Source organism: Mobula hypostoma, chromosome 17, assembly GCF_963921235.1.
Source record: "Mobula hypostoma chromosome 17, sMobHyp1.1, whole genome shotgun sequence".
Classification (NCBI taxonomy): domain Eukaryota; kingdom Metazoa; phylum Chordata; class Chondrichthyes; order Myliobatiformes; family Myliobatidae; genus Mobula; species Mobula hypostoma.
In genome coordinates, this window is record NC_086113.1 from 55,666,079 (window position 1) to 56,699,924 (window position 1,033,846).

The 1,033,846-nt window shown below is 41.9% G+C and overlaps 3 protein-coding genes, 1 long non-coding RNA gene and 3 other non-coding genes across 7 annotated transcripts; 3 read left to right on the plus strand and 4 right to left on the minus strand.

Moving 5' to 3' along the window:
• The first annotated feature begins 46,560 nt into the window (after window positions 1–46,560).
• LOC134358046 (protein Jumonji-like) lies at window positions 46,561–422,174 on the plus strand. The gene is made up of 18 exons (XM_063069931.1): window positions 46,561–47,063; window positions 214,195–214,345; window positions 254,261–254,411; window positions 315,648–315,817; window positions 341,802–341,981; window positions 346,577–346,812; window positions 361,396–362,416; window positions 372,659–373,146; window positions 385,493–385,585; window positions 397,285–397,403; window positions 397,545–397,615; window positions 398,247–398,361; window positions 402,090–402,195; window positions 405,789–405,971; window positions 406,771–406,901; window positions 409,817–410,000; window positions 413,579–413,686; window positions 420,213–422,174. Exons 1-18 carry the CDS (start codon window positions 47,019–47,021, stop codon window positions 420,387–420,389), a joined length of 3,729 nt encoding a protein of 1,242 aa, XP_062926001.1. The 5' UTR covers window positions 46,561–47,018; the 3' UTR covers window positions 420,390–422,174.
• Window positions 422,175–423,821: 1,647 nt separating this feature from the next.
• LOC134358047 (dysbindin-like) lies at window positions 423,822–683,763 on the minus strand. The gene is made up of 10 exons (XM_063069932.1): window positions 683,613–683,763; window positions 682,615–682,665; window positions 679,934–679,984; window positions 605,165–605,225; window positions 594,168–594,300; window positions 549,856–549,988; window positions 542,932–542,954; window positions 459,018–459,173; window positions 429,259–429,402; window positions 423,822–424,475 (listed from the first exon to the last, which is right to left on the minus strand). Exons 1-10 carry the CDS (start codon window positions 683,666–683,668, stop codon window positions 424,243–424,245), a joined length of 1,041 nt encoding a protein of 346 aa, XP_062926002.1. The 5' UTR covers window positions 683,669–683,763; the 3' UTR covers window positions 423,822–424,242.
• A 132,934-nt stretch (window positions 683,764–816,697) lies between these two features.
• Window positions 816,698–816,780, minus strand: trnal-uaa (transfer RNA leucine (anticodon UAA)). The gene has a single exon. It is a non-coding gene; the product is annotated as a tRNA-Leu (tRNA).
• A 65-nt stretch (window positions 816,781–816,845) lies between these two features.
• Window positions 816,846–816,928, minus strand: trnal-uaa (transfer RNA leucine (anticodon UAA)). Its single transcript has one exon. It is a non-coding gene; the product is annotated as a tRNA-Leu (tRNA).
• A 1,260-nt stretch (window positions 816,929–818,188) lies between these two features.
• Window positions 818,189–818,271, plus strand: trnal-uaa (transfer RNA leucine (anticodon UAA)). The gene has a single exon. It is a non-coding gene; the product is annotated as a tRNA-Leu (tRNA).
• Window positions 818,272–962,715: 144,444 nt separating this feature from the next.
• On the minus strand, window positions 962,716–981,188 carry LOC134357746 (uncharacterized). Its single transcript, XR_010020719.1, has 4 exons — window positions 981,121–981,188; window positions 977,338–977,412; window positions 965,589–965,986; window positions 962,716–964,933 (listed from the first exon to the last, which is right to left on the minus strand). It is a non-coding gene; the product is annotated as an uncharacterized LOC134357746 (long non-coding RNA).
• Window positions 981,189–996,453: 15,265 nt separating this feature from the next.
• LOC134357747 (E3 ubiquitin-protein ligase MYLIP-like) lies at window positions 996,454–1,013,217 on the plus strand. Its single transcript, XM_063069375.1, has 7 exons — window positions 996,454–996,826; window positions 997,230–997,420; window positions 1,002,452–1,002,637; window positions 1,003,316–1,003,513; window positions 1,004,735–1,004,896; window positions 1,005,229–1,005,649; window positions 1,012,088–1,013,217. Exons 1-7 carry the CDS (start codon window positions 996,740–996,742, stop codon window positions 1,012,175–1,012,177), a joined length of 1,335 nt encoding a protein of 444 aa, XP_062925445.1. The 5' UTR covers window positions 996,454–996,739; the 3' UTR covers window positions 1,012,178–1,013,217.
• The last annotated feature ends 20,629 nt before the right edge of the window (window positions 1,013,218–1,033,846 follow it).

Genomic DNA, 1,033,846 nt, shown 5'->3' on the forward strand with positions numbered 1-1,033,846 from the left:
TTCCAATGTAACACATCTTCTCTCAAATTTCAGTCTCTTAGACTCCAATGCTTTGTTCTTCTTGATGGGCTTGTTAATCTGTGTTGCTGTTTCTAGTGATTTTTGCATCTGAAGCCCTTTTAGGTTCATAAAATCTACTTTTGTAGCCCCTTATTCCTTTCTCCACTCTACCACCTCATGCTCAGTACCGATATGTTCAATAGCACATCCCTCCAGCTAGCTTATTCAAGTTGACGATATTAACTACATCTGACAATATGGTGGCATTCACAAACTTTGAAATTATTCCTCCAATTCCCGAGACTAAATGGTTTAGCAAATGACAAAAGACATTGGAGCAAGCCAGCAATATTTCCTGTCGGACACAATTTCACACTTTTTGTCAGTGTCAGTAACCACTGTTAATTTCCTACTCTCTGTTTCCTGTTTTGTTGTCAGACTGTTAGTATTCTGTTGCATGTCCCCTGACTCCATATGTTCTGCCCTCAGTCATGAATTTTCTCCACAATGCCTTATATCAGGGCTCTGACAAACATTTCAGGCTAACTACTTCATCTTTAGTCTACTCATTATGTGAATTGCAGACTGGATTGTTTATAATTAACAGATACTGAAATAAGACTGTTTTGAACTGAATGTGTTTAGTGGAGCACCGAAGGATTTTATCTACACAATTAAATAGATATATTGGACCTCCGTTTAATTTCTCATCCTAGTATCAATACAGCTGTTGTAGGTATTGATAGTGGAATGAGATGTTAAACCAATGTTCCTCAGTATTATTAATTTGGAGTCTTTGCTGTACAAACTTTTGGTTAAAAGGACCAACTGGACTGCATTGATATGAAAGACAGGACCAGATTCAGATTGCTAGAATGTGCTAAATTATCTAAGCTCAAAAGGTGTACTGTGACATTGTTGCTACTGTATGTTTAAAACCTTTCCCAACACGGTAATGGAGTCATAAAGTCTTACAGCACAGAAATAGGCACTCCTGTCCAATTCTTCCATTCTGGCCAAGGGCCCCAACTAATCTAGTCCCATGTGCTTTTGCTTAGACAATATGCATCTAAACCTTTCCTGTACAGGTGCATAAACCTTGCTATCCCTCTCCCTCCCCTTTTCCTCTATTGCCACTCTTGCCTTTTGCCTCTTCTCACCTGCCCATCTCTTCCCCCTGGGTCTCCTCATCTTTCCCTTTTTCCTATGATCCACTCTCTTCTCTTATCAAATTCCTTCTTATCCAGCCCTTGACCTTTCCCACCCACCTGACTTCACCTATCACCTTCCAGCCAGCCTCTTTCCCCTCCCCCCACTTTTTATTCTGGCATCTTCCCTTTTCCTTCTCAGTCCTGAAGAAGGGTCTCGGCATGAAATGTCAACTGTGTATTCATTCCCATAGATGCAGCCTGACCTGCTGAGTTCCTCCAGAATTTTGTGTGAGCTGCTTTGCTGTCCATAAACCTGTTGTGGCTTTGCAAGCATAAAAAGCCATGTGTACGAGTTAAGTACAGTCAATTGCTTCCTGCCAATCACCCTCAGATTCTGTTATTTGCAGCTGGCTCAAAATGGTATTACACCAACTTTAATTTCTTAAACTCAGTTGGCAATAGCCATGACAAAAATAAATTTCTTACCATGCTTGGCGATCGTACTTTGTTCTATTAATGAAAGAACAGCTGTATCTACTTCCAATTAAACCAATTAGGGCCAAAATAAAAATTCAGGCCTAAATCTTAAAAATGTTACACTACTATATTATGCTTAAGATCTTATTTGTCCATCGTCCATGGTTCTTCATGCTGCATCTCTTGAAGCTGACTTCTGATAGCTGTGATTGCCTCCACACTAGGTTTGCTTCTCCCAGTGCCAAGATCACATCAGGGAGCCTTGGCAGTAGTTTTCCCAGCTTGCACAATTGTGCTTCAGTGAACACAGAATCATAAGAAACAGCTTATGCCTTTGTATCTCCATGTGAGACTATCAAAATAGCAGTCCCTGCTTAACCCAAAGAGCTTGTATTGTACAAGCTGAACTATCAGTGTTTATGGGTGAATTTTCCACATCTTCATTCTCACAGTTAAGTCCAGAGTGTTTCTGCTGAGCAGGGAAACAGGCATTTGCAGGGCTATGGAGAGAGATCTATGGAATGGGACAAATAGTGTTGCTCTTCGAGGATCCAGCATTGATTTAAGTGAAAAAACTACAGAAATTATTTATGAGGATGCTGCCAGGATTAGAGGGACAAAGTTATTCAGAGAGGTTGAGAAGGCTTGGACTTTATTCAGTGGAACATAATAGAATGAAGGGTGATTTTACAGAGGTGTATAAAATCATGACGGTCATGGGATGAATGTACTTAGTCTTTTTACCTCAGGTAGTGAGATCAATACTAGAGACTATACGTACAGTATATTGTGAGAAGGGAGCTATCTAATAGGAACCTGAAGGGAAACTTTTTCACCCTTAGGATGGTTGGTTTATGGAATGAGCTGCCCAAGGGAGTGTTTGAGACTTGTACATCAACAACATTTAAAAGACATGTGGACAGATACATGGATAGGGAAGATTTAGTGAGATATAGGTTAAACATGGGCAAATGAGATTGAGTTGAATGGGACGGCATGGACCATCTGGGCTGAAAGGCCTGTTTTTATGCTATGTGATTCTCTGACTCAAAGGGCTGAGTTACCAAGTAGTCCTGTTGTATACTGTAAGAATTCTTTTATTCCATGCATGAAGGGCAGTCAATCTCTGGCTTTTCAAATAATTAATCCATGGTTATACTAGCATGCCAACTCTTGCAGATTGTTTTACCTCCGATCCTGGTGCCTGAAGCTGATCTCAGCGCCTAGCTCTACAAAAGTCTTTCCATTTGAGTGACATGGCCAAATGCAGACCCTAAAACCCCTTTGACATACACACAGAAATCGCTTTCACCCTCATAGGGCAGAAAATTTATTCACCAGAAAATAATTGTCATGGAGTCATAGAGTTACACAACAGGAAAACAATTTGTCCATGTCAACCATCTTGTCTGCTTGCTCTCATCCCATTTTGCTACACTTAGCCCATATCACACTAAACGTGCCTGTCCACTTGCCTGTTCTTCTGGGAGTTCATCCTGTAAATCTACCTTCCTCTATGTGGAAAAGTTGCCCCTTTTAAATCTTTCCCCTAGTTTCCTGCACGGCTACAGTAACCAACCATTTGACACTTTGGGATGGCCAAGGTGACAGTGGAATGTGCTCCATAGATGCAACTTCCTCCTCTCTACGTTCTGCACTGGAGGTGCTCCAGAGCAAGAGATTGATCCAACATGTTCCTAAGTCTGTGGCATTGTTCTAGATCCCCAAAATGAATTGTTTGAATGTTTAGGAATAGATTGCCAGTGTAGAAACATATCGAATGTCCCTACCCTAGAGGGAATTTAGAGCAATATTCCCTGCACCTTAAATGGTGGGTCTGCAGGTCCTAAGGAAGTATTCCCCTTTAGAGTTCTGCTCTTTCTCTCCCCTTGTCTTTTATCTACTACAGAATGCACCACCTACTCAGTAAATGTGATCCCACCACAGATGAAAAATCCAACTTGCTCACCCCAGGTTCTCTTGACCAATAACTCTCCCTCAACCAACATAGCTAAAACAGGTTATCTTACTATTATCACGTAATTGTTTGCTGGGCCTTTCTATTTGCAAATTGGTTCCCATCTTTCCCACCCTAAAGCTGGGAAATGCAAGATTTTGTAGTTTGATAAGAAGAATAAGAAAAGGCAATATAAACAAGGGGGCACAGTTCTCACAAGGGTAAAAGCACAGGAACAGCTGGGGATAGGCAAGCAGACTGGTCTCGGAGCCGTAGAATCATACAATGCAAAAACACACCCTTCGGCCCATCACGCCATGACAACCTTTTTGCCCATCTACACTAATCACAGTCACTCTTCTACTTCCTTAGGAGCCTGCAGAGATTTGGCATGACACTTAAAACTTTGACAAACTTCTAAGATGTGTAGTCGAGAGTGTATTGACTGGCTACACCATGGCCTGGTACAGAAACACCAATACCTTTGAAAGGAAAATCCTACAAAGGTAGTGGATTCAGCTCAGTATATCACAGGCAAAGCCATTCCAACCACTGAGCACATCTACATGAAATGCTTTCATAGGAAAGCAGCATCCATCATCAGAGATCCCCACCACCCAGACCGAGCTCTTTTCTTGCTGTTAGTCCTGACGAAGGGTCTCGGCCTGAAACGTCGACTGCACCTCTTCCTACAGATGCTGCCTGGCCTGCTGCGTTCACCAGAAACTTTGATGTGTGTTGCTTGAATTTCCAGCATCTGCAGAATTCCTGTTGTTCGAGCTCTTTTCTTGCTGCTAGCATCAGATGGAAGGTACAAGAGCCTCAGGACTCGCACCACCAAGCTCAAGAACAGTTATTACCCCACAACCATCAGACTCTTGAACAAAGGGGATAATTACACTCACTTCCCCATCCATTGAGATGTTCCAACAACCAATAATCTCATTTTAAAGACTCTATCTTGTTATCTCATGTTCTCGTTATTTATTACTGTTTATTTATATTTGCATTGCACAGTTTGTTGTCTTCTGCATTCCAGACAATCTTTCATTGATCCTGTTGTAGCTACTATTCTATAGATTTGCTGAGTATGCCTGCAGGAAAATGAATCTCAGGGTTGTATATGGTGACATATATGTACTTTTACAATAAAATTTACTTTGAACTAATCCCATTTTCTCTCATTAGAACTATTTCCTTCCTTGCCTTGATTATTTAAGTCTGTTTAACTACCTCTTAAACCTAGTAATTGCATCTGATTCCATCACCTCCTCTGCCAGTACATTCCAGATATCAGCCACGGTCTGTTATCCTGCCCATAAAATCTACCCCTCAGATCCTCTTTTAAAACCTCCTTCTTCTCACCTTAAACATGTGCTATTTTGTTTTTGATACCCGTATGAGGGGAGAAGATTCTGATTATTTACCCCATCTATGCCTGTCAGAATTTTATATACAAATGTACTCCTATCAGATTTTCCCCAGCCTCTTTCGCTCCAGAGGAGATTCACCCCATAATTAAAGTCTTTCAATTCAGGCTGCATCTGGTGAATCTCATCCACACTGTCTCCAGCATCACAGCATCCTTCCTATAGCGTGCCCATCAGAAGTGCACACAATGCTCCAAGTGTGGTTCTAATCATTGCAGGATGAAAAAGTGGGTTAAAAGCATATGGGATCCTGAATTGTGTTAATGGAGCCATAGAGAACATGAGAAAGGAAGTTGTAATGAGAGTCTATTAAATGTTAATTCAGCCACAACTGGTGTTTTGTTCCAATTCTCATGGCCACACACTAGGAAAGATGCGATGGTTTTGCATAGCACGCAGAAGAAATTTGCTAAACTATTAATAGAGATGAGGAACTTCAGTTGTATGGGTAAACCAGAAAAGTAGGAGTTGTTCTTCTTAGAACAGCGAAGGCTGCAAGGGGATCTGATCGAGGTAGTTGAATACTGATGTTTTTGCACTAGATAGATATCAAGAATTAGGCTCATAGAATGAAGCTGATTGGTCAAAAAGCAAAACTAAGATGTGAAAAATATTTTATGCAGCAAGTGGTTAAAATACAAGGGTAATAATAGAAACAGATTCAAAGTTTGTAAGGGAGCTGGAAGTGTTTGAAAAGAATAAAGAGACAAGGTTAGGGGTTGTGGGGCAGTTAGATTGTCCTTGCTTAGATTCAATGGGCTGAATGGCTTCTACCCATGCTGTATCCATGAATCTTTTATTCTCACGGTTCGCCATAGCCTTCACTCTGTCCATACCATTCGAGTCACGGGCTCTACCCTCATCACTGAAGAGTGCACAGGGTCAGCCAATAAGCAGCACCAGATACATCTGTAAACAAGGTGCTAACCTGAAGAAGCTGCAACACACGCCCATGTATCTGTTCAAAGACCAGTGACACGGACATGGGACATCCGTGGTCGGATGTCGGATGTCGGATGTCAGATGTCTGATTGGCAAAGTGTTTACAAAGTTCCCCCCCTCACCCCACCCCAGGTGAGCAAGTTGTTTGTGGATTCCAAAGTCAGAGTTCCATACAGGCAGGAGGAACAAGTTCTGATGCCCCCCTGGGTTTATGAATTGGTGAGACTGGAATTCAAAGCCTAGTGTTCGGGGTCCCATCATTGGCGAGTCTGGAGTTCAAAGCTGAGTGCTCAGTGATCAGCTTGACCTAGGGTCTGTGCAGAGGACTGAGGCCTGAGAGTCAAATCGGAAGTCTGGAAGTCATAGTCCATTGGCCAAGTCTGCGAATCTCTGCGAGTCTGCTGGGAAGATCAAAGCCTGATGTCTGCAAGTCCAAATCCATGTCCACTGGAGGCTGCAAGCTGCAGGCCTGTCCTGGGAGGAGAGGACTGTGTAAGTGCATGGTGGGTTTTTTGCTGTGGTTGTTTTGTTGCTTGTTGTCTTCTGTGTTGTTCTGCCAGGCATTGTGAGCATGCAATGTTGGTACTGGAATGTGTGGTAACACACCCTCAGGTGTGTTGGTTGTTAATGGAAATGATGCATGTGACTGCATATATCAATGTCCACGTGACAAGTAAACTTGAAACTTGATCTTGAATCTCAATCTGTTCAACAGCAAAGAACAGCATTCCTTACACAGAGATTAGCAATTATGCAACCCAGAGGTGAGATCAAGATTCATCAGTCCTACTGTTGTGACTGTGATTGAAGTCATTGGGAGACACTGAAGCTGGTGATATAGAAGTCTTTTTGCATCACAACAAGCAGGCATCATTCTGGAGACACCCTCAATAAAGGCTCACAAGCCCAAAAGCACGTCACATTTTTATATCCTTATGACCAAAGGTAACAGCAGATGATTCAATACAACTTTCATAGTACAATGGCATTGTTCACTTCAATACTTTGGGTTGACAATGACTCCTTTGAATTAATTATCAAAAATGTGAGACACCTCTGAGTGTTCAAACACACCTGTTGGGACAAACTAATGATACAGATATTCTAAAAACCAGAAAACAGAGAGCCAGATGCCTAGATTGCACAAATATCCCAAACTATTGATTGCTTATACACGTGACCATGCTAAGTGACAACAGCAGTCTGTCTGCCAGCTTGAACTCAAATCACAGCGGTGCAAATAACATAGCCATGCTGTCTGGTTCAATGCAAGCCAATTAATACAACCCCATTGTCTTAACATTTGGCTCTTGCATATGTGAATGTCTCACGGTCACCATTTTGGAAATCACATCTTTTAGTTTGTGGGCAATCTGTGCTCCATGGTCAGTGCAAATGCATGTTTTTAACTTAAATTTACTGCTTGCAATTTACAATCCACATTAAGAAATGAGGACTGGTTCTTGTTTAAATTAATATCTGCTATGTTCACATAACTCCAGAATACTCCTTTACATACCCTCCTCTTGGCCCCTGGATAGAAATCTGTCCCAGGAAGGTTAAACTTTAAAGAGGATCTAATTAAGAAGGGCAGCTAAATTGCCTTTCTCTTCAAATCCCTTCCCCAATTAATAACCTACCGTGTCCCTAAGGGCATCTACATCTACACTAACATGCTTAATCAGATATTTACAAGTCTAAGCAGAGATGGCAATAAAACAGTCTAGAAATTTTATCACATTCTCTTCTTGGATATATTTGTCTTGTCAATTGCTACAATCTTTAAAATGCAGCTTTCTCATCTGTGTGCTCAATCCCTCCTTCCCTGCTGGCCCACTGCAGTTTACAGTCCTCCTAATAAACCTCTTGTGGGTGACTCCATGGGTGAAATCCGTGGGTGACTACTACTGGCAATGGAGGCCGCCACCTGTCATTTGTCTGACCTGAATGCTTCCCTCACTCACTCTGTGACCCAGTCAACAATAGTATCAATCAGAGGGACTGCTGTCTGTCTTTGTGGAGGAACCCCCCCCCCACCCCCAATACCTTCCTTCCACTTCAGGACACTGTCTCCAGTCATGGCCCAATAAGCCACAGTTGTAATATATCATCTCCTTTACCCTTCTACATCTATTCTGGCATTCCATTGCTAAGTGCCCTGGTTCCTGGCACATAAAGCCTATCCTGTGTCTTCACAGTAGCTACATCCACTACAGCCAATTTACGATTTCTCTTTCCCCTCCTCCGGTCTATTTCACCAGCCCATGAACCCAAATCTTAAACTTCTTGGTGGGCTGAGCTCAGCATTTCTGGTAAAACTGGATCATCCCTCCCTGGATTGTCCAACCCTGAGTACTGCTCATACATTCAATATTTATACTCTGTATGATCCATGGCAGGTTCATCTTCTCTCTGAGCAACTGATATTATCATTCCCTATTCACTCTCACCTCCCCAGCAATTGCTGTATAACCTCCCCCTTAAAGAATTATATCTCTCCTGATTACTAGCATTCCTGCTAGTTGCCCGTGTACCATCCCGCACTCCCTGGGCCATACTGTCCCATGTATTCCTTAGGCAATTTGCTTTTACCAACACATGTATATCTTTTGGGTGCACCCGGTGAATTTCAATAATTTCTTCAAGCTTGTGCCAGAACTCTGAATTCTCACAAGCAACTTCAAGTGAGGGCCACTCTGACAAAATGCCTTGCTTCACCCCAGGAATGAAGGGTCTGTGAATGGTGGTAATCAGGGTCAACGGCTGGCTGGAATCATTAAGATTTTCAACCTGTTGTCATCTGACTGGAATAGGTGTCATCTCAACAGATATACCTGGGTGTAGCTTCTTCCTCAAATATTTCCACACTAATTCCCACTCTAAGCAAAATATAAGAGATGGAGAAAAATTAAACAGGACATATTTAAAACCATGGAGTATGTACTCGGCAAATTTTCCACCAATGTTCTAGTGAGCTCAGGAAGCTTGCTGCATTCCCTCCCATATAAAAATCTGTTAAAAGATTTCAAACTCATTTACATAAAAACACTCACATACAAGTATGCTATAGAACATAGAATAGTACAGCACAGTACAGGCCTTTCGGCCCACAATGTTGTGCTGACCCTCAAACCCTGCCTCCCATATAAGCCCCACAATAAATTCCTCCATATACCTGTCGAGTAGTCTCTTAAACTTCACTAGTGAATCTGCCTCCACCACTGACTCAGGCAGTGCATTCCACGCACCAACCACTCTCTGAGTAAAAAAACCTTCCTCTAATATCCCCCTTCAACTTCCCACCCCTTACCTTAAAGCCATGTCCTCTTGTATTGAGCAGTGGTGCCCTGGGGAAGAGGCACTGGCTATCCACTCTATCTATTCCTTTTAATATCTTGTATACCTCTATCATGTCTCCTCTCATCCTCCTTCTCTCCAGAGAGTAAAGCCCTAGCTCCCTTAATCTCTGATCATAATGCATACTCTCTAAACCAGGCAGCATTCTGGTAAATCTCCTCTGTACCCTTTCCAATGCTTCCACATCCTTCCTATAGTGAGGTGACCAGAACTGAACACAGTACTCCAAGTGTGGCCTAACTAGAGTTTTATAGAGCTGCATCATTACATCGCGACTCTTAAACTCTATCCCTCGGCTTATGAAACAGTTCCACTGAATGAATATGCATGCATCCCTCTGGCGTCCAGAATGGTCAGGAACCACCTTTTTGTCTCACCAAACTACCAAAACTATCTGGTCCCTTACACACACACACACACACACACACACACACACACACACACACACACACACACACCCCATACGATTATATCTACCACCTCAGTTCTCCTCCCGTGGTCATTGATACTTAGTAATCTAGTGGTCATTGACCTGAACAAGTCTAACGTGAGTGCTGCTCTTAAAAACACTCAACCCCTAGACTGCTTAAGATTGCTGGCCACACAGTGAGTCACAATTGTATGCTAGGCAAGCCCCCAAATTTTGTGACTGTGATTGAAGTCACTGGAGTGAACTGAAGCTGGTGATGAAGAAGTCATTATTCAGCGCAACAAGTAGGCATTCTCATAAAGAACTCTCGGTAAATGCTCACAAACCCAAAAATATACCACTTTTTTATACCCTTAAGATCAAAGGCAACAGCAGGTGATTCAATGCAATTTCAATAGTATTTTTTACTTCGATATTTTGACAATGCTTCTTTTGAATTACATACCTACAGTAGGAGACACCTCTGAATGTTTAAATACATCTGCTGGGACAAAGTGATGACACAGATATTCCAAAACTTCTTAAGACAGAGAGCCAGACACCAAGAGTACACAAATATCCCATACTATGAATTGCCTAAACTGGTGACTATGTTTGATATGCTAAGTGACAGCATCAGTCTATGTTCCAGCTTGAACCGAAGTTACAATGGCGTAAACAACTTGGCCATGTTGCCTGCATTGATGCAGGCCAATTAGTGTAACCCCATTGTCTTAATGTTCAGCTGTTGCGTATGTGAATGTCTCATGGTAGCCATTGTGCGAACCATATCTCTTAGTTTGAGGGCAGCCTGTGCTCCATGGACAGTGCAAAGGTGTGCTTTTAACTTCAATTTACAATTTACAGCTCCTTGAAATTTACAACTCACATGAAGAACTGAGGACTGGTTCTTGTTTGAATAAATATCTGTTATATTTACATAAGTCCAGAAAACACCCCAACACTACCACATCTTGTCATGAGTAGTGATAGACAATTAAACAGCCATCACGTGGAAGAGTCTCCAAGCATGATGGCAATGGCCAGGATATAATGCTGATGACAAGGCTGAAGAATCTACAACCACAGTCAGCCAGAGGGACAGGTGACTTAATCTTCTCCCAGAGATCCCCACTATCACAGAAGGTAATTTTCAATCATTTGGGTCCATTCTATAGTATGTGAAATGAAACACTGGCTGAGAACACTGAATACAACAACAGTTGTTGGACTTGACACTATCCCAGCTATAGTTCTGAAGACTTGTGCTCCAAGCTGTTCCAGTACTTACAGTCTTGGCCTCGCCCCAAGAGTGTGGAAAATTGCCCAAGGTTTGTTCTGTTCACAAAAAGCAGGACAAATCCAATCTGACCAATAACAGACAGTGCCTGGGTTACGACAGGGTTCTGATCTTGATAACTGTTCGTAACCAAAACTGTTCAAACTGTAATTCAGAAATAAACAGAAACAGTCTGTGGGAGAGGATCGCAGAAACAACTGTGAAGGGAGATCTCGCAGGTGTGGGAAAAGCGGCCGCCAGGCCACTGTGATTGAGTGAGTAAATCTGCTCAACAGGCCCGGCTCTGCTCAGTTCCACTTGGCTCCACAAAGCCCCTGTCTGTTGCAGCTCAGTGGAAAGGGTGTGGGGAGGGAAGGCATGCTGAAAAGGCATTCTCAGTCGGAGATGCCTGCAGTGTCACAGCAGCTGGCAAATCCATTCCCATTCATCTGCTCTCCCAGATGTTCGCTTCGCTCTAATGTACAGGAAGCTTCAGGTGTTCATAACCTGAGGGGGACAGATACGACCTAACAGTTTACTCCCAATCATTAGCAAAGTAATGGAAGCTACGGTCAAGAGTGTAATCAGGCACTCACCAATAATCTGCCCAGCAATACCAGCCTGATGCTTGTCAGGAATACCCAGCTCCAAATCTCATCACAGACTTAGTTCAAATATGAACCAGAGCAGAGGGGAATGCAACTGGCTCGACTTTCAAGGCAAAATTGGACCAAGTGTGTAAAGGGTTAATCTCCATGAAACTGGTGTCAGAGCAGTCATAAAGGAAGTTAACTGCAGTTGGAGATATCAATTATCCCAGCCTTAGGACCACTGCTGAACTTCTTCAAGGCAACACACTATCCTCATCTGTTTAAATAAAGATCCTCTCCCTCTTAATGTCAGAAGTGAGGGTGTTCCCTTATCTTGCAGAAGGTTAATTTCTCAGGAAATGAAACAGCCTATATCCACATGCAGCTAGACCTAGACAAACTTCAGGCATGGGTTCATAAGTGTCTGGAAGCATCTGTGCAAGAAGAGTAGAAAACAATGACCACTTCCAACGAGAGAGAGCCTGAGCATCTATTCTTGAGATTCAATGTTACTTCCATTGTCAAGACTCCCAATATCTGGGACCACCATTTACTAAAATCTCAATGGGCCCAATGAGATAATAATGTTAGCAGGTCAGAGACCGCATATCCTATAGCAAGTATCTCACTTCCTGACAATGCAAAGCATTCTCTTCGATTACAAAACCTAAGTTAAGAATCTGATAGTATACACTCCACTTGCTTGGATGAGAGCAACTCCAACAATTCTCAAACTGCTCAATAGCATCCAGAATTAAGCCAAGCTGCTTGATTGGCATCTTATTCACCACTCTAGACATTTGCTGTCCTCTCCCCTGCTTCACAATGACTGCTGTATATCTTCTACAAAATGCATTGGGGTTATCCAACATCATCTCCCAGAACTGCAGTCTCTACCACCAAGTGGGAATGTTGTGCAGAGGAACGTTGTTCATCATAAGTGTCGTTTTCTAAAATGTTCACTCTTGTTTCTTTCTTCACAACTGCTGAGTACTTCCAATGTTTTCTGGTTCTATTTTATATCAGAGAATCTGGAGTTCTTTTGCTTGGAGCAGTGAAGTTTGAAAGGAGATTTGAGAGGGATGTACAAAAACATTAATAGTCAAAGCTAGAGATAAACTATTTCTCTTTTTTTTACTGTCTTTCTTTTCTACTGATATCTTGTTTTTGCACAGTTGTTCTTTCTCTCACTCACTTCGCTGTCTTGAATAATTTATGTGTAATTTATCTCATGTTATAGTACATGACTGTGCCAGTGGCTGGTTGCACATTATCACTGTAGTGCAGTGATGGCAGTTGCTCTGAGGGAATCTTTCATCGCCAGTTCATATTGGTCTTTGAAAGTAGCAAATGCACTTCCTTTGGTACTTTGAGGTTATGAATGTGTTAACTACAACACAATTGCATCATACCTAAGAGTATTACTAATAGTAGGCTTATTTGCATTTCAAAAGATATGTAAAGGGCAGAATTTTACATCACACTAGCATAGCAGTATTACGACAGCTGCAAACAGGGGAAGAGTCGAGGCAATGCATAAAATGACCTGTGGCAAACAAAAACAATTGCACTTGTTTTGAGCTTATTTAGAATATAAACCTGCTCCAGCTAATGGCTTCATGACTCCAAGGGGGTTGCAATGGAAACAATTCACCCGGTGAATCTGAAACTTCTTTTCATTTCTCTGAGGCAGTTCCTGAGCATTGAGACTGAGTTCTGCAGGTCTGTATGACAGAAAGGCTACAGGTAACACAGCCTTCCGGACATTCCTATCATCTGTCATGATAGCAAGCAGAAGGGTCTGACCCTGGGGATGACTGGCTCCATCCATTCCCCTGGCATGAAGAAAACTCCCAGAATCAGATTCAGAGCAACTCACACAAAATGCTGGAGGAACTCAGCAGGCCAGGCAGCATCTGTGGAAAAAGAGTATAGTCGATGTTTCAGGCCAAAACCCTTCAGCAGAATCAGAATAAGAATCAAGTTTAATATCACCAGCATATGTTGTGAAATTTATTAACTTTGCAGCAGTACAATGTAATACATAATAATAGAGAACAAACTGTGAATTACAGTAAGTATATCCACATTAAAAAGTTAAATTAAATAAGTAGTGCAAAACAAAATAGAAATAAAAAGTAGTGAGGTTGTGTTCATGGGTTCAAAGCCCATACAGAAATCAGACGGCAGAGGAGAAGAGCTGTTCCTGAATTGCTGTATGTGTGCCTTCTTCCTGATGGTAGCAATGAGAGGGGGGCATGACCTGGGTGATAGGGATCCTTAATTTGGTCCTTTTTGAGGCATCAGTCCCTGTAAATGTCCTGGATACTAGGGAGCCTACTGCCCGTGATGGAGCTACCTGATTTTACAACTGTCTGCAGCTTACCTTGATCCTGCGCAGTAGCCTCCCTGTACCAGACTATGATGCAGCCAGTTAGACTGCTCTCCACGGTAATCTGCAGAAATTTGTGAGAAGCGACATTGTACTTGGCTCTGTGAGTCAAGCAAAGTTGTACTTGGCTCTGTGATTTCCAGCCTTTGCAGATATTCTCTTGGTTGCAGGACTGGGAGGGCCTGCCCCAGCTGGAAGTATATAACACTATGCTTCCTACTATCAGCAAGTCGAATTCCATGAGGTGGGGCATCATTACCCACATCAACAAGCAGAAGGGGAAAAAGGAGAACTGGAGACCCATTTCACTGTTGAATGTGGACTATAAGATTTTGTCCAATGCCTTTGCCAGCCAAATCTGGACTGGTGATCCAACCAGAACAAACCTTTGCTGTACCCAGCAGGAAAATCTCTTACAGCCTGTGCTGCTTAGGGGTACTATTGCCTACATGCAAGTCAGAGGGAATCATATCTGATCCCATTTCAGATATCTGTGGTGCAGTTCAAATCAGTGGGTGGGAGACAAATGGGTTTCCCCTTAAGTCTGGTCAAGCAGGGTTCCCCACTCTCCCCTCTTTTGTTTGTGTACTGCATAGAACTCTTTGCTAAACCCATCAGGAAGGACAACAGCATACGAGGGTGACAGTGGAGGCACCTGGGTCAAAACTGCCCTCCTTGTGGTCTTTGTCACTGTCTTCTGCTCGGATTCAAAGTCAGCTTGCCGACTGATCAGCTCCAGTCTGAATTGGCACGAAGGGCCAGAGTCAGTTGCAGGAGGAGGGAGGCCATGCTCTTCAGCAACTAGCTCAACCGATCTATCAGAGCATCAGGCCAGCCTACCACCACCAGTTTCAGGAACTGTTATTACTCTACAACTCCTGAACCAGCATGGATAACTTCATTCACCAATATGCTGAACCGATTTTTCGACCTACAGACTCTCTTTCAAGTTTCTATAACCAGAGAGAAGGTTCTTGGGAAACTGAAAAAGTCTGAAGGTGGGTAAGTCAACTGGACCAGATGGTGTACACCCAAGAGTTCCGAAAGAGGTGGCTGAAGAGATTGTGGAGGCATTAGTAATGATCTTTCAAGAATCACTAGATTCTGGAATGGTTCTGGAAGACTGGCAAATTGAAAATGTCAATTGAGAAGAGAAAGAGGCAGAAGAAAGGAAATCATAGGCCAGATAGCTTGTCCTCAGTGGTTGGGAAGATGTTGTGTTCAATTATTGAGAACGATGTCTCAGGATACTTGGAGGCACATGATAAAATAGGCCATAGTCAGCATGATTTCCTCAAGGGAAAATCTTGCCTGACAAATCTATTGGAATTTTTTGAAGAAATAACAAGCAGGATAGACAAGGAAGAATTGGTTGATGTTGTGTACTTGGATTTTCAGAAGGCCTTTGACAAGGTGCCACACATGAAGATGCTGAACAAGCTACGAGCCCATGGTATTACAGGAAAGGTTCTAGCAAGGATAAAGCTGTGGCTGATTAGCAGGAGGCAAAGAGTGGGAATAAAGGAGCCTTTTGTGGCTGGCTGCTGGTGACTGGTGATGTTCCACAGGGTTTGTGTTGGGACCGATTCATTTTAAATTATACAGTGTATGTCAATAATTTGGATGATGGAATTGATGGCTTTATTGCAAAGTTTGCAGATGATATAAAGATAGGTCGAGGGGCAGGTAATTTTGAGGAAGTAGAAAGGCTACAGAAGGACTTAGATTAGGAGAATGGGCAAAGAAATGGCAGATGGAATACAGTGTCGGGGAAGTGTATGGTTATGCACTTTGGTAGAAGAAATGAAAGGGTTGACTATTTTCTCAAATACAAAAAACTAAGACGCAATGGGACATGGGAGTCCTTGTGCAGGATTCCTCAAAGGTTAATTTTCAGGTTGAATCTGTGTTGCAGAAAGCAAATACAATGTTAGGACTAGAATATAAAAGCAAGGATATAATGTTGAAACTGGTGAAGCCTCACTTGGAGTATTATGAGCAGTTTTACGCCCCTTACCTTAGAAAGGATGTGCTGAAACTGGAGAGAGTTCAAAGGGGGTTCACAGAAATGATACCAGGATTGAATGACTTGTCATATGAAGAACATTTGATGGCTCTGGGCCTGTATTCACTGGATTTCAGAAGAATGAGGGGTGACCTCATTGACACCTATAGAAAGGTGAAAGGCCGTGATAGAGTGGATGTGGAGAGGATGTTTCCTATGGTGGGACAGTCTAAGACCAGAGGATACAGCCTCAGAATGGAGGGACGTCCTTTTAGAATGGAGATGAGGAGGAATTTCTTTAGCCAGAGACTTGTGAATCTGTGGAAATCTTTGCCACAGGCAGCTGTGGAGGCCAAGTCTTTATGTATATTTAAGGCAGAGGTTGATATATACTTGATTGGTCAGGGCATGAAGGGATACAGGGAGAAGGCAGGAGATTGGGCAGAGAGGAAAATTGGATCAGCCATGATGAGATGGCAGAGCAGACTCGATGGGTCAAATGGCCTAATAATGCTCCTATATCTTGTGGTCCTATGGTCTCTTTACAATGCATGTTCTTGATATTATTTTTATTTCAATAATCTGTCCTGTTTTGCACATTAGTGTTTGTTGGTTTATGAGTAGTTTTTCGTAAAATTCTGTTGTATTTTTTCCGTAAATGTCTGCAAAATTGGATCACATGTAGTATATGATAATATATGTGTACTTTGATGATAAATTTACTTTGAATTTTGAAGTGCTGGGGATCTGGTAAGAGGGACAGTAGCAATAAATAAGAATTGGCTGAAGCATATTTGGAAGCTCAAACATAAGTTGGGTCAGTGGAAATGGTGCCTTCTGATAATATCTGGAAAAACTTGGTTATCAGGCACAATGTGCTCTCTGGGCTAGTGTATATGGCAACAGTGTGGTTCATTTCCACTCTCTGCCTCAGTAACCACCCACTTATTTTCCAGTTTATCTGGGGGTCCAAAATGGAACAAGTCTGTCAGGTTATGTTGCACATCCCCAGATAATGGAGGGAAAAGGGTGACAACCTTTGGGTGGGGGTGTATCAGATTGTACATTGATCCAAAATGCACAAGCACCAAGTGTCACTATATGCTGATGCTCTACCTGTCCCTGGTGCTGTGGAGGATGGTTTAGCCCATGGCCACGCAATGTTGCTGTCAGCTGGATATTGCTGCACTATGTGTCTCTTATGGAAGGGTACTTCCAGTTAAACACCTTTAACCACAAGTCCATCGCGCAGAATGGTCTTGTAGTGAAGATACAAGACAGGGTGGTTCCCTGGACAGACTGGTTAAACCATTTTGCAGAATGCCTTGTTGCTAGATCTTAGCAACAAGCACCAAGGCCTCGCTTAGCTGACTGCGAAAGGTGCCCAAGCAACATTTCATGTCCAATGCACACTGCCCTCAAGACTGCTGCAGTGGGGACGAGGCAGTCACCCACTTCTTTGCAGAGCATGAATTTGCAAAGAGGGTCAGGAGATGGATGGAGGAGTCTATGTCCTGGTTAATCCCCAGCAGTTGTGTTAAAGATGACTCTGTTATGCAGGCTGTTCCCAGAGACACATACCAAGAGAGACATCAGATGCTGCTAGAAGGTCATTGACTCCCAAAGATGCCCTTCAGTTCCTCTGAAACTTGTTGGCCTATCAGTCCTGTGAGATGTCTGTAAAGGAACTCTGCAGACTGGTTCAGTCCAGGTGGCAGGAGTACATGCTGAGGGTCGCACCGAGCCTTACTGCAGATAATGCTAAGTCCCTGTAGGGAAGGACCATAGTAGAGCTCCCTTCAGCTACTGCATGTGGAGAAGAGCTGGGTGGGGAAGCCCATCAAACACGGAAAGGGACATCACCTCAGAGAATCACACAAGTGGTATTAGAAACCATAGAACCATAGAAACTACAGCACAGAAACAGGCCTTTTGGCCCTTCTTGGCTGTGCCGAACCATTTTCTGCCTAGTCCCACTGACCTGCACACGGACCATATCCCTCCATACACCTCACATGCATGTATCTGTCCAATTTATTCTTAAATGTTAAAAAGAACCCGCATTTACCACCTCGTCTGGCAGCTCATTCCATATTCCCACCACTCTCTGTGTGAAGAAGCCTCCCCTAATGTTCCCTTTAAACTTCTCCCCCCTCACCCTTAACCTATGTCCACTGGTTTTTTTCTCTCCTTGCCTCAGTGGAAAAAGCCTGCTTGCATTCACTCTATCTATACCCATCATAATTTTATATACCTCTATCAAATCTCCCCTCATTCTTCTACGCTCCAGGGAATAAAGTCCTAACCTATTGAACCTTTCTCTGTAACTGAGTTTCTCAAGTCCCGGCAACATCCTTGTAAACCTTCTCTGCACTCTTTCAACCTTATTAATATCCTTCCTGTAATTTGGTGACCAAAACTGAACACAATACTCCAGATTTGGCCTCACCAGTGCCTTATACAACCTTTCAAGGTAATCCAAGGTTTATTTGTTTATCTTTCAGAGGGACAGAGGGAGAAAAAGGAGAGTGAGAGAAAGAATGTGTGTATAAAAATAAATAACGGATGGGGTACGAGGGGGAGGTGGGGCATTGGCGGAAGTTAGAGAATTCAGTGTTCATGCCATCAGGTTGGAGGCTACCCAGAGGGAATATAAGGTGTTGTTCCTCCAACCTGAGTGTGGCTTCATCTTTACAGTAGAGGAGGCCGTGGATAGACATGTCAGAATGGGAATGGGATGTGGAATTAAAATGTGTATCTTAATTTTAATTTTAATTCCACATCCCATTCCCATTCTGACATGTCTATCCACGGCTTCCTCTACTGTAAAGATGAAGCCACACTCAGGTTGGAGGAACAACACCTTATATTCCGTCTGGGTAGCCTCCAACCTGATGGCATGAACACTGACTTCTCTAACTTCCGCCAATGCCCCACCTCCCCCTCGTACCCCATCCGTTATTTATTTTTATACACACATTCTTTCTCTCACTCTCCTTTTTCTCCCTCTGTCCCTCTGAATATACCCCTTGCCCATCCTCTGGGTTCCCCCCTGCCCCGTCTTTCTTTCCGGACCTCCTGTCCCATGATCCTCTCGTATCCCTTTTGCCAATCACCTGTCCAGCTCTGGGCTCCATCCCTCCCCCTCCTGTCTTCTCCTATCATTTTGCATCTCCCCCTCCCCCTCCCACTTTCAAATCTCTTACTAACTCTTCCTTCAGTTAGTCCTGACGAAGGGTCTCGGCCTGAAACATCGACTGTACCTCTTCCTAGAGATGCTGCCCGGCCTGCTACATTTCAGGATGTATATCGTATACATTTCTCTGACATTAAATTTGACCTTTGAACCTTTGAACATCTTTGCTGTCCTGGAAAGGAAAACTTCACCCTTCTTCCACCATGTTGAGCCTTTACCACCCCATGAGCCGCTGCATTCAACACATTGTTCTCCGCTACCTTCAATGGGATTCTGACATCAAATAGATCCGTACTCCCCCCACACCCACCACCACTGTCCGTGACTTCCTTGTCCATTCGTCTCTCCCCACTAATCTCCCTGGTGGCACGTACCTCGGAAAATTACCAAAATGCTGGACCTACCCATTCACCTGTTCCCTTACCTCCAGTCAGGGCCGCAAACAGTCCTCCCAGGTGGAGCAACATTTCACCTGCAAACCTGTTGGGATCGTCTATTGTATCTGTTGCTCCCCATGCGGCCTCCTCTACATGGATGAAACTCAACATATATTGGGGGACCACTTCGTCAAGCATCTCCCGCTCCATCCACCAAAAGTAGAATTTCCTGGTGGCCAACCATTCTAATTCCTATCCTCATATACTGTCTGCGTAGCCTCCAACCTGATTCAATGAACATTGATTTCTCCTTCCAAGTAAAAAAAAAATTCCTTCCACCTTCCCTCTTCTTCCATTCCACACTCTGGCCTTTACTGAACCTCTTCTCCTCTCCTGCCCCCGGTGCCATTCTTTCTCCCCTTTCTCCCACTTCCTCGCTCCTCTCTTACCAGATTCCTTCTCCTCCAGCCCTTTACCTCACCTGTCCACCTGGCTTCACCTGTCATCATCTAGCTTGTCCTCCTTTTCCTTTCCCCTCCCCCTCACCATATATTTTCCAGCATCTTCTCCCTTCTTGAAGAAGGATCTTGACCTGAAATGTTGACTGTTCCTTCATTTCCATAGTTGCTGCCTGATCTGCTGCTCTGGATTTCCAGCAAACTGCCGAATCTGTTGTATTTATTACAGGCAAAACCAGCCACTTTTCATTCAACACTTCAATAGTTCAATAGTTCCATTTAATATCAGAGAAATGTATGCAATATACATCCTGAAATTCTTGTTCTTCACAGACATTCACAAAAACAGAAGAGTGCCCCAAAGAATGAGTGACAGTAAAAATGTTAGAACCCCCAAAGCCCCCCACTGTCCCTCCCACACACAAGCAGGAACAAAGCAACGACCCTCCCCCTCTCCCACTCACTTCTACAGAGAAGCATCAGCAACCTCCGTCCACTATACACGCAATAGTAAAGCCGCCAAGAAAGACCATGATCTGCAATACAACAAAAACTAATTGTTCACCCGACAGTAAAGGGACAGATAGATGTCACACAGCAAGAGGGGAGACCAACAAGAACAAACAACTTGCTGATTTACGATGTCAAAGTCTGCCGTGTTGCTTTTTCTTCCCCAAGTTCTCCGACTTGAGAATCAGCAACAGGCTCTCCCCTGCCGACAAGAGAAAGAAAGAGAGAGAGAGAGAGCGATCCGTGTACAGAGTCCCTTGATAGTTGAGCTGCTGTTCCCAATATTCTGTGTTCTCCTGCGACGCCTCAGTTGGTTGCACCAGCATAGAATCGATTCATCCCCGGGGCCGCAAAGCCTCAACCCTGAAGGCATGCTCACCCTCTAGGCGGCATCCTTAGGATACGAAAAAACGGCTGGTCAGTGAGTCCTGGGAGTGGGTCCCGCTACTGCAAGGAATGAGTGTGGCTCTAGGTCAGGGTTTTCAATGGAACCCCATCCACCCTGAAAAGGAAGAAGAGAGACACTAAAGGTAGAAATTAAGTTGCTTCGTCGATGAAGTCGCTATCCAGCACCCACGGAGCTCCACCCCATCCTCCTTCACTGCCAGGCCTGGCTCATAACCCCAGCCGTGAGTGTAACATGGTGTGTGCTAATATACCACATTCCCACTTAAACTGTTGTCGGCAGAGGAGACAGCAGACCAAGTACAGGCAAAAGGGATGAGTACAGGTCAATATTTAAAATAAATACTGTATAGAAAGTGCAGGAGACACTCTATGTCCAGGGTAGGGCAGGCTGCATCTGTAGGGAGAGAAATGGAGCTACTATTTCAGATCAAAGACCTTTCATCATCAGAAATGTTTGTTCTGACAAAGGATCCAAGTTTGCAGATGATACAAAGACAGGTGGAGGAGCAGATACACTGTTGAGGAAGCAGGGAGTCTGCAGAAGGACCTAGACTGATTGTGAGAATGGGCAAAGACGTGGCAGATAGAATATTGTGTAGGGAAGTGTATGGTCATGTACTATGGTAGAAGGAATAAAGGCACAGACTGTTTTCTAAACAGGGAGGATATTCAAAATAGGAGGTGCAAAGGGACTTGGGAGTCCTTGTGCAGGATTCCCTAAAGATTAACTTGTAGATTGAGTTGGTGGTGAGGAAGGCAAATGCAATGTAAGCATTCATGTCAAGGGGATTAGAATATAAAAGCAAGGGTGTAATGCTAAGGCTTTATAAGGCATTGGACAGACCGCACTTGGAGTATTGTGAGCAGTTTTGGGCCCCTTACCTAAGAAACGATGTGCTGGCATTGGACAGGGTCCAGAGGAGGCTCACAAGAATTCCAGGAATGAAAGGGTTAATATATGAGGAGTGTTTGATGGCTCTGGGCCTGCACTCACTGGAATTTAGAAGAATGACAGGGGACTAACATCCTTGTGGGAAGGTTTGCTAGTGCTGCTCCAGGGGATTTAAACTAGATTTGCAGGGAGAGGGGAACCAGAGTATTAGAGCAGATAGTGACGTGGAGGAGGATAAAGGTCATGTGAGAACTGCAAGTATAGCCAGATCTAACATTTAAAGAGGAAAGAGAAGCAGAATAAAGGAATCAGAGAGGACAGGAAAATTTTATTTAAATGGAGTAAAGCCAGATCTAACAGATAAAGAGGAAAGAGAAGCAGAATAAAGGGTGTCAAACACAGTAAGGTAGAAAGCTAAAGTGCGTGTACTTCAATGCAAGAAGCATCAGGAACAAAGGTGATGAACTGAGAGCTTGGATACATACATGGAATTATGATGTAGTGGCCATTACAGAGACTTGATTGGCACCAGGGCAGGAATGGATTCTCAATATTCCTGGGTTTCAGTGCTTTAAAAGGGATAGAGAGGGGGAAAAAGGGGAGGAGGGGTGGCATTACTGGTCAGGGATACTATTACAGCTACAGAAAGGGTGGGTAATGTAGCAGGATCCTCTTTTGAGTCAGTATGGGTAGAAGTCAGGAATAGGAAGGGAGCAGTTACTCATTGGGAGTATTTTATAGGCCCCCTGGTAGCAGCAGAGATACAAAGGAGCAGATTGGGAGGCAGATTTTGGAAAGGTGCAAAAATAACAGGGCTGTCATCATGGGAGACTTTAACTTCCCTAATATTGATTGGCACCTGATTAGTTCCAATGGTTAGACAAGGCAGAGTTTGTTAAGTGTTCCCTGTTACAGTATGTTGGCAGGCCAACTGGGGGAAGGCCATACTAGATCTAGTATTAGGTAACGAACCATGTCAGGTCACAGATCTCTCAGTGGGTGAGCATGTGGGGGACAGTGACCACCGCTCCCTGGCCTTTAGCATTATCATGGAAAAGGATAGAATCAGAGAGGACAGGAAATTTTTTAATTGGGGAAGGGCAAATTATGAGGCTATAAGGTTAGAACTTGCGGGTGTGAATTGGGATGATGTTTTTGCAGGGAAGTATACTATGGACATGTGGTCAATGTTTAGGGATCTCTTGCAGGATGTTAGGGATAAATTTGTCCCGGTGAGGAAGATAAAGAATGGTAGGGTGAAGGAACCATTGGTGACAAGTGAGGTGGAAAATCTAGTCAGGTAGAAGAAGGCAGCATACATGAGGTTTAGGAAGCAAGGATCAGATGGGTCTGTAGAGGAATACAGGGTAGCAAGAAAGGAGCTTAATATTAGGAAGATTAGAAGGTTAGTTAGGAAGATTCAGTCACTAGGTATACATGGAGAGATAGTAAATTGGATTAGACATTGGCTCAATGGAAGAAACCAGAGAGTGGTAGTGGAGGATTGTTTCTCTGAGTGGAGGCCTGTGACTAGTGGTGTGCCACAGGGATCACTGCTGGGTCCATTGTTATTTGTCATCTATATCAATGATCTGGATGATAATGTGGTAAATTGGATCAGCAAATTTGCTGATGATACAAAGATTGGAAGTGTAGTGGACAGTGAGGAAGACTTTCAAAGCTTGCAGAGGGATTTGGACCAGCCTGGAAAAATGGGCTGCAAAATGGCAGATGGAGTTCAATACAGACAAGTGTGAGGTATTGCGCTTTGGAAGGACAAACCAAGGTAGAACATACAAGGTAAATAGTAGGGCACTGAGGAGTGCAGTAGAACAGAAGGATCTGGGAATACAGATACAGGGTCTTTAGAGTTGTAAAGAGAGCTTTTGGTACATTGGCCTTTATAAATCAAAGTATTGAGTATAAGAGTTGGAATGTTAGGGTGAGGTTGTATAAGGCATTGGTGAGGCCAAATTTGGATTATTGTGTGCAGTTTTGGTCACCAAATTACAGGAAGGATATTAATAAGGTTGAAAGAGTGCAGAGAAGGTTTACATGGATGTTGCCGGGACTTGAGAAACTGAGTTACAGAGAAAGGTTGAATAGTTTAGGACTTTATTCCCTGGAGCGTTGAAGGATGAGGGGAGATTTGATAGAGGTATATAAAATTACGATAGGTATTGATAGAGTGAGTGCAAGCAGGCTTTTTCCACTGAGGCTAGGGGGAAAAAAAACCAGAGGACATGGGTTAAGGGTGAGGGGGGAAAAGTTTAAAAGGAACATTAGGCGGGGCTTTTACACACAGTGAGTGGTGGGAGTGTGGAATGAGCTGCCAGATGAAGTGGTAAATGCGGGCTCACTTTTAACATTTAAGAAAAACTTGGACAGGTACATGGATGAGAGGTGTACAGAGGGATATGGTCCAGGTGCAGGTCAGTGGGACTAGGCAGAAAAATGGTTCGGCACAACCAAGAAGGGCCAAAAGGCTTGTTTCTGTGCTGTAATGTTTTATGAGAGCAAGAAGGGGGCATGAGAAGGCCTTGGCAAGTAGGGTAAAGGAAAACCCCAAGGCATTAATTATGTGAAGAACAAAAGGATGACAGGAGTGAAGGTAGGACCGATTAGAGATAAAGGTGGGAAGATGTGCCTGGAGGCTGTGGAAGTGAACAAGGTCCTCACTGAATACTTCTCTTCGGTATTCAACAATGACAGGGAACTTGATGATGGTGAGGACAATATGAATGAGATTGATGTTCTGGAGCACGTTGATATTAAGGGAGAGGAGGTGTTGGAGTTGTTAAAATACATTAGGACGGATAAATCCCCAGGGCCTGACGGGATATTCCCCAGGCTGCTCCACGAGGCGAAGGAAGAGATTGCTGAGCCTCTGGCTAGGATCTTTATGTCCTCATTGTCCACGGAGATGGTACCGGAGGATTGGAGGGAGGCGAATGTTGTCCCCTTGTTCAAAAAAGGTAGTAGGGATAGTCCGGGTAATTATAGACCAGTGAGCCTTACATCTGTGGTGGGAAAGCTGTTGGAAAAGATTCTTAGAGATAGGATCTTTGGGCATTTAGAGAATCATGGTCTGATCAGGGACAGTCAGCATGGCTTTGTGAAGGGCAGATCATGTCTAACAAGCCTGATAGAATTCTTTGAGGAGGTGACCAGGCATATAGATGAAGGTAGTGCAGTGAATGTGATCTACATGGATTTTAGTAAGGCATTTGACAAGGTTCCACACGGTAGGCTTATTCAGAAAGTCAGAATACATGGGATCCAGGGAAGTCTGGCCAGGTGGATTCAGAATTGGCTTGCCTGCAGAAAGCAGAGGGTGGTGGTGGAGGGAGTACATTCAGATTGGAGGGTTGTGATTAGTGGTGTCCCACAAGGATCGGTTCTGGGACCTCTACTTTTCGTGATTTTTATTAACGACCTGGATGTGGGGGTAGAAGGGTGGGTTGGCAAGTTTGCAGACGACACAAAGGTTGGTGGTGTCGTGGATAGTGTAGAGGATTGTCGAAGATTGCAGAGAGACATTGATAGGATGCAGAAGTGGGCTCAGAAGTGGCAGATGGAGTTCAACCCAGAGAAATGTGAGGTGGTACACTTTGGAAGGACAAACTCCAAGGCAGAGTACAAAGTAAATGGTAGGATACTTGGAAGTGTGGAGGAGCAGAGGGATCTGGGGGTACATGTCCACAGATCCCTGAAAGTTGCCTCACAGGTAGATAGAGTAGTTAAGAAAGCTTATGGGGTGTTAGCTTTCATAAGTCGAGGGATAGAGTTTGAGTCACGGGGTATTGATGCAGCTCTACAAAACTCTGGTTAGGCTACACTTGGAGTACTGTGTCCAGTTCTGTTTGCCTCACTGTAGCAAGGATGTGGAAGCTTTGGAAAGGGTACAGAGGAGATTTACCAGGATGCTGCCTGATTTAGAGAGTATGCATTATGATCAGAGATTAAGGGAGCTAGGGCTTTACTCTCTGGAGAGAAGGAGGATGAGAGGAGACATGATCGAGGTATACAAGATATTAAGAGGAATAGATAGAGTAGATAGCCAGCACCTCTTCCCCAGGGCACCACTGCTCAATACAAGAGGACATGGCTTTAAGGTAAGGGGTGGGAAGTTCAAGGGGGATATTAAAGGAAGGTTTTTTACTCAGAGAGTGGTTGGTGCGTGGAATGCACTGCCCGAGTCAGTGGTGGAGGCAGATACACTAGTGAAATTTAAGAGACTACTAGACAGGTATATGGAGGAATTTAAGGTGGGGGGTTATATGAGAGGCAGGATTTAAGGGTCGGCACAACATTGTTGGCCGGAGGGCCTGTACTGTGCTGTACTATTCTATGTTCTACGGATCTCATTAAAATCTATCAATGTTAAAAGGCCTAGATAGAGTGGATGTGAAGAGGATGTTTCCTATAGTGGAAGAGTCTAGGACCAGAGAGCACAACCTCAGAAAAAAAGAGATGTCCATTTAGAACAGAGATGAAAAGGAATATATTTTGCCAGAGGCTGGTGAATCTGTTGAATTCTTTGCTACGTTATGGCTGTGGCGGCCAGCTCATGGAGTATATTTAAAGTGGAACTTAATAGGTTCTTGGTTAGTCAGGGCTTCAAAGGTTATGGGCAGAAGACAAGAGAATGGGGTTGAGAGGGATAATACATCAGACATGATGGAATGGCAGAGCAGACTCAATGAGCCAAGTGCCCTAATTCCACTCCTATGCCTTATGGTCTTATAGTCTACATTCCAATCCCAGGCCTGACTGTGGCCTTCTCAGTCTTCAATCCAGGAGTGTAGCTTTAGCACTCTTCTTCTTCGGTTGTCCATCGAAATCTGATGACGACGTTCACTCCTTTAATGGTGAGATCTTTGATGACTATACAGTCCTATCCTGGACCCACAATCTCTATTGCAGGTGGGACATGTATATGTGGTAGTGGTGGCAACCATGGCTGCATTTCTCCTGGTTCTCTTCTGCTGTCTTCTGGTTGTTCTTTCCACCTCCAGAATACGAACCCCATCCCTACACAGCTGTCGCCAAGTGGTACGGTCAGCAGCAACCTCCTCCAGGTCCTCGGGTCTGATCTTGCTCTTCCTTGAAGCATTCTTCATCTGATCCTTATAGCGCTTCTTCCGCCCTCCAGCTGAGCGTCAACCGTGATGTAGCTGACCGTATAACACTCTGCACACTAAAATCCAAATACAGGATGTTTTATCTTTCTCTCAAAGATTTGCTGTCCAGATAGTGGAAGAAAAAAAAACTGGAGTACTCCCCGTGACACCAGATGAATATTCTGCTTTTCCATGAATTGGAGACACGGAAAACTACATATTCTGGGATCTGGAACAATGCATGAGATGCTGGAGGAACTCAATGGGTTAGGCATTTATGGATGAAAACGAACAGTCCACACTTCAGATCTTGACACAGTTTACTGACTGCCCACTCTCCTGTGTATTGCTATTTGCTTGACTTATTGCTTCTTCATTGTTTAAACCCTTCTAAGAAAGTAGATGGTTTTCATTTCCACAATCCAGCTGAAACAGGAAACTGACAATACTACAGAATTGTCACGTGCAGCACATTTGTGTCTAGCCTAGATTGTATACTCAGCTCCATTGAACCCACAACCTTCTGAACTGGAAGTGGGAAGTACATCATTAACTGTCGGTATCATTGAATGCATAGTTAACCTATATTAAATGTGCAAGTATATATAATGGCCACTTACCCGAATGGGTGAACGTGTGTGTGGTATCCAAGAAATGGAAGCTGGCAAAGGTTACCATCTAAAAAAAATCTCAAGATTTTAATTAGCACTGAGGCACCCTTTTTCTTTAGGTTGTGGGGGAGGGTTGGTCCTCATAGTTTGGATTCCAGAAGCAGAAATGGAAGTCTCTCAGAATGGGGAATCTTTATATAAGTGTAGAACAGTTAGAAATGGAAAGAACCTGCCTCGAACTTCCACATCATTTCCATGGCAAATACATGCAAAACCATAGTAGAAGCTTCTGAAGTACTTTGTATTGGACACTGAAAACTGTGACTAACGCAGCAAGGGTGAGCAATATATTCATTTCAGAAACATTCCTTACCATTATTATGTAAGTATAAAGGTGAATTACTGAAGGGCATACAAATCAACATCGAAAATCTTGGAATTATTTATATGTTATTATAGTAACAGGAGAAGCCATATGGGAATAATAACAAACGTTATAAGCCTGAGCTATTTTTGTTGAAAAATAATCAAACAAGACAAGCCCCTACTTATTCACTCTAGTGTTAGCTTGCTAAGAGGCCCCAATTCAAGTATGCCAGAGTCCTAGGCAATCTCTTGTTTAAAATGTGTAATCTCTGGATTATAATTACCATTTATTATTGACTGCAATGCCTTTGAAAGTTGCTGCTGACTTCCTCGAGGAACGAGAATGGCATTTAAACTGCAGTGGACTTGTAGAGGTACTTGTTGAGTACTGATGAAAAGATACAAGCTCCAACTACCCCCTCAGCTAAGAATGTTGAAATCAGTTCACTAAATATTCTGGAATACAGAGCCTATGTCAGGTCAATGTTGATTCTGAAACTAAGAAATCCAGCTGTCCCGCTGGTATTCTTTAGGGAAAGAAACCTTCTGCTTTTATCCAGACAGGTTTGTGTGTGACTCCAGACCCAAAGGAGTATCACTAGCCTTTGTTTTTTTAATATTTCAAAAATAAACTTTATTCACAATGGAAAATAGACACAGAAATAAAAGAAGTGTAAAGCTCTTTACATTCTTATTATCATTTGGTCAAACGTTCAGTAATGTTAACACTTTTTTAACCATAGTGCCACAGCCACTCATGAAACCTCCTGAGGCAATACCTCCTTTCCATTGTTTGAGGGGTTCCCCACCTGACTCAGCCCCTCCATTTCAGGTAGCAGAAGGACCCTAGACTGGAGGACTGTTACAAAGGAAGCACAGCCTGAAATTACAGGAGCTGAGACGATGGAGAAACACACAAATGGACAGTCAATGTTTTGGGCTTTTAATTGTTCTCTGAAATTACTGAATCTTTTCAAATTGAAGTGAGTATTTAAACTCTATCATTTCTCCTCCCGGTGAGGTGGATGTGAAGACCCTTCTTCTGACCTCAAATTATGTCTGATGTCCATCTTGGAACCGGTGCCCAAGTGACACGTACCTTTGGAAGAGTTGTCTTTACTTTCCTTCAGTAGCACAGGTGTATCAATTCCTCTTAAGAGTTTGTTCTCATATTGGCTTCCCCCTGTCAGGATGTGGAGAGGAGGCTTGACCCAAATGCAGAGCAGTAGAGATGATTTAGCAGTGTGCAATCTTTTTAATTATGAACTGCAAAATAACAAGCCATGAGGGGCCACAAAACAAGAGAAATGGAGACATAACACAACAAGGTAACAGAAGGCCAGGAGCAACTGGCTGAGGCTGACTGGTCTGACTGGTGAACAAGGACTGTGGGTGAGATCTGGGTTTAAATAGGCTGAAGGTGACGAGTTGGAAACGAGTGTCAGGTGACTCCTGGTAGCTGGTGGAGATCGGGAAGTGTCTATCTATGCAGGCCAGACAGGACCACCCACAGCCCCCTTCCCCCCACAATCTGGATGACACTGGTGGAACTCCTCAACGAGTGATGGATCCAAGATAAAACCTAACAGTACCCAAGACCTCTTCTCCAGGCTGTACGCTTCCCAGTCGACCAGGTACTACATACCCTATCCAGACAATATGAATCCTTCAACTGGCGAACCATACACACTGGGCCACCTTCCATCATCCTAGATGCAGGCTCAGGTGGGTTGAGGGGTCTGTGGACAATGGGCTTGAGGCAGGACGTATGGAAGATAGGTATGATCCTCAGGAATGGTGGCAGTTGGAGATGGTAAGTGACTGGATTGATACGATGGGTAACCTTGAAGGAACTGATGAACTGGGGCAAGTGCTTGCGGAAGACAGTACGCAAGGCCAGGTCTCGGGCGGACAGCCATACTCGGTTCCCAGGCTGGAGTAGTCTGGGTGGGTGCCCACGGCAGTTAGCCAGAAGGCAGTAGGCACAGTTAGCAGCTAGGATGGTACTCCATGCTCTCTTCCAAGCATTCCAGCGGTAGTGAACCTGGGCCCTAGCAGATGGGACTCCACCATTGGCTCCACTACAGAGAACAATGGGGAACAATGGAGTTCAACTACATGTTGGCGAACCAGGTCTGCTGTCTCAGCAGCGGACAGAATTTCAGAGAGGCAATAGACTGGGTCACCTTGGAGGACCAGTTCACCACTGTCATGATCCCTATGGCTCCACTGGAAGGTGGCAAACCCGCGATGAAAACCAATGCGATGTGGGACCATGAGTGTTCAGAGACTGGTAGGGTCACAGGAGCCCAGAGGGCCGCTGGACTGGAATGGGCACATTGAGAGCAGGCAGTGACGAACTATCATTCATCTGTGATCTTTGTGCATGCCACCGGAACTGCGTCACCAAAACTCCAGGGTCCACTGCTGGACTGGATGGCCGTAGAGCAGCGAGTAGTGGGAGCACTGGAGTGTCAGGTGTCTCGGCAGGAGCAGGCTTGCCCTGTAGGGCCTGGTGGATCAGTTCCTCAAAATCCCAGACGACTGGGGCAAGGGTGGCATGATGGGTTGAGGATTGATCTCCATTTCAGCTGGGTCGAATGTTGTGACAGGGTGTCCACCTTAGTGTTGGTTCTTGGAGCCGGGTTGGTAAGAGGTGGTGGAATTGAATTGCTCAAAGAAGGGGGCCCAGTGAGTCTAATGTGGGTTGTGTTAAAAGCTCTGCTGAATGGATATGAGGTTGTGGTGGTCAGTCCAGAACAGAAAGGGCTCGGCATTTTCCTTCAGCCAATGTCCCCATTCCTCCAAGGCCCATTTAATGGTGAGTATCTCCTTGTCTGCTACTGCATAATGGTGCTGAGTGGAGTTGAACATGTATGAGAAGGCAGCACAAGGTTATGTCTTCCTGTCCTGTCCTTGCTGGGAGAGGATGGCCCCAGTACACATGTCAGATGCATCCACTTCTACCACAAAAGGTCTGGAGGGGTTTGGATGATGGAGAATGTGGACAGTGGCGAAGCGTCTCTTGATCTCCTCGAAAATGTGGTCCACAGCAGCAGACTAGGTGGGTAATTAGGTGAGAGAGGCGAGAGGGGCGGCAATTTGGCTGTGGTTCCTGATGAAATAACAGTAGAAGTTGGAGAAGCCCAAGAAATGCTGTAACTGTTTGAGGGAGCGCAGTCAGTGCCATTCATCAAGAGTATTCACGTTCTCTGGATTCACGGTTATGCCTTGGGGTGAAAGGACGTAACCCAGGAAAGAAATTAGTGGAGTGTGGAAATGGAATTTCTCCAACTTGAAGTACAGTTGATCTTTGAGGAGGTGCTGAAGGACTGAATGGATGTGACAGATGTGGTTCTGGAGGTCGTTGGAAAAGATGAGGATGTCATTGAGATGGACAATCACATTCCTGTGTAGTACATCTTGGAGGATCTCATGAAGATTTTGAAAATGGTTGGAAAGGCATTACCAAATACTCATAGTGGCCAGTGGGTGTTACAAATGCCGTCTTCCACTCACCCCTCTGACAGATACGGATCAGGTTGTACACGCTCTGTAGATCCAGTTTAGTGAAGATCTGGGACCTCCAGAGAGTTTCCAATATGTTATTCATCAAGGGGAGAGGGTAGTAGTCCTTAATAGTAGTTGATATAGGGAAGGAGACCCCCATCTTTCACTTTGACAAAGAAGAATCCTGCACTGCTGGGGTCTGGGATGGCCGAATGAAGCCGTGCTGTAGCACCTCAGCGAGGTAGTCATTCATGGTTTGGGTTCCAGGAAGGGAGAGAGAGAGAGAGAGAGAGAGAACAGACAACCTCGGGGAGGGGTGGTGCCTGGGAGGAGGTTGATTGCACAGCCGTGTGGTCACTGAGATAGCAAGGTGCTGGGTTCCCTTTTACTAAGGGTGATGGCTAAGTTGTGGTATTCCTATGGGAGTTTGGCGAGGTTGTGGGTTCCTTCCATCTCCACAGATTTGCAAGGTGAAGTCACTGGGGTTGCAGGCGAGTTTCCAGCTCAGCAGTGAACCAGGTGACTAGGTGGTGAGGGTCATGAGTGGAGAGCCAAGGGTAGCCCAAGACGAGAGGAGTGTTGGGTGAGTCAACAAGGAGGAATAGGACGGACTCATGGTGCCAATGCACACGTACACAGGCCATGGGCAGGCTCTGACCATCCCACACCCCAAGGGGCATCTATCAATGACCGTGATGCAGAAGGGGTGATAGGTAGGCGTAGTGGGGAGTCTAAGTTGCACACACAGAGTTCGGTCCAGAGAGTTCCTGCTGCACCAGGATCCACCAGATCCTCTTGTGCACGTAGAGCCATCAGAGTGTGGAGGAGGGCGGAGAGACTGAGTTGGGCTATGGTGCTGGAACTAGGGAGTGGGGGGGGCTCATCTAATAGAAGGGCCCTCATCTCCACCTGGTGGTGCCCGGACACAGTGGGTGAGTGGTGGGATGCTTGGTATCCGGTCACGAATGCATCAAGCACACAAGTTGTTTCTCCACTGATGCTCACGTGCTCCCTAACTGCCTGGGCTCTGGAGGCTTTGCTGATGGGGGTCCTGCAGCCTGAAATGGTTCTGGGAACAGAACTGGGGTTCTGGCTGGTGATCAGGAAGGTTGTTCCACAAGATACTTGTCAACACAGAGGGCTGGTCTGATGAGGCTTTTGAAGTCGGTGGGCATCTCCCAGGATGACAGCTTGTTTTTCACACACACACACACACACACACACACACACACACACACGAGTCCGTGATGGTAATGGGCCAACAGTGCTTCCACGTTCCTTCCATACTTCGCTGCGAGAGTCCTGAATTCCACAGTGTAATCCCATACAGAGCACGAACCTTGGCACAGGCGAAGTTTCCAATCAACACTCACAACACGCTGGAAGAACTCAGCAGGTCAGGCAGCATCCGTGGAAACGATCAGTCAACGTTTCGAGCCGGAACCCTTTGTCAGGACTGCAGAGGGAAGGGGCAGAGGTCCTATAAAGAAGGTAGGGGGAGGGTGGGAAGGAGAAGGCAGGTAGGTTCCAGGTGAAAAACCAGTAAGGGGAAAGATAAAGGGGTGGGGGAGGGGAAGCAGGGAGGTGATAGGCAGGAAAGGTGAAGGAATAGGGGAAAACACAATGGGTAGTAGAAGGAGGCAGAACCATGAGGGAGGTAATAGGCAGCTAGGGGAGGGGGCAGAGTGAAATAGAGATGGGGGAGGGAATTACCAGAAGTTGGAGAATTCTATTTTCATACCAAGGGGCTGGAGAGTACCTAGACAGTATATAAGGTGTTGTTCCTCCAACCTGAGTTTAGCCTCTTCATGGCAGTAGAGGAGGCCATGTATGGACATATCCGAATGGGAATGTGAAGCAGAGTTGAAGTGGGTGGCAACCGGGAGATCCAATCCACTGCCTCCCTTTCACTTCTTGGATGGTCAAAAACCCAGCACACCTCAGTGGAGCATTCCTCATACTTACTGCAGATGGTGGTTTATTGTCCCAGTTAGTGGTGGCCCAGGTCAGAGCCCACTCAATCAACAGAGAGATGACATGGCAATCTAGGCCCTGTCTGCAGAACACAGAGATGGTCACAGCTTGTACTGCAAGACGCACGGGGACAGGAAGTTGCAACGTCAGGCTGGGGATCCTTTGAAGCTTTCGGGCATTGGAACACGGGGCTCTGAGGGAGGAGGCTGACTGGTGCAGGGCTGCGATAATGAGACAGACTTAGTTGGGAGTGGCAAGCAGATGGTCAATGGTTTCCTGCTGTTTCGGATTCAGGGACATGTCAGTGGATGACTTCCTCTAGGCAAGCAAACTCTGCTGAGGCTGTCGCTGGTTCATGTCATCCTGTCAGGAAATGTAGAGGAGGCTGGACCCAAACACAAAGCAGCAGAGACAATTTAGCAGTGAGCAATCACTTTGATAACAAACTGCCAAATAACCATCTACAAGGTGCCACAGAACAAGAAAGAACAGGTACTTAACATAGCAAGGCAACAAGGAAACAGAAAGCCAGGAGCAACTAGCTGAAGCTGACTGGTTCAATGGGTGATCAAGGACTGTGGATGAGAGCTGGGTTTAAATAGGCTGCAGGCGATGAGTTGGAAACGAGTGGCAGGTGATATCTGTTAGTTAGATGAAGACTGGGTTACCAGGTGTAACTCCCTCATCATCACCATTGAAAGTAGCTACAATGAGGTGCTGTGTCAAGAAGGCAACATCTATCATCAAATACCTCCCACCACTCAGGCCGTGCATTTACACAGAACATAGAACATCAAATACCTCCCACCACTCAGGTTGTGCATCTTACACAGAACATAGAACATCAAATACCTCCCACCATTCAGATTGTGCATCTACACAGAACATAGAACATCAAATACCTCCCACCACTCAGGCCGTGCATTTACACAGAACATCGAACATCAAATACCTCCTACCACTCAGGCCATGTATCTTACACAGAACATCGAACATCAAATACCTCCCACCACTCAGGCCATGTATCTTACACAGAACATAGAACATGAAATAATACAGCTCTGTATATACTCTTCAGCCCATGATGTTGTGCCAACCTACAGTATATAAACCTATTCCATGGTCAATCTAACCCTTCCCACCTATAGAGTCCCTACCTCTCAGTTTTTCTTGCATCCATGTGCCTATTTAAGAATCTTTTAAATGCCCCTGTGGTATTAGCCTCTACCAGCACCCCCAGCAATGCATTCCAGGCACCTACAGGTCTCTGTGTAAAAAATCTATCTCTGACCACTCCCCTAAACTTTCCTCCACTCACCTTAAACAGATGTCCTCTGGTATCTTCTCATCTGGTAGGAGGTACAAGAACCTGAAGTCCCAAACCAGCAGGTTCAAGAACAGTTATTTCCCTTCAACCATTTACTTCTTGAACTGGTAATTTCTCCCCCTGCCCCCTTCTCCCCTTTTTCCATTCCCCATTCAGAATCAGAATCAGGTTTATTATCACTGACATGTGTCATGAAATTTGTTAACTTAGCAACAACAGTTCAATGCAATACATAATATAGAAGAAGAAAAAAATAATAATAAATGAATAAATTACAGTATATGTATATTGAATAAATTTTAAAACTTGTGCAAAAACAGAAATAATATATATTTTAAAAAGTGAGGTAGTGTTCAAGGGTTCAATGTCCATTTAGGAATCAGATGCCAGAGGGGAAGAAGCTGTTCCTGAATCACTGAGTGTGTGCCTTCAGGCTTCTGTATCTCCTACCCGATGGTAACAGTGAGAAAAGGGCATGCCCTGGGTGCTGGAGGTCCTTAATAATGGACGCTGCCTTTCTGAGACACTGCTCCCTAAAGATGTCCTGGCTACTTTGTAGGCTAGTAGCCAAGATGGAGCTGACTAGATTTACAACCCTCTGGAGCTTCTTTTAGTCCTGTGCAGTAGCCACCACCCCCCCCGCCATACTAGACAGTGATGCAGCCTGTCAGAATGCTCTCCAAGGCACATCTATAGAAGTTTTTGAGTGTATTTGTTGTCATACCAAATCTCTTCAAACTAATGAAGTATAGTCTCTGTCTTCCCCTCTCACCCCTTCCCGTCTCCTCACCTCCCTTGAGGCCCCTCCTCCTTTTTTTTCCATGGTCCACTGTCCTCTCCTGTCCAATTCCTTTTTCTTTTGCCCTTTATCTTATCCACCTGTCACCTCCCAGCCTCTTACTTCATCACCTCTCCCCCACTTACCCTCCTTCCCCCTCACCCAGTTTCACCTATCATCTGCCAAATTCTACCCCTTCCCCTGCCCCATCTGATTATTCCGGCTTCCTTCTTGAGACTCATTGAAACATCGACTATGTATACTGTCTGACATGCTGAGTTCCTCCAGCACTTTGTGTGCATTACTCAGCACTTCCAGCATCTGCAGAACTCTTTGTGTTTAGCGAAGGCAAGACTTAGTTTTTTGCTTTATCTTGCTACATGTGAAAATAATAAACCAATTCCAATTTCAATTCCATAAGGGAATTCAAGCTGCTCTCATCCCCCACCTTCACCCTATGGACATGCTAATTTGTTTCACTGAGGTATTTATCTGGGATCTTTGTACAAACAATCGAATCTGCATCTACTACTGCCCCTGGCTGCACATTCTAGATCCTGACCACTCCCTGTGACAAATAACTTTTCTAGTTTCTGAGAGCATGTCCTCTCCCTTACTAGAATGGGTTAAAAGATAGACCCAAAAGATTCAGTAGATTGGAAATGCATAGTAATATATGCAAAATACATAGCAGGGCAGGTGGCATCTATGGAAAGGTATAAGCAGTCAACGTTTCAGTCAGGCCGAGGCCCTTCATCAGGTTAAAAGATGGAGGTTGCAAATCCCATGAATAGTTTTGTCTGCTCAGCCACCTGGCCTTCATTGGAAAAGCAATGTTAAAGTGACACATCTTGGCAAAACACATGAACACATTCTTATGTATGTTACCACTCGTGCTGAGATTTATACTTATTTATAGAGATACAGTGCGAAATAGTCCCTCTGGCCCTTTGAGCCACGCTGCCCAACAACCCTAGCCTAATCACAGGACAACTGACGATGACCAATTAACCCACCAACCAGTACATCTTTGGACTGTGGGAGGAAACCAGAGCACCTGGAGGAAACCCATGCGGTCACAGGGAGAACAAATAAACTCCTTATAGGCAGTGGTGGGAATTGAACCTGGGTCGCTGGTACTGTAAAGTATTGTGTTAACCACTACACTACCGTGTTCTCTGTTTACTCTGTAGCTACCTTACTCTATGCATTTATTTATATTGTCATTTTAAAACCAGCTTCTCTCCCCACCCCACGTGTAGGATTCTTTTTCTTTAAAGACTTTCAAATACATCCAACAGGATGTAAACCGGAGACGCAGAGGACTACAGGTACTGGAACACCAAATGCTCTGTTGAAGGAGCCAAGAGAATTGAGCAGTATCTGTGGATTTGTCAATGTTTCTTGTCAAAACCCCGCATCAGAATCAAGTTTATTATCACTATTGTATATAACGTAAAAATTGTTGCTTTGTGGCAGCAATACTGTGCAGAGACAGAAAATTACTATAAATTACACAATAAACATAGAAACACAGAAAATCGGTGCAGGAGTAGGCCATTTGGTCCTTTGAGCCTGCACCGCCATTCAGTACGATCATGGCTCATCATCCAACTCTGAACCCTGTACCTGCCTTCTCTCCATACCCCCTGATCCCTCTAGCCACAAGGGCCTTATCTAACTCCCTCTTAAATATAGCCAATGAACTGACCTCAACTGTTTCCTGTGGCAGAGAATTCCATAGATTCACCACTCCCTGTGTGAAGAAGTTTTTCCTCATCTCAGTCCTAAAAGGCTTCCCCTTTATCCTCAAACTGTGACCCCTTGTTCTGGATAAATAGAATAGGTAGTTAAAAAATGAATAATGTGATAGTGTTTATCAAGTCTACTTTCAGTCACTTGAACTGAAACAAATGTGTTAATACCTAGGAAAAATTCGCATTTGATGTGGTACATCTTAGATGCATAAAAATATATTTTAAATCCTCTTCACCTTTGTCACCTATAATTTTTTTTCCAATGAGACCAGAGGTTATATATTCACGTTAACTCAGTCAAACACTGAAGTTACAATCAATCTTCTGGAGGAACTGAGTGGGTTGAGCAAAATCTGAGAGGAAAGGAATTGTCGAACTTTCTGGTCAAAACCTTTCATCAGAACTTAATTCCTTTCCCTCATCCCCGCAGATGCTGCTGAATCCATTGAATTCCTTCAACAGATTGTGGTTTGCTTCAGGTTCCAGCATCTACAGTCTTTTGTGTCTTAAACCTGAATTCAACATTTTGTTATTCCTGACTTCACAATGGAAAATCTAAATGATTTTTAAACCTGCGAAAGGACTTATGCAGGGTTTGACCTGAAACATCGACATGATGACACTGGATTTTGACCCAAACATTAACAATTTCTTTCTACCCACACTCCAAGTGCATTACAAGAGGTTCAGGTATGATCTCCAGAAAGCCATCTCATGGGCAAAGTGGCAATTCCAGACCAAATTTGAATCAACAGTTGTGGCAGGTCTTGAATACTATTGCCTCCTTTAAAGTTAAATCAAGAAAATTAAGAGACAGCAGGGCTTCGCTTCCAAAGAGTTTGATGTCTTTTATTGTCCCTTTGACCATCAGAACATGAAGGAGACATCACAAACTCCCATATTCCCCAGTGATCCTATGACGCCAGTCTCTGAAGCCAACGTGTGAGCAGCTTTCAGGAGGGTGAACCCACACAAAGCATTTGGCCCAGGTGGGTTACCTGGCCAAGTACTTAAGACCCGCGCTGATCAATTGGCTAGTGTGTTCACGGAGATCTTTAAACTCTTACTTAGGCAGTGCATTGTATCAATTATACCGGTGCCCAAGAAGAGGATGGTGGCTTGCCTCAGTGACTATCGCCCAGCGGCACTTACATCCACAGTAATGAAGTGTTTTGAGAGGTTGGTGATGAAACATATGAACTCCTGCCCGAGAAGTGACTTGGATCCACTCCAATTTCGCTACTGGAGCAATAGGTGTCTTCTTATTGGCTCTTCACTCAACTCTAGAACATCTGGACAGCCAAGATACATACAGATGGATGCTCTTTATTGACTACAGCTCAGCACTCAATACCATCACAGCCGTCCCCCCCCCCCCCAAAACTAATCAATAAGGTCCAAGAGCTTGGCCTCAATACATCTTTGTGAAATTGGATCCTGGATTTCCTCACTTGCAAACCCCAGTCAATTTGGATTGGCAACAACATCTCCTCCACAATCTCCATCAACACAGGTGCACCACAAGGCTGTGTGCACCCCTACTCTACTCACTTTACATTTATGTCTGTGAAGCTAAGTACAGCTCTAATGCCATATTCAATTTGCTTATGACACCACCGTGGTGGGCTGAATCAAAGGTGGTGATGAATCAGCATTTTGGAGGGAGATTGAAAATTCAGCTGAGTGTTGTCACAACAACAACCTCTTACTCAATGTCAGCAAGGCCAAGGAGCTGATCATTGACTTCAGGGGAAGGAAACCAGAGGTTCATGAGCCAGTCCTCATTGGAGGATCAGAGGTGGAGAGGGTCAGTAACTTTAAATTCCCAGGTGTTACTATTTTGGAGGACCTGTCCTGGATCCAGCACATAGGTGCAATTATGAAGAAAGCACAGCAGCACCTCTACTTCCTTAGGAGCTTGCAGAGATTTGACATGACATCTAAAACTTCGACAAGCTTCTATAGGTGTGCTTTAGAGAGTATGTTCACTGCTTGCATCATGGCCTGGCATGGAAACACCACTGCCCTTGAAAGGAAAATCCTGCAAAAAAAAGTGGATATAGCCAGTAGCCAGTCCATCACAAGCAAAGCCCTGCCCATCATTGAGCACATCTACATGAAACGCTGTTGCAGGAAAGCAGCATCCATCATCAGGGACCACCACCACCCAGGCCATCTCACCGCTGCTAGCAGGAAGAAGGTACAAGCTCCTCAGGACTCAGAACAACAGGTTCAGGAACAGATACTACCCCTCAACGATCAGGCCCTTGAATCAAAGGGGAGAACTTCACTCAACTTCACATGACCCATCATTGAAATGTTCCCACAACCTTTGGACTCACTTTCAAGGACTCCTCATCTCGTTCTCGATATCTATCGCTTGTTTATTTATTACTATTGTTTTTCCTTTTGTATTTGCACAGTTTGTTGTCTTCTGCGCTCTGGTTGAATGCCCTATATGGGCGATCTTTCATTGATTCTGTTATTCTATGGATTTATTGAGTATGCCCACAAGAAAATGAATCTCAGGGTTGTATATGGTGACAGATATGTACTTTGATAATAAACTTTACTTTTAACTTTGAACTTTGTTTATTTTAGATAACTGTTAAACTGAAGATGCTTCTCCATTTTGAACCGGACAGATGGATACTTCTGTCACAGCCAGTGAATATCCCTTAGGATAACAAAGGTTACCTGATCATCATTACAATTTGGTTTATGGAATCATGTTTTTCACAAGTTTCTTGCATTATGGTTTTGCTCCAGAAAGTACTTCATAACCCTGAAGTGATTTGGGATATGGGAGGTTTTTCTTCTTTCCCTGTTAGGACACCAGAAAGACCTTTGTAAAATGTGGCCTTGGCCAGAACTTAGTAGGTTATACCTGACAACAATCTGAGCTAATAGAGTTTTCACACCCATTCCCTCACGTAATTTAAAGAAAAACATGCATTCTCAAAGAAGCCTTTGAACATAGGAAAGAGTAAGCTGAAAAATTTCAAACTTTCACCGATTCAGAAGATATGAAACCTTACAGTAGTGCACGGAAAGAGTGATGGAAGATAAAAACCCATACCGCTGTGCTGTCATAAATAGACTAGGTAATTAGCAGCAAAACTATCTGGTTTCTATTTCCACATTACAAGATTTCATTGAAATCACAATAAATGCAAATTTTTCTGAGACGTCAAATACCGATATCATCACATCAAACACTTCTTTCACTATTTTACTCCAAATGGGGCACTTTAAATTGAATTGTATTTGTTAGGAATCCTGTAAAGACATTGACCCCTTTTTATACAAAGCGACCAGTTCTTGAGACCAAACAGTATTGGCATTTACAACTACTGGAAAGAAAATCTGGACTCTGTAGTCAACTGCTATATTGAAAACTTTGAATTTTTGCCAATTTGACATGTACAGGCATGACCATCTGCTAATAGTCCTCAATTCATCTGCAAATAAATGCTAACTAGTCCTGAGAGGACTTCAAATTCTCTGTGAATTGACACAGTGTATGAAGTTAACAGTCTTTAAGCTCATGGAAAATGGACAAAATTCACAGTGTACAGTTTTATGTTCTGCATTATGAAACCATGGTTCCGATGAGTTAGCAAATCCCAATTCCTTCAATTGACTTTAGCTCTCTAGATTAGGGAAGGTAAAATTAGCCAAAGTTCCTGCTACTGTTCACTCTTCAGCAACCCCTGCTGTAAAACGATTTAAATGGGCGAAAGACGGGGAAAGGACTGAGTTAGTCATGATGCCCTCTATAAATGAATATCCAATGTCTTTGTATTTGCTTAGAGGAATACAAAAAAATAAAAATGTTGCAAGAGCAAACAAATTATAATAATCTCAAATTTTGAATGTGAACAGGATTGGAGTAAATGTTGCTGAGTTTGACTGAAAAATTAACACTTCAAAGTTTTAAATGTAATGTTTTAATGTAATGACCTGTGGTATTGTATTGATAGGTTAGAAATTAAAGTACCGAAGCTAGGTAATAAAAATAAACTGAAGTGTCAAGTAAGTATTACTTAAGTGTTCCTGTAACTCCAGAACAATTTCTTGGAGTTGGATTCATTGTGAACCATTGGATGTTAGCAACAGAGTTTATTCTGTGTGAATATTGTCCATAATATCACTGCTTATAGCATGATAACTTTCTAAAATGAAATTAGAAACAATAATTCACTGAAGCAAATCATTCAGGTAATCATTTTACATCCTGTCAAACTGCACAAATAATACATTTGTTGTTTTTCACATTTTTGCAATGGAAACAGCAATGTACATCCACCACTATTTGGGGAATCTCACTGTTGTTTATTTTGGTTCACTGTTGAATCAGAGGATCGATGTATGACAACAATGTTTTGAGGGTTAGCCAGTGCACATTTTCTTCTGGACACGGGCAGGTAGCTAGGATCAGGTAATATTTTATTATCACTATTTGTGATCCTTAATGCCATAGAGACAATTTTATTGGTAATATACTGCTTATGCTTTAATATCCCACCCATACATTGCACCATTTCCCAGAGAGTGAATAAGCAAACTGTGCTACGTTTTCTTCAGGTTTATTCATCTTCTAGGATGGCTGCTCCCATTCTTGAGGTTAGACGTTAACATTTACTCTGTATATCCCAATGTATGTTCAACTAAGAAGGTTCAGGCTCTATTACAGTGTTTGTGTTTTAGAATTGCTCTGTAATATTAGTGAGGACAGACTGAGGCAGAATACAATGGGCCTCTCAAGCACTGGATCTAAAATCAGAGAATGTTATGAATTCCTAATATTCTGTAAATCAGCAACTACTGTATCATGTTTCTCACTTCTAAAAAAACCTGTCAATCAGCTCTTCTTCACATTTTAGCTAAGTTCAATAGTGTTCAATTTACTTGTGTTGTTGCAAGTTATTTGATGCGAAAAAATAGCCTTTTCTGCCATACACATGTTGACAGGCCTGCTATATGCTTCTAAGCATCTGAGGCTGTTTTTTTAAAGCAGTTCACACAAAATGCTGGAGGAACTCAGTGGGTCTGGCAACATCTAAGGAAATTAATAAACAGTTGACGTTTGGGGCCGAGACCCTCCCTCAGGATTGAAAAGGAGGGGGGACGTTGCCAGAATAAAAAGATGGGAGGAGGGAAAGAGGATAGCTAGAAGGTGATAGGTGAAGCCAGGTGGGTGGAAAAGGTGAAGGGCTGGAGAAGAAGGAATCTGATAGGAGAGGAGAGTGGACCATAGGAGAAAGGGAAGGTGGAGAGGACCCGGGGGAAAGTGATAGGCTGGTGAGAAGAAGTATAAGGCCAGAGTGGCGCATATAAGAAGGGGGAGGGGGAGGGAATTTTTTACTAGAAGGGGAAATTGATTGTCATCCCATCAGGTTGGAGGCGATCCAGACGGAATATAAGGTGTTGCTCCTCCACCCTGAGGGTGGCCTCATCTTGGCACCAGAGGAGACCATGGAGAAACATGTCAGAACGGGAAAGGAAATCGGAATTAAAATGTTTGACCAACAGGAAGTTCTGCTTTTGGAGGATGGTGCAGAGCTGCTCGACAAAACAGTCCCCAAATTTATGACAGGTCTCAATAGACAACCCCAGCAGATTCACAGGTGAAGTGTTGCCTCGCCTGCAAGAACTGTTTGGGGCTTTGAGCAGAGGTGAGGAAGGAGGTGAATGGGCACTTGCTGGGATAAGTGTCGGGAGATTTCTTCCAACTTAAAAAGAATCAATATTGCATTGCCATTTTCTACATACTCATACACAACTTATATTTCAGTTACAACTCGTAGCTCATTGATAGCACTCTTTTATGCCAAAAAGTATACTTTATTCATAAAATTATGAATCATAATACAGAACATTCATATTGCAGTACACAGTGCAAGACATATTGTTCCATTTGCTGCCAAGATTTACACTATATTATCATGATGTCAAGTTATTTTTATACATATTCCAAGGGTTTTTTACCAAGAGGTGACAGAGCCTTAAACTAAGGGGTGACCTGAAAGAAGCTTATAAAATTATGAGGGACATAGATAAGGTAGAGTCAGAATCCTTTACCCAGGATATTAAGTACTTAAGGACATGTATTTAAGGTCGGGGCGGGGGGGGGGGGGTTGGTTCTGAAGGAGATGTGGATGCAAGCTTTTTACACAGAGAGTGTTGTGCCCCTGGAACGGACTTGTGGAATAGTGGTGGAAGCATATTCAATGTGGTGTTTTAGAGGCTGTTAGATAGACACATGGGATATGGATCGTACACAGGCAGAAGGGATTTAGTTTAATCTGATATCCTGTGGCCAGCGCCTGTTCCTGCGTCGTACTGTTGTACATTCTCCGATCAGAGCCGATCAATCAGAGCCTTGATTCCTCTCCTGTGCCAGTTCCCCGTAATCCTCAATCTTTCAAATCTCCACCTACGCCTGACCGCCTGGCCTCCACCACCTCTCTCAGAAGCAGAGAAACCCGGAGATTCACTACCCTCTAAGACATGGGACCCCTACCATTAACCCGGGGTTGGTGGGGGGGGAGGTCTGTGCACCCAGGGGTTGGGAACCCCTGCTCCAAGAGATAGTACACTTGCTTCCAATTCAGAAGGTGATGTGTGTAAAAAATTGCATAGTACAGAAACAGGCCCTTCCACCCTTCATATTGATACTAACCCCTACATTAGAACAGTAGTCTTGTCTTCCTTGCCTATTTAAATGACTGTATATCAGCCTCTGTTGCATTTGATTCCATCACCCTGTCTGGTGGTGAGCTCCAAACATCAATTACTGTGTGCTAAGGTAAAACTTCTCCTCAAAGCCCCCTTTAAAATTCCTTCCCCCCAGCTTGAACACACTGCCCATTCATGACAATTCCTTCCTCTCACTGAACCAAGCTCTAGCCTGCCCACGGGATTGTGTCACAGGAGAGCAGGAAGTCCAATATAGATCCTGTAATCGGCACTACCAAAGAGGAGGATAGTACTGTGGCCACGATCAGCAATGAGCAAGGCCAGCCTAGTTTATTAAAATATGCACCAAGCACAAGTACAATGAAAAGCTTTCTTGAAGCACCATCACGCAAGTTCAGACAACACACAGAACATGATACAAGACAGTGAAGAGAAAAAACAATCGTGCAAATCAGTGCAAAGAGACCCAATCAGAAGCAAGTCCATGTTGGTGCGAGGTAGTCCGTGGTGTTCTGCTGCGGAGAGAGGGTCATGGTTGTGCAGGTCAGTTCAAGACGCCACTGGTTGCAGGAAAATTGCAGTTGCTGAAGCTGGTGTTGTGGGACTTCAGGTGAGGAGAAGTTGGAGAGGGGAGATAGGGAGGCAACAGAAGGGGGCAGATTGGTGCAGGGGGAGATGAGAAGGAAGGATCAGGGAGAGATAGAGAAGGAGTGGGGGAAGACGCGGAAGCAGTGGGGGGGGGAGATCGGGAGGTAGCGGGAGGGGAAAGATGAGGCAATGGGAAAGGGGAGCACGGGAGGGGAGAAATGAGAAGGCAGCAGGAGGGGAAGATGAGGAGAGAGTGGGAGGGGGGAAATGAGAAGGCAGCGGGAGGGGAAGATTGGGAGTTCGGAAGGCAGTTGGGGGGTGGGGGGAGAGATGGAGTGCCGGAATGAAGGAGAGATGGGAAGGAGTGGAGAGAGATGTGGAGGTGGTGAGAAGGAGGTGATGATGGGGAAGCAGTTGGAGGGGGAGATTGGGAGGGAGCGGGAGGGGGAAGATGGGAAGGGGAGATGAGGCAGCGATAGGGAGGATATCAGAAGGGGAGATGGGGAAGCATAGGGGGGAGATCAGGAGGGGGTAGGAGGGGAAGCAGTGGGAAGGGGAACATGAGGAAGCAGCTGGAGGGGGAGAACAGGAAGCAGAGAAGGGGAGATGAGGAGGTTGTGGGAGGGGGAGATGAGAAGTTTGTGGGGGGGAGATTGGGAGGTAGCGGGAGGGGGAGAGGAGGAGGCAGCGGGAGGGGGAGAGGAGGAGGCAGCGGGAGGGGGAGATCGGGAGGCAGCAGGAAGGGGAGGAGGAGGTTGCGGGAGGGGAGATGAGGAGGTTGTGGGAGGGGGACATGAGGAGGTTGCGGGAGGGGGAGATCGGGAGGTTGTGGGAGGGGGAGATGAGGAGGTTGCGGGAGGGGGAGAGGAGGAGGCAGCGGGAGGGGGAGAGGAGGAGGCAGCGGGCGGGGGGATATCCGAAGGGGGAGATGAGGAAGCAGCGGGAGGGGGAGATTGTGGGAGGGGGAGATGAGGAAGCAGCGGGAGGGGGAGATTGTGGGGTGGGAGATGAGGAAGCAGCGGGAGGGGGAGATTGTGGGAGGGGGAGATGAGGAGGTTGTGGGAGGGGGAGATGAGGAGGTTGCAGGAGGGGGAGATAAGGAGGTTGTGGGAGGGGGAGATGAGGAGGTTGCAGGAGGGGGAGATGAGGAGGCAGCGGGAAGGAGGAGATTAGGAGGCAGTGATGGGGGGATATCCGAAGAGGGAGATGAGGAGGCAGCGGGAAGGAGGAGATCGGGAGGCAGCGGGAAGAGGAGGAGGAGGTTGTGGGAGGGGGAGATGAGGAGGTTATGGGAGGGGGAGATCGCGAGGCAGCGGGAAGGGGGGCGATCGGGAGGCAGCGGTAAGGGGAGGAGGAGGTTGTGGGAGGGGGAGGTCGGGAGGCAGCGGGAAGGTGGGAGGAGGAGCAGGCAGCGGGAGGGGGAGATGAGGAGGCAGCGGGAAGGAGGAGATTAGGAGGCAGCGATAAGGGGGATATCCGAAGGGGGAGATGAGGAAGCAGCGAGAGGGGGAGAGGAGGAGGTTGTGGGAGGGGGAGATCGGGAGGCAGCGGAAAGGGGAGGAGGAGGTTGTGGGAGGGGGAGAGGAGGAGGTTGTGGGAGGGGGAGATCGGGAGGCAGCGGTAAGGGGAGGAGGAGGTTGTGGGAGGGGGAGAGGAGGAGGTTGTGGGAGGGGGAGATCGGGAGGCAGCAGGAAGGGGGAGATCGGGAGGTAGCGGGAAGGGGGGAGGTGGAGGAGGCAGCGGGAGGGGAGGTGGAGGAGCAGCAAGAGATAGAGATGGGAAGGAGCGGGGAGACTGTGGTGGTGGCGGGAGGGGGGAGACGGGCGCTGGAGAAATAGCAATCGAGGGGACCTGGAGAGGCAGCAACCGAAAGGAGGTGAGTGCCAGGCTGCGGTTCGCCAGCTTTCCGGCAGAGGCTGTACTGAGTGTGCGTGGCCGGGAGCGTCCTAACGTAGCCATTTAAAGTTAAAGGGATATGATTGGTGGGAGTGCGAGTATGAGCCGGAGTTGTGTGTGTGTTTGAGACTCTGTCTGTCTCTGCACAGAACGTGACTACATTATTTTATTTCCCTTCTCTCTTTTTTCTCCCCCTTCCTCCCATGTTTTTCCCCTTTCTCTTCTGATTCAAGATGTAACTTCACCGCACGCAGCGTTTATTTTTTTGTTCAATAACTTCGTCTTTTAGGGTTGCCCGGGAGCAGTAACTGTACCTGTTATCGACGAGCTTTTCTTCTTTTTTGCTGAAAAAAAAACGATGAGTGTTTTATTGAAGTGAATTATTTATTTTTTTCTCTCTCTCCCTTCCAACTTCGGATTTAATCAAAAGACGAGCAGGCACGGCAAGCACGGAGAGCGAGCTTTGTAAATATAGTCCAGCCAGGGTTTATCCACATCGACGAGATTGATTCATGTGGAATTTTCTCCTCTTCGCAAAGAAAATTGGAACAACAGGATGACCAGAGAACGACCCAAGAGAAATATAATTCACAAAAGATTAGTAAGTAGCTTTAGAAGTTCTTTTTAAAGATCTTTTATTTTAATACTATAGGATGAAGCTAGGCTGTAACATTTCTCCTTTTTTAACAAGGTTTTTTTGTTTGTTATGGTTTGGGCTGTTAATACTGCAAGGTATGCCCCCATTGTATGCTTCTCTCTCGTTTTATTTTCGTGAATGCAGACACAATGATTTTTTTTCATGGATTATCTTTTAGCGTTGGTGATTGCTGCTTGCAGAGGGGCTGGTTTTAGTGGCAGCCTGGCCGATCAGACCTAATTATTTAATGGTGTTCAGCCGGCCTGTTGTATTGCAAAGCTGCTTGTACGGGAGGGGAAGGGAATTGATCACGTCCCTGAACGAGTACTTGCACGGAACGCCGTTTGCTTCGGCAGCTCATCCAGCGAACGGCAAGCTCTTCCTCTGCAGGATTTTTCCCCCTTGCTTTGCTCCCCATTTTGGATCTTCCTGCCGCCGCTGCCTATTGGTTCTGCTTACATTAATGGCAACCTGCATCGTCTTGTTGTTGAACTCTTATGTCCAAGCAGGTTTCTTTCTCCCCTATCTCCCAACAGCTGGACCACGTTCTTGATCGTTTCTTTTACTGCCCGGTTCTTGTAACCCCCTCCCCTTCAATTTATTTAGGCTTTTTTGTGTAAGTTGCCAGCGAGGACAATTTTCAGCTTAGTTTTTTTTGTGTCTTTTGGTTTGCCACATGGTCACGCTGTAATCTGGTTGCAATGTTTGCATTCTCGCCTCCCCCCCCACCACCTTTTTTCAAAGAAAGGGTTACTGTCTGCAGTTGGTGAACGTGAATTATTCAGGGCCTTGTAAGTAAAGAGGAGATTGCAGATGTTTGAAGCGATTTGGACTGTTAAAGCGTCAAGGTTTCTCGTGAATGCTCCAGGTTTTTTCTTCCCTCTGGGTCCGTAGCGATCTCCTGACTCGATAGAAGGCAGTTTTTAAATGAGGAAGGTGACACGTTCGCTACTGAGCACACACAACTCGGTTCCGTGCAACCGTGCTGACTTCGATCGGATCCCCACACTGTTCCTTTTGCCCACCCCGCAAACAAAAACACTGATCGGCCTGTGTCTCCGCTCCCGAATCCTCAACGTGGGAGAGGTTTTATTGTGTATCTGATAACTTGTCAAATAGCTAGCTGATCGGATGGCACGCATTCGTGGGCCACACGGAAACGACTCGCGAAAAGAAAACACAAACTGGGTGTATTTTAAATAACATCTGACGCATTGCGGGGTTTGCTAAAGTTTTATATGTCTACAGCCTACATGGTCTTTGCACCCTCCCTTCCCCTTGCTTGTTACAAAAGGGGGAGGGGTGGAAAGTTTTGAATATTGTCTGAATACGTATGGCCGGTCTCTTTGCTAAAGCAACAAACTTGAGTGCCGCTGTCCTTCGTGTATTGGTGTGGCTGGTAACCCTCGCCGCCCACTCCCCACCCCACCCCACCCCACCCCACCCCCATGCCAGCTTGCACCCGGGATGGCCGCGGGTGCAGCGGCTGCAACAGGTCGGCACGAGGGAACCCATCGAACGTTGTGTCGGCCGCGACGTCACAGCGGTCCGGAACCTTGGGACACGAGGAGGAGAACCGGCCTCCGTGGCGTCACAATGGAGGGGGGCGGAGCCGGCGCGCGCGGAAGCAGCGGCACCCCCCCCGCCTCCCAACAACAATCACGTGACCGATTGCATTTTTAATTCACAAAAAGAATGTTACTGCACTTTTCGGCGGCAGCCCATTCCCGTCTGCAAACATTGCAAGCACGTACCGAGTTTGTAACCAGCTGGGGCTTCAGTGTGCCCTGTCCCTCGAATCTGCTATGCATAACAGATGTCAATCATTAATATTTATTGTGGAAATAAATGCTCAGGGATCTGTGCTTCCTGGACGTTTAGTCCCTCCATTTCTGGGTTAAATGCAGAGAGATTAATGACTGCTCCCAATTTGTAGTTTGCTGTGTTGCTTTTTTAAAAAAAAGTCGTGACTTCGGGGTGAAGCTCTCCATCCGGTGATCGCTGCATTTCCTTTTTTGGATAATTGCATGCGGTACTTTAATTGGGCAAAGGATATCTCGTAATGAAGCAGTACGATTGAGCTTGTAGATGGAATAACTGTGTTTGGGATCTTGCAACAGCAGTAGGTATTAACAATTCCAGCTCAGTCTTCCGGCTGCCACCTGATGCGTGTCCCTAAGATCCTCCTCTTCGACCATGCTTTTGCCTCCCGCTGACCTTGCTGCTGCCTCTCTTCCGCCAACCACCATTTCTGTTCACTTGCGCTTTTATCCGCGTGTAAATGAATGCTATAAAAGTGTAAATCATTATAAGTTTATATCCATGTGCTCTACTGTGATAGGATGTCGTAAATCTGTATAGGGAGACTGAGTGATCGAGCGAAAACCTGGCAAAAGGTGTTTAATGTTCGGGGGGGGGTGTGAGATCGAGCACTTTGTAAGAGGAATCAAAATGCACTTTATTATCTAAATGGAGAGAGAGTGTATGAATCACAAAACGCCAGGTAGATCCAACGAACTGTTAGGAAAAAATGAGAAGGACATTTTTTAAAATTGTGAAGTGGTTGGTATTCCCAGCATAAGGAGGTTTTATTCCTATTGTATGGGTATCGGTGAGGCCGCACCTGGAATAATACGCAGTTTTAGTCCCCTTGCATGAAAGAAAGGGTATTGGGGGCATGTAAAGGAGATTCACCAGGATAAATCCTGGGGTGACAGGGTTGCTCAGTCAGGAGAGGTTGGATAGTATGGAGCGTGTTTCTCCTTGGGGTTTTAAAAAATGATGTATTTAAATCTGAAATTTAATTTTGAGGGAACTGGAGGTGTAGATGCTTTCTACGGGAGAGTCACAAGCAAGCCCTAAAAGAAGTGGCTGCTGATTTAAAACTGAGGTGCGTAGAGAGTGGTGAATCTCCGGAATTCTCTGCCCCTGAGGATGTTGGGGGCCAGATCGTTAGGTATGTGTAAGATGGAGACAGATAAGTATTTGAAAGATGGGAGGAATTGAGGGTTATGGGGAAGTGGCTCAGAAGAGGAGTTGAGACCAGTATAGGTCGGCCAGGATCGTATTGAATGGCAGGGCTGAGGGGGCCAGCTCCTGCTGAGTTTTTCTTGAAGCAGGGTTTGCCCTGACATGCTGAAAATTAAATGACATGAGGAAAGTCTGACTTGCCCGCATGTTTTTTAATACTGCTGCAACTTTAGATGCACAGCATAACTTGGCAATCTGCCCCTTAAGGTCCATTCTGCTGTGCATTTGCTACACAGGAAACTTCCCCCTTTCAAACTTGATCCAACTTAATTCTCTTTCCTTTCTCGCTCGTGCTGCTCTGGTTAAACACATCCCCACTATTCAACTGAGCCACTTCGAAAAACAATTCCAGACTTAATTTACTTTCTGGACCAAGAATTTTATGAATTAACCTCTGCATTTATTCACAACTTAGTTCTGATACTATGCTATCTAAAAGTAACTACCAAAGCACATGAGCTCTCAGTGACTAATTCTAAGAGTGTGTGAGAGTGTGTTTTGGTTAGAGACGTGTTTCCCCGTTCAGATATAAAAGAACCCAAGACACTTTCAAAAATCAGGAGATCGGTGGAACATGTTTAGCATTCCTCCTTTAATTAATACCATTAAAACAGTATCTGGCCATACATTTTGCTTTACAGTGATTGGCTACCCAGTTCACATTTTTGTAATTATTGATTTTGGGGGCTTTGTGCAAGGCCAGCCTTTGTCCATCCCGGAAGGCACTGAATCTTGGTGGCTTGCTTGTGTGGTTTAGAAATGTGTGTCACGGGAAGGAAAGGTGAGTGACTGAAGGTTGTAATCAGACTGCTTACTGCACCAGCCAGACCATACACTAAATATCTCCCATGACCAAGGAGGAAAGATCATTGGTTTATTATTCTCACATGTACTAAGATATAATGGAAAAACTTTCCTTTGCCATCCAAACAAATTATTCCGTCCATTTAGCACAAAAGGGGAACCAGTGATGGATTTAGTTGGAGAAAGTGCAGTGCAGGAAGACAGAGTGCGAGGTTATGATGAGGTAGGTCGAGTGATCAAAGATTTCATCTTTATCGTAGAAGAGGTTCTTGTAACAGCACATAGAAGCTGTCCTTGAGATTGTTTTCCAGCTTTTGTATTTTCTCCCCACCAGGAAGCGGGGAGAAGTGAGAATGGGTGGGGTGGCCTGCTTTCCTGAGGAAGTGCAGACAGTCCATGGATGGGAGGCTGGATGTGGTTCTGGGAAAAGCCACGAGACTGATTCTTAGGGTCTGGATTATGTGGAAGGTTGGAGGGACTTGGGATACTTCATAAGGAAAACAAATGTTACGTAAAGAAATGATACACTGACTCACAAGAGTTTAGTTTAGTTTGGGGAAAGGGAGGGATAAGTTTACTTGGAAACAGCATTAAACTTGCATTAGGACAAGGGGCCAATGTTAAAAATGATACCAATTTAGGACTGCTATGTTTTCTCTTAATGTACATTGAAAAGCAGAAAACACCAGGTATCAAACAACTTTGTTCTAGCATTTAGCTACTCTGGATAGATAGGTGAATAGCCTAATTTATAGCTATTTAATGGTTGGGGAACATTATTTTCTTCTAAATAACATTGGTATTGTTCTTTTAAAACATTCGATCACGATCTTTATGCTGATTTAGCTCTGACTTGCCTTCTCTGTTTTGTTATTTTCTCTTGTATTACTTGCAATGTCCTGTTCTGCTAATGTTGGTCTTGATCTGTATTTGGGCCTATGTGAGGTATGTGTGCAAAATTGTCTAGGACTGAATCTTACACGTGGGCTGCCATGAGCTTGTACAGCATCAGCAGGCTATCTCAATATTGCAACTGCTTTCTTTGGCACTGCAGTCTGAAGGGACTGTGTGGTTTAAACTAAGAACTGTGTTCTCAGGACACGTGTGTTCTATTAGTTGGTCATGCCAATGGTTCCAGATGCATTCAGAACACATTACTAAACTGTTGACAGAAATCAAGCGGGGATTTATGAAGTGTATATTGCACCTGATGAGCCTAACTTGTCCTTTTAAAATGGTATAGCAAGCACAATGTCTCTTGTTTGAATATCACTTATATAAAATTCCATAAACAGATAGCTAATGTTGATCCTTGTGGGACCCAAGTCAAGTTATTGACCTGCTAGGAAATTGGCTGAGGAACAGAAAAAATAAGCAGGTAGTCTGTCACAGGATGTTTCCATAAAGATGTGTATGGTGACCACAACGATGCATTCACTGTATGACTAAAGTAGTGGAAGGAACATTGAAAAATTTCCATGATATAACGATGGATAATTCTTAAGAACAGTGTAGAAATGAGCATTAAATTACAAAGCAATTGAGCAAAACTGGTAAATTTTATTTCCGTAGTCATCCTCTGAAACTAAAGTGACCTAATCAATTTCTAAATGGTGAAAAGCAAGAAGGTAGTGAAGGTTAAAAAGACTGGGGGTTCTTGTATGTATTATTAAGATACCATGAGAGTACTGAAAATAGTCAAAGTTTAGTATAGTGCTGGCCTTTGAAGTGGAGGATAAAGGATTCAAGTTGTCTTCCATCTGCTTATTACCATAGCTGGAGTGTTGAGCTTACTTCTGGGGTTCAAATCTTAAATATGATTTGTTCCTTTACACTTGTATACAGGAAATAACATTAAACAATCTTCAATCTTGAATCATGAAAGAGCATTTACATTGATTTGCCAGAATGGGGTTAAATGAGGAGGAGAGCTTATGCAAAGTAAAATTGTATTTCCCGGAATTTAAAATGCCAAGAAGCAATTTAACTGAAGCTTTCAAGATGTTAAAGGGGGCAGACTGAGCAGGTAGAGTAGAAACAGTTTTTCTTCAGAGAATATATGACCAGGAGGTACAGTCCAAAGATCAGTATCTAACCTTTTAACTGAGAAGTCAGGAAGTGCTTCAACATGAGAAGAGTGCTGTGCATTTGGAACTCCTGATGCTAAATCGTGTTAACTAAATTTCTGATAAGATGATGAGGTGTAAATGCAGGTTTGTGATGTCTCGAACCACAATCTCATTGCATAGAGGAACAGCCTTGCGGCTAATTAGTCTCTCTCCTGCTCCTAGGTATGGTAGCATGGTGTCAGGTTGCTTTCTCTTGTCGTGTTTGGAAGAGATGGTGTAAAGTGGGGACAAGCATTATTAATGACCAAATATGCAAGTTGCACAGAATGTATGGGAAAGAGTTTTAGAAACCAGAATAGATTTAAAGATTGAAAGATGATAGGACTTTGAATGCAAGCCCATACACAGCAGCTTGGCAGCAGCTTCTTCTCACCCCTCCATCTGATTTCTGAACAACCTCATTCTATTTTGTAGTTTATACTAATTTTAATTATTGTATCCGGCGAAGCTACAAGTTTCACCTCATATAAGACTGTAATAAACCTGATTCTGAAAATGAAAAGCTTTTGCAATCTTTCTCTGTGCAGTGTTGAGGAAGGTAGTACAAATAAATCTTGGCCCTTTAGAGGCTGAGAAAGTGGTATTGATAATAGAGTAAGGAAAGAACAAAAATTTCATACAATTTTATAAGTGGTTCAAGAAATATACCGAAAGTTGTGGGTAACAGAGGGAAAACAAACTGGGAGATTTTAAAGCAATCAACATCACCGGAGGAAAAAGTACAAGGCAAACCCAGGGAATAAGCATGGAGGAAATTCCCTAGATTGAATGCTGGGCCTGTAGGCTTCAGAAATAGTAATATAATCAGTAATTAATCTGAAAAGGGTTCAGCATATTGGAACAGCAAATATGCTCCCTATTCCAGAAGAGAGACTGAGAAAAAGGAAACCAACAGGTGTAGATTTTTTTTGGGGGGGGGGGATTCCCAGAAGATATTCAGGTGCCACAGAAGATTATGTTATGCAGTAATGAAGCACGAGCTAATGGCTAAAGTTAGGGAAAAATAGGTATTTTCCAGGTTGGTAAACTGTGACTAATGTGGTGTCTTGAAGGCCTCAAATATTTGACATCAACATTAATGATTTAGCTGAAGGGGCAGATTACAATTAATCAAAGTTTACCTAGCACAGCGATAGATGTTGGAGGAAGGTACAGAGCAGGCCAGAAATTTGTTCACACAATCCCAAACGGTTGGGGGGCGGGGGGGGAAGACTATGTTTATGGTGTTGAAAATCAGATTAACCCGAAGTAGAACTATCGGGTACATTGGGGACTGGAGCAGAGTGGTGAATCTTCTGAAATTCTCCACCCTGTAGGGTTAGAGTGGCTGGTATACCAGAGGTATTTAAAGTGGAGTTAGATAAATTTTGAAAGGTCAGGGAATTGTAGTGATCTGGCACAGGGGTTGAGGGCTGGGAGAGATTGAATGCTAGGGCAGATTTCAGGGGCCTAGTGGCTAAGTCTTGATCACATTTTCTATGTTCTGTCGTATTTTGTTTTAGAGAAAGTTTTGCTCTCCTTAGCATATTTTTTCCAACATTATGTTCTCTCAGGCAATGTTCTCAATAATACTGTAGCATATATAATTCACCTACACTGAAATTTTCAACCTAGCTGGTCAGAGAAATGACTGTCTTTGTTAGCAGAGCAGCCAGGTTTTGGTGGTTGTATTTCCCCAAACCCATGCTACTTAAAGGAACATCACTTCAGGTGTGTTCTTGTCCTTATCTCAAATAGAGCTTCTGTGTATATGGTGTTCAAGGTTTTGGTCAATATGAGCTTCTGAACCTCAGGTCTCAGGCTATTCCTGCTTATCTTTGCCACATCCGGTTGTTAACTGCCTCGGGATGATCCTTCAGACTCCTTACTTGAGGTGAGGAGTCATCATCGTCCTTCCTGCTGCCTTTCGAACAGGCAGAGGGTGCAGTGGTATATGCCTGCATTGTAGGATTTCCCAAAAGTACAGGGCACTCGAATGCTGGCATTACATCCTTAACAAATTCCTTGGCAACCTCTGTCGGGGTTATGTCTATATGGTTTCTGTACAAAGAATTTAGCTCACGAGGTTTCTATTTTTCTCTAGCCTGTCTGTATTCCTCTGATCTTCCAAGAGCACTCTCCACCCCAATCTTTGTAGCATCCATTCATTCAGTATCAGCACTATACTGTGGCTGGGTGAGTGTTGATCATGTGCTAAGAGCTTTGGTAGCAGTCTGTAGGGGGTACATTTGCCATGCTTTGTGCAGACAGCTGTGTCCTGCTACTCAACAATGGAATTTAATATATCTTGGTTTCAACACAGTATTGCCTAGGGAAACCTGACAGCATTCAGCCGCCTTGATTTCCAGAAACAGCTTTAAGATAACTGCACCCTTATTACAATGCCCGTAAAGTGGCATGTTGCAGTCTCCAGACCTCAGTGTCTGCAGAGACATGAACAAATGTAGTGGCAAATGAAGGGGAGTCAGGTATAAATGGGGAAGCTAAAGCTATCCAATTGGAAGGAGGAAGAGAAAAATGTGATATTGGTCATTGGAATTCAAAGAAATCTGGATGCACTGTGTGCTAAGATCCACTGTGCAGGCAAAATTCCCGCTGCTGCCTTGTAAGGAGTTTGTACATTCTCCCTGTGACCGTGTGGGTTTCCTCCAGGTGCTCTGGTTTCCTCCCACAGTTCACAGACCTACTAGTTGGTAGGTGTATCGGTTATTGTAAACTGTCCTGTGATTAGGCTAGCATTAAATCTGAGGATTGCTGGGCAGCGCGGCTCAAAGGGCTAGAAGGGTCTATTCTGCACTGTATCTCAATAAATAAATATATTGTGGCCTCTATGGAAAGGAAGTCTCACAAAGACTGTTGGCACTGCACATGACATTCTGCACGTTGTTTAGCTTTGCTGAGGATGTTCAGTAAAACCCTAATAATCTTGCGTGTTTGGGACTTTAGTCTGGCAGTTTTCCTGGACTGTTGGTTGTTATTCAATATTAATACCCCAATGCACTTTTAATATAACTTTTTTTTAAAAAAATGCTACACGGTAGTGTAATGAATTTTTCAGTGTTTCTGTTTCAGAGGTAACTGCAAGCTGGGGTCCCAGTGAGTCTCGGGCAGTGTGGAAACATTTATCAAGATTATTGATAGTCAGACAGTGAATTGCCTTTGGAGCCTGTACAACTTGAAAGTTCTTTAGATTAATTCCTGGGTTGACAGAGTCATCTTGTGGGGAAGGATTGAACAGGAATGGGCCTGTAGCCTCTGGCATTGAAGACTGAGAAGTGATGTCTTTGAAACACAATTCTGAGGGAGTTTGAGAAGGTAGATGATACAAGGATGTTCACTTTGGAAGGCATGATCTTAGAATCCAAAAGTAAGGTGAGGAATTTATTTCTGGGGATTTTTTGCATCTTGAGAATTCTCTGGATCCTGAATTATTAATAAATATTAGGACAATGTGGGAATCCAGTTTTAAGATGAGATTTAAAGCCAAGATTAGATCGCCTTTGAATGTTAAGAGGAGACTATAATGATCATCTGGCAGATGGTAGTGTAGCGGTTAGCGTGTTGCGATAATTTATAGCTTGGGGCGTTGGACTTCAGAGTTCAATTCCAGTGCCCTCTGTAAGGAGTTTGTGTACTCTTCCCCAAAACCACATGGGTTTCCTCCCGTGCTCCCGTTCCGTTTTCTCCCACATTCCAAAGACTTGCCCTCTCAGTTGGCTAATTGGTCATTGCAAATTGTCCCGTGATTAGGCTAGGATTCAATAGGTGGGTTGCTGGGTGGCATGGCTCATTGGGCCGGAGGGGCCAGTTCCACACTGTATCTATAAATCTTAAAAAAAAGTAACACCTCCTGTTCTTGTGTATTTGCTGCAGTTGCACACTATGTTGTTCTGACATTTGCATCCAAGATGCTCATGAATAATTTTTAGTTGGAGACGTGCGTTAGGAAAGGAGCCTGGCATTGAATGGAAGAGATTTGCTGGGGGAGTGGAAGAGGAAAGTATTCTTTGTAGATAATCCAAGATTACTTCAAAGCGAGATAGGAAATTAGGAGCAGAGGATATAAATGGAAATTAGCAAGTAGCAACTTTAAGCATGCCAGCCAGCATTTCTCTGAATAAAGAGAAACATGCTTTAAATTATGTACCCATAGAGCAAAATGATGAAACCTTCATAGTATAATAAAGGATACTTGTGATTGTAGAAAATAACTTGTTTTTATTTTGAAGCAAATATTTTTGCTTTTATAAAAAAAATTAGCTAGCTATACACATCATCAGGTACCAAAAGAGGTTCCCAGCTGTAGCTCTGATTATAAACAGAGCAGCTTTGATTTCTTATTAGTAATCAGAAGGCCAATAAGAATAACACTTGTTATTACATCGACCTAAAGTTTGCAGCCACCATTTTGAAATTAAGGTCAATTTTTGAACTCAACAGTTACAATGAAAATACGCAACACACATCAAAGTTGCTGGTGAACGCAGCAGGCCAAGCAGCATCTATAGGAAGAGGCGCAGTCGACGTTTCAGGCCGAGACCCTTCGTCAGGACTAACTGAAGGAAAATATGCAACTGATTTTCACTGGGTTTAAATATCCTCCCTTTTCTTCAGATCACACACTCGCTGGGATATGGTTATACTTTGCATTTGTGACTCATCAGTCTATAATATGTTTTGGCACTCTACCTGTATTGGGTGTGGTACATTACTGTAGCCCTTGGTCACCTAAAGTGGACGATAATGCTGTTATTTTGCTCATCAAGTGGGGGAGCTTGCCCACAGATAGAGAACCAGCAGTAACATACACTTGGCCTGTATGTTGAACTGATTGTGACAATATTTCAGAATTTATGTGGAAAACCTTTGAAAAGAATTAACCATTTGTTCCTTTCTACCATTTATGCACACACATGCAGTTTTACAAGAATACAAGTTCAAAGTGAGATTTTTGGTGTTATAGTCGTGAAGTACAGTGCCAATATGCGATGGATATAATAGTTGAGCAGTGGTGTAATAATTTCATTGCTGTCGGAATGTAATGACTAGGTAAATCTTAAAATGTTTTTATACAGTACTTTGCCTACCCAATCAGCTGCATCTGCTTAGTTGCTATAACATCCTATTCAGAACAAAGAAAGGCATGTCAGCATGGAACATATGGTTCTAAAGAGCTTGGCATATAATGTTTGTACTGTAACAGTTGTGTGTTTTGGAATTTACTTTGTACTACCTTCGGCTTCCTTTCACCATCAAAAATTAAGGAAAACTAGTCACAACTACACTGTAACAAGATTTCATTGGTTAAGTTACTAAGCATATTAGAAAATACTGAGGCTGTAAATAAATTTACATAAATTTTGTAAGATTGAGAGATTTCTTTCATTATTATTATCTGGAATCCTCGTGCAAGTTTCTAGGGGAGGGTCAAGGTGTGAACTGAACTTGAGTAATTGGAGGCCTGCCAAGATGTGAGTGCCCAATTACAGTCTAATCTTGTTAGTTTTTTAGGTTTTTGCAACCTCTAGAAAAGTTAAGAAATTATTTCTCATAATTTTATTTTCTTATTTGGTGGGCACTGTGGGCTTTGGTTGGAGGAAGATTATTGTATTTTGCCTTGCAACTTTTTCCAAAATCTGATGCTAGGCACCCAGTCTTGGTTTGTGGATCTCAGTCGTCTTGCCAAAATGAATGTGGAACCCAAATTAATTATTAAATAGAAAATGCAATTTCATATGTATATTAATCAACCCCATCATAGAAACAGTGCAGGAGCCACAATCCAGGCCTGGGAGCGTAGAGGTAAAAGTAATGGGTGGATGAATTATAGTAGAATTGAGATTTTTTTGCCACAGGGTTGTGAGAGTTGGGATCTTGTGGCCAAAGTGGGTGATAGCAGTAGAAATTGTTATGTATTTAAGATTTAGGTAATATTGAGTAATCTTTTTATATGTATTTTTATATGTGTATATATGTATTTTTTAATTACAGGTTGTATGTTTAAAAAAAACATTAATTGCATGTGTTATTACACAACCATGTGATTCGTGCGTGACTCACAAAGATTCAAGTTACACCTGCCCTCCTGGACTCTGTACCATTCTTTGAATTAGTTTAATGTTTTGAAGTCGCAAAACATAACAGAAACCCTAATCATGTTTAAATGGTGCTTCAAGAACTATGAATTGAGCGGAAGGTGGAATTAAGTTTGGTACGTTTTATTTTGGCTGGCAAATGCAAAATAAACCAGAAGGCATTCTGTGTTTGAAAATTTGTTGTGGTTCCTCAATGTGAAGGTGCCCATGAATTTTTCTCAAAATAGCCACTTTGTTAGGTTAGGATTTCATCCACGTTTTACTTTTTAAAGTAAGTGCTGGAAGACCCAAGACACCATTCGGTTATTCAGTTTTGGATTTGCACCTACGCATTGCAGTCTGAAATCCCTGAAACTCGACATTCATTCTGATGGGTGAGGGTTCTTTCTGTTGCTGTTCCTGCTACCAGGTGGTGGGTGTCGTGCTCCAGCTCGACTTGCTTCAGTGCTGTTTGAGTGGACAAAAATAAAGCAGCAAGTCCCACACAATTGCAGTTTGAGAAGGAACAATAAAATTTTTGCGGATCTACTTCACACTTTGTAATCTCTGATCAAAATGGTTTATTCCAATAGCGATTTGGACTGCTTTTCTCATAAGCTGATGACCCGGTCCCTCTTTGCAAGCCAGATGTGCTAGTTTGGCTAGAGCACTCTGTTCTGACAATCCTGGTATTAACCCTAGGCATTGATGTGCTGAAGGTATTCAATTCTCTTTTGATTTATTTTTGGTATCAAAATGAGGTTTTTGGTGGCTTTGTTGAGGTGAAGTGAAGGTGTAACTTGTACCTGCCTCCTGAGCAACGGTGTTTGCAACTGTGCCTGTGGCTGAATTATTCAGTCCCACTACTTCTGTACTAGGGACTCGAGTACAGTCGGCCCTCCTTATCCGTGAGTGATTGGTTCCGGGACCCCTCGCGGATACCAAAAAAAACGCGGATTCTCAAGTCCCTTGCTCAACCTGTCTCAATGAGGTGGATCTTAGGACCCAGCGGAACCCCAGACCTTATTTAACCTGTTTAAGTGCGGTGGACATTAGAACCCGGCAACGGAGCTCTGAATCCGCAGTGTTTCTGTTCATGAAAATAATCAAGATCACGATTGAGAATAAAGTTGAAATAATAAAGCGATCGGAAAGAGGTGAAATGCAATCGGTCATTGGAAAAGCATTAGACTACAGTCGGTCAACGATCGGAACAATTTTAAAGGATAAAGTGAGAAAGTCCCTGCCCTGATGAAAGCTACAATTATTACTAAGCAATGCAGTGGTTTAATTATTGGGTTTTGGGGTTTTGGGTTTTTGATCCTCCACATCAATCTGGCACGGTTGGAGAACATGCTCAGGAGCGATCTGTCACTGGATCGAACTCGGGAACTTCTGTTCCCGAGCCCGGCGCTGAAACATACGGTTCTGAAGTGTTTCATATGCATAGAAAGGTAAAATATATACTATATACTAAGACAAACGTTTGACTAACTGATGCTAAATAATACCGGATGTACCTGTTCTGACTTGCTTAGTAAGAGAACTTCCGTTTTTTTTCCCCGATCCACGATAACCTACGCACATCCTCCCGTATACTTTAAATCATCTCTAGATTATTTATAAATACCTAATACAATGTAAATGCTATGTAAAATAGTTGTTATATGGCATTGTTTAGGGAATAATGGCAAGAAAATAAAAAGTCTGTATGTGCTCGAACAACAAGTGCTGGAAGAGCACTTCCGGGTTTTCTCGATTCGCGGTTGGTTGAATTCGCGCATGCGGAACTCGCGGATAAGGAGGGCCAACTGTAATTCATTGTCGATTTCTGGAGGTAGCCTTGATATTTGGTATTGTGTTGGGTTACCAAATGTAAGTAGTGTTAGAACAGGTACTGCAGTAGGGATTGGTTGTTTCTCCCAGCTAAGAAGGAATACTGTATTCCTGTTTCCAAGTGTCTTGGAGTTGCTCTGTCCCTGTTGTAAGTGATTATGAAAGCAAAGTAACTCTTGTAAATGTACAGCAGGTGGAGCAGCATCTGTGGAGGAAGAAGCAGTTGATAATGAATTTGCATCCCTCAACTTTTCCTAATTCTAAAGAACTGAGTTTTAAATAAGCACAAATTCAGGAGGGGAAAAGGAGCGGTCAGGAGGCACGATGTCTGATAGGCTGGATACAGAAGCAACTAATGTCTCCTGTTTATTATGGACTTTACCTTTTGCTCTTTCCTGTCAAATTGTGACTGAAGTGTGTATGTGTGTGTATGTATGTGTGTATGTGTGTGTGTGTGTGTGTATATATATATATATATATATATATATATATATATATACACACACACATACACATACACAGACACACACACACACACCCTCAGTGTTGTTGAGCACCACCCACTGCAATGTAATGTTCATATCGATGTTTGTAACTATCTTTCAAACTCTGGCATGTCTGGACAGTTGCCAGTGGCTGTGTGAAATGCTCCAGAGGCAGCGTGGCCCACTGCACAAAACCTGAACTGCTACTGAAGTGAAAATGGTTGTTTCTAGCAGATATGTAAGTTATAAAAATCAAAACTGCAGATGATGCAAATCTGAAATAAAGGAACAAAAAATGCTGGAAATGTACAGTGATTTAGAAAGCATTTGTGGAAAAAGACACACAGTTAGCATGTCATTTGTCAGAAACTTGTGATAATAGCCCTTTCTATATCTGGTTCAAATAGGCACCCAGTAAGTAAGCAATAAGACTGGCCTTTCAGGGTTTTATGTGGCATGTGGTCACACCCCAATGTGCTTGTGAATATATAATTGAAAGTTTTAAAGAATTTGGAGTTGGCCATTGTGGAGAAATGTATTGTGAAGCTGCATTTCTAAAGCATCCTTCAGTGAAGTATAATATCCTGAGGACTTGGGTAGAGATACAACTTTTTAAATCTTTCAAGTTTAATAGATGGGAAGTTCGCAATTACACGTCTTCATGTCAGCACAAGTGTGCTTTCAGAAGTGTCTGAATAGCTATTAGAATAGGAATTCTGTTTTTGTTCTATTCTTTCTCGTTCCGTATCCTGGGATGTAGAGACTATAGCTATCCCACCTGAGATCCATTAGTGTGACACACCTTGGACTAGCGTACCCTAATACCATTTTTATTCCCAACTTGAGCCACTTGTATTGTAACGTTTTCATTTCATTAATATTTTCTGATGAATGACATAATGGTTTTGATGTGTTCACTCTAAGCTGCAGGTGAAAGTAGAAGAGTGATTTAAACTGTCTGAACTTGCACAGGCTGAATGAACATCTTGATTTTATTGTCTCTTTTGTTTTTTTTTGGGGGGAGGGCAAGAAACAGGATGTACAGCAGTAGTGGAAAAAAAATACATTCCACCTCAAAAGAACCGAGACTCTGTCACGATCTGAACAGTAACTTGGGTAATTGATTAGACTGGCAAAAGAAGGGGATGTTCACTAACCATGATAGAAACAGCAGCTGGCATTCACTTCCAAACTGCAAAGCAAGGGCTCCGTTACATTGGGCAAAACCCACTCACTATCTGCTGGCCCACAGTTCAAAGATTCAAAATACATTTATTATCAAAGAATGTGTGAATTGTACAACCTTGAGATCTGTTTGCTTACAGGTAGCCACAAAACAAAAGACCAACACCTGATGCGCAACAGTAAGGAAAAATAACACAAATCATGCAAATGATTGCAGTGAGCATCAACATTTCAAACCAAATGAGTCCTCAGATCTGAACCCCGGGTCAGCCTGGAGTAGGCCCAAAGCCTCACTATCAATTTAGTGGGCATAGAGCATTGCATCCAGAGTAGTCTTCATAGCCTCAGCACCATGGAGGGAGGTGTGACCATTGCAGAGCAAACGAAATATGCTCTTGCCTAGGATCCCGACACCCTGTCTTTTCAGTCTATCTGGGCCAGTGTTTAAATTGATCATACCTCACATTGTACTCACGAACCACCTCATTGAAAGACTCCAGTGCCCTGGAGAGAGGAGTAAACATCAAGAGGAGAGAGAGAGAGAGAGAGAGCTAAGTCAGCTCTCGCCTCCGATCTACGCCGGCGATTGTTCCTCACAGAAGAACCAGGCCACTGAGAGGGGTTCCAGGCCCAGATTTTGCAGCTGAGCCCAAAGTCGCTCTAAAGCTGTTCAAATCAGCTCAGTGCCCTGAGCGATCCAGCCTTGCACCCGGGCCAGTTGTAAAGGCATTGGAACTCCTCTGCCCCGGTACCGACTTGTCCTGTCTGAATGGTTCACTCCATCTGCAACACACCAGCCCAGTTTATTCCCCCTGAGCTCACCTCACCATTGCTTTACCCCTCACCGTTAGCAGCAATAATTTAACACAGAAAAGGTGTTTTTAGTCGAATTTCTTGCCATTTGAACTACCAGTGAACTGTCACATGTGTTTGATAGCACCATCTTAACCAAAAGTTAGGCGTGGTGCTGGCACAGGTTACTAATACTAGCCTCTGAAACATCAGACAATTTCCTACTGTTCAGTAGAGCGTGGACATGATGGCTAAACTACTTTCTCAATTCAGAATTTTTTTTAGACTACTGTGGGTGATCTTTTTTTTAAATCAGCAATTTGATGAGTTGGTGAGCACTTGTTTTAGATTATTTGTTGCCTCTCGGAAATAAAAAAAATCAGGGGGAAAGAAAAACTGCTGATCATGTGCAGGATCTGAGCCCAAGTTCTTTTGAGCTAAATGTATTTTTTTTTTCCCTTGTTTCTTGTGCACCCCCCTCCACTGGGGGGGGGGGTGTAGCTGTCTGGGTGCTGGAATTTGTCAGAGCTTTGCCACGAGGCCATAATTCTGACTGTGAGATGGACCTACTATGAACAAACTATAGGTCACCAAATTTATTCTGGATCTTACACAAGTAAGTGTTTTAGTGTTTGAGTAGACATGCTTTGAAATGCAGTAGTTTTTGAAAAGGCTGTGAAATCCAGCTGGAAAAACTACTAAGATTAGAAGTCTTGGTTGTGAGTTCTAGTTTTTGTAAATTTGAGGTGCACAGCTCAAAAATAAGGTGAAGATTAGAAACTCTGAAAACAGTTGCCTTATTTGGCTGCTTGTGCTAAGGTCAATAGTGTTTGTTAAAATAACTGGTGCACTGCATTTGTAGCATTGTGTCTCGCCCTTTAAAAGTGCCAATGTACTGTTGAATCTTTTTACAGTTGTGTTTTGGGATGAACAGCAGTAAGGTTAGTTGGTGGCAATGCACAGGTGCAAGTTAGTTGAGTTGCCACTCACAGGTCCTGCAACCCAAGTTCGGTCCTGACTGCTGGTGCTGATGGAGGAACTGGCGCGTTCTCCTTGTGACTGCTCAAGGAGAGACTCCTGTTTCCAATCACATTGCAAACATGTGCAGGTGGATAGGTTAATTCTCCTCAGTGAGGGTGAGTGATAGAATGAGGGGACCTGGGGAAGAATGATCAGCATGGACCCACTTCAATGTTGCAGCTCTCCTCATCTCTAGACGTACTGATTTGCTGAATAATTATGTAGCATTAGAACATAGAATAGTACAGCACAGTACAGGCCCTTCGGCCCACAATGTTGTGCCGACCCTCAAACCCTGCCTCCCATATAAGCCCCCACTTTAAATTCCTCCATATACCTGTCTAGTAGTCTCTTAAACTTCACAAGTGTTTCTGCCTCCACCACTGACTCAGCCAGTGCATTCCACGCACCAACCACTCTCTGAGTAAAAAACCTTCCTCTAATATCCCCCTTGAACTTCCCACCCCTTACCTTCAAGCCATGTCCTCTTGTATTGAGCAGTGGTGCCCTGGGGAAGAGGCGCTGGCTATCCACTCTATCTATTCCTCTTATTATCTTGTACACCTCTATCATGACTCCTCTCATCCTCCTTCTGTCCAAAGAGTAAAGCCCTAGCATTATTAATTGTGAAGTTGGTAATTTTGTATTTTAAGATGATTTATCTGCTGAAGAACTGCTTCTTGCTGGGGTTGGTTCCATGTGCACACGAGGGCTATGGACATCAAAATAACAGATGCCATGAATTTTAGTTGGAGAATTCCATGTGCACAGTTACTAACTATCCTGTACCCTCATCGTGTCCCTTTCCAGCCTGTGGTGCCTACTGACAGTAATCAGTGTTGCCCTGGCATCTAAACCTGGGTTCTTTTGAGAAGGTAACAGGAGCAGGATCAACTTTCTGTCTTCCAGTTTCCTGCCCCAACACCCATCTTCCCCCTGCCCAAAATTACCTCTCACTGGAGGTTGGCAAGGTATTTGAATTTGAGAAGTTTGATTGGCTGGGTTGCAAGATTCTAAGGTGTAGACTTTGCCACGTAATCAGCCCTGGAAACTGAGAAAGGTGAACTTTAACACAAGTATAAATTGCTTCAGCCTGGGAATTGGCAAGCAGAGCTTCTTCTCTGCTGCAGGGTTCCTCAAAATTTTAGTACTCTAATTTCCTCACAGGTCTTAATATTACAGTGTTTGTACTGCAGTTATAAATATCATAATTTAAGTAAACAATCTATTGCACCTGGCTTTTGAAAGTAGAATGAATTTCAAAGTGTATTGCAGAATTAACTACTGAAGGAGGATGAATCTTTTGCCATCATTCGCTGTTGCTGCTCTGTCAGATGTTCCATTTAATCTGTGTTGTACAGTTGCTCACTTGCTGCTGAAATGTGTTCTATCAGCAACTTGCACATTATCCTCATGGAATCTGTTGCTGGTCTCCTCTTTACCGCACTTCGAAGCAGTGTGTCATCTGCAAAGTCTGAACTTTTATCTAGTGCAGCAATTTTTTTAAAGTCACAGTTCATAAACCACAAAGCAGCAAAGTACCCAGTACTGACATTTTTTGATGCTCTAACCTCTATCATCCCTCCAAGACCAAGGAACAGCTATTCACTGCAACTCTTTACCCAGAGCTAAACTCTTATCCACCCTGCCAATTATTCTGTGGGCTTTAGCTTTCCTAATCAACCCTTTATGCAAGATCATCAAATAACTTCCTGAAAACACAGAAGACAAAAAAAAAACTGCATTCCCTTCATTAAACTGTGGGAAGGTCTGTCTCATTATGTGCCTATAGTTTACGGGTTAACAACCTGGGGGTCCAAGGTCACCTTGTTAATGTTATTGGTCCATGGTGTTTGGGGGTGGGGGGGAGGTTTGGGAACCCCTGGTAGAGTTTAATGCATGAGTCCCTTTTTATCTTAATATTGTTATTGTACATCCAGACTTTTTTTGGGGGGGCTCTGTTTGGTTTAATTTAATGTTGATATCACGGTTCTTCATCCACACCTGTTCTTGTCTTGAGGATTATATGGCCTGGACCAAATTCCCATTTTTAGCCCCAGGTCACAGAAAGAGTTGCCCCTGGTCACATACAGAGTTGGGGGGAGGAAGAAATTAGAGCAGTATTCCTAGCTGATTATTCCTTTCTTAACCAGCGAGGGTGTCACCCCAATGAAATTGCAAATCCTGTTCAAGGTACTTGATTTTCACCTCCCTCCACACACACACAGACAGACACACACACACACACACACACACACACACACACACACACCCAACATTGATATGAAGATGTATCTTGGGAAGAGCTGTGCTGGAGGTGATTTTAGTTCTTTCTGTTTTCTTTTGCACATGAGGGAATTGGGTAGGCATCCACATGTGGTTGTGTAGGCCACGCATGTGCCAGATTTGATTTATATCCTGTAAAGACACATTTTGCCTCTGCCAATGTTGGCACACCTAGGGAATGAAAACTGGCTAGACATCCCACTGGGAATTAACATTCATAGCCCCTGCCAAGAATGGGAGCAGGCAGGGCTCTCTGATGCCATCAGAATTGCCGTATTGGATATCTGAGGTTTAGGATGCCTCCTTTGCCACAATACGCTATGCACTGCTCATTTGCCTTGTAGGTTTTTAATGGTCAGTAGCAGCTTTTGCTGTAAACAAATTACATGGTGTAGAACTGATTTTCAAGAGGAAAGATGATTGTATGTAGAATAAAATGCTTCTGTATTTTCATGCCTTTCACTCATGAAAATGAGGGATTTGTTGCTTTAATTTGGCAAATCCATGTACAAGTATAATAGTCCTTTTTTGAAATGCCTTGCCACACTTTTCCTTGATGGTGATGGGTCTAATTTGCAGTTTTTTTGATAAAGAAATCTGGCATGTCCCTGTTGACCCTTACCAGCTCTGTATAGAAAAGATTCTATCAGGATGCACTGCAGCTTGGTAAAGCACCTGCTCTGCTTGTGAAAACAAGCTTGGCGATTCAGATTTATTTATTGCGTGTCCTTTGCGTTAACAATCAGCGCACTCAGTGATGTGGTGGGGGCAGCCTGCAAGTGTAGCTGCACGTTCCGGCGCCAGCGGACAAAGAACATCGTGTGTATGCTGCAGACCACGCAAACAGCGGCTGTGGCAGCAACAGCAAAACAAGCCTCTTGCCCACCCGTCCCACCCACCCATGCACCGTCACACCTCCACAGCCCCAGGACAGGCCACTTCCAGGCCTATGTGCATTATCAGACTCTAAGACATCAGGCCTCCAATGTTGGATTTCACTTCAGAACTAGCCAATCATGGGCTTGACCCTTGGGCTTAGACCTCACAACTCGCTGACCTTAGGGCCTAGACTTCTCTTCTCGCGGAACCTCTGACCTCGGTGATCTGAGGAGCCACTGGCCCTCGTGACACCTGGCTGTTCCTGGGACTCGCTGCCCATAGGTTCCTCTGACACAGGACTGGTCTGTGCCCTGGGGTATACTGGTCTCCTCAGCACCTGCCAACATGACTGAGGATCACTGATGTTCAACCACAGAGCGATTTGTCCTGTACTCTGTCTTGCCCAGACACTTCATCTTCTTCCCCTGACTTAACACCCTCTAACCCCTTCCCTAAACCCTAACTGGCCCGTAACCCTTTGCAACCATTCCCAAAGCCATCCCTAAGAATGTAAATCCAAATGACTAAGTCTGAGCCATGACATCAGACTCAGCATGATCTTGACTGGAACGCAAGCTCAGTGTATCGCGAAATCCAGCCTCCTGTCCACGAACTCTGTCTGCACCTCTAATTTGCCAAGTTGCTAGCTCAGTGCTCAAACCAGCACGGATCGAAAGCAAGCAGGTAGCCGGCCAGATTCGAAGACCGAGGATGGTGCCCCTACACCACTGGCCAGCCACATTACACTGTTGTAATCAATTAATCTGTATGAACAGTATGCAAGACAAGTTTTCACTGTTCTTTTTGGTACATGTGACAATAATAAACTGATTTACCAATTGCTTGAAGTGTTCCAAGCAATTCTGAATAGTTAAAATGTGTTTTGAATAGTTAAGATTATGCATCATTGATAATTTTTTTTTAATGCTTTTAAAGCTCCAACAATAAAAGTGTTGGGTCCTGAACTGAAGTCAGTAGATTTTTTAAAATAAGATACTGTAAATATACTTTTTCTCCCCTTGTTTTATGCTTAGTATGCATTGGAAAAATAATTTCCTGGCTTTTCCATTCCATTTGAGCGCCGTGTGATTATGCCTTTTAAACTGCCACGATACACTAGTAGCAATATTGTATAATTCGAAGCCAAGTTATATTTTCATTTCCAACTAAGTGACTTCATATTAATTACATGACAGTCTTCAGTCGGGAGAACAGAAATGGGTTATTTCCTGCCAATCACTGCCTTGGGGAGGTAGTGACAGTGACTAGGATTGATTGACTTTTAATATATCCATTGTGTATGCATAACTCTCCTCCACTTGTATTTGGATGGAAAATTCATAGTTCTTATCAGGAGAGATTGCTGTCAGTTTGGTTGAGAGTTCTATTTGTGGTGCTCAGTTTTGAAGCATCCCTTGTTTAATGAGTGACAGCTGTTGGTGGAGCCACCGTGATTTGTCTACCGTGGAGATGTAGTGTAAATGCCCATTGTTCGTGCATTGGAGGGCTTCCTCCTCGTAGTTCTTTGTACAGAAATCGACTGCTCTATTAATCAATCCAAGCAACATAGACAGTGAAGCAAGAATTAAAGTTGCATTGAGTTGATTTAGGACAGCAGTGATGGTTCTACGTGCAATCAAAGTAGTTGCTAAGATACCTGCACTTTATCTTAGGCTGAGGTTAAATTGGGCTTGGCCAGAGGTTCTGGGCAGTGCAGCTCAAAGGGCCAAGAGGACCTATTCTGTGCCTTATCTTGGGCTAAGGTTATGATAGGCTAAAGAAGTTGCTGCAGCTACTACCAGGGCAGCAATGTCACTGGCCACCAAGATTTAGCAAATCCCAAGACTGACACTGCAAAAACATCAGCCTCAGTGCCTGGCATTTGTGACGTTATTTGTGATATTTTTTTCCATATACTCCTATGTTTGGTACAGTGGTGCTAATGCATGGAATTTCAAAGTTTAAGTGGCCTGAACATTTGAAATATAATCTATGGTGACAAGGTCATCAGTGTGACATCATGACTATCGTGACGAGCTCCTTGCTGAGTGCCTCTTCCTGACTATTGTTTATTTGGATCTTACATTATAAAATATCGCAATTGTTTGGTGTGACATTTTAACTCCCTTTCTTTTTAATAGTGCTTCTAATGGCTGCTAAACCGAAGTATTTCCCTTCAAACTGGATCTCTGTTAATCAGGTGTGTAATTGGTGCGGGACGCCACGGCAGGGTAGCGGTTAGCGCGACACTATTTCAGCTCGGGGTGGGGGGAGGTCAGAGTTCAGAGTTTAATGCTGGCGCCATCTTTAACGAGTCTCTGTACCTCCTCCCCGTGGTTTCCCCCAGCACTCCGAAGATGTGCCAGTTAGGTTAATTGTAAGTTGTCCTGTCGTTAAGTTGGGGTTAATTGGAGGTTGCTGGGGCAGTGTGGCTTGAATCACTAAATAAATTTTTTTTAAATGCTATTTGTATCCCTTTCCTTTGAGCGGTGGCGTGACATGAAATGAAAAGGCTGTGTTATAAGGACTTGTTGGTGCTTGACAAGTTAAACTTAATTGTATTTTGTAGCTGAACCATAAATAACCACCAAAGTTACTGAATTTGGACTTTGTGTTACAAAAGCATATACCAGTGCCATAGTAGAACTTGAAAGCCATTAATACTACCAAAATTTTTGTAAAATCAGTAACTGCCTTTTGTAGCACAATTAAGTGTTTTGGCGGCTAAATTTGCCCAAATTTACAATCAGGGTAGTGCAAGGATATGGTCTTGGTATTTGCAGGCTTCATTCCCATAAATTCAAGTATCTTAACAAATACCCCAGAGGGGTGTAACTGCACATTCAGTCAATGTGGATGTGGTGTATGTAGTAATGGATTTTATTGGGTTGTAAAAATGTTGAAAGCAGACTTGGGTTTTAAATGTCATTTTGTTAAACTGGGTGTGACAATAAAACCAGAGTAACATGGATGATGTTGTTGTTTTGTGCAGAGCAGTCTTCTATTTAGACTCCAGTGGGTTTCAGGGCTTAATTCATTGCTCTATGGTGGGATAACTACAGCTGCTGAGAGCCCTTTACAAATGCAAAAAAGCTGTCACTGGTTGTTTCATCAGGCATACAACTGATGAGGCCAGCCCAGGAATCCAAAGCGCTGAGTAAATAGAAAAGACATTGGAAATATTTTATAGCTGCAAACCAAAAGTACTGTTTTGTGTATGAAGCAAGCATTCAGAACCCTTCTCTGCCTCTGCTGCAAAGTAGTTAAAGTGACACCACCTGGCTCCAATTCTTAGAGTCATCTGACTGGAGGATGTCGAGCTTGTGTCACGTGCACCAGTATTAGTCGTGGTCTTTTCTTTAGCCTATACTGCATGGCAGTGCATTTATGCCTGCTGTTTTGAGGTGACCAGAAGAGGAAAAATGATAGATGTTCAGAAATCCTTCAGGGACGATCACTTTTACTCCTAAATCCTTTTGCTTGTGAAATTTTGATCCTCGTCTCTGTGTGAATCAATTTTGAGTTTCATTGTGACTAGCAGATGTAGCCTGCAGCTCAAAATGTGCTTCGTGGGGTCACTGCTGTGGCAAGTTGATGAGGCCGTGGCCACTGACAGTCATCAGTTAAATGGGTGTGAAAAATGCATCACATGTTGCACCTCTCTGTTGTGCCCCTTCAAGAGTGGCTAGGATCCATCTTGGCTTCATCTGAGGGAGGGATCTGTGAATCCAAAAGCAGTATCTCAAAACAAGTTTTAATTTTTACCTAATTAACCAGGAGGACATTTTGGTATGTCAAGCATCAGTATAGAGCCAAATGACTGTCCTCTACTGCTTTTGTTTAATTTACTCAGGCACTTATTGGCCTGTTGCTGTTTTGCTCGGCTTGCACCAGCTCATCTTCAGCCTGGTTGTCAGGCTCGCTCTTTATGTTTTAAATCGTGCTATTTTGGTGAGAAGATTGTTGTGGGCACCCACTCTTTTGTGATCTATATCGCAGAAGTGAAAAATGTAAAAGCTGTCAGGATAATCTACAGGGAACTGTTCAGAAAGTCCTATTTATCTAATATTGATGCCATTCTAATATTAGTCAATATCTTTCTGTACATCTGTCAATTTTCCACCTCATTGTTTCTTCCCTCTATTTTTTAATTGGCTGTATTTTATTAAACCAGAGCAATTATAGTGTAACTAATTAGCCTTATAATTTTTCTCTGCTTGTGTTTAAAAATAATCTAAATTAAAATGTATTGTCTTGCATTATATTCCAAGAATAAACATCCGACGCTGTTGCTTTGTCGTCTTCGCACCCGATTGTGCATGGAGACAGAAATACCACAAATTAGCTCATCTCACTTTCTACTTTCTCCATCTATGGTCACAATTCACAAATCCGGGTGGTCCGGTTTCCTCTCTGTCCAAAGATGTACCAGTTGGTAGCTTAATTAGCCATTGTAAATTGTCCTGCAATTATGCTAGGATTAAATCGAGGGGATTCTTGGGCTGTGTGGCTTGAAAGGCCTAAAGGGCCTATTCTACATGGCATCTCAATAAATGAATAAATATTTTGCCGAGCAGAGGCTCTAAGTCCCAAGCTTAAAGCAGGAAAGCAGACCCGTTAACCCACCAGGGCCACACCAACCCTCTGATGCTAATGTTATTCTGCTCTCTCCACAACCCCATCACCTCCCTTCAGACGCTACTACTCCCCACTGTGCTAGGGGTAATTTTAGTGGCCAGTTAGCTTACTCACCACCACGTACATCATTGGGATTTGGGAGGAGGACTGAGAAACCTGTGGATCGCAGGGGAAATATGCAAACTCCAGATTGACGGAGCCTGAGGTCAAGATTGAAGCTGAGTTGTTGGACCCATGAGGCAGCAGCTCCACTGGCTGCACCATGTGCTGTCTTGTTCTAAACACTAAAGAATAAAAAAGCAGTAAAGAACAAACAGGTCTTCCACCAAAAGAGCCTATCTGGTCAAAAATAAAGATTTCATTAGCCTTGCAGTTTTAACAATTTTGATCTGCATTAGCTTTGCTTTGGAATCCGTTGAAACTCCGGCCTGTATAATCAAGCTTTCTTTCTAGTTGATAAAATGTATCTGACTGGTTTGTTGCTAGCTCGGTTGCCTCCAAAGGAAGTCATGCGGGGGGGCGGGGGGGGGGCGCGCGGTGGAGAACATGCTAAACACAAAATAATCTGCAGATGCTGGGGTCAAAGCAACACTCACAACATGCTGGAGGAACTCAGCAGGTCGGGCAGCATCCATGGAAATGATCAGTCGACGTTTTGGGCCGGAACCCTTCGTCAGGACTGTAGAGGGAAGGGGCAGAGGCCCTATAAAGAAGGTGGGGGGAGGGTGGGAAGGAGAAGGCTGGTAGGTTCCAGGTGAAAAACCAGTAAGGGGAAAGATAAAGGGGTGGGGGAGGGGAAGCAGGGAGGTGATAAGCAGGAAAGGTGAAGAAAGAATAGGGGAAAATACAATGGGTAGGAGGAGGTGGAACCATGAGGGAGGTGATAGGCAGCTGAGTGAAATAGGGATAAAGGAAGGGAGGGGGAGGGAATTACCGGAAGTTGGAGAATTCTATGTTCATACCAAGGGGCTGGAGAATACCTAGACGGTATATGAGGTGTTGCTCCTCCAACCTGAGTTTAGCCTCATCATAGCAGTAGAGGAGGCCATGTATGGACATATCCGAATGGGAGTGGGAAGCAGAGTTGAAGTGTGTGGCTACTGGGAGATCCTGTCTGTTTTAGCGGATGGAGCGGAGGTGCTCGATGAAGCAGTCCCCCAATCTGGGTTGGGTTTCACCGATGTAGAGGAGGCTGCACCAGGAATACTGGATGTGGAGGACATGCTGGCATTTCAGTTTGCCAGCAAAGGAGTGCCATGTCATTGGATGTGCCAGTCTTCAGCTATCAAACTCGGTCTCTAGTCACTTTTACTGGCACACAGCATCCCGAACTTTCCACAAGTGACTGTTGGTGAGATCTTGTCAAAGTAACATTGAAGAGTACAGAGAAAATTTACAAGGATGTTGCCGGCTCTGGAGGACCTGAGTTATAAGGAAAGATTGAAAAGGTTAGGACTTTATTCCTTGAAACATAAAAGATTGAGAGGGGATTTGATATAGATGTACAAAATTATGAGTGGTATGGATCGGGTAAATGCAGGCATTTCCACTGAGGATGGGTGGGCCTACAACCAGAGGTCATGGGTTAAGGGTGAAAGGTGAAAAGTTTAAGGGGACCATGGGGGGGGGCGGGAAACTTCTTCACTCAGAGGTTCCTGACAATGTGGAATGAGCTGTCAGCACAAGTACAAGCTTGATTTTAATGTTTTGGACGGCAGGGGTTTGAAGAGCTATGGTCCTAGTGCAGAATGAGGGGTGTAGGCAGTTTACATGGTTGGCACAGACTAGATGGGCTGAAGGGCCTGTTTCTGTACTGTGCTCTTCTATGACTCTATGTTGGAGAACAATGGAATTTATCACAGAGATGCCTTGCAAAACTTGGTTGTTGATAGTGGGAGGAGAAACTCACTAAATCTTCATCCTGAAGTTCTACATCACCAAGCACTTGTCTCACTGTAGTGTCCCAACGTGAGAATGAGCAGATAAGTGGCTGGAGGAGGAGGAACTGGGGTGCATCCATGCTTGAGAAACTCAATACTGGGGGGAAAAAAACTCCCAGTAGTATGGGCTGTCTGTTCATTGGCTACCTTTATAGTATTAATGTTTTGAAGTGAGAACCCTGCAATTCATTTCCACAGAGTACAGGGCCAAGATCTGAAGTGATGCAACCACTTCTGGTACAACTTGGGATCAGCTTTGAAAGAAGTATGCAAGTCGACGCAGAAAGACTAAATTTCTTTTTGTATGTCTTTAGCTGTTTTCATTGAAAATGATGTTAACCCTTACTTTGCTGCTACAGAGTTTTTCCTACTCACCTGTGAGGAGTAAGTAAAAGTGTTTAATTCCGCAGCATCTTTCCTCACTGACTAAAGTTGTGGAGGAACGCAGTGATTATTTGTCTGACTAATTTCTGTATGGCTGTAGTCTGGTTTCAAAGTATGTTGAATTGTACAGCAGTTCCCTTTCGAGGATCTGATCAAGCTACAGACTCCAAGGCCATGAGGTCATGCAGAAGAGTGTGCGAGAATATAGTTATTTTAAAATGTTGAGAAATTGTCTCCTGAGGAAATGGACAACTAAAGGTCGGGATAAAGCTGCTTCAGGCAAATTAAGGCCTTGTGTAATCATTCCCTCGGTTAAATGGAATTGAAAACAACAACTGAGGCTGTATGAGATATTTCTCCTCTAGGGCTGAGGGAGTTTAGGGATAGTGGAGCAGAGACCATCAGTCTCATCTTGGCCAGGTCTGCACTTGGCCTGAATGTCTGGATGTGGCTAGGGACATAGTGGTTAGCACAGTGCTTTACAGTACAGGTGACCAGGGTTCAACTCCCACCACTGCTTGTACATTCTCCCAATGACCCCTGTGGGTTTTCTCCGTGATTAGGCTCAGATTAAATTGGCAGATGGCTCGAAGGGCCTATTCTGCGCTGTATCTTAATAGATTCTGGCTTCCAATGTTTTCATCAGTTCTTGCTCTAAGTACTTGGTTGAGAGGAGTGGGAGTTGGGACTAAGTGCAGAAGAGAGTACTGATTAGGTACCATTTGTATGTTCAGGTAGGCATTTGCCTTTTGGAGTTCAGACTACAGCTTCTTTCATTCAGGAGGAAGTTGAGGAAGGAGGCATGTATGAGAGCGTAAAAATAGGCTTTGGGGCAATAAACAGGAGAATGAATAGATATGTTTATAAGATTGTAAAGCATGGGTGAGATAGATGGACAAAATCCTTTAACCATGATAGATATAATTGAAGTGGAAGATGGGAGATTGAAAAGGAATCATAGGGGGCCGGCTGGTGGCGTAACGACATCGGCGCCGGACCCGGGAGTGGAGGTTCCCGGGTTCAAAACTAGTCGGGTCTGCTCCCAAGTACTCTTTCCATCCGTGCTGGGTTGAGTATCGAGATCGCAACTTGACCTCGTAAAATAAAGGGAAAATACTGAGAAAGTATCTGTGTGAGGAATGGCGCGCCACACAGTCTCTCTCGCTCCGCGCCTTGTAAAAGCCATGAAAAAGACATCATCGTGGACACATGCACGGACACGCAGACGCACACACAGAGACTCGCACGCACACGGGCACACGCCAAAAAAAAGAAAAGGAATCACAGGGGTAGTTTTTTTACAGAGTTTGCTAGAGGTGGTGAGGTGGTGGTGGAATTGAAGGTGATTAGGTTTTTAAGAGGCACTTAGATACTTAAATGGGTAAGACATGGAACAATACAGGCAAATGGGATTAGTGTAAATGGGCAGACTGGTTGGCCTGGATGTGGTGGGTTTGCCTGCTATTTTAATTTAATGACTAATTTGGCATTCATCGGTTGATGAGCCCAGAATTTAATCTGTACAAGTAGGGACTGCAACAATCATGATTTGCAGCCAACACACCGTTGTAAATTCTGCCTTCTGTGCATAGACGTTGAATAATCTGTAGAAACAAAATCTTACCCTGAAAAGATGATCCTTGTGTATCTTTAAATGCATTGTGACGTCCTTTATTCGGTGGCCAATGATGTAAAAGCAAGCAACACAACCGGTTCGTGGTTTTACAAGCTCCTTCCCTGGCATCACAATTCCCAGACACATTTTCCAAGTGAAGGAAGTCCTTATTATACTTGGAACTTGAATATTTTCACTTTTTTGTTTAAACCAGAGGTTCCCAGCCTTTTTTACACCAGGGACCCCTGCCGTTAACTGAGGGCTTCGCAGACCCCAGGTTGGGGACCCCTGGTTTAAAATATTTGTGTGTTATTTATGTGGGTCAAAAGTAGTTTCTTTAAAAGAGGACTTTAAGATGCGTTAACCTTTGTTCTCTAACCTCAGCTAAGTCAAAATAACAAGCAAGTCAGGAGTTGGCTGGCTGATTGGAAATATTTAAAGTGAAGGTAAATAAATTTTTGACTGATTGAGGGATTGAGAGTAATGAGAACTGGCATGGATAAGGAGTTGAGAATGCTAATCTGGTTTATTATCACTGATGTGTCGTGAAATTTATTGTTTTGTGGCAGCAGTACAGCCCATTTCATAAAATGTACTATAAATTATAACAAGTATATATTTAAAAATAAGTAGTGCAAAAGAACAAAAACTAGTGAGGTAGTGTACATGGATTCATTGTCTTATTGAATGGCAGGACAGACTTGGAGGGTTTAGTGGCCTCCTAGTGTGTACTCCTATTTGTGTTCTTATGATGTGATATCTATGTAGAGATTCCACCACCTCCATAACCTGATTATTAAGAGACATACACAAGCAAGACCCTTCTATCTTTTAGTCATGGTAATAAACATTAGGCTTAATTCTTTTAAACCGGTAGTAGATTTTTGTTATTCATGGCTGATGCTTTATTCAAACATGTGTGGGTGTTGAAGCTACTATGCAGCTTGCAAAAGAATGGATTTAACACCAAAGGAAATCCGTCAATCACAAATGTCCCACTGGTTTTTGTTCATGAAAACTGTTAGCTGCTTGGTTGAATACTGGAGATTGTTAACAAAACTTTGTGGCTTTGAATAAAATTCCTCTGACTAAACATAAGCAGGAGTTGATTTTTTTTATCTGTATGTGTGTATATACATGTGATTTTTGTTTGCCCTATTGTTTGTCTTATTAAATGATGCCTTCATCCATCCATCCATCCCGCATACCATGTGCTTGGATTGGTCTATCCTCTGTATGAACGTCCTAAAAGTCAAATAACTTCTGCAAAGCTACCATTATTATTAGTATGTTGAACTATTTTCAGGTAGTGTGTTTGGGGAAAATTTGAAACTCACATTGAGGAGATAAAATAAAAACAGAAAAAACTGCAGAAGTGTCCCACTCAGTTTCCAAACATTGAATTCCTAAGTTTGTAATCAGAATCAGGTTTAATATCACTGGCACTTGTTGTTCTGTGGCAGCAGTACAATGCAATACATTATATCAAGAAAACTATACACTACAAATGCAAACACAAGGAAATCTGCAGATGCTGGAAATTCAAGCAACACACAAAAAATGCTGGTGAACGCAGCAGGTCAGGCAGCATCTATAGGAAGAGGTACAGTCGACGTGCCAAGACCTTTCGTCAGGTCCTGACAAAGGGTCTCAGCCCGAAACGTCGACAGTACCTCTTCCTATAGATGCTGCCTGACCTGCTGCGTTCACCAGCATTTTTTGTGTGTGTATATAAGATATATTAGAGGGTTTTAATAGTTAGGGTGCTGAAGACTTTTGCACAGTACAGTATTCGTCAATGTTGAAGGGAGAGGAGGTGTGTTTGTAAATCTGGGTGAGCAGAGGATATTTGGAACGGTGAGGATGGAACACCATGGGAGGGGTATGGGATAGATGGAGGAGTACTGGGGGCAGCATGTGTTGTGGGTGCAGACACACCCAGAACTAGACACCAGGCAAGGCAGTTTGATTCCCAACAATTGGTTCATTTATCATTACAGAATGTCCCTCTGGTGCTTCTCACTCCCTTCCCCTTTTCCCAAGTGTGATTCCCCTCTCCTTGCACCCTTCCCACTGTCAGTCCACAATAGAGACCCGTATCAGAATTAGGTTTATTATCACTCACGCTTGTCAAGATTTTTTTTTTGGCTTTGTGGCAGCAATACAGTGCAAAACATAAAATGACTACGGTGTTTGTGAAATATATATGCATCTGAGACTTTTGCACAGTACTGTATGTAACACATTAATGCAGAAAGAACATGAAAGAGGAAAAAAAATAGTGAGGTAGTGTACATGGGTTCATTGTCCATTCAGAAATCTGGTGGTGGGGCGGAAGCTGTTCCTGAAATATCTGTTACTATCACATTTCACCCCACTCTCTCCTGCCTCCAGCCTTTGATTTGCTCTTCTGTTCCAAGGAAACTTGCACTCTGACTAGGTCTGATATTACCATACCGATTTGAGTTCAATAAATGGCCTTTTCCCCCATTTTCCATTTTCATTTCAGATTTCCAGCATCTGAGTTGGGCTTGATTTACCAGAGTTAAAAGTAGCCACTTCTGACCTTAAGGTTTCACTACCATACAGGAACTGCATAGCTTAGCAGAAAATGTCCCCGCTACAGAAACGTACTTTCTGTCATTTCAGATCATTCTGCTTTTCCATCTCTTCCGATTCTTTTGCTTGGAACCCCTTCTTCCATTCTGTTTTATTCTTTTTATCATGAAATCCTCTCCTTTGTCCTTACCTACCATTCTTCTGTGCATCTTAAAAAAAATCTGTTGATCTGTAATTTTTCCCAGTGCAGCCAAAAGGTCATTGATCAGAAAGCGTTCAGTGTTTGTGTACTAATGTTGCCTGGTATGGACATTTTTGATGTGATTTTATTGTCATTTAATAATAATGATAATTCATTTATAGAACACCTTTCATACAGGCAATGTAGTTTAATGTGCTTTACAATGGATTAAGTACGAACATGAAAATAAAATACAAAAAAAGATGTTAGTTTAAAGCAGGTTTAAATAAAAGTATTTTGAGCTGTTGTTTAAAAATCTCAAGTGAGTGTTCGTCCCTTATAGTTTTAGGTTTTCGGAGTTTCAGAGCGTAGTTCAAAAAAGCTGACCTGGCAATTATCTTGTGAGGGAGATTGTTTAAATTTAAGAGTCTGGCGGAAGGAGGTCTGGAAGCTCGAGCATGATTATAAGATGATTATGAGATGTGGTCTGGTCCCAGACTGTTAAAAGCTTTAAAAACAAGTAAGAGAACTTTAAAAATCAATTCTAGAAGATGCAGGAAGCCAATGTGGAATAGCTAGGATGGGAGTGAAATGTTCCCTCATCCTGGTTTTGATTAAAAGTCTAACAGCGGTGTTCTGAATGAGTTGAACCTTGTCAGTAGTTTGCTTTGGAAGGCCATGAAAAAGTGCATTGCCGTATCTAGTCTATTTGATATAAAGGCATGAATCAGATTTTCAGTGTCGTTATGTGACAGAAATGAGCATACCTTTGCAATATTTGTGTAGAAATGTTGGCCTGGTCATTTTTTGTTATGTGGGCTTTAAAATTCAAATCTCAGTCGAAGATGGCTTGTTAATTCTGATTTTACAAGGGAAGCCAAGTTCCCAGGTTTATCAAGAAGCGTATCTTTTCTGACTTTGGGGCCAGCTAGATGTATTTCAGTTTTATCTTTATTTAGTTTTAGGAAATTATTGCTCGTCCATTTGTTTATTGCGGCCAGACCAGAAGTCAGAGAAGATGGTGTTTTCATCATCAGGCTCAGCTGAGATGTACCATTGTGTGTCATCTGCATAACTGTCATATGCTCTCTAAGGATGTCTACTCAGAGGGGAGCATATATAAGGAGGAGAGTAGGGGACCAAGACAGCTTCCCTGAGCAACACCAAAAGGTAGATCTTGTCTCTCAGAAAGTTGGTCTCCAAGACAGACACAAGAATTTCTCTAGGGTATATGAACAAAACCTTTTGAGGGTAGTACCAGAGAGGCCAGCCGCAGTTCTCAAGGTGATCTAGGAGAATGCTGTAGTCAGTTTGTGTACAGTCATGACATGTTCTGGCAGTGGTGGTAAAGGAAGGAGAGTTGATCAGGGCAGGAGGAGGACCTGTTCTCCACGATTTATCCTGTGCATTTAGAATTTTAGGTTTCCACCCACTCCACTCCCCTCCCCCCCCTTCCCCGCCATTCTCTTGTGTCACAGCTTCCACATTACTCTGAAATCTTGACCTAGATTCTGTGCCCGTGCCTGTACTGGGGGTTTGTAACCACAGCTCTCTGACTCTAGAGCAATGTTTTTCCGTGTCGAGGAAAGCAGCAGGCGATGCGGGTTAGCCGGGTGTTAGGTTGACGGAGGTTTAATATGGTTTATTGCCAGAGCTTTGGTTTGTTTTCTTGTGTGTCCAGTTGAGTAGCTTCTCTGGTATGGTGCACCTAAAAATTCAAGCAATAACTTGGTGCCTTTTCTTGTAATCTGGACTCTCATCCTGTGTCCCTGCTTAAATTGGTCTCATGTTGGAAGCAGTTTGAGTAGGGAGATAGGATGAGAAAGTGATCAGTACCGGTGGTGGACTAGAATGAATTGGACACCGTTAAATGTAGCAGCGGGAAAATAGTTTTACTATTGGCACGTGAACTTGGGATGATAAACATCACATGTCATCACATTTTGCATGATACGTACTCAACATTTTAGGAATAGCTTCTTCCCCTCTGCCATCAGAGTACTGAATGGACCATCAAAATCGGGTTTATTATAACCGGCATATGTTGTCTTTGCAGTAGCAGCACAATGTAATACATAATAGAAAAAATGAATTACTGTAAGTGGGATATATAAAATGTATGTGTGTGTATATAAAATATTAAAAAAGTACTGCAGTGCAGAAAAAAAGTAGTGAGGTAGTGTTCATGAGGTACATTCAGAAATCGGACAGCAGAGGGGAAGTAGCTGTTCCTGAATCATTGTGTGTTTGCCTTCAGGCTTCGGTACCTCCTTCCTGATTGTAGCAATGAGAAAAAGGTATGCCTTGGGTGATGAGGGCCACCTTCCTGAGACACCACTCCTTGAAGGTGTCTTGAACACTACGGAGGCTGGTGCTCATGACGGAGCTGGCTAATTTTACAACTGTAGCTTCTTTCCGTCCTGTGAAGTAGCTCCCCCCACCCCCGACAATGATGGAAGCACGGTCTCCACGGTACATCTGTAGAAGTTTACTGAGGAATGCTGCTCCTGGGGTCTAATGCAAAAGCAAAGTATTCTAAATTCTAGAAATGTGCACAAAGAAGAAAATGCAGGGAAATACTCTGTGGTTGGGCAGATTTATCAACCTGAAATGTAACATTTTTTTTCCAGTGATGTTATCTGATATCTTGAGTACAATTTCTAAATTTAACCCATTCTTAATTCAGTGCTGAAAAAAAGGTTGCGAGAAACCCCTCTTCCTTTTCCTCCTCTTAAACAGCCACTTGAACTTTTGTTAATTACAAGTTTTTTTTAAAAAAATGGCTCAACTGAAATGTTTTCCTGTGTTTTATTAACTGGCTAGTAAAGCTGGCATTGTCTTGTGAGAGATTCTGTGAGAGGATTACTTGTTTAATCTTGTCCACTATTCCTTTTCATATTACTGAAACAAAAGTAGAGTATTTTTTATGTAATAAGTTGTCTCCACTATTATTTCAATTCAAAAAGTATTTTTGAATGAAAGTAATTGCAAGTTTGACACCAAAGGTGGCATTGAGAAGGTTGCTTTTTTTTGCTTTGGTTTTAATTGAAATAATTTGCACGTGAAAAGATTCTCACCAACTGTGGAGTCAACTGGCTGATTTACATTTCAAAGTTACGGCTATCTTCTGTTTGAAGGATAACAATTAAAAGTATTTCATTTGCATGCTCATTTAGAAGAGTTGGTTGCATTGTTACCACAAGGAAGTTAACAATGGGTTTTGGTTGTGTAGGTTTAACTTTCTAGCATCCAAAATTATGGAACCATAGTAGGAAAAAAGGCAGTCCTTTCCTTTTGGATTATGTAATCGTGAAGAAAGGGTTTGGCCTGTAGTATCAACAATTACTTTTTTTCCATAGATACTGTCTGACCTGCTGAGTTCCTCCAGCTCTGGGCGTGTGTGTGTTGCTTAATCAGACTTTCTTTTGGATAACGTAAATTTGTTATTTGATGGATGAATCTTAAATCAGAATCCATAATTTGCTAACACCAGTGAATTGAGATGAATGCCTGTTAATGGGAATGGGGTTGAATGTTTCCACACTAGAGTTCGTGCTTTTAAAGATTTGCAAAAGTTAAATGACATTGAAAGATGCGGCAGACACAGCAAATGTGAAATAAAATAAAACACTGTAAACTCTCAGAACCGGCAGCATTGATGGTGAGAAACAGTTGCTCTTTCCAGAGATGCTGCCTGATTTGCTGAGTACTCTTAACATTTGCACTGATGTTTGTACAGACATTCTGAACCTTGTTTTAGTTACAGTAAAATGCACTGAGTGCAGTAGCACTGCTGCCTCGACTTGGGTTGAAGCCTGGCCTCGGGGTTTTGTCTTTGTGGAGCTTACATGTTCCCTGTACCTCTGTAGGTTTACTCCAGCCTGTTCCAGTTTTCTTTCCGATGTGGATAGGTAACATAATTGCCTGAGTATATTGTCTACCAGTGAACACGTGTGGGGGGTAAATTCATAAGGATGTACAGTAGGAAAACGAAATGGGATTAGTGTAGGATTCTCTTAGATGGGTGCTCAATGGGCTGAAGGGCCTGTTTCTGTCAGCCATTCCAAATGAATCTGACAGAATTATCTAAATTGCATGAAGATCTTGTTTTTTTCAGAATAACAAAGAAAGGGATGCCTTTGGAATAGATGACTTTTTCCCATTGGATTTTTTTTTCTCTATTATGTTACTCTGTCAGCCATAGCTCACTGATTGCTCTTTGAACCTCTTAGTTGGGAAGCAGGGTGGGGAGGGGGTGGTTTCTCACTGAGGTATGCAAACACTAGATTCAACCTAACACCCTGATAGAGGATAGAGTGCCAGCGCTGTCTTTCATGCGAAATATGTGGTGTGAAACCCAAGCCCTGCTAACCCTCTCGCTTGGCAGATTACATCCTATTTTCTTTAGAAAACTGTGGTTCCCACAATTGGCTGTTAATATTCTTTGCATCAAAACATTTTGAAAATAATTGGCTTTAAGCTGCTGAGGTCATGGAAAGTACTCTGAATACTTTCTTTTGATTTTGATGTTTGTTGTTTACATAAAAGACATGCTTTTTTGAATATAGACAATTGGGTTTATACAAGGCAAGTTCCTGTAAGGGTAAGAAGCAAAGATGGTACAATTAGGAATCCTTGAGTAATAAAAGAAATTGAGCAATTGATCAAGAAAAAAGATGATGGAAGTTTGAAGAGAGCTGTTAGAAGGACAAAAAATGGTGGTATAAAATGACACTGGGCACCCGAATTTTAAACATATTAAAATTAAGAGGATAGCCAGGGAACGAATGAGAAGCTCCTCAGATCAAAAGGGAAGTTGTATGTGGAGTTGGGCAAGTATATGTGGTGTCCTGAATGAATACTTCCTGTTTGAATTTCACCAGGGAGAAGGGATGGGGTAGGATGGAGATTATTTAGGGGAAGTGTTCACTGATAATTTGGAGCAAGTGAATCTGGAAAGAGGAAGTGTTAGACAGAGATGCATCACATGTTAAAGTGGACTGCTTGATGAAATCAATCCCAGTGTGTTAAGAGAAGTGAGAGATTCTTGAATTATCTTTTGGCATGTGTTTGGTGCCAGTAAGACTGGAGGGTAGCTAATGTCCTTCCTGTGAAGGACCGTAGGGGTGAGCCAGGCAACTCTGGGCCTGTGGGCTTTGCAGCACTGCAAGGGAAACTATTTAAATATTTCTTTGCAGTAGGATTTAAGATCAGTTGGAAAAACAGGCAAGTCAACATAGCTTTGTGTTTGGGAAGTCTTGTCTCACATATCTGAGTTTTATTTGAGGTTACTTATAAAATTAAGTGCATGGTAGTAGATGTGGACTTCAGTAAGTCCTTTGAGCAGGTCTCACATGGGAGGCTGGTCCTGAAAGAGATTTATCAGGGTGTTGGGAATGGACGACTTTAGCGCGTGAATAGGTTGGGATTATTATCGACAGAGTGCAAGTGTTTGAGGGGTGACCTAATAGGTGTTTATAAAATCACAGTACAGGTGATAATAGGTAGCCCCCCCGGGGGAGGGGGGGTAGAGTCTAAAACTAGAGGTTGTATATTGGATTTAAAAGCATTTGGACAATTTCACAAATGGGAAAGAAATGGAGGTATCAGAGCCGAATGCAGGAAAATGGGATTAGCCTTGATGAGTATCTTGGTCAGCAGGGATGAGTTGGATAAAAGGCGTGACTGACTTTATTACAGTGGATTTCTGTTGATTGGGACACCTCATGGCCAGTACATTTTGGCCCAATTGCAGCCTTCCCAATTAGGTGAAGTTTCATGGAAATAGTTTTAAAAGGTCATAAAGAAGACAAACTACTGTTTCACCAAGTAACAAATTGTGTAGTTAAATAAAATACAGAACAAATTAGAACACTACACCCCAACCATCAAGATTCTTGAACAAAAGAGGGTAACTGCACTCATATATTGAGATGTTCCCACAACCAATGATCTCACTTTAAGGGCTCCTTGTTATTTTATGCTCTCGTTATTTATTGCTATTTATTTATATTTGCACTTGCACAAATTTGTTGTCGTCTTGTACTCTACTTGATCTTTCATTGATTCTGTTATAGTTATTCATAGATTTGCTGAGTGTGCCTGCAGTAAAAAGAATCTCGGTTATATGTGGTGATGTGTATGTACTCATAATAAAATTTACTTTGAACTACCAAGACTACTACAAATATAAAACTATTGGTTCCTAATAGTTATCGACGGAAAAATTTGTCTAGTGTACACCAATGTGTTCTTTTGACTGTACATTTTTTAAAAATCAATGCAGACACCTAGTGCAGATAATGGACAGCCTTCATAAAATTCTTTTGACAATCACATCCTCCAAGTCTTCATTTTCATTGGGATATTCAAGATGATGGTCAATACTTTTGAATTCTTTGTCGTTCCTAACTTGACGAAGTATTGGAATTGTTTCATTTTTATTCCCAGTTGTTTCTGGAATCCCGTCTTGCCGAAGGGTTTCTGCCCAAAATGTCGACAAAACTCTTTTCCCTAGATGCTGTCTGGCCTGCTGAGTTCCTCCAGCATTTTGCGTATGTTGCCTGGAATCTCCAAGCCTGAATGCTTGAGCAGCTTAGTACTGAATTATCTTACTGCTCATTTCTCACCAACTCTCAGTGACAAAAATCACTGAGTTTTGAACACAATAAACACACACAACTGACACTATTTAAGAACTGTTTGCTCTAAGCAGAGTGTAGTGTCTAATGGCCACACATGCACGTGACTGGCGCTGTTCGGCAACAGGCTTCTGTTCCAGTTAAGCAGCATAGTGTCCCAAATAAACGAAGGGAATCCTAGCTATTTTCTCAAATTATTTTTTGTACTTTAAAAGTCATCCTACATAAGCGGCTACCCGATTACTGATGGGCCGATTAACTGGAATCCACTGTACTGTTTAAATTAATTTGCTCTCTCCCTCTGCAGAATTAGGTATAACGTTGAAAGTCCTCGATGAAACTAATCTTTTAATTATCAGGCTGTAATAATCTGGATCACCTGGGGGAGAGTCGCAAACACAGATTACAAAAGTAGTCATCCCACTGAAGACTTGATGGCTGCAAGATAACATTGTTTGTAACTGCAGTTACATTAGTTCTGATGTTCATTAGAGTCATCACATTAGTTTTGGGTCTCTTTGTTTTTGTCTGTTTTTTCATTGCATAAACCTTTACATTCAGGACTTTAATGCCTGAAATTAGCATACTGGCAGTCCCTCTCAAAGGGTAAACTTGAGGTGAGCTTTCTTGGGTGCCAGTGGGGTGGTGGGGGATGGCAGGGAGTCATCTATCAATACTGCTGTACAGGACATTGCTGCTGCTGTTCTCTGAGGTAATGTGAGATCATGTTACCACATGGGAGTCTGGCACTGCCCTGTATAATTAACAGCACAGGCCTACTTTTAGTGCTTGGTACTGGAAGTGGGAAGGCTAACATTACACTGATCAGACTCTTAACTTTCTTACAATAGTTAACCCATGCCATACAAGTACTGTTTGCTTCTCAGCTACACTCACTTTGTACCCTGTCCAACCTCTCTGCCTATAGCTTCCCAAGTCTAAAGCTTGAATCCTTGGTGTAAGATCTTGTGGAGGAAGATTTTTATGTTTAAATTTGTCTAGTTTTAATATTCACAAGCAAAATAAATCAAAATCTTGATTAAACACAGCAAAGTTTGTTACTTTTATAATTTACTTATTTTTTATATGAACACTAATATATATAAAATCCTAGCCTAATCACAAGACAATTTACTATGACCAATTAAGCTACCAACCAGTAACTCTTTGGACTGTGGGAGGAAACCAGAGCACCTGGAGGAAACCCATGGACAGAACATACAAACTCCTTACAGGCAGCAGTGGGAATTGAACCCAGGTCGCTGGTACTGTAAAAGAGTTGTGTTACAACAATGTTATAAATTAATGAAGTAGAAGGAGGGTACTTGAGAAGAAGTGGACGATCATAACGTGGTGTAGAGTAGTAGACTGAGCTGGTGCAGGCATGTAATGGGAATTTAGTGCAACACAATCATAAGTTTTAATCTGCATTACAAATCGCCATACTGGGATGTGTGGCATCTTCAGTATTACTAATGGAATGAGCACTTCCTCCTCTTAACCCGGTGTTTCTGCTTTATGTTTGACAGATGTTTCAAACTATTTTTTTAACAATATAACTGTCCAGTGCATGTAGCTTTTGTATTGCTAATGCCATCAGCATTACAAACCTGAAATTAAAGTGGTGTTTCATCTACAGAAAATATCAAATGACTGAAATTCCTGATACCGCAAAATAAAGGCAGCTTGCATTTATGCAAAGCCTTTCACAATACTGTCGAGAAAGCCCGGTACTTTTAGGGTTGGCCAATTACTGTGTCTGGTGATAGAGGAAAGACAAATGCTAAGTAAGGGGGAAAATTTTGCTTTGGTCAAGTTTGCATGCTTTTTCTCACAGATGGTGCATACTGCGTTACTCCCCTGTAAACTGTAGTGCTGGATGTGTTGCAGATCTTCCTTGGACTTCAGCAGTTCAGAATGGAGTGCAGTCCATTCATGCAATGTTTGGAAATTGCTTTGGTGTGCCATCAGAAACATGTCACTTGTTGAATGCTAAATCACAATACAGATTTGATTAAGGGTTATATGTGCTAATAAGCCGTACCTTGTTCAATGTTGCATCTTTTACTTCCCGTGCCCAAGCCCAAAACTTGAATCCTTGGAGTAAAACCTAATGGAAGAAGATTTTTATGTTTAAGGTTATCCAGTTTAACATTCATAAGCAAAGCAATGGATCAAAATCTTGATAAACTAGAAAAAAGTTTGTTATTTTCATCAATCACCAAGTTTACGCTGCACCTTCCGTTTTCTCTCTCCTACCTCCTGGGAGAAGGTATACGAGTCCGAAAATCTAGATATCCAAACTTGCAGCTTCTCTCTATTGCTGTCTAGACTGCTGAACCAATCACCTTCTTCATGGTGGTGCTGCCATGTTCTTGTACTCCAAATTCTACCTCAGTCATGATGAAATAATGGAGCAGACTCGATGGGCTGAATGGCCTAAACCTGCCCTATAATGTCTTTATGATCTCTCTTGGTTATTCTGCCATTTCTTACTTTAGTCTTGTTTGTACTCAGATTGTACTACAATCTGTGCACCGTTCTGCTCTTTTACACTCTCAGCTGTGCGTATTGTATTTGTATACTGTTTACACTGAGCTTCACACAAACAAGGAATTTCATTGTACCTTGGTGTCTATAACAATAAACAAAGTGTTTAGTTTAGTGTTCCTGTGAAATGCCTAGAGATGATTTGCTCAAAATAGAAGTCGCTGATATAAATGTTGGGCACAGAATCGTTGAAAAAAGAGTATTGTCATGAAAGTTCTGCCATCCTCCATAAATTAAATCTGTTGCCTTGCTTGTTATTTCTTTGCTGAAGACAGTTGCATTTTTGAAAACTGAGATTCTAGAAAACCTAACCTAATATTTTTTTGAGGAGGGGTATTGTGGGTAGAAATAAAACAACAAAAGCTGTGAGATTGTTTTGAAAACCAGGCTGGATTGCTGGTGTCCTCTTTGGAAAACAGATTGCTGCCCATGGCCTAATCCGTGGTTAACTTGCTGCCCTCTGGTGTGGTCAGGTCTTTGATCTGATAAAAACAATGGTTGGCAGTTGGATGGTTTACAAGTGTGATCTTGCCAGCATCTTGCACATACTGAGAAAAAGTAAAATAAATCCTTTCTGCTGCTTCAGGAAATGACAATTGACTAAGTGCTGACAACTGTCTTGACCTAGTAGTGCTTTTTATATATAGATTCTCTTCTGGGTTTGGCTGGCATCTTACTCTGCTGACAGAAAATCTTTCACTGGATGAAGTACATATCTTTATGGTGGAAAAATAATTCCGCTGCATCAATATGCTGCTGCCCTTTTTTTTTAAAAAAAAGGTTATGTGGCTCTGCAAATGTGTGAAAATGTGGATGGCTGCTGTAACAAGTACCTGAAATATGATTACTTTCAAATCTGCTTTATCCTAACTCGTAAAACATGCTTTAAGCATATTCTATCACTGAAACCTTTGGGTGCCTAATTGTGCAGATGATGCAAAGTGACTTTGTACAGTTAAGATTGTTCATTTCAGAACCACCTCCGGAAATGGAATTTTTTTTTCCCATTGTATTGTCTTAATAAAGATTCTGGAAGGTGGGTTGAAAATTCTCACTAAGAGTGGAAATTGCTTTCCTGGAACATACTCGAAATGTGAAATTTCAGAGTTGATCCTGAAGCCAGGTGTTGTGCTCCCATTTTTTTTTTGGAGTGTTACTTTGCTGTGCAGTTTCTCCAACCTGTTGTCATGTTGGTTGTTAGGAGCTTTCTGAGTTGCTTTGCTCAATCTGACTTATGGGGCGGAGTATGTTAGGTGTGTGTATGTGTATGTATGTATATGTATATGTGTATATGTATTTGGTAAAAAATAGTTTATCTTGTGCTTTTTATTTTGACTGTTTTTGGTAGTCATGAGCAAGTGGAAAGCATCTTAAAAATTCCTTGATTTTGAGAATTTATAGCCCTAGAGAAGGACTGGGGGCTTTGCCAAATGATCCTCCCCAACTGTTCTAGAGGGAGGCGCATGTTTTAATGTGACTATTCTTGTTCCCATGCTCTTGCCGGCCAGAGGTAGCCTGGGAACTACATCCCCTCCCGGTCTGTAGGGTATTTTTTTCGCTCACTTTATCTCCAACAGAGAGCTTTTGGCACACTCTCCCTTTCGACTAGTGACTGGGACTTCATGATGCAGTAAGGAACTTTCTGCTCAAAGTCTCGCTCCCAGACTGTCCCCGAAACAGTTTCAATGGGAAGATTGGGACAGCAGCAAATGTGTGCATGTACCTATCCTGACTGCATATGCAGCGATTCATATCTAGTGTGGCAACTTTCAGCCTGTACCTGGGACTGTTTTCATGTGGACACCTGTTTTTGCTGGGGCAAGCTGGAACCATTCATTTTGCACAGTGTGTAGATGCGCTCTTTGCTAAATTTGTTTCCCTCCCCATCCCCCAACCCCTTCTATCAAGGTCCCCAAAGCCCTTTGCAGATGACTGATTTTGTTACAAGTATAATAATTCAGAAAATGAGCTGAAAGTCTTATCAAAGGAACTTGAGAAAGTGAAATGTTATTCAGATGAAATCCTGGGAATGGACTGGTTTTGCTGGTCGTAAAGCTGCAATGGAGCCAGCGGATTGTTATAAAAACCCATTTGGTTCATTAACGTCCTATAGAGAAAGGGAAGTGCTGTCCCAGCTCTGCCTGTCTGTGATTCCAGCCCTCATTTTGGTTAACTCTTAATTGTCCACATCGGATGGGCAATTCGATACGGGTAATTAGTCCAGATTTTTTCAGCAACACCACATTCTGAAGAATTGGAAACAATTTGAGGGGTTACAGGAGGGCAGAAAGATAAACCTGATGATCGCATGCCTGTTAATTTTCTTTTGAGAATGCCCCACAAATATTTAAATAAATAACACTGCTTTAATAAACAGGTGAATTTGTCAAAGCAAAATATGCTTGACTAGGTTAACTTGGGAGGGTGAACGTGTAGATTTCTTGGCTGTTTGTGTGTGTGTATATACACAGGCCTCCTAAATTGGGGCCTTGCACGTGGACCTGCTTCCAAAGGGCCTTTTGATTGGCTCCTGCCCAACTCCTGTTTGAGCAATATTGGGTGCTGATAACATGAAGGAGAAAGTTCTGGTATGAATTCAAAACCGGCGAAGGGAGTGAAAGCAGACTAGTGTGTTGGACTGGATTGTAGTGTACAGTGAGATTTGGGACTGTGTGAAGTGGGAACACAAGTTAAATGCTTATTGGTTGTAAACACGAGGAGCCTCTACATCGAGGGTTCCCAACCTGGGGTTCACAGACACCTTGCTTAACGGTATTGGTCTATAGTGTTTTTTTTAAAAAAAAGGTTGGGAACCCTCCCCCCCCCCCACCCCCAACTCTACACCAATGTTTGAAGATAACATGAAAGTTTATAAAACAGTTGAACCTTATATAAATGGAAGGAAAATTTTTTTAAAAAAGTCAGGAAGTTATGCTGAAGCTGTAGAAACACCTGTTCAAACCAACCACTAGAGTAATGGTTCAGATGGGTGGGAAGCCTTGCCTGTAAGAGGGAAGGTATTAATTACCAGGGATTGCAAAATGATGGAAAGGCTGGGTTGTTCTCAATGGAAAATCTGGTGTTTAAGGTTGAGTGGTTTGTGTATATATGTATAATATATCTATCTATCTTGTTCAGGTCATAATATAAGAGAAACTTGGACCCATGTAGGCTCTGGTCAGTTCCAGTTCTCCCTCTCCTTCCATGTAGCCCTGCTGCTCCTTTATCCTCCCATCAGCAACCGCTGACCACTGTCGATTCTGTCTGTTACTTTCCTACTCCAAGGGCGATCCTATGGCAATCTGTTAACGTACTAGTGCTCTGCTGTCTTCCTCCCTCCCATTCATGAGAGAGTAATCAAGGAGACGAGGCTGATTTGCTAAACAGAGGTAACATGAAAGCTCTTTGGGGTGTTTTTGGGAATTTGTGTATTCTGGAAATACTGTAGTGCTTGATCAGCCAGCGAGTGCAGGTTTAGCTTCAGGAGGGAATTGAGTAAGTATGGGGAAAGTGGATTTGTGTTAACTGTGGATATTGTAATATCTGTGGATCAAAAGCTTCCCCTTGAAGCATTTTTCAAAGGAGATTTATTCAGTGATCACAGCAGTATATTCATCATTATTCCACTATTCTTACAGTGAACAACTTCAAATTACGACAGTCAGCCTCATCAGTGACGCAAACTCGTGGCGTTGATTTATTACTGTCATGTGTATGGAGATGACTTTAAATTCCTTGGTGTTAATCATTTCAGAGGATCTGGGTCCAACGTGTATAGAAAGTGCCATTACAAAGCAGGCATGGCAGCACCTCTACTTTCTTACCAGTTTCCGACAATTCAGCATGGAATCAAATCTCTTTGGATGTGTGGTGCAGAGTATACTGTCTGGTTGCAGCACAGCCTGGTACAGAAACACCAGTGCCCTTGAACGAAAAGTACTGGATACGGCCCAGCCCATCATGGGTAAAGTTACCCGCCATTGAGCGCCTCTACAAGGAGCACTGTCACAGAAAAGCAGCAGCCTTCTCATCAGTGTCCCCCCCCCCCCCCCGCAATCCAGGCCAATCCAATTTACAGATTGAATTTCTTAATTTCTGCCACAGTATATACCCTTTACCCTTGGATCCTAATGATAGATGGCTTTGTTGTGAAATGAGGTGGTAAACTGTTTATTTTACTAACTTGTCTCCTGGGATTGATACTAGGGGTTGAGGTAGATACCATTCTTGGTTGGCAAAGCAGTAGTATATGGTCCTGTGCAATCGTAAGTTCTCATCACTAATAGTCCCTGATAAGTTAGGGAAACTAATGGACTTGTATTTGAGTGTTTTTTTTTCACTCCAGGAGCAAAATTTAATTAGTTCTTGAGAGCTTGTTTGCAGACAGGAGATCGGATAATGTACACTGAATGCCTGTTGTAAGCTTTAATAGGTTGGCTTTGAGACCTGCTGAGTACAGCTGAGGTTGAGCAGGGCATGTATTGTTGGAAGTGGTACGAGTTGTTACAGTATTTCACTTTGTTTGAGATTTACTGCTGCTCTCAAAGATGAGTGTGAAAATATCACTCTGCAGTTCCATTGCACCAGCCACCATCGTGCTTTTACTAATAAGACCTGATTGCCAGCTTCAGAGAAACATTAGATAACCTGCTCAATAGAGACTTTGAGGTTAGATCTATGGCATTATGAGTTAGACTGTACTCTTGGGCGCTGACGATACGAACTGTGATGATTAGTCTTTGTTGCAGTATGCTCAGTTAGGATAAGTGGTAAGTGCTGAGTGCATGGAGATTTGCAATTGGTCTATCTACTCCATTGTGGTCACAGAGTCTATTGAAACATCTGTGATTCTGCTCCATCAAAATCTTGATGAAGTACCAGTGTAGGAAAAGCTGATTGGAAGGTTAGTTACAGACTATCAGCCTTTCCTTACATTATTTCTTGGGCTCCATTTTTGAATAAGCTATTGGGCCAAGCTTTCTTCTTTGCACCATACTGGATGTCAGTGTTTTGTATAAGTGCATGAATAATATTTGAATGTATTTGTTTTTCTTGCAAATGTGCCTCTGAATCTTCTGTAAGTAAGCTTTTCATTACATCTTTGCAAATGTATACTTGTGGATATGACAATAAATTTGACTTTGTTGGCACATAACCTGGTTGGGCCGTATGACATGGGCACATTTGCTTGTTTGCCTCCTCATAGCCTGCCTGCCTTTATTGTCAAACTTCCATGGGGCAAATAGAACACCTTATTGCCTGCCCTCTCCCTTCCCCACCCCAAGCACAGATACTCCTGTATACCTCTTGTTTTGAAACAGAGACCGAACTTTGGGCCCCGCCAAATTTTCTGGTGTTTTATCCCAGAGTTGCTACCACACCCCAAATAATGGATGCATCTTCTTTTCAGAGTTGTTTGAAGCTAAGTGTAATTTTTTAAAAAAAAAGTTTAAAGGCATGTAGCCCCAACTCCCTGCTGCATTCCTAATCTATTTCGATCCTGTAAGTACCATGGCAGGAACTGTTAAATTAACCACATGTTGCATTTGGCTCAAGGATGTATCTCCTTGATATTTAAAGAGCATTTTTTGGACTGTACTTAGGTGGGGTGGGTGGTAGGGAGATTCATACAAGACAGCATCAATGCTTACTGGAGAAATAAGGAGAGTTAGTTTTTTAGAAACCATTTGTTGGTAATTATTTTAATTATTTTTGAGGGGAGTGCACTTGTAACTGCTTTGGAATAAAGTTCCAATGTCCTTGGTTACATATAATACAAAAAAATTGTTCCACTCCTACCCACATATCTGTCCAGTTCTGTCTCATGTGAACTCACCTTTTAAAGCTATCTGATTAATTGGTGATGACAATGCCATTGAAAAGCTGATTTTCAATGGCAAATCCTGGATGAGCTGCTGTGGATTAAACATCTGCCAGCCTTTGAAAAGCATGTATTGCTCCCCAAAGGTGTGGCTCCACTGAACACTTGAAGCAGTGTAATAGAACACAATGATTTTACATTTTAAGTACAAGAGCTCTAAACTCAAGGCACTGATTCATGTTGAGAATTTCTGTATCAATTCCACTTCTCCCATTGCTTTATTTTCTACTTTCTTCTTCCTCCTGGGGTGAAACCCTTTTTCAAGTGACTGTTCTTTGCAGCACGTAGACTTGGGCTGGTGGTAGCGATCACTACAGCAGGACTAGCTAGCTCTTTTCTCTCCAGTTCCCATTCTAATGTCCTTTCCAGAATTGTTATACGATGTTGGTTAAGAAAGAACTGGCATATTATATCCCAGACAAAATGTCCATCTGACTAGATCCATAAATAACTTGTATTAAAATTCCAGCAACACACACAAAAAATGCTGGTGAACGCAGCAGGCCAAGCAGCATCTATAGGAAGGGGTGCAGTTGACATTTTGGGCCGAGACCCTTCGTCAGGAATCCCAGTAAGCTTGATGCAAGGTTATATAACATTATTATATCTTGCCGTATAGAGTGCCAATTGCTCTACTTATTGCTAAAGGTCACAGTCAGTTAGCTGAAAACTACATTTAAAGCTGCTTGTGATGGAAGACAAGGTACAGAATAAAATATCAGACGTACATGTTCACTCGTTAACCACCTTTTTCCAGACAAGTTTGTAATAGCCACAACATACACAGGTGGTCCATCAACAATGGAATTTTTTTATTATGTGTGCCTTTATAATAACAAAACCCAAGGACCTGTACTGTAGTGCTAGCTCTCAAAAATTTAAACTAAGTCATTAAAGGGTTTTCTTGGCAGATGGTCATAATCTTGATTTAAGAGGAAGAAATTAAGGGATCTCTTAAAATCAGAGAGGAATATATCAGGGAAAAGGAATTCCAGAATTTAGGGTCTTGGGAGCTGAAGGCCCCAAGCTCTGGAGGACAGATTAAAATTTAGGTGAGATCCTGATAACAAAGTATAAAAATCTTGAATAGTTACAGTGCCAGGAAGAAATTAAATATATGGAGAAGACATGGCCATGAAAAGATCTGCAAACCAGTGAAAGAATTTTCTTTTTTTATTATTAATTTTTTATTGCAACACCAACAAATTACATTCAATACAACCAATTGCCAATTACATTTTGACTGTTTAACCCAGCCATCCCCCACCCTTCATCACCATCCCCCCTCCACCCCTCTCCCCTCCACCAACCAACTGAATAGTAGTACACACACAGACAAAGCATTCCTATTTTAACAAAAGATCTTTTAAGTTGGATATCAAATTTGTCCACATTAAGATTGTGTTTGGTTGTGCATCATTTACTCTTGCTGATGAAAGTTCCAGGTAAGAAATGTTCAAAAAGCTCCGAAGCCAGTGAGTATTCGAAATATCATGGGGAGGTTTCCAACGCTGGACTACTATCTTCTTAGCTGCAGTTAGGCCTGCCAGCCAGATTTTGCGTGTTTTTTCCGTAAGGGAAAGGTGGGAGTCATCATTTAGAAGATGTACAGCGGGGTCCATTGGTAATTGTACCCCTGTTAGTTCTGTAAGAGTACTGATAACCTTCCCCCACAAACCAGAAACCCCTGGACATTCCCATACAACATGTATAAAAGAGCCAATGGTTCCGTGGGGAAAGAATTTTCAAACTGAGAGAGGTTAACTAGGAATGAGTGTTGCTCAGCAGAAGTGTGGTGATGTTGGGTGTAATTTCCTTTGTTTAAGATGTTTGGAAGTGTCCAGGTTCGTGGAGAATAGAATAAAGGCAGGGAAATGAAGAAAATGTTGGCCAACTGGTTAAGGATTTAAAAAAAAACAACCAAGAGAGGAAACTTTTGGTGAAGTTATGAAGCTAGGGCTTTACTCTTTGGAGAGAAGGAGGATGAGAGGAGACATGATAGAGGTGTACAAGATAATAAGAGGAATAGATAGAGTGGATAGCCAGCGCCTCTTCCCCAGGACACCAATGCTCAATACAAGAGGACATGGCTTTAAGGTAAGGGGTGGGAAGTTCTAGGGGGATATTAAAGGAAGGTTTTTTACTCAGAGAGTGGTTGGTGCGTGGAATGCACTGCCTGAGTCAGTGGTGGAGGCAGATACACTAGTGAAGTTTAAGAGACTACTAGACAGGTATATGGAGGAATCTAAGGTGGGGGCTTATATGGGAGGCAGGGTTTGAGGGTCGGCACAACATTGTGGGCCAAAGGGCCTGTACTGTGCTGTACTATTCTAAATAGTTGGGCTTGGTGATGATACAGATATGTACTTGACTTTTCCTCAGGATCAGATGTGAAGTCTGGTTGAGTCTTGACTTGGTGCAAGGTAGAGTGTGTGAGCGGTGCAGGAAGTTGGTGATTGAGCTTATCTTTTTCGGTATTCATTACTCGGTGTCAGGCAAACAGCTTGGAGACAGTGGTGATGTAGATTTATTGTTGATATCGACTTGTGTATTGTTAGGTAGCACCTATGGACATTTTACCAGGATGTTGCTGCAAAGTAGTTTTGAGTAATTGGGAGTGAAAGATCTTTGGAGAGCTTAATTTAAACAAAATTTTGAAAAAGGATGATGGGGGAGGGGAAGCCAATATATCTAGTTCTCTGACTACATTTGGAGAGTGTAAAATGGTCCAGAATGAGTCAGCTGGGCCAAGGCATTGGGGTGTTGGACAAGAATAGTGTCATCCATCACGTAAGATAAAGAAGTTCCAAGAATTATGTTCTTGTTGTAAGTATGTAAAACTTCGTTAGTGATAGTTTTAGTAGTGACTTGGAGCCATATTGCTACCGTGGAAAAGGGTTAGGGTTTGGAAGGACTGTTTGGAAGAACTGGAAAATAGTTCACTTTGATTTCTGATGTAGTATCAACCATTGTCTTGTCAATTAACTGATCTTTGAGCTTTTCAAGAATAGTCTTGATTTTTGAAGGCACTGCCACCGTAGTCTCATCCAGCCTGTCCAGTAAATAAGCCTGTGTGTAATTTGCTGTATTAGGAGAAGGTTTAACATAGCACACCTGCCAGAATGAACCTGTCCACAGACGGTCATCGGAGTACAGAGAATAGAAAAAGGCAAGCCCATGCTATCATTCGTCTCAAAGGCACAAATGATTTAGCAATAATTGATGCTCAGATGTGGATTGTCCTCTTCTCTGTACCGCATGACTAGACTGCTTTGCCACGGGAGAGCCCAGTATAACTGTGTAACACACAGTGGTAAAGGGAAGAGGCCACCCATCTGAACATTTTTATGTTGCCTACGAAGGCTTATTTAACCATGAGACCGTATAGGCAACCATTCCTGACTCATTTTTTTCCACTTGCACATTTCTTGTGAATGCTGACAATGGGCAGTGCTGAAAATGTGGCTTTTCGCTTTCTCTGCACTTACTCTTCCTACACCAGGTTTAATTGAAGCCTCCCCTTATCAAATTTTCCTGGCAAGTTCAGCTAGCTTGTCAAGTGTGTATATCAGCTAACACAGTTTATAAAAATATAGCATGCATTTCCACACCCACATATTTGCTGTTTTGAGATACAGTGTAGGGAATATCTTGAATATTTGCTTTTTTGGTCATTGGGTATATTTCCAAGTCGATTGTTGCTCCACTTTGACATCATCGTCATTAAGGCATTCTTTTTATGGATAGTTCTGGATGGAATCTTGCATCTCTGGTTTGAAGCAGCCTCCTTTCCTCTAGTGTTATGTATCAGAACAGGTCTCTATTGCATGATTCATCATCTGATTAGAAAATTGGACACATGCTTATCAAAGATTTGGTGGAACGATCCTATTGGGTGTGGATTTTTACTGCATTTTGGATTTTCTATATGGCTGTAAAATATTTGCACTAGGTCTGGAACAATGTGATTGTATCTTTCCAACATTGGAAGTTCTCTGACCCACCACATCTGTGCTTAAAGTTGTTTAATTGTTAAACAATCATCTGATTGAGGAAACATTGTTAGCATCATACAGCATAGAAAGAGGTCCTTCTGCCCACCATATTCATGCTGATCCATTAAGTACATCCTTATTTATCTATGGCCTTTGGTACAGGCGATTTATGTGTTATCTGGGCACTATGTTGTAAGAGTCTTTTTTTTTGCCTCTACTGCTCTTAGGCAATTCATTGCAGAACCCAGCCATCCTCTGAGTAAAATAAGTTCTTCCTCAGATCAACCCTGAATCTTTTAACTCCTAATTTGTGCCCTCTACTTTTGAGTATCTCTGCCATGGGAAAGTTTAACCCTTAGTAGAAACTTCGATAATCCAGCATGCCTGGGACTCTTGGTGCTGTGACTGGTAGGTTTTCCAGACTGTTGGATAATATCCTAATAATGTCCCAACAGACTTTTTATAAGAAGTGACACAATATTATCTCACATTTCTCAATGAACCAGTAAATTTCAAGAGGGAGTGAGAAATAAGAGCTCTTTGAGTCAGGGGAATCACAGGAAATATTCCCCAGTGAGCAAGATGCTGAACTATCAGGATTTCACGGTTACATGGAAGATTATCAGAGCTTTGTAGTGTCAACTTTATCCTAAAGTCACTTTACAAATTTGCATATATTCTGAAATGAGTGAAGCTGGCACTTGGACTGCTTCTGTTCCTTTTTTAAAAAAATGTTTCTTCAAACCAGAATGATTTTTCTTGGACCTACATTGGCACCCTGCCAAAACTGCTAAATTTACCTTTGCAATGACAATGTGTAACCTGTAGTAAATGATTTATGCAGTTACTGGAAAGGATCTGCACTGGAAATGGTAAGCATTCAGATGGTACAGTTTAGTCCTAAATATTGGCCAGGGACCTTTCAGAATACAGGCTACTCCCAGATTTGTTTTAGCTCGCATTACTATAATGAGACCAGTTTGTTTCTAATTTAATTCAATGACACACTCATTTTCCTCAGAAGATGGTTTTTAAGCATTTTCCATTTAAAAGAAACATGCTCTGTGTACTTGTGGCAAAGTATGTATGTGTTGCAAAGGATAACTTATGTCTTTATGCTGTCACATTATTGCAACAACTGTATGACTGCATGCTGCTTCCAGGTTGGGTGAGGCCTACACTGTTGGCACAGGCAGACAAGTTCCTCTACCTGAGAGAATAAATCCAGCTACTTTCCTGCACAGAAGTTGCTTGACCTTCTAAGTCTTTTCAGTATAGGTCTTCTCACAGGAAACCAATGATTGAGCAGGTTCGTAGCCGGGTATAGATTATCAGTGCATTGTCTAGTGGAAACCTGAAATTAGAGTGCATCTTCTGTGTGTGTGTGTGTGTGTGTGTGTGTGTGTGTGTGTCTGTCTGTCTGTCTCTCTACATTAATTTGGAAATGTTATGAACTGAGTGGGCAGAACTGCAGATATGCACAGCTGGCTGGGACTAGTGTCCATGTGTGGCTGCCATAAGAACTTGTAGCAGAGATGTTTTTGCTGGAGTTACTTTACAGTTGCCCTTGGTGAACCAGAGTTGTTTACTTTAGCCCAGAAGCAGAAGGCTGTGCAAAGGCTGCTTTAAGAATTGCTGGTGTTAGCCCTTGCCTTCTTTCTATGCTTAACCCTGTTTAAAAAAATTGCAGTTTTAAAGTGGAGATGATTTATTACTTTCTGCCTGTCCCTCTAAGTGATAGTAGTGCAGCAGTACTTCAGTGGAGCATGTTTCAATAGGACAGCTCTGGTTTCACCCGATGGCCTCATGGCCTTCCTCTTCTCACAGCTCAGTAAGGTGGAGATCAGTCTTATTGCTGTGTACTTGCACATGTTCTAAAGGGCATTTCTGTTTGTTTATTTATTGAGATACAGCAGGGAATAAATAGACCCTTGTGGCCCTTGGAGCCACGCTGCCCAGGACCCCCTGATTTAACCCTAGCCTAATCACAGGGCAATTTACAAGACCAGTTTACCATACCAACCAGTAAGTCTTTGGACTGTGGAAGGAAACGAGCACCCGTAAGAATCCCACGCAATCATGGGAAGAACGTACAAACTCCTTTCAGGCAGCAGCATGAATTGAACCCCGTTGCTGGTACTATAAAGCATTGTGCTAACCACTATGCTACCGTACTGCCATATTATTTGTCATTTATATACACATACATTTTGATCAATGCAGCTGAATCTGTTACTTGTGTGAAACTTGATAATCTATGCAAATAGGATGAGCTGAGAACAAGTTGAGTTGAAAGGCCTTTGAGCTTGTAGCTATATCACTCTCAGCAATGCAGAAGGGTTGGATAAGGGAGAGATGGAATTCAGGTGATAAGAATTCCATCTTTCTATTGTGATTCTATATAGGATGCTGCTTGGTAATGAAACATGCTGGTGATGGGTTCACTGGAAAGTGTCTCCTGAGTCCTATCTTAGCCTAAAGTGTCGACTTCTTCCTTTCCGTAGATGCTGCCCAGTCTGCTGAGTTCCTCCAGCATTTTGTATGGGTTACTCTGCATTTCCAGCTTCCGCAGAATCTCTTGTGTCTTGATTATCTGATATCAGGAAATTGTAAGATTGGTCGTCTCTCAATGAATTAAGTCTGTGTTGCAAAGACTCCTGTCTGGAGAAATAAGCCTTTTAGCCCATTGCTTGACTTGGCTCCTGGCTTTCCCATCGGTACGCAGAGTGCAGACATTAAAGTTCAAAGTAATATTTATTACCAGAGTATGTACGTCACCACGTACAACCTTGAGATTCTTTCTCCTTTGGGCATTCTCAGCAATAGTAACTGTAAACAGGATCAGTGAAAGAGCAAGAGCACAGGAGACAACAAACTGTGCAAATGTAACTAAATATATAGCAATAAATAACTAGCATTGAATAACAAGATGGTCTTTAAAGTGAAATCACCCGACGCAGACTGGGAGACCGCTTTGCTGAACATCTACGCTCTGTCCGCCAGAGAAAGCAGGATCTCCCAGTGGCCACACATTTTAATTCCACATCCCATTCCCATTCTGACATGTCTATCCACAGCCTCCTCTACTGTAAAGATGAAGCCACACTCAGGTTGGAGGAACAACACCTTATATTCCGTCTGGGTAGCCTCCAACCTGATGGCATGAACATTGACTTCTCTAACTTACGCTAGGCCCCACCTCCCCCTCGTACCCCAGCTGTTACTCATTTTTATGCACACATTCTTTCTCTCACTCTCCTTTTTCTCCCTCTGTCCCTCTGAATATACCTCTTGCCCATCCTCTGGGTCACCCCCCCCGTCTTTCTTCCCGGACCTCCTGTCCCATGATCCTCTCGTATCCCCTTTTGCCTATCACCTGTCCAGCTCTCGGCTCTATCCCTCCCCCTCCTGTCTTCTCCTATCATTTTGCATCTCCCCCTCCCCCTCCAGCTTTCAAATCCCTTACTCACTCTTCCTTCAGTTAGTCCTGACGAAGGGTCTCGGCCTGAAACGTCGACTGCGCCTCTTCCTATAGATGCTGCTTGGCCTGCTGCGTTCACCAGCAACTTTGATGTGTGTTGCTTGAATTTCCAGCATCTGCAGAATTCCTGTTGTTTGCCTTTAAAGTGAGATAATTGGTTGTGGGAGCATCTCAATAGAATGAGTGTAGTTATTTACTTGTGTTCAAGAGCCTGATGGTTGAGGGGTATTAACTGTTCTTGAAACTGGTGGTGCAAGTCCTGAGGCACCGGTACCTTCTACCTGATGGCAACAGTGAGAAAAGGGCATGGCCTGGGTGGTGAGGATCTCTGTTGGATGCTGCTTTTCTACAACAGCATTTCATGTAGATGTGCTCAAATAGTGGGAATGGGTGTTGTGGGGGGAGGGGTGGAGTTAGAACTACTGTTGGACCTGAGAGTTTGCCTGTCCTTAAATTCTGCTTCCTGACCCCAGTCTATATATATATATCTCTGCCTGTACGTAGGGGCAACCAGAAACTTGCTGCAGTTCAACTTCCGTGCTTTCTTGCATCACCTTCCCATCCCCACGGCTGTTAACTGACCAGGCATGATGGAGCAAATACTTCCACATGTCATCTGCAACCTTTTGACTATAAAACATTCCCTAGGTGCAGCGGTGGAGTTGGTCTTGCTTTCTGAATGGAATTCAAGCACATAAAGAACAACTTTCCATCTAATAGTCTTATGCTCAACTTCAATTACTGCCAGCACCACCTCAGAGCGATGTGTACGTTGTTCCCTAATGTAACCTCCTCAGAAAAATGGTTGTTGAAAAGCTGGCACATAGCAGAATAGGATTTTCATCTGTTACATTGAAGCTACAAGTTAAAAGGGCTCCACATAAATTTTGTTCAGAGCTGCTTTTTTCCTTGTGATACAAAATAGTTTTCCTCCTGGATACTGTAAATGAGTATTGATGTACTAAGTCAGTTTGGTTACCCTTGTGCAAGGCAAAGATTTAGTGATACACTCCAACAGATTGTGTCTTTATGTGGGGCACACAAAATAATATATCCATTGTTCTTGCTGTTTCTCTATCTCTGGGTAACCTATAGGTTTATTTGAATCAGAAACTTTGTCCATGTACATTAGGATGCTTTGAAGCTTATCGGTCTTAATGTGTCTGAGACAGTTTCAAATTCAGCTCTGCAATATATAGGTTTTGCAGTAGTTGAATTCTCAACTTTGTCCTGAAATTGCAGCTTTCGGACAGATTTGCAAACTACATTCTACATAAGCAAAATAGAGGAAACAAATAAGCCCTGGTTGTCTGGTAGATACTGGAACAGTGTAGTGTGGAGCTCTCCATCCTGACTCTGTAATTACAACATTCACCCTATTCTGTATGCAAAATTATTTTTTTGTTTCCCAGGTTAGCAGCGTGTTGCTTGTGAAAAGTGGTGACTCAAATTGCATCAGGGATTTATGACGCAGAAGGCAGGGCCAATGCCTTTTGCATTCACGCCCAATTGCTTTTGCTCAGGAGTTATCACGTCAGAGCCTGGAGGTTATTGGAAGGCACTTCAGAGAATTTTAAACTTGTGAGAAAAGGAACTGCTGGCTGTTATTTTTAGAAGACTAGTTTTAGTTTGACTGAAGTAAGCTGGATTATTGGACACAGCCTTTCTGCAAGTAGAAACTCTTAAAATGTGCAACAATTAATTGGCATTCAACAGTCTTAATTTAGCAACCTGGACCATAAGACAGAGGAGCAGTAACCAATGAGTTGTGTGTGGCCTCTTAAATGTATGGGCAGTCCAGACAGCAGTTCTGATGACATGATCGATTTCTTTGCTGTTGGAATTTATTTATTCATACCTGTGTGTTGGCCCTGTGTAATGTAGATGCAGAAGTTCTCCTTATTTAAAAAAAATCCTACTAGAAATCAGTATACAGTGGGCTTAAAAGAGTAACCTTTGACGTCAAGCCAGTGTGAGAGAGGTGAAAACATTTTCTGCACTCGCCTTTTGTTTTAAAAAAAAAGTTGTTTCCTCCTTGCCCCTCCTCTGGAGTTGTGGTATTCACGATGTATGAGTGTGGTTTTTGACAAAGTAAAACTGCTGACAGATGAAGCCTAGATGGCACTGGGAAAACATTTCCTGTAATCTTTAGGGCATCGTACTTTCTTTTGTGAATGGATTTGTTGCGTCAGTAACATGTGCTTCTGTTTTTTCACTTTTTTTTGCATTGTTGCAGTTTTTCTGTTCTACATTTCTCTCTTTTGGCAACTGTGACTCATTCAGATTTTTGTAAAGTGTAGTTGGTAATTTCATAGAATGGATCTAAAGGATGCTGTGTGGTTTCCCCGGACGACCCATTACGTGCTGTGTTGTTGTAATGAGTTGATGCTCTTTTTGATATGAGATTGGATTTTGGCAATGGTCACGCTAGAGATTGCTGGTGGAAATCTGTTCCTTTTCAGTTCCCACTCGTAATTGCTGATTGACGCCATTAAAAATGACCTAAGGAAACTGCAAACAGAGATTTTCCCCAGACTGCATTCCATGTACTGCACTGGAGCAAGTGATCTATTAATTTTGTTTTGCTGCCCTCAGCCCTGTTTTCTTTTAAGGAGAGACTTTTTAAACTGAGTGGGAGAACTAAGTATGCAATGTGAGTCAGGAGTCATGGTGTTCTATAGCCCAGCCAGTCCTTTCAGTCTAACTTGTCCGTGCTGACAAGTTGAGTGAGTCCCATACCTCGTATCAATCTGAACCTTGCCCATCAATACAAACCTTAATTTTGTTGACTGACCTTCTCCTTTCTTTTAAAAATTCGTTGCATACTGAGGCCATGCTTCCCCCCAACCCCCCCCCACCCCAGCCCCCATCCCATCCTTTTTCGTCAGTGGGTACATCCTACACCTTCTCCTCCCAACTGGCAGCAGCCTCCACTCCAACTGCATCCTGATTTCCCTCTGCTAGTGGGCTTGACTCCAAAAGCCAGCGTACATACCTGGTTTATTTGTGTTGGGGTTGTAAATTGTCAAACTGCTTTTGCTGAGTAAGTGCTGCTTGATTTTCCTTTGGAAGTGAATAGAACATGACCGGAACAGTGGATGGCACGGTAGTGTAGTGGTTAGCGCATGCTTTACAGTACCAGTGACCCAGGTACAATTCCCACCGGAGTCTGCACAGGTTCCTCCCACAGTCCAAAGACATTCTGGTTGGTAGATTAATTGGATTTGTAAATTGTTCCTTGATTAGGCTAGGGTTGAATTGGCGGGGTGGCGTGGCTCGAAGAGCCTATTCTGCGCTGTATCCCAATAAATTAATAAATTTACTCTGTGATTAAAGCAGTCAGGTGTGGGCAACATGTCTCCTTTTCCATTTGTTCTGGTCTCTGAGGGTGACAAGCTTATTTGGATTTTGATTTGGAATAGAAGTGCACTCAAAGTACACGCTAACGGCAGGATCGTTGTTTCTCACCGAAAGCAGAATAGAGACCCCGTATGACAGGATCTCTCAATGTGGAAAGCTTCAAAATAAAGGACAACTTTCATGGCCTTCTGAAGGCAGTGCTGGAAATCGAAAGGTTTTGGTGTGGAAAATTGAGCAAAACAGTGTTGTTGTACCATCTTATAGGAGGCACTACTTGATTCTGAAAGGGCATGTTAAGGTAGGCACAGAGAAGATTGCTGAAGCTAAAGTGCCCTGCCAGGAATAGGACTGTTAAGTAGAGTTTGTAACAGCTTTTAGCTTGACAATAGATGAGTAATTGATTTGAAAAGGCTATGTGGGGGGGGGGGGATGTTCACTGCTTTAGGTGGCTCTTTGAAAACCTCTACAGAAGTAATAGGACATTGCTGGAAGATGTGATTCCACTGGCTTGAGGTATTGCTTCATCTATCAAGGAGCTAGTGCTATTGTAGTATCACACAGGCTTTGGGGGCTGCTTCTTGAAAGTGCTCTTCAGGTGAAATATCCCAACAGCTGAGTCTACTAATGCTTAGTGTTTGTCAGCTTCTTAACAACCCTTTTGGACCTGGTAAATACAGATGCTACCTGATAGATGGTGTAGGGCCCAGACCTGTGAAACTGTAGGGCCACCTGAACTGCAGAGGTGCTATTGCTAATAGAGCACACTTCAATGGATCTTCAGCACATTGAGCCGAGTTAATTTCAGAAGCACTATTCCACACAGGAGCAGTCCAGTTACTGGCTTCACTCCCAGCATCAAGTACTTCCATCCACTAGACAAGCCCAGATGCAGTATTCCAGTCCCCTGCTTAATGCAAACCAGTTTTGTGCTCCATTCCACAATGACTGTCTGCTTTAAAAACTAGAAGGAACTTGTTTAATGTACCTTGCTTTCTCAACAGATAGAATGCTTAGTAATCACAGCACGGTGGCAAATCTGTACAAAGCGCAGTACCAATCGGAAGGGTGAACTTGGCGCTGATATATAAACCGTACCCCATCGTCTTTTAATTCTACTTGGCAAATGCAGCTTTGGTTTGACAGCTCATTTGAGAAATACTATCTGGAACATTGCAGGACTTCTATGACTGCTTAGAGCTGTCACTAGTTGAGGGCAACCTGACCCCTTGACCTCTGACTCCGAGGCAGTTTGTGTCAGTAATTTTGAGTCAGAACTGTGTGACTTTGACTCCTGCAACCCTCTGCAGGCTGGGTAAGATCTGTAAAACAACCAGCAAGCAACTGAAGTGGCCTATGCTAGTTGAGAGCTGTTTTTTTTTCTGATGATTGTTGCAAGGTAAAATTATCACTGGCTGATTTGCATACAGTTCATGGAAGTGAGGTCCTTCGTCTAGAGGAGTTTGTTTGTTGTGTTTCCATTTTACCGTACTGTTGAAGAAATGTACTACTTTCCATTTCTTATCAGTTCAGATAAAAGCTGACCCTGACGTGCATTACAGATTCATTTCAGTAGTGCTGCAGTGTAGGTTTGGTATGTGAATGCAAGTCGCTCCTTCCCAGAAGGCATGCTGTGTAATGGATGACCACAGCTTTCTTCATGCGTGCTTGTCACTTCAGTGTGCTGTTGAGTTTTCCCTCTGGTTGGTGAAAGGGAGGAAGAAATTAAATTCTGCTTGAGACTTGATTTTTATCGGTACCTCAGGATTTCCCTCTCCAGACATGATTAGTTTCAGACAACGCACTGTCTCCATTGAAAAATGTTGACATTTAACTTTTTTTTATTCCATGAAAGATCAAAAGAAAGGGAAATTGTGATGGTGTTCAGGGAGGCGAGTGGGAGAACTTAAATGGCTGAGCCTAGAAATGAGCAGTACAATTCTCATATAACCCACACGGTGCTTAGCACTTCAAAGTCTGCCGCAGAAAGGGCTTTTGCCCAAGTGAGGGGTGCAAAGCACAAGTAACTTAAGCTGAGCATTACTCTTCCTCCTCCCCAGCACCAAATTGTCTCACTTTACTGTGCAAGCCAAACCCCCTCTTCTGTTTCACTAAGCCATGACGATGTCTTGAAGCATTTTTTTAAAAGTAGGGAAAAGAAGAGCTTTTGAAATGCTCCTGAGGCTTCCACTTGAGCGCAAAAATGGTTCAATATCTATCTTCTCTCGAATTACCTCGTCTATGAGGAAGTGCTGGATGCAAGGGACGCTACAATCCTTGGTTAATTGCTCCTTGCAAAGGATGGATATCAGATTTTTCTTGCTTGGTTGCTTTTTTTCCTTCTAGTCAATGATTACCTTCCCTCCACTATCAAGCTGTTTGTGTATGTTGTTGCAGGTGCTAGTTAGTACTGAGTGTAGGAAGTTCAGTGAAGTTTTCACTGGTGTCCTGATCAGTGTTCCTTCATTAATAAGGAAGTCTAGATTATGTGGTTCTATTTGAAATTACATAAATTACCTCAAACAGCTGGGGGGGGGGTCAAGAGAATATTTAAATTAGTGGCTGTCTTCTACCTTGTTGCTATATTGTTCTCCTGAGCCTAAGTTGGTCAGTGATGAGAGTGCTCTCTTCAACAGCCATCTCTCTTAGGGGCTGCTTGGTGATCCATAGCAGGAACTGGAGCATCGTTCCTGCTGGTGACTTTTCTTTATTTCACTGCGGTGTCCCTGCCCTGCCGTAACTGTGAACAAAGTCAACAGAGAGACACCGCTGGTAGATATGAAAGTTTGGGACACAAGCAGGAGGGAGGGAGACTCTCCAACCCAACAGTGAAGCACATTTTTATATGTTAAAGAATAAAGGTAACAGGACAACTCTTACAGTTACAATGCCCTCAATGCTGCATATAATTTTCCAAATTCCTGGGTCTTCCCACCAAAATGAGCGCTAATTACTGTGGTGTCTCAGTCATATTCATGCTACTTGGTGGGGGGGGGGTTGATTGCATTCATGCATACACAGACATCTTGAGTCAATTTGGGTGTTTCCTGGTCTGCAGTTTGCCCTAAAATGCAGCTTTAGGAAAACCATTGAACTTAGAAGGCAGCTCAGAACAATCCATATTGAGATCTGCAGATCGGTTGCTGAAGGTTAATATTTGCTAGGTACCCTAACTCCAGAACAGTCCCCTCAGGTACTACTTGATCAGTTCTCCCAGAATGAAACAGTGCAATGATTAAGGAGAACCCAACTGTCCCCAGCCAAGTCTGTTGAACGATTGCTGCATTTTACTTTTGCAGGTCTGCTTTAGTCTTTAGCTTGTTGTAGAGAGGGCCTCCTTTTGAAAATGCAACTGTAGTACAACCTACAGTGGAATAGCTGCTTTGGGTAGTCTTAACGTCATAAGAGAGTACCTATAGAAAGAGAAAAATGCCATGGTACCCAGCAAATGGAATGGAACAGAATGAACATCCACTATGATGCTATGACTACTATCTTTTGCCTGGAGCTGCATGGATTTGGTTAATGTATAGTTGGTCTGATATTCCAGGTAACAGATGCCTGTGCCTTTTATTGGGCTCCCTGCCATGCAGTGAATTTCAGCGAGGCAGGAAGTCTTGCAGCTTTTGCCCACCCACCCCTTCCTGCCCACTGAAGGAGGGGCGGGAAGAAGATGTAGCATTTTAAACACTTTGTAAGAGAACAGACTTCTCCTCTTCCCTATCAGAGGTGCAATAAAGGAAGCCTTCAGCTGTGGAAAACAAGAAATAAAAAGCGGTCTGGTGCAGAGATGTGAGGCAAGGCCTGCATCTCAAGCCTGCCACACAAGAAAAATCTGGCCCTTAAGTTTTATAGGAAAGATAAAGGAGTGCAGGAGCCATGAGTTAGTGTAGAAATACACTGCCTTATTATACAGGGTGGCTTAAAGACTTCTATAAAGTAGTTATGATTCAAGATCGTTCACTCTTGTTTTTGAACGTCCTGTGATGACTGATAGCTGTAATCTTTGTTTTCGTAAACGAGAGGTCCTCGTTATTGAAAGAAAATTGTTGTGTGCATGCAGTTGGCCTTAATGGGGGAAATCCAATGAAAGGGCTTTTACTAACGGATGTAACCCCGTCTTTCCATCTTGACCTCCACTGTGTGCAGACAGCAGTTAACCTGTCTCCGTTTGTATATCCAGTATCATACAGACATTAAAGTGACAGCGGTGTCCAATTTCAGAACAACAGATCTTTATAGGTGCTTCTCACTGTTTACGACTTTCTCATTCTCATTTTTCTAGATGCAGTAATTCCATAACTTTCTCCCCATCTTTAGAGCCAGAGAGAGATTTCCAGGCAGGCATTTTTAAACAAATTAAATGTGCTTTATGCCTTTTTTTGATAAGGATGGGAGTGGAGCAATTTTGAAACAAATGGTGGTTCTTTTCCCCACAGCTGACCACACTGCAATATTGACAGCAATTAAGCTTTGTCTCCAGGGGTTTGTGTGTTGGAAGCTCAGTACTCTGCTGGCAGCAGATTCAGACAGTTTTTTTTACACAGGTCTGTGAATCAGCTGCCAGGGACAAGGCAGTAAAGCTTGGCTGCTTAAATGCTGGGAGCAGGTTTATGAGAGCCAATCCTAGCTTCCTGGATTAGAACTATGAAAATGCTTGTATTTTTATACAGGAAGTAGGTGTTCCCTCATTTCAGTAAGAAGAGGATGGTAAGCCAGGACCTCTGAACTTCAGGATTTACTTTCAATTTCAGGATTTTTGAGGGACGATGGTGTGATGCTTGAGGATCAGCTTACTACTTAATTTTCTGTGATGAGTTGCGAACCTTGTGCGTTGATAATCCTGATCGCTTTCGGGATGGTAGCCCAGTCTGTGAATACTGACTGCTTGGGTAAGGATGCAAGGACCTATAAGAAAGTTTAAGGGTGGGGGTGCGCCTGAGTGAAGAGACAGATGATGGAAGGAGGCATTTTTGAAATGTCTGTTAGAGGGGACTGTTAGTTGAAGGTTAGTAATTTGTCTGTAGCCTGGATCTTTGTGTGGAAGTATTAGAAGTCCTTTGTGGAGCAGTTTTTCCACACGATTGCTGTTAAGTGTGGGATTCACACCTCAATGAGGGAGTCCTGAATTTAGTGGCTACTTGATTTTTTGTCAATGTCGTTCTGAAGATAGGCTGAGTACAGTGTTGTGTCCAAGTTTGTAACTCCCCTGCATTATTCCAGAGGATGCTACAGGGAACTTGCACTAGGTTAGACTTGGCACAGGAGCAGCAAGTGCATTCATTGTTATGGAGTGGAATGACTGAGAAACCGAGGTAAATAGTTTTTAGATTTAATTCACTTTTTTGATCTTAATCATTCTTGAATCCTTTTCAAGAATCACATCCAGAAGCATTTGCAGTCATTTGCACACGCAAGGCCCTGATTTTTGAGCAGGCCTCATTTAGGATGTAGTTAGCTTCAGAGTGCAAGTTCAAGATGGCAATGCCAACTCACATCTGCCAACTAGACCCACAGCAGAATATTCAGTATAGTTGAGTTTTATTTGATGTATTCCAATTTATTTGTAACCATTTTGGTTGGAGAAAGTAGCAATTTAAGTTTTGCTTTGGGAAAATGGTCTTTATTTCTGGAATAGGATGATGCTATTTATATTCCATCTCCTTTCCCCATTCTAATAGGCAAGAAAGCAAGAAGCCGGTCTATTTATTTATTTTAATTTAAAGACAACAGCAAAAGTACAGGACAGGCCAGAAATGTCTGCTGAGGATAACATGCACAAAAAGTTGGTGGAACTTGGCCAGAAACATCGACTGTTTATTCTTCTCCATAGATGCTGCCTGACCTGGAGTTCCTCCAGCATTTTGTGGATTTTCAGTTTCTGCAGAATCTCTTGCCTGTGACTTCCTGCTAAGGATCTATACAGTTGTCCCCTTCGATAGACAAGCCCAGCATGATGATGCTAGGGATGGACTTGCAGCAGGAATTCCAGTTTTCCTTCCAGCAAACACCCCTGCTACCAGCGTGTTGCCGGCAGCTCTGGAGGTGCTTCACGTAGCTGGAACTCTTCCAGTGATACATTTTGCCCAGAAACACAATTCTGCCATCCAGGGTTTACCCTGGGAAACAGGAACAGATGGACAACCTAAACCTGGGGAAACGTTTGTTGAATGACTGCCTCTGCAGACATGTTAATCACCCCCCCCAACCCCCACCCCCACCACCAACCATCTTCACAAATTCTGAAGTCTAAATTAATATAAATTACGTAATTGCTTGGTGAACTCCAAATCTAGGTGTGTCTTTCACTATATGAAAGTTTTGATCTTTAAAAAGATCATGAGCAAATAATTTTGAGGCGTGCTGGCACAATTCAAATATCCCTTGAGTTCACGGCTGTAAGTATTAGGATTTGCACTCCTAGTCACCTCATACTTTAATTGGTGTTTGCTTTAGTTGTAAAATTTGGGTCAGCCAGTCAGGCTGTTTGTTATACCTCTGGAACATTGTGGTGGAGCTCCTTGAAAGTAAAAAATCTTGAGTTTATTGTCATATGCACAAGTAGAATGAAAAAAAAAATTTCTTGTGATCTATTGGCTGAAACCCGTCATTCCACAGCATCTCAAGTTCCTGTTATTCCAGTTGCTGTACCTGATCGTAATGCAACCAGTTGGGCTACTTTCCCTTCTTAACCCTTTACTGTTGGACATCACTTTGTAGGGCTTGGGTTTTGATTGAAGGAAATGTGCATTCTAGCTATAATTTGACTTTGATTTACTCCCAGCCTGGTTTTCCTGAAGCTGTCATCGCACATTCCTGCTTTGGATTGAAGGAATGACCAGTCTGGATTAGGTTTTCCACACCAAGCTGGGCATTGCACGCTTCAATTGCATTTGTCTTTTAAGTCCTTTTACAAGAAGTAATATTTTTGAGTGAATACAATATTTTTTTTTCAGGAGACCAGTTTACCCTTGAAGGTTAAGCTGCCATAATTTTTACATTGCAAGCTGCTGCGAGTGAGATGTGATAATTTTGTAGAGAAGGAAACCAGGCATTTGGGACCAGAGTGAGCCAAGATCTCCCTCACCAGGCAGGTTGAAGCATGGTGACATAAACATTGGCAGGGCTACAGGGGAAGTGTAAATTAGAGAGGCTGTTTTAGATAATCGGGTACAGAAAGGAAAAAGATGAATGGAGTACGATTGAATAGATGGAAGGGGAAATGATGCTTTCTTATTTTATCTTGTGTTCTCCAACAGAGATTAGACATTGAAAGGATGTATCTGTGAGGATGTAATTTTATTTTTAGTGCCAGTGAAGTTGCTGATGATCGAGGATATACACCATTTCAATCTAATGTGCAATGGCAGCAATTTCATGACATTAATGCAAGGTGAGCCCAAGGTGGAGTTTCCATAAAGTTAGTGTGGTTGCATCTTGGGCAGTAACTTCAGCATTTTTATTTCATTGTGCAGCAGCTGTTGGAACTTGCCCATAGGCATCTCCAGTCTCAGTAAAATCTGGGCAACTATCTCAATTATTGTTGGTCTGAGACTCATCACAATTGTTCTTCCACAAATTCGGGTTTACCGGGTACTTTTAATAATGATGACATGGACTCGAGTTTTATGATATTGGAAGGCCCAGGCCAGTCATAATGTGGTTGCAGTGTTTTAAGTGCATAGACTTCTAAAGGATTTGGTTTAAAACCTCTAGTCCTGAAACATTCCTGCATATCAAGCAGCTTCAGTAAGGGGTAATGCTTTGCCAATCCCCTGCATTAGGACTGGTGCAGGATTTCAACCCAACATCGACAATTCTTTTTACTTCCCACAGATGCCGCTCGACCTGCTGAGTTTCCCCAGTGGATTGTTTTTCATGTTCTAGTAACTGCACTCTTTTGTGTCCATGTTATTTCTGCTTTCCCAACCAATGCCTCCCAGATGGGCAGCCTATGGAAGACTATAGTGATAAGTGTTAGAGGTATATTGTAGCTGAATTCTTTTTAGCGAGTTAGAATAGTGCAGACTGGAAATAGGCTATTGGGTCCATTGCATCCATGCCAACCATGGTACCCATCAGGCTAGTTCCATTGCCCATGTTAATATCACTCTATAGAGCAGGAAACCAGGCATTTGTCATATCACCCCCACACCCTTCCTATCCATACGTGCTTTTGCATGTTATTGTACCTGCCTCAACATCATCTGGCAGCTCATTTCATAAGCACACCACCCCGTGTGAGGAAGCTGACCTCCTGCCCCAAATCCCTTTTAAATCTTTCACCTCCTCATGTTATGATTTTATACACCTTCATAAGTTCACCTATGTATTCCAAGGAATAAAGTCTCAGCTTGCATAACACGGGCCCTCAAGTCCTGGCAGCATCCATGTAAATCTTTTCTGCACTCTTTCCAGTTTTAAATACTGTTTTCCTAAATAACAAAATGCTAAGTTAATAAAGGAACTATAATGCTCCAGAATGTGAATCTGATAGCAGTTTGCTCTGCAGCTCATTAGGAATTGTTTTCTTGAAGTTAACTGCCCTATTTTCCTTTCAGTGTAATTTAAGATTAAGCTTCATTGGATCATACTGATATTCTTCAGTCTGTGGCTGAATTGTTATTAAAGGCACACCACCTAGGGCAGTTTGAAGAGTGAAACCTCTGCTTGGAATTGTTCAGTCTTTCCCTGAGAGAGCTCCTGTGGGTCTTCTCCAGAAGCTTCATGGTTTTGATCCCAACTTTTGCATCAACTTCCTTCCCTCTCAGCGTCAGTGGGTGGTTGCAAACTCGTGGGGCAGGTTCATTTCTTCTGCAGCTGTCCGTGTCTTGGCGACCTTGGTCCCAAAGGTCACCACTTGGGCAAGTTGACACAGCTCAGCTGAGAACCAGAGTAAGAGTTATTATCACTGCCTTTTATGAAATAAAATTTGTTGTTGTTTTGCAGCAGTGTAATGCAAAGATTACACTAGTGTCATCTGTGAACTTTATAAATAGCCATTTGAGTTGTGCTTAATCATACAGTCCTGGCTATAGACAGAGTAGAGCAATGGGCCGAGCTAGGTATGCATTCTTGAGGTGTTCCTGTGTTGGTTGTAAGCAAGGAAATGTTATCACGAGCTGGTATTGATTGTGGTCTCCTGATGATGAAGAAGACAAGGATCCAATTGTAGGGGAAGGTACAGAGGCCTAGATTTAGATGTATGGTGATTAATGCTGAGGAGTTTATCGAGGAGTGGGACTATTCAGGATGGATGATGGATTACAGAGTTGGAGTGCAGTGAACAATGCACTTTTACAGTAGACAGTCTTGGAGTACAGTGTCTGATACATACGAGATGAGAACAGGAAGCATAACAGGAAAATCTGATAGTCCACTATCTGCTTATTTGGAAATTTCAATTGTTTGATGTCCAGCTCACCAGATACCACCTTTTGACAATCTGAGACCTGTTTCCTGTGCTTGCTTTAAACTTGCTGGGGCCCTGTTTGCTGCACTTCCTTTATGTTTACTGAGTTAATTGGAAATGTTATTGTATTATAATGTAACATAAAAAATCAAATGATGAAGACACATAGTCCTCTTTTATTGTCATTTAGTAATGCATGCATTAAGAAATGGTACATTATTTCCTCCGGTGTGATATCACAAAACACAGGACAAACCAAGACTGAAAAAACTGACAAAACCACATAATTATAACATGTAGTTACAAACAGTGTAACAGTACCGTAACTTGATGAAGAAGTCTGTGAGCACAGTAAAGTTCAAAGTTTCTCAAATGTCCCACACCTCACGCAGACGGGAGAAGGAAGAAAAACTCTCCCTGCCACGCTGACCACAATCCGACTCTGAGTTATCCGAAAACTTAGAACTCTGATCAGCTCTCCGACACTGAGTACTGAGCACCATCTCTGTCCGAACAATTCGACCTCCTTCTCGGTCGCCAAAAGCAGGCAAGGCCGGGGATTTTGAGGCCTACCCTCCGAAAGATTCACGACCATGCAGTAACGACAGCAGCAAACGGGTGTTTCAGAAATTTCTCCAGGTGTTCCTCTGTGCTTTCACGTCCATTCGCCATCAAATCAGAATTGTCCACGGCCCCTATTTAATGGATACAACATCATTTTCACCGGAGAGCTGCGCAAGCACGGCGCGCTGCCATCTTCTCCTCCCGCCAGAAAGGCATGTTGGAGTATTAATAGTAATGGTACCCAATCTAGTATTGCCACTGTCCTGAATATGCTGGGTTAACGGTTTTACTGTTGTGAACTTCTAGGTCTTGGGTTGACAGGTTGCATTGTAAAAATTGGTGGTTTTGTTTTTCTTTCGTGCTGTTTCTCAATGAGGCTTGGAAGTGCAGTTGCAAAGTTCAGCTATAGTTTGAAGGTGTTCATCTTTAGAGCAATGTGTTGCTATGTTAGGTGATCTAGAACATGTACAGTTATTACGTGGGAGCATTAAGGGAAAAAGACATCTGTCTAAAATTGCTAACAGGAGTTGAGATTGTCCCACACCATTCTTCATGAATGATGAATTTTTTTTCGACGAATGACATGAAGTTAATTGGGCCGAAATTTTTGGTGAGAGAGCTAATCCAGTTTGGTCTTGTGCACCTCTTGCCCAGCTTGAAACTGAAATAATTTTAAGGTGCAGGGCTGGGTAGTTTCCAGAGACGAGCTGACACAAAGAACCTAGTCTCTTTAACGCCCGATTGAATTGACTTTGCATTACAAAACACACAAAAATTGCATAATAAATTAAAAATTGCATCATAAATTTCAGACCAAATTTTCATGACATTTGTAATAAATAACTTTATAGTTATTTGTTAAGTCAACTGAACAGAATTTAATGTACCCTTGTATTGGTCACATTTTTGTTGGACCATTATGCATGTGTTGAACTCCGTAGTTATTCATGAATGAACTACATGGTAAGCATTCCTTTCTGCTGGTAAATTGTGTTTACTGCCCCGAGCTTGCCCTTTTAACCATTGACATTGCCATTCCAGGTGAGAATTTTAACTGGATGAAGGGAGGCAAATGCTGGGTCCAAGTTGGCAGTTCTCCATCTAAGGCCCTGCCCTCTTGGCCTCAGGTGTAGTAACATCGTGTACAGTTGGAGGGGCATCAGGTAGTGACTGATCTTGGTAATAAGTACCGGCTAGTTAGTAGTGTCAGTACTCTTTGACGCACTGCACTGAAGAGAGGTCTTTCCGCATCTTAAATTTAAAATTCTCTCTCATTCCTGCTCCCGTTTGCCTTTTTACTCTCCTTTATTTTAAAACCTTGTCAAATTATATCACTCTTCAAGTGATCTTTATTTGATCCCCCAAGCTCCTTCCTGACTTGGCATCTGTTTTGTCTGCGTCTTTCTATCAAACCTGGTACTTATTTTTAAACCACTAAAGATGCTTACTTCCTGTTGGTGGCATACATAGAGTACACATTTGAAATTCCCAGTGGTTGTATCTCTTCTGCACTGTAGTTGAGCTGAAAATCGCTTAAAGCTGATTAAGGGCAATTTTAATCGCCATAGTTCCAACAACATTTAAAGTTGCGTGCAATTTGAATAGTTGGTTTCCTTGGCCTATTTATAACATGAAGCCATCCCAAACTCAGCTTCTGAGGCAGTTTGTACTTGATCTGAGAAACCAAAGCGAGTGCCAGAAGAGATGGTCATGGTGAATATAAAAGAACATCTCCAAACTTTTTCCCTGACTGGACTGTAGATAAACTTTTGCAAAACAGCAGTGAGAACTGGATCCCTTCATTATTGGCATATATTTGATAACCCTTCTGTGCTGCCCATCTCACACAACATTTGTCATTTCAAATAAGCAAGGAACCAGGTAACGGTGTCCACTCACGGACGTAATCAGTTACCATTTACATGTAAACCTCTTAATCAGAATGTTTTAGGACAATCAAGTGCAAAAAGCTCAGATAAATATTGGAGATAGTCCTACTGATTTAGAAATGGCAGGTGGTTAGATGCTCGCGGGCAGTTTTCTTGACTTTTTCTCCATGGTTGTTGTCGCTATTTCATAATTTTGTGTGTGCAGTTTAACCAAATGTAGAAGTGAAACCAGTCCAAAAAGGCGTGGCAGGGAAAGCTGGAGGACACTGGCTTGGAATAACTGAGCCAAACAGCTTCTTTCTGCTGGTAACATCCGGTTCTGTGGGGAAGCAGAGCTTTTTCCAATACTATAGTGTCAAAGAAAAGACTTCCCAATGTCCAGGAAGCACATTTTGATCCCAAAGCTCCTGTTCCTTTATAGACAGGAGTGAAGAGCAGTTTAGAAGTAACAGGAATCAAAAATTCTTTGGTAAACATTCTCCAGCTTGGTTCAGTGATGCTCCTTTTCTGAAGATGGGATTGTTGGCTGAAACCCAATTCTAACTTCTGTGCAGTGCTGCATTGTGAAAGGTGGTGACTGTCAGATGAGATGTCTAACCACAACTTCATCTGCCCTTTTACACAATGTCCGTTATATTTCCTTATCAGTTTTATTTTAAACTTCCTCACAAATCTACCTCATTGGTTTATCTGTTGTGAACTGTAGTTCACAAATCTGTGTTGGCCTTTCCTCTTTATCCCAGATCTTCCCAGTAAGTATTAATATATCCCATGTTGCGGCTTCAGGAAGCTTATCCATATGGATGTTTGGAGGTGCACATGGGACTGGAGGCATCAGTAATCAAAATAACCAACGTGAATGCTATCCTAGTGGCAATTACTATGTCAGTGGTTTTATTGGGATGATAGGTGGCTGATCACACCCTCTGCTCCATTGCATTTGGGATGGTGCCAGAGACAAAGCAGGCCAACTTGTTGGTCTTGCCATTATAGCAAGAAGTGATGTTATTGGACCTAACTCTTTCATTGTCAATCAGCATTTCAGAACTGGCTATATGAAGAACCAATATAGCCTGTGTCCCAGTTCTGTGGCTGATGGATCTATAATTATTTTATTAAGACAGTAAGATGTAGAAGCAGAATTCGGCCATTTGGCCTATCGAGTTTACTCTGCCATTTCATCATGGCTGATCCGATTTTCCTCTCAGCCCCAATCTTCTGCCTTCTCCCCATATCCCCTCATGCCTTGACCAATCAAGAATATTATCAACCTCTGCCTTAAATATTCGTAAAGACTTTGGCTTCACAGCTACCTTGGCAACTAATTCCACAGATTCACCACTTTCTGGCTAAGGAAATTTATCCTCATCTCTTTTCTAAAAGGCAGCCCCTCTAATCTGAGGCTGTGTCCTCTGGTCCTAGACTCTTCCACCACAGGAAACATCCCTTCCACGTGCACTCTGTCAAGACCTTTCACCATTCGGTAGGTTTCAATTAGGTCACCCTTCATTCTTCTGAGTTCAAGTGAATGTAGGCCCTAAGCCATCAAACACTCTTCATGTGACGAGCCATTAAGATGAGTTGTCGGCCCTGGGACTGGGGTATATCATTGCAGGTCACTGATTGTTCAAGAATCTAGGCCCAGTTTTTTTTAAAAAAAGCTGCAAGTCACTATTGGATTCCCGGTGATTTCTTTTTAAAAGATTAGCTTTATTTGTCACATGTACATCAAAACATAGTGAAATGTGTAGTTTCTGTCAGATTAAATCGGCAAGGACCAGTTTTTGTCAATTTTGAAGTAGTTTGTGTAAGTGTGGCACACATTCCAAGTGTAGCATTCTACCTTTATCCCATTTTGAAGTTACAGTAAAATTCCCGTTTTTTGTTTTTAAAAGAAATGCAGGTTTCATCATTTGCTGTTTAACTTCTGGCACTCTGTTATGTCAGTGTGTTAGCCCACATTTGGTTTCAGTTTTGACAGTGTTTTCAGATGAATCTTAAGTGTCCTAAGAATTAGATGGATAGATCAGAGGGCAAGAAGTCAAAGTCTGTATCATCTCTTGTTTAATTTGCTGGATATATTTTTATTATTTGCAGGTGCAAAGTGCTTTTTATTTCTCCCTCTCATCTGAGCAAATTTTGTTTTGCGAGCAGTGAGGCGATTTAGGAAATGCTGAAGAAATTTGAAGCATTTGGCTGGATGCCAAGGAACTTGTAATGGGTTTCCCTCAGTCTTGGGCTAAAGAATGTGGTTAGTTTTGATTGTGGCAGTGAGTAAGCAGAATGGTTTAATTCCAGTCATTGGCAAAGCACCTCGTACTGCCCTAATTGATTAGAATTTTAACCCCATTCCTGAACAGTCTTGAGATCAATACAGCTTTTTCCAATGTATGCCAGTTTGGCATGGGCCAGATTTTACTGAATCAGTCCTTTTGTATAACAAATCAGCCCTTATTTCCCTCTACTGTGGCTGATTTTTGAGCGAGATCCAATGAGTAGCTTAATTTGTGTCTTTTGATCTGTTTGAAACTTTTTGATGGCATATTAGGCAATAGATAATTACTGGCCTATTTCCTTTCTGAGCAGTAGGAAGAACATGCATATTAATTTGATAGTTAACAGCCTCTGGTATGGGTGATTAGTTTTAGAATTTCTAGGTGTGGTATTGGAAGTGCTTTGTAAACTCCGTGTGCAGTTAGAACTTCACAATTCTCTACTTTCTTCTGAAGCTCTCCTGTATGTGTACATTTTGTTTTGTGAAATAATCCTCGCTAAATGCGCTTAAAGTAATCCTTTATGGTTTAATCCTTAAATCTGCAGCACAGATTCTTTATACATGAGACTGCAGATGCTGCAGCTGGGAACAATAAGCAATATGCTGGAAGAACTCAGTGGGTCGTGCAGTATCTGTGGTACTTGAGAAAATGACATTTTCGAGTGAAACCCTGCGTGACCTCCTGAGTTCTTCCAGCAGTCTGTTCATTGCTCCTTGTGCATGATATGTAATCTAGTTTAAAGAGGATGGAAAGTCATTTTGAATAAAGGAATAGTTACTTCCGAATATCTGGTTCTTGTTGCTTTTTATGCTCATTCGTTGGGAACATGGTGTCTTATTTCTGTTGCTGTGAACGTCTGCCTTAATTAGGATTTCAGCAGGTTATGAAGTGAGACTGTTGGCTTATATAAAACTAGTGAAGTGTGTACAGTGGTGTCGTGCAATATGAGGTCCCTGGAATTTAATCTGGCCTCCCTGTTTGGACAGGAAATTAAAACGGAGAGACCAAAATTGGACATGATGATTACTGAGACACGGAACTAAGAACAGAGAGGAGAAAGATGCTCTTTAGTAAATTAATGTGCCGGAGGTGGAAAAACCATTAATAGATCAAAGTGAAATTATACTTTTTTTAAAAAAATTATGCATTTATGACTCATTTTCTGGAACTCAAAAAAGGTTTGGGAATTTCATCCTGCTTCCCTTGTCTAGTTGAGAGTTGACCACATGCAGGAACACTTTTGTCAGTACTAGAGGGAATGACACTGCTATGGGTAGTCAGCCAAGCTGACGAGACACTCGTGAGTAACTAGGTTATGAGTCTTGGCGAATCTGCTGAGTGGGTGTATAGAATTGCTGGAGTGAGTGAGAAGACTTCTTTGTCCCGGCTGCCAGATGGCATATCGCGTATGAAATGAACTATAGTATGAGTCCTGAGTGTTATACGTGGGAGGAATTTTCCTGATGAGAAAGAAACATTCGCACTTCTGTGGTAGCTTTTGGGTCTTGTTCAGGATGACCGACAAAATGTAGACACTGTGATGTAGGCAATGAGGCAGGCAGTTTACTTGCAGCAAGCGAAATTCAGCAGAAGTGTGATCACAACAAGATTGTCCGTTTAATAAAGTTCATTGAGGGATAATTATTGGCCAGACCATTGTTGGGAAATCGAAAGCCCTTAAAACACATCCCTAGTATCCTGTGAGCCATGAAACCCATGGTTTTGCTAACCCATACAAATTGAAGTTTCAGCCCATCCAGTAAAATTTAAAACTCTCTCTCACAGTAGCATGATGGATCTTGAGTTGTTAACACTGGTGTGCACATTGGAATATTTTATCTCTGACAGAGATGTGGTTGAGGGTGACCTAACACTGACTTAAAAAATGAAGTGGCTTGGTGGCAAAGGTACAGAGAATATGTTTCTGCTTGTTTTTGTGAGTCATAATTTAAGATTTCCTCACAAGTTAGTCATTAAATCCAGAAGTGAATTCAAGAGGAGCTACCGAGACAGTGGGTGGAACAAGAAGCACGTAACGTGAGAAAAAGGAGAAAGGGCTGGGCATCTCTAACCCCTTGTGCTCTTTGTTCAATAAGACCATGACTTTTTTTTGGTCCTGGCTGTACTTTCTTGCTCATTTCTGTAACCATTCACTCACAGAAAATCTGCAAATTTTGCACAGCCTTCAATATGTTCATTGTTTCTGTCCACAACTCCCTGGTTTAGAAAATTACAGATTCCCAGCCTCTTAAGATGTGTCAATTTAATTAAATTTAATCTCTTGTTCTTCTGAAGCCAACGCAGGCTCAGCCTACTCGTCATTTCTTCAGAAGACAAACCATTAATTCCAGGAATCAGCATTGTAAACCTCCTCTGATCTGCCTCCAAAGTTTACTTTCCATAAATGAGAAGATGGTCCTATAAGCAGACAGTATTCCAAGTATGGTTTCAACATTGGCCTGAGCAGTTGTAGCAACACTTCGTACTTTTATGTTCTTATCCATGTTATGATAAAGGCAAAATTTACATTGCCTTCCAGTGTGCTGACTCTTGTTTCATTTGTAAATCCTTCCATATATGTCACAGCCTTCTATTGGTGCTGTCTGTCTGCTTAAGTTCTCCTCTGCTTTTCCTTCCAAAATAATGACCTCCCATTTCTTCATGTTATTCTCCATCTGCTGATTTTTTTTGCCCACTCACTGAGAATGTACAACAGCCAAGCACAGGAATGGGCATTTCAGTCCCCAGTGTCTGTGCTGAGTACAGTTCCAAGTTAAGCCTAATCCCTTCTATGTAGTCCATATCCCTCCATAGTTGTATGTCTGACTCTAAGCCTTTATATTGCACCATCGTATCTGTTTCCAACATTATCCTGACAGCTTGTTCCAGCCACTTGCTCTTGCCTCACACATCTTTAAACCTCTCCCACACGTCCCATTTAAAATGTGGGCATCCGCTAGTATTTGTCATCTCCATCCTTCGGAAAAAATTCTGTATGTCTATCTGTGCCTCTCATAACTTTGTAAACTTCCATCCTAGTCTCTGCTCCGGGGGGAAAAAAAAAATCCAAGTTTGTCCAACCTCTCTTTTTAGCTCATACTTTAATCAGATCAGCATCCTAGTAAATCTCTTCGGCACCCTTCCTGTAGTTGTTAGCCCTTGGCTCCCAGTGGAACTCCTTCTGGAGTTCATCAGTGTTTCTGTAATCCAGTGTGTCCCCATAAGGGGATTGGTCTATACAGCTTCACCAGAGCCTTATTGGCCGGCCTTGTCAGTTTCTACTTCTCACGACAGGGATGTAGGGTTGGACTTTGAGAGGCCCTTCCTGTAATGGGGCAACTGGTATTCCCCAGGACTGGCTAACCGATGTTTGATCCAGCCAATGCATGACCTCTTGTCTTTTGTACTCAGCACCTTGACCAGGGAAGGTTAAGCAAGCCATATGTCTTTACCATTTTGTCTGCTTGTGTGGAGACTTTCAGGAAGCTATTGTCCTCTGTCCTCATAACTTCTTGTCCCATCTAATTTGTATCAGCACCAAATTAGGCCACAATACAATTGGTTCCTTCATCTAAGTTGTTAAAATAAACTATAAATCGTTGAACCCCAACACTGATTCCTGTGATACCCCACTAGTTAACGTCTCCTCACTTGTAAATGACTCATTTATACTAACTACTGTTATAGGGAGAAATAACAGAGAATGGCAGGAATAATACAATTATAGTTTTTCTTTTAAGTACAAAAAGAATAGGAATTGAATGTGAGTCTAAGCTGATGCTTTCTAGTTCTTGGTATTTATTCAACAACACAGCAATGACAGAAAATGACCCTTCCCAGATCTCAGCTCACAAATCAGTCACTGGGGAGAATTTGGTCTCCAGTTCTCCAAACCCTAAGGGTTAGACTGCTGTAGCTGGAAGGCTGCTTATGATGAACTCTTGAGGAACTCTGGTTTAAATGACAGTTTAATGTGTTTGTGAGAGAAGCTGAATTTGTTCCTGATTTGAAGAGTTGATTTCCACAGTTTTGAGTTTTTTCATTAGTTTTTGATTTTGCAGCTCAGTTTGAAAGATGAGGTTTGAAATCTGTGGGCTGCTCTCCTTTTAAGAAAGGGGAAAACTACTGAACATAACTGAGCCCTCAAAGGAAGAGTGGAATCCTTACCCAGTATCGGGGTTTCTTGAAGGACCCACACTTTAAACTTAAAGGTCTGATATCAATATCCACAGTAAGGTTTTCTGTGTGTTTAGTAATGTGTGCTGATTACTAAGCTGGACAAGTTTCCCTCCTTCAATAGGTCTCCCATCTTGAAGAGCCTGATTCTTCAGTAACTGGTCACTACACTCTGTCATTGAGGTTGTCTTTAAATGTGATACTTGTGTGTGAAAGGGCCATTGGAGAAATACTGGACCAAAATGCTACATTTTTAAGGCTTTTTTTAAAAAAAACTCCCAGCACGCTTACATTTTCCTCAATTTAAACTAAACTCCAGATTCTGTTTCTGTTTAAGAAAAAAATCTTTATTGCAATTTTTCATATTCAAACAACATGTTCCCTATCCTGGTGTGAAACTTAAGAGCAAGAACATCTGATTTCAATGTACCAGGGATCCTAAATATTAACAAAACACAAGTTTGACAGCTACGCCGCCTCCAACCGGGTCCTATGTTTTCTAAATGCACAGTATCGGAAGAACTAAATGTGTGTTTTTTTTAAAAAGCACATGACACTCACCGGAAGTATTTATTTATTGAGATGCAGTGCGGAATAGGCCTTTCAAGCCACGCTGCCCAGCAATCCTAACAGGACAATTTACAATAACCAGTTAACCTACCACCCATATATCAGTGGACTGTGGAAGGAAACTGGAGCACCTGGAGAAAACCCAGGAGATCACGGGGAGATTGTACCAACTCCTTACAGGCGGTGACAGGAATTGAACTGGGGTCACCTGTCCTGCTACCATGCTTCCCCTCGACTCCCAGGGGAATGTGTGTATATATACATATATGTAGTTGGTAGGCCTCTGATTTCTGATGATAAAATAGAGCACTGTAAAGGCAATTGACCTGTCCTCAGAAAAAATATTGTGACATACTAATGAGAAAGCATGTGTTTAAGTTGAGAATGAGTTGGGCAGGGCACAGATGCCAGGAATGTGGTGGTGAAGGCAGAAGCGATGGGTGTATAAGACTCTGTTATGCAGGGAATATGCATAGAATGGAAGGATATGAATTGTGGGCAGATCGATGGGATTAGATGTCATTGGATTAATTAGTTCAGCACAACATTGTGGGCTGAAGGGCCTGTTCCTATATTGTACTTCTCAATGTACAGCAAAGTGGCTGTGATGTCTTTAGTGGCCTGTACTAAACTGTTAAGTGAAATGGTCTGCTTAAAAGAAGATGTGACTGCTGCCCCTTGATCAATTTTCAAAAGGAGTGACATATGGCTGTTAAACATTTGTCATTCAAGCAGTTGACGAATGTGTGTGTGTGTGTGTTGTCTACCCAGAAGCTGTGCTACTGAAACAGTGAATAATGGGAGCTGCAGCCTCCCACAGTCAACTGAGTGGGTCTGAACCCCTCTGCATTGCTACTCCTGCTGTGGTGGGCTCCACTAATTTTGGCCACAGGCTTTAGTCTACATGTGCTGGTTCTGGCTGGCCTGCAGTTGATGTTAATACCTCTGCTCTGGTTGGCGGTCCAGGGCAGGTCATTCACCCTGGGACTAGAATTTGTTGGGGCAGCGTGTCACTGCTCCTCCAAAATCAGGTGGTCATTGTATGAATATAATTAATTCATGACAGTTGGGGGAGGAAAAGGATGTGTGGTTGGACATGGAATCATACAACACAGATGCAAACTCTCTCAGCCCACCATGTCCATGCTGATGGTGATGTCTGTCTATGCTCATCCCATTTGCCTGGGTTAGCCTCATGGTATTAAGCCTTTTCTATCAAAAACCTACCTAAATGCATTTTAACTGTTGTAATTTTATGTGACTACAGCCTCATGACATCTTGTTCACATAACCGAGCCTGGTTGCCCTCCAGTATGACGTCCTTTGGTACTGCGTTCATCCCTAATTCGGCCACATGTTCTCAATTCTTTTGCAACAGGCTGGAGTTGGAAAGTATCATGCATTATGTTTCCTACTCACCCTGTTGAGATGTTTGCACTGGTGGGAGAGTTTCATAAGATGGGTGTGCTCATCTCCCAGCAATTTCTTCCCACAGAGGGCAGTGACTCTGGAATTCTCTTTCTCCAGAGAGTTGTGGAGACTCTAAGAGGAAATCAATACATTTGTAAAATATTAACAATTGAAGGCTGTGGGGAACAGGCACAGCAAAGAAAGGAGCTGGGGTGGATAGGCCAAGATTACATTAAATGGGAGGGCTGAATGGCCTACTCCCACTCCTATTTTCTTGTGTTTCTTGCCCTTTTTGCCATCCCTGATCACCTCCTGAGAGGATTGTGAATATTACCCATATTGCAGCTGGTGAATAGCTGGCTTATTGAGGTTTCGTCCTTAAAAAGGACACTGCAGGTGGTCGGTTAACTCTATTGGGTGTCCAATTTTCTGCTATTGAGAAGAGCTGACTGTCTGTCCCATTGCTGTTCTTCAATCATTGGAAAGTACGTATACCAGCCACTGTGGCCGCTAATCTGTGCTCTGATGCATGTATGTATTTGTGCAAACGCTTTGAATTTGCTGACCCCTCACTCCGTTGTAATGAGTGGACGGTACAAATGCAGCTGGCTGTTTTGCATCATCAAGGACTAGCTTTGGGGGAGTATAATGGTGCTGTCTGCCAAATTCAGCTTGTGCAGAACAGTGTTAGGAATTTCTTGAGGAATAATGTGGCATTAATCTGAAATTAATGTTTATTTCAGTTTGGCTGTCTCTCTCCACCCCCCCAGTCATCTCAGAAACGAGACTGTAGCTTGAGTCTGGTCAGAACACTGTAATTTCATTTATGTGTGCAGGTAAGGTCACAGACTGAGAAGTGGAAAGCAACAGAGTTCATACAACTGGAAATTATTTCATGTTGCCTCACTCTATTCTTTCCCTCTTTCATATATAACTGCAGGTGTTTTGAGGCATTCTTTGTCCCACAGATTACTATTATTGGGAGTTTGAGTGTTTATATAGTTGTTGAATATCTTTTGAGCTAACCTGCAGTTCAGGGAGGAATCTGTACATTGCAATCTTTTTTTGCTATTTTTTTCTGCATTTCAAATATTTAAATGTTCCAGATGTTTAGCTTCATATTCAAGCTAATTCTGATTTTTGAGAATATCCTTGTGCTGAAATAATTATTACCAAATTAAACTCAGACATAGAGTTTCACAATACAGAAATGAGCCCTTTGGCTCAACTTGTCTGTGTTCACCAACGTGCCCATTTGCTTTGGTTTTGCCCATATCCCTCTAAATCTTTTTCCTATCAATATATCTGCTCAAATGTCTTTTCAACATTATAATCGTACTCTCCTTTACCATTTCCTGCAGCAAGTTCATCATATCCCTCCAACCTCTGTTGAAAATCGTGCTGTTCAGATCCCCATAAAATGTCTTCCACTCTCACCTTTAAACCTATAACCTCAAGTTTCAGACAACCTAACCTTGGTCAGGGGTGGGGGGTGGGGGGGGGGGAGAGAGACTGTGACTATCCACCTTCTCTATGCTTTATGGTTTTATAAATCTCTCCAAGTTTAACCCTCTGCCTCCTGCTCTCCAGAGAAAACAGACGTAGCCTATCCATCTTCCTATAACGCAGATCTCCCAACCCTGGCAGCTTCCTTGTGAAGTGATGTACATTAATAAGAAAATAGTAACTTATTGTATGGGGGGGGGGGAAGAACCATGGCTTTAAATATGTTCCACTTCTAGAAATGGAGATGAATCTATTTTTTTGTAAACAAAAAGCTTTATTCTAATGCACCTAATTTAGTGGATAAAGTAACTGTGTGTGTGCATGCACTATTGACTGTTCCTTGCAGCATCATTTAATGCTCAGAACCAATGGCCTTTGTGAAAGCACCTTATTGATGGGTGAATGATGAAGCCAGGAACATTAACTTCTGAAAAGAACCTCTGGATCCTACTAAGTGTGAGACTTATTTTCTTTGTTCCTTCACATGTTGTACGAATGGCAGTGCTCCACAAAGTGAAGAAGCAGAGCTTTCCAATGGGTTTGGAAATTGTGGATGAGCCATGAGCATAGGAAAGGAACTTTGTTCCAACTTGCAATTTCTCCCTTTTTTTTGGTATCAGGTACATTGGATCCAAATTTGTAAGGGCTTCAGCTTTTGACAACTTTATTCTTTGCAGAGAACACTTTGATTTGACCAAAGGAAAATGTTATTTTTTTCCCTGTTGTTTGCATGAGTCTTCCATTCCAAATTGGCTGCCAGGTTGGCTAGAAGCTAAAATGGTGGTTTATAAATGTCATATTTGGTTTAAAAGAAAACACTAAAGGAACCTCATGGGTCAATCCACATCTGGAGGGGTAAATTAATTGTTTATGATTCGGGTCAAGACCCTGCCAGAAATTTCAACAATTAATTTTGCTCCAGATTTCAGTCTCTTGTCATTTTTGGCAAGATATCCCCATCTGCCTGTAGAAAATGGAATTCTGTTTTGAAAATGCAAAACTTGTACTGTAAGACATTTTAAAGTTGAAAAATAGCTGAATGCTAGACATGTGGATGGCGATGTTGGAGTAGGCAAACTTAGTTGAGGTAGGCGCAAAGTAGTGGTGAACAATGCTACTTGTCTACTTACCCAGCTCCACTGTAAACATAGTCATCTACTCACACTTGACCCGCAGCTGCAGGTTTGTACCTGAAACCATGTTCTTCTAAATATGTACTTAAACTACTGTAGATAGGAGACATGGGTTTCTTTTTTTTTTGAGACATGGGTTTCTAACTGTACACTGTTCGTTAATGACCCTGTGGGGCACAGGAATTGCTACTGAAAATGCAGACGTTATACCACCTCCATCCCCACTGAAGAAATGCCTTGAGAGATGGATGGGCACCAAGTCTGTCAACTGAAAGAATCAATTTCTGTTGATGTCCCTGACATTTCAGAATGAGTAAAAGATGTACAAAGACTACTCAATTATGCTTTCAACAACATAACGGTTCTTTAAATAAAGTCCAAAGTAGTAAATAAAGAACATAAACGTATTTAGAATATTTTAGAAAATAATCCTTCCAATATTGTAACTAGCTTAAAATGAAACTTGGAATTGGAATGGGATGAGTGTGGATATAGTTGATAGTCTGAGGGACCTGTTTCTGTGTTGTATACGCTAACTACCTGTAACTGTTGAAAATAATTGTTCCTTTCCATTGAAAGAAATGGAGTTACTGAGCCTATACCGCATCCATCTGCCATGTGCGGATTCCCCTGTACTTTCACTGGTGAAACTGTAGGAACTTGGGGTTCTGCTCCAGGGTCTGGGGAGTTCCACATCAGAATGTTGGGTGATTGATGTCAGCTGGGATATCTCGAAGGTTTTCCAGAAATTAACTCTGCAGTCTGATTCACAAATGACACTAAAGGAGGGAAGGAATAATGGATTGCAACCAGACTACTGAAGGCAAGATGAAACAGTTAAAAATTGGAAAAGCACAAGATGAGAAAATTGTAATGGAAGTTTAAGTATCTGTAGTTGTCTACAACAAAAGGATTAAGATTCCAAGCACTTCGGTTGAAAGGCAAAAATGCTAGGAATTGACTTGGTGAGTGTTAGTAACTTTTAAAATTTAAGTTATGGTTGTGTATAACTAAATGGAGAATAAGCTGTCATCTGGTCTCTGCACGCATAGTATTTGAAGAACTGAAAGTTGTGCTTTAACGCTCTGGGTAACTGAGCTTTTTCCATTCTATTATGCAAATTACAGTAGGTGAGGGTCTCCAAATTGTGAAATTGCACAGTTTTACAGGGGTGCACATACAATGATCAATAATCATAAGAATAAGATGATCGCCCATGATGCCAACTGTATGAAAGATCTTTGACTAACTAGCACTGTCTCATTTTGATGAGCCAGACTTGAAGATGGATGTTTCTGGAGAAGACATCATGGTAAGAGGAAAACATAGAAGCTGTTATGTTTTAGCTGAAGTGGAGATGGGGGGGGGGTGCGGAGAGGGAGACGGAAAGAGCGATGCAGATGAAATAGTAACTAGCTTGTGCCAAGTATTCTGTTCAGTCACCATATGCGCCTCTTTGATCACGGATTGCATCCACTACCCTGTTCATTACAAACATTGCTTTCAAGTAATCAGGGAAGAAGCTGTCTAATTGGTGTTCAGTTTGAAACAGTAAATGCTTTGAACAATGAACAGGTCAGGCAGCGTCTGTGCTAAGTCAAAGAATTAACATTTCAGGTTAACTGGAATAATGAAGAAACTAGACTAGTTAGATTCGAGCTGATGAGCGTTTGATGGGGATAGATAGGACAAAGGGACTCTCTCCAATAACACTCACTATGATTCCTTTCCAGCTCTTAGGGAATTTGACTCCTTGTTTCTTAAATTTTTGAGAGTAGTCTTGTGAGGGATAGTTTAGTTTTTTAAATCTGTGAACCTTGGCTAATGGGCATCAGGGCCTGTTGCAAGCTAGAAGGGATGCAACAGTCAAAGAAGTGTTTCTGTTTCACTCCTGGTGTACTTTTCTCTTTCCTCACTGATCCAGTCCCTAAATGTATCCACTCTCCCATCCTTAACTAATGTTGATATTTCCTTTTTTTTTCCTTAACTAGCCAGGAAGGAGGAGTGCTTTTTGACTCGGCAACCCCTCCCCTTTTGCAAACCCAGACCTTGGAGAAGATTTGTTGCACCCCATTCAATATAACTAAGGCAGTAAATACCACACAACCCTGTGAAATTATTTGATATTAGAAGTGGCAGATGGATTATATGTAGATATCAGACTCTGTCTGCTTCCTTAATTCTGGTGATGAAAACCTCTCCAGCTGTTTTACTCTTGTTGCTCTGCTTTATTCAGTTGTTCCAACATCTGTTGGTTCAATGTTGCTGGCTGTGTTGGTTGAACAGTTGCACAGAAGAGAAGACTTCAGACACCAAGGAGCTACTGCACTTCAACTGCAACCTCAGCAGCATAACGATTTTTAAGAAATTACCCTTCACCTTGTACTCTGCTTGCTCTCCTGCTGTTCTCTTCACTAAAAAGGAAGTGGCAACTGTTTACAATCTTTGCGGTGTGCGCGTGTGTGTGTTACTTGCCAAATACAGTAGTTAGGTAACCCAAATGTGATTTATTTCTAAGTGAGCAGCTGAACTTTATATTTTGCATTGACTTGCTGTTTGTACAAGTGTGTTGAGGTGGTGGGGTGGGGTCTTGGAGAGTGACTCCAAATATGTTTTTACACTGAATGCTTTTCAAATTCATGACCCTGAGAATTTCGGCCTTTATTCCATTGTGAGCAGTCTTCCAGATGTGTATTGTTCCTTCAGCAATTACAAGTGTGGATCACCCGTGGGGAAAGTACACGTTTATGAAATGTTGATTATAACAATGAGTCAAGTTTCCAAAGCAACTTACAAAGTAAAATAGAACACAGAACCATGCTACAAATTCACATTTCTGAAGTCTGCCTGCCCAAAGGGCTAAATTCATATTGCAGTGGTGGCAGATAGAATACAGAATCACATATAGTCTACCATTCAGGAGCTCCTTTGGCCCATTGTGTCTATGCAGGACAATAGAGAGCTAGACAACCTCATCACACCTTCCAGCACCAGGTTACAGATCTACAAACACATATCCAAGCACACTTTAAATGTGATGGAAGTTTTGGTTTTAGGAATGAGTTCCAGACCTCTACCAGATGTGTACTTTCAGTCACTTCAGTTCTGGGTTCTCAGTTATTATACTGGAAAAAGCTTCCTTTGTGATTCATTTTAACTTGGTGACTCCTTTTGTCATCTTTTCTGTTTCTAATCTTTCTGCTTTTTTGTTTCTGAAAACCTCTCAATCTTTCAGGTTAGTACACAATGTTTGCGTTCTTGGGTTTCTTGACCTTCGGGCTGGTGGTTGGGCAATTCCTGTCTCCTTGGATTTGTTTTTGTGTTTTAGCTCCTACACCCTTGAAATTAAAAACATTATTATTAGAGAACAAAGAGCTATTGCATTGTGTAGGATTGCTTCTCTTAGTAAATCAGTCCTAACCCATGCAAAAGAAAGTTCAAAGTGAATTTTGTTGATATTCATCTTGTTATAACCTACCCCTTTTTTCTGGGAAATTCAAAGATAGATTAGTCCACTTGCTGTGTATTCCAATCCAGTTGGGATTAAGTGTGGCCAAAAATAATTTTGTTACAAGTACCTTTGTTTTAAGAAAATGGGTTTTATTTGCTTTGAAAGTTTTGATTCCGTATTTTGCATCTGCACATGTAGCAAAGCAGCACAGTGACGTCATGCAAAAATGGCCCTTTGAAGATGTCTTTTGCAATTACCACTTTTTCTTAGTAAACTTCCAAAATTTGTGTCAGTGATGTGTCTTGTCAAACTTTCTTTGGTAAATTCAACTTCCTTGTCTCACAGGTTTTTACATTCCCGGATCTAAGAGTCAAGATGGTTGGGTATAGTCAATGCTGACAACCTATGATGGCAGCACTGAAGTGGCTTTGTTTGGCTGTGAGGGCTGCTGGTCTCAGGTGTACAAGCAGGACAAGTACATGATCTAGACTGGTGCTTCAGTGCTTTTCCTTCCACAAGATGCTGCCTGACCTGCTGAGTAACTGCAGTGCTTTCTGGGTTGCTCCTTATGTCCTTGTCTTTTGGCTTCGTATTTAGTGTGAGCTGCTGACTGTTTAAATCCCTCTTGTTTGGTGGGGGGGGGGCAGGTGGGGGATAAAGATTCTATCGACCTCTTACAGTTTTATGTATCCCTGTTAGGGGGTGCACCTCAGTGTCCCTCATTCTGTGGAAAGCAATCCAATCTGTCCTTGAGTAAAGCCCTGCAATCTAGGCAATAATCCTGTGAATCTGTTTTTTCTCCAGCACAACCCTATCCTTGTGTTGATATCCAGAGCTGCACACTATCTATGTACAGTCTCACCAGTGCTGTGTAAAGTTGTAACACAAGTCAAACTGTTACATTCCACACTCTAACTTAACAAGGCAAGCATGCTATAAACCTACCTTTGTTGCCACTTTCAGGGAACTAGGGATTTGAACCCCAGGGTGGTTTGCATCTAAATCTCTATGAATTTGCAAAGAATTCTGCCCAAGGTACAAACTGTGTGGTTTAGACTGTCTATAGTTCTGCGAAATGTGAATGCTGATGGGATTTGGGTTTTAAAAAAACTCTGAAGACCAAATAGCTATGCTGACTGTATAATAAGTTTACTTAATAAGTTGTTGAAAGAAGGGGTTTTACCCACAGTATTATCTGTATGAATAGGTGCTTTGTGATTTGAAAGGGTTGTTGTAGAAGGGCCTTTAAGCCATGTGTAATTTGGCTCTAGTGTGTTTGGCTTGCTATCTGTTCCATCAGTTATCAGGCTCCTATTGTTTAATCTGTGATAGAATGGAAATGATTTGCATCTTTGCCAATGACCCATAGATGTCAACCTTTTGAGCCCAACTTCCATGCACGGATTTGTAAAACCCCAAGGAATGATTCCAATCCTCAAGTTTCTCAAACGCTCCATGTGCCTCTGCTTCTGCAGTAAGTTTGTCATTACACCCGTGCGTGTGACAATAAACTCGATTCTTGACTTTGAATTCAAAAGCACATTTTGGAATGCAGTAATGCAAACTCCTGGCATGCAGATTTGTGAAAAGGGGGGGAAAAAAGTACACAACTTCATCAAAGGAAACATGTCACCATATGCAACCATGAGATTCATTTTCTTGTGAGCACTCACAGTAAATACAAAGAAAAACAATAGAATCAATGAAAAGCCACATGTAAAAAAAGGGCAAACAGCCAGTGTGCAAAGGTGTGCAAAAATCTGCAAATACAAATAGTTTTTTAAAAAAAGTATCTAAATAAGCAACAAATATCAAGCACGTGAGATGAAGAGCTGTTGAAAGTGAGTCCATAGGTTGTGGGAACAGTTCAGTGAAGTTCTCACTTTTGGTTTAAGACTCTGATGGTTAAAGGGGTCATAACTGTTCCTGAACCTGGTGGTGTCGGTCGTGAGGCTCTTGTACCTCCTTCCTGATGGCAGCATCAAGAAGACAGCATGACCTGGATGTTGGGGGTCTTTGAGGGATGCTGCTTTTCTGTGACAGTGCTCCTTTAGATGTGTTCAATGATGGGGAGGGCTTTACCCATGATGGACTGGACCATTTCCACTACTTTGGAGAAGTTGGACGAAAAGATGGGCTAGTGACTCGCCTGAAATATGGGATACCTGATGATGCAACTCTCTTGGGTCAGGTATTGAGTGCCGGTATAGTTGTCAGTTTTAGGATTATTTTACCAAATTAAGACAATTCACATTCAGAAGTACTGGCTAGGAAGAGTTAACAACATAGCAAGATCTTGGGGAGTTGACCATAGAGCTTGTAATTGAGCTTGCAACTGGTCTCTTGGGAAAGGAGCAGGAAATGGTAGGTGTGATGGGTTGAGATAAGTAGATCAAGGCTAATTAATGTATAATCCTTGACTCCAAGGGCACAGAAAATTATTTGAACTCTGGACTTACAAGGAAATTCATTGCGGTAATGGAAGTAATTAATCTGTGATCGCCCCATTTCATAGTTTGCACCCTGTGAAAATAGATTTGGCTTTGGCATGTTCTATGATCAGCTCGTCTACTTGCTGGATAAACCTGCTGAGTAGGCTTCATACCCAGTTGTTGGGTAATGTGTTATCTCACCAAGGACTTTGTGTTTACCTGTTTGTTGGCTCAATCTGGCTATTTGGGTTTAAAGGCGTGCCTCTGAATCATTGCAGGGTGGAGGGGGAGTAATGAAATTCTTTAATTAGGGCAGTTTCTGATGGTTGAGTCACTGAATTTGAATTAATAGCTGAATAAAGAGTGTTCTTTCAGTTTCTTGACCTCGGGCAATGCATGCAAGGTCATTTTTGCTGGCCACCCTTGGGAAGTGTTGGTTTAACTCTTTGCTCGAGTAGCCATTATTTCGTCCGGTATGCTGTGACACTAAAGTGTCTAAAGATTTCACTGCCACTCAGTGAAGGAAGGAAGGTCACCTTTCTTGGATCCTGATGCCCAGCTATGGCTGTGCTGGAGGAGTTGGTGTTTTCTTTTCAAATTCTGATTTCATATAGGGATTTCATCAGTTAGGACACAACCAACTTCAGAGTGCTACAGTGCCCAGGATCATGGCAACAAAATTGAGTACTGCAGGCAATATTGTTGAGTTCAGTCCAAGACGGCAATCAATTAAATTCATAATTCTCCCTTAATTTAGTGAGCATCAACATGTGAGACAACAAGTGAGACCAAAACAAAGGATGGAAGGGTGAGGCAGGTGCCTGCTAACTTGCTTCAGTGATGTAGGTTTTGAGGGATTATTAAGAGGGTAGAGAGATGGGCAGTAAGATTGAGGTGGTAAACATTCTCCATAAGCTGAATGTGAAGAGCAAATCCAAATTCTCTCACAAACATTTAGGAACATAAACTTCCATATATTTAGGAAAATTATCTCCTTTCAGTTCCTAATATAAACTCTGCTCAATTTTCCCCTTCTTGGACATTCATGGCTTTGTAAGGATTGACAATTCTCGTGCATTTCATCCAAGTAACCAATTCTTAATGCATGACCTGAGACTTCCACCTGCAAGCTGGTGAACCACAGTGGCATTAAAACTGCAGCAACCTACTCACTGCGAATCCACACATTTTCATCAAGAGCATAAGAAGTTGGAGCAGGGGAGGACCTTTCATCCTCATTTCTGCTCTGCCATTTAGCAAGATCCCAGACAACTTTTACCTCAGCAACCCCTTCCTGCACTCATCGATCTCTCATTTTTGAGTACACTCGGTGACCAAGGCTCTAGACAGATTCAGGTTAGTTTATTGTCTGGTAGACCAAGGTGCAATGAAATTCCTTGCTCGTGTGAACACAGTAAACAGTGTATGTAGTGATAATAAATACCACACTGAATACAGAGAGAGCAAAACGGCAGAATACTGCCAAGGTTGTAGTGCAAAGAGAAATGGTAAAGTGACAGTAACAAAATAACCGAGAGAGTTAGTACTAAGAGCTTGAAAAATTGGCCGCAACACCAGGAAGAGGGTAATGACCAACCTTTGGTATTCAAACTGCTAACCCTGGTTTTCAACACCTCAGCTAGGGGAAGAAACATCCATACTCTTGTCAAGCCCTGAAGTAATGTGGTATGTTTTAATGAAATTGCTGCCTATTTAAAAATAAATGATGGGACATTTAACTTCATGCTGTGGCAGTGCAGGTGATAGATTTCCAGCTTTTATAAAGACCTCCACGAAGTATGATTGGTGCTCACAATAACATTTTAAATGCAATAACATTTTAAATGCTGTGTGCCAACAAGCAGCCAGGGAAGCAGAGTTTGTAATAACTTTACTGATGGTTGTAACATCTTGGGTGGTCCATAGTCGGCTGCGTGGACCAGTCGGGTTGGTAGCTCAATATCTGTGCCCATGATCCCAACAGACACTGAGGCCCTTTGTGTTGGGCTCTGGGGAAGAAGGTATCCCACAGCTGACAGCTTCCTCTCATCCTGAACTCTCTGGAATTTGAATGATTGTTTGAGGATCAAGTACGCACCCTACTATTTTTATTGTGCAACAATTTTAGTTTAGGGACTTGTTAATCTAAGACAGCAGCCCAATACCTTCTCAGGATTAAAGAACCAAGTCAGTGAAGGCCACTGTTGTTTGATTATCAGTATCAAACCAACTTCTTGTAGGGAAATCTGTTATGAATGGGACTTTGTTACTGAAGAAGGAACAATGCAAAACGTCCTCCATAAAACTGTTTCGATTTACACTGAGATGTGCCAATATCATCTTTCATTTGGAATAGTGGGGAGGTAATGGGTGTCAAATGGTGGGTGCCGTCGTAACATAGCAGTTAGCATGATGTTATTACAACTGGGGGTGTCAGAGTTCAGAGTACAATTCTGGCATCATCTGTAAGGATTCTGTATGGCGTGGAATGTGTGGGTATTCTCCGGGTGCTCTGGTTTCCTCCCACAGTCCAGAAGCGTACCCATTAGTAGGTTAATTGGGCATTGTAAATTGTCCGGTAATTAGTCCAGGGTTAAATCCTGACGAAAGGTCTCGGCCTGAAACGTCGACTGTACCTCCTCCTAAAGATGCTGCCTGGCCTGCTGCATTCACCAGCAACTTTGACGTGTGTTGCTTGAATTTCCAGCATCTGCAGAATTCCTCTTGTTTGCGTTTTTAAATCGGGGTTTGCCGGGTGGCATGGCTGGATGGGCCTATTCTGCACTGTATCTCAATCAATAAATTTTGATTGAATACCAAAGACAAGTCTATTTACTATTTTATGTGTGTTTCATTGGTATACATCTTTCCATTGACTCGTGTCAGTGTGTTTGTGTGTTCTTGTGTGCGTTTGTGTGTGTGTGTGTGCGTGTCCGTGTGTGTCCTTTTTGTGCCTCTATTTTTGTTTGGCGCCATCTGTGCAATAGCTTGTGCCAGTCCCTGGAATTATAAGAACTCCTTCAAAACTTCAGTTGCTTCGTGAGCTCTTGTATTTCTTTTAAAACGGCAATTGGCCAGACAGAGCTGCAGTGTTTTAATGAAAGCAGTTGTATATAAAAGGCACCATTCAGAGCCTTTTTTCCCTTTTCTGTAGGAGCATAAGGAGTGGAACAGCCACAAAGGGCACACATTGCATGGAGTGGATGGGCCTGAGAGGTCGTTCAATGCAGTTGTGTGTGTCAAGCTTTGGTGATTTCTTCGAAACTAAGGAGAATGAGGCCAGCCTGTGTAGTGCATCTCAGTCACATTTTGTTGGCTGCTATTGTCCTCTTGAAGGCTGTCCTTTTATTTGTTGTTGCATCTCTTTTCACCATTTTAAAAAATCAGTAAGAGATTATAAACAGCAGTGTTTGAACGAGTACAATGTTTCTGAAACAGCAGACCTCTCTGACTGGTTGGCTGAAGAGGACATTTGTGTAGGCTGTGTTTAGGGAGGAACTGGGTGTGGGGGGTGGTGGAAGGCAGCAAGAAATGGTGAGGACACACAAAAAGGGGAGAGAGCATCAGCAAAACTGAATCCCGGTAGGTATATGTCTTAAATCGATCAAGCGTAATATTTATTTTTTAATGTAGCTCCAATGATGCTAGAATGCCAAGTGTTGGCTTTGGTGTGTCTGTGCTTGCATCTCAATATCCCAACAGTGATGGCATTGGAAGTGGGCAGGATGGAAAAGGACAAGACAAGTTTGTAGCACCTCCCTGCATTCTCGTGCCTTCGGTGTGGGGAAAGTCCCGTGACGCTTGAGGGGAAGATGATGGGTACCTCCTGGGCCTTTAGGCTGAGGTTGTTAGGAGGTGCAGGTGTTTTTTTTAAGAGGGAATGTACAAAGGAGAGCTGAATTTTCTGCAACAAATAACATACAGCTAAAACGGTGCATCAATCTCTGCTTGTCTTGTTCAAGTGCCGCTGAATTACCTCCATTTCATTACAAAAATAATTTTTAACCAAAATGTATTTTAACTTCCAGTGGTTTGTGCTTCTGAGCTGCTGGTGTATTTTCAGCCTCCTTGCAGGGTGATTTTATGTAACTGGGTTTTCGTGAGGCAAAGTCTGCCAGTGGAAAGTACTGTGTTTTCTGTGTAAACTTGCTCTCTTCACTCCTGCTCTCTTGCACACTGAAGGCCAGTGTTCTGCAGACTCTGCCACTGCGTGGAGTTGAGACTGTACTGTCTTAAAAGTGCTTGCTATTCAAATGTCTGCCAGATTTGTAATTTGAAATAGATCTTCACCATATAGTACTCTGTATGCATAGCATAACGATAAATGGATAATGATGGAAACATTTTAATACTAAGTGTTTGACAGATTTTTTTTTCTTAAAGCTTGCTAGCACTGAAGTTTAATCACAATTTTATGAACTGTTTTCATTATGTGAGAGGCATTTCCAACCACTCAACTGCTTCCAATGATTTTCAAGCCTGAAGTTAGCATTTCCACCGTGCTATGATTATGATGGGAATGAGTAGTTTTATTTTGACCCAGGCTTATCAAATGGTATTGTGAATCAGCTTTTTGTTCTTTATTCTGTCAGGGAAGCTCAGCAATTGGAAAGCTGTGCTTCTGAAATGCAGTTGTGGTGTTGATGTTTTTGTTTTTCACTATTCTCATTGTCCACCTGCTCTTTTCCAGTTTACATGAAGGAAGAAGCTGTTAGTAGTACAGAAAATCTTTAAAGTGCATCACTCGGATTTTCCATTGATTTTGAATCCTCGTCAGTTTTTACATGGTATTTAAGTATTTATTTATGTTTTACAGCAAGACTTGAATGTGGCCTGAAGTTTTATTTCAGTCTCTGGCCGTGCATTGTGCTTTAATTTTGAGGCAGCTGCCTTGTTGACGGGAAGAGTTGCGATCCAAATTCCCTGTGGCACCTTTGGCATTCTGCTCCCAGAATGAGAGGGAGTATCATTAAAATAGAAAACAAGGGAGGAGATATTTTTAAGCCATCTAATTTTAGCTTCTCACTTAATCTATCACATGTAAGGAATGGACTGAGTCATTGTTTGGTTTGTGCAGTACTATTTATTGCCTTGATTTAGCATTGTGAATTTTCTTTAAGATTTCCAAGGTTCCCTCTGAAATCCATAGCTGTTAAATGTGCTCTGTGATTGCGGGGTATCAATGATGAGCTGGGATGCGATAGGTCTGGCCACCCGTGCTTCAAATTTCTTCAGTCTTATTCATTGCTATTCCTTTCCGTGCCTTGTGGCCCATTGGGTGGCAAACTTGCTATTTCGTTAGCTTCTTGTTCGTTTTGTTTGAGGCAGAGTTGCTAGCTCTACGCTCAACCCGGCACGGATGGAAAGCGTGTAAGGAGCCAGCAGGTTCAAACCTGGGACCGCTCGCCTCAGAGTCCGGTGCTGATGCTACTACACCACCGGCCAGCTTCAGTCTTATTAGAGTGCCTCTTAAAACCTACATCTGTAGGCAGGTAGACACACGAGACTGGACAATGGAACCAAGTCTACTGCAGGAAATTTAATGGATTGAGCAATAAAGGAAACAAAGTTTTGGGCTAAAACTCTGAAATGTTGACATCTGCTCAACTTAGTTCCTTCAGCAGGTATGGTCTTGATCTGAAGACAAACTGCAAATGCAAATATAAAGAAATAGCAATAAATAACCATAAGCATGAAATAACAAGATAAAGTGAGATCATTGGTTGAGGGAACATCTCAGTAGATGATTGTAGTTACCTTCTTTTGGTCAAGAGCTAAAAGGGTAGGGGGTAGTAACTGTTCCTGAACCTGGTGGTGCTAGTCCTGAGGCACCTGTACCTCAGGTAGCAGTGAGAAAAGAGCATGGCCTTGATGGTGGGAATCTCTGATAGATGCTGCTTTCATACAACAGTGTTTTCATGTAGATGTGCTCAATGGTTAAGAGGGCTTTACCCACGACGTATTGGGCTGAATACCTTTTGTAGGATTTTCCGTTCAAAGGTAGTGGTGTTCCCATACCAGGGAGTAATGCAGCCAGTCAATACACAGTGCACAGAGGGCTTCGGTGAAACTATTCTAATAATTTCTAATAATTTCCTGTGGTGAAAAGAGCAGGAAAAAGATGGGTAGGAATGTCTTTACCTCTGTTAGTGGTGTTTCTGTTAAAGAGAGAGAGCACGGAAGTGAATGCCAGATATTGCCTGTGGGAATATCCACCCAACTCTTTTTGTCTTTGTGTAATTTTGGTGAATTGTTTTTCTTTAAATACTGATACTGATTGAGGATTGCTTCACACTGCAATAGTTTGTAGTGACTTGTAACCATAACCAGGGTTATAATAAAATAACCACGGGCTGTTATTTTTCTTATAAATGTATTCTTAATTACATCTTCACTTCCCCTGAACATAGTGATAGGTCCAGTGGTATCTGCACAGTGGCTGATATTGTGATGTGTGGGCAAAAGCAGCAGCATCCTTGGATCTTCTCTCCCTGCCATCACATCTCTTGCAAAAGGTAGTTAATTCTTGAGAAAGACGAGCTCTGAGCCAAGCTACACACATCAAAGTTGCTGGTGAACGCAGCAGGCCAGGCAGCATCTCTAGGAAGAGGTACAGTCGACATTTCGGGCCGAGACCCTTCGTCAGGACTAACTGAAGGAAGAGCTAGTAAGAGATTTGAGAGGGGAGGGGAAGATCCAAAATGATAGGAGAAGACAGGAGGGGGAGGGATGGAGCCAAGAGCTGGACAGGTGATTGGCAAAAGGGATAAGAGAGGATATTGGGACAGGAGGTCCAGGGAGAAGGAAAAGGGGGAGGGGAGAAAACCCAGAGGATGGGCAAGGGGTATAGTCAGAAGGACAGAGGGAGAAAAAGGAGAGAGAGAGAGAGAGAGAGAAAGAATGTGTGTGTATATAAATAAATAACAGATGGGGTACGAGGGGGAGGTGGGGCATTAGCGGAAGTTGGAGAAGTCAATGTTCATGCCATCAGGTTAGAGGCTACCCAGACGGAATATAAGGTGTTCCTCCAACCTGAGCGTGGCTTCATCTTTACAGTAGAGGAGTCTGTGGATAGACATATCAGAATGGGAATGGGATGTGGAATTTGTGTGGCCACTGGGAGATCCTGCTTTCTCTGGCGGACAGAGTGTAGGTGTTCAGCAAAACGATCTCCCAGTCTGCGTCGGGTCTCACCAATATATAGAAGGCCACATCGGGAGCACCGGACGCAGTATATCACCCCAGCCGACTCACAGGTGAAGTGTTGCCTCACCTGGAAGGACTGTCTGGGACCCTGAATGGTGGTAAGAGAGGAAGTGTAAGGGCATGTGTAGCACTTGAGTTATTTATTTATTTATATGTACACACATCCTCTCCCTCTCCCCCTCCCTCTCCCCCGGGTTTTTTTCCCCCTGTCCCCCTTTTCCTTCTCCCTGGGCCTCCTGTCCCATGATCCTCTCATATCCCTTTTGCCAATCACCTGTCCAGCTCTCGGCTCCATCCCTCCCCCTCCTGTCTTCTCCTATCATTTCGGATCTCCCCCTCCCCCTCCCACTTTCAAATCCCTTACTAGTTCTTCCTTCAGTTGGTCCTGATGAAGGTTCTCTGCCCGATAAGTCGACTGTACCTCTTCCTAGAGATGCTGCCTGGCTTGCTGCGTTCACCAGCAACTTTTGTTGTGTGTAGCTTGAATTTCCAGCATCTGCAGAATTCCTCGTGTTTGTGTTTTTAAACTCTGAGCCAAGGTCAGTTTTTGTAACTCCCAGTTTCACGTTTGCATTCTAATAACTTGTCTGCGATACAACATGTGGATGCCGTCATGTTGTCAGACAGTGTTCTGCAAGAAAGGAGCAAAGTTGTGCTGATTGTGGTTGGAGATCTGCCTAGCTCTGGATACAGTACACTTAAAGTGCATCAGAGACACTGCACAGAAATGACAAGGGGGGTGTGAATCATTTGTGGCAGCTTTGGAAAAGTGAAGATCTGGAAGTGATTCTTAAATGCCTCCACTAATTGAAATGATTCTGCATTCTACAGGGGCAGTCAGCTGTATCATTCAAATGCCAGGGCATTACTTGACCCTCAGATAGCACCAGTGCAGGTGATAAGTGGATCTTTGCCACCTTGTTTGCAGGGGCTTTCTGTACTGCTGTATTTCCTAGGTTAATGCACGGGTGCCACTGTACTAAGTGTTCAAAAATGCGGCTTTGTCTTCCAGATCTTTCACTGTACAGTGGTAAAGAAGTAGGCAAAGCTTTCAACACATATTTGGTCGAGTTTACATGTATCACAAATTATGACAATATATTTTCCATCAGTTATTAAGAGCAGAGCAACTTTCACTTAAAGTCCCTTCCTTGAACTTCACATTTCATGACACCTTTACTATCTGTCTATCTCTTTTTTTTTAAGTGCAGTCAGTGACTAAGTGTCCATCACTCTCTCTCAAGCAGACAAATTCTAACAACTTGCTACCCTCTGGGCAAAGAAATTTCTTCGCACCTTGCCTTGAGTAGTTGACCGTTTGAGACCATGACCCCTGATTATAAAGCCAATCCCTGTCAGGCCCTGTAAGAATTATGTGCATTTCAATGAGCTCATCTAGATGCTGTCTACTAAATTCAAGAATAAGCCAATAGCTTAATCCTTCCTTGTAGAGCAAATTTGGCCCTGTCCCAGAAATCAATCTGGTGAACTTTTGGTGCACTCCCAAAGGCTCCTTTGTCTGGTGGGGAGATAAGACCTGTACAAAATATTCCAAGTGCAGTTTAACCATGGCCCTAAATATTGAATTTAACTGTTGTCATATGGGATTATAGCATTGGTTTAAGGCTCCTTGAAGTGTACAAATTCTTCCCCCGAGTACTTTTGAAATTGACATAAATTTGAAATCAGTTCTAAAAATGCAGCCTATTCCCTCATAGCTTGGTCTGCAAATGATTTCAGCAAATGCTAAATCAACTCTTTAAACTTTTTTTTCTTAGCAAGCTGTAGGCTTTTCAACTGGAGCTGAGTACAGAGGTAACCTGCCCATATCCTGCATATACGCAACATAATTAAGACTGAGGAAGAGTAAAGGTTAAATTTTGTTACTTATTTGTTGAGATGCAGTGTAGAATGGGCCTTTATGTTCTGAATTGATGATATCTGGGTGATATGGTGGTGATATCTGGGTGATCTGACCATTCCTGTACCACTGAACTGAGAAACAAAACTGCAAGGAAAGATGTAAATAATTGTACCCCACAAGCAAAGTCTACACACCTTGATGTGCTTTGGGGAGTGATCAAGTTGCCCATACTGAATTAATGATGTTTCCCAACTGGAATTATGTTTTGTGTAGAATAACTAATCCAAGGACAGAGGACATCAGCCTCTCAGACATGAAGATGTTGAACGCAGCAACTTTTATGTGTGTTGCTTGAATTTCCAGCATCTGCCCAATTCCTGTTGTTTATGAAGATGTTGTCCTGGTTTTGGTTGTGTACTAGGAGTTTCGGATAGATTGCAAAGCTCAAGTAATAAGCAGGTGATAGGACTGCCCTAGCCTGGATGGTCCGGAACTGAGACTGGTGTCCCAATGAGTGTGCCCAATCCTGTGCTAAAATAGCAATCTCTGCACTAACAGCTGTTCGTGTGAAGAGACTGTCAACCCAGAATGACGTTTGCTGGCCAAAGTTGCAAATTGGTCAATTGCCAGTCATTTACACATTATTAAATTTGCAGCTCCAGTTAGCGTTTGAGTGAATGGCAGGAAAAACTATTTTCAGTGCTGTTTTGCTTTCCCCTATCCTCTTCCCCCACCCCACTTTTCTTCACCCTTCCCCACTCCCAAGTATAGCTCAGAGTTTGCGTTGATTCCATGTGAAGATATTCCACAGGTTGATTTATTAGTGAACACTGTCTTTATGGTTCTTGAACGTGGAGTCTCACTCAATAGAATCATCCCTTCTACTCCTTGGTCATATGTTATTTTTTTAAGCTGTTGTGAAGAATTCCTTTATTTCCATGATTACACACATACATGCTTTTTCCACTGAGAGGAGCCAGGTACTGGTATTTTTCTGTAAACTGAAACCAAAGTAAATTCTTTGCTGTCCTTGCATGATAAAAAAAAATAAAGATTAGCTTTGTCACACGTACATTGTTTGTTGTTTTGCGGCAATGGCCAACACATTTCGTGGATCGTGCAAGTGTCACCGCGCACCCAGCACCGAAACAGCATGCTTACAACTCACTAACACCAACCCTAACTGTATGTATTTGGAGTGTGGAGCACTCAGGAAACCATGAGGCTACAGGTACAAACTCCTTACAGACAATGGCAGGAATTGAACTCTGATCGGTGATCACTGGTGCTATAAGGCATTGCTCTCTCTGAAGTAGGAATACTGATGCTTACGTTGCCTAAAATTCCCTCACCTCCAACGTGAATCTCAAGTGGCCCCATTAAATGACCAACAAAATATTTGGGAATCTTACACACACAACAACTTCTCATAAATTATCAATGACTGAGCTCCTGTATTATTAAATCAAAAGTCTGATATACATTTTTCATTTCTATACACACAGCATGTCTGTTTTTCCTCTCTCAACCTTTAGCAAATGGTATTTCTTTCCAGTCCTGTGTGTGTGCTTTTTGGTGCCATTCATTATAACACTGTGGAGGTACGGTTACCATCGTGAGTGATTTTTTTTGTGTGTTTTCTGACCTCTAGCCCGAAAATGGAACAAGATGAGCTTCAGATATGGATTTGCCACGTTTTGATGCTGTTCTACTTTGGGTGTGGCATGTTTACATTTTTGCACCAGCTCTGGATACTGTGTTGCGCTGGTGAAGCTTGCCCTCATATCCACCATTGTCTTATCACTTAATTGACATGCTTTCGATAAATCTCTTCCAGGAATTACAAGCCAACGGACCAGTTTTATTGAATTTGCTTTGCTGAAGTCTGTTGATGGATATTTTGCTAATGTACAGATAAATTTGTTTGCAAGTAGACCATAAATGTCTCCACCAACTCCCATTCAGATCTTTTGGGAAATTATTTGTGTGGTGATTGAAACACAGAAAACCTATAGCACAATACAGGCCCTTCTTCCCATAAAGCTGTACCGAACGTGTCTTTACCTAGGGTTACCCATAGCCCTCTATTTTTCTAAGCTCCATATACCTATCCAGGAGTCTCTTAAAAGACCCTATTGTTTCCATCTCCATCACCGTTGCTGGCAGCCCATTCCATGCACTAATGTGAAATATTGTTCATTCTGTTTAGAGTCTTTTATGAGACCTTGAATTGGGTTATATGTAAACATGAAGAAGCAATTCTTTAAAGCTCGGTTCCCAATGGACATTGAACAGGGAGTGGAGAGAGCAAAGTGAATGTGGTCTGTGACAGGGGAGACACTGGGTGAACAGGTAGGATTTATTGCCAGGTATGAGCAGGTGATGGTTGCTCTTTGTAGCTGGTGTGTTTGGAAGTGATCTGGTTATCTGAAGCAGAGAAGGAGTTGATTCACAAAGGCTGTAGCATGCCTCATACTCCTAATTCTACCTTTCTTATTCTGGTATGATCACTGTAATGGTTACTTATTTTAGACTGCACCATTCTGCTATTTTGCCCCTGTCATAGTTTCATTTATTTACTGGTTGCAATACAGCATGGAATATGCCCTTCTGACCCTTCGAGCCACACCACCCAGCAACGCCCGATTTTACCTTGAACCCTAACCCAGGACTGTTTCCAATGACAAATTAACCTACCTAGCAGTAGGCCTCTGGACTGTGGGAGGAAACCGGAGCACCCAGAGGAAACTCATGTAGTCACAGGGAGCACATACAAACTGCTTATAGGCAGTGGTGAGAATTGTATTTATTGTTGAATTCCTTTTATTACCATGTATACTGTTTACTCTAAGGAATTTCATGCATCCTGGTGTATCAGACAATCTGATCTGAGATGAGTTTGTTGAAACAGTGTAAGAGGCTAAAGGAAGAGAAGGCAGAATTGGGTGTAGGATGGGGATTAAAGTGACATTCAGTTGAAAGTTTAGAGTCACCACTGCAGACTGAATTGGAACGGTTCTGTGCTACATCACCCAAATTGTTTTTGGTTTCTCCTGTGCAGACGGTGGCATGTTCTGGGCCTCAAGTGCAAGGGAATCAGTACTTGACCTGAAAGTACTCTTCAGGCCCCTGAATGGTAAATGAGCTGAGGTAATGGGGCATATGTAAATGCTGGGACAGTGCTTAGTGGAGATGGAAGAACAATCTAGTGAGTCATGGAGGGTACTGTTTCTTTGGAATGGAGAAAGTTGAGGGCTAGTTGTTGGTGACAGTAGAAAGCGTAGAGGATGTGGTAATTGGTGAGGTTGAAAGTGAAGACGAAGTAGAAAGTGATCCTTTGGCTAGAAAGAGAGAAAGCTAGAGCAGATGTGCAGGAAATAGAATGGTCAAGAGCCCTGTCAACTGTAGTGGAGAAGCCATGGCAGTGGATATCTTTTTCCACTACCGCCATCCATCAGTGTTCCAGTAACAAGATGTTCCACACCAACTAGCTCAGAGTTGGAGCTTAATGAATTGGAAGGATGAAGGGGTGCCTGTGCATTTTGTATTCTACTTTAGTGCAATCTTTTAGAAGTAAGGTTCTGTGCTGTAGATCCTGACCCTGGGTGAACATGCTCCAGTATGTAGAGACGAGCGAAATGTTTAAAACAGAATATGTCTCAACTCTCTGCCAACTATGTTGTCAAAAGTATATTTTAGAACTCCTTGCGTTCTTGCCACCAAAGCCATCATCCTTGATTCCTGAGGGGTGTTATTGCTGAGACCCTCTTTGCCTTTTCCAGGTGCTCTACATTGGAGATAGAGAGGGAAGGTTTTTATTTAAATGTATAGATTGTGAGAGAGCAAGCCCCAAGCTTGTGTGGTATTTTGCACTCTGAACAGAAACCAATCCCTAGGGAGGACTGTTAGAGGTAGAGTGTGGATTGGAATTTATCTGACATAATACAATTGTTCAGTGCCAGCAGGGTAGAAAACAAAGAATCTTGGCCCACTGTTGTCGTGTTGTAATGCTTGAAAGCTGTGGGCAACATTTCAAATACAGTGGATTCCAGTTAATGGGGACAAACATTTTGGCTCAATTAAGTGGCCCCTGCCGCCCGCCCCCCCCCCCCCCAAATTTGGCAGGTTTCATGGAAACAGTCAAAAAAGGAAAACTACTGTTTAACTGAGTAACAAATTATATATTTAAATGAAATGCAGAACAAATTAGAACACTGCCAATGCTACTGCAGTACTGTAAAACTGTATTGGTTCCTAGTAGTTAAGAAAGGAGGAGTTCATTCAATGTTTTGGGTGTGAAGGGAAGGGCAGCACCTCTGCTGGCAGGGCTTGCTGTGTCTGTTCTGGGTGGGGCAGTTCACTCGCCTTTCGGGCCCCACTGGACACTCAGCTGTCGCATGTGACTCCAAGTAGCTGTTTGCCTGTGACAGTGCCCACACCCCGGTACACTGCTTCAACAAGCGGGCTAAACCAACTGAGGGTAGCTGGTGGACATGAAAGGGGACATGCTTGCCCTAACATGTGAAGTCGACTCCGGCGGATGAGATCACCAGTGTGATCAAACGGCCAAGAAGGCAAGTTCCGCAACACTTTGTGGAGAGCGTAGGGCCATGATAAGGTACTATGGTTACCCACCACAACCAAGGAAGACCCCATTATGTGACAGCTTCTTGTACCACTGGACCTGGACTTCCAAGATTGAGAAAACTGTCCCGGAGCAATGATTTTTCTGCTTTTAAAAACACTTTCTCATAGCTTTCGCTGTCATCCTCTGATACTACAGACAGTCAACACGCTGTTGTGTTCTCTTGACTGTAAATGAACAAAATTAGCCAGGCACCCAGTGCAGTTAATGGACTGCCTTCATACAATGCTTTTCACGATTGCATTCTATAAAACTTCACTTTCATTGTAACATTCATGATTCTTCATTGTTCCCAACTTGAAGTAGTGAAATCGGTTTATTTTCATGCCCAGCCATTTCTGGGATCTCCAAGCCTCAATGCTTATAAAAGCTGTGACCAAAACAATTCTAAAATCATAAATAAGGGAGCTTACTGTATCAAATGCTGCAACTAGATTTCTTCTATGAGGAAATTAGGAACTTTTGAGAAATTCAGGGCCTGATGAATTGTCTTGACCCAAAACGTTGACCATTCCTCTGCCACCACTGATGCTGCCTGACCTGTTGTTCCTCCAGAATTTCTTATTATTTTCTCAAAATTCCAGCATCTGCAATATTTCTGTCTCCTAGCTTGTAGTTCACTATTGGAAAACCATTGAAAAGTTATGCCTTTTATTATTGATCATGATAAGAGGAATGCATCTGTAGTTGTTTACCTCCCATTCTACTTCTGGCCTTGATGTCTTTCAATTCTTTTCTTTACGCCTCCTCACTGACATCTTAAGCACACTTGTGGAACCTCGTTTGTCACCATGTATTTCCAAATCTGTTTAGTCGTCACCTTTTGTTGTGCTCTGGGTATAGACAAACTTAAACAACCCTCTTGAATGCTTCTCTCTTGCATGGCCCATGGTTAAATGGTTAAACTTGTATGGTTGCATGGTTAAACTCTGGCTGTAGGGATCATGAAATAGATACCACAGCATGAAGAATGGCATGGGCTGAGGTTGGGACAAGCCCGCATTCTTCATCGTTCAAACAGAATCTAAACTGGTCATTCACCTGCCCTCAATATTGTATTATATTGGGTAAGAGAGAGTTTTGAGGGTCCATCAGAGTGGTCAGCCCCTTAGAGGTGCATTTGAATAATAGAATGAAGCAATTTCCTCATCCTAGTTCAGTGAGCCATTGAGTGTGGTTATTGCAGGAAGTTGCATGAAAAAGGTCCGGGTGAGGCTGACTGTATCTACAGCCCATTCATAGTTAGGCAAGTTTGCAGATTGTATACACATATACAGTACAATACCTTGCTCAAACTATTCTCACTATGAGGATAAAGCTACCCCTGTTTGCTTCCTCTTCCCAAACAGAACTTGATTTTGAAGGTAGTTCGAAGTTGGAGACTTTGAAGCCTCTTTATTAGTAACTACACACAGCATTTTGTGGTCTGTCTTGCGTAGTAGGGCACGTTAAGTAAGCTTTTGAATTTACTGATGATTCTATAGCAAATATGGTGAACCCTGTTGTACATGATATTGTTCAGTGCTCCAGTTAGTGCCTTTTATACTGTAGACATAGTACATTCACCTGTGAAGGCCTGGAAATGCCACTTTTTAAATGCCACTTTTTTAAAAAACTAATAAAGATTTACCAAATCTAATTGTGGGTTGCCTGGTACCCTTTTAATCCTTGCTTTGAACCACAAAGGCAATCTGATTCTCTGTCAGAATTGGACAGGAGCTGGCTTCCATGTCTAAACACCTTTCTGGTCAGCATTCGTTGAAATTCATACAGCATAACAATGTAATTGCTCAAATAAGTGAAAACAATTATTCAAAATATTTCTCACTGAAATGTATGTGTATATGTTTATATAATATAGATTCATAGTTTAATTTTATTGTCAAAGTATGCATGTACAATACAACACTGGTATTTGCCTTCTCCAGATAGATGTATATGTAAAATGTATATGCAGATATATAATACTTCATTAATTGGTATCATGCAGTGTAGATGACAGGAATCTTAATAGACTAACTTTGTTGTAATGTTTAATGGTTTTCCCTCTGTTGATAGAGTAGAAAGCTCACTTGCATTATTTCCTGCAGAGCTGTACCTCTGCTGCTGCTGCTTGTCATCTGAGCCCTTCGATTATGTTACATCCTGTTAACGGCACTCAATACAGGTGGTGAGGCTCTTTTGTCAGATATTCTTTCAAAGGAACAGTGATGGTTGATGCCGAGGGGGTGGGTTGGAATAGTGGAAGAGAATTTTAAAGGGCCATGTAGGAATCTTATTAATAACAAAAATCAGATAGCAAATAGCAAGATTTAATTTTCCTTTTACCTTGGAGCGTAGGGGATGAGCAAAAATAAAAGAGGGAATGAAATTCTCATATTTCACAACAAAATAGCAAAGAGGGCTACGTTTCTCTTGCGTGCTCTCTCTCTCTTTCTCTGTCTCTCTCTTCTCTCTCCTGCTTTGCCAGGCCTGTGGTTTTGGAGCAGTGCCAAACTACAGGAGTGCAGCTGTAAGTTCTGCCTGACCCAGTTTCTCCGGCACCACATGGTACAGGGAAGGACATGATAATTCCCTTCTGTTTTTTTATGAACTTGTGCCACCATGAAAATCCAATTTATTTATTTTTAAAATTATTATTGTTTCTCTGTTGGGGGGGGGTTGCATTGTCATCATCTACAAATACCAGTGGAACCCCATTTATTAAACAACAACCAAAATATGTTTTGGAGTTAACTGCTTTGTCAGTTGGCAAAATTTGAATTGTCTCTTTTAAAACCTGCTTTCCTATGATACTGTTTCCATGTATTTTTATGGTTGGTTTGGATTTATCCACAAGCAGCATTGATTCAGAAGTGTTTATTATTAACCCATGATGCAGTTGAATCTTCCTGAAAGTGCTCCATCTGACAGATGTTTGGGTTGTCGGTACTGTGACCGTCATGTGATTAAAATGCTTTTCAGGCGAATATGAAAGAATTACTTCTGTGTACATTCCCTTCTGTGATGCTCCAAAAAATAATTTTTAAAAATTGCTTTACGCAAGGGCTGGGTAGTTTGCCAGTAGCCTTTGCTGGGAAACAGTTTCTGAATAGATAACATTTAGCGGTGCTGTGGGCTAGCTGATAGAGCTGCTGTCTCACTGTCCTAGCATCCCAGGTGCAATTCTGACCTCCAGAGCTTTCTGGGTGGAGTCTGCACGTCCTCCCTTCGACGTCAGTGTCCACCATCCCAAGGAGATGTGGATCTGTAAATTAATTAGCCTCGTGTGTGGGTTAGTGATAAAATCTGGGGAATTGATAGGAATGTAAATCAATTTTTTATTGTCACGTGTACCAGGGTTCAGTGGAAAAACTTGTCTTGCAGGCTGTTCATACAGATCAGTTGTTTAGAACTACATTGTAGTAGTACAAAAACTAAACAATAACAATACAAAAGAAAGTGTTCCATTTACAGAGGAAAAGCAGTGCAGCTAGTCAGAGTCATAACAGGGTACGTTGTGTGATCAAGAGTCCATCTTGGCATAGAGGGATCCATTCAGTAGTGTAAAAGTAGCAGGATAGAAGCTGTCCTTAAGCCGGGTGCTGCATGTTTTTAGGCCTTTATGCTTCAGAGGAAGAGGGAGAAGACTAGAGAATGTCCAGGGTGGGTGGGATCTTTGACTACCTGGGTACCTTACCAAGGCAGCCCGAAGTATAAACAGAATCAAGGAGAGGATGCTGTTTCCAGCATTTGCCATACCATGCCATTATGCACCTAGATGGGGGACACAAAAATTGGTGAGGGGCAAAAGGGACTTGCTAAAAAGTTCCTGAGAAAGGAGGGATGATCTTGGCTGAGGCCGCTACAAATTAATAATGATGTTCATTCTGAGGAACTCAAACCTCAGAATGCAGCATCCTGGATGTACAAACTGTAAAAAGAAGCGTGTATCCTGGCCCTCTTCCTGAAGTCTATAACCAGATCTTTTGTTTTGTTGATGTTGAGGGAAAGGTTGTTGTCATTGCACCATGTAACTAGGCTCTTCATCTCCTTCCTGTACTCTAACTTATTGTTAATTAAGACAGGGGTTCCAAATCTATTTTGTGCTGTGGACCCCTACCATTATCCAAGGGGTACATGGACCCCAGGTTGGAAGCCCTTGATTTAAGCAGAGGCCTGCTACACTGGTATCATTTGCACACAGGGTTGATATAAATGGGGAAAATTTATATTCAGCATGTAATTGATGGGATGGAGAGCCTGTAGCTGGATGATCACCAAGTGGCACTCACATCTACTGTGATAAAGAGCTTTTGAGAGGTTGGTCATGGCTAGAATCAACTCCTACCGAAGCAAGGACCTGGACCCACTAAAATGTGCTTATTTCCACAATAGGTCTACAGCAGATGCAATCTCACTGGCTTTCCACTCAGCCCTGGATCACCTGGACAATAGCAATACTTTATCAGGCTGCTGTTTATTGAGTACAGTTCAGTGTTCAACACAATCATACCCCCAGTTCCAATCAGTAAGGTCCAAAACCTGGGCCTCTGTACCTCCCTCTGCAACTTTATCCTTGACTTTCTCACTGGGAGGCTACAGGTGGTGCTGTGTGAAATAACATTTCCTCACTGATGTAGCTCAAATGAATACGTAGCCCACTGCTCTGCTCTCTACAATCGTGACTATGTGGCTAGGCACAGCTCAAATGCCATCTATAAATTTGTCAATGACGTAAGTATTGTTGGAAGAATTTCAGTTGGTGATGAGGTAGATCAGCTGTAGGGCCTGCTTCTGTGTTGTATTACCCTGTAACTCTTAAAACAATTGAATGGAACTTCATTAGATGGTTGGATAGACGGAAAGCTTCCAGCGTTTTCTGCTTTAATCTTCATGGGCTTTATCCCCACAAGACATCAGAACAGTGGCATTTGGCAGTGTTACTTGAGTCCTGCTAGATTTGCTCACCACAACTGCTTATCCTCCCCACACCAACTTCAATGCCTTTAGAAGAGGTGTACCTCACACCAGCCGAAGGTGATGATAGTGGAGATGGAGCATAGAGCTGGCTGGTATGTCCTAGCAGAAAGCCCCATCCTCCTGTGTGTCATTTCCACTTCTCATCTATTGTAGAACTGTCACTGCTGTTTATCCAGCATAGTTTACCTCTGGATTTTGGCAAAGTTGACTCTACTCTGGCTTCTACTCTGTGTATTTGAACAGCTGACTGAGGAGAACATTGCTGTCTTCTGCATGCCAGTAGACTTCAAGAATGTTGTTTCTGAAACTAATTTGGGAGCTGAGAGCCCAGCCATTAAATCTATGTGGGACTCGCTTTGCTGATTAAGAGTTTTTGTGCTCTGCAGCTGGAATAAAGAAACTTTCCTTAAATAACGAGTAACTGACTTTCAGCATTATTTTCTGTTAATGTGGCATCATATTGAGCAATTGATTGAACTTTGTTTGGACTTCACAGACAGTTCTGACTGCTGGGATATCATGATCAATGTAAATTGAGTTGCTCAGGTTTTTTTTAAAGAAGTTGAAGGTTTGGTCAAAAGTTACAGCAAAGTTCAAAGTAAATTTATTATCAAAGTACATTATATGCCATCATATCCAACCCTGTTAACATATTCTGGGCAAAGGTACACCAGCCACTTAATTAGGTTCAGGAGTACACCCTGGTGTGGCCTTCTGTTGTAGCACATCTCCAAGGTTTGACAAATTGTATGTTGAGAGATGTTCTACTGTTGTAATGCATGTTTATTTGAGTTACTCTCGCCTTCCTGTCAGCGTGAACCAATCTGGCTATTCTCTCTCATTAACAAAGCATTTACACCCACAGAACTGCATGCCTTTCATTGGATGATGTTTGGTTTGAGAGGTGTATAAAATGATGAGGGGAATAGATCAAGTGAATCCATACGGTTTTTTAGAGTAGAGAAGACAAGAACTAGAGGATGCGGATTTAAGGTGCGAGGAGAGAGGTTTTAATAGAACCTGAGGGGCAACACTTTCACTCAGAGGGTGGTCTGCCAGAGAAAGTGGCTGAGGGAGGTACATTACCTGCTGATGATATCCATCTGTCTCGAAGGGCAATGGGTATGTGCTCACTGGAGTGAACTCTCCAGGGCAGAAGGTATGGAAATCCAGCATGAACCAGTTGGGTCAGAATGCCTGTTTACATTCTGTCCTGTCCCCACAGTATATTCTGAACATATTCTGTACTATTTCTCTCCACCGCCCCCCCCCCCCATGGTGTACTTTGAGCGTCTTCTATCCTGTCCCCACAATATATTCTGTACTGACCCCCCCCCCCCCACAGTGTACTCGGACATATTCTGTCCTGTCCCCACAGTTTATTCTGAACATATTCTGTACTGTTCTTCCCCCTCCCCAAATGGTGTACTCTGACATATTCTGTCCTGTCCCAACGGTATGTTCTGTACTGAATCCCCTCTTCCCCCCCCCCACAGTGTACTCTGAGCATATTCTGTACTATCCCCACAGTTTATTCTGAACATACAGTTGGCCCTCCTTATCCGTGAGTTCTGCATGCGTGAATTCAACCAACCGCGAATCGAGAAAACCCGGAAGTGCTCTTCCAGCACTTGTTGTTCGAACATGTACAGACTTCTTTTCTTGTCACTATTTCGTAAACAATGCCGTATAACAACTATTTTACATAGCATTTACATGTATTAGGTATTATAAGTGATCTAGAGATGATTTAAAGTATACGGGAGGATGTGTGTAGATTATCATATACGTCGGAACAAGTACATCCGGTATTACGCAGCGTCAGTTAGTCAAATGTTTGTCTTAGTATATAGTATATATTTTACTTTTCTATGCATATAAAACACTTAAGAAACATATGTTACAGTGCCGGGCTCAGGAACGGAAAAATTCCTGAGTTCGATTCAGTGACAGATCACTCCCGAGCACGCTCTCCATCCCGGCATGGGTTGATGTGGAGAATTAAAACCCCAAAACCCAATAATTAAACCATTGTGTTGCTTAGTAAGAATTGTAGCTTTCATCAGGGCAGGGCCTTTCTCACTTTATCCTTTAAAATTGTTCCAATTGTTGACCAACTGTAGCCTAACGCTTTTCCAATGACCGATTGCGTTTCACCTCTTTCCGATCGCCTTATTATTTCCACTTTATTTTAAATCGTGATTGTGATTATTTTCGTGAACAGAAACACTGCGGATTCAGAGCTCTGGCACCGGGTCCTAATGTCCACTGCACTGAGACAGGTTAAATAAGGTCTAGGGTTCTGCTGGGTCCACCGCATTTAGACAGGTTGAATAAGGGACTTGAGCATCTGTGTTTTTTGGTATCCGCAAGAGTCCCGGAACCAATCCCTCACGGATAAGGAGGGCTGACTGTATTCTGTACTGTTTTCCCCCCCTCCCCACAGTGTACTCTGAACGTATTCTGTCCTGTCCCCACAATTCATTCTGAACATATTCTGTACTGTCCCCCACTCCCCCGCCCCCCCCCCCACCACGGTGTACTCTGTATTCTATTTTTACAGACTGTCTTCGATGGCAATTATTGACATGCTGGTTTCAGTCCCAGTGGCTGCAATGACGCAACAGTGGGGCTACCAGAAACTTGATCCATGAGATAAAAGGGAAAGGAATAAAAGATTTAGCAAAGCAACTTGTAACTGCTCCCACCAAATCCTTGGGCTAGTTCAAAGTGCCTTGCAGCTGAAGGATGTCTCAAGTGCTAGCAGTATAAATTGGACGAAGAAGCTCTTGATGTGTGCAGTGAGTTCTTGTGAACAGCAAATCAGTGACCTTGAAATTACAGATGTTCCTTGATTTACAAAAGGGCTGTGTTCCCGGAGAACACTTCATTAAATGAAATTTCATAAATTGTAACGCCTGGGCAAAGTGCCTAATGGTTGCTTTGGTACAGTGTGTTCCTGTGAATGGATTGGTAGCATTGTAAGTTACAATTGGGGGGGGGGGGAGGGAAATAGATATGTTAATTGAAAACACCCATCTCAAGTGTCCATGGTATTCTAGTGAAAGTTTGAAGATCCAAGTATCTGTAAATAAATAATTTGCTTTAGTGTTAGTTGTACTGTAAACGATGGTAGAATGCTGCCTTCCCCAACTGAATGGAACCTATTTGGCCTGTTTAATTCAGTTGAATGGACAGGTGGATTAATCCCTGAAGCACTCTTCTTCATTCTTGCAGCAAGTAAGGTGGGAAAAGTACATAACATTGTTCATCAGATTTTTCAAATGTTGCTTTATTTTTTAAATGTTATTTACAGAAGTACTGAAATGCCTTGTACTAGAGGACATGAAGTTAAGGAGAGGGAGGAAGTTAGAGCATGCATTTAAAATTCAAATGAGATGTGCAGGGCAAGTATGTTTGTGAGTGGTGTGCTGGCAGAGGCAGCCATGATGGAGGCATTTCAGGTACACATTGAATATGCAGAGAATGTTGGGATGTTGGACCATGTGCAGGCAGAAGGAATTGGGTGTCATTAGCAATGTTTTATGAGTCGAAGAGCCTGTATCTTTGTTCTGTCATATTTTCTGTTAGTGTGATTTGTGTGTCTATGTCTGTGATGAGAGAGAGAGGGAGAGAGACAGACAGACTCAAAGCCACTGTTTGTTTTCAGCATGGTGATCACCTGTTCAACAGTGCACTGCACCAGAGCTGATCCAACACAAGCAGTGTAGTTGCTGGGGTCAACTAAGTCAGCATGGACCCCAAATCATAAATGTGATTTATGGGTATTTAAAACTCCAGATAATTGTGTAATGCCCACAAGTGGGCAGACTTTCAAAAATGGAAAATCAATTGATGGGAAACAAAGGAAAGGAGCCTGGCCTGGTGGATGCAGACTCATTGAACATGACCAGAGCTGCTTATTGCACTCAATTATGTCTTGAAATTCAGTACAAGCAGGATAAGGCTACCATATTCTAATTTCATAAAAATTGCCTGTTATGCCCTATTCTCTGGAGCAGCTGTCGGGATCCTTTGTTGCCATTCCTTTAGCCGAGTTAATTTTGCATTGGTTAGCAGGCAAGAAGGATGTCATGGAACGATGCATTGATCTCGGAAAAGTGAGACTTGCATTCTGTCCTTGTTCTGCTATGCCATTGTTTTTCCTTCAGAAGCCACACTTTCAAATTTGCTCTTTGTACCCTGACACCCCAGCAAGTCCTTTTATATATTTAAAAAAAAGAAAGACCTGAAGTATAGATTATCCTCCGTGCTGATTTCCGCACCCCCCCCCCCCAACTCCAGCCGCCTTTCATTCCCCTTGTGGTTACTTTTAAACTTGTAGCCTCTGTCCCCTGTGTTTTGAAAGAAATGAATTTGGTCATTGACTGTGTGTAAAATGAAGCAACTGGGAACCTTTCCAGGTTCATGGTTTACACTTTTTGTGGAATCATTATAAAAGCAGAGCCAACATAACTCTAACAAAATGGGGTGTTTTCCTTTGGAAAGCCATCTGGCAGTCTCCTGTTTAAACTGCACTGATGTGCATCTCCTTTGTTGTACATACTGTAGGTGCTTTTGTTTGCCGAAACACTGCAGCTAATCCTGGTTATCCAATACTGACGGCATGTAATAGCACTTTCCTCCTTCCTAAGGAAGTATACATGAGATGGAAGGCTGTTCAAGTTTCATTGTGATGAAATGGATCGACCGTTATTTGAGCGATAAGTGCAAAGTTTTGATAATAACTTTATAATGGAGCTTTAATAACATTCTAGGTTTCAGATGTAAGAAGATTTGGTGTTCAATTAGGTTGAGCATAAAGAAGGTATTACAGAATGCCTGGCATCATTCGTCACAGAAAATGAGTCCTGACTGACAACTCTTTTAAGTAAAGCATTTGACCCATGGAAAGGATGACAGCTTCCTATAGCGGCATTGCTTTAAAGGCCACCTGCTCTCAAAATTACTCTTACTTCCTTTACTTAAGTGTGCCGCTAATCCTTCTGATCGCATTGGATGTTCCTTTCCTTAACCTTTTGAGACCGAGCCTCCAACGCTGCACGGATTGGCTTGTTGAATAGGCCTAGCAATTTAAAGTCACAAATTTTTCTGCCATTGTTGAGTCACACACTAAAAATCCTGAACAGTTAATTTTTGCAATTATTTGGGTAAAAAGAGCAGTTGTGAAAGGACAAAGGAGTGGGGTTTTGTTGAGTCTAGAAGGAAAGAATGTGGGAGGCGTATGGAAGATAACTTTGCAAAAGCCCACTGTTAGTTTGACTGCTCAGCAGGTGCACAGTTGTTGAGGTTACCCTTTAGCTCTAGTACTGGATTTCTGGATGTTAAAAAATTCTGCATTACTATGCAATGCATTGAATATTTATAATGCTGTAAATGCAGGGTAGGTTACCATACATAATGGCAACCAGAAACTGGATAAAGGCCTTCATCCCCTGACAACAAACGGGTTCTGTTTTTACAGAAGTCATTATGTACAGAAGTTTTAAAAAAAATACACAAAATTCAATCATTATGGTAACTAACCATACTTCCACAGTGAATGGCATCAAAAGCTGATGAGACTGATGAGATAGAACAATTACTAGAGTGAGGAAGGGGAAGAAACTAATTCTGCTTTTTGTAGGAATGAACGAACGTTTATGTATGTTTAATACTTTTGAATTTAATGCTATTATGGGAGCTCATTCATATGCAAAGGTTGTCCACAAACTGCATTTCTTAACCTGGGGATGAACTGTACTGGGTTATTTTAAAAACTAAAGATGAAATTCATTTGGGGGGGGGGGTTGATTAGTTTTGCTTGGGTGTTTTATAAAATTTCGTCAATTCATGTGTACAAGTTTATTAACTCAGAAGGGAGATAAATTACCTCAGTTTTACTCCTTATTTAAGGAATATTTTTTAATCTGGCCCAGGAGCAAGAACAAGTCATACTGAGGTCTAAGCGTCACCTCATGGTAAAACATTAACTATGTAATTATAAGAACCTTAACCAACTCTGCAGCCTTTACCGCCCCCATGCTCTCTTCTCTCTGCCTTAAACCTCTTGACAAGCAAACTTTGCACAATGGAGAAAGAACATAGATAGTACTTTTTTCAGGGCTGTAGCAGCAATCTGTTCAGGGTTTGCATGTTTTCTTGTGACCTGGAGTAAAATCTTCACCTCAGTGATGTAGAGAATACCTACCAGTGGTGTCTGTCAGACTGAATGTTAAAGCAGGTTAGTTTACTTGGTTGTAAAATTTTAAGTGAGCAGAGGAATTCTGCCAATTTCTATTATACCTTTTCTTTGATTGCTGTCATTCAGTGTCAGCTTTAGAAATGTGGCTTGTTTGCAAGTTTCACTGGGTGATTTAAGAGATATTGCTATGGGTGGAAGTCACATGGAGATGAATGGCAGGTTTCTTTCCCAATGGGCAGTTTGGGTGAACCAAGTGTTTTCTCCCCTCCCCCCAGCAGCATTCATCATAACAAAAAGGTACTTTCAGAAATACAATGGTGGGATTTGAACATGTGTCACTGGGTTGGTAATCTGGGCCTCTGTGCCATCGTTTTACCCTAGCCACATCTCTCATTTGTTATTTGCCAAAACCTTATCAAGCACCCTTTGCTGATTTGCCTTCTGAGTCTTAAAAGTGACATTCTGGAATTTAGTGAGAGGTTCCAAATAGCATATTCTGTAATGTGTGGCTGTAACTCAATAATATATAGTAAGTATTTAAACAACTTAAGATGAAAGTTTCAATTTATTTTCAACCTCGCTTCCTATTTGTGTTAAACTCTGAACAACTTTTGTGGTTGGGGTCTGTTCTGATTGCCACTTTCTGAAAAAGGCTGGAAATGCTGACCCATAGTGAAGCAAGTTACTTCGCTTCAGCGTGTTCACTGGAGACAAAAGCTGCTTTTGTATCAAGCTCCAACTTGCCGTACTTCTGGAGCACAGCCCTCCTGCAGAATGTCCAGAAAAATGGTAGGTGGGGGTGGTGGAGGAAGTCCTTTATCCATGGTCCTGGTTTCCGTTATCCATGGCCGCTATTGACTTCAGTGACCCTCCCCAGTGCTTGCACATTTACTAAATACCTCCTTCCTTTTCACAAACAAGAGAAAAATCTGCAGATGCTGGAAATCCAAGCAACAAACACAAAATGCTGGAGGAATTCATCAGGCCAGTCAGCATCGATGGAAAAGAGTAAGCAGTCGAGACCCTTTGGCGGGGTTTAGTCCTGTGTGTTGCCTCCTTCCTTGCAGTTGTTTTGCACTTTAATTAGCTTGCCCACAGTGATCAATCAAGTATGTGAAATTGCTGTCGTGAGAGGTGCCATATGAATGTTTTCCCCTTTCCTCCTTCCCCCTCAATCCTTCTTCCACTGTGGTCTTTCTATTTTCTCCATTCTTCCCCTTCTCAAGTAGCAGAATGAATGGATGAGATTCTGCTTTGAGCCCTCCATCTTGCCTTGATCTTCTGAAAGCTACAGAAATCAGTGGTTGGGGATGAGGGTGCTATTTTAGTTCCTTTTCGTTAAGTCAGTTGCTCAGAGGAACTGTAGGTTCCACCAGTGAACTCTGTGAATCTTCCTTCTGTGGTTGAACAATCCAGGGCTGGAAGGGAGGAAACTGCATGATCAACCAGTTTCAATTGACCGCTGACCACTCTCTGGAGTTGGGGCTGATGATTACCAATGTTAAATGTTGATGAACCCTGTGAGAACTTCAGCCAGCTGTAGTCAGCAATGCTGATCTTTGAAGTTTTTGGCTTGTGCTAGGATTGCAGTTAGTTTCTGGACTGAAAGGTTTGTATGAATACTGCCACACATGTATTTACTTCTTTCATTGTAGTAAACTCTATCCTTGTCAGATGCCAAATATAGAGTGGCAGACAATTCTTTCTTCTACAATTAAGCAGTAATAATTATGGTGATTTGGGAGAGATTTTTCAGGAAGTTGATAGGACAGATTTTTGGAGAGAGTCCAAAATGACCTGTATGATGCTTTTTAATTATGACTAATACACTGTAAGTTTAGGCTTGACCATATCAATCTGCTGAGAACTGGAGTGTAATTACTGTGGGGCCAGAATGGTTTAAACAGATATGATAGTGCTGAACTGATTAACTACAGCTTTTTCCCTACCACAGATCAGCCTTGGAGGGCTGCAACTTGCTGCATGTCTGGAATGAGGAAACTCGTGATTTTTTTTTTGTTAATTTGCATTTGTTTAGCAAGCTATTAACTCTTTCTGAATTTTAAGGAATTTCTTTTGGCAGTGTATTCATTTAGCAAAGTGATCTATAGCAATGCACACGAGGCCCATGAGGTGCCAAACCAACTGGCCCGCTGATCCATTACTTTGTGTTGTATTGGTCAAAGGAAAGGAATGTTCCTTTGGGTAAGGATGGTGCTTGTATTCCAGTGGAATTATGCGGAATCTGATTGGAGCTATTACTATGGATGTTGCTGGTTCAGATCTTATGGGAATTTTACTCCATGTGTAGCACCTAATCTAGTTGACATACCCAATGGCATCCATATTTATTTTTTTTGCGAACATTGGTTGCATTGAAGGAATATGGTAGTGGATTATGAGCAAGTAATTCCCAGTTTGTACCTTAATTCTTTCTGTGACTACCTGTTCTCTGTTTTGGAAGGCATTGAGGGGATTGTCATTGTCCTGCAGCATGAAAAAGGTCATTCAGGCCACTGAAACTATGCTGACTTTCTAGCACCAATTTATGGTAAACCTGTACTATCCCATTTTACTCCCCCCACATTTCCATCAACTTCCCCAGACTCTGTCACCCACCTATACACTTGGAGTAATTCATAGTGGAGGAAACCCTTGAGGATCAAATCTGGAACCGTGAGGTAACAGCCCTCAGAGCTGCACTGCTGTGCTAGCCTGTTGATGAGCTTTCCTCCTCTTTATCCCCACTCTGATTTGTCTTGGGTTTTCATTTCATCTCCCTGCCTCTTCCAATGTGATTCTGGCAGGTTGGAGTTGTGTATAATTGGGCAATGTATCACCCAACTGCACTGATTATGGAATCCTTGAATTTATGCACTTCTGTTAACAAATTTGTTCATTTTGCAATCTGATCTCAGTTATGCAATATCATTGGCAACAATATTTTTTTAAAGAGGCTTTTTTTTACTCTCTAAACTCTACCGTGCAGTAGGGCAGTCAGCAATTAATATTTTCTCAATTTTGTGCTATCATTGTAATTCTTCATTAAAGTTTTACATGTTACCTTATTGTGCTTGGTATTCACTACTCTCTGCTCCTAGTAATTAATACAATTCAATGTTCCAATGGTGTCATGGGATAGGAAGGAGAAACAGGTGAATGCATAATGCATTCTTTGCATTGAACAATTCGTTTGTGATGTACACAGATACTGGAATGGTTCTTCACCCTATTGTCTCTCTCTTTTACACTAAAATGATCCCAACTGGACCATGCTGAGAGTGCAGTTGGGCCAAGTTATAACTAGTAGATTTCAAGTGCACATTGTCAGAAATTCAGGATCGCAGTATTGCTGGCTACTAACTTAGCTCTACAAGAAACACACACAAAATGCTATAGGAACTCAGCAAGCCAGGCAGCATCTATGGAAAAGAGTACAGTTGATGTTTCGGGCCGAGCTCTGGCCAGGGTTTACAGATATGAAAATTGGACTTCCTGTTGGACTAAATACTGGAAAGGGTACGGAAGAGTCTTACAAGACTGTTGCCGAGACTCAAGGGACTGAGTTATAAGGAGAGGTTAAGCAAGTTAGGACTTTATATACTGGAACACAATAAAATGAGTGATCTTGTAGTGGTGTAATCATGAAGGGTATAGATAGGGGAATCAAGAACTGGAGGGTATAGGTTTAAGGTAAGAAGGGAGAGAATTAATGAGAATCCAAGGAGCAACTTGTTCATCAAGTGTGTGGTTGATGTATGGAATAAGCTATCAGTGGAAGTGGATGAGGCAGGTGTATTAAATACACTTATTAAACAGTACTTCGACAGATACATCACATGTGGGTCAAATACAGACAAATGGGACTAGCTGAAGAAGACAACTTGGTTAGCTGGATAAGTTGGGCCGATGAGCCTGTTTCAGTACTCAGTTTCTGATACCTATGATTTTACGACTAAAGCTTCTTTAGAAACACACCCTTTTGAATTAATAGTGAAACCCTAGAGGCAAGTAAGGATTACAGCAGTAAAGAAGAGGATTACGCTGGACAACAAATTTTTTTCAAAAGTGTTGCTTCCTTAGAATTTTTTTTGGTTTAGTTAGACCGCTTAAACACAAATACAATTTCAGCTATTTGTATCATGTAGGAATTTGGAGAAACAAGAAATTAACTTTCATTGCGTATATGCATTTAATTGCGTAATTGTACTGGCGCTTTGCAATTCTTCAAATAAGCTAAAAATATTTTGATTTTCTTCGTTGTGTACTCTGTGTCTGAGGCTTCTCACTTAAATGTCCACAATTATCAGCCAGCATGAATGGATTCCAGTTGCCCTGATACTGCCATCATGTAATGATGGATTTTAAAAATATTTAGCTAGCTTGACCTTGGCTAAATAACGCTGCTGGAAGCATTGAGCAGGTTGGACGGTGTCTTTTGGAAGATCAATTACTGTTTGAGGTTGATAACTTTGTGATTCTGATACAAGGTCATTCCCAAATGGTACTTTCAAATGATCCTCTTTCTGTTGACGTTAATTGTAGATCTTTTGACTCCCATGTTGGCTTTCCACAAGGGTTGAAGTTTACATTGCTTAGTTGGATTGTCTTGGTATTCCAATCAAGCTATGAGCCTTAAATCCCAATATATAAAAAAATTAAAGGTAAATAGTTATAAAAGGTGCAACATGGTTGACCTGTGCATACAATGATAAAGTCACTGATATTTTTGGAGTTCAAAAATAAACTACTGGAGGAACTCATTTGGCCATGCAGCTTCTGAGGAGGTAAAGGATTGGATTGAGACTCTTCATCAGCCAAGGTCTCACCCTTGATGCCGTTTGACCCACTGAGATCCAGCATTTAATATTTTTGTTCCAGATTCCAGTATCTGCAGTGTTTTGGTTTTCTCTTGGAGAGTTGCCTGGTAGGTGTGTTCTATTAATTTAGCAAGTGCCTTTAGAGAAATCAAGTTTGTGTCTTCTATCTAGGCTTGTAGTGGTGTATACTTCTCAATTTGGTGTATACACCATGTATCTCAAGTTGTACCATTGCATTTATCAGCTTTTACTGACCTGCTTTATATGGCGAAGCTAGTATAAAAGGAGAGCTTCGCGGGCATTCGGACATTCCAGAGGTTCAATCAGCATTGGGAGCAGAGCACTGTGAATTAGGGGCCAACGGTGCCGCCATTGTAGGGAGTAGACCAGCGGTGAGAGTAGGAGCGTCAGGCTTTGACTCGACTTCAATGGAGGAGAGGCTGAGGCCAAAGAAACAGGTTAGAGGATTTGGTCTTGGTTGCCCAGTGTACAGTGCAGGCAGGATGTCAGATAAGGTAGTGGATTGCTCTTCCTGTAGGATGTGGGAATTCATGGAACCTGATAGTCTCCCTGATGATTACACCTGTGGGAAGTGCAACCAACTCCAGCTTATGAAAGACTGTATTAAGGAGTTGGAGTTGGATGAATTTAGGAACATCTGGGAGGCAGAGCATTTGATAAGTAGGACTTTTGAGCAGCTGGTTACATCCAGAGTGCAGAACTCTGAGTAGATGAGTGAATGCCGAGAGAGGCAAAGGGAGAAAGAAGTCAGTGCAGGGTCCCCATGTGGCCATTTCCGCTCAGAAACAGGTATACCCCTTTGGATACTAGGGGATGACCTATCTGGGTTACGGCAGCAGCAGAATAGCACTGTGGTTGGCTCTGAACCTCAGAAGTGTAGGGTGAAGTCGGGTAGAGCAATGGTCATAGAGGACAGCTAAGAGCTTCTGCAGCCGCAAAGGAGACTCCAGGGTGGTAAATGCGGGCTCACTCTGAAGTTTTAAGAATAGATTGGATAGATCCATGGATGGGAGAGGTCTAGAGGGTTATGGACTGGGTGCAGGTCAATGGGACTAGCAGAGTAAAGTTTTGACACTAGAAGGGCCGAAGGGCCTGTTTTGTGTGCTGTAGTGTTCTATGGTTCTATAGTGTGTTATCTCCCAGGTGCTAGGGTTCGGGGTGTCTCTGAGCGGTTGCAGAATATTCTTGAAGGGGAGGGTGAACAGCTGGAGGTCGTGGTACATGTTGGTACCAATGACATAGGCAGGAGAGGAGTAGACATTCTGTGCAGTAAGTTTAGGGAGTTAGGAAGGGGGCTAAAGAGCAGGCCCTCTAAGGTGGTAATCTCTGGATTACTCCCAGTGCCACAAGCTAGTAAACGTGGTCAGAACAGGAAGATAGTGCAGATGATTGAGTGACTGAGGAGATGGTGCAAGGGGTAGGGTTTCAAGTTCTTGAATCATTGGAACCTATTTCTGGCGAAGGGGTGTCCTGGTACAAGTGGGACGGGATTCTCATTCTGACCTGAACTGGAGGGGAACCAATATCCTGGGAGGGAGGTTTGCTAATGCATTTGGGGAGGGTTTAAACTAGATTTTGGGGGGGGGGTGGGAACCGAAGTGAAGAGGCAAGGATGAGGCGGTTGGCGCACAAGTAGTAACGACTTGTAGGGAGTTTGAGGAAGGATAGAGCAAAGATGCACTCAACCAGATGATTTGAGATGTGTCTATGTTAATTGAAGGAGTATCATGAGAAAGGTGGATGAATTTGGAGCTTGGAACTATGATGTTGTGGCCATTACAGAGATTTGGACGACTCAGGGGCAGGAATGGCTGCTGAGTGTGCTGGGCTTTAGATGTTCCAAAAAGGACACAGGTATGCAAGAGGTGGAGGGGGGGGGCGGTGGGTGGCACTGCTAATGAGGAATAGTATCACTGCTGCAGAAAAGGAGGAAGTCAGGAGGGATTGTCTACTTTCTTTCTTTCTTTTTAAATCTTTTTATTGAGTAAGTATACAAAAAAGGTAAGCCATATAAACATTAATACAATGTTAAAGTATAATAAAATTCCAAAAGATAACAATACCAAAAAGAAAATACTACAATGTAATTTAAGCATAAGAAACCAAGATAACATAATAGTTTACTAAATTTTATATATATCAATGGAAAAAAAGAAAACCCCCCCCCCAAAAAAAACCCCCACCGTGCAACTAACTAAAAGCAAGGCAAAGCAATGGGCTAACTTGAAACCAAACAGAGTTAAACTTAAAATCACGTCCTCAATCCCGACCTCCATTAAAACAGTGAAAAAAAAACAAGAAGGGTAAATATTACATTAAATGAAAATATCGAATAAAAGGTCCCCAAATCTGTTCAAATTTAAATGAAGAATCATAAAGGTTACTTCTAATTTTCTCCAAATTCAAACATAAAATCGTCTGAGAAAACCAAAAAAAGGTAGTTGGGGCATTAAGCTCTTTCCAATGTTGTAAAATACATCTTTTCGCCATTAAAGTAAGAAATGCAATCATTCTACGGGCTGAAGGGGAAAGATTACTAGAAATTTTAGGTAGTCCAAAGATAGCAGTAATAGGGTGAGGAGAGATATCTATATTTAATACCTTAGAAATAATATTGAAAATATCTCTCCAAAAAGTTTCCAAAGTAGGGCAAGACCAAAACATATGAGTTAAAGAGGCTATCTGCCCCGAACATCTATCACAGAAAGGATTAATATGCGAGTAAAAACGCGCTAACTTATCTTTGGACATATGTGCTCTATGAACCACTTTAAATTGAATTAGGGAATGTTTAGCACAAATAGAGGAAGTATTAACTAATTGTAAAATCTGCCCCCAATCATCCACAGAAATGGTAAGCCCCAATTCCTGTTCCCAATCTACCCTAATCTTATCAAATGGAGCTTTCCTAAGTTTCATAATAATATTATAAATCATAGCCGATGCACCTTTCTGACATGGATTAAGGTTAATTATCGAATCTAAAATATATATAGGAGGGATCATTGGAAAGGAAGAAAGTATAGTACTTAGGAAATTTCTAACTTGTAAATATCTAAAAAAAATGTATTCTTGATAAGTTATATTTATTAGATAATTGTTCAAAAGACATAAGGGAACCATCTAAAAATAAATCCAAAAACCGTAAAATACCCTTAGTCTTCCAAGTTTGAAAAGCGCGATCCGTAAAAGAGGGAGGAAAAAATATGTTACCTAAAATAGGAATCGCTAACCCGAATTGATTAAGATCAAAAAATTTTCTGAATTGAAACCAAATGCGCAAAGCATATTTAACTATCGGGTTAGAGACCTGCTTAAGGCGTTTCGAATCAAAAGGAAGAGAGGGATTGTCTACTGAATCATAGTCATTGTGGGTGGAAGTCAGAACAGGAAGGGGCAATAACACAACTGGGTGTTTTTTTGTAATGGATCTTCCCCCCCCCCCCCTTGCCAATAGTAACAGAGTCATCGAGGAGCAGATAGGCAGATTCTGGAACAGTGCAATAATTATTAATAGAGTTGTTGGGATGGGTGATTTTAACTTTCCTAATATTGACTGGCATCCCCTTAGAGCAAGAGGTTTAGATGGGATGGAATTTGTGAACAGAAAATAATCTGCAGATGCTGGGGTCAAAGCAACACTCACAACACGCTGGAGGAACTCAGCAGGTCGGGCAGCATCCATGGAAAAGATCAGTTGATGTTTTGGGCCGGAACCCTTCGTCAGGAATTTGTAAGGTGTGTTCAGGAAGGTTTCCTGACACAATATCTAGATAAGCCAACTAGAGGAGATGATGTACTTGATCTGGTATTGGGAAATGAACCTGGTCAGGTGTCAGATCCCTCAGCGGGAGAGCATTTTGGAGGTAGTGATCACAACTCTATCTCCTTTACCATAGTGTTGGAGAGAGATAAGAGCAGACAATTTGGGAAAACATTTAATTGGGGTAGGGGGAAATATGATGCTATCAGGCAGAAACTTAGGAGCAGATGTTCTCAGGGAAATGCATGGCAGAAATGTGGCAAATGTTCAGGGAACTTTTGTATGGTGTTCTGTGTAGATATGTTGCATTGAAGCAGGGAAAGGAGGGTAGGGTAAAAGAACCATGGTGTACAAATAATGTAGAAAATCTAGTTAAGAAAATAATTTGCAAAAGGTTCAAGAAACTAGATACTGTTAGAACTATAGAAAATTACAAGGGTGTCAGGGAGGAGCTCAAGAATGAAATTAGGAGAGCTAGAAGAGGCCATGAGAAGGACTTGGTAAGCAGGATTAAGGAAAACCCCAAGGCATTCTACAAGTACGTGAAGAGCAAGAGGATAAGACGTGAGAGAATAGAACCAATCAAGTGTGACAGTGGAAAAGTGTGTATGGAACCGGAAGAGGTAGCAGAGGTACTTAATGAAGTGTTCTGCAGGGATCTGTTGTGGGACCCCTTCTCTTTGTGATTTTTGAAAAATAAGTGACCTGGATGAGGAAGTAGAAGGGTGGGTTAGTAAGTTTGCTGATGACACAAAAGTTGGGAGTGTTGTGGATAGTCTGGAGCGTTGTCAGAGGTTACAGTGGGATATTGATAGGATGCAGAACTGGGCTGAGAAGTGGCAGATGGAGGACAACCCGGTTAAATGTGAAGAGGTTCATTTCGGTAGATTAAATTTGAAGACCTAATATAATATTAATGGTAAGACTCTTGGCAGTGTGGAGGATCAATGAGATCTTGGGGTCTATGTCCTTAGGACGCTCAAAGCTGTTGCGCAGGTTGACTGTGTTGGCCTTCATTAGCTGTGGGATTGAGTTCAAGAGCCATGAGGTACTGTTACAGCTATATAAGACCTTGATTAAACCTCACTTGGAGTACTGTGTTCAGTTCTGGTCGCCTCATTACAGGAAGGATGTGGGTACCATAGAGAGAGTACAGGGTAGATTTACAAGGATGTTGCTTGGATTGGAGAGCATACCTAATGAAAATAGGTTGATTGAACTTGGCCTTTTCTCCTTGGAACAACCGAGGATGAGAGATGACCTGATAGAGGTGTATAAGATGATGTGAGGCATTGATCATGTGGATAGTCAGAGGCTTTTTCCCAGGGCTGAACTGGCTAACACAAGGGGGCATAGTTTTAAGGAGCTTGGAAGTATGTACAAAGGGGGATGTCAGAGGCAAGTTTTTCATACAGAGAGAGGTGGGTGCGTGGAATGCACTGCAAACGAGGGTGGTAGAGGTGGATAGATACAGTCAGGTCTTTATGATTATGAAGACACATAGTCCTGTTTTATTGTCATTTAGTAATGTATTAAGAAATGATACTTTATTTCCTCCGGTGTGATATCACAAAACACAGGACAAACCAAGACTGAAAAAAAAACTGACAAAACCACGTAATTATAACATATAGTTACAAACAGTGTAACAATACCATAACTTGATGAAGAAGTCCGTGAGCACAGTAAAGTTCAAAGTTTCTCAAATGTCCCACATCTCACGCAGACGGGAGAAGGAAGAAAAAAATCTCCCTGCCATGCCGACCACAATCCGACTCTGAGTCACCGAAAACTTCAAGCTCTGATCAGCTCTCCGACACCGAGTACTGAGCGCCATCTCTGTCCGAACGATTCGACCTCCTTCTCGGTCGCCAAAAGCAGGCAAGGGCTACCCTCCTTTTGAGACCTACCCTCTGAAAGATTCCCGACCACACAGTAACGACAGCAGCGAATGGGCGTTTCAGAAATTTCTCCAGATGTTCCTCTGTGCTTTCACATCCATTCTCCATCAAATCAGAATTGTCCACTGCCCCTATTTAACAGATACGATATCATTTTTCACCGGAGAGCTGCGCGCACACAGGCGCGCTGCCATCTTCTCCCGCCAGAGAGGAGACTCTTGACAGGTACATGGAGCTTAGAAAAAATTAAGGGGCTGTGCGGTGGGGAAATTCTAGACAGCTTATAGAGTAGGTTACATGGTCGGCACAACATTGTGGACAGGACGGCCTGTAATGCAATGTAGATTTCTATGTTTCTGTGTATTGGGAACAAAGATGGTTTCAATTCAGCCTAAGTCAATGGGGAAGAATATGATTTTCTGTCTATCTGTTTCTGGGGGTGGAAGTCATTTGAACCACAAGGGTGAGTAACACTGAGGATTTGAAGTGCTTTCCCAGGACCCCGTGGTAGGCAATGTTGGCTGTGCAGGTGGAGAATGCTGGGATTAAATGGTTATGTTTGGGACGTCAAGTATAACCAGTGGGACGATTCTGGAAATATTGTTCAGAGCAGCAAGTTCACGACTGAATGTAGTGTTCCTAATTTTTTTGACAACATGAAACCAGGTGAGAAGGGAGAAAAGAGGCTTGTGGGAAGTTAGCCTCATTGAATGAGTTGGCAAATGTATGGCTCCAGTTACAATGTGGTGAAACACAAGGATATCCATTTCAGCAGGGCAGGCAAAGGCAGTATTATTTCAATGGTCAAAGATTGGGAAATATTGATGTCCAAAGGGGTCTTGGTGTCCTTGAACAGTAGTTTAGATGCTGAAATAGTACATTATCCTACATTGCTGCACAATATATGTTGAGATTACACCTGGAATATTGTGTGCAGTTTTGGCTCCCTTACCCAATAAAGGATAAATCTGTCTTGGAGGAAGTACAGTGAAGGTTGATTGGATTTATTCTTAGTACATCAGGACTGTCATGGAGGAGAGATCACATTGATGCGGTCTGTATTGTTCAGGAGAGTGAGAGGAGTAATAAATGAAACAATCAAAATTCTCAAGAGGTTGGCATGAGGATGATTTCCCTGGCTTGGGTGTCTGGAATTGGTGGGGGGGGGGGGCGTCATTATCTCAGATGGTAAGAGATTTAGAACTGAGATGAGGAGAAATTTCTTCACTCCAAATGACGTTAGAAAGATGCAAGTAGATTTCCTAATGACTGCAGAGGTCATTTTAGCCTAGTGAGACACGGAACAATGCCATTTCCCACTGATTTTTCCTAAAAAGCTATTCTCCACATGTTCCCATCAGCTCCACCCTTTGCCCTCAACAACCATTGATTCTGCTGCTTACATACAGCAGATGGCAAACTTGCAGTGGTCAATCAGCCTGCTTTGGGATCTGCGAGTTAAGGCTGATTTATACTTGTGCGTGCTAGCTTATACGCTGTAGCCTACACAAGTGGGCTACGCCATTGTGAGCATTTATACTTGTGTGTTGTGTCTGCGTCGCTCTGCAATTCACCGCCAAAATGCTAGTTGGCGGTAGGGTTTCTATGCCACTGTGTTGGGTTTCTTCCTGTTGAAACTCAACATGAAAAAAACTCAAACTTCAAACAATGGCGACTGAAACTGAAGGAGGGTGAATTTTCTGTGCTTGTCTGGCCATTGAGAGACATGGACGAGGAAATGCATTTCAAATATTTTCAGGTGTTGGCAGGTAGATTTGAGGATTTGGTTCATCGTCTCCAACCATTTATTTCGCATCAGTGTACACACAGTATACTCAGAGACTGGCAATCACCATTCAAGTTTTAGTTTCAGGTGGAAGTCAACAGGCTGTAGCAGCTAGCTACAAACTAGCGTCAAGCACAGGGTTCTCCATAATTTCGGAGGCCTGTAAAGCTTTATGGAAAGCATTGCAGCCAGAGTTCCTTCCCTACCCTTCAGTCGCCCAATGGGAAGCTAATGCAGCGTAGGAGGAAAAGCGATGCTGCCAAGCTGACCAATAACAGTTGTTAAGGTCTGAGTCACTGCAACGCGTAGTCACATTTTGGGAGAGGTGCACATTAGGCTACGGCATAGGGTTTGGCGTAGAGTACAGCGTAGGGTATGCCGCTACAGCATACATTTGATGCAGAAGTATAAGTCAGCCTTTAGCTGGAAACAGCCAGAGGAAACATACATGGTCACTAGGGTAATGTGCAACTCCATGCAGACAGCGCCCAAAGTCAGGATTGAACCCAGATTGCTAGAGTTGAGACCCTGGCACTCTATTATCTGAGTCACTGTGTGTGTGTGTTTTTTTTGCATGTCTTTAAGGAATATGGAAAGACCATGGGAATAATGCATCAGTCAGTCATACTGTATGGTAAAACTGGCCCACTTTGTCTGCATGCCCATACTTTGCCCCTTGAACCAAACTGATTTCTTGGAACAGAGTTGAGGGGTGTGTGTGTGTGTATATAATATATATAATAATTCCTTGTTTGCATCTGGTAGGAATAATTAATCGTCCAGGAACCCAAAATGTTACATTCTTGGCAGACCCTCTGTGCAGCTCGTCATGTTTAGAGTAAAAATGTGTGTGTTGGAAATACTGAGCAAGTGAAGAAAACTTCCTTATATGCTCAGACTTGTGAAGTCTTCCTCTTTGCTTTTCTTTAAATCCTCGTTCTCTTTGAAAAATGTTGGCTGTTTTCACGTTTAGCCTGACTGTTTCAGAATACTGATGGGAAAGTTCAAACACCACCCTCCTCACTTCCCTCCCAGTCTCTAAAGGTGCAAGGTACTCAACAGAGTTGGAAGGGTTCTTGGGGAAAATTGACTTTAAATGAAGTTAAATAAATTGACTTTAAATAAAGTTCTTTTCCATCAGAAATATACTGAAGCAGCAGGAACCAATTCACATGCTTCTCCTGGTCTTTCCTGCCGTTGAGGGCCAAGCTTGTGTGTTACGTGATGGAGCAGCCTAGCTGCCTGAAAAGAGCTTGGTGTGAGTGATACATTAGTATAGCTGTAACTTGAGCCTAGTAACTAGTAACTTCTGTTCAGGGCTGCATGTCTGATCTCTGGGGAATAGGTGACTTTTCTGCTGTGTCTTTTACAGTGGCAGTTCCTGTTAATCCGACCAAATTTTCCATGTGAGTGGCATCCGAGCAGACTCTTGATCTCTAGAAGCTGCCTTGATCACGGGCATTGTGCCTTTTGCTATGATTGTTCTTTGTTTTCATATTGAAAATGACCAAGTTGATGGCACGAAGCAATAGGAGAATCCTCTACTGCTATCTGATTTTCAGTCACTGCTGCTATTGTCCCCACCACCACCTCCAGAGAACTTTACCTGAAGAGATCTCGTTCTGCCTGGCATCATTTGAAAGCAGCAGGGACAAACTTTGCTTCCGGGGGTGGGGGCTTACCCAGCCCTCTCTCCACCCACCTAAAATGGAACTGATAATGGTCAGAAGATTCAGCCTAACTTAGAAACTTTCTACATTAACTCTTTGCAATGCTGGCACCAACTTTATTCACCATCCTTGCTCTCATCAATATAGTTACACTCTCCAGAGGAAACGTCTTCCAGAATCTGAAACTGTTCATTTTTTTCAGTGAAATTATTAGGATAGCCATACAGCTGTGTAGCAGAAGATAGTAATTACACATAATTAAGGCTGATGAGTTTATTTTTGGTATAGAATGTCTTCAGCTAAAGTAATGGTACCTTCTGTGTGCCTGGTAGTATTGTATGTTACTGAAATGTCAGCGGTTGGAAGGTAAGTTGGACCTCCAACAGATCAGGGTTGTAGATAGCTCAAGGAATTACAGGGTAGAGGTTGTAAAGCAATTATCTTGCCAAAATACTATTGGGCAATGCCTTAGCTGATGCACACAGGGGAAATGTACTAATGTTCTTCAGGCTGCGATTGCCAATAGTGCAAAATGTTTTAGAGTACTTGCTACAAGCAAGGTTTGCTTCCATGTGCCAGAAGGAAATGAGCCTACTCCACATCTGGTGTTAAACGCTGGCTTGCTTTTAAAACTGCAGAAATCAATTTGCTCCGAAGGCTAGTATTGCAATGTCTGATTCCTTTTTTTGGTGTGTTTTTACCCATTTTAAATGTGGCCCGTTTTGTTTTTGTGCTCACAGATGAAGCACTCCACCTCAGAGAACACAAGTCATTCTTGCTGAACTCTCTATTTTGTCACTAAAATGGTAAAAGGTTGCTAGTGCTTTATGGTATTGGGTCCCCTCATTATCAGTTTGATCTTGTTTAAGGTGCACTGGGTCATTATGTTTCTACCTTCGAAAATGCCTGTTCCTGACTACTGTGGCAAGTGCTGGAAGGAGACATTCTGTTTTCACCTTACAAATCCCATAAATTGGTTCTAATGTACTTGTCAGGAGTATTTCATTGTTCTGTAAATATTTATGTTGTACCATGTGCAGTCCACTTGCAAATGTGCTGAAAATTTACTGCTCAAAAATGGGAATAGATTGCCTGATTAAAATAAAAGACCTTTGTTCATTACACCATTCCATGTGGCACAACATGTAGTGTTTATGGTTGGTTCATTGAGAAAGAGAACCTATAAACTGACCTCTGCTTTGCTGTAGCCTGTTTCTTGTATTGCTGCCGAAGACAGCTTTATGGAGAGTGGTCGCTGTGCTTGCTGATATTTGACACTGGGACAAGTCACGTGATCCAAGCCTGCGCTTAGTGGACAAGTGTAGAGAGAGCCTGGTTGTTAGTAAACCAGCTTGCTGCGCGCATTCAAAGTCTTCCTGCAAGCCCCCATAATCTGGAAATAAAAGGCTTATTAGCAACAGGGGCAATGTACAAATTTGGGCAGAAGTGAGAATGGCGGCTTTTGTTCACTGTGTTTCCCAAAAGGACAAAGTAACAAGCTCTCTGTTGACATCAGTGACAAAGGCAATGTGCAGTCACTAAAACGACTGATAGCTGAGTATTTCACAATGGTGTTGCTTCTTTGCTGTTTAAGCTTGCCTGCATTTGGTGATGGGAGTGCATATCATGCAAAGTTAGTTAACCCCTGAGTTTCTTTTTCATCCTTGGCATATTTCCCAGCTCTGACTCGTTTGATGATATTTCTGCTGCAGCCAATAGACATCCCCTGCTGCCAGATATCCTCATGACACTCGCTTGCTGTCATGATAATCAGATGATCCCCTGGGTAAGATATTCCATACCCAGGTTGCAGAGAGCAATCTGAGAACCTGTGGAAATGTCAGACAATTAGTAGTTTATCTGTCTTTCTCTGTTGCTGCTGTTCTGTCAGAAATGGCAGTCTGGGGCTTTGTGCATTGAAGCCAACCAAAAGTCATCGTTGTAAATGCCACCTTCTCTCTGGATCAGCACAGCGATAGACACTTGGCACGAAAGTTAAATTGACTGCTCTGCCGTAGTTGAGGAAATGCTGCAGTATATTTGTGTGCATATACTGCCCCTCACTTTAAACATTAAAACTCTGGCAGTTTGCTGTCTGATGGGTCAGCATGTGGGTCACCTAGTTCTAGTTCTCATGCTTCCTTTTAACTCTCTGGGGACACTAGTTCCCTTTTAAATTCAGGGCAAAATTTTCTATATCACTGTGAATTCACTTTTGGATGTTACAAAGTATGTGGGAGTACTAAAGAGGATGGACAGCATCCTATAACCTGGAAAATCTGCCATTCTGGCATCAAACTGAACACGCTGGCTTATCAAAGTTCTACCGTTGTTGATGTCATTCTCTTCTGGGGTCTGGGAAGTGAGAATGTAATCGAATCGTTAACATATACTGTAGTTCAAGTTTTGAAAAAGTTTGTGCACCTGCTTCACCAGAGCCTAATTAGTGGGCTTGTTTTGACCAGGTTACAGTTAATACTAATGTAAGCAGCCAAATGGAGCAATTTTAAAGCAGAGTTACTACGGGCTTTTGAAATGTCAGCCTTTCTTTGCATTCGGCCTTCTGAAACTTCACTTGCCATTGACCCCACCTGTCGAGGTGCAACAGAGGGATAGGTTTAGGTTTATTACACCGTGTTTGCTTTTGTACTCCATTAACAATAGGAAATAGTGATACAGGGTCTTGAGATTATAAACTACATTGTGACTGAGGCAGACCCTGTACTGCTGACTTTCAGGATCAAGATGAAAACTTCTCAACATAAATTTGTAGTGTATCCTTTTGTATGTCATTATGGAGAGGTGATATTTGAATAGAGAGAATTTGATGTTAAGGTTGGCACTGAGAATTGATTTCTATGTTTTAAAGCTACTGAGTCTATAGTTTTTAAAAAGTGTCCACCTAGATTTTTGCCACTGTATATGCAAACTGAACAGAAGTTTTTGGACATTCTGCCATTGGATCCTTGCTAGGCTGAGTACGAGAAATTCTGATAATAGGCTTGGGAATTAAATTTGGGGTTTTCTTGGCTTATACTTAGGAATTCACTTTTCATCTCCAAGTCACTGAGGGGCTCTTGATCTCTGAATAACACGACTTAAATCTTTTATGAGTTTCTAACAATGTACTTAGTTTTCTTGAAAGCTGGCAAGGAAAAGATTGCAATTTCTCATACATACAATATAAAAGCAGAGGAGGGCTATTTGGTCACTGGGCTCTGTTGTGCCTTTCAGTGAGATTCTGGGTAATCCTGTACCTTGAATCCAGTTTCCACATTCCCATGGCATTCAGAAATCTGCAAACCTTGGTCTTGAATATATTCACAAACAAGAGAAAGTGTGCAGGTGCTGGAAATCCACGCCACACAGGCACACACACATGCACACTCACGCGCACACAGACAGGCTCACGCATGCAGGCAGTCACACAGAGACAGGCTTACACCACACAGGTGCGCAGAGAGACACACACACACACACACACCCCCTACACATGCGCACGCACACACACACACACACCCTACACACACACACACCCTACACACACACACACACCCTACACACACACACACACCCTACACACACACACACACACACACACCCTACACACACCCTACACACACTCTTCAGCAGGCCAGGCAGCATCTATGGGGGGGAGAAAAAGTAGTTGAAGGGTCTCGGCCCAAAACGTCAACTGTACCTTTTTCCATAGATGCTGCCTGGCCTGCTGAGTTTCCTCCAGCATTTTGTGTGTGTTTCTTGAGTATACTCCATATCTGCTCATCCCCCTTCATGGTTTATAAACTTTAGATTGAAGAAATTTCTCTCAGAAATTGGCCAGCCTCTCTTCTCAGGCTTACGGATGGCGTGCTTTTACTGGGGTAGCTGATGTGGGACTCACAGATTCTGCCACAGGTAGATTAGGAGGTCAGGTGGTTTGGGGTATTAGGTTAGTGGGTAAGTAGTGTAGGTGGATGGTGGTAGAACTGCGTGGGGGAGGGAATTGATGGCATGTGAAAGAAGAGGTTCCAAGGAAACAAGTGGTGGAACAGGATTGATGGGAATGTTCTGGGAGCTAATATGGTTACTGGAGTGAATATCCCTGTGTGTTAAAAGGAAATGCAGGAAACACTGTTGTAATTTCCTAATTGGCTCCAGAAGCGCTATAGTAGTGGTTCCCAAACTTATGAATGCCGCCCCCTTGGCTCCCAGACCACATCCCCAACGCCCCCCTCCTTCCCTTTCCGGACATTACATTTAAAAATTCTGTAAAGAATTTTAATTTATGATGCACAGTGAAAGAAAATAGGAACTGCAAATTCAAATCAGTGACAAATAATTACAAAAAATTATTCAAATCTATTTAAAGCTACAACAGAAATTATTTTATTTAATTACAGCAAAACAAATTTCATCAATAATTTGAGTGTACATTAGCTTTTTCAAAGTGAAAGGTGAAAGTGTCATTTGAGAGTCATCTGACTTCCGTTTGCAATAGCAACTATTCAAACTGCTCATCATTGTCAATGCAACACTCCCGAAGTAGTCGTGAATTAAGAACAAGGGACTTGGTTTTTATTTACTGCTGTGTTAACAGTGTTTAATGATTTGGGCTGTCGATCACTTAGGTTTTTCGTGACAAGATATAGTCTGTGAATTACACAGTGAATGGTAAATTTGTTACGTACAGCTTTTTTCAAGGAAGTTATAACCCCGCGGTGGCATCCTGTCATTGATGGTAGCCTATCTGTTGCACAAGCAAGAATGTTGGTGAGCAGAATGTCATTCTCTTTAAACAATTGCTCAACATCCCAACATATTGATTCCACCTTAGTATCTGTTTCCATTCCCCTTGCAAATAACATTTCTTGAACTATGCTTTTATCTTTTTTAAAGTGAACGTAACTAAGAAGCAATGAAAAATTGTCTGGCAAAGTTGACTCATCCAACCGCAGAGCAAGTATCTGTGGTCCTAACTATGTTGCACAATGTGTCGTCCACATTCTCAGACACTTCATTTATTCATCTTTGGACAGAGTTGTTGCTGAGCAGAATCACTTCAATTATTTGGTTTGGTGACTTAAGTGCAAAACCATATTCAGAACCTCCCTTTCTGCAGGCAGAATCAGTTCTTCAAATATATGGGGCTTTCTAGATTTAACAATGAGCATTGAAATTGAAGCTCTTTGCTTCAGAGCCCATAACTTTTACCCTCTGCAATCCCCCGTCCCTCTCCGATGAGTCCTTTAATGACAAAAAAAACCTTTAATATGTGACTACTTCCTTCCCCATGTTTACTCTTTTACCTTATCTGCCCCCCGTGACCTTGCCTTGGTCCATAACTTCACCAACTTCACTGGTTACAGTAACACCAACCAATCCTGTTTCTGTTGCTGTGCGAAACCTCAGCAACTGGATTCGTTGCTTACTCTGTGACACCTCTTGTATGGTTGCTGTGGTTCGATTTAGCCCAAGCTCTCCCAAAAAACAATTGGTTCAATTTCTTAAATTAAGCCTGTAATCCCGCAGCTGCTCTTCCTTGCTGCTCTTTATCATGTAGAATGGAAATCTGCAAATCAGTATTTAAATACACGTGGTTTTTCTCTTCTCTAAGAAGAATGTGTGAAGATGTACAATTCCCCATGTTTTTCAACTACATCTGGCTGCAGGACCGAGAGATTGATGTATCGATGGTTGTGCGTCCCTTCACATCTTAATGATCCACGCCCTCCTGCCCAAGTAACCTGCTATGATGTGAGAAGATGAATCAGTGGAGATTTGAGGGCTCCCTGAATATTTGGCATTTGAAAACACTGGACTCTGGGCTACAGTTCTACACAGATGTGAATGAATTCAAAGTGAAAAGGTTCAGCTGTTGGAAGCAGTTGAGACATTTAAACACCCACAAGTTACCCTCTGAAAATCAATTACAGATTTTCATCCCTTTCTCTGCGAATGACAGCTCTGCAGTTTTTTTTGGGAGTTTCTAGGAAAAACTGCACGGTCATTGGTAGCTTATGGATCTATTGGAGATTTGTACGTTGGAGGCAGGGAAAGGTAGGGGGGGGGCGACACCAAAATTAAGCAAGTCTAAAGTGTTTCAGTATTTCAAAATATAGCTGCAGAGTGAATGCTCTTAAGTTGCATAACTTCGCCTTTTGGTTATGATGTACAGTATCTACAGTGCAGGTTATGGGTGTTTGGCTTGGAGCCACATGGATCGAACGAGCCTGTGTATTGTTGCCCTTGAGGCCCAGACAATTTGGTCACATGTAGAATTTATGTTCCTTCTTGGCTGGTTTAGCCTGTTTCGAGCTTCATAGGCTGAAAAATCTGGAAACGACCGTTTGTAATGTTCCTGCTTTTTGTTTGAGTAAACATTAAATCACAACCCCAAAATGTGTTTGTGTTGCAACTTGAAATGAATTCTGTTGCAGGAAACATGTCCCTCTGTGGATTACAGAGATTGCTTGGTCCCACGTCAAATCCAGTGTTTTATTGATGATGTCAGAGTCTCATTTAAACTAGTAGCTTTCATTGTTTCGGGAAGTTAGGACATTAAAAAGATCACTCCCTACTTGTACATAGTTTTCTTCTTTTGCTTGTTCTTTCTTTCCTCTTTTCTATAAGACGATAAATATTATGTGGAGATTTGTGGCAAATATGGCTACATGATATATATGTACAGTATCTGAAATGCATCTTATGGATATGTTTGATGATTAAAAAATAAATTACAAAAAAAAACTCTATGGATTAGCCTTGCTGGTCTTCTCCCTCGGTCCCTCTCATATTAGTGAATCTTGAAGTGTAGTAGTATATTTTAATCCTTTGGATTATCACGAGTCTAATGAGGGTATAATTTACGGCAAACTACAGTACATCTTCCACTTTGGTGTTTTGGCTGGGTAGTCATGCATTGTCTTAACTAGGCTGAGTAGGTGGGGGACCCGGTTCAAGGTCAGGAGGCAGTGAGGGGGTATGGAGACTACAGCAAACTAATATCAGTTACTTTAAAAGTTCCATTTCTGTTTTGAGACATACAGGCAGTGCAAAGTCTGATTTTTGCTGTTCACTTGATCAGATTCTTTGTTCTAAGCTAACGTTATCTAGCCACATATTTTAATTGCCATTCCTTTTTTTTTGCAGCTTGCTGTAGTTCATTTGTCATTAGTTGTTTGTGTACTTTTCACTTTAACTCCTCAACGAGGACTTCAACCTACCTTTTTCTCTGTAACACCATGTGGTAGAAAGGTTTATTTCCAACCTGCCAGTTGCCTCTTGACAGAGTCTGTTTTTATAGGTGACCTTTTAAGCAGAGTTTCGTGTCGGAGTTGGGGTTTTTATTCCAAGAAACCTAGCCTATGGTTTTGGTGGAAGGCTGCTGAGCAAAGTTCAGTTTAGTTTTTATTGCGAAGTTCAGTTTACTGTTTTTATTGCTAAGTTAAAATGTTGAAGGATGTGTGATGTAATGTTCCCCATGGAAAATTCCATTTGCCCTTAAGGCTACTGTATTTTTCTAGTACCACCAGCACCAGTCAGCTTAATGGCTGTCGTAAAAAAAAATATTGTGCAGAAAGTGTTAATTTCTTGTAGGCATATGGTCCATTGATTCGGGTAATCTTCTACCATTTTTCCTGGTTACCACACTCTCCTTTTATGTTGTGTGAAAGTTAAGTTTCTCAATGATAGAGAAAGGGAAGCTGTTAAATTATAGAAACATAGAAAGCCTACAGCACAATACAGGCCCTTCGGCCCACAATGCTGTGCTGAATATGTACTTACTTTAGAAATTACCTAGGGTTACCCATAGTCCTCTATTTTTTCTAAGCTCCATCTACCTGTCCAGGAGTCTCTTAAAAGATCCTATCGTATCCACCTCCACCACTGTTGCTGGTAGCCCATTCCATGCACTCACCACTCTCTGCGTTTAATGAAAAAAAACTAAAACCCTGACATCTCCTCTGTACCTACTTCGAAGCACCTTAAAACTGTGCCCTGTCATGTTAGCCATTTCAGCCCTGGGGAAAAAGCCTCTGACTATCCACATGATCTAAACCTCTCATCATCTTATACAGCTCTAACAGGTCACCTCTCACCCTCCATCGCTCCAAGGAGAAAAGGCCAAGTTTGCTCATTCTCATAAATTCTCATAAGACATGCTCCCCAATCCAGGCAACATCCTTGTAAATCTCATCTGCACCCTTTCTATAGTTTCCACATCCTTCCTGTAGTGAGGTGACCAGAACATAATGCCTTTTTAACCACACAGTCAACCTGTGCTACAGCTTTGAGTGTCCTATGGACTCGGACCCCAAGATCCCTCTGATCCTCCAGACTGCGAAGAGTCTTACCATTAATACTATATTCTGCCATCATATTTGATCTCCATCTGCCACTTCTCAGCCCAGTTTTGCATCCTATTGATGTCCTGCTGTAACTTCTGACAGTCCTTCACACTATCCACAATACCCCCAACCTTTGTGTCATCAGCAAATTTACTAATCCATCCCTCCACTTCCTCATCCAAGTCATTTTTGAAAATCATAAAGAGAAAGGGTCCCAGAACAGATCCCTGAGACACACCACTGGTCACCGACCTCCATGTTGAATATGACCCATCTACAACCCTCTTTGCCTTCTGTGGGCAAGCCAGTTCTGGATCCACAAATCAATGTCCCCTTGGATCCCATGCCTCCTTACTTTCTCGATAAGCCTTACATGGGGTACCTTATCTAATGCCTTGCTGAATGTGCCATAGTATTTATGGGCAGTTAAAACTTTTTGAATCGGTAGTAATCTTGTACTTATGGTCCTCTTGTGTCATTGGTAATTATATTCTTCCAATAGGAGGTTCCTTATCAGTTCCCATCTTAACCCCTCCTCATTTCTTTGTATCTCAGCAACTTAATTCTCTCTCTCACACCCATCAACTGCTCTTTGCCTTGGAGTATTTTACGTCAGCCATTTAACCTGCCAACAGTGAGCTGTGGGAACACCTGAGCAAAACATGCACGGTTCCACAGGGAGAACATGCGGACTCCACAGGGACAGTACCAGAGGCCAGAATTGAACCTGAGTCACTGGAACCATGAGACAGCAGAATGAGCGGTCTGCCTGCTTGGTGGACGCTGTGTCATCACTAAGAACAATGTGACGACCATCGCAATGATTTAGTAATGCTGATTGATCAATGAAAGTTCCCTTTTGAAGACAATGAGATAACTTGTGTCCAGTTAGATTAGTGGTTCCCAAAGTGGGTGATACTACCTTTCCTATCCTAGGAGAGGTGGAAGTTTTTAAGTGGGTAATGGAGTGTGCACAGTTGCTTGGTGGGGGGGGGTGGGTGCAACAGCTGAGGGATTACAGACTTAATTTAAGAAACTATTTATAAGCATTTGATCCTCAGTGCCCCATAATGAATTACAATCACATAATCACCTTGTCCCTTGCAAACCCATCATTCTCTTCAACTTTGCTTGAAGCGTTATGTAGTTTTTGAAAAACAATATGACACCTGTGTATTTGGCACATCATGGGAAATCTGGACTGAAGAAATTGTGTTAATTCCGAGCTCAGCCTGCACATTATTCTCATTCACTACTGGCTAGTATGATTCCCGTACTCTAATCACACAATGACGCAATTCAACGGAGTGAAGTTCAGAATCTGCCCTTTTGAATGGTCTTGATCACATTTCTCTAGCCCATGGCCCGACTGAGATATTGTTGCCCCGCTTTAATTAAGTTCAAGCAGAGAGTCAGGTTTTGCCTGTGATATGATGATGTCATTACTTTCCCCTTTATTGAGTTGCAGCTCTTGAGGTTGGACTTCAAAAGTAGGCAATTGACTGTGGCCGTTAATCCATAATGAAAGTGACCGAAGGAGACCAAATGAAAAGGAATTGTAGACGCTATAGTGTGGAGTACAGGTTTCCCCCGCTGTCCAAAGGTAGAGCGTTCCTATGAAACCATTCGTAAGCCGAAATGGCATAAAGTGAAGAAGCAATTACATAGAAACATAGAAAATAGGTGCATGAGTAGGCCATTCGGCCCTTCGAGCCTGCACCGCCATTTATTATGATCATGGCGGATCATCCAACTCAGAACCCTGCCCCAGCCTTCCCTCCATACCCCCTGACCCCCGTAGCCACAAGGGCCATATCTAACTCCCTCTTAAATATAGCCAATGAACTGGCCTCAACAGTTTCCTGTGGCAGAGAATTCCACAGATTCACCACTCTCTGTGTGAAGAAGTTTTTCCTAATCTCGGTCCTAAAAGGCTTCCCCTCTATCCTCAAACTGTGACCCCTCGTTCTGGACTTCCCCAACATCGGGAACAGTCTTCCTGCATCTAGCCTGTCCAATCCCTTTAGGATCTTATACGTTTCAATCAGATCCCCCCTCAATCTTCTAAATTCCAACGAGTACAAGCCCAGTTCATCCAGTCTTTCTTCATGTGAAAGTCCTGCCATCCCAGGAATCAATCTGGTGAACCTTCTTTGTACTCCCTCTATGGCAAAGATGTCTTTCCTCAGATTAGGGGACCAAAACTGCACACAATACTCCAGGTGTGGTCTCACCAAGGCCTTGTACAACTGCAGTAGTACCTCCCTGCTCCTGTACTCGAATCCTCTTGCTATAAATGCCAGCATACCATTCACCTTTTTCACCGCCTGCTGTACCTGCATGCCCACTTTCAATGACTGGTGTATAATGACACCCAGGTCTCGTTGCACCTCCCCTTTTCCTAATCGGCCACCATTCAGATAATAATCTGTTTTCCTATTTTTGCCACCAAAGTGGATAACTTCACATTTATCCACATTAAATTGCATCTGCCATGAATTTGCCCACCCACCTAACCTATCCAAGTCACCCTGCATCCTCTTAGCATCCTCCTCACAGCTAACACTACCACCCAGCTTCATGTCATCCGCAAACTTGGAGATGCTGCATTTAATTCCCTCATCCAAGTCATTAATATATATTGTAAACAACTGGGGTCCCAGCACTGAGCCTTGCGGTACCTCACTAGTCACTGCCTGCCATTCTGAAAAGGTCCCGTTTATTCCCACTCTTTGCTTCCTGTCTGCTAACCAATTCTCCACCCACACCAATACCTTACCCCCAATACCGTGTGCTTTAAGTTTGCACACTAATCTCTTATGTGGGACCTTGTCAAAAGCCTTTTGAAAATCCAAATATACCACATCCACTGGTTCTCCCCTATCCACTCTACTAGTTACATCCTCAAAAAATTCTGAGATTCGTCAGACATGATTTTCCTTTCACAAATCCATGCTGACTTTGTCCGATCATTTCACCGCTTTCCAAATGTGCTGTTATCACATCCTTGATAACTGACTCCAGCAGTTTCCCCACCACTGACGTTAGGCTAACCGGTCTATAATTCCCCAGTTTCTCTCTCCCTCCTTTTTTAAAAAGTGGGATTACATTAGCCACCCTCCAATCCTCAGGAACTAGTCCAGAATCTAACGAGTTTTGAAAAATTATCACTAATGCATCCACTATTTCTTGGGCTACTTCCTTAAGCACTCTAGGATGCAGACCATCTGGCCCTGGGGATTTATCTGCCTTCAATCCCTTCAATTTACCTAACACCACTTCCCTACTAACATGTATTTCGCTCAGTTCCTCCATCTCACTGGACACTCTGTCCCTTACTATTTCTGAAAGATTATTTATGTCCTCCTTAGTGAAGACAGAACCAAAGTAATTATTCAATTGGTCTGCCATGTCCTTGCTCCCCATAATCAATTCACCTGTTTCTGTCTGCAGGGGACCTACATTTGTCTTTACCAGTCTTTTCCTTTTTACATATCTATAAAAGCTTTTACAGTCTGTTTTTATGTTCCCTGCCAGTTTTCTCTCATAATCTTTTTTCCCCTTCCTAATTAAGCCCTTTGTCCTCCTCTGCTGAACTCTGAATTTCTCCCAGTCCTCAGGTGAGCCACTTTCTCTGGCTAATTTGTATGCTTCTTCTTTACCATTAATTTATACGGGAAAAATTTTTGAGCGTTCCCAGACCCAAAGAATAACCTACCAAATCATAACCAAATAGCACATAAAATCTAAAATAACACTAACATACGACGGGGATTGCTAAGTTTGTGGCTTAAGGTAGAAGGAGCCAATTTTAGAAAACCTGGCACATTTATTTTTCAACATAGTCCCCTCTTACATGTACACACTTAGTCCAGCGGTCGTGGAGCATACGGATCCCTTCTTTGTAGAAGTGGTCCACAGCAGGGGTGATTGATAAGTTCGTGGCCTACGGTAGAAGGTGATGAGTTATTAACTTCAAACTTTCTGCATTATCACTCAGAGTTGAACTGCATGTGCATGTAACGAGAGCATCTTGGACCTCCAGGTGGTCAACAGTAGGGGTGATTGATAAGTTTGTGGCCTTGTGTAGAAGGAGATAAGTTATACAGCTCGTTACATGCACAGGCAGTTCAACTCTGAGTGAAAATGCAGAAAGTTTGAAGTTAAAAACTCATCTCCTTCAAAAACTCATCTCCTTCTACTGTAGGCCACAAACTTATCAATCACCCCTTGCTGTGGACCACTTCTGGAGGTCTAAGACGTCGACTTCTACAAAGAAGGGATCCGTATGCTCCACGACCACTGGACTAAGTGTGTAAATGTAGGAAAAATAAATGTGCTAGGTTTTCTAAAATTGACTCCTTCTCCCTTAGGCCACGAACTTATAAATCACCCCTCGTATAGTAAAAGCAGGAATGATATAAATATACAGCCTATATAAAGTAGAAATAATGTATGTACAGAGTAGTTTCACTTAACAGAATCGGGAAGATTTAGCCAAAACTGATTTGTAGAAAAAAATCGGCACGTACATGCATGCGTACACACCTGCCCGCCCAAGGCTTCACGGTCATGGTAGTCTCTCTCAGGATAAACACAAGTTTAAAGCGGGCGTCTTTTTTCGTAAGAGAAAATCCTCTTTTGGTTAGTGAAAACAGGTACTAATGTAGGTCTTTCGTAAAAACGAAGTGGCATAAAATGAACGTTTGTAAAGCAGGACACCTGTATCTGAAATATGGAGCTATACCAGCTGTATCTATTGTGAAAAAGTTTTTCAAGTGAGGCAATGAAACTGTCCAGGCTCCTTGAACATTTGCAGAGAATGCACTCTAATAAAGAAAACAAGAACTTGGCTTATTTTCAGTTGCTTTGTGAAAACTTCCTGAAACGGAAAGCACTTCAAAACACGTTTGGCAGCACTTCACAACAAAACAGTGATATGGTTTGCATGCTTCAAACATTTTATTCCACTAAAATTGTTGATAAGTTTTTACTGTAATTAAATAAATATTTTTATTTGTAGCTTTAAATAGATTTGAATAATTTTCCAATTATTTGTCGCTGCTTTGAATTTGCACTTCCTATTTTCTTTTATTGTGCATTGTAAATCACTATTCTTTAATGTTTTAATGTATATGGCTAGAAAAGGAGAGCGGGTGCTGGGGATGTGGTCTGGGAGCCAAGGGGATGGTAACCTAAAAAGGAGGGAACCACTGAATGAGGTGGTCCTTGCTTAATATCTGACATCACATGGTTCCCTGCTCGGCTACATTTTTGTGCTCTGATCCTGCAGTGTGCGACTGAACTCCACAGTCTTTTGAATTCTGAGGTGAAAGTGCTATTGAAAGAGTGGAAAGTATTTTTAACCTCTTCTGACATTGGACTGTGGACTTTCTGGTGTAGAGGCACAGGATTTTGATGCCCTTTCTTACCACCTGTCTCTCTATAATAATCCAGTCTCAAGATAGGCATGTTATCCTCACTGATGGATGGAAGCCTGCTCACTGCTAGGGTTCTGGCTTCTGTGTTTGTGCTGGAATGGGTTGTGTACTTGCCTATTTAACCATCAGGGGGAGCAGATCTGTTTGCTTCTGAGCTACTTGGCTGAGGGAAAGCCTTTTAAATAAAGGGATGGAACAGACCTAAAACCTGAAAATGTACAAGTTATAGTAGGTTATCTCAGTCTTGATCTGGTTAATATTTTGGCCTTATGACCCCTAGTGGGATGAACCATTATAGAAGCTGATGGCCCTGCAAAGTATGTTCAGCATTGTTCAATTACTGAAACCAGGTTGGGTTTTGCTAGGGTCTGATTGCAGTATGTTCCTTAAACTATCTCCACTTGATAGTATATCAACATTTCAGCTCTGAGGATTGTGCATTAGGCAACAATGACATATTTTCTGGCCTTTGCCTCCACTAACCTACACACACTTGTGATATTTTTCAACTAAGCACTCAGTTGTGACTGGCATTCAGCACAATCACTAACTGTGTTTAGATACAAAGTAACAACTTCTCCCATAAATAGGCCTTTATGTCCATACCCTTGAATTGCAGCAGGGCTGAAAGTTTTCATCTGCTGTTGCTAATCCTTTGCCGGACAGTGTTAAACTACTTGGCAGAATTAGCCTTTTGGTGGCTGTGTTTATGTTTGAATGGTTGGCCAAACTCGATACAAAGGAACCTCCTGATGATCACCACTACCTCTTCCCTCAAGAGCACTGAGCTATCCTCTCTTTCTCCCCACCCCCCACACAAATTTGAAATTAAAGAAAAGAAATGCAAGCTGCCCTATGTTTAGGAAGACAAAGTGACAATTTTGTAGATTGGCGATTCTTGAGAGGGTCGTGCTTTTGGAAATGCTAATAGCATTAAAGGCAGACAAGTCACCAGGCCCACTCCCAGGAGTTTCAAAAGGAAGCAGTTGCGGAGATAATGGAGTCATTGATTGAAGTTGAAATTCTAGGAACATGAGGGAATTTAGCACTAAATGTGACTCCATTCAAGAAGGGAGACAAAATGTGGACAATCATGGGCCTGATATCTGCTCGCAAAAGCAGGAGTTTATAATCAAGGAAGAAATATAGTCATTTAGGGAAGTTTGATATAATAAATCAAGTTTAATGAAAGGTAAATTGTGTTTGACAAATTTGCTGGTATTCTTGGAGAATATAATAACTGGAGTTAATAGAGGGAAACCAGTAGGTGTAGCATGTTTGTATCTTCAGAAAGCATTTCAAAGTACATTTATTATCAAAGTATGTATACGTTATACAACCTTGAGATTTGTCTCCTTACAGGCAGCCACAAAACAAAGAAATCCAATAGGGCCCACTTAAAAAAAAAACACAAGACCATCAAGCTCCCAATGTGCAGGAAAAAAAAACAAATTGTGCAAGCAATAAAAACTAAGCAAATAATGTTCAGAACTGATGTTCATGCAAGTGAGTCCACAGCCATAAAGCCAGGCACAGCTGATCCAGGAGCTTGTCAGTTACAAGGTGTATGAGATAAGAATTCAGAGGCGTGATTTCATGCATTGAAGGCTGGTGTTATATCGATGATAAGAGAATAAGCAACTTTTTCCAGACTATAAGGATCTAAATAATAAGTGCCCCAAAGATCAGATTTTGGGTTGCAATTATTTATGAAATAATGGAGGAGGGATCACTGCATGAAAATATATGGGAGAATGTATTCCCATGAGGATACTTTAGCTATCTACAGGATTGAGTGAGCGGGCAAACTGACTTTAATATGGATAAGAGGGAGGCTGAGTCTAACGTCAGACAATTATCAAAGTGGAGACATTGCAGGCGAGTGAAGTACTGGGGGAGTTCGTGGGTTTTTGTGCATGTAGGCAGGGCGCACGGCAAATTGACATATTTACCTTAATTGCAAGAGAGTTTGATTTGAGAAAAGTGAAGTATTACTACAATTGTACAGGGAAATAGTAAAACTCCACCTGGAGAACTGTGTATAGTTTAGGTAACGATTAGAAAAGGTATCTTGGAATGGGGGGGCAGTTCAAAAGTTATTCATCTGGCTAATTATTAGAATGAGAGGGTTGTGCTATCATGAGCATCTGAAGAAATTAGATCCATTTAAAGGAATAAATGGTGATCTTATTGAAACATCTAAGATCCTGAGGGGGCATGATAAAGGTAGATGTTTCCACTAGTGGAAGCTCCTTGAAAGCTGGGACATAACTGCAAGTTTAAGTGCAAGTAATGTAGGAATTTCTTTCAGAGGGCAGTGAATCTCTGGGGTTTCTGGAGGTTGGACTATTGAGAGGAAAGATCAGGAATGGAGGGCTATGTGGAGCTGGTGTAGAAGATGTGAGGCCTGGGACAGATCAACCATAATCACTTGAAGGACAGCGTAGGCATAAAGGAGTGGCCTACTCCTGCTCCTTTCTCATGCAAGTATGACCTGTTCACAAAAACATGGGATGCATCCAATCTTGCAAATTGTTGCCCCATCATTAAATGACATTTTGACAGGTACATGGATAGGAAAAATGTAGAGCAGGGGTTCCCAACCTGGAGTCCATGGCTCCCTTGCTTAATGGTATTGGTCCATGGCATAAAAAATGTTGGGGACCCTGGGTGTACAGAGATAATGGGCCATATTCAGGCAAATCAAATAATTTGTCTGGCATGGACAATTTGGGCTAAAGAACATGTTTCTGTTCTGTAAACTGTGTGATTCGTTTGACTTCCAGTCCAAACAAAGTGATGGAAAAGTATTCTCAACATTGTGACTCATAAATACTAGGCCTGGCAGAATTCAATATTTATTTTAGCTGCTAATATTTATTAATGTTTGTTTTAATTTTGTTGATTTGAGTTGTGCAAAATTAGTGGTTTGATAGAAGACAATTTATCAATGATGTCATAGTATTAAAACATAATATAAATCAGCGGAAAAAAATGTAAAATAAATGTGCGTTAATCAATAATGGAGATCTTGCCTGCTCTAAATCGCTATTTATTTGGCATTTAAGACCATAAGACATAGGAGCAGAAATTGGCTATTCAGCCCATCGTCTTCTCCACTATTCTGGGAATGCTGATTTATTATCCCCTCCATTCTCTGCCTTTCTTCCTGTAATCCTTGACACCCTTACTAATCAAGTACCTTATAACCTCTGCTTTAAATATACCCAGTGCTTCCACAGCTGCCTGTGGCAATAAATTCCAGAGGCTCACCGTGCTCTGGCTACGGAAATCCCTCCTCATCTCTGTTCTGAAGGGGCGTCCTCATCTACCGAGGCTGCGCCCTCTGGTTCTAGACTCTCCCACTAATACGAATCATCCTCTCCACATTCCCTCTTATTATTTTTTTATTCTCCTTTTAATATTTGATAAGTTTGAATGAGATCTTAAACTCCAGTGAGTACAGTCCCAGAGGGATCAAATGCTCCTCATACAGTAACCCTTCATTTCAGAAATCGTTCTTGTGTACATCCTCTAGATCCTCACCAATGCCAGCACATCCTTTGTTCAAGAAGTGGTACAAAACTGTTCATAATACTTCCAAGTATTGTCTGTCTAATGCCTTATAGAGCCTCACCATTGCATCCTTTTATATTCTACTCCTCTCGAAATGAATGTCAACATTGGATTTGCCCTCCTTACCACTGACTCAACCTGCAAGTTAACCTTTAGGGAATTCTGCACTAGGACTCCAAGTCCCTTTGCACCTCCTGATTTCTGAATTTGCTCCCTGTTCATAAAATAGTCTATGTCGAAGTTTCTTCTACCAAAGTTCATGTCCATGCACTTCCACATGCTGTTTTCCATCTGTCACTTCTCTGCCCATTCCCCTAATCTACAAGTGTAAGGGGGAAAGAAATGAAAAATGCAGTGATGACCTCTTCTGCATGTCTGGTCCCCTCCTGTGGAGGGGTTGCCTGGTTGATGTATTAACAATCCAATGATGAAAATAGATCTTTGTGTGAAGTGAATAAGTATAGGACTAAACAAGCCACTTGATTGACAACCTAACCTTATTAGTTTGCCTTCTCAAGACTGGGTCCCTTTTGAAACCTCTCGCAAGTTGAACTCCTACAACAAGGAAATGGGCCCTTCAGTCCACCAAGGCTGCACTGACTATCAAGCACCTACTTACACACATCCCATTATGTTTATGTATTTAGAGATGCTGCGTGGAACATGCCCTTCCGGCCCAAAAAGCCACATGACCCAGCAACCCACGTATTTAACCCCAGCCTAATCACAGGACAATTTACAATGACTAACTCGCCTACTAAATGGTACGTCTTTGGACCGTGAGAGGAAACTGGAGTTCAATGAAGAAACCCACGTGCTCATGGGAAGAACGTATAGATTAGTTACAGGCGGTGTCAGAATTGAGCAGCGAACTTTGACACCCCGAGCTGTAATGGTGTCGCGCTAACTACAAAGCTGCTGTGGCATCCTTTTGTTCTCCCCTCAGTTTCCTCTCAATTGTACACCATGGGTCAATAAGAATCAGAATTGAGTTTATTAATCTGACGTGTGATGAAATCTGTTTGCTGCGGTACAGTGCAATACATATAATCTCTTATTGTAATTGATAGGTCTTTTTAAGTAGTACAGAAATACTGAGGTAGTGTTCATGAGTTCATTGACCATTCAGAAATCTGATGGTGGAGGAGAAGAAGCTGTTCCTAAAACATTGAGTGTGTGTCTTCAGGCTCCTGTACCTCCTCTCTGGTAGCAATGAGAAGAGTAGCAAGAGAGCCTTAATGCTGGATGCACCTTTTTTTTTGAGGCATCACCCTTTTGAAGATGTTCCGATGGGAGCACAGTGCGCAAGATGGAACTGGCTGAGTTTACAATCCTCTGCAGCTTTTTCTGATCCTGTGTTGTGGCCCTTCCATACCAGACAGCAATACAACCAATTGGAATGCTCTCTGTGGTACATCCGTAGAAATTTGCTAGAGTCTTTGGAGATATCTGTTCTCCTCAGAGTCCTGATGAAATATGATCAACCTCTCAAAACACTTCATCACAGTTAATGTGAGTGCAACTGGATGGCAGATTGCTATCTGGCAAGTCTTGGGATGTGAGAAGAAACAAGCACCTGAGGAAACCCATGTGGATAATGTACAAATCTCACAAAGACAGCAGTGGAGCTCAAGATCGAACCCAGGCCACTGGAAAGGTGAAGCAATGGTTCTACTTGCTATGAAGCTTTATTGGTTAGTGGTGTATATCTGTGGAAAAATGGGAAATTCAGGGAAAAAGAAAGCAATGTTTTGACGGTGTTAATTATTCCCAGGTGAAGTGGGGATAACTGAAAGAATTGATTGAATGGCCTATGATTGAATGGTGGAGCAGGCTTGATGGACCGAATGGCCTACTTTTGCTCCTATACCTTATGGTCTTATTCAGATTGACAACCTTCTGCAGGTCAGTGACAATCTTTAAAGGTCAGAATGTGTGCTCTGTGTAGAGCTGAACTGGACTAGGGGGAGCTTGACTAGGATGGCAACAATCATTTGTGTTTGCATAACACTATGTACCAAATGATTATTTGGGAAAAGACGAGGAATAAATGTGATATGGCCTTTGAATGCGAGGAATGATTGGAAGAAAACTGGCTCATAGCTATTCCATGGGACAGTAACAGCACACATTCTGTCAGGATGTGGAAAATCTGAAATAAAAACAGAAAATGTCCGAATCTCTCAGTAGATCAGGCAGCATCTGTGGAAACGGAAACAGAGTTCTGAGACCTGCTATCATTGTAAATGGAGGAACTCAGCAGATCAGGCAGCATCTATGGAAAGGAGATCTGCTGAGTTCCCCCAGCATTTTGTTTGTGTTGCTTTAGATTTCCAGTATCTACAGGTTTTCTCATGTTTATCATAGTGAATGGTGTGGTTTTGGACAAAGAAATGAATTAGAACAGTAATCTTTGGAATGATGGATTAGATTTGGTGCATTAAATGTTCACTACTTCCACAAAGTTGATAGTACACTATTCATGTTGATGCACCTTTGCAGAGCAGAACCATGCTGCACTGTTGCATCCCTCATTCTTTTTTGGTGGGAGAAAATAGCTCTTTGTTTGAGGAAGGCCCCCGTGGCAGTCTTCAAAAGACAAGACTTCTTCAGATTTCCTCATGTTTTGCGTTCTTATTTATGATCTTGTTCAAAATTTCTGGCTTGGCCAACACAGCCAAAAACCAGATTAACATCTCACTTCTATTGTTGTGATCTGGGTGTGTATGGAACAGTTGCTGCACTTTCCCACATAATAATGGCTATGCCTTTAGAGAAATGAACTGTCTGGCTTTGAAATACTGCTACACAAGTAGAAGTACCTATGTGGCATAGGACCCCTTGAGCCTACTTCATCTTTCAGCATATTCATAGACAATCCTGTTCCTCAAACAAACTTTCCTGCACAATTCCCATAATCCCAATATCCTTTTGTCTTAATGCATTGCAGTGAAGTGAATCTCTTCCTTTCCCCTTCAGAACTGAAATGGATGTCAAGAAAAAAATAACGTTGCTTTGGAAAAAAAATTCTTGTGGAAAATATTGTAGCTGATGTTGTTCTCCTGAGGCCTGGTCAAGCGGTCAAGAGGCAGAGGGTTAAACAACACCAGGGCACTGGGAGTATTTAAATTTGGTTAATGTCTTTTTCCAAGGGTTGAAATGTTTAATACCAGAGAGCTTGAATTTAAAATGAGAGGAGGTTAATTTCAAAGGAGTTGTGAGGGGCAAGTTTTTTTTTTACAGAGTAGTGGATGCCTGGAATATGCTGTCTGGGGTGGTGGTAGAGGCAGAAACATGACACCTTTAAGAGACGTTTAGATAGACACATTAATCTGAGGAAAATGGAGGGATATGGATATTGTGTAGACAGAAGTGATTAGTAATTAAATAGCCAAACTAAACTAATTCGACTGGTTTGGCACAACATTGTGGGCTGAAAGGCTGTACTCTTCTATGTTCTAATTAATGCTGGATTTTTAAAACAAGAGCATTAGTGTTGTGACTTTGGAAACAACAGAATATCATTATAAGGCACAATAAAACAGTCAGTTCTGTAGTGATTAGGTTCAATAATGGCCTTCAGAGAATGTAGTTGGGTGACTTGCCTAATTTGGACATGTGTAACTAGAACCAGGGAAAATAGTCACAAAATTGTACAGCATGGGGAAAAGGCCCTGCATACCTTTGTGTTCATGCCAACCAAGATGTGTATTCAAATTAATCCCATTTTCCACCCCTTTTTAAACTATTGTCAGCCATATACCTGACCACATATTAATGTATCACTTCCTCTGGCAGCTGGTCCCACATATCCACAATGCAAATGGTCATTGGTTCACCAACCTCAAATGCTACGCTGTTGCGTCAAAACCATTTGAGATTTCTATTGTTACATCCCTTGACCCACGTGCCAGGTGTAGAATTGTGAGTAGGAGGATACCTGTAAACCATCAGTATGCTCATCAGCCTGCCCCACTTTGCTAGGAAGGTACCAGGAAAGGCAGATAAGGAAAGGTTACTTCAACTGGGAAAATAAAATGGAGCCTTAAAAGGAAGCCAGGATTACTGACTGAATATGTACAAATGACCATAACCAGACACAATGAAAAGATAATCGCATGTTATAGTATGGTCCAAGAGCACAGCCTTGGCGAAATAAAGGGGCATTTCTTTAGAACTGAGATGAGGAGGAATTTCTTCAGTCAGAAGGTAGGTGAATCTGTGGAATTTGTTGCCACAGAGGAGGGTGGAGGCCAAATTATTGGATGTATTTAAGGCAGAGATTGATAAGTTCTTGATGGGTTAAGGGGATTAAGGGTTATGTGAAGAAGGTAGAAGAATAAGGTTGGGGGAGAAAGAACAAGCTGTGATTGAATGGCAGAGCAGACTTGGACTGAATGGCCTAATCATATATTTTATGGCCTTGGTGATTTCCCCAGTAATTTCATGTGTCTTTATTTTTCCACCATCTGTTTTCCTAATGCAACCCATTTCTGCTTTTCCTTGGATGTGAGTAGGCCATGTGCTGGCAGCCCTGTAGTTCTATCTTGAGTGAAACTCACGGATTGTCTTCTGTATGTCACTGCAGATGAGATTCTTGCTTTAGTGATATGGCATTTCAAATTCATCTAATAACATCTTAAATGGAGTTTAAAATATGATGTACAGTAATCCCATTATCTTTATAAGGCAGTGTGATTCTGATTATTGTCACAGAATCTGCAGAATACCAGTTAACAACATACACCCTCTGTGCTCTGCTTTATGAAGGAATATTTGAGTTGTATAGTTTTGTAACTTGGCAAAGTTCAACAGGAAGCAAGATGTCAAAATCTCATGACAATCAATGCATTACTTCTGAAGTGTAGTTGTTGTTACATAGGTCAACATTGTAGGACGTATTTGCTTGTGTTAATTGGGGGAAGAATGTTACTTTGGATAATGGTGGAATGTTGTCCTCTGTACACTGCTTGAGATTTTCTAAACAAGGCCCGCAATATTGGGACAGCAGTGCTCATTTATTATTAGACACAACTCATTAAGTTTGTTTTAACTTTGCCATTAAAATTAATGCAGTGTATTTGGGTTCTTCTACCAGGGCAATGACTTGTTTGTTTTCCTTCTCCACATAGTGTCACTTAGCTTCCCTGTGCTGAAGTAATCAGTGTTTCTTAGCTGAGGAATTAAAAGGTTTTCTTGCCTTTATTGCTCAGCTGTAATGATGCTATTTGCTGCAGCTTAGGATCTGTGGGGAAAATTATCCCAACTTCGTGCAACTATAATTTGAGCACCAGTGACATTTTCAACCCAAGTTTACTGGGTCCTTCAAAATTCAGGAGAGCTCAGTTCAGCTCAAGTTCTATAGTTGTGTTCATTAAATGATCTCTAATTCCATCTCTTCAGTCATATGAAGATGACCCTTAAAGGGCAGCATTATTGATGAACCGCTGTTTCGTTTGATAATGCTCTGTTTCCACTGACTTGTAAATTAAACTTGGGCTCAATATTTTAGGCAGAATGCTTATTGTAGTAGTCATTGAAATACTTACCAGTTGGAGATGTCATATCTGAAGAAAGGCATTAAACCAGTGTTCTATTTCCTGTTGGGAATCCATGACATGAGGAAGATTATTAGGCATCCTGCCCAATTCTTTCTGGTCTCTCGTGTGACTTAAAATCCAAGTGATGGATTTCAACACTTTGTAAAACCAAACTGTGTACAGATGCCATGTTTAGCTGCCTATTCATCATTACACGCGACTGTTTCATGCGAACTTTTATTGCTTCATTTGGAAAGGGCATATTTATATTTCATTACGTTTATTAGATCGCAAAGTATCATTTTCCTGATCTTGAGTCAGGACAGCAGCTTATATCTAAATCACCCAGCTACTAGTCAAAGCTTTGGGCTGCAACTTCTCTTATTGTCATTATTCCTTTAGTAACTATATAATATTTCTTAAACCCATGGCATATTTTATCTAAGAGATTGCAGACCAATACTTAAACAAATTTCTTTCATTTTTACCAATAATTTCTTTGGTTTTCTGCATGTCTGACTTGTCACAGGATTCCCACTTCTTTGGTTTCCGGTGTTTAAAAAGTTTCTCTCACTCTCTCACTCTCTCACTCTCTCACTCTCTCACTCTCTCACTCTCACCCAGCAGGTCAGGCAGTATCTACGGAGATTTAATAAATAGTCCACATTTCAGGCTGAGATGGTTCATTGGGACTTGATGAAGGGTCTCGCCACAAAATGTCAAAAATTCAAAGTAGATTCATGAATGTATCTTCACTGTCCAGATGTTCCAGGTTTTAATGAAATTGTCTGCTGGTGACCTTTATGATGGAAGGCAAATTGGAGCGGATCCATGTTGCTTGTTAGGCAGGAGTTGACGTGTTTCATCACCAACCTCTCAAAACGTTTCATCACAGTGGATGTAAGTGCTACTGGATGATGGTCACTGAGGCAGGTTACCATGTTCTCCTTGGGTACCAGCATAATTAAAGCCTGCTTGAAGTAGGTGCGTACCTCCAGACTGACAAAGAGAGATTAAAGATATCAGTAAATATTCCAGCCAGTTGATTAGCACTGGTCTTCAATACTTGGACAGGTACACTGTCTGGGCCAGATGCTATATGTGGTTTCACCCTCCTGAAGGATGCTCTCATATCAGCCTCAGGGACTGAAATCATAGAGTCATTGGGGGGCTATGGGGATTTGTGAAGGTGCCTCCGTGTTCTGTCCCTCAAAGTGAGCATAAAAGGCATTGAGCTCATCTGGGAGTGAAACCTTGTGGCTTGGTTTCACCTTGCGGGAGGTGATAACATTCAAGTCCTGACACAGCTGTTGAGCATCCTTCTGTGATTTATGTTTAGTCCGGAATTGCTACTTCCCATGTGACATTGCTTTCTGGAGGTTGCACTTGAATCTCTCATACTTGGATGGCAGACCTGAAAGCCACTGATCTGGCCCCCAGCGGATTACAGAACTCATGGTTCATCCAGGGCTTCTGGTTGGGAAAACAATGATTTTCTGGGGAGACACTTGTCCGCGAGTGTCTTTAAAAAGTCCGTGACAACAGTGATGTATTTGTTCAGATCCTCTGAGTCCTGAGTTGACGGTAAACGGTATGTCAACTGTTTATTCCTCACCATCGGCGTTGCCTGACTGCTGAGTTTGTCCAGCATTTTATGTGTTAACAATATGCACAAATGCTGGAGGAACTCAGCAGGCCAGGGAGCATCTGGAAAAGAGGAAACAGTTGAAGTTTCGGGCCAAGACCCTCCTTCAGGACTTGAAAGTGTATTTCTCTGGATTCCCAACGTGTGCACAATCTCTTGTCTAAAAATTTCAGGTTTCTTATGTGGACTATGCTGTTGCATCTGCCAGTCAAGAAAGGGGTTGGAAGAATAGGATTCTCTCGCTTTGGTTTTGTTAAAAGACGTTTTCATAATTCATTTGTCTTTTGCAGACTTTGTATTTTGGTATGCATCGAGAGAGATGTTACATGTATGGAGATTACAACAGTCAAATTTTAACACTACACTTACGGAGGCATTAACTGGCATCCCCAGGTGATGAGTTGGTCAAAACTCCACGTTACATCATGTAATGTGCTCCCTAGTTCTACTGATTCCTAGCAAATGATTGTTAAATAATCCATGGGTTACTACTGTTAATCATCTTTGTACCGTTCCTTTGTGTTTTATGAGATTGTGAAGGAATCGGACACTCTCCCCCTTGTGTCAGAAGGCAGCATTTATTTATATTGCATGACATTTCAAAATATTTTTGAAGCAGGGAAGGCTTTCACATTTTTCTGCCTGACAGAGGATTTGCTAGTTTTATTTTTGGAATATGAAATGCAGTGCATACTTGTGTTAATGGATAGTTATTTGTTGCTTACTGGTTAATTGATAAATACCAGATCAAGTCCCTATGTAGATCAGTTTATAGGAAGGCGACATTGTGGCTCCAGTTTGCGGCTGGACTGCTTGACGTTCCCATTGACTGTCTTTGTCCTTGTGTCTTTATTTTTCAAGTGACTCAAATTTGCATTAGAGTGATAGGCATCTCAAGAATGGCAGATGTAAAATAGATTCGTTAGAGCATTGTGTGGTTCAGTCACCTGATGATGTATTTATCTGGCACTTAAGTACTGTTGTTATGTTGACTGTGTTAAAAATCGATTTTGTTTTTGTTTGCTTAATGTTAGCTTTGTTAGTTTCCCATGTCGTTTGCTACAAGGTCCCTCTGCTGGCTCGAGTGAGAAGCTAACTTTGTGCACATCACATCAATCCCATAACAACCCCTGGGCAGTAATTGGGGAGCTTTAGAAGTGAATGAGGTGAAAGTCAGCCTGGTTGATGCTTGTCCAGTGACTCCCACTAGATGCACATAAATTGGCAGATGTGGTCTCCGACTCTGATAGCAATTGGCGTAGCCGTCACCATTTAGAGCATGGACTATTCCCTCCTTGCCACATTGTGAATAAGATTATATGCTTCAAGAGCTGTGCTCTGGTGTCGTACCAGAAGAGGAAGAGAGACAGACATTTGTAAATTTGGTGCTTAGTATGGGGCACAGATGCAGTTCTTACTGAGTGTTACTGAACTTTGTGTGTGTGTGTGTGTGTGTGTGTGTGTGTGTGTGTGAGAGAGAGAGAGAGAGACTAACCAACATTCTTGTGCAATGTCAGTACCACATTTCATTCCATCAAATTCAAAATAAATTTATTATCAAAGTACATTTGTGTTGCCATATATTGAGATTCATTTTCTTGCAGATGTTTATGGAGTAAAAAGAAATACAATAGAATTTAACATAAAACTACATGAAGACTGTCAAACAACCATTGTGCAAAAGAAGACTACTCTGCAAATAAAAATAGTACTGAGATCATGAGTTGTAAAGAGTCCATGAAAGTGAGTCTGTAAGTTATACATAGAATCAGTTCAGAGTGAGTGAAGTTATCTTCACTGGTTCAGGAGCCTGACTCGTGTCTCATGTCTGACTCAGAGCAAAACAGCAACAAATCTGAAATGAAGAGGTGCAGACCAGATGAATCAATAGTGGGGAAAGTAGGCAGATGATTTTGTACGTTATCTGATGGATAGAACATTACCCCTGTTTAAAAAGAAACCGCATATCCTCCAGATCTCTGCACGCAACTGTGAGATCTACTATTATACTTCAATTTCACATTCGACTTCTGTGGCAGATCAGTAAGCTGCCTGTGGTAGATCAGTAAGCTGCATGCAGGTTTCTGGAAAATGATGACCAAGCACGTGATGTAACCAAGCATGTGATGGTATTTTGCCTTAGCAATAAAAGGTGCTATATAAATGGAAAGCAAGCCCTCTCTGGCTTTCCATGATCTAATCAGCCGGTAGCTCTGGTTTATTATGCTGACATGGTTGGCAAGAAGAATTTTTTGACTTTGCCAGGGTCAAGCACAATGCCTATTTACAAGTGAAAACTGGATATTCATGTTTGGTTTTACAGCTGCCTGGCTCCCAGCTAATCCATACCACATTTTTGTGTGTATGTGCCCCAGTGTCCCTTCAGATGTGGCCTCTCTGAGACTTTGTATGAATTAAGCATTCTATTGATTTTTTTTTACATTCTATTCCTTGTTATAAAATCCAGTATTTCATTAGTAGTTTTGTAATTTGCGTAGCCTATCTGATAAATCAATACTTGTTGATTCTTATTTACATATACACACACACACACACATACACATACACATACACATACACACACACACACACACACACACACACACACACACACACACACACACACACACACACACCTGAGGTGTCCAATATTCATTCATGCTGTACAATAAATCTGGTCACTCAATAAAGTTCTGTGTTGTGATGGGTCATGCTAGAGCACCGTATCTCTCAAGTTTGCTCTGCAAAGTCTAATTTCCATTCCCATTAATATGCCTTCTGGAATTGCTGATCCAAACTATTCTCAGTGTTTGGATTTAAGATTTACTTCCTGTGAAGTAAGGGAATTGAACAGGTCACGGAAATGCATCACACAAGAGGAGTTGGAGCCCTGCTGTCTTCAAAGACCCGGTTGTTTTAAAAGGGAGGACTGATCATGTGACTCTTTAGTGTTAAATTACTGCCTTGTGATGAAAGATGTTTGGATTCTGTGTCTGGCAAAGCTCTAAGTCAGCAAACATTGTAAGGGAATCATTCAACAGAGCTGAGTGGAATGTGCAGCATAAGATCTGATCTTTTAGCCCAGTTGATGCTGAGCTTGTGCTGCCTCCTATTCTGCTTCACCTGAGCCCATCCGGATAACTCCTCACCTTTGTCGCCTTCCTTCACGTGCTTGGCAACCTTTCCTCGTGATAAAGTTCCTGTCAGTACTCCTTGCAGTAGTTCAGTTCACAGTAAATTTATTATCAAAGTACATTTATGTCACCATATACAACCCTGAAACTAACTTTCTTGCAGGCATACTCAATAAATCCATAATAGAACAATAACCATAATATAATTAATGAAAGAATGCACCAACCTGGGTGTTCCACCAGTGTGTAAAAGGCAATAAACTGCAAATACAAAAAGAAAGCAATAAGTATCAAGAACATGAGATGAAGGGTCCTTGAAAGTAAGTCCGTAGGTTGTGGGAACAGTTCAGTGATGAGGAGAATCACTTTGGTTCAAGAGCCTGTTGAGGGGTAGTGACTGTTCCTGAACCTGATAGTGTGAGTCCAGAGGCTCCTGTACCTTTTTCCTGATGGCAGCACCAAGAAGAGAGCATGTCCTGGGTTGGGGGAGGGGGTCGCTGATGATGGATGTTGCTTTCCTGAAACAGTGTTTCATGTAGATGTGTTCAGTGCTTGGACGCCTTTATCCATGGTGGACTGAGTTGTATCCACAAACAAGAGAAAATCTGCAGATGCTGGAAATCCAAGTAAGACAAAATGTTGGAGGAACTCAGCAGGCCAGGCAGCATCTATGGAAAAGAATATAATTGACATTTTGGGCCAAGACCCTTCTACCTGTAAGGAGTTTGTATGTTCTCCCTGTGATCCTGTGGGTTTCCTCTGGGTGCTCTGGTTTCCTCCAACAGTCCAAAGATGTACAGGTTGGTAGGTTAATTAGTCATTGTAAGGAAGGGTCTCAGCCCAAAATGATAACTATACTCTTTTTCATAGATGCTGCTTGGCCTCCTGAGTTCCTCCAGCATTTTGTGCGTGTTAGTGGGTGTTACCCGCTGCCTTTTGTAGGATTTTTCCGTTCAAGGGCATTGGTGTTTCCACACCAAGCTGTCAATGCAGACTCTCCATTACACATCTATAGATGTTTGTCACAGTTTTAGATGTCATGGCAAGTCTTCACAAACTCCCAAGGAAGTAAAGGTGCTGCCATGCTTTATTCATAATTCCAGGACAGGTCCTCCAAAATAATAATACCTAGGAATTTAATGTTGCTGACCCTATCTACCTCTGATCTTCCGATGAGGGCTGGCTCATGGACTTCTGGTTTCCTTTGCCTGACATTGAGCACCACTTAGCCAGATTTTCAATCTCCCTCCTATGTGCTGATCCGTCAGCATCTATGATTTGAGCTGTGACAGTGATGTTGCCAGAAACTTGTATATGGCATTGGAGCTGTCATAGGTGTAAAGCAAGTAGAGCAGGAGGCTAGACACACAGCCTTGTGCACCTGTGCTGATGGAGATCATGGAAGAGATGTTATTGCCATTTGGAACTGACTGGGGCCTGCCAGTGAGGAAATCAAGGATTCAACTGCACAAGGGGTTTTGAGGCTAAGGTCTTGAAGCTGATTGAGAGCATGATAGTATTGAATGCCAAGATGTAGTCAATAAAGAGCATCCTGATGTATGCATCTTTATGTCCAGATGTTCCAGAGTTGAGTGAAGAGCCAGTGAGGTGGCATCTGCTGTGGACCTGTTGCTCCAACTGGCAAATTGAAGTGGATTTAAATGGCTTCTCAGGCAAGAGTTGATATGTTTCATCAACAACCTCTCCAAGCATAGTGGATGTAAATGCCACTGGACGATGGTCATTGGGGCAGGTTACCACTTTTGATTTGGGCACCAGTATAATTGAAGCCTACTTGAAGCAGGTGCGTACTGCAGAAGGCTGAAGTGAGAGGTTGAAGATCTCAGTGAACACTCCAGCCTGTTGATCAGCACAGGTCCTCGGTACTTGGCCATATGCCCATTTGGGCCAGATGCTTATTGTGGGTTCACCCTCTGAAGGCTGCTTGCACGTCAGCCTCAGTGACTGAAATCACAGAATTATCGCGGGCTGTGGGAGTTCATGATGGTTTCTTCGTATTTTGATGATCAAAGCGAGCATAGATGGCACTGTGTTCATCTGGACGCCCAACTCTATTGTCGCCTGTGTCGCTTGATTTAACCTTTAGAATTCAAGCTGTTGAGCATCCTTCACTGATTCAAGTTTGGTCCAGAATTGCCACCTCACTCGTGAGATGGCTTTCTGGAGATTGTATCTGGACCTCTTGTAACTTTCCTGGTCACCAGACTTGAATCCCTCTGATCTGCCATAAGCGGATTGTAGATCTCATGGTTCATTCAGGGCTTCTGGTTGGGGAAGACACTGAATGATTTTGTGTGGAGACACTTGTCTACAATTGTTTTAATAAAGTCCATGACATCCATGGTTTATTCATTCTGATGCACAGATGAGTCCTTGAAACAATCCTGTTGCCATTCCTCTGCCTCTGGCAACCACCACTAGTACAAGTCCTTGACTAGTAAGGATGGTGGGATACATGAAGCTCAATTTGCAATGAAACAAGTTCACTGTTACTGAAACAACAATGTGTAAAAAGAGATCATTGTGTTGTAAATGACTCGTTACAAATGACTTTAGTTAAATGCTCGTTTTTTGTGAAGTTGGGAAATTCCTAACTTGAAAGTTGTGGTAATTTTGAAATCAGATTCTTTTCTTGAAAGTCATTTCAATAACTATGTACCAGTTTTGATCAGAAATCTTTCCAAGCCCACTTACAATGTTTATCGTGTCTATCTCCTGTAATGTCACATATTAGGGCTGCATTTTGAGTGAGATATTGAGGAAATCTGCTGGACTCTTTCATCAATTACGTGGTAGCTCTCTGAATTTTCCATTATGTTCCTGTTCACATATTTATGTAGAAAGTGAGAGCAGTAGAACCCAAGAAATGGGAGCTTTGTGGTCCCTTGAGCCTGCTCTGTTTTTGAATCAGATTATGGCTAATCTGAATTTGGTTTCAACTCCACTTTGCTGCCTGTTTTCTATGGTCTTCAACTTGCTTGGAGTTTAGGAGTCTGTTTACCTGAGAATCATCTCCATCTTAAATGAATGACCTCTTATTCCAAAACCATGCCCACTAGTTCTATAATTTTTCCCACAAAGGGAAATAACATCTCAGCATCAAACTTCTGTAGAACCCTCTCAGCCTCACTTCACCAGACGGGTAAACTTTCCAAAGTGGTAAAACCAGGATGGAGAAATGTGACAAGTTTTCTCTTTAAAAGAAAACTGAAGTTTGGCTGACGAAGGGTCTGTGCCTGATCTTTCAGTAAAAGGGCTTGTGCTGATCACTGAGCCTGTATTGTTATGTCTATTGATTTATCTGGCCTAATTATTTTTCCCCTTAATGACCAGCTTTCTTACCTCAATATTGAAGCTTTGTTTCTAAAGTCTTCCTAGCAATTTTCTTACTGACTTGGCATCTTGCAGTGTCCCAATATAGGGCAATATAAGCACAATGTCTAAATATGCTTCTGCCTTTAGGACAACAGAATATTCATGATCTTCAGATGACTAGCCTTTACAGTTTGTTTCAGAGCTGGCTAATTCAGTTGAAAGATCATTTGCCTGTAAATTTAACTCGCTCACTAACTCTCTACTAGCTGCCTGACCTGTTTTCCAAAATTCTCTTATGTTAAATATCCAGTTACAACATTTTCCTCCCTTTCTTTGTTTGTACAGTTGCTCGATTAGCTACAAAATCATCACCCTCTCCTACCTACACCACCATCACTTCTCATCTCCAGCCTATCTCAGTCTGGATCTTCCCTGCCTCAGACTTCCCTTACTTTGCCTCTTCTCTGCAACTTAAACAGAGTTCAGTCCTTATTGTAACTTCAATGACAGCTCATCAGCCTGAAATGTTAGCTTTGCTCCTTTCTACATGGATGCTGCCTGGCGTACTGAGTATTTCCAATATTTGTTTTTATTACATATTTCCACAATTTGCAAATTTTTGCTTTTTATTTTCTATAGCTACCACCTTGACATGGCTCCTGTATGTATGGCCCTATGTATTTGGGTCAGGTGCCTTCATTCAGACCTGTTTTTAATCCCCCTTAACACTTATATTTAAGGTTGTAATGCCAGGACTTTTCACCTGTTCTTCAAAGTAACACCTTGGTTCTCAAGTTCCACACCCTGATGGAATGTTGAGACATATTTCAAATAAAGCGTTCAGAATGCAAGTCAACACAATTTGAACGTGTGGATTAATTAAACAATGTTGCAGCCAAGACGGTCTTTAAAACGTCACAACATTCTGGTTCAACGGAGTTTAAATAATGAGTCCTTTACCCTAAAACTGAATCAAGGAGAGTTTCTGATCCTCTGAATGGCTAAGCAACAAGATATCATACAGCTGTTGAGCATTTCTGGAGAGGGAAAACAGTTATTTTTTTGTTTTTAGGAAAAAAAGCTACTTGGTTTGTACTTTAAAAGGATATATTTGCATATAGATGAGCACACTGAAGCCTTCAGATTTTTTCCAAGAGGAAAGGTATTATCGGGAGGATGTCGTGTGACCTGCAGTGAAACAAACTGGAAGAATTGTATATTAATTAAACTCTGCTCACACATACCCTTGTTCCTTCCTGGCCACTGATGGATTTCAGCTGTGTATTGTGTGAGCAGTGATTGATAGCTGGCCCTGACTCCTAATTTGCTGATCAGCTAAATGAGGATCTGATTTAGATTTTTCTCTTAATGACATTAAGGATGAAGAGACTGAGGAAGTGACACCAAATGATCCTTTGCAGCTGAAGATCTTAACCATGAGTACACAGTGCGAATCCAGCACAATAATCATTTCCAGTAAAGAATCGGGATATTTTTGGATCCAGTTTCGAGTTGTAAAGTCTAAAGTAAATCGTGCTTTGTAGCATTGTTTAAAAAGTTGTAAAGAGGGAGCAGTATGATTTAAAAGGGGTGGTTGAGGCTGATCTGTACAATAAAAGTTTAATTTGTATACCTAGATTACACAATCGGTTAATGAGGCTTTTGGATTCTTAAATTGCAGTGGTATTTTTGTTATCATTCTGCCAGAGTGGAGGATTGGGGCATTCCTAGAATTCCACTGCATGCTAATATTTGTAATCTCATTGTTTAAAAATAAGGAATCAAGTTATATCTGTCCATTCTGTTAGACCTCTTTCAGTGCCCTGACCAGTACAGCATGTACTGATTCTGAATCAAGATTTGAGGGAGCAAGGGCAATGTGTTTAAATTTGGGGGCTGCAACAAGGAAATTATTTCAAAGTTCAAAGTACATTTTATTTATTATCGAAGTCTGAATGTAGTATACAACCCTGAAATTTGTCTTCCCCACAGTCACGAAACAAAGAACAACCATGGAACCAACCTGCCCAAAGAAAATCATCACACACCCCCACCCTGCACAAAATACCAGTATGTAATAAAACAGGGAGAACTAAGCTATGTGAAAATTAGCACCAAATTGTGCGTCACTTTCTAGCAGTGAACATGATTTAACCTGTTCCTCTTGCCCAACCATAAACCTGCATTTTTGAAATTTTCAAAATGCTGTGTTGATTAGATCTTAATTGGATATTTTAAGCATGTAATCTGACATTTGAAATTTCTCTCATTTGCACTCTGAAATTCACCAGCTGTGATCATAATTTAAATTAGTGGTATGGATAATCTGAAATCGCTTATCAGGTTTCTAATCCAGTCGATGAACCTTTTGGAGCTGGAATATTAGTTTTGTCCAGACTAACAACAGTGCTGTGGTGGATGGCAATGAATTCAACACTCAGCTTTGCAGTCTGGTGTCTCTGATGAGGTTAAATGAGACCAGGCCTTTAAGTTGGGTACTGGAGGGGAAAGAAACCTCTGAATATTGCATTGCAATTAAGGCACCGATGGCTTTAAGGAGGCAGCTGAGTTTTATTAAAATTCATGCAATCAGTAAAGACAAGCCACCTGTTTTCTAGTGTGGAACATGAAAGGCAGAAACAAGACGACACACTGTATGAAGGAAATTCCCACTTAGTAAGTGCATGACAAGTTGCTCATTCTATGTCTCAGGGTAGGAGAAGCTCAGCAAGTCTTGTGTGGTTTTGTGCAACGTAGTTGTTTTGGTGTCACGATCCCCTACTACACTTTTCACCACATCAGCTACACAATCATGTTCTGTTTCTGAAATCTCCCACTCTGCCTTCTGACATTTTCACAACCACTCAAGCCACAGTTCAGTTTTTTTTTCTCCCTATTCCTAGCTTGCTTCTCCTTGTGGATTGTGCGAGGGGAAACTCCTATAATCTTATGATTGTTCGGAAATTCTAATGGTTCAGCATCAGGTGGTGTTGGGAATGTGGGTAGACTACGGTTGAAGCCATAGGGTCCGGAGCGATGGTCTATCTCGGCTTGTTTTGAGTTGACGCAATGCACCAAGTTCCCTTTTAAACTCATTGGCTTCACTGAAAAGTTTGTTATATGATTGTCAAGTACATAGGGGAATGGGGAAAGAATTTATAAAATAATTGTGTTTGGGTATTAATAGGGGCAGTGTGCAAAAGTATGGAAGACCTGCTCGTTTGACCGATAGTAGTGGAAGAATGTTGACTTATAAATTACTAAGAAAAACACATATAGGCGTGAAAGTGCTGGAGTATAACTGTTGACCACACAGCAGATACAAACTTCTCTTCCGTCCCAGGTAACACCAGGCATGCGCAAATATGAAGCCACACTGATGCATAAGTACTGATCTGAGAGCACAAACTACAGAGCACTTTCCACCAGTGAACTGTCCATTCTCCAACTGCCCTTCACCACAGCTTAGTAAAATCCAACAACGGAAGGGTGTGGATCTGATTTGTCGACTGTCTGTTTCCCTCTGCTTGTTTAACAGTTACAATCTTTTAAAAGCAAGTTGTAAGGTATCTATTTCAATAGCAATCTTACACTATTACATCTTGTGACTTTTACCTCTGAGTTGCAATGGTATTTTCAGAACAGAACAAGCAGGAGTAGGTCATTTGGCCTCCTGCTCTGCACTCACTTTCCCTGTGCTGATCCATCTATAAAGTCAACTTCACTTTCCCTGCCTACTCCTCCCCTGCTTATCAAAAATACATCTACGCCTGCCTTAGAAGTATTTCAAATGTTCTGTTTCCACCCACTTTTGAGGATAAGATTTCCAAGGGGAATAACTTTTGTTTTTTTTTGCCTACTCTGCTTTAATTGATACATTTCTTGTATTTAAACTGTGGCCCCTTGGTTCTAGATTCTTCCACATGAACAAGCAACCCCTCTGTCAGTCCCTCTCCAGACTGCGAGGTTTGCAGTGATGCTTCAATAGTGACTGTGCCTAGGACTCCTCCAATCAAAGCTACTGCTTTTACATCTGGAGTGACTATCAATCTGCTTTGTAACTCATCCATTTTGTATCTCTGCAAGTCAAACTGCTGTTAATGAGCCAAGTTGTTTATGGCGCTTTTGAAACAAAAATATTTGAAGTGTATTTATGATCTGATTGAAGATGCAATAATGAATTTACACAGCAAGCTCCCACAGTCAGCAGCAGGATGATGGTTGGCAAGGGTATCCACTACGATAGTAATCGATGTGTCTGACCCAGAGCCAGATTGGATTTTAACATCACGTTCAGAGGACGGCACATCCCACAGCTTTGGAAGTCCTGCACCATCGCCAATAGTTTTTGTATTCAAACTTTCAGAAAGGCTCCGGTGGAAAAATTCTCTAACCTGGGAGAATTTTTTTGTTGACACTGGTGATGGGAAGTTGAGAATTTGATGGAGAATAGAAGCTGAAACAACAGGAGAGACCTGCTTTGCTTCTACAGTGTTCTAAGTTTCCTCCCCATCAATGAACACATTTGGAGATGGGAGTAGTTCTTCAATGGTCTCCCACAGCCACACGAGTGAGAGCACAGAAACCAGCCCGTTGCCCGACTGAGTTGGTGCTGATCATCAAGCGACCATTTTTAAACTCTAATCTCCCCTAAGCTTTTTTATTCTCCCACACATTCCCATCAACTGCCCCCTATATCATACCATTTATCTACAAACTGGGGCTATTTAAAGTTCATCTAGCTATGGCATACATACTGTATAGCCATAACCTTGGATTATGGGAGGAAACTGCAGCACCCAAAGCAATCCCATGTGGGCACAAGGAGAATGTGGAAGTCCCACACAAACAGCAACTGAAGTCAAGGATGAACTTGGGTCACTGGAGCTGTGAGGTAGTGGCTCCAACATTGTAAACTTTGATTTTATGTAGGAACCATGACAGCAGTGCAATAACAATACAATGATCTCTTGTAGGTTTTGTGTGAGATCATTATTGACTAGGGCAGGGATAGCCAACCTAAGGCGCATGTGCCAATAGTGGCGCATTGGATGATTAGAAGTGATGCATTGTGCCCCAGTGATGGTGATTTAAAAAAAAAAGTAAGCCTACTTATGCAAAAATTATTAACCAAAAACCGATTTGTAGAAAAAAAATCTATAAACAGGAATTCAAGTAGCTTAGAGCTAGAAATGGGTTTTACTGAGCATAAATCTAAAACTTAGCAATTATTTTTAGCAATTTTGTTATTTCATTCACATCATTTGGCGAATGTTACCTTCTTTCATATTAATCTGTTTTCAATTTTTTAAAAAATGTTCAATGAGTCAAACTAGAAAAGAAGGACTTTTGTTCTGCAGTTGTTCCATAACTGTTTAATACACGTTTGATAATTGTTTGATCCTGAGCCGCCAGGCGTCTGCACCAGCGGTGTGTCGCAGGTTTTTGCCAGCCAGTTTACAATTGACACTCGTGCGCTACGGAGTTGTGCTTTGTTCGTCCTTTGTGAATATTTGCAGTTTTGTACTTTTTTGAAAATTAAGCCTTGTTTTTACATTCAGTTACCCATCACAGTGCAAAAGAAAATGAGCAAAAGAAAAGCAGAAAGTGATAGTAAGCGTGAATTCAGTGAACAGTGGGAAAATTAGTTCTTATTTATAGCGGGTCCGTCAGGAAAACCGTTGTGCATTGTTTGTGTGAACATTTTCAGCCATGAAATTGATTAAAAACAAAACAAGGTCGAGATTGACTGATTCAAATTTGAAGAACTCTCTGCTGTTCTCAGTAACTAATTTAACTCCAAACATTATAAGCTTAGCGAAATCAAAACAGACTCAAAAGTCTCATTAAGGTAAGTAATGTTTACCTTGTTTTTATATTAAATCAATATATCATGTAAAAGTGCTAAATATGTCTATATTAACATTTTTACAAGAAATAAATGGGGTACAAGAGTTGTATGGCGCATCTGAACTCGTGCGTGAAAAAATTGACGCATGGAATGTAAAAGGTTGGCCACCCCGGACTAGGGTCAACGGGCTTGGTCTTCCAAATGATGCCAGCAATACTTTATGCCCACCTAGACAGGACAGCTATAAATATTGAACTTCTTTGGAAGCCATTTTAAATGTATTAGCAACAAATGTCATCAAATCCGATGCTAGAGCATTATATCCTGAATGTAACCCAATGCATTGTCTTGTGCTGGAGCATCAAGTGCAGCTCGGTCAAAATAACAGGTATCCTGGTCTCAAAAGTCATCTCAAAAACTGTTGGGTCTGTCAATATCCAGAGCAGTTGAGGCAGCTGATCACGGCATCCAAGGAGGAGTTGCTTTGTTGTACTTTGTGGACTAATGTACAATCTCTAGATTGTTCTTGCCTTTGTTGAAAATTATTCAGTGTTTCATGTGTGGTCTTCAGGGTTATAAATTCAACAAGCAAAATAGCTTTTTTTTACATAGAGTAACAGCACCTACCACCCTTCAGACAATGTGTAATAGTTGTACACTTTGTTTTGGTTTGAGCCTTTTTGTCAAACATGGTAGAACTCATTAAGTAACTGTCTTCTTGTGCGTTGTAAAGATGCTGATTTTAAATGGAAAGTTTCTGACTGCTGTCAAGTGTAGTCAAGCTTTATTGCTTCTTGACTAGAATGTGTTGTGTTTTTATAAATCTTTTATTTAAAAAAGAACATCTGTGTCTTTTTATGAGTACACTTCCTGCTGTTGCACTTACCCTTGTGTCCTGAGCCAGCTTTAGTTCCACTCAGCTGGAATTTTTAAAAAGATGTCTGGGATCGCCCAAGATTATCAAGGCAAAAGTCTATATGATAACCCAAGTTGCTACGAGGCAATGACTGTTTTGAAATGGTTGCTGAGTAGCAAGGTTGCTGATTTGGGATGGGGAGACAAGAACATTTTTGACTGGTGGTGCTGCATCTGTGGAAATGCTGATTCAAGCAACCCAAGTTTTGCTAATGCATTGACAGTGGGTGTGCACTGTATAGCCTTCCCACTTGGCAGCTGTACAGCATGTGAGGAATTCAAGGGCAAGAAACCATAACTAATGACTGTAAAGCCCATGTGACCACAGCATAAGCAGTGCGTTATCGCTGGAGTGCAGAAGTGTTTGGCAGAGTCCACTGTTGATGTTGATGTGCCTTTGTTTTTTAATGTTCCATGCAAAGTTTTGGCTGGGGATAACTGCACAATCCTCATCGACACAAATATTTATTTTGATCAGGTAGTGTCAAAAGCTGTGCTGTGATTAAGTGCCAGAATACAGATATTACCCACTGACATTCCTTTTTTAAATTGCATCCCACTCAGGATTTATAAAACCAAGTTGATGTGCCAACTTACTGTTTCACTTTGCGACTATATTAGATTCATTAGTTACATTCTCCTGGTCTCCTGATCTCTTGCCTCTTCATCCAGTACTACAAACTCTCATGGTTTGGTGCACTTTTCCTCACTTTGCATGAATGTTTGGTGCTGCTAGAAGGGGAAATCACATCAAAAATTACCTCCTATATCTTTCAGTTTCTTTACAAACTTTTCTGCTTTCTTCTGAAGCTGATTTTTGTGAAGGCAGCTCTCTATGTGACAGCGACCCTTGGTGCTTTCCCATTCTAGCTGTTCACTAGTCATTGTGTGATATAAGATTGGTCAATTACTTAAAAGGAAGTAGCGCAGACATCTCAATTCTAATGGAAGAAAATCTGGTTTATTGTTATTTGCAGAGGTATGTGCAAATGCGACAGAAAATCTTTTTATAGCAGTATCATGGGCAGATAGCAGCATTCATTCACAAGAAAGAAAACTGTTTTATCAGTCAGGGTACTTTCAACAGTGGACCTATTGAAGTTTGTTGGAGTGTTCATTGTTCCTAAGGAAGCACCTAGGAACAAGTAATTGGAATCTCTGCTCTGTGCGGTTTCACACACCAGGCAGTGTAGAATCATTGGTTACTGGGACAGAAGTCAGTTCACAACAGCCTCTCTTTGCTCAATCTCAGTTCTTCTGTTGGCTGTTAAATATGGAATTATTAAAAATTAGCCATTTATTAACCATGTGTAGGAATTGAACAAATATGAGCCTTGTAGATTAGAGTTTGCATTCTGTGCTCCTCATCTGGGTTAGAGTGCTGTACTCACTGCCATTTGTTCATAGTGTATTGTTTACTTGTTAAATATAGCAGTGGTCCCCAACCACTGGGCCGCGGACCGGTATCGGGCCTCAAAGCAAGTGCTACCGGGCTGCGAGGAAACGATATGATTTGGCGATAGGAGTCAGCTGCACCTTTCCTCATTCCTGGACTTATTTCCTGGCATAATTTACATGTTACTATTTAATTATTTATGGTTTTATTACTATTTAATTATTTATGGTCCAACTGTAATGAAAACCAATTTCCCCCTGGATCAATAAAGTATGACTATGACATTCCCTGTCACGCCCACTGTTGAGCTTGAATGCATGCAAGGTCATTACCCGAGCATCATCCATGTCCGCGCAGGAAGGAGATCAACTCCTCGAGCTTGCAAATGACGGCGGGCTGAAAAATATGTTTGACATAACATCTCTGACGGCATTCTGGATCAAAGTCAAGGCTAAATATCCTGAGATAGCCACGAAAGCACTGAAAACGTTGCTTCCATTTCCAACATATCTCTGCAATGAATGCAACAAAAAGTAAATTGCGGAATAGACTGGACGTAAGGACCCCCTTCGAGTTTCAAAACTTGAAATGGTGATGGGTCTCCCATCACCCCTCGATAGGACTGTCTTGTTGCAGGGAAACAAGCCCAGGGCTCCCACTGATTCGGCGATATTGGTGTGTTGCAATGATTTTATATGTTCATACGGGGAAAATATGTGCTGTGTGTTTAATATTCAAACGTTACTTAAAATGTTACCATGCTATTGACTTATATAATCATATAACAATTACAGCACGGAAACAGGCCATCTCGGCCCTTCTAGTCCGTGCCAAACACTACTCTCACCTGGTCCAACCGACCTGCACTCAGCCCATAACCCTCCATTCCTTTCCTGTCTATATACCTATCCAATTTTTCTTTAAATGATGATATCGAACCTGCCTCTACCACTTCTACTGGAAGTTCATTCAACACTTACTTCAGACTCTCCTGATATGCGCTGTGTGTTTAATATTAACTTCGTTAGATAAACCCTTTTAGAAACGAAATGGAGTGTATTAGCCACTTACCACCTATATTGCGTTTGTGATTAACACCCCCACCCCGGAAAAGAATCGCTAAAAACGATTTGTAGAAAAAAATCGACACGTACACACATGCGCAAATTACGCATGCGCACTGGTGCCCGTGCAAGGCTTCATGGTCATTGTAGTCCTTCTCGGGGTAAACCCAATGTATTGGACTGCTACTCTTGTTTGTTGGCAACCCTACCACCAACCCCCACCCCTGGTCGGCCGGTCCGCAAGAATATCATCAATATGAAACCAGTCCGCAGTGCGAGAAAGATTGGGGACCGCTAAAATATAGGACTGGTAAGAAGGGCTCTGCTCCAAATAATTCCATGGCTGAAGGAACTAAAATATGTTTGCAGTATTCTCTCTTTTTGAGAAATCAGGCGGCATATGAGGAGAGAAAGAGCTGATACTTCAGATTGATAACCAACCCTTCACCAAAATTGGATAATATTGGGCATTTTTGTTTTCATTTCAAGTTTGCAGCATGTGTAGTTTTTAATTTTAAAATTGCTTTTTAGCTAAAAAGCTTTAATCCTGGTCAAGAATGTTGGTAGTTTTGAGTTGCACATATTGTAGCTGCATTTCATTGTTGACTTTGCGTGAATTAATTTTTATTAACGGATTTAATGGATTAAAGGAACTTGAATTGAGATCTGTCTCTCTTTGCTCTCTCTTTCTCTCATGCAAGCCAAAGCAATCCAGTAACTGCTGGAGTGATACAATGGGGAACATTTGTCTTGTCTAGAATTATAAAAGGTTGCAATGAACTAATCTAAGGAATTTCAATTTGCACACTCCAAGAGTCCAAAAATGTTCTGATGACAGGAGGAGCAGCCCATTTTATCAAATCTGCAATAGAATTTATGCCACAAACTGCTTGGTGTAATTTCACTTTCCTTGTTCCGCATGTCTTTGAATCTATTTCACTAAAATTCTTTCGAGCAGGAATTAGACTCATGGATTCTGCCTTACTAATGATTTATTGCAGAGAATTTAATTTGCTAACCATTTACTGTTTATAAAGATTATTTTGTCCACTCTCAGTTTTGTGGTTTATATTAAACTTGCATCATCAGTTGGCGACTGGTGAAAATAGTGATCACTCTGCTACATGTACTCCACTGTATTTGAAGATCTTTATGCACTCATCTACCATCATTGTAGAGAAACACAGTCTCTGCACTTTAGTACACTTGTAATCCTTCATCCCTGGTTAAACTGTTGTGCTACAGCCTTTTCTATTTCTCATAGAAGAGACTGTGATATTTGAGACGTTTAACCATAAAGTTATATTAGTGACATATTAGAAAATACTTTAGATATGTGTCTGCACTTCTTGACCACAAGATTTGAAAGACAAATTGATTTGAGCAGTGTGCAGCTGTAAAATATTAACATTGAAACCAGTTCTGTGTTGACCTTGTGTTTGTAGGACTACGATGATGGAATACCGTGGTCAGAAGAGAGAGTCGTCCGAAAGGTCCTCTATTTGTCGTTGAAGGAATTCAAAAACTCGCAGAAGCGACAATATGGTGACCTCAATGGGAGCAGCAATGGGAAAGCACACGGGAAAGATTTGACTGGTAGGTCACTAGTGATGTTGGTGGGTTAAGTTGCTCTCAGTTCTGCAATTGCAATGAAATAGCAATAAAATTCCTTGAGTTCTATGCAGCTATGCAAATGGATTTTGATTTGGGTGAACCAGATTTGACAATTTGTGTGTAACAGCACTAAGACTGGTTTAAAAAGTGGCCTTTTGCAGATCTTTTACATAATTCCTGAGATAGAGTAGCTTATGAATACGATTTTCTGAATTCCATGGTTCATTAAAAATGGAGCTGGAATTGCTTACCCTCTACAACATGGGCCATGGGCTCCAGTGGGTAATCCCATTAATCCCTTTCTCCGTGTGGCTCTGCAACTTGGTCTTACACACATGCCTATCAGCTGCCCTTTGATGCTTTTGCCACTTGCCTATGCTGAGGGGTAATTTACCACAGCCATTTAACCTAGCAGAACATGTTTAGAATCATAGAAGGTGCTCTCAAAAGAAGCGCATGTATTCTCCATGAGAATGTTTAAATTGTGCTCAGACAGCATCCTAGGTCAGGATTGAACTCAGGACTTTGGGAGTCCTAATTCAAGTGTACTATGCAGCCCTTCTGCTTTGAATTAGATGGGTTTCATTCATCTCCGATAAATCAGCCTCAGATAGTATACCCTTCTATATTCCAAATCTGGGATTGTAGTGGTAATGAGTTCTGGTGTAGGGTGTGAAAACAAGAATGATTGTTGTCGAATTGGCACACTGCTGCCATTCCAAAACATTTGGATAGGGTTTCGTATCTAAAATGGAAATGATAGAAGCGTTGTGAGTCATTATATCTTTCTCACTTCCTTTCTGATTCTTCCCAAGAAAATCTGCAGCATCAGACTTTCCCAGCTCAAATGCTTTGGTAGCTTGAGGCTGCTCTTCAGTGATATTTCTTCTCTTTTATCTTGCTAACTGTACCAATTTATATAGAAACATAGAAACATAGAAAATAGGTGCAGGAGTAGGCCATTCGGCCCTTCGAGCCTGCACCGCCATTTATTATGATCATGGCTGATCATCCAACTCAGAACCCAGCCTTCCCTCCATACCCCCTGACCCCTGTAGCCACAAGGGCCATATCTAACTTCCTCTTAAACACAGCCAATGAACCGGCCTCAACAGTTTGCTGTGGCAGAGAATTCCACAGATTCACCACTCTCTGTGTGAAGAAGTTTTTCCTAATCTCGGTCCTAAAAGGCTTCCCCTCTATCCTCAAACTGTGACCCCTCGTTCTGGACCTCCCCAACATCGGGAACAATCTTCCCGCATCTAGCCTGTCCAATCCCTTTAGGATCTTATACGTTTCAATCAGATCCCCCCTCAATCTTCTAAATTCCAACGAGTACAAGCCCAGTTCATCCAGTCTTTCTTCATATGAAAGACCTGCCATCCCAGGAATCAATCTGGTGAACCTTCTTTATACTCCCTCTATGGCAAAGATGTCTTTCCTCAGATTAGGGGACCAAAACTGCACACAATACTCCAGGTGTGGTCTCACCAAGGCCTTGTACAACTGCAGTAGTACCTCCCTGCTCCTGTACTCGAATCCTCTCGCTATAAATGCCAGCATACCGTTCGCCTTTTTCACCGCCTGCTGTACCTGCATGCCCACTTTCAATGACTGGTGTATAATGACACCCAGGTCTCGTTGCACCTCCCCTTTTCCTAATCGGCCACCATTCAGATAATAATCTGTTTTCCTATTTTTGCCACCAAAGTGGATAACTTCACATTTATTCACATTAAATTGCATCTGCCATGAGTTTGCCCACTCACCCAACCTATCCAAGTCACCCTGCATCCTCTTAGCATCCTCCTCACTGCTAACACTGCCACCCAGCTTCGTGTCATCCGCAAACTTGGAGATGCTGCATTTAATTCCCTCATCCAAGTCATTAATATATATTGTAAACAACTGGGGTCCCAGCACTGAGCCTTGCGGTACCCCACTAGTCACCGCCTGCCATTCTGAAAAGGTCCCGTTTATTCCCACTCTTTGCTTCCTGTCTGCTAACCAATTCTCCACCCACACCAATACCTTACCCCCAATACCGTGTGCTTTAAGTTTGCACACTAATCTCCTGTGTGGGACCTTGTCAAAAGCCTTTTGAAAATCCAAATATACCACATCCACTGGTTCTCCCCTATCCACTCTACTAGTTACATCCTCAAAAAATTCTATGAGATTCGTCAGACATGATTTTCCTTTCACAAATCCATGCTGACTTTGTCCGATCATTTCACCGCTTTCCAAATGTGCTGTTATCACATCCTTGATAACTGACTCCAGCAGTTTCCCCACCACCGACGTTAGGCTAACCGGCCTATAATTCCCCGGTTTCTCTCTCCCTCCTTTTTTAAAAAGTGGGGTTACATTAGCCACCCTCCAATCCTCAGGAACTAGTCCAGAATCTAACGAGTTTTGAAAAATTATCACTAATGCATCCACTATTTCTTGGGCTACTTCCTTAAGCACTCTGGGATGCAGACCATCTGGCCCTGGGGATTTATCTGCCTTCAATCCCTTCAATTTACCTAACACCACTTCCCTACTAACATGTATTTCACTCAGTTCCTCCATCTCACTGGACTCTCTGTCCCTTACTATTTCTGGAAGATTATTTATGTCCTCCTTAGTGAAGACAGAACCAAAGTAATTATTCAATTGGTCTGCCATGTCCTTGCTCCCCATAATCAATTCACCTGTTTCTGTCTGCAGGGGACCTACATTTGTCTTTATCAGTCTTTTCCTTTTTACATATCTATAAAAGCTTTTACAGTCCGTTTTTATGTTCTCTGCCAGTTTTCTCTCATAATCTTTTTTCCCCTTCCTAATTAAGCCCTTTGTCCTCCTCTGCTGAACTCTGAATTTCTCCCAGTCCTCAGGTGAGCCACTTTCTCTGGCTAATTTGTATGCTACTTCTTTGGAATTGATACTATCCCTAATTTCTCTTGTCAGCCACGGGTGCACTACCTTCCTTGATTTATTCTTTTGCCAAACTGGGATGAACAATTGTTGTAGTTCATCCATGCAACCTTTAAATGCCTGCCATTGCATATCCACCGTCAATCCTTTAAGTGTCATTTGCCAGTCTATCTTAGCTAATTCACGACTCATACCTTCAAAGTTACCCCTCTTTAAGTTCAGAACCTTTGTTTCTGAATTAACTATGTCACTCTCCATGTTAATGAAGAATTCCACCATATTATGGTCACTCTTACCCAAGGGGCCTCTCACGACAAGATCGCTAATTAACCCTTCCTCATTGCTCAAAACCCAGTCCAGAATAGCCTGCTCTCTAGTCGGTTCCTCGACATGTTGGTTCAAAAAACCATCCCGCATACATTCCAAGAAATCCTCTTCCTCAGCACCTTTACCAATTTGGTTCACCCAGTCTACATGTAGATTGAAGTCACCCATTATAACTGCTGTTCCTTTATTGCACACATTTCTAATTTCCTGTTTAATACCATCTCCGACCTCACTACTACTGTTAGGTGGCCTGTACACAACTCCCACCAGCGTCTTCTGCCCCTTAGTGTTACGCAGCTCTACCCATATCGATTCCACATCTTCCCGGCTTATGTCCTTCCTTTCTACTGTGTTAATCTCTTTTTTAACCAGCAACGCCACCCCACCTCCCCTCCCCTTCCTTCATGTCTATCCCTCCTGAATATATGTAAATAAGTTTAATTGGATAGCAATTCTCTATAAAGTTCAAGTATCTAGGTTACTAAATGAAGGTTCGTTGTCAACACAAAAATGTGTTTAGTTGGGAAGGAAGTCTTCAGTTTTTCTATATCAGCTACATCTTTGTCCGTTGAGTGGAACCTGGTTAAGATAATTGATTAAAGCAAAATAAAGCAAGAGGTATGATAAGAGATGGTGGTTTGGGTTTTCCTGTGGACAATGCACCTACAAAATTATTTTATGTAACATACATCAAAGTTGCTGGTGAACGCAGCAGGCCAGGCAGCATCTATAGGAAGAGGCGCAGTCGACGTTTCAGGCCGAGACCCTTCGTCAGGACTAACTGAAGGAAGAGTGAGTAAGGGATTTGAAAGCTGGAGGGGGAGGGGGAGATGCAAATCCCTTACTCACTCTTCCTTCAGTTAGTCCTGACGAAGGGTCTCGGCCTGAAACGTCGACTGCGCCTCTTCCTATAGATGCTGCCTGGCCTGCTGCGTTCACCAGCAACTTTGATGTATGTTGCTTGAATTTCCAGCATCTGCAGAATTCCTGTTGTTTGCGTTTAAATTATTTTATGTATTTAGTTCATAGGAAATTTTGGAACTTGGAGGTTTTGGATTATATTTCTACAAAATCTTTGAAACATTTGATGTATTTCTGTAATTTGCTTTGCAATCTGAACTGGGTATTTGTGGCTTCGATGACTTGTACTTCCATTTCTTCAAAAGGAGCTTTCGCTCAGTTTACTTTTTGCAGAGAAGTACCACAGATGCTGGAAATCTGCAATAAAAAAGTTGGAAGTATTTGGCAGAGCAAACAATAGCTGTGACAAAAGAAACATGGTCATCCCTTTTATCTCATTACTCTTTGAGAATTAATCTATGGAGTTATTTCATTATGGCGGCCATGGTGGTTATGATTGGAATTCCATTAGGACATCATACTTTTACATAATATTGCCAAGGTTAATAATGTGCTAAACCTTACCATGTTAATGGGTCATGATAACTGCTTAATAGATTTAATACTCCACTGATATTATTGACCTCCTTTGTTTTGAAAACTTGCTGCAGGAAGATGTTGTAAAGATATTTCCCTTCAATGATCCTTTTTATGTTTGCTGTGATATCTTCTCTGAGAATGTTTGTCTTGCTGCTGACTGCTTCCAGCACTTTTTGTTTTGGTCCTTGTTTCCAAGATTTGCAGTATTTTTCTTTTGGATTAATGATTTTGGATTGGTAACACTTACAAGTACTGACTCCACCCAAATCTGACACACACAAATATTTGGTAAGTAACTAAAGAAGAATTTATACAATACTGCAGGACATTTTGGAAAATTACAAAAGGAATTTACTGTGGTTGGTGAAAGTTTAAAATAAAAAGCACAGGTCAGATGTGGAGTGCAAAATAAAGTTCATGTATGAAGTTGATGGCCATGAATTTTCGTGTGTGAATGTGATGTGATGCACTTTAAAAGCAATACAAACAAATCAAAGAATTCAGTTGTGTTTGGATTGCAAAACAACAAAAGTCAGCAACTTCACTGGAACTGCTTTTGACTTACTAGATTTTGTCCAGAGGGAATAGAGTCAAAAAGTTGCAATGGTTTCTTCAACTTCCATTAGATTTAGGTAATTATTTCCTGTCATGTATAGCTATAATGTTTCACACCATAAAAGTGGATGTAAACAATGAAGTGGGGGGGGGGATTCTTTTATAAGTCAACAGGACTTAATAGATTGTACGACTGGACAAAGTTATGTTCTTCAGAAGACTCTGAGATGATCTGAGAGGACTTACAAATTATGAATGGGTTGGACAAGATGGAGAGGAGGCTTACATGTGTGAAGAAAACCTAAAACATGGTGACATCAATTCAAATCCTGAAGCAAGGCACTCCAAAGGGAAACTTGGATCATTGTGTTGGAGAAGGCTGAGATGTGGCAGCTGTAATGGGAGAAGGCCAATGGCAGTATGGCTCAGTGACTTTTCCAAGCTAAATTGAAGTCTTTGGAAAATTCACTTGACTTCAGTGCTTTTGTTTCTGCTTTAGGTAGGGCGCTATCTAACTTGAATGCAAACTCAATAGACTTGTGGATTTTTACCAATTTGAATTGACTGGTTTATTGTCATATACACCAGCGTGCAATTGAATTCCTCGTGTGAAAGTCAAAGAATAAACAGCAATCATGTTAGTTATAAATACAACAATAAATGCAATCGACAATGGTGCAGAAGGAAATGCGAAATGAAAATGTATAATTTCCTCAATCCTGCACTTCCTGACATGGATTTAAGTATATAGTTCCACTGTTTCCAAGTGACATCATTTTGATTATGTAAGGTGGAGTATTTCTAATTCTTTTGGTACGATCTTGGCATTTGGAGGCTGAAGCGGAGAGAAGCCAAGTCCAATTACTTGCAGTCCCCTTGCTGCCTCTCAGCAGGGTATCCTCTGCTCTATGGACCTATGTGATGACTGGTTGCTCTTGTCTCCAAAGGATATTGACATCCTGCACCATTATACTGTTGCGGTTGAGTGATGGCAAGAGATAAACTTCAAAACTGCATTCCGCCTTCGTTTTCAGTATCTTTGTCTGATAGCAAAGGCTGACATTGGCTTCCAGAGATAGCTGGTATATTTGCATGAACAAATTTGAAGGGAATGTTCATCTACACGTGACTTTCTCCCTGGGTTATAGCACAACAGAATTGTTTTCCTTCGCAGAACTGAAACTGTAATTATTGTCCTACTTTGAGTGTTTCAGCCATTTATCATCTGCAGATGCGTTTGGGGGAAAGGATCAGCAGTGTGTGGACATGTTGAACAATTCAGATTTTAAAAGAAAAATCAGCAGTCTGATATCTAGCCATACAGCAGAACACAAATAGTATTTGTCTTTGCCTATGCAGTTGCCCCCTCTCTTATACTTGTTTGCTTCTTTAATTGAGATGCAATACGGAGTAGGGCCTTCGCCCTTCGTTCCGCACCATGCAAATTGTTCTGCTGCTCTGCCCTCCCACTCCCTCCTACCCCACCATCTTCCTCCTACACCCTTCCTCTGACTCAATGGCACACTAAAAATTTGGTGTAGCCTGGCATCCTGTGTGCATCAGTATGGTGTAAATCATTCCACCAAACTTTTAAAGGCACCTTATTTCTTCAGAATAAAAACTCCACTTTAAAGTCTTTACATTGTTTGCTCTGGAGCACCAGAGACTGAGAACCTCTCCAGACCTCGCAGAAGTTTGTAAAATGAAGAGGCATAAATTTATGTACTAAGGTACATTTATTATCACAGACTGTATAAATTATGCAACCTTGAGATTCATCTGCTCTCAGGCACCCTCAAAACAAGAAACCTGAAAGAACCCAACTAACCCCAATGCTCAGAGAAAGAGGAAAAAAACCACAAATTACACAAAGCAATAGAAGTGAGCAATAGCATTCCGAAGCAAATTGAGCCCCTCGATCTGAATCCCCGGAGTAGGCCCAAACCTCGGTCTCAGTTCATCATATCAGTGGGGCAAATCACTGCGAAGCACTTCTGGGGCCATCTTACAGCCTCGGTGTCACTAAGAGATGGAGTGAACATTGCAGGGGAGCCAGCAAAATCGACCCACTTGCGAATATCTTTTTCCCAGGATCAAAATGTCTCGTACATACAGACAATAAAGGGTGTGGATTTAAGGTGAGAGAGAATAAATTCAAAGGAGACGTGTGCTGCAGGCCCCCCCCCCCCACTCCATACGGAATGGTAGGTATCTGGAATGCTTGGGGTAGTGGTGGAGGAATTTAAGAGGCTTTTGGATAGGTAGATTAATTTACAGGGATTGAAGGGATATGTTACGTGTGCAGGCAGAAGGGATTAGGTGACATTATCTTAATTAATTCAGCCAACAAAATTGTCACAGGGTCTGTTCCTGTACTGTACCGTTCTGTTATTTAAACTGGACTCTATGCCCGTTTTGTTGAGCTGTAATGTTGTATTTACTTTTTACTCTGAATTTCTATTTGTGGAGACTGAATACTGAGGCCAATTGGCAAAAGAGTCTAAAATGAGCTATTGATACCAGCAATTTGGCCCCAAGACCAGTTGATAACTTGAGTTGTGGTCCAGTTAGGCATCCCTCATTGTAAACCCTGGAGTTCACGTTTAGCTTGGATTAAAGATTAGCCATGAATCTGAAAGTATAAAGGAGATAAAAGTGCCCTTGATTCATCCTTTAGGAGCTGGTAGATCTGTGTATATTCAGCTGTTACGTTGCTATGTTGGGTACGTCACAGAACAAAGCCAAATCCATTTGGTTAATGGAGTGTAATCTCTTCTGTGCCAAGAAACTGAGGTGCAGTTGTATTTTTTAATCATAAACTCTCTTCGTTCACAATCTTGTACGCATTTAATCCTAGCAACACACAAAAAGCTGGAGGAACTCAGCAGGCCAGGCAGCATGTTGAGTACAGTTGACGTTTTGGGGGTAAGACCCTTCATTAGGACTGGGAAAAAAGATAAGTCAGAGTAAGAAGGTGGGAGGAAGGATCACAAGAACTAAAGAGCTGGGAGGTTGATTGCTGAAAGATTGATTGTTGATAAAGAGATACTGGGCTGGAGAAGGGAGAATCTGATAGGAGAGGACAGAAGGCCATGGAAGAAAGAAAAGGGGGAGGAGCTGCAGAGGGAGGTGATGGGCAAGTAAGGAGATGAGGTGAGAGGGAGAAATGGGAATAGTGAAGTTGGGGGGGGGGGTGGGGGAGAGAACCATTACCAGAAGCTCGAGAAATCAAAGTTTACGCCATCAGATTGGAGGCTACCCAGGTGGAATATAAGGTGCTACTCTTCCAACTGACAGTAGAGGAGGCCATGGACTGATAGGTTGGAATGGGAATGGGAAATGGAATGGAAATGATTGGCCACTGGAAGATCCCACTTTTCCTGGCAAGTCCTGTTCTTGATGCTATGAGCCACTCGGAGAAGAGGACAGTCAAGTGCACATATCAACTGAAATAGAATGGAGTTACATAGGTTTCGTGATTGTGTGCATTGGGGGGGAGGGAGTCAGTTTACCTACGTGCTTGGGGGTGGGGGTGGAGGGCAGATATTGTCGCAGCCTAGGGGGTGAGGATGGAACTGGAAGAAATGTGTTGGTGCTTTAAAAACAAAATTCCTTGTTTTCCTCAGCTGTCGAGGTAATATTTTCAGCAAAGATGTTAGTTTCATGTACTTCAAATGATTTCTATGACTGTCCAATCTTAGTGGGAGAAGAGGTTGTATCTTGATACATTATTTATTCTTTGATTGAGATACAGTGCAGAGTCGGCCTTAGTAACCTCTGATTTAACCCAAACCTATTTATGGGACAGTTTTCAATGATCAGTTGACCTACCAAATGGTATGTCTTTGGAATGTGGGAGGAAACCCACATGGTCACAGGGAGAACATACAAACTCCGAGTCCCTTAAACTAGCATGGTTCTATGCCTTTTGTTAGCGGAATGAATGGGTATTCAGTCCTCGTCGTCTGGATAATTTGTCCATTTTGGATTTCGTTATCGTACTGAGGGAGAAATTGGGAGTCCAGTAGATGAGTTTTTTTTTAATCTCATGGGAGAATTTGATGCCCGTTTGCGGAATAATTCTTGTTGTGACTAAGTTGAGCCTTAGTGGCATTAACCTATTTGTAGAACCAAATGAATAAACTTGCAGATTAGAAAGGAATAAATGTGAATAAAATTTGAAGTTATTTGGATTCATTTCAATATTATTTCATAATCATCCATGTATTTGATTTTTATTGTTTTATAACCTTTTCATGTAAGTCTGTAATTTGAAGAACAAGATTGTTTTGTGTATTAAATCCAGTTAATAGTTTAACATGTAAGCATCAGAAGATTATTATTTTCTAGTGGATTGCTCTTGATGTGATTTATCGCTTGTTACATGTCTTCTCACCTCCCGTGGTGCTGGAATCTCAGCTGTATCTTATTCCATTATGCCTCAGACTTGCATACTGAATGAGTTTTGGCAGCTCTTGGTCGGGCATCGGAGAGGGTCTTTCAGTTTGGTGCCCCCGCAGAAAATTATGAAGGCTGACATCTTGCAATTGGGTCCACACAGCTTTTTCATTTGAACTAGACATGGTAGTGATAATCTGAAGATGGGTTTTGTATCTCTCCCCTAATGTGGAGGTAGTCTTTCAATAAACTTTCCTAGTGCAGTATTTGTGAGTGTCCAAACTTTTGTTGTTACCTTGTGCGAGAAGCATCTGCTACTCCACAGTGATTGACTGACTTGTAAACGAAGGTCGATGAAGCGGTATTCTCACTATAGGGATCCTGGGGGGAGTTCTTGACAGGGTGGAGAGGATATTTCCTTTTGTGTCAGAACCTGCAGCTGGGAGTCATTGTTTAAAAATAAGGGGCCGCCCTTGGAAGGCTGTGAGTCTTTGGAGCTCCAATTTTTAAAAGGGCAGTGGACAGAGCCTTGGAAAAGTTTAAGGCAGAATTAGACTTCATAAGCGAGAGAGAGGAAAAGTTACCATGTGTAGAAAGAATCTGCTGTTACAGATACAATCAGGTCAGTAATGATCTAATTATAACAAAGCAGGCCAAGAGTGAGATTAGTCGTGATCTTAAATACTGGAGCAGATGAAGGGACCAACTGGCCCACTACATCTAATTCATATGTTTGCTTCATTTTTCCCTTTGGCTGTGGAAAAGACATAAACCCCTTTATTCATTTAAGAAGCTGTCACTGTTAATGGCCACTGTTTCGTAAGTTTTCAGTGTAACAACACTACCTACTGGCTGAGGCTCCAAAATGAAAAGTCACCCGTTTGCCACCCTCATGGGAGGTAGAAAATCCTCTTGGGTGATGAGGTTGAAATATGCTGAACCTCATGTGGGTGATTTGGTGAGAACACCCAACTGCTGGAAAATAAAAGATTCATTCACTATCATGAGCCCCTTTCACTTTGAGCTTCCTGGGAGCTCTTGAAAACTGCACACTGCAGGAGAAGGTCACTTGGCCATGGTGCCTATGCCAGCTGCATGTCCTGCCCACTCTTGTTCTTGCATTTGTTCACTTGTTCTCAAGATTCTTGTTGTATTACTGGGTTTCTTTCTGCGTACTATAATTGTAGATTTATACTTGGGCCTCAGTGCAAATAAATGTAAGCGTAGTACATCTTGCTGATGCTACAGTATATCAATCTGCCACTAACCCTCTCCTTGCCTTAAGTCACCTATTGCCTAGCAGCTCCTGCCTTGCCTCCATCTCCCATTTACATCCTCAGGCCTGACGCAGGGTCTCAACATGAAAAACTGTCCCTTTGCCCCTCACAGATGTTGCCTGACCTGCTGAGTTACTCTAGCATTTTATTATTTATTCATTTGTAATTTAACCCCCAGAGACCTGGAGATCTGCAGGCTAGGTTCCCAGAATTCCTTACTGGTTTGCTGTAGGTGCTGCTGAGCTGTGTGTGCTCAAGTTTTCCGTTCTGTAAAAACTAATTTCCTTTGTTTTAATTAATTTGACCACTGCAGGTTTTTTTTGACCCGTGCTTTTTGGCATACGGGCTATGTCGGATACTTTGACCTGTCATTTGAAGCTATTGAAATCCTCTGTCCCAATCTATGTTACTGAGCGCACTACATTATCCGCAGTTTTAGTTGCATGGTTTACAGTTGTGATGTCCAAATCATTAATAATGTAATGAATAGTTTGAAGCCCTGCAGCGATCATGTTGAGATACCCGCAGATGCTTTCCAATTTGAATAAATACACATTTTCCCCTACCTGAATTGGAACCAACCAGGGCAATTTCCTTACACATCTGCAAGATTTTAAGTGAAGCCTTGAAAATTCCTGAATTGAGAAAAGTTTGGGAGATTACGGGTAAAATAAAATAATTTATTTATTGAGATATAGTACGGAGTAGACCTTTCCGGCCCTTTGAGCTGCACCGCCCAGCAATTCCCCAATTTTAATCTTAGACTAATCACTGGACAATTTACAATGAATAAACTAACACACCAGCTTTGGACTGTGGAAGGAAACCTGTGCAGTCACAGGGAGAGCGTACAAACTCCTCACAGACACGGGGAGAGCGTACAAACTCCTCACAGACGCGGGGAGAGAGTACAAGCTCCTCACAGATGCGGGGAGAGCGTACAAACTCCTCACAGACACGGGGAGAGCGTACAAACTCCTCACAGACACGGGGAGAGAGTACAAACTCCTCACAGACACGGGGAGAGCGTACAAACTCTTTACAGACAGCAGTGAGAATTGAACCTAGATCGCCTGTGCTATAAACCATTGTGCTAACCACTATGCTACTAGGTTACTGTTGCTGCCCCTCTACCTGTAATTTTGCACCACCTTTTAAAATCTAGGACTGGAAGCAATTTGATTCTGGGGATTTAATTCTGAGAAATTAGATTTATTTTGAATCTTAATTAAATGAATCATTAGGTGCTGGAAATATCTAGCACATCAGACTCCCCCCAATGAATAACAGTACTTGAATATCAGTAAAACTTGATTTTTCACATCATTCTGATGTAGGTGCTAATGATTCAATTGGTTGTGCACAGAAAGGTAGGCTGCGGGGTTAAAAATGGAACTAACTGCAAGCATTTGCTTTCTGTCATGTGAAATTAGGCTTCATCTGCCTTCTCAATAAAAGCGGACTTTGGATAGAAGGGGACTTTGGGCAGTAATACTTTGCTGGGCTTTATTTATCCGTCCATTATTAAAACCAGTCGTGCCATGTGACTGTTAGGGGGTGGTACCAGAGACCTGGTTCTCGTTATTAAAACCAATCGGAATGTGTGAAAGTCAAAGGGTGGTACCAGAGACCTGGGTGGCCTGCAGATAACGAACACTGAGCTGAACTGGATATGTCTGGACTCTTTTGATTTTGTTTTATATTCTGTGGTTTTTGCTCTTTTTGTTTGTTGATGCCATTTGTGCAATTTGATTTTTGCTGGTGGGGAGGGGGAGGGGGGTAGGTGGTGATGTTTATTCTTTGAACGGGTTCCATGGTTTTCTTTCTTTGGTGGCTGCCTGCTGGAAAGACGAATCTCCTATTGTAAACTGCATACATACTTTGATAACAAATGTACTTTGAATTTGTTTTTTTCAAAAGCTTGGAGCCCAATGTTCTACTCCAGGTTATAACATAACATTCCAGAAGTAGATTAGATGAGAATTTCTTTGGGGTGTCCTGAAGTCATTAAAAGCACTATACATGTCCCAAGGTATTTGATATGCAAAAACATTTTTTTTAAAGAAAACTGGTGGTTAGGCATTATTTTACTGATCCACTTCTCAGAAAAGTGGGAAGTACACAGCAAGCTTTATTGCCTGAAATGCCATTGCACTGGGTGGCTAGTTTGGCCTTTTCTGAAAACCATGCACAAGTCATCCGCAGTGGCCGGTTTTGAATTGCTTATAGTTTCAACACTTCATATCAGCAGATAACATTGAGGGAGGCCAATCAGCCCACCAATTCTATGCCAGCTCACAACAACCCCATTAATCCCCCTTTATTACCACCTCATCTCTCAAACCCATTATTACCCCCGAATCTCCCACTGACTATCTCCACGAGAGACTCTTTATAATGGATAATCACCATGACAGAAGCATAATTGGCTGGACAGGACAAAAATAGAAGATTTCCTTCCCTGAACCAGATGGGCTTTTGTTGTTAATCTAGTTTTTATCTTCCTCATTACTCATGACTAGTATTTTTTTAAAAAGCTATCTGAATAAGAACGGAATATTAATTCTGTAGTTGCCACAGTTGAACTTTGCCTTATGGACTGTTAGTTCTGGATTACTTCAGTAAGTTAAGAGCCACAGTACCCCTCTACCCACGTTGATGCATGTTACTGGTGCAGAACTTCTACTGGAAACGGGTAGAGTGGCTGGCAATATTAACAAAGACAACCCTAATGCATCTGTTTTTCTTTCTTTTGACTAAATAAAACTATGTAGTCATAACTTCAGCTGTGTGGGGGTGTCAAAGGTTGGTCATGGAAAAGAGGTTTTGTTGTCAGTCTTACATCATTGGGCGATGGGTCATGGCCACGTGTGCCTTTCTCATTCCATTTGTGGTGTCTGCTGTCTCACCAGCTTGTCTAGTGGAGGACGATGTCGAGTACAAGTAAGGCACTTTGGAAGGGGAAGTGGGCAGATGAGTCAACTAATCACTCACTAAGTGGTTTCTTGTAGGCAGTGGCAGAGACACTCGAGTGAATCCTCTGCCTTCCCGTCTCCAAGGAAATGAAAACGGTAACTTCCAGAAATAAATATCTGGGGAAATAATAGTTACTGAGCAATTTAATTGGTTGAATCTTAGAGAGTGTGTGTGTGTGTGTATCTTTGCATCCTTGCTTCACATGTGGAGTTAATAATTTGGGAATCTTTTTATGCAGATGTATCCTGTTGAGACGATCATTAATTAGACCACAGTGGTCTAATTGCACACTGTACAGAGTGTACTGGGGCGGGGGTGTGGGAAAGAGTCAACCCCATTTGAAGGAAGCATAGAGAATGTACAACAAAAGATTAACTGAAAAGATACCAGGTTAGAGTTGCGAAGAAAACTTGAAAGTTGGCAAGTTAATTTTGTTGGAACAGGGTGTTTATAAAGAGCCAGTAGAGGGTTTCCAGATGATTAAATATTTTATTAAATGTTTAAACATTTTCCTTGTGCATCAGGAGCACTGTGAAGGTCACATTGAATTTGCCCCTTGGGGCATGGCAAGGCAGTATGAAACTGTAGCCAGATTAGGTGTGGGTGTCAGATTTCTTCATTAAAGGGCATTTGTGAGTGAGTTGGGTTTTTACCTAAATTCCGCTGCTTTGATAGTTATTTCATAAATTGCAAGTTTTACATTTGACTGTGAGTGGATTTAAACTACTTGGGGAATTAGTTGGCAGTTGTTGATTGAGGGAGAATGTTTTTTTCTTCTATAATTACATTACAATAACTAAGGTCTACTTTTAATGCCAAGCATTTGTCACAGGGGTCTTGAAAGGGAGGCTGGAATTGGCTTTTAAAGGGAGGTAGAGTGAATGGATGCTGATCTATCCTGAATGAGAAATCCTGATCATTCAACATGTTTTTCTGCAGTGTGAGCTGGTGTTCAGAGTGCAGGCCAGGTGTGCAGCCAGAGTTTTGGGTTTCTGATTGGAGCCTGTTTTGGAGTGCTTATGTACATTTCCTCTTCCCTGTGAATTCACTGGGTTCATTAGAAAATTAATATACTACTACATTATATATGTATCTACTCAAAAATGAATGTGATAGGGTATTAATAAGTGTAGCATCCAGTAGTTAGGAAAATCTGCTACTCCACCACTATCATACTCCTGAGAGTTCTTGAATATTGGATCTTTACTGTATTTGGAAAGGATACAGAAAAAAGGTAGGATTGGGAGTCATACCTTGTTTGTGCATTGGAACTTGGGCTGGACTGAATTGCCTCAGCCTGAGGTGTGTGAGGGGGTGGGGGAGAACAGGACTAGAATCACAGAGCAATAGAGCACAAATACAGGCCTTCAGCCTAGCCCGTCCACTGTACAGTCAGCTGGTTCCAATTCCCTACTTTTGGCCCACATCCCTCCAGGTAGGGACCCTCCATGTACCTATCTAAGTACATCGTACATGACACTACTGCACTTGCCTCAACCACTTCCTCTGGCAGCTGATTGCATACACCACCATCTGTGTGGAAAAGGTTGCTCTTGGGTCTCTCTTTAAAATCTTTTCCTTCAGTTGAAATCTACATCTCATAGTTTGGACTCCCTACACTGAGGTGAAGATTTATTGTCCTCCTTATCTCTGTCTCTCATCATTTTAAGCACATGTATAAGCTCACCCCCTAATTCCTCTACGTTCCAAGGAATAACGACTAGGCCTGGCTTGTCTACTCCTGGTATCGCAGGCCTTCTTTTGAACCATTGAATACTTTTAAGGCAGAGATTCGCTCAGTTTTTACTAGAAGGGAATTGAAGGGTATGGGGGGGAGGGTAGTAATAAAATGAAGGTTGGATCAGCAATTTTCTTATTGAATTGCCGAGAAGGACAGATCAGCCTACTTATGCTGCCTGTGGGTGGTATTCTTATCTAATGTCTGAAACATTGATCTCAAGTTTATTATCCAGAGTTCCCAATTTCCTGTGCAATTTTGGGTCAGCAGAAAACACCCAGTCTGAATTCATGCTGGTACCTGAGATGCACCACCTTTGGGAAGTAAAGTGGTGTGAAATGGCATAGGATGCTAAAACCTTGGGGAGGTTTTAGGCCTTGGACACACGAACCGGGCCTTGATAATGGTTTGGAGGCTTTCTTAGTCACAGGGCCTATCTCTTAGCCTCTTAGCAGCCTGGTCAAATTGCATTCATTAAGTTGGATGTATTCTTCAGAATCAGATTCATTTATTTATTACATGTACATCAAAACATGCAGTGAAATGCAGTATTTGTGTTAACAGCCAACACAGCCTAACTATGTGCTGGGTGTAACCTGTAAGTGTCACTGCACATTCTGGCACCAACATAACATGCTCGCGATGCTCGGCAAAATAAAACACAACATAACAGGCAACAAAACTTGAACAGCCTCTGGGCCTCTAAGCTCTGACTTCCCCAGTGAATTTCAGACTCCTAGATCTAGGGCTTTGGCCATTAGGCTTCTACTTCTTTAACTAACCCCAACCCATCTACTTGACCTTCCCCTGCCTCACTCCCTTCCCTGTCCTCCAACCTCTGATTAGCTCCCAAACACCTGCTCTGTAATAGAGTACAGATCCTGAAGAACTGGACTCGATGGGTCAACCATGCTCTATAATCTGCACATTCCTCAATTCCAGGTGATTCTGAGGGAATCCTGTGCATCTGACTCCTTGAATTTACCTCTGCCTGGGAGTTTCTGAGGGTAAATCAGACATTACCACCAGGTGTGGCTTTTGCCTGGATGGCAGACTGGTAGTCAAGCAGTGTTTGGGGCTGAAGATTCTGAATGAAATCTCTGAAGATGGTGCATGTTTGCTTTGATTCTCGCTGTGTTAAAGCAGTTCTGCAATGTGCGTTTTGTGTCCCCTAACCCCAGAGTTCCACTGTTTGCTTCATATTTTTTTTTAAATTTTTATTGAAGGAATGACACAATACAGAATATATAATGGATTACATTTTCCTCCATTTTGCTTTAATATCGTACCCCCAAAACAAACCTCACCCCACTCGCCCTCCCTGAACATATCATGGCAGCTAATATATTTACAAAACAACAATTCACAAATACAAGTACGGACATTTCACAACCATACCCCCACACTACTTCAAGCCGACGGCTCACACACATCTGCAACATGTCAGATGATCCAAAATACACTCATAGTTACAATTCATCAACCACTCTGTGAGGTAAATTATAGGCGTGTTAAGTGGGAGGCAACTTCCCAAGTGCAATCAAATGCCCTCATCTAGTAGGTAATTCCTTAAGGCTCCCAAAATATGATAAGAAAGGTCCCCATTTCGGATAGAACTTTTTCACAGACGCCCTCAAAGTGAATTTAATCTTTTCTAATTTCAGAAAAAACATTACATCTTCTAACCAAGCAGCAGCAGTTGGGGGAGTGGCAGATTTCCAAACCAGCAAAATTCTCCTACGGGCCAATAGCGATGTAAATGCAATGATATCCGACTGGCTTGCATTTAAACCCAAATCACCATCTGCCACACCAAATACAGCTATAAGCGGGCAAGGTCTCGGTGTCACCCCCAAAACCTCACTGATAATTTTAAAAACCAGTGCCCAATAGTCATCAAGCCGAGGGCATGACCAAAATGCATGTACTAAACCAGCCGGAGAGAAGGAACACCTGTCAAAGCCAGCATCTGTCCCAGGGTATATGTCTGCAAGTCTGGCTTTACTTAAATGTACCTTGTGTAAAACTTTAAATTGTATGAGCCCCAGTCTAGCACATGATGATGAGAAATGAACCCTATTCAATATTTTTGCTTCATATTTATTGACCGAACTCTATGTATCCATCCTTGTGAAATGAAGGAAAGAAAAGAAGATTGCTCAGGCTGCAGGATCTTCAGTGAAGCATCAAGACCAAATGTAGGTTTGGTTGCTGAGGTGGGGTTTTGAAGATTGGTTCTAGAACCAATGGTTGCAAGGAAATTCTGGGGTCAGGTGGTGTGGGACTTAAGGCTTCTGTACCTTCTGCCTGACAGTAGCATCTAGAAGAGGGAACGACCTGAATGGTTCCTCCTTGACAGATGCTGCTGCAGTGCGCTCTGTCTGCTGGGGAGGGTTGTGCCCTGGCGGACCAGGTTGAATCCACTATTCCCCGTACCCTTCTACTCTGTTGTCCCAGACCGAGAAAATGAAAAGTCCACCAAATGAATCAGTGCGGGTCTGCAGATCGACCAATGGGCATTAGTGAACCTTTTTTTAACAATTAGATTTTGTGGTTGAAATGTGGTGTCTGGATCAGGCATCCACAGATCAGGCTATTAGTTTAGTAATCTGTTGTGCACTGTGTTCAGTGATATCCCAGTGACCAGAGAAGAGTACTCCTTTTAAAAAAAATCTGTTTAAATCCCGTGTATTTTGGATTTTTTCAATAAGCCAACCACAGAGCACATATATAAATTATACAGAAATCAATTTTGACGACTTATTTAGACCTTGTGTAATATTTTCTGGGTATTTCATGGCTAATTTCTGATCTAAGCTGGAATCAGTGCAAATGGTTTTGGCTTGATTGCCTCAGTGAAGTCTGCACTGTCACCAGGCTGAACGATTGAAAGCAATGTGGGCGTTATCACCATCATTAAGTGCTATGTCATATGATGTGGTCTATGACCGTGATTGTTCTTGGCAAATTCTGCAGAAATGGTTTGCCATTGCCACCTTCTGGGGAGTGTCTTTACCAGGCAGTGTCACCCCAGCCATTATCAATACTCTTCAGAGATTGGCTGCCTGGTGTCAGTGGTGGCATAAGCAGGACTCATGATATACATCAGCTACTTACTTGACCGTCCGCCACCCACTCACGTAGCTTCACCTCACCCTGATCAGGAGGATAAGCAGGTGCCACATCTTGCCCACGGTGACCTGCAGGCTGACAGAGGGAGGGAGCATTTTACAGCTCCTTTGGTAGAGATGTATCTCCACCCTGCTACCCCATCATGGGTATATCTGGTCAAAATTAGGGCCTACCAGCTTTGGAAAATGGGGTTGATGAGCAGCCTGCAAATCTGGGCTGGGTTTTAAAACTGCTTGCATGTATCAGGAAGGTGGTCATCTTTTGCATAGTGACGCAGGCTGTGTAGTGGGTTTGACAGCATACACAATGTCTAATGGTCGTCAACTGAGGCTGTCTGCTACCCTAAGGCTGTCAAGAATTCGCTGTGAATTAAGGATTGTTCCAAGGAATTGCTTTGACCTCTCCAGGAGAAAGATCTTTCTTTTTAAAAAGAGAGAAAGCAATATTTATTTAGGATTGTGCAGCAGAGAAACAGGTCCTCACCACATTTCGTGCCCATTTATGCTGACCCGACTCAAACCCCATTTTTATTCCCTCCACGTTCCTATAAACTCCCCTAAGATCTTAGCACTCATTGAAACACTAGGCTGGACTAAAAGTGTCCAACTAATCTGCCTGCCTTCATTTCTTTGAGGTGTGGGAGGAAACTGCAACACCCAGAGATAACTGAAGCGTTCATGAGGAGAACCTGAGCACCCGAGGTCATGATGCTGCTAATGTGCAACCTTGAAAAAAGGTCAACTTAAAAACCTATTGGCAGCAGCAGGTTGGTGGGGGCGATACAGGAGGAGGGCACTTGTGTTGAGTGACCCCCAGGAACTGGACATTAGAACTGGCTGTGGCAAATGTCTGTGGAAGCTGCTTCACTTGCCCCTCTGGGATATTTCTCTCAGTAATCTGAGAGCGATTCCGGATTCCAGCAGAACTGATCTGCTGGTGCTGGTTTGGAGAGACACTTCCTGAAATGCCTGCTGAAGTCCCTGAGTGCAAAACTGCTTCACTACGTCACAGAAAGAACGACCACTCAGTCCAACGTATCCTTGCTGGCTAATTGCAAGAGACAGAATTAATTAATATGGCATTGCAGGGATATGTTTGGTCCATTGACTTCATGCTTCTCCCAGCAAAACAATTGCATCCGTCTCCTATTCCCTCTTTATTTCCATCTATAGACAATTATTTTCTATCTATCATGTATTGTTCCAGTATGCACCTACCCTTTGGGGTTTAGATGCCCAGTTCTCTGGAGTATAACTGATATGGCTCCTTTAGAAATTCTGGCCCATTCTGCAAATTAGCGACCATGTTTTAGTGTGAAGATTTGGAAACTTAAAAAGTACCTGAACTCTGGTTTGGTGCTCAGTTGTCAGCTCAACTTTAGTTCAGCCTGTGGCCATGTTTAGGATTTCTGTCTCATTTGGATTCTTGTCTAGTCTTGTCAAGTTCTCATCTAGCATCTAGTCAAGAACCTTGGTTCTTGTTTTGGTCTCGAAATTAGTTCTAGTCTCGGATACTCCAGCACTTGTGTCCTTACCATCGTCGCCTAGGGCTCTTGTCACATATATCTGTCTGCTCCCCCTCTCAATCTTGTTTACCTGCACTGTAGGATAATTTACAGTGCCTTGAATGCTTTGTTGGGAGGTGGGAAGAAACCAGAGTACCCAGGGGAAGCCACACAGTCACAGGGAGAATTGTGCATACTCAAAGTATTGAAGGTGTAAAGGCTAAACTGGGTCCTTGGGGCTATAAGGCAAAATTAATCTCTGTTGCTACAGATGAAATTAAGCACACTTCCAATTCCTTTTCAGATGCTCATCATTGAACCTGCGTCTAACCCTCTTTCAGGTGTTAACAGAGGAAAAAAAGAAGTTGCCCCTTTTTGTCATTTATTTAAAACCTACCTTCTCTAGTTGGCAGTTGTTGAAGTTTCTCCTAATTTACACTCGTTAATTCTCCCCCTCCCCAGCTTTTCCTTCCGAGGAGGTGTCCTGGTTTCTTCAGTGTCAACTGAACTTCATAATTTCAGGTAGCATTTGAAGACTGTGTTACTCACTTGCTCTCCCCCTCCCCCTTTGAAGTTCTTCCTATTAGAATTGCATTTCCAAAACAGCAAGACATTTTGGAAATCTCCAGAGTAGTCCTTCATGGTGAAATGATTCTCTCCAACCCCCCCCCCCGCCCCCGCAACTATCAGTCGGTGTTCATTCAGTAAATGTGGTGGTGTGTTTTTGGTGTAAAGAGGATGTGGTGAGCTGGCTATCTTTAGCCTTGGCTCTAAGTTGCATTTTAAAATCTGAGTCTCAAACATGTTTCCATATTTTGGATGAATTTGTAATTTATTTGCCATTCAGCTTTAAAGAGCAAGTTGAAACTTTTCTTTTTACTTCTGTCATGTCAATTGCTGTCAGAGGTTAATTTTATTTATAATTATTTTTTGAGAATTTTATTTTCAAAGTATGCTATTTGTATTTTTAATTTTCTGTGCATTGGTCATTTTCAGAATATAAGAGCTTGTATGGTTGTGGCTTGTGCGTATTTCTTTATGTTGAAGCACTTTGTGCAGGAAGACCCTTTTTGGCCTGTTGACCCTACATAGGGAAGTCTAGCTGATACCACTCCTGATTTTTCTCCCCCCACCACCCTCCCCCAAACTCTACAAATCTCTCTCTTTCAGATATTTATCCTGCTCCATGTAAGTGTTGTAGTTGAATCAACCTCCACTGCTATCTGCCAGCATATTTCAAAAGCTGATCACATGAACTTCAAAATAACATTGTTTCACAAGGCTTCCCTGCCCCCCCCAGTTGTCTTCATTCTCTATCTCCTTGTCTTTGACCCCTTTGCCAATGAAAATGTTTTCAATCTATTCTGTTTACACCCTTCATAACATTAACTGACTCCATCAGATCCCTGTGCTATCTCCTCTGCTCCGAGGAGAACAGCCCAGCTTCTTCAGTATGGATATTGAGAAGATGGTTCCTATGATGGGAGAGTCTAAAACCAGAGGACACAGCCTTAAAAAGGAGATGAGGAATTTCTTTAACCAGAGAGTGGTGAATCTGTGAAATTTGTTTCCACAGATGGCTGTGGAGGCCAAGTCATTTAAGGCAGAAGTTGCTAGATTCTTGATTAGCCAGGCATGAAGGGATAAGGGGAGAAGGCAAGAGATTAGAGCTGAGAGGGGAAATGGATCAGCTATGATGAAATGGCAGAGCAGACTTGATGGGCCAAGTGGCCTCATTCTACTCCAATCTTATGGTCTATTATGTAGCCCCATCAAAGGTCTTTGGAAGCCTTATACACAGAATGTGAATTACTCCTTTTAATCTGCATCAGATGCTAATGATGCCTTTGGCTGCTGGATTGTATGTGTGAAATGTTTTGTGCTCCTAAATACTGTACTTTTATTCTCTAGCAGCTTGTTAAAAACCACCATATACTGATCATTTTAATGGTAGAGCGAACGTGCTCCATGGCTTTCTCTAGGCTCTGTGTCCTTTGAAATAAAACTGGAAATACTGAAAAATCTGAGGTTGTTTTGGGGGACAGGGAATCAGAAATTAATTTTTTGGGTCAAATTCCCTTCATGAGAATTGAATAAGTAAAATTCTTCAACCAGATTCTTTTTACCTGGACTGCCGAGTGTTTCCAGCATCTGGTGTTTTCTTGATTTCCATTTCCTTTGGCTCTCTGACTCTCCCTTCAACTCCTGTCACCCCGTTTCTTCATCCAATCCATCAGAAGGTACTAGGGCATCTTAAAGGAGATAGACTGGAATCTCCTCAAACCAGCTGTATCAGGCATCACAGAATACGTCTCGAACAAAGTTCAAAGCCCATTTCTTTGAATTTCTCTGCCAGCATGCAATGATAATGGCATTACCCTTTGACACTCTCTACTTAAATCCCCTCCCACCAACCTACATCCTGAATTTTAAAAGCAATCTGTAATGGCATTGCATTTAGAAACATTGAAACACAGAAAACCTACAGCATAATTCAGACCCTTCAGCCCAAAATGCTGTGCCGAACATGTCCTTACTTGAGAAATTACCTAGGGTTACCCATAGCCCTCTATTTTTCTGAGCTCCATATACCTATCCAGGAGTCTCTTAAAGACCCTTTCGTATCCGCCTCCACAACCATTGCCGACAGCCCATTCCACGCTCTCACCACTCTCTGCGTTTTTAAAAAAAAACTTACCCCTGACATCTCCTCTGTACCTACTTTCAAGCACCTTAAAACTGTGCCCTCTCGTGCTTGCCATTTCAGCCCTGGGAAAAAGCCTCTGACTATCCATTTGATCAGTTTCAGTTGCCACCTGTCCTACCTATAGAGCCATGATATCTAATACAGGTTTACCCCACTATCCGAAGGTAGAGCGTTCCTATGAAACGGTTTGTAAGCTGGAATGTCGTAAAGTGAATAAGCGATTACCATTTATTAATATGGGAAAAATTTTTGAGTGTTTCCAGACCCATAATATAACCTACAAAATCATGCCAAATAACACATAAAACCTAAAATAACAGTAACATATAGTAAAAGCAGTAATGATATGATAAATACACAGCCTATATAAAGTAGAAATACTTTTCCACAATCATTGTCCAGTGCAGCGAAAATCTCGCGGAAGCGCTCGGCAGAAACACTCTCTCCGGTAACTTCTAAACTATGAAGCTGCCAAATCATACCAAATAACTCATAAAAATACACAGCCTATATAAAGTAGAAATAATGTATGTGCAGTGTAGTTTCACTTATTCCAGTAAATTGTAGTTTCATCACAGTTAAACACTTATACGAATAACCACCTGATGCAATCGGCAATCGCCTCTGATCTGGGCCGACATTTACGTGCCGGGCAGCATCTAATTAATGAAACAACATACATCAAAGTTGCTGGTGAACGCAGCAGGCCAGGCAGCATCTATAGGAAGAGGCGCAGTCGACGTTTCAGGCCAAGACCCTTCGTCAGGACTAACTGAAGGAAGAGTGAGTAAGGGATTTGAAAGCTGGAGGGGGAGGGGGAGATGCAAAATGATAGGAGAAGACAGGAGGGGGAGGGATGGAGCCGAGAGCTGGACAGGTGATAGGCAGAAGGGGATACGAGAGGATCATGGGACAGGAGGTCCGGGAAGAAAGACGGGGGGGGGGTGACCCAGAGGATGGGCAAGAGGTATATTCAGAGGGACAGAGGGAGAAAAAGGAGAGTGAGAGAAAGAATGTGTGCATTAAAAAGAGTAACAGATGGGGTACGAGGGGGAGGTGGGGCCTAGCGGAAGTTAGAGAAGTCAATGTTCATGCCATCAGGTTGGAGGCTACCCAGACGGAATATAAGGTGTTGTTCCTCCAACCTGAGTGTGGCTTCATCTTTACAGTAGAGGAGGCCGTGGATAGACATGTCAGAATGGGAATGGGATGTGGAATTAAAATGTGTGGCCACTGGGAGATCCTGCTTTCTCTGGCGGACAGAGCGTAGATGTTCAGAAAAGCGGTCTCCCAGTCTGCGTCGGGTCTCACCAATATATAAAAGGCCACATCGGGAGCACCGGACGCAGTATATCACCCCAGTCGACTCACAGGTGAAGTGATGCCTCACCTGGAAGGACTGTTTGGGGCCCTGAATGGTGGTAAGGGAGGAAGTGTAAGGGCATGTGTAGCACTTGTTCCGCTTACACGGATAAGTGCCAGCAGGGAGATCAGTGGGGAGGGATGGGGGGGACGAATGGACAAGGGAGTTGTGTAGGGAGCGATCCCTGCGGAATGCAGAGAGAGGCGGGGAGGGAAAGATATGCTTAGTGGTGGGATCCCGTTGGAGGTGGCGGAAGTTACGGAGAATAATATGTTGGACCCGGAGGCTGGTGGGGTGGTAGGTGAGGACCAGGGGAACCCTATTCCTAGTGGGGTGGTGGGAGGATGGAGTGAGAGCAGATGTACGTGAAATGGGGGAGATGAGTTTAAGAGCAGAGTTGATAGTGGAGGAAGGGAAGCCCCTTTCTTTAAAAAATGAAGACATCTCCCTCGTCCTAGAATGAAAAGCCTCATCCTGAGAGCAGATGCGGCGGAGACGGAGGAATTGCGAGAAGGGGATGGCGTTTTTGCAAGAGACAGGGTGAGAAGAGGAATAGTCCAGATAGTTGTGAGAGTCAGTAGGCTTATAGTAGACATCAGTGGATAAGCTGTCTCCAGAGACAGAGACAGAAAGATCTAGAAAGGGGAGGGAGGTGTCAGAAATGGACCAGGTAAACTTGAGGGCAGGGTGAAAGTTGGAGGCAAAGTTAATAAAGTCAACGAGTTCTGCATGCGTGCAGGAAGCAGCGCCAATGCAGTCGTCGATGTAGCGAAGGAGAAGTGGGGGACAGATACCAGAATAGGCACGGAACATAGATTGTTCCACAAACCCAACAAAAAGGCAGGCATAGCTAGGACCCATACGGGTGCCCATAGCTACACCTTTAGTTTGGAGGAAATGGGAGGAGCAAAAGGAGAAATTATTAAGAGTAAGGACTAATTCTGCTAGACGGAGCAGAGTGGTGGTAGAGGGGAACTGATTAGGTCTGGAATCCAAAAAGAAGCGTAGAGCTTTGAGACCTTCCTGATGGGGGATGGAAGTATATAGGGACTGGACATCCAAGGTGAAAATAAAGCGGTGGGGGCCAGGGAACTTAAAATCATCGAAAAGTTTAAGAGCATGAGAAGTGTCACGAACATAGGTCGGAAGGGATTGAACAAGGGGTGATAAAACAGTGTCGAGGTATGCAGAAACGAGTTCGGTGGGGCAGGAGCAAGCTGAGACAATAGGTCGGCCAGGACAGGCAGGTTTGTGGATCTTGGGTAGGAGGTAGAAACGGGAAGTGCGGGGTGTGGGAACTATAAGGTTGGTAGCAGTGGATGGGAGATCCCCTGAGCGGATAAAGTCGTTGATAGTGTGGGAGACAATGGCCTGGTGCTCCTTAGTGGGGTCACGATCGAGGGGTAAATAAGAGGAGGTATCCGCGAGTTGTCGCTGTGCCTCGGCAAGGTAGAGGTCAGTACGCCAGACTACAACAGCACCCCCCTTATCAGCGGGTTTAATAATAATGTTAGGATTAGTGCGGAGGGAGTGGAGAGCAGAGCGTTCCGAAGGAGTGAGGTTGGAATGGGGACAAGGTGCGGTGAAGTCGAGACGGTTGATGTCCCGTCGGCAGTTGGCAATAAAGAGATCCAGAGCAGGCAGAAGACCAGAGCGGGGTGTCCATGAAGAAGAGGAGGGATGAAGACGGGAGAAGGGGTCATCGGTGGGGGTGGAAGAGTCCTTGCCGAAGAAGTAGGCTCGGAGACGGAGACGGCGGAAGAAAAGTTCCGCATCGTGGCGAACACGGAACTCGCTGAGGTGTGGGCGAAGGGGGACAAATGTGAGGCCCTTACTGAGAACAGAGCGTTCTGCCTCCGACAGTTGAAGGTCGGAGGGGATGGTAAAGACCCGGCACGGATGAGAGCTGGGATCAGAGGGGGGAGGGGGGAGGCTGGGTGTGTCATTGGAGAGGGGAGGGTTGGGGTGAGAGGAAGATGGAGCCTCTGAGGGCCCAGGAGTTGACGGTGGGATCTGAGGAAGACGGGGCTGCGGAGTGGTGGTGGGGGAAGGGGAGACGGGAGTCACAACAGCAGCACATAAAGAACCTACCACCCCACCAGCCTCCGGGTCCAACATATTATTCTCCGTAACTTCCGCCACCTCCAACGGGATCCCACCACTAAGCATATCTTTCCCTCCCCGCCTCTCTCTGCATTCCGCAGGGATCGCTCCCTACACAACTCCCTTGTCCATTCGTCCCCCCCATCCCTCCCCACTGATCTCCCTGCTGGCACTTATCCGTGTAAGCGGAACAAGTGCTACACATGCCCTTACACTTCCTCCCTTACCACCATTCAGGGCCCCAAACAGTCCTTCCAGGTGAGGCATCACTTCACCTGTGAGTCGACTGGGGTGATATACTGCGTCCGGTGCTCCCGATGTGGCCTTTTATATATTGGTGAGACCCGACGCAGACTGGGAGACCGCTTTTCTGAACATCTACGCTCTGTCCGCCAGAGAAAGCAGGATCTCCCAGTGGCCACACATTTTAATTCCACATCCCATTCCCATTCTGACATGTCTATCCACGGCCTCCTCTACTGTAAAGATGAAGCCACACTCAGGTTGGAGGAACAACACCTTATATTCCGTCTGGGTAGCCTCCAACCTGATGGCATGAACATTGACTTCTCTAACTTCCGCTAGGCCCCACCTCCCCCTCGTACCCCATCTGTTACTCTTTTTAATGCACACATTCTTTCTCTCACTCTCCTTTTTCTCCCTCTGTCCCTCTGAATATACCTCTTGCCCATCCTCTGGGTCACCCCCCCCCCGTCTTTCTTCCCGGACCTCCTGTCCCATGATCCTCTCGTATCCCCTTCTGCCTATCACCTGTCCAGCTCTCGGCTCCATCCCTCCCCCTCCTGTCTTCTCCTATCATTTTGCATCTCCCCCTCCCCCTCCAGCTTTCAAATCCCTTACTCACTCTTCCTTCAGTTAGTCCTGACGAAGGGTCTCGGCCTGAAACGTCGACTGCGCCTCTTCCTATAGATGCTGCCTGGCCTGCTGCGTTCACCAGCAACTTTGATGTATGTTGCTTGAATTTCCAGCATCTGCAGAATTCCTGTTGTTTGCATCTAATTAATGAGCTTGTTTATTTCGGCTTTTTTCTTAAAGATGTGCTGGGTGCGTTGCGACTACCGCTGCATTCTTCAGGGCAATGTATCAGTCCGCGGCCCGGAGGTTGGGGACCACTGCTTAAACTATGAAGCTGCCCTCACCTCAGAAACCGATCAAACCACCCATGACTACCTTTAAGTTCCACTTTCGCAACACTTTCATCACCATCGTCCAGTACTTTGCGTTTCAGCTTATTAAAAAGACTGATTTCTCCTTAAGTATAAGAAAACTTAACGGAACACCATGCTTTGTACACCCATCAATCCACTCAAGCAATAGACTTTCCGTTTTATCCATTTTTGGATGCCGACTAAGAGAGACCACTTTGCTACGAGCAGATCCAACAGTAACATTGGCAGCTTTCAAAATTCTTTCTCTGAGTATAAAAAGTGCGAACGGCGGACGCAGGCAAGTTCAACATGCGGACAATGTCCTTACTTCGTTCACCACGATCGAAACGCTTAATTATGTCCAGTTTTACGCTTATGAGCTATTTTAGGCTTTTTCAATACCTTAGAACTCACCTTGCTAACAAAAACAAAATAAATCAAGATAAAGCACGTGTTTAAGCAATGCTGGCTAGAATGCAGTTCCGGGGGTGGAGCTTGGTTGTTCGGGTGCATTTTTTTGTTAACAGTGAAAACACCTTCTGTTAGCGAAAACAGGTAACTAATGTGGGTCTTTCGTAACAGCGAGGTGTCATAAAGCGAATGTTCAGGAAACGGGGGCCACCTGTACTTTGCCCTCCATCTACCTGAATAACTCAAAGTTCAAAGTAAAAATTTATTGTTAGAATACATATGTGTCACAGCATACAACCCTGAGATTCTTTTTCCTGCGGGTATACTTAGCAAATCTATCGGACAACAAACTGTGCAAATGCAAATATAAGTAAATAGCAATAAATAATGAGTATGAACTAACTATATAACAGAGTCCTTCAATGAGTGTAGCTATCCCCTTTTGTTCAAGAGCCTGATGATTGAGGGGTAGTAACTGTTCTTGAACCTGGTGGTGCGAGTCCTGAGGTATTTGTACCTTCTATCTGATGGCAGCAGCGATAAAAGAGCATGGCCTGGGTGGTGAGGGTCTTTGATAATGGATGCTGCTTTTCTACGGCAACGTTTCATGTAGATGTGCTCAATGGTTGGGAGGGCTTTACCTGTGATGTACTGGACTGAATTCTCTACCTTTTGTAGGATTTGAGGTCACCTACCTCAAAAGCATTGGTGTCCTCATACCAGGTCATAATGCAGCCAGTCAGCACACTTTCCACCACACATCTACAGAAGTTTGCCAAGGTTTACCTCAATGAGACGTTTGCCAAGGTTTACCTCACTGAGACGTGGCTAAGGGATGCATGTCTCTGGGAGCTGAACGTCCAAGGATACACGGTGTATCGGAAGGATAGGAAGGTAGGCAGAGGGGGAGGCCTGACTTTATTGGTAAGAGATGATATTAAATCATTAGAGAGAGGTGATATAGGATTTAGAAGGTGCAGTATCTTTATGGGTTGAGCTAAGAAATCGCAGGGGTAAAAGGACCCTGATGGCAGTTATTTATAGGCCTCCAAACAGCTGCAGTGAAGTGGACTACAAATTACAACAGGAAATGGAAAAGACTTGTTAGAAGGGCAGTGTTATGATAATTGTAGGGGATTTAACATGTGAGTGGATTGGGAAAATCAGGTCGGCACTGGATCTCAAGAGAGAGAATTTGTAGAATGTCTGCGAGATGGCTTTTTAGAACAGCTTGTTGTTGAGCCCACTAGGGGATCGGCTGTACTGGATTGGGTATTGTGTAATGGAGAGATTGAGGTGAAAGAACCCTTAGGAGGCAGTGATCATAACATGATTGAGTTCACTGTGAAATTTGAAAAAGAGAAGTCGAAATCTCATGTATCGGTATTTCAGTGGAGTAAAGGACATTATAATGGCATGAGAGAGGAACTGGCCAAAGTTGACTGGAAAGGGACACCGGCGGGAAAGGCGGCAGAGCAGCAGTGGCTGGAGTTTATGCGAGAAGTGAAGACAGGTATATTCCAAAAAAGAAGAAATTTTTGAATGGAAAAAGGATGCAACCGTGACTGACAAGAGAAGTCAAAGCCAAAGTTAAAGCAAAGGAGAGGGCATACAAGGAAGCAAAAATTAGTAGGAAGACAGAGGATTGGGAAGTTTTTAAAACCTTACAAAAGGAAACTAAGAAGGTCATTAAGAGGGAAAGGATTAACTATGAAAGGAAGCTAGCAAATAATATCAAAGAGGATACTAAAAGCTTTTTCAAGTATATAAAGAGTAAAAGACAGGTGAGAGTAGATATTGGACCGATAGAAAATGATGCTGGAGAAATTGTAGTGGGAGATAAGGAGATGGCAGAGGAACTGAATGAGTATTTTGCATCAGTCCTCACTGAGGAAGACATCAGCAGAATACCGGACACTCAAGGGTGGCAGGGAAGAGAAGTGTGCGCAGTCACAATTACGACAGAAAAAGTACTCAGGAAGCTGAATAGTCTAAAGGTAGATAAATCTCCCAGACCAGATGGAATGCACCCGTGTGTTCTGAAGGAAGTAGCTGTGGGGATTGCGGAGGCATTAGCGATGATCTTTCAAAAGTCGATAGATTCTGGCATAGTTCTGGAGGACTGGAAGATTGCAAGTGTCACTCCGTTATTTAAGAAGGGGGCAAGGAAGCAAAAAGGAAATTATAGACCTGTTAGCTTGACATTGGTGGTTGGGAAGTTGTTGGAGTCGATTGTCAAGGATGAGGTTACAGAGTACCTGGAGGCATATGACAAGATAGGCAGAACTCAGCATGGATTCCTTAAAGGAAAATCCTGCCTGACAAACCTATTACAATTTTTTGAGGAAATTACCAGTGGGCTAGACAGGGGAGATGCAGTGGATGTTGTATATTTGGATTTTCAGAAGGCCTTTGACAAGGTGCCACACATGAGGCTACTTAACAAGGTAAGAGCCCATGGAATTATGGAAAAGTTACATACGTGAATAGAGCATTGGCTGATTGGCAGGAAACAGAGAGTGGGAAGAAAGGGATCCTATTCTGGTTGGTTGCCGGTTACCAGTGGTGTTCCACAGGGGTCTGTGTTGGGGCCACTTCTTTTTACATTGTACATCAACGATTTGGATTATGGAATAGATGGCTTTGTGGCTAAATTTGCTGACGATACGAAGATAGGTGGAGGGGCCGGTAGTGCTTAGGAAATGGAGAGTCTGCAGAGAGACTTGGATAGATTGGAAGAATGGGCAAAGAAGTGGCAAATGAAATACAATGTTGGAAAGTGTATGGTTATGCACTTTGGCAGAAGAAATAAACGGGCAGACTATTATTTAAATGGGGGAAAGAATTCAAAGTTCTGAGATGCAACGGGACTTGGGAGTCCTCGTACAGGTTACCCTTAAGGTTAACCTCCAGGCTGAGTCTGTAGTGAAGAAAGCGAATGCAATGTTGGCATTCATTTCTAGAGGAATAGAGTATAGGAGCAGGGATGTGATGTTGAGGCTCTATAAGGTGCTGGTGAGACCTCACTTGGAGTACTGTGGGCCGTTTTGGTCTTCTTATTTAAGAAAGGATGTGCTGACGTTGGAGAGGATACAGAGAAGATTCACTAGAATAATTCCTGAAATGAGAGGGTTAACATATGAGGAATGTTTGTCCGCTCTTGGACTGTATTCCTTGGAGTTTAGAAGAATGAGAGGAGACCTCATAGAAACATTTTGAATGTTGAAAGACATGGACAGAGTGAATGTGGAAAAGTTGTTTCTCATGATGGGGGAGTCTAGTACAAGAGGGCATGACTTAAAGGATTGAAGGGCGCCCATTTAGAACAGAAACGCAAAGAAATTTTTTTAGCCAGAGGGTGGTGAATCTATGGAATTTGTTGCCACGGGCAGCAGTAGAGGCCAAGTCATTGGGTGTATTTAAGGCAGAGATTGATAGGTATCTGAGTAGCCAGGGCATCAAAGGTTATGGTGAGAAGGCGGAGGAGTGGGATTAAATGGGAGAATGGATCAGTTCATGGTAAAATGGTGGAGCAGACTCGATGGGCCGAATGGCTGACTTCTGCTCCTTTGTCTTATAGCCTTTACGATGACATGCCGAATCTCTGCAGACTCCTGGGGAAGTAGAGGTGCTGTCATGCTTTCTTTGCAAGTATATTTATATGATGGGTCCAGGACCGGTCCTCTGAGATAGTGACACCCAGGAATTTAAAGTTACTGACCCTCTCCACCTCTAATCCTCTGATGATTACCGGCTCATGGGCCTTTGGTTTCTCGCTCCTGAAGACCACAATCAGTTCCTTGGTCTTATTGACATTGAGTGTGAGGTTGTTGTTATTACACCACTCAAGCAAGTTTACAATCTCCCTCCTGCATGCTGATTCATCACCACCCACAACAGTGGTGTCATCTCCAAACTTGTATATGGTGTTGGTGCTCTATTTAGCTAAGTAGTCATAGGTGTAAAGCAAGTAGAGCAGGGGACTAAGCACACATCCCTGCGCTGCACCTGTGGTGATGGAGATTGTGAGGGAGATGCTTTTGCCCACCTCAGCTGACTAGGGTCTGCAAGTGAGGAAATCCAGGATCCACTTACACAAGGAGGTGCCATAAGGGGAATAGAGTAGGTGTGCCATAAGTTCAAATTGCTGCCTTTTAATAACCTGTAATTTGTAAGAAATTGCCCTTTTAAGATGGCTGCAATATTAATTCTGATCGGAAGCTAGTTCATGTGTTAAATTGGTGCAATTTTGGAATAAAAATGCATCTGAAAACGTGTTGGCATGGTCTGATGTTGGGGGCAGGCATGTTTGCACACAGCCTTCCTCTTTAGAGACCAGTAGTAAACAGTGGCGAGAAGAAAATGCAGATTGTTCAAGGCATATCTCTTTTCCACCCCCACCAGACCCATTATACTTATGTGCTGGTATCCACAGAGCTGAACTTGGAATGTGGTTTTCAACATGTCCTGTGTTGTATGTCACAGTTAGTTTGAGGAAAATTCACTTTCTTTTGTGTTTATAATTTTTAAAAAATCTGATGCTTGCCCAAAGTATGTAGATGAACACGAGAAGGTCTGCAGATGCTGTAAATCCAAATCAATGCAAATAAGACACTGGAGGAACTCTGCAGGTCAGGCAGCATCTATGGAAAAGATTAATCAGTGGACGTTTCAGAAGAGACCCTTCTTCAGGACTGAGAAGGAAAGGGAAAGATGCCAAAATAAAAAGGTGGTGAGAGGGGCAAGAGGCCAGCTGGAAGGTAGATGAAGTCATACTGTTGTGTTTCTGTGAGGCTGAGGTTGTCAGTGCAGGGACAAAAAAGATTACCCTTGAGCAAATGGAAAGATGCAGAAGACCACAGGAGTTGCCTGACATGCTGAGTACTTCTAACATTTTGTATTTTTACTTCAGCCTGAAAGAACATTGCCTGCATCTGAAGTTTGGGTAGAGCTATGTCATCAGGAAGGTATAATGAAAATGGGTTGGGAAACTCATTTAACTTTGATCCTCCTCCTAAACACAACAGAAACCATATTGAAGGTTTTTGTTTTGCCATCAGATGGTTCTGCTGTGTGGAATATCACCATTCCTTGCAACATTGTCGATTGTTGGGCATCTTGGATGTTTATTTTTGGATAAGTCACACTTTTTGTTAGAATGGAAATGTTAGTTGATATTTTTCAAGAATATAGCATTTGAATATAACCATTCAGTACCCTCTTTTATCTGCCCAACTTTCTTTGCTGTGGTTTTGAGGATTTAACTGCTAATGAGGAAACTTGTTATTGTAAAATTAATTACTGTTTCTACGTAACAATATGTAAATGTTTGTGGATATTTTGATCTTAACGTTCACAAATGGCTATGTTTAAAGATGAGCATTCTTTTCCAGTTAGCATGTGGCACAGCGCCATCTAAACTTGGGAGGTCCTCTGTTTGAAGTCTGCCCTGTGAAGCATACGTTGTTGCTACTGATCTGAGGCTCCTCAACCATGACAAATGAATAATCAGCCCTACAACCGGGTACTGGAAGACCACTTCCTTGCTAAGTATCTACTTTTGCCTTTTTGTGGAGGAGCTGCTGTTGTTTGATCCTACCCTTTGGCACCATATCTGAATCCTGAGATGCATGGATGCATGGAGATGCATGCACTGTTCATTAAAAAAAAATGCTACTTCACCAGAACCACCTTCTCATTTGGAACAACTTCCTCCCATCATTTTTAACATCAACTCATAAAGTCATCTAATTCTGAAGTGACGAAACTTAAAGGTGTGGAGAAAGAATCATACTTGAGGCATTTACACAGGCAGTCCCATAAATTAGAAAATACAGAAGAGTTCCTTGGTATGGTAACAATACCTGTGCTGTATTGTAAAGAATGGCACCAGAAGAACATAACGCTGATTTTTTAAAAAACAATTACTAAAAGTGGAGAGTAATCCAGCAGGCCAGACAGCATCTATGGAAAGGAGTAAACAGTTGATGTTTTGGACTGAGACCCTTCATCAGGATTGGAAAGGAAGGGGAGAAGTCAGAGTAAGAAGGTGGGGGGAGGGGGAGGAAGAAGTACAAGGTGGTAGGTGATAGGTGGAACTAGGGGAGAGGTGAAGTGAGGAGCTGGGAAGTTGATTGCTGAAAGAGATGAGAGCAGCATATCATATGTATCTAAGAGTGGGAGTTGTCACCTATAACACGAAATTGCTGAGTTGTGGACCACAGTCCAGCACACCATGGAAATCAGTGTCCCCTCCGTAGTCTGTCTATACCACTTGGTGCCTCGATAAAGCAGCTAACGGAATCAAAGTCTCCACCCACCGCAGACATTCTCTCTTCCCCGCCAGAAGGTAGAAAAGCCTGAAAGCACGTGCCACCGGGCTCAGGAACACCTTCTGTCACACTGTTAAATGACTTGGGCCACAATGAGATGGACTCTTGACCTTCCAATCTACCTCATTATGTCCTTGAAACTTATCGTCTGGCTGCCTGCTCTGCACTTCCTCTGTAACTGTAACACTTCATTCTACATTCTGTAGTTGCTTTCCCTTGTACTACTTCAATGCTCCTCTTCTTCTTGGTCCCTTAGCTCCCCAAGGAGCACAGGACATCGATGACCTGTCTCCATCGTCCGACGTCAATGGTATGGTTTGGAGTTCAGCAATATTTCTGTAAGCCATTGTATCCACCATACAGGGGATTGGTTTACACAGCTTCATCAGAGCCCTGTTGGCTGGTCTTGTCCATTTCCACCTCTCACGAGGGGGACATAGGGTTGGACTTTGAGAGGCTCTTCAATGCTCTATTGTAGTATTGTTTTGTGTGGCCTGGGAGGGACAGACATGAGTCTGTCCATTTGGGAGCTGGGGTTATGAAATGACATGCAATACAGTGTCTTCACTACCTAAATACAGGTGACAATAATAAACTAATTTTCTAATTTTATTTTGCTTTTGCGGCTTTAATCTGGTGGGATGAATGAAACACAATGGGAAATCTGCTCTTTGCATCAGTCTAACTTTTTGCTAACTGGGCAAAATCCACTTCTTCCCTCTGAATGGGGTCGAATCTTAAGGACAGCTCTGTTGCTGTTGTGCCTGTTACACTTGGAAACAATTGGTTAAATTTGTGGATTATTGGAAAACTGGAGAGTGGAAATACTTTGAGGAATGGAATGTAAAATTGCAGGGTAAGGATTGTCACTTGAGGATAGCTGAACCCAGTTGGAATGATGGAGCAACAGGGATTGAAACCTGCTTCGATTTGTGCCGCTGAAAAAAAAATTCCCTGGTAAACTGAGGCAGTGCAGTGGTCATGTGACTCTGTTGGGCAGAGCCATAGCAGATGTTTGTTGACATGTAAAGATGTACTTCTCAAAAGGCTTGCCTGGTGAGCTGTTGTACTAACTGGCAATAAAATTCTTTCTGTTTAAGCTGTAGTTCAGTTTTAATCTGATGTGTGTTTCCTCAGACTTCTGAAGCGGCTACAGCTATTTCAATTGAATTGTCACCCATTTTGAGTGGAAAGAGTCTGGGGATTTTTTTTTTCAAAAGAAAAGGGGAAAATTCGAGCATCTTATCGTACTGGTACTTTGGATTCCTGAAGCCGGCGAGTTACTGAGCTCACCTTTGGTCATGTGATACAGCATTCAACGGCAGTGAGGATCCGGGCTGATGGAAGTGCAAATCAGCAGGGGGTTCATCTTGAATTCTGCTTTAGCAGCTCACCAAACCGGCTGGAGAATGCCATTGGCAGAGGCTGTGACGATGTCGACCATCCACCATCTGTCCTCTACCACAGTCCAAGGTGCACGATTCGGGAGAAAACGTAGATTGTTTTATCAAGGATGCCGAGAAGGGCTGTATACTCTTGAGCCGTCACTGTTGATGTGTTTTATGATCCTTGCAACGTTTGCTTGGCTAGGTCTGATCAGGCAGGCCTCACAGTAGACGTGACTCCTGTGATAATTTAGTAAATAATGGCCTCAATGCTTTATGCAGTATTCTCTTCGGATATATTGTGTAGCTGATGAATGCTGCTGGCGATTCTGCATTTAACTCATTCTTAACTTGCAGATGAACAGGCGCTCTGTCTTCATTGACATTCATCGCCAGGGAAATATTATGCAGTGCTGTTTTTTTTCATGTGCGTAGCATTGTGTTGTATTGACTTTGTCTCACAGATTTTAATGTTGTGTACTGCTGTTCCTGTCCACAGCAAAGGGACATATGCTTCTTGACAGCAAACGGCATCTGGGCATCTGTTAATTGTGTTAATAATCTGTTAATAAGTTCATTGTGTTTGGGTCTGACCACTGCATCTTGGGGCTGTTTGATTTCTACATCTGTGGGCCATATCAGATTTCGAGCCATTTTATAACCTCGGCTGTTTAGATCTGTGATGACGACTTTTTTTTGGTAATTCTGACTAAGGTTAAGGTTGCCTCATTGTTGAAATATTCAGTTTATTTTGTGATGTGCAATACAGTTGTGTGGGGTACAGAAGGTACATTTGGTAAGCATCTAGTAGGGCTTTGCAAGTTCGGTCAGATTGCTGTGTGAACGGCAATGTCTCCAGTGTCTGGGGCTCGTATGAAAGGTAAAGCAATTTAATGATGTTAATTTAACACATTGCTTTGCAAAGTCATATTATTGTTTACTTTTTAATTTGAACATCTTGGGTTATTAATGTGTAAATTATCATCATAAGAAATCAATGTTTTTATGTATTGTGCTTGTTTTCTGGAAAAAGCTTGTTTAATGATTTTTTTTGTTCCTCTTGTTGGTTTTGTAGTGGTGTTTTATGATAATTTATGTACAACAGACAGACTTCTCAGAGGGCCGCAAACCAAGATGTCAGCTGTCCATTTCCCCCCTCAGATGCTCCCACATCTCGAGTTACTCCTGCACCTACGTGCTGATGACTTTCTGGGCCTCTTCCCCTGCTTTACAATCCACCACCACTCACCCAACTTTACCCTCCCTATCAGACTATGTCTTATTGGGTGGCTGGCTTCATTTAACCTAATTTGCTTGTTTATCGATGTGTCTTGAGAAGCAGCTTTGTTGAGTACAGGCCTCCATGTTGTAGCCTAGGACTGGTTTCACAAAGGACAGAAAGTAATCACATTCTGTTCTTTGCCTTTTCAAATTGTTATAAGACCTGTACATCCAGGCTTCGTCGTTGGCAGCTACCTAGCGGCTGATCTCCTGTCTTTTGCAGGCAACAATGACCATGCCCCTGCGCGTGTGTGTGTATGTGAGAGAGAGAGACCCTGGGGACCGCATCACATAGTTTACCCTCCCATGGGCCAGACTACTGGAACTGTTAGTGTGAAGCTAAAAGTCTGACTGCTAGCCGATAGCTTGCAGGGGAAATAAGGAAAGATGTTGGGTTCTCTTTTCATTGGCTTTAATCTTTACAAATTCATGGGAGGTGATGAGAAAAATATCAGAGTAGATATGAATTTTCTGTAGTGATATTATGTCTGCCACAGTACATTATATTTGAATTGTAAAGTACGCAGTAGTTTATAAAAACACAGGGCAGCAGTAGCACAGTTGGGAGAGCCGCTGCCAACTGCACCGGCAACCCAGGTTCAATCCTGAGACTGACATTGTCTGTATGGAGTTTGTGTGTTCTCCTTGTGGCTGTGTGGGTTTCCCCTGGGACTTCTTCTGGTTTCCTCCCACATCCCAGAGTCTTGCAGGCTGTTGGGTTAATTGTTCCACTACAAATTGCCCCTCGCGTGCAGGTGAGTGGTAGAGTCTGAGGGGAGTATGGAGACAATAAGGTGGAACTATTGTAAATGGGTGGTTAATAATTGATGTGAGCTTGGTAGGCCGAAGGGCCTGTCTTGTGCTTTATGATTCACTGGCTCTATGAGTCTCTGGTCCCTTTGTTAGGTAATATTGCTCATGCTATTGTTAGATGCCTTGTGTTTATACTGGGGCAGCTGTAGGGAAGCCAATGATCAGCTTGTTATGTCGTGTGTTCAGGGATATTGCTGTGTCCTTGTAGCTCGTTGCCATATCAATGCTTGTGGATTCGAATCCTGCATCGGGTCTCAAACATTAGCTTTAACCTGATATTTTGATGTTAAACTGCAAAGAAAGCTGAATTGTCTGAGATGCTGTTATTATCATTTTTGTTGGTTCAAAAAAAACCAAGTCAGTTTGTAACTCTGGTCATTTTTTTGTAAAAGATTGAAACCAGTGGTAGGATGATTTTGATGCATTTTACGGCTTTATCCTTTTTAATTCTTCTGTGGTTCATTCAGCTTCTTGCTCTCTGCCTCCCATTTTGTGAAGCACAGCAGTTGTTTAGTTTCACGTTGATGCCCCTTGGACATTCAGCCCGCTATGAAAGCTGTGGAGAGTAACAATAACACACACTTCCTTTTAGTTTCTGTAACCTGGATCTCCTTTCTTGGTAGAATTTGGCCAACAACTTCAGCACATTCCAAATTTACAGAAGCATTTTCAGTGATCCTATATGCAAAGGGCAGGGCAAAGCCTGGTAGTTTAGACTTTCCATCTTGTTTGTCATCTGTATCAACAATCTGGATGGTAACAGGTCTGCGTGGGTTGTTTGGGATGAGGAGCCTGTTTCTGTGCTGAAATGCTCTGAGACCACCCGTGCTGTCATTTTAATAAAGATAGTGTACCATTACAATTAACATCAAGGAGTTGAAATGAGAATGTCAATCCATAGTTTGTTTGTATTAAAGTGAGGCAGAGTGGAAAATTAGCCTGAGATTGAGAGCCAAGTTGATTTTTTGATGTGCCAGTCAGTGAGAGACCTGATCATTTTGTTTGGTGTTATCAGTGTCTCTCCATGCAGAGCAGCTTGTTACTGCATGAAAGTTGAAAATATTGCAGGCACTGGATGCTCTCAGGGCAGCGTCTGTGAAAAGAGAAGCAGATATTTAATGTTTAAAGGTGTGGGTTCTTTGTCAGAACTGGGAAAATGAGAAAACAAGTTAGTTTTATGTCACAGACAGAGGGGGATGGATGGGCAATAGGAATATCTTTGGTTAGGGCGAGGCCAGGGTTGCATTGGATACAAGTTGTGTAGTTTCCCTGGTCAAATGGCTCACTGAGGTGATGACACAGACAAAATTCATGCCTTGTGTGTTGAAAGGATTGCCCCACGTTCAGTGTCTTATGATTCATTTTCCGAAGGTAGCAAACCATTTAATATGATTAAATATCTTCAAAAAAGCAAATATTCAGATGACTTTCTGTCTTAGTATTTTTTTCAGTAAATTGAAACGTTTCGATTGGTTGTGGAAAAACTGCAGAGACATAATAAAATGCTTTTCTTTATAATGGGAAATGTGACTCTTGCATTGCTTGCACTATGGGGAGATGTAAGATTGTAATGAATTCAGTTCCTGTTTTTAACAGGCAGTATGTAAACTACAAGGACAACATAGATGAAGACGTTGAGGAACAGTTCCAAGCAGAGCTCATCTTTCACCAAGTTTAATACTTTTTAAACCACCCAGTTCTTTCCTGATCTTGTTTTTCCTTGGCAAATTCAACTCACAGTCACATTTTGGTTGACAGCTCCAGAAAAGTTTTGAGGTGAATGGGCTGTCTTCCTGCTACGTTTACTTGTTGTGTCGTAGTTCAGAATGAGTAGACCAGGCCTATACCAAACTAAAAATACACAAACCAGGAATGTTGCATTTTCTAGCCCTCTCTTTGATAACCTTGTATATCTAGTATGTAAACAAGTGGGTGAACTAACTTCAAAGTCAACTTGAGTCTTCATGAAATTGCCAAAGTGCAAATTGGTATGATATGCATGTTTATTTAAAGCATAGTTTTGTTTACAGCATTGTTTACTGATACCACAGTATTCTGACCACGCAGGTTCTCTCGGCAACGGTTCCTCAAACAGACCAATATCGTCACCTGAGGCGGGAGTTGGAACTGGGAAAGAGGACGGGTCAAATACATCACAGAAAGGAGATGGAAATGATACCAGCTCATCGGAGAATGAAGAGGGGCCAGTTAGAAAGAGGTTAGTTTTGAAATATCTTAACAAAGATTATTATTTTGTCAAATGTGGTTGTAATGGATCACTTCTCTTGAAACTGGTTTGTAAGTCAGTTTTAATCTTCATTCTGTTGTGCTTGTGTTTCTTTTGACTGTTTCAAAGTTATTTGGCCTGCAAGTTTCACCACACGATGCATCATTAGTAAATAAATTCTAAATCTTCATGACAGTGGATTGAAATTAATTTTAAATGGATCCTTGATTTTGACTCTAGCCATGGCCTCGTGATTCTTTGGGAAAATGGCAAAACAACAAATTTTGTGATGTATGCCAGTGATATTAAACCTGATTCTGAAATGTCATTCTGACCTATGGGGCAAGAGCTCAAACATTCTTGTGTAAGGCAGTAGAGCCAAGACTACAGGGGAAAAAGTAAATCAGAATGAACTTATGTCCTGATGGAAATCTGTAGCATTTTTATTTTTAAAGTTTGGCAAAATGTGACTTGGTTCCATGGCAGGTATCAAAACAGATATGTATAGAATACAAGTAAACCTGGATGGATAGTTGTATTTTATGTAACAGTGGAACAAAGAACTGTAAACATCCCTATCTATCATGTGATAGCTTAGCAGTTTGTTAACTGGTTACTATCACTGGGATATGAAATCAGATTTTGGTCAAACTGATGTGCGTTTGTGTGTTTTGTTGATTGTGTTCTGCTTATCCATTCTGCCACCACTTTTCCAGCTAGTTGTTTTAACTTTAGTTGGGCGCCGTCTTCTCTGTTCCAGGAATTGTTAATTTTGAGTAACATGAAATCTCACACAATAAAAATTTTACTTGTGGCTCAGGTTTGGTAAAATACCATTTCACCTTGGCTCCTTGATACTGTGCCCCATATCTTGTACCTGGCGGTAACCACTGTAATTTCAGTATAGCACAATAATATTAAGCAGTATGTGGCAAAATATAAGGATCTGTGCACAATGATGTTTTGGAAGCTATACCATTTTGTCCACAAATAACCAAATAATTCAGTTAAAATTAGAATGAAAAGTGTCAGGTCTCGGCCTGAAACGTCGACTGTACCTCTTCCTAGAGATGCTGCCTGGCCTGCTGCATTCATCAGCAACTTTGATGTGTGTTGCTTGAATTTCCAGCATCTACAGTATTCCTGTTGTTTGAATGAAAAATGTTGTTTGGTTTTCCTTTGATATCATAGTATTCTTTACAGCTGTTGGTCAGAACTAAAACTGGACAATGATTTTCTCCCTTTTGCTTCCCTCCCTTCTAAGAGAAAGGTAACATTTGCAATTTTTCAGTTCTCTGGAATCATTCCAGAATCTAGTGATTCTTGAAAGGTCATTACTAATGCCTCCACAATCTCTTCTGTCAACTCTTTCAAGAACCCTGGGGTGTAGTCCATCTGGTCCCGGTGACTTGCCTACCTTCAGACCTTTTAGTTTCCCAAGCATCCCTCTTTAGTAATAGCAACAACACCCATTTCTGCCCCCTGACACTTCTGCATTTCTGCCAAACTACTTATTCAGTTCATCCATCGTTTCTTTGTCCCCCAATGCTACCTCTCCAGTGGTCTGATATCCACTCTTGTGTCTCTTTTTATATATTGAGAAAAAACTTTTTGTATTTTTTTTATATTATTGGCTAGCTTATCTTTATATTTCATTCTTTCTTTCTTCATGGTTTATTTAGTTGCCTTTTGTTTTTTAAAAGCTTCCCAAATCTATTGCCTCTCCATTAGTGTTTGCTATATTATATGCCTGCTCTTTAGCTTTTATGCTGTCTTTGTCTTACCTTGTCAGGCACGGTTGCCTCATCCTCCCTTTAGAATATATTTTCATCTTTGAAATGTTTGTTTTTGCACCTTCTAAATTTCCCCCAGTAACACCAGTCACTGCTGTTCTTCTGTCATCCCTGCCAGTGTCTCCTACCAATCACCTTTGGCTAGCTCCTCTCTCATGCATCTGTTATACTAATACATCCGATTTTAGCTTCTCAAACTGCAGGGTGAATTCTGTTGTATTATGATCACTGCCTCCTAATGGTCCCTTTACCTTAGTCTCCCTAATCAAATCTGGGTCATTATATAACATCCAATCCAGAATTGCCATCCCCCTAGTGGGCTCAACCACAAGCTACTCTTAAAAAGCCATCTTGTAGGCATTCTGCAAATTCCTTTTCTTGGGATCCATAGAAACCATAGAAACTACAGCACAGAAACAGGCCTTTTGGCCCTTCTTGGCTGTGCCGAACCATTTTCTGCCTAGTCCCACTGACCTGCACACGGACCATATCCCTCCATACACCTCCCATCCATGTATCTATCCAATTTATTCTTAAATGTTAAAAAAGAACCTGCATTTACCACCTCGTCTGGCAGCTCATTCCATACTCCCACCACTCTGTGTAAAGAAGCCCCCCCTAATGTTCCCTTTAAACTTTTCCCCCCTCACCCTAAACCCATGTCCTCTGATTTTTTTTTCTCCCCTTGCCTCAGTGGAAAAAGCCTGCTTGCATTCACTCTATCTATATCCATCATAATTTTATATACCTCTATCAAATCTCCCCTCATTCTTCTACGCTCCAGGGAATAAAGTCCCAACCTATTCAACCTTTCTCTGTAACTGAGTTTCTCAAGTCCCGGCAACATCCTTGTAAACCTTCTGTGCACTCTTTCAACCTTATTTATATCCTTCCTGTAATTTGGTGACCAAAACTGAACACAGTACTCCAGATTCGGCCTCACCAATGCCTTATACAACCTCATCATAACATTCCAGCTCTTATATTCAATACTTTGATTAATAAAGGCCAATGTACCTCTCTTTACGACCCTATCTACCTGTGACGCCACTTTTAGGGAATTTTGTATCTGTATTCCCAGATCCCTCTGTTCCACTGCATTCCTCAGTGCCTTACCATTAACCTTGTATGTTCTACGTTGGTTTGTCCTTCCAATGTGCAATACCTCACACTTGTCAGTATTAAACTCACTCTGCCATTTTTTAGCCCATTTTTCCAGCTGGTCCAAATCCCTCTGCAGGCTCTGAAAACCTTCCTCACTGTCTACTACACCTCCAATCTTTGTATCATCAGCAAACTTGCTGATCCAATTTACCACATTATCATCCAGATCATTGATATAGATGACAAATAACAATGGACCCAGCACTGATCCCTATGGCACACCACTAGTCACAGACCTCCGCTCAGAGAAGCAATTCTCTACCACCACTCTCTGGTTTCTTCCATCGAGCCAATGTCTAATCCAATTTACCACCTCTCCATGTATACCTAGCGACTGAATTTTCCTAACTAACCTCCAGTACCAACTTAATTTTTCCAATCTATCTGCAAATTGAAATCCCCATGATTATTGCAACTTCGCTCTTTTCATATGATTATGAAGACACGTAGTCCTCTTTTATTGTCATTTAGTAATGCATGCATTAAGAAATGATACATTATTTCCTCCGGTGTGATACCACAAAACAGAGGACAAACCAAGACTGAAAAAACTGACAAAAGTCCACATAATTATAACATATAGTTACAACAGTGTAACAATACCATAACTTGATGAAGAAGTCCGTGAGCACAGTAAAGTTCAAAGTTTCTCAAATGTCCCACATCTCACTCTCCCTGCCATGCCGACCACAATCTGACTCTGAGTCACCGAAAACTTCGAGCTCTGATCAGCTCTCCGACACTGAGTACTGAGTGCCATCTCTGTCCAAACGATTCAACCTCCTTCTCGGTCGCCAACAGCAGGCAAGGCCGGGGATTTTGAGGCCTACCCTCCGAAAGACTCACGACCACACAGTAACGACAGCAGCAAATGGGCGTTACAGAAATTTCTCCAGATGTTCCTCTGTGCTTTCACATCCATTCTCCATTAACCTTTTCTATCTCCCATTGTAATTTGTATCATCCTGGCTATTGTTTGTGGGCCTGTATATCCCCATCAGGGTCTTTTTTCCCCCTTAGTTTCTTGCCTTCACCCACAGGATTCCACATCTTCCAATCCTATGTCATCTCTTTCTAGGGATTTGATTTCATTTTTTTTAACCAACAGATCCACCTCAACCCCCTCTGCCAATCTATCTGTCCTTGATACATCATAATCTTTGGATGTTAAGCTGCAAACACTTTTTCTTTCAGCCATGAATCAGAGATGCCTACAATTTCATACCTGCCAATCTCTATTAGTGTTACAAGATCATCTACTTTATTCTGTATACTGTATGCATTCAAATATACATCATCAGTCCTGTGTTTATCACTCTCTGATTTTGCCCCCATGTTATACTTCAACTTGTCCCACTGACTGCAATTTTGACTAATCATCTGCCTGTCCTTCCTCGCAGTCTCACTACACACTGCTTCTGATTTGTAGACCACCTGCCCCATCCTCAGCCCTGTTTCCCCAGTTCCCATCCCCTCGCCAATGCCTGGGCCTGTTAAGAAAAGCACCTCACTGTTTCAGAGTAACTCTCAATGGAGGAGCTTAAGGAAATGTACTGATGGGTACAGGGAAATTTCTGGAGATACAAGAGAAACATGAAAACATCTGGAGAAATTAATGATATTTCTGTAGCAAAACGTGCAGAATGCAAGAGGAACTCAGCAGGTCAGGCAGCATCTTGGAGGGAAATGAAGAATCAACACTGTGGGCTGAGACCCTTCATCAGGACGTGTCTGAATGAAATTTCAGTTGGTTTGTTTTAGTCTTGTCGTGGGTAAGGAAAGAAAGCTTCACCGTTCTTCTGATTGTCCTCCTTTAAAGTTTGCATTGTTAATTAGAATGGTTTGGAGAGCAGTAGCTGTTCTAATATAGCTTTAAATTGGACTGTGATGTTTTGTGGCAGGAGTGTTACTTGCCGCCTCCTAGCCCATGAAGAATGTCTGATTCTTGCTGCATGTAACCACAAGTGCTTCATAATCTGAGAAGCTAGAAGTAGAATGGAGTATTGCTCATAATTTACTTGGGGATCAGAGACAAAGGATGCGTTGTGCCCTGAGGCTACAGGTTGTATGGAGAACAATCCTTTGCTCTGGTGGTGTTGGTATGGCTAGTTTGATTGAGTTTTCGACGAAGAGGATTCTGTCATGTTCACTCCCAACAATTACCATCATGGACAGGTAGGTCAGGATAGGCAGTGAGGTGAAATGGGTCTATCCTTCAGGTTTGTTTGCTCACTAGGGCAGCAGACTAGATGCTGGAAGAACTCTGCTGGTCAGGCAGCATCTATGGAGGTATGATGGAAATGGACTCTTCCTGACCTGTTAAATTCCTCCAGCATCTTGTGTGTTGCACCAGATTCCAGCATCTGCAGTCTCTTGTGTCTCCTGTTGCAGACCCTGTATGGCAGCAATCTCCTTGAGAACTCCTGGTCACTCTTAATGCTGGATATTAAAGGCCCTTATCCACAGTACATTCTTGCCCTAATTATGCAGTGCTGCTCATCCTGGAGGAGAATTGAGGTGGTAAGCATTTGGAGGTTTGTTTGCCTAGGCTTAGTCTAATTTCATGAGACTTGATGAGTCCTGGAGCCAATGTTAAAGAATCCCATGATCACATGCTCTCAAAATGCCATTCCCTCTGGGTGGGCCTACAGAGAAAACCTGAAATATTGTTTCTGTGTTTCACTGTATCTTTGACTCTTGTGTTTGACAAGCTTTCCCAGTGTAGACAGCAGTCCCAGATACTTGCACAGAGAATTTTGGCAAGATAGTTAGTACCATGTCCAAATTCAGGGTTAAATCAAACATTTGAGTTAACACCAAATGTAATACCTGCCCTAAAGCAAACGTCAATTTGCTAGTGGAACCCAACATAAACCTGGGAAGTATTTTTTGTTCCAAGACCCTGAATTCTCCCATCAACTTCTGATTAATGTGTTGTTTCCCAATGAATCTTAAACACACTGTAAGAGAAATTTCTCTTCACTCACAAAGGGGAATTTCTCGTCCAGTGTTTTTAGTCCACCCTCTTCCAGATAAGAAGGTCAGGATCCACTGCTAACAATGTTTTTTTCCCCCCAGCTTTATTACAAGCTTGATTCAGCCATTTGGGAACCCACCTTTATAAAAAGGCTTAAGCTGCTGTATAAAAGTGCTTGAAAGATGAGGCGTTCTTGGCCATGGAAGTTATTTGTGCTGAGGAAATTTGTGTAGGCCACTCCTTATTTATGTATAGATTTTCTTTGTAGTATTTTATTTTCCTGAAAGAAAATGAATCTCAAGGTCATATATGTTGACAAATACATACTTTGATAAATTTACTTTGACTTTTGAGGAATTCTTTGCTCTTCTTGCCCATTGACCTAAAATAAATCAATGCAAATATAACTTCTCTCACCAGGTTACACTTTGGTTTTTAAACAATACAGTCGGTCCTCCTTATCCGCAAAGGATTGGTTCCAGGACCCCTCGCGGATACCAAAAATTGCGGATGCTCAAGTCCTTTATTCAACCTGTTTCAATGTGGTGGACTTTAGGACCCATTGGAACCCCAGACCTTATTTAACCTGTCTCAGTGCAGTGGACAGTGCAGCGGCGGTGGAGCTCTGAATCCACAGTGTTTCTGTTCACGAAAATAATCACGATCACGATTGAAAATAAAGTGGAAATAATAAAGTGACCAGAAAGAGGTGAAACGCCATCAGGCATTGGAAAGGCCTTAGGCTACAGTCGGTCAACTATTCTAAAGGATAAAATGAGAAAGGCCCTGCCCCGATGAAAGCTACAATTATTACTAAGCAACGCAGTGGTTTAATTATTGGGTTTTGGGGTTTTGGGTTTTTGATCCTCTACATCAACCCGACAGGGATGGAGAACGTGCTCGGGAGCGGTCTGTTACTGGATCGAACTTGGGAACTTCCGTTCCCAAGCCCGGCGCTGAAACATATGTTTCTTAAGTGTTTTATATGCATAGAAGGTAGAATATATACTATATACTAAGAGAAACATTTGACTTAACTGACACTAAGTAATACCGGATGTACCTGTTCTGACTTACTTAGTAAGAGAACTTCGGTTTTTTTTCTATCCCGATCCACGATAACCTACGCACATCTTCCCGTATACTTTAAATCATCTCTAGATTACTTATAATACCTAATACAATGTAAATGCTATGTAAAATAGTTGTTATACGGCATTGTTTAGGGAATAATGACAAGAAAAGAAAGTCTGTACATGCTCGAACAGCAAGTGCTGGAAGAGCACTAACAGGTTTTCTCGATTTGCAGTTGGTTGAATTCGCGCATGCTGAACTCGCGGATAAGGAGGGCTGACTGTATTCTAGTGTTAGGAATTGTCAAGCAACAAATATTACCAATTTATTTCTGTCAGCAATGTTAGTTCTCGGGGGTCACTTCTTCAAAATCAAGTTTTTGAGCGTTTTCTAAACTGCATATAAAACCTTCAAGCTGCTTCTGCAAAAAATTCCCACACTTTTGAGTCAAGGCACCTTACCACAATGAAATCAAAATGATTGGTTGAACACCTTCCCTTAATTTCACTTTTCATTTCTTATGTTTGCTTATGTTTGTATATCTGGTCTGGTCTAATTTACATTCAAGATAGTGTCAACCTGTTGACTCTTGGCAAGCTCCTCTCAGCAGATCTATTCCTTCATAGTTCTTCATTTTCCAGGCGTTGATCTATATTCAATAGATCAGAAGTGTATTTGTCCCATTCACATTGAAGGAGACTTCTACTGGTGTCCCTTAATGATGTTTATAAATTATTATAAATCCATGTTTATCCCCTTGAGTTTAAAATTTGAGTAGTGATTTAATGAAATTATTTAAAATGAATGAGGGATTTGCTCGGATGAATACAGGTGACTGTAAAGGGATGCAAAGGAAGGAAGTGCAATCTTTAAATTTGTGTTAGAATGTTTTGGAGTGAAGTAGGGAAGTAATTTTACATGCGCTGGCTGATACTTTCCCCATTTCCCCATAATCCTTTCCCCAGCTTCTATTGGAACAAACTGAATGATAGACTGGTAGTTTTGTTTCATTGGATTGTCAAGACAAACCAAGTGCATCAATGTAAAGTTCCAATAAGTCCCATCAATTGTTTTTTTTTGAATGCAAGAGAAATTGTATTGATGTGAAGACTGCACAACTGGAGTTCATGCCTTATCAGTGGAACAGATCTTCACCAGATTTTCACTCCTATTTCACCAAGTTCTTAACTTCTAACTGAATGACAGAATAGGCAAGTGTGCTGAATGGACTAGTGTACCTGTGCTACTCAAGAGAAAACTGTGAACAATGCAGTATAACAACAGGAATTCTGCAGATGCTGGAAATTCAAGCAACATACATCAAAGTTGCTGGTGAACGCAGCAGGCCAGGCAGCATCTATAGGAAGAGGCGCAGTCGACGTTTCAGGCCGAGACCCTTCGTCAGGACTAGTCCTGACGAAGGGTCTCGGCCTGAAACGTCGACTGCGCCTCTTCCTATAGATGCTGCCTAACAATGCAGTATGTAGACTGTGGTCCTATCTGATGTTGTGTGTTGCTGGGATTTGCAACTGAGCTGTACGTATCCACTGTGTGAAATAAGATGACATACAGAGTAGTTGCCAGTTAATCAAAGCTCTGGGCCATTCTGGACATGGCCTGCTGCAGTTCTTTTGGCCATGCTACCTCCCGTCTATGGTATTTTGAATCTGGCGGGAAAGCTGACCATCTCTAAAAGTAACAAATACAGTGTACTGTAACCTTTTAATCAGAACATGGCATGGTAGGTGAGGACTGAAAGCCTGCCATTGTTGTTTGTTGTTGCTCAACAGCTGATTCAGGTATTCTGCTGATGCTGCTCTTGTTACCCTGCACACATTATATTTTCATTATGTTCTATGTCATAATTTTTACTGTTAAAGTACATATGTGTGATGAACAAGTGTAAGACAAAGACTGCCTACTGGTAGCACATAAATTCAGAGTCGGGAATAATGGCAATCCTGAGTTATCTTATTATATATTCCCAAATCCAAAAAAATCCAAAATTCTTCCAGCCCAAAACATTTCGGATAAGGGGCATTCAACTTTTCTAGTCTATTGTATGTTACTCTTTTTAATGCCTAACCACACTTTCTTTTTTAATATTTTACACAATTTTCCAGTAAACTCTTGAGTTTTAAGGTGCAGAAAATACTAAAAATCACTAGACCGCAACTGTGGGTCTGGCTGAGCATTTGGCCTACCCTCAGGACTCTGTTCTAGCTGCATACGTAACTTGCATCTGGATAGATCATTACTCACATGAGCCACGCCACTCAGTAAACCCCCTGATTTAAACCTAGTGTAATCACAGGGCAGTTTACAATAATTAATTCCCCTACCAACCAGTAGGTCTTTGGAATGTGGGAGGAAACCGGAATACCCAGAGGAAACTCGGATGGTCACGGGAGAACATACAAATTCGTTGCAGACAGCGGCAGGAATTGAACCCTGGTCACTGGTGCTATAAAATGTTGTGCTAACCACTACCCTACCATGCTGCCCCTTAATGAGTGAGTAAGATGCATATTATCAGTTGTTGGTTTATTGGATGTTTACTTAAGGCAGACTTGCCAGTAGGATTTTGATAATGTTTAATGTACGAATGTGACAACTGCTATGTATTTGTTTGCTTTGCGGCAAAGAATTATTTAAGATTTATTCTAAATTTGTGCAGTGGAAGAGTGGGGAAAGGCATTGTGAACTAATTTCCTGTAATAGCATAACAGGGGACTCTGAAAATGACAAGCTCAAAATAAATTTATTATCAAAGTACATGCACGTCACCATCTACAACCCTGAGATTGATATCAGTTGTAGGAGTTTCAAAAGATAAAGAAATAGTTGCTTATAAATCACATTATGATGATTTGCGAAATTGGTTTATAGTCAGTACAATTTCTTTTGAATTTGCACTTGAAATTTAGCAGTCAGTGTTGCATTTTACAGAATCACAAATAACAATGAGGTTGGTATGCTCTTAATTTGTTGGTGTTTGCTGGGGTAAAGTTAGCAAAGGTACTGTGAAACTTCTGTGGATGGTAGTGTGGCATTTGAATTCAATTAATTGAAGTTTAATTGTCATACATCTGTACATGAATAGCCGTGAATACAGTCAAACAAGACAGTGTTACTCTGCGGCCAAGGTGGAAAACACAGTACCAACAGTCACACATAGCATTTACAAGATAGCAGGCACATAAAGATATCGGTAGGGTATAGCCACACAAACAAAAAAGTTGGGAGCATTTCTATTTGTGCCGATTTCAGGTTTGAAAAACCCACACTTCTCTCACATTATCTTAAAACTTGGAAGAGCGTATCTGTGAATGGTGTCTTGCTGAGTGGAACACCAGTTAGGGAAAGTTGTTGAAACGTTTAATGAGTGAATGCTGGGAAAGTATAACATGTCGACAGCATGGAATAGGCGACATCAGAGTTCCTCAGTTTGCCAGTGAATTTCAGACATAAAGGAAAGGAAATTAAAGTCTGAGTGGACTTTTCCAAAGGTGGCATTGGAAATGCATAAGCCAGATGACCATCATGAGACAGAAAATGACCGTACATTTATAAATCAGGTTTTGTATTCCCTGAAGTTCTTAACTACACCATGGATAATTATTTTGTTTACTGTAGAGTTGTCCTAAAAGCAGTATTGTTATATCATTAACGTTAATGTTTTGTAACTCCAAAACATGAAACTCATTAAAAGGAAGACACAGGAGTCTGAAATGTGAGTTGACTTTGTTTTTACTTCGAGTGAGGCTCGAATGTATCACATAGATAAATGCAATTCATGTATTTTTACATATAACCTGTAAGAATGTTTAATCAAACAACATATTTAAAATTTTACTCAAATATTACTGAAATATTAAACACACGACAATGCATTTGAAAGCTAAATGTTGCCCTGGGATGCAGGATAACTAGTCTACTTTTCTTTAATAGCATCCGTCCATACAGGGAGTTGGGGCTCTTGCTAGGCATTGCCCCTAACTATGTGACTGTTTTTCCCAAAGCACAGCTGAAGTTCTGAAGTATGGTTTGAATCAAGAACTTTAAGAACAAACAAAATAATATTTTTTTCCTGGCAGGGAAGTTGTTGCAAATGGTCTATCTGAGGAGCTATAACAATCTTTCTTCCTTCTCAACAGTACAAGTAACCAATATAATGTATTTACTAAAGTCTAAACAATCCTAAGTATTCTGGTTCAAAAAGATTAAGGAGTTTTAGATAACAGAGCCAAGCAACGCATACAAAATGCTAAAGAAACTCAGAAGGCCAGGCAGCATCTATGGAAAAGAGTACAGTCGACGTTTTGGGCCGAAACTCTTCGGCAGAACTGGAGAGAAAAGGCTGAGGAGTAGAATTAAAAGGTGGGGGGAGGGGAGAGAGAAACACAAGATGATAGATGAAACTTGAAGGGGGAGGGATGAAGTAAAGAGCTGGGAAGTTGATTGGTGTAAGAGACAGAAGACCATGGAAGAAAGAAAAGGGGGTGTGGGAAGTGTACCGGGGGAGATAATGAGTAGGTAAGGAGATGGGTGAGAGAGGGAAAAGGGGATGGGAAATAGTGAAGGAGAAGTGGGGTGGGGGGGGGACATTACGGAAGTTCGAGAAATAGATGTTCATGCCATCAGGTTGGAGGCTACCCAAAAGGAATATAAGGTGTTGTTCCTCCAACCTAAGTGCGGCCTCATCACGACAGTGGAGGCGGCCATGGATAGATGTATAGGAATGGGAAGTGGAATTAAAATGTATGACCACTGGGAGATCTCGCTTTTTCTGGCGGACAGAGCGTAGGTGCTTGGTCTCCTAATCTACGTCGTGTCTTACTGATATGCAGGAGGCCACACCAGGAGCACCGGACACAGTATATGACACCAACAGACTTGCAGGTGAAGTGTCGCCTCACCTGGAAGGACTGTTTGGGGCCCTGAATGGTAGTGAGGGAGGAGGTGTAGGGGCAGGTGTAGCACTTGTTCCACTTGCAAGGATAAGTGCCATGAGGGAGATCAGTGGGGAGGGACGAATGGATAAGGGAGTCACGTAGGGAGCGATCCCTGTGGAAAGCAGAAGGCTTTCCAGCTCTTTACTTCATCCCTCCCCATTTCAGGTTTCACTTTATCACCTTGTGTGTCTCTGTCCCCTCCCCCCACCTTTTAAATCTACTCAGTTTTTTTTTCCAGTCCTGCTGAAGAATTTTGGCCTGAAATGTCAACTGTACTTTTTTTCATAGATGCTACCTGGCCTCCTGAGTTCCTCCAGCATTTTGTGTGTGTTGCTTGGATTTCCAGTATCTGCAGATTTTCTCTTGTTTGTGATTGGGTAATAGAACCAAATAGGCTTTACTTTTCAGTGGGAAAATTACTTTAAGAGCCTAAGGAGCAATATGTAATAAATAGCTGAAGGTCAAAGGTACCTTAAAGGAACTTAGTGTAGTTTACTTGATACTGTTATATCTCTAGGTTTTGGATTCCAATTCAGTCCAGATAGGGTAGTGATCTTGGACAGGAGTATGTTTGGTGAATTGGAATGGAGAAGGCCTTTCGTAGCAATGAAGGAAAGGGCTTTACCTATGGTAATACTGATCTAGGGCACTGCTTTGCTCTGTGTTCGGCAGCGCACTACAGGGCTCCAAATCCGTCAGTAGCATGCATGGCCTTCATAAGCAGAATGAAACCTCCGATGAATGAGGGGATCTGGAAGTTAATACATGGGTTTGGGAACTGTTGGCATTTCTGCATAGTTGGAATGAATGGTGCTGCATTAAAGAGAAGTGTACACCTAAAGAATCAGTGATTGGGTGCCATCCTTGTCGTGGTCCCACAGCATAGACAGAAGAGGATTATCCTTGAAAGGCATCAATGTGGAATGGCAAATGTTGAAGCTGCTGTCTGGGGAAGGTGTGTGAAGTCACTATTGTGCTATGTCAAATTTCACTATACATCAGATTCGAGAATGGCCTCTTGTGCTGGCCATTTTTTCCCAAATTATTACACGGGCAAGATGCAACCTAAAAATGTGCATCATCCATTTCTCAGAGAAAGATTTTTTTTCTGCCCAGTCCTCCCCACTAATAAATTGAAAAGGGAAAGAAACATTTGCATGGCACAAGATAGGTGTTTTGCAGCTAATGAAACTGTTTAGATGGAGTGGGGAAGGAAAATAGAGAATCCACCTTTGTGCATCGAAGCCTATAAACAGAAATAAGGTTATAATCCATTTACCAGTTAGTCATAGTTAATTGAAAAATGTGCAGTGTCCAAAGCACAAGAGGAGTTACCCACTTTTATTTAAAAGGATATTAGAAGTCTCGGAACCTGATTTCTCTCTCGTATGCTCATCACCCTGCTTCATTCTTTTTGCCATATTAGGATGTAGAAGAAAACTGGAAGACCAAAGGGAAACGTTGGATAGGCAGTGCTTGAGGTTTTGATCAAGCCCAGGTTCTGGGAGCTCTGAGGCTATGGTACTAACTGCTTTTCAAAAGTGTTAGAGAGATGAAACCTCAGACTTTGCAGTGTTCTTTGCTGTTCTACTGAGTGCATTTGTTGAATGTGTTAGGCATTGATTATGAAGCAACTATTTGTGATAGTCTGGGTGGAGCTCTTAATTGGATGATTTGTTTATTTGGGTTGAAGAGTTGTGCTTTGTATGTATCTGGGCTAGTACACTGCTGTGTACTAGTGTAAGGGCAATTTGTTTCAACAAGTTTTTTTCCCATCTTGAGTAACCTTTTTTTTTGTTCTTGCTATCCTTTGGGTATGAGTTACTGACAAGTAAAGGGATATACTTGGGGGCTGTGTAGCTAGTTGAGAAATGAAGATGGTTTTGTCATATTTGCACCTTCCTGTGAATTATTCTACCAGCAAGCACTTAGTTTCCACAGATTTACAGTACTCAGCAATTTTGAACTCTTGGTATACTTGGAAGTTAATATCAAATTGACAGTACTTTTTGATTGCCGGTCAGTTAATCATAGTTAAAAATTTTTATATTCTAACACATTTTCATTTCGGTCAGGTAGTGGTCACCGACCTTTTTAAGCCCAAGATCCCTTACCTCGGTCTTAGGGAAAGGCAAGATCGAACTACTAAATCGTTTAGAGAAAAAAAACAGCTCAGATTGTACTTCCAACTTGAGGCCTTTTATTTGAGCTAATTGTATTTGAATTACATAAAATGCTTTTGTCAAACTTTCAAATTAATTCAACCAAGAAAACACTGTGTTTAGCCAAAAGGTGACTTACACAAAATGATGCTTCAATAGCAGCCTTGTTTTGAGCAGCATGTTTTGTGAAAAACGATTGCTGGGCCTTCAACCCCGATTTCAGCTCCTCAACTTTCCTGGCACGGATTGTGCTCTTTGGGGGTAGGTGTCTAAATTTCTGGTGCTTGGTGTTGTGGTGCTGCTCCAGATTCCCTCTTTTCGTCAGTGCTTGTGTTTGATGGCACAACATACATACACACTTGTCTTTCACCAAGGTAAATAGAAATTCCTCTTCTCATTCTGGATGGAATTTGTATGTTTTTGCCTTCTTTCATGGAGCCTCCACAATGCTAGCTAGCTATCATGCAGGATATCACCAGCGAGTGCCGTAAATTGGTCACTTTGATGCAGCACAAGCTATGCTGAAATAAATACAACAGCTAAATCGAGAGAGAGAGAGAGAGAGACTAACTTTTGTTTCAAATGTTTTTATTGTGAAGCAAAATCAGCTTAACCACAACCGACAATGTCCTGAAGGACAATGCTTTTTTCTTTCTTATAACAACATAATGAAAATCAAATGACTGTATGTATAGTAAACAAGCAAAAAGCAAAGGAAACCCTACCATCCCGTCTCCTTTCCCCTTCCCAGCCCTCCCCTCCCCTCACCCCTCCCATATGTGCTGTTTAGGTCCTCCCCCCCCCCCCCCGACACTTCAGCTGTCAGTCTCTTCTAAATACCACTGTAATAGTTGCCAGATTTTTTCAAATTCCTTGAGTCTGTCCTTGATAATGTATCTTATCCTTTCTAGATGCAGAGTATCCATTAATGCAGCCAGCCATTGTCTGAGTGATGGAGTTTCCTCCTTTTTCCAAAACATTAGTATGAGTTTCTTTCCATTAAGTATGCCGTAGGTCAGGAGTTATTGCTGGGTAGCCTGGAATTTACTTGACCTCACAGAAGTTACAAAAATTACTAAAATGGGGTCTGGTATTTTCTGAACCTTTAGCACCTTTGATAGGACCTCAAATATTTGCTTCCAGTACTATTGTATCCTGGGACATAAAGCATAACTATGCAACAAATTTGCCTCCGAGGAGTTGGATTTCTCACACACTGGGGACATCTCTGGGAATATTTTCTGAATCCTTACTTTTGGTAACGTAGTCTATGTAGGATTTTAAATTGTATTAAACAATGCCTGGCATTGATGGAACAGGAGTTAACACACTCCAAAGCCTCATTCCATATAACCCCCTCTATCTCTGTACCCAACTCCTTTTCCCATTCTTTTTTAATATTATCCATTGTTGTATGACACTTTTTTTGTATAGCATCATACAGATAGGCGATGATGTGTTCTGTCCCTAAACATGATCTCAAATGATTATCTAATTTCAGGTTCTGCCGTCTCAAAACCAGAAAGATGTGATCTTATATAGTGTCTTAGCTGGAGATGCCTGAAAAAAATGACTCTTGCAATCCGAATTTGAGAGGCGCTAACTTTTCAGTAAAAACTAAAATTAATGCTAATTACTAGCACACTATCTGAAATGCTAAACATGAATTCACACTATCACAGGCAAAAAATTCGAAAGAAAGAAAGAGCAGTACAACTGATCAAATTTTTGCATAACTGACGTAATATAAATAGCAGCATAATAGCGTCAAAACCGATTAAAGTTGATCAAATTTTAGTTAAGTCATGAATGCATAAGTGAGTCATTTTTACCCACACGTGTTTTCTTTCGCCATTGGACATTTGCCCGTTTGTTCGTTTATGTTTAAGATAATCGAAGCTCTCCCACGCTCCATGGAAATTTGACAGACAGCGGCAATAGTCACATGATGTCAGTACACATGTGACACATGATGCTGGGCAGTGGAAAAAGAGAAACACAATAACCAGGGAAAGCAACTAAGTGTGGGTTAAAAACGACTCACATATGCGCTCTAGGGGTAAAATTTTCTTTCGCATCAAAAGGTTTATCAGGCATAATGTATTTTTGTATTTATTTTTCATTTTTTTTTCGGGATCTGCTGGGGAAGTCTCAAAGATCGACTGGTTGGTGACCACTACTGTAGAGATTAATTAATATCACTTGGAAGTTCTTTGCAGATTATATAAATGTCTGCAGTTGACAGTTTCTTCATCATATAAGACCTGGTGGCTGAATTGAGATTGGAGTTGCCTACAGCTTTTGCTGAGCAAAGTATCCAAAGGTCACCCCATTATTGTTAGTAAGTGGGAAGACAATCTGCACATCCTTTTTTTATTATCTGTGTATCTTTCTGCAAACGCGTGCTGATTTGAAGATGTTCCAGTTAGGTTTGCTGATGGATATTGTGTTTTGACTACAAATGCATGGGATGTTTGAAGTGTAATTAGAAATGGTTGCACTCCAGGTATGTGAGGTTCTTTCCTGCTATTACCATGAGTAGGATGGTGTGATGTGCATAAGAAGTCGATTCATATGTAAGGAATCTGCACTGCACAAGGTGCAACACTGAAGAAAATACTGCAGTTCTATTGAATCAGCAGCATTAACCTCAACTGCAAAATGCAATTGTTTTTGTCCCCTATATTTGTGGCAGATCGTGGATGAGCGCAGATGATTATAAGATGAGTCACAGTGCATAATATCCCTTTACATTTGTTACTTGATCAGCTATTTAAGCAAACCACATAGAGAATAGAAAACATGGATGGGTGGGTTCTCTGCTTGATGTGGCTATTAAATTTTCTGGCTTTATTTTTTAAAGCCTTTTCCCGTTTATTTCTGTGGTTTTTAGATTAAAGGCATTGCCATTAACACTAAATGTACTGAAACACTGAGCCAAGAACAGGTGCAAAGTCCTTTTGAAGCACATAAAATACTTTCCATTTCAACCTATCAGTGCTGCCATTTTGGTTATGAAATCCTGATTTTTGATTGCCTCTGGTTGTGACTTACTTTATTAGGAGGGTCTGATGGAAGACCTTGCTAATTATTTAGACTGGGTGCCAAAATTGTGATGGTAAATATGTGGGGAACACACACAGAATGCTAGAGGAACTCAGCAGGTCAGGCAGCATCTATGGGAAAGAGTTAACAGTCGACGCTTCAGGCCAAGACTGTCGCTGCCTGAAAGCTCTTTCCCATAGATGCTGCATGACCTGCCGAGTTCCTCCAGCAATTTTTTTTGTGCTTTGATTGGATTTCCAGCATATGCAGATTTTCTCTTGTTTGATGCTGAATGTGTCTTTCACAAATCACTGCTTTAATATTTTCCATTTGCCATGCAACATGTTGAAAACAATTCCAAAAAAAAATTAAGAGATTCTTTGCCTGGTTTTATGCATGGGTTGTCTTGACTTTGGAACCATTCATGGGCAATTTTCCATTGATATTTATCGCTTAAACTTTGAATTTGATTCACAATATGTATACATTTAGACAAGTCCTTGAATGCCTAAGAATATTTGCTACAACAGACTTTTCCCTTGAGCTGCTGGAAGTAAAGGTGGCATGGTAGTGTAGTGGTTACACAACGCTTTACAGTGCAGGTGACCTGGGTTTGATTCCTGCCACTGCCTGTAAGAAGTTTATATGTTCTCACTGTGACTGCGTGCCTTTCCGCTGGGCGCTCCGGTTTTCTCCCACATTCCAGTCACTACTGGTTGATAGGTTAATTGGTCATTGTAAATTGTCCCGTGATTGGGCTAGGGTTAAATTGGGGGCTTGCTGGGCAGCTTGCATCAACAGGCCTATTCCGCGCTGTATCCTAATAAACAAACATTTGATCTGTATGGATTGAGGATAGCAACTCCCCATCCAACCCCTTTTCGGAACTTCAATTATAATAATATGCTCTTTTTGAATTTACATATGCTTGCATTAATAATGGAAAAAACGCATTTTAGTAAAGAACCAACATACATCAAAGTTGCTGGTGAACGCAGCAGGCCAAGCAGCATCTATAGGAAGAGGCGCAGTTGACGTTTCAGGCCGAGACCCTTCGTCTGACGAAGGGTCTCGGCCTGAAACGTCGACTGCGCCTCTTCCTATAGATGCTGCTTGGCCTGCTGCGTTCACCAGCAACTTTGATGTATGTTGCTTGAATTTCCAGCATCTGCAGAATTCCTGTTGTTTTAGTAAAGAACCATTTATTTATGGTTCACTGCTTCAAGCAAAATTTAGTGAAGTATGAAGAAGATGTAAAATGTTAATTCTACTAAGACCACTTTTACTAAATGGACCATCTCCTACATGGCCCTGCTCCCCTCCTTACATGGTGCAGTCTGCATCCCTCCACAATCCCCCAATCACTTCGGATTCCTATCTCACCTTGACCACTACTTTTGATATTTTCCATTTCCTGTCATTACTCTCAGGCCTGATTAAGAGATTTAACTCAAAATGACAACAATTCCCCACGCACACATGCACACTAAGTTCTCCTAGTAGATTGTTTGGTTCTCTAGATTTCAACATCTGTGATCTCTTCTGACTCTGGCGTACATGTTCCAACAGATACCAGTCATTCCCAATTCCACCAGTAATCAGCCGAAATTTTGCTAAACTGCTATGATGGGACTTGAACCCCCCGCCCCCACTAACTCCACCCCAGCTTCTGGTTTGTCAACACCTTTGTGCCTGAGAGTAGGTTGTCATAACCACTTCCACGTCTAACCAAGCTGACACACGAATGATATAATGTGCTCAGTGGGTCATGCAAGAGGATAGTGTGGTGCAGGAAGAGATGAATATGCAAGATAAGAACCGAGCCTTCAACTTTGTTTTTAAATGTGTGCCAAAAACTTGCCCATGCGGATTTCCTCTGATTTAACTGCATCAGTCCCATTCTCTGTAGCCCTGCTACACGTTCTGTCTCACAGGCCCATCAGCTTCCATGGACTCTTTGTCCTGTACCTGTCATGGGGTACTCTGCGCAACCAAACACTGGCAGGTGTTTGGAAGAAAATCTGAGCACATGGCAAAATTACTGAGAGAGCTTGCCAATTCCTGGTAGACAGCACCTGAGGTCAGATTCAAACCTGGATGACTGGAGCTGACTACCTTTCTATTTGGGCGCATCAGTCTCCCTAGAATCCCTGTTCAGAAGTGCAGGAAATTAGAAATTCCACGCAAACAGAACCAGAGTTGGAGTTGAGAATCTGCTCCACCACTGTGTTGTGTGACATCAGGTAACTGGTTTCGTAACTTCTGTAGCCGATAATTTAAACTGGCGGTTTTTTTAGTGTCACTGGTGGATGCTATTCACTTCACCGGGTATTAGCTGCCAGCAGAGTAATCTTGTTACTCCATTCCCCTTCCTTATTTTTCCAGAATTGGACTTAATATCACTGGCACATGTTGTGAAATTTGTTGGCTTTGCAGCAGCAATACAATGCAATACAACTTTGCACATGTGGAGACTGCAATTTTTCCCCATTATTCTAACAAAAATGTTCAAACTGTGTCAGACTTCATGGGGATCGTGAGTGAACAGCCCTTTATAAGTCCAGCCACAAACTGCAATTGGATTGAAGTCTGGACTCTGACTTTTTTTAAGCCGTTCCTGTGTAGCTTTAGCTTTATGCTTGGGGTCACTGGCTTAGTGGAAAACAAATCGTCTCCCAAGTCATAGTTCTCTTGCAGATAGCATCAGGCTTTCCTCCAGGATTTCCTTGTATTTTGCTGCATTCATTTTACCCTCTACCTTCACAAGCCTTCCAGGGCCTGCTGCAGTGAAGCATCCCCACAGCATGATGTAGCCACCACCATGCTTCACGGTAGGGATGGTGTGTTTTTGATGATGTGCAGTGTTTGGCCTACGGCAAACAGTGTTTAGTCTGATGGCTGAAAAGCTCAATTTTGGTTTCATCAGACCATGGAACCTTCTTCCAGCTGACTTCAGAGACTCCCTCATGCCTTCTGGCAAACTCCAGCTGAGATTTCATGTGGGTTTTTTTCAACATTGGCTTTCTCTTTGCCACTCTCCCATAAAGCAGTGACTGGTGAAGCACCCAGGCAACAGTTATTGTATGTGCAGTCTCTCCCATCTCAGCCATTGAAGCTTGTAACTCCTCCAGATTTGTCATAGGTCTCTTGGTGACCTCCCTCATAAGTAACCTTCTGGCATGGTCGCTTAGTTTTTGAGGACTGCCTGCTCTAGGCAGATTTACAGCTGTGCCATATTCTTCCCATTTCTTGATGGTTGACGTAACTATACTACTCCAAGGGATATTCAGTGAATTGGAAATTTTCTTGAATCCATGTCCCGACCTGTGGTTTTCAATAACCTTTTCATGAAATTGCTTTAGAGTGTTCTTTTGTCTTTGTTGGTTTAGTTTTTGCCAGGGTACTGACTCATCAAGAGTTGGACCTTCCAGATAAAGGTGTATTTTTACTACAATCAATTAAAACACCTTGACTGCACACAGGTCTCCAAAAACAGATCTCCATTTAACTAAATATGTGACTTCTGAAACCAGTTGGCTGCACCTTTTATGTTGATTATGTTTATGTTAATTATTTTATGTTGAATATTTCTAATTAATTTAGATCACTTTGCAGAGAGCTGTTTTCACTTTGACACAAAAGAGTGTATTTCTGTTGGTCAGTGTGGGGGGGAGAAAGCCAAATTAAATCAACTATGATTCAATGTTGTAAAACAATAAAACATGAAAGCTTCCAACTTTTTATAAGCGTGTGTGTGTGTGCGCGCGCGTGCATGTGTATAATAAAATAGTTAAATAAGTAATGCAAAAACAGAAATAAAAACAAGTAGTGAGGTAGGGTTCAATGTCCATTCAGAATTCTGATGGCATAGGGGAAGATGCTGTTCTTGAATCACCAAGTATGTGCCTTCAGGCTCCTGTATCGTTTTTTTGATGGTAGCAATGAGAAGAGGGCATATCTTGGGTGATGGGGGTTCTTAATGATGGGCGCTGCCTTTTTAAGGCACCAGTCCTTGAAGGTGTCCTGGGTATGATGGAGGCTAATGTCCGTGATGGAGCTGACTTGAGTTTACAACTCACTACAGCTTATTTTGATCCTGTTCAGTAGCCTCCCCATATCAGACAATGATGCAGCCAGTTAGAATTCTCTCCATACTACATCTGTAGAAATTTGTGTGTGTTTTTGTTGACATACCAAATCTCCTCAAACTCCTAATGAAATATGGCTGCTGTCGTGTCTTCTTTGTAGCTGCATCAGTCAGTTTTGTCCAGGTTAGATGCTCAGAGATATTTAACACCCAGGAACCCTCAACTAACTTCTCTCTCCCACAAACTCATCAACTTCCCGTTCATTCTTTTAATCACTCGGCTACACTCAAGGTAATTTACAGTGCCAATTAGCCCAACAATAGGGCTTTGGGATGTGGGAGAAAACTAGAGTGCCTAGAAGAAACTCACATGGTCATAGAGAGAATATGCAAACTATATAGACAACAACCTGGGAAGTGTTGTACTTGTACTACACCGCTGTGACACCCACATTTGAAGAATTAAAGTGGAATGAACCTGGAGTCAGTTTATAACTCTGAATTCCTACTGCATTTTTAGCCAGCATAATTCTGAAGCGAAAGCACTTCACTGAAAGCACTTGACCACCATCTGATATTTTAGTGAGACTCTTAATCAGATGTGAATTGAAGTCCTGATAGTTTAATACTGCCTTTGAGGGTTGGGAGATGGTTGGCTACTGGTTAGCCCAATCAGTTCCCCACGCGCGCCCCCCCCCCCAACCCCAGCTATATTTCACTGAGATCCGTCTCCGTGCTTGATTTGGCCTTGAAGGGTGAATGCAAATAAACACAGCTGGAGATGCAGTCAATTATGCCCCACCTTTAACCCTTACCTGCCGTATTTGCTTCATATTGGAATGCTGCTGCGCTCATATGACTGCATCCATGGGAGACCGACTGGTTGAAATCAAACCTGGTCCCTTTAAGATCTTCAAGTGTATTTTTCGTTGGTAAAGATCTGTGTTGCTTGGACTTGGCCATATGTTGGAGCGGTAAAAGTGGTTGGCTGAAATGACGATGAGCCTCGGTGTACAATGCCTGAGAGTACACTGTATACCCCAGTTGTACCCATGTGTCAGAACCAGGTGTATTGTCATGGACATGTGCCAGGAAATTATGTTGTTTTGTGTCAGCAATGCAGTGCAAGATCTGAAAATAAATTACTATAATTTGCAACAATAAATAGCACAAAAGACAGATAATGAGGTAGTGTTCATGGGTTCATGGACCATTCAGAATCCTGAGTGATGGGGGTCCTTAATAATAAAGAGGAGGAGAAGATGACGGCGCGACGGCAGCGCGCGCGGCCTCTCCGGTGATGAATATCTGTTATCTGTCAAGTAGGGGACCATGCACAATTCTGATTTGATGGAGACAGACGTGAGAGTATGGAGGAACATCTGAAAAACTTCTGAAATGCCCGCTTCACTGCTGCTGTGTGATAACCGGAATCTCCGGAGAAGGCCCCGAAATCCTTGGCTTTGCTTGTTTCGGCGGCTGGGGCTAGGTCGAAGGCGCTTGGCAGAGGATGGAGCTCAGGAGGCTGTATCGGAGGAGCTGGTCAGAGGTTTGAAGTTTTTGGATGGATGAATTCAGTGTCGGCTGTGGTTGGCTGCTTCCAAGACATCGGCAAGTTGACGGTGCCTGGAGATTTATGGCAGGGAGTTTCTCCCTCTTGCCGCCTGCTATCGGGGACTCGGGAGTCGGTCGACTCGGGGACTTTTGAGACTTTTTTTTTACTGTGCCCATGGTTTGTTCTTCATTAAATTTGCACTGCTGTAACTAATGTTGTAATTATGTGGTTCTGTCAGTGTTAATCTTTGGTTTGTCCTGTTTTCTGTGATATCACTCCGGAGAAACATTGCATCATTTCTTAATGCATGTATCCATTAAATGCCACCTTTTTGAGGCATTGACTTTTGAAGGTGTTCTTTGATACTTGGGAGGCTAGTGCCGATAATGGAGCTGACTGAGTTTACAACTTTCTGCAGTTTTGTCCAATCCTGTGCAGTGGTACCTACATACCAGACAGGGATGCATCCAGTTAGAAATGTTCTCCATGGTACATCTGTAGAAATTTGTTGAGTCTTTGGTGACGTAGCAGAGCTCCCCAAACTCCTAATGAAAAATTGCTGCTTTGTGCCTTCTTTCTAATTGTATTAACTGGATCCAGGATAGATATTCAGAGATGTTGACACTCAGGAACTCGAAACTTTTCACACTTTCCATTGCTGCTCTCTCAGTGAGGACTGTTGTGTGTTCCCTTAACTTCTCCTTCCTAAAGTCCACAATCAATTCCTTGGACTTACTGATGATGAGTTCAAGGTTTTGGTTGCAACACCACTCAACCAGCTGAGTTATCTCACTCCTATATGCCTTCTCATCACCAGCTGAAACTTTGTCAACAATAGTTGTGTCATAGGCAAACTTATAGAAGGCATTTGAGCTGTGCCTGGCCACACAGGCATGAGTGTAGGGAGAGTAAAGCAATGAGTTAAGTGCACATCCTTGAAATGCACCAGTGTTGATAGTCAGCGAGGAGATGTTATTTCAGATTTGCACAGAATGCAGTCTCCTGGTGAAGAAGTCAAGGATCCAGATGCAGAGGGAGGTACAGAGGCCAAGGTTTTGGAGCTTATTGGTTAGAACTGTGAGGGTATGATTGTGTTGAACACTGAGCTACAGTCAATAAACAGTAGCCTGATGTAGGTATGGCTATTGTCCAAGTGATCCAAGGCCAAGTGGAGAGCTAGTGATACTGTAGACTTACTTTGGCACTAGGGAAATTGCAGTGGGTCCAGGTTCTTGCTTAGGTGGGAGTGGATTCTGGCCATGACCAACCTCACATCTACTGTGATAAAGTGCTTTGAGTGCAATTGGGCAATAATCGTTGAGGCAGTTCACCCTGCATTTCTTGGGCACTGGGATGATTGTTGCCTTTTATGTAGCAGATGGGAACCTCTGACTGCAGCAATGAGGGATTGAAGATGTCTTTAGACATACCCGCCAATTGGTTAGTACAGGTTTTCATTGCCCTACCAAGTATGCCATCAGGTCCTGAGGCCTTGCGAAGGCGAACCCTCTTAAAAGATGTGCAGACATCAGCCTCCTCCCAGATGGTAGGAATGAGAAGAGGATGTGTCCTGGATGGTGAGGGTTTTTAATGATGACTTTGAGGCACCACCTCTTGAAGATGTCCTTGATAGTGTCCAGTGACTATTACCCAGTTGCACTCACATCTACTGTGATAAAATGTGTTGAGGTCTGTCATGGCCAGTCCCCCGCTGTGCCTGTAATGGAATTGGCCGAGTCTACAATCTCTGTAGCCTCCTGCAATCCTCAGCCTGGTACAGAGCCTCCAATGCAAATTTGCAAAAATATTTGGTGACATACTAAATTTCTTCAAACCCCAAACAAAGTGGAGCCGCTGTTGGATATTTGTGATTGTACCCACGTGTTGGGCCCAGGATAGAGACTCTGAGATGGTGACATCCAGGATTTTGAAAATTGTTCACCATTTCCACCACTGAATCCTCAATGAGGACTGGTGTGTCTTCTTCAACTACCCCTTCATGAAGTCCACAATCAATTCCTTGGTCTTGCTGACATTGAATGTGAGCTTATTGTTACGACACCATTCAACCAGCCAATCTATCTCACTCCTGTACATATCTCTGTTATAAGCTGTGATTTTTGCCAACAATGGCAGTCTCATTGGCATTTGAGCTGTGCCAAGTCCCACAGTCGTGAGTGTAGAGTAGAACAGAGCAGAGAGCCTAACAGGCATCCTCGAAGTGCTCCTGCGTTGATTGTCAGCAAAGGTGAAATGTTGTCACTGATTGAGGTTTCTTGATGAGAAAATCAAGGATTCATTTGCAGAGGGAGGTGCAGAGACCCAGGTTTTGAAACTTACTGATTAGTAGTGAGGGAGGGATTGGTGAATGCTGAGCTGTAATCAATAATCAGCAGCCTGACACATATTTTGCTGTTCTCTGGGTAGTTCCAGGTTGCTAATATATTGTAAGTCCTTTCAAAAAATGCTGTATTTCTTTTGCAGCCTATTTAGTGATAGCTTTTGATATTGAAATTGCAATATGTGTGCAAAGGTCACATTAGGCTGAGCACTACTGACCACATTGCTTGTCGTGCATTCACATGAGTAGGTTGCATTTTGATCGAGTTGTTTGCAGAAAGGTGTGGGAGAGATTGGTCATACCTGAAGATGAGTGAGCTTTAAGGCAATTAGTGGACATCCCTTTGGAGGATGGATGTGTTCCATGATTGAGGTATCTTTGACCAGGGGGCACTATGAGAAGGAGGTAGAAGCCACTTTGCACTGAGAAGAGGAGAAATTACATCACAATGAGGCTAGTGACCCCCCCCCCCAGAACTGTATAACTTGGAACAAGCTTGAAAGGCTGCATGGCCCGCTCCTGCCCATGTTTCTTCTGTTATTAATTTGTTAATAATTCATCTAAGCTTCTTCAATCATTATGGAACTTGGCTCTCCAGTGTTTTCTCTTACGAACATTAGAAAATTGGAGCAAGTGTAGGTCACCTGGCCCCTCAAACCTGCCCTACTGTTCAATGTCACCATGGTTTAATCACCACATCTCCTCTTTAGTGCCTCGTCCATTGTCTTCACCTCCCAGATCTTTCAAAAAGTTGTCTACTTTCAACATAGCTATTCCTCAGCATCGAACCCCTTTGCATGATCGAGTTTACTTTTTGACCACTTGGGGTTTGAATTTGGAGACTTCCCAAGTACGGTTAGATGGAGCGGCGCATGGTGCAGCAGGCAATGCTGCTGACATGGGGCTCTAGAGCCTGGAGCTTACACACTCTTCTGTACCACATTCCCAGTGGCGTGTGTAGTGGTGGTGAAGTAGCCACAATAATTGTCCCTAATGGGAATGAGTGGAAGGGTCTTGAGAACAATAGGATAATTGTTTGGGTGGACGATGGCATGGACTCGATGGGCCAAGAGAGTTGTTGTTTATGACTTCAAGTATGTTGAATGATAGATATTGATAAACCTACTTTCTAGAAAAGGGAAATCTTGAGCAGGAGTGTGATCGAGTTGGCCATTCAGCAGCGAAATAAGGTACTTCACATTGCAATACTTCAGAAACCTAAGCTTCCAGCTTTGAAATGGAAAGAGGTTGTAAGTAAATGGATCATAGGAACACCAGAGAAATTCATGCAGAAAGCATTCACAGGAACGTGGCCTGGGCGGTAGGGCTTGAGTGATAAGGAGAGCTCGGATAGGTTGTGGCAGTCTTCCCTGAAGTGAAAGAGACAGAGGGATGACCTTATAGAGGTTAATAAATTTCAGGGTCTTGGAAATTGGTGATAGGGGATAGATTTAAAGGGAATCTGAGGGGCAGATTTTTCCACACAGAGTGTGGGTGGGTATATGGAACGAGCTACTGGAGGGTAGTGGTAGAATTGGATAAAATTGCAGCATTTGAACAAGTACATGGATAGGAAAGGTTTAGAGCAGTGGTCCCCAACCTCTAGGCTGTGGACCGATACCGATCGTGAGGCATGCAGGGGTACAGCGGTAGCCGGGATGCACCCAGCACACCTTTAAGAAAAAAGCCGAAATAAACAGCTAATTAATTAGGTACCGCCCGGCAAGTAAATGTTGACCCGGATCAGAGGTGATTGTGCCAGGAGAGTTTGGCACCAAAAAAGTACAGCTCTCCAGACACACAACCCCCGGCAGCTAACCCACTACTCCCGATGTTCCGTGTTCTCCTGCGACGCTTCAGACAGGGGCACCAGTCTAGAATCAGTCCATCCCCAGAGCCACAAAATTCCAGAACCCTGAAGGCGTGCTTGTCTTCCAGGCCACGTCCTTGGGATATCAAAAAGGGGCCGGTTGTGAGGCCCTGAGAGCAGGTCCCATTCCCACAAAGAATCAAAGTCACACTGTAACTCCAGGTCAGGGTCTTCGAAAGAACCTTGAAAAAGAAAAAAAAGAGATATCAGAGATAGAAATAGAGCTGTTTCCAAAGATGCAAGCAAAGGAGTTGCTGTATAATGCCATCTTAACTTCAGCCCACCTCCAGTCCTTTGCTCTGCATCCACATAGAAGGGATGGGTTCCCATAATATTCTGATGGTCCTGTTTGCTGATAGTCCAGATTTGTATGAACTATGCCCTCCACTATGAGTTTGCATCTTCCAATTATTTTCCAGTACAGGCAGTCCCAGAGTTATGAACGTCCGACTTACGAACAACTCATACTTATGATCAGCCCGCCATAAAGCCTATTATATTAAAAATTCATCACTGACTGCCATTTTAAGTCAGATCGTATTGCCATTAACACTGTGTTGAGTGTGAACACTGTGTTGAGTGTGTAACTTGGTATTTGGCTTAAATTTTTCTTAGCAAGATTCAGCCTGACCGCCCCCCCCGCCCTTTTTCCAGTCAGCACCACCCCCACTTGTCCCATTTAACCTGTCTCAGTGCAGGTGGACTTTAGGACACGGGAGAGCTCAGGACCCACCACCCGCAGCTGCTGCTGAATCCGTGGTGTATCCGCTGTTGACGGAAAACGATCACGATTGAAAATAAAGTGGAAATAATAAAGCAATCGGAAAGAGGTGAAATGCTGTTGGTCACTGGAAAAGAGTTAGGCTACAGTCAGTCAACGATCAGAATAATTTTAAAGGATAAAATGAGGATAATGGAGCATATGAAAGTCCCTGCCCCGATGAAAGCTACAATTATTACTAAGCAATGCAGTGGTTTAATTATTGAAATCATACATTTCTTAAGTGTTTTATATGCATAGAAAGGTAAAACATGCCATATACTAAGACAAACGTTTGACTAACTGACACTAAATAATACCGGATGTACCTGTTCCGACTTATGTACAAATCCGACTTAAAGACGGACTCGAGAACGGAACTCGTTCGTAACCCGGAGACTGCCTGTACTTCGATGACTGCATCCAGCACTTGAACAGAAAGTGATAGTTTTGTTACTTTTGTTGCCAATTTCCATCCTGGTTTTACTTTCTCAGAGACATCATCTTCCTGGCCTTCCCTCAACTTAAGCTTCTTTTGACTCCTTCCAAGTTCTGATGAAGGGTCTTTGATCTGAAATGTTAACTTTATTCTCTTCTCACAGTTGTGGTCTGATCTGCTGACTACTTCCAACATTTTCTGTTTTTACATTAGATCCAGCCTCTGTTTACTAGTAACAGGGCCTTAAAATAATTGTAGTGAATTAATACTTGAAATACCATTGCTGCTCTTGGGGAGAACTGCCTGATCTCATCTTTCCACAAAGCTAAGGCCATCGTTCCCTCGTATAATTCTCGAGGAGCCTTCTACACCGCACCCTTAACAGCAAACCTGAAAGTTTTACCGCCTAGAATCTGACATGATACTACAGCTGAAGTATAACTAGTGATTTGTGAATACTTAGCATTACTTCCTTGCTTCTGTACTCTGCCTCTATTTATAAAAGCAAGCATCCTGTGCTTTTTTTTTTGTGTCTCAAAACATTTATCAACTTATCCTGTTCTTTCAAGACTTTGTTTTATGTGTGTTTTCAAAAGGAACCTCAGTCACCTCCCCTGATCATCCTGCTGGGAGATCTTTTGTAATCACTCATTTTTGTTCTGTTTCCTGTAGTGTGAGTTCATTTGGCATTCTTTCTGCTTACAGATGTAAACACTGCCTTTTTCTAGTGTAAACACCATTTACAAAATGTCAGTGCCCTTCTTCCTACTTCCCTGAAACCTTGCTGCTGCTGTTGCCCGTATCTGTGTGTATATTGCCCTCAACCTTGACATCTGTACCCCTTAGCTCTAAAATACCTACCTCAAGCCTTTCTTTCTCTATCCACCTACCAACTCATTATCTCTCATCTGCTGTAATAGCTCTTTGTGCAAATTTTACTTGGTAATGCACCTGTGAAGTACACAGAGTTTTAAAAGTCGCTGCTGTCCCAACATATGGAGGTCATTATCATTAGATGCGCATCTTTCACATTACTGCCCTGTAAAATGATACATTATTTCCTCAGCACTTTCATCTAATGTCATTAATTTGATCCCCACACTGATGGCCACCCCTACAGTATCCTACCTCCGAGCAGATCCAGACCCATTGAGCACAACTCTAGGTATTTTCACTTGAGAAAAAGTTGTGTTGTGGTGAATCGGTAATATAAATGCCTCTGCAGGAGAATTACTGTGCTTGATGGATTCCAGGTGAGTCACTAGCTTATAAAAATAATGTCATTATAATGTTCTACATAGGTGGTGCTTTATCTGAAGTCCCCGAGCTTGTGGAATGAGTTTCTCTTCCCCTGCTACAGGCTCTCTTGTGGCACACACTCAGTGAATCAGCAGCTTCTTCCCCTCTGCTATCCAATTGCTGAATGGACTTCGGACCCATGAGCACCACCTCGTTACTTTTTTATTTCTGTTTTTGCATTACTTGTTTAATTTAACTTTTTGAGATTTTTTTATATATATATATTTGTATATATATGTTTTTATAATTCAGTTCTTTAAAATGTATATTGCAAAGTTAACATTAAGCCCAATTCTGAGTTTCTCTTCCCCTGCTATAGGCTATTTTGTTGTTTGCTGCAAGTTTGAGACAAAAGTTGCCAACTTCTCTGGAGGAATAGGTTTGATTAGTTAGAATTGGAGTATAAATCATCTTTCAGCTGTCCAGCCTGCATTTCTTTCCATAGTTTCACAGGAGCTGGATGGTAATTCACTGTTAGGTCTTCAGGCCATTTGGCAATATGAGTGTATATGCTTCTTTTGTCAGTGATAGAGAGATGGCAAACAAGAGGACCCAAAGCTCTGCTGCAATCTCTATATTCAGCACATTGTGTTTACCCTGGTTTATTTGTCGAGAAATCTTTAGCACTGACCCACCCAAATCTATTGTTTCACAACAAACCACAGTGCACCTCTATCAGCATTATACAATATGCTAGCATTTATTATCATAGTTCATTACCTAATTGAAAATACCTACAAGTTTGTTCCATGTGTTGCATTTGTAGGCATTTCCAGATAAAGCAATTATTTTTGAAATACAGCTATTGTGCATGCTATCAACCATAAGTTCCATAAATAGCCATATGATAAGGATCTGTTTAACCTGTCGGGGTGGGGGGGGGGGTAGATTTGTTGTCCATGTTACACAGAACACCCTGTACTCCACGTTTCCATCCCTATGACCTATCAGATGGACTCTCCCTGTTAATGTGTTGTTTGAAAGATGGCACTTGTGGATGTGGAGTTTGAACTCTGAATCGTTTAATTCAAATACACATCCTAATACACAAGTAAAAATGCTTGCCTGCACTTGTAACTCTTTTATTCTCTTCCCTCATGTAAGGCAGCAAGCAATGCTTAATCGAGAGCTCAGAGGCAGCAGTAAATCAGCAGCAGCATTTTGTATGACTCTACTTGTTATAAGTTGCACTCTTAACAATTTTTAACGATCTTGTAGTGGAAAAGATATTTCTGTAAATATGGCCTTTAGTGAGGCTAAACCTTTGTGTCCTGAGCAATATGTACGGCATAATGATTAACCGTTAATTATGGCATAGAGCCCAGAGGTCTTACCACATTTCGCTCAATTTCAGTACCATTGAGCATTGAATAGTCTTGCTCTAGAGAATTTGTCTCCTTTGTTAAGCATTCAGGCTCAACAAAGGAGATAAATATCTGACAATAAGAGCCTTTTGCTGATTGGCGATCTGTGTGCTTTTTTAACAGTTGAAGTAAAAGTTGAGGTAAAAGAAAATTAAATACAGGTCCTCTATTTTTGAATGCACGATTTATGTACAATTCATGCACATGACCCAGTATTTGGGAGACAGGATTGGCCATCCTCTGCCATGTGGGATTTGGGCTTGAGGTCTTTTTTCTGACTTGCGAACTGTTCATGTTATGAGCAATTCAGCAAGCTGGCTTCTGCCATAACCAGGGGACACCCTGTAGTCTTCATGATGTTGTATGTTCCATTGTTGGATCATGAAGTGTGCTTGATCTCCACTGTGTCTAACTGCAAGGCAAACATCCTGCAGTAGTTTGGAGCATGGCAAGTGTTGTTGACAGAAGATTACCTGATCCTAACATCTAGTTGTTACAGGCAATAAAATGATTGACCTGTTGATGGGTGTATATGTAATTTTTAATATGAAGCTTGCTTTTGCTTTCTGGTTGTTGGCTTTATGTCAGTTAATGCTGAAGGCCGTCTGACTGACTGTGAGTGATGTAACCAGTGTCACTGTACAGCATCCCTCTGTTAATCTGTGTCGTGACAAAGGTGGAATATTTGTGGAAGGTGTTGGAAGTGGCAGCCTGAGAATGGACAGAAAACCTGGAATTGCAGGGTATTTGAAGACATTGTCCAGTGAAATGGCAGAGCTACCCAAATGGTCTTCAGTGTTTTTTTTGCCTGGCAACTGGCCAGACTGAGTGGTAATTGGGAAGAAGGCATGGGTATGGTGGGGGTCTTGATGTCCAATAAGTTTTAGTATCATACTGAACAAAAACAGCTAACTGAATCTGTGTCAAACATACAACACCTATTTACAGGGATTTTGTACCAATTCCATTTATTGCCTTCATTTTTAAAGCAGAGAACAGTACAGCACAGCACAGGAACAGAGCTAATGGCATCTAAACCCTCTTTCTGCGCCTGGTCCATACCACCCATTCTCAGCACAGAGAGCCTCTTAAATACCTCTATTACATCTGTTTTCACCACCACCCTGGCCACACATTCCAGACACCCACAACTCTCTTTTTTCAGCAGATGCGCCATCCATCTTTGATTTCCCCCTCACCTTAAATGCACACACCGTGGTGTTAGATATTTTTGACCCTGATAAATAGATACCTATATATCTGTCTATGCCTTTCATAATTTTTAAAAACTTTTCTAAAGCCTCCCATCAGCCTCTGCCACTTCAGAGAAAATAATCCTAGTTTGTTTGCCCTCTCCTTTTTGCATGTGGCATCTAATCCAGGCTGCACCTTGGTGAACCTCTCCATAGTCTCCACATCCATACATAAAGGGGGAACTAGAGATAAATGCAACACTCCCGATTTAGCCCTATCAGAGTTCATAAAGTTGCAACTCAACTTTCTGAGTCTTTAACTTAGTGTCTTAGCTAATGAAGGCAAGCATGCCATATCCCTTCTGTACCACCTGTGTGGCCACTTTTAGGGAGTTATAGACTTTGACCCCAAGATTCTGCTGTACACTGATGCCGTTAAGGAGCTGCCATTAATTGGGTACTTTCCTGAGGCTCTTCTCAACATTCTGCCGCTCATCTGCACGGGAGAGTTAATTCACCAACTTGCATGTCTTCAAGAGTGTACGAAAGGAAACCCACTTGGTCACAGTGAATGTGGAAACTCCTCAGTGGGACCAGAGGTCAGAATTAAACGTGCATCCCTAGAGTCGTAGGCAGCTGCTCCAGTTGGGGGCGGCTTGGACAGAGATTAGATCACTGCACCCAAGTTTTGCAGGAGGGGATTTACAGATCTATGTTGCTGTAACTAGTGTGCATTTAAATCCTGGATCCAGTGACTTCTGCTGCTGATCTCTTGAACCATGAGCAGCCCAGCATGCAGAATATAAATAGCACCCGACATTTAAGGATATAATCTTCCTACAAATATCATAACTAGATGACCTGTCCCTCTAGCAATTTTGCCCTGTCGCTGATGAAGGGTCTCAGCCGGAAACGTCATCTGTTTACTCTTTTCCATAGATACTTTCTGGCCTGCTGAGTTCCTCCAGCATTTTGTGTGTGTTCTTCCTGCAACATCTCTTGTGTTTTTGCTCTGTCATTGTTGGACTATGTTCCCAGGATCAAGGCTGCAAGTGTATCCCTGCATTACGTGGAAGACGCATGTTACTGACAGTACTGTTGTGCTGGAAACTTGGCATGGGTCCCTGCTCTTCGCTCTTGTTCCCTCAGCAATGATTTGCCGGTGGCTCTGTGTGGAGAGGTTAGTATTGAACAGGCTGGGGAAGGTACTCTGGCTGGTCCGTGGTGAGGTCCAGGGTGAAGGGCAGCACCCTTGATGGAATTACTGTAGGCCAGTGCTCTGTGTGTTGAGTGTAAGTCTGAGGGAGGGTGGTAATCTGGATACCAGTGTAACATTTGAGACAAGTAAATCCTGACCCCTAAGTCAGGATGGACGCAGACTGTAACTCTTCGATATCTATCAACCTCTTCCGCCATTCAATCGTATAGCTGGGCAACAGCACAGCTCCATTTTGGCATTGTCTGTGACGTCCTTGCCTAACGAAACAACATTTATAATGTATTCAGTATGTGACCTGTCAAAACTGGCCTGGATTCCTAAAGCATTTTGAGATTGCATATAATTCATGGAATTAAAAAAAATACGTGTAATATAATAATTCTATTTCTTAACTAGAAATGCTCCTCTGTCAAGGCCAGCACTGATTGCACTGAGTAGTAGTGTCAACTTGTACTTTTGGTTACTGAAGTTCCTTCCACTGCAATGAACTTTGGAAATGGTACAGTATAAATCTGGTGGTACTTTTGGCACTATCAACCACGGATGGATTTCCAGTCATTTTGATCGAGTGTTCTGAACCGGGTTTAGTATCACCAGCATATGTTGAATGACTAATTCAAAATTAGTTACGACTGAAAATGAGCTTTCACAAATCAGTAGAAGTGTTGAGATTCCCTAAGTGAAGTTCATTTAAAAAAAAGTTCCCAAATGCTTTTCTTTATGGATTTTATCTCTCCTGGTCCTTTCATTTACACCTTTAGTCTATTTTCTTTTGTGCTATTTTTGAAGTGCCATATACAGTTCTTGCATTGCATTAGACATCTGTACTCCTGCCACGTTGTATACAATGGCAGCAGTTTAAAGGACTTCAAAAATTCAAAGACTTGTCATTTTTTTTGTGGGGGGGGGCAACTTGCATTTATATAGTGCTATGTCACCTTTTCAAGCAGCTTTGCAATTAGTGGATGGTCACTTTCAACACACACGGTCAAGCTGTGAGCATTAGGTCCCCATAATCAGCAAATGAATGAAATAGATCATCTCTTTGTTGGCTGGGGGGGGGGGTTGTATATTGACCAGAATCTTGAGTTAGATTGTTCCCTTTGAATTCACTGAATCAAAATCCAGATTAAGGACTTTGATCCAAGCTGATAATTTAATTTGGAATAACAGTTCCTAATAGTTATTGACAGAAATGAATACAATATATGCTGCCACATTCTTTTGATTTGACTATAAATGAACAAAACCAGCACAATAGTGAAGTATTGGACTGCCTTCATCATCTTCCTGCATGAAGTAGTGTTTTAATCCAACAATAAATTTATCCTCTCAACCTGTGTAGTCACTAGTTTAGATTCAGATGTGTCATCTTCATTACTTTCCTTACCTTCATACTTCCTGTCTTGGTGTTTTGATACAATGCTTTTGACGATTGCCTCCTCCAAATCTTCATTTTCATTGTAACGTTCAAGATGATAGTTGATACCTTCAATTCTATGTAGTTCCTAATTTGTTCAAGTAGTGACATCGTTTCATTTTCACTCCTGGCTGTTTCTGACATATCCAAATCTGAATGCCTGGAATCAGAATTGCACAAAATCAGTAGGTTGAGCTGTAATCTTCAGTTTTTCGGCTAGTGTCAAAAATTTTCATGGCATCTTGTCAAGGGTGTGAAATATTTAAAGTCAAAATAAAACACAAAATTATCACTTTTTTTTTGAATCAGCGTCCGTCAGCCCAAATGAATAATAAAACACAAGCACATGCATGTAACGCTGTCTTAAGCATGGTGTTGTGTCTAATGGCCACACAAGTGCATGTGGCTGATGCTAGTTAGAAACTGTTCGGTAATGGTTCCCTGTTCCAATTAAGTGGCATAGTGTCCCAAATCATACCAACAATAAGAGAAAGACAACTCAGACTCCTAGGACACATCCTGCAGAAAGATGAACCTAGAAAAACTCATACTCTCTGGAAAGATTGAGGGGAGCAAACCTAGAGGAAGACCTTGGCTTACGTACACCGAAAGCCTAGCCAGATGGCTACACATCAAGGAAATGGAAGTCATCCAAAGAACAAGGGATAGATCTATATGGAAAACCATGGTCACCAACGTCCGCTTTGGATGTGTTACCTAGACAGACAGACAGTGTCCCAAATAAATGGCTGCCCTGATTAACCAGAATGTGCTGTATATTCTAAGTTGCTGCCATTGTAAATGTTTACTATCATCTCAATATCTGAGCTTGAAGGGCTAATTGGATTTTTGGAATTGTTCACACAGAAACTTTTTTTTTGGGAGGCAAAAATAACGGCTATACTGAAAACAGCCTTGAATGACAAAAGCATCAATTGAAAATGGGTTCTAATGCAGGATTCTACCTGAAATATCGACATTTTCTCTTCCCTTCTCCACCCCCCTCCCAAACCAACAGATGCTGCTCAACCAGCTGCGTTTCTCCAGATGTTGATCTGGTTGCACCAGATTCTGGCATCTGTAGAGAGGTGTGTCTTGTCCCAGATTTATTTTCTTTTTGTACCTGGGTCTCCTTCACAGAACAGGACTATTGATGAAGCAGGAATTGCTCACCATTCTGTTTTTTTGTTGATTAAGCTACTTTTGTGTCCCAGTTAGGCCAGGCCGCAAGACTTGATCCTGACACGCAGTGTCTCCTGCTGCTGAAGGCAGAGTGCCTTGTGCATCCGAGAAATGATAATGCTTGGAAATGGCGATTGTGCCATCTAAAATTATGCACTTTAATGTCAGTGGTGATGAAACTGCATTGCCTCCAGGCTTGATAAAGGCTATCCACAGATGTGAGTGTCTCCTTTCCAATGTCATTCGTTGGCTGATGTCAGCTTGAAGTGGGGGGTGGGGTGGGACTTGTCAGGGCTTGTTTTCCAGCAATTGTGACATCAGACATCTTGAAGAACCGCGAGAAAGAAACCTAGAAGTAAGCTGATTTTTGGAAAGTGCTACAGCGCATGAAATACTGCTCCGTAGGAATGAGGTGGATGCTAAAGTATCTTATTAAAATGTTTGTAGCACTTTGAAATGATTGAGGGCAGAGGAAATATGGCACTTTACATTAAAAGTGTAATAATCTTAGCATCTTTATACCAAGGACTATATTTGATTGTTCTTGAGGTGATTGCTGAAGTATACTTCCTGAGAAAAAAGAAGTTGGGGAGCGGTAGGAGAGCAGGGATTTGCTATGCAGCTTCTGAATATTTTGTATTTCATTTTGCACATGGCATATTGGTTAGCACACCACTTTCCAGTACCAGCAACCCAGATTCAGTTCCCACTGCTGCCTGTAAGGAGTTTGTACTTTCTCCCCGTGACTGCGCGAGTTTCCTCCGGGCGCTCCGGTTTCCTCCCACAGTCCAAAGATTGGTAGGTTAATCGGCCATTGTAAATTGTCCCATGATGAGGCTAGGATTAAATCAGGGGATTGCTGGGTGGTATGGCTTGAAGAGCCTATTTTGCACTGTTTTGTCAATAAATCAATCAATCAATCAAAAGTAGTTCCAGTGTCATGTTTTTCTTTACCGTAATTGCAAGCCTTTAGTACATACAGTATTACTCTCAATGTATGTTTTGGTGCCAGTAAGTCTGAGCCCAATTTAAATATTATCAGTATCATTAGATGAAATCTCAAGTTAGGCGCAATTTGTGGAAAGGCAAGAAAAGTCAAATCAGTTAAGTGAAGCAGGATTGTTACCATTCGAGATGGCGGAAGAATTGTTGTGCAGTTTGAATTCATGATCATATCAAAGTTTAAGCAGATGGTCGATTTGTTTGAAAGTATTTTGTCTATTTTGTTGAGCTAAATGCACACAGATTAAAAATTGAACCAATATCAGTAAGCTACTTAGAGCTCATTAACTGTACTTATGAGTTGAAACACTAAAATGGAACAGCTGCTCTCTGTGGTGGGAGCAGGTGAAACGTCTTGAAAATCCGCACATGTTGCTTTCTTGAACATGAGGAAATCTGCAGATACTGAAAATCCAAAGTAACACACACAAAATGCTGGAGGAACTCAGCAGGCCAGGTAGCATCTATGGAAAAGAATAAACAGTTGACGTTTCGGGTCAAGACACTTCTTCAGTACTTCTCCAGTCCGTTTTCATAGATGCTGCCTGACCTGCTGAGTTCCTCCAGCATTGTGTGTGTGTTGATAAAGACCATATCAGTTCCTTTTTGCCCTACTGCTAGGAAGGAAAGTTGTTTTCTACACCTCTGTCTAAATAACCATGGCCCATGATGATCCCCCGCAGTGGTTAGATCATAACCCATTGAGTGCCTCTATCAGCCTGATGTGATCGCTGAGTCTGCATTCTAAGAATTAGCATGCCCTGTGACGAAGGGTGCACCAGTGAGCTGTGCTGTCTATACACTTTATAATGAGCTCCAAATCTCAGCATGACTGATGAACTGTATCAACGTTCCACACGTATCCAGATCTGATCCATTCTGCCTTGTGGCAGATACAGATTTGATTTTAAGTGAAACTTTGTGGAAAATGGGGATATTGCTGACAAGAAAAAATCTGCAGATGCCGGAAATCCAAGCAATGCGCGCGTGTACACGCACACACAGACACACACACACAGGAGGAACTCAGCAGACTGGGCAGCATCTATGGAAAAACGGTAAACAGTTGATGTTTCGGGCCAAGAGTCTTCATCAGAACTGGAGAAAAAAGATGAGAAATCGGAGTAAAAAGGGTGGGGGTGGGGGGGGCAAGAAACTGCAAAATAGTAAATAGGTGATAGAGGAAACCGGGAGGGATATTGCTAATATTTTTGAAGATACAAGAGACTGCTAGAATCTGCTTGAGGAATTCATTGAGTCCGGAAGCAGATGTGGGAGGGTACGGAATTGCTGATGTTTCAGGTTGAGACCCTCTATCAAGCCGTACTAAAATTTTGTCTTTGGAATTTTGGCTGCAAGCACAATCTCAGCCTTTGAGTGGGTCTATTTCAACCAATACTTGAGGTCTTGAGTAACTGGGGATTATTTTGTGCCTCAGTGTAGGGGTGCATGGTCTGTAAGTAAGTGTTGCAATGCTGTGGCATTACGATTGTGAATGAGCAGATGCTGCCCCCTTCCTCTCCTATGGCATAATTTAGCCAGTATGGATCTGTTTGATTAGTGTGCCAGTAGAAACATGGAATTAAATGTTTTGGCAATACCAGTGGGGTGTTTAAGCTGCTGATGTTTTGTTTGTCCTTATCTTTGGGTGGAGGTAAAGCCTTTAGATCTGGCTACATATTCATCCTGTTAATTAAATGGTATTTGCTTGCAGTCTACAGTACATTAGTCAATGTACCCACTAATCCAACCCCACTGTACAAATGTGGGGGCTTCCCAGAGAGAGCACATTCATAGTCATCAGGTTGATTTATCTTAACCATTACGAAAGAAGGCACAAAAAGAACCATTTTACTATTTTTAAATATAAGCCATGAAAATTGTTTGAAAAAAACAGAAATGAGCACTTTCAAAGCCGCCTGGGATTCTTATCCTAGGTTGAACACAGCAGCGTCCTGTGTATCAAGTCTCCTGGAGTTTGACATTCCAAGCTGCAAGGCTGTTGCTAAGGTATTTGTAAATGCCTTCAAACATGCTCAGCATGAGGTGATTTTGTAAAGCTGATTAATTACTGAATTAACTGAACCAAGCGACGCCCTCAAGTTTTCAATCACCAGTTTTGTATTTGATGGTGTCAGTAAGCATTCCATCCTATAATCAATTGAATTTCATCTCCTGTCAATGGAGTACTAGTGAAGACTTATCTGTGCTGCATTAGATAAGTGTTGTATAGTGGGAGGAAGTACCTTAGCCAAATGGTAAATCTGCTTTGCTCTTTTCTCATTCACAGGGCAATGAAACATGAATCAGCTGATGCCCAAACAGGGAAAGGGGGCGGGGGTCTAGTCTGGTGAGGAATTACTGGAATACATTTGGTGTTTGAATCTACAAGAATCTGTTTTCACCTTGGCTGCACAGCTGAGGCCTTGTTCTGGATGTGCACAGCCATTTTACTTTACTCTGCTTCGGACTGCACATTTTGCCATTGCACCAGGAGAAATTCAGTCCCGTATTTGTACAGGTTTTCATTGAATTTGGGAGTTGGTATTAATCATGGATTGTGTGTTCTATTGTGCTTGGAAGTGCCGAATAAAAAGCTGCAAAGAATTCTGGAAGCACTTTTCAGACTTAACAATATCAATGGCTAGGACGAAAGGATAGTTTAGGTTTTAATGTTTTATGTCCATGTAGGATTTTAGCCTGAAATGGCAATTCCTTCCCCAACCACTCCCCTCTTCTCCCCACTCCCCCCACCCTCATAATGGTGCTGCCTGACCCACTGAGTTCCTTCAATGGGCTGTCTGTTACTTAAAGGTTTTGGGCCCAAGCCTTTCCTTAGAACTGAAATAATAACTTTTTATCTCTTCAGGAGTCCTGCTTGTCTTACTGAGTATTTCTAGAATTCTTGCTTTTATTTTACATTTCCTGCATAGGCTGCGTTTTGCCTGGTTTTAGGTGATTCATTTCTTGCAGATGGTCGTTGCTGACTCCCACATTCGTGTCTCTTCCTGTTGCTAAAAACACAAAGTTGCTTTTTGAATTGTTTGTTACAGCTAGTTTATTCAGCAGAAATGATGAAAGGCCCGGAGAAGTAGTGGTGGGTGTTTTAGTTGACCTGGTTTTTGAGCTGGTTATAGCCTTTGTTCTTGGCTGCTGTTCAGCATTTGCCAATATGTACATGTGTCCAGATAGCCTTTGGATGATGGTAGATTTAGGTTTGGCTATAAACATTTCTTTGAGCATTAAACTCTGCAATTTCAGATAAACTGCTCCCTATCTGTTCCTTTTCTCTCACCTCTTGACCAACTCAATTCTTCCTATACACAGCTTCCACCCTCCATTTATTTCCCCTCCTCCAGCTATCCCATCTGAGTACCACTCACTCCTTCCACTGGTTCCCCTGCCCCTAATGTTCCCATCAGCCCACTCCCTTATTTGATTCCATGGCCAACTTTTCCTTACCGTCTGTTTGCATCATCTGCAGCCCCCTGCTCCCTCTACCTATCACCTCCAGCTTCTGTCACAGTTTCCACTCCTCCTGCATTGCCTATTGTTTTTCCCCCCGCCCATATCGAGCTATCTACCACTTGCCAGCTCTTGCTCCATCCTTTCCACCATTTTATTCTGGCTGTCTCTCTCCGTTATGCCACTGCAGATGAAGGGCTGGATCAAAACTGTTGACTGCCCACAGATGCTGCCTGACGCACTGAGTTCCTCCAGCATCTTGTGTGTTGCTCTAGATTCCAGCAACTGCAGTCTCTCGTCTCCACTTGGCTTCAACTCAATGGCAGAGGGCTGGAGGTATCTGGCCCAGGGGTCCAAAGTTTATTATAAAGTGACCCTAAATGCAGCTTACTGACCAAAAAAAGTCCCATACATGTTAATCCCATTTCATTCTTCTGACTTTCCCATTAAACCCTGCTCACCTGAGTTTATATGAATCTGCCTCAAAAATGGGTCAAATGATTGAATTCAACCATCTTACTAATCTGCACATCTTTGGGCTGTGAGAGGAAACCAGAGCACCTGAGGGAAGAGTGTGCAAATGCCTCACGGTCAACAGCTGTGGTCAAGATTGAATCCAGGTACGTGAAGCTGTGAGATAGCAGTGCTATTATGAAATGTAGTCACTCATGTAAAGTAGGAAATTACAGCAAATTGTCCACAGCAAATTCTTGCAAGTGACAGTGTGGTAAAGATCAGATAATGTGTTTGTTGTAATATTAAATAAGATGATAAATGTTTCTTGTGTTCGAGCTGATAGTAAAATTTATTGCTTGAAAATTAAACTGATCACCACAGAGAATGTTATGCCAGGGTTTTTTTCTTCAGGGAGCGGCAGAGGATGAGAGGTGACCTGATAGAGGTGTAGATGATGAGAGACATTAGTCGTGTGGATAGTCAGAGGCTTTTTCCCACGGCTGAAATGGCTATCATGAGAAGGCACAGTTTTAAGGTGCTTGGAAGTAGGTATAGAGGAGACGTTGGGTAAGTTTTTTATGCAGAGAGTGGTGAGTACGTGGAATGGGCTGTCGATGACGTTGGTGGAGGTGGACACGATAGGGTCTTTTAAGAGACTCCTGGATAGGTACATGGAGCTTAGAAAAATAAGAGGGCTATGGGTAACCCTAGGTAATTTCTAAAGTAAGGACATGTTTGGCACAGCATCGTGGGCCAAAGGGCCTGTATTGTGCTGTGGGTTTTCTATGTTCATAAGCACTTGCAGGTAGATTTGGTAACTTGGCTACGTGCTTGCTACTCCATGAAGTGTAAAGTTCAGATTACTACCTGTACATTGTTATCTCAGTGCCTGATAGTGAAAGTAACTGAGCAATTTAGCTACTTCTTATAATTCACTGACTAGGTCTTCTGACGGAATTGAAATTGAGCCAATTTAAAAAAATAATACACACACAGACACATCGTGAATGAACTGTCAATCCTTCCATTTCTGGTTTAAGCATCTGTACCGGTAAAACCAAAGGTAGGTGCTTCCTGGTCACTGATTGTAAAGCAAAAATTTGCGGATGCAGGAAATCCAAGTTAAAAGCAGAAAATATTAGTGGTCCATAGGCCAACAGAGAATTTGAGGCAGTGTACCTGGCCATGACCTGTCAACCAGAACTGGTTGGTGACAATCTAGTATGTTTATTGCTCCAATGTGATTATAATGCACGGCAGTATAGTGATTAACACTACGCCCTACAGTATTAGTGACCCGGGTTCAATTCCCACTGCTGCTTGTAAGGAGTCTGTATGTTCTCCCCGTGACCATGTGGGTTTCTTCTGGGTGTTCTGATTTCCTCTGACAGTCCAAAGACGTACTGGTTTTTAGGTTAATTAGTCCAGCAATCAGGCTAGGGTTAAATGGGTGAGTTGCAGTGCGGAGTGGTTCAGAGGACTGGAAGAGCCTACTCTGTGCTGAATCTCAATTAAATAAATACTGGCATCTGATGTGAGGGAGAAAAAGGGGGTTATGCCTTGTGTTGTTTTGAGGTAGATTCAAGCTTTGGCTACAGCAGTGCATAAAGTAAAAAATATCCAGAGAAATGTGTTTTGGAATTTAAACTATGAAAATTAGCACTTCCTCCACTTTCACCAGGGTACAACAGGTAACATTGTTTATTACCTTCAAGTTGTCTTTTGACCTACCGATACAAGTAAAAGGCCTGCTGAAGACTGTAGCTCAACACTTTCATTGTGTGAAGTGCTAGTGCTTTAATTTCTTTCTTTTTTTTAATTTTATTTTTATTTGGATAAGGAATTCACAATTATCATGTACTTTTTTCACACATATAACCTTTTCCATTTTTTTATATGTATAAAACTACAATTATTTATACATTCTTAAGTACACATTGAGATGATATAAAAGGAAAATAAACATTTAAATAGATAATTATGTACTGTGGTAAATCTAACCTATTAGGTTAAGTAATGAAGTTAGTTGTTAAGAAAAATGGTAATAATAGTTTCCATACAACCCTTCTGGACCATTTCCACTGGTCCAAAATGTTGCATACAAGCCTATATACCAACCATTGTAGGTGTTTATATCCCAATTTGTTCGTACGTGTTCCTGCCCGCAGACATAATTATCCAATCCCTATGTACTTATTTACTTAATTTTTTCTTTTTTTTTTTGTCCCTTTCCCAAATCTTTCCCTTTACTTGTGTTAATTCTCTATTTTCCAAAAAAAAACAACAAACATTTAGACTAGGGGTGCTTACGTTAGCAATATTACTGTGTTGATGAGAAGAGCAATGTAAATCATTAGGAGAGTCATCTAAAGTCTGCTCGCATTGGGGTTATATATTCAATCCATTTATTCCATGTTTCTTTTTGAGTTCTCAGGGAGTAAGTCAACTTTTCCATTTTAAATATTTCCAAGATAATTTCGTACCAATCTTCTAATGTAGGTGGTATTGGATTTAGCCATTTTCTAGTGATTGATTTCTTACTTGCCGCTAAGAGGGCCTGCAGCAACTTTATATCTTCCTTCTGTTCAAGGAACAATACATGCCCCAAATAGAGCGTCTCAAAGTTCAGAGGTATCTGGGACCTAAGTACCTTAACTAATGTTCTATGAATACCTTCCCAAAATAGACTTAATTTAGGGCAATCCCAGAAAATATGAAAATGATTTGCCTCCTTGGAGCCGCACCTTCTCCAACACATCACATTTGTATCTTTATATTTTTCCTGATATGGGGTCTTGAAGTATCTTATAATGTTTTTCCAACAATGTTCTCTCCAAGTCAAAGAATTAGTCGAGGACCATTGAAAGCTGCAGATTTTCCCCCAAGCCTCCTCTGAAAGTACCAACCCCGCTTCTTTCTCCCACTTCTCTTTAATATGCAGTGTATTTACATTTTTAGCATGGGAGAGTGCATTATATAGGCGAGAAACTGATTTACTAGGTATTGAACTGCAAGCCGAATTCAGAATCTTGAAAAATTCTAATTCTACTATTGATAGGTCTGTATATCTACAACTCTGGTTAACATAGTTTCGTATTTGAAGGTACCTAAAAAAGTCATTATGTTCTAGGCCATGTTTGTCCTGCAGGATTTGGAAACTTTGTAATACTCTTTTATCTATAAATGAGAGGTAGGTTGTAAGACCTTTTTTTATCCATAGCTCAAATCTTTTATCTCCTCTGTTGGGAAGGAATTCGGTATCATGTGCACACCATCTAAAGAGTTTTAGCATGTTATTAATTCCACATGAATTAACCACCTTCTGCCATACTTTTAATGTAAGATTTATCCAAGCATTATTAAATTTTTCCAACTGAGCCATCAATCCTTTGTCAGCTATTGAGGCCTGAAGAGGAAAACTGTCAACTAATCCAAATTCTATTTCCTTCCATCTAGCCTTATATTCCCTATTACACCAATATAACAGAGGGGTTATCTGTGAGGTATAAAAATAATTTCTCAGGCAAGGAAGAACCATACCTCCTCTTTCCTTCCCTAACTGTAAGGTGTTATATTGAATTCTAAGTTTCCTTCCTTGCCAAATGAAGCGGGAAATCCACTTGTCCCATTCCCTGAATTGATTATCATCCACCTCCACTGGTAAAGTACGGAAAAGATATAATAACCGAGGAAGAATATTCATTTTTATAGTATTTATCCTTGAATTTAAACTTAAAAAGGGGATAAGATTCCATCTATGCATATCTGCTTTTATCTCTGAGATTAATGGCCCATAATTTACCTGTGACAGTGTTGAAAGATCCTTCGGCAGGGTTATTCCTAAATATTTTAATGATTTAGCTTCCCACTTAAGATCGTATGTATCCTGCAATTTTTTGGATGGTGTATAATTTAGGGACATAACCTGCGTTTTCTTTACATTTATTTTATAAGCTGATATTTTCCCAAAGTCATCCAACAGTGTAAACAATCCTATAAATGATTTTTCTGGTTCACTCAGATAGACCAAAACATCATCTGCGAGTAACGCCACTTTCTGTTCAATCCCTGCCACCTTGATACCTTTTACGATTTCGCTCTGTTTTATTAGTTGGGCAAGTGGTTCAATATATAGCGCAAAAAGGAGAGGAGAAATTGGGCATCCCTGTCTAGTGCCTCTCTCTAAAATGAAGGAGTCAGAGAGGTCCCCATTTATCTTAATTCGGGCTGTAGGGCTGTCATATAGAGTCTGAATTACTTTAATAAACCTTTCTTGAAAGCCGAATCTTCCTAACACTCTGTATAGGAATGCCCAACTAACCGAATCAAAAGCTTTCTCAGCGTCCAATCCTACTACCATTGTCTCTGTCTCGTTCTTATTAACCTGTTCTAATATGTGCAGAGTTCTCCTTATGTTGTCCTGTGTTTGTCTTTGTTGAATAAATCCAGTCTGGTCTAAATGGATTAGGCCAGGTAAAAGCTTTTCCAATCTGCGCGCTAATATAGATGTAAATAGTTTGTAATCTAAATTAAGAACACTAATTGGCCGATAATTGCCACATTCTAGTTTATCTTTACCCTCTTTAGGAATAACTGAAATAATCGCTTCTCTCCAGGAAGGTGGAGTTTCTCCTCTCTGCAAGATCCAATTAAAGGTGTTAAGTAGTAATGGGGCTAACTGTGTCTTCAGGGACTTGTACCACTCTGAGGTAAACCCGTCAGAACCCGGGGACTTTCCAGCCTTTAACCTGGAGATGGCCACGTTCAGTTCTTTGACAGTTACTGGTTCTAATAAACTTTCATTTTGTAAATCTGTAAGTTTAGGTAGATCTAAAAAATTCAATACACTGTCTATATAGGGCTCATTGAGGGCCGGGGTTGGGAGTACAGCTCTCGATAATATGTTTCAAAACTCTCTTGAATTTTCCCTATTGTACTCTCCACAAGCTTTGTCTTTGGATTCTTTATTTTATGAATTGTATTGTCTGCTTGTTGTTTTCGTAATTTATATGCTAATAATCTAGCTGATTTACCTCCTACTTCATAATTCTTTTGTCTCAGGTAAAGAAAATTTCTTTGAGTTTTCAACGTATAAATATCATCAATTTCACTTTGCAATTTCCTAATTTCCTGTTTTCGATTTGAATTACTTTTGTTGCTATCTACAACTTGAAGTCGTTTTAATTTTCCTTGAAGGTCTGCTAATTTTTGTGCATTGATTTTTTTCATGTGAGTAGTAATGGAAATAATTTTCCCTCTCAGTACAGCTTTCAATGTATCCCATAAAATCACTGGTGATGTTTCTCCCGTGTCATTAAGGTCTAGATATTCTTTGATTTCTCCCCTTAATCTCTCCATTACTTTCGGGTTATTGAGTATATGTGAGTTTAGCCTCCATAGTGTTTTCCTCATTTTCCTTTCCAGGATTAGAGACATAGAGACTGGGCTATGATCCGACAGATCAATTGTTGCAATATTACAGTTTTTTATCCTGAGTCTATCTGTATTAAAGATAAAGAAATAGTCTATCCTTGAATAGGCTGAATGAGGGAAAGAGTAATATGTATAATCTTTACTAGTAGGGTGTAATTCCCTCCAGACATCTATAATTCCCAACTCCTCCATCAATGAATTCACTTTCTGAGTCAGAGGTTTATTCTGAGTAACTATTCTTGAAGAATCTAATATAGGATTTAATCTAATATTAAAATCCCCTCCACAAATTACTACCCCTCGAGAACTGACCATTAGGTCAAAAATGTGTCTATAAAATGACCATTCACTACCTGGAGGAGCATAAACATTCAGCAATGTTATTTCTGTACCTTCTATCTTCCTGTGATTTTTACAAACCGTCCTTCTTTGTCTCTAGTCTCTGAAATATGTTCATAATTAAGAGTACTTGATATTAAAGTAGCTACCCCTCTTTTGTGACTCAATTTATATGATGAATAAAATACATGCTTAAAGCCCATTCTTTTTAATTTTCCATGTTCAGATTGGCTCATATGTGTTTCCTGGAGGAAAGCTATTTGTGCCCTCTCTTTTTTCAATTTAGACATAATCTTATTTCTTTTAATTGGATTCAAAACCCCATTAACATTATAGGAAATTATTTTTACCAATTCAGTTTGCATTTTTCTCTAGTAGAAAAAAAGCACTCTCCTTTTCTAACCAAACAGTAAGCAATCCCTTCTCAACAGTAAACCAAGACATATAACCACACCCTAGACATTTCTGAACGTATAACATTTGAAAATTTTTCCCGACTTCCCACAGTGAGGCCTGAGCACCGACCCACCTCAGTTCAGAGGGATAACCTCTATCTTCACCCTGTGTTAGAGGGCCCTCAGCAATTTGAATAATCATAGAGAATTTTCTCCTATTTATGTCTCGACCATATTGCTATCATTCAAGTTATTCCGCCTAGTTTATTTTCAGTTACCAGTTTTCATTTTACTTTTAAGTCCGATTTACTCTTTTCAGTCATTTCTCTTAATTAATCTGTATTCTCTGTACATTCGCGTCTGAATATTTGCAGCTTTTCCTTGTAGTTTGACACTCTAGTTCGAGTGGAGCGTCCTCGCCCCACTAACTGCCACGACTTCTGCCGAATCCTCTCCAGTAGCGACTCCGGTTGGGTGATAACTTTAATAGGTAGTCCCCGGTCCGCCAGGTCCGACGTTGCCTCCTCCACCGTAGCGTAAGTTTTTGTCCCTTCGTCGTAAAAGACTCTCAGCCGAGCTGGATACAGGGTCTGGAATCTGATGTTGTTTTCCTTCAGGACTCTCCGTGTTTCCGTATATTCCTTCCGTCTGGCAAGAATCCCCGGTGCGTAGTCGTGGTCTAAACTGATTTTACAGTTGTTCCACATGAAACCTTTCTTTTGCCATGCTCTTTTAAGCACCTCTTCCTTCGTTCTGTAACTGAGAAATCTGATCAGAATCGATCTGGGCTGGGCGCCTGCCGGGGGCTGTGGTGCCAACGCGCGGTGAGCCCTTTCTATCTGTAGGTCTTTTGCGGCCGGTATATCAAGGTTCTCTCTAAGCAGCTTCTCCACGAAGGGAATCATCAATCCGGGTTTACCTTCGGTTCCTTCGGGAACTCAGTAGATCCTCACATTTTCCCTTCTCGAGCGGCCGCCTTGATCTATTAGTTTCCACTGGAGTTGGTCTTGTAGCTTCAGCATTTCTGCTATCACTTCCTCGGCGTTTTGTAGCTTCTCTTCAATTCCAACAGTCCTCGCTTCGGCTTCATCTATCCGCGAGTTAGTTTTTACTATTTCTCCTTTAATATCTTCCAGCTGTTTGCTGTTATCTTGTCGGAACTCGCGAATCTCTCCGAGAATCAAAGACAGAGTCACCGATTCCCCCTCATTATCTCCGTCCTGGTTTGCCGTGGGGGAGCTAGGCCCGTCGCCTTGCTGCGTCTCTTTATGTTTATCAGCCTTCGAAGTGGACTTTTTATTCTTGTTCTTAGACATCATCCTTGCCCCTTTTATTAATATAGTTATGCAATATTAAGTATTTGTCTAAATTCGATTTTGGGGCAGTTTACCTTCTTTTTTGTCGAGAGACCTTTTCCTTACGCCGCCATTCCCTTGATGACCCGCGACTGCAGAATCGCTAGTGCTTTAATTTCAAAAAAATTGATGATCATCAGTGATGAAGGAATGTCTATGCCTATATCCTGCACAGAAGCTTCAGGACCAATGACTTTATTTCTTCCAGTACCAAGCAACATTTTGGCAATTGGGTCCTTCATAAAGCCCGTCTTTTTATTTGGAAGAATGTAACTGTTACGGAAAGGTAATCTGGCCAACTCAGGACTTTTGTGTTGGAGTGGCTTATTTTCCAACCAAACTGTTGGATGTCCTTCCAACCAATACTGTAACACACTTCAATTCATTTTTTCTTACAGAGTTACATAGCACAAAAACAGACCTTTTGGCCCTACTCATAGATGCTGACCAAGCTAGCTAATGAGTTGGTGCTGTTTGGCCTGTGCCCCTCTAAGCTGTAATTGTAGCTGCCTTAGACATTGCATTATTATATAATAAATTTCCCAGTAAACCTGGTAAGTTCAAAAGCAGAGAGTAAAGCAGATGCTGATTCATGGGATTTCTAAGCTTTTTTTGGACATGGCACCAAACTTTTTTTCTTATTGTACCAGATCTAGAATGTTCCAGTTTCTAGCATAGTCTGTGTGGAAGGTTTTTCTGATTCCATTTTAAGGATAAGACAGTTCGTTTTTCAGAAGCAAGGAGCAGTTGCTATGTTATTGTGACTTTTACATTTAGACTAGATGGAGCTTGTGTGGCACAACCATGCAACACACCCAAACCTCCTCCCTTCTTTCATCATCTGAATTCCCCACACCCCAGTCTCATAAATTAAGTTTTAATGGGATGTGGGTGTTGCAGAGTATGGCTAGAATTTGTTCCTTCCCCGAATTGCTAGGAAAGATGGTGGTAAGCCAGCTTCCTGAGCAGCTTCTGAGATTCCAGTTTGGTCATGCTAATCGTTGTTTGTGGAGAAAGTTCTAGAAATTTGACCCATTGTCGATGAAGAGATGGTGTTGGGTTTTCAGGTTGGGGTGTTTGGTGACTTACCAAATAAAGATTTATGAAGATTAGCTTTATTTGTCACATGTTCAGTGAAATGATGTTGTTTGCATCGATGACCGAGGATATTCTGGGGACAGCCTGAAAGTTTCACCATGCCTCCCGTGCCAGCAGAGCGTGCTCACAGTTTACTAATCTGTACGTCTTTAGAATGTGGGAGGGAATCGGATGTAGTTACTGAGAGAGCGTGCAAGCTCCTTAAAGGCAGCAGTGAGAGTTGAACTCCTATTTGGTGCCGCTGTAAAAGTGTTACGCTAACCACAATGCTATGGTGGTGTGTCACCAGGATTGTGGTGTTTACACCTGATGCCTTTGTTCTTCCATTTGATAGAAGTTACAAGTTTGGGAGTAACCTGGATGAGAAACTGCTGTGCACGTGGTGCACACTGCAGGCCTGGTGGAGAAGGTGGGGCTAGTGTGCCAGCCAAGTGGGCTGCCTTGTCCTGGATGGTGCTGAACTATCAGAGTGTTACTGTCAAATGGAGAGTCTCCCATCACATGCCTGACTTGTTAGAGGAGCAGGTGGAGTTGCATCCTCAGCTCTGGTGCCCCAGGCTCAATCTGGCACTGTCTGTATGGAGTTTACTTTACTTTACTTTATTGTCGCCAAACAGTTGATATTAGATATCACAGCGATATTTGCGTGGATTCCCCCCCCAGTCCTCTGATTTCCTCTTATGCAGACTGGTAGATTAATTGGCCAATTGTAGATGACCTTTTGTGTGGGTGAATGGTAGAATCTAGAGCACATTAAAATGGATTATTGTAGCGTTGGTCAAAATGAGTAATGGGATGGTGCGTACTCAATGAGCTGAAAAGCATCTTGCTGTGTGACTCTGACTGAAAATGCTGAAAAGTGGATTTGGAAATAGCTGAGTAGGTGATTGAATCTAGTGGGTGTGTGGAGTGAAGGTGATGGGGACGTGGGGAGAGTGGGTTACAGTGTAGGTAACTTGAAAAATGGAAATGTTCTGGGATCTGGAATAATGTGTGTGCCACCAAGTCCTCTGGTTTGTTGTATGTTCAATAGATCTGTTTATATCATATATCATATCTAAGAATCTTGTGAATCCGAAGTAACACGCCCTACATCTGCTGTTAAGTTTGACTAATATTTCAGTGGACAGATATAGCATGTGGCGTGATTCTGAGTCATGTAGACTGCTTTTATTACAGCATTTAATTGTTCTCTCTTGGGGTAATAGTTGGGCTGCCACTGTTTATGATGTCCAGGGCTGCTGTGGGATAATTTACCCAGCCATCTCCTGTTTTCCTCACCAGTCACCACTCGCAGACTTCTGCTGTATATTGCGGATTTCAGATCAGGGTTAACTTGTTATGTTGAAAGACCAAGTAAGACATGGAGATGCAAGTTCACTTAGAAAACGTAATGCTGAACCTCAAATCACTGTTCAGTGTTAAAGGGAGAGATCCTTAACTGAGTCCGAGCAATACACGCAAGATGCTGGAGGTACTCAGCAAGCCAAGCGGCATCTATGGAAAAGAGTATAGTTGATATTTCAGACCAAGACCCTACAGTGTTCTGCTTAAGGGTCTCGGCCTGAAACATCTTCCATAGATGCTGCCTGGCCTGCTGAGTTCTTCCAGCATTTTGTGTGTGTTACTCGGATTTCCAGCATCTGCAGATTTTCTCTTTGTCTTAACTGAGTCCATTTGTCTTTCCCTTGAAGTTGAGCTGTACGGTCATTTTGCAGGTGGTTTTGATGTCTTATGAGAGTTGCAGGCTTTAGTAAGGTTTTGCAACGAATCTTGTGCATATGAATGGAATTGTGGTTAACAGACTGGAGGAGAGTCACAAGTTGTTTGGTCTGGGGTCAAAGGGCCTTCCATTCAATATTAATTGCTGCAGGAACACATCTGTTGGTGAGCAATAGGTTGATCATGATGAAGGATGAGGTTGGGAAGATGGCTTATCCTAGCTTAACCTCAGTTTAGGGAATGGGCAGGTCTGTCCCTGAGCCATTGCTGGCAGTTAATTCATCAGTGAGAACCTTGATGGATTTGGTGGAGCAGCCATATCAAGCCAGGTCTTCCACAAAGCTTTGGAATGTTATGACATCAGAAGCCATTGTTTTGCTGATGAAAGATGTGCACTGCTGTTGTATGGTGCTCTGAATCTGCATGAGGTCCAACAATGTGATCAATGGCACATCTTTGGGGGATTTGGTGAGGGATTCTCTTCACAATGTTGAGGCATTGACTTTATTTATTTATTTTTTGAGATACAATGTGGAATAGGCCCTTCTGGGCCTTCAAGCCACACCTCCCAGCAATCCCCCAATTTAATCCTAGCCTAATCACAGGACAATTTACAATGGCCAATTAACCTAAAAAAAATAGCACGACTTTGGACTGTGGAAGGAAACTGGAGCACCTGGAGGAAACCCATGCAGTCACGGGGAGAATGTACAAATACCTTACAGGCAGCAGTGGGAATTGAACCCAAGTTGTCTGTTCTGTAAAGTATTGTGCTAACCATTATACTACAGTGACTTGTTAATGGCTTTTGCTGTAAATGACTTGCAGTTCGGGACTGTCCCTTCAGAGATGTGAAATTGGGAACATCACAGCACTAATATAAATGTTCTCACTGTTGTCGCTGGTGTTGAGGTAATGAGTCTTTGGTACCTTTGATGTTCTGAACATTATATCTGCATGGTTAATTCTTAACCAGTAAAGCTGTTTATTTGTCATAGTCAGTGCTCTTGTAGCAGATCAGCTTCAGGACCGTTGGATGTTATTCCCTATTATTACTCCTAATTTACTTTGGATGTTACACATTAGAATAATACTTGTTCCGATTAACCCAGGAAATGTAAAGGCAATGTGTGAACTGGGGCCCAGTTGGGTTGGAGAGATGTGAGGGAGCTAGGGGGTGTGGAACAACAATGCTGGGCCACATCAGGCGAGTCAGGTGGCAAATCAGTCGCATTTCCAAAGAGCCATGGAGCACTACAGCACAGAAACAGGCCCTTTGGCCCATCTAGGCCATGCCAAACTTATTATTCAACCTAGTCCCATTGACCTGCATCTGAATCATAATCCTCCATATCCCTTCCATCCATGTACCTATTCAAATTTGCTTTAAAAGTTGCAATCAAACTTGTATCCACCGCTTTCACTGGCAGCTGGCATTCCACACTTTTAGATTAGATTAGATTATGAGGACACGCAGTCCTCTTTTATTGTCATGCATGCATTAAGAAATGATACAATGTTCCTCCAGAATGATATCACAGAAACACAAGACAAACCAAGACTTTAAAAAAAACTGACAAAAACCACATAATTATAACATATAGTTACAACAGTGTAAAGCAATACCGTAATTTGATAAAGAACAGACCATGGGCTTGGTAAAAAAGAAGTTTCAAAATCTCTCGAAAGTCCATCATCTCACGCAGATGGTAGAAGGAAGAGAAACTCTCTTCCTGCCATGAACTTCCAGCGCTGTAAACTTGCCGATGCTGCACCCATCCACAGCCAACTCTTGAGTCCATCCGAAAACTTGGAGCCTCCGACACCGAGCGCCATCTCTGCCGAGCGCTTCGACCCCGGCCCTGGCAATAGGCAAAGCCGTGGATTTGGGGCCTTCCGCTCCAGAGATTCTCGATCGCGCAGTAACAACGGCAGCGAAGCAGGCATTTCAGAAATTTCTCCAGATGTTCCTCCGTGCTTCTCACATCTGTCTCCATCAAATCAAGATTGTGCACGGCCCCTACTTAAAAATATGATATCACTTGCACTACCTTTTGAGTGAAGAAGTTCTCCATCAGGTTCCCCTTAAATATTTCACCTTTCATCCTTAACGTATGACCTCAAATTCTTGTCCCAGCCAACCACAGTGGGAACAGCCTATCTATAACCCTCATAATTTTGTGTACCTCTATCAAATCTCCCCTCGCTCTCCTATACTCCAGAGAATAAAGTCCCAACCTATTCAACCTTGCCCTATAACTGTGGTCCTCAAATAATGGGAAGCAGCAACAAAATGGGTAATTTGACCTTTGAAGCCTGCCCAGATAGTGAATTATCAGTGTGTTTAATACTCAGCACAATCTGTCCCAGAGATTCAGTGCCAGTCAATGGATAAACATAATCACCATGAACTGGGAAGGGCAGCTCCTTGTCTGCTCGCAGCAACTCTCAGAGGCAGGGACCTGAATTCAAGAGGCACGTCTTGCCTCTGTAACTGAAAACAATGCATGAAAAGAAAAGCAGGATATAATAACCTATACTGGTACATGGAGACTCTCAGATCAGTGGCCACCTTGAGATCCATTGCTGTTCTGTGGTAGAGGTAGTTGAATTAGGGAACCAGAGTAGCAAAAATTAATTATTCAATACATTTGAAAGGTATTGAACATTCTTCAGCAAAAGGCATAATTTTATATTTTTGCCTGTTTCTAAAGCATTAAACTGATGATCACATTTCCTTAAATTTTAACTACGTTTGCTAGCTTCCCTTGGCTTTAATAACTGAGATAAATTATTCAATTCTGTCAGTCCAGCTGGAATGTAAATAATTGTGTTGAAAACAAAGCCACATTAAAAAAAAAATCGGAGCCAAGAGCAAGCAATGAGCTACTCAAGGTGGCTGTGAAACTGCTTCTAGGTAATGGTTTTAACCTTCAGAAGGTAGAGGGTGTGAATTCAGCATTTGCTGTGGTTTTGCTTCTCTGGATGCTCTCTAGCAAGATTTGATATGTTTGAAGATGAACACTGACATTTTCTAATGTCAGTCCTTAATGTTGGCTTTGCCAGCTTTCAGACTGAGAACAAATCATCTGGCAGGTTTAAAATTACTTGTTCCTTTGTAAGAAAATGAGTCAAAATATGTTATAAAGTTCTTTTTTTCTTAAGAGTCATACTGCATGGAATCAGGCCAATCAGACCAATTTGCCCATGCTGACCCAGATTTCTATTTTGTCTAGTCCCATTCTTGAGCATTTTCCTATCTATGTACCTACCTCTCCATGTGTCCTTTAAATGCTGTCATTGTATCCGACTCAGTTATTTCCTCTAGCAGCTTATTCCATAGAGAGACCACCTTCTAGGTAAAGTAGTTGTCCCTCTTACTGCCCATTACGCAATGGTATTTAGGGCAGCAATGAAGGTTCTCTATATCTGATGGTGTTCAAGGCTTCTTTCATCATGCCGGTAGCTTGGTTTTCACTACTGTCAGTCATGCAAGTTCCGGGTGGAGACTCAGGAGTACAGTTGCACACTAGCAGTCCTAGCCGCGATACTTCTATACCTCCTTCCTGATCGTAGGTCAAAGAGATTGGGATGGGTGGTGGGGATCCTCAACAATGCTTTGGGCCCTTCATATACAACACTCCCGGTATATGTCAGAAATTGGGGGAGAGGGACCCTAGTCATCCCTTTGGAAGTTTTTACTATTCTCTGTGGCGCCTTATGGTCTGATGCCTTGCAACTTCCAAGCCACACAGTGATGTAGCCAGACATGGCAGGATGGTGCTCCTGTAGAATGGGGGGATAGTGGTGCTGGGACCCTTGCACGCCTCAGTCTCCTCAAGGCATGCACTGCAGCCACTATGCTGGTAGCAGAGCAGGAAGTTGTTTCAGAAGTGGGGGGAGTGCTGGTTAAGTAGGTTGCTTTGCCTTGGACAGGATTGATCTCTGAACATAGCTTGAGCAGAACCTGGCAGGAGTACTACCAACACCTCAGATTCCCAAAATATCCTGGCGTTTTCATTTTTCCTTTGGCTATGACTTGTCGGGAATAGTTGATCAGTGTAATTTTTGACCCCTAAAACAGAGAGCGATTGCAAGTGCAGTCAGAATGCTTGTCATGGTGCCCAGCCAGTGCTATTCTTTTATGGATGGGTTGTGAACTGGTATTGAATTTTGTTCTTCTGCATGCCATGATGAAATCCATGGGGAAGGGTTACTGTATTGCTACCCCATGCTAAGTTATTAACTGACTTAGTACTGAGCCCCGGAGAGTAGCATATAGCTTGCATTAAAAAAGGAAAATGTCCTGGTTTGTATTTTCCACATCCTGCTATTAAATTGATTGTCACTTTGTTAATATACATCATGCTAAGTGAATGGAAGTAATTTTGGTTCATCATTCATTTATAAATGACAATGAAACCAGTGGTTTATAATCATTACCAGGATTACAGAAATTCAGGTTGGTGACTGGGGCTATTATATTTTCTACATCCATTAGTTGCTCTGCTGAGGCCCGGTGGAGGTTTAAGGAACTCTCTTGTATTGTGAAGCATTTACTGTTGTTTAAAATGTCCTATACTTGGGGTAGATGAGCACAGTTCAGCATTTTCCTAATTTAGAACTCTTTCTCTCCAAGGAGAATGTGAAAGTAAGTTATTTTTAGTAATTTGAAGATGCAATTTGTGATTTTAAAAAATAACTGCTTAGTCTCCTACTATTTAAAGTTGGTGACAGACTATTGTAAATGGGGTTGCTGGAGTTTCCTACAACAATAAGTGCAGTAGTTAATTTGGTTAAAAGTTGCTTGTGTTCAATCTTTATTTCCTCTTCCTCTTCCCCCCTCCTCCACCCCCACTTCTGCCATGTCCAACTGAGGTGTGCTGGAATACAATTAACATGAGCTTTGTGAGCGTTCGGTATCTCTCACAAGAAGCTGTTCATGTATATGCCACTGACTATTTATCTATGCATACTATCACAGCTAAGCCTCATCCTGTCATCATTTGCTTTCCTACAGTCTTAATTTCCATTTGGGAGTTTCACATCTACCTGCTTGTCTTTGACTGGCCTAGCACAGGGCAGCCATCTTTGATTGAGGTGCTTGTGTGGTGATTTATGCCCTATCCATGGGAAATCCATTCATCCGACAACTTGGTTTGCACAGATCATTTGTGAAGCATAATCTTTTATACTTCAGTGGAAAAGAGTCTAAATTTAGTTTTGTAAAAATAATCCATCGCAGCTGGTTACAGCCATTCGATTCTTCTTGTGTTATTGAGCTGAGGTGACTGTCCAGCACATCAAATGTGTGAATGGATTAGAGGCACTTTCAAATTATACAAATCTACAAACAGAGTTGTCTGCCAGAATTTGTTTCTAAAACTCATACAATTTCAACCCAGTTCGCTGGAGGCCAAACAAATGGAATCTTTGCACCGTCACTTTCAGATAGGTTGGGAGTTCACAGGGAAATGAAAACAGGCGAAGGCTCACCTGGTCATCAAACCAGCTCTGCCATTCAACATAATCATGGCTAATCTGCCTTAAGCCTCGATTCCTCATCTGTGCCAGTTCATTACAGCCTTCACTTTTCACAATTATTTCAAAAAATTACTTAACTCCATTTAACAACTTGCTAAACCTTTTCCTGGGTCTTTCTAAGGATGATATTTTTGAACTGTGCAAAAACTAATTTGGAATGACTCAGAATTTTTGCTGGCGATGTAGAGCCAGAGCTGCAAACAATAATAAAATACTTGGTAGCTCTTGGCACCTGTGTGCACTCCTTGGTCCATGAAATTATCATTTTAATTCTCTGAGAATGATTAACATTTTATTCCTAGTCCCAATTCCTGGACAGAATTCAACCTCGATGCAAGTCTGCTACTTCGCGTACCCGCCAATGAATCTGTCATATGATATTTCTATAATCACTTGGCGATTTCCATGTTGTTTGACTCCGAATTCTATTCCTGCCAAAAGATTATGGCTGTGACTTGGCTAAGATCCCTTACAGATGAAATGAGCAGAGGAAAATAATTGAACTTAAAATGCCAGCATGTAAAGACATATGGCCCCGAGTCAGTATTAAGTATTGTCATTTTGATTTTCATCATCGTTCTCATTGATACTAATTTTACCAATAAAATTAATTATTTCTTAAAGATGGGATTCTTCCTCCCCCCCTTTTTTTTTTGCAAACTTGTCTTACTAAAGGAAAAACTCCATTATTATTTGAAGAAATATTGGAATTTGAAATTTAATTTGTTTATATGCTTGGTATAATACATTAGTCAGTAACTCTATGAAGTGGCTTTAGATCCATTCAGATGAGATGGGTGTAATTGGCCTTTATAGTCTTGCATCTGATTTAAGCAGTCACTAGTGGTGGTGTGACTTGATATCACAGAACCCCCTTTAATTGGCTCTTGGTGCATGTTTGAGCGAGGGGCACTTCATACTACTGACTGTACCAGCAGTCCCCATAACATATGACTGTCTGAAAGTTTAACTGTAGCTAATTTTCCTGCTCTTGGCTCAATAAAGGATTATATTTAATCCTTTATTGAACCACCGTGGTCCTGGAGGAACGTTGTTTCATTTTTACTCTGTACTGTACAAGCAGTTTATGGTCGAAATGACAATAAAAAGTGACTTGACTTGAAATCTGCAAGCAATTTTTCAGGATTTTAAATTGAAATGTGCATGGGGTAAAGTTTGAATATGATGAAACTGGAATTCATAAAGCTGACTGATAATATCAGAAGATTATGTAACATCTCAGTGTTGGGTATTGTAACGTGAACAAAGTCACCGGAGAGATGGAAGCTGGTAGATATAAAATCTTTTATTCAATCCACACACTCACAACTAAGCTGACAGCCTTTTGGAGTTACTCGCGAGAGAGAGGCTCTGTGTGTGTGTGTGTGAGAGACACACTCTCTGACCCAACATTATAGCACATTTTTATATGCTAAACAGCGAAGGTAACAGAACGGTTTCAATGCCTTTATAACACTTCTTTAGAGTTGCATATAGTTTTCAATTTCCTGGATCTTCCCGCCAATACATCCGAAATGAATGTAAATTACTGTTGTATTTGTGCAATGGTGTGTTGATTGCATTCATGCACATGCAAACATATATCAGTTAAGGGGCTATTTCCTGGTCTGCAATTTGCTATCGTCTTGAGTATATTCATGCAATTTACTGGTCTGAGCTGCATTTTAAATTTAAACTACACTCTATATTCAGAACTGAAGGTTGGTTGCTGAAGTTGATGTTTGCTATATACCCTAACTCCAAAATACGCCTTAACTTTGGGGATAATAAATTTCTGTGGGTTCAGAATAGGTTAGGAGGTCAGAAATCAGTGAAGAGGACTAAATTAGTGTTTCTCAGTGGCTAGACTGTTTAATAACTGGTTACCACAGGGATTGGTATATCCCAAAGTCTTTCCCTTGTCTATGGGCCACAGACTGGGGGGGTTCCCTACCTGTATGAATGAGTGCAGCTCCAGCACTGCTTAACATTATCCATGACAAACCAATTGATTGGTATGCCACTTACCGTCCTAGACTTTAATTTGCTCTGCTGCCAGCACACTATCGTTCCTCCATGTATCATTCATGAAGTACACTGCAGTTACTAGCTCAGACAAGATGAGATGCAACATCTTGTGATGCTGTAGCCCATGCACTTCAAGGTTCGATGTGCATTCAGTGATGCCCTTTTGCACATCAATATTATAAAGCGTGTTTATTTGAGTCACTGTCACTTCCCTGTCAGCTTGAATCAGTTTGGCCATTCTCCACTGACCTTTCTCATTAACAAGGTGTTTTCACCCACAGAGCTGCCACTCAATGTTGTTTTGTTTCCAGCACCATTCTCTGTAAACTCTCAAAACTGCTGTGCGTGAAAAACCCAGGAGATCAGTATTTCCTGAGATACACCCCATCTGGCACAAACAATCATTCCAGGGTCAAAGTCACTTGGATCACATTCCTTCCCCATTTTGATGTTTGGTCTAAACAGCTGAACCTCTTGACTGTGTCGGCATGCTTTTATTGCTGTCACATAATTGGATGATTGGATATTTGTATTAACGAGCAGCTGTATCAGTATCTAATAAAGTGGCCACTGAGTGTATATTCCCAATCCTCTATTCCTTGGCTTCAGTTCTAGAGTGGGAGTACCTTCACCAGAAGGACCACAGTGGCTCACCATCCCCTTCTTCAGAAATATTAGTGGTGAATCACTGCTAGCCTTGTTAGTGATTGACAGATCTTGGAAAAAAATTTGCAAATGCTTTTAACCGTTCTCAATTTTTATCCATACTTTTGAGGAAAAGATCAGTGTAACATAAGTGGGAGGAAAAAGTGGTGCATGAAAGTCTATGAAGGGTAAAAATAGCACATTGGCTCAAAGACGCAGGTAGAATATAGTCTATGAAAATGATGAATGCCTGAGGAGGAATAAGCAAATAGTTATGCTAAAGAATTAGTGAATGAGAGGCTGTGATATGTAGAGACTAAATCTGCAGCACTTAAGGCGAATAGAATGTTGGCCTCCTTCTGCAAGGAGATTGGAGTACAGTGGGCTTTTGGTGAGGAGATACTTAGAGGATTGGAGGATGTCTGGTTGAGGACATACTTGCCTTGGAGAGAGATCCACTTGATAGATTCCTGGGATGAGAGCTTCCCCAGTGAGGAGTGATTGAATGTGACTGGAATTCAGGAAAATGTAAATGTAAGATACAAGGATTTGAGAGGGTTTGATGCTGTAAGATAAATTTCCTCGTAACATAAAACTGCAAGCACAGGAACAGGCTCCTCGGCCTATGATGCCTGCGCTGAATACGATGCTGAAGTAAAGTGGATTTCTTCTGCTCATGTAAAATTCGCATCCCTCAGTCTCCACAGATTCACGCATCTCTATCGCAGCCTCTTAAATGCCACTGTGGTATCTGTGTCCTCAGCTTGGACCATCCAGAAATAGAAGCCAATATCTCGGAATAAGGGGCGTAGAATGAGATTTCTTTATTCAGGAGGTTGCGGTTGTTGGGTCATTGGTTACATTGAAATCCAAAATCAGTAGAAGTTTGGGCATTAAAGAATCAAGGGACAGGATTAGCCTGACTTTGTAGAATGGGAGCAGGGTGAAAGGGCAATGTGGTTTTCCCCTATTTTGCTCTTACGAATTTTTGAGTATCTGGTCTTAATTATACCCGTACATGTGTACTTCGACTTTATTGAAATCCTGTTGGTAAAATGGTTTGGTTAATCAGAAGCTGGATGCCAATTGTTTTTGATCTTAGGTCCTTAGGTTCCGAAAGGTGGTTGTAGAGGTCAAACCAAAGTAAAACGATGGCTGCTGCCAGCCACCCTGCGGATTTGTTATACTTGTAGGACGCACACTGACTCCTGTAATGAGTGCTCCAAAAGTTATTTGATCCTTACAAATGCACAATCTTGAAGTGATGAAACTTATTATATCCAAGTATAAGCTAAGCATTATTGAGCCGTCAGCAAATGATAACGACCAGCACCGGTTCCGAGCTTCTAAACTGCAACAAAAATGAACAAGAGTATGTAACTTGTTCACTTTGCCTTTACCCCACTTCTGCTCATGTGACTAGCTGCCATGATATACATGCGACGCAACACAATGCATATAGAGAACAGATGCCTGGCTCCTACAGTGGTTGTGCATTTATCTGAATTCTGAGTGTTCTTAAAATATTTGAACTAAAAATAGTGCAAGAGGCTGATGCAGTTATTAGTCACCTCGACTGTGGCATGTCAGCTGACGGAATGGTGTTTTGCATGGCCTGGGGTTACAATGTTAATAATGTACTATGGCTGCTATGCATTAGTTATATTAAGTGATAAAGCACTTCTGTTGCATATATTAAGATGTGACTAAATTGAGATGCCACTTCTGATAAAGAAGGGCCCGGGAAAAGGATGTTCCAAAATCACTTGTCACCTACTCTTTAGAATACTTCATGTACGGTCCATGTTTTTGAGGAGAGTATTTTTTTTATTGTCTTTTGTTCCAGGCCAAGGCTGCAAGCACAGAGGAAGTTTGCCCAGTCGCAGCCCAACTCCCCCAGCACAACCCCAGTCAAGATGGTGGATCCAGTCTTGCCACCTCCTGTAACTCAGATCATCGATCTCTCAAAAAGAAAGCCCAAAACAGAAGATTTCTTAACTTTTCTTTGCCTTAGAGGTAGGTGTTGCAATAACTTCACATTGATCACTATGTGATCAATTATTCACTGCAATGTTTGTTTTACTTTACATTTCAGCATCTCTGAATGCTCATCACAATATTAGTGGCTACATTCTAAGTAATACCTTCATATGTTGACTCAGAAACAGCTGTATTATTTGGTTACCAAGTGGAAATTGGGCCATTGATATTCCACCTGTGTTATTACTTGTATAAAATTATTAATGAGCAGAAATACAGTGTGGCTTTCAGGAGAAAGTTTGTCACAGGATATGCACATAATTTCACGTGATTCCTGAAATCCAAGAGTTCAACAGACCGGCTGGAAGTTGCTTGAAGATGAGCACAGACAGGCTGTGCATTGCAGTTGTGTTGTTTATGATTATGGCTTTAAATTGGAATTGGCGCTCTTGGCCTCTTCTCTTCAGCCCTAGGAGCAAGCATACCAGATAAAGGTATTATCCCCACAAGCTTAAAGCCCTTTAATAACCTGATGGTCTTTTCTGGAGCAGCTCACTCACCTTTGGTCCCCACTGGACACTCAGCTCTCACCTGTGGCTCCAAGTAGCTGATTGCGTGCAACAACAGCCACACCCCAGTACACCGCCTTAACAGGTGGGCCAAACCAGATGAGGGTGGCCGATGGGCCTCATACCCAGTGAGATAGGAACATGTTTGTCCTGGCACGTGAATTCAGCTCCAGCGGACTGGGTGGACAAGATCTGCAGTGAGATCCAACGGCCAAGAACGTGGTTCTTCAACGCTCCATGGAGAGTGAAGGGCATGACAAGGCACAGAAGTCGTCATGGTCATCCTCTGCAACCAAGGGAGGCCCCTGTTTGTGATGCTTGTTTGTTCCACTGGACCTGGACTTCTGTGGTCCAGAAGGTGGAACTAGCCCAGTGCAGTGGCTTTTCTATTTTAAAAACTCTCTCACACAGGTATCCCATCATCGACGGACACAACGGACGTCCACAACTACTAGGCAGCTCTTCAAACTGGAATTGGATATCATCCTTCAACCAACCACCTGGCTCCATGTTTATACAGATGCACTGCCCTTACTAATAGATATGCCCATTGACAACAATGTTGCCCTACAGGCAACTGTCTGGGCTTCTAGCAGCAGTTGCTTGTGCATCTAACGTGGTTAAAGTTCAAAGTAAAATTTATGATCAGAGTACACGTCACCACATACAACTCTGAGATGCTTTTTCTTATGGGCATACTTTGCAAATCTATAGAACAGTAACTGTAAACAGGATCAATGAAAGGTCAAGTAGAGCATGGAAGATGACAAACTATGCAAATGCAAACATAAATAAATAGCAATAAATAACGAGAGCATGAAATAACAAGGTAAAGATTCCTGAGAGTGAGATCATTGGTTGTGGGAACACCAGGAATAGAACGAGTGTAGTTCTCCTCTTGTGTTCCAGAGTCTGATGGTTGAGGGGCAGTAACTGTTCTTGAACCTGATAGTGCAAGTCCTTGTACCTTCTACCTGGTGGCAGCAGTGAGAGAAGTGAGTGGCCTGGGTGGTGAGGATCTTTGGATACTTTTCTGCAACAGCATTTCATGTAGACGTGCTCAATGGTTGGGAGGGCTTTACCTGTGTTCTACTGGGCTGAATGCACTACCTTCTGTAGGATTTTCTACTCAAAGGCATTGGTGTGCCCATACCAGGCCATAATGCAGCCAGCCAGCACACTTTCCACCACACATCTATAGAATTTTGTCAAGATTTTTGATGACGTGCCAAATCTCTGCAAACTCAGAAGGACATAGAGGCACTGTCGTGCTTCACGTTTATGCGTCCAGGACTCAGAAAACTGGATTTGCTTACAGAGTGGATGACAAAGTTTGAGATAAAGTTTGTGGCATCTTCTCCCAATAAAACAGGAAAAGGCACTGGAAACCAGCTGTGGTTGATAGTTATATACAAACTATATGTACAAAGTCAATCTGTCTTTTACAGTCTGGAAGCCAAGGGCTGTCACTGAAAAGTACGTGCCCAGTCAACCCACCCTGTCTGGGGCCAACAGTGACACGCTTTGCAGTTCAGAGGCAATCAGAGGTATGAAAAAGAGGAGAGGGTCTGATCATAAGGCTGTCAGTGGGAGAATAAAGGCCTCAGGCATTGGAGAAGATGCATGCCGAAAGCAGGGAAAGCATGGAAACTGGGAATATAATGGTAGTAGTGAGGCTGCAGATTTAGTCAGCTAGAATGGCCCTGGAAGCCAGTGCTGAACATGAGCAAATAGCTTTGAAAATATTTTAATGTTTACCTGCTGTTTGTCGTCCATCATTTACTCATTCCCCACTCTTCCACCTCCCCCCCCCAAAAAAAAACGGTCTTGGTTTAAATGGTTGAAATTGAATGTATTCCCACACAACCTGCTTTACTTACCACCTTTCATCAGTGCAGTGCTCCTTCTGGGTGATATTTATGTTTATAGTGGCTGTTGGACAGAAATCTTGTGGGGGAATTGAAATTCCACTCCACCTAGTTACATACCCACTAAAGGCTGCCTGTAATGGAAACTTGGTCGAGGAATGTGTTTTAAAATATCAAACTAACCTTGAAGTGAAAAGGAATTTAAACTGCTCATATGGTTTCGACCAGTGGTCTTGTTTTACAAGCTTTCATCTAGAGTTGCTCATTGCATGATTGAATTGCTGTCTCGTTGGAGCTGTTCTCTAGTTTCCCTCTAGTTGTTCATAGTTTGCTCATGGGATGAGTGCACAGTGTTGGGCGAAGGGGGAGAGAGCTCCACTCAGCACCACATTGTCGACCCAGAATTGGGAGGAGTTGGTGTTGCAAACTGAGTTGATAGCCTCCCAGTAATGAACACATCAAAGGGACGAAAGAAAGGAACACTTGCGCTGCAGACTTCTGTAAAGTAGTACATCATGTTCAGAATAATGAGGAACTTTTCTTTGATGTAGTTCTCCCACATTTACAAGTTGTCCTAGGGATTTTATGACCAAATCATGGTGTTGTAACAAGATTTTATGATACCAACAGTTGCTGTGGAGAGCCAACAATCATTGACCTTTTAAGCAAAATGATTGGAACTGGCGGCCATTTATTACCGAGCACCTTTTTAAGGATTCTGACCCTGTGTTGGCATCAATTATGGTGGACATATCTCGCAGGCCAGGGGTGACTCAAAGACTTTGTTTATTGTTAAAGAACGTGATCCACCCCACCCCCAACAGTCAGCGAGTGTCAGTTATGTTACTGGAGGAGGAGGGGAAAGGGAAATTGGATATCTAGGCTGTGCTGTTTCCAGTGGGTTTTGTTTGTTTTGTGTAGTGGAGGGTGGGAGTGTAGTACAGTTTTAACAACTTCAACATGCTAAACGCCGCTGGCCAAAAACTAACTTTGTACCTCTTCCTGCTCATGTCCTCTTTCATCCCCCACGTACCTTGCAGCAATACTTGGTGGTGGATTAGAGGTTTTCTTTGACAGCCTGCACTTAGTGTGCTGGTTGCAAGCTTCTCCGCACTCCTGAGCACCCTACCTCAGCAAACTACTCCTGGAGGGGAAGCACGTGAATCTACTGTACGTCCTACATTTTCCAGTTCGCAGTTGCTTTTTTTGAGTAATACCTTAATTGAACAAAATAAATAACATGCCAGAATGAATAAATGCCTCTGGTTTGTTTCTGGTTGTGCTTTGCTTTGCTGATCTGTCATTTATATTAATTTCTTGCAGTAGAGCTCAGAAATAACCCAGAACTTGGTAGTATTTGAAAATTGATTCCTTCTGTAACTTAACAGGCTCTCTTTCACTGAGAAACATAATGATACTGCAGGAAAAAAATGACAATTCATTTACTTATTGGGCATCAGATATATAACAGGCCGTGCTTGTTAACAATTTCTACATGGGAAGAAACGTTTTGAAACCTTTCTGGATGATATCATTTCTAACATTCATCATACTTGTGTAGTTCTGGCAAAGGTTTTGATAACTGTAAATTGTGTAATCTCTTAGACTGCAGTTGTGAAGTACTGATGTTTGCTTTAAATATTTAGATTTGGATTTACTTATCACTTGTATGCTGAAGCAGACTGTGAAATGTGTCATTTTTGTTTGCAACTAGCACATCCAAGGATGTGCTGGGGGCCACACATTCCAGTGCCAACTTATCATGCCCACAATGTTCAACAGAACAACACAGACAGCAACAGTAAAGCAAGCACCTTTCACACCCTCCCACCCACTCACACACAGATGGGCCTGTAACCCTGGGCTAGGCCACTTCAAGTCCTTGGGCCCAGCTTTAGTCATTCTATTAATTGGTATTGTAATCTATTGCTAATAACCTCTGGTAACTGGATGTTCAGCTGGGTGTCCATTCAGTCTGGTGCACAAGCAGTCACGTGCATGTCTCCAATGAATTGGGTTGCTTTGTACTATGATCTTGATGTCTGAGAATGGGAACAGGAAGGCTAGAACTTTAAAGAAGATACTGGAAGTGATGATGTCGGGAAATATTGCTGAGCTGAAACCTATAACTCACAAACTGATCCCAATATTCTATCTGCCTTGGGCTACGGGGTGTAATGGAATATTGCATCCCATAGCCCATGGGCCAGCATGGTAGTGTAGTGGTTAGCACAATTCTTTAGAGTACCAATGTCCTGGGTTTGATTCCTGCCACTGTCTGTAAGGAGTTTGTACGTTCTCCCATGACCATGTGGGTTTCCTCCAGGTGCTCCAGTTTCCTCCCACAGTCTAAAGACCGACCATTTGGTAGGTTAATTGGTCATTGTAAATTGTCCTGTCATGAAGGACAATTAAATCAAGGATTGCTGGGTGACGCGGCTTGAAGGGATGAAGTTTCTATTCCGCACTGTATCTCAATAAATAAAAATATGTCTGCTAGGGAAACTTATTGGGGAAATGATGTCATTAAAGATCCTGAGATACTTTTGAAGAATGAAGTATATTGAACAGACAAATGAAAGAGAAAATTAGATTACCCCGCTGCAGAGTTAAGTTTTTACTCAAACCTCAGCTCTCCATCCTTTAACCACTTCACAGTAGGTGGGTAAAGTGAATTGTTTGATAACTACTTAGTACTGTGGTCAATGACAGGGCTCCTCTCGATGGATGATTAACATAGGCTTCTCTGCTTGAAGTATAAATCAGCCACCCCCCAAACCCATTGCCGCAGTCAACTTCAAGCCCTCTGTATTCACTAACTTATGATATTTTTACCCTGTAAATGTCCATGTGGCTATGTCAGTTACCAATTTGAGAGCAAGGGTGCTAGTTAGAGGGAACAGTTAACAAAGTTGTGGGTACAGATTTCTGTGTCCTATTGACTGACGGAATGTTGGATGTGGTGAAGAAAATTTGTAAAGCCTGGATGTTGAAGTAATTTAGCTCATTTTTCCTCAAGCAAAGGAAAAGCAAAATTGGAGAAAAGGATGCCAGATACAACTTGAGTTAAGGGACAAGTTAGACTATCATATAATAATAAACTTCCATCCTGGACTCCTGGAGCTGAATGTGCTGCCTCTGAATTTCATTAAAATGCATATAAAATAACGTGCAATTTTTTGAGTTTCAATTGGGATTACTTCTCAGAACCTTTATTTCAAAGTATATGCCGCCTTTCTGCCTTAAAAACTTTAGATGTATTAGAGATATAGATTTGCAAAGGTAGAATGAGTAGTTCAGCAAGGTGCAGAAAACACCCTCTGGAACAATGAGGGGGGAGACCAGCAGCTCTCTGTTTCAGTGTTACAAAGTGTAGATGTTTGTGGTATGCATTGTCTCCAGCAGTATTACCTACCAGTAGGATGTCACATCAGATCATCCTGATCGATTACTAAAGAAAATAAGTGCAAAGTAACCTTACTCCACAATTGCCTCTACACTGTGCATATACAGTAACGTGAAAATAATTCACTTCATGCCTGATATTTTCTTTCATCAGCACCCCTGGTGCAGCAGATAATGCTAATGCCTTATCGCTCCAGTGATTGACCCAATCCTGACATAGGGCGCGGTCCGTGTGGGCTTTGCACGTTCTTCCTGAGACAGGGTGGTTATTCCAGTTTCCTCCTCAATCTCAAAGATTTGCTCGTTGGCCATTGTAAGGTACTCCTGGTGTGAAAGTGATTGGCAGCATTCAGGTAAAGTTGAACAAGGGGAATAAAGAATACGATTATATAGGATTAGCACATCTTGGTGGTTGACAGTTGGTGTGGCCTGAAGGACCTGTTTTCATGTTGTATATTACTTTGTAACTGTGTAATTTCTTGCTTCTTGGAGGCTGTAATTTCTTGGGAAGGGTTGTGGTTAACAGTGCAACCACATGGTGTTGTCTCCTGAGCCACAAGACTTCAGTGCAAGTGCTGTTCCAGGAGTTAAACACACACAATCCATTCAAGCATATGGAGAGATGGACTCTGTCACACTTGTTGCTTTAGAGATAAAATGTTAAGCTGGAGCCCCATTTACTTTGAAGAATCATTGCTCCTGATAACTGGCTTCAAGACCATCACAACCAAAGTTGATTAAATAGACATTAGAAAGTATTGAAATTATAGAGGGATACAATTAAAAAAAAACAGGCCCTTCGACCCATTATGTTCACAGCAACTACCACCTATTTACCTGATCCTACAGTAATCTCATTTTTTATTCTCCCCATACTATTATCATCTCCCCTCAGCTTCTGCCATTTAATTCAGTTTTACAGCGGTCGATTGATCTTCCAGTCTATGAGTCTTTGGGATGTGGTGGGGGTGGGGGGGGGGGTGGAAGCTGGATTACCCAGTGGTAACCCACTTTGTCACAGAGAATACATATAGCTGTAGAGACCAGGAATGAATTCCGGGGTCAGGGCAGATCCCCATTAACCGTGCCACCATGCTGAGTTTGATGGCACTTTGAAAATGTTCTACATTCTTCTCCTCCCACACTACTCAGTTGGATTTCTGAAAGAGTCTATCAGTTGCACAGGGTTTTGGGGATTCTGTAGCAAAAAAAATAATGCTGGATCCAATTTCCTACATTTTCATTTTTTTTTCTTTTGATTTACTGGGCCTTTAAATGCCACATTATCTGCAATTTCAACAACTGGACTAGAACATCTCAGCTTTAGGAGTTCATTTAATTAGAATGTTACCTAGTGATATATTTTGATTTTACAGTGATAATCTAGCTGTCGTTGTTCAGATCTTAAAGTAGGTTTCTAGCATATCAAACGAGTTTTCACTGAGATAGTGACAGGAAATGAATGTTGGTTCCCAAGACAGGAGAGACATTATTAATCAGTTTCAATACAGCTTGTTTGCTTATTAAAGGTGATTTATTAAACTTCATTTCCCTGTAACTGAAATGATTTGCCAAATCTACTGAAGTAGTAATTGAAAATGTGCAAGTCGACTTCAACAGGTTTATTGAAGTAATTTTGAGCTACTTGTATGTCAAACAATGTTCCCACTTTGTCAAATTTGCTACATACCTGCTGATCTTCAAATGTTTCCGAGCCTCATTCTTTCCTGTCTCTGTAGCTCCTCTAGCCAAAGTCCTCTGGATATCTCTGATCCTTCAACTGTTCTGTTGGGCATGTCACACTACCTTGGCGCTTATAGTACATGGCACAGATACAGAAGTTTGGTAAATGGTAACTGCCCCCATTAAATCATTTGGTCTCTCCTATCAGAGGTATTTCCTTTGCTCTATCCATCCCTTCCCCACATTCCCTCCTACTGGAAATTAACTTATTTAATTATCCATTCTAGTTCTGGACCCAGGAACATTAACTCATCCTCCTTCCACAGATGCTGCCTAATTTCTGTTGTGTATTTAATATTTCAGTAATACTTGAGGAATCTTGCAAATATATTGTTTGATTAACTATTCTTTGTTGTTTAAGTAATTCATTGCGGATCATACGTAAAAGTATGTGAATGGCATACGTCATTTTGCCGTCATGTCCTATTTGCTGCCTCACTAAAAATAAAGCCAAAGGACAAACATTATCCCTAGTCCTGTATTTTTCTTTCAAATAATTTTGTTTTGAAATTACAAAGCAAAACAGTGGCAACGAGTAAGTTTTAAAACGAACCAGAGATGACTAGCTGGTTGAAGTGCAGCACTTTTTCTTTTATTCACAAGGAGACAGAGAATTTTTTAAAAAATCTGAAAATGGATGAAATTCACGGGTTTGTAAACCATGAGTACTGGGTGATGATAGTAATAAATTTAAAAAAGCAGAAACAACTGGCTGTATTGGAAAGGTCGATACGTTTGATGGCATAAAAGATAACTGGGTGATTTATATTGAATGAATTGAGCAGTATTTTGAAGCAAATGAAATAGCCAATTAAAATTGAGTGCTGGTGTTACAGAGAGCAATAGGTGAAACAGCATGCAGGTTGCTTAGAACTTCAGCTGCTCCAACTAATCTGGCCAAAATGAATTTTTTTAATATTATGAAAGTAATGCAGGAACATTTAGAAACAACCATTGTTGATTGCAGAATGCTTTGGGTTTCATGAGCGGAATCAAAAGGAAGGGGAGTTCATTTCAGCATATGTGGCTGAATTGATGAAATCAATCATTGCCAGTTCAGTACTGGGCTTAGTGATGCACTGAGAGATTGTTTAGTTTATGAAATCGTACAAGAAAGCATTCAAAACGGCTCCTAACTGAAGCACAACTCGCATTTAAAACCTGCAGTTCAAATCTCTGTATCAATAGAAACGGCAGCCAGAGATGCAATTGAGTTGTAGTCAGGAATGAAAGTGTGCATGAACAAATTTGTAACGTCTAAACAGAAACTGGCCTGGCCAAACAAATTGTGTTACATTTGTGGCAGGGACTCGCATTCATCAGACCAATGCAGGTTTAAAGGCGAAACTTGCAGATACAAAGAGCATGTTTGGCAGACAAAAATAAATAGACTGTACAGGGAAGAGTAAAAAATAAAAAGCAAATAGGACATGGTGGCAAAATGACGTATGCCATTCACATACTTTTGCGTATAACCCGCAATGAATTATATAAACAACAAAGAATAGTTAGTCAAACATTCATCAATTTCAAGTAGAGCACTAATCTGCCTGCTATTGATGAAAAATCTGATAGTGGTGAGAGTGACACAGGACTGAGTAGCCTTGAGATTTACAGTGTGAAAACTAACACGTGACAAGCAATATGGCTTATGCCAGAAATGAATGGAGAATTAATTAAAATGGATTGGACAAGGGCTCGCTATTTTAGTCATTCCACAAAATGAGTTTGAACTCATTCAAAAATTGAATTCAAAGATACTGAACTGAAGCCTGCAGATATCCAACTAAGAACTTGTGCTGGAGAAAAGATAACTCCTACAGGAATGACATTTGTAACAATGAAATACAATAATCACAAAGTTACATTGGGCTTGTATGTGGTCAAAACAGGATGACCAGCATTGTGGGGCTGTTATTAGCTTAGACAACTACAACTTGATTGGAGACCTATTGGCCATTTGCATGTCACATTCCTTGTTGCAATGTTCCCTCTAATTTTTAGTAGTCAGTGTGCGCAAAAATCTTGTGTTGTGCAAATTTTTTTCCTGTAACAAAAGTATATGCGCTCTGAATGCACACATGGGACAGTTTATGTAGGTTTACAAAATATTTGACATAAAACTGCACAGAATAACAACAAAATAACATACATATTTAAGTCACCCACACAAAAAATGCTGGTGAACACAGCAGGCCAGGCAGCATCTGTAGGAAGAGGTACGGTCGACGTTTCGGGCCAAGACCCTTTGTCAGGACTAACTGAAAGAAGAGATAGTAAGAGATTTGAAAGTGGGAGGGGGAGATCCGAAATGATAGGAGAAGACAGGAGTGGGAGGGATGGAGCTAAGAGCTTTAAAGTTGATTGGCAAAAGGGATACGAGGCTGGAGAAGGGAGAGGATCATGGGACGGGAGGCCTAGGGAGAAAGAAAGGGGGAGGGGGGAGCCCAGAGGATGGGCAAGGAGTTATAGTGAGAGGGACAGAGGGAGAAAAAAGAGAGGGGAAAAAAAGGGAAAGAAAAAAATCATGGTAATAATAAATAAATAAGGGATGGGGTACAAAGGGGAGGAGGGGCATTAATGGAAGTTAGAGAAGTCAATGTTCATGCCATCAGGTTGGAGATATTTTATTTTTATCATATTTAAGTTGCTCTTACTTTTTTTCTCTCTCCTATTTTTGGCATTTACCCATTCTTTGTAAACTCTATTTCATCTAATAGAACTTCCATCCCACTCTTCCTTCAGTTAGTCCTGATGAAGGGTCTCGGCCTGAAACGTCGACTGCACCTCTTCCTAGAGATGCTGCCTGGCCTGCTGCGTTCACCAGCAACTTTGATGTGTGTTCCATCCCATTGATAGCTTTTGATTCTCATTAATATATCCAAATGACATTCACCTAAACAGTTTCTCAGCTTGTTTTTGAGTTGATTCATTAGGCTAAAACCTCACTCACAGTCTGCACTAGACGATGTCCATCAACCTCGCTCACTGTTGCAAAACTGTTCATTTTGAAGTATAAATGCTACCATTTCAGCAAAGTTTGAAAGCAGTTTGGATTTAATTTTTTCTTGCATGGAAAATTTGAAATCATTAAACTGTTTAACTATCACAATATTTTCAGCTAGAAATTCATGATATTTTAGACATAAAACATTAACTTGTTCATTGTCAAATGTGAAGTCACAATCTGCAATTGTGGAGAAATCAAAAGCTGACCATTCTTGTACCTCAACTTTGATCTCTTCTGGGTTTGATCGTTTTCGCTCTTGTTCATCTGCACTCAACCGTAACATGCGTAGCATTCCTGTAACGGGTAATGACGGATTCTGTTGCCTGAGCTTTTGTACACTGTCCAAATGCGATTTACTTGCCAAATGACGCTTCAAAAAGTCAAGCTTCCAAATATCATCCCACTTCTTTCCACTAAAAAATTCTCCAGCAACTTTTGCATCACAGCAATACAAACAGATAACTCCAGTTTCCGAATCATACATAAATATTTCTTGTAGCTGAACGTTCATGACCTCATGAGCTTTCGGTGTAACAGCTTCTACTATTTTGTTAAAGCCATTCAAATTTAACTAAATTTGTAGTTCTTTTGCGCTTCACGCCCTTCGCTTCTTTTGAATTGGACATAGTGAATCAATATTTTTTCCAATAAAAGCTTAGTAAGCTATCTACCATCTACAGGATTTGAAACAGATCTTTGTAAACTTTACAATATGAACACTGTCCGCCATACATGGCTGCCGCCGTGATGCAGCTGTACAAACTGGAACAGGCGGTATTTGAAAAACTGACTAATTAGTTAACAGAAACAGTTAGCTAAAAGATTTATTTTCAATAAGTATAATTATTAACTACTACATTATTTTAGGTAACTATCCTTTTGTGCGCACATTAATTTCCTTTGTGCGCTGGTTGAAAAACGTGTGCGCACGCACACACGCACAGCTTAAAGGGAACCATGCCCTGCTGTAGTGTTTGAAAGTGAATTAAGAAAGGTACTGGATGATGCGACAGCAGTGTTCAAGGATGGCATTAGTAATCAAACATATTAAGGGGAAAAACAGTGTTAAAGGAAAATACCACACCTAAGTCTTACAAAGCCCGTCCGGTTCCTTATACCAGTGGTCCGCGACCACCGGGCCGCGGACCGGTATTGGGCCGCAAAGCATGTGCAACTGGGCCGCGAGGAAATAATATGAGTCAGCTGCACCTTTCCTCATTCCCTGTCATGCACTGCTGAACTTGAATATAGGGTTGCCAACTGCCCTGTATTTTCCGGTATATTGGGCTAAATTGGTTTGTCCTATACGGGACAGCCCTTGTCCCGTATTTCCCTGGCTAAGGTAGAGCGTGCCTGTGAAACCTTTCGTGCCGAAATGGCGTAAAGCAAAGAAGCAATTGCCATTAATTTATATGGAAAGAAGTTTTGAGCATTCCCAGACCCAAAAAATAACCTACCAAATCATACCAAATAACACATAAAACCTAAAATAATTATAACATAGAGTAAAAGCATTAATGATATGATAAATACACAGACTATATAAAGTAGAAATAATGTATGTACAGTGTAGTTGGGAAGATTAAGCCAAAACCAATTTGTGGGGGAAAAATCGGCAAGTATGCGCATGCGCATGTCACATATGCAAGCGTCACGCATGCGCATACAGACGCCCGCGCAAGACTTCATGGTCATGGTAGTCTTTCTCGGGGTAAACACAAGTGTCTCGTCAACGCACACAGAAAGTGCTGGTGAACGCAGTAGGCCAGGCAGCATCTATAGGAAGAGGTACAGTCGATGTTTCAGGCCGAGACCCTTCGTCAGGATTTGACTGCTACTGTTGTCCCTTATTTTGGAGCGAGAAAATTGGAATCCTAACTGTAAAAGACATGTCGAGGTGAGTTTAACCCTACTTGAACACCGCACCCCCCCCCCCCCCCCCCCCCCCCCGGTTAGCTGGTCTGCAAGAGTATTGTCAATATTAAACTGGTCCGTGGTGCAAAAAAGGTTGGGAACCCCTGCCTTATACCATCTGTGATTAAGTAGCCAGTGAGCAAATTGCATGGATGCTGAAGAAATTCTTTCCAAGGTTGAGTGGATGGAGACCATGGGCAATGCCAGTGGTCCCAGTAGCCAAAGATGGGTCTGCCAGAATCTGTGGTGACTTTAAGGTCACTATCAAACCAGTACTGAAACTATATCAATACCCTCTGCCCAGGATAGAGGATATCTTTACAAACCTTTCTGGAGTGAAACACTATAGCAACGTGGACTTGGCTGAGACCTATCTACAGATGGAGATAAAAGAAGAAACACCCACATAGGGCTTTCTTGCTATAAATAGACTTATTTTTAAAGTAGCATCTGCACCTGCACTCTGGCAGAAAGCGATGGACTAGGTGCTGTAAGACTGCCAGGCAGTCCGTGTTACCTGGATGACATCATTGCTACTGGTGAGGAGGACAAGGAACATCTCCAAAATCTCAAGACAGTGTTAAAAAGATTAGAAGATTATGGGCTCAGAGCACGATACAAAAAGTGTGAATTCTTTAAACTAAGCATTACTTACTGTGGTCACATCATTGATGCACAAGGACTACATGCTGTCAAAATTCATGCAGTGATGGATGCCCCATGGCCAAATGGCTGGTATTAGGATATGTCAATTACTGTAACAGTTTCCTGCTACAGTAATTTGGCTACTGTGCTTCACACCCCTTGAAATTATTACTACAGATTGGGAAGAAGTGGCAATGGGCAAAGTTCGAGGTGGCTTTCCGAAAGGCAAAGGAAATGGTGACAGCACACACTGTACTAACATGTTATGATCCATGTTATGAAGCTTGCCTGTTTTGCCTCACCTTGCATTATGAGTGATGGAAGTGAACACCCCATAGCTTCTGTCACACATTTCCTTATCACTGCAGAGAAAATTAAGCACAGATTGACAGAGAGGCCTCAAGTCTGGTTTGGGGTGTAAATCTTTTTCACCCAGTACAGGGGAGAGGTTACCCTCATTACTGATCACCAACCACTAGTATCCATTTTCAATCCACAGAAGGGTGTTCCACTACCAGCAGCAGCATGAATGCGGAGGTGATCAAAAGTGTGTACTTGGAAAAATTAAGGACCACACTGGACTGCACTCCTACACAATGGAGATTGCCTCTGATGTCATCTGGAGATGACACATTCATTAGTTGAGGAGAGTGAATTGTTGGATAAGAAAGGTGGTTGGAGCTGTCAGAACCACTTCCTGAGGTCCCAGAGTCAACCCCTACAACCACCATGGAGGAGGCCCCAGAACCTGAGATTGTTTTCACAGCCACAAGTCTCACCTGCCACGCAGAGTGAAGAACCCTCCCAACCCCCAGTCAGGAAAGATGGTATCCCACAGCAGTCAAATCTTTAGGCCTGAATGGGACAATTTGAAACTTAGTATGCTGTGGATGTCTATATAGTAGTTGTATTTTATAGTATACTGTATATGTATATAAGCTGAGATGCATTATAATGAGTTGGAGTTTATAGCTAAGCAGGGAGGAGTGTTGTACATTTCAGTAATATTTGAGTGATACTGTAAATGTATTGTTTGATTAAGTATTCTTTGTTTACATAATTCATTATGGGTTATGTGAATGACACACATCATGGTGACATGGTAGTGTAATGGTAGCACAATACTTGACAGTACGGTGACCCGGGTCCAATCCCTGCAGCTGCCTGTAAAAAGTTTGTACGTTCTCCCCGTGACCGTCTGGGTTCCTCTGGATGCTGCGGTTTCCTCCCATCATCCAAAGATGTACAGCTGCAAGAAATAGTTTATGAACACTTTGCATTTAACTGGTTTTCTGTATTAATTATTCATTAAATGTGGTCTGATCTTCTAAGTCACAATAATAGACTAACACAATCTGCCTAAACTGCCTATACTTGTACTACTTCTCATCAATACTAAGTACACTATTTAAACAATCACAATCTAGGTTTAAAAAAAATGTGAACCTCTGATGCAATGCCTTTTACAAAAGTTATTTGGAGTCAGGTGTTCCATTCAATGTGAGGAGATTGGGGTTGTGGGTTGTAGAGGTGCCCTGCCCTATAAAAAAGACACACAAAGTCAGGTTACATTTGCAATTTTCCAGCCCTCCAGAACCATGGCAGAATCTATTGATTCTTGAAAGATCGTTCCTCAATCATCTCTTCAGGTGACTTACCGATCTTGAGATCTTTCAGTTTCCCCAGCACGTCTCCCCAATCATAACAACTGCAGTCACTTCTGCCCCTTACAGTCTCAAACTTCTGGCATACTACTAGTGCCATCCACGGGGAAGACTGATGCAGAATACTTCAGTTCATCTGCCATTTCCTTGTCCCCTGTTATTGTCTCTGCAGCGTCATTTTCCAGTGGTCCAATATCTACTCTTGCCTCCGATTTACTTTTTAGATATCTGTAAAATAATTTTATCATTTGTGATATTATTCACCTTTCATCTTTTCCCCTTTGTTTTTTTAGTTGCCTTCTGTTGGTTTAAAAAAAATCCCCAATCTTCTAATTTACCACTAATTTTTGCTGTATTATATGCCCTCTCTTTGCTTTTATGTTGGCTTTGACTTCCCTTGTTAGCAACAGTTGCATCCTCTTGGCTTTAGGATACTGCTTCTTTGGGATGTGTCTATCCTGTGCTTTTCAGATTGCTTACAGAAACTCCAGCCATTGCTGCTCTGCTGTCATCACTACTGGTGTCCCTTTCCAATTAACTTTGGCCAGCTCCTTTTTCATGCCTCTACTTTACTTCACTGTGATGCTGATATTTCTGAATTTAGCTTCTCCCTCTCAAATTGCAGGATGAATTCCATCATATTTTGATCATTGTTTTGTAAGGGTTCCTTTACCTTAAGCTCCCTAATCATATCCAGTTTACTATGCAGCATCCAATCCAGAATTGCTGATCCCTTAGTGGGCTCATCCACAAGCTGCTCCAAAAAGCCATCTCGGGATCATTCACAATTTCTCTGTCTCGGGATCCAGCACCAACTTGATTTTCCCAATCTATCTGCCTATTGAAATTCTCCATGACTAACGTAACATTGCCTTTTTGACGTGGTTTTTCTATCTCCTGTTGTAATTTGTAGACCACACCCCGTCGACTGTTCAGAGGCTCCCACCAGAGTCTTTTTACCCTTGCAGTTTCTTAACTCCACCTACAAGGATTCTACATCTTCTGATCCAATGTTATCTCTTTCTCAGAGTTTGATTTAATTTTTTTTTTACCCAGGTTCAGGTTGAGGACAACTTGTCAGAATCTGAAAAGAAAAGACAAGTTATAAAGAGAATGAGGCAAGGGAGGCTAGGTTAAAGGGAGTACCTCTGACAGAGTGTGGCTAGTTTTTGTGTTGGTAATGCATTTGTGAAGCCTTCTGATTGATTATATTAATAAGGGAAATCCGATCAGAAATGAAGGAACATTTTACAGCTGGGAAAATGCAAAATGCAAAACTTCATCTACTTGGAGATCTCATCTTTGTAAATTCCTCGTGTGCTATCATGATTGAACTACTGTTGGTCCCCTGAATTGACATTAGTGGTGAAACTGAGAAATGTGCATTGGTGTGAACTGCTGTAATTCTGGGGCTACTACTGGTCTGCAGTAACTTGGAGGTGCAGTTTTGAATCTTCCTGTTTGGCAGTCATGGTGTTACATAACACACAATGGAGCCTGCCATTAGTAGCTACTATTAGTAGTACAATGGTAGCTACTGATACTAGTACAAGTCTGGGTAGATTCTCTGAAGCTGGTTTATTAACAAAAACACAAAAGCCCATGTCGATCTTGAAATTGTTAGTAATTCCCAGACCTGCTCACTGTTGCAATCTTCTCCAACAAAATCTGCGCAAGTCATGAGAAATGCATGATTTCATGAAATGTTCTCACTTGCCTTTTTAAAAAGTTTCCAAGTTATTCTAATTAATAGCTTAATCTCTGGCCCCAAAAGGTCAGCTTTCCATTGGTGCATTGTCATTCCAGCACAAAAACTGTTGGAAATTTCACTTTCATTTTAACTCTAAGACTAGGATTACAATTAGGCCATTTGGCCCTAATTTGCCATTCATTCCTGACCCCTTTTTTCCAACTCTATTTTTCTGCTTTCTCCCCTTAATCCCATAATTGAAAATTTCAGTCTCTTCCTTAAATGTACCCAGTGATTTGCCTCCATGGCCCTCTCAGTTTTTACAGTGATGTTCTTTTATTCTGAGACTGTGCTCTTGGATCTTGGGCCCTCCTACTAATGAAACATCCTCTCCACACAATCCAGTCCTTTCCGTATTCAGAGGTTTCAATGAGATTCCGCCCCACCGCACCCATCTCTTCATCCTTCTGGTCTCCGTCACATAGGCGTAGAGATAGGCCCAAAGACTTCTGGTAGTCTGGTACATTAAGTAACACTCCCTTTTTCTTGGTTATAGCGCTCTATCATACAGGAGCTATTGTTCTGGAGATTTTGCCACACTGGATCTTCTGGAGGGCTTCTGAGCTCCCCATATTCTTTCTCACAATTCCCCTCTCCACCACCAATCTCTGACCACCCACACTAAGCCATGTATGGACACTTGATGTTAGCTGTTGAAACGGGAAGATCTGAGTGCCAAAACCCCTGTCATCAGATGTCCCAAGTCTACAGTAGCTGTCTGCACAACTCCTCCTCTTCAAATAATAGACTTCCTTCTCTCTGTGACCCAGTGATCACACCCTTATCCCCAGAGGCCTGGCAACTTCTGTACGTTAGTGGAGCCACCGCGAGAAATCCCAAGTGTTCCCAGCTGTGTTTATGGAGCAGTAAAGTTTCCTGCATGTTTACACAACAAATCATCCTCCATAATATGAGGAGTTACGTTTGTCCTTTAGTGCTTTTCCCATGACACTTGTAAATCATCTTCTCCCTTCCCCTCCATCTCTGTCCAAAATGTGCTGGAGATATTGAAGCAACACACATCAAAGTAGCTGGTGAACGCAGCAGGCCAGGCAGCATCTCTAGGAAGAGGTGCAGTCGACGTTTCAGGCCGAGACTCTTCCAGCATCTGCAGAATTCCTGTTGTTTCTGAAGATATTGAAGTTTTGTTTGTTTTGCCCCTGTATAGTCTTCCCCATCTGAAAGTGCTATAACTTCCACTTCTATTTTTGTCCTGGATGGCAGTGATGTAATAATTCTATGCTCTACATCGCTCCGGTTTTGATATTTTCTGCCCTGAGTCTCCCTGAGTCACTATGTGAGTTTGGATTGGTTGCTACAGTGGAAGGAGAACAAATTAAATCCCAAACACATGATAATTTGTTTAAAAAAAAATGCTACTTTACGGGATGGATAGGTAATGCAGAAATTGATCCTAAAATAATTTACTCTTATACCAACCCCATTCCCTTGTGGATATAAATGGCCTTTGAATCTCAGGATCTTACTCTGTAGAACAACCTATGAAGTCAGTGAGATCTCAGAGCTCCTCTAATTCTGACCTTTCTGCACATCCTGGCTTTTCAGTGCATGGCTGCTGTTTACTATTGACGGAGTCCAAAGTGCTGGTAACCCTCCCTTCAACAGTCTTTCTCTATCCCTCTTCTCCCCTCACGTCCTAACAATTATCACTTTACATAAGCTTTCAGATAACTATACCAATATGTACTGAATGTGATGCAAGTCTTGTTGAATAAGTTGGGTTGTTCTACTTTATTAAAGATGCCATAAAATTGCTGTTAAAGTCTTAGTTTTAAAATCTCAGACATTTTAGCATAAAGATTACCTGACAACAAGACTTGCGCAGATCCAGTCCTCCTCATTGTAATGTATTTAATGTTTCAGTAGATCCTGAGTACTGTTGTAAATATATTGTTTGATTAAGCATTCTTGTTCACTTAAATAATTCATTCTGGGTTGTATGTGAAAAAAAAAGTGAATTTTATCCGTCATGATGCTATCATGTGATACATGCATGCCTTTCTTAAAAGCAAAGTTAGACTCACATTTTTGATGCTCATGCCTTTTTTAAATTAATTTAATGTTGTCAAGTCAGAAGACATAACAGTTATGTCTTTGTGTGTTCCTCAGAAACATTAATGTTTTCATGCTTCCAAGACAAATTAACGATTTAGTCCAATAGAACATAAAATCTACAGCACATTACAGGCCCTTCAGCCCACAATGTTGTGCCGAACATGTATTCTAGAAGCTGCCTAAAATCTCCCTACTACGTAGTCCTCTATTTTCCTAAGCTCCAGGTACCTAATAGTCTCTTAAAAGACCCTATTGTATCTGCCTCTACCACCTTCGCTAGCAGTGCATTGCACGCACCCACCAGTGCAGTGCATTTCTGTGTGGAAAAAGTTACCTCTGACATCCCCCTTGTACCTACTTCCAAGCACCTTTAAATTATGCCTCTCATGTTAGTCATTTCAGCCCTGGGAAAAAGCTTGTGGCTATCCAGGCAATCAGTACCTCTCATCATCTTACACCTCTATCAGGTCACCTCTCATCTTCCGTCATTCCAAGGAGAAAAGGCCAAGTTTACTCAACCTCTTCTAAGACATGCTCCAATCCAGGCAACATGCCTGTAAATCTCCTCTGCACTCTCTCTATATCATCCACATCCTTCCTGTAATGAGGTGTCCAGAACTGAACAGTCCAAGAACTAAAAAAAAAATTAACATTTATTTGTAATTTCCCATATCTCTGAAGATTTGATTCTTTCCACATCTAGTGATTCATTATTTGCTGAATCTTCAGTTTTGGCATCATAATCAAATGTGAGCATTTAACTTTTTGTCTAATTTTTTAAATACACAGTTCAGTAACTCAACACATGCTCCTCTGCTCATTAGCTTAATACCAGTACAAGCAACTTCTATATCTTGTGGCCTTTTCTTTTCGTACTTTCACCATGCCTGCGTTGTTTTTGTTTAAGGCAATATTCTGTGACTCCAAACCTTAGCCTGCATCATCAATGCAATGCTCATTCCCCAAGTGAAAGTGTACTCTGTTGCTATGATACTAGCCTACTTACATGCATTTTGTTTGGTGGTTGAATTGTTTGTAGTTTAACCGAATTAAAACCCATCCTAAAAACATAATGGATTAATGTTTTTTTTTGCAGCAAACATACACTTTCACTCACTTTCTGCACCTGGATTGTACAATGCTCATATAGACCAGTAAATCTGTAAAGATTGCTGTCATTGTGATAAAGAAGGTTGCCAAAGGATACAGCAGAGGATATATGTCAGTTGTAGATATGGGCAGAGAAATGGCAGATTTGAATCTGGGCAAGTGTGGGGTTTTAAAGAGAGTTTAGCTTTATTTGTTGCATGTACATCAGAACATAGAGTCAAATCAAATCAATGAGGATTATGCAAGGATGGCTGCACTTCTAGCATGTACATCACTCACTAACCCAAGCGTACCTGTTTGGAATGTGGGAGGAAACTGGAGTGCCGGGGAAACCCACGAGGTCACCGGGCGAACTTACAGACAACCCCTGATTAGTGACTGCTGGTGCTGCAATAATATTGCGCTAACCCCTACGCTACTGTGCCACAATTTGGGAGATGATAGCAGGATCCTTAACCATATCGATGTACTGAGGGATACTACTACTATGTCCGGAGTGGGGCCGGAGTGGGGCACGATAACGGACTCTCCACTTCTCCCTCTCCCTCATCAGTGTGTTCAGTTCATCTACATTAGCCGCACCGCTGTCTTCTAGGAGTGTGTTGACCTTAGACTTGGGAGGGCGCCCAGGGTTCATCCTCCCATGCTTGGGGTCATGTACTGAGGCATCTTGGTGTCCAAATGCACAGAACATAGAATAGTACAGCACAGTACAGGCCCTTTGGCCCACAATGTTGTTCCGAACCTCAAACCCTGCCTCCCATATAAGCCCCCACCTTAAATTCCTCCATATACCTGTCTAGTAGTCTCTTAAACTTCACTAGTGAATCTGCCTCCACCACTGACTCAGGCAGTGCATTCCACGCACCAACCACTCTCTGAGTAAAAAACCTTCCTCTAATATCCCCCTTGAACTTCCCACCCCTTACCTTAAAGCCATGTCCTCTTCTATTGAGCAGCGGTGCCCTGGGGAAGAGGAGCTGGCTATCAACTCTATCTATTCCTCTTATTATTTTGTACACCTCTATCATGTCTCCTCTCATCCTCCTTCTCTCCAAAGAGCAAAGCCCTAGCTCCCTTAATCTCTGATCATAATGCATACTCTCTAAACCAGGCAGCATCCTGGTAAATCTCCTCTGTACCCTTTCCAATGCTTCCACATCCTTCCTATAGTGAGGCGACCAGAACTGAACACAGTACTCCAAGTGTGGCCTAACCAGAGTTTTATAGAGCTCCATCATTACCTCGTGACTCTTAAACTCTATCCCTCGACTTATGAAAGCTAACACCCCATAAGCTTTCTTAACTACCCTTTCCACCTGTGAGGCAACTTTCAGGGATCTGTGGACATGTACCCCTAGATCCCTCTGCTCCTCCACGCTGCCAAGTATCCTGCCATTTACTTTGTACTCTGCCTTGGAGTTTGTCCCTCCAAAATGTACCACCTCACACTTCTCCGGGTTGAATTCCATCTGCCACTTCTCAGCCCACTTCTGCATCCTATCAATGTCTCTCTGCAATCTTTGACAATCCTCTACACTATCTACAACACCACCAACCTTTCTGTCGTTTGCAGACTTGCCAACCCACCCTTCTACCCCAACATCTAGGTCGTTAATAAAAATTACAAAAAGTAGAGGTCCCAGAACAGATCCTTGTGGGACACCACTAGTCACAATCCTCCAATCTGAATGTGCTCCCTCCACCACGACTCTCTGCCTTCTGCAGGCAAGCCAATTCTGAATCCACCTGGACAGACTTCCATGGATCCCGTGCCTTCTGACTTTCTGAATAAGCCTACTGTGTGGAACCTTGTCAAATGCCATACTAAAATCCATATAGATCACATCCACAGCACTACCCTCATCTATATGCCTGGTCACCTCCTGAAAGAACTCTATCAGACTTGTTAGACACGATCTGCCCTTCACAAAGCCATGCTGACTGTCCCTGATCAGACCATGATTCTCTAAATGCCCAGAGATCCTATCTCTAAGAATCTTTTCCAACAGCTTTCCCGCCACAGACGTAAGGCTTACTGGTCTATAATTATCTGGACTATCCCTACTACCTTTTTTGAACAAGGGGACAACATTTGCCTCCCTCCAATCCTCCGGTACCATTCCGGTGGACAACGAGGACATAAAGATCCTAGCCAGAGGCTCAGCAATCTCTTCCTTCGCCTCGTGGAGCAGCCTGGGGAATATTCCATCAGGCCCCAGGGACTTATCCGTCCTAATGTATTTTAACAACTCCAACACCTCCTCTCTCTTAATATCAACATGCTCCAGAACATCAACCTCACTCATATTGTCCTCACCAAGTTCCCTCTCATTGGTGAATACCGAAGAGAAGTATTCCCTGAGAACCTTGCTCACTTCCGCAGCCTCCAGGCACATCTTCCCACCTTTATCTCTAATTGGTCCTACCTTCACTGCTGTCATCCTTTTGTTCTTCACATAATTAAACCTTGGGGTTTTCCTTTACCCTACTCACCAAGGCCTTCTCATGTCCCCTTCTTGCTCTTCTCCGCCCCTTCTTAAGCTCCTTTCTTGCTTCCCTATATTCCTCAATAGACCCATCTGATCCTTGCTTCCTAAACCTCATGTGTGCTGCCTTCTTCCACCTGTCTAGATTTTCCACCTCACTTGTCACCCATGGTTCCTTCACTCTACCATTCTTTATCTTCCTCACTGGGACAAATTTATCCCTAACATCCCGCAAGAGATCTCTAAACATCGACCACATGTCCATAGTACACTTCCCTGCAAAAACATCATCCCAATTCACACCCGCAAGTTCTAGCCTTATAGCCTCATAATTTCCCCTTCCCCAATTAAAAATATTCCTGTCCTCTCTGATTCTATCCTTTTCCATGATAATGCTAAAGGCCAGAGAGCAGTGGTCACTGTTCCCCAGGTGCTCACCCACTGAGAGATCTGTGACCTGACCCAGTTCATTACCTAGTACTAGATCTAATATGGCATTCCCCCTAGTCGGCCTGTCCACATACTGTGACAGGAATTCATCCTGGACACACTTAACAAACTCTGCCCCATCTAAACCCTTGGAACTAATCAGGTGCCAATCAATATTAGGGAAGTTAAAGTCACCCATGATAACAACCCTGTTATTTTTGCACCTTTCCAAAATCTGCCTCCCAATCTGCTCCTCTGTATCTCTGCTGCTACCAGGGGGCCTATAGAATACCCCCAATAGAGTAACTGCTCCCTTCCTGTTCCTGACTGCTACCCATACTGACTCAGGAGAGGATCTTGCTACATTACCCACCCTTTCTGTAGCTGTAATAGTATCCCTGACCAGTAATGCCACCCCTCCTCCCCCTTTTCCACCCTCTCTATCCCTTTTAAAGCACTGAAATCCAGGAATATTGAGAATCCATTCCTGCCCTGGTGCCGGCCAAGTCTCTGTAATGGCCACTACATCATAATTCCAAGTATGTATCCAAACTCTCAGTTCATCACCTTTGTTCCTGATGCTTCTTGCATTGAGGTACACACACTTCAGCCCTTCTACCTTACTGTCTTTACACCCGTTTATTCTGCTTCTCTTTCCTCAAAGCCTCTCTATATGTTAGATCTGGCTTTACTCCATGCACTTCTTTCACTGCTGTATCGCTGTCGGTCCCATCCCCCTTGCAAATTAGTTTAAACCCTCTTGAACCATGCTAGCAAACCTACCTGCAAGGATATTGCTCCCCCTCGAATTCAGGTGCAACCCATCCAATCTGTACAGGTCCCACCTTCCCCAGAAGAGATCCCAATGATCCAAAAATCTAAAACCCTGCTACCTGCACCAACTCCTCAGCCACGCATTCAACTGCCATCTCCTCCAATTCTTACCATCACTGTCACGTAGCACTGGCAGCAATCCTGAGAACGCCACCCTTGAGGTCCTGTTCTTCAGCCTTCTGCCTAGTTCCCGAAACTCACACTTCAGGACCTCATCCATCTTCCTGCCTATGTCATTGGTCCCAACATGTATCAGGACTTCTGGTTGCTTTCCCTCTCATACCAGGATGTTGTGCACCCGGTCAGAGACATCCCGGACCCTGGCACCCAGGAGGTAACAAACCATGCCCTTCTCACGTCCTCAAAATCTCCTGTCTGCTCCCCTGACTATAGAGTCTCCAATGACGACAGCTGTCCTCTTCACCGTCCCACCCTTCTGCACCACCGGGTCAGACTCAGTGCCGGAGGCCCTGCCACCGTGGCTCACACCTGGTCGGTCTTCCCCGTCAACAGTATCCAGGTCGGTAAACTTATTATTCAGGGAAATGGCTACAGGGGTGCTCTGCACTACCTGTCTGCTCACCTAGGTGCCTGAAAGTGGCCGCACAAGTTGATAGCGCTATAAGGAAGAAATATGGCATGTTTGCTTTTATTAGTTGAGGCACTGAGTTCAAGAGCCAGGGAGTTATCTTGTAGCCTTATAAAATGGAAGTTGGGTCGCATATGAAGTACAGTATTCACTTTGGAGTACCCCTTTGCAGGAAGTATGCGGAGGCAGTGAAAAGGCTGCAGAAGAGACTGACCAGGGTGTTGCCTGGATTAGAGGGCAGGTGATATTAAGAGGAGGTTGAATAACCTTGGGGTCATTTTCTTGGAGTGTCAGAGGTTGAGGGGAGACCTAATAGAGGTTTATAAGGACTACGAGAGACATCGATAGACATAACCATATAACAATTACAGCACGGAAACAGGCCATCTGGGCCCTTCTAGTCCGTGCTGAACTCTTACTCTCACCTAGTCCCACTGACCTGCACTCACCCCATAACCCTCCATTTCTTTCCTGTCCATATAGTTGTCCAATTTTACTTTAAATGACAACATTGAACCTGCCTCAACCACTTCTGCTGGAAGCTCGTTCCACACAGCTACCACTTTCTGAGTAAAGAAGTTCCCCCTCATGTTACCCTTAAACTTTTGCCCTTTAACTCTCAACTCATGTCCTCTTGTTTGAATCTCCCCCACTCTCAATGGAAAAAGCCTATCCACGTCAACTCTATCTATCCTCCTCATAATTTTAAATACCTCTATCAAGTGTCCCCTCAACCTTCTACACTCCAAAGAATAAAGACCCAACTTGTTCAACCTTTCTCTGTAACTTAGACAGTTGGTATCTTTTTCCTAAAATTTAAGTTTCTAATTCTAGGAGGCATGCAATTAAAGTGGGAGGGAGTAAGTTCAAAGGATATGTTCAGGGCAGGGATTTTTTGCACAGAGTGGAAGGTGCTTGGAATACAATGTCATGGGTGCTGATGGAACCAGCTACAGCAGAGACCAATGAAGAAACACTCAGATAGGCATGTGGATATGCAGTAAATGGAAGGATATGGTCCATGTGCAAGCAGAAGGGATTTATGTAATGAAACTTAATTAGTTTGGCACAACGTTGTGGGCTGAGGGGCTTTTTCTTGGGCTATACCTTTCTATGTCCTAGGTTCCATACATGGTCAATCCGTTTTGTTAATGGGATATATTTTTCAGTAGCTTGATGGTGTTGGCCTTGTGCATAGAAGTCAATTGTGAAGGTATAATGATGTTGAATTTGGGATTGTTATTATTACCCATTGACTTGATTGAGACTAAAAATTGATCCATCTTTTTCTTTGTTTTTTTTATTGAATATACTATGAAATGAATTAAGAAGTACAGGCTCTCCCCAGGTTATGGCAGGGTCCTGTTCCTGTGAGCCGTTCGTAACCTGAACAAGTTGCAAGTTGGAAATGCGGCTGTGAAGTGAGCTCCCACACGACAGAAGATGTCGGCAGCCCTGCAGCAGCCAGCAAATGCATCCTGTCAGCCTCCCAAATGCTCATCAGTACGTACGAGCTGTACGAAAGTCGGGTGTTTGTAAGCAGGGGAGGACCTGCAAAAGCTTAAAAAAAATTGAATCCTTACATCAGTTAAAACTTGCTGACTTTTCTGCTTCGTGATAACCATAATAACTTTGCAGTATTTTAACTCAAAGGTTAAAAATCCGACCTAGGGAGAAAAATGGATTGTAGGCATAATTACATTTGCTGATATATCTTTGCTTCCCATCTGAATCATTTCTTGTGCTTGGTGTCCAGTGTTATCCATAGTATTTTATTGATTTTTCTCTGCAATTCCCACACTTTGGTGTGTTCAGCTGCAAATGGTTAATGCAATGCCAAAGTTGCTGTCATTCTTCATTTGCCATTTAATGTGAACTGAACATGGCAAGGAAAGTAAAAGTTACTTTGTTTTGTATACATTTAGGCTCCCCTGCTCTGCCGAACAACATGATGTATTTTGGAAGTTCCCAGGATGACATTGATGAAGTAGAAGAGGACGATGAGTGTGAAGATGTCAAAACACCTACAAACAATGCTTCATCTTCATGCCAGTCAACACCTCGAAAGGGAAAAGTGCAGGGTAAACAAGTCCTCAATGGTCATGGTAGGTTCACTTATAACTTACTGGAACTAGTAACTTCGTAATGCATGTAACTCTGGTTGGAAGGATGACTGCCACTATAATCAGTTGATGCTAAGGAGCCTTCAAAGGTTGTTAAGTTTTGACTTATTTTGCCTAGGATAATCTTTGCACAGGACGAGTCAGGCTTTGATATTTTATTGTGGACAGTTTGGGAAATGAGTGTCGATTTGTGCCGAGTTTGGCTATTTAGAATAATGCTTGGGCACTCATGGAGTGACTCTATACCTTAGTCTTTCTGAAGTTAGAACTTGCGTTTTTTAAGTTCGTGTTTGTGTTTTTAAGTTGCTAATCAGTGTTCTTAGAATTAGAATCAATAAAGTAAATATCCAAAAAAGTGATCATAAAGTTTTAGTGGTAAGTCAGTTTAAACATTTTGTTTCTTTTCAAATTAAAAAACAATCCCTTTTCTGACTCTTGTGCCCATACAAAAGTTCTCTTCACTGTCAGGCTGGTGGAAGAAATCCCGAGTGGTTAGCAACTGGTTGGCATCTTCATTGTTCGGTCCGACTTCCCTCAATTTTGGTTCCATGGTCTTGTCTGGATCTCAGGCTCAACATTGCAAACCATCTTCAATTGCAGTGAGCTCTCCCCGTAGAGTGATGGCCGTGATCTGGGTCACTTAGGACAGGATGCACCACACGACCACACATCCTCGATGCAGAGCTTCTGCTGGATTCTCTCGTCTTGGTTTTTGTTTCGATCTTTTGATAATGAAGCAACCACACTTTGATTGGGAAGCACAAAATTACTTTTTCTTGTTGCCTGAGGTCTGTATGCAGTGGCATTGAGTGTGTAAGGAGTGCACAGTAAGGATTGACAGCACAGGTACGGACGGGCCCTTTGATGGGCTCGTCGTGAGATGTGCGAAATTTCAATAATACAGGAGAGGCCCTGAAAGCAAATGGTTCGAAACTCCTTTGCTCAGCTAAATGCAGTGGCTTTGATTCTTTTAGAAATGAAACATTTATCCTGCAAAGAGATTATAATGTTTGTACAAATATTATTTATGCAGACCTAAATGTTTATTGAATGCCCTGAGCTCCAGATTTTGTTTGGGTAGCCATGATGTCAGACTGAATGTCCTTTATGTAACCTTCCTTAATCTTTGATCTTCTGTCTGTCTGTCTGTCTCTTTCTCTCTGCTTTCGTCTGCACCACCTACTTGGGCAGCTCCAACATTACCTTCTTGAAGCCACATCACAGTAACAGAAAGGAATTCCTAATTCTAGTGGTCTACCTGTGCCTGTGCTCCTCTAAGTTATTGATGCCTGCTTTTATGTTGAAGTAAATGCCATTTACCAAAGCTGTATCCCCTTGTCACTTACTTTCTGCTTTTCATTCATTTACCTTCCAAACTCATTGTCTGCAGTTTTATTTGAGAAATATGCTCAATATTATTGGTGAGCCTGGGCTGCCGTGTTTGTAACTTGTTGCATTATCTGGTTCTTGCTGGCATTCACGCTTTGCCTAAGGTTCTGCATTCATTAGTTCCCTGCTTCCATTGCCAACTTTGCCTCTGTCCCCCTTTTCAACACCCCTCTAATGGCTGCCAAACCTGTGTTAGTTACGTAAGTACACTACTGCAAGCAAGTTTAATTTTCACTTGCCATGAAGGTCCCAGTCCTCTTGGATTAAATTCCTTCTCACCAGCCCCTCCTTCCTGCATCTTTTATGTCGTACATTGTGTATAAGCTCACTGCTTCATCTCTTGAGGCTCATTTATACTTGTGCCTACTAGCTTGCACCGTTGTCTACGCCATTGTGAGCATTTATACTTGTGCGTGTGTGTGCTCTGCAATTCACCACCAAAACGCTAGTTGGCGGTAGGGTTTCTATGCCACTGTATTGAATTTCTTCGTGTTGAAACTTTACACGAAGAAACTCAAACTTCAAACAATGGCGACTGAAACTGAAGGAGTGTGAATTTTCTGTGCTTGTCTGGCCACTGAGAGACATGGACGAGGAAATGCATTTCAAATATTTTCAGATGTCGGCAAGTAGATTTGACAATTTGGTTCATTGTCTCCAACCATTTAATTCGCATCAATGTACGCACAGTATACTCAGATACTGGCAATCACCATTCGAGTTTTAGCTTCAGGTGGAAGTCAACAGGCTGTAGAAGCTAGCTACAAACTGGCGTCAAGCACAGGGTCCTCCATAATTTCGGAGGTCTGTAAAGCTTTATGGAAAGCATTGCAGCCAGAGTTCCTTCCCTACCCTTCAGTCGCCCAATGGGAAGCTATTGCAGCGTAGGAGGAAATGCGATGCTACCAAGTGGACCGATCACAGTTGTTGCAGTCTGTTTTGCCGTGAGGCGTAGTTACATTTTTGGGGAGATGGGTGTCAGGCTACAGCGTAGGGTACAGCGTAGAGTTTTTTCTTATGAAAGCACATTTTCCAATTGTGATCTAGTTTTAATCTCACGCTATCCTCAGGGTGACTGGCCTGTAGTTGGTGAGTTGGTCCTCTGCCCTTCATTTTGTACTGTGTTTTAACATCTTCTGAAAGCACCTGTCAGTTTGGGTGCTGGGCTGGGTCTGTAAGCCAACTGGCTCATAGGAACGGTGGATCTCTTTGCTAAACAGCTGTCATGTAGAGAACTGTGTGACCATCGTCAGGAAACCCTGTGCCCAGACTGCGATATGACTGTGGTTCAATTATCTCTTGATTTCTTTGACTCTCCCCAACTTTAAAATGACAGTGTTGGTTAACAGTAGTAGGCAAAATCCTGAATAGCAAAGGCCAGGTTGTTAGCCATTTAACCAGCTGACACTAAACCAGCTAGCATCTACCTCATACTCAATCAGCTAGCAACCAGCTGGCACTTCCTGAACTCACATCAGGACAATATCTGATTAATGACCACTTGTCAAAATCTAGGTTTCTTAAGGTTGTCGTAGTGGGGTTAAACCCCCTCTACCTATTAAATGCTCCCAATGGCCAGCATCTCAAACAGCCTCTGGCAACCAAGTCTAGCTCCTGGCCTTTATGTGTGGCTTAGCTACCAAGCCCAGGGGAACAGTTTCTACTGACGGGAGAAGGGGCAAATTCAGGTTATTGGCACCTTAAAATCAGTTGCTTTGAGCAATGAAGCTCTTTTCACTTTCTGCCTGTTACGCCACTGCTTTTAGGGCAGCAATGAAGGTCCCCCATATCCGGCAGTGTTCAAGGCTTCCTTTATTGTGTCACTAGCCTCCTGCTGGTCTTCACCACTGTCAGTCATGCAGATTCTCAGTGGAGACTCAGGAGTACTGTTGCACTCAGTTGTAGAAGGATTCTTCATTGCTGTTTCTGCAACAACTTTGTTTTGCCGGTCAGGGTTGTTAGCCCTGAGATGAACCCCCAAACCTGGAGGACCAGTGGACCACTCTTATTCTGTCCTCTACCCTTTGACCTGTTTGGCATGGCTGATCCTACCAAGGGTCAAAGCATAGAGCCCTGACTCCAGCTAACTTAGCTCTCTGGGTCATTGAGCCTCCAAACCATGACAATGTTGTGGTCCTCTTGGAGGAGCAGCTCATCTCAGAGAAGGAAAACTCTGATCTCAAACCCCTGTTGCCTTGCAGCTATACCCACTGATGGGGAAGGCTTCAGGAGTAAACGCCAAGGAAAAATACTGAGTTGAAGTCCCTGAGGCCGTCCTACGATGAGTTCAACGCCGACTGGCAACTCCTGCAACACTGCAGATGCCAAACTGTATCGGTTTCTGCTGTTCCTTTAGGTTATTCAGCTGCGTGGAGAGGGAGAGCTTGCTAAATGAGCAACAGCTTGCTCTCCATATTGCCTTGGCTTGTGTATCACTTAGACAACTGGGTACAGTATCTATGGTCGACCCTGACCAGCGGAGGACCTCAAAGTGAAACCTAAAATATGCCAGCTGTCATTATTTACTGTGCGTGCGAATGCAACTTAGATCAAATGGCTTTGTGTTTGGAGGCAGGTTTTTGTAATGTGACACCACACCCAGTTTCTCTAATTATGCACAATTAAGTGTGTGAAGTTTCTTCCATGCAACTTAAAGTGCAGTCAAATTTAATATTATCATGCTGCTGTAATAAACTGCCTCTAATATGGAAACCAAACTAAGTTGCTTTGGAAAGAACTGAAAAATTAAATATATTACGAGAAGCAGAGGAGGCCACTATAGATGTCATAATGAGAGAACTGAACATGGTGTCAGTGAGTGGGACTGAGGTAGCTTTAAATTGTGCTAATGTTGGTGGGATAGAAAAGGAGGGGGACACAAAAGGCCAGTCAGAGGGCTGATGGTTGTGGGAGACAGTGCAGTGCTGGAAAAGTGACTCTGAATTCTCCAAATTATTTTAGGTACCACTTGGTAAAAGCCAAATATAAAAAGCAGCTGTAGTATTTTGGTTGGATGGATTAATTGTTTTTTCACAAATGGTTGATTCATACGTGGCGAAGTGATGGCCAGTTTGTGTTCTCTGAAGCTTGTAGAGCATCACCGAGAGGATGTCTCTGGTTTATAACATGTGCCCGGATGGCTGATTGATTCCTCACTTCTCTGTGTGTGTGTTCTTTCTCCTCCCCAGTTTTGAATGGTTCAGGCAAGCTTTTGAGAGAGAAGGAATCTGTCCAGAAACACAAAGGAAAAGAGGCCACCCCAGGGAAGGAGAAGAACGGTGACCAAAAGGTTGAGTGCAAGAAGGAGCCGTGTCTGGCTGGTGCTGCTGCTAATTCTTCTTCGCAACTGGGCAGTTCAGTTAAAGGTCCTGCTGCTACCAGCTCAGCTATTACAAAACCGTCTCAGGAGCACCAAACACAACAGGTATTTAACCATCCATGGTAGTTAAATAGTCAGGCATTGATATTGGTGATAAATAGTAATTCATTTCACATTCAAAACTTACAAGTATACGCATCTTAAGTCCCTTAGAGACACAAGAGATTGTAGATGTTGGAAAATGGAGCAAGAAACAAGCTACTAGAAGCAACAACAAGCTACTTTAGTTAAATGAGTTGGGCAACATCTGTGGAAGCAAGGCATTGATTAATGTGTTGGGTTGAGACCCTGCGTCAGGGGTGGGTGCTAATGTAAAGAAGTGAGAGGGAGGTGGGAAGGAGGAATGGGCATGCGATGGCGGGAGGCAGGAATGGGCAGGCGATGGCCTGAGGGAGGAATGGGCAGGCGATGGCGGGAGGCAGGAATGGGCAGGCAATGGCGGGAGGCAGGAATGGGCAGGTGATGGCCTGAAGGGGGAATGGGCAGGTGATGGCGGGAGGCAGGAATGGGCAGGCGATGGCGGGAGGCAGGAATGGGCAGGCGATGGCGGGAAGGAGGAATGGTCATGCGATGGCGGGAGGCAGGAGAAGAAAGGTTTGACGGACAGATGGATCCAGTTTGGGCAGGGGGAAACTCAGTGGTGGATTTGGGAATTCTTGCATAAGGGAGAAATAAGGGGAGCAGAATAAAATGGTTGAGGAAAAGATGGGAATGTGGTAAATGGAAACGTCACAAGTTGCAATTGCTGGAATCTGATGTGGAACCAGATAAGGGAGGGTTGAAGAGTAGATAGAACCAGATAAGGGAAGGAATTTGAAAATAAGTGATTGGGGTGGGGAGAAGATCGAAAGAGAAAGGAGCAGGGGGCAGGGGGAATTAATTGAAATTCAAAAATTCTGCATTAATCTTAAGTACCCTGTTAATTTTGATAAGAAATGGGCAGATGTTCCCAGAGGTTTTCCTTTGTTCTGTAGGTAAGGTGGCATTGTTAAGCTTCATTTTTGTAGATTTAAAAAAATTGTTCCCAGTGGAAATTGTATCTGTTACAGGTCTCTGCTCACCATGCTAACAGCCAGATGGTGTTTTATGTGGGAATGGCACTTTCTGAGATGTTAAGCTAAAAGCACTTGGTATGAGTAAAAATTGGATGTGTATGAGGGTGTGTTTACAAATGGGGCAGTTTTATTGCCAGTAATCTTACTGCCATTTGATGACAGTCTTACCTCGGTGTGGATTGAATGGAATTGGCTTGCTCTGTGTCCTCTGAGAGACTGGTGCCGGAAGGGTTTTGGGACAGCATTCCTGCAGGTCAGCCTCTGTCTGAGATCAGACAGAGAACAGCATGTTCTCTGTAACTGGCCAAAATGGGTGATTGAGACAAATTTGACTCATTTTGTCCCCTACTGATGGGAAAACTGTTTGTCTCCCTTGGGAATATATTGCCTGAGTCAGTAAAATTGTGACTGGGAAGCTTGGAACGTCAGTGCTTCTGAATTGTAGCCAATCTTTCCTTTGGAAACACACTTCCTGCTCTGTAATATTTTCCCTTTTCTCCAGTAATGAGTGACCATTATAAATATTTGTACCTGACAGCTTGTTCGTTAATCTATAGACCAGCTTTCACGTAACTCCATTTGACTAATCGATCTCTTTGACTAAATTTTGTTCGGATAACCTTGCATAATGAATGTTTTCTATGGGATGTCTGTGTCTCAGCTTGCCTTCCTGTCTTTCAGTACAGTAATGTGATTTGGGATATCAGTTTCTGTCTCTTGTAGTGTCCATTGTCTCTCCCTGTTCAAACCAAATATTCCTCACTATTATAGAAGGATTAATTATTCTCAAAATCATTCTGTGTGGAACTTTTTCTGGGTCATAGTATATATAATTAGCCATGGAGCGCTCCCTGTACTTCAGTGAAAAGTTTATGCTTTCCGCAACTGGCTGCCAGTGAATGAATATGTAATAAATCCATTTGATTCTTCCCTGTTTTCCAAACTGAGCAGGATTCCCTGACTTAACTCATTCTGTGAGTGAGCAAAGTTCCAGCAGTACCTGAAGGAACAAGAGCATAGCAGTACAGAGCAGCCAGCTGTCAGTAAATCATGCAGAACTCAAGTTTACGTGTGCTTAATAGTCATAGAGTGGTACCGTACAGAAACGTGCCTTCGGTACAACACATCCAAGGTGCCTATGTAAGCTTGTCCCATTTTCCCACTTTTAACCTGTAACCTGTATCCTGTATCCCTATACATGTGCCTGTGTAGATTTTTTCTGCCCATGTACCACTCTGTCTGAAGTTCAAAGTAGTACACTTATCAACAGGTATGTGTACTTCATACAACCTTCAAAGAAATGCAATAGAATCCATTAAAAGCAAAAGAGGACTGTCAAACACCCTGTGTGCAGAGAGCGAGAGAGGGGGTTTAAAAAAACAAATAGTGCAAACAGTAAAAGCAAGGGCAACAGCATTCAGAACTGAAGTTCACCAAGCCAGGCATCACTGCAGCTGATCCAGAAGTCCACTAGTTGCAGGCCACAGCCTCAGTCCAGCTCAGAGATGAGTAAGCACAGCAGAGCAGTGAACTGAATTAGACTGTCCCTTGCCTCCGACCCTGACTAAATCAGGCCCAGTGCTTAAATCATCCAAACCTTGGGTTGTTCCTTGCTCTTTGCCACTTTGATACACCCGCAGAATTGGGCACTGCTGCCTCAATTCACCCAGTACCCGGCCTTTCCAATAAGGCTCGGCTGTTAAATCAATCAAACCTCAGATCTTTCCTCGACTTCGTCTTGCCTCGACTCTGTCACATCGAATTGCCCACAAGTCCACTCCAGCATCTCTGACACGGGCATGCTACAATCGTACCAGACACCAGCCCACACCGCAAAAAAATGCCCAGTCACACAGGTGATTCAGCTTAACTCTGATAAGGGAGCCATAGGCCACTGTTTGCAACAATTGTTTACTGGAAAAAGTGTGAAATAGGAAAGTATTTAGTTGCATTCTTTGTTTCAGTGGCACCAGCAAGTAGTCGCTAAACTTCAGCGCTGTGTTAAACCAGATGCTGTTCCAGTTTCCTGCTAAATCTTTCCCCTTTCTCCTAATGTCTCTGCCCTCTAGTTTGTAATTCCTCAGCTCCAGGAAATGACTCCATGCATTCACCTTAGCCATGTTCCTTGTAACTTTATACAAGATCATCTCTCGGTTTCCTATGCTCTAAGGAAAAAAAATCTGAACCTGTCCAAATCCCTATAATCCAATTCAAAGTGCAAAGTAAATTTATTTTCAAAGTACATATATGTCACCTTGTGCAACCCTGAGATAAATTTTCTTGTGGCCATACACAATAAATTCAATAACTGTAATAGAATCAATGAAAGACCACACCAACAGGGTGGACAACCAGTGTGCAAAAGACAGCAAACTCTGCAGATACAAAAAGGAAGAAAAAATAATAGTAGTACATAAACAAGCAATAAATACAGAGATCATGAGATGAAGAAACATAGAAACATAGAAAATAGGTGCAGGAGCAGGCCATTCGGCCCTTTGAGCCTGCACCGCCATTCAGTATGATCATGGCTGATCATCCAACTCAGAACCCTGTACCAGCCTTCCCTCCATACCCCCTGATCCCTTTAGCCACAAGGGCCATATCTAACTCCCTCTTAAATATAGCCAATGAACTGGCCTCAACTGTTTCCTGTGGCAGAGAATTCCACAGATTCACCACTCAGGTGGTGAGAGTCCTGAGGCTCCTGTGCCTTTTTTCCTTGAGTCCTGAGAACATCTTTGTAAATGATGTTGTGGTTGGCATAACATTGTGGGCCAAAGGGCCTGTGCCGTGCTGTTATGTTCTATGTTCTTTCCAGCTGAATGGTATCATTCATGTAAGTAATGTGACTAAAGCTGAACACCTACCGTAGCCTCAGTAACGTCTTGCAGTGTACGATCCCAATTTATATACTCAGTACCCTGACTGATATAGGCCAGTGTGCCAAAAGCCTCTTTTGCCACCCGATACGTTTGACTCCAATTTCAGGGAAATACTTGATCATACTAAGATGATGCCTTCTTTATGGTTGTAAGCTCCTAAATTCCCACAGCACTTTTGGGACCCCCTGAAGTTAGCGGGGGTGGTGGGATGTGTTAGAATAGAAAATTTGCCAAAAGCAACATTTGCCCTTTGTACTTGGAGTTTCCTGCAAATAATTGAAGCATCAGAATTCATTGGAAGCATATTTTCTACTGGTGTATCAGCCATAAAAAGGTGCAGTTGCAGCAGGAGCAGTAGCTCGGGTGTCCAAGACTTTTGCAGAGTACTGTATTTGTTACCGTGGAGCAGAGAGCAAGTTTGTAAATCTGGCGGGAGCAAAGGATGTCAGGAATGGCGAGCGTGGAGTGCTGCGGGAGGGGTGGGTGGACTGCTGCGGGAGGGGTGTGCAACAGTTTGCAGAGATGGAGTGCCAGGGTGGGGGTATCCACTCCCAGCTCTGAGACACCAGACAAGGTCAATTGATTCCAAACAATTGGTTTATTGATCATTACAGAATGTCTCCCTTCTGCTTCCCACTTCCTTCCCTTTCTTTCGCTTTTCCCATCCATGATTCCCTCTCCCTGCCTCCTTCCCACTCTCAGTCCATAGTAGAGACCCGTATGTCAGATTTATCGTCACTCTCGTGTCTTTATTTTTACAGCAGCAGCATTACCGTGCAATATATAAAATTACTATGGTACTGTGCAAATGTGCTTTTGCACAGTACTGTAGCTCGAATTGCTAGGAATGTGTAAGTATCCCAGTACTCTAATAAAATACGATAGGGAAAAGTTCCACTGACATGATTCTGTTCATAACTTTTACCAAACGTTCCTTTTTTTAGCAGCGATTGATAGTTCATAATGAAAGGGCTATTAGTGGGACAGTAGCCATTTGTTTCATGAACTTCAGTTGCTATGGGAATAGGTTTAAAAAAAAATTAATGGTGGTCCAACTTGTATGTCCTCCCCGTGGAATATGTGGGAATTTTTTTAGACGCTCCGGTTTCCTCCCACAGTCCAAAGACATACCAGTGAGTAGATTAATTGTTCAATGTAAATTGTCTCGCGATTAGGTTAGGGTTAACTCTGGGGTTGTTGGCTGGTGCAAGGGCCTACCCTGTGCTCTAACTCGCAATGAAAAATAAATAAGTTGTAACTGGGAGAAGGTGGTCCAGTCTGTACTGCTGAACTCAATGCTGTGTAATTATATGGCTCTGTTGTGACGTAAGCACCATGTCACAGATCTTGTCACGTGTACAGAGACTACCCTTCTCCTTTCTCTTCCGCCTTTCTGCATCATATATTCTTACCAATTTTGTATTGACTCTTCTACTTTTGTGTTACCCCAAATACCATTATAGGGGGTATTCCCCAAAGACTGTACAAAGGGTAATAATATGCTTTCAAATTAGGTTGGTAATGTGTTTGCAAGTTATTTCTTCAGGTGGAGTGAGATGAATTGGCTTCATTGAATCAAGATGTAAACGGAATCACCTTGGGAAGTTTTGAGGATCATGTGCTGATGGTGGCTGCAAAAGCTTCACTCGAGTGCTGTGCCTCGTCCTTGTTGGGTGGGATGTTTTCAGAGCTGTTTGGTGTGCAGCATTATTCACTGAGGTAACAGGATGTCAGAACAGCATTGCTGTGTTCTATTCATAGTAACGTGGCATGGGCATGATCTCATAGCCTTGCCAGGGTAGCACCCATTATTCGGTGAGCCTGGTACTGTTCTGTGCTCTCAGTAAATTAGACTTGATGCCCTTGTTGGTGATGGGCCTCTGCATACTTCGAGTTTATGTGGCAGATTAGACCTCTCTATGAGGGAACACATTGTCTCTGCCCATAACAGGAATTTTCTCCCTCCGAAAGTTCCTCCAAGCACATTGTCAGATTAAACAAAGTAATCTTGGCATTGTTTTCCCCAGCCAGTTGTCCTGTGTGTTTGGATCTAATTACATGCCTCTGGCTTTGGGCGGGGCACTTTCGTGCAACTTGGATGAGGCAGTTCCCCCTTCCGATGTGGCTGGGCAGAATCCACTTCCTCATTTCTGCTTCTTTCCATACCATTCCCCTTCCCCATTTCCTTTAATACTTGAGGATATAGATAACTTGTGTAGCATCATCAACTGGTGTAAACTGCTACCTGAAGTCCGCTTTGCATAAATTTATCATGCTTTTTAATCATTTATAGTCACAGCAAGAAAAGAGACCCTATGCAGAATATAGAACAGGACAGTGTAGTACAGGCCTGTCAGCCTACGATATGGTGCTGACCTATATTAACATACTCCACAATCAATCTACCCCTTCCCTCCTACACAACCCACAACTCCCCATTGCTCTTCCCTCCGAGTGCCCATATAAAAGTCTCTTTAATGTCCCTGTTGTGTCCGCTTCTGCCACCACCCCTAGCAGTCCGTTCCAGACATTCGCCATTTTCTCTATAAAAATAAAAACCTACCTCTGACATCTCCTCTAAACTTTCCTCCACTCGCCGCTGGCACAGGATCCTCTGGTGCTAGCAATAGATTGTAGGACCTCTTGTATCAGGCGGCAGAGCAGCAGTGGCTGGAGTTTATGCGAGAAATGAGGAATGTGCAAGACAGGTATATTCCAAAAAAGAAGAAATTTTCGAGTGGAAAAAGGATGCAACCGTGGTTGACAAGAGAAGTCAAAGCCAAAGTTAAAGCTAATGAGAGGGCATACAAGGAAACAAAAATTAGTGGGAAGACAGAGGATTAGGAAGTCTTTAAAACCTTACAAAAGGAAACCAAGAAGGTCATTAAGAGAGAAAAGATTAACTATGAAAGGAAACTAGCAAATAATATCAAAGAGGATACTAAAAGCTTTTTCAAGTATATAAAGAGTAAAAGACAGGTGAGAGTAGATATAGGACCGATAGAAAATGATACTGGAGAAATTGTAATGGGAGATGAGGAGATGGCAGAGGAACTGAACAAGTATTTTGCATCAGTCTTCACTGAGGAAGACAGCAGGATACCGAACACTCAAGGGTGGCAGGGAAGAAAAGTGTGCGCAATCACAATTACGACAGAGAAAGTACTCAGGAAGCTGAATAGGCTAAAGGTCAATAAATCTCCTGGACCAGATGGAATGCACCCTCGTGTTCTGAAGGAAGTAGCTGTGGAGATTGCGGAGGCATTAGCGATGAAGGGGGCAAGAAAGCAAAAAGGAAATGTATAGACCTGTTAGCTTGACGTCAGTGGTTGGGAAGTTGTTGGAGTCGATTGTCAAGGATGAGGTTACAGAGTACCTGGAGGCATATGACAAGATAGGCAGAACTCAGCATGGATTCCTTAAAGGAAAATCCTGCCTGACAAACCTATTACAATTTTTTGAGGAAATTACCAGTGGGCTAGACAGGGGAGATGCAGTGGATGTTGTATATTTGGATTTTCAGAAGGCCTTTGACAAGGTGCCACACATGAGGCTGCTTAACAAGATAAGAGCCCATGGAATTACAGGAAAGTTACATACGTGGATAGAGCGTTGGCTGATTGGCAGGAAACAGAGAGTGGGAATAAAGGGATCCTATTCTGGTTAGCTGCCGGTTACCAGTGGTGTTCCACAGGGATCAGTGTTGGGGCCGCTTCTTTTTACATTGTATATCAACGATTTGGATTATGGAATAGATGGCTTTGTGGCTAAGTTTGCTGACGATACAAAGATAGGTGGAGGGGCCGGTAGTGCTGAGGAAACGGAGAATCTGCAGAGAGACTTGGATAGATTGGACAGAGAAGTGGCAAATGAAGTACAATGTTGGAAAGTGTATGGTTATGCACTTTGGCAGAAAAAATAAATGGGCAGACTATTATTTAAATGGGGAAAGAATTCAAAGTTCTGAGATGCAACGGGACTTGGAAGTCCTCGTACAGGATTCCCTTAAAGTTAACCTCCAGGTTGAGTTGGTAGTGAAGAAGGCGAATGCAATGTTGGCATTCATTTCTAGAGGAATAGAGTATAGGAGCAGGGATGTGATGTTGAGGCTCTATAAGGCGCTGGTGAGACCTCACTTGGAGTACTGTGGGCAGTTTTGGTCGTCTTATTTAAGAAAGGATGTGCTGACGTTGGAGAGGGTACAGAGAAGATTCACTAGAATGATTCCGGGAATGAGAGGGTTAACATATGAGGAACGTTTGTCCGCTCTTGGACTGTATTCCTTGGAGTTTAGAAGAATGAGGGGAGACCTCATAGAAACATTTCAAATGTTAAAAGGCATGGACAGAGTGGATGTGGCAAAGTTGTTTCCCATGATGGGGAGTCTAGTACGAGAGGGCATGACTTCAGGATTGAAGGGTGCCCTTTCAGAACAGAAATGCGAAAAAATTTTTTTAGTCAGAGGGTGATGAATCTATGGAATTTGTTGCCACGGGCAGCAGTGGAGGCCAAGTCATTGGGTGTATTTAAGGCAGAGATTGATAGGTATCTGAGTAGCCAGGGCATCAAAGGTTATGGTGAGAAGGCGGGGCAGTGGGACTAAATAGGATAAAATGGATCAGCTCATGATAAAATGGCGGAGCAGACTCGATGGGCCGAATGGCCTACTTCTGCTCCTTTGTCTTATGGTCTTATGGACTGTCCTGGAACTCTGTTGAGTGAGGTCGCTGTTGTAATCTCAGCTGACAACAGGGAGTTTGCACATATCAAGATCCTTTGAATTTTGGTCTTACACTACCTTCCTAATCTGTTGCAATGAATTTGGTAGATAGTTACTTATTGACCCAGAGTGGGAGGGGCTCCCGTTTGTTGGGTCATCTTCCACAACCAGGAAGAAGATGGGCAATCAGTTTAGCACCATATCTCAAGTACGATATGTCTAGCAGGAAGTTATTACTCAGTAATGCATGTTGGATAAATAGTTTTCCCATTATCCAGGCTTCAGTGAAGATGGTCATCAATGTTAGACATCTTCAGTGCAGCAGGATTAACAAGGCTCACCTACTCCCCACTTCACCTGAAAGATAAAGAAGCCACCTGTGTTTTCTGGAAATCTTTCTCAAGGGCTGCCGTGCAGATACAAAGTGAGCTCTGTCACGTGGCAATGAAACAGGGATTGGTTGGTGTATTTAATTGTCCAGTAAATGCTGCTTGTGCTGTTGTGAGGCTGGCTGCCTGTTGAAGAATGCCAGTGCATTTTCTATATTCATTCTTCTGGTTCATAGTATGTTCTGTTTGAAGTGACACGATAATTTTTGTTGATTTGCCTGGCAGACAGTGAGACATCCTGATCAAAGGCTAGGATGAAAAGCAGTTTTCATGACTTTGTTTTAAGCTTCAGAATGGCACTGCATTACAGTAGGCCCCACATTAAGACTGAACCCATTTGGTTCACTCAGCAGTTGGCATCAATACAAGATGCTGCAAAGTTAAAAGATTACTTCCCACCACCTGGCTTCACCTATTGTTTTCCAGCTTACCTCCTCCCCCCACCCTTTTATTCTGGCATCTTCCCCCCTTGCTTCTCAGTCCTGAAGAAGGGTCTCAGCCCGAAACATCGACTAACTATTCATTTCCATAGATGCTGCCTGACCTGCTGAGTTCTTCCAGCATTTAGTGTGTGTTGCTTGCATACTTTCTCATGTTTACGATTTGCTTCTTATTTTCTGTAGCTTCCTATTTTTGGAAAGGCTTTAAATTTGTACAAATTAACATCTAACTGCTGCTTACTGTGTTGTTCTTTGCCAACTTGCAACACTCATAACATTAATAAAAGAGTTATAATTAAAACAGTTTCCGGGCAAATTCTTCTAGAATCTGCAGTGTCTCAATGTCATTGGGATCTACGGACATTGAAGGCTCATTCCCGGTTTAGTACTGAGCCATGTAAACCTCATTCCCGGTTTAGTACTGAGCCATGTAAAGTGGGGAACTGCTGTATATCTGGAATATTTCTGTAGGCCTTGGGGAATAAAGTTGGCAGGGCTGGGGTACCTGAAATCAATGCACTGAAACATGTCCTGGGTTTTCAATTATTCCTTGTCCAGTTTTGCACTTTGCTTTTGACAAGGAAGTTGAACTATTGGTTCCCTTGAGGCACTAAATTTAGGAAAGCAGGGCAAGGAATATTTGTTTTTGAAGCACATGACCAGGAATGATTTATTCTGGGCATGTGATCTGTTGGATGACAATACATTAACACAAGAAATCTCTTATCAAAATAATATAACTCTTAAGGTTAATGTTCAATAAGTTGTTTTCATGAAGAGCTATAATTAAAATCACTTTCAGGTGGAATTTTCAAGACACTTATGGTTGGTTTGTTGGTTAAGTATTTTGATAATCAGTAGATCCTCTGACACAGAGGCTCTTTGGTTCCCTCTGGTGGCACAGTTTTCTTTGCAAAAGTAATTTTTGACAAGATGATATGACCAGATTTCCAGGATCCATTCTGAGCTGCATCATAGAAACATAGAAACATAGAAACATAGAAAATAGGTGCAGGAGTAGGCCATTCGGCCCTTCAAGCCTGCACCGCCATTTATTATGATCATGGCTGATCATCCAACTCAGAACCCAGCCTTCCCTCCATACCCCCTGACCCCTGTAGCCACAAGGGCCATATCTAACTCCCTCTTAAACATAGCCAATGAACTGGCCTCAACTGTTTGCTGTGGCAGAGAATTCCACAGATTCACCACTCTCTGTGTGAAGAAGTTTTTCCTAATCTCGGTCCTAAAAGGCTTCCCCTCTATCCTCAAACTGTGACCCCTCGTTCTGGACCTCCCCAACATCGGGAACAATCTTCCCGCATCTAGCCTGTCCAATCCCTTTAGGATCTTATACGTTTCAATCAGATCCCCCCTCAATCTTCTAAATTCCAACAAGTACAAGCCCAGTTCATCCAGTCTTTCATCATATGAAAGACCTGCCATCCCAGGAATCAATCTGGTGAACCTTCTTTGTACTCCCTCTATGGCAAAGATGTCTTTCCTCAGATTAGGAGACCAAAACTGCACACAATACTCCAGGTGTGGTCTCACCAAGGCCTTGTACAACTGCAGTAGTACCTCCCTGCTCCTGTACTCGAATCCTCTCGCTATAAATGCCAGCATACCGTTCGCCTTTTTCACCGCCTGCTGTACCTGCATGCCCACTTTCAATGACTGGTGTATAATGACACCCAGGTCTCGTTGCACCTCCCCTTTTCCTAATCGGCCACCATTCAGATAATAATCTGTTTTCCTACTTTTGCCACCAAAGTGGATAACTTCACATTTATCCACATTAAATTGCATCTGCCATGAGTTTGCCCACTCACCCAACCTATCCAAGTCACCCTGCATCCTCTTAGCATCCTCCTCACTGCTAACACTGCCACCCAGCTTCGTGTCATCCGCAAACTTGGAGATGCTGCATTTAATTCCCTCATCCAAGTCATTAATATATATTGTAAACAACTGGGGTCCCAGCACTGAGCCTTGCGGTACCCCACTAGTCACCGCCTGCCATTCTGAAAAGGTCCCGTTTATTCCCACTCTTTGCTTCCTGTCTGCTAACCAATTCTCCACCCACACCAATACCTTACCCCCAATACTTTGACCGAATTTCTAGTGGTCATGTGTTGAAACCCATAACTAGTCTCTGGAATGGTTGCCTGCAAGATGGGTGATAGGATAGACTGTGTACAACAGTGGCTTGTGCCATTTTGACCCCTCAGGCATCTGCCATTAGTTTGAATCTTGACTGGACCTCTAAGGAGAGTGTAGCCAAATAGGTGACAGTTTCTGTAGCAGATTGCACCCCATCTCCAAGGACCTGAGTTTGATCCCGAACTCTTGTGCTGTCAATGTGGAGTTTTCATGTGTGCTACTGTTTTCCTCTGCAGGCTCGAGTTTCTTCTCCATCCCAGAGATGTGCTGGTGGTTTGATTGGCCATTATAAATTGCCTTCAGTGTAGGTGGATGGGACACAGTTGAGTTGATGTAGTATGAGGGAGGATAGGTTATCAGGAAGATGGGAGGAGAGAAGAGCTGGCTCCCTCCTGTGTGGTGTAGGGGAGTGAACCTGTTCTCATCATTATTCTGGTAGGCTGTAACATTAGCAATGCTACCATATAAGCTGGTTCATATTTGTTTTATTAATAATTCAAAGTCTCAGACTATTGCACATGCCAACGATAGCTCTGTTAGGTTATAGTTTCCTCCTTTCTCCTGCCTTAGTGACACACTTCTGATCCAGTGCTGTCTGACTGCTCCATTCACATTAGAACACTGAACAGTACAGGCCCTTTGGCGAACAATGTTGTGCTGACCTTTTAACCTACTCTGATAATCAATCTAATGCTCCCCTCCTACATCGCCTTCCACTTTTTCTTTCATCCATATTTAGAGAGCAACATTCTAAAGTTTGCCCCAGTTTGATCAAGCTGTTTAACTTTGATAACCATTGTCATCTTTTGAGAGTTCTGGAGTTTTTGTCCAGTTTTAAGCTCCCCACATTATTACATTGCTTTTGCTTGTAAGGTTAAGATATGTTCGTATTTTTCCAATACATCAGCCTTCTCTTCACTCTCCAACTGAATGGCGTCTGTGTAAGCAGGAATAAAATGTCTTGCTGAATTTAGACAGCTGTTCGCTTGTTTTGGGCTCTCATTTAAAAATAATTCTTGCTAGTTCCTCCTTTGTTACCTTTCTCATTTCTGATAGTACATAATCTGCTTGCTGGGGGATGTTTGCTCCACCAACCACAGTCTGCTGTTGGATAGTGTTCAGATACCCAACCTTAAATCTCTGTAGTAGTCAGGACCAGAAATTTGGACCATCTCCATCAGCCTTCCCACTTCCAGCCCAAACAAGGGTCAGGAGAAGAATCTTCACAATCATTGCCCCTGCAGAGAAAGTCACCCTGAACAACCTGTAGTTATACCAGGTCTATGACACAGCTTCCCTCTGGATCTGTTTCAAGCAACTATATTTGCTGCCGTGCAGAAGCTTGTCAAGTTGTTTGGATTTCCGGTGGTTTCCTGTTTTGTAATTTTTTTTCTATGATAAATGGTGGCTAATAATTGTAAGCTAGTTGCTCTTTTCTGCCCCCTCTATTTGGGAAAATGGAAGGGCGGGGTTCATAGAGTAAGTCACAGTATTTTCTAGTGCGCAAATGGCCCCTTGGCCCACCATCACCATGTTGACTATACTAATCTGCTTTAACTCTCTTCCTTCCCCCCCCCCACTCAACCCCTACAGAAGAGTATGTACAGTTTTCACTTATGCTATCGATAAGAGGTATAGGAACTACTGTGCTCTTGGAGAGTGTTGTGACATGAACAAAGTCACCGGAGAGGCACTGAAGCTAGTAAATATAGAAGTGTTTTATTCAGCAACAGGCATCATATTGAGACACTCTTGTTAGAAGAGCCCTCCTGACCCATTTTTATATGACATTTTTATATGCTGAAGATCAAAGATAACAGCAGGACAGTTCTATAGCTTTAATGTATCTACAATGCTTCCTTTGAAATACATATAGTTTTCACACAGCTCTTTCTTCGCAGCCACACACCAGACACCCAAAATGAATGTTAATCCCCACTGACTCTAGGCTGCATTCGTGCATATGCAGCATCTGACATCTAAGCGGAATTGACCCCAACCTGCAACTCTAGGGAACCCATTGTTCTGAGCTGTGTTTTTAAATCCAATCTGAAATCCACATTCAAATCTGAAGGTAGGTTGCTGGTAAAATTGATATTTGCTATATAGCCTAACCCCAGAATATGCTCTAACTGGAAGGAGGGGAGCTACAGCTGAGCAATCCTGTTTGGGTAGAAACAATAAGAATATAGAATAAGACCATAAAGTTTATTGGTATATTACTGTCATGAATACCGAGATACAACAAAAAACTTTTCGTTATGTGCCATCAGTCAGATCATTACATGCCTAAGTCCAACTGGATTGTAAAAAGGAACTATATTGTGTTACAGTTCCAGAAAAAGTGGTGTAGGTGAAGTGCAAAGAACATGGTGAGCTAGGTTGGAAGTTGAAAGGTTAATCTTTCAGTGCTTGGGAATTCTGTTCAGGGGTCTGATGATAGCAGGATAGAAGCTGACCCCTCGAACCTGGTAGTTTGTGTTTCAAGTTTCTGCTCGATGGGAGGAAAGACCAGTGTGGGAAGGTTCCTTGATTATCTTGGCTGCTTTTCTGAGGCAGTAATTGGGGAAATGGTCATTCGCATGGCTGGCTGGTGGGAGTGATACGTTTAATCATGGAGAAGATGGAACAAAAAATACACCCTTTTTCAGTTTGATTGTGCAAATAACAGAAAAAGGAAGTATTTCTATTTTTGCCTCACTTCTGGTAAGTATTAACTTGGCTTATTTGGTTACATTCTATCTTTGACTTTCAAAAGGTTTAGATTCATCTCCGAGATATGTATAGGTAGCCTCAGCTTTCCTCCCTGGTTCAGTTCAGTGTGTGAATTGGTGCAGTGTTTGCTCACATAACTGAGCATCCTTTGTCACATACTGTGGATGTATTGTTAAGATTGGGGTGAAGGTTGGTTGCTGTGAGCCGGGATCCCATGTCATTAACAGTTAACCAGTGGCTTTTTTTTTGTCCTATTGGCAGGTTTCGAGAGGGATGAACGGAATTGCTCAGACTCTATCCACAGGCGCGAGTGCATCCTGTGCCAAAAAGAATAGGGAGGTTAGACCTTCACCGTCCAAGACTGTGAAGTACACTGCAACGGTGACAAAGGGAAACGTTACATACACCAAAGCCAAGAGAGAACTGGTCAAGGAAACCAAACCGAACCATGTTAAATCCAGTGTAGCTGTTAACCATACAATCTCAGGGAAAACTGAAAGCAGCAATGCAAAATCAAGAAAACAGGTGCTATCTAATGGGACATCCCATTCAAATGGTGCTGGCCTTAGCTGTGTCAAACTAAATGGAAAGATGAATGGGAAAGCTTCCACTAAAGGTGAAGTCAGAGAGGTAAAGGAAGGACTGCGGACCTCCAAGAGGAGGCATGAGGAGCTGAAGCAGATAATAAAACCACAATCACCTTCAAAGAGAGTGAAAGCTGCTCCGTGTACTGCAGGAGCCGAAGATAATAAAGCAAATACAAAAGTAAAAGCTCTACCTAATGGACGAATAAAGTGTGAAACACCAGTGAAGAACAGTGAAAGACAGAGGCTTAGGAAGGCTTCCTTAGGTAAGAACACTCCAAGCAAACAAGCACAGAGCAAATTGGAAAGTGCCTCCAGCGAAAATAGTTCTACCTCAGCTACAGAGTCCTCTCACAAGACGCAAGACTCTTCAGTAAAACAAGAGAAAGGCAACAAAGTTGGCATGGCACTGGTTGGAGAAATTCCCATTCTCAGGCCAACCCAAAAAGAGTTTCAAGACCCGTTAGCTTATATGGAAGCTGTCAGAACTCAGACAGAGAAGTATGGTATGTGCCGGGTAATCCCTCCCTCAGACTGGAGGCCTGAGTGCAAATTGAATGATGAAATGCGGTTTGTGACTCAGATTCAGCATGTGCATAAACTGGGTAGACGGTGGGGACCCAATGTACAACGACTAGCCTGTATCAAGAAACACCTCAGATCTCAGGGCATTACAATAGATGAGCCCCCACTTATAGGTAAGACATATACTGAAACACTTCCTTTGTAAAAATGTACAATGTGAGAGTGATTTATGTACTGTATTATAAAGGCTGTCCACGATATTAGGAAGACACAAGGCACTGTAGATGCTGGAATTGTGATCAATGAGCAACCTGTGCTGGAGGAACTCAATACTTTGAGCAGCATCTGTGAGAAGAAAGGAACTGTCAGAACCCTGCATTGGGACCTGAAGTGTCAACAGTTCCTTTCCTGCCGTGGATGTTCTTCAACCTCCTGAGTTCTTCCACCAGGTTGATTGTTGCTCTATTGGGAGGATTCTCTTTTTATGCTGCTTATAGAGCCCACTGCAAAAGCTTATCGTTTAGCTAAATTACTTTTAACCTGATGTGGGACTGGAAAACACCTACAGAGTGCCTTGCGAAGAGCGTAATCTTCCTCATTGTAATCAAATCTTCATTGGGAAGAGCTCTAGGATTTAATGTTGTTTTAAATTCCCCATAAATGGAAACATCATCTGTGACAACTCGATGCTTCAAATACTTGGCTGTGGTTATCACATTATCAATCTCTTTGAGCAGCGATGGTGTGTTGGCGGCTCTTTAGTCATTTGGCACATTTCCATTTCTAAGGCTGTCTGCTGTTTTCTTTCTGACATCATTCAGTACAGTTGTAGGGTGCATGCCATCAGGGTGCCAGTTCCAGCAGTCTTTCTAAATTTATCCACTTTGTGTTCTTCCTCAAGTGCACTCATTTGGACTACCACACCCTCCTGTGAAACCAAGGCAAATTATTGGATGGGATTGTGTTGTTGACCAACCTGCAGTTCTGTTAGAGCTGTTGAGTAAGGAGGAATGTACAAACCAGTGGCTTCTGTGTTAATGCCTCTGACCTTGTGCTTCCTCTTAGCACTTGGTATTGATTCCAGGGGTACCACCTTAAAATGATGGACAGGCTCTTCTGCCTTGCCTCAGCAGCACCATTGATGCCTCTTATTCCCACAGGCTCATAGTCTTCACTAAAGGGACATTCAGCTAAGTCTTTCTGTTTTATTTTGTTGTATCTTAATGGTTTTACTCAAGTTTAAACACACATTAAACTACTGTTAATATCTCTTAATTCATTTTAATTTTGAATGATTCAATTTTTAAAATCTCTGATTATCAGTGACATTGAAACAGAGTGGAATAGGCCTTTGACAGCTTGCAGATGCTGCTGGGATGGGTGTTACCCTTGTATGTGATATCTAACAAGCAGGTCACCACTCATAGCCTGCTGCCCCATTCCCAGATCAGCTACAGAACTGAGGCATCAGGGTTGTCAGGACCCACAATGAGCTGGTGTAGGGGCAGGGTGAGAGGTACTGGGGGCACAATCCTGTCCAAGAATTTAATGCCACCGAGGACTTCCTTTCTTTCCCCTCCAAGATAAATGGTGGTAGTTTCCCTGGTGCCATTTCCTCACAAACACCCTACTGTTGATGTCAGCATAAATCATTTACACTCGGTGGTGTTCATGGTCTTCTGCTGCTGTAGTCCATCCACTTCAAGGTTTGACTTATGCATTCAGAGACGCTGTTCTGCCCACCACTGTTGTAACGTGTGGTTATTTGAGTTGATGTAAACTTCCTGTCAGCTTGAACCAGTCTGGCCATTCCCCTCTTACCTCTCGCATTAACAAGGTGTTTTCACCCACAGAACTGCTACTCAATGGATGTTTTTTGTTTATCCCACCATTCTCCGTAAATTCTAGAGACTGTTGTGCATGAAAATCCCAGGAGATCAGCAGTTTCTGAGATACTCAAACCATCCCAACTGGCACCAACAATCATTCCACAGTCAAAGTCACTTAGGTCACATTTCTCTGAATAACAACTGAACCTCTTGACCATGTCTGCATGCTCTTATCCTTTGAGTTGCTGCCACATGATTGTCTGATTAGATAATTACATTAACATGCAGGTGTACAGAAGCACCTAATAAAGTGGCTACTAAGTGTATGTTCATATTGAAAGGTAGGTTGAGTAGACATGAGGACTTTGCTTCTTGTGTACTTAACCTACTTGATCAAGTGATTAACAGTCTATTCAGATATTGCTTCCTCGTATATTAGTATCAAATTCTGTTTGGAAGTTCTACTCATGTCTTGACAATGCTATGTAAATAAAAGCCATTCTTCCTAGTACCTGTGCCCGAGATCTGTTCTTGTACTGATTCAGTTTGTTCTCTACCTGTCTTTCTTCACTTTTCCTTTCAGCCTTTCGAACTGTATTTCGATGTGTGTTTGGAGACGCGAGAGATCGCGGATGTGGGAATCTGCAGCCGCAGACAAACTGCTGGGGAACTGAGTGGGTTGAGCAGCATGTGGGATGGGGGTGGGGGGAGCAGGAGCTGTTGAGGTTTTGTGTCAAATCCTGATGCAGGGTTCTGACCTGAGACATCAACAATTCCTCCCACTGCGCACCCCCCCCCCACCCCCCAGATGCTGCTCAGCCTGCTGCGTTCTACCAGCGGTTTGTTTGTTGCTACACTCTGTGTTTTGTAGGTTTGGCTTGGACCCAATTGTTATCATCCTGGGGTTATTATTTGCTTCTAATCCTTTCATTTATTTCTCTATTTGTCCCAGAGTTTCTGGTTTCTGCTCCAGTTGCTTTTGGGGAGGGTGCTCGGTCTAAAGGCTACGCCAGTTTGTTTTCATTAATGTGATTCCCACTGAATCAGCTGTTTTTCAAGTGAAAAGCTTTTTATCTTCCACACATTCCCATCCTCACCCCCAAGCACATTCAACTTGCATCCGGTTATCATATTAACAGCTCACATAAAATTCACTTCTCCGAGGTAGATCCAATGCTGCCTCTTCCTTGGATATTGAGTCATACCTAATTGTTGAGTCTCTCTTTCTCTCCATCCCATCACTAACACCATCACAAGCCAGGGTGAAATGTGTCAGATGTAAACCCACTATTTTATTTTGAAGTGGGTTGAGAGAAAATGATATTTCTATGACCCCACTTTTCCCCACTCCCCACCATCCAAGTAACTTGGCAATCTTCAAAACATTTGGCCAAGGCATTTGCACTGGGGAGTCACAAGTGTGCATCCTTTCTTGGCAACTCATATAGCCATTAACTCATCTGCTCTCTGCTGGCTCAGTTGGTTACATGGAACAGAGAACATCTAACACAGGAACTGGGTTTGAAAAGTCGATGCCTTTCATATGAATGAGACTTGCAGGGTGTTTATGACCACCATTAAGCTCTTCGATGGAAAAATAAAATCCTTTCCAGCCAATCTCATTCGGCAGTTACATTAGTCCTAATACCGAGGGCTTCTGTCTCCATTGGCTACATGAGCAGAGAATTACTGAGTGTAGGAGCAAACTGAAAGATAACATGAAGTTGGTGTTTAAACTAACGGGTGATTTATTAAAAACTGTGTGCACCAGGAAACCAGTCAAAGCTGATCTACCTGAGTGTATATTTGTACAGCTTTAAGATTATCAGTAGAACAGCATCTTGATGACAGAGTGGTGGCTGCGGCAAGATTAATTAACAGACTAGGCCCTGATTACAGAATAAGATGATTATCCACATGTCTAACAGTAAATCCAATTTCCTATTGCAACAGTGGGTGCATGCTATAACATAATTAGTGAAGTTCCTGAAACTTGTGGGGGTGTCATTATTACTGTACTTTTTTTCTACTTTGCTCTACTTGTCACCATGTCTCTACTTTTATCTGCTGTTCCCTGTTACCACATTAGCACAATCCACATCCTATTTACTAGTTATTATTCCTCTCCATTCTTTCCCCCACAACACAGAGCACATAGGATGAAATACTTGTTCCTCAGATCTCAATTCATTCTAATAATCACCTTTTTAAAAATAATAATGCCTCCTTGTACTGGCTTTGCTACTTGAAAATATGTTCTTCCTATCTTCTGTAAGATGTCTTTGTATTTTAAGTCTCCTGCCAACTGCTTTGGTCCCAAGGAACTCTAGTTTAGTCGGTCCCTAGTCATTCTCTAGTCCAGGAGCATCCTTGTGGTTTGGCGATCAGAACACTCCAGCTGTACTTTGTGGTTTGAGAATTGGCCTCCCTGCTCCCTGCCCTGGACAACTGAGGATGTCACACCGTCTTCGAGCACACAGGGATCCTTTTTTACCTCTACACCAGTTAGTGTGTACTCCTTCATCTCGTTTGCCTTCATTAAACACACTACCTCCAAAACTCACTTATTGACCTGACTCCTCCACTGCCACCTGTCAGTATGCCAAACATCCATGTTTCATTGGAATGGTCAGTATCCTCAAGATGAGAGATGCATCAATGCTGTTACTAAAGCTGGGTATTTATTTACACATTCTGTATCCGTATAGCCATTGTACTTTGCTATTGTGGTTCAGGAAAACTTAAGGTTTTGGATGTATGTAAACAATTCTCTAACAAAACAGCATCCAAGTCATTGTTTTTTTTGGTAGAACCACCAAGGAGTGTCCAAAATACGAACTCATCTACAGATTTAAGCTTGGTTATTGAAGGAGATCATGGTCAATTGCAATCTGTGTCAAAATAAGTCCTCCGGTGATCAAATGCAAAATCATTCAACTGTGCCTAATACACATTTTTGTTCCCAGCAAAAAGAGATGAGAGAAGACTTGTTAACATTGTGTTCTTTAATAGCCTTCAGCAGTAGGATGTACCGGAGAATGTCCTTGGAGATTATTTCAACTCCAGAAATTTTCCAACATCTAGTGCTATGCTGATGTCAAAAGGTTTTAAGCATTTTACAGACAATGTCTAGATTTGCAGAGACAAAGCACAGAAGCGTGTTTGAAGGGTTGATTAGAGCCCATAAGTAGCAATGTAAAGCTGAATACAAGTGTGTTCTTGATCTAAGTAAAAGAACTCTATAAGTTGCACCCAAATTTGCAGTCTAAAAAGTTCAAAGTAAAATTTATTATGAGAGTACATGCATGTTACCACATATGACCGTGAGATTCTTTTTCTTGCGGGCATACTTAACTAGTCTATAGAACAGTAACTAAGCAAGATCAATGAACAACGAACTGTGGGAATGCAAATATAAATAAATAGCAATAAATAATGAAAGCATGAGATAACAAGATAGAGTCATTAATGTGAGGCCATTGGTTGTGGAAACATCAGAAATAGAATGGGTATGGTTATCCCCTTTTGTTCAAGATCCTGATGAACGAAGGGTAGTAACTGTTCTTGAACCTGGTGGTGCAAGTCCTGAGGCAATTAACGATTAATGGCCCACCCTCCTTGGGCATTCTATCTTATCCTTACTTTCACTGTGCAGAAAATGCAAAAGCCTGAAAGCACGTATCATCAGGCTCAAGGACACATTCTGTCCCACTGTTATAAGCCTATTAAATGATTCCCTAGTACGATAAGATGGACTCTTGACCTCACAATCTGCCTTGTTATGACCTTGCATTTTATTGTATACCTGCACTGCACTTTCTTTGTAACTTCACGAGGGATGATTGATAAGTTCGTGGCCTAAGGTAGAAGGAGATGAGTTATTAACTTCAAACTTTCTGCATAATCACTGAAAGAGTTGAACTGCATGTGCATGTAGTGGGAGCTGTATAACTCATCTCCTTCTACCTTAGGCCACAAACCTATCAATCACCCCTATTGTGGGTTCTGGAGGTCCAAGATCTGTATGCTCCACGACCGCTGGGCTAAGCATGTAAATGTTGGAGGGGACTATGTTGAAAAATAAATGTGCTAGGTTTTCTAATATCGACTATTTCTACCTTAGGCCACAAATTTATCAATCACCCCTCGTATTTTGTATTCTGTTATTGTTTCACCTTGTTCTACCTTAGTGCACTATGCACAACAAGCTTTTCACTGTATCTCAGAGCATGTGACAATAATATTCCAATTCCACTGGCAGATATGTTTAATCAGTAGGAATCTGTTAAACAGAAAGGGGGGAGAAACTGAAAAGGATGCAAAGAATCTCGGCACAGTAAGTTATTTGGAAGAGAAGAGGTACTGTTATGTAATCTTTTTCAATTTAGTACTTAATCGGGGGAGCCTAGATAGGGTGAATCTACAGTCTGCTTCCTTGGGTAGAGGAGTCTAAAACTAGAGAGTATAGGTTTAAGTTGAGAGGGGAAAGATTTAACAGGGAACCTGAGGGGCAAAAAATGGTAGAGGCAGGTACAATTACTGCATTAATAGGACACTTAAATAAAAACCTGATGGCATGAACATTGACTTCTCTAACTTCTGTTAATGCCCCTCCTCCCCTTCTTACCCCATTCCTTATTTATTTATTACTTTTTTATTATTTTTTCCCCTCTTTCTTTCTCTCTTTTTTCTCCCTCTGTCCCTCTCACTACATCTTCCTCTGGTGCTCCCCTCCCTCTTTCTTTCTCCCTAGGCCTCCCGTCCCATGATCCTCTCCCTTCTCCAGCCTTGTATCCCTTTTGCCAATCAACTTTCTAGCTGTTAGCTACATCCCTCTCCCTCCTGTCTTCTCCTATCATTTCGGATCCCCCCCTCCCCCTCCCACTTTCAAATCTCTTACTAGCTCCTCTTTCAGTTAGTCCTGATGAAGGGTCTCAGCCCGAAACGTCGACTGTGCTTCTTCCTATAGATGCTGTCTGGCCTGCTGCGTTCCACCAGCATGTTATGTGTGTTGCTTGTATCAATAAGTGAATTTGACTAAGGAGGAAGAATGAGTTGAGAAGGAATCAGGAGCCACTTCTTAGGTTGACTGTAATTCAGTGATAGTTCAATAGCAATTTGCTTTTGATGCAAGACCAACAACTCTGTATTGGAAGTCTGCTTTTTACTTTGTCTTTAAATGGAGAGTGGAATTGTTTAGCCCTTGCTTATGTTCATATATGGGGGGATTTTTTTGAGAAAGAGATTTTAATAATGAAAGTAATATACAAGCAACTAGGTCCCACAGGACTCTCCAGTACAGAGGTTCTGAGATCAGTCTGACCTGTTGATGTGTCACTTTTGTGAAGCTGTATTAAATAACTTCCTGCAGCTCCTGCCACCTATCCAGCACTTAATGATACAATGCATATGGTACCTCTCCCACTATTTTCAGATGTCATTTATTCACCACGTTCTATGAGTTACCAAAACTTCAAACTCCACTCTGCTACTGTTACTGTTTTACAATGGATCAGATTTATTTACTGTGTTTAATTTCAAAGGTTGTAAACTCAAAGAGAAGCAAGGTTTTTGTAGTCATTGCTCACATTTCAGGGGCAGAAGTTCAGTTCCTGATGACTCTTTCCAATACTGAGTGCTTGGACCTTTTTGAGCTAGGTTCGGGTCGGGTTGAAACTGTTAAATTGAATTAGTATTCTTGGGGGATGGGAGTTTTAACACAGTGTCATTTGGCTCAGTCCCCTTAACGGTGGCCAGGGAGAATCAATGAGAGTCCTTCATGGTTGCCAATGATTGTTTCCTGGGAAATCTACTCACTGGGGTCCAACGATGGATATTGAAGTCAGTCCAGGATTGGTCATATATTTCTGAGTGGGCTTTTAGTTGTCAGCTAACGGCAGACTGTTCAGTACAGCATGTCTATGCCAGCTGGGGACGAGCCCAACGAGCAGAGATTCACTTTCTTGCTCTTGGTCCGTAACCTCATAGAAATGGTACTTGATGTTTGTTAAAGCACAACCTGGCCAAGCAGTAGGTTTTCTGTTACTGTGTCCTTTCTGCTCCTCCACATTCACCAATCCTCCACTCTTACCTCACTGCACACTTGAGGCTGAAATTTGTGGGCAGTCATCTTATGGCTCAAATTTTTAAAAAAGTTTCCTCAACTTTCCTCTGAGCTTTTCCACTCAGTCCTTGAGAGGTGGTCAGGATGGATTTGCTGTCATGGAGTCTTCTACCATATGGAAATTTGGTCATGTCACATTTCCAACTTGTTACAAACAGTTCACATGAATGGAACCATGCTGTGGCCTGGGGAATACTTGTAATAAACCTGTGATCATTGATTATTGGTCTCATTGTATGAAAAAGATTATACTTATCTGCCTTGTCTAGTTCCCTGAAGGTTTTATTATCTCAGTTAAATCTCTCTCTCATTTTCTAATGTGATACAAATGTTTGGGCTCTGGTTTGATACCACAAATTACCCAGAGTGTTTGATCACTCACTTACTTGCCTATCACCCGTAGTGCGGCATATGCCACCGACAGCAGCTAGACAGAGTCTTCTGTCCCGGGCCAGTCTCTCAAGTTGTCCCCAGGTGTAGCCTTCTTGGTTCTGCCAGGAATGAGGTCTTTGAGGCTTCTGTTGGCATTTGTGTAGCATGGATTTTTTTCCGGGATGGGTTTGCTTACCCTATGCTCAGCCCTGCTTCTTTCACAGCTGGGCTTGGGGCCATCCATGGGGAAGTTAGTTTGATCACATGGGAACATTATCTACCTGTCTGGTGGAAGCACAGTGTTGAAGGGATGTACAATCTGCCTTCTAATCCCTTCCGTAGATTGATTACTGGCCCATTGTTACCATAGCTGGCTTCTAGTACAGTTTGTGCTTTTAGTAATGCATGGGCAAACACTTTATTAGCTACGATGCTGTACTTGCACAGAGTGATTTGTATTGTTGTGTTATCCCAACCCCTTCAGAGAGCTGTGTTGCTTTGTCTTTGCAAAGTATTGAGTTCAGGTAGGGAACCCATGGTAAGAACAAGTGGGATGAACATTTCTTTTACCAGTCAGAGTCAAGTCCAGTTCCAGTATCGGTCATCCCTGAGCTATAAATGCCTAACTTACTGGCAAACGTACATAGGAATGAGCTCCCATAATGTTACCAAATTCACATGTTAGTTTTTACGAACGATGGAACTAATGTCTTGCTCTCGCTCTCTGCGCTCTCCACCTTTAATAACTGTTCTTTGTCTTTGTGTTTCACTGCCACTCGTTACAATTCAGTGGAGTATCGTTCCTATGTTGAGTGATTTCTGTGTATTTTCAAACTTGTCAGCAAAATTGACTTATAGGCGTCTGTAAAACAGAACTTGTTTGTTACTCAGGGACAGCCAGCCTGTATTTCAGTAAAAGAACTGCAGAGAAAATTCCAAGTTCTAATGAGAAACAATATGTGCAGCTTTAACTTGTGATATGATTGTTTTAAGTCTTTGCAGATGTTAAAAGAGAATGAAGCACTTGTTTAACTGTGTGGAGGGAAGGTACTATTTAGCCAGTGTTCGGCTGGTTTTTGCTTCTTGCTCTGAAATGCAGTGTTAGTGCATTTGGCTCTGCAGAATCTTACTTTGCATCACTTGTGCTTCATGGAGTTATACAGTGTGAAGGCAGCCACTTTGGGCCACTGAGTACATCCCAACCGTCAAGCAGACACTTACACTATTCTCATTTTTATTCTGCCGGCATTCTCATCTACTTCTGCTTGATCTGATCACTTACCTTTTTTGCATTGGGGAAAGTTTACAGTAGTCATTTAACCAACCAGCTTTGGGATGTAGGAGGTGACTGAACGTCTGATCAGAGTGGTCATAGGAGAACATGCAAACTCCTCACGGACGGCAACTGGAGGTCAGGATTGAATCCTGGTCACTGGAGTTGAGGCAGTAGCTTCACTAACTGTGCTGTGCTGTACTATTGCTAACTTTGCAGTGCAGCTACCGAGAAACATAACAGTTACTGCCTCTAGATCTCTCTCCCCTCCATCTGGAATTGGAGTTCTTCTGACAGTGATGCAGGAAACCTGCCATCTATGTGACCAGGAGATTTTAGTGCAGTGTTTCTCAGCACCATTCTCAATTTTAAATTGAGGAATATGTCTTAAATGGGAGTGAAGTGGGAGAGAGGAATTTTTATCTTTTTTTCTAGTATGTTGTTTCTACCATTAACAATAAAAAGGTAAGTTACCTATTCCTTTGGGTGTTACTGTTGATTAAACATTATTGATATTTCTATATAATCAAATGAGATGACAGTACTTGGAAAATAATAATTCCCAAATAGCAGGGAAGGTATATTTAAAAGTTTTTTTTTGAAGCATAACTGGTGCTATTAAGACAAAAGAATCTGGGTGGGTCCTCTGTGATTTAATACTAAATTATCAGAATGATATTGATTTAAATAGTGAGTGATATTCATTGTGTAATATTTAATTGATAGAGCAATGACCTCTTTTTGAAAGTGCGGTTCTGAATGTAGCTACAGTGGTATTGGCTGAAGCTTGGGATATTGATCTGTTTCTCTGTCGTAGGAGGATGCGAGTTGGACTTGGCTCGGTTTTACCAGCTGATCAACGAAATGGGTGGCATGCAGCAAGTGACTGACCTCAAGAAGTGGAATAAATTGGCAGACATGCTGCGAATCCCCAAAACTGCACAAGACAGGCTGGCCAAGCTGCAAGAGGCTTACTGCCAGTTCCTACTCTCGTATGACTCTCTCTCACAGGACGAGCACAAGAGGCTAGAGAGGGAGGTGTTGAAGGAAAAAGAGAACCTGGAGAAGAGGAAAGGACCCCTGGAAGCACATTCAGATAACACATACAAGTCTCAGTCTCTGCCCAGGTTTGAGCCAAAAAACGGGCTGGTAAATGGTGTGGTGCATAAAAACGGCTTCCGGAAGAAGCTAAAAGATTTAACAGACTCTGATTTGAAAACAGGCAGGCGGCGACTGTTTCCTCAGGAAAAGGAGAGTGAAGAGGATGATGAAATTCTCAGTGACTTGTACAAGTGTATATACAAGGTGTGTGCATTCACATAATCTACATCCAAATAGATTTGCTTTATAATAGTGACAACACACTCTTGATATTTATAAGCTGAAGATGTACAATGAATTATGCCTGCTCATTATGTAGCTATCACAAGAATCTGTTTGCTCACTTTATCAGCAGAACCCTTTGATACACCAATAAGTAGCTAAAGGTGAAGTCCTTGATTGTTCAACTAAAGAGGTTTGGCTTCAGGTTGGTACAAAAAATTGCATTGCTACACATACAGAACAGTGTCAGGTTATGACTCTAAAGCTAATAATTTATATTTGGCTCAGGAACATTTTCAAGATAATTTGCTTAATGCTGCCTGATTTACTCGAAGCACTTAGGGCTGTTGATACATTCATAATGAGCATTTGAAAGGGAAATGGTTCTTGGGTATTCATGAGTTCTGAACAGCCTAAATGGTCTTTAGGCTTGTGGTAAACGTACTTCAATCCTTTTGTGGTTGGTATCATATAATCCAGTTCTGACAACACCCTGTAAATTTTGAAGGATGAAAAATTAATTTGAAAAACAGATGCAAGTGAAATGAAGTCTTAGTCTTAGTTAGCTTTGGTGTTGAGTTCTAACATTACATTTCCAGAAATGCCTTAAGGCAAGGAAATAGACATTAAACAGGAGGATATCAGACACTGTGGTACAGAGGGAGTGTATATCCATAGTTCCTTAAAGGTGGCTGTAAAAGCATGTGGAGTCCTTCCCTTTTTCTAGCTGAGACACAATGCAAAAGCAGGAGTTCTGTTTGAGTTGTATTACCGAGATTAGGGCACAAGTTCTGCATACATTATGGGTCTTTGCATTAGAGCAGAGATGTGTGTGCATGAGAGAGGGTGCCAAGGCGATTTAAAGTAGTATTGCCATCACTGGAAAATTGTAGCTCTGAGGAAAGATTGGATAAGGTAAGGCAATTTCCATTGGAACACAGGAGGCTCACAGATGCCACAAATGAATAAAATAATCAGGGGTCACAATGAGCAGGGAAGACATCTACCTTATCAGGGGTGTCAAAAACCAGGGGCTTAGAGTGCAAGTAATTTGCAGAAGGAATAAAAGGTAGAGCAGCAAATAACTTTTCATCAGAAGATGGTGAGGCTCCCGAGCTCACTGCCTGAGAGGGTGGCAGAGCAGAATCCTGACTGGCGTGGTTGTAGACCTCATCTCGGGAGCGGAGGGTAGGTTGGGCTGAAGTTTTATGACCATCAAAGGTACGATGGGCTGAGCAGTCTCCTGTGTGGTGAACTATTTATGGTTCTGCTGTTTTAAATGCAAACAACAGTTGTACCGGCTTATTAAAAGCCTAGTTCTTCCCAACCTTCCTCCTTTCTACGTCCTCTCTCCTTCCCATCTCTCCCAGCGTACTGGTTATTGCTCACTCCTGTAAAGGGTTACCATGGTGGCTGTTTAAAGAAAGATGTGTTGTGTTTCACACTGTTTCATGTAAAACAAATCTCCCCCCCTCCCCCTACATTTTGTGAGCCAATGTGCAGAGATGTCATGTTGCTGGGCTCCAGGTGATCCAGTATCCTAATGATATCTACGCCTGTTTGCTGATCTAAAAGTCATCTGCAAAGTGTAATTTTAGCCCTGTCCCAGAAATATTTTGTTGGCTGGGTCAGTCTTGATGCTCACAGCTGGATCAGGAAGGCAAATTAACCCAGGCATTAAGTGATCGGAAGTTCTCCGCTTTCTGTGTCTGCACCAGGTGATCATCTGCACGACTGGAAATGTTGTTCGACCTCCCTTTTTATTGATGCCACATACCACTCTTGTTGGCAGAGTTTCACAGTCTAATGATCCATTTTCAGAATTTATTGACTAATTCACTGGTATTTGATGTCGGGAGATTGAACTGCCTTGCACCATCACATTCTTTAAATTAAGAGAATCATAAAAGTAACCTACAGTACGAGCAAAGGTAATCATTCAGTCTAGTAATTTTACTTGCTGAGTAACCTCCTCTCCTCCTCTGACCTCGTCCAGTCATTCTATTTTTTTTAAAAAAGCTTCTGAATACATCACGTGATTGGTTTCACATTTAGAATTACCACGACTTCTCCAACCTTAAGCCACTCTAGGCTGTTCCCTTGTTTCTCTGCGGGTGTCCTCTCATGCAAGCAAGGAGCACTAATCTCTGTAGTTCTTGTGGATGCGTTTGCAGGTCTATCACCATTCCATGCTTTTGATCTTGGTTCAGGCGGCCTGAACACTACTATCTTTGTGCAGGGTTCCCTAAAAGTTAATTTGCAGGCTGGGTCTATGGTGAGGAAGGAAAATGCAATGTTGGCATTCATTTCAAGAGAACTAGAATATCAAAGTAAGGATGTTATGTTGAGATGTTATGAAACACTGGTTAGGTCTCACTTGGAGTACTGTGAGCAGTTTTGGACCCCTTATCTTAGAAAGGATGTGCTGACATTGGAGAGGGTTCAAAGGAAATTCATGAAACTGATTCTAGGTTTGAACAGCTTGTCAAGTGAAGAGTGTTTGATGGCTCTGGGCCTGTAATCACTGGAATTCAGAAGAGTGAGAGGTGACCTCACTGAAATCTATTTGAATGGTGAAAGGCCTTAATAGAGTGGTTGTGGAAAAGATATTTCATATGGTGGGATAGCTTAAGACCAGAGGACACAGCCTCAGAATAAAGGTACCACCTTTTAGAATGGAGATGAAGAATTTCTTTAGCCAGAGAGTGGAGAATCTGTGGAATTCTTTGCCACTGGCAGTTGTGGAGGCCAGAATTCTTGATTGGGCAGGAGATGAAGCAGGGGAGGCAGGAGATTGGGGCTGAGAGGAGAAAATGGATCAGCCGTGATGAAATGGCGGGCCGGCTGGTAGTGTAGTGGCATCAGTGCCGGACTCAGGAGCGAAGGCTTCCAAGTTCGAATCCAGCTGGCTCCTTTGCACGCTTTCCATCTGTGCTGGGTTGAGCATCGAGCTAGCAACTTGGCTTCGTTAAAAAAAAACGTCATGTCAGCGTCCTGATGACACCACTCAGAGTTGAGGGCTTTCTTCTTCTTCTTCTTCTATGATGAAATGGCAGAGAAGACTCGATGGGCCAGGTGGCCTAATTCTGCTCCTATGTCTTATGGTCTTAAGGTCTTATCTACTTCAATAAATCCAGCCTAATAAACAATTCTTAATTATGTACTTACTGCCTGCTACGCAGCTGATGTTTAGGACAGTAATGAAAGTCTGCCATCTCTGTCTGTATATAAGGATTCTTCATTGAGAGAACTTAATTTGCTAAGTAACCTGCACTGACATCATCTCATTTTTAAAATAAGAAAACATTGTTGCTGAACAGTTTGGTATTAAAAGTTTAGCGCGTCAATAGGCCTGCACTCATGCAGAGACCAAACAGGGTGAGGACAGCAGATTATTTGAAGGATCTTTATAAATTAGATTGATTTTTACAAAAATCCACTATGTTCAGTGTTGATAACCAAAGCTATCCATGTTACCTTAGTTGAATTTAAATTTCCCAGATATTTTGAAGGATTCCAATCACAGAAGGCCTTAAGTTAGGTGCCACGTAAGAGATTAATAAAGAAGGCCAGATTGCTCACTATTGGGGGTGATTTACTGTGGGATTGAGGACTAGTTAGAGGACGGTAAACAGCATATGACTAAATGCTGCTTGTTCTGGTTGGGAGACTGACTAATAGGGTGCCACACAGGTCAACACTGAGATCAGAGTAAAGGTCATTTGAAAGAAAATGGCTGACCCAGTCAGTACAAATGAGCTATATCAGCAGTTTAATAAAAGCTGCACTAGTAAGCAATGTTAATCCTGCTAGGAAGTGTCTGTGATGTGTAAAGTAAACCAGGACCCTGTTGACTAGTGAAGCAGCTGTAGGGAGTGGGAGGGGAAAAGGTACATGAATGACTACATCTTGTTCTATTTCCTGTCCCTTTTTCTCTGGATCAATGGTCCAGAACACTGGTTATTCATCTAGTAAGTGCACAACTTCACTCCACTGCCATGAAATAATCTTCTGTTGGCTTTTAACTAAACTAATGACATTTTTCCACTCATTGTTTATACTTAAATGATGAGCAACCTAGTCCAAATTTGTTGTTATATTAAGAACTTGTTGAAAAGAAACATCGTAAAGTAACATATAGATTTGTTTAAAAAATATTTCAATGCAAAAAGGTTTTCAATGCAACTTTTCAAATGTTAAAAAAGCACTCTTATACCATTGTTTTCTGGAGATCATGATGGTAGAACTTCCACCTTGCTACTGAACATACTGCCTTTCACTGGTCACCTTTCTGCCCACACAGCCCATCCCTCCCCTCCACAGTGTTCACTGCTCCCGTTTCTGAATGCTTAGTTGCTGTTTTCTCAACCCTTACCAACTGGTTTTAATTAAATTTTAGAAGGACCTACTTCATTCTTAAGGCAACATGCCACTCTGCTTTCAAGACCAAGAATCTTGGCTTTAATGCCATGTCAGACCTTTGTGTATAGAACATCAGCTTTCTTCCCAGTCTTGGTTGGATTTTCATTCCTCAGATTGAAAAACACCTCCCCAGATGGAGATATCAGATGGGTCCGAATTGGAGATGCCTTTAATGCCTCCTGGTAGTATTCTTTGGTATGCACCTTCAAAAGCAGTCCTTCCACTGGCATGCTTACCATTTGGTTTCACTTTACAACTGTACCTTTGGTAAAGAAGAGAGAAAATTGGCAAACAAGAGCCCTCATTTTATATTGAATTTTGTCTTTCATATTTTAGAAAAAGTTCCTTTGCTATTCTATGACAATTTTGAGAATAACCTTTTGAGAAAAAGTGCATGTTCCCAGTTGATAGTTGAATCACACAGAGTCAGATATGACTCATGGAACATTCATTTTTTAAATCTAAATTTTCAGCAAGATAGAACTTAGTTCTTTTATTCACAGTTCAGTTTCTGTAAACATGTGTACTCTAAAGTTGAGTTTTCACTCTCAAGCATTCTACAGCACATTAAGTTAAGAAGAGGAAGCACTTGTTAGTCCAATACAACATTGGCCATGTTGGACAGTCCTGGCAATTGTTATGTTTTGTAACTTCAAAACATTAAAGTAATTCAAAGGAAGACACAAGAATTCGAAATGTGAGTCTAACTTTAAGCGAGGTGTGCACGTCTCACATGACAGTGTGATGACGTATGCAATTCACATATCTCTACATATTACCATATCTTGTTACGTTTTTTCTCTCCAAAACATTAAATTAATCGAAAGAGAACCAAGGGATCCCAAAAGATGGGTGTCTTAGTTTCGTTTTCACTTTAAGTAAGGCATGTACTTATAGAAACATAGAAACATAGAAAATAGGTGCAGGAGTAGGCCATTCGGCCCTTCGAGCCTGCACCGCCATTTATTATGATCATGGCTGATCATCCAACTCAGAACCCCACCCCAGCCTTCCCTCCATACCCCCTGACCCCTGTAGCCACAAGGGCCATATCTAACTCCCTCTTAAATATAGCCAATGAACTGGCCTCAACTGTTTCCTGTGGCAGAGAATTCCACAGATTCACCACTCTCTGTGTGAAGAAGTTTTTCCTAATCTCGGTCCTAAAAGGCTTCCCCTCTATCCTCAAACTGTGGCCCCTCTTTCTGGACTTCCCCAACATCAGGAACAATCTTCCTGCATCTAGCCTGTCCAATCCCTTTAGGATTTTATACGTTTCAATCAGATCCCCCCTCAATCTTCTAAATTCCAATGAGTACAAGCCCAGTTCATCCAGTCTTTCTTCATATGAAAGTCCTGCCAACCCAGGAATCAATCTGGTGAACCTTCTTTGTACTCCCTCTATGGCAAGGATGTCTTTCCTCAGATTAGGGGACCAAAACTGCACACAATACTCCAGGTGTGGTCTCACCAAGGCCTTGTACAACTGCAGTAGTACCTCCCTGCTCCTGTACTCGAATCCTCTCGCTATAAATGCCAGCATACCATTCGCCTTTTTCACCGCCTGCTGTACCTGCATGCCTACTTTCAATGACTGGTGTATAATGACACCCAGGTCTCGTTGCACCTCCCCTTTTCCTAATCGGCCACCATTTAGATAATAATCTGTTTTCCTATTTTTGCCACCAAAGTGGATAACTTCACATTTATCCACATTAAATTGCATCTGCCATGAATTTGCCCACTCACCCAACCTATCCATGTCACCCTGCATCCTCTTAGCATCCTCCTCACAGCTAACACTGCCACCCAGCTTCGTGTCATCCGCAAACTTGGAGATGCTGCATTTAATTCCCTCATCCAAGTCATTAATATATATTGTAAACAACTGGGGTCCCAGCACTGAGCCTTGCGGTACCCCACTAGTCACTGCCTGCCATTCTGAAAAGGTCCCACTCTTTGCTTCCTGTCTGCTAACCAATTCTCCACCCACACCATGATGTGGTGCCATTATGATGTATGCCATTCACGTACTTGTACATATAACCTGTAATGAATTAGTTTAAAAAAAGAATGCTTAATCAAACAATATATTTATAATATTACTCCTGTTACTGGAAATATTAAATACACAACACTCCTCCCTGCTTAGGCATAAACGCCAACTCAATATAGAATGCATCTCGACTATATGCACAATACAACTACTATACAGACATCCACAGCATAATAAATTTTAAATTGTCCCATTCAGGCCTAAAGGATTCCTTTCTCTTGTGAGATAACATCTTTCCTGACATCTTCCTTTGCCTGGCAGGTGAGACTTGTTCTATGAAACAATCTCAGGTTCTGGTGCCTCCTCCTTGGTAGTTGTAAGAATTGACTCTGAAATTGCAGGACGTAGTTCTGACAGCACTGGACACCTTTTATTTCTCCTTCCTTTTTTGTCTTCTAGTTTGTGCATCTTGATCTTGGGGAGGTCATTTAGTTCACTGGACTATTCCTCTTATTAATCCTTCTATTCCTCCCTTTACGATCTGATCTCTCCTCTTGATTTGCAAATCCACATCATCTGACAAATCTTTTGTTTTCTTATCTCCTTTCTTTTTAACCTTCCATTCACTCAGCTGGGCTTTGGTCTTTGCATCTACTTTCACAAGCAGCTTTTTGTCACCCAGTTGAAGTTCATACAATGACCTTAATTCATGCAGAATAGATTCTGGTTCTTTATACAGACAAAAAAAAACAAGTGCTTGCAACTTTCCTGAAGCTCCTTGAACGCTCTTTGAGCTTAAAATCAAGCCACATTTAGCAAGTAACTGCCAGATTAATGTATCAGAAGCTTTTTCAGATATTTGCCTACAAAAACTGTTGTAATCAGACCACTGCTTTTGTCACTTTCATGATTCCTCTGAGCAACATGGTCCTTCCTTCGTCCAATATGATCTCTAGCCAGAGGCATGGAGCTTGGCATCGACACCTGTTTACCCTCTGTTGAGTAACGGTTCATGGTGTTTGGCATGGAGAAAGTGGCATCATCCAGTACAATTCTTAATTTGCTTTTGGTTGCCTTCATTGCAGAGATTGTGGCATGCAAATTGCGCCAGTGTCCAATTTCATTTAAATTAATTTGCGGTTCACTTCTGGTGTTAGTTATATTGTTTGGCTATTGCTAGTTTGCACATTTTAAAGCTCAAGGCTACGCAGTCCTCTCATCATTATCAGATTTTTCATCAACAGCATGCAGATTAGTGCTCTTTTTAAAAATTCAACTTGACTTTAGCTTTTTCTCTGCTCTGTGCAGTCTATTTATTTTTTGTCTGCCCAACATGCTCTTTGTATGTGTCCTATTTTATTGCATTTTCTGCAAGTTTCGCCTTTAAACCTGCATTGGCCTGGTGAATGTGAGCCCCTGCCACAAAGTTAACGCAATTTTTTCAGCCAGGCAATTTTCTGTTTAGACATTGCAATCTTGTTCATGCTCACTTTCATTCTTGACTGCAACTCAATTGTGTCTGTGGTTTCCATTGAAACATCAATTTCAATTGCTCTTATAAACGTGAATTTTGAGTTAGAAGTCATTTTTGAATGCTATCTTGTAAGATTCCACAAACTAAATGTTCTCTCAGTGTATCATTAAGCCAATCATTGAACTGATGATACTCAGACAATCTCTTCACTTCAGCCACGTACGCTAAAATGGACTCCCCTTCCTTTTGATTCCGCTTATGAAACCTAAAGCATTCTTCAGTCAATAATAGCTAAGTGTTCCTGCATTACTTTGACAATGTAAGCAAAGCTAATTGCTCCTGGTTTGGTTGGAGCAGTCAAACTTTGAAGTAAACTGTATGCCTTTAATGCATTCAGCAGAATTGGTACTTGTTTCTCATTGGCTATTCCATTTGCATAAAAAGATTGTTCAATTAGCTCACAATGCATGAGCCAGTTATCTCTTGTGGAATCAAATGCAGCAGCATTCTAATGTAGCCAATCATTTCTGCTCTTTTTTTAATGATTAGTATCACCTGGTAGTCATTCTTCATGAACTAGTGAATTCTTCTGTTTTCTGCCCATTTTAACTCAACAGTCTCTGCACGTGGGTGGGCTGCATTTATTTACTTGCCATTTCTCACTGCATTTAAAAAAAATTTGAACATCTTGCTGTGCCAGTAGCTGTCTTGGGTTCATTTTAAAAATACCTACTTGCCACTGTTATATTTTTTATTTTCAAAACATTAAACTAATTCAAAGGAAGATACAGGAGTTCATAGTCTTAAAGTTGTGTTTACTTGAAATAAGGCATGCACGTATGACATGGTAGCGTGATGATGTATGTAATTCACGTATTTTTATAATTAGTTATATAAATGCACGTATGACATGGTAGCGTGATGATGTATGTAATTCACATATTTTTATAATTAGTTATATAAATGAATGCTTAATCAAGCAATATATTTACAAGATTACTCAATTATTACTGAAATATTAAATACACAATAAAATTTACCCAGCAACTGACATTAAATACTACTGTCTGTTGAAGCTCATCATTGGAGTTTCTTCATAATGTCATTATGTTAAGGATGAATTGTATTTGCCTAACATGTTAATATATCCTTAATGTCTTCAAAATAATTTCAAATGTTAGGGAAAAAATTTTTTAAGTGTTTACTTTGTGATTTATCCAGTTTATTTGTGCTGCTGTTTCTCATTCTGATAAAATAGTCAATTTTATGATTGGTTAACCACAAAGAAATGAAGTCTATTGGCATCAGACTTGTGGTTAAGTAGGGCTGTGCTTGCATTAATTAACATTGGCTGTGTATGTGCTTCTAATAGTCTTTACTATTATTCCACAGTAGAATGAATAACTGCCCTCTGTTCTGACTTCAGTATGTCTACTGTTGTAATGTTAACTGACGATACTAATTGATATGTCCATGTACAAACACTTACAATTAAGAGCAGGTGACTACTTCCCCACTGCAGTGGTAAACCCTCTTGCACTGAGTCAAAGAATAGAGGCTCCCAGCCACAGCACTTGAGATACGAATTCAAGATCTAGCATTATCATCCAATGTAATGCAGAGGACGTACAGAATCAGAGGTGCAGCCTTTTGAATGAGAGAGTAAAAGAGAGCTCTTGTAACATTTGTGATAGGGAACAAAATTACCGTGCACCAATCATAAACGCAGGGCTGATTTTCACATCCTGTTGCACAGTATCTATACCCCAACCAGTAAACCTTTTAAAATAAATGTCATATATCATCATTGCATTAGTCCGATCTTACTGTGTCCACATGGCTGTTCTGAAGAGATGAACACAACTGGATTTGAGACTTGTAGAACTTTTAGAAGATTGCTATATGAAACTTAAGATGCGTTTTCTGGTCAAGTATTTGTTACGAGTTTTTATTTAGAGATGCAGGCCCTTCCAGCCCAATGAGCCTGCGCCACCCACTTACACCCTTGTCACCTATTAATCCATAAATCTTTGGAATGTGGGAGGAAACCAGAGCACCAAGAGGAAAGCCACACAGTCACGGGGAGGGTGTGCTAACTCTTTACGGGCAGCTGTGGGAATTGATAGATAGATAGATATACTTTATTAATCCCGAGGGAAATTTGGTTTCGTTACAGCCGCACCAACCAAGAATAGAGCGTAAATATAGCAATACAAAAAACCCCAACAATCAAACAACAAAATGCAAACTATGCCAGATGGAAAATAAGTCCAGGACCAGTCTATTGGCTCAGGGTGTCTGACCCTCCACGGAAGGAGCTGCACGTTTGATGGCCAAAGGCAGGAACAACCTCCCGTGCTGCCAAGTGTTGTATCACGGTGGAATGTGGCCGAAGTCCAACAGTAAAAAGTTCAATATCCAGTCTGCAAACGCGTTCCTCGATCGTAATATACCCCGGATTGCACCATCTATTGTTAACCAGATCAGTAAGCATGGAACTCCTTTACGCTTACCGCTCTCAAGTGCACTTCTGGTCAGCCGGAACGGTATTACCCACCGAAATCCTCTTCTCCAAAAGTCTCTGTTGTCTCGACCCGGTCCTCTTTTCTCGGCTTTGTGATCCCCCTCTGTGTGTTTTCCTCCGGATTTCAGCAGGGGTGTCTGCCGCTCTGTTAGCTGAGCCAGCCAGTATTTGCTGGTCTGTGGAATACACAATGTGACCTTGCTTCTGTCCCGTGTGTCGGGATGTAACCGTTTCCAGCGCTAAAGAAAACCCAAATAAAACTCTCTCTACCAGCGTGTTAGAGAGGGTGCAGCTTCGACGTGTTACCGTGAGAAAAAAAATACAAAAAATAACCTAAATTAAAAAGTAAGAAGAAGAAAGTAAAAGAATAGATCGGAACGGCTGTACCAGGCTGCATGCACAACCGGTGCATGCGCACTTATACTTTGTGAACCCCAATCGCTGTAAAATGGTGCATTAACCGCAACCTACTGTGTACCACCCTTTATGTTAAAGTAATTCTTCATTCTGGGGAGGAAAGTGGATTTAATTCGGAGTTAATACAGTAACTTTACTCTCGTGTTACAGCAATGATGTAATTGCTTGTGAATTAAATGCAATATAGTACTTTTTTTTAAACGCAAACAACAGGAATTCTGCAGATGCTGGAAATTCAAGCAACATACATCAAAGTTTCTGGTGAACGCAGCAGGCCAAGCAACATCTATAGGAAGAGGCGCAGTCGACGTTTCAGGCCGAGACCCTTCGTCAGGAGTCCTGACGAAGGGTCTCGGCCTGAAACGTCGACTGCGCCTCTTCCTATAGATGCTGCTTGGTCTGCTGCGTTCACCAGCAACTTTGATGTATGTTGCAATATAGTACTGTAAGGTTTGTTCGTGAACTCTAACAATTGATTTGCTGTGGGAAGGATTAAGCAACTCTTGATGGACATTACCGTTATGGGTTAGGGTAGAAATCCAGGCAACCAATATCGTGACATCGGGAAATTTTCCTCTGCTGTCTTTGTGTGGCACTTGAACCTTATTATCAGGTCTTGGGAGCCATCACTTTACTGATGCCTTTCCTAAAGTAGACACTCGCCATTCGTCTCACTGCCAAACCTGAGGGACCAGCATAGTCCCTGAATCTGGGAAAACTCTACTCTTGTTAAGTGTCATTGGATCCTTATGTGAGAAATGCAGGAGTGCTTGAAATGGATAAACAGACAGTTCCCAGCTTACAACACAATTGACTTCCTAAACTGTTTCAACTCAAACTGAAATGAGTAGCAACGAGATCGTAGAGACAGCGATGGAGCGAGTGCGGGCAGGGGAAGAGCGGCTGCCAGCTGGCCTCGCTGACTCAGTGAGGTAGTCACCTCAGAGCCTCAACCAGCCCGATTGTTATAGCTCTGCTGTGGTTGGGGGTGGAGAAGGCAGATGGAACTCCCGTGTTTCCACCTGGCAGGTAGAAGTCCCGCAGACCAGACCAGCATTAACTGGCAAATCCATCCTCATCCTTTCCGCTGTTCTCCCAGATATTCATTTGTATTCATGGTGTGTCTGTAAATCAGGCATTTGTTACCTGGGGAGAACCTGTAATATCTGGTCCACCTGATACCACAGGCAGTGCTTCATCATTGGAACCAGTGGAGAGTGCCTCCAACAGTGTCACCCACCCCCAGGTTGACATGATAGAAGTACATCCTGATTTTGAGTGTGGTGTGATGAGGCACTCAGGGTGTCATTGCCATGTGGAAGGGGCACCCATGTCAGGGAGGACTGGAAACTTGCCCATCTGGGTGATGGAGAGTGATTGATTAGAATGTGCTTGGCCTCCTGCCTAGGTCTAAGGTGTCCCGGGAGACCACATTGTTGGACAGGAATGGTTACACTATCTTGGACTCTAAATTGAGTTTTCTTTTTGTGCACAGGGGCGATCGGTATCGTTGACTACATTTTATCGGACAGCTAGAAACACGATGAACATGTGCTTTAATAAGGAGCCAACGGCAGCTGAAGTGGAGGTAGGACCCTGTGGCAGTTTTACCTTTGCTTCAACGCTTGGTTAGCTTTTATCACAGAGAGGCAGTTATTGTGTACATTTTTCCCAGCAACAGTGTTGTTCTGCTTGTTATACCTGTTCTGTGATAAAATTTTAATGTGTGTTTTAGAATTGATTTGGGTGTGTGTATTCTTAGGGTTGGATAGAATCATTCACCCACTTCCACTTCCAAGAGACCACAGACAACCATGTAGTTCCCCAAGCCAGCTCTGCAGTTCACTGAGATCAGGATTGTGACTGTCCCTGTTACTCAATCATACCTCCCTGCTTCAATCTCACACCCCTGAATCCTGTAGTATCCCAGAATTCATTGATCACAGTCTCAAATCTATCTCAATTATAGAAAATTAGTAGCTCTCTTAGGTAAGGTGTTCCATACATTCATAATGTCTTTGCGCAAAGAAATTTTCTATCACAAACCTCAGTGACTGCCCACATACCCTAGTCCTAGACTCTCTACCCTGAGGAAGTAACCTTTCAATATCTGACAATCTTCCTCAGAGTCTTGTATCTTTCAATGAGATTACATTCTCTCTACCCTCCAGTCAGTATAGTTCTGTTTCATTCTACCAATCCTTGCAGACTAACCTTGTCATTGGACCATTAGTAAGTCAGCATTACCTAGGTTCAAAATCTCTTGAGGGTATTTCAACCAAAACTGCACATAACGTGCCAAGTGTGCTCTCATCCAAAATTAATACTATTGCAGAAAAACGACCTCGTTTTCATAGTACAATCCACATGTTGCAGAAGACCAGTGCATCGTTTGACTTTCCACCTGTTCGTTGTAACTTTTCCTGCCATGTTCTTCTTCCTCTCTCCACTTCCCATCAAAGTGGATAACCTTTAATCTTCCTGCATATTTCACCGTGTGCCACCTGAGTGCCTTTTCTACCTTTAACCCTGCTCTCAATCCCTGTAAAATTGGACACGTGGTACTTTTCACACCATTTTAATTATCTTTTGACGTCAGTGCAGGTTGTAGAAAGATTATGAGTAACTGCAGGCATGGTGGCAACCCACTGGTAAAATCCTGCCACCTTGAAAATGATAGTTTATTCCCATTCTGTTTTCTGATTGACCTGTTCTTTATCCACATCAATGTATCTCCAACTGAAAGCAACCTTATTCTGTATGACTATCATTTGTATTGCAACTCCATTTACTTGTTCCTTTACCTGGCCTGCTAGCTATCTCCATTAAAAAATACTGAACTTGGGAACACAATTTCTGCTTCTTAGAACCATGCCGACTGTACTTATGATTCCTGAGGTCCTGAACCACATTCTTAATCAGCATTTTTCTGACTAAAGTCAGACTAAGTTCCTTTGTTCTCTCCCTCTTTTCCTTGAACAGCAGTGTTATATTTAGTATCTGCTGGAATATTTCCAGGATGTAGCAGATATTGCAAGTCTATTAAGACCATAAGATGTAGGAGCAGAATCAGGCCATTTGGCCCATTGAGTCTGGTCTACCATTCTATCATGGCTGATTTGTTTTCCCTCTCAGCCCCAATCTCCTCCTGCATTCTCTCCATATCCCTTCGTGCCCTGACTAATCAAGAGTCTGTCAACCTCTGCCCTAAATATTCCCAATGACTTGACCTCCACAGTCGTCTGTGGCAACAAATTCGATAGATTCACCTTCAATGTACCTACTGTAACATATGACCTATTATTAACACAGAAATAAGTAGGAATAGGCTGTTTGACCCTTAGAGTCTGCTTTGCCAATCAGTACACGAGTGGCTGATCTTCATCTCAATACCTCATTCATACCCCTTAAATGTCTCTTGCATCTACAAGAAAATCCATCTGTTTTCAGTGCATTAATTTTTCCATGGCACTGCATCCCAGAGGTTCATCATTCTCTGAGTGAAGAAATGACTGTCTGTTAGTTTCGAATCACTTGTCATGTTACCTTGTAAGGCATTCGTCAGAGCACTTGGACTATTGTGAGAAGTTTTGGACCTTTATCTAAGAAAGGTTAAGCTGGCATTGGAGAAGGTTCAGAGGAGGTTTGTGCTTGTACCCAGTGGAATTTAGAAGAATGAGGAGAAATTCCTTTGAAACCTATCGAGTATTGAAAGGCCTAGATAGAGAGGGTTTCTTATGGTTGTTATAGCTGGGGGTGGTATTGGGGATAAGCTCCCACTGCCTATTATATGCTTCCAATGGTAGAACAATCGCTTTGGGCAAAAAGGGCTTGTCAACCATGTTTGGCAGCTCACCTAGGAGAAGAAAAACTCTGATCTCAAAGCTCCGCTGTCTTGCGGCTATACCCTCTCAAGGGAAAGGCTTCAGGAGTAAACCCTGAGGGAAAAATCCAGAGGTAGTCCTACATTGAGTTCAATGCTGCCTGGCAAGTCCTGCAATGCTGCTGGTACCAAATCATATCGGTCTCTGGCGTTTCTTTGGTTTCATCAGCTGTGTGGAGATGGGGACCCTGCCACATATCGTACAGCCTTGGTTTGTGTATCAAATAGGCAATAGACAGCTGGGATGCGACATCAGTGGTTAATCCCAACCAATGGAGGGCCTCAAGATAGAGTGAATATGGAGAGGGTGGGGAGCCAGAGAGCACTGCCTCAGAGTTATGTCCCTTTAGAGTAGAGATGAGCAATTTCTTAAGCCAGAGGGTGATAGATCTGTGGAATAAACGGCCACAGATATCTGTGGAGGCCAAGTATATTTAAAATGGAGGTTGATAAGTTCTTGATTAGTACGGGCATCAAAGATTACAGGGAGAAGGCAGGAGAATGGGGTTGAGAGGAATAATAATTTGGCATTGATAAAATGACAGAGCAGAATCGATGGGCCAGATGACTAACTTGAGACTATGACCCCTTTCCCTAGATCACTCAGCAAGGGGAAATGTACTCCCTATATCCAATCTATTTAGCCCTGTCAGAATTATGTTTCAATGAGATCCTCTCAACCCAATGTTCATGTTGCAGTACTAACAATAGAATAGTTGCTTTGAGTCTGATTATCTTTAATTAAAAGTATGGATTTCAGTGAGTGGACGCTACTTGTCATTGGTCCATCGTTGTATGTTGAGCCTGCTTTGTCTGAAGTTGAGCCGCGAAGTCCCATATTGTGAACAGTGTACTCAGGTGGGTTCACAAACATGACTCCTCACAACCCTACTGGAAACCATTGGCCACCAGCCCTGCCGTCTCTCAAAGCTGTTGAAGACATTCAGAAATTATTGGAAAATAACTTGATCGATCCCTTTAGTTATTCCAGACACTTAATTGGATGAATGCCAAGAGAAGCTGCTGTCAAAGCTTCGAGCCAGTAGAGGTTTCTTACTGTTTGTGCACTCACCTTGTTCTGCATACGGACAACAATATCCAAATGCTTGCATTTAAATCCAGCCAATTCCATTGAGTTAGGGATGAAATAGCCAAAAAAGTGAATTTGGAAATTAAAAGGCTTGTCGGTGCAAAGTCACATTTTCATAAAAAAAATACTTGGACCATTTTCTTTATTCAACCTCATTATTTTGTCTGTTCTGCCTCCAAGAGGACTGCACTTACTACTTTCTAGGTAACAGCAGTTAAAGTATTATTTTCTGTTTCCTGGTAATTTGCAATCACATACCACCTTTCCCCAAGTTAAAATTTTATTTGTTTCTAAAGCACTTCCAGTCTCTCGTTTAAGCTCTTCGTACAGTGTTTTAATCAAATGCCATACAAAAAAATGAATAGGTTACTCTTCCTCCCGGAGTGCTTGTTTCTTATTAGAATATGTAATTGCTGAGAATTATGAAATATTTAAAAAATGTTAGCATTGTTATCTTTGCCTTGTAATTTATTCCCCAGTCTGCTTTAATCAATGGACCCCAAATATTTGTAATTGGCTTGACCTTTTTTGACAGAACAGTGTTCCTCCGTAAAGCTCTGCCAAGTAATTCCTGTGTTCTTCTGCCATTAAACCTTATTTAGGGCTCAAGTTGATTGGCAAGCAATTTTGAATTAGGAAACCAGAGATAGAATACTTGCTACTCCAGGCCAAAGCCAGGTGGAGTGTGAATCTAATGTTTGCGTCCAAACTGGTTCATGATATTCTTAGTGGTTTGGAAGGTGAATGTATTCTTGATTTGGCTTTTCACCCAAAGCCCTGTAAATGAAGCTGGCAGGATGAATTCAGAAACCTAGCCAGGTCGAAGGCATGTAGTATCTGCACTAATCATATCAGGAATGCTTCTGAATTCAGTTCTGGTTGCCATCTTATCCTGGGTGGGATATTTGACTTGACTTACTGCCTGTTAGGCCGCTGGCATTTAGGGCAGCAATGAAGGTCTTCGATCTCTGGCGACGTTCAGGACTTCCTTTGTTGTGTCTCTGTTGTCACTACTGTCAGTCACGCAAGTCCCAGGTGGAGACTCAGGGATACTGCCACACTCAGATGTCGAATGGTTTTTCATTGCTGTTTCCGTAACAGTTTTGTTTGACCAGTCAGGTTTGTTAGCCCTGAGCTAAACCCCTGAACCTGAAGGACCGGTGGACCACTCTTAGTCTGTCCTCTACCCCTTGACCTGTTTGGCATTGGTGACCCTACCAAGAGTCAAAGCATAAAACCCTGATTCCAGCCAATGTAGCTCTCCAAACCACGACATGGTTGTGGTTCTCTTGAAGGATTCTGGGTGGGATAACGTAAACTAAGTTGATTCCAAGTATTGGAGAAGCTCTGAAGATGCAGAAAGCTGACATTTGAAAGTAGTTTATTAGAAAATGCTCTGTGGAGTTCATGTTTCTGTGTCTATGACGTTGGCTGCCATTTAGTGGAAGAATAGGAAATTATATTCAGATTCAAGAATTACAGAGCCAGTGATAAATGGTGGGGTACTTCAGCTTTTCAAGCATATTTTGTGGTGATAACATAAATGACATAAAGGAGAACAAATTTATTTAGTGTGTCAGAGAATTTTTTTCCTAGGCCGGTGGGGTAAGAAGCATTGCTGGATTTGATTATGGTGACTGAGAAAGGTGAAGTGGGGTAGAATTTTGGGAAGTAGTGATTTATGGCAGAGATGAAACGAAGAGAAGAACACGATGCCACCTGAAGTAAGAGCAGCTGAATGGGAAGAGGGATGGTTACAATGGGCAGAGAATGGACCTGGTAAAAGTAAATTAAAATACATGGGCAGCTAATAAATCTGAGCTGAGGGCTTGGAGAAGGGTAAATTTATTAACTGCAGTGAGAACATGAAGATGAAAGAGCAGAATAGTGACGTGGTTGAGCAGATTGTATTAGGGAGAGTTCAGGTTTAATGAAGTCTTTCAGCATAAAGGATCCAAGCAGGGGAATAATTGTAAAAGGTCAAGACAAGATGTACTGGTAATAAACTTCCTCCCAATTCCCAAAAATGCGCTGGTTTGAGAGTTAATTGGCCACAAAATGTTCTCTACTGTGAAGGTGAGTGATAGAATCTGGGAAGTGTTGATGGCAATGTTTGGAGAATAAGCTTGGACGGGTTTAAATGGGTGTTTGATGATCGCATAGACTTGGCATGTTGTAGGATGTGAATCTATACACTGAAAATTGGTTGAGATGGGGGATATATCCTCAGTGATAGAAGATGAAATGAGCAATGAAATGCTGGAAACAATCCCTGGCCCGGAGAACAAAATATGGGTACAGGTAAGAAATTGTTTAAAGAAAGGAACGTATTACAAAACAGAAAACTCAGCTGCTGAAGGTGGGTTTGTGAAAAGAGGAACAGTTAACACTGCAGGTTGAAGCCCCTTTGTCATTTATTCTGAGGACACTCTTTGTGTTGAGATGTTAGTAATTTTTTGCTCTACAGATGCTGCAGCATTTTCCAGAATTTTCTGTTTTCTAAATTTCAATTTCCCAGCATCTGTAGTTCCTTTTGATTTTTGGAAAATAATTTGTCTTTCTAATAGTTCCTGGATTGAACAGAATATTAATCAACAGAAGATAATAAGTTTGGAACAGATGATAAAATAATCATGGGAGGTTTGTGCTATGCAGTTAAACAAGACACAAGCCATCTTAGGGAATGAAACCAGCTCAACTAGTATCCCTCAATGAGACATCTTGTGAAAAGTTGATAGTAATTTAGAATTTCACTCTGGATTTGACAGTGAGCATTGTTGAACAGAAGTTGGCTGGTGGTGTAGTGGCATCTGCACCGGATTTTCAGGCGAGTGGTCAAGGGTTCGAATCTGGCTGGCTCCTTGCATGTTTTCCATCCGTGCTGGGCTGAGCATCGAGGTGGTAACTCAGCCTCATAAAAAAACAGACAGAATGCTAAGGAAACGGTGAAGTTGCCGCCCAATGTACCACGAGGCGTGGAGAGGCACAACAACAATTATTGTTGAACAGAGATGAGATGTGACCTTAGGGTGCATTGTGAAATCAGAATCAAATGCCAAAGGCGTTGAGCAATGGCACGCACTTAACAAAGGGTCTGAAACAGCTTAAAAAATCTGAGAAATAGAAACTCCAAAGCGAAGGTGTTCCACCAGAGTCTAACCTTAGAATTGAAGCAGAGTGTTATTTAAAAAAAAATGATTATTGCAAGAACTTTCTTTAAAAAAATCAGAGTGGGTAAAAAAAAATTATAAAAATAGAATAAAGAACATGAAACCAGTGAGAAATATTAAAAACAGCTTTGGAAGAATTTGCTCAATATAAAAAGGACAGGAGAATGAAAAGTAGACAGATCATTTGGACACCAAGGCAGGTGAATTTGTAACTAAAGGAAATGACTGAGACACCAGACAGTGAGGGATATACTGAGCATTAGAGGAATGACACCAAGCATGGCTCTAATTAGAGGAAAGAACATAAAATAATTTACGTCAATAAAATAAAAACTGCCAAAGCACCTGATGGGTTTTAAAGTGTGCAAGCTTCAACTGGGGTTTCGAAAGTGCTGGACATGTGTTTCATCTGACAAAGTTCCCCAGAACATTTTTTCCCCCAAATGAATTGAACAGTTGGAAATGCAATGTTGCTGTTTAGGGATTGAGTGAAAACACGAAATGATGAATTGCCACAGGCCAATTAGCCTGACATCACTTGTCGGGAAAATGCCAGAGTCCATTATAAAGGGAAGTGCTAACAGGTCTCTTAAAAAGCATAAAACATTTAGACAGAGGCATAATGGTTTTGTGAATGGGGTATTGTGTTTGACAAGTATGTTCAATGTTTGAGATATGTTTAAGATATTGATAAAGGCTAACCCATGCTGATATATGAATTAATTCCTCTGTCAGGTGTGAAAGGATAATGAGTACTGGCTGGTGATGTCCATATCCCAAATATTAAAACAATTTTTGAAAAAATCCAGGTCTTGGCCGTATATCCCAGGCAGTGATCTTGGAGGAAACAGATAAATTTTCTCTGAGCATCTCTTACTGAAGATATTTGTGAAAGCTTCAGTCTTGTTTTTAGGCACTCAAAGCCAGTTTTCACACTCATTGGAGCTGCTGCCTCCTGTTGGTTGTTTGAATTGCTTGATAATATTTGCAAATAGATGAGGCAGGAGTGCAGAATGCAGAGTGAGTCAGAGGACAAGAGATCACTTGCCTCTGTGTGCTGTGGGCTGTCTAGCAGGTATGTAACCCTGTTGCAGCCTAGGCCTAGGCACAGCCAGTCAATGACTTTCTACTCCTGGCAGCTTATATTGGTCGTGTTGAGGCACTGAGAGCAAACTGGAGCAGGTACATATATGACCAAAATTCATAACCGCATAATAATCGGGGATATTTTAAAGTAGATTAATTAATCACACAATCAAATTTCAAATGCAGCCTGCTGTAACCAGTTGTAATCAGTTGTAACCATAGAAATAATGAAGTAAAGGAAATTAAAATCTTGGCTTTATGACAAAGATAGGTGACTTGTGGTTGTGATAGAGCTGATGGGCCAGATATGAAATCCGTCCAACTCTTTAGCATAGCAAATTATAGGATGGTCTTGGACTTTAGAGTAGGACAAACGTTTAGGTGTGCTGGCTCCTGGCCTTTGGTGCATTTGGTATTTCCAAGACTGCATTAGCTGACACAGACAGTGTGGTTGTCTGGCATTCTGTACAGCTACTCAAAATCCACTTTGTTAAGACCAAAACCCGGTGGGAAAGTTCTTTACACCCTTGTCAACCTTGCAAAGTCCACCGCAGAACTTTCAGGGACCGGGTGCTTAATAGTGTGCTGTCCAGCAGACTAGGCAAGCAACAGTGTGAGAGAACTGCCTCACTGACATAGAAGTGCCTTTTACCTATATCCTTAAATGTCAACTCTTTAAATCATTTCAGGTTGCAGTGGTTCGAGCTGTAGCCTCACAGCCCCAACAACCAGAGTTCAATCCTTAATTTTGGTGTTTTTTGGGTCGAGTCTGAATGCTCCACATGAGTTTCCCCTGGGTACTCTCGGTTCCTCCCTCCTACCAGATATATGAGTGGCAGGAGATTAAAGTTAAGGGAGTGAGTGAGGCAATGAGGATATGAGAGAATTGGCAGGATCATATAGATGTTCAGTGCTAAAAGAATGGGCTGAATGACTGATCCTGTGATCTTCCTAATTAGTCACACTGCACAGAATCCCACTTTGCTCCTCTATTACGATCCAGAGCTTTAGTATGTTCTTTTCAGATGTGCCCTGTGCTGCTGCTGTTTACAGTGCCCATTGAGCCAGAATTGTTCCTGGGCTCAACAGCAAGCTGAGTCGTACTTCAGACCAAGGGTGTAGCTATGGGCACTGGCATGGGCCCCAGCTACGCCTGCCTCTTCGTTGGTTATGTGGAAAAGTCTGTGCTCCAAACCTATACTGGTACTGCTCCCCAAATTTTCCTTCGCTACATTAACGACTACATTGGTGCTGCTTCCTGCACCCATGCTGAGCTCGTCAATTTCATCGACTTTGCTTCTAACTTCCACCCAGCCTTCAAATTCACTTGGTCCATCTTGGACACTTCTCTCCCTTTCTCGATCTCTTGGTCTCCATCTCTGGAGACAGACTGTCCACTGACATCTTCTATAAGCCCACTGACTCTCATAACTACCTCGACTATACCTCTTCCCACTCTGCCACATGCAAAAATGCCATTCCCTATTCCCAGTTCCTCCATCTCTGCCACATCGTTCCAGGACATCTCAAATGTCCTCTTTCTTTAAGGATCGTAGTTTCCCTTCTGCCGTCATCAATGATGCCCTCACCCGCATCTCCTCCATTTCGCGCACTTCGACCCTCACCCCATCTTCCCGTCACCACAGCAGAGTTCCCCTTGTCCTCACCTACCACTCCACCAGCCTCCAGATCCAGCACATTGTCCTCTGCAACTTCTGCCACCTTCAACAGATCCCACCACCAAGCACATCTTTCCCTCTCTACCCCTCTCCGCTTTCTGCAGGGATCGTTCTCTCCGCAACTCCCTGGTCCACACGTCCCTCCCCACAGATCTCCCACCCAGCCCTTATCCCTGCAAGCATAAGTGCTACACCTGTCCCTACACCTCCTCTCACCACTATTCAGGGCCCCAGTCCTTCCCTGTGAGGCAACATTTCACTTGTGAGTCAGGGAGAACCAGTGGATGTAGTGTACCTGGACTTTCAGAAAGCCTTTGATGAAGTCCCCCATAGGAGATTAGTGGGCAAAATTAGGGCACATGGTATTGGGGGCAGAGTACTGACATGGATTGAAAATTGGCTGGCTGAAAGAAAACAAAGAGTAGCGATTAACGGGTCCCTTTCAGAATGGCAGGCGGTGACCAGTGGGGTACCGCAGGGTTCAGTGCTGGGACTGCAGCTGTTTACAATTTATATTAATGATTTAGATGAGGGAATTAAAAGTAACATTAGCAAATTTGCCGATGACACAAAGCTGGGTGGCAGTGTGAAATGTGAGGAGGATGTTATGAGAATTCAGGGTGACTTGGACAGGCTGGGTGAGTGGGCAGATGCATGGCAGATGCAGTTTAATGTGGATAAATGTGAGGTTATCCACTTTGGTAAGAACGGGAAGGCAGATTATTATCTAAATGGAGTCAAGTTAGGAAAGGTGAAGCACAACGAGATCTAGGTGTTCTTGTACATCAGTCACTGAAAGCAAGTATGCAAGTACAGCAGGCAGTGAAGAAAGCTAATGGCATGTTGGCCTTCATAACAAGGGGAATTGAGTATAAGAGCAAAGAGGTCCTTCTGCAGCTGTACAGGGCCCTGGCGAGACCACAGCTGGAGTACTGTGTGCAGTTTTGGTCTCCAAATTTGAGGAAGGACATTCTTGCTATTGAGGGAGTGCAGCATAGGTTCACAAGGTTAATTCCCGGGATGGCGGGACTGTCATATGTTGAAAGATTGGAGCAACTGGGCTTGTATACTCTGGAATTTAGAAGGCTGAGAGGGGATCTTATTGAAACATATAAGATTATTAAGAGATTGGACATGCTGCAGGCAGGAAGCATGTTCCCGCTGATGGGTGAGTCCAGAACCAGAGACCACAGTTTTAAGAATTAGGGGTAGGCCATTTAGAACGGAGTTGAGGAAAAACTTTTTCACCCAGAGAGTGGTGGATATATGGAACGCTCTGCCCCAGAAGGCTGGGGAGGCCAAGTCTCTGGATGCTTTCAAAAAAGGGATAGAGCTCTTAAAGATAGTGGAATCAAAGGTCATGGGGATAAGGCAAGAACTGGATACTGATAGTGGATGATCAGCCATGATCACAGTGAATGGCGGTGCTGGCTCGAAGGGCTGAATGGCCTACTCCTGCACCTATTGTCTATTGAGTCTGTTGGGGTCATCTATTGCATCCGGTGCTCCCGGTGCGGCGGCCTCTACATCGGTGAAACCCGACGCAGATTGAAAGACAGGATCTCCCAGTAGCCACCCACTTCAACTCTGCTTCACATTCCCATTCGGATATGTCCATACATGGCCTCCTCTACTGCCATGATGAGGCCAAACTCAGGTTGAAGGAGCAACTCCTCATATACCGTCTGGGTAGTCTCTAGTTCCTGGGCATGAACATTGAATTCAACAACTTACGGTAATTCTCTCCCTCTCCCTTTCCCCATCCCAGTTTCACTCCTCCAGCTGCCTATCGCCTCCCTCTTGGTTCTGCCTCCTTCTACTACCCATTGTGTTTTCCCCTATTCCTTCTTCACCCTTCCTGCCCCTCCCTGCTTCCCCTCCCCCACCCCTTTATCTTTCCCCTTACTCGTTTTTCACCTGGCACCTACCTGCCTTCTCCTTCCCACCCTCCCCCCACCTTCTTTATAGGGCACCTGCCCTCCCCCTCTTCGGTCTTGATGAAGGGTCTCGGCCCGAAACATTGACTGTTCGTTTCCATGGATGCTGCCCGACCTGCTGATTTCCTCCAGTGTGTTGTGCGTCTTGCTTTGACCCCAGCATCTGCAGAGTATTTTGTGTTAAACTGAGATGTAGGTCATGAGATTTTGTAGGAACTGAATTCTGCAGCTGGTTCACCAAGCATCATAGATGAGCTGCCTTAAATTGGTAGGGAAGGTTTGCCCTTTTCGTAAGGGGGTACGCCACAAGAATTTGTTAACTGACTGAGTATATGGCAGAGCGTAACGTTGCAGCTGCAGGCCATGGTTCTGAAGCACGCTTTTAACTTCCTCTGAAGACGGCAGTGCATTAATCTGCCCTTTCTTTTCCTCCTCATCACAGCAAGAATACTGGAGGGCGGTAGAGCAGAAAGACTCCCATGTAGCAGTGCACTCTGGGAAAGTGGACACAAAAGCACACGGGAGCGGATTCCCAGTCGCCAAATCCGAACCTTTTTCAAGGTAACACTTCCTGTATGAATGGCTGAAAAGACAGGATGGCCACATCCAGCCCCGTCTGTCTGCCGTTAACATGCCACGGAATCTTTTGTGGGGATGTTTTGTAAGGGTTTTTATTCACCAGGTTTTCCTTTCTGTCGTTAGGCATGGATGGAACCTTACAGTCCTTCCGAATAATTCAGGGTCCATCCTGCGACATTTTGGTGCTTTGTCAGGTAAGGAATTTGCTGTAGAATATTTGATTGGGAAAGGCGGCTTCTTGTTTCGTAATTACGTAATGGCTGGAGAGCTAATATTCATAAAAGTTTGCAGATGGTGAGGGTGGAGAATATTCCTGTAAAAATCCTCAGCAGGGTTTAGATTGGATGTCAGCAAGTATTGTTTTGTGTAGGAAATCATAATGTAGGCTTTGTTGAAGTAAGGGAGTCATCACTGTCCTTGAAAAGGAAATTAGACTATTTCTGTTCCCATATATAAAAGAAGAGTGTACTGCTTATCAGTTTGGATTGTGTTGGACCATGGCAGCTGTTGTTTCCTATGTCTGGATTGCCTTTGGAAACAAGGTGGGAATTTCCCAGGAATTGTTTCCTGAGTGAGGCACAGATACCTTTCACCATCTTATCCCAGGAGATGGTTACCACGTTTAGGAGGATGCCCTGTGATGCTTCTATGATCCAAAGAATCTCCCTTGCATTTCTGATGTCTCAGCCCTTTTACAGAATTTGTCAGGCTAAAATATATTGGATGAACCAGCTACTGTGGGTACTGGTTCACATGAATTTCTGATGAAAATCTTAAATCACAATGTTTAAACTTTTATTTTGCTTTCTTTTCTCTTCTGTTTAGGAGTGACAATTCCTTGGCTAAACATTGGCATGGTTTTCACTACCTCATGCTGGTCACGAGACCAAAACCACCTTCCATATATTGACTACTTACACACTGGTGCTGATTGCATTTGGTAAGTACCTATCCAGGGAGGGAGGAGGATTTGCTAATGCTACCTAAATCCAAAAAAAAAAGACTTTGGATCAAATTCTGGCTCTGGATTTAAAAAAAAAGTGAATTGGTGTCCTAACTTTTTTCTGTCACCCAACACACACACACACACACACACACACACACACACACACACACACACACACACACACACACACACACACACACACACACACACACACACACACACACACACACACACACACACACACACACGTACACACACACACACACACACACACACACACACACACACACACACACACACACGTCATCCTGGTTGAGTTGCTCAGTGCCACAATGCTGGGTACCATTTCAGGATAGAACTTTTTTTTGGGGCCATTTACGGAGTCATGATTTGCATTTTCATTCATAGAACTGAATCCCGAAATAAATTCATTGTCCCAAATGGTGCATGTCTTTTTGTTTTTGTTAAGAACTTGATCCCCTCTGAGGTAAATTCATCTTTTCTGTTTGTACTGGATTTCTGAAAGAAGAATCCCAGTTAGTTGTAAAATTTGGATTCTGACTGAATCCTCGTTATAAATAGAGCTTCTATGACAGGTCCTCATCAGTCATCTAGTGTCACGAGTACTTTATTGTTAAGATAATAGTTTTTTTTAATTCTTCCACCAGATTGAACTGAAGACCTGCTTCACTGACACAGAAGTGAGTTAAACCTTTTGTCCATATCCTTAAATGACCTTTAAAATTGCTTTAACCAAATGACCTGTTAGTCAGATGGACAGAACTAAGCATATCTGTGTCAGACAGGCAGTGTATTCAGAATAGCTAATACTGAATGAAACTGGCATTGGTTTAAATCACCTCCCCAAAAATCCCTTCCCGGTTTCAGTATCTGCACTTTTTTTTTATAATTGTTTTTTTTGGCAATCATGTGGCTCATTGGAGTTGACACCATTTTGTCTTAGTTCAGTGCATCTTGGGATGCATGTGGGTGGACAGAGGCTTCCTGGTCAGACCTGACACCATAATCAAAGGGTCCAATAAGCTCAGTGCTGTGGAGGTTTGCGGATTTGAGTCTAGCGAGATGCAAAACAGCAACCCAGGTATATTTATAAATCCTTGCCAAAAACAAAATGAATTATATATTTAAGTTGAGATGCCCCCATAATTGCTATTGAAATCATGAATAGTTTTGGCAACTTGAGAGCTGAATGTCAATACTCAGCTTTTTAATAGAAGTATTATTGATCACGTGTTTGGCATAAACCACTCTCAGAGAAGCTGAACCCTGTGATCATCTCCAAGTGGTATGAGCTCACCATTAAATACAATTGTAGACCTACAGCAAGCACTGGTCTTAGCCTCTGTTTGCTCTGTAATTCCCAACAATCGATGGGGAATAGTGCTTTTTAGTGAACTCCACCTGCTGATTAGTATCTGGAAGATTATCTGCTGCTTTTGAGAAATAGGACTTGAATGCGTCCAATGCTTTTGTAATTAGTCAACCTGGGCATTAAAAAGACATGCATGTCTGATAATGGGATAGAGAAATTTTCACCTGGTTTTTGGAGCGTCTTTCTCCCCAGACCTCCTGTCCCATGAACCTCTCGTATCCCCTTTTCCAATCACCTGTCCAGCTCTTGGCTCCATCCCTCCCCCTCCTGTCTTCTCCTATCATTTTGGATTCCCCCTCCCCCTCCAACTTTCAAATCTCTTACTAACTCTTCCTTCAGTTAGTCCTGACGAAGAGTCTCGGCCTGAAATGTCGACTGTACCTCTTCGTAGAAATGCTGCCTGGCCTGCTGCGTTCACCAGCAACTTTGATGTGTGTTGCACCAACTATAAGTGCTTATTTTCTTTACAGTGTGGTGCAGGGAGTGGGCAATACTCTAAGATGCAGACCCATAAAAGTTTTAAAAGTATGCTTGACATTGTCCAACTTTTCTGGATGACCATGAGCTGTCGCTAGCTCTGATCTCATTCTGTAGGAATGTTAGTTTGAAATAGTATTTCTTTAATTATAAATATATGTATAAATATTTAAATACTTATTCCTTCTAAACAAAGTAGAAAATATGCTGTGTGGAGGGAACACTTATTGTTTCAGGGACAAACATCATGTCATCCCATATGACGTGGCAATATTTGTAATTTCTCATGATCAGCTAGACCTTGCAGTTCATAATTAATTTGTAATAACAAACTATTAATTTAGCAGCAATGACCCTTCTTTTCAGTGTATTGGTTGATAAATTTAGAACAATTACTCCTTTACTAGCTGACGTATCAAATTTTTAGTCTATATTGAACATTTATGTAAAATTAAAGGCAGATTTGATGTGTTCATTAGTAAAAGTCATATTTTACACCATGTACTGAACAGCCAGTGAGCATTTTTGTTTGAACTGCAATGAATTTATTTTGAAATAAAAAGAAAATGCAATAAAAGCTTTCTTAGTACTTGGCAATAAGTTACTTTTTAAAATTTGAACACAGATTTATATCTAGCATGCAATCAAACATTTCTCCATGGACATTTAGCGAGGTTCTTAGGAAACAAAAAGGACTGCAGATTGTGGAATCTGCAGCAACAGTTGGCTGGAAAAAATCAGCAGGTCAAGCAGCATCTGTGGGAGGAAAGGAATTGAATTTTGGGTCAGAATCCTGCATCAGGATATTGATGTACATCATTTTTGAAACGCGGTTTCAACCCAAAATGTCGACAGTCCCTTTCCCCATCACAAATGCTACTCAACATATGAGTTCTTCCAGCAGATTGTTTAATGTTTGCAAGTTTCTTCGAAGATAGAAGTGAGGGGCAGAAGAAGGCTGCTGTAATGCAGCTGAATTGGAAGCTGCTCTTGGTTAAATATGGTTATACTTGACTTTGTTTTATCATTTCCTTCCTCCTCACAACCCCAACCCCCACCTTGCACCAACCAACTCCAACTTCTTTTTTTATTCTGGAGTGTGACACATTATCACTTCCTTTAAGTAACATAGCACGGTTCAGGGCTTGAATGCGGGAAGCTCGTGGTCTGTGTGACTCTAATCAATTTTGAGCAAAAATGGAAATTCTTCAGCTGCACTCCCTGATGTATGAATAGGGAAGACGACTTCAGGTTGAAATTAAGCAAAGAAAAATTTTCTTATACCACGTCTTGAAGGTGGTGTGGAGCTTTGTAAATGTGGTCTAGAGTTTTCCCAAAGAGGCGCTTTTTTTTAAGATTAAGAGAATTTTTAAATTAGGGAAAGAATGGTGAGTATTTTCTTGTGGAAGGTGAAGTCTTTTGAATTTTCTCTTCGCATGTTTTTGTGCGATTATAAAATAGCCACTTGATAGAATAGGCTGAGAAAATCAGAAACATTCTTTCACTTCGAACAAAAAAAAACTGTGTGTGTGTGTATTGGGGTGACAGGGGTGCTGATAAAATGAGGCCAAAATTGTCATGATTCTTCAAGTCGAGACGCTTTGGGAGATTATGGGATATTTGTTGTTGCTTAGTGTTTCTGTAAACTTTCCACCGGTTTTAATAGAATCAGTGGAACTGTTGCTGTGCTGCTGTGTGTGGGGGCGGGGGGTGGTGGGGAGAGAAAATGTGATCTGTGCACCATCACAAACTGCAGCCAGGTCTACGTAAGACCATAGAGCCCTTGTGCATTTGTGACCTGGTGTCTGCAAGTTTTGGATCGTGGCATTTTCAGCTATCTTCCTTTCCTCAGGTATTGTATTCCTGCTGAGGAGAAGACCAAACTTGATGAAGTGGTGCACAGCCTGCTACAAGCTAATGGCACATCAGGGCTTGACATGCTTGAAAGTAATATAATGGTAAGAGAAGATCTATTTGTGTATTTGTGGCAAGCAACTGCAACCATTTTACCTAATACAGGCCGGAAGGTGGAGGTTGTTGTTCTACTATTCTTTGATGGCAAGGGAAGGGAGGAGATCAAAATGACTTTTTGTCTCTTTCTGGACAGAAGGAATGTGTAATATCTGGTTGGCTTCAGTTAAGTTGCAGCCAATAGAAGTGGAGGACGAAAACAGTAAAACAGCCAAAAGATAGGTTCCCATTTCTTTCTGAACTAATCAGAGAGGGCATATTAGATATTAAAAAATATCCATCAGTTGCTAATACCTGGGCATTCATTGATACATCGAGATAGTGATACAGTACAAAAACATGCCCCTCGGTCCACTGTGTCCTGCACTGACCATCAAGTACCCATTTGCACTGATGTTACAGCAATCTCTGTTTTGTACCTCCCCCCATTTCCTCACTCTCTACCCCCTCAACTCCACATGCAGTAGGCAGCAATTTACAGCAGCTTGTTAGCCTGTCACTGCACGTCTTTGTGATGTGGGAGTATGCTGCAGAAACACATGGTCGCAGAGCAATATCTGTACTCCACACAGACAGCACCGGGCTGAATCAAGTTTGCGGGAGCTGGGAGGCATCGGTGCTACTCACTGCATTAGTGTGTCCCTCCTGATGATGACCAAGGAGGCAAGTTGCCCTGGCTGGGAGCGGATTTGAGCAATTAAAGTAACAATTTAAAATAAGGTGCATGAGTATCGAGGTGATAAATGCTTCTTCTTCTATGCAGTTAAGATTGCAATTCAGAAGTAGTGTCTGGGAATGTGCTGTTTGTTTAACAACAGAGATAGTGTTTGTTCTCAGAGATTGTGATTTGTAGAATTTAGTGTGGTTGGAGCAAAGATTAGAGTCTGAAGTATGTAATTAACCCACTGAATATGCATGGTATCTCTTTCCTATGTTATCTCTTGAACCCTGACTTCCATCAGAGTTGCTTCTGTCGTCTCCCCTGATGATTAAGGAATGGTATCATTCATACCTTAACTTTCAATCCTGCTTTGCTCTGCACAGTGCTGGAGGGACTCGGCAGGTCAGGCAGCATCTCTGGAGGGGAATAAACAGTCGGCGTTTCAGGCCAAGACGCTTCATCGGGATTCATTTGTTTAGGAATTGCTGTCCACAGTGATTTCATCAATAAGGCTAAATCAGCTGCTTGCTTTGGATTTGGAAAATGTAGATGTTGGAATTCTGAAATAACAACTTAAGTGCTGGAAATGCTGAGCCAAACAGCAGCAGCATTGGAGCAGCTCTGAACTTTTCAATTCAGCATTCCTTCATCAGAATGATTTTGACCAGCACTTCTGGTGGAGTATCATTCTCTAAACATTACCTCTGCTTCTCTCTCAACAGATGCTGCTTGGTTTGCTGAGCATTCCAGCACTTTGTGTTATTTCTGTTTCCTTTAACACATTGTGGTGGAAGAATTCTGGTGCATAGTTGTTCCTATACCTTTGTTAATTTTTGCTGAGGAAGATTCATCTCATTGTGAGATGAATCTTTCAGTTGAGACATTTAAGCTTAATCTTCCTCTCCTTGTTGGACAAATTCCATGACATTGGACAAGTTTCCTGCTGGAAAAGATTCCATGATACTGTTTTAAGGAAAATCTGGGAAATCATTCGGTTTCTTTAAGCACATTAATCCAGCCACCAAGGCCCGTGCAGTGAATTGCTTTGCAAATTATCTTTTTCTCAGTTTCTGATTTTGGCTTGGGCGAATTGACCAACATATTTGCACATGTAGCAGCAGTGATGGCACTTATAAAGCAATTTGTGGCCAAAGGGCATTTTGGCATCGTGTGATGAGTTCTGTGAACTCTGTTCATGCTATTTTTCATTTTGTTATCTGCTGTTGGTGTCATCAGAATTTGCCCCATTAATCTCATACCTCTTGCAAACTGAGCTGGGTGTCCTTGATGATGAACAATAATTTAGATAGGGTTGTAAATGCAGCATTTTCTATATACCAGAATGCTGGTGACTTAGTCCAGCTCCAAAGCAGTTCTTTAGATCTTAAGAACCACCTTGAACAATCCTCATTATTGTAGGATGTCATTTGATAAGTCGTGTTCGTACCTTTCTGAAGCAATGGTGACTGCACTGATTCCATTTAATGCTGTCTGGTTGGCCCTTAAATAGGGAAATGTGACCAAGCTTATGAAAAAGTCCACCATGATATAGCAGCGATATCATTTGTCCTTGGGTCAAGTAGGCTGCCATTGTGTTAGGTACAGTAGTCAGTGCTTGGCTTGGAAATCAATCTAGTTTCAGCAAAATAAAGTTAATGGAAGTACAAGTTTCCAGAATCATAGGTGTTGATGATTTATGACATACCTATAGTATCACCTGGTCAAGAAATGTGACACTGCACCAGATTTGGTCCTTTTTTCACTGCTTCCAGCCACTAGTAAAATGTCTGTACAAGAGCTAGTTTCCCTGTTAGATCACCAAATCAAAAGGCTGGATTCAAGATCCTCAGGTTTGATTTTGGCTGACAATTCAGTACAGTGCTGAGGGAGTACATCACTTAGAGAGATTCACCAGATCCTGAAATCCAGAGCAACATGCAGAAAATACCAGAGGAACTCAGCAGGTCAGGCAACATCTATGGAGAGGAATAAATAGCTGGCATATTTCATCAGTACTTTATCGTCATTTATAGAGTCTGTCTTACTGCTGAGGAAACAAATTAAGAATTGACTGTTTTTAAAGATCTTAAAGTCGGTCATTCCGTCCTCCATCCTTCACAGGTGAACTATCCCATTGGTGATTATATAGTAACAACTACGCATCAAGTCAGTGAATGGGATTTTAAAGATCTGAATTGTGCATTTTGTCCACCCTCCATAATACATTACTGAAATGCATTCCAGTGTCTGATAAGCTGTTTGTGCCCCGAATTTGTATGTCTGTAGATGCAGTTTAATCGAGTGTTAGAATCACAAACACATTTCAGGCTCGACAGAAGCACATGTGCATTAGTTTGATCCCTGTTGGCTGATACATTACATACAGGTGAGTGACTCTGTTTAGAATAGATGTGACTGTGTGACTTTGTGTAAAGCAGTGTGAGTACTCCTCTGTGACAAGGTAGAGATGCGTCTCTTCTAAAGGAGTTGTAAGGTGCCTCTTCACTCCGCTAGCCTACAGCTCACCCTTGGGCGAGGCGTAGCATCTGCTTAGTCCCTTGATCAGGGTCACGTGAAGCCATAGGAGCAGGTGGTGGATGGTCCTATGAGCATCTGGTGTATATATCACAAGTCCTGGTTATGTGACCACTGATGTCAGGCAGTCAATCTCTCAAGAGTATTGATAACGGACGGGGTCACTTGTCTTGTAAAGACACTGCCCAGAAGGCGGCAATAGCAAACTACTTCTGTAGGAAAAACTAGCCAAAACAATCATAGTTAAAGATCATGATCACCCATGTCATATGACATGGCACGTAATGATGATGGTGATTTCTTTGTAGTGGGACAAACGACCTACTGACCAACTGCCTGCTTTAGAATGCTTTGATCCTAACTGTCCAATGTTTGCTTTGCTAGATTTCTCCAGAGGTCCTGTGTAGAGAGGGAATCAAAGTGTGTCGGACCGTACAGCAGAGTGGCCAGTTTGTTGTGTGCTCTCCAGGGTCCTTTGTCTCTAAAGTGTGCTGTGGATACAGTGTTTCCGAAGCTGTGCATTTCGCAACGATGCACTGGTTAAAAACAGGCTATGAAGCTGCTAAGGTAATGAGCCCAATTTCCTGTAACCTCGTTGTCCCATGTAAAATAACCTGCTGTTGGTGTATGAGGAATGGTTGGGGGAGAGTGACTGACACCTGAGAGGGGACAGGGCAAGGGCAACACCTCCCGTTGCAGGCAGGGATATGGGGTTAAGAGTCAGGTGGGAGGAGAGAGGATGACCCTGGCCGGGTTTGTAGTATTGGCCCTAGCTCTGGTGATGGGGTGAAGAGCTGGGTAGGTACAGCCCTGCCTTGGTGGTGGCAGGGAAGAAGTCTTGTCCCAACGGGGATATGTTGGACCAGCTCTGGTCCTAGTTTGGTGGAACCAGGGGTTCCCAACCTTTTTTATGCCGTGGAACCTTGCCAGTAACCGAGATGGCCATGGATCTGAGGTTGGGAACCCCTGCGTGCGACAGTGACAGGGTGATGTGTTAGTGCGAGTAGGAGATAAACCGAGGCCTTCAGTTGCCTCTTCAGTTTCCTGTCTCGCTGACGTTTAACCATTTAATTGGAAACTATCTTTTAGGGGTGACCTGAAGAGAAAACGCCTGAAAAATGTGCTCATGCTTCTGATTAATTCATTATTTATATTATTATGATTAATAATAAATTCATTATTCAATTAAGAAAATTATCAGATTGAATTTTTTAACATCAGAGCCCACACTTTGTTTTTCTTTCCCCTCTATTGCCAAGTTCAAGGTTGAAGTCACCCTGTTCTGCACATGACTGTGTTCTGTATCTAGGTTTAGCTGTGTTTTTTTCTCCTACTTAAAACACTTGTTTTTGTTGTGCCTGGACAGGACTTGAAACGTCGCTACATTGCTAATGCTTTCTCGATGGAGAAACTACTTTACCTTATAGCAACAGCGGAGTCAAAACGGGAAAGTGGGTCAACACTAAGCCACATCTCTTCACTTTTGCAAGAACTCAGGTACATCTTGAGTGTTTAGCTGGAATCTTTAAGAGGCGGGTGACGTAATCTTCCTTTCGCCGACAGTGGTTCTTCCCCCGATGGATTTTCCGATGGTTTTTCCCCCGAAGCTGATGGTTACGAGGGGCACATCAGGGTGGGGGTCTAACTTTGATTGCTCTTCACTTTAATATTTCTATTACATCCAGGGAGACAGCTTATACTGTTGGCAGGGTTAGTTACCTTACAAGTTGAGAGAGATGAGACCAATGTGCTCCGTGTCATTATTGGAAGGCGGGCCAACTGGGTTGAAAACTACCTTAATAAAAGTCAAGGATGTTCAGTGCACTTGGGCTCTTCAGATACTGAGGTAAAGCTCAATTGCATTTGTATGCAGGGAGGAAAAGTCAGTGTGGTTGTAGTAATATGTTTGCTGATAGGTATGCAGTGAATGGAGAGAAATGATCTCTCTGCTGTGTGAGTTATGTGACAGCAAGTTTAGATGGACATCTTGTTTGGCATGGACGAGCTGGAGAACTTGCCTCCTAGTCTAGTTTTGAATGTTGGTGGACTATAAATGGCTATCTGGAGGAATCGTCTCTGTTAAACATCCCCAAAGACAAGGAGGCCCAGCACAAGTGCTAAAGGAAAACTGAAGTACCTGAAAGTGCTGAATAGGTGATTTAACTCGACTTCTGTGATTCCAAACATTGCGGAGGTAAAACTGCAGCAAATTCGAGTCACTCCACTGAGTAAACAGATCTGACACTGGATGTAGTGAGGGCTATGAGGCCATCTGTAGTGTTGAAGCCCAGTGCTTCAGAATTAGCTGCACTTCTGGCCAAGCTGTTTCATTACAGCTCCAGCACCTGCTTGGAAATTTGCCCAAGTATCCTGTGAACTTAAAGTGACCCTGACACACTGAGAGCATGCCCACAATCCTATCTATGCTAACACTACTCCAATTACATTTTATTCTCCTCTTAGTTCTCTTCAGCTTTCCCTAGGTTGTAGCACTCAAGTCTACACTTGGCTCAATTTGCAGTGGCCAGTTGTGGCTTTGGAATGAAACTGGAGAACCCAGGGAAGTGCCGCACGACCAGAGGGAGAACATGCAGGATGTGAAGAGAAGTGCCCAGGGTCAGGATTGTGAGACATCAACTCTATTAGCTGCATCAGTGTTCCAGGCTGTTCTTGGGAAGTACTCCCAAGCAGTCTACGTTTAATTATCAGTAAAGTGATGGAAGCTGTTTTCGACAGTATTACCAAGCATCTCGTATTCATACATAACCTACTTGCCAATGTCTGGTTTGGATTCTGTGAGGACTGTTAGACTCCAGATCTCACCATGACCTTGCTCCAAACATAGGCCAAAGAGCTGTCTTCTGGATGTGAGGTGAAAGTGACTTCCCTTGACATTAAAGCAGTATATGACTGACATCCAGGAGTCCAGGTATACCTGAAGTCACTGGGGCATCAGAGGGAAAACACTCCAGTGGCTTTAGTTATACCTCATAAAGGACGATGGTTGAATTTGCTGGAGGTCAATCAGCTCAGTCCCAGGACATTACTGCAGGAGTTTCTGGGGGGTGGGGGTGTCTCCTATCTTCAACTGTTGCTTTTTGTGTCTGTTGTAAACTTGCGTCTGCATGTACAGTGATAACTATAAACTTATTTATCCCTCTGTTGATGCTGTAAGTCCCCCTACTGGTGAGTAGTTTTACTTGCAGCAGGCCATATTTATACAATAGGAAATGGTGTTGTATTTTGTAAATTTACGTTAAAAGTCTTAATATGTGTAATTACCTTAGGGTACAATTACTGTATTGTGTGAAATTTCCAATAAGGAAAACTACAGATACTTTGACAGCTTATTGGAGTATGGTGCGTTTGGCCAGCTTTATTGCAGTACTTCAGGCTCACAGTCTTTCGAAAAGCAGGGATGGTGCTGGCTTTTTCACAGGAAAGCAGCCTGCAGAATTAAATTCTCCTTCATTCCTGATCTGAACTGATCCCATATTAGTCCATCAGCAAAAGAAATAATAAGCTGGAATTGCAAACCTTTAAAAGTTTTTGAGGAAAGCTGAGAGGGTCAGGCCATTCTTCAAAAGCCAGAGCAGCAATGTGTTGGAAGAGGTTCACCAGGAAGCTGCCTGGATTAGAGGGCATGAGCTATCAGGAGAGACTGGACAGACTTGGGTTGTTTTCTCTGGAGCATTGGAGACTGAGAGAGAACTGATAAAAATTTATAAAAGTATGAAAGTCATAGATAGTCTTTTTCCCACGGTGGAAATGTCAAATGCTAAGGGGTCTCTGGTATTTGGGAAATACAAGAGATGGGTGGGGCTGGTTGTTTTTACACAGAGTGGATGGTGCCTGGACCAGGCTGCCAAGAGCAGAGGTATGAACAGATATAGTAGTGGTAATAAGAGGCATTTAGAGGGACACGTGGTATGGATCATGCGCAGGTAGTTGGAACTAATTTAACAAACACTGTAGAGCAAAAGGACGTTTCCTGTTCTGTGCTGTGAGAGAGATCTGTAGTGGGTGGTTGCTGGGGAGTGTAGGAAAACAGTTAAGCACGTTCGGGGGGTACTGAGCTTTAGCACCATGTTTCTTTTTACATCTGGAACCTGAAGTTGATTGTGGCCAAGCCTGACTGGATAAAAGTTCAGTCAGCTGCAAGATTCTTGCATGAAGAGCTTGAAAATCAATTAACCACAAAAACTAAATGAGAGCAAGGCTTTGTATTTTGAGTTTTCCTTTTTGTGAACTGTTAAATCTCCAATTTTTAAAATTTCAAATCCACAAAGTTTGCCTACTTTGTTGCCAATTTGACCCCCCCCCCAAGTTTCTGCAAAGAAATGGTGTGCCTTCACAATGACGATGTGAACTCTGAATTGTTCTGAGCAGTGTTGCATCCGATGTTTCCTCAGGGATACAGAGTCGAGACAGCGACAGCAGCTGCTTGACGCGGGTTTGCATTCCTCAGCTCGTTACGGTAGCCATGACAGCCATTTGACTTCGATGGAAATGAAGAAGAAATCACGGAAGTGGTTGGCATCTGAAACTTCAGAGAGGAGGTGCCAAGTCTGCCAGCAGTTGTGTTACCTGTCCATGGTGAGTCAAAGCTGCAGAGAGATGTTAAATAAACGAGCACAGTTGTGCACTAATCACTAACCAACAAGAACCTTTGCTTAGTGCCATCTTCCTGTTGATGAGCCTCCCACGCCAATCCCAAACTGTGTATCAGACTGGTGAGGCTGAATGCTGGCTCTGTCATAGACACAAGATGGAATAGGATAACTTGCAGCTAATCCCAAACCCCTTTATAACCAATAGTTCTCCTGGATTGCTGAGTGAATCTTCCTCTCTGAACCAGCATGTTCAGATTCAACTCCACTCTACCCCAGAGTTATAGAGTGGCAGATGTGTCCCAACAGTGACAGGTCTGTCCACAGTAGTACCATATGCCACTGTTTTAGTGATAGACCTGTCCCATGTTATACAGTGACAAACTTGTACCCCAGTGTTACAGTAACAAACCCGTCCTCACCAGTTCTGTACCCCAGTGTGATGTAGTGATAGACCTGTCCTACCAGTCTGTACCCCAGTGTGATATAGTGATAGACCTGACCTACCAGTCTGTACCCCAGTGTGATAGAGTGATAGACCTGACCTACCAGTCTGTACCCCAGTGTGATAGAGTGATAGACCTGACCTACCAATCTGTACCCCAGTGTGATAGTGATAGACCTGTACTATACCCCTGTGTCTAAATGACCAACCTGCATCCAGTGTTTTACAGTGACAGATCTCTCACTACCAGACTTGCACCCCATGTTACATGGAGCCCGAGAGTTGTATAATGACAGTGCTGTCACCACTCGTATCGGAGCCCCTTTCTGAAGAAATGGGTGTGCATTCAATCTCCAGAGACGGTAGCAGAAGGTGACTGCTACCTCCAGTGTGTAGTCAATACACATACCCACAAGATCATACGCCACTGCTTTGATGATGTGGGGAGTCTAGATGAGCCAATGGCCAGTGTCAGTAGCGAGACAGGACAGGAGGGAGCTATGAACAGTGAGTACCTCTGGGTACTCACTTGACCTCACACCCCTTGATCTGAATATGGTGCATCTGACTACAGGGAAGTTGAACAGCAGTTAGAGGTTAAGCAAGTATTGCATTCCTAGGGAATGGTCAGAATTCCTGTTATTTCAGGTAAGTGCAAAAGCTTCCATTTTATAATTCAACAAGAGAGAGACATATAATTCCACAGGAGCTGTGTGTATTCCAGAGATTCGGCCAAGTTTCCTACCCTAATCCAAGCCCCTTGCTGTCATTGTCCATATATCAATGATTCACTTCAATCAAAACATATTCATTACAGACTGGACTGGAATACCCTGGAATGAGAAATGTGTTCCACAGATGTGAGCTCTTGGCTAGGAGTGGACTGGCCTTGTTTCTCAGTTAGTGACTATGACAATCTAGTGGATAGCTGCCATTTTCCCAGGCCAGGGGAGAGAGAATCCAGGCATATTTTCCTGTTCCTGATTATTGATATGTTTCCTTTGCAATCAGTGCCGATGCAGGCATTTAATCACTGCCAGCATTCGGGATTTGGGCTCCTATTCCTACTGCAGGTTACCTGCTCAGGTTGGGTCGTAGCGCACCGCAATGGTACAAGAGTAATTAGACCAGAGTGAAAAACCTAGGACCCTCCTAAAGGCTGGTGTCCATCACAAGTGGAAAATAAGTTTAACTGTGATTGTGATCATTACAGAGGGACAGAGTGTTGTCATGGGAGATGAAGTTTAAATAGGAACTTTTTTTGTAGATTGAGTTTTGATTGCTCTTATTAGTTTGACAGCTATTTATTGCTTTCATTTGTCTGTTTCTTGACAAGTACTTCTCAGTCCATCTGCCTTGGATACAAGACTTGGACTGAGGATTTCCAGAAATATAGAACCAGAAAGGTTCTGGACGGTGAGGAAGTTCACCAGATCAGATCTACTGGCTCAGCGTCCATTAGAGCAGTCAGAATCATTTAATTATGTTAATTATTCAAGGAGGTAGTTGAGATTTAAACAAAACATTTCTAAGAATCTTCTGTGCCTGTCTACTGATAACTGTCAGACCCTGTGTTTGGGTGGTAACAGACTTGGATCAATGGTAGTCTTGTCTCCGACTCAGAAGGTTATGGGTTCAAGCTGCACTCCAGAGACTTGTATGTGATATAGGCCAACAAGGGGGAGACACTGGTTAGCATAATGCTTTACAGTACAGGTGACCTGGGTTCAATTCCCGTCCCTGCCTGTAAGCAGTTTGTACGTTCCCCTGTGAGCACATGGGTTTCTTCTGAGGGCTCCAGTTTTGTCCCCCGGATGTTAGGTTAATTGGTCATTCTGATGAGCCTAGGATTAAGTTGGAGGACTGCTGGGCGGTGTGGCTGGAAGGATCTATTCTACACTGCAGTACAGAGGAAACCATATATCTTAAGGTGAAATGCCTCAAGGATAGACACAAAAGATCTCTGCATTTGTAATGAAGAGCAAGTGTTTGCTCACCAGGTGCCTGGTCATCTATTTCATTGCTACCTGTGGGAGCTTACTGTGTATAAATTGGCTGCAACAGTGGCGGCACTCCAAATGTGTTTCCATGGCTGTGGGGCACACTGGGTGATGAAAAATGTAGTGAGGAGGCCCGTCTGTTGAGGGGAGGGATGACCGGATGGTGAGGTAATGAAGGGCTTGGATTTGGAGATGCAGTACATTCATGTAGCTACCTGGGGAAAGGCAAGCTCTCTCCTGGAGCATAAATAATGAAAACCATTTATAAGAGAGCTTAACAGATGTTTTTAAGATGTTATGAGCAGTCTCCGCTGATGAGAGATTGATAGCCACAACAGAGCTTTTAGCAAATTTCCCATCTTCACCAGTACTAAATCTTAAAGCAGGGAGCTTACGGCTTTTTTAATGTTTAAAAATATACAAATTAAAGATAAAAAAAAACTTACATGAAATGTTTAATGTGTTACTATGCAATTTGAGAAAGGGTAATTTGATGGGATGTAATAGATTGTGCACATTTAAATGGAAAGGTTCAGGAAAGGAAATGGGGACATCTGAATTGACACAATTTGTGAATTGTGGACTCTAATTCACTTATGGTTTGTTTTCTAGTTTTTCCAGTTGCTCCTTTTTTTAATGCTAGTTTGAGTGATTTTGAATTGAGAGGCTTGGATTTTGAATATACCTTTTGATTTTGTGTTTTATATTATATGTTTTTCATTCGTTATTTTGTTGCCATTTGTGTGATATCTCTTTTTGTGTGTGGGGGCAGGGTTGAACAGGTTCCATGGTTTTCTTTGTTTCGTGACTGTAGGGAAGACTAATCTCAGAGTTGTATACTGAATATGTACTTTGAACTTTGAAATGCTGAAGTAATCTGTAGGAGATTAAACAAATTATTTGGTTTGACAGTAATATCTTTATTAAAGCAAACATTGATTTGCTATGGGGAAGGATGGGAATAAATTTGAAACCAAATGCACACAAGCAGTAAATGCATTTATGTCTGCAAGTCACTTGGGTGTCACACTGGAAATGCAGCTCTCCCTTAGAACTTAAATTTTAAGTTGCTGTGTGGCCAGTTACTGTACTGAACTAAGCTATTTTATATCTACTCAGGTCGTGCAAGAAAATGAAAACGTTGTCTTCTGTCTAGAATGTGCTCTTCGCCATGTAGAGAAGCAGAAATCCTGTCGGGGATTGAAAATGATGTATCGCTATGATGAGGTTTGTAGCTGGTGATATCTCCACTTTCTAGACACTTAACTGAATTTGGACCTTCCTCAGAGCATTATGGTGGCACATTAACAAAGAATTGTTAAAAGCAGATTTGATATTGTAAAGATTTGGAGATGTCCAATATTAGCACCACCTAGTTACAAATCAAATCTGGACCTTCCTCTGTTTTGGAAACATTAACCAAGATTCACTGTGTGTGTGTGTGTGTGTGTGTGTGTGTGTATATATGTTGATAATGCAAGAATGCTGCAGGTGTACTGTACTGTGTCAGGCTCTGAGCTGCTACTCTTCCACCATCTTTATTTTTTTTACAAAAGCTTGGAAAAACATAAAGCAAGTGTATTAAATAGGTGGCACTTTGTAGTCATTCAGAAGATATGCTTGGTTGTGCTTAATAAAGCATTGTAGTATAGGAGAAAACTTCCATTAGAACCAGCCCATGAATGGAAGTAGGGTGTAGGATTCACAGAACATAGAATACGGAACATTCCAGTATGGGAACAGGCCATTCGGCCCACAGCGTCTGTGCTGAACATGATGGTCTGCCTGTACATGATCCATAACCCTCCATTCCCTGCATAGTAACGTTCCTACCTCGTAAACTCTACTATTGTATCTGTTTTCAGTACCACCTTTGCAGGAAAAACACGTTTGAGCCTCACGTCTCCTTGACGCCTTTCACCTTAAATGCATATTCTTCAGTATTTAACATTTTTACCCTGGGATAAACATTATCGCTATTTACCCCAGTGGTTCACAAACTCTTTTGGGTTACTGCCCCCCTTATCTCCCAGATCACATCCCCAGCTCTCTCCTCTCTCCCCCCCGCCCCCCCCCCCCCATTTTCCGGCCATTACGTAAAAACTGTAAAGGATTTTGAATTACAATGCACAGTGAAAGAAAATAAGATCTGTAAATTCAGAGCAAAATCAGTTCTTCCTCCATTCTTCCTGTTAATTTCTCACTACAGTGTTCAGGAAAGGATTTTTTTTGCTCATTCTGGAATTTAGATTGAGAGGAGATCCTGAAATCTCTCTGAATTTTGGCTAAGGGGTGCTCAGCCTGTATGTACTTAAGATTTGCAGAGATAATTAGTGAACCAAATGTATTTCGATAGCTGGAGACACTTACCTGATGAAGGGTCATCCATATCTTGTTTGTCTTTGTGACACAGAGTGGCCCTATCCTATCTCCCAGTAAATTTTCCTGTACCTATTCTTCCTGTATTCTCATCAATTCCCTGCATTCTGAGAAATTCATCTACTTCCTGGGGACAAATGACAGTGGCCAACTAACCCATTTTTGGGATATGGAAGGAAACCATTTCGTATGGTTGAACTCCATACAGTAACGGGGAGAATGTGTGCTCTGCGCAAACAGCAGCTACAGTTGGGGATGAACTAAGTCACTGGAGCTCAGAGGTACCATTGTGCCACTGGTGACTTGAAATGTTAGAGAACATAGAAAACCTACAGCACAATACAGGCCCTTCAGCCCACAATGCTGAGCCAAACATGTACTTACTTCAGAAATTACCTAAGGTTACCTGTAGCACACTATTTTTTTAAGCTTCATGTACCTATCCAGGAGTCTCTTAAAACAGCGGTCCCCAACCACCGGGCCGCAAAGCATGTGCTACCGGGCCGCGAGGAAACGATATGATTTGGCGATATGAATCAGCTGCACCTTTCCTCATTCCCTGTCACGGCCACTGTTGATCTTGAATGCATGTGAGGTCATTACCCGCACGTCATCCATATCAGCGCAGGAAGGAGATCAACTCCTCGAGCTTGCAAATGACAGCGGGCTGAAAAGTGTTTGACATAACATCTCTGCCGGTATTCTGGATCAAAGTCAAGGCTAAATATCCTGAGATAGCCACAAAAGCACTGAAAACGGTGCTTCCATTTCCAACATATCTCTGCAATGAATGCAACAAAAACTAAATTGTGGAATAGACTGGACATAAGGAACCCCCTTCTAGTATCGCTGTCTCCCATCACCCTTCGATGGGACCGTGTTGTTGCAGGAAAACAAGCCCAGGGCTCCCACTGATTCAGCGATATTGGTGTGTTACAATGATTTTATATGTTCATACGAGGAAGATATGTGCTGTGTGTTTAATATCCAAACGTTACTTAAAATGGTACGATGCTATTGACTTACTTATATAACCATATAACAATTACAGCACGGAAACAGGCCATCTCGGCCCTTCTAGTCTGTGCCAAACACTATTCTCACCTAGTCCCACCGACCTGCACTCAGCCCATAACCCTCCATTCCTTTCCTGTCCATGTACCTATCCAATTTTTCTTTAAATGATAATATTGAACCTGCCTCTACCACTTCTACTGGAAGTTCGTTCAACACTTACTTCAAGCTCCCCTGTCCTCCCCTGATAATTGATTTATCGCTACATTCGTGCAAGGAAATATGCGCTGTGTGTTTAATATTAAATTCGTTACCTATATGCCTGTCGTGATTAACACCCCCCCCCCCCACCACCGAACAGAATCGGCAAAAAGTATTTGCAGAAAAAAAATCGGCAGGTAAACGCAGGGGCGGGTCATGCATGTGCACTGGTGCCCGCGCAAGGCTTCATGGTCATTGTAGTCTTTCTCTGGGTAAACACAACGTATTTGACTGCTACTCTTGTCCACTGGCAACCCTACCCCGCCCCCCCCCCCCCCCCCCCCCCCCGGGGTCAGCCAGTCCGCAAGAATATTGTCAATATTAAACCGGTCTGCAGTGCTAAAAAGGTTGGGGGCCCCTGTCTTAAAAGACCCTATTGTATCCGCCTCCACCACCGTCACTGGCAGTCTATTCCATGCACTCACCACTCTCTGCGTTTTTAAAAAAAAGCTCACCCCTGACATCTCCTCTGTACCTACTTCCAAGCACCTTAAAACTGTGCCCTCTCGTGTTAGCCCTGGGAAGAAAGCCTCTGACTATCCACATGATCAATAACTCTCATCATCTTGTACACCTCTAACAGGTCACCTGTCATTCTCTGCCACTCCAAGGAGAAAAGGCAGAGTTCTCTCAACCCATTTTCATAAGGCATGCTCCCCAATCTAGGCAACACCCCTGTAAATCTCCTCTGCACCCTTTCTATAGTTTCCACATCCTTCCTGTAGTGAGGTGACCAGAACTGAGCACAGTACTCCAAGTGGGGTCTGACAAGGGTCCTGTATAGCTGTAACATTACCTCTCGACTCTTAAACTCAATCCCACGGTTGATGAAGGCCAATGCACCTTATGCCTTCTTAACCACACAGTCAACCTGCGCGGCAGCTTTGAGTGTCCTATGGACTCGGGCCCTAAGATCCCTCTGATCCTCCACACTGCCAAGAGTCTTACCATTAATACTATATTCTGCCATCATATTTGACATACCAAAATGAACCACCTCACATTTATCTGGGTTCAAAACTCCATCTGCCACTTCTCAGCCCAGTATTGCATCCTATCGACGTCCCGGTGTAACTTCTGACAGCCCTCCACACTATCCACAACATCCCCAAACTTTGTGTCAGCAAATCTACTAACCCATCCTTCCACTTCCTCATCCAGGTCATTTATAAAAATCATGAAGAGAATGGGTCCCAGAACAGATCCCTGAGGCACACCACTGGTCATCGACCTCTATGCAGAATATAACCCGTCTACAATTACTCTTGCCTTCTGTGGGCAAGCCAATTCTGGATCCACAAAGCAATATCCCCTTGGATCCCATGCCTCCTTACTTTCTTAATAAGCCTTGTATGGGGTACCTTATCAAATGCGTTGCTGAAATCCATATACACTACATCTACTGCTCTACCTTCATCAATGTGTTTAGTCACATCCTCAAGAAATTCAATCAGGCTCGTAAGGCACGACCTGCCTTTGACAAACCCATTCTGACTATTCCTAATCATATTACGAGGGGTGATTGATAAGTTCATGGTCTAAGGTAGAAGGAGTCAATTTTAGAAAATCTAGCACATTTATTTTTCAACATAGTCCCCTCCTACACATAGACACTTAGTCCAGCGGTCGTGGAGCATACGGATCCCTTCTTTGTAGAAGTGGTCCAGTTCATGGCCTAAGGTAGAAGGAGATGGTTCCAAGTTCCTGCCCGATAGCCTCATATTTCCCCTTACTCCAATTAAACATTCCCCTAACTTGTCTGTTCCTATTCCTCTCCAATGCTATGGTAAAGGAGATAGAATTGTGATCACTATCTCCAAAATTCTCTCCCACTGAGAGACCTGACACCTGACCAGGTTCATTTCCCAATACCAGATCAAGTACAGCCTCTCCTCTTGTAGGCTTACCTGCATATTGTGTCAAGAAACCTTCCTGATCACACCTAACAAACTACACCCCATCTAAACCCCTCACTCTAGGAAGGTGCCAATCAATATTTGGGAAATTAAAATCTCCCACGACAACCCTGCTATTATTACATCTTTCCAGAATCTGTCTCCCTATCTGCTCCTTGATGTCAGTGTTACTCTTGGGTGGTCTGTGAAAACCACCCAGTAGAGTTATTGACCCCTTCCTGTTCGTAATTTCCACACAGAGACTTGGTAGACAATCCCTCCATGTCTTCCTCCTTTTCTGCAGCTGTGACACTATCTCTGATCGACAGTGCCACACCCCCACTTCTTTTGCCTCCCTCCAAGTCCTTTCTGAAACATCTAAAGCCTGGCATTCGAAGTAACCATTCCTGCCCCTGAACTATCCAAGTCTCTGTAATGGCCACAACATCATAGCTCCAAGTGCTGATCCACGCTGTAAGCTTATCTGCTTTGTTCATGTTACTCCTTGCATTGAAATAGACACATGTCAAACTATCAGTCTGAGTGTATCCCTTCTGTATCACTTGCCTATCCTCCCTCTTGCACTGTTTACAAGCTTCCTCTATTTGTGAGCTACCGCCCCTTCCACCGTCTCTTCATTTTGGTTCCCACCCTCCAGCAATTCTAGTTTAAACTCTCCCCAGTAGCCTAAGCAAACCTCCCTGCCAGGATATTGGTCTCCCTCAGATTCAAGTGCAACCTGTCCTTTTTCTACGGGTTGCTCCTGCCCCAAAAGAGGTCCCAATGATCCAAAAATCTGAAACCCTGCCCCCTGCTCCAGTCCCTCAGCCACGCATTTATCTTCCACCTCACTCTATTCCAATACTCACTGTCGCGTGGCACAGGCAGTAATCCTGAGATTACTACCTTTTGAGGTCCTGCCTCTCAACTTCCTTTCTCACTTCCTGTAGTCTGTTTTCAGGACCTCCTCCCGTTTCCTACCTATGTCATTGGTACCAATATGTACCATAACCTCTGGCTGATCACCTTTCCACTTCAGGATATCGTGGACGCGATCAGAAACATCCCAGACTCCGGAACCTGGGAGGCAAGCTACTATTCGTGTTTCTTTCCTGCGTCCACAGAATCGCCTGTCTGACCCCCTAACCATGGAGTCCCCTATTACTGCTGCCGCCTTCCTTTCCCTAACCTTCTGAGCCACAGGCCAGAATCTGTTGCTTCCCCCAGGTAGGCTGTCTGTCTCTCCCCCCCCACCCCCAACAGTACTCAAACAGGAGTAATTATTGTTAAGGGGGACAGCCAAATGTTAACCATTTCTCTTTCTGCAAATGCTGCCTTACCTGAGCATTTGCTGAATTTCTGATTTTCAATTACACTCTTGATATTTAGAAACAGATGAATTTCAATTCATTGTCTGGTAGAGGTTAGATTTTTAAATGCTGCATGAACGGCTGCCTGGCTTTGTGGCCTTATCCTCGTAGTGTTCTATCTGCCTACAGTGTGTTATTAACTGTACTTGAGGATTTTTTCTGTGAAATGTGTATTCTGTAATATCTTAAAAGTTCGAGCCTTTTCTTGTTGCTTTTATTTTGTAGCAGAGAGTTGTGTCAGGTGTGTTCTTTAAAATCAAGCATAAAGTCAAAATACCTTAAAAGATTTGGACAAATTGTATTTGGTTGTCTTTATTATTGCCATAACATTTTTCATGTTCAGTATGCATGTTCTTCAGAACCTGAGGCTGCACATTATAAAGTTATCTCTCTGGAAAGTAATCTGCCTTAGCTTTAAAGCTCTCACTACATAAGTGAACCACTTTTATTTCAAGGCCTAAAATGATCGCCTCTGGAGTATTTCCAGTGATGTTTTTGTAGTAAAATGTATCTTACCATCCAAACAGAATCTCCATGGAGATTATTGAGACCTTCGGCTCATACATTGTCCATCCTTGATTGCTAAATGATGTAAAAACCTTAAACTGGCAAATGAAGGGGATCATCCTCGACTGTCCTAGAATGTCCTCTCCATCTCTAAAATAAGTTGTTTTAGGGAAGCTAGAATAACAGTTAGTCCTGAATCAGGAGCAGATTTAAATCTAATCGACCCTCTTGAATAAATTAGTTAAACAACTTTTGTTTTAATAAAAGCTGTCTTTGCAAACGAATCAGTTTTCATGTTTTTTTTTCTCTATTGGTTCAATGCTACAGGATCAAATAAACAACTTAGTCGATCAAATCTGTGGAAAAGCAGCAGCCAAGAGCAGCAACAACAATATCAGTACCAGCAAGCCTGCACTGAAAAGAGGACCTCGAAAACGAGCGACCATTGATGTGCCAGCAACTAGACTTTCATCCTTGTCCAGAAGTGCTACAAGTTCCCCCTGAAGTTGCCAAGTCTTGTACTCAGTTGTTATTTTTTTGTACTATAATTTGTGAGTACTTGCTAGAAGAATGCAAGCTGTCTTTGCACTAGCTCTAAAGATGACTTCTGTTTTGTTTTTAGGAAAAAAAAATAGCAGTTTGTTTTAGCATTAAAGTGTTGGCTTATTTCTTTTAGGAACACCAGACGCTGCGGTTGGCAGTATTCCTTGGAATGCAGTAGTAGTGTTTTCATTCACTGTTTTTAAAACCAAGTCAAAGGGCTAAACAGCAATCCCACGTTTGCATTTGCCCCTCTGGCTGAAGCAAACCTCTTGCATTTGATTTTCGTTACTGTGAACAGTTGGGATGTTTTAAACCTGTTTGAACTAGGTTGAAGTTGAGTGCTGTGTTTTATCTTGCAACTTCAGTCATGCCAGCAGCTTTTTTGGAGGAAGGAAGGAGATAAAACTTGAAAGAAACTGCTTCAGTTTGGCTACGTTTTTTTTTGTTTTTGGTTGTAGAAGTTGAAAAATTTGCTTTTCTATTTAGAAGATTATACTATTGTTTTAGAGTCATGGCAGCTGATACTTGATCTGGTTTACAAAGAATGAAAATGGTGATTTTGAAAAGTGAAGTAAAGGTGATATTTTTCTCCTTACCAGCACATCACTATGCATCTGTAATAATAAGGCTGCCTGGCTAGAGGAAACTGTGCCTGACTTTCATTAGCAAATTCGTAAGTTTTTTGGTGCTGTCAATCATTTTATCAGAAAACCCTACAATAGTGTCCTTTATCAAATTATTGAAGCGGGTCTCCCCGCTTCATCTTTGTAGATGTGCAATCTTTGTAACATTCCATGTTAATTCCACTTTCATCTCTTGTGTTCCTTCTCCATTCTTCATTTTCAACACAGAATCAGCATTAATAGTTCAGTTCATTGGTGAGACAGTCACAATGGAGAGCCACTAGAGGATGTGCATATTTCTTTGTGAAATGTGAAAATGCATTTCCTTCATTTCTATTTTACTTTCCATATTTGTAAAAAAAAAAGATAAAAAAGAAAACATAAACAAACTTGTACATATGCCTGTAAATTGTTTTAAATACTTGAGCCTTTTGTGGGGTGGGTGGGAGGGAAGAAGCAAGAGATGAAGAAAAGCCTTATGTTTCAGTTTCTTCATCGGTTTTGGATGCTTACAGGGTTTCTTGTAACATTTAAGTGCTGCTTACATCACTGAACAAATAATGGTGTAGCTGTTGCCCCTTTCAGTGTATTTTATTAAAACAAAAGGGAAACATTGTCCATTATGATTAGTTTTCATTGCTGAAAATGCAACATTATTTGTAGCTACCCATGTTGCACTGAGAGCTTGCCAGTGGTGACTGTCAAGAACTCATTTTATTTTCCCAGTTGTTAGTTGGTTGTTGTTGCTGCAGAGGACTGAACTGGTTTGGAGTATTTAACAACATTACTGATTTCAAGTGTTTTTCAAATGTGGTTGTCCAGTTTTTATGGCCTTACTATGTATTTTGTTTCTTCTTTCAGAGCAGACATATTTGACTATTGCTTACTGATTGACATTTAATTTATTAGTGCTGCTCTGCACCTATACTTTGTGCGGAAAGAGTTCACATTGTAATTGCGAATTTTTTTTACTTTTCAGGTTTATTAAAAGTTTAATAAAACTTTTGAGCAGTCCTGGTAAAGTTGAGTTATTAATTCTCCACTAAATGCTATTGTTCTTGGAGGGGAAATGTGCATTTAATAACAAAGACCCAGTTAAAGTTCTGAAGTAGCCTAGTTCTGCAGATTTTTATTCTTGAAAACCAGGCAATTTCTCATTGTGTACTGTGCCTTGAAGTATTCAGCCCCTAATCCTTTGTTCACGTACATGATATTACAACCAGTGATTTTGATCAATTTAACTTTGAGAATTTTTATTTGGGAATCACATGCTCCTTTTTTCACAGTAGAGTCCAAAAATGGGGAAAATTGTAAAGCATGAAAAATAATTCAAAAACTGAAATGTCAGTTCAAAAGTATTCATTGCTCTTTGCTTAGTTGAACTGCCTCTTTCAGCTATTACAGCTCGTCATCTTTTTGGATAAGTTTTGGATAATAGCTTTGCACAATGTGATGGATCAAGATTTGCCCATTCCCCTTGCTAAATTGTTCAAGCTGTGGCAGTTTAGTTGGGGAGTGGTGGTGAACAGCAATCTTGAGGTTTTGCCAGAGATGTTCAATCAGTTGAAGGTCAGGACTATGGCTGGGCCACTCAAGGATATCAATTTTCTTCATTTGAAGATATTCCATGGTTGCTGTGGCATTGTGCTTTGGGTTGTTGTCCTGCTAAAAGATGAACTTCCTTCCCCAGTTCAAGTTTTCTGGCAGAGGCTAGCAGGTTTTTATCCAGGATCTCTCTGTATTTAGCAACATTCATCTTCCCATTAATTCTTGACCAGATTTCCAGTCCCTGCTGCTGAAAAGCATCCGCATAGCATAGCATGACGCCATCACTGCTACACTTTACAGTAGGGATATGTTAGCTGGCTGATGTACAGAATTAAATTAATGCCACATGTACCGCTTAGTGTTGAGGCCAGAAAGTTGCAATTCAGTCTCGAATGACCACAAGACCTTCTTCCACATCTTTACAGTATCTTCTAAGTGGTGCTTTGCAAAGTCTTTATGGACATGCCTTTTTTTTTTAGCCAGGGCTTCTTCCTTGCCACTTTTCCATAAATACCCTTTTTTGTGCAAGACCTTAGAGTGACTTGGCTTTACAGTAGCCTCTCTTACAACTGCCATTCTTCTCTGGCGACTAAGTTTAGAGGGACGTCCTGGCGTAAGTGGTGTGGCTGTGGTTTCATATTCTTTTTTCACTTCTTACAGAGAGGAGGTATTTATTTTTATGAATTCATTGAAAATTGGTAATTCTCCAATTTTCTACATAACAAATTGTGTGAGTTAGTACTGCACTTGATGAAAGTTAGCACAGTAATTACAAATGGGATGGATTCTTTAGAAGCCTCACAATTTTGGTTTTAAATTTTTAGTAAATTGCTGACAGGTTTTGGAATTTTTCTTCTTATTTGATATGATGCAATGTTTTGTAGATTAGATCAAAAATCCTATTTCCATATATTTTACTTTTAGAAAATGAGACAATAAAATGTGAAAATAGTTGTGGGCGCTGAATACTTTTTCAAGGCATTCTCTAAATCAGACACTGCTTTCAGTAGCTCCTGGTACTTCACTTCCCCCTTTTTCCAGAATTGCTAACTAGATTGTTGCTGAGAAAATCAAAAATCCCAAACTATCTCAACACTGAGAAGCATAGCTTCCAACTACCCATGTAGTGTTCTCTCCTGGAAGCATCTTTCAAACTTTGTCTTGTCTATTCAAATCAAAAATTGAATAACAGCAAAGCAGTATTGTAAAACTCTTTTTATTCACTGAATGTTAAAGTGCACAACATTTTTAGTCAGAATTCTAACAATTAGTTCTAAACTATTTAGTAGGGGGGTGGAACACTCAAGCAGGCAACTAGTATTATCTCTTGTACAATATGTACATTGAGAATGCATAACTGAAATATGTTGAACAGGAATAGGGGAGAAATCATTAGTCAAGCCTTAGAAAATGAGCTTTGTACTTGAAGAAAACAGGTAATCAGTTATAACTGGATATAGTATGTATATATGTATAATTACCCATGTTAATCTTCAAGGGCACTGGGTAATAGGAATTTGCTTATTCAAATTAGAAAAGGTAAAACGTTCTGAATTAGCTTTGTTAAATCTTTCTCACAGTAGATTCGTCATTCTGTATTATTCAGTTAATTTTCGACAACCCATGTGAAATAGTCTCTAATGTTACTGAGAGTCACTGTCAGAGTTCTCTTTTGGATTTGAGTTGATTGCAACCAGACAGGTATCTATTTGAACTTCCTCTTCATCAGACTGGACGAGAGGTGTGTTATTTTCACTTGCACTGTGGCTGGCAGAATCAGCAGAGGTGGAAGAGAGAGAGGATAATTTTAACCGTAGCTCAGCTTGGCTTGGCACTTGCAGCGTTATTTCACTTTGATATGGCTCAGACTCGGACCCTGTAAAAATACAATTTCACCAAGAGTGATGGCCTGTTGCTCAGCTGAAGGAAAACTGTTCCCACTGTTGGTGCTTTCAGGGAAAGGGTGGGTTAAGCAATATCGCCTCAGCAAACTACCCAAACATTTTACACCAATAGTGCAGAATTCTACAAATATATTTTAACATTTCAAAAGTTAACATCACTAAATTACACTTGTGGATTAATTGTATCTTGTATATTTTAAAATGGAAACCTAACAGGTGATCAGGACTATGGCTCATTTCACAAACAAACATTTACCAACTGGTAGATAGCTCATCAATTTTAGATTACATTACATACTCTTCCAAAACCACAAACTAAGATGATGTTAGTTTTCAGAAGTGAATAGCTGTTCAGTGTGGTAATATAAAATGACCATGCAAGAACAATGTAGCTTTTTACTACATTGAAGTTATATTGTTCAATACTCAATTATGTATACTGATGTCAATTTCAAAATGTTTCTAAAACAGGATAGAACTTCCTGGGCACTGAAGCACCCGTTATTTGCAATAGATATCCCGGACTCCATTGTCAACGCTGAATTAATTAATTAGGTGTAACGCCACCCAAAAAAAAGGAGAAAAGATAACTTAAAGTTTTATAGTCAGTGGACTGCAAAAGGCCAGCTTTTTAATCAAGCAATAGGTCGCAAAGTATCCATTCACATTATTCAGGTTGCCTTGGTTTAGGTAGAATCACAAAACAAATGCCTCATCTGGTGAGATACATTATTCTGTGTTATGTATTGTATAAATAATAAAAACCTAACTTGTATTTAAACGTTAGGGAAGTTTGTGTCTGACCTTGTTACCTTGTTAATGGCATATATACCTGTAATGTAGGAACAGCTGTGGAGACATACCTGTAAAGATAGAAAACTAAACAGAAGGCATAAGTTGAAAGTAATGTTACTATTTAGAGGTAAGCACTGAAGAGTGAGACCAGCAGTGTACAGGATGATACTAAACAAAATGAGATGAAGATTTTGAATGACCATCATCCCCAAATGTTCAGATTTCGAGGTCTGATAGCTGGGGCCATTGCTTAGCTTATGTTTATGGGCAAGATTTACTGCTGGAAATCTGAGAGGCCTCACTAACCAGATTGAAGTAGTTGCTGGAGAAGTGCAGACTTATTAGTTAGGGAAGTTACAAATGTAGATGGCTTACCTTTAATGACAGTAACTCGTAGGCCAACATATGTTAACAAAGGAAAAAGCCAGCAGGAAACAAGAACAATGGCCATGATCAAGTACACCAAAGGACTCCGTGGTGTAGGGTAAACGGCATCCTGAGCCATTTAAGGATAGAGGGCCAATGATGAAATCATTCAAAAGATAAACAAGATTGTTTGCAGAGGACTAGGGCCTTGAGGTAAATGGGCAAAGATGTAGAGGAAAGAAGGGATTAAAGACTGATAGGGCATTGATAGGAAATAGAAGATTGAGACAGAACATAGCCAAAGCAGGACAATGTCAGAGTAGGAATTGATTTAAACTTCAATATAAACAGATCAATTCATATCTGAAAGGTAGTGAGCTTCTAGCACCTATTTACTGTCTGAGAATTAACCTTCTTAAATGTAACATTAAAACTAATCTGGCTCTTTGCATAACTCATGACAAAAGTTTTATATTTTAGGAAAAAAACTAGTAAGTTGACCTCACTGCAGTCTACTTCAGAGCAGTGCAAACTATTCAAACATGTAGGAGGACAAGATTCACACTGTCAAAGTAGCCATAGATAACTAACAGAGATTTTCCTGAAGTACTCTGGGATACCTTGAAACAGTGAAGAGTGCTAGAGAAAAAGCTTTTCCTTTTTTTATGGAAATCCTTCTCAACCCCAAAGCCTATAGTATAGCCTTCCAGCTAGCAGAGGACCAACCAATAGGATCCTAGAGATGCTGCCTGACCTGCTGCGTTCACCAGCAACTTTTATGTGTGTTGCTCCCATCACTAGTGTGGTGGCACTGGACCTTACTACCACATGGTGGCAGACCTGCACCATTACAAGGGGTTGAGAGGCCAGAACCATTTTTGTGCCAGTTCAAAAAGGATCTTATGCAAGTTGCATCTTCCTCTCTTCTCTCCATAACTCCCTGGTCTGCTCATCTTCCCCTTGCAAACTGTGAAAGATGCAGCGCTCATCCCTTTCTGTTCCCTCAACACCATCCAGAGACCTAAACAGTACCTCCAGGTGAGGCAGAGATTCATCTTCCCCAGCTTAGTCCTGGTCTAATGCATTTGGTGCTCACAAAAGTGGTGGCCTCATTGTTGATAAGACTAAGCATAGACTAGTCAAGCATTTTGCAGATCAGAGGGACACTTCACAATGGCCAGTGTGAGTTTCCAGTTACACATTATTGACCTGTTTGTCTTCAGTCTTTTTCACTGCTACGGTGAGGCCATAAGCAAACAAAAGAATGACACTTAGGTAGCCTATAACCCACACCCATACTCTTAACCACTCCACCCAGGTTCTCACGCTCTCTATCCCTCCCCCAACTCCCGTTACCAAATCAGGATGGGTTAACACTTTATAGAACACAATTAGACCACAATGGTAATCCCAAACTTCTAGTTACCTGTCACTTCAATTTTTATCCCAACCCCACTCTACCGATGCCCAATGTAAGCTTGAGGAACAGCATCTCATCATCTTTCCAAGCACATTGAAGCCTCAGATAACCAATAGAGTACTGAATTAAAACAAGTTCAGTTCTCTCTCTAAGAGCTGCAGAAACTTGATAATTAAGGTTTTCAAGAAAAAGATCAATAGATTTTTAGATATTAAGGAAATCAAGTGTAGGGAAGTAATGCTAAGGCAAAAGATTCATAAAAATCTTAACAGCAGGGCATAAAAGTAACTACTTCTGAACACAAATCTCAACTTCAAAGGGTTTATATTTTGTGTGCATTTGATATTAAAAAGCAAAATATATACTTCAAACATCTAAAGAGTAAGTGAATGTAATTAAAGCTAATGAACTAGTTGCAATAAAATTTCTATACATCTACAAAGGCAGACTTGTAAGACTATTGTGTAGTTTGAATGTTTTCCACTGCAATTAATAATTAAGCTATTTCATGCACCAATGCTGAGCTCGTCAATTTTCTGAACTTTGAATCTAAAGTCCATTGTGCCTTTAAACTCACTTGGTCCATTTCAAACACCTCTTCCCTTTCTTGATTTATCTGTCTCCATCTTTAGCTGTCTACTGCTATTTTTATAAACCTACTGTCTCACAGCTATCGTGATTATACTTCTTCCCATCCACTGAGGCCCTCCATTGTTCGGGGTCCACCATCCCAGCTATCAACGTGATAGTGAGTCAGGACAGTCTGATATGAGCAGCAAGCTGCTGCCCACATAGCAGGCTTTACCTCTCCACTCAGCTGAGAAATCCAAACGAAACTGCCAGTCAGCATTGAACTCAACGTGGGACTGCCTTAGGGAATCCTGCTATGGATTTCCCCATGAGTGGGTATAGCTACAAGGCAGCAGAGATTTGAGATCAAGTTCTCCTCTTCCTAGATTGCTGTCAACCATGGCTGATGAACCCCAACTACCTGAAGCAACTGGTTTAAGATGCCAGTAACCCACCTTTGCCCTTTCTCCTGTCAGTTTTGCCAGGCTTAGTAGCTAAGCCATATGTGAAGGCCAGGAGCTGGACTTGGTTCTGAGAGGCTATTTGAGATGCGTGTTCCTCCTCCATTCTTAACACAGAATCAGCATTAATAGTTCAGTTCATTGGTGAGACTACCACCCCTGGCTATAACAACCTTAAGAAACTTCCCCACTTTGTCACTTGTAAAAATGCCATTCCCTTTTCTTAATTCCTCTTTCTCTGCTGTATCTGTTCCTTTGATGAGGCTTCTCTTTCCAGAATATTAGAGGTGTCCACCTTCTTCAAAGAATGGGGTGTCCCTCTACCATTGATACTGCCCTCAACCACACCTCCTCCATCTTCTTTCCACCTTAACAGGGTTGGAGTTCCTCTTGTCCTTGCCATCTCATGAAACCCTGCATTCAGCACATCATTCTCTGCAACTTCTCCCATCTTCAATGAGCTTCTGCCACCCTACCTCACCCGACACCCCACTTTCCGCAGGGATCACTCTCTCCGTAATTTCCTGGTTCACTTGTCCCTCCCCACTGATCTCCCTCCTGGCATTTATCCCTGCAAGTGGAAGAAAAGCTACACCTGCCCATTCAACTACTTTCTCACCACCATTCAGGGTCACCTATTGTATCTGGTGCTCCATAGACATAGACGGGGAGACCACATACTCGTAACCTTTGCTCTGTCCGCAGCAAGCAGGATTTCCCCATGGTCAACCAATTTAGTTCCACTGCCCATTCCCATTCTGACATGTTGCTCCATAACACGGCGAGCCCACTTGGGTTGTATATGGATAGCCACCAACCTGATGGCCCGCTTCTCATTGCTAATATCAAGGAGCCTGAAGACATGCACAGCGTTTCAACAGCTTCTTCCCTCTCCTCTCTTTTTATAATACATATATATTGTAATTTATCATTTTTATTATGTATTGCAATGTACTGCTCCCACAAAATAACAAAATAACAAATTTTGTGATGTTAGACCTGATTCTTGGTCTTGGGTCTTGGCCTGAAATGTCAACTCTTGATTCCTTTCTATAGTTGCTGCCTGATCTGCTGAGTCCCTCCAGCATTTTGTGTGTGCTACTCTGCATTTCAAGCATTTGCAAAATCTTTTGTGTTTATTACCTAATACTGGTGAACTTTGATTATTGTCTTCTCCACTTGAGTTGAGGAATACATCCAGTGCTTCCTGATCAGATACATCCATTAAGTCCATCTGCTCCAGCATGTCCACATTAACCTCCATTGAGGACATGCTTCCAATGGGCTCTGGGTAAACAACAAACAGAAACCTCATTAAAATAAACACCAAAATTTAATCCAATGTGTGGTATTACAGGATTGAAATGATCACTTATTTAGTTCCAGTTATGAATTGTCATGGACAATACACTTGAAGGTAACTTTGCAGCTTATCATTTATGGCAGAATATTTCAAATTTTGCATTGTGCCACAACAGGTAAATGGGCAACAATTCAAATCTCTCAGAAATATTCCAACATCCTAACCTAGCAGGATGCACATTACTGAGTGGATAGTTTTATAGCTGTAGTTCTCCATAATGAATTAGTAATGTGAATTCATTATATAGGGAGGTGAGGAGGTAACGTTTAATTCTTCTATCATAAGTGTTAGATTCTGGAAAAGAATGTCTTAGAAAAAGACAATTTTAGTGAAATGTTCTTAAGCACAATGTAGCTCTGGTAACAATAAAATAAATAAGTTTCAGAGGTGTTTAGATTTCAGTTCATTTTGGGATCCGTACATACTCTGTCTCACAGTATCGTCACATTTCTGAGTAGTACAGGATTGAAGTAAGGTCAACTGCTAGGAATATTATCCTTGGGGCGTCTTGCTTTTAGTGTGTGTCTGTGAAACCGGTGCTCTCATACTTCTGGTTAAGTAATATCTTGAAGCTATTTAGCAGCAAGCTATTTAACTTCAAATAAAACTATTTTTAGATATGACAAACTACATTTAGCAGGTTAAGTGTAAAAATGTCTCATTGTAGAAGCATCAATTAAAGAAAGAATGTTGTTGAGAGATCATAAACCCTTAGGACAATATTCCAATTATTGGTGCCAAAAAGAACTAAGGAAATCAACAGCTCTTTTCATGGGATGATTTTCTATAATGCCTGTTGCCAGAACTGTAACACAGCCAGAAACAAATCCAAGTGGATATAAATTTCCCTCTTCTACAATTTTATGCACACTTGGATATCTCAGAAGAAGGGAAGGTACAGGCATTCTATTACCTAAAGGCACCTCACTAAAAGCAAGTAGTAACATTATTTTGCTTACAATTTTTTAAGCTCCAAAAGTTGTGCCTTTCTTAATTGGCGGGGGGGGGGGTGGGTGTTGGAGAAGAAACTTTGTTTTTGAAATGACTACCCAAGGCTTCTGAATGGTTTCTTAGAGGCAGTTTAAAAAACAATGAAACAATTCTCTTTACATCTAATACAGCGCATCCAGATTAAAGATATACTGTGTGATGGAAAAGTTTATTCAACTCACTACTATTTTAAGATAACACTTCTAAATAAAAACCATGCATAAAAGAATAATTAAAGTGACAAATTAGAATGCTGAATTCTTTGTCAGGACTACTAAAGAAAATCCAGAGGCTCCTGTGTCCGGATGGTGAGTTTGGTTAAGATGGTTTAGGTGGGAAAACACCCAAGTTTGTAACCTAATCTCATATTGCAATAAAACGTTCTAGGATACTAGAAGAACCACATTTGCACCGGGTGAGTTGAGCTGCAGCTCCTTAGGGACAGCGTTAGGGAACTGGAGATGCAGCTCGATGACCTTCGTCTGGTCAGGGAGAGTGAGGAGGTGATAGAGAGCAGCTATAGGCAGGTAGTCACTCCGGGGCCTGGGGAGACAGATAGGTTTTAACAGTCAGGAGAGGGAAGGGCAAGAGGCAGATGCTAGAAAGTACCCCAGTGGCTGTCCCCCTTAACAAGAAGTACTCCTGTTTGAGTACTGTTGGGGCAGATGGTCTACCTGGGGGAAGCAACAGTGGCCATGCCTCTGGCACAGATTCTGGCCCTGTGGCTCAGAAGGGTAGGGAAAGGAAGAAGATGGCATCAGTGATAGGGGACTCTATAGTTAGGGGGTTAGACAGGTGATTCTGTTTTTCGCAGGAAAGAAACGAGGATGGTAGTTTGCCTCCCAGGTGCCAGGGTCCGGGATGTTTCTGATCGTGTCCACGATATCTTGAAGCGGGAAGGATTGTGGTACATATTGGTACCAACGATATAGATAGGAAAAGGGAGAAGATCCTGAAAACAAACTATAGGGAGTTAGGACGGAGAAACAGAACCTCAAAGGTAGTAATCTCGGGATTACTGCCTGTGCCACATGACAGTGAGTACAGGAATAGAATGAGGTGGAGAATAAATGTGTGGCTGAGGGATTGGAGCAGGGGGCAGGGATTCAGATTTCTGGGTCATTGGGACCTCTTTTGGGGCAAGTGTGCCCTGTATGAAAAGGATGGGTTGCATTTGAATCCCAGGGGGACCAATACTTTGGTGGGGAAGTGCCAGGCTTTGGATGTTTCAGGAAGGACAGGCAGGGAGGCAAAAGGGGGGGGGGTGTGGCACTGTTGATCAAGGATGGTGTCACGGCTACAGAAAAGGTGGACGTCATGGAAGGATTGTCTACGGAGTCTCTGTGGGTGGAAGTTAGGAATAGGAAGGGGTCAATAACTCTACCGGGTGTTTTTTATACACCACCCAATAGTAATAGTAATAGTAACAGCGACATCGAGGTGCAGATAGGGAGACAGATTCTGAAAAGGAGTAATAATAAGAGTTGTTGTGGTGGGAGATTTTAATTTCCCCAATATTGACTGGCATCTCCCTAGACTGAGGGGTTTAGATGGGGTGGAGTTTGTTAGGTGTGCTTCTTGACGCAATATGCGGGTAAGCCTACAAGAGGAGAGGCTGTACTTGATCTGCTATTGGGAAATGAATCTGGTCAGGTGTTAGGTCTCTCAGTGGGAGAGTGTTTTGGCGATAGTGATCACCATTCTATATCCTTTACCATAGCATTGGGGAGGGATAGGAACAGACAAGTTAGGGAAACATTTAATTGGAGTAAGGGGAAATATGAGGCTATCAGGCAGGAACTTGGAAGCATAAATTGGAAACAGATGTTCTCAGGGAAATGTAGAGGAGAAATGTGGCAAATGTTCAGGGGATATTTGTGTGGAGTTCTGCATATATACGTTCCAATGAGACGAAAAGGATGGTAGGGTACAGGAACCGTAGTGTACAAAAGGCTGTTGAAAATCTAGTCAAGAAGAAAAGAGCTTATGAAAGGTTCAAAAAACTAGGTAATGATAGAGATCTAGAAAACTAAAAGGGCTAGCAGGAAGGAGCTTAAGAATGAAATTAGGAGAGCCAGAAGGAGCCATGAGAAGGCCTTGGTGGACAGGATTAAGGACAACCCCAAGGCATGCTATAAGTATGTGAAGAGCAAGGGGATAAGACGTGAAAGAATAGGACCAATCAAGTGTGACAGTGGAAAAGTGTGTATGGAACCGGAGGAGATAGCAGAGGTACTTAATGAATACTTTGCTTCAGTATTCACTATGGAAAAGGATCTTGGCGATTGTAGAGATGACTTACAGCGGACTGAAAAGCTTGAGCAAGTAGATATTAAGGAAGAGGATGTGCTGGAGCTTTTGGAAAGCATCAAGTTGGATGAGTCACTAGGACTGGACGAGATGTACCCCAGGCTACTGTGGGAATTGAGGGAGGAGATTGCTGAGCCTCTGGCAATGATTTTTGCATCATCAAAGAGGACGGGAGAGGTTCCGGAGGATTGGACGGTTGCAGATGTTGTTCCCTTATTCAAGAAAGGGAGTAGAGATAGCCCAGGAAATTATAGGCCAGTGAGTCTTACTTCAGTGGTTAGTATGTTGATGGAGAAGATCCTGAGAGGCAGGATTTATGAACATCCAGAGAGGCCTAATATGATTACGAATAGTCAGCATGGCTTTGTCAAAGGCAGGTCGTGCCTTACGAGCCTGATTGAATTTTTTGAGGATGAGACTAAACACATCGATGAAGGAAGAGCAGTAGATGTAGTGTATATAGATTTCAACAAGGCATCTGATACAGTACCCCATGCAAGGCTTATTGAGAAAGTAAAGAGGCATGGGATCCAAGGGGATCCAGAACTGGCTTGCCCACAGAAGGCAAAGAGTGGTTGTAGATGGGTCATATTCTGCATGGAGGTCGGTGACCAGCAGTGTGCCTCAGGGATCTGTTCTGGGACCTCTACTCTTCGTGATTTTTATGAATGACCTGGATGAGGAAGTGGAGGGATGGGTTAGTAAATTTGCTGACCACACAAAGGTTGGGGGTGTTGTGGATAGTGTGGAGGACTGTCAGAGGTTACAGTGGGACATTGATAGGATGCAAAACTAGGCTGAGAAGTGGCAGATGGAGTTCAACCCAGATAAGTGTAAGGTGGTTCATTTTGGTAGGTCAAATTGGAGTACTGTGCTCAATTCTGGTCACCTCACTACAGGAAGGATGTGGAAACTATAGAAAGGGTGCAGAGGAGATTTACAAGGATGTTGCCTGGATTGGGGAGCATGCCTTATGAGAATAGATTGCGTGAACTCAACCTTTTCTCCTTGGACTGACGGAGGATAAGAGGTGACCTGATAGAGGTGTACAAAATAATGAGAGGCACTGATCGTGTGGATAGTCGGAGACTTTTTCCCAGGGCTGAAATGGCTAGCATGATAGGGCATAGTTTTAAAGTGCTTGGAAGTAGGTACAGAGGAGATGTCAGGGGTGAGTTTTTTTTAACGCAGAGAGTGGTGAAATGAGCTGCCAGTGGCGATGGTGGAGGCGGAAACGATAGGGTCTTTTAAGAGACTCCTGGATAGGTACATGGACCTTAGAAAAATAGAGGGCTATGGGTAAGCCTAGGTAGTTCTAAGGTAAGGACATGTTCAGCACAGCTTTGTGGGCTGAAGGGCTGTAGTGTGCTGTAGGTTTTCTACATTTCTACTAAATAAAAACACGTTCGTCCTTAACTTCAATTCTACTTTGTCTTAAATATATATCCATGACTTTACTTTTGCCGAGAGCTGGTGCATTTCCCTGTAATTAAAAATGACTTATTCTTCTGTTAATAATATAATAAATGTCTTGAAAACGAGCTCAATTTTACTTTCTGCATTAGAACGTGTTTATTCTCGTGGACCACCTGCAAGCATTTCAAAAATTCAAATGCTTTCATCTGCAGGACCAGAGTGCCAGGTTATTTTTTTAAAATGGATTTAAATGAAGAAAAATTAAGGAGACATTGAAACAAAAAATGGAGAATGAACACAATTGGCTGAATAAATTATCAAAACCATAAATTAATATCAAATTAATTAACAAAATACAAACAAAGATTTGTCTGCAATAACAGGTAATAGTTAATATTGGTATTACCAATGAATTTGGTGAAGGAAAATACAATTTCAGTAGAATGTTCTCCTCCAGCCCCAAAGTCCCACCATTATACAGACAGCTTACTGAGGGAACGTGATGTCTCCCTTGGATAAGCAGGATGCTTGCAGGATGTTTGGCACTGATTAGAAGGGCCGAGATGGCCTGTTTCTGTGCTGTAATTGTTATATATTAATTGTTATAAGAGAAAAAAAAACAAGTAAAAATAATGACCAGAAAGCTGGCCAGTTGGGTGTAAATGACAAGTAGAATATTTTCTTTTGACAGGGATTGAGATGAGTGGTGAGATACATGAAGATGTGGTAGAAGATGGCCTTAACATTGATTTAGATCAATGATAGCAAGGTTAAGATACCACAAATGTAACTGTAGTATTTAAATTGAGGGAGTGGTTAGGGAGAAGAGGGCACAAATGACCATGGATGGCAATGTATACAAAATCCTACCATCTCTTGCCCCACCTTTTAATTCTAGTTACCTCCCCTCTATCCTACAGTCTAGATAAAGGGTTTTGACCCAAAACATCAATTATATTTCCTTCCATAGTTGCAGCTTGACTCGCAGAGCTCCTCCATATTTTTCCGTATTGCTCCAGATTCCAGCAATCCCTAGCGTCTCCACGGATAACTGCTTGACAGGTGCCAAGATAGATAACAATTGAAATCAGCAAATAAAAATCTTACTTCATGCAGGAGATGGGACAGAAATGTCAGTGGGTGGTGCTGTGAAGGAGATTAGTGTGGTGTAGATGGTAGAGGACTTTAACAAAGCTCAGAAGGAAGAGATGATGTTAAGGTGAATGGGGGAGGAGACAGCAAAGATCATGGTTTGGTAATGAGCTTCAAGAGAAATGGGAGTTAAGGAGCTAGGCTCAGGGGCGCCTGAGAGGAGCAATGAGTCACTATTTCAGTTTATGCTCCAATGCAATCTATAATAATGCCGTCTGCAAAGCCAATATTTGCTTGAAGATTTGCAATAGCTACCCCATAAAGCAGATTGATGAAAGGCATTTGAAGTTGATGCATTCTTCCTTGTAATTCAACCTGATGGATTTTTAAAAATTCAATCTGAAATCTAAAGCGAAACCTTAAAAATATAAGACTGTTTGCAGTCTGTATCCTAACTGCCTCTGTACATCATAATGGAAAATTACGCATAAAAAATTAACTCTTGCTCTGGTGTTTGTTCTCCTGGGGAAATTACTGATGTTTCAGAAATTTTCTAATCTCTGGAGAATTAATTTTCATAAAAGCCCAGGAGTAAAGAGAATTTTTTCCCTTCTGCATCTAATGTTCTATGATGCAAAGCTCATTTAGCATTCATTAGTTATGTGAGGAAATTACACAAGACTTTTGAATGTATTTCACTATTAGAATGCATATACAGAAGCAATAATGCATCTGAGAAGAAAACATCAAGTCATTAAGTCCATTCCTTTTACAAATCCTGATAAAATAAATAAGATATTATACTCGGTATACAAAACCAATATCGATAAAGCAAAATTATAGAACAGGTATCCATCCATCCAAACTGTCCTTTTAAAACTTAATGTCCTTTACCTTAATAGTCTTATTATAATTTGATCCTGAATCCAAATGCTATGTTGTTGATAACAAAATAAAATAACTGGGCACAGATCACATGGACACTTAACGACTCAAGTATTCCTTTTAATTTACTTGTGCACAAGAAGAACAGCATGGCCCATCACCCTTACTGTTCTGAAGTCTGAACAGAAAACTGCTATTTTTAAACAGAATTGGCTTATTAGTTAGAGATTTTAACCATTTGGTAAATTATATATGCTTGAATTCCTTTCTTGCAAGATCAATGGAGATTCACAATAGAGGTGTTAAAAGTCAATTGAAACTTCAATCTAATAACCAATGATATTCTGAAGTTAGTAAAGCAATTGTCCCTTAGTTATTGGGTATATTTCATACCCTTCCATTATTCCCATCTCATCTGTGTCTGGCACCCCCAATTAAAGGGAAACTATGTTTTAGGAAGACTTTTCAAAAAAAAAGTCTTACTGCAGAGACCTAAATCATCTTGTTTGAGTATACACTGCTGCAGTCACCCTGCATATCTCGTCTCTAGTTAGGAGAGGTGTCACTTGAATTACCCCCAGGCTATTCTTGCCTGGCCATTGTCTTCAACTTCTGCCTTACTGCAACTTCAACACTCCCTCCTCTTTGTCCTGTAGAGGACAACATAAATCTTAATGTATTTCAATACAGCAGTCTCTCTGAAACTCCATGATAGTTTCATCAGGGACATATGTACAACACTCCTGGCTGATAATCACACAAGTATTACTTCTCTCAGACAACAGAAAGTCTAGTGCTAGTTGATTTTGAAGAGCTATGGTGTGGATTGCTACCATTTCAACAGTAATGTCATTGATGGCTTCATGTAACGCTAAGGTTGCATCCTAAGCGAACTTCTCCAGCAGTGCTGAGGTCATATTAATGCTTTCACGAGCTATTCTGGCAGGTACCCAGAACATGAACACTGCAATCCAGAGCAACATACATCAAAGTTGCTGGTGAACGCAGCAGGCCAGGCAGCATCTCTAGGAAGAGGTACAGTCGATGTTTCGGGCCGAGTCCCTTCGTCAGGACTAACTGAAGGAAGAGCTAGTAAGAGATTTGAAGGTGGGAGGGGGAGGGATGGAGCCAAGAGCTGGACAGGTGATTGGCAAAAGGGATATGAGAGGATCATTGGACAGCAGACCTAGGGAGAAAGAAAAGGGGGGGGGAACCCAGAGGATGGGCAAGGGGTAAGTGAAAGGGACGGAGGGAGAAAAAGGAGAGAGAGAGAAAGAATGTGTATATAAATAAGTAACGGATGGGGTACAAGGGGGAGGTGGGGCATTAGCGGAAGTTTGAGAAGTCAATGTTCATGCCATCAGGTTGGAGGCTACCCAGATGGAATATACGGTGTTGTTCCTCCAACCTGAGTGTGGCTTCATCTTTACAGCAGAGGAGGCTGTGGATAGACACATCAGAATGGGAATGGGACGTGGAATTAAACTGCAATCCAGAAACACTCAGTCCACTCAACACACTGGACCATTATTACACCACCATCAATAAAGAATGCCTACCGTGCTATTCCACACCCTCACTTCAGAAAATCTGATCACCTGCCTGTACTTCTACTCCCTGAGTATAGGCAAGGACTGAAGACTGTAGCATCAGTAGCGAGGACCAAGAAGGTATGGATAAGGGAAGCACAGGAGCGTTTACAGGACTGCTTTGAATCGGTGGTCTGGACTGTATTCAGGGATTCATCTTCGAATCTGGATGAGTATGCTGCAGTTGTTACTGTTTCATTAAAACATGTATGGATGAGTGTGTGCCCACAAAGACTTGCTGTACATTTCCAAACCAAAAGCTGTGGATGAACCAGGAGGTACGTTGTCTACTGAAGGCTAGATCAAGGCTAGCGACCCAGTTCTGTACCAGAAAACAGGGCATTTCTTGTAGAAGGCTATTTCAAGGGTGAAGAGACAATTTTGAATGAGGTTGGAGGCGACATCAGATGTACAACAACTCTGGCAGGGTTTGCAAGACATTACTTCCTAGAAAGCAAAACCTAATAGCATGAATGGCAGTGATGATTCACCACCAGATGAACTCAATTCCTCCTATGCCCGCTTTGAAAGGGAGAAAATAACTATAGCTGTGAAGATCTCTGTTGCTCCAGGTGACCCTGTGATCTCTGTCTCCGAGGCTGATGTTAGACTGTCTTTAAAGAGGGTGAACCCTCGCAAGGCAGAAGGCCCTGATGGAGTACTTAGTAAAGCTCTGAAAATTTGTGCCAACCAATTGGCAGGAGCATTCAAGGACATTTTCAAACTCTCACTGCTATGGGCAGAAGTTCCCATGCTTCAAAAAGGCAACAATACCAGTGCCTGAGAAGAATAATGTGAGCTGCCTTAATGACTATTGTTCAGTAGCATTCACATCTAGAGTGATGAAATGCTTTGAGAAGTTGGTCATGACTAGACTGAACTCCTGCCTGAGCAAGGACCTGGACCCAGTGCAACTTGCCTATCACCACAATAGGTCAATGGTAGAAGCAATCTCAATGGCACTTCACTCGGCCTTAAACCACCTGGACAAACAAACACCCATGTCAAGAAGCTGTTCATCGACTATAGCTCAGCGCTTAACAGCATCATTCTCACAGTCCTGATCAATAAGCTACAGAACCTGGCTCTCTGTACCTCCCTCTGCAATTGGATCCTCCATTTCCTAACTGGAAGATCACAATCATATTATGATCACTGCTTCCTAAGGGCTCCTTTACATTAAGCTCCTAAATAAGATCTGGGTTATTACACAACACCCAATCTAAGATAGCCTTTCCCCAAGAAGGTTCAAGCCATCACAAAGGCATTCAACAAATTCCCTCTCTTGTGATCTGACACCAATCCGATTTTCCTAATCCCCTTGCATATTGAAATCCCCCATTACAATTGTGTCATTACCCTTATTACTTGCCTTTTCCAGCTCCCTTTGCAATCTCAACCCCAAATCTTGACTACTATTTGGAGGCTCATATATGATTCCCATAATGTTTTTTTTAACCCTTGCATTTTCTTAACTCCACCCATAAAGATTCAACATTCGTTGACCCTACGTCACCTCTTTTTAAAGATGTAATTCCATTTCTTACCAATAGAGCCACACCACCACCTATGCCTTCCTGCTTGTCCTTTCGATACAAAGTATATCCTTTAATGTTAAGCTCCCAACTATGGTCTTTATCAATGTTCTTCTAGCCGTGTGTTCCCTGCGGCTCTTGGAATAGATGTTCCCAGCAAGGCTCCAGGCAGTTCTTTCAGTGGAAGCTCTCACCAACTGGCAGATATCGCAGTCTGCAGCCAACATGATTTTCTTAGCTTAAAGTATCTGTTGATGGAAACCCTTATAAGCTTATGCTAGTGCTGGACAATAATGCAACATGCTTCTACTCATAGTATGGATGTCTGTTTGTTTAAGTAAAAACAGACTGGCGAGCACATAGTTCACATGCAGGTCGCCCTGTTATGCAGTTTGGAGCACAGTGCATTGTCATGAGGGCCAGTGACAGTGCCTTTAGCCTCTTGAGGTTGGCTTTGTTGCTCAGTTTAGTTAACCTGCATTTCAGGCCCTGTAAGACTAGGGTGGTAAGGGCAAATGAAATGATGCTTAAAGTACAAAGTTTTCATTAACTCATATCATTTTACCCATAAAGTGAGGACCATTATCATTTCAGATTTTCTCAGAAATCCCAAACCTAGGAATAAGTTCTCATAACTATCAACAGTTACAGCACAATTTATCTGAGTTGGATGAGCTTTAACCCATAGAGATAACAAAAAATATGCATAATCACAACCCATATATTTAGGTAACTGGATAACGTCCATTTAGAGATGCACAAATGAATTCCAGGGGGAAGAAGGCCCACTAGCGACAGGTACCAACAGTGTCTTTCCGGATTATGACTCCGTCAAATCAGACAGTTGCTGCTACTTTTCTTGCTATGGTCGAGAATCTTTCACTTTCAATTATACCCATCATCCTTTAGAGTTTTGCACAGTGTGCTTTCGTCCATAAAGTGCTTTTAGCTACCGACATATCTCACTGTAACTGTACTAGTTCATCAAAAGAATTTGTGAAGTATATAGGCAGCCTGATCACACTGGAGTGCTGATGTGGTCATAAGGATCTGCAGTTGCTGTTTTAACAAAGGAGTCAGCTTGTTTATTCCCTGTAGTTATTTCATCATTCTCATTAGTACGAGCTATGTAGTTTATAACAGCACTTGCAGTAAGTAATTGAAAAGCAGGAAAAGGTTTATCGTTAGTTCCCCATGTTTTATCAAGAGTTCCAACGAGGTGAGAAACCCACGTAGTTTCCGTAATTGTCCACTGTCATGTGGGGTAGTTTCCGTAATTGTCCACTGTCATGTGGCATAACGAGATTCAGTGCACAGGCTGCAAGGATGCAAGCTTTTGTTAAGACAAAAAGGTTCAGCTACTTGTGCAAAACAGGAGGGAGAGTAGCTGTACCGCCTCAGCTGTTACATGACATGCACACACTGCATATCCACTGAAATTTTCCACTCATTTTCTTTTCAGTATCAGATCGAGAGGAAAAGCCATCAAAGAAAAAAATTATATGTGGGCTTATATCAGGTAGCATTTTACAGTGGGCAATACCCCTACCATGTCCACCATCCCATTTCCACATTTGTTGGATCAAGGAAAAGTAAAACCCAGTCAAAATGTATTTCACATTCAGAAAAGTATTATCTAAACAACTACACTGCTGAAAAAATTTCTAGTCATAAGTGGGCCACATGAGCCCATGTGAATAGAGCAGGTTATGTTAAAAACTGAAGTTTACAGCGAAATTTTAAGCAGAAGTTAATCTGGCAATGATTAGCCAACATTTGGTTACTGTCAATTTGGTAAAACAAAGCTAAAAGTTGAAATAACATTCAAATGTTAGGACTGGCAGACCACAGTACGTGTGCTTGCAACACTGTGTGTCCGACAGAGTGATCAGCAGCACTGGGGCTCCACAGGGGACTGACTTGTCTCCCTTTCTCTTCACCATTTACACCTCGGACTTCAACTACTGCACAGAGTCTTGTCATCTTCAGAAGTTTTCGGATGACTCTGCCATAGTTGGATGCATTAGCAAGGGAGATGAGGTTGAGTACTGGGCTACGGTAGGAAACTTTGTCACATGGTGTGAGCAGAATTATCTGCAGCTTAATGTGAAAAAGACTAAGGAGCTGGTGGTAGACCTGAGGAGAGCTAAGGTACTGGTGACCCCTGTTTCCATCCGGGGGTCAGTGTGGACATGGTGGAGGATTACAAATACCTGGGGATACGAATTGACAATAAACTGGACTGGTCTAAGAACACTGAGGCTGTCTACAAGAAGGGTCAGAGCCGCCTCTATTTCCTGAGGGGACTGAGGTCCTTTAACATCTGCCGGACGATGCTGAGGATGTTCTACGGGTCTGTGGTGGCCAGTGCTATCATGTTTGCTGTTGTGTGCTGGGGCAGCAGGCTGAGGGTAGCAGACACTAACAGAATCAACAAACTCATTCGTAAGGCCAGTGATGTTGTGGGGATGGAACTGGACTCTCTGATGGTGGTGTCTGAAAAGAGGATGCTGTCTAAGTTGCATGCCATTTTGGTCAATGTCTCCCATCTACTACATAATGTACTGGGTGGGCACAGGAGTACATTCAGCCGGAGACTCATTCCTCCGAGATGCAGCACAGAGCGTCATAGGAAGTCATTCCTGCCTGTGGCCATCAAACTTTATAACTCCTCCCTTGGAGGGTCAGACACCCTGAGCCAATAGGCTGGTCCTGGACTTATTTCATAATTTACTGGCATAATTTACATATTACTATTTAACTATTTATGGTTCTATTACTATTTATTATTTATGGTGCAACTGTAACGAAAACTAATTTCCCCCAGGATCAATATACTATGACTATAAATTGTATAGGACAGCTATTGCAATACTTTAGCAATGTACAATATTGCCCAGAGGCTAGAGTGGAGCAGCTGTGAAGTCTCACACACACATATTGTCCTCAATTCCCCTTAACAACTTTAACCCCTTGATGCTATAAAACACACACAATTTTACTGAACTCTTCTCATCTCACTCAGGTAACAGTATATGATTTCCTTTAATCTAGCTTGTAATTTACTTACAATAACATTTATTAAAACCGGCACTCCCACTTCTAATGTTAATCTGAAATACTTTTGAAAACATTTACTCACCTGTTCTACATATACATTACTACCTTGTCTTTTGTCTGACACTTTTTTTATGCCAATCAAGGGAAACATCTTCTTAGGCCCTCTACTAGGTCAGTTCAAGATCTGCATGTATGTGCTTACGTATACACACACACACAGAGGGCGAAATAGGCCCTTCTGTTCCTTTGAGCCGCACCACTCAGCAGTCCCCTGATTTAATCCTAGCCTAATTAGGGGACAATTTATTTTTCAATTTATTCTAATCTAAAGCAAAATCAAAACCCCGTAACAAAACAAAAAAAAAAACAGCTGTTTGGTTAAAAGAAAAGAAAAAAAACCTTTGACATATAGTCGTAAATTCAAATCTCTAATAGCCATCATCATTGCTGAACAAGTCGAAAATTGTGAAAGTAGTTCCAAAAAGGTGCCCATTATGTGAAAAAATCTTGTCTAGGTATAGAAATAGAACACCTAATCTTCTCTTTCTTTCTTTCTTTCTTTCTTTCTTTTTAAATCTTTTTATTGAGTAAGTATACAAAAAAGGTAAGCCATATAAACATTAATACAATGTTAAAGTATAATAAAATTCCAAAAGATAACAATACCAAAAAGAAAATACTACAAACAATGTAATTTAAGCATAAGAAACCAAGATAACATAATAGTATACTAGATTTTATATATATCAATGGAAAAAAAGAAAAAAAAAACCCCCAAAAAAAAACCCACCGTGCAACTAACTAAAAGCAAAGCAAAGCAATGGGCTAACTTGAAACCAAACAGAGTTAAACTTAAAATCACGTCCTCAATCCCGACCTCCATTAAAACAGTGAAGAGAAAACAAGAAGGGTAAATATTACATTAAATGAAAATATCGAATAAAAGGTCCCCAAATCTGTTCAAATTTAAATGAAGAATCATAAAGGTTACTTCTAATTTTCTCCAGATTCAAACATAAAATCGTCTGAGAAAACCAAAAAAAGGTAGTTGGAGCATTAAGCTCTTTCCAATGTTGTAAAATACATCTTTTCGCCATTAAAGTAAGAAATGCAATCATTCTACGGGCTGAAGGGGAAAGATTACTAGAAATTTTAGGTAGTCCAAAGATAGCAGTAATAGGGTGAGGAGAGATATCTATATTTAATACCTTAGAAATAATATTGAAAATATCTCTCCAAAAAGTTTCCAAAGTAGGGCAAGACCAAAACATATGAGTTAAAGAGGCTATCTGCCCCGAACATCTATCACAGAAAGGATTAATATGCGAGTAAAAACGCGCTAACTTATCTTTGGACATATGTGCTCTATGAACCACTTTAAATTGAATTAGGGAATGTTTAGCACAAATAGAGGAAGTATTAACTAATTGTAAAATCTGCCCCCAATCATCCACAGAAATGGTAAGCCCCAATTCCTGTTCCCAATCTACCCTAATCTTATCAAATGGAGCTTTCCTAAGTTTCATAATAATATTATAAATCATAGCCGATGCACCTTTCTGACATGGATTAAGGTTAATTATCGAATCTAAAATATATATAGGAGGAAGCATTGGAAAGGAAGTAAGTATAGTACTTAGGAAATTTCTAACTTGTAAATATCTAAAAAAATGTATTCTTGATAAGTTATATTTATTAGATAATTGTTCAAAAGACATAAGGGAACCATCTAAAAATAAATCCAAAAACCGTAAAATACCCTTAGTCTTCCAAGTTTGAAAAGCGCGATCCGTAAAAGAGGGAGGAAAAAATATGTTACCTAAAATAGGAATCGCTAACCCGAATTGATTAAGATCAAAAAATTTTCTGAATTGAAACCAAATGCGCAAAGCATATTTAACTATCGGGTTAGAGACCTGCTTAAGACGTTTCGAATCAAAAGGAAGAGAGGAACCTAAAATAGAACCAAGTGTATAACCCTGAACAGATTGTAATTCCAATGCTACCCATTTAGGAATAAATAGTATGTCCCGGTCAAGTAACCAAAATTTCATATGTCGAATATTAATAGCCCAATAATAAAATCTAAAGTTAGGTAATGCTAAACCTCCATCTCTCTTAGCTTTCTGTAAATGTATTTTACCCAGTCTCGGATTCTTGTTCTGCCAAATAAATGAAGAAATTTTAGAGTCAACTTTATCAAAAAAAGATTTAGGAACGAAAATTGGTAATGCCTGAAACACATATAAAAATTTTGGCAAAAAAAACATCTTAACTGCATTAATACGACCAATCAAAGTTAAATATAAGGGAAACCATTTAGATGAAAGTTGAGTAATATGGTCTATTAATGGTAAAAAGTTAGTCTTAAATAAATCTTTATGTTTACAAGTAATTTTAATCCCAAGATATGAAAAGTAATTATTAATCAATTTAAATGGAAATTTATAATATAAGGGAAGATGTTTATTAATCGGAAAAAGTTCACTCTTACTAAGATTTAATTTATAACCTGAGAAAAGACCAAATTGTGCTAATAACTCTAAAACAGCAGGAATGGATCTCTCAGGATTAGAAATATATAAAAGTAAATCATCAGCATAGAGTGATAATTTATGGGACTTTAATCCCCGAGTTATCCCAGTAATATTTAAAGATTCTCGAATAGCAATTGCAAGAGGTTCTAATGCAATATCAAATAATAGGGGACTAAGAGGACAGCCTTGTCGAGTACCACGAAAGAGAGGAAAAAAAGGTGAGTTTAAGGAGTTAGTACGAACCGAGGCTACAGGGGAGTAATATAACAGTTTAATCCAGGATATAAATTTCAAGCTAAAATTAAACATTTCAAGCACCTTAAATAAATAAGGCCATTCTACTCTATCAAAAGCTTTCTCGGCATCTAAAGAAATAACACACTCAGGAACATTTTGTGAGGGAGTATAAACGATATTTAACAATGTACGAATATTATAAAAAGAGTAACGACCTTTAATAAAACCCGTTTGGTCTTCCGAAATAATAGAAGGAAGTACTTTTTCTAGTCTATTTGCTAATAACTTAGAAAAAACTTTAGAATCAACATTTAATAAAGATATTGGTCTATAAGATGCACATTGAGCAGGGTCTTTATCCTTCTTTAGTATTAAAGAAATTGATGCTCTATTAAAAGATTCCGGAAGTTTACCAAGTTTCAAAGAAGCCTCAAAAACCTTATAGAGCCAAGGAATCAATAAAGAAGCAAAACATTTATAAAATTCAACGGTAAACCCATCAGGGCCAGGAGCTTTCCCCAGATTCATAGAAAAAATAACATTCTTAATCTCATCCATTGTAATGGAAGTATCTAATAAAGAAGACATATCCTGTGAAATCAGAGGGAAGTCTAACTTATCTAAAAAATCATTCATATATTTAGAATCTCGAGGAGACTCTGATTGGTATAAAGAAGAATAAAAATCACAAAAGGTTTGATTAATCCCCACATGATCCAATATCAATCGATCATTTTGGTTATAAATCTGATTGATTTGAGATTTAACATAATTAGATTTCAATTGATTAGCCAGCAGCTTGCCAATTTTATCACTGTGAACATAAAAATCACTTCTTGTTTTCTTTAATTGGTTTACAATCGAGGACGAGAGTAGTAAACTGTGTTCCATTTGAAGTTCAGTTCTTTGTTTGTATAGCTCCTCAGAAGGAGCCATAACATATTTCTTATCAATTTCTTTAATCTTGTCCACAATTACCATCTCCTCCTGCTTCTGTTTCTTCCTCAAAGCAACGGAATACGAAATAATCTGACCCCGAATATAGGCTTTAAAAGTGTCCCAAAGAGTGTTAACCGAAATATCTTCTGTATGGTTAATTGTAAAAAAAAGCTCAATCTGTTCATTCATAAAATTAACAAAGTCCGAGTCCTGAAGCAACAGCGAATTAAAACGCCATTGTCTATTGTTTGGTATATTGGCCATAATTTTAATAGAAAGCTTAAGTGGAGCATGATCCGAAATGGTTATAGAATCATAATCACATTTAATCACTGAAGGAATGAGACGAGAATCAATGAAAAAATAATCAATTCTTGAATAGGAATGATGAACATGTGAAAAGAAGGAAAAATCTTTTTCCTGAGGATGCAGAAAACGCCAAATGTCCGTCGACCCAGAATCAGAAAGGAAAAAATTAATCAAATTTGCAGATTTATTAGGTAAAGTCCGTAAAGGAGCCGAACGGTCCAAAGCTGGAGATAAACAGGTATTAAGATCTCCGCCCCAAATCAATGAAAACTCGTTCAAATTCGGAAACTGATCAAACAATGATTTATAAAATTCCGGACAATCCATATTAGGAGCATAAACATTAACCAAAACTACTTTTTTATTAAATAATAAACCACTAACCAATAAAAATCTACCATTCGGATCAGAGATAATATCCTGTTGTATAAAAGTAACTGAGGAGTCTATAAAAATAGAGACGCCTCGAATCTTAGCATTGGAGTTCGAATGAAATTGTTGTCCCTTCCAAAATTTGAAAAAACGTAGTCTTTAAATCTCTAGATTTAAACATGACATAACATCAATCAACCAATGGGCACGATTAGGCAGAGTGGCATCTTTCCATTTAAGCAACAAAGTTTTAACTTCTACACAACGGAATCTGGATCAGAAGCATATTTTTGATCTAAATGTTTCAGCTGATTGGCTAAATCAGTTCTCTCCTTATTAGCTTTTTCCTTAATACTTGCTGTATAGGAAATAATTTGGCCTCTAATATAAGCCTTGAAAGTATCCTAAATAATAAGGCTAGAAGTGCCATCTAGCATATTCTCTTCAAAGAAAAAAGTAATTTGACTCACTAAAAATTGTAAAAAAAAAAGCCTTATCCGATAGTAAAATTGGATTAAAATGCCAAAATCTGTCTGATCGAGAAATCCCTGGAAGATTTAAAGATAGGGGCATGATCTGAAATAGCAATTTCTTTATAATCACAGGATCGAACAAAGGGTATCAAATGACTATCGACAAAAAAAAAAATCAATCCTGGAATAGGTATGATGAACATGAGAAAAAAAAGAATATTCTCTACTTGTTGGGTGTAAAAATCACCAAACATCAATAATGTCACATTTCATTAGAAAAGACTGGATATAGGAGGCAGATCTACTAATATTCAATTGTTTCGAAGATAAACAGTCTAAAACAGGGTCAAAACAGCAATTAAAATCACCTCCCAAAATTAAAGAGTACAAATTTAAGTCTGGTAAAAAAGAAAAAAAAAGTTCAGAAAAGCATCTATATTCGGAGCATAGGGATTAGTAAAAAACATTAGTTTGTTATCTAATTTCCCTGAGATTATAATGAACTGCCCATTGGGGTCAGACATTACATCATGTTGAACAAAAGCAACTGAATTGTCAATCAAAATTGAAGTACCTCTGGCCTTGGCTTGAAAGGAAGAATGAAAACTAGACCAGTCCAATGTTTGAACAAACACCCACAGCTAGATCTGTGAACATGTGCCTCTTGTAAAAAAAAATAATTGAGGCATTCAATTTCTTAATATAGGTAAAAATCTTATTGTGTTTCACAGGGTGGTTTAAACCTTTCACATTTAGACTAAGAAAATTAATATTGTACACCATGTAACTATGTTTAAAACAGAGGTTAAACATATAAACCATTGGAATATACCAAAAATCTAAACCTTAAAATTCAAAATACTTAACCAAGCAATAGATGAGGCAGGGATAACCAAACAGCTGATAAAAAGAAAAAAAAAAAGCCCACTCCCGTCCACCCCCCTCCCAAAGGAAAAAATCACCCAAGAGAGGGCGAAATCCCACCCCCGACATCCTACTGGCAGAGCTCCAAGAGAAGAAAAGATTAGTACAGAATGAATTCCAACCTAGATTAAATAACATTCAAAAGGACTAAAAAAAATCAAAACATAATTTTTGCAAGCAAAAATTACAAAGAAAACTTACTGAAGTTAAATCTATTAATTTCCTAAACAGAAAAAAATTTAAAAAATGAGAAGAAAAAGAAGAATTATTTATGAAAATATATCAAAAAAAAGAATTGTTCAAAGAAAGAAGTAATAAACAAATAAACTGCACAATTGCAACGAATTGATCAAACTGAGGGGACAAGGTTATATGAAGCAGAAATAAACATTTAAACTTCTGGAGTTGATAGACTAAATATTATTCAGAAGAGCTAAAGAAGCGTTCAAAACATCATGTTGAAAAAAATTTAACTCAGCGAAGAAAATACGATAAGAACAGAAACTAATTACAAGAGTATACGAGAATAGAAGAGAGAATTATTCAAAAAAAAGACGTACTAAACCATTAGATTGCAAACTTCCGACAACAAAGAATCAGTCAAGCTAAGGAAGCGTAATTTATATGATACAGTATTAAACAATTAGTCTTCTGGGCTTGATTTGGCCTGAAGAAAATCGTGCACTTCCTCAATCGAAAGAAACCACTTAGGAGATCCATTTTCCAAAATGATCCTGAGGCGAGCAGGGTAATTTAGTGAAGGTTTATAGCCTTTGTTATATAACTCCGCCATGACCTTTTTATACTTAAAACGTTCATTTAGTCCCTCAGGCAAATAATCTTCCACCAGCCTTATCTTATAATCTTCAAAGTTAATCATACCTAACCGATGAGATTGTCGAAGCATGGAAATCCTAGTTTGGAAGTCATGAAAAGCAATTATCACAGGTCAAGGTTTTTGTTGAGAAGCAGGTCTAAACAGTGGGACTCGGTGTGCCCAATCTATTCTTGGTGGAGTATCTAAAACATCAGAAAACAAATGAGCCAACAGATTTGCAAAAAAATTCTGTAAGGTTGCTTGCCTTCGACCAACTCAGGAAGACCCAAAATTCGTATATTGTCCCTTCTTTTGATCTATTCTCCAAAGCGACAATCTTTTGTCTTAAAGATTCAATGATTTTCGATCGTTTATCTCCGAACTTTTCCAATTCGTCCGTCTTAGGCTATGTCCACACTACGCTGGATAATTTTGAAAACAAAGCTTTTTCTCTTCGTTTTTACCTTCTGTCCACACTGAAATGGCATTTTCATCCTCTGAAAACGGAGAATTTCAGAAACAGTCTCCAGAGTAAATAAATCTGAAAACGCCTAATCTGTTGCAGTGTGTACAGGGTAACTGGAGTTTTTTAAAACCGTTGTCATGATGTGCCGGAACAGATGGCGGCAGAGCCGCAATTCATTGTTTTCTTTTTATTAGTCTTATTATTATTATTACTACTTTATTGTCGCCAAACAATTGATACCACAGTGTACAATCATCACAGAGATATTTGATACTGCACTTCGCAGAACCTAACAATTTCAGAACAGACGGCAACGAGACTGAAGCCAGAAGAGTTAGAAATGTACTCACCGAACACTTTGACCCATAGCTTACTGAATAAATAAGTATACTCACTTTGCCCTGTTTTCTGTCCTTGCTTCTATAAAGGTGGTTTACCTATTTATGAAAGTACTTCTCTGACAATAGATGTGCAACAGCCTAATGTAACATTATATGGAAATACAAGATAACACTGATGCAGACATGTTTTATACATTTAACAAGGTGCTTTATCAATGCAACAGAGTCAGTTTTTCAATGTTCGTCGTCAGCCGGGTCATACTGTCCATGAACTCCCTGTTGGTTGCCTCTATACGCTCCAGTATTTTTTTTTAGTTTTAAGTCCTCCTGCGCGAGAGCCAATAGCAATTCCTTTTAAGTTTTTCTACTCTGTAACTGGACAAACACGCACCAAGTATACCGTTTCCTCTTCACTTGTTTTGTGTGTGTCCTGCGCATGCCCAGTAGGAGGAGATTTGCTCAAATATCCGTCTAATGTGGACAGAGATAGTTTGAAAAACGCTTAGTGTGGACACCTGTCGTTTTTACTCGAAACCGGCGTTTTCAACATTATCCGGCGTAGTGTAGTATCCAGTCTGGTTAAAGCATCTTCATGTTCTTGAATCTGAGTAGTATGTTCCTGTAAAGTTTTTTGATAAGTCTGCAGCAGAATCTCCATTCGTTTAAGCTCTGTGGTAACTTTTAGAGCAGAATTATCTGCAGCTTAATGTGAAAAAGACTAAGGAGCTGGTGGTAGACCTGAGGAGAGCTAAGGTACCGGTGACCCCTGTTTCCATCCGGGGGTCAGTGTGGACATGGTGGAGGATTACAAACATCTGGGGATACGAATTGACAATAAACTGGACTGGTCAAAGAACACTGAGGCTGTCTACAAGAAGGGCCAGAGCCGCCTCTGTTTCCTGAGGAGACTGAGGTCCTTTAACATCTGCCGGACGATGCTGAGGATGTTCTACGAGTCTGTGGTGGCCAGTGCTATCATGTTTGCTGTTGTGTGCTGGGGCAGCAGGCTGAGGGTGGCAGACACCAACAGAATCAACAAACTCATTCATAAGGCCAGTGATGTTGTGGGGATGGAACTAGACTCTCTCACGGTGGTGTCTAAAAAGAGGATGCTGTCTAAGTTGCAAGCCATCTTGGTCAATGTTTCCCATCCACTACACACCATGCTGTCCCAATCAACATTTTGATCAACCCCTGTGACTCCCTTCTCCCATATTGCTATTAGGAACCAATGCCTGTGGCAGGGCACCGGCTGATGCCAGCCTCACTGAGTAATCAAGAGGCACCAATTGGTGTTGGTGTTGAAACCGTGCCTGGGGAAGGCAGGGGTACAGCATCTAGTTCATCCTCAGACCCTGGTGCTGATTGTTTCTTTTCAAACACTGAGGTAGCTTTATACTTTATTTGTGTGTTCTGCGTTTTTCCTTCTTTAATGTTTGCTCAGTTTCTCTGCTTTTTTTGTAAAAGGATTCATCAATCCGTTTCTGCATTTCACATCTACATTCAACAATGACAGGCCTTCCCAAAATTTTCTTTCCCTAACAAAATATCTGCAGACACTCACTTAGTCCGTTCCACCCAGACAATATTAAGTCTTTTTGGTACAAACATGTGTGGTACTGGAGTCCTTTAGAGGTCCAGGACAGGGGACTTCCACACTATCTTTCATGCATACACAATCAGGGCACACACATGCATGCAGACACATACAGATTTCTTTTTTTTTAAGCAACACACCTACTGAATTTTCCAGTACTTTGTGTGGAACCCAAGCCGGACCATGGCAAACATTTTCTTTTAAAGATTCAGCTCTCCTACGTTTTAACTATGGTGTTGGCTTACCTCGACTACTCCACATCCCAGCAGCAGACTCTATCTCTTGCTCAAGCAGCCTAGAATTTAGAACTGATCGGCTGCCGGGGTTGAATTCCTTTCTCCCGTTTAATGAAGTCAAGGGTAAGCATCTCCAAGTAACTGTCGTCGCCAATAATAAAATAAAATAACTGGGCCCAGAACGCATGCACTCTTATGACTCACACATAATTTATTTTATTTATGTATAGGGAGAACTGCATGGCCCCTGTCACCTCACCGCTCTGAACTCAGAACAGAAAACTACTATTTTTATACAGAATTGGCTTATTGGTTACAGATATTGACCACTTGGTAAATTGTATACGTTTGATATCCTTACTTACAAGATCAATTGCCATTCACGATACAAATGTTAAAATTCAATCTACAAACAAATGATATTCTGAAGTTAGTAAAGCAATTGACAGTTGTTGGGCGTATTTCACATCCTTCTGTTATTTCTATTGCATCTGCCTCCAGCACCCCTTAATGTGTAAAGAGATGTTGTTTTAGGATGACCTTTCAAGAAAGTCTCACTAGTGAGGCTTTGTCTGGTTTGAGTATACACTGCCGCAGTCACTACCACGTATCTCATCTGTAGTAAGTAGAGGTGTCTCTGGTGGTCTCACTTGACTTCAACTGCTCCAGCTGCAACCATCAATCTGCTCCCAAATGAGATATTTATTCAAGGTTATATTAATATAACCTTTATATTTACTGGTAACCTTCGTTTACACTCCCCACTAACTCAGGAAAGAAGCCAACATAATCAAGGACCCTTCCCATTTTCTCTTCTCCTCTCTCTATCATAGGGGTCCCCAACCTTTTTTGCACCACGGACTGGTTTAATATTGACGATATTAAAATCAAACAAGGATTGAAAGACTCTTAGCTGGTTACAGAAAGAGTTTACAGGCTGTGATACTTGTCAAAGGGGGTGTTTCTACTGACCATGCAGGGTGCCCAAACTTTTGATTCGGGCTCTTTTACTTTTTGTTATTTTGAAACTGTAAAAGATGGAAATTAAAAAGTAATCCAGCTTAAAATATTAAAGAAATGTGTCATCATTAACTTCATGCCTTTTGGAAATCAGGTCATCTTTTACTCGCCTAGCTATGCACAGTAACAGAAATTTTGATCAAGGGTGCCTAAACTTTTGCATGCCACTGTATGTAATGTCTGCTGTTTAAATCCATCATCCACACCTTATTTTCCACTGGATTATTCCAACAAATATGTCGTCCTTCATCCTTCTACCTTCCTTAATTGATAGGTGAACTAAAATTCTGCTGCCTACATTGTATTTCCACCATTAATTTCTGTCTTTCTCATTCTATGTTGGGTTCATATTAAACAAGATTTTCAAATCCTCAACAAGCTGCACATCTTTTCAAGCCCTTTAAGCTTCAGAGATATCAGCAATCTTCCTGTCTTGGCCTTACTTGTCATTTTATTTAATCACTCCGCAGCTAATAACTATGCTGTCAGCTTTAGCATTTTTTGTAGTATCTCACTGATTAGCTCAATGTCAAGTTTTATTTGATAATCCTTTTGTGAGGTAACTTGGGATGTTTGTTGTGTTAAGTGTGATCTTCAGATTATTGGTGGTTAACTTTCTGCTCACCTTGGTATAGTTACTCTACCACAAACACAGCTAGTTAGGGTAAGACTGTAGAACAGTGAGAACCTCTGTTTGTGACATCCCACTAAGCTTTTGTACTTGCTGACACTTCTGGAATGTTTTTGACCTTGTCCTTTTCCTGCAACTTCCTATTAGCAAAGTGTAAGTTGAATTAAGGGTAAAATAGAATTCAGTTTGCCCAAACACATTGGTTCAGCATGTTTGCATCCTTACCACAAATTTAACCTTGCTTTAGAAACTTTCAAAGACAGCCTGAAAAGTCAGCAGCAGAAGCTGCAGAGCATTCAGTTAGTAAATGTGCAAACAGATAGCATCTTCTCTTTTGTACTTTCCATCGCCCACCTCCCCGCCACAATTTCCAATTTTAACAACTTCCAATAATAACTAGCAACTTCCAGGTATTCTATGTTTCAATTGTGATAAAAGATGTAACTGTGAAGGAAGATCATCCAAGAGAAATGGAGGCAAAGAATGGACCCATAGACAACATGAGAGAGGTGCTGGAAGAGCCATAATTTTGAAAGAGATTTTTGCATGAAGGGTAACATTTTCTCATCATCATTTGCTCTGAATGGCAATATAATTTGATCTTAATATTGGTTTATTATTAACGTATGTGAAAAGCTACTTTGAAAAACTTGGGCTTCGCATGCCATCCAGATAGATCATGCTATACAAAATTACAGTGAAGTACTGAAAAGAAAACAATGTAGAATGTGGTGTTGCAGTTACAGAGACAAATAAACTGCGAAGGCTGCAAAGACATAAATACTATGATAAAGAGATAAATTAACTATTTGTCACATGTACACTGAAACATCGAAAATAGAGTGACAAATTAAATCAATGAGAAAGGTGCTGGGCAACTCACAAGTGTCTCCATGCTCTGGCATCAATAAAGCATGCCCACAACTTTGTAATCATTTTCTATGATGGTTTGTACTCAAAAGCTCTTGTAACTTCTACCTGATAGAGCAGTGGTCCCCAACCACTGGGCCGCAAAGCATGTGCTACTGGTCCATGAGGAAACGATACGAGTCAGCTGCAACTTTCCTCATTCCCTGTCATGCACTGTTGAACTTGAACATAGGATTGCCAACTGTCCCGTATTTGCCAGAACATCCCGTATATTGGGCTAAATTGGTTTGTCCCATATTTCCCCCGCTAAGGTAGAGCGTTCCTATGAAACCTTTCGTGCCGAAATGGCGTGAAGCAAAGAAGCAATCACCATTAATTTATATGAGAAAAATTTTTGAGCGTTTCCAGACCCAAAAAATAACCTAACAAGTCATACCAAATAACACATAAAACCGAAAATAAATAACACGAACATATAGTAAAAGCAGGAATGATATGATAAATACACAGCCTACATAAAGTAGAAATAATGCATGTACAGTGTAGTCGGGAAGATGAAGGCAAAACCGATTTGTGGGGGAAAAAAATCGGCACGTACACGCATGCGCACACAGGTGCCCGTGCAAGGCTTCATGGTGATGGTAGTCTTTCCTGGGGTAAGGTGTCCCAGGATTTGACTGCTACCTTTGTACCTTATTTGGGAGTGAGAAAGTTGGCAATCCTAACTGTAAAAGACATGTCCAGCTGAGTTTAATCCTACTTGAACACCTCCCCCCCACCCCGGTCGACACGGTTTTATCCCCGCTTGTTCAATCCCTTCCTACCTATGTTCGTGACACTTCTCATGCTCTTAAACTTTTCGATAATTTTAAGTTCCCTGGCCCCCACCGTTTTATTTTCACCATGGATGTCCAGTCCCTATATACTTCCATCCCCCATCAGGAAGGTCTCAAAGCTCTCTGCTTCTTTTTGGATTCCAGACCTAATCAGTTCCCCTCTACCACCACTCTGTTCCGTCTAGCGGAATTAGTCCTTACTCTTAATAATTTCTCCTTTGGCTCCTCCCTCCAAACTAAAGGTGTAGCTATGGGCACCCGTATGGGTCCTAGCTATGCCTGCCTTTTTTTGGCTTTGTGGAACAATCTATGTTCCGTACCTATTCTGGTATCTGCCCCCCACTTTTCCTTCGCTATATCCACGACTGCATTGGTGCTGCTTCCTGCACGCATGCTGAGCTCGTTGACTTTATTAACTTTGCCTCCAACTTTCACCCTGCCCTCAAGTTGACCTGGTCCATTTCCGACACCTCCCTCCCCTTTCTAGATCTTTCTGTCTCTATCTCTGGAGACAGCTTATCCACTGATGTCTACTATAAGCCTACTGACTCTCACAGCTATCTGGACTATTCCTCTTCTCACCCTTTCTCTTGCAAAAATGCCATCCCCTTCTCGCAATACCTCTGTCTCCGCCGCATCTGCTCTCAGGATGAGGCTTTTCATTCCAGGACGAGGGAGATGTCCTCCTTTTCTAAAGAAAGGGGCTTCCCTTTCTCCACCATCAACTCTGCTCTCAAACGCATCTCCCCCATTTCACGCACATCTGCTCTCACTCCATCCTCCCGCCACCCCACTAGGAATAGGGTTCCCCTAGTCCTCACCTACCACCCCAACAGCCTCTGGGTCCAACATATTATTCTCCGTAACTTCCGCCACCTCCAACGGGATCCCACCACTAAGCACATCTTTCCCTCCCCCCCCCCGCTTTCCACAGGGATCGCTCCCTACGCAACTCCCTTGTCCATTCGTCCCCCCCATCCCTCCCCACTGATCTCCCTCCTGGCACTTATCCTTGTAAGCGGAACAAGTGCTACACATGCCCTTACACTTCCTCCCTTACCACTATTCAGGGCCCCAAACAGTCCTTCCAGGTGAGGCATCACTTCACCTGTGAGTCGGCTGGGGTGATATACTGCGTCCGGTGCTCCCGATGTGGCCTTCTATATATTGGCGAGACCCGACGCAGACTGGGAGATCGCTTTGCTGAACACCTACATTCTGTCCGCCAGAGAAAGCAGGATCTCCTAGAGGCCACACATTTTAATTCCACATCCCATTCCCATTCTGACATGTCTATCCATGGCCTCCTCTACTGTAAAGATGAAGCCACACTCAGGTTGGTGGAACAACACTTTATATTCCGTCTGGGTAGCCTCCAACCTGATGGCATGAACATTGACTTCTCTAACTTCCGCTAATGCCCCACCTCCCCCTTGTACCCCATCCGTTATTTATTTTTATACACACCTTCTTTCTCTCACTCTCCTTTTTCTCCCTCTGTCCCTCTCACTATACCCCTTGCCCATCCTCTGGGTTCCCCTCCACCTTGTCTTTCTCCCTGGACCTCCTGTCCCATGATCCTCTCATATTCCCTTTGCCAATCACCTGTCCAGCTCTTGGCTCCATCCCTCCCCCTCCCGTCTTCTCTTATCATTTTGGATCTCCCCCTCCCCCTCCCACTTTCAAATCTCTTACTAGCTCTTCCTTCAGTTAGTCCTGACGAAGGGTGTCAGCCTGAAACGTCGACTGTACCTCCTCCTAGAGATGCTGCCTGGCCTGCTGCATTCACCAGCAACTTTGATGTGTGTTGCTTGAATTTCCAGCATCTGCAGAATTCCTGTTGTTTATCTTTAACTTTATGACTTTTGGAGATTAGTTCATCTTCTACTCACTTAACTATTCACAGTAATAGAAATTTTGACCGGGGTGCCCAAACTTCTGCATGCCATTGTAGATGGAAACAGGCAATCGCAAATGGCACAGATGTGTTGGTTAGAAGTAATCTTGGAATGATTTAACTGAAAGGCAGATTGTCCTTATTTTTATTCTGAATATTGTTTAGATTAATAATTTTATTAATGTGCCATTTCACCTATGTACAAAATATTCTAATAACTTAGCCACAAATTAAAGAAAAAGTCTTGTCATGCAGCCCAGTGACAGATCTTTCAGAAAGGGAGCAATGTCCATTCTTCCAGGGTAACAACCTGCACCTGGCCTAACCCACTAAGTGATAGGACTTACTAAAAAAAAAACAAGCCACTAAGAGAAAAGCAAGACCTTCAAAGTACATTTATTATCAAAGTATGTATACTATATATAACCTTGAGATTAGTCTCATTACAGGCAGCCATAAAACAAAGAAACCCAATAGATTCCATTTTTAAAAAAACGTCAAACAGTCAACTTGCAGGAAAAAAAAACGCGCAAGCAATAAAAGTAAGCAAATAGCATTCAGAACTGAAGTTCACAAAAGTAAGTCCACAACCACGAAGCCAGACTTCACTTCTGTCGATTCAGCCTATTAGTCGCAGGCCACAGCCTTAGTTCAGTGCAGAGACAAATAAATCTCACGAAGCAGCAAGATGAACTGGCCTGTCCATCACCTCCCGCTCTGACAAACTGACCTTTTCAATCTGGCCCGGCATTTAATCATCCAAACTTTGGGTCTTTTGTCACTCTCGGACCGCGGCCCTGTCTCTTCAATATGCTCTTGGGCCCGGTCCTTAACTCAGCCTGTAGCTGACCTTTCCAATTCGGCCTGGCAGTTAAATCGATCAAACTTCGGGTCTTTCCCTGCTCTCGGGCCCAGGCCTGGGCCCCACCATCTCGACTCTGCTCACCTCACCTTGGTACTGCCACATCGAATCACGGCCAAGTCCTCTCCAGCAATGGCCAACCATTGGCTCATTCCTCACTCTTGGGCCTTGGGCCTAGTCACTCGATTTGACCTGCCCACACCACGCCACAACCATCCTGCACCTTCAAGACTTCAATTCACACCACAAAAATACCAAGTTGTATAGGTGGTTCAACAGCTCAACTCCGAAAGGGGAGTTACAGGCTATTGCTTGTAATGATCGTATCCAAGGAAAAGTGTGATTAAATACTGTAATTTTTTTGTTTTGTTTGCAACCTGCATGTCATTGCTGGGCTTCACTAGCATCATTTTAAACCTTCCAGTAAACATAACAAAAAACAAGTATTACTTTGCAAATATGAACTTTGTACTGTCTACAAAAGATCACGTATGAAATGCAGGAGGTTTCAAATCTTCAAATTTTACCATCTCATTATTGCTATATCAGTTCTTTCCTTGCCAATCCGAAACAAGAACCCTCAAAGGTATTTGAAATAAAATTGAATTTACATAATTCTTTCCCTAACTAACAAAAGTGTGTGTAATTACTTCAGGGACAATTTACAACCTTGCCCAAGCCTCAACACATACCTGATTGTTTAAGCTTTCCCCTATGGATTGATTAAAAGAAAAGGAATCATCCAAGGAATCATTATGGAATCAAAGTATGCTACAGATGTGATGTTTCATACAGTAATAGTATAATACCCAGATGGTGATTATTCCATTGTCAATAAGGCCTGGAATGTTATCAATAATATACAGACCTAATTATATGCACAGTTTGCATGTAACAGTGTTCCATTTACTGGATTATTTAAAGAAACCAACTATACTTTTAATTGAAGTTGCTGTAGTTCCTACCTTGTGTTCTATTGCCTCTATCCTAAAATAGTTTGTTTTCTGAGGAAAATCAACTTTATTTATTGATCTAAAGACTGTTGTGGCCCAAGCTTACATCTTGTCCAACACCAAATCAAAGGCTGAAGTCAGGTTAGTAAATGCAATGTAGATGAAAATACAATATAGATATTGGTTAAACATGCATTGATACATATTCAAAGTACTAATAAGCACAGAAACTTTTGAAGTTATATTATTAGTTACACACCTAATAGTATAACTACTTGCTTTATCATAAAATAAGTTATTCCACAAAACAGCTATCTGTGATTGCAAAGTAATAGAAAATCTTGCCTCTCCTCTGTGCTATCTGCAAATATCCTGTAGACAGGTACTGCTCCAGGTCCTGCTGAAAGGCCTCTTCAAAAAACTTCTGCCGCTCCTTCAATTTCTGCTGCTGTGTGTTCTCCATATCTTGCACTTTCTGAGCATATTCTTCATCCAGCTTACCTGGAACACAGAACTTGAGCCATGAGAAAATAAATATGAAATGCATATATTGCAAAAAATGCATGAAGCAGGAAATTCAATCTTATTCCTCTTGCAAAAAATATAATTATTTTAAAGATTGGTAAAGCAGCTTCCATCTTGCTTTTAAAGTTTATGCTGGCAGATCAAGTCACCCCAACAACTTTATTTTGCATTAAGTTCAGAAGCAGAGGAGCACTCTGAACCAAAGCAGTTCATCTTGTGAGCACAGAGAACGGATGGCTCTGTTTGAATGCAATGCCCCAACACTTTGTTTAATTTACTAATCCTACATAGGAGGAAAATGATTGTTTCATCCTTTGTAAAGGATTTCATCATTTTAATTTTGCTTTTGTAAGTTTTGATGTCAATATAACAAGTGAAATTTGAGTATATTGTCATATGCACAGGTGCTATGAAAAACACTTGCAGCAGCATCACAGGCACATAAGCATCATATAAGCAGCATTCATAAACAAATTTTTACAAGAAAACAAAAACAAAATAAAACAGTAAATTTTAGTGCAAAGTGATCAGAATAGTCATAAGTATTGCTAAACTGTAGTGGTGATGTGCAGATTGGTTCAGGAACTGAATGACTGAAAGGAAGTAGCTGTTCTTGAACGTGGTGGTGTGAGACTTCAGGCTTCTGTACCTCTTGCTTGATGGTAACTGCGAGAAGACACAAAGGCCTGGATGATGGATGTTGCCTTTATTGGGCAGTGCCTCCTATAGATACCACTGATAATGGGCAGGGATCTGCCTGTGATCTATACTCTCTGCAGCTTCTTACGTTCCTGTGCATTTGAATTGCTGTACCAGACCATAACCAAAATGGGAGTGCTCCTCTGCAGAATACCAGTGATCTCGGTGGATGTGTGTTGAGTCAGCAGGGATGCCACAAAGACCACATATGCCCACGGTCAACGACCAGCAATCGACAGGCTCTGCAGATGAGGACAGATAACATCCATAGATCGGCAAGTCCCAGGATCAGAAGTCCTTGGGTTGGAGCATCATGTGCGTCTGGAGTTCAAAGTCCCATGATCAGCAAGTCCTGGGGTCAATACCGAAGGTCAGAGCCCAAAAGTACAAGACTGAAGCTGGCAAGCCTGGAAGTCAAAGCCTGATGTTGTTAAATCCAGAAGTCAGTCCTCCTACGTCAGGGCCAGGGATGACCTCCGCATGTCAGCAAATCCCATGGTTGGAGGCCTACGCAAGTTGGAACTTAAGGAGCAGGGATCAAAGTACCATTATCAGCGAGTACTGGGGTCAATACCAAAGGTCGAGGAATGAAGTCAATAAGTCCGGACATCGAGGCCCTAGGTTATCAGGTTTGAAAGTTGGAGGAATGAAGTCTGTAAGTCTGGGCCAGGCACTAGAGATTGGAGGCACGAAGCCGACCAGCCTGGGAAAGAAGCCTGCCTATATGTGTGAGTGGGTGGATAGGAGGGAGAAAGGACATTTATTTTGCTGTTGTGTTGCTGCTTTTGTTTACGTTGCTCTGGTGAACATCACCGGCATGCTAAGTCGATACCGGAATATGTGGCTACACTTGAGGACTGCCCCCAGCACATCCTTAGTTTGTACTGGTTGTTAACACAAATAACTCACTTCACCATACGTTTTGATATGCATGTGATAAATGGATCTGAATCTGAGGTGAGATGAACACTACAATCAGTTTGCCAGCACAGAACTACTACAGAGGATACAACAATAGGTAATTCACTGCGGATGTTCCAGGTCAGGGGAGCAGGAACAGAACAAGGTTACCACATCTGTGCACCACAATGAATTATCATAAAGCAGACACCACCATCTGGTTCATGTGGTGGATCGCAAATCCCTAGGGCTGGAGCACTGTATCAGGGAAGTTGGGAGTGAGCCATGTCTGTGAAACAGAATACACTGAAGTCCCGCGTGACCCTCTGACAGAGCAATTTTGCTCCGAGGTTTTCTATTTTGCTTTCTAATGACTGCATACTAGCCTGGAGAATGGAGAGGGTGGGGCTTAGCATACCTTGCAGCCATGATTTTCGAAACAATGGTGTTTCCAACACCTGTCTTTATCTTGTTGGAGGTATGTTCTGCAGGTTTGTCTAGGATTCTTAATACTGCCAATTCATTTAAAGTGTCTTAAAAGTACATGCCCATCTGCAGTTTTCAGATTTACAAAGTCAAATCCCAAATATGAAACTATATTGCAGCATGCAAATTGTCACATCTCTACCATCATCTGCACGGAAGTGATCAGTATTACCAGCTGCAATTACTAATCAGATTTTGCAAATAAAATGTCAAGTGAACAAACAGTTATTTTCAGTCCTGTGCAATTGTGGACAATAATTAGCCAATTTATAATTGTGTATGTTTCTGCAATTATAAACATGACAAAATCTGCAGATGCTGGAAATCCAAAGCAACACACACAAAATGCTGCAGGAACTCAGCAGGCCATCGGCATCTATGGAAAAGAGTAAACAGTTGACATTTCAGGTCAAGATCCTTCATCAGGACTGGAAAGGAAGGGGAAAAGCCAGACTAAGAAGGTGGGGAGAGGGAAGGAAGAAGTACAAGGTAGCAGGTGATAGGTGAAACCGGGAAAGAGGGAGGGGTGAAGTGAGAGCTAGGAAGTTGATTGGTGAAACAGATAAAGGTCTGGAGAAGGGGAAATCTAATAGGAGAGGACAGAAGACCATGGAAGGAAGGGAAGGGGGAGGACCAGCAGAGAGATGCGATAGGCAGATAAGGAGATAAGGTGAAAGAGAGAAACAGGAATGGGGAATGGCAAAGGACAGGAGGGGGGAAAATACTAGCCATTCCAGAAATTAATGTTCATGCCATCAGTTTGGATGCTACCCGGATGGAATATAGGGTGTTGCTCCTCCAATCTGAGTGTGGTCTCATCCTGGCACTAGAGGAGGCCATGGACTGACATGTCAAAATGGGAATGGGAAGTGGAATTGAAATGGGTGGCCACTGGGAAATTCTGCTTTTTAGAATGGACGGAGCAAAGATACTTGACAAAGTGGTCTCCCAATCTATGTCGGGTCTCACTGGTACACAGGAGGCCAACTGGGAGTACCAGATACAATACATGACCCCCAACAGACTCACTGGTGAATCATCTGGAAGGACTGTTTGGGGCCCTGAGAGGAAGAGTTGTAGGGGCAGGTGTGGCACTTGTTTCATTGCAAGTATAAGCACCAGGAGGGATATCAGTGGGGAGGGTCAAGTGAACAAAGGAGTTGCATAGGGAGCAACCCCTGCAGAAAGTGGAAATTGGGGGTGGGGGGTGAGGATGTGCTTGGTGGCAGGAACCTGTTAGAGATGGCGGAAGTTACTAAGAATTATGTGCTGGATGTAGAGGCAGGTAGGTGAGGACAAGAGGAACCCTATCCCTGGTGGGGTGGCAGGAGGATGGGGTGAGGGTAGACGTGTGCAAAATGAGGAAATGTGGCTGACAGCAGTGTTGATGGTGGAGAAAGGGAAGCCCCTTTCTTTGAAGGAGGGAGAAATCTCAGTTGTTCTGGAATGAAAAGCCTCATCCTGAGAGCAGATGCAGCAGAGACAGGATCTGAGAAAAGGGGGTGGCATTTTTACAATTGACAGGGTGGGAAGAGGTATAGTCCAGATAGCTATAAGTAGTCAGTGGGTTTATAAAAGTTATCAGTAGATAGACTGTCTCTAGATATGGAGAAAGAGAGATCGATAAAGGGGAGAGAGGTGTCAGAAAGGGATCAAGTAAATTTGAGGGCAGGGTGGAGGTTGGAGGCAAAGTTGATGAAATTGAGGAGCTCAGCATGCAGCACCAATGAAGTCATCCATGTAGCACAGGAAGAGTTGGGGAGCAATGTTGGTTCATTGGCTATATTTAAGAGGGAGTTAGATATGGCCCTTGTGGCGAAAGGGATCAGGGGTATGGAGGGAAGACTGGTACAGGGTTCTGGTTGGATGATCAGCCATGATCATACTGAATGGCAGTGCAGGCTCAAAGGGCCGAATGGCCTACTCCTGCACCTATTTTCTATGTTTTCTATGAAGGCTTGGAACATGGACTGTTCTATGTAGCCAACGAAAAGGCAGGCACAGCAGGGGCCCATGCGAGTGCCCATAGCTACATCTTGGGTCTGAAAGAAGTGGGAGCAGCCAAAGGAGAAATTGTTGAGGGTGAGGACCAGTTCCACCAGACGGTGATGAGTGGTGAAGGAGGGGAAGTGATTGGGTCTGTTATCCAGGAAGAAGCAGACAGCTTTAAGGCCCTCCTGAGGGGGGACAGAAGTGTACAGGGACTGGACATCAATGGTGAAAATGAGACAACTGAAGCCAGGGAACTTAAAGTTATTGGAAAGATTGAGAGTGGGTTCTCCAATTATGTTGATTTTTGTGCTTTATACACGTTACACTGAGTAAATTTTACTGTATTTCTATCTTGTAGTTGCATCTTTTCACTGCTGCTCCTTTGACACATATGATTTCATCATGTTATTTCTTGCCAATTCTATTACTTTCTCCACTTTGTCCCTGTCCATCTTATATTTCTGAATTCCTTTGTATTATAACTCAGTTATTTTTTATAAGACTAGGCAATAGGCTTTGTCAATAAACAGTAATTCGGATTATACACTGCTATAATAATAAAATGCCCTAAAGTGGATCACTCTATTGAGTGGAAAAAAAAACACACACACATTATTTAAGGGTAAAGCTGACAGTCAGAGAAGTTTTAAAGATCAATAAAAAGGAATAGAAATATAAAAGGTTTAATGTTGGAATTCAACAAAGTAGATGTAGACGGATGAAGGCACAATTGGCTGGATTAGATTAAAGTCAGCACCGTACAAGCAATCAAAATTGATTGAACACAGCTCTCTCTCTCTGACTTGTGGACTCGAGAAGGGGGAGGAGATTAGCAAAGTGACAACAATAATTAAAAATTTAAGACTATTTACTGGACCAGGAGCCAATACAAATCAGCAGAAATGGGTGACATCTGGTTGGGATCTTTTCCAAATTATGATATAATCGGCAGCATTTATAGAAGATCAAAGATAGGAATCAGACAGGGAGGAAATGCTCAAGGAGAAGGATTTCAACAGCAGATTCAAAAGGGGGAGGGATAGGGAGAGAGAAAGGCAAAGTAAAGACACATTCTTAGCAATGAAATCAAGTACAACACCATGATTGCAACAAAGTGTAATTTAGTTTCAGAATTGATGGTTAGGAACAGGAATGTAACAGGAACCGAAGATGATGACAATCCTTTCATAATTCTACCTTTGAATAACTCCAATCAGATTTTCAGCATTACTGGAGTACTGAAAATGCTCTTAAAGCTGCAAAAAAACAGCCTCAATCTTAAACGTCAGCAACATGAAACCCCACTTCTGCTAAATTTTAATCCCAATACTGCACTGCATAGATGGACATTTGAAAAAATCTGACTGGAAAGTGTACACTCCCTCAGATTTCCTGGCACTTCAAATGCGAAATGTGTATGCTGAACCTGGCACAAATACAGCGATCCCATTGAAAGCACCTTGGAGAGAACAGCAAGTAATTTCCTTTGTATCCCTTGTGATTGTAACCTTGATAAAAAAAATCCCTCCTTTTATTCCTGAACACACAATCCATTGCCCATCTCTCCTCATAATCTATGTCAATGGGACTGCTCTTGTATTGTTTTTCATTATCTAATTCGTATCATCTGCAATAGATTCTCCTCTCATTTGTCAAGAGATGTCCAAAGATTTGACTTTGAATGCAAATTACCTTCAACTGCATGCTCCCCTTTGGTGATGTCATCTGAAAATATGTAGTATTTCAAAGTTCAAAGTAATTTTTAATAATCAAAGTACACATACGTCACCACATACAACCCCAAGATTCATTTTCTTGTGGACATACTCAATAAACTATAGAATAACCATAACAGAATCAACGAACAACCACCTAACTAAAGCACTCAGCTGTAGAAGAAAACAAACTGCAAATACAAAAAGATAATAATAATAAATAAATCTATCAATCAGCAATGAATATTGAGAACATGGGATGAAGAGTCCTTGAAAGTTAGTCTACTGGTTATAGGAACATTCCAATAATGGGGAAAGTGAAGTTGAGTGAAGTTATCCCCTTTGGTTCAAGAGCCTGATGGTTGAGGGGTAGTAATTGTTCCTGAACCTGGTGGTGTGAGCCCTGAGGCTCCTGTACCATCTTCCTGATGACAGCAGTGAGAAGAGAGCCTGAGTGGTGGGAGTCCCTTATGATGGATGCAGCTTTCCTGCAAAAGTGTTTCATGTAGATGTGCTCAATGGTTGGGAATGCTTTACCCGTGATTGTCTGAGCCATATCCACTACTCTTTGTAGGCTTTTTCATTCAAGGGCATTGGCGGTCTCATACCAGTCTGTGATACAACCAGCTAATATACTCCCCACTACACATCTATAGAAGTGTGTCAAAGTTTTAGATGTCATACTGAAGTATTTCACTTGTATGCTGACCCTCCCCCATCACATCACCACTCCCCTTGACTCCTCCATTGTTTCTGATCCATCTAATAACAAGTAGTGGATGACTAGAAAATAGTCCCAATTAGATCAAGAAAATTGCTTTTTGTTCTCATCACAAACCCACTTCCTTGTCACCATAAAATGATCATTTGCTACCTTAGTATCAAATGTGACTGAAATTAATTTCTGACTATATAGCTTCACCATTAGCAGGAGCTCCTATTTTCAATGCTATAAATCTCCTCTACTGTTCCTGCTTTTTTGCCTATACCTCCATCAATTGACTATTCATACGCTCTGCTGGCATGTCTCCCATTTTCCATTCTTCATACAGTTGTGCCCATGTAAAATTTGCACAAAGCAACACACACAAAATGCTGGAGGAACTCAGCAGGCCAGGCAACATCTACGGAAAAGAGTACAGTCAACATTTTGGGCCGAGTCCTTTCATCCTGATCCTCCGGCATTCTGTGTGTGTTGCTTTGGATTAACAGAATCTGCAGATTTTCTTATCGTTGTGCTAAAACTTGCACCAAACTCTTTCTATTCATGGTTGAGAGATTCTTTGTCTGGGCAATATCCCAGTTTTAAATCACATATTCACATTGCTCTCTACTTGGCTCAATTGACAAACTAATATAACTAGCTGTGATTAACTTCAAGAGCCATAAGATAATGATGCAGCTCCTTAAAACTCAGGTTAGACCAGAGTATTGTGTTCAGTTCTGGTCACCTCATTATACCAAGGATGTGGAAGCTTTAAGAGGATGCAGATGAGGTTTATCAGGACGCTACCTGGATTACAGAACATGTCTCATGAGGATAGGTTGAGCAATCTAGGGCTTTTCTCATTGGAGTGATGGAGGATGAGAGGCAATTTGATAGAGGTGTGGAGGGAAGTTTAGGGGAGATGGCAGAGATAGGTTTTTCTTTTTTTTACACAGAATGCTGGGTGTCTGGAATGCACTGCCTAGTATGGCGGTAGAGGCAGATGATACAAAAGGAACATTTAAAAAAGACTCTTAGATGTGGATGTAAGAAAAATGGGGGGGGGGTGTTAGATTGATAATGCAGTAGATTTACAGTGCCTATAAAAAGTATTCACCCTGCCCCTTGGAAGATTTCATGTTTTATTGTTTTACAACATTGAATCACAGTGGATTTAATTTGGCTTTTTTGACACTGATCAACAGAAAAGACACTTTCATGTCAAAGTGAGAACAAATTTCTACAAATTGGTCTAAATGTATTACAATTACTAAACACAAAATAATTGAGTGCATAACTACTCACCCCTTCAAGTCAGTATTTAGTAGATGCACCCTTGGTAGCAATTACCGCCTTGAGTCTGTGTGGATAGGTTGTTAGCAGCTTTACACTTCTGGACACTGCAATTTTTCCCCATTCTTCTTAGCAAAACTGCTCAAGCTCTGTCAGATTGCACGGGGATTGTGAGTGCACAGCCCTTTTCAAGTCCAGCCATAAATTCTCAATTGGATTGAAGTCTGGACTCTGACTTCACCATTCCAGGACATGAACTTTGTTGATTTTAAGCCATTCCTGTGTAGCACTGGCTTTATGCTTGGGGTCATTGTCTTCTAGACTCCCAAGTCGCAGTTCTCTTGCAGACTGCATCAGGTTTTCCTCAAGGATCTCCCTGTATTTTGCTGCATTCATTTTACCTTCTACCTTCACAAGCCTTCCAGGGCCTGGTGTGTGGTACTTGGCTTACACTAAGCATAGCATTTAGTCTAATGGTGAAAAAGCTCAATTTTGGTTTCATCAGGCCATAGAACCTTCTTCCAGCTGATTTCAGAGTCTCGTACATGCCTTCTGGCAAACTCTAGCTGAGATTTCATGTGAGTATTTTTCAACAGTGGCTTAATCTTTGCCACTCTCCCAAAAGCAGTAACTGGTGAAGTACCCAGGCGACAGTTGTATGCACAGACTCTCCCATTTCAGCCACTGAAGCTTGTAACTCCTCCAGAGTTGTCATAGGTCTCCTGGTGGCCTCCCTCATTAGTCCCTTCTTGAACGGTCATTCAGTGTTTGAGGACAGCCTGCTCTGGGCAGATTTACAGCTGTGACATATTCTTTCGATTTCTTGTTGATTGACTTAACTGTACTCCAAGGGATATTCAGTAAGTTGGAAACTTTCTTGTATCCATCTCCTGACTTGTGTTTTTCAATAACCATTTTGCAGAGTTGCTTGGAGTGTTCTTTGGTCTTCGTGTAGTTTTTGCCAGGATACTGACTCACTAGCAATTGGACCTTCCAGATACAGATGTATTTTTACTACAAACAATTGAAACACCTCCACTGCACGTGGTGATCTCCAATTAAATAATTACGTGACTTCTAAAACCAATTGGCTGCACCAGTGTATCATATTAAAGGGGATGAATACTTATGCAAGCAATAATTTTGTGTTTTAATTTAGATCGCTTTGTGGAGATCTGTTTTCACTTTGAGATGAAAGTGTCTTTTTCTGTTATTAGTGTCAAAAAACCTGAATTAAATCCACTGTGATTCAATGTTGTAAAAAAATCCATAAAAACTTCTGGGGGGGGGGTGAATTCTTTTTATAGGCACTGTATATTGGTCAGCACAACAGCTCTGTTCTATGTTCCCAAACTCTAAATCCTTCACTATTGTCCTTCTTTTTCAGTTTTATTTCTTCCCAAAAGTAAAGTTTCCCTTACCATACTACTGAGCATCAGACTATTTTAAATCCTAATCCTAATCAAAAGTAAACTGCTACATATGGTGATAATCAACACACATCAAAGTTGCTGGTGAACACAGCAGACCAGGCAGCATCTCTAGGAAGAGGTACAGTCGCCATTTCAGGCCGAGACCCTTCGTCAGGACTAGGTATATGGTGATAATACCTAGTTTCACATCACAAACATGATACAGGTCCACAATCCCTTATCTGAAATCCTTGGGGCCAGTTGCATTTTGAAATTCAGAATTTTTTGGATTTCAGACCCCCCCTCCCCCCCCCACCGATACCAAAAAACACCTATGCTCAAGACCCTTATTTAACCTATTTCAGTGCAGTAGACTTTAGGACCCAGTGGCGCACCAAACCTACGCACATCCTCCCGTATACTTTAAATCATCTCTAGATTACTTATAATACCTAATACAGTAAAATGTAAATGCTATGTAAATAGTTGTCATTCTGTACTGTTTAGGGAATAATGACAAGAAAAAATTTTATTTCTAACAAAAACATTCAATAAAACATAAAAATATACAGCTTCAAACGAACTGAATCAAACACATGGTAAATGACTTATTGGAATAAATGTAGAACGTCACAGTCACTATAAAACTTCAGTAACTTGTCTTTCTATTTATTTAAATCATATACAGTGGTAGTTCCGACACTGTTTTCTTCAGTAAGACGCCGCACAGACAGACCACGATCAAGCTTCTGCAATAACTCCGCTTTCTGCGTTATTGTTCATGATAGATGATTCCTTCTCTTTTTCTCATTGTTACCCATAGGGGTATCTGCAGCTCTTTTTGACATTTTCACAGTGAAATTAAACACAAAGTCAACAGTGAACATAAAATATCAGTGAACAGCAAATGCACGTGTAACCAGTACGAGCGCTGAGCCACAACTGACGTCTGGCAGCCTCTGCTAGTGCTGCCACGTCACACCTGAGTGACGTCAGCTGTTGGCGAAAAAAACTTCGGTTTTCAGAGCTTTTTGGATTTCAGAATTTCAGATAAGGGATGTGCACCTGTAGTAGAAAACCAAACTGCTGAATAGGACAAAAAAGTCAACAATGGCAAACATGAACTGTCATATCTCACCCAAAGATAAAGATTTGATTAACAAATACAACCTTCTACATAAAAGGTTAGATTGCCTCAAACCATCCCAGATTCCATGACAAAATTATTACATAAGACACATGGTTAGAATAATCTGTTTATTTAAATATAAAAAGTAGTCCTAGAAATCTATGAAGCCTCCAGATCATTATTTTCTAAGCATACCATTGGCCAGAAAGAGCTACAATCTATAAATCAGTGAACAGTAATAAGGCAAGGGTGGTGGAACAGACAAAGCAGGTCTTTGTTCTTGCTATGTGATGACAGGAATGGAGACAGTTAATTTGTGAGACTATCTTCACAGCTGCCATTTTGTGAACTGGTGAATTGATTCTTGCTTTGGGATAACTTAAATCTCTGCAGTTAAACATGGGCACAAGGAGTTTCTGCTAATGATCTGCTAAACCAGAGGCCATTCTCAGATAAAAAGCTGCTTATTATGTAAAACGGCTGGTTTGCAGAAGGGACAGCTTGTGATCTGGTCATTTGTGTCCAGTGTTTGGGTGATCTGGTTAGACTGGTTTGAACCAGTCTGAGGTTACGTCCACACTACGCTGGATAATTTTGAAAACAAAGCTTTTTCTCTTCGTTTTGACCCTCCGTCCACATTGAAACGGCGTTTTCATCCCCTGAAAACGGAGCTTTAAAGACACTGTCCAGAGTGTGTAAATTTGAAAAGGATTGTTGTGCATTGTAGTGGGGATGGGGTAAACGGAGATATTTTAAAATGCTGTTATGACAACACAACAACAAGGCTTTTTCTGCTTCTGCTTCGTACTGCGCAAGCACTGCCGTATGGCTGTTATAACGCGCAGTCGGTGTGAACGGCGTGAGAGTTAAATTGTAAAGTGAGCTTTTTTGACTACTTAAAAACGCTGTCACGACGTTCCGGAACAGATGTCGGCAGCGTGGTATTTCATTGTTTTCTTGAACGCAACCCCGTACACAAACTAACAATTTCAGAACAGATGGCAATGAGACCGAAGCCAGAAGAGTTAGAAATGTACTCACCAAAGACTTTGACCCATAGCTTACTGAATAAGTATATTCACTTTGCCCTGTTTTCTGTCCTTGCTTGTATGAAGGTGGTTTACCTATTTATGCGAGTACTTCTCTGACAATAGATGTGTAACAGCCTAATGTAACGTTGTATGGAAATACAAGATAACACTGATGCAGACATGTTTTATACATTTAACAAGGTGCTTTATTAATGCAACCGAGTTAGTCAGTTTTCCAATGTTCGTTGTTAGCCGGATCATACTGTCCGTGAACTCCCTGACGGTTGCCTCCATACAGTCCAGTATTTGTTGTTTTTTAGTTTTAAATCCTCCTGCGCGAGAGCCAACAGCAATTCCTTTAAAGGTTTTCTAGTCTGTAACTGGACAAATGCGCACCAAGCATACTGTTTCCTCTTCGCTTGTTTTCTGTGTGTCCTGCACATGCCCAGTAGGAGGAGATTCGCCCAAATGTACGTTCTAATGTGGACGGAGGTATTTTGAAAAACGCTTGCTTTTTCAAAATTATCTGGTCTAGTGTGGACGTAGCCTGAGTTGGACAGAACAAAATAAATCACCTTAAGACACAAAGCTGAAGGAAGAGCCACAAAGCAATACTGCTTGCAGCCCTTGGCTAAATCCAATCACACGGTAGACTTATTCAGAAAGTCAGAAGGCATGGGTCCAGGGAAGTTTGACCAGGTGGATTCAGAATTGGCTTGCCTGCAGAAGGCAGAGGGTTGTGGTGGAGGAAGTATATTCAGATTGGAGGGTTGTGACTAGTAGTGTCCCACAAGGATCGGTTCTGGGACCTCGAGTTTTCATGATTTTTATTAATGACCTGGATGTGGGGGTAGAAGGGTGGGTTGGCAAGTTTGCAGACGACACAAAGGTTGGTGGTGTTATAGATAGTGTAGAGGATTGTCGAAGATTGCAGAGAGACATTGATAGGATGCAGAAGTGGGCTGAGAAGTGGCAGATGGAGTTCAACCTAGCGAAGTGAGAGGTGGTACACTTTGGAAGGACAAACTCCAAGGCAGAGTACAAAGTAAATGGCAGGATACTTGGAAGTGTGGAGGAGCAGAGGGATGTCCACAGATCCCTGAAAGTTGCCTCATAGGTAGACAGGGTAGTTAAGAAAGCTTATGGGGTGTTAGCTTTCATTAGCCAAGGGACAGAGTTTAAGAGTCGTGAGGTAATGATGCAGCTCTATAAAACTCTGGTTAAGCCACACTTGGAGTACTGTGTCCAGTTCTGGTCACCTCACTATAGGAAGGATGTGGAAGCATTGGAAAGGGTACAGAGGAGATTTACCAGGATGCTGCCTGGTTTAGAGAGTTTATGCATTATGATCAGAGATTAAGGGAGCTAGGGCTTTACTCTTTGGAAAGAAGGAGGATGAGAGGAGCCATGCTAGAGGTATACAAGATACTAAGAGGAATAGATAGAGTGGATAGCCAGCACCTCTTCCCCAGAGCACCACTGCTCAATACAAGAGGACATGGCTTTAAGGTAAGGGGTGGGAAGTTCAAGGGGGATATTAAGAGGAAGGTTTTTTACTCAGAGAGTGGTTGGTGCATGGAATGCACTGCCTGAGTCAGTGGTGGAGGCAGATACACTAGTGAAATTTAAGAGACTACTAGACAAGTATATGGAGGAATTTAAGGTGGGGGGTTTTATGGGAGGCAGGGTTTGAGGATCGGCACAACATTGTGGGCTGAAGGGCCTGTACTGTGCTGTACTATTCTATGTCTATGTCTAGAAGCTAACACAGGTCAGTCAGATGATCTCGAGCCAACGAAATTAACACAACAGAGATTGATCTGATAAGCAAAGGAATAAGAATGAAGAATTTAGGGAGCACAGGCAATGACAACTCTCCGGAAACCAAACATCGTGGATGTGGAGAACCCCATATCACATCGGGGGCCGGGAGGAAGACGTGGAATTTTTCTTCTTTGACTAGTCATGGAGAGTCAGAGAAACTCAGTAGGCGTGCACACAGGTATTCAGTTGTGTAGTTCAAGTGCTTGTGAACTAAGCCAATAAAGGTATTTGTCAGTAAATAAAGATTCTCTCTGTGCCTAACTGATCATTATTACTAAGGGGCAATCCTTGTAACAATACTAATGAATCCTCATCAGTAAACTAGTCATTAAATTTTTGTGTTTCATACAACATGACAAACCCAATAATGGCAGCTTTTATAATGAAGGAAACATGAACTTCAAGGATATAATTATTTTGCATTTCACATTACAGTACTGATGTGTACATCATATGTGCAATTAAAGAAAATTACAAACTGGAAATCAACTGATCAACAGATTTCAAAAGGAAAAATAATTTCTCACACTCCTATATTGTACGTTTGTACTTAATGAATATCTTTTCAAAAATGCTGTAATTTAAAAAAGAGAAAAGGCATGCTACCTTACACTAGTACTTCAATTAACCTTCTTGTTTGATAATTGAAATATGGATTCTTTCCCTTTTTCCATTCAAGTTGCTTTCTACTCTGTTATCCTTGCATTTGTACTTCTCTAATTAAAATTGTTTCTCAACATACAGCTTCAGAAGCAGTCTGTTGAAACTCCATTAGTTCCATCCACTTAAGCACACTTAAAAAATAAACTTACTGATTTAATCAACGATATTTATGAGACTGGAATAATACCAGAAGAGATGAAAAAAAAAATCAGTATTTATCACTCTTCCTAAGAAACCTGGAGCAATAGAATGTGAATTACATAAGACCATAAGTTTAATGAGTCATATCACCAAGGTACTTCTAAGAATTTTGATGACAAGAGCTAAACGTAAGATACAAGATGAAATAGGTAAAGAACAATGTGGTTTTGTGAAAGACAAAGGTACAAGAAACATAATATTGATGTTAAGGATACTATCAGAACGAGTTATTCAAGTGCAAAAACATTTGTTTGTTTGTTTTATTGACTACACAAAAGCATTTGATAAAGTGAAGCACAATAAGTTATTTGAAATATTACAGGAACCTCTAGATCTAGATTCAAAAGACCTCTGTACTGAAATCAGAAATCTGTACTGGGAACAAACTGCCACTGTAACAATAGATGGAGAAGTGAGTCAGTTTACGAAAATCAAGAGAGGCGTTAGACAAGGGTGTGTTTCTCCCTTGATTTATTTAATGTGTGCAGTGAAACAATATTACAAAAAATGAGACAACTTGGGAATCAAAGTTGACGGTGAAAACATCAATAATTTCAGATATGCGGATGACACTGTGTTAATTGCAAGTACGGAGGAACAATACAAAACTTAATTGATATAGTTGTTGAAGAAAGTGCAAAAATAGGTCTATCTACCAATTGCAAAAAGACAGAATGTATGGTGATAACCAAGAAGAAGGACAATCCTATCTGCAGGCTGAGAATAAACGGGGAAGACATAAAACAAGGAAGCTGGATGACATCAGATGGCAGGTGCGACATGGACATCAAAAGAAGAATAGGGTTGGCAAAAGACACATTTACGAGAATGAAGAGTATACTGACCAATACTAAACTAGGCATGACAACCCACCTCAGAGTACTGAATGTTATGTTTATCCAGTTATGTTATAGGGTTCAGAATGTTGGACAATATCTAGTATCATGAGTAAATGAATTGAAGCAGCAGAGATGTGGTTTTTGAGGAGGATGCAAAGAATAACATGGACGAACCGAATATCTAACAAGGATGTCATGAACAGAACAAACACAAAAAGAGAAATAATGTATGAGATCATGAAAAGGCAATGTAACTTCATTGGACATGTGACTAGCAAAGAGGAGTTAGAATGCACAGTAATTATGGGAAAGATTGAAGGAAAGAAAGCAAGAGGAAGACAAAGACAAATGATGATGGAGACAGCAGCCAGAGAACTGGAAATGAATACCAATGAATTGATCTACTTGACCTGAAACAGGAGTGAGTGGGCCATGGCAGTCAAAGCTCAAACTGGGCACGGCACCTGATAATGATGATAAGCACACTATCATAATAAACGTCACAGTAGTTATAGCTGGTTTGGTAATCCCTACAGACTTAACTCCTATACTTATTAAGCCTTTAGCTAAAGATCTGTTGATTCTCTATTGCAGCACACATTTTAATACTCTGCTTATGACAATGTGCTTGTACTGAAAAACATATTATTTTATTAAATACATTTGATCTAACATTAATAAGAAAGCTGTTCCGGATTTGATTTCAAATGAGCCTAGTTCTTTATAGCTCAGTCTCAGTTGTATGATCCATAAACCAATATTCAGAGGTGCCATTTTACTTACTAACTTGGGCTTAGCTAAAGCATCACAGGCTCCAACCTGCTTATCAATTTATAAGGAGCACACTCTTAATTCTTTTTCAACTTCAACTGACAGCACTGCATGTTGAAACTTTTTTTTCTGAGATTGATACTGGAAACTTCTTCAATATAACTTTGGTTCTGGAACAGTAACTGTAAATGTCATATAAAAGGTTACAAATACAAAACATTTGTATTATTGAAACATAACTAACCGCAGCATGAATTAAGCAGCACAAGTGTAAAATTAAAGTAGTAGTATCTTTGATGGCATTATGAACATTATCATAGGAAGCAGCTACCGTCATTTGATTCCTCACAACGGAGCCCACCTACTGATCCTACATTGAGGCTACTTTGCATGCACTGGATTCAACTTTCCTTTGTTGATGACATGGCAACCACAAAACAAATCACACTGGTAAAGAACATAATCTCAGCTCTAAACTAGAAATTTAATGAAAGACCCAAAAGTTAACTTAAAATGAATTAGTAGAACGTCTATGTAAATTCAAGTACTATTAGTAACCTTTAGAACATTAACAATTTAGGTATACATATTGGTTAGATTAGGAACATGGTTGTCAATTTTAAAATGATGTTCTGTGCTCAAAGGAATTAGCTCATAATTACTGAAGGGATTTCACTGATGTTGTAAATACATAGCTCCTTTACCCTCATCACAACTCAACCTCTTGCCCATTTTTATTTCAGATGCCTAAGATCTGAAGCTTTCAATTTTAGTGATGGAAGCAGAAGACAACAACGGAGACTTCATGCTACAGCCACAGTCAAACAGTCAACATTTCATTGGCCGGGGGAAGCATTGTGTTTGGTGAGATATTGGGCACTTGTAGCACAGGTGTGTTTATCTGGAAAATAGATAACATAACCTACAGAAGCAGTCAGATGTTTAAGGATGAAGAAACATTAGGTAGCTGATAGATATGCATGAATTGCCAATCAGACAGGAAAATCCAACAGAAAGCCAATGTAGGATGTGCCCTCTTCTTGCTACTACCATTGGGCAGGAGGTGCACAAGTCTTGGGTTCCACACCAGGGTTCAGAAACAGTTATTATCTACCTGTATCAGGATCATGAACCGATGTGGATAACTTCACTTACCACTAGTTTGAACTGATTCTACAACATACAGATTCACTGTCAAGGACTCATTACAACTCAATCTCAGTCAACACACGTGTGTTGCTTGAAATTCCAGCATCTGCAGATTTCTTCCTGTTCATAATCTCAGTATTATTTTTACTTGCACAGTTTGTCTTCTTTTGCGCAATAGTTATTTGTTAGTCTTTATGTACAGTTCTCATAAAATTCTATTGTATTTCTTTCTTTGTTCAGGTGTAGTTTTTCAATGATTCTATTGTATTTCTCTATTCCACTGTGCATGCATGCAAGAAAATGAACCTCAAGGTAGTATAAGGCAACATATACATTGATAATAAATTTACATAGAAACACAGAAAACCTATAGCAGAATACAAGTCCTTTGGCCCACTAAGCTGTGCCGATCATGTCCTTACCTGAGAAATTACCTAGGGTTACCCATAGCCCTCTATTTTTCTAAGCTCCATGTACCTGTCCAGGAGTCTCTTAAAAGACCCTATCTTATCCGCCTCCACCACCATCGCTGGCAGCTCATTCCACACACTCACCACTCTCTGCGTAAAAAAATTTACCCCTGATATCTCCTCTGTACCTACTTCTAAGCATCTTAAAATTGTGCCCTCTCGTGCTAGCCATTTCAGTCCTGGGAAAAAGCCCCTGACTATCCACACGATCAATGCCTCTCATCATCTTATACACCTCTATAAGGTCACCTCTCATCCGCCGTTGCTCCAAGGAAAAAAGACAGAGTTCACTCAACTTATTCTCATAAGGCATGCTCCCCAATCCAGGCAACATCCTTGTAAATCTCCTCTGCACCCTTTCTATGGCTTCCACATCCTTCCTATAGCAAAGTGACCAGAACTGAGCATAGTACTCCAAGTGGAGTCTGACCTGGGTCCTACATAGCTGCAACATTACGTCTCAGCTGCTAAACTCAATCCCATGATTGATGAAGGCCAATGCACCATATTCCTTCTTAACCACAGAATCAACCTGCGCTGCTGCTTTGAGTGTCCTATGGATTTGGACACCAAGACACTCTGATCCTCCACACTGCCAAGAGTCTTACCATTAATGCTATATTCTGTCATCATATTTGACCTACCAAAACGAACCACCTCACTCTTACCTGGGTTGAACTCCATCTGCCACTTCTCAGCCCATTTTTGCATCCTATCATTTTGCATCCTACCTCTGACAGCCCTCCACACTATCCACAACACTTCCAACCTTTGTGTCATCAGCAAATTCACTAACCCATCCCTTCACTTCCTCATCCAGGTCATTTATAAAAATTACGAAGAGTAGGGGTCCCAGAACAATCCCTGAAGCACACCACTGATGACCGATCTCCATGCAGAATATGACCCATCTACAACAACTCTTTGCCTTCTGTGGGCAAGTCAGTTCTGGATCCACAAAGCAATTTCCCCTCGGATCTCATGCCTCCTTACTTTCTCAATAAGCCTTGCATGGGGTACCTTTTCAAATGCTTTGCTGAAATCCGTATACACTACATCTACTGCTCTACCATCATCAATGTGTTTAGTAACATCCTCAAAAAATTCAATCAGGCTCGTAAGGCATGACCTGCCTTTCACAAAGCCATGCTGACTATTCTTAATCATATTATACTTCTCCAAACGTTCAAAAATCCTGCATCTCAGGATCTTCTCCATCAACTTACCAACCACTGAAGTAAGACTCACTGGTCTATAATTTCCAGGGCTATCTCTACTCCCCTTCTTGAATAAAGGAACAACATCCACAACCCTCCAGTCCTCCGGAGCCTCTCCCATCCCCATTGATGATTCAAAGATCATCGCCAGAGGCTCAGCAATCTCCTCCCTCACCTCCCACAGTAGCCTGGGGTACATCTCGACTGGTCCCGGTGATTTATCCAACTTACTTTGAACTTCGTAATATTACAGAGCTGTCCAGCACCAACCTGCCACATGGCTTTGCACTGATTTGATATTACATCTTTTTGATTACAGAACTGATACTTATGTACGGGGTCTTTCTTTTGTTACATTTAAAATGGTGATTTTGTTATGTTAATCTGGGGAATGCGGCTTTGTTGTGTTTTAACGCTGCAGAGAGTTTGCACTAACAGTTTGTTTACTTTAAATGAGATAACAAGGTACTATTAGCCAATGGGTGGTTATGTATCGTTTTGTTTTCGGATGCCATGCTGTATGATATGACTGTGGACTGGGTTTTGGCGGGGAGTCGGGAGGAGAGACGAGGAGGACGGCGGACATGCGGAGAGGCTCCGGTCGATCACTCAGGGTGGTCCCGAGCCGTGAGTCGAAGGAATTCGGGTGGTCGTCTGACGTCGAATTGAGCTCCATCGGTAGTGCGCGAAGAACTTGGACTTTGATAAGTGTTGGCGCCTTTTTTTTCCATTACTTTCCTCTCTGTATCAAATGCATATTAATGTCATAGAATTAGTAATATCTATAAAGTGTATTTGTTTAAATTTACTGGGTGTGCTGGCTGATGATTGATGTTTGTGATTGATTCGGGCGGCGACTGACCCTGAGGGGAGTGTTGAAGCAGGTGCTGGGCGGGATTTCCCCTAGACATACACGAGCCAGTATAACGGAACATTACACTTATTTCCATTTATACATCCATGGAATCCACCGTAATGCAGCACTGGATGAGCAATCATATTTTCTATTACTACCCATCACATCTTATCAATGCATTAATGACACAAATTCACATCAGGCCAGCATCCCATTATCTAATGTTTTTGCACATCCAAAACTCAGCGGCCTTTATTTCATTTTCAAGTCTTGTTCATTCATTACCCTGGAGTTTACTAACCTACACTGGCTTTCATTGTAAAAATACCTTGATTTTAAAACTATCAGCCATGTTTATGAACATCTCCACAACCTTACAGATCTGCTACATCTCTGGTCTCTTTCAGTTCTGGGCTTCTACGCATTGAAGTGGAAGGTGGAAGGGGGAGTGGAATGGTGGGAAAGTGAAAGTGGCTCAGAGGAGGGTGGCAGGGGTTTCACAATGGAATAATCAGAGAAAGAAACAGGTCAGTCCTCACCGAGCAGTGGAAAAGATGAGCAGTTCAAATTCCTGAGAGTTAACATCTCAGAGAATCTATCCTGGGCTCAACGTACTGATGCAAGCTCAAAGAAAGCACAGCAGTGGCTATATTTCATTAGTAATTTGAGAGTTGGTATGTCACCAAAGACATCAGATTTCTACAGATGTACTGTGGAGAGAATTCTGACCGGTTGCATCACTGCCTGGTATATAGGGTCCAAAGCACAGAGCTGAAAGAGACTGAAGAGGGTTGGAGACTCACCCAGCTCCATTACAGGCACAAACTTTCCCACGATTGAGGACATCTTCAAAAGGTACTGCTTCAGAAGGCGGCATCCATTCTTCGAGACCCTCATCATCCAGGACATGCCTTCTTCTCATCATTACAATCAGGAAGGAGCTAAAGATGTACACTCAATGTTTTCAAAGTAGCTTCTCTCCCTTTGGCATCAGATTTCTGAATGGCCCATAAACCCACAAACACCTCACTATTCCTCTTTCACACTGTTTCTTTTTTGTTACAGCTAATAGAAATCTTTATGTCTGCCACTGCTGCCATGAAACCAACAAATTTCACGATATATTTCAGTGATGATAAATCTGATTCTAATTCAATATCTTACTTTAAAATTTAATTGTTAATAAAATAATACTGTATTATTTCTTATATTCATGCAGATTTATTTTACGCACTTAGGCAGCTTTGACCAAATTCTTGGAACCAAAGTTTTACATTGAGACCAATAGAAGGCATTTTCTTGATTTACTCTACACATTTTTCCAGAATGCAACTCCTTAGTAAATACAAGGATATCTGAATTTTAAATCCAATACATTCCCTTCAAAATTGCATAATCATACAGATGGTGTGGTGAGGTGTTTCCCTTCATCACCCCTCACCTGAAGACATCCCTTTCTCATCAGACTTCTGAGACTGTGACTCCTAGTTCCAGACTCCTTAACCAAGAAAAACATCTTCCCTGCATTAGATTGACAGGCTCTGTAATGAGAACTCTCAGTCGTCTAAATTCCAAAGAAAACAGACCTAGTTTACTCAAATGCTGCCTGCTGCGTTCACCAGCAACTTTGATGTGTGTTGCTAGTTTACTCAATCTGTTTTGCACTCTATCTAACCTTTAATCTGCCCTTTTAAGGTAACCAAAACTATACACAATACTCCATGTGCAATTTCATCAAGGTCCATATAATTGTGGTATGTCTTTACACTAGCACAAATTTTACAATAAAAGCATCATTTGCCTTGTTAATCATTTCATGCATCTCAATTTGGCTTTCAGTGAGACAAACCTAGATCTCCGCTTTGAACATCAACCTTACCCCAACAGTTATAGATGTACATTCATCCTTATTGGCCCACACTCTTGTATTATTTTCCTTAAACTTTTTTTTAAACCTCAGGCTCTCCTTAAAGATGTTACACAAAATGTACTTTGAATCACAGTCATCTGGTCAAATGCGACTTTCACTGGCTCGCTATCAACAGTTGGCCGATTATACTCTTCCAAAACTCCTTGAAATGATACATACTATAATCATACACAAATATAAAGGTGATATATGTCTTTGCCTATTCAGAAAATGAGCTTATTTTCCCAGTTGTTATACCTATAGTAACGTCACTTTTGTCAGTATATTTTTAATATTTCTGCCACAAAAATTCAAAATCAAGTTATTCATCTTTATTTACTAAGTACCTGTAGCAGTTTTGTTATTTAACATAGTCATAGTCATACTTTATTGATCCCGGGGGAAACTGGTTTTCGTTACAGTTGCACCATAAATAATAGTAATAGAACCATAAATAGTTAAATAGTAATATGTAAATTATGCCAGTAAATTATAAAATAAGTCCAGGACCGGCCTATTGGCTCAGGGTGTCTGACCCTCCAAGGGAGGAGTTGTGAAGTTTGATGGTCACAGGCAGGAATGACTTCCTATGACGCTCTGTGTTGCATCTGGTGGAATGAGTCTCTGGCTGAATGTACTCCTGTGTCCACCCAGTACATTATGTGGTGGATGGGAGACATTGACCAAGATGGCATGAAACTTGGACAACATCCTCTTTTCAGACACCACCGTCAGAGAGTCCAGTTCCATCCCCACAACATCACTGGCCTTACGAATGAGTTTGTTGATTCTGTTGGTGTATGCTACCCTCAGCCTGCTGCCCCAGCACACAACAGCAAACATGATAGCACTGGCCACCACAGACTCGTAGACCATCCTCAGCATCGTCCGGCAAATGTTAAAGGACCTCAGTCTCCTCAGGAAATAGAGACGGCTCTGACCCTTCTTGTAGACAGCCTCAGTGTTCTTTGACCAGTCCAGTTTATTGTCAACTCGTATCCCTAGGTATTTGTAATCCTCCACCGTGTCCACATTGACCCCCTGGATGGAAACAGGGGTCACCGGTACCTTAGCTCTCCTCAGGTCTACCAAATGTTCCCTTGTATTTGACTTTTGTCATTAAGAATCTAAACAATTTCAGGAATGTGTTTGTAAAAGATTTATATGTAAGATATGAAGTTAAAAACCAGAACAAAAAGGTACATGTATATGATTTCTGTCATTTAATTCAACACAATCTCACATAATTCAACTTTGCTGATGTTATTTCAGAATAAACTCAAATATTCCAATAAATCAATTTAATTGTTAATGTGCGACAAATACTAAAACCTGAACAAAAAAAGAAAGAATTCTAAAGCTTAAACAACTCTACCCAAGAACTTTCTTCAACCAAAATAAATAAAGAGAAGGTACTATTGGAAAATTATAAGGGTTTTGTTGATTGTTTTTTGGCAAAGGACCAGTTGAATGTAATTGAGACTGATCAATAATGAAAAAAAAACTCAATAATGACTTAAAAATGACCTTTTCCATCTACCAATTAGAGTCAAGGTAAATACATTCAATTTACAATTCCTACATATATATTCAACTTTTTGTTGATTAAGCATTTCAGAGTGTGGATACACTGGCTGTGAATTTGCTGAAAACAACATTATTGGTGACAATTACCATAAGTAAGATCACAGATCATCCAGATCTTACAGTGTAATGCCAAAATTTGCTGTGCAACTCACTGCTACTGGATAATTGCCAATCTAAGCAATCAATCTAATGGACAGTCCAGATAATTTTCATCATCTTTTATCCTATTGTAAAGGCAATACAAACACCATTATGGGATTTGCAAATAGGGAATTTTGCAGTTCAGAGAAACAAATATAAACTTGTAGTCGTGATCATACAAGAGTTTATAGCTGTTTTCTGATAAACAATAACCTCATGACATGATGTTGATCAATGCCTCCACCCACTAAATCCACCCCATCACCACTACTTTATCTAATTTCCTGCCAGCTACATTATGAACAGACACTCCTGTGCCTAGCATCACTTTATGGATATACAATCAATCTATGCATATAAGCTATCTTATGTACTTAAATTTATTGTGTTCTTTATCTTATTGTGTATTTTTGTGCTGCATTGGATCTGGAGTTACAATTATTTTGTTGTGTACTGGAAATCTCAAATAATATGGAAATACTAGATCCAATCAATTAAATAATAGTGCAGAATGCTCAAAAAAGGAGAAAGGACTATTTCTGCAGCACTTCCAATATCCTGAAGATCACTCAGGACAAAATATATCAATGAGTAATAATCACTGCCATTTTGAAGGCAACAATGCTAGTTATTTTGTTTTGCTGATGTCTGAAAAAAAGCAATCTTTTTGGAAGAAAAATGTTCATAAGACATAAGAGCAGAATTAGGCTATTTGGCCCATCTCATCTGCTCTGTTGTTCTATCATGGCTGATTTATCATCTATCTCAATCCCATTCTCCTTCCTTCTCCTCATAACCTCCAATCAAGAACCTATCAACCTCCACTTTAAATGCACTCAATGACTTGGCCTCCACAGCATCTGTTGCAATAATTTCCACAGGTCACTACTCTCTGGCTAAAGAAATTCCTCTCATCTCTGTTCTAAATACATGTCACTCTATGCTGAGGCTGTGCCCTATAGTCCTAGTCTCTCCCATTATAGGAACCATCCTCTCTACATCCTCTATTTAGGCCTTTCAATATTCTTTGCCAGGGTTTCTCAACCGGGCTTGTGCAGAACCTTAGGGTTTGTGAGATGTCACTAGGGGTTCTGCAAGAGATCGTGATTAAAGAAAAACATCGTTTTTTGAACTCAGTGCAGTGTGATGCTAGCACTCACAGAGCTGGGCGGTGACCGAGCAGCCCCATAAGCAATCTCGTTAGAAGTCTCTCAGCCCAGTAGGACCGTGTTTATTTGCTCAAGTCCATTCTCAGTTCTTGACGTGAGGCAGGGGATGCCATTGACAATTGCTGAGCACTGTATTGCACGGAGGGGAGGACAGTAGGCTGATGAGGAGTGTGAAGTGTGTTTTCCAGGAATTGAATGGACTCGCCCAACTTGGGCTGTGACATCAGCCTTTCCCTCCCAAATTATCTCCCTCAACTTCCTCTTACTGACTGACATATGGGAGTGAACAAACTGCCAGTGTAGTAAATAATTGGAAGGAAATTTTTAATCTAAAGGTTGGTTCAGTTTGGTAAATTTTGAAGAGGAGGTGTGAGATGGAAGAGGAGGATTCTAGGCCTAGGCCTACAGACAATTCTGATAAGGTTAATGATGACTCAATCTTCTGAGTCATTTCATTGCACTAGTGCAACACTGGTCACAAAAAGTCCACCTTTACAATGAAAGCTACTTACCAATGAGTTTTACATGGACTGGTGATTCAAGCTGTCCTATTCCATTGTACCTAGTCTGTGGCAAGCAACTTACAAACATAGCAAAGGCTCCAGCAAAATTGAAAAGACACTTAACTACAAATCACAGCCATATGACATGTAAAAGTGCTGATTATTTTAAATGACTATCGAAATCTCAAAACAGATTAAAGCTTTTGAAAATAAAGCCAGTCAGTAAAAGGATTCAGGAAGTAAGTTATTTAAGACCAGTTCACTGGAGAATGCTTAAAAAACTGTGTGGAAACTGAACAAAGAGCACACCAATCTCCTGCTACTTACAGAAATTTAGTGGCTTAGCAGAGGAAGAGCTCTCAACAGGGTGTTTGAACTGAAATGTGAATTGCAGGAGATAGAAGGTAGTAGTGCTTGCAAGAAGATAGTAGGCCAGATTTTGCTGAGTGCTTTGAAGATGAAGAATGGCTGCAGAAACTAGGCTACTTAGCAGACATTTTTCATCATATGAACCAGTTGAACAAGTCTCTCCAAGGCCCTTGAGAAAATGTTTTGACTTTAAGTGACAAAATTCTGGATTTAAAAGGAAACTGAACTTTTGGAAAAATCATGTTGCAAAAGAAAATCTTGAACTGTTTCCACTGCTACTTGAGCTTGAGAGTGAAGAAGGATATCAGAAATTCATGAGTCTTATTGAAAACCATTTGGAAGAACTGCAGAACAAAACTGTACAGTATTTTCCTCCCTTTCAACACAAGTGACCGGGTGAAGTTCCTTTTCTCTGAATCTTCTACTCAGCCTGAGAACTTAACTTTGAGAGAAGAGGAAGAATTTTGTGAGCTGTACTCTGATCATGCACTCAAGACGAGATTTACTGACCTGCCCCTGAACAAGTTCTGGATTTCTGTGGTATTTCTGCCATTCATAGGAAAGTAGTGAGCATTTTGCTGCAGTTTTCAACTTCTTACATGTGTGAGCAAGCTTTTTATTGTTTAACAAGCATCAAGAGCAAGGATAGAAATCATCTCATTTGAATTGAAGATGAAATCTGTGTATACTTAACCCAAGTTCAACCCAAAATTGAGAAATTTATTATGTTTGTCTTATGAGTTTTTAAAATTTATGAAAGGGAAAGAAAGATTAATTTCAAGAAAAGTTAGCTAAGCTTAACTATCTGTTTTTTTTTCCAATAAAGGTTGGATAAAAATTCATTTTCCACTCAAAAAAGCATTGACAATTATTATATCATGCTAATATACCTTGAGCTGTAGATATAATAATTTTATTCAGTGGTTCCCTGAGACATGAAAATTATTTCAAGGGTTCCTCCAGGGCAAAAAAGTTTCCATCAGATACCCCCTCAGTCCTCCAAAATCCAGTGAGTACAGGTCCAGAGCCATCAAATGCTCATCTTAACCCTTTCATTCTTGGAATCATTCATGTGAACCTCCTCTGGACCCTCTCCAATGCTAGCAAATCTTTTCTTAGATAAGAGGCCCAAAACTGCTCTCAATACTTCAAGTGTGGTCTCACCAATGCCTTTTAAAGCCTTAGTGTGACATCCTTGCTTTTATACGCTAGCTCTCTCAAAATGAATGCTAGTATTGCATTTACCTTCCTTACCACCAACTGAACCTGCAAGTTAACTTTTAGGGAACCCTGCAAAAGGACACCTAAGTCCCTTTACACCTCTGATTTTCAACTCTGATACTTGTCTACTCCAGACAGTTATTAAATTTAGAAAGACCGATGGTGTTGACAAAAGACATCAACTACCCTCCCCAGCAGCACCAGAAAGAAAAGAAACAAAACTCCCCCCAACCCACAGCAAAAAAACAGCGACAATAACAATCCCTGAACCTGCGCCTACATAAAAGTCCCGAATCCTTCATTCGCAGAAAGAAAAACAGTACAATAACTGTCCCTGACCCTGTCACTCGCAGAAAAGAACAGCAACAGTGGCACCAAACCAACAACTCCACCCCCCCGACACACAAAAAATTAACAGATCATCCACCTGCCAATCGGCCACAAAAAAGAAAACACCAAAAAACTGAAAGAAGCCAATACAGTCCAATAATCCCATAAATCTCAAGAGTATCAGAAACCTTTTCATCTGCATATGAGGAGAGCAGCTACATGAACTCAGTCCTTCCATAAAGAATAATTACTGACCAGGGCCCAAACTCCACTGATCTGGGACCAATCGCGCTGATCGGAAGCTTGAACGGGGCATGACTGCGCAAGTGCGTGAAGGTCGGCCTGTGAGACAGCGGAAGACTTTAAAAAGCGAGCAGATTAACGGAGCGGGCGACAGAGTAGGAAGGCTTTGGCTTGAGAAGCTTCGGCGAGAAGAGGCTGAGGACGAGCTTGATCCCAGTGAGGTAAGGCTGGGTAAGTTCCTTTAATTAATCTAATTAACTTAGAAGTAGGTAATGGAGGGCAGCAGTTAGGGCAGTCGAGTGCTCCGTTTGCGGTATGTGGGAAGTCAGGGCGGGCACAATTGTCCCTGATGACTACACCTGTGAAAGGTGCATCCAGCTGCAGCTCCCTCCCAACAAACCGAGTTAGGGAACTGGGGCTGGAGCTGGATGAACTTCAGATCATTCGTGAGGTAGAGGCAGAAATAGAGAGGAGTTACAGGGAGATAGTCACCCCTAAAAGTCAGGAGACAGGTAGAAGGGTGACTGTCAGGAGAGGGAAGGGGAATAGACAAAATGAGCAGAGCACCCCTGTGGCCGTTCCCATCAATAATAAGTATAACGTTTTGGATACCGTTGGTGGGGACGACCTACCAGGGACTGCGTCTCTGGCACCGAGACTGGACCCTCAGTTCAGAAGGGAAGGAGGGAAAAGAGGAGAGCAGTAGTGATAGGGGATTCGATAGTTAGGGAGACAGATAAGAGGTTCTGTGGAAGAGATCGAGAATCCCGGATGGTCTGTTGCCTCCCTGGTGCCAGGGTCCGCGATAGCTCAAATCGAGTTCTCAGTATTCTCAAGAGGGAGGGTGAGCAGTCAGATGTCGTGATCCATGTAGGGACCATTGACGTAGATAGGAAGAAGGAGGAGGTCCTGCAAAGAGAATTTAGGGAGTTAGGTGCATAGTTGAAGGACAGGACCTCCAGGGTTGCAATCTCAGGATTGCTACCAATGCCACATGCTAGTGAGGCTAGAAATAGGAAGATAATGCAGCTAAATACGTGGCTAAGGAGTTGGTGCAGGAGGGAGGGCTTCATGTTCTGGACAATTGAGCCTTGTTCCAGGGAAGATGGGACCTGTTCCAACAGGATGGGTTGCACCTGAACTGGAGGGGGACTAACATCCTTGTGGGAAGGTTTGCAAGTGCTGCTCCGGGGAGTTTAAACTAGATTTACAGGGGGAGGGGAAGCAGGGTGTTAGAGCAGATAGTGAGGTGGAGGAGGATAAAGGTCATGCGAGAACTGCAAGTATAGTGCATGGAATAAAGCTAGATCTAACATATAAAGAGGCTTTGAAGAAAGAGAAACAGAATAAAGGATGTAAAGGAAGTAAGGTAGAAGGGCTAAAGTGCATGTACTTCAATGCAGGAAGCATCAGGAACAAAGGTGATGAACTGAGAACTTGAATACATACAGGGAATTATGATGTAGTGGCCATTACAGAGACTTGGCTGGCACCAGGGCAGGAATGGATTCTCAATATTCCTGGGTTTCAGTGCTTTAAAAGGGATAGAGAGGGGGAAAAAGGGGAGGAGGGGTAGTGTTACTTGTCAGGGATACTATTACAGCTACAGAAAGGGTGAGTAATGTAGCAAGATCCTCTTTTGAGTCAGTATGGGTAGCAGTCAGGAACAGGAAGGGAGCAGTTACTCTATTGGGAGTATTCTATAGACCCCTGGTAGCTGCAGAGATACTGAGGAGCAGATTGGGAGCCAGATTTTGGAAAGGTGCAAAAATAACAGGGTTGTTATCATGGGTAACTTTAACTCCCCTAATATTGATTGGCACCTGATTAGTTCCAAGGGCTTAGACGGGGCAGAGTTTGTTAAGTGTGTTCAGGACGGATTCCTGTCACAGTATGTTGGCAGGCCAACTAGGGGGAATGCCATACTAGATCTAGTATTAGGTAATGAAACAGGTCAGGTCACAAATCTTTCAGTGGGTGAGCATCTGGGGGACAGAGACCACCGCTCCCTGGCCTTTAACATTATCATGGAAAAGGATAGAATAAGACAGGACAGGAAAATTTTTAATTGGGGAAGGGGAAATTATGAGGCTATAAGGCTAGAACTTGCGGGTGAGAATTGGGATGATGTTTTTGCAGGAAAACGTACTATGGACATGTGGTCGATGTTTACAGATCTCTTGCAGGATGTTAGGGATAAATTTGTCCTGGTGAGGAAGATAAAGAATGATAGGGTGAAGGAACCATGGGTGACAAGTGCGGTGGAGAATTTAGTCAGGTGGAAGAAGGCAGCATACATGAGGTTTAGGAAACAAGGATAAGATGGGTCTATTGAGGAATATAGGAGAGCAAGAAAGGAGCTTAAGAAGGGGCTGAGGAGAGCAAGAAGGGGGCATGAGAAAGCCTTGGCGGGTAGGGTAAAGGAAAACCCCAAGGCATTCTTCAATTATGTGAAGAACAAAAGGATGACAGGAGTGAAGATAGGACCGATTATAGATAAAGGTAGGAAGATGTGCATGGAGGCTGTGGAAGTGAGAAAGATCCTCAATGAATACTTCTCTTTGGTATTCACCAATGAGAGGGAACTTGATGACGGTGAGGACAATATGAGTGAGGTTGATGTTCTGGAGCATGTTGATATCAAGGGAGAGGAGGTGTTGGAGTTGTTAAAATACATCAGGACGGATAAACCCCCGGGGCCTGATGGAATATTCCCCAGGCTGCTCCATGAGGCGAGGGAAGAGATTGCTGAGCCTCTGGCTAGGATCTTTATGTCCTCGTTGTCTACGGGAATGGTACCAGAGGATTGGAGGGAGGCGAATGTTGTCCCCTTGTTCAAAAAGGGTAGTAGGGATAGTCCGGGTAATTACAGACCAGTAAGCCGTTGGAAAAGATTCTTAGAGATAGGATCTCTGGGTGTTTAGAGAATCATGGTCTGATCAGGGACAGTCAGCATGGCTTTGTGAAGGGCAGATCGTGTCTAACAAGCCTGGTAGAGTTCTTTGAGGAGGTGACCAGGCATATAGATGAAGGTAGTGCAGTGGATGTGATCTACATGGATTTTAGTAAGGCATTTGACAAGGTTCCACACAGTAGGCTTATTCAGAAAGTCAGAAGGCATGGGATCCAAGCAAGTTTGGCCAGGTAGATTCAGAATTGGCTTGCCTGCAGAAGGCAGAGTCGTGGTGGAGGGAGTACATTCGGATTGGAGGGTTGTGACTAGTGGTGTCCCACAAGGATTGGTTCTGGAACCTCTACTTTTTGTGATTTTTATTAATGACCTGGATGTGGGGGTGGAAGGGTGGCTTGCCAAGTTTGCAGATGACACAAAGGTTGGTGGTGTTGTGGATAGTGTAGAGGATTGTCAAAGATTGAAGAGAGATATTGATAGGATGCAGAAGTGGGCTGAGAAGCGGCAGATGGAGTTCAACCCAGAGAAGTGTGAGGTGGTACACTTTGGAAGGACAAACTCCAAGGCAGAGTACAAAGTAAATGGTAGGATACTTGGAAGTGTGGAGGAGCAGAGGGATCTGGGGGTACATGTCCACAGATCCCTGAAAGTTGCCTCACAGGTAGATAAGGTAGTTAAGAAAGCTTATGAAGTGTTAGCTTTCATAAGTCGATGGATAGAGTTTAAGAGTCGCAGGATAATGATGCAGCTCTATAAAACTCTGGTTAGGCCACACTTGGAGTACTGTGTTCAGTTCTGGTCGCCTCACTATAGGAAGGATGTGGAAGCATTGGAAAGGGTACAGAGGAGATTTACCAGGATGCTGCCTGGTTTAGAGAGTATGCATTATGATCAGAGATTAAAGGAGCTAGGCCTTTACTCTCCTGAGAGAAGGAGGATGGGAGGAGACATGATAGAGGTATACAAGATATTAAGAGGAATAGATAGAGTGAACAGCCAGCGCCTCTTCCCCAGAGCACCAGTGCTCAATACAAGAGGACATGGCTTTAAGGTAAGGGGTGGGAAGTTCAAGGGGGATATTAGAGGAAGGTTTTTTTTACTCAGAGTGTGCTTGGTGCACTGCCTGAGTCAGTGGTGGAGGCAGATACACTAGTGAAATTTAAGAGACTACTAGACAGGTATATGGAGGAATTTAAGGTGGGGGGTTATATGGGAGGCAGGGTTTAAGGGTTGGCACAACATTGTGGGCCAAAGGGCCTGTACTGTGCTGTACTGTTCTATGTTCTTCCCTTGTCAGCCATGGTCACTTTATCCTTCCTTTAGATATTTCTTCAGTCTTGCGATGTATCTATCCTGCGCTTTCCAAATTGCCCCCAGAAGCTCTAGCCACTTCTGTTCTGCTGTCATGCCTGCTAGTATCCCCATCCAATTAACTTTGGCCAACTCCTCCCTCATGCATCTATAATTCCCTTTACTCCACTGTAATACTGATACATCTGACTTTATCTTTTCCCTCTCAAACTGCAAGGTAACTTCTATAATATTATGATCACTGTCTCCTAAGGATTCCTTTACTTTAAGCTCGCTAATCATATCTGGTCCATTACACAATACCCAATCCAGAATGGCCTTTCCCCCAGTGGGCTCAACCACAAGCTGCTCTAAAAAGCCATCTTGTAGGCATTCTGCAAACTCCCTTTCTTGGGATCCAGCACCAACCTGATTTTCCCAATCTACCTGCATATTGAAATCCCCCTTGACTATTGTAATGTCTCCTTTTTTACATGTCACATCCCACATCCTGTCTACTATTCATAGGTCTGTATATAACTTATATCAGGGTCTTCATACCTTTGCAGTTTCTTAACTCTACCCACAAGGATTCTGCATCTTATGATCCCATGTCACCACTTTCCGAGGATTTGATTTCATTTTTTACCAACAGGGCCACACCAACCCCTCTGCCTGCCTTCCTGTCTTTTCAATATACACCCTATCCTCGTTATATGCATCTTCAGACTATGCGGATTCACAGTTATGCGAGGAACCTATTTCTACCAAAAATTCACAGTTATGTGAGGAGCACTGCCTTCCTGCCAATACAAGTCACGTGCGCACGCTTCATGATCTCACTGTTGGGACGAGAAGCACTGCCTTCCCGCCAATACAAGTCACGTGCGCACACCTCACAGTCTCACTGTTGGGATGAGAAGCACCGCTTTCCCGCCAATACAAGTCAGGTGCCTGCGCCTCACAATTTCACTCCCGCCACTCCCGCATTGGTTTTGGCAAGGTGTGGACACGCAATCTTAAACCTTTGTTGGTTTTACCTATGGTGCAGTGATTTTGTGCTTGATATATTTAACTATGCCTCCTAAGCGTCCGATGGCATGTCTTGGGCCATCAGCCGAGCGGCAGAGAACCGCTTTAACACTTGAAAAAAAGTTGGAAATTATAAACAGCGCGGCATCAGCTGAAGGTAACACAGCTCTGGGATGCTACTGCTGGGAGCAAAATCTTGCCTTTAAAGTTCTTTTGTTGCTTGACAATGCGCCAGCCCATCCTAAATAATTGGACAGCATTCATCCTAACAGTGCATTTCCCGCTGCCTAATACAACATCGCTGATTCAACCACTCGACCGGTGTGATCCACATTCAAGGTGCACGTATTTTTTTTATGGCGAACTATCTCTCAGATGCTGCAAGCAACAGACGATTTTGAAAATCCCAGGAGTTTACCCAACGGTGAGGGAATGGTGGAAGTCGGAACACTTGGCACAAATGGCGATGAACATGGACCCAAGTTTAGAACGGAGTCAGCATTTCAGTCGTTCCCTGTCGTCAACCCTTCTTCCCTACAAGCAAATTTATGCTGAAAAACAAAATGCTGCCAAGCAAACGACCCTCACCACTTTATGCAAATCCCTGTAATCTTCTGCTGCCGGCAGTTCTAAGAGTTCTATGAGTCTTCCTTCACCCCTTGCTGTGCTTGATATTATCCTGACGACCATAACCATCCACCTTATCAGTGTAAAGCTGCCCGACACCACAACAACCACTCATCTCCCGGAGTGAACACACCTGCCACTGTTGGTGAGTACTGTACACCAGAGGATGTTAACTTTCTATGATTTATTACATTGAATATTACCTTAAATTGATTAAATATAATACAATTGTTGTCTTGTAGCACTGCTTTTGTGTCATATTGGTATAAAACTGTGAATAAGTTACAGATAAAACATATTTAGGAAGTTCTCTGGAACGCATCCCTATTTTCTCCATTTAAATAATTATTCATATTATGCGTCAACTTCGAGGAACGTATCCCTCGCATATAACGAGGATAGGGTGTAATGTATATACTTGCTTGTTATGCTCCCAACCATCTTCTCTCAGCCATGACTCAGTGATACCCATAACGTTTTACTTAGCAACCTCTAACTATGCTACAAGATCACCTACTGTATACTGTGTGCATTCAAGTATAACACCTTTAATCATGTATTCATCACCCTTTTTGATTTTGCCCTGTTACATTGCAACTCATCCTACTCCCCGATCGTTTTGACATCATTTGACATCACTTTATTTTCAAAACGTTTCACTACTCTAAACCTCATAACAAATATTTCATACAAATCATAATCTAAATAGTTAGAAAATGAAGAAACTGAGTTCAACATTCAGTTCTTGAGTTATATAATAGCATGCACTATGAATCCTAAAGAATGACAATTCTTGGTTTACTACAGTATTTCCGATAGTTACTTAGTGTAATAGGATTACCAGTGAAATATGATCAGCTCTTCAGCACCCAGAATTGTTACACCCAGGGTGCTCTCTAACAAGCTCTAAATTATTCTTGTGTTTCCTTATTTTGGACCAGCAGTACATTCAAAATTCATAAATAAATGTTTGATGTAGGTATAATATTTGAATATATTACAATAGATATATTCTCAGATCCACAAGGAACGGGGTTATAACTATATATCCTATTTTTTATTTCTAAAAAAGAGCTCAATCTCATTAAGCTGAGCAAGATCTATCGTGCCTTGAAAAAGTATTCAGCCCCCACAACTATTTTCATATTTTATGGTCTAAATTTAAAATATACTTAAGTAGAATTTTTGAGCTAATCTACAAAACATTGTGTATCATGTCAACTCAAAAGAAAAATTCCAAAACCTGTCAAGATTTTACTAAAAATTAAAAACCAAAATTGATTCTGAAAAAGTATTTGATCCCTTTGCAATTATTACGCTAACTTTTCTCAGGTGCAATACTCAGCCAATTTGTTGACAAAGAAAATTGGGGAATCACCTACTTTCAAAGAATTCATGAGAATAAGTAACCCTCTCTCTGTAAGGTTCAACAGTAAGGTAGATTTTCAACAGATCAAACGAAAATGAAGAAAAAACATTAAAGACTAGTCAGGGAAATTATGATAGAGTAGCACAAATCTGGGGAAGGGTATAAGACCATCTCAAAGGCACTCAACATACCTCAGAGCTCAGCACAGTTCATCATGAAAAAATGGAAAAAATATGAAACTACAGCCGCACTGCCTAGGTCAGGCCACCCCTCTAAACTTAGTCACTGGAGAAGATTGGCACTTGTAAAAGAAGCTACTTTGAAGCCAACAGTCACTCTGAGTGAGTTGCAGAAGTCAGTGGCTGCAATTGGAGATGAAGTTCATGGCCTTTCAATTTCTAAGACCTTGCACAAAAAGGGTATTTATGGAAAAGTGGCAAGGAAGAAGCCCTAGCCAAGAAAAAACACATCCTGCCTCGTAAAAACCTTGCAAAGCATCACTTAGAAGATACTGCAAAGACGTAGAACGAGGTCTTGTGGTTGGATGAGGCTAAAGTGGAACCTTTTGGCCTCAACATAAAGTGGTACATGTGTCACAAATCTAATGCTGCATATCAGCCAGGTAACACCATCCCTACTGTACAGCGTCAGAATATGGGGATGCGTTTCAGCAACAGGTACTGGAAATCTGGTCAGGATTGATGGGAAGATGAATGCTGCTAAATACGGAGATCTTGGATAAAAACCTACTAGCCTCTATCAGAAAGCTTAAAATGAGGAGGAAGTTCATCTTTCAAGAGGACAAAGCATAATGCCAGAGCAACCATGGAGTGACTTCAAATGAAGAAAGTTGATGTCTTGAGTGGCCCAGTCAAAGTCTTGACCTTACCCTGATCAAGTATCTCTGGCAAGACCTCAAGATTGCTGTCCACCACCGCTCCCCAGCTAACCTGGCACAGCTTGAGCAATTTTGCAAGGAGGAATGGGCAAATCTTGCTCCATCACGCTGTGCAAAGCTAATAGAGACTTATCCAAAAAGATTACTGGCTATAATAGGTGCAAGAGGCGGTTCAACTAAGTACTGAGCAAAGGGGGATGAATACTTTTGAACTGCAGCCATTTCAGTTTTTTTTTAAATATGTAGTTTTTCATGCCTTTTAATTGTCCCTGTTTTTTGGGCTCTACTGTAAATAAAAAGCATGTGATTCACAAATAAAAATTCTCAGTTAAATTGATCAAAATGCCTGTTTTATACTCATTTATGTGAACCAAGGGTTGGACACTGAATACTTTTACAAGGCACTGTAAATTCAGTTAAAGGCTAAAGTGACATAATTTACTATAGACACAATAATTCAAAACTAAAAATGTTGGTTGCTTCAATGGGATATCAGAAGCATGAGAAATTTCTGAGCTAACTGGAAATATATAAAAATATGCTTCTGGGGTTGAGTATGGTGTGAGTCAGTGTGTGTGAGTGTGGCTCTCGATTGTTATTGAAAATCTACCCGTTTATCTTTGCCGTATGCTCGAGATAACTGAATATTTACCATTGTGAACAACGCGGGACATAGCTGGACATTGAAATGGCAAGTAGAATGTACCTTCGAAGTAAAACTGGCGAAAAAGATAGCGAAGCCTCGAGCAAGAAGGCGGATGTTACAGTAATAGCGCCGTTGCACGCTGCTGGACCTGGACCCCGACCTGCGCTACCCGATGACTTGGAGAGGCTGCGTTTGGTACTTATTACTGACATGACGCAAGTGGTGCACTCTGCCCTAAAAAGAGAACTTGAAGATGCTTTATCACCAGTGAATGCTACCATGGAACAAATTATGTCTTCTTACGAGTCACACGACGAACACACTCGTGAGGTCGAAGACGGCCTGAATGATTACAGTGACCGACTGGTGAGCGCCGAAGCTGCCATTGCAGAACTTGGGCATTGAACATTCAAAAAGTATTATTTTGGCTCCACCAGCCAGCTATAATCTGGTGCCTGCTTGATTTGAGTCGCGGTCTTGCTACTCCTCGTCTCTCCCAGCTTTGGTGTATTCTTCCTTACCATTGAAATCCTCTCAATTCACATCTAACCCGGTCGTGCTCTCCACCCTCAAAATTTTTAATCAATTACGCTGCCACTATAAGTTCATATCAGCTTCAGTTTTGGGCCTCATTCATAAAAACCATTTATTTCCTCCCTCCACATTCGATTCAGCTTTCAGACAATGGGGTTTGAACGGTCTTATGCGCATTAAGGATTTGTATACTGATAACATATTTGATAGTTTTGATAACCTGCGCGGCAAGTATAATCCACATAATCATTTTTTTAAATACCTGCAGATTTGCCACTTTGTCAAGGAAAAATTTCCCTCTTTTCCTGATCTACCACCTGCTATATTATGGGAAAAACTCACTCTTAGCTTTAACAATAAAGGACTGATCTCTGAACTATACTCTCAGATGATGTCTTCGGGAAGTTCAAGACCTAAACAAAACGAAGAGCAGGTGCGAGGATGACCTCGGTATGGATCTGGCTGAGGAATATTGGGCAAAGGTATTGAATAGGGTTCATTTCTCATCATCATGTGCTAGACTGGGGCTCATACAATTTAAAGTTTTACACAGGGTACATTTAAGTAAAGCCAGACTTGCAGACATATACCCCAGGACAGACACTGGCTGTTACAGGTGTTCCTTCTCTCCGGCTGGTTTAGTACATGCATTTTGGTCATGCCCTCAGGTTGATGACTATTGGGCACTGATTTTTTAAATTATCCGTGAGGTTTTGGGGGTGACACCGAGACCTTGCCTGCTTATAGCTGTATTTGGTGTGGCAGATGATGATTTGGGTTTAAATGCAAGCCAGTCGGATATCATTGCATTTACATCGCTATTGGCCCGTAGGAGAACTTTGCTGGTTTGGAAATCTGCCACTCCCCCAACGGCTGCTGCTTGGTTAGAAGATGTAATTTTTTTCTGAAATTAGAAAAGATTAAATTCACTTTGAGGGGGTCTGTTAAAAAGTTCTATTCGAAATGGGGACCTTTCTTATCATATTTTGGGAGTCTTAAGGAATTACCTACTAGTTGAGGGCATTTGATTGTACTTGGAAAGTTGCCTCCCATTTAACACGCCTATAATTTACTTCACAGGGTGGTTGATGAATTGTAAATATGAGTGTACTTTGGATCATCTGACATGTTGCAGATGTGTGTGAGCAGTCGTCTTGAAGTAGTGTGGGGGTATGGTTGTGAAATGTCCGTACTTGTATTTGTGAATTGTTGTGCTGGAAATATATTAGCTGCCATGATATGTTCGGGGAGGGTGGGTGGGGTGAGGTTTGTTTGGGGGTACGATATAAAAGCAAAATGGGGGAAAATGTCATCCATTATATATTCTGCATTGTGTCATTCCTTCAATAAAAATAAAATTAACAAAAAAATATATTGACAACATTAACGTAATTTTATATAAATGTAAATGTTGATGTCCCATTCTTCCGAAATAAAACTAGATAACCAAATGAAAACACAAATCATTCTCAACATCAGTGAAATATACACCCTCTTCTACATCCTTACATACAATCAAATGATATTTCCAATATCTATGGACAAAAGACAATGTGCACTCATTCAAATGCAAAGCGGATTTATCATTTTGCCAATGAAAAGTGATAGCACTTAGCTTTCCGGGATGAAGTGTAACATTTGTCTACAGTGTAGCCGTTCCTTAATTTGAAAATTTAACCTAGTCGGGCATAAAAACAGATAATGCCAGAAGCACTCAGATTAGGCAGCATAAATTAACAGAGTTACAGTCATAGGTTAACTATTTTTAAAATCAAAACTATGAAAAATTAGAAAACAAATATACTCTCACTTACAGATCAGGAAAAGAGACAAGGAGTATGAAGGGAGTGACTGTGATTGGGTGGAAACCCAGAGGTTAGTCCGGGTGATGTCTGGAGAGATGTGAATAAAGGGTGAAGAATGAGGAGAGAGGAAAAGAAGAAAAATGTGTTGAATTTGTGAGATACAGTAGTTGCTGGAAATCTGACATGAAAGAGAGTGCTCAAAATATCTAGTACATTAAACAACATCTGTAGATAGAACACCAAGTTAACATTGCAGGTCAATGACAGTTGTTAGAATTCACCCTTTTCAAACTGGAAAAGGCTGTACGTCTAAAACTGTAATGCATCTGGTCGGAAGATGAGATTCTCTTCCTTGAGCTAAAACTGGGCTTCACTGGAATAATGGAAAAAGGCTGAAGGAAGGAAAGTATGAGTTGCATTGGGATGAGGAATTAAAGTGATGGGCAACTGGAAACTCAGCATCACCTTTGAGGAATGAAACAGTCACTCAATATGTGTTTGATACCTCCATTACAGAGGAAACAATGCCGAGCACCAAAAGTAGTACACTAAATTGGAAGCCATACAAATGTTTGGGTCCCAGGATAGTGGAAACTTCACAGATAAAAGGGCAGAGGTTGCATACAGGTGACATGTGAAGAGAATATGTCTTGGTTGGAATGGAAAGATCAACCAGGGAGTTATAGAGGGAACAGTCTGGTATTATTTTGAAGTTATGAAATTATGGCTAGGTTTGCTTGGTATTAAGGAGGATGCCTGCAATTTTTGAAGAACAATTACATCAGCTGCAATAGTTCTGTCAGATATTTGATGGCCCAAAATTTAATGGTTTCTTCAAAGATCTTCACTTTTTAAGATCGGAAGCAGCATGGAGAACAACCAGGTAGGTACTGTTCATAACACACAAATGCCATGCATGGACCAGCTCCAAAAGGATACTCAACCACTTTCCCATGATAAAATAAAAACATCACTATCATTAAGCAACACACACAAGATACTGGAGGAATTGAGCAGGTCAGTCAGCATCTATGGAACTGAACAGACAGTCAACGTTTTGGGTCAGGACAGGAAAGGAAGGAGAAATACGCTGGAATAAAAAGGTGGGACAAGGAGGAGGAGGATAGAGCTAAAAGGAGGAGGAGGATAGAGCTAAAAGATGATAGGTAAAGCCAAATGGCAGGAAAGATAAAGTACTGGAGAGGAAGGAATCTGATAGGAGATGAAGGAATCTGATAGGAGAGGAGTGGACCATAGGAGAAAGGGAAGGAGGAAGGGACCTGGTGGAGGCAATAAGAGGTAAGAGGGCAGACTAGGGAATAAAGAAGAGAGGAGGGGTGGGTGATTTTTTTTACCGAAAGGAGAAATTGATATTCATGCCATCAGGCTGGCGGCTACCCAGACAAATTGTTGCTCTTCCACCAAGGGTGGCCTCATCTTGGCACAAGAGAAAGCCATGGAAATGAATAAATACTCTGGTTCTCTGCCTGCTCTAGACACCCTGCTCTGGTTCAATGCCCCTTCTGGGCACCCTGCTCTGGTTCACTGCCAGCTCTGGACACCATATTCTGGATCTTTTCATCAAATTGCTAATAAGACAGCAACCGTCTCAAGTTCAGCTCTCCTCTCTCTTCCTCACTCCTTACCCCCTTTGAATATATTGCCCTCCACTGTCTCCGTACCAACCCGAACTTTACCATCAAAGCTGCATACAAAGGGGGTGCTGTTGTAATGTGACAGACTGACCTCTACCTTGCTGAGGCCAGGCAGCACCTCCTCATACCTACCCCTTGAAGAGGATCCCACTCCGGACCATCAGAAAACTGTCTTTGACATCATTATTGACCTCATCAACTCTGGAGAACTCCCATTCACTATCACCAAACTCATATTCCCTTACACTGCACTGCTCAATTCTACCTCTTACCCAAGATCTACAAACCTGACTGTCCAAGTAGGCTTATTGTTCCGCCTGGTCCTGCCCCACTGCACTCAAGTCCTCATACCTCAACTCCAGTCTATCCCCCTTGGTTCTGTCCCTTGCCACCTATATCTGTGGCACTTCTCATGTTCTCAATCTCCTGTGTAACTTTCACTTCCCTGGCTCTGACCACCTCATTTTCACCATGATGTCCAGTCCCTATACACTTTTATCCTCCATCAAGAAGGCCTTAAAACTCTCTTGTTTCTTTCTCAATAAAAGAACCAACAAGTTCCTTTCTACCACCACCTGCCTCCACATGATAGAACTGTTCCTCAATCTCAATAATTTCTCCTTTGGTTCCTTCCACTTTCTCTAGACTTGAGGAGTAACCATGTTCACCCACATGGGCCCCAGCAATGCTTGCCTCCATGTTCCAAGCTTTTCCCGCTAATGCTCCCCAACCCTTCCTCCGCCACATTGATGAACGTATTGGTGCTGCTTCATGCATCTATGTTCAGCTCATCAATTTCATCAACTTCCACTGTGCCCTTAAATTCCCTCGGTAAATTTCTGATACCTCCCTCCCCTTTCTCAATTTCTCTGTCTCCAACTCTGGAGATAAACTGTCGACTGACATCTTTTTATTAACCTGCCAATTCCTATGGTTGTCTTGACTATATCTCTTTTTCATCCTGTCTCCTGTAAAAATGCTATTCCCATTTCTCAGTTCATTTGTCTCTGCTATATCTGTTCTCACGATGCAGTTTTCCTTTCCAGGACATCAGCGATATCCTCCTTCTTCAAAGAACAGGGTTTCCATTCTTCCACCAGTGATGTTGCCCTTATGTGCATCTCCTCCATTTCCCGAATATCCACACTCACCCCATCTTCCTGGCACCTTAGCAGTGATAGGGTTATTTTTGTCCTTACCTACCACCCTGTGAGCCTCCACATCCAACAAATCATTCTCTGCAACTTTCACGGTCTTCAGCAGGACCCTACCAACAAACACATCTTTACTTCACCCCCAGCTCTCCACTTTCGACCGGGATTGCTCCCTCTATGATTCCCTTGTCCAGTCATCTCTCCCCACTAATCTCTCTCCCGGCACTTATTCCTGCAGACATCCAAAGTGCAACATCTGCCCATTCATCTCCTTCCTCACCTCCATTCAGGGCCCCAAATAGTCCCTCCAGGTGAGGTTGTCTATTGTCTTTGGTGCTCCTGCTGCCGTCTCCGCTACATTGGTGAGACCTATCATAAATTGGGGGCCACTTCGCCAAGCACCCCCACTCCATCTGCCAAAAGTGGAACTTCCTGGTGATCAAACATTTTAATTCCCATTCCCACGTCAGTACATGGCCTTCTCTTCTTGTATCACAATGAGAGTCTCGGTAGCCTCCAACCTGATGGCGTAAATATCGATTTCTCCTACTGGTAAAAAAAACATTTCACTCCCCTTCCACTCTTTTTCTATTCCCTAATCTGGCCTCTGATACCTCTTCTCACCTGCCTTTCACCTCCCCACGGGACCCCTTGCATTCCCATTCTCCCATGGTCCACTCTCCTCTTCCATCAGATTCCTGCCTCTCCAGCCTTTTATCTTTCCTACCCACCTGGCTTCAACTATCACCTTCTAGCTATTCCCCCTCCTCTCCCACCATCTTTTTATTCTGGCATCTTCCCCTTCCTTTCCAGTCCAGAAGAAGGGTCTCGGCCTGAAACCATTCATTTCCATAAATGCTGCCCGACCTGCTGAATTCCTCCACAATTTTGTGTGCATTGCTTTGGATTTCCAGCACCTGCAGAATTTCTCATGTTTAGTACTAGCATCAAATCCGCTATTACTCTAGCCTAGTAATTACTACCGAACATAAATTAGATGGATCACATAATACCATAGTACAAGACCAGGTCAGAGAGATGACATTTTGCAGTGAATCACTCATCGTTAGACAGCCCAAACTTTTTCATCATCTGCAATGAATAAGTGTGATGGAATAGTCTCCATTTAGTAAAATAATCAAGGCACTCAATACCACCCTGCCGCTTCTTTAAGACTTACTACTGCCAACCCAATACGCCGTGGTATCAACTATTTATAAAACTCAATGGAGTAACACACAACTCAGATCCAAAATTTTCTATGAGGATATTCCAGCATGTGTATAGAAACACAGAAGTTCTTTTCCAAGTGACAAGCAGCTCACTTATAAATATAACCCTGCCTCTATTATCACCAAATAAGTTCCTTGAACTCCTTTGCTAACGGTACTGAATTGTATGAAACTAGACAACAGAAAAAGTTCATGGCAGCAATTTATCCTCACCTTTTCAAAAGCAACTAGATATAGGCTATAAATGCTGGTAAACTCAGTGACACCCATAACCAGGAATATATTTCAATATGTAGATAAATTGCAATGATATCATTTGAAACCAATTCAAAATCAATACTATTAAACATAAAAAGACTGGTTGACAGAGTTACAGCATACAATCATTTCAACCCTGTAAAATGAATCTGAAACACAGTCTGACAGTTGAAATGAAAATTCTGCAAAGAGCGAAGGATGTCAACAAAATTGGTTTCAGAATTCCTTAGTCACAGGTGAGGTGCCAGAGGATTGGAGGATAGCTACAGTAATGTTCTTCTGTTATTTAAGAAAGGTTCTAAGAATAAGCCAAGACATTATCGGCCAATGAGCCTGACATCTGTAGTAGGTACGTTTTTGGAAGGCATTCTAAGGGACCAGATATATAAATGTTTAAATAGACAGGGACTGATTGGGGATAGTCAACATGGCTTTTATGTGATAGGTCAGTCTAAACAATCTTACAGATTTTTTTTGAGGAAATTACCTGGAAAATTGACGAAGGCAAGGCAATGGATGTTGTTTACATGGACTTTAGCAAATCCTCCGACATGGGAGGTTGGTCAAGAAAGTTCAGTCACTTGGTATTCAAGATGAGGTGGTAAATTAGATTAGACATAGACTTTATGGGAGAAGCCCGAGTGGTAGTAGATAGTTGATTTGCTGACTAGAACGCTGTGACTAGTGGAGTGCTGCAGGGATTGGTGCTGGGTCTGTTGCTGTCATCTATATCAATGATCTGGATGATAATGTGCTAATCTGGAACAGCAATCTGCAGGCACCAAGATCGGTTTGTAATGGATAGTGATGAAGACTGTCAAAGCTTGCAGCAGGATCTGAACCAGCTGGACAAATAACCTAAAAAATTGCAGATGGCACTTAATGCAAACAAGTGTGAAGTGTTACCCCTTTTTTTTTGTAATATAATTTCTATTGAATTTTCAAAAAGAATACATGAAAAAAAGAATCTACCCTCCCCCCCCCATATATAATCCTACCTAAAAAGAAAGAAAAAGAAAAAAAAAGAAAAGAACCGCCTGGTTATTGGAAGGATTCCACATGCTCCATGGGATTCAAAATGAATTTGGTATAATTATTCGTTACTTTCCCCAAGTGACCAAAGTCTTTATCGGAGCACTTAAATATGCCATCCTATCTTTTGTAAATAAGGGCGCCAAATATTCAAAAATGTTACATATTTATCTCTTAAATTATAAGTAAAATTTTCAAGTGGAATAGAACTAGCTATTTCATTATTCCAACGATCCATACTTAAATACGAATCAGATTTCCAAGTAACTGCTATGGTCTTCTTAGCTATTGCCAATGCAATTTTTATAAATTCTTTCTGATATTTATTCAATTTAAGTTTCGGTTTTATCCCTTCAATATCACCTAATAAAAATAATACAGGGTTATGTGGAAGTTGAATTGCAGTAATTTGTTCCAATAAGATTCTTAAATTTATCCAAAAGGGTGAATTTTAAAACAAGACCAAGTAGAATGTAAAAAAGTACCAATTTCTTGATTACACCGAAAACATTTATCAGATAGATTTGAATTTAATCTATTTATTTTTTGCGGTGTAATATATAATTGATGTAAAAAATTATATTGTACTAATCTAAGTCGAACATTTATTTTATTTGTCATACTGTCAAGACAAAGTCTTGACCAATTTGTTTCATCAATAATAATATTCAGATCTGTTTCCCATTTTTGCTTTGACTTATGGGTTCCTTGTTTAATTGTCTGTTCTTGAATCAAATTATACATACAAGAAATAAATTTTTTAATTTTCCCTTTTTGAATTAAAATTTCAATTTCATTAGGTTTTGGCAAAAACATTGTTTGACCCAGCTTACCTTTTAAGTAAGCTCTTAATTGAAAGTAACAAAAGAAAGTATTATTAGATATTTTATATTTATCCTTTAATTGTTCAAATGACATCAATATACCTCGTTCAAAACAATCTCCTATAAATTTAATCCCTTTTTGGTACCAATTATATAAAAGTTGATTGTCCATTGTAAAAGGAATAAGTCTGTTTTGGAACAAAGGTCTCCTTGCTAATAGAGATTTCTGTCTTTCATTATCAACATTTATCTTATTCCATAGATCAATCAAATGTGTTAATATAGGAGATTCTTTCTTTTCCCGTATCAATTTAGATTCCCATTTATATATAAAATCTTCAGGTCTATTTTCTCCTATCTTGTCTAGTTCTATTTTAATCCATGCTGGTTTTCGATTATCGAAGAAAGATGCAATAAATCTAAGTTGATTTGCTTTATAATAGTTCTTAAAGTTTGGAAGTTGTAACCCTCCTAACCCAAATTTACATGTCAATTTTTCCAATGATATTCTTGACATTTTACCTTTCCAAAGAAATTTTCTCACACATTTATTTAACTCTTGAAAAAATTTCTGTGGCAATTGTATTGGTAATGTTTGAAACAAATACTGTAATCTAGGAAATATATTCATCTTTACAACATTGACTCTACCTACTAATGTTATTGGTAATATCATCCATTTGTCAAGATCTTCTTGAATTTTTTTCAATAGTGGTAAATAATTAAATTTATATAAATTCTTTAGATCATTATCAAGTACCTAAATATTTTATACCATTTACCGGCCATCTAAATTGGGTTACTAATCGACATTGACTATAGTCTCCTTTAGTAAGAGGTAAAATTTCACTTTTATCCCAATTTATTTTGTAACCTGATACCTTCCCATATTCATCCAATCTAGAAGATAATTTATGTAACGAATGTTGTGGATTTGTTAAATAGATCAAAACGTCATCGGCAAAAAGATTAATTTTATATTCCTCCTGATTAACTCTAAAACCCATAATATCTGGATCAATTCTAATTAGTTCTGCTAATGGCTCTATCGCCAATACAAATAAAGCAGGTGATAGTGGACAACCTTGTCTAGTTTACCTTTTTAACTGGAATGGTGTTGAAATTTGAGAGTTTGTCACCACTTTAGCTTTAGGGTTAGAATTTAAAGTTTTAATCCAATTTATAAGAGATGCTCCTAACCCATATTTTTCTAGTACTTTAAATAAAAAAATCCCATTCTAATCTATCAAATGCTTTTTCTGCATCCAAAGCTACTACTATACTCTTCTCATCCCTTTTTTGTGTCAAATGAATTATACTGAGTAGCCGAGTTACATTATCTGCCAATTGTCTATTTTTAATAAATCCTGTTTGATCCATATGTATTAATTTTGGTAAATATTTAGATAATCTACTCAATAAAATTTTTGCTATTATTTTATAATCCGTATTCAATAAAGAAATAGGCCTATATGATGCTGGTTTCATAGGATCTCTCTTTTTTTGGCAATACTATTACAATCGCTGTTGAAAAAGATTCTGGAAGTTTATGTATTTTTTCTGCTTGACGTATTAATTCCATAAAAAGAGGAAATAATAAATCTTTAAATTTTTTATAAAATTCAGGTGGAAAATCATCTTCTCCTGGAGATTTATTACTTTGGAGTGATCCTAAAGCTTCTTCAACCAACATACATCAAAGTTGCTGGTGAACGCAGCAGGCCAAGCAGCATCTATAGGAAGAGGTGCAGTCGACGTTTCAGGCCGAGACCCTTCATCAGGACTAAAGCTTCTTCAACTTCTTTTAATGTAAGAGGCATATCTAATCCCTTCTGTTCTTCCAAATTCAATTTTGGAAGAGAAATTTGTGATAAAAACCTTTCTATCTCATTAACATCATTTTGGGATTCTGATTGATATAATTCAGAATAGAAATTTTTTAAAGTTTCATTTATTTCAAGAGGTTTATAAGATATTTTATTTGCCCTTATTCTAATTACATTTATTGTTTTGGAAGCTAGTTCTGTTTTCAACTGCCAGGCAAGAATTTTATGTGCTCTCTCACCTAACTCATAATACCTTTGTTTAGTTCTTATAATTGCTTTTTCCGTTCTATATGTCTGAAGCGTATTATATTGTAACTTCTTATTGACAAGTTGTTTTCGTTTTTCTTCTGACATATATCTTTGAGATTCTTTTTCTATTTTTGTAATCTCTTTTTCCAATTGATCTAGTTCTGCCATATATTCTTTCTTAATTTTAGACGTATAACTTATTATCTGGCCCCTAAGATATGCTTTCATCGCATCCCATAATATAAATTTATCATCCACTGAATGAAAATTTGTATCCAAAAAAAATTGAATCTGCTTTTTCATAAAATCACAAAAATTTTGACGTTTTAATAATGTTGAATTAAATCTCCATCTATAAGCCACTTCTTCCTTATCAGCCATTGTTATTGTCATTAATAAAGGGGAATGATCTGATAATATTCTTGCTTTATATTCCATATTTTTCACTCTGTGTTGAATATGCATTGATAATAGAAACAAATCTATCCTTGAGAAAGTTTTATGTCTATAGGAGTAGAACGAATAGTCTCTTTCTTTAGGATTGATTCTTCTCCATATATCAATCAGATTTAAATCCTTCATCAATGATAAAGTTAAATTTACTACCTTCGATTTTATAACAGCCTTGGTTGATCTATCTAAGACTGGGTCTAAGCAAAAATTTAAGTCTCCTCGAATTAATATTTTTTCATGCGCATCCGCCAAATTCAGAAAAGCTTCTTGTATGAATTTTGCATCATTTTCATTTGGTGCATAAATATTCATAAAAGTCCATAGTTCAGAAAAAAGTTGACAATGTATAATCACACATCTCCCCACAGAATCAATTATTACATTTTGTATTCTAATTGGTAACATTTTATTGATCAAAATTGCTACTCCCCTCGCTTTTGAACTAAATGAAGCCGCAACAACACTACCCACCCAATCTCTCTTTAGTTTCTGATGTTCTGTTTCCGTTAGGTGCATTTCCTGTAAAAATGCTAAATCTATCTTCATTTTTTTAATATGTGTTAAGATTCTTTTTCTTTTCACTGGTCCATTAAGCCCGTTAACATTAAAACTCAAAAAATCTCAATAAATTAGTCAATATTCTTCACAAAGTTACTCCAATCTAAAACATTATTTATCTTCTCAACTTTCATAGCTCCTTGGGGAATCTCTTTAAACTTCACCATGTTGCTATGTGTCTCCCTCCCAACCTTCCAGGCAGAAAGAAAAAAGAAGAAAGAAAAAGTACAAAAAAAGAAAAAACAAAATACCCCCCCACTAATGTTGTGAATGAAAGGATACACAACATTACCCCCCTCCATTTTGCGGGTCGTGGCAAAAGCAACGCTTGCACACATGACTAGCGTAGCAATCGATCAGTGCTTCTTCCAGCCCCCCCGCAACAAAAAAAACATTATATATATATATATATATATAGACAAAATTAGTATTACTATTCCCAACTAATATTCCTCCAGTATTAACCTTTCTTACCCTCCTCGTATAATTAATAATATATTTATACATTCATCCAGCTTCAAAAATCCATCAAGTCCATTCTTTAACCCAATCTTCATCTTCAATCTATCTCGCTCTCCTGGGTTTGTTCTTGTGTCTGGTGAGTTTTCTGAGAATCTCGCACAAACTGCTCTGCTTTCTGATAATCATCAAAAAATCTTTTTTCTCCACCAGACAAAAAAATCTTCAAAGTTGCAGGATAACGCAGTGTAAATTGATAACCATGTTCCCATAGGGTTTTTTCCACTGGATTAAATTTCTTCCTTCTCTTCAAAAGTTCGTAACTTATATCAGGATAGAAAAAAACTTTGTTCCCTCCAATTATCAATGGCCCTTTTCTATCTTTGGCAGCTCGAGCAGCTGCCTGTAGAATCCTTTCCTTGTCTTGAAATCTTAAGAATTTTATTAAAATCGATCGTGGATATTGGTCATCTTTTGGTTTTGGTCTTAAAGCTCTATGTGCCCGCTCAATATCAATTGATCGAACCTCCTCTTCCATTTGCAAAACATCCGGGATCCATCTTTGAAAAAATTCTATTGGTTTATCTCCCTCCATACTTCTTTAAGACCAACAATTTTAATATTATTACGTTTACTAAAATTTTCCAACATGTCCACTTTCTCCAAGAGTCGGTTTCTTTCCGAATTCCAGACAAGCAAATTATTTTCTGTTTTTTCCACTCTATCATGCATATGCCCCATTGCTCTTTCCATCTTCTGAAGCTTCTTATCCATTTTGTCCTGTCTTGCCATAACTTTATCATAGCACATCTTCGTATCTCTAAGTTCTTCTCTTACTTTTCTTAATTCAGCCGTTAATTGCAATATAGCCTCTCTCATGTCTCTATCATCTCCTTTACTTCCAATCGCTTCCAATTCTTCCTCCTCTTCTTCATCTGTGTTCTCTGCAGAATCCGATTCTGACTCTGAGTCATTTTCAATTGCAGTGGCTGTTGGTTCTTGTAGTTTGTGTTGTGTCGGTTTGCGCATGCGCATTACCGGTGTCTTCTTCGAAGAAGCCGTTGCCACCGCCATTGCTCCCTGTTCTACCGAAGGAGATCCAACCTGAGTCCGAGGCTCCATCGTTGCAGTAGGCCCTTTTTTCTTCCCATCTCGCGGCTGCTTCGTAACAGCAGACTTCTTTTGTTGCGGTTTAGGAGGCATATCGTAAAGTAATCTTACAAAGTTTATAAATAGTTTTCAGAAAATATTTACTAACTTTGTTTTGTTTAAACGGTACTTTATTGACTTGTTGCGGGAAAGCTGGATTTACACGTCTCAATCCCACGTCATCACGTGATGCCCCCCGGTGTTACACCTTTTGAAGGACCAAGCAAGGTGAGTGGTAGTGCACCGAGGAGTGTGCCGGAACAGAGGGATCTGGGAATACAGATCCATAATTCCTTAAGAGTGCTGTCACAGGTAGATAAGGTTGGAAAGAAAGCTTTTTGCACTTGGCTTTTATAACTCAAAGTACTGAGTACAGGAGTTTGGATGTAATGTTGAAGTTGCGTAAGACATTGGCGAGACCAAATTTAGGATATTATGTGCAGTTTTCGTCACCTACCTAAGAATAAGATTGAAAAAGTGCAGTGAAGATTTACAAGGATGTTGCCAGGACTTTAGGAGCTGAGTTATAAGGAAAGGTTGAATAGGTTTGGACTTTATTCCCTGGAACATGAATTCCAAATTTTTTTAATGCCATGGACCAATACTATTAAGCAAGGGGTCCATGGACCCATGTTGGGAACCCCTGCCTTACAGCTTAGAAGAATGAGGGGAGATTTGACAGAGGTATACAAAATTATCAGGGGTATAGCTAGAACAAAAGCAAGCAGGCCTTTTCCACTGAGGGTTGGGTAAGACTAGAACTAGCAGTCATAGGTTAAGGGTGAAAGCTAAAATGCTTAAGGGGAACATGAGGGTGGTGAGAGTGTGGAATGAGCTGCCAGTGGAAGTTGTGGATGCATATCTGATTTCAACATTTAACAGAAATTTGGATAGGTACATGGATAGGAAGGGTATGGAGGGGTATGGTCTGGTTGAAGAGATCAGGCAACTTAATAGTTTGGTGAGTACCAGATGGGCCGAAGTGTTGTAGTGTTCTATGACTCCACAAATTCTAATGCATGACAGTGTATATCCATGACCAAAATATGATTATATTAACCTGGTGTCTTTCAAAAAGCTTGAAAAAACCGTTTACGAGGTACTGGAATAGCAAGCAAGAGGATATATTTTATGAAAACAGAAATAGATCATTTGATCTATCAAGCCTGTCCTTACATTTTATAAAATCTTACTTGACCATGATTAAACCCACTGCTCTGTATCCTTCTTAAACTAATCAGTTGTCCTCTTAATCCATACACCCAATGAAAACTATGCAGGTTATCAAGAAATGGCAGTCCATTTCTGATTAGACATCACATATAAACAGACAGACCAGAACTAATTACTAGTTATGCCCTATCACTTTATTAGTCACTATGATCAACATAATGGCCTTTATCATTTTTGTAAGTTTAACCAACGACCAACTGCCAGTTTGCAATTGAAAAATTGACTGCATGTATAAAAGTGTCTGTAAGCGTGGGGGTATTGAGGGAAAGACAGTAATGCATAATGGTCTCCCTAAATCTCCTTATTTCCAAAAATGACAGGCTAAAAACTTGATTTCACAGAGCTTCATTTAAATTGCAGTAATGAGTCCCAAAATTCCCTGAGACCTTGTAAGTTCTGGGCCTCATTTATAATGAGAAGGCATTAAAAAAACACAAAATTATTACTCAGCGATTGTCTAACTTTCTAACCGCATTAGCTTGGAGGCTGAGTCACATCATTGATTAATATGGTGCATGGCAAAAGCTTCATCAATTTAGAATATTTCAAAGATTCAAAGCATATTTATTAGCAAAGAATACATAAATTATACACCTTGAAATTTGTCTGCTTTCAGGCAGCCACAAAGCAAGAAACCCGAACAATCCAATAAAAAGACCAAAATCTACTACGCAGAAAAAGAGAGAAAAAAAAGAACACATGCAAACAATAGAAGCAAGCCAAGAGCATCCCAAACCAGACTGAGTTCCAGATTCGCTCCTGGAGCAGCCAGAGTAGGCCCGAGCCAAGCCTTAGTCTTAGTCCCCAGTTCAACACACTAGCAGGGCAGAAAGCAGTTCAACACAGCAGCTGGGTCAGTTCACAGCCTCGGTGTTGCAGAGAGAGGAAGCGAAATCAACCCAACCCTCGGGCCTCCAGCTGTCTGGGCCGATGTTTAAGTTGTCCAATCATCGAGTAGTGCCACATTCTAGGATCCGAATCCAGGTGCCCTGATATGCTTGGGCTGCCCAGCCCGAAACCATTGTCAATCTCACCAAATCAGCTTTGCGTTTGGAGTGATCCAACCTCGCACTCAGGTTAGGCGGACAAGCATCGAAATTCTTCCGTATCAACTCCTCTCCAAATTGCTAACTTCATCTCCAACAGCGATACCAACTCTGTCTCCATCTGCGGCTCAACTATGTTGAGCCTCGCCATACCCCAGCATGGCTCATCCCCTGAACTAGCCTTGCCTCCACCTGCCTCTTCAATGTGCGTAGCAATAGTTCACCCCAATTTGCTTCAGAAAGATGTTACAGATAACATTTTTAGTCGAAAAAATTATTTAATATGAAATTTAGGGGTAAGAACAATTCAAACAGCTGTTGATTTTATCTAGTACTCTTCAGCTAATCACAGAGATTTTTTGTGTTTATATTTGAAGAAAGTATGCATATGCTAATTAAGAAAGGTGTGTCTGTTTATGGTGATTCCTACATTACTGTTGTCCTCAAATAATAGTGAGAATTCATGCAATAATGAGTTTCTAAACTACTTCTCATAAGCTAAGGGAATTGATCTTGAGTTCTACTGATCAGTGGCCAATAATCAGCGATTCCTAAATTAATGGGAGCTTTCTCAAGAGTTGAGTTTCACAGTCAAAAGAAATGACATATTAAGGTAGCACTATTGCCAAATGGCAATAAAAATTGCTAATAAGTTTCATAAAACAATTCATATTTAATGCATTTTAAAAGAAAGCACACATGGGGCTACGTAGTCACTATTACTGATGTAACATGTTGAAGTATTTGTCAAAGGCCCATGAGGAAAACAATGCTCAGAACTGTGGCTTTCAAAGTTAATAACGTTGACAAAGTAACTATAAATTCATCACTAATTCAATCAGCTGATGAAAAGTGGACTCTTGCACAGAGTAAAGCATTTAGATCAAGGGAGGAATACATAATTATCCTACAGCAATTGTGCTACTAAATTCACAAGGGATCTCTACGTTCAATCCTTATTATGACTGTCATGGCAAGCCACTCCACTGCCATTGGTATTAATATGTACTCAATTACATAGAACAGCAGCTACTGAACCTAAGCTAGCACTTAAGTGTCCTAGAGCACTACAGCTCAGAAACAGCCCTTCAGCCCATCTAGACTATGCGGACTGCTTTTCTGCCTAGCCCTATCTACCTCCAACCCAGATCATAACCTCTTAAAAAATCTCTTTTTACCATCCAAACTTCTCTTAAATGTTGCAATGGAACCTGCTGACAACTCATTCCACACTCACACTACCCTAGTGTGAGTACCCTAGATACTCACACTACGAAGAAGATTCCCCCTACCCCCAACTCCCCTTAAACACTTCAGCTTTTACCCTAAACCTATGGTCTCTGGTTCAGGTGACATCCAACCTGAGAAGAAAAGGCTGACATGCATTCACCCTATCAATAACCCTCATAATTTTGTACATCTCTGTAAAATCTTCCCTTATTCTCTTGTGCTCCAGTGAATAAAATCGTAACCTTTTCTCTATAACTCAGATCCTCAAGTGCTTGGAAATTTTCTCTGCATCCTTTCAATCCCATTAATATCTTTCCTTTAGGCAGATGACCAGACTGCACACGGTATTCCAAGTTTGGCTTCAGCATTATCTTATGCAATTTCACCATAACATCCAAACTCCCATACTCATTGCACTGATTTATGAAGACGAATGCGCCAACAACTCTCTTTACAACCCTATCTACCTGTGATACCACTTTCGAGGAATTCTGGATTTTACTCCTAGGATGCTTTGTTCTACTACACACCCTAGTGCCCTACCATTTACTGTGTAAGTTTTACCCTGGTTTGCCTTTCCAAAGTACAATACCTCCCACTAGTTTGCAATCTGCCATTTTCATCCCATTTCCCTCGCCAGTCCAAATCATGCTGCAAGCTTTGAGAGCCTTCATCACTGTCCACTACGCCCTCAATCTTGGTGTCATCCCCAAACTTGTTGATCCAGTCTACCACATTATCATTTAAATCATTAATATAGATGATAAACAATAATGGACTCAACAGCAATCCCTGTAGCACATCACTAAACATAGGCCTCCAGTCAGAGAGACAACCAACTACTACCACTCTCTTGACTTCTTAAAGGGAACAACATTCTGCCTACAAATGGTGTTGGAAGCAACTGCTGCAGGGAATGACAAGTTACAGAACTAAGCTAGCTTCTTGATTCTAAGATGTGGTTCTGGAAGCACCAGTGGATAAGATAAAGAAAAGCAACACAGATCAAAGTTGCTGGTGAATGCAGCAGGCCAGGCAGCATCTGTAGGAAGAGGTGCAGTCGACGTTTCAGGCTGAGACCCTTCGTCAGGACTAACTGAAGGAAGAGTGAGTAAGGGATTTGAAAGTTGGAGGGGGAGGGGGAGATCCAAAAGATAAAGAAAAGTTGTCTTTCTTCTATCCCCACTCCCTCCCCCCCCCCAGAGCATTAGGAAAGTTTCAGAGCATAAATTCAAGTGTTAGCAATAAGCTATAGGGGACAGCAAAGCCTAACTATAGTTCTCAGCCCAAGAAGAAAACAAGTGAAAAGGAAGATAATACCTAAATGTTTAATGCAACACTCACAGCTACTAGTTCAGATACTGACACAGTGTGATTTAATTGTCATATTAGACGAAGGATCATGGGGAAAGAACAGACTACTTAACTCATGCTGACACAACTGTATTTCTATATTATATTGACTATCCTGTTGTACATACTATTTATTATAAATTACACATTGCACATTTTGATGGAGGCATAACGTAAAGATTTTTACTCCTCATGCATATGAAGGATGTAAGTAATAAAGCCAATTCAATTCAACACCCCTATGAGCAAAAAACTATTGCCCAGGTGTTAGTTTCTCAGAGAAGGGGATCACATCAAATCTCTGCTGCAAAAGAATCAGAAAAGAATTATGATGGCTGGTTATAGAAGGATGCTGTGTGAAAATACTTGGTAGCTGCAGAAAGCTTGATTGTGTAAAGGAAGAGCATGAAGTCATCTAGCTCCTACCTTACAAGGTTTCTCATAGATTCAGATACACCTTTTCTTCAACAAAGCAGCAATGGCAGCATCATTTCAACACTTAAGGGCTCAACTGTCATTCACGCCTCAGATGGACAAGAACTCAGATCCTGTTGCAGGTCAATAATCCTTCCAATCCAATATTGCAACCTGTGATGGCTGTGAGCATCAATGCTAAACAGTGATAACCATGTCATCAGTCTGACAATCAGTGCTCAACTGATGAATAAGATTGTTACTGTTATCAGGGAATCATGAATCTGTTGTCCTCCCTGACTACATCAACAACTGCCCTACTTCCTCATCACAGTTTGCCAGTAAATAGCTTTAAGAAGACAAACTCTTTGAAGATGGGTTTTCATTGCAGTCCACAGGAAAAAACAGCTGCAATATTCCATCAGGTACAGATGACACAGAGTCTGCCTAATTCTTAAGAGCTATTAGCATTCACGAGTTGGAAAAACTTTTAGTCCATTCTTATTGCTCTGCCGTTTTTCCATTCATTTAAGATAATAGAGTTCTATGGTAGCTACATCACAATGAGCTAAATGTTTGCAAAGAAGAGGAAGAATTTCATTTGGAGACAGAAATGGGTAAGCAACAGCTATAGAGAAAACCTCTGATCCATAAATGAGTTAATTCACCAAGACTGACATGTTTCAAATGTGGAAAATTTGATCTTAATATTTGATATGTGCAAAGATTGAAGGCTTACATACCAATTTTACTTTGCTTATATAGTGTTTCTGGCTCCATTCCTGCATAACCTGATCTACTGCCAAAATGTATAGCCACTTGTTTATTAAGTCTGGATCGATGCACTAATGGCTGGTTTCTGCTATCAAGCTCATTCAAAACCCTGTTACCTTTTCCAGAACTTTGTTCAAGATTTCTTGCTGACCTACAATCCCTGGATTTTCATGTCATCATCAGTGGTTTCAAGCTCTCTACTGACTTAACACTCTGTTCTAGTTCTCTATTCCTCCCATGTCCACAAGCCTACCAGATCTTCTAGTCCCTCTGATTCTAGCCTCTAACATTCCCCTCTACAAGCAGTATTTTCAGTTGCTTTTGGTCATAAACTCTAATATGCTTTACACAAGGCCTTCCACTTAATGAATGACTATCTTTTTTTAAGAAGATGCTTAATATCTACCTCCTTGATAGGATTTAGTTCACCTTCTCTGTGGTCCATGGTCAAATTTTAATAGATTTTTCGCTGGATCAACTAAGAATCTATGTTAATGTCCACATTAAGTGTCTTGGGCATACCATTACATATGTACAATAAACTCCATACATGCAGATTAATACATAGGTAAAACAGTTTTTATTGTGCATCAATGTAAAACTAGCAAAATAACTAATTCCAATTTGAATTTTCTGTCAACAAGATGCAAAGCAATACAAAGTCCCAAGCACTCTCTGAGCAACTAATATGAAAACAGATTAGAAAGTTGTCAAGAGTTTGTGGGATCATCTAGTCATACTTATAAAAGAATCCAGTTAATGGGAAAAAGATAACACTGCTCCAACATCAAGGCACAACTATTAACATGAAGTTCTTGCCTGCAGACTGTGCATTGTAACAACCAGAATTTAACTTGATTCATTCCAGCTGCAGCTTTTGCTCTACATCTGTAAGAGTCAGATTTGTTACATTTTTATTTAAAATCTGCTCTTGACAAAGCTGACATGCTACTAAATAGGCAATCATAAATTGTCTCAGAATTGATTTCATGTTGAAAAGGATTACATGTTATCATTTCCTTACATTGATGTATCTAACTACATCTAACCTTCTCAAACACGTGCATTTAATATCTGAATGAAAAGTGAAATTTCAGTTCTTGTTCATTCATTTGTTAAACATAACTGAGTCCAAAATGTCAATGTTCCATAGTTGCTGAAGTAGCAAGAGCAAATTCTAAGTTAGTTTATTAAAGACTATTTTATTCATTAATTTTATTCTTTGCTCCAGGTTACTAATTAATCTACAATACTGACTTCAAATTAGTTCCTCCAAAAAAAAGGTACACAGATTATGTGATAGTTCCAAAGGACTCACAGTAGCAGAGGGGTCTGGGTATATCTGTACATTAATCTTTAATAGCAGCCCTATTAATAAAGTTATCTTGTGTAGGACTTCATACATCCAGGCACTAGGTTTGTCGTACTTTATTCATCCAAGATTGCTAACTGCACAAAACTAGGCAAAGTAAACTGCAAGCAGCATACAAGTCCCTTAAATCATTGTTGGTTATATTATTCAAACATTTCAATCTCAAATCCATTTCAACCCTACCTAATAACATCATATATCAGGTGCTCACCTTCTTTCAGCACACATTATATGTATATTTCATTTATTTATCTCTGCATTGTACTCTGGATTATACTTCATCATCGATTGTTGCTTGCTGCCACGGAGCTGGGGGTGACTTTGGGGTTCTTAAGTTTAACTGTTGTTCATTCTTTGGGGCATTTCTCTGCTTTTGTGGATGTTTGGAAGAAAAAGCATTCCAGGATGTATATTGTATACATTTCTCTGACATTAAATTGAACCTTTATCATTTTCCTCACTATGGCATGATGACCAAGTTAAAAGTAGTTTGCAATTTAATTTAAACTTTTTTTTTATAAAACAACTTGGATTTTGCTCTTGTTATTTCAGCAACAACTGAACATTGACATTTTGGAGTCAATTATGTTAATAAATGAATAAATGAAAAAAGGAAGATTAGCTTTTAATAATCTTAAATTGTCATAAGGCCAATTTTGATGGCATTAGACAGGAACTTGCAAATGTTGACTGGGAGAGGCTAAAAACAGATAAAAGGATGCCCAGCAAGTGGGAGGCTTTATTTATCAATAAATACTTCAATTAAATAAGTAGTGCAAAAACAAGAATAAAAAATTTGTGAGGTAGTGTTCATGGGTTCAATGTCCATTCAGAGATCAGATGGCAGAGGGGAAGAAGGGGAAGAAGCTGTTCCTGAATTGCTGAATGTGTGCTTTCAGGTTTCTGTACCTCCTTCCTGAGAAGGTCCTTATAATAACGCCAGTTTTTTGAGGCATCACTCCTTGAAGATGTCTTGGAAACTACGGAATCAGCCCATTATGGAGCTGATTAATTTTACAACTCTCTGCAGCTTACTTTGATCCTGTACAATAGCCATCCCCCCTCCATACCAAACGGTGACACAGCCAGTTAAAATGCTCACCACGGTACATCTGTAGAAATTTGTGCGTGTTTTAGGTGACATGCCAAATCTCCTCAAACTTCTAATGACATACAGTTGCTTGTCTTGCCTTCTTTATAGCTGCATCAATATGTTGGGATCAGGTTAGGTTCTCAGAGATATTGACACTCAGGATTTTGAAATTACTCACTCTCTCCATTTCTGATCCCTCCATGAGGACTGGTGTGTGTTCCTTCGTCTTACCCTTTCTGAAGTCCACAATGAGCTCTTTGGTCTTATGCCATTGAGTGTAAAGTTGTTGCTGTGACACCACTCCACTAGTTGGCATATCTCACTCCTGTTTGCCCTCTTGTCACCATCTGAGATTTTACCAATGATGGTTGTATCATCAGCAAATTTATAGATGGTATTTGAGCTGTTCCTAGCCACACAGTCATGGGTCAGTCATGGGTCAGACAGTAGAATAGTGGGCTAAGCCCACATCCTAGAGGTGCACCAGTGTTGACTGTCAGCGAGCTGAAGATGTTATTTATAATCCGCACAGATTGTGGTCTTCCAGTTAGGAAGTCGAGGATCCATTTGCAGAGGGAGGTACAGAGGCCCAGGTTCTGTAGCTTTTCAATCAGGACTATAGGAATGACGGTGCTCACTTGTTGATAGCCACAAATGAAGAGCCAGAAGACTAGAGAATGTTAATGTGTCTTTATTTAAGAAAGGTTGCAAGCACAAGACAAGGAACCACAGGCATGTGAACCTTATATTAGTGGTGGTTAGGTCACTGGAAGAGATTCTCACAGATAAGATTTATTTGCATTTGGAAATGCAAAGACTGATCCAAGATAGTCAGCACAGCTTTGTGCGTGGGAAATAATACCTCACAAGTTTGAGTCTTTTCAGGAGGTGAACAAAAGGATTGATAAGCGCAGGGCAGTAGCCATTGTCTATGTTGACTTTAGCAAAACCTTTGACAAGTCTTTATATAGTAGGCTACTCCGGAAGATTAGAAAACATAAGATCCATGCTGAGCTAGCCAACTAGATACAAAACTGGCTTGATTGTAGGAGGCAGAGTGTGATAGGGGAGGATTGATTTTCCAAGCTGGAGGTCTGTAACTACTGGTATGCCACAAGGAACCTGTGATGGGTACCTTGTTGTTTGTTATAAATTTGCATATAAAACCCTGGATGAGAACGTAGGCGGCATAGTTAGCAAGTCTGCAAATGACACCAAAAAGGCTAGAATAATGGGCAATTAAGAAACTAAGTTTACAACAGGACCTAGATCAACTGGAGAAGTGGGCAAAAGAAGAACAGATGGAACTTAATTCAGACAGTACAAAGTGATTCATTTTAGAAAGTTAAGAGTCCACTTCATATAGTGAATGGCAAGGCCCTGGACTGTGTTATAAGACTATAAGATACAGGAGCAGAAGTAGGCCATTCGGCTCATCAGGTCTGCTCTGCCATTCAATCATGGCTGATCCAATTCTTCCAGTCATCCTAACTCCCCTGCCTTCACCCCATACCCTTTAATGCCCTGGCTAATCAACAACCTATCTATCTCTGCCTTAAATGCAACCAGTGACTTTGCCTCCACAGCCACTCAAGGCAACAAATTCCACAGATTTACCAGCCTCTGACTGAAGAAATTTCTCCGTATCTCTATTCTAAATGGATGTCCTTCAATCCTGAAGTTGTGCCCTCTTGTCCTAGACTCCCCTACCATGGGAAATAACTGCCATATCTAATCTGTTCAGACCTTTTAACATTTGGAATGTTTGAGAACCCCCCCCCCCATTCTCCTGAACTCCAGGGAATACAGCCCAAAAGCTGCCAGACATTCCTCATACGGTAACCCTTTCATTCCTGGAATCATTCTCGTGAATCTCCTCTGAACCATCTCCAATGTCGGTATATCCTTTCTAAAATAAGGAGCCCAAAACTGCACACAATACTCCAAATGTGGTCTCACGAGTGCCTTATAGAGACTCAACATCACATCCCTGCTCTTATATTCTATACCTCTAGAAATGAATGCCAACATTGCATTTGCCTTCTTCACCACCAACTCAATCTGGAGGTTAACCTTTAGGGTATCCTGCACAAGGACTCCCAAGTCCCTTTACATCTCTGCGTTTTGAATTCTCTCTCCATCTAAATAAGAGCCTTCCTGTTTATTTCTTCCACCAAAGTGCATGACCATATACTTTCCAACATTGTATTTCATTTGCCACTTATTTGCTCATTCCTCTAAACTATCTGAGTCTCTCTGCAGGCTGTCTGTTTCCTCAACACTACCCGCTCCTCTACCTATCTTTGTATCATCGGCAGATTTAGCCACAAATCCATTAATTCCATAGACCAAATCATTGACATACATTGTTAAAAGCAAAAACACCGACCCCTGTGGAATTCCACTAGTAACGGGTAGCCATCCAGAATAGGATCCTTTTATTTCTGCTTTCTGCTGATCAACCAATGCGCAACCCATGCTAGTAACTTCCCTGTAATTCCATGGGCTCTTATCTTGCTAAGCAGCCTCCTGTGTGGCACCTTGTCAAAGGCCTTCTGAAAATCCAAGAACACCACATCCACTGCATCTCCTTTGTCTACCCTACTTGTAATTTCCTCAAAAAATTGCAGTAGGTTAGTCAGGAAGGATTTTCCTTTCAGGAAACCACGCTGGCTTTGGCCCATCTTGTCATGTGCCTCCAGGTATTCCGTAATCTCATCCCTAACTATTGATTCCAACAACTTTCCAACCACTGATATCAGGCTAACAGGTTTATAGTCTCCTTTCTGCTTCCTCCGTGTTATTGAACAGAAAGTCTAGGGGGTACAAGTGGTGCTAGAAAATTTGTGAACCCTGTAGAATTTTCTCTACTTCTGCATAAATATGACCTAAAATATGATCAGATCTTCATGCAAGTCCTGAAACTAGATAAAGAGAACTCAATTAAATAAATAACATGAAAACATTATACTTGTTCATTTATTTATTTATTGAGAAAAATGATCCAATATAACATGTACTTGTTGGAAAGAAGTATGTGAATCCTTGCTTTCAATAACTGGTGTGAATTCCTTGTAAAGCAATAACTTCAACCAAACGTTTCCGGTTAACTATTGACCAGTCCAGCACATCGGCTTGGAGGAAGCTTGACATTAGTAACAGGAAAGTAATAGAATCCATCACTTACTCATAGAGTTATACAGCATGGAAAACAGCACTTTGGCCCAAATTATCTGTGCTAACCAAGATGCTTTTTTAAGGTAAGGCCATTTGCCTGTGCTTGGTTCTTAGCCCTTTACAGGTGTCCCCCGCTTTTCGAACGTTCGCTTTACGAAACCTCACTGTTACGAAAAACCTACATTAATACCCTGTTTTCGCTAACAGAAGGTGTTTTCACTGTTACGAAAAAAGCAGAGCGCGATTTAAAAAAATCAGCGTGCACCCCGAGCAGCCGCTCTCTCCCGGATTCGGAACGGCATTCTCGCCGGCATTGCTTAAACACGTGCCTGTGAGCAGCCGTTAGCAAGATGAGTTCTATAGTATTGGAAAAGCCTGAAAGAGCTTGTAAGGGTGTTACACTTAGCGTAAAACTAGACATAATTAAGCGTTTCGATCATGGTGAACCAAGTAAGGACAAAGTAAGTTTGGCTTGTGGAAGCTGACGAAGATGATGTTGAAGAGGTTTTGGCATCCCATGACCAAGAACTGATAGATGAAGAGCTGATGCAATTGGAAGAGGAAAGGATAACAATCGAAACCGAATGAATAATGATAAAGTACGACTTTAATTTTGAAAGGGTACGTCGGTTTAAGGAATATTTGCAGGATGGTTTAGGAGTCAGGATATCATACATTTGTGAGACCGCACTTGGAATATGGCTTCTAGTTCCATGTTCTTGGTTTTCGACACTACTAGGAAGGATGTGATTAAGCTGGAGATAGTGCAGAAAAATTCACAAACATGTTGCCTGCACTGAAGGGCTTGAGTAATGAGGAGAAATTGGATGGAAAGTTCTGTGTTTCCTGGGGCAAAGATGGCTGAGGGGTTATCTTATAGAGGTTAATAAACTGGGGGATATAGATAGGGAGGATACTCAGTCTTTTTCCTAGGATCGAGAGTCGAAAACTAGAGGGCACAGGTTTGTGAGGAAATATTTAAAAGGGATCCAAAAGGGCAAACTTTTTCCACATTAAGGCTGGTGGGTATATAGAAGGAGTTGTCAGAGAAGGTGGAAAAGCAATTACAATGCTAAAAAACATACGGACATGTACATGGACAGTAAAGTTATACAGGTTTCCCCCGCCATCCAAAGGTACAGCATTCCTATGAAACAGTTTGTAAGCCGGAATGTCATAAAGCGAAGAAGGAATGACCATTTATTTGCATGGGAAAATTTTGTGAGCGTTCGCAGACCCAAAAATAACCTACCAAATCATGCCAAACAACACATAAAACCTAAACTAGCAGTAACATGTAGTAAAAGCAGGAATGATATGATATATATACAGCTTATAAAAAGTAGAAATACTTTTCCACAATCATTGCCTGAACTGTTCTCCGTAGCGAAAATCTCACGCAAGTGCCGTCAGCAAAAACACGGCGCAAGCGCTCTCCAATAACCTTTAAGCTATGAAGCTGCCAAATCATACCAAATAACACGTAAAAATACACAGCTGATATAAAGTAGAAATATGTACAGTGTAGTATCACTTACTGGGATTGGGAAAGCGCGGAGCACACTGATGGTGGTGTGTTAGACTGAGTCGTTGGAGTTTGGGTGGTGCAGTGGCCCCCACCCTCCGGGCAGTGACCGATAGCGATTTGTGAAGCATGCAGTGGTAGCCGGGAGGCACACAGTACATTTTTAAGAAAAAAGCCGAAATAAACATGCTAATTAATTAGGTGCCATCCGGCACGTAAATGTCGGCCCAGATCAGTGCCAATTGCCGATTGCATCGTCTCTGATCTGGGCCGACAATTACGTGTTGGGCAGCACCTAATTAATCAGCATGTTTATTTCGGCTTTTTTCTTAAAGATGTGCTGTGTGTCTCCTGGCTACGGCTGCATTCTCCGCGAATCGGTATCTGTCCGCGGCCTGGGGGTTGGGGTGGTGGGACATTGGGGTATCATCTCGTCGTCTGTTTCCATTAGAGCAGGCAGCTCATCTTCTCCTATGACTGCCCGCCTCGACGTTGAAGGTCGAGGTTCGTCGTCTGCTGTGGCTGATGTGGAAGGTTTGCTTGACTGCTGAGCCTCGCGCATTTTTCTATCATACAGTTCTTTGTAAGCACTCAAACCATCCTGCAAATATTCCTTAAACCGACGTACCCTTTCAAAATTAAAGTCGTACTTTATCATTATTCATTCGGTTTCGATTGTTATCCTTTCCTCTTCCAATTGCATCAGCTCTTCATCTATCAGTTCTTGGTCATGGGATGCCAAAACCTCTTCAACATCATCTTCGTCAGCTTCCACAAGCCAAACTTACTTTGTCCTTACTTGGTTCACCATGATCGAAACGCTTAATTATGTCTAGTTTTACGCTAAGTGTAACACCCTTACAAGCTCTTTCAGGCTTTTCCAATACTATAGAACTCATCTTGCTAACGGCTGCTCATAGGCACGTGTTTAAGCAATGCCGGCGAGAATGCCGTTCCGAATCCGGGAGAGAGCGGCTGCTCGGGGTGCACGCTGATTTTTTTAAATCGCGCTCTGCTTTTTTCGTAACAGTGAAAACACCTTCTGTTAGCGAAAACAGGGTATTAATGTAGGTTTTTCGTAACAGTGAGATTTCGTAAAGCGAACGTTCGAAAAGCGGGGTACACCTATAAAGGGCTAAGAACCAAGCACAGGCAAATGGCCTTACCTTAAAAAAGCATCTTGGTTAGCACGGATAATTTGGGCCAAAGTGCTGTTTTCCATGCTGTATAACTCTATGAGTAAGTGATGGATTCTATTACTTTCCTGTTACTAATGTCAAGCTTGCCTTCTCTCTTTTCCAAAGTTCAAAGTAAATTATCAAAGTACCATAGTACCTTGAGATTCAGTTTCTTACAAGCATTCACAATAGAATCAATGAAAACTTATAAAACAATGTGCAAAAATAAGAGAAATTGTGCAAAATATAAATGATGCTGAGAAAATGAATTGTGGAGTACTTGAAAGTGAGTCCACAGGTTGTGGAATGAGTTGAGCTATCCACACTGGTTCAGGAGTCTGATAGTTGATGGGTAATAACTCTACCCTTCCAGTTTTTAAATCAACCCTTTCCAGTCTTTATCAGCAGCATAATATTTGTTACCATCTAACACACTGAATGTTCTCAAATTTAAGTGCTGCTGGAAGACAGAAACAATACATCTACCAGGGTAGCTCAGGGGTGTAGCTACTATGCACAATTTCAACAACCCAGGAGATCAACTTCTGGTACCCTGTAGAGTTTGAATATTCTGCCTGTGATTGCATGGGTTTCCTCCCACATCTCAAAGATATACTGGGAGGTTAATTGGTTACAGTAAAAACTGTTCCTTGTGTGGGTAGGTGGTAGGATAATCAGAGAATTGACAGGCAAGTGCAAAGGTATAGGTTACTGGTAAATATGTGTGGGAATAGTACTGCTAGCAAGGCTAACACTCAGTATCGACTCAACTGGCTCTATAGCCTTTTTTTATCCTGTGAGAAAAATGGGGAAAACTGCTTCTCTTGCTGTTTTGCCTGAAAGGATATGCGTCATCAAGTCCAAGAAAAGAACACAGGCTATGTGACATAGTTTCAAAGGTCTCACAATAACAGAGGGGTCTGGGTATATATGTACATTAATCTTTAATAGCAGCCCTGTTAAAAAGCTATCATGTGCAAGGCGTCATAAATCCATGCACAAGGTTTGTTGTACTTTATGCTTCAATTCAATTGTCATTTAATCATACACAAATACTCTTGAATACAGCCAAACGACAGAGCATTACTATGGGGTCAAGGTGCAAAGACACATTACCAACAGTCACACATAAGATCACAATCACGTACGAACAGTCACATCCTCCGACGGCTGAAAAGCCAGTGACCCCGCAGCTTGAGGCTTGAGTCCATTGAGGGCAGCTTTAAAACTCTGCAGTCTGTTGAGCGAAACTCAAGGAGGGCAGCTCTGACTCCATTCTGGACAACACGCCACACCGTCCGCAGTGAAGCCCAACGGCTTCGCTGTCTCCCAAACAAGTGCCACCAGCTACAACCCAGGACTAGGCTCCCTCCATCCGCCCTGCTCACATCTAATAAATCAGTGAATCGAACTTGCGATGTACCAGATTGATAATGTCCAAAGGAGTCTTGCAATCACAAGAAAAGTGACCATGATGGCCACTTGCGATTTGACTGTAAGCCTCCATTGACCCAGGCAGCAGCATGTTGCGCAGTTCCTTCATTTTCTTCACCAGCGAGCAACTCCCTGATGGTGTATACCTGCAGTCCTTTGAGTTCTTAACGTACAGTAGGATCTTGAAATCATTAGACGTACGCCTACATCTATGTTAAGTAGAACAATAGCACCTTTTGTTTACCCCGAAGAAGTAGCTGCAACCAGTCACACCGCCATCTTACTGGAATAACTTTAAAATCTAAACATTTAAATTTTTAAACATTTGTTGAACTAAAAAGGCATCTTACATTCATACTGGGGCATCACACTAGAAAGAATATGTTGGTCCTAGAAATTAGCAGATGAGCAGACAGCAGTTCCAGAGACAAGGGATTTCAGCCACAAAATTGGGTGAAAGGACCGGCAGTGATTTTTCACTTTGAAAAAGATTGAGAAATGTGCAAGATAACCTGTTGTACTGATCCTATTTGTGGATGGTTGCAAAACCAGGGAAGATTAAAAGGGAACAGATGGCAAGGCAGAAGGGGAAGTTGGTGGAATAGGAGGAAAAAAGTAAAAACAGCAGACAGTAGTTATCATCCAGAATTTATTGACTACAAGGGTAGTGTGAACAGCTAATTAGAGTTTTCAAAGAACTAGCTAGACGCTTGAGGTAAAATAAATTGTGAGGTTACAAAGATGTAGCCAGGCAAGATGCATAAAGAGATGGGATGCATCTTTTAGGCTGATTGGTCTCCTTTTGTGCAATTATGATTCTATGAATATAGTCCATAAATCTATCATCTGCAGTTATGACTACAAGTTGGTATGTTCAGTCTACAGAAATAAAAACACATTTTTTAAAAATAACTATTTACTTCCATTATTTTTCTGTTGGTTTCCTAATTTATACTTTGTTGAACCTGTAACCAGTTTAATTCCGTCAGCTGTGTGGGAAAACAATTTCAATTAATAAATATATTCTTTGTTATAAAGGAACAGAATTCCACTCTCTCCCTCCAAAGCATACTGTATTTCAGGAAGCTTTTGTGATTTATAAACTTTCACTTAATGAAATGTTTGCCAGGAACACATTCTTCTCGCTTTACCTTACCCTTTACAATCATATAGCCTAACATTTTTCATTTTGCCCAATTTTTCTCATAGACAGATATGTTGGAATTATATCCAAGTGTTTTACACAATGGAGTTTGTCAAAACCAGCATTTACTTTTGTATTACTAAACTGTGCTGCATCTACATTTTATTCCTTACCATCTCAGCACCCATATCCAAATTTACAGCCCAACTCTGAAATCCTTGAACAATGCCATCAGACTCTTCCTGCCAACTATATACTATCTCTTCCCCAACACCAGCTTATTATTTATTTCTGTATCTTTCAGCTGTCTTGTCATCAGAAGCACAGAGTTCCTCCCTTAACATTTTCATCAAACCACAACAATCCCTTTAAAAATCTCTTTTGCAACCATATTTGCTGTTTCTGAATTCCTTTATGTTCTCACTTCCAAAAACTACCTAGGATAGCTAAGAACTTGAACAGCACGTAAAAAATTTGTGGAGGTAGAGGATATGAAAGGTCTAGATCCAGTTGATGAAGATGTAAACAATAAAATTAATTTCATTTAGTGTTCTCTTTTATCTCTAGTTGGTAGAAATTAGAATTAATTAAACTGAACTCTAAACTGAGCAAATTCCACAGGTTTTCTGAGAAATCTGATATCATGCTATTTCGGAGGCTTTCTTTGATGTCAGGCTATTTTTATTTATTCATTTATGGAATATGGATACAGCAAGTTCTGCAATTATTATCCATCCTTAGCTGATCCTGAACTGAGGATGCTTTTAAGAGTCAAAAGCTTTAATAGTAAAGGTCATTACTGAACTGGACACGCTTCTTACAACAACCAGGTGGTCATTAATGTAGTTTTGTTTTTCATGTCTAATTAATGGAATTTAAATTCCATAGCTGCCATACTGGAGCTCAAATGTGCACACGTTTGTATGTCTTTGGATGAATGTTCTAGAATAGAAGCTCCTTTCACTGTACCACTTAGCTTAATGTTTTCATTTGGAGATATAGTCCCCAGACACAATTGGCCTTGACCAACTACTGTGGTCAATACTCAGTTGTACCATTAAATTCCACATGATCCAATTCCACCTATACCTTAACCTTTAAGCATAAAGTATTACATTGGGCTTAACAATTTTTCTCTTTGGGCCCTCCTTCATATTTTTCTTGTACTTTATCTGGTCTGTCTATGCATTTAATCTCCCTTGAGATTTGTGTTGGGTTAGCATTCCCTAAAACCCTGACCCACATATGTTCAATACTAACTCTACTATTACTTTCACAAGATTTTAAAATGCATTGTTCAATCCATCTCGACCAGAGAACTTATCTTCTATAGGTTAAATATTAATATGACTCACTTTTTCCCATTTTGAATTAGGTCAAGCAGTACAGAAGTTTATAACCCAGAGGTATTGTATTACAAACTGAAAATATATTATAAAAAGTGAACCAGGTCGCCTCATTAGTCCATGATTATTATTAAAACCAAACCACAAGAAGGGAGTACTTCCTATAGCAGGAAGCTGAATCTGGGTGTCTTACAGCAGAATATATCAACCTAATAAAAAAATTACAGAGCAGCAGAGTCAACAATCTCTCTTCACTTCAACACCAAGTTGCTTCTCAAATACTATCACCTAAACTACAATTTTATAGAAATTGGTGATCTCATAACATTGGAACTATGACACAATTTTTTTGCTCCAAGCCATTCATGTCAAGTAACAACACACTAATTCCCTGTGTACCAAATTTCTCTCTTAGAAATCTCTCTCTTAGATACAACTCTGGGCGTCATGGGAGGTTGTTCCTGCCTGTGGCCATCGAACTTTGCAGCTCCTCCCATGGAAGGTCAGACACCCTGAGCCAATAGGCTGGTCCTGGACTTATTTCCATCTGGCATAGTTTGCATATTGTCATTTGATTGTTCGTGGTTTTTGTATTTCTATATTTATGCTCTATTCTTGGTTGGTGCAGCTGTAACGAAACTCAATTTCCCTCGGGATCAATTATGTCTATGTCTATGTCTATGTCTATGTCTCTTTTCTAGCTACCAAATCTACAAAGGAAGGAAGTCAGAGAGACAGACAGATAAAAATAGTGAAGTCATGGTAGCAGTAGAATGACAGGAGGAACGTGCGGAGGGATCAGTGCATGCAATTTAGGTAGGTTCTTCCACCTTTGTTTATACTACAGCTTTTACAATATTTAAAGTATTTATTGATCTACTGTAGCATTGCTTATAGGAATAAGACTTATGTTGGCTGTTAGTAGAGTAAAGTTAGAAGGCAGGAATCACTGGGGTATATCTACAGAGATTATTATAGCAATACATACCACAGGTTTCCCCTGCCATTCGAAGGTAGAGCGTTCCTATGAAATGGTTCATAAGCCGAAATGTTGTAATGCGAAGAAGCAATTACAATTTATTTATATAGTAAAATTTTGTGAGTGTTCGCAGACCCAAAAATAACCTACCAAATCATGCCAAATAACACATAAAACCTAAAATAACAGTAACATATAGTAAAAGCAGGAATAATATGATAAATACACAGCCTATATAAAGTAGAAATACTTTTCCACAATCATTGCCGGCACTGTTCGCCGAAGCGAAAATCTCATGCAAGCGCTCTCGGCAGAAAATCTCACGCAAGCGCTGTTGGCAAAAACACAGCGCAAACGCTCTCCAGTAACCTTTAAGCTATGAAGCTGCCAAATCATACCAAGTAACACGTAAAAATATATAGCCTATATAAAGTAGAAATAATGTATGTACAGTGTAGTATCACTTAATGGAATTAGTTCAGCACCGAGCACACTGATGATGGTCTGTTAGGCTGAGTCGTGGCAGGTTGGGTGGTGCCGTGGCCCCCACCCTCCAGGCCGCTGACCGATGCATTGCCGCGAAGCATGCAGGAGTCCAGTGGTAGCCGGGAGGCACACAGCACATCTTTAAGAATAAAGCCGAAATAAACATGCTAATTAATTAGGTGCCGCCCAACACGTAATTGTCGGCCCAGATCAGTGCCGATTGCGTCGTCTCTGATCTGGGCCAACAATTACGTGTGGGGTGGCACCTAATTAATTAGCATGTTTATTTTGGCTTTTTTCTTAAAGATGTGCTGTGTGCCTCCCGGCTACCGCTGCATTCTCTGCGAATTCGTATCTGTCCATGGCTCGGGGGTTGGGGTGGTGGGACACTGGAGTGTCGTCTGTTTCCATTAGAGCAGGCAGCTCATCTTCTCCTATGACTGCCCACCTTGATGTCGAAGGTCGAGGTTCGTCATCTGCTGTGCCTGATGTGGAAGGCTTGTGTGACTGCTGAGCCTCGCACATTTTTCTATCATACAGTTCTTTGTAAGGACTCAAACTATCTTGCAAATACTCCCTAAACCTACGTACCCTTTCAAAATTAAAGTCATACTTTATCACTGCAGCGAAAATCTCGCGCAGTTGCTTCACTTTCATTTCGCTACTGCATTCGGTTTTGATTGTTATCCTTTCCTCTTCCAATTGCATCAGCTCTTCATCTATCAGTTCTTGGTCATGGGATGCCAAAACCTCTTCAACATCATCTTCCTCAGCTTCCACAAGCCAAACTCACATTGTCCTTATTTTGTTTACCACGATCAAAATGCTTCATTATGTCTAGTTTTACGCTAAGTGTAACACCCTTACGAGATCTTTCAGGCTTTTCCAATACCTTAGAACTCATCTTGCAAACGACTGCTCACAGGCACATGTTTAAGCAATACCGTTCCTAATCTGGGGGAGAGTGGCTGCTCGGGGCGCATGCTGCCTTTTATTGCGCGCTGATTTTTTCGCGCACTGATTTTTTTCGTAACAGTGAAAATGCCTTCTGTTAGTGAAAACAGGGTACAAATGTAGGTCTTTCATAACAGTGAGGTTTCGTAAAGCAAACGTTCGAAAAGCGGGGGACACCTGTATATTATACTTCCAATGTTTGAATTAAAAAATGAGTTGACTGGAAGGCAAGCACTTCTCTGCAGTACAAACTGACAAACCAAAAAATTAGGCTTGGTTGATAATTGGAAATGAACAATCCTAGTGAATCCTATCCACTGGCCCAGCCATAGTTAGATGGTATCTTAAGTTAACGTGGGTACGAGATAAAAACTCATCTTTTAACTTACACATGATGACTCAAAATATATACAGCTCACCTTACCATAAAGAAGAAATGGAAGAAAACAAAGTGGGGGAACATGTGAACCTCTACACACGAGTTAAAATTTAGAGGAAAATGTTAGAACAACCAATTCAGAAATTAGGACAACGAATTCTACTTGATTTAGCTGAAAAGAAAATTTACATTAATCAAGCAACACACATCAAAGTTGCTGGTGAACGCAGCAGGCCAGGCAGCATCTGTAGGAAGAGGTGCAGTCGACGTTTCAGGCTGAGACCCTCCCTCAGGACTAACTGAAGGAAGAGTGAGTAAGGGATTTGAAAGTTGGAGGGGGAGGGGGAGATCCAAAATGATAGAAGACAGGAGGGGGAGGGATAGAGCCAAGAGCTGGACAGGTGATAGGCAAAAGGGGATACGAGAGGATCATGGGACAGGAGGTCCGGGAAGAAAGACAAGGAGGCGAGGGGGGGGCCCAGAGGATGGGCGAGAGGTATATTCAGAGGGACAGAGGGAGAAAAAGGAGAGTGAGAGAAAGAATGTGTGCATAAAAATAATGGGGTACGAGGGGGAGGTGGGGCCTTAGCGGAAGTTAGAGAAGTCGATGTTCATGCCATCAGGTTGGAGGCTACCCAGATGGAATATAAGGTGTTGTTCCTCCAACCTGAGTGTGGCTTCATCTTTACAGTAGAGGAGGCCGTGGATAGACATGTCAGAATGGGAATGGGATGTGGAATTAAAATGCGTGGCCACTGGGAGATCCTGCTTTCTCTGGCGGACAGAGCGTAGATATTCAGCAAAGCGGTCTCCCAGTCTGCGTCGGGTCTCGCCAATATATAAAAGGCCACATCGGGAGCACCAGACGCAGTATATCACCCCAGTGTTGCCTCACCTGGAAGGACTGTTTGGGGCCCTGAATGGTGGTAAGGGAGGAAGTGTAAGGGCATGTGTAGCACTTGTTTTCCGCTTACACGGATTACTTATCCGTAACATACACACACAAAATGCTGGATAAACTCAGCATCTATGAGAGGATTAAACAGTCAATATTTTGGACTAAGGCCTTTCATCAGAACTGGAAAGGAAGGGGCAGGAGCCAGAATAAGAAGATGGGGGAGGGGGCAGAGGACTACGAGATGGCAGATGATATGTGAACCAGTTGGTTGAACCACATGGTCCACCATGTCCACACTGACCAGTTGGGGGTCAGTGTGGATATGGTGGAGGATTACAAATACCTGGGGATACAAATTGACAATAAACTGGACTGGTCAAAGAACACTGAGGCTGTCTATAAGAAGGGTCAGCGCCGTCTCTATTTCCTGAGGAGACTGAGGTCCTTTAACATCTGCCGGACGATGCTGAGGATGTTCTACGAGTCTGTGGTGGCCAGTGCTATCATGTTTGCTGTTGTGTGCTGGGGCAGCAGGCTGAGGGTAGCAGACACCAACAGAATCAACAGACTCATTCGTAAGGCCAGTGATGTTGTGGGGATGGAACTGGACTCTGTCACGGTGGTGTCTGAAAAGGGGATGCTGTCCAAGTTGCATGCCATCTTGGTCAATGTCTCCCATCCACTACATAATGTACTGGGTGGGCACAGGAGTACATTCAGCCAGAGACTCATTCCACCGAGATGCAGCACAGAGTGTCATAAGAAGTCATTCCTGCCTGTGGCCATCAAACTTTACAACTCCTCCCTTGGAGGGTCAGACACCCTGAGCCAATAGGCTGCTCTTGGACTTATTTCATAATTTACTGGCATAATTTACATACTACTATTTATGGTGCAATTGTAACGAAAACCAATTTCCCCCGGGATCAATGAAGTGTGACTATGACTATGACTATGAGTAGGGGAGGGGGGAATCTGGGAAGTGATAGATGGAACAGACAAGGTCTAAAAAGGGAATCTGATAGAGAAGACAGTAATTGTCCTCTTTTCAGAGAGGATGTGATTATATGCAACAACTTAGTAAGTTGATATAGTTACTCTATACTTTAGTACTGAATCAAACTGCAATCACTGTCAGGCCCAATTAAGGTTACAAGCCCAAACCTCACTAATTTAAACTTGCGTAATATACATGCTTACCCTCAGGTTAATGCTGTTCCTTACCATGCAATTAATTTTACAAATAGCTTGTGCCAGAAATAAAAGTACTAATCAAAGATTTTTCAACCATTCAAATTGGCAGGTCTTACTCCTGCTTTTACCATTGGCAAAAAGCACAAACTGAAAATACTGTGCATCACATGGGTATGATTATTTTCTCATCAACATAAAGATAAGCACAATGTCTCTTCTCTTAAGCAGTATTAGATAACAAGTGAAATAGAAACAGCTTTGTTCGAGTCACAAGACAACAGCCTTTAGAATGGGGAGAACAGAAGTACCAATTGCCAAGAGCAGAACAGACACTCAGCAAAACAACTTAAAGAACCAAATGTTGCAAAGTGTGTACAAAAGTATGCAAAGGACAACTAAAGTACATAATATGTGAATGGAAAGACTCTGAACTTAACAATGAGATACAGAGATGCCGCATATGGATGCCTTAAAACCATCATACTGAAATAGCTAGAGAAACTTTCCTGCAAGAGAAATAGATTTGGTAATGCTCATAAACTTAATAAGCAGATATATAGTAATACCTAAAACCAGAGTTAATTACCAGTGATTCTCAGGTAAAAGCTGTGCACAACATTTTGCCTCTGAATTAACTGAAGCAGCTGAGCAGGAATGGGAATCATTCAGACTTGAGAAAGAATATTGATTTTACTTTGCTTTTTAAAAGTACTTAAATTCCCATACTCCAATTTTTTTATATCACTACAGAAAATGACACACATCTTAAGCACACATCTTAGAATTATTCATTAAGCTATAACACTGATTGTCCAAATTTAGGTTCCTAAACACTTACTAAAAGTTTATCTGATGTTTCAATAGATAACTGAAATATGCACATATACATGGTGCAAATTGTGGCAGCATATTACGTGGAAAGTACTAAAAAATTTGAGAATAACAAATGCACATTGAATGATAGCACTAGTTTCTCAATTTTTTTATAGTGCTAACTTAATTCAAACAAAATAAGCAAAGTAATACATCATTCATAATGATACAATACTCAAATCTCAACACTGATATACATTCGTATCCTTAAAAAAATGCTGGATTTTTCCGCCACAGAATTAATAGTTCTAAGACTAAACAAAATAGTTCCTCTCTTGATGTCTCTGCATCCAAAAGGACTGTCAGAGCAAATATGCTGTTGTATTTACTATGCTAATTTACAAAACATGATTATTTTGTGCACAGCAAGCAATGCATAATAAGACAGTCTATTTTAGTGATGGTGTTGAAAATTATTCCTCAACCTCTCTTCAACATGGTGCTACTGCATATTTAGCATCTAACCAAGGCAGCAGAAAGGACCTTTTCAGAGTACACTAAAATGCCATACAAGAAACAAATGGAAGAAAAAAATGTAGAGATAGTCATAAATTTTACACATGACTGATTTCTAGATCTTTTTCTCAAATGGGCTCACATCTTTGGTGTGTGACTTAGGGAGTTTATGAATTCAAACCTTACTATTTAAAATGAGCCAAGACTGATACAACAAAAATAAATATCCACAAATAAATTACTTTAAGATTCAGAGACATCCAACAAACTGTTCTAAAGATGCTGCTTCTCCTGCTGCTGCAGGTTATATAATTCACATTAAAAGATAGACAATTCATTTTAGCATCGAATTCAAAATTAATTTTCAGCAGCTTTTCCAATACCCTGCAGTTCTTCCCCCTGATGTTTCTACCTCTTTCTCTAAACAAAAGCTTTAGCAAACAAAATACTGTCACTGAAATTTGTACTTACTGAATAAATGCCACTCATTACGGAAATTTCCTAAATGTTATTCTAAATAAATCTATCTGTACTGGCAGCATTACCAAGGATTCATGGCAGACTAGAATTGAAACAGCTTTCATAATATAACACATAGTTGCATGCAAATATTTTCTTTCATAAGTAACACAAAAGAAAATGCACAAATGCAGAAGAGACATTATTTGTTCCGATCTTGCTTTGTATTGTACAAATAGCACAAATGTAGCATACTGAATGACCAGTTTCTCCCATGCTCCTGATCTAATAAACCATAAAACAGTCTTCTGACAGACCAAGGTTTAACATCCAGAGCGAAATTTGACATAACTGAGTGATCTAACGTACAGGAGTTCCTTTCACCGGTCTCTGCAGATCCTGGAGCTGACATTACTGCAGGAAGCAATGTAAACAGAAGCACTGCATTGGATGAATCGCAACCTCAGTTAACAAGCTGCTTTGACAATCTGCATCTTCCAAATAAAAAAAAAGGACCAAACAGAGCGAGACTGTGGCTGTCAGACGCAGCACAAACACTGAACTGTCAGTTCTCCACAGCTCAAGCACTAGAACATCCAAAGTCTGAACGTGATTTGCAGGATACACAGTAGTGGCTGGCATACACTCTGGAATATACCACAAGTATTTTAAAGGGTAGGGAATTACGACAATGTCATCATGCAATCAATCATTAAAGAAACTAAATCCACAATTTAACTGACCACATAAATCAAGAATCCAGGCTATAAAATACAAGAGCATAAAATGTTCACAAATTAATCTACAATTTTGTTCATAGTTCAACTGAAATCAATGATTACACCTCGTCAATACAGATTTCTTGTGCTCCAGTGGAAATGCTTATAGGCTGATTTGAAGTCAACAAAATCCTGCCTACTTTTGTTGCAATGCATCTAACTCAAAGTTAATATAAAATATATTTTTAGTTTTAGTCCTTCAAGTTAATTCAGCAGCTCATTATAAGAGACAAATGTCAAAGGTGAACAATGGCAATTATTAAATCTTCCTTTTACCTAAAATGTTAATATAAGAAGCTGTATTGAATGTGGCTCCCTCTATTGCATGCTCCACTTCCTTATTTCTAAATTATGCTGCGTGACAAGGTGGTAACGCTGCTGCCACAAAGCTCAAACAACCCAGGTTCAATTCTGCCTGGAAAAACTGGAGCCGGAGGTTTTTGCAGACCCAGGCAATGTTAGTTAGTTTGGTCCAACATTCCATGGCATCATGAGCATCTTGAACCCACATCTACATATTTGTTTTGTCCCATTAAAAAAAATTGTAAAGCTAGTTGCTTAATTGGACTTTCCAACTTCACTTCCAAAGGTATGGCTCAAATTTTTACATTTTATCCCCTGTTCTGGTCCGCCAACTAAATGAAAGATGACAGTTCAGCACAATGTCCACCATAGTTACATCTCATTTATCAATTGTAATGCAGAAAAAATAGTGTATGGAAAACTTTTCAACTATGAGCTAGATTAATTATTTTTAAGCAGTAAAGGGTGAGTGATGTTATAAACGTACAAACACTGAAGGAAGCCACTCAGCCTTTTGAACCTATACTGGATTTTTAAAAAATGAAAGATAGCAAACAAACTTAATTTCCTCTGTGACAAAATAATGTATTTTAACATTGACTGAGGGAAAATTATTGTTCAGGACACTAAATACCTTTGGCATCTTTCTCTGGAAAAAGTGAACCCATATCTCCAAAAGAAAGCAAACTAGGCCACAATCAAATCAAAAGATGCATGAAATGAAATGATCTCAGACAAGGGCTCCTTCCACACTGTACCACTTCCAAGTTTTATAAGCAGTAAGGGTTAAGTCTTTACATGCAGGATTATGACTGCATGTCATAACTTCTGGTTCATTTCTTAAAAAAATATTTTTACTATGAAACTACATGAACATTAGTTATTCAGAGACAGAGAGATTAATTCTCATTATACTTATTTTCGTTATTGATCACACCTTTCTGATACATATACATTTTACTGTCAAATAACAGAACCTGAATTGCCAATACTAATAAAGGAAAGTATAAAAACAAAATTACAGAAGATACTGGAGATAGCAGATCAGGAAGGATAGGTGGTGAGAAAACTAATTAACATCCTGATCCAAAATGTTAATTTCCTTTCCTTTGTGCAGATGTTATCTAACCTGGCTACTATCTCCAGCATCTCTTTTCACTTCTGCTCCCACAGTTAGCTTTTCATATATAGCAACTTGTTTGTTTACATCAGCTCTTTTAACGCCATTTCAACTTTCACTTTAATATTACGATGCTAACAATATAAACTAGCACTGTCAAAAGCAGCAAAATGTAATTATTTGAATTGATGGTGTTCTTTTAATTAATGTAACTTTTGAATTTCTCCCTCAAAGTTTATTCAATTACATCATTTAGTGCAGGTAAATCAACATTAGAATTTCACGACCCACTCATGGAACCTTGCAAGGAAGAACAATGTTGAAGTAGAATTAAAAAATACTCTTTTAAAATGTACTAAAATTGCACATAGCTCTGGATTAAATGAAGTACCACAGCAAAGTGCTCACAAAAGAACAAACCATTCATCTCAATTCACAAACTGAATACCTCCAATTTTCTAAAATGTAAGATACATGCAAATTAAAGGGAAATGTTTTCTTGGTCATGAAGGCTACAGTGGCATATGCACATCTTGCTCAGTTCCTGAAACAGTGCTCCATTGTTTACAATATAATCAAATTTTGGGAGTTTAATGTGCATAGGCTGCTAATCTATAAATTTATCACGTGTAACAAATTCATCTCTACCTTATTGTCTAATAAAGACTTAAAAGTGTAATTTAACATGAAAATAAATCTGTACAAAAGAAGGTAAAACAAATAAATAATAGTAAAAAATAAAATCTTTTAGATTTTGCAGCACTGCAAGACTGAGGCAAACATATAGGGAAAATGTGAATACACTTTAATGTCATCCTTTTAGTTGAAATATTGCAAAAACTATCTTACAATATATATTCTTTTCTTTTATAGTGAGATAAGGTGGGGGTGGTGTGGGAGAAGATCCGAGTGATTAAAATACCCTCATCAATTTTCCAGCAGTGGAAGGGCAAGCAGATACAGCTTTTGAAATTCATTGGCATTTCTTAGCTGTACAAGCCAGCTCTGGTTCTCTTGAGAGTATAATTTTGTTGTTAAAATGGATAGATTAGAAGCCCCACAATTCACATGTAACAAAGCTAGAAAGAATTAAATTGTTTCTCATTAGTTTCTATTTAGATGACAATCAAATTTGGCTAAAATATATTTATGTTCTGCATTAAATCAAAGTTTTATGAATCAATAAAGCATCTTCAAACTGAACATTAGCTGTGTTTCCTTCTACCTGCTGAGTGATGGAACCCACTGTCAGGGGAAGTGGTGGGAGTAGATACAACAGCAACATTTAAGAGGCATTTTAACAAGCATGTGAACAGGCAGGAAATATAAGAACCACATGCGGGCAAACGGAATTAGTTTTAGATGGGCATCATGGTCCGCACTGGCATCGTGGGGTGAAGGGTCCATCCTTGGGCTGCCTTGTTCTATTTTCTACTCCAGAGCAGAAAGTTAGCAGGAATGCTTGTTGAAAAGTAACTCTTTAAGAACCCACAGTAAGTTGCTTGTCCTTAACTTTAATGAAAGTACAGCGAAAGATGAAAAGACAGTAAAACTACAAATCATAAAATGTATGATAAAAGCTATCTATTTTCTCTTGGGGATCTCTTCAACTTGTATTAATATATTTCTGCTGCTAGAATTTTGAACCAGTGCAAAAATATATCTAAGAGAGGTGGGTTCAAATGCTAAAATAATCATATCATTCCTATGATTAAGCCTTGTCTGGACTACTCTGTTCAGACCTTTGTACGCACAGCTTTATTACAATGTTGAATGCTTCTAACAACTTCTTTTTTCATTTCGAATTCCCAGCTTCTGTTGAAGTTTGCTTTTCATTTGTTAAAAGATGCTCAGATAAATGAGAAGAGACAAGATAAACTTCTATTCATATGAATACATGAGGTGAATGGTTGATCTGACCGAGGTGCTAAAGACAATTGTAGTATTTGATAGAATAGATATGTACCACCCCCTCCTGGTGGAAATCTGAACAAGGATAGAACTTTGAAATTAAAACTACACCACTCTGTGATATTAAGATATGCTCTTAATTTTCTCTATTATAAAAACAGAAGGCATGGAAATATTCAGTCCATCAGTACAAATAAATTTAATTTCTGTGGATTTCTACCCTAACAGTCCTTCTCCACTTGTTTTCACTCCCATTCCCAATCCATTACTCTGCAGCTCTAGATATTTCTTGCTTTGAAGATCATTAACCTGCTTTTTGACCTGCTGCATTCAGCATTATTTTAATTCAAATGGCAACATTTGGAGTTTTTTTAATTTCTCTCCAATTAAACAGAAAACCATCTGCATCTGAGGACTGTTAGCAATTGAAAATTAATAAATAGCATCATCTGCCAAGACAATATCTGACAAAATGACTAAATACACCAAAGGTGAAATGGGCAAATAAAAGATGATAATGAATTTCAAATATTTAAAAGTGTATTAAAGATATATCAATTAAGTAGATCTGATTAATTAGACCAGGGGTCCCCAACCTTTTTTTGCACCGCGGACCAGTTTAACATTGGCAATATTCTTACGGACTGGCCTGACAAATCTGTTGGAATTTTTTGAGGAAATAACAGGCAGGATAAACACAGGAGAGTCAGTGGATATTGTTTACTTGGATTTTCAGAAGGTCTGTGACAACATGCCACACATGAGGCTGATTAACAAGGAACAGCCCATGGTATTATAGGAAAAATAATAGCATGGGTAGAAGATTAGCTAACTGGCATGAGGCAAAGAGAATGCACAAAGAAGTGGCAGATGGAATATAGTGAAAGGAAATGTATAATCATGCACACTGTGGTAGAAGAAATAAAGGTGTAGCTTATTTCTAAGCAGGGAGAAAAGTAAAAAAATCAGGGTGAAAAGGGACTGGGCAATCCTTGTACAGGATTCCCGAAAGATTAACTTGCAGCTGAGTCAGTGATAAGGAAAGCAAATGTAATGTTAGCATTCATTTTGAAAGGATTAAAATATAAGAGCATAGATGTAATACTGAAGCTTTAGAAGGCATTAATCAGACAGCACTCAAGAGTATTGTGAGCGATTTTTGGCCACTTCTTGAAGAAATGCTGGCAATGAAGCTTCAGAAGAGGTTCATGAGAATGATTCCAGTAATGAAAGGATTAATGTATGAGGAACACATGATGGATCTGAGCCTGTACCCTCTGGAGCTTAGAAGAATGAGGAAGATTTCATTTAAACCTATCGAATATTGAAAGACCAAGATAGAGTGAATCTGCAGAGGATGTTTCCTATAGTATTTGAGTCTAGGACCAGAGGGCACAGCTTCAGAATAGAGGAACGTCTATCTACTAGAGAAATGCGGAGGAATTTCTTTAGCCACAGGGTAGTGAATCTGTGGAATTCATTGCTACAGACAGCTGTGGACTCCAGGTCATTGAGTAGTTTTAAAGCAGAGGCTGATAGTTTCTTAGTCAGGGCATCAAATGTTACAAGGAGAAGGCAGGAGAATGGGGTTGAGAAAGATAATAAATTAGCCATTATGGAATGACTGGGCAAACCCAATAAGCTAAATGGCCTAATTCTGCTCCTACGGTCTTACTTGTTCCTTTTAATTTCAGTTCTACAGTTTCTAGGTTTTCTGCAGAACTAACCCGACAGGGGATTTATGCCACATCTTACACTCTACAGACCTCATCATCCAAAGAGGTCTAGATCTGATATTCTCAGCCCTTTCATTGTGGAAACCCATACCTCCTACCACAGGATGTCCCACCCCCTGCATTCTCCCATAGTCCTGCCAGTTCTCTCTTTTTGATGCTATATGACTCTGTGATTTTTTTAATGAGACTAGATAATGTAGAGAATGTTTATACCGTGCTGTAAATGGTCCTTATTAAGCAAAGGCAAGATGCAGTTTGTGTGAAGCAAATTCTAGAGAATGACACTGTGATGTAGATCTTTTAAAAATTCTTTGAATTTTATGATGAAGTTGCATTGTTAACGGTTCATCATTCTTTTCTGGTATGGTTATTACTCCCAACCCCAAACAAATTCACAAAAAGTTATTCAAGATACACTTTGGTTCAGATTCAAGTAGTATGGACTTGAGTTTGTTGTAACAGTTCAGTGAATTATTGAGGAGTTGCAGACAGTACAAAAGTTTCTCACGACAATCAAAAAGCAGGGGCTTCTCCAGGAATTCAAAAGAATAGGTCTCCTCTAGCCAACTCTGCCATCACCAGATCAAACAATCAGATACCTCAACTGCAATCTAGTAAAATGGACAACAGCCCAAGAAACTTTGACACCCAGCAATTTTTTTCCCAGTACCGTGGATTGCAGATAATTAAGTCATCAGTTCATTGGAATGTTGTGGTGGCACCACTCAGCTAGATTTTCAACAACAACCTCTCACTCAATGTCAGCAAGACCAACTAAGTTCAGGAGAAGGAGATCAGAGGTCCATGAGCTAGTTGTCATCAAGAGATCAGCAATTGAGAGGGTCAGCAACTTTACATTCCTCAATGTTATCATTTCAGAGGATGTATCCTGGGCCCAGCAAGCAAGTGCCATTACATGGAAAGCACAGAAGCACCTCTACTCACTTAGAAGTTTGCAAAGATTCAACATCACATCTAAAACTTTGACAAACTTCATAGCAGAGAGTATTAAATGAATGCATCACAGCCTGGCATGGAAACACTAATTTGAATGTAAAATCCTTAAAAAGCAGTGGATATGGCCCAATCCATCATGCATAAGCTCCTCCCCACCACCCAGGTCATGTTCTCTTCTCACTGTTGCCATCAGGAAGGAGTTACAGGAGCCTCAGGACACACATCACCAGGTTCAGGAACAATTATTACCCCTCAGCCATTAGGCTCTTGAACCAGAGGAGTAACCTCACTTGACTCATCACTGAACTGCTCCCACAAACTATGCACTCACTTTCCAAGATTCTACTTCTCATGTTTTTGATATTTATTGCTTTATTATTATTTATTTCTTTTGTATTTGCAGTTTGTTCTCTTTTGCACATTGGCTGTTTGTCCTGTTGAGTACAGTCTTGATTCTATTGAGTTTTTTGGATTTACTATGTATGCCCACAAGAAAACATATCTCAGGGTTGTATATGGTGACATATGTGTATTTTCGTAATAAAAATATTTTGAACTTTGAAATGCCAGAAATGGCCGGGGGTGAAAATGAAACGATTTCACTACTTCAAGCAACACACACACAATGCTGGAGGAACTCAGTAGGCCAAGTAACATCTATGGAGAAGAGTACGGTTGATGTTTCAGGCCAAGATCCTTTACTCTTTTCCATAGATGCTGCCTGGCCTGCTGAGTTCCTCCAGCATTCTGTGTGTGTTGCTTGGATTTCCAGCATCTGCAGATTTTCTCTTGTTTGTGATTTCACTACTTTAACAAGTTAGGAATTATGAAGAATTTGAAGGTATCAACAAATATCTTGAATCTTACTTTTGGCCCCCACCGAACACTTAGCTCTCACCTATTGCTTCAGTTAGCTGTTTTCATGCAACAGCAGCCAAATCCTGGTACATTGCTTCGACAGTCGAGCTAATCCAAGTGAGAAGAGCCAGCAGATTTCATATCCTGGTGAGAAAGGGACATGCCTGTCCAAGCATGCAAAGTCAGCTTCGACGGACTGGGCAGATGAAATCTACAGTGAGATCCAATTGCTATGAAGGCAGTCCTGCAATGCTACGTGAAGAGCATGACGAAGCACATAAGAAGTCATGGTCATGCACTGCGACTGGGGAAGATGCCAGTTGTGATGTCTACTCATTCCAATGGACCTGGACTTCTGAGGTCAAAAAAGTGGAACTGCCCCAGATAGTGTTCTAATTTGCTCTGTATTTCATATAAATACATACATTGTAACTTAGTTAAACAGTAATTTGCCTTTTTTTTAATACATTTTTAAGTATTTTAACAAATTTTGGTTAATAGCAGTAGCCGCTTAATTTGGCCAAAATGTACTGGTCCCGATGTATCCTGACTAACCAGAATCCACTGTATTTATTTTCATTATTTAGTTACTTAAGAAAAAACTTTTAACCATGGAATGGGATGCAAAGTTTCAAAATAAAAAGGCAAATCTCAAGTCACTGCATTTTTTTAATGTTCACTCCCAGCACATCTATCAGTGAGGATAAGGCACCATATAAATGATATGTTCTTTAGAAAGTGGTGGTATACCACCATAATTAAAGGACAGAATTAAGGCTTTTCTTCCATGATTATAGACTATTACTAAAATAGTACAGTATTACAGGAATCAATGTTGAGTTCTCAGCTGTTCATATGCTACGTAAGTAACTTAGATGTATTACGTGGCCCTTTCATCTAAGTCTGATGATGTCAGATAAGAAAATGTGCTACAAGAAGAGTGCCTGCATAAAGAACAAACACCTTCTGGGAATGGGCTAGGTGGTTTTTGACTATAATGTGGGAAAACATGAGTTTTTGTGGTTTAGTAGGAAGAATAGAAAATGAGAATGTTTTCTGCCTCCCCAAATGGTGACAAACTAGTAAAGATCTGAAAAGAGAGAGAAGTGGGTTAGAAGACATGAAGTTACCTTTGAGTGGGCGAAGCGGTCCCGACCCTCCAAGCAGATCATTGTCTTTGTCAGAGCTGGGGAGCAGCCAATACCTGCCAAAAGAACATCTGCAGGCATTTTGACCTCTGCAAGGGACTGGCAGCTGTTGGTGGACCTCGAAGGGCAGTTGAAGTTCCCCAACCATATCGCAGCCACCACCCTGTGACCAGACATTGTCCTAGTGTCTGAGTCGACTAAGCAAGTGGTGCTGCTGGAGCTGACAGTCCCATGGGAAGATAGCTTGGAAGAGGCCTTTGAAAGGAAGCTCTCTAAGTACGCAGGACTGGTCAGCAACTGTCAGCAGGCTAGATGGAGAGCGAGGTGTCTCCCAGTGGAAGTTGGTTGTAGGGGATTCGTAGCCTGTTCTTTAGTTAGAGCCTTCAGCATTTTGGGCATCGAGGGAGAGAGGAAGAGGAGAGCCATCCACAGTACCACCGATGTGGTAGAGAGGGCCTCAAGATGGCTGTAGCCCAAAAGAGGGGAGCCATGGAGTCATAAGTAGCTAGCCATCTGGACACAAGCTGGGGTCTGATCAGCCCCGGCTGGGTCACCTGGAGGAGGTTGTATGATGTTGAAAGACCCGAAACACCCAATGATTCCAGGAACATCACTGAAGATGTGTCCAGAAGCATCAATAGATGTATGTACACAGAAGTCCAACAAAGAACTAGGAAGCCAAATGGTACAGCACTGAATTTAGGTGAAATTTGTAGCTCAGCTACACTTGCAAAAATAAAATGAAGCCATTCTTTTGAAGAAACTTTTGACCAATGATTCTTCTACAGTGACGCTGAATGATTAAAAAATAGGTGGTTAAAAGCAAGCCTCTATATTCCCAACAGCCAATTCCAATATGGAAAGTACACAAAAGGTATTACAGATTACAACTGCTCAGACTTTTTTTTCAAACTGACAAGATTCCGAAGGCCATTCATCCAAAGTCCAAGATTTAAAAATCTTTTCTAACATGATTGTTTCCAGTGCTCTTTAAAAATTTGTTAAACAGTAGTCTGGCTTAATAGTCACCTTCTGACACTAAGACCACATTTAATTTGATGTGCTAAAAAGCTGTGAAAATAGATTTCCAACCATCAAGACAAACTACAAAAAAAAGATGAGATATAAAGAAAGCCTACCTTTCAAAGCTTCAATCGTTTTCCTATCAACAAAAAAAATATGTTAATCTGTCATTTAGAACAACTGTAATGTAGAATTCAATTATGAAAAAATAACAGTATTTTAACAACCTCACTAATCACAAAAACATGTTTAGTCTTACATTTTTTAGATTATAACCTAAAGTTGATACATTTACCCAGTGGAGAAAAGACATTTGCTATTTTGACAGAAATGAATAAATTAAAATTAAAGATTTTCTTTTCATTTAACAGTGAAGTGTGGACAGTTGATAGGCAGCTACATGTGTCAAGATGGGCTTTATTGTAAAAACGCTTAAACATGACAAGGCTTCAGTCTTCCATCTCTTCCAACAAACAAACAACCCTTAAATGCAGTCAAGTCTTTAATTCTCAGTACGAGTTTTTACTTTGCTTGAACTTGTATCATTCCCACTACTTCTCCCAAGATGCGCCTCACATTATCTATTACAGACCATAGCAAAACTGCCAAGCCTCATTAACACTAGCTGTCAGAATTATGTGCAATCACAAGGTTCTCAACAGCCACGATAATTGTAGACAGAATTATTTCACAAAGCTGTATGATTCAGTTAAAACTAAACATTACTTTTCTAATTTACCACCCAAACTGTAATTTTGCTTTAAGACCTGAGAAGGGATAAACAGTTCATGATTGTATTGCCGTTGTGTTTATACTAAGGGACATAGTTTGCCTAGTATTGAATATAAACAATCTGCAGGTTATGACAGGATTCCACTTTTGAGAACCATTCATAACTCAAACTCTTCATAAGTGAAAAATGAACAAAAGCAATGTGTGGGGGAGGATCATAGAAACAACTGTAACAGGACAATTAGCAGGCACAGGAACAGCAGCCGCCAGCTAGCCATATGAGTGAGTTAGTCTGCTCAGACCTCTGCTAGGCTCAGATGGTGGGTGGTGGTGGGGAGAATCAGAATTAGATTTATTATTGTCGTGTCGTGAAACTTGTTGTTTTATAGCAGCAGTACAGTGCAATACATAAAAATTACTATAAATTACAGTAAAGAACATATAAAAAAATCAATTGTAAAAAAAAAGAGCAAAATAGTGAGATAATATTTATGCGTTCATAGACTATTCATAAATCTGATGGCAGGGAATAAGAAGCGGTTCCTAAAACGTTGAGTGTACATCTTCAGGCTTATGCACCTCTCCTCCGATGGTAGTAATAAGACGAGGCCATGTCCTGGGTAGTGAGGGACCTTCCAATTTTGTGGAATAGGACTTGCATACCAGACAGTGATGCAATCTGTCAGAATGCTTTCTATGATACAATGTCAAACAAGCTCTAGATGATCTAAGCAATGGGATCAAAACACACGAAACCGCACACCCTGATGCCTTCACCATCAATTTGGGGGATTTTAACCAGACCAGCTTGAAAAGTCACAAAATAATTATTACCATTTGTAGTACCAGAGGAAACAACACACTGGACCACTGTTACACCATCAAGAATGCCTACCGTGCTATTCCATGGAAAATCTGATCACCTGGCTGTACTTCTATTCTGAGTATAAGCAGAGACTGAAGACTGCAGCACCAGTAGTGAGGACCAAGATGGATTGGACAAGGGAAGCTCAGAAGCGCTTACAGGACTGCTTTGAATCGGTGGACTGGGCTGTATTCAGGGATTCATCTTCTAATCTGAATGAGTACATCGCAGTTGCTACTGACTTTATTAAAACCTGTGAGGATGAGTGCATCCCTAGGAAAATTTGCAGTACATTCTTCCCAAACCAAAAGCTGTGGACGAACCAGGAGGTTCATCATCTGCTCTGAGGGCTAGATCTGTGGCATTTAAGTCTGGTGACCCAGGTCCATACAAGAAAACCAGGTATGACTTGCGGAGGTCTATTCGAGAGCATAGAAACAATTCTGAGCAAGGTTAGAAGTGATATTGGATACACATCTACTCTGGCAGGTTTTGCAGGACATTACTTCCTACAGAGTGAAACCCAATAGCATGAATGACAGCAATGCTTCACTACCAGATGAGCTCAATGCCTTCTATGCCTGCTTTGAAAGGAAGAATAGCTGTGAAGATCCCTGCTGTACTCAGTGACCCTGTGATCTCTGTCTTGGAGGCTGATATCAAGCTTCCTATTAGGAGGATGAACCATTGCAAGGCAGCAGGTCCCGATGGAGTACCTGGGAAGGCTCTGAAAACTTGTGCCAAACAACTGGCGAAGTTTTCAAGGATATTTTAAACTTTTCACTGCTACAGTTAAAAGTTCCCACCTGCTTCAAAAAGGCGACAATTATAGCAGTGCTGAATAAGAGAAGTGTGACTATTGTCCAGTAGCACTCACATCTACGGCGATGAAATGCTTTAAGAGGTTGGTCATGGCTAGAATCAACTCCTGCCTTGGCAAGGACCTGAGCCCACTGCAATTAGCCTATCGCCACAATAGCTCTGTGGCAGACACAATCTCAATGGCTCTTCACACAGCCTTAGATCACCTGTATAGTACAATCACCTATTTCAGGATACTGTTCGTTGACTGTAGCTCAGCATTTAACATCATCATTCTCATAGTCCTGATCAATAAACTACAGAACCTGGGTCTCTGTACCTCCCTCTGCAATTGGATCCTCAATTTCCTAACCAGAAGACCACAATCTGGGCAGATTGGTGATAATGTCGCCTCCTCCCTGATGAGCAACACTGGTGCACCTCAGGGGTGTGGGCTTAGCCCACTGCTCTACTCCCTCTATACCCATGACTGTGTGACTAGGTATAGCTTAAATGCCACCTATAAATTTGTTGATGATACAACTGTTATTGGTAGAATCTAAGATGGAGATGAGAGGGCATTCAAGAGTGAGATTTACCAGCTAGTTGAGAGGTGTTGCAGCAACATCCTTGCACCTAATGACAGTAAGTGCGAAAGAGCTTATTGTGGACTTCAGGAAGGGTAAGGTGAGGGAACACACACCAATTCTCAGAGGGATCAGGAGTGGACAGAGTGAACAATTTCAAGTTCCTGGGTGTCGAAGTCTCTAAGGATCTAATCTGGTCATATCAATGCAACTATAAAGAAGGCAAGACAGCTGCTATATTTCATTAGGAATTTGAAGATATTTGGCTTGTCACCTAAAATACTCGAAAACTTCCATCAATGTACCATAGAGAACACTCTGACAGGATACATCACTGTCTGGAATTGGGGTGGGCTACTGCACAGGACCGAAAGAAGCTGCAGAAAGTTATAAAATTAGTCAGCTCCATCTTGAGCACTAGACTCTGTAGTATCCAAAGCATCTTCGAAGACATGAGGTTGCTTTGGCAGTCAAGGTGAAGGATAATCCAAAGAGCTTCTACAGGTATATTAAGAGCAAAAGGATAGTAAGTCCTCTTGAAGATCAGAGTGGTCGGCTATGTATGGAACCAAAAGAAATGGGGGAGATCTTAAATGGGTTTTTTGCATCTGTATTTACTAAGGAAACCGGCATGGAGTCTATGGAAAGAAGGCAAACAAGTAGTGAGGTCATAAAACCTATACAGATTGAAGAGGAGGAGGTGCTTGCTACCTTGAGGCAAGTCAGAGTAGATAAATCCCCAGGACCTGGCAGGGTATTCCCTCGGACTTTGAAGAAGACTAGTGTTGAAATTGCAGGGGCCCTGGTAGATATATTTAAAATGTCAGTATCTACGGTGAGGTGCCAGAGGATTGGAGGATAGCTCATGTTGTTCCGTTGTTTAAAAAAGGCTCTAAAAGTAATCCTGGAAATTACAGGCTGTTAAGTTTGACATCGGTAGTAGATAAATTATTGGAAGGAGTACTAAGAGATAGGATCTACAAGTATTTGGACAGACAGTAACTTGTTAGGGAGAGTCCACATGGTTTTGTGTGTGGTAGGTCATGTTTAACCAATATATGAGAGTTTTTCGAGGCGGTTACCAGGAAAGTGGATGAAGGGAAGGCAGTGGATGTTGTCTACATGGACTTCAGTAAGGCCTTTGACAAGGTCCCGCATGGGAGGGTAGTTAGGAAGATTCAGTTGCTAGGCATACATGGAGAGGTAGCAAATTGGATTGGACATTAGCTCAATGGAAGAAGCCAGAGAGTGGTAGTGGAGGATTGCTTCTCTGAGTGGAGGCCTCTCACTAGTGGTGTGCCACAGGGATCAGTGCTGGGTCCATTGTTATTTGTCATCTATATCAATGATCTGGATGATAATGTGGTAACTGGATCAGCAAATTTGCTCATGATACAAAGATTGGAGGTGTAGTGGACAGTGAGGAAGGTTTTCAAAGCTTGCAGAGGGATTTGGACCAGCTGGAAAAATGGGCTAAAAAATGGCAGATGGCGTTTAATACAGACAAGTGTGAGGTATTGCACTTTGGAAGGACAAACCAAGGTAGAACATACAAGGTAAATGGTAGGGCACTGAGGAGCGCAGTAGAACAGAGGGATCTGGGAATACAGATACAAAATTCCCTAAAAGTTGCGTCACAGGTAGATAGGGTCGTAAAGAGAGCTATTGGTACATTGGCCTTTATGAATCAAAGTATTGAGTATAAGAGTTGGAAATTTATGGTGAGGTTGTATAAGGCATTGGTGAGGCCGAATTTGGAGTATTGTGTGCAGTTTTGGTCACCAAATTACAGAAAGGATATTAATAAGGTTGAAAGAGTGCAGAGAAGGTTTACAAGGATGTTGCCAGGATTTGAGAAACTGAGTTACAGGGAAAGGTTGAATAGGTTGGGACTTTATTCCCTGGACCGTAGAAGAATGAGGGGAGATTTGATAGAGGTATATAAAATTATGATGGGCATAGATAGAGTGAATGCAAGCAGACTTTTTCCACTGAGGCTAGGGGAGAAAAAAACCAGAGGACATGGGTTAAGGGTAAAGGGGAAAAGTTTAAAGGGAATATTGGGGGGGCCTTCTTCACACAGAGAGTGGTGGGAGTGTGGAATGAGCTGCCAGATGAAGTGGTAAATGCGGGCTCACTTTTAACATTCAAGAAAAACTTGGACAGGTACATGGATGAGAGGTGGAGGGATATGGTCCAGGGGCAGGTCAGTGGGACTAGGTAGAAAAATGGTTCAGCACAGCCAAGAAGGGCCAAAAGGCCTGTTTCTGTGCTGTAATGTTCTACGGTTCTATGAGTGGTGCCTCAGAAAGGCAGAGTCCATTATTAAGAACTCCCATCACCCAGAACATGCCCTCTTCTCATTGTTACCACCAGGAAGGAGGCACAGAAGCCTGAAAGCACACACTCAGTGATTCAGTAACTGCACTTCCCCTCTGCCATATGATTCCTAAATGGACAGTGAACCCAAGAACACTACCTCACTTTTTTATATATGTTATTTCTGTTTTGCACTATTTTTAACCTAACTACTTAATATACACTTACTGTAATTTATTTAATTTTTTTCTTTCTATACTACCATGTATTGCATTGTACCACTGCTGTTAAGGTAGTAAATTTCACGCCACCTGCTGGTGACAATAAACTGATCCTGATTCTGTAGAAATTTGAGACATACCAAACCTCCTCAAACTCCTAATGAAACATAGCTGCTAGAATCAGTATGTTGGAACCATAAGAAAGAACAAGTTGCCACTCAATATACTTTATTCACATAGCAGTGCTATATTTACTATGACTTAGGAGGGAGCCTTTTTCCCCCTGGGCCTACACTGGCTTTCAGAAGAGTAATTTCCTCACTTCAATACACTTTTTCCTTATTTTCTACTTCCCTTGTAACTTATTCTCTCATTTGACCATCAAACACCTTTATTTATTTGCAACCTACTTATACTAAAGAGATAATTCTTACTGCAGATGGTTAATTGAACTTCAAATCTTTGCAAGATGGAGAAAACTAGAGCATTATATGGCAGAAATCCATGTAATCACAGGGGGAATATACATACTCCACAACAGCTGCACCAATTAGGATTGAACCTGGAATGAGAGGCCAATTGTAGAGATTTGACAACATGGCATCTAACAAGAAAGAGCCAATCTCAAATTGACCAGAGAAGACCATTTGAAATAACAATATAACCCAGCTCAAGAGATGAACGCAACAGTCTTCATTATGACAACAAAGGGACTGATTAAGGGAAGAACTAAAGTAATAAATATGACCAATAGCTTGTTTTGAAAGTGTTGGGATGGGGATATGTCTCTACCAAAAGAGGTACAAGGTCACCCTTTCGTCCGTCAGCTTGCAGGTCACCCTTGGGCATTATGTAACACAGTGTCACATGAAGCCTTCGGAGCAAATGATGGATGGTCGTATGAGTAGCTGTTGCATATCTCAAGTCCTGTTTATGCAACCATTGATGCCAGGCAGACAATCTTCTGAAGAGTACTGATAATAGCCAGGGGTCACCCATCTTGTAAAGACACTGACCAGAAGAAGGTAATGGCAAATGATTTCTGCAGAAAAAATTGCCAAAAACAATCATGGTCAAGACCATGATCGCGCACATCATACATAATGAAGATTGTTCTGATTCATAAATATTATGCTTTTTTGAATCCAAAGAATAAAATGTAAAGACCAGGGAACTTTTCTTTTGTTCTGTTCCAAAAGACAAACTCAATAAATGTTAAAATATTACAGTGTTTGTTAAAGCAATGCATGAAATATAGCAAAGAACAAGGCAGAGTTGAGAAACAAAAGTAAATTGGCAAATAAGGGAAGAGCTGCAGATGATTGAAATATGCAGTGCTAGAAATACTCCAGATCAGACAGTATTTGTAAAGTGAGGAGCAGTAAACGTTTCAAGTTAATTACCTTTCATGAAACATCTATTTTTGTTTATCTCCTTACCAATGTTAACTATTCTTGTTGCCCTAGTGTACTGTATAACAAACAGCAGAATAGTGAAGTAATTGTCAATGCTTACCTCTTTTGCTTCTTGTAGTTCTCCAGCTGCAGAGTTTGTAATTGCTTATAACGCTCAATATCACATTGTTCACAGATATCTTCCAAATACAACAAGTGTCCTTCCAGATCTTCAAACTCTTCTTCTAACTGAGCTGCAAGAGATGAAAAGCATGCAAATAGCTAAGACAATGCTTTCACTTTAAAACTAATTTAATTTTAAAAATAAAAAATAAAAATACTCAAAGATTAAAATTCCTTTGAATTACATATAGTTTTCAAACACTCTCTTCTTTGCACCCACACTCCAGACACCCAAAATGAATGTAAATCTCCACAGATTCTAGGCCACATTCATGCATATGCAAGCATCTGAGGTCTAACTGCTTTGAGCTGTGTTTTAAATCCAATCTGCAACCCACATTCAAATCTGAAGATTGGATGCTGGTGAAATTAATATCTGTTATATACCCAACTCCAGAATGCACCCTATCAATGGAATCAGATCAGAGACAAGGTGAGTGAAGTTATCCATGCTGGTTCAGGAGCCCGATGGTTGAAAAGTAATAACAATTCCTGAATCTGGTGGTGTAGGACCTAAAGCTCTTGTACCTCCTTCCTGATGGCAACCGTGAGAAGAGAGCATGGCCTGGATGGTGGGGGTCCTTGAAGATGAATGCTGCTTTCTTGTGGCAGCACTCTTGTAAATGTGCTCGATAGAGGGCTGTGCCTGTGACAGACTAGACTGCATTCACCACTTCTGTAGGCTCTTCCATTCGTGGACATTGGTATTTCCATACCAGGCTCTAATGCAACCAGTCAGGATACTCTCTATGGTGCAACTATAGAAGTTTGTCAAAATATTAGATGACATGTCGAATCTGTGCAAACTTCTAAGAAAGTAGAGCCACTGTTATGTCTACTTTGAGATGGCATTTGCGTGCCGGTCCCAGGACAGATCCTCTGATAGGATAATGCCAAGGAATTTAAAGTTACAGTGCCTCTGCACCTCCAATCCTCAAATGAGAACTGTCTCATGGACCTCTGGTTTCTTCCCCTTGTATGCAACAATCAGCTCTTTGATTTTGGTGACATTCAGTAAGTTGTTGTGGCACCATTCGACCAGATTTTCAATCTTCTCTACTGTATATGTTGATTCATCTCCACCTTTGATTTAGTTAACAACAGTGGTGTCATCAACCAACTAAAATATTGCTTTGGTGCTTAATCACAAGTATAAAGTAAGTTGAGCAGGGGGCTAAGCACTTAGCCTTTGGGTGCACCTTTGTTGATGGTGACTGTGGAGGAGATTTTATTGCCAAATCATACTGACTGGGGTCTGCAAATGAGGATATCGAGGATCCAGTCGTGCAAAGATATATCAAGACCTAGTTCTTGGAAATTACTGATTAGTTGACGGGATAATAGTGTTAAATGCTGAGTTGTAGTCAATGAAGAGAATCCTGATGTATGCACCTTCGTTGTCCAGATGTTCCACAGCTGAGTGAAGAGCTAATGAAATAGCATTTGCTGTTGACCTGTTGTCATGGTAGGCTAATTGCAGTGGATCCAAGTCTCTCCTCAGAAAGGAGTTGATAAGCTTCATGGCCAGCCTCTCAGAACACTTTATCACAGTGAAAGTAAGTGCTACTAGATAATAGTCATTGGGGAAGGTTTCCACATTCTTCTTGGGGACTGAAGCCTGCTTAAAGCAGGTGGGTACCTCAGAATACCAAAGATGTCTGTAAATGCTCTACCCAGTTGATTTGCACAGGTCTTTAGTATTCGGCCAGGTACATCACCTGGGCTAGGTGCTTTCTGTGGATTCAAACTCCTGAAGGATGCTCCCACATTGGCCTCAGAAACTGAAATCACAGAGTTGTCGAGGGCTGTGGGAGTTCATGAAAGTGCCTCCATGTTCTGTCTATCAAAACAAGTATAAAAGGCATTGAGCTTATCTGAGAGTGAAACCTTGTCGTCATTTATGTTGCTTGGTTTTGCTTTATAGGAGGTAATGGCACATCCTAGCCCCACCACAGCTGCCGTGCATCCTTCTGTGATCCAACCTTGGTCTGGAATTGCCACTTCACATCTAAGATGGCTTTCCGGAGGACATACCTGGATCTCTTGTATTTTCCTGGTTCACTGAACCCTCAGCAGAATACAGATCACTTGGTTTAGCCAGTGCTTCTGGTTATCTCATAACCCACTATTTACACAGCACAAATTGAATACTATCTACTTGCTTGAATGTATTGCTCCAAAATCACTCAAGGAATTCCACAAGAAGTATCAATTAAGAATATTACAGACACATTAATTCAAACCAACTTTCCAATTCATATCATATTTGACTTCTAATCACATATCTGGTATCTAATTAATATCACTACAAAAGAAGTCTCTGCATTCGTGAACCGAATAGTCAAACAGTGATAAATTACAAGTTACCAGCACCAATGCTCACAGCACATTTGTTCCATTATTGACGATTTGAGCATATCATTAGAGAGCAAGATGAAAGAGCCAAGATTAGCAGGAAAGCACAGGCTAGTTGGCTAGCTAAGTTATGAGAAACACACACAAAATGCTGGTGGAACACAGCAGGCCAGACAGCATCTATAGGAAGAAGTACAGTCGACGTTTCGGGCTGAGACCCTTCGTTAGGACTAACTGAAAAAAGAGATAGTAAGAGATTTGAAAGTGGGAGGAGGAGGGGGAGATCCGAAATGATAGGAGAAGACAGGAGGGGGAGGGATGAAGCTAAGAGCTGGAAAGTTGATTGGCAAAAGGGATACAAGGCTGGAGAAGGGAAAGGATCATGGGATGGGCGGGCCTAGGGAGAAAGAAAGTGGGAGGGGAGCACCAGAGGAAGATGGAGAGCAGGCAAGGAGTTATTGTGAGAGGGACAGAGAGAGAGAGAGAAAGGGGAAAAATAATAAATAAGTAAATAAATAAATAAGGGATGGGGTAAGAAGGAGAGGAGGGGCATTAACGGAAGTTAGAGAAGTCAATGTTCATGCCATCAGGTTGGAGGCTACCCAGACGGAATATAAGGTGTTGTTCCTCCAACCTGAGTGTGGCTTATCTTGACAGTAGAGGAGGCCATGGATAGACATATCAGAATGGGAATGGGAAGTGGAATTAAAATGTGTAGCCACTCAGAGATCCTGCTTTCTCTGGCCGACAGATCGTAGGTGTTCAGCGAAACGGTCTCCCAGTCTGCGTCGGGTCTTGCCAATATATAGAAGGCCACACCGGGAGCACCGGACGCAGTATATCACCCCAGCCGACTCACAGGTGAAGTGTCGCCTCACCTGGAAGGACTGTCTGGGGCCCTGAATGGTGGTGAGGGAGGAAGTGTAAGGGCATGTGTAGTACTTGTTCTGCTTACAAGGATAAGTGCCGGGAGGGAGATCGGTGGGAAGGGATGGGGGGGACGAATGGACAAGGGAGTTGTGTAGGGAGTGATTCCTGTGGAAAGAAGAAAGGGGGGGGGGTGAAGATATGCTTGGTGGTGAGATCCCGTTGGAGGTGGCGGAAGTTATGGAGAATTATATGTTGATCCCGGAGGCTGGTGGGGGTGGTAGGTGAAGACAAGGAGAACCCTATCCCTAGTGGGGTGGCGGGAGGATGGGGTGAGAGCAGATGTGCATGAAATGGGAGAGATGCATTTGAGAGCAAAGTTGATGGTGGAGGAAGGGAAGCCCATTTCTTTAAAAAAGGAAGACATCTCCTTCATCCTGAAATGAAAAGCCTCATCTTGAGAGCAGATGCGGCGGAGACAGTGGAATTGCGAGAAGGGGATGGCATTTTTGCAAGAGACAGGGTGGGAAGAGGAATAGTCCAGGTAGCTGTGAGAGTCCATAGGCTTATAGTAGACATCAATAGATAAACTGTCTCCAGAGATAGATAAAACTTGTTAAGAGATTAGTAAAGAAAATGCTTTGCTTCTGCCAAGAACCGCACTGTTCCACCCAAGAACGCAAAGTTTGAGGAGGTAAAACGCCAACTGAGAAAGCAGATTCAGGCTAAGTAAAGCAATTTAAAATCAGATGTGCAACCTAAAATAGATGGTTGGTTATCTCAGACCCAAACATCAATGTAACAGTTACTCTGTGCATTGTGGTAGACCTAACCTTCTTCAGTTGTCTCAGCAGTAACCCTTCTTCTTCACTTTGAAAAATAGGGATACTCAGAAGATAAAGCAGTGCATGCCTACACACAGTCAGCCCCATACAACATACAGGTCTGGGCTGGTAAATGACAATACCCAAATCACAACAGTATCAGGCAGCAAAAATGTTCACCAGAGGACGTCAAACCACTCACTGATAACATTCAAACACATTACCATCACCTAGTTGTCCAACATAAACAACTCACGGGTTCATGTTGATAATCAAGATTAACACTGGAAGTACAAGAGTACAGTTGCAAGAAAAGGTTTACCAACCGTTTGCAATTACCTGGTTTTCTGCATTAGTTATGCATAAAGTGAGGTCTGATTTTTATTTAAGTCACAATAACAGACAACACAATCAGCCTAAACTACTAACAAACAATTGTACTTCCTCATGTCTTTATTGAACTCAGTTGTTCACAGTTCAGACTGGAAAAAGTATGTGAACTCTTGTATTTAATAACTGGTAGAACCTTCTTTAGCAGAATAACCTCCACCAAACATTTCCTGTAGCTGCTGAAAAGACTGGCATAATGGCGAGTAGGAATTTTAGACCATTCCTCCATACAAAACTGTTTATTAGTTCATCAATATTTCTAGGATACTTTGCACGAACAGCCATCTTCAGGTCATGCCACAACATCTCAACTGGGTTAAGGTCTGGCCTCTGACTTGGCCATTCCAAAACACAAATTTTCTTCTTTTTAAACCTTTCTGTTGTTCACTTACTCTTGTGTTTCGGATCATTGTTTAATTGTATCATCCAATTTCTTTTAAGCTTTAGGTGACGGACCGCTACCCTGACACTCTCTTGTAAAACGCCTTGATACAATGTAAATACATTGTTCCCTCAACAATTGCAAGCTGTCCAGGCCCTGAGGCAGCAAAGCAGCCACAAACTATGATACTCTTTCCAGTATGCTTCAAAGTTGGAATGAGATTTTGGTGGGGTGTACAGTGTCCTTTTCCCTCCAAACATAGAAATGTGCATTTCTGCCAAAAAGTTCAACTTTTGTCTCATCTGTCCACAGAACATGGTCCCAGAAGAACTGTTCAACATTGGGGTGATCTTTTGCAAACTTGAGACGTACAGCAAGGTTTTTTTGGAGAGCAATGGCTTCGTCCATGGTGTCCTTCCACGAACACAATTTTTCTTTGGGGTTTTTTCAGATAGTGGACACATGAACAGAGACTTTAGCAAGTTCTAGCGAGTTCTGCAGGTCTTTTGCTGTTATTCTTAGGTTCTTTTTCACCTCCTTCAGCATTGCACGCTGTGATCTTTGCAGGACGCCCATTCCTAGCAAGAGTAGCAACAGTACTGAATTTCCTCTATTTGTCAACAATTTCTCTTACTGTAGACTGAAGAACACCCAAGTCTCCAGAAATGCTTTTGTAGCCTTTTCTAGCTTCATATATCACTACAATTCTTCTTCTCAGGTCCTCTGAAAGTTGTGTTGATGGAGGCATGCACATAAACAGATCTTTCTTGAGAAGAGCAGATTTCTGTCAGTAACCTTTGTTTGTCTCCTTTACAGGGCAGAGCACCTCTACAACCCACACCTCCAATATCATCTCATTGATTGGAACACCTGACTCCTAATAGCTTTTGTAAGAGGCAATACCCCAGAGGTGCACAAACTTTGTCGAACCTCTTTTGTGATTATTTAAACGGTGTACTCAGAATTGACGAGAAGTAGTACAATTGTTTATATGTTATTAGTTTAGGCAGATTGTGTTTGTCAATTATTGTGACTTAGATGAAGATCAGACCACAGTTTATGAGTAATAAATGCAGATAACTGCAAAGGGTTCAAACTTTTTCTTGCAACTGTACGTTAGAAGCTCTGTATCCTGCACAGTGACTCGCTACCTGCTGCTCCAAACCTCTCCACCATTTACAAAGCACACATCGAGCAAAACAGAATACTATGTACTTGTCTGAATGCATTGCTCCAAAGCACTCTTACAGCCACATTTATTCAATCCAACTTTCCATCTCATTATTATATTTGACCAGAAATGGGTTACTGACCACATATCTAAACTACTTTCAAGATTGGTTGCTTTGTTTTCCCCTAATAAGATGGCAGGTGTCTTGGTAAGATGGTGGCACGTTCGGTAGCAACGACATCTACAGGGTCAACAAAAGATGCTACTGTTCTATTTAAATGTATTTTTAATGATCACAAAATTCTGTTAATACATCAAGAACTTAAAAGTAGTGCAGGTCTACACCATCAGCCAGTTGCTCACTGGTGGTGCTGCCCAAGTTATGGAGGCTTAAAGTTCAATAGTGAGTGGCCATCTTGGTTGCTTTTCTTGTGATCGCCAGACCATTTTGACAATGTCAATCTGGTATGCCACAAGTTTGATTCACTGATTTATTGGCTGAGAGCAGGGGCAGATAGCGAGGAAACTGCATGGCCTCAGTCATTGAGGACTAGGCCTCGAGCCATGGTGTCACCTATTTACAGCCGCCAGGAGACAGGCATCAAAGCTGATGCACTCCACCGGGAGGGACGTGATGCACTGTCCAGGACGGTCGGTCCTGCCCTCCCAGTATTCATTCAACAGAAGACAAGCTCTGTTGTGGTCTACTGCAGATTTCAGCAACACTCAATGGACTCAGGACCTCAAGCCACGAGTTGCCTGTTTACAACCACCAGGAAAATGGCATCCACGGGGGGGGGGGGGGTCGGCAGAAGAAAGCTCTATTGCAATCAACTGAAGATTTCAATGAACTGAAAGGTCTGGACTATATACATATATATTTTGTGCGGCTGTATTTCACTGATATTCTGTACGTATTTGTTATCTTGTATATGTGAGGACTAGGCATCAAAGCCAGTGTACTCCAGCGAGGACGGTGTGGTGCAGTGTCCAGGCTGGAGTTTGTGCTGATCCCTCTGTGTTCACTTGGCAAAAGACAAGCTCTATCGTGGATGGCTGTACATTAATGGTGCGAGTTTTGGACACTTTTATTGTGGTGATTGTGATACGATCTGTGCTTGCTATCTTGTGTATGCTTTGTGCTGTGTGTGACTGTTGGTACTGTGTTTTGTACCTTGATCCCAGATTAACGCTGTTTCATTTCGTTGTAATCATGAGCATTCATGTATGGTTGAGTCACAATTAAACTTGAATTGAATTCCATCCTACCATTTATCATTTCTCCAACTCATACCTGGTTTTGATTATTTCAATGCCTTTGTGCGCAAGCAGCCACCCACCATTCTGTATAATAATGTTGCTTAATTACAACATTAATATTGACTAATCTGCATTTGCTCTCATACGCACAATAATCATTTTAAAATTCCACCTCTGTCTCCTCAAAAACGACCTCTTTCATCAATCTTTTTATAATAACTGAGCTTTAATCTCCTTTCCTATCTGACAGTAAGATTACGATATGCCGTCAAGTTCCTTTGGAATATAAGGCACTAGGGAAGTGCAAATTTATGTTGTGATGTAAAATTACAATATAATGCCTAGTTCCTTTGGATTTGCTGGAGAAGTGGAAATTCATGTTGCGATTCACACTATTTTGTACTCATTTAAAAAGTATGTGCAAGGATATCAAAACACTAGACCTTCTGACCTTCAGGTATGCCCAAAGTGATTAGCAAACAGGTCTAAAGGAGTGAATGGCCAATTTCTTGCCCTACGATTCTTCTTTAATTACCTGCATTCATCCAATATTTTGTGATCAATAAAGCTGCATGGCAGGAGTGTTTAAACACTTAAGTAGTTTGTTTTGGAATATGCAATGATACCTGGGGACCAAAGATAATTTCTGAAGTTCAAAGTAAATTTTATTATTAAGGTATGTATATGTCATCATATATTACTCTGAGATTCATTTTCTTACAGATATTCACAGTAGAACAAAGAAAACCAATAGCATCAACTAATTCTGAGAATAATCTTATCATAATCTTTTAAATTTCTATATGCTTGCAACTAGCTGAATCTAGCAGTGTTTGTCTTGCTTTCAATATTAGCACCTGATTTTAAGTAGCACAGCAACTGTGAAAGGAATGTGAAAGAGAGGGGGAGCTTTTGCTGAAAGTATCTTAATACATCCAATATTCTGGTGTAAACCAATTAGATATCCAATATTTGAATCAAATTAGCTGGAAATGACTCCATATTCCTGGTTCTCTTCCAGGGATTTGATTTATATCTCACCATTATTAAAGACCTCCAGCACCCAGGGCATGCTTTTTTCTCACTGTTAGCATCAGGTAGGAGATACAGAAGCCTGAAGGCACACACTCAGTGGTTCAGGAACGATCCGATTCCTGAATGGACTCTGAAGCTTTGGACACTATCCCATTTTTTTAATATACAGTATTTCTGTTTTGCACATTTTTAAATAACCTATTCAATATACATAATTGATTTACTTGTTTATTTATTATTATGCTTTATTTTATTTATTATTACTTTTTCTCTCTCTGCTAGATTATGTATTGCATTGAACTGTTGCTGCTAAGTTAACAAATTTCACGTCACATGCCGGTGATAATAAACCTGATTCTGATTCTGCCTCAGTTGAGGAGTCAATATAATCAAAGATGGTACACAACCTGGGCATTCTCTCTTCTACCCCTCCTATCAGACAGAAGATACAAAAGACTGAAAGCACATATCACCAGGCTCAATGACAGCTTCTATCTCGCTATCATTAGACTACTTAATGGTTCCCTAACATGATAAGATAGACCCTTGACCTCGCAATCTACTCCTTATAAACTTGCACCTTTTCTGTATGTTTTGATGTATGTGTGACAAATAAAGCTAATCTTTAATTAAGAGACTTGAGAGACTCTTAGAAAGGCACATGGATAAAATAAAATGGAGGGTTATGTGGAAGGAAAGCGTTAGATTGATCTTAGATTGGTGAGAAGGTTGGCACAATATCATGGACTGTAGGTCTGTACTGTTTTGTATGTTCTATATTTTCCATTCATTCTGGGAAATGTTACTAATTCAAAGCTTATGCTTCTGGCAAGGGTAGGTGTTGTAATTTGCTGTTAAAATATACGTTTTATGAATTTTTGTGCCATTGCTTTCTCTGTCATTAGTCAGTCATATCACAGGTGACATTTTCTCAAGCCCATGAAAAGCAAGATAGAGAACATAATAGGATTCTTCATGCATAAGTTGTGTCAGCCCTGAAGACGTCCTCTGCATTGTTAATAAGATCCTATTAAAGGAATGTCTGAGCTGACACTCATAAGGATGCTGCAGCTGTGTGAACAGGTGCAATCCTCCTGAAGCCGAATGTGTCAAGTCACCATCATCTCCTCAAACCATACTATCAGACAAAGAATTCACATTTCACTGTTGATTTTTCACTATAGTTAGAATTGCAAATCTAGAGCAGAAGTCCAATCTGGTTCTATTGTTATTCTAAACGAGACTTCCAAGTCCATACATCGCTACTGCTTCTATCAGAGTATTAACCTATAGTAGTATCAAGCATGAAATGTTTAGAGTATTTATTGAGTGCTTGTGCAATTTAACCTAGCTTATCTTGGTGTATATATTGAACATGACTCCTCTTTGCTATCTAAGCATTTAAACTTCTGGAAAAGAGATCAGGATGTGTTTAATTATGCTGGTGAATTGTTCTCTAACTAAATAGGACAGTTAAGCTTCTAGATATGCAATATAAACAGATCTCTGTGGGCCTACAAATTAAACTGCATCGCCAATAATGCCTCACATAATAAATTGGTTGCAAGTGGTATCATTTTATTTGCACATTGATGACCTGGGTATTGTAATTGCTGAAAATGTCACAAATCAGTTACATCATTAGGTATAGATTGAAGTATTTATCCTTGTTCAAGTGTGCCATATTTCTTTCCATAACTGTTTCCTATTCCTTTTACATTCTAAGTTGATTTCAGCTCTCTGCACAAACGTTTATATGCAGTATCCACTTGTTCTAAAAAAAAGGAATTTGTTGAATGAAATTTCATTCAAATCTAAAGATATTAATCTGATTCAAAATCAGGTTAAATTGCTGTATATAAAAGAAAAACAATAAAATTCAGCAATAAAGCAGTTTTGAATTAGCATAGTTTGTAAATCTAAAAATCAGGAGACCATGTATTGCTTTAAGGTAGATATAATGGCCACAAAGTAGTATGCAAATTCTTCACTTCAAAAAGACTCTTGTGCCAAAGGGGAACAAACCTTACAGTGTCTGAAATGCACCCATGCAGAGACTCACAAGAACTATGCGCATACTGAAAAGACCAACATACAGTAATGTTCGAGAATAGGAACAGGAACCTCCAACTGCTTTGATTACAAGCAGTGAATGACTTTTAAAAAGCTGTCAAGCATTTATGGCCAACAAATTATATACAATTTAACTACAAATTTCTCACGTAGTATATAATGCAGCTTTGTGCTGACAATTCATTTTTTTCCATAAAACAGTCTCAATAAAATGAATGAAATCACATGGAGCGTTTACATTCAAAGAAATTTTAGACATGTCCTCTCAAACTCCATCACAGAATTATGAACACCAATAAAGTACATAAAATTGTTATTTCATTTGAGTCACATAAGATGCAAATTTTACAGAGCTTTCCATTTTGCCATGAAAAATGTAAAATTTCAATGATCTAAGGTCCTCTCTAAAAGGGATAAAAGATAAAAGAATGTGCTCTCCAATTCATAATTCAAATATCCAAAACAGGAAGCTTTTGAGTTTTTGAATACCCCTCAAATTTTGTTTTCAACAACTTGGCACGTTTGCTTCTGAGCCAGAAAATTATGATCAAATTCTATTTTAGATTTAAGCACATAAAACTACCGTGAAACAGCAGGCTGATTAACGGAACGTTAGTGTGAAAAAGTGCCTTCTTTTACATAAGATTACAAAACAAATCCCTGTCTGTTATCAGTGGAACTAAAGATTTAACTACACTACTAAAATAGAGTTTCATTATTTAATTGGACATTATCCCTTCACTCAACAAAATCAAAAGCAGAGGAACTGATTATTTAACTAATTAACAAAAACAGTAAGTGCTGGAAGAACTCGGGTAGCATGAGAACATTGACCTGAACATCTCCAGATGCTATGTGACCACCTGAGTTCTAGTGTTTTCTGGTTTTGTTTCAGATATTAACATATATATTTTTGTTTGCTCCAATTATTTTACATTAGCTATTAATGGGAATGTAAGCAAATCTGGTTATCACACTTACTTACAGTGCCAATAAAAAGTATTCACCCCTGCCCTTGCAAGTTTTCATGTTTTATTGTTTTACAACATTGAATCAGTGGATTTAATGTGGCTTTTTTTTTATAACGATCAACAGAAAAAGACTCTTCTGTCAAAGTGAAAACAGGTCTCTACAAAGTGATCCAAGTTAATTACAAATATAAAATACAAGATAATTGATTGCTTAAGTATTCACCCCTTTAATATGACATGCCAAATCATCACTGGTGCAGCCACTGGTTTTAGAAGTTACAGAATTAGTTAAATAGAGATCTGTTTTTGGAGATCTCTGTGCAGTCAAAGGGGTTTCAATTGACTGTAGTAAAAGTACACCTGTATCTGGAAGGTCCAACTGCTGGCAAATCAATCTCCTGGCAAAAACTACACCACAAAGACAAAAGAACACTCCAAGCCACTCTGTGAAAAGGTTATTGAAAAACACAAGTCAGGAGATGGATACAAGAAAATTTTCAAGTCACTGACTATCCCAGCTAAGTCAATCATCAAGAAATGAAAACAATATGGCACAGCTGTAAATCTGCTTAGAGCAGGCTATCCTCACAAACTGAGTGACACTGTAAGAAAGTGACTACTGAGGGAAGCCACCAAGAGACCTATGACAACTCTGGAGGAGATACAAGCTTCAAATGCTGAGATGGGAGAGACTGCACATACAACAACTATTGCCTGGCTGCTTTACCAGTTACAGCTTTATGGGAGAGTAGCAAAGAGAAAGCCACTGTTGAAAACAACTCACATGAAGTCTCAGCGAGAGTTTGCCAGAAGGCATAAGGAAGACTCTGAAGTCAGCTGGAAGAAGGTTCTATGGTCTGATGAAACCAAAATTGAGTTTTTTGGCCCTCAGACTAAACGCTATGTTTGGCATAAGCCAAACACCACACATCATCAAAAATACACCATCACTTGTGTGAAGCATGGTGGTGGCAGCAGCATCATGCTGTGGGGGTACTTCACTGCAGCAGATCCTGGAAGACTTCTGAAGGTAGAGCGTAAAATTAATGCAGCAAAATACAGGGAAATCCTGGAGGAAAACCTGATGCAGTCTGCAAGAGAACTGCCACTTGGGAGAAGATTTGTTTTCCAGCAAGGTAATGACCCCAAGCATTAAGCCAAAGGAATATAGGAATGGCTTAAAAACAAAGTTAATGACTTGGAGTAGCCAAGTCAAAGCCTCAAGAATTTGTGGCTAGATTTGAAAAGGGCTGTTCAATCACAATCCATGCAATCTGACAGAGCTTGAGCAGTTTTGTAAAGGAGAATGGGGAAAAATTGCATGTAGAGATGTGCAAAGCTGTTAAAGACCTATCCACATAGACTCAAGGCTGTAATTGCTGTGAAAGGTGCAGCTACTAAATACTGACTTGAAGACGTAATTATGCAATTATATTGTGTTTAATAATTTTAATAAATTTATATCAATTTGTAGAATTAGTTTTCTCTTTGAAATGAAAGAGTTCTTTCTGTTGTCAGTTTCAAGAAAAACAAATTAAATCTACCGTGATTCAGTGTTGTAAAACAATAAAAGATGAAACCTTCCAAGGGCGGGGGTAAATGAACACTTTTTATAGGCACTGTATATGACAGAGACTGAATATTTTAAGTCAGGCAACCACTATAAATGTGAGTTAAGAATGTTAAAGGCATGATTAAAGTATTTTCTTCTTCTTAAGCAGTCTGTCAGGATCAAAGATGACCTCTTTCTGATTTTCTTGACTGTGAGGTCTCATATGAGGCAGATATGGGAATCACAAGCCCTGCAACAGATGGCCCAGGCGATGGTCAACGGGTGGATGGATGATTGGCTTGTGTGGAGATTATGTGCTCCTTGCACTGCTCATACAAGACTTTTGTGTGCTTCTGATGTATTTATCTATGTTTGTCTATATCCCCTGCAATGTTTCTTATCCCCTTTAATAGTCATAGGTAATTAAATTCCAGGAAACAGAGAAGATGTTGCTTTTTCTGCTTACTTGGCAACCTCTTTCCATGACAGAATTAAAATATAGTAGCTGTCCTGGAGTGTGGTGTCAGGAAGGCAGATAAAGAGGTCTGATCAGCATAGCAAGTCAATTGCCAATGCTGAAGCCCTAATTACACCAGCAGACCAAGTGTAACTAGGCTCTCAGTGCCAGCAGATTGGCTTGGAAAGAGGAAATATTAGTTGGGTTACTTGTCCTTCCAGGGGATTTGGTGGGCTTTGGAGAGAGAGTGCTACAGATAATCCAGGCCTCAATTGCACAGAAGTCAAGGATTACCAAGGCTCACCAAGGAGCGAGAGTTTAGTGCCAAGACTGAGATTGTGAACTACAATCTTTTGTTCAATTAACTGACAGTTTAAATTGGCATCATTGTACAGGCATTGTAGGTTAAGGAGCATGTCCTGGTGCTGCATTGCTCTACTTTCTGTGACACAATGAAATATTACCAATATTTTCCTTCAACAAGAGCTGGCTAAGTTTAAGAAAAGTAGCAGTAATGCCCCAGATGGCGAGGATCCTTAGTGATGGAACCCAACTTACTGATGATGTCTTTGATAGTGGGGAGGGTTGAGGGAATTTTGGTTTTAGTAGACGAGAATTAAGATGTTTTAGGACATTTAAAAAGAAACACATAGCAGGTCACTGCATTGAAGCATCTACATTGTTATACCATTAAATGGTGGGAGATGGTTTCATAGTTTTCTTTTTCCAACAATGTATTGAAGGGACAAGGGCAGAGACCAAGCACTTCACCACTGAAATCACCTTCATTTGTGTTCATTCCCAAGCAAAGGGAGTTGAACAATTTGGAATTGTCAGGATTCAAGGATGACTACATCAATTGTATTACAAATCTACCACAGGAAATACTGAACTATTTTGATAACAAGCATTGATAAAATTTCCACCGAGGAATACAAATGTAAGAAAAAAAATATAGGACTGCGTTTGAATCAGCCTGCTTTGCAGATTCATTCTTTGTGTTTCCCCCAAGTCTATATTAATCCTGCATGGGTGCACCCAGACCCAAGATGGGGGCCCGACAAGAACAAGGCTATGCACTTGCCACTAGCTGAAATCTGAAGGTTTATTTCAGAGCGATCAGCCAAAGTAACTTACTTCATCGCTAAAAGTTCACAGATTGATTTTAAGTATTTTCTTCAGCAGGTCATTCAAAAAGATAAATGTTTCCCAATTCCACTTATTTTCTCAGATGGCAACAAGGAGGCATACGTTAGTAAGATAGGTCAGTTGGTTGAGAAGCATTGCAACAATGGCCTTCTACTCAACATCAGCAAGACTGTGAATTCAAGAAGGAGAAGTCAGGAGAACATATGCAAACCCTCATTAAGGGGTCAGCAGTAGAAAGGATGAGCAGCTTCCAGTTCCTTGGCGTCAGCATTTCAGAAGATGTATTCTGGAACCAACATACTGATGCAACCATGAGGGTTGCACACCAGCGGCTGTACTTCATTAGGACTTTGAGGTTTGGAATGTTTAAAGACTCCAGCATTTTTCTTCAAATGTACCATAGAGAACATTCTGACTGGTTGCATCACTTCCTGGTATGGAGACTCTAATGCACAGTAAACAGCTCTATTTCTATCTTTAATATCTATTTTTTTTTCCTTTTCAGGGTTCTTTTCAAGACCCTGACCTGGAGATACACACTGACTTCAGCTCTTTGCGGAAATGGGACCCACTCTCAGGGCCTCATGACCAGCTGCTTTTTGATATGTCAAGGACACGGCTCGAAGCCGAGTGTGCCTTCAGGATGCCGGATTTTAGTGGCTCTGGAGGCAGGCAGATTCAAGGTTGGTGTCGCTGCTTGATGTGTTGTGGGAGTACACGGATGATCGAAAGTAGCGAACTGGCTGCTGGCTGTGTGCCCAGAGACCCCAGTTCTTTGGGCAGAGCTTGGAAAAAGTGACTTTTAACACCATAAATCAATGAATTGTTTTGTTATGTCTCCCATCTCACTGTGAAATGGGGACACCTCTTTTTCCCTTATTAGGGAAGGAGAGAGAGACTCTGTGGTATGTCGAATTACAGGTGAACGAGTAGTCTTTGGGGTACTGCAAGTCTGTGTCTTTATTGATGCTTTGCTGCATACTTGAGTGCTTGGTGGAGGAGCCAATGCTTTTTGGCTCGTAGTGGGGGGGGCTGTTGGTTTGCTGCTGCTTATGGTGGGAGCTAAGGGAGCTTTGGGGTTCTAACATTTAACAGCCATTCATTCTTTGGGGCACTCCTCTGCTTTTGTGGATGTTTACAAAGAAGAATTTCAGGATGCATATTGTATACATTTCTCTGACGTTAAATGTACCTGTTGAAACCTATTGAGTATTGAAAAAGGCTGCAATGTTGTAGATTTAGCCAGCTCCACCGCAGACACAATCTTCCCCGGCACACACGAAGAAGACCTCCGCCATGAAGGGCACTCGCATCCAGGACATGACCTCTTCTCATTTCTACCATCAGGGAGGAGGTATAGTACTGTGCAAAAGTCTTAGGCACCCTAGATTTTTTTAATATAAATTTTGTTTCAGTTTTTTTTGTCTTCTGTATCAGTGTGACAGTAGAAAAAAGCTAATTTTAGATTTCCAAACATTCAGGATCAGGTTTATTATCACCAGTATGTGACATGCAATTTGTTAACTTAGCAGCAGTAGTTCAATGCAATACATGATATAGAAGAAAAACAATAAAATAATAAGTAAATTACAGTACAGGTTTCCCCTGCCATCTGAAGGTAGAGCATTCCTATGAAATGGTTCGTAAGCCGGAATGTTGTAAAGTGAAGAAGCAATTACCATTTATTTATGTGGGAAAAATTTGTGAGCGTTCGCAGACCCAAAAAATAACCTACCAAATCATACCAAATAATACATAAAACCTACAGTAACAGTAACATATAGTAAAAACAGGAATGATATGATAAATACACACCCTATATAAAGTAGAAATACTTTTCTACAATCATTGCCGCACTATTCTCGGTAGCGAAAATCTCGCGGAAGTGCTCTCGGCAGAAACACTCTCTCCAGTAACCTTTAAGCTATGAAGCTGCCAAATCATACCAAATAAAGTATAAAAATACATAGTCTACATAAAGTAGAAATAATGTACGTACAGTGCAGTATCACTTACCGGAATTGGGAAGACAGCGAGCACACCGATGATGGTGTGTTAGGCTGAGTCGTCGGAGTTTGGGGTGGTGCAGTGGACCCCAACCTCCAGACCGTTGACCGATACCAATCTGCGGAGAATGCAGTGGTAGACGGGACGCACCCAGCACATCTTTAAGAAAAAAGCCAAAATAAACAAGCTAAAAAAAAAAGGTGCCGCCCAGCACATAAATGTCGGCCCAGATGGCTAATTAATTAGCTTGTTTATTTCGGCTTTTTTCTTAAAGATGTGCTGGGTGCGTCACGGCTACCGCTGCATTCTCCGCGGCAATGTATCGGTCGGCGGCCCGGGGGTTGGGGTGGTGGGACACTAGGGTGTCATCTCATCGTCGTCTGTTTCCATCAGGGCAGGCAGGTCATCTTCTTCTATGTCTGTCTGCCTCGATGTCGAAGGTCGAGGTTCGTCGTCTGTTGTGGCTGATGTGGAAGGCTTGAAAATGGACAGTATGATTGACTGCTTATCCTTGGGCATTTTTCTATCACCTCATGCAGTTGCTTCACCTTCAGTTCCTAGACGGATTCACTTTCGGTCCGTTCGCTACTGCATTCAGTTTCGATTGTTATCCTTTCCTCTTTCAATTGCATCAGCTCTTCAGTTATCAGTTCTTGGTCATGGGATGCCAAAACCTCTTCAACATCATCTTCGTCAACTTCCACAAGCCAAACTCACTTTGTCCTTACTTCGTTCACCACGATCAAAACACTTAATTATGTCTAGTTTTACGCTAAGTGTAACACCTTTAACGAGCTCTTTTAGGCTTTTCTGATATCTTAGAACTCATCTTACTAACGGCTACTCACAGGCACGTGTTTAAGAAATGCCGGCTAGAATGCAGTTCCGGGGGAGGAGCTTGGCTGCTTGGGGCGCGCGCTGCCTTTTTTTGTAAGTGAAAACACCTTCTGTTAGCGAAAATAGGTAACTAATGTAGGTCTTTCGTAACAGCGAGGTTTCGTAAAGCGAACGTTCGAAAAGCAGGGGACACCTGTATACATATATTGAATAGAATATATGTATATTGAAAATTGTGCAAAAACAGAAATATATATTAAAAAAGTGAGGTAGTGACCAAGGGTAAAATGTCCATTTAGGAATCGGATGGCAGAGGGGGAGGAAGATGTTCCTAAATCGCTGAGCGTGTGCCTTCAGGGTTCTGTACCTCCTACCTGATGGTAACAGTGGGAAAAGGGCATGCCTTAGGTACTGGATGTCCTTAATAATGGACGCTGCCTTTCTGAGTCACCACTCCTTGAAGATGTCATGGGTACTTTGTAGGCTCGTAAACAAGATGGAGCTGACTAAATTTACAACCTTCTGCAGCTTCTTTCCGTCCTGAGCAGTAGCCCCCACACCCCCATACCAGACAATGATACAACCTGTCAGAATGCTCTCCATGGTACAACTATAGAAGTTCTTGAGTGCATTTGTTGACATACCAAATCTCTTCAGACTCCTAAAGAAGTATAGTCATTTTCCAAAAAAATTAAATGTTACAGAGAAAGTTTTTTATTTCATTAAATTCACATATTAAGTCATAGACCACTTTTCAAACAAAAACTTGATTACTTTGTATGTATATAGCGCAGTGCATGATTAAACAAAAATAACAAACAGATCAATGACATAATGAGTTGAATGAATTAAATGGGCTTAGGTGGTAACGAGGCAAGGTAGGTTTAACTGTGTTAATTGTGGAAAGGAGGTAGTATGAGTGTGAGGCCGGTTTTCTGTGCTCAGTGTCAGATGTGGAGGGTCCTGGAGTCTCCCAGCCTCCTGGACGGCCATATCTGCACCCGGTGTGTCAAGCTGCAGCTCCTGCAGGACCAGGTTAGGGAGCTGGAGATGCAGCTCGACAACCTTCGCCTGGTCAGGGAGAGCGAGGAATTGACAGAAAGGAGTTACAGGCAGGTGGTCACACTAGGGCCAAGGGAGACAGACAAGGAGGGTCACAGTCAGGAGGGGGAAGGGGAAGAGTCAGGTACGAGAGAGTGCCCCAGTGGCTGTACCCCTTGACAATAAGTACTCCTGTTTGAATACTGCGGGGGTGGGGGGGTGGGGGGAGAGACAGCCTACCTGAGGGAAGCAGCAGTGGCCGTGCCTTTGGCACAGAGTCTGGCCCTGTAGCTCAGAAGGGTAGGGAAGGGAAGAGGAAGGCAGTAATGGTAGGGGACTCTATAGTTAGGGGGTCAGACAGGCGATTCTGTGGATGCAGGAAAGAAACTCGGATGGTGGTTTGCCTCCCAGGTGCCAGGGTCTGGGATGTTTTGGATTGCGTCCAAGATATCCTGTGGTGGGAAAGAGAACAACCAGAGGTCATGGTACTTATTGGTACCAATTACATAGGTAGGAAAAGGGAAGCGGTCCTGAAAAAAGACTACAGGGAGTTAGGAAGGAAGTTGAGAAACAGGACCGCAAAGATAGTAATCTCGGGATTATTGCCTGTGTCACGCGACTGTGAATATAGGAATAGGATGAGGTGGAGGATAAATGTGTGGCTGAGGGACTGGAGCAGGGGGCAGGGATTCAGACTTCTGGATCATTGGGACCTCTTTTGGGGCAGGTGTGACCTGTACAAAAAGGATGGGTTGCACTTGAATCCCAAGGGGACCAATATCCTGGTGGGGAGGTTTGCTAAGGCTACCGGGGAGAGTTTAAACTGGAATTGTTGGCGGGTAGGAACCAAACTGAAGAGACTGGGGAAGAGGAGGTTGGCTCACAAATAGAGAAAGCTTGAAGACAGTGTGAGAGGGAGGATAGGCAGGTGATGGAGAAGGATGCTCTCAGACCGAAGGTTTGAGATGTATCTATTTTAGTGCAAGGAGTAATATGAACAAAGCGGATGAGCTCAGAGCGTGGATCAGTACCTGGAAACATGATGTGGTGGCCCTTACAGAGACTTGGATGGCTCAGGGACAGGAATGGTTACTTCAAGTGCTGGGTTTTAGATGTTTCAGAAAGGACAGGGAGGGAGGCAAAAGAGGTGGGGACGTGGCACTGTTGATCAGAGATAGTGTCACAGCTGCAGAAAAGGTGGACACCGTGGAGGGATTGTCTATGGAGTCTCTGTGGGTGGAGGTTTGGAACAGGAAGGGGTCAATAACTTTACTGGGTTTTTTTTATAGGCCACCCAATAGTAACAGGGATATCGAGGAGCAGATAGGGAAACAGATCCTGGAAAGGTATAATAATAACAGAGTTGTCGTAATGGGAGATAGTAATTTCCCAAATATCGATTGGCAGCTCCCTAGAGCAAGGGGTTTAGATGGGTTGGAGTTTGTTAGGTGTGCTCAGGAAAGTTTCCTGACACAATATGTAGATAAGCCTACAAGAGGAGAGGCTGTACTTGATTTGGTATTGCACAGCCTATGTGCAAAAGACTAAGGAGCTGGTGGTAGACCTGAGGAGAGCTAAGGTACCGGTGACCCCTGTTTCCATCCAGGGGGTCAGTGTGGACATGGTGGAGGATTACAAACACCTGGGGATACGAATTGACAATAAATTGAACTGGCCAAAGAACACTGAGGCTGTCTACAAGAAGGGTCAGAGCTGCCTCTATTTCCTGAGGAGACTGAGGTCCTTTAACATCTGCCAGACGATGCTGAGGATGTTCTACGAGTCTGTGGTGGCCAGTGCTATCATGTTTGCTGTTGTGTGCTGGGGCAGCAGGCTGAGGGTAGCAGACACCAACAGAATCAACAAACTCATCCGTAAGGCCAATGATGTTGTGAGGATGGAACTGGACTCTCTCACGGCGGTGTCTGAAAAGAGGATGCTGTCTAAGTTGCATGCCATCTTGGTCAATGTCTCCCATCCACTACATAATGTACTGGGTGGGCACAGGAGTACATTCAGCCAGAGACTCATTCCACCGACATGCAACACAGAGCGTCATAGGAAGTCATGGCTTGTGGCCATCAAACTTTACAACTCCTCCCTTGGAGGGTCAGACACCCTGAGCCAATAGGCTGGTCCTGGACTTACTTCATAATTTACTGGCATAATTTACATATTACTATTTAACTATTTATGGTTCCATTACTATTTATTCTTTATGGTGCAACTGTAACGAAAAACCAATTTACCCCGGGATCAATAAAGTATGACTATGACTATGACTATGAAATGAACCTGGTCAGGTGTCAGATCTCTCAGTGGGTGAGCATTTTGGAGATAGTGATCATAATTCTGGTCCCCTTTACAATAGCACTGGGGAGAGAGATAGAAACTGACAAGTTAAAAAAGCGTTTAATTGGAGTAAGGGGAATTATGAGGCTATCAGGCTGGAAATTGGAAGCTTAAATTGGAAACAGATATTCTCAGGGAAAAGTACAGAAGAAATGTGGCAAATATTCAGGGGATATTTGTGTGGAGTTCTGTATAGGTACGTTCCAATGAGACAGCGAAGTTATGGTAGGGTACAGGAACCGTGGTGTACAAAGGCTGTAATAAATCTAGTCAAGAAGAAAGGAAAAGCTTACAAAAGGTTCAGAGAGCTAGGTACTGTTGGAGATCTAGAAGATTATAAGGCTAATAGGAAGGAACTCAAGAAGGAAATTAGTAGAGCCAGGAGGGGCCATGAGAAGGCCTTGGCAGGCAGGATTAAGGAAAACCCCAAGGCATTCTGCAAGTATATGAAGAGCAAGAAGATAAGGCGTGAAAGAATAGGACCTATCAAGTGTGACAGTGGGGAAGTGTGTATGGAACTGGAGGAAATAGCAGAGGTACTTAATGAATACTTCGGTATTCACTATGGAAAAGGACCTTGGTGATTGTAGTGATGACTTTCAGCAGACTGAAAAGCTTGAGCATATAGATTTTAAATAAGAGGATGTGCTGGAGCTTTTGGAAAGCATCAAGTTGGATAAGTCGCCGGGACCGGATGAGATGTACCCCAGGCTACTGTGGGAGGCGAGGGAAGAGATTGCTGAGCCTCTGATGATGATCTTTGCATCTTTGTGTTGCTTGAAATAATTAAGAACAGTGCTTTCTCAAAATAGAGGAGTGATATCTGTACAAGGAGAATGATGCAGCATCATAAGTTATTAGTCTGGACTACTGTTTCAGCAACACATGTTCAAATCCCATGGGCACATCAGAGCTATGCTGATACTCTTTTACAACATCTATAAATATATACTTTCAATTATTGGATGCTGCCTGGTTTAGGGAGTATGCATTATGATCAGAGATTAAGGGAGCTAGGGCTTTACTCTTTGGAGAGATGGAGGATGAGAGGAGACATGATAGAGGTGTACAAGATAATAAGAGGAATAGATAGAGTGTACAGCCAGCGCCTCTTCCCCAGGGCACCACTGCTCAATACAAGAGGACATGGCTTTAAGGTAAGGGGTGGGAAGTTCAAGGGGGATATTAGAGGAAGGTTTTTCACTCAGAGAGTGGTTGGTGCGTGGAGTGCACTGCCTGAGTCAGTGGTGGAGGCAGATACACTCGTGAAGTTTAAGAGACTACTCGACAGGTATATGGAGGAATTTAAGGTGGGGACTTATATGGGAGGCAGGATTTGAGGGTCGGCACAACATTGTGGGCCGAAGGGCCTGTATTGTGCTGTACTATTCTATGTTCTATTGATCAGAAGTGAAACCACAATTTATGTTTTTCTTCCCTTTCTTGGAAACACTGAACTGTTTGCAGAGCTCCATGTTGAAGGTCTCGAGGACTCTACAAAGATAAACACATCTTCTCAAGCAGAGGACAGCAGTGTCCAGTGCATCTAGACTGATCTGATAGCAATTGTGATGAGACACTCACTTTATTGCCCAAAAAACACAACTGAATTGGTGAGAATAACCAGGAAATCAAAGAGCTAACTACAAACACAGGCCATTTTTGGATTGTAAGCTCCATTACATTTCAAGCCAAAAGAAACATTTCTGCAGACAAATTAAGGTTCAAAAGAAAATCCATAAGCTTAGACTGAAAGTAGAAAGAGTGCAGGCTTTCCAGCAAATCATTGGTAACCAATTATGTGTGGATTCTTCAACAATCGAAGCTATCCACAGAGTAAACATCTGAATACTCACCCAACTGAGAGCAAAGAATAACCTATCAAGGACAGTTCAGGCAACATTTGCTGTTAGAAACCTTTTTAAAATCTTGACATGAAGGTCCTTTTTACTCCATTCCATGGCAAATTATTTGATCCACACTTGCTGCCACTGAAAAGGCCAGATACCATCAGGAAAGAAAGTTCTGGGAGTGGACAGTGTGGTGGAAATGAGATTGTTACCAATTCACAACATCATCTAAATCCCAGAAGAGAATGATATCCCAGACAATACCTGTGATGCCATAATCATGAAGATCTTCAGGAAAGAAGACACATCTCAGTTGTCACAAGTACAGCGGCTCCCTCTGCTGTCACTCATAAAGAAAGTGGTCACCAAGGTCCACAATTGCCCCCTCTCAATGTTGAGAAGCAGGTCCCCAAATTGCAGTAGATTCCATCCACTGAGAAGCATGTGTGGCCTTTCTGACTTCATGAAAGCCTTTGATGACAGGGCCTGAGGGGGTCTTTCTCACCTTTCAATGCCTTCAGAAATTCTTTTGAAGAAAATAATCCCACAAAGCTCATGATTTAATGGACACCACTAATCTCTACATGCTTAGAGACATGGAATGCCTATAGGAGGCACACAAAACACCATTTCTATATCAGCAAAATCCTCCAAATCTTCTAGGTGATTAAAAAAACCAATGTCACATGGGATGGCATTGAGAACATTGAATCTAAGTTGCAGAAAGAACACTATGCCTACTATACTACCTGCCCACCTGCCCCATCAAGCACAGGCGGGACAGATTTGGTGAGTCCCACGTTGGCCTCATGAGTCATCTCAAAAACCACAGAACTTAAGTGGATGCAAGTCTTCTCCAAACCTATGATAACAAGTACGTTTTGAAACAGTAATAAGACTCAGATTTTATTCCTTTTCCTCAAGTCAAGAAAACTAAGTCAATTCCAGAATTGGGTACTGAGATTAGCCCTTGTTCTTGAGCATTAATGCATTATTTAACTGCATATGAAGTCATGGGATATTGAATTATGAAATAGGATTATAAATTCAGAAAGCCTTAGATATAATGTAAAAGAACACTTTAGTGGCTATCTACCCTATTCATTAATTATATAAATTTCATCAAAACTTTTTCCAAGGAAGCTAATTATAACTGAGTAAAGGCTAAGCTACCTCATGGTGGGAAACATTCATGCCATGCAATCAAAAGAAATGGGTTCAGTAAGCAGCTCGGCTAGCACAATTTTCCACAGTAGGGAGTTTTGGATTTCAGTCAGGTCATTAAATGTTGGGAGGGAAATATCACCCACTTCAAAAGTGCTGCGGTGCATACTTGGTGATTAATTAAGCACAACATAGGAAGAAGCCTGTGGAGATGTCAACCTTATCTTCTTTGGCCATAACTACTAAATTAATGGTGCAATAACAAAGAGGGCTGATCATGCTTCTATATTTAGAGGACTTAACAAATCAATAACCGGGTAAATAATACATCTAGGTCTCGAGTAACTCCCTTGGTAACATTTAAACCAACTGCTAAGCTTGTATATTGTTTAAGTTGGTAGACTAAAAAGAGCAGCAGATTTGACTATACATATTTAAAATAAGGAGAACAGTAACATTGTGATTACGTTACAAGATTACTGAGCTAAAGGTCACCATTAATGATCCCGTGATATGAGTTGGAGTTTCACCTCAGCAGCCTGGGAAAGTAAATAAACTCAATAAATAAACCTGCAATTAGCAAAAGTAAACATATGATTCACACCATTTTTAAAATAAAAGGAAATCATGGTCTGGCCAGAATCTGACACCAGGACCACAACAACCTGTGTAAATATCTTCATATCTGGCCGAGGAAACCACTCAATTCAATGACAACAAAGATGAGCCAATAAATGTTGGCTTTGCCCTGCAGCCAACATCACATGAATGAATGTTAAAAGGACAGTATATTATATAATACAGTATAAGGACAGTATAGAAAGCACAGTATATTAGTTTTGATCTTATTAACAACGTTTGGTCATTAGTTCAGTCATCAGTTCATTTGGACCAGAATTACAATTGAACTATTTACCTAACCCACGCAACATACATCAAAGTTGCTGGTGAACGCAGCAGGCCAAGCAGCATCTATAGGAAGAGGCGCAGTCGACGTTTCAGGCCGAGACCCTTCGTCAGGACTAACTGAAGGAAGAGTGAGTAAGGGATTTGAAAGCTGGAGGGGGAGGGGGAGATGCAAAATGATAGGAGAAGACAGGAGGGGGAGGGATAGAGCCGAGAGCTGGACAGGTGATAGGCAAAAGGGGATACGAGAGGATCATGGGACAGGAGGTCCGGGAAGAAAGACAAGTGGGGGGGGTGACCCAGAGGATGGGCAAGAGGTATATTCAGAGGGACAGAGGGAGAAAAAGGAGAGTGAGAGAAAGAATGTGTGCATAAAAATGAGTAACAGATGGGGTACGAGGGGGAGGTGGGGCCTTAGCGGAAGTTAGAGAAGTCAATGTTCATGCCATCAGGTTGGAGGCTACCCAGACGGAATATAAGGTGTTGTTCCTCCAACCTGAGTGTGGCTTCATCTTTACAGTAGAGGAGGCCGTGGATAGACATGTCAGAATGGGAATGGGATGTGGAATTAAAATATGTGGCCACTGGGAGATCCTGCTTTCTCTGGCGGACAGAGCGTAGATGTTCAGCAAAGCGGTCTCCCAGTCTGCGTCGGGTCTCACCAATATATAAAAGGCCACATCGGGAGCACCGGACGCAGTATATCACCCCAGTCGACTCACGGGTGAAGTGATGCCTCACCTGGAAGGACTGTTTGGGGCCCTGAATGGTGGTAAGGGAGGAAGTGTAAGGGCATGTGTAGCACTTGTTCCGCTTACATGGATAAGTACCAGGAGGGAGATCAGTGGGGAGGGATGGGGGGACGAATGGACAAGGGAGTTGTGTAGGGAGCGATCCTTGCGGAATGCAGGGGGGGGGGAGGGAAAGATATGCTTAGTGGTGGGATCCCGTTGGAGGTGGCGGAAGTTACGGAGAATAATATGTTGGACCCGGAGGCTGGTGGGGTGGTAGGTGAGGACCAGGGGAACCCTATTCCTAGTGGGGTGGTGGGAGGATGGAGTGAGAGCAGATGTACGTGAAATGGGGGAGATGCATTTACGAGCAGAGTTGATAGTGGAGGAAGGGAAGCCCCTTTCTTTAAAAAATGAAGACATCTCCCTCGTCCTAGAATGAAATGGTGAGGCATCACTTCACCTGTGAGTCGACTGGGGTGATATACTGCGTCCGGTGCTCCCGATGTGGCCTTTTATATATTGGTGAGACCCGACGCAGACTGGGAGACCGCTTTGCTGAACATCTACGCTCTGTCCGCCAGAGAAAGCAGGATCTCCCAGTGGCCACACATTTTAATTCCACATCCCATTCCCATTCTGACATGTCTATCCACGGCCTCCTCTACTGTAAAGATGAAGCCACACTCAGGTTGGAGGAACAACACCTTATATTCCGTCTGGGTAGCCTCCAACCTGATGGCATGAACATTGACTTCTCTAACTTCCGCTAAGGCCCCACCTCCCCCTCGTACCCCATCTGTTACTCATTTTTATGCACACATTCTTTCTCTCACTCTCCTTTTTCTCCCTCTGTCCCTCTGAATATACCTCTTGCCCATCCTCTGGGTCACCCCCCCCCCACTTGTCTTTCTTCCCGGACCTCCTGTCCCATGATCCTCTCGTATCCCCTTTTGCCTATCACCTGTCCAGCTCTCGGCTCCATCCCTCCCCCTCCTGTCTTCTCCTATCATTTTGCATCTCCCCCTCCCCCTCCAGCTTTCAAATCCCTTACTCACTCTTCCTTCAGTTAGTCCTGACGAAGGGTCTCGGCCTGAAACGTCGACTGCGCCTCTTCCTATAGATGCTGCTTGGCCTGCTGCGTTCACCAGCAACTTTGATGTATGTTGCTTGAATTTCCAGCATCTGCAGAATTCCTGTTGTTTGTATTTACCTAACCCAATATTTTGGAATTAAATATCTTACATTTAACTGCTTAAGTTCATAGAAACACAGAAAACCTACAACACAATACAGGCCCATCAGCCCACGATGCTGTGCCGAACATGTACTACTTTAGAAATTACCTAGGGGTTACCCATAGCCCTCTGTTTTTCTAAGCTCCATGTATGTTCAAGTTCAGTTTAGTGTCATTCACCTGTACACACATATACCGCCAAACAAAACAATGTTCCTCTGGACCAAGGTGGACAACACATTTAATTCTCACACACACACAAAACACGAAGTAATATTCCCACAAATAAATTAACAAATAAGATGCATTTGCGACACAAACAGTAAGCAGCATAACGCTACTGGCACTTCAGAAGTGATGAGACATGGGTGGTGGCAGGGTGTTCAGTGGTCATATGGCTAGGGGAAGAGGCTATTTCCCATCCTAACGATTCTTATCTTAATGGACAGATGGGAGGGATCATTGACAATGCTAAGGGCTCTGCATATGCAGCACCCCTGATAAATATTTCTAACCTGTGGAAGGGAGACTGCAATGATCATCTCAGCAGTCCTCACAATCCTCTGCAGGGAGTTGTGATCAGATGCCTTGCAATTCCCATACCAGACAGTGAAGCAGCTGGTCAGGACACTCTTGATGGTGCTCCTGTAAAAACGGACTAGAACGAGGTTTAGGGGAAGGGTCACTGGCCTCAACCTCCTCAGGAAGCGGAGAAGCTACTCTGCATTCTTGACCAAATAAGTGGTGTTGATGGACCAGGTGATATCATCCATTATGTACACTCATAGAAACTTGGTGCTCCTGACTCTTTCCACAGAGGTGTGAGGAGTGGTCAGCCTGAACCTTCCTAAGGTCCACAATAATATCTTTGATCTTGTCCATATTGAGACTCAATGTTAGCTTCTTTCCCAATCTGAACTACGGTCAGCAAATATCAGTTGTTCAAAGTTCAAAATTCAAAGCAAGTTTATTATCAAAGTACATATATAATCACCATATACAACTTTGACATTGATTTTCTTGTGGGTATACACAGTAAATCCAAGAAATAAATAGAATCAATGAAAGACATACAAACAACTAAATGTGCAAAAGTCAATACATTTAAAATATAAAATAATAATAAAAAATAAATGGTTGGAATTTAACTGAAGTCCACAGATTAATTCAAAGTTGTCAGATACTTTAATAGCAACCATGCCTTTCAAAGTATATGAACAACCATAATTTGCCTTGATTAATTGGAACAGAAGGTAGGAAATAAAAGGCAGTTGTTGCTAGGAGCTGGGAAACACAGCTAGAATAGAATTATTGCTGCAGGTACAAAGTAAGCATTCCCATGTTCAGGTTACATTGTAAATCAAACGACCACTGTTTGTCAGAAACCCAAAGATTTATGAACTGACAAAATTTAGTTAGATTATAACCGCTAAGAAAAAGTACAGAGAATAACCTCTGACAAATGATGTTATTTATATATGCTTAAACATCATTCAAGAGTGACTACATTACAATTTAAACATTACATTCCAGCTATAAATATACATTCACACTGAAAAGATATTTTGCTTACAAAAGCATTGAAACCTTACACAACTTATTGCCCCATTCTCTAAAGGGATTTATATTTGGAATTCTGATCATTAGCTATCCAGAATTCTCCTAAAAGCCAAAATAATTACAAGCATTTGACCTCCACAAGTAAACACAGGCAAACAAATTAAAAAAGATTACTATCTAAGCTGAAAGTTTGTTCAAAACTGCTTTGATTTTCACAAGACATTTTATGCTTAAGTACCTATGCAAACGTATTTACATTTCACTAAAGGCTTCCTTCATGATCCAGGGAACAATTTTAAAATTACCATTGAAATTCTTTACTTGATATTTAAGAACATCAGACTGAATGAGGTTTATTACAGGAAGTAAACAATTTTTAATCATTGCATTTAGCCTCCCACCTGTGACTAACCAAATATTAAATAGTTGAAAAGGATATCAGCATCTAAAAGTCTTATGAGTCTTTGCATCCCCAAAGCTTGCAAACAGCAATTAGTGGAAATTGAGCAAGGTAATTAATTCTATAGATCTTGTCAGCTTCAAATGCAAATCCACATCTTGTACCATACTTTGCTTTTAAATTGACAGAAAACATTGCAGTAACTCCATCAACATGGTATGAATGAAGACACCATTAATGCTGAGCCACAGCAAGCATGGAATAAAATATGGGGGTCAAGATGCATATATAGAGCTTTAGAAAGTGATCTTCACAGCTTTGGACTTAAGCAACTTAAAACATGACCAGAAATGGCAAGCCAATAAAAATCTGTGGTATACAAGAAAAGGAGCATAGGAGGAATTTTAGAACAACAATTAATAATTTTTAAATTGTGGCAAGGAATAAGAGCGTAGATAATTGTTTCAGCAGATGAGTTCATGCAATGTGGTTCGGCAGGTGAAACAGATGTGTTAGATTTGTGGTTGACCTACAGATGCAGGGTGCATGCTATTTAACTCTGTCTTGAAGAGATACCAAGGAGGGGATCAGTTGCACAAGAATGGAGTTTGCAATAAGCACCACAAACAATAGCAATAGTCTTTCCAAATGGAAATTTTGTGCCCACCTTCTTTTATTTGATATCAGACAAGTAGCATGACAAATCAGAGATAGCGCAAGCAAGAGTCAAAAGAAGTGAAGAGATAGAGAAAATTGTCATTGTGAAATATATGGAATCTGGCACTGTAAACAGTGGCTGAGGGATTGGAGCAGGGGGCAGGGATTCAAGTTTTTGGATCATTGGGACCTCTTTTGGCGCAGGTGTGACCTGTACAAAAAGGACGGGTTACACTTAAATCCTCGGGGGACCAATATCCTGGCAGGGAGATTAGCGGGGGCTACTGAGGTGACTTTAAACTAGAATGGTTGGGGGGTGGGAATCAAATTAAAGCGGCTAGGTGTGAGGAGGTTAGTTCACAACAGAGGGATGGGAACCAGTGCAGAGAGACAGAGGGGTGTAAAGTGAGCGTAGAAGCAAAAAGTACAAAGGGGAAAAGTAAAAGTGGCAGGCCGACAAATCCAGGGCAAGCATTAAAAAGGGCTAAGAGAGTTGTAAAAGAGTGCCTGAAGGCTTTATGTGTCAATGCAAGGAGCATTCGTAATAAGGTGGATGAATTGAAAGTGCAGATTGTTATTAATGATTATGATATAGTTGGGATCACAGAGACATGGCTCCAGGGTGACCAGGGATGGGAGCTCAACGTTCAGGGATATTCAATATTCAGGAGGGATAGACACGAAGGAAGGGGAGGTGGGGTGGCGTTGCTGGTTAAAAAAGAGATTAACGCAATAGAAAGGAAGGACATAAGCCGGGAAGATGTGGAATCGATATGGGTAGAGCTGCGTAACACTAAGGGGCAGAAGACGCTGGTGGGAGTTGTGTACAGGCCACCTAACAGTAGTAGTGAGGTCGGAGATGGTATTAAACAGGAAATTAGAAATGTGTGCAATAAAGGAACAGCAGTTATAATGGGTGACTTCAATCTACATGTAGACTGGGTGAACCAAATTGGTAAAGGTGCTGAGGAAGAGGATTTCTTGGAATGTATGCGGGATGGTTTTTTGAACCAACATGTCGAGGAACCGACTAGAGAGCAGGCTATTCTGGACTGGGTTTTGAGCAATGAGGAAGGGTTAATTAGCGATCTTGTCGTGAGAGGCCCCTTGGGTAAGAGTGACCATAATATGGTGGAATTCTTCATTAACATGGAGAGTGACGTAGTTAATTCAGAAACAAAGGTTCTGAACTTAAAGAGGGGTAACTTTGAAGGTATGAGACATGAATTAGCTAAGATAGACTGGCAAATGACACTTCAAGGATTGACGGTGGATATGCAATGGCAGGCATTTAAAGGTTGCATGGATGAACTACAACAATTGTTCATCCCAGTTTGGCAAAAGAATAAATCAAGGAAGGTAGTGCACCCGTGGCTGACAAGAGAAATTAGGGATAGTATCAATTCCAAAGAAGTAGCATACAAATTAGCCAGAGAAAGTGGCTCACCTGAGGACTGGGAGAAATTCAGAGTTCAGCAGAGGAGGACAAAGGGCTTAATTAGGAAGGGGAAAAAAGATTATGAGAGAAAACTGGCAGAGAACATAAAAACGGACTGTAAAAGCTTTTATAGATATGTAAAAAGGAAAAGACTGATAAAGACAAATGTAGGTCCCCTGCAAACAGAAACAGGTGAATTGATTATGGGGAGCAAGGACATGGCAGACCAATTGAATAATTACTTTGGTTCTGTCTTCACTAAGGAGGACATAAATAATCTTCCAGAAATAGTAAGGGACAGAGGGTCCAGTGAGATGGAGGAACTGAGCGAAATACATGTTAGTAGGGAAGTGGTGTTAGGTAAATTGAAGGGATTGAAGGCAGATAAATCCCCAGGGCCAGATGGTCTGCATCCCAGAGTGCTTAAGGAAGTGGCCCAAGAAATAGTGGATGCATTAGTGATAATTTTTCAAAACTCGTTAGATTCTGGACTAGTTCCTGAGGATTGGAGGGTGGCTAATGTAACCCCACTTTTTAAAAAAGGAGGGAGAGAGAAACCGGGGAATTATAGGCCGGTTAGCCTAACGTCGGTGGTGGGGAAACTGCTGGAGTCAGTTATCAAGGATGTGATAACAGCACATTTGGAAAGCGGTGAAATGATCGGACAAAGTCAGCATGGATTTGTGAAAGGAAAATCATGTCTGACGAATCTCATAGAATTTTTTGAGGATGTAACTAGTAGAGTGGATAGGGGAGAACCAGTGGATGTGGTATATTTGGATTTTCAAAAGGCTTTTGACAAGGTCCCACATAGGAGATTAGTGTGCAAACTTAAAGCACACGGTATTGGGGGTAAGGTATTGGTGTGGGTGGAGAATTGGTTAGCAGACAGGAAGCAAAGAGTGGGAATAAACGGGACCTTTTCAGAATGGCAGGCGGTGACTAGTGGGGTACCGCAAGGCTCAGTGCTGGGACCCCAGTTGTTTACAATATATATTAATGACTTGGATGAGGGAATTAAATGCAGCATCTCCAAGTTTGCGGATGACACGAAGCTGGGTGGCAGTGTTAGCAGTGAGGAGGATGCTAAGAGGATGCAGGGTGACTTGGATAGGTTGGGTGAGTGGGCAAACTCATGGCAGATGCAATTTAATGTGGATAAATGTGAAGTTATCCACTTTGGTGGCAAAAATAGGAAAACAGATTATTATCTGAATGGTGGCCGATTAGGAAAAGGGGAGGTGCAACGAGACCTGGGTGTCATTATACACCAGTCATTGAAAGTGGGCATGCAGGTACAGCAGGCGGTGAAAAAGGCGAACGGTATGCTGGCATTTATAGCGAGAGGATTCGAGTACAGGAGCAGGGAGGTACTACTGCAGTTGTACAAGGCCTTGGTGAGACCACACCTGGAGTATTGTGTGCAGTTTTGGTCCCCTAATCTGAGGAAAGACATCTTTGCCATAGAGGGAGTACAAAGAAGGTTCACCAGATTGATTCCTGGGATGGCAGGTCTTTCATATGAAGAAAGACTGGATGAACTGGGCTTGTACTCGTTGGAATTTAGAAGATTGAGGGGGGATCTGATTGAAACGTATAAGATCCTAAAGGGATTGGACAGGCTAGATGCAGGAAGATTGTTCCCGATGTTGGGGAGGTCTAGAACGAGGGGTCACAGTTTGAGGATAGAGGGGAAGCCTTTTAGGACCGAGGTTAGGAAAAACTTCTTCACACAGAGAGTGGTGAATCTGTGGAATTCTCTGCCACAGCAAACTGTTGAGGCCAGTTTATTAGCTATGTTTAAAAGGAAGTTAGATATGGCCCTTGTGGCTACAGGGGTCAGGGGGTATGGAGGGAAGGCTGGGTTCTGAGTTGGATGATCAGCCATGATCATAATAAATGGCGGTGCAGGCTCGAAGGGCCGAATGGCCTACTCCTGCACCTATTTTCTATGTTTCTATGTTTCTATTATGGGAATGGTAGCATATACTTAATAAATAATGGCATAAGCATAGATTCTATGGCAAGTGGATGATTTTCAGGGTAATTGTCGGCCCAGATCAGTGCCGATTGCCCATTGCGTTGTTTCTGATCTGGGCCGCCAATTACGTGTGGGGTGGCACCTAATTAATTAGCATGTTTATTTCCGCTTTTATCTTAAAGATGTGCTGGGTGCGTCCCAGCTACTGCTGCATTCTCCGTGAATCGGTATCTGTCCGTGGTCCAGGGGTTGGGGTGGTGGGACACTGGGGTGTCATCTCGTCGTCTGTTTCCATTAGAGCAGGCAGCTCATCTTCTCCTATGACTGCCCGCCTCGATGTCGAAGGTCGAGGTTCGTCGTCTGCTGTGGCTGATGTGGAAGGCTTGCCTGACTGCTGAGCCTCGCACATTTTTCTATCATACAATTCTTTGTAAGGATTCAAACCATCTTGCAAATATCCCTTAAACCTACGTACCCTCCCAAAATTAAAGTCGTACTTTATCATTGCAGCGAAAATCTCACGTAGTTGCTTCACGTTCATTTCCCTACTGCATTCAGTTTCGATTGTTATCCTTTCCTCTTCCAATTGCATCAGCTCTTCATCTATCAGTTCTTGGTAATGGGATGCCAAAACCTCTTCAACATCATCTTCGTCAGCTTCCACAAGCCAAACTCACTTTGTCCTTACTTTGTTCACCACGATCAAAACGCTTAATTATGTCTTGTCATCTTCAGAAGTTTTCTGATGACTCTGCCATAGTTGGATGCATCAGCAAGGGAGATGAGGCTGAGTACAGGGCTATGTTAGCAAACTTTGTCACATGGTGTGAGCAGAATTATCTGCAGCTTAATGTGAAAAAGACTAAGGAGCTGGTGGTAGACCTGAGGAGAGCTAAGGTACCGGCGACCCCTGTTTCCATCCAGGGCGTCAGTGTGGACATGGTGGAGGATTACAAATACCTGGGGATACGAATTGACAATAAACTGGACTGGTCAAAGAACACTGAGGCTGTCTACAAGAAGGGTCAGAGCCGCCCCTATTTCCTGAGGAGACTGAGGTCCTTTAACATCTGCCGATGATACTGAGGATGTTCTATGAGTCTGTGGTGGCCAGTGCGATCATGTTTGCTGTTGTGTGCTGGGGCAGCAGGCTGAGGGTAGCAGATACCAACAAAATCAACAAACTCATTCATAAGGCCAGTGATGTTGTGGAGATGGAACTGGACTCTCTGACGGTGGTATCTGAAAAGAGGATGCTGTCCAAGTTGCGTGCCATCTTGGACAATGTCTCCCATCCACTACATAATGTACTGGTTGGGCACATGAGTACATTCAGCCAGAGACTCATTCCACCGAGATGCAACACAGAGCATCATAGGGGTCATTCCTGCCTGCGGCCATCAAACTTTACAACTCCTCCCTTGGAGGGTCAGACACCCTGAGCCAATAGGCTGGTCCTGGACTTATTTCCTGGTATAATTTACATATTACTAGTTAACTATTTACTATTTAATTATTTATGGTGCAACTGTAACGAAAACCAATTTCCCCTGGGATCAGTAAAGTATGACTATGACTATGGCTACTATTTATGTCTAGTTTTACGCTAAGTGTAACACCCTTACGAGCTCTTTCAGGCCTTTCCGATATCACAGAACTCATCTTGCAAACGGCTGCTCACAGGCACGTGTTAAAGCAATGCCGGCGAGAATGCCATTCCGAATCTGGGGGAGAGCGGCTGCTTGGGGCGCGCGCTGCCTTTTATCACGCGCTGATTTTTTTTCGTAACAGTGAAAACACCTTCTGTTAGGGAAAACAGGGTACTAATGTAGGTCTTTCGTAACAGTGAGGTTTTGTAAAGCCAACGTTCGAAAAGCGGGGGACACCTGTGTAACTGTTGTTGTGCCTTCTTTTTAAATCGCATCAATATATTGTGTCCAGGATGAATCCTCAGAGACGCTGATACCTGGGAACTTGAAACTGCTCATCCTTTTCACTGCTGATCCATCGATGAGGACTGACTGGTGTTTGTTCCCTCGACTTCTGCTTCCTGAAGTCTACAATCAATTTTGTCGTCTTACTGACATTTAGTGCAAGGTCGTTGGTGCGACACCATTCAACCAGCTAATCATCTCATTCCTGTAGGCCTCCTCGTCACCATCTGCAAGTCTATCATCAATAGTTATGTCTTCAGCAAATATATAGATGGCATTTGAGCTATGCCTAGCCATACAGTTGTGGGTGTAGAGAGAGAGTAGCACAGTTGGCTAAGTACACATACTAGAGGTGCGCCAGTGCTAATTGCTAGCAAGGAGGAGATTGTTATTTCTGATTTGCACAGACTGTGGTATCCCGGTGAGAAAATCAAAAGGACTTACAATTGTCTGATCAGGTACAGATAACACGTTCCCTTCCATAAACTCCAATGACCAGATGTGTTACAATGACAATCCAATGGTTTCGGTCACCATTAATTCCAAAATTGCTCCAAACTAAACTTTTCAAATGCCATGATAAGATGTGTGTCTCTGAAGACAGCATTAAACTGTCTCCCACCTGAAATCCTAGCTCTGTTTCTCTTCCCACAAATGCAGCCATATCTGCTAATTCCAGCATTTAGTGTTTTTTCAGTTTTTAAACATCTGCAGTCTTTATTATTTCTAGCTTTAAACTTAGTGAGGCATAGTTCATGGCAAATCCCCTTCTTCGAGGTGTTTTTTTGTTACAGTTCAATTTAAGGCAAGCATCAACATCAATAAAACTGATCATCTAATCATCACTATTAGTGCATCATTTCTTCCATTGTAAATTGGCTGCCACAATTTAGAGGTGCTGAAAGAAGCTACACAAGCAAAATTTTATGAAATGATCACAATGGCATTCAAATGACCCAGAGTTCCTAAAAATGTAGTTCATTCAAAAGCCAGCAACAGAAATACACACAGAAAATAGTTCTTCAAAATTTCCCCCTATCACTTATTTCTATACTCTTTGCTCATGAAAAAGTGAAAACCTCAATTCCAAGAAGCAGCTTTTTAATCAACTCCAGCTAGTTGCTAGATTTAGTGCTTCATATGTGTCAGCAGCACCCTCTAGTGGGAATTAAAAATAAAGCTCAAATACATCAATTTTATTGAGCAGGCATCTGGTGCAAAGAAAAACAAATTTAATACCAATAAATGACTCTTTTTGAATTCTGAGGTCAACGTTTGCCAAAGAAAAGGAAATCGTAGCTTAAGTTTTAGTCATATAAAACATTTCAATTTGGGAAACAGTGAAAAGCACTCATGAAATTCAGAAACAGAAACTTCTACAAATATTTAGCACGTGTCATATGGTTAGAGAGCACAAGCTAATATTTCAGATTAGAGGTCTGTTTCAACTTTTATTTAAGATTTTCAGCATACAGAGTATCTTAATTTTGTACTGACGAAATAAGGCTCATTCATTCAGAAGTTACAAGACAAACTTTTAATTTTGCAGTGTGAAAATATTTCTGCACTTTGTAAAACACTTTCCTCATTAAACTACAAACACAAGAAAGTCTGCAGATGCTGGAAATCCAAAGCAACACACATAAAATGCTGGAGGAACTCAGCAAGTCAGGCAGCATCTATGGAAATTCAAGTACATTTATTATCAAAGAATATAAATTATACAACTTTGAGACTTGTTTACTTACAGGTAGCCACAAAGAAAGAAACTCAAAAGAACACAATTTAAAAAAATGAAAATCAAAGACCAACACCCGATACAGAAGAGAAAGGGGAACAAATGAATAAATAGTCAGTGTTTCAGGCCAAGACCCTTCTTTAGGGCTGAAAAGCAAGGGGGAAGACGTCAGACTGAAAAGGTGGAGGGAGGGGAAGGAGGCTATTCATTTCCATTGATGCTGCCTGGCCTACCGAGTTCCTCCAACATTTTGTCTGTGTTGCTTCTTCACTAAACTACTTGCCAGATCATAGGATTGTGGTTGTTTAAAACTTCTGTTTTCTTGCTATAATCTATTGCTAGAAATTCCCCCAACAACGTAATGATGATGTTAATGTGCCTGCTTTCCCATATTTTCTGTTAGTTACTGACACATGGGACTTGTACAAAAACAAATTCCCAAATGAATAACCAGTGCAGCCAATGATCCAGTCCCCATTTCTAACTTTGCAACTAAGAATTTTTCTTATCATTGCAAATGAAATCTCTGACAATGACTTCATGACCTACAGTTATCTTTTAATGCATTATCTAGTAATTTCACCAAATTAGTAGGCATGACAAACAAATCATGGTGAAGTATAAAAAAATGCAATCCTATGTAGATGAGGATGAAAAATATTTTGAGAACCTAAATTTATTTGTGTAATAATAAGGAACACTATAGTTGCCAATTAATAGACAGTGATCTAATAAAATGTACAAAAAAGTTAAGATTTTAAGCATTTGCTCAATGCATTATTCCTCCATACAATACTTTATGAACGACAGGATTGCCAGTACCATTCTCTGCCTAACTCCATTTCAGAGGGAAATCAATACCTTCAGAAGGGTATTTAACGTGGATTGTTGTAACACAATGTCTTTTTGGGGAGGAGCTAAAAACAAAAAAGAATCTGTATATACTTGATGCAAAAGATACCGGAGTTGAGAATACACCTTGAATTTCATGCTTCCAATTTACTGTAAGATCAAGTGTATATAGATAAAAGCAATGCAGCATATTGAATTTTGAGTTATATAATGAAGAGCCTAGAGTTCATCCAGAAAAATAATTTAATTAATTTGTGTAAAACATCAGTTGGATTCTAGTATTGAATTCCGTATTGAATATGTTTGGCAGAATGATGCCAAGGCCACTGGAAATACTGAAAATCAAAAAAACTGCAAATAGTGTAAATTTGAAATAAAGGCAGCTTTTGTGGACAGAGAAACAGCATTAACATTTCAGATTTATGACTTTTCATCAGAATGACATGAAGCATTATCTGTTTCTCCTTCGACAGATACTGTAAATACTGGAAAAGAATTAAATTATGAAAAGCTTTAAAAGAGTGAAGACCATTTACTCTGATAGGGAAATTAATGGCAGGGGCTCAATAATTTAAAGTTGTTTTATTTGATCCTTTGCCATGGCTAGTTCTCATCCTCACATGCTACCTCTCAATAAAAGCAACCAAATAGATTGCAACTGCACACCAACAATATCACTTTACCTCACCTCTGCCTCTCTCAAACTTCCACCTGTTGATGCCCCTTAAGTGTCACAAACAATAGTACACAGAAACAGGAAAATTGATTATCTGAACATTGGGAAAGGAAGAAGAAAGATTTGCACTTAAATTTCAGGAACACGCCTTAGCACATTCCATATGGTATAGTCAAGTATATTTTAAGTGCAGTTAATATACTGTAAACTGAAGAAATACAAAAGTAAATCTGCAGACATCACCAAGTGATGTAATAATGACAAAATAATCTGTATAACTATTGTGCATGAAGAAATAAATACTGTTTAGGATACAGAAAGTAATTTCCTTTATCCTGCATCAAAATAATGTCTTTGTATCTTTCACATTCACCTCAGAACAAATAAGGCCTTGATTCAGCATAACAAAAATACTAAACACCAATGATATAGCACGTAAAATACTATCTCATATTGTTTGTGATCAGGACTCAAGTGGTCTTAAAACTGTTCTAAGTATTTAACAGTATTATGACTGTCACATTCCACCACCATTAACATCCTGGAGTTCAAGACTGAACAGAAGTGTAACTGGATTGGTCACATGTATTCTGTGATAACCCACCTTCCCAAAGTCTTCTCACTATCTGCAAACCATACGTCGGCAATCTGATGTAACTTTCTAAATTGTCTGAATAAGTGGAGCTCCAATGAAAAATTTAAGAATATCCAAGAGAAATCTGCCCACCTGACTTATTCTATCTGTCGCCCTAAGCATTTGCTCCCTTCTAATAATCTGTAGAATCCACAAGTCACATTGTAGAAAATCATATCTTTAATAGCATTCTACCAAGCAACAACCTTTATCAGGAGGGAAAACAACAGGAGCAGACGTATGGGCTTGCAATGTATAGAAGTACTTCTCTAAGTTAACATAATCACTAGTCCTTCATTATTAGATCAAAATGCTACAGAACAGCATACAGTACACACAGTAAACAATATAATCTCTCAAAGACGGCACTAGTCGAGAAAGTGGCTCAAAACCAGTTATTCCAAGGCCATTTAGGGATATGTATTAAATACTGACTTTATCAGCAACAGTAAGATTTCTATGAAAGTAAATAGAAAACTATCTATTGAATACATATTTTCATAATTGAACTAACTAAACCTAGAAGATATTCACTACTCACACCCCCTTTACATTAGTGGCACAGCAGTGAAAACTGCGAGCAGTTTCAAATACATGGGAGTATACTTCACACATAACCATCTCATGGCCCCAGAACGTATCCTACATAGTCAAGAAAGCTCACTAACTGCCCTACTTCATGAAGAGGCTCAAGAGAGTTGCACTTTGCACATCCATGCTCACGTTATTCTAGATATGCAGTAGAGAGCATCCTAACAAGCTGCATCATGGCTTTGTAGGAAAACTGCACTGCGGCAGATGGGAAAGCTCCACAACAGGTTGTCAGAACTGCCTAATGCATCACAGGCACCAGCCTACCCACCATCAAGGACATTCAGTATGAAAGGTGTCAGAAGAGCACCAGTAACATCATGAAGGATCCCATACTCCCTGCTCATGGACTGTTTGTCCCACTCCATCAGGGAGAAAGCTATGAGCATCCACATCAGTCCTGACGAAGGGTCTCGGCCTGAAACGTCGACTGCACCTCTTCCTAGAGATGCTGCCTGGCCTGCTGCGTTCACCAGCAACTTTTATGTGTTTTGCTTGAATTTCCAGCATCTGCAGAATTCCTGTTGTTAGCATCCACATCAGGCCCACCAGACTCAAAAACAGTTTCTTTCCCCAAGCAGTAAGGCTGATCAACACCTCCACCCATTAACTCCACTACTACTTTATTATTTCTTATCAATCACCTTATGTGCAGCCTCGCATCACTCTATAGACATATAAGTTATATAAATGATCAATGTAAATAAGCTATCTTATGTATTTATATTTATGGTGTGTATTTATTATCATTATCATTGTGTTCTTTATCTTTTGTGTTTTTTGTACTGCATTGGATCCAAAGTAACAAATATTTTATTCTCCTTACATGAAATGACATTAAACAATCTTGATCGCTTTCTAATTTTACATGAAACAAGGATATATTCAGTATTGATGTTTCACATCAAACTTTTTTTAATAATATCACAGATTCAAGACATCTAATCGAAGAGGAAGTGTTAACAGTCAAATGCTTTATAGAAAGTCATTTCATCAAGATCATACAGCTAAACCATATTTACAACAGGAAAATAAAGGTAGTGTTAACTCATCACTGCAGAACTGTGAATCAGAAACCTTAAAGTAAAGGCATCCGTTAGTTTTGCGAGACCATGGATCTGCACCTGGAAAATCTTCACTCTCCAGGGCGCAGGCCTGGGCAAGGTTGTATGGAAGACCAGCAGTTGCCCATGCTGCAACTCTCCCCTCTCCACGACACCAATGTTGTCCAAGGGAAGGGCATTAGGACCCATACAGCTTGGCACCAGTGTTGTCGCAGAGCACTGTGTGATTAAGTGCCTTGCTCAAGGACACAACATGTTGCCTCGGTTGGGGCTCAAACTCACGACCTTCAGGTCGCTACTCCAATGCCTTAACCACTTGGCCATGTGCCCACATCAGAAACCTTACCATTCACTTAAATTACAAGATACAACAAAGCACTGGAACTTCTAAACAATTCAAATTACAAAACTGCTGATATTAAATATAAATAGGTATAAAACTGATTTCTACAAAGTTTACAAATATCTATAAAGCCTGAAATAAAAGAAAAATTATCTTTTCCTCCTATCCAAGAACCCCAGGGGAAAAAAACGCAAAACTCATTGCCGTCATACACAGCTACCCAGATATTACAAGGTGCCCTAAATATGTTTCCAGATATTTGTTGGTGTTTCAATATAAAAAGTAGAATTTCGATTACCATAATTAACATCCTCCATTAACTTCATTTTACAGTAATCTATATTCCCTACTCTCAGATGTATGTATAAAAATGCATGAAGAGTTCCAATTTTGGGTACTATTTTTGCACTAATACATACTATAGATATGAAGAGGTATCTCTGGCCAAAGCTTCCACATTCTATTCACTCAATAATCAGACAAGATATCAGTGTAACCCTGAGCCTCAATGTAACAGCATTCTTCACTATAACAAAGTTTACCAGTAATGAAAGTATTTAGAAATACTTTTTGAAACAAACTGCAACTGCCCTTTTTTAAAAAAACTAGAAATCATGACATTTTAGCCTGCAATGTTTGTAGTTTAAAACTCCAAATTATGTTTGCAGGATCACGTTACTTACACATCTGCAAAAAGAGTTTGCAACTAAACACTCCAGAATGTATTACCAATAAAAAAAAACACACAAGAACTAGGCACTATGAGCATTAATCGTTCATTCGTTATATGCCACACCATATGCTGTGGCCAGTCATGGACTTTCCATGACCATGATTGTTCTTGGCAAATTTTTCTACTGAAGTGGTTTGCCATTGCCTTCTTCTAGGCAGTGTCTTTGCATGCTGAGTGACTCCCCCACCCCCACCCTCTAGCATCACAGAGTCATAGAAAAGTACAGCACAGAAACAGGCCCTCTGACACAGCTAGTCCATGTCAAACCATTTAAACTCCCATCGACCTGCACCGGGACCATAACCCTCTATACCCCTACCATCCACTTACCTAATCAAATTTCCCTGAAGTGTTGAAATCAAGCTCGCATGCACCACTTGTGCTGGCAAATCATTCCGTACTATCACGACCCGCTGAGTGAAGAAGTTTCTCTCATGTTCCCCTTAAACTTTTCACCTTTCACCCTTAACCCATGACTTCTGGTTGTAGTCCCACCCGATCTCAGTGGAAAAACCCTGCTTGTATTCACCCTATTTATACCCCTCTTAATTTTGTATACCTTTATCAAATCTCCTCTCAATCTCCTAGGTTCCAAGGAATAAGGTCCTAATCTATTTAATCTTTCCTTGTAACTCACGTCCTCTAGACCTGGTACCATCTTTGTAAATTTTCTCTGTTATACACACAAAACGCTGGTCTCAGCCTGAAACACCAACTGTACTTTTTTCCATGGATGCTGCCTGGCCTGCTGAGTTCCTCCAGCATCTGCAAACGTCCTCTTCTTTGAAAATTTCTCTGTATTCTTTCAACCTTATTTACATTTTTCCTGTAGGTATGTGACCAAAACAGCACACAATACTCCAAATTAGGCCTCTTCAATTTCTTAAACTTCAATGTAACATCCCATCTCCTGTATTCAATACACTGATTTATGAAGGCCAACGTGCCAAAAGCTTTCTTTATGACCCTATCTACCTATGACACCACTTTCAATAAATTATGGGCCTGCATTCCCAAATCCCTTTGTTCTATCACACTTCTCATTGCCCTACCATTCACTGTGTAGGACCTATCCTGGTTGGTCCTACCGAAGTGCAGTACCTCACACTTGTCTGCATTAAATTCTATCTGCCATTTTTCAGCCCATTTCCCAGCTGGTTCAGATACTGCTGCAAACCATGATGGCCTTCCTCATTGCCCACTACAACCCCAATCTTGGTGTCATCTGCAAATCTGCTGATCCCTTAACCACATTATCATTCAGATCGTTGATATAGTGATATAGATGACAAACAAAGGGCACAGCACTGATCCTTGTGGCACTCCACTAGTCACAGGCCCCAGTTAGAGATGCAACCATCTACTATACCCTCTGGCTTCTCCTACAAAGCCAATCTCTAATCAAATTTACTACCTCATCTTGAATGCCGAGCAACTGAACCTTCTTGACCAATGTCCCATGCAATACCTTCTCAAATGCCTTACTAAAGTCCATGTGGACAACATCCACTGCCTTGCCTTCATCAACCTTCCTGGTAACTTCATGGAAAAGCTCTAAGAATGGTTAGACATAACCTACCACACAAAGCAATTCTGACTATTCTTAATTAGTCCGTGTCTATCCAAATACTTACATATACTGGAAGGTTGAACAAGTTAGGTCTTTATTCTTTGGAATGTAGAAGGTTGAGGGGGGACTTGATAGAGGTATTTAAAATTATGAGAGGGATAGATAGAGTTGACGTGGATAGGCTTTTTCCATTGAGAGTGGGGGAGATTCAAACAAGAGGACATGAGTTGAGAGTTATAGGGCAACAGTTTAGGGGTAACATGAGGGGGAACTTCTTTACTCAGAGAGTGGTGGCTGTGTGGAACGAGCTTCCCGCAGAAGTGGTTGAGGCAGGTTCGATGTTGTCGTTTAAAGTTAAACTGGACAGCTATATGGACAGGAAAGGAATGGAGGGTTATGGGCTGAGTGCAGGTTGGTGGGACAAGTGAGAGTAAGAGTTCGGCACGGACTAGAAGGGCCGAGATGGCCTGTTTCCGTGCTGTAATTGTTATATGGTTATACACTCGGTCCCTCAAAATACCCGCCAATAACTTTCCCACTACTAATGTCAGGCTCACCAGCCTATTATTTTTACAGCCTTTCTTGAACAGTGGAACAACATTAATTACCCTCCAATCCTCTGGTATCTCATCTGTCCCTAAGGATGATTTAAATATCTCTGTTGGGGTTTCGTCAATTTTTGAACTAGCCTCGCGCAAGATGCTAGTCAGACCCTAGGGATTTATCCATCTTAGTCTGCCCCAGAACAGCAAAAAACCCCTCCTCTGTAATATGTATAGGGTCTATGAAAGTGATTCTACTTTGCCTCACTTCTATAGACTCTGTGTCCATTTCCTGAGTAAATACAGAGCAAAAAATTTATTTAAGAATTCCCCATCTTTTTTGGCTCCACACATGGATTACCATTCCAATCTTCCAGAGGACCAATTTTGTTCTTTGCAATTCTTTCAACATTTCTGTAGAATCCCTTAGGATTCTCCTTCACCTGATCTGCTAGGGCAACCTCATGCCTTCTTTTAGCCTTCCTAATTTCTTTAAATGTTCCCTTGCATTTCTTATACTCCATAAGCACCCCATTTGTTCCTACCTGCCTATACCTGCTATGCACCTCCTTTTTTGCTTAACTAGGGCCTCAATATCTCTTGAAAACCAAGGTTCCATACTCCTGTCATCTTTACCATTTATACTGACAGGCACATACAATACTCTTCTGCTAGGCATCGGGGGTCACACAACCAGGACTAGTGATATGCATCAGCTGTTCATACAGCCATTCACTACCTGTTTCCACGGCTCCATGAAACCTTGATTTTTAAGGTGGGGTGGGGTGGGGGAGGCTACACCTTGCCCAAGAAGACTTGCAGGCCAGTGGAGTGAACGAGCGCCTCACACCTCCTTCGGTAGAGATGTATCTCCAGCCTGCCACCCAATGACCATTAATAGGATCTAAATTAAAGAAAAAACTTACCAAGTTTGGTTGTCAGGGCATCCAGGCCTGCTAATAATGCTGGGATTTCTTGGAGTTGTTCCTGCAGTTCCATTAAGTGATTCTTTTTCTTTTCCCAGTATGCAGATAGGACCACCACTTTGCCATCTACTACCTAAAAGTTAAGCCAGATGGAAATGCAATTGAAAAACTACAATTTAATTATGGGCTAACTGGAAAGGGAACTAAATATTTTTAACCTTAATTTCCCACGTGCTGTCACACCTAACATTTTTTAATTGAAGTAATGAGATAATTCTATGTTTTTCAGCACAGTAATCAATTGAATTGTCTGCAGTAGATTTCTGTAGGTAATAATAATGCCATATAATCTTCAACTGTTTATTTCCCTTATTTTACATCAATAAAATTATCAGAATGAAAAAAGTTTAGCTATCACTAGTTTTTAAACAGCCCTCCAGAAATGCATATCTGAATCAGAGATAAGATCATACACAAATTCTTAAAAAACATTAAATGAGGAAAGGAGACACATGACACTGCAGATGCTGGAATGTGCAGTAATAAACAATTTGCTGGAGGAACTCAGTGGATCATTTAACATCTGTTAAATGAAAAGTGATGTACTGTTGGAGAATCTCAACTCATCATAGTTTGCAAGTGAGGCACAAGAGCCTACACCATGTTAATTGTTCCTTTACGTAAAGTTTAAGTAAAGAGAAAGCCACTCCTCAAATATTAGGAGGAAATAACAAAAAATGTCTCTAACCACATATAAAACATCTTGACTATAATAGACACAGTGATGGAGATCAGAGTACAAGGAACCTGCTTGTGCCAATACAGGTTTCCCCCGCCATCCGAAGGTAGAGCATTCCTATGAAACGGTTCGTAAGCCGAAATGTCATAAAACGAAGAAGCAATTACCATTTATTTATATGGGAAAATTTTGTGAGCGCTCGCAGACCCAAAAATAACCTACCAAATCATGCCAAATAACACATAAAACCTAAAATAACAGTAACATATAGTAAAAGCAGGAATGATGTGATAAATACACAGCCTATATAAAGTAGAAATACTTTTCCATAATCATTACTGCACTGTTCTCCGTAGCGAAAATCTCACGCAAGCACTGTTGGCAAAAACACGGCGCAAGCGGTCTCCAGGAACCTTTAAGCTATGAAGCTGCCAAATCATACCAAATAACACCTAAAAATACACAGCCTATATAAAGTAGAAATAATGTATGTACAGTGTAGTATCACTTACCGGAATCGGGACAGCGCCGAGCACACTGATGATGGTGTGTTAGACTGAGTCGTCGCAGGTTGAGGTCATGTAGTGGCCCCCACCCTCCAGGCCGCCGACCGATACCAAACCGCGAAGCATGCAGGGGTGCAGAGGTAGCCGGGAGGCACACAGCACATCTTTAAGAAAAAAGCCGAAACAAACATGCTAATTAATTAGGTGCCGCCCAGCACGTAATTGTCGGCCCAGGTCACTGCCGATTTCCGATTGCGTCATCTCTGATCTGGGCCGACAATTACGTGTTGGGCGGCACCTAATTAATTAGCATGTTTATTTCGACTTTTTTCTTAAAGATGTGCTGTGTGCCTCCCAGCTACCGCTGCATTCTCTGTGAATCGATATCTGTCCGTGGCCTGGGGGTTGGGGTGGTGGGACACTGGGATGTCATCTTGTCATCGTCTGTTTCCAAAAGGTAATCTTTTATCTCTGCCCGCCTCGATGTCGAAGGTCGAGGTTCGCCGTCTGCTGTGGCTGATGTGGAAGGCTTGCTTGACTGCTGAGCCTCGCGCATTTTTCTATCACACAGTTCTTTGTAAGGACTCAAACCATCTTGCAAATATCCCCTAAACCTACATACCCTTTCAAAATTAAAGTCGTACTTTATCATTGCAGCGAAAATCTCATGCAGTTGCTTCACGTTCAGATCGCTACTGCATTCGGCTTTGATTGTTATCCTTTTTTCTTTCAATTGCATCAGCTCTTCATCTATCAGTTCTTGGTCATGGGATGCCAAAACCTCTTCAACATCATCTTCATCAACTTCTACAAGCCAAACTCACTTTGTCCTTCCTTCGTTCACCGCGATTGAAATGCTTAATTATGTCTAGTTTTACGCTATGCATAACACCCTTACAAGCTCTTTTAGGCTTTTCCGATACCTTAGAACTCATCTTGCAAACAGCTGCTCACAGGCATGTGTTTAAGCAATGCCAGCGAGAATGCAGGGGAGAGCGGCTGCTCGGGGCGCACGCTGCCTTTTATCGCACACTGATTTTTTATCGCGCACTGCTTTTTTTTCGTAGAAGTGAAAACACCTTCTGAAAGCAAAAACAGGGTACTAATGTAGGTCTTTTGTAACAGCGAGGTTTCGTAAAGCAAACGTTTGAAAAGCGGGGGACACCTTTATTTGAAATTTAAAAATTGATGAATAAAGCACTGAGTAAAATAGTTATTCTCAAGTCCTAAGCACCAATTTCTTATGTGTTCTGTGATTGAAAAGTAAAATAAATACTCAACTAAAATGAGAACAGTAGAAAGTTTATGACAAGATCAGGCCATTCAGCCTAACAAAGCTTGCCAAGTTCCTATATACACAGCGCGCTGAAATAATTATCGAGTTTACTATCCACTTTACTTATAACCTTAATGATTTTGAATTCTTCTATCATGTCTCCTCTCATTCTACATCTGCTTTTTTTTATATATAATTTTTATTGAGTTTTCAAGTGATACATGAGAAAAAAAATATCTACCCTCCCCCTCCCCTTAACTCTCCCCCCCCGATATATACTCCTACCTAAAAAGAAAAAAAAGGAAAAAAAAAGAATCGCCTGAATATTGGAAGGTTTGCACATGCTCCATGGGATAAAAATAAATGTAATATATATTTGTTACTTTCCCCCAAGGAACCCAGATCTTCATCATCGGAGCTATAAATAAGGGCTCCAAATATTCAAAACTGTTACATATTTATCTCTTAAAATCTAAAACATTATTTAGCTTCTCAACTCTCATAGTTCCCTGGGGAATCTCTTTGAACTTCACCATGTTGCTATGTGTTGCCCTCCCAATCATCCAGGCAAAAAGGAAAAAAAAGATAGATAAGATACAAAAAAAGAAAAAACAAAATACCCCCCCCATTAATGTCGTGAATGAAAAGATATACAACACTACCCCCCTCCATTGTGCAGGTCGTGGCTATTGCCACGCTTGCACACATGAATAACGTAGCGATTGGACAGTGTTTCTTCCAGCTCCCCCGTAACAAAAAATTATACGTATATAGAAAAAAATTAATGTTATTATTCACAGCTAATACTCCTCAAATTTTAACCTTTCTTCCCCTCCCTCATATAATTAATAATATATTTATATATTCATCCGCCTAAAAATTCAACAGGCCTAATCCTTGATCCAGTCTTCATCATCAATCCATCTCGCTCCCTTAAGTTTGTTCTTGTATCTGGTGAATATTCAAAGAATCTCGCACAAACTCCTCCGCTTTCCGGTAATCATCAAAAAATCTTTTTTCTCCACCAGGCAAGAAAATCTTCAAGGTTGCAGGATAACGCAATATAAATTGATAACCGTGATCCCATAGGGCTTTTTTCACTGGATTAAACTTCTTCCTTCTTTTCAAAAATTCATAACTTATGTCAGGGTAGAAAAAAATTTTCTTCCCTTCTATCATCAATGGCCCTTTTCTCTTCTTGGCAGCTTGAGCAGCCACCCGTAGAGTCCTTTCTTTGTCCTGAAATCTTAAGAAATTGATTAAAATTGATCGTGGATATTGGTCATCTTGTGGTTTTGGTCTCAGAGCTCTATGTACCCGCTCAATTTCAATTGATCGGTCTTCCTCTTTTATTTGCAAGGTTTTCGGGATCTATCTTTGAAAAAATTCTATTGGATTATCTCCCTCTACACCTTCTTTGAGACCAACAATTTTAATGTTATTACGTCTACCAAAATTTTCCAACATGTCCACTTTCTCCAAGAGTCGATTTCTTTCCGTGTTCCAGACAAGCACATTATTTTCTGTTTGTTCCACTCTATCGTTAATATGTTCGATTGTTCTTTCGATCTTCTGAAGTTTCTTATCCATTTTATCCTGTCTTTTCATAGCTTTATCATAGCACATCTTCACGTCTCTAAGCTCTGTTCTTAATTTTCTTAATTTAGCCGTTAAATGCAATAAAGCCACTCTTATGTCTCCATCGTCTCCTTTACTTCCAATCTCTTCCAGTTCTTCCTCCTCTTCTTCATCTGTATTCTCTGCGATATCCAATTCTGACTCTGAGTCACTTTCAGTTGCAGTGGCCGTCGGTTCTTGTAGTTTAAATTGTGTCGATTTGCGCATGTGCAATTCCGGCATCTTCTTCCGAGAGACTGCTACCGGCGTCATTGCTCCCCGTTCTTCTACGCCAGAGATAAAATGCGTCTCCTCTGGAGGAGATCCAACCTGAATCCGAGGCTCCATCGCTGCAGTAGGCCCTTTTTTCTTCCCATCTCGCGGCAACTTCACAACAACAGACTTCTTCTGTTGCGGTTTGCGAGGCATATCGTAGAGTAGTCTTACGAAGTTTATAAGTAATTTTCGGAAAGTATTTATTAACTTTACTTTGTTTAAACGGTACTTTGCTGAATTTTTACGGGAGAGCTGGATTTACACGTTTCAATCCTATGTCATCACGTGACGCTCCCCTCATTCTACATCTACTTATGCTAAAAAGATTTCATTCTTTCAAGCTTTCTTCTTAGCTCATACCCTGCAGCCCTGAAATGAGTCACGCTGCCTTTCTCTGAACTCTCTCCACTGCCTTCACATTTCTCATAAAATATGGAGACCAAAATTGCACACAGTACTCAAGATGTGTCCTCACAAGCGCATTATATACAACTTAAGGAGAACGTCTTTCGACTTGAACTCCACCAAGCACATTATATAGCCCAAAATTAGATTAGCCTTCCTAATCATTTCTGTGCATTGTCTAGATGATGAGTCAATCAGGACATCCAAATCCTTCTCATACAGTGCACTTTCTAACTCAAGACTCTCCATTGTATATTTAACATTTCTACTTCCTGTATGTAATATTTTACATTTACTTACATTAAATTTTATTTGCCCACATCTGGATTTTGTTCAGATCTAACTGTATTGATTCTGTTGTCAATTATCAGCCGTCCCCCTAACTTTGTGTCATCTGCAAACTTTACTAGTTTGTTTGTTATGTGCTTATCCAAATCATTAACCTAAATTAAAAACAGTGGCGGCCCCAAAGCTGATCCCTGCGGAACCCCACTTTTAACATCTTCCAGATGTGAAAATGATCCTCTCACCATAATTCGTTTTCTGTTTTTGAGCAAATTTTGCACCCATTTGCACACCTTACCCTGAATCCCTATCTCCTGCAATTTGATTATTAACCTCTTGTGGGGTACCCTGTCAAAAGTCTTCTGAAAAGTCCAAGTAAATGACATCAACCGCTCTATTGTTATCATAAATTTTAGTTGCCTCTTCATAGAACTCTATCGTATTAGTAAAACCTGATTTCCCCTTTCTGAACCCATGCTGGCCTTCTGCTAACATGCCTGTTCCTGTCAGCTGCTTTTCCATCTCATTCTTTATTAATGTTTCCATTATCTTACTACGATACACGTTAAGCTTACTGGTCTATAGTTACCAGAGTCGGTGCAGTCACTCTTCTTGTATACCGGAACAATGTTAGCTCATTTCCAGTCCTTTGGGATTTCACCAGTCTTCATTGACTTTTGAAAAATACATGTTAGGGGCTTGTATATATAACCACAGAGCTCTTTAAGTACCTTTGGATACATGTTGTCTGGCCCTGAAGATCAACTTTCAGCCTCTTCAGCTGAAGCAGGACCTCACTTTCTAAGATCTCTAAGTTACTTAAAACAACCTTATTTTTCTCTACACTTAATGACATATTCCTAACATCTTCACAGGTGAATACTTCAGCAAAATATGAGTTAAGGGTACCCACTATGTCCTTCTCTGCATAATTTATCACCCCTCTATTATTCCCAATACACTTAACTTCCTCCTTGACTTTTCTTTGACTACTAAAGTATCGAAAAAAATCTCTTGGGGTCATTCTTAGCATTATCAGCAATATCCTTCTCAACCTGTCTTTTGGCGATCTGAATTTCCCTCTTGACTATAGTTCTCATATTTTCATATGCCCTAAGGTTCACATCATTACTATTTTTTGAGTATTCCTTATATAGCTGTCTTTCCTTCAATAATGTTGTATGTATACCACTATTGATCCATGTAGTTGATCTATTGTTTTTGTTGTTTCTCCTGACCTTGGTTATGAACATTTCCTGCATTGTTTGTATTACTTCTTTAAATCTACCCCATTGTTCCTCAGCTGACTCAACGTCAAGCAGTTCCTTCCAGTTTACCTTCTGAAGTCTTTGACGCATCTGCACAAACTCTGCCTTTCTGAAATTCAATTTAATGACTTAGTTTTTGGGGTGAGTATATCACTAAAAATCTTTGAGACAACAATACAGTACAAGCAAAATTATTAAGGGTATAAAACAACCACTAGATGGAGTAGTCACTTTATTAATTATCTCAATACAACAAATCAGAACTTGAAATCACATGCGCAGGGGAAGGGAAAGTGACAGCATTTGAAAATCAAAAAACAGCAGACACTGGAAATCTAAAATAAAAAACAGAAAATCTACAGTACAGGTGTCCCCCGCTTTTCGAACGTTCGCTTTACGAAACCTCACTGTTACGAAAGACCTACATTAGTACCCTGTTTTTGCTAACAGAAGGTGTTTTCACTGTTACAAAAAAAACAGCGCACGATAAAAGGCAGCACGCGACCCGAGCAGCCGCTCTCCCCCGGATTCAGAACAGCATTCTTGCCGGCATTGCTTAAACACATGCCTGTGAGCAGCCATTTGCAAGATGAGTTCTATGGTATCGGAAAAGCCTGAAAGAGCTCGTAAGGGTGTTACACTTAGCGTAAAACTAGACATAATTAAGTGTCTTGATCGTGGTGAACGAAGTAAGGACTAAGTGAATTTGGCTTGTGAAAGCTGACGAAGATGATGTTGAAGAGGTTTTGGCATCTCATGACTAAGAACTGATAGATGAAGAGCTGATGCAATTGGAAGAGGTAAGGATAATAATCGAAACCCAATGAGTAATGATAAAGTACGACTAGTTTTGAAAGGGTACATCAGTTTAGGGGATATTTGCAGGATGGTTTGAGTGCTTACAAAGAACTGTATGATAGAAAAATGCGCAAGGCTCAGCAGTCAAACAAGCGCTCCACATCAGCCACAGCAGACGATGAACCTCAACCTTTGACATCGAGGCGGGCAGTCATAGGAGAAGATGAGCTGCCTGCTCTAATGGAAACAGATGACGAGATGACACCCCAGTGTCCCACCACCCCAACACCCAGGCCGTGGACAGATACCGATTCGCGGAGAATGCAGCAGTAGCCAGGAGACACACAGCACATCTTTAAGAAAAAAGCCGAAATAAACATGCTAATTAATTAGGTGCCGCCCGACACATAATTATCGGCCCAGATCAGAGGCGATGCAATCGGCAATGATCTGGGCTGACAATTACGTGCTGGGTGGCATCTAATTAATTAGTATGTTTATTTCGGCTTTTTTCTTAAAGATGTGCTGTGTGCCTCCCGGCTACCACTGCATGCTTCGTGGATCGGTATCGGTTCGCTGCCCGGAGGGTGGGGGCCACTGCACCACCCAAACTCCGACGACTCAGTCTAACACACCATCATCAGTGTGCTCCGCACTTTCCCAATTCCGGTAAGTAATACTACACTGTATACATATTATTTCTACTTTATATCAGCTGTGTATTTTTACGTGTTATTTGGTATGATTTGGCAGCTTCATAGCTTAAAGGTTACTAGAGAGTGCTTGCGCCATGTTTTTGCCAACAGCGCTTGCGTGAGATTTTTGCTACAGAGAACAGTTCAGGCAATGATTGTGGAAAAGTATTTCTACTTTATATAAGCTGTTTATTTATCATATCATTCCCGCTTTTACTATATGTTACTGTTATTTTAGGTTTTATGTGTTATTTGGCATGATTTGGTAGGTTATTTTTGGGTCTGCGAACGCTCACAAAATTTTCCCATATAAATTAATGGTAACTGCTTCTTCGCTTTACGACATTCCGGCTTACGAACCATTTCATAGGAACGCTCTACCTTTGGATGGCGGGGGAAACCTGTATTGTACTTTTTGAAAAACTTCCAAGAATTGCATTGCAATTAAATGTGGCTTTTATAACCGAAAGCAAAGTCAATTTATAAAGCTTAGCAATTCTTAATTTAAAAAAAATGAAGGATGTTTTTCTGCACAGTGTAATTTTTTACTTGAGATTACTTGGTTAAAATGAATAGAACATACTTACTGAGTATATTTTATAACCTTTGGTCCTCCCAAAGCACTCAATTTATAGCATAATCCCTGCCATAAATTGGGGAATATAATGGGTACTTGTAAGTTTCCTCTGAAATACTTTGTCAAAATATATGGTTGTCAGTTTTCCATATTATTTGAGATATAAATATTGGCTGTGTCCAGAGATTTCAAGAGATGTCTAGATTCAACAACTCATATTTTAAAAATAACAGTTACTACCCCTTAATGATCAGGCCCTTGTACAAAAGGGGATAGCAACACTCATTTAAGGACTCTTACCTTGTTATTTCATGCTCGTTATTTATTGCTATTTTTCTATTACCTGAATTTGCACAGTTTACAGAGCCAGTTCACAGTTACTGTTCTAAGTATACCTGCAGAAAAAGAATCTTAGGGTTGTAAGCAGTGATATGTATGTACTGTGATAACAAATTTTACTTTAAACTTAATTTTTAAATCTCCTCCATATTCTTCCTGTTCAATAATCTATACAGCACTTTGGTCAACGTGGGTTGTTTTTAAATGTGCTATATAAATGAATTTGACTTGATTTGACAATAATAGATACTAAATTTTTAATTAAAATGTTACGCTTTAGAAACACAGAAAACCTACAGCACAATACAGGCCCTTTGGCCCACTAAGCTACGCCGAACATGTCCTTACCTTAGAAATTACCTAGGGTTACCCATAGCCCTCTATTTTTCTGAACTCCATGTACCTGTCCTGGAGTCTCTTAAGAGACCCTATCGTACCTGTCTCTACCACTGTCGCTGGCAGCCCACGTGGTTACTAGAAAGACTAAATGAACCATAGGTGTGCTATTGCCTCGTTTAAATTTATAAATTCTTTGCTTTTTTGTTTATAAAATCCAGAAGAATATTGGAAGTTTTGCTCTGTAATACTTGCAACCACATTTTACTATGTATTTTCAATTTTCTACTTTTGTTCCTAAAATTTATTACCATGTATTTCTTTACATCACTGCAGCTAAATCTCAGACATCCCCTGACACATTCTTCCTTATTAAGCTCTCTATATTGGCATGACTACAATTCAGTATAACATTCCCTAAGTTTAAGTTTAATATTGAAATTGCAGCTTCATTATCAACCTTATCTTAACACCTGATTCATGCACAAGTTTACAGACTATAATTACACTTTTAGTATTGGGGGTAGAACTTTGGCTGAAAAGTTTACAACTAAAATGAATCCCAACTACAACAGCTTAAATTTAATTAATTATTTTAATAGTACTGTTGATTGCACAGTAATATTTATTAAAGTTTAAGTAACTATCATCCAAACATAACATTCTTAACTGACCTAATTAGAATTATTAATCATGCAATAAAAATGGAATTTTGAATTATTCGACTTTAATCACACTGTCAAACAATTACTTTTGACTGATCCAATGTTATAACCTTTATGAACACAATTTAAAATTCAGTGTTCAAATCCTTATGGGATTGCCCTTACCTTTGTTACCTCCTCCATTCTGACAACTCTCCAATTATTGCAATTCCAATATAATGCAATCTTTCTGTGTAACACCAAAATGCTGTTAATTCTGGGTCAAGACATTAAGACCCCTTATCTACACATGAAAATGCCATTTAGTCTAGCAATCAAGGAATGGGGAGATCACTCAGAGATTATGTGCTTTATCAGTTGCCAATTAAATGCAGTCAAACAGATGTTTCCCTTATTTTCAACGAGGATTAGACTATATTTCCCATGAGATGTCCTAACAGAATGAAATTCTTCCAACATTGGTGGTTCCTTGAAGGGATCAAGAATGAGATCATTGCTTCAAACTATCAAAACATTATCTCCACACCTCAGCCAAAATTGGTTCTGGTGCTATTAGCCTTCTTCAATAAGAGGTTACAAGATGTTAATCTTGTCCTCAAGAGCTGAGGGGACATAATCTTATTTGGCAATGCAATATTCCTGCTTCTGTTAATGTGATTAAGGAAATGGAAAAGCACTCCTGACAAAATGGGATCTGATAACAACTAGAGTAGCCAATATCTGAAATGAATTGTCAGAGGTGGTGGTGAAAGAAGAAATTTTTAAGATGCATCTGGACAGGTAGTGAATGGACAGGACAGTGGGATATGGAATTAATGCAATCAAGTGGATGAGTATAGATAGTCATGATGGTCAACATACACATGGAAGCCCAAAGAAACTGTCTTGATGCTGTACAACACTATGACTACCATGCATTGCAATGATGCTGCAAAGAAAATTGCATTCACTTAACCAAAGCAATCAATAGCTTGCTTGTAAAATTATTATTTTGTAGTTGGTTGCTCAGTGAGGCAGCAATAACAAGTATAGAGCTACATAATTCTCAGATAAAAGGAATCACAGATAGTCATATACTACTGTAAAGTCTCTTGATGAAATTAGAAACATTGGATCCCAGAATTATTGCTTATGAGATATTCAATAGTTGGGGAAATTTATCCGATCTTTTAGCAGGGGATAAATGCATTGTTAATGAATAGTTGGATATCATACCTCTCCAGCTTTAGCACAGTCCTCAGCTCGTTTATGAAGGGCTGCCCACGTATTCTCATACCTTTGAAAAAGAAATAAAAAATGAAGATGTGCCTGCATTGTTTGAAATGTCAGCTACTTTCATCTTTATCTCCAGTATGCTCAAGTTAATTTTCAATCAAATACAAACTTTAAAAACACTGTTCTTTTAAAATCAGTAAAAGAAGAACAGCAATATAAAGTGTTTTAGAAAGACTTTATAGTTAATGTTGAAAGATATGAGCTTGAAAATTGAAAATAAAGTTCGAATAATTAAGACACAGAAAACTCAACAAGAACTGGGAAAAAGGTACCAAGGGAAAACAGTGGAGATAAATGATATTACCTCAAAAAATTCTAAATAGCAGAGCAAATAACAAAGCTGCCCTTGAAACTCTAGTAAGTTATTTGCTATTACTGCTACTGAATGAGGTCCAGTGTGAATGGCAGCTCAACAAGAGAACATCCAGAGATAATATGGAATCATATTAATCTACCGCACCACAACTGCTTCATCAATTTTGTTTTCATGGTCAAGGGTAACTCACTTCCAGACCAGCTCATGGATTCCAAGGGGTCTGAGGATTTCTAAGCAGGATCTGCAAGACCTACCACAGGTTGGGCAGATGGTGCTGATGAGACCAGGCCGATTCTTTGGGGACACTGTTGTGCCTCAGTTGTCAAGACTTGAAGAACTCACATTTCCCCTTAAGCAGCTAATTCATTTTGAGGGGTCATGGGCCACAGAATCCTACAAAGTAGTAAGGATGTTATGTTTTTTCCTTCTAACGGGTCCTAAGGGATGACATTGAAACATTTTTAGGTCCTCTGGAAAATCTCTTGCATCATAGAGCTCACGGCAGATTGCTCACTTCAGCTCTATGGTATTAAGTACTGTACAAAGACAATGCAGTCCACCGACCATAAAATTAAAAAGAATGATAGTGAACACAGGACTGAAAGCGTTATATTTGAATGCACACGGTTTGCAAAATAAGGTAGATGACCTTGTAGCACAGTTAGAAACTGAGAGGTATGACAGTGAGGGCCATACAGAGCTGTGGCTGAAAGAAGATCACATCTGGGAGTTTAATATCCAAGCATACACATCGTATAGAAAGGATAAGCGGGTGGGCAGAGGGGATTGAGTGGCTTATTGTTAAAAATAAAATCTGATCAGGATCAGAAGATACAGAATCCTTGTTAAGAAACTTCATGGATAAAAAAAATCGTGATGGTAAACTATTATTACCATTTTTCTTAACAACTAATTTCATTACTTAGCCTAATAGGTTAGATTTACCACAGTACATAATTATCTATTTAAATGTTTATTTTGCTTTTATATCATCTCAATGTGTACTTAAGAATGTATAAATAATTGTAGTTTTATACATATAAAAAAATGAAAAAGGTTATATGTGTGAAAAAAGTACATGATAATTGTGAACTCCTTATCCAAATAAAAATAAAATTAAAAAAAAAATCGTGATGGGAAAGACATACACACCTGGGATGTGGGGTGCAAATTACAAGAAGAAAGAGAAAAGGCATATAAAAAGGACAATGTTACAATGATCGGGGGGGGGGGGGTGGCAGAGATTTCAATGAAAGATTGGGAAAATCATGTGTGTGCTCGATCCCAAGAGAAGGCATTAGTAGAATGTCAACTAGATGGCTTTTTAGAACAACTTCCGGTCGAGCCCACTAGGGGAAAGGCAATTCAAGATTTGGTGCTGTGTAATGAACCAGATTTGTTTAAGGAGGATAAAAGAAACTTTAGGAGTAAGAGATGGAGAGTTTCTTAAATGCATCTATTTTAATGCTAGGAACATTGTAAGAAAGGTGGATGAGTTTAGAGCATGGATTGATACCTGGAAATATGATGTTGTAGCTATTAGTGAAACATGGTTGCAGGAGGGGTGTGATTGGCAACTAAATATTCCCGGATTTGGTTGCTTCAGATGTGATCGAATCGGAGGGGCAAGAGGGGGAGGTGTTGCATTACTTGTAAGAGAAAATACTACAGCGATGCTTTGACAGGATAGATTAGAGGACTCGTCTAGGGAGGCTATTTGAATGGAATTGAGGAATGGGAAAGGTGTAGCAATGCTTATAGGGGTATATTATAGACCATCTAATAGGGAGCGAGAATTGGAGGAGCAAATTTGTAAGGAGGTAGCAGATATTTGTAGTAAGCACAGGGTTGTGATTGTGGGAGATTTTAATTTTCCACACATTGACTGGGAAGCACATTCTGTAAAAGGGCTGGACGGTTTGGAGTTTGTAAAATGTGTGCAAGATAGTTTTTTGCAGCAATACATAGAGGTACCAACTAGAGAAGGGGCAGTGTTGGATCTCCTGTTAGGGAATGAGATAGGTCAGGTGACAGAGGAGCACTTCGGGTCCAGTAATCACAATACCATTAGTTTCAATATAATTATGGAGAGGGATAGGACTGGACCCACGGTTGAGATTTTTGACTGGAGAAAGGCTAACTTTGAGGAGATGCAAAAGGATTTAGGAGTGGATTGGGACAATTTGTTTTATGGGAAGGATGTAATAGAGAAATGGAGGTCATTTAAAGGTGAAATTTTGAGGGTACAGAATCTTAATGTTCCTGTTAAGTTGAAAGGAAAGGTTGAAAGTTTGAGAGAGCCATGGTTTTCAAAGGATACTGGAAACCTGGTACGAAAAAAGAGAGAGATCTGCAATAAATACAGGCAGTTTGGAATAAATGAGATGCTCGGAGAAAATAAAGAATGTAAAAAGAATCTTAAGAAAGAAATTAGAAAAGCTAAAAGAAGATATGAGGTTGCTTGGGCAAGTAAGGTGAAGATAAATCCAAAGGGTTTCTACAGTTATATTAATAGCAAAAGGATAGTGAGGGATAAAATTGGTCCCTTAGAGAATCAGAGTGGACGGCTATGTGCAGAGCCAAAAGAGATGGGGGAGATTTTGAACAATTTCTTTTCTTCGGTATTCACTAAGGAGAAGGATATTGAATTGTGTAAGGTAATGGAAACAAGTAGGTTAGTTACGGAAAGTATGATGATTAAAGAAGAGGAAGTACTGGCGCTTTTAAGGAATATAAAAGTGGATAAGTCTCCGGGTCCTGACAGGATATTCCCTAGGACATTGAGGGAAGTTAGTGTGGAAATAACAGGGGCTCTGACAGAAATATTTCAAATGTCATTAGAAACAGGGATGGTGCCGGAGGATTGGCATATTGCTCATGTTGTTCCATTGTTTAAAAAGGGTTCTAAGAGTAAACCTAACAACTATCGGCCTGTGAGTTTGATGTCAGTGGTGGGTAAACTGATGGAAAGTATTCTTAGAGATTGTATACATAATTATCTGGATGAACAGGGTCTGATTAGGAACAGTCAACATGGATTTGTGCGTGGAAGGTCATGTGTGACAAATCTTATTGAATTTTTTGAAGAGGTTACTAGGAAAGTTGACCAGGGTAAAGCAGTGGATGTTGTCTATATGGACTTCATTAAGGCCTTTTGCAAGGTTCCACACGGAAGGTTAATTAGGAAGGTTCAATTGTTAGGTATTAATATTGAAGTAGTAAAATGGATTCAGCAGTGGCTGGATGGGAGATGCCAGAGGGCAGTGGTGAATAACTGTTTGTCAGATTGGAGGCCGGTGTCTAGTAGTGGGGCTCAGGGATCTGTACTGGGTCCAATGTCATTTGTCATATATATTAATGATCTGGATGATGGGGTGGTAAATTGGATTAGTAAGTATGCAGATGATACCAAGATAGGTGGAGTTGTAGATAACGAAGTAGGTTTTCAAAGCATGCAGAGAGATTTAGGCCAGTTAGAAGGGTGGGCTGAAAGATGGCAGATGGAGTTTAATGCTGATAAGTGTGAGGTGCTACATTTTGGTAAGACTCATCAAAGTAGGACATACATGGTAAATGGTAGGGCATTGAAGAATGCAATAGAACAGAGGGATCTAGGAATAATGGTGCATAGTTCCCTGAAGGTGGAATCTCATATGGATAGGGTGGTGAAGAAAGCTTTTGGTATGCTGGCCTTTATAAATCAGAGTATTGAGTATAGCAGTTGGGATGTTATGTTGAAATTGTACAAGGCATTGGTAAGGCCAAATTTGGAGTATTGTGCACAGTTCTGGTCACTGAATTATAGGAAAGATGTCAACAAAATTGAGAGAGTACAGAGAAGATTTACTAGAATGTTATCTGGGTTTCATCTCCTAAGTTACAGAGAAAGGTTGAACAAGTTGGGTCTTTATTCTTTGGAGCGTAGAAGTTTGAGGGGGGACTTGACAGAGGTATTTAAAATTATGAGGGAGATAGATAGAGTTGACATGGATAGGTTTTTTCCATTGAGAGTGGGGGAGATTCAAACAAGAGGACATGAGTTGAGAGTTAAAGGGCAAAAATTTAGGGGTAACATGAGGGGGAACTTCTTTACTCAGAGAGTGGTAGCTGTGTGGAACAAGCTTCCAGCAGAAGTGGTTGAGACAGGTTCGATGTTGTCATTTAAAGTTAAGTTGGATAGGTATATGGACAGGAAGGGAATGGAGGGTTATAGGCTGAGTGCAGGTCAGTGGGACTAGGTGAGAGTAAGCGTTCGTCACGGACTAGAAGGGCCAAAATGGCCTGTTTCCATGCTGTAATTGTTACATGGTTATAGGAGGCAGGAATCCATAGAACATAGGAGCTGAATTAAGCCATTTGCCCATCAAGTCTGCTCTGTCAATTCATCATGGCTGATCCAATTTTCCTCAGTCCCTATCTCCTGCCTTCTCCCCATAATCCCTTCATGCCCTGACGAAGCAAGGATCCATCAACCACTGCCTTAAATATAAATAAAAACTTGGCCTCCACAGCTGCCTGTGGTTAAGAATCCAACAGATTCACTGCTCTCTGGCTAAAGAAATTCCTTCACACCTCCATTCTAAGAGCATGCCCCTCTATTCTGAGGCTGTGTCCTCTGGTCTTAGACTCTCCCACCATAGAAAACATCCTCTCCACATTCATTTTATCAAGGCCTTTCACCATTCAATAGGTTTCAATTAGGTCACCCCTCATTCTTCTGAATTCCAGTGAATACAGGCCCAGAGGCATCAAGCGCTCTTCATACGACAAGCTGTTCAATCCTGGAATCATATTTATGAAACACATATCAAAGTTGCTGGTGAACGCAGCAGGCCAGGCAGCATCTCTAGGAAGAGGTACAGTCGACGTTTCGGGCCAAGACCCTTCGTAAGGGTCTCGGCCCGAAACGTCGACTGTACCTCTTCCTAGAGATGCTACCTGGCCTGCTGCATTCACCAGCAACTTTGATGTGTGTTGCTTGAATTTCCAGCATCTGCAGAATTCCTCATGTTATCATATTTATGAACCTGCTTTGAACCATCTCCAGTTTCAGCACATCCTTTTTAAAATAAGGGACTCAAAACTGCTCACAATAATCCAAGTGAGGCCTCACCAGTGCTTTTATAAAGTCTCAACATTTACATCCTTGCTTTTTTATTCTAGTTCTCTTGAAATAAATGCTAACATTGCATTTGCCTTCCTCACCACAGCCTCAACCTGCAAATCAACCTTTAGGGAATCCTGCACAAAGACTGCCAAGTCCCTTGCACTTCAGTGTTTTTTTCGTATTTTCTCTCCACTCAGATAATAGTCAACCCTTTCATTTCTTCTACCGAAGTGCATGACCATACATTTCCTGAGAAAGTATTCCATCTGCTATTTCTTTGTCCATGTTCTTAATCTGTCTGCTCATGGGCTCATAGCTTGTTAAGCAGCCTCATGTATAGCACCTTGTCAAAGGCCTTCTAGAAAATCCAAGTATACAACATCAACCGATTCTCCTGTCCACCCTGCTTTCTACAAAGAATTCCAGCAGATTTGTCAGGCAAGATTTTCCCTTGAAGAAACCATACTGACTATGGCCTAGTTTACCATGTGCCTCCAAGTACCCTGAAACCTAATCCTTAATATCGACTCCATCATCTTCCTAAACACTGAGGTTAGACTAAATGGTCTACAGTTTCCTTTCTTCTGCCTCTCTTCCTTCCTGAAAAGTGGAGCAACATTTGTAATTTTCCAGTCTTCTGGAACAATTCCAGAATCTAGTGATTCTTGAAAGATCATTACTAATGCCTCCACAATCTCTTCACCCACCTCCTTCAGAACCCTGGGCATGCACCATCTGATCCAGGTGACTTGTCTATCTTCAGACCTTTCAGTTTCCCAAGAACCATCTCTCTAGTAATTACGACAATAAATAATAGGTGCAGGAGTAGGCCATTCTCCCCTTCAAGCCAGCACCGCCATTCACTGCGATCATGGCTGATCATACACAATCAGTATCCAGTTCCTGCCTTATCCCCATAACCTTTGATTCCGCTATCTGTAAGAGCTCTATCCATCTCTTTCTTGAAAGCATCCAGAGACTTGGCCTCCACAGCCTTCTGGGGCAGAGCATTCCATATATCCACTACTCTCTGGGTGAAAAAGTTTCTTCTCAACTCCGTTCTAAGTGGTCTCTGGTTCTGGACTCACCCATCAACAGGAACATGCTTCCTGCCTCCAGCGTGTCCAATCCCTTAATAATCTTATATGTTTCAATCAGATCCCCTCTCAGCCTTCTAAATTCCAGTGTATACAAGCCTAGTCGCTCCAATCTTTCAACATATGACAGTCCTGCCATCCCGGGAATTAACCTTGTGAACCTACGCTGCACTCCTTCAATAGCAAGAATGTCCTTCCTCAAATTTGGAGACCAAAACTGCACACAGTACTCCAGGTGTGGTCTCATCAGGGCTCTGTACAGCTGCAGAAGGACCTCTTTGCTCCTATACTCAATTCCCATTGTTATAAAGGCCAGCATGCCATTAGCTTTCTTCACTGCCTGCTGTATCTGCATGCTTGCTTTCAGTTCTTGGACTGATGTACAAGAACACCTAGATCTCATTGTACTTCCCCTTTTCCTAACTTGACTCCATTTAGATAATAACCTGCCTTCCTGTTCTTACCACCAAAGTGGATAACCTCATATTTATCCACATTAAACTGCATCTGCCATGCATCCGCCCACTCACCCAGCCTGTCCAAGTCATCCTGCATTCTCATAACATCCTCCTCACATTTCACACTGCCACCCAGCTTTGTGTCATCGGCAAATTTGGTAATGTTACTGTTAATCCCTTCATCTAAATCATTAATGTATATTGTAAACAGCTGCGGTCCCAGCACTGAACCCTGTGATACCCCACTGGTCACCACCTGCCATTCCGAAAGGGACCCGTTAATCGCTACTCTTCGTTTCCTGTCGGCCAGCCAATTTTCAATCCACGTCAGTATTCTGCCCCCAATACCATGTGCCCTAATTTTGCCCACTAATCTCCTATGTGGGACTTTATCAAAGGCTTTCTGAAAGTCCAGGTACACTACATCCACTGGCTCTCCCTTGTCCATTTTCATAGTTACATCCTCAAAAAATTCCACAAGATTAGTCAAGCACGATTTCCCCTTCATAAATCCATGCTGACTCGGACCTATCCTGTTACTGCTATCCAGATGTGTCGTAATTTCATCTTTTATAATTGACTCCAGCATCTTTCCCACCACCGACGTTAGGCTAACTGGTCTTTAATTCCCTATTTTCTCTCTTCCTCCCTTCTTGAAGAGAGGGACAACATTAGCCACCCTCCAATCCACAGGAACTGATCCTGAATCTATAGAACATTGGAAAATGATTACCAATGCATCCACGATTTCTAAAGCCACCTCCTTAAGTACCCTGGGATGCAGACCATCAGGTCCCGGGGACTTATCAGCCTTCAGACCCAACAGTCTATCCAACACCATTTCCTGCCTAATATAAATTTCCTTCAGTTCACCCATTACCCTAGGTCCTTTGGCCACTATTATATCTGGAAGATTGTTTGTGTCTTCCCTAGTGAAGACAGATCTGAAGTACCTCTTCAACTCGTCTGCCATTTCCTTGTTCCCCATAATAAATTCACCCGTTTCTGTCTTCAAGGGATCAATTTTGGTCTTAAACTATTTTTTTCCTTTTCACATACCTAAAGAAGCTTTTACTATTCTCCTTCAAATTCTTGGCTAGTTTACCTTCGTACCTCATTTTTTCTCCACGTATTGCCTTCTTAGTTATCTTCTGTTGTTCTTTAAAAGTTTCCCAATCCTCCGGCTTCCCACTCATCTTTGCTATGTTATATTTCTTCTCTTATTTTTACACTGTCCTTTACTTCCCTTGTCAGCCATGGCCTCCCCTTACTCCCCTTAGGATCTTTCTTCCTCTTTGGAATGAACTGATCCTACACCTTCTGCATTACTCCCAGAAATACCTGCCATTGTTGTTCCACTGTCATCCCTGCTAGGGTATTGTTCCATTGAACTTTGGCCAGCTCTTCCCTCATAGCTCCATAGTTCCTTTTGTTCAACTGCAATACCGACACTTCCAATTTTCCCTTCTTCCTCTCAATATGTAGATTAAAACTTATCATATTATGGTCTCTACCTCCTAATAGCTCCCTTACCTCGAGGTCCCTGATCAAATCCGGTTCACTGCACAACACTAAATCTAGAATTGCGTTCTCTCTGGTAGGCTCCAGTACAAGCTGTTCTAAGAATCCCTCTCGGAGGGACTCCCTTTCTTGGGGTCCAGTACCAACCTGATTCTTCCAGTCTACCTGCATGTTGAAATCCCCCATAACAACTGTAGCATTACCTTTGCGACATGAGAATTTTAACTCTTGATTCAACTTACACCCTACATCCAGACTACTGTTTGGGGGCCTGTAGATAACTACCATTAGGGTCTTTCTACCCTTAGAATTTCTCAGTTCTATCCATACTGACTCTACGTCTCCTGATTCTATGCCCCCCCCTCACAAGGGACTGAATTTCATTCCTCTCCAACAGAGCCATCCCACCCCCTCTGCCCATCAGTCTGTCCTTTCGATAGAACGTATAAATTGAGTATTCATTTCCCAGGCCCTGTCCACTTGAAGCCATGTCTCTGTTATTCCCACAAAATCATACTTACCAATTTCCAACTGTGCCTCAAGCCCATCCACTTTATTTCTTATACTCCGTGCATTCATATATAATACTTTTAATTCATTACTCCCCTCACCTTTCTTATCAATTCCTATTTCACTTGGTCATACTGTACGATCCCTTCTTGAGCTTTCTGCTCCGTTGATTGTTGTCTTTCTTAACTTTTCTTATTTTCACTTTCCCTTTAATTCCATCCTTATGTTTCCAGTTCATCCTCTCCCCCCCACTACTTAGGTTAAACACACCCATGTTGCAGTGGCAAACCTGCCTGCCAGAATGCTGGCCCCCCGCCTATTAAGGTGCAACCCGTCCCTTTTGTGCAATTCATCCTTACCCCAAAACATCCCCCAGTGGTCCAAGAATGTAAATCCTTGCTTCCTGCACCATTTCCTCAGCCACACATTCAGATCCATTATCTGCCTGTTCCTGCCCTCTCCAGCACGAGGAACTGGAAGCAAACCGGAGATAACCACCCTGGAAGTCCTGCATTTCAGCCTTCCTCCAAGTTCTCTGAAGTCACGCTGTAGAATGTCTTTCCTCTTCTTCCCCATGTCATTTGTGCCGACATGCACCACCACTTCCGGATGTTCAGCTTCGCCCTTGAGGATTCCTTGCAATCATTCCGTGACGTCCTGGATCCTGGCACCAGGGAGGCAACACACCATCCTTAAATCTCATCTGTTTCCGCAGAAACCCCTTTCTGTACCTCTCGCTATAGAGTTCCCTACTACCACGTCTCTGCCTGACGTCTGTCTCCTCGGCTTTGCTTCAGAGCCAACTTTCGACTCGCGGACCTGACTGTCTCTCAGGCTGGCAGTGTCTTCTGTCCCAACAGCTTCCAAGAGGGTGAACCTGTTTACGAGAAGTACATCCCCCGGGGTCTCCTGTTCTTCAAGCATCCTCTCCTTCCTCATCGCCACCCCTCCTTCTCTCTTCCAGTATCCTCGGTCTAACGACCTCACTGTAGGTCCTGTCCAGAAAACTCTCATTTTCCCGGATGAACCTGAGGTCATCCAGTTGCTTCTCCAGTGCTGCAACATGGTCCTTCAGAAGCTGAATCTGGACACATTTTCCACAGTTGTAGGAGCCAGAGGCACCATCAGTGTCCCTGACCTTCCACATCATGCAAGCAGCACACTGAATCAGCCTAGCGGTCATCTCTTCACCACTTCTCCTCTTCTCCAACTGTGGTGCAGTCTCCTCTCTCAGCCTCCTCACCGAAGACACTCGAGCCAGATTCGCACTTTTCTCACAAGGCACTTCCCTCGACAAGGCTACTCCCTTAGAGCAAACCTTGCTTATATTAGCTGATAATTTGAGTAATTAGTTTCACCTGTCGCACCTCCGCCGACCTTGAAGGTCTAGTAATGGTAACTTCACGCACTTCACGACTTCTGACACCTGGAACTTCCACCATACTGCAGTGGAGATTGATGCAAAATACTTATTCAGTTAATCTGCCATTTCCTTGTCCCCCATTACTACTTCTCCAGTATCATTTTCCAGTGGATTGATATCCACTCTTTCCTCTCTTTTACACTTTATATATCTGAAGAAGCTTTTGGTATCCTCTTTAATTTTATTGGCTAGTTTACTTTTGTATTCCATCTTTACCTTCTTAGTATCTTTTTTAGTTGCCTTCTGTTGGCTTTTAATTTTTGTTCTATTATATGTCATCTCTTTGGCTATTATGTTGGCTACGATTTCCCTAGCCAGCCACGGTTGTGTCATCTTGCCTTTAGAATACGTCTTCCTCTTTGGGATGTACATATCTTGTGCCTTCCAAATTGTTTCCAGAAATTCCATCCTTGCCAGTATTCTTTTCCAATCAATTCTGGCCAGCTCCTCTCTCATGCTTCTGCAGTTCCCTTTACTCCATTATAATACTGACACATCTGACTTAGCTTCTTCTCCTCAAATTTCAGGGTGATTTTGATCATATTATGGTCTCTTGCTCCTAAAGGTTCTTTTACCTTAAACTCTCTAATCAATTCTGGTTCATTGCTCAACACTCAATCCAGAATAGTTGATTCCCCTAGTGGGCTCCACCACGAGCTGCTCTAAAAAGCCATCTCACAGGCAGTCTAGAAGTTTCCCCTCCTGGAATCGAGCACCAACCTGATTTTTCCAATCTACCTACATATTGAAATCCCCCATGACTATTGCAACATTCAACTTCTGCCATGCATTTTCTATCTCCCATTGTAATTTATAGACCACATCCTTACTACTGTTTGGATGATCAGCCATGATCATACTGAATGGCAGTGCAGGCTCGAAGGGCCGAATGGCCTACTCTTGCACTTATTTTCTATGTTTTCTATGTAACTCCCATCGGGGTCTTTACCCTTGCAGTTCCTTAGCTCTTTCCACAATGATTCAACACCTTCTGACCCTAAGTCACCTCTTCCTAATGATTTGATTTCATTTTTTTTTACCAACAGAGCACCTTCTGCCTTCCTGCCAGTCCTTTTGATACCATGTGTATTCTTGGACATTAAGTTCCTAGCTATAATCAGGATTGAAGAATGTCCATTTAGAACAGAGATGCGGAGAAATTACTTTAGTCAGAAGGTGGTAAATCTGTGGAATTTGTTGCCACGAGCGGCTGTGGAGGCCACATCATTGGGTGCATTTAAGGCAGAGGTAGTTAGCTTCTTAATTAGCCAGGGCATCAAAGGGGTGGGGAAAAGGCAGGGGAGTGGGGATGACTGGAAGAATTGGATCAGCACATGATTGAATGGCAGAGCAGACTCGATGGGCCGAATAGCCTACTTCTGCTCCTATACCTTATGGTCTCATAATCTCCTTTCAGCCTTGAATCAGTGACAGCCACAGCGCCATATCTGCCAATCTGCAACTGAGCTACAAGTTCATCTATCTTATTCCGTACACTGCGTACATTCAAACATAACACCTTCAGTACTAAATTCACCCTTTTCAATTCTGTCCGCCTTCTACCTTGCAACTCATCCTGTTGACTACAGTTTTGCCCTATCAACAGTCTCTCATCACTACACATTGCTTCTGTTTGTCAGCCAGCAGCTACCTCATCTTCAGCACTATCATCTGTCTTTCCTACAATACTTCTTGCATTGAAATATACACAGCTTAGGACAATAGTCACACCATGCTCAAACTTTTGATTCCTAACTTTGTCTGAGGTCTTACCAACATCTGCCTCCACAATCAGTCCACCAACCCAAAGAACTCCTCCACCTCCCTTGGACATAATTGCTTAGACAATTTAGAACGGAGTTGAGGAAAAACTTTTTCACACAGAGGGTTGTGGATCTGTGGAATACTCTACCTCAGAAGGCAGTGGAGGCCAATTCTCTGGATTCTTTCAAAAAAGAGTTAGATAGACCTCTTAAAGATAGCGGAGTGAAGGAATATGGGGAGAAGGCAGGAAAAGGGTACTGATTGTGGATGATCAGCCATGATCACAGTGAATGGTGGTGCTGGCTCAAAGGGCTGAATGGCCTAGAAACCATAGAAACTACAGCACAGAAACAGGCCTTTTGGCCCTTCTTGGCTGTGCCGAACCATTTTCTGCCTAGTCCCACTGACCTGCACACGGACCATATCCCTCCATACACCTCCCATCCATGTATCTGTCCAATTTATTCTTAAATGTTAAAAAAGAACCCACATTTACCACCTCGTCTGGCAGCTCATTCCATACTCCCACCACTCTCTGTGTGAAGAAGCCCCCACTAATGTTCCCTTTAAACTTCTCCCCCCTCACCCTAAACCCATGTCCTCTGGTTTTTTTCTCCCCTTGCCTCAGTGGAAAAAGCCTGCTTGCATTCACTCTATCTATACCCATCATAATTTTATGTACCTCTATCAAATCTCCCCTCATTCTTCTACGCTCCAGGGAATAAAGTCCTAACCTATTCAACCTTTCTCTGTAACTGAGTTTCTCAAGTCCTGGCAACATCCTTGTAAACCTTCTCTGCACTCTTTCAACCTTATTTATATCCTTCCTGTAATTTGGTGACCAAAGCTGAACACAACGGCCTCACCAATGCCTTATACAACCTCATCGTAACATTCCAGCTCTTATACTCAATACTTTGATTAATAAAGGCCAATGTGCCAAAAGCTCTCTTTACGACCCTATCTACCTGTGACGCCACTTTTAGGGAATTTTGTATCTGTATTCCCAGATCCCTCTGTTCCACTGCACTCCTCAGTGCCTTACCATTAACCCTGTATGTTCTACCTTGGTTTGTCCTTCCAACGTGCAATACCTCACACTTGTCAGTATTAAGCTCCATCTGCCATTTTTTAGTCCATTTTTCCAGCTGGTCCAAGTCCCTCTGCAGGCTCTGAAAACCTTCCTCACTGTCTACTACACCTCCAATCTTTGTATCATCAGCAAACTTGCTGATGCAATTTACCACATTATCATCCAGATCATTGACATAGATGACAAATAACAATGGACCCAGCACTGATCCCTGTGGCACACCACTAGTCACAGGCCTCCACTCAGAGAAACAATTCTCTACCACCACTTTCTGGCTTCTTCCATCGAGCCAATGTCTAATCCAATTTACCACCTCTCCATGTATACCTAGCGACTGAATTTTCCTAACTAACCTCCCATGCGGGACCTTGTCAAAGGCCTTACTGAAGTTCATGTAGACAATATCCACTGCCTTCCCTTCATCCACTTTCCTGATAACCTCCTCGAAAAACTCCCAATAGATTGGTCAAACATGACCTACCACGCACAAAGCCATGTTGACTCTCCCTAATAAGTCCCAGTCTATCCAAATGCTTGTAGATTCTGTCTCTTAGTACTCCCTCCAATAACTTACCTACTACCGACGTTAAACTTACTGGCCTATAATTTCCCAGATTACTTTTCAATCCTTTTTTAAACAATGGAACAACATGAGCCACTCTCCAATCCTCCGGCACCTCACCTGTAGACAGCGACATTTTAAATATTTCAGCCAGGGCCTACTCCTGCACCTATTGTCTATTGCTTAGTCCTCATCACTGGTGATGTGGTCTTTAGTCTCTGTTTTATGCCAGGAGTTGAAGTTGAAGTCCAGCCAAGTGATCAGACATTCCAAACTACAAGCGTGGGGCAATCGTTCTTGATGGTGGTATAACAGTGGCCAGGTATGTTGGGTCCTCTTGATATTTTGGTTATAGTTGTTCAGAGACTACTTCAAGCTGACCTGGTTGAAAACCCCTACCATGACAGTGAAGGCATTAGGGTGTACTGTTTCATGACTGTTGATCACGGTGCTCAGCTCTTCTCGTATCTGCTTGATGTTAGCCAGAGGTGGAATGTACTCTGCTACCAGGATGATGGCAGAAAACTCCTTTGACAGATTAAGTGGATGACACGTGATTGCTAGATGCTCCATGTCAGGTGAGGACTGTGATAGAACTGCCACGTCTGTGCCCCACAATGAATTAATCATAAAATATACTCCACCTCCTCTACTTTTAAAAGTCTCAGTTGGCCAAATTTGGCTAAATTTTATCAACTTATACTGGACATAGAATAGCAGCAGCTTGCATCTTGAAGTATTTAATGACAGCATTTGCAAATGGTTGGTAATCACTGGACCTGTAAAGTCATTGCACTAACTGCTACATTGCCCATGATATGGTAAATTTTTTATCTCTTTCTTTCCAGAAGTATCCTCTAGTTTTAGACACAGCTATTCTGGGTAAAATAAAATCTGTCCTTCTACCCTATCTACTCAATTTTATGCACCTCAAGTTACATTCAGCAAAAACAAAATTACTTTTTGCGCTGTAAAAAAATCCACTGCAATCCAACTTGAATGACAAAAGTACATACTCAATTTCGTATCTGGAAATGAATTGCTCACAATACTGGTATCGGTTTTCCTGTTATTAAGTGAAAATAAGAGAAAAAAAGAATCACTGATGGAAATCTGACAAGAAAAAGCTGGGAATTCTCAGTAAGTCAGGTCACATCTGTGGAATGAGAAAGAGTCACTGCTTCAGGTAATAAAAGAACTGCCGATCTGAAATGCTGACTGTTTCTTCACACAGATGCAACAAGGCCTGCTGAGTATTTCCAGCAATCTTTTATTTTTCCTACAGTTACTTTGGTATGTAGATTGCTGTTGAAAACTCCACAATTAACCAAATCTCAAATTTCCCTTAATATAGTGTTTTTCCTCCTATTAAAGAAGGGCAAACATCATGATTAATCTACCAGCATGCATACCTATTCACACTGCTCAAGGTTATAAACTCGTGGTGTCTGTCTACCCACTGGAGCTGTGTTCTGCTACAAGCATGAATAAACATCTTTGGTAATCAGCTACAAGTCATACATTTGATGCCACCAGGACTACTGGTCTTACAACAAAAACACTGGGAAAAAAAATTAGAGTATGGATTTTGCTGCTGATGTTTTTGGTAAATTAACCAATTTAAATTAACCATTACCAATCAACGGAATTTTCAGTGAACTGCAAGGTTTGCCTAGAAATGTAACTGGTTAATCATACCTTTAGCACTGTGGGTATGCATCAGCTTTATAGCAACTTGAATCTCTTGTGGAAAAAAAAATCTGATCAAAACAAATTTGAAATCTGTGATTTAGTCCAAAGACTGCAGATTGGTTCAATTTCACAGTTCATTTACACCACCTCCTTCATCTAAGGTATTACATTCAACATGAACCACTTCATTTATTTTCTAGTTATTACTCATATGACCTATTTTCTTCTACTCTGAAACACTGCTCTTGGAACAAAAGAAAATACACTACCATAAACTAACTGGCTGCTAATAATCCATTTTATTACATCATTTACACTTTACATCATTGTAATGTTAGCCCACAGATCATTCATCAGAAAATGCTTCCATTGAAGCCTTTCATACATTAAAGATGAATAGGATAGGTAAATACACAAAATTCTGGAGGAACTCAGATTGGGCAGCATCAATGGAAAGGAATCAATTGTCGATATTTTTGGCCAAGATGCTTCATTGGGACTGGAAAGGAAGGAGGAAGAAGCCAGAATAATTACTGACACCTCTCTCTACTCTCTTGATCTCTCTGTCTCCAACTATGGAGACAGAATATCTTTTTCATAAACCTATTGGTTTTCACAACTATATTGGTTATATCATCTTCCATCCTGTCACTTGTAAAGGCTATTCCCTTTTCTCAGGTCATCTCCCTCCACTGCATCTGTTCTCAAGATGAGGATTTCCATTCTAGAATATCTGAGATCTCCTCCTCCTTCAAAGAATGGAGGTTCACTTCCACTACCATTGATGCTGCCCTCACCCGCATATCCCACCTATCAGTGCTCACCCCATCTTCCTACCTGGTACTTATCTCTGCAAGGAGGACAAGTGCTACACCTTCTCCCTCACCACTGTTCATGGCCTCAAACAGTTTTTCTCGATGAGCTGACACCTCACCTGCGAGTATGTCAAGGTCATCTACTGTATCCAGTGCTCCCAGGTGCAACCTCCTTTACATTGGCGAGACCCAAAGTACGTAGATTGGGAAACTGCTTCATCAAGTACTTTCACTCTGAATGTTGAAAGCCTGCCTTTTGTGCAGACAAAGTATCAAAGTACAATACATCTCAGTACTACCCTGAAATTCTTTTTCTTGCAGGCAATTCACAGTAAATACAAAGAAACATATCAGAATCAACAAAAAAACATACACAGGATGGACAAATAATCAAGGTGCAAAAGACAAACTGTGCAAATGTAAAAAGAGATAAAACCAAATAAATTAATAAATCCAAAGGTTTAAGATGAAGAGTCCTTGAAAGTAAGTCCACAAATTGTGGGAACAGTTCGGTGTTGGGGTGAGTGAAGCTGAGTGAAGTTATCTCCTCTGGTTCAAGAACCTGATGGTTGAAGGGTTATAACTGTTCCTGAACCTGGTTCCTGATGGTAGCAACGAGAAGAGACCATGACCTCAATGGATGGATGCTACTTTCCTGTGACAGTGCTCCTTGTAGGCAAGGATGCCTTTACCCATGATGGGCTGGGCTTTATCCTTTACTTTATGTGGGACTTCCCAGTGGCAACTGATTTCAGCGTAAACTGGTGATGTTATGTATAGCGAAGAGAGTGTAATCTTAGGATTGAAGGGTAATGATCAGATGGTAAACTGGCAAAGCAAAGTAAAATGCAATTTAATCCTGATAAATGTGAAGTAATTGATTTGGGAGGTCAAACAAGAATCAGATTTAATATCACCAGCATATGTCGTGAAATTTGTTAACTTTCCAGCAACAGTACAATGAAATAAATTTAGAGAAAAACAATTACTGTAAATATATTTTTAAAAATGGTTCATGTTCAGTTAGGAATCGTATGGCAGAGGGGAAGAAGCTGTTCCTGAATTGCTGAGCGTTTGCCTTCAGACTTCTGTACCTCCTACCTGACGGTAACAATGACAAGAAGGCAAGCCCTGGGTGGTGAGTCTATTAGTGATGGACCCCACCTTCCTAAAGCACCGCTCCTTGAAGATGTCTTGGATACTACAGAGGCCAGTACCCATGATGGAGCTAACTAATTTTATAATTTTCTGCAACTTACTTCAATCTGTTATGAAAGCCCCCCCATACCAGACGATGATGCAGCCAATCAGCATGCTCTACCTAAAAGAAGTTTGTAGAAGTTTGAGTGTTTTAGTTGACACACTAAAATGTAAATGAGGTGGTCGAGGAATATAAAGAATGTAAAAAGAATCTTAAGAAAGAGATTAGAAAAGCTAAAGAAGATATGAGGTTGCTTTGGCAAATAAAGTGAAAATAAATAAATCCAAATAAATCCAGAGGGTTTCTACAGTTATATTAGTAGCAAAAGGATAGTGAGGGATAAAATTGATCCCATACAGAATCAGAGTGGACAGCTATGTGCAGAGCCAAAAGAGATGGGGGAGATTTTGAACAATTTCTTTTCTTCGGTATTCACTAAGGAGAAGGATATTGAATTGTGTAAGGTAAGGGAAACAAGTAGGGTAGTTATGGAAACTATGATGATTAAAGAAAAGGAAGTACTGGCGCTTTTAAGGAATATAAAAGTGGATAAGTCTCCAGGTCCTGACAGGATACTCCCTAGGACCTTGAGGGAAGTTGGTGTAGAAATAGCAGGGGCTCTGACAGAAATATTTCAAATGTCATTAGAAACGAGGATAGTGCCGGAGGATTGGCATATTGCTCATGTGGTTCCATCGTTTAAAAAGGGTTCTAAGAGTAAACCTAGCAATTATCGGCCTGTAAGTTTGACGTCAGTGGTGGGTAAGTTAATGCAAAGTATTCTAGAGATGGTATATAAAATTATCTGGATAGACAGGGTCTGATTAGGAACAGTCAACATAGATTCGTACGTGGAAGGTCATGTTTGACAAATCTTATTGAATTTTTTGAAGAGGTTACTAGGAAAATTGACAAGGGTAAGGCAGTGGATATTGTCTATATGGACTTCAGTAAGGCCTTTGACAAGGTTCCACACTGAAGGTTAGTTAGGAAGGTTCAATCGTTAGGTATTAATACTGAAGTAGTAAAATGGATTCAACAGTGTCTGGACGGGAGATGCCAGAGAGTAGTTGTGGATAACTGTTTGTCAGGTTGGAGGCCGGTGACTAGTGGTGTGCCTCAGGGATCTGTACTGGGTCCAATGTTGTTTTTCATATACATTAATGATCTGGATGATGGGGTGGTAAATTGGATTAGTAAGTATGCAGATGATACTAAGATACGTGGCGTTGTGGATAATGAAGTAGGTTTTCAAAGCTTGCAGAGAGATTTGGGCCAGTTAGAAGAGTGGGCTGAAAGATGGCAGATGGAGTTTAATGCTGATAAGTGTGAGGTGCTACATTTTGGTAGGACTAATCAAAATAGGACATACATGGTAAATGGTAGGGCATTGAGGAATGCAGTAGAACAGAGGGATCTAGGAATAATGGTGCATAGTTCCCTGAAGGTAGAATCTCATGTGGATAGGGTGGTGAAGAAAACCTTTGGTATGCTGGCCTTTTTAAATCAGAGCACTGAGTATAGGAGTTGGGATGTAATGTTAAAATTGTACAAGGCATTGGTGAGGCCAAATTTGGAGTATTGTGTACAGTTCTGGTCACCAAATTATAGGAAAGATGTCAACAAAATAGAGAGAGTACAGAGAAGATTTACTAGAATGTTACCTGGGTTTCAGCACCTAAGTTACAAAGGAAGGTTGAACAAGTTGGGTCTTTATTCTTTGGAGCGTAGACGGTTGAGGGGGGACTTGACAGAGGTATTTAAAATTATGAGGGGGATAGACAGAGTTAACGTGGATAGGCTTTTTCCATTGAGAGCAGGGGAGATTCAAACAAGAAGACATGAATTGAGAGTTAAAGGGCAAAAGTTTAGGGATAACACGAGGGGGAACTTCTTTACTCAGAGAGTGGTAGCTGTGTGGAACGAGCTTCCAGAAGAAGTGGTAGAGGGAGGTTCAATTTTGTCATTTAAAAAAAAATTGAATAGGTATATGGACAGTAAAGGAATGGAGGGTTATGGGCTGAGTGCAGGTCGGTGGGACTAGGTGAGAGTAAGCATTCGGTACGGACTAGAAGGGCCGAGATGGCCTGTTTCCCTGCTGTAATTGTTATATGGTTATAGACCAAATCTCCTCAGACTCCTAATGAAATATAGCTGCTGTCTTGTCTTCTTTATAGCTGCATTAAGTTGCATCCAGGTTAGGTCCTCAGAGATAGTGACAACCAGGAACTTGAACTTGCTCACTCTCTCCACTTCTGATCCCTCTATGAGGATTGGTTTGCGTTCCCTCGCCTTAACCTTCAGCTTAACAATCAGCTCTTTGGTCTTGCTGATGTTGAGTGCAAGGTTTTGCTGTGACACCACTCAACTAGCTGATGATCTCGCTCCTGTACACCCTTTTGTCACCATCTGAAATTCTGTCAACAATAGTTGTATCATCAGCAAATTTATAGATGGTATTTGAGCGATGCCTAGCCACATAGTCATGGGTGTAGATAGAGTAGAGCAGTGGGCTAAGCACACATCCCTGTAGTGCACCAGTGTTGATTGTCAGCCAGGTAGCAATGTTATTTCCAATCCACAGATCATGGTCTACTGGTTAGGAAGTCAAGGATCCAGTTGCACAGGAAGGTAAAGAGGCCTAGCTTCTGTCACTTTTCAATCAGGACTGTAGGAATGATAGTGTTAATGCTGAGCTACAGTCAATAAACAGCATCCTGATATAGGTATTTCCATTGTCAAGGTGATCCAAGGCTGCATGGAGAGCCATTAAGACCGCATCTGCTGTAGACCTACTGTGGCAATAGGCAAATTGCACTTTGCTGACTGGACGATCAGTGACCACAGAAAGAATTAAGGAAACTTTTAAAAGAGGTGAGGGGATAGAGCCAAAATAGGATCTTTTTAAAAATAAGCACGGCAAGTGAAAATGATCTGTAATGTAGGCTGCGATTCAACAGACAGGTGGGTTGGTTTTAAACTACTCCAAAGAGCAGAAGTGACAATACTTAAGTGAAAACAATAAATACTTAGCATACCTATTAAGTAGTTTAAACGTATGTAGAATTAGATATCTGAGACTAAATGATCACCTAAAATATTTTATTCAAAAGGCAAGGTAGAAGAGGAACATGGCAGTAAAAATTTTTGCAAAAACTATTGGGGAGAAGTTCAAAATACAGGAACATGCAGAAACACAAAATACAGAAGGAACACACAAAAAAAAGCATAAGCTCAGGGGCAAAACTCAAGAACAGGAAATCCTTCTTGTGGTTTGATAATTAGAGACAATCACAAAAAACAAATGCTGAAAACCAAGGATCATCTGATTGGCTTTCTATCATTCTGATGGCTTCACAGTGAAACAACACGTGACAAATAATTTTAACCAATGTATAGCAGCTCCAAACATTGCACACAAAACATTTTTATGAAAATGCTGAAATAGCTGAGAAGTAACGTAAGCCAAAATAAGCAAGGTAGAAGGGCTGGATCCAGATTCACAGGAGATACAGTGGCATGCAGAAGTTTGGGCACCCCGGTCAAAATTTCTGTTACTGTGAATAGCTAAGCGAGTAAAAGATGAACTGATTTCCAAAAGGCATAAAGTTAAAGATGACAAATTTCTTTAATATTTTAAGCAAAAAACTTTTTTTTTATTTCCATCTTTTACAGTTTCAAAATGACAAAAAAAGAAAAAGGGCCCAAAGCAAAAGTTTGGGCACCCTGCATGGCAGAACTTAGTAACACCCCCTTTGGCAAGTACCACAGCTTGTAAGTGCTTCTTGTAGCCAGCTAATAGTCAATTAAAAAATTCAATTGAAACTGTAAAACTCTAAGTTTGAAACTGAAACTGTTTGAAACTGTACAGTCCTCACCTCCCACTGCATCTATAGTGTCTCTCTTTAGCATGTTAGATGAGTCCTCCAACATGAAGACCAACATAGTCATTCAAAGCCTCGGCCATTTCCTCATTACCCAATATCAATACCCGCTTCTTGTCCTCCAAGGGACCTACATTCACTTTCGCCACCCTTTTCCACTTTATATAATTATGAAAACTTTTACTATCTATTTTTATATTTTGTGCTAGATTATTTTCATAATCTAGCTTCCCTTTCTTTATTGCTCATTTAGTGGTACTTTGTTGCTTTTTAAGGTTTTCCCAATCTTCCAGTTTCCCACTACTCTTGGTGATTTTGTATGCACATGCTTTTAGTTTGATGTCTTCTTTTACTTCCTTTGTTTTCCAAGGCTGGCTCTCCCCAACCTTACTGTCCTTACTTTTATGTGAAATATACTTTTGTTGAGCACCATGAAAAATCTCTTTGAAAGTCTTCCACTGTTCCTCAACCATCCCACCATATAACCTGTGTACCCAGTCTACACTAGCCAAATCCTCCCTCACCCCATTATAGTCTCCATTGTTTAGGCATAATACACTAGTTTTAGATTGGGTGGAGCTTAGGAGACGATGGTGCCTAAAGGCGACTCCTTTGCATGCACCTTCGGAAACAGCTTTATTTCTATCTTTAATATCTCCATTTTCTCATTTTTCCCTTTTAGGGTTCTTTTGAAGAACCTGAGTTGGAGTTATATGCTGACTTTGGTTCTTTGCGGGAATGGGACCTGCTCTCAGGGTCTCACGACTGGCCGCTTATTGATATACCAAGGACACGGCCTAGAAGACTAGCACGCATTCAGGGTTCTGGGATTTTGTGGCTCTGGAGGCTGGCGTACTCAAGGGCAGTGCCTCTGCAGGAAGTCGGTGTGCCGTGGGAGACGGAAGATTGAAAGCAGCAAGCTGGCTGCTAGCTGTGTGTCCAGAGACCCAAATTCTTTGGGCACAGAGCTCGGAAATAACGATGCAACGGACTCTCTCCTCTAGCTGTGAAACGGAGACACCTCTTTTTCCCCGGGGGGAGAGGGGGGAGAATGTCAAATTACCAGGTGAACGAGTAGTCTTTGGGGTACTGCAAGTCTGTGTCTTTACTGATGCTTGCTGCACGCTAGAGTGCTCGGTGGGGGGGGGGGGCGGCACACCGATGATGTTTTTTGCTGGTGGGGGAGGGGGTGATCGTTGCCTTGCTGGCTGCTACTTACGTGTGGGGGGGGGATTTGGGGTTCCAACATTTAACTGTCATTCATTCTTTGGAGCACTCCTCTGTTTTCGTAGATGGTTGCGAAGAAAAAGAATTTCAGGATGTATATGGTATACATTTCTCTGACATTAAATATACCTTTGAAACCTTGCAACTATTGCATCCTCCATCTGTATGAGAAACTCAATCATACTGTGATTACTCTCTCCTAGTGGTTCCCAAACTACAAGATCACTAATTTTACCTGTCTCATTGCACAGGACCAGATATAAGATAGCACGTTCCCTTGTAGGTTCAGTAACATGATGTTCAAGAAAGCCATCACAGATGCATTCAATTCCTCCTCAAGGCTGCCTCGACCAACTCGATTCACCCAATCTATGTGCAAGTTAAAGTCCCCACATGATAACTGCTGTTTAATTCTTACATGCCTCAAATATTTCTCTGTTTGTTGCCTGTGCCACTGTAATGTTATTATTCAGTGGCCAAAAGACAACTCCCACCAGTGATTTATTTCCCTTTACTATTCCTAATCTCTACCTTGATGGATTCAACATTCTGCTCCTTAGATAGTCTCTCACTATTGCCCTGATCTCATCTTTAATTAAAAGTGCTACCCCACCTCCCTTACTTTCCTGCCTATCCTTCCGTATTACCCGATATCCTTGGATATTTAATTCCCAATCCCCTTCACCCTGCAATGTCTCTGTAATGACCACTAAATCATACCTCTTTGTACTGATTTGAGCCACAGAGTTACTGACCTTGTTTCGAATACTATGGGCATTCAAATAAAGTGCCCTTACACTCACTGTGCTTTTAAAATTATGTAACCTTTACTCTTTTGCACTTGACTTTTCTTCACTCCACTCTTACTTTTCTCTTTATCTTTTATTTTTTGTTCTTCTTTATTCACACTTTTCTTTTTTTACTTTATCCATACCTCTCCATTATGCTGAACCCACACCCCCACTATTTAGTTTAAAGCCCTATCCACAGCACTAGTTATGTGATTTGCTAGGATCCAGGTCCCATCATGGTTCAGGTGGAGCCGTCCCACTGGTACAGCTCCCTCCTTCCCCAATACTGATTTCAATGTCCAATGAATTCAAACCCACTTCCTCCACACCAATCCTTGAGCCACGCATTTAACCCTCTAATCTTCTTGGCCCTATGCCAACAGTGGGGTTCACAGGAAAATCTAATAAATAGATATAGATAGATACTTTATTGTTTCCAAAGGAAATTACAGAGTCACAGTAGCATTACAAGTGCACAGATACACAAAAATTAGAAGAGAAGTAAGAAAGAATAAAAAATAAGTTACCTCAAACAGTCTAACAGGAGGGGGGGTCATTACTTCCTCGGCTATAGGTTGACTCATTATAGAGCCGAATGGCCAAGGGTAAGAATGACCTCATGTTACACTCTTTGGAGCAGCACAGTTGTCTTAGTCTATTACTAAAACTGTTCCTCTGTTCAGCCAAGGTGACATTCAGAAGGTGAGAAACATTGTCCAGAATTGCCTGGATTTTACATAGGGTCCTTAATTCTACCACAGCCTCCAGTGTGTCCAGATTGACTCCTATAACAGAGCCAGCCTTTCTAATCAGCTTATTGAGCCTGTTGGCTTCACCCATATTGATGCCATTGCCCCAGCATACCACTGCACAGAAGATTGTATTGGCAACAGTAGACTGGTAGAACACGTGAAAGAGAGGCCTGCATACTCCAAAGGAGCTCAGTCTCCTCAGTAAGTAGAGATGACTCTGGCCCTTCTTGTACTCAGCCTCTGTGTTTGTTGGTGCTCCACTCAAAACTGTCATCCAGGTGCACCTGAGGAACTGGGGATATTAAAAAATCATTTTGAACCTATGTAACCTCTGGCTAAAAAAACAATTGGGACTGAATAGAAATTTTTGAACTGAAGTAAACTCTGTCTTCAGCAGTTAGCTAAGACAGGCTCATTACCGGTTCTCATCGGCTTGCAGAGAGACATTAAGAGTTTGATAACATTGTACATTGTACCCTCGTTTGAGTAGGGGGAGGAGGGCTCACCGATAAGGACGGGAATGAACATCCATCTGTAATAAAGTCAGGGCCTAGCAAAGGGAATAACTGATAAGGACTGAACAGCACATCCATCTGTAATTAAGCCTTGATCTAGCAGACTCTGTAACTAAGTTTCGCACCAACAGACTTGGTGGGCATACCAGTTCAAATAACATCTTGCAACAGTATTGTATGGGGCTTAATATGTATAGATATATGGCTATAACGTGAGGGAGCAGGCCCACTTGTCTGATGGTGGCAGTACTTACGTGCCTTCCCTTTGACAACTGGGTCTCAAACTCCTGCAGGAGGGTGCACAATAAACTGTGGTAACTATAAGAAGCTGGTCTCCCAAGTTTTATTCAGATTTGACTTTAACATTTGGCGACACGAACAGGATCCCAATAGAGGGAGTGCCAAGCAGACGGGCTGAGTAAGTGGCTGAATAAGAAATTGGGGAACAAAATGTAGCCACTGGGGGGGTGGGGAGAAGGGGAGAGACCTGGGATATTACCTCATGTGAACAAGCAGTAAATTTGATATGGAAGAAGAACCACGGAAAGAAGTGGAAATTGTTGATAAAGGAATGTAAAGTGGAACAGTACGTTATTAGCAAGTTGGAGGAATAATGCGTGTGACAAAGGGATAAAGATATGTACTGCAGAAGGAACGCCAAAAGTTGGGAGACGCTAAAGGCGGTGTGTGAATGGGTGGATGGGCACCAAAAGTGAGAGCAGGAAAAACGTAAGCAAACCAAGGCTGACCTAGATAGGAGAGAAGGGAAGGAACATCAGACTAGAGTTTGAACAAATAGGGAACAAGGGATCCCGAACCCATGTCTGGCATACCAACCCTGTTTGAGGACAGTGACCGCGATGAGGATTGGGCACCCATTGTACACCCCCCCCCCACCTTACCAGGGGCCAGGTGCACCCAGAGCTCCCGAACCCCAATCCTCCCAGTATTCAGATATGGTGGCCGCTTGGGTAAAACAGCGGCGGCAGGGAAGGGGAGGTCCCTATACCCTGAGATCCATAAAGGGAGTATCGAGGATTGTTCTGAGATGTGGAGGGAAGAATCCAATAAAACCCCAGAGTTAACGGTTCCACCAAGACAATTGCCCACCCAAATGCTGCCCAGTCCATGAGCAGCAGAGGAGGGACAGCCCTCAGTGATTTCTGTGTATGCACCCTGGAAGCCTCAAGAAATGATAATGATCATGAATCAGGCCCCAGATAGAAAAGAAAAACTAGCACAGTTTGCTCAGTATGTCCGCAGTACTATACAAATGTATAATGCAACCCCGCAAGAGTTATTCGGTCTCTGCTGCATGATTCTCTCAGCTGATGAGGAGTCGAAATGGAAGGCAGAATTAAGGTACCAAATCTATCAGCAGTTACAGGCGGGAGTCCATAATGAGAATGAACAGACAGACCAAATTATTCAAGCCTTAGAGAGGGCTCTCCAGCAACCTGTGAACATTACTAAAGTACTTGAGTACAAACCTAAGCCTGAGGAATCGGGACCAGACTATCGGGAGCGATTTGTGGCCTGCTGACTGAAATCAAATGCAACGAGCTTTGACATAGTATTGGGACCCAGCTTCCTAATTCCGATCAACCCCGAAGGAAGACTTACCTGTGGGCCAACTCCGATACTGGAAGGAGTCTGAGGTGAAGATATTAGAGGAAGGTTTTTTACTTAGAGAGTGGTTGGTGCGTGGAATACCCTGCCTAAGTCAGGTACACTAGTGAATTTTAAGAGAGTACTAGACAGGAATATGGACACATGCGTGATTTTCTCCATTGGTCAATTAACAGAGTGACCCAAGCAAACACTCTTTTCTTGTTACAAAACAAGCATCTAATAGTGACTACCTATCCTTTCAGCTCAAAAATCGATGAGTTTTTCTCTAGTCTGCATTCATGAACTAAAGAGACTGGCATAGTTACACAGTTTAGTGGACGTGGTTCACTTCATCTTCCAAAATACATAGCAGCTCTTTGCAAAAATCACAAGATGGAAACCCTCTGTAACTTCATTGTTAAGGCAGCAGTTCCAACACAACTAGGAAAGGAGTTCTGCATAGAATCATGATCATTTGATTACGTGATCCAGCTCAAAATGCTTGCTTCTCTGTACATGTACGATTGCCCTTTCCAGTGTCAATCACTTCCACCTCAAGTTTGTCATGATTGAGGGCAGTTCCAAATATAAATGCATCAAATCTTACCTATGTCCTTTCTACCTGAGGATTTTCGCTCATGTCAGTCACCAAATCAATTCCACAAAACTACATTTATAACACTAGTACATCTGAGTAAATAAGTTCTGTGTGGAAAAATATATGGTCAGACCTGTGCCTTGCATCCTGTAAGTACAGTATGATGATTCTGCAAAGTCATAGAACCAAAACCTAACATTCATTCAACAGTCAAGTCAAGAGAAAGTAGAAAATTAACTTGAAATGACCTCAAGTTTAGCCCTGTATTTCTAATTCAAGTCCATATGGCAAAAGCTGCAACAGCAAACTTCTAGAAATTAAAATCAGTTTAAATGCAATCCATTGAGATCATCTTTTTCATGAATAAAGGTTTTAAGTGCAATATTGTTTGATGTACAATTATTGATTCAACTAGCAAGAATAGTAGTAAAACTCTCCAAGAACCATTTCACAAAATAATTAGTTACCTCCTAATTAACTGTACGTAGTAGAGTCACCACAGTTCCATTTCACCTTTGCTTGCTTGACTTGACTATTGGCTTAATATTTTAACTTCAGCAACATGGTCTTCCAAAGTGTCAAGTGCAATTCAGCAATTTTTGGTTTTGAAAAAATATAAAGAATCTGAAAGACAAATAGCTTTGACAACACATCCCTTCAGCATATTGCAGCACGGTGCACCTGTAATAGTACAATACATATGTAATCAGAGGGTACGATCTTAAAAGAATTTCAGGCTGTTTTCTCTTAACCATGACAGAAATCTCTGTTAAATGGTATTCCAGTGTAAAAATTATAAACGATAAAAAATAACAAACGGGTCATTTTTCAACAGTATAAAGGAACTTCACATAAGCTGTACATATCCGATAATCAAGGCATTAATGCTAATGTAGCAAATGGTTCAAGATTGACCGTTTGGGGAAAATATTAGTCTGGTCACAGGAAGGTATCTCCTGTTTCCCATTGATGTATTTCATTGAAGAATCCTTCATAGAAGTTGAAGCCTTGATCTATATTCATAGGGGTCACTTGAAACTCCTCTTTCATCTCCTCCCATGGATGTCTTTGAGGATCAGAGAAAAAAGTAAAATCTTCAAACTGTGAAGTTTGGCTGGTGGTTTCTGCAAGCACTTGGTCCATGCCTATGAAGCACCATTTAGACTGTGGGCTAATGTGTCTTCCTTGGACAGTAAGGTCCAACTCTGTCCCCAGCGAGTTCAATGCAGCGTTGATATCAAGGTCCTCAAAATTACACCCATTCGCATGTAACACATCATCAACAACCGACGTCCAGTCAAGTCTCCCTTGAGGGATTCCAATTCTCTTTCACCATGAGCTAGCAAAGGGGATTTAGAAGTTCTGGCTATCTTCATCGTTTGTTTGGCAAGGCTTGTTTGTGTTTGCTTGTAGTCCGCTGGTTGCCAGAGGAGCTGAAAACTGGATTGCCATGAGTATTTTCCATGTATCGTGTGGATGCATGGTCAGGCCCGGAATAAGGCTGAAAGGACTGAGTTGACGGATTTGGTACTGGACTCCAAAAAAGGGAGTTTGTGGAGTCCCTCCGAGATGGATTCTTAGAGCAGCTTGTACTGGAGCCGACCAGAGAGAAGGCAATTCTAGATTTAGTGTTGTGCAATGAACCGGATTTGATCAGGGACCTTGAGGTAAAGGAGCCATTAGGAGGTAGTGACCATAAGTTTTAATTTACAATTTGAGAGGGAGAAGGGAAACTCGGAAGTGTCAGTATTACAGTTGAACAAAGGGAACTATGGTGCTATGAGGAAGTAGCTGGCCAAAGTTCAATGGAACAATACCCTAGCAGGGATGACAATGGAACAGAAATGGCAAGTGTTTCTGGGAATAATGCAGAAGGTGCAGGATCAGTTCATTCCAAAGAGGAAGAAAGATCCTAAGGGGAGTAAGGGGAGGCCGTGGCTGACAAGGGAAGTAATGGACAGTATAAAAATAAAAGAGAAGAAGTATAACATAGCAAAGATGATTGGGAAGCTGGAGGATTGGGAAACTTTTAAAGAGCAACAGAAGGTAACAAAAAAGGCAATACGCGGAGAAAAAATGAGGTACAAAGGTAAACTAGCCAAGAATATAAAGGAGGATAGTAAAAGCTTCTTTAGGTATGTGAAAAGGAAAAAAAAATAGTTAAGAACAAAATTGGTCCCTTGAAGACAGAAACTGGTGAATTTATTATGGGGAACAAGGAAATGGCAGACGAGTTGAACAGCTACTTTGGATCTGTTTTCACTAGGGAAGACACAAATAATCTCCCAGATATAATAGTGGCCAAAGGACCTAGGGTAATGGATGAACTGAAGGAAATTTATATTGGGCAGGAAATGGTGTTGGATAGAGTGTTGGGTCTGAAGTCTGATAAGTCCCTGGGACCTGATGGTCTGCATCCCAGGATACTTAAGGAGGTGGCTTTAGAAATTGTGGACGCATTGGTTATCATTTTCCAATGTTCTATAGATTCAGGATCAGTTCCTGTGGATTGGAGGGTGGCTAATGTTGTCCCTCTCTTCAAGAAGGGAGGAAGAGAGAAAATAGGGAATTAAACACCATTTAGCTTGACTTCAGTGGTGGGAAAGATGCTGGAGTCAATCATAAAAGATGAAATTACGACACATCTGGATAGCAGTAACAGGATCGGTCCGAGTCAGCATGGATTTACGAAGGGGAAATCGTGCTTGACTAATCTTCTGGAATTTTTTGAGGATATAACTATGAAAATGGACAAGGGAGAGCCAGTGGATGTAGTGCACTTTGACTTTCAGAAAGCCTCTGATAAAGTCCCACATAGGAGATTAGTGGGCAAAATTAGGGCACATGGTATTGGGGGCAGAGTACTGACATGGATTGAAAATTGGCTGGCTGACAGAAAACAAAGAGTAGCAATTAACGGGTCTCTTTCGGAATGGCAGGCGGTGACCAGTGGGATACCGCAGGGTTCAGTGCTGGGACCGCAGCTGTTTACAATTTATTTTAATGATTTAGATGAGGGAATTAAAAGTAACATTAGCAAATTTGCCGATGACACAAAGCTGGGTGGCAGGTGTGAAATGTGAGGAGGATGTTATGAGAATGCAGGGTGACTTGGACAGGCTGGGTGAGTGGGCAGATGCATGGCAGATGCAGTTTAATGTGGATAAATGTGAGGTTATCCACTTTGGTGGTAAGAACAGGAAGGCAGATTATTATCTAAATGGAGTCAAGTTAGAAAAAGGAGAAGTACAACGAGATCTAGGCGTTCTTGTACATCAGTCACTGAAAGCAAGCATGCAAGTACAGCAGGCAGTGAAGAAAGCTAATGGCATGCTGGCCTTCATAACAAGGGGAATTGAGTATAAGAGCAAAGAGGTCCTTCTGCAGCTGTACAGGGCCCTGGTGAGACCACACCTGGAGTACTGTGTGCAGTTTTCGTCTCCAAATTTGAGGAAGGACATTCTTGCTATTGAGGGAGTGCAGCGTAGGTTCACAAGGTTAATTCCCGGGATGGTGGGACTGTCATATGTTGAAAGATTGGCGGAACTGGGCTTGTATACTCTGGAATTTAGAAGGCTGAGAGGGGATCTTACTGAAACATATAAGATTATTAAGGGATTGGACATGCTGGAGGCAGGAAGCATGTTCCCATTGATGGGTGAGTCCAGAACCGGAGGCCACAGTTTAAGAATAAGGGGTAGGCCATTTAGAACGGAGTTGAGTAAAAACTTTTCCACCCAGAGAGTGGTGGGTATATGGAATGCTCTGCCCCAGAAGGCTGTGGAGGCCAAGTCTCTGGATGCTTTCAAGAAAGAGATGGATAGAGCTCTTAAAGATAGTGGAATCAAAGGTTATGGGGATAAGGCAGGAACTGGATACTGATTGTGGATGATCAGCCACGATCACAGTGAATGGCAGTGCTGGCTCGAAGGGCCAAATGGCCTACTCCTGCACCTATTGTCTATTGGAGGAATTTAAGGTGGGGGGTTATATGGGAGGCAGGGTTTGAGATCCGGCACAACAATGTGGGCCGAAGGGCCTGTACTCTGCTGTACTACTCTAAGGAAGATGAGATATCTGGTAAGACACTCTTTTAATATTGACCGAACCCAGGACATTGTACCCTATATCTAGTCAATTTCAGGCCATGAAGTTGGCCGCACCAACTGCCTCCCTGTCCAGATCACTGTGAAAGAAGGACAGACTCTCCCATCCATTCTGCAATATCCACTGAAACCCGAAGCAACATTTTATGAGGATGGAAGCTCTTTTGTGGATCCAGCAAGGAAACGATGTTCTGGCTATACAATAGTGATGGACAATGAAGTACTTGAGCAGGTGTCTTTTGAAGCAGCTGTCTCAGCCCAAAAGGCTGAGTTGTTTGCTTTGAGTCGTGCCTGTATCCTAGCAACAGACAAAAGTGCGAACATTCACACAGACTCCCGTTATGCATTTGGAGTTGCACATGACTACAGGGCTCTCTGGGAACATCAGGGATTCCCGACTTCCTCTGGCCACCCCATTAGTAATGCCACCTTTGTAAACAACTTGCCTACTGTACATTGCTATAGATACTGCTTAGTTATTATAGATGTGTTTAGTAGATGGATTGAATCTATTCCAACTACCAATATGACTGTTGTGAAAGTATTACAGGTGTTCCCTGCTTTTCTAACATTCGCTTTACAAAACCTCACTGTTACGAAAGACCTACATTAGTTCCCTGTTTTCGCTAACAGAAGATGTTTTCACCGTTACGAAAAAAAGCCGCGCACTCCGAGCAGCTGCTCTCCCCCCAGATTTGGAACAGCATTCTCGCTGGCATTGCTTAAACATGTGCCTGTGAGCAGCCGTTTGCAAGATGAGTTCTAAGGTATCAGAAAAGCCTAAAAGAACTCGTAAAGGTGTTACATTTAGCGTAAAACTAGACATAATTAAGCGTTTTGATTGTGGTGAACGAAGGAAAGACAAAGTGGGTTTGGCTTGTAGAAGCTGATGAAGATGATGTTGAAGAAGTTTTGGCATCCCATGACCAAGAACTGATAGATGAAGAGCTGATGCAATTGGAAGAGGAAAAGATAACAATTGAAACCGAATGAGTAATGAAAAAGTACGACTTTAATTTTGAAAGGGTACGTCGATTTAGGGCATTTTGCAAGATGGTTTGAGTCCTTACAAAGAACTGTATGATCTAAAAATGCGCGAGACTAAGCAATCAAGCAAGCCTTCCACATCAGCCACAGCAGACGACGAGCCTCGACCTTCAACATCGAGGCAGGCAGAGATAGAAGATGATGACCAGCCTGCCCTAATGGAAACAGACGACGATGAGATTGCACCCCAGTGTCCAACCACTCCAACCCCCAGGCCACGGACAGATAACGATTCGCGGAGAAAGCAGCGGTAGCCGGGACGCACCCAGCACATCTTTAACAAAAAAGCCGAAATAAACAAGCTAATTAATTAGGAGCCACCCGGCATGTAGTTGTTGGCCCAGATCAGAGGCAACGCAATCGGCAATCGCCACTGATCTGGGCCGACAATTACGTGCCGGGCGGCACCTAACTAATTAGCATGTTTATTTTGGCTTTTTTCTTAAAGATGTGCTGTGTGCGTCCCGGCTACCGCTGGACCGCTGCATTCTTCACGGACTGGTATTGGGTCGCTGCCCGGAGGGTGGGGGAGGCCACTGCACTACCCCAACCTCCGACGACTCAGCCTAACACACCAGCATCAGTGTGTTCGGTGCTGTCTTCCTGATTCCCATAAGTGATACTACACTGTACATACATTATTTCTACTTTATATAGGCTGTATATTTTTACATGTTATTTGGTATGATTTGGCAGCTTCATAGCTTAAAGGTTACTGGAGATCGCTTGCGCCGTGTTTCTGCCGAGAGCGCTTGCGTGAGATTTTCGCTACGGAGAACAGTGCCGGCAATGATTGTGGAAACGTATTTCTACTTTATATAGGCTGTGTATTTATCATATAATTCCTGCTTTTATTATATGTTACTGCTATTTTAGGTTTTATGTGTTATTTGGCATGATTTGGTAGGTTATTTTTGGGTCTGCGAATGCTCACAAAATTTTCCCATATAAATAAATGGTAATTGCTTCTTCACTTTATGACATTCCAGCTTACGAACCGTTTCATAGGAACGCTCTACCTTCGGATGGCGGGGGAAACCTGTATTACAGAAAATAATTCCCAGGTACGGCCTGCCAGAGATGCTGAGCTCTAACGATGGCCCACACTTTGTGGCAAAAGTAAATGAAGGGGTATGTAATGAACTAGCTATCAAGCAGCAATTCCACGGTGTACACCACCCATGGGCTGCTGGCATAGTGGAAAGAGCCAATGGCATTCTGAAGAGTAAATTGGCCAAACTAACGGCAGAGACTGGACTCACTTGGTTGACGGTCCTACCGCTAGCCCTATTCCACATGAGGGTTACCCCACAGAGGAATACAGGATTGTCACCAGCTGAAATCATTTATGGACAGCCCATGAGGACATCCTGGGGACCAAGATCTTGTGTACCATTGCTCCCAGAAAGTCCACCAGCAAAATTGGATATGCATACCCTGGGGGAAGAGATGGGGAAATATATATGCCAACTAACCAAAATTCTTCAAGCATTACATTCGCAGGAACGACAGGCTTACAAGGAAGAGAACTAACCCACAGAGAGAAGTGACTATCCCACCCTAGAGCCTTGGGATTTTGTCCTGATCAAGAACTGGGATCGAGGGAGACTCGGACCTCAGTGGAGAGGACCATATCAGGTGTTACTGACCACTCCCACGGCTGTGAAACTGAAGGGGCAATCTCAGTGGATACATCGAACAGACTTCAAACGTGTTACTGAAGGAACTGAGTAGAGGGACTCTCGCATTGAAGAAAAATGTATTTGTTGATAGTGGTGTCCGTGCTTATGCCTTGAGAGGGCTCACCCCAGCATCCAGGGCCCCCCATGTCAACACCTTTCTGACTCTCTGTCACACCTATGCCAAACAGGTAGAATTAGGGGCGCAAACACGAGGAATTCTGCAAATGCTGGAAATTCAAGCAACACACATCAAAGTTGCTGGTGAACACAGCAGGCCAGGCAGCATCTCTAGGATGAGGTACAATTGATGTTTCAGGCTGAGACCCTTCGTCAGAATTAGGGGCCTGCTGGGTGTGCCGAAATTCCGCAACATGGTAAGACTATGATTCTTTTCTTTCTTTTTAAATCTTTTTATTGAATAAGTATACAAAAAGGTAAGCCATATAGACACTAATACACTGTTAGAATATAATAAAATTACAGAAGATATTAATACAAAAAAAATACTACAATGTAATTTAAACATAACATACCAAGGTAACATAATAGTATACTAATTTTTATATATATATATCAATAGAGAAAAGGAAAAAAAAAACCCCCAAAAAAAACCCACCGTGCAACTAACTAAAAGCAAAGCAAAGCAAAGCAATGGGCTAACTTGAAACCAAACAGAGTTAAAAAACTTAAAATCACGTCCTCAATCCCGACCTCCATTAAAAACAGTAAAAAAAACAAGAAGGGTATATATTACATTAAATGAAAATATTGAATAAAAGATCTCCAAGTCTGTTCAAATTTAAATGAGGAGTCATAAAGATTGCTTCTAATTTTCTCCAAATTCAAGCATAATATCGTCTGAGAAAACCAAAAAAAGGTAGTTGGAGCATTAAGCTCTTTCCAATGTTGTAAGATACATCTTTTCGCCATTGAAGTAAGAAATGCAATCATTCTACGGGCTGAAGGGGAAAGATTACTGGAAATTTTAGGTAGTCCAAAGATAGCAATAATAGGGTGAGGAGAGATATCTATATTCAATACCTTGGAGGTAATATTAAAAATGTCTCTCCAAAAAGTTTCCAGAGTAGGGCAAGACTAAAACATATGAGTTAAAGAGGCTATCTGCCCCGGACATCTATCACAAAAAGGATTAATATGAGAATAAAAGCGCGCTAACTTATCTTTGGACATATGTGCTCTATGAACAACTTTAAATTGAATTAGGGAATGTTTAGCACAGATAGAGGAAGTATTGACTAATTGTAAAATCTGCCCCCAGTCATCCACGGAAATGATAAACCTCAATTCCTGTTCCCAATCTACCCTAATCTTATCAAATGGAGCTTTCCTAAGTTTCATAATAATATTATAAATCATAGCCGATGCACCTTTCTGACATGGATTAAGGTTAATTATAGTATCTAAAATGTATGTAGGAGGAAGCATTGGAAAGGAAGAAAGTATAGTACTTAGGAAATTTCTAACTTGTAGATATCTAAAAAAATGTATTCTTGATAAGTTATATTTATTAGATAATTGTTCAAAAGACATAAAGGAACCATCTAAAAATAAATCCAAAAACCGTGAAATACCCTTAGTCTTCCAAATTTGAAAAGCACGATCTGTAAAAGAGGGAGGAAAAAATATGTTACCTAAAATAGGAATCGCTAACCCAAATTGATTAAGATCAAAAAATTTTCTGAATTGAAACCAAATACATAAGGTATATTTAACTATCGGGTTAGACACCTGTTTAAGGCGTTTCAAATCAAAAGGAAGAGAGGAACCGAAAATAGAGCCAAGTGTAAAACCCTGAACAGATTGTAATTCCAATGCTACCCATTTAGAAATGGATAGTATATCCTGGTCAAGTAACCAGAATTTCATATGTCGAATATTAATTGCCCAATAATAAAATCTAAAGTTAGGTAATGCTAAGCCTCCATCTCTCTTAGCTTTCTGTAAATGTATTTTACCCAGTCCCGGGTTTTTATTCTGCCAAATAAATGAAGAAATTTTAGAGTCGACTTTGTCAAAAAAAGATTTTGGAACAAAGGTTGGTAATGCCTGAAATATATATAAAAATTTTGGCAAAAAAAACATCTTAACTGCATTAATACGACCAATCAAAGTTAAATATAAAGGAAACCATTTAGATGAAAGTTTAATAATATGGTCTATTAATGGTAAAAAGTTAGTCTTAAATAAATCTTTGTATTTACAAGTAATTTTAATCCCAAGATCTGAAAAATAATTATTAATCAATTTAAATGGAAATTTATAATATAAGGGAAGTTGTTTATTAATCGGAAAGAGCTCACTCTTACTAAGATTTAACTTATAACCTGAAAAAAGACCAAATTGTACTAATAGCTCTAAAACAGCCGGGATGGATTTTTGGGGATTAGAAATATATAAAAGTAAATCATCAGCATAGAGTGATATTTTATGGGACTTTAAGCCCCGAGTTATCCCAGTAATATTTGGAGATTCTCGAATGGCAATTGCAAGAGGTTCTAATGCAATATCAAATAATAAGGGACTAAGAGGACAACCTTGTCGAGTACCTCGAAAAAGAGGGAAAAAAGGTGAACTTAAAGAGTTGGTACGGACCGAGGCCACAGGAGAATGATATAACAGTTTAATCCAGGATATAAATTTCGAGCTAAAATTAAACATTTCAAGCACCTTAAATAAATAAGGCCATTCTACTCTATCAAAAGCTTTCTCAGCATCTAAAGAGATAACCACTCAGGAACATTTTGTGAGGGAGTATAAACAATATCTAACAGTGTGCGAATATTATAAAAAGAGTAACGACCTTTAATAAAACCCGTTTGGTCTTCCGAAATAATAGAAGGAAGTACTTTTTCTAATCTATTTGCTAATAACTTAGAAAAAACTTTAGAATCAACATTTAATAAAGATATTGGTCTATAAGATGCACATTGAGCAGGATCTTTATCCTTCTTTAATATTAGAGAAATTGACGCTCTATTGAAAGATTCAGGAAGTTTACCAAGTTTTAATGAAGCCTCAAAAACCCTACAGAACCAACGGATTAATGAAGGAGCAAAACATTTATAAAATTCTACGGTAAACCCATCAGGGCCAGGAGCTTTCCCCAAATTCATAGAGAAAATAACATTCTTAATCTCATCCGTGGTAATGGGAGTATCTAACATAGAAGACATATCCTGTGAAATCTCAGGGAAGTCTAAATTATCTAAAAAATCATTGATATTTTTAGAATCTCGAGGAGACTCTGATTGATATAAGGAAGAGTAAAAATCACAGAAGGTTTGATTAATCCCCACATGATCAAGTATCAGTCGATCATTTTGGTTATAAATCTGATTAATTTGAGATTTAGCATAATTAGACTTCAGTTGATTAGCCAACAGTTTGCCAATTTTGTCACTGTGTACATAAAATTCACTTCTTGTTTTCTTTAATTGGTTTACAATCGAGGACGAGAGTAATAAACTGTGTTCCATTTGAAGTTCAGTTCTTTGTTTATATAACTCCTCAGAAGGAGCTATAACATATTTCTTATCAATTTCCTTAATCTTGTCCACAATTAGCAACTCCTCCTGCTTCAGCTTCTTCCTCAAAGCAGCAGAATACGAAATAATCTGACCACGAATATAAGCTTTAAAAGTGTCCCAAAGAATGTTGACAGAAATATCCTCTGTATAGTTAATTGTAAAGAAAAGATCAATCTGTTCATTCATAAAGTTAACAAAGTCCGAGTCCTGAAGCAACAGCGAATTAAAACGCCATTGTCTATTATTTTGTATATTGGCCAGAATTTTAATAGAAAGCTTAAGTGGAGCATGATCCGAAATGGTTATAGAGTCATAATCACATTTAATCACTGAGGAAATAAGAACGAGAATCAATAAAGAAATAATCAATTCTTGAATAGGAATGGTGAACATGTGAAAAAAAAGAAAAATCTTTTTCCTGAGGATGCAAAAAACGCCAAATGTCCGTCGACCCAGAATCAGAAAGGAGTGAATTAATCAAAGTTGCAGATTTATTAGGTAAGGTCCGTAGAGGGGCCGAATGGTCCAAAGCTGAAGACAAACAGGTATTAAGATCTCCGCCCCAGATCAATGAAAACTCATTCAAATTCGGAAACTGATTAAATAATGATTTATAAAATTCCGGACAGTCCATATTAGGAGCATAAACATTAACCAAAACTACTTTTTTATTAAATAGTAAACCACTAACCAATAGAAATCTACCATTCGGATCAGAAATAATATCATGTTGTATAAAAGTAACTGAGGAGTCTATAAAAATAGAGACGCCTCGAATCTTAGCATTGGAGTTCGAATGAAACTGTTGTTCCTTCCAGAATTTAAAAAAACGTAGTCTGTCCCCCCTCCGCACATGGGTCTCTTGTAAAAATAAAATTTGTGCTTTAAGTCTCCGGAACACTTTAAAAACTTTTTTCCTTTTAATAGGATGATTAAGACCATTAGTATTCCAGGAGACAAAATTAATAATAGACTCCATAAACCCTAAAGTCAACCCGCAACAAGGAGGATTGACGATAGGCTCGACCCACGAACCCGGAAAGGGAACAGAACATACAAGAGATACCGGGAAGAAGAACGCAACCAATACTTCAATAATGTATATAGCCCAAGAAGAAAGAAACTAAAACGTGAAGCCCCTCCCACCACCCCCCACCCCATGACCCCAAGGCTAAATCTAACGCAGACCAGCCCGAAAGAAGCAAGCACTAAAACTACCCCCATGACTTCCGGTATACGCTCCTTAAAAAAAGTGTAAATATAAAAAAGATCAGCTGATTATAAAACAGTAAAAGAATAAAAAAAAGATAACTCAATTAAAATAAGCACATAACAGAATAAAAACCAGAAAATATAAAAAAAACCGCAATAAACCCCGGACCCATGAGTAAACAAAACAACAAAAAAAATGAGATTATTAACATAAACTAGTTATAAAAACCTACAAAATAGATTTTAAAAAAACTACAAAATTTAAGGCCACAAAGGAAATACGTAAAATGACGATGAGGAAGTAACCACCCAGAATCCCCTGGGAAAAAGAAAGAAATGACGCAGTTAAAAAGAAAGTTTAGCAACCATATTAAATAATCAAAAATAAACTTTTCTGCCCAAATAGGGCAAAAAAAAATTAAGACCGACAAATTCACAGCCTCCGATCAACGGAGATAGTTAAAATATTACGATTAAGATGTTGAAGGTGAAAATTGATCCAGATAACTCTGGGCATCCAATGGAGATTCAAAAAAACGGAGGGCTCCATCCAGCGTACGAATCCTTAAACGTGCAGGGTAAAGCAGCGCTGGTTTTAAATCCATCTTGTAGAGTTCCGACATCACAGATCTGTAACGAACCCGTTGATCCCGGATTGGTTTACTGAAATCCTCCACGAATCGGAACTTAAGATCCAGAAAATCAATGTAACCTTTAGATCGAACGAAACGAAGCAGTTTCTCCTTGTCTTGAAAGTAATGAAAACGTAAAATGACATGTCTAGGTTTATCTGACCTAGACGAGTATGATGGAACTCTGTGAACACGATCCAATAACGGTGGTTGGTCAGGAAATACAGTAGGAAATGCATCTTTTAAAAGTTGAGAAAAATACTTCATAGGGTTATCGGATTCAACAGCTTCACACACCCCAATCATTCGAAGATTCTGCCGTCGCATTCTAGATTCTAAGTCAGAGTTTTTAAAGGTCAGAAAGTCGAGTTTCTTCTTCATTACATTAATTGTTTCTTCGATTTTCTCCATCTTGAGCTCACTTTGTTGCGTGGATTTTTGAAGATCAGATATAGCCGACCGATGTTCCGTAATAGATATCTGTATCTTCTCGATTGAATCGGCAACTTTCTGGAAACTAGTTGAAATTTCCGCACGAATCAGCTCCGTAACAGAGGTTGAAATTTCCCTTTGAATTAGCTCCGATATAGCTTTCAAAGTTCAGTCGGGGGGAAATCAGTACCTTTCGGTCTAACTGGAGGTTTGCCATCCTTCCCGTTTTTTCCATTCTTAGACATAGCAGACCTTAAACGCATCCAATTATCGGAGAGCCCAATTTATTTCAAAGTATTGTAAAAGTTGATGCCTTAATGGTTAATTAAAATATAGCTGATCATAAGAAGAAAAACTCAGAGGTAATGGAGCGAGTCAAGAACGCGACTTCACTCCATGAGCGCTACCGGAAGTCCCCCAAGACTATGATTCCAATATCAGTAATCCCGCTCAGCCACAGTGAGAACTCTCAGCCTGGGCTTTCTCAAATAACACCCGGGGAAGTGAGGCGAGGAACTGTAGTCCAGTCAGAGATGACTGTGGCTGTCAGTGTTTTGAGGGATGGTATCTCAGGCCCCCACCAAACGGAACCTCATATACTGGCAAACATGCATCCTGGCCATATCTGCAGGTGCCCAGCAATGAAGCAGTAAGTGCCACCTGTTACTGTAACTTCCAGGGAGGGGAAGATGCATTTTTTCTGGGAAATAGCAGCTGTACCACCTATACCACTGCAGACACTCCCCAACCAGTAAATGGCACCCATTGGGTGTGTGGAAATCAGGCCTATATATATGACTCCCAAGGGAAACTGCCAGCAGATGGGATCTGCAAAGTCCCAGTAAAGGGTGGACTGGCTGTTGTTACCTTGCATATTTAACACCCCATCTGAGAGTCATGGCCCGGCTACAGGATCACCCACATTGGAACAGGCAGTGGAGAGATATAACTGAGACTAAGCGATGTTAGATGATCGCTTTCCCTCCTATGGAGTAGCCAGGAAGTCACGAGAGATAATCAATTTGGCTGCAGCACTTGAGGAGCTGGCAACAATACTGAAGGGGCCCTGACAGAAACACAGGCCCAAGTAACAGAAATATCCACTGAAATGATTGCAATCCAGCAAACAGTCCTACAGAATCCAATGGCCCTTGATTTCATTCTGGCAGAAAAAGGAGGAACATGTGCCATTATAGGGAAAGAATGCTCTACCTACATACACGACGAATCTAGTAACATATTGTCCCTTTTTGAGCATATAACCCAGGAAATACAAAAGATTCATGCCCTCATGGTTTTTCTCTCTCTAACCCTATTTTACATAATCATCTTTTCCTACATTCTATGCAGGTTTCAACATTTTACAACTGGGTAAAATGGTATTAGGCACTTTGAAGATCTTTTCATTGATAACCGTTCGGCAACTTTTCAACAATTGTCTGTAAAGTTTAATCTATCTAATACTTATTTCTTTAGATATCTTCAAATTAGACATTTCATTAACCCTTTAATATCAAACTTCCCTGAGATGCCTGAGAAAAATGTTCTGGATTTGTTTCTTTGTATCAATCCATTGGGTAAAGGTTTAATTTCTGCTATTCGGGATAAGTTAGTGATTTTGAGGCATGCCCCTTTCGATAAAATTACAACTGCCTGGGAACAAGATCTAAATATCTCCTTACCTGATGCGGTTTGGGATTTAATTATTAAGTCAGTCAACTCAATCTCTCTATGTGCTCGCCACTGCCTTTTGCAGTTTAAGGTTGTACACAGGGCTCGTATGTCTAAAACTAAATTATCGCGGTTTTACCCTGACATTAGCCCTGTCTGTGATAAGTGTAAAGGGGCTGAGGTTTCCCTTATTCATATGTATTGGACCTGTCCTAGACTAGAGAAATTTTGGAGAGAAGTTTTTTCAACCCTATCTCATATCCTTAATTGCCATTTAGAACCTAACCCTCTGGTTGCTCTTTTTGGCACCTTGGATGATGTATATTTCCACTCGAGTCCAACATTATCTTTTGCCTCTCTCTTGGCTAGACGGTTGGTTCTCCTTAGGTGGAAAGATGCTGCCCCACCCACTCACGCTCAATGGCTTAGTGATATTATGGCCTGTTTAGACCTCAAAAAGATTAATTATTCACTTCTCAATTCGGACATAAAGTTTCTCGAATATTTTCACAATTCTTCTTTAGGGTAAGTTTATCCTTTTTTTTGTATGCTACAATCTGTTACTTCCAGATTTTTTTTGTAAGTTATACGGTTTTTTGTTGTGAATTACATTATACTTTCGGTAGTCGGCATTATACTTTCTTTTTTTCTATATATATTTACAGTTCTCTGGGGTTGAATGTTCCAATTGATTTTTTTTCTGTAAGAGGTTTCTTTTTTTTTGTGTCACTGCGTAGTCTAATTAAAATGGCTTCTTTGTTATGTAAACTGCTGAGAAAGTCCTCCCGCTAGCAGTTTGTTTGGATCAGGCTACTGATAAGAAGATGTTACGAACCAATTGGGATAGTTGTTATGCTTTTGGTGTGTCTGTAAGATATTGTATGCGCAGGGTTTTGGGGCAGAAGGCAGGAGAGAGAGACAGAGGATGGACCAGGTGCTGTGAGTCCACTAACGGGGTCGGACCCTGAGCAGGGCATTCAGCGAGGAGAGGAGACGGAGACAGACTTGTGTGGAGCGTCTGGTTGACCACCGTTGTTAGTCCCAGGCGGCCAGTCGGGGTGGTCTGAGGGGTTGCAGAGTGAAGAAGAAGGGTCCTGAGCTCCAACTGTTTGTGCACGAAGAGATTGAACTTTGATAAGCATGGCGCCTTTGATTTTCCTTTTATATTTTATTCTCTATTAATTATGTAGTTCCAGTAATATCTATAAACTGTAAATCATTTAATCATATCTGGTGTATTGTCTGTTATTTGGGCGGGGTGGGGTACATCACACAGCATCCACACAAACTGATTACCCAGTTTAGTGAGGCCAAGGGCTGTTTCCCTAGACGACAGCAAGCCAAGCAACCCTGAGGCTGGCCGGGGGGCTACATTTCTTTCATATGTACAATGGTTGGCCCAGGTTTTTTTTTCCAGTGGCAGGTTGGGGTGGATACTAATTTTACATAATCCTCTTTTGGGTGCTTTTTTTTCTTAATTGTTACTGGATTTGTTTGTTTCGCACTGGATAAATCTCCATTTTATTGTTGGGTTCTCTTTCTGTATTTTCTTGTAGAAATGCATAAAAATATTAATAAAAAGATTCATAACATAGGACAGAAGTTCCATGGGTTTGGCAGCAGGACAGGATGGTGGTCATTTGGGAGCTTCCTCGGGAATATCAGTGGTATGCTACTGCATTATGGAAGTATTGTACTTATTGTAATTGTTGTCATTATTGTATTGCGATACTTGTGGCCACTGGTGACTAGCTGCTTCAGCCGTGGGATCTGATTGTAACTTTTGGGCCCTGAGAGTTATCATGAAATGATAAAAAGGAGGGAATGAGGAATTGGGGATATAAAAAAATCATTTTGAACCTATGTAACCTCTGGCTAAAAGAACAATTGGAACTGAATAGGAATTTTTGAACTGAAGTAAACTCTGTCTTCAGCAGTTAGCTAAGACAGGCTTATTACCAATTTTCATCAGCTTGCAGAAAGACATTGAGAGTTTGATAACATTGTACATTATACCCTCATTTGAGTAGGGGGAGGAGGGCTCACCGATAAGGACGGGAATGAACATCCATCTGTAATTAAGTCAGGGCCTAGCAAAGGGAATAACTGATAAGGACTGGACAGCACATCCATCTGTAATTAAGCCTTGATCTAGCAGACTCTCTTATCTGTAACTAAGTTTCGCACCAACAGACTTGGTGGGCGTACCAGTTCAAATAACATCTTGCAGCAGTAATGTATAGGGCTTACGATGTATAAATATACAATGTAACCTAAGTGAGTGGGTCCACTTGGTCGGATGGTGGCAGTACGTACGTGCCTTCCCTTTGACAACTGGGTCTCAAACTCCTGCAGGAGGGTGCGCAATAAACTGTGGTAACTATAAGAAGCTGGTCTCCTGAGTTTTATTCAGATTCGACTTTAACACACCCCTAGGCATTTGTAGGTCCTCACCACATTCTCATCATTAATAGTAACAGGGAGCAATGCAGGCTTAATCTTCCCAAAGTCCATCACCATCTCCTTTGTCATATTAATGTTTTTTTTAAATTTTTTTTCAAAGTAATACATGAGAAAAAAAAATATCTACCCTCCCCCCTCCCCCCCGATATATACTCCTACTTAAAAAGAAAAGAAAAAAAGAAAAAAAAAGGAACCACCTGAATATTGGAAGGTTTGCACATGCTCCATGGGATAAAAATAAATGTAATATATATTTGTTACTTTCCCCCAAGGAACCAAGATCTTCATCATCGGAGCTATAAATAAGGGCTCCAAATATTCAAAAATGTTACATATTTATCTCTTAAAATCTAAAACATCACTTAGCTTCTCAACTCTCATAGTTCCCTGTGGAATCTCTTTGAACTTCACCATGTTGCTATGTGTTTCCCTCCCAATCATCCAGGCAAAAAGAAAAAAAAGATAGATAAGATACAAAAAAAGAAAAAAACAAAATACCCCCCCCCCACTAATGTTGTGAATGAAAGATACACAACACTACCCCCCTCCATTGCGCAGGTCGTGGCTATTGCCACGCTTGCACACATGAATAACGTAGCGATTGGACAGTGTTTCTTCCAGCTCCCCGTAACAAAAAATTATACATATATAGAAAAAAATTAATGTTATTTTTAATATACAGCTAATATTCCTCAAATTTTAACCTTTCTTCTCCTCCCTCATATAATTAATAATATTAATAATAATAATAATAATTAATAATATATTTATATATCCGTCCGCCTAAGAATACAACAGGCCTAATCCTTGATCCAGTCTTCATCATCAATCCATCTCGCTCCCTTAAGTTTGTTCTTGTATCTGGTGAATATTCAAAGAATCTCGCACAAACTCCTCCGCTTTCCAGTAATCATCAAAAAAATCTTCTTTCTCCACCCAGCAAAAAAATCTTCAAGGTTGCAGGATAACGCAATATAAATTGATAACCGTGATCCCATAGGGAGTTTTTCACTGGATTAAACTTCTTCCTTCTTTTCAAAAGTTCATAACTTATGTCAGGGTAGAAAAAAATTTTCTTCCCTTCTATCATCAATGGCCCTTTTCTCTTCTTGGCAGCTTGGGCAGCCGCCTGTAGAATCCTTTCTTTGTCTTGAAATCTTAAGAATTTGATTAAAATTGATCGTGGATATTGGTCATCTTGTGGTTTCGGTCTTAGAGCTCTATGTACCCGCTCAATTTCAATTGATCGGTCTTCCTCTTTCATTTGCAAGGTTTTCAGAATCCATTTTTGAAAAAATTCTATTGGATTATCTCCCTCTATACCTTCTTTAAGACCAACAATTTTAATGCTATTATGTCTACTAAAATTTTCCAACACGTCCACTTTCTCCAAGAGTCGACTTCTTTCCGTGTTCCAGAGAAGCACATTATTTTCTGTTTTTTCCACTCTATCGTTAATATGCTCCATTGTTCTTTCCATCTTCTGAAGTTTCTTATCCATTTTATCCTGTCTTTTCATAGCTTTATCATAGCACATCTTCACGTCTCTAAGCTCTGTTCTTAATTTTCTTAGTTCAGCCGTTAATTGCAATAAAGCCTCTCTTATGTCTCCATCGTCTCCTTTACTTCCAGTCTCTTCCAGTTCTTCCTCCTCCTCTTCATCTGTATTCTCTGCGATATCCAATTCTGACTCTGAGTCACTTTCAGTTGCAGTGGCCGTCGGTTCTTGTAGTTTAAATTGTGTCGATTTGCGCATGCGCAATTCCGGCATCTTCTTCCGAGAGACTGCTACCGGCGTCATTGCTCTCCGTTCTTCTACGCCAGAGATAAAATGCGTCTCCTCCGAAGGAGATCCAACCTGAATCCGAGGCTCCATCGCTGCAGTAGGCCCTTTTTTCTTCCCATCTCGCGGCAACTTCACAACAACAGACTTCTTCTGTTGCGGTTTAGGAGGCATATCGTAGAGTAGTCTTACGAAGTTTATAAGTAGTTTTCGGAAAGTATTCATTAACTTTACTTTGTTTAAACGGTACTTTGCTGGTTTTTTTACGGGAGAGCTGGATTTACACGTCTCAATCCTATGTCATCACATGATGCCCCCCCCCACCCGTCATACTAATGTTGATGATTCAGCTTGCTCCATTTGACAAAGTCCTCCACCAGGGCCCTGTATTCATCCTCCCGTCCTCCCTTTATACAGCTAACTATTACTAGGTCCTCAGAGAACTTCTGCAGATGACATGACTCAGTGTTGTATCTAAAGTCCGAGGTATACAGGGTAAACAGGAATGGAGCCAATACAGTCTCCTGCGGGGCCCTAGTGCTGCTTACAACCATGTCTGACACACAGCTCTGAAGTCACACAAACTGTGGTCTGCCAGTGAGGTAGTCCATTATCCAGGATACAATGGAATTGCCAACCTACATTGAACGGAGCTGCTCCCCCCCAGCTATGAGGGCTGTATGGTATTGAAGGCACTGAAGTATCCACTGAATGTACATTCCTAGTAAACTATCATGAATCACAATTTTCAGTAACACGAACACTTGACAAAATTTGATATACCCACCATCAACCCTGCCCTCAACCGCATCTCTTCCATCTCATGCACATCTGTTCTTACCCTGTCCTCCTGCCACGCTATCAGGGATAAGTTTAATCTTGTCCTCACCTACCACCCCACCAGCCTCCGCGTCCAGCACATAATTCTGCAAAACTTTTGCCATCTATAACTGGATTCTACCACCAAACATATCTTTCCCTTCCGCCCCCCCAACTTTCTGCAGGGATCGCTCCCTACTCTACTCCTTTGTCCATTCAGCAGTCCCCACTGATCTCCCTCCTGGGAATTATCCTTGCAAGCAGAACAAGTGCTTCACCTACCCCTACACCTCCTCCCTCACTACCATACAGGGCCCAAACAGTCCCTCAAGGTGAGGAGACACTTCACCTGTGAGCCTTTGAGGTCATATACTATGTTCTGTACTCCCAGTGTGGTCTCTTGTATATTGGTGAGACCCGACGCAGATTGGGAGACCATTTCACTGAGCAGCTACACTCCATCCGCCAGAACATGTGGGATCTCCCAGTGGCCAGCCATTCCCATTCCAATACGTCCATCCACAGCCTCCTCCACTGCCAGGATAAGGCCACGCTTCGGTTGGAGGAACAACACCTTATATTCCGTTTGGGTAGCCTCCAACCTGATGGCATGAACATTGACTTCTCAAATCTCCAGTAATGCCTCCACCACCCCACCCCCCTCCCCGTCCTTTATCATTTCCCATCCCCTTTCTCTCTCATGTCATCTCCTTGCCCACCTCCCTCTGGTGCTACTCCCCCCCCCCATTCTTTGTTCCATGTCCTTCTGCCTCTTTTATCAATCAACTTCCTAGCCCTTTGCTTCATTCCTCCACCTCCAAGTTTCACCTATCGCCTGATGTTTCTCTCCCCTCCCCCCACCTTTCAAACATACTCCTTAGATTTTTTTTCTCCAGTCCTGCTGAAGGGTTTCAGCTCAAAACGTCAACTGTACTTTTTTTTCCCCCCATGGATGCTGCCTGGCTTGCTGAGTTCCTCCAGCATTCTGTATGTGTTGCCTGGATTTCCAGCATCTGCAGATTTTCTCTTGTTTGTGACAAAATTTGAAGCTTCTTTCGCATCTTGTATCTATTTCTCACAAAATTCCTAAGAGTGAACTTCTATCCCATCTCTCAAAAATTTTCTTAGCAACTTAAGGACAAATTTCCATTACCCAAACTGTTGTAACACATGAGGAATTGAGGATATATAAAAAATCATTTTGAACCTATGTAACCTCTGGCTAAAAGAATAACTGGGACTGAATAGGAATTTTCGAACTGAAGTGGTTCTTCAGTGGTTAGCTGTGACAGGCTCATTATCAGTTCCTTTTGGCTTGCAGAGAGACATTGGGAGGTTGATAACATTATACATTGTACCCTTGTTTGATTGGGGGACAGGAGGACTTGCTGATAAGGACAGGAATGAACATCTGTCTGTAATTAAGTCAGGGCCTTGCAAAGGGAATAACTGATAAGGACTGGACAGTACAGGTTTCCCCCGCTTTTCGAACGTTCGCTTTATGAAACCTTGCTGTTACGAAGGACCTACATTAGTTACCCATTTTCGCTAACAGGTGTTTTCACTGTTACGAAAAAAAGCAGCGTGCGCCCTGAGCAGCCAAGCTCCTCCCCCGGAACTGCATTCTAGCTGGCATTGCTTAAACACGTGCCTGTGAGCAGCCGTTAGCAAGATGAGTTCTAAGATATCGGGAAAGCCTAAAAGAGCTCGTAAGGGTGTTACACTTAGCGTAAAACTAGACATAATTAAGCATTTCGATTGTGGTGAATGAAGTAAGGACAAAGTGAGTTTGGCTTGTGGAAGTTGGCGAAGATGATATTGAAGAGGTTTAGGCATCCCATGACCAAGAACTGATAGATGAAGAGCTGATGCAATTGGAAGAGGTTAATTAATTAGCTTGTTTATTTCGGCTTTCTTAAAGATGTGTTGGGTACGTCTCGGTTACCGCTGCATTCTCTGTGGCAGCGTATCATTTACATGCCGGCGGTACCTAATTAATTAGCTTGTTTATTTCGGCTTTTTTCTTAAAGATGTGCTGGGTGCGCCCTGGCTACCGCTTTACCACTGCATTCTTCGTGGATCGGTATCGGTCGGCGGCCTGCAGGTTGGGGACCACTGCACCACCCCAACCTCCAATGACTCAGCCTAACACACCATCATCAGTGTGCTTGGCGCTGTCTTCTCGATTCCAGTAAGTGATACTACACTGTACATACATTATTTCTACTTTATATAGGCTGTGCATTTTTAATGTGTTATTTGGTATGATTTGGCAGCTTCATAGCTTAAAGGTTACTGGAGAGAGTGTTTCTGCTGAGATTGCTTGCGCCGCGATTCTGCCAAGAGCGCTTGCGTGAGATTTTTTCTATGGAGAACAGTGCCGGCAATGATTGTAGAGAAGTATTTCTACTTTATATAGGCTGTGTATTTATCATATCATTCCTGCTTTTACTATATGTTACTGTTATTTCAGGTTTTGTGCGTTATTTGGCATGATTTGGTAGGTTTTTTTGGGTCTGCGAATGCTCACAAATTTCTCCCATATAAATAAATGGTAATTGCTTCTTCACTTTACGACATTCCGGCTTACGAACCGTTTCATAGGAACACTCTACCTTCAAATGGCGGGGGAAAGTTGTACATCCATCTGTAATTAAAACCTTGATTTAGTGGAATCTCTTATCTAAGTAATTAAGTTTTGCACCAACAGACTTGGTGGATGTACCAATTCAAATAACATCTTGCAATAGTAATGTATGGGGCCTACTATGTATAAATATACCATTGTAACCTGATTAAGTGAATGGGTCCACTTGTCAGAAGGTGGAAGTGCTTACGTGCCTTCCCTTTGACAACTGGGTCTCAAACTCCTGCAGGAGAGTGCGCAATAAACTGTGGTAACGATAAGCAGCTGGTCTCCTGAGTTTGATTCAGATTCAACTTTAACACACAGGGATACACTGTATTTAAATTATCCGCTTGCAGGCAAAACAATTCGTATAAAATCCACTTCTGCACTTTTCCTCAAAACTCTTATAGCAATGGTTCTTCTCAGACAAGAAAGAAAGCAATGTTTTCTTTCTTCATTGTTTGTGAGAACTAGAGGACAGAACAAAGTTGATTTGCAAAGGAACCTAAAGTAATACAAGGAGAACATTTTCACCATTCAAGTATTTAGTGTTTGGAATGCAATCTCAGGATAGTACTGGAGACACATTAAATTGTTAAGTGCAAAAGGGAGCTGATTAGGTGCCAGAAAGCAGAGAACCTGGAGGACTATTGGGAAAAGACAGGGAAGCTGGAATAGCTGGGTGTTCTCAGAGCACGTACAGACTCCAGAGCCGAATGTCCTCCTTTGCTTTAAACGTTCTGAGGTTCCCTCACCAAGGAGTCAGTGGCTCACCAAAATAACTCTACTTTCAGGCCAATGAATATAAGTAATTTACTCTGGTGCTATTTACCATCCCAATTTTTCAATATGTAAATGATCCAATTTTCAAGCAGAATTCACCATTTATTTACAAAATGGGTTGATTATAAACCCAGTATTTTATTCCTGCTATCAGTGACCGAACCATGAATGCAGGGCATAAACCAATTTATGAGCTAATAATGTCAGTGCATTTAGAACACATGTTCCAATGCAAGACAGCCAAAATAAAAAGCATAATTTCAGACAAAGAATCTCCTGGATTTGACCTACCAAATAATGAAGGTTTTCTGCGATGAATTATATTCTGCTGTCCCTCATCCCAAAGATTAAAATGGTTACACATAATATTCCACAACTTGATAGAAGAAAATCTCTTGAAGATTTGAGAGACCTGAGAAAAACTTATGCTACTGTGACTACAGCTCTACATTCAACCCTATCATCCCCTTAAAATTAATCAGAAAGCTCCAAGATCTCGGCCTTGATACACACTTGCGCAACTGGATTCTCGATTTCCTCACTTGCAGAGCCCAGCCTTCAGATTGGCAACAACATCAAATCCACAATCACCATCAGTAGAGATGCACCACAAGGCTGTTTCCTTAGGCCGCTGCTCTACTCACTTTATACTTATGGCTATGAGGCTAAGTACAGCTCCAATGCCATATTGAAGTTTGTTGATGACACTACTGTAGCTAACCAAATCAAGGTGGTGACAAATCAGCATACAGGAGGGAGTTTGGAAATCTACCCGAATGGTGCCACAAAACAACCAATGTCAGCACAACCAAAGAACTAATTATTGACTACAGGTGGTGGTTCAGGAGCCAGTCCTCAGAGGATCAGACAACACACAACAAAGTTGCTGGTGAACGCAGCAGGCCAGGCAGCATCTCTAGGAAGAGGTACAGTCGACGTTTCGGGCCGAGACCCTTCGTCAGGACTAACTGATGGAAGAGCTAGTAAGAGATTTGAAAGTGGGAGGGGGAGGGGGAGATCCAAAATGATAGGAGAAGACAGGAGGGGGAGGGATGGAGCCCAGAGCTGGACAGGTGATTGCAAAAGGGATATGAGAGGATCATGGGACAGGAGGCCCAGGGAGAAGGAAAGGGGGAGGGGGTAAATAAAACCCAGAGGATGGGCAAGGGGTATAGTCAGAGGGAGAAAAAGGAGAGAGGGGGAAAGAATATGTGTATATAAATAAATAACAGATGGGGTATGAGGGGGAGGTGGGGCATTAGCGGAAGTTAGAGAAGTCAATGTTCATACCATCAAGTTGGAGGCTACCCAGACGGAATATAAGGTGTTGTTCCTCCAACCTGAGTGTGGCTTCATCTTTACAGTAGAGGAGGCCGTGGATAGACATATCAGAATGGGAATAGGACGTGGAATTAAAATGTGTGGCCACTGGGAGATACTGCTTTCTCTGGCGGACAGAGCGTAGATGTTCAGCAAAACGATCTCCCAGTCTGCGTCGGGTCTCGCCAATATATAGAAGGCCACATCGGGAGCACCGGACACAGTATATCACCCCAGCTGACTCACAGGTGAAGTGTCACCTCACCTGGAAGGACTGTCTGGGGCCCTGAACGGTGGTAAGGGAGGAAGTGTAAGGGCATGTGTAGCACTTGTTCCGCTTACAAGGATAAGTGCCAGGAGGGAGATCAGTGGGGAGGGATGGGGGGGACGAATGGACAAGGGAGTCGCGTAGGGAGCGATCCCTGCAGAAAGCGGGGGGGGGGGAGGGAAAGATGTGCTTAGTGATGGGATCCCGTTGGAGGTGGCGGAAGTTACGGAGAATAATATGTTGGACCCAGAGGCTGGTGGGGTGGTAGGTGAGGACCAGGGGAACCCTATTTCTAGTGGGGTGGTGGGAAGATGGAGTGAGAGCAGATGTGCGTGAAATGGGGGAGATGCGTTTGAGAGCAGAGTTGATAGTGGAGGAAGGGAACCCCCTTTCTTTAAAAAAGGAGGACATCTCCCTCATCCTGGAATGAAAAGCCTCATCCTGACAGCAGATGCGGCGGAGACGGAGGAATTGCGAGAAGGGGATGGCATTTTTGCAAGAGACAGGGTGAGAAGAGTAATAGTCCAGATAGCTGTGAAAGTCAGTAGGCTTATAGTAGACATCAGCAGATAAGCTGTCTCCAGAGATAGAGACAGAAAGAGCTAGAAAGGGGAGGGAGGTGTCGGAAATGGAGTAGGTAAACTTGAGAGCAGGGTGAAAGTTGGAGGCAAAGTTAATGAAGTCAACGAGCTCAGCATGCATGCAGGAAGCAGCGCCAATGCAGTCATCGATGTAGCGAAGGAAAAGTGGGGGACAGATACCAGAATAGGTTTGGAACATAGATTGTTCCACAAAGCCAACAAAAAGGCAGGCATAGCTAGGACCCATACAGGTGCCCATAGCTACACCTTTAGTTTGGAGGAAGTGGAAGGAGCCAAAGGAGAAATTATTAAGGGTAAAGGCTAATTCCGCGAGACGGAGCAGAGTGGTGGTAGAGGGGAACTGATTAGGTCTGGAATCCAAAAAGAAGCAGAGAGCTTTGAGACCTTCCTGATGGGGGATGGAAGTATATAGGAACTGGACATCCAAGGTGAAAATAAAGCAGTGGGGGCCAGGAAACTTAAAATCATCGAAAAGTTTCAGAGCGTGAGAAGTGTCAGGAACATAGGTAGGAAGGGATTGAACAAGGGGGGATAAAACCGTGTCGAGGTATGCAGAAACGAGTTCGGTGGGGCAGGAGCAAGCTGAGACAATCGATCTGCCAGGACAGGCAGGTTTGTGGATCCTGGGTAGGAGGTAGAAACAGGAAGTGCGAGGTGTGGGAACTATAAGGTTGATAGCAGTGGATGGGAGATCCCCTGAGCGGATAAAGTCGGTGATGGTGTGGGAGACAATGGCCTGGTGCTCCTTAGTGGGGTCACGATTGAGGGGTAAATAAGGAGGTATCCGCAAGTTGTTGCTGTGCCTCGGCAAGGTAAAGGTCAGTACGCCAGACTACAACAGCACCCCCCCCCCCCATCGGCGGGTTTAATAATAAGGTTAGGATTAGTGCGGAGGGAGTGGAGAGCAGAGCTTTCAGAAGGAGTAAGGTTGGCAGAAGTGGAGAGGTCAGTAACTTTAAATTCCTTAGCTTTATTATTTCAGAGGATCAGTGGAGATAAGTGGCATTACAAAGAATGCATGGCAGTGTCTCTATTTTCTTAGAAATTTGCGCAGATTCTGCATGTCATCTAAAACTTTGACAGTCTCTATAGATGCATAGTGGAGAGAATCCTGATTGGTTGCATCACAGCCCAGTATAGAAACATCAAAGCCCTTGAAGGGAAACCGACAAAAAGTAGTAGACACACCCTAGTCCATCACAGCAAAAACTCTCCGCACCATTGTACACATCTACAAGGAGCGCTGCCACAATAAAGCAGTATTTATCAAGGACCCCCACCACCCAGTCCATGCTCTCTTCTTGCTGTAGTCATCAGGAAGGAGGTATTTTCTCAGGCCTGTTCAAGAACAGCTATTATTATCCTTCAATCATCAGGATCCTGAACAAGTGCGCTAACTTCAGTCACCAACAGTGAACTGATTCCATGATAATGGACTCACTTTCAGGGGTTCTACAACTCATGTTCTCAATATTATTTCTTCTTATTATTTTTCTGTATCTGTACATTTTATCTTCTTTTGCACATTGGCTGCTTGCCCATACTTGTGTGCAGTTTCTCACTGAATTTACTGCATTTCTTTGCATCTACTGTGAATGCCCACAAAAATGAATTTCAGGGTAACATATAGTGACATACAGTACTGCGCAAGTCTCAGGCACATGTAAAACATTCTGTAAAGTGAAAATGCTTTCAAAAATAATGAATTGAAATGTTTCTCATTATCAAATTACTGTAAAGAGCAGTAAACAGTAAAAAACTAAATCAAATCAATATTTGATGACACCACTCTTGTCAAAAAATTTACTACAAAGAGCCATAAACAATGAAAAAACTAAATCAAATCAATATTTAGCATGACCACACTGCCTTTAAAACTGCATTAATTCTCTTAGATACACTGTTGTGCAGTTTTCTAAGAAAATGGACTGGTAAGTTTGTTCCAAGCACCTTGGAGAACTTGCCACAGTTCTTTTGTGGACTTTCGCTGCCTTGCTTCCTTCTGTCTCTTCAGGTAATCCCAGACAGCCTCGATGATGTTGAGATCAGAGCTCTGTGGAGGACATACCATCTGTTGCAGAACTCCTTGTACTTCTTTTTGCTGAAGATAGTTCTTTATAGATACTTCACTGATCCCAAAGGAAATTAGTGTCACAGTAGCATTACAAGTACATAGATATACAAATATTAGAACTAAGAAAGTATAAAAAAAATAAGTTACCTCAAACAGTCTAACAGGAGGGGCTCAACACTTCCCCAGCTATAGGTTGAATCATTACAGAGCCTAATGGCCGAGGGCAAGAATAACCTCAGTGCTCTTTGGAGCAGCGCAGTTGTCTTAGTCTATTACTAAAACTGTCTCTCTGTTCTGCCAAGGGTGGCATTCAGAGGGTAAGAAACGTTGTCCAGAATTGCCAGGATTTTCCATAGGGTCCTTTGTTTTACCACAGCCTCGAGGCCTGCACACTCCAAAGGTCTTCAGTCTCCTCAGAAAGTAGAGGTGACTCTCATCCTGTGCTTGGGGTCACTGTCCTGCTACAGTATGAAGTTGGGACTAATCAGACACCTCCCTGATGGTATTGCGTGACAGATGAGAATCTGCCTGTACCTCTTAGCATTGAGAATTCCATTAATTCTGACGAGATCACCAACTCCATTTACAGAAATGCAGCCCCAGATCTTCAGGGGCTGCCAATGTTGGCTGCACACACTCATCCATGTAGTACTCTCCAGCTATTCTATGAACAATCTGCCTCCTGTGTGACCCAAAAATTTCAAAATTTGACTTGTCAGTCCAGAACACTTACTGCAATTGTTCGGCACCCCAGTCCCCGTTTTTGTGCGCAGGCGAGTCTCTGGGCTTTGTTTCCACTTCAGAGGAATGGCTTTTTGGCAGCAACTCTTCCATGAAGACCATTTCTGACAAGACCTTTCCAGACTGTACAGGGGTGCACTTGGATTCCAGTAGCTTCATTAAGTTCAGAGCTAATAGCAATGCTGGAATTCTTCCTATTTGGAAGGGGCATCAGTTTGATGTATCTCTCATCTGCTGAACTCAGTTTCCGTGACCGATCACTGCATTTCTGATCCTCAACCTTTTCTTGTTTGTGCTACTTCAGATGAGCTTGGACAGCAACATCTTGAACTCCTGTCTGCAGCAAAATTTCTGCTTGTGTGAGACCTTGCTGATGCAGGATGACGCCTTGTGTCTTGTTGCTGTGCTTACTCTTGCCATGGTGTAAGAATTGATGATTTGAAGGTTAAACTGTCACATCTGCCACACCCTTACCTTTTATTTTGGTTGTTCTTCCCCCAGATGGACTCCTTTGTTTTCATTTGAAAAATGGCTTATTATTTAATGTATTACTTTCTTTAATGAAATACAAAAATTTCTCTGCAACATTTAATTTGTTTGGAAAAATTAATGTTTGGAAATCTAAAATTTGCTCTTTTCTACTGACACACTAATGCAGAAAACAAAATAGATCTAAAACAAAAGTTATTTAAAAAAATCTACAGTGTCTCAGACTTGTGCAGAGTACTGTATATGCACTTTGAAGTTTGACATTTACTAAATGATCAAAATAAGCCAATTATGCAGCATTTAAATAAAAATTAAAGTTCATAAATTTTCCAACACATGATGTCACCACTCAATGACTGGGCTCCACTATCCGACAATGCAAACCACCAGCAAGTAGTTCTCAGGAAGTTCAAAACTTCTGTATTTGCACATACTTGCATGAGAATCACAAGATGGGTGAAATTTGATGACAACTGCTCACTATAACTCCTAAGAGATAGTCTGTGATGTATTACTCAGACAATACAAACTTTCAAGTTCTCACTGATGTTTTAAATAGCTGAAGCAAAGTCCTTTTAAAACAACTTAGCTTGCTAGCTCAATTATTTATTTATACTCACTGATAGATGAGGTGGTACATTATTTTAAAGATCCCCATAACACAAGTCTAATTGTGTCTTCACTGGAATTTACACGCATAGCTTCCAACAAACATACTGAGATTGTGAACTGATTTTTCTTCAGCTTCTTTTCAATCCCACAGCAATTATAGCTAAATGACGATATGGTGCCAGAAAAGAACACCAGGAAAAATATTTTGGGCATCATTATTGGGTTCTATTGCATCTTACTAAGACATGCACATACACAAAAAATATTGCCTATTAACTGGAACTCATTGAAAGATGAATCTAAAATAACCAAAATTTGATATTGGAAAATTTGTACCCATAATCTAATTCAAAAGATTTCTTAAAAGATCAAACATGAAGATGATTGAATTGTAATTATGGGATTTTTACAGAAATCACCTTCTGAATTCATTTTCAAAAACTAAAATTCACTTTAATTTTTCTGCCTTTTCACCAATTAGAACTGTTTCAATTTCGAAAAGATTTTGCTTTAAATTACACCAAAAATAAACTGTGCTAACTTCCAATAGAATGCAATTGGTCTGTTCCCAAGCACTACATACTAAGAAAAATTCCCCAATCTGACACTCATATGCATGGTAACTCTGCTGGGGGTGTATCATGCGAAATTTCCAAGTGCAGAAGCATCAACTATCTTAATTATGAGGTGTATGGTTCTGTCATTCCATCTACCATATTTGCTAAATATTGTTAGACTAAAGGTAAACCTTTACAAAAGTTGCCAGCTAGCTTCATTCTCTCCCCCACTTTGTTATCTTTATTTTTGTCCCAATAAAAGCAGCAGACAAAACAAAAACAAATGATCAAAGCACCATCAGTTTCTGTTCACTTGAAAATGGCCTTGATTCTGCCCAAGAAAACTTTACTTCACTTAAACAGAATCCAGAAGTCTATGTTTACCACATAGCTAGATTCCAATAAAGATTAGTGAGATTGGAATTACTAATGTTAGGCTACAATGACCATTAAAGCCTGGCACTTTTTCAGTGGTATATCAATCTTTCATTGTAGCTTATACAATAAACAGGATTTATATAGTAATTTCAACCACAATATAACTAATTTATCAAACTCTTCTTCAAATTTACATTCCCCAGCATAACTAAATGCCATCAATTCTACAAGTAATCCTAAATGAAAAAATATAGATTTTTTTTAAGTTTCCATTTTACCATTTTTTTTAATGTCTGGTTGGGGAAAAATGCATTCAACTGACAATTGATTGTATTGCGAATAGAAATTGTTCAAGAGCACAGACATAAAACACAGAACAATGAAAAACATGCTATCTCTTGTATTTCAACAGATGGAACATCTATTCTAAACACCATGATTCACAACATATTACATATTTTACACATTTGCAGTATTGGTTTTTGGAACCAAAACTCAGTTGCAGCTTAAGTTAGATTGTTTCAAAATAGAATGTGATGTAATCAGCTGGTTTGCAACTAACCACACAAGGACTACTTGGATCCACATTACAGGCAAATCACACCCACCCCTCCCCCACCAAACAGCGTGTAATGCCTGTTTGGGTTATGAAACACCACCTTCACAGAATTCACAAACCACAACCCAAACATTAGAGAAATGGAATAAAATTTGCTCATGAATTTTATGTGGGGGAAAAATAAATGAACACAATTTTTAGAATATGTGTTTCTTGATGCATGTGTAGACTATGTGATATACGTTAGGCAATTATCTAGAAACACAGCCTTCCTGAAACAGAGATATCCTGTGCGATGAACCCACAGAGTTTTAAACCAGAAACAGACTACATATTTAGACGAAGGGTCTCGGCCTGAAACGTCGACTGCGCCTCTTCCTATAGATGCTGCTTGGCCTGCTGCGTTCACCAGCAACTTTGATGTATGTTGCTTGAATTTCCAGCATCTGCAGAATTCCTGTTGTTTACATATTTAAATGATCATTAACACTGTTTTGTTATATGAATAAATTCCTACGTTTTTTTTGAGTTACAGGCAATACCGGCAGAGAAGCCACATCATTTACACTTTCATCAAGAAACATGAATTGGAAAAAAATATTTATTTACTTCTCCCCATTATAGAATCGTGAATTCCATAAAGGTGAATTTCCATAACTCAAATGTCCACAAAACTGGGTCGTCTGTACAAGTTAATTTATCTTCTAATAATTAGAAAGTCAGTGATGGTGTTTGGAATAACATTTAAACTATGACAAAAGTAAATGTTAATTTTGGGAAAAGTTTATCAACCATTGCACACATTATCTAGCCAGCTAGTGTTAATCTGTTTCCAGCAGAAAACAAAACCCACAATCTTCTACACAATTGCAAAACAAAACATTAGCAAATAATGAGAGTCATTAACGGCACTGAAAGCCAAATATATCCTCAGGATCCAATTACACACTTCTCAAGTTCTGTATACAGTGGCAGTGGAGATGGTGGACACAGTTAATGTCATCTTTCAAAATTCCTTAGGTTCCACAATGGTTCCAATGAGGTAGAAAATGTAACCCCACTGATTGAGGAAAGGAGATTAGGAGGAACTACAGTGCAATTACCTGGAAATCAATAGCAAATAAAATGCTGGAATATTCTAAAAGTGGTAACAGGACACTAATAAAAAAAACAGGATTGTGCAGAGTCAACATGGAGTCAGGGAAATGTTCTGTCAAATCCGCTGGCATGTTTGAGGATGTAACCAGAATATTCGGTAGGTAGGAACTAGTGGATGTGATTTATTAAACTTTCTGTTGCTCAAGGAATATTCAGGCATGGACTGAGTTTAGTTGTCAGAAAACTGAAAAAAGCATAAGCATTTTTGTCTTGGGAGTCTAACAAAATTGGATGTTGCAGGAATCAATGTTGAGACTCTAGATGTTGAGACAACTGGACAAGAGACTGTTGTTGAACAATTTCTAAAACAGAAACTGCTGGGAATGAAAATGAAATGATTTCATTACTTCAGCAAGTTAGGAACTACAAAGAATTAAGGTATTGACAATCATCTTGAATGTTAAAATGAAGATGAAGATTTACAATAGTCAAAAGCATTCTATGAAGGCAGTCCATTATCAGCACTCAGTGTCTTCTCTAATTTTGTTCATTTACAGTCAATCAAAAGAAAAAGGCAGCGTGTTGGTTGTCCATTGTATCTGACGACAATAGTGAAACCTGTGTGGGAGTTCTTAAAGTGGAAAAGCCATTACACTGCTACAGTTCCACTCTCTTGACCTTGGAAGTCCAGACCCAGTGGAACGAGTTGTTGTTACGAACTGGGGTCTTGCTCAGTTGCAATGAATAACCATGACTTCTTCTGTGCCTTATCATGCCTTTCGTTTTCCGCGAAGTGTTGCAGTACAACCTTCTTGACCATTGGATCTCACTGTTGATCTCATCTACCCAGTCCGGCAGAGCTGACTTTACTTCCTAGAATAGGCATGTCCCTATTTCACCGGGCAATAAGGCCCATCAGCTACCTTCACCTGGTTTAGCCCACCTGTTGAAGCCGTGTATCAAGGTGTGACAATTGTTGCATGCAAACAGCTACTTGGAGCCACGGGTTGAAAGCTCAGTGTCCAGTGGGGACCAAAGGTGAGTGAGCTGCCCCAGAACAGACATGAAGAGACCCTTAATGGGGGGGGGGGTGCCACCCCTCCTTGTACACCCCATACACAGCAGCTTACAGTGGGTTAATACCACCATCGATAACTATTAGGAGCTAATGCACAGCTTTATAGTCCTATAATAGTATTGGTAATGTTCTAATCTGTTCTGTATTTTATTTAAATACACAATTTGTTACTCAGTTAAATGGAGGCTTGTCTTTTTTATACCTTTTTAACTATTTCCATGAAACCGGATAATTGAGGTAGCCCTTTAATTGAGCCAAAACGTATTGGCCCCGATGTGCCCCAATTAACCAGAATCCACAGTATACAAAATTTGTACGAGATACAAAGCTTGGTGGCTGAGAGAGCTTTGAAGAGAATAGACGGGATTCAAGAGGATATCAGCTAAGTGATTAGCAGTCAGAATATTGTAGAAAAATGCGAGATAATTTTTTAGTAAGAAAATAGAAAAACTATTTTTACGCAATAAGAAAAGACCCTTATACTCGAATCATTGAAAGTTATTGTACAGTACCTTGGCCCTTACTGAGGGGAGGATTACAAGTATATGAGTAAAGCCACCTTAAGGAATTACACGGGTGCCTGGGAGACAGCATCAGGAATATCTATGTTCATGTCTGGTACCTACCAAAGGAAGGCTGTACTTGCAGCAGTGGGAGTGCAACAAAGGTTTACCAATCTGATTCCTGGGCTGGAAGGGAGTTGGGGGAATGTGAGAGATTACGCACACTGGGCCTACTAGTCTCAGTTTAGAAGAATGACTATTAGTCTCATTGAAACATAAAATATTCTTATAGAGATTGGTAGTGTCGATGCTGGAGTATCAAAAACATCAAAGTAAGGGGTCAGCAATTCAGAGGCCAGATGAGCATATCATTGGAATACTATCGAGGGTGTAGAGGCTTAGTCACCAAGTATACTCAAACAGCAAAAAAAAAAAATTCACCATGAAGAATCAAGGAAGTTGATTTAATGCCATGAGGTAGCAGCGATGAAGTGAGGCGACACTTCACCTGTGAGCCTTCTGAGGTCACCTACTGTATCAGGTGCTCCTGCTGTGGCCTCCTGTATAGTGGTCTACCTGACTCTGCTTTGGACACTTCTAACTTGATTTTAACTGACGTGGCTGTTGTGTTTTACTATTTATTGTTATGTTTATTATTTAGTGTTGCATTTGTTATGTTATGATTGCACTGCTCCTGAGAAATGCTGTCTCATTCTGCCCTGCAGAGCTGATGTACGATTAGAATGACAATAAAGTTTTTTGAATCTTGAATCTTGGTGAAACGTGATATATATTGGCAGACTGCTTTGCCGAGCACCTACACTCCTTCCGCCACAAAAAGCGGGATCCCCCGGTGGCCACCCATTTTAATTGTACTTTCTATTCACATTCTGACAAGTCAGTCCATGGCCTCCTCTACTGCCGTGATGAGGCCACACTCAGGTTGGAGGAGTAACACCTTATATTCCACCTGGGTAGCCTCCAATCTGATGGTATGAACATCAATTTCTCAAACTTCTAGTAATGCACCCCCCACCACCAATCCTCATTTCTGTGTCCCTCTCTTAACTCCCTCTGGTCCTCCTCCCCCTACCCTAGTGGTCACCAGCCTTTTTAAGCACAAGATCCCTGCCTCAACCTCAGTGAAAGGCAAGATCTACCTACTAAATCGTTTGGAGAAAAAACAGCTCAGATTGTACTTCCAACTTGAGGCCTTTTATTTGGGCTAATTGTATTTGAATTACACAAAATACTTTTGTTAAACTTTCAAATTAATTCAAACAAGAAAACACTGTAAATAGCATATCAAACAGGCCATAGCTGTCTTTCTTTAAGAATATTACAATACTTCACACCTTTAATTCTAAGTTTCATTATTTAATTTTATTTCAACACGAAAAATAAATGAATAAAAATTGACTGTTGCACTCAGTGTGATGACTGGGGCTGAATACTTTCTGCTAGTTCCCTGAGATTTGGCTCATAACTACAGACAGCCAGTCTGGGACAGTCTGTGAGGTGTAGGTTTGCCAACTGTCCCGTATTTGCCGGGACATCCTGTATATTGGGCTAAATTGGTTTGTCCCTTACAGGACCGCCCTTTTCCCCCACTAAGGTAGAGCGTTCCTATGAAACCTTTTGTGCCGAAATGGCGTGAAGCGAAGAAGCAATTACCATTAATTTATATAGGAAAAATTTTTTGAGCGTTCCCAGACCCAAAAAAAACCTACCAAATCATACCCTAAAACCTAAAATAACACTAACATATAGTAAAATCAGGAATGATATGATAAATACACAGCCTATATAAAAGTAGAAATAATGAAGACTAATCCAAAACCGATCCGTGGAAAAAAACTGGCACGTACGCGCATACGCACACAAGTGCCCACGCAAGGCTTCATGGTCATGGTAGTTTTTCCTCGGGGTAAACACCAGGGACAAAAGTAGCAGTCAAATCCCAGGACACTTATGTTTACCCCGAGGAAAAACTACCATGACCATGAAGCCTTGCGTGGGCACTTGTGTGCGCATGCGCGTACGTGCCAGTTTTTTTCCACGGATCGGTTTTGGATTAGTCTTCATTATTTCTACTTTTATATAGGCTGTGTATTTATCATATCATTCCTGATTTTACTATATGTTAGTGTTATTTTAGGTTTTATGGTATGATTTGGTAGGTTTTTTTTGGGTCTGGGAACGCTCAAAAAATTTTTCCCATATAAATTAATGGTAATTACTTCTTCGCTTCATGCCATTTGGCAACCTCAGTGAGGTGTCTGTCAATAAGTCAGCTTTTAATAATTTTCATCTGTGAAAATGCAATTTCACACAGATAAGTTGACCTGAAGTAGGCACTGATTTTTAGTGTTATAAAACCAACGCGCATTGCTGGGGCCCCATCAGTAGTAATTGCCACCAGTTTATGAATGGGGATGCCATTTTCACGGACAGTTTTTTAAACTCATTGTAAATATCCTCACCCCGTGTTCTCTCCTTTGATTGCAAAAGAGTGAGGAAGTCCTCCTTTGTTGTAAAATCCTGGAAAGCCATTCTACCAAATACAACAAGCTGAGCTGTTTGCATTACATCCAGGAAGTCATCGAACTGTAGTGAAAAATATTCACGTCCTCTGACAGTGACTCTACCCTCCTTGTCACTGTTGCAGGGCCAAGCGGTATATTATATATTGCGGTTGTGATGTTGTTTTTGTTTTTAAAGTCATTAAAAACAGTCTCTGCAGTAATGGCCATTGTTTCCTTGAATAAATCACCATCTGTAAAAGGCTTCTTGTGTTTAGCCAAAAGCTGACTTACACAAAATGATGCTTCCTTATTTTTGAGCAGCATGTTTTGTGAAAAACGATTGCTGGGCCTTCATCCTCGATTTCAGCTCCTCAACTTTCCTGGCACGAATTGCACTCTTTGGGGGCGGGGGGGGTAGGTGTCTTTAAATTTCTGGTGGTTGGTGTTGTGGTGCCAGATTCCCTCTTTTAGTCAGTGCTTGTGTTTGGTGGCACAACATACATACACATTTGTCTTTCATCAAGGTAAATAGAAATTCCTCTTCCCATCCTGGATGGAATTTGTACATTTTCGCCTTCTTTTGTGGAGCCTCCACCATGCTATCAGGATATTGCGAACGATTGCCGATTGCGTCGCCTCTGATCTGGGTCGACATTTACGTGTCAGGCGGCACCTAATTAATTAGCTTGTTTATTTCAGCTTTTTTTCTTAAAGATGTGCTGTGTGCATTCCGACTACCGCTGTACCACTGCATTCTTCGCGGCCTGGAGGTTGGGAACCACTGCCATATACTGATGTTTGCAAAAGTCTGTACTCTTATCTAATCTAATTGGTCACTTTGATACAGCACAAGCTACGCTGAAAACGTGGTGCATGGCGGGGAAGCTATAAACACATGCGCACTGGGCAGAAAGAACGGAACTAAAACCCCACAACTCGGAAACAATCTCTCTTTACAATCAACTTTTCGTAGCGAAAGTACTGCTATATTACCATTATCCTAATTAGTATTACTTACTTTTATAATGCTCACATTACAACAGTATTTGTGTATTTATTTTTGATTATTTTCGGGATTGACTGGGAAAGTCTCAAAGATCGACCGGTCGATCGCAATCGACGGGTTGGTGACCACTACCCTACCCTTTCTTCCATGGTCTTCTGTCCTTTGCTGTCGGATTCACCCTTCTCCACCCCTTTATCTCTTTCACCAATCAATTTCCCAGCCCTTTACTTCACCCCCTCCCTTCTACTGGTTTTACCCATCACCTACCTCCTTGTACTTCTTCTTCCCCTCTGCCCCACCTTCTTAATCTGATTTCTCCCCTTCCTTTCCAGTCCTGAAGGGTCTAGGCCTGGACCCTTTTACTCAACTGTTTACTCTTCTCCATAGATGCTGCTGTTCCTCCAGTGTTATGTGTGTGTTGCTTTCTATTTCTTATATTCTTACATTCTGTACATTTGTGCTTCAATCTCAATTTCTGTTCTTAATTTCTACCAGCAACCTTAAACAACAAATATGAAGGACAACAGGCAGAGACAAAGCTGTAATTTGGAGGTGTAATCCTAGACAAGACAGTGGAGAATTGTTATCATCCATTTAATTATAGCTCACTTACATCACTACTCTAAACAGAGCAACAAGGTGCAGAATAGGATAACATTTTTTCACAAGCAAGGAGAGTGCTATATATTCTGCAATCACCATTGGTCCAGGTACAAATTAAATTCAGCTTCAGAAAGATTTCATTGGCAGATCAATGCAAAGATAAGTGTAAACTAAAAGCACAAAGATCAGATTTTCTTTTAATCATTACTTTTTCCTGTAGTCATCAGCATTTCAATTCTTGCTTATGTAAACGACCACTAACAAAAAATCTAAAACATTCAATCCCCACAATATATTATTAAATACAGTTTGTATTCTCTACTCTCTTCAGAGTTTCAACTTCTATGTAACATTGTGCTATGGGCAAGATTCTTATTCAAACAACCTTTCCATTACAATAAGAATCTCAGCACATCATTTGTTGAAACATTTTTAAAAGTCAGTCCTTTTTCAATGGCCTTAAAAAGACTGCGCCTACAATTTACAAATAAAAGCATGAGGTGGAGGGATGTGGAAATCATAAGTAAAACATACATGAAACAATGATAAATAAGCATTAATTATAGATACACTTACAGACATCCCACCCTGCAAAAACTCATTTCAGGGAGGTTGCACCCCTGCCCCCCGCAAGCCCATATTCCCCCCCGCCCGGTCGACCTCCAAGGGTGTATATAATACTTCGTTGAGTGATTTTGTCTAATCTGTAAACCAAGTTGAGTATATGCAGAAAATGTGACATTAAAATATGTACTTATATTATATTATCATGTTTATTCTATTACAACTTTAAGCAAGTCTACAAGGAGTTTGGCCTCATCAAGTAGGACATCAATAGCGTAGCTCCTTAGCAGCCAGCCAGCTAGTTTAAATAACGTTAGCTATGCTAATGAACGAATGACACCTGTTAAACTCACCTCAACGTCTTTTACCTTTGAACCCACCATGGCCAATAGAAAAGTCACTATTGCAAACAGTGCAGCGAGCAACACTGTCATTATTTTTGAGGTCGACTGTAAAGCCCGCCCACAGAGAAAACTGATAGGTCTACTTAGCAGGGGTCCGCAATCGTTTTTGCACCACAGACCAGTTTAATATTGACAATATTCTTGCGGACCAGCCGACCGGGAGCGGGGGTGTTAATCACAACTGGAATATAGGTGGTAAGTCAATCGCATCATAACATTTTAAGTAACATTTGGATATTAAACACACAGTGCATATTTTCCCCATATGAACATATAAAATCATTGCTACACACCAATATCGCTGAATCAGTGGGAGCCCTGGGCTTGTTTCCCTGCAACAACACGGTCCTATCGAGGGGTGATGAGAGACAGTGATACTCGAAGGGGGTTCCTTATGTCCAGTCTATTCTTCAATTTAGTTTTTGTTGCATTCATTACAGAAAACTCCGCTTCACAGAGATATGTTGGAAATGGAAGCAACGTTTTCAGTCCTTCCGTGGCTACCTCAGGATATTCAGCCTTATCTTTGATCCAGAATGCTGTCAGAGATGTTATGTCAAACATACTTTTCAGTCCACCATCATTTGCAAGCTCAAGGAGTTGATCTTTTTCCCGCGCTGACATGGATGATTCACCGGGGACATTCACAAATGGGTCACAGACCCATTCCTTTGCACGTCTTGGGTCACTGATGACCTCACGTGCGTTAAAATTCAACAGTGTGTGACAGGGAATGAGGAAAGGTGCAGCTGACTCATATCGTTTCACATCATCAAATCATATCATTTCCTCGTGGCCCGGTCGTTGGGAACCACTCTTAGTACGAAGAGAGACTAATCAGGATGCTCGCTCTCCTTCTTCCTCTCAAAAAAAATCTATTTCTGGGATATTGTGTATAATTTCCAGGCGTCAGGGAGCCACTATCAATATGCGGGAGACTCCCGGAACTTCCAGGAGAGGTGGGATGTCTGCATTTAGTTTAGGATTTAGAAAATATTTTTGCTAAAGTTTGAGCACTATAATTTTAAAGTTGCTGTTATGAATGGAAAATTCCAATAAAACTCCAGAAATACTATAACATGCTTGATTAAGAGTTATATGCAAGAGTCCTTGGTTGAAAAATTTCTGCAGAGATGACATGTATCATCACCTTTCATGTCAATATTTTATATTCAAAATAAACAGCAAAGATAATTGACTCAGAAAATTGAAAATCAGGAACACTTGCATAAAATATTAATTCTAGAGCATGTCACAACATACCAGTCAAGATAATTTTTGTTGTATCCAATACACTATGTATTATTTCTAGTAGCATATCTACTAACACTAAAGCTCTCCATATGAATATAAATTCCCTAACATTTTTGAACAAAATAGCATAACTACATTCCATAGATCACCCTTTGCCATTTCAACCAGCTTCAACCAGAATCCACTACTAGACATATTAATTGGGAAACCAGTCATTGCGGATTGGAAATAACATCTCCTCGGTGACAATCAGCATCGACCCACCTCAAGGATGCATGGTTCGTCTACTACTCTACTCTCTCTACACCATTGACTGTGTGGTTGGATAGGCACAGCACAAACTATAAATATGTGATGACACAACTGTTGTCAGCCCAAGCTCAGATGGTGACAAGGAGGTGTACAGGAGTGAGGAAGATCAGCTGGTTAAGTGGTTTAACAACAAAAACTTTGCAATGTCAGTAAGACCAAAGAACTGATTGTGAATTTCAGGAAGGGAAAATCGACAGAACACACAGTCCTTTTTAAGGGGACAGGAGTGGAAAGGGTAAGCAGTTTCAAGTTCTTGGGTGTCAACATCTCTGAAGACCTAACCTGGGCCCAACATATTGATGCAATTATGAAGAAGGCATGCTAACAGCTATATTTCATTAGGAGTTTGAAGAGATTTGGTTAGTCACCACAGGCTAGCATATTTCTACAGATGTACTGTGAAGAGCATTATAACTGATTGCATCACCATCTGATAAGGAGGGGCCACTGCACAGGATCAGAAAAGGCTGCAGAGGACTGTGAAGTCCACCAGCTCTATCATGGGTACTAGCCTCGCCAGCAGAGGACATTTGCAATAGATGCTGCATTAAAATAAATGAACCTTCGAAAAAGGCAGCATCTATCATTAAGGATCCCCACTACCTGGCAGCCTGAAATTCAAAGTTTTAGAAACAACTTCTTCCCCTACACCATTAGATTTCTGACTGGACAATAAACACACGAACGTTACCTCACTCTGTTTGCTCTCTTCTTGCACTTTTTTAAAAATCCATTTATACTTATTATAATTTACAGTATACTTTACATACTGCCACCACAAAGCAACAAATTTCATGACATATGTGAGTGATAATAAACCTGATTCTGAATCCCCATCCTCCTGTTCCCTCTCAGCACTTTAAAAGGGATTGCTCCCTTCATAATTTCTCTGCACACTCGTATCTTCCAGTTCCCCATGCAACTAGAGGCAATGAATTACCCAACCCTTCACCTCTTTCCTTCCTACTCAAGACCCCAGTCTTTCTAGGTGAAGCAGCAATTCACTTGTACTCCCTCCAATCTTGTGTACTGCATTCACTGTTCACCATGTGTTCTGCCTTATATGGGGGGGGGGGGAGAACCAAATACAGATTGGTTGGTCTTTACGTAGAGCACCAGCATTCAGTCAGTGGGACTTTATCTGCTATACTAATTCATCATCCCACTGCCACACTGACTGTAGCTTCCTGCAATGCTATAGGGTCCAAAACAACCTGATGAGCAACATTGCGCATTCCATCTGCAAATGTAGCAGCCAGGGTACTCAATATCAAATTCTCCAACATCAGATAGCTAACTCTTTCTGTATCACAACTCACTATTTGTACCTGTCATCATTTCAGCTCAATATTTCTTCATCTATTCATAAAGCCTAGCCTGTTGGACTTGTCCTACAGCCCCACTCTCTCCATTTAGATTCAGCAATGCTGTTTCATTTAAACTCAATGATTATTCCTTTCTTCTAATTTTTGTCAAGGTGTCAAACAAAACTGATTTCCACAGCCATATCTCTTTCCTACCTATCCAGCCCCAACTTATCACACACTGATTTCTACTCAAATTCCAGCCTTCACAATTTGGACCCACTCAGAATCACAGACACATTCAAGTTATTCTGTATTACTTGTCAGTGTTCTTATTGCATCCCAAGATCCACCAGTGATGCTATGCATCATCACATGCACATTCTCTCTCTACCAGCATCAGCTGTCTATCTCAAAGCTGTTGCGATGCATACACAGAACAGCACAGTACAATCCCTTCAGCCACACAACAAAAGTTCCACTTTTTTCTCTGCCACATTTGGAGCTGCAACAGGCAATATTCTTCTTCCTGTAAAAGACTGCAAATCTTATCTCCTTTATGTTCTTAGAAGTTTGCCCAAATTCAGCATGTCATTTAAAACTTTGACATAGACTATAGATGCACAGAGGAAAGTACCCTAACAGGTTACATCACAGCCTGGTATGGAAACACCAATTCCCAAGATGAAAAAAAGCCTACAAAAATTGATGGATACAGCCCAGTCCATCACAGGCAAAGCCTTCTACACCATTAAGCACATCTACAGGGAGCACTGCCACAAGCAAGGACACCCACCATCCGGGCCAAGCTCTCCTCACTGTTGCCATTGGGAAGGAGGTGCAAGAACCTAAGGTCCCACACCACAGGGTTCAAAACAGTGATTAACCTTCAACCATTAACTACTGAACTAGCAAAGATAACCACTCAATTCAATTTTGAACTGATTCCACAACCTTTGGACTCACTTTCAAGAACTCTACAACTCATTTTCTCGGTATTATTTAATTACTTTTCTTTATTTGCACATTGGTTGTCAGGTTTTGCTTGTGTGCTGTTTTTCATTGATTGTATTTTATTTCTTTGTTCTGCTATGAATGCCTGCAAGAAAATGGATCTCAGGGAAGTACTGAGATTATGGTGATATACTGTATATGTACTTTGGTTCCTTAAGGTTGTTATAGCCGGGGGTGGTAATGGGAACAAACTCCTACTAATGCTCCCAATGGTGTGCTCCTGGCCTTCACATGTGGCTTAGCCACTAAGCCCAGTGGAACCATTTCTACTGATAGGGAAACGGCAAAGACAAGTTATTGGCGTCTTAAAACCAGTTGCTTCCGCCAGATAGGGCATGTCAGCCGTGGTTGGCAGCTCATCTAGAAAGAAAACTCTGATCTCAAACCTCCACTGCCTTGGGGCTATACCGACTCATGGGGAAGGCTTCGGGAGTAAACCCCCAGGAGAAAAATATTAAGCTGGAATCCCTAAGGCAGTCCTACATTGAATTCAATGCTGAATGGCAACTCCTGCGACGTTTCTGGTGCCAAACTGTGTCAGTCTCTGCCGTTCATTTGGGTTCATCAGCTGCGTGGAGAGGGGGAGCTCGCTGCATGGGTAACAGCCATATCGTACTGCCCAGGCTTGCGTATCTAGACAGCTAAGATACAAAATCCATGGTCAATTCTGACCAACAAGAGGCCTCAGACTTCGATAATAAATTTATTTTGAACTTCAACAGCTCTTCAATTCTACTATCACTCCAGACCTTTCTCCACTTCTTATTACTCTGACTCAATCTCTCACCCAAGTTCCATCATCCTTTCTGATCTAGAACGATCAGTATTCAGAGGAGATATCAGCTTTGTCTCCCAATGGGCCCATTTTAAAGAATTCTAACCCTAATGCAATGTTGAACTCTTCCAATGTCGCTTCCACACCTTTCTTTGGCCAGAGGTCCTCTTTACCAACACACTTCTTTATCTTGCTCACCTTGCTCTAACACTGAACAGCTCTACCCATTCACTCCTGATCAAATGTGGGTACCTCCAGGGACCCAAGCAAAGCCCATCTTTCTGTGAGATATATTAAAGTTATCTCATTTCCTCTTTCATCAGCATAGAGATGACTGCATTGATTTTTCTTCCTGCACTCAGAACTTGAAAATTTCACCACTTTTGCTGCTAATTTCTACCCTATTCTCAGCTTCATAGTCCACCTCTGACTCTTCCACACTTCTCTGAATCTGTTTCCATCTCAAGAGACAAGCCAGCCCCAACCACTCCTTTTCAAGCCTGACTACCTTGATTATATTTCTTCTAATCTCGGCTCCTGTAAGAACTCCACTCAATTTTCTCAGTTTTCTGGTTCTCTGTCACCTTTACTGCAATAAGAAGACATTCCATATTGGTGTCTCTAAAAAGTCTTCCTTCTTCCTGACCCTGCCACTACTCCCATCAAAGTGAACAAAGCTGCTGGCTACTTCTCATCAATTTCCCATAACACTGCTCACATTCTCCTGGATAGAGCAAGAACTGAGCTCCCCTGGTGCTCAACTTCCAACCCACCAGCCTTAGCATTCAACACATCCTTCACAGTAAACAGGAATTGGGCAGATGCTGGAAATTCAAGCAACACACATAAAAGTTGCTGGTGAATGCAGCAGGCCAGGCAGCATCTCTAGGAAGAGGTGCAGTCGACGTTTCAGGCCGAGACCCTTCATCAGGACTAACTGAAAGAAGAGATAGTAAGAGATCTGAAAATCGGATCTCCCCTTCCCCCTCCCTATCTTGTTTGAGATGAAAGTGAAGATTGGTAACTTGGCTTTGCTGCTTGTTTGTAGGGTTGCTTGCCGAGCCTGGAGGTTAGGTTGCAAACGTTTTGTCACCAGCCAAGGTAACGTCTTCAGTGCGCAATTGAGTGTTGTTTTTTTGCAAATGCTCGTGTTATTCTCATTGGTCGGCTGTTACCCTAGCTGCTAGTCTCCGCTGGGTCCCAGCCAACCGATAGCTGAGTGATCTCTGCAGGCCCTTATCCCTGGTTATCAGTCATTGCAAGACAGGCTCCTCAGGTGTCTGTAACTTATCCCTTGGCCCCAATGCTGCAGACGCATAGGTTGATAAATTGCGTCCAGTTCAATACGCTTGTTAATAGAGTCTTTTGATGAGACCGAAGCTTCTAAGAATTCTCTTCATTCCATATTTTGTGCTTCTGCCAGGATTTTTGTAGAATTCCCAGGCGAATTCCCAGTCCTTCTTCGCCTTCATGTACTGCAATGAGTAACAGAGGATCGACAAAAGGATCTGTTTTTTGGGAAACTACAAAAATCCAATCAGAACAATGAGTCAGCCCAACACAAACACTCCACAAAAACAACACTCAATTGCACTGATGATGTCACTTTGACTAGTGACGAAACGCTCGTGACCTAACCTCCAGGCTCGGTGAACAACCCTACAAACAAACCTCATTTTGTGTCTCAGCACAGTGCACCCTTCCATAGACAATAATGAATCCTACCAAAACTAAGCAAATTTTTATGTGTGCTGATAGAACCATTAATTTCTGCCTGTCATCACACTGACTTTGTTTTTTCTTATTCTGGGAATATGCTGCATCCTAACTATTAACAACACATTAAACAGACAGAAGCATAATACATATTTCCATTCACCCATTTGGTCACATCCTATCAGAGATGCTCCCTTAGTTCCACTCAATCCTCGTCCACTTTCTCTGCTACTGAAAACTAATTTGTTTTTTCTCTTTCCCAATTCTGAACAAGTAAACTAAAATGTTAACTCAAACACGAGGAATTCTGCAGATGTTGGAAATTCAAGCAACACACATCAAAGTTGTTGGTGAATGCAGAAGGCCAGGCAGCATCTCTAGGAAGAGGTACAGTCGACATTTTGGGCCGAGACCCTTCGTCAGGACTAACTGACAGAAGAGCTCGCAAGAGATTTGAAAGTGGGAGGGGGAGGGGGAGATCCAAAATGATAGGAGAAGACAGGAGGGGGAGGGATGGAGCCAAGAGCTGGACAGGTGATTGGCAAAAGGGATATGAGAGGATCATGGGACAGGAGGCCCAGGGAGAAGGAAACGGGGGAGGGGGGAAAGCCCAGAGGATGGGCAAGGGGTATAGTCAGAGGGAGAAAGTGGAGAGAGAGAGAAAGAAAGAATGTGTGTATATAAATAAATAATGGATGGGGTACGAGGGGGAGGTGGGGCATTAGCTGAAGTTAGAGAAGTCAATGTTCATGCCATCAGGTTGGAGGCTACCCAGACGGAATATAAGGTGTTGTTCCTCCAACCTGAGTGTGGCTTCATCTTTACAGCAGAGGATGCTGTGGATAGACATATCAGAATGGGAATGGGATGTGGAATTAAATTGTGTGGCCACTGGGAGATCCTGCTTTCTCTGGTGGACAGAGCGTAGGTGTCCCAGAGATCTCCCAGTCTGCGTCGGGTCTCGCCAATATATAGAAGGCCACATCGGGAGCACCGGACGCAGTATATCACCCCAGCCGACTCACAGGTGAAATGTCGCCTCACCTGGAAGGACTGTCTGGGGCCCTGAATGGTGGTAAGGGAGGAAGTGTAAGGGCATGTGTAGCACTTGTTCCGCTTACAAGGATAAATGCCAGGAGGGAGATCAGTGGGGAGGGATGGGGCGGGATGAATGGACAAGTGAGTCGCGTAGGGAGCAATCCCTGTGGAAAGCGGGGGGGGGGGAGGGAAAGGTGTGCTTAGTAGTGGGATCCCATTGGATTTGGCAGAAGTTACGGAGAATAATATATTGGACCCGGAGGCTGGTGGGGTAGTAGGTGAGGACCAGGGGAACCCTATTCCTAGTGGGGTGGCGGGAGGATGGAGTGAGAGCAGATGTTCGTGAAATGGGGGAGGTGCGTTTGAGAGCAGAGTTGATGGTGGAGGAAGGGAAGCCCCTTTCTTTAAAAAAGGGAGACATCTCCCTCGTCCTGGAATGAAAAGCCTCATCCTGAGAGCAGATGCAGCAGAGATGGAGGAATTGTGAGAAGGGGATGGCATTTTTGCAAGAGACAGGGTGAGAAGAGGAATAGTCCAGATAGCTGTGAGAGTCAGTAGGCTTATAGTAGACATCGGTAGATAAGCTGTCTCCAGAGATAGAGACAGAAAGATCTAGAAAGGGGAGGGAGGTGTCAGAAATGGACCAGGTAAACTTGAAGGCAGGGTGAAAGTTGGAGGCAAAGTTAATGAAGTCAACGAGAACATCTTTCCCTCCCCCCCCCGCTTTCCGCAGGGATCGCTCCCTACGTGACTCCCTTGTCCATTCGTTCCCCCCCCATCCCTCCCCACTGATCTCCCTCTGGTTTATCCTATTAAGCGGAACAAGTGCTACACATGCCCTTACACTTCCTCCCTTACCACCATTCAGGGCCCCAGACAGTCCTTCCAGGTGAGGCAACAGTTCACCTGTAGGTCAGCTGGGATGATATACTGCGTCCGGTGCTCCCGATGTGGCCTTCTATATATTGGCGAGACCCGACGCAGACTGGGAGATCGTTTTGCTGAACACCTAAGCTCTGTCAGCCAGACAAAGCAGGATCTCCCAGTGGCCGGAAATTTTAATTCCACATCCCATTCCCATTCTGAAATGTCTATCCACGGCCTACTCTACTGTAAAGATGAAGCCACACTCAGGTTGGAGGAACAACACCTTGTATTCCGTCAGGGTAGCCTCCAACCTTACGGCATGAACATTGACTTCTCTAACTTCCGCTAATGCCCCACCTCCCCCTTGTACCCCATCCGTTATTTATTTATATACACACATTCTTTCTCTCTCTCTCTCTCCTTTCTCTCCCTCTGACTATACCCCTTGTCCATCCTCTGGGTTTCCCCCCCCCCTTTTCCTTCTCGCTGGGCCTCCTGTCCCATGATCCTCTCATATCCCTTTTGCCAATCACCTGTCCAGCTCTTGGCTCCATCCCTCCCCCTCCTGTCTTCTCCTATCATTTTGGATCTCCCCCTCTCTCTCCCACTTCAAATCTCTTACTAGCTCTTCCTTCAGTTAGTCCTGACGAATGGTCTTGGCCCGAAACGTCGACTGTACCTCTTCCTCGAGATGCTACCTGGCCTGCTGCGTTCACCAGCAACTTTAATGTGTGTTGCTAAAATGTTAACTGTTCTCTTTCCATGAAATCATATTTTCAGTAATCCCAGCATTTTGTTTTTATAGTAACATACATTGCCGCAGTGTATTTTGTCTAAAATTCCTCAGCCTTCTCAGATACAAATTTAAAACAAAAATATGTATGTGAATCAGGAGAAAGTTAGTAAGGGAAATTAAATATAAGCATCAACAGCTGTTTTAATCTGAAATATATATTAAGCAATAGATTCCATACAACACAAAATGAATGAATTAAGGAACTATATTTTCTATTTATATCCATTCCATTGTTTTTGATGAATGAAGTTTTCTATTAAACATTTAAACACATAGAAGTTTTATTAGCGTTGTAAGGCAGTGCTCTGGTGCATTTTTATTGACAAACCAAATTAACTTGTCTTTTGTATTAGTTGTTACCTATATTTTTCTTGTCATAATATTAATGCAAGGTCCTTCCAAATTTCACCAAGAGAAGCAGAGTTTTCCCTAAAGAAATGTGCATGTTTAAATATGAACATACCTCAGCTACCGTAAAATCTAAGCAAACAAGTATAAGTTCCCTTACCTGTTTAATAACTCAGCTCCTGCAGAAAACTTCTGCAAATCATCTGCGCTTCTGTAAAAGCAAATCAGAGATGTTAAGGCAAAGTGTATAGTAAAACCTGGATAACATACTACCCAATTTACATTACTAATCCACATTTTTCTAGATACTGCAAAACAGAATTCTTCTATTTTTCTACACACGTTGAATAAGTAAAATAACTGCCATCCTTCAATTACCCAAAAACAAAAACGTGATCTTCTCTCGGTTGAGTCAGTCATTTTCCTGTAGGGCTCAGAGACTGCTATCTCAAATGCATGGCAGACAGCATTATATATCATAGAAAATTTAAAAATTATTGCACCTTTTGCTTTGCAAACTGTGCAATGTCAGTTTTATGTGGTAAACATTTCATTGAATACAACAATGTGTAATAAATTTGACTGGCTGCATCATGGCCTGATATGGGAACACTAATGCCTTTGAACAGAAAATCCTACTAAAGGTAGTGGATTCATCGCAATACAACATGGGTAAAGCCCTCCCAACCATTGAGCATATCTACATGAAATGCTGTCATAGCAAAGCAGCATCCATCATCAGAGAACCACACCAGCCAGTCCATGCTCTCTTCTCACTGTTACTGTCAGGTAAGGTACAAGAGCCTCAGGACTCACACCACCAGGTTTAAGAATTGTTACTACCTCTCAACCATCATGCGCTTGAACAAAGCGGGATAACGACACAAACTTAACCATCCATTGAGATGTTCTTACAACCAATGATCACACTTTAAAGACTCCAGTCTTGTTATCTCATGTTCTCGTTATTCATTGCTGTTTATTTACATTTGCGTTTGCACAGTTCGATGCCTTCTGCACTCTGGTTGACTTTTCATTGATCTTGTGTGTTACTATTCTGTAGAGTTACAGAGTATGCCAGAAGAAAAAAGATAATCTCAGGGTTGTATATGGTACTTTGATAATAACATTTACTTTGTACAGGTGTCCCCCGCTTTTCGAACGTTTGCTTTATGAAACCTCACTGTTACAAAAAACCTACATTAGTTCCCTGTTTTCGCCAACAGGTGTTTTCACTGTTACGCAAAAAGGCAGCACACGAAAAAAGCAGCGCGTGCCCTGAGCAGCCGCTTTCCCCCGGATTTGGAATGGCATTCTCGCCGGCATTGCTTAAACATGTGCCTATGAACAGCCGTTAGCAAGATGAGTTCTAAGGTATCGGAAAAGCCTGAAAGAGCTCATAAGGGTGTTACACTTAGCGTAAAACTAGACATAATTAAGCATTTCGATCGTGGTGAACGAAGTAAGGACAAAGTGAGTTTGGCTTGTGGAAGTTGACGAAGATGATATTGAAGAGGTTTTGGCATCCCATGACCAAGAACTGATAGATGAAGAGCTGATGCAATTGGAAGAAAAAAGGATAACAATCGAAACCGAATGTAGTAGCGAACGGACCGAAAGTGAAGTTGTCCAGGAACTGAATGCGAAGCAACTGCATGAGATTTTCGCTGCAATGATAAAGTACGACTTTAATTTTGAAAGGGCACGTCGGTTTCGGGCATATTTGCACGGTAGTTTGAGTTGCTTACAAAGAACTGTATGATAGAAAAATGCGCGAGGCTAAGCAGTCAAGCAAGCCTTCCACATCAGCCACAGCAGACGACGAACCTCGACCTTCAACATCGAGGCAGGCAGACATAGAAGAACTGCCTGCCCTGATGGAAACAGACGTCGAGATGACACCCCAGTGTCTCACCACCCCAACCCCCGGGCCGCGGACAGATTGCCGATTGCGTCACCTCTGATCTGGGCCGACATTTACATGCCGGGCAGCATCTAATTAATTAGTTTGTTTGTTTCGGCTTTTTTCTTAAAGATGCGCTGGGTGCGTCCCGGCCACAGCTGTATCCCTGCATGCTTCGCGGATTGGTATTGGTTCGCTGCCCGGAGGGTGGGGGCCACTGCACCACCCCAACCTCTGACAACTCAGCCTAACACACCATCATCAGTGTGCTCGATGTCTTCCTGATTCCCATAAGTGATACTACACTGTACATACATTATTTCTACTTTATATAGACTGTGTATATTTATGTTATTTGGTATGATTTGGCAGCTTCATAGCTTAAAGGTTACTGGAGAGCGCTTGCGCCATGATTTTGCCGACGGCACTTGTGCCGTGTTTCTGCTGAGAGCGCTTGCTTGAGATTTTTGCTACAGAGAACAGTGCAGCAATGATTGTGGAAAAGTATTTCTACTTTATATAGGCTGCGTATTCATCGTATCATTCCTGCTTTTACTATTTTTTTACTTTTATTTTCTGTTTTATGTGTTATTTGGCATGATTTGGTAGGTTATTTCTGGGTCTGTGAACACTCAGAAATTTTTCCCATATAAATTAATAGTAACTGCTTCTTTGCTTTACGACATTCCGACTTACGAACCGTTTCATAGAACGCTCTACCTTCGGATGGCGGGGGAAACCTGTACTGTGAATTTTTCTGTAGACTAAAAATAAACATATCTGAAATGCAAAATGACTTCAACCAAAGAAAGCACGGATATTCCCTCAAGCAGAATAAAGACAATTTACACCATCTGTCAAATATTAGTGGTATTGCCAAAAAACAAACTCACGCAAGCTAATCAGTCTGCAACATGTATTTGTAATAAACGGATTACCTTGACTTCTTAATTTTTACTTCTTTAGATCTGTCACTTAGCGTCTTTAAACTGAAATGAGAAGAATATTTTATTTTACAGATGCACTAAGCAGTGTGTGCTTTGAGTTTGCAATCTTCTATTTGCACCAGTTGATTCTCTAAAGTTATACAACTAAGATTTAAGTTCCTATTTTATTATTATATATGAATACTTAAAGTATTCCATTGGCATTAAAATATACATAAGGGATCGATTGAAAAACTTAGATACCGTCTTCTTTGACCTGCAGGATAATATGGGTTTTCCAAAAAAAATTGCCAGTTCAAATTTTTTTCTGCCCTCAGTGCATGGGCAGATTTACCCAGAATGAGGTAAAACGTTAATTCACTGTTTCTATATGCTCTGTGCAAAATAAACAAGAGTAGGTCATGAAGATTTTCACCTGTGACATACCTACCACACAAGTTACAAACGTCAGTGCAACCCTTTTATTTGGAGGCTTCCAATCCAATGCAAAGTGAAAGTTCACTTATTTCAGCAGCCAACTGAAGAGTAATTTGTGCAAAACTTAAAGCCAAATTTTACTCCAATTTCCGATGCCATTCATCATCAGCTACCAGGAAAAAGGTTCGCCTGCGTCCTCAGCTGTTCTCACATGACCATCATGCGGATTTAATTTCAAGATTTGCAAAATAAAAAGGGTCTAATTAAGTGTAGATGTGTAAACGTTATAAATATTTAAGATTTTTTACCAGTATAAAAATAAAAATTCTTTACCCATCGGGGACTATTTACAAACTTGTGGAAGGAGGCTGGGCTAGATGTCAGAACTGACACAGAAGCTGTCACCCGCCTGTTTTATCAATCAAACACAGCGGCATCGCTGCATGTATTGGGGAGCCTGTGTTGATCCTACCGGAGGAACGGAAGAGGGAGCCCATGGCCCTGAGCTAACCTAGCCCAGTTTGAGCCTCAGCCTGGGCCCGGTCCTCCCGCCAGCCGCTGCCCCCGCCTACCCGCTGCTCAGATCCTGCTGCGCGCTCAGCAGCCGCTCCTTAAAGTTCTCAAACATCTCTCCGGCCCCCGACGCTGCTCAGTTGCAGGTGTGCGCCGTCTCCGTCCATCCGCACAAACCGCGCCACTGGGGAGGGGCCCGCCACACGCACATCCGGGCTACCCTCGCCGCCTAGCAACCGAGGCCTAGTCCCGGAGAGGGAGGTGCACGGTCCGTAAAAACGAGTCAGACCGGCTAGCTTGTAATCGCGATCTTTGGTGAAAACCCGCTGATTAATATTGCTGATGGTTAACTATACAGTGTTAAAAAAACATTACCTCTCTCTGTACAGTGGGATTAGTCAGTCGTCCCTGTCCCGCCTGCAACTGGTCTAGAACGCCGCAGCCAGGCTCCTGACAGGTGCCCGGAAGAGGGACCATATTACTTCCATCCTGGCCTCTCTCCACTGGTTACCAGTACGGTTTAGAATTGATTCTCCTGTTTGTTTATAAAGCCCTAAATGGCTGGCCCCCTCCTATATCGCAGACCTTCTAACCCTTTATTCTAGCAACTCGCTGGAGGAACTCAGCAAGTCGGGCAGTATCCGTGGAAACGAACAGTCAACGTTTCAGGCTGAGACCCTTCATCAGGACTGAAGAGGGAAGGGGGCAGGGGCCCTAAAAAGAAGGTGGGGGGAGGGTGGGATGGAAAAGGCAGGTAGATGCCAGGTGAAAAACCAATAAGGGGAAAGATCAAGGGGTAGGGGAGGAAAGGTGAAAAAGGAATAGAGGAAAGCACAATGGGTAGTAGAAGGAGGCAGAACCAAGAGGGAGATGATAGGCAGCTGGGGGCAGGGGCAGAGTGAAACTGGGATGGGGGAGGGAATTACCAGCTGTTGGAGAATTAAGTGTTCGTGCCCAGAAGCTGGAGACTACCCAGGCGGTATATGAGGTGTTGCTCCTCCAACCTGAGTTTGGCCTCATCATGGCATTAGAGGAGGCCATGTATGGACATATCCGAATAGGAATGTGAAGCAGAGTTGAAGTGGGTGGTAACCGGGAGATCCTGTCTGTTGTGGCAGACAGAGCGGAGGTGCTCGATGAAGTGGTCCCCCAATCTGCGTTGGGTCTCACTGATGTAGAGGAGGCCGCACTGGGAGCACCGGATGTAATAGATGACCCCAACAGACTCACAAGTGAAGTGTTGCCTCACCTGGAAGGACTGTTTGGGGCCCAGAATAGTGGTGAGAGGGCCCAGAATAGTGGTGAGAGAGGAGCTGTAGGGACAGGTGTAGCACTTACGCTTGCAGGGATAAGTGCCGGGTGGGAGGTCCGTGGGGAGGGACGTGTGGACCAAGGAGTCGTGGAGGGAACAATCTCTGGGAAAGCGGAGAGGGGTAGAGAGGGAAAGATGTGCTTAGTGGTGGGGTCCTGTTGAAGGTGGCGGAAGTTGAGGAGGATAGTATAAACACAAAATAATCTGCAGATGCTGGGGTCAAAGCAAGACTAACAACACACTGGAGGAACTCAGCAGGTCGGGCAGCATCCGTGGAAACGATCAGTCAACGTTTCAGGCCGGAACCCTTCATCAGGACTGTAGAGGGAAGGGGCAGAGGCCCTATGAAGAAGGTGGGGGAGGGTGGGAAGAAGAAGGCTGGTAGGATCCAGGTGAAAAACCAGTAAGGGGAAAGATAAAGGGGTGGGGGAGGGGAAGCAGGGAGGTGATAGGCAGGAAAGGTGAATAAGGAATAGGGGAAAACACAATGGGTAGTAGAAGGAGGTGGAACCATGAGGGAGGTGATAGGCAGCTGGGGGAGGGGGCAGAGTGACATAGGGATAGAGGAAGGGAGGAGGAGGGAATTTCCAGCAACACCTTATATACTGTCTAGGTAGTCTCCAGTCCCTTGGTATGAACATAGAATTCCCCAACTTCCAGTAATTCCCTCCCCCTCCCTTCCTCTATCCCTTTGTCACTCTGCCCCCTCCCCCAGCTGCCTACCACCTCCCTCATGGTTCCACCTCCTTCTACTACCCATTGTTTTTTCCCCTATTCCTTATTCACCTTTCCTGCCTATCAGCTCCCTGCTTCCCCTCCCCCACCCCTTTATCTTTCCCCTTACTGGTTTTTCACCTGGATCCTACCAGCCTTCTCCTTCCCACCCTCCCCCCACCTTCATTATAGGGCCTCTGCCCTCTACAGTCCTCACGAAGGGTTCCGGCCTGAAACGTTGACTGATCGTTTCCACAGATGCTGCCCAACCTGCTGAGTTCCTCCAGCGTGTTGTGAGGAGGATAGTGTGCTGGATCCGGAGGCTGGTGGGGTGGTAGGTGAGGACAAGGGAAACTCTGTCCCTGTTGTGGTGACGGGAGGATGGGGTGAGGGCCAAAGTGCGGGAAATGGAGGAGATGTGGGTGAGGGCATCACTGATGACGGGAGGAGGGAAACCACGATCCTTAAAGAAAGAGGACATTTGAGGTGTCCTGGAATGGAAAGCCTCATCCTGGGAGCAGATGCGGTGGAGACGGAGGAACTGGGAATAGCATTTTTAATTTTCTCTGTCTCTGCCGCATCTGCATCGCACTTTCTCTTCAACTGTAACAAGCACTATATTTTGCATTATTTTCCTACTTGAACTACCACGATGTACTTACATTTTTTTGAATGATCTGTATGCAAAACTTATATTTTTCTCTGTATCTCAATACATAGGACCATTAATGAACCTATTGCTCATAACTAATCCAAGGGAATTCCAAAGTTGCATCACCTTCTGAATAAAGAAATCTTTCCTCATTTCAATCCTACATAGCATTTAGTATAAATTTTGAGACAGTTCTAGACTCCTCACCAGGGGTAAACATCATTCCATCTTCTACCCTCCAATTAGCAAGCACCTGTGCAGTTGGAATTTAATAGCTGGAGCATTTACTGTGTTTGTGGTTACTTTCATCCATGGATGTATTCTATCAACTTCCAGGTTTATTCATAACTCTAGTGTTTTATATTTTATATATATGCACACACATTAGTAATGTTTTCCTCATTAGTACTGGATCCTTGGTTCTCCAAAATTTCTGGTAGATTCCTTTGTTTTCTTCCATAAAGGCAGACACAATTTATTTAATTATTTTTTTACACCACTACTTTTATACCCCACTATAAATTATTCTATTTCTATCACCAAGGGACTCAAGTTTGTTTTTGCTAGTCTTTTATTATCATGGGTATAAAGCAAGTCTTGCAGTTAGTTTCTAAATTTCTTAGTGTAATGCCCTGATTCACATCTTTAGTGTTATGCTGTAGGTATTTCATTTAGTCACTTTGTATGAGCAGCCTGTTCTACTTTCAGCCTGTTTGGGTTATTGTTGAAGATAAGGGATGATGTGGAATGGGTGCCATCCAATTACCGGAAGGTTTTCTCAGTGAGGGACAATAAGGTTGGTCTTGGGTTTTTGGTTCGGCGGGAGATGAAGAGAGAAGATGCTGGGGAGAACCAGTTGTAGCATAAGATCTGGTGGGAGACCCATTTGTTCGAGATGGATTGCAAGCGATGTTCAGAAGGTGGTGTGGGCATCCACGCTGACCGAGGGCCCAGCACACGAATGACAGAGAAGTTCAAGATGAGCTCCGACTTGTGTACTGTTTAATTAATTTAGTTTACTCTGACTGTTTAATTAGAATGGGCCCTTTTTGTTATTCTTTACTAACCCTTAAGTTAAGATTCATCAACATAATTTCTTTAATCATATGCAGTGTACTGTCTGTTATTTCGTGGCACTAATTTGTAACAGGGTAGCAAATCATGCAGCATCCACACAAACCGGGGTTTGGGGTGGGACGAGCCATCTCAACCTCATGAATTTGGCGGGGTTTGAGCGTGTCTTCCCTAGACTTATGCAGCCAAGGAAACCAGGGTATTTCATCAGGCATATATTCTTCTAAGATAATCTCCCCTTATCAACCTCATTTGATTTTTTGAGTCACAGAAACATGCAGATAGCAAGCGCCTCTTCTGACCCACCTTGTCCATACAGACCATTATAACCATCTACATGAATTCTAAAAGACTTCCAGTGCTCAGGCTTATTGCATTTTTTCAGGCAACTTTATGCTTCTCCATTTGATTTGATATGTTATTGAATATCTCCTGTAATCCGTGGTTGGACTACATTTCCTGTTATGCTTTGTTTTGTGAGAGAGTGTAACTTACTGTGAGACATCTTATTTCTTTAAAAGCCAGCCACTGCTGTGCACTGTCACAAACGAGAAAATCTGCAGATGCTGGAAATCCGAACAACACACACAAAATGCTGGAGAAACTCAGCAGGCAAGGCAGCATCTATGGGAAAAAGTACAGTAAACGATTTGAGTCAAAACCCTTTGGCAGGATTGGAGAAAAAAAGCTGAGGAGTAGCCCCCGCCCCACCTTTCAAATCTTCTCCTCTGCCTTTCAGCCCGAAACATCAACTGTGCTTTTTTCCATAAATACTGCCCAGCCTGCTGAGTTTCTCCAACATTTTGTGTGTATAGTTCACTGTCATATCCTTTAATGCAGTTTTTCAATCTGCCTTCGTAATTTCCTTCATTTAGATTATAGGGCCAATTTGAGGCTGAAACACCAAACTACTGAAATAATGCAAATTATATCATACTCTTTATTAGGGAGCATTATAACAAAAAATAGCAAGAAAAGGAAAAAAGATGAGGTAGTGTACATGGGTTCATTGTCCATTCAGAAATCTGATGGTGGAGGAGAAGAAGCTGTTGTTAAGATGCTGAAGTGTGTGTCTTCAGGCTCCTCTACCTCTTCCTTGATGGTTGCAATGAGAAGAGGGCATATCTTTGATGATGGAGTTCCTTAATGATGGAAGTGACCTTTTTGAAGCATCGGCTTTTCACAGTGTCCTTGATGCTGGGAAAACTAGTGCTCATAATGGAGCTGGCTGAGTTTGCAACTTTCTGCAAGTTTTTCCAATCCTATACTGTGGCCCTTCCATACCAGGTGATAATGCAACCAGTTAGAATGCTCTCCGTTGCTTCCTCAGCACTACGTACTCCTTCACCTATCTTCATATCATCTGCAAACTTTGCCACAAAGCCATCAATTTCATTATCCAAATCAGAATCAGGTTTATTATCACGGATATGTGACGTGAAATTTGTTAACTTAGCAGCAGCAGTTCAATGTAACACATAATATAGAAGAGAAAAAAATAATAAATAAATCTTAAATACTTTATACAGTATACGTATATTGAATAGATTAAATATTGTGCAAAAAAAAGAAATACTATACGTTAAAAAAAAGTGAGATAGTGTCCATGGGTTCAATATCCATTTAGGAATTGGATGGCAGAGGGGAAGAAGCTGTTCCTGAATCACCGAGTGTGTGGCTTCAGGCTTCTATACCTTCTACCTGATGGTAACAGTGAGAAAAGGGCATGCGCTAGGTGCTGGAGGTCCTTAATACAAACTGACGCTGCCTTTCTGAGACACTGCTCCTTGAACATGTCCTGGGTACTTTGTAGGCTAGTACCCAAGATGGAACTGACTAAATTTACGGCCCCCTGCAGATTCTTTCGGTCCTATGCAGTAGCTCCCCCATACCAAACAGTGATGCAGCCTGGCAGAATGCCCTCCACAGTACATCTATAGAAGTTTTTGAGTGTATTTGTTGACAAACCAAATCTTTTCAAACTAATAAAGTATAGCCGCTGTCTTGCCTTCTTTGTATACACTCACTTGTCACCACCTGAGATTCTACCAACAATGGTTGTATCGTCAGCAAATTTATAGATGGTATTTGAGCTATGCCTAGCCACACAGTCATGTGCATATACAGAGTAGAGCAGTGGGCTAAGCACACACCCCTGAGGTGCGCCAGTGTTGATTGTCAGCAAGGAGGATATTTTATCACCAATTCACACAGATTGTGATCTTTTGGTTAGGAAGTTAAGGATCCAATTGCAGAGGGAGGTACAGAGGCCCAGGTTCTGCAACTTCTCAATCAGGATTGTAGGAATAATGGTATTAAATGCTGAGCTATAGTCAATGAACAGCATCCTGACGTACAGTGCCATGCAAAAGTTTGGGCACCCCTGGTCAAAATTTCTGTTACTGTGAATAGTTAAATGAGTAGAAGATGAACTGATCTCCAAAAGTCATAAAGTTAAAGATGAAACATTCTTTTCAACATTTTAAGCAAGGTTAGTGTATTATTTTTGTTTTGTACAATTTTAGAGTGAAAAAAAAGGAAAGGAGCACCATGCAAAGGTTTGGGCACCCCAAGAGATTTGAGCTCTCAGATAACTTTTACCAAGGTCTCAGACCTTAATTAGCTTGTTGGGGCTATGGCTTGTTCACAGTCATCATTAGGAAAGGACAGGTGATACAAATTTCAAAGCTTTATAAATAGCCTGACTATTCAAACCTTGTCCCAACAATCAGCAGCCATGGGCTCCTCTAAGCAGCTGCCTAGCACTCTGAAAATTAAAATAAATTATGCCCACAAAGCAGGAGAAGGCTATAAGAAGATAGCAAAGCGTTTTCAGTAGCTGTTTCCTCAGTTCCTAATGCAATTAAGAAATGGCAGTTAACAGGAACAGTGTAGGTCAAGTTGAGGGCTGGAAGACTAAGAAAACTTTCTGAGAGAACTGCTCATAGGATTACTAGAAAGGCAAATCAAAACCCCACTTGACTGCAAAAGACCTTCAGGAAGATTTAGCAGACTCTGGGGTGGTGGTGCACTGTTCTACTGTGCAGCGACACCTGCACAGATATGAGCTTCATGGAAGAGTCATTAGAAGAAAACTTTTCCTGCATCCTCATCACAAAATTCAGCGTGAGAAGTTTGCAAGGGAACATCTAAACAAACCTGATGTATTTTGGAAACAAGTCCTGTGGACTGATGAAGTTAAAATAGAACTTTTTGGCTGCAATGAGCAATGGTATGTTTGGAGAAAAAAGGGTGCAGGATTTCATGAAAAGAACATCTCTCCAACTGTTAAGCGCGGGGGTGAATCGATCATGCTTTGGGCTTGTGTTGCAGTCAGTGGCATGGGGAACATTTCACTGGTAGAGGGAAGAATGAATTCAATTAAATACCAGCAAATTCTGGAAGCAAACATCACACCATCTGTAAAAAAGCTGAAGATGAAAAGTGGATGGCTTCTACAACAGGATAATGATCCTAAACACACCTCAAAATCCACAATGGACTACCTCAAGAGGAGCAAGCTGAAGGTTTTGCCATGGCCCTCACAGTCTCCTGACCTAAACATCATCGAAAATCTGAGGATAGACCTCAAAAGAGCAGTGCATGCAAGACGGCCCAAGAATCTCACGGAACTAGAAGCCTTTTGCAAGGAAATATAGGCGAAAATCCCCCAAACAAGAATTGAAAGACTCTTAGCTGGCTATAGAAAGCGTTTACAAGCTGTGATACTTGCCAAAGGTGGTGTTACTAAGTACTGACCATGCAGGGTGCCCAAACTTTTGCTTCAGGCCCTTTTCCTTTTTTGTTATTTTGAAACTGTAAAAGATGGAAATAAAAAAGTAATCTTGCTTAAAATATTAAAGAAATGTGTCATCTTTAACTTTATGCCTTTTGGAAATCAGTTCATCTTTTACTTGCTTAGCTATTCACAGTAACAGAAATTTTGACCGGGATGCCCAAACATTTGCATGCCACTGTAAGTGTTTGTGTTGTCCAGGTGGTCTGAAGCCGTGTAGAGAACCATTGAGATTGCATCTACTGTTGACTTATTAGGCAAATTGCAATGGGTCCAGGTCCTTGCTGAGGCAGGAGTTCGATATTGTCATGACCAACATCTCTGTAGATGTGAGTGCTACCAGGCGATAGTCATTAAGGCAGCACACGTTATTCTTCTTGGGTACTGGTATAATTGTTGCCTTTTTGAAGCAAGTGGGAACTTCCGCCTGTAGCAGTGAGAGGTTGAAAATGTCCTTGAATACTCCCACCAGTTGGTTGGCACAAGTTTTCAGAGCCTTACCAGGTACTCCATCGGGACCTTCCGCCTTGCGGGGGTTCACTCTCTTTAAAGACAGCTAACATTGTCCTCTGAGACAGATCACAGGGTCATCAGGTGCAGCAGGGATCTTCATAGCTGAGTTGTATTCTCCCTTTCAAAGCAGGTATAGAAGGCATTGAGTTCATCTGGCAGTGAAGCATCGCTGCCATTCATGCTATTGGGTTTCGCTTTGTAAGAAGTAATGTATTGCAAACCCTACCAGAGTTGTCGAGCATCCGATGTCGCCTCCAACCTTGTTCAAAATTGTCTCTTTGCCCTTGAAATAGCCCTCTGCAAATCATACCTGGTTTTCTAGTACAGGTCTGGATCACCAGACTTGAATGCCACAGACCTAGCATTCAGCGAAGACATACCTCCAGGTTCATCTATGGTACCAGGACAAACAATGACATCAAAATCATTGACAAACAATGTGAAAAATAATGGTCCCAGTACTGACCCCTGAGGAACACCACTAGTCACTGGCCGCCATCCAGAAAAGGCCCCTTTATTCCCACTTACTGCCTCCTGCCTCTCAGCCATTTCCCTTTCCATGATAGTATCTTTCCTGTAACACCATAGGATTTTAGCTTGTTAAGCAGCCTCATATGTGGCACTTTATCAACTGCCTTCTGAAAACCCAAGTAAATGACATCCACTGCCTTTCCTTTGTCCACCCAGCTTGTTACTTCTTCGAAGAACTCTTAACAGTTTTGTCAGGCAAGATTTTCCTTTACAGAAACCATGCTGACTTTGACTTATTTTATCATTAGTCTCCAAGTACCCCAAATCCTCATCCTTAATAATAAACTCCAACACTTTCCCAACCATTGAGGTTAGGCTAACTGGCCTATAATTTCCTTTCTTTTGCCTTCCTCCCTTCTTAAAGAGTGGAGGGACATTTGCAATTTTACATTTCTCCAGGAACATGCCAGAATCAAGTAATTCTTGAAAGATTATTAGCAATGCATCCATTAACTCTTCAGCAACTTCTCTTGGGATTCTGGGATGTAGTCCATCTGGTCCAGGTGACTTATTCATCTTAAGACCAATGAGTTGCCTAGCACTTTTTCTTTGTAATAGCAATGGCACTCACTCCTGCTCCTTGATACTCACGGACCTCAGGCACCCCGCTGGTGTCTTCCACAGTGAAGACTGAGGCAAAGTATCCATTAAGTTCATCTGACATTTCTTTGTCCTCCCATTACTACCTCACCAGGATCATTTTCCAGTGGTCTAATATGAACTCAGACAGCATCTTTATATTACAATATTTCCTGTTACTGCATTATATGCAGCACAGAGCGTCATAGGAAGTCATTCCTGCCTGTGGCCATCAAACTTTACAACTCCTCCCTTGAAGGGTCAGACACCCTGAGACAATAGGCTGGTCCTGGACTTATTTCATAATTTATTGGCATAATTTACATATTACTATTTAACTACTTATGGTTCTATTGCTATTTATTATTTATGTTGCAACTGTAATGAAAACCAATTTCCCCCGGAATCAATAAAGTATGACTATGACTATGACTATATAGTAAGCCATATATTATATATTGCAGATCTGAAGTGAGGTTTGGTGCTCTCAGTTTTAGAAAGTTTAATTTGGCAAATCATTCTATAGAACAATATGAGAAATTCACAAAACAATTGTGCTTGTGATTCAAAATCAGGCAGATAACTATGGCGGATTCTGGTTAATTGGGCTATTAGTTAATCAGGTCAGCGTTTAATTGGGACAACTTTTAAAGAGCAAAAACAAATTGACAAAACAGGTGGGAATTCCTTCTTTTATTTGGGATGCTATGGTACTTAATTGTGGCAGGAAATGGCCAGTCATGTGCACTTGTGACTTGTTAGACACTGCACAGTTGCATCAGTTGTATGTGATTGTATTATGTTATTCATTTGGGCTAACAGACACTCATTCAAAAAGCGGTGATTTTGGATAATTTTGTTTTTTTTTAAATTTTGACTTTAAAAAATAAACCCTTGCCACAAAAAGATTTGGCGTTAGATGAAAAAGATTACCCTACTGGACTAAATTAAAATCCTAACACCACTCATCATTGTCAGCTGGCAGAGATAACTGGAGTGTCGAAATCTTGCATACTTGATACATCAGCAAGATAAACTGCAAGAAGAATAGGTATTATGTGAGACAGGAAACATCCCAAAACAGTAAAGTGTGAAAGTAAGGATCCAGAAATGATGAAGTGGTCCTCAAGGAATGGTTTTCTATTGCAAGTGGATGAGGTGTGCATGTCAATGGACCAAAATTTAAAGCGAAAAAAGCCAAAGGAGTTAGCTAAGAAGCAGGTATTAATATCTACAATGCCAATGAAAGAGGCCTTTTTTTATAGTGTTGTGGCAGACAGTTCCCTTTGCTACAAACACGCAACACTATCAGGTTCAAAGAAAGAAAGAAAGAAAGATTGCATAACTGAATTATGTTTTTCAAGTATGTCAGGAACTGATACAAAGAAATTGTTGGTAATTGGGAAAAGCATTAAACCTTGATGCATTAAGGAGCTAAGAATGGAGTTTACCAATTGAGTACTATGTAAACATCCACTCGAGGCTTCTCTGTCAGTAACCATTACAAATTAATGCACAGTTTTATAGTACTGTAGTAATATTGGTAGTGTTTAAATGCATAATTTGTTACTCAGTTAAATGATAGTTTGTCTTTTTTATACGTTTTTAATTATTTCCATGAAACTTCGGATAATTAGGGCAACCGCTTAATTGGGCCAAAACGTACTGGTACCAACGTGTCCCAATTAACTGGAATCCACTGCATTCATACAATAAACAGCATTCTGAAGAATCCAATAAGTCAGGTGCAGAAGTAAAAGGTGTAATGTGATGTTTTGGATCAAGACCCAACATCAGGAGTGAGAGGGAAGTGGAAAGATTTCCAATGTATAACAATATGATATGGTTGGGAGGGCAGTATATAGACTGGTGAATGATTGGTGGAATCAGATCAGGTGGTATCCCTGTCAAGGGTCTGCACAACTCCAGACCCTTGAACAAAATGGAGTCCTCTCTTTCCCCTCCAACTGTCTGACCACACATTGTTCACAACTCACCCCTCCACAGTCCTCACCATTTTCCCTCCCTGCTGTTCTCACCAATTTTCTTCCATCCACTCTGATTCCCACCCCCTCTTCTGACCCCATGCCACACTCCAGATGTACCACCCTTTCGTTAACCTTCATCTCTATGATGTTGAGTGGGGAACCTCTGCAAAAGTCTAACCTTTGTAGCCCTTTCCCCTTCACTCCAGTGAGTACCAGGCAATCTTTCCATTTTCTTCAGTCCTGATGTGGGATCTCAAACCAAAATGTTGTCCTACACCTTTTGTCTCCACAGATACTATCTGATCCACTGAGTTCTTCCAGCATTCTGATTTTTGTTTCAGGTTCCAACCTCTGTAGTCCATTTTGTTTTCATGATCTTTCCTTTTTGGGATATTATATGCCTATTCTCACATTTAATCTGTGGAAAATTAACCTCACAGCGTCAGAGTAGGGAGATGATGCATTCCAGATTCAGGAATTCAATCAAAAGGAAACATTTTTAAACTAAATTCAAGATAAAATAAATGGCAGAAATAGTGACAGTGATTAAAGTGTTCTTTCAGAGGAACCAAACTTCCTCAACAAATTTGCCATCAAAAAATCTTATGAATTCTCCAAATACTTTTTAGTTAATGAGAAGATTCTGTGAGATATTCCCATTGCTCAACTTGTGTGGGAAGAACTTTACAGAGTGATTACTCGTGCTGTCCTGAGTATAAATGTTGACGCTTTCTCTCAAACTAAAAATCAACTGTTCATTTTAGAGTCAAAGAGTTATCCAACACCAAAGCAGGCTCTTCAGGCCAACTCATCTGTGCCAAACAGAATGTCTATTTCAGCTTAGCTCACTTACCTGCATTGGGCCATACAGTATGCCTCTCAGCCTTTGCTTATATAAGTATTCGATCTAAGTTTGGAATCTTTGCTTTCTCATTCTAACTTCACAATTTAAGTAAAAATATCAACATTTAATACAGGAAAGTGGCCCTGAGTTAAAGGATTAACCATGAATAGTGAAGCAGGCATGAAAATCCAAATAGCCAATTTCTGCTTTTATTTCTAACACTATGTAAATTCATTGCTTTTTCTGTAAACATCACATTCAGATGTCTCAAATCAAAGATGAAAGCTTTAAGGTCATCTATATCTGAAGCCAAAGCAACTAATATGCCTGGAGTCAGAATCCAAGTTTCTAAATGAAAAGTAATAATGGGAGTTTGGGAAGGCAAAGCTGCAATATTTTCTCCAAAACATAATGCTGCATTGAAATATCACACTAGAGATGTAAAGTGGGCTGTGCATGTGAACATTTAATTTCTATTTTTGTCCTTGTACCATTAGAGGTTTGTCCTTTAGGGCTTTGTCACTATTTTTCCTTTCATCAAGATTTGGAGCTCCTGCATATCTCTCATCTGTGGTATGTTCCTCTGACAAGACGGAGAACTTATTACCTTTTCTTGTTCTAGGATTTCAACATGGAATTGTCAGAGGATATAACACAGAGAGAAGGCACTCTGTTTGTTGTACCTAGGTTAACTCGTTATAAACCCCATCCAATTAATCCTATACTATTATAGAAATAAACAAATCGCTCAAACTTTTATTTCTGAATGATTCTAAAACTGTAATTGTAAGGCATGATGGGAAGCATGGATAATTATGTTAAGGGTTAAAGAAATCCATAGCTGATTTGTAAATTTAATTGCATCAGTGCTTCTGTTAACTGCAATAAGGAGTTTTAGGTTTGTAATTAGTCATGGAAATTCTGCAGAACTGAGAGGCAAATGCCTCTTATTTACACTGACCTGTATGTGCACTCACCTTTACTGCATCCAGTTGACCATTATTTAAAAACAAATTGTGAACATTGATGAATGAGATCAAGATCATTAAATTGGCAGAGACGAGGAGATATGAATAATGTTCATGAAATCAAAGATCTATAGGAAAATTGGGGTAGAGACAGGTTTGAATGCAGCATTCAATAGACCAAAAGAACAGAGATTGGAACTGTAATTGTCACACAGGCATATATTTTACTTAGAAGACAAAAAATGGGATAAAATGACTGAAGGTAGCATCACTGATGTTTAAGAGGCTTCAGAGACCTAAGCCTTTGAGGAGCCTATCAGCTATTGCCTGTTATTAATACAGAAGTTTTTTATTTAATAAATTCTCAATCTATTACAGAATCATTACTCGCGCTACTCATTGTCTTGTCCAAGAACCATTACAACTTTTAGCTTTGGAAAGTGTCTCAATACTTATCCAATTCAGTTTTAAACTTACTACTGAATTCAGATTTTATCATCCTTCTGGCAGTTCATATTAAATCTCAAAAATATATTGTATAAAATGATCTCCTGTTGTCTGCTCTAGTTCTTTTCAGTAGTTCAATGGTTCAATTTAATGCCATATACAACCTAAAACCCTTACTCTTTGCAGACATCCACAAAACAGAGAAAAAAACCCTAAAGAATGAATGACATAAAAAATCATTAGAACCCCCAAAGTCCCTGCTCCCTCCTCCCATGCAGCAGCAAAGTAGCAACTCTCCCCTTCCCTTTTCCCCCACTTGTTCCAGCAAAAAGCATCAGCTCCCCCACCACCCACCAAGCCCCCAGAGACCATGATGTAGAGTCCATCAAAAACCACTGTCCATCCCAACACCGACATCTCAACAGACCCCCTCTCTCACTCACTAACAAGGGAGAGATATTGCTCCTGTGACAGTGAGGGAAAGGCCAAACAGCTCACAGTTGCAATGTTACAGTCTGCAGCGTTGCTTGCTTCGTGTTCCCCAGAATCAAGAATCAGTAGGCTCTCTCTCACCATTGAGAGAGGGAGAGCAATCACTCAACTGCAGAGCCCACTGTCTTGATGTTTCGATCTCTCGTGCTGCCTCGGTCAGCGACGTCGGTGAAGAATCAGGTCGTCCACAGGACTGCACCCCGAAGGCACACATCTTCCAAGCCGCTCCTAGAGATCCTGAAACGCAGACTACTAGGTGAGTTTCAAAGAGCAAAAACCCACTGTCCTTTTGCCAATTGCCTTAAATTTGTACATTTGGTTTTCTGAATTTGACTATCCATTGATTAGTTTATAAAATACTTATAGACTTCCTCTGAAGTTTAAGATGTTTAGGAGTGTTAGAGATCCTCAGTTTAAACTTCCCATTTAATTAATTTATTTCAGAATAGCGGGCCGTGGCAGCCCAACGAACCCATGCCTGCCAATTACACCCATGTGACAAATTAACCTACCAACCTGTCCATTTTCGGAATGTGGGAGGAAACCAGAGATCTGGAAGGAACCCATATGGTCATGGGAAGAATTTACAAACTGCTTGTGGACAACAGCAAACCGAACCAAAGTCGTTGGCACTGTAATAGAATTATGCTAACTGCTACACTACTATGCTGCTCTAAATTGGTAGGCAATCCACTCTCAATCCTCACACACTTGTAATACTCATCATTTGTGAATATACACAAACTAAATCACAGAAACACTATGGAAGTTCCAATTTCATCTCAGCAAATAATATTTTTGCGGCGAGGATAAGATTAACAATTCAAATCACATCTGAAGACCACTCACTTGAAATACGTTTTATGCTTACCAAATATGGTTATAAACTGTCACTTCATCTGATATATGAAGACACCACATCTATTAATAACTCAGTTTTTGTAGATTGTGAAAAAACAAATCAGTAAATTTTTCATTAATTAAGATGCAAGGAATTATGAAATGTTATTTTATGTGTTTGACAAAGGCTTAAGAGGCTTATCATTTCTGCTGACTCTGTAGCGGAATAAGTCTATATTCAAAAATGATGAAGGGTCTCATTAACATTAACTGTTTATTCCCCTCCATAGATGCTGCCTGACCTACTGAGTTTGTCCAGCAGTTTGTGTGCATTGCTTTAGAATTTTAAAACTTCTACAATTTAAATTCAACTTTACCTCTTAGAACAATCCTAAATTTATTACTCCTCCGACCCTTCTCTTTTTCCTGTTACCACTGTTATCACTGTCAATGTTGAGCTGCTGGGCTTCAAAACGGTATGCACCTTGTTGGATCAGTGATGCTTGACCAGGCAGTGGGAAACTTGTTCATCCCAATCATTGGTTCAGAGAGACATTCAGCATGTCTTGCATGTTTTTTTTGTTTGACTGTTTGCCATCTGTGAGGTGTGGGAAGTGAACTTGGGGAGGAATCTTGAGTTAGCAACTTTTCTATTGGAGCTTATTCCTCCAGAGCAAGGCTTCAGTGTTGATAGAGGACATGGAGGATCTTTGAACTGGTCCAATCTCTGCTCCATTTGATCCTTAAGATTTAAAGCAAACACCATTGCTAGAAGCCCTCAAGGATTTTAATGTAGCATTAGTTGATGGTTCATGTTTCACTGCAGTAGAGGAAGATATCAGCACAACTATTGTTTGGAGATTTTTGGTTGGTCTTCTCCGAGGATCACAAGTGTGCCCGTGTTACCAGTCCTCCATCACCACAAGACTTTACAAATTTAACAGAATTCTGTAGGATGTTTAAGATAGAAACATCAGTGAGTGTTTGTATGTAGGGATTGGTGGCCCGGTTCAAAGGCATAGCACACTGTCATGACTGAGGTTATTCCCAGTTGCAGTCTTCTTCCACTTCTACAACTGATGGCACCACAGCCTTTTGCCACCTACCTTGCCACTAATTGTTTGGATTATTCCACTGTACTTTTCCCTTTACCTGACCACTTGGATGGCCTTGCCTCAGTTGTAAGCTCCAGGCATCATCATTGTTGGAGTCATTGGAACACATGCACGTCTCCCACATGGCAAGGTGATAATCCCACTGAGTTTATCACAACCAAACACTACTGAGATTGCTGGGGCAACAAACTTTTTAAGGGTATTTACTTCAGAAACTGATGAAGATCCTTGTTCATTAGAACAGACTGGGAATTTCTTGCCAGGCAGATAAGCTGTTTAAGGATATTTACTGTAGGAACATGAAGATTCTTGTTCATTAGAAGAGACTGGGAACTTCCTGCTGAGTAAATGAGCTGTTTAAGGATATTCACTTTAGAAACTGATGTAGATTCAATTCACTAGAACAGAATGGGAATTTCAACAGGACTTCTTCCTGGATACTGCAGTCATTACTATAGACATGTGAGAGAACCATCCTCATATTGTCACAGCTCTTCTCTTTCTTCCCTGTGTAACTTCTTAACCATGCATAGTATTGCTATCATGCCCAGAACAAGGCACCAGAAAGGACGTGCTCAAACTACCTATGGATAATATTATTGTGCATTTTTGGGTATACGAGAAGGAGACATAGGGGGAATTTTTCTTTAACTCTCCTCACATTAGCAACATGCAGTGGCTTTAGTCAAAGGCACTGATAAAGAAACAGCATTCACATAATCTTTCCTATCTTGGTGAGTATCCCACAATCAATCATTTTTCTAACCTCCATCCATGCCACTGCAGAAATGGCTGTGATAAGGTATGCACTAATTCAAAACACGATGTTTCATTCTTCGCTGAGACAATATCTCTACTTGTCAATATATGGAGTTTATAACCATTAGTCTATCACTGCTGATTTTGAGTAATTAATGTGAGGTGAAAAAATGCATCACTTAGTGGTTTGAATTCACCTAATGATACAGCGATTGCACGCTAGCTGCTGGCAGGTTTAGTTAATTATAAAATGTGGTACGCACTTATATGAGGTTGTCAAACTTCATGAAGGAATAGTTGCTTTTTCAGTAGTTGAACTAGTATGTTAAACTCCAGGCAGGAAAATGGAAGGAAGCCACTATCAATCTTGTTATCTTTTCCAAAACTCTTTAGCTGGACAGAATAGGCATTCTCACCGGCAGGTTATGCCTCCTAGGTTGTATATCGTGTACCTCTGTTTTAGTCTTTTCTGTCTGAAACCTAATTGCTGCTCAAAAAAATTGTGACAATTCAATATGACATTTCCTAAACAGACATCTTTGTGACCTTTTTTCAACGTAAGATTTGTTTGAATGGTAATTAGTAAAAGTAATTTGCGGATCTGAGTTCGCTATAAATAATGGAACAGTTTCAAGAACATGAAGCATTTCATAATGTCATGAACATAACTGTCAATTTTCCCAAAGCCGGGTTCCACAAACAGCAACCTAATAGTCCAAATTATACACTTTACCAGGTAAAAAATTGTGCCGGAAAATAGCCCCATTCTTCCTTATAAAGGTGCCATGGGAACTATTTTATGAATATGTATCCACCCACAGAGGAGACTGGCTGACATCTCATTTGAAAAATGACACTGCTTGTATTGTCCTATAGTTTTAAGGCTAGACTTTGTATTCAAGTTTCCAACATAGGACTTAAATTTATTTTTTTAGCGTAAGTAAAAGAATGGTACAGACAGACCCCAGGTTTCGACAGGGTTCCGTTTCTGAAAAATGTTTGTAACCCAAACTGTTTGTAAGTTGGAAATGAATAAAAGGAGGCTGTGGAGAGGACCACGAAAACAGCCTAGGGACGGAGCAGTGGAGGGTAGACTCAGTGAGTAAGCAAGTAAAGCTTGTAGCTCTGCTTGATTAAAACTAACTACTAATTGTGACAGCTCGGGGAGGACACACATGAAGAGAGAAGGCATACAGAAATAGCCTGTCACAATCAGCAGAAGATGGCTGCAGCTCCACAGTGTCTGGTAAGGTCATCCTGCCCATCTCATCATGCTCCCAAATGCTCAATCATATGTACAGGATGTCCATAAGTTGGGTGTTCACAACCAAGGAATCTGAGAGGCAATTCGTCACAACCCAAATAAAGAAATGAATGATGGGATAAAGAATAATGAGACAATATCGTCGAAGTGCTAATGGAACAAGGATCTGTTAACATTAATTTGAAATTGATGTGAGAATGATTGTAGGATTCCTCTGATTCACTGATGATACTTCACAGTGACCTGTGATGGGTGTGCAGTACAGTAGGTGAGCAAAGGATACTCAAGTACAATTTATTCGTGAAGAATATTTCTCAACTGACCAGGCCAAGCTGTTTATTTCAGTTAATCCAGTGTGTAAAATCAAAGATCTGGACTCTCCACAGAGCTGATCACTTTCATCCACTCAAACTGTGCATCAGAATTGGACCAATATGGAGCAAGAGAGGACTAATTTTTGCACTTTGAGAAATATAGTTGAGAAATCATTGCTTAGCTGCTGCTTATGTGTGGGTAGGGAGGGGCTTTGGGGTTCTAACATTTAACTGTCATTCATTCTTAAGGGCACTCATCTGTTTTTGTGGATAGTTGCGAAGAAAAGGAATTTCGGGATGTATATGGTATACGTTTCCGTGACATTAAATGAAACCTTTGATATATCTGTTGAGCTTTGTCTGTTTCACCTGGTACATAGACTCCACTCAGTCCAATGGAGAGGAATGGCTACGAGGATGGGAGTTAAGTTACAGTTAATTTAGAATTTTTGATTTAATCAAATTACAGTATACTCTCAGTGATCCAGCACCACCTGGGGAATGTGGAGTTCTAATTGTATGCATGAGAATTACCCAAAGTAAATTACTGTACTTCAATCTTGTAAAACTTTCCTTAAACAGTGTTAACATCTGAGCTCAGAAGGACTTCTAGGGCTTTGTCTTTTACATATTTCCATTTTCTGTTTCAACATTAGAACAATACCTTTTGCTGGGAGTTTCTTATCCAATGCAGTAGGTAGATGGGACAAATTCATGAAACACAATTGGAACCAACCACTACTTGTAAACATACATGAGGAACTGTGGGCAGGCAGCTGTGCTGAAGGCTGATAGAAGGCAGCATATAAACAAAATTGCATTGGAACCTGGCTCATCAAATTCAAATTTACATTTTTAAAAAATAATTACAACATTGATTAATATTCCTACAAATTTTTACTACTTGCATGAGAATGAGAGTATGTTGTAATTTTAAATGAGAAAACCTGCAGATGCTGGGGATCTGAGCAACACAATAAAAATTACTGTAATTTTATTTTATTTAGTTGCTTTTGGTAACATTAACATTTTTTAAGCTTTTGATTAAACCTTCAAGTAATTTTAATAGTTCTTATATGTTTTTAAAAAATATTTGTGAACATCAAAGATGCAAATATTCAAGTTGTTTGCCAAATTTGTGATTGAAGGCTCTCTAGAAAGTGAGAATCTAGGTAGTGGACAGATGAGTGGTAACATGAGCGAAGGAAATTTTGAGCATGCTTCCATTCCTGAACATCATACTTTAAGTGTTGACTGGATTTATATGCATGGCAGTCTGAGTGTAATCAAAGGTGCCTTGTACACGGATAATGTTATGATTTGAAATCGGCCATCTTCCTTCTTGGCACCATTTGAATTGCACTCCTCAGCCTTGCTCATGCTTGCTGCTTGCCTGTCAGTGAAACCTTTGTTTATCTTGCATACAATGTAGTAGTTTCCAATTGTAAAACTCACAGGTATTTAATAATTTTACTAGCATGTTAGGTCAAAGATCTGTAACTTGAATAGTGCAGCACTGATTTGGAAATTGGCTGATCTTTTCTAAGCTTGAAGGAACTCCCATAAAGAGCTCTCAGGGAAAATACTGAATATTTTTATAAATACAGGAACCTTCAGTGCCAGATGCTATGATCTGGGCAGAATTTACCCATGATTTTCATGGCAATGTATAACATTTGTTATTCTTTCCTTCTTTTCCAGGCCTGATGAAGGATCTTGGCCAGAAACGTTGATTGTCATTCCTCTCCATAGACGCTGCCTGACCTGCTGAGTTCTTCCAGCAGTTTGTGTTTGTTGTTCTGTTGTTATTTGGTGTGTTTAAAATAGTTATTTCATCAATAAAGACTTATAATTTGGGATTTCAGTGGTGCATGGTGAAGTTTATGACTTTGAAGCTGTATATTTTTACTGTTTATTTTCTATCTTTATTCTGCATGATAATGAGATTGTGAATGTGTCCATGCGGTTGTGTGAACTAAACCAATGCCCTGAGCACTTTATTCTGAGCTCTTTAATGGAAGGATATTACTAAGCGGACAGAGTACATGCTCCGAATCTCCTTGTAGAAAGGGAACATCCTTATAGATTCCTGTGATCATATATAACAATGATCATAGAATAATAAAGCACAGTAAGAGGCCCTTTGGCCAAACAAGTCCTTTTCAACCAAAGTGTCCATCTAAGTTATTCCACTTCTCTGAGTTTATCCCATATTCCTCCCAAGCTTTCCTATTCATGTACCTGTCCAAGTGCCTTTTAAATGTTACCAGCCTCTACCACCTCTAACAGCTTATACAGTCACAAAGCCTTTGGACCAGAAAGGGATGCCAGATAGTGGCAGTCTCAATGCACCTACTAATTTCATTTATTTGAGGTTATTACAGTTGTTTAATTAAGCTGTGTTACGTACCCCGTAACTGGGTTGCCAAACCAGCAGAAATGGATCACTCAGTTGGAGTCTGGATTACTGGAACTAAGAAAGTTTTATTAAAGAAATAAGCAACACAGTACTCTAATCAAAAGGATAATAAATACAACAGTTCAGCAATGATAGACACACATGTACACAGAACTAGGATAATAGGATCAATCAAGCTCTATCGTCGTCTAGGGGTAAATGACCAGTTTCAAAGTGACGTAAAGTTCAGTTCAATTGAGTTCAGTTCAGTTCACAGTAATCACTGCCGTGCCGGTGGATGGGGGGGGGTGAAGGAGAGAGAGGACGAAAGCGAATGAATATTCAAAACGGCTTCCACACAGAACTTCGATATTCCTCGCTGTCTGCTTTCGGGCGAGCCCTTTGTAATGTCATCTGAGGTCACCGACTGTGACCCCTCCATTCCAGATATGATCATTCCTCAGTGGTGAACCCGGCACCCAGGCAAGGGCGGACACACACCAGGTTCCCGCCGATCGTACCTTTCCACCCCGCGACCAGCCCTCCACAAACTCCCACCGACTTGTGGGAGGCGCACCGCTTCCAGGGTCTCGTTACCTCGTGGTGTTGTGTGTGTCCTGCCTTAGCGAACCTGTCCCTTTTTATCCCCCTGCTGGGGTATCGCCTGTCCATCACATTTCAAACAGTTCAGGGTTCAAAAAGGAGCCGATCTTGACAGTTCTCAGACCGGTGTCTCCTTCCGTTAAACTCTCTTGTCTCTTCATTAACATTTCCAAATGCTGCTCCATTGTCTTCCTTATCTCTCTTTCTCCTGAAGTCAGGTGGCAGACCAACTGCTGATCCCACTGGTGCCAGCACAGGACAGTTAACATCTTAATCTATGTGTACTTTTTGTAACCCTCTTTCGTCACAGCTGTCACTGTGTTTTTATGATGCTCATTATGTAAATACAGTTTCCTTATGCTTCTCATTCTTAAGTGATTACAACCCGCATGGGTTTCCTGTATTCTCTGTTCTATTAAAGGTAACTCTGGGACAAGCATTCATCGTTGAGTCCTAGCTCAAGTCCTGTGTGCTCATCCTCAGTAAATAAGCTCTTAGTGTGATTATTCCCTGTATTATTCTCCAAATAAATCTTCATTGTTAATTTCTACTATCAAGTCCTGAGTTTGCTCTGCACCTGGTCCACTCATCTGAAGATCATTACACATTCCAGAAAATGCACTACCCTTTGTGGGAAGAATCCTCTCAGGACTCTTTTAAATCTTTCCCCCTTGTCTTAAACCATCTAGTTTTTTATTTCCTTTCCCTGGGAAGAAGACAGTGTGCATTCACCCTATCTATACCCTTTATGATTATATATATCAATAACATCAAAGTGGAGAGGAAAATTCAGGATAGTTTTGAAAGCCTTCACTCCATGTTTTAGTCTACCTCATAGACTATCCACCCACCCAACCCATCAGGCACCTACTGCCTCATCTGTGGAAGAATCTCCGGTTCCCAGGTTGACCTAATCAATAACCACAAAACACACAAAATCAGACTGGATGGAGGTAACTCTTCATCTTGAGGAATTGCCTAAGAAGAAGATGCACCATATTTTGGATTTCTATCAGTACTCTCATAACTTAAAAAAATGTAAATTTCCCCTCCACAACGCCAGCAGATCAAATGAGGACACTTATAGAACTAAATAAACGCACGGACTTTTGATTATTTTGTCCACACGCTATCCCTCACATGTCATCAGTAAGGATATTTCAGAATGTATGAGTTGACTACTTTTAAGTTAGTATTAGGTTTGAAAATACAGAAATATTTTTGGAACACTTTGTTCTTCACCATGACGGTCATCTGCATAACAGTAACTATATTGCTACATTTTGGCTGTATATTGTTGTTTAATGTTTTATCACATCTAAATTTTACCTCTAAAACCCATGTTAGAATTCCAGGGTTAAACTTAGTCTTTGCTTAGTCCACAAAATTGTAAAAACCATCCTTTTTGCTCACTTCCTCTGACACTCATTACCTTCAGTCAGCAGCAAATATATCAACGTTTCAAAGTACATTGAAAGTACATTTATTATCAAAGTATGTATACAGTATACAACTCAGATTTGTCCTCCCCCAGGCAGCCATGAAACAAAGAAATGATACGGAACCTGTTTAAAGAAAAAATCAAATACCCAATGTGTGAAAAAAGAACAAATCACACAACCAGCAAAAAGCAAGCAAATTACACACAGAATATTAAACATCAAACCGCAGAGTCCCTGAAATGGTCCAGGAGTGACAGCCACCATGTCAGTTCAGTTTAGTGCTGTGTTGATGAATGCAGGCCACAGCCACAGAGACGGTTTCCCGCCAAAGTGCCTTAATCAAATCAGGCAAAATAGCAAAAAAACGTAAACAGAAACATATCGAACATAATACAGCTATGTTTTTTTTAATCTTAATACTTAAAGTAGCATTCATGATTTTGGTGAGTTGTTGACCCATTCTTGGTCTATTTCTCATCCATATTCTGTTCTTGGTAATGAATAGAAGCAGGACTATAATATCATAGTTGATACTGTGTCACAAATCCACTTTTTAAGTGATCCAGAATTCCTAATTCCCTCAGTGCCCTAAAATTTATTGATCTAAGCCTTAAACATACTCATGGCTGTGCATCCAGGGGTGAAGTATGCCAAAGATTTATTATCTTATTTTAGATCAAAATAGCAACTCACTTATCTTGAAACTATATCCCCCTTGTTCTAGATTCTCCAGATTTAAAGGATCTGCCCCGTCAACCTGCTTAGCACCATGTATGTCTTTGGTTTATAGTAATAAAGTCAATTTGATTTCTGGTGTTATCACCTGGAATTTTCCAGGTCCAAAAGCATCTTGGTTGGTTTTTAAAGTAGGTATTCATAATGACCTGATTATTCATCTTGCACCATTCTACCCATTTCTCACCTCTTTCATTTCTTTCCCCTAGTCCAAATTTTCCTGTGGTATTTCCATCAGCACCTTGTCCTACTTTAGCATTTAGATCTCCTATGACAATAACAATATCTTGAGATTTGCATCCATTCTGTGCTTGTTCAAGCTCTTCATAGAATTTATCTATATCCTCATTTGTTCCATCTGTTGTTGGAGCATATACCTGTATAATTGCTAAATCAAATGGTTGTCCTCTGGATCTAACAAGGAGCACTCTTTCTGATATTGCCCAATGTCCTAAAACACTTTTTGACATGTTTTCATCCATAAGAATTCCTACTCCATTAGTATGGGATATTCCACAAGTATAAATTAGTGTTTTATTTCTATTCTGACATGTTCCAGTACCTGTCCAACAAACTTCGCTAATTCCCATGATGTTAATTTTCAGTCTTTCCTTTTCATTTATCACATTGTCCAATCCTCCTGCTTGATATAGGGTTCTTACATTCCAAGTGACAATAATTTTCTTTTGTGTTACTTGAATATTATGAGCAGTAGCTTGATGACGACTGGGGATCCCCTGCTACCCAGAATCAATCCTACCAGGTGAGGCACCTTCAGAATTGTCTTGAAGATCCTCTTGATGCTGTTGTTTTGCTATATATTTTGTGAGTTTGGCCATGGTTTTCTTAGCAAATAGATTCTAGGAAACCTAGTACCTAGCAACGGTGGTTTGCTATTGCCTTCCGTTGGGTGAAGTGAAGAAATCGCCATTTCTCTTCCCAAATGTTCATCCGCCTGTACTATAGCCGTTGTCATTTAAGGTCGTAGCTCATCCACCTTCTCCATCATAAGTTCAGTTACTGAACCTGCTGGATCTGCCCTTGGCCTTCGCTCGTATCCTGAGCAGGAACCCTTGCAGGTGCTACCATTCCGGGTCAGTGCAGCCCTGGGAGCAATGAATGACTAAGGGGTAACTCCACTTTCCCCAAAGCTCTGAAAGTCCCCAATCAGAGCCTCATCACCGGTTGCAGTTTAGAGTCACACCCAGGACCTAGATTTAGAAACTCAGTGACTCAATGCAAAACATATCCAGGTGCAGACTGTAATAGTGACCATAACCCAGTAATATGTCATGTAAAAGTAAAACTTAAAAAAATTAAAGAAGCAAAAACCTGAACAATCCCTTGACTACTCGCAATTAATTAAAGAAGAAAACTTAAGACAAAAATTTACAATTGAAATAAGGAATAGATTTCAAAGTCTAGAAATAGAATCTGTTGAAGATGATAGCAATCATATAGAAATGAAGTTTAACTCTCTGAAGGATGCCTTGGTAGAATTAGCAAAGTCAGTGATTCCTAAAAAAGAAAAAAGCACGAAGAATAAATGGATAACTGGTGAAATCAGAAATCTAATGGAAGAAAGGAGACTGAAGAAAGCAAATCCTAAGTTCTTAGATAAAAAAGTTAAAGGCTTATGCCAAAAAACCAAAGAAGAATGGTTAAACCAGGAATGTGAACAACTAGAAAGAATCCCTATTATTGATCTGAAAAGGGTAAATCAACAAATCAAGATTATCACTGGTGAAAAGGGTACATCAACAAATCAGGAATATCACTGGTAAAAAGTTCTTCAGGTGGATGTTTGAAAGCAAAGGACGGTACCATTATCATGGAAAAAGATGAGATTATGAACAGATGGACTGAGTATGTTTAGGAATTGTTTGAAGAAGATTGAGGTGAAAAACCAGAAATTAAGAAAAACATTGAAGGACCAAGTATTTTAAAAACTGAAGTTCAGAATGCAATAAATAAGATGAAGAAAGGAAAGGCAGCAGCTCCTGATGAATTAGTAATAGAATACATTATCACCCTTGAAGATTATGGAATTGAAAAACTTTTTGATTTAATCAATGACATTTTTGAGACTGGAATAATATCAGAAGAGATGAAAAAATCAGTATTTATCACTCTTTCTAAGAAACCTGGAGCAATAGAATGTAAATTACATGGGATCATAAGTTTAATGAGTCATATCACCAAGATACTTCTAAGAATTTTGATGACAAGAGCTAAAAGTAAGATACAAGATGAAATAGGTAAAGAACAATGTGGTTTTGTGAAAGACAAAGGTACAAGAAATGCAATATTGATGTTAAGGATACTATCAGAACGAGCTCTTCAAGTGCAAAACGATTTATTTGTTTGTTTTATCTACTACACAAAAGCATTTGATAAAGTGAAGCACAATAAGTTATTTGAAATATTACAGAAAGCTCTAGATCTAGATTCAAAAGACCTCCACCTAATCAGAAATCTGTACTGGGAACAAACTGCCGCTGTAAGAATAGACGGAGAAGTGAGTCAGTTTACGAAAATCAAGAGAGGCGTTAGACAAGGGTGTGTTTCTCCCCTGATTTATTTAATGTTTACAGTGAAACAATATTACAAAAGATAAGAGACATCTTGGGAATCAAAGTTGGTGGTGAAAACATCAATAATTTCAAATACGCGGATGACGCTATTAATTGCAAGTACGGAGGAAGAACTACAAAACTTAATTGATATAGTTGTTGAAGAAAGTGCAAAAATGGGTCTATCTATCAATTGAAAAAAGACAGAATGTATGGTGATATCCAAAAAGAAGGAGAATCCTATCTGTAGGCTGAGAATAAATGGGAAAGACATTAAACAAGTACAGAACTTTTGCTACTTAGGAAGCTGGGTGACATCAGACGGCAGGTGCGACATGGACATCAAAAAAAGAATAGGGATGGCAAAAGACACCTTTATGAGAATGAAGAGTATACTGACCAATACTAAACTAGGCATGACAACCCACCTCAGAGTTCTGAAATGTTACGTTTATCCAGTTGTGTTATATCGCTCAGAATGTTGGACAATATCTAGTAACATGAGGAAATGAATTGAAGCAGCAGAAATGTGGTTTTTGAGGAGGATGCAAAGAATATCATGGACGAAACAAATATCTAACGAGGATGTCATGAACAGAGCAAGCACCAAAACAGAAATAATGTATGAGGTCATGAAAAGGCAACATAACTTCATTGGACATGTGATTAGGAAAGAGGAGTTAGAATGCACGGTAATTATGGGAAAGATTGAAAGGAAGAAAGCAAGAGGAAGGCATAGACAAATGATGATGGAGACAGCAGCCAGAGAACTGAACTGGAAATGAATACCATTGAATTGATCCACTTGACCTGAAACAGGAGTGTGTGGGCCATGGCAGTCAAAGCTCAAAATGGGCACGGCACCTGATGATGGTGATGATGATGATGTCTCAACAATGTCACTTTCCATTCTTCTGAACTCTGTCATAGCCATTCTGAATAAATCTCTCTTTATCGGGCAACTGCTCTCTATTTGTAATTATGTCTCACACACCATTTGCCTTGCAAATTGTAATGTGAACAAAGTCACTGGAAAGGCAGTGAAGCTCTTGAATACAGAAGTGTTTTCATTCAACAAAATGAGACACTCAGGTTCCTTAACACCATCCGTATAAATCTGAGTATAATCACTATACATTTCCATCACATGACAGTTAAATGCACTTACCAAATCAGTTTTATATTTTCCTTTCCTTTTTGCCTCTAACAAATGCCAGTCTATGTCAGGCCACACAAGCTTCAATGCAGCTACAACTGGATGTTGTTCGTCCATCATTGACGTCGATGAGGACCTCGACACCATTATGATGGTGTCGAGACTAGCGCGTGATTTGGATTTAAGTGAGGGAGAGTTGCGCAGCGTCAGCCTCACTCTCTCTTCCCAATTCCCATCTGTATCCAGTGGCAAGACAGAGTCTAGACGGCTGGAGATGGGACTAGGTGCAGTGGATGACCAGGACGTCTTCTGTGTCTTGTCCTGCTCTACACGTTCCACGACGCTTGCAGAGACCGCCTTCTTGACCGTTGGTCTCGTCCGCTCAATCCGCTGGAGTCTGTCTTCACATGCTGGGATAGACAACTCCCTATCTCACCGAGGGTTTGAGACCCGTCGGCAATCCTCACCTGGTTTAGCCGCCTTGTCGAAGTCATTGCCCGGGGTGTGGCCGCTGTCGCATGCAAACAGCTACGAGGAGCCACAGGTGAGAGCTGAGTGCCAGGTGGGGACCAAAAGTGGACTAACCGCCCTGAAAAGGACGCGACATGTTCCCCCACCAGAGGTGCTACCCCTCCCTGACACCCCATATACAACCGGATAAACTATTGAAGGACTTATCCTTGGATCAAACACTCCACATTCTTTAGCAATATCATTCCTTACCCGACTAAAGTTATCCTCCATTATCTCCCATTTTCCCAGCACTCCTGCAACACTCCTTTAGTAGGGTGAGAATCATTGTGCCCCTGCAAATTAGCCCAGTAGTTTGCCATTAATTGCATCCTTCTTAGTTCCAAAGGCATCACTCCCACTCCTACCTGTAGGGCTGATACTGGTGATGTTTTAAAAGTCCCACTGCACACTCTCAAAGCCTGAGTCTGAATCACATCCAGTTTCCTTATAAGAGAAACCATCTGCAGATAGTTCCAGCATCTGAAGATTTCCTCGTGTTTCTGTCCTTATAAGAGACCTAGCTGCTGATCCATATCCTATATTTCCATAATCCAACACAGATCTTACTAAAGCCACATACGTTCTCTTCAACGCTGAACAGGAGAGACAGGGTTTGTGGTGGCAATACCAGCAAAAGAAATTGGAGTCAGCAGAAGAACATCTAATAAGTTAGGGGTGTATACAGTTGAGATGCTGGCAGTGTTGGTTGCGTTGCAATGGGTGGAGAAAGCCAGACTAGTCAAAGTGTTGATATGCTCAGATTCATCCTCAGTTCTAGCAAGTTTAAGGTCTTTTCACTCAAACAGAAGGGAAGATGTACTTTATGAAGTCCTTCAGTCAGTCACAAGAATTGAAAATCAGGGAGGTCAGGTAAAATTTCTATCGGTTCCAGCACATGTGGGGGTGAAGAGGAATGAAAGGGAGGATGAGTTGGCAAAGAGGGTGTTAAAGAAAAAAAATATAGAAATGCACATTAGTATCAGTAAAGCAGGGGTTAAGTGTGTAATCTGGGGAAAAAATCAACCAAATGTGGCAAGAAAGATGGGACAGGGAGGGGAAAGGGAGGCATTTATATCAAATACAAAAGAATGTTGCAGATACTAGGGTAGGTCGTGGATACAGAAGAGAGGAAACTGTGTGGACTAGGTTAAGGCTGGGGCACTGTGCATTAAACAAAACATTGAAAATGATAGGGTTGTGTGAGGAATGTCAGGAGGAGGAGTCAGTGGAACATGTAGTTCTGAGTTGCAGGAAGTATGGGATACAGGGAGAGATGATGTGAATTAATCTAAGGGAATTGGGGGTGCAGGAATTCACATTAATAGTGTTGCTGGGCATGGATGAGAGAGCACAGGTCAAGGTACTTTTAGCTTTCTTAAGGGGTACAGGGTTTTTTTTAATAGGATATGCTGGATAAGCAGGAATAGAGTGCTAGGATGGCCAAAGATGGGAGGATAAAGTGTAGGTTAGGGTATGTGTGTGTGTGTGATTGGTTGAAGGGATTCAGAATGTAAGTCTATTGCACACTCTGGAGCAGAGGGTGGCAGTAATGCACCACTAAGCTGGGTGCCAACCACTGTAAAACAAGACGGAGAAGAAGACCAAATGAGACACTCTTGGAGGAAGAGTCCTGTTTTACTCAATATTACATGACATTTTTATATGCTAAAGATCAAAGGTAAGAGCAGGACGATTCTATAGTTACAATGTAGAGTAGCAGCAGAGATACAGAGGAGCAGATTGGGAGGCAGATTTTGGAAAGGTGCAAAAATAACAGGGTTGTTATCATGGGTGACTTTAACCTCCCTAATATTGATTGGCACCTGATTAGTTCAAGGGTTTAGATGGGGCAGAATTTGTTAAGTGTGTCCAGGATGGATTCCTGTCACAGTATGTGGACAGACCGACCAGAGGGAATGCCATACTAGATCTAGTACTAATTAATGAACTGGGTCAGGTCACAGATCTCTCAGTGGGTGAACATCTGGGGGACAGTGACCACTGCTCCCTGGCCTTTAGCATTATCATGGAAAAGGATAGAATCAGAGAGGACAGGAAAATTTTTAATTGGGGAAAGGCAAATTATGAGGCTATAAGGCTAGAACTTGCGGGCATGAATTGGGATGATGTTTTTGCAGGGAAATGTACTATGGACATGTGGTTGATGTTTAGAGATCTCTTGTGGGATGTTAGGGATAAATTTGTCCCGGTGAGGAAGATAAAGAATGGTAGGGTGAAGGAACCATGGGTGGGTGACAAGTGAGGTGGAAAATCTAGTCAGGTGGAAGAAGGCAGCATACATGAGGTTTAGGAAGCAAGGATCAGATGGGTCTATTGAGAAATATAGGGAAGCAAGAAAGGAGCTTAAGAAGGGGCTGAGAAGAGCAAGAAGGGGGCATGAGAAGGCCTTGGCGAGTAGGGTAAAGGAAAACCCCAAGGCATTCTTCAATTATGTGAAGAAAAAAAGGATGACAGGAGTGAAGGTAGGACCGATTAGAGATAAAAGTGGGAAGATGTGCCTGGAGGCTGTGGAAGTGCGCGAGGTCCTCAATGAATACTTCTCTTCGGTATTCACCAATGAGAGGGAACTTGATGATGGTGAGGACAATATGAGTGAGGTTGATGTTCTGGAGCATGTTGATATTAAGGGGGAGGAGGTGTTGGAGTTGTTAAAATACATTAGGATGGATAAGTCCCCGGGGCCTGATGGAATATTCCCCAGGCTGCTCCACGAGGCGAGAGAAGTGATTGCTGAGCCTCTGGCTAGGATCTTTATGTCCTCATTGTCCACGGGAATGGTACCAGAGGATTGGAGGGAGGCAAATGTTGTCCCCTTGTTCAAAAAAGGTAGTAGGGATAGTCCGGGTAATTATAGACCAGTGAGCTTTACGTCTGTGGTGGGAAAACTGTTGGAAAAGATTCTTAGAGATAGGATGTATAGGCATTTAGAGAATCATGGTCTGATCAGGAACAGTCAGCATGGCTTTGTGAAGGGCAGATCATGTCTAACAAGCCTGATAGAGTTCTTTGAGGAGGTGACCAGGCATATAGATGAGGGTAGTGCTGTGGATGTGATCTATATGGATTTTAGTAAGGCATTTGATAAGGTTCCACACGGTAGGCTTATTCAGAAAGTTAGAAGGCATGGGATCCAGGGAAGTTTGGCCAGGTGGATTCAGAATCGGCTTGCCTGCAGAAGGCAGAGGGTGGTGGTGGAGGGAGTACATTCAGATTGGAGGATTGTGACTAGTGGTGTCCCACAAGGATCTGTTCTGGGACCTCTACTTTTCGTGATTTTTATTAACAAACCAGGATGTGGGGGTAGTAGGGTGGGTTGGCAAGTTTGCAGACGACACAAAGGTTGGTGGTGTAGATAGTGTAGAGGATTGAAAAAGATTGCAGAGAGACATTGATAGGATGCAGAAGTGGGCTGAGAAGTGGCAGATGGAGTTCAACCCAGAGAAGTGTGAGATGGTACATTTTGGAAGGACAAACTCCAAGGCAGAGTACAAAGTAAATGGCAGGATACTTGGTAGTGTGGAGGAGCAGAGGGATCTAGGGGTACATGTCCACAGATCCCTGAAAGTTGCCTCACAGGTGGATAGGGTAGTTAAGAAAGCTTATGGGGTGTTAGCTTTCATAAGTCGAGGGATAGAGTTTAAGAGTCGTGATGTAATGATGCAGCTCTATGAAACTCTGGTTAGGCCACACTTGGAGTACTCTGTCCAGTTCTGGTCACCTCACTATAGGAAGGATGTGGAAGCATTGGAAAGGGTACAGAGGAGATTTACCAAGATGCTGCCTGGTTTAGAAAGTATGCATTATGATCAGAGATTAAAGGAGCTAGGGCTTTACTCTTTGGAGAGAAGGAGGATGAGAGGAGACATGATAGAGATGTACAAGATAATAAGAGGAATAGATAGAGTGGATAGGCAGCGCCTCTTCCCCAGGGCACCACTGCTCAATACAAGAGGACATGGCTTTAAGGTAAGGGGTGGGAAGTTCAAAGGGGATATTAGAGGAAGGTTTTTTAGTCAGAGAGTGGTTGGTGCATGGAATGCACTGCCTGAGTCAGTGGTGGAGGCAGATAAACTAGTGAAGTATAAGAGACTACTAGACAGGTATATGGAGGAATTTAAGGTGGGGGCTTATATGGGAAGCAGGGTTTGAGGGTCGGTACAACATTGTGGGCCGAAGGGCCTGTACTGTGCTGTACTATTCTATGTTCTATGTCTATGTTCTATGTATCTACAATGCTTCCTTTGAATTACATACACTTTTCACACAGCTCCTTCTTCTTACCCACATTCCAGACACCCAAAATGAATGTTAATCAGCATTGTATGGTTTTCAATCAACTGTATTCTGCAGCTCCAGGAAAGCTATTGTTCAGGGCTGCATTTTAAGCTTAATTTACAATCTGCGTTCCTATCTGAAGAATGGCCGCTGTTGAACTTAATTATTTGTTTCATACCCTAACAACTATTCAATCATTGTACATGCATGCTTTCTGCCTTTGCTAGCTTTCCTTCACTAGGTTTCGTATATATTTTAAGATCAAGGGTAAGCCAATTAACCTTTAGAGTCTGCTCTGCCATTCATTATGACCATATCTGATCTTCTGTATCGTACCCTTTGCCTGCACTCTTTATTCTTTTACTCCTTCAGCATTCAAACCAATTGATTCATGATGAAGAAACCTCTTCACCTTTCTGTCTTAAATGGACTATCCCTTATCTGAGATTCTCAATTTTATGGTTCTTGACTGTTCAGCCAGGAGTAATATCCTCTCTGCATCCATCTGCTGAACCCAATTAGAATTCTGAAATTTGCATGAAGATCACTTTCAATTCTTCTGTGGAGATCAATGTGTCCTTATACAACAAACCCACAATCCCAGGAATCTTTCTGGTGAATCTTTGTTTCAATCCCTTTTTGACAAGTGCTTCCTTTTTTGGGCAAGGGGAGAAAAACTGTACATATTCTCCAATATACTACTATTTTCAAATATATTTTTCTACTCTTCCTAACATAGAAACACAGAAACATAGAAAATAGGTGCAGGAGTAGGCCATTCGGCCCTTCGAAGCTGCACCGCCATTCAGTACGATCATGGCTGATCATCCAACTCAGAACCCTGTACCTGCCTTCTCTCCATACCCCCTGATCCCTTTAGCCACAAGGGCCATATCTAACTCCCTCTTAAATATAGCCAATAAACTGGCCTCAACTGTTTCCTGTGGCAGAGAATTCCACAGATTCACCACTCTCTGTGTGAAGAAGTTTTTCCTCATCTCGGTCCTAAAAGGCTTCCCCTTTATCCTCAAACTGTGACCCCTCGTTCTGGACTTCCCCAACATCAGGAACAATCTTCCTGCATCTAGCCTGTCCAATCCCTTTAGAATTTTATACGTTTCAATTGGATCCCCCCTCAATCTTCTAAATTCCAGAGAGTATAAGCCTAGTCAATCCAGTCTTTCATCATATGAAAGTCCTGCCATCCCAGGAATCAATCTGGTGAACCTTCATTGTACTCCCTCTATGGCACAAATGTCTTTCCTCAGATTAGGGGACCAAAACTGCACACAATACTCCAGGTGTGGTCTCACCAAGGCCTTGTACAACTGCAGTAGTACCTCCCTGCTCCTGTACTCGAATCCTCTTGCTATGAATGCCAGCATACCATTCACCTTTTTCACTGCCTGCTGTACCTGCATGCCCACTTTCATTGACTGGTGTACAATGACACCCAGGTCTCATTGCACCTCCCCTTTTCCTAATCGGCCACCATTCAGATAATAATCTGTTTTCCTGTTCTTGCCACCGAAGTGGATAACTTCACATTTATCCACATTAAATTGCATCTGCCATGAATTTGCCCACTCACCTAACCTATTCAAGTCACCCTGCATCCTCTTAGCATCCTCCTCACAGCTAACACTGCCACCCAGCTTTGTGTCATCCACAGACTTGGAGATGCTGCACTTAATTCCCTCATCCAAGTCATTAATATATATTGTAAACAACTGGGGTCCCAGCACTGAGCCTTGCGGTACCCCACTAGTCACTGCCTGCCATTCTGAAAAGGTCCTGTTTATTCCCACTCTTTGCTTGCTGTCTGCCAACCAATTCTCTATCCACATCAATACCATACCCCCAATACCATGTGGTTTAAGTTTGCACACTAATCTCCTGTGTGGGACCTTGTCAAAAGCTTTTTGAAAATCCAAATATACCACATCCACTGGTTCTCCCCTATCCATTCTACTAGTTACATCCTCAAAAAATTCTATGAGATTGGTCAGACATGATTTTCCTTTCACAAATCCATGCTGACTTTGTCCGATGATTTCACCGCTTTCCAAATGTGCTGTTATCACATCTTTGATAACAGACTCTAGCATTTTCCCCACCACCGATGTCAGGCTTATCGGTCTATAATTCCCCGGTTTCTCTCTCCCTCCTTTTTCAAAAAGCGGGGTTACATTAGCCACCCTCCAATCCTCAGGAACTAGTCCAGAATCTAAGGAGTTTTGAAAAATTATCACTAATGCATCCACTATTTCTTGGGCTACTTCCTTAAGCACTCGGGGATGCAGACCATCTGGCCCTGGGGATTTATCTGCCTTTAATCCCTTCAATTTACCTAACACCACTTCCCCACTAACATGTATTTCCCTCAGTTCCTCCATCTCACTAGACCCTCGGCCCCCTACTATTTCTGGAAGATTATTTATGTCCTCCTTCGTGAAGACAGAACCAAAGTAGTTATTCAATTGGTCTGCCATGTCCTTGTTCCCCATGATCAATTCAGCTGTTTCTGACCGTAAAGGACCTACATTTGTCTTAACCATTCTTTTTCTTTTCACTTATCTATAAAAGCTTTTACAGTCAGTTTTTACGTTCCCTGCCAGCTTTCTCTCATAATCTTTTTTCCCTTTCCCTTTGTCTTCCTCTGCTGGACTCTGAATTTCTCCCAGTCCTCAGGTGTTCCGCTTTTTTCTGGCTAATTTGTATGTTTCTTCTTTGGAATTGATACTATCCCTAATTTCCATTGTCAGCCATGGGTGCACTACCTTCCCTGGTTTATTCTTTTGCCAAACTGGGATGAACAATTGTTGTAGTTCATCCATGCGATCTTTAAATGCTTGCCATTGCATATCCACCATCAATCCTTTAAGTATCATTTGCCAGTCTATCTTAGCTAATTCACGTCTCATACCTTCAAAGTTACCCTTCTTTAAGTTCAGTACCTTTGTTACTGAATTAACTATATCGCTCTCCATCTTAATGAAGAATTCCACCGTATTATGGTCACTCTTACCCAAGAGGCCTTGCACGACAAGATTGCTAACTAACCCTTCCTCATTGCTCAATACCCAGTCTAGAATGGTCTGCTCTCTAGTTGGTTCCTCGACATGTTGGTTCAGTGAATTATCCCGCATACATTCCAAGAAATCCTCTTCCTCAGCACCCTTACCAATTTGGTTCACCCAATCTATATGTAGATTGAAGTCACCCATTATAACTGCTGTTCCTTTATTGCACACATTTCTAATTTCCTATTTAATGCCATCCCCAACCACACTACTACTGTTAGGTAGCCTGTACACAACTCCCACCAGCGTTTTCTGCCCCTTAGTGTTATGCAGCTCTACCCATATCGATTCCACATCCTCACGGCTAATGTCCTTCCTTTCTATTGCGTTAATCTCCTCTCTAACCAGCAATACCACTCCTTTTCTTTCATGTCTATCCCTCCTGAATATTGAATATCCCTGAATGTTGAGCTCCCATCCTTGGTCACCCTGGAACCATGTCTCTGTGATCCCAACTATATCATATTCATTAATAACTATCTGCACTTTCAATTCATCCACCTTGTTACGGATGCTCCTTGCATTGACACACAAAGCCTTCAGGCTTGCTTTTACAACACTCTTAGCCCTTATAAAATTATGTTGGAAAGTGGCCCTTTTTGATTTTTGCCCTGGATTTGCCGGCCCGCCAGTTTTACTTTTCACCTTACTACTTTTTGCTTCTACCCTCATTTTACACCCCCCTGTCTCTCTGTACTTGTTCCCATCCCCCTGCCACATCAGTTTAAATCCTTCTGAACAACAGTAGCAAACGCTCACCCTAGGCGATTGGTTCCAGTCCAGCCCAGGTGCAGACTGTCCTGTTTGTACCGGTCCCACCTCCTCCCAAACTGGTTCCAATGCCCCGGAAATTTGAATCCCTCCCCCTTGCACCATTTTTCAAGCCATGTATTCATCTGATATATCCTCCTATTTCTACTCTGACTACCACATGACACTGGTAGAAATCCAGAGATTATTACCTTTGTGGTCCTACTTTTTAGTTTATCTCCTAACTCCCTAAATTCACCTTGTCAGACCTCATCCCGTTTTTTACCTATATCGTTGGTACCTATGTGCACCACGACCATTGGCTGTTCACCCTCCCACTCCAGAATGCCCTGCAGCCACTCAGAGACATTCTTGACCCTTGCACCAGGGAGGCAACATACCCCCCTGGAGTCTCGTTTGCGGCCGCACAAACGCCTATCTATTCCCCTGACAATCGAATCCCCTATCACTATAGCTCTCCCACTCCTTTTCCTTCCCTCCTGTGCCACAGAGCCACCCATGGTGCCATGAACTCGGCTGCTGCTGCCTTCCCCTGATGAGACATCTCCCCCAACAGTATCCAAAACAGTACATCTGATGAATGATGAATAGCTTTTCAATTTTCCTGTGATATACTACATCTGTTGTCTTTTCACTTGCTCCCCTAATCTTTCAAAGTATTTTTTCTGCTTCCTTAGCCTAAAAATTGGATTAATTTGTACTTGAACTTTATTTACAAATCATTCAAAGGCCAATTGAATCCAGAGTAGTTTGCCATAGCAATCATTTCCAGCTGAAATAGTACCCTAGGAAATTGGACAGGGCACTTCCATGCTCTGTTTACATTAGAGCACCTGATACATTTCTGAGGTCAGTCATGTGCCTGTCTGTGTATTTAATGATGTCACTATTCAGATGTGCATATTTCAGTTCTTACAAGAATAAACTGAAACTTTTGGGTATGAAATACACCTAGCAGAGAGCAGTCACCATGCAGCTAGATGAACATCGTGGGTTTTTTGGGCAATGGTCATTACCGCTGCTAAAAACAGGAACTTGACTGGACAGTTTCAGAACTAACTGCAGCTTTCCAAACACTAGGGTGTGCTAAACTAACAGGGAAACTCTGTCAAGTTTCTCATTCAATGGGGAATTCAACACTGACACCTCTGGCAGTTCTCCATTACTGAGAGTCATGACTGGCCTTGTGGAGCACTTTAGTGCAGGGGACATTGAAGCCCATCAACAATGCATTGCTTCCAGGAAGTCTTTCCAGACAACACGTCTTACCAGGAGCTCTCTGATGAACCATTTATCCACAGGCACAAGGTTTTCAAGAAAATCTCTTGTTCTGATAAAGGGTCTTGGCCCGAAACATCGACTGTTTACTCTTTTCCATAAGTGTTGACTGGCCTGTTGAGTTCCTCCAGCATTTTATGTGTGTATCTATAGAAAGACCTGTGGCCACATCTCATACCAGTACTTCATTTTTTGTAAGGGTTAGACTCACTGTGACTTTGAACAACTTCTCCATAAATCTTCTATGATTTTAATTTCTGTGGCTGGGTTCCAAAACTCTGGAACTTGACTCTTCATTCTTTATCTTTCACTTCTCCTTTAAGACACTCCTCAAAACCAATCCATATCTATGTCTGTCTCGATTATTTTATTTGATTGTACTGTGAAATTCTGTGGTTTATTTTTGTTATGTTATATTAAGATAGCCTTTGTGATTAGAAAGGTGTCCTGCAGGAAGTACATGGTCTTCCTACCAAAATTCCTTGTCTTCCACTTAGCTCAGTGCTCATTGCAAACTTCCTCTCACAATATTAAACTACTTCTATAAAGAGAACATGATGTTCAAGGAGCAATTTTCTGAGTTTGAGCTCTGGTGGTATTCTCTGCATATTGGAAGGCAACTGGCAAACTACACGTTCTCTCTCCATTTTAATGAATGAAACATCCCAGAAGCAAGTCCAAGTGTTCTAATCTGTACTGCCAGCAGGCAGAGCTCACTAGATTGGTCATCAATTTTAAAGCTTTGTTGCTGTTGTTTAAGTGTTTGTGGCAATTAAATCAATATTCTGCTGCTGAAATTCTCTAGGGATTACACTAGTTCCTGCCACAACCCCAGTGGAAGGAACTGGTAAAATCTCCACAGAATTTCAAGTCCTCTGTTTATTGCTGTCAGAATACGCAAATAGTGCCTGCAATTATTCTTCAGAGATTAAGAAAAATAGAAATTCAGGTAATGAATATTCTGAACCATCCTAAAGAATTAGGGGATACACACACAAAGTGCTGGTGAACGCAGCAGGCCAGGCAACAGCTCTAGGAAGAGGTACAGTCGACTTTTCGGGCTGAGACACTTCGTCAGTACCTCTTCCTATAGATGTTGCCTGCCCTGCTGCATTCACCAGCATTTTGTGTGTACGTTGCTTGATTTCCAGCATCTGCAGATTTCCTTGTGTTTGTGTAAAGAATTAGGGGAATGGTTCAAAGTGCAAACTATTTCTCACAAATGAATGACTCCTGAAAATACATAGGCTGCTGCACTTTAAATGCTGATCCATTAGAAAGGTGAAGAATACCAGCTTTGGCTGGTGATCAAGGACACTCTGACCAGAGAAGTCATTTGATATACATGACAGGAAATGACTGTTGGTAGTTATTCCCTCTAAAACTCAGAGAGTCTGACTGCAAACATGGATGCAAACAGCAGATTTGAGAAAAAAAATTGTGAGTCAGCAACCCTGCAATGAATACCAGTATCAAGGCTACATTTCACTAAGCATCTGTTTTTCTTTTACTGTGCTTCCTTGCAGCTGTAAACTTGTCTCAACGCTCAGCTAAATAGCAAAATAACATATCTGTAGGATATGACTAATATTGTCACACTGAAATCTTAAAGCTACTTCACACGGTGATCTCAACCCAACTATACTATATACACTCACGCAGCTTACAGGACCTCTGTGCAGCAGACCCCTCTTGTAGCAAGATTTCACCATCAGTGCCAGCATTGCCATTGCCAAGAGCACCGGTTCCTAACCTTCTCTTCCAGCAGAGGTTGGATTTAGTCCTCACCTCTCTTCAGGACATGGAGGCACAAATCCACACCGCACTGGTTCACTTTAGCAGATGCACAGTGCTCATAAAAATTACTTTTGTTCAGTGAATGCTAATGGAGAGATCAGTAGAATGGCATCTCTGGAGTACAAAAGGACATGGACCACAAACATTCACAATGATAATGAGCAAGCTGTCTGTTAGCACTAAAGTTCAAAGTAAATTTTATTATCAAAGTATATATTTCACCATCTGCAACCCTGAGAATCACTTTCCTGTGGGCATTCTTGGACTAGTTTCTTGGGCAATATAATTGCAGCCAATCTATTATATTGATGTTGATTCTTGGATGAATGACCAGGTGAGTGGCAGAACTCCCCTGCTCTTTTTGAAATACAGCCTCAGGATGCATTATATCCCCAAAAGGCTGGATAAAGATGTGGAGTTCATGCTCTATCTGAAGCTTTAGCGCTCCCTCTGTAACTGAACTAGACTCCCTCTGTACTAATCTAGACTCAGTCCAGTCTAGATTATGCGCTCGAGACTCTGGAGTGGAACTTGAACCCACAACGTTAAGAGTCTTAATTGAAAATGGTGCCATTGAAGTTTGGCTGGATACAATGTCGGCTATGAACCAGTCAGATGTAGCACAACAAATGTGCAGAAGAAGTGGTGAGGGGTAAAGATAGTGTGAATCAGCAGTCATGGAATAAAGCACAGATCACAGGGGCTAATAGCTTCTGGAAACAGTGAACAGCAAAATCCTTCAAATAAATATCGAGAAATACATCTTTGTTTAAAGTGGCATCCTTACTGAAGACATAACGGAAGGTAGGTCTATTGCAATAAAAACAGAAAATGCTAGAAATACTCGCAAGGTCAAGCAGAACCTGTTGAGAGAGAAACAGTTAATATAACAGGTCTGGGACTCCTCCTTAGTTTGCATTATACCTATTGTGCCCTGCTTCAAAAGTGTGTGCACACACAAGTGTGTGTGTGTGTGTGTGTGTCTGCGTGAGACCACTTTATGTATGCGTGCATGTGAAGGGAGAGTGCATGTAGCTGCCTGTGTTCATTAAATGTAATACTGCCTTAGATAATGGCTTTGATAGTGCCTTTGAATATGGATGAGAAGATTTGATATAACATAATCTATATGGATGATGATTTTATATTTTCAGTTCTATGAAAATTATAGCTTCCTAATTTTTTTGATTTAATGGTGATTGAGATTCAAGGGAGAGTAAAGAGCAGAAAGGGAATGAGTGGACAGACATCAGGGCAGAAAGGGCAGCTGAAAAACAAGAGGCCACTGAAATTGCAAGTATGCATGATGAAACTCCTGGGGCCAGTCTAGTAAAAATTATATGGTGAGGTGGAGGCAGAGGAGGAGAAGTGGAAGAGAGAGGGAACAAAGGAGGGCTGGAAACGTTGACTGTACTCTTTTCTGTAGATGCTGCCTGGCCTGCTGAGTTCCTCCAGCATTTTGTGTGTGTTGCTTGGATTTCCAGCATCTGCAGATTTTCTCTTGTTTGTGAAAGGAGGGACCAGATGCGCACTGGATTCGTGGAGGCGTCACAGCAGCCCCACCACGTATTAGGGAGATAGTACTGAAGTCAAATAATGGGGTAATGCATCAGCGAAGGCATAACATGATCATGACCCTCCCAGTGGCCTAGTGGTGGCCAGGGAAGGGCAAAGATGTTGAGAACTTCTGTTGCCACTGTATCATTTGGACCCAGCAAAACCCTAATAAAGGCATAAAGGTGCAGTTGGCAAACCAGTTACAGCCAAGGAGACCCTGGGAGAACATCCAGATGGACTTCATGGGGCCCCTGCCAAAAAGCATTGACTGTTGATCATGGATCACTCTACCCTGTGGGGAGAGGCCTTCCCAAAGTGGCTCGGATTTTAGCTCAGGAAATCCTCCCCAGGTGGGGAGCCCTAACCCGGGTGGACTCGGATCAGGGAGCACGTTTCACAGGGTGAATAATATTGCCAGGAATCCTGATAAGATTGTGAGCAGCCCCAAACTGCATGCTGGGTCTGATCTCCTACAAATTACTGATGGAATACACAATGTGGCTCACTTATGTGGTGATTATGGGTTGTGGTGAACCTGGAATTTATAGGGATAAAATGACCCTGTATGTAAAGGATCTCCGTAACCAGCTTAAAGAGTTGGAGGACCGAGTAAACCAACAGCAACACATTGCCATAAGGGCAATGAGTGTAAGGGCACTGTATTTGAATGTCCACAGTATTCGAAACAAGGTCAGTGAACTCATGATGCAAATCACTACAAGGGGGTACGATTTAGTGGCCATTACAGAGATGTGGTTGCAGGGTGGACAGGACTGGGAATTAAATATCCAAGGATATCAGGTAACATGGAAGGATAGGTAGGAAGGTAAGGGAGGTGGGGTAGCGCTGTTAATTAAAGATGAGATCAGGGTGATAGTGAGAGATGATATAAGATCTAAGCAGCAGAATGTTCTATCCATCTGGGTAGATATTAGGAATAGTAAAGGGAAAAAAAATCACTGGTGGGAGTCACAGCCTGAAACGTCGACTGTACCTCTTCCTGTAGATGCTGCCTGGCTTGCTACGTTCACCAGCAGTTTTTATGTGTGTTACTGGTGAGAGTTGTCTATTGGCCACTGAATAATAACATTACAGTGGCACAGGCCTAAACAGAGAAATATCGGAGGTATGTAAGAATGGAACAGCAGTTATCATGGGGGACTTTAACTTGCACATAGATTGGATGTATCAAGCTGGTTGAGGCAGTTTTGAGGAGGACTTGATAGAATGCATCTGTGATGGCTTTCTTGAACATCAGGTTGCTGAACCTACAAGGGAACGTGCTACCTTAGATCTGGTCCTGTGCAATGAGACAGGTAAAATGAACAATCTTGTAGTTAGGGATCCTCTTGGAGAGAGTGATCAGAGTATCATTGAGTTTCTCATACAAATGGAAGGTGCAATAGTTCAAGCTAAAACCAGTGTATTATGCCTAAACAATGGAAACTACAATGGGATAAAGGAGCAACACACATCAAAGTTGCTGGTGAACGGAGCAGGTCAGGCAGCATCTCTAGGAAGAGGTACAGTCGACGTTTCAGGCTGAGACTTTTTGTCAGGACTAACTGAAAGAAGAGATAGTAAGAGATTTGAAAGTGGGAGGGGGAGAGGGGGAGATCCAAAATGATAGGAGAAGACGGGAGGGGGAGGGATGGAGCCAAGAGCTGGACAGTTGATTGGTGAAAGGGATATGAGAGGATCATGCGACAGGAGGCCTAGGAAGAAAGAAAAGGGGGATGGGGGGAAAAGACCCAGAGGATGGGCATGGGGTATAGTGAGAGGGACAGAGGGAGAAAAAGGAGAGAGAGAAAAAGAATATGTGTATATAAATAAATAACGGTTGAGGTACAAGGGGGAGGTGAAGCATTAGCGGAAGTTTGAGAAGTCAATGTTCATGTCATCAGGTTGGAGGCTACCCAGACGGAATATAAGGTGTTGTTCCTCCAACCTGAGTTGGAGTCCCTATCATTTTGGATCTCCCCCTCCCCCTCCCACTTTCAAATCTCTTACTAGCTCTTCTTTCAGTTAGTCCTGACAAAGGGTCTCGGCCTGAAACGTTGACTGTACCTCTTCCTAGAGATGCTGCCTGGCCTCTTTGATGTGTGTTGCTTGAATTTCCAGTATCTGCAGATTTCCTCTTGTATGGGATAAAGGAAGATTTGGCTAGTATAGACTGGGTACTCAGGCTATATGGTGGGACAGTTGAGGAACAGTGGAAGACTTTTGAGAGATTTTTCATGGTGCTCAACAAAAGTATATTCCAGTTAAAAGCAAGGACAATAAGGGTTGGGAGAGCCAGCCTTGGATAACTAAGAAAATAAAAGAACGCATCAAACTAAAAGCTCATGCATACAAAATCGCCAAGAGTAGTGGGAAACTGGAAGATTGGGAAAACTTTAAAAAGCAACAAAGTACCACTAAGTGAGCAATAAAGGAAGGGAAGCTAGATTATGAAAATAATCTAGCACAAAATATAAAAATAGATAGTAAGAGTTTTCATAATTATATAAATCAGAAAATGGTGGCTAAAGTGAATGTAGGTCGCTTAGAGGACGAGAAGGGGGAATTGATACTGGGTAATGAGGAAATGGCAGCGACTTTGAATGACTATTTTGTGTTGGTCTTCAAGTCTAACATGCCAAAGAAACATGCTATCAATGCGATGGGAGGTGAGGACCTCGACACAATAGCTATCACTAAAGAGGCAGTGTTGAGCAAACTTATGGGCCTGAAGGTAGGTAAGTCCCCTGGTCCTGATGGAATGCATCCCAGAGTACAGAAGGAAATGGCAGATGGACGTTATTTACTTGGATTTCCAGCAGGCATTCGATAAGGTGCCGAATAAAGGACTTATAAGGATACGTAGAGTTGGGGGTGATGTATTGGCATGGATAGAGGATCGGTTAACTAATAGAAAGCAGAGAGTTGGGATTACTCTGGCTGGTAATCAGTGGCGAGCGGTGTGCCACAGGGGTTGGAGCTGGGTCCGCAATTTTTCACGATATACAGTAATGACCTGGAAGAGGAGACCGTGTGTAATGTATCTAAGTTTGCTGATGATGCTAAATTCAGTGGAAAAGCAAATTGTGCAGAAGATACAGGGAGTCTGCAGAGAGATATAGATAGGTTAAGTAAGTGGGCAAGGGACTGACAAATGGAGTACAATATTGGTAAATGTGGGGTTGTCCACTTTGGAAGGAAAAATGAAAGAGAAAATTATTATTTAAATGGTAAAAAAATTGTAGCATGCTGCTGTGCGAAGGGATTTGGGAGTGCTTGTGCATAAATCACAAAAAGTTGGTTTGCAGGTGCAGCAGCTTGTTGTTGAGCCCACTAGGGGATCGGCTGTACTGGATTGGGTATTGGGTAGCAACCAGAGGTGATTAGAGAGATTGAGGTGAAGGAACCCTTAGGAGGCAGTGATCATAACATGATTGAGTTCACCGTGAAATTTGAGAAAGAGAAGCCGAAATCCAACGTGTCGGTATTTCAGTGTAGTAAAGGACATTACAGTGACATGAGGGAGGAACTGGCCAAAGTTGACTGGGACACTGGCGGGAAGGATGGCAGAGTAGCAGTGGCTGGAGTTTATGCGAGAAGTGAGGAAGGTGCAAGACAGGTATATTCCAAAAAAGAAGAAATTTTCGAATGAAAAAGGATGCAACTGTGGCTGACAAGAGAAGTCAAAGCCAAAGTTAAGGCAAAGGAGAGGGCATACAAGAAAGCAAAAATTAGTGTGAAGACAGTGGATTGGGAAGTTTTTAAAAGCTTACAAAAGGAAACTAAGAAGGTCATTAAGAGGGAAGAGATTAACTATGAAAGGAAGCTAGCAAATAATATCAAAGAGGATACTAAAAGCTTTTTCAAGTATATAAAGAGTAAAAGACAGGTGAGAGTAGATATAGGACCGATAGAAAATGATGCTGGAGAAATTGTAATGGGAGATAAGGAGATGGCGGAGGAACTGAATGAGTATTTTGCATCGGTCTTTACTGAGGAAGACATCAGCAGTATACTGGACACTCAAGGGTGGTAGGGAAGAGAAGTGTGTGCAGTCACAATCATGACAGAGAAAGTACTCAGGAAGCTGAATAGTCTAAGGGTAGATAAATCTCCTGGACCCAATGGAATGCACCCTCGTGTTCTGAAGGAAGTAGCTGTGGAGATTGTGGAGGCATTAGCAATGATCTTTCAAAAGTCAATGATTCTGGCATGGTTCCGGAGGACTGGAAGATTGCAAACATCACTCCGTTATTTAAGAAGGGGTCAAGGAAGCAAAAAGGAAATTATAGACCTGTTAGCTTGACATCGGTGATTGGGAAGTTGTTGGAGTTGATTTTCAACTATGAGGTTATGGAGTACCTGGAGGCATATGACAAGATAGGCAGAACTCAGCATACTTTCCTTAAAGGAAAATCCTGCCTGACAAACCTATTGCAATTTTTTGAGGAAATTACCAGTAGGCTAGACAAGGGAGATGCAGTGGATGTTGTATATTTGGATTTTCAGAAGGCCTTTGACAATGTACCGCACATGAGGCTGCTAAACAAGATAAAGCCCATGGATTTACGGGAAAGTTACATACGTGGATAGAGCGTTGGCTGATTGGCAGGAAACAGAGAGTGGGAATAAAGGGATCCTATTCTGGTTGGCTGCCGGTTACCAGAGGTGTTCCACAGGGATCAGTGTTGGGGCTGTTTCGTTTTACATTGTACATCAACGATTTGGATTATGGAATAGACGGATTTGTGGCTAAATTTGCTGTTGATACAAACATAGGTGGAGGGGTTGGTAGTGCGAAGGAAACAGAGAGTCTGCAGAGAGACTTAGATTGGGAGAATGGGCAAAGAAGTGGCAAATGAAATACAATGTTGGAAAGTGTATGGTCATGCACTTTGGTAGAAGAAATAAACGGGCAGACTATTATTTAAATGGGGAGAGAATTAAAAGTTCTGAGACGCAACGGGACTTGGGAGTCCTCGTGTAGGATACCCTTAAGGTTAACCTCCAGGTTGAGTCAGTGGTGAAGAATGTGAATGCAATGTTGGCATTTATTTCCAGAGGAATAGAGCATAGGAGCAGGAGTGTGATGTTGAGCCTCTATAAGGCACTAGTAAGACCTCACTTGGAGTACTGAGTGCAGTTTTGGGCTCCTTATTTATGAAAGGATGTGCTGATGTTGGAGAGGGTTCAGAGAAGATTCACTAGAATGATTTGGGAATGAGGGGGTTAACATATGAGGAACGTTTGATTGCTCTTGGACTGTATTCCTTGGAGTTTAGAAGAATCAGGGAGGACCTCATAGAAACATTTCGAATGTTGAAAGGCATGGACAGAGTGGAAGTGACAAAGTTGTTTCCCATGATGGGGGAGTCTAGTACGAGAGGGCATGACTTAAGGATTGAAGGGCATCCATTCAGAACAGAGATGTCAAGAAATTTTTTTAGCCAGAGGGTGGTGAATCTGTGGAATTTGTTGTCACTTGCAGCAGTGAGGTCAAGTCATTGGGTGTATTTAAGGCAGAGATTGATAGGTATCTGAGTAGCCAGGGCATCAAAGGTTATGGTGAGAAGGTGGGGGAGTGGGACTAAATGGGAGAATGGATCAGCTCATGATAAAATGGCGGAGCAGATTTGATGGGCTGAATAGCTGACTTCTGCTCCTTTGTCTTGTGGTCTTATGATCTTTTGGTCTAAAGGAGTCAAATGAAATGTTGGCCTTCATTGCTAGAGGGATTGAATTTAAGAGCAGAGAGGTTAAGCTGTAAATGTATGGAGTCCTGGTAAGGCCACACCTGGAGTACTGTGTGCAGTTCTGGTCTCCTTACTTGAGAAAGGATATACTGGCTTTGGAGGCAGTGCAGAGGAGGATCACCAGGTTGATTCCAGAGATGAGGGGGTTAGACTATGAGGAGAGATTGAGTCATCTGGGACTGTACTTGCTGAAGTTCAGAAGAATGAGAGGAGATCTTATGGAAACATATAGAATTATGAAAGGGATAGATAAGATAGAGGCAGGAAAGTTGTTTCCACTGGTAGGTGAGACTAGAACTAGGGGACATAGCCTCAAGATTTGGAAGAGTAGATTTAGGATGGAGGTGTGAAGGAACTGCTTTTCCCAGAGAGTGGTGAATCTGTGGAATTCTCTGCCCAATGAAGCAGTGGAGGCTACCTCAGTAAATATATTTAAGACAAGATTGGATAGGTTTTTGCATAGTAGGGGAATTAAGGGTTGTGGGGAAAAGGCAGGTAGGTGGAGATGAGCCCATGGCCAGATGAACCATGATCTTATTGAATGGTAGAGCAGGCTTGATAGGCCAGATGGCCGATTCCTGCTCCTATTTCTTATGTTCTTATGTTTGCTGATCAGAGAGAGCCAGAGGGAGAGAAGATAATCCTCCCACAACTGGGAGACCAAGTCATGATAAGGGAGCTGCCTGAAAGGTAGGGTTCACTCCCAGGTGGATAGGACCACAGGTGGCGCTTCTGACAAATGACATTTGTATTTATGTACAGACCCAGTGAAGCAGCCAGTGGAAACACTGCACTCAGGTTAAATCACCCTGAGTATCGTGAACAGTTTTGGGCTCCTCATCTAAGAAAAGATGTGCTGGCATTGGAGAGGGTTCAGAGGAGGTTCACAAGGATGATTCCAGGAATGAAAGGGTTACCATATAAAGAATATTTAGGTCTGTACTCGCAGGAATTTAGAAGGTTGAGGGGGGGATCTCATTGAAACTTCTCAAATGTTGAAAGGCCTAGACAGAGTAGAAGTGGAAAGGACGTTTCCCACTGTAGGGGAGTCTAGGACAAGAGGACACAGCCTCAGGATAGAGGGGCGTCCATTTAAAACAGAGATGGGGAGAAATTTCTTCAGCCAGAGGGTGGTGAATTTGTGGAATTTATTACCACAGGCATCTGTGGAGGTCAGGTCGTTGGGTGTATTTAGGGCAGAGATTGATAGGTTCTTGATTGGACATGGCATCGAAGGTTACGGGCAGAAGGTTGGGGAGTGGGGCTGAGAAGAAGAAAAAAGGATCAGCCATGATTAGATGATGGAGCAGACTCAATGGGCCAAATGGCCTAATTTCTGCTCCTATGTCTTATGACCTTATGTTCTAAACAGTTTGATTTACCCTCTTGCCGCCCTCACAGACGGAACAAGGATCAAGCCCATCCATTAACAGTGTCATTCCATAGAATCTAAGTGATGAACTCCAGCCTGCAGTGTCACCTTTGACCACACATGATGGAAGGATACCCAAAGATGAAAGAGGATGGAAACACAAATGCAAAAGGCAGAGAGAGAGTCAGTGAACCGCAAATAAAGTTTAATGTATAACGGTAACTATACTTTGTAATGAAATCTGATTCTTGGAGGTGGATGATTGAGTGTATAGATCAGAATAGAAAAATATTGGGGGAAAAGATGGGAAGGGACCTGAGTTAAGGCAGAGACACCAAGTTCCACAACCTCAATGGCAAAGCAGACCAACAAAGAGAGAGGAAATTGCACACAGCGTCAGAAGGCAGTCACCCCAGCTGAACAGAGAGTGAACACAAATAAGCGGGGTCCCTTCAGTAGTTGGGCTAGCGATCAAAAGAACAGTCAGGGAGGGATCCCATGGAGTGAGGTTCTTGCTGCTGTTTGAACAGAGACCACTCCAAACCCTCCTGTAGATTCATCAAAAAGATTAGTTGTCAATATCTCTGAGGATCTAACCTGGTCCCAACATATCAATGTAGATGCAGCTGTAAAGAAGGTAAACAGCAGCTATATTTCATTAGGAGTTTGAAGAGAATTGATTTGTCACCTAAAATACTCGTAAACTTCTACAGATTTATGTTGGAGAATATTCTGACAAGCTGCATCACTGTCTGGTATGGGCGGTGGGGGGGGGGGGGGGCTACTGCACAGGACCGAAAGTAGCTTCAGAAAGTTGTAAAATTAGTCAACTCTATCGTGGGTACTAGTCTCCATAGTATCCAAGACATCTTCAAGGAGCAGTGCCTCAGAAAGGTGGCATCCATTGTTAAGGAGCCCATGACCCAGGGCATGCCCTCTCCTCATTGCTACCATCAGGAAGGAGATACAGAAGCCTGAAGACACACACTCAGCGATTCAGGAACAGATTCTTCCCCTCTGCCATTCGATTTCTAGATGGACATTGAATCCATGAACATTACCTCATTTTTTATTATTTCGATTTTTGCACTATTTTAAATGTAACTATTTAATATATACATTTATACTTACTGTAGTTCATTTATTTTTTTCTGTATTTTTTGTGTATTGCATTTTACTGCTGCAGGAAATTTAATAAATTTCATAACGTGCTGCTGATATTAATCCTGATTCTGACTCTAATTCATTCTGTTAATCTTCTGTCATGGCATGGAATGTGAATTGCTGCCTGTAAACCTGAAATAAAGTTACGCAGACACGAGGAAATATGCAGATGCCGGAAATTTAAGCAACACACGCAAAAAATGCTGGTGAACGCAGCAGGTCTGGCAGCGTCTATAGGAAGAAGTACAGTCGACATTTCGGGCCGGGACCCTTCGTCAGGACTAACTGAAAGAAGAGATAGTAAGACCCCTCCCCCTCCCACTTTCAAATCTCTTACTATCTCTTCTTTCAGTTAGTCCTGACGAAGGGTCTCAACCCGAAACGTCGACTGTACCTCTTTCTAGAGATGCTGTCTGGCCTGTTGTGTTCACCAGCATTTTCTGTGTGTGTTGCCTGAAATAAAGTTACCTTGCTTTGTCTCTGCCCACAGAGTAACTACTGACACCCACTACTGATAGTTCTAGGTATCAGCGACTGAAGGAGCGAGGAGGTTGTGATCCAATTTCTGGAAAATTTTATTGCCATCTCTGCTCAGTCTTGTAGATTTCCCTTTAGGGATGTTAGATAGAGTGGTTGTAGCTACACATAGAGATATGATAGGTGAGTAATTGGGGAAGGAATCCAAAGTGATGGGCATCTTCGCTGTCGTGCTTAATCAGATCCTCCTTAAAGTTTGGCCTCCCTTAGACAGATTTCTGTCCAGAGGCCAAGAGGAAGGTATGTTAGGAAGTGTTCTAAGGTTATATGAACATAGCAGATATTAATTCAAACAAGAACTAGGCTTCAGTTCTTATTACAAATATAAATAAGTTCAAGAAGCTTGCAATTAGCATTCAGTTTATTTTTGCAAATTGCAAGCAATAAATTGAAGTTAAAAATGCAGGCTTCTCCACAGACTAAGAGAATGCCGATTGTTAAGACAATGGAGTTATGTTAATTGGCTTGCAGCAAACTAGACAACATGGCTAAGATATTTGCAACATTGTGACTGGACCAGACTGATGTTATTACGTAGCATATCAAACATGGTCACAAGTGTAGACCATCAATAGTTTTTGCTTACTTACCATATATGTGTACACAGATACAGCCCTGACAACATTAATTTTGGGTATTGGTCTCTGTCGTCAAAAGGTTTTAGTATATTTTTGTTAATTAATTTTTCCCAAAGATATTTGATTCTTCCAAGGTGTCTTATCAATTACAATGTGCTTCCACTATGTATCTCAAAGGAACCATTTGTCAACCCAAAGTATTGAAGTAAACAATGTCATTGCAACTATTGAAATTTTATTCTGTCGCCTACTGTTACTTTGATCTTAAGGGTGTAAAAAATGTGATGTACCTTTGGGTTTGAGAGCCTCTACTGAGAGTGTTTCCAGTATGATTCCTGCTTGTTGTGCTGAGTAAAGATTTCTATATCACCTGCTTCAGTGTCTCCCAGGGACTTCGATCAGAGTCACAACAAAAGACCTGTTTTCTAGTTTGTGTCCCTGTTTCAGTATTAACTTATGAAAGAAGATTAAGTTCTTCTGTCCACCACCAGGCTGATACAATGAAGATAGAAAAGTCATCATCAACGCTGTGACTCAATGTGTGTGTGAGCATTTGCAAGGTGAATAGATTCACTACTTTCCAACACACTGCCCTATCAACAGACCCTATTCTTTTCTTGCTTTATTGATATTATCATCACCAATCTCCATTTATTATAACACTATTAATAATGACAGAATGGAAATCCTTGAGGTAGAAGAAAACTCCTAATTGAATTGGAGGGGCAGGACAGAGTAAGCTGCACAATTATTGATGTCCTGTGGCTGCTTAAAACGACCAGATGCACAGATCCTAAGTTCCCACTTATTCTACTGCCTTGTGGGAAATCCTGGTTGCATCCTTATGAAAGTCTCAGAATAATGGTGGTGTTTTTGACAGTTGTCGGTGACACATAGCTAACCAGGTCCAACAGTGAACAGGTCATCCAGGAAGCTGCAGCTGTTTGACATCACCCAGCATGATAACCTTAGTTCAGCTGCCTTTTGCCTGGACAGGTGGTTATTGTATATTGCTAGTCTAATTGTGTGGCATATTTAGTATCAACTAATAAAGGATGTTTCTGGGACTAACAGCTCTTTAAATGATTGACTGTTCCCTGGATGCCAGCATTGGTCCATGGAGGTGAGCTGTAGGGTGCAGACTAAAGCTGTCAAAGTTTAAAAACAGCAGTTAGTGAAAGAAGAGAAAAATAGGACACATAGAATTATAAAAGTAGAGCCATGCCTGTGAAGAGATAAAAAAAAGGTGGATACCTGAAATAGTTAAACTTGATATTGAAGTCTTGAGTGGTTTAATGTGCTCAGATGGAAGATGAGGTCTCAAGCTTATGTTGGTTGTCACTGGAGCAATGTGGGAGACCAAAGCAGAGATATCAGAATGGAAATGGGATGGAGAATTAAAGCTACAGATGATCTGAGGCTACTGAATATGTTCGGACGCCAGAGATGGCTAGTCCAGTAACACTATCGTTGCATCACCATGGTCAATTTTATCAAAAGGAACTCATCAACTTGAAAGTTTTTTTTTACAAATCTTTCAAAAGGTATTATCAGGAATCCTGCAAAGAGTAGGTTGCATAGGAAAAGAAACATGTCTGAGATAGGTGAGGAGAATGCAAAAGGGAAGCAAAGGGCAGCAAAATAGACTCAAAGAACAAAATAAAAATAACAAGCAACAAAGCAAAGGAAGTTCTAAGAAGCAAAGAAGATTGAAAGGCACAGAGAGAAATGTGGGATTGTGTTAGTGCGCATTTACAATGTGGAGATTACCAACAATTTGAAAAATGTGACATAGAAGGATTAGATCAGGAAAGAAAAAGAGGTATTTGCAGAAACAAATCATTTTGCTTTTAATCTATATAAAGAACAGTGCTATTAAGGTAGCTAATGTTTATATATTTTAGAAGCAGTCTAAGTTCACTGATATATTGAAAATTAATATTTTTGTGAATTTTATTGATCAGGTATTGAAATGGTGTAACATACATCAAAGTTGCTGGTGAACGCAGCAGGCCAGGCAGCATCTATAGGAAGAGGCGCAGTCGACGTTTCAGGCCGAGACCCTTCGTCAGGACTAACTGAAGGAAGAGTGAGTAAGGGATTTGAAAGCTGGAGGGGGAGGGGGAGATGCAAAATGACAGGAGAAGACAGGAGGGGGAGGGATGGAGCCGAGAGCTGGACAGGTGATAGGCAGAAGGGGATACGAGAGGATCATGGGACAGGAGGTCCGGGAAGAAAGACGGGGGGGGGGGTGACCCAGAGGAAGGGCAAGAGGTATATTCAGAGGGACAGAGGGAGAAAAAGGAGAGTGAGAGAAAGAATGTGTGCATTAAAAAGAGTAACAGATGGGGTACAAGGGGGAGGTGGGGCCTAGCGGAAGTTAGAGAAGGTGTCATTGAAATGGTGTCATGTTCACAAGGGAAGGTGAAGTTTAATATTGGATTACAGTACTGAATTTGATAACAGATGAACATTGTATATGGGTGTCATGATAATGTCACCACACAAATGACAAAATGACAATGGAAGAGAATATAAATACAAAATAATAAATCTAGATGGCAGGGCAGCCAACTGTAAAAATAACAACTTAGTGAGATAAAAAGACTAGCCTGTTCTGCTTAAACCATGAATTGATTTATTTTAAGGTTGTCAATGACAATAATCCAAGCAGCAACTGTTGAAAAAAACTCCAAAGGTATCGTGCTTATAAACATTGAACCACATTCAAGATCATTTTGCTAACCCTTATCTCACTTGGTCGCTCCACCTATGACCATTCTTTTCTCTCCTTTACCTCACAGCTCAGCCTGAAACTATTATTACTGTCATCTAGTCTACATGGCGCTGAGCTGTGATGTCTGTCAAGGTTGTGACTCAACTTAGTTGATTTTAGGCTTGTAGGGATGATTTTAGGGAAAGCACGGGGAGTTAAAGGATCAGGGTAGGGTTTAGCTACAGAAATGAGATGGAGTTAGAGGTCAAGGGCAGGAGTTTGTTTTGCTGTTGTTGTTTTGTTTAGTTGTTGTTGCTATTGCTTGTGTTGCTCAGTTGAACATTGAGGACATGCTTCCAGAATCTGTGGTGACATGTGCAGGTTGCCCCCAGCACATCCTGAAGCTGTGTTGGTTGTTAACACAAACAACTCATTTCACTCTGTGTTTCAATGTACATGTAGTAAATAAATTAATCTGAATCTGAATGTCAACATGGCTTTGTGAAGGGAAGGTCGTGCCTCACAAGCCTAGTTGAGTTTTCTGAAGAGGTAACAAAAGAAATTGATGAGGGTAGGGCAGTAGATGTGGTCTACATGGATTTTAGCAAGGCATTTGACAAGGTCCCGCACGAGAGACTCATCCAGAAAGTCATGGGGCATGGGATCAGTGGAACCTTGGCTGTTTGGATAAAAAATTGGCTTAAAGGAAGAAAGCAGAGGGTAGTAGTGGAAGGAAAGTATTCTGCCTGGAGGTCGGTGACTAGTGGAGTGCCGCAAGGATCTATCCTGGGACCCCTGCTCTTTGTGATTTTTATAAATGACCTGGATGAAGAGGCGGAAGGATGGGTGAGTATGTTTGCAGATGACAGGAAAATTGGAGGAGTTGTGGATGGAGCTGTAGGTTGTCGAAGGTTACAAGAGGGTATAGACAGGATGCAGAGTTGGGCAGAAAAGTAGCAGATGGAGTTCAATCCGGATAAGTGTGAGGTGATACATTTTGGAAGGATAAACCAGAAGGCTGAGTATAGGGTTAATGTTTGATTACTTAAGAGTGTGGATGAACAGAGGGACCTTGGGGTTCAAATCCACACATCCCTCAAGGTCGCTGCACAGGTTGATAGGATAGTTAAGAAGGCCTATGGGATGCTAGGCTTCATTAATAGGGGGATTGAGTTCAAGAGTAGAGAGGTCATGTTGCAACTCTACAAATCTCCGGTGAGACCACACTTAGAGTATTGTGTTCAGTTCTGGTCACCTCATTATATGAAGGATATGGAAGCTATGGAGAGGCTGCAGAGGAGATTTACCAGGATGTTGCCTGGATTGGAAAACAAGTCTCATGAGGCAAGGTTAGCAGAGCTGGGACTTCTCTCTTTGGAGCGTAGAAGGATGAGAAGGGGACTTGACAGAGGTCTACAAGATTATGGGAGGCATAGATAGGGTGGATAGCCAGTACCTGTTTCCCAGAGCATGAATTGCGAACACCAGAGGGCATATGTCCAAAGTTAAGGGAGGGAAGTTTAGGGGAGACATCAGGGGTAAGTTTTTTACACAGAGGGTTGTGGGTGCCGGGAATGACTTGCGGAGATGGTGGTGGAGGCCAAAACATTAGGGGTATTTAAGAGCCTTTTGGACAGGCACATGGATGAAAGAAAAATAGAGGGTTACGGGATAGTGTGGGTTTAGTACTTTTTTTTAGGAATATATGGGTCGGCACAACATCGAGGGCCGAAGGGTCTGTACTGTGCTGTAGTGTTCTAGTGTCTAGTGTCCAGTGAATCTATTGGAATGAAGAATTTGTCAATGTATCATTTCAATAAGTCTGTTTGCAACTCTTATGGATATCTGTGTCCCTGCTTAAAAATTAACTAATGCTTAAGGAAATACCAAAACAAAAAAAAACCATGTAAAGTAGTGTCGGAAAATGAAGCTGATTGTATGAATAACAAAAATAACTTTTCTGATTCCATAATCTATTATAGATCTTCTAATGTGGGCAAAAACAAACATATGCCATGTTTTCTGATCATTAATTTACAAATGCTGAAGAACGTGGCTATATTTCAGATATGTTTTCCCAATAGGCAGAGGGCTACATTGGGGCACAATGTCAGAAGTTGACGGCAATCTGCTGTAATGTTTGTTATATATCAGTAAAGTGCAGTTTCCAAATTGAATTTAAAGTTTTCCCATTCAGGAAAATAAGCAATTGGAAAATTGTAAAAATTTGATGATCTGCGTAACCTTCTGCAGGTGGACAGATCCCACTCTGTCCAGATGGCTAAACATTGGTAAATACAGATTTGTGTAACTGCACTTACTTAAATTCCTAAATGAAGCGTAATAATGTTTGGAAATACATTTGTGTTTCATCAACACACAGATGCTACAGCTCCATATGTTCAACCAAGTTTATAAATTACACTAACATTACATTATTTTACAAACAACCAACAGAAAATAGCTTAAAGATTGGAAGGTGTTCAGCTACATTTAGTCAGCACCAAGAGTGCCAATGTAGTTGAAATTTCAGTTGTAAATTGCAGTTGCATCATTACAACACATCCTGTGCTACTTGTCAAATTCATTTGCAGTCTTCTGTCCAAGTTGTGTTCACATGCTGGAAATAGTCAGAATACGTAAGTGCTAAAGTTACTTCTTGTGTATTGCAGGAATGACACAGATCTGTCAAAAATGAGTGATGTAATTCTATCAAACATAGGAAACTAGGTCTGAACGAGGGAAAGATAACCCACCACTAACACTCATCTGAAGTGCTTAAAAGGGACCTCATTCACCTGAAAGTTTGTTTAGATTCACATCAGAGGAAAACTTCCTAGGCAGAACTGATTTGCATATTATGGTTAATGAATTTTATAGATTGGGAGGAAGGGTACAACGTTGCTCCAGGACTTTCAATTGTGATCTCACTGAGGTACTGTCATGATTGGAAGCAGCAGGAGAGGCTCTGAAGACATGATCTCCTTACTAGAGGAGGAGGAGGAACAGAAGAATGAAGAGGAGGATGAGGAGGAAGAGGAAGAAGAGGAGGAAGAGGAGGAGGAGGAGGAGGAGGAGGAGGAGGAGGAGAAGGAGGAGAAGGAAGAGGAGGAGGAGAAGGAAGAGGAGGAGAAGGAAGAGCAGGAGGAGGAAGAGGAGGAGAAGGAGGAGAAGGAAGAGGAGGATGAGAAGGAAGAGGAGAAGGAATAGGAGGAGGAGGAGAAGGAAGAGGAGGCGAAGGAAGAGAAGGAGGAGGAGAAGGAAGAGGAGGTGAAGGAAAAGAAGGAGGAGGAGAAGGAAGAGAAGGAGGAGGAGAAGAAGGAAGAGGAGGAGGAGGAGAAGGAGAGGAGGAGGAGAAGGAAGAGGAGGAGAAGGAGAAGGAAGAGGAGGAGGAGAAGGAAGAGAAGGAGGAGGAGGAGAAGGAAGAGGAGGAGGAGGAGAAGGAGAGGAGGAGGAGGAGAAGGAGAGGAGGAGGAGAAGGAGAAGGAAGAGGAGGAGGAGGAGAAAGAAGAGGAGGAAGAGAAGGAGAAGGAAGAGGAGGAGAAGGAGAAGGAAGAGGAGGAGGAGGAGGAGGAGGAGGAAAAGCCCATCAGGAGTTGCTGACTGAAACAACAAAAACATATTTTTAGTGAAACCCTCATTTACTGGGTGTCTCAGGAAATGCAGCTTGTTAGCCCCTCGTTAACAGCCATTGGATTCCACGAGAAACCCACTTTTCTCAGGCTTCATACCTCTAGGGTGTATATGAACTATGTACCTCTGGGGTGTATATGAATTTCGTACCTCTAGGGTGTATATGAATTTGGTCCCACCAGATCCATGAGGTTGGGATGTCTTGCCCACCCAAACTCCAGTTTGTGTGAATGCTCTGTGATTTACTGCCCCTGGCAATCACCTTTTGGCATGAAATAACAGATCATGCATTGCATGCAATTATAAAGTATATTTAAGCAAACAGCTATTAAAGGAAAGAAAGAAAACACACAAAAAGGGCCCATTATACTTAGACAGTCACATGTACACGGTGGAGCTCAAATCTTGAACTTGTCTGTAACTCGTGCACTGGACTCTCAACCTGTGTGAAAACACACACCACCTTCAGAAGGTCATTTGAAATCCATCTTGAACAAGTGGGCTCTCCCACAGGAGTATTGGTCCTTCCTCCTGAAGCCATTCATCTGCACAAAGCACCTTGAGCAACAGGGACTGCCTCCTCCACCATCTTCTCTCCCAGCTCCTACCAACAAAGACCTCTTTACCCAGCATTCTCTAGAATCTTCTCCAAATTCTACCATCTTGATTGGCTGACACCACATTCACAAGTTGAACAACGAGCTTCTTATCTCAGCTCAAACTCTAATAAGTTGAAAGCAGAACATACTGCTCTTACAGAACTGCTAAAATGAAATACCTACAGCATAGCAGTAAAGATCTTAACCAGGGCATTATATCAGTATTCAATAATGCCATGTTGGAAGTGTTTTTTACTGCAAGGTAACAGAAATTAATTTTGTTAAAAAATTGTTTTAATGCCACTGATTTTTCCTCCCTTCCTCAAAATGCAACTTAATGTGAATAATGAAGGTTTCTAATTTTAAATTGCGTCATTCCTCTAAATGTAATTAACAATCAAATGGCAAAGTGGATGAAGTGCAAAAATGCTCCAGTGCAATTGATCCACAAATAGCAGACCAAATACAATCCTCCTGACTTCTACCTTATCAGGCTGCTCTCAATCAGCACCATTTAATGGAAAGGAATTGTAGAGAAAGTGGTTATACGTGTGGGCAGGAGTGTTGATGCATGACGTAGTTGTCAACAGTGCTGTCAAGTGGCATTTATCAGTAATAACCTGTACATCAAAAACTTGTTCAGGTTTTGTCAAGAGCACTCAGTCCCAGATCTCACTGCGGCAGTGATCCAAACACGGGAGCTGAATTCCAGAGGTGTCGGGAGAATGGTGTTTTTCACTTTAAGTCAATAATGGACCAATTTTAGTATCTGGGGGATAAGAGGTATTAAAATGAATTGGGGAGGGGGGAATCACATCAGTGGCCAAAGTCACTCCTTGTCCAAGGGACATTTATAGTTGTGGACAGCCAATCACCCCAGTCTCAGGATGTCAATACACAAATTCCTTGGAACAATGTCCAAAGCTCAATCACTCTCAGTTTTATCATCAACATTTAGGGTTAGAAATATGATGGAATATCCTGCACTTGCCTGCATGAGCACAGTTCCAGCAACACTAAAGGTATACTTTATAAAAGACAAAACTTTTCCCTTGGTTGTGTCCTACCTTGGTAAATATTAACTCTCTTTACCAATGGTGCATGGTGGCGCAGAGTGTTATATCTGCATAAGCCAATGGCATACATTACTCAGACTTCTTTGAGAGTGTCACCCAAACTCAAGACTTTTGCCATCTGGGACAACAGGAAAGTGGGAACACCACCCACCCTATGTCTCCCTCCAGCATTTAATTAACTTGTCCTGTAAATGTATCACCCTTCTACAATATATGTCAATGATACCAATTGGACTGGATCAAAGCAAAAGTAGCTTGAATCATGTTTAACACATTATACTTCTAGTTTCACTGCCAAGTTTAATTTACATTAAATTCTTTATTAAGAGCACTTGCAAGCAGGCTTTGGATAAATTCTAAAAGTGATACATCTGCACAAATTGATATGTCTTTGAGGTTAGATTTCATGTATGGAAGTTCACGTCCTATTTCAAGGTATCTAGATGATACTGAGCTGTGATGTCTATCGATGTTGTGGCTAGTTGCTTTTTTGGTTTTGGTTTGTACCAACGATTTTGGGGACAATGAGGGAGTGAAGGGTTTAGGGACATGGATAAGGGAGAGCTGGAGGTCAGGGGCAGTAAATGAACAGCCGGAGCAGGCATTTGGGTCAATATGATGCCGATCTGTGATGTCCATTGATGTTGTGGTTCATATTAAGCTGTTTTTTTTTATAGGTTCAAGGGAATGGTTTGGGTTGGGTGGGTAGCGTAGGGAGTCAGGGATCATGTTTGGGTTTAGGGACAGGGATGCAGGAGAGTGAAAAATCAGGAGCAAAAGTCTGTGCTCGGAATTGAGGCTGGAATGCTCTGCAGTTAAAGGTCAGTGATCCAGAGATTGACAGGTGCTGAGAAAACCAGCAATCCCCAGGTTTGCGAAAATTGAGTCAGAGGCCACTGAGATCCGAGGATGTGCGGGTTCAGAAGTCAAGGTTTGAGGTGCACCACAGTTGAAGGTCAATGATACTGGAGGTTGGGTTGGTTAAGGCCAAAGGTCAAACCTGTGAACGGTGAGTCCCAGGGTCAAGGCTCAAAGTTCAAACATGTGATTGGTGAGGTCTGGGGTCAAGGCTTGAAGGACAAACCCATGATTGGTTAGTCCTGGGTTCAAGGACCAAATGTCAAACATATAATCGATGAGTCCCGGGGTTAATACTAGAGGTTGGCGAAGTCCAGAGCTTGGCAAGTACAGGGGTAGAAAGCCTGAAAGGTCAAAGACCAACGTCGGCGAGTCTGGAGGTAGAAGCCTGAAGGTTGAGTGTGTGTTGAGGCCAGAGACTGGAGGTTGGAGGCCCAGGGCCAAGGATTGGAGGGCCAGAGGTGGCCTGTACTGGGGTTTGAGACCTGTCTGAGTGTGTGAGGGGTTGGGTGGGAAAGGGTTTTGCTGTTTTGTCTTGTTTTGTTCTGATGCTGCTCTGCTAATGTTGTTCTGTGTTGTGTTAAACATCAAGGGGAGGCTATGTTGGCACTGGTACGTGTGGCAACACTTGTGAACTGCCCCAGCACATCCTTAGGTAAATGCAAATGTTGTATTTCAATGTATGTTTCGATGTACATGTGATAAATAAAGCTGAAATAAAGCCTCATTGCTTCCAGCAGTTCTTGTATCAGGTGCCTGTGTGTGAATCCCTGCCCTGCTGAGGTTACAAATCCTTGTGGTACCCATGCCACCAGATAATCTTGCACAGCCCCAAAGGCATACTTGCTGTTTGTATATATATATTTACTTGTCTGCCCTTGTAGCTCAGTGCACCGATCAGAGCCATCCGAACTGAGAAACCTGGCAGTGTTCCTGCAGCTAATTCCTCACCTGCTTCCTTCGTCACAGCCCATCCAGTCTGTGGCTTTCCATCTAAGTAACCTTGGGATCCATCTGTAAAAATTTCCTCTGCTTCCTCGTCCAGTAGTGTTTCCCTCACACCATTGTCTTCCCCCTGCTCTATTTCCATTTGGCATGTGTGTGCCTCCCCCTCTGTTAGGACGGTGATTGCAGGGTTCATTCCAATGTCCCTTACTATTGTCACTGACTTGCCTTTGGGGATGAGTAGTACTTCCTGAGCAGCCCTTCTGCTGTCAGTGACTGCTCTCAGCTCTCGCCCTGTGTCCAGGAGCTCAGCAATGGTATAGCTAGTGTGTAGATTGAGTTGTCCCATCACCACAATGCTGGTTAGGTTGTGTACTCAACTGATTTTACAAGTTTGTCTTGTCCATGTTATTTCTCCCTTTCCAGAATCTATAACAGCTTCTGCCTCGTTCTGTATGTCTATCCCAAGGATAATACCCTCATTACTTGGACAGACTGAGAAATACCCTGGAAGCTGCACTCCACCGATTTCAAGTATCTGTGACTCACTTCTTTCTGCTTTCACTGTTATTTTGCCCTCCAGCTGTAATAAAAATAGTTTCTCTGTTGTTGGTAAAGGTAAGTCAGTTATTAATATTAGTGCCCGTGTGTATATTGCATTGCTGGCCCCCTTACAATGCTGTTGTGTACATCCATGGGTCACCAGTGCTGACAATGGGGTCATGGCCAGCTACTTGTCTGACTGAAACTGTCCTTACTAGCTCTATAATCTGGTCAGCAACCAAATCGGACAGAGGGCGCAGTCATGGTTGGGGACTTAGGTTCTATTGAGGTCTCTGTCTCTCTTGGGGGGGGGGGTGACTCCCATAGGACACTGTCTCCAACTGTGACCAGGGAGACCACAACTGTCACATATTATCTCCTTTGCCCTTCTATGTCTAGCTGGCAGTCCCTCGCTAAGTGCCCTGGTCAGCAACAAATGAAGCAAGATCCCTAGCTACTTCTGCTACAGCCACCTGTTACGTACCCCGTAACTGGGTTGCCAAACCAGCAGAAATGGATCACTCAGTTGGAGTCTGGAGTACTAGGACTAAGAAAGTTTTATTAAAGAAACAAGCAACACATTAATCGAAAGGATAATAAATGCAACAGTTCAGCGATGATAAACGCACATGTGCACAGAATTAAGATAACCGCATCAATCAAGCTCTATCGTTGTCTAGGGGTAAATGACCAATTTCAAAATGACTCAAAGTTCAGTCCAGTTTAGTAGTTCAGTTCGCAGTAATCGTTGTCATGGCGATGGACAAGGTGGGGAAGAGAGACATAGAATAGGAACAACTCATCATTCAGCACAGCTTCACTCACAGACCAGCGAGATGGCTCACAAACAGCATTTGGGCGGGTCCTTGGTGATGTCACCTGAGGTCACCGACTGTGACCCCTCCTCCAGATGCGGTCGATCCTCTGCAGTGAACCCGGCACCCAGGCAAGGGCGGACACACACCGGGTTCCCGCTGATCGTACCTTTCCACCCTGGTCGTTGTCTGGCACTTCTCACCCACTCGTGAGAAGCGTACCGCTTCCAGGGTCTCGTTACCTCGGGTGGCGTGTGTCTGTCTTAGCGAACCTGTCCCTTTTTATCCCCCTGCTGGGGTATCGCCTGTCCATCACTTCAAACAGTTCAGGGTTCAAAGGGGGGAGCCGCTCCAGACAGCTCTTCCTCCCACATCCCTTCATTACACATCTCCAGACGCTGCTCCATTGTTCCTTATCTCTCCTTCCCCTGAGGGCAGGTGGCAGACCAACTGCTGATGCCACTGATGCTAGCCCAGGCCAGCAAACATCTTAATTTTATGTGTATTCTCGTAACACTTCCCCTCTTTAAGGATTTTTACCGGGAGGTAAAAATTACAAACATGACTACATTATCTGATACATACACAATATACATCTTTAACAGTTATTTAGCTAATACAGAGAATTTGAAGCTGTCAACACCTGGACAGACAGTCATCACATTTTCTGTTCCTTTTACACGTGTTATTAATAATCCCTTAGACCAGGCTCCAACTCAGCAAACTTCATAGTGGCCAAAAACACTGATGAATTGCGACCAATGTAACCTCTCATTTGGTTTTGTCCCGGACCACAATAACAAGGGTCGTCCCATTCCGACTCAATTTTCTCTCGCAAGGGCTTAGTAGGAGGGGGACGGGTATTGACCGCAGAGTTATTGCAAAACTTCCTGCAGTACCCCACCATCTCCAAGAGCCTTCTGAGGGCCCTCTTGTCTGTCGGGGTTGGGAGGTCAGCGATAGCCTGCACTGCAGCTTGCTTCACTGCCAGCTGCCCCTGTGTCACCACAATTCCCAGGTAAGTGACTCTCGTGTGGCCGAATTCATTTTTTTCAAGGTTCACTATCAAACTGGCTTCAGACAGCCGTGTTAAATTGCCAATACACACCTCTGTGTTCACCAGCCCTTTAGTCACTGAATTACTCGAAAAATATGGGTGTTGTTTACTTGGCTGCCCTATTGTAACAGACATAACCCAACGTCCCAGTTCTTTGCATTTCCTCGGGACAATCAAACACATGGGTGCGAGTCGTTTAATTACTCCTTCGGGGATTAAGGGAGAGACCTTATCAGTAGACCTGGCCAAAACAATAGCCTTCTCCCATCTGACCGATCCCATCCTAATCTTTTCAAAATGGTTTTTTTCCTCTTAGCAGGGGGCCCCTAGCTTCATTGATTTCCACGCTAACACCGACTAGGTTTGTTAGCATATCAAAAGCCGGTGACCGTCTCAGTTCGCGTCGGTCATGATCAATAACATTTTTCCCCCTGGGCAGCCGGTAACTCTCTTTCATGATTCCACCAACTGTTTCCTCCAGCACCGCAAAATGTCCACCGGGGGGTACCTCGTGGGCCATGTTAAAAACCTCATCCCCATAACTCTTTTGCACCACCCCCCACTCCTCATCTGCGGATGCTGTACTTGATTTCCCTTTCTTCCTTAGCACCTCCTTATCCGCACAATAGCTTGTCAAGGCTGTGTCAGAGAGAGCGGTCTCGGCCAAAACCATCAGCCCCTCGTCTCGCTCCTGCGTCTGCACAAATTCTTTCCTGGCTACTGCTACGTCCGTCCCAGCTCCCTCACTACCTCTTATCTCACTACACCCTGTCTCATACAAGGTTGGCAGAAATGTTTCAGCCAAATTCACCATCGCGGGCGGGGCCTCCATGCTGGCAGGCTGACCCGTCAATCTCACGACTGGGAACACGATCCCTCCGGCGATGTCATTACCGAGCAAGACTTCCACGTCTTTCATCGGTAATTCGGACCTCACCCCGATCGTGACTAGTCCAGAGACCAGGTTGCTCTGTAAATGTATCTGGTGCAAAGGGACTGACTCTGTCCCTTCCCCAACACCTTTGACCTCTACCTCCCCAGTCTGGGTCTCTGAGCTAAACTCTAATACACTCTTCAGTATTAGTGACTGACACGCTCCCGTGTCTCTCCAGATCCGCACTGGAACTGGTTTTAACCTCTTTTTCATTGACACCAGTCCGGCCGAGATAAACCTCTCGCGCCCTTCCTGGACTTTTTCAGACCTGTCCTTCCCTAGCGGTTCGCTTAACAGCTCAATACAGCCATTCAAAATTTCCGCTTTTCCTTTCCCCGTCTCCTTCCTTGGGGCAAAGCACCTGGACGCAAAGTGTCCGACTTTCCCACAATTATAACAGACGACCCCAGGAGACTTCCTACCAGACTGCTCCCGGTCTACCTTATCCTTTTCACTAGTCCCCGGCTTACTTTCTGACTTTTCCGGTGGACTCTCCCCGCCGTCCTGACTACCCTTCTGGTAGCCTTTACTCGGGGCAACCTTCATTTTATGCGTCAACGCATACTCATCCGCTAACTTAGCAGTTGCGGCTAACGTGGCTGCCTCTTTCTCATCGAGGTAGGGTCTCATACCCTCAGGGACACAACCTTTAAACTGCTCAATCAGAATCAGCTGCAGCAGTCTGTCATAATCCCCCTCTACCCCTTTCGAGGCGCACCAACGCTCACAATATGTTTGCATCTCACGAGCAAACTCCAAATACGTGCGGTCCCACCGCTTCCTCGCATTCCGGAACCTCTGCCGGTATGCCTCCGGGACCAACTCATAAATCCTGAGGATGGCCTCCTTCACCACCTCATACTTCTGGGCATCTTCCGCGGATAAAGCGGAGTAAGCTTGTTGGGCTTTCCCTTTTAGTACACTCTGAAGTAAGACAACCCACTTATCCCTCGGCCATTCCTGACTTATGGCCACTTTTTCGAAATGGAGAAAGTACCGATCCACATCGGTATCGTCAAATGGGGGAACCAGCCTAACCTCCTGGGTCGCCCGGAACCCTCCACCTTGGTTCGGCACGAGCCCCTGCTCGGCCCTTATCTTTAACTTCTCCAGCTCAAATTCCCTTTCCCTCTGTTTCTCCTCTCTCTCCAACTGTCTTTCTCTCTCTTGCCTTTCTACCTCTTTCTCTCTCTCCCGCCTTTCTAACTCTCTCTCTTTCTCCCGCCTTTCTAACTCTCTCTCTTTCTCCCGCCTTTCTAACTCTCTCTCTTTCTCCTGCCTTTCTAACTCTCTCTCTTTCTCCCGCCTTTCTAACTCTCTCTCCTGCCTTTCTAACTGCTTCTCTTCGTGTTCTAACTGCCGTACCCGGAACTCGTGCTCGAGTCTCAGTTTTTCAAGTTGTACCTGTACCGCGTCTCCAGCAGGTTTTTCAATAGACACCACCCCCAGCTCACCTTGGGGAAACACACCTTTAGATACATAGTGCTCTACAATAGCTCTGTGTATCTCCTCTCTCCTCATTGTCGACTTCACCTTGGCAAGATTCACCCGTTTGGCCACAGCTATCAATTCCGATTTCCTGGCATCCTCTAATGCCTCCAAGGTCGGCGCCTTTATAAATTCCTCAACCTCCATTTCTGCTGTTTGTCTTTTCTTTCTTTCGGGAATTTTAACCCAATCAATTTACTCCGTCCCAAATTTAGCGTTCAAAATCGCGGACGAGAACCCCACTTATGTTACGTACCCCGTAACTGGGTTGCCAAACCAGCAGAAATGGATCACTCAGTTGGAGTCTGGAGTACTAGGACTAAGAAAGTTTTATTAAAGAAACAAGCAACACATTAATCGAAAGGATAATAAATGCAACAGTTCAGCGATGATAAACGCACATGTGCACAGAATTAAGATAACCGCATCAATCAAGCTCTATCGTTGTCTAGGGGTAAATGACCAATTTCAAAATGACTCAAAGTTCAGTCCAGTTTAGTAGTTCAGTTCGCAGTAATCGTTGTCATGGCGATGGACAAGGTGGGGAAGAGAGACATAGAATAGGAACAACTCATCATTCAGCACAGCTTCACTCACAGACCAGCGAGATGGCTCACAAACAGCATTTGGGCGGGTCCTTGGTGATGTCACCTGAGGTCACCGACTGTGACCCCTCCTCCAGATGCGGTCGATCCTCTGCAGTGAACCCGGCACCCAGGCAAGGGCGGACACACACCGGGTTCCCGCTGATCGTACCTTTCCACCCTTGTCGTTGTCTGGGACTTCTCACCCACTCGTGAGAAGCGCACCGCTTCCAGGGTCTCGTTACCTCGGGTGGCGTGTGTCTGTCTTAGCGAACCTGTCCCCTTTTATCCCCCTGCTGGGGTATCGCCTGTCCATCACTTCAAACAGTTCAGGGTTCAAAGGGGGGAGCCGCTCCAGACAGCTCTTCCTCCCACATCCCTTCATTACACATCTCCAGACGCTGCTCCATTGTTCCTTATCTCTCCTTCCCCTGAGGGCAGGTGGCAGACCAACTGCTGATGCCACTGATGCTAGCCCAGGCCAGCAAACATCTTAATTTTATGTGTATTCTCGTAACACACCTTATGACCCCTCTTCCCTCTGGATAGAACGCTCTGCTCTTCCCCTGAGGTGAAGGGCTTGTGGCTGGGGTGATGAGTGTGAGTGGCTGGCTGGGATCACTGAGGTTCTGAGCCTGTCATTGCCTGGTCTCTATACGTGCCATTCTGATAGGCAGTACTGGGTATAACCTCTCCTGTTCGTAGGTACTTTCCCACTTGCCAACTCCCTGGTCCAGAGATTCTCAATTTACCTCATCACCTTATTCCCATGACTGCTGCCCAGCGAGGTCCCACCTGCTGGGCCTTATCCCATTTACCTCTCAGTCTGCCCAGATCCTGACTAATTCATTCTTGCGTTGTTCTAATTGTTCCGCCTGTTTTTCACTCAAGTCTCTCTCTCTGTAAGTATTCTAACTGTTCCTTCAATCTGTCCAGCTCTAATTGTAGACTGTTCTCACGGTTCCTTGTACTCATCCCTTCCCTTCTGTAGCTCTATGATTTGTACACTATGTGGTTCCAGCACTTTGTTCTCTCTTACAAATACACATGACATAGAATGACTGCTGCTTTACCTCCCCCTCCACTTTAATTGGCTTTTCCACCACAGCCAACGTTCCTCCGTGCTCCAGGTCTTAACCCACAGTGCTTTGTGGGTACATCGCATTTTTTATACCTTTAAGATTAAAGGTAACAGTAGATCACACCATGGTCCTGGAAAAGGTAACACTATGGTCCTGGAAAACATTGTCTCATTTTTGCTATGTTCTGTACCAGCAGTTATGGTTGAAATGACAATAAAAAGTGACCTGACTTGACTTGACTTGACTCGAGATGATTCAATACAATTTCAATAGTTACAATGACATTGTTTACTTCAATACTTTGGGTTGACAAATGGTTCTAATGGCACATCGTAATTGAAACAACATCCCTGAAGGACCTTTGGGAAAAATAATTAATTCAAATATGCTGAAACCTACTGACAACAGAGAGACTGACGCCCAACATTAATGTTGTCAGGACTGTCTCTAAGTACACAAATATCACAAGTAAGCAAAAACTATTGATTGTCTACACTGCGACCATGTTTGATATGCTAAGTGATAACATCCATCTGGTCTGCCAGCTTGCACTCAAGTCACAATGGTGCAAAGAACTTAGCCATGTTTCTTGGTTTGCTGCAAGCCAATTAACACAACCCCATTGTCTTAACATTTGGTTCTTGCATATGCAATCTCTTAGTCTGTGGAGCAGCTTGTGCTTTTAACTTCAATTTACTGCTTACAATTTACAAAAAGAAACTAAAGGCTAATTGCAAGCTTTCTGAACTTATGTATTTACATTTACAATAAGACCTGAAGCCTACTTCCTGTTTGAATTAATAACTGCTATATTCACATAACTAACAGAATACCCCCTAACATCTTTGAGTAGCATATTTCAGCCTGATAGTAGAATGGGAATGGTAGCACTTTGACTTTTCTATTTGTCCCTCAGAAGTTAGATAGATACTTAAATAGGATAAATGGCCAGACTATAAGATATTTACCTTGCTATGTGATTTTTACTATTAGATTTGTGAGTTGAGCAGTGAATTTAAATTAGTGCCTGATTTGAAGATCTTCCGTAAATCAACCATAAAGGTAGTCAGCACAGAACAGAAATGTGGAGAAGAATAACAGGAATTGTAACAAATCATAAAGACAAAAATATAGCAGATGCTGGAACTCTTGAGCAACACAAAAAATGCAGGAGAAACTCAGCAAGTCAGGCAGCATCTAGGAGGCTCTTCATCAGGATGAGAAAAGAAGGAAACAGAAGCTGAAATAAGAAGATGGGGAAGGGGAAGGAATACAAGTTGGAGTCACAACCATGACTCTCACCTACTGTTTTTTTTGGCTCTCCTCTATTATGTCTTGTTTAAGTTTGGAGAATATAAGGAGTCAGATGTCTGATACATCTTTTAAATTTGAGCAAACTTCGTGACCCTTTATTCAATATTTTCATATGATCTAATTCTTTTTACTTTTCCAATTAATGTTTTTCTTCTCCACAAAGTTTTAGATTTGCCCAGAAAGACTTTTCCTTTTTTTAACTGTATCCTCAAAATGGACTGGCCAGTCCTTTTTTTTTTGTTTTAGGTTAGTTTAGTGACCCAATTTACATCGGTAGTACGCAAGTGGAACAGGTCAAACGCTTTAAGTTCCTCGGGGTCAATATCACAAATGACCTGACTTGGTCCAACCAAGCAGAGTCCACTGCCAAGAAGGCCCACCAGCGCCTTTACTTCCTGAGAAAACTAAAGAAATTTGGCCTGTCCCCTAAAACCCTCACTAATTTTTATAAATGCACCGTAGAAAGCATTCTTCTAGGGTGCATCACAACCTGGTATGGAAGTTGTCCTGTCCGATCGAAAGAAGCTGCAGAAGATCATGAACACAGTCCAGCACATCACACATACCAAACTTCCGTCCGTGGACTCACTTTACACCGCACGCTGTTGGAGCAGTGCTGCCAGAATAATCAAGGACACGACCCACCCAGCCAACAGACTTTTCGTCCCTCTTCTCTCCGGGAGAAGGTTCAGAAGCTTGAAGACTCGTATGGCCAGATTTGGGAACAGCTTCTTTCCAACTGTGATAAGACTGCTGAACGGATCCTCACCCAGATCTGGGCCGTACTCTCCAAATACCTGGATCTGCCTCTTGGTTTTTTTGCACTACCTTACTTTCCATATTTCTATTTTCTATTTATGATTTATAATATAAATTTTTAATATTTACTAATTTTAACTATTTTAAATATCTTTAATATTTAATATTTGTAATCCAGGGAGTGTGAAGCGCAGAATCAAATATCGCTGTGATGATTGTACGTTCCAGTACCAACTGTTTGGCGACAATAAAGTATAAAGTATAAAGTAGTGGGGTTTTTTTTCTCAATAACAGAAATCTTGAGACTTTTTTTCTATGAACTGTTAAGAGGAGAAGTGGTTCTTTTCTCCCTTTATGTTAGCTTAATACTATATATGATTTTGACAGTGTATATTCCTTTCTTTGTTTGTACTATTATTGAAAAATGTATTTGAGATAACCTCTCCTCTGGTTTGTATTTATTCTTATTCTTTTAAATCAATAAAAAAAGATTGAAAGAAAAGGAACCATGACTCTCCTACGCTGTCTATGTGCCAGTGCAGGTAGGTTGTGCAACAGGTTCGCCAATCGTACTTGTGACTATGCACATTCCAGCTAACTAGTGTTCTATTATGGTAATATTTACCTCCCTTCTTTTCATTCTGGTCTTGTCGAGACTTGACCAAAAGCACAGTGAAGTTTGCACTTCCTGCTTACGCTCATCCTTGTCTAGGAAAGAAGGCTACCATTTTGACTGAAGCTGGAAAGGAGTGATATTCATTTAGTATTAGTTTTTGTTTCCAGCCGCAGTGTCGGCATTAACTTTCAGTTTGAGGGTTTTAGTTAACGGCCCTGTTGGCCTGGCATTAGGTGAGGGGAGGGGGGTGAAGTAAGAAGCTGGGAGGTGATAGGTGAGGGGAGGGGATGAAGTAAGAAGCTGTGAGGTGATAGGTGGAAGAGATAAAGGGTTGAAGAAGAAGGCATCTCACAGATGAAGACAGTGGACATTGGGAGAAAAGGAAGGAGGAGGGAGGAGATGGGCAGGTGAGAAGAAAAGTGGTAAGAGGGTAACCAGAATGGGAATGAAAAAGAAAGAAAGTAGAGAGGAACATAATTACTGAAAGTTAGAGAAATTGAATTGTATGCCATCAGGTTGGAGGCTAGCCAAACAGAATATGAGGGCTGCTAAGCTGCAGTATTTAGGGGTTTGCCAGTTGGTTCAAGAATCAAATGCTTGAAGAGAAGTAACCATTCTTGAATCCGGAGGAGTGGGATTTCAGGCCTCTGTAACTCCTGCCCGATGATAGCTGTGAGAAAATGGTGTGGACAGTATGTTGCAGATCTTTGATAATAGATACCCCTTTCTAATCAATCTCTGTCTTAGATACACTCAATGACTAGGACTCTACAGCCCTCTGTGGCAGCAGGTTTGATAGATTCACCGCCTACTGGCCAAAGAAGTTCCTTCTAATCTCAGTTTTAAGGGAATGTCTTGATATTCTGAGGCTATTTCTTCAGCCTGGTGTGTCAGTTTCAGCCTTGATACATGGTGGTCAATGAGGAATGAGATGCAAAGACGTTTCTTTGACCACAGTAAATGTTCAGAATTATCAACTCGAAGGTAGTGAGAGTTCATTTGCTGAGAATATTCAAGGGTCAGTGTGATGGATATTTGGAGCTAAAGAGATTTGAAGAATATAGAGTTTATACGGGAAGGTGTCATTGAGGTAGAAGATCGGCCATAATTTTATTGAATTTTGGAGCAAGTGTAAGAGGCCAAATTACAGACTCTTTTTTCTGTTTCTTTTGGTCTTAACGACAGGAACCAGCACCAGAACCTGATGTATTATCACTGACATGTGTCGTGAAATTTGTTGTTTTGCCGCAGCACTACAGTGTAAGACATAATGAAAACTACTATAAGTTACAGAGAGGTACAGAAACATAGAAACACAGAAAACCTACAGCACAATACAGGCCCTTCGGCCCACAGAGTTGTGCTGAGCATGTCCCTACCTTAGAAATTACTAGGCTTACCCATAGCCCTCTATTTTACTAAGCTCCATGTACCAATCTAAAAGTCTCTTAAAAGACCCTATCGTATCCGCCTCCACCATTGTTGCTGGCAGCCCATTCCACGCACTCACCACTCTCTGAGTAAAGATCTTACCCCTGATATCTCCTCTGTACCTACTCCCCAGCACCTTAAACCTGTGTCCTCTTGTGGCAACTGTTTCAGCCCTGGGAAAAAGCCTCTGACTATCCACACGATCAATGCCTTATACATCTCTATTAGGTCACCTCTCATCCTCCGTTGCTCCAAGGAGAGAAGGCCGAGTTCACTCAACCTATTCTCGTAAAGCATGCTCCCCAATCCAGACAACATCCTTGTAAATCTCCTCTGCACCCTTTCTATGGTTTCCACATCCTTCCTGTAGTGAGGCGACCAGAACTGAGCACAGTACTCCAAGTGTGGTCTGACCAGGGTCCTATATAGCTACAGGGGAAAAGATTTTGAAGCTTGTTTAGTGAGGGGAAATCTAGATTGAACGCTGAGCTGTAGTCATTTAAACACAGCCTAGCATTTGTATTGCAGTTGTCTAGGGGCTCCAAAGCCAATTGGAGAGCAAGTGAAGTTGTGTCCACTGGTAGTAGGTCCTTGCTGAGACACAATTCAGTTCTAGCAATAACTGATAGCACATAAGAGGGAGATTGAACATTATTCAGCATGTCATCTAAAACTTCGACTAATTTTTAGAAATGCACTGTGGGTGGTATCCTAACTGGTATGGAAATAGAAATGGAAATGTCTTAAGAAAGTAGTGGATACAGCCCAGTCCATTACAGGAAAAACCATCACTGCCATTGACCACGTCTGCAAGGAGGACTGCCACAAGAAAGCAGCATCCATCATCAAGGGCTCCCACCATCTAGGCCATGCTCTCTTCTCACTGCTGCCGTTGAGATGGAGGTACATGACCTTAGGTCCCACACCGCCAGGTTCAGGAACAGTTATTACCCCTTAACCTGAACCAATATGGACAACTTCACTCACCTCAACACTGACCTGATCACTGAACTCAACCTATCGACTCACTTTCAAGAACTCTGCAGCTCATGTTCTGAGCATTATTTACATAATAATAGTAATTAATAATATTACTATTATTGTATTTACACAAGAAAACACAAGATCCAGGATGCATGTGTGGTCAGATTCTATTTTAGTGAGGCGTTCACATATGATGTGGTGACATATTGCTGTATGCCATTCACATCCTTTTACATATAACCAATAATGAATTAAGTAAACAAATAAAAAATGCTTAATCAAAGATTTCAAGATTCAAAGTGCACTTATTATCAAAGTACTGTAAGTATCCAGAATACAACTCTGAGGTTTGTCCTCCCGTAGGTAGCCATGAAACGGAGAAACATCATGGAACCTGTTCAAAGAAAACATCAAACACCCAACAACCTGTGGTTTGCTGGTGTGAGCTTGGACCAGTCCCCTCTTCTCTCAAACAATCTACGTACAATATTATTTACATATCACTGAAATATTAAATACAGTACTGTCCTGTTCAGACCTAAAGATTTGCTCGCTGTGGAGGATTTCTTACTCTTGTGGGATAATGTTGTTCCTGACGCGGGGATGTCACTCTGATTGCTAGATGAGAGTTGTGGCTGTGAAATAATCTGGTTCTGGGCCTCCTCCCTGGTGGTTGTAGGGGTTGACTCTGGGACTGCAGGAAGTGGTTCTGACAGCTCTGGACACCTTTCTTCTCTTACAATCCACTCTGCTTTCCTCAGCTGATTGATGTGCTGTCTCCAGATGACAACAGACGCAATCTCCACTGTACAGGGGAATGGTCTAGTCCTGTCCTTAATCTTTCAAGGAACCCACTTGTGATCCCCTCTGAGTTGCTCACCAGAACTGCATGTCCAGGAATGAAACATCGAACCTCCTTGTGTGAGGAGCCCTCAATTGTCTCAGCTGTTTGTCCTGCATACATCATCTGAGACCGGGTTTGAAGAGATCCAAGTGTGAGTGCAAGGGACAACCCAGGAACAGCATCACTGGTGAGATGTTGATTGAGGAGTGTGCTGAATTACAATATGCAAGGAGAAAATTGGTCAGCTTCTGATTCAGTGTCAGTGTAGTGTGTTCAGTGACATTGGTGCAATGAGTTCTTTAGACTCTGGACAAACTTTTCCACCAAACCATTTGTAGCTGGGTGGTACAGCGTAGATGGAATATGTTTTATTGCATTCATTTTCAGGAATGACTAAAACTGTTCTGCAACAAACTATAGTCCAATGCCACTGACTAAGTGTTCTGAAACACCAGTCCATGAGAAGAGGCTTCTCAACACCTCAGAAGAGTGTGAGGCTGTAGTAGAGGCTTTGGGAACACTTCTGGCTGCTCTGAAGCTGAATCCACTACCACCAGGAAATTTGTGGCGGTGATTGCCCTGGCAAAATCCATTTAAGTACTCTGCCAGGGAAATGCAGGCCATTCTCAGGGATGGGGAGGTGCTACTCTTGGCATCTTCTAGACGTGTTGGCATCCTGAACAGTGCATGGCAAGCTGCTCGATCTGCTGATCTATTCAAGGCCACCAGACGCAGCTTCAAGCCAATGCTTTTATTTTGATCATGCCTAAATGACCAGCATATAGTTCCTCCAACACTTTAATTCTCAGCTTGGATGGTATAGCGTCTCTCAATCCCCAGATAAGGCAACCACTGTCAAGAGCAAGTTCATCCCAACATTGGTGAAAATGGGGGAACTGGAATTTCTAAAAGCACGTTCTAGCTCTTTTGGGTGGCCAAGTAGACCAGAGAGAATGTGGGGTCTTTTCTGGTTTCCATTTGGATAACCTCAGCCGTAATAGGGAGATTTCAATGTGCATTAGAAAGAATACATCAAGGGGAGTGTAGTTGTGGCCTTTAAGAAACAAACCCATCTCTACATTCATGCTTCTGTGTTAGTGGAACTCCATTCTGTGGACTGAAAATGGACTCTAGTGATTGATGATCAGTAATAAGGGTAAACGCTCTCTCATACAAGTACTGGTTGAAATGTTTTACACCCTAAACCAGACTCAAGACCTCACTGTCAATATGTGCATAATTTAATTATACTTGAACACTGCTGTGGTATCTTAATTTGCTTTCAGCTGACTCTATTAGAGGGTGGGGAATATGGCATGCAAATTGTGGGTGAATCTCCAACGAGGTTGTAGTTGTCTTAGCCAATGACAGCTAGCCCTCCTTTTTTTTTACCACGCTCAAGTCCAATGTGGATTGTTGGTTGTTGTATTTCACTGTTATGAATATCATACCCACAGGATTTATGCTTTCTCTAATATAAGTTCTCATTTGGATATCTGCAGGTTTCAGTATCTTTGAAATGGCATTCAAACTCATTCTGTGGAATAACAAACAGCTGAGTCTGTGTCCAATTCCATTTTTATTTAATTCTCTTTTGGTTTAAGCCACTTTGCTTATCTCTTGTTAGCTTTCATGTTGTAAGTCTCAAGGCTACTCAGTCCTGTGACACTTTCATCATTGTCAGAATTTTCATTGACAACATGCAGATTAGTGCTTTTTTAAAGTGCAACTTGACTTCTTGTCTTCTCTGTGCAGTTCATTTATTTTTGTCTGCCCAACATGCTCTTTGTATGTGTCCTACTTTGTTGCATTTTCTCCAAGTTTCACCTTTAATCCTGCATTGATCTGTTGTATATAAGGCCCTTCCATAATGGTAACAAAATATGATTGGCCAGGGAAATTTCTGTTTAGATGTTGCAATTTGTTCATGCTCACTTTCATTTCTGACTGTAAATTAATTGTGTCTCTGGCTTCTGTTTCCACTGCAATTTCAACTGCAGTTTTATATGTAAGCTATGCTTCCACGAGAGCCGTTTTTGAATACTTTCCTGTAAGATACCAATCTCTGAGTACATCATTAAGCCCATCCCTGAAGTAATGATGCTCAGACAGTTTCTTCAGTTCAGCCACATAAACTGAAATGGACTCCCCTTCCTTTTGATTCCACTTATGAAGCCTGAAGCATTCTACAATCAACAGTGGTTTTGGTTCTAAATGTTCCTGTATTATGTTCACAATATCAGTAAAGCTAACTTTATCTCTTTTGGTTGGAGCAGTTGAACATCTAAGCAAACTGTATGCTTTTACACTTACTGAGGTCAGTAACACTGACATTCGCTTTTCATTGGCTATTTCATTTGTGTCAACATACTGCTCAATTCATTCAGTATATATCAAACAGTTGTTTGTTGTGCAGTTGAATATATCTTTCCAATGTAGCCAATCATTTCTTTATTTTTTAATTAATTTAAATTTTTTAACTTAATGATTATTAGCACTATGTACTCATGTTTATGAACCCATGAAATTCATCCATTTTCTGCCTTTTTAAAAACTCAAATATCTGTTTCCTCTTCCAAAGAAACACATGCTGCACTTTATTTTAGATTTGGATGTCTCTCTCCACTTGCAAAAAAAAACAGGCTGCTCTTCAATAGGTAGGTGGTCATCTTGGGTTCATTTTAAACTACCTTTTCACCACTGTTATGTTTTGTAATTCCAAAAACAAATTCAAAGGAAAACACAGTAGGCAGGGATACGTGTATACTTACTTTTTTCTTTAGTGAGTGGCTCACAAATGACATCGTGGCGTAATGAAGTGATTCACGTACTTTTACATATAATTTGTAATGAATTATAAAACCAAAAAGAATGCTTACTCAAACAATATATGTAGCCTGGGGAAAAGTACACACTCGGGACAACAAAGACTTTTTCGGGTTTTAATTCCTTTATCTGTTCTAGATGTTTAAGTGCCAGAAGAGAGTCGCGAAACAAAATGAACAAATTTACAACCAGTTCTTGCCGTTACAACCTCAGTTTAACTTCCGATTCACACCCTTGTGTATGGACAGAATTGCGTATGCAGTATAAAAATACCAGAACTAATACTGTACAAATATGGTAGTGGCATTAGAAGGAACATTAGAATCCCACCCACCCTGCATCTTATACATAACAGCGAAAAATGTGAGCGAATACATCTCATCTAAGACGTACACACGTGCTGAACTTCTGAACGGAGACTAAACATTCACGTTACGTGGTTACATGCACAATCAGTCCTGATACAATAAAGTTAGACAAAAGGTACACTTTGGCACAACTTTTACAAGGTATTGCCTGGTAGTTAAATTACAGGAAGTTAAATTACTGACCTACTTGGCTGGTGAGGAACTTTGCCCAAGCCACGCGATCCAGTGTTGAGTCACTTACTTGAGAAAATCCAAAGCATCCACATGTAAGACATGTCAAATTACCGATATTCTCAATCGGCCAACAAGCACAAACGAATTCACATGGATATTGTCAATCAATGCTCACCTTTCCTCACCATGCCCAGCACACTCTGGGAGGAACCCGATTCCAACACCTTACCGCATCTTCAGCAGAAAGCAAAATGGTCTCCCCACTATCCTGCGCGTGCGTAATGACATCACCGTCTCCCTTAAAGGCACAGACAACTATTCTGCATTACCCAGATGGACGCCTAAGTACACTTTTAACGATACCGAATAAGATCCAATGGTCACCCAGTTACATATATTTACAATATTACTCAAATCTACCAAATTATTAAATGCACTACATATACTTACTTTGATAATAAGTTTACGTTGAACTTTGAACCAATCTCACAAAGTATCTTATCACAGTAGATGTGAGTGCTGCTTGGCCATAGTTGTTGAGGCAGCAAATCCTGTTCCTCTTGCGGGGGGGGCACAAAATGCCAGCATCTGCACATTTTCTCTTCTTTATGATTGGCCTCTTGATCAATATGATCAATATGTACAGTTCTAAAAAACCAAATAATCAGAGATAATTAAGATTTGAAGGAATGGAACTCAACACTGGTTGGGCTTAATTTTCAGAGTCAGATAGATTAGTCAGTAACTAAGACTTGACACATCATCAAAAATAAACTAGAAATTAAATGGAGATTTGACATTTCTTGGGTGTGTTTCACAACCTTTAACTTCATAACAATGCATGTATTTCAGTGTCAGGTCTTCAAGCAGGGTACTGTAAAACCAGCATTTATGAATAACAAGACAACTTGGATAGCATTTTCTCAATGCTGTACTTAGTTGTGGCCACAGAGCTGCAAGCATAGAGATGCAGAGGTTGCTGTCCCACTTACCTTCAAATAATGACTAACGGGAAAAATCTTATAGTTCAGCCTATAGAAAAGAATGGCATTCTTTCTGAAATTTAGCTGTTAGCTTATCATTAAAATCGATTTTATATCTGTGTATATTCAATATTGCCTTTTGAGGTCCAGAGTTGAATATAAATGTTGTTGGTTTTTTTCCCTTCTAATTTGTTTCTTCTTTGCTGTAAAGTTTCTTAACAGCACCCGAATCTTTCTTATCAAGATGGTGAAGCTTAAGCATTCAGATAAAAAATGAAATTGTACATTAAAGCACTGTAGAAGTAATTGAAAGCCATATATATATGAATAAATAATAAATATATTAATAAAAGCATTATTATGTTCATTAGCTGCCCTAACAGATTGTTTCAGCTCACTGTACATTAAAGAAAGTCTAGGAGATGTAGCACAGTACCATCTGTTAATTACATTCATATTAATGACATTGAATTATAGGAAAAAATTACAGCCACCATTTTTTTCTTACTCTCAGACTGCTCAGGAAATCACAGATTCTAATAATCGTGGAGTGATACAGCATAGCCTTGCAACTCTCTGAGTCTATTGCCCTTTTACACTGATTCTACATTAACCTCATTTCATTGTTATTAGTTCCAACAGAACAAACTATCTCTGCTTATTGATCTCAGAATGTGTGCCAAATTGCTGTGTATAAAAGCAGTTAAAACAGCAAACTATCATTAAAGTTGTCACATCACTTCTTTCATTGATGATCCTTTATCCATGGTTCAGAACCCCATCCTCTGTGTTATGCATTTTTTTTATTCCCATTTGTCTTTTCTGATAATAACTCCAATATCCATTAAAAAAAAGATTCCAAACTTTTTGTCTATCTGTGTTCTTCAGAAGTTCAATTGAGCAAATAACAACCCAATGCCGAAATTACCAGTTCCCTTTGTAATTGTGACCACCTCAATCAGACTATTTAAGGGTCTTCTATTTCAGACATATTCTTGTACATTTATTCTTGCTTTTGTGCCCAGGAAACTAACTACAAATAAGTTCCACTGCATATGTACTCTGTCCCAAAAATGAATATGCAGTATTTTGGGCACAGTAAATTCAGGTTGAATATAAGACTCATTCAATCTGGGTAATTAGGTCATAATTAAGCATTAAAAAGCCGAGTTCTTTAATTGATTGTACTTTAAGGCAGTGCAGTTCTTCTCCGTGTGGAATGCAGAGCTACAGTGTGCACAATTCAATCTGTTGAGTTATAGTGTCAAATATCTTCGAAAATGAGCAATGCATAAAGCTATTGCCGACTCTGTTTAATATACGCATTAAGTGGACAAGGCCAGCCATAGGAGTGCAGTCAGAACTATTGTATTCAACTCAATGTATTAGATATTACCTGGATTATCATTCTTTTCACACGAGTTATTTTATTGTACATTAATGGAGTTAATGCCTTCCACAGCAGCCAATACAGTTTTCACAGTCTGTTCTGCTTTCCTTGCACAATTCTCTGTTCTAACACAGGCAGCAGAGCTTTCAGTGATTTGGGCCTAACACTTACTGCATTCTTTCTCCCTGAATCACTAAATTAGTCCAAATTGATGAAAGATGAACCATAAGCTTCATCCTCTGTTGCATCTCAAAATTGCTTCATTATCAATTTTTGGTACTTCTGCCCAGAAGTTCTCCATCTGTGTCACATGGCAGACATAGCTATCATATAAATGAAAGAGCAATACGCATATTAATTGGCAATAAAGCTGGTGGGATTGATAAACTAACAGCAGACTAGTGCTTGTTTGCCAGCCAAATTAATACTTGGCTGGAATGAAGGAGTGAAAATTTGTGTTGGAAAAATGCACTTGGAATTCCTGCTACTTGGTGGAAGTGAAGGAACTTTTGGTTGTGATCAGAGGGACATTAAGAACACATATCAGGAATGTGAGGAGCTTGGGGTCTAAAACAAAGTGACTGGATAAAATAATCCACTGATTTATATTACAAAAGGCAATAATCCCCATCGTTGATATTCAACCTTATTTATGAAGACATTTTGTATACATTTTGATCAATACTTCTCAATTTTTATTGATTTCCATGAAACTTGATGGCAACCTGTGAAACATGGTGCAACTATATCACAGAGAGTGGTGTGTTACGTACCCCATAATGGGATTAAAGAACTAGCAGAAATGGAACACTCCTGGAGTCTGGTATTGCTGTTAACTAAAGTTATTTTGTTAGTAACTACGTAATAATACTATAAAACCAAATAAATCAACCAGGTTAGCAGAACTTCTGCATATACAGGTGAGTAAATATAGAACCCAAACTTCTTCAAGCTTAGGGGGTAAGTGGATACAGTCTTACGATAGTAGGTAAGCGAAGTCAGTTCAGTTTGTGCTACTTGGTTGAGTAGAATTGAGGAGAGAGAGGTGTTTAGTTCTCCAGGTAAGTCGATGCCATTGATCCTCCATTGTCCTCTGAAATCCTTTAAAGTCACCAGTTGTGACCACAAAAAGGAGACAGTCTTCTGTGGTAAAGCTATCAAACCAGGTAAGGGTTGGGCACACTGATAACTTCCCACCGGTCACCTCTTTTCTACAATGAGAGAGCTACTGATCGATTCTCCCCATCGATCCTTCAAAACCCACACTTCTGTAGGCACACAAAGCTCATCCAGTGTCCTAATCCATGTGTGTCCTTGAATATTCAAAACAAGCTGCAGAGGAGCCATAACATTGATTGTCCATCAAATAACTCAACCTCTCTCTCCCTCTCTCTCTCTCTCTCTCTCTCGAGCAGCTCAAACAGTGTCCAAAAGTCAGTCTCATTCTCCCGGCATTTTAAAGTGACAGTCCACAGAAAATATGAACCCTAGGGTAGTGGTCACCAACCTTTTTAAGCCCAAGATCCCCTACCTCAACCTTAGTGAAAGGCAAGATCTACCTACTAAACCATTTAGGGAAAAAACAGCTCAGATTTTACTGCCAATTTGAGGCCTTTTATTTGGGCTAATTGTATTTGAATTGCATAAAATACTTTTGTCAAACTTTCAAATTAATTCAAACAAGAAAACTCTGTAACTAGCATATCTTTCTTTAAGAATATTACAATACTTCACACCTTTAATTCTAAGTTTCATTATTTAATTTTATTTCAACACGATATAAATGAATAAAAATTGACTGTTGCACACAGGGTGATGACTGGGGCTGAATACTTATTGCTGGTTCCCTGGAATTTGGCTCATAACTACAGACAGCCAGTCTGAGACAGTCTGTGAGATGTCTGTCAGTAAGACAGCTCCTGTAATTAGATTTAATAATTTTTCATCTGTGAAAATGCAATTTCACATAGATAAGTTGACCCGAAATAGGCACTGACTTTTAGTGCTATAAAACCAATGCGCACACTGCGCATTGCTGGGGCCACATCAGTAGTAATTGCCACCAGTTTATGAATGAGGTTGTCATTTTCACGGACATATTTTTAAAACTCATTGTAAATATCCTCATCTCTCGTTCTTTCCTTTAATTGCAAAAGAGTGAGGAAGTCCTCCTTTGTAGTAAAATCCTGGAAAGCCATTCTGACAAATACAAGCTGAGCTGTTTGCATTACATCCAGGATTCATTGAATTGCAGTGAAAAATATTCACGTCCTCTGACAGTGACTCTACCCTCCTCGTCACCGTTGCAGGGCCAAGCGGTATGTTATGTATTACGGTTGTGATGTCGTTTTTGTTTTTAAAGTCATTAAAAACGGTCTCTGCAGTGAAAAAGCCATTGCTTCCTTGAATAAATCGCCATCTGTAAAAGGCTTCTTGTGTTTAGCCAAAAGGTGACTTACACGAAATGATGCTTCAATAGCTGCCTTATTTTGAGCAGCATGTTTTGTGAAAAACGATTGCTGGGCCTTCAACCCTGATTTTAGCTCCTCAACTTTCCAGGCACAAATTGTGCTCTTTGGGGGGTAGGTGTCTTTAAATTTCTGGTGGTTGGTCTTGTGGTGCCAGATTCCCTCTTTTAGTCAGTGCTTGTGTTTGGTGGCACAACATACATACACACTTGTCTTTCACCAAGGTAAATAGAAATTCCTCTTCCCATTCTGGATGGAATTTGTACGTTTTCGCCTTCTTTCGTAGAGTTTCTATCATGCTTTCAGTATATCACAAGTGAGTGCCGTATATTGATGTTTGCGACAGTCTGTACTCTTATCCAGTGGTCTCCAACCTCTGGGCCACGAAGAATGCAGCGGTACAGCAGTGGCCGAAATGCACCCAGCACATCTTTAAGAAAAAAAGCCGAAATAAACAAGCTAATTAATTAGGTGTCGCCCAGCACGTAAATGTCGGCCCAGATCAGAGGCGACGCAATTAGCAATCGGCAGTGGTTGGGGACCACTGCGTATCTAGTTTAATTTCATTTAATTGGTCACCTTGATGCAGCACAAGCTACGCTGAAAATGCGATGCATGGTGGGGGTGCTACACACATGCAAGAACGGAAACTGGAACCCCGCAACCTGGAAACAATCTCTCTTTATAAACAGCTTTGTAACAAAAGTACTGCTATATTACCATTATCCTAATTAGTATTACTTATTTTTATAATGCTCACATTACAACAGTATTTGTGTACAGGTTTCCCCCGCCATCCGAAGGTAGAGCATTCCTATGAAACGGTTCGTAAGCCGAAATGTCATAAAGCGAAGAAGCAATTACCATTTATTTATATGGGAAAATTTTGTGAGCGTTCGCAGACCCAAAAATAACCTACCAAATCATGCCAAATAATACATTAAACCTAAAATAACAGTAACATATAGTAAAAGCAGGAATGATATGATAAATACACAGCCTATACAAAGTAGAAATACTTCTCTACAACGATTGCCTGCACAGATCTCCGTCGCGAAAATCTCACGCAACTGCTCTCGGCAGAAAATCTCACGCAAGCGCTGTTGGCATAAAAGCGTTCTCCAGTAAACTATAAAGCTGCCAAATCTACCAAATAACACGTAAAAATACACAGCCTATATAAAGTAGAAATAATGTATGTACAGTGTAGTATCACTTACGGGAATCGGGAAGACATCGAACACACTGATGAAGGTGTGCTAGGCTGAGTCGGAGGTTGGAGTGGTGCAGTGGCCCCCACTCTCCAGGCTGCCGACTGATACATTGCCGCAAAGCATGCATGGGTAGCCGGGAGGCAGATAGCACATCGTTAAGAAAAAAGCCGAAATAAACATGCTAATTAATTGGATGCTGCCCGGCACGTAAATGTCAGTGCAGATCAGAGGCGATTGCTGATTGCATTGGCACTGATCTGGGCCGACAATTACATGCTAGGCGGCACCTAATTAATTGACATGTTTATTTTGGCTTTTTTCTTAAAGATGTGCTGTGTGCCTCCCGGCTACGCCTGCATTCTCCGCAAATCGGTACAGTATTTGTCCGGGGCCCGGGGTTGGGGTGGTGGGACACAGGGGTGTCATCTCATCATTGATCAGGGCAGGCAGCTCATCTTCTCCTATGACTGTCCGCCTTGATGTCGAAAGTCGAGGTTTGTCATCTGCTGTGGCTGATGTGGAAGGCTTGCTTGACTGCTGAGCCTCAAGCATTTTTCTATCACAGTTCTTTGTAAGCAATCAAACCATCCTGCAAATATCCCCTAAACCTACGTACCCTTTCAAAATTAAAGTCGTACTTTATCATTGCAGCGAAAATCTCACGCAGTTGCTCCACTTTCGCTACTGCATTCGGTTTCGATTGTTATCCTTTCCTCTTCCAATTGCATCAGCTCTTCATCTATCAGTTCTTGGTGATGGGATGCCAAAACCTCTTCAACATCATCTTCGTCAGCTTCCACAAACCAAACTCACTTTGTCCTTACTTCGTTCACCAGGATCGAAACGCTTAATTATGTCTAGTTTTACGCTATGTATAACATCCTTACGAGCTCTTTCAGGCTCTTCCGACAACTTAGAACTCATCTTGCAAACGGCTGCTCACAGGCTCATGTTTAAGCAATGCCGTACCGAATCCGGGGGAGAGTGACTGCTCGGGGTGCGCGCTGCCTTTCTTCGTAACAGTGAAAACACCTTCTGAAAGCGAAAACAGGGTACTAATGTAGGTCTTTCGTACAGTGAGGTTTTGTAAAGCGAACGTTTGAAAAGCGGGGGACACCTGTATTTATTTTTGATTTTTTTCGGGTTCTGCTGGGAAAATCTCAAAGATTGACTGGTTGGCAACTCCTACCCTAGGGATACATAACAGGTGTGTACAATGACTTCTGGTTAATTGGGACACGTTGGGACCAGTATATTTTGGTCCAATTAAGTTGCTGCCCCAATTAGCTAATGTTTCATGGAAATAGTTTAAAAGGTATTAAAAAGCAAACTACTGTTTAACTGAGTAACAACTAATGTACTTAAATGCAAACCAAAGCAAATTAGAACAGAATCAATACTACTACTGTACTATACAACTGTGTGTTAGATTTTATTAGTTCTCGACGGAGGAGTTAGTCCAATGTATGCTGTGGAGTTCTTTTGATTGTTTTTAAATGAACAAAATCAGTGCAGACACCTAGTGTAGAACATGGACTGCCTTCATACAATCCTCTTGATGATTACATCCTCAAAATCTTCATTTTCATTGTAACATTCAAGTTGATTGTTGATACCTTCAAATTCTTCATAGTTCCTAACTTGCTGAATTTGAGAAATGACTTCACGTTTACTCCCAGCTATTTCTGGCATCTCCAAGCCTGAATGATTGAAAACTCAGTGAGCAAAACAGTTCTGAGTTGTCTTATTGCTTACGTTTCACTAACTATCAGTGATAAAAATCACTGCTTTTTGAACACGAATATACACAACTGACACTATTTAAGATTGTTTGCTCTAAGCATGGTGTAGTGCTTAACGGCCGCACAAGTGAACAAGAGTGACGCTAATTAGAAATTGTTCAGCAACAGTTTCCTGCCCCAATTAAGTGGCATCGTGTCCCAAATAAATGAAGAGAATCCGGCCATTTTCTCGATTAGTTTTTGTTCTTTAAACCTTGTCCGGAACAAGTGGCAGCCCTGATTAATTGGAATCTACTGTATATGGAACAAGCTACCAGAGGAAGTGGTTGAGGTGAGTACATTTACAACTTTTAGGAGACATTTAGATACATAAGAGGGTAGGAAAGGTTTAGAGGGATATGGGCCAAGCAAAGATAAATAGAACAAGCTCAGTTGCCTAACTTTGTCAGCATGGATCCAGTGCTTGTGCTTTGTAGGTCGGTCATTTGTATGTCCTGAGGGCCCCTGCAGATTGCTGCAGAGTTTTGGGCTTCTGGGTTTCTCGAGCTCATGTATTTACTAATTATTATAACCGTTAAGCCCTGGTGCTTTCGGTTTAATCTTGTCATTGCGGGGAAGGCGGATGAGTTGAGGGCGTGGATTGACACGTGGAATTATGATGTTGTAGCAATTAGTGAAACTTGGCTACAGGAGGGGCAGGACTGGCAGCTTAATATTCCAGGGTTCCGATGTTTCAGATGTGATCGAGGCAGAGGAATGAAAGGTGGGGGCGTAGCATTGCTTGTTAGGGAAAATATTACAGCAGTGCTCAGGCAGGACAGATTAGAGGGCTTGTCTACTGAGTCCTTATGGGTGGAGCTGAGAAACAGGAAAGGTATGGCTACATTAGTGGGATTGTATTACAGACCACCCAATAGTCAACGAGACTTGGAAGAGCAAATCTGCAGAGAGATAGCAGGCAACTGCTGGAAACATAAAGTTGTGGTGGTAGGGGATTTTAATTTTCCATACATTGATTGGGACTCCCATACTGTTAGGGGTCCAGATGGTTTAGAGTTTGTAAAATGTGTTCAGGAAAGTTTTCTAAATCAGTATATAGAGGGACCAACTAGAGGGGTTGCAATATTGGATCTCCTGTTAGGAAACGAATTAGGGCAAGTGACAGAAATCTGTGTAGGGAAGAACTTTAGTTCCAGCGATCATAACACCATTAGTTTCAATTTGATCATGGACAAGGATAGATCTGGTCCTAGGGTTGAGGTTCTGAACTGGAAGAAGGCCAAATTTGAAGAAATGAGAAAGGATCTAAAAAGCATGGATTGGGACAGGTTGTTCTCTGGCAGAGATGTGATTGGTAGGTGGGAAGCCTTCAAAAGGGAAATTTTGAGAGTGCAGAGTTTGTATGTTCCTGTCAGGATTAAAGGTAAATTGAATAGGAATAAGGAACCTTGGTTCTCAAGGGATATTGCAACTCTGATAAAGAAGAAGAGGGAGTTGTATGAAATGTTTAGGAAACAGGGGGTAAATCAGGTGCTTGAGGAGTATAAGAAGTGCAAGAAAATACTTAAAGAAATCAGGAGGGCAAAAAGAAGACATGAGGTTGCCTTGGCAGTCAAAGTGAAGGATAATCCAAAGAGCTTTTACAGGTATATTAAGAGCAAAAGGATTGCAAGGGATAAAATTGGTCCTCTTGAAGATCAGAGTGGTCGGCTTTGTGCGGAACCAAAGGAAATGGGGGAGATCTTAAATAGGTTTTTTGCGTCTGTATTTACTAAGGAAGCTGGCATGAAATCTATGGAATTGAGGGAATCAAGTAGTGAGACCATGGAAACTGTACAGATTGAAAAGGAGGAGGTGCGTGCTGTCTTGAGGAAAATTAAAGTGGATAAATCCCCGGGACCTGACAGAGTGTTCCCTCGGACCTTGAAGGAGACTAGTGTTAAAATTGCGGGGGCCCTGGCAGAAGTATTTAAAATATCGCTGTCTACGTGTGACGTGCCGGAGGATTGGAGAGTGGCTCATGTTGTTCCGTTGTTTAAAAAAGGATCAAAAAGTAATCCGGGAAATTATAGGCCAGTGAGTTTAACGTCAGTAGTAGGTAAGTTATTGGAGGGAGTACTAAGAGACAGAATCTACAAGCATTTGGATAGACAGGGGCTTATTAGGGAGAGTCAACATGGCTTTGTGCGTGGTAGGTCATGTTTGACCAATCTGTTGGAGTTTTTCAAGGAGGTTCCCAGGAAAGTGGATGAAGGGAAGGCAGTGGATATTGTCTACATGGACTTCAGTAAGGCCTTTGACAAGGTCCCGCATGGGAGGTTAGTTAGGAAAATTCAGTCGCTAGGTATACATGGAGAGGTGGTAAATTGGATTAGACATTGGCTCGATGGAAGAAGCCAGAGAGTGGTGGTAGCGAATTGCTTCTCTGAGTGGAGGCCTGTGACTAGTGGTGTGCCACAGGGATCAGTGCTGGGTCCATTGTTATTTGTCATCTATATCAATGATCTGGATGATAATGTGGTAAATTGCATCAGCAAGTTTGCTGATGATACAAAGATTGGAGGTGTAGTAGACAGTGAGGAAGGTTTTCAGAGCCTGCAGAGGGACTTGGACCAGCTGGAAAAACGGGCTGAAAAATGGCAGATGGAGTTTAATACTGACAAGTGTGAGGTATTGCACGTTGGAAGGACAAACCAAGGTAGAACATACAGGGTTAATGGTAAGGCACTGAGGAGTGCAGTGGAACAGAGGGATCTGGGAATACAGATACAAAATTCTCTAAAAGTGTCGTCACAGGTAGATAGGGTCGTAAAGAGAGCTTTTGGTACATTGGCCTTTATTAATTGAAGTATTGAATATAAGAGCTGGAATGTTATGATGAGGTTGTATAAGGCATTGGTGAGGCCGAATCTGGAGTATTGTGTTCAGTTTTGGTCACCAAATTACAGGAAGGATATAAATAAGGTTGAAAGAGTGCAGAGAAGGTTTACAAGGATTTTGCCGGGACTTGAGAAACTCAGTTACAGAGAAAGGTTGAATAGGTTTGGACTTTATTCCCTGGAGTGTAGAAGAATGAGGGGAGATTTGATAGAGGTATATAAAATTATGATGGGTATAGATAGAGTGAATGCAAGCAGGCTTTTTCCACTGAGGCAAGGGGAGAAAAAAACCAGAGGACATGGGTTAAGGGTGAGGGGGGAAAAGTTTAAAGGGAACATTAGGGGGGGCTTCTTCACACAGAGAGTGGTGGGAGTATGGAATGAGCTGCCAGACGAGGTGGTAAATGCTGGTTCTTTTGTAACATTTAAGAATAAATTGGACAGATACATGGATGGGAGGTGTATGGAGGGAGGTGTATGGTCCATGTGCAGGTCAGTGGGACTAGGCAGAAAATGGTTCGGCACAGCCAAGAAGGGCCAAAAGGCCTGTTTCTGTGCTGTAGTTTCTATGGTTTCTATGGTAAATTAATTGTGACTGGCTTGGGTTTTCCCTGTTCTATAAATATTCAAGTGGGCTCTCATTTAACGCTTGGTTGGAGTCCTTGCGTTTGTGAGAAATGATTTGTCTTGCAGTGTCACTCGGTTGTGCCTTTGACGCTCTGTTGGTATTTCAATGTCTCACCTTTTGTTTCCGTCTCTTCCTGGGGAATCTGCCGTTCCTCCACACCTGGGTTGAGTCGCTGCCAATACCCACCATGACAGAATCTGCCATTCTTCTGCACCTGGGTCCTGTCCTGTGAGTGCGCACCATGACAGTATGATAATTCAGTCATACAGTGACCATGGAACTTCCAGTTTCTTGTTTAAAAAAGCCATTGAATTCCATGTCCTGTTCGAAATGAAATCCATCAGCCTCATCCTCCCTGTTAGTAACATAATTTCAGACATAGGGCAATGTGATTGATTCTTTGTGACCAAGCACAGCGAGGCACTCAGTTCAAGCTGTCAGAAACTGCTGGTCTTCATCGTGCCTGCTGGAATCAATATGTGGGATGATGCATTCAATTACATTGGCTTTCTTCACACATTCTGCTTGATTAGCTGTTTGTAGTATTCAGATGATCGTCTAATGAGGGGAAATCCCACATACGTGCACTCATTGACACAGGGCATCGCAGGAAGCTAGGCCTGTTATTGAATTCTTGGATTCAGGATCACCAAGGTGTGGGGGAAGGGGAGGGGTTGCTGCCACATGGGACTGATGGCTCTCAGCAAGATCCAGAAATGATCGTAAATTCAAAAAAAATTGGAAAATATCCAGCCACTGATGCTTCAGACAGACTATTTCGTCTTTCACGTATCCAAGACAAGAGTAATGATTAGACATATCACTGGGTACCAAACAAAAATGTTAAATGAAGCATTGCAGGAACAACTTGTTCAGTGTCCTCAGTGATAACTGAGTGCAAAGAGGACACCATCATTGCATTAGACTGTAAAACCTCAGCTAAAGTTAGTCAGGACTTTGAGTATAAGAGTTGGGAAGTTGTACATGACATTAGTGAGGCCAGACCTTGAGCATTATTTAAAGTTTTCATCTCCCTTTTATATGAAAGATGTCATTAAGCTGAAAAGGATGCAAAGACGATTTATGAGAACGTTGCCTGGACTCAGTACTTGAGAGGTTGGGCAGGCTGGGAATTTATTCCTTGAAACGCAGGAGACTGAGGATGACCTTATCGAGGTGTATAAAATCATGAGGGGCACAGAGAGTGAATGCAGACAGTCTTTTTCTCAGGGAAAGGAAACCAAAAACTAGAGAGCCTAGGATTAGAGCGAGAGGGGAAATATTTAACAGGGACGGGAATTCAGAGGGTGACATATGAAATGAGCAGACAAAGAAAGTAGGTGAGAAAAATATAATAGCAACATTTAGAAGACATTTGGATAAGTACTTGGAGAGGAAATAAGTCTGAAGGGATTTGGTTTCACATGTGAGCAGATGGGACTAGCTTACATGGCTCCTTGGTCAGCATGGATGAGTTGGGCCAAAGGGTCTTCTTCTGTGCTATGTTACTCGATGGTTCAAGGAATTGAAGTCAGGGGTTCCCAACCAGGGGTCCACAGACCCCTTGCTTAATGGCATTGGTCCAAGGCACTAAAAAGGTTGGGAACACCTACTCTAAGGGTACATTGAAATTTCACAGCGGGAAAGATCAAAGGCAAACCCATTTTTCTAGTCAGTCATAAAATTCCATCACTCACCAACATATGTTGGGCACGTGGCCAAGTGGTTAAGGCGTTCGTCTAGTTATCTCAAGGTCGCAAGTTCGAGCTTCAGCTGTGGCAGCGTGTTTGTGTCCTTGAGCAAGGCACTTAACCACACATTGCTCTAGTGTCTGTGTGAGGAGTGGCGCCCCACATAGACTTCCAGTATGCGCCTTGTAAGGCATGAAAATGCCCGATGTAGGCCTCTCATGGTCTGAGTCGACGTTCCCTCCTCCACCAACATATTAGAAGCAATTTAGAGAGTTAATTAACTTGCCACCCTGCATGGCTTTGGGACGTAGCAGGAAACAGGAGTACCTGGAGAAAGTCCACATAGTCACAGGGAGAACGTGCAAACACCACACAGACATATACTTTGTAACATCAATGGCCAGTCTATAAGCAGCAGCAAGAATTTCATCCGGATTTTGATTGAATGGTGGAGCAGATTTGATGGGCCAAATGTCCTGGTTCTGCTCTTATACCTTATGGTCTTAATTGTGCCTTACAGTATCTCTGATGAATTTCTGATCCTAAGAGTTACTTGAATTTTTGTTTTATACAGTTTAGCAATAATAAAGGCAGAGAAGGTTGAAGTGCAAAATTATAATGAGCATTGAAAGAAGGATAACACCTTATTAGTCAGATAAATCTATTTGTGGGGTTTATAATCTTTTATTTTGCGACAGTTATGATATTATGAGCAGTGGACCTGACTCGATGGGCCAAGTGGCCTATGTCTTATGGTCTAATTGGCCAGTTTAGTGAGAGTGCTTTGCGGAAACTAACGAATTCATATTCATTCATTTTAAAACAGTGGCAGTTATAAGACAAAGGGTAATAATAATTTAATTAAGTGATATCATTCTTTTCTCTCCCTACTATTGATTGATTATGTTAATAGAAACATTTTATTAAAACATTTATAATCATGCAAATGTTTTCTTAATGTCAAGCAAGTTACTAACTTCCATGGCAATAATATACGAGGGGTGATTGATAAGTTTGTGGCCTAGGGTGGAAGAAGTTAATTTTAGAAAACCTAGCACATTTATTTTTCAACATAGTCTCCTCCTACATTTACGCACTTAGTCCAGTGGTCGTGGAGCATATGGATCCCTTCTTTGTAAAAGTCGGCGTCTTGGACCTCCAGAAAGTGGTCCACAGCAGGGGTGATTGATAAGTTCATGGCCTAAGGTGGAGGGAGATAAGTTATACAGCTCTCATTACATGCACATGCTGTTCAGCTCTTTGAGTGATTATGCAGGAAGTTTGAAGTTAATAACTCATCTCCGTCTACCCTAGGCCACAAACTTATCAATCACCCCTGCTGTGGACCACTTTCTGGAGGTCCAAGACGCCGACTTCTACAAAGAAGGGATCCGTATGCTCCACGACCGCTGGACTAAGTGTGTAAATGTAGGAGGGGAATATGTTGAAAAATAAATGTGCTAGGTTTTCTAATATTGACTCCTTCTACCTTAGGCCACAAACTTATCAATCACCCCTCTTAAAAGAAGAAACCAAAAGTTTTTTTTTCAGATATATAAAGAATAAATTCCTCAGTGTTATCATTTCAGAGGACCTGTCCTGGGCCCAGCTTGTAAGTGCAATTATGAAGAAAGCACGGCTGCTCTTCTACTTCCTTAGAAGTTTGCGAAGATTCAGCATAACATCTAATACTTTGACAAACTTCAATAGGTGTGTGGTGGTTAGTATATTGACTGGCTGCATCACAGACTGCTATGGAAACACCAATGGCTGAATGCAAAAAGTAGCAGATACGGCCCAGTCCATCACTGGTAAAGGCCTCACCTCTACTGAGCAAACCTACACGGAGCGGTGTCACAGGAAAGCAGCATCCATCATCAGGGACTTCCATCACCCAGGTCATGCTGTCTTTGTGCTGCTGCCATCAGGATGAAGGTACCGGAGCCTCAGAATTCACACCACCAGGTTTAAGTACAGTTATTACCCTCAATCATCAGGTGCTTGAACCAGTGGGGATAACGTCCCTCAACTTCACTCGTCCCATTACTGAACTGTTGCCACAACTTATGGACTCTTCATGTCATGTTCTCGATATTTATTGTTTAATTATTTATTTATTGTTATTATTATTATTTCTTCTTTCTTTTTGTATTTGCACAATTTGCTTAATACTAATCCTGGGCCTTTCCCTGCTAGTGATGTCAGGCTCACTGATCCATAATACCATGGTTTCTTTCTTCCTTTTTTTCCTTCAGAGAAACTACCAGTTAATAATTTATGACTACCAGTTAATAATTTATGTGGAAATGCCCAGAATGTTCTCATGAGTTGGCCTCTTTTCAGAAATTGTCCAACCTGTTTTGTACACTTGTGCTTTTTGTTGTCTTTATGACAATTTTTAGATCAGGCAGACACGAAGGATGCTGTTTTAATCATTGATAAAATAATTTAGGTTTTCCCTTCCTGACTGATTAAAGGAATTTGACTAGGTTTTCATAATCATCAAAAGTTACAGCATTGAAATAGCCTTTTAACCTGTCGTATCTGTGCTGACTCAATGGAAAAGCTTTTCACATTTCCCTGCTATTTCCCTATCTGCTTTTATTTTCGTCCTCGCTTTAAAATATTTATATATTTCCCATTCAAATGCTACTTCGAATTTTGTTTCCTACACTGCTTAGGAATATAAATCATAGCGATTCCTTGAATGCCATAACCTCCTACAAAGGCACGGAGGACAGCCAAGCTTCGTTTCTAGATGAGCTCACTGCCTTCTCTGCTTGCTTTGACCACCAGAACAGGGATGAACCATCACGCTCCCCCATGTCTCCTGATGATCCTTTGGTCTCAGTTTCTGAAGATGATGCGCGGGCTGCCTTCAAGAGAGTGAATCTGAGGAAAGCATCCGATCTGGGTGGAGTACCTGGCTGAGTACTGAAGACCTGTGCTGACCAACTGGCTGGTGTGTTCACGACTATCTTCAACCTCTTGCTCTGGAAGTGCGTGGTACCCAGCTGCTTTAAGCAGGCTTCAATCATACTGGTGCCCAAGAAAAGTGTGATAACCTGCCTCAGTGACTATCGCCCAGGGGCACTCACATCCACGGTAATGAAGAGTCTTGAGAGGCTGGTGTTGAAACATAGCAGCTCCTGTCTCAATGGTGACTTGGATCCTTTCCAATTTGCTTACCAGAGCAACAGATCAGTAGCAGATGCCATCTCATTGGGTCTTCACTCAACCCCGGAACATCAGGATAGTGAAGATGTATACATCAGGATGCACTTTATCAATTTCAGCTCAGCATTTAATACCTTCATCCCCTCAAAAACTACATTCCAAGACCTAGGCCTCAATACCCCCTTGTGCAATTGGATCCTGGATTTCCTCAATCCATTCAGATTGCCAAAAACATTTCCTCCTCAATCTCTGTCAGCAAAAGCACACAACGGGGATACTCGCTTTACACCTAAGAGTACGTGGTGAAGTACAGCTCCAACACCATATTCAATTTTGCTGATGACAGTACTGTTGTGGGCCATATCAAAGGTGCTGAAGACTGAAAATTTAGCTGAGTGGTGTAATAACAACATCCTCACACTTAATGTCAGAAAGGCAAGTAACTGATTGTAGACTTCAGGAGATGGAAACCAGAGGTCCAAGAGCTAGTACTCATCAGAGGATCAGAGGTGGAGAGGGTCAGTAACTTTAAATTCCCAAGTGTCATTATCTCAGAGGTCCTGTCCTGGACCCATCATATAAATATTATTACGAAGAAAGCATGATAGTGCCTCTACTTCCTTAGGAGTTTGTGGAGATTCTGCATGATATCAAAAACCTTGACAAACTTCCATAGATGTGTGGTGAAAAGTGTGCTGACTGACTGCATTACAGTCTGGTATGGGAACACCAATGCCTTTGAGTAGAAAATCCAACAAAAGGTAGTAGATTTGGCCCAGTACATCATAGGTAAAGCCCTCCCAACCATTGAGCACATCTACATGAAACATTGTCGTAGAAAAGCAGCATCCATCACCAAAGACCCTCACCACCCAGGCCATGCTCTTTTCTCGGTGCTGCCATCAGGTAGAAGGTACAAGAGCCTCAGGACTCGCACCACCAGGTTCAAGAACAGTTACTACCCCTTAACCATCAGATTCTTGAGCAAAAGAGGATAACTACACTCATCTATTGAGAAGTTCCCACAACCTATGATCCCACTTTAAAGGCTCATTATCATGTCATGCTCTTGTTATTTATTGCTATTTATTTATATTTGCATATACACAGTTTATTGAGTTCTATGTGCCTTCTCTTTCACTGATCCTGTTTACAGTTACTGTTCCATAGATTTGCTGAGTATGCCCACAGGAAAAATTATCTCAGGGTTGTATGTGGTGACATGTATGTATTCTGATAATAAATTTTACTTTGAACTTTGAACAAAATAAAATTCCCACTCTTTTAAAGATACTTTTAGTCAACCCACTAACCAGCAGAAATAATATTTTCTTAATTTACCCTGATCAGATTTTTTCCCCTCATTTTGAGTTCCTCATCCATTCCGATATTCAAGAACTTCCAACTTCCTCACTAGCTGTCATTCTTAAGTTTGTATTTCATTATTCAAAAACAGACTTTTTAAATGTGGTTTATTCTGTTAAGCAATGGTATGGAGAGGACCGTTGGTACATGAACCTAAATAATGCCTGAAGATTTTCTCAGAAACATTAGTCCATTCATCAATGCCGGTTTGCTGTAATTCTCAGCGAGCAGCATGAAGTTGCATCTACACTTATTTGCCTCATCTGTCATCACACTTGGCTGGTTTCAATGAGTTCAGTCCGCAAGAACATGCTGTGGATATAATCCTTGATCCAGTTTCAAAGTGTTGTATACATTTTTTATAGCAGCAGTGAACTGACCAAACTGACTCTTGAAACCCATTGTACTCGTACAGTGTCTAGTTAGTAAAAGCCTCATTCCACTCATCATTGTGAAGGTTATTTCATGAAAAGAAGCAACTGGATGTATAGACCAGATTTTTCATTTCCGCAGGTAATAACACTGAAGTCACATTTCAACCTTGACAAACTGATCTATAATTGTACTGACTTTTCATCAACTTTTCTCGACTTTACAAAGGTACAAGGTACAGTGATGGGTCCGTAAATCTTCTTATTCGCCACTTTCATTCACGAAACTATTTTATAGAATGAAGTGTTCCTGGTTTTATCAACTTTGTCTCAGAGTCCTACAGCAAACTTCCAAAATCATTACAGAGGGGACCAACAAGATATTTACAGTAGAAAGCACTACAAATGGCCTGTAATACCAGACCAATATATCACTGACAGGTTTTATAGCTGTGTTTCTGAGGTCACAGATGGTTTCAGCTTCTACAGGAAAGTGTCTGAAGCCCAGATGTGAGGGTTGCATCTGAGGTCACAGATTGCTACCGCCAAAGCATAATAGGAGGTACAGTAACACGAGCAATACCAGTAATACCAGAAATGTTCCCACTCCCAATGATCTCACTTTTAAGATCTTCCTATCTCATGTTCTCATAATTTATTGTTATTTATATTTGCATTTGCACAGTTTGTTGTCTTCTGCACTCGAGTTGATCTTTCATTGATTTGCTGAGTATGCCCAAAAGTAAACGAACCTCAGTGTTGATATGGTGACAAATATGTACTTCGATAATAAAATTTACTTAGTGCTTTGAACTTTTGAACTTTGAACCATTGCTACTAAATGAATAACACACACAAAATGCTGGAGGAACTCAGCAGGCCAAGCAGCATCTATGGAAAAAAGTACAGTTGACATTTTGGGCTGAAACGTTGACTACTTTTTCCCAGAGGTGCTGCCTGGCCTGCTGAGTTCCTCCAGCATTTTGTGTGTGTTGCTTGGATTTCCAGCATCTGCAGATTTTCTCTTGTTTGTGATTTGAGTACTAAATGAATAGATGCTCCAGTGACAGTAGGGAGAAGGCAGACAGGCCTGAACAAGTTGGTGAAGAACAATGCACACGGGGACCATGGAGCTCCTGCAAAGCTCCAGCCACAGTTGAAGGTCTCAGCTGTCCACAGTAGGAGGTCTCTGTAAGGACATGACTACAGTCTATGAACGGATGCCAGGCTGAGCAAGCTGAAATTACAGGGATGTGCCCATTTCACTCTGCTCCAACAAAGGCAATAGAAATTACCTCTTTTCCCCAAGTGTACCGGGGGCATGGGGTGCATGGGAGGGGTAGCACCTCTAGATGGGGGGGCTTGTCGCACCCTTTGGAGTGGCTCGTCATCTACTGGTCCCCACCAACGCCCAGCTCTCACCTGTGGCTCCCCATAGCTGTTTGCATGCGACAGCAGCCACACCCTGGGCAACGGCTTCGACAGGCCGGCTAAACCAGGTGAAGGTAGCCAGTGGGTCTGAAACACTTGGTGAGATAGGGATTTGCTCATCCCAGCATGCGAAGACTGCTTCGGTGGATCAGGTGGAGGAAACCCTGGGGGTTCAGCGGCTGAGAAGGCGTTGCAGCAGCGCATTGTGGAGTGCGTAGGGCACGGCAGAGCACTTAAGAAGACACGGCCATCCAATGCAGCCAAGGAAGTTGCCGGACGTAACGATTCTTCGCGCCACTGGATCCTGACTTCTGAGGCCAAGAGAGTGGGATAGTCTCTGTGCAAGGCTTTTCCACTTTAATATCTTTCACGCACTGGTTACATTGTGCAACATTCATCTCCCAACTTTCAATTCCTACTAGTCTTCAATATCTATATACAAGTCCTACGGCGATGGGGGAGCGGCAAAGCAACAGGTGGAGGTGACCACTGGGAGCTGCAGTCACAAACCTGCACGTAGGCAGCCCTTGGACAAGTGGTCATTCTTCTCTGTACCCAGGGCAGCAGAGGAGTCCGGCAGCACCAATGGTGACTGAGCAGCCCTTTTCAGGACAGCACTGCTCACCCTTTGATAGGGAGGGGCCTAGAAAAGGTGGCCTAAACATTGCCTGCCCTACAGACAGACAACTGGCCAGCTTGCCGCAGCTAGCAGTTCATCCGCCAATGCGGTTACACTCAAAAGAGAAGAAAGAAACTTCTGTTAGGATCATAGAATGTCCGCACACTCATGGACAGAGAGAACTCAGCAAGACCCCAAAGAAGAACAGCCCTTGTTGCCAAGGAACTTTCACGCTACAACATCGACATCGCAGCCCTAAGTGAAACCAGGCTTGCGGAGGAAGGATCCCTGACTGAAACCGCCAGTGGCTACACTTATTTTTGGAAAGAAAAAGCGCAAGATGAAGAGAGGATTCATGGAGTTGGATTAGCAGTCAAGTCCAGCTTCCTGAAACAACTCTCCGACCTGCCCGTGGGAATCAACGAAAGGCTTATGTGGCTACGTCTGCTCCTCAGCCACAAACGTCATGCAACAGTCATCAGCGCTTATGCCCCACCATTACCAGCAAATACGAGACCATTGAACAGTTCTACACTGACCTTAGCTCTGTTCTGTGCTCAGTCCCTGCCAACGACAAACTAATTCTGCTTGGTGACTTCAGTGCCTGAGTAGGCTGCGATCACAGTCGCTGGGTAGGGGTTCTATTCAAACAAGGTATTGGCAATATGAACAGCAATGGCCTCTTGCTCCTTAGTAAATGTGCAGAATCCGACCTCCTCATCACAAACACAGTGTTCAGGCTGACGAACAAGTACAAGACGACATGGATGCACCCAAGATCCAAACATTGGCACATGTACATTACAGTACATCGCCGAGACATCCAGGATGTCCTCATCACCAGAGCCGTGTGAGGAGCGGAGTGCTGGACTGACCACAGGCTAGTCCGCACCATATTGAAGCTACGTATTGCTCCCCACCATCCCAAGCGCCCTAACTTCATCAGAACAGCTTTTAACACCGCCAGACTCCAAGAGTCTGTATCTTCACAAGTTCCGGACCACTAACTGGTGGGCCAACCCAGAAGTGGAATCAGTTTAGAGAAATGGTGACGGAGACAGCAAAATCAGTCCTCGGCCCCAAGGACCGGAACCACCAAGATTGGTTCGACGAGAATGACAGTGCCATCAAAGATCTCCTGGCTAGGAAGAACAAAGCATTCATGGAGTGGCAAAATGACCCAAGCTCCATTGCCAAAAAAGAACAGTTCAAGTCCCTTCAGGGCCATGCCCAATGGGAAATTCGCAAGATGCACGACCTGTGGTGGGATAGGAAAGCTGAAGAGGTGCAACACTTCATCAACATCAACAATTCGAAGCTGCTCTTCAACTCCATCAAGCTGATCTTCGGCCCCTCAAGATCTGGCTCATCTGCACTGTTGTCCGCTGATGGAACCACACTGCTAAAGGACAAAGAGAGCATCCAACACAGATGGAAAGAGCATTTCAGCCAGTTCCTGAACTATCCTTCATTGGTCGACCAGTCTGCTCTGGACCAAATCCCTCAACAGCCTATTCACGAGGAACTAGATGATCCTCCCTCGACAGATGAAGTCAAGAAGGCTATCGCGCAGATGAGCAGTGGCAAGGCGTCCGGCAAGGATGGAATACCTGCTGAACTGTACAAGGCACTCAGCAAGGAATCACTTGAGGCTTTCCACAGCACCCTGACTAGCACTTGGGAAGAAGAGATGCCCCCTGACCTCAGAGACGCAACGATAATTGCCCTCTACAAAAATAAAGGTTCAAGGACCGACTGCGGGAACTACAGAGGCATCTCACTACTTTCCATTGCCGGAAAAATCCTCGCCCACATCATCCTCAACAGACTGATTCCAACAGTGTCAGAAGAGAACCTTCCTGAGTCGCAATGGGGCTTTCGTCCTGAACGCAGCACTGTCGACATGATCTTCACAGTGAGACAGATACAGGAGAAGTGCCTGGAACAGAACATGACATTATACTCTGTCTTCATTGATCTGACGAAGGCGTTTGACACGATCAACAGAAACGTGCTGTGGATCATCCTTAGAAAGCTTGGCTGCCCGCAGAAATTCACTGCACTCATCCGCCTGCTCCACGATGGCATGACAGGAGAAGTGTTCTCAGATGGTTCCCTATCTGAGACTTTCAACATCTCAAATAGCGTGAAGAAAGGGTGCGTTCTAGCACCAGTGCTTCTTCAACCTCTTCTTCACCCAAATGCTGAAACATGCTGTTGAGGACCTAAACCTGGGTATTTACATAAGATATCACCTAGACGGATCGATGTTTGACCTGAGACACCTTGCTGCAAAGACCAAAACGTTGAGGAGGCTCATCGCTGAAGCCCTGTTTGCTGATGACTGTCCCCTCATGGCCCACCTGCAGATGATTGTCGACAAGTTCTCCGCAGCCCCAAAGCTGTTCGGCCTGACAATCAGCCTCGGTAAGACAGAAGTTCTCCTACAACCTGCGCCAGAGAGTCACCCTCCTCAGCCATGCATCACCATCAACGGCACTGTCCTGAAGAATGTGGAGAGCTTCAAGTATCTAGGAAGCACCATCTCCAGTGACGGATCCATTGACAAAAAGATCATAGCAAGGATCTAGAAAGCCAGCCAGGCACTCGGGAAACTCCGTGTCAAAGTTCTGGAGCACAAGGACATTCAGCTTTCAACCAAGCTCAAGGTGTACAAGGCTGTGGTCTTCACCTCTCTCCTGTACGGCTGTGAAACCTGGACCCTGTACCACAGGCACATCAAACAGCTGGAACAGTTTCACATGCACTCTCTGCGGTCCATCATGAGGATTTGATGACAGGACTGAATCACCAGCCAGGAAGTCCTTGACAGAGCCAATACCACAAGCATTGAGGCAAGGATCTTCCAGGCCCAGCTATGCTGGACTGGCTACGTAATCCACATGGGTGAAACAAGAATCCCCAGGCAGCTGCTCTACGGTGAGCTTGAGCATGGCAGTCGCAATCAGGGCCGTTCCAAAAAAGAGATTCAAAGACAATCTGAAATCGTACATCAAATGGGCAGACCTGCAGCCTTGACAACTTGAGGAGTCCACAGCTGACAGGGCTGCGTGACACGCCCTGACTTTGAGGGTGACCAAAATCAGCGCCTTGCAGCAGCATGAGATGATGCCACAAAGCCTGTTCTAACAACCACCATGCCATGTCCAACCTGCAACCGCATGTGTGCTTCGGCCTTCGGCCTCCAAAGCCACATGCGTATCCACAGAAGACTGCACAATGTTTAGTCTTCCTCAGACCCCATTCAGGTTATGCCCTAATGCCACACAGCAAGCAACAAATTGTGAGATGTAGCAGAGACACCTACAGCAACCTGGAATGGTCCTGTGAATGGGAGGCTGAATGTGAGCATGGATCCACCTTCTACAGTAGTGGTCACCAACCTTTTTAAGCCCAAGATCCCCTACCTCGACCTTAGTGAAAGGCGACATCTACCTACTAAATCGTTTAGAGAAAAAGCAGTTCGGATTGTACTTACAACTTGAGGCCTTTTATTTGGGCTAATTGTATTTGAATTACACAAAATACTTTTGTCAAACTCTCAAATTAATTCAATCAAGAAAACACTGTAACTAGCATATCAAACAGGCCATAGGTGTCTTTCTTTAAGAATATTACAATACTTCACACCTTTAATTCTAAGTTTCATTATTTAATTTTATTTCAACGCGAAAAATAAATGAATAAAAATTGACTGTTGCACTCAGTGTGATGACTGGGGCTGAATACTTTCTGCTAGTTTCCTGAAGTTTGGCTCATAACCACAGACAGCCAGTCTGAGACAGTCTGTGAGGTGTCTGTCAGTAAGACAGCTCCTGTACGTAGATTTAATAATTTTCATCTGTGAAAATGAAATTTCACATAGATAAGTTGACCTGAAATAGGCACTGACTTTTAGTGCTATAAAACCAATGCACACACTGCGCATTGCTGGGGCCACATCAGTAGTAATTGCCACCAGTTTATGAATGAGGTTGTCATTTTCACGGACATATTTTTAAAACTCATTGTAAATATCCTCATCTCTCGTTCTCTCCTTTAATTGCAAAAGAGTGAGGAAGTCCTCCTTTGTAGTAAAATCTTGGAAAGCCATTCTGACAAATACAAGCTGAGCTGTTTGCATTACATCCAGGATTCATCGAATTGCAGTGAAAAATATTCACGTCCTCTGACAGTGACTCTACCCTCCTCGTCACCGTTGCAGGGCCAAGCGGTATATTATGTATTACAGTTGTGATGTTTTTGTTTTTAAAGTCATTAAAAACAGTTTCTGCGGTAATGGCCATTGCTTCCTTGAATAACTCACCATCTGTAAAAGGCTTCTTGTGTTTAGCCAGAAGGTGACTTACACAAAATGATGCTTCAATAGTAGTCTTATTTTGAGCAGCATGTTTTGTGAATAACGATTGCTGGGCCTTCATCCCCGATTTTAGCTCCTCAACTTTCCAGGCACAAATTGCGCTCTTTGGGGGGTTAAAGTTAAAGTTAGAGTCTGTCCCGAGCCTTGTGGCCCATCAGGTTGGTGCTTATGCCGGTTTCTATGGCGATTGCTGATTGCGTCGCCTCTGATCTGGGCCGACATTTACGTACTGGGCGGCACCTAATTAATTAGCATGTTTATTTTGGCTTTTTTTCTTAAAGATGTGCTGGGTGGGTTCCGGATACCGCTGCATCCCTGCGTGCTTCGCAGCCCAGTATCGGTCCACGGCCCGAAGGTTGGGGACACTGCTATATATTGATTTTTGCGACAGTCTGTACTCTTATCTAATCTAATTGGTCACTTTGATGCAGCACAAGCTACGCTGCAAACACGGTGCATGGCAGGGGAAATACACCTGTGCACACTGGGTAGAAAGAACGGGACCAAAACCCTGCAACCCGGAAACAATCGCTGTTTATAAACAGCATTCAATAGCAAAAGTATTGCTAAATTAACATTATCCTAATTAGTATTACTTATTTTTATCATGCTCACTTTACAACAGTATTTGTGTATTTATTTTTGATTTTTTTCGGGATCTACTGGGAAAGTCTCAAAGATCGATTGGTCGATCGCGATTGACGGGTTGGCAACCCCTATTCTACAGGAAAGCTGCTGGGGCATGAATGTATCAGAATTCACAGGAAGTCACACACCTCAATCCAAGGAGAAGCGATACAGTTTGACACTTTAAATAATGTAATTTGGTATAAATGACAGTCATAAAGGGATAAAGAACAGAAATAGGCTGCTAAGTCTGTGCCAGCCATCATGGCACCAATTTATACTAACATCTTTCTATTAATTTTCCTCAACTCCCTTCACATTTGACTACTCATATCTACAGTAGGGGCAAATTAGTGACCAATTAACCTTCCTATCTACACATTGTGGGATGTGAGAGAAGACTGAAGCAGCTGGAGAAAGCTCACACAGTCAGAAGCTCTATTTGTTTTTAGAGTAAACGAAAACTTTGCGATTGACCAACAATCAAAGTTAATGTATTTTAAAAGGGATACTCAAAAGATGACTAATTATAAAACCATTACTTTGCGTTTATTGATCAGTTTTATTATAACGGCCAGCTGCATCATTACTTATCAGTAAGCAGCATTCAGCAAGGAGTGAAGAACATTTTGCAGTAGGTCATTTGTATCTTCACAGGGTGAGTAACTTATCTACTGCAGGGCCTCATCAAAGCTGCAGGCACCAGGAAATATCTAGAGAGGAAGCAAGTGAAGTGCGTCACTAGCTTAGTCAAAATAGGATGTGTGTCATGGTGATAGACTTGTGTTGAGTTTTCCCTTTCTAAGTAAAATTACATGTATCCTTTTTTCTAACAAGCAAACTAACTTGACCGCCTATCCTGTGTCTTCCATTGTGGAGCAACACCACTTTGAAATACAACTTACTGTGCAAGGAATAGTTGAAATAAAAAATATTGAGTCCAAAATAATTGTAGTAAATCTTTCAACAATGAATTCAAGTTTGCACCGAAGCTCTTATTAACATGTGCCTGTTAGCTAAACATCTTTGTCATGTCCATTACTGAGGCTTGGTTTCTAGGGGTACGACAATGATGCACTGTAGTACTCCACTATGGCTGCAGTCAGCCTGCGCCTTTTCACTTGCAGTGTCTCCCACAGACCTGATGACTGTTCCACTAAGTGTGACTGTGCAGCCTGCGAGGCAATGGGAGAGAAATGCTAACCTTGTGAGGTGGGAAGTACAGCATTAGGGCTCACAGCACCAGGAGGCCTCTCAGGGGTCTGAGTGTTGATCTGCTGTGACCCAGACCGTGCAGTCCCTGCTTCAGCTTTCCACTCTTGCCATATGCAGATAACACAACATATGTCACCACTGCTTATTCCTTGTTTCTTCAGACATTTCAATGGGGTCAGTTCTGCTCTTGTTACACCATAAGACATAGGAGCAGAATTAGGCCATTCAGCCCATTGAGTCTGCTCTGCCATTCCATCATGGCTGATCCCAGATCCCACTCAACCCCATACATCTGCCTTCTCCTATATCCTTCGATGCCCTGCCCAATCAGGAAACAATCAACAGATAGGTTGGGGCTGTGGGTGGTGACACAGACATGGGTGTACACAGAATAAAGGAGGGGGCTTAGGACACAGCCCTGAGGGTGGGGGGCTCCTGTGTTGAGGTTCAGAGGGGCAGAAGTAACTCTCACCACCTGCTGGCAATCTGACAGGAAGTCCTGGATTCAGCTGCACAAAGCAGGGCGAAGGCCGAGGTCTCTGAGCTTCTTGTTAAGCCTGGGGGAATTTATGGTGTTGAATGCTGAACTGTAGTCCAAGAACAGCGTTCTCACATAATCAGAATCAGATTTATTATCACCAGCATGTGACATGAAATTTGTTAACATGGCAGCAGCAGTTCAACACAATACATAATCTAGCAGAGAGAAAAAAATAATAAATAAAATAAAAAATAATAATAATAAACAAACAAGTAAATGTATATTGAATATATTAAAAAACGTAAAACAGAAATGCTGTATATTAAAAACAAGTGAGGTAGTGTCCAATGTCCAATTAGGAATCGGATGGCAGTTCCTGAATCTCTGAGTGTGCACCTTCAGGCTTCTGTACCTGATGGTAACAGTGGGAAAAGGGCATGCTCTGTGTGCTGGAGGTCCTTAATAATGGACGCAGCCTTTATGAGACACCGCTCCCTGAAGATCCCTTTTCTCCAGATGTGTAAGGATGGTGTGTAGAGCTGTGGCAATTGCATCATCTGTCGGTAAGCGAACTGTAGGGACCCAGTGTGGTAGCATGCTGCAGATGTAGTCCTCGACCAGCCTCTCAAAGCATTTGCTTATTATTGAGGTGAGTGCAACAGGACGCCAGTCGTTCAGACATGTTACCTTGGTCTTTTTAGGTACAGGAACAATGGTGGATGTTTTGAAGCAGGAGGGTACTCTGCACTGGGAGAGGGAGAGATTAAAAATGTCTAAACACATCAACCGGTTGCGCTGAGCACATCCTGAGTACTCGCCCTGGGATGCCGTCCGGTCCCGCAGCCTTGCAGCTGTCCACTCATTGGGAATACCTGCGTATTTCAGCCTCAGAGATGACCAAGGTGCAGGTCGCATTGATGGCTCTCCTCAGGGGATCAGTTTGGTGACACCGAACCGAGGGTAAAAAAGATTTAACACATCTGGGAGACAGCCAGCCATGTTGGCAGTACCACTGCTTTTAGCTTTGAAGTCTGCGATGTAACGCAGACCTTGCCATAAGCTGTGTGTATTGTTGATGGAGAGTTGTGTCTGGATCTTGTCCCTGCATTGTCGTTTCGCTGCCTAGATGACTTTGCATAGATCATAGCTGCATTTTTTGAGTTCCTGGTGGGTACTGGCGATGAAAGCTCTGTCTTGTGTGGTGAACGTAACATGCGTATAACTGTTGATCCAGGGTTTCTGTTTTGGATAAATCCTGACTGACTTTGAGGGACAACTTCTGGATGAAGATTGTGACCCCCTCTGTGAACTTGGAGACATCCTCATCATGAAAGACATTCCAGTCGACGTCATCAAAACAATCCTGTAGCATGGTGACTGATTGGTTGGACCAATGGTGGACGGTTTCAACTAAGGCCGCCTCTTGTTTCAGCTTCTGCCAGTACACAGGCAGAAGCAGGATGGAGGAGTGATCCGACTTTCCAAACGGCCAGCAGAGGAGCACTTTGTAAACATTGCAGAAGGGAAAGTAGCAGCGGTCGAGTGTGCTATCTCCCTGGGTGCTCACCTGGATGTGTTGACAGAACTTCGGAGAGACTTTACACAGCGATGCTCTATTAAAGTCTCCAGCAATGAAGAAGCAATCTCCAGGTGCTGATGGTCTCGTACGGTTCCTTCAGAGCCAGGTCAGCATCAGCCAGCAGTGGAATGTACTCAGCTGTGATAGTAACAGCCGTGTACTCTCTCGTCAGCAAGAAAGATCTACACAGCAGCACCAGGTTCTCCAGGTCCGAGAAACAAAAGGATTTGAGGACATGCACTTTCCAGGGGTTGCACCAAGCATTATTGACCATTAGGTATATCCCACCTCCTTTACTCCTCCCAGAGAAGTTTTTCAACCTGTGTGCCCGGAACAGGGAGAACCCAAGGGGCTTGATGGCGTGATCTGGTATCTCTTCCGTCAGCCAGGACTTCATGAAGCACAAAATGTTACATTCCTTTGTTTCCCGCTGGTAGGAGATTCTGGCTCTCAGTTTGCACAACTTATTGTCCAGGGACTGAACGTTAACCAGGAGTATGCTAGGTAGCAGCGGACGATTAGCATGCTGTCTCAAACTCGTCAAGACATCATGCCTTTTCCCTTGCCTTTGGCGCTGCTTCCAAGGTAGCAACAGTGTAGTAAGTGAGCCTCCCATGGATCACGTAAGCAGGAGTTTCCAGTGTAGAAAAGGCGGCACATTGTGAGTAAATGCTGACTTGCCAATGCTCAGAAGAGTCAGTTGATCATATTTGATGTGACTATCAGCTTCTTGCACAAGAAATGCAAAGGAAATTGCAGCAATTAGCAGTGCACAGTAAAGCAGGTTCAGAGCTTGCAACACAGCTACAGTATGTCAAATGGGTGAGAGAGGAAGGATTCGAAAGGGACCTGAGGGGCAACTTTTTCATGCAAAGTGTGATAACTGTACCCTCAGTGACCATTTTATTAGGTAGAGGACAATCCATAATAACCATCTGGATATAATATCACAGGATAAGCAAGCAGGAACAAGTAACTTAATTTATGTAGCTATTCCAAACACACACAACATACAGAAATCAATAAACGAGAAACACCAGAAATAGGCTGAATTAAAAGAGGAAATTGAAAGACTTTGGAACATGAACAGGGGATACATTATCCCAATAGTAATACTTACAACTGGGATCATCATTACACAATAGCATTAAACAATTCAGCCAACTCAGCAATATTTATGTAAATCTTCAGAAAACCACAATACTAAACACCACTAGGATAGTCTGAAAGTTCCTAGCAATTGAGAATGAGTGTGTTTCACTACGCCCATGCCTCAGGTTTTACCAGCTCGAGCTGAGAAAAGACATAAATACCATAATAACATACTACACAGCATTTACAGCCGTGCAGTGCAATGGCTCCAAAATAGAGACACCCATTAACAGAAACCCAAAACTGAGTAATGAAAGGAGAACCCCAAAATGACCAAAGAGATTCAGAAACAAAATTGAAACCTGAAGAGCAGCAATAGCCCACCTAATGGAGTATAAAACGGATAATCTGAGCAAGAAAGTTAAGAGAAAAGCTAAGAAAATAGTAACGAAATATAGGGTCCATACAAGACATAATCAACCTAACAAAACCATTGTATAATTTACAGATACACTAAAACAAAAGCTTGGTGCATACAAAGCCAGACTAAATAGATACATGAAATGTGCCAGACGAAGAAATCAGAATTATCAGTTCAGAGGCAATGAAGAAGGTTTATTCAGGGCATTGAAACTAAATTCAATGCACCCAACTCCTAGCACAGAATTAACAACAACCACAGAGAAATGAACTTTTGGTCTAATATCTGGTCAAACAGGATGATGCGCAATCAAGAAGCAAGTTGGTTTAGGAAGTTGAAAAGGACATATACAATTGAAGCTAGGCAAACAACTGAAGTTACAATGGATATGCTAATAGCCGTAATAAAAGATACTGATGACTGGAAAAGTACTGACAGTGATAATGTTCATAATTATTGGCATAAAAATGGACAACTTCATCCTATTAATACGTATGAATGGTTTTCTTAAAAATGCCAAAAACGTGCCTGAATTTTTGACAGAAGATAAAATGTATCTCTTACCTAAAGGAGAAATCACAAATGACCCATCAAAATATCGTCCTATTACTTGTTTACAAACTACAAATTGTAGCATCATGCTTCTCGGAGCTAATCACCACTCATTGAGATAGCCACAATATACTTACAGACAAGCAGAAAGGATGCCGTAAGGTTTGAAAGGATGATCAGCAGCGATCACTCGTAGTTGAGTATGCTTCTTCATCTGATGATTGACCTGGTCACTTGTGGGTCTTGAGATGACTGAAGAGGCTGATCCGTGATCCACAAGTCCTATTGCAGTGTTGGCAGGTGTAGGTCATTGAGGTGTTGGTGGATGTAGCCGGCTGGCCCTTTCCCGGTCTCACCTTACGTTGAAGCCTCTTAGCCTCAGCGGCATGGTGGAGGTATTCATGAGCTGAGTAGTCCCCTCATAGACAGTCCTTCTCCAGCTTTTCCTATCCTGTGATAATTTCTCCCAACTATTCAGGTTAATGTAGCACTTCCTCAGATGGGTCTTGATATTGTCCTTGAATTGCTTTTTCTGCCCTCCAGGAGTGCACATTGCATCCTTGAGTTGACCAAATAGGAGTTCTTTAGAGAGGTGGGAGTCGGGCATACGGATGATGTATTGAGGCTATGGAGTTAATGTTAGCTTTCTCCAGGATGCTGGAGTTAGTACGCCTGTTCTTCCAGCTAACTCTCAGAATCTTTCGGAGGCATCTTTGATGGTATGTTTCTATCTATTTTATGTGCCTGGTGTATGTTGTCCATGACCCTGCTCTATATAGCAAGGAGGGGAGGACGATAGATTTATAGACCAGATGCTTAGTGTTGGTCTTGATATCCCGATCTTCAAAAACCCTCTTTCTCAGCCTGGCAAAAGCTCCACTTGTAAAGCCTATTCTGTGATTTACTTCAAGGTCAATGTTGGCTCTTAAAGAAAGAAGGCTGCCAAGATATGGGAAATGATCAGTGTTCTTCGGAGAGATATTGTCAGTTTGGAGGGTTGGAGGTTTAGGAGTTTGATATTGTGTAGGTTGGTGCAGGACCTGGGTTTTCTTGATGTTTAGATCTGCATATTGGCACTCCATAATGGAAGTAGTTGACACTTCGCTCTTTGCCTTGAACTTGTTAAGGTTAAAGAGCCCTCTCCCCCTCCCCCATCTGTCCTACAGAGAATCTGGACTCCTTGTGGGAGGTCTTGGCCTGTGAGGTGAAGAATGGTTGCAATGAAAATGGCAAACAGATATGGGGTAATGAAGCACCCCTGTTTGATCCTGGTCACAACCTTAAAAGATCAGTTTCAGAGCTGCTGTTGCTGATGACTGCTGCACTTATTTCATTGTGTAGGAGCTGCAGGATCTTGAGGTATTTCTCCAAGCACCTGATTTTAGACTGTACCTGCCAAAGGGCAGGATGATTTACAGAGTCAAATGCTTTTATAAGGTCTACAAAGGCCATATAAAATGGAAGTTTTTGTTTCCAGGCTTTCTCCTGCAATTGACGTGCTGTAAAAATCATGTCAGATGTTCCTCTGGCTGGACGGAAGCCACACTGAGACTACAGCAGATCTTCTGCCAGAGATGAAAGCCAGTCACATAAAATTTGGGTGAGTATCTTTCCCGTTGTAGAGAGGAGGGAGATGCCTTTATAATTTCTGCAGTCAGTTTGTCACACCGTTTAAAGAGTGTGACAATCATGGTATCCCTGAGTTCAGCTGGAATCTTCTCCTTGTCCTAAATCTTGACAAGCAGGTCATGAATATGATTTAAAAGTGAATATGATGTAAAGAACAACAGATAATAGATCCTGTATTCCTGAATCAAACCCGGTAGAAATGCAGAAATATTTCACTTTGTCATATTGACTACCAAAAGGTAATTGATTCTGTCTCACTGTCAAGGTTAATAGAAGTTCTTAATATATATAAACTACACCTAATATGTACTTGTGAAATTCCTTCAACATCTGATGAAGCATTGGTGTACCTTAACAACCAAAAAAGAACAACTGCCATTGTCAAAATAAACTGAAGCATTTTTCATGGAGACTCTCTAAGCCAACTATAGTTTTGTCTAGCTTTAAACGTGCTCTCCAGTTTACTGAATCGGACAAAAGTAGGATATCAAATCAGAAACAATAAATCGAATTATTTGTTAACACACCTTCTATACATGGATGATCTGAAATTACATGCTCCTTCCTCAGTAAAGCTAAAGCAATTGATTCAAATAGTAGAATCATTTTTGAAAGATATAAACATGAACTTTGGACTGGATAAGTGCAGAACATTAAACGTAAAGGAAGGTGCAGTAGAGCTAATAGAATACAAAACAGAGCAACAGGATACAACACAACTGATGGATGAGTTTGAAACATACATTATAGGTATCTAGGATATCAATAAACAAAATAAAATAGATCATAGTTTGATAAAGGGAAAACTCAACAGAATTTACTTCAAGGCTTAAGAAAATCTGCCAAACAGAGCTCAGTAGTAAAATTATAACAAAGGCAATAAACAATATTGTTATACCCATATTAATGTATCCTTTTGGCATAATACCTTGGTCCAAAACTGATCTGGAAAATTTACAAAGAAAAATAAAAACTGAAATGGCAAATTTTAGAAAACGTTTTGTACGTTTGAACACACTTAGATTAACGTGACCTCGGAGGAAGATAGGAGGAAGAGGAATGACAGACATAAAAAGTTTACATAACAGTCAGATAAAACTTCTAAGGATATATTTTCATCCATGAGAAGATAAAACTGCTAATGATATATTTTCTCCAATGAAAACAGTATTCAGCACTCCACACCAGCATATGCAATTCCGATAAGAAATATACACCTTTAAACTTAAATGAAAGCACAACCCAGAAAATTGAGGAAATTATCACAATAGAAGAAAAAATTTTCCAATGGAAGAGCATGACTCTCCATTGAAGACATCCGCATGATCTGAGCAGACAAAATGTCGACAAGAAAGTGTTGAACACTTGGCTTAGAGTTGGAGACCTCTTCCCAGAAACAAAGGGGTTCCTTGTGGCTATACAAGACCAAGTGATCAACAGTCATTATATTCATGCAAGGAAAATATGCGCTCTGTGTTTAATATTAAATTCGTTAGATAAACCCTTTTAGAAAAGAAATAGAGTGTATTAGCCACTTATCACCTATATTCCGGTCGTGATTAATACCCCCCCCCCACCGTGAACAGAATCGCCAAAAACGATTTGTAGAAAAAAATCGGCACGTACACGCATGCGCACACAGGTGCCCGCGCAAGGCTTCATGGTCATGGTAGTCCTTCTCGGGGTAAACACGACATATTTGACTGTTACTCTTGTCCGTTGGCAAGCCTACACCCTCCCCCCACCGGGTTGGCTGGTCCGCAAGAATATTGTCAATATTAAACCGGTCCGCAGTACAAAAAAGGTTGAGGAGATAGAAACATAGAAACATAGAAAACAGGTGCAGGAGTAGGCCATTCGGCCCTTCGAGCCTGCACCGCCATTCAGTATGATCATGGCTGATCATCCAACTCAGAACCCTGTACCTGCCTTCTCTCCATACCCACTGATCCTTTTAGCCACGAGGGCCATATCTAACTCCCTCTTAAATATGGCCAATGAACTGGCCTCAACTGTTTCCTGTGGCAGAGAATTCCACAGATTCACCACTCTCTGTGTGAAGTAGTTTTTCCTCATCTCGGTCCTAAAAGGCTTCCCTTTTATCCTCAAACTGTGACCCCTCGTTCTGGACTTCCCCAACATCGGGAACAATCTTCCTGCATCTAGTCTGTCCAATCCCTTTAGAATTTTATACGTTTCAATCAGATCCCCCCTCAATCTTCTAAATTCCAGACAGTATAAGCCTAGTCGATCCAGTCTTTCATCATATGAAAGTCCTGCCATCCCAGGAACCAATCTGGTGAACCTTCTTTGTACCCCCTCTATGGCAAGAATGTCTTTCCTCAGATTAGGGGACCAAAACTGCACACAATACTCCAGGTGTGGTCTCACCAAGGCCTTGTACAACTGCAGTAGTACCTCCCTGCTCCTGTACTCGAATCCTCTTGCTATGAATGCCAGCATACCATTCGCCTTTTTCACCACCTGCTGTACCTGCTGCCCACTTTCAATGATTGGAGTACAATGACACTGAGGTCTTGTTGCACCTCCCCTTTTCCTAATCGGCCACCATTCAGATAATAATCTGTTTTCCTATTCTTGCCACCAAAGTGGATAACCTCACATTTATCCACATTAAATTGCATCTGACATGAATTTGCCCACTCACCTAACCTATCCAAGTCACCCTGCATCCTCTTAGCATCCTCCTCACAGCTAACACTGCTGCTCAGCTTCGTGTCATCCGCAAACTTGGAGATGCTGCATTTCATTCCCTTGTCTAAGTCATTAATATATATTGTAAACAACTGGGGTCCCAGCACTGAGCTTTGCGGTACCCCACTAGTCACTGCCTGCCATTCTGAAAAGATCCTGATCCTGTTTATTCCAAGTCTTTGCTTCCTGTCTGCCAACCAATTCTCTATCCACATCAATACCTTACCCTCAATACCATGTGCTTTAAGTTTGCACACTAATCTCCTGTGTGGGACCTTGTCAAAAGCCTTTTGAAAATCCAAATATACCACATCAACTGGTTCTCCCATATCCACTCTACTAGTTACATCCTCAAAAATTTCTATGAGATTCGTCAGACACGATTTTCCTTTCACAAATCCATGCTGACTTTGTCCGATGATTTCACTGCTTTCCAAATGTGCTGTTATCACATCTTTGATGACTGACTCTAGCATTTTCCCCACCACCGATGTCAGGCTTACCGGTCTATAATTCCCCGGTTTCTCTCTCCTTCCTTTTTTAAAAAGCAGGGTTACATTAGCCACCCTCCAATCCTCAGGAACTAATCCAGAATCTAAAGAGTTTTGGAAAATTATCACTAATGGATCCACTATTTCTTGGGCTACTTCCTTAAGCACTCTGGGATGCAGACCATCTGGACCTCGGGATTTATCTGCCTTCAATCCCTTCAATTTACCTAACACCACTTCCTTACTAACATGTATTTCCCTCAGTTCCTCCATCTCACTGGACCCTCTGTCCCCTACTATTTCTGGAAGATTATTTATGTCCTCCTTCGTGAAGACGGAACCAAAGTAGTTATTCAAGTGGTCTGCCATGTCCTTGTTCCCCATGATCAATTCACCTGTTTCCGACTGTAAGGGACCTACATTTGTCTTAACCAATCTTTTTCTTTTTACATATCTATAAAAGCTTTTACAGTCAGTTTTTATGTTCCCTGCCAGCTTTCTCTCATAACCTTCTTTCCCTTTCCTAATTAAGCCCTTTGTCCTCCTCTGCTGGACTCTGAATTTCTCCCAATCCTCAGGTGTGCCGCTTTTTCTGGCTAATTTGTATGTTTCTTCTTTGGAATTGATACTATCCCTAATTTCCCTTGTCAGCCATGGGTGCACTACCTTCCCTGGTTTATTCTTTTGCCAGACTGGGATGAACAATTCTTGTAGTTCATCCATGTGATCTTTAAATGCTTGCCATTGCATATCCACCATCAATCCTTAAGTATCATTTGCTAGCCTATCTTAGCTAATTCACGTCTCATACCTTCAAAGTTACCCCTCTTTAAGTTCAGTACCTTTGTTACTGAATTAACTATATCACTCTCCATCTTAATGAAGAATTCCACCATATTATGGTCACTCTTACCCAAGGGGCCTTGCACGACAACATTGCTAACTAACCCTTCCTCATTGCTCAATACCCAGTCTAGAATGGTCTGCTCTCTAGTTGGTTCCTCGACATGTTGGTTCAGTGAATTATCCCGCATACATTCCAAGAAATCCTCTTCCTCAGCACCCTTACCAATTTGGTTCACCCAATCTATATGTAGATTGAAGTCACCCATTATAACTGCTGTTCCTTTATTGCACGCATTTCTAATTTCCTGTTTAGTGCCATCCCCAACCTCACTACTACTGTTAGGTGGCCTGTACACAACTCCCACCAGCGTTTTCTGCCCCTTAGTGTTATGCAGCTCTACCCATATCGATTCCACATCCTCCCGGCTAATGTCCTTCCTCTCTATTACGTTAATCTCCTCTCTAACCAGCAACGCCACCCCACCTCCTTTTCTTTCATGTCTATCCCTCCTGAATATTGAATATCCCTGAATGTTGAGCTCCCATCCCTGGTCACCCTGGAGCCATGTCTCTGTGATCCCAACTATATCATATTCAATAATAACAATCTGCACTTTTAATTCATCCACCTTGTTACAAATGCTCCTTGGATTGACACACAAAGCCTTTAGGCTTGCTTTTACAACACTCTTAGCCCTTATACAATTATGTTGAAAAGAGGCCCTTTTTGATTTTTGCCCTGCATTTGCCGGCCTGCCACTTTTACTTTTCACCTTACTACTTTCTGCTTCTACCCTCATTTTACACCCCCCTGTCTCTCTGTACTTGTTCCCATCCCCCTGCCACATTAATTTAAATCCTCCAGAACAACAGTAGCAAACGCTCACCCTAGGCGATTGGTTCCAGTCCAGCCCAGGTGCAGTCTGTCCTGTTTGTACCGGTCCCACCTCCTCCAGAACTGGTTCCAATGCCCCGGAAATTTGAATCCCTCCCCTTGCACCATTTTTCAAGTCATGTATTCATCTGAAATATCCTCCTATTTCTACTCTGACTAGCACGTGGCACTGGTAGTAATCCAGAGATTATTACCTTTGTGGTCCTACTTTTTAGTTTATCTCCTAACTCCCTAAATTCACCTTGTAGGACCTCATCCCATTTTTTACCTATATCGTTGGTACCTATGTGCACCATGACCACTGGCTGTTCACCCTCCCACTCCAGAATGTCCTGCAGCCGCTCAGAGACATTCTTGACCCTTGCACCAGGGAGGCAACATACCCTCCTGGAGTCTCGTTTGCAGCCGCAGAAATGCCTATCTATTCCCCTTACAATCGAATCCCCTATCACTATAGCTCTCCCACTCCTTTTCCTTCCCTCCTGTGCCACAGAGTCACCCATAGTGCCATGAACTCGGCTGCTGCTGCCTTCCCCTGATGAGACATCTCCCCCAACAGCATCCAAAACAGTGTTTCTGTTTAGGAGGGAGATGACCTCAGGGGACTCCTGCACTACCTGCCTACTGCTACGCTGTTTAGTGGCCACCCATTCCCTTTCTGCCTGTGTAGCCTTTACCTGCGGTGTGGCCAACTCACTGAACGTGCTATTCATGACTTTCTCAGCATCATGGATGCTCCAGTATGAATCCAATCGCAGCTCCAGCTACTCAATGCAGTCTGTCAGAAGCTGCAGCTGGACACATTTCCTGCACACATAGTCGTCAGGGACACTGGAAGTATCCCTGATTTCCCACATGCTGCAGGAGGAACAAACCATGGGGCCGATCGCAGCTGTCATGACCTACCCAATACGCTACAGACTCGCTGCCTTCCTTGCTTCAAATAAAATACCGCTGCAGACTGTTCTCCTTTAAAAAGAACTTACCTGGCCTTACCTCACTTGGAGCAAAGCTCGTACTCAGCCTCTGCTCGGCGAAGCCTCAGGAGCCAAAGCCTTCCTACTTTGTCTCCCACCACTCCGTCACCCGCTACAATGTCACCTGCTCTGTCAAACTGCTCTCTTTTAAATACTCCTACTGCCTCACGGACTGACTTAGACACACTTGTGCAGTCCTGTCCCGATCAACCGCTGAGAAAAAGCCCACTATAGTGCTCTAGTGCTCTAAGCCCACTATGGTTTTGTCTGGCTTTAAACACGCTCTCTAATTTACTGAATCGGACAAAAACGGGGTATCAAATCAGAAACAGCAATCAAATTATATGTTGAGACACCTTCTATACATGAATGCTTTGAAATTATATGCTCCTTTGTCAGTAAAGCTAAAACAATTGATTCAAATAGTAGAACTATTTTCAAAAGATATAAACATGAACTTTGGACTGGATAAATGTAGAACATTAACCATAAAGAAAGGTGCAATAGAGCTAGTAGAATATAAGACAGAACAGCAGGATACAATACAACTGATGGATGAATATGAAACATAGACGTATTTGAGACATCAGCAAGTAAAGAAAATAGATCATAGGTCAATAAAGGGAAAACATCTGACAGAAATGTTATTCAAGGCTTAAAAACGTCTCCAAACAGAGCTTAACAGCAAAAATGTAACAATAAACATTTTATCTATACCCATATTAACCTATCTTTTGGCATAATATCTTGGTCCAAAACAGATCTGGAAAATTTACAAAGAAAAATAAGAACTGAAATGACATATTTTAGAAAACACTTTGTACATTTGAATGCACTTTGATTAACACTACCTAGGACAGAGGAGGAAGGGGAAGAACAGAAATAAAAATGTACACAACAGTCAGATAAAACTTCTATGGATATATTTTCATCCATGAAAACAGTACTCCATACGAACATATGAAATTCTGATAAGAAGTTCACACCACTCAACTTAAATGAATGCACAGGCCCAAAAAAGTGAAGAAATTATCACTACAGAAGAAAAAGTTAACCAATGGAAGGGAATGACCCACCAGGGAAGACATCCCATGATCTGAGCAGACGAGATGTCGACAAGGAAGTGTGAAATGCCTGGCTCAGGGTTAGAGATATCTTCTCAGAAACAGAGAGGTTCTTTGTGGCAACACAGGACCAGGTGGGTAACACAAAAAATTATGAAAAATACGCAATAAATGACCAACAAATTCAAGATGATAAATGTAGAAAATGCCGAGAAAAACAGGAACAATCCAACACATTAGATGATCCTGCAGCAGTTTAACTCAATCTGATTACTTACACAGGCACAATCAAGTGGCAAACATCATTCACCAAAATCTTGCTTTATAATACAAATGCATAAATAGCAACATACCTTACGATAAATACAAGCCTGATCCAGTTTTAGAGTCTGATCCTACAAATTACATTATGACCGACTGATTGTTGCAGACAAGACAATGCATAATAACTATCTGGATATAATATTACAGGCTAAACAAGCAAGAACAACTTACTTAAGAGATATAGCCATTCCAAACAAAGATGCACACAGAAATTAATGAGGGAAAAACACCAGAAATATGCTGAATTGAAAGAGGAAAGTGAAAGACTATGGAACATGAGATGGGTATACATTGTCCCAATAGTAATATCTACGATTGGTATCTTCTTGAAATTACTACACAGTAGCATTAAACAATTAAACCTACACAGAAATATTTATGCAAATCTCCCGAAAGCCACAATACTGAACACCACTAGAATATCTGGAAGTTCCTAGCAATTTAGAAATTAGTGTGCCTGGCTATGCCAGTATCTCAGGTTATACCAGCTTGAGCGGAGAAAAAATAGGTAGTAATAATAATAATAATAATAATAATAATAAATATGGAGAACACGAGTTGTAGAGTTCTTAAGAAAGTATCCATAGGTTGTGGAATCAGTTCAGTGTTGGTATGTGTGAAGAGTCTGGTTCAAGAGTCTAATGGTTGAGGGGTAATAACTGTTCCTGAACCTGGTGGTGTGGAGCTTGAAGCTATTGAATCTTTTTCCTGATGGCAGCAGTAAGAAGAGACCATGGCCTGGGTGGTGGCGATTTTTGATGGATGTTGCTTTCCTGCAACAGTGCTCCTTGTAACTGTGCTCAATAGTGGAGAGGACTTTACCCTTGATAGACTGGGACATATCCACTACTTTTTGTAGTTTCTTTTTCATTCAAGGGCATTGGTGCTTCTGTACCAGGCCATGATGCAATCAGTCAGTGCACTCTCCACTGTGCATTTGTCAACATTTGTCAATGTTTTACTTGACATGTTGAATCTGCGAAACTTCTAAGAAATTCAAGGCACTGCCATGTTTACTTTATAATTTTCATACAGAAATGATACCAGGATTGACAACTTGTCATATGAAGAAGGTTTCATGCTGTATTCGGGTCTGTAATCACTAGAATTCAGAAGAATGAGGGGTGACCTCATTGGAACCTATCAAATGGTGAAAGGCCTTGATAAAGTGGATGTGGAGAGGATGTTTCCTATGGTGAGAGAGTCTAAGATCAGAGGACACAGCCTCAGAATAGAGATGACGAGGAATTTCTTTAGCCAGAGAGTGGTGAATCTGTAGAATTCTTTGCCACAGGCAGCTGCGGAGGCCAAGTGTTTTTGTATATTTAAGGCAGAGGTTGATAGAGTCTTGACTGGTCAGGGCATGAAGGGATACGGGGAGATGGCTGGAGATTGGGTTGAGAGGAAAAATGGATCAGCCATAATGAAATGGTGGACAGACTCATGTGTCAAATGACCTAATTCTGATCATATATCTTACAGTCTTATGGTCCTATAGTAATGGCACTTGCATGCTAGATCCAGGAGAGATCCTGTGAAATGATAACACCAGGGAATTAAAGTTACTGTCTCTCTCTACCTCTGATCTCCCGATGAGGACTGGCTCCTGGAGCTCCATTTTCCTCCTCTTGCAGTCAATAATTAGCTCAAGCAACACACATCAAAGTTGCTGGTGAACGCAGCAGGCCAAGCAGCATCTGTAGGAAGAGGCGCAGTCGACGTTTCAGGCCGAGACCCTTCGTCAGGACTTCCTTCAGTTAGTCCTGACGAAGGGTCTCGGCCTGAAACGTCGACTGCGCCTCTTCCTATAGATGCTGCTTGGCCTGCTGCGTTCACCAGCAACTTTGATGTGTGTTGCTTGAATTTCCAGCATCTGCAGAATTCCTGTTGTTTGCAATAATTAGCTCTTTGGTTTTGCTGAGGTTGAGTGAGAGATTGTTGTTATGGCACCATTCAGCCATATTTTCAATCTTTATCCTACATGCTGGTTGTGTGCTTCAGCCCATAACAGTCAGTAAACTTAAATATGATACTGAGCTGTACTTAGCCTCACAGTCAAAATATAAAGGGAGTAGAGCAGGGGGCTAAGCACACAGTCTTGTGGTGCACCTGTGCTGATGATGAAGATCTGCAGCTGGACCTTCAACTTCCTCACAGACAGGACCCAGGCTGTAAAAATAGGGAACAAGCTCTCCTTGACAATCACTCTGAGCACCGGTGCCCCACAAGGCTGTGTACTCAGCCCCCTGCTGTACTCACTGTACACTCATGATTGTGTAGCCAAACTCAATATGTAACTTTGGTGATGACACAACAATTGTAGGCCGTATGTCGGGTAATGATGAGTTTGAGTACAGAGAGGAAATTAAGAACCTGGTGGCATGGTGCGAAGATAATAACCTATCCCTCAATGTCAGCAAGACGAAGGAATTGGTTGTTCACTTCAAAAGGAGTAGCGGACCGCACGACCCCATTTACATCAGTGGTGTGCAAGTGGAACAGGTCAAAAGCTTTAAGTTCCTCGGGGTCAATATCACAAATGACCTTACTTGGTCCAGCCAAGCAGAGTTCACTGCCAAGAAGGCCCACCAGCGCCTTTACTTCCTGAGAAAACTAAAGAAATTTGGCCTGTCCCCTAAAACTCTCACTAATTTTTATAGATGCACCATAGAAAGCATTCTTCTAGGGTACATCACAACCTGGTATGGAAGTTGTCCGGTCCAAGACTGGAAGAAGCTGCAGAAGATCATGAACACGGCGCAGCACATCACACAAACCAATCTTCTGTCCTTGGACTCACTTTACACCGCACGCTGTCGGAGCAGTGCTGCCAGGATAATCAAGGACACGACCCACCCAGCCAACACACTTTTCGTCCCTCTTCCCTCCAGGAGAAGGCTCAGGAGCTTGAAGACTCGTACGGCCAGATTTGGGAACTGCTGAACGGATCCTGACCCGGATCTGGGCCGCACCCTCCAAATATCCGGACCTGCCTCTTGGTTTTTTTGCACGACCTTACTTTCCATTTTTCTATTTTCTATTTATGATTTATAATTTAAATTTTTAATATTTACAATCGATTTGTAATCCAGGGAGCGCGAAGTACAGAATCAAATATCGCTGTGATGATTGTACGTTCTCATATCAATTGTTTGGCGACAATGAAGTATAAAGTGATGGTCCTGCTCCAGCAAGGAATTTGCATCATAAAGAAAGGTGGGGGAAGAGAAAACTGCCACTAGGAAGTGATTCCTCGCAATACCCTTAACTTATGGTCCTTAAGCAATAACCAGTGGCCTTAACTTGGTGTGAGCAGTCATGGAAAACAAAAAAAAAAATGCATATGCTGGAAGCTGAAAGAAAAACAGAAATGTGGGAAGAACTCAGCCCTGCTGAAGTAGCATCCTTTGGAAAGAGAAACCAGCTAAGGTTTTAAGTCATGGACCCTTCCTCAGAACTGGGCAAAAATTGGAGGGGCCTCACTGCTCAAAGCAAAGCCTGGTGGAGGACACTGCAAAAGCTAAAAAGCTGTATGAAGACAGGTTCAGAGAAATCAGGTGACAATTAGGATTAGTACTGACTATTAGCAAGACAGTTTAAAGGAATTGTGTGAGAAAGGGACATACTGTAGATAGGATAATAGGAAATGATGAATTATCAATTTATCTAAAGTTGGAAAATTCAATGGTCATTGTAGAGAGTGGCAAAGTGCTTTGACAGAAGATAAGGTTATGTTTTGGTTTCTGTTCGGCCTTGTATTAACGGTGGAAAAGGCTACAGAGGGTAGGAGGAAAGCAGAGTACTGTGAAAAATCTGCACAGTCACTGGGGAAATGAAAACGACAGCACTGTAGGACAGGATTGACACCAGGCTGCTGAAGTTATGTCAATAACTCTACTAGCTGCACCACTGTGCCAAATCAGGATTGAACACCTGACCTCTTTTCAGATAGAAAGTTTTAGAGGACCTTCTAATTAATTGCAGGCTGAGTGCACTATAGACGTGAAAGCAGCAAAACAGCCACTTCTTCTTCCCCTTCTCCACTTATTTGACCTCTAACCTTGCTGTGAAGATGGAATCAATAGAGTGAACGGGATTATTCTGGTTAGAAATAACCGCAATAAAAGCTGAAATAACATTCTTGCAGGGGTCAGAGGAGGAAGCACACTTCCACAGTAAATCAACCCTTTGAAGAGTTTGGAAGCACTCCAGCTTCAGGCAGTGTTATCTTTTCACATTAATTACAGACTACAGTAAATTCACAACAGTTTGAGGCTGCAATATGTTTTCCTAATGTTATTGTACATCTTCGATCATTAGGATATGGCGGAAGCTAATTTTTGCAGCTATCTCTTGAGGATGATTGCATTTCAAAACCTGAGTGGGTCTTTTGGCATACAGTGCTTTGATTAATTGTCTTTTGTTGAAGAAGTGAAGCAGTTGTGCAAAGGTACTCTGTAAAACCGTGCAACAATAAATTATAACCACAGAATGAAAATAAGGGTGCATTACTCAACACTTTCCCCCAGTACTAAAGTGAGAAACACAGAGGTATCAGGTACATGTGAGTATTTTAAAAGGCCTCTGACGTTTTGAAGTAGATGTGAGCATTTTAAACCACCTCTGAAGTTTTAAAGAGAAACAAAGGTCATACGATTGTATGATAAATTGTTAAATTCTACAAAAGACTGATTAAAGAAAAGTATGTGCAGTTCCAAATTGATTTCATAGAGATTTTATCATATCCAAGCCATGCAATTACTGGCACAAGATTACAGTGATTGGGTAATTACCATTTTCTCTGCTGGAGAACTACTGAACTTATATCCAATGAATTTTCCCTTTTGCTTGCATATAAATTAATGTTCCACAGCATTGTTTTACTGTGAATCTAGTTACTAAAATATTATTTTGGTTTTATAAATCATATGAAACACTGTGCTTTAAGGAATGTTGCTTTAAATTGTTATGTGACATAAATGAATAGGCTCTCATAATAATTGTTAAAAATATAGTGTATATTTAACAAGTCCCTTTATGTTTCTCTTATCAAACCAATGAAACTGATATTGAAAAATAAAACAGTAAAATAAGTTCTGACCTTAACTTAATCACTCAGTTGGAACAGAATGGTTAAGAGCTGGTTTATGCCCCATTGGGTTTTACGCTCCAATAAGTATTTAAATTGAATAAAGTTTAAAATTGGTGTTTATCTCTAAGCCTGATATGTTCAATATGCTAGTTTACAATTAGATCATTGGTTCTATCAACACTACAATAACCTCAACTTCCATACTAATTGCTTTAGAACTAATTTGCTTTGTGAATGATTGAAATGATGGCTAAGAAATTGAATACTCTTCTGCCGGTTTCTGGTATGCACAATTTAACCTTCAGATTTTTATTTTGATATGTTGGGGCTGACTCGATTGCAGGCTTTTATCTATTTGGACATGGGTGGTCTGTTAACAGTCTCTCCAAGAGTTGGATGTGAATGGGAAAATCAGATGGAAGATATAAAGCTTATAGTGATGTGTTTTTCTTTTTTTTGTAATTTATTTTTTCTTGAAGCTCATCATCAAACAAATATTTCCATGAGATATATTTCAGATATTGTACGTATATCTCATACAATCATATTTGCCACAAATCTCCACATAATATTTATCTGAGGTATACACCTATAGAAAAGAGAGGAAAGGAAGAACAAGCAAAAGGAGAAAACTATGTACAAGTAGGGAGTGATCTTTTTTTCATTGATTTGTGAGAATAAAATCAGGTCTATGAGGTGTTATGTAGTTGAACCAATTTTCCCAGTATGAAGCAGATTGTTCCAACTTATGATTAACAGATGCTGTTATCTTCTCCATTTTGTAAATGTCCATTGTAATTTCCATCCATGCATTTAAAGTTGGGCTCTCCTGTGACAACCATTTCCTGGTAAGAGTCTTTTTACCAGCCACCAGCAGTATATTCATTAAATATTTATTTCTTTTCAACCATTCTTGAGGTACATACCCAAAATATATGGTCTTACTTTCTAAGGGTATTTGACATTTAAAGATGTCTTGTAGGGCATTGTGTATCCCAATTCAATAGGCTTTGATAACAGGGCAATCCCAGAAAATATGATAATGGTTTGCATTTTGATTTCCACAATTTCTCCAGCAATCAGGGAGGTTACTATCATAATGGGATTTCTGAGAGGGTGTAATAAAATATCTTACCAAGTTTTGCCATCCAAACTCCCTCCTTTTCTGTGAACTGGTACTCTTCCATTGATATCTCCATATTATTGTCCATTCTTCCTCAGTTATAATTATCTTCTCCCATTTTGTTTTGATGTATGAAGTCGAATGTGTTTTAAGATTTGACAAACACTTATAGAAACATAGAAACATAGAAACATAGAAAATAGGTGCAGGAGTAGGCCATTCGGCCCTTTGAGCCTGCACCACCATTCAGTATGATCATGGCTGATCATCCAACTCAGAACCCTATACCAGCCTTCCCCCCATACCCCCTGATCCCTTTAGCCACAAGGGCCATAGCTAACTCCCTCTTAAATATAGCCAATGAACTGGCCTCAACTGTTTCCTGTGGCAGCGAATTCCACAGATTCACCACTCTCTGTGTGAAGAAGTTTTTCCTCATCTCGGTCCTAAAAGGTTTCCCTTTTATCCTCAAACTGTGATCCCTCGTTCTGGACTTCCCCAACATCGGGAACAATCTTCCTGCATCTAGCCTGTCCAATCCCTTTAGGATTTTATACGTTTCAATAAGATCCCCTCTCAATCTTCTAAATTCCAACGAGTACTAGTTCATCCAGTCTTTCTGAAAGTCCTGCCATCCCAGGAATCAATCTGGTGAACCTTCTTTGTACTCCCTCTATGGCAAGGATGTCCTTCCTCAGATTAGGGGACCAAAACTACACACAATACTCCAGGTGTGGTCTCACCAAGGCCTTGTACAACTGCAGTAGTACCTCCCTGCTCCTGTACTCGAATCCTCTTGCTATGAATGCCAGCATTCATAACAGACTCTAGCATTTTTCCCACCACCGATGTCAGGCTAACCAGTCTATAATTCCCTGGTTTCTCTCTCCCTCCTTTTTAAAAAAGTGGGGTTACATTAGCCACCCTCCAATCCTCAGGAACTAGTCCAGAATCTAAACAGTTTTGAAAAATTATCACTAATGCATCCACTATTTCTTGGACTATTTCCTTAAGCACTCTGGGATGCAGACCATCTGGCCTTGGAGAATTATCTGCCTTCAATCCCTTCAATTTACCTAACAACACTTCCCTACTAACATGTATTTCCCTTAGTTCCTCCATCTCAGTGGACCCCCTGTCCCCTACTATTTCCGGAAGATTATTTATGTCCTCCTTAGTGAAGACAGAACCAAAGTAGTTATTCAATTGGTCTGCCATGTCCTTGCTCCCCATAATCAAGTCACCTGTTTCTGTCTGTAGGGGACCTATATACACGTTTGAAATGATTCTACTGCCATTATCTGAATTATATGTTTTTCTAAATAGCTCTATCAAACATGTACTTTCCTTCTTTTATTATATTGCAAAGAACTGTTATTCCTTTAGCTGCTGTTACGTATCCCGTAACTGGGTTGCCAAACCAGCAGAAATGGATCACTCAGTTGGAGTCTGGATTACTGGAACTAAGAGAGTTTTATTAAAGAAACCAGCAACACAGTACTCTAATCAAAAGGATAATAAATGCAACAGTTCAGCAATGATAAACACACATGTACACAGAATTAGGATAACAGGATCAATCAAGCTCTATCATCCTCTAGGGGTAAATGACCAGTTTCAAAGTGACGCAAAGTTCAGTTCAATTTAGTTCAGTTCAGTTCGCAGTAATCACTGCCGTGGGAGATGGACAGTGGGGGGAAGGAGAGAGAGACCAAAAACGAATGAATATTCAAACGGCTTCCACACAGACCTTCGATATTCTTCGCAGTCAGCTTTGGGGCAAGCCCTTTGTGATGTCTTCTGAGGTCACCGACTGTGACCCCTCCGTTTCCAGATACGATCGTTTCTCTGCGGTGAACCTGGCACCCAGGCAAGGGCGGACACACACCAGGTTCCTGCTGATCGTACCTTTCCACCCTGTGCGTCCATGGCTTGGTCCCGCGACCAGCCCTCCAAAACTTCCCACCAACTTGTGGGAGGCGCACCGCTTCCAGGGTCTCGTTACCTCGTGGTGTCATGTGTGTCTTGCCTTAGCGAACCTGTCCCTTTTTATCTCCCTGCTGGGGTATCGCCTGTCCATCACTTCAAACAGTTCAGGGTTCAAAGGGGGGGCCGATCTTGACAGCTCTCCTTCTGTCCCTTAATTAACATCTCCAAATGCTGCTCCATTGTTTTCCTTATCTCTCTTTCTCCTGAAGACAGGTATATACATGTTTGAAATGATTCTACTACCATTATCTGAATTATATATTTTTCTAAATAGCTCTATCAAACATGTACTTTCCTTCTTTCATTATATTGCAAATAGCTGTTATTCCTTTAGTTGCCCAGTCCTTAAGTCTAGCATCCAGTTTATTCGGCGTAAAATCCGAGTCATATGCACACCATTTAAGAATTGCAATATCTGCCTTCAGTTTATATTCTTTTATAATAGTTTTCCATATTTTAAGAGTCCATTTCACCCATGGATTATCAATAGTATTTATGTAACTTTGTAGGTTGTTATCAGCCAAAATTGCCTGAATGGGGATGGGATGTATCCCCTCCTCAATGTTTTCCCATTGAGCGTCATATGATGGGTTGCACCAACATATCACGGCTCTCAACTGTGCTGTAAAATAATAATCTCTAAGAGAAGGTAGCCTCCATCCCTCCTTTTCCTTGGCTAATTGCAAAGTGTTGAGACGAGCTCTAGGCCTTTTACCTTGCCATATATATCTTGATAACATTTTGTTCCATTCATTGAATTGATTCTGATTAATCTCTATTGGTAGGGTCTGAAAGAGATATAATAGTCTGGGCAATACATTCATTTTAATGGATTCAATCCTTGAACTGAGATTTAAAAAAAAATTAGGTTCCATCTTGTTATATCTTCCTTAATTTTTTTATATATAGGCTGATAATTGCATTCTGATAATTTTGACAAATCTTTTTGCATGATGATGCCCAGATGTTTGAAAGACTCTGTTTGCCATGCCCAAGGATATCTACTTTCAATTTCTCTTGGTGGGCTATAGTTATATGAAAGTAATTGGGTTTTATCTATGTTGATCTTGTATCCTGATAATTGACCATATTGTTCAAAGGATTGCATCAACTTAGGTAAGGAGTATGTTTATTGTCCTAGATAGATCAAAATGTCATCCGCGTAACAGGCCAATTTATGCTCTGTCCCTTTAATAGTAATTCCCCTGATATCTTCATTTTGTCTGATGTATTGAGCTAATGGTTCCAGATGTAATGCGAAGAGTAGCAGTGACCATGCACAACCCTGTCTCGTGCCCCTTTCTAGGGTAAAACTATTTGATAAATATCCATTGATTTTAATCCTAGCAGTAGGGTTGTCATATAGTGCCTGTATAGTTTTAATAATTGTGTCATGGAAACCAAATCTATGTAAAACTCTGTAAAGAAATTTCCAATTAACTGAATCAAATGCCTTTTCAGCATCCACGCTTATCACTATTGCTTCGATTTTACTTTTTTGTATATGATCCATAATGTGAAGTGTCCTTCGTATCTTGTCTTGTGTTTGGCGTTGTTGTATGAAACCTGTCTGATCCTTATCTATCAGTATGGGTAGAAACTCTTTCTAATCATTTGGCCATGATGGAGGCAAATAATCTATAATCTACATTAAGAACGGATATTGGTCTAAATGACCCACATTCCATTTTATCCTTGCCTTCTTTCAGTATAGCTGAGGTTATCGCTTCCTTCCAGCTGGGTGGCATTTGTGTCTTTTTCAGAGCCCAGTTCAGTGTGGGGAGTAAGACAGGAACTAATTCATTTTTAAATTCTTTGTAGCACTCTGCTGTATACCCATCTGAACCTGGTGACTTGCTTAATTTAAGCCTACTAATTGCAGCTTTTAATTCAACTACAGTTATGTCAGCAGTCATCGTTTTTATTTTGTTCTTCGCTTAAAGTGGGTAACTCTAGAGAATTCAGGAAGGTGTCAATTTGGGTTATGCTTCCCCCTGGAACTTTGGAATATAGAGTTTTGTAAAAGACTTCAAAAGCTTGTTGAATTTCACTCAGCTTATTTTTTATCATTTTTGTTCTTGGATCCCTAATTCTATGAATTATATTTTTTGCTATCTTTTTCTTCAGTTTCCACGCTAGTATTTTCATAGATTTAGATCCACTTTCATAATGTCTCTGTTTCAGAAACATTAAATTTTTCCTGATTTCTTGTGTAGCCAAACTATTAATTTCATTCGAATTTTTAAAAATTTCCTCTAATGTATCCTGTGCCCAATTCAATTTGTGTTTTTTTTACTAGTTCCTTCAGCCTATTCAGCTCTAATGTTTTATTCCATTTTTTTCTTATATGAAGATATCACTATAATTTTCCCTCTTAAGACAGCCTTCAGAGTATCCCATAGAATGGGAGGTGAAAACTCTCCATTATCATTGAATTCTAAGTAAACGCCAATTTCTTTTTTAATTTGTTCCTTAAAGTAGCGATCATTGAGTAGCAACACACATAAAAGTTGCTGGTGAATGCAGCAGGCCAGGCAGCATCTCTAGGAAGAGGTGCAGTCGATGTTTCAGGCCGAGACCCTTCGTCAGGACTAACTGAAGGAAGAATGAGTAAGGGATTTGAAAGTTGGAGGGGTAGGGGGAGATCATTGAGTAGACTTGAATTTAGTTTCCAAATAGTATTCTTTGGTTGTAGGTCAAAATCAACAGATAAATATATAGGTGCATGGTCACTTACATCTATTGTCCCAATTCCACAGGTGTTTATTTTGTCTTTGTCTTTTCCAAATGTTATGAAATAGTCTATTCTTGTATATACAGAATGGGGGGCAGAATAATAAGTGTAATCCCGTCTGTCGGGGAAAAGGTCCCTCCATATATCAATTAAACCAACATCCTCAAAAAGTGCATTAATTCTCGTATGTAAGGATTTTGTTTCATAGGTTTTTCTATTGGAAGAGTCTAACTTTGGTTGTAATTGTAAATTTAAGTCTCCCCCACATATCAGGAGACCTTCTGTTTCTATTACCATAATATTAGTAATTTTCTGAAAGAAACTAGTATCACTTCCTGGGAGTGAGTATAGATTCAATAGAGTAACTGAATTTCCATCTATATTCCCCCTTACCAGAACATATTTGCCCTCCTTATCTCCCATTTCGAATACTTTTTCAAAATTTAGCTTGCTTGAGATAAGAATAGAAACTCCTCTCCTATGTCCTGATTTATATGAAGAGAAAAACAAATTAGTGAAGCCCACTCTCTTTAGTTTTCCATGCTCATTATCACTTCAGTGAGTTTCCTATAAATATACTACATGGGCTTGTTCTTTTTTCATTTTGGATAGAATTTTACTGCGTTTGATTGGATTTAATAGCCCATTGACGTTAAAAGAAATGAATTTTACTTTGTCCTTCGCCACCTGTCAGTATATCATTGAAATTAGCAGAATAAAACTTGATCGATCTACTCCTTGAACAAATAAGAACCAAGAAACATGAATAATAAAAAAAGGCAACGAAGGTGTGATTCCAGTGCTGAGATCTTTAGTATGTAACCGGGTGACCATTGGATCTTATTCGGTATCGTTAAAAGTGTACTTAGGCATCCATCTGAGTAATGCAGAATAGTTGTCTGTGCCTTTAAGGGAGACAGTGATGTCATTACGCACGCGCAGGATAGTGGAGACACCATTTTGTTTTCTGCTGAAGATGCTGGTAGGGTGTTGGAATTGAGTTCCTCCCAGAGACTGGGCATGGTGAGGAAAGGTGAGCATTAATTGATGATATCTATGTGAACTCGTTTATGCTTGTTGGCGAATCGAGAATATTGGTAATTTGACATGTTTTACATGTGGATGCTTTAGATTTCCACGAGTGAACAAATCAACGCTGGGTAGCGCGGCTTATGCAAAGTTCCTCACCATCCAAGTAGGTCAGTCTTCCTGTAATTTAACTACCAGGCAATATCTTGTAAAAGTTGTGCCAAAGTGTACTTTTTGTCTAACTTTATTGTATCAGGACTGATTGTTCATGTAACCATGTAACGTGAATGTTTAGTCTCTGTTCGGAAGTTCAGTACGTGTGTCTGTCTTAGATGAGATGTATTCGCTTACATTTTTCGCTGTTATGTATAAGATGCAGGGTGGGTGGGATTCTAATGTTGTTTGTATTGTGTTCCTTCAGGATTGCCACTACTGTATTAGTTCTGGTATTTTTATACTGCATACACAATTCTGTCCATAAACGAGGGTGTGGATCGAAAGTTAAACAGAGATTGTAACGGCAAGAACTGGTTGTAAATTCGTTCATTTTGTTTTGCAACCCTCTTCTGGCACTTAAACTTCTAAAACAGATAATTGTGTACCTCTGCAATGGTTAATTTCTTGTGAAATTGGGTCTCCTTTATCCTCTTCCATTTCCACAGCACTTCTGTCATCTTCCTGTTTCTTTTCCTTTTCCTTCTTTCCTATTTGTGCATCTTGAACTTGGGAAAATGCATTTATTTCACTGGAGTATTTTCTTATTAAACCTTCTATAGCCCCTCTCACAATCTGATCTCTCTTCTTAGTTTCTTCATCCACAATATCATCTGACAAATCCTCTGTTTTTGTATCTCCATTGATTCCTTTCTTTTTGGGCTTCCATTCATCCAGCTGGGCTTTGGTCTTTGCATTACTTTTACAAGCAGTCTTTTGTCTACCACTTGAAGTTTGTGCAATAACCTTAATGCACACAGAATAGATTCTGGTTCTTTATACTCACAAAAGCCAATTGCTTGCAACTTTCCTGAGGATGTTTAAAACCAAGCCCCATTTTGCAAGTAACTGCCTGCATATCAGATGCTTTATCAGATATGTTGCCTACAACAACTGTTGTAGGCAGACCACTGCTTTCGTCACTTTCATGATTCCTCTGAGCAGCATGGTCCTTCCTGGGTCCAATATGCTTTCCAACCAGAGGCACAGAGGTTGGCATCAACACTTGTTTGCCCTCTGTTGGACAATGGTTCATGGAGGCAGTTGTGGCATTATCCAATACCTTTAATTCGCTTTCAGTTGTCTGCATTGTAGAGGGTACGGCATACAAATGTTGGATGGCTCTCCAATCAAGTTGTAGTTGTCTCAGCCACTCATGACCCCACAATTCTGGCCTTCCTGTTTTTACTACATACAATGTGGCTTGTTGGTTGGTTGTCGTATTTCACTGTTACAAGGTCATTCCCTCAAGACTTATCTTTTCTCCAGTATAAGTTCTTAGTAGGATATTTGCAAGCATCATTTCAGTATCTTTGAATACCACTCAAGCTCATTTTATGGAATAGCTGAAAAGTCCAAGCCAGTGTCCAATTCCATTTTAATTAATTTGCCATTTTAATTTAATTAATTGGCGTAAGTCTTATTGCTTGTCTGTTGTTAGTTTTCACACTGATAATCTCAGGAGTACATAGTCCTGTGACACTGTCATAATTATTAGATTTCTCATCAACAGCATTCAGATTAGTTCTCTTTCTGAAACTGCAACTTGCCTTTTTAGCTTTTTATCTTCCCTATGCAGTCCATTTATTTTTGTCTGCCTGACATGGTTTTTGTATGTGTCCTACTTTGTTGCATTTTCTGTAAGTTTCACCTTTAAACATGTGTTGGTGAGCTCCTGCCACAACAGATACACAACTTGTTCAGGCAGGCCGGTTTCTGTTTAGACATTGCAATTTTGTTCACACTCTCTTTCAATCCTGAGGGCAACTCATTGGTCTCTGTCTGATGTTTCCATTGATACAGCAATTTCAACTGCTTTTTTAAATGTAAGTTGTGCTTCAGTTAGGAGCCATTTTTTAAAGCTTTCTTGAAAGATTCCGCAAACTAAGTGATCTCCCAGAACATCATTAAACTCATTACAGAAGTGACATTGTTCAGACAATCTCTTCAATTCAGTCATGTAAGCTGAAATGGCCTCCCCTTCCTTGAAACCTAAAACATTCTGCAATCAACTATGGTTTTAGTTCTAAATTCTCCTGCATTACTTCCACAGTATCAGCAAAACTCATTTTGGCTGGTTTAGTTGGAGTGGTTAAACTTCAAAGCAAACTGTATGCCCTTCAATTCAACACATAGAAACATAGAAACATAGAAAATAGGTGCAGGAGTAGGCCATTCGTCCCTTTGAGCCTGCACCGCCATTCAGTATGATCATGGCTGATCATCCAACTCAGAACCCTGTACCAGCCTTCCCCCCATACCCCCTGATCCCTTTAGCCACAAGGGCCATATCTAACTCCCTCTTAAATATAGCCAATGAACTGGCCTCAACTGTTTCCTGTGGCAGAGAATTCCACAGATTCACCACTCTCTGTGTGAAGAAGTTTTTCCTAATCTCGGTCCTAAAAGGCTACCCCTTTATCCTCAAACTGTGACCCCTCGTTCTGGACTTCCCCAACATCGGGAACAATCTTCCTGCATCTAGCCTGTCCAATCCCTTTAGGATTTTATATGTTTCAATAAGATCCCCCCTCAATCTTCTAAATTCCAACGAGTATAAGCCTAATCGATCCATCATATGAAAGTTCTGCCATCCCAGGAATCAATCTGGTGAACCTTCTTTGTACTCCCTCTATGGCAAGGATGTCTTTCCTCAGATTAGGGGACCAAAACTGCACACAATACTCCAAGTGTGGTCTCACCAAGGCCTTGTACAACTGCAGTAGTACCTCCCTGCTCCTGTACTCGAATCCTCTTGCTATGAATGCCAGCATACCATTCGCCTTTTTCACTGCCTGCTGTACCTGCATGCCCACTTTCAATGACTGGTGTATAATGACACCCAGGTTTCGTTGCACCTCCCCTTTTCCTAATCGGCCACCATTCAGATAATAATCTGTTTTCCTGTTCTTGCCACCAAAGTGGGTAACCTCACATTTATCCACATTAAATTGCATCTGCCATGAATTTGTCCACTCACCTAATCTATCCAAGTCACCCTGCATCCTCTTAGCATCCTCCTCACAGCTAACACTGCTGCCCAGCTTCGTGTCATCTGCAAACTTGGAGATGCTGCATTTAATTCCCTTGTCTAAGTCATTAATATATATTGTAAACAACTGGGGTCCCAGCACTGAGCCTTGCGGTACCCCATTAGTCACTGTCTGCCATTCTGAGAAAGTCCCATTTATTCCCACTCTTTGCTTCCTGTCTGCCAACCAATTCTCTATCCACATCAATACCTTACCCTCAATACCATGTGCTTTAAGTTTGCACACTAATCTCCTGAGTGGGACCTTGTCAAAAGCCTTTTGAAAGTCCAAATATACCACATCCACTGGTTCTCTCCTATCCACTCTACTAGTTACATCCTCAAAAAATTCTAAGAGCTTCATCAGACATGATTTTTCTTTCACAAATCCATGCTGACTTTGTCCGATGATTTAACTGCTTTCCAAATGTGCTGTTATCACATCTTTGACAACTGACTCTAGCATTTTCCCCACTACCGATGTCAAGTTAACCGGTCTATAATTCCTTGGTTTCTCTCTCCCTCCTTTTTAAAAAAGTGGGGTTACATTAGCCACCCTCCAATCCTCAGGAACTAGTCCAGAATCCAAACAGTTTTGAAAAATTATCACTAATGCATCCACTATTTCTTGGGCTACTTCCTTAAGCACTCTGGGATGCAGACCATCTGGCCCTGGGGAATTATCTGCCTTTAATCCCTGCAATTTACCTAACACCACTTCCCTACTAACATGTATTTCCCTCATTTCCTCCATCTCACTGGACCCTCTGTCCCCTACTATTTCCGGAAGACTATTTATGTCCTCCTTCGTGAAGACAGAACCAAAGTAGTTATTCAATTGGTCCGCCATGTCCTTGCTCCCCATAATCAATTCACCTGTTTCTGTCTGTAGGGGACCTACATTTGTCTTAACCAATCTTTTTCTTTTCACTTATCTATAAAAGCTTTTACAGTCAGTTTTTATGTTCCCTGCCAGTTTTCTCTCATAATCTTTTTCCCCTTCCTAATTAAGCCCTTTGACCTCCTCTGCTGGACTCTGATTTTCTCCCAGTTCTCGGGTGAGCCACTTTTTCTGGCTAATTTGTATGCTTCTTCTTTGTAATTGATACTATCCCTAATTTCCCTTGTCAGCCACGGGTGCACTACCTTCCTTGATTTATTCTTTTGCCAAACTGGGATGATCAATTGTTGTAGTTCATCCATGCGATCTTTAAATGCTTGCCATTGCATATCCACCGTCAACCCTTTAAGTGTCATTTGCCAGTCTATCTTTGCTAATTCACATCTCATACCTTCAAAGTTACCCTTCTTTAAGTTCAGAACCTTTGTTTCTGAATTAACTATGTCACTCTCCATCTTAATAAAGAATTTCACCATATTATGGTCACTCTTACCCAAGGGGCCTCTCATGACAAGATTGCTAATTATCCCTTCCTCATTGCTCAATACCCAGTCTAGAATAGCCTGCTCTCTAGTTGGTTCCTCGACATGTTGGTTAAAAAAACCATCCCGCATACATTCCAAGAAATCCTCTTCCTCAGCACCCTTACCAATTTGGTTCACCCAGTCTATATGTAGATTGAAGTCACCCATTATAACTGCTGTTCCTTTATTGCACACATTTCTAACTTTCTGTTTATACCAACCCCAACCTCACTACTACTGTTAGGTGGCCTGTACACAACTCCCAGCAGCGTTTTCTCCCCCTTAGTGTTATGCAGCTCTACCCATATCGATTCCACATCCTCCTGGCTCATGTCCTTCCTTTCTATTGTGTTAATCTCCTCTCTAACCACCAATGCTACCCCACCTCCTTTTCTTTCATGTCTATCCTTCCTGGATATTGAATATCCCTGAATGTTGAGCTCCCATCCCTGGTCACCCTGGAACCATGTCTCTGTGATCCCAACCATATCATATTCATTAATAACAATCTGCACTTTTAATTCATCCACCTTGTTACGAATGCTCCTTGCATTGACACACAAAGCCTTCAGGCGCTCTTTTATAACACTCTTAGCCCTTATGTTGAAAAATGGCCTTTTTTGATTTTTGCCCTGGATTTGCCGGCCTGCCACTTTTACTTTTCACCTTACTACTTTTTGCTTCTACCCTCATTTTACACCCCTCTGTCTCTCTGCACTTGTTCCCATCCCCCTGTTGTGAACTAACCTCCTCTCTCCTAGTCTCTTTAATTTGATTCCCACCCCAAAAATTGGTACTTGTTTCTCCCTGGCTATTTAATTTGCTTTAAAATATTGCTCAATTCATTCAGTATTCAAAATCTAGTTTTCTGTTGTGCAATGGAACATGTCTATCTTTCTAATGTACCACACCATTTTTTTCTTTATTTAATGATTATTATTTCCCAGTACTCACTGTTTTAGAACCCCTGAATTCTTCTGTTTGTGCCTTTTTTAAACTCAATCATGTCTTCCCCTCTGAAGAACATGTGCTGTGCTGCTTTTTTAAAATTCAGATATCTCTCAGGTAGATTGTTGCCTTGGGTTCGTTGCCACTTTTATGTTTTGTAACTCCCAAATATAAAAACTAATTGTAAGAAAAAGTCTGAAGCCCAGGAATATGGGTCTTAGTTTATCCTTTACATTAAGTGAAGCGTGCACATATTATGTGGAAGTGTCATGACGTATGCAATTCATTTATTTTAACAATAGACAATAGACAATAGGTGCAGGAGTAGGCCATTTGGCCCTTCGAGCCAGCACCACCATTCACTGTGATCATGGCTGATCATCCACTATGAGTATCCAGTTCTTGCCTTATCCCCATAACCTTTGATTCCGTTATCTTTAAGAGCACTATCCATCTCTTTCTTGAAAGTATCCAGAGACTTGGCCTCCACTGCCTTCTGGGGCAGAGCATTCCACATAATCCATCACTCTCTGGGTGAAAAAAAACAAATAGCCCATAATAAATTATCTAAGAACACAAGAAAGCTAAATCAAATAGTTTACTTACAATATTACTCAAATTCTGCACCCTTTTTTCTCCAAACATACCTTTGCTCATTGCAGCCAAAAAGATCTATTTTATCAGTCCACAGCACTTGTTTCCAAAATGCATCAGGCTTGTTTAGAAATGCAAACACAAGGAAATCTGCAGATGCTGGAACTTCAAGCAACACACTTAAAAGTTGCTGGTGAACGCAGCAAAATATATGCATCAAAATACCTTTTACAATGAAAAGTTCAGTGCCGGACTGATAATCAACTACCAGGAGTGGGTTTCGAACCCACGTGAACATCTGTTCATTGGAACTTAAGTCCAACACCTTAACCACTCGGCCATCCTGGTCTGACAAATATATGCATCAAAATACCTTTTACAATGAAAAGTTCAGTGCGGGACTGATAATCAATTACCAGGAGTGGGGTTCGAACCCACGTGAACATCTGTTCATGGGAACTTAAGTCCAATGCCTTAACCACTCGGCCATCCTGGTCTGATATACCTGTCTTGCACCTTCCTCACTTCTCACATAAACTCCAGCCACTGCTGCTCTGCCGTCTTTCCCACTAGTGTCCCTTTCCAGTCAACTTTGGCCAGTTCCTCTCTCATGCCACTATAATTTCCTTTACTCCACTGAAATACCGACACATTGGATTTCAGTTTCTCTTTTTCAAATTTCACAGTGAATTCAATCATGTTATGATCACTGCCTCCTAAGGGTTCCTTCACCTCAATCTCTCTAATGACCTCTGGTTCATTACTCAATACCCAATCCAGTACAGCCGATCCCCTAGTGGGCTCAACAACAAGCTCGTCTAAAAAGCCATCTCACAGACATTCTACGAATTCTCTCTCTGTGTACACACACAGTGGCGTTTGGGCACTCCTGGTCAAAATTTCTGTTACTGTGAATAGTTAAGTGAGTAGAAGATGAACTGATCTCCAAGAGTGATAAAGTTAAAGATGAAACATTCTTTTCAACATTTTAAGCAAGTTAGTGTATTATTTTTGTTTTGTAAATTTTAGAATGAGAAAAAGGAAAGGAGCACCATGCAAAAGTATGGGCACCCCAAGAGATTTGAGCTCTCAGATAACGTTTACCAAGGTCTCAGTCTTTAATTAGCTTGTTAGGACTATGGCTTGTTCACAGTCATTGTTATGAAAGGCCAGGTGATGCAAATTCCAAAGCTTTATAAATACCCTGACTCCTCAAACCTTGTCCCAACAATCAGCAGCCATGGGCTCCTCTAAGCAGCTGCCTAGCACTCTGAAAATTAAGATAAATGATGCCCACAAAGCAGGAGAAGGCTATAAGAAGATAGCAAAGCATTTTCAGATAGCTGTTTCTTCAGTTCATAATGTAACTAAGAAATGGCAGTTAACAGGAATGGTAGAGGTCAAGTTGAGGTCTGGAAGGCCAAGAAAACTTTCCGAGAGAACTGCTGGTAGGATTGCTAGAAAGGCAAATCAAAACCCCTGTCTGACTGCAAAAGACCTTCAGGAAGATTTAGCAGACCCTGGAGTGGTGTGCACTGTTCTACTATGCAGCGACACCTGCACAAATATGACCTTCATGGAAGAGTCATCAGAAGAAAACCTTTCCTGTGTCCCCACCACAAAATTCAATGTCAGAAGTTTGCAAAGGAACATCTAAGCAAGCCTCACACTTAAAAGTTGCTGGTGAACGCAGCAGGCCAGGCAGCATCGATAGGAAAAGGTACAGTCGACGTTTCAGGCTGAGACCCTTCGTCAGACCAGAATGGCCAAGTGGTTAAGGCGTTGGACTTAAGTTCCAATGAACAGATGTTTATGTGGGTTCAAACCCCACTCCTGGTAATTGATTATCAGTCCCGCACCGAACTTTTAATTGTAAAAGTAATTTCGATGCATATATTTGTCAGACCAGGATGGCTGAGTGGTTAAGGTGTTGGATTTAAGTTCCAATGAACAGATGTTCACACAGGTTCGAAACCCACTCCTGATAATTGATTATCAGTCCCGCACCGAACTTTTCATTGTAAAAGGTATTTTGATGCATATATTTTGCTGCGTTCACCAGCAACTTTTATGTGTGTTGCTTGAAATTCCAGCATCTGCAGATTTCCTCATGTTTGCATTTCTAAACAAGCCTGATGCATTTTGGAAACAAGTCCTGACGACTGATGAAGTTAAAATAGAACTTTTTGGCCGCAATGAGCAAAGGTATGTTTGGAGAAAAAAGGATGCAGAATTTCATGAAAAGAGCACTTCTCCAACTGTTAAGCACGGGGGTGGATCGATCATGCTTTGAGCTTGTGTTGCAGCCAATAGCATGGGGAGGGGAACATTTCACTGGTAGAGGGAAGAATGAATTCAATTAAATATTAGCAAATTCTGGAAGCAAACATCACACCGACTGTAAAAAAGCTGAAGATGAAAAAAGAATAGCTTCTCCAACAGGATAATGATCCTGAACACATCTCAAAATTCACAATGGACTACCTCAAGAGGTGCAAGCTGAAGGTTTTGCCATGGCCCTCACAGTCCTCTGACCATCAAAAATCTGTGGATAGACCTCAAAAGAGCAGTGCATGCAAGATGGCCCAAGAATCTCACAGAACTAGAAGTCTTCTGCAAGGAAGAATGGGCAAAAATCCCCCAAACAAGAACTGAAAGACTCTTAGCTGGCTACAGAAAGCACTTACAAGCTGTGATACTTGCCAAAGAGGGTGTTACTAAGTACTAACCATGCAGGGTGTCCAAACTTTTGCTTCGGGAACTGTAAAAGATGGAAATAAAAAAAGTAATCTTGCTTAAAATATTAAAGAAATGTGTCATCTTTAACTTCTGGAAGTCAGGTCATCTTTTACTCGCATAGCTATTCACAGTAACAGAAATTTTGACCAGAGGTACCCAAACATTTGCATGCCACTGTATGTATATATATATAAAACCATAGAAAAACTACAGCACAGAAACAGGCCTTTTGGCCCTTCTTGGCTGTGCCGAACCATTTTCTGCCTAGTCCCACTGACCTGCACAAGGACCATATCCCTCCATACACCTCCCATCCATGTATCTGTCCAATTTATTCTTAAATGTTAAAAAAGAACCCGCATTTACCACCTCGTCTGCCAGCTCATTCCATACTCCCACCACTCTCCGTGTGAAGAAGCCCCCACTAATGTTCCTTTTAAACTTTTCCCCCCTCACCCTTAACCCATGTCCTCTGGTTTTTTTCTCCCCTTGCCTCAGTGGAAAAAGCCTGCTTGCATTCACTCTATCTATACCCATCATAATTTTATATACCTCTATCAAATCTCCCCTCATTCTTCTACGCTCCAGGGAATAAAGTCCTAACCTATTCAACCTTTCTCTGTAACTGAGTTTCTCAAGTCCTGGCAACATCCTTGTAAACCTTCTCTGCACTCTTTCAACCTTATTTATATCCTTCCTGTAATTTGGTGACCAAAACTGAACACAATACTCCAGATTCGGCCTCACCAATGCCTTATACAACCTCATCATAACATTCCAGCTCTTATATTCAATACTTCAATTAATAAAGGCCAATGTACCAAAAGCTCTCTTTACGACCCTATCTACTTATGACGCCACTTTTAGGGAATTTTATATCTGTATTGCCAGATCCTTCTGTGCACTCCTCTGTGCCTTACCATTAACCCTGTATGTTCTACCTTGGTTTGTCCTTCCAACGTGCAATACCTCACACTTGTCAGTATTAAACTCCATCTGCCATTTTTCAGCCCGTTTTTCCAGCTGGTCCAAGTCCCTCTGCAGGCTCTGAAAACCTTCCTCACTGTCTACTACACCTCCAATCTTTGTATCATCAGCAAACTTGCTGATGCAATTTACCACATTATCATCCAGATCATTAATATAGATGACAAATAACAATGGACCCAGCACTGATCCCTGTGGCACACCACTAGTCACAGGCCTCCACTCAGAGAAGCAATTCTCTACCACCACTCTCTGGCTTCTTCCATCTAGCCAATGTCTAATCCAATTTACCACCTCTCCATGTATACCTAGCGACTGAATTTTCCTAACTAACCTCCCATGCGGGACCTTGTCAAAGGCCTTACTGAAGTCCATGTAGACAATATCCACTGCCTTCCCTTCATCCACTTTCCTGGTAACCTCCTTGAAAAACTCCAACAGATTGGTCAAACATGACCTACCACGCACAAAGCCATGTTGACTCTCCCTAATAAGCCCCTGTCTATCCAAATGCTTGTAGATTCTGTCTCTTAGTACTCCCTCCAATAACTTACCTACTACTGACGTTAAACTCACCGGCCTATAATTTCCCGGATTACTTTTTGATCCTTTTTTAAACAACGGAACAACATGAGCCATTCTCCAATCCTCCGGCACTTCACCCGTAGACAGCGACATTTTAAGTATTTCTGCCAGAGCCCCCGCAATTTCAACACTAGTCTCCTTCAAGGTCCGAGGGAACACTCTGTCAGGTCCCGGGGATTTATCCACTTTAATTTTCCTCAAGACAGCAAGCACCTCCTCCTTTTCAATCTGTACAGTTTCCATGGTCTCACTACTTGATTCCCTCAATTCCATAGATTTCATGCCAGCTTCCTTAGATGCAAAAAACCTATTTAAGATCTCCCCCATTTCCTTTGGTTCCGCACAAAGCCGACCACTCTGATCTTCAAGAGGACCAATTTTATCCTTTACAATCCTTTTGCTCTTAATATACCTGTAAAAGCTCTTTGGATTATCCTTCACTTTGACTGCCAAGTCAACCTCACGTCTTCTTTTTGCCCTCCTGATTTCTTTAAGTATTTTCTTGCACTTCTTATACTCCTCAAGCACCTGATTTACCCCCTGTTTCCTATACATTTCATACAACTCCCTCTTCTTCTTTATCAGAGTTGCAATATCCCTTGAGAACCAAGGTTCCTTATTCCTATTCAATTTACCTTTAATCCTGACAGGAACATACAAACTCTGCACTCTCAAAATTTCCCCTTTGAAGGCTTCCCACCTACCAATCACATCTTTGCCAGAGAACAACCTGTCCCAATCCATGCTTTTTAGATCCTTTCTCATTTCTTCAAATTTAGCCTTCTTCCAGTTCAGGACCTCAACCCTAGGACCAGATCTATCCTTGTCCATGATTCCCTCTTCACCCCACTTCCCCCCACCCCACCCTCCACCCCAGACCAACAAGAGAATTTCCTGGTCCTTCGAGGCCAGGTGGAGGCAGATTTAAACCCTCAGTCTGGCTTTGCTAGAGAGGTGTGGAGGTTGGATTTGATGGTTGGTGAACTGTTATACAGTTGGAAAGTTAAAGATAAATTGTGGTGTGGAGAAAACCTTTGCATATTGTGATTTTTTGTACATATATGTTTGTTTTCATTTGTCTATTTGTAAATTTTTTTTTTACTTCACAACTTCTGGGCAACTTTTGCATTTTTTCAGCTGGCACTAAATAAAACCCCCAGCACTAACGTGCTGCTGAGCCCTAACATCTGTTTTTTTTTGACTGCTGACCCTCGTTGGGCACATTTACCCACAGATGCTAGCAGCAGTGGCTGATAGCTGATTTGAGGGGTGTAAGAAAAGGTCACGTAAATCACATCAGAAATGCCACCTGGAGAAAGCAGAGGGTGCACCTGACCATCCACCTAACACCACAAACCTCACCACAGATCAGTGGTGGCTCTCCACAAACACAGCTACCCAGTCGTCTCTGGCTCCTCTGTGTACTCAGCTGAAGGGGGAGGATGACAAGGGTTCCTTCAGCTGTAAAATAGCTATGTGCTGGAAAATGACATCTCGTATCTAGCAGGCACCCCTGACAACAGATTGTTAGTACCCACCAGTTGCAGGACTCTTGTTTTACACCTTGCTCACACCATCCCCAGAGCCGGCCTTGTGGTCAGCAAAAACCTACCTGAGAGTAAGACACAGATTCTCCTGGCCATCTGTGTATGCTGATGTCCAGCAATATAGTACTTCCTTCCCTGAGTGCCAAAAGACTCGCCACATCCAACACACTGACAGCCCCACTAGTCATAGTCATGGTCATACTTTATTGATCCCGGAGGAAACTGGTTTTCGTTACAGTTGCACCATAAATAATAAATAGTAATAGAACCATAAATAATTAAATAGTAATATGTAATTTGTGCCAGTAAATTATGAAATAAGTTCAGGACCACCCTATCGGCTCAGGGTGTCTGACCCTCCAAGGGAGGAGTTGTAAAGTTTGATGGCCACAGGCAGGAATGACTTCCTATGACGCTCTGTGTTTCATCTCGGTGGAATGAGTCTCTGGCTGAATGTACTCCTGTGCTGACCCAGTACATTATGTAGTGGATGGGAGACATTGACCAAGATGGCGTGCAACTTAGACAGCATCCTTTTTTCAGACACCACCGTGAGAGAGTCCAGTTCCATCCCCACAACATCACTGGCTTTACGAATAAGTTTGTTGATTCTGTTGGTGTCAGCCACCCTCAGCCTGCTGCTCCAGCACACAACAGCAAACATGATAGCACTGGCCACCACAGACTCGTAGAACATTCTCCGCATCGTCCTGCAGATGTTAAAGGACCTCAGTCTCCTCAAGAAATAGAGACAGCTCTGTCCCTTCTTGCAGACAGCCTCAGTGTTCTTTGACCAGTCCAGTTTATTGTCAATTCGTATCCCCAGGTATTTGCAATCCTCCACCATGTCCACACTGACCCCCTGGATGGAAACAGGGGTCACCGGTACCTTAGCTCTCCCCAGGTCTACCACCAGCTCCTTAGTCTTTTTCACATTAAGCTGCAGATATGTGACAAAGTTTTCTACCGTAGCCCTGTACTCAACCTCATCTCCCTTGCTGATGCATCCAACTATGGCAGAGTCATCAGAAAACTTCTGAAGATGACAAGACTCTGTGCAGTAGTTGAAGTCTGAGGTGTAAATGGTGAAGAGAAAGGGAGACAAGACAGTCCCCTGTGGAGCCCCAGTGCTGCTGATCACTCTGTCAGACACACAGTGTTGCAAGCACACGTACTGTGGTCTGCCACTGCTGCCTTTGCCCATCAGAACTACCCCATTCAAACGGATTGCTATGGACATTGAAGGCCCTCTAGAGAAAAGCAGCTCTGGTTTCCATCTTCTTTTGGTCATTTGCGACTATGCTACCCAGTTCCCTGAGACCTTCCCTCTGTGTTCCATTACCACCGTTAAAATCATTGTAGCCCTAGTACAACTTCTCTTGTGTGGGTTTCCCTGAAGAAATTTTAACTGACCAAGGCACCAATTTCACTTCATGCCTCGTGTCTCAATTACATCATCAGCTGGGTATTTCAGGTATCTGTACCACACCCAAACTGACGGCCTTGTCGAAAGGTTAATCAAACCCTCAAGAACATGCTGAGGAAGATTGTGTCTGACACGGGAAGAGACTGGGAGAAGTGGCTGCCCTTCCTCCTTTTTGCATATCGGGAGGTTTCCCGGGCATCGACTGGCTTCTCCCCGTTTGAGCTCCTGTGTGGGTGGACTGTCCAGGGGCCCCTCGATTTGCTCCGCCACTAGTGGGAGGACAAGTCCCAAGGCAGAACAGGTAAGGGCATTGCCTCCTATGTCTTACAAATGAGGGATCACCTGGAGGCCTACAGAGAGGAGGCTCGGTGCAAACTGGAGAGAACCAGAAGAGTTAGTATGACCGTAAGACACGGGAACGTGAGTTCACTCCTGGTCAGAAGGTTCTTCTGCTGCTCCCCACCTCCACCAACAATCTCTTGGCCAAGTGGCAAGGGCCTGTTGAAGTCCTGATGAAGTAAGGTCCAGTCACCTATGAAGTGTTCCATCTGGGGAAAGGCAAGACTTCTCAGACATGTCATGTCAACCTGCTGAGGGCGTGGAAGGAAAGGGAAGGCCCGAAGCATTCCTGGATGGCGTGAAAGAAGCGGAGGAAGACAGGGGAGAGATGGGTGAAGACCTGCAGACTTGGAGTCCCTGGGCCATCTGACCCCTCAACAGGAGGGGCTGAACCAAGTCTTCCAGCAAAACCCCTCTCTCTTCCAGTCCCATCCTGGCCAAACAAAATAGCAGTGCACACCACTCCCTTGAAGGACAACACCCGCATCCGGCAGCAACCTTATCGAGTCCCAGAGAAGTTGGTGGAACCACTCAAGGCTGAAACCTGCACCATGTTGGACCTGGGAGTGATCGAGCCCTCTGAGAGTGAGTGGTTCAGCCCAGTGGTGAGTGTGCCAAAGCCTGATGTGTCCCTGAGGGTTTGCATTGACTTCTGAAAGTTCGATGCCTACCCCATGCCGCAGATTGATGAGCTGCTGGAAATGTCAGGTCTTGCCCAGTTTATAACAACCCTTAGCATCTGCAAGGGTTATTGGCAGATTCTGCTGGCAAAGGACTCCAGTGACTACACCACATTCAGAATTCCCCTTGGCCTCTTTCATTTCACTGACACGCTGTTCGGGCTGCATGGAGCCCCAGCAACTTTCCAACGGCTGACTGTCCGTGTGCTGAGGGGACAGGAGAAGCATTGTACGGCCTACCTGGATGATGTGCTCATCCTCAGCACCAGCTGGGAGGGCCACTTGAAGCACCTTGAGGATGTCCTGAAGAAAGTTGCAGCCACTGGCTTGACACAGAGCATCCAGAAGAATGTTAAGTCTACTATTGACAGAAAACTGAACACATAAACACCATGGCTACCACAGCAGGTCAAAGGCAGGGAACCCTGTGGTGTGTAACTCACCTCCTGACTCCCCAAAGCGTGTCCACCATCTACAAGGCTCAGGTCAGGAGTGTAATGGAATACTGGCCACTCGCCTGGGTGAGAGCAGCTCCATCAACACTCAGGAAGCTTGACACCATCCAGTACAAGGCAGCCCACTTGATTGACACCCCTTTCACAAGCATCCAATCCCTCCACCATCAACAAACTTTTGCAGCAGGGTGTGCCTCCCTAACAGCACTGTGGGTGTACCTACACCTCTGGGACCGCAGCAGTTCAAGAAAGCAGCTCGTCACCACCTTCTCAAAGGCAACTAGGGATGGGCAATCCCTAATGTTGGCTTAGCTGCCAACTCTTACATCCCATAAATTAATAAATTTTTAAAATGTGTGAGTGGGCCCACGCTGAGACACGGTACCTGGGTACCAGCTAGGGTGAGGACTCGTTCAGACACTGGTCAACAAGGTCGAGGCATCAGAAATAGTTCCCACCCCGCAGGAAGAAATAGGTCTGATCCTTCCTGGGGCTAATCGGGTGGTATTGCCGCTTTTTCCCTCAGTTTGCCACCTTGGCAGTCCCACTAACATAACTGACGCTGAAGTCTGCAAAGAATCCGGTCCGTTGGACTACAGAGTGTGAGGGAGCCTTTGTGACTCTGAAGGAGGTTTTGTGTTCCTGGCTGGTCCTCGTCAGTCCAGACTTCACCAAACCATTCACCATCTGTCACTCTTCACTATCAGGTGTGGGTAAACGTGCCCGATGAGGGTCACCAGTTGGAAAAAACAGATGGAAAGCCACATCAGCACATTAGTGCAAGGGGTTTTATTTAGTGCCAGGTGAGAAAATAAGAGAAAAAGCTGCCCAAAAGTGGTGAAGTAAAAAAGTATTTACAAATCGACAAATGAAAACAAACATGTATGTACAAAAACTTGCAAACATACAGAGGCTTCCTCCACAACACACTTTGTCTTTAACTTTCCAAAATGACTATTCACCAACCGTCAAATCCGACCTTCACACCTCTCAGAAAGTCAGACTGAGGGTTTAAATCTGCCTGTGTAGGGTGTCATGGGCCTGCTCCCACTAACCCAGGCATTATTTTAGGACACCTCAAACTGTCCCTCGGGTCTTTTGGGGCCATTCTGCTGTTGATAGTGTTGTTAAGAAGGCGTATGGTGTGTTGGCATTCATCAACTGTGGGTTTGAGTTCAAGAGCCGTGAGGTGATGTTACAGCTATATAAGACCTTCGTCAGACCCCACTTGGAGTACTGTGTTCAGTTCTGGTCACCTCACTACAGGAAGAATGTTGATACTGTAGAGAGAGTGCAGAGGAGATTTACAAGGATGTTGCCTGGATTGAGGAGCATGCCTTATGAGAACAGGCTGAGTGAACCTGGCCTTTTCTCCTTGGAGCAACTGAGGATGAGAGGTGACCTGATAGAGGTGTATAAGATGATGAGGGGCATTGATCGTGTGGCTAGTCAGAGGCTTTTTCCCAGGGCTGAAATGGCTAACACGAGGGGGCATAGTTTTAAGGTGCTTGGAAACAGGTACCGAGGGGGTGTCAAGGTTAGGCTTTTCACACAGAGAGCGGTGGGTGTGTCGAAAGCACTGCCTGTGGTGGTGGTGGAAGTGGATACAGTAGGATCTTTTAAGAGCCTCTTAGAGAGGTACATGGAGCTTAGAAAACTAGAGGGCTATGCGCTAGGGTAATTCTAGGCAGTTTCTAGAATAAGTTACATAGTCAGCACAACACTGTAGGCCGAAGGGCCTGTAATGTGCTGTAGATTTCTGTGTTCTATGTTCTATGTCCAAACTGATGTAACAGTGTGAGTGAAAATAAATGAAACTTTTTCGAATGCCTGTGCCCGGAATCTTTACCTTTATGAGTTATAAACCAGCAGAGCAGGTTAACTGAAAGTATTGTTTTGATTAGCCAAGCTAGCGATTGTTTTGCTGTTGGGGTGTGCAAACGGTGAACTCCCAAGAACTGCAGAATGGGAGGGCAAAGTGTGTGAACTACTGGGAAAACCAGACCAGGGCCAGAACATTGGTTTGTAGACAGCAGAGACCAGCCGGACAGTTTGGGGAGTACTAAAGTAATGCCTGGGTTAGCGGGAGCAGGCGCACGATACTCTACACAGGCAACACCACTGGTGGGAAGGCATTACTCTTTTATATTCATCTGAGCATATGGACACTGATCTATGGGTTTAACAAAGGTATTGGTTGTGGAATAAAACTGAAGGATTTTAGAATCCCTGTTTAAACTGGTCCAGTTCTGCATCTGAAATAATTATCGTCTGGTCACGTTGCTCTCACCCCCACTCCCCCAGATCAACAGGAGAATTTCCTGGTCCTTCTAGGCCAGGTGGAGGCAGATTTAAACCCTCAGTCTGGCTTTGCTAGAGAGGTGTGGAGGTTGGATTTGATGGTTGGTGAACTGTTATTTTGGAAAGTTAAAGACGAAGTGTGTTGTGGAAAAAAAGTCTCTGTATGTTTGTAAATCTTTGTACATACATGTTTGTTTTCATTTGTCTCTTTGTAAATACTTTTGGGCAGCTTTCGCACTGTTTTTCCAACTGGCGACCCGCGTCAGGAACATTTACCAATACCTGATAGTGAGGACTGACACCCTTGAACCCAGGGGTGTTCACTAAAACAGAGATGACACCAGGTCCACTTTACATCTGCAGAGGCAATGTTCATTGTGCGGACTGAGAATGTTTTAATTTCAGCTGGCGTTGCAAGAAGCAAGTTATCAATGCTCAGTGCCTGAGAAGCATTTTAAGCAGATTCAGGCAGGACATCGACCTGAGAAGCAGCAACCTCATTTTCCAATCTCATTGCCCGGAACTGATTTGGAAAGAATTTTCATTTAGAAGGTGCTCACTAAATCATAGAGACGCCATAAAGTAGATGCATTTCTGACTGAAGCATTCGTCATTCTTTTTTTCCTCCTGAGATCATAAATATGATCTTTGAAATTTTATAACCCCTACAAACATGTTATTGGGTTGAGTGCGGGGCTGGTGTGACACTTGGCAGCATGGAAGGGAATAGATTGCTGTAGGGTGCATCATTCTGTTTGTGCGGCCATTCTCTGAGTTTTGACATTGTGCGTAGTCCAGATGCTTAACAATGGAGCTGCTTCACTGTCTGCTGATGGTGATGTCAGAAAGCTGAGTAAGCATTATGATCTCACAAACTACAGTGTGATAAAACTAGGCTGATGTTCTGCCCTGTCAATGCTGCTGACGTTTGGATGAAATATTGAACTGAGCTCCTGTTCGTACTGCTGTGTGCGTTGTAAAAATCCGATGATCTTATATTGAAAGGAACACAGGACTGTCCTGGTCTATATGCAGCACCCAACCAGGCGACGATAATAGATTATCTCATTGTTTTCTGTGTACTCTTGATGCAAACAAAGCAGCTGCCATCTCTCCCCGGTTTGACAGTGGTGACTGTGTATCATTGGCTGTAAAAAGACAATGCATTGTACAGCTTTATAAATGCACACTTCTTTACATTGCACAATAATGATCAATGTGAGGAAGGGAGGGAAAGAAGAAAGAAGGAAACAGATATAAGTTCTGGTTTCTCTCTCCTTGTATGCACCCTAGCCTGCTGAGTACCTCTGGCATTTTTGCTACTTTTATTTGGATCCATGTTATAACTTTTTTCATTTTATATGCATTATTTATTTTAGGAACAAAAGCTTCTGGAGAAATCAGTATCAATTTCTACAAATTCAGCTTTCAAAATGAGATAAGTTAAAGAGATTAAAAAAACATCCCGTACCATACATTTAGTGCATCCTTTATTGGCGAGATGTCAAAAAAAAGGTTGTGAACCAGAAGATGTTTTGACAATCTGAGAAAGGCAATAAATCCTCTGTTGTTGTAATTCTTTATATTCATTACAAGATACTGCCTTCAGTGTAGATCACAGAGTTGGGAACAAGATGTCCCAGTTGAGATTGGTTCTTCAGTCTCTTTCGAGTAATTCAGATAACTCACTGGTACATATTGTTCAAACACTTCACTAATTACACCATTGCCCAGCCAGCTACAGCCTTTAGGTCAGTTATTGAGGAACAAAGGCAAAGGAAAAATATGGGTGAATTGGGTACTAATCAGTTGATCAGTTGATCCTGCTTTGGGCTTCACATCAGTGTTAATTTTGAGTAAGTCACAGAGCTTCCCACCCAAGATTAATAGGCCAATTTCCTACCTGGAGAGCTTGCAATGAGTTAGGCTCTTGTCTTTGACTACCACCTAAATTGTCATTGGTCCCTCATTAGTAAATGTGAGGGTCTTAGCATATGATTTTTTTTTTGTGCCCTCTGATGAATCCTGAGAACAAATGTTTTGCGGATGGTCTCCTGGTTCTCTCGCTGTTAATGATATAACTTGTGTCTTCATTTTCTATCCAGAATGTGTGCCTGATGATAACAGATTACAATCTCATGCATAAAAGCACTGAGCATTATTTTGGTACTAAGCTGCATTTTTGTGTTATCCTTCAGTTGCTCTTCGTGCTTTATCACAAGGTCCATGCAGACAGAAGGTAAGAAAGATGCAATGTCAAAGATATCAAAAAATTTTAGATACAAAGGCCAATCATAGGGAAATAGAGCAGGCAAGAAATTCCAGGAGGAACTCAGCAGGCCAGGCAGCATCTATGGAAAAGAGTACTATTTTCCATAGATGCTGCCTGACCTGCTGAGTTCCTCCAGCATTTTGTGTGGTGCTTGGATTTCCAGCATCTGCAGATTTTCTCTTGTTTAAGAAATTCCAGGATGCAGGACTGAAAAAGCTTCCCACTTAATGCAATGGTCACAAATTAAAAGCACTAAGAATGATTTGAAACTATGATGTAAGAATTAGTGTGGTTTGGAAAATATTTAGGTTTAGGGCAAAGAAATGTAAAATTGTTGAGCTGTATGCCGGCCTGCAAATGCTGCTACTGACTTTACTATTAGAATATGTTTTCCATTGTCATTTGCACCAAAGCAACCTCCCTTCCAAATGTGGGGCAAAAATAACCCAACAGAATTTTGTTTGGCTAAAATGGAGTCACTTTCTTACATAGGCATGCTTATCAACATGTTGAAAATAGTTTTATGTGAAAGGTGATAGTCTGCTGGGAGAACTCAGCAGCTCGAACAGCATCTGTGGCAGAAAGGAATTGTCAAAACTCTGTCAGGACCCACTAAGTTCTTCCAGCAGGTTGTTTGTTGTTCTAGATCCCAGCATCTCCAGTCCCCTGTGTCTCCATTGTGAAATTTGTGTTCAATGTACTTGCATTCCTATCAAGTGACGGTACTCTCAATAGTAAATAGTAACAATGTCCTTGATGGCCAAATGGATCGGAGGAAGAGACAGTTTAGTTCTACTGTCTGGAGAGAAGTAGATTAAGGAAACTAGCAGGAGCAAAAGTACTGAAAGGACATAAAACAATTAAATTCAACTATAAATATTTAAAAGAATCTAATATCTAAGAACTTCAGTAGTGTTTTTGGAATAAGAATAAAGGTGAATGTTGGATTGACTGCGTTCATTGACAAAATGGAGAAGTTTCATTCATGGAATGGTCCAACTTTCATCAACTTCTTCTCATCCTTTCAAGTCCAATAAATTTTTTGCCATATGGTAATGGAAGAGTTTTGTGCTTGGACAAGTATTTAAATTTCTGTACAAACTCATTTCACTTTAGAAAAATATAACATATTTGTAATTGATAGCACTAAGGTGACAAATTATTTATAAACTCGATGCGGCAATGGATATGCTCCAAAATTTAAGAGGATAGAGGTCAAATAGATGCAGCAGCAACAGGCAGGGTGTTATCAAAGAACGCACAGATGGTAAGCAACACTCTAGCAAGCTGCACTTAGAAGTCAGCAGCTGATGCATTATTATGTCTACGCTTAAGTGTACCTGGCTGATCAACATTTCCTCAAATCCAACTCTTTAAAATCAAACATGTAAACCAGTGTCCTCACAAAGTAACTTTAATACAGGTTTGGAAATGATGAAACGTTCAGAGGTAATGTTCTTCACCTGAGTTTTCTCACCAGTAAACTAACCTTTCAGATAGGTATTGTTTAGCCTTGCCATACTGAAAGTAAACCCACACTGTAAAATATCAGTTAAAAGCTACAATGCCACCTTTCAAACCTCCTCCTTTTACACAAAAGTACTCTCAAGAACTTTGAAATCCATTTACAATTTATTTCATTGTGTTTTCTAGTAGAGGAGGGAGTGGGGCACTGTGCGATGCTAATAACCATTATATTTACATCACTCGATGATTTCTTGAATGTTTTCCTAATTATGAAAGAAGTTAAAATTTTCTCATTGATCTATCTAAGTCCTCAGTTTTATTAAGAGCAATCTGGACGTGTGCCAGGCCACTGCGGGGCCATCTTCTTAATGTAGTGAAGCTGGTTTTGTGCTTTTCTCCTTGCAGAGAGGCCTGTCTCAGCAGGATCTCGTTTCTTTCTCATTTGCACATTGGACCCGTGCCAGCCAATGGAAAAGACTGCCTTTGTATCTCTCTTTTGTGCTATTGTCTCTTTCTGTAAGCACCTGTTCAGCATCCTATCTCCTATCTGGTCCAGCACAATGACTTTCTCCACCAACTATGTCAGAACCACGGATTCTGTCGCCGAGCTTGGGCACCTTCGTGGGCGGGCTGTGAAACAGGTCGACAATCACGCACGTCCCAGCCAATTAGTGATTCATTGCAATTGTATTTAATTCTCTTCCTCTCATTTCAGTCTTGTCAAATCTTAACCAAAAGCACAGCAACGTCAACACTCCCTGCTTACCTTTGTCCTTGTTATGGGAAGGAAGACTAGCGTTTACATTGATGCTATAAGGGAGCAGTATTTAAATAGTATTAAGTTACTATTTCCAGGCCACAGGGTTGGTGTTAGCTTTCAGTTTGAGAGTTTCAGTTAACAGTCCTGTTGGCCTAACAATTATTGTTTTTTTCTTTAATTCTGCACAGTTCTTATTAAAAATCGGACAACTGTTCATCCACTTCCATGCCTCTCCCTCTGTACTTGGGCCCATAACCACACACTTCTGTCAGCAAGATTCGACCAACCAAAATGGACCCAGCAGAGAGAGAACAACTGATCTCAGCCCTGAATTTTGTTGGGTAGGTAGGTGAGAAGCTAAAGTCAGTAGAGGCTGGGTTGGTGGATGTGACTCATGCAGAGTGAGAATGACTCACAGAGTGGCAAGTGCAGCCCAAATCAACATTTGTTGGTCAGATGGAGAAGTTAAAGACTGTGAAATGTCTCGCACAGTGCAACAATTGCTTTTGGAATAACAAGCCCCAGCTGAACGTAAAAAACAGGTGTCCGTATTCACAGTGATGGTTCATCAACTCACCACAGATAGTCAGAATCCGGTGGCAGCCATTGCCAATCTCACTACCACGATCCAGCACCTCACACAGACAGCCAGGATCAGGTGGTAGACATTATCAATCTCACTGCCGCGGTCCAATACCTCACCACAGACAGCCAGAATCAAGTGGCAGCCATTACCAATCTCACTACCGCGGGGTCCAATACCTCACCACAGACAGCCAGAATCAAGTGGCAGCCATTACCAATCTCACTACCGCGGGGTCCAATACCTCACCACAGACAGCCAGAATCAGGTGGCAGCCATTTCCAATCTCACTACCGCGGAGTCCAATACCTCACCACAGACAGCCAGAATCAGGTGGCAGCCATTACCAATCTCACTGCGTGGGGTCCAAAACCTCACCACAGACAGCCAGGATCAGGTGGTAGACATTATCAATCTCACTGCCGCGGTCCAATACCTCACACAGACAGCCAGAGTCAGGTGGCAGACATTATCAATCTCACTACTGCGGTCCAATACCTCACACAGACAGCCAGAATCGGGTGGCAGACATTATCAATCTCTCTGCCGCGGTCCAATACCTCACACAGACAGCCAGAATCAGGTGGCAGCCATTACCAATCTCACAGCCGCAATTCAGTAGCAGGAGCCTTCATCCAGGGCACTCCCACACCCAGCATCTCCCCCACCTTCCTCTGAACCAGTCTCATCAGCAACGATTGCCCCATTTCCTTTGGCAGTTCTCGGATCAGAGCCAAGTATTCTTCCACCAGGCAGATACTCTGGTGACCCCGACAGCTGCAGGAACTTTATTACCCAGTGTGAGCTGACTTTCCAAGCCCAGCCAGGTCAGTTCGCTGATGATGCGTGTAAACTGAATTACATGGGGAACCTCTGAGACAGACCTCCACTCAGCCTGTTCAATGGTCCACAAGAACAAGAGAGTATTTGATCTTCCAGGAGGCAGCTCACTGACTCCTGGACCTACACCGGCAGAAAGGGACAGTGAAGGACTTCACAGTGAAGTTCTGCACGCCTGCAGTGGAGACGAGGTGGAATGAGAGATCCCTCATCACTGCTTTTCAGCATTGGCTGAGCGCAAGAGTTCAGCATGCGATTGCACTGTGTGATAAGCAGGGCAGCCTGGATGACCGGGTAAACCTGTCCATTCCGATCGACAATCTGACAACTGAGTGGCGCAGAGAAAGAAGGCCTCAAGCTTCCTGTTCAGCTCAGCGTCTGCCTTGACTCCTTCCCTCGTCACCCAGTACCCAGTCCATGGGGGAGCCTGTGCAGCTGGGGTGTGTGTACCTATTGCAGAAGGAACAAGATCGGCACAGGAGAACAAGTTCCTGCCTTTACTGTGGCAATCCAGGGCACTTTCCGGCATCATGCCCCATGTGCCCAGTAAAAGAGGGTACCTGTCAGCAGAAAGGGGAATTCTGATGGGTCAATATTCCCTGCAAGCATCTTCCCCTAATCATGTAATGCTCCCAGATTCCTTGTTGTGGGGGTCACAGACCCATGAGCTTCTGCATTTAGGGACTCCAGGGCAGCTGGGAACCTCACGGGTATCTCTCTGGTTCAAAGACAGAGGGTTCTGACTCAGTAATTGAGAGAGAATATCGATGTGAAAGGCTCTGGATGGTCGGCTTCTGAGCACCGGCAATATCCACCTTTCCCCAGTGCCCCGTCCACTTGTTCTAGAAGGCACCCTTAGGGAAGTGCACTTCTTCTATTCTGTTGCTTTTTGCTGAACTGCAGCTGGTGCTTGGCCTTCCCTGGCTATCCATCAGATCAGTTAGTCCCTAAAGGCACTCCAGAAGTGGGGACTGATATGTCTGCATCGGCATCCAGCTCAAGCCCCGTCAGTCTATCCCCTCCTGTGCTAGCTGAACATTCTGACCTTCTTGAGGGCTGCAGTAAGAAGAAGGTCACCTTCCTGTCTCCACACCAGCCATACGACTGCCTTTGGCCTCATACCCGATTCTAGTCCTCTGTGAGGACGGTTCTTTTATGTCTCTCATTCTGAAATGGTGGCCACGAAGGAATACATCAAGGGGGCACTGGCCTTAGGATTTATCAGTCCATTTACCTCATCAGCAGGGGCAGGCTGCTTTTTTTGTGAGCAAGAGGATTGGCTCGCTCCATCCCTGCAGTGATTATCAACAACGTTGTGGTGAAGAATTGTTACTCTCCTGACGAAGGGTCTCGGCCTGAAACGTCGACGGCGCCTCTTCCTATAGATGCTGCCTGGCCTGCTGCGTTCACCAGCAACTTTGATGTGTGTTGCTTGAATTTCCAGCATCTGCAGAATTCCTGTTGTTTGTTACTCTCTTTCTCTGCTTGCCTCCTTGTTTGATTCTCCCCAAGGAGCAACCATATTTTCCAAGATAGAATGCTTTCCACCTGGTTTTCACCCGAGAAGGGGCTAAGTGTGAGATAGCATTCAACACCACCACTGGCCACTATGAGTACTTCATGATGCCTTTTGGTTTGGACAATGGCCTTCCTGGTTTTCAGGCCCTGGTCAATGATGCGCTCCAGGACATCATTCTTTTTTGTATATTTGACTGACATTCTCATTTTCTTACCAGGAACACATCCAACGTGTTCAGAACTTTCTCAGATGGCTGCCCTAGAGCAACCTTTATGCCAAGCCAAATAATATGAGTTCCACAAAGAGCAGGTGTTGTCCTTGGGCTACATCCTGTGTTCAAATGGACTTGTGTAAGGTTCAGGCAGTCGCAGACTGGCCCAAAACATCTACGGTCGAACAGGCGAGGAGCTTGAGGGGGTTTGCAAACATTTATCACCGTTTCACTGGAAACTTCAGCTCCATTAAGGACTCCAGAAATGCACTCACCCAGAGCACCTCTGCAGGATTCATATGGGTAGGTGAAACAGACAAAGCATTCTGTGAACTGAAGCGATGCGTCACCACGGCCCCAGACCCAGACCCAGACATCCAGAGGAACATCCAGACCCATCCCGTCCACTCACCATCAAGGTCAGTACACCAGATGTCAGCATTGGAGCTGCTCTCTCCTAGCGCTCTTCTGTAGATGATCAGCTGCACCCCCATGCTTTCCTGTCACTTGACTCCTGCTGAGTGTAATTACCATATTGGGAACCAAAAACTTCTGGCTGTCAAGGAGGCCCAGTAGCGTGGCGACACTGGCTGGAGGGGGCACAGCAACCCTTTCTGCTATAGACAGATCACACAAATCTCTCCTATATTTGAGATTCAACTCCCGTCAAGCCCATTGGGCTCTCTTCTTCACCTGGTTTAATTTCACCCTCACCTTCTATCCCGGCAGCAAGAATACCAAGGCCAATGCTGTCTCCCGCCAGTTTGACACTTCTGAGGAGAACACCAATCCAGAGCCCATCCTTCCTCGCTCATGCATTGCTACTCTAGTGAAGTGGGAAATACAGGCAGAGGTAAGGGCTGCCCAACCGTTGGATGCCTACCAGTTATTTGTTCCCGGCACCGTGTGCCCACCGTGTTGGAGTGGGGTACTCTTCTCATCTCATTGGCCATCTGGCAATTTAACGGACCTTGGAATTTATAAAGAGATGATTTTGGTGGCCAGCTATGTCCCAGGATGTCCACGACTTCGTCTCTGCCTGCCCCACTTGTGCCCGGAACGAGACATCATGTCAGCACTCTGCCGGACTGCTCTGCCTGCTGCCTGTGCCTCACCACCCCTGCTCCCACCTCTCAGGGGACTTCTTCACTGCCCTGTCTCTGTCTGATGGAAACTACCATTCTAGTAGCTGTGGACTGGTTCTCCAAGGCTGTCCGCTTCATTGCTCTCCCACAAGCTCCATCAGTTTGTGAAACCACCACCCTCATAGTTCAGCATGTGCTCAGGCTGCATGGCTTCCCTCAGGACTTAGTGTCTGATCGAGGACCACAGTTCACGTTGTATTTTTGGAAGGCTTTTTGTCCGCTTTAGGGAGCCATAGCCAACCTCTCGTCAGGTTTCTACCTCAATCTAATGGCTAGACTGAGAGAGTGAATCAGGAGCTGGAGATAACCCCGTGCTGCCTTGTCTCTTCCAACCCCACATCCTGGAGCTCCCTACTGGTTTGGGCGGAGATTGCCACAATAACCTCCAGTCGTCCTCCACTAGCTTGTCCCCCTTTGAACGTCAAAAGCAATTCCAGCACCACTCTTTCCTGACCAGGGGACTGTCCTGGGGGTTCCTGCTGCAGGACGGTTGATCCAATGCTACAAGCACGTGGAGACGGGCCAGGGTTTTGCTGCTGCCCAGTCAGAAGCAATATGCTCAGCAGGCTGATCGCCTCTGCTGACAGGTGAGGCCTCTCCAGCCAGGGGAGAAAGTCTGGTTGGTGTCTAGAAACCTTCTGTTGAAAGTTGAGAGCTGCAAGTCAGACCCATGCTATGTGGGACCATTTGTAGTGCAGAAGGCTATCAACAGAACCTCCTATAAACTGTACCTACCATCATCTATGAAGATTCACCCAGGGCTCCATGTTTCCCAGTTCAAGCTTCCCCACCACTGTTCCACTCACCACCCACCACCCACCGCCCCCCGCTTGGTGGACGTGTCTCCTGGCATCGAGCTGGGAATGGGGCAGGGTCCAGTATCTTGTGGATTGGGAGGGGTATGGCCCTGAAGGACGTCCTTGGATTCCGGGCCCATCTTGGAGAAGTCTCTCATCAGGGACTTCCAGCAGGCACAGGTGCCTCGGGAGCTGTGCCCAGATAGGGTGGCTCTGTCACAACCACAGAGTCTGGATGCCCTTGCAGGCAGGCTGCAGAACGGGGTGGGGAATCACACCTCTGAGTATGCACATTCCAGCCAATTAGTCTTCTATTGTGACTGCATTTATAGTAACTCCCTTCCTCTCGTTTCAGTCTTGTTGAATCTTGACCAAAACCTGTCAATCTATCATATTCATCTCTCATGTTTATTCTTGTTTCCCTACAGAAGTTTCATTTAATTTCACTCTTCTTTAAGTTGTAAGTGTTTTGAATGCTGAGAGGCAGGACTTATGAACATTTGGAGAGGGATAGTATTAGTAGGAATAGTCAGCATGGCTTTGTCAAAGGCAGGTCGTGCCTTATGAGCCTGATTGAATTTTTTGAGGATGTGACTAAACACATTGATGAAGGTAGAGCCATAGATGTAGTGTATATGGATTTCAGAAAGGCATTTGATAAGGTACCCCATGAAAGGCTTATTGAGAAAGTAAGGAGGCATGGGATCCAAGGGAACATTGCTTTGTGGACTGGCTTGCCCACAGAAAGCAAAGAGTGGTTGTAGATGGGTCATATTCTGCATGAAGTTCAGTGCCTCAGGGTTCTGTTCTGGGACTCCTTCTCTTTGTGATTTTTATAAATGACCTGGATGAGGAAGTGGAGGGATGGGTTAGTAAATTTGCTGATAATGCAAAGGTTGGGGGTGTGTGGATAGTGTGGAGGGCTGTCACAGGTTACAGCGGGACATTGATAGCTTGTACTGAAGCCTACCAGAGAGAACACAATTAAAGATTTAGTGTTGTGCAATGAACTGGATTTGATCAGGGACCTCGAGGTAAAGGAGCCATTAGGAGGTAGTGACCATAATATGATAAGTTTTAATCTACAATTTGAGAGGGAGAAGGGAAACTCGGAAGTGTCAGTATTACAGTTGAACAAAGGGAACTATGGTGCTATGAGGGAAGAGCTGGCCAAAGTTCAATGGAACAATACCCTAGCAAGGATGACAGCAATGGCAAGTGTTTCTGGGAATAATGCGGAAGGTGCAGGATCAGTTCGTTCCAAAGAGAAAGAAAGATCCTAAGGGGAGTAAGGGGAGGCCGTGGCTGACAAGGGAAGTAATGGACAGTATAAAAATAAAAGAGAAGAAGTATAACATAGCAAAGACAAGTGGGAAGATGGAGGATTGGGAAACTTTTAAAGAGCAACAGAAGGTAACTAAAAAGGCAATATGTGGAGAAAAAATGAGGTACAAAGGTAAACTAGCCAAGAATATAAAGGAGGATAGTAAAAGCTTCTTTAGGTATGTGAAAAGGAAAAGATAGTTAAGACCAAATTGGTCTCTTGAAGACAGAAGCGGGTGAATTTATTATGGGGAACAAGGAAATGGCAGACGAGTTGAACAGGTACTTTGGATCTGTCTTCAGCAGGGAAGACATAAACAATCTCCCAGATATAATAGTGACCAAAGGACCTAGGGTAATGGATGAACTGAAGGAAATTTATATTAGGCAGAAAATTATTTTGGATAGACTGTTGGGTCTGAAGGCTGATAAGTCCCCAGGACCTGATGGTCTGCATCCCAGGATACTTAAGGAGGTGGCTTTAGAAATCATGGACGCATTGGTAATCATTTTCCAATGTTCTATAGATTCAGGATCAGTTCCTGTGGATTGGAGGGTAGCTAATGTTGTCCCTCTCTTCAAGAAGGGAGGAAGAGAGAAAACAGGGAATTATAGACCGGTTAGCCTGACGTCGGTGGTGGGAAAGATGCTGGAGTCAATTATAAAAGATGAAATTACGACACATCTGGATAGCAGAAACAGGATCGGTCCGAGTCAGCATGGATTTATGAAGGGGAAATCGTGCTTGACTAATCTTCTGGAATTTTTTGAGGATGTAACTATGAAAATGGACAAGGGAGAGCCAGTGGATGTAGTGTACCTGGACTTTCAGAAAGCCTTTGATAAAGTCCCACATAGAAGATTAGTGGGCAAAATTAGGGCACATGGTATTGGGGGCAGAGTACTGACATGGATTGAAAATTGGCTGGCTGACAGAAAACAAAGAGTAGCGATTAATGCGTCCCTTTCGGAATGGCAGGCGGTAACCAGTGGGGTACCGCAGGGTTCAGTGCTGGGACTGCAGCTGTTTACAATATATATTAATGATTTAGATGAGGGAATTAAAAGTAACATTAGCAAATTTGCCGATGACACAGAGCTGGGTGGCAGTGTGAAATGTGAGGAGGATGTTATAAGAATGCAGGGTGACTTGGACAGGCTGGGTGAGTGGGCAGATGCATGGCAGATGCAGTTTAATGTGGATAAATGTGAGGTTATCCACTTTGGTGGTAAGAACAGGAAGGCAGATTATTATCTAAATGGAGTCAAGTTAGGAAAAGGGAAAATACAACGAGATCTAGGTGTTCTTGTACATCAGTCACTGAAAGCAAGCATGCAAGTACAGCAGGCTGTGAAGAAATCTAATGGCATGCTGGCCTTCATAACAAGGGAAACTGAGTGCAAGAGCAAAGAGGTCCTTCTGCAGCCGTACAGGGCCCTGGTGAGACCACACCTGGCGTACTGTGTGCAGTTTTGGTCTCCAAATTTAAGGAGGGACACTCTTGCTGTTGAGGGAGTGCAGTGTAGGTTCACAAGGTTAATTCCCGGGATGGCGGGACTGTCATATGTCGAAAGATTGGAGCAACTGGGCTTGTATACCCTGGAATTTAGAAGGCTGAGAGGGGATCTTATTGAAACATATAAGATTATTAAGGGATTGGACACGCTGGAGGCAGGAAGCATGTTCCCACTGATGGGTGAGTCCAGAACCAGAGACCACAGTTTAAGAATAAGGAGTAGGCCATTTAGAACGGAGCTAAGGAAAAACTTTTTCACCCAGAGAGTGGTGGATATATGGAATGCTCTGCCCCAGAAGGCTGTGGAGGCCAAGTCTTTGGATGCTTTCAAGAAAGAAATGGATAGAGCTCTTAAAGATAGTGGAATCAAAGGTTATGGGGATAAGGCAGGAACTGGATACTGATTGTGGACGATCAGCCATGATTACAGTGAATGGCCGTGCTGGCTCGAAGGGCTGAATGGCCTACTCCTGCACCTATTGTCTGTTGTCTACTGGATGCAAAACTGGGCTGATAAGTGGCAGATGGAGTTCAACCCAGATAAGTGTGAGGTGGTTCATTTTGGTAGGTCAAATATGATGGCAGAATATAGCATTAATGGTAAGACTCTTGGCAGTGTGGAGGATCAGAAGGATCTTGGGGTCCGAGTCCATAGGACACTCAAAGCTGCTGCGCAGGTTGACTCTGTGGTTAAGAAGGCATACGGTGCATCAGCCTTCATCAACCATGGGATTGAGTTTAAGAGCCGAGAGGTAATGTTACAGCTATATAGGACCCTGGTCAGACCTCACTTGGAGTGCTGTGCTCAGTTCTGGTCGCCTCACTACAGGAAGGACATGGAAACCATAGAAAGGGTGCAGAGGAGATTTACAAGGATGTTGCCTGGATTGGGAAGCATGCCTTATGAAAATAGGTTGAGTAAACTTGGCCTTTTCTCCTTGGAGTGACAGAGGATGAGAGGTGACCTGATAGAGGTGTACAAGATAATGAGAGGTATTGATCATGTGGATAGTCAGAGGCTTTTTTCCAGGACTGAAATGGCTAGCATGAGAGGGCATAGTTTTAAGGTGCTTGGAAGTAGGTACAGAGGAGATATCAGGGGTAAGTTTTTTTATGCAGAGAGCAGTGAATGGATGGAATGGGCTGCCAGTGATGGTGGTGGAGGCAGATACGATAGGATATTTTAAGAGACTCCTGGATAGGTACATGGAGCTTAGTAAAATAGAGGGCTAAGGTAGTTCTAAAGTAAGGACATGTTCGGCATAGCTTTGTGAGCTGAAGGGCCTGTATTGTGCTATAGGTTTTCTATGTTTCTATGTTTCTAATGCTTCGCAGGTGGTTCCCAGAATTCTGAGGCCTGACTGGCTAGTCACGTGAATGATGTGTGCACAAACCCACTGAGAGTGACAATTGGTCACCTGAATTCCTCAGTACTTTACAGACTCACAGAGTCACACAGCTTGGAAGCAGGTCCCTCATCCCAACTAGTCCATGCCATTCAAGATTACCATCTAAACTAGTGCCATTCCACCCCCACCCCCCAGCATTTGGTCCATATCACTCTAAGCCTTTCCTATCCACGTACCTGTCTGAATGTCTTAAATTATAATATACCTGCCTCAACAACTTTCTCATTCCATATACTGGCCACTCTCAAGGTGAAAATGTTACCCCTCATATTCTATCAATAAATTTTCTGAGGATACAACCATCTCAGGTGGTGACGAGAGGGCATAGAGGAGTGAGATATGCCAACTAGTGGAGTGGTGTCGCAGCAACAACCTGGCACTCAACTTCAGTAAGACAAAAGAGCTGATTGTGGACTTCAGGAAGGGTAAGATGAAGGAACACATACCAATCCTCATAGAGGGATCAGAAGTGGAGAAAGTGAGCAGTTTCAAGTTCCTGGGTGTCAAGATCTCTGAGGATCTAAACTTGTCCCAACACATTGATGTAGTTATAAAGAAGGCAAGACAGCGGCTATACTTTATTAGGAGTTTGAAGAGGTTTGGCATATCAACAAATACACTCAAAAACTTCTATAGATGTACCGTGGAGAGCATTCTGACAGGCTGCATCACTGTCTGGTATGGGGGCGGGGGGAGCTACTGCACAGGTCCGAAAGAAGCTCCAGAGGGTCGTAAATCTAGTCAGCTCCATCTTGGGTACTAGCTAACAAAGTACCAGAACATCTTCAAGGAACGGTGTCTCAGAAAGGCAGCGTCCATTATTAAAGACCTCCATCACCCAGGGCATTCCCTTTTCTCACTGTTACCATCAGGTAGGAGACACAGAAGCCTGAAGGCACACACTCAGCGATTCAGGAACAGCTTCTACCCCTCTGCCATCCAATTCCTAAAAGGATATTGAACCCTTGGACACTATTTCACTTTTTTAAATATACACTAGTTCTACTTTTTGCACATTTTTAAAATCTATTCAATATACATATACTGTAATTGATGTATTTATTTATTTATTTATTTATTTATTTATTTATTTATTTATTTTTCTCTCTCTTCTATATTATGTATTGCATTGAACTGCTATAGCTAGGTTAACAAATTGCACGTCACATACTGGTGATAATAAACCTGATTCTGATTCCTATTAAATCTTTCCCTCCTCACCTTCAACCTATGCCCGTAGTTCCTGACTCCCTAACATGACACAAAGACTGCACATTCGCCCTATCTGTGTCCCTCATCATTTTATACACCCCTCATTTTTATAAGTTCCAATGAAAACAGACCCATCTTGTTCACACTTCTCTCCATAATTCACTAACTTCAGACCCAGCAACATCCTCATAAATCTCCTCTGCCTCTTTCCAATTTAATGACATCTTTCCTATAGCAGGGTGACCAAAACTGAACACATTATTCCAAACATGGGCCTTACCAACTTCTTGAAGAACTGTAACATAACATCACCATTTCTGTACTCAGGCCCCTGATGATGGCCAGCATGCTCGAAGCTTTTCACACCTGTGATGCCTCTTTCTGCAAACCAGTCACTACCCAGTGTAATCTCATGTAACTTCTCCAGTCAGCTGTTTCATATCTCTAAGCTAGTGAATCTAACGTTAACTGCTTCACTTTCCACAGATGCTGCCTGACCTGCTAAGTATCTCCAGCATTTTCTGTTTTCATATCAGCTACCAATTTTGCACCTGATTGTGGTAATTGCCTTTGGAAAATGTAGTTTTAAAATTGCAGTTGTAAATTGGCATAAAATAAACATCTTTTATCTGCCAACTGTCATGCATCTAATTCATTTGCAGACTCTACACAGACTACACCAGACCCAGGAGCCTGGTGCTGAGAGGCAGCAGGATGGTTCTGCACTATTACTGTGAAACATATGGACTTCATCATGCTGACTCGAACAAACTTTTAATGGCCCCAACCTTCCCGTCCTTGACAATTGTCCATCTGTCATGAACAATGCCAATTTTTTGTGTATGAGAGGAAGGAGAAATGTGCTCCTCACACAAAGAGAGGGGCTGGGGAGGCCATGGGACTTTTAAGCAAAAAGTGATGAATACTGGGGAAAGGAATGCAATTTGTCTGTCACAATGGTTGATGGCAGGACTGGACCCAAGTGTGACAGAACGGCAGACTCTGTCACAGTGAGCACTGGTGACGACTCAACCCAGGAATCAGAAAGAATGGCAGATTCCTCATGAAGAGACAGAAGCAAGTGGCATTGGAGACACAACTGAGTGATACCGGGGGACAAATCATTCTCCACAAACTCAAGGACTCCACACTCAGGGTTAAACGAGAGCCCTCTTTAAATAATCATAGAATGTAGTAATCCTATGCCAGTGACAATTAACTTGAAGGACTAAACAGAAAGCACAAGAGCTTAACGACTCTTGTTAAGACAACAATTAGTAAATACAGGTACTGAGAAACTGAGAAGCCCAACACTCTACAGTAAGTCGCAGTGACCTGCAGGGCTCATGACATTGTCTTTGGCGAAGGGTATGTTGTTTATATATGCTGGAACCTACCTAAGTTAACATAGAAACACAGAAAATAGGTGCAGGAGTAGGCCATTTGGCCCTTCGAGCCTGCACCACCATTCAGTATGATCATGGCTGATCATCCAACTCAGAACCCTGTACCAGCCTTCCCTCCATACCCCCTGAACCCTTTAGCCACAAGGGCCATATCTAACTCCCTCTTAAATATAGCCAATGAACTGGCCTCAACTGTTTCCTGTGACAGAGAATTCCACAGATTCACCACTCTCTGTGTGAAGAAGTTTTTCCTAATCTCGGTCCTAAAAGGCTTCCCCTTTATCCTCAAACTGTGACCCCTGAGCAAAGGGCTCAGTCACTTAAAACACAAATTGTGTAGGTTCTAATTCCCATGCTAAACATACTGGGAAACCATTATCTCATGAAAAATGCTCTTTGGTCTGCCCCATACTTGTTGGTCTTCTAGCACAGCGAGACGTCTATAGGGAGATGCAGAACGCAGCTGACTGGCACATTTCAGGCTGCAGGAGTGTGTGCTGATGGTCTAACTAAAGGCTGTTGCAGCCAATTCAAAGGTTCTGTGGGGAAGGTCCACAGACAAGGGTCCTTCCACTACCGGGCATTGAGGAGCTGAGTTCAGCAAGGAAGCCCCTCCGACAATGGAAGGATATACACCCCGGGGAGGGGCACATTAGTACTATGTTCAACAAAAAATGTTAATGAATGTATTAAATGGAAGCAAGAATGTAAAGAGTCTTGCACTGTGTTTATTCGTGACAGGTATTTTATTTGATGAATAAAGTTTATTCTTGCAATAAAAAAGCTCTCCTAAATGCATTATAAAGCTTCAAAACCATCAAATCATTTCACACGAAGGCCATTGTAGTTAATATTGGGGAAGTTGGAATCCTTAACTATTTTAACATTATTGCTATTTTAACTCACAAGAGCGTCTGCAGATGCTGGAAATTACTACCTAATTTCCTAAATTCATGTTGCAGAACCTCATCCCACCTATGTTGTTGGTACCGACACAAGCCATGACCACTGGCGGTTCGCCCTCTCCCTTCTGAGACATCCCTGACTCTGGCACCAGGGAGAATAGCTCATGCTAACAGAAACACCTAACTGCTCCCTTTACGATCGTCCCCTATCACTACAGATCACCTAATCTTCTTTATTTGCTTTTATTTAGGGATACACCTCTGGCTCAGTGAATCTGTGCTGCCTAATTATTTTTTTATATTTCAAAATATACTTTATTCAAAAATAAAATTATATGCAATAAACCATTCAATAACTTTCCATCCTTTACATACGTTTCCATTATAGTCAGTACATATCCGTACCTATGGCCACCCACATGGCACTCCTTACCATGGTTCACCTTACCACATCACTGTTGAGGGGTATACTCCCCGCCACCCGACCCCTCCCACTCCCATGGGTGGAGAAACCTATACCGTGGTCCTTCCCCACCGGGCCCTTGCGGTGGCTGCACCGAGTTTCAGTGCGTCCCTCAGCACGTACTCCTGCAGCCGAGAATGTGCCAGTCGGCAGCATTCTCCCACAGACATCTCCATGTGCTGGTAGATCATCAAGATTCGGGCCTGCCTAATTATACCCTTGATCAATAACCCACTAACCTCTAAGTCTTTAGAATGTGCACCACAGGGCAATGTGCTTAGCCCCAGCTCTACTCACTTTACACTATGACTGTGAGGCTGAGCACAACTCCAATGCCGTATTGAAGTTTGCCGATGACACCACCGTCGTTGGCCAAATAAAAGGTGATGGTGAATTAGCATATAGGAGGGAGAGTGAAAATCTGGCTGAGTGGTACCATATCAACAGCTTCTCACTCAGTGTCAGCAAGAACAAAAAGCTGATTATTTTCTTCGCACGCAGAGGAAAGCAGTCATGGAGAGAATGTACAAGCTCCTTATAGACAGTGCTGGAATTGAACCTGGGTCGCTGGCACTGCAATAGGGTTACGCTAACCGCTGCGCTAATGTGCCACCCTGTTGTGCAGCAGAGCCAATTATGGTGGTACAGTGGGTATAGTGTTGGCTGTTCCTGCTTTAGCCTGACAAATCATCCTCTAATACGTTTCAGGTTCTCCCTGAGTTATGGCAGGGTTCTATTCCAGTGAACTCTTCATAACTCAAACAGCTTGTAAGCTGGAAATGGAGCCGTGAGCCACAGTTCCACACAGCAGAAGAAGTCTGCAGCCTTGCAGCAGCCGGCAAATCCATCTGACTCATCCTCCAAATGCTGGGTGACTGTAAAGTGGCGGGGGGCTGTATATCCGTTTGAAAGTGGGACAGCCACAGGGACTCCTGTAGTACGAGCCTGCCCCTATTATCGTTCTGGTGGTCACTGCCACCGTGCTGGCTGTGCAGCCATTACCTTTTGGATGACGACTCTCATAGATGTCCTCAGCATTGTGGAACACACAACGAGTCCAGTTGTGCCGTGCAGTCAGCTGGTCACACTTCCTATTCACATGGTCACAGAGGACAGGGGAAATGCCTCCTCCGGTTCCCCACGTATTGTTGGGAAGGGACATGCTACAGGTAAGCTGAATCACTGGTAAATTGGTTTATGAGTCTTTTGTTCTACATGCCATCCATACAGACTCTTTCGTCACATCAGTGCATTGAGTAGTACAAAGGAAGCAAAATAACAGAATGCAGAATGAGGTGTTGCAATTACAGCAGAAGACAGACACTGGGGTGCAAAGCCATGATGAAGTAGACTGTCTGATCAAAAGTGTATCTTATCATACTGAGACCATTGAAGTCTTATCACAGTAAGATAGAACGAGCTTTCAGGCCTTTGTATCTTCTGCCTGATGGGAGGAGGAGAAGAAAGAACGTCCAAGGGTAGATGGGCTCCTTGATAATGTTGGCTGCTTTACCAAAGCAGCAAGAAAAGAAGCCAGAGTCCATGGAGGGGAAATGGTTTCTGCAATGTGCTCTGCAGTTTTGGACAGATCATGTTGCTATATCAAGCCATGATGTATTTGGATAACATGTTTTCTATGGTAGGTCTATACACATCCAGGTGTATGAGTGAATATCCTGCTTTGAATTGTCATTGAAATATTTTACTTAACCTCTGCAGTCTATAAATGTGATTAGCTGCATTTGAGGGCTAGGGGAATGGAACCGTGGAGGGGCAGCGATGATCCTTTGTTTAATTGTGGGGATAGGAGAATCAGGGATGAAAATGTTTTCATTACTTTTCCTAGTCTCTTCCCTTTCTCAATCTTATGTGCCATCAGGATACATTGGCAGGTCACGCACAATAATAACTAGTACAGTCTGCGTCTGAAAATGCTTTGCAGTCTGCTGCATTGTAAGGTCCGTTACTTAAGCCTGAGTGGAGCTCCCTGTGGGGCGGTACAGAGACATCACCAGTAGAACTGACCTTGGGTGCTGTCTGTCTGGAGTTTGCACATTCTCGTTGTGACCATGTGGGTTTCCTTGTGATGCTCTAGTTTCCTCCACATCCTAAAGACGTGCGGGTTGGTAGGTTAATCGGCAGGTGTAAATCGCCCCTGGTGCGCAGGTAAGTGGTTAAAAAAAGTGTTAACCATGATTGAATGGTGAAGCAGACTTGATGGGCCAAATGGCCTAATTCTGCTCCTATATTTCATGGTTTTATGTGAAGGTTTGGGTTTGACAAGAATGTGAGATGAATTAAACAATGGGATTAATGCAAGCTAGTGTGTATAATGTAATGGGTCGACATGAGCCCACTGAGCTGAAGGATCTCTTTGAGTGCTATACTGTTCATTGACTTCATGGCTAAATGGGTAGTAGGTTGTTGGCCATGAAAGAATTCAAAACCTGCCAAACAGCTAACTGAAACGAGTCAAAAAGACAGTGCAAGTAGACAAAACAAACGTCTTAGTGTTGTTATGTGCTGGAAGGAATGGGGATCCACTATCTTGTGAGACTGTTGCTATAATCACCATTCTGTGAACTGTTTTTCTGGGGATGGCTGAACAGGAATTGAAGTGAAAATAACAAAGCCCCCCTCCCAATAACCTGCTGCAGACTTATGATAGAACAGTCTGTGCCTGAACTAATGTAACCTCAGACGATGGTCTGGATTGAACTGGCTGTAATTAGTTTAAAATGGCCTGACAGAGGGAAAGCAAAGGATTGACATCAGAGGCAAGTCTTTATATGGGAGAAGAGCAGTGAGCCTTGGGCCCAAACTAATGAAAGGAGAACCAACAGAAGTAAAGCATAATGGAGCAAAACTGTTAAGAAGAGAAAACAATAATGAGGAACTTGGGTGTAACCCAGTGAGAACTTCAGAGACTAACTATTGCATGGACGGCCCCCATGCTAGAAGACCCCCATGCTAAGCTTGTTGACTGAGTTAAAAGTCAACAAAGTGGGCTTGAGAGTACTGAGAATGAGAAGAGAGCCTTAAATGCTATTTTAACTATCACTCCATGCTGTCGCCTTCGACTAAGAATGGTTAAGTTTCCTCCTATGAATTAAACCTGATCTATTTACTGGCAAAAATATCATTGCTTTTCATATGTTATATTTTCAAGTGCATTAATTCTCAAATATAACATCTGACAGCAATGCTTCTGTAATAAATACACCTGGAATGAAAAGCTTAAAATCTCAAATTTCCACATCACATTTCAAATCCAGCAACAGTGAAATTCGAATATTTCGCAAACATGAGGAAATCTGCAGATGCTGGAAATTCAAGCAACACACACAAAATGCTGGTGGAACACAGCAGGCCAGGCAACATCTATTGGATGCTGCCTGGCCTGCTGCACTCCACCAGCATTTTGTCAACGTTTCCGGTCGAGACCCTTCATCAGGACTAACTGACAGAAGAGATAGTAAAAATATTTACCCAGTTCCAGCCATTTTATCGCGTGTCTGCTCTGAGAAACGTTCTTGTGCACTCTCCATAATGCTGCTACTCTGTGCGGAGCTAAGAGACTGGATTTAGAGAGCTCCATTTAGTTACACTTTCAAGTGTATGGTATCAAGTACACAGTTCTTAAACATATAGGCCACCAACAAAGAACACCAATACACTATTATTCATATTCCAATATGAACACAATTCTTCAGCTGGCAGATTATCTTATAAAATACCTACTATGGTGTATGGTGCTGTAATTTAGAACGTAGAACAGAGAACTGTACACACAGTACAGGCTCTTTGACCAAAATGTTGAGCCAATCTCTTAACATATTCCAAGACCAACCTAATTCTTCCTTTCCACACAGCTCACCATCTTTCTTTCATCTCTGGGCCTATCTAAGAGTCTTTTAAATGTCCCTAATGCCTCTAGAGTAATGTACTACCACGCCCGGCAGCAGGCTCCATATACCTACTGCTCTCCAAAAAATCTACCTCTGGCATTCTCCCCCTCCACACACAAAATGCTGGGGGACATCATATACGGAAAAGAATAAACAGTCGACGTTTTGGGCCGAGAACTTTCATCATCATTCAGCTCTAGGGTTTTGCCGAAGTTGAGTAAGAGGTTATTGTGGCATCATTCAACCAGATTTCCAATCTCTCTCCTATATGCCAATTTGTCGCCACCTTTAAATTGGCTAACAACAGCATTGGGGCTGTACCTAGCCACGTAATCATAAGTGTAAAGTCAGTAGAGCAGATGGCTCTGTGATCCAGCTGCGTTGATGGTCAGTATGGAGGAGATGTTGTTGCCAATCTGTATTAACGAGGAACTGCCAGTGAGGAAATTAAGGATGCAGTTGCACAGGGAGTTACCAAGGCCCATGCCTAGGAGCTTAGTTTTTTTTTAGGGAATTTTAGTGTTGTTTTGAGGGGATGATAGTAAAGAATGCTGAGCTGTAGTTAATGAAGAGCATCCTGATATATGCATCTTTGTTGTCCAAGTGTTCCAGAGCTGAGTTAAATGGTATCTGCTGTTGACTTGTTGTGATGGTAGGCAAATTGGACTGGATCCAGGTTACTGCTCAGACAGCGATCAATTCGCTTCATGACCAACTTCTTGATGCACTTCATTGTGGTGCATGTAAGTGCTCCCAGATGATAAAACATTAGGGCGGATTGTCATGATCTTCCTGGAAACCTGTACAATTGTTGCTGGCTTGCGGCTTAACAAACTTAACATGAAGCAGGATCCTGCAGAGAAGGCAGTGTTTCTCTGAGATTCGGTACATATGCATTTTATTCCATCTCCTTTGCTCTGATTGTTCTCTTTGCGCACTGTTGCTGGCTGATACTTGTTTCTTTTGGTGAATGTTAGCTAGTGCTGAGGCCTCGATTGGATCTGGTACATAGAACATAGAACATAGAACACAGAAGAGTACAGCACAGGAAGAGGCCATTTGGCCCACAATGTCGTGCAAGCAAGCTCAAAAGCAAATCAAAACACCCAATCACTAATCCCTTCTACCTGCACCATGTCCATATCCCTCCATCTTCCTTACATCCATTTCCCAATCCAAACGTCACTTAAAAACCTCTAATGTATCTGCCTCTACCACCATACCAGGCAGTGCATTCCAGGCATCCACCACCGAGTAAAATACTTACCCCTCACATCCCTTTGAAGCTACCCCTCTCATCTTCAATGCATGCCCTCTGGTATTAGACATTTCAACCCTGGAAAACAGATATCTCTGTCCACTCTATTTAAGTCTGTCATAATCTTGTAAACCTCTATCAGATCTCCCCTCAGTCTCTGCACTCCAGAGAAAACAACCCATGTTTATCCAGCCTCTCGTGATAGCACATGCCCTCTAAACCAGGCAATATCCTGGTAAACATCTTCTGCACCTTCTACAAAGTCTCAACATCCAACCAAGCAGAGTCCACTGCCAAGAAGGCCCACCAGCACCATTACTTCTTGAGAAAACTAAAGAAATTTGGCCTGTCCCCTAAAACCCTCACTAATTTTCAAGATGCTCCGTAGAAAGCATTCTTCTAGGGTGCATCACAACCTGGTATGGAAGTCGTCCTGTCCAAGACCGGAAAAAGCTGCAGAAGATTGTGAACACAGTGAAGCACATCACACAAACCAATCTTCCGTCCTTGGACTCACTTTACACCGCACGCTGTCGGAGCAGTGCTGCCAGGATAATCAAGGACACGACCCACCCAGCCAACACACTTTTTGTCCCTCTTCCCTCCGGGAGAAGGCTCAGGAGCTTGAAGACTCATATGGCCAAATTTGGGAACAGCTTCTTTCCAACTGTGATAAGACTGCTGAATGGATCCTGACCTGGATCTGGGCCGTACCCTCCAAATATCCAGACCTGCCTCTCGGTTTTTTTGCACGACCTTACTTTCCATTTTTCTATTTTCTATTTATGATTTATAATTTAAATTTTTAATATTTACTATTGATTTGTAATCCAGGGAGCGGGAAGCGCAGAATCAAATATCGCTGTGATGATTGTACGTTCTCGTATCAATTGTTTGGTGACAATAAAGTATAAAGTATAAAGTACCTCCTTCCTGTAGTGGGCAACCAGAATTGCATGCAGTACTCCAGCTGTGGCCTAACCAGAGTTCAGTACGATCTGCACCTTCTGCCCAGAATAAGTATTGCAATGAGTTTGTGTGAGTTTGTACTGCAACTCATTCTGAAGGCCCATACAATCCAACAGACGATGACGCACAGCCACAAAATTTGGGATGATAGAAGGTGGGACTGGAATGAACAGGACCGATCCAGAGCAAGGCCTCTAGCCAAATCAATTCCTGCAAAGAAGAATGAACAACACCCACAACATAATGACAAGCTGCACACATGAGGAAACTGGCAGTGCACAAGAAGGTGCAGGATGAGTTGGGCACCTGTCTGGAACTGTTCATCAGTTCCCATAACATAATCGCGGTGTCGGGCAGAAACGAGGCTGCTTGAAAGCAGAATTGATCCATTATTTCAGCAGAAATGCACTGGGATTCTTGTTTCACTGCACTTAATTGAAAGTCATTCAGTAGTCTGATTAAAGCCCTTTATAGCAAGATTATTGCAATGATACTGAACAATTTTAATTCAGTACCTTCTGAGACCTTTGAAAGTTACAAATTTGAAGCCCATAGCCTGAGGAAGCAATCACAGATTTCATGGTTGAATTAAAGAACTTATTGTGCCGCTGTAACAGTGGCAAGGTCCTAGAATGAGCCGTGAGATTGATTTGCACATGGAGGTTCCCAACAAGCCTACTCAGCTTTTTAGCTTATTGGAGCTCAATCTCGAGAAAGCATGCAAGGAATGGAAGGCATTGCAGTAAGTGCACAAGCCACCAGAGGTGATAATGTTGGTATCTCCTCCCCAAGTTCAGTTCTCAGGGATGCGATTGCATGGAAAGTGTGGGTCACATGGAAGCCTCTCTCTTGTTGTCAGGGTAACCACAACACCCATTGGTATCCTTGCAGGACAGCTGGCTGCTCCAAAGGGTGGATAGTACGAACATTTGAAAAAGCAGGCGGGGTCACTGCCAGTCCACAGCAGCTGCGACCGCGAGGAGCGGGGTTGTGAAGCTGCCAGAGGCAGGTGACCTGTACAGCAATAAAGTCAATGAACATCATGAAGAATGAACTTTAGCTAATGGACGGAAGAATGAAAAAACAGCAGCATCAAGGACATTATCACAGCAAATGACCAGGACCTGGAAAGGAATATTGATGTTCCTGCTGTTTGCTCAATAATGGGATGGAACATATTTGGCCTGAGTTTGCAGTTGTGTTATCACAAATCTGACCAGCTCTCCGAATAAGTAGAGAGAAGTCTTTTATCCAAGAGAGTAGTAAGGGGTAAGACTTTAGACCAATTCTTGACTGGACAGGTTTCCTAGGGCTTGGGCTCACCACATTTGTGCAGCACACTGTCAGTTACAGCTACTACCTCTTAGCTCCAGCTACCCGGATTTAATCAGATCTCCAGTGCTCCTTGTGACTACATGGAATTCCCCAGGAGTTAAGCCTTCCTCTCCCATCCTAAAGACATTAGGTTAATTGCTTTTAGGGTGTTTGGGAAGTGGTAGAATCTTGAGGAAGTTAAAGCTCAAAGTTCAAAGTTCAAACTAAATTTATTACCAAAGCATGTTTACATTATACAACCTTGAGATTTGTCTCCTCACAGGCAGCCACAAACAAAGGATGCTCATAAAAAAAGACCAATATACACCCAATGTGCAGAGAGAGAGAGAGAAAAAAAAACCAAACGGGCAAGCAACAAAACTAAGCAAATTGCATTTAAAACAAATGTGAATCCTCAGACACAAAGCCAGGAGCAGGCCATAGCGTCAGCCTCAGCCTCATCACGTAGTTGGTGTGAATATAAGGAAGATAAATTTGAATTAATGTAGATAGGTGCTTGATGGTCAGTGTAGAGTCAATGGGCCAAATGTTCGGTTTCTATGCTTTGCTAGTATCACCCACAGCACTGATTTATCAATTAGTTAAACCACAATCCCGGCCATGAATGTTTCAGAACATGGAGTCATATGGAGAGACTGGATATGTTATCATTTTGTTTTTCCTAGAGCATTGGAGATTGAGGGCCACTTTATAAATGTTTATAAAATTGTGAAAGGCATAGTTATGTTGGGTAGCCACTGCCAAAAACTAGAGGTTACAGGTTTAAAGTATCAAAGTATATATGTATCACCATATACAACCCTGAGATTCATTTTCCTGTGGGCATACTCAGCCAATCTATAGAATAGTAACTATATCAGGATCAATGAAAGATCAACCAGAGTGCAGAAGACAACAAACTATGCAAGTGCAAATATAAATAAATAGCAACAAATAACGAGAACATGAGATAATGAGATAGAGTCCTTAAAGTGAGACTGTTGGTTGAGGGAACATTTCAATGAATGAGCAAGTGAGTGTAGTTATCCCCTTTTATTCAAGAGCCTGATGGATGAGGGGTAGTAACTGTTCCTGAACCTGGTGGTGTGAGTCCTGCGGCAGCAGCGAGAAGAGAGGATGGCCTGGGTGGTGGGGTCTCTGTTGATGGATGCTGCTTTCCTACAACAGCGTTTCATGTAGATGTGCTCAATGGTGGGAGGGCTTTACCTGTGATGTACCGGATCAATAGTGGAAAGATTTAAAAGAGACCTATTAGGGAGGGTGGTGGGTATATGGAACAAAGTACTAAAGAAAGTGGTCGACGTGATATAATGACATTTAAAATATATTTGAATGGGTACATAGATAGGAAAAGTTTAGAAAAATATGGGCCATACAAAGGCAAATGACACTAGCTAAGATTAGCACCTTGGCTGGCACGGATGAATTGAGCAGAAGGGCCAATTCCTGTGTCATATGACTCAATTACTCTAAAATGAACAGTTGACTTTCAACTAGAAATAAGATCTCAACATTTTTACCCAGTGCAGCATGAGTAATGATTCTGTTCCACACTTCAAAGCACATTGAGTATCTTCATTAGTAATGGCTAATTGCAGCTAACTCTCATTTATTTGGTGTTTATGCATCCGTAGTTCTCATGCAACTGACAAAAATTTCTAAGAACATTTGACAATTTCATAGACAATTACATCAAGAGTCACACAAAATACATGTGAAAAGACATTTTTAGTTTATTTACACAGCTGTAGGCTGATTAGCAACAACATCCTCCAAGATTTGGCACTTTGTGTGATAGGGAGTGCAGTCATTCATTTCATTGGTTTTGACGAATTTTACATTAATGCTGTTCAGCCTTAAAATCTAGAATTGAAGGCTTATGCATGGAATACTAGTGTACGATGTACAATAATGTTATGGAGCAATTCTCATATTAGTAACACCCCTTCTTTCCCTATGAATATTGCTTAGCTTTAGAGAACCTCAATACCTTGATCTCTCTCTCATAAACAGAGGGCTATCAGTGTCTCTCCTAATGCTGCTGGGTCTGCCTGGAATGACCCAGAAATTCAGAAGTTCAAGGAGGCAATGACTTCACCTGTATGAGCAGGGTAGTCTAGGTCTGAGTGAATGACTGGAAATTTGACCATAGCACCTTGTAACAACTGGCTTGGAAAACCTCAGCCTCTCAGTGCTTTGTTCCTCATGGAGACCAAGGTAGAACACTCTTCAGAAATATGATCTACAGAAAAGCACAACTTGACCATCTCCTCTGGGGTCTCAGGCATATCTGAAATTCTTATCTCCTTGCTTCTGTCACGGAAGCACCCATTACAAGGAGATTGAGAGTGGAGAAATGGCAGATCCCCTTACCCGAAGTGACGATGCTGTCCATGGTACATACCCAGAATGCTCTCCACCGTACAGCTGTAGAAGTTTTCAAGTGTTTTACTTGAATTGAATTAACTTTTTTTCTTGCATCCTTCACACACATGAGGAATAAAAATCTTTACGTTACTTCTCCATCTGAATGTGCGATGTGCAATCATAGTAATTAATAATAATTTATAATAAATAGAACAGTTAATGTAATATAGTTTACTCAAATCAGCGTGAGTTTATCAATCTGTTGGCCTGGTGGAAGAAGCTGTCCTGGAGCCTGTTGGTCCTGGCTTATATGCTCAAACTCCCAATGAAATATAACCACTGTCTTGCCTTCTTTATAGCTGTATCGATATTTTGGGACCATGTTAGATCCTCAGAGATCTTGGCACCCAGGAACTTGAAACTGCTCTCTCTCTCCACTTCTTGTCTCTCTATGAGGATTGGTTCACGTTCCCTCATCTTACCCTTTCTGAAGCTCTTTGGTCTTACTGACCAAAGATGTTGTTATGACACCACTCAACTAGCTGGTATATCTCACTCCTGTACACTCTCTCATCTCCATCTGAGACTCTGCCAACAATGGTTGTATCATTAGCAAATTTATAGATGGCATTTGAGCTTTGTCTAGCCACACAATCATGGGCATACAGAAAGTACAGTAGTGGGCTAAGCACACACCCCTGAGGTGTGCCAGTGCTGATTGTAGGGAGGAGGAGATGAGGAAGAGTTTCTTCAGCTAGAAGGAGGTGAATCTGAAGAGTTTGTTACCTTAGAAGGCTGTGGAAGCTAAGTGATTGGGTGTATTTCAGGCAGAGGTTAACGAGCCTATGATTGAGGATGGGTAAAGGGTTAGGGGGAGAAGGTGAGAATATACTGTTGAAAAAAAATCAGCAATTTTTAGACTGGCAAAGTAGACTAAATGGGCTGAATGGCCTAACTTTGTTGCTACATTTTATGGTCTTATGTTAAAGCAGTGACTGAAAGAATCTGTGGAGAAACTTTGAGAAGGGTGGAGAAATTCTTGGATAGTCAGCTTTCATGAATTTCTGGTGAAATGCAAGCACAGCTTGCTAGAATTAGTTGTTGTTTGGACGGCCAGGCTTTGTGGTATTCTGTGGTTAGTTGTGCTGATGCAGATTAAACCCAATGCCTTTAGTATTTGCAGCCCTGGATCTTGTGAGAGCAGAGCAGAGTTGGAGACATGGACCCTTCTTCCTGAATCCTCTGGAAACAAGCCCTACTTCCTGTCATCTGGATAAGGGGTTAGGAGGCAAAGACAATGAACTTACAGAGAGTCTGCAATAGATTTGGTGGTGGGTCAGAGCTGGATAAGCTGATATGCTGGCCTGTTGATGGTATGGGGTTGTCTCCTGAATATGAGAGAAAAAAACATAGAAACATAGAAAACCTACAGCACAATACAGGCCCTTCGGCCCAGAGTTGTGCCAAACATGTCCCTACCTTAGAAATTACTAGGCTTACCTATAGCCCTCTATTTTACTAAGCTCCGTGTACCAATCTAAAAGTATCTTAAAAGACCTTATCGTATCCGCCTCCACCATTGTTGCTGGCAGCCCATTCCACGCACTCACCACTCTGAGTAAAAAACTTACCCCTGATGTCTCCTCTGTACCTATTCCCTAGCACCTTAAACCTGAGTTCTCTTGTGGCAACCATTTCAGCCCTGGAAAAAAGCTTCTGACTATCCACACTATCAATGCCTGTCATCATCTTATACACATCTAACAGTTCACCTCTCATCCTCAGTCGCTCCAAGGATAAAAGGCCAAGTTCACTCAACCTATACTCATAAGGCATGCTCCCCAATCCAGGCAACATCCTTGTAAATCTCCTCTGCACCCTTTCTATGGCTTCGACATCCTTCCTGTAGTGAGACAACCAGAAATGAGCACAGTATTCCAAGTAACACACATCACAGTTGCTGGTGAACGCAGCAGGCCAGGCAGCATCTCTAGGAAGAGGCGCAGTCGACGTTTCAGGCCGAGACCCTTCGTCAGGACTAACTGAAGGAAGAGTGAGTAAGAGATTTGAAAGTTGGAGGGGGAGGGGGAGATCCAAAATGATAGGAGAAGACAGGAGGGGGAGGGATGGAGCCGAGAGCTGGACAGGTGATTGGCAAAAGGGATACGAGAGGATCATGGGACAGGAGGTCTGGGAAGAAAGACGGGGGGGGGGACCCAGAGGATGGGCAAGGGGTATACTCAGAGGGACAGAGGGAGAAAAAGGAGAGTGAGAGAAAGAATATGTGTATAAAAATAAGTAACAGATGGGGTACGAGGGGGAGGTGGGGTATTAGCGGAAGTTAGAGAAGTTGATGTTCATGCCATCAGGTTGGAGGCTACCCAGACAGAATATAAGGTGTTGTTCCTCCAACCTGAGTGTGGCTTCATCTTTACAGTAGAGGAGGCCGTGGATAGACATGTCAGAATGGGAGTGGGATGTGGAATTAAAATGTGTGGCCACTGGGAGATCCTGCTTTCTCTGGCGAACAGAGCGTAGGTGTTCAGCAAAGCGGTCTCCCAGTCTGCATCGGGTCTCGCCAATATATAAAAGGCCACATCGGGAGCACCAGACGCAGTATATCACCCCAGCCGACTCACAGGTGAAGTGTCGCCTCACCTGGAAGGACTGTTTGGGGCCCTGAATGGTGGTAAGGGAGGAAGTGTAAGGGCATGTGTAGCACTTGTTCCACTTACACGGATAAGTGCCAGGAGGGAGATCAGTGGGGAGGGATGGGGGGGACGAATGGACAAGGGAGTCGCGTAGGGAGCGATCCCTGCGGAAAGCAGGGGGGGGGAGGGAAAGATGTGCTTAGTGGTGGGATCCCGTTGGAGGTGGCGGAAGTTACGGAGAATAATATGTTGGACCCAGAGGCTGGTGGGATGGTAGGTGAGGACCAGGGGAACCCTATTCCTAGTGGGGTGGCGGGAGGATGGAGTGAGAGCAGATGTACGTGAAATGGGGGAGATGCGTTTAAGAGCAGAGTTGATAGTGGAGGAAGGGAAGCCCCTTTCTTTAAAAAATGAAGACATCTCCCTCGTCCTAGAATGAAAAGCCTCATCCTGAGAGCAGATGCGGCGGAGACGGAGGAATTGCGAGAAGGGGATGGCGTTTTTGCAAGAGACAGGGTGAGAAGAGGAATAGTCCAGATAGCTGTGAGAGTCAGTAGGCTTATAGTAGACATCAGTGGATAAGCTGTCTCCAGAGACAGAGATAGAAAGATCTAGAAAGGGGAGGGAGGTGTCGGAAATGGACCAGGTAAACTTGAGGGCAGGGTGAAAGTTGGAGGCAAAGTTAATAAAGTCAACGAGCTCTGCATGCGTGCAGGAAGCAGTGCCAATGCAGTCGTCGATGTAGTGAAGGAAAAGTGGGGGACAGATACCAGAATAGGCACGGAACGTAGATTGTTCCACAAAGCCAACAAAAAGGCAGGCATAGCTAGGACCCGTACGGGTGCCCATAGCTACACCTTTAGTTTGGAGGAAGTGGGAGGAGCCAAAGGAGAAATTATTAAGAGTAAGGACTAATTCCGCTAGACGGAGTAGAGTGGTGGTAGAGGGGAACTGATTAGGTCTGGAATCCAAAAAGAAGCGTAGAGCTTTGAGACCTTCCTGATGGGGGATGGAAGTATATAGGGACTGGACATCTATGGTGAAAATAAAGCGGTGGGGGCCAGGGAACTTAAAATCATCGAAAAGTTTAAGAGCGTGAGAAGTGTCACGAACATAGGTCGGAAGGGATTGAACAAGGGGGGATAAAACTGTGTCGAGGTATGCAGAAACGAGTTCGGTGGGGCAGGAGCAAGCTGAGACAATAGGTCGGCCAGGACAGGCAGGTTTGTGGATCTTGGGTAGGAGGTAGAAACAGGAAGTGCGAGGTGTAGGAACTATAAGGTTGGTAGCAGTGGATGGGAGATCCCCTGAGCGGATAAAGTCGGTGATGGTGTGGGAGACAATGGCCTGGTGCTCCTTAGTGGGGTCACGATTGAGGGGTAAATAAGAGGAGGTATCCGCGAGTTGTCGCTGTGCCTCAGCAAGGTAGAAGTCAGTGCGCCAGACTACAACAGCACCCCCCTTATCGGCGGGTTTAATAATAAGGTTAGGATTAGTGCGGAGGGAGTGGAGAGCAGAGCGTTCCGAAGGAGTGAGGTTGGAATGGGGACAAGGTGCGGTGAAGTCGAGACGGTTGATGTCCCGTCGGCAGTTAGCAATAAAGATATCCAGAGCAGGCAGAAGACCAGAGCGGGGTGTCCATGAAGAGGAGGAGGGTTGAAGACGGGAGAAGGGGTCATTGGTGGGTATTCCAAGTGTGGTCTGGCCAAGGTACTGTATAGCTGCAACATTACCTCTCGGTTTCTAAATTCAAGTCGACAATTGATGAAAGCCAATACACCGTATGCCTTCTTAACCACAGAGTCAACCTGCACAGCCTCTTTAAGCATCCTATGGACTTGGATCCCAAGATCCCTCTGATCCTCCACACTGACAAGAGTCTTATCATTAATACTATATATTGCCATCATATTTGACCTACCAAAATGAACCACTTCACAATTATCTGGGTTGAACTCGATCTGCTACTTCTCAGCCCAGTTTTGCATCCTATCAATGTTCCACTGTAACCTCTGACAGCTCTCCACACTATCCACAACACCTTCAACCTTTGTGTCATCAGCAAACTTACTAACCCATCCCTCCACTTCCTCATCCAGATCATTTATGGAAGTCACGAAGAGTAAGGGTCCCAGAACAGATCCCTGAGGCACACCACTGGTCACTGACCTCCATGCAGAATATGACCCATCTACAACCAAGTTTTGCCTTCTGTGGGCAAGCCAGTTCTGGATCCACAAAGCAATGTCCCCTTGGATCACATGCCTCCTTACTTTTTCAACAAGCCTTGCATGGGGTACCTTATCAAATGCCTTGCTGAAGTCCATATACACTACATCTACTGCTCTTCCTTCATCAATGTATTTAGTCACCCCCTCAAAAAAATTCAATCAGGCTCCTAAGGCACGATCTGCTCTTGACAAAGCCATGCTGACTATTCCTAATCATATTATACCTCTCTAAATGTTCATAAGTCCTGCCTCTCAGGATCCTCTCCATCAACTTACCAACCATTGATGTAAGACTCACTGGTCTATAATTTCCTAGGCTATCTCTACTCCCTTTCTTGAATAAAGGAACAACATTGGCAACCCTCCAATCCTCCAGAATCTCTCCCATCCCATTGATGATGCAAAGATCATCACCAGAGGCTCAGCAATCTCCTTCCTCACCTCCCACAGTAGCCTGGGGTATACCTCATCTGGTCCCGGTGACTTATCCAACTTGAGGCTTTCCAAAAGCTCCAGCACATCCTCTTTCTTAATATCTACATGCTCAAGTTTTTCAGTCTGCTGCAAGTCATCGCTATAATCACCAAGATCCTTTTCCATACTGAATACTGAAGTAAAGTATTCATTAAATACCTCTGTTATTTCCTCCGGTTCTATACACTTTCCCACTGTCACACTTGATAGGTCCTATTCTTTCATGTCTTATCCTTTTGCTCTTCACATACTTGTAGAATGCCTTGGGGTTTTCTTTAATCCTGCCTGCCTTCTCATGGCCCCTTCTGGCTCTTCTAATTTCCTGCTGAATGTAACTTTCATAAACAACATTACAGTGACCCAGCACTCTTCAGTAATATTAGGTAGTAATAAAGTAATCCCTAGCCTATCTTAAAATCAATGATGAGAGACTGAGATGTGGCAGGTGGGATGTAGGGTGCTTGCTGTACAGGATTAAGAGAGCTTGATCTGTGAGAAGGAACAGCTCATTGGACCAAGTACCTGTTCTTGAAAGGAACTCAAAGACTACTTCTACATGCATGTAGCTTTCAAATGCAGCAAAAAGCCTGAACATGCACATGTGTGGTGTCCAATACATGTCTGGATTCGGGTCTTTCATGCAGGAGACTTTCGCAAGGACTATGGGATTTGATCTGCATTAACCTACCTGAGCTAGTACGTCTGATATTGGGAGCCAGCAAAGTGGCCTGGCTCTGCACCATAGTAACTAACATGTCCTCTAAGACTTGTGAATCTCATCCGACCAACTTTCGAATCATCAATCTGACGACCTAATCAGTCTACCAACTCTCACCTCCATGTATAAAATCTTCCACCTGGAGGAAATCTAACACATTTAGAACCATAGAACCATAGAACATTACAGCACAGAAACAGGCCTTTTGGCCCTTCTTGGCTGTGCCGAACCATTTTTCTACCTAGTCCCACTGACCTGCACCTGGACCATATCCTTCTATACCCCTCTCATCCATATACCTGTCCAAGTTTTTCTTAAATGATAAAAGTGAGCCCGCTTTTACCTCTTCATCTGGCAGCTCATTCCACACTCCCATCACTCTGTGTGAGGAAGCCCCCCCCCCAAAGTTCCCTTTAAACTTTTCCCCCTTCACCTTTAACCCATGTCCTCTGGTTTTTTTACTCCCCTAGCCTCAGTGGAAAAAGCCTGCTTGCATTCACTGTATCTATACCCATCATAATTTTATATACCTCTATCAAATCTCCCCTCATTCTTCTATATAAAGGGAATAAAGTCCTAACCTATTCAACCTTTCTCTGTAACTGAGTTTCTCAAGTCCCGGCAAAATCCTTGTAAACCTTCTCTGCACTCTTTCAACCTTATTAATATCCTTCCTGTAATTTGGTGACCAAAACTGTGCACAATACACCAAATTCGGCCTCACCAATGCCTTATAAAACCTCACCATAACATTCTAACTCTTATACACAATACTTTGATTCATAAAAGCCAATTTATACAAGCTTTCTTTATGACCCTATCTACCTGTGACGCCACTTTTAGGGAATTTTGCCCCATGTTTCCTACCAAACTACAAAATGGACTTAGCCGATCAGCTTCCAATTTCTCAGTATTTCATTTTCCTTTACATTTTTACATTTGGACTTGGTCCAACCAGCAGCATCCACTGCCAAGAAGGCCCGCCAGTGCCTTTACTTCCTGAGGAAACTAAAGAAATTTGGACTGTTCCCTTAAACCCTCACTATTTTTTATAGATTCTCCGTTGAAAGCATTCTTCTAGCATCCATCACAAGCTGGTATGGAAATTGTCCCATCCAAGACCGGAAAAAGCTGCAGAAGATTGTGAACACGGCGCAGCACGTCACACAAACCAAACTTCCATCCTTGGACTCACTTTACACCGCACGCTGTCGGAGCAGTGCTGCCAGGATAATCAAGGACACGACCCACCCAGCAAACACACTTTTCGTCCCTCTTCCCTCCAGGAGAAGGCTCAGGAGCTTGAAGACTCATACAGCAAGATTTGGGAACAGCTTCTTTCTAACTGTGATAAGACTGCTGAGCAGATCCTGACCCGGATCTGGGCCGTACCCTCCAAATATCCGGACCTGTCTCTCGGTTTTTTTTTTGCACTACCTTACTTTCCATTTTTCTATTTTCTATTTATGATTTATAATTTAAATTTTTAATATTTACTATCGATTTGTAATTCAGGGAGCGGGAAGCACAGAATCAACTATTGCTGTGATGATTGTATGTTCTAGTATCAATTGTTTGGTGACAATAAAGTATAAAGTATGAAGTATTCCTTTTCCCTTGAAACTGAAACTAGACTCCATGTGGTCCCATTTGCAGTTTGGGACTGCTCATCCAAGCAATGTCATGATTAATTTTACTGAAAATAAATTCATCGTTGAAGACCACTGAAGTAATCGAGATTAGAAAACATCCAGTTCTTTACAAAATATTTAGCATTGACATTCACAGAGTAATTTTAAGGTAACTTGAGTGGGCATATTCTCAGCACAAAGGTGCAAACTCTGCACCTGCCTTGATTTTATATGACGATACAAGCTATAAATATAACATTATACAATGTTATGTGGCTACAGATAATAGCTTGCTTTTTCAGGTTGCAGAAAACTTCACATAGTTTTTATCCCTGTTGTCTTTAGACTGCATTAGGAGACAGTTGCAACTAAACTCTCTCACACACCAGCATTTTAGGACTTCTGGTATTTTCATCAGTGTTTGGTTGCTATCAATGGAAATATTTCAATTCTAATACTGGATGCTAAAGTGCTTTCAGTGATAACATTGACTTGAGATCATTTTGGAGGTGATTGTTAATGCAGTGTAGGCAGCAGTTTGGCTATCATGGACAAAAAATTAGTTTTAGTTCCAAGTGGAGGTCCTGTGTGCTCTAGCAAGCATGCAGATCTGTTCAAGAAATGAATGTTTGAAGGGAAGTTCAGAGTAAACTAATTATTGAAGTACATATATGTCATCATATAAAACCCTGAGATTCATTTTCTTGTGGGCATACTCAATAAATCCATAATAGAATAATAGCCATAATAGAATCAATAAATACCACACCAAATTGAGCATTCAACCAACGTGCAAAAGGCAACAAACTGTACAAATATTAAAAGAAAGAAATAATAATAATAAAAATAAATAAATAAATATCGAGAACATGCGATGAGGAGTCTTTGAAAGTGAGTCCATAGGTTGTGGGACCATTTCAATGATGGGGCAAGTGAAGTTGAGTGAAGTTATCCCCCTTGTTTCAACAGCCTGATGGTTGAGGGGTAATAACTATTCCTGAACCTGGTGGTGTGAATCCTGAGGCTCCTGTACCTTCTTCCTGATGGCAGCAGCAAGTAGAAATCATGAACTGGCTGGTGAGGGTCTGTGATAATAGATGCTGCTTTCCTGTGACAGTGTTCCATGTAGATGTGCTCTGTGGTGGGGAGGGCTTTACCTGTGATTGTCTGGGCTGTATCCATTACCTTTTGTAGGATTTCCCATTCAAGAGCATTGATGTTTCCATACCAGGCTGTGATGCAGCCAGTCAATGTACTCTCCAATGCACATTTATAGAAGTTTATGAATGTTTTAGATGTCAAGCTGAGTCTTCACAAACTCCTAAGAAGGTCGAGGAGTTGCCATGTTCTCTTCGTAATTGCACTTGTGTGCCGGACCCAGGACAGCTCCTCCGAAATGATAACACCGAGGAATTTAAAGTTGTTGACCCTCTCTGCCTCTGATCCTCCAACAAGGACTGGCTCATGGGTCTCTCGTTTTCTTATCCTGAAGTTAATAATCAGCTCCATGGTCTTGCTGACATTGAGTAAGAGGTTGTTGTTATGGCACCACTCAGCTGGATCTCTCATATATACTGATTCGTCACCACCTTTGATTCAGCCTACAGCAATGGTGTCATCAGCAAATTTAAATATGGCATTGGAGCTGTGTTTAGCCACAGTCATAAGTGTGAGTAGAGCAGGGGGCTAAGCATGCAGCCTTGTGCTGCTCCTGTGCTGATGGTGATCTTGGAATTATTGTTGCCAATCCAAACTTACTGAGGTCTGCAGGTGAGAACATCGAGCATCCAATTGCATAAAGAAGTATTGAGGCCAAGGTCTTGAAGCTTATTAATTGGTTTTGAGGGGATGATGATATTGAATGCCAAATTGAAGTAGCAGTTTTTGAACCCTGTGGTGTGGGACTTCAGGCTTCTGTACCTCCTGCCCAATGGTAGCTGCGAGAAGAGGGCATGGCCTGGACATTGAGTAGATGATAGATAGTGCCTTCTTGAGCCATCAGCTCATGTAGATACTTCCAATGGTAGAGATGGATGTGCTGGTGATGTATTGGGCTGAGTCCACTTCTCTTTACAACTTCTTACAGTCTTGTGTGTTTGAATTGCCATTACAGACCGAGATGCAACAGTAGATCTGTAGAAGGTTGTTAACGTAGTCTCCAATCCAGGCAAAGTGACTCTACATCTGATCATTACTAACACAGTTCTCTGGCAATCATCCGAGAAAGCCCAGATGTTGATGCCCTTAGGGCCACCTGCACTGATCAGGATATATGTCTGATCACAAACAAGAGAAAATCTTCAGATGCTGGAAATCCAAGCAACAGTCTGATGCCTATTGAAGCACCGCACCGCACAGAGTGGGCAGCTCTCTTTCATGAACCTTGCACAGACATGAAATTAACTTCTGTATTCTTCAGTTGAGAAGACAGTAGAACTATGCCATGCCAATGTCTTCCTATAGTGGTCTTCTACAACCACTCTCCTCCTCCTGCATCCAGGATCCCCTCCTGATATTCACCTCACCAATTAAATTAACAGCTCTCATTATCTGCATCTACGGGTCTCTTCCTCTCCTCTACAGCCACTCTCTCCTCTATCACGGTCATCATATGCATCTGGGGACTGTGTCAAGGCCTAACATCTCTCTCAGTTAGGCTTGCAGCAAATTATCAGAAGCTGCATGAAGTTGAGCCTGAACTGTTTTATCCTGTGTTTCTAGGTGTTAACTACTGAAGTTCTGCTGCTATTTTTAATCACTTTTATTAGGATCCTGGCAACATTCATTTGTTGATCAGTCATTAAGTCAAGTCTGACTCTTCGTGACCTCATGGATCATAGGGTCCATAGGGTTTTCATGGCAAGATACAGAAGTAGATTGTCAGGCCTTTCTTCCACGCAGATACTGCTGCTGCCCAAGTTGGGACCCGGCTGGGTTTGAACTCGGGACCATCTGCCTTGAAGTCCAGTGCTGATGCCACTACACCACCGGCGGGTAACATTCATTACCTATCTCTAATTGTCCATGTGTCCATCGTGGTGAGCTGCCTGTAGGACACACTGCAATATTCTGGTGAATGTAGTCCCAGAATTTCTGGGCAGGGAATTCCAGGAATCAAAATCAGTGAAGAACCAGTGACATTTTTCCAGGCTAAGTTGGTGTGAGACTTGAAGCTGCCCTCATTTCAGTAGGTGGAGTTGTACTCCATCTCACTGGTGGAAAGGTTTTGGGGTATTTGGAGATGAGTCGCTCACCAGGGGATATACAGCCTCTGAACTAATCCAAAGGCTACGGTATTTATGTGACTTATCCAATTGAGTTTCTGGTCAGCAGTGACTGCCAGGATTTTATCCAAACATTTCCAACATTTTCCAAAATTCCAGATTTTTGTAACTGGGTTTGTGAGGGTGGAATATAATTCCGGACAAATGAATTCCTGTTGGTGAAGTGTATTTTCTCCAGGGGTTGGTTCAATTTACTTTTATTTAACTATAATTGAATTTAACTGTTTTGACTTTTCATAGAATTCACAAATTTGTAATGAGTTGTTTAAATTGTCGAACTTTTCAGCGAACAGTCTCAGCAAAGATACCAGCAAACATATCCACTCCAGAATGGACTCAAATTGACATCATAGAGATCCCCACCACCCAGGCCAGGCTCTTTTCTTGCTGCTGCCATCAGGTAGAACGTACAAGAGCCTTGGGACTCACACCACCAGGTTCAAGAACAGTTATTACCCCTCCCCTACCAGGCTCTTCAACAAAAGGGGCTAACTACCCATCATTGAGATGTTCCATCAACCAATGAACCCACTTTAGGGACACTTTATCTTGTTATTTCATGTTCTCGTTATTTATTACTATTTATTTATATTTGCTTTTGTTGTCTTCTGCACTCTAGTTGAGCTTTCATTGATCTTATAGTTACTATTCTATAGATTTGCTGAGTTTGCTCACAGGGAAAGGAATCTCAGGGTTGTATATGGTAACATGCATGTACTTTGATAATAAATTTACTTTGAACTTTGATATAAAGTCAAGGAAGTAAAGATCTATTGCACACATGAAAAGTAAAAACACATGAAACAAAAATCTGTATTAAGCAGAGTTTGACTGCTTCTGGAAAATTAGTAGGACGAAAGAAAATACAGTGTTAAATCATTGAGGAGTCAGTAGCTGTGCAGGAAATTATGGATAGAAATGACTGGAACTAAACAATACAATGGAAACCATTGTATGATCAAAACAGAAATAGATTGGAGGTTGTGTAAAGTATTGAAAATGGCATCACAGAAGTCTAACAACAATAGAAAAGAACCTTTAAGAAACAGACGGTTTATTGAAATGAAAGTTACCGATTTGCATTCTACACAGAAGCAAAATACTACAACACATAGGCTTTTGATATCTCTAGAACACTCAAATAAGTACTATTAATTTCATTTTAACTGCTATCAGTGGAATGATTATGTCTGAATCCCACACAACTACAGCAAACATCAACTGATAAAAACATGAATGCTTTGAACTTTGTGAATGATCCATATATGGTGCTTTGCTTATTTTTCATTTATGCTTCGTTAAATTGAGCGTGAGCGGATATTTCACAACACTGATGAACTGCTCCCTGAACTTGGACTGAGCTACCCCATAAATAAATGTGCTTGTGCAGCAATTGCCTTTATTTACAAAATATAAGTGTTCCTTCATGAAATTTGGTATGGTTTATTCAGCTACAAAGTCAAAATGCTGATAACATTTGGTAGAGATCAGAACATCTGAGTATTTTCCAAGAACAGCAAGTAGGAGTAGAACTATGGAATGGATAACTGAAACCTTTAAACCTGGCTCTGCCTCCAGAAAGCTGAAACATTGCTGGACATCACCCTATAAATATTCTTACTCTCTCCTTCAACTTCAAGGCTAGTTTCATTGGAAGCTATTTTTAGGCTGGGTTTAAACCAACTTTGCGAATGACAGAACCTGCAGTGGCTGATTGAACCACTGAGGCATAAGGACTGGGAAAGGAGCTGAGGTGGGACAGGGAAGGATATTGGATGAGTTAGCAGTAAATTAGATGCAGCAAGTAAAATAAAGTGAATAAAGTATTAGATTTATAGACAGAAAGAAGTGACAGGGAGAGAAAAAAAAATAGTAGAGAGACGTGTAATTTTTAACAGCTGCCCGGCCCACTAGAGCTTGCTGATACCCAACACCCACCCAAAATGGCTTTCTGTGGTTAAAATTGCATGGCTGTTGGCAGGGATGTCAGGGATTTAACCCAACACAAAATAAGCACATTGAATGGCTTAGGAGGAAGAATCCAAATGAATATCTGGGTTAGTTGGGAAGAAGTTGGAGGGTTATCCTTAATTAGTGAGCAACTTGAGCAACTCAAGATCCTGATGAACAACTAAAAAGGAAATTAGCTAAAATGATTAAACATTTTGTGAGTCATTTCTGTGGATCCAGATTCTAGCAGCTTTGTACTACCAGGGCAAGGACCACACTTCTTCCCTCAGCTCAGGTTTTGCACATAGTGTTTGGGCACCTGATGCAGAATTGTGTTCTGCATATTTGAAGGAAGATGCATGTCGCTTGGAAGAACTTTTCTTGTTTTTGCAGTTTAGTTATTGAAAGAGATCATTATCACTGTTAACCCAGTCTAGCTTTCTCTCATTTGCCTTTGGTGGTTTAGAAGAAAAAAAAAGATTTTGTCCATTTATTATTTAACACAACATAAAAATGTAAAACCAACCAACAGGGGCCATAAGACATGAATGCATTTATATATTGATGCCAGGAACACAAAATGTAGATTATGTATGCACTGAAAGATTTCCACATGCCACTGAATTGTGATAAATGTGTGGGAACAATATCAAACCATTGTACAGAGTAAAGCCACTAGTGTATCAGCAATAATCACAGCATTGGTGCAGTCTGTTAAGCTTTTGTCAACAGATCAGACTCTATTTTATTGGAAAGCTTGTTGAGAAAACAGACCCAGGGAGTAGAATTGTACTAGGCCTGAAGAACGTATTAAGGAAGCAAACTATTGGAAAGTAAATATTGTGAGATGCTTAGCTTTTAAAGGCGGCTACAGTGAATGAGAAACAGAAGACTGGTGGGCTTTAAGTGTGCCATGATTTGCAACCCTTGGGAGAAGAAAGTGCTTTTGATTTCCAAACATCATAGACTTGTTGGGGGAGGCGGGGAGCAAGCAGAATGGAAGGCACATTACATTTGGAGTTCACAACAGACACAAGAGAAAAGCAGAAGTGCAGATTGTACAAATTAAAAATGCCTAGAAGCTCACCCTCAGATATGTTGTTTGAAAAGTGTGATACAGCTGAATCTGCACACTGAACAGTGCATTTAGCAGAATAATTTGTGGACAAGTGTCTTCCTAGTTTAGGCCCCTGCAAACAGCAGATAAAGAGTTAAATCTGGAAAGTGGTCCAAAGGTCATAGATCTGACCATCTTCACAACCAACCTGAGCAGATCAGGCAGTGAATGGGTAATTCAGGGCTGGCACATTGCCAGCTTCAGTAAGGATGAATTTAAGTGTAGATGCTAATGTTAATTCCAAGCACAAGGGTCACTCACATTGAAAGCAGTTGGATGGGGCCAAGCAGTTGAGCAGCTAACCCAACAAAAAATGTTGCACCTTCACATCAGTGCCTTGAGTGACTCTGTAAGAGGGTTCCAGTATTGGTTCTTTCAGTTTTGGGAGGATTAGTGCTAAAGTCCCCCATGTTGTTTGTTCAATGTTAGCATTTCCGAACCTGTGTGTTTGATTGCTGCTATAACCATGTTTCCATAAAGGCTTCAGGAAAAATGACATGGGTCCAGAGGAGATGCAAGATGTAGAACCACAGGAACCACCTACACACACAGAGCAATGAGAAAGATCCTCTGCCATTAGATTTCCGAATGGACAATGAATCTTTTTGCCCTACTCACTTAATCTGTATTTCTTAGATTCTTCTTGCGCTTTGCCAGAGACAAGCAGGACTTCGCACTTGGAACATGGCAAATGTTTTAACAAAGGCTGGTGCACAGATTACATTTGTCTTGAATTCAGTAATGATGATTAGGAGCTTGTCTTTGAGGCTCAGTCTGGTTTTCTGCAGTTGCACAAAGTCCTCAGGCAGTCCCAGACCAGCCTAGGCTACCAATCAATGACCAACAGTGTAGCCTCCGATAGATCTTCCTCCAGATGTCCAGGGGCTAAGTTGGGATTCCTTATCCTCTGGCATCCTATCCTCCCTGACCTACTTCATTTTTCAAACAAAAGAGACAAATGGTATGCACAATAAATAAAGCTGGACGCAAGGCAGCAAGCAACCAGCAATGGCTCTTTGGAATTTGGGAAATGCTTTTTACCTGCCCTAATGAACCCCCACAGTGTGGTGGTCTGCAATCTCTCCACTAACAACAATATTGCCCAATATTACTCTGGCATACTGCCATTGTATACCAGAGAAGAAGCACCTCCTGAGAACTAGTGACGGATTAAGGGCGAAATAGTTACTGTATACAGCGTCACATCATTGCTCAGGTTACCAGGGCTGTATTGCTGGCTTAAATATTCAACTATCTTGCAGCAACCGGAAACCAACCCCTTTTCTCCTTTAACACATACAGCTGGTTTCAAGAAAATTAATAAAGCCTGCAGCCTCCAGAGTAACTAGTGCAGTAGATTTATCTGTGGCTATCTGAGTTTGTCAGCCCATTTCCAGCATCAGGCTTGTTTGTCCTTGTGGTCTTCTCAGTCTGATTGCTAGATGAATGAAGCCACTGTTAATCACGTTGACATTTGGGTAGGAGGGGAGTTACCACGTAGCAGTTAAAACACCAAGGCATGCAGAAAATGACAAGCTTCCCAGTCAAATCTCTGCTGTCCAATCCTCTAGAACATTAGATGAGCACTTGTTAGAGAACAGATGGTAGTGCTGCAGAGGGAGTCCAGGGGAATGAGAGAGGCAGCATTACAGTATCCAGGAGTCAGTAGATGGGCCAAATCACCTCATTCTGTGTTTGGTAATTCTGTGATTTTACCTGACCCACTGCCAGTTAATTTCCAGGTAGCAGTCCATTTAACAAGTGGGTGATTTGCACCACAACGGTTACAGCCAGTGAAAATGTGAAAATTTGCTCTGCAATTTTGTGTTTCTTTTCGTTGCACATCTCTTGCCTTGCAGTTGCAGAGGAGGAAACTGACACACTCTAATTCTCCTAATAAAATCAACAGCCATGATATGGCATGGTCACCAGCTCTAATTTTCCAGTCTTGGGCTTGTGAAACTCTTGTAGTCAGAGCCTTCATGCTTGTCCTAACACTTTATAATCACACAAGTCCACAATGTGTCACCTTTTAGTACCAAAACTGTCAATCACATGGCTTTTATTGAATCATTTTGCTCTTGTGTTACAGACTCACTGTTTTACTTTCTCTATATTCATGACTGTGTGGATAGGTACAACTCAAACACCACCTACAAATATAACAATGACACCTCTTGTTGGCATTACCTCAGATAATAATGAGAATGTATACGGGAGAGAGATCGATCAGCTGGTTGAGTGTTATCACAAAAACATTCTTGAACTCGATGTCAGCAAGACCAAGGACTTCAGGAAGGTGAAATTGGAAGAATGATCTTTAATCATCATGAGCATTCGCTTGTGGGAGAGATGGTGCAAGGCTTAAAAAGAGCTCGGGGCCTTTCAGGATGATTTGGTGGGCTTCAATCATAATGATCTATTAGGCACTTGGCAAAAGCCAATAAAAAGAAGTGAGGTATAAGTGGAATGGCCATTGTAGGAGCAGCCATTGTGTGAGTGGGCCAGTGTTAGAGTGGTCTGGCTTTGGGTCATTTGGTTATGGAAGAAAGGGTGAAGGCTCTAAGTTTCTAGTAAGGTTTTTTCTTTATTTGTCTATTAGTACATAGATAGTGCAGTGAGAATGGGTCCAAGATTAGTGGTATGTTCTTTGTGTGAGAATTGGGAACCCTAGGAGACCTCCAGCAACCGGCTCTCTGGCACTGAGTCTGGCTCTGTGGCTTAGAAAGGAAGGGGAGAGAAGAGTGCAGTAGTGAAAGGGAATTCCATAGTTAGAGGAACAGATAGGAGACTCTGTGAACGTGAAAGAGACAGTCAAATGGTATATTGCCCCCTAGATCCAGGGTCAGGGACATCTCAGATAAGGCCCACAGCACTCTAAGGGGGGAGGGGGGAAGGTGAACTGCTCGAAGTTGTGGTACATATTGGTACCAGTGACATATTGTAAGAAGGAAAAAGGATGAGGTCCTGAAGAGAGAATATAGGGAATTTGGTAGAAAGCTGAAAAGCAGGAACCTGAAGGGTAGTAATCTCTGGATTTCTACCTGTGTCATACACCAGTAAGGGTAAAAATAGGGTGACTTGACAGATGAATGCATGTTTGAGCAATTGGTACATGGAGAAGGGTTTCAGATTTCTAGATCATTGGGATCTCTTCTAGGGAAGGCATGACCTGTAAAAAAGGACGGGTTACACTAGAACTCAAGGGGGACCAATATCCTTGTGGGCAATTTTGTAGAGCTGTTCGGGAGGTTTTGAACTAATTTGGCAAGGTGTATGGGAGCCAGAGTGATAGGTCAGAGGATGGGGCAGTTAATAGACAGGTAGATACAACATGTAGAGACTTGGAGGCAGATGACAGGGCAAAATTGCAGTCAGTGGGATGAGTTGAAGTGTAACATCGGGGCAAAATCAAAAATGGTGATGAATACAGGCTTGGAGGTGTTATATTTGAATACACATTGTATACAGAATAAGATAGATGATCTTGTGGCACAGTTAGAGATTAGCGGTATGCAGTTGTGTGCATCTCTGAGTCATGGCTGAAAGAAGATCATATTTGGGAGATTAACATCCAAGGACACACACATTATATTGAAAGGACAGGCAGGTAGGCAGAGGGGATGGGGTGGTTCTATTGGTGAAAAATCAAATCAAATCCTTAGAAAGTGGTGAGTGTTAAAAGATGTAGAATCCTTGTGGCAGAGTTAAGAAACTGCAAGGGTAAAAAGATCCAGATGGGAGTAACATGCAGGCCTCCAGACAGTAGCCAGGATGTGGGGTACAAATTAAGACGGGAGATAGAAAAGACATGTAAAAAGGACAACGTTACAATAGTCATGGGGGATTTCAATATGCAGGTAGATTGGGAAAATCAGGTTGGTGCTCAATCCCAAAAGAAGGAATTTTGTAGAGTGCCTATGAGATGGCTTTTTAGAGTAGCTTGTGGTTGGGCCCACTAGGGAAAGGACAATTCTGGATTGAGTGCAACACACACTAAATGCTGGAGGAACTCAGCAGGTCAGGCAACATCTATAGAAATGAATATACAGTTGACATTTTGAGCCCAGACCCTTCATCAGGATTGGAAAGGAAGGGGGAAGAAGCCAGAATAAGAAGGTGGGGTGAAGGGAAGATGTACAAGCTAGAAGGTGATAAGTGAGGACAGTTGGGTGGGAGAGGGAGGATGAAGATGTTTTGTTTTTAATATTTCAGTAGTATTTGTGAATATATTGTTTGATTATCATCCCATCCACTGCCAACAACCTCATAGTTCCTTTACCCTGCACTGCTCACTTCTACCTCCTAGCAAAGATCCAAAAACCTGATTGTCCAGGTAGGCCCATTGTGTCTGTTTGCTCCTGCCCCACTGAACTCAAATCCGCATTCCTTATCTCCATTTTATTCCCAATGATTAAGTCCCTTCCTACCTAAATCTGTGATACTTTATTTGCTCAACAACTACCAATTCCATGGCCCTAATTACCTCATCTTCACCATGGATGTCTAATCCCTGTACACTTCACTTTCCCATCAAGAAGGCCTTGAAGCTCTCTGCTTCTTTCTTGACAACAGATCTGACCAGTTCCCATCCACAACCACTCTCCACCGTCTGGCAGAACTAGTCCTCACACACAACAATTTCTGTTTCGGCTTTCTCACTTTCTCCAAACTCAACGTGGCTGCCTTTTCATTGGCAACATGGAGCAGTCCATATTCTAAGCCTTCCCTGTTAATGCACCCCAACTCTTTGTGTGCCACATTGACAACTGTATTGATGTTGCTTCAAAAACCGCATTAATTTAATCAATTTTACCTCCAACTTCCACCCTGCCGTTGAATTCACTTGGTCCATTTCTGACACCTCTCTCCCCTTTCTCAATCTTACTGACTCCATTTCTGTCTACTAATATCTCTTATAAACCTACTATTGTCATGGCTATCTTAATTATATCTCTTCTTACCCTCTCTCCTGTAAAGCCATTCCCTTTTTTCAGTTCCTTCATCTTCACCATAACTATTTCTAGCATGAGGCCTTCCTTTCCAGAACATCAGAGATGTCCTCTTTCTTCAAAGAATGTGATTTGCCTTCCTTTACAACTGCTGCTGCCCCGACCCGCATCTCCTCCATTTCCCGGAATTCCGCACTCACCCTATCATCCCGCTGCCTTAACAAGGGATAGAGTTCCTCTTGTCCTCACCTACAACCCCATGTGCTTCTGCATTTAACACAACATTCTCCACAACTTCCACCATCTTCAATGGGACTCCAGCACTAGACACATCTTTAGCCCATGCCCTCCACTCTTTTTACATTACTCCCCCACGATTCCCTTGTCCATTCATCCTTCCCCACTATTCTCCCTCCTGGCACATCTCTTCAATCAGAAAAAGTGCTACACCTGTCAGTTCACCACCTCCCTCTTCTCTTTTCAGGACCCCAAGCAATACTTCCAGGTGAAGCAATACTTCACCTGCAAATTTGCTGGGGTCATCTATTGTATCTGGTGCTTCCTAAACAATCCGTTAATCTACCCAGTGTAGACTGGGGGATTGCTTAGTTGAGCACCTCTGCTCCATCCACGAAAAGTAAGATTTCCTGTTGACCAGCCATTTCAATACCGATCCCTGTTCCTATTCCGACATGTCATCCATGGCCTCCTCTATTGCCACAATCAGGCCATTCTCAGGAGGGAGGAGCAACACCTCAACACCTACCCTTTGTCTGGGTAGCCTCCAACCTGATGGCATAAACATCAATTTCTCCAACTTCCAGTAATTTTACCCCTCTATCTTCCCTCTTCTCCAATTCCCCACACTGGCTCCCCTCTTACCTCATCTCATCTCCTTACCTGCCTATCTCTTCCCTGTGGTGCCCCTCCTCATTCCCTTCCTCCAATGGTCTACTCCTATCAGCTTCCTTCTTCTCCAGCCCTTTACCTTTTCCACCTATCACCTCTCAGCTTCATCCCCACTGCCCCCACCCATCTGGCTTCACCTTTCACCTTCTAGCTTCTACTCTTACCCCCTCCCTCCTTCTTATTCTGGCTTCTTTTCCCTTCCTTTCCAGTCCTGATAAAAGGTCTCAGCCTGGAATGTCAACTGGTTAGATGCTGCCTGACCTGCTGAGTTATTCAAACACTTCCAGCATGTGCAGAATCTCTTGTGTTCTTGATTGTGTAATGAAACAGATTTGATTAAGAAGCTTAGGGTAAAGGAACCCTTAGGAGGCACTGATCATAATATGATAGCATTTTTGTGGCTATTTTCACTGTGGAAGTTACTGGCAGTATGCGAGAAATTCAAGTGTCGGGGACAGAAGTGAGTGTAGTTGCTATTACTAAGGAGAAGGTTCTTGGGAAGTTGAAGGAACTGAAGGTAGATATGTCACTTGGAGTAGATGGACTACACCCCAGGGTTCTGAAGGAGATGGCTGAAGAGATTGTGGAAGCATTAGTATTGACCTTCCAAGGATCACTGGATTCTGGAATAGTTCCAGAGGACTGGAAAATTGCAAATCTCATTTCACTCTTTAAGAATAGAAAGAGGCAAAAGAAAGGAAATTATAGACCAGTTAACTTGACTTCTTGGGAAGATGTTGGAGTACATTACCAAGGAAGAGTTTTCAGGGTAATTGAAGGCATATGATAAAATAGGTCAAAGTCAGCATGATTTCCTGGAGGGGAAATCTTGCCTGACAGATCTGTTGGAACTCTTTGAGGAAATAACAATCAAGATAGACAAAGGAGAGTCATTGGATATTGTTTACCTGGATTTTCAGAAGGCCTTTGAAAAAGTGTCACACAAGAAACTGCTAAACAAGATAAGGGTCCAAGGTATTACAGAAAAGATACTAGCATTATTCTGCAGTTGTCTTTTCACGTTATATGTCAATGATTTGGATGTTGGAATTGATGGCTTTGTGACCAGGTTTGCGTACAATATGAAGATAGATGGTGGGCAGGTAGTGTTGAGGATGCAAGGAGTCTGCAGAATGACTTAGATGATTAGGAGAGTGAGCAAAGAAATGGCAGATAGAATATAGTGTTGGGAAGTCTGTGGTCATGCACTTTGTTAGAAGGAATTCAGATATAGATTATTTTGTAAAAGGGGAGAAAATTAGAGATGCAAAGGGATTTAGGAGTCTAGAATATTTTATACTAGAATATAAGAGCAAGGATATAATGCCAAGTCTTTATAGGGCATTGCTCTGATACACTTGGAGCATTGTGAGCAGTTTTGTGCCCATTATCGAAGAAAATATGTGCCTGCATCGGAGAGTCTCCAGAGGAAGTTCACAACAGTAATTCCATGAATGAAGGGGTTAACCTATGAGGAGCTTTTGATGGCTCTGAACCGTTTCTTCCTGGAGTTTAGAAGAATGAGGGGGAATCTCATTGAAACCTATCGAATTTTGAAAGGCCTCAAAAGAGGAGAAGCGGAGAGGATGTTCCCTATAGTGGCAGAGCTTCAGAATAGAGGGATGCCTCTTTAGGACAGAGATGAGAAGGGATTTCTTTAGCCAGATGGTGGTGAATCTGTGGAATTCATTGCCACAGACGGCTGTGAAGGTCAAATCATTGGGTATATTTAAAGTAGCAATTGATTGGTTCTTGATTTTTAAGGGCAAGAGAATGGGGTTGAAAGGGAAGATAAATCAGCCTGGATGGAAAGACAGAGAGGATTTGATGGGCCAAATAGTGTAATTTTGCTCTTAAGGTCTAACACATACAGGGCCTCATTGAGGAGTCAGATGTGGAAAAAGTGAACTGCTACAAGTTCGTCAGCATCTGCTTCTCACATTGATCCAATATTGATCTGAACATGAAGAAGGCACACAAGCAGCTCTCCTTCATTAGGAGTTTGAGGAGATTTGGTTTGTCACCAAAGATACTTACAAACTTCCACAGATCTATGGTGGAGAGCATTCTAAATGGTTACTTCACAGCCTGGTATGGAGTCTCCAATGGTTGCAGAAAGTTGTAGTTTCAACCAGTTTCATCACATCCCTCCCCACCATCACGGACTTCTTTATGAGGCTGTTCCTCAACGAGGCAGCATCCATCATTAAATAACTTGTCCTCTGGAACTCTTCACCTTACTACCATCAGGGAGGCTGTACAGGACCCTGAAGTCCCACACTCAACATTTTATGAACAGCTTTTTCCCCTCTGTTATCAATGGCCCATGATTGAATGAATACCATGTTATAGAGTGAGGTCCCAAAATTTGCTTTTAAATTCAATAATCTGATGGACATGCATATGTTCATTCCTGCAAACAACAGAACTGGTTTACTTTCTCTCTCTCTCACTCTCTCTCTCTCTCTCTCTCTCTCTTTCTCTCTCTCTCTCTCTACTTTTAGTAATTGTTTTATTTCTTGTTAGTCCTTTGTGTTTTGTTGTGTTTTGATGTCATTCATTACAGTAATGAAGAAGTGCAGCTACCATCGTCATACAAATGCATTTTAAGACAAAATTAACTTATTGAAATCTGTACAATCTTAATATGCTCATTACCGAGGGAGACCTAGGCAGAGACCAGCTCAATGAATGAGAAAAGGCAGTTACACACCTAACTGGTACATTGAAGATTTACTTTAAAAATTTGAACATAGGAAGTGACATCATGCAAGATAAAAAGGATTAGTTCAAAGAAGTATGTCCCTCCGATTCATATTTTTACTTACATTTGGCAATCAGAAAACATCATTTAGTTTAAAGAATTAGAAATTCTCACTTGGACAAAATTGCTAAAAGTTAAAATGAAAATACTTTTCAAAGATTGAATTTATCAAATGCTCTTGGCTGCCTTTATCTGGCTTTCAGATTACATGGACAGCCTACTAAATTTCACTCATATGTGACATTTGCAGGATTTGTTTTAAAAAAGGTGCATACTTTGGCATTTGTCATTCTGAAAAATAGCTATAGCTTCCTATATTTAAATAGATTGCAGATTGTTGGACCCACACTAGTCATAAATATCTTTCTTAACGTTTATTTGGTGCTGTTGGTTTGCAGCAAATAGTGAACTGCTGCCTTTGGTGATTAAAGTTAAATTGATTTACTTCAGGTATATGCCTTTCAGCAGTGTTACAGGTCACTGGTTTCTTACCCTATTTTTTTCTACAAAAGCATATATACTTTGCATTTAACACACACAAAATGCTGGAGGAGCTCAGCAGGGCCCTGCTGAAGGGTCTTGGCCCGAAACGTCAACTGTATTCTTTTCCGTATATGCTGCCTGGCCTGCTAAGTTCCTCCAGCATTTTGTGTGTGTTGCTTTGACCTCCAACATCTGAGATTTTCTCTTGTTTGCGATTGTATTTTGCATTGATTATTTTCTTAGGTTTTAATTTTGTTTTACAAGTAGATTGTATTCTCTTTTATAAATCATAAGGATAAAAAGTGAATTTGAATATTTATAACAAAAGAGTAAATTTTGAGTGCATCTGCAGGGTTATAGTAAATCTGCTATTTTAGTAGATGCGTGATGAATGGATAAAAAATTACTACAAAAATATCACTTTGAAGAAAAGTGTTTTACTTTAGATGATCTGATATCACCAGTTAGACCTCCATTTACAGTGCATTCTAACTTGCCCTTTCATGAACTACTGCTGTTGTGGTGAAAATGCTCCAACAATGCTATTAAAAATGGGGAGGGAGGGGTCCCCGTTGAAAGATTGGTCAGACATATTTCTGTGCCATTATGTTGAATGACTTTGAGGGAATTAGGTTCATATGCACCCCTTCCCTCACCTGTGCTTTTTTTTTGCAGTAGACAAAACTCTCCACATTTTGTTCACCACATCCCCTGAAACTCACTTGGTTTTATTTTGCATGGCCCATTCAAATCAATGGGTTCCCTGTAAAATTTATTACCTTACCATGCAACGACTTAAAAAAAGAAGTGAATTAAAAGTGTGTGGTAGAATAAGATTCAGCAATCTGGAAAATCTCTAGCCCCACACAAATTCCAGAACCTACTTGACTAATGAAATTCTATTGTCGCATTGGTCTGACAACTTGCTAGCATGTGATTTGCAGGCATGTGAATCATTCTGCAGTGCGATGTTCGGCTTCAGTCACTTGCTGATTGTGGCTCGCAGTTTCCCTTTATTGCTCTCTTGATACCTATTGAACTATTTAGATTCTGGAAGATTGCACATTTAACACAGTATGAAATAATGCTTGCCTGCAGCCCTGCTTGAGTCTGACCCTTCACCCTTGTCCGAAAGTGAGTGAAAATACAGAAACATGCCTGCAGTGGTGTTGGTTTATTATTGTCACGTGCACCAAGGTACAGTGGAAAACATATAGGCAAGTCATGCCATACATAAGGACATCAAGCTAATAAAAAGGAAACAGCAAGTAAAATATAGTGTTGCAGAAAGAGGGAGTACAGTGCAAGTAACCAGAGTGCAAAGGTCACAGCAAGGTAGATAGGGAGGTCAAGAATTCATCTTCAGCAAATGATAGGTCCATTCAAGAGCAAGATAGAAGTTGTCCTTGAATCTCATGGTACATGCTTCGAAACTTTTATATCTTCTGTCCGACGGGAGAGGGAAGAAGCGAGACTGGCTAGGTCCTTGATTCTGTTGGTTTCTTTTCCAAGGTAGCAGCAATGTTCCTATGTACATTCTGGCTAAATTCTAAAGATAGAAGGCCCATAATTACATTGTACATAATTACCATACCTTCCTGTGAAGAGGGGAACCAGAAACGAAATTGGGCTTCACCTTATTGAAAGGAGCCTGGTAAATCCTGGTGAGACCTTCAGAGAGGGATGTGTGGTGTGCTTCTGGGTAAAAGGAAGATGAATGTTTTTTCACCCTCACTCCACCTCAGTATTCCCTTGCAGGTACCATCCCCTCCCCGGGTGTCATAGAGAAAGCTTTGGGTGAACTTTTACGATTGGGTGGATACAGAGTTATTGATTTCATTGTCCATTAGTGCGTTGAACAAGGGCTCAGAAGCAAAGTAAAAGGTCAGCCATCCAAGACTTAACTGAGAAGAAAGTTCTTTATCAAGCTGGTGGTGAATTGTTGGAATTCTCTCCTCAAGAGAGGCCTAGTCACTATATTTAAGAAAGTGATAGATTTTTGGATATTGAGGGATAAGTATAGGTAAATGGACTGAGATACAAGTTTCAGTACATTGTAGAACATCCAAGTGAATAATTCTTGCTTTTATTTCTAATGTTCTCTTTAGCCAAGTGCATCAAATCATTAATATCTGCTTTGTTGTGTCAAATGAAAGTTTAATGGCATATTGGAATTTGGGAATAGATCGGACAACAGCACCCAAGTCAGCTTCTTAAAGGAAGCATGGTTCAAATATATCTGTTCCATTCAGTCCATAGCCCTTGATATGTGAGTTTAACAAAAAGTCAGTAATTTCATTTAAAGTCTAACAAGTGAAGATTTCCACTGCTCTTTGTGCTTCCAAATCCATCTGTCAGTAGCTTTGCTCTAATTGTCAATTATCCATCTAAGGAAATAATTTCTCTGTATTTATTCTATCAAATCTCTTTTTCAGTTTAAAATATTTTATGGAAGAGGTACAGAAACTACTTCCACTGATTAGAATGTCTGTCAATTGTACAAACTCAAGAGGATTCAAAATCGTTCATGCAAAATATTCTCATCATTTAAGGTTTTAACTTCGAAAGGGACAAAGCATTGAAACTATATGCTATCATTCCTAAAGCCTGTGTGTTGAATTGTGAATTGTGCTTGTTATTCTCATGAAGCCTGACCAAGGTTCTGCACAGGTTAAACATTACTTATTGCATCCTTACTGATGTATTCTAGCTCCCTTGAGATAAAGGCTAGAATTGCATTGCTTATTTTCATTGCTCTATAGTACCTCTTCATAAGCTTTAAGTGATTTGAACACACACATGGACATTGAACTATACCTTCTACCATTACCACATCAAAAGCAAATGATTACATTGAATTGCAGTCCCCAAGTCCCTTTGTAACTTTTTTTAATCCCAATGCATTGGCTTCGCAACTTAATGCCATTTTCAAATATGTATATACAACTCCTTGATCTTTCGTTCAGTCCTTGAAGTACATAGCAGAAAATCGTCTTCTTCTTGCATATGATTGGTTCAATATTTATAAATTAAGCTTTAGCTTCCTAAGAGTTGGTAGACTTTTTTCTGAAATGGAGGTTTGACTCAAAGATATGCCCACTGGATTTCTATCAAGGATAAGTGTGGTGATGTGGCCCATCCTCTGATCTGTTGCAGCTTTAATGACTAAAGGAGCATTTGAGGGTTTGCATAAAGGTTGTTCTTGTCCACTTCGGCTCCCATTTAGTCTCAGCCAAGTTCTTTGAGGCAGGTGAAACGAAGGGAGCATTGCAATTGAGTTTTGAATGAGTTTCTTGTTTGTGGTCATTTTTCCTGTCCAGATTTAATTATTGTCACTGTTGAAACTGATCAGAAGAGGGTGAGATGTTGAAGAATGTAGGGGTGGTGACACTCCTTGGATGTGCAGTGATAATGATGAATTTTGCAATGCTGATCTTACCATCATTTCTCAGTCCTTAAATGCAAGATTGGTTTGGAGAGCTTGAGAATGAGTACCATAGGTAGAGGATGGGTTGATGAATGTCACTTCTGTCAATTCATCATCAACAAAAGAACTTAGTTCTTGCAGGTTTGTCAGGCCAAGGTCTTGCCTGCTCATTGGCAGGAGGGATTGACTCTCTGAAGAGTAAGCCTTTCCATGAATTTACTAATGATACTGAATAACTAGGTTGGTTAAAAACAGTGTTCCCAACCTGGGGTGCAAGGCTCCATGGCATAAAAATGGTTGGAAATCCTTGGTCTAAGGATGGAAGATGATCATTTTCATATAGCCTATCCTTTTAAGTGGAATAATCAATTTATTGAACTGGACCTGAAGGAAAGTCCTTCCAATCAGTAGAGCATTGGTAAAAATCAGAGCACCCAGTGCAGGTTCCTAGGGAACACCACTTGACAAATCCCCCGATTCTAAAAATGTTCCCAAATCTTTCCTCTCCAGCTTGTTCTTTCTAATCAACAATCGGAGTAATCAATTCCAGATAAGATCAATTGCATTGAATTTTAAATCAAATTGCTCCCTTGGATGTTTTGAAGTACTCTTTAATGTTTTCAGCACAGGAGAAGCGGTTGTAGCATTTCAATAGATGGGAAACCATTCCCAGCTGATCTGTGCCATCTTCCTGTGGTAACCAATGAGCCTTGTAAAATTAACACTAAATCTTCTCTTTTCACAGTTTTCCCTTCAATTCACTAACACCTTATGGTCTGATATTTTAAATATTCTTTGTTGTTTATAAATTGGTGGCAGAAGAGTAAAGCCATGGGGGGGCAGGTAAGGATGGTGGAAGGGTTTGGGGTAAGGGCAAGCTCGGATGTTGATATCCATTATTGGCAGAGGTTGAGCTACTGGTGTGATGCTCAGCTGTCATGTTTAAATTGGCGAATGAGATGCTGGGAATGGGAGACGAAACAAGAGCTATTTTATTCTCAAGGGTTACTTGAAGAAATGTGTCAACTAGTCATCTCAAACACTCGGCAAGTCAGCCGCACCTGGGAGTAGCACGCACCTAAGTTGTGAAAGGCATAACTGGATTGACTATCAGTGGCATGGATGTGGGGACAAGTAGGATACAACACATATTCAATATTAACATATGATTGGGTCATGTTTTTTGACTTCTCCAGTGCGTTCAACACCATCCGCCCTGCTCTGCTGGGGGAGAAGCTGACAGCGATGCAGGTGGATGCTTTCCTGGTATCATGGATTCTGGATTACCTGACTGGCAGACCACAGTACGTGTGCTTGCAACACTGTGTGTCCGACAGAGTGATCAGCTGCACTGGGGCTCCACAGGGGACTGTCTTGTCTCCCTTTCTCTTCACCATTTACACCTCGGGCTTCAACTACTGCACAGAGTCTTGTCATCTTCAGAAGTTTTCAGATGACTCTGCCATAGTTGGATGTATCAGCAAGGGAGATGAGGCTGAGTACTGGGCTATGGTAGGAAACTTTGTCACATAGTGTGAGCAGAATTATCTGCAGCTTAATGTGAAAAAGACTAAGGAGCTGGTGGTAGACCTGAGGAGAGCTAAGGTACCGGTGACCCCTATCTCCATCCAGGGGGTCAGTGTGGACATGGTGGAGGATTACAAATACCTGGGGATACGAATTGACAGTAAACTGGACTGGTCAAAGAACACTGAGGCTGTCTACAAGAAAGGTCAGAGCCGTCTCTATTTCCTGAGGAGACTGAGGTCCTTTAACATCTGCCGGATGATGCTGAGGATGTTCTACGAGTCTGTGGTGGCCGGTGCTATCATGTTTGCTGTTGTGTGCTGGGGCAGCAGGCTGAGGGTACCAGACACCAACAGAATCAACAAACTCATTCGTAAGGCTAGTGATGTTGTGGGGATGGAACTGGACTCTCTGACGGTGGTGTCTGAAAAGACGACGCTGTCTAAGTTGCATGCCATCTTGGACAATGTCTCTCATCCACTACATAATGTACTGGGTGGGCACAGGAGTACATTCAGCCAGAGACTCATTCCACCGAGATGCAGCACAGAGCGTCATAGGAAGTCATTCCTGCCTGTGGCCATCAAACTTTACAACTCCTCCCTTGGAGGGTCAGACACCCTGAGCCAATAGGCTGGTCCTGGACTTATTTCATAATTTACTGGCATAATTTACATATTACTATTTAACTATTTATGGTTCTATTACTATTTATTATTTACGGTGCAACTGTAACGAAAACCAATTTCTCCCGGGATCAATAAAGTATGACTATGACTATGACTATGATTGCCTTCAATAGTCTGTGCACCATGGACTCTGGGGGCTGCCCCAGTAGGCGCTGGCACTCTCTACACTATAACACTGAGATGGCCAACACTGGGCTTCCTCCTCACTGCTCTGTTGTTGCTGGTGCTCTTTGAATGCCACCATCTCCTGAAAGGCACAGAGAGACAGTGAGTGTCTTGTTTTGTGTCAGGGTGAGATACTGTACTGTATGTGTCCTCTATGATGGGTAAATATAATGAAGGGTGGTGATGCAAATTTGCATTCTCCATTTTAAAATTCTTTTTATTTATTGAGATGCAGCAGGGAACAGGCCATTCCAGCCCTTCAATATGCACTGCCTAGCAATCCCCCGATTTAATCCTACCCTAATCACAGGACAATTTACAATGACCAGTTAACCAACTAACCGGTAAGTCTTTGGACTGTGGGAGGAAACCAGAGCACCTGGAGGAAACCCACACGATCTTGAAGAGACCATACAAACTCTTTACAGACAGCGGCAGGAATTGAACCCTGGCTGTAGCCTGTGCTGTAAAGTGTTGTGCTAACCACAACACTACTGTGCTACTCTTACCATACCGTACATCAGATACCAGCTAATAACAATGATGGTATTTTGAAATCATTTTAATTAATCTATTCATTTTTCAGCATCATCTGAAAGTTTCAGCATAGAATGTTTAAAATTTCCCATCACACCGCCCCCCGCCCACACACTTTAACCAGATCCCTGCAAAGTTTAACACTTCCCTGAACTTCTGCAGTAACTTTTGACACCATTTTTGCAGCCTTTAGGGTTTATATACTCACTCGTTCTACCCTATATCACAATTAAGTTACAGATTGGTAAAGTCTTCTGACAAGAATTGGATTGTTCTGCCAGTGTTATTTCTTCTTTGCTTTTAGAATTGAATAAATGACGTGGATATATACATTGAGGGGCCTGGTCATAGTCCTCAGAGTTAATTAAATAAGTCTTGCAAATGGCTGTGGGCTTCTAAGTTTTCACATTGTGAGAAATAATGGGAAATGCAAATGTGCATAGATGTGGCAGTTATGTTTCTCTGTACAGAGGCTCAGATGGAGGTTTATTTGGGTACATCTCCAATTACTGTGATTTAAAAAGGCAATGTGTGTGTTGGCAGGAAGAGAACAGCACACTCTACAATGCAACAGGGAAAAGGTGAAGTTAAGTCTCTTGTCATATATGGTTCTCCACTGGTGTCTGAAGCCCTCACATTTACCTTAAACTCCCTTTAATGAGAGGTGAGAGCACTTTGCTGATCACATGCAGCAGCTGTTGATTTGTTGCAGACATTCATACAATGCGGAACATTATGAAAAGTTGATGAATGCTTCGACAACCTTCAATCTCATGTGGCGATGAATAGAAACACTTTAGTACACATCTGGTGTGATGATTTGATGGTAATGGTTATTCCTGAGAAAACACCAGGATAGATTTGTTGAATTTGAGCTCACAGTGTGGTTCTTTGAACCACAAGAACACACTGCGGATATAGGTATAGACAAATCTCAACAGATGGAAAACTGTCTGAGGCTCCTCGCTTGCAGGTTGAGATGTCTAGCTAGGATTGTAACAGTTATGCAATTGTTGAGTATCTCTCTGCAGGTCAGAATCAAGGTGCATAATAATACATGATACTTACATCCAGTTGTAATTTACCACAACATTGATGTGTTTAAATATCCAGTTATCTGAAATGATTCCTCAAAATACTCAAGCTATTAATATTGATTATGCAAGCAAAAATTGTGTTAGATATTGAAGTAAATAGAGGGCTATGGGTAACCCTAGTCATTTCTAAGGTAGGGACATGTTCAGTACAACTTTGTGGGCCGAAGGTCCTGTGTTGTGCTGTAGGTTTTCTATGTTTTTTTCTAAACCTGCAAGTACTGTCAGCAGTATGAGGAATGATTTCATCTGAAATTCCAGTAGAAATACATTAACAGCACATAGGTCTGGGGGTTTATTAAAGAAGGAACTTAATACCAAAGCTGAAAAATCACCTCTTAAATTTAAAGAGTAAAAGATGATAATAATACTAAGATAGAAAGACAGTGTAAGTGAGATTAGAAACTCATATGATTACATTTCATGCAACACACATCAAAGTTGCTGGTGAACGCAGCAGGCCAGGCAGCGTCTGTAGGAAGAGGTGCAGTCGACGTTTCAGGCCGAGACCCTTCGTCAGGACTAACTGAAGGAAGAGTGAGTAAGGGATTTGAAAGTTGGAGGGGGAGGGGGAGATGCAAAATGATAGGAGAAGACAGGAGGGGGAGGGATGGAGCCAAGAGCTGGACAGGTGATAGGCAAAAGGGGATACGAGAGGATCATGGGACAGGAGGTCCGGGAAGAAAGACAAGTGGGGGGGGGACCCAGAGGATGGGCAAGAGGTATATTCAGAGGGACAGAGGGAGAAAAAGGAGAGTGAGAGAAAGAATGTGCGCATAAAAATGAGTAACAGATGGGGTACGAGGGGGAGGTGGGGCCTTAGCGGAAGTTAGAGAAGTCGATGTTCATGCCATCAGGTTGGAGGCTACCCAGACGGAATATAAGGTGTTGTTCCTCCAACCTGAGTGTGGCTTCATCTTTACAGTAGAGGAGGCCGTGGATAGACATGTCAGAATGGGAATGGGATGTGGAATTAAAATGTGTGGCCACTGGGAGATCCTGCTTTCTCTGGCGGACAGAGTGTAGATGTTCAGCAAAGCGGTCTCCCAGTCTGCGTCGGGTCTCGCCAATATATAAAAGGCCGCATCGGGAGCACCGGACGCAGTATATCACCCCAGTCGACTCACAGGTGAAGTGTTGCCTCACCTGGGAGGACTGTTTGGGGCCCTGAATGGTGGTAAGGGAGGAAGTGTAAGGGCATGTGTAGCTCTTGTTACACTTACACGGATAAGTGCCAGGAGGGAGATCAGTGGGGAGGGATGGGGGGGCGAATGGACAAGGGAGTTGTGTAGGGAGCAATCCCTGCGGAATGCAGGGGCGGGGAGGGAAAGATGTGCTTAGTGGTGGGATCCCGTTGGAGGTGGCGGAAGTTACGGAGAATAATATGTTGGACCCGGAGGCTGGTGGGGTGGTAGGTGAGGACCAAGGGAACCCTATTCCTAGTGGGGTGGCGGGAGGATGGAGTGAGAGCAGCTGTACGTGAAATGGGGAGAGGCGTTTAAGAGCAGAGTTGATAGTGGAGGAAGGGAAGCCCCTTTCTTTAAAAAAGGAAGACATCTCCCTCGTCCTAGAATGAAAAGCCTCATCCTGAGAGCAGATGCGGCGGAGACGGAGGAATTGGGAGAAGGGGATGGCATTTTTGCAAGAGAAGAGGAATAGTCCAGATAGCTGTGAGAGTCAGTAGGCTTATAGTAGACATCAGTGGATAAGCTGTCTCCAGAGACAGAGACAGAAAGATCTAGAAAGGGGAGGGAGGTGTCGGAAATGGACCAGGTAAACTTGAGGGCAGGGTGAAAGTTGGAGGCAAAGTTAATAAAGTCAACGAGTTCTGCATGCGTGCAGGAAGCAGCACCAATGCAGTCATCGATGTAGCGAAGGAAAAGTGGGGGACAGATACCAGAATAGGCACGGAACGTAGATTGTTCCACAAACCCAACAAAAATGCAGGCATAGCTAGGACCCATACGGGTGCCCATAGCTACACCTTTAGTTTGGAGGAAGTGGGAGGAGCCAAAGGAGAAATTATTAAGAGTAAGGACTAATTCCGCTAGACGGAGCAGAGTGGTGGTAGAGGGGAACTGATTAGGTCTGGAATCCAAAAAGAAGCGTAGAGCTTTAAGACCTTCCTGATGGGGGATGGAAGTATATAAGGACTGGACATCCATGGTGAAAATAAAGCGGTGGGGGCCAGGGAACTTAAAATCATCGAGAAGTTTAAGAGCGTGAGAAGTGTCACGAACATAGGTCGGAAGGGATTGAACAAGGGGTGATAAAACAGTGTCGAGGTATGCAGAAATGAGTTCAGTGGGGCAGGAGCAAACTGAGACAATAGGTCGGCCAGGACAGGCAGGTTTGTGGATCTTGGGTAGGAGGTAGAAACGGGAAGTGCGGGGTGTGGGAACTATAAGGTTGGATGGGAGATCCCCTGAGCGGATAAAGTCGGTGATGGTGTGGGAGACAATGGCCTGGTGCTCCTTAGTGGGGTCACGATCGAGGGGTAAATAAGAGGACGTATCCGCGAGTTGTCGCTGTGCCTCGGCAAGGTAGAGGTCAGTACACCAGACTACAACAGCACCCCCGTTATCGGCGGGTTTAATAATAAGGTTAGGATTAGTGCGGAGGGAGTGGAGAGCAGAGCGTTCCGAAGGAGTGAGGTTGGAATGGGGACAAGGTGCGGTGAAGTCGAGACGGTTGATGTCCCGTCGGCAATTAGCGATAAAGAGATCCAGAGCAGGCAGAAGACAGAGCGGGGTGTCCATGAAGAAGAGGAGGGTTGAAGACGGGAGAAGGGGTCATCGGTAGGGGTGGAAGAGTCCTTGCCGAAGAAGTAGGCTCGGAGACGGAGACGGCAGAAGAAAAGTTCTGCATCATGGCGAACACGGAACTCGCTGAGGTGTGGGCGAAGGGGGACAAACGTGAGGCCTTTACTGAGAACAGAGCGTTCTGCCTCCGACAGTTGAAGGTCGGAGGGGATGGTAAAGACCCGGCACGGATGAGAGCTGGGATCAGAGGGGGGAGGGGGGAGGCTGGGTGTGTCATTGGAGAGGGGAGGGTTGGGGTGAGAGGAAGATGAAGCCTCCGAGGCCCCAGGAGTTGACGGTGGGATCTGAGGAAGACGGGGCTGCGGAGTGGTGGTGGGGGAAGGGGAGACGGGAGTCACAACAGAGGCACATAAAGACCCGGCCTGGAGTTCAAGGCTGGAATCTTGAGAGCTGGGATCAGAGGGGGGAGGGGGGAGGCTGGGGGTGTCAGTGGAGAGGGGATGGTTGGGGTGAGAGGAAGATGGAGAATCTGAGGGCCCAGGAGCTGACGGTGGGATCGGAGGGAGACGGGTTTGCAGAGTATTGGTGGGGGAAGGGGAGACGGGAGTCACAATAGCAGCACATAAAGACCCGGCCTGGAGTTCAAGGCTGGAGTCGCAGTTGGTGGTTGTGCAATCACTTTGAATGTCTCCATGGTCGTTGCTGGAGTCCGAGTTTTGAATATGCCCTGAGGTGTTGGAGCCGGCGAGATCAATGGCAGAGGCTGCAATCTGAAGTTCATGCCTGCTAGTTTCATGGCCAGCAGGTTCTGGAGTCCGTAGATGTAGGATCTTGCGATCTTTGCCTAACATGACAAAGTCAAAAAAACGGCGATTGCAGGCGTGAATCCGACGGAGGATGAAATAACGGGCAGGACCATTACAGACGGTGAAGAAAGTGTCCCAAAGGTGTGGAAGGGTCTGGGATAGGGACACCAAGTACCTCCTCATGGCGGAGAGAGTCGCCTTCAGAGCTTGACGGGAGAAGCGGCGAGAGGCAGAGTCAATAAAATGTGAGTACCTGGGAATTACATGATTACATTTCATGTTAATTTATGAATTCAGTAATTGATCATCAGCTCAAGATAAGTGAGATTCCCATAAACCAGAACACTCAGTACTTTGAACCTTGACATCTCAAACCATTTGATTCAGGAACAGCCACTTCACTATAACTATTGGCTTCTTGAACTGCCCCTACCTCTACAATGGAACACTGTGGACCACCTCTTGCACCCCAATGGACTTGTCTCTCATTTTGTGCTTTTGCACCAGCAGCTCGTTTTACGTTGTTTTTTTTTCTTCACTGATTTGTATAAGTTTTGCATACTCTATGTTCTTTGTGTTGTCTAAATCTGCATGCGTATTACGCAGCTGAAAGCAAGTTATTGTACCTTTACCTCACCGTACTTGTACACAACAATATACTCGACTCAGCTCGACTTGACAGAACTTTGGTGGTGTCTCATAGGTGGATTATCTGGGCTTCTTAAAAGATCCAACAAACTTTTAATTGTTTGATTTTAGGTGTTACGCAGTATTATATAAATTATCCAGCTAAATTTAATACAATAACCTTAATGTGAAGGAAGGAAATAGGACTCCTGTGAATTAAAAGGGAACAAGGGAACTGGGTTCCCAGTGGATAGAATTGGAACCCAGCTACCTAGGTCCCAGTGAGTGGAGAGGTTCTGCAGCAACTGGGGTCCCAGTGGATAGAATTGGAACCCAGCTACCTAGGCCCCAGTGAGTGGAGATGGTCTGCAGCAACTGGGGTCCCAGTGGATAGAATTGGAACCCAGCTACCTAGGCCCCAGTGAGTGGAGAGGTTCTGCAGCAACTGGGGTCCCAGTGGATAGAATTGGAACCCAGCTACCTAGGCCCCAGTGAGTGGAGAGGGTCTGCAGCAACTGGGGTCCCAGTGGATAGAATTGGAACCCAGCTACCTAGGCCCCAGTGAGTGGAGAGGGTCTGCAGCAACTGGGGTCCCAGTTGGTGGAAAAGGAGCATAGGACACAGGGTGTCAGCGTGGAAAGAAATTACAGGGATCAGGATTCCAATAAGTGGGAAAGGAGCACAGGAACGTAGGAATCAGAGGAGTCACAGTATGCAGACAAAGACCTTGGTGCAGAAGGGGAGTGCAGCAAGCATTACCTGATGAATTAGGTCTCAAATCATCAAGGTTTCTGAATAGTCAGAGTACAGAATTACTGTAACCTGCCTCCACAGTACTTTGGATGAAAGGTCTGCCTATGTTTATTGTCTCAACATTTAATCTACCAAGATCATTCCATTTTCTCCTCTGATACTTTTACTTATGCAGGAATAAAATTAAATCATAAGTCCCATGTGAACGGTCATAAAGCACCAATTAGGATTATGGACTATCTATAATAAAATAATCATTTGAAGTATATCCCTGACTACAATACTGAAAATGCCCAAAGGCTTTTCACAGAGATGTTGGGAGAGGCAAATACGAGGGCTTGAAATTCATCTTAACTTCAATTGGTTAGAATCGAAGGGTGAGTAAAATACTTTATTCTTTATACTTTATTGTCGCCAAACAATTGATACTAGAATGTACAATCATCACAGTGATATTTGATTCTGCACTTCCCGCTCCCTGGATTACAAATATTAAATATTAAAAATAGTAAAATTGGTAAATATTAAAAATTTAAATTATAAATCATAAATAGAAAATAGAAAAATGGAAAGTAAGGTAGTGCAAAAAAACCGAGAGGCAGGCCCGGATATTTGGAGGGTACGGCTCAGATCCAGGTCAGGATCCATTCAGCAGTCTTATCACAGTTGGAAAGAAGCTGTTCCCAAATCTGGTGGTACGAGTCTTCAAGTTCCTGAGCCTTCTCCCGGAGGGAAGAGGGACGAAAAGTGTGTTGGCTGGGGAGTCGAGTCCTTGCTTATCCTGGCAGCACTGCTCCAACAGCGTGCGGTGTAAAGTGAGTCCAAGGATGGAAGATTAGGCTGGTGATGCATTATTGCTTGTTTTTTGCTAACACCCAAAATTCATTTCCCCTAAATCTGATTACTCGATGGCATGATGAAAGTAAAGAAAGCCACGTAAGAGAGTTAATATCTACACAGTCCAATCCAAATGTCCATTAACCTATCAGATATACTCTTGTCGTGATATTCAAAGGTGGATAATCTTTACTTGACCAGAAAAAGTATGAAATAGACTAATTACTACTCAAAACTGTTTCTATAGTCTGGAACTTTTCTTTAGGTGACTGTATCAATTAGTGTATTTGTTATTTGGATAATCAAAAGGAAGTGTAACATGCCATTTTACTGGTAAGAAGGTTGGTTTTAACTCATTAAGTTCCAGCAATACCCCAACCAGTAGCAGTTTGCCTCTAAAACTTTGGCTCCCATCTAAGGACACTGGAATTTAATGAATGGTGGGGTCTCTAAAATGTTATCCATGGTTAGATGTCTGTGCCATTACTTCTGACTCAAAAGTGTGGATGTAAGTCTGTTCCAGATGCAACATTGGACTCGTCAGGTAATGACTTCATAAAGCAATGACCATCACCATCTAGTGAAACCACCTACTCCTTCGCATTCAATAACATTACCATGCCAACCATCAACCACCCATTACTGCAATCCTACAGTAATCCACTTCACCATCAGCTCCCTACAGATTCTACTACTTGCCTATTCACTCGGCCTAATTTACGGTAGCTAATTAACCCTGGGGTTTGGGAGAAAACGACATAGTTGCAAACAGAATGTCCAACCCCTACACAGACAAAACCCAAAGTCAGGATTGAACCCAAGTTTCTGACACTGTGAGGCAGCTTCTTCACCAGCTACACCACTGTGCAGCTACTGTGTCATAAATGTTCCATGATTTCCGAATCTCTACAGAAAATTGCTTCAATAATAAAAGTTCCAAATTTTTCACATGTCGCATGTTGATAAAAGTCATAGGGCCAGATCACAATTAGGACGGCCCACTGCCCTTCATTCATCATATGTGCTTTCCCCACACTGAAATCATCTGGTTTGGATGTAGAAGATCAAATTAACTGGGTCATAGGTCCAGCACCAGATTAATAAAAGGTGCGGGATCCAACAGCAGATAGCCCAGTCTGAAGAATGGCTAACCTCACCAAAGGGTGATCTGCACCCCTGGAGTCTTGTGGCAGAGCAGAGTGACAGATGAGATGTAACAACTTTGTTCTTGATTGCTCATGCACACAAATCCACCACTTCGCTGTTTTAGTTTTTTCTCAACAAATGTTATTCCCAACATGAGATACAAGAAAAACATGTCTTCCTTTGTATTCATGCTGTCATCAAAGCAACACATTCAATGTACAAAGCAGCAATGCCGCTCATGTGGCCTCTTTGAACTATGCACGCTCCGTGAGCTTGAGAGGCTATTATATAGGACAAGTCATTCAGGGTCTAGTGGTGACAAGACCTTAGACTGCAATTCTTCCCACAAAGATGTGAAGGATTGTACCAAGTGTTGGCTGTACCAAGTTTCAATGCATCCCTTATACCTATTCCTGCATTCATCAGCATTCTCTTAGAGTCATCGTGTTGACTAATTCTGAATTGCACTACCCATCAATTACCAGCAAAGCACTGGCTATAATCGGTATTTGTAATTCCACTTAAAATGAGGTGCTGCCAACAACTGTTGAATAAAGCTTCACGTTACAAACCTCCAAGAGGACATCATGGTTTGGAGGCTTGTGTGCCTCAATGACTCAGGGATCTATGTTCGCTGGAGTCAGGACTTTATGGTTTGGCTCTTGGTAGGGTCCTTCCCCACCCCAAGCCAAACAGGTCAAAGGGTAAAGGCCAGATTAAGAGTGGTCCACCAGTCCTCCAGGTTCAGGGGTTCAGCTCAGGGCTAACAAACCTGATTGGTCAAACAAAACTGTTATAGAAACAGCAATAAAGAATCCTCCTACGGGCCGGCTGGTGGCGCATTGGCTTCGGCGCCGGACCCGGGAGCGGAGGTTTCCGGGTTTGAAACTAGTCGGGTCCCCTCCCGAGTACACTTTCCATCCATGCTGGGTTGTGTGTCAAGATCACAACTCGACCTCATAAAATAAAAGGGAAAATACTGTGAAAATATCTGTGTGAGGAGTGGCGCGCCACACAGTCTCTCTCTCTCGCTCCGCGCCTTGTAAAAGCCATGAAAAAGACATCATCACGGACGCACACACGGACACGCAGACACACACACACAGGCATACGCCAAAGAGAAAAAAAGAGTCCTTCTACATCTGGGAGCAACAGTATTCCTGAGGCTCCACCTGGAACTTGCATGATTGATTGCAGTGAAAACTGAGCTACTGATATGATGGAGGAAGCCCTGATCACTGCCAGAGATGGAGGACTTTCATTCTGCCCTAAACACCAGTGGTGTCACGGGCAGTAGGTAGGTCACATAACAGAGTACAAAAATCTAAGTAGTAGGTAAATCTCAAGGCTGCCCCACCATCCTACAGAGTTGTGCCAATCCTCGAACTCTTTTGCACGTCTTTGCTCAGTTTCCATCTCCCCTGATTCCACTAAACCTGAAGAATTGAAGAGAAGAAAAAGGAAACAGGCTCCACTATCAAATGCCATGAACATGGGTCACCTGGGAACAGGTTTGTACAGGCAACACACATCAAAGTTGCTGGTGAACGCAGCAGGCCAGGCAGCATCTCTAGGAAGAGGTACAGTCGACGTTTCAGGCCGAGACCCTTCATCAGGTTTGTACAGAATTATTTTCTTTAACTGTTGTTGTATTTTTAAAAGGTGCTGAACGGTAATTGAAATTCAACCAATGCATGAAGCACCCAAGCATCCAGTAGAGCCATTCATTGTAGGAAACAGAAAGATTAGACTGTGCTCAGATTGTTTTTGCATAAAATTTAACTCTGCAGTATTTTGCAGCTGTCTTTAATGTGTTTGAAATGTTCTAGCAACTTATCCCAACTATACCAGCTAACTAGTACACATCTGGGGGAAGTGAAACTACTGAATGCAAAAAAACTACACACAAAAATCACCTTGGAAATATGGCAAAGGAAAGAAAGAACAGAGACAGGGAAGGGACGATTTTTGAAAAATCAGATTGTTGAGGAAAATAAGACCTTTTGGTGAAAAGCAGTGAGAGATGAAATCTCCTGCCCCCCAAAAAAAGAACTGAAAGCCGACTGCAAAGGGAAGAGAGAGACAAAAAGCGGAAGACAATCGTATAGAAATATCAATGACCTTAACTCACGAAGTAAAGACCCATGAGATTGCAGATGCTGGAATCTGAGAAAGGATTTTAGTGGTTTCCTGCAGAACTCCCAAGTCCAGATGAAGGATCCTGACCCGCAGTGCTGACTTCCATTTGCCTCCACAGAGGCTGCCCGACCTGCTGAGTTCCTCCAGTGTTTGAAACACAAGAGAATGCAGATGCTGGATTCTGGAGCAGCACACAATCTGCTGGGGGAACTTGGTAGTTTGAGCAGCACTGGTGGGAGGAAAGGAATTGTCAATGCTTCAGGCTGAAACCCTGCATCAGGACTGAGATTGGAGACGCAAAATGGCCAGCACAGAGAGGACAAGGGGAGTGGCAAGAAACGATTCCAAAGTGACTGATGGACTGAGGAAGACTGCAAGATGATAGGCAGGTAGTGCAAGAGAGGGGAGGTGAGTGGAGTTGGACGACTGTGGCAGGTGAGTGATAGCTGGGTGAAGATTGAGGAAGAGTTTTTTTTCTAACAGATGGAGCAAGATAGGGAAAGGGGCTGTGAATATGGGAATCAGCTGCTGGAGGGAGATAAGCAGAAACACCATTGCTGGACTCTGATTAAGTTAAAAAGATGAGAGGGGGAACCAGATGGGAGGTTGGGGGAAGGGAAGAACGATCGGTGTGTGAAGTGGGTGGAGGAAAGAGGGGAAAGGAGACACAGATAGGTGAAGGGGGAGTGGGGGAGGGTATGAAGAGGGACTAAAAATGGGAAGATTGGAGGATCAGATGGAGGTGGGTGGGAGGAAGGGCAGGGCAAGAAATAAAAATATGTTGGGTGTTTGCCTAATATTCAAAATTCAAACTTCAAAGTAAATTTATTATCAATGTAAGTATAGATTCATTTTCTTAAAGCATTTACAGGAAAATAAAGAAATACAATTTATGAAAAAAATAATTATACATAATTATTTAATACATAATTAAACTAACTAACTAACATAACTATACATAATTTAACTGACAAACATCGAACGCACGCAAAATGCTGGAAGAGCTCAGCAGGCCAGGCAGTATCTATGGAAAAAATACAGTCAACGTTTCGGGCCGAAAGCCTTTGGCAGGACTGGAGATAAAAGGCTGAGCAGTTGACTTATAGGGTGGGGGAATGGAGAGAGAAACACAAGGTGATAGGTGAAACCTGAAGGTGAAGGGATGAAGTAAGGAACTGGGAAGTTGATTGGTAAAAGGGACAGAAGGCCATGGAAGAAAGCAAACTGGGGAAGAAGCAACAGAGGGAAGTGAGCAAATGAGGTGAGAGAGGGAAAACAGGATGGGAAATGGAGAAGGGGGGCCTGGGGGACATTATTGGAAGTCTGAGAAATCGATGTCCATGCCATCCGGTTGGAGGCTACCCAAATGGAATTTCCAGCATCTGCAGATTTTTTCTTGTTTGTGACAATCATCCAATGTACAAATGAGGGTAAATCAAGTAAATAATAAATAAAGAGAAAGTAAATATATAATACTGAGAATGAGTTGTTGAGTCATTAAAAATGAGTCTGTAGGTTGTGGAGACCATTTCAACTCCCCTTCCCGTTCGCATAGTGATCGGTCTATCTCAGGGACCTCAAGGTGCACCCAAAGGATGCGTGCCAAGCCCACTGCTCTACTTTCTTTACACTAATGACTGTGTGGCTAGTGTTTTGTTTTGTAACTCTAAAACATTAAATTAATTGAAAGGGAAAGGTGGAGAACCCAAAATATGTCTAACTTAGTTTTACTTTAAGCAAGGCATGCACATACGTATCATGTGGTAGTGTGATGACATTTGCAATTCACGTATTTTTACATATAACCAGTAATGAATTGTTTAAACAAACAAGAATGCTTAATCAAACAATATGTTTACAATATCACTCAAACTGCTGACAGATGAAATACACAGCACTCCTCCCTGTCTGGCTATAAACTCCAGCTCAATACAGAATGCATCTCAACTATAAACACAGTATGTTACACAATACATCTACTGTACAGACATCACATGTCCCATTCAGGCCTAAAGATTTAATCACTGTGGAGGCTTTCTTACTCTTGCGGAATAACGCCTTTCCTGACACCCTGCTTGACAGTAAAGACTCGTGGCTGTGCAACTATCTCAATTTCTGGGGCCTCCTCCATGGTGGTTGTGGGAGTTCACTCTGAGACTACAGGAGGTGGTTCTGGACACCTTTCTTCACTTTTTCTTGGCTTCTCCCTATGGATCTACTTCAATCCTTGCTCCTTCTTGTCTTTCTTTTTTTTGCCTTCTGTTTTCTTCTACTAGCTTCTTTTGAGAAGATCTGAATTTGCAAATTTCTCAAGAAATTAGCTCTCATTTATCCTCTTCCATTTCCACAGCACTCTGTCATCTTCTTTCTTTTCCTTTTTCTTCTTTCTAGTTTGTGTATCTTGACCTTGGGGAGATGCATTTAGTTCACTGGAGTATTCTCTTATTAATCCTTCTATTGCTCCCTTTATGATCTGATCTCCCCTCTTGGTTTTCTCATCCACAACATCATCTGACAAATCCTCCATTTTCATACCTCCATTGACTCCTTTCTTTGTGACCTTCCATTCATCCAACTGGGCTTTGGTCTTTGCATCGACTTTTACAAGCAACATTTTGTCTCCCAATTGAAGTTCAAGCAATAACTTAATGTACGTAGAGTAGATTCTGCTTCTTTATACTTGCAAAGGCTAAATACTTGCAACTTTTTTGAACCTCCTTCAACTCTCCTCCTCCTTAAAACCAAGCCACATTTCACAAATAACTTTGTGATTAACCTATCAGAAGTTTTCTTAGATATGTTGCCTACAAAAACTGTTATAGTTAGACCAGTACTTTCGTCACTTTCACGTTTCCTCTGAGCAGCATAATCCTTCCTTAGTTCAATATGTTTTCCAACCCAGGCACACAAAAATAAATGGATTGTATAGGGTAAAGAAAAAGTAAAAAGTCAAGTTGCAGTTCAGAAAGAGCACTAAACAACTATTTGCCCTCTGTTTGACATGGAAGCAGTTGTCGATCATCCAATACCTTTCCTAATTTGCTCTGTTGTCTGGGATGTGGCATGCAAATGGTAAATGGATCTCCAATCAATTTGTAGGTTTCCTAGCCAATCATATCCCCACAATCCTGGCCCTCTTCCTGTTTTTACAACATACAAGCCCAACGTGGCTTGTTGGTTGTTGTATTTCACTGTTATGAAAGTCATTTCCACAGGAGTTATCTCTTCTGTAGAGTTAGTTCTTAGTTGGATATCTGCAAGCTTCAAGCTTCTTTGAAATGCTACCTAAACTCATTTTGGGGAATGACTGAAACAGCTGAGTCAGTGTCCAATTCCATTTTAATTAATTTGTCGTCCACTTCTGGTGTAAGCCATATTGTTTCTCTATTGATAGTTTTCACATCATTAATCTCAAGGCTACACAGTCCTGTGTCACTCTCATCATTATCAGATGTTTCTTCAACAGCGTGCTGTTTAGTGCTCTTTCTGAACTGCAGCTTGACTCTTTATCTCCCCTGTGCAGTCCAGCAGGACATGCTGTTTGTGTGTGTCCTACTTTGATGCATTTTCTGCAAATTTCACTGCATTGATCTGGTGTATTGTAGCCCCTGCTACAACGGTAACACAATTTGTTTAGCCAGGCTGGTTTCTGTTTAGATGTTGCAATTTTGTTCACACTCACTTTTATTCTAGACTGCAACTCAATTGCTTCTCTGTCTGCTGTTTCCATTGATACAGCTATTTCAACTGCTTTGTAGGTTGTGCTTCAATTAGGGGCTATTTTTGAATGCTTTATTGCAAGATTCCACAAACTAAGCCCATCATTAATCCCATCACTGAACTGACAATCCTCAGACAAGTGATTCAATTCAGCCATGTACACTGATATAGACTCCCCATCCTTTTGATTCTACTTACGAAACCTAAAGTATTCTACGATCAATAACAGTTTGAGTTGTAAAGGTTCATGCATTACTTTCATGATATCATCAAAGCTCATTTTGGCTGGTTTGGTTGGAACAGCTAAACTTCTAAGCACAGTGTTTGCTTTAAATCCAATGCTCTCAGCAAAATCGGTACTTGTTTCTCATTGGCTTTTCCATTTGCTTTAAAATTTTATTCAATTTTCTCAGTATACAAAATTTCCAATTTTCTGATGTGTAATCAAATAGATTTAAATAATAGATTCAAATAATTTCAATCTTTCTGATGTAGCCAAACATTCTGCTCTTTTTTATGATTATTATCACACAGTACTCGCTGTTTATGAACTCGTGAATTCTTCCGTTTTCTGCCTTCAACATCTTTCTTTTAGTGAAGAAAACCTGCTGCTTCGAGAAAAAAAACATGGTGTGCTTTTTTAAACCTTGACCGTTTCTTGCTGTGCTTTTTTAAAAACTCGAACATCTTGCTGCACTTCAAAAGATAGGTAGTTGTTGGGTTTGTTTTAAAAATATCTCATCACCACAGTTATAAAGGAAAAGACAGAGTCCAAACTGTGAGACTAACTTTGTTTTACTTTAAGGGAGGCGCACACACATGTATCATGTGGTAGCATCATGACATGTACGATCATTTATTTTTACATATAACTTGTGATGAATTATTTAAGCATCCAAGAATGCTTAACCAAACAATATATTCATAATATTACTCAAATACTATTGAAGTATTAAAGTCATAACAGCTAGACACAGCTCAAACACTATCTATATACTCACTGATGACACTAGTGTTGTTAGCAGGATCTCAGATAATGACAAGGAAGTGTATAAGAGTCAGATCAGCGGGTTAAGTGATGTGGCAAAAACAACCTCACTCTCAGTATCAGCAAGACCAAGGAATTGATTATGGACTTCAGGAAGTTGGGAGAACACATACCAGTCCTCATTGAGAGGTCAACAGAGGAAAGGATGAGAAGCTTCAAGCTCCTGGGCATCAGCATCTCAGAGTAACTATCCTGGGCCCAGCACATTGGGTCAATCAGAAAGAAAGCACACCCGCGGCTCTACTTCAATAGAAGTTTGTGGAGATTTGGTATGTCACCAGAGAATCTTGCAAATATCTTCAGATGTATGGTGAAGAGCATTCTGCCTAGTGGTATCACTACCTGGTGTGGCGACTCCAATGCACAGGATTGTAAGAGGCTGCAGAGGACTGAGAACACTGTGGTTTCAGCTCCATCATGCGCCAACTCTAACTGCCATCGAGGATATCTTTAAAAGGCAGTGCCTTAAGAAGGGGCCGGCTGGTGGTGTAGTGGCATCAGCACAGGACTTCAAGGCAGATGGTCCTGAGTTCAAACCCAGCCAGGTCCCAACCTGGGCAGCAGCAGTATCTGTGCGGAAGAAAAGCCTGGCAATCTCATTCCATATCTTGCCATGAAAACCCTATGGACCCTACAGTCCATGGGGTCACAAAGAGTTGGACTCAACCTAATGACTGAACAACAACAAGCCTTAAGAAGGTGGCATAATCATTAAACATCTTCACCATCTGGGACATGCTGTCTTTGCATTACTATCATTGAGGAGGAGGCACAGGAGCCTGAAAACACACACTCAATACTTTAAGAGCAGCTTCTTCCGCTCTGACATCAAATTTCCAAATGATCAATTAACCCATGCACACTGCTTCATTAATTAACTTTTGCTCTATTTATCTATTTTTGTAACGTTAGCAATTCTTATGTCTTGCACTGTATTGCTGCCACGAAACAACATATTTCACAGTGTACGCCATTATTTAGATGTAGCGACAATGAAAAAGTGGGATTATCTCTCCAAATCATGATAGTGCATGACTGAGAGTAGGATCTTTATGTGGTGATGTACCCATGTGTCTGAAGGTATTTCTTGCTCCACTTCCTCTCAATATGTGATCTCTCAGTGAATTCATTCATAAAGTTGGGGAGTTTGCTCACCTTTGCTCAACCTGGCAACTGCGTGACATCAGTGTCCTGGTTGACGTTTGTGATAACATAGACACTGGGATCCAAAGCCCTTTGCCCACCCACTCTAGAAACCAGTGGCTCCGATTGGATGGAGAGGCTGTGTTGGTTACCCTTGGGAGAGGCCTGAGAGGACAGGGCTACAAAGAATCAGGACAGCAACAGGGGGCAAGTTGGGGGCCCTCAAGATATTAGGGGTAGCAGTAGTTGAGACTTAGAGGATCAGTCTGGAATGTCTGATTCTGGGACGTAGCCAGGTGATGGGATTTTGATATGTGATCTTCCTGAACTACTGAGGACCAGGGTTGTATTTGTTACAAAAAAATGCTGAAGTTAATCTTTAATGCAAATAGAGCATCAGTGGCTTCACGTTTTCACTTAATGTTTGTTGTAGTCCAGGTACATGTTGTAAATTAATTAAAACACTTAAGTCTAATTGCATTTTAGAGGATTCTAAAACTAGAGAGCATTGGTTTAATGTAAGAGGGGAACTTTTAAAGGGGGCCTGAGGAACAACTTTTCACACAGAAGGTGGTGGGTATAGAAGTGGTGGAGGCAGGTTATAGTTTTAAAGGAAATTAGACAGATGCATAGATAGGAAGGTTTAGAGAACTATGGGCTATACGTAGACAAGTGCACTTCAGTAGGACCAACCAGGGTAGGTCTTACACAGTGAACGGTAGAGCATTGAGGAGTGTGGTAGAACAAAGGGATCTGGGAATGCAGGTCCATAATTTGTTGAAAGTGTGTCACAGGTAGATATGGTCATAAAATAAAGCTTATGGCACATTGGCCTTTATAAATCAATGTATTGAGTACAGGAGATGGGATGTAATGTTGAAGTTGTTTAAGACATTGGTGAGGCCTAATTTGGAGTACTGTGTGCAGTTTTGATTACCAACAGGAAAGATGTAAAGAAGATTGAAAGAGTACAGAGAAAACTTACAAAGATGTTGCCAGGACTGGAGGACCTGAGTTACAAGGAAGGATTGAACAAGTTAGGACTTTATTCCTCAGAAAGTAGAAAATTGAGAGATTTGATAGAGGTATACAAAATGATGAGGGGTGTAGGCAGAATAAACACAAGCAGAATTTTTCCACTGATGTTGAACGGAGTTATAACCATAGGTCATGGGTTAAGGGTGAAAGGTGAAAAGTTTAAGAGGAACAATGGGGGAAACTTCTTCACTCAAAGCTCCAGCACAGATGGTGCAGGCAAGCTTGATTTCAATTTTTAAGAGAGGCTTAGATAGGTGCGTGGATGGTAGGGTTATAAAGGGCTATGGTCCCAGTGTAGATCAATGGGACTAGGCAGTTTAAATCATTCGGCATGGACTAGATGGGCCGAAGGGCCCATTTTAATGTTGTATTTTTCTATGACTCTATGATTCTATAAATGCAGGCAAATGGGACTAGCTCAGGTAGACAAGGTGGTTGGCATGGATCAATTGGGCCAGAGGACCTGTTTCCATGCTGTATACTCCCTGATTCCATAAGTTGTATACATAGATTGATTGTATGTCCTTAAAGTGACACTAGGCACAGGAGTGTTTATACACAAGGTAACTGACAAGAAATGATAAAGTAGTGGTGGTTGGGGACGTGGAGGAGTAAGTTAGTGGGTGGAAGTGTTGATCAGCTTGGGGAAAGTAACTGTTTTACAGTCTGGTAGTCTTGGAAGCTACGTAACCTCCTCCATGATGGGACTGGGACAAACAGTCCTTGAGCAACTGGGTGGTTTCCTTCATGATGTTATTGGCCCTTCTTCAGCACCTTTCTGTATATGTGTCTTTGATGCTGGGTAAGCTGGTGACCACCGACTTCTCATACACCCTATGCAAACAACATGGTTTTCTATAAGCACATGGTGGAAATCCAGAGCAACACACAGTAAATGCTGGAGGAACTCAGTAGGGAGACAGCATTTATGGAAATGAATAAACAGTCGACTTTTCAGGCTGAGACTCTTCCAGAAAGGAAGGGGGAAGATGTCAGAATAAGAAGGTGGGGGTGAGGAAGGAGGACACGCTAGAAGATGATAGGTGAATCCAGGTGGCTGGAGGAGGGAAGATAAAGTAAGAAGCTGGGAGGTGATAACTGAAAAAGGCAAAGGGCTGGAGATGAAGGCCAAGATAATAGGGTGGGTGAGTGCATGATGGCAGAAAGCCAAGTAGGAGAGACACCAGAGAGAGGTGATAGGTGAGGTGAGACACCACAGAGAGGTGATAGGCAAGAGAGACACCAGAGAGAGGTGATAGGTGAGGTGAGACACCACAGAGAGGTGATAGGCAAGAGAGACACCAGAGAGAGGTGATAGGTGAGGTGAGACACCAGAGAGAGGTGATAGGCAAGAGAGACACCAGAGAGAGGGGCTAGGTGAGGTGAGACACCAGAGAGAGGTGATAGGTGAGGTGAGCCACCAGAGAGAGGTGATAGGTAGGTGAGACACCAGAGAGAGGTGATAGGCAGGAGAGACACCAGAGAGAGGGGATAGGTGAGGTGAGCCACCAGAGAGAGGTGATAGGCAGGTGAGACACCAGAGAGAGGTGATAGGTGAGGTGAGACACCAGAGAGAGGTGATAGGCAGGAGAGACACCAGAGAGAGGTGATAGGTGAGGTGAGACATCAGAGAGAGGTGATAGGTGAGAAGAAACACCAGAGAGAGGTGATAGGTGAGGAGAGACACCAGAGAGAGGTGATAGGCAGGTGAGACACCAGAGAGATGTGATAGGCAGGGGAGACACCAGAGAGAGGTAATAGGTGAGGAGAGACACCAGAGAGAGGGGACAGGTGAGGTGAGACACCAGAGAGAGGTGATGGGCAGGTGAGGTGAAGGTGAAGGTGAGGTGAAGGGGCCGGAGTGGGGAAATGAAGAAGAGGGAAGTGGGAGGGGAAAAATACTGATATTTGGAGAAATCGATGATCATGCCATCAGGTTGGAGGCTACCTAGATGGAATATGAGGTGTTGCTCCTCCTATCCGAGAGTAGCCCCATCGCGGCAGAAAAAGAGGCCATGGACTGACATGTCAAAACAGGAATAGGGATAGTAATTGAAAAGGTTGGCCACCTGGAAATACTGTTTTTTTTGTGTTTGGAGATGAGGTGCTCAACAAACTGAACTCCAATCTACACTGTGTCAAGTCTCACCAGTGTAGAGGAGGCTGCATCAGAAGATCAGCTACAATAGATGGCCGCCACCAGATTTGCAGGAGAAGTATTGTCTTACCTGGAAGGACAGTCTGAGGCCAGCCCTGAATGGAGGTGAGAGAGGTGGTGACTGGGCAGGTTTAGCATTTCCACCACGTGCAGGGATAAGTGCCAGGAGGGAGATTGGTGGGGAGGGATGAATGGGCAAGGGTGATCCCTGTGGAAAATGGAGAGTGTGGGGGAGGTAAGGACATGTTTGGTGATAGGATCCCATTGAAGATGGTGGAAGTTACGGAGAATGATGTGTTGGATTTGAAGGCTCTTGGGGTTGTGGGTGATGATGAGAGGAATTCTATCCCTGGAAAGGGAAGCTTCATCCAGGAAACAAATGTGACAGAGACAAAGGAACTAAGAAAGGGGAATGGCATTTTTACTTGAGACAGTGTGGGAAGAGGTATAGTTAGGATAGCTGTGGGAATCAGTAGGTTTATAAAAGATATCAGTGGACAGTTTGTCTCCAGTGATGGACACAGGATGATTGAGAAAGGGGAGAAGGTCTCAGAAATGGACCAAGTGAATTTAAGGGCAGGGTGGAAGCTGCAGGCAAAGTTGATGCAATTGACGAACTCAGCATTGATGCATGAAACAGCACCAATGCAGTTGTCGATGTAGAAAGATTTGGGGTGCATTACCAGGGAAGGCTTAGAATGTGATCCCTTCCATGTAGCCAGTGAAAAGGCTAGCATAGCTGGGACCCTGGCTACACATTGAGTTTGGAGAAAGTGGAAGGAGCCGAAAGAGAAATTGGTGAGGGTGAGGATGAGTTTTGCCAGATGGAGGAGAGCAGCAGTGGAGGGGAACTATGTGGTTTATTCTTATCTCAATTGTCTGAGGGTGAACTTAAAAATACTGCAAAACTAAATCATGGTGTCTTCCAATATCTTACATCTTTTGTCTCATTTGATGAAAGGCTTCAAGATGCAATAAAACTTAATAGATCTTGATGATTCAAATGCCCTTGCAATGTATTTCAATGCTTATTACTGTGGTATGCCAAAAAATAACCTGAGTGTCACTGAAGTAGGTATTTCAACCTAAAGCAAAGATAATTCTTCATCAACCTTAACAGGTTCAATGTTTAACTTGTAGGACACAAAATGAGAGTTAACTCAACAGTGAGGTAAACAATTTACACTGATTAGGAAAGGGAGATTGAATAGCAAAGTTGGTAGGGTTAATTCCAAAATCAACATACATGTATGTCACCATATACAACCCCGAGATTCATTTCCTTGTGGGCATTCAAAGTAAATACAAAGAAACACAATAGAATCAATGAAAAAAACACACACAAAACGGACAAACAATGAATGTACAAAAGACAACAAATTGGGCAATACAAAATAAATAAATAAATAAATAAATAAATAAGAAATAAATATCAAGAACATGAGATGAAGAGTCCTTGAAAGTGAGTCAATAGGTTGTGGGAACATTTCAGTGATGGGGCAAGTGAAATTGCATGAATTTATCCCCTGTGGTTCAAGAGCTTGATGGTTGAGAGATATTACATCCCCTTTTGGCTCTTGTCTGGGGATGTCGGGGAAGCAACAGAAAAACAAGTTCACCCTTAGTGTCGTGCACTGGCTGTGATGGGAAAACGACAAGGTAGATGCAGGCAACACAGACAAAATGCTGGAGGAACTCAGCAGGGCAGGCAGCATCTATGGAAAAAAAGTACAGTCGTTTTGGGTCGAAACCCTTTGGCAGGACTGGAGAAAAGAAAGCTGAGGAGTGGATATAAAAGGTGGAGGGAGGGGAGAGAGAAACACAAGATGATAGGTGAAACCTGAAGGGGGAGGGATGAAGTAAAGATGTGGGAAGTTGGTAGGTGAGTTAAAGTGAGAGAGGGAAAAGAGGACGGGAAATGGAGAAGGGAGGGGGATGTGGTTTGGAGGGGCATTACCAGAAGTGTGAGAAATCGATGTTCATGCCATCAGGTTGGAGGCTACCCAAACGGAATATAAGGTGTTGTTCCTCTAACCTAAGTGTGGCCTCATCACGACAGTGGAGGAGGCCATGGATGGTTATATCGGAATGGGAATGGGAAGTGGAATTAAAATGGGTGGTCACCAGGGATCCCACTTGTTCTGGTGGATGGAGCATAGATGTTCAGCGAAGTGGTGTCCCAGTCTATGTCAGGTCTCACTGATGTACATGAGGTCACACCAGGAGAACTGAACACAGTACATGACCCCAACCGACTCACAGGTGAAGTGTCGCCTCACCTGGAAGGATGTTTGGGGCCCTGAATGGTAGTGACGGAGGAGGTGTAGCACTTGTTCCACTTGCAAGGATAAGTGCCAGGAAGGAGGTCAGTGGGGAGGGATGAATGGACAAGGGAATCGCATAGGGGACGATCCCTGCAGAAAGCAGGAAGTGGGTGGGGGGGTGGGGAAGGAGGGAAAGATGTGCCTGATTGTGGGGTTGAGTTGCAGGTGGCGGAAGTTTCGGAGAATTATGTGCTGGACACGGAGACTGGTGGAGTGATAGATGAGGACAAGAGGAACCCTATTCCTGGTAGGGTGGTGGGAGGAGGAAGGGAAGCACCTTTCTCTGCAGAAGGCAGTGGCTCAGCACACCTGAAATAATGGGAGCTGGAAGGAAAGAGGAGAACAAAAAAACAATGACACGGGCGTGCAGTGCACACGCACGTAATGAGAGACAATAACTGCTCCTGAACTTGGTGATCTGGGTCCTAAGGCTCCTGTATGGCAGCAGTGAGGAGCGTGAACAAGAAAAAAATCTGCAGATGCTGGAAATCTGAGCAACACACACAAAATGCTGGAGGAGCTCACCACGCCATGCCAGGTTGTGTGTGTTGAGAAGAGAGCGTGGCCTGGATGGATGCTGCTTCACTGCAATAGCTCCCGGTGTAGATGTGCTCAGTGTTGGGGAGGGCTTTACCCGTGTATCCAATACTTTTTGTAGGCTTTTCCATTCGCGGGAATTGGTGTTTCCATACCAGGCTGTGTTACAGTATATTCTCTACCGCACATCTTTAAAGGTTTGTCACAGTTTCAGATGACAAGCTGAATCCTTGCAAACTTCTAAGAAAGTCGAATTCCATTACTGAAGCAGTTCAGTATACAGGTGCAGAACAATTAAAGTCATGGCAATGACTTGCAAAGTTAAAGGTGGCCAACCAAACAAATTCATCATTAAAGATACAGGAAGTCTGAAATATAAACAGAAAGTACTTGAAAAGACTGACAAGTTAGAGCATCATGTATAGAGGGGAAAACTGGTTTGTGATTCAGACTGGCCACCTTAGCAGAAGTAGAGGTGTGGAATTGGAGGTGGAGGGAAAAGCTAAAGGCAAGGTCTGTAATAGACTGCGAGGCAGGAGAGAGTCAACTGACAGGAAAATCAATACCAGCAACTAGTATCTGGTCAAAGACACAGATCGTGATCCAATATCTTTGAGCTCATTGGTGAGCTTAGATTAATGTACACAGCCTCATTAAAATGCAAGGTGCTATTTCTTGAGTTTCTATTGAGCTCGAATGAAAGCTGGAGAAGTTACAGTGGGAATGGAAGAGTGCATTAAATTGTCAAGTGGCTGATAATTTGGTCACACTCACAGATTGATGGTGGCCCTTAGCACTTCTATCAATCAATCTTTTTTTGTTGTCAATAGTACAGAGATAACTGCATCATAAGTATTCAATAAGCTATTTCAAGACTGAAAAAATATATGTTTGCATATTATTGAGATAAGTATACTCACTCAAACATAGACACATGCATGCACAAACCGTCACATCCATGCAAATATTCTCGCACACTCACAAAAGCACTCATCCATTCACACACTCTTACACATGCAGTTATTACTCACAGTCACACACAAGCACTCACACGGATGCTTATTCACTTATACACAGACATGCAGTCAGTCATGCACAAGTGCACACCCACAGACACAGACACACACACACACACACACACACACGCACACACACACACACACACAGACACACACACATGCACTCACACACACACACACACACACAGAACTTCTCATGCAAACTCTCACACACTCATTCACTTGCACTCACACATTCATTCACACTCTGTCACCCAATCTCAGCCATTCACACACTCTCTCTCTCACACATACACACACACACACGCACACACACACACACGCACACACACACACACACACACACACATGCACTCACACACACACACACACACAGTTCTCTTCAAAAGTGGGTTTCGGTGTGGAGAGATGTGAAAATCTAAAATACTTCAACCCCACCCCACCCACTTCTGGTTTTAATGGAATTAGGTGGTTAGTGAGCATGATGCCAAACAGCTCCCAGAAGTGGGGTTGGCCATTACTGTAGGAATAGTGAAGAAGCTCTGTGCCTCGGATATGTCTGGTTGGGTTGCTATGCCTTGAGAAAGGGAGGCAAGAACGGGTTGTGAGTTAGGATGAGCCAGAGAGCTTCCTTCCCTCACCTGACCAGCTAACCTTCTGCCCTGCCTGCCCACACTTGCCCAGCCGCTGTTGAGGGAGATCATTAAACCTGTGGGAAGCAAGGGAGGAGATTGCTGAGCCTCTGGCGATGATCTTTGAATCATCAATGGGGACGGGAGAGATTCCGGAGGATTGGAGGGTTGTGAATGTTGTTCCTTTATTCAAGAAAGGGAATACAGATAGCCCAGGAAATTATAGACCAGTGAGTCTTACCTCAGTGGTTGGTAAGTTGATGGAGAAGATCCTGAGAGACAGGATTTATGAACACTTGGAGAGGTATAATATGATTAGGAGTAGTCAGCATGGCTTTGTCAGGGGCAGGTCATGCCTTACGAGTCTCATTGAAATTTTTGAGGATATGACTAAATACATTGATGAAGGAAGAGCAGTAGATGTAGAGTATGTGGACTTCAGCAAGGCATTTGATAAGGTACCCCATGCAAGGCTTGTTGAGAAAGTAAGGAGACATGGGATCCAAGGGGACATTGCTCTGTGGATCCAGAACTGGCTTGCCCACAGAAGGCAAAGAGTGGTTGTAGTCGGGTCATATTCTGCATGGAGGTCAGTGACCAGTGGTGTGCCTCAGGGATCTGTTCTGGGACCCTTACTCTTTGTGATTTTTATAAATGATCTGGATGAGGAAGTGGAGGGATGGGTTAGTAAGTTTGCTGATGACACAAAGGTTGGAGGTGTTGTGGATAGTGTGGAGAGCTGTCAGAGGTTACAGCGGGACATTGATAGGATGCAAAACTGGGCTGAGAAGTGGCAGATGGAGTTCAACCCAGATAATTGTGAAGTGGTTCATTCTGGTAGGTCAAATATGATGGCAGAATATGATATTAATGATAAGACTCTTGGCAGTGTGGTGGATCAGAGGGATCTTGGGATCCGAGTCCACAGGACGCTTAAAGAGGCTGTGCAGGTTGACTCTGTGGTTAAGAAGGCATACAGTGTATTGGCTTTCATCAATTGTCGACTTGGATTTAGGAGCCAAGAGGTAATGTTGCAGCTATATAGGACCCTGGTCAGACCCCACTTGGAGTACTGTGTTCAGTTCTGGTCGCCTCACTACAGGAAGGATGTGGAAGCCATAGAAAGGGTGCAGAGGAGATTTACAAGGATGTTGCCTGGATTGGGGAGCATGCCTTATGAGTATAGGTTGAGTGAACTTGGCCTTTTATCCTTGGAGCGACTGAGGATGAGAGGTGACCTGATAGAGGAGTATAAGATGATGAGAGGCATTGATAGTGTGGATAGTCAGAGGCTTTTTCCCAGGGCTGAAATTGTTGCCACAAGAGGACTCAGGTTTAAGGTGCTGGGGAGTAGGTACAGAGGAGATGTCAGGGGTAAGTTTTTTACTCAGGGAGTGGTGAATGTGTGGAATAGGCTGCCAGCAACGGTGGTGGAGGTGGATATGATGGGATCTTTTAAGAGACTTTTGGATAGGTACATGGAACTTAGCAATATAGAGGGTTATGGGTAAGACTAGTAATTTCTAAGGTAGGGACATGTTCAGCACAACTTTGTGGGCTGAAGGGCCTGTATTGTGCTGTAGGTTTTCCATGTTTCTATGAACTTCATTTATGAACTCCAGACCAGAGTTCATTGAGCAAAACAATGTTGTCTCAAGATCAGGCCCCTATATTCCAATGGAAATACTGGAAAACAGAAAATGCTGGAAACACTTAGCAGATGAGACAATATTTGTGGGTGAAGCAGAAAATGATAGACAGTTGAAAGCCATAAGCTCAAGAATTCATCCAATGTTAATTATTCTAGCTGTAACATCAAATGATGGAAGGGGGCAGAGTCCCTCCAACCGTACTTGGGGTTAGATAGAATGTGGCAGAAGGATGGAAATCATGTGGGAGGATTGATTCAAAGATTGCAGTCCTTCCTTTCTCTGTGTCATGTGTCTTGTCAACTGTAATAAAGGAAAATCTGAGTTTTATAAGTAACTCTAAGTAACTTACTCTAATGGAAGCACGATCTTCGTAGATAAGTGGAAACATGAGACACCACAGATGTTGGGATCTGGAGAAATAATGTGCTAGAACAGAGGAACTCAGCAGATTGAGCAGCATCTGTGGGAGGAAAGGAATTGTCAATGTTTCAAATTGAAATGTTGCATCAGGATATAATAGCATTTCTAAACTATTTGAAAGCTTTTTGGAGTCTTTGATTTATACAAAACATCTCAACCAGCAATCGATTCGTCATCTCTTTTCACATACATGATATTTTACATCTAATAACTATTATCAGCATTCCTTTTGAATGAAGTGTAGTGTTGCTAAGTTGTCCAAGCTCTTGAACAAATGACTGTGTCTCCCAGTTTCTGGTATATTGTTCTACTGCTGTAAACTATCATTCACACACTCAAAAATACAACAGAAATTAAAACTACTCATTAATTATGGACACTAAATCAATCAATTAAGCAATAAAATGATGGAAGTTAAATAAACACATTGAATTTTGCTTGAGTTGGTGTAGGTAGTCTGCATTGAACACAACTGGTGTGGTTTTATATCCAGTAAATGTAACCTATTGTTCTCCAAGTCTCAGTACACTCTGTTATATTTTTCTTCAGATACATAAAGTGTAAAAGAGAGGTGAGAATGGATATTGGGCTGCTGAAAAATGTTGCTGGAGAGGTACTAATGGCGGACAACAAAATAGTGGACAAACTGAATAAGTATTTTGCACCATTCTTCACTGTGGAAGACACTAGCAGAATGGTGGAAGTTCCAGGTGACAGGGGGCATGACTGTGTGAAGTTACCATAACTAGAGAGAAGGTGCTTGATAAACTGAATAGATTGAAGTTGGATAAGCCACCTGGACCAGATGGTGTACACCAAGGAGTTCTGAAAGAGGTGGCTGAAGAGATTGCGGAGGCATTAGTAATGATCTGGAATGGTTCCGGAGTACTGAAAAATTGCATATATCACCTCACTCTTCAAGAAGGGAGAGAGGGAGAAGAAAGAAAACTATAGCCCAGTTAGTCTGACCCCAGTGATTGGGAAGATGTTGGAGTCAATTATTAAAGATGAGGTCTCAAGGTACTTGGAGGCACACAATAAAATAGGCCGTAGTCATCATGGTTTCCTCAAGGGAAATCTTGCCTGACAAATCTGTTGGAATTCTTTGAAGAAATAACAAAGGATAATCAGTTGATGTTCTGTACTGGGATTTTCAGAAAGCCTTTGACAAGGTGCCACGCATGAGTCTGCTTAACAAGTTAAAAGCCTATGGTATTGCAGGAAAGATTCTAGCATGGTTAAATCAGTGGCTGACTCTCAGGAGGCAAAGAGTGGGAATAAAGGGAGCCTTTTCTGGCTGGCTGCCGGTGACTAGTGGTGTTCCACTGGGGTCTGTGTTGGGACTGATTCTTTATTCATTCTATGTCAATGATTTGATGATGGAATTGATGGGTGTCGGGAAGCACATGGTCATGCATTTTGGTAGAAAAAATGAAAGGGTTGAAAGGAGAGAAAATACAAAAAAAAAGAGGTGCAAAAGGACTTGGGAGTCCTTGTGCAGGATTCCCTAAAGGTTAATTTGCAAGTTGAATCTGTGGTGAAGAAGGTAAATGTGATGTTAGCATTCTTTTCAAGAGGACTAGGACATAAAAGCAAGGGTATAATGTTGAGATTTTATAAAGCACTGGTGAGGCCTCACTTGGAGTACTGTGAGCAGTTTTGGGCCCCTCATCTTAGAAAGGATGTGCTGAAACTGGAGAGGGTTCAAAGGAGATTCATGAAAATGATTCCGGATTGAATGGCTTGTCATACCAAGAGTGTTTGATGGTTCTGGGCCTGTATTCATTAGAGTTCAGAAGAATGAGGGGTGATCTCATTGAAATCTATCGAATGGTAAAAGGAAGACACATCAAAGTTGATGGTGAAAAGCCTTGATAGAGTGGATGTGGAGAGGATGTTTCCTATGGTGGGAGAGTCTAGGACCAGAGGACACAACTTCAGAATTGAGGAATTTTCTTTTAGAACCGAGATGAGGAGGAATTTCTTTTGGCAGAGCGTGGTGTATCTGTGGTATTCTTTGCCACGGGCAGCTGTGGAGGCGAAGTCAGTATGTATATTTAAGGCAGAGGTTGTTAGATTCTTGATTGGTCAGGTCATGGAGGGATATGAGGAGAAAGCAGGAGACTGGGGCCGAGAGGAAAGATGGATCAGCCATGATGAAATGGCAGAGCAGACCCGATGGGACAAATGCCTAATTCTGCTCCTGTATCTTGTGGTTTTATCTTCCTGATTTATTCCTGAGCAAAAAGAATAGTTCCTGTACTTCCAGAGTTCCCTACATTTCCTCTTTGCATCCTATCACCCAGCCAGAAGCACCAGTCAAAGCCATTCCTCCTTTGACCAGTCCTTTATCACTCTTCTCGTGTCTAGGAGAAGATTTTGGTGCTTGGAAGTCTGGCCAACCAGCTCTGAAGGACAGCTTTTTCCCTACAACTAATCAGATTTCTGAACCTATCAGCTCTTTCACATCCCCTTTCCAGCCGTGCTGCCATTATATTCTCAAACCCTTAATTCATCCACTTCTGTTATGGTCAACTTTTTTGCACTGCCTCATTTTGCACGATTCTGTTGCTTTGTGCTCGTCATTGTATTTATTGTTGTACTTATTATTGCCGTGTTTACTTTCTTGAGCTTCATGGAAGAAGGGACTTCAATTGCCCCCGGTGACAATAAACTAGTCTAATCTGAATCTGAATCTGAATCTGAAGTAATTGCATTGATTTACCTTGCTTCCATCGACTTTGTTTTTTCACTACAATGCATCTTTATATTCATCCCAGTGCTGAACATTAGAGTGACAGAGACACAGCACAGAAACCGAGCATGTGGCCCACAAACTCTGTGCCGACCATCAAGCACCAAGTTATACTAATCCTACTTCCACTTCCTCGTGTTCCATCCTTCCCTGGACCTTCTTATACTATTTTCCCTCTATCCCATTTCAGATGAAGAGTTTTGACCCAAAACCACGACAGTCCATTTCTCTCCATTGAGTTCCCCCAACATTTTGCAGGGTGCCTAGTTTCTAGCTCGGCAGATTCTTGTCATTTCCATTCTCCCACTTCTGCCCCTCTTCCCATTCATTCTGCTCCATCCATTAAGTACACCACAGTCCTCACCATGCACTTTGCAGCTTTTATTTGGCAAACATTTTTCTTTCCCCACTCCTAGAAAAGTTAAGCCCAACTTTCTTCCTCCTTCATTAGCTCAATTGCCCTGATGTGGGTTAGTAAAATTTCATGTCGTTTACTGGGCCACACCTCCAAGGTGTCCACAACCTTGTCATGGTTTGGAGTCTTGTATGCCTCAATTACCCGGAGAGCTATGTTAGTGGGAGTCAGGGCTTTATGCTTTAGCTGTTGGTAGGGTCGCCCATGCCAATCAGATCAAAAGGTAGAGGCCAAACTAAGAGTGGGTCCAACAGTCCCCCAGGTTCGAGGGTTCAGCTCAGGGCTAACAACTCTGACTGGTTAAACAAAATTGTTACAGAAAATTGTTTCGGATACAATAGGGTCTTTTAAAAGACTCTTAGATAGGCATATGGAGCTTGGGAAAATAGAAGGCTGTGTGGTCGGGTAATTCTAGGCAGTTTCTAGAGTAGGTTACATGGTCGGTACAACATTGTGGGCTGAAGGGGCTGTAATGTGCTGTAGATTCCTATAAACAACAATGAAGAGTCCTCTGCATCTGAGACGCTCAGGATGAACAGAAATGGAGGACATTCGTTGCTGCCCTAAACACCAGTGGTGTAACGGGCAGTTAGTGCTGGGCTACAGAGATGCTGACTGGTGGTGCAATGTATCTGGGACATTTGTGTATCACTGCTGAAGCTTAACCAAGGTCACTGAAAAGGTAAACCGGAATTAACCAGAAACAACACCAAAGTAAGAAATCCTACCAGAAGTTACTTTTTTATTGTGCTAAACCCAGGCATGGGAAAACCAATTGCAAAGGCATAGATTTTAGTGTAGTATGAAAACAGACTGTGACCTGCAGAGTCCATCGGATGTCTATGCTAACTGAACAAATGCATCATCACCTGTCAAACAGAAGGCTATATTTTTCCATGGCTTTTCAATATGAGACCAGATCAATCAAAGGTTTCAGTCAATATCACACACTGAGAAATCAAAACTGAAGTCTGAACCCTGGAGATTAGATTTTATTGCTTCAAATTAATCTCATGGTGTTATAAATTTCCAGTTCCTTGGTGACAAGATTTCCCAATAGAATTAGATTTTGAGAATACTGCTGTGCAAAGCAGTGTGTATGCTTGCCACATCGTGGCACAGGACCTAGTGGCACATTAAATGACACGTCAGGACCTCTGTCATCACCCTTTGCCTGCTGTATTACAGCAAGATTTATTATCTGGTGCTCAGTAATGCATTCTTTAGGAGTGATCTTTCCACCACGAGTTAGTGATGAGTAGACATATAAACCACAACATGGCCAATTTGCCCTGTATCCACTGACAGTTGTTAATAGTTAATTTGATGGTCCTTTTTTTCTCTCTTCAGCTTATAAGGACATTCGTTACTGTAATAGGTGGAAATACAAGTGATGCTATTTAAAACTCAGCAACATTTAGGCCAGAACATTTGTAAAACCAGGTTGTTTATAATCTCAATATGTGCAAATAGTACAGACATGTTTTCAGGGAATAATAATAAAATTATGGCTAGTTTTAATCATTTATTTATTGGGATGAAACACAGAATAAACCCTTCTAGCCCTTTGACTACGCCACCGAGCAATCCCCTGATTTAATCCTAGTTTAATCACGGGACAATTTACAATGACCAATTAACCTACCAGCCAGTATGTGTATGGACTGTGGGAGGTAATTGGAGGACCCAGAGGAAACCCACACAGTCATGTGCAGAAGATAAAAAGCTCTTTAAATGCGGATGTGGGAATTGAACCCAGATCGCTGGTACTGTAAAGCATTGTGCTAACCACTAGACTACTGTGCCAGCCCAAATTATGAGAGGGATCTATCCATAACACGCATCTAGCACTGACATGCCTTGTTCAGATTTTCTGTCACTTCTTTATCGGATAAATCCTAAATTGATCCAGTTTATCCTAAACAAATTCTTTGTCTCATTACCTGATTTATTACACCACTGAAGCAGTCTATTTGGCCCATTAGTACAATTGATTCCCACCCACCAGACCTATTCCCCTCATTTCCCTGTAACTTTGCAATTTATTCTCTCTCTCTACAACTTCCCTTTGATGTTTTTGCCATTTACCTACGGGAGGGGAAATTCATTAACCTAGCCACCCAACTTTAGGAAGAACAAGAACACCCAGCAGAAACCAATATGAAGGGCAGAAGACGCTGGTGGGAGTTGTGTACAGGCCACCTAACAGTAGTAGTGAGGTCGGAGATGGTATTAAACAGGAAATTAGAAATGTGTGCAATAAAGGAACAGCAGTTATAATGGGTGACTTCAATCTACATGTAGACTGGGTGAACCAAATTGGTAAAGGTGCTGAGGAAGAGGATTTCTTGGAATGTATGCGGGATGGTTTTTTGAACCAACATGTCGAGGAACCGACTAGAGAGCAGGCTATTCTGGACTGGGTTTTGAGCAATGAGGAAGGGTTAATTAGCGATCTTGTCGTGAGAGGCCCCTTGGGTAAGAGTGACCATAATATGGTGGAATTCTTCATTAACATGGAGAGTGACGTAGTTAATTCAGAAACAAAGGTTCTGAACTTAAAGAGGGGTAACTTTGAAGGTATGAGACATGAATTAGCTAAGATAGACTGGCAAATGACACTTCAAGGATTGACGGTGGATATGCAATGGCAGGCATTTAAAGGTTGCATGGATGAACTACAACAATTGTTCATCCCAGTTTGGCAAAAGAATAAATCAAGGAAGGTAGTGCACCCGTGGCTGACAAGAGAAATTAGGGATAGTATCAATTCCAAAGAAGTAGCATACAAATTAGCCAGAGAAAGTGGCTCACCTGAGGACTGGGAGAAATTCAGAGTTCAGCAGAGGAGGACAAAGGGCTTAATTAGGAAGGGGAAAAAAGATTATGAGAGAAAACTGGCAGAGAACATAAAAACGGACTGTAAAAGCTTTTATAGATATGTAAAAAGGAAAAGACTGATAAAGACAAATGTAGGTCCCCTGCAAACAGAAACAGGTGAATTGATTATGGGGAGCAAGGACATGGCAGACCAATTGAATAATTACTTTGGTTCTGTCTTCACTAAGGAGGACATAAATAATCTTCCAGAAATAGTAAGGGACAGAGGGTCCAGTGAGATGGAGGAACTGAGCGAAATACATGTTAGTAGGGAAGTGGTGTTAGGTAAATTGAAGGGATTGAAGGCAGATAAATCCCCAGGGCCAGATGGTCTGCATCCCAGAGTGCTTAAGGAAGTGGCCCAAGAAATAGTGGATGCATTAGTGATAATTTTTCAAAACTCGTTAGATTCTGGACTAGTTCCTGAGGATTGGAGGGTGGCTAATGTAACCCCACTTTTTAAAAAAGGAGGGAGAGAGAAACCGGGGAATTATAGGCCGGTTAGCCTAACGTCGGTGGTGGGGAAACTGCTGGAGTCAGTTATCAAGGATGTGATAACAGCACATTTGGAAAGCGGTGAAATGATCGGACAAAGTCAGCATGGATTTGTGAAAGGAAAATCATGTCTGACGAATCTCATAGAATTTTTTGAGGATGTAACTAGTAGAGTGGATAGGGGAGAACCAGTGGATGTGGTATATTTGGATTTTCAAAAGGCTTTTGACAAGGTCCCACATAGGAGATTAGTGTGCAAACTTAAAGCACACGGTATTGGGGGTAAGGTATTGGTGTGGGTGGAGAATTGGTTAGCAGACAGGAAGCAAAGAGTGGGAATAAACGGGACCTTTTCAGAATGGCAGGCGGTGACTAGTGGGGTACCGCAAGGCTCAGTGCTGGGACCCCAGTTGTTTACAATATATATTAATGACTTGGATGAGGGAATTAAATGCAGCATCTCCAAGTTTGCGGATGACACGAAGCTGGGTGGCAGTGTTAGCAGTGAGGAGGATGCTAAGAGGATGCAGGGTGACTTGGATAGGTTGGGTGAGTGGGCAAACTCATGGCAGATGCAATTTAATGTGGATAAATGTGAAGTTATCCACTTTGGTGGCAAAAATAGGAAAACAGATTATTATCTGAATGGTGGCCGATTAGGAAAAGGGGAGGTGCAACGAGACCTGGGTGTCATTATACACCAGTCATTGAAAGTGGGCATGCAGGTACAGCAGGCGGTGAAAAAGGCGAACGGTATGCTGGCATTTATAGCGAGAGGATTCGAGTACAGGAGCAGGGAGGTACTACTGCAGTTGTACAAGGCCTTGGTGAGACCACACCTGGAGTATTGTGTGCAGTTTTGGTCCCCTAATCTGAGGAAAGACATCTTTGCCATAGAGGGAGTACAAAGAAGGTTCACCAGATTGATTCCTGGGATGGCAGGTCTTTCATATGAAGAAAGACTGGATGAACTGGGCTTGTACTCGTTGGAATTTAGAAGATTGAGGGGGGATCTGATTGAAACGTATAAGATCCTAAAGGGATTGGACAGGCTAGATGCAGGAAGATTGTTCCCGATGTTGGGGAGGTCTAGAACGAGGGGTCACAGTTTGAGGATAGAGGGGAAGCCTTTTAGGACCGAGGTTAGGAAAAACTTCTTCACACAGAGAGTGGTGAATCTGTGGAATTCTCTGCCACAGCAAACTGTTGAGGCCAGTTCATTAGCTATGTTTAAAAGGAAGTTAGATATGGCCCTTGTGGCTACAGGGGTCAGGGGGTATGGAGGGAAGGCTGGGTTCTGAGTTGGATGATCAGCCATGATCATAATAAATGGCGGTGCAGGCTCGAAGGGCCGAATGGCCTACTCCTGCACCTATTTTCTATGTTTCTATGTTTCTATGATGCTCAGAAGTTGTACAATCTCCACACTGAGATCGTCCAAGGTCAAGAATGAACACAAATCCTTGGATCTGTGAGTGAGTGAGTGTGTGAGGCCTCCATCGATCAGGGTCAAGCATGCACGTTGTACCCTCGCTGTACCCTGGGTAGTACGATATGGAGAGCAAGCTGTTGCCCATGTAGCAAGCTCCCCCTCTCCACACATCTGATGAACTCAAAGGAACGTCAGAAACCGATACAGTTTTGTACCAGCAGTGTCTCAGGAGATGCCAGTTAACATTGAACTCAACGTAGGATTGTCTTAGCATTTAAAAGGTAGTGGGAGCTTGTCCCCATTACCACCCCCCGGCTATAACAACCTTAAGGATCTGTCAGGCAGTAGCTATAATTGTTGTGCAACCATAACATCCTTTACCTTTTTATGGGTTTGAACTGGTGTCATTTAGACATTCAGTCCTATAGTCTCCCAGCATAAATATTCAGACTAGAGACTAGAGGATTGATAATATAAGAGCTTTGTTATGGATTATTTTGGTGAATCCCATAGAAACTTGGGGACAATCTATAAAAACTTTACCCATCATGAAAGCAGAAATACATTTCAAGAAGTTTCAAAAGATTCTTAGATAGACACAGGATGAAAGAAAAATGGAGGGCTATGTGGGAGAGAAGGGTTAGATTGATCTTTAAGTAGGTTAAAAGGTTGGTGCAACCTCATGGACATAAGGCTTGTACTTATCTACTTTCTATGCTTTGAAATAATATATCATGAGAACCTGAAGGTGTTAAGGTAAATTGAAGTGCCTTCCAACTAAAAAATATTCAAAATATTAAAAATGTTTTCTACAGCTTCACTAATAGATTCATCTTCCACATTATTATCCAGATAATGGCCCAAATTTTATGAGAAGATTCAACTTTGCTCTTTGTAACCATTAAACTTCACTTAATTTTAATGCACAGTTGTGCAGCTTTCCTTCAATATAAATTCATGCAGCTACATTTATGGTCAAAGTGATGTATGTAAATTGGCCCAAGGTGCAATTACACCCACCAGGCTGCAGTACAGAGAGGCTCCTACACAAGAATTAACTGCTTCTCCCTTTACTCAATTGCTATAATTTCCATTATTTGACTATATGCAACACTAAAGCAATCTTTGCTTTCAAATTATGACTTTAAATTGGGGACAGAATTATCCCCACACTTTGGTCCAGTTATTTGAACTCACTTTAATGACGCACTTGTTCTGGGTTATCCCATTATAGATCACTGTCTGTCCTGGCAGGTTACCTGGTACTTTGTTAAATTCCTCTTTCAAGATGAGAGTTATAGAAAGGGTAATGGGTGTAACTAGTACTGCTTAAGGATGAAAGGTGAAACATTTAAGGAGAACATGAGGGAGAACTTCTTCACTCAAAGGGATAGAGAGAGTGTGACTTGAACTGCCAGTGGAAGTGGTGGATGCAGGGTTCAATTTCAATACTTAAGATAAATTTGGATAGGTACATGGATGGGAGGGGTGTTGGAGGGCTATGGTCTGGTGCAGGTCGGTGGGAGTAGGCAGAGTAACGGTCTGGCACAGAGTAAATGGGCTAAAGGACCAGTTTCAGTGCGGCAGTGTTCTATGATTCTATGACTTAATGACTTGAAGATTTGCCTTGCAACCTTTGGTACTAAATATAACAGCCTTTCTTCCTTTGATTAATTCTATTGCTTCAGGTCAACTTACATAAAAAAGGTCATTGTTCAAAAATCAATGATAGACTCTAAGATTTATTATTTAATGGCACAAACTGTAATTAAATCTCTTTCAGTTTTTTATTAAAGTAATTTGCTGTCCTGTTGCCCATTTTGTTGACAAGATAGGGATAGTAGAAGCAAGGTACTGACAGAGGCACAAGGAGATAGGTGTTAGCGGAGATCCTCAGACCAACATATATGGTCTGAGGACAGTCCAGAATGCAACAATGCAGAAGTCAATAGCAAAGTCTGGGTCTCGGGATTGTCTACATCACTGATACAGAGGAAGACAGCAAATCAACTTCAGTGTGCTCTGGAATTTCAGTTCTCATTTAGGTGGTCCAGAAGATGAACCATTTCAGTTCAGATTAGCTTCAGTTATACAATCTCAGAGTTGTAGGTGGTGACATGTATGGACTCCGGTAATAAATTTTACTTTGAACTTTGAACTTGGTCAGCATGTACAAGTTGGCTCAAAGGTCAAGGACTCTATGACTCATTGTTACCAAGATACAAACTGTTGGAGGAACTCAGTGGATCGAGCAGCAACTGTTGCTGGGATTGGTGGGGATGGGGTTATGTGCTGGCAGGAAGAAATCGTCAACGTTTGAGGTCAAGACCTTATATGAATATATTGACATCCTGTCATAGGTTTTAAATGTGCTTACAATAAAAAAGTGAACGAGAAAGTTTGTTGCTCTATTTCCATTAACCCTTTTGCTTCAGAATCTGGGGCTAAATTGGAAAGAATTATGAAATAGGTACCAGGATTGTAATTTATAATTCAAGCTTTTCTGTTTAATCCTAATCATTAAATACACAAAATTCACATAGCATCTCATTAATGTGATTTTGGCTAGATTCCCTGGGTCCAAGTCTACAGATCCTCTTTCAATGGCACCAGTCCAACCTAAATACCATGAATAAAGCTCTTAAAGGGGAAAAGCTCTGTGACTACAACTAGTGAAGCTCTGTGACTACATCTAGTTATCTGATTTGTCTTGGCAGCTTCATGGAAGAGATCGCAGATCAAAATCAAGTATGAGAATCCCAGTTTTTTAAACATTCCTGGCTTCCAAACAAAACTGACTGATGGGCTTTGCTGTAAAGTCACCGGAGAGATACTGAAGCTAGTGGATACAGAAGTGCTCTATTTCACAAAATGAGACACTCTTAAAGGAAGTCTTTTTTTTGAACCCAGTATTACATGACATTTTAATAAGCTGAAGATTAAAAGTAACAGCAGGACAATTCTATAGTCACAATGTATCCACAATGCTTCCTTTGAATTACGTATAATTTTCAAACACCTCCTTCTTCGCACCCACACTCCAGACACCAAAAAAGAATGTTAATCAGCATTGTCTGGTTTTCAAGCAACTGGTGTCCACAGTTCCAAGAAGACACAGTTCAGGGCTGCATTTCAAATTTAATCTATAATCCACGTTCAGGTCTAAAGGTTGGCGCTGACGTTAATATTTGCTATATACCCTAACTCCAGAATACGCCCAACCAGACATCTGTAAAAATAGAGCCTGTTTATAAATCAGGGCAGCCGGTAACTGCTGCCACCCTAAGTACCCTGGGTCAGATTCTTCTTGGTGTTGAATGCTGGATTCTTTGTAGGCGCTTCACACGTGGAGAGATTGGCACAATCTGATTTACCACTGCGAGTATCAAATCAACAGAGGCAACTTCATGATATGTAACTCTGCAAACTTGAGACACATGCAAACAGCACACATGTTGCTGAACAGACCTGAAGGACAAGTTGCATGAAAAAGCTCTCATGCTTAGCACAAACTATACAGAAACCTGATACCCAGAAAGCAAGAGCCTAGCTCTGCAATCGTATGACTGAGATCTCAGACACATTTCACTATGTTAAAAGGGGAAGGGCCATTCGAGACATTTAGTTTGTTTCACTTCTGCACTCTTGATGTCCTAGCTTCCAAGTATTCATCCAGTTTTCTGTAGCTAGAAGCCCCATTCCAATGGCTTTCACCAATCTTTCAGGAATAACCTGCTGCGCAAAAGAATTTTCTCTTCATCTCACTTCAGGCTCTTTACTTATTATCTTAAATTATATACTCCAGTCAACAAACTTTTTGCAAATGGAAATAATTCTTAATTAGTCTTTCATGATTTTGAACATTTTTTTTGAAGTCAAAATAAGCTTATTTCTTGCCTCTCCCATGTAACTAAAAAGCTGCATCTGTGGTATCATACCAATAAAACTTCTCTGCACAATCTCCAAAACACTGGTAAATAGTATTTCTCATAATATGCTTGTAACATTTTGAAATGTCCCAAGATAGAGAATGCAGACAGAGAATGGTGTCAAATAACGACAGCTGCTATAGACACACCTTAAAATAGAATGAGTCCAAGTAACACGGTGTAACTAGAGGAAGATACTAGGGAGTGGCCTCAAGACTTTGGAACAAAGCCGTGTATGTGGCTAAAGTCTTCACGGTTGGGTTACATGGCAAATAGGGTACAGAGATTAGCGCATCTTGTACAGTTTTACACAAGACATTTAGAAGCAAGCACATCTTGCTAACCTCAGGTAATAATTATCTGTAATGCCATGACATTATCTGAAACTGATCTTTAGATTGCTGTTTGCTTCTCCTTGGTTCATGAAATGACTGTGACTTCCCACACAGAAAGAAAAAAAACAGACTTGTATTTATGTTACAGAAGCACGAAAGACAGAAGATTTTGTAATCTAAAACAAACTACGGAGAGGACTCAGCATGTTGCTCATCACCGGTGAGGAGGCAAAGGAACTGTCAATGTTTTCACAGTCTTCCCTCTTCACCCTTAGTTCCCAATCCTTTTCCTTCATAGGTGCTGCTTGACTTCTTGAATTCTCCAGCAGATTGTTTTGGCTGGCATTTACATTTGCACTTTAAAAAACAAACCTGAACGTCCAAAATTGTTTTGGAATATTTTGACATTGCTGTAACCAGTTAGCCAAACTTGGGCACAGCAAGATCCCAGAAACAATTTAAAAAATGTACTTTGATAAGGAGAGTTTCCAATTGACATGAGAAGTGTTTGATTTTAAATGTTTCTCACTCTGCAGATGCTGTCTAACCGGCTGAGCAGTTCTTGTAGTCCGCTTTCATTTATATTATTGTTGGAATCATTCTTGCTTTTCTTCAAAGGTACATCTTGAAATATTTTACCTCCAGCTGAGGGGACAGGTGGAATATTATCCAAAGTACACCCTGACTGGAGCCACTTGAAGGGTAGAGAAATTGAACAGACCGGGGTGCATCCTTGCCAATGATCAACAAAATACGTGTACATGTGGTTATTGACAAGTCTGCACCTATTTGCCCAATAAAAGATCGCATTGTGGGCCCTGATAGAACTTCCTCGATACTGTACTCCCTCAAGTGTAAATCCAGACTAGGGGTTCCTAGCCTGGGGCCCATGGCCCCCTCAGTTAATGGTTGGGGTCCATGGCATAAAAAGAAGTGAATCCCATGTCAAAACTTTGTACTCAATCCTCTGGAGTCCATATTTAACCCATAGCTTTCCTACTGAGTGAGATGGCTATCACTGAGCCAAGAATGAAAGCACCATTTACTTATGATAAGTGACGCAAGCTGCATTCATGATCAAGGAATAGAATCACCATATCATGTACATGTATTAGGGTTTTGCTGTGCTGTCTTGGTGTGACAGGTAACAAAAACAATGTTCAACAACTTTAAGAATAAAGGATTAGATAAAAATAAACAGATGTTAAAATACAGATATGGAATGAAATGTACATACATACATAAACACCATCATGTATTTACAATGTAAACATGCATTATATAATGTGTTTTTACATGTTCACGGGGCAGTGACTAAGCTAATATATAGAGGCAGGTGGAAGTGGCTAACTAGCTTGGTTGATCAGATTAACTGCCTCGGGGAAGAAACCCATAAATGGTGTAATGTATATAAATGACACAGATGAAAATATAGATGGGTTTGTTTAGTAAGTTTGCAGTTGATACAAAGATTGGTGGTGTTGTGGATAGTGTTAATGACTGGCAAAGAATACAGCATGATTTTGATCAGTTCCAGATATGGGTGGAGAAATGGCAGATGGAGTTTAACCAGGCCAAATGTGAAATGTTGCACCTTGGTAGGTCAAATATAACACTGTTGGAGGCAAGACCCTTAACAGTATTGATGAGCAGAGGGACCTTGGGGTCCAGGTCCATAGCTCCCTGAAAGTGGCTACTCAGGTTGATAGGGTGGTTAAGAAGGCATATAACATGCTTGCATTTATTAGTTGGGGCACTGAGTTCAAAAGTCAGAAAGTTGCTGCCTAATTAGAGAAAACTCTAATTAGGCTGCATCTAGACAATTGCATCCTGTTCTGGTCACCCCATTATAGGAAGGATGTTGAGGCTTTGGAGAGGGTGTGGAAGAGATTACCAGGATTTGAGGCCATGTGTTATCACGAGAGGTTGGACAAACATGGGCTGTTTTCTCTGGAGTGGAGAAGGCTGAGGGGAGATCTGATAGAGGTTTATAAGATTATGAGAGGTGTAGATAGAATGGACAAACAGTATTTTTTTTTTCCCAGGGTCGAAATGTCTAACATAAGGGGCAAGAATTTTGCACAGAGAGGTGGGTGACCGGAATGCGTTGCCTGGTGTGGTGGTAGAGGCAGAAATATTACTGACTTTTAAGGAACATTTAGATAGGCATAGGAATATGAGAAAAATGGAAGAATATGGACATTGGGTAGGCAGAAGGATTAGTTGGCTATTTGACTATTAATTTATTTGGTTCGACACAACATTGTGTCATGGTCCAGATCGAGGTCCCTTTAAATTTACCTTGTTTATGTTCCGATCCGGACCGTTGATTCCCTGTTTTCCCGTGTCCCTCGGCTTTAGTGATTAGAGGCAATTAACGCTCGGCTGAACCGGTAGTTTATAGTCTCCAGCTTTCAGCTGTTTGGCACGGGAGCATCTGCAAAGTCATCAAAGGCACGGTGTGCCGATGTCATCTGGCCGGAGCAAGCCTAGTCTCTGCCGAAGCGAGTGCCGGTAATTCACCCTTCCTCACCGGAGCAACCCTGTCCAGTTAGCCTCGCCAAAGCGAGCCTGCAAAGTTTCCTCACCGAGGTGGGTCCGTCAGTTAACCCACTGGAGGGAATCAAGAACTGCTGTCTACTGTTCCCGGGCCAAGTCGAGAGCTCGCCACTACCCGGAGGCTCCAAGTCAAGTCCTGGCCCTGGCGGCATTCAAGTACCAAGTCAAGTCCCAGCCCCATGAGTCCCAGCCCTAAGTCCTGTACCCAAGGAGGGGTCCCGACTCTGTGTTCTGTGTATGTGTCCATGGTTCCATGTACCTGCTCTCCCGAGACCAAGGCTCTGTGTTCCCATGTTCCTCCTCTCCCTAGCCCATGTCATGTCCTTGCTTGGTTCTGGGGTCTGAGCCCGAGGCAAGACCCAGGTACTGGGTCCTTACCCAGTCTCTGGCTCGGAGTCTATACCCTAGCCTCTTCATGTCTCCTGTAGTTCTGGGAGCTGATTCCGAGTCCAAGCCCAGACCCTTGGTCCCAGCCTAATCGTAGTCCTGAGTCCTTGATCAGTTTGCTATTTCCTGCTCCTGCCTTGCTCTTCTGGTATTGAACAATAAACTAAATCTAAGTAACCTCACAAGATGTGTCTTGCATTTGGGTCCACCCTTGCTCCCAATGCCCCCGCCATTGTGACACATTGTAGCCAAAGGGCCTGTTCCTGGGCTGTACTTTCCTATGCTCTGTGACCTGACCTTTCTGTTTTAACAGTCCTATAACATTTCCAGAAGGGAACTTTTAGAAAAGGCAGTTTGCTGGATAGGTAGAGTCTGCAAAGATTGTTCCTACCTGTTTCTTTGTCTTGGACATTTGTCCTGAGGCGATGGTAGACAGCAGCCAATGACCTTTTCCATTGATATGACAGTTTGCTGTAGTTTTGGTATATTGTGAGGGGATCTGCACCAAACCAGATAGCAATGGCTGATGTGAGGATGCTCTCTACGATGGCAGTGTAGAATTGAACAGTATGTGCTGGGGAAGATGGAATTTTGCCAACTGCTGCAAGAAGCACATCCTCTGCTGAGCCTTTCATTAATGAAGGAGATATGATCCTCCCACATGAGGTCCTGCACGACAATGATGCTCCAAAAGCTGAAAGCTGACTGTATATTTGATGGCGGTAAGTGAGTGGAGAGGAAACATATTTCTCCTGACATCAATAATCATCTCCGTTGTTGAGAGGGCATTCAGCTCCAAGTGCTCCAAGTGGCTGTCATTCCACCAGGGCACTAACTGGTTCACTTCCTGGTGGCACTTGGTTTCCTTGCCTCTGCTGATAGGTTTGATGGCAGTGGTATCATCTGCAAAACTTTATCAGTTTAACAGATGGATCACTTGAGACGCAGTCAGTGGTGTATGGAGAAAATTGGACAGGGAAGAGAACACATCCCTGTGATATACCAGTGTTGAGTAAACAAGATGTGGAGATGTTTTTGTCTCATCTACTACCTCCTCAGGCTGTGAATCACTAATATATGTTGTGAAATCTGTTGCTTTTCAGCAGCAGTGCCACATGATACATAAAGTATACTATAAATTATGATAAGAAATATATTTTTAAAGAATTAAGTAAGTAGTGCAAAAAGACAACAAAAATAGTGGGATAGTGTTCAGGCATTTATTGTCTGTTCCAAACTCTGAAGCAGAGGGGAAGAAGCTGTTCCTACAATGCTGAGTAATTCTTCGGGCTCCTGTAACTCCTGTCGAGAGTCAGCCAAGGTTGGATTGCTCTGGGTGCCAAGCCAGTTTTGGAGGGGCCGAGATTGGCTCCTTTGGCAGTGAAATCTAGGGCCAAAGTGAATCGCTGGGCAGCGTGTTCTAAGCTGAGAGTGATTCACCAATGCGAGGTATGATCCACTGTGTGGACAATTTAAACACCAGCCCAGATAGACTGGAGGATCCTCTCTCCGTGACGCTAAGGCTGCGAGACTGCCCCCGACTGCTGTGCTTTGTGTCTGCGAACTTCGTGGCAATTGCCCCACTAATATGATGAACTGAATACCGTGGCTTTGGGCCGCCTCCGGGCTGATCCAGGGATTTGGATCTAAGGACTCAATTTGGTTCGGAATGCTGTTATTGTTGCTTGTTCTATTGTTTGCATGATTTGTGGGTTTTTTTCATCTTCCTCTGTGTGCATTGGGGGTTGGTCTTTACTTCTTTTTAATTGGGTTCTTTTGGGTTTCTTGCTTTGTGGCTGCCTGTAAGCAAACAACTCTCAAGTGTGTCTACATTCTTTGATAATAGATGGACTTTGAATTGTTGAATCTTTCAATCCTCTGTGATGGTAGCAATGAGAGGAGGTCATATCCTGGGTGGTGTGGGGTTCCCGCTGTCAGAGAGTAAGTTTGTGATCTACTTGCAGATGGGACCTGGATTGTTCAAGCAACACACATCAAGGTTGCTGGTGAACGCAGCAGGCCAGGCAGCATCTCTAGGAAGAGGTATAGTCGACGTTTCAGGCTGAGACCCTTCGTCAGGACTAACTGAAGGAAGAGTTAGTAAGAGATTTGAAAGTGGGAGGGGGAGGGGGAGATCCAAAATGATAGGAGAAGACAAGAGGGGAGGGATGGAGCCAAGATCACCTGTCCAGCTCAAGATCATCTGTCGGCTCTGTAGGTGAACTGCAGCAGATCTAGAAAATTTTGAGTTAGGAATTTGAGAGATGACATGACCAACCTTTCAAAAGTCTACATTATGACTGATGTGAGTGCACATGGCCTGTATCAATGAGCCTCATGTTGTTCGATTTTTTGGGAACTGGAATACTAACTGATTCCTTGAAACATGTTGGAACAGTGCATCGTTTAAGAGACAGATTGAAAATGTCTGTGAAGACTGTAGTCTGCTGGTTAGTACAGTGTTTAAAGATGCAGGGAGGCAGTCATGGGCAGCAACTTCCTTGATAGTTTGCTTCCTGAATAGTTTCCTCATCCCCTCGTTCTTGACATCAAAGGGTGTTGCCCATTTGTGATGGTCTGGCTGAAAGAGCACTAGAGGGGGTCTTTGAAGTGTGGCCTGTTAATCAAATCTGCAGTAGGACTTGTTTAATCATTCTAGGAGGAGGGAGTCACTGGGGTGGAGTAGGGTGCCTCCTTTTTTGTAAACACGAGGAACTTTTTTGTAGTTGGTAATGGCAATTGAAAAACAGCCACTTGCTGAAAATTGGTTTTCCAGTTTCACTGAATATTGGTATTTAACAGCTCTGATTACCTTCTCCAGTTTGAACTTGGTTTTTTTGAACTCTCTTTTATCTCCACTCCTGTAGACTTCTGCTGCCACCAACAACCCCCTCCCCCACTCCAACACTTCTCAGATGCAGCTGTCTAAGCTCTGCTTTGAATCAGGGTTCATTATTGCTGAAGGCAGTGATTGTTTGAGTGGGGATGCAGGAATCTTCACAAAAGCGATCTAGGAGGTAACTGTGTCAGTGTATTCATCTGTGCTGGGGTTGGGTACTAGTTTTAAAGATGTTCCAGTTAGTAAAATCAAAGCATCTCCGTGCCTTTATCAGAACATATTTTACAATTTTAGTAGTGGGCTTCACTGTTTTCAGTTTTTGCCGGTATACAGAAATAAGCTGGATGGTCAGAATGTCCAAGGGAGGTGTAGGATTTGACATGACAGGCATCGTGAATCGGGCTGCAGCAATGGTCCAGAATATTACCTTCTCTGATAGCACATTTAATGTGTTGGTGAAAGGAGAAGTTAGGGGTTCCTGTTCTGAAGAAGCATGGTTAAAATTGCCCATGAGAACAGAGCTGCCGGGTACTGTCAGCATTCAATCCCCCACAACAGTTACAGTAGTTGTAGAAATCCAAGTTCCATCTTGATCTCAGGTGCTGCCTGTGTGCAGTTTGCACCTCCTTTCTGTTTACGGATTTCCTATGGGTGCTCCAATTTCTTCCCTTATCCCAAATACCTGCTGGTAGGTCTATTGGCTGTTCTGAATTACTCCTTAGTTACAGTAATGGCAAAAATGACAAAGGGGAGTTACTCGGTATATATGAGAGGGAATATGTTTCTAGGGCACAGGAAAGGAGGAAATGGGACAAATGGGATTGCCCAGTCATCAACAGGTAATGGGTCAGTCAGAGCCTGTAGAGAGAGAGAAACAGAGCTTTTGTCAGAATGGAATTTTCATGGGTCTGATGTGCCGAGCGTTCCCCTCAATGCCATTATAAGACAGAATAAAGTATTTGATTTATGATATCAGTTCAATTTGGTTATCTTTGCTGGCTCTTATACAACTTGTGATTTTAACACTCTTTAGCTCATATAATCCTCCAGAAGGATCACAAACTTGTCATAGGGTTTGGAAGCCAGCGTGCCTCAAATACCTGGAGAGCTCTGTTGGCTGGAGTCAGAGCTTTATGCTTTGGTTCTTGGTAGGGTCACCCACCCCAAACAGGTCAAAGGGTAGAGGCCAGACTATGAGTAGTTCACCATTCCTCCAGGTTCAGGGGTTCAACCCTGACTGGTAAAATAAAATTGTTACGGAAACAACCATGAGGAATCCTTCTACATCTGAGTGCGACAGTATTCCTGAGTCTCCAATATTCCAGGTAAGGTGATCAGATGACTCTTTGTACCTGGACATTTGATTATGGCTTGACTACCAAACTGAATACTGCTGAGCTCAGACCTTGCCAGCCTAAAGTAAACCATGGAGATTTAACAAAGTTGCAGGAGATGGAGCAGTGGGGGAAGGACGCTCAGAAATAGAGCGGTCATAACCAATTACCCTTCAGACTGAGCAATGGGGGTTCTCAAACAGTTATGATTAAACTTTGCAGCAATGTTCAACTCTATCCAAACCTGGGTTGGAAGTAACTCAACACAGCCAGTTTGCCCCAGTGCCCAGATTAGTCTGACCAACTTTATAGCAGTATACTGCACTGACTTGTTGTGGTTTGGTTTCCCCGCTGACTCAAATGTAGCAAACATGGGAAGATTCAGGTGTATGGAAACTGTCCTTGTGACCACTTAAAAGTGAATGCAGCATTTCGAGGGTCTGGATTTGGTGACCAGCAGGTATCGAGTCAAGGATCAATGCTCCATGCTCCATAACCAAATTAAATCTTTTAGACAATCCTACACATGCAACAACCACCATCTGATGACTCTAGCAGGTAAACATTTGTGAGTAACACACATCAAAGTTGCTGGTGAACGCAGCAGGCCAGGCAGCATCTCTAGGAAGAGGCGCAGTCGACGTTTCAGGCCGAGACCCTTCGTCAGGACTAACTGAAGGAAGAGTGAGTAAGGGATTTGAAAGCTGGAGGGGGAGGGGGAGATGCAAAATGATAGGAGAAGACAGGAGGGGGAGGGATAGAGCCAAGAGCTGGACAGGTGATAGGCAGAAGGGGATACGAGAGGATCATGGGACAGGAGGTCCGGGAAGAAAGACGGGGGGGGGTGACCGAGAGGATGGGCAAGAGGTATATTCAGAGGGACAGAGGGAGAAAAAGGAGAGTGAGAGAAAGAATGTGTGCATAAAAAAGAGTAACAGATGGGGTACGAGGGGGAGGTGGGGCCTAGCGGAAGTTAGAGAAGTCAATGTTCATGCCATCAGGTTGGAGGCTACCCATACGGAATATAAGGTGTTGTTCCTCCAACCTGAGTGTGGCTTCATCTTTACAGTAGAGGAGGCCGTGGATAGACATGTCAGAATGGGAATGGGATGTGGAATTAAAATGTGTGGCCACTGGGAGATCCTGCTTTCTCTGGCGGACAGAGCGTAGATGTTCAGCAAAGCGGTCTCCCAGTCTGCGTCGGGTCTCACCAATATATAAAAGGCCACATCGGGAGCACCGGATGCAGTATATCACCCCAGTCGACTCACAGGTGAAGTGTTGCCTCACCTGGGAGGACTGCTTGGGGCCCTGAATGGTGGTAAGGGAGGAAGTGTAAGGGCATGTGTAGCACTTGTTCCGCTTACACGGATAAGTGCCAGGAGGGAGATCAGTGGGGAGGGATGGGGGGGACGAATGGACAAGGGAGTTGTGTAGGGAGCGGTCCCTGCGGAATGCAGAGAGAGGCGGGGAGGGAAAGATGTGCTTAGTGGTGGGATCCCGTTGGAGGTGGCGGAAGTTACGGAGAATAATATGTTGGACCCGGAGGCTGGTGGGGTGGTAGGTGAGGACCAGGGGAACCCTATTCCTAGTGGGGTGGTGGGAGGATGGAGTGAGAGCAGATGTACGTGAAATGGGGGAGATGCGTTTAAGAGCAGAGTTGATAGTGGAGGAAGGGAAGCCCCTTTCTTTAAAAAATTTAAAACATTTGTGAGTACAGCTGCAAGGAGATTGTTATTGTTTAACTTATCATGTGTGGCTATTGAGTGTTTACTGCCATTGTGATTCTGGAGATATGTGATGAATGTGCTTTTAAACAAAGGCATTGTGATCTCTTCTAAATGTAATCTTTATGTCAGCAAAGTGTAAAGCAGTTGCACTCACACCTCTTGGATTTGATGTTGCTGTTTCTGCCTTTGGAATTTGAATCTGGATAAATAACTGTAGAATTTAAATTCAGTTCCACTAAATTTTAAAAGGAGACGAGAGACTGCAGATACTGGAATCCGGAGTGAAAAACAGACTGCTGGAACAGCTTTGGCCCGAAACATCAACTGTACTCAGATTTCCAATACCTGCAGATTCTCTCTTGTTTATGTGGGTCTGTTACAGTCTATGGAGGAAAATGGACAGCCGGCATATCAATCAAGACCAAGTGTCTCACCTCAAAATGTTGATTGTCCATTTCCCTCCACAGGTACATCCTGAGCTTCTGAATTCCTCAGCAACATGCACAAAATGCTGGAGGAACTCAGCAGGCCACGCAGCATCTATGGAAAAAAAGTAAACAGTCGACATTTCGGGCCCAGACCCTTCATGAGGACTGGGGAGTCCTGACGAAGGATCTTGGCCCAAGAGGCTTACTCTTTTCTATAGATGCTGGCCGGCCTGCTGAGTTTCTCCAGCATTTTGTGTGTGTTGCCTTGGACTTCCAGTATCTGCAGATTTTCTCATGTCTCTGAGTTGCTTCAGCAGCTTGTTATTTGTTTTTAAAAACGTGACAAATATGAAACCATTGGTTTGTAGTTAAAAACACATCAGGTTCACTTCAGGCCAGGATGTCATTTGTGACACCAGACCCTCAGCAAATTTGTGGATATTTATTTGGCCTGTAAATTGGTCAAAGAATTTTTCAACAAAGATCAAACAGAATAACTAGCAGGACTAACCAGCATCAATGTGGACACTAAATTCACATATCGAATTTGTCCAGCTACTTTTATTTTGTATCTTCATCATCTTCATTGGTGGTGAGTGAATTTTGCTACAGCTTTTGGTAGTTTTGGATCATAACCAGCAAGAGGACTGGCTGAAGATCAATCTCCCATCCCCCACCACCCTCTGTGCCTTTGTTTCCACAATCCACTACCCACTCAGTGTGCTTGCTTTCCCGATTCTGTCCTGTCTCATCCCTCAATGTGACAGCCTGCCTCCTGGGGCAAGCTTGCTTCTGAATGATGCTTACAGCTGGCTTTCCAATACTGCCAAGCTCAGAGCTTGTGCACTTAAACTATATTACCCGGAGTTGGAATTGGAATTAAATATCTCCCTATTTACTTATTTATTTGTATTTGCATAGTTTGTCTTCTTTTACACGTTGATCGTTTGTCAGTCTTTGCGTCCAGTTTTTCATTGATTCTCTTGTATTTCTTTGTTCTACTGTGACTACCTGCAAGAAAATGAATCTCAAGATAGTATATGGTGACATATACATACTTTCTTAATAAATTCATTTTGAACTTTGAATTTCAAAAAGGTTGCCTTGCTAATTGTTCATGCAGATCAAATCATTACACTGTACACTGAGGTAGAATAAGGTAAAACAATAGTAATTCTTAGAGACAGGGAATTTGCATTTAAAAGGGGAGAACAAATATAATGGAAGTAATGAGTGGATCTTCAAGAGAAACTTGCAACAAGCTGCCCTGCTTTTTGCATACTCACATCTTTAACTCTGCACTGACGGAATACTCTCAAACTGTGTTAAATTCAATTTAAGTCCCAGCTAGTCTGTCAGTTAATACACGGATGGAGGTTTGCAGGACCAAAACCTACTCCATTTGTCTGAATTGGAGGAGAGGCCTCACGTGCTCTCTTTAACCAAATGGCTGCAATGAGAGGAAGGGAGGGTGGAAATGGAGCCCACAAATTTGGAAGACAGTGCAAGAGTGGTGGCCCTGGCAAGAGAGTGTGGCACACATTCCTTGTGAGTCAGATACTGAGCCCCTGGGCTTTCTTATTGGTCAAATAGTGGTTTATCGGAATATAAGGTGTTGCTCCTCCACCTGAGGGTGGCCTCATCTTGACACCCTTCTATCATATTCCAAATGGGTAGCCTCCAACCCGATGACATGAATATCGATTTCTCCTTCCAGTAAAAATTTCCGCCTCCCCCTCTCCTCATCTTCTATTCCCCACTCTGGACTTTTACCTCCTCTCACCTGCCTATCACTTCCCCCTGCCCCCATCCCCTTTCTCCTACGGTCCAGTTTCCTCTCCTATCAGATTCCTTCTTCTCCAGCCCCTGACCTTTCCCACCCACCTTGCTTCACCTATCACCTCCTAGCTAGTCTCTCTCCCCTCCCTCCACCTTTTTTTTAATTCCCTCTTCCTCTCCAGTCCTGAAGAAGGGTCTCGGCCCAAAACATCGACTGATTCTTCATTTCCACAAATGCTGCCGAACCTGCTGAGTCCCCCCAGCATTTTGTGTGTGTTGCTTTGGATTTCCAGCATCTGCAGACTTTCTTGTGCTCCTGACGCAAATGTTGGTTCTTCTGGTCACCACCCACAATGTGATGATAATAGCAGCCACTAAAGATCCAGATGTCTCATCATAGTTCCCCTGTCCTTGTGCCTATAATGACTGAGAAAGCTATTTGCATAAGTCCTAAATTTCACTGTTGGTTCTCACTTCATCTCTGGTTTTTATTCATTTTAAGCAGCTGGTTCAGAGGTGTGAGGCTAAATGAAGCAAGATGCTTGAGTAATACTGAGTCATATCTCTAAAGGATTTGAGCCCTGTTACATTTACTTTTTCACATTTGCAATGGCTTCAGCTTTGGTCTTGACAGTTTATAAATCACAAGCTTCCACCTTTATCCAAGATAATTGACTTCTGGTTAGATAAAAGTGCATATACTTTAAATTTCAGTTTACTGTGTTGACATTGTTTGGGAACATCTTCTAAAATATGAAGGTAACCTCCTGTGGCAAGCGTGGAATGGACAAGTTCCTGCAGGGCTCAGACCATTGCCTAACCTGTTTCATAAGCAAAGGCCTGAGCCCTGCAGGAACTTGTCCTTTATTAAATGGAAAATTATCAGAGATGGCTCGACTCCCATATGGCAATATTGTATGAGATTACAGATCCTCATGTATATTTGTGGAAAGGAAATTCTGAGTTTTCTTCATCTATATTTAATTGCATGTATCTTGGGTAGTACCACTATTGGATCCTTTGAGTCATTCGTCTCCAGTATACCTAATACCTGTGTTTTCTGAAGTTTTAAGGACAATGGCACTAATCAATGTTTAAAATTTGGCATCATGCTTAATGCCTGATAGCCTTTTAGCCAATAACGTCAATCCAGTCAATAATGTCACCTCAGGAGCCATTCCATGCACTCATATCTTGCTCATCTCCCTTAAACTTTTTCCTTCTAACCTTACATGCATATCCTCTAGTACTTGATATTTCTAGCCTGGAGAAGAGATTTTGTCTACCCTACGCATGTTCACATAATTTTATAAACATTTGGAAATGTCTGTGAAGATTTCAGGATTCTTCTGAATCCAGGCACCATTTCTTAATAGCTAAATGAAGAAAATACAGTTCCCCAATTGAGTTTTATTTTCTTTAGCCAATCCTTGGCCTAGTAATGTTTGTTCTATGTAGGATGCAACTATAGCTTTCTTCATTTATGTTTAAATGTAAAGGCAGGGCCTGAATGTAGTCAAAGTATTGTTGGAGACCATAGTAAGTTATGACTTTCGTTGGCTCTGCCCAGTAAGAGTACTGATTTTTAGTCCAACTTGAAAAACAGATACCCAGCTCAAATATTTGATGATTAGAGTGTTGATTAGAGATGATTAAATGCTTCTTAGAAGGTAATGTTCTTTTCCATTGTATGTGGGCAAAATAGTGAGGAACGGTTCCTGACTGAACCTGATGCTGCACTTGTTAATCTGTGCCCAGAAATCTTGCGGTGATGGAATCAGGGTTCATTGCTGAAAGGTTCCTGATTGTTAAGTGATTATGTCGTGTGAATGATGCCAGAGAACCTTTAAATAGCTTGAAACAAAAATCAACTCAGCACATGTTTTTTTTTTCTCATCCAGTGAGAGATACACCCAGAATATTAAGGTTGGCTTGCATCTGATAGTTTTTTCAACTTTCAGGGATAATCTTGTGAGTCAAGTTTCCAATGTGAAACTTCACTGCAAGGAAGTGCAAGTTGAATATATTATTCCAGTATAGTAATACTTATCTTAGAACCCTTCCATCTGAATGTAGGAGCTTTTTATGCATGCAACTGAATGAGTACTTCAGAAACATTTTTAAAAAAGATTCTGTATATTATTTTCCTGAATCTAACAAGCCCTTGCTTGCTCTGTGGAAAAGCAGTACTTCTGGTGGTTTGTTGCTTTGGCACATACAGGGATATGTGACTCATTTGATCAAAATAAGAATACACTGACCATTTTATCAAAAATCAATCCCTGTTTTATTTAATAATTCCTGGTCTTGAAATGGTCCCGCTTCCCTCAACCACCCCCAACCCCCAACATCTCCCCTATGGGTATCTGTTCAAAACTCCAGTGACAGAGCGTACAAGTTTGGTATAGTTGCAATCCTTTCAGTGTTAATAAAAATACAGTAATAGAATCAGAATCAGAATCAGGTTAATTATCACTGGCATGTGATATGAAATTTGTTAGCTTAGCAGCAGCAGTTCAATGCAATATATAATCTAGCAGAGAGAGAAAAAAATAATAAATAAAATAAAACAATAATAAATAAACAAGTAAATCAATTACGTATATTGAACAGATTTTTTAAAATGTGCAAAAATAGAAATACTGCATATTAAAAAAGTGAGATAGTGTCCAAAGCTTCAATGTCCATTTAGGAATCGGATGGCAGAGGGGAAGAAGCTGTTCCTGAATCGCTGAGTGTGTTCCTTCAGGCTTCTGTACCTCCTACCTGATGGTAACAGTGAGAAAAGGGCGTACCCTGGGTGCTGGAGGTCCTTAATAATGGACGCTGCCTTTCTGAGACACTGCTCCTTGAAGATGTCCTGAGTACTTTGTAGCTAGTATCCAAGATGGAGCTGACTAGATTTACAGCCTTCTGCAGTTATGCCAGTGTGTGTCAATTTTACTGAAATTTATTAGGAAATGTTTTCTAGAATTAACCATTTTTTTTCTTTCAGTTTATGTTTAATGTTATGATTTGGTGTGCATGTTGAAGCTAAATCTTTACTGAAGCCATCCCATCCAGTACTGTTTGAAGAGTGAAACTTTTGCATAGGTTTGTTCAGCATCTACAAAGTTTGTATTTTTGAGCAGGCATTTTATGGATCTTCTCCAGAAGTTTCCCACTAGTTATCCCAGTTTTCACATTAACTTCTTTCCCTCTTGGTAACACTGGGTGGTCACAACCCTGTGTAGGGCAGGGCTGTTCCTTCTACAGCAGCCTTGGTGACAAAACTCACCAACTTGTCAAGATGACATTGACCAGCTGAGCTGCAAAGATGTGAGATTATAGAGGAATGGAATTATTCACGACAAGTGGTGAATTGCATTCACTTCCATGTTTGTATACAAGATGAGAATTGGAATAATTATTTAACTTTAAGTGCTGTGTTGACATTTTAGAGCAGTGGTTCCCAAAGTAGACAAGATCACCCCAAGGACGATGGGAGTTTCTAAGGGGGCAATAAAGATAAAGGGGGCAGTGGGGGGTGCTTGGGACAGCTGAGGGACAACAAGCTTAATTTAAGAAGAATTAATAATTATAAGCACCTGATCCTCAGTGCTTCTTAATTAATAACAATGATCATGTAATCACGTCATCTCTTGCTAACCCACCATTTTCTTTGACTTGGCTCAAAGTACGTTATAGTCATTGGAAAGCAATGTGAAACTTTATTTGGCATACCATGAGAAACCTGGATCGAAGAAATTGTGTTATTTCCGGAGCTGGTCCACACATTATTCCCATTCACTACTGTAGTACCCTGTTAGCTAGTATGATTCCCGTACTCTAATCACACAGTGACACAATTCCTGTGAATTTGGGCGTGGTGTTCAATGGGGTAAAGTTCAAAATCTGTCATTCCAAACAGACTTGACCGCATTTCTCTAGCCCACGGCCCAACTGAGATATTGCTGCCCCACTTTATGTACCTTCAGGCAGAAAGTCAGATTTTACCTGAGCTATGATAACATCATAAATTTTCCCTTTATTGATTGTGGTGTTTGAGGTTGGACTTAAATAACAGCTGTGGTTGTTAATCCATAACAAAAATGACAGAAGCAGACCAAACAAAAAAGAACTGTAGACAGTATAGTGTGGAGTACCTGAAAAATGGATTTATACCAGCACCAAGCAACCAACAGCAGCCAATATGCCAATGTGGCTGTTGTGAAAAAAACTTTGTCAAGTGAGGCGATGAAAACATGCAGGATCTTTGAACATTGGAAGGAATACATACTGATAAAGCAAACAAGAACTTGATTTGTTTTCAGTCACTTGGTAAAAACTTTTAGAAATGGGAAACACTTCAAAACATGTTTGTCAGGAATTCACATAAAACAGTGATGGTTTCCGTGCTTCATACAACATTTCATTGCTAAATCTGGAAATCACCATACAAGAGGAGATCCAATCCTGACAGTTTTGCATCAGTCACCAGACCAAATAAATAAAGCAATTCCTCTCAGCAATAACTCTGTTCATGGATGATTAGATGAAACGTCTAAGAATGTAGAAGACACATTTTGCAACATAACTTGGACAACAGAATTTGCTCTGCAGTTGGATGAGTCAACTTTGCCAGGCAACAAATCTTTGCTTCTTGGTTACGTTCACTTCTTAAAAGATGAAAGCATGGTTCAAGAGTTGTGACTTACAAAGGAACTATAAACAGGTATCAACAGATAACTTGGGTTGTTGAGCAATTTTTCAAAGAGAAGGACATTCCGTACACCAGCATTCTTGCTTGTGCAACAGATGGGACGCCATCAATGACAGAACATCACCGTGGAGTTATTACTTTCCTAAAAGAAAAATGTACCTAATATATTTACCATAGTGTATAATTCACAGACAACGTATTGTTGCAAAATACTTAAATGATCAGCTGAACATTACTGTTATCAAAGCAGTAAATAGAATCAAGTCCCATGCTCTCAATTCTTGATTATTTTGAGAGCTTTGTATTGAAAATGATGAACAATTTGAACACTTGCTGTTGAAAACAGGTCAGATGGCTCTCGAAAGGAAACCGCCTGAGACATTTTTATGCATCTTTTTGAAACTGATAAAATTCTTTGAAACCTCAAATGCTTCATTCAGTAGGTGCAAAAGTCTTAGGTACCCTAGATAGATGGATAGATTTTGTGTGTGTGTGTGTGTGTGTGTGTGTGTGTGTGTGCGCGCCCCTCAAATGTTTGCACAGTACCCAGAAATAACCCTGAAATTCATTTTCTTGTGGTAGTACTCAATAAATCCAATAACCATAATAGAGCCAGAGAAAAAAGAAATAGTAATAATAATAAATAAATAAGCAATACATATCGGGAACATGAGATGAAGAATCCTTGAAAGTGAGTTCATAAGTTAAATGAAGTTATCACCGTTAGTGCAAAAACCTGATGGTTGAGGGGTAATAACTGTTCCTGACCCTGGTGTGTGTCCTGAGGCTCCGGGACCACCTTCCTAATAGCAGCAGTGAGAAAAAATGATGACCTGGGTGCTGAGGATCCATGATGATTGATGTTGCATTCCTGTGACAATGCTCTGTGTAGATATGCTCAATGGTGGGGGGGATTTTATCTGTGATGAACTGGGGCATATCCATTACCTTTTGTCGGATTTTTTGATCAAGGGCATTGTAGTTTCCAGAGCAGGCTGTGATGTAACTAGTCAATATAGACTCCACCACACATTATAGAAGTTAGTCGAAGTTATAGCTGTCATGCTGAATCTCTGCAAACTAAGGAACTAGGAATGTCCTGTCATTGATGGTGTCCCATCTGCTGCCATGCTTTCTTCGTAATTACACTTAAGCACTGGGCCCAGGACAGGTCTTCTGAAATGTTAACACCAAGGAATGTATTTGTTATATATCTGGGAAAAAAATCCTTTTTGTTCCATCTTTTATAATATTGCCATGTAAGTTACTAACTTGCTTGTTGTTAAGAAAACATATGCGTGAGTATAAAAGTTTTGATGAGATGTTTCTGTTAACATAATCAATCAATAGGAAGAAGAGAAAAGAAAGATGTCATTTAATTAGTTTCCTCCTCCTGAAGTCAATAATCAGCTCCTTGGTCTTGCTGACACTGAGTAAGAGGTTGTTGTTATGGCATCACTCAGCCAGATTTTCAATCTCTGTCCTAGAAGCTGGTTTGTCACCATCTTTGATTCAGCATACGACAGTGGTGTCTTCAGCAAACTTTAACATGGAATTTTACAAACCTCTCTGAGCTGGAAGAGAAAGAGAGAATACCAGATGATGATCTTCACCTGGGTGAGCAGCATAAAGACATGGTAGAGAGATTTCAGGATCTTCTCTCAATCCAAATTCCGGATTGGGTAATAAATCCATTCCTGAACACTTTTAATGAGGAATTAACAGGAAGGGTGGAAGAAGAACTGATCGCACTACAAAGTTACTTTTGAGCTGAAGCTGAGATTCAAAACAATCATATCAGGGCTTTTAGTTGCAGAAAGAAATCACTGAACACTATCCTGCTGTGACAAAAGGGTCAAAAGGTCAAAAGGGTTTATTGCCTTTCTAATGTCATATTTAGTGGAGTGCAGTTTCAGTGCAGTCACCCAACTTCTTTCAAAGCAATGAAACAAGCTGCAAATTACTGAACACCGGGATCTGAGATTCCTTCTGAGTGACAGTCAGCCTGATGTCGAGAAGCTGATATCACTGCACCAAGCCCATCCATCTCACTGAAAGGTGAAAAAGCAAATGCTCTAAAATTGTTGGTGTAATTAAAGAAAATAATTTTATTTGTAGCTTTAAATAGATTTGAATAGTTTTTGCAATTATTTGACAGTACTTTGAATTTGCACTTCCTATTTCCTTTCACTGTGCATTGTCAATCATAGTTCTTTACAGTTTTTATGTAATGGCCGGAAAGGGAGAGGGGGCACAGGGGAAACATATGGGAGCCAAGCCAAAAAAGTTTGGAACCATTGTTTTAGAGCAATAGGCTGCCATTGCAATTGAACTTTTCAACTCTAGTTTGAAGGGCAGAGTCAGAACAGATGGAGTTATTGCACTGGAGTATCGAAAGGAAGGCAAAGGCTGTGGTCGAACTGTGTTATGTACAGTATGAATTTACCAATATCTTTGAAGCCTGCCTCACAAGCACATGAACTCATCGCATTTGTACACAGAGAGCAGGAACAATGGATTGCTCTTCCCAAGTGTTGGCTTATTTATGATAGGCTACGTGCGTAAGTTCTCATTATATACTTTGCAAAGTAACATGGATTATAGGCATGGACTAGACAGGGATCCGGAGAACTCCAGGGACATGGCATCTTGGACATAACTGGTCATCTGGACAGAAGCTGAAGAATGTTGACATCAGTAAGAAACAGAACATTGTGTAGCGATGTTATTCTATCTAATTTTGTTGGTATTGACTCCATTTAGAACTTCAGTTGTTAAGAAAACGGAGCTGGACATTAAACGTCTTGGGGTAGTCATATGAGGAGGGTCATAGAATATTCACAGCACCCAGCGCCTTGTGCTCGGATACAGAGGATCCAGATAGTTATTTTTGCTGTATTTTCCACTTTAGTGGAAGAGCTCCATTTGTTGTCTATCTTTCATTGGCCTTCGGAAGATCATTGCAAGCTACCTTGTTGGCCTGGGTTATAGTGTGGAATTAGATGTGGGTTAGACATCTAATGTTGTGTTATGAATCATGAGAATGAAATACCTTGATTACGTTGTAATATTTTGGATGGCACGAAGTCCTCAACAACAAATTATGCTCTTTGAACAGCAGCCAATTTGTGCACAGTGATTTCATCTGAAATGTTAAAATTTTATTGATGCACCCCAACAGATGTCATTCATCCCAACATAAACAGTCCCAAGATGGTGTAGGCAACGTACGATAATATTTTGTGGGCAGCTCACAAAACAGCTAGCTAATCTTCTAAATATCACTGCAATCTGCAGCTTGCACTTTCCCTTTGAGAGGTGCGCTTTTGAACCGTCCGAATGATATGATGTTTTTGTGGACTCCTGAAAGACATAGTGAACAGGACTCTGAGAATGTAGGTAAGGCCATCATCACGGCAGCCTTTGCCTGGGCAGGCTTCGCCCTGATTGAAGCCCGGGCCCAAGAGCAAAAAATGAACTCATGTTTAGTTGATTTAAGTGCAGAGCCAGATTGAGGTGTCGAGGCAGAGGGCAGAGGATGAACCAGTGTTCAGCTCACTTCTCTGCTTTAGCCAACATCCTCCACCGGAACCTGTCTTGTCTGTCTGGGTTTGACCCATCTCCCTTTCTTCTCACTGCTCCCATCGGGCAGATGTTGCAGGCATCTTGGATCCATGCTGCCAGGATCAAGAGTAGTTGTTGCCGTGCTGCCACTGGGCTCCCAGACCAGTTTCACTGGTCTTAGCGCTGAACTGGCTCGTAGCCATGGACTGACTTTCAGGGGCCCTGAGTTTCGTGTTCTCTGTATTATTTGTTTGCTTTTTTATTGTTTGCACAATTTGTTCTTTCTTTGCACGTTGGATTTCTGTTGGGCTTGATCGTGTGGGTTTTTCATGGACTCTATTGTATTTCATTGCTTTGTAACTGACTGCAAGGAGATGAATCTCAAGGTTGTATATGATATACATACTTTGATAGTAAATTTACTTTGAACTTTGATATTGTTTCACAAGCAACCAGACCACGAGACTGGATTAATACCTTGGCTGACATACATTCAATCCAAGTACACTTGCATGAGAAATCATAGTATAAGATTGCCAAGTACACCTAAGTAAGGAATAGCAATGTATTTATCACAGTCACCCATTGCTACCAAAGATCTCACTCAGTTACTAATACAATCTGAATAAGACCCTTGTTCAAGGTTTTGTAAACCTTCAAGGCTTAGAGAACCTCATAAGCATATTTAAGAATTTAGGTGATGTGTTACATAATTTGGCTTTGGAAATGTTTGTAGCAGAACAGGAAATAATAGACCCATTATTGGGTTCTGATGCCATTTATAATGCATTTGCATAACACATCCTAAAAAGATCTTTGATATCTATGACTTTCTTTTGCGTTCTTGTTGTGCCTAGTTCCACTATATCACATACAATTCCTTTATAAAATGCAAGTAGACAATTGGTTGCTAGGAATCATGGTTCTTTTCAAACTATCATGCCCAAATGATTCATGTGTCTCTCTTCCATTAGGAATTAACTTGCCTCACCCCTCTGCCTGCCTGAAATGGTAAACATTTATATTCACTGCTTTTCAACAGAAATAGGAAACTAATGGATAAGTGTAAAATTAACTTGTAATTTCCAGCCTAGTGCATCCAATTTTACTGGTATGGATGTTACCATGAGCTGTGACAAACCTACTGCTTCAAGGATATTGAGCAAATTAGATTCCTTTCTACTAATACTAGAATTCAGTAATTTTATTAGTGCTAGGTAATTCTATTTATCAATTTGTATATGATGAACCAAAAGAAGTAATTACAGTGGAGTTCAAAGGAACTTGGGTGTTACACAACTGAAGATTTAGGCTTTTTATCCAGTGCCATAATTGGAAGAACCAAAGTAGTCAAATGTAATTTGGAAATAGGTTCAGGAACTTTGAGGTAGCTTTGAAGACATGAAAGCTGTTTCCTTGAGTATTATTATAAACATGGATTGTCCTAATAATCACCATCTGGATATAATAATACAAGATAAATGAGCAAGAATAACCTACTTGTATAGTCATTCCAAACACACATAACATACAGAAGTCAGTTCATGAGAAACAAGAGAAACATGCTGAATTAAAAGAGGAAATTGAAAGACAATAGAACATGAACTGGGTATACGTTGTCCTGACAGTAATATCTACAACTGGTGTCATCCCAAAGTCACCACAGGATAGCATTAAACAATTAGGCTTGCACAGCCATACTTATACAATTTTCCAGAAAGCCACAATACTAAACACCTCTGGAATAGTCCGAAAGTTCCTAGCGATTGAGAAATGAATGTGTTTGGCTATGCCCACTCCTCAGGTCACACCAGCTTGAGCTGAGAAAAGATAAAAATTTAAAGTAGTAATAATAATAATAATAATACTCATCTTTTCCAAGGACACCCAAAACCAACTGTGCTGCAAGTTAGAGAAATGCCAATTCCACACCCCAATCATTTCTTTCTAGGGTTAAATGCATTCACCCCAGGGCCCAGGGAAAGTACGCACTTTCTCTGAATGGTTCCACATTTGAATGGTTCCGATGATGCTCCCTCAAACAACTACAGTGCATCTTGGGCTTCTCCAACTTCTACTGCCATTTCATAAGGAGCTACAGCCAAATTGCCACTTCTATCACCTCCTTCATAAATCACCTAACTCACTGATAACCTGGTCTGCTTTTGCAATGGACCATGCTTTCAAGGAGCTCAAGGGACACTTCAAAACAGCTCCCATTCTCCCACACCTCTAGAACTTTTGTGGTAAAGTTTGACGTATCTGATATGGGCACCAGGGCCATCTTTTCCCAGCTAGACTGGAGGGGAAGACACGTGCTTGTGCCTTCTTCTTGCATAAGTTGAACTGTACACAGTGCCATTATGGAGTAGGAGACAGGGAGCTACTTGCTATTAAATGGGCTTGGAAGAATGAAGACATTGACTCGTGGGAAACACTGAGCACTTCCAGATCTGGACTGACCACCAGAAACTCATGTCTATTCAACAAACCAGCTACTTCTACCCACATCAGGCCCACTGGGCCTTTCTTTGAGCAATTCAATTTCACCATCTCTTAAAGATTTGGCTCCAAGAACACTAAAGTGACACCTTGTCATGACAGTTCAATCCAACTGAAATAAGATCAACCCTCAGCCAATCATTCCACCCTCGCAGATTCTCTCCTCGATCATCTGGGATCTCAAGAACCAGATCCACTGGGCCCTACAGGACGAGCCTGCTCTGACCAACACACCCGAAACCACATGTATGTGTCAGTGGCTGTACTTTCTGGGACACTCCAGCGGGACTGCTCCTCACCCCTCTCCATCCAGCCATGCAGGTGCACGATGGACTCTGGAGTTCCAGCAATGCCGGTTCTGGTGGCTCACCATGATCGCAGATGTACGTCAGTTCATCGCTGCTTGCCCTCGATGTGCCCAGTCCAATTCATCCAACCAGCTGCCCACCCTCTGGGCTCCTGTGGCACCTGCTGGTCCCACATCATGATGGATTTCATCTTGGTTTGCAACCTTCAATGAGGCAACAGTGATCATTACAATGTCGGACTGATTTTCCAAGGTAGCCCACTTCATTGCTCTCCCCAAACTTCTGTCAGCCACTGAGATAACTGACCTGGTTCTCCAACATTGAGTTTGCCTGCATCACTTTTCTCAGGACATTGTGTAAGACTGAGACCCACAATTTGTCTCCAGCTTCTGGAGAGCCTCCACACCTCAGCAAGTTTGCCCTCTGGCTGTCATCTGCAGACCAATGATCTGTCAGAAAGACCCAATCGTTTCTGTGATGCTTCACCACCTCTAACCCTTCCATGTGGAAGAAGTATCTGTTCCAGACCAAATTGTCCCACAATCTACTCACCTCTTCTTCTACAGATATGTCATACTTTGAAGTGCTTCATGGCTACCAACCCCCATTGTTCCCTGTGAAAGAGGCAATGGTGGCGGTCCCGTCCGCCAGGACTCTGCCAGAATGCTTGGAAGACAGCACGGAGGGCCATCTAAGCTGCCAACCATACTGCTGCCAGACCAACCACCAGTGGAACCCAGCCGGACCACTCCGGCTTGGGGACCGTGCCTGGCTGGATACCCAAGATCTGCCCCCATGTACCGACTCCCACAAGATCTTGCCCCTGTTCATTGGTCCCATCAAGGTTACCCATCCTCAATCCAGTCACTTACAGTATTCCTCAGGATCACACAAACCTTCCACTTGTCCTGCTTCAAGCCCATTGTCTATGGACCACTCAACCCATCTGAGCGCATACCTCTACAACCTTAATGGAGGAAGGTGGCTAACAGGAGTCACCTGCCACTCATTTCCAACTCAGCCTATTTAAACACTGCTTTCAACCATAGTCCTTGTTCACCCATTGAACCAGCCAGCCTCAACCATTCAGTTACCTAGCCTTCAGTTACTTTGTTCTCTGGGGTGTTTAGTATCTGTTCTCTCTTGTTTTGTGTCCCCTTGTGTCTTGTTACTTTTTCAGTCCATTATTCCAGTTACCATTCATTGCTGAATCGTCTCAGTTGCTCTGCTTTTGGGTCAAGCGTTCTTTACATCTCCTGATCAATCATCTTTGGGGTGATGTATATTAAAATTATAACTATCAGAAAATGATACAATTTTATATATCCATTTTTTTAGCTGTCTTCAAAGAGGCAGAGCAAGTCCATCACATGTAAAGAGGAATTCTCGTAGTCAATAAACTATATTGCAAAATTAGTGAGAAAACTTTAATTAGCTTCAACACAATCTCACATCTAACAAAAGCTCCAATGTTTCACAAGGTACTCAGTTGAAACAGTTACTGTGGTCGAGCCCACTAGAGAAAAGGCAATTCTGAATTTGGTATTTTGCAATGGCACATTTCACTAAAGTAAAAGCGTAGTAGACACACATTTTCTGGCTTAACATTTTTCTTTCAATTAGTTTAATACTTCTGAGTTACAAAATATAATAATGGCAATGAGGAAGTTTTAAACAAACTGCATATGACTCAAGATTACTGTTGAATAGGGTTGCCAACTTTCTCACTCCCAAATCAAGGACAAAAGTAGCAGTCAAATACGGGACACTTGTGTTTAGCCCGAAAAAACTATGATGACCATGAAGCCTTGCGCGGGCACGTGTGTGCGCATGCATGACGTTCACATGCCTGTCATTAACGTACGTGTATGCAGGCGTGTACGTGCCAATTTTTTCGACATATCGGTTTTGGCTTAATCTTACCAATTCTGGTAAGTGAATCTACACTGTACATACATTATTTCTACTTTATATAGGCTGTGTATTTATCATATCATTCCTGCTTTTACTACATGTTAGTGTTATTTTAGGTTTTATGTGCTATTTGTTATGATTTGGTAGGTTATGTTTTGGGTCTGAGAACACTCAAAAATTTTTCTCATATTAATTAATGGTATTTGCTTCTTCGCTTTACGCCATTTTGGCTTACAAACGGTTTCATAGGAACGCTCTACCTTAGCGGGGGAAATACGGGACAAACCAATTTAGCCCAATATACGGGATGTCCCGGCTAATACGGTGCAGTTGGCAACCCTACTATTGAAGCACAGTAAGATAATCAAGCTTTTTTTAAAATGTGCAGCAAGATGTGGAAGTTTAAAAAAAGGAAGAAAACGGACAAATTCACAGGATCATAAACAATGAGTACCAGGTGATAATAATCATAAATTTAAAAAAAACAGAAATGGCTGGCTACATCATACAGACGTGCTTGTATGGTTGCACAAGTGATAACTGGAATACATATACACTGAGTGAATTGAGCAGTATTTTGAAGCAAATGAAATAGACAATGAGAAAGAAGTGCCAGTTTTGTTGCGTCCATGGGGTGGAAAACGATATAGTTTGCATAGAACCAAACTAACCAAAGTGAGCTTTGCTGATATGGTGAAAGGAATAATAGAACATTTAGAACCAAACCACTGTTGAATGCAAAACACTTGATTTTCATAAGTGAAATCAAAGGGAAGGGGAGCCCATTTCAGTTTATGTGGCTTAATTGAAGAAATTGTCTGAGCATTGTCAGTTCAGTAATGGGCTTCATGATGCACTGAGAGATCACTTAGTTAAAGCAGTCAGAAATTGGTTCTAACTGTAGCACAACTCACACTTAACAGATAAGCTGAAATTGCTGTATCAATGGAAAGAGCACACAGAGAAGCAATTGTGTTGCAGTCTGGAATGAAGATGAGTGTGAACAAAATTGCAACATCTAAACAGAAACTGGTCTAGCCGAACAAATTGTGTTATTGTTGTGCCAGGGGCTCACATACACCAAACCAATGCAGGTTCAATGGCAAAACATGCAGAAACTGTAACAAAGTAGGACACATACAAAAAGCATGTTGGGCAGACAAAATTAAATGCACTGCACAAGGGAGAGAAAAAGATAAAAAGTCAGGTTGCAGTTTCAAAAAGAGCACTAATCTGCATAATGTTGATGAAAAATCTAATAATGATGAGAGTGACACAGGACTGAGTAGCCTTGAGATTTATCATGTGAAAACTAACAGGCAATATGGCTTATCCCACATGTGAACAACAAATTAATTAAAATTGAATTAGACACTGGCTCAGCTGTTTCAGTTATTCAACAAAATGAGTTTGAATGGCATTCCAAAAATACTGAACTGAAACCTCCAACTAAGAATTTAAACTGGAGAAAAGGTAACTCCTGTGGCAATGACACTTGTAACAGTGAAATACAATGATGAACAAGCCACATTGAGCTTGTATGTGGTGAAAGCAGGAGGGCCAGCATTGTGGGGATGTGATTGGCTGAGACTCCTATAAATTGATTCGAGATCCATCCACAATTTGCATGCCACATCCACTGCAAAAGAGTCAACTGAAAGCAAATTAAGAAAGGTACTGGGTGATGCCACAGCAGTGACCAAGGATGGCATTGGACAACTCAAACATGTCAAGGGTAAAATAGTGTTAAATGAAAATGCCACACCCAAGTTTTACAAAGCCCGTCTGGTTCCTTATACCATCTGTGATAAATTAGCAGTGAGCTAGATCACATGGAGGCTGAAGGAATGATTTCCAAAGTTCAGTGGAGCCCATGGGCAACTCCAGTGGTTCCAGTGGCCAAGAAGAGTTGGTCTGTCAGGATCTGTGGCGATTTTAAAGTCGCCATCGACCCAGTACTGAAAGTAGATCGATACCCTCTGCCCAGGATAGAGGACTTCTTTGCAAATCTTGAAGGAGAGAAGCACTTCAGTAAACTGGAATTAGCTGAAGTCTACCAACAGATGGAGATGGAGGAAGGGTCCAAAGTGTTTCTCACCATTAACACTCACAAAGAGCTTTATTGCTATAATAGACTTATTTTTGGAGTAGCATCTCCACCTGCATTCTGGCAGACAGCTATGGACAAGGTGCTGCAAGGCTGCCCAGGCACTCAGTGTTACCTGGATTACATCATTGTTACCAGTAAAGCGGTGGTGCATGGCCCAAGGCCAAAGGACATGTCACAATTGTTGTCCTATTTAGGATTTGTCAATTATCTTAACAGGTTCCTGCCAAACCTGGCTACTGTGCTCCATCCCTTGAACTCATTATTACAATTGGGAAGAAATGGCAATGGACAAAGCAGTGTGAGGTGGCTTTTTAAAAGACAAAGGAATGGTGACATCAGACACTATACTCACCCGTTATGATGCACATCATCCAGTCAGGCTTGCCTGTGACACCTCACCTTATGATATACTGTATGATTAAAAGAGAGGTAAGAGTGGACATCAAAAACAAGAAAAAGAACATTGGAGAGGTAGTAAAGGGCAATAAATTATGTAAGTATTTTGCATCAGTCTTCACTGTGAAAGACATCAGCAACATACCAGAAATTTGAGAGTGTCAGGGGACAGAAGTGAGTGAAGTCGTTATTACTGAGGAAATGGCACTTGGGTGGTTGAAATGTCTGAAAGTAGATAGGTTACCTGGACCAGACGGACTATACCGTGTGGTTCTGAAAGAGGTAGCTGAAGGGACTGTAGAGGCATTAGTAGTAATCTTTCAAGAATTGCTAGATTTCTAGAGGATTAGGAATGGCAAATGTCACTTCTCTCTTTAAGAAGAGAGGAAGGCAATAGGCAGGAAATGATAGTCCAGTTACTCTAGTAAAATGTTAGAGTCCATTGTTAAGGATGAGGTTTTGTGGTACTTGGAGGCACATGATAAAATAGGCCAAAGTCGGTATGGTTTCCTTAAGGGGAAACCTTGCCTGACAAATCTGTTGAAATTCTTTGAGGAAGTAACAGGCAGGATAGACAAAAGAAAGACAGTGGATTGTTACTTACTTGGATTTTCAGAAAGCTTTTGACAAGGTGCCACACATGAGGTTTGGTTGCTGAACAAGTTCGGAGTCCATGGTATTACAGTAAAAATACTAGCATGGATAGAAGATTAGCTGACTGACAGAGGCAAAGAGAGGAAATAAAGGGGTCCTTTTCTGGTTGGCAGCGAGTGACTAGCAGTGTTCCACAGGGGGCAGTGGCTGAGTTATTAGTAAAGAAAGCCAATGCAATGTTTGCATTCTGTTGTCTCAGTGCACAACTACATATCAATTAAATAAAAGCACGCATGAAGGAAATGGCCTTAACTGGTGCGTTCACATTGCAGCAAAAGTGAGAACAATGCACATGTGGACAACTGCACATGCGCAGACAGCAGATCAATACATAGTGCTGGGGGGGGGGTTCATTGCTCTAAAAGAAATAAATCCATACATTATACTTCCTCCCCCTTTAGGTTAATATAACATAAAACTGTATATGTACAAAACTTTCAATTTCCCTTTCATAAACCCATATTCCAAATAAACATGCTTTCACAATAACAGCCCACAACTAACTTCACAGTTCTAAAGGTTCAGTCTTTTGGGTGGCAATCTGTTTCTTTCAGGATAGTGCCTCTGGACCTGTAGAGTGGCATCAGGTTTGGCAGGTGTCTTATCAATGATAATGTTCTTGTTGCACCTCTGGACCTGTGGAGTAGTATAAGGTTTGGTAGGTGACTTGTCTGAGACAATATTTTTGGTTTCCAGTGTCATGTTGCAGTCAGTGACATCATCATTGAGAGGTAAGTCTGGTGACTGTAATGTGTTTGTCTTGTTGGATGCCGTCAACTCAGGTATGTTCTTTGGCTGAGCTTCCAGTATCTGATCCATATGACATCTCCATGTCTGATCTCCAACATCCACTGTGTACATCAGTGGCCCAGTTCTTGTAGCTATCCTACCAGGTATCCACTGCTCTTCTTGGTAATCACACGCTAGGACTTCCTGTCCAATCTTGAAGCTTCTTTCTGCTTCACTTTGCAACTGGCTGAACTGTTTCTTATGCATTTCCCTCTATAGATCTGGTTTCAAGAGGTCTCTGTGAGATCTCAGATTCCTGTTCATGAACAGCATTGCAGGTGTTTGATTTATCATCACATGAACAGAGTTCCGATCTGCAAAAAGGAAGTTGTCCATCTTGTGCTGTAGAGAAATGTCCTCCTTGTCAATCATTTTAATGGACTTCTTGAAGGTTTGGATAAACCTTTCAGCTAACCCATTCATTGTCGGATGTTGAGGAGCTGACTTGAAATGTCTGATGCCATGTTTCTTCATGAACAGTTGGAATTCTTCTGACATGTATTGTGGTCCATTGTCACTCACAATTTGTTCTGGTAAGCTATTTCTGGTGAAGATAGCCCTCAGGGTGGAGACAGTCTTTGCTGAGGTATAACCTTTGGCCACTTTGAATGAGCATCCACAGGAATCAGGAGCATGGAGTCCATGAATGGCCCAGCAAAGTCAATATGCATTCTTTGCCATAGTGATGACAGCTACTCCCACAGATGTAACAGTGCCTGTGGGGGTGCATTTTTAACTTTTTGGCATCCCGAACAGCTTTTGGTCAAGTCTTCAATCTGTCTAACTATTCCCAGGTTTCATAGCACAAGGTAACTCCGGGCTAGACTCCTCATCCCGACTGTACCCAGGTGTCCTTCATCCAGATTTTCTAACACTCTGATGTGCAGATTAGAGGGAACCACAACACGAGATCCACATAGCAGCTTTCTTTGACATACCCACAGTTGATCTTGTCTCGCTGAAAGCTCTGGAAACATCGGGTTACCATGAGCTGGTCATCCTTGCATGGTGATTTCATAGACTTTTGACAATGTCGGGTCATTCCTTGTTTCCCTTTGTAAGGGGGTTTCGATTTTTATGTCACTGCGGAGGCTAATTAAAATGGCGTCTTTGTTATGTTAAGCTGGGGAATGCGGCTTTGTTGTCTTAAACGCTGAGAAAGTTTGCGCTAGCAGCTTGTTGTGGTTTAGAGGGTGATAAGAAATACATTATTAACCAATTGGGATAGTTGTTATGGTTTTGGTGTATTTGAAGATACTGTATGTACGGGGTTTGGGGGCAGAAGGCGGGAGAGCGAGACAGAGGATGGACGAGGTGCTGTGAGTCCGCTAACGGGGTCGGACCCCGAGCAGGACGTTCGGCGAGGAGACGGAGACGGATTTGTGTGGAGCGTCTGGTCGACCACCGTTGTTGGTCCCAGGCGGCCGGTCGAGGTGGTCCGAGGGGTCGCAGGGTGATGAAGAAGGTCCTTGAGCTCCAACTGTTTTGTGCACGAAGAGATTGAACTTTGATAAGTGTGGCGCCTTTTATTTTCCTTTTATATTTTATTCTCTTTTAATTATATAGTTCCAGTAATATCTATAAACTGTAAATCATTTAATTGCATCTGGTGTATTGTCTGTTATTTGGGCGGGGTGGCGTACCTCACACAGCATCCACACAAACGAATTATCCAGTTTGGCGGGGCCGAGGCTGTTTCCCTAGACGACAGCGAGCCGAGCGACCCTGAGGGTGGCCAGGGGGGCTACATTGTGTGGGCTTTGTCCGGGATGCTTGAGTCTGCTGGTATGCTGTGTGGGTGCCCTGTTTAAATCTGTAATGTGTGTCTCTGTGGGTTATCTGCTGGTGGTTGCTGTATGCTTGGTGGGTGAGGTCTTCGTTCGAGTTCGGGTTGGCATTGACGAGTTGGGGGTGGCACTAGGGCTGTCCATGCAGTTGGGAGAGAGAGGAAAGAGTGGTCTGATTTGGAGGTAGTGTCTGCGAATAAATGTTCTAGCTCTGGCAGGCTCCGCCTGGCACTTGGGATAGTGTCCACCCCAAGAGGGGCAGAGGCGTGTGAGACGTGGGCGGAGCGGATCTCTCAGTTGTTAGATGAGTGGCAGTGCTCGGTTGAGGGAGAGCGACAGGGATTGGTTGAAAGTTTGAGTAGGCGGGCTGGTGACGGTGTTAGAGCTGTCAGGTTCACTTACACCGTAGTGACAGCTGTCAGTTATTTGAAAGAGGGGGGAAAGTTTTCAGTGTATCTTCTCTGGCTAGGAGGGCGGCTAAATTGCTTGTAGTGCCAGGGGGATCATTTCAGGGGATCAGCCCCTCCCTCAGTTGTTCAGCTGATCAGAGAGGGATCGAGAAACTTAGTGGAGACCCAGTGGGGGAACGGCTTGGGGTCTCTGGGGAAGCACATTCCCAGCAATGTACCGATGAACTTCCGAAAGGAAAAGACCCTATTCCTGAAGGCTTAGAGGGACCACGCCCCAGGGTGTCACTATGGATAGAGGGAAGCGATGCTAAAGCTATCCTCGACCCCGGGGCACAGATCAAGTTGTTGTACAGTTCGTTTTACAACCGGTGTCTGAAGCATTTATCCTTGACAACCGCAAAGGCACCGGAGACTTTGGGTACTAGTGGCAGTAGTTATCCAGAAGACGGTGATTGGTTAATGACCCTGGAGTTCATGGAGGCATTTTCTGGGCACCCAGCATGTCGAGTTGCTTCTGAGGACGTGTGTAGCAGCCTTGAGCCGGTACTGAATTTAAACGAGACCCAGCGGTGGTACGGCGTGGGGAGAGTAGCTGAGGGTGAGACCCTCTTAGTAGATGCTCCGAACTACCACGAGGGAGGGGAGTTGACCGCTGAAGACACCTCAGTGAGAGAGAGGTCGCGGCAACTGGACCCTGGCGGCGTGGAAGATGAAGGCAGCGTGTGTGTGGATTGTGCGATGTGGTTTAATGTGCTGCATCTGAGGGGTGGATGTTGCCAGATCCTGAGGAGTGCGACTGTTGAGCTGAAGATGGCTTTTACTAGTCCCTAGGATTCTTCCGATCCGAAAAGATGCCCAAGGGCATATCCGGAGCCCCTGCATCCTTCCCATGGGGCATGAGGAAGACCATGGGGGAAGTGAAGGTGTGTGGAGTTTTGACGTATGTGGATGACCGCCTAGAGCTTGGATTCTCCTGGGGGGACTATGAGGCGAGGCGAGTGGCTGAGCCCGGGCGACCGAAGCAAAGTGTCAAATGTGGAGGAGTTTTTGGTCGGAGGAGTCTGGTGCAATGTGAGGAAAATGACCCGACATACCAGTTGAACTTCCTGGTGTTGGGACAGACGGTGGTGGACCGGGGGATGGAAACCCAGGTCATCAATCTGAATGAGACACAGGGAAGAGAGGGGATTTGCACCGCACTGCGGTCATATACTGACGAATTAATCCAGCGAGAAGAAACAATGACCCGCCTTCAAAGGGATCAGCAGAAACTCAAGACGTTGATTCAGAACAGATTGGAAGATTTGCAAGTTGGGGAAGATCATGGAAGTGTTCTGACTAAGGTCAACAGAAAACCAAGAGCCCAGGGAGGGGAGTTTGACTACACTCCCGAGGAGGTAAAGAAATGGAGGACAGATCTCGGAAAAGGGAGGCGGACGCTTGAAAGGAACCTGAAGGTGACTATCGCGAGTTTAAATGAAGTGGAAAAACTGAACGTTGACCTGGAAGACGCCCTCAGGAAGAAACAACCGGTGGCTGAACATTCTTTAACTGCTGCTTTTCAGGTCAGGGTGGAAGAAGCTGGTGGGGTAACTGCGTCCCAGATTGAGATGGCCAGGAACCCTGAGTCAGAACTGCTGAGACTGTGGCGAGAGTTGAAGGAGTCCCTGAAGAAGCTGACATCTCGACTGCAGGAGGCTGAAGGGGTAGCCCCGGCTAAATGTTTCAGTTTGGAGAAACTTAACCAGCAGCTATCGATCGAGAGAATGAGGAAGGATACGGATTCGAAGGATGATGTGCTGCACATGTGGAACATGCAGCCTTTCGCTAACTTCCCCATGATTGAGGAAGAGACCTTTGGCCCTTCTCCCACTGAGTCAGGTGTAGTGGGGAGGGTTAGCTGTGGGCAGTCTGAGTTGCGGCAGGATTGGGAAGGAGGAGAGGTGGGGCCCTGGACACGGGACTGGGGGCTCCGAGCTGTAGTGGTGGCCTGAGTGAGAGAGGAGTGGGCAAGCAGGCCCGAGGTATCCCTAGTAGTGTCTGAGTCTTTTGGGTTTAGGTGAGGGGGTACGGAGGTCTCAGAGGGTTAAGAAGCTCCCAGATAGGTTGCGCCCATGGGACGGGAGTAAGGTCCACTGTTTGGGGAGCACTGTCACTGTGTGTATCTGTGTATGTGTGTGTTGTGTGTCTGTAGGATTGGGTGGCGAGTTATTTAGAAGTCATGAGGACATGACTTTATATTGGTGGGGGGAGAGTGTAAGGGGGTTTCGATTTTTATGTTACTGCGGAGCTTAATTAAAATGGCGTCTTTGTTATGTTAATCTGGGGAATGCGGCTTTGTTGTCTTAAACACTGAGAAAGTTTGCGCTAGCAGCTTGTTGTGGTTTAGAGGGTGATAAATAGGTTATTAACCAATTGGGATAGTTGTTATGGTTTTGGTGTATTTGAAGATACTGTTTGCGAGGGAGTTTTGGGGGCAGAAAGCGGGAGAGTGAGACAGAGGATGGACGAGGTGCTGTGAGTCCGCTAACGGGGTCGGACCCCGAGCAGAACGTTCGGCAAGGAGACAGAGACGGATTCGTGTGGAGCGTCTGGTCGACCACCGTTGTTGGTCCCAGGCGGCCGGTCGAGGTGGTCCGAGGGGGTCGCAGGGTGAAGAAGAAGGTCCTTGAGCTCCAACTGTTTTGTGCACGAAGAGATTGAACTTTGATAAGTGTGGTGCTTTTTATTTTCCTTTTATATTTTATTGTCTTTTAATTATATAGTTCCAGTAATATCTATAAACTGTATATCATTTAATTGCCTCTGGTGTATTGTCTGTTATTTGGGCGGGGTGGAGTACCTCACACAGCATCCACACAAACGAATTACCCAGTTTGCCAGGGCCGAGGCTGTTTCCCTAGACGACAGCGAGCCGAGCGACCCTGAGGGTGGCCAGGGGGGCTACACCTCTGTATTTCAGAATTTGTTACTGGAGACTGGTTTACCAATGTGGTGTGGAACACTTCTGCTGAGTCACAGTATGAAGACTTCCCTTCTTCAGTTGCCAATACTGGAAGACGTGACAAGCCATCAGCATTGCTGTGTTGTTTGGTACCCTTGAACTCTATGTCATAAGAGTGGACTCCTAGGAATAGTGCCCAACGTTGTAACCGGGTAGCAGTCATCACTGGAATTCCCTTACTGGGAATGAAAATGGACAAAAGAGGCTAATGATCTGTCACTAGTGTAAAATTTTGTCTCCCTCCCTTTCCCTATCTCATGTTATCTCCTTGCCCACCCATTGTCTCCGTCTGGTGCTCCTTCCCCCTCTCTTTCTTCTTTCTTCCCTGGCCTTCTGTCTCTTTCACCAATCAACTTCCTAGCTCTTTGCTTCATCCCTCCCCTTCCAAGTTTCACCTATCGCCTGGTGTTCCTCTCTCCCCTCCCCCCATCTTTCAAATCTACTCCTCAGCTTTTTTTTCCAGTCTTGCCGAAGGGTTTTGGCCCAAAACGTCGATTGTACTTTTTTCCATAGATGCTGCCTGGCCTACTGAGTTCCTCAAGCATTTTGTGTGTGTTGCCTGGATTTCCAGCATCTGCAGATTTTCTCCTGTCTATATTGTCTGAATCCATTTTACATTCAGTAACTTTATGCATTTGCTTAGTTTTGTGTCTGGGACTTTACACTCGGTTGTGTTTGCCTTGCACATTCCCTCCATGTAAGCTTGTCTGTGACACTTACTGCAGACATTTTCTCAAATCAACTTTCCTGACTGAAGCCAGTGCCATGTTATTTTCACTTTAAACTCAGCGCATCTTTCACTATTATTATGCACTGTACTCATGCATTTGTTAGCATCTGTGACAGCCTTCTCGTGCTGTTTAACTCTCGCTGTTTCATCTCATAACTGTCGATGCAATTGCCGATATTCTCTGACATTCAGGTTTGCACTCATTGCCAATTTGTTGTGTCTGTGCGCGACTACATATAGATTAAGTAAAAGCATGCACGTGGGAGACGGCTTTAACTGATGTATTCACATTACAGCGAGAGAGAAGAGAACAATGCACATGCGTAGACAACAGATCCATACATAGTACTGGGGGGAGGTGTCATTGTTCTAAAAGAAATAGATGGATACAGTATACATTCATTTCGAGAGGACTAGAATATTAAAGCAAGGATATAATGCTGAGACTTTATAAGGCATTGACCAGACCTCATTTTTGGCACAGTGAGCAGTTTGGGGCTCCATATCTAAGGAGGAATGTGTTGGCATTGGAGAAGTTTTGTTAGAAATTTACACGTGTAACACTCAGTTATATTGGCTCGTATATGTCTAGGGGAAATCCCGCCCAGCACCTGCCTGAACGCTTCCCACTGAGTCGGTTGCTGTACCACTGCCACCCGAATCAATCCCACACATCAATCATCAGCCAGTACACACAGTACGTTTTACCAAGTACACTTTATAGATATTACTAAGTCTATGAAATTAATATAAATTTGATACAAAAAAGGAAGTAATGGAAAAAAAAAGGTGCCAGACTTATCAAAGTCCAAGTTCTTCGAGCACAACCGTTGGAGCTCAATCAATTCCTGATGACCACCCGGATCCTGTCGACTCACAGCTCGGGACCACCCGAAGTGATCGACCGGAGCTTTTCCGCACGTCCGCCGTCCTCTCCGTCTCCCCTCCGACTCCCCGCCAAAAACCCCTGTTCCCAGTCATATGATACAGCATTATCACCCGAAGAAACGATAACATGAACACCCATTGGCTAATAGCACCTTGCTATCTGTATTAACCCACGCAACTGTCAAGCTGGAGACTTCTCAGCATTTAACATAACAAAGAAGCCATTTTAAATTTAACATACAAAAAAGAAAGACCCCGTACACAAGAATGATGTTGGGAATGAAAGGGTTAATATAGGAGGAACACTTGATGGCTCAGGGCCTGGACTCACTGGAGTTTAGAAGAATGAGAGGGATTTCATTGAAACCTAGTGAAAACTGAAAGGATGTGGGGCAGATATTTCCTATGGTGTAGGAGTCTAGGACGAGCGGGTACAGCCGCAGAATGGAAGGATGTTCCTTTAGATCAGAGGCGAAGTGGAACTGCTTAGCCAGAGGGAATACGTGGAATTCATTGCTATAGACATCTGTGAAGGCCAAATCATTGAGCATGTTTAAAGCAAAACACAGGTTCTTAACTAGACCATAAGACCATAAGACAAAGGAGCAGAAGTCAGCCATTCGGCCCATCGTGTCTGCTCCGCCATTTTATCATGAGCTGGTCCATTCTCCCATTTAGTCTCACTCCCCCGCCTTTTCACCATAACCTTTGATGCCCTGGCTACTCAGATACCTATCAATCTCTGCCTTAAATACACCTAATGACTCAGAGTATCACAGGTTGCAGGAGAAGGCAGAAGAATGGGGTTGAGAGGGTCAGCCTTGGTTGAATAGCAGTGCAGAGTTGGTGGGCCAAATGGCCCTATTCTGTCCTTGTGTCTTATTGTCTGTGGTCTTTCCAGTCTCAACTGGAACAGAGAGCTGATGACACATAACAGCAGGCAATATTTTTTTTTCCCCTCAGTGCTTGATAGTTTGGGCTAATCAGATCACTGAGTTAAACTTCATACCTCAGAAGACCTTCCCCCTTTACTTTAACTCTCATTCTATATTAGAGCACCCCTTCCCTCCAACTCCAGTATCATTTGATACCTGATTTCAGGGTTAGATTTTTTTCAATAGCTGAATTTAATATTATAATGATAACCTCCCAGCCTTGATGTCCATCTTGGTTAATACTTCCTTTATTTATAGTTGGATTTTCAGAGACAGTTCCACTAGTTAAATAAACAGAACAGTTCCTTCAGCCAGTTATGGTTGAACTGTTTCTGGGATGTTTGATAAGCTCTTGTGAAAAGCTCTGCAAGCATTCCGGAGGGATAAAACAACATGGGCAATATTGTACTGTGTTTCAGCACAAACAGGCAAACTGGATTAACACCAAAACTATAACTTCAATACAAAGACTGGAAAAGGTGACCATGAACTGAGCAGCACAGTAGCACAGTTCACAGAGCCACACTCTCACAGTGTCAGAGATCTGGGCCTGGGATCAGTCCTGACCTTTGAAACCAGGTGGAGTTTGTGCATTTTCCCTGTGACCATGTGAGTTTCCTCCGCGTGCTTCCTTTTTCTGCCACACCCCAGGTTAAATGACCACTGAAGTGTGCAGGTGAGTGGTAGAATCTGGGGGGAATTGATAAGAATATGGGTTTTTTTTAAATGGAATTAATGTAGGATTAGTGAAAATGGGTGACTGATGATTAATGCACTCAGTGTGCCTGAGGGTCTGCTTCTATATTGCGTGGCTCTCTGGCTCTTGAGTGTGAAAATGCAAGCTGTGGCAGGATAATGATAGACTGGTTGCTGGTAGATTAGGTGAGGGCCTCTGTCAGTCACAGCTGACCATGGACATTGCGTCCTAGCTGTCTAGACACGCAAACCTGGGTGGAACGATATGGAGAACAAGCTGTTGCCCATGTAGCAAGCTCTCCCTCTCCACGCAACTGATGAACCCAAGAGAACAGCAGAGACCAATACAATTTAGTAGGAGTTGCCAGTCAGCATTGAACTCAATGTAGGGTCATCTTAGGCACTCCAGCTATTTATCCCTTCAGGGTTTACACCCGAAGCCTTCCCCATGAGTGGGTATAGCCACAAGGCAGCGGACCTCTGAGATCAGAGATTCCTTCTACTAGATAAGCTGCCAACCACAGCTGATAAGCCCCATCTGCCTGGTTTTAGGGCACCAGTCACCCGCCTTTGCCCCTTCTCCTGTCAGTGGACACGGTTACGCTGGATTTAGTAGATAAGCCGCACGTGAAGGCCAAGAGCTGGACTTGATTGTCGGAGGCTAGTTGAATCACACGCCATTGGGAGCATTTAATAGGAGGGAGGAGAAGATGGCGGAGTGACGCAGCGTGCGTGGCCGTTCCAAATGATATCGATATGTGTAACTAGGGGTGCCATGCACAATCCGGATTTGATGGAGACTGCAGTGAGAAGCGCAGAGGAACATCTGGAATAACTTCTGAAATGCCTGCTTTGCTGCCGTTGCTACTGTGCGATCGAGAATCTCTGGAGATGAAGGCCCCAAATCCTCGGCTTTGCGTATCGCCTGTTGCCGGGGCTGGAGTCCAAGCGTTCAGCAGAGATGGTGCTCAGTGCTCGGTGTTGGGAGGTGGTTGGAGGCTCGGAGTTTTTCAGCTGGACTGGAGTCAGACTGTGGTCGGATGCTTCCAGTGTGCTGCACCGGCAGGTTGGCGGCGCTGGAGGTTTACCGTCTGCGTGAGATGATGGGATTTTCGAGAGACTTTGGGACTTCTACTGTGCCATGGTCTGTTATCAAATTACTGTACTGCTTTACACTGTTGTAACTATATGTTATAATTATGTGGTTTTTGTTAGTTTTTAAGTCGGGTTGTCATGTGTTTTCGTGATATCATTCTGGAAAAACATTTTATCATTTCTTAATGCATGCATTACTAAATGACAATAAAAGGGGACTGCGTGTTCTCATAATCATAATCATAATAGGTAGTGGGAGCTTATCCACATTACCACCCCTGGCTATAACAACCTTAAGAAACCTTAATGCAGACTATTTGGCTATTATAAATGATCCCAAGTGTAGATGGGTTCAGGTGAGATGAGATCAGATTCATTTATTGTCACATACATCGGGGGCAGTGGATTTCCTTATCTGTACAACTCTCACAGAGTAAACAGTTCAATATGGCAATAATAAAGACAACAGTAAACACCGTTTCTTCATTGTCGCTGGGTCAAATCATGGAATTCCCTCCGTAACAGCATTGTGAGTGTACCTACACCTCAGGGACTGCAATAGTTCAAGAAGGCAGCTCATCACCACCTTCCCAAGGACAACTTGGGGTGGCCAATAAATGCTGGCTTAGCTGGCAATGCCCACATCCCATAAATGAATAAATGAAAATATAAACACAATGATGAACACAAAAACAACAGAAAGGTGCAGATATTATGATGCAGTTGGAAGTAGTGCAAAAGAAATGCTGAATTGTAAATGGCAGCATAATTGAAAGAGGTCGAATTAAGAAAATGAGAATGTGGCAGCAGTACCACGAAGGGGATGTGAAAGAGATGATTGGCTCAGAAGTCTGATAGCAGTGGGAAAAAAGTTTGGATATCTGGGCTTTCAAACTTCTGTATCTTCACCTAGAAGGTGGAAAAGAGAAAAGAGAATGAGCAGGGAGGCAGGCATCCTTGACAATAACATTAGACTTCCTGAAGCAATGTTGCATTAAGATTCTAGGAGAATTGATGGACATGTGTCGAGAGTAGGACACCAGAAATAAGCAGGGGAATGGGACTGATGGGAATGTAATCAAGGCTGGCATAGTTTCAATAGGCTGAATGGCCTTGTTCTACGTAAAGAAATATGAGACATGTCCAGATACGGTAACACAAGAGCAAACAGTAATCACAGCAGGAAAGATAAAAAGTCCTGCCAGACATCAAAGAACTAGAGAATGTCATCATGTTCTGCAAATGACCCATATGGCTATGATCAGCTAATAATATTACTTTTGCTTCGCTGCCAGTGAGTCAGGAATTTAAAAGGAATTCTCCTGGCAAAGGTCTACTTGATCTACACTAGGATGTTACTGTTCTTGTTTGCACACACAACTTGTTCTGTTCATAGTGACCTTTTATACTGATTTCAGTAGTGATTAATACAGGCAACCAGGATTTGACATAAAATGCCCAGATCCTTCATGATTGGCAAATACAAGCCAATAATCAACTAACAATTCATTTTTTTTGCTGTAATGAGCCTCAGTCATATCAAAATTTCAGAGCACTTAGGTTCAAAAAAATAATTTTGGTCATTTCATAAAGTAGGATAGACAAAGGAGAGTCAATGGATGTTGTATAGTTGGATTTTCAGAAGGCTTTTGACAAAGTGCCATACACAAGGCTTCTTAGAAGATAAGAGTCCATGGTATTACAGGGTGGATAGAAAATTGGCTGACTGGCAGGAGGCAAAGAGTGGAATAAAAAGGGGCTTTTTCTGGTTGGCTGCCGGTGACTAGTGGTGTTCCACAGGGGTCTGTGTTGGGACTGTTACTTTTCACGTTATATGTCAATGATTTGAATGACAGAATTGATGGCTTTGTGTGATATGAAGATGGGTGCAGGGACAGGTAGTGTTGAGGAAGCAGAGGTCTGCAAAAAGACGAGCAGATTGGGAGAATGGGCAAAGAAGTGGCAGATGGGATAAGGTTTAGGGAAATATATGGTCATGTACTTTGGTAGAAGGAATAAATGCTATTTTCTAAACAGAGAGAAAACTCAAAAACAAAGGTGCATAAGGACTTGTGACTTTGTAGAGGATTCCCTAATGGTTAACTTGCAGGTTGAGTTAAATGCAAAGTTAGCATCCATTATTCAAGAGGACTAGAATATAAAAGTAAGGATGTAATGCTGAGGCTTTATAAGCCATTGGCCAGACCGCACTTGGAGTATTGGGTTCCTTACCTAAGAAGAAATGTGCTGGCATTGGAGAGGGTGTAGAGCAGATGAACAAGAATGGTTCCAGGAATGAAAGGGTTAACATACAAGGAGATTTTGATGATGCTGGGCCTGTACTCACTGGAATTTAGAAGAATGAGGGGGAATCGTTTATAAAAAATTCTTTTATTATTTTCTTTTGCTCAGCATAATGAAACTTTCAATTTCCAGATATATTTACATTTACATTTCTTCCCCTCACAGATATCAGCTATCAGAATACTTCCATCAAAGTATAGACAACACCACCACATCCCATACAAAAGCCCTTATTAGTGTAGCAGACAGGTTTACATCTACATATTGCAGAAAAGGTTGCCATGTTTTATGAAAACTATTTGTTTTTGAGTGTACCATGCATGTCAAAAAGTCCAAAAGAATATATTCCATGATTAATTTACGCCAACCAAAAAGTCCAGGGGCCTTATCGGATATCCAACAAAGTAAAATGTTCTTCCTTGTACAAAAAGTCAGGATGTTAAAACGTTTTTTTCTGATGTACGTTAATAATACGACTGCTGGGTAAGCCTAAGGGCAAAGACACTGGAATCTTATTGAAACTATCAAATATTGAAAAGCCAAGGGAATTGGAGGGGATGTTTGATATAATGGGGGATTCTAGGACCAGAGGGCATAGCCTTAGAATAGAAGGACATCCAGAGATGCAGAGGAATTTCTTTATCCAGAGGGTAGTGAATCTCTGGAATTCATTCATTGCCACAGACAGCTGTGAAGGCCAAGTCATAAAGCGGAGGTTGATATGTTCTTGGTTAGTCTGGGCATTGACTCTGAGAGATTTATGGAATCTCACTTGCAATTTTTCAGCTATGTATTTCCGACATTGTCCCTTGTTTCTTGCTGCATACTTCCAGCATTTGCTCTCTTAGATCTCCTGCTGTGTTTCTGCTGGCTAAATTTTCATTGTTCTGCAGGAAGTGCTCTGACTTCACTTGCAGAATAATCATTGCCTTAAAATAATTATTTAGCTGAAATCAGTTGCTTGCAGAGATCAGCCTATCTGCTCACACTAAATGTGACCAGGAGGAAGGGAACCCATATAAATAGGACTACACATGAGATGCCGGTGAACTCAGAGGGTTAGGCAGCATCCATGAAGAAAAATGGATTGTTGGCATTTCCAGTTGAGACGTTTCACCTAAACTATAGGTAGAGGGGATATAGTCAGTATAAAAAGAGTGGAGGGAAGGGGTGGCGAAAGAGTTGATGGGAGATAGTTGGATCCAGGTGAAGGTGGGATTTGCGGTTGTGAGGCAGATGGGTGTGGGAAGAATGGCAAGAAGGTTGGAGAAGATAGGTGAAGGGAAGAAAGACTTAAGATGACAAAATCTGATAGAAGAGGAAGGTGGAACGTGGAATAAATGGAGGGGAGGGCAGAGGGGAATAGTGGGGAAAAGGACCAGTGGGAGGAGTGTGAAGGTGATTAGCAGTTGGAAAGTATGGAGGAGGGAAAAGAGACATGGTGATGTGGGCCAGGTAGATCAAGAGGAGGGAAAAAGGATAGGGGGTGGGAGGAGAGGGGCAGTTGCCCAAAGTTAGTCATACGGCTTGGTCTGTAAACTGCCCTGATAGATTATGAGCTATTGTTCCTCTAAGCCCGGAAGGAGATAAGGACCGTCTGCAGAAGCAGAAATCCATCTTGAATCTTCAGGCAGCAGTTCTTGTTTCTGAACCTCATTTGGAACCATCACACAGGACTAGTTTTGTTTCTCAAAAGAGATTGCAAATTAAATTTGTCAATTGCTCTGTCATAAAGCAGGGAAAAACCAGCATAATTTGGCTGTCAAGGTAACCAGAGTATCTAATTCTTTTATCAGACAAAGTTATCAATTCACAGTTGTAGTTAAGAGATTCGCTGTACAAAGGAAAACACATTTATTTTGTACTCACTTGCCAGCTGTGTGCATTTCATAACCTTCTCAAGTCTCTACATGGAACAGAGTGGCATAACAACACGCAAGTTGTACATTCTTTACCTGAACTCAACCATTCCCATCTATCAAAAATGATTTCACCCTCTCTAAGTTAGTTGCTGTATGGGATATACCCCTGCACCATCCTGAACCAGTTCTCTCTTTCACTTGTATTGGAATTCGAGCAGAAAGTTGAAGGCTGGTTTCTGTACATGCCCTTTCATGTTTGGTATATTGTAGACTTCATCTGAGTCCTTTGGAGTAGAATTAGCACACAGTGCCCTCCCAAGTGAGCTGCATCTATGTTATCTTCATTGGGTACATATCCCCAATATCTCTACTTGAGCAGACCTGTGCAACACCTCTCCTCTGAAGCATACGACAGTGGTTATCTTCAATGTCTTCTTCGAGTGACATTGTTGAAGTTCTTGAGTACTTGAAATGGAAAAGGAAAGGATTAAACTGTGGTGAGGGGCAAGGACAAGGTAAGACATGCTATAGATTCTAAATTAGGAGATCTTGTGGGATGAAGGAAGAGGGGCAAAAGAAGGAGAGTTGCGAATGCAGGTATTTCTCCATCACTGCCTCTAGGTTCCTCAATGGAAGTTTAAATGATATTTTTGGTACAGAGTTTAAAATAGTCAAACAGGTTTGTTCACCATTTCTTCCCTGGTACCTCCTGTTATGTGGATCATTTTCCAGGTAAAGCAAATGAACAAAGATACTGACTACTGACTGATAAAAGACAGTTAGCAAGTGGCAGGTGGGGAAGGAGTAAACTCAATAGGTTTCAGTAGGTACATTTAGTGTCAGAGAAATGTATACAATATACATCCTGAAATTCTTTTCTTCTCAAACATCCACGAAAACAGAGTGCCCCAAAGAATGAATGACAGTTAAATGTTAAAATCCCAAAGCCCCCCCCCAGCACCCCCCCTCTCATGCATAAGCAGCAAAGCAACGACCCATCCCCACCAGCAAAAAAGCATCGGCAATCCCAACGAGTATTCAAGCGTGCAGCAAGGCATCAATTAAGACACGGACTTGCAGTATCCCAAGGACTACTCGTTCACTTGGTAATTCAACATACCATAGTCTCTCTCTCTAATAAGGGAAAAAGAGGTGTCTCTGTTTCACAGCAAGAGGGGAGACATAACAAACAATGTGCTGATTTATGGTGTTAAAAGTCTGTTGTGTCATTTTTTCTGATCTGTGCCCAAAGAACTCGGGTTTCTGGGCACACAGCCAGCAGTCAGCTCGCTGCTTACAATCTTCCGTCTCCTACAATGCACCAGGAGGCGGCACTGGCCTTGAGTCCACCTGCTTCCAGAGCCACGAAACTCCGGCACCCTGAAGGCACGCTAGTCTTCCAGGCTGCGTCCTTGGCATATCGAATAGTGGCCAGTCGTAAGACCCTGAGAGTGGGTCCTATTTCCGCAAAGAACCGAAGTCAGCATATAATTCCAGGTCAGGGTCTTCAAAAGAACCCTGAAAAGGAAAAAAAGAGATATTAAAGATAGAAATAGAGCTGCTTCTGAAGATGCAAGCAAAGGAGTTGCCATTAGGTGCCACCATCCCAAGCTCCGCCCTCCATAACTGAGTAGTATATGAGGCTAGTGGTTTAGTTAATGCAGGGGTCCCCAACCTTTTTTGCACTGCAGACCGGTTTCATATTGACAATATTCTTGCGGACAGGCCGACCGGGGGGGTGTGGGTAGGGCTGGCAACGGACAAGAGGAGCAGTCAAATACATTGGGTTTACCCCGAGAAAGACTACAATGACCATGAAGCCTTGCACAGGCATCAGTGCGCATGCGTGCATGTGCCGATTATTTTTCTACAAATCGTTTTTGCCGATTCTGTTCGGGGGTGGGGGTTAATCACGACTGGAATATCGGTGATAAGTGGCTAATACACTCAATTTCATTTCTAAAAGGGTTTATCTAATGAATTTAATATTAAACACAAAGCGTATATTTTCCTCGCATGAATATAGCGAAAAGTCAATTATCAGGGTAGAACAGGGAAACTTGAAGTAAGTGTTAAATGAACTTCCAGTAGAAGTGGCAGAAGCAGGTTCGATATTATCATTTAAAGTTAAATTGGATAGCTATATGGACAGGAAAGGAATGGAGGGTTATAGGCTGAGTGCAGGTCGGTGGGACGAGGTGAGAGTAGCGTTCGGCAGGGACTAGAAGGTCAGAGATGGCCTGTTTCCGTGCTGTAATTGTTATATGGTTATATAAGTCAATAGCATCATAACATTTTAAGTAACTTTTGGATATTGAACGTATTTCCCCCTATGAACATATAAAATCATTGCAACGCACTAATATCGCTGAATCAGTGGGAGCCCTGGGCTCAAGATGGTCCTATTGAGGGGTGATGGGAGACAGCGATACTTGAAGGGGATTCCTTATGTCCAGCCTATTCCGCAATTTAATTTTCGTTGCATTCATTGCAGAGATATGTTGGAAATGGAAGCAACGTTTTCAGTGCTTCCGTGGCTATCTCAGGATATTGAGCCTTGACTTTGATCCAGAATGCCGGCAGAGATGTTATGTCAAACATACTTTTCAGCTCGCCGTCATTTGCAAGCGTGAGGAGTTGATCTTCTTCCCGCGCTTACATGGATGACACGCGGGTAATGACCTCGCGTGCGTAATGGCTCAACAGTGGGCGTGACAGGGAATGAGGAAAGGTGCAGCTGACTCCTATCGCCAAATCATATTGTTTCCTTGCGGCCTGGCAGGGAATGAGGAAAGGTGCCGCCCATGACAGGGAAGGAGGAAAGGTGCAGCTGACTCATATCGCCAAATCTATATTGTTTCCTTGCGGCCCGGTAGCGCATGCTCTGCGGCCCGGTGGTTGGGGACCGCTGAGTTAATGGATTCCTCCATCTGAAGATCGAACTCACTAACCTTGGCAAGGTATGTCAAACACTTCCACTTTCTTGGATCTTCACTTCCACCATAATGATACTTCCTTCCATTGACCTAAGCCTGTTTCTAGATTGCAAACCAAAGTGAGAGCATAACTTTCCTCTTCACCTTTCATTCATTATTAGAAGCCAGCATTGAGTGCTCCCTTGAATGTTCAACCCATCAATTCTTTACAGATTCTCTTCACTATGTACATACCCCTTTTCAAAAACAAAGCATCTCTGCTCTGAAGAATGTAGACTGCCTTTAAGCAACACCGGTCACACACAAATTCATGGGCTCCATTGATGCAGAATAGCATGGTAACGTAAGTGAGAACAGAAGGCGTCCATGTGGTTACAGAAATGAATTATAATGTTTTGGCTGATCAGATCTTGGCTCCAGTTCTACTTTCCTGACAGCTTCCCACAATCCTAGCCTGCTAAAAAATAGAATGGGCAAGTGATAATTACGGCAGAGAGAATTACAGAGCAAAGCAACAACCAGCTGTGAGTTTCTCACAATTGGTGGTCCTTGTCCTTTGTCAGCATTTATCCAACTGATCCCCAGCTGACTTTCCCAATGTGAACTTGTGACATTTTGCCTCTGTTTATTATTCTATCCAAGGCACGGCATAAAAATTGTGCTATCGCTCTCCCTTTTCTAGAAAAGTGGACCTACTTTGTGAGTTGTTAACAAGAACAGTATACTGAGTGTTGATCCTGCCAATCATTGAGATCAACTGTGCTAGTCCTGTCTACCAGCACTTGGTTTGTAGACAGTTGTACAATGAATAATGGTAACAGATAATTCAAATCCTCTCAAAGTGCCTTGCTTGTCTAATGTTATCCGTGCTTTTCCTTTCCCTGCATACAATGAACATGTAACTCATGTGAGCAGTGCTGCTCTATTACCAGATCCAGTATGAGAAGGTCCTAAACACCAGACAGGCAACAGCTTAAGGATGTGAACACATTACAGGAAGGTTGTGATTGCACCAATATACCTGTATTTAGTATTACAATGTGTTGGCGCGTGCCCAAGTGGTTGAGGCATTTGTCTAGTGATTTGAAGGTTGCTCGTTCGAGCCTTGGCTGAGGCAGTGTGTGTGTCCTTGAGTAAAGCACTTAACCACACATTGCTCTGCGACGACACCGGTGCCAAGTTGTATGGGTCCTACTGCCCTTCCCTTGGACAACATCAGTGTTGTGGAGAGGGGAGACTTGCAGCATGGGCAACTGCTGGTCTTCCATACAACCTTCCCCAGACCTGTGCCCTGGAGACCTTCCAAGGCGCAAATCCATGGTCTCATGAGACTAACGGATGCCTATAAGTATTACAATAATATTTGAGTGATATTGTAAATATATTGTTTGATTAAGCATTGTTTAAATAATTCATTATGGTCATATGTAAAAGTACATGAATTGTATACGTCACGACACTACCATGTGACACACATGCACCTCGCTTAAAGTAAAAACGAGCTAAGATCTTGGGTTCCTATCATTTTCTTGAAATTAGTTTAATCCTTTGGAGTTACAAAACATAACAGTGGCAATGAGGAAGTTTTAAACTAAGACAACTACCTACTCATTCAAGCAAAACAAAAAGCACAGTGAAAAACAGTTGCGCTTTTTAAAAAAAAGCAGCACAGCAGGTTTCTTTTCCCTCACAAGGTGCGAAAGTTGGTCGAGTAACAAAAAAGGCAGAAAATGAACAAATTTGCAGGATCATAAACAGTGAGTACCAGATTGTTGTTGCGTGAATGAAATCACCGGAGAGAGTGTTACTGGTAGATACAAAGCAGCTTCTTTATTCGACAAAACAAGGTACAGCAGGCACCAAACCCAGACGCTTTCGGTGGAAAGGTCTGCTGGCCCAACGTGGGGCTCGCTATTTATTTGCTAAACACAAAGGACAATCCATATTTACAAAGTATAGACAATGCTTTCTTTTGAAGCTACATACAAACGTCACACCTTCTGATTCGCATCCATCCCTCAGATGCCAGCAGGTCTATGGAATGGGATTCACAGTTTCTAGGAATGCATTGTTCTAAGTTAAATCCACAATACATTTTCAAGGAACAGAAGACAGGTAGCCAAAGCCATTTGCTGAATGTAAATGACCTAATACCAAAAAATCACTCTACAGTCCCTCCTCTTGGCCCTCCTGGACAAAAATAAATTTGTATCAGGAAAGGCCAACTTAGGAGGATCTACTCAAATAGGACAGCAAAAAAACTCTGCCTTGAAAATCCCCCCCAATTTTGTGTGCCTCGATATCTACCCTAGCATTCCCTAATTGTTACCTACCAAATGTTAAGCAGAGAGGCTGTTCCAGAAATTTGAACAAGTCTTTAGAAATGCGGCTTCTTCGTGTGCTTGTCGGCTCCTTCCCTTCAGACTGATTGCAGCTTAATCACATTCCTTTGTCTTCACCCCTTCATTCTCTTGTCACTGAAATGCTCTTTCCAGGAGCACCCACAGGCCCTCTCATCAATGTACAGGAAGGGGTTGCGGTGGTCTCTATATAAATGTCTGCAAGGACCTCTCCTCGGTGGGACCCCCTTTCGAACTGTCCAGTTGATCACTGGCCCATCTGCTGAAAAAGCCCAGCACCTCAGACTCGGGGAGACTGCTTTCAGATGCTGTGTGCAGTCCAAAAAGCCATCGAAGTTGTGGAACTTTCTGTCTCTGCTTTAACTTAAAATCCCTCATCATCTATTTTCCAATCTTTTCTATTCTATGCTACGAAACTAATCATCTACCTTCAGCAACCAGCTTTCTTTACAGAGTACCATCATCATCACATTTTAACATGCTATTCACAGTTTTCCATCACACTCTCAGTGTCTTGTGCCACGCTGTCAGGGTCTTCTGCCTTTGCATTTCCTCCAGGTATGTTTTCATCAGCTGTGGTCAGGTCTGACATGGCCGGCTGGTGTTCCTCTCTTAGGTTCTCTGTAATTACATGGTTACTGGGTACACTTGACCCCCCTGCTCCATCTGTGGGAGCAACAAGAGGGTGAGTTGTATGCCTCGCTGAGTCTGCACACAGACACACATATCATTGGTTAAGAGTACCGTCTGTGGTCCTATCCACCTGGGGGTAAATCCCGGCCTTTCCGCAGCGCCCTCACCGTAACTTGGTCGCCGGGCTGTGGAAGGACTATCCCCTTTCCCTCTGGCTCTCTCTGATCAGCGTTTCACTGCTGTTGTTTCGCTCGTTCCTTCAACACTTTAAGTTGGTTACAAAGGTCTTTCACATATTGGGTCATTCTATCCCTGTAAGCCCCAGGCTCCCCACAACCCGTAATTACCCCATAAGGGAGTCGCATTGCTCGCCCCATCAAAAATTCGTAGGGGCTGAGACACGAAGTGCGGTTCGGGGTTGCACGCAATCTCATCAGGATTCCTGATAATACATCAACCCATGTCTTTCCTGTCTCGGCTATAGCTTTGGCTAACGCATTCTTGATTGTTTGGTTCATCCTTCCTACCATCCCTGAACTCTGGGGGTGGTAGAGTACATGGAATCATTGTCGAATCCCTAGCAGTCGGCACATCTCCTTCATCACTTTCCCCATGAAATGTGCTCCCTGATCTGAATCCACCTGAACTGGGGTTCCCCACCTTGGGAGGATTTCCTGAACTAGGATCCATGCAGCGGTGCTGGCGGTGCAGTCCCTTGTTGGGAAAGCCTCTACCCACCGGGTAAAGTGATCCATAATTTCTAGACAGTAGCTTTTCCCCCTGCTTTTTGGCTGAGGCCCTGTGAAGTCTATCTGGATGTTTTCCCAGGGTCCCCTCGGTCAAGGCTGATTTGCCAGCTGTAGCTTTCTGCCCTTACCAGGGTTATACTGGGCACAAATGATACAACGGCGGCAGAATTCCTCAACATCCCTGCCCATCCCTGGCCACCATCAGTCCTGCCGGAGGGTTGTGATCATGCTCTGCGTTCCCTGATGCATCACCCCAAGATGTAACTTTAGTAGTATCTGTCTAATACAGGGTGGGGCCTCTGTGACTCTTTCCTCCCTGTGCCCCAGAAGGCTGTGGAGGCTAAGTCTCTGGATGCTTTCAAGAAAGAGATAGATAGAGCTCTTAAAGATAGTGGAATCAAAGGTTATGGCGATAAGGCAGGAACTGGATACTGATTGTGGATGATCAGCCATGATCACAGTGAATGGCGGTGCTGGCTCGAAGGGCCGAATGGCCTACTCCTGCAGCTATTGTCTATTGTCTATTGTGTTCCCATCTCCCATCTGGTCCCTCCTTTGCTCCCTTTCTCTGCCACCTCTCCTCCTCTTCTGCCTCCATCTCTTCATGTAATTTTACTAAACTGGTTCCTGTCCTTTCTTCCTGCACACTCGCAACTTCAATTGCCTCTTGTTCCCCTGCTGCCTTATTCGCGGTAATGTCTGCCCTCAGAGGGACTGGAAAAATGTTATGTTCTGGAGATGAGCAATTCAGGATTGTTGCAGGGCCCACCACTGTGGGATGCAATCTCGAGATGGTCTTAAGGGCAGTATAGCCTGTTAATAGATATGATCCACTGGGCTTTACTGGCCATATAGACTAGTTGGTAGTGGCTGCAGTCCCTCTCAGTATCCCCTGGTGTTTTTGTTCCTTCACTATACCCTGGACAGCTGTCAGTGTGCCAGTTTTTATAGGGTACTGCTTATGGGGTTTATACAGACCCTCCTCTATTTTAACTGGGTCTATCTTTACTCGACCACAATCTTGCTTGTGTGTAGCCCACACTGCTAGGAACTGCTGACAAGGTAACCCGTAGACCCCATCTGGGCTGCAGTCTCTGATGATGTGACTATGCTAGGCAGGTTGTGTATTCTGTTGGTTGTATGCGTTCGCTGCCTCTGACTTGTCCATATTATTTCTCCCTTTCCCAACTCTATAACAGCTCCTGCTTCCCTTAGGATGTCTATTCCAAGGATAGTGCCCTCGATAATTGGACAGACCCAGAAATACACTGGAAGCTGCACTCCCCCAATTTCAAGTATTTGAGACTCACTTCTTTCTGCTCTCACTGTTTTCTCTCCTACACCCCTGATATAACTGGCCTGTCCGGTTGTTGGTAAGGGTAAGTCTATTATCGATACCGATGCCCCTGTGTCCACTAACATATTGCATTGCCGTCCCCCTAACGTTTCTGTTGTGTATATTCATGGGTCACCAGCGTTGACAGTGGGGCCCGCTGCCACATCTTTTTCTGACCTAGGAGCCGTCTTCACTAGCTCTTTGATCTGATCGACAGTCAGATTGGTCAGACTGGGCACTGATGGGTTGACAGATTGTGTGTCTGCTGTGACGTTCACCTGTTTTTCTTTCCTCTGTTTTGGACACTGCTTCCAACCATGTCCCAATAGGCTGCACCTGTAGCATATCAATTCCTTTACCCTCCCATGTCTATTCAAGTTATTGGATTCAAGTTTTTGGATCATTAGGACCTCTTTTGACGCAGGTGTGACCTGTACAAAAAGGACGGGTTACACTTGAATCCTAGGGGACCAATATCCTGGTGGTGAGATTTGCAAGAGCTACTGAGGTGACTTTAAACTAGAATGATTGGGGAGTGGGAATCAAATTAAAGAGACTAGAAGAGAGCAGGTTAGTTCACAAATAGAGAAAGCTAGTAGACAGTGTGTGAGGGAGGATAGGCAGGGGACAGAGATCAGGAGCACTCAGACCGAAGATGTAGGGGACAAGGAAGAAAAAGATAACAAAGTTGTTTGCTCCATTAAGGATAAACAGAGAGTAAGTGGTGGAGAGTTTCTTAAATGCATCTATTTTAATGCTAGGAGCATTGTAAGAAAGGTGGATGAGCTTAGAGCATGGATTGATACCTGGAAATATGATGTTGTAGCTATTAGTGAAACGTGGTTGCAGGAGGGGTGTGATTGGCAACTAAATATTCCAGGATTTCGTTGCTTCAGGTGTGATAGAATAGGAGAGGCAAGAGGTGGAGGTGTTGCATTGCTTATCAGAGAAAATATAACAGCGGTGCTCTGGCAGGATAGATTAGTGGACTCGTCCAGGGAGGTTATTTGGGTGGAATTGAGGAATGGGAAAGGTGTAGTGATGCTTATAGGGGTGTATTATAGACCACCTAATGGGGACCGAGAATTGGAGGAGCAAATTTGTAAGGAGATAGCAGATATTTGTAGTAAGCACAAGGTTGTGATTGTGGGAGATTTTAATTTTCCACACATAGACTGGGAAACCCATTCTGTAAAAGGGCTGGATGGTTTGGAGTTTGTCAAATGTGTGCAAGATAGTTTTTTGCAGCAATACATAGAGGTACCAACTAGAGAAGGGGCAGTGTTGGATCTCCTGTTAGGGAATGAGATAGGGCAGGTGACGGAGGTATGTGTTGGGGAGCACTTCGGGTCCAGTCATCACAATACCATTAGCTTCAATATAATTATGGAGAAGGATAGGACTGGACCCAGGGTTGAGATTTTTGATTGGAGAAAGGCTAACTTTGAGGAGATGCGAAAGCATTTAGAAAGAGTGGATTGGGACAATTTGTTTTATGGGAAGGATGTAATAGAGAAATGGATGTCATTTAAAGATGAAATTTTGAGAGTACAGGATCTTTATGTTCCTGTTCGGTTGAAAAGAAAGGTTAAAAGTTTGAGAGAGCCATGGTTTTCAAGGGACATAGGAAACTTGGTTCGGAAAAACAGAGGGATCTACAATAAATATAGGCAGCTTGGAGTTAGTGAGGTACTCGAGGAATATAAAGAATGTAAAAAGAATCTTAAGAAAGAAATTAGAAAAGTTAAAAGAAGATACGAGGGTACTTTGGCAAGTAAGGTGAAAATAAATCCAAAGGGTTTCTACAGTTATATTAATAGCAAAAGGATAGTGAGGGATAAAATTGGTCCCTTAGAGAATCAGAGTGGACAGCTATGTGCAGAGCCAAAAGAGATGGGGGAGATTTTGAACAATTTCTTTTCTTCGGTATTCACTAAGGAGAAGGATATTGAATTGTGTAAGGTAAAGGAAACAAGAAGGGTAGTTATGGAAAGTATGACGATTAAAGAAGAGGAAGTACTGGCGCTTTTAAGGAATATAAAAGTGGATAAGTCTCCGGGTCCGGACAAGATATTCCCTAGGACCTTGAGGGAAGTTAGTGTGGAAATAGCAGGGGCTCTGACAGAAATATTTCAAATGTCATTAGAAACGGGGATGGTGCTGGAGTATTGGCGTATTGATCATGTGGTTCCATTGTTTAAAAAGGGTTCTAGGAGTAAACCTAGCAACTACCGGCCTGTGAGTTTGACGTCAGTGGTGGGTAAATTGATGGAAAGTATTCTTAGAGATTGTATATATAATTATCTGGATTAACAGGGTCTGATTAGGAACAGTCAACATGGATTTGTGCATGGAAGGTCATGTTTGACAAATCTTATTGAATTTTTTGATGAGGTTACTAGGAAAGTTGACGAGGGTAAAGCAGTGGATGTTGTCTATATGGACTTCAGTAAGGCCTTTGACAAGGTTCCATACGGAAGGTTAGTTAGGAAGGTTCAATCGTTAGGCATTAATATCGAAGTAGTAAAATGGATTCTGTAGTGGCTGGATGGGAGAAGCCAGAGAGTAGTGGTGGATACCTGTGTGTCAGATTGGAGGAGGGTGTGTAGCGGTGTGCCTCAGGGATCTGTACTGGGTCCAATGTTGTTTGTCATATATATTAATGATCTGGATGATGGGGTGGTAAATTGGATTAGTAAGTATGTAGATGATACTAAGATAGGTGGTGTTGTGGATAATGAAGTAGGTTTTCAAAAGCTGCAGAGAGATTTAGGCCAGTTAGAAGAGTGGACTGAAAGATGGCAGATGGAGTTTAATGCTGAAAAATGTGAGGTGCTACATTTTGGTAGGACTAATCAAAATAGGACATACATGGTAAATGGTAGGGCATTGAAGAATGCTGTAGAACAGAGGGATCTAGGAATAGTGGTGCATAGTTCCCTGAAGGTGGAATCTCATGTGGATAGGGTGGTGAAGAAAGCTTTTAGTATGCTGGCCTTTATTAATCAGAGCATTGAGTATAGGAGTTGGGATGTAATGTTGGAATTGTATAAGGCATTGGTAAGGCCAAATTTGGAGTATTGTGTACAGTTCTGGTCACCGAATTATAGGAAAGATGTCAACAAAACTGAGAGAGTGCAGAGGAGATTTACTAAAATGTTGCCTGGGTTTCATCTCCTAAGTTACAGAGAAAGGTTGAACAAGTTAGGTCTTTATTCTTTGGAGCGTAGAAGTTTGAGGGGGGACTTGATAGAGGTGTTTAAAATTATGAGGGGGATTGATAGAGTTGACGTGGATGGGCTTTTTCCGTTGAGAATGGGGAAGATTCAAACAAGAGGACATGAGTTGAGATTTAAAGGGCAAAAGTTTAGGGGTAACATGAGGGGGAACTTCTTTACTCAGAGAGTGGTAGCTGTGTGGAACGAGCTTCCAGCAGAAGTGGTTGAGGCAGATTCGATGTTGTTGTTTAAAGTGAAATTGGATAGATATTTGGACAGGAAAGGAATGGAGGGTTATGGGTTGAGTGCAGGTCGGTGGGACTAGGTAAGAATAGGAGTTCGGCACAGACTAGAAGGGCCGAGATGGCCTGTTTCCATGCTATAATTGTTATATGATTATATGGTTATATTCCAGCAATTCCTTGCTTCGTGCCCTGGCTGCCAGCAAGCAAAACAAATTTATGGGACATCACAGCAGCTGCATCCACTATAGCCACTTTACGACCTCTCTTGCACTTTCTTCGGTCTATCTCACTGGCCCACGAAACTATCGCACAGGAGGTTGACTCCACTATTATGCCTAAATCTAAAACTTCCTGGTGGGCTGAGCTCAGGCTTTCTTTCAGCATTTTCAAGAAGACTTGATCGTCCCTCCCTGGAATATCCAACCCTGAATACTCCTCATACGCTCAATATTTATGTTCTGCGTAATTCATGGCCATCTCATCAAGTTTTTGAATTATTGCCATTATCGTTCCCCAGTTTCTCTCACCTCCCCCCAGCCGCTGCCTCACTTCCCCTTTAAAAGAGCAATATCTTTCTTCATTGCTGGCATTCCCGATAGTTGTCCAGGTACCATCCCTCACCCTCTGGGCCATCTTGTCCCACATATTCCTCGGGCACTTTGCTTTCACCAACACGTGTATATCTTTAGGGTGCATCTGATGAATTTCAACCATTTCCTCGAGCTTACACCAGAATTCTGAATTCCCACATGCAACTTTAAGTGAGGGCAATTCTGACAAAATGCTTTGTTTCTCCCTGGGGGTGAAAGGCTTATGAATGGTCATAACCAAGGTCACGGGCTGACTTGGATCATCAGGATTCTCGACCTGATGTTGCCTGACATCAATAGGTGCCATTCTGGTAGATCTATCTGGATCAAACCTCTCCCTGAGATATCTCCACACTAATTCCCACACTACACAAAATATAAAAGACAGGTACCAGTTAAACAGCACATAGTTAAAACTGCAGAGTATGTACTCAACAATCTGCCACTTTTGAGCACCTGAACTCATGATGCCTGCTGCATTCCTTTGCATCACACTTGCAAAACATATACACTAAAATTCAGCTCCCCGAACAAGTATACACTCCCCCACTCTGGCGTCCCAAACCATTGGTTACCACCTTTTGCAACTGGTGGCTCCATCTCACCAAGTTAACACGCAATGTTTCCTCACTTACATAACCACACGTGCACGCACACACCACTTTTATATCTACCAGTTCAGTAGTATTGACGTAGTAGTAGTAGTAGTAGTTCAGCTCTCCGCATTCATGCTACCTCGTGTTCCCGTGTACCACCGACCCAAACAGATCCAAGTGTGAGTGCTATTTTAGAAAATACTCACCAACTTAGACTGCTAAGTTCGCTGGCCACACGATGGGTCACGAAGGTATCCCATTCCTGACACCAAATGTTGTTGCTTGAATGAAATCACCAGAGAGAGAGTTACTAGTAGATACAAAGCAGTTTCTTTATTTGACAAAACAAGGTACAGCAGGCAGTATACCAAGAAGCTTTCGGTGGAAAGGCCTGCTGGCCCAATGTGGGCTCGTTATTTATTTGCTAAACACAAAGAACAATCCATATTTACGAAGTATAGACAATGCTTTCTTTTGAAGTACAGTCGGCCCTCCTTATCTGCGGGGGATTAGTTCCAGGATTCCCCGCGGATACCAAAAAACACAGATGCTCATGGTCAGTACAGACGCAACCATCGTAGCTCTTCTGGGAATGCTGATGCTGCCTCGGCATCAGCCAATCCTGAATCTCCCCTGATCTTTATGTTCTTGAGGCTGTAGCACTTTACATAGCTAGCCAGCCATCCCTTACTAGCTTTAAGCTCCTTCCTCTCGCTCACAAGTAGCAAACGAATGAGATGCAAGGCAAACAATGCTCAAACAATGAGTAATGCTTTAATCATCTCTAGATTACAGTGCTTGTAATACCTAATGCAATGGAAATGCTATGTAAACAGTGTTACACTGTATTGTTTTGGGAATAAGGATGCTTTGGAGGAGGTTCAATAATACTAAAGTCAGGATCTGTGGAGGTTGAGGGCTGAGGACCACTTTGGCAAGCGACATGCCACTTTTCAAATGATCTAATACTTCTACGTTTTTGGCAAGAGATAGCACTTTATGCTCCTTCTTAGCCTTTGAGGAATTGCTTTGACCACTTAATTGCTTTTCAGGAGCCATTTTTTCACTGAAACAAAGTAGCGACCAAACGAGACGCAAGGTGAACAATGCTCAAACAACAAGTGCTGGAGAGAGAACTTCTGGGTTTTCCCGATCTGCAGTTGGTTGTATCCGTGCATGCAGAACCTGCGGATAAGGAGGGCCAACTGTACATACAAACTTCACACCTTCTGGTTCACATCCATCCCACAGACGCCAGCAGGTCTGTGGAATGGGATTCACAGCTTCTAGGAATGCATTGTTCCAAGTTAAATCCACAATACATTTTCAAGGAACAGAAGACTGGTAGACAAAGCCATTTGTTAAATGTAAATGACCTAAGCCCAAAAATCACTCTAACACAGATGATAATCACAAATAAAAAAGTAGGTGGAAATGTCTGGCTACATGAGAAAGATAGGCACGTTTGATTGCTCAGTGGATAATGGGATCATGTAAACTAAGCTAACTGAACAGTACTTTAAAGCAAATGAAATAGCCAATGAGAAACAAGTACCAATTTTGCTGACAGCATTGGATTTAGAGGGATACAGTTTGCTTAGATGTTTGATTGCCCCAATCAAACCAGCCAAAATGAGCTTTGCTGATATTGTGAAAGTAATGCAGGAACGTTCAGAACAGAAACCATCGTTGATTGCAGAACACTATAGGTTTTATAAGCGGGATCAAAAGGAAGGGGAATCCATTTCAGCATACATGGTTGAACTGAAGAAATTGTCTGAGCATTGTCAGTTTGGTAATAGGCTTAATAATGTATTGAGAAATCATTTAGTTTGTGGAATCTAAAATTGAAAACCAGCTCCCAACTGAAGAACACATATTTATAGAACAGTTGAAAGCACTGTATCAATGGGAACAGCAGGCAGAACCACAAATGAGTTCTAGTCAGGACTGAAAGTGAGCATGAGTAAAATTACAATCTCGAAACAGAAATCACCCAGGCCAAACAAATAGTGTTACCATTGTGGCAGGGGCTCACGTAGACCAGAACAATGCAGGTTCAGAGGTGAAATTTGCAGAAAATGCAACAACATAGGACACATACAAAGTGCATGTTGAGCAGACAAAAATAAATGAACTGCACAGGGGAGAGAAAAAGATGAAAAGTCAAGTTGCAGCTTCAGAAAAAGCACTAATTTGAATGCTGTTGATAAAAATATCTGATAATGATGAGAGTGACAAAGAGCTGCGTAGCCATAAGATTTACAATGTGAAAACTAACAATAGACAAGCAATATGGCTTACACCAGAAGTGAACGGTAAATTAATTAAAATGGAACTGGACACTGGCTCGGCTTTTTCAGTCATTCCTCAAATGAATACAACAACGAATGGGCCACATTGGGCTTAAATGTGAGAAAACCAGGAGGGGCAGCATTGTGGGATTGCTTTGCTGAGACAACTACAACTTGATTGGAGATCCATCCACCATTTACATGCCATATCCCCTGTAACAGAAACCAATTAGGGTACTCGATGATGCCACAGCAGTGTTCAAGGATGGCATTGGACAACTCAAACATGTCAAGGGTAAGATAGTATTAAATGAAAATGTCACACTCAAGTTTTACAAAGCCCTTCCGGTTTCAATTACCATCTGTGATAAAGCAGTCAGTGAGCTAGGTTGCAGGGAGGATGAAAGAATTCTTTCCAAGATTGAGCCGAGCCCATTGACAACTCCAGTGGTCCCAGTAGGCAAGAAGAATGGGTCTGTCAGGTTCTGTGCTGATTTTATGATCATCATCAATCTAGTACTGGAAGTAGATCAATATCCTCTGCTAGGATAGAGGATATCTTTGCAAACCTCTCTGGAGGAAAACACTTCAGCAAAGTGGACTTAGCTGAGGCCCCCTACAGATGGAGATGGAAGAAGAGTCCAAAGTTTCTCACCATAAACACTCACAAAGGGCTTTATCACTATAATAAGCTTATTTTTGGAGTAGCATCTTCATCTGCACTCTGGCAGAAAACTATGAACCGGGTGCTGCAAGGTTGCCCAAGCACTCAGTGTTACCTGGATGACATCAATGCTACTGGTGAGGAGCACAAGGAACATCTCCAAAATCTCAAGATAGTGTTAAAGAGATTAGAAGATTATGGGCTCAGAGCATAATGCAACAATTGTGAATTCTTTAAACCAAGCATCACTTACTGTGGTCACACCATTGATGCAGATGCATTATGTAAGTGTGCTGAGAAACTTCAAGCAGTGTGGATCCCCCACAGCCAAAGAACATCTCACAATTGCAATCCTTTTAAAGATTTCTTCAATTACTATAACAGGTTCCAGCCAAAGCTCCACCCTTTGAACTCATTATTACAATTGGGAAGAAATGGCAATGGACAAAGCTGTGTGATACAGCTTTCCAAAAGATAAAGAAAGAGGTGATGTCAGACACTGTACATGTAGTACCCCTGAAAACGGTATATGGCAAATGAAACATAGAATCACAATGTTCATGCACCGCTTTATGGACATCTAGTTAACTGTATAATAATAGGCAATGAGATGGACATTAAATCGTGTTCAATCCTTCTCCTGTTTATGCTGTTATTCATTTAACATTCAGGCCTTTTGGTTTAACTATAATTTCTGTTATTCCATGGGAACATCTCACTTTAATTCTAAATTATCAAAAATATAAGATAAAATATAAAAAGACTCCAATAAACTATCACCTTCTGTTATCAGCAGTACTATGCCTCAAAACATTTACATTGCGTGCTTATGGCGCTGTCTCCATGAAACTTTAATGCCTCAGTCTTACAAGCACGTGGATGGAAACAGCCTTTTCTCCATGATTTCAAACAAACATATAACTCAAAGAACTATAAAAAACCTCAGAAAAATACTGAACAACATCTTTCTGAGAACATGAATGTGCCAATTCGTTTAAAATTACAATTTTTTTCTGTATTTCTTTCCTTACCTGAAAAGGGGATATGGCAAATGAAACATAGATAGGCAATGTTCATGCATTAGTCACGTTATGGAACGAGTCCAGCGTGTACTGCCCCTCCCCAGGCATGCGCAATCAATTGTGTGCTGAAGATTGAATGCAAGCCCTTACAAGCTGATGGCAGATTCAGTGCTCTATACTGTAAAAGAATACCTTGCATACACATTCTCTGAACTTTCAGCTAAACACATTTGTGTGTTTTTCAAGTAATACCCTTTTTCTTTACTCAACATGAAATGGTATTCATATAAAGTAAGTTACTTTAGCTCTTAAAAAATATTTGAACAATTATCTATAACTAAATTGAACAGATTTCAACCTTGTCATATACTCACATCTTATGATCCACATCGTCCAGTGTAGCTTGCCATGCACTGTTCGGGATGCCAACATGTCCAGCAGAAAGGTGTCCAGAGCTGCCAGAACTGCCTCCTGCAGCCCCAGAGTCAACTGCTGCAATCACCACAGAGGAGGACCCAGAACCTGAGGTTGTTTCACAGCCACGAGTCTCACCTCCCAAGCAGCGTGATCCCCCTTGTCAGGAATTACTTTTTCTTAGAAGAGTAAGAAAGCCTCCTCTGCAATTAAATCAGTAAGCCTGAAGTTTAAAATTTACTATGCTGTGGCTGTCTATATGGTATACTCTATATACAGTATATATGTATATAAGTTGAGATGCATTCTATATTGAGTTGGAGTTTATAGCTAAGAAGGAAGGAGTGCTTTGTGTTTAATATCTCAGTAATATTTGAGTGATATTGTAAATAATTGTTTGTATAAGCATTCTTTATTTGTTTAAATAATTCATTGTGAGTTTTATGTGAAAGTACATGCATTGCATACGTCATGACCCGACCACATGATATGTACGTACCTCATCTAAAGTAAAGAGTAAATTAAGCCCCATGGTCCTTGGCTCTTGTCTTTCTTGCAAAGATTTTTTTTATGTTTTGGAGTTACAAAACATAACAGTTGCAACAAGGTATTTTTAAAACAAATCTAAGATGACAACCAACTATGAAAGCACAGTGAGATGTCCAAGTTTTTAAAAAAGCAGTACAGTACATAATCTTCAGAAAGGAAGACACGTTTGAGTTAAAAAGGCACAAAACAGAAGAATTCATGGGTTCATAAACAGTGAGCACCAGGTAATAATAATCATTGAAAAAATTCAAAATGGCTGGCTGCAAGGGAAAGCAGATAACTGGGTGATGTATATTGAACGGATTGAACAGTATTTTAAAACAAATGAAATAGCCAGTGAGAAACCAGTACCAATTTTGCAGAGTGCGCTGGATTTAAAGGCATACAGTTTGCTTCAAAGTTTAACTGCTCCAACCAAACCAGCCAAAATTACTTTTGTTGAAGCTAGTGAAGGAACATTTAGAACCAAAACTATTGCTGATTGCAGAATCTTTAGGATTCATAATTGGAATGAAAAGGAAGAGGAGGCCATTTCAATGTATGTGGCTGAATTGAAGAAATTATCTGAGCATTGTCATTTCGGTAATAGGTTTAATGACGCACTGAGAGATTGTTTAGCTTGTGGAATCTTACAAGAAAGCAATCACAAGCAGCTCCAAACTGAAGCACAACTTACATTTAAAAGAGCATTTGAAATTGCTGTATCAATGGAAGCAGCAGACAGAGACCAATTGAGTTGCAGTTGGGAATGAAAGTGAGTGTAGACAAAATTGCAATATCAAAACAGATACAGGTTTCCCCCGCCATCCGAAGGTAGAGCGTTCCTATGAAAAGGTTTGTGCTGATTTTTTTTGCGCGCTGAATTTTTTATCGCGCGCTGCTTTTTTTTGTAACAGTGAAAACACCTTCTGAAAGTGAAAACAGGATACTAATGTAGGTCTTTGGTAACAGTGAGGTTTCGTAAAGCGAAAGTTCGAAAAGCGGGGGACACCTTTATTGTGACATGTGCGCGCCTGGCTTAAAGTAAAAACGAAACTAAGACCCTTTCTCATGTGTTCCTGTCTTTTTCTTGCAATTAGTTTAATGTTTGGAGTTACAAAATATAACAGTACCAAAGTAATTTACAAGGACCAAGGAAAACAAATTATTTGGATAGATTTTTAAAACGCAAACAAAAGGAATTCTGCGGATGCTGGAAATTCAAGCAACACACATGAAAGTTGCTGGTGAACGCAGCAGGCCAGGCAGCATCTCTAGGAAGAGGTACAGTCGATGTTTCAGGCCGAGACCCTTCGTCAGGACGTTCCAGACGTGTGATAAAACTTTGATGTGTGTTATTTGGATAGATTGATAGGACTTAGTTGACACTATTGGACAGAGGAGGCTGCGGTCATATAAAACCAAGACTGGTCTAGATGGGATGGATAGAAAGATCCCACTTCCTTTACAATAACCAAGGTGAACACAGTTAATATGATAAGTAGAAGTATTATAGGGAGGAAGAAAGAAAACTGAAAGGTTATTGAGTGGCTAGAAGTAATTGACTAAAAGGGTGGTAGAGCCATAGGGTAACCGAACTGGGAGAAAAGTACATAATTCACAACTACTGATACAGAGCTGGAATTTTGCTCTAAGATACTGGTCTGATGTGATGACATCGTTACGTAAGGATATGGAGTTCAATAAAATGTGCTATGGGTTTCATTAAACATTAAATGCTTCACTTCGTTTTATTTGCAAAAACCTATTTTGGTGACCCAATGCTCTAGGACAATTCCAGAGATATTGAACACGTCGGCCTGCACAGTCACATTGAAACTGCTGGAGTTTTGGGAGTAAAATGCCATCACGTGGTTTGTACAAGCTGAGGCCTGGTTCATACTTCAAGAAATCTCCGCCAATGACACCAAATTTTATTACGTGGTAGCGTCGCTCAGCAACTCCACGGCTGCAAGAGTGGTGAATCTACTTGAACACCCACCTGAACACAATAAATATTGATGAATGAAAACTCACCTTTTACAGACTTTTGGACTATTGGAGTCTGAGCGCGCCAAACAGTTGCTCTCCTTGCCCGGCCTCAGCGATGGAAAGCCTTCAGAGCTAATGGACCACATGCTTTCTCTCCTGGGAAATCACCATCTTTGTGTTATTTTTAAACAACTCTTCATGCAGCAAATGCCTGATCAAGTTCTCGTAGCCCTCACTAATGCACTGTGAATGACTATAGAGAACTTGGTAAAATGGCTGGTAGTCCACATTCAGTGAGGCAGCAATGCATCATTCCTCCTCCTTTCTCTATCTCAATAAGTCCGGTCAGCAAGACCCCCAACATAAGGATGCCCAAGGCTGAGAAACAGACAATACCAAATCTGTGTTGTAACCATGCTCACTTTGGTAGGAACGCTAGACACCTTGCAGCTTTGACAGTGCCAGTGCATTGGGACATCAGAGTTCTGTGACACCATGGGTTCCAGCCGACAGACATGTCTACTGTACATCACAGACACCCTTTTAGGGCGATGCTTACTGTGTGACATGGGTGCTCAATTGAGTGTGCCACCAGCATCACCCGTGATGAGAAGGCAAAGAGTCACAAAACCTTACTGGAGGCCGTCAACGGCAGCAAGATCTAGACTTACGGGACACAACAGGTGACATTCTGCTTCAGTGGGTGATGTTACACATGGGACTTCCTGGCTAAATTGGCTAGACCTCTGCTCAGTGCAGATTTTATGTGCGCCCAGGGATTGTTATCGATCTAAAGAACTGCTAGCTTGTGGATGTCTAGAACTTCGGGTGTTACTCTGGTCCCCCAGAAAATTCCCCACATGTATCAAGAACACCACATTCCTACAACTGCCCCACCAATCCATGTCCGCACGTGTAGACTGGACCCAGAAAAACTAGCAACCACAAAGGCTGAGATTGCCAACGTGGAAAGACTTGGCATTCTACACCTGTCAAATAGCCCTTGGGCTTTGCTTCTCCATATGGTCCCTAAATCTGATGATGGTTGCTGCCCATGCTGTGATTACGACACTTTATCAAGGTCACCACCCCTGATCATTACCCAGTCCCACACATTCAATATTTCTCGGCACGTGTAGCTGGAAATATAATTTTATCCAAAGTCGATCTAGTTAGGGGCTACCATCAGGTGCCTGTGTATTTGGAGGACATTCCCAAAACAACTGTGATAACCCTTTTTGAGTTTCTGCACATGCCATTTGGACTGAAAAATGCAGCACAGACTTTCCGACAGCTGATGGACTCAGATTTAGATTTTCTCTTTGTTTACCTGGATGACATACTTGTCACCAGTGCATCCAAAAGCGAAGACGTATCTCATCTCCGCACACTTTTTGAGTGCTTAAGTCAGCACTGGTTGATTATTAACCTGTTAAATGCCAGTTTAGGTTGTCAAACATTGACTTTCTCAACCATCACATCTCTGCAGAAAGTGCAAAACCCTTTCCATCAAAGCTAGCCATTATTATAGATTTACTATTACTAAAAAAAACTACAGAAGTTTCTAGGCATGGTGAATTTTGCTCATTGCTTCTTACGCTCCCTTGTATAGTGCGCTTAAAGGCAATACCCCAATCACGTGCTTGATTAGTCAGAGGACATGACCAGGGCATTTGATGATACAAACAAGCTCATGATACCATGACCTTACTGGCACACCTGCTCCTCAACATACCTATAGCCATTACTACTGATGGCTCAGACTATGCTGTGCACAAACAGTTGTTCAGAGGTGTGTGGCAGCCACTTGCCTTCTTCAGCTGGCATCTCCGTCCCACCGAAAGGAAATACAGCATGTTTGACCGTGAGCTTCTTGGTCTCTATCTGGCTGTCCGTCATTTTCATTTTCTTCTAGAAGGTAGCCATTTCACAGCATTCGTTGACCCCAAACCCCTTGTGCATGCAACGGGCACAATATCAGACCATTGGTCTGTACGGCAGCAACACCACCTGGCTTACGTATTAGGGCTCACAACTGATATACAAAATATCAAGAGGACTAATAATGCTGTGGTCGATTGCCTCTCACGGCCAGCCATTGAGGCTGTACACATAGGGGTTGACTATGCCAGCATGGCTGCCAGACAAACTACTGACCCAGAGGTCCAGGCTTACCGATCAGCAGACGCGGGCATGTGGCTGGCTGACATTAAGTTCAGGGAAGATGGGGTTTCTCTCCTGTGCGTTATCTCAACTGGTCACCATCACTCTAACGTGCCCACAAACTGGAGGTGGACTGTTTTTGACTCCACATATGGTCTCTCACACCCGGCCAGAAGGCCTCACAGAAACTGGTTGCACTAAAGTTTGTTTGGTATGGCCTCAGAAAGGATGTGCTTGATTGGACTGTAGTTTGTGTGGAGTGCCAGCGAGCAAAAATTAACCATCATGTTAAGGTGCCATTGCCACCTTTTGAGGTCCCTGAGCAACGGTTTGACCATGTTAATGTGGACCTTGTTGGTCCTCTTCCCCTCTCCCGCCATTTCACTTACTTTCTTACTGTACCACCAGGTGGCCAGAGGTCGTCCCTCTGGCGTTGACAACGGCTGCAGACATGTGTTCATCAGCACCTGAGCTGTTTGGTTTGGCATCCCATCTGATATTTCCTCTGACTGCAGTCCCCGATTCATTTCAGACCTCTGGGCTGCGATGGCCCAGAAATTCAGCATTAGGCTACATCACACCACGGCGTATCACCCGCGCTCCAATGGCCTATGCAAGTGGTTTCACCACTCCTTAAAGGCTGCTCTGAGGGTTTCTCTCTCGGATGAGTGTTGGCAGATTGTCTCCAGTGGGTCCTGGTCAGGCTCAGAACTGCTCCAAAAGAGGACCTGCAGTGGTCCATGGCAGAGCTGGTATACGGGCAGCCATTACAAGTGCCAGGTGATTTCATTCCTGATGCCACAACTGCCTGGTTGGCCTCTCCACAGCATACCACTTCCTCAGTAAATTCAATTTCTTTTCACCTATTCCTGCTTCTCATCATGTCATACAATACTCTTGGGTTCCTGTTGACCTACATTCCGCTTCGTTTGTTTTCATCCGCCATGACACACACCAACATCCTTTTACGCCCCCTTATGATGACCCGTCCCACATTTTGGACCAGGGAGAAAAGACTTTTATCCTAGATAAGAGGGGAAACCTGAACATAATTTGGTGCCACGTCCCTGGCATCACAACATGACCGTGAGCGTGTCAACACATCTCTGGACAAGCCAGAGGCACCTGCTGTTCCTCCATCCATGGAACACAAGACCCAAGACGGGCTGCTCGCCCTAGCTCCAGACAGGCTCACAATGTCAGTCTTAGTGAATTCTGGGAGGGGGACCTGTGCAGGGTAACGTAAATGGGACAAATGTACATAATTCACAGCCACCGACATTGAGTTGGGGGTTTCGCTTTCAGAGACTGGCGTTGTTATGTAAGGATTTTTAGCCTGCTTTAGTCTTTAGGTTTTGGATTTCAATAAGATGTGTTATGGGTTTCATTAAACACAAAATGCCTCACTTCATTTTATTTGCAAAAACCTACAAGTCCACAACCCTGATCACACTTAAACTGAACTTGCATATGTTCTTTAGGTGTAGCAAGTAATAGACTGTGTTTAGGGTGGATAACTTTATTTAAGCCATATTTCACATGATGACCAAATTACCTTTTCTGTGTTATAAATTGTTCTGATTCTAAGCACCGGAAAGGAGGAAGAAAATTAAACATGCTATCATCTCAATATAATTGTTATCTCGGTCTTAATCTTTCTGAACAAAAGTGCGGTGCTTTGAGCCCTGGAAATCTGAAATGTAAACAGGAAATGTTGGGGGTGTTCAACAATGAAACTTATTTTGCTGCACCATTAATTCTGGAGCTGAAAGAAAGACAAAATATATGAGGCAATTATTATTGCGACTATTTACATTTAAAATAATTACACAGGAATTGTCATGCTAAACTGAATTGCACAAAGTAACTTCTGATTTGCAAATGTGACATCCAGGAAGAAGACTTGTCCAATATTTTCAACTGCAGGTTGCAGTGCGACCCAAAATTTTCAGCCAACAATGTGAAATCTTATAAATACAAATAAAGAAATGAAAGTTTCAACTTGGAAACAGTCCATTTCTTCAATCAGTTTATCTCTGCACTAACCTTCCACCCAAGCAAGTAACTTAAATCACATTTAAGAACGTAGCTTGAAAAGATAATCTGGAGCTACTTTGGTTCATGTTGTCCAGACGAATCAGCCTTGCTCTACAAGAAAATATGGCTTATCTATTAATTGGCCTCAGCTTCTCTTCTGAACCTATTCCCCATATCCCCTGATTCCCGTATGGTTCAAAAATCTACCTTTCCCTTTCTTAAAACTTCATTCATCCAGCACAATCTAAACTTTCGTGGTGCCAGACCAGCAGGTTTTCCAGACTATGTTATTAATACTCAAACTCACTTTTTGTAAAAGATGTTACTCAGTAACGTTCCAGTGAAACAGGTAAGTTCAAAGGAAACACAGGTAACAAGACTCTGGTAAGTTTCAAGTAAGACCAACCAACAGAACCAGCTGCATTTAAAGGGAGTTTAGAAAACTAACTCCAGTGAGTGGATGGGGAATGTGGGAGCCTCGGCCTCAGTGAGTGACAGAGATGCCACTCTGGGAACCTAAGCAAGTGGATAGGAAGCAAATATCACCTAGTGAGCAAGTTGCTGAATCATTGGGATTTCTGAATGATTAGATTACAGATTATTGATCTGTCTGTACTAAATAATTTCAAGGATTCACAAATCTTTAAGAGAAGTTCTTCCTCATCTCCAATTCAGCTTGAGAACTCATCTCCTGGTTCCATGTTTTCCCGTTCAGGGAAACACTCCCATAGTATCCACCCTCATGGAAATCCAGATGCTTCAACAAGATCCATTTCACATTTTCTAAACACCATTAGGTGCAGATCTACCTTGTTCTATAACCGTGGACCATTTTCCTTCATCCATCTATCTAGTCTACTGCTGAATACTGATATAGTTCTCTGCCTCAACAATAAAGAATGAAATGAAGCCCACAGCTTCACAACTACTCTCTCTTCCACATAGCTTAAGCATGAATCTAAGTTCTTTGTTCTCCACGCCTCAATTACTGCATACAGTTTTCTTTGATCAACAAATCCCACTCTCCTTTCGGTTTGAATGTTAAATGTAGCAGAACTCATACACATTACAAACCACAACAGATTCTGAAAATTAAACCCTTCAGTGATTATAGAAAAACTTTGATAAAAAGCCGCATTCTGATTGTTTGGAAATCCTGATGGTTCAGCCTCTGACTCACCAGTTGCCAAGCCCCAGGCAACATAGGCAACAACAAGGCTTCACTCCCAGATGAGCCCAATGTCTTTTATGCTTGCTTTGACTGTTAAAATATGGAGGCACCTTCACGAATTAACCGTAGCCCTGATGACCTTATGATTTCAGTTTCTGAGGCTAATATGAGAGCATCCTTCAGGAGGGTATACCCACTGAAATCACCCCACCTAGATGGGGTACTTGGCTGAGTATTAAAGACCTGTGCTGATCAACTGGCTGGAGTGTTCTTTCATCTCTCACTTCAGCAGTCTGAGGTACCCACCTGCTTCAAGCAGGCTTCAATTATACCAGTGCCTATGGAAAGCATGGTAACCTGCCTCAACAACTATCATCCACTGTGATGAAGTATTTTGAGAAGTTGGTGATGCAATATATTAACTCCTTCCTGAGAAGTGACTTAGATCCACTCCATCATAACAGGTCAACAGCAGATGTTATTTCAAAGGCTCTTCACTCAACCCTGGAACATCTGGACAGCAAAGATGTTCTTCATTGACTGTAGCTCAGTATTCCCTCTATCATCCCCTTACCAGCTATCATCCCCTCAAAACTAATTAATAAGCTTCGAGACCTTGGCCTCAATACCTCTTTGTGCAGCTGGATCCTCAATTTTCTCACTTGCAGACCCCAGTCAGTTTGGATTGGCAACATCTCATTTCCTCCACAATCTCCATCAGCACAGGTGCACCACAAGGCTGTGTGCTTAGCCCCCTGCTCTACTCGCTTTATACTAATGACTGTGAGGCTAAACATGGCTCCAATGCCAGGTTTAAGTTTGCTGATGACATCACTGTTGACCAAATCAAAGGTGATGATGAATCAGCATATAGGACGGAGAGCGAAAATCAGGCTCAGTGATACCACAACACAACCTCTCAATGTCAGCAAGACCAAGAAGCTGATTATTCACTTCAGGAGAAGGAAACCAGGGGTCCCTCAGCCAGTCCTCATCAGGAGATCAGAAGTGTGGGGGGTCAGCAACTTTAAATTCCTTGGTGTAATTATTTCAGAGGACCTGCCCAGAGTCCAGCAGGTAAGTTCCATTAAGAAGAAAACATGTCAGCTCCCCTACTTCCTTAGGAGTTTCTGAAGGTTCCTTAAAAACTCACCTGGGTTCCATTTCCCAACTTCTGAAACTCTGTTGAAGCTCATTCAGGTTTCTCACACTCCTTTTAAACCTACCGGATGCAGCGGAAAAAATGAAACACAACTGTGTAACATAAAGTGAATTGCAATTGCATTGAAACAACAATTGAAATACATTCCAACAATCCTGAAAATCTACCAGTCTGGCACTACTTATGTCTCAGTGTGCCAGAGTTACTGATTTCCTGTAAATGCAGCATTTGACTTCCTGATTTGTTAAAACTACATTGCAGGGTGACGTACCTGAAGTCAAAGGCAAAGCAAGACTTTCTTTCCTGAGGAGATTATATGACATTGTGTTCCCTGGACAGATCTTCACACTTTTTGATGACACATTCATATTAATTACACATTTTTCAAATGTGGTACAAACTATTTTTCCCATCTTGTGGTACAGTCTCAATTCATTGGCTTGTTCTATTGTAGGATATCAATACTTCAGTTCCACACTCCACCATCCTATCACTCACCCACTGCCATATCCATACCTCTCACTCAACAGCAGAGCTAATTCAGCAAGCAGGTAAAACAGCTTGTCTCTGGTCATGATAGAATATAGAACTTAGAACATTACTGTACAGTACAGGCCCTTCAGCCCACGATGTTGAGCCAACCTATGACAATGACTGACTTTGTATTCATGTGCCTGATCTCCCAAAGAATACTTTTCACTTGTTTTGTAATGTGTAAGATATAGCCAAATGCAAGAGATTCTGCAGATGCTGGAAATCCAGAGTAACACATACAAAATGCAGGAGGAACTTAGCAGGTCAGGCAGCATCTATTGAGAGGAATGAAGAGCTGACGTTTCGGGCAAGACCCTTCATCAGGATGATGAAGGATATACCTCCTAGATTCAGAGTGCCAGTGAGTACTATTATTAATTATATAAGCAATACACATCAGAGTTTTAACAACTAGGGACTAGGCAGAAAATGGTTCGGCACAGCCAAGAAGGGCCAAAAGGCCTGTTTCTGTGCTGTAGTTTCTATGGTTTCTATGGTTTCTAACTGGTGAATCAAACACACAAGAGCCCTGATACTGTATTTTTCATTGTTCCACTTATTTTAGGCTAAATTTACACATACTATTACTTATACTATTGTTAGAAGTAACCTGGTTTTGCATTTTGAAATTTACAACACCAACCCCCGATTTTTAAAATTGCGCTGCTTGTGCACAAAGCCAGCAACCTGCAGTGCTTCACAGGAACAATAACTAGGATCTTTGTCTGATAGAAGGAAAGAAAAGTTTCAAACAAATCACTAACTCAAGATAACTATTCAAAGAATTCTTTCATTATTTGAAAACTGAACCTGTAATCAAGACATCAGCGACAGAGCATGTGATATATGACAGAAGGGCCACGGTTTTGCGGGAATTTTAGTTCTACAAGATGCTATTGACTCGTTTGGTTTGCCTCTCTTTGCCAGTATCTGTAGTTGGGGTACTGAAGTAAGCATATATTAGACTGCAGAGAAACTTCCTTAAAAAACAGAATTACTGCACTGGAGAAAAGCCTGGATTGGTCTGGCTGGAAATATTCACAGCTGTGGGTGATTAGACCTGCAGACTGGCTTCTTGAGTTGAATCTGAAGCAGCGAAACTGGATGAGTAATATCTGACTCAATGTTCACTGCCTTGGATGGAGTTTAAAAAAAAAGCAAGACAGAGAAAAAAACTATAAGGGGTAATTGGAAAACACTGGAAAATGCACAGGGGGACAAAGTCGCATGATTGTCAAATCTGACTGGAAGTAAAAGAAGACTAAATTAATTCTGTCTATGCGAAGTCATGATCTCAGTATCCAGCCAGCTCTACTATTGTTGTTTGTTTTTGTGGGTCATCAGGACCGGCCCAGTGTCATTAGTGGCCAGCTCAGTCTTTCTTGCACCACTTCTGTTTCTTAAAGGGAATATGTATTTTTCCAGCAGCAACAGGCAGAAATATTTTAATATATGACCTGGCACAGCCTTAAGAGTCGTCAGTACTATAATTATTGGTCTTTAATGGAGGTGATCATGATGAAGAGAGAAGTTCGTTACCAGAAAGGATCAAGCACACCCTGCCCTCAGAACAGGCGAACAGGCAATGGGTGCAGACAGTTCTGAATGTTATATCTAGAAGACATTCTCTCAGAGTCTAGGTGCTACATGCAAACATTCCAGTGAACTGAAACAGGTAGTCAATGTTAAAAAGTAGTTCTTGAAATGCCACACTTAACTAACTTCATGAACTCTCACGTACTGCTGAGAACACTGAGCACCCATCTTTGACCTGCCAGCAACATCAATCAGACAGGGCTGTAAACTAGTATTCATCTGCTCCACTACGCCCTCACATAACTAGCACAACACCAAGCATCACACCCACCCACGTCTCACAGCTTGCACTATTGACTATTTGACCATGAAAGTCACATTACCCAAATGCAATGTAAGACGTTCACTAACATAATGACCCCGCTTTTCTCACAAGACAAGGTGGCCCATGAACAGTGTCATTACTGTGAGTGGAGGGGGAGGAGGGTCACATCACCTTCCAAGCTCCACATCATTTCAAAGTAAATGTAATACCAAAATATGTGCCATGTACTACCTGAAATTCATTTCCTTGTAGACATTTACCGGGAAAAAGAAATACAATGGAATTTTACAAAATCTATACATAAACAGACCAAGTCTGACAAACAACCAATATGCAAAAGAAGACAAACTGTGTAAATAAAAATACTGAGAAGGTGAGTTGTAAAGCGTCCTTGAAACTGAGTCCATATGTCACAGAATCAGCTCAGAGTAGTGATAAATGAAGTCATCCACACAGCCTGATGGTTGTCGGGTAATAACTGCTCCTGGACATGGTGGCATGGAACCTAAGGTTTCTGTGTTTCTGTGCTGTATCTCTCCGTCACCTCTGTGACATTACAGTTCACCCTTAATTCACAATCATTTTCCTTACATGCTTCCTTAAAGAAGCTTTGCTTTGTGTATCAAAGCTTGGTGACTTCAGTTTGTTATTTATTGAAGCTGATGCACCAAACATCAGGTGAAACCCTGGATGGTCCATAATTACACTCAAAGTTAGCTCATCACATTGTAGAATATATTGAGCATCAATATCCGGCTAAAATCCTACGTGTGAGAGGTGTTGGGCTCTACCATGCTCCCAGTCATTGGACATGGACTTCTCTCCCATCCCTTCTCTACAACCTTATGCTTACAGCCAAGAGGTGTGATCTGATGAGAAAGCAGTGGAACAACATGAAGAGAATGAAGATGAAAAAGCACTATTGCTTGATGGTGCTGTTCATGATAAAGGTTGGCTTAGAGGCAGTGTCTACAAGCAACACACACAAAATAATGGAGGAACACAGCAGGCCAGGCTGCATCTATGGAAAAGAGTAAGCACTCGACGTTTCAGGCTGAGACCCTTCTTCAGGACCCTGGGTCTCCATATATGACAAGCCTGGAGTCAGGGTAAGTGGTAAACAGTTAGTCAGGTGCCAAACTGTGGAGAGCGAAGGTGTATGTAGGTTCGCAGAAGGTTGATGTCTAAGTATAGTGGAAGCTTGTTGCACAGGCAGGCTTGCCAGAAAGGCCGCGTATGATGTTATGAAGCAAGATGTTTGTGGGTTTTGGGTAGAAGCTGATGCTCTACCTTTCCAGTAATGAAGTGGTGGCCAACTTTGTTAATACTTTTATAGGCCCAACCATGATGAAGGCTGCAAACAGAAGCTGCCAAGGTCAGTATGTAAGAGGAGATATAAAAGCTGGAGCAACAATCTGTTGGGAGAACTCCGTGAGCCAAGTAGCACCTATGGGAGAAGAGGAATTGTCGGTGTCTCGGGTTGAAACCCTGCATCAGGACAGACAGCATTGAAAGAATAGCCAGCATAAAGAAGGGGAGAGGTGAGAGAAAGGCCTGGAAGTGATTCCTGCAAGCTCTTGTGATGCACGTCTACATGTAACACATCTAATATATGTACTCTATTGAATACTGCAGGGCTCCTTCAGGTGAGATCAGCCGTGGGAATCGTTGCTTGAGCAAGCCAGTGTTCTACATTAACGTCTTGCAAGTGGCATCGTGTTAGGTTGTCCCCGTGTGCAGGTAGTGTCACTGCAATCAAAACCATGTGGCTGAGGATAGTTTTTTTGTTGCAACAGCAATCATCTAGTTTGTTGTGTAGACTTCAATGTAAATGGCACAGCAAACTACCCCAGGCGAGTTATTCATGACTGCTACCGGGGACTGGAAATTCAACAGCATGTTCAACTTGACACTCTAGGTGTAGAGTCTCTTTGTGTTTCGAAACATCTTTGAGTTCACTTGCACTGCCTATAGTTTAACTATGAAACCAAACTCAGTTCGCCTGCAAAGAATACATTCTCCCTCGTTTTTATTCATTCTGTTCTCTCTGCTGAATTAGAGCATAATAGCACTTACGGCACATATTTTCACACTTTTCTCTCCCTGGCACTTCATGTTTGTTCTCACTTTATTTCAACATTACCAGTCTCTGCTCTTTCACCTGATCTCTGTCTTACTTTCTGCCCGTCTGCTTCAAGTGGGACCAGAGAAGTTTGATTGCTTCCTTTGACACTAATCATGCATATTGATAATGATCGATGGGTTTTAGGGACAGCAGTGACAATCAAACAACTCTGTCAACTGGGGAGAGAAAATGAGCAAGATTTGGTAGAATTGAAATAAACAGTTTAGAGAATAGATTGAGTAAATAAACACAAAAGTGAAAGTGCAACCACAGAAAGGAAATGAAAGCAAAGTGCTGAACAAATGAGAAACAAGAATAGTAAAGGTAAACAGAGGCAGTGGAGGACGGAAATGAATCACTGCCTGAAGAAGAAGAGAGAACTGAAGGCATAGAAACAAGGATGAAACAAGGCCAGCGTCCGTGGTTGGATGTCAGGCTGGCAGATGAGTGAGAACAAGGACCACACCGCCCCTGCCCACTCCAGATCTGCAAGTTGTCGGCAGCTCACAGGATTGGAGTTCTGTGCGGCCAGGAGGCCCCCTCCTCCCGATCAGGGTCTTGTGAAGCCACGGGAGCAGGAGGTGGATGGTCATATTAGCAGCTGGTGTAGATCACAAGTCCTGGTTACGCGACCACTGGCGCCAGGCAGACAATCTCTGAAGAGTGTTGATAATGGCCGGGGTCATCCGTCTTGTAAAGACACTGCCCACTTCTGTAGAAAATTTGCCAAGGTCATGGTCACCCACGTCGTAGGATCACGGCACATAATGGTGATGATGAATAGCGATGGAAGGTAATAAGAATAACCTAAGAAGTATTTTCTCAACAGATAGCTTCTTTTTATTTAAGGGGAATAATGGATTGTTATTTCTCTTAATACAAACTGGGCAGATCTAATTAAAAGAAGTTCCATACAGAAAGGCAGTGAAACCCCATCAAAATAAAACAAAATAATCATTCTATTGAGATTACATCTCCCAATTATGTTAAAGATCTAGCCTATGCATTTATACTCCTTTCTCTCACCGAGAGGGCCGGAGATCTCCAGTGACGGAAATAAAGTGGGGAATTCCACAAGCTCGGAGCCAATCTCTGTTAAAGGGAGGGGGGCAGTTACCACTATCGCAGGCAAGTCCCGAGGAGCAGAGACCTTGCACCGACCGTCTGACCCCCCCCAACCCCCGATCAAACCCCACGCCTCATGCTCCTCCCCCGCCCCCCGCATCAGCTGCTCCCCTGGAGCTCGCGATGGAGGAAGCTCCCGATTGGGCAGGGAGAAACGGCTAGCGCTTCCGATTGGCTGAGCGGGCCGCGGGTGACGTCACGGCGAGTATTTGCCAAGGGAACGAGGAGGCGCGCGGACAGAGCCGGTGGAGGGGCCGGAGGTTGAGTTGTGTTAGGCTGCGGTCGGAGAGTGCGTTAGCGGGGGGTCAGGGAGCGCGACGACGGCGGCGGCTACGCTAGCGGGAGGGCCGGGCTACGGGATAAGGTGGTGGAGAAGCGAGAGGTCGGAGAGGAAAGGCCTGGCTGTGAAATCCAGGGGGCAGTCGGGGCCTGGATGCCCGTGAGCAGCTGCCGGGGCTTTAGCAGCGCCGCGCCAGCGTAGGGGAGGTAGCGGCGAGCGATCCGAGGCTGGCCGCGATGTTGTGCTACGTGACCAGGCCCGACTCCGTAGTGATGGAGGTGGAAGTCGATCCCAAAGCCAACGGCGAGGACTGCCTGAAGCAGGTGAGGGCATCGGCCACCCCCTCCTCCTTCCCTGGGGTGGTGTGGGGATTCCGTCCCAGTCACGCCGCCGACCGCGGCTCTCCGCTCCGGGTCTGAACGGGTGGGGTCTGCTTGTATTTGGTGGGTAACTCAGACTGTGTAGTGTTTCCTTAAGTGTGGAGACAAAACTTTAAAAAAAACAGTCTGCATTTTTACTAATTTATGTTTAGCTTCCTAAATAAACGCTACCGCCGCTTTATTACTCTTGTTTCTATTTTGCTGCCTTAGATTCTGCTGTGGTTAATATTTGGGGTGCAAGCTGTTGTGAATTAAAACTAATGAGTTTATTTTAAGGAGAGCCCCGGTATTGATCCACTATTTTGGTTTTGCATTTCCGTAAACGACATATTTGCTCCATTGCCAGGTTTGTCACAGACTCGGGATTATAGAGGACGATTATTTGGGGCTGCAGTACTCCGCGAACAAAGGGGAAACCCTCTGGCTCAACCTGAGAAACAGGATTTCCCAACAAATCGAAGGGATGCCACCTTATAAATTTAAACTGCGAGTTAAATTTTTTGTCGAACCTCATCTCTTGCTGCAGGAACAAACTAGGTATGTGTGAACTTTTTCAAAACATTGTTTGAGATTCTGGCATCTACAGTCTCCAATGTGCAAACTTTTCCTGATTTAATGTATGTACATTAAAGTTTTTACTTCGCGTGTTTTTGTTTTTGGTCGTGTTACCGTTTGTTCAAAGTTTTCGTAGTAATTTGTGTACTGTTTACAAGTGACTGATGGTAACCCCATTGTTGGGAATGTTACTGTAGGTCATTGTGGTAGGAGCCAGTCCTTTCGCTGCAACCAGACACCGCTTCAGGGTCCTAGTGCTCGCGGCACATCATCGTATATAGTGGTAAACAACAGGAATTCTGCAGATGCTGGAAATTCAAGCAACACACATCAAAGTTGCTGGTGAACGCAGCAGGCCAAGCAGCATCTATAGGAAGAGGCGCAGTCGACGTTTCAGGCCGAGACCCTTCGTCAGGACTAACTGAAGGAAGAGTGAGTAAGGGATTTGAAAGCTGGAGGGGGAGATGCAAAATGATAGGAGAAGACAGGAGGGGGAGGGATAGAGCCGAGAGCTGGACAGGTGATAGGCAAAAGGGGATACGAGAGGATCATGGGACAGGAGGCCTAGGGAGAAAGACGGGGGGGGGGGTGACCCAGAGGATGGGCAAGAGGTATATTCAGAGGGAGAAAAAGGAGAGTGAGAGAAAGAATGTGTGCATAAAAAGGAGTAACAGCTGGCGTACGAGGGGGAGGTGGGGCCTAGCGGAAGTTAGAGAAGTCAATGTTCATGCCATCAGGTTGGAGGCTACCCAGACGGAATATAAGGTGTTGTTCCTCCAACCTGAGTGTGGCTTCATCTCTACAGTAGAGGAGGCCTGTAGAGATGAAGCCACACTCAGGTTGGAGGAACAACACCTTATATTCCGTCTGGGTAGCCTCCAACCTGATGGCATGAACATTGACTTCTCTAACTTCCGCTAGGCCCCACCTCCCCCTCGTACCCCAGCTGTTACTCCTTTTTATGCACACATTCTTTCTCTCACTCTCCTTTTTCTCCCTCTGTCCCTCTGAATATACCTCTTGCCCATCCTCTGGGTCACCCCCCCCCCGTCTTTCTCCCTAGGCCTCCTGTCCCATGATCCTCTCGTATCCCCTTTTGCCTATCACCTGTCCAGCTCTCGGCTCTATCCCTCCCCCTCCTGTCTTCTCCTATCATTTTGCATCTCCCCCTCCCCCTCCAGCTTTCAAATCCCTTACTCACTCTTCCTTCAGTTAGTCCTGACGAAGGGTCTCGGCCTGAAACGTCGACTGCGCCTCTTCCTATAGATGCTGCTTGGCCTGCTGCGTTCACCAGCAACTTGGATGTGTGTTGATCGTATATAGTGGATTCCGGTTAATTGGGCCATCGGTTAATTGGGGTAGCTGCTTATTTGGGACAACTCTCAAGAACAAAAACTAATCATTGAAGGAGCTGCGCAACATAATCAGCCTGCACAAAACTGCACATCCTATAATTACGGGAGATTTCAACCAGACCAGTTCGAAATTCTCTGAACAACTGCCACCAACAGATCACCTGAGGAATCGGAGGAGCCAACACACCTGACCACTGTTATACCAGCATCAAGAACGCTACTCTTGACACTTTGGAAAGTTCGATCATTTGGCTGTACTTGTACTCCCAGTGTATAGGCAGAAGCTAAAGACAGCAGCATCAGTGGTGAGGACAAACAAGGCATGGTCAGAGGTCATACAAGGGCATTTACAGGACGACTTTGATTGGTGAAATGGACAGATTTATCTCTGAGTCTGAATGATGTGCCCCAGTTCATCGGCAAGTGAAGCTTAACAGCCATTCAAGATTAAGTTTCACTTTGTAGGAAGTAATGGTCTGTAAACCTTGCCAGGGCTGACATCCATCCAATTCTGTCTCAATCCAAATAGCTTTTGTCACCCTTCTGTCGGTCATACCTGGACTTGTATAGTTCTAGATCACCAGTCTTGAATGCCATAGATCCAGACCTTAGACCACAAATCTCCTAATTCATCAATGGCTTTTGGTTTGGTTTGGGTATGTTGTCAGAGGCATACGCTCGTTCAACTATGCTTGAAATACGGGCACACTAGAAAGACTAGTGCAAGTTGCTGTCAACTGTGAAATTGCAATTCTGGTCACTTGTACAATGACTCTTAATGTCACAAATAATATCCTCTATGTATCTTGTAATTAATTCCTTGTACCATTCAGAAGCTTACTGAAAAAATGTAGAGATTATTGACTGAAAGTGAGCTGCAATATTTTCAAAGTGCTGTGGCCTCTGGCTAAATGAAGTAATAACAACCTTGCCAATGTTGTACCCTTCCCCTTGTAAATAATTGGTTGAACTGCAAAAGTTTCTGTGACTGATTTCTCATCTTGCCCTGTTTTGGAAAATAGTGAATTGCCATAATGTAGATTATCTTCTGCTCCAGAACTGATTTGCTCTGCATTATCTTCTAGATTTTACCCTCATTGTTTAGGTTTAAAAAAAGCTATCATGGTACTGTAGATGGTAAGATAGAAAAGTACTTGTGTCTGCAGAGTGTTGTTTTAGATGAAACACCACTTCAGATTTTCCTCCCTTCAGTTCTTATGTCATCCACTGAATGTTTCCAGCATTTTCCATTGTTTTTATTGTAGTTATTTGAAGGCTCATAGTGATCGTAACTTAAGCATTGTTGCTGGAAAGAAGTTTATCCAGCAAAGATGGCCTATATTGTTGGCTCTAAGTTGATTGGTGCAGCAGAATTTTCTTATAGTATTGATTTCTTAAATGCAGAAAAGTGAAAATGGATTTTAAAACTTGGGTATCTGGATTGCTTTTTAAGTTCTTTGAAATCATAGCCTTGACTTTTTGTACACTAAATTTCAATTGACATTGGAATGGATTTATTGATCAGTGGGTCTTCAAGTGCTTTAAATGTTAAATCGTTATGATGTATGTTACTTTATGGGTATATCTGGTCTCTTTGTTGCTTGTAAAGTTAAATCCGGCTATGCAATCTTTTGTTTCTGTGGGTGTGTGATGCAGATTGACCTCCAGTAACCTTCTGTTTACATTGTATGCATATGACCTAGAGTTACCTCTGAGTTGTTGTGGAAGTGCCGGAGCCTCTGGCTAAGTGATGTAATGCCAGCTTCAATTGCACTTTTGCACTCTTTTTATGAAGTGTTCAACATATTTCTGAATTAAGCATCTTAATAAATTTGCCTTTGTTTTCATCTGTTTTGCTCTATAGTGGATTTCCTTTTGGGTTTATCTGATCATGCTGCCCTTTTCATTTTAATTGGGTGTTTGTCCAGTGCCTCTTGCTGTCAGCAGCCTTGGATTTTTTGAAATCATCATAGAAATTGTTTTCCCATCTACTTAGAAACTGTGCAGTCTGCCTCCATGCTGCCTTTTTACATAAATAACTGGACATTTTTTTTTAAAAAAACATCAGTTTGCAGCTGAACTTTTGATGCTGCATCTTTGTACTCAAAGCCAGGCATGGTGGGGCTAATTTGTAAGTAAGTTCTTGCTTAAGGGACGTTCTGAATTGGAGCTAAATTGCTTCCATCCCTGCTTTTATATAAAAAATATATAATTGATGGCAACTTTGTAGAACTCTTAAAAGTTCCATAGTGATTGTTTTCTTGTGTAGTTTAAGAAAGTTCAAGCTACTTTGTTTTTGGAGGGGATGTTTGCTCGCTCTAGGGTCAGGTCCAAATGAGTGCCATGCTGTTAGAATGAAATTTGTTTTTTCATCAAAAACTGAGCAGACCAAGTTTCAATTACTGAAGTCTTGTGGAGTAGAACTTGGTTATCTAACTGAGCAGGCCTTGACAGATAAGTTTGCTAATTTAGTTGTGCTACTAGCTGAGTTTAGCAGCTGGATTTGGTGATTAAAGAACACTGTCACTAGAGATTCTGCAGATGCTGGAAATGTTGAGCAACACACAATGCTGGAGGAACATGGCAAGTTGGGCAACATCTACGGTGGGGAATGAACTGTTGACATTTCGGCTGAGACTCTGTCAGAACTGGAAGAGGGACAGAAACCAGAATGAGGACGGGAGGGGAAGAAGTACAAGCTGGCAGGTGATGGCTGAGACCATGTGAGGGGGAAGATGGGTGGGTGGGGTGGAGGGATTAAGAAGGAAGCAGGGAAGAGATGGGTGTAATGTTTTAATGCAGAAATTTGTCTTCCAGTGTTTGCACAATAGTTTAAAATAAGTGTCCATATTTCAGTTCATTTCCATTTTTCTCACTCAAATCCTACTAACCATTCCTAAATGTATCTGCAGCTTTGGAGTAGAAGTTGGATGTACTGTTCAGTGAAGCAATTAATGACAAAACAGGGGATTGCTCGGTTATGTTCCTAAAACTGTTCATAAACTGTATTTTCTGTAAATAAGTAAATTCTTGACTGCCCTTGGGGACTGACTTGCAATGAGTAGACAGGGGAAGGTCAGCATTGGTGGTAGGAGTTGTTTCCAACAAGTCAAATATCTGAAAGCAGCCCAGTTGAAGTGACAAGGGGAATTGATGTGCTCATCAGCAAGTAAACTGTCAGCAGCTTAACTATGCACTAACAGGATGTAGCTCAAAGTTCAATGTCTTCCCTGACGGAGAGTTTGAAGAAGGCATTGATATTTGGGTTGTGTTCTTGATATCTCTGAGAACAGAGTCTGGGTGAATTTGTATTAAAGTTGGATTTTTGTAAGCCAGATCTTCTATAGAACAGGGACTTCTCGTACAGTGTCCTTGTACTTACTAACATTTCTTGTGTAGTGCTCCATTAGTAAAGAACCAATAGTATTTCTAACTTCAGAGGGGTAATTCCAAGAATTGAATTGTTATCAAATATGTCCATGTCAATGAAGCTTTTGTATTTTGAGTCTGACAGATTGTATTCAACCCTATATCACTTTGTGGGAAGCATTTTCTTAACTTTTAAGCATTCTGCAACTAACTTCTGAATAATTTTGCATTCTGCCTTGAATCATCACAGCTAAAGTTAACTGAATTTTTCTTTTTTTCTAAACTTCAGGCATCAATTCTTTATGCACGTACAAGATGACCTCCTAGGGGGGCGCTTACAGTGTTCACCAGAGCAAGCTGTGACACTGAGTGCTCTTCTGGCACAAGTGGAATTTGGAGACTACAACCAAAACACTGCCAAGTATTCTTATGAAGATCTCTGTGCGAATGACTTGACCACTACCATTTTAAACAGGCAAGTTGACTGCAGAAAGCTGCATACGGTTCTCTTTCCCAGTTATTGGATTATAAAAGTACAAATCTTATTATTGTAATAGGTTGTAGGCTTCAGTATTAACCTTGATCAACTTGACAATTGGTTCATTAATGTCCCATCTACTGAGGTAAAGTGGAAAATATGTGCATGCTATCCATACAAATCATTTCACTATATCAGTATATTGAGGTAGAAGAGCAGTAACAAAATATACCATTGCAAAGAAAGTGCAGTGCAGGCAGGCAAGGGCCATGATAAGTAGATTGAGTCAGAATGGTAATTGAGTTTGGTGGTGCATGTTTGTATCTTCTGTTTGATGGGAGGGGGAGAAGAGATTGTAAGGGGTGAATGGGGTCTTTGATTATGTTGAGGCAGTGAATTGTGGACGGTCCATGTGAGGGAGGTGTGCTGTGTTCACAACTCTTTACAGTTTCTTGTGGTCTTGAGTAGAGCGTTGAAAATTCTGAAATAGACAAAGTTAGTAGTAGATGAGAGCACATTTTAAGGGAAGGTTTTGGTCCAAGCTTTTTAATAGGTTAATTTCAGTTTTTAGTTTTAATTTTGCCTATTTCCTCTCTCCCTGCCCCCCCACCACCCCCCCCCCCATTGTATATCACAGCACTTGACCATGTTTTCAAACGCTGCTCTCTTCAACAGTATTGTTGCCAAGCACAAGGGTTTGGAAGGAATGAGTCGATGTACAGCGGAATATCAAGTTCTACAGATTGCATGTACGTTAGAGCACTATGGTGTGGAGTGGCATCCTGTAAAAGATGGAGATGGACAAAAGATGGTAATTGGTGTGGGGCCAAATGATATATCTGTCTGCAAAGAAGACTTAACTCTAATTAACAGGTAAATGGTGTCTTTGACCATAAGGCATAGGAACAAAATTAGGCCATTTGGCCCTTTGAGCCTGCTGCTTAAACTATCTTAAACTTGTAATGTTGATGCAAAAAGGTGACATTGACTGTTGATGATCTACTATGTAATCTAAGTTTTAGGCTCTATCCAGTGGTTTAGTAACTGGGGACTAAGGTGACCATGATAGTTTCCACCTGCTGTCTGAGATGGTATCTTCATGAGCGCTGTAGAAATGTGGTTGTAGAGGAGATTAATGGCTTGCTTTATGCAGTATGTAGAGCAATCTTGTGGTGTGGATTTGCCTCTTGCTGTCATCTATGGTTGTTATCTATTAAGCAATCTAATATGGCAGACCCCATGGTCCTCTGCTTCAGTGTCATTGATTTATCTTCTGAGGTCTGGCCTGGAATGTTCAATTTGGCATCTGCAGCTGCAAATATGAAATTCCTAAAGACTGACAGCCTCATGTCAATAAGAAATTCCCTCAAGTGTCTGTACTCTTTTTGGTTACCAAGAGCCCCAGTGTATAGCCTGTCGCTTCCAGACTTCCTTATTCTTATACTCCACCCTGCTTGCAATAAAGACCAGGTTGCTGGAATAGAAGTATTTAATTGCATTTCCTTTGATCATCCTTCCATCTGTCAACCTTTTGTTTATTGACTTAGTCAATCTATTCTTCTCCAGACTTCTGTCATCCTTGGTTTACTTAAAGAAGCAATCACTGCATATTTTCTTTTTTGCCACAACGGTAAAGGGTTGGGCTGTAGTTTTGTCAGCTAATACATGAAAAAATTCTGGCAGATTCAGAATTAGAGAAGATGTAAATCCTTGAGCAATCAGTTAACCATTACAGTGTAGAAATAAAAACACATGCTAAAGTTAGAAACTGAAGGACCATGATTTTTTAAATTGGTAATTCTGTGGTAGTCTAGAGTATTTACAGATTTTTCAAATTTTCAACCTTGAGTCATTTTGATTAGCACATATTTTAAACTCCCATGCCCATGCTAGACCTATTGCATAACTAACTGTTTTGAATCAATTTCCTGTTGTTAATTTTCCTGGAAATAATGCAGAAACATGTTGCAGTATCTGAATTTGTACTGAAGTTTAATGTAATAGTATATACTAAAATCTTTTTGCTTTCATTATAATCCCTGAATTTAAATGAGTTTCACCAAGCATATTTGATCATTTGTATTGATCTTGCAGGATTTCATATCCAGTTATCCAGATGGCAACCCAATCTGGGAAAAATGTTTACCTAACCATCACCAAGGATTTGGGCAGTGTCGTGTTAATGCTGAAACTGATCAGCACCAGAGCAGCAAGTGCCCTTTACCGTGCAATAACTGAAACCCATGCGTTTTATAGGTAAGATTTCTGTCACACTCTTGTATCAAGTATTCCCTGTAGTTTGATTTTTTTTTCCCTGTGGCACTTTTGCACGTTTTGTAGTTGATTGTTGTCAGTGATCTTTCTGAAGTGTGTATTGCTGTTGCAATATGTTTGGTTTGCTGAAATTCAGATGCTCAGCTCAGCTATTTAATTGGCAAAGAAACCTATGAATATTTTTTGTGGATTGAAATATATTAAAGGACACTTCATGAAACTGTAATTTGATGCCCTGGACTACTTTCTGGTATGACTGTGCCACTTTCAAAAGAATATTTTTTTTTAATTTCTGGAATTTAATTGCTTTTCAGGTGTGACACTGTCACAAACGCTGTCATGATGCAGTATAGTAGAGATTTCAAGGGCCATCTTGCCTCTTTATTTCTCAATGAAAACATCAATCTTGGCAAGAAATATGTTTTTGACATCAAACGCACGTCCAAGGAGGTTTACGACCATACGCGAAGGGCTTTATATAATGCTGGCATTGTAGACTTTGTTCCAAGCAGTGATCAAGATGGCCAGAATTCTCCACTTAAGTCTTCAGACCTTGAACTGAACTGTAATAATTGTGAAGGACTAAGCTGTCAGCAAAGCCAGATTCTCCAAGAGAAGCTTAGAAAGCTAAAAGAAGCACTATTGTGCATGGTCTGTTGTGGTGAAGAGATTAATACAGCCTTCTGTCCCTGTGGGCACATGGTTTGCTGTGATACTTGTGCTAGTCAACTGCAGGTAATTTTCACTTGACTTCAATTTCAGTGAAATACTTTAGTGGTTGTGCCTATCTTCTTTGGTGTTAGTCACTATGAGTCTTGTGCCTGCCCCCTTTGTTTCTTTTAAAAAATATTCCAGTGTTGTACTGGTGTACTGGCAGATTTATGGCTAACATCTTTTTAAGCTTGTCCTCATTCTTCACCACACTGTCCACCCACTTTCTCTTTGTTTTGTTTTCATGATCAGTGTCACAAGCAAAGTCAGTAATTAATTCAGATAGGGTGTATTCCTTTGTATTTAGAGTTGTTACACCAAGGTTACAGACTTGTTCTGAAAATGCACTCGCAAACGAGTCTGCTACAATACAGTTCCTTGAACGAGTATGTACGCATCCCACTAGTGTCCTGGTCAGTAACCACCCTTCACAACTGATGGCCCTGTTTCACCAAATTAAGTGTCTGGTCTTTTGCATAAACACACATAACAACACTGCTTTTATATCTACTTGTTCAGTTCTCCACTGTTTGTGATACTTCATGATCCATGGTCACTGACCTGAACAGATCTAAGTGTGAGTACTAACCTTCTAAAAATAAATAAATACTTACCAATTTCGACTGCTGAGATTGCTGGCTACACGATGGGATATGAACATATCCCAGACAAGCCCCTAATGTTGTGACTGTGAATAAAGTCACTGGAGAGACACTGAAGCTGGTAGATATAGAAGTCTTTCTTCAGAAGGCATCATACTTGAGACACTCTTGGAGGAAGCGGCCTGCCTGACCTAGTATTACACGACATTTTTGTATCAAAGGTAACAACAGAACAATTCTATAGTTACAATGTATCCACACTTCTAATTACAAATAATTTCCAAACTCCTCCACCTTCAAACCAACCCTCCAGACACCCAAAATCAATGTTAATCCCCATAGTCTCTCTGGCTACATTCATGCATATGCAGACATCTCAGGTGATCAGCCCCTGTCTGCAGCTCCAGGAAGACTATTGTTCAAAGCTGCATTTTAAATTCAATCTGCAATCCACATTCTGGTCTGAAGACTGGTTGCTGCTGAAATTAATATTTTATTATATACCCTAACTCTAGAATATGCCCTAGAAATGCCCATTTCAAATTACTCCTGAACACAGTGGCCAGTGGCATGCTGCTATATTGAACCTTTTCTAATCCTTTTGGTGCTCTTGATGCTCTTGCAAAACTTGAGTGAGATCCAGGATTTAGACTGGGTATCAGTGAAGGGCTTTAATACTTCCAACTCAATATGATGTGACTTGCAGGGTACCTGCAGGTGATGATGTCTGCTTATGCTTGCTGTCCTTCTCCCTGGTGTGGGTTTGGGAAGAATAGCTGGGATATCATAGGTAACTAAAAATGAAACACTTATTTCAGCTTTCCCACTTTGTATTCCTGTATGTTGCACCTCTTCAAGTGTACGTGGGGAGGATTTCTGGCTTTCAAGCAGATTTCAAACCCTTGCTGGGAAAATATTTTGTACTTCGAAATTAATGAATCTTTCCCCTTCACCTCATTATTTTCTGAGACTCCTTCCTGCCTGTGTCTTAGCATTTGTAATTTTATTCATCTGAAATCCTGCTTCACTCTGTTTCAGGTAATCAATCTGTCTTACTGGTCTCCATTACTAGTTTTCCAGATCTCACAACACCAAAATATAACACATCTTTCCAGTAGTATAGTATCTAGGACTGCAAAATTGCAATTTGCTTCTTTCCTTTTATTAACTGACACACAGAATAAAAATGTTCTGTATGTTTCTGTAACTGCTTTCTCCACCTTGACTTCAGGGATTTACAGACACTCATTCCAAGATCACTATTGGCACTTTTATTGTGCCAATCTTGTATTACATTTGCTCTCTAAGCACAAGATAAAGGTATTTCCTGACACCATCTCCACAATTCAAATCCACTCACTTCTCATGACCTGAAAAACTGTATTTCTGGAGTCTGGGAAACTTTACGTGATCAGCATGCTGCCAAATTGCACTCAAAGGACCTCGTACTGAGCTGTGCAGGACAAGGGCATCGAACACTCCAGCCACCTAAGAACACTAACTGACTATGGTGCCTTTTGCTGTAGCTGAAATTCAGTTTGTAATTCAACCATACTCATGTATACTACCAAATGAGACAACGTTCCTCCATGACCAAGCTGCACAGTGGATATAACTTGTACGACACAAGTAATGTTGCCACAAGTATGTGCATTTATAACAAATTTTAAAAGTAAATAGTAAAACACTACTAGCACTTTATAAATGATGACATCTAGGCGACGGCAGGGAATTCAATCAACTTCCCCATTCTAACAGTCTTAAGGTTGTACCTCCTGATTGATGGTCAGGGGGAGGGGGGAAGTTAAAGAGGCTGTTGAATAGATGGGGAGGAGTCATTGACAATGCCAAGAGCTGTGAACATAAGAAATGGGAGCAGGAATCGGCTATCTGGCCCATTGAACCTGCTACGCCATTCAACAAGAACATGGCCGATCTGGCCATGGACTCATCTCCACCTGCTTGCCTTTTCCTCACAACCCTTAATTTCTCCTACTATGCAAAAATCTATCCAACTTTGTCTTGTATATATTTACTGAAGTAGCCCCCACTGCTTCATTGGGCAGCGAATTCCACAGATTCACCACTCTGGAAAAAGCAGTTCCTCCTCTCAGTCCTAAATCTACTCTGAATCTTGAGGCTATGTCCCCTATTTCTAGTCTCACCTACCAGTGGAAAAAACTTTCCTGCCTCTTTTATCTATCTGTTTCATAATTTTATGTTTCTATGATCTCTCATTCTTCTGAATTCTGCATATGCAGTGGTCCAGATCAGTATCTCTGAAGAGACACCCGAAGATCTCCTCAGTCCTCACAATCCTTTGTGGAGGCTTGCAGTCAGATGTCTTTCAATTCCCATACCAAATGGTGGTTCATCTCTTTGGTCTTGTTCATGTTGAGACTCAAAGTTGTGCTTGCACCATTCCACCAGCCACTCTACCTCTTTAGTATGTCATCACGTTGTCATTGATGAGACTAACCAAAGTTGTGTCATCAGTTTGAGCTGGATTTAGTGGTGCAGTCATGTGTCAACAGCATCGGGCTCAGCATGCACACCCGGTGGGTGCTGGTGTTCAGTGTGATGGAGCTGAGATGTGTCTGCCAACACAGACTGATTGTGGCCTATCTGACAGGAAGTCCCAAGATCGTTACAGAGATGTTCAGAGACAACAAGGACAGTTTATCCACTAGCTGTTTAGGGGTGATTGCATTAACACTGGCCTACTCACCCAGTTGTCAATTTACATTCCTCCTCAAACCCATGAACTCCTGCCTTCTCAAACATCGTGATTTTATAGTGTATGGCACACCAAATTTGATCCCTTCGATGACTGTGATCTTTGATTCAGATTGAACAGACACAACATTCCCATTACAATTTGTTACTCATTGTTCTTGATTTAGTTTATTCTTCACTCAATTGTGCTTTATTTTGCTTCTAACCTCATGCCTGGTATGCATGTTGTAGTTACTGGTCTATAACAAATTGGCCTTGTAATGAAACAACAGAAACTTTGCAGTCGCTTGGAATCATACCTGTAGCTATTAGACTAAATCCGCAATGTAATTTGTTCAGATCTCATTTTGATATTTTCTGCAGCTAGGTTGTATAATTCTATTGCATGAGGAATTAACAATAAGGGAAAGAGTATTTGCTGTTACTAGAGGTGCAACCATCAAGAGTGCTATTCTGAGTCAAATCCAGCAGATAGTCCCAGGAAAGAGTTCTAACTATTATAATTGGACATACTTTTATCAAGTTGTAGTGAATGAATGCAGTACTTGGTGGTATTATATCAGGCAGCGGTGATGGGTAGTGTGGTAGGAAGTAGAAATGCTTTGGGCATTGAAAAAACCTAAGCAACAACACCAACTTTCATAGGTCATGTGCAAAAATCTTAGCACACTGTAAAAATTCTGTTAAGTTTAGATTAGATTCGACATTGTGCCAAGTACAGATACACTGCCAATGAAATGCAGTTAGCATCTAACCAGAAATGCAAAGAATAGTGTTACTTATAAAATAACTGCAAATAAAAAGTGCTACAGCACACAAATATAAAAGTACTAACAGTACTTTTGCTTTCAAAAGGAAAAGTTTCTAAATATCAAAACTATAAAGAGCAATAAACAGTAAAAAAAATAAATTAATATTTGGTGTGACCACCCTTTAAAGGTCTTTCAAACTGTATCAATTCTCTCAGATATACTGTAGTGCAGTTTTAGAAGAAAATCGGCTGGTAGGTTGTTCCAAGCACCTTGGAGAACATACCATATTTCTTCTGCAGACTTTAGCTGTTTCAAAGAACAGAATAATACAGCACAGTACAAGCCCTTCGGCCCGCAATGTTGTGCCGACCCTTAAACTCTACCTCCCATATAACCCCCCACCTTAAATTTCTCCATATACCTGTCTCTTAAATTTTACTAGTTTCCACCACTGACTCAGTGCATTCCATGCACCAACCACTCCTGAGTTAAAAATAACCTTCCTCTAATATCCCCCTTGAACTTCCCACCCCTTACCTTAAAGCCATGTCCTCTTGAGCAGTGGTGCCCTGGCTGTCCACTCTATCTATTCCTCTTAGTATCGTGTATGCCTCTATCATATCTCCTCTCATCCTCCTCTCCAAAGAGTAAAGCCCTAGCTCCCTTAATCTCTGATCATAATGCATACTCTCTAAACCAGGCAGCATCCTGGTAAATCTCGTCTGTACCCTTTCCAATGCTTCCACATCCTTCCTATAGTGAGGCAACCAGAACTGGACACAGTAGCAAGTTTTGCTTGCTTCTCTCCAGGGATCAGGGCTCTGGATGCCATACCATCTGTTTCAGGACTCCTTTTTCTTTACGCTGAAGATTGTTCTTTATGACCTTGGCATGTATTCAATAGGTACATTTAATGTCAGAGAAACATGTACAATATACAAGCTGGAATTCTTTTTCTTTGCAAACATCCACAAAAACAGGAGTGCCCCAAAGAATGAATGACAGTTAAACATTAGAACCCCATCTCCCCCTCCACACACAAGCAGCTGCAAGGCAATGACCCCCCCCCCCCACACCAGCAAAAAAGCATCGTCGGCCTCCACTGAGCACTCAAGCATGTAGCAAGGCATCAATAAAGGGCCATTGTCCTGCAGGATGAAGTTGGGAACCGATCAGGTATCTCCCTGATGGTATTGTGAGATTGATGTTAATCTGTTTGTTCTTCCCAGCATTGATGATTCCATTAATTCTCACCAGATCACCAATGCCATATGTAGAAATGCGGCCTCAAGCCTGTAGGGAACCTCCACCATGCTTGCTGTTGGCTGCAGACACTCAGCCATGTAGCGCTGTCCAGCTCTTTTACAGACAAACTGCCTCCTGTTTGAGCCAAGAATTTCAAATCTTGACTTGCCAGTCCAGAGCGCTTGCTGCCATAGTTCAGCACACCAGTCCTTGTGTTTTTGTACATAGATGAGTCTCTTGGCTTTATTTTTACTTCAGAGGAGTGCCTTTTTGGCAGCAGCTCCCATGAAGACTTCTGACATGACTTCTCCGGACTGCAGAGAGGCGTATTTGGGTTGCAGTGGTTTCTGAGTTCAGCGGATCGCGGTACTGGACTTCTGATTTAGGAGTGATGTCAGTTTAATGTATCTGTCATCTGCTACACTCAATTTCTGTGATCAACCACCGCATTTCTGGTCCTTAGTTTCTTTGTGCTTCTAAATGAGCTTGGACAGCACATCTTGAAACTCCTGTCTGCCACAAAATTTCTGCTTGTGTGAGACCTTGCTGATGCAAGGTGACACCTTGTGTTTTGTTGCTGTACTCACTCTTGCCATGGTGTAAGAATTGATTATTTGAGCATTAAACTGTCACAACTGCCTTCTAGTTTGGTTGTTGTTCAAGTTTAATTCCTTCTACACCCATTTCTGTTTCAGTTAATCAGTTTAGTTCATTCAACTCATTATGTCATTGATCATTAGCACTCTGTTTGTTTAATCAGGCACTGGGCTATATATCTACAAAGTTATCAACTTTTTACTTGAAAAGTGGTCTATTGCTTAATATGTTACTTCAAACAAAATACAAAAAAAGTTCTCAATTCTACAGTTAATTTTTGGGAAATCCAAAATTTGCTAAACACTACTAAACACTAATGCAAAAAACAAAATTAAATGTTTAACAGAAAATTTAATATAGGGTGCTTAAGACTTTTACCAGTACTATAGGAAACTGGAAATCCTTAGTAAATTGTGGATTTTAAGTTTTTCCATATTGTTTCTCTGAAAATATTTGCTTCACATCTTTAGTGTTTTACACTTTATCTTCTGAACTATTCAGTAAAGTATAACTGCTATTATTTTTCATAGGCTTGTCCAGTTTGTCGTTCTGAAATTGATCATGTTCAACATGTGTTCCTGCCCACGTGTGCCAGTCTACTCAACCTCACTGTAATTTGAACAAATTTGGAGACTGTTCAGCACCTTTGATTTTGAAGCTAACACTACAGAAGAAGACATAAAACGCTCCCAAGTTTCTCCAGTGCAAATATAACAGCTTGTTTGTGTTTGCATTTCCTGGCGTTTTGGAAGTTTGTCAAGGCTCGCAGAAAAATGATCCAAGGGACTGGAACTTCTGTCACAGATGGTATTAACAGACTAGCCACCTTTAAAACCCTTGCATTGCAATTGCTTTTCTTTGTTCAGTTGACCTGATGCTGCTGCAGTAGTGGCATGTAATTTGAAGATTTTGTAACAAGGACACTGCCTGGTCAGTTCTTTATTTGGTGGATACCCATCCATGACATTAGAGCTTTTATTGTGTTGATCTTTTTTTAAGATTTTAACTTTTTTGGTTTGTAGTTCAAGTGTAATAGCTCAATTTAGCAACATTGGTGCAATGGAGCAGAATCCTTTGGAGTGTATAATAGCTTTATTCATCTTTCTAAAGTCAATTGCAAGGTGAAAAACGTATTTAAACATTTAGATGATTCTGATCTTGGGTGTCTACAACAGAAAAGGTCCTTTTAATTCTAAAATATGCAATTGCAGTGGTTATACATTTGTAGCTGTGACAAATTTCAAATATGAAAGCAAGTGTAGAATTGTTCTGGTTTGATTACTGGATATTTATACCTCGAGTGTATGGTCAGTAGAATCTTTACAGATGCAAAGACTTGCTAAATGACCAATTTGTGTGCAATTCTAGCTGCTTTAAAGCTAAGCATAAAAATGTCACTTTATTAAGGAATTCCAAATGTATTGTTCATAGGGTTGCCTTAATGTAGCAGCAATGAGAGACACCATCTGTTTATGTACAGATCAGGTTCTTTGCACAGATGTTTTGACTTTAAAATTATATCATTGACTGTCATGTTAGCACATTCCCTCTTCAAAGGGGCATCTATTTTTTCACTTTGTATAAATTAGATTTATTTCCATTTGAAACAAAACATTGTCTAAGCTAGATTTAACTCCTTTTATATTCCTTTTAAAATGTATTAATAAAAGAATTTTGTATCATTCATGATATATATGTTTAATGAGTAATAGAACTGATTGTAGTACTATGAGAAACCAGAATCTTGGCAGTATTGGCCACCTGGCACACTTTAAATTAGATCAAAAGTTTGAAGGTCTAAAACCACATCCATTGATATTGTACTGCCTTTTGACTCCAGACGCTGGACACTAGTGCCAGTGCATTGAAGGGTAGTATAGTTACATTTACAGCATAGTAAAATGTCAGCAAACATGCTGAGTGCAAGAGCAATAAGGAAAATAGGAATTTAAAATTCAGTGTGTGTATAATATAAAAAATGTCACTATACAACCCTAAGATTCATTTTCTTGTGGGTGTACTTAACAATTCTACAGAATAGTAACTACAACAGGATCAATGAAAGATCAACTGGAGTGCAAATGACGACTAACTGTGCAAATGCAAATATAAATAAATAGCAATAGATAACGAGAACACAAGTCCTTAAAGTGAGACCATTGGTTGTAGGAACTTTTCAATGATGGGGCAAGTGAGTGTAGTTATATCCTTTTATTCTAGAGCCTTGATGGCTGAGGGGTAGTAACTGTTGGTGAATCTGGTGGTGCAAGTCCTGAGGCTCTTGTACGTTCTACCTGATCACAGTAACAAGAGAGCATGACCTGCCTGCTCTCTGATTAGTTTTGTGATTATTTTTTCTCTGGAGGGGTTCTGATAGGTGGTATTCTGCTGAATCTAAGCTGCACTCTTTCCATGTTGACCAGAAACACACTCAGTACTTGATGTAGTTGAACACAAACTTTAAGGGTGCATATTTTACTTGTCCTAATTATTCTAAATAAGAAGCAGTGAACAACGTTGTGGCTCCCAAGAAACTATAAACTTGGAGGTTTGAGGGAGGGGTGGAATATTAAAATAGTTTGGCTGTAGGCTCTTAACTGGTCCTTACTGGATGATAGCTCAAAGGAACTGGTGCTATTTAATGATTATCTTGGCTCCATCTAGCCTGACCTTGGGTTATCCATGCTCTAATGCTTGTTATTTCATGTTTGACTTAGATGATGTGTTTACATCATGAAAGATTATCTTCATCTAATTTGGGTTATGTGTGTAAGCTAACAAGTTTATACAGCCAGTACTTTTAATTGCAGCTGTTCTCATGGCCTGGGGGTCTATTGCAAAAATCCCTTTTTAATTTGTCATATTTCCCATATTGCCTGCAACAACCCTAATACTCAACTGGAATAACTAGAATAGTTTAGAACCTTTTCAGGCCTGCAGATGCTCATGCTGGTTCTACTGAATTTGGGTCACGATGTAAGTGTCCTAAAGAAGAAAGTTTCTGCATTCACACTACCCCATCCCCACAGTTACTCGTGTGATAGCTGCCCTTTACCTCTTCCCTTTCCACAGTTGAGAAACCAATTGTGTGATAGCTTTGTTAAAACACTTCCAGTTGCAGGTTTGGAACCTCCCCCTGCTTTCTCCCTTGTCTGTGAAAGCTCGCCATATTCCAGCAAGGCTCAAAATAAGCCTGAGGAGAGGCAGCTATCTTTAGACAGTTTGCTGCAATTTATCCATCTGTAATAAGTTTTTCTCTTTACCACTGTGGGACATTTCTTGCAGATCTGATCTGTATTTCATAGCTTAACAAGTCCTTTTTTCCTTTTCTATTGGTTGCCATATTAAATTTGTCAACAAAATGGCTTCATCAATCACCAGGGCAATCCATCAAAAGTTCCCCTGTTGTATTCAACCAACTTGTTTTGTCAGTTTTACTCTTCTGCACTAAGAAACAATCATTTTACTTCCAAGGATAAGTGGATAAACAGGAAGAGACAGTTCAGTAAGATGTATTAACAGAAAGGTGGAAAGTTATAGATAGAAAACCTACAGCACAATACAGGCCCTTTGGCCCACAGAGTTGTGCTGAGCATGTCCCTACCTTAGAAATTACTAGAGTTACCCATAGCCCTCTATTTTTCAAAGCTCCATGTACCTATTCAAAAGTTTTTTAAAAGACCCTATTGTATCCGCCTCCACCACCATTGCCAGCAGCCCATTCCATGCACTCCCCACTCTCTTGAGTTTAAAAAAAACAACAGTAATTTACCCCTGACATCTCTGTACCTACTTCCAAGCACCATAAACCTGTGCCCTCTTGTGGCAGCCATTTCAGCCCTGGGAAAAAGCCTCTGACTATCCACACGATCAATGTCTCTCATCTTCTACACTTCTATCAGGTCACCTCTCATCCTCCGTCACTCTAAGGAGAAAAGGCCAAGTTCACTCAACCCATTTTCATAAGGCATGCTCCCCAATCCAGGCAACATCCTTGTAAATCTCCTCTGCACCCTTTCTATGGTTTCCACATGAAAACATTTGCAGATGATACGAAGATTAATGGTGTGGATCAAGCAGCAGACTGGAAAAGGGGGTTATAGATTCGTTGCAGAAATGGCAGATGGAGTTTAACCTGGCCAAATGTGAAGTGTTACACCTTGGTAGGTCAAATATAAAGAGACAATACACTGTTAGATTATGAGGACACGCAGTCCTCTCTCATTGTCATTTAGTAATGCATGCATTAAGAAATGATACGATGTTCCTCCAGAATGATATCACAGAAACACAAGACAAACCAACTGAAAAACTGACATATAGTTACAACAGTGCAAAGCAATACTGTAATTTGATGAAGAGCAGACCATGGGCACGGTAAAAAAAAGTCTCAAAGTCTCTCGAAAGTTCCATCATCTCACGCAGACAGTAGAAGGAAGGCAAAAAAAATTCCTGCCATGAGCTTCCAGCGCTGCAAACTTGCTGATGCAGCATCGTGGAAGCACCCGATCACAGTCAACTCTTGTTAAGGGCAAGAACCTTAATGGTGTTTATGTGCAGAGGGCGTCCAAGTTCACAACTTCCTGAAAGTTGTCACACATGTTGATAGGGTGGTTAAGAAAGCATATGGCAAGCTTGCCTTTATTAGTAGAGGTATTAACTTCCTGATTTTTGAACTTGTGTTGCAGCTTTATAAAACTCTTGTTGGGCCCCTAGAATATTGCATACAATTAACTTCTTTACTCAGAGAGTGGTAGCTGTATGGAACGAGCTTCCAGCAGAAGTGGTTGAGGCAGGTTCGATGTTGTCACTTAAAGTTAAATTGGACAGCTATATGGACAGGAAAGAAAAGGAGGGTTATGGGCTGGGTGCAGGTCGGTGGGACTAGGTGAGAGTAAGAGTTCGGCACGGACTAGAAGGGCCGAGATGGCCTGTTTCCGTGCTGGAGTTGTTATATAGTTATATGGTTATAATTCTGGTTGCCCTATTATAGGAAGGATATTGAGGCTTTGAAGAGGGTGCTATCTGGATTAGAGGGCATGTGGTATAATGAGAGGTTGGACAAACTTGGGTTGTTTTCTCTAAAGCGGCGGAGGATGAGGGAAGATCTGATGGAGGTTTATTAGACTGAGAGGGATCGATAGAGTGAACGGTATCTTTTTCCCAGGGTGGAAATGTCTAATACAAGTGGGCAAGTATTTAAGGTGGGAGGGGGTAAGTTCAAAGGAGATGTGAGGGGGAAATTTTTTCACACTCTGTGGTGGGTGTCAGGTATGTGCTGCCTGGGTGGTGGTAGAGGCAGATACATTAGAGACTTTTAAGAGATGTCCGGATAGGGAAATGGGACGATATGAACATTGTGTCGGCAGAAGGGATTAGTTTAGTTGGCCATTTACTAATTAATTAGTTCATCACGGCATTCAGTGCTGGTGAAGGGTCTCAGCCTGAACTATACTCATTTCCATAGATGCTGCCTGGCCTGCTGAGTTCCTCCAGCATTTTCTATGTGTTGCTTGGATTTCCAGCATCTGTAGATTTTCTCTTGTTTTTCATTGATTCTATTTTGTTTCCTGTACTTACTGTGACTGCCTGCAAGTAAATGAAATCTCAGGGTTGTATATGGTGACATATATGTACTTTGATAGTAATGGGTTTGAATCAATGATCATTTCAGACATGGGTGTTAGGAGTCTAAGTAATACAGAGTATGAGCCATGATTAGGTGTGTAGACAGTTGTAATCTTGATAACGAAAACAAGAAGAATCAGAAATGGCTTTAGTTCAAAGCCACCAGAAATTGGGATCACTGTGGGTGTTCAAATCTCCATTGTCAGTCACAGAGTTGGAAAGTGGGTTACGATGTATGTCTGCAATCAGCAGTTAAACCTGCATTTCATTAAAAGCCTGCCCCGGGAAGTTTATGAAAGAGATGCTGCAATTCCTCTGAATTAAAGCAAGGTACTTCTGCCAGAACTGCAGTAAGTGGTTGATAGTCCCACGTGAATTATGTGCATCTGTTCAGTTTGAGCCTTTTGCATCTATGTGATCAGCAAGGTCAGTGTACAGTGGAATTGCTCAATCATGAGAGTTCTCAGAATACCACTGTCAACATCTGCAGCCTCAGCAAATGCACAGCACAGATAACGTGTATGTATTTATAGACCTTACAGTAGACTATTGGATAGAATAGTAAGAGCTAACAAAGGCAATGACATAATCGTGGAGAAATGAAGCAATCAAGCGGTTCAGAGAACACAGTATACTCGAGGCAGATATAGGTGTAGGTTTTCACAAATAAAACTAAGTGAGGCGTTTTATGTTTAATGAAATCCATTTCATATTCTATCGAATTCCAAAACCTACACAACCAAAGCACACTAAAAATCCTTACGTAACAGCATCATCACATCAGACCAGTCTCTTAAAGCGAAACCCCAACCGAATGTCGGTGGTTGTGAATTATGTATGTTTCTCCCAATTACATTAGCCTACACAGGGAGTAATGGACTGGAATTAACCAAGCCACAGGCACTTTCAGGTCTTGCACTCTGTAACAGAGATATAATTTTAACATAAAAGGTTTTAAAGGGAAGAAAGTGTGTGGTTTCACTTAAGTAGGGGGATAGGGAACTAGATTAAATGTCAAATGAACGAGATGAAAAATAGCATGTATATAAAACAAAATTTAAAATTTTCAACAAAGTTGTATCCATTGAGAAATAAAAAGTCCAAAGGAAAAATGTTCTACCAGAGCTGGACAATGAGATTAAAGTTAGTGATAGATGTGGCTACCCTTTTTCTGAAGAGTAGTAGCCTTTTAAAAGACTAGCAAATACTGAGCAAAATTTGATTTAACAAAAGTGTTTGAGAATAATTTGGTAAGAAATGAGGTACACAATAGTAAACACAAAATAATCTGCAGATGCTGGGGTCAAAGCAACACTCACAACACGCTGGAGGAACTCAATAGGTCGGGCAGCATCTGTGGAAACGATCAGTCAACGTGTCGGACCAGAACCCTTCATCAAGACTGAAGAGGGAAGGGACAGAGGCCCTATAAAGAAGGTGGGGGGAGGGTGGGAAGGAGAAGGCTGGTAGGTTCCAGGTGAAAAACCGTTAAGGGGAAAGATAAAGGAGTGGGGGAGGGGATAGGCAGGAAAGGTGAAGAAGGAATAGGGAAAAACACAATGGGTAGTAGAAGGAGGCGGAACCATGAGGGAGGTGATAGGCAGCTGGGGGAGGGAGCAGAGTGAAATAGGGGGAGGGAATTACCGGAAGGTGGAGAATTTTATGTTCATACCAAGGGGCTGCAGACTACCTAGACGGTATATGAGGTGTTGCTCCTCCAACCTGAGTTTAGCCTCATCATGGCAGTAGAGGAGGCCATGTATGGACATAACTGAATGGGAATGGGAAGCAGAATTGAAGTGGGTGGCTACTGGGAGATCCTGTCTGTTGTGGCAGACGGAGTGGAGGTGCTCGATGAAGTGGTCTCCCAATCTGCGTCGGGTTTCACCAATGTAGAGGAGGCCGCACCGGGAGCACCGGATGCAATAGGTGACCCTAACAGACTCACAAGTGAAGTGTTGCCTCACCTGGAAGGACTGTTTGGGGTTCTGAATGGTGGCAAGAGAGGAGGTGTAGGGACAGGTGTAGCACTTATGTTTACAGGGATAAGTGCCAGGTGGGAGATCCGTGGGAAGGGACGTGTGGATTAGGGAGTTGCGGAGGGACCAATCCCTGCAGAAAGTGGAGAGGAGTGGAGAGGGAAAGATGTGCTTAGTGGTGGAGTCCTATTAAAGGTGGAGGGAGTTGCGGAGGATAAGGTGCTGGATCCGGAGGCTGGTGGGATGGTAGGTGAAGACAAGGGAGCTCTGTCCCTGTTGTGGTGACAGGAGGATGGGGTGAGGGCCGAAGTGCGGGAAATGGAGGAGATGCTGGTGAGGGCATCATTGATGACGGCAGAAGGGACACCATGATCCTTAAAGAAAGAGGACATTTGAGATGTCCTGGAACAGAAAGCCTCATCCTGGGAGCAGGTGCGGTAGAGGTGGAGGAACTGGGAATAGGGAATGGCATTTTTGCATGTGGCAGGGTGGGAAGAGGTATAGTTGAGGTAGTTATGAGAGTCGGTGGGCTTGTAGAAGATGTCTGTGGACTGTCTGTCTCCAGAGATGGAGACCGAGAGATCGAGAAAGGGGAGAGAAGTGTCCGAGATAGACCAAGAGAATTTGAGGGCTGGGTGGAAGTATGAAGTAAAGTCGATGAAATTGACAAGCTCAGCATGGAATATATGTGCATTTGAGGAGAAGGAGTGACATTGAGCAAAAAGAAAAGAACTTGTCATTGACTTTAGGAAATGAGTCAGAGTACATGACCATGTGTCTGCTTGCTGAGGCAGAGACGGTTGAGAGCTTCAAGTTCCTAAGTATAAACATCACCAATATTTTGGCCTGGTCCAGCCATGTAGACATTGTGGCTAAGAAAGCGCACCAGTGCCTTTACATTCTCAGAAGGTTTAGGAAATGTGCCATTTTTTCAAATTCCTCACCAATTTTTGCAGGTGCTCCATCCTATCCATAGTCATAGTCATAGTCATACTTTATTGATCCCGGGGGAAATATCCAAATGCACCACAGCTCTGTATGGCGAATGCTTACAAATACCACAAGAAATTGCAGAGGATTGTGAATACATTCCAATCTATCATGCGAATCAGCCTCCCTGCATTGAATCTGCCTATCATTCCCGCTGCCTTGGGAAGAAGACTTTACTCTCTCATCATTATTTCTTCTTCCAGCCCTTCTGTCAGGCTGAAGATACAAAAGCTTGTAAACATGAGGGTAAGACCGATCAGGGATAGAAGAGGAAGCATGCTTGGAGTTGGAGGAGGTAGGTGAGGTCCTTAATGAATACAACTCATGAGTACAAAGTATTCATGAGTGAGACGGACCTTGATGTTTGTAAGGACAGTGTTAAACAGGTTGATATGCTAGAAAGAGGATGTGTTAGAACTTTTGAAAAAAATTAGGACAGATAAATTCCTGGAGCTGGATGGGATATTCCCAAGGAAGAGAGGGAAGAGATTGCTGCACCTTTGGCAATGATCTTTGTGTCCTTACTGAACACAGAAATGGTACCAGGTGATTGGAGGATAGCAAATGTTATTTCTTTACTCAAGAAAGGGAGTAGGGGTAATTCTTGGAAATACAAACCAGTGAATCTTACTTCAGTGGTGAGCAAATTATTGGAGAAAATACTTAGAGACAGGATTTCTGAGCATCTGTGGAAGCATAGCCTAATTGGGGATAGTCAGCATGGTGTTGTGAGGAGCAGGTCATGCCTCACAAACCTGACTGAGTTCTTTGAGGATGTGACTAAACATTGATAAAGGTAGAACTGTGGATGTGGTGTATATGAGTTTTAGTAAGGCATTTGATAAGGTTCCCCATGCTAGGCTCATTCAGAAAGTGAGGAGGCATAGGATCCAGGAAAACTTGGCTATGTGGATTCAGATTTGGCTTGCCCATAGAAAGCTGTAGATAGTGTTCTGAAGGGATCTGTTTTAGGATCCCCACTCTTCATGATTTTTATAACTTTACTCAACCTCATTTACCCCATCACTGAAACGTTCCCTCAATTTTAGACTCACTTTTAAGGACTCTTCATCTCATGTTCTCTATTTATTGCTTATTTATTTATTATTATTTTTTTCTTGTTATATTTGCACAGTTTGTGTCCTTTGCAGATTGGTTGCTCCCTGTCCTGTTGGGTGCATAGTAACATATAGACATAGAAACATAGAAAATAGGTGCAGGAGTAGGCCATTTGGCCCTTTGAGCCTGCACCGCCATTCAGTATGATCATGGCTGATCATCCAACTCAGAACCCTGTACCAGCCTTCCCCCCATACCCCCTGATCCCTTTAGCCACAAGGGCCATATCTAACTCCCTCTTAAATATAGCCAATGAACTGGCCTCAACTGTTTCCTGTGGCAGAGAATTTCACAGATTCACCACTCTCTGTGTGAAGAAGTTTTTCCTCATCTCGGTCCTAAAAGGCTTTCCCTTCATCCTCAAACTGTGACCCCTCATTCTGGACTTCCCCTACATCGGGAACAATCTTCCTGCATCTAGCCTGTCCAATCCCTTTAGGATTTTATATGTTTCAATAAGATCCCCCCTCAATCTTCTAAATTCCAATGAGTATAAGCCTAGTTGATCCAGTCTTTCATCATATGAAAGTCCTGCCATCCCAGGAATCAATCTGGTGAACCTTCTTTGTACTTCCTCTGTGGCAAGGATGTCTTTCCTCAGATTAGGGGACCAAAACTGCACACAATACTTCAAGTGTTGTCTCACCAAGGCCTTGTACAACTGCAGTAGTACCTCCCTGCTCCTGTACTTGAATCCTCTTGCTATGAATGCCAGCATACCATTCACCTTTTTCACCGCCTGCTGACCCTGCATGCCCACTTTCAATGACTGGTGTATAATGACACCCAGATCTCGTTGTACCTCCCCTTTTCCTAATCAGCCACCATTCAGATAATAATCTGTTTTCCTGTTTTTGCCACCAAAGTGGATAACTTCACATTTATCCACATTAAGTTGCATCTGCCATGAATTTGCCCACTCACCTAACCTATCCAAGTCACCCTGCATCCTCTTAGAATCCTCCTCACAGCTAACACTGCCACCCCGCTTCATGTCATCCGCAAACTTGGAGATGCTGCATTTAATTCCCTCATCTAAGTCATTAATATATTTGTAAACAACTGGGGTCCCAGCACTGAGCCTTGTGGTACCCCACTAGTCACTGCCTGCCATTCTGAAAAGGTCCCGTTTATTCCCACTCTTTGCTTCCTGTCTGCCAACCAATTCTCTATCCACATCAATACCTTACCCCCAATACCATTAAGTTTGCACACTAATCTCCTGTGTGGGACCTTGTCAAAAGCTTTTTGAAAATCCAAATATACCACATCCACTGGTTCTCCCCTATCCATTCTACTAGTTACATCCTCAAAAAATTCTATGAGATTCGTCAGACATGATTTTCCTTTCACAAATCCATGCTGACTTTGTCCGATGATTTCACCGCTTTCCAAATGTGCTGTTATCACATCTTTGATAACTGACTCTAGCATTTTCCCCACTACCGATGTCAGGTTTACCAGTTTATAATTCCCCGGTTTCTCTCTCCCTCCTTTATAAAAAAGTGGGGTTACATTAGCCACCCTCCAATCCTCAGGAACTAGTCCAGAATCTAAAGAGTTTTGAAAAATTATCACTAATGCATCCATTATTTCTTGGGCTACTTCCTTAAGCACTCTGGGATGCAGACCATCTGGCCCTAGGGATTTATCTGCCTTTAATCCCTTCAATTTACCTAACACCACTTCCCTACTAACATGTATTTCCCTCAGTTCCTCTATCCCACTGGACCCTCTGTCCCCTACTATTTCCGGAAGATTATTTATGTCCTCCTTAGTGAAGACAGAACCAAAGTAGTTATTCAATTGGTCTGCCATGTCCTTGCTCCCCATAATCAATTCACCTGTTCCTGTCTGTAGGGGAACTACATTTGTCTTAACCATTCTTTTTCTCTTCACATATCAATAAAAGCTTTTACAGTCAGATTTTATGTTCCCTGCCAGTTTTCTCTCATAATCTTTTTTCCCCTTCCTAATTAAGCCCTTTGTCCTCCTCTGCTGGACTCTGAATTTCTCCCAGTCCTCAGGTGAGCCACTTTTTCAGGCTAATTTGTATGCTTCTTCTTTGGAATTGATACTATCCCTAATTTCCCTTGTCAGCCACGGGTGCACAACCTTCCTTGATTTATTCTTTTACCAAACTGGGATGAACAATTGTTGTAGTTCATCCATGCGATCTTTAAATGCTTGCCATTGCATATCCACCATCAACCATTTAAGTGTCATTTGCCAGTCTATCTTAGCTAATTCACATCTCATACCTTCAAAGTTACCCTTCTTTAAGTTCAGAACCTTTGTTTCTGAATTAACTATGTCACTCTCCATCTTAATAAAGAATTCCACCATATTATGGTCATTCTTACCCTAGGGGCCTCTCACGACAAGATTGCTAATTAACCCTTCCTCATTGCTCAATACCCAGTCTAGAATAGCCTGCTCTCTAGTTGGTTCCTCGACATGTTGGTTCAAAAAACCATCCCGCATACATTCCAAGAAATCATCTTCCTCAGCACCCTTACCAATTTGGTTCACCCAATCTATATGTAGATTGAAGTCAACCATTATAATTGCTGTTCCTTTATTGCACACATTTCTAATTTCGTGTTTAATACCATCCCCAACCTCACTACTACCGTTAGGTGACCTGTACACAACTCCCACCAGCGTTTTCTGCCCCTTACTGTTATGCAGCTCTACCCATATCGATTCCACATCCTCCCGGCTAATGTCCTTCCTTTCTATTGCGTTAATCTCCTCTCTAACTGGCAATGCTACCCCACCTCCTTTTCTTTCATGTCTATCCCTCCTGAATATTGAATATCCCTGAATGTTGAGCTCCCATCCCTGGTCACCCTGGAGCCATGTCTCTGTGATCCCAACTATATCATATTCATTAATAACAGCCTGCACTTATAATAATAACATATTTTATAATAACTTTACTTAGAACTTTGAAGTGACATATGAGGAAGTTGAAGAGCGGGTTAGTAAATTTGCACATAACATAAAAGTTGATGGAGATGTGGATTGTGCAGAGGGTTGTTTTTAGCTTGCAATTGGACATTGACAGGATGCAGAGCTGGGCTGAGAAGTGGCAGATGGAGTTCAATCTGGAAAAGTGCAAAGGTCAAATTTGAAGTCAGAATGCAGGGTTAACGGCAGGATTCTTGGCAGTTTGGAGGAATGGAGAGAATCTGGAATATTTTGTTCAGTTCTAGTGGACTCATTCCTTATCGGAGGAATGTGGAAGCTTTAAAGAGGGAGCAGAGGAGATTTACCAGGACGCTGTCTGGATTAGAGTCTTATGAGGATAGTTTGATCAGGCTAGGGCTTTTCTCTCTGGAGTGGAGGAGGAGGAGAGGTGATTTGATAAAGGTGCACAAGATGATAAGAGACATGGTTCAAATGGAGAGCCAGAGACTTTTTCCTAAGGCAGAAATAGCTAATTCAAGGGGCATAATATTTAGGTGATTGGAGGGACGTATAGGGTGGATGTCAGAAGTAAGTTTTTTAAACAGAGTGGTGGGTGTGTGGAACACCCTGTCAGGGGTGGTGGTAGATGCAGATGCATTAGGGATACTTAAGAAACTCTTAGAATGGCACATGGGTGGTATAAAAATAGAGGGTTATGTGGGAGGGGAGGTTAGATTGATCTTAGAACAGGTTAAAAGTTGGCATATTGTGGGTTGAATAGCCTGGACTGTACTGTAATGTTGTAATGTTCTATGTTTTATGTACCACCATGCTCAAGAACAGAAAGATTATAATATTCTTTCAGGCTTCTTCTGCTGGTCCGTTAAACTTAAACAATTTTCCTTTAAAGATAATTGTGAGATCAACTCTTTTTTGAACTCTGCTCCTAACCTGTGGAACTCAAATGTCTAAAACTACAGGGGATGCAAGTTCAGTTGACACTTTTAGAAACCAATTCAAAAACTAATTATTTAACCTTGCTCTTAGCTAAACATCTGTTTGTCTTTTATTTTCATGTTTGCACTTTATCCCTTTGTAAGCACTTTGAACTACATCATCTGTGTGAAAGGTTCTCTATAAATAAGTTATTATATTTTTGATATAATATTCTTGATATTCTGTTCTACAATAAAGCTGAACACAACCTCTCAATCAACCTTGTTATGACACTTGGACTTTATTTGTCTATCTGTACTGTTCTCTGTAACTAACACCATATTTTGCAATCTTTTCTTTTGTTCAACCTCAATGCACTTATGTACAGAATTATCTGTCTGGATGGCATGCAAGTGAAAGCTTTTCACTGTATCTTGGCATATGAGTGAATAATAAACCAATTACCATGTACATTTAAATATCGAGGAAAATTAAGTCAGTCTGGTACGCAGGTGTAGACATGAGAAAACACACAGGAGAAATACAAAGCTACGTGGTATCTAATTCAATGCAAGGAGTCTGGCTAATTAGGCAAATGTACTGCGAGCATTGATTTCGGCATGAGAATATTTTGTTGAAAGAAAGGCAAGATTAGCATTCCAGTGTATAAAATCTTCATGTGAGATGTACTGTTTGTTGAAGAGGAGTGGTATTGTAATATTGATTAATGAGTCTAATACTGTAGTAATGAGAGAAGATATACTCAAATGAGGCCAAATGAATAGAGGATTGAATCACTGCCCAATGAAGCAGTGGAGGCTACCTCAATAAATATACTTAAGACAAAGTCGGATAGATTTTTGCATAATAGGGGATCTGTGGTTATGGGGAAAAGGCAGGGAGGTGGAGATGAGTCCATGGCCAGATCAGCCATGATCTTATTGAGTGGCAGAGCAGGCTCGACGGGCCTATTTCTTATGTTCTTATTACAAGTTTTTTTTTAACAGTGGGAAATAGAGGAATAGATGAGGGCAAATCACCAATCATAAGACTAAAAGGGTGATAGCAGTAAGGAACTTCAACCTCACCATTATTAATTGGGGTTGTTTTAGTGTGAAAAGCTCAGTGGGATGCATCCAGGAAGTCTCTTTGAGCCAATGTATGGATAGTCATATCAGTAAATGATCAGAACTGGCCTAATCTATGGAATAAAGCCATTCAGAGAGTTCAGAGGGGCAACAGTGTAACTCTAGAACAAGTTGCTATTTAAAAGAAAACAGGTTTGGATCTTTCAGCGACTTGGAGGTAAATACAACTCCCAGAGTTTGATGAGATGTAACTTAGCTGTAATAAGAGACTAGAGGTCTGAAAGAGATTTCAAATACTATGCTGGCTACAAGTAAGGTGCTAGGTGACTGGAAGACAATAGATGTGGTACCTTTATTCAAGAGGGGAAGCAGAGAAATGCCTAGTTTTGTGGTAAGGAAATTGCTGAAAGAATTCTGAGGATCAAGATTAATCTACGGTTTAAGCAGGGTTTATTCAAACATAAACTGTTCTTAACCAATGTGACTGAACACTGAGGTAACAAAACGTATTGATGGGAGAACTAATGTAGTCTACATGGACTTCAGTCAGGCCTTTGACAGGGTCCAACATGGGGATTGGTCCAAAGGGTAAGAGACCATAGAATGTAAGGCACTGTGGGAAATGAAATCAGGAATTTGCTTGATATTAGAAGAGAGGTTGATGATGGAGGATTGCTTTTGTGGTTGGAAGCCTGTGATGAGTGGGGATTTGATGTTTCTGAATTAGAATCTGGTTTATTAGTACTGCCTTACGTGATCTGGAATGTGTTGTTTTGCTGCTACAAAAGCCTAAAGTTGCTATAAATTCCAAAATAAATACCAAGCCCAAAAAAAAAGAGAAATAATGAGTTTGTGTGTCACCAGAAATCTAATGTCAGGGGGTTAGAAGCTGTTCCTGAATCAATGAGTGTGGGTTTCAGGCCACTGACAGTAATAACAAGAGGTCAAGTCCCAGATGATGACAGTCCTTAATGATGGATGTTGCCTTCTTGAGGCATTGCCTCTTGAAGATGTCCTCAATGCTGTATCTATGATAGAGCTGTCCAAAAGCATGTTCTCAATGCTGTGTCTATGATAGAGCTGTCCAAGAGCATGTTCTCAATGCTGTGTCTATGATAGAGCTGTCCAAGAGCATGTTCTCAATGCTGTGTCTATGATAGAGCTGTCCAAGAGCATGTTCTCAATGCTGTGTCTATGATAGAGCTGTCTGACAGCACGTCCTCAATGGTGGGCAGTGTGTATCTGTGATAGAGCTGTCCGAGAACACAACACTCTGTATCCTTTTTCAGTGTGGTGCCTTGGACCCTCCATACCAGGCAGTAATGCAACCAGTCAGGATGCTCTCCACCATATGCCAGTAGAGATTTTCAAGAGTATTTGGTGACATACTAAATCTCTCCAAACGTTAAACAAAGTAGAGCTGCTGGTATGTCTTCTTTGTGATTGAATTAGTGTGTGGGCCCATGACATGTCCTCAGAGATGCTGGCACCCAAGAACTTAAAGCTGCTCACCCTTATCGCTTTGGATCTCTCAATGAAAACTGGTGTATGTTCTCCTGACTTCCCCTCCTGAAGCCCACAATGTCAAGTGTGACATCACTCAACCAGCTGACCTATCTCATTCTCAGATGCTGCCCCATTGTCGTCTGAAATTTTACCAATAACAGTAAACCTATGTACGGTGTTTGATCTGTGCTTAGTCACACAGTCATGAGTGTCACGAGTAGAGAAGTGAGCTAAGCACACGCCTTGAGGATCCTGTGTTGATTGTCAGAAAGGAGATGTTGTCCATGCTGATTTGTATTGTCCATAGTCTCTCAAAGAAGTTATTGAGCAGCCAGTTGCAGGGAGGTACAGAGGCCCAGGTTTCAAAGCCTGGAGGGATGATAGATTTGAATGCTACTGTAATTGATAAACTGTAGCATGATATAAACTCAATGGCCACTTTATTAGGTACTGCTCGTATTAATGCAAATATCTAATCAGCCAATCATGTGGCAGCATGCAGACATGGTCAAGAGATTCTGTTGTTCAGACAAAATGAGGAATAAATGTGATCTGAGTTACTCTGACCATGGATTGATTGTTGGTGGCAGACGGGGTGGTTTGAATATCTCAGGAATTGCTGATCTCCTGGGATTTTCACACAGCCTCGAGACCTTACAGAGTATGGTGCAAAAAAAAACCAAATAACATCCATTAAGCAGCAGTTCAGTGAGTAAAATCCCTTATTGATGAGAGAGGTCAGAGGAGAATGGTCAGACTGGCTGAAGCTGACAGTAACTCAAATAACCATGTGTTACAGCAGTTATGTGCAGAAGAGCAGCTCTGAATGTACAACATGTTGTACCTGAAGTGGATGAGTTACAGCAGCAGAAGACCACAAACACATAGTGGCCTAAGCATGTATGTAATTAGGTGGCCAGTGAGTATTTTTTGCTGAGTGGAGGGCTGTGAGATTGTGTCCACTGTAGACCTGTTGTGGCAGTAGGGGAATTGCAGCAGGTCCAGGCCCTTGTTCAGGCCGGAGCTAATTCTACCCATAACCAATCTCTCAAAGTACTTCATCAGAGTAGATATAAATGCCACTGACTGATGTTCATTGAGACAGCTCAGCCATCTCTCTTGGGCACCGATATGATAGGTGCATTTTTGATGCAAGTGGAAACCTCAGACAGTAGCAATGAGAGGTCAATAATGTCCTTGAACATTCCAGCCAGTTGGTCAGGCCAGGTACACCATGGGGCTTGGCCCTAACCCTAACTCACCGCACACATTCCCGACAATATCCACCCCTTGATGTGGCCACTTCGGTGGTGCTGTCTGTTATTTGTCAAGTAGGGGACCGTGCACAATTCTGATTTGATGGAGACAGACGTGAGAGTATGGAGGAACATCTGGAGAAACTTCTGAAATGCCCGCTTCACTGCCACTGTTACTGTGTGGTCCGGAATCTCCAGAGGAGAAGGCCCCGAATCCTCGGCTTTGCTTGTTTCGGTTGCCGGGGCGAGGTCGAAGGCAATTGGCAGAGGATGACACTCGGGAGGCTGTATTGGAGGGGCTGGTCGGAGGCTCGAAGTTTTCGGACGGACGGACTCAGTGTCGGCTGTGGTCGGGAGCTTCCAATGCATAGGCAGTTGTCAGTGCCTGGAGGTTTATGGCAGGGAGTTTCTCCCTTTGCCGCCTGCTATCGGGGACTCGGGAGTTGATCGACTCGGGACTTTGAGACTTTTTTTACCGTGCCCATAGTCTGTTCTTTATCAAATTATGGTATTGTTTTGCACTGCACATAAAGAAGGCCAAAGATGAAAAATAAAACATACACAACAGCAAGAGCTAATAGTATGCCAGAAGACTGGGAAGATTTATTTGTTCATCTTCCTAATTAATAAGTTATATTTTCTTTTCATGATGTCATATGATGTCAATAGCAAGAGCTAATAATATACCAGAAAACTGGGAAGATTTATTTGTTCATCTTCCAAATTATTAAGTTATATTTTCTTTTCATGATGTCATATGTTATAATTATGTGGTTCTGTCAGTGTTGGTCTTTGGTTTGTCCTGTTTTCCTGTGATATCACTCTGGAGGAACATTGTATCATTTCTTAATGCGTGCATGCATTTCTAAATGACAATAAATGAAGGCTGAGTGTTCTCATAATCTAATCTAACCATTTTACCCAACACTCACACACACTCCACTTACAATCTGGTCCCAGGCACTGCCCCCATCATAGGCCAGTCAACACCCACACATGCAATCCAACACAGTCACACACAAACCAATACAGTACTTCCCATGTATTGCCACCTCTAACCCTAATGTCCCTCAACCCTGACCCCTCAAACTCATCCACACCCACATCCCTGCCACTAACCCCAACATTCCCCCACCCCGACCCTCCACAATTGCCTCCAACCCCTTGATGTTCACAGATAAATTGTGGTTAATGGTTTAGTAGTGAAAGTGTGGCTAATCAAGGTAAAAGTATACTATTAGGACTATGAAAATGTAACTTTTTGATAGAGTGGAGCATATATAAGGATATATTCAGTGCATATTTGAAGGGACTTGTCGCTATCATGGGAGATTTTAATCAATATATTGATCGGATGAACTGAACTGGCAGAAGGGTCATAGAAAAAGAATTTGTGGAGTAGCTTAGGGGTTGATTTTTGGAGGAGTATGTTAAAGAACCTACGCAAGAATGGGCTATTTTAGATTTGGTGTATGTTTAATGAGGAAAGATTAAGAAGAGATTTTTCAGTTAAAGATCTCGTAGGAGGTAGTCACCACGGAATTCCAGGGGTGCAGTTTGTGGGTGAACAACACGGGACAAAAACCATTGTATTCAGTTTAAATTAAGGTACTTATAACAGTATGAAGGCGGAGTTGTTGGGTAATTCAGCTAAGAGAAGGGTTGGGAGATAAACAGTGGCAGACACTCAAGCACCTGGTCCGTAATGCTCAACAGGTGTTTATCCAAATTAGAAAGAGATAAAATTCGTGTTAATAAAGAAGGCCAAAGATGAAAAATGAAACATACACAATAGCAAGAGCTAATAGTATGCCAGAAGACTGGGAAGATTTATTTGTTCATCTTCCAAATTAATAAGCTATATTTTCTTTTCATGATGTCATTTTTTGTTGGATAGCGACATTCACAGAAACAAATAGCACAAAGAGAGATTATACGGCACATTTTATCCATGCCAATCAAATTGTGAAGTATTTAGATTAAATCTAGATTAAGTATTATAAAGATCTCTCTTCCAAAATCTGCTCAGTGTTCAATTGTTCTGCCTGCCAATCCTGGATGTCATTTTACCCTGGTTAGGTCTATTTTCAACTCACTAAAAATGACCCTGGACCAATTAAGCATTTTTACTTCAGATGGTTCCTTTGAGATGTGTGGGGAAATTGTTTCTGCAGAGGGCGGTGAATCTCTGGAATTCTCTACCCCAGAATATTAAGTTTATTTTAAAGAAACTGTATATACAGTTTTGAAAGTCCCTATGACCATAAGACCGCAATGTGATGAACAGAAGCTGAGGCTGTTGGGCCTACTCCAGCTGCTCTGGGCTTCATGTCTGAGGACTCACTTTCATTCTAAATGCTATTTTCTTGCTTCTATTTCTGCACGATTTATTTTTTTCTCTCTCTCTCTCTGCACATTGGGTGTTTGTTGGTCTTTTTTTAAGGGTTCTTTTGGATTTCTTATTTTGTGGCTGCCTGTAAAGAGACAAATCTCAAGTTTGTATAATGTATACATACTTTGACCTTTGAAGACATGGGAGCAAAATTTGGCCTGCAATAAATTCCACAGATTCTCTACCCTCTGGCTAAATAATTTTTCCCTGTTTTTGTTCTAAACGAATGTCCTTCTATTCTGAGGTTGTGCCCTCTGGTTCTAGACCACCCCCCCCCCCGCCGCACTATAGGAAATATTCTCTCCACATTCACTCTATCTAGTCAGAGAATTGATGGCCATGGCAAATTGATGGCAAAGATGACCTTATTGAACAGTGGGGTAAGCCTGAAGAGCCAAATGTCCTACTCCTGTTCCTATTCATTTTCTGTAATTAACCTAATATAATGAATGTGAATGCACTTCATTTCCTGGAAGTAGATTCAGTAATACCTTCTTTCCTCATTAGATTGAATGCATTCTGATCAATAGCATTCTCTTGATCACAGTACCGAAATTCTTCCCACTCTTGCTCTTCACACCATTAAAAATGCAGTCTATATTAGGATAATTGATGTAACCCCTCATCAACCACTCTATGGGTCTTGCACCCCTCTGTCCTTTCCCTGTAAATATGTGCCTCTGTATCCTCCGCTCTGAAGTGTGGACAATCGAATTTCCCCAGTATTGCAACGGCATCAAAACTTGTTTCTTGACACTGACCTTATTAATTCTGTCCTCAACCTTCAAGGACAACCTATCTTTCCAACACTGCTATATTGCCCATAATCAATACTGTCAAACACAGTTATTTATGTTTTTTCCCTATCTTTCATAAGCACCTGCTATCCAGTAATATTTTTTATCAGTCTATCTTGGTCTGCTTTATCGCCACAACATCATAATTCCATGTGTTTGCTGCTTACCAGACATATTTCCTGTGCTTTTTGCAGTTAAATGCTTACACCGTAATGCTATTTTGTACTCCCTTGCAGCCTCTGCCCATGCCTTCATGCCTTTGAAACGGCCTTCCTGAGTCACTGCCGTCCAGGTTACTCATAAACTGCTGTATTGGAGTTATAACTCCCTTAGAATGTTGTAAAGGTGTTGATGAACTTTGAACCAATGGCAATGAAGGATCATTGACAGAGACACAAGAGACTGCAGATGCTGGAAAATGATGCAGAGTTTCAACCTGAAATGTTGAAATTCCTTTCCTTCCACAGATGCTGTTCAACCTTCTGAGTTCCTTTACAGATTGTTTATTGCTGAGGATCCAAGTTAGGATGTTATGATAACTAGTTAACACTGACATCAACTGTAGAGAATGCTAAATGGACTCTCGACCAGCTGTAAGTATTTAGAGTGTGTTGTTTCTCTCTCCCTCTCACTCGCTGCACTCAAGGGAGGCCCCTTGCATTTGAGTGATCTCTCTCTCCCTCGATGCTGTTGGAGGATAGTACCAGAGCAAGGTTTAATCGCAGTGCTTTGTAAATTTGAACCCTGATTCGGTTTATGACGTGTATCGATTCTGATTGCTGCTCTTTCATTGCTATTTTTGGGCAATTTTGAATCGGGGCGGGCTGCAGATAATGAACACTTGAGCTGAACTGAAATATGCCTTTTGATCTTGTGCTTTATATTCTGTGTTTTTGCTTTTTCTTTTGTTGCTATTTGCATGATTTTTTTACATGTGGGCAGGGTTTGAGGTTTTTCTTTGAACAGGTTGGTTTCATGATTTCCTTTGTTTCATAACTGTCTGTGGGGAAGACGAATTTCAGGGTTGTTTGTTGCATACATACTTTGATAATAAATGTACTTTGGATTTGAATTGACACTTGTGGAACACTTGAACGTTAACCGTTTGTGAAGTAACTAAAGAGATTGTCACAGTGCTGGAAAACATGAACATATCCAAAAATAATCCAGCTCTGATATGAAAAACATAAAAATGGTTACAAACACCTTCCATATTACTGGCATATTCCCATTAGGACTGTCTCCTAGAAACACATTGAATACATTGAGGCAGATCTTAATAGATCAGGCCAGGAGTTAGTCTGTTTGCAGAGCAGTTGAAAGAACAATAATAAGAACAGAAAGATTCAATGCAAGAAGTGGTTGTGCTGTTATATTCCACTTAGGTTTGGACTGAATTTTAATAAGTGAAAAGAGTGTTAATTAATTTTATTATGTAACATGGCAATGAAACTAACATGAAAGGCTTCAGAAATCCCAGTCAAATATTCTCCACTGGGGAATATTCTAAGATTTCTTCTTTTTTTCAAAGTTGTTTTTGAAGCTTGAGAAAGGAGGAAAAGTGATAAAAGGTAACTGTACCTGATTATTCAAAATTAAATACTTCCATTGGAATTCTGAAGGTCTCTGTTGCGAGAGATAAAGCTTCTAGAGATGAAAGTACAGAATGACATTTAAAATATCCA

What these genes read in the sequence shown, in the direction of transcription:
- LOC134358046 (XM_063069931.1), top strand. Translation starts at nt 47,019, where the DNA reads ATGACCAGAGAACGACCCAAGAGAAATATAATTCACAAAAGATTA. An exon ending in ACAAGTCCTCAATGGTCATG is followed by an intron (nt 341,982 to 346,576) that starts GTAGGTTCACTT and finishes TCTCCTCCCCAG; the next exon opens with TTTTGAATGGTTCAGGCAAG. An exon ending in AGGAGCACCAAACACAACAG is followed by an intron (nt 346,813 to 361,395) that starts GTATTTAACCAT and finishes TCCTATTGGCAG; the next exon opens with GTTTCGAGAGGGATGAACGG.
- LOC134358047 (XM_063069932.1), bottom strand. Translation starts at nt 683,668, where the DNA reads ATGTTTGAGAACTTTAAGGAGCGGCTGCTGAGCGCGCAGCAGGATCTG. An exon ending in AACGATTGAAGCTTTGAAAG is followed by an intron (nt 459,174 to 542,931) that starts GTAGGCTTTCTT and finishes TCTGTGTTCCAG; the next exon opens with GTAAGCTGGATGAAGAATAT. An exon ending in GCAGATAGCACAGAGGAGAG is followed by an intron (nt 429,403 to 459,017) that starts GCAAGATTTTCT and finishes TTGTTTACCCAG; the next exon opens with AGCCCATTGGAAGCATGTCC.
- LOC134357747 (XM_063069375.1), top strand. Translation starts at nt 996,740, where the DNA reads ATGTTGTGCTACGTGACCAGGCCCGACTCCGTAGTGATGGAGGTGGAA. An exon ending in GAAACCCATGCGTTTTATAG is followed by an intron (nt 1,004,897 to 1,005,228) that starts GTAAGATTTCTG and finishes ATTGCTTTTCAG; the next exon opens with GTGTGACACTGTCACAAACG. An exon ending in CTTGTGCTAGTCAACTGCAG is followed by an intron (nt 1,005,650 to 1,012,087) that starts GTAATTTTCACT and finishes TATTTTTCATAG; the next exon opens with GCTTGTCCAGTTTGTCGTTC.